The sequence below is a fragment of the Phacochoerus africanus genome, chromosome 15 (assembly GCF_016906955.1).
Source record: "Phacochoerus africanus isolate WHEZ1 chromosome 15, ROS_Pafr_v1, whole genome shotgun sequence".
NCBI lineage: Eukaryota > Metazoa > Chordata > Mammalia > Artiodactyla > Suidae > Phacochoerus > Phacochoerus africanus.
Genome location: NC_062558.1, coordinates 25,003,811 through 25,982,270, shown reverse-complemented (window position 1 = coordinate 25,982,270; position 978,460 = coordinate 25,003,811). Strand labels below are relative to the sequence as shown.

The 978,460-nt window shown below is 44.0% G+C and overlaps 1 protein-coding gene, 1 non-coding gene and 3 pseudogenes across 2 annotated transcripts; 3 read left to right on the top strand and 2 right to left on the bottom strand.

Moving 5' to 3' along the window:
• Positions 1–6,930: 6,930 nt before the first annotated feature.
• Positions 6,931–773,144, bottom strand: TMEM132D (transmembrane protein 132D). The gene is given in 12 exon segments (XM_047760874.1): positions 6,931–7,508; positions 7,510–8,196; positions 10,749–10,940; positions 13,899–14,132; positions 14,134–14,176; positions 16,772–16,857; positions 16,859–16,978; positions 109,484–109,627; positions 228,913–229,096; positions 411,550–411,696; positions 566,862–567,753; positions 772,926–773,144. Coding segments are annotated over 12 exon segments (3,300 nt in total). The 5' UTR covers positions 773,005–773,144; the 3' UTR covers positions 6,931–7,016.
• Positions 457,601–457,707, bottom strand: LOC125117170 (U6 spliceosomal RNA). Its single transcript, XR_007132528.1, has one exon. It is a non-coding gene; the product is annotated as a U6 spliceosomal RNA (small nuclear RNA).
• On the top strand, positions 676,021–716,315 carry LOC125116177 (ADP-ribosylation factor 1-like; annotated as a pseudogene).
• An 81,594-nt stretch (positions 773,145–854,738) lies between the features above and the next one.
• LOC125117187 (uncharacterized) lies at positions 854,739–854,854 on the top strand (annotated as a pseudogene).
• Positions 854,855–865,327: 10,473 nt separating this feature from the next.
• LOC125116920 (Y-box-binding protein 1-like) lies at positions 865,328–869,270 on the top strand (annotated as a pseudogene).
• Positions 869,271–978,460: the final 109,190 nt, after the last annotated feature.

Below are 978,460 nucleotides of genomic sequence, written 5' to 3'. Positions count from 1 at the left end.
CTATGCAATTAATTCTGTCCACCCCCACCTTCTTGTCTTTCCTGAAGTCCTATTAGATGACACTTTTAAAAGCCACTTACAATGAAGAGATGTTCTCCAATGCAAACATCAAGACAGCACTCCTTCCCATCCAGGGGGACTACTTCCTTCCTGGAGTGGGTAGAATTGGGTCCCTTGAAAGGTGTGTCAAAATCTTAACCTCTGAATCCTAATAAGGTGACTCTGACCTTGTCCGGAAAGAACATCTTTGCAGATATTATCAAGTCCTGATGAGGCCATACTGGAGTAGAGTGGGCCCTAATCCAGTGACTGGCGTCCTTACGAAAAAGGGAAGATTTAGACCCAGAGACACACAGGAAGAGGCAGCGATGGGAGGGATGCGTCTGAGAGCCAAAGCATTCCAAAGGTTGCCAGCAACCAGCAGAAGCCGGGGAAGAAGCATGGCCCAGATTTTCCTTTGCAGCCAAGGGAAGAACCAACTCTATTAACACCTTCCTGAATAAAATCAAAGGTTATTGATTTTGGACTTCTATCCTCCAGAATGGTGAAGAGGATAAATTCCAGTGCCTTTATGCCCCCAGTTTGTGTCACTTTACAACGGTCGCTCCAGGAAGCCAATGCACCTCCCAAATGACAGCCTCAGGACACCTTCAATTATCCTCTCTACAACCTTCCAACACAGAGGAGTGTTTAACCCCATTTACACATCTCCTGGGGCCAGATGTAGGGAAAGTATATGATAGAGAACTTGAGGGGAAGGGCCCGGTAGGGGTCACACTTGTATCTGGACCTCTGGCCACCACCCTCCACCCCTACCCCCACCCCAACCATCACCCCTCAGTCACAGCCTTGCTAATCCTCGCCATCAATGACCCAATGACCCCTGGACTGGAGGACCTGAGCCATCACAAGGGAGCACCCTTGGATCAACTGCATCCCTGCTAGGACCCCTAGGGCTGCTGCCACAGCAGAGTGGGGGGTTGGGGAGGGACTGGTGAGGCCCTAATGGTAGAATCTTGGGAAGCGACACATGGGGTAATTAATTCCCAGTTCTGAGATTCCCAGAAGGAAAGAGATAAATGACTCACTTGCACTCCCAGGGGATCCTAGCACAGCCTCATTTGTAAAGTGGGTGTGAAACTGAGGGCAAGGCAAAGCTTTTCCAGATCAGACACATATTCCTGGAACCCTCATACCCTGATCGGTCCATTGAGCATTCAGTGGCCCTTGAAACTGTGTACAAGCTGCTGGGTCCTTGTGCTTTAAGAAAAAGTCTCTTCCTTTAGCCTCCCCGCAGTCTCAAAAGGCTGACTCAAGTGTGAATGATGAGGAAATATGGATACAGCTAAAAACTAGTTAAAACTGTCTCCATGTTACGTTCTGCATTGGTCCCCTCACTGACTCTACCCGGCTTTTCACATATGATTTCTTCCTTGCTTCATTGCTCTCTTACTAATGCTGGCTTTCTGGTTAGAGTTAATGGCACCTGGTGTTTTCTTTCCCTTTGAAACACTCCCCACACCCCCTTCCTTTTGCGAGCCATCTTCAGGGCAGAGAGAAGGTCAAAGTTCTGTAATCCCGAGGCCACCAGAAACTGTCACCGACCCCCTGATTCTGGCCTTGATGACTTTGACATGATCTATGGAGGGAGAAGAATGCAGGACCCTAATCCTTATCAACAGCCCTGTTTTCTCAAGCTAAACCCATAAAACCTCTTGCCATCCTCTCTCAGGAGAGGACAGTTTTGAGGGTTAGCCTGCAATGGCCTCCTTTGCCTGGCAAAGCAATAAAGCTGTTCTTTCTGCTTCACCCTAACCGCTGTCTCTGAGATTTCATTGGTGCTGGCATGCAGAAGTCAGTTTTGGCTACACCCTCCGTCTGCTCACCAGTTCCGCTGTCCAAGACCTCGGTCAGAGGCAAGTGTTTTGGATCTAGCTGTGCCCCTCAACCTCACACGGTTGAAGCCCTAACGCCCAGTACTAGATATCATCTTGTTTGAAAAGAGGGTCTTTTTGGCTCTTTCTAGCTAAGATGATATCATGCTGGAATAGGGTGGGCACAAATCCAAATGGCAGGGCGTTTATACAAAAGGGGGAAATTTGGACACTGGGCACATACACATCACATGGAAAACGCCATCCCATGGACACATCACATGGACACTGGACACATACACATTACGTGGGGGCGGAGATGGGGTGGAGCGTCTGCAGGACAAGGAACAACAAGGGTGTTCCACCAGGAGCCGGCAGGGGCTGGAACAGTTTCCCTCAGAGCCTCAGAAGGAACCACCACCTTATCGGACTTCCACCCTCCAGCTTGAGACAGCATATGTCTGCTGTTCTGTAGTCCTCAGTCTGTGGGACTTCCTTACGAAAATGAATGTAGCTGAAGGATCACTCAAGTCCGGGGCACTGAAAGCCGCAGGAAGTCATGGCCTCCACTGGGGGGCGCTGGTGATCCTGGTTCCCATGGGCTGGCGGGGTCTGGTCTTAGTCAACAGGACTGGAGCTTGCTGCCTCCTGCCCTGCAGGGGCTGAAAATGAGGAAGCAGGCCAGGCTAAGAAAATCAAGCAGCATCACTTATTTTTTTTCCCATTCCCAAAGACACGCTGTTGAAATATCAGTTTACTAAGATCTTCATATGTCTTTCCTGGCTCCTGGGTGCAGAGATCATATTAGGGGTCGTGATGAACACATCTTCGGTTCTGATTTTTTTTTTTTTTTTTTTGCTTTTTAGGGCCACACCCGTGGCACATGGAGGCTCCCAGGCTAGGGGTCTAATTGGAGCTGTAGCCGCTGGCCTACACCAGATCCGAGCCGCATCTGCAACCTACACCACAGCTCATGGCAATGCCAGATCCTTAACCTACTGAGCGAGGTGAGGGATCGAACCCACATCCTCATGGATCCTAGTCAGGTTTGTTAACCGCTGAGCCATGAAGGGAACGCCATCAGTTGTGATCTTTAGACAACATTTTATATTTTCCTGGGAGATGCAGAGGCTCTCTCTTCCATACAATAATATACTTCTCCTAATTTTGTCTGGAGAACACACAGTTTCCTCCATCTCTGTTTTCTGCCCTTTGGGGTAGGGACATGGCTGGGGAGAAATATTTCGCTATTATAAGAAAAACGGTGAGGCAGTGGCAAAATGAAATTTGCACTCCTGGGTTGGGGAGATGATCTGGGTGTGGGGGGGCTCTCAGGGACCTTGGGCCATATGGGGGGGGGCACTCCCATCCTGCCTGGAGGCAACAGCAGCAACCCACAGGGTCCCATTAGGGCCAAGTTGGATTGTAAGCCTCTTTTTGCCAGAGCATCTGAAACTTTTTTTTTCCTCTTTTTAGGGCCACTCCTTCAGCATATGGAAGTTCCCAGGCTAGGGGTTGAAACAGAGCTACAGTTTCTGGCCTACACCATAGCCACAGCAGCACAGGACCCAAGCCACGTCTGCGACCTACAGCACAGGTCATGGAAATGCTGGATCCTTAACGCACTGATCGAGGACAGGGATCGAACCCATGTCTTCATGGATACTAGTTGGGTTTGTTACCACTGGGCCATGATGGGAATTCCCAAAGAGCATCCAGGGTTTCTAGGTGAAACAGCCAACGTGTTCAATGTTTACTCCATCTTTGTCTGTTCTGTAACCCATCTTCATACAATTTATGACTATCTGCAAATTATCTTGTCTGCTCTTTATCTCCTTCCCCCCTCCCCCTCCACTGGAGGTAAGCTCTTTGAGAGTAAGCACAGGTCTGCCCTATTTACTGATGTTCACCTCCAGTGTTTTCCATAGTTCCTAGCATACAGTAGATGTTTAATAAATACTGGTTGAAAAAGCGAATGATCCATCACTTGATACTCTGCACAAAGATGAGGATTTCATGCAACCTCCTTTTCTGTGGAATCATCTGGGGATTTGATTAATAGAGGAATCTAAAAATCAACTTTTTTTTTTTTCTTAAACTCAGCCCAGAATCACCCTGGGCACATACCTGCCTCAGGAAGTTGACATCTGAATGTGCCACGAGAGCCAAAGAAATGACAGAGCTCTTTTCCTCTCTGAAGCCCAAAGGGAGGCTGGAATGTTCACTCTCGCCTGCCATGCTTCTCACTTACCGCCATCCGTCAGCAGGCTTTTAGCAGAGAATTGCATGTGTGATTTATTTGCAAATCCTTTCAGGTCCTGCAGGAGAGATACTTAGTATACAACATACTCTGTCATCATGTGTCAACATCGCCTCAATGCAGAGAGCAGTGAGCTCCGAATTACATGATGTAATTGGATTGTGCTGGGATCCTTAAATCTGCATTTTCATTTACCCAAAGCCGTAGCTTTGGAGAGTTGGAGAGTCGTTTGCTGTGGACGCCAGCTCCCCTGGGGTCGGGGGGGGTCAGTGTGTTAGAAAGACAAAGGACAGCCATAAAGCCCCGGAAGGCAAACTTTATATTTACAGTCAGTAAGTTTATAAATATATTACATTCTTACAATCTACAATACATTCTGCACGCAGAGGGACTGGAGACGGGGCAGCGGCTGTGAGATTCAACGGAACATCAGGTGGGAAAGAGTGAATGAAATGGGGCGGGCGCTGAAAGCAAAGGATTATCATTGAAAAGGGGTGACAGCTTAATCACCCTGCCAGACAGAGTAACTCAACTTGGGGATGGAAGCAGGCGGCTTATGGTAGCTGGAATCCCAGTCTTTGAGCAAACTTACAGCACCGTAGTTTGGGTGACGAGAGAGTGCTGAGATTCAGGGTAAACTGGTGGCATTGACACCCTTGATCTAAGGAGAATTCAATTATATACAGAAAGAGAGGCACAGAGAGGAGAGACAGAGGAAGCAGAGAGGTTCAGAGAACACAGACACGCAGAGGAAGAGAAATTGGAAAAGAAATCAAAAGAGCAGAGAGATAGGAGAAGATACATAGGAGGGAAAATACACACACACACACACACACACACACACACACACACACACACTTCAACAGAATGGCTTCCTCTGGGTAACTTCTCCCTTGACTGAAATTCTCAAAACCAGACCTGCTTGGTAATGGTCCCACCATCATTTTCTGCTTTGGAATGAGTGTGGCAAGGGAGTAAGAACCTTCATTTCTCCCCACTTCTGATATATATATATATATATATATATATTTTTTTTTTTTTTAAACACAGCTGCACCTGCAGGATATGGAAGTTCCCAGGCTAGGGGCTGAATCAGAGCTGCAGCTGCAGACCTATGCCACAGCCACAGCCACAACAGATCACAGCCACATCTTCGATCTACACAGAGGCTTGTGGCAACGCCAGATCCTTAACCCACTGAGCGAGGCCAGGGATCAAGCCTGCATCCTCATGGACACTATGTTGGGATCTCAACCCGCTGAGCCACAACAGGCATTCCCCTACCTCCGTTTTCATAAGGCTTTGCAGCATATGAGTGATTTTGGAGATATTCAAGGGTCCTTCTGATTTTAAGCAACATTAACCCTTTGAGGGCTGACATGAGGACCAAACGCTGGCATAACCCAACCCTTCTCCCTGTTCGGCAGCCCCTGGGCCCCCTCCACCTCTCCAAGGTGGAAAAGAAGCCTCAAGTTCCGCCCACACGGAGCAGGGACAGGCTTCCCCGCCAGGCCCATCTCATCACACACCCCAAGTCCCACCCTCTACCCTCTGCTTGGAGACCCAGCCTGGTCTCCTTAGCCTTGAGCAGCCGACTGGATGGGACTGTGACAGGCCCATCCCCCAAACAGACCTCTCCTCTCTCCGGAAGAGCAAAGGAGCACGGGCGTTCCTTGGAGCCGAATTCACCGTGAGTGCTGCTGACCCTCAAAGACCAGCCTCTTCAAAGAAAGACATGTGTGGAGGTCACCCACTGGGCCCTCAGTGTAGCCTGTCACCTTGTGGTTGTCACAGAGGCCACAGTGGAAGAGACCCAATGAATGCTTGCTGACACTGCCCCCCCAGCCCCGCCCACAAGTGACCAACGACTTTTGGAAAGGCGGCGATGCAGGGGATGTGTACAAATGTGAACACTGTTATTTTGCTTAAAAAAAAAAAAGCAAGCCTGGTTCTTTGAACTCATTTGAAACACTGTACCCAGGACCCCTCGTTTACACACAAAAAGAGATGCTCTGAATGGCTCAGAGGGGTTGTGTGTGTGTCTGTGTGTGTGCGTGTGCGTGCGCGCGCGTGTTTGACCTTAGAATCTAGTTACAAATATGTTGGCTTATCTGCCCGCTGGTTCCCTTTCAGTCCTTGTCGGCAACTGCCTGGGTTTGTCAAGAACCTGGGCTTGCCTGGACCCAGTCTTGAGAGGTAACCCAGAAATCATGCCTCCCGAGAGCTGCGGGCTGCGCTGGACTCCGCCTCTGCTCATGCTCACAGCGGGATGTACGGCACAAGTTGCAAGGACCACTTCTCATCCCTCTGCTTCTGAACAACCTGAGTCTGGTTTTGCACCTGCAGTCTGCAGCGCTGACTCTGGCAGCCGCGTGGCTTTGACCATATCCAAACTGATTAGAGATGGGGGGAGAGAGAGACTGTTCTTTCTGGAAGCTCTCCAAAGCTTGGTGATTCAGAACTCATTTTGCTTTCAAGTTTTTAAAAAAATCTTGCCATGCATGATGATAAACCTCTCAACACAGACCAAGACACTGTACCCTGCAATGTGGACCTCGATCGAGTCCCACTTGAGGCCTCCCTCTCGGAGCTAAGGTCATTTTCTGGGGCTCTGTGGATAGTATCAGCCTTATCTTCTCCTTTTTTTTTTCCTTTTTTTTGGTCATGCCTATGGTATGCGGAAGTTCCCAGGCCAGGGATTGAACCCTCACCAACAACAGCGACCCTCAGCTGCAGCAGTGGCCACACCAGCTCCTTAACCCACTGAGCCACCAGGGAGCTCCTTGTCCTGTCTTTTTCTTTCCCCCACTGGGGAATGCCACATGTCCCCAAATTAAAGGCCGAAAGGTGAGTGAGAACCAAGGTGCGTGAACGCCCCCGGCTTACACAGCCTCGTGTAAACCTTCCACGTAGCTGCATGACTCTCGACACTCCCCAGGGTCCAGATCCTGGTGGACCCAGTTCATGGTATCCTCCCGACTCGTGGCTATAGAGTTCACGGTGGAGCACCCGTCCTCCGAGGAGATGGTGGTGAAAGTGGTGAACTTCACTCTTTTCCTTTTGGAGGTAGGGGACGTGGGGGGCTCGCTCTTCTGATCCTTCCCATCCGTGAGGGTGGAGCCTGACATTTTGAACAGTTGTCCATTGATGCTCTTTTGGGAACCCGTGCTGAGAAGGTACTTACTTTCTTCAAAATCCATGCCCCTGTCGATGGCGGTGATCTGCTCCTCTTGGGAGGAGGCGAAGTTGATGTGATTCTCCAAGAGTTCGGTCCGGTGGCTCAGTCCAACCCAGTCGTGCGAGTGACTCATACCTTCCTGTTCTTCGAAGGGCACCTGTTTGTGCCTGTACTTAAAGGCAAAGGTCGCGCAGTTTTATTAGGAAGACCAGAATGGCCAGGCAGAAGACACCCAACAGGGCGTACATCCCGATTTCCAAGTCGCTCAGCCCCTTGGATGCCTGCGTGGGGTCTTCCGTTTCCCCGTTGCTTCTGGTCAGGTCCACCTGGGCTGGGAAGCTGGTGAGGTCAAAGGGCATGGTTTGCAAATGGCTGTCATCATCCAAAAGGCTCTCCTGGCCCTGGTTCTTCTGGAAGGTGGACTTCTCTGTTGTGGAGGCCCTTCCTTCCATGAGGCCCATGGACGAACTGCCAAAGTACTGGCCCTCGGGACTCCCCCACTCTTGCAAGGGTTTGGGGGGTCTTCTGTCGCTGATGTTATTATCCGAGTGAACTCCTGCCCCCAAGCGTCTGCTGTCACTAGCGTTGGGGTTGGCGTTGTTTTGGCCAAATTTAACGTGGATGTTGGCGGTGCCCACAGCCAGCACGCTCTTCCGCTTGGATTTCTGGCATGATTCACAAATAACCATTTCGACCTTGACCAGAGCTCCCTGTCCTTCGGCTTCGGCAGTGATGATAGGCCACTTGAACTTGGGGTCTTGGTGGATGGAGACCACCTTCTCATCCAGGGATGTGGCCATCAGCGAGAAGTCTTTTGCATCGTAAATATCCAAGGGGGTGACAGAACCATCACTGAACTGGACCCAGCAACTGATGGCTGCCTCCTATTGAAGAGAAAGAAGTAAGTTCATCAAAATGGGTTAAAAGGTTACAAAGTCTCAGTAAAGTAAGCACTCTGCAGCAAAATTAATACTGCAAGAACAAAGGAAAATGGTTTAAGCAGTGTAGAAATAAGAGATAAGAAGTACTAAGGGAGGGAGCTCCCCCTGTGGTGCAGTGGGTTAAGAATCCAGCTGCAGTGACTTGGGTTGCTGCGGAGGCACGGGTTTGATCCCCAGCATGGTGCAGTGGGTTAAAGGATCTGGTGTTGCCATAGCTGTGGCACAATTGCAGCTGTGGCTCAGATTCAGCCCCTGGACTGGGAACTTCCATATGCTGCAGGTGCGGCCATAAAATTTTTTAAAAATTAAAAAAAAAAAAGTAACAAGGGGAAAAAAACCAAGGGAGTTCCCTGGTGGCTCAGTAGGTTAACATCCAGCATTGTCACTGCTGTGCCTTGGGTCATTGCAATGGTGCAAGTTCTATCCCTGGCCTGGGAAAATCCTCATGCCAGGAGCTTAGCTAAAAAAAAAAAAAAAAAAGTGCTAAGGGTACGAAAGAAAAATTAAGTCTTGTAAAGAAGCCAAAGAAAACTACAACTACAACAGTAAAATGACAATGACAAATCAGGACCAGGAATAAAAACCCCTTAATAACATTTGCTTTCTTTCCTGAGGTGTTGAAAAAAGATGGGTTCTTTCCGTGGTGCAAGATCTACTTCTGCACAGTAATAAATTGCACATCAAAGGAGATTTACTGGTTAGTGGGATCATTTACAAGTGTTACACGTCTAAATGAAAGCTATTTATTACATTATTTTTAAGTTGCTTTAATACCAAGCTCCCTGTATTATTCACAACACCGATTAAGGTCCCTTGTTTAGGCAAGGGTGCCCCAGAGGAGCTGTCAGCTGTGGTTGTGTTGGCCCTGCCACATCTGCATCTGGGAACAGGTTTGTGTTGGCTTGAGACACGGTCTTGGCTTGGAGGCCAGGAATAAAACCACCCAGCCAGAGGGAGGAAGCTCATCGCTGGGAAAATCTTTGTCTCTCCATCCCCTTTTTAACACATTGGGGAAACTGGGAGACCAAAGAGTGGCCAGGGCCAGGGTTGTGTACATTTCAATATCTTGTCTTTTTGTTGCTTTCTTTCTTTTCTTTCTCTTTTCTTTCCTTTTCCCTTCCTTTTTCTTTCCTTTCCTTTTTTCTTTTCTTTTCTCTCCCTTCCTCCCTCTTTCTTTCCTTCCTTCCTTTTCTCTTTTCTTTTTCCTTCATTCCTTCCTCTTTCTTCCTTTCTTTCCTTTTTTCTTTTCTTTTCCTTCCTTTCTTCTTTCTTTCTTTCTTTCTTTCTTTCTTTCTTTCTTTCTTTTTTTCTTTCTTTCTTTCTTTCTTCCTTCCTTCCTTCCTTCCTTTCCTTCTTTCCTTCCTTCCTTCCTTCTTTCCTTCCTTTCTTTCTTTTCTTTCCTTCCTTCCTTTTCTTTTCTCCTTTCTTTTTCCTCCCTTCCTTCCCCACTCTCTCTCTTGCTTTCTTCCTTCTTTTCTTTTCTTGGCTGCACCTGTGGTTTATGAAAGTTTCTGGGCCAGGGGCCAAATCAGAATTGCAGCTGCTAGCCTCCACCACAGTCACAAACAGCAATGTCAGATCCAAGCTGCATCTGTGACCTACTCCACAGCTTGTGGCAATACCAGATCCTTAACCCACTAAGCAAGGCCGGGATTAACCTGCATCCTCATGGAGACAATGTTGGGTTCTGAACCTGCTGAGCCACAATAGGAACGCCTCAAATGCTTTCTAATGCAAACCTTTGTATCAAAGACCATAGTAAAGGGGCAAAGGATTAGGTGACAGCTAGCAGGGGTGCATCTGGCGTTGGGTATGGGCTGGGAAAGTGGCAAGCCTCCATGTGTCTTCTGGCTTGAATGTAGTTGCAGCCTCAGCAGGTGCAAGAGGGGGCCCAGATGGGCCCGAGGAGAGAGCTTCCAGGAGGGGCTCCTGACCTATAAGGGAAGCTGCCTCAAAATTCCCTACATGGGCTGCAGACCCTCCTGCAGCCCCATGGAAGGATGGTCGCATCTCGGGGGGAGTAGGAATGAAGAGCCTGAGCCTCCTATCCTTGGCGGTTAAGCTCCACATTCCTTCTACGGAACAATGTTTATCCACTTCTGATGATGGAGGAGAGGAGAGAACATTTGGAGAGTGTCCTTCAGACAGTGCCCATTGTATCAACACACAAGCACTCACAATGACATGTACATATACACACCACACACGTACACACAACACACGTACATAACACAAACATACACACAATTCCACACGCACTCTTTCAGCACATGCTGGATTCAAATAAAGAGAAAAATGTCACACCTGGTGTGTGACGCCCCCCATGTGTGACCTTACTGATGTGTGACCTCACTTAATGTGCGACCTCACCTGATGTGACCCACCTGATGGTGACCTTCACCTAATTTGTCACCCACCTGATGTCACCCACCTGTTGTGTGACCCCTCCTAATACATGACCCCTTCCCTACAGTGCCCCGGGCCCCACCCCCCACCTGTTTGGGCCTTTGCAGAAGTTCCTGAGCCACTGCAGTGGCGAAGATGGCTCTGTTGCTCCCTGGGCTGAGCTGAAGGGAGAGGGACAGCCCTGTCACCAGTTGGACCCCGAGGTCTGTGATTGTCACCTTCTCGTCCAGCACAGTGATGGTCTTCTCAGCCAAGATGGCATCTGACAGAGGTGACAGGATCTGAAAGGCAGAAGTGACAGAGAGGAAAAGCCTCCTCTTTTATTCCAGAAATCCCTCCAGTGGCATAAAAGATGGCTCCATGAAAAAGAGGGAACAGAGACAGACAGACAAGCCAGAAAGAGCAAGGATGGGTCTTGCCCACTTATGCCTTCTTCTTCTTCTTTTATTTTTTAATTGTCTTTTGTCCCTTTAGGGATGCGCCCATGGCATATGGAGGTTCCCCAGGCCAGGGGTCCAATCAGAGCCACAGCTGCCAGCCCACCCAGAGCCACAGCAACGCCAGATCCAAGCCATGTCAGGGACCTACGCCACAGCTCACGGCAACGTCAGATCCTCAACCCACCAAGAAAGGCCAGGTATCAAACCCACAACCCCATAGCTCCCAGTCAGACCTGTTTCCACTGCGCCATGATGGAAACTCCTTTTTTTTTTTTTTTTTTGTCTTTTGGGGGCAGCACCCACAGCATATGGAGGTTCCCAGAGCTAGGGGTCAAATCACTACAGCCACAGCAACAAAGGATCCGAGCTGCATCTGCGACCTACACACCACAGCTCATGGCAACGCCAGATCCTTAACCTGCTGAGTGGTGCCAGGGATCGAACCTGCAACCTCGTGGTTCCCTGTCAGATTTGTTTCCGCTGTGCTACGATGGGAGCACCTTGCCTTCTTCTAAAAGATACAGCTGCTTGTGAAAATATAATACTTTTTTTTTTTTTTTGCATGCAGAAGTTCCAGGGCCAGGGATCAAACCTGAGCCACAGCAGTGACAATACTAGATCCATAACCCACTGGCCTACCAGGGAACTCTGAAAATCTAGTGCATTTTTAACTATTTAGGAAGATGAGGTTAGGAGTAGATAGATAGGGTAGCACTTGGTGCCACAGCCCCAGCCTGCAAACAAACTCCCTTACCCATCATGCACCACCTCAGTCCTTGAGGGGAAAAAAAAATCACATTTTCCTTCATTTGAGCACCATCTGGATGATTCTTCCACAGCATGGATCATTTGTCCTATTACTTAGTGCGCCTTCTGTGTCAAACTATCTTACTTAAATAATTTCTTTTTAAAAACCTCATAGCATCAAAGAAAAATGGTTTCAGAATGCTAGCTATCTATTTCTAGATTTCTCTCTTATAACATAATCCTCAATTACCAGCTGCTCTCAAAGAAGAGTCACTTGGAGTTCCTGTCATAGCTCAGCAGTAACAAACCCGACTAGGATCCATGAGGATTCGGGTTCGATTCCTAGCCTTGTTCAGTGGGTTAAGGATCCAGCATTGCTGTGAGCTGCAGGGTAGGTTGCAGATGCAGCTCGGATCTTGCATTGCTGTGGCTATGGTGCGGGCTGGCAGCCACAGCTCCGATTTGAGGCCTAGCCTGGAAAGCTTCCATATGCTGAGGGTGTGGCCCTAAAAAAGCACAAAACGAAACGAAACGAAACAAACAAACAAACAAAAACAAAAAAAAGAAGAGACGCTTGGCCCATGCACACCTAAAGCATCTTTTCACCAGGAATTAGTGCTCCACACTCTGGGGAATGTGGAGCAGTGAGGTGAGGTCACATATCAGGTGACACTCAGCTGCACTTTGGAACGTCAGCTTGCGTCCCCTGATAAACTCATCAGTGAGTCCCACCACTGACGCCAGTGTCCCAAAGTCTCCTTTGTCTCCGGATGCCTGTGATGCTCTGGGGAATGAAATTCAAGTGTAATTTAGACCCTGAGGAGGAAATCCTGCTTTGGAAGAACATCTATGAAATCATCTCTCCCTCTAGCTTGCCCCTCACCCAAGTTACAGAGGGCTGATTTAGGCTCCTTCCACCCCACCCTCTGCCCATGAATCCTTAACCTTCTGGGTAAAATGGCTTTCTTGTCCTAGTTGTGGGCAATATTTGTGAAGACGTATGTCACGCTAATTTTCCCTGGACTCATTCAATTCCTTTAGCAAAGCTCCATATTTCTATCCAAAGACCCTCTTCAATTTCTAAGTCTAGTTAGGACAATTTGAATTGCATTAAGTATGAAATCGGAGTCCCTAGGAGAAAGTAGACAAGGGAATTTATAACTCAGGAAGGCTCAGTGAGAATAAAAGGGAAAAACTAAGGGTCTCAGATACCCTAATAGGACCATTTCCATGTTTCATGCAATAGGGAGCTATGCCACCCCCCTGGGCATCTATCTAGAGAAACCCATAACTCAAAAGATCCATGCACTCCAATGTTCATGGCAGCACTATTCACAGTAACCAAGACATGGAAGCAATCAAGTGGCCATCAACAGAGGAGTGGATAAAGAAGATGTGGCACATATACAATGGAATATTACTCAGCCATAAAAAGAATGAAATAATGCCATTTGCAGCAACATGGGTGGAACTAGAGATTATCCCACCAAGTGAAGTAAGTCAGTCAGAGAAAGACAAATATATGATATCATTTATATAGAGAATCTAACAAATGATAAAATGAACTTCTTTACAAACAGAAATATATTCACAGACATAGAGAGCAAACTTACAGTTACCAAAGGGGAAAGGGGGGAAGATAAATTAGGAGTTTGGGATTAACATATACATACAACTATGTATAAAATAGATAACCACAAGGTCCTACTATATAGCACAAGGAACTTGGAATTTTTTAGTAACCTCTAAGGGAAAGAATCTGAAAAAAGTACTTATATTTATATAAATAATTATATAATTATATGTATAATTATATATTGCATAGATAATATTCAGTTAATATTATATATATTATATTCAGTTAATTATATAACTGAATTACTTTGCTGTACACCTGAAATTAACACAACATTGTCTATCAACTAGATTTCATAAAAATTTTTTATAAATGGCTATTGTTCTAAGTGGTGACAAACAGCTGGTTCTCATCTGGGTGGAGATGAGGCAAGGATACAGAAAGTCTTTGCCACCGTGGTGGGGGTGGTTCCTTACCTGAAGGGTGGTCATCCCAAGCTCCTGGCCAATCAGGACTTGCCCCCCCTGCAGCTTGGCGATCCGGGGCTCCTCCACCTGCATGAAGTCATTTACCAGCTCCGTGATGTCCACCTGCCAGTCCGAGCCCAGCAGGTGGGCCAGGTGTGCCCCAGGCTCAGCCGCCTCGGCCACAAACTGAGTCAAGACTCGCACCATGGCATGCTGGTACTGAAGAGTGCAGCCCCGGCCCTTCTCTCTCTTCGTCTTCGTCCTCTTCCTCACTGTCCCGAGCTGGCCTGTCAAAGGGTCGGTTCAGTTTACCAGATGCTGATTTGAGGGGTCAGTAGTCAAGGGTGAAGCATGGGAGGGCTTGCAATGCAAGGGTGAGTGGGCATGACCCCCGCCTTCAGAGAGTCCACAGCCCAGGCGGGCTCAGACAGACATGCAGGGTCATGCTGAGAATCTCTGACCACTGGTATGGCTGAGTAATGACCAGTCCGAAGGGACTGGCTTGGTCAGCAAAGCTCTCAAATGTCCCCAACGATCCCACCTCCAGATTCAATTTGCAAAATTCCTTCTTTTTGCATGTGAGCTGGACCTAGAAGTTTCTTCCAATGAACGATCACGGCAAAAGTGACAGGATGCCGCTTTCAAGATTTGGTTTTCAAGACTGTGACTTCTGTCTTGGTCAGCACTCTTTTCTTGGTTCTTCTCTCTTGCTTGCCAGTGATGAAGCCAGCGGCCACATGGTGGGTGGCCCCATGGGGACATCCTATGGCTGGAAACTAGGGCCGCCTCTGGCCAACAGCCAACGTGGAACTGGAGCCCTCAGCTCAACAGCCAATGAGGAAATGCAGCTCTCAGCTCACTAGCCACTGAGAACTGGGGCCCTCACCTCAACAGCCAATTAGGAAGTGGGGCGCTAATCTCCACAGCCCGTGAGGAGCTGAGGCCCGATAACATCCACTTGAACTTGGATGCAAATCCTTCCCCACCTGAGCTTGGAGGTAAGACCCCTGCTCCAGCTGACAACTGGATTGCAGCCTGTGAGAAGCCCAGCTAATCCTTGCCTGGATTCCAGATCTAGAGAAACTGTGAGATAACACTGCTATTCTTTTAAGCCCTTGATTGGTGATAAGCCATTAAATTATGTAGCAATAGATAATTAATATAATTGGGCTATGGATGACTAGTAGAGCCTATAAACCAGGGCACAAAGGAGGCGAGTGTTTAACTCAAGGTAAGCCTCTAAGTAATAGTAAGTGTAGAAAGGGCAAGGATGATTTGACCAGGAGGCAGATGTTAGTTTCTCCCCACATCTGAAGAGTTAGGTGCTGTTGGCCCTTCCCAGCAGCACCACTGTTTCCATCAGAACAGTTGCTCCCCTGTCAAACTCACTCTGTTTCCATGATCTTTCCCTGGAAGAAACTTCCTAGGTCCAGCTCATATGCAGAAGAGAAGGGATTTTGCAAAGTGAATCTGGAGGTGGGGATCGTTGGGGACATCTGAGAGCTTTGCTGACCAAGCCAGTCCCTTCGGACTGGTCGGTACTCAGGCCATACCAGTGATCAGAGATTCTCAGCATGACATCCCTGCCGTAGCCCAGCTGAGCAGCACCTAGATGTCCAAGATCAGATGCAGCCAATTCTTGGCTGAGTCTTTTCCTGCAACTGCCTACCCTCTTAAATCCATTCTCCCACCCAACACCCGAAACCCCAGTGGTTCAGAAAAGGGTCATCACTGAAACCATCTTCCAGCTGGACAGGGGATCTTAACCTTCATTCCTGAAGCCACACCCTCTCCCAGGGGGTCACAAGAACTAAAAGAGGTGGGTTGCAAGGGAAGGAATGTAAAAGTTATCCTTCAGATGGGTACCAATTCTCTAGTACCTGCCGAGCACCCAGACCCCAGGACTAGTTCCTTGTCTAATGCTGCCCATGCTCATTTTTGACTTTTTATGGGTGACTTGGATACGATTCCTTAAGCAGGGGTTTCTCTGAGATGACGAAGTCTCTGGACAAAGAGTCCGAGCTCTTACAACTCTGTACCTGATGCCCATTTATTTGCCTGATGTGGATGGTGGGGACTTGTCACTCCATCAAACACTGTCAGAGTGATGTGCCAGGCACACAGGTGCAGAGCTTCAGGTTTCATCTCCCCAAGGGAAGGCGATCTCTGAGCGTCCTGGGCAGGGGGCACAGAAATACTGCCCAGATCATCAGCATCTGTTCAGATGTCTCTCTGGTGGACTTCTGTGCCCTTCCAGAATCAATCTCCCTCTCCTGGTATTGATCCACTGGTTCAGACAGGGTTGACCTCTTTCTCTAGCTCTTCTGGCTCCAGCCAGGAACTGTGGCTGAAGCCTAGCCAGCCAATCAGTGTATTCTATCTCCTCCCCCGCCACCACTTGCCCTGCTTTCCCCTCCCCTCCCCCCTCCTTCCCTCCCTCCTTCTCACCCTCCTCCTCCCCCTCATCTTCTTCCTCCCTCCCTCTGTCCGCCTCCCTTCTTCCTCACCCTCCTCCTCCTCCTCTCCCCTACCCCCTTCTCTTCCTCCTCTTTCCCTCCTCTCTCCTCTCCCCACTCCCTCCACCTCCCCTCCAGTGATTAGATCAGGGATAGGCACACAACCCAAATGAGGATAAGCCAGGACTCTTGCAGGAATTACTGGGGAAGAGAGGATGAACTTCTGCAGTCACAGAGAAGACAGAGAGAAAGTCCGGAACCTCATGAGAAGACGCCTGATGCAAACTGGAGCTGAGAGGGGGAAAGAGAGATGCTGAATCCCTGGAACCAGCCATGCCTGAAGTTAGCTACCCTGTGCATTTCCACCTTTAGCCCAAGCGCGCTTGACTTGGGTTTCTGCTATGAGCCTTGACCAACACAACCCACCTCTTGTTGGAGATGATGGGGACCCTCCAGCCCTTGATCTGGTTGAGCTCCGTGTCCGAGACCTCGATCTGCAGGGGCAGCCGAGGCAACCCACACCGTCATCTCCAGAGGACTGCTTAGGTGCTGGTAGGTGAAGTGAACCATCGCGTTCACCTTGCCTTTCATTTCTTTCCCATTGACGAAGACATAGTCACATCTGTCAGAAACCTGAGAGGAAGAGAGACAGGGGTGGGGGGATGCCTGAGTTTTTATCATATCCCAAAAGAAAAGCAGAGGAGGAAAGGGAAGTGTCGTGGCTTTTTGGGGGTCCTAATGTAGACATTTTTTTTCTTTTTAGGGCCTCACATGCAGCATATGAAGTTCCCAGGCTAGGAGTTGAATTGGAGCTGCAGCCACCAGCCTACATTACAGCTACAGCAACACCAGATCCTAAACTCACTGAGCAAGGCCAGGATCAAATCCGAATCCTCATGGATACTAGTTTGGTTTTTAACACACTGAGTCACAAGGGGAACTCCTGGTTTTTGCTTTCTGATGACATTTTGGGAGACATGTTTCTACAATATTTCTTAGCTTCTCTGTTTCTATTTTCTATGCTAAAAACTCCATCTTGTTCTGCTTTGCTTTACCCCATATTCCTGCTTGAAAAACAGTGGCAGTGCTGGTAAATGACTGAAGCTTAAGAACAAAGACCAAAGGCATAAGTTATTCATGTGGTCAGCTGAATGAGGACATAATGCATTGGTCTAGGCATGCCGGACCTGGTCTAGGCATGCCAGACCTGAGTAGATTGGCAAGCCCTTTGCATAGCATGATCTGTCCTGTTAAAATAAGAGAAGGAGGAACCTCGAGGCCCCAAGTGGTTTATGAGGGGTCGTTAGCAGAACATGCATCAGCAAGGAGAACGAGGCGCAAACCTAGGCACGCAGAGTTGCCACAGATAGGCATGCTGATTGCAGAAGCACAATGATGATTCTCTAGATGCTATGCGTAGATGCACAGATAGCTGACGCCAAGCTTCCTCAATACTAATGACTGTTAAATGCCTAAAGGTCAGAATAAAAGCTTAACCAGATACTGGCTATATGACTTTTAAAATAATAATAGTAATAATAAAAAACTATACCCTGCACCTATAGCTTCCTCCTCACTTGACCTAATCCCAAAGAGCACAATAAAAGCAATGTGGTTTCTTGAGGTGGGGCTCTTGGTCCCTGAGACCTTAAGTTCCCCGGTTCCCACCTTTAATTAAGATAAATGTCTCTGTGTCTTGTTTTATGTTAACTTTTTTCTTAAGTTTCACAGCATCCATTCTTCAGCCCTCACCTGCTGAGCTGGTCTCGGCAACAACAAATGCCGAGGAGCCCCCACTGCCACTGCTCTTGGGATCTCTGCCTGGCTGGGTGCACTCATCCCCACTTACTGCAGGTGCTTTGCTGACAATTTATACTGTAACCTCTTCTGGAGGACCACCCCTAGGTGATGGAGCTGTACCTGCAGTTACTGGGTGCTAGGTACCACCCACCCTCCCCCTCTGCGCTGTGATGAGTTCTGGTTTGCCTCGAGAAGGGGTGAACTGTGTGTAGAGTTCACCACCCAGCGCTCCTCCGGGGATCAGCCAAGCTTCAACTTCATCTGAAAGGGTCCTGCCTCATCTTCTCCCCGCTTCCTGCATCCTGCTTCCCTCACTCCCAACAGATGTCTCCTGAGAAAGTCCTCAGTGAACCATGTGCTGACACCCTCCCATCTCCACTGTGTGGGCAGATACTGAGCTTCGTTCCTCATGGTTCCTCGGAACTTCTCCATGGGATTCTCCCCGCCTGCCCGCTGCCATGGCAACCAGCTCAATAGCACCTCCCAGTGGTTTCTCTTCCATTCAGCTATCCTGTCCTGCCTCCCACGCCCTCCCTCTGCTTCCTGGCATCACTTCCCAGTTACACCAGCTGCCCTCAAGTCCATGTATCAGGCTTTGCTTTCCAGAGAATCCAGACACATTAACCCAGGCACCTGTTAGCTCATTCCATCCTCAGAGCAACCCAAGGATTGAGCATTCCCGTTAACCTCATATTCCAAATGAGGAAACTGAGCATCCAGGAGCTTGTCTATGGTGCCCCCGCCCAGGCCGGACCAGCCATGGTTCGGCCCTGGGGTCTGGCTCCGGAATCTACATTCTCAATTAGTGCCTGTGTATGAGACTGCTCCTCTCTACTGACGTTTGAGAAGAGCCAAGATCAAAGCAAGGACCTTGTTGCCTTGCCTCTGGTTCCTGGCTCTCCAGCAGAGCTCGTGCTCATCCTCAACAAGAATGGGGGCAAAGGGAGTTTCTGTTGTGGCTCAGCGGGTTAAGAACCTGACTAGGAGCCATAAGGATGTGGGTTGGATCCCTGCCTTGCTCCATAGGTTAAAGGATCTGGTGTTGCCATGAGCTGTGGTATAGGTCAAAGATGTGGCTCAGATCTGGCATTGTTGTGGCTGTGGTGTAGGACAGCAGCCGCAGCTCTGATTCAACCCCTACCTGGGAACTTCCATATGCTGCAGGTGCAGCCCTAAAAAGAAGGAAAAAAAAAAAGAATGGGGCAAATCCTTGGGGTTGTGTAGTCAAAAGAATGATGGTCCCTAAAGGGATCAGGTCCTAATCCCTGGAACTGGTACTGTTATCTTATTTGGGCCCCCAAAGGACTTTGAAGGTAAGATTAAGACTCTTGGGGTGGACAGATTATTTTAGATTATTCGGGTGGGCCCTGAATGCGAGCCGAATGTCCTTATGGGAGAGAAGCACAGGGAGATTCAAGTGCCATGGCAGAGGATGGCTATGTGTCACCAAGGCAGGATGACACGTTCCAGGGTTTGAGGATGGAGGGAGGGGACAAGGACCCCAGGGCACGCATCTCTAAGAGCCAGAAGAGGCAGGAGCATTCTCTCCTAGAGCCTCAGGAGGAAGTGAGGCGCACTGCCACCCTGTGAAACTGATGTTGGACTTCTAGCCTCTGGAACCGTGGGAAAATGAAGTGTGGTTTCAAGCTACCACATCTGTGGTCCTTACTCCCAGCAGCCACCAGGGGGGCGCAGAGAGGTGGAGGAGGATGGACACAGAGGCTGTGAGGGTGCCCTCCTTGTTCTGGGGCCTGGCTGGTTGAACTCAGAGTGGGGGGTAGGCAGGCGCGAGCTGCTGGGTTTATTGAGCATCTACCTTGTGCCCGGCCGAGCAGCTGAGCATGTCACATATGTGACCCCTGTTGGTGGTCACAACAACCCAGGAGGCAGGGGCCATTGCTGTCACTTCACAGAGGATCAACCTGGGGTCTGATACATTAAGAACATTTCCCCAAGGCCAAACAGCTGCAAAGCAGCCAAGACCAGACTCAACCCATCAGCCCCCAGCTGCCTCCCTCTCTGGCACGGGCCTCACTCCTGCCCTAATGCTCTCCCGAAGTCTGTCTTTTAAAGGACACAAAACCTCCCTCCAGCACTTAGAGGGGCATGAAAAAAAGCAAGGCAGAAATTACTAGGTTGTTCGAACGTTTAAAAAAGAATTGCTGAGGCGTTCTCGCTATGGTGCAGTGGGTTAAGCATCTCACTGCATCGGCTCAGGTCGCTGTGGAGGTGCCGGGATTGCCGGCCAGGTGTAGTGGGTTAAGGTTCTGGTGTTGTCTCAGCTGTGGTGTAGGTCACATAGTCTGCACTACGGTTTGGATTCAATCCCTGGCCTGGGAACTTCAACATGCCACGGGTGTGGCCATTAAAAAAAAAGGGAGTTCCTGTTGTGGTGCAATGGAGTCAAAAGTGTCTCTGCAGTGGCAGGGATGCAGGGTGGATGCCTGGCCCGGTGCAGTGGGTTTACGGATCCAGTGTTGCTGAACTGTGGTGTAGTTTGCAGCTAAGGTTCAGATTTGATCCCTGGCCCGAGAACTTCTATACACTGTGGGGCAGCCAAAAAAAAAAAAGATTATAGGGAGTTGCTATCATGGTCCATCGGAAATGAATCTGACTAGCATCCGTGAGGACACGGGTTTGATCCCTGACCTTGTGCAGTGGGTTAAGGATCTGGCATTGCTGTGAGCTGGGATATAGGTGGGTCACAGACGTGGCTTGGATTTAACATTGCTGTGGCTGTGGCTGTGGCCAGCAGCTACAGCTCTGATTTGACTCCTAGCCTGGGAACCTCCATGTGCCATGGGGAGGCCCTAGAAAGAAAAAAAAAAAAAAGATAATCGATGACAGCCTCTTATATCTTCCTGGTGAGGCAGCAGGGGCGCAGCACACCCAGAGGGGTGCCAGGAGGGTTGGCGTCCAGTGCATTGTCAGCATCTTGGAGGGATATGCGGACATGGGTCCATGTATGAGCTGCAGGTGTCTAAGCGTCTGTCAGCAGCAGAAATACTTAAATTTGACTGCAAAGCAGGATGGAACCTGCCTGGGTGGCTTTATTATAATTTGTGTCCAGTCCTTTCTTCAGGGCTGGTGAGTCTTGAATCTTAGGCTTTTTCTTTTTTTTTTTTAAGGGCTGCACCTGTGGCACATGGACGTTTCCGGGCTAGGGGTCGAATCAGAGCTATAGCTGCCGGCCTAGCCACAGCCACAGCAATGCCAGATCTGAGCTGCAACTTCGACCTACGCCAGAGCTTGTGGCAATGCCAGGTCCTTAACCCACTGAGTGAGGCCAGGGATCAAACCCACATCCTCACAGAGACAAGGCCGGATCCTTAACCTGCTGAGCCATGATTGGAACTCTGGCTTTTTCTTTTCAAGTCTTTCAGTTCTGAATTAGGCTGAATTGTCACAGATAATCGAGAGAGAGGGAATGAAAAGGGAAATACTGATATGACTTGCTTTCAGAAAAAGAAGCTGTTTCATGATTTTTAGCTTTCTGGACCCTCTTGCCAAACAAGGCTTCCTAAAAAAGGCACCTGGTGATTGTCGTGGGCAGGCTTGCCCCCCTTACTCCTGCTGAAAGAGGCAGATGCCAGGTGTGCTAGGCATAGTGCTGAGTTTAAAACTAAGTCTTCGTGCATTTCGTTTTCTGTTTTGGAACTCTGTTTTTCTCCTCAAGGTACTAAGAAAAAGTGGGAGCTAGACACTGGTGAAAAGTGGGAGGAAGGAAAGCAGAGGGAGAGCAGGGCTTGACACCTAAGCAGTGTCATCTTAGCGGAAATACATGGAGGCAGCTGACGCCAGGGACTCGGAACAGCTCTGCTGTGTCCATTGGGCAGAGAACTGAGATGGAGATGCTGCTGTTGATGCTGCTGATGGTGGTGATAATGGTGCTGCTGCCGCTGACGCTGGTGGTGGTAGTGGCAGGGGTGATACTGGTAATGATGGTGGGGGTGGGAGTGGTGTGTGTGTGTGTGTGTGTGTGTGTGTGTGTGTGTGTGTGTATTTATATCAGGTGATAAGAACAGCAAGGGCATTTGCTAATGTCTAGCCCCAGTCCTGCCGTTCATGCTTTGTGAGTGGAGGCATCAACCCTGTTCGCCAACCACATCTGGTTCTTCTCTGGTGACATAGTAGGACTGTCCTTCTAGCTCACCTGTCATTGGACAAGAATTGCTGGTCTTTTTCTTTTTTTTTTCTTTTTGGCTGTGCCCATGACATGCAGAAGTTCCTAGACCAGGGATCGAACCTGCACCACAGCCATGACAACGCTGGATCTTTAGCTGCTAGTCCACCAGGGAACTCCCAGGGATTGCCTGTCTTGACAGGGAGCTGTGAGCAAGAGCGAGAGATGGCACCTCCTTGCGGGAACATTGAATTTCCTATGCGGGACCTTCCAGAGGTCCCTCTTCCCCTACCATGGGGACTGGCAATGGGGCAGGCAGTGGCTACCTGGCCAGCCTGGCCTCCTGAGTGCCTGTGACAAGCACAACCCCCCCAAAAAAGCCTCAAGGACAGGCGACATGGGTGACAGATACACCTTTCTTGTTCAAAGTCACTAACGTGTAGGATGATCCATTACCTCATGTTGATGGAGCTTATTCTGACGGCACCAACATGCACGGACATAGTCTGATTACTGCATTGATAAAAATAGAACCACAAGTCTGTTCTCTATGCCTGTGAGTCTGTTTCTGTTCTGTAGATAGGTTCATATGTGCCGTATTTTAGATTTCACATGTAAACGACACCACATGGTATTTTTCTCTGTCTGACTTACTTCACTCAGTCATCTCTAGGTCCATCCATGTTGCTGCAAATGACATTATTTCATACTTCAATAAAATAAATTTAAAAAATTAGAATGTACCGAATTCATGGATTTAGCAGGCTAGGGCCGGGTGAATAAGATATATGAGGACAGGTAAGATAATGAGGAAGATGGGAAGATCCTAATTCTTGCAAACACAAAACGAGTCCAGAATGTAAGTGGGGTCTGCAAAGGAATGGGCGGGGTGGGGGCAGAGGTCTCTGCCCTAAGCCGTCCACACACATATCATCTGTGAATGCCAGCTCTTGGAACCTCCCTGCCTCATGCTCATGACCTTAGAAATGACTAAAACTGCATACAAGCAGAATAAATAAAAGTCAAGGAAGAAAGATGCACTGCCTTGCAGGCTGTACTTTGGAAGAGGGTTGGGGTGAAGCTGGAGAAGGATTTGAGTAGAACATAAAGACTGAGGGCTCCTGAGGCAAAGACTTTGGTGATAAGTAATGGGTTTCACTGAGCCTAGGTGCAGGGGAGGTCAGGGGCATGACACCTGCCTGGGGGCACTGATGCTCCTGAATCGGGTGCTTTTGAGACTCTGGTCCCCCAGGGACCTGCGTGTTACCATTCTTAAATGGAGGGGACTCCAGCCTGGGAGACGTCAGGAGCTTGCATTGTGGGTTGTGGCTTAGCCTGGCTGCTGCAAGTTGCAGCTGCTACTGCCTTGTGAGTGCTCCTGGTCTCCTGCTGCTTCCAAATACTTTGGAGTCTGTTCAGAGGAAGCAGCAGGAGGGGAGAGGAAGCAGCAGGAGGGGAGAGGAGAGGGGAGGGAGAAGGAGAAGAGAGAGAGGAGGAAGAGAGGGAGGGGAAGGGAGAGGGGAAAGGAGGAAGAGGGAGGAGGGAGAAGAGAAGGGGAAGGAGTGGGGGAAGGAGGGGAAGAGAAGGAGGAGGTGGAGGGAAAAGAGAAGGAGAAAGGAGGGGGGAGAGGAGGGGGGAGGGGGAGGGAACTTTGGAAACTTCCCTTGGCTGGTGGGAACTGCTTCACTGGAGATTCCTGATCCCTGGAACCCATCGATGGCATCTTCTACAGAAAAAGCTTTTTTGTGGAGTTCCCGTTGTGACTCAGTGGTTAACGAATCTGACTAGGAACCAGGAGGTTGCGGGTTTGATCCCTGCCCTTGCTCAGTGGGGTTAAGGATCCGGCGTTGCCATGAGCTGTGGTGTAACGTGTAGATGAGGCTTGGATCCCGAGTTGGTGTGGCTCTGGCGTAGGCCGGTGGCTACAGCTCCGATTAGAACCCTAGCCTGGGAACCTCCATATGCCACGGGGGTGGCCCTAGAAAAGGCAAAAAGACAAAAAAAAAAAATTACACACTCCCTCAAAGAGAGGAAGCAGAGAAATGGGACTGTCTGGGTGAGCTGACAAGACCTGTTCATTCCCTCTTGTTAAAATACAACTGACTGTACACATCTGGTAATTTATTAACTACCACTTTACAGTGCTGAAGGTTTGAAGGAGGGATCTATGAAAACCCTTGAACCCCTTTTGTAATCCATTTCCAGCTGGCTGCACTGTTCCATGATGGGGATGTAGTTAATGTGTCTGCCTCCAGTGTGCATAACGCAGCACTTAGGTGAATTTAATGCCATTTCCTTCTTTTCTGTTTAAATGCTGTACGAGTTTAAATCTTATTTAAATATCACCAACATTCATGGTAAAATTTATGTTCTTCTGATACTTTTCTCTTTCCTATTTTTTTCCCCCAAGAGTGAGAGCTAAGGATATTAAAATTCCATCCCCCTTCCCTTTAAATTTGGCAAAAGGAGACAGCTTGCAGGAATATTTGCATCTGATTCTCAAGCTAGGTATCACCTCCTTGAGATGAGTCTTTATCTCATCAAAAATGATACCGTTAATAATAGCGGTAATGAGAAAAGCAGCAGCTAATATTTATTGAGTGTTTGCTATATGCCATGCACTTTGCTAGCTATCATTTCATTTAATCCTCACAATAAGTCTATTAGGAATGTGCCATTACCCCAAGTTTCAGAAGAGAAAATGAGGCACGGTGTCCTATCGCCATGGCAGACATATTACACTGGGTTCATTCATTGGAAGAGAATTTACAAAGCTCATTGCACCAGGCTAATTTATTGGGAGACGACATTACCTACCTCAGTGGTATCTGTTAATATAAAATAGACACTTTTATGCCAAGAGAAAAGCAAGTTTTATAACACAGTGGAGGAGGAAGAGCCGAGGCAGGGAGCCACAGATGTGCCACAGGGGTCCTAAGGCTGATACTGAGGTTGATGGAGATGCCAGGTGTGCAGAGAGCTTAAGAGCTAACTTGAGGAATTCCTTTGTGGCTCAGCTGATTAAGGATCTGGCATTGTCACTGCTGTGACATGGGTTCAACCCCTGGCCTGGGACCTTCTATATGGCATGGGCACAGCCAAAAAAAAAAAGCAATGAGGTCCTGCTGTATAGCAGAGAGAACTATATCCAATCTCTTGGGATAGAACATGAAAGAAGAGAATAATGATAAAAGGAATGTATATATGTATGTATGACTGGGTCACTTTGCAATACAGAAGAAATTGACACAACATAGTAAATCAACTCTACTTTAATAAAAAAAAAAAGCTGACTTGAGTATCAGTTGACTCTTTTGCGGGCTGCACTGTGTCCCCCTAGATTTATATAACGAAGCCTAAACCCCAGGACCTCAGAAAGTGACTTCATCAGGACACGGGGTCTTTACAAAGCCTGTTCCATTAAAAGGAGGCCGTTCAGGTGGAAAGAGATTAGGACACAGGGAGAGTCTTCTGGGTGCTCGTGGGCTGCGGAAGACCATGTGAGGACACAGCGAGAAGCTGGTCACTTACAAGCCCAGGAAAGAAGCCTCAGGAGAAACCTGCCCTGCTGACCCCTCAATCTTGGACTTCCAGCCTCTAGGATGTGAGACCACCTCCTGTCGTCTAAACCCCCTGGTCTGTATTATCTTGTTATGGCATCCTTAACAGACTGATAGAGCCTTCAAGCCAATCTCTAGAGATTGTTTTCCTACTTGAGGAAGAAATGGCCAGCTTGAATGAAGGGGAGGTTAGCAGGTAGCACAGGGGACAGCTGGCTTCCAGGGTGGAGGGAGGAACTTCATCTATTGGTGACCATTAAAGCCAGAATTGGGGACTTCTATTACCTGGAACCTTTCCAAAGGTCCAAATGCAAAGACTAGTTTCATTCCGACAGCATCCCCAAGGCAAGGAATTATTGTGATACCCACTGTACAGATAAGAAAACTTAATCCCAATGAGATGAGATGAGTTTAAGTTTGCACAGCTAGAAAGTATTAGATCTATGATTTGAATCCAAGCCATGCTGGCTCTGGAGGTGGCCCTCCTGCTCCTTACATGAGATGATGTAATCATGAGAAGCAGATGCCAGGACAGAAGTTTAATTAGGCAGTGACATCTTTGGAGGCATAAGGATGGGCAGTAAGGCTCTCATATCAGATGCAGACCCGACGACATTTCTCCCAGCTCAATTGAGTGGCTCAGAGCCAAGAGCAGATGCCCAGTGGAGAAGCCCTGCTTTGGTGAAAATGGCCAGACCCTCATACCCTTGTCTTAGCATCTGGGACTCCCCCAAGAAGTGACTCAACTTGAAACTGAGGGGACCCAAGGAGCTAAAAAATAGCTGAGGATGTCGGCTACCAATGCTCCTTGAGGCAGAGCAGAGAGTGTTATTGAACTGAACTTGGGTCTGATCACCCAACGCAAAGAAAAGCCAATCTACTGACCCCAGGTTGCGGTGAAGGAGAGCACAGAGTTTATTGCAGACACCAAATAAGGAGAACAGGCAGCTTGTGTCAAAAGACTCGAACTCTCCGATGGCTTTTAGGAAAGGGATTTTATTTTTATTTTTCCCTTTTCAGGGCTGCAGCTGGAGCATATGGAAGTCCCCAGGCTAGGGGTCGAATAGGAGCTGCAGCTGCCAGCCTACACCACAGTCACGGTTATGCAGGATCTGAGGCACATCTGTGACCTGCGTTAGAATTTGCAACAACAGCAGATCCTTAACCCACTGAGTGAGGCCAGTGATTGAACCCAAATCCTCAGGGACACTGAGTCAGGTTCTTAACCTGCTGAGCCACAAAAGGAACTCCTAGGGAAGGAGTTAAAAAGCAATATTGGGGGTGAAATTTGCAGGGTACCTGATCAGCTCATGGATTGTTTGGTGATGAAGTAACAGGGTGATTTTTGAGGAATTTCAATAATTGGTGGTCAGCATGCAGTCAACTTCCTCCACCTGGTGAGGGTTTTAGTAAGGACATGGCTCAGGATATTATCTATAGCCCCCTGAGAAGGAATTAAAGGTCCTTGGCTTTGTTTAATGCCTAAACCATTATTATTTTGTCTTGCTTGACTGTTTTCCTTCGCTTCTACATTTTTTTTCCGTCTCTGATTAAATTTGCTCTTTAGAACTCAGGGAAGGGCTAGGAGGCTAAAGCTTTTCTACAAACAAGAGACAGGGGATACTGCGGGGTCTGCCCCCAGGAAGGCCCTGCAGAGTCTTGCTAGGTTTCAAGAACCTTTTTTATAAGGAGCAGCTGGGACCCCTTCCATGTCACCACAATGGGCCTCTTTTTTATGACACTGAACAGGGCTATTCTGGTGTCTTTAGAATCATCTATACTAGATAGCTTATTTTTTTTTTCTCCTCCAGAAACCTAAATTTAAGTTCCCAAGAAGCTCCGTTATTTTAAAATCAAAACAACATTTTTACACCACCCTCTATTCCCACTTTCATTCTCTCCTTGGTCAGAAGGAATAACACATTCAATGAACATTCTCTCTTAGTTCTTCAAATTATCCACCACAAGGCCTGGGTCACAAGATCACCGTTGTCTTATCAGAGTTGCCATTCAGCATTCTGTCAGAAAAGACTTTTAATAACGACCAATCTAAGCAGCTCCTGCCCCAGGCCAGCCTCAGCACTATTGTTATCTGGGGCCGGATACTTCTTTGCTGCAAAGAGCTGTTCTGGGCACAGTAAGGGGTTTAGCAGCATCCCTGGTCTCCACCCACTAGATGCCAACCTTCCCTCCAGCTGTGACAACAAAACTTGTCTCCAGAGAAAAGGGTACCCTTCTACATTGTTGGTGGGAATGTAAACTGGTACAACCACTATGGAAAACAGTATGGAGGTCCCTCAGAAAGCTAAATATAAAACTACCATATGATCCAGCAATCCCACTTCTGGGCATATGTCTGGACAAAACTTTCATTCAAAAAGATACATGCCCCCCTATGTTCACTGCAGCACTATTCACAATAGCCAATACATGGAAACAACCTAAATATGTCCATCAACAGATGAATGGATTAAGACGATGTGGTACATGTACACAATGGAATACTACTTGGCCATAAAAAGAACAAAATAATTCCATTTGCAGCAACATGGATGGAACTAGAGATTCTCATACTAAGTGAAATATGTCAGAAAGAGAAAGAAAAATACTATATGATATCACTTACGTCTGGAATCTAATGTGTGGCACAAATGAACCTGTCTACAGGAAGGAAACAAACCCATGGACATGGAGAACAGACTTGTGGCTGTCAAGGGAGAGGGTGAGGGAGTAGGGTGGACTGGAAGTTTGGGGTTAGTAGATGCAAACTAATGCATTTGGAGTGGATAAGCAATAAGATCCCGCTGTATAGAATAGGGAACTATACATCCAATCCAATACACACACACTCCCACACACACCCACACATATGTATGTATAACTGGGTCACTTTGCTGTACATCAGAAATTGACAGAACATTGTAAATCAGCTATAATAATAATAATAAAACAAAAACTTGTTTCCACACATTGTCAAACATCCCCTGGGCTGCAAAGTCACCCTCACTTAAGACTGTTGGGAATCATTTCTTAAATGGTTTTTTTGAAGAGCACAAAACCCTCTGCCCCACCTGGTAGAACTATCTCCATTTTACAGAGGAGGGAACTATGTCAATGAAGAGACATTTACATGTTTCCATCTTTGACTTTTGAAAACCATGCAGTGATGAGTGTCCTTGTGCATAATCCCCGTGCTCTAATGCAGGTTTTACATATGGAGAAGCCTGCCCTGAGGATTCTACCATCTCCTTTTGCTCTTCCCAGCAGTCCTGTGAGGCTAGTGTGACGACATTGCCTTTTTCAGGGGTTGAGAACTTTAAGACTCAAAAAAATGAAAGAACGTGGCAAACTGTATTTTCAAAGGTGGCCACCACTATCTCTCCCAGCTCACGTGTTCTTTCTCCATGGGGGCATTGCCGTGTCCCATTGAAGAGGTGGAGCTTTACTTCCTCTCCTTGAATCTGGATTGGCCTCAAGGACCAAGAGAATGCAATGCAAGTGGTCACCTGTGATGTCTGACACCAGATTGTGAGAAGCCTTCCACCTGGGATTCTTGGAACTCTTGCCCTTAAGTGCAATGTCCTAGGAAGCCCAGGCCAGAGGGAAGGTCGCCTGTGGACCCTCCAGTCGACAGCTCACACTGGGCTCCGAGCTAACCACCTACATCTGTTGCCATGTGCATGGGTGCACCATCTTGGATGTCAGCACAGTTCAATGTTCGGATAACTCCTTCCAGGCGCCTCCCTGATGGCAACAACATGAGGTCATCAAATGGAAACTGCCTCACTGGGCCCAGTCAACCCACAGCACTGTGGTTTGTTGTGCAGATAACCAGAACAAGAAAATACACTTGGAAAATGTAAAGCTGACCTTGAACCAATTCTCTGTTCTCAGGCCCTAGGATGGGCATCAGCCTAGCTCCAGGCTTGGCTGTGTCGCCTGCCCTAAGGGAGCCCTCTTTCTGGGCCCTCATGGGGGTGTCTCAGGAGTGCAGCATCCTTGTCCCAGTTTCCCATACCCTACCTGTTCAGCACTTTGCTTCACCACATCCCCCTTTGTGCCAGAAATTCTAGATGATCTGGGGCCTTCATTACTAAACAGTACAAATCAAGGACACAACATTTCTACCGTCTGTTCTAGGTCTTGGAAAGGAGTCTGGGGAAGGGAAGGGACCTCAAGCTTAAGATGCATTGGTTTCATGACAGCTCTGCCTCCAGGTAAGAATGATTACTATCCCCAATTTATAGATGGGGAAATTGAGACATGGTTTGTTTGTCTTGAACATATTTATGTCAGCCAGAAAACTGACAGAGCCAGACCTCTGTCCCTGGAAGACTAATAATCTGTCAACACTGAGTCACATCCCCTCAAGGCAATGGTCATCTGAGAAGTGGCTTTCCCTGGGCAATGGTTTGCTGGTAAATGTAGCCACCAGCTCTCTGTAAAATAAAGACTAGCCTCATTTACAGCATGTTTTAATAGAAATGCTCCTAATTTCATGCTACCAACTTAAAGTCACTGAATGCAGATTTGGGAAGAGACAAGCAAAAATGGGTCCTGCTGGCTGCTACAAGCCACTTCCACTCTCCTACCATCCCTAGGATTCTCCTGTTCACAGGGTCCCCACCATCCCCTATTGTCTCGTCACCAGCCCTTGGATTTGCAACCTCTGAAAAGGCAGAATTGCCAGAGGGAGAGAATCAGTGATGCAATCAGCCTCCAAACCCAGATGAGAGAATTGTTTGAGGGAGGAAGTCCTCACGGCCATGAAGAATCACACACGTTTTCCAACGTCAGCCACTACGTTGCAGATATGGGATCTGACCCAAAGGTTTTCCCGGCCCTGGCGTCCTTGCTCATTTCATTACTTCATGCTGTTTTTCTCCCTAAGCCAGAGCAGCGCAATCCCTCCATCCATTTATCAGGAAAGTGATACTCCGGGGAGAACAGCATTTGTATTGATAGTGAGAAATTGGAGGAAAGATGCTGACTGCAGTCCAAGTCCTTTGGCAACTTTCTGGTTATAAATGAGAATGAGTAAATACAAAAGATGCCTACAAAAATACAGGGAAAGAACTGGTTTTCTGGTTGTGATTCATAAACCGCATGCACCCTCCCACGCGGGTGATGAAGTCTGTGGATCAAGGTAGCTGCCCTCCCCCTCCCAAGGCATATGGAAATTTCTGGACCATGGATCGAATCGAAGCTGCAGCTGCAGCAATGCCTGATCCTTTAACCTATTGCACCAGCCAGGATCGAACCCTCGCCTCAGCAGGGACCTGAGCTGCTGCAGTTGGATTCTTAACCCACTGCACCACAGCGGGAACTCCCAGCCTGCCCGTTAATAACTAGACGTTAAGAATCAATTCCTTTTCACTTAAAAAAAACGTTGTGCTACTATCAGAGATGGAAAACTATCATCACTATGTGTAAATGGAATTAACTCCTTTTAAATAAGGGCAATAAAACCACATCTGGGTTAGAAGAAACCAGTAGAACTTGTTCAGAATTTCTACAGGGCGGTGAGACTCTTCTGGCCTGAAGGGGCCTGTGCATGTTTTTCCTTCTGGATAAATCCCAAGGTTGTCTAGGGTCATTAGGCTCTGGATCCAGATGTTCTGGTTTTACATTATTCCAGCTCCTTCACTCACTGGCTGTGTGACCTTGGGCAAATCACTTAACCTCTCTGTGCCTTGATTCCCTTATCTGCGAAATGGGGGTAGGATAATAGTACTGGCTTCATGGCTTGAGTAAATGAGTGAATATATGGGCAGTCTGAGGCTTCTGCATGCATACAGCAGACACTCAATAAAGCTTACAGTCTAGAAAGGTAGAGATGAGGGCAGCAGAATAGATGCACGGCAGCCGTGAGGAGCACTGTTCAGATCCCCCTTCATTGGGAACCCACCATAAGGAATGTCTTTGCTGACAGCTTCTGCCTACAAGGCCCCCAGCATCTGCCAGCCAGTGTCTGAGCATGGTGACAGCAAAAGGTGGTCATTTCCACCTAGTGTAAGCTTTCCGTCTGCTCAACTGCTAGAGGATTCTGAGCTCTGCTGCAGGCAGGGTCCTCCTGTCTTCTCTTTGTCCCCACCCTTCTCCTTTCACAGGGATCAGACCCATATCACATTCTGAAGCTCGCCCTGCTAACTCCCACTCCCTCTCTACTTTATTCTTTCCTCTGATTAGTCTCTTGCACATCTAGCTCTGCCTGATCCTGAAGATGCACACTGACGCTGAGGGTGACCCACATGTTGGGATCAGTGAGCCAGGGCCAAGGGAGGAAACTGAAAATGCTATTACTTCTTCCACCCTTATTTAGAAAATCCACCATTAGTGATTCATTCCTTTGGCTATGGAGGTGTTGGTTCCTGTTAACCACAAAGAGCCACACACACATTAATCTTTAAAAATATTTTTTACCTCATTTTTCTTTTTGGTTGTAAATGTAGCATACATACAAATGGATATTAAACACATAAATAAGGTTCTAGGAATAATGATTACACATACTAATATATCACTGAGGCATGAAGTAACTACTCCAGAAGCACTGTGAATACAATACTGCAATAACAATGCCCTCCTTTTCAGTCTTATCAGAAGTTCCTCATTAAGAAGAGAAGAGGCAGAGAGATCCTGACAGGGGAACAGGATGCTCTGCCTGCTCCCTGACTCTGCCCTGTATCTCCCTGTTGGCACAGACCACCTGGGGGCCATGTTGCCCTAGCGGGCCTGTGACCCTCCTTCTGAATGACATCGTTCCTAGCTGGACATGCACCCTGGGCTGCAGACATGACACAGGTAGAGAAAGCGGTGAACAGGTCCTCTGCCTACTGATGTGGAGGGATCCAGGATGGATCCCAAAATGAGGAAAGCAAGAGAGCCAGGGCTGCTACATGCTCAATGCCCTGACTGGCTGATAGATCACTGAAAATCTCCTCAACTGGTTTCTAGATCGTCACTGCTCTCAGTCTCCATGTGGCCCCTGCCACCTTCAGGACCCCTGGGAACCCCTCCCACAGAGCAAGGAAGGGGTTTCTATCTTGGAATCACTCCTGAGGACCCGGCATATAGAAGTCTGTGAAACAGAGCATTCCCGCTGTATCGCAACAGGATCAATGGCATCTCTGGAGCACTGGGATGTAGGTTCAATCCCTGGCCCCAATACAGCGGGTTAAAGGGTCTGGTGTTGCCACAGCTGCGGCACAGTATGGCTCGTACCTGATCCCTGGCCTGCGAACTCTATATGCCTTGGGGTGGCCAATACATACATACACACATACGTACATACATACCTACATACATGTTAAAAAGTACTTGGTCAAAAGAAATAAGCTATCAGCCAGGCAAAGACATGGAGAAACCTTAAATGCATGTTCCTAAGTGAAAGAAGCTGATCTGAAAAGGCTACACAATGTTTGATTCCAACTCTATGACATTCTGGGAAAGGCAAAACTCTGGAGGCAGCAAAAAAAATCAGGGGTTAGGAGGGAGGGATAACTAAACAGAGCACAGAGGATTTTTCGGGCAGTGAAACTATTCTGTATGATGCTATGATGGTGGATACATGTCATCATGCTTTGACCAAAATCCACGGAAGCACAACACAGAAGTTTCACCAAGGGTGAACTCAAGAAAATAAAATAATGCTATTTGCAGCCACATGGGTGAACCTAGAGATGATCATACAAAGTGACATAAGTCAGACAAATGTCACATGATGTCACTTATATGTGGAATCTAAAATATGACACAAATGGACTTATCTACAAAACAGGAACAGACTCACAGACATCGAGAACAGACGTGTGGTTGCCAAGGGAGGGGGTGGGGAGGAATGGTTTGGGAGTTTGGATTAGCAGATGCGGAACTAGTACATGTCTACATATAGGACAGATAAACAATGAGGTCCTACTCCGCAGCACAGGGAACTCTATCCAATCCCCTGTGATAAACCATAGTGGAAAAGAATATAAAAAACAATACACATGTATAACTAAATTGCTTTGCTGTACACTTGAAACTAATACAATGTTGTATATGAATTCTACTCCAATAAAAAAAAAAGAAAGGAAACTATGGGCTTTAGTTATTAATGAAGTATCAAAACTGGTTCAAAACCCCCTAATGTTTATTATAGTATTTTCTTTTTTTAAAATTATAGTTGATTTACTATGTTGGGTCAATTTCCACTGTACAGCAAAGTGACCCAGTTTATAGTATTTTCTATATTCCAAGCACTAAGTACTTTCCATGTTTTATGTAATCTCCATGACAATACAATGAGGGAAGTATTGTTATCATGACTGTGTCTTTGAGAGAGGAAGCTAAGACGTTAAATGGCCCAGGTTATAGCTGGTAGGAACCCAAGGATGCTGGTTTGTGACGCTGCACCTTCAGACATTCTTGCCTGTCATACTTCAATACAGAAAACACCAGTTTGGCAGCTTCCTGGTGGCCTGGAGGTTAAGTATCTGGTGCTGTCACTTCTGTGACTCAGGTTCGATCCCTGGCCTGGGAACTTTCGCATGCCATGGGCACGGTCAAAAAGCTTAAAAAATTTTTTTAAAAAGAAAACACCAGTTAGCTGCAAATTAACAGCCTAACTTCAGCCTCCATTACCATGAAAAGAAATATTTCTATAATAAGTACAGGTTTCCTTTCAACGGTTTTTTAAAATTCATAAAGCTTTGTCATATGTTAGAAATATTTCAGATTGCCTTTTAAGTCTGAATACCTCATTGGAGATTTTCTTTTCAACTGTTAATTATCTGGGGGCATAAAAGTGGGACATTGATAGGGGTTTCTAATAGAAGATTTTATGAGAAAAAGAATGTATATACATGTATAACTGGGTCATTTGTTGTACAGCAGAAATTGACACAACATTGTAAATCAACTATAATTAAAAAAAAAAAAGAAGTCAGGAGTTCCCATTGTAGCTCAGTGGTAATAAATCTGACTAGTACCCATGAAGAGGCAAGTTTGATCCCTGGCCTCAATCAGTGGATTAAAGATCCGGTGTTGCTGTGGCTGTGGTGTAGACCAGCAGCTGCGGCTCTGATTTGACCCCCAGCCTGGAAATTTCCATATGCCTTGAATGCAGCCCTAAGAAGACAGAAAAAAAAGTCAGAGGCATTTGAGGTGTAACATAAGCCCCGCCCCCTCCTAGCCTGAGCTCCCCCTGCTCTGCAAGCCTGAAAGTAACCATCATGGCCAGTCTCTTGTGCATCCTTCTAGAAGAGTCTGTGTATGGACAAGCATTTTAAGTACATATTTTCTTGTTAAAAAAAAACATGATGGGGAGTTCCCGTTGTGGATCCGCAGGTTAAGAACCCGACTAGTATCTATGATAATTTAGGTGCGATCCCTGGCCTTGCTCATTGGGTTAAGGATCTGGTGTTGCTGTGAGCTGCGGTGTAGGTCACAGATGCGGCTCGGATCCCACATTGCTGTGGCTGTGGTGTAGGCCTGCAACTGCAGCTCTGATTTGACCCCTGGCCTGAGAACTTCCATCTGCCATGGGTGTGGCCCTAAAAAGCAAAAAATAAATAAATAAATAAATAAATAAAATAAATAAATAAATAAATAAAATTTTAAAAATAAAAAAATAAAATAAAAGCAAAAGGAAAAAAAAATGATGGCCAACATTCTATGGTCTACGCTTTTTCCTAAAAAATATAGCTTGTGGGTAGTTCTAAATCCTTGTCAGTAAATTTCAGGTTTCTAGTGATGGAAAGTCTAAGAATCAGGAAGTTCCCTTGTGGCACAGCGGGTTAAGGATCTGGATTTGCCACAGCTGCAGGCTACAACTGTGGCGTGGGTTAGATCCCTGGACCAGGAACATCCACATGCTATGATGGGTGCGGCCAAAAAAAAAAGTCCAAGAATTAAAGTGAAACTTTGGAAGATGATGCTACACCACAGCTCCTGGCAACACCAGATCCTTAACCCACTGATTGAGGCCAGGGATCGAACACACACCCTCATGATTACTAGTCGGGGTTAGTTACTGCTGAGCCACAGGGGAACCAAAAACAGAAAAGAAAAAAACATACAGTTCAATGGTTTATAGTATATTCCCAGTTGCACAATCATTGATTGTTTTATGCTATGGTTGTCTATTTTGGCTGTCAGGGTTTTGTTTTTTTTTAAATATTTTAAATTTTATTGAAGTCTAGTTGCTGTACAGTATTACATGTCAGACGACTACAATAGTGATTCACAACTTTAAAAAGTTATACTTCATTTATAGTTATAAAATATTTGCTACATTCCATGTATTGTATAATATATCCTTGTAGCTTATTTTCTACTTAATTGTTTGTAACTCTTAATCCCCTACCCTTACATGGCCCCTCCCATTTCCCTTTCTCCACTGGTAACCACTAGTTCATTCTCTGTATCTGTGAGCCTGCTTCTTTTTTGTTTTATTCACTAGTTTGTTGCATTTTTTAGATTGCACATATAAGTGATATCATACAGTATTTTTCTTTCTCTGTCTGGTTTGTTTCACTTAGCGTAATGCCCTCCAGGTCCATCCATGCTGCTGCAAGTACGTTGCCCCTGTTTTTAAGCATATTCTATGAGCTGTTCCATGACAAGAGACTGACTCCAATGATTACAGGAGATGCTGAGGGGGCCCCTAGGAGAGGACAAATTAAAACAGCTGGTAGAATTCCAGCTTGGAGGCCAAGACCTGGAAATGGTGGATCTTGACCAGATTTTATATGAAGGAATGAAGTTGCCAAGTCTGGAGATGCTAGAATTAGGGGCCCCTCAGAGCCTGAAAAAGGTCAATCGAATCAATGAAATTAACCTCTCCTTGACCTGACACTGGCTAGAGTGATGAACAGGGTACACAGGGTCAAAGGAGTTCGTTTATCCAACATTTTTTTTTATGGCTGCATCTGTGCATATGGAATTTCCCAGGCCTGGGACTGAATCCAAGTCACAGCTGCAACCTATACCACAGCTGCAACAGTGCTGGATCCTTAACCCTCTGTACTACCCAGGATGGAATCCATACTTCAGCTTTGACCTGAGACACTGCAGCTTGATTCTTAACACACTGTGCCACAGTAGGAACTCCTATCCAACAAATGTTTCATGAGCACCTTTGGGGGGCTAGGTACTTCCCTCGATATCAGAGATAAAGCAGTAGATGGTAGAGATCAAATTTCTGATTTCAAGCAGCAGATGGTCCCATTGGGGCAAAGTCGTGCATTCAGATAACGGTAGGATCTGACAATGAAGTAGAATCCCAGGCTATGGAGGGATGAGGGCGAGGGTGCTGGTGGGAGGGGAGGGAGGCAGCAGAGGGAGGCAATGTTTTAGCAGACACCTGAATCTAAAGTCCTGGGTTGGACCCTCAGAAGACTTTAGCTGAGGGTATTTTGAAAAAAAGCAAGTATAAAAGTCAGACAATAGAAACAAGCATGAATCTTGGAGAGATAAAACAAATGCAGGACATGATGGCTGAAGTCGAAGGGAGAGGAGCAACGTGGGTGAGAGGAGATTGGTGGGGCCAGATCATACAAGGACTGGAAGGTTAAGGTGAGGAGGTTAGCTTTCATTAAAAGCATTGCATAAAGCCATTAGGATGCTAGCTGCATGGGAACGATAAGGCCTGATTTACATTTTTGGCCACAGCCATGGCACACATTAGTTCTCAGGGCCAGAGATGGAACCCAAGCCCACAGCAGCAACGTGAGACACAGCAGTGACAACGTCAGATCCTTAACCCACTGAGCTACCAGGGAACTCCTGATTTACATTTTTAAGGAGCCACTCTGGCTACTTGGTGAGAGTTGGATTGTGGGGAACAAGGTCTGAAGGCAATGTCCACAGGTGGATGCTTATGTCAGTGCATGAATATCTGAAGAGAAGCGGATTTTCAAGGAACCAGAATACTACCCCGAGATTAACTGCAAAGGGAAAAAAGCAAATTCACCGTGGAGAAACCCGGCTGGCATCACCTTAGCCACGGAATCAAAGGTAACATCACCAGGAAGAAATCATGTTGGCTATCACATCACATCACATCACTTCTGGGCTGTGCTCACCAGAGAACATAACCTCCATCTAATTGGGAGAAAATATCAGACAGACCTAAATTGAGAAACACTCTGTAACATATTTAATCGGGACTCTTCCAAAATGCCAAGGTTGTGAAAAATGAGGAAGGACGAAGGGATTGTCCACAGTGCTCACCTGGCCCCAGGAGGACCAGTTCCACCCTCACCCCTGACCTCCAGTTCTCACCTATATGCAAAGAACTTCCGTTTCAAAGAAAAGTTGAGTCGTAATTTACCGCCTGAACGTGCACACATCTTAACTGTCCAACTCAGTGAGTGTCTGCACATGTGCACACCTGTACAGCCCTCCAAACTCCAGACCACCTGTAACCCTCCCAAACCTCCCTCATCCCTCTATCACTCCCCCACTATGAACCATTATCTTGGCCTTCCTTCCCATGGATGAGTTTCACACCTTCTAGAACTCCATAGAGAAGAAATGGTACTGCATGTCCTCTCTTCTTTCCAGCTTCATCAGCTCACCTTTAGGCTTGTGAGCTGTGCCCATGCTCACTGTTCTTGCTGTACAGCGTTTCACTGTATGAACACACAATTGTGTGTTTATCTGTCCTCCTGTTGATGGGCGTTAGCTCCTTTCCAGCTTTGGGCATCACACATGATGTGGCTGTGAACATTCTTGAACACAGCTTTTTTTAATCATCTTTTTTTAATTAGAAAATTTTTGCTTGGGGTGTAGTTGCTTTACGATGTCGTGTTAGTTTTAGGTGTACAGAAAAGTGATTCAGTTATACATACTTTTACATACATACATATATATTATAGATAATATGTATGTTCTTTTTCTGATTCTTTTCCCTTATAGGTCATTACAAGATATTAAATATAGTTCCCTAGGCCATAGGGTACATCTTTGTTGTTTATCTCTTTTATATACAGTAATGTGTGTTATGTTAATACCAAACTCCTAATTTATCCCTCTGCTCCTTTCCCCTTTGGTAAGCAGGAGTTTGTTTTCTATGTCTGTGAGTCTGTTTATGTATTGTGAAGAAGGTCATTTGCATCTTTTTTTTTTTTTTAGATTCCACATATAAGAGATAGCATATCTGTTTTTTTCTGACCGACTTAGCCATAAAAAAGAACGAAATAATACCATTTGTAGCAACATGGATGGACTGAAAGTTGATCCTACTAAGTGAAGTAAATAGTATATAACTTGTGATGATGCCTGCCCTCATTTTTCTTGGGTGGATTTGCTTGGTTTCGGATAGACCTATGTTTCATCACCAGCACTTCCTCTACTTTCTTGGCCAATACACTCAGTTTCTGCTCTAAGGGGCCTCTGGTGCTGGCTATTAATGTCATTACATTTTCCCATCTCCTTACGATTACGTGGCCGCGGCTGTAACACATCCTAAGAAGAGGACAAGAGAATGGACTGTTTACCTTTGGGATGAAGCACATCCTGAGAAGCCCGGGAGGGAGAGGATGCCTGGCATGTATGAGGGATGCTTCGTGCTTTTCTGTCGGTTCCCAGAGAGAGAGAGGGTGACGTGTTCCTGGAAGTATGCTCATTTCCAGAGGGACTATGCATGTGATATTTGAAAAATCTAGATCCTCTGGGACAGTGTGTCCTATAGAAACTGTATCAGAGAAGTTGAGGGCTACATTGTGGAAACTCACCCCTTTCACCCTTCCAGAATTTAGCAAGAAACTAGCTCAGCGGGTCTGAGTTATGCCAACACAAGAATACGATTCTTCCAGTGCAGGGCTCCTTAATCTCTCTGTGATACAGAAAGTTATTTTTTTTTCTTTTAATTCCCAGTCTAGCACAGACTAACACCTTTTGTAAGGTACAATAAAACTCTGTCTGGAGGATGTGATGATGTTGAGCTGCTATAAGCCTTTCTAGACCCCCATCCTTAACTTCTGCATCTGTCTCACTGAGTATTTTTAGCAGAGAGTGTGTGGATCTGTGCTGGTCCCTGGACCACCCTGAGCTCACAGTGTTGCGACATGATGCTCTGCTTGGCTAGAACTTTCCTCTTGAAACATTATCGACATGGTGTTCCTTGCCCCTCCCAATCTTCTGCAAATTGACACAGTGTACAGAGGTAGGTCACCTCCTAGAGGACACACGCAACAAGCAAGTCCTTTTTGTGAGATATGGAGAGCTTGGGGCATTGCATGCATCTAAAAATTTCCCTTTACTTTTGCTCAACTCATCCCAAGAAGTACATGGGCTTTAAAAGTAGCCTGGACCAGACATACATATAGAATCTTGAAATGCACTGATATTAATATCTACAAGCTCTCTTTATATTTATATCTATATAACCATATTCATATAAATATTTTTGGTATCTATATGGTGGCATTCCAGAGCCAGTGAAAAGATCTTTGTACTCAGCTATAAAAGAGAATGAAATAATGTCATCTGCAGCAACATAGATGGACCTAAGTGAAGTAAGTCAGAGATGGACAAGTACCATATGATATCACTTATACGTAGAATCTAAAAAATGATACAAATGAACTTCTTTGCAATACAGAAACAGACTCACAGACATAGAAAACAAACTCATGCTTACCAAAGGGGAAAGGAGGGGACAGGGATAAATTAGGAGTTTGGGATTCTCAGATACCCACTACTGTATATAAAAGAGATAAACAACAAGGACCTAATATATGTCATAGAGAACTATATTTAATATCTTGTAATAACCTATAGTGGAAAAGAATCTGAAAAAGAATATATATGTGTGTATATATATATGTATATATAGTTTTAAACTTTACTCAAATTGAATTTATAATCCCTATGACTTTCCTACATATAAATAACAAAAGGGTGCAGTAAAATTAGCAAATACTAAAATATACTGATAATTTGTTCATTCTCAGTCTGTGGTTATATGTATGTGAGTCACTTCGTTGTACACCTGATTTCTAACACATTGATAGAACTCTACTTCAATAAAGATTCTTTGGGTGGTTCTGAGACCTCAAGGACATGGCTTTCTCTCTGGTGACTCCACTTTTTTCTTCTCCAGCAAGATCCTGTCTGCAGTTTTTGGTTCCCAGACCTCTCCCCCAGCACTTGAATGCACAGAAAGGAAGGACGGGTGTAAGAAGCAATGAGAAAAGCAGTGAGAGAAGCGGCGAGAAAGTGGTTTTCTTTTCTCTTAGTTTAATGAGTGTGGATCACATCTCCTATTCAGGAGCCCACTCAAGGCTGCAAGCATCCTAGCAGTATGTAAAGGATTTGGCTATTTGAAGAACAAAAATATACCAGTGCTATTGGGGGGCAGGGGGTGAAAGGTATGGGAATAACTGTCACGATATGTACGCATTTGGCAGGGATTTCTATTAGGGATCGAATCAGTGTTCCTTGAATGGACACAGGGTTCTACTTGAATGTGTTTTTCAAGAGTCTGTTAAAATGAGCTAGAGCACAGAGTTTATCTTAGTAGCTCTGGAATTTTAAATGAACAAAGAGCTTTCCTCTTCCTTATTAGCATCAGGCAATTACGAGAGGGGGCCAAGTCCTACAAGAAAGGAGATGGCCTTAGCGCTAACAGAGCTGTCACTGGGATGCTGAAATGCTGAGAGTCAGGAAGGAGGTGTTACATTTGTGGCGATCTGGGGCATGGGATGCCCTACAGTTGGGGGTGACATCGGAGGGATACAGAGTCTGCAGTCCGCACAAACTGCAGAGAAACATTTAGAGGAAAAACATTTGGTGCCAAGAACTGGCACACCGGCCCATCCAGCAGAGGCCAAGAGAGAGAAGGATGCATAAAATGAATGAACACACTGGCATTAAGGCTGTCCTATACTACTCACGAAAAGTACCAAAGCATGCATTTCTTTGATGAAGTTTTTTTGCTAATTTTTAAAATTACAGTTGATTTACGATATTCTGTCAAATTCTGTTGTATTAAAATGTGTAATGGACTTTTTTTTTTTTTCTTTTTACAGCTTCACCTGGAGTATATGCAAATTCCCAGGTTAGGGGCAGCCAGATCTTTAATCCAGTGAGCAACTTGATTAAGTTTTTGATGTTTCCCATCGCTCACATCCAAAGAACACTTTTTCCCCTCACCCTACGATCTTTCAGAGAAAGATGGGAGCAGGGTGTGGAGCCTCACACAAACCAACGTCTCCTGTCTCCTCCTTCCAAATGCCTCACCGGCCCCAAATCCAAATAACCTCAGAGCAGCTGAGGCTAATTTCACGGCCATGGCTGAGACTGGACAGAAGTCAGAGATGGGGACGCTTGACCAGGCCCTGTGGCTTTGGCGGGTCTGGAAGTTTCCCCAAGAGCCACATTGTGGTCCTTGCTTGTGTACAGATGAAAGCAAATAAGCCAAATGCCCAAGAAAATCAGCCACTGAGGGATGTATAAATAGCTGGTGCTCCAAGCATTTGCTAAGCACTGGGGCTTTTGAAAACGCTCCTCTCTCTCTTTTACCCTAGATTTTTGGCCAGGAAAGCAGAAGGCCACAAATCCTCTCCCTCAAGCCAAGAAAGAAGCAACAGATTTAACCACAGCCAGATTGTTGCCTAGTCGGTGCGTCCATGTTTCTGAATGAAGATGTCTGGCTGAGCAGGAGGGAGAGTAAGGACGGCTGGCACTTTTTTTTGGGGGGGGGGGGGCACACCCACAGCATTTGGAAGTTCTCAGGGCCAGGGATCGAGCCTACGCCACAGCAGTGAACTGAGCCACAGCAGTGACGATGCTGGATCGTTAAGTCGCAGTGCCACAAGGGAACTCCTGCAAGGCTGGCACTTTGTAGTGGACACTTCTTATATCCTGTCCCACATGTGTGCTAACCTTGGAGGTTGCAGCAGGAGTCAGCATCCTGCAGGGGTAGCCCAGAGGCTACAGTGTCTGAAGAATGATATGTCAAGCACGGGGGCGGGGTGTGGAAAGTGAGGCAAGGTGGTCGGGCGGAAGTTCTGGGGAAGGGTCGCTTGCTAAAGAATTGGCAAAGTAGGGAGTTCCTGTAGTGGCTCAGTGGAACGAATCTGACTAGTATCCATGAGGATTCGGGTTCGATCCCTGGCCTTTCTCAGTGGGTTAAGGATCTGGCGTTGCCATGCGCTATGGTGTAGGTCACAGACTTGCCTCCATTCTGGTGCTGCTGTGGCTGTGGCCGGCAGCTGTAGCTCCGATTTGAGCCCTATCCTGGGAACTTCCATATGCCACAGGCATGGCCCTTAAAAAAAAATAAATAAATAATTGGCAAGTGCTGACTGTCAGTGAACAAATGCATGCTATAGAAATCAGCAAGAACATCACACCCGATGTTATCCTGGATGTGTGCTTAGATGCTCACTTAAACTCAGATTGCTGGGCTGAAGCCACAAAACGGTTCTCTACCCATTAGAATCTTGGGGGAGTGGTTTAAAAATGTCAGTTCTTGGTACAACCACTATGGAAAACAGTATGGAAATTCCTCAGAAAACTAAATATGGAACTACCATATGATCCAGCAGTCCCACTCCTGAGCATATATTCAGACAAAACTTTAATTCAGAAAGATTCATGCACCCCTATGTTCATAGCAGCACTATTCGCAATAGCCAACACATGGAAACAACGTAAATGTTCATTGACAGATGAATGGATTAAGAAAATGAGGCACATATACATGATGGAATACTACTCAGCCATAAAAAAGACAAAATAATTCCATTTGCAGCAACATGGATAGAACTAGAGATTCTCATGCTAAGTGAAGTATGTCAGAAAGAGATAAATACCATATGATATCTCTTGTTTGTGGAATCTAAAATGTGGCACAGATGATCCTATCTACAGAACAGAAACAGATCATGGACATGGAGAATAGACTTGTGGTTGCCAAGGGGGAGGAGGGAGTGGGAGGGACTGGGAGTTTGAGGTTGGTAGATGCAAACTATTAAGTTTAGAATGGATAAGCAATAGGGTCCTACTATACAGGGCCGGGAACGATGTATAGTCTCTTGGGGTTGAGCATGATGGCAGATGGTATGAGGAAGGGAATGTGTATGTATATATGTATAACTGGGTCACTATGCTATACAGCAGAAGTTGACACAACACTGTAAATCATCTACACTCTAAAAAAAGAAATAAACCAATAGAAATTTAACATGGAAAAAAATGCCAGTTCCCAGGACCCATGCTCAGAGTTTCTGATCCAACTGGACAATATTGCCCAGGCATCAGCATTTTAACAGCCCCTGAGGTGTTTTTATGTGCAGCTGGGCTGACACCAGCCACCCAAACACCCATTTGGTTGATTTATGTGGAAGATCATGACGCACAGATTACAAAAATACTCATGAAAAATCTAAAAGGAAATCATGTCTTTTACATGCAGTTTCATAGGTACATAGTCATGTAAATCACATATGTGATTGCATTTGAATGTATGTGCTCACACACAAGCACATGTGAGGTGTTCTATATTTCAGAGCATTTTTCAGATCGGGGGTGGGGGGGGTCTAAAGGTGGCTGCTTTTGGAGAAGACCTATGTACAAGACACTCCTAAAAATAGCAGGTCATGAACAGGTGTAAGAATCTAGCGTATTCAGAGTTCCCATTGTGGATCAGTACAATGGGAACCTGACTAGTATCCATGAGGATGCGTGTTGGATTCCTGGTCTTGCTCGGTGGGTTAAGGTGGTTCAAGGTTGCCTTGAACTGCAGCATTGGTCACAGATGTGGCTTGGATCAGAGATTGCTGTGGCTGTGCTGTAGGCTGGCAGCTCTGATTCGACCCCTAGCCCAGAAACTTCCATATGCAGCAGGTGTGGCCCTAAAAAGAAAGGAAAAAAAAAAAAATCCAGCATACTCAAAATAGGTTTAGTGAAAAAAATCATGAAAAAGGGGTTGTCAAGCAATGCTGATGACTTTATGCTTAAATACCATCCAGCTCTATTTTCCTGAATTTCTGCAGAGACCATTAGACCCCAACAACTCATTCTAATAATTAAATTCCTTTTAAGAGCACACAGTCTTTGCTCTTGGACACTTTCAATGAAATAACCAAAATTAAAAGCAAATATTTTCTTAATATTTTCAAACTTTTGTAGGAAGACAAATACTAAACTTTTAGTTCAAGGCTTCACTTGAATGATTTCAAATTTAGCCAGCCCAAATGGTTGAAATCAAGACAGCAACGATTCATGGGTACAAAGCAATTGTCCTCTGTTTACAAGAGTTAAATTCTAAGTTTTATCCTGCCCTTCACTCTCGTTTTTATTTGCAATGAGTAATTTAAAAAGCATGTTTAAGGGAAAGAAAGCTGGTGCAATCATTTGCTCTTAAAGAAATGTTTTCTTTAAATATGTGTCAGGAATCCATAAAATAGAAAAGATACATGTATATGTATATGTGAATATATACATGTCCATATAAAATATATAACATCATATACATATAATAAAATACATATTATGTATTATAAATTATATGTACTGTGTATATCATCATATAATGTAGTTCTAATAATGTAATAATGTATCCTCTCTATATATGATATATGTGAACTTTATATATCTTAAGTTCCTAAATTTATAAGATTCTGTCTTAAGGAAATACGAACGTAGTTCTCATACTTAGTAGAATTCTTAAGCAGTTAAATTAGGAATAAGTGTTTCTCTGGTTAAACTAAAAGCAGTGATTTCTGTTTTCAAAGACCTTTAACAAAGAGACAAAGAGGAGGTTTTTCTCAAGTCCCCCTGGAGGTTGCAGCCAAATCGACACATCATTGGGAACCCAGGTTGTGTTCTTCACTGTTACACATGAGATTCAGGGTTGTGCTATTGGCCTTTATGAGGCATATTTCCAGGGGCCAAAGGAGACTCTGAGCTCAACAGGGCAGACAGGTGTTGTTTGTGGTTAATAGCTTGACCTTTGGTGATGGACAGACTGGCCCGCTATTGCCATTTGCTATGGGCTGCTGTTGGGCACTTAAGCGAAGACCTAAATGCTTCCTCTCACGGACATTTCTTTCATTATCCCACTTCTTCTGGGGGTAGAGCCCATCCTACAGGTGGTACAAGTCTTGGCTGGGGACCGTCACAACACCAGGCCATGGTGACTCGTCCAAGGAGGTACCCTAAACCCAACTGGACCAATCAGAGTCCTGTCATATTTTGCTTCAAAGTAAAGTCTAAGAAGAGATATTCTTTCATCCTCCCTGGTCATGGGTCCCCCTGGTGATGAAATACATGGAATTGCTTGTGGCCACGCTCCCGTGGTGTGGGAGCAGCTTGTTGGGTGTGGGAAGAAATCATTCGAACACAGATAGGAAAGACCTGCCAAGATGGAGAGGCTGGAGACTGAGGACAGTTCCTCTGTCTTTTCCAATTGCTCATGACCTTGAAAGTTCTGGGAGTATTGTTCAATGATTTGGGAGAATGTCCCTTGATTTGCATATGTCTGGTGTTTTCTCATGATTTAATTGAGGTTATGTATTTGGGATGTGCCTTTCTCCTGGGGACATTAGCACTACTTTGAAGCTCTGTTTGAAAACCCTGTACCTATAATTCCTAAATGAAACCTATCATCACCACCACCATCAACACCACTGCCATCACAATCCCCACCTTTCATGATTGCCAACCCTGCGCCAGGTACTGTATGAATTACTTAACAGTCACAGACTCATTAGCTCTCATGAAAAACTGATATGATAGGTACTATTACTACCCTCATGTGCCAAGCGAGAAACTGAGAGCCAGGGAACCTAAGTAGCTTGCTCAAGTAATTAGGTTAGACCTTGAATCCAAGTTTCAGTGACTGTATGTCCCATGCTATATTCACTCCTCCTTGAATCTGATGTTCACCCCTTTCTGCCCTTACAGTGTTCAGGGCTGCAATGTGTCTACCTTTCTAAACCCCCTTGAAGGTGCTCATGGTTATGTGGTACCTTTTGGACAACAGGTAATAAGCTGATAGGTTCTGGGAATGTTTTGCTTTCTCGATATAGTCTGTGCCCCCTCCTGCTTCATTCTTTTTCCTGCTTGGAATGTAGATCTGTGGCTGGAAGTACGGCAGCCATCTTGTGACCATGAGGTAACAGACCTGAGCAAGAAAACCAACATGCTAAAGATGGTGCTGCAAGAGGAAAGAAAGAGGCTGGTCTCCTGTTATCATTGCTGAACAGCTACAACAGCTCTGGATTCCTACCTCGGGACTCCTTGTCACAAATCCAATCACAAAAGCAGAATTTTGTTTTTGTTTTTGTGTTTGTTGCTATTGTCAGATCCCCATGACTTTTAGCCATGTGTGATCTTAATTGATCCCCATGCACAAATACAACTTCCTTCTGTTTAAGGCATGCTAGTTTCTAAACATTTCTCTAAAACTTTCAGTTTAGTTTGGAGGTCACCGATGTCAATGGCTACAGAGGGTATATAACAGAATATAAATAATAACATAAATAAATGATTTAGGTATGAACTAGAAAGCTTCCTCCCATGCAGAAAAAGGGAAGCTGTTGGATTATCTGACCGTTGCCTTGTAAAAAAGGTGGTGGTGGAGGGGGTCAGTGCTGCCAGATACTTCATTTTCTTTTCTTTCCTTTTTTTTTTCTTTTTCTTTTTTTTTTTTGTCTTTTTGCCATTTCTTGGGCCGCTCCCGCGGCATATGGAGGTTCCCAGGCTAGGGGTCGAATTGGAGCTGTAGCCACCAGCCTACGCCAGAGCCACAGCAACATGGGATCTGAGCCGCATCTGCGAACTACACCACAGCTCACGGCAACGCCGGACCCCTAACCCACTGAGCAAGGGCAGGGATCGAACCCGCAATCTCATGGTTCCTAGTCAGATTCGTTAACCACTGAGCCATGACGGGAACTCCAGATACTTCATTTTCTAAGAGAAGCTATAAATCCTATTTTTAATTTTATTTTTAATTGACGTATAGTTGATTTATAATATTGTGTTAGTTCCAGGTGTATAGCAAAGTGATTCAGTATACACACACATATACATGTGTGTATGTATGTGTGCGTATATATACATGTATATATATGTATATATATTCTTTTTCAGATTATTTTCCCTTATAGGTTATTACAAAATATTGAGCATATTCCCTGTGCTCCACAACAGGCCTTTGTTGGTTATTATTATTTTTTTTAATGGCTGCACTTGGGGCATCTGGAAGTTTCTGGGCTGGGAGTTGAATTGGAGCTGCAACTGCAGCTTATGCCATAGCCATAGCAACAGCAACACCGGATCTGAGCTGCATCTGCGACCTATGCTTCACTTTGCAGCAATGCTGGATCCTTAACCCACTGAGCAAGGCCAGGGATTGAACCCACATCCTTACAGACACTGTGTTGGGTTCTTATCCCACTGAGCCACATTGGGAACTCCTTATCTATTTTATATATAGTAGTATGTATGTATTAACCCCAAACTCCTAATTTAGTAGTAGCCATAATTTTGTTTTCTATGTCTGTGGGTCTATATAAACCTAGCTTTCACATAAATTTTAATGTAACCATTCCAGATTTTAAAATCTTGGCCACTATTCAAAAACTTTAAGGCCAAAGCCAACGTATATATTGGCAACACAGGATCCAAGGACCTCCAACGGGCAAACTCTGACTTAGAATAAAAAGCTGACATCATGGTATCTATTTATTTTAGGGATATAGGAGAAGAAAAATGCTGCAAGAAATCAGGCTGGAACTTTTTGATCTTTGAACCAGTAATAAAAACAAACAGCAAAAACAAGTTGACAAATACAATCTTCTCACATGGCTATCGTTCATCAACCCAGAAGCTGGAAACCATGAAATATTGTGGCATGAAGCCCATTTCTCCAGCCTTTGCTGTGTCTCTAGTTGTAGCACCCACACCAATGACCCCGCCTTCATGCTGATGACAAATAGCTGCCCCCAGACTTAACCTTGGATGCTGCCTTCTAGTGCTGGAAATAGCAGCCCTGACTATTTCAGTAAGAGCCCATTAAAATCCTCCCCTTGCCCAAACACTGTAATTTTTTTTTTTTTTGCAATATTACTTGAAGCCTGCAAGAAGCAGGAAAGATGAGTCCCAGCGAACAGTTAGGAAAACAGAGAGGGAAAAAATATCAATTCTCCAAGATCTTGCCAGAGCATGTTTGATGTTGCCTGGAGCAAAAGATGGGCAGCATGACCATCAAGTTCCTTCTCTTTCCACTAGAATTTCTGGCTTCAAAGAAAGTGTGTGTGTGTGTGTGTGTGCACGCACATGCGTGTGCCCATGCGTGTGTTGGGAGATATGAATGGGTTTTGAGTTGCTGTTACATGCAGTGTTGGGTTTCAGACCCTTCAACCACCATGGTTAGAATGGCCAGCTAACCAATCAGATACAGGCTGTAAACCCTCAGTTCAGGGCCATCCTGCCCAGTATTTACCTTGGACATGACGGACACAAAGGGGCAAAGACAGCAGGAGAGAAAGCAAGCTCATTTACCCAGCCCATTCCATGTGCCACTGGTAGGTAACCACACAAAACCACATTTCCAATCTCTCTGCAGCAATTGTTGCCTGGTCCAATAAACAACTGGTTATTCTGAACTTTATAAGCACCTATTTTAGTTTTTTTTTTTTTTTACATGTGGCTTCTGGAAGTTCCCGGGCCAGGGGTCAAATTGGCCTACACCACAGCCACAGCAACACTAGATCCGAGCCGCACCTGCAACCTTGGGCAATGCTGGAACCTTAACCAACTGAGTGAGGCCAGGAATTGAGCCCACATCCTCATGGATACTATGTCACATCCTTTACCTGCTGAGCCACGATGGGAACTCCTATTTTTCCATATATTTTAAAGTCTGTAGGGATGTATGTGTTTTTCAAAACTGCCATGAACTTTTCCTTCTTTTTTGTTTATCTGGGTATTATCTTCATACAATAAAATTCAACAATACTAAGCATATGGTTGGATAGATTTTGCTATTTGCATACAATCGTGTGACCACCACACACTCAGGCTACAGAATAATTCTTCATCCTATGAGTTTCCTCAGGTCCCTTCCCCTGGCCAGAAGCAACTACTCATTAACTTCCTGTCATTACAGGTACAGGTACACCCCCCCCTGCCCCCGGCACCTCGCCCAGAAATTCATACAAACACAATTTTACAGCATGGAATCCTTTATGTTTACTTCTTTCATGTACCATCATGTTTTTGAGATTTATCCCTATGTTTGCCTGGGACAATAAGTTCACTCCTGAAGTTCCTGCCATGGCTCAGTGGTAATGGACCTGACTGGTATACATGAGGACGCAGGTTCGATCCCTGGCCTTGCTCAGTGGGTTAAGGATCCAGCACTGCTATGAGCTGTGGTGTAGGTCACAGATGTGGTTCAGATGCCGCAATGTTGTGGCTGTGGCTGTGGCCAGCAGCTGCAGCTCTGATTTGACCTCTAGCCTGGGAACTTCCATATGCGGCAGGTGTGGCCCTAAATATATATATAGTTCACTCTTTCTGACTGCTGAAAGGCATTCCTTTGTATGTGTATAAAATTTTTTTTTTGTCTTTTTAGGGCTGCACCGCGGCATATGGAAGTTCCCAGGATAGGGGTCTAATTGGAGCTACAGCTGCTGGCCCACACCAGTCACAGCAATGCAGGATCTGAGCCTCATCTGTGACTTACACCACAGCTCACGGCAAAGCTGGATCTTTAACCCACTGAGCGAGTCCAGGGATGGAGCCTGCATCCTCATGGATACTAGTTGGGTTCATTAACCACTGAGCCATGATAGGAACTCCAGGTGTGTACAATTTTTTTTTTTTAATCCAGTCACCTTTCATTGGGCTTATGGGCTGCTTCCAGGTATTGGCTTTTATAGATAATACTGCAAACCTAGCGTTTCAGCTTGATTTCTTAGCATGACACATCACACTGATAAACTTGCACTTCTCACTTAGAAATATATAAATAGAGGGGTGGAAATAACTTTGCTTTAAACAAGCTTGACATCAGTATCACTGAAACTATGACAGCCCCAAGAACGTTGTGCCCTCAATTTGGATTCGTGATCCTTCTCATGTTCGATGGCCAGCGTGCTTAGATGGGAAATCATTCATTTGGCCAACAGATGTTGAAGCACTTTGCACGTCAAGTTCTGTTCCAGAATTCAGGGACACAACTGTGAATTAGACAGACAAGGTTCTCTTCTTTTGGAGATTACAATTTAAAATAGGGGGTGGGGAGTTCCTGTCGTGGCTCAGCAGAGACGAATCTGACTAGCATCCATGAGGACGCAGGTTCGATCCCTGGTCTCGCTCAATGGCTTAAGGATCCAGCATTGCCATGAACTGTGGTGTAGGTTGCAGACATTGCTAGTATCCCACATTGCTATGGTTGTGGCATTGGCCAGCGAATACAGCTCCAATTCAACCCCTAGACTGAGAAGCTCCATATGCTAGAGGTGTGGCTCTAAAAAGACAAAAATAAAATAAAATAAAATAAAATAAAATAAAATAAAATAAAATAGGGGGTGGGAGTATCATACTAAGTGAAGTTAAGCCAAAAAGAGAACAAATACCATATGATATGACTTCTATGTGGAATCTAAAATATGGAACAATGAACCTAGCTACAGAATGGAAACAGACACACAGACCTGGAGAACAGACTTGTGGTTGCCAAGGGGGAGAGGGAGGGAGTGGGATGGCCTGGGAGTTTGGGGTTAGTAGATGCAAACTATTCCACTCAGAATGGGTAAGCAATGAGGTCCTGCTATGCAGCACAGGGAACTCTATCCAGTCTCTTGAGATAGACCATGATGGAAGATACTATGAGAAAAAGAATGTATGTATATGTATGACTGGGTCACTTTTTTTTTTTGTCTTTCTGCCTTTTCTAGGGCTGCTCCTGTGGTGGCATATGGAGGTTCTCAGGCTGGAGTCGAATTGGAGCTGTAGCCGCCCGCCTATGCCACAGCCACAGCACCACCAGATCTGAGCTGTGTCTGCGACCTCCACTACAGCTCACGGCAACGCTGGATCCTTAACCCACTGAGCAAGGCCAGGGATGGAACCCGCAACCTCATAGTTCCTAGTTGGGTCCGTTAACCACTGTGCCATGACAGGAACTCCTGACTGGGTCACTTTGATGTGCACCAGAAGTTGACACAACACTGTACATCAACTATACGCTAATAAAATTTTTTTTAAAGGATACAATTCTCTATTCTGCAAGTCTTGAACCAGAGACAGGTGGGGTGGCCCATTCAACCCACAAGAACAAATGGGTTATTCTCCCTGCTCCCCATCCCCACCCCCCAAAAAAGAAAGCTCACAGGGAACAGCCAGGCAGAACCAACAACCCTATATTGATAAAAACTGCGGAAATCAGAAGAAATAACAAGTTTGAATTCTGAGTCCGTGGTAGCACATGCCGATAAAAATCTTTTTTTTAAACAGAACTCCTCTACTTTGACACTGCTCTTATTTTTCCCTTGAAAACTTGAATGAAGCCCTTCAGAAGAGAAGTGAGCAGGAGACGGGTTGAATGGCCCCATGACCCTGCCCACTTTGGCGCTCCCAGAGGAAATTCCCCAGACCGTAAATCTGGAGCTGCCTTGTGACAGCTGAGCAGTGCCCTGATCTATTATTTAGCATTTTTCTTGCTGGACCCTTATCTACTCAAAGAGCTGATCAGTGGCCTGAGGACTAAGAGGATACCTTCTTGCCATTCTCGGTGCCTTTCCCTACTTCTAGCACAGAGGCTTCCCTGAAGAATCTCAATTAATGAAGAAGAAAGGTGGGAAGACAGGAAAAGAGTGAGGGAGGCAGGGATGAACCAGGGGAAGGATGAGCCTTAAACCTCAAGAGCAGGGAGTTCCCTTCCTGGCGCGGTGGTGAATGAATAAGCCTAGGATCCACGAGGATGCAAGTTCAATCCCTGACCTCGTTGAGTGAAGGATCGGGCGTCGCTGTGGCTGTGGTGTAGGCCGGCAGCTGTAGTCCAATTGGACTCCTAGCCTGGGAATTTCCAGATGCCACAAGTGCAGCCCTAAAAAGCAAAACAAACAAACAAACACAAAAACTCAAGAGCAAGCAGAACATGGAAAATACACACCAGGAGTCACATGCTTGTTGCTCTGTGGTTGAGGTTACGCTAAGGGCCCCTCATCACTCACATCCCCCAATATCCAGATCCTTGGGCAGTGCCAAAATGATGATTTTCCAACTCGCTCTGGCAAATGTAACATCAACAAGCATGACACAAAATTCTGTTAGGTGCCTGCACCTTGGAGCCTACCCTTTAGGAAATCAGGTGCCATGTGAGGAACCCCCCCTGGCTGGTCAAGTGGAGAAGGCTGGTGCAGGGGAACTGAGGAGCCCAGTGGACAGCCTAGCTGACTGGCAGACCTGTGAGGGAAGCTTCTGGGACCATCCAGCCCTGTGGAGGACTGTAGCTACTTGTGTGATCAGGGCAGAGATAAGCCCAAATGGCAGTCATACAAGTATTTACATACAAATGATCATTAAGTGAAGGCACTCTGGCTTTTACAATAGATAATGGATACACACTCCATTAGCAACCATCTAAGGCAGTATATGTTTATTTACATGTATATCTACACATGTGTGAACTATTTATATGCATGTATTAGCCTATACATGCATAGGTTGAAACACAGTATTCATATGTAAGCACGTAGAACCAAAATGAAAGGTATAAGAAACAAGACTTGGGGTTCCCATGGTGACTCAGCAGTAACAAACCCAACGAGGATCCATGAGGATGAGGGTTCTATCCCTGGTCTTGCTCAGTGGGTTAAAGATCTGGTGCTGCCATGAGCTGTGATGTAGGTAGCAGATGTGTTTCAGATCTGGTGTTGCTGTGGCTGTGGTGTAGGCTGGCAGCTGCAGCTCTGATTTGACCTCTAGTCTGGTAACTTCCATAAGCTGTAGGTGTGGCCCTAAAAAAATAAAATAAACAAGTCTTGCTTTTGCTACATGTCATGCATGATAATATTTCCTCTTCCTGTTCCTTTCCTTTCATTCCATTCTTTCTCTTGTTCCCTCTCATCTTCTCCTTCTAACTAATACTGCTTAATAACCCACTAAATTGATTTCACAACCAGCTAATGGCTTGTTACTCACGGTTCAAATCCCTGACCCAGAGAAGAGGTTTTTAACTTGGATGAGGAGGGAGGGGTCGCGGGGACGAGCTTCCAGAGGTAGTTCCTTAAATGTATGAGAAGCCTTCTCAGTGCAAGCAGACTTGCGCGTTTTCCAGGAGAGGGCCCCAGATTTCATCATATTTAAAGAACACACCACTGATCCTGGGAGTCTCCCGGGTACCCTGCCTAGGTGATGTCATCCACAGTCACATTGCCACCAAGCTGACAGCGATAACCCTGAATGCCCATCTCCAACCCTGAGCTCTGGACTCAAAGCCAACAGGCTTCTTGATGTTTCCATCCAGAGGTCCCAAAGGCACCCAAACTGATGAGCTTCCAAATGTTTTCCTTTTTTTTTTTTTACTATGTGAAATAGTTTTTTTTTAGAATTTACATTTTAATTTTTTTAACAAGGGAAATGATGGTATTTATTCCCATTGATAGTTTCTGTTAATTAAAACTATATATACGAAAAGACAACCCACAGAATGGGAGAAAATCTTTGCAAATGAATTGACTGACAAGGGATTAATCTCCAAAATTTATAAACACCTTCTGCAGCTCCATACCAAAAAAACAAACAACCCCATCCAAAAATGGGCAGAAGATCTTAACAGACAGTTCTCCAAAGAAGACATACGGATGACCAAAAAACACATGAAAAGATATTCAACATCACTCATTATTAGAGAAATGCAAATCAAAACCATGATGAGGTACCACCTTACACCAGCCAGAATGGCCATCATCCAAAATCTACAAACAATAAGTGCTGCAGAGGGTGTGGAGAAAAAGGAACCCTAGTACACTGTTGGTGGGATTGTAAATTGGTGCAACCACTGTGGAAAGCAGTATGGAGATTCCTCAGAAAACTAAACATAGAACTACCATTTGATCCAGCAATCCCACTCCTGGGCATCTATCCAGAGAAAACCATGACTCGCAAAGACACATATACTCCAATGTTCACTGCAGCACTATTTGCAATAGCCAAGACATGGAAAAACCTCAAATGTCCATCCACAGAGGAGTGGATCAAGGCGATGTGGTACATATACACAATGGAATATTACTCAGCCATTAAAAGGAATGAAATACCAGCATTTTTTGCAACATGGATGGACCTAGAAATTATCATGCTAAGTGAAGCCAGCTATACAATGAGACACCAACATCAAATGCTTCCACTGACATGTGGAATCTGAAAAAAGGACTAACGGAACTTCTTTGCAGAATAGATGCTGACTCACAGATGTTGAAAAACCTATGGTCTCTGGAGGAGACAGTTTGGGGGGTGGGGGATATGCTTGGGTTATGGGATGGAAATCCTGTGAAACTGGATTGTTATGATCATTATACAACTGCAGATGTGATAAATTCACTTGAGTAATAAAAAACTATACATATGTTACTTTTTAAAAATTATTTTTATTTTTTTCCATTATAGCTGGTTTACAGTGTTCTGTCAATTTTCTACTGTACAACAGGGCGACCCAGTCACACATACATAATACATTCTTTTTTCTCACATTATCGTGCTCCATCACAAGTGACTAGATATAGTTCCCAGGGCTACATAGCAGGATCTCATTGCTTATCCATTCCAAAGGCAATAGTTTGTATCTATGAATCCCAAATTCCAAGTCCATCCCACTCCCTCTCCTTCCCCCTTGGCAACCACAAGTCTGTTCTCCATGTCCATGATTTTCTTTTCTGTGGAAGGGTTCATTGGTGCCATATATTAGATCCCAGATATAAGTGACATCATTTTTTTTTTAGAATTTAATAGAATTAATACTTTCCCTTTCACTTACACTATCATAAATTACAAAGCTTTGCTCACATCACAAAATAAAACCACTTCTCAATAATTTTTTGGACAGTAACAAGAATTACATAAGCCACAACCAACAGATCTGTAGTTGGGAAGAACAGTAACAGACTAGGCAGACCCACTGGAACCCCTGCGTACCAACGGCCCTTGAGATTTTCCAGGATGACAGTTGTATGTCCTCTGCCTCAAACCAGCTCTTTCCTACAAAAGCCAGAAGCCTGGGAAGGCACTGTTTGTTTGTCTGTTTGTTTTGGCCACGTTCATGTCATGCAGAGGTTCCCAGGCCAGGGCTCAAACCTGAACCACAGCAGTGACAACCCAAGATCATTAGCCCTCTAGGCCACCAGGGAACTCCAGTGGAAAGGCACCTGCAGCATATGGAGGTTCCCAGGCTAGGGGTCAAAACGGAGCTGCAGCTGCTGGCCTACACCACAGCCATGGCAGTGACAGATCTGAGGTACGTGTTCGACCAACACTGCAGCTCACGGCAATGCCAGATCCTTAACCCATTGAGCAAGGCCAGGGGTTGAACCCGCATCCTCATGGATACTAGCTGGATTCTTAACCTGCTGAGCCACAACAGGAACTCCAGTGGGAAGGTTTCTCGATGCTTCCTCATCAACCACTAAATCAGTCACTCACACTGTGTTGATTTTATTGATGGTATTTCCTAGACATCTTCAAATCCCTTCTTCCTAGTAGCCTTTCTACAACTTCCCGAGTTCCAATTCTCATTATCTGCCCACTGGATTGTCACCATCCCCATCAACTAATTAGAATGTCATTTCTATTTGTCAGATCCATTTTCTCTCAGGGGCACCAAAGTGGTCTTCCATGTTTTGACATCATTCACTGAACCTACGTTAATTACCCAAACACCATCCACATTACAGAATAACAGATGATAGAAACTCCTGTGTGTGGGCAAATGGCAGGTTGCCATGTGGCCCCAGCTCACCTGGACAACTTAATCCACATATACCCCCCCATACTTTATAGCAACATTTCCCTCAATAGGCCATGTTCACAAATCTGCAATGCTCTTCCCTGCATTGCCAGCTCGCAAACTTTTACACATCCTGCTGTGAATAAGGGAAGGATGGCTGTCTTTTCTTTTTTTTCTTTTTACAGCTGCACCTGCAACATATGAAAGTTCCTGGGCTAGGGTTCGAATGGGAGCTGCAGCAGAGGCCTACACCACAGCCACAGTGACACAGGATCTGAGTCACATCTGTGACCTATGCTGCAGCTTATGGCAACACAGGATCCTTAACCCACTGAGCAAGGCCAGGGATCGAACCCACATCCTCATGAATACTAGCTGGATTCTTTTTTTTTTTTTGTCTTTTTGTCTTTTTGCCATTTCTTGGGCCGCTCCCATGGCATATGGAGGTTCCCAGGCTAGGGGTCTAATTGGAGCCTTAGCTGCCAGCCTACCCCAGAGCCACAGCAACGCAGGATCCGAGCCGCATCTGCGACCTACATCACAGCTCATGGCAATGCCAGATTGTTAACCCACTGAGAAAGGGCAGGGATCGAACCCGCAACCTCGTGGTTCCTAGTCAGATTCGTTAACCACTGCACCACGACAGGAACTCACTAGCTGGATTCTTAACCTGCTGAGCCACAACAGAAACTCCTCTACTAGTTGTTTCTACCTTTGACTTTTCTGTGCTTTTTGTTAATGACTCTCACTGGCTGATGTAGTGAGGCATTTTCATACTTCTAAACAAATACAGTAAATACACCATCTGAAAAATGAATAGGTGCTTTTCAGAACCACTAAATCAGAAGGAAGGTGGCTTTTCTAAGAATCCCAAGCTCAGCTGGTGGTAGCAGCCACAGTAAAACCATGAGTTCTTGGGGACCCCCTCATGTCATCTGAGAGTCAGTGATAGAGGCAGAGGAAACAGGTGGAGTTTATTGGAAAGACTCAGGGGATGGGGGTTGGTGGTCCTGCATCTTTACCTGTGTGCCCTGGAACATGCTGGCTCTTATTTCATGGTAATCATTTCATGGACTGGAATGCGACATGGGAAATGCATTTTGCAGGCGTGGGTGAAAGTGGGAGATTCAGAACGTTTACTAAGACCATTCAGAGCCTTTACTGAGTTTCTGGTTATTCTTTCATTGTTAAAGTTTTCTTGAATTTATAATTAATCATATTTAAAATGCATGATCTTGTCACGTTTCATCGCCTCTTTTTTGACAACCGAGAACAGCCTGAGAGATTGCTGAGTGGACCACAGACTGCATTTTGAGATATTCTGGGGATGCAGTGAAGGGGAGTGAGAGAGAGAGAGAGGGTGCCGGCAGGATTATAGTTCAGTAGAATAATAGACAGGCAGCTACCAGCATCTAGAGGGCCATGTGTATCATTCAAATTCAAGTTCTGCCTTCCTTCACATTTTTAGAAACCGTGGAAAATATCCTCAAGTTTTCAAATTTTGCAATTTATATTAGGGAGCTGGGATGAGATGACACAGATTTATTCATTAATTCAACAAATATTGACTATTTAGCATCCAAGAGGGTTGAAGATTTACTGAGTTGCGTCAAAGATGGATCCTGATTTTGGGTACTGTTTCTTCAACACTTGGCATCCTCGGATCATGTAATGGATGTCTGTGTGTAAAGCACAAATTCATAAATAAAGCATATTTTAAAACAATAATAATGATACTTATGTTCCTAAGAGGATTGTATTTCTGATATTTCCCAGCAATGTCTTTGAGTCAATGACAGATGGCTTGCACCTTAAGCCATTTGTCCCACTCATCCACTTGGTTACTTTTCTCTGTCTCTGCCTCTCTCTCCCTCTCTCCCTCCCCCCTCTTCCTTCCTCCCTCCCCTACTTCCTTCTTTCCTCCATCCCTCTGTCTTCCTTGTGTTCCTCTCTCCTTCCTTCCTCCCTCCTCCCTGTCCTTCCTTCCTTCTTCTCTCCTTCCTTCTTTCTTCTTCTTGGCTCATCAGGGGCAGCAGCTAGAATTTGCTTGATCCTAACAGTTCTGAATGTTGGAAATGACCACAGACCCAGAGCATTTTGTGTGGCTTTTAATCGCCAAGTATTTCTTAAGAGTTACATAAATTCCTGCCCGTTTTCCAGACATCTCCTGAAAGGACACGTTCCCAGTGTGTCCGTGATCACATTTACACTTTCCTGGTATTCCAGAGTCAAGGTCAGGAAGCATATTGTTGACCACAAGACAATGAACAGAATATGAAGTCATCTAACCTTTCTTTCTCACGCATGCGGAGATCGGCATACACACTGAGAGCTGTTTTGTATGAAATGCACACATCAATGATTTCTTACATTTGTAAAATAAAATATTTGCAAGAATACACAGATACAAGTAATTGCTTTTCCACACAGAAAGCAATCTGATAAAGGAACTTACCAATAGTGCATCGCACTCTCTCTCTCCAAGCAGATCTGGCATTCAATTTGCACCTGAATTTGCAGGCTTCTTAGAGCTAGTGTGATACGTATTCATTTTATGCTACAAGGAATACATATGTCTTTGAGGGTAATTATGTAGTTGTTTCCTTTACCTATAACCATGATGCTAGTTTGGTATAAAAAGCATTATGTTGCTCTGGTTGTAATAGGTTGATTAGAGGTACTTCTTTTGAAATGTTGCAACCATTTCCATGGCTTCCTGTCAGTTTAATAAAATCCAATTTTTGGGGAATCATTATCATTCTTACTAGTTACTCTTATCTTTTTCATGAAAGCGCATCAGATTTTCCGATTAACTGGCCTCAGTACGTTCAGATCTGCACTTGGGATTTGCTCACTCTTTACATTAATATTGTCATTCTAGATAAAATTCTAGCATTACTATTTTAATCACTAAGTTTAACCTATGCAGCCACTGACCTATTTTTATGAACTCGGAATATGGTGCCAATAGACTAGAGACAATGCACCTTGAAAATCTAACAAATGCAAATGAAACACACATATTATATAAAAATACATTAGCTGATATTAATTCCATCCTGATGACTGAATAGTCACTGGAAATAAAACCCCAGACCATCTGGTCTTTGCAATGTCATCATAACTTGAAATTTTTAATGATTATTAAGAACACAATGTGGTTTCTTTGATAATCACAATTCATCTTCTATTTAAAATTTATGACATATGTCATTCCATTGCTTTTTCCTCTGCAGGTGTCAAAGCACTTACTAGATGGCCAGATGTAACTTAAGAGGAGTGGAATTCATAGTATCATGAGTCAGTGGCAATGTAGTTCAGTTTGACTGGGGAAATACACCTTGACAGGTGAATGGTGACAAGACAGAGAAAAAGTCAGTGGGCAGGTTGTGAAGTGCCTTGGTACCAGAGGGTGATAAGTCGGGTTTATAACTTAGTGGCTTAGAGAGAGTAAAACTGGGCACCCAGGAAGGAGTTCCCATTGTGGCTCAGCAGATTAAGAACCAGACATATTCTCTGTGAGGATGCGGGTTGGATCCCTGGCCTCGCTCAGTGGGTTAAGAATCCAGTGTGGGATGAAGATGCGACTTGGATCCAGTGTTGCTGTGGCTGTGTTGTAGGTGCAGCTACGGGTCCAATTCAACACCCCTAGCCTGGGGACTTCCATATGCCACAGGTATGGCCTTAAAAAGAACAAAAAAACTGGGCATCCAGTGATGATGTAGGGGGTTGCTATAGAAATTCAGTGGAGAGGTGATGGTGGCCTGGCCAAGGAGAGAAGAGGACAGGTTGAAAATATATTAAGGAAGATGTGTTTCAGATGCTGAGTAGACTTAGTGGCTGACTCCCAGTGAACAAGCCCATGGATCTGTTTTGCAGGCCTGAGAAAGCAACAGGAAGAAAAGGGAGGAATTGGGAAAGACTCTTGCTTTTGGAACAGAAAACTCAGGTGGATAAAGAGGATTTTGAGGGAAAGTGACGCTTTTGATTCTGGACATCTTGAGCTCAAGTGGTCCACGGCATGAGTGCTCTGGCAGGTGGAACAGACATGAGCCCAGGACACACGATGGGATTGGAATTCCTATTTGAGGATTGTCAGTTGGTGTGGCATTGTATCCATGTGCATTTCATGTGGTTACGTGAAACCACAGAAATGGGCGGGATCCCTCAGAGTGAGTGGCATCACAAGAAATGAATAGGCAGAGGATGCAGCATCTACCTTTAAGTCACCAATTAAAGAACGTCACTTGTCAGCTGTCTCTACAGGATTGGGTCATTGCCACTGTGGCCACTGAACTTCAACACACCCTGAAAGGAGTCTAGGGCACAGAGATCAGGAAGGGGGCCCTCTGAGTTCTGGGAAAAACTGGTAGGATAGGCCTTCAGATGGTTAGGTATTTTCAGGAGCCATTTTTAAATGAACCTGGATTCTTGCATCTTCCCATAGTTAGAAGAGCACTAAAACCATCAACTAGGACATCCTTCTGACCGCAAGCAACTTTCTACCAAGACATGGGCTTGGTTGCAGGAAACCAACCAAAATCACATCTGTACTGACCTTCCCCCTTACCTATTTGGAGCAGTTCCTCAGAGCTCTCTGAGAGGCTGTCTCCTGGGCTATAGTCCTCAGTAGGGCACTGAATAAACCTGACTCACAGCCTTCACATTGTGTATTTAAAAATCTTTTTAATTAAAATTTTTCATTAAATTTTTATAGTTGATTTACAATATTGTATCAATTTCTGCTGTACAGCAAAGTGACCCAGTCGTGTGTGTGTGTGTGTGTGTGTGTGTGTATTCCCTTTCTTACATTGTCTTCCATCATGGTCTATCCCAAGAGACTAGATATAGTTCCCTGTGCTGTACAGCAGGACCTCATTGCTTATCCATTCTAAATGGAATAGTTTGATGTACTAACTCTAAACTCCCAGTCCATCCCACTCCTTCCCCCCGCCCCTTTGGCAACCACAGATCTGTTCTCCATACCTTATGTATTTTTTTTTTAAGTTGACAAAGTCTTGGCCAGAAGGACAGGAGTCATATGAAGAAACAGGAGAAAAACTGAAAGAATGCATAGTGGAATTTCAAGAAAGAGGGTTTTTCAAGGAAGAAGGAGAGGTCAATTTGGTCAAAAGTTGCTGAGACGTCAAGTAGGTTGAGGATGGAAAACTTACCTTTCTTTTTAAGAGCAAGTATGTGGTTCTGGGACCCTGGCAAGCGCATTTTTAGCCCAACAACATGATAAACGATGATGGGCTGGGGGCTGAGAGTGAACAGAGGGTCAGAGAGGACCTGGTGAGCGCAGATGATGTCTTCAAGACGTTAAGCCCTGAAAAAGCCTGAAACTGGCCACTAGCTGGAGGGAGCACTCTGTATAGAATCCCCCACCCCCTTTAATGTAGAAGGAATGTAAACATGTTGATGTCTGGGGAAGAAACCCGTTGAGAGAGAGATGTGACATGCAGAATGGAAAAGGGAAAGTTGAAAAGACAAGGATAGTTGGGATTTATAGAAAATGGGTTCAGCTATGATTCCCTGCAGAGGAAGGCCACCTCATCCACAGAGACAGGAAGGAGAGAAGGTGGAATGACCAGAGATGCAAGTAAGTGGGGTTTCTTGGGAGTTTTTTCATTTTTGTCTTTTGTTTTTTTAGGGCACCTGCAGAATATGGAAGTTCCCAGGGCAGGGGTCAAATCAGAGCTGTAGCTGTTGGCCTACACCACAGCCACAGCAACTGCCTCAGTGACCTATGCCGCAGCTCATGGCAACACCGGATCCTTAACCCACTGAGTGAGGCCAAGGATCGAACCTGCATCCTCATGGGTACTAGTTGGATTATTAACTCACTGAGCCAAAACAGGTACTCTGCAGGTATATGTTTTGATCTGACTCTTTTTGACTTCTCTGTGAAGTAAGGACTGAGATGCTGGCTGGCCCGAGGTGAGGGGGAGGAGGAGGTGGCAGAAGCAGACCAGGAGGACATGGGGCAAGTGTAAACTACCCACTGTTGAATGTGGAATGATGTGCTTGTTTGGCAGAGATGAGCTCTGATTTGAGGAATCTGGGACCTTCATCCATCATACCATGGTCAATTGTGTTTTTGAAGGAATCTGCTTTGCCCCTGCGGCAGTTCCTGGTAAATATGTCTTTGTATCTGTTTTTTCAGTCTACACCACAGCCACTGTATCCTATCTGAGTTACAGAATTCCCATTCCTCCTGGGGAACCACCTCTCTCCCACTCTCAGGCCATGTGGTTCAAATCAATCAGCTTAGGAACAGCATGCATCCAGGTCTAACCAGCCAATCAATCCCATTCTGTCTGGTCACACTGATTGGTTCAGAGACGGGCAAGTAACCCAAAATGCACCAATAAGACTCAGTTCTGGGATTTATTTTGAATGACTAGAGAAAAGAATGTCTCTGTTGTGTTGCTGACAGTTGGATCATGTCACTGAACCATTCTGCTTGAGGATAAAGCAGCCAGAGCTGATAGATGGCTAGAGACTGATCCTGATGACAGTGTTTGAACCCCTATATCAAGCTATACCTGATGTCAGAAGCATCCCTGGACTTTTCAGTTACACAAGCTAACAATTCCCTTTGGGGTTAAGTTTCCTGACCTTCTCTACAAAAGAGTTCTGGCTACGACAGAAGACCATGGATGATGGATTTGGACAGGGAAAGGAAAGTTCTTAGTGGTTACTCAAAAAAGAAAGCAAATAGGATTTGACGACTGACTGAATAGGAGAAATGGAGAGAGAGGCGTTTTCCAGTGTGAGTGACTGGAAGGATGGTGAGGCCACTTAGAGAAAATGCAGGTCACAAGTTGAGGGAGATGACAGGTTTGGTTTTAGCTGAACTTATCCGAGGTGAGGTCGGGTCCCTGTGGGCAGAAAAATCCATGCCAACATGGCTTTGAGAATTCAGGACATGTAGGCTTTAATGTAAAAAATTGGTTCATTTCTCTTAGAAATGAGAAGTGAAGCTGCAGGAATAGATCAGTCATCTGAGAGAGGGAGAGAGGGAAAGGAATAAAGTGGAAGATAGGACCATGTGAGATGCCTGATTTGGGAGATGAATGGATGGATGCAGAGTAGCCACAGAGGCAGGTGGGAAACCAGGAGCCCTGGGAAGTTGAAGGATAGGAATGGAGCAGATGTTATGAGAGGAAGAGATATTTTACCAACAACACTCAGAAAGATGGGAGAAGACAGGGGGTTGGGGTGATCTGCAGTGGGAACAGGGCAAGGAAAATATGTGGAATCTAACAAAAATGATACAAAGGAAATTATACTAAAAAAACTATAAACAAACTCAAAGATTTCTAAGTCAAACTTAGGGTCACCAAAGGGGTAACCATGGAGAGAGGATACATTAGGAGGATGGGATCAACTCATACCTTCTACTATATATACAAAAGATAACTAATAATACTGCAGAGCACAGGGAAGTCTATTCCATACTCTGTAATAACCTATTATGTGCACATGTACATATGCATATGTATGTGTATATGTATAACTGATTCACTTTGCTGTACACCTGGAACTCATATGACATTGTAACTCAACTATACCTCCACACAATAAAAAAAAAAAAAAAAGACTGTAAAGGGCTGAGGACAGGGACCCAGGCTGAAGTGAAGAGCAGAGGGCACTTGTGTTATGGGATCAGAGGGGCAGGTGCACGTAGTCCTGATGTTAAACAGCTGCAGGCAACTAAAAAGTGGCACAGATTGAACACAAAATCCAACATGTGTAGAGGCCATCTGTTGTTTCTTTTATTCCCCCGGCTTTATTGAGATGTGATTGACTTACAACATTGGGCAAGTTCAAGGTGTAGAGTGTGATGATTCAATATACATTTATGCTGCAAAATGATGACCACAAAGAGGTTACCATCTCCATCAACTCAGCTCACGTAGTTATCTTTTCTTTTTGAAGTAAGGAGCTTTAAGAACTATGCGCTTGGCAACATATAAGTATACCATACATTAGTGGTTACCACAGCCACCAGGCAACATACGTGTACATACTGTGTATATATTGTGTACTTGTATGTTGCCAAGAGCGTGGTTCTTGATCCAGAACTTATCAGTCTTATGACTAGAAGTTTGTACCTTTGGTTCAACATCTCTCCACCCACCCCCTACCCCACGGCTCCTGGCAACCACCAGTCCACTGTGTGTTTCTATGCATTCATTTCTTTTTTTTTAGATTACACATACAAGTGACATCTTATAGTATTTACCTTTAACTGATTTATTTCACTTAGAATAATGCCCTCAAGATTCATTAATGTTTCACAAATGGCAGGATTTCCTTCTTTTTATGACTAAATAATATTCCACTGTGTGTATATATATATTATATATATACAATATATACTATGTGTATACATATTATATATATATAATACACACTATATATACTATAGTATATATAGTATATATACTATATATTTGCCTAATACCTCACATTTATTTTATATTATATATACAGTATATACTATATATACACACACAATCGCTCTCTTTTGTTTTATATTATATATATGCAAGATATACTATATAGTGTATATACTATATCTATATCTAACTATTTATCTGTCTTTATATAAACACACACACAATTTCTCTCATTTATTTATCTCTTCATGATCCAGGGACACTTAGGTTGTTTCCAGGTTTAGGCTATTGTGAATAGTGCTGCTATAAACATGGGGGTGCAAATATGTCTTTGAGACAATCCTTTCCTTTCCTGAACTCATTGTAAAATGCACCTTTATTCCTTATGCTTTAAAGAATACGGAAAACAAAAGTAAACAGAAGCATTTAACTAAACACCTTAGGCTTTTAGAATAGACTTAGAAATATCGAAATCCAGAACTTTCTTAATCTTCTATTTTTTTTTTTTTTATTTTTTCTTTTTAGGCCCTCACCCACAGCATATGGAAGTTCCCATGATAGGGGTCTAATTGGAGCTGCAGCTGTCGGCCTACACCACAGCCATAGCCATGCCGGATCCAAGCTGCATCTGTGACCTATGCCAGATCCTTTAATCCACTGAGCGAGGCCAGGGATTGAATCTACCTCCTCATGGATACTAGTTGGGTTCTTAACCTCCTGGGAGCCACAATGGGAACTCCAAAATCTAGAATTTTCTGGTGAGCCACACTTTCTGCAGATATTTAGCATGAGTACTGATTAATCCCAAGGCGCTATTTCAGAAGCTGGAAAAAGTTTATAATAGATCCTTTTTATGTTAAAACAAAGGCAAGTATATAACAGCTCACTGCTAAACCAATCCTTTATGTGTTTGCAGTAATTTAGGAATCTCTTACATAACTGTTAATATATAAGAAGTTACATCATAACCCCATTCTTTTCTTTCAACTTCCAGTAAAGTATTATTACTTCCTAGAACTTGCTGGGCTTCTGTAGAGCTAAGAGGTTCTCCCTCCGTTTACCTTATCATTTTGGACCATTCCACTTTTCTTTCTGACTTTTTATTTTTCATAGCCCCAGCAACGCCAAAATTTTTGTTAGGACTTTGTTTAGGAACCTAAAGCTTTGAGAAGATTCTGAGAAGAAAATTTCTTCTCCCATCAAGCACTCAAACCCACTTCCTTTTCGTAGCTAAATCCTGAATCCCTGATTCATAAATGTCTTTTTGTATCTATCTACGACCTGGATCCATTCCCACCTGGCAGCCAGACTAACATGTTGGCTGGCCTTTGTTTCAAGTAATTGGTACTTTGGCCATTCTGGATCATGAACTGTTTTGAATACTAGCTCTCCCGTGTAGGAAAAAAACAACCCCCTTTTCTCTCTCCTCAGGCCCTGGAACTAGGAACTGATGCTTCCTTCTTGAAAAACAGTTGGAATAGACAGGAAACACCTAAATGCCTCTCATTAAGAAACAGATTAAATCAATTGTGATGCATCCACACCACGGAATACTATGAGGTGATTACAACAGAATGAGGCTATGTATTTGTGATACACACCTATGTGTGATTTATCAAAAGAAATATATATTTGGATCACGGCCCCCCAAAACTTTGGAATTTCCTCAGCTATAAGAACAACAGGAGCATCTTTTGTTATAATATTTGGTCTCCTTTCCTCAGTTCCTCAAAACAGCTTTAGAGCCATAAAGATAAAAATGGGTATCTGATTATTCATAACAAGCCCCTTTCAACCTCAACAGGGTTTGTGCTAACAAGGTGACTTTTGGAAATCCCCTAAAGATGGGGAGCTGGTTGCCAGGGGAACAAACCCTGAATGGAACTTTCAGTCCAACATCTCTGGTGTCCTGGAGCAAGAGGTAAGGGGGCTGAAGGTTGAATCAATCACCATGGCCAATGGTTTAATCAAATTATGTTTATGTAATGATACCTCTATAAAAGTCCCAAAAGGATGGGGTTCAGAGACCTTCCAGGATGAGGGATCAGAACCCATCTGCATGTCACCTAAACTTCACAAGGACAGAATCCTTTTTTGAGGACCCCACCTTACATATCTCTTCCTGTGGCTGTTGATTTGTATTATTTATTTATTCATTCATTTGTTTGTTTTCTCTTTAGGGCCGCAACTACAGCATATGGAAGTTCCCAGGCTAGGGGTCAAATTGGAGCTGCAGCTGCTAGCCTACACCACAGACACAGCACAGTGGGATCCGAGATGGGTCTGCAACCTACTCCACAGCTTATGGAAACTCTGGATCTTTAGCCCACCAGGGATGGAACCCATATCCTCACAGACACTGTGTTGTGTATTCTTAACCCACTGAGCCTCAACAGGAACTACTGATTCATATCCTTTAAAATCCTTTGTAATAAACCAGTAATCTAGTGATAAAACTGATTTCCTGAGCTCTGTGAGCCATGCTAACAAATTAGTTGAACCCAAGCAATAGGTGTAGGAACCTCTGTTTGAGAGACAGTTGATCAAAAGGACAGGTGGCAACCTGGACTTGCAATTGGTGTCTGAAGTGGGATGCGGGTGCCTTGCGGGACTGAGCCCTTCACCTGTGGGATCTGATACTGTCTCCAGGTAGAAAGAGCCGGGGTTGAGTTGAACAGTAGGACACCCAGCTGGAATTGCTTGTTGGTGGGCAGCCCATCCCATCCCCTCCCCACAACACAAACACATTGGATTTAGTTCCCAAACTTTTAGTACGCTAATCTGGTATGATCTCTGAGTTTTAGGGTTAAGTGGAAAAAGCAAGGTGCAGGACCATGTATCAAAGATACATTCTGTGTATCAAAAATGAGTATGTTGGGGGCAGTTCCTGTTGTGGCTCAGCAGGTTACCTGACCTGACTAGTATCCATGAGGATGAGGGATGGATCCCTGGTCTGGATCAGTGGGTTAAGGACCCAATGTTGTCGTCAGCTGCTGTGTAAGTCGCAGAGGTGGTTTGGATCCCATGTTGCTGTGCTGTGGCTGTGGCCGGCAGCTATAGTTCTGATTCAACCCTTACCCTGGGAACTCCCATGTGCAGGTGTAGCTCCCCCTGCCCCCCAAAAAAGGAGTATGGATAGATATGCAGAAGTCTAGAATTGTATCCAAGCAGGACCTTATGAGACCTTCCCAGAATAGACCTCCACCCATGTCCTCCACCTGCCTTTTGTCTGTAGAAAAACTTCAGTCAAAAAAAATTGATATAATAAACTTAATCAGAGAAGTGAGAAAATGCAGAGATAAAGGAAAATAATCAACCAAGACAAAATAATCATAATTTAGCCATTTAACAAAGTCAAGAACCTTGAGGACTATAGACACTATTCTGAGCTTTTGAGCTATTCTGCAGATACTGAAACCCTCACCAGGTGGAAGAGGTCAACTGGATGCTGCCCACAAGCATGAAGACCCCCAGACAGGTTGGAACCAGAAGGCTGATGACGCTGGCTCCCAATTATATCACCACCAACCAATCAGAAGAAAGTCCATGAGCTGCTGTAGAGCACAGAGAATTCTACCCAATATTCCGTGATCATCTATGTGGGAAGAGAATCTGAAAGAGTATGGATGTGTGTATATGTATAACTTGGTGGTATAGCAGAAATTATCGCAACCTTGTAAATCACCTATACTTCAAAAAAAAAAAAACTTTTAAAAATGAAAAAAAGAAGACGTAAACCCCTAAGTGGAAAAAAGCATAATTTACATTCCAAATATTTGAAAATGTTACTAATTATTAGAGAAATGCAAATGCAAACCACAATGAGGTATCACCTCACACCAGTAGAATGGCCATCATCAAAGAATTCTACAAATAATAAATGCTAGAGAGGGTGCAGAGAAAAGGGAACCTGACTACACTGTTAGTAGGAGTGTAAGTTGGTACAAGGGCTATGGAAAACTGCATGGCGGTTCCTCAAAAAGCTAAACATAGGACTACCATATGATCCAACGATCCCACTCCTGGGCATCTATCCAGAGAAAACTCTAGTTTTGAAAAGATCCATGCACTCCAATGTTCACAGCAGCACTATTCACAATAGCCAAGACATGGAAGCATCCTAAATATCCATCAACAGAGAAACGGGTAAAGAAGATGTGGTACATATACGCAATGGAGTATATTACTCAGCCATAAAAAAAGAATGAAATGATGCCATTTATAGCAACATGGATGATCCTAGAGATGATCAAAATAAGTGAAATAAGTCAGACAGAGAAAGACATCATATCACTTATATGTGAAACCTAAAAAAAAAAAAAAATGTTACAAAGACCTTATTTATAAAACAGAAGCAGACTCACAGACTCCGAAAACAAACTTATGGCTACCAAAGGGGAACCTGTGGGGGAGGGATGGACCAGAGGGTTGGGACTGGCATGTGCACACTATTGTATACGGAATGGATGGTCAAAGGGGACCTGTCGTATAGCAGAGGGAATTCTACTTAATATTCTGTAATAACCTGTATGGGAAAAGGATCTGAAAAAGGATGGATATGTGGGTATGTGTAACCGAATCACTTTGTTGTACAGCAGGAATTAACATAATATTGTAAATCAACTCTACTTCAAGAAAATAAAAGACCCCCCCAAATGTCAGTCTCCAATCTCCAAACTGTTTCGCCTTTTCTCACGCAGTGTGTTACCAGCACTCGATTCGTTCTCGTCCCCTCCTTCCAGACCATGCCTTGTCGTTGGAGTGAAAAATGGTGGCAGGGCAGACTATGCAAGGTGGAGGGGGTACAGGCTGACTTTCTGTCCCCCAACAGCTATTCAAGTGGTTTCCTAAATCCATAAACAATATCCTGAACCCATCTTCTCTCTCCATCCCTCTGCTTGGCAAAGGTGAGCATGAAAGACCATGGAAATGGTCATCACATTAAGCCAGCCTCTCTTAGGTCCTCAAGTAGGAGCCACAGCCCCCCTTGAGGATGACCTGCCTTGCTGTACCAGAATCTCATCATTCTGAAAATGGACAAGTAGGAAGCATCTGTAAGCGGCTAAGAAACACGTTTGTGCTGTTCCAAAGCAGGGCCCTATGATACCTCTTTGGTACTAGGGAAGAGGGAGATTCTAAAAATCATATGCGGGTAATGAATGACCCAAAGAGGGGGATTTCTCAGGAGTACACATCTGGTCTGCCCTGGTGATTCAGGATTAGGACAAAAGTCTAAGTTTTGCTGGCGAGCGTGCGGTCTCACCTGAAATGCTATGCTTTGGAGAATAATGGTTTTAGTTTTAGACTGAATTGTGTGTCATCCTCCAACCCCAATTCTTATGCTAATGTCCTAACCTCCAGTGTATTTGGAGATTGGTCCTTTAAAGAAGTAATTAAGGTCATAAATGTGGGACCTACTCCAATAGGACTGGTGTCCTTAGAAGAGAAGGAAGAGACACCAGGGTACCCTCTTTCTCTCTCCCTCCTTCCCTCCTTCTGTCCCTCTCTCGCTCCCTCCCTCCTTTTCTCCCTCCCTTCTTGCATGCACAGAGAGAAGGCCATGTGTGAGGACACAGCCCCCTGCAACACAAGAAGAGAGATACTGGAAAACACCCTTGATGGCACCTTGATCTCAGACATTCAGCCTTCAGGATGGTGAGAAAATAAATTTCTGTTGCGTAAGGTGTCCAATCTGTGTTTTTTTGCAATGCTAGCCAGGGTAGGCTAATGCAGTGAACAGGTGAAGTGAGAGAATGTTGATCTTGGCATCCATGCGGCATTGTGCACACCTGGGACCTGGGCTGGCAAGGTCTCCACCCCATCATCAACCACGTGGCGGTTAGACTCTATACATCCAGTCCGCAATAGTGACACCCCATGGCTGCAGGCTGCAATGGCAGCTGTGAATCTATTATCTGGTGCTCTGCATGGGGGGGCTTAAAAACCTCCCCCTGCCTTCCCTCTACCCCCCACCTTCCTTGTTCTCTGCAAGCCCCTGTAGTTCTTAGACAATGCGCAAGTGGGTGGCCATTGAAAGGAAGATTTTAGACATCCTGATAATAAGGCAGGTGTGTGCTTAAGAAATTAGTTTGCAACAATACAAGAGGTAATTAATTGTATTTGTGTCCAAGTTGGTGAAGCATTTCATGAGATAACAATGCTAAAGCAGCTGCAGCAGTTATTGTTTTAAATAGCATTTTAATTTCTTCTTCCTACATCTGAGCAACAGCTACTACGAATTCAATGAGCTTTGGGAATGTACCGTGGGTAGTTTTTCTCTTTCTGCCTCTCTGGGTACATTTGCTGCTCTTCCCTGCCCCTGGGCTACCCCAGGAAGCTGATTTCCATGGATTAGATCAACAGATCTCCTTCCCCCCCCTGAGAGTCTGGACTGGGTTGGCCCAAAGGAAGACAGGGACAGGAAATCAGACCAGGAGCAGGGAAAGTTCAGGGCTTTTATTTCTCCACCTCTTGCTATTGGACAGTCTGCTGATTGACACCTGCTGCCTCTAAGTTCCTGTATCCTTGTGCATAGCTTCTCCTGGGGTTATGACCTTGGGGTTCAGCCCCTGCTCCCTCTCCCTGCCTCCCACCTTAGGGCCAAGGAAGCTAGGGGCTTCCTCTGGTTACTCTTTCCTGGTTCTTCGTCATGTCCGCCCATGCCTCTGAAAATGCCCTTCGTTCAATTCTTTTCAGTCCCCTCCACCAGTTTCCTGCCAACCCCAAGTCATAAAGGACAATCGACTCCTTATTTTTCACTCTAGTTCAACCATCTTTACTCCTTTGTCTGCTTCACCCGAAATTGCAATCTACTCTGCAGGAAAGAGAAGCGTGTAGGTGGATTGCTGGATGGAAATGCATACCGAGTGTCTGTCTGCCCTTTCTCCAAGGGTGTGATTAATGTCATGATGCATGGCCTCCTGTGCCTTCCCTGGCTGGGACCAAGGACCTTAACACTCTGACCTTCTCCAGCAACTCAGCTTGTTTCCCAGGGGGCTGCTTGATTAATACGCAAAATCCTCAGGAAGAACCCACGACGCATGCCTGGAGTCTGGAGGCTGACAAGAGATTATTCTAGCCCCTGGCTTTGTGCTCACAAGGACCACATTCCCTGGTCAGCCAGTGGCAAGAACTAGACATGAGGCATCTGCTCTGAACCAGGTCAAGCATCAATGTCCCTGTTGCCCACAGCTCTGTAGCTCGCCAGGTGGCTCCTTTGCTGTGAGGAGCTTCAACTATGCACCCACTAGAGTGGCTGCAGTTAAAGGGGCTAAAGGCATTTTTTTTTTTTTTTTTTAGGTTCACACTCACAGCATATGAAAGTTCCCAAGTTAGGGGTCAAATTGGAGCTGCAGCAGCCAGCCTCTGCCACAGCCACAGCAATATGAGATCCGAGCTGCATCTGCAACCTAACTACAGCTCCAGGGCGATGCTGGATCCTTAACCCACTGAGCGAGGCCAGGGATCAAACCCATGTCCTCGTGGATACCACTGTACCACCACAGGAACTCCCCTAAATGCATCTTTTAAATATTGCTGGAATGTTGTCAAGAATGTGAAGCCACTGGATTTGGTGGATGGGAAGTCTGGCTGTTTCTAATTATATAAATCAAATCACATACCTAGCTTATGACCCAGAAATTATTTTTTTCTTTTTAGGGCTGCACCTGTGGCATGTGGAAGTTCCCAAGCTAGGGATCAAAGCAGAGCTGCATCTGCCAGTCTACACCACTCACAGCAATGCCAGATCTGAGCTGCATCTGTGACCTATGCTGCAGCTTGCAGCAAAGCTGGATCCTTAACCCACTGAGCAAGGCCAGGGATCAAACCAGCATCCTCACGGATACTAGTTGTGTTCTTAACCTGCTGAGCCACAATGGGAACGCCTGACCCAGAAATTTTACTCATGTTTACAGGAAAGCAATGAAAATATACAAAGGCTTAGGTATGAATGTTCCTATCGGCACTGACATGAGCTATAATCTAGAAGCATCTTAGGTATCCATCAGCAGGAAAACACACGGACTAATAGTGGCATATCCCTACGATGGAAAACTACACAGCAATTAGAAGGAAAAATGATCAATTCACACAATACCATGAATGAGTCTCAAAAATATTGCATTAAATGCAAAAAGTCTTCCAGACTTTGTGTAAATGGATGATTCCATTTATAAGAAATTTTGAGGCAGGCAAACAAATCTACTGAAAAAAATTTCAGAATGGTGGTTGCTTCTGAAGAGGGCTGGAGTTGTCTGGAAAAGGGGATGGAGAGACTTTCTTGAAGAGTGGAAATGTTCTGGAGTTCCCATTATGGCTCAGTGGGTTAAGAGACTGATTAGTTTCCATGAGGCTGTGGGTTCAATCCCTTGCTTGCTCAGTGGGCTAAGGATCCATTGCTGCCGCAAGTCGCAGCATAGGTTGTGGTTGTGGCTCGGACCTGGTATTGCCATGACTGTGGCATAGGCCAGCAGCTGCATTGCCAATTCAATCCCTAGCCTGGGAACTTCCATATGCCCCAGGTGCAGCCCTTTAAAAAAAAAAAAAGAGCAAGAGAGAGAGAGGAGCGGGGGGAATGTTCTGTCTTGACAGGTGTTTAGGGCACACAGGTATTTCTCAAAATCTATCACCTTGGACTGTTAAGATTTGTGAATTTCATGCAGTAGAACTTTCACTGAAACGTATGAACTGAAAACAAATATTGAACTCTAGTTAATGTACCGAAGTGTCTAAAGGTGAGGTGTACTGATGTCTACAACTAACCTTGAAATATACAAAGAAATATATCAGCAGCTACAGGTATAGACAGACAGAAGAAGTGTGATAAAATAAGTACAGCACAATATTTTTTTTTTCTTTTTATGGCCACATCTGTGGTATATGGAAATTCCCAGGCTAGGGGTTGAATAGGACCTGCAACTGCCAGCCACAGTCACATCCACAGCCATAGCTAAGGCAGATCTGAGCCACATCTGAAACCTACACCACAGCTAGTGGCAACGCTGGATCCTTAACCCACTGAATGAGGCCAATGATTGAACCTGCATCTTCATGGAGACTATATCAGGTCCTTAACACGCAAAGCCACAATGGGAAATCCCATAGCAAAATATTAATTGCAAAAACTAGACTTTTCCTGACCTGGTTCCTCCAACACAGTTCTCTATATGTACTCCTCCTACCCTCAAAATGGAAAGTGACTGGTGTCACAAATGCAGATTTGGCCATGGGCAGAGCAAGGTCATATCCTCCCCCCCCCCCCCGCCCGGGCAGAAGATATGCATCTTAAAACCAAAGCATTATAGGGAGTTCCCTGGTGGCTTAGTAGGTCAAGGATTCAGTGTTGTCACTCCTGTGGCTTGGGTTACTGCTGTGGTGCAGGTTTGATCCCTGAACTAGAAACTGCATGTAACTGGTGCAGCCAAACAAACAAACCAAAAACCCAAAGCATTATAGAACGTTAAATAGTGACAACAAGAAAGCCATTCCAGAGAGTCCTGAATTATTCTGACTAGACTTTCCCTAGGTTGTTTCTCTTGATGGAAATAAAAGGAAAAAAAAAATCCCCAAACAGATGCCTGCTTGACCTCTGGCAGCATCAAGTACTGCCCTGGGATGCATAATTTATGATCTGATTTCCTTAGAAGAATCATCCTACAGAGTCCTGGTAACTTGACAACAGCTAGAACTAATATCTAAAACCAAAAGATGATGCTCTGTATTATGGACGGAATATTTGTATTCTTCCAAAATGCATGTGTGGAAGCCCTGCCCTAAATGGGATGGTATTAATGAGGCTTTAGAAGGTGATTAGGTTTCGATGAGGTCATGAGAATAGGGACCCTGTGATGGTCCCCATGGTCTTATAAGTAAAGGAAGATTGGCAGAGTCACATTGAGGTATATGGAATGATTGGCCAGTGCGGACCTGCTGTAGAGCACAGGGACCTCTACCCACTATTCCGTGATCATCTATGTGGGAAAAGAACCTGAAGGAGAATGAATGTGTGTCCAGGTAAAACTGAGTCTTTGTTGTATAACAGAAATTATCACAACCCTGTGAATCAACTATACTTCAATAAAGCTTTAAATATATACATATATGTGAAAAAAATAAGAGGCCAGCGCTCTTGCCTTTTCTCCCGCAAGTGAGGTCCACTAGCCAAGAAGAGAGCTCTCACCAGGAACTGAATCTTTCAAGGCTTTGATTTTGGACTTGCCAGCCTCCAGAATGGTGAGAAATAAATGTCTGTTGTTTAAGCCTCCAGGTGTTTACAGCATTTTTTTTTTTCTTTTTAGGGCCATACCTGCAGCACATGGATATTCTCAGGCTAGGGGTTGAATCGGGGCTGCAGCTGCTGGCTTATGCCACAGCCACAGCAACCAATGCCTGATGCTTAACCCACTGAGCGAGACCAGGGATCGAACCCACATCCTCATGGATACTAGCCAGGTTCTTGACCTGCTGAGCCACAGCGGGAACTCCTATAGTATTCTGTTATAGCAGCCAGAGATGATTAAGACACTCATGATATTATTCATAGTGATCATTAATTTTATAGCTTACCATGTACTGGACACTGATCATACTTACATGCATTATTTTAAAAATATGTATTACATGTTTATTAAGGGCACAACTTTTATGTGAAATTTACATTTTTATGAAAAAATAAAAATATTTACAAAATTATGTAAGATTTGCCTTGTTCTAATTACAACTCAAAGTTATAAATAACAATTCTTAAAAACTGTTTATAAATTCTTGTTAAAGAGGCAGCTACAAAGTTTATCACCTAAGCAAGAACCAGCTTGCTAAATACATTTCCCATTGAACACCTATTGGTCTTTTTTATACCATTAATGGATTTTTAAATGAAAAAAAATCAATACAAACTCACATGATGTCAAAATTATAACTTGCACCCAATACAAATTTATGTGTCAACATTTGGTATGAAGCCTGTGGTAATTAAAATAGGAGCAGAAGTTTAATCATTTCACTATTTTGGACATTTTTAGGTAATAATTGATTAAAAACAAACATGGTGAATATCATGGTATCTGATTTTATACATATGATTTTAATTCTCACAGCCACCATTTGAAAGCATGGCTATTCTTATCACTATTTTAAGAGTGATAAAAAGTAGGTTCCATGAGGTTATGTGAGTAGCCTAGTTACAACGTGAATAATTAGGGGGCCAGGACTTGATAACCAGTTTTTAGGATTTTAAACCAGGCATCAGAAACTCAAATGGCTGCAGAGCTCAGGCAGGAAAAAATACCCCGTGGGCTTTGTGTAAAAGGGAACACCTGAAGGGACCCTTCACTCTCACCTGATTCAGTGGTGGGGTTAAATAGGGGCTGGTGGGGACTGTGGCAAAATGGAAGCTCCACCCCCCCACCCCTCTTGTGCTTAAAGGGCCAAGTCTATTTCAGTTCCAGCTTACTTTGATAGGCATGAATGTAAGCTGGGGTTGCAGGCTTTTTGATATCTTAAGTGAAGACCAAACCTAGATTCTAACTGAATACCTAAATAAATACTTAAATATCAGCAATCAATTCACCATTAAAATGCTATAAATTAGCTGTTGTGTGACCACTAAAATATAATATTAAAATATAGAAACAAACAATAACAAAAAATGAAACCTTATTCCTGAGCGGAATATGGAAAGTCTGGTGTGAACCCCTGGATGTAACAATTTCATCAATGGCCAGATCTTTCTGGTCCTATGCAAAGGACCACTTTTGGGAGGCAGCAGTCAACGGCAGAGACACAGTGCTGCTTCTTGGGATTGTTCCACGCAATTCTTACGAATATTCTTAAAGCAATCTCAGGAACCCTGTGTGTTCCCTGGTCAGCAGACTTGCTGGGTCAGTGGCTCCCCCCATCACACAGTGGGAGGGACCCAGTAAACTCAGCATCTTATGAGATCAGTGGCTGGCTCTCCCCAGCAGGAGAGGCAGCAAAGTCACCAGCTACCAGGCAGTTAGCTTCCCTGACAACTTCTATAAATAGCTGGCATCTAAAACCAGACTGATAGTATCCAGGTTGTTTCTGGTCTACCAGCTGACAAGGTTGCTTCCCACCTACCAGGTAAAAAGCAGTAGTGGCAGCAGGGGTCAGGGCCCCTCTGCAGGTATCCACCTGCCCTTGGTCTCAGCACATCTCTCTGTGGAAAGATGAAAGATGGGGGGAACTTGCCTTCTCTTGCTTCCTGAACACATACGGCGTGACATGGCGGAATTTGCTTTAACCCACTTTGTATGATAGTGGACATGACTTAGGTCTATAGGGAGTGTGTCTTTGTAATATTAGAATGATCTAATTTTATTTTTTTTAAATTTGTTTTATTGAGCAGTTGATTTAAAATGTTGGGTTAATTTCTGCTGTACAGGAAAGTGACTCAGTTATACACATATAAATACATGCTCTTTCATAGTCTATTATTATTATTATTATTACTATTATTTGTCTTTTTAGGGTCGCACCTGAGGCATATGGAGGTTCCCAGGCTAGGGGTCTAATCTGAGTTGTAGTCTCTGGCCTATGCCACAGCCACAGCAACCCAGGATCCGAGCTGCATCTGTGACTTACACCACAGCTCACGGCAATGCTGGATCCTTAATCCACTGAGCAAGACCAGGGATCGAACCCTCATCCTCATGGATACTAGTCAGAGATCATTAACCACTGAGCCATGGTAAGAACTCCTCTTTTCTATTATAGTTGCTACGTAGGATATTGAATAGAGTTCCGTGTGTTCTACAGTAGGACCTTGTTGTTTGTCTCTTCTATATTCAATAATTTGTATCTGCTAATCTCAAACTCCCACTCCCTCCCCCTCTCCCCTTGGCAGCCACAAGTCTGTTCTCTATGTCTGTGAGTTTCTGTTTTGTAGGTAAGTTCATTTGTGCCATATTTGAAATCCAAGATATAAGTGATATCATATGGTATTTGTCTTTCTCTTTCCGACTTACTTCACTGTGTATGATCATCTCTAGGTCCATCCAAGTTGCTGCAAATAGCATAAAATAATGTAAGTTTAAATTGAACAGGCAGTTTGACAAATTGGGAGCCAACCCAGGCTCTACATTTGGAGTTTCTAAGATATGAGAGCTCAAGGAAGTGAGCTCCAATATCATAGAATTACCTTGACCCAGAAGACCACAGAGGCTGCTGCGAGCACCTGGGCTAGTGCACTGTGTGAGGATGGATGGAGCAAACCTTCCAGAAGAAGCAGCCTATCAAAAAAAAAAAAAAAAAAAGTCTTTGTCCCCTGGTTTCCAAAACAATCAAGCTTCTTGCAAAAGGTGAAAATGAGAGCCAAATTCACAGAGAAGAAATGACAGAGCTAATAGAAGAAAAAGTAGCAAGTCGGGATGATTCCTGGAAAAATATATTCTCTTTTGAAAAAAAGTTAAGGTATTAGCAGTGGAAAATGACAGCTCTTTCTACAAAATATAACTGTGGTTTCTCAACAGAAAGAAAAGTTCCCATAACAGGTTTTTACTTAGGGGGCTTTGTTCAGGCTTCTCATTTCATCTCCTCCCCTCATCCTTTTTCTCCTCAATAATAGTTTATTGACATAAAATTCACATACCATAAAAACAACCCTTTTAAAATGTTCAATGAAGCAGTTTTGCGTATCTTTAGGGTTGTGCAACCATCACGTCCAATTTTCATCACCCCAAATAGAAACCCCAGACCCATTAGGAGTCACTCCTCTTTTCCCCTACCCCTCAGCCCTGGGCAATCAATAATCTATTTTCAATCTCTATGGATTTGCCTCTTCTAGATAATTCACATAAACAGAATCCTACAACATGTGGCTCATCATGTCTGTTGTCCTGCACTTAAGAAAATGTTTTCAAGGTTCACTTATGTGGTAATATCCCTAGAGCCATCTCAGGCTTCTCCAGCCTTGGCACCGCTGACATTTGGGGCTGGGGGATTCTTTGTTCCCTGGTGCTGTCCCTTGTGTAGTAGGTTGTGTAGCACCATTCCTGTTGTCTGCTCACTAGATGCTAGCACCATTCCCTCCCATTTTTGGTGGCAACCAAAAATGTCCCAGATATTGGTACATGTCCCTTGGGGGGAGGAATCACCTCTGGTTGAGAACCACTGATCTAACCCAACCTCTTCTCAAAGCTGCCACCCCTGCCTCCCATTACCATTTTTTTTTACTTTTTAGGGCTGCACCTGAAGCATATGGAAGTTCCCAGGCTAAGGGTCGAATTGGAGCTGCAGCTGTAGGTCTATACCACAGCCACAGCAATGCAGGATCCAAGCCACATCTGTGAAGTATGCTGCAGCTTATGGCAATGTTGGATCCTTAACCCAAAGACTGAGGCCAGGGATTGAACCTACATCCTCATGGACACTATGTCGGGTTCTTTTTTTTTTTTTTTTTGTCTTTTGCTATTTCTTGGGCCGCTCCCGCGGCATATGGAGGTTCCCACGCTAGGGGTCGAATCGTAGCTGTAGCTGCTGGCCTACGCCAGAGCCACAGCAATGTGGGATCCGAGCCTCGTCTGCAACCTACACCACAGCTCACGGCAACGCCGGATCGTTAATCCACTGAGCAAGGGCAGGGACCGAACCCGCAACCTCATGGTTCCTAGTCGGATTCGTTAACCACTACGCCACAACGGGAACTCCTATATCGGGTTCTTAACCCACTGAGCCACAATAGAACTCCTCCCATTGCCATTTAAATAAATAAAATTCAGGAGGTTCATTTACTTCCTGACATCCCAGTTAGCTAGTGGCCAAAAGAGGGACCAGAATCCTAGCACTTGATACCTACTTTTTTTTAGCAATCTACCTTTCACAATTAACTGACTGAAATCAGGCTGCTTTTTACCCAAAGAGCATGTTTCCTAAAGCAGTGGTTTTTAAACTTCACCATGCACCAAGTTATCTGAAGGGCTTGTTAAAATACAGATTACTGGTCACTACCCTCAGTGTATTTGATTTGGTAGGTCTGGGAGAGGGGGGCAAGAATTTACGTCTCTATTTAGTTCCCAGGTATTGCTGATGCTGCTAGTCTGGGGATCCCACTTTGAGAACCATCATCTGAAAGTAAGCCCATACTACCCTTTATTATGACTAAGACTCTCAAACACAAATATCTGCTGTGGTAGCCAGGCAGGAGATATAACTTTGAGTCATTGTGGTATAAGGATGGCTGGAGCTGTGGCAGCCATTCTGTGACAGTGAGTATAAAGCCGAGAGACACATTGGAAGCCATGTCGGAGCCCTGATATCAAGGGCTGCTGACACAACTACCTCTGGAATTGGCAACCTCTGGGCTTCTTGTCTTATAGAGTAGATCATAACTCCTATTATTAACTATTTTCAGTCAATCGTTCTGTTATTTTTATCTGATAGCATCCTGCAAGGCACATTGCCATCTTAGAATGCAACTCAAGAGAATTACTTCCTCAATTTTTTTGTTTATCTCTGTATTTCCATCCTCTAGAAGTGGGTTTAACATGGAGAGGGGACTCAAGATGTATTTATTGAATGAATAAATGAATCAATGAATGAATTTACTGCTAAAACCCTTCTCAAGCTTCAGTCATTTATCTATACCATCTTCATGATTTTTGCCACATATCTTAACACCCCTTCTACGGTTAGTATTTTTCACAAAAATACCCTTAACCTTCTTCTAAGCAAAATATATGCAAGCCCAGTTTTGACATGTTATTTATATTTTTCCAACAGATTAAAGGAAACACACAAATATTGCATTTCAAAAGTGTCTGTCCATGTACCACCTAGAATCCATAAGTTAGCTATGGGTGGTTATGGTCATGTCCACAAGTCAGGATGCCCTGCTGGACCACAGCTATTCTGCAATTGAATCCGGGGTGGCCTGACTTTTTCGTGAATAATCATGACATCTCCAAATCCCTTTCTCATTTAGAACTGCTCCTAGATGCTAGTAGACCTGCTAGGTCGGGGTGAGGCCATGAAGGAAGGTGAGATCAGGGGTGAGACCATGAAGAGAGACTGCTCCCAAATGCTCTTATCCTATGCAAATGGTGAATAAATAAAAGATAATGACTTCTGAGGCCAGCAGAGTGGATGCTCCAGGCAATAGATAATTTAACAGATTTAGGGTAAGGATTGCGGTATAGAGAGCAAGCACATAAGCCCAGTAAATATTTGTTGCTATAAAATTAATAAATCTTGCCTCCTCCAAAAGTCTCCAAAATGGACTGTGTTTTAAGGAAAACCTACGCTGAGATGAAGGACCTGATCCTCGGTGCCTCTGGACATTTTTTTTTTTTTTTTAATGTGGTACCTAAAAATTGCAAAAAGGATGTTCCCTAATGAGACATTATTTCTTGGACCAGCTCAAGCTGCCTTTTTCTAGGGCTGATTCTTTTTGTCCAAAACCTGCTTATGTCTCACCAGAGATTTCAGCCTGGGGGACTCTTCACCCTCATGAGCAGAAGATCTTTTCAACCCCTGCAGTTTCTGACTCTCATATCGCATTAAACCAATCTTCTTTAGTGATTTCTATTTCTGCCAACGTTCAATTCTACCACCTTCTCCTTCCCATAGCCTCAATTTCCTCTCCAATTCTCTTTGTCCTGATAATACCATTTTTGCAGCTAAGTCATAGGCTGTCTCTTTGCATTTATGAACCGAGACCTAAATGTGCTGATTATTTGTATGAATGTCCATAATGATGAATGCCTTGATTGAATCTCTAGAAAGGGGGCCTTAACTTCTACTTAATGGACTGTCCCCACCCTACTCCACCAAATGCTCAGCTTTTTAACAGTCCACATGTGTGGAACAGGTGCTGATAATCTGTCATTCTTTTTCAGGGTGTTCAGATATTGTGAATAAAGGCAAGCCTTCCTCCCAATTGCTTGACTTTCAGAATAATTTTAAGTTGTGGTTCAAGAGAAGAGAGAAATGCACATCTATGTTAATAAAAATTGGACCCAAATGAACTCAGCCTGGCTCTCTATAAATACACATCCAAAGTCATAATTAGGCCATCTGACAAAATGATGCTCTGTTTTTCCAAGGGGGATGCAGCATGATGTCCTGATCCCAGCATGTGATACCCGGAGACAGGTTTTGATGTCATCTCCTCCTTGTCCATTTGATATCAGGATCTCATTTAATGTTAGGTATTTCATACACACTACTGTCTGTAAAATAGACCAGTAATGGGAACCTAATGCATAGCACAGGGAAAATGACATGGGAAAAGAATTTGAAAAGGAATGGTTATGTGTATATGCATAATGGATTCACTTTGCTGCATACCTGAAACTAACACAACATTGTAAGTCAACTATACTCCAATAAAATTAAAAAAAAAAAAAACACTACATATTTCAGTTTCCTTACCTGCCTTACCAGTTTTTGTAACTGTGGAGACTCTCAGAACCTTGTTCAGAAACATGTCAAGGGCTCTATAAATGAAATCATCATAATAAGGCAAGACCATCTTGCTGCTGTACTTACCACGTGTCCTTAGTTTGCAAAATTTATTGCTGTTGCAAATGCAATGGTGCTTTGTCTACCTAACTTCCTGGAATTAGTATCCTTTGTTTTCCAGGATGGTTTTGATCATGCCCAAGAACCTTCTGGTTTTCACAGGACTGAATCTCAAAGAGCAGTTACGATGGAAGACGCAATGTTTTGCAGAGCCTAACTCTCCTTTGCAAACACCTTAGAGCAGCATCCTGCAGGAGCTGGAGACTGTCTCAGAGTAAATCTAACAAGACCACGCCTGCTCCCAGCTCTTGAATGGGTCACCATTTCTTCGGTTAAGCACCGTGAAGGGCTTGTGGCAGGGACCATACTAGGTACTGTCAAAAGCTAGTGCAGAAAGCTGCTTGCATCCTGAGAAGTATCTGGGGTGGAAGATGGTGGGAGAAGAGGAGATCCTGGCTCCTTTCTCACATGGCCACAAGGGAGATCCCCCACGCATGGAAGGTGGGTGAAATCTCTTTCTCTCTCTCTCTGTCTATCTATAGGCTGCACCTGTGGCATTTGGAAGTTCCCAGGCCAGGGACTGAATCTGCAGCTTCTATCTATGTCACAGATGCAGCAACACCAGATCCTTAACCCACTGCGCCAGGGAATGAACCCATGCCACAGCAGTGACCTGACCGCTGCAGAGACAATGCTGGCTCTTTAATCTGCTGTGCCATGGCAGGAACTCCACTCATTATTTGATTATGATTTCTCTCCCTAAGCTCAGGTATGTACTTGACTTTCCAGGACAAATTCACACACAATGTAGCTTCACATGTGGGTTCAGATGCAGCCACCACAGGGCTTGCCCCAGGTGCTCTTTGGGACTTAGAACTGTAACTTCGGAATTTCAGAAACTCATCCCACCTCCTGGCAAGGCCATGGGAGAACGTGGGCCTCCAAGAGACACGTAAATATTAGCGGCACCGTCTTTTGTTCTTTGTGCCAGAGTGGTGCCTTCTGAAGCTTGCCTTCTCCTAGCCACTTGGCTTGGATGCTTCTCTCCACAACCTGGCAGAGAACACATTTCTTAACATTAAGGGGCCTTACCATCTGTTTTGAGACTTTTGCGGTGGCCTCAGAGAGAGCCTGAAACATCCCACGGTCAGTAATTAGCTTCGCCCAAGGGTAGCCATGTTGGCAGGCCTGGCACCGCTTATCACAGGTGTGAGGACAGACTTTAGGGACCAGCTTCCCAGAAATAAGACGGATTCCCCTTGACACGCGTCTTATGCATTGCCAGGTCCCAGCCGTGACGAAGCAAAGCACCAGGCACGGAGGTGTATTTAACCTGAGATCAAAAGCTGCCATTTGGGAAATAGTCAAACATGCTGGAAGGGAAAAATGCCAATATGGCCAAGGAGAGCCCTCAGTGGTATTGCCCAAACTTCTCATCTAGACCCTTCTCGTTAATGTGGGGCGTGGTTTGGACATTCCTTACTGACAAAGGTGCCCCTAGGCCTGAAATGTATCGTGTTGGCAAAATCACAATTGGCAAGACTTCATTCTCAGGAAATGGGGAATTCATGGAACAAAAGGAACAAAATGACGTTAAATACTTATAATGGAATCACAAATAAGGGTTACTCTCACTTGTGAGTTGGGTTCTAAATCAATGAATTCATTCATTAAAAGAAATATTTGGAATTCCTGTTGTGGCTCAGTGGTAACAAACCCCACTGGGATCCATGAGGATGCAGGTTCGATCCCTGGCCTTGCTCAGTGGATTAAGGATCTGGCTTTGCCGTGAGCTGTGGTATAGGTCGCAGACACGGCTGGGATCCCGCATTGCTATGGCTATGGTGTAGGCCAGTAGATGTAGCTCCAATTTGACTCCATATGCCACAGGGCCGGCCCTAAAAAGCAAAAAAACATACAAAACAAAAAAACACAAATATTTTTTGAAAGCCTGACGAGAAATGTCCCCATATGGGCTCCATCAGTCAATATAACAAAGAAAAATCCCTGTTCTTATGGGGCATATATTTTACTGAGGGCAGATAGAGAATACATAATCAATATGATAAATTAGTATATTACATAGTAAATGGAAAAGTGATACCCAATGTGGAAAAATGGACCAGAGTAAGGAAGATTGAGAGCCTAAGTGATTTAAAATAAGATGAGTAACATAGGCTTCCTTGAGGTGATATTTGAGCAGAGACTAAGAGAGGGTGAAATAATGAGAGTTGCCAAAATGACTGTTGAAAGCCTTTAAATTGCTTTGAAAAAAAATTACAAGTTATGGTCAAATGAAAAACTGCATGTTCTTTCCAAGCAGGTGCATTTGCCACTGGGCTTTGCTGATGCCCCCACCATCATAACATCTTTTTCCTCCCCTCCTTGAACCTGGGTTTGCTCCCATGGCTGCTTTGGCCCGTGGGACATTAGCAAAGGTGAAATAAGCAAAGGTTTTGAAAGCATGTGGGCGGTGGGGCGTTCTGCTTGGCTATCCCTACGACCATAGGACCACGGTGGGCATAGCTGGGACTAGCCAGCCTGAAGATAAAAGGCATATCCCCAATAAGTCACACCCACACCTGAGCGGAACGCCAGACCATGGACCCTCCTGCCTCAGATGAGCAGCCAGGTGTCTGCACCCCTGCAGACATCAGCTGAACCGGACCTGGTGGTTCAAAGAAAAAGTGCCTTTGGCCACACAGGTGGGGATGAGCAAAATGTGGATCCTGGAGGTAGATGGAAAAACCATCAGCAGGAGGAGCAGGATAGATAAGGAGCCAGCAAAAAGGGCATGGTTCCAACAATGACTCAGAAAATCGAAGCCCGAGATTTTAATTTCCCCGTGGGGGGGAAGGGTGGTACCTCTGGTGGGGACCCCTTTTCGAGACGATAAAGCAGCTGGCTTCTCAGGGTGCAGTGGGACAGCTGTAAGGAGTGCCCAGATTCTCTGCTCTGGGAGCCGAGACACGGGGGGCACGGTAGTGGGGAGAGTCCCTGTTGTCATTCTTTGCGGGAGACAAGGAAGCTGGCATGATTCTCCCTAGCCGTTTCGGATCTGAAGATGTGGAGGGACATGGGTGTCCCTTCTTTTATTGCCATCCTACCCAGGCCACTGAGCAACTCAGGCTTGCAGAAACCATAGCTTCTCTCTGTATGCCTAGGAGGCAAACCAACCCACCAGGTTCTGTGCAGTTTCTCAGGGGCTTTAGAGTGCTCAAGAAGGAAGCTGCTGAAGCATGAACTTGAGTCTGATGAAGACAGGGCAGCTTTTCTGTTGCCACCATCCCCCAGGATAGGGCACCAGGGAGGTCAGGGCACTGTCATAAAATGAAAGAATCTGGACCACTGGAAACCAGCCACTGTCTCTAGACCACTGTCCAGTAAGCACGATTCAACAGATGTCCAGTTTACTCTTAAGCAGCACAAATGGGAGGAGGAAGAGGCAGTCTATACTTAATTTTCTCCACACTCTCTAGATGTTCCCTCGGTAATGAATCTATTCCCATGGCTTCAATGGCTAACTTATGTGAACACCACTCCAGCTGGACACGGCCAGCCCACACTTCTTTGATGAGCATCCTGACTCACACTGGGTGCCTGTATATGCATCTATTTACTTGTTCTCATGCTCATTCAGCTTTTCATTGATGGATTTATTCAATCTTCACATCCTGAGTACCAACTGGGTGCCCGGCACTGTTCTAGGCATTGAGAAGATGAGGAATCCAAGAGTGCCCGTTGTGGCTCAGTGGTAATGAACCCGACTAGAATCCATGAGGACATGGGTTTGATCCCTGACCTCGATCAGTGGGTTAAGGATCTGGCGTTGCCCCAAGGCCTGTGGAGTTCCCAGGCCAGGGATCTGATCCCAGCCACAATTTGCCACCTATGCTGCCACCGTGGCAACTGCTGGATCCTTAGCCCACTGTGCCAGGACGGGGATGGAACTTGCATCCTGGTGCTGCAGAGATGCCCCCCATCCTGTTGCACCACAGCTGGAACTCCTAGACTTTTTTTTTTCTAGTTGGATGAGAAGACACCAGAGGACTTCAACAGAGAGTAGACATGATTTGATGGAGCTGAGGGGATCACAGAAGAAAATATGACGATCCAGACGATGAATATTGCAGTTATCCTGGTAAAAGATGCCAGTGGCTGGTTTCAGGTCTTGTTGCAGTGCAGGATGGGGTATGTGAACAGATACAGGAAATGCAGTGGGCACCCCATCCTCATTATAAACAGGCTAAGTTTATTTTCTCTCCAAATTTGTTCCTTCTCTTGCCTCAAGCTCAGGTACCACTATTCTCCTTTGAAAATTCTGGAAGCCCTTTCAAATTCCTTCTCCTCCTTCATTTCCAACACCCAATCCAAGCTTGTGGACCCCATCTCAAATAAAGCCTCTAAAATGTCTTTTTCTCTGTATCCCAACTTTATCACATCTTTCCCTGACAATCACAATGACTTCCAAACTGGTCTCCCTGCCTCTGGTTTCTCACTTTGGTTGATTCTCCAACATCAGAGAGATTTTTTTCTGAAATGGAAGTCTCGAGACGCCCTTCCATTTCTGAAATCCATTCAAAGACTCCCATCACTGTAGGACAAAGCCTGAACCTTGGCATGGCCCACACAGGGCTCCCTAGATGGTCCTGTCCCATCTTGTGACCAACCTGCCAGGCATAGAGTCCAGGCTGTTTTTGCCTCTCTGTTTTAGTAAAACCTATTCTTTTTGCCTAGGATGAATTTCCTCTAAACCACATCCTGGGTGAGACCCCATTTAATCTCAGATGCTTCAACTTCAAAGTCATCCTCTGACCTTCCTCTTCCTCTGTGGGGCTATGACTAATCCCATCCTGCATGTACCCGCTACTCTCCATTCAATTTTCTATCCTCTCCCATATCATATGGTATTGCATTGATGGGCAAAACTGTTTTTCTTTTGGTGCGCAGATTTCTCTGTTTCCTACTGCCACCATGTGTTTTATTCATCTCAGTGTCCCCAGCATCTAGTAAAGGGCCTGACACACATCAAACACAGAAGATAGGCAGCGGAAGGGACACACAAAGGTACGAAGAATTAACCTGCCACCAAGATGAATGAAATGTGGAGCAATAGTCATTGATCTTCCTGTTGGACGGTGCATCTTGCAACTAGAACACATGTAAGACCCAAAGCATCCAACCCGCCGTAGTCAGAGTTCTCTAGAGAAACAGAACCAGTGGGATGTGTGAGTGTGTGTCTGTGTTTGTACACATGTATTTATACACATAAAACTATAGATACCTGTGTCAGATGTCTATACCTGATATAGGGTCTGTATCAGATACTTTGCTATATCTATGTATCTATGGACCTATATCTTCATTTTCACTCTCTCTACATATATCTATACCTTTATATCTACATATTTGTACGTATATTTGGCAAAGATGTAGACATAGATATAGAGATATTAGATATACTGATAGAAATATAGCAAAGTATCTGATATAGTCCCTATATCAGATGTGCAGATCTCATACAGGTAGATATATCTATTGATGTCAATATCTATCTATCTATCTAGAGAGATTTTGAGGAATTGGCTCATGAAGTTGTGGAGGCTGGTAGAACCAAAGTCTGCAGGGTAGGCCATCAGTCTGGTGACCCAGGAGAGTTAATGCTGCAGTCTGAGTCCCAAGGAAGTCTGCTGGCAGGATTCTGTCTTCCTTGGGAAAGGTCAGCCTTTTAGCTATAGAGACCTTCACCTAATTAGACGAGGTCCATCAATGTTATAGAAGGCAATCTCTTCATTCAAAATCTGCTGATTTCGACACAACTTAGAATAGATTTACAAGGAGATCCTGCTGAATAGCATTGAGAACTTTGTCTAGATACTCATGTTGCAACAGAAGAAAGGCTGGGGGAAAAATGTAATTGTAATGTATACATGTAAGGATAACCTGACCCCCTTGCTGTACAGTGGGAAAATAAAATTAAAAAAAAAAATCTGCTGATTTCAATGTTGCTCTCACCTTAAAAGTAACTTCACAGAAACAGATACAATGACTGTGCCATCGACTGCTTGGGTACTGGGGCCTAGCCAAACTGACACACAAACTTCACCATCACATAAGGGGATGAGATCACCCCCTTGTTTGATTATATCCTGCTGAGCAACACACCATCCCAAAGCTTAGTGCCTAAAGCAACAACCATTTACTGTTTCTCAATGTCATGTGGGTTGGCTGGAGTCTATTCAGGTGGCCTTCTGCTGGCCTCCATTGGGGTTCTCATGGGGTTTAGTTAGATGGCAGCATGGCCAGGAGGTTGAGACTCCCCTCTCTCCATGAGGCTACATTAAGCTTTGTCATGGCAGCTGGATTTAAGAGCCAGTGTTCTAGGAGCCAGCCCGTGTATGCACTTATCAAGCCTCAGGTTGCATCACTCTTGTTGAAATCTCATTGGTCAAACCCACCACATGGCCAAGGCCAGCATCCATATGGGAGGGGCTACATGAGGGTATAAACACCAGGATGGTTAGCTGGGAACGTCCAGAGTAACAGTCAACCATGCTGTCAAGGCTAGGATAAGCCAGAGGGGCACGTCACAGGTGGAAGTGGTACCATCTTTGGATGCCCCCTGGATGGAGAACTTCCTGTCACTGGCTTCTAGCCAATGAAAGCGCTCTGTGGCCAAAGGCCTTTCCAGTCTTACAGTCCATCTGTAAGAGCTTACTCACTTTTTCCTGTACCCCCAGGTATATTTCCATTTCCACAGCACTGGATTTCATGGATTACAGAACTTCTAGAATGGACCTTGGGATATTTTAGGGCTGAGGTTGCCTATGGATGGCTTTTCAGCCACATTTGGCTCATGAACTTTTTTTTTTTTTAAATATGTATCTGCTGCCACTATTTAAAAAAATGAGAGACTTTACTTTCAAATGATGAATGTATAAACAAAACATGGCATGCCTAGATGATGGAATATTATCTGGCCCTAAAAAGGAATGAAGTTCTAACCATACATGCTTATATCATGCTACAATATGGATGAATCTTGAAAACACGATGCTAAGGGAAAGAAGTTAGTCGCAAAAATCCCACATACTTTATGATTCCATTTATATGCAATATTCAGAGGAGGAAAATCTACAGAGAAAGAAAGTTGCCTGAGGCTGGAGGCAGGGATGGGAAAATGGGAAGGATGCTAGTTAAAGGGCACAGAGTTCTTCTGAGAGCAAAGAAAGTGTTCAAAAATTCATTGTGGTGGTGGTTTCCTAGCTCTGTGAATATCCCTAAGACACGGAATTGGACACTTTAAATGGGTGAATTGTATGGTGCATGAATTATATCTCAATAAAGCTGTTACCACACCAAAAAAGGGGGGGAAGAGATTTTAACTAAAAGTCTAGGTGTCTGGTTTCTCTTGAAGAGATAGCTCTGGCAGTCCTGGCTCAGGCAAAATCCATTCTAAGAAGACACTTGTGGAGTTCCCATTGTGGCTCGGCAATAATGAATCCAACTAGTGTCCATGAGGATGCAGGTTCAATCCTTGGCTTCTCTTAGCAGGTTAAAGATCCCACTTAACAAGCTGCAGCATAGGTCACAGATGCAGCTCAGATCCTGCATTGCTGTGGCTGTGGTATAGGTTTGCAGCTGCAGCTCCGATTTGACCCCTGGCCTGGGAACTTCCATATGCTGCAGGTGCAGCCCAAAAAAGCAAAAGAAAAAAAGAAAGAGAGAGAGGAGCCCATCAAGGTGGCTAAGACGTTGGCAAGGTCACCTGTGGCAGGCAAGACAATGTGTCCCCAAGAATGTCAACATCCTGGTCCCTGGAAACTGTGTGAGCTGGGTTACACAGCAAAGGGAAATGAGGCTGTAGGGGTTCAATGCTGTCATCAGCTGACTGTGAGACAGGGAGATCATCCTGGATTATTCAGGTGGGCCCAGCTGAGTCAGAGGGCCCTTAGAAGTGAGAGATGGAGGCAGAAAAAGAGAATCAGAGGGAGGTATGACCTTGGAAAGAGACCAGTCAGAAATGCAATCCTGCTGGCTTTGCAGGTGGAGGAAGGGGCCACAGACCAGAAGCTGAGGGCAGCCTTTATTTATTTACTTTTTAAAGGCAGATTTAATTTTTTTTTCTTATTTTCTTTTTAGGGCCACAACTCTGGCATATGGAAGTTCCCAAGCTAGGGGTTGAATCAGAGCTGCAGCTGCTGGCCTACCCCACAGCCACAGCAACCCAAGATCTGAGCCGCATCTGCAGCCTACGCTGCAGCTTGCGGCAACACTGGATCCTTAACCCAACAAGGGACGCCAGGGATTGAACTGGCATCCTCATGGATGACAGTCAGGTTCTTAACCTGCTGAGCCACAATGAGAACTCAAGATTCTTAATTTTTAGTGGGAACGTCTTTGAGGTTTTAGTCAACACCTCCTGCCTTGTGCATTTACACACATATTCCCCGAGGATGGTGGAAAGTTTAAAACAAAACAAAATAAGCTTTTTAAAAGCATTCACCTAAAGCAAACGTTATAAGCCTCAGATTCTGTCCCTGAAGGAAGACAGGATTTCAGTAGTTCTGAGACTGCTCTTTTCTCTGCCCCATTTGTACCACCTCTGAAACCAGGACACATGTTACAATCAACAGTGCCAGCCTTGGGTCACGTTTTAGCTGTAGCATCTTTCTTTCTTGGTGGTATTTGAAATCGATGTAAAAATCAATGATGGATGAAATCAGATGAAGTATGAACACTGATTTATTCTTTCACACTTATAAGCATTATGAAGACATTATTTTATTTAATTTTCTTCTAGCTTATCATTTTGTTATTACAGCTATTGCAATCTTTTCTGGTTTTACGAGTTTTGCTTTTCATTCAGAGACAAAACTGGATTAACCTCTGGTTTCAATACTAAACCTGTTTTTTGCTAGTTCCACACCCCCCCCCCCCCCCGGCTTTGTTGCCATAAACTTGACATACAACATTGTATAGGTTTAAGGCGTGCTCCATGATGATCTGATACATGTGTATATTGTGACATGATTACCGTGATTAGGTTAGTTAACACCTCCACCATGTCACTGATGATGATGATGAGTTTATTTGTACTGAGAACCTTTAAGACCTAGTCTCGAAAAGAAAAAAAAAAAAAAAAAAAGGAGTTCCCATTGTGGTTCAGTGGGTTAAGAATTCGACATAGTGTCCAACATAGAGTCCGTGAGGATATGGGTTTGATCCCTGGTTTCGCTCAGTGGGTTAAGGATCTAGCATTGCTGCAAACTGTGGCACAGGCTGCAGATGTGACTTGAATCTCCTCTTGTTGTGGATGCAGAGTAGCTGGCAGCTGCAGCAAGGATTCGACCCCCTGGCCTGGGGAACTTTCATATGGTGCAGGTGTGGCCCTAAAAAGAAAACAATAAAAACAAACCCGCCTGCAAAACAAAGATCTATTTTCCTAGCACCTTTCAAGTGTATAATACAATATTACTATTTTTTCTATGTGATGTACAGCTTTATTGGGGGTCTTTTTTTAAATAAAAAATTAAATTGGAGTTAATTTACACTGACTCAGGAATAGAGCAAAGTGATTCGGTTTATATATATATATTTTTTCTTTTTCAGATGCTTTTCCACTATAGATTATTATAAGGTATTGAGTATAGTTCTGTGCTACACAGTAGGTCCATGTTGTATGTGTGTATAATACAGTATTATTTTTAAAGATTTTTATTTTTTCTACTATAGTTGATTTTCAATGTTCTGTCAATTTCTGCTGTACAGCAAAGTGACCCAGTCTCATACACACACACACACACACACACACACACACACACACACACACATTTTCCTCACATTATCCTGTATCACGTTCCATCACAAGTGACTAGATATAGTTCCCTGTGCTATACAGTGGTATCTCATTGCTTATCCACTCCAAATGCAATAGTTTGCATCTGCCAACCCCAAACTCCCAGTCCATCCCACTCTCTCTCTGACTCCTTGGCAACCACAAGTCTGTTCTCCAAGTTCTTTTCTGTAGGTAGTTTCATTTGTGTCATATATTGGATTCCAGATATAAGTGATATCATATGGTATTTGTCTTTCTCTTTCTGCCTTACTTTACTTAGTATGAGAATCTAATCTCTAGTTCCATCTATAATACAGTATTATTAACTGTAATCCTCAAGCTGACATTAGCTCCCTAGGACTTACTCATCTTATAACTGAAAGTGTGGATAATTTCTTTAGAATATGGGAAAATCAAGGAATAGATTTTCCCTTAGAAACAGCCCCAAAGAATGCAGCCCCATTGACCCTTGATTTCTGCCCAGTGAGACCCACCCTGGCCCTCTAATCTATAAAGCTGTAACATAATTAATATGGGTTGTTTTAAGCTGATAAATTTGTGTATTTTTTCACAATAGCAATGGAAAACACATATAGATTTCAAGGGAGTTCAAGCAGCCTGTCATTGGCTGTCTATTCTCCGCAGCAGCCAGGGAGCTCCTGCCACCTTCAGACAGGTGGCCTCCCTCCTCTGGTCCCACCTCCCCACCCCATCATATAAAGGTATGGTCCTTGCCTCCCCACAGGCCTTCCCCACCCTCCCAGCTCTTCCCCTGATGCTGCCTCGTGCTCAGGGCTCTCCAGCAGTGCCCCGTCCCTCCCACACACCTGGGCTTCCACCTCCAGGCCTGCCCTCCCTCTGCTCCCATGGACGTGCTGGCTCAGCCTCTAGATCTGGACCCACAGTCACCCTTTCAGGAAGTGTACACACTCATATATGCACACACATACACCTTGCTGAAAAGGCACAAAAGGGGGAAATATGATATGTATATGAAACTATTATACAGGAGAGAGGACATACACACTACACATATATAGGATAAATATAGACTATCTATAAATGAAAATAGGATGTTTATATAGGTGAAACTATTACACAGGATAGAGGACATATACACTACCTATATATATGTATTATAGGTTGAATATAGACTATAGATATGAAAATAGGATATTTATATATGTGAAACTATTATATAGGATAGAGGACATATACTCTACACAAATGTAGGATAAATATAGACTATATGTATTAAAATCAGATTTTTATATATGAAACTATTATTTAGGATAGAGACATATACACTACACATATAAGGGATAAATACAATATATAAGAAAATAGGATATTTATATATGTGAAATATTATATAAGATATAGGAGATATATATATATACACAATATATATGATATAATATATATGAAGAGACTGTATAGGAAAACACATGAATATAGGATATACAGAACAGTGAAAATATTTATTTTCCTCCTCTATAAAGGACACTGCATATGAAACTTTCTATACAATACAGACAGATTATATATAATATACATATCTATATGTAATAATATATGTACTATATAAATAAGTAATATGTAAATAGGATATTTACATATATATTCTATTTTTTGCCTTGATGGAGGAAACTATATGTGAAAATATGTGTGTGTGTATATATACATATATTATATACCCATATATATTAAAAATATACAGCATATATAGCTGTCTGTACATGAATATTATAGGTTATGTAAGATAAACAAATAAATATGTCCCCTACTTTCCTCCTCTGTAAACTGTATATATGACACCATATTTGAGAAGAAATAAATATAAGATATGAGATGCATATATGTGAAAATAGGATTTTCTGTCTTCCTTCTTGAACCACGAGGGCAGGGACTTTGCTTTCCTTACAACTAAATCTACATCATCTGAACCGTGCCTTCTATGCATTGAAAACTCAGTAAGTATTTGCTGAATGATTTATGTTTATAATTAAGCTTTTCATTAGGCTAGTTAAAAGCATTTCACCATGGTTTTAATTTTGAATTCTATATGGGAGGTTCTATAATATCTTATTTTTTTCACTTTTTTGTTTTTGGGGTTTTTTTTTTCTTCTTTTTAAGGCCACAACGACAGCATATGGAAGTTCCCAGGCTAGGGGTCTAATCAGAGCTGCAGCTGCCAGCCTACACCACAGCCACAGCAATGCCAGATCTGAGCTGCATCTGCGACCTATACCACAGCTCAAGGCAACACTAGATCTGTAAACCACTGAGCAAGGCCAGGAATCAAACCCTCATCCTCATGGATGCTAGTTGGGTTCTTAACCTGCTGAGCCACAAAGGGAACTCCTATAATATCTTCTGAACTTTAGATCTCTAGGGTCTTAATCTGACTCTGTTAAAAAAAAAAAAAAAGTATTTCCATGTATGGGGTGGCTGAATGCTCATCTCTGGGCTTTCCCAATACCTGAGTTTTACCTGGGCTAGGTTGCTACTGTTTCCCATGGCCTAACTTGTGTCTAGGCCCAGTGGGGAGGCCTTATCTGGGATGGATCTCTGGACCCTCCATTCAGTTAATTTGTTGTGAGAAATGTTGCTCAGAGATTGGAGGGTCCAAAGAGGGTCTGCATTTGGGATTTGAACCACACTGATTCTCTTCCTTGACTGTGACCACTGCCTCCAAAGTGAGAAACTCAACTCACTAGGTTTAGTGGAAGGGCCCTAAGCTGGGTTTTTGCCTTGGTCACAAATACTGATTATAATCCTGGTACTTTGTCTCTCTCTCTCTTCTTGGCTCAAAGACTATTTCCCTCGGGGGAAAGCCAGCAGAAGCTTCTGAAACTAACATTAAAATAAAGATTCTGTGTCAAGACAGAAATGCTCAGTGCCAGGCCCTGAAAGGCAAATAATGAAAAAGAAAAAAAAAAAACAACTTCAATTAAGTATAATCTTAAGTTTTGAATTCTACGTGTATATTTTTGCTGTCCTTCTGCCTCCCCTGTTAAATTTTAATTCTATAGATGCAGAAGATAGGGATGTGCTCCTGGGTTGGTACTAATTGTATACTGATGGCTTCGTTCATGAGAGTTTCTGATGTATGTTGGGGTTTGAATTGCAGCAGGTATGTTATACCTTCAGATATGTTTTAAATGTGATGTGTGAGCTGGTAGCTGCATGCCTCATTTAACCACCAGTGGAGGTTTGACTCCTAAATCATCATGCAAAACACTACTGTCCTTATGCTGAGTTTCAAAAGAACAATGCAGTGACATGCACCCTGTACATGACACACAGCATTTAAATGCCTGAGCATTGAGTCAGAGAATATAAAAGGACTTATAATCTATACCGCATGCCTTAATGCACCTGTTGTAAACATGTTTTTCTTCTTCCTATAGCAATGTACTTGTAGTCACAGAATTATAAGTCAAAGAAATAATTTCCATCACAGAAATGGAGGAGAATTAGCCAGACTCACCCTTATAAGCATGTCAGAATACTGGAAGGTACCGTGCCTGCAATTTGGGCTTCTGCCACCAGGTGGTGCCCATCAAGAAACGTTGGTTCATAAGCATCTGACTGCAGATGTGCACAGGTGCTTCTTGGTATCCAGCAAGCAATACATCCCCAATCCAAATTTACACAAAGTATGAGTATTAACAAAAAGGCAAGTTAATGGAAAATATCATGGGATGGGAATGGAGGATCTAATACTTTATGCTTCACTGCATGTTTATCACTATTCAACACAAATCTGGGTTTATTTTACCATTAATTCATGCCACAAACTGTTTTTTTGCCCGTGCCCATGGCATTCTGAAGTTCCCAGGCCAGGGACTGAACCCGCGCCACAACAGGGACCTGAGCGGTAGCAGTGAAAACACTGGATCCTTGCCCCACTGTGCCACCAGGGAACTCCCACAAACATTTACTTATTAAGTAGCCACTCTGTGCCAGAACTTCCATTAAGTCCAAGAACACAGAAAGGAGTCAGACAAGTCCCCAGTCTTGAATTTCTCCAAGTCTATAAATAACTGAGGATGACCATATTCTAAGCACAGTACAGCCACATCTAATCTAAGAGTTAAGGTCTAAAGTAAGGTGCATTCGGAGTTCCCTGGTGGCTCAGTGGGCTAAGGATCTGGCATTGTCACTGCAGTGGGCTTGGATCACTGCTATGGTGTGGGTTTGATCCCTGGCACATGCTGCAAGCATGGTCAAAAAAAATGTGCATTCATCTAGAATGAAACTTACTTTTGAAAATCTTTTAAATTGGGGCTTTTTGGACCACAAATGTATTGTTTGACTTCTGAAGTCTTGACATTTGTCATTTTGATCTTTAGCGTCTTGGAAGTAACAGTATATAATCCTCCAGCACAGTCTAATTGCCTGCTCAGGGTCTGAGAAAGAAACACCCAGCCCATGGCTTCTTGTTACCATTTCAGCTGCCAAAGGATCCTAATTAGCTGTCACAGTTCTTCCTTCATGTAGGAAACAGAAAATATGGAGGAGTAGCAATGAGGCTGGATCCCTCTTCTCCTGACCTTGCCTTTACATCCAAGATATTATCTCTACAGCCATTATCATCACACCTTTACTCTTTTCCGAACTGCACTAACAGAGCTATTTTAATGCAATTCTGTTATCATCCATCCACTCAATATCCATCAACAATTGGAACTCCTGCACGTTTTCCCCTAGCCCTAGAGAAAGTTCCCACCCACTGTCCTTGAAATTATCTTGCTTGTTTATATGAAGGTGCAGGAAAATCCTACTGCACAATGAATATATAGGGGTCTCCTCACCCCAAAGAGGATAATGCTGTTCTGGGTTGTTTACTGATTTTTTTCCTACTGAAGAGAAGTTTCCCTTGGATAGTATAATCTTCCATGTCACAACTGAGGATGGAGCTCTTCCTCCCCATCACTTTGTGACTTTATAGACAAGACCCTTCCTCTCAACAGCTATTGATAGAGTAGCAGGCATTGTTCTAGGCACTCGGAAATCAGTATTTGTTGAAGCAATATGCCCTTGGCTTCCTGGGGGTGGACAATGAACAGATAAGCGAGGTCATGGTGATAAGTTTCAAGAATAAAAATAAATCAGAGAAAGGGGATGGGAAGCGATGGAGGTGTTGCAGGTCTGTGGAGGTCTTGAGGCAGGAGCATGCCTGCAAGGTTCCAGGAATCTCCAGAAGGCAGTATAGTTGGAGGGACTGTCAGGAAATGAGGTCAGCTGGTGAGGATGCAGGAAGTAGGATGGGGAGATTGGATGGTGTTGGTGGCAACTGCAAGGAATTTTATTTTGAGGGAGATTGGAAGGCCACAGGAAGATCTTGAGTGGGGAAGTGATGTGACTCACATTTTTAAAGGAATACTTTCACTGCTGAGTTGAGAACAGATTTGGGGGTGGAAGACAAAGCTGAAAGCAGTAAGGTAGGGAAGCTTGTGGAAAGTTCATTTTACCTTCCAACTTTGACCCCACTTGCTAAGTCCTAAATTAAACCTGGAAAGATTTTTTGTGCGGATATTCCTGAAATGAAGAATGTGGCTACAAGGCACGTTTATACTGTAAATATCTATACCTACTTACAAAACAAATGTGTAAGTGATCAAATTGGCTCTAATAGATTGATCTCCCAATGCAACAGGAGTCAAAGGCATCATCAGAATGTTATATTCATTTTACAACTAAAGAGACTCAGGAACAGAGAGTTTAATTATATAGCTCTCATTTACAAATATCAGAGCCAGGGTTTAAATCCAGGCAGTTTGACACAAATCCCAAACTCTCAAACACCATGTGTACTCTTTTCTTATAGCACTAGTCAGGTAGGATGCAGCATTGGCTGCACCTTAGATCAGACGTGCTCCTTAGTTTGTTGCAGTCCCAACCACTCCCTATTGTCTTTGGGCATTTAAGTCATTGTGTGGATCTTGTATTCTGGGTTTGTGATCCCTGGTCTAAATGTTCTCCAAGATCCTTTATATAAATTCTATGTAAGTGAGGTGACACGGAGAGGATACGTGGTTTCTTTCAAGGTCAGAGATGACAAAAAGGTTTCATCTCTTACACCCATGATGGATGGTGTTGAGAGGGATTGCCAGGAGTGTCTGAGCATAATCAAAAGATGTGCTGTATTTGACTGGTGATGTCTGCCATAGGTCTGGTGCTTGTAGGGAGTATCTTGTGTGAGATATATTTGCTGATGCTCCTCTCAGTTAACCCAGGCTAAAAGGCAAGGTTGGCTTGCCCTCTCTGTCCCACTTTGTCCCATTTTCCCCGGCTTCCTCATTTTCCCAGGAGACAGGATCTCTGTCTGTCCTGATTTCGACTATCAAAGAGGAAAGTGATCCAAGCAAGTTCATTCTGACAAAATTTCCAGGAATGGGAATAGATTGTGTCTCCCAGAAGTGTTTTTACTTTGACAAAGGAGTGCAGGGAGAATTACTAATTAACTCAGTGGCATGAAGTTTTCTTAGAGGGTTTGCGTGCATCCATACATGGAGGAGTTATTTCTGGCTGGGAGTGTGGGCTTCCTGTGTGCCATGGTAAATAATCACCCATGAAGAGAAAGGCTTCTCAGAGTTCTTGAACAGAGGTGGGCAATTTTTTTCTGTAGAGAAATGGACGGTAAGTATTCTTGGCTGTGTGGACCATGTAATCCCTCTTACAGTTACTCAACTCTACTGTGGCAGTGCAGAAGTAACCATGCATGTGGAGTTCCCTGGCTGCTCAGTGGCTTAAGGATCCTGCCTTGTCACTGCTGTGGCTTGGGTCACTGCTGTGGAGTGGCTTCCATCCCTATCCTGGGAATATCTGCATGCTTCACAGATGGCCAAAAAAAAAAAAAGCCATGGAGGAGTTCCTCTTGTGGCTCAGCAGTAACAAACCCAACTAGTATCCATGAGGACGCAGATTCGATCCTTGGCCTTGCTTAGCAGGTTAAGGATCTGGCATTGCCACGAGCTGTGGTGCAGGTTGCAGATGTGGCTTGGATCTCATATTGCTGTGGCTGTGGCCAGCAGCTGCAGCTCTGATTCAACCCCTAGTCTGGGAATTTCCATATGCCATGAGTGTGTCCCTAAAAGAAAAAAAAAGTAGCCATGGACAAAGGACAATCATAAATGGATGAATATCCTCAACTTATTATCATGGCAGCCATAGTTTGCCAACCCCTGTCCTAAATGATGAGTGATGGAAGCAAAAACAAAACAGGCCCTGGAAATGAGTACCATCCTCTTTTCAGAGGATGTGTTAAAACTCTGTGTGTTCATAATGGCATTATTCACAATAGCCAAAAGGTGGAAGCAATCCAAGTGTCCATCAATGGATGGTGGAAAAACAAGGTGGTCTGTCCATAAAATGGAATATGATTCAGCCTTGAAAAGGAAGGAAAATCTGACCCAAGCTACAGTATGGATGAACCTCGAGGACGTTATGATCAGCGAAATAAGCCAGACGCTAAGGACAAATATCATATGGCTCCATTTATATGCAGTACCTGGAGCAGTAAAATTCATAGAGACGAGAGTTGAATAGAAGCTACCAGGGGCAGGGGGAAGTGGTGATTAGTGCTTAATGGGTACAGAATTTCAGCTCTGTAAGATGAAGAGAGTTCTGGAGATGGATGGGGGTGACAATTGCCCTAAAATGTGAATGGCTTAACACTACTGTCCGGTACATTTAGAAATAGTTAAGATGATAATCGTATGTCATATGTATTTTGCCACAGTTTAAAAAGAACCTCTTGGTGCCTCGATTTCCTCATCTGAAATATAAAGATAAAAATAATACTATTTCAGGAAGTTGTGAGGATTAAAGAAATGCTCACCTGCCGCGTAATGAACACCCAACACTTATAGAATCATTGCTATTTCTAGTATTATTATTAGTATAATACTTCTCTTTACATCATCTCTGCACCAGGAGTCTAGACCTACTAATAATTCTGAAAGGATGCTTGGATGCTTTATATATTAGAAACTGGATAGGTGGATAGAGAGGAAGAGAATTAGGATCTAAAAGCCAGGTCTCTGTATGAGGAAGAGAAATATTGTTTTCTATAAACTAAAACATTTATACCCAATCAAGCAATAAAAAATTTCTGACATTAGGAAGTCGAGTTCAGAGAAGGAACACCATTACTTGGTGTCCAGACAGGATGCTATGATAAGAAGAAATAGCACCAGGAGTTCTTGTGGCACAGTGGGGTAAGCAATCTGATTGCAGTGGCTCAGGTTGCTGTGGAGGCACAGGTTTGATCCTCTACCCAGTATACTGGGTTAAAGGATCTGGTGTTGATGCAGCTGTGGTATAGGTTGCAGCTGTGGCTTGGATTCAGTCCCTGGTCCAGGAACCTCCATGTGCTGTGGGTGTGGCCATGAAGAAAAGAACAGCACCAGATATATGGGCAGAGTTGATGCCGTACACCCTACAGGCTTTTTTTCCGGCCTCCGATGCTTCATTTGCATCCAGTAAGGCCTGGGTCTCCAATAATGGCCAGGGGACAGATATGGGTCCCGTCCGTGCTTCCAGCATCTGGCTTCATCCCCCTCTGTAGCTACAGATTCTATTCCAGTATGAGAGGTTTATTTGAAAAATAACCACCCATTTGCATATAGATGGACTGAAGAAGGGGTCTATTGAGAGACTGAGTCCAACACTCCTGCTGAACAAAAGCACTCAAGAGATAGGTCATTAGCGAATACACAGCGATACACAGTGCATCTTGTGTATCAGCACCTGAAAGGCGTCCACTCATACTTGGAGGACCTGCTTCCGGGAGCTGTTCCCTGGCAAGTGACACAGGAAAAGTCCCCCAAAGAGGCAGCGGGGATGATTGAGAAGGCATTATTCCGGCAACTTCCTGATTCCTTGGCTGGGTATTTAAGAAGCCACTGGGCCAACCTCTCAGGGCGGGGATGAAAATGCTGATCTGCAGTAAAAGATCAGCAGACTGAGAAAGAAAAAGGGACACAGATGGCTCAGGGAGGTGACATTGGTGAAAACCTTACCATTCAGGGAACTCCGAGACACTTCAGGACATTGAAAGCGCGAGGGTAACATGATAAAAGCTGATCTTAACTTAGAAAGGAATATGAATTCATCAAGACATAGAAAAGATACCATGCAAAGAAGTCAAGCACTGTTCAAACGATTGTTGTCATGATTTAAAAAAAGATGATTTAATTTCCCCAAAAAAGGGACTCAGGAAGGTGCTCCCTCCCTGTGGCTTTCTCTTTGGTGAGCCATCTCCCCACCCCCACCATCCCCTTTCCCTGTGAACAAGGGCACCCAAGGACAAGCCCGAGCCTGAACCCCAGAGGGAGGCCACTCCTGCTTCTCCTCTTTTCCCCTGGTGGTTGAATCTCACTCCAGCCCTGAAATCACCCTCCTTCCCCTGGAGCTATCTGCTGCTGCTGCAAGAACACCTCCACCTTGATCAGTCTCTGGAGAGCATGCCAGGCTTGAGTAAGCCCAGTTTCCCATGGGTGGGTCTCTGCTGGAGAAGCAGGGTGGTCCCGATGCTGTGGGATCTTATAAGATGAGGAAGCAGGCTCGTTGAGTTCTGCTGTGCTGAGCAGGGGTTAACCTCACTTCACCGGCCTCAGAGGATGTTTCTCTGATTTGGGGGAGACCCTTCTTTGTTGAGGAGCTGTTCATGAATACTTTAAAAACCACACAGCAGGCGTTCCCATCGTACGTAGCTCAGTGGTTAACGAACCCAACTAGTATCCAAGAGGACACCGGTTTGATCCCTGGCCTTGCTCAGTGGGTTAAGGATCTGGCACTGCTGTGAGCTGTGGTGTAGGTTGCAGATGCGGCTTGGATCCTGCATTGCTGTGGCGTAGGCCAGCTGCTACAGCTCTGATTGGACTCCTAACCTGGGAACTTCCATATGCCAGGGGTGCGGCCCTAAAAAGACAACAAACAAACAAACAAAAACCACACAGCAAAAAGGGAGCCTTCCTACACTGTTGGTGGGAATGTAAATTGGTGCATCCACTATAGAGGACAGTATGGACGTTCCTTAAAAAAACCCTGAATACAGAACTACCATATTATCCAGCAATCCCACTCCTGAGCATATATCCAGAGAAAACTCTAGTTTGAAAAGGTACCTATACCCCAATGTTTACAGCAGCACTACTCACAATAGCCAAGACATGGAAGCAACCTAAGAGTCCAATGACAGATGAATAGGTAAAGAAGATGTAGCATATAAATACAATGGCGTATACTACTCAGCCATTAAAAAGAATGAAATAATGCCATTTGCAGCAACATGGATGGACCTAGAGATGATCGTACTAAGTGAAGTAAGTCAGACACAGAAAGACAAATATCATAGGATATTACGTATACGTAGATTCTTAAGAAAAAGAATGCTACAAATGAACTTCTTTACAGAACAAAAACAGACTCATAGACATAGAAAACAAACTTGTGGTCACCAAAGGGGAAAGGGGGTGGGGATAATTTAGGAGTGTGGGATTAACAGCTACACACTACTATATATAAAACAGATTAAAAAGTAAGGACCTACTGTATAGCAGAGGGAACTCTATTCAATACCTTCTAATAAACTATAAGGGAAACGAACCTGAAAAAGAATATGTATATATGTATATATAACTGAATCACTTTGCTACACACGAGAAACTAATACAGCACGGTAAATCAACTGTACTACAATTAAAAAAGAAACATTCAGCAAGCATTTCAGGAGTGATACTTGAACCCATGCCCATCTTTGCGGTGTATGAAGTACACTTGGCTTTGCTTCCATAGGGCATATTTTTGGGGGGTCTTAAGGGGTCCCTAATCCCCATAGCTCTGTCAGTCCTAAGTGGCTGCAGGGGTGTATGCTGCTGCTTCTGCTGCTAGGAGCCCACAGCCGGACTCTGTGTTAAAAGCACACTGAACTCCCCTGGGGGCCCCCTCCTCCCCCCTGTTTAGTTTAAGTGCTTTAGGGTGATGTAGGCTTTGGGCAATCCTGAGCTTCAAGGATAAGGCAGTTCTGAGGCTCTATTATGCTCCCACAAGGGCAGCCTCTGTGAGAATGAAATTCATCCAGAAGAAAGTGCCTATAGATGAGGGGGCGGGGGGAGAGAGGGAAAGAGAGAAAGAAAGAGTTCTGGTCTCTTTTGATGTTCTGAATTAAAAGCCCCCATAAATTAGCCTGGACTAAAGCTTTCACTTATATTAGCCACACTTTAAAAAAAAAAAAAAAACGTATGTCAGTGCGGGTGGGATTTCCTGTTATTTCCAACCCCTAAGAATCACAATTGATATTCGCACCAACATCTGAAATGCATCTGGGAGGGATCTGCTGCCTTCTTAACAGCGCAGCATCCTGGGGGCCCAAGGTAACCATGCCTTCATGTAATTTACAGTTCAGTGAGCCTGAGTCCTCCAGTGGATTTCCTGAGAGGGAGTTTTGATATGAATGGAGGAGAATGGGAGAGTGTCCTGGGCCTCTGGTTGGGGAAGGAAGAGAAAGCAAATAAAAATAAAAAGATCAGCGGCGGGGGGCAGGGGGGGGGCAGGCTTTAAAGGCAGACCTGCTGCTCAGAGATGTCCCAGGAGCCTTGGAACAGGTGGTTGAGAAGCTTCTCCAAGGATCCATGGGCTTTCTTCCTCAAGGGCCTCCAAATGACACCAAAACATTATCTACACCAAGTGATTCTCTTTCGACATCTGTGATTCACTGAGCAGCACGGCAACAGCTGTGTAGGCTCTGAGTTTTGATTTTTAAGTTGTACACCGGATGGTGAGGCCTGGGGATAGCTGTGAAACCGAATGCAGGGAGCTTTTCCAACTTTTCTTGCATCTCTGCATTTCTGACGGTGATTTCCTGATTCCCAAGATGACTCAAGTCATTATGAACTCTTTAGGGCACGGATATAAGTGTGGACTTGTTGGGTAATTGGCATTATAAATCTCACACAAATTGCTCTGCAGTTTGTGCAGATTGGCCCGTGTTTCAGGGATGGTGGGATTCAAGCGCTCCAACACTCTCACAAAGGCTTGGTTTTTCTGCGTAGTGGCTCTGGCTTCCTCTATTGTTTTTAACTCCCTGGAAGGCTCCTTTCTCAAGATGGAACCTGGTAACTCCACCACATCCTCTCAAAGATAGGGAATAAGAACAAAAGGAGAGAAAACGACTTCTCTTGCAGGAGTTACGGCCAGGTCTCAAGATTGCCTCTCCTTGGCTGGGATTGGATACTATGTTTCTCCCTGAGCCAATGGCAGTGCCTGGAGGGATGCAGTGCTTTGATTGGCCACACTAGGTCATGTGACCACTGGAAGCTGGGGTGGACACAATGCCATTTAAATTACATGGATTTAAAATAAATGTGTCATGGGTGTGGAACAGCAGTGTGGGACTAAGGTGTAATATCTTTGTATGGTGACAGATCCTAACTAGACTTAGGGTGAATGTGCTTTGGAATATACAGAAATATCAATTCACAACATTGTGTAACAGGACTTCACATAGTGTTGTAGGTCAATTATACTCCCCAGCCAAACTCATAGGAAAAGAGATTAGATTTGTGGTTACCAGAAGCAAGGAGTGGTGGTAGGTGAAATTGGATGAAGGGAGTCAAAAGGTACCAACTCCTAGTTAGAAGATAAATAAGTAAAAGGGATATAACACACAACATGATAAATATAAATAACACTGCTGTATGTAAGAGAGTAAATCCTAAGAGTCTTCATCATATGGAAAAAATTCTATTTCTTTAATTCTACGTCTATATGAAGACATGGATGATCACTACAAAACGTATTGTAATAATCGTTTCATGTAAATCTAATCATTATGCTGTACACCTTAAACACAGACAGGGCTGTACTGTCAATTATATTCCAATAAATCTGCAAGAAAAAAGCAAAATAAATTTAGAAAATTTAAAGTTTTTGAAAAGAAGGAAAACATTTGCATGAATTCACTGCAAAGACATAGTTATAGCTATCTGAGAAAAGGCAAATGGAAGCCAGAGAGACAAGGCATAAATGCCCACTCTGGGAATCAGCAGTGCTTCCCTAAAAGCTGTATAACCAGGAAGAAACTTAGAATGGATGATACACCTAGTTTGTAACAAATAACCAACAAAGAGATTTTCTGGAGTATAAAATGACATGCATGACATTGCAAAGCTGAAGCTAATACAAGTTCCAGTAGTAGACCTCCTGAGGGGGAATTTGTAGTTTTGAGATCTTTCTGCAGGTTCCCCTTCACAGTTTCCCTGGGGCCAGGATGTAGAGGGTGCTCAATAAATGATACACTGGGTCAGACTGCATATGATTTCAGAGATAAGAAACAGCAACGTGGGGCAGACTCATCACAGATGACTTCATGGAGGAAGCACATTTTCAGCTGCATCTTAAAAGGTAGGAACATCTTGGATGGACCAGAGCCCAGGATCCCTCACGCCTCTGTCCCGCTATCTTACTTTGGAGTCTCTTGAAAGCAGAGCCTGAGACAAGGATTAAGTGCAGGCAGGAAAGTGATTCTTGGCAGCAGAGGAGAGGAAAGTAAGGATGACAAGGAAAGGAAGGGGGAACAAAGGTAAAAGATATGTTGTCCATTTGGTTGCCCCTGGAGTACCTGGGACTCAGCCCTGCCTCTAAGAAACTGGTGGAAGGCACAGACTTTCAGAAGGGATGGAGACGGTGGTGACCATGTTGGTTGAGGGTTACCCCTGCATATGCTAACTCCCCAGAAGGGTTGAGAAAGCTCTCCCAGCTTTCAGAATATCCCCAGGACAGATAAACCAAGAAACTCACCAGACCCTAGAGGTGGGACACTGCCAAAGCACGATGCAGGAACTGTCTATCTCAGTCACAGCTGAAATCACAGGGGACCAAGGGAATGTGGCCACATGGCACAAGGAACATCCCTGACCACCTCCCTTCCCACAGCCATTTCTTCTGCCTACCTTGCCCTTGCATGCCTTTTGTTTGGGGCCACGCTTGCAGTATACAGAAATCCCTGGGTCAAGGATCACACCCAAGGCACAGCAGTAACTAGAGACACAGCAGTGACAACACCAGATTCACCAGATTCCCACTGATCTACCAGGGAACTCTCCTTTCATGTGTGTATGCGTGTTTGTTTGTTTGTTTTTTCTTTGTCAGTCACCTCCATGGCAGGTGGAAGTTCCCATGCCAGGGATCAAATCCAAACTGGAAATGCAATGAGACCTATGCCACAATTGCAGCAACGCCAGATCCTTAAGCTACTGTGCCACAGCAGAACTCCCTCCCCTTTTATGTGTTTTTCTGGCTGCCTGGATGTATGTTCATCCTTCAGGTCTTAATTTAAACATTTCCCCCGAGAACCCTTCCATGATTCAATTCTGCATTTTCTCTTCACTGTTCCTTGTTAATTACTGTGCATTTATTCACTCAACAAACATCTGTTGAGTACCTACTGCATGCCTAGCAGATGGGGATACAGCAGCAAATGAAGGGGACCAAGGTAGCCCTGCCATCATGGAACTTATATCTTGGTAAGACAGTCTGACAATCAATAACATGAACATTTCAAATATAGAACATATTTGAAAATATATAAATGCACAATGTAGAAATATACTATAATATAGATAACACAGAGGCATAAATAAGATGGATAAGGAGTAAGCGGGGATTGGGAAAGGCAAGGCTGTGGGTAGGTGTGAAAATTTGACAAATGTGGCTCAGGGAAGGCTCTGGAGAGAAGAGAAAGGGAAAGCGAGCAGGGCAGATACGGGGTGGGGGGGAGTTAGAAGATGGGAGGCGGGGAGGGGTCTGAGCCTTCAGAGGAAAAGCAAAGACTCCAGTGTGTCTGGGACAGAGGTAGCAAGCGGAGTGGGAACATAGTAAGAGTGAGGTGTGGAGGCAGGCGTGGCCGGCTGGGCTGTGTTTCCCGTGTCCTTGGGAACACTCTGGCTTTTCCTTTGAGACGGGAGGGAAGCCAAGTAGCTGCTTTTGAGCTGAGGAATGACATCAGCAGGCTTATCCTTGGATCATCCCGGCTGCTGCACTGAAAATCAGAAGCAGGTGGGCAAAGGTGGGCGGCCCCTGGGGGAAACTAGCAAGGAGGTCATCGCCTTGACCGAGGAGCGTTATAGTGGCTTGGGCTGGGGTGGTGGCAGGACATCATGGGAAAGGGTGGGGTCCTGGGTGTCTTCCAAAGGCACTGCCAACAGGATGTGCTAAAGGACTGGATTGGGGGGGGGGAGAGAATGAGAAATTAGGGATGAGACAAGATACGGGTCTGAGCCACTGAAGGGATGGATGTGCCACACAATGACGTGAAGGAGCTTCCGGAATAAGTGGACTTCGGGGTGTTATGTAACGTGTCACACAGCTCTGTCATTTTCCCACACCCCTGCCTTCTCTCAGAGCAACTAAGGACTAGAGAGAGGAGTCTCTAACTTGAGGTCCTGACATCTGAAATGGGACCTAGCCCTCAGTGGAGATTCAAGCTGCATTTGTCCACTGCCTTCCTGTGGGTGGAAATGCTCCCTGGGGTTCATGTGGGGCAGAGAGATCTGGGGGTCCCTGTGCAGAATGGGCAGGGAGGCTGGGCTCTGACTTGTCCTGGGACCATGAGGATGGGAGTCCCCTTTCTCAGCCCCACCAGCCGCCCTGCACCCCTCACTATCCTGGGGCATTTGCTGGGAGGCTGGCCCAGGGGAGGCACGCCATGCCTTTGCTTCCAGTGTGGATGGTGGCAGCAGAGTGACAAGCTTCTTTCCTCTCTAAGTTGCCTGGCAGAGCAAACTCAGAGTCCCAGAGGGCCTTTGTTTTGGATGGTTTTTGCATTCAATTTAAAACCAGAAAGAAGAAGCCAGAGAGAAAGAAGGGGTCCTTGGCATTAAAATGAGGAACGGCAAGAGCTAGTCACCCCATCCCTAAGTCACAGAGAACTCCACAGGCCGGCCACAGGGGTAGAGAATGGTTTCTTCTCTGTCCGCTGACCCATGCTGGGAGTCAAAGCTGGATGTAACTGTATACTTTTTCTTTTCCTTCTTTTTAGGGCTATACCTGCGGCACATGGAAGTTCCCAGGCTAGGGGTCAAGTCAAAGCTGCAGCTGCTGGTCTACACCACAGCCACAGCAATGAGAGATCCGAGCTGCATCTGTGACCTACACCACAGTTTACAGCAATGCTGGATCCTTAACCCACTGAGTGAGGCCAGGGATTGAACCTGTGTCCTCATGGATACTAGTCAGGATTGAAACCTATTGAGCCACAATGGGAACTCGAGTAATTGTATAATTTGTACCCCTGCTTTTATACAAACGCTTTGTACTACAGCATCACCTAAGAGCGTCACAGCATACTCATCCACCCGACTTTTTTTTTTTTTTGCTTTTTTTAGGGCCACACCCATGGCATATGGAGGTTCCCAGGCTAGGGTGCAATCAGAGCTACAGCTGCTGGCCTACACCACAACCACAGCAATGCCAGATCTGAGCCTCGTCTGCGACCTACACCACAGCTCATGGCAATGCTGGATCCTTAACCCATTGAGCAAGGTCAGGGATCAAACCTGCAACCTCATGGTTCCTAGTTGGATTAGTTTCCACTGCACCACGACAAGAACTCCTCATCCACCCAACTTCTGATGCCCCTTCCCCCCTTCCCAGCCTGGCAGTGGGGGGACAGTCACCTCCATTAGGGTGGAGGTCCCTCATCTCACCTCCAGCTCCCCAGCGGCGGGAAAGAGGCCACAAGCATTTGAAAACTCGGGCAGTCAGGGGCCTTCATAGACCAGGACTGCTCCCCACAGCAGTTTCTCATCCTGTCTCATTCCTGGGCAGGGAATGAAGTGACAGGATAACCAGAGCGGGATGGGGGGGGGGGTGGCCCCTGGGGACTCCTGTGTCCCAGCCACTCGATAAATATGGATGCTGACACGATAGCGGATTTCTGCGGGGACCCGGAGGTATCAACTTGCCTTAATGACATCATCATCAGACGATCGGCACTGCACAGACTGGAGCAGGTCTGCCACGGTGCCGTCCTCCTCCACGGCGACCACCTTCACCGGCACGGCTACCGTCTTCCCCGTGAGGATGGCCGTGTTCAGGATTTCTGCCTCCTGGAAGACCAAACACACCCTTCCGTCACATCCCTTCCCACCTGCAGAATGCCTTCCCCAGCCTCCCGGCAAAGAACTCCACCCCTACCCAGGCTCCAAACCTGGTGTTCAGAGAATGTTCTGCCTTCCCCCGGACTTCCGCAGGGAGAAAGTGATGGGGAAGGGGCATTGTATTGGAGGGCAAAGGATTAGATGTATCTTTGTGGGTTTTTTTTTAATGGCCACACCCACAGCACATGGAATCTTCCCAGCCAGGGGTTGAATCTGAGCCGCAGCTGTGACCTATGCTGCAGCTGCGGCAACACCAGCTCCTTTAACCCACTGCACCGGGCCAGGCTTGGAACCCTTACCTCCACATCGACCTGAGCCACTGCAATCAGATTCTTGAGCCACTGTGCACAGCGGGAACTCTGAGCAGATTTATCACGAATACTGTGTTTGACAGACCTCAGCCAGTGCCAGGAACTGTCTTGAGCACTTTGCAAATATGGACCTGTTAGCTTTCACAGCATCCCAACATGCATCAGTATTAGATCCATTTTGAGGATGGCACAGAGAGGTTTTGTCACCTCCCCAAGGTCACACAGCTAGGAAATCGTGAATCTGGGATTTGAACCCAGGAAGTTCAACTCCTGAGTCTATGAGTTTGCCATTCCAACTGGCTGAAATTCATACACAATGATTCCAAAGTAAGTAGCCAACTGCTGGCCAGAGGAGCAAGGTGTTTATTTAGTACTAATACCAGAGTGGGGGGGTGGGGGGACGGGTGGAGCCTGGGACAGACCTTCACCCTGTACTCTGTCACGCCAGCTTTTTTTCATTTCCTCTCAGTTTTCCAGGCTGGGTCCTCACCTTGTCTGGAATGCTAGAATGGCCTCGATGACACGCCCACAGCCACACCAATGTGACACACATGTGCACAGCATACACACACACATCCACATACCCAAACATGCATTAATTACGTCCTTCAGAGCTCAGCTCAAAATATGTGTCCTTCGAGATGTACCCATCTGCTTGAGTGATTTGCTTTCAGAGCCCAGAAAATGACAGCCCCTCAGAGCCCAGGAAAGAAAATCATGGCCTCTCCTTTGGGGCACCTGACACAGTTGCTATTTTATTGTTACTTGTAGGTATTCAGCCCTTTTGTTCCCCTTTCTAGACTGTGGGCCCCATGGGCCGCACCTGCTTTCTGCTCCCCAGGACCTTGCCCAGGGCCTGTGGAAGGAATGGAGAAGGACCCAGCAAGGGAGGAACTGGAATCTGCATCACGACATCGTCATCACAATCACCACCATCACCAGAGTTCCCGTCGTGGCTCAGTGGTTAATGAATCCAACTAGGAACCATGAGGTTGCCGGTTCGATCCCTGGCCTTGCTCAGTGGGTTAAGGATCCGGCGTGGCCGTGAGCTGTGGTGTAGGTTGCAGACGAGGCTCGGATCTGGCATTGCTGTGGCTGCGGCGTAGGCCAGCAGCTGTAGCTCTGATTAGACCCCCTGGCCTGGGAACCTCCCTATGCCTCAGGTGCAGCTCTAAAAAGACCGAAAACAAAACAAAACAAAACAATCACCACCAAGATCATCACCACCTCCACCATCATCACATCACATCATCTCCTTGCTCTGTATCTCAGTCCTCTGTGCATGAATCCCTTCTCCCCTTTTATCTTATTTTTTAAACTTGAATTCTAGGGAGTTCCTATTGTGGCTCAGTGGGTTAAGAACCTGACTAGTATCCATGAGCAGGCAGGTTTGATCTCTGGCCCTGCGCAGTGGGTTAAGGATCCGGCGGCACTGCTATGAGCTGCCCGTAGGTCTGCAGCTACAGCTCCCATTTGACTCCTTGCCCAGGAACTTCCATAGGCCACAAGTACAGCCCTAAAAAGACACAAATAAATAAATAAGTAAATAAATAAATAAAATTGAAGTCTAGTTGATTTATTATGTGTTAGTTTCAGGCATACAGCAAAGTGATTCGGTGACACATACACATATACCCATTCTTTTTCAGATTCCTTTCCATTATAGGTTACTGCAGAATGCTGAGCAGAGTTCCCTGTGCTCTACAGTAGGTCCTTGTTAGTCATCTATTTTATATATAGTCGTGTGTATATGTTAATCCCAAACTTCTAATTTATACCTCCCTCCCCCCTTCTCCTTTGGAAATCATAGTTTATTCTCTTTTTAAAAATAATAACTACTTTATTTTATTTATGTTTTTGGTCATGCCCGCAGCCTGTGAAAGGTCCAGGGCCTGGGATCGAATCCGAGCCACAGCAGTGACAACATTGGATCCTTAACCTGAGGAGCTGCCAGGAAACTCCCATAATTTGTTTTCAATGTCTGTGAGTCTGTTTCCGTTTTATAAACAAATTCATTTGTATCATTTGATTGATTCTACATAGAAGCATTATCATATGTCATCCGTCCGCGTTCCTGGATTCCTCAAGGCAATCTTCCTTGACGCTGAGCCGTAACCCTTACCCTGCACCCCTCCCCCCAGGGCGCCCAGGCCTTCTTCTCTTTTCCTTATCCTCTTGTGGTTTGTGAACTGGCACAGTCCTGGGGGATCAGCGAAGCCCATTTCTCAGATGGAAAACACTGGACCCCAAGAAGCAAGAATCTCACTCCTCTCTGCAGGGATTGACTCCTTGAAACAGAGATCAAAGTCCCCATATAACTGGCCGTCTCCGTATAACAGCACTTCCAAGGTCTAGCCCAGGACATTCTTGGTTCAGTCCTCACCCTATCACACGCCAGCCATGTTCCCAAGAGGTGTGTGTCAGCACACATTTGGAGCATCCTCTGCACGTCTGAACTTGTACGTCTAGCCTTGGTATGGCCACAACCAAACGTCTGCGCGGGCACGAGGAGCTGGCTGGGGAGGCTTTAACATCCCTTAGAGACAGGCTTGCAAAGATGCCTGTTAATTCGAATTTCATGTGAAATTTAGCCGCACGCGCGCCAGAAGAAGGCATCGAAGTTTATCATCTTAAAATTACATAACCACTTTCCTTATGTTAACTTTCTATTTCTTACATAAGATCTTACTTTTCCTTTATAGGACTAGGTTCATTTTATAATTAGCTCATTTGGTGTAGCCTTTGAATATGATTATATATAAATAGATATATATATACACATATACACACACATATATATGTGGTTTCATTATTTTATTTCTAAAAGGCAAGACTACAGTTTGTAGCGTTCTTGAATTTCAAAGACTACGCCTCATACTTTCTGAAAATATGCCTAGGCCTGTCTGGAAATATACCTAGGCCTCCAAATGACCCATTGCTTAGGCACTATTTTTTTCTCTCCTGTGGGTTCTGAGCCTGATTTCATTTTACTTTGAGTATGAACATAGTAAAAGAAAGAAGGAGCCAAGTCAGAATGTGGTGCTACTTCCCGATGCCTCTGGGGAGAAAAAAGGCCATGCATATTTTTCTACTCGAAAGGGCAGAGATCAAGAGGAATGATTCACACTTTGGGAAGAAGTGGGAAAAGGCATTTTTTAACTCTCAGGCCCAAACTGGCCCATCTCAAGGGGAAAAACAAAAAACAGACTAGAGAAGGAGCATGCTGATACAAATTTCGGGGAAAACAATTTTGCACACCCGTGATAGAAAAGAAAAGAGGCTGTTTGCGCCAACAGTGAAACTCAAAAGGCCTTTAAGCATCTGCACATTCAGGTCAGCATCCTGGGAGATGATGCTGAGATAACCAATGGGCAGCTGTAAGCCCGTAGGTCTGGGGTGTTTTCTTAGCCTGTGAACAGAACGCAGCATTCTGCCTGCAGAACCTTGGTGGGGATTAGTGACTAAGCTTTCAGGTGTGATACTTCCCTGCCTTCTTAGTGTTTCCAATTCTTTTTTTTGTTTTGTTTTTGTTTTGTTTTTTTTTGTTTTGTTTTTTAGGGCCACACCTGCAGCATATGGAAGTTCCCAGGCTAGGGGTCAAATCGGAGCTGCTGGCCTATACCACAGCCACAGCAACGCCAGATCTGAGCCGCGTCTGTGACCTACACAACAGCTCATGGCAGCATCAGATCCTTAACCCACTGAGCAAGCCAGGGATCTAATCCGAGTCTTCATAGATACTAGTCGGGTTCATTAACTGCTGAGCCACAACGAGAATTCCCCATGTCGAGTTCTTAACCGTCTGAGCCACAATGGGAACTCCAAAAACTTTTTTTTTTTTTTTCCCAAAACCTTTCTCAATATAATAAACTATGGATATGTTTTCATGGAGTTACACACATAATTACCTTATTTGGGGACAGTTTCACGGAATTTCATTGTATGGGTATAACACAATTCATTGAACCAATCCCCGTGGATAGATGTTTAGGTAATTTTCACTCTTAGGAGAAGCATTGCTGCCAATGAGAGGGGCAGGCATCTCCTGAGAAAGCGCTGTTGTGGTTCTGATTGGTAGCCCCAGGCTCGCCTTCTGCCTCCTGGACACTGTTCCTGCCAGCAAGGCCTTCCTGCGAATGTGCCAACACAGCTGTGGAACTGCAGGCTGGCACCAGAGGCCAGGAGGAGGCAGAAAGGGGGACAAGAAACTGACTGTGGCCCTGGGAAAAGAGACAACCTCATAAGTGAGGCCATCCATCCTTTTCTTGGAATCTAACTCATTATCGTCTATTGTAAGGAAAGAATAACTGTCCTCATTTTGCTGGAGAAATGCTGACCCATGTCTTAGTTTCAAAAGCCCCCAGAAATAGAGACTGGGACTAGGATGCAAGGGCCATTTATCTGGGAGGTGCAGGAACATCCGTAGGGAGTTGGGAAGTGATCTGGGGAAAAAGAGGCAGGCAGTGAATGGGTATGTCCTGCCATGGACCACAGAGGGGCTGGAGCTTAATCCTGGAGGTTGATTTCTATCATGAAATACACCACATATACTATTTTGTATTTTATTTTATTTATTTTTTCTGTTTTTAGAGCTGCACCCACAGCATATGAAAGTTCCCAGCCAAGGGGTCAAAACTAGTTGGGTTTGTTACTGCTGAGCCACAACGGGAACTCCCACTGTGTAGTTTATATATTTAAGTATGCTGAAATGTATGAGTGTATATTTCCCCGTGGGGAAATTATCTAAAATACACTCCTAAAAATAATTCCACGGAGGGGCGAGGGAGCTGGGGAATTTATACAGCAGCTCCTAGGGGCTGACCATTCTGTGGCAGGTGCTGCCTGCTGCGTGTGCAGGTAAACAGCCTCCTACTGTCCCAGGGAAAGTCCTGGCAGACAGGAGCACTTGGCATTGGTCTGGAGCACCCATCCATGGCAGGGTGCAAGGGAAATGCATACAGTGCTGACAGTCTGCTCTGACTTAGGTGTGAAATAATTTGTCATACGGAGGTCTGGCGGCTTGGAACCCACATGAGAGTGTTTGTTTGTTTTTAAAAATGTTTCCTCATGCTTCGAGTATCTTGGTTTTCTTTCTGAGCACAGTCATTTATTCACAGGCAGTCTTGAAAATTAATTTTCCAACAGAGGCACAGAGGAGAGGAAATGATGGATACAGGAAAATATTTTATGAGAGGGGGGCTTTCTAAAAACACATCAAAAACAGAAACAGACTCACAGACATAGAAAACAATGGTTACCAAAGGGAGAAAGGGGGGAGGGATAAAATAGGAGTTTGGGATTAACATGCACACATTATATAAAAGAGGTAAACAACAAGGACCTACTGTAAAGCACAGGGAACTATATTTAATATCTTGTAATAACCTATAATGAAAAAGAATCTGAAAAAATATACACACACATATACATGTAGATTTATGTATATATGTATATGTACACACACACAAACACATATATCCTGTATATGAAATAGTTAATCAATAGCACAGGGAACTCTACTCAATATTCTATAATATAATAACCAAAATCAGGAAAGCATCTGAAAGAGAATGGATATATGTATATGTACATGAATCACTTTGCTGTACACCTGAAATGAACACAACAATGAAAATCAACTACACTTCAGTAAAGAAAACTTACAAAACAGGAGTTCCCGTCGTGGCACAGTGGTTAACAAATCCGACTAGGAACTGTGAGGTTGCGGGTTCGGTCCCTGCCCTTGCTCAGTGGGTTAACGATCCGGCGTTGCCGTGAGCTGTGGTGTAGGTTGCAGACGCGGCTCGGATCCCGCATTGCTGTGGCTCTGGCGTAGGCTGGTGGCCACAGCTCCGATTAGACCCCTAGCCTGGGAACCTCCATGTGCCACAGGAGCGGCCCAAGAAATAGCAAAAAAAAAAAGACAAAAAAAAAGAAAACTTAAAAAACACATCAAGAGGCGGATCTGTGTGTTGGAGACAGTTTGTAGCTCACCAGCGTCCATCCTGCCTTCCTGCCTACCTAACAAAATGTCAACTGTGAGGCTGTAAAATGCCCGGTTGAAATGCTTGCATTTTTTTTCTTTTGGCTGCCCTTAATCTGTGACACACTTCTAGTGCATGAGATATAAATGGCAGTCACTAGGTGAAGCTTCCAGAAAAGTCTGTTTAAAAAAAAAAAAGCAGATTCTCAGGGGTGTTTTGCATCTTCCCTTACTTCCTGCCCACTATGCATCGATGATGCTGGAGCTGGGGCTGTATCTCACATCCCTGAACTTGGAGGATGCTGTTGAGGGCCACATGGTCCAGGGTCGTACCACGGGAAGCTGTGTGGGACCTGTGGGTTCCAATCCCATCTCGGACACCACCCACTGGGTGACCTTGGGCAAAACTTACTGAGCTCTGGATGCCTCCATTTTTTCAACTATAAAATGAGGATCACAGAGCCCACCTCTTGCCTTGGCCCTAGGTTTAGGTGGGTTAATAACTGCAGAATGTTTGGAGTTCCCATCGTGGCTCAGTGGTTAACGAATCTGACTAGGAACCGTGAGGTTGCGGGTTCTATCCTTGGCCTTGCTCAGTGGGTTAAGGATCCGGTGTTGCTGTGAGCTGTGGTGTAGGTTGTAGTCTTGGCTCGGAACCTGCGTTGCTATGGCTCTGTTGTAGGCCGGCGGCTACAGCTCCGATTAGACCCCTAGCCTGGGAACCTCCATATGCTGCAGGAGCGGCCATAGAAAAGGCAAAAAGATTTAAAAAAAGAAAAGAAAGAAAGAAAAGAGAGTCTTTGCAGATATAATTCGTTAACATGGGTTAGATTAAGTCCTAATGCAATGACTGGCATCTTCATAGGAAGAGAAAACACAGTCAAAGGCACAGAGGAGGTGGCCCTGTGAAGTCGGAGGCAGAGATGGGGAGGAAGCATGTACCAGCCCAGGAGCCTCAAGGGTGCCAGCACCACCAGAGGCTGGAAGAGGCAGGAAGGATCCTCGCTGAGAGCCTTCAGAGGGAGCGTGGTCCTGTCGACACGTTGACTTTGGACTTGGGGATTGCTGAACTGTGGGAATTCCATTGTTTCAAGCCACCACATATGGTCCAGCAGCCCCAGGAAACCAGTACAAAGACTGAGCCCCAAATAGAAGCAGCTTGGGTGCTAGCTGCCCCAGAACACAAAGATTGGACAGCTCCCTCCAAACGTATCTGGAGAGAAGACTAATATCCTGCCCACTTCCTGTGTGTGTGTGTGTGTGTGTGTGTGTTTGTGTCCTGTTACTCTCAGAAAAATCACAATCCTAACTGACACCACCTAGAAGGAAGAAATCCTGATCAATATCCACAGGTCTTAGGCTGAAGCGAGTAACTTAAACTGTTTACTATCCCTAATAAGAAGAAAACAATTTTTACTTTCTTCTTTCACAGCTGCACCTGCAGCATACAGAAGTTCCCAAGCTAGGGATCAAATCAGAGCTGCTGCCACTGGCCTACACCACAGCCACAGCAACACTGGATCCGAGCCACATCTGCAACCTACACCATAGCTTGTGGCAATGGTGGATCCTTAAGCCACTGAGCGAGGCCAGAGGTCGAACCTGCATCCTTGTGAATATTAGCTGAGTTCTTAACCGGCTGAGCCACAATGGAAACTCCAGAAGAAAACAATTTTTGGCCTTCAACATTATTGTGAGTTTTGGAGATTATTTTATTTATTTATTTTTGACTGGACCCAGGGCATGTGGAAGTTCTCAGGCCAGGGATGGAACCCCAGCCATAGCAGTGACCTGAGCCATAGCAGTGACAATGCCGGATCCTTAACCCGCTGAGCCACCAGGGAACTCCTTTTGGAAATTATTTTAATATGTGGTTCTGAAATGTTAAACTCCAGGAACAAGGTTGTAACAGAATACATGCAGTGTCAAGTGCATCCACTGTTCCCTCTCTAAACAAAAGCATTGCAGATGAAGCTTCAAGCATCCCACAGAAAGAGGGCAGGGAAGGCAACGTCCTATAAAACAAAGGAAATGGAGCCCAGATGGAAGCTCCTCTTTGGGTGGTAATGTGGGAAGCGTGGCGTGGGGTGGGGATTTGGGAAAGCTGGTGGCTCCCCAGGTCTCAGCAGTACCAGCCCCAGCCCCTTCTCTCTGAGCAGGGCGTTTCCCATCTTTTAACTCCACGAGAGAGAAATTTGAAAGATGGGCGTTTTGTGGAGGTGGCAATAAAAGTGAACTGCACACTCAGCCCGATTTGACTTAGATTTTATAAAGATAGTGTTTCCTACTTTTGGGGGGGGGTAATGAGGACAGAAGAAGAGAGTCTAAACTCTCCAGCAGATAGGATTTGAGTGATATATTAAAGACGAGTTCCTTCTAATAGTTTTAAAGGAAAATAATGAGTTACTGGGATGACAGCCTTTGTTTTGTCCTGCTCCCAACTCCTTCCTCATAACTGGATACCTGTTTTTCCTTTGGAGAAAGCATCTCTTCTCCTTAGAACTAAAAATCACAATAACCTTCCAACCAACTCTGGGCTGGAGAAATTATAATAGTCAGGATCTCTCTCTCTCTCTCTTTTTTTTTTTTTTTAGGGCCACACCCATGGCGTGTGAAAGTTCCCAGGCTAGGGCTTGAATTGGAGCTGTAGCTGCCAGCCTACACCACAGCCACAGCCACAGCAACACAGGATTAAAGCTGCATCTGCGACCTACACCACAGCTCTCAGCAACACCGGATCCTTAACCCACTGAGAGAGGCCAGGGATTGAACCCGCATCCTCATGCATGCTAGTTGGGTTCAATACCACTGAGCCACGACAGGAACTCCACAGTCACGCCCTCTTACCCTGGGATTTGAATTTCATTTAAGAAGAGAGGCAAGAATCAAGAATGCTTGGGTTTTGTTGGTTTCACTGGTGGCACCTGGAAAAATCCAGGTTGTCCTGTTCTCTGTATTTCCACTAAGTTTTCTGTCTTTTAAGCTATTTTATCCATTCTTTGTATTCATTTAATAAATTGGGTTTTTTTGTTTGTTTTGTTTTTTGTCTTTTTAGGGCCGAACCTATGACATATGGAAGTTCCCCAGGCTAAGGGTGGAATCAGAACTGCAGCTGCCAGCCTACACCACAGCCACAGCAATGCCGGATCCTTAACCCACTGAGCGGGGCCAGGGATCAAATCTGCATCCTCATGGATACTAATCAGGTCCATTAATGATGAGCCATGATGGGAATTCCCTAAATTCTTCTGCAGAGGCCTGGCCTCCAAGGATTAGCTGACTGAAGGCTGGAAACATGGGTATAAACTCTACACCTGGGCACAGGCTCCCAGGATGTAAGAAGAGCCCTGGGCCAATCCCTGGGAAGTTGTTCGAATGACTCAAAGTGGGACCTGGTCAGGGATGTGCCCAGGGGAAGGGCACCAGACACAGGATGTGACAGCAGCTACAGAAACGGCCCCAGGTGTTCCAAAGTTGCCCTCATGTTGAGAGAGAAATTCCCCATGACAAACTCTGGGACGGGGAACTCCCAATGTGGCTCGGCGGAAATGAACCTGACTAGTATCCATAAGGATGTGGATTTGATCTCTGGCTTTGCCCAGTGGTTTAAGGATCTGGTGTTGCCGCGAACTGTGTTGTAGCTTGTAAACACAGCTTGGATCTGGCTTGTCTATGGCTGTGGCGCAGGCCTGCAGTTGTGACTTATTCCCAGCCTGGGAATGTCCATATGCCGAGATGCAGCCCTAAAACAAACAAAGAAACAAACAAAAACTCTGGGATGAGTATTTCACTTAATTTTTTAAAAAAGAAACACACCTGGACTTTCTCATTGACATGGAGCTATGTGGCCAGAAATCACACTAATTTAAAGAGCAAGTTTCAGAAGGAATGCTTCTTCACTTGTCTGCATATCATCCTTGGAGAAACTAAAATACCCACTTAATGAGACCATATCAAATGCTCCACTGAAGCAAAGACACAAACATGATGGTGAACCTACAGGTCATCAGGATATGAGGGATTCATACACCCTGAATCAAGGACCCACAGTGAGAGAACTGACACCATATCAGGAGCTGACATTGCACTTTTGGGACCACAGTTTATTTCTGTTTATTTAAAAGAATTTTTTTTTTTTTTGGTTGCAAACGCAGCATGCGGAAATTCCAGGCCAGAGACTGAACCCAAGCCACAGCACAGACCTGAGCCATGGCAGTGACAATGCAAGATCCTGAACCCAGTAAACTGCCAGGGACCTGGGAGCACAGTTTAGATCACCCTACAAGTTGCAACATTCTTACTCCTTGCTGATACTTCTGCAATTTTCCATAGTGTTAATAGGTACTCAATTTCTTACCATATTTACCCATTCTTCAAGATATCTTAGGAATTCCCATCTTGGCTCAGCAGTAATGAACCTGACTAATATCCATGAGGATGTGGCTTTGATCCCTGGCCTCCTTCAATGAGTTAAGGATCCGATGTTGCCATGAACTTCAGCATATGTCACAGAGGCAGCTCAGATCCAGCGTTGCTGTGGCTGTGGTGTAGGCCAGCAGCTGCAGCTCCGATTCGACCCCTAGCCTGAGAACTTCCATATGCTGCAGGTACAGCCCTAAAAAGATAAATAAATAAATAAGGTATCTTGGAAACAACGTTCAGTTTTGAGAAATAGCGTGTGGGCCAAAGATCTTAGTTGCAGATGACAGAATCCACTATAGCTCATTTCACCTGGAAGGGATTTGCCCAGTGTGGACAGAGCCCTGCATTGTTGACAGGGTTGAAGGCATAGACTCCAGCCCACCTCCCAAGATCAACACCCGGAGCCACACTTTGGGCCCACCATGGACTTCTGTCATGAGTAAGAAGCGACATATCAGGCAGATGATTCTAGAATCTCAGGGCCTCTCTCCGAATCTCAGGCAGCCAAATGCAGGCCCACATACTTCCTCTTCCTCACACTGGAAACAGTATTGCAGGTGCATTCAAATGGCAGAGATTAAAACACAAGCCTAAACCCTCACACATTTTGCTCTCTCTCAGGGGAGGCTGCATAAGGTAGATTTTTGGAATTTACCTAGAGAAGATGAGATTTACACCACAGGGAGCTCTAAGAATACAAAAAGCATACCTTTGGGGCAGATACAAATGATGGTTTTCCTACTATATATGGCAACACTACATGCGATGGTATTTTTCTGATGTTAAAATACAAGAAGGCATATTCTGTTAAGTCTGCTAATTCTCTTAAGTTTGATCTTATTGGCATTATTCACCCTCTGCTCTTGATGCCCCTCCAGCGACGCAAACAAATAGTATCTTATGATTCTTTGTCCATAGCAGGCTGAATTCTAGGACACCAAATGTCAAAGGGATATAGGAAGAGAGAATTTAGTTTTCATACTAAAATAAATACACCGCTGAGTTAAAAACAGATGCCCAGATCAGGTACCAAAAAATGATTTTTCCCCTTCCTGCTAAAATATATCATATCCAAAATAACATTTAAAATATGGCGGAGGGACCCTGAAACACTGGTATGGCATGGGTACCAGTCCATCAGAAGAGATGCCTGGTTCATCAGCCTGGACATCGGTGAGTATACCATGCAGGTGAATTTCAGCTTATGCCAAAAAAGGGAAGTCTCAGAAAATATGCCATTTGCTTCTTGTATTTTCCCTATTTTCTACCCCTGGGTTCACATGACTTATGGTTACGTGTGAACTTATAGCTACTAAAATGTGAAGGTCAGTGTGGTTTGCTATCTCTGGGTTGAGGCTGTAAAGCTTTCACGCACAATGACCCATTCTTTCTTATCACCTGCCCAGGTCACTGAGGAGGCTGCATGTTCCAGATGGGGCAGCTCTATGATGGCAGCTCCACCCAAGTCAGTGTATGGTGAAGAGCTTTCTGCTGACCCATATAGGACATGAAGCAGGAGTCATTAAAATGCTTTCCTGTCTTAAAGCAATGAGATTTTAGAGGTACTCATTACTGCAGTATAACCTAACACATCCTAATGATGTGACTAATACACAACATATCCCAACTTCAGTTTCAAAAAATGTCTATTTGTTGAGTTCTGGACTGTGCCCCAAGCCAAACTCGATTGCTCAGCTATGAAAACTTAACACTGATGGGTGACTGGCCCTCTACCTCCTGGTTAGCTGCCCTGATTTCTGTTGAAATGAGCTTGGGCAGACCCTGCCCAAGTCAGTGCAGGGTCTTAACATCCTTGCTGCTGTGTTCTTCCTCAATGCAATTCCTTCTTAAATCTTTTCAATTCATTCGCCAACAAAGAAAGAATAGTGACTCATCACTGAGTCTTTGTTTCCTGCTTGTTTGGTGGAGCTCTGTTATTCCAGCCCCCGACCCCCACTCCACGCCCCGCTGACTACTAAACACGCCAATTCATACCACATTAAACGGAGGGCCATGAAATGACCAGAGCCCTCTCCATGGATGCCAATACTCCATCTCATTGGCAATAATGCTGCATCACTATAAATACCCTCTGTGCTTCTTTTAATAAGCAGAAGCATCCATCAATGTGGTAGCTGTGCTGCAAACAAATATGTAAACCTCTTTGTCTCTTTAAGGTACATCTTCCCTTGGGTTTAATGGCTGTGGTATGATAGGAAGAATTATTTTAGCAGCCATAGGGGGGTAAAATAATATTATTCCCCCTCCCATAGGAAGCAGCAAAAGCCATCCATATTACAGCCTGCTCACACCTTTTACCAGTTAGGTTGTCTTCTGGATGCCATTGAGACACAAATCCAATACATGGTGCATTTACTTTTTTATGTGAGTATAAAAATCTTATAGAGGTGTTCCTGTTGTGGCGTAGCAATAATGAACTGACTAGTATTCATGAGGTTGCAGGTTTGATCCCTGGCCTAGCTCAGTGGGTTAAGGGTCCAGCATTGCCATGAGCAGTGGTATAGGTCAGAAATGTGGCTTGGGTCCTGCATTGCTGTGGCTGTAGCTATGGTGTAGGCTGGCAGCTGCAGCTCCAACTGGACCCTCAGCCTGAGAACTTCCATATGCTATGGGCGTGGCCCTAAAAAAAAAAAAAGAAGAGAAATACATAAAAATCTTATTGAGGTCACACAATCTTGTTGTTAAAATATTACGTTTGTGGAAGGGTTTATCATAAAATACCACTAAAAGCCATCCCACCCATTTTTGTTCTCCTCAAGCCATCACTTCTATCTCTTCTACTATGTTATGAAGGCTTTTCCCCATATATCTAAATATTTCAATAATACACTCTCTTAGACATTCTTGATAGAGGAGGTTCAAATACTATCTACTGATTTGGGGGCATGATAGATAAAAATTTCTCTCTCCCTTCATGGTCTCTTCTGTCCCATTCAATACAATTAGATTCCCATTTTGGTTCTCCTATTGGCTATCTTTTAAATTTTACGCAAACATAAATGAAGAGATAACATGTTGATTCCCAAGTGGATTAAAAGTATGCCTGTGCAGGAGTTCCCACTGTGGGTGCAATGGGTTAAGGATCTGGCACTGCCACAGCTGAAGCTCAGATTCAATCCCTGGCCTGGGAACTTCCATATGCTGTGGGTGTGGCTGAAAAAGGAAAAAAAGAAAAAAGTATGTCTGTGCAGTTTTTGACCCTCTTCTTATGCAGAGGTGGAGTCTTGGGGCCCTCCCCTTCTAGACAGGTTGGCCTTAGTGACTCACGCCCAAGGCCTAGAGTGTAGTGGAAGAAATGCCCTGTGGTTTCAGAGGCTCCATCATCAAGACAACATAGCTCCCACCTAGTTTTCTTCCTGGGGATGTTTGTTCTTGGAAAGCAGCTGCCATATTGTGAGGAATCCCAAGCCACATGGGGATGCTATGTCATGTAAGTGGTCCGGCCAACAGCTGAAATCTAGCACTGAGCCATCAGATACATCATTGAAGAAGCCTTTTAGGGGACCCTCCCAGCTGAGAAGGAGGCAGCTAGTTGAGTCCCATCGACTCCCAGAACCATGACAGAGAGCAACATAAACGACCATCACCGAGTGATGCCACAACATGCACTTTCTTATGCAGCCAGAGGTAACTGAGACCCCCTCACACACACACACACTTTATGAGACTATTAGCACAGCTTAACCACCCCTTCCGCTCTTTCCACCACTACGCTGACCTCCCAATTTCTCTCATTTCTCACTTTTCCTTTAATCCTCTCAAGGTTGATGATAGCTACATTGTGTCTGGAAATATAATGAAACCTTCTGTGCTTTGTACAAAGTTTGAAAGTTGCAAACTGGTAATGGGTCTATTATACTCATGCAAATACTGTTCACGGTGGAGCAGAGGTTCTTCCGCTAGACACTATTGATTTTGGGGGCTGGAAAAGTCTTTGTTCTCTGACTAGTCTGTGCACTTTATCTGTTTAGCAGCATCCCTGGACTCAGCACAGGAGATGCCAGTATCTTCCTTCTGTTGTGATGATTGAAAGTGTCTCGACTTCACCCAATGTCATCCCATTTGAGAACCACCATGGGAGAGCTGACAAATGTAGGACCCACTTCCTTTCCTCCTAATGTTTATGGACGCTGGTGTTCCTGACTGCCGATCGCTTCTTCGGCTTTTCACAATTTATCTTTATTGTAACTTAACTGTTGTCAAGCGCTTTACGGACCTCTCCACTCTCCTGGAAAGTCTTCCCAGTGGAACTTTCCATGCTTCTGTTCCCACATTTATGTTCTCCAAGCCTACCTCACAGATGCAATTTGGAGACTTTATTAGCTCCAGAGTCTAAGAAATATATGCACCAAAGGATGGGAACATTTTTTTGAATGCTAAAGTCAGAGGGAGGGAAATCCTTGATTTTCTTTATGTCAGCAGCAATTACAAACTCTACTGTGTGCAGGGTTTTGTGTAACCAGAACCGGCTGTCTGCTGTAAATGTAAGCAGAATACAAATACATTTTAAAAATCATATTTTTTTGTGCTAGTGGAACTCGCTATTAAAAATGATTCTAGGAGTTCCCACTGTGATGCAAAAGGATAGGCAGCATCTTGGGAGTGCTGGGATGCAGGTTTGATCCCCAGCCCTGCACCATGGGTTAAGGATCCAGCCTTGCTGCAGCTGTGGCTCAAGTTGAAACTGTGGCTTATATCTGATCCCTGGCCTGGGAACTCCATATGCGGCAGGGTGGCCAAAAAATAAAAAATAAAATAATAAAATAAAAATTAAAATGATTCTAAAATGGAAGATCCAAGCCCAGTTCAAATGCTACAACTTTCTTAATCTCTCCAGGTAGAACTAATCACTGTGTTATTATGTATAGTTTTATTATGGCTATTATAGAAAATAAATTATACATGGAGACAGGAGGGCATAGAGCATAGGGTGAAGAAGCTAGACATCCTGGATTTGAACTCCACTTTCTGTATGTACTAGCACTGTGTCTCTAGGCAAACTAGTGCCTGTACTGTGTCTCAGTTTCCTCATCTGTACAATGGAGCTTACAAATGTTCCCATGATATTGGGTTGGTGTGAGGATTTTATGTGGGAAATCAGAATTACTGTACTTGGAACCGTGACTGGCTTGTGCCAAGCAAAAATACATGCTAGCCATCTCTGGGAAAAACTCTAATTTGAAAAGATACATGTACCACAATGTTCATCGCAGCACTATTCACAAGAGCCAAAACATGGGAAAAATCTAAATATCCATTGATAGAAGACTGGATAAAGGATATGTAATATATACACACACTGGAATATTAGTCATAAAAAAGAATGGAATAATGCCATTTGCAGCAACAAGGGTGGACTTAGAAATGATCATACTAAGTGAAGTAAGTCAGAGAGAGAAAAATATTATATCACTTATATGTGGAATTTTAAAATAACACAAAATAACTTACCTACAAAACTGAAACAGACTCACAGAGAACAAACATGTGGTTGCCAAAGGGACAAGGGAGTTGGGGGAAGGATGGAATGGAAGGCTGGGGTTAGCAGATGCAAACTAGTATGCATAGGATGGATAAACAACAAGGTCCTACTGTAGAGCACAGGGAACTCTAGTCAATACCCTGTAATAAACCACAATGGAAAATAGTAAGAAAAATGCTAGCTAGCATTGCTATGATCATCCACTCTGCCCGACCCCTTCCAGCCATGACTTGCATCCTGGGAACAGGAGAAAGGGAGCCTGGTTTGAAGGATTTGAGCCCCAGCTTTACACAGCTAGGTGACTTTGGGCACTTCATGTAAGCTTTCGTGGGGGGGGGGGGGCAAGTTTTCTCATCTTAAAAGAAGATTTAAATGAGCTAAGGTAGAAATCTGGCCCAGGCTCTGGACTCAGGCCTCCTGGGTTTAAATCCCAGCTTTGCTTTGTCCTAGTGGTGTGAATTTGCAAGTTAGTTAAATTCTCTGCACCTTGTTTCTCTCATCTGGGAACAAGATGCTAAACAGTATCTCTCTCAGAAAGTTCTTATGCAGAGCAAAGGAGTTAACACCTTCAAAGTGTGAAAACAGTGCACGACATTATTAATTTTTCAATAGGTAGTTATTATTAGTAGAATCATGTGATACACACCATGACTTATACATATTCAATACATTCTTGGCAACTGACAAAGCAAGAAAGGGAGGGAGGGAGAGAGGGTGGGGTAAGAGTGGAAAAAGACAAAAAACGCCATGACCTTCAGGGAACTCATGCTCATTGGCTAAGACCACAGAGGCAGGAATTCGAAGTTCCCTCAGTTGCTCTCAGGACCCACAGCACCTCCAGGTGGGAGCATCTTTTTTTTTTTTTTTTTTTTTCCTTCTGTTTTTAGGGCCGCACTTGCGGCACCTGGACGTTCCAAGCTGGGGTCAAATCGGAGCTACAGCTGCTGGCCTACACCACAGTCACAACAATGCCAGATCCAAGCTGAGTCTGTGACCTACACCACAGCTCACAGCAACGCCGGATCCCTAACCCACTGAGCGAAGCCAGGGACCAAACGCGCAACCTCATGGTTCCTAGTCGGATTCGATTCCACTGCGCCAGAATGGGAACTCCAGCGGGAGCATCTTTATGGCACTGATAGTAACTCTAGGATTAAAGATCTAATTTTCACATGCAGGCTCATGGAGCCTAAGTCAACAACATTGCTTGGTGCTCACCAAGGACAATGATCTATTCAACGCTGAAGGAAATTTTTAGAAAAGTAGGTTTGGGAGTTCCCGTCGTGGCTCAGTGGTTAACAAATCCGACTAGGAACCATGAGGTTGCAGGTTCGATCCTGGCCTTGCTCAGTGGGTTAAGGATCCAGCGTTGTGGTGAGCTGTGTTGCAGGTTGCAGACGTGGCTCGGATCCCGCGTTGCTATGGCTGTGGCGTGGGCTGGTGGCTGCAGCTCCAATTCAACCCCTAGCTTGGGAACCTTCATATGCCACAGGAGCAGCCCAAGAAATGGCAAAAGGACAAAAAAAAAAAAAAAAGAGTAGATTTGGAAGCTTCTAGACTGTATTTTACCAGTGGTTGGAGGAGTTGTCAAGGACCATGCTGACTGCTCACAGGCATCTCAAGGGGTGTGGCCATTCTCATGAAGGTGGCTCTTGCCCTGAGTGGCGAAGGTATCTCCATCCAGACAAACATCCGCTAAATGTGGTGCCTCGAGGCATGGTATCAAAGCCCTAGTTTCAACATGGGGCCCCAGAGGTGACAGATGGTAAAACCTGGAGAACCAGGGTCTCACACTGGATTGAAAGTGGGCAGTTCTAGCTCCAGCTAAGGGTTGCCTTGTAGGAACGTGGACCCAGGTCTGCACACTTCCTGATTTTTTTCGAGGGAAACCAAGAATCAATATTTTTATGTGGTTTTTCCGTTTGACTCTCCTTTGGTGAAAACCCCTGGGAAAGCCCAAACAAAGCATGTTTACAGGTTTTGATGACTCTGGGTTCCAATTTCTGATTTCTATCCTAGGAGATAATAATCTCCCCTAACAGGGAAGTCCCTTAAGGGTAAAAAGGGAGATTTTGAACTCTACTTGTTTGTAATCACCAGCAAGGCCAGGATTTTCCCAGGACCCCGATTCCTCTCTCAGGGTCACCCGCGATCCCTGCTGTCTGGGAATAAGGTCTCCTTTATTCTGGGCCACCTAAAGAAATCCCCTAGTGTCACAAAAGCACTGCTTGATTTTGCATTCCTAATTTCAAATCTTATTTAGCATCAAGTTTCAGAATTAAGAAGCTAAGTGACAGGTGTTTAATTAACTCCTTAAGCTGATTAGACAGCATTACCAAAATCCCCTCTAGGAGGAACGTATAACTGGAGGGAGAGCCCAGGGCCGTGTTTTGGCCCCTGTGAAGATTCTATAAGATGCTAAGCTGATTGGCCAAGCATTCTTGATGTCTTTATGGATGTGGTCAAATATAGGGTTTTTTTTTTTTTTCTTTCTTTCTTTTTTGGCTGCCCCAGGGCATATGGAGTTTGGGCCACGGATCAGATCTGGGCTGCAGTTGCAACCTATGCCACAGCTGTGGCGACGGTGGATCCTTTAACCCACTGTACGGGGCCAGGTGTTTGAACCCGTGGGCGCGGTGCTACAGAGATGCCACGGATCCCATTGCCTGTGCCACAGTGAGAAATCCTAGATTTTTATGTAATATTATATTAACTGTTACAGAAGACTCCAAATGCTAACAGTCACACAAACTTCTTTAGATCTGCTAAACAAACAGGCCCTGCACTGAAAAAAAAAAAGAAAACAGACTTGATGGGGCGCGGGGGGGCAGGGGGGTTGTCCTCAAAACGCACTTTATGACGTGGAGCAAACCCAAGGGTTTAGTTGTGTTATGTTAGGAGAAGGATGTGGATTAACCCTTGGTCCTTACATAACGGACTGTGTATCCTCCTCCGGATGCAGAAGACAAAGGCATATGAACAAGTTTAAGACTTTAAGCCAATTTTATCCTTAGGATTTCTGTTTTTTCAAGAGGAACATCCATGAAAGAGAGGAAATCACAATTTTTTCCTGACTGTAAATGTCAGATGTCAGTCTGAGGCTGGCTAGGCATCTCAGCACTGGAGAAAGGATTCAAGATGATGGATTCCCTTCCCCTCCTTCTTCCTGCCACCCCCCCCTTGCACCCATGCTTTTTAATCCTTGTCTGGGCAACACTGAGCAGATGGCAAGAAAACACAGAGAGAAGGGAATGTCAAAGATCTTGCAGGCAGAAAGAGAGGCCAAGAGAATAAACTCCCATTTGCTTACATTTTTAGCTATTTATTTAATTTTTAAGTTACTATTCTTTTTTTGGCCACTCCCACATCATACGGAAGTTCCTGGGCACCACCACAGTGACCTGTGCCAGATCCTTAACCTACGAAGCCATCAGGGAACTCCTTGCCAAACCTTTTTAGAAATAGAAGTTTAACTTTTTTTTTTGTCTCTCTAGGGCTGCACTTGTGGCATATGAAAGTTCCCAGGTTAGGAATCGAATAGGAGCTACAGCTGTGGGCCTATACCACAGCAATGCAGAATCTGAGCCTTATCTGTGACCTACATTGCAGCTTGAAGCAACAATGGATCCTTAACCCAGGGAGCAAACATGCGTCCTCATGGATACTAGTCAGGTTCATAACCCACTGAATAACAACAGGAACTCCCACCTTTTTTTTTTTTTTTTTTAAAGCAAGCTTCTCTTTGGATCAGATTATAAATCCAGTGACTCATTGCCCTCCTGGATGAGAAAATTCTGACACATGACAAAAATGCCATTGAGTACACTCAACACAGATTGACAACTCTGGATGTTGGTGAGGGTTCTTGTAAGAAATGTAAACTTCATTTAGAACCTCCAAAAGGCAATTACATGAAACTCGGCATGAATATTTAACGTATGTCTGATGATAGAATCCTCTTGATACTCTTAAGTACTGGCTCTTAGAAACTGGGGGAGGTGTTTGTTTTTGGGTTTTTTTTTTTTGTCTTTGTAGGGCCGCACCCATGGCATTTGGAAGTCCCCAGGCTATGGGTCAAATCAGAGCTGCAGCTGCCAGCCACAGTCACAGCCACAGCCATGGCAACTCAGGATCTGAGTCAAGTGTCTGCGACCTACACCATAGCTCATGGCAACACAGGATCCCCGACCTCCTGAGTGAGCCCAGGGCTCGAACACGAATCCTCATGGATACTAGTCGGATTCGTTTCTGCTGCACCACAACGGGAGCTCCCTGGGGAAGTGTTGCCTGTAGCCTGGAACTCAACCAGCTGCCGGACCCTCTTTCCTATCACTACAGCAAAAGGCATGTCAAACTGTCAAAGGCGACAGAATTTTCCATAGGCTGGGAGAAGCCTCTTGGTTTTCTGAAACTAAGGAATTAATTTGTAGGAGGAAAAGACATCCAAAATTAAGAAACATGAAAGAGCTGCTCCCAGACTTTGTGGAACGGAATGGGTGCACCCCAAAGTGGGGATTCCTTAGAATCTCCACCCTCGGGGGTTCTTGTTGCAGTTCACTGGTAACGAAACTGCCTAGCATCCATGAGGACGAGGGTTCTATCCCTGGCCCAGCTCAGGGGGTTAGGGATCCAGAGGGACTATAAGTGGTTCTGAGTGCTTCTGTGACCTTCGAGCCACAGAGATCTCAGCCAGACTTATTGGTGGGGCTTGGCGCCCAGCCTTGATTATCTATGCTAATGAGGATTCAATGATACTGCTAATTTGAAATGGTGTAACGTCCAAAAGTCATTTGCAGTTTGGCCCCCGGAACGCAGTATGTGCTTTTGCTTTTTTGCACCAGACAACTTAATTATGTTTTTCTTAGGCTAATATAACAATGAATTTGCTTGTCTTGAGCCTAAACTAATTAGGAAGGGGGGGGGAGGTGGGGGACACAATTAACATCCTTCTGAGAGGCAGGGGAAAGTCTGTCTGGGATTTTAAATTGGCCACAGTCACCCAAGCATGGGCTTCAGCCCCATAAGGTCCTGGCCATGGAAATGCTTTCCAGGCATCTCCTTTTCTTTCTTGGTGGTGGTAGTGGCCGGTGTTACCTTTGAAAGGGACAAAATTAGCATTCTCTGCTGCTCCCCCTGCCTGAGCCTTTAGATCCCTCAGTCTCCTCTAGGTCTGTAAGCTTCTGATTCTCTGATTCCTGGGGGCTGCTGTCCTAAGATCAGAAAGACAGATGAAAGTCACAGGGGCATGACACAAATGAAGATAATTCCAGACCCTCTGTGGTCAAGCTCCGTCCTCAAGCCTCATGGACACTGGTTTTACTCTCAGTCTGTCAGAAAATACAGAGAAACGCGTGTTTGAGCAAAGCAGTTCCATTTACCAGGGTATCTGTGGGGCCACGTTGCCGTGGAAGACCAGACTCTAGAAGGTGAGGTCATCCAGTCCTGGGGTTTCCACATTCTGTTCATTTCCAGATTTCCATCTCCAGTTCTGACTGTTCCCATGAGCTCCTGACAAAGGTGCTCCCTGTAGATGGGACCTCTCCAACATGGAACTTCTGATAACCCCCCTCGAACCTGCTCCTCTTTCAGTGTTCTTCTTTGATTCTTTTGTTTTTTTTGGCCACACCCACTTCATGCAGAAGTTCCTGGGCCAGAGGTGATATGAAGCAGAGCCCTGTGGGGCTCCTAGGCAAAAAAATCCTTTCTTTTTTCTTTTTCTTTTTCTTTTGATCCTGGGCCAGGATCAGATCTGAGCTGCAGCTGTGACCTAAGCCGCAGCTATGGCAATTCTGGATCTTTAACCCCCTGTGCCAGGGCAGAAATTGAACCTGCATCCCAGCACTCCCAAGATGCTGCAGATTCTGTAGTACCCCAGTGGGAACTCCAAAAGAGCCTTTCTGTGTTCCTCATCCTGTAGGAAACAGGCTTCATTCAGCCTCCATGAGCTCCCCCAAGTTCCAAAGGACAGGTTCAAACAGTTGCTAATCAGGGAAGGGAGGGGATGCAGAGACCAGGGCGGGGCAGTCAAGGGACAATAGTGCAGGGGAGTTCCCGTCGTGGCGCAGTGGTTAAGGAATCCGACTAGGAACCATGAGGTTGCGGGTTCGGTCCCTGCCCTTGCTCAGTGGGTTAATGATCCGGCGTTGCCGTGAGCTGTGGTGTAGGTTGCAGATGTGGCTCGGATCCCGAGTTGCTGTGGCTCTGGTGTAGGCCGGTGGCTACAGCTCCAATTCGACCCCTAGCCTGGGAACCTCCGTATGTCGCGGTAGCGGCCCAAGAAATAGCAAAAAAGACAAAAAAAAAAAAAAAGAGAGAGAGACAATAGTGCAGCCTTGGGGCAGGGTCCTGGTTCTTCTTCAAGGTATTTGCATTGCAATATTTTTTAGCTCTTCTGCAGAACTAATACCTCCAATGAATGGGAGAGGTAACTACTCAATGAAGACTTCATTCCAGAAAGAAGGAGGACCACTAGAACCAGTCCTGGGGCCACTAAACAGCAGCTTTGAAGAAGAACGAAAGCTTGTATCTATCCTGATCCTTATCTGTGGCCCTATTTTCCACTCCCCAAACTAGAAACCACTTCCTATTCTCTTCCAAAGAAGAGCAGCACAGTCTTTAGCACATTAGCCTGCTGTGGCCTTCCGTGTTTGGCAAAGAAATAAAGCTATTTTTTTTCTCCTTTGCCCAAAACTCTGTCTCTGCATTTCCATTTGGCACTGATGGACAGAGGCCGAGTTTTGGCAACAAGGTTTGAACCCAAGCCACAGTGGTGACAAAGCTGGATCTTTAATTGGCTGAGCCACCTGGGAACTCTCTCTTTTGGTGCTCTGAATAGTAAATTGTGCCACTGGCACCTGGCCACTCCAGCCAGAACCTCAAGAGTCATCATTCATTTCTTCTTTAGCTCAGCCTCCATGGCACCTCCATCCATGATGCACTGGCCATGGGAATGCTTGTTAGTCCTGTCCCAACACATTCTGCCAATCCAGCCACCTCCTTCCACCTCCACTGACATCACCTTAAATGTGAAAAAGCCTCCGAAACCCCCCATATAGTTTATTTTACTCTATCAGTGCGAACTTTGTCATGCTCAAAAATCATGTTTTCCCCTATGATTTTATTGCCTGTTCAACCACTTCAGAATACAAGTTCCAGAAAGGCAGGGCTTTTGTGTGGCTCCATACTCAGTCCAGACCTAACTGTGGGACTTCAAGTCCCCTTCGAGGAGAGAGAACTCAAAACCTCTGGCCAATACAAGAATGGCCAGACCCTTATCATTGCCCCACACAAATGATTGTAATGCCCCCTCCCCCACCCTGAGCAACCTGGCCAGCTCCTTCCTGTCCCTACTAGGAAAGGTATGTGACCCACTCCTCACCCTGCCCCTATAGGGCCCTTATATGTCCCCAGCAAGTGTATTGTAAGACCCCTCTTTCCCCAGCCAATGAGCAGGTCAGCAGGTGTATCCTGAGACCTCTCCTCTCCCTGGGCTACAAAAATAGACATGACCAGATGCTCGGGGTCCACTCTCTGTGATCATCAGGAAGTTCTCCCACTATGCTAGCAGCATCTCTTATCTCGATAAACTTACCTTGCATCTCTTATCTCAGTAAACTTATCTTTTTTTTCCAGCCTGCTCTGAGTCTGGAAAACTCTTTTTCCAACCTGCACCCACAGACCAGGACACTAACTTTAGGACGCAAGTGGCACTTATGCTTCAGACTACTGAAGGTCATCTGTTTAATGCCAGACTCATCAGCATTCCTCCAACTGGTGTCCAAGTCCATCCCATCCACGTCCATCTTCAGCAGACTCTCTGCATTTTACCCATGTTCTCTTTGATACTTTGTTCTCTAGTAAGAACTAAATATACCCTTGGTGTATCCCTGTAGTAATCTTTAGCTCGCCACACTGACCAGCTGGAATTGGAGAATCTTGTCCCATCCATAGGGCTTGAAGTGAAAGAGGAATCACATGTGTAAGGCAAGCAGACTGTCTCATTCGAGCAAGAACAGAAGACAATGATGCTTCCTTGGCTGGGATCTCCACACTGTCACCACCTTGGGTGCCATTATTATCATGATTTTTTTTATTTAATTAAGCTGGCCTTAGGCAGAAATGTTCTAATGGATGGGAAGCCAAAGAAGCATCTGCCATTGATTAGTACAGCTGGTTGGAGCATGCTGTTAATGAGTCCAAGGCCATGGGTCAATGCCCACCTGGCTGCAGGTTTGCTCAAAATTAGCAGATTGAAATGGTAACCCTAAGTCTGGCCAACAGCTTAATATGTACAAGAGAAAGAATGGACACATCAGAGCCAACCATCCTTTTTTTTTTTTTTTTGGTTGTACCTACAACATGTGGAAGCTCCCAGGCCAAGGATGGAACATGCACCACAGCAGCAACCAGAGCTGCTGCGGTGACAACTTGGGATCCTGAACCTGCTGAGCCACCAAGGAATTCTGGGAGACAAATCACCTTGTCTTCCTAAGGCACTGGGATATCCAAGGTTTGGTCCAGAGCACTGATTCTCAAAGGCTACAAAGGATGGTCCTGCAGAGAAAAATACCAATGCCAGGAACCCACCTCAAACCAATTATATCACCATCTCCAGGAAGTGGGACCCAGTTATTATTACATTTTTTTTTTAAACATCTTCATCAGTGATCTCTAACCTGACAGTCCTCAAACTTTGTTGCCCATTGGAATCACCTGGGGAGATTAAACAGTACCGATGCTAGATGCTCAGGGATTCTGATTTAATTGGGATGGGTTGCAGTTTGGACCTTAGGAGTTTTCAAATCTCCCCAGTGATTCACCTATGCAAAGCCAATGTTGTGACCATCACTTTGTCCACAAAGGATGGTCACTTTCCTTAGTGATTCAAAAGCACCCTCCACTCTGTCAGATCTAGAAAACACGTGTGCACACCAACTTGGCCTAAGACAAATGACTGAGCACAGAGGGCAATCAGCAAACCCAGGTGGGGCAGAAGGTTTACTGCTCAATGTGTAAGGAATATTAAAAGAGAGTGATGGTGCCATAAAGTAAACACAGAAGCAAGGGAGGTCAGCTGGGTGAGGAGCTAAATCCAAGAACAACCACGTGGCCTCTGACTTGCCTGGAGGACAGCCATCTGGTCCAGAGATTCCAAGCTGCAGTCCAGGGGATGCAGGATATCCCAGGCAGGGCACAAGCTTCTGGCTCCAGCTCTTCATTCACATTTCCACTCCAATATCCTCTTCCATTCCAATTTCATTGCCTCCAAGGCTCTTCTTCTCAGAATGATCTCCTATTGGTTGCCTGGGGCTCCCAGCTCACAACTACCTCCCCAATCCTTCCCCATTATGATTGCCTCTTTGTTCATTTTCAGTCGGAAATGGGATCTGATTTTTATACATATTTAGTGGGTTTTGGTATTAATATATGTGGTTTATAGCACCCGCTTGATATACGTCTTTAGTTTTAAGTTTTAATTTATTAGATTAAATGTTATTGGCATTCTTGTTGTGGCTCAGCTGGTTAAAAACCCGACTTGGTGTCCGTGAGGATGTGGGTTCGATTCTTGACCTCGATCAGTGGGTTAAGGATCTGGTGTTGCCACAAGCTGTGGGTCTCAGATGCAGCTCAGATCCCACATTGCTGTGGCTGTGGCATAGGCCTGAAGCTGCAGCTCCAATTCATCCCCTAGCTGGGGAACTTCTATATGCCACAGGTGTGGCCCTAGAAAGAAAAAATAAAGGAAAAAGAAAAATGATCGAATAATTAAGATGAATAATTCAAACTTTTAAAATTATCTATCTCCAACTTCAGATTTTTTTCTTTTTCTTTCTTTTTTCTTTTTTGGCTGCACCTGCAGTATGTGAAAGTTCCCTGGCCAGGGACGGAACCCATGATACAGCAGTAACCAGAGCCACAGCAGTGACAACATCAGATCCTTAACCCACTGAGTCAGGAGGGAATTCCCTACTCTGGACTTTAAGATGTATGAGCATAAGGACCATGTGTGTTTTGTTCACTGCTCTAATCCCACTGAAACTGAGCAGGGCATGTATGATTCCCGGGCACAAAAGCCTTTGTGTTCCCCGTTTCTTGTCTGTAGGGAATTAACTTCAGCCTCCATGAGCTTCCCTGAGTTCCAAAGGGCGGGTTCAAACAGTTGCTCATCAGGGAAGGGAGTGGGTGCTGAGACAAGGAAGGAGCAGTCAGGAAACAACAGTGCAGTCTTGGGGCAGGGTCCTGGTTCCCCCTCAAGGGGTACACAGAACAAGATCTTTGAGTTCTCCTGCAGAACTAAAACTCTCACCAAGTGGAAGGTATACTACTTGATGAAGCCTTCTTCATTCCAGAAAGGAGGACCACCAGATTTGGTCCTGAGGCCACTAAACACCAACTTTGAAGAATGCAAGCTCACATCTACTGTGATCCTTATCCGTGGCCCTATTTTCTACTCCGAAAACTATAAGGCCACCTCCTATTCTCTCCCAAGGGAGGGCACAGTCTTTAAGGCATTAGCCTGCTGTGACCCTCCTTCCAGGCAGAGCAATAAATGCTATCTTTTTCTCCTTCACCTGCAAACTCTGTGTTTCTATTTGGCACTGGTGGACAGAGGTTGCGTTTCAGCAATACCACCACATGATGTAGTGACACACAGCACTGATTTTCAATCATCCTTGAATGACTGGATGGATGGATGTTACTGAAGTTTCTAGAAAAAAAGGTTCTTTTCTTTCCTAGAGTTATTCTTCTTTTTCATACTCAAACCCCCCAAATGGCAATTTATCTTTTAAAAGTTATGTCCTGCTAGAGTGGCTCCGAAAGCTCTTATATCCTAGCTCATTATAGGATATATTTTTGGTGAAAGCAGGATTGATTCTACGAAGTATGCTTCCTAGGATATTGAAGAAACTCTGAAGCAAACAGGGTGATAAATACCATCGCAACTTGGGAGAATAAACTGAAATTGTAAACTGATATCCTTAAATTATTTTTTAACATGATTGGGTCTCAATATTTCCAAGGGTCAAAGGATTAAAATAAAAACAGCCAAGCATGTATTTAAAAAAATCACAACCATGCTAATTTGGGGTCTAAATGCTCTAAGCAAAACAGAAAGAAAGCAAATTCCATCAAATGTCAATCTTTAAGGAGGGCTGTAAAGACTACTTTGTTTCCTAACCCTGAAATCCCTTTGTGCATAAATACAGGTTTTGAAATGTAAATTCTACTCGTGGTAAAATAGAACTTTAGGAATTTGGTCATTGAGAAGAATTTGTAGGAGTTCCTGTCGTGGCTCAGTGGTTAACGAACCCTACTAGTAGACTACTATCACTAGTATCCCTGAGGACGAAGGTTTGATCCCTGGCCTCCCTCTGTGGGTTAAGGATCCAGCGTTGCCATGAGCTGTGCTGTAGGCCAGCAGCTGCTGCTATAATTCTACCCCTAGCCCAGGAATTTCTATATGCCACTAAATATACAAAAAAAAAAAAAAAAAAGGAAAAAGGAAAAGAAGAATTTGTGAAATGACTGTAGAAAAAAAAACATAGCTTTTTTTAATTGCAATGCAGGAGGGTGATGAGGAAATTTAAAAAAAAATGGAAATTAAAATAAGGAAAAACCATGAAGACTATGCTGCTGGTCATTTGCAAATCTAGGAAGGTTTGGAAATGGGGTCTCCAAGAAGCCGTTCTGAAGAGGCATGATAATGCCTTGTGATAATATTCTTTGAAAAAAAGGCAGGTCAAGGCTTCCAAGCCTTTCTCATTGTAGGCTCTGTGGCAACTGTTAAACAGCTAATCTTTCCCAACTGGTTCCAAGAGAATTTATGTTAATGTCTATTCTGTGCTCAAGAAAATAAATCTGGGCTTGACTTGGGCTTTCAAAGCCAGTGCCGTGAAAAATCTACATTTCTCCGAAATGTGATTTATAATGACCTGCAGTCCTGTTCTCACCTGCCCCAAACACAAAACCAGTATTTCTTCTCTGCCTCTTGACCAGAATGCAGTACATTTCATGAGATTTCCTATTTTATCTACATCTCTTTAAAACACCACAGGCCCACAGTATCACAGATCCATAAAGAGTGCCGATAGTAATGACTTCTGCTGTTAATTGGATAGGTTTTTAATAACTGATAGAAATATAAGTCCTATTTTTGTGGGTGAGTATAATGGTTTTTATTCACAAAGGCAATCTATGGGAGTGAAATCCATTATCTTAAAAGTATTTTGATAAGGATAAATCTATGTAGAAAGGGCTATGCATCTTGCCTGCAATTGTTAAACTCCATTAAACATGCTTAATAATTAGTTGGCCGAAGAAGCTCATTAGATGTACATTAAATGTGTATTTAAGGCATATTTGAGACACTTCATTAAGAGTGACACAGTAAGCTTTACTGAATAACTTTGAAAAAAATTCTAGTCAAATTAAAACTTGAAATTATGCTCACTCTTAGTCTTTCTTTGAGAATAGAATATTGCCTTGAATTCCTTTTTTTTTTCTTTTCTTGATGGAGCAGTGTCGGCCACCATGCATATTTTAATTTTTTAATTTTTATTTTTTATGGGCCAACCATGTAACATATGGAAGTTCCCGGGGCCAAGGATTGAATCTGAGCTATAGCTGTGGCAATGCAGGATCATTTAACCACTTCGATCGGGCCAGGATTTGAACCCATGCCTCCACAGCAACACTCAGCAGTGACAATGCTGGATCCTTAACCCAATGTGCTGCAAGAGAACTCCGAGGCGTTATTTTTTTGAGTCCCTTTGATGTCTTTGTGTGGCTATAGTATTGGAGTAATCCTGGTCTCATAACATAAATGGTAATACTGTTTCTAATTTTCCAAAGAGATTGTGTAGGATTGGGATGGTTTAATTTTTTAAAATTAAACACCTTCCTTGAGGTATATTTGTTATGTAGTCAGCCAGACATATTTAAAGGTAAGTATTTAAGGAGTTCCCACTGTAGTTCCGTGGTTTAAGGATCTGACATTGATGCAGCTGTGGTCATAGATGCAGATGTAGCTCGGATTGGATCCCTGGCTTGGGAACTTCCACATGCCACTGGTACAGCCGATAATTAAATGTTTATATGTAGACACCAGTGCCACCTCCACTACAATCCATGTAATAAACATATTCATCAGCCTCAAAATTTCCTTGTGACCCTTGGTCAGCCTTGCTTCCTTACCCCCCTGCTATATCCTCTCTTCCCCATCCTGTCTCCTGGCAAGAATGATCTACTCTCTGCCACTGCAGATTCGTTGGCATTTTCTAGACTTTTATATCAATGGAAGCATTGACTAAGTATTGTTGTAACTACAACCAAGTTTGAGAAAACCAGTACTGAGGGTTGAACTGAGACCCACCCCTGCCACAGAAGCTATGTTCCAATCCTAATCCTCAGTATCTGTGAATCTGATTGGGAAAGAGGGGGTCTCTGTATACATAAGTGAGCCGCAATGACCTCCTAGTGAATGAGGGTGGACCCTGATCCAATGGCTGGTATCCTTATAATAAAAGGGAAATTTGGACACTGATGCAGAAAGGGGGGGTGCCATGTGATCTCCAAGGCAGAGATCGGAGTAACACATCTAGAAGCCAAAGGATGCCAAGGATTTCAGCCACTAGGTGCTAGGGAGAGGCCAGGAAGGCAGCTTGCCTAGAGCCTCGGGGAGGGGGGAGCATGGTCCCGTGGACACCTTGATTCAGACTTCTGCTTCTGGAACAGTGAGAGAGTAATTTTCTGTTGTTTTAAGCCATCCAAGCATGTGCTCATTGGCCAAGGCAGCCTGAAGTCACTAATACACTTCATTTGGAACACCTGCCATTTCGGCCCCCTGGGTGTGGACCCAGATTTCCTGAACATATTCCTTCTCAACTCTCAACAGTTTAACAACATTGGTCTTCTCTTGAGGCAGGAGATAGCTGGGCTCCAGGATATTTATTTATTTATTGTCTTTTTGCCTTTTCTAGGGCCGCTCCTGCGGCATATGGAGGTTCCCAGGCTAGGGATCTAATCGGAGCAGTAGCCACCAGCCTACACCACGGCCACAATGTGAGATCCGAGCCGTGTCTGTGACCTACACCACAGCTCACAGCAATGCCGAATCCTTAACCCACTGAGCAAGGGCAGGGACCGAACCCACAACCTCATGGTTCCTAGTCGGATTCATTAACCACTGCGCCACAATGGGAACTCCCAGAACAGACATTTAAAACGAGCCACTGTCTATACTTCAGGATAGAAGTAACAACAGACACAGGGCAAGTAACTGGGACCTGTTTTCTGCAAACTTGTTAAACAAGAGTAATGACAGGGAAAGAGACGGGCTGAGCCCTGCTTGGGCAAAAGATCAAGAGGTCACATATTTCCTATCCTCGGGGTCAGGGAGACTCCCAACTGCACATGCACAGAAAGACCTCTCTGGGTCAGAAAGGGCGAGAGTGCCATTGCATAGTAACTTCTGTTAACCATTCCAGAACCTTTTGCTCTGGAATCCATCTTGGCCAAAAGATGCAAACGCCTGTGGGGGAGGGTCCTGGGTCTGGTCAGGATAATTGGCCAAAGGATGACAAAGACCGAAAAGAACTATCCTATGTAAGGAATTTAAATCACCTCTCTTGTGAGTTCCTTATTCGGGGGGCGGGGGGACGCCCACACCCTCCCTCCTCCTTTGGGTGTGTATTACCGCCTTGCTTCTGCCTTAGATAAATAGACGACTTCTCTGGGTGCGCTCCCACACGTTGTATTTCTTTGTACCTGTTTTCACAGTCTTTGCCTCCTTGAAACAGTCTTGCTTTCAATGGGGAGCCAGAATCAGGGCAATTCTGCTTTTAGCTTCTAGCTAGTCTAGAGGTTAGGCGTCCTGCTTTTCACCCAGGCTGCCCAGGTTCAACTCCTGAGCAGAGAATGAAGATCTCGATTCAAGCCACCACTCACTGCTCTCTCTCCAAAATAGACTCTTGGCAAGGAAAAGGGAGAAATGGCTGTTAGGCCAGCAATCAGGGGTGTCTGCCTCCCCATCCAAAAAGGTGGACATCCATTCTTTGGCATTAGAGATAAAAGTTAACAGCATTATTGCACCACATTTGGAAAATACATATGCGCATAAAGAAGAAAATAGAAAGAAAAGAAAAAAATACCTACATATGTGTATGTGTGTGTGTGTGTGTGTGTGTGTGTGTGTAATAGGAAAAAAACAGACATAAGCAGGAAGCCCACCACCCAGACAGAATCACTATTAAAGTGTCATTGCATAACCTCCAGGGCTTTTCCCAGTATCTCCGTATATTTGTTTGTTTTATGTATAAAATGACTCCCTAGCTTGCTTGTATCACTGTGGATATCTCTCACTTCCTATTGTGATGCTAATGTTAACATTTGCTTGATCCTGGTCCAGTAAATTGTTTTGAATTTCCCCCGGGGTAGTGATGCTTATGATGCTCAAGCAGACATTACATCACGGAGGGGTTGAGGTAGCTGAGACGGGTCACTTCTCAGAACATTTGTGGTGAATGAATAAGACATTCAGAATTGTCCCAAATGAGAATGCATCCATCTAGACATTATAATGCTTCTAAACTACAACGTCAAGAAGCAGAAGAATGAGGGAAGTGCCAGCACGCAGAAGAGCTTCTTGATTTAAAAAAGCTTTGTGATTTTGAGCATCGAATGCACCTGTGTCATCATTATATTTTTATGGATATTTTCTCCCCCAGACTGAACCCTTCAAGGCGAGGCACTTGGCCTTGCTGATGTTTGTACTAATGCTCAATTGCTAGGGTACTGTCCTCAAGTTTACCATGTGCATACCTAAGCTGATGAACTTCTCCCATACCATGAACTTGGTCCACTTCAGTTTTTCTCATCTTAAAGAAGGGCATGACCTTCTCTCCATGTTCCGACTCTCAGCCTGGGAAGCTTGCAGACTGCTCTTCAACCTCCCTGTCCATCCATCACTGTCCTCCAGCCAGAAAACTCCTTCCTATCTGCGGGTTCCCCATCGCCCTGCCCTTCACCATCCCTGGCCCCCAAACCAACTTCACTCCTTGCCTTTGCTCTTGGAACAGCCCAGCAAAAACTTCCTTGACCTGGCCCACAAGGCTCTGGGTGATACAGCCATGTGCACCCTCTTCCTATACAATTTATGACACTCTGTTCTCCAGCCAGAGTTCTGCTCCCTGCATCTCTGCACAATGCTCCTTCTTGCCCCAGATTCTGTGCAGGTGCTACTCCCTCCACCTGATACACTGTCCTATCCCCTGTGAACCCAGTTCCCTCCTATCCACCCTTTTGACCTCTAAGTACCACTTCCTTGGAGAAAGTTCCTCCACCTTCTCTTAATAAGCCAACCACGGTACTGTAGCTCTTCTGGCATGTTCTAGCTCTACTGCATAGCACTTGTCAGAGATAAATGGTTATATGTATTTGTGTAATTATTCGATTAAGATCTCTCTTGCTCACCCGATTCTGTGCTCCCCGGGGGCAGAGAACATGTGTGTTTCGTTTTTATTTTCTGCTCCTCACGGAGTGCATGGCAAACTGCAGATGACCAAAGGTATTTCCTGAATGGATGAGAAATAGAAGGTGCCAATAATTATAAAGATGAATGCACGGAGGAGTTTCCCATTGTGGCGTAACAGGAACGAATCCGACTAGGAACCATGAGGTTGCAAGTTTGATCCCTGGCCTTGCTCAGTGGGTTAAGGATCCGGCGTTGCCGTGAGCTGTGGTGTAGGCTGCAGATGCGGCTCGGATCCTGTGTTGCTGTGGCTGTGGCTGTGGCCGGCAGCTGTAGCTCCTAGCCTGGAACTTCCATATGCCTCGAGTGCGGCCCTTTTTAGCAAAGCAAACAAAACAAAACAAAACAAAAAAAAACAGATGAATGCATGGAGGGAGAATGACCAAACTTGTTTAAGGAGAGAGAAAAAAAAAAAACCAATCTGTTCTGAAGGGGACAGAGAGAAAGAGAGAGGGAGGGAAGAATAGAGAGAGGGAGAGATACTTTGAAGACTGATTCACTGATCCCAGGCATTTGGCCAAGGGGTGCTTTGCGACATCCATTCCTAGTGTTCAAATGGGTCTCAGGTGGGACACTAGAGTCCATCAATCAAAATGTCATTCCAGAAAACGTCTGTCCTCCCTGTTCTCTTCTATCTCTGGAGAATGGGTCTTTACAGTGTCTCCTATTGACCAGGTCTAGAGTTTAATCCTCCCTCATTCAAAAAGGTTTCCTTACGTCTAATCACTTTGCTGGTTATCCTATGTGAGGAGTAGGGTTTTGGAAGCTTATTATTTTTAGGGAAATATCTATGCATGCAGAAAGGATATAGAAGGAAGTCCCTGGCAGCCTAGCCATTAAAGATCCAATATTGTCACTGCTATGGCGCAGGTTTGATCCCTGGCCAGGGAACTTCCTCATGCTGTGGGTACGGCCAAAACAATAAAAGGGGGTATAGAATGTGTGTATATGGATACATGGATAGAAAGAGAATGTTTTTAGGTCCACTTATATTTTTTGCTTCAAAATCTGTCTCACTTGAGAGTTATATAGACACAGGGTCATTCCTTTGGCTACGATTGGCTTGGTATATAATTTTCCAGCCTTCCACTTTCTTTCTGTGCCCTTACTTTTTAGATGTGTATGTGTGTTTAATAAAAGCATACAGCTGAAGTACTGTATTTTTTAAGTTTAGTCTGACAATCTTGGTCTTTGAATTGCAGAGTTTAATTCATTTTCATTGGTTACCATTACCTTTATATCTGAATTATTTATTTTGTGCTGTATATATTTTGTGCTTTCTATTTGTCCAGGCTTTTAAAATTTGACCTCTTTTAAAATTTTATTTCTTCTCATCTTGTCTCTTTTTTTTTTTCAGTTTTTGGCTTCATGTTTTGGCTGTTATTTTCTCCCTTCTTTTGATTTTTCCTCCTCATCTATTTTCTCGACCCTCATCCTCCACCCGCCACTTTCAGTAATTACTCCAGAGATTTTATTTTATTTTTAATGGTCCATCGATTTGTTCTTTAATCATTTAATTGTTATTGAGCTGTGACAAAATGCCAGAGAGCAGGAGTGTGAAAGTGAAGAGAGCATCCTTGAGGAAGTATGGTCCAGTGAGAGAGGCAATAATTTTAAATCAGGGTCCACAAGAGCAGCCTGAGGGCTGGCTTTCCTCTCTCTCGTGAATGGAAAGCACTCTTCATGGAAGGCAAAATCTAGACTCTGCTTTATGATTGTGTTCAAAACCAATGGCTGGATTTAGCCCTCCAGCACTGTAAGTCAAAGCAAAGCAAAGCAAGCACATGCATGCACACGCACATATTCTCGCACATACAGGCTTTGGCTACCTCTGATCAGAAGAGATAAACCATTATACAAGTCACTAAATGCTTTTTTGAATGTGATGTAAGCATATGGAAGTTTCTAGTTGTAGTTAAAAATCACTTTTACTTGCTCACAGCTTTTCCTCTTGGTAATTTCTTTCTTTGTTTAATTCTTTCTTTCTTTCTTTCTTTCTTTCTTTCTTTCTTTCTTTCTTTCTTTCTTTCTTTCTTTCTTTCTTTCTTCCTTCCTTCTTCCTTCCTTCCTTCCTTCCTTCCTTCCTTCCTTCCTTCTTTCTTTCTTTCTTTTGCTTCTTAGCGCTGCAGGTGAGGCATATGGAAGTTCCCAGGCTAGGGGTCAAATTGGAGCTGCAGCTGCCAGCCTACACCACAACCACAGCAACACGAGACCTGAGTCATGTCTACGACCTACACCATAGCTCATGGCAACTCTGGATCCTTAACCCATTGAGCAAGGCCAGGGATTGAACCTGCATCCTCATGAATACCATTTGGATTCGTTTCTGCTTCGGCACGATGGGAACTCCAGTGGTAGGTATTTCTGATTCAGTTTTACAGATGAGGACTTGAAAGTGTGGTAGTCAGGGGATTTGGACCCAAGATTTACAAACAAATCTGGCACTCTTTCTACATCAACTGAAAAAAAAAAATAGCACAACCTAAAAGTTGAGAGTTATGTTTTATTTGGTGGACAAATCTAAGGATGGAAGCCTGGGACAGCGCATCTCAGATAACTCTGAGGGACTGCTCTGAAGAGGCAAGGGGGGAACTGAGAGGTAGGAGTTTTTGAAACAAGGACCAGGTAGTCAGAACATCAAAAGATTTCTGGTAATTACTGAAAACCAGTCATCTCAAGTTAGGCATTTAGCACTTTTCTATGTATGAGAACATACAAGAGTTTGGGCTCACCGAAACCATTCCTTTTGTGAACTGGAGCCTTGCACCTGCCATCTGCCTCTATACAGATTGAATCATGAGCCACTGCAGCTGCCGACCCTCAAAGCTCCCTGAAAGGAGCTCAGGGTGGAGACCAGGAGTCAGGCCCTCTGTGCTCTGGGAAAACTGGCTTCAGATAGTTGGAGATTTTTAGGAGAAGATATTATGAGCCCAAGTCTTACATCTCCTTGTATGTAGAAAAACACGAACATCCTTCATGGTGACGTCTGCTCCTCATGACTGGCAGTGACCTTCATAAGACCAGCAGTAACCTTCTGTAAAATGTGTGCTTGGGGAGTTCCCACTGTGGCTCAGCGGTAACAAATCTGACTAGTATCCATGAGGATGCAGGTTTGACCCCTGGCCTTGCTCAGTGGGGTAAGGATCTGGTGTTGCTGTGGCTGTGGTGTAGGCAGGAAGCTGCAGCTCTGATTTGACCCCTAGCCTGGGAACTTCCATGCGCCTTGGGTGCGGCCCCTAAAAAGAAAAAAAAAAATGTGTGCTTGGTTGTATGTACCTCTCCTTTCACCGAAATCACATATGTACTGACCTTCCCCCTGACTCTTGGGAGCGCTATCTCAGAGCTCTCTGAAATGCCACCTCCTGGGCTATAGTCCTCTCTGCCCCCAAATAAAACTTAACTCTCAACTTTCAGGTTATGCATATTTTTAAGTAGACATTTTGTTATGTACCTTAGCTATCTGGGGCCAGAATCCTGCTTTTCTCCATCCTGCACCAAGGTTGGGGGTGGGGCTGCAGCAGGTGACTGCTAGAGGGTGGGCGTTCTGTTTCTATCCTGAGTTCCCTCGGGGCTTGCTCTTGGGGTGGCTGTAATGTGATGGCTTGATGGCTGCACTCATTCACACTGCCCTGCAGTGACTGGATAAATACAATTTGCACTCATGACATATTTCAGTGATATTTGTCTTGTCCTTTTTTTTTTTTTTTTTAACTGCTGCGCCTGTGGCATATATTAGTTCCCAGGGGTTGAAGTGGAGCTGCAGCTGCCAGCCCATGCCACAGCCATGGTAACACCAGATCTGTGACCTACGCCACAGCTTTTGGCAATGCTGGATTCTTAACCCACTGAGAGAGGCCAGGGATCAAACCTGCATCCTCAGGGACACAATATTGGGTTCTTAACCTGCTGATCCACAGTGGAAGCTCCAATATTTGCCTTGTTGTTTGTAGGTTGTAAATGTTTCTGTGGATTAGAAGCCCTGAGTGGGGGGAAGGAAGGTTGCAAAAGCTGGTTAACCTGGTTCTACTTTTCGCACATGCATGCAGCTGCTGAACCAACACAATTTTGCGGCCCAGATGGGAACAGCTGGAAAGAGTGCCACCTTCGGCTGATTTCTTTGTCAACACAGAGCTGCACCTCCAGGTATTTTCTGAGTCCCATCATTATCATCGGGTGAGATTTGATTTCAATTCTTGTAAAGGTGAGGTTAATGCAAGGCAAATTTGATTCTTTAATGGGATTTTCTTTAGCATGAATGAGAAATATAAAATGTCAATATCAAATAGCAAATTATTCTTGATTAATTTTAAATGGGTTTTACCAACAACCGATTGACTACATCTTAGATAATTGCTTCTATGACTCCCGCATCTTGGAATTTTGATTAACTGTTGAAATGTTCTGTTTTGACTGATTTCGTTTTCTTGAGTAAACGAAGCAGGTACCTGGCTTAGGTTTACATCTGGAATCTTAACACCTCTCAGGGGATGCAGTGGGGGGGGACTCCTATGTCATAGGCACTTTTCTCATAAGGATAGGGACAGCTGTGAGCAGGGAGGGGAGTCACAGAAAGTGACTGCCACTGACCATGAAACAAAGGATAAACACTTCACGTGTCTGCGTGCATTTTGACTTGATCGTATAGAAACTAGAAAGGGGCAAGGAATGCATTGGAAACTAGAAAAAAATGAAGAGGGCACCCTTAGGAAGGTTGATTTATAACACCAGAAAGTCAAAATCTAAAGAGCAGCTTTAGGAGTTCCCGCTGTGGCTAAGTAGGTTGAGGACCTGATGTTGTCTATGGGAGGATGTGAGTTCGATCCTTGGCCTCTTTCAGTGGATTAAAGAGCAGGCGTAGGTCACACGCAGATGCAGCTTGGATCCAGCATTGCTGTGGCTCTGGGCGAGGCCGGCAGCTGCAGCTCGGATCAGACCTCTAGCCTGGGAACCTCCATATGTATGACCATAAACAAACAAACAAAAAATAATAAAATTAAAAAATGCAGAGTTGTTGAAAAATACTCCATTGTCTGCATGTGTCTTAGTTCATTTATTCACCTTCCAAAGAACACCTTGGTTGCTTCCACCTGGGGGTCAATTACATGAATAAAATGACAATAAACGTGCAGTTCATTTGTATTATATTAGAGAACATTTTTCTGATTAAAGAGAGTTCTTGCCCTTGGTTGATTTCTGATGTCAGTTGATAAATGAGTAACTTTTACTCCCTGTATTTTTAGGGGGTTATGTGGTGTGTTTGTAAAGGACAGTGACAGCAGATGACGTGGGAGATAGGGCATGGCTGTGGGCTACAAAGCAAGCAGCAGGCAAAGTGGTAGAGAGAGAAGGAAATTGATACAATAAAGAACAATATGTGAAAACCGGCCTTCCAGAAGCCAGACCCGGCCCACAGATGGCTTCTGTTTAGCCGGCCTGGTGTTTAAAGAAAAAAAAAAAAAAGCAGAGTTACTTGCCAGCCTTTAAAAATCAGGAAGTTCCAGAGTGCTACAGCAGGATCAGCCAAGTCTCTGCAGCACCAGGACGCAGGTTCGATACTCGGCCTTGCACCGTGGATTAAGGATCTGGCATAGGTCACAACTGTGACCTACTGATCCCTGGCCTGGGAGTTCCATATTCCTCTGGGTGGTCCAAAAAGAAAAAGGAAGAAAGAAAGAAAAAAAAAAATCAGGAGGTTTCACAGAAAACTACAGAACTATGGCTTTTTTGGGGGGAAAAACTAGAAAAACTGCCAATTGTGCCAGGACATTTGATTGAGTTGAGAGGCAGCTGCCCTCCCCCATAGCTAGAATGTGTATTGGCTGGTCCAACATATTTCCTGCCTGGCCCTCTTCAAACTTTCACTGGCTCCTATAGGCATTTTTTTTTTTTTTTGGTCTTTTTAGGGGCACACTCGCAGCATATGGAGGTTCCCAGGCTAGGGGTCAAATTGGAGCTGCAGCTGCTGGCCTACACCACAGCCACAGCAACACCAGATCTGAGTTGATCTACACTGCAGCTCATGGCAAGCCCAGATCCTTAACCCACCGGGCGAGGCCAGGGATGGAACCCAAATCCTCGTGGTTACCAGTCAGGTTAGTTACCGCTGAGCCACAATGGGAGCTCCTCCTATAGGCATTTAAGTTTTTTATCTCACCGAACAGATTACCTTGTTCACAAAGAAGTCTCTCAATGCAAAGATTGTAAAGCAATTTAAGTTCTTTTCGAGGAAAGACACAAAAGCAGAAAGGATGGTGCACTGTGGCAGAAGCATCAAGCCTGCTTTTTCTTTTCAACATACAAACCAAAGCTGATAGAAAAAGCAACAGAAGCCAATGGAAAGAGCGGAGATCATAGCTTGACCAGGTCACAGATGAGACTGTATGCCATGGGGTTAAAAGTTCTCATGCCCTACACAGGAGATGTCTACATTGCTATATTCATTTGAGAAGGTTAATATTCTATTTTCTTTTTTCTTCTTCTTTTTTTTGGCCACACCCATGGCATGCAGAAATTCCCAGGCCCGGGATCGAACCCAAGGTGCAGTAGCAACCCAAGCCACTCTGCAATGACAATGCTGGGCCCTTACCCCACCAAGCCACCAGGGAACTCCCTCCATTTTCTAATAACATGGGAATAAACTTATTTTCTAAAAATGTTATTAGAGTTGGTTTAATTAAAATAGTCACTAGCTCTCAGGAAAATTCCCTCCTCACCATCTCAAATCAAAGTGAAGGGGTGGGGACTGTGGTAACATTAGGTGAGTCTGCGTGGCTAGAAGAATGTCACTGAGGAGTTCCCATTGTGACTCAGTGGGTTAAGAACCTGATATACTGTCTCTGAGAATGCAAGTTCCATCCCTGGCCTCGATCAGTGGGTTAAGGATCTGGCATTGCTGAAAGCTGTGGTGTAGGTTCATGTTGCTGTGGTGTAGGCCAGAGGGTGCAGCTCTGATTAGACCCCTAGCCTGAGAACTTCCTTATGCTACATGAATGGCCCTAAAAAAAGAAAAACTGTCACTGAAATTGGAGGTTTCCAGCCTCCAAGAGAAGTTTTTCAGGATACAAACTTGAAAGAATAAGAAACAAGTGCTTTGAAACCACAAAGTTCCAAGCCAGCAGTGACATCTTAATAGATAAATAAGATCCCATTGATTGAATATTTATGTAGCGGTAACATAAAATCCAAGTCAAATCTATAATTATTCTTGAGCCTGAGATCATGGAGCTAAACTTCTGCCAGTCTATTTGCAAAGAAGGGCAAAGTGTTTGCAGATAAAATTACAATAGCTAATCATTCTAATCAGATTTGACTTGTGATTTCGAGCCAGAGGATGAACTGCTTCTTTTTTTCTTTTTAGGGCCACAGCCGAGGCACGTGGAAGTTCCCAGACGAGGGGTCGAATCGTATCTACAGCCACTGGCCTACAGCACAGCCCCAGCAATGCGGGATCCGAGCCACATCTGTGACCTATACCACAGCTCACAGCAATACCGGATCCTTAACTCACTGAGTGAGGCCAGGGATTGAACCCACATCCTCAAGGATACTAGTTGTGTTTGTTTCCACTGAGCCACAACGGGAACTCCCGAAGGATGAACTGTTGAGGGAACCCCATGGGTTGAAATGTTTGCTGGAGCAGAGAGCATTCATTCACTTCACGCTGACATTGTGTCATTGATGCTGGATCTCCCCATCAAAGCTGTGGCAGAACTCAATACAGTCCTCTGATCTCACACCAATTAATTCAGCTATCACGAAAGGGTGCAGTAGACACTCTCAACATTATAAAATAGCAAAGTGATTCCTCCTTGAAAAATTAGAAGATAATTCTAATAGATTAATTTCAAAATTGAATTCAAAATCTCATTGTGGTACGGCATAGAAATTGCTGTAAGTGCTAACTGAGGACCACATAAATTGATATTTACCGCCACACCAAGGACTTAAAACTAATGAGAGCAGATTTTTTTAAAAATTAAAATATCTGTTTTAAATTTTCTTTTCAGACAAGATGGGTTATTACAATAGCTATCTCATCTCTAATCCACGATGCTAGAAGACAGCTCATTAAGGGTAATAAAATCATGTAGGATCATGCTTTGTCATGTTTCAGGATACTGAATGGGTACTGAATTAAATTTAAAGACCATGTTTATTAGAGAATGGACTTGGGGCAGCCAAAGGGGAGGGAGAAGGGCAGGGAGTAGGATGGACTGGGAGTTTGGGGTTGGTAGATGCGAACTATTCTGTTTAAAATGGATAAGCAATGAGGTCCTATTGTACAGCACAGGGAACCATATCCAGTCTCTTGAGATAGACCAGGATGGAAGATAAATTGAGAAAAAGAATGTGTATATATGTATGACTGGATCATTTTGCTGTATAGCAGAAATTGGCCCAACATTGTAAATCAACCATACTTTATTTTTAAAAAAAAAGTAAAAGAAAAATCATGTTTATACTCAGTGCTTCCTGAGGATGTCCTCTAATGCTTTCCAAATCTTTGACTCCCTAAAGTACCCTGTCACATTCAGGTATCTAGCAGTTGCTTCAAGAAGGTCTTCTTAGGAGTTCCCATCGTGGCGCAGCAGAAATGAAAGCAACTAGTATTCCTGAGGACACAGGTTGGATCCCTGGCCTTGCTTAGTGGGTTAAGTAAGGATCTGGTGTTGCTGTTGCTGTGGCTGTGGCGCAGGCCGGCAGTTGCAGCTCTAATTTGACTCCTAGCTTGAGAACTTCCATATGCCGCAGGTGCAGCCCTAAAAAGCCAAAAAAAAAAAAAAAAGTCTTCTTAGTACTTAGAACTACCTGCATTTATGATGTCCTTGTATTAGTTTTCTCATTATCTGACTTGCCCACTCCCACCAGGTGGTGCCAACAAGAAGAGGCTGGAGAGTACACTTGTGAAGGGATGGAAGGCAGCTGCTATACCCAGAGGCTGCCCTATGACAGGGGTGTGGCTGTGGTCCTGGCTGCCCAGTCTCCTTCTAGCTGCCTCCACTGACTTTCGTCCACATCCCTTTCTAGATGGAATCCCCCTCTCCTCGGGGGTGGCCTGGATGGTGACTGGGATGGAGACCCTTGGCCCTACTGGCTTCTGGTTTGGTTCCTTGATGGGTTCAGCCAATGGGAAGAGCCAGAGAAGATCCAACAGAAGGAAGTTAGCACCTGGTCCTCCACCTTGAAGGGTGTCCCCTGATGGCTCCATGCCTTTTACTGAAGGTCTCAGTAGCTCTATATGAGCCTTCTCCACACCACCCTCTCTTGTCTCCTAGTCTTGGTAATTAATTTTTCTCTTCACCCAGTCAGGTCTCACAGCTCTGCTATCACTGCCCTTATCACACCTTTCAAATATCTTTCCTAAGGGCTTTGTTAAATTTGCCTCAAATTCTCCTAATGTAAGTAAGCCATCTTTTTTCTTCTGGGACCCCAAAGAATTCACTGTCTATATGCTAAATGTGGTTCTAGCGTTCTTCCCATGATTCTTTGAGCCATCAGCATCCTTTAACCTAAATTCTCTTCTGTCTTTATCAGCCAAGGTAAGTATCTGTTGCAACTGAGAGCCCTGAGGGACATAGCGATTAGTCACCACACATGGCACATGACCCTGGCCCATCGTACCTGCACCCGTTATGGGGATTGGCACACAGTAGGAACTGAGCATATGTTTGTTGAATAACTGAAGAATGTGGCCAATGAAAGAGACTGATAGATGGTTCAAGAAATATCACAATGATATGCAATGCATTCAGGGACCTTCAGAGTAATGCCCCTGGAAAGTCCTCGATTTATTTCGTTGCTCAAAATATTCTTGGAAAATGATGTAACTGATAAGGGTTTAATTTCCAAAATACACAAACATTTCATACAGCTCAAAAACAAACAAAAAAACTCAATCAAGAATGGGCAGAAGACCTAAATAGACATTTCTCCAAAGAAGACATACAGACAGGCACATGAAAAGATGCTCAACATTGCTAACTAGGAGACAAATGCAAATCAAAAGTAAATGAGGTATCACTTCACATTGGTCAGAATGACCATCACCAAAAACTATACAAATAATAAGTGGAGAAAAAAGATAACCCTCCTATATTGTTGGTAGGAATGTAAGTGTATGAACAGTTTGGAAGTTCCTTGAAAACTAAAAATAGATCCAGCAATCCCACTCCCAGGCATATAACTGAAGAAAAATCTAATTTGAAAAGATACAGGCACCCCTATGCTCATGGCACCACTATTTACAATAGCCAAGACATGGAAGTAACCTAAATGTCCATTGATAGATGAATAGATAAAGAAGATGTGGTACATACATACAATGGGCTATTACTCAGTCATAAAAAGAATGAAATATTGCCATTTTCAGCAACATGGATGGAACTAGAGACGATCATACTAAGTGAGGTAAGTTAGAAAGAGAAAGACATATTATGTCATATCACTTATCTATGATAATCTAAAAAATGATACAAATGAACAGACTCACAGACATAGAAAACAAACTTAGGGTTACCAAAGGGAAAAAAGGTGGGGGAGGGATAAATTAGGAGTTTCAGATGAGCAGATACAAACTACTATATATAAAAAAGATAAACGACAAGGACCTACTGTACAGCACAGGAAACTATATTCAATATCTTGTAATAAAGTATAATGGAAAAAATCTGAAATGGAATCACTTTGCTGTACACCAGAAACTAACACAACACTGTAAATCAACTAAACTTCAGTAAAAAAGAATTCTTGGAAACTCTTCCTTTGGAATTACCTTTAGAGTAAAACGGTTCACGACTTGTGTAAATTGCATGGAGAGAAGTGCTTATTTCAATTTGCTCAACAGCATGAATCCTTCTCGAGTCCCATCCTCCTGCACCTCAGACAAGTGTCTGAGGCAGACAGAGCACTTCTGTGCCGAGTGAATAAGAAAAGCCAGGAGGTCCCGGAGCTACTCTTAGATTAATGGTCCCTCTTAGACCAAATGTCTATTCATGCTTAATGCAGTGAGTGATTCACTCATTTTCTCTATGGAGTGATTTAAAATGATTTAATGACAGAGATGCCCCCATTTCTCAAGAGCACCTGGGACATGTGTGGGCTGGTGCTAGTGGCTGACCAGTCCTCCAAAGACAAGAATACAAGCCCGACCAGGGTCGGGCTCTGATCTTTTGGGGGCTGTTCCAAAAGAGGAAACAGTGTGAGAGGGTGGGAGAGTGTGAGATACGAACTCATAGTATTTCCACCCCAGATTTCCTAGTACAAAGAATTGTATTTTACACAAGAGGTAGTTTACGTCAGCAGGTGCATAAGGCAAAACTGTGTGTAACCAAAGTTGCCCATGAATTTCAACTACCATGGTTTAATGTGTGCAGCCCTGCACAGCCATTCTTATGCACACTGATGTTGCATGCACTGAGCAAGACCAAAGGAAGAAGTGGAAAGGCAGCTCCCATGTGGATCCTCAATAATCGAAACTCCTCTGTCTTGAGGTTAAACATCAAATCCCTTTCATGGATGAGAGATGGAGAAATAATTCTTTTTTTTTTTTTTTTTTGTCTTTTTAGGGCCAAGCTCCACAACATATGGAGGTTCCCAGGCTAGGGGTCGAATTGGAGCTGTAGCCACTGGCTTACACCATAGCCACAGCAATGCCAGATCCAAGCCACATCTGAGACCTACACCACAGCTCACGGCAACGCCAGGTCTGTAATCCAATGAGTGAGGCCAGGGATCGAACTTGCATCCTCATGGATCCTAGCTTCCGCTGAGTCACGACAGGAACTCCTGGATAAATAATTCTTAAGCATGCCTGCTTGTCCTCAGTCCTGCAGGAAGTCCTTCATTTTACCTTATATCAAGCCTCTAAAAATTTACATTTTTTCTTGAAGACTAAACGAGATATAGAGGCTACATGTGGTATTAAAGTGTTAAGTTCAGAATTTTTGGCACAGACTCTGGCCTTCGCGCTCCCCTTTTTCTGGGACACAAGGCTGGACTACATTTCCCAGCTTCCCTTGCTGCTAGGTGTGGTCATGTGACTCAGAATTGCCAATGGATTGAGATGGAATAATGGAGAGCAAGTGTGCCTGTTCTGGGTTCTTTATTGACTTGTGTGCCTGGACCTCAGAAGCCATGACTCCATGGAGATGGCAGAGCCACAAGGTAGAAGGAACCTGGGCCCCTAAATCATTTTTTAGAATAAGAGCATCTTGGTAACTGTAAGTGTAACCCTGTACTTTTATGTGAGATAATTATGGTTGAGCCACTGCATTGGGGGCCTTACTCATTATAGCAGTTTAGTCTGCTTAAGTAATAAAAAGTGGTCAAATCATTCACATGTTCATACTACATCCATATGATGAGTAGAGCCGAGACTCAGATGCCTATATTTCAAAGTTACAAAAATCTTAGAAGACAAGGGGATTGTTTAGAAAGGAACATAGGAAAATCATAATGTGGACAGAATTATTTGTCCAAAAGCAAGGGACTGGGTGTGGGATTTGCTCCTCCCCCTGAGATGGAAGGGCTATATCCCTGGATGCCGGTGGGGGGAGGCTGGGGGGACGCAGAGGGGTGGGGGTGGGGATGGGGCACCAAGACAGAAGATGATTTTTTTTTTTTTTTGGCTCTGCCTGCAGCATGTGGAAGTTCTTGGGCCAGGGAGTGAACCCGGGCCACAGCAGTGATCCAAGCCACTGCAGTGACAATGCTGGATCCTTAGCCCACTGTGCCACAAGGGAACTCTAGCCAAGATGATTTTTGCCTCCACCTCTGGGGAAGCAGTGGGAATCCACAGAAGCGACTGGTGGTGAAGCTGGGCAGATAAGACCATGGGTCACCTTCCGGAAAGATTCCAGGTTCCCAAGCATTGCCAGGAAACCTCAAAGAGACCTCAGTTCATACAGCCGGGGTGACTGAGGCAATGGCTGCCCAGCAGGGACCCGACTGGGTGGGGATCTGAGAACCTGAGAGACCCACCCTGCCCAAAGTCCCAGTACTATGAGCTCATTCACCACAACCTTTAAACGACCTCAGAAACAAACAAAATGACACTGGGGTTAATTTTCCTGCCGAATCGTAAATAATGGGGTCTTGGAAAAGTAATTAAGTTGAGTTACAGCAAAACAAAGAAATAAATATTTCTTGACTAACTGAGCCTGTCCACTGAGATTTATACCCACTAAAGTCAGGTTTTGGATGTTGAACAAAACAGAGAACTCAGGTCTCCTGGCCACAAGTGAAACCAAGCAGGCCCTGTGGGCCCCTGGGCACACAAGGCTTTCTGTGTCCCCCATTTTTTGTTTTTATGAAATAAGCTTCAGCCTCCATGACCTTCCCTGAGTTCCAAAGGACAGGATCAAATACTTCCTCATCAGGCAAAGGAGGGGATGCAGAGACAAGGGGAAGCAGTCAAGCAACAACAGTCTAGGAGTTCCCGTTGTGGCTCAGTGGGTTAAGAATCCAACTAGTATCCATGAGGATGCGGCTTCAACCCCTGGCTTTGCACAATGGGTTAAGGATCTGCATTGCCACAAGCTGCAGCATAGGTCACAGATGTGGCTCGGATCCTGGGTTGCTGTGGTGTAGACTGGCAGCTGCAGCTCCGATGTGACCCCTAGCCTGGGAACTTCCATATGCCACAGATGTGGCCCTAAAAAGTAAAAAAGAAAAAAAAAAGAAAAGAAAAAGAAACAATAGGACAGCCTTGGGGCAGGGTTTTGTTTCCTCCTCAAGGAATGTTCACAATGAGATCTTTGAGCTCTTCTGCAGAACTAAAACTCCCACCAAATGGAAGATGTTAACTACTTGATGAAGCCGTCATTCCAGAAAGTAAGTCACTGTACAATACTCTCAAGGACCACCAAAACCAGTCCTGGGACTGCCAGACATCCGCCTTTTTGGTTTTTTTTGCAGGTGGGGCAGAATGCCCGTGGCATGTGGAAGTTCCTGGGCTGATCAAAACTACACCACAGCAGCGACCTGACTCCCTTCAGTGACAACACCAGATCCTTAAACTGATGGGCCACCAGGGAACTCCAAATGATGCTGATAGGTATGGAGCAGGATAGTTACACAAGTAGGCGTGGAAGTCTCAGTACGGGGCCATAGATTGAGAGGGAAACCTAGGCAGACCACGGTAAGTTAATGACTCCTCAAGAAAGCCATCCGAACGTTGTGGAACAAAGAAGCTTTGCTTAACCTTAAAACCATAAGTAAAAGCACAAGATACACCTCTGGTCTTTAAGTGAAAGATAATATGAGACCTGCATTCAAGTCGAGCATGGTAATGACCCTTAGGACCAAGGGGAGGAATTTAAGGGAAAGATGACATTCCAAAATAGGAGACCCTCATTGTGCGGAAATCTGAGATGATGCAACACCATCTGGCATCTGTCACCATCCCTCTGCTAATGTGAATAAGCACCATGACAGCCCAAGTTTGACCTCATAGGGTCAGATACTCTAATTTGAAGGAGGAGCTATTGATATGAGCCTCACGTCCACAGAAAGAATGAGGAAGGCGGTGGGCTTTTCCCCTCCCCACTTTCCTTGGATGATAAAAGTGTAGCCCACCTGATCCTGGGGGCAGAGCCTCCTCACCTGCCCACCTGCATTTCTCACAAGCCTCCTAGCTTAATAAATCGATTTCTTGCCTATCACCGTGTCTCTCTCTGAGTTCTTTCTGTGCTGAGACACAAAGAGCCTGAGCCTCAGGAAGTCCAGACACCAGGTGAGTGATTCTAATTAAAAAACCAAAACGTGGGTTCAAGTCCCACTCTGGGTTGAGACTGGGTTCGAGGCAGAGGTGTTGCAGTTTCAACACCAGCCCAAAGCTCTGTCTCCAGGTTTCTATTCAGCACCAGTGGACAGAGGCTGAGTTTTGGCAACAGGACTGAGTTTTCTGTTCCGTGTCTCAGCTGAACTCAGCCGCCTGTGAGGGGTGGGCGTCTTGCAAAGCAAGGAGAAGGCACTGGAAGAAAGCGCAGGTTCAGTGGGCTCCATCCTGGTGCAATCTGAGGGCTGCCTCTTTTGTTTTCACTTCTCTTTGTGGGAGGAGGGGGGACCTACTTTCCTACCAACTCAAAGACGCCCAGCTGAGTGGATATGCTTCCAGGTGCGATGGGATCTGGTTATTCTTCCCACAGCAATAATTAGGAAGAGAAATAAAGGCACAGTTGTGAAAAATTAATTTCCTTCTGAAGAAGTTTGAATCGAAAAATCTCTTTGAAAGGAACTGGGAGTCAGTGGGCAAAAAATGAAAGCTCAAAACAAACCCCAACCTCCTCCCAGTCTCTCAGAAGGGGTGGGATTTTGGGAGGCTGACTTTCTTGGCAGAAGCAGAGGAACTGCTGTAGCCATAAGGCCAGTTATTATTTCATTGTGGGAGGCCTGGTGCCAGAAAGAACTGAAGGCTCGAATTCTTTGGCCAGAGCATCTTCATTGGGTCGGGAATTTGCGGGAAACTCCCCAAGTGTGGGAGTTGCCTGGAATCAAAATTGAGGAGGGTTATTAAAATGATGCCTGTGGAGTTCCTGTTGTGGCTCAGGAGGTTAAGAACCTGACATAGTGTCTGTGAGGACGTGGGTTCCATTCCTGGCCTCACTCAGTGGGTTAAGGATTCCAGCGTTGCTGTTGCTGTGGTGTCGGCTGCAGCTGCAGTTCCAATTCAACTCCTAGCCCAGGAAGGTCCACAGGCTGCAGGTGTGGATATAAAAAGAAAAAGAAGATAGTGCCTGTGCTTCAGAGCATCCCTTAGAAGGATAGAGAGTTTAAATAGGAGCATGGGTTAGGTGGCCTAGGTTCAATCCCCAGCTCTGCTGCTTACTGAATTGGGGACTTTGGCAAATTAATCACTCTCTGATTAATTTCTCAGATCCCTCAATCAAATGGGAGTAAATAAGAGTATCTAAACTGTAGAGCTGCAGGGAGGATTCAATTACATCATGTCAGTAAACAGCTTATTGCAGGGCCTGGAGCATTCAAAGGACTCAATAAATGTTATGGGGTTTTGTTATTCCTAAGAGGGGCACACCAGTCACAGGCAAGGCTCTTCTGACCATTTCTAGAATAGGCGCTACCCAGGGACACTTCTGTGAGTCTCCTTTCTCATTCTTCCCCACCACCTGCATCTTCTTCAGGTTTACTCATATCTTTATTTATGTTAACCAGGTTGCGGTCCAGTCTTTCTAGCCTTAAAGTCTCACCTCTCCTTCTACCCTGTCCATAGGCAGTGGTCAGAACTCTTTGGTTGCAAGCCACAGAAAACTCAACTCAAGCCTAATCTGAAAGGGAATTTATTGTTTTTGTAACTGATACATTCAGGAAGGCTTGATCCAGGGGCTCAAACTGTGTCTCCCTGTAGGGACCTGATTCACCCCATCTCAAAGTGAGGGCTTGATAGAGTTGTAAGAATTAGCAAATAAAAATACTGAATTTCATGAGTTCCCGTCATGGCTCAGTGGTTAACAAATCCAATTAGGAACCATGAGGTTTCGGGTTCAATCCCTGGCCTTGCTCAGTGGGTTAAGGATCCGGCGTTGCCGTGAGCTGTGGTGTAGGTCGAAAATGTGGCTTGGATCCTGCATTGCTGTGGCTCTGGCATAGGCTGGTGGCTACAGCTCCCATAAGACCCCTAGCCTGGGAACCTCCATATGCCACAGGAGTGGCCCTAGAAAAAGCAAAAAGACAAAAAAATAAAAAACTTAAAAAATAAATAAAAATACTGAATTTCAGATAAATATTTTTTTAGTAAAATTATGTTCAACTATTATATAGGATATACCTATACTAAAAATTACTTGTTTATCTGTATTTTTATCTGGCAATCTTTTAGCTTTATTGGTCCTAAGTTTCTAAGAGATGCCACTGGATTTAAATCTAGGAGGACTGAACTTGAACTTGAAGTACTGGGGCCATTCTGACACTACATGGTATTGTCTGAGAATGGAGCCAGCCCAAGAGATGGAGAGAAAAGCAGACCCTAGAGACCTTGTTTGAGTTCCTGGATCTAGCCACACCTGAAGTAAGTGCTCAAGGACTGTCCTATTACATGTTATTTACATGAGATGTAGAGTTTACATGAGCCTTTTCTGCCTGAGCCATTTAGGACTAGGTTATCTACCTCTTGCAACAATTTAGAGAGGATGCACTGCCCGCACTGTTTCAATAGGACACTTTTCCCTGTAGAGCTGGACGCATGCATTTGCATTATATTTCAATCCCTTCTGGATGACTGATCTCGGGCAAGTCATTTAAACTCTCTGAGCTTCAGTATCCCCATTTATAAAGCTGGGCTAGATCCCACCTAATTTAGAGAGTTGTTTTAAGGATTCAATGAAGCCATCTGTATAATCAGACAGTACATATATGAGCCATAGTCAGAACACCCTATCAAAGATAATTATTATTATTAGCAACATCATTGTTAATAGTAATTGGAGTATCAAACATGCGCGTATATAGGCTGATTCTATTCTTGATCTTTCCTGCCAAAGTGGAAAAGAAAGGCACGTTCCATGCCTATAAGTTGTTCATCCTCAAACCATGGAATAAATCATTCCTGATATATTTTGGCTTATAGACAGCCATTGGGAGTAATCATTTCTGAATGGCGAAGTTATGGGACAGTCCTAAATGAGTTCCGATTGACATCTGCAAGGGAAGGATAATGGTCCCGGCCATGTGTTCACTCTTTGCCTTTGTGCCAAAAGACAATCAATTTGCTACTCAGTCACGGAAGATAAGTTGCCTACTTCATATGCATTCATTTGTCCAATTTTTCATTTTCTTACGGAATGTTTCTGGGCACCCATTATCCACCCAGCATGGTCCTGGGCTTGAATGGCATTGGACATGGATCACCGACTTTCAAAGAATTTAGAGTGAGAGGAAAGGACAGCAAGTCAGCAAACAAATGGGTCAATGGGATCATTCAGAGAACGATGAGTGCTATAAAGTAAATAAATAAGGCAATAAGATAATGTGTGTCTTTGGTGCAGTTTTCTAGAAGCAGAGCCTGAGATGGGGATTTGGAATGTGTGCCTTATCGTGGGAGCAAACACCTATTATGAGAGAAACATGAGCAAGAAGGTGTCTCTGGTGGAGCCCAGGCTTGGGAGAGCCTCCTGCGCTCCTGGAGCATCAGTCACTCAGCATGAATCACATATCTGCCAATCATTGGCTCCGGGCTGCCCTTCGGACCACTGCCTCCCAGGAGAAGTGGCTTTTCAACATGAAGGGTCATTCTCCAGAGCAAGCAGGAAGCCAACACTGACCGCTGGGGGGCTTCGGCTGAGCGCCACCAGCATCCCCACCATGAGTGCTTTAAGTTAGTCTCATCAGCATCCTTGCATTGGCTGTGTGTGAGATGCCCTCCAAAGGAAAAGAACCATGACAAGATCTCAGGAATATGGAGAACAGTATGGAGGTTCCTCAAAAAACTAAAAACAGAAGTACCATATGATCTTGCAATCCCACTCCTAGGCTTAAGTCTGGTGAGAACTCTAATTTGAAAAGATACACACACCAGATGTTCGTAGCAGCACTGTTTTTTTTTTTTTCCCTTTTCTTTCTTTAGGGTCTCTCCTGTGGCATATGGAAGTTTCCACGTCTGTGACCTACAGCTCACGGTGATGCAGGATCCTTAACCCAATGAGTGAGGCTAGGAATCAAACCCGTGTCCTCATGTATACCAGTCTGGTTCATTTCCACTGAGCCACCATGGGAACTCAATCGCAGCCCTATTCACAATAGGCCGAACATGGAAGCAACCTAAGTGTCCATCCACAGAGGGAGTGATTTCAACATACGAATTTGAAGATGCCATTCAGTCCACTCCAGGATAGTAGAGCATATTTTCTTAATGATACAAATGAGAGAAACTGATGACTTGAGAGAGAGAAGGAACTCTCAGGTGAATATGTCCTTAGGCAGGTAAGCAGGGATGGGTCCAGGGGGGCCAACACAGGGGCTGATCTTTTCTTGGAACTTTCTGTAGCTGAAACATCCACTCCAGAGCTTACCCTTGCATATTTCTGCCTGTCATGGCTGCTCATGTACTATTTGTGCAAAGGATGCACCGAATAAAGCAGAGTTTCAGCTAATTTCTTATGGTAATATCCTCGATCAAGGCAAAAGACCTTAATTGAATACGCAATTAGCTTTGAAAATATTAGAGCACAGAAAGGCATAACAATGAATGTTCTAATTATTCTTCCCTGCCAGAAGCATCAGCTGTTTTGGTCTTTGACAGGAACCTTATCACCCTCATAGCTCCTCGATTTCTACTGAATTCTAGGCATGCTACAGGTACAAGGCAGATGTTCCAAACACAAGTGTCTCCTGAGTTGGGAAGGTAGGGATGGGGTCAATAACCACAGAGAGAGTAAAAGCTGTGGAATTCGGGAAAATGTGTACTGCGACTAAAGAAATTGCAGGCGTGGTGGAAGAACATGGGTTCAGGGCTACCTGACTGGCCTTTCAGAAAAAGGCAACAGGACCTGGGAAAAAAACACGAGTGTCTCCTCACTGATATGACCTTAGAGGCTCCAGTTTGCAACCTCTGGCCTGGTGTACCACTGCCCCTTCCAGAGGCTCATGGTCCGTGTGGAGAATGGTAGGATGGTTGGCAAAGTCCATGCCCGAGGGCCAGGACCAAAGGACAATGGTGACCCATCCTTGTGTTCTGGGTACCTCATCCTCCAGGCTCGTCCCACCCCTCCCCACTCTCCTCAGGAAACTGGAGGCTGCCTAGCATGGCTCTCCAGGGCTCCTTGGCCTTGGGTTTCCATTTGGGTCAGGCCAATGGGGAGCTCTAGCAACAGCCCAGAGAGAAGGCACAAAGGAAATCTGAGATCTCCTTCCCCATGCCCCTCAGCACCTACTCTCGCAGGGTCTCTGTGGGCTGGCCATGTCCTCTGTCCAAGGCCACTGCTGCTGCCCAGTGGCCCTCTCCACATGGTATCTCTCTGGGTTAGATTTACTACACCCTCTACTTATTTCCTGAGATGTACAGGGGAATGGCTTTTTGCCATTACTAATCCTGACATGCTACACTGTGCTTTGTTGTTGTTTTTTTAGAATTTTAAAAAATGGAAGTATAGTTGATTTACAATGTTTTATAAGTTACTGATGCATAGCAAAGTGACTCAGTTATCTATCTATTATCTATCTATCTATCTATCTATCATATATATATATCTTATCTGTCTATCTATCTATGCACCTATCTATATTCCTTTTTTTTGGGGCTGCACCAGTGGCATATGGAAGTTCCCAGGCCAGGGGTAGAATCAGGGCTACAGCTGCCAGCCTACACTTTAGCCACAGCAATGTCTGATCTGAGCTGCATCTGCAACCTACAACATAGCTCATGGCAACGCCAGATCCTTAACCCACTGAGTGAGGCCAGGGATTGAATCCACATCCTCATAGATACTAGTCAGGTTCTTAACTCAGTGGGAACTCCTGTTCCCTCTTCTAACTGTACTTTTTCCTGATCCTTCATAACTGGCTCTTCCATCTGACTCCAATCTCAGTGTATGTCAGGGTGAAACGTCCAGAGCCTCTGGCCCAAGGAGGTCTGTCCCACTGCATTACCCTGTGTCCTTTCCTGTACAGTGTTTATTCTGATATTCACCCCCCTCCCTTTGTCCTTCCTCCCCTCCTTCCTTTGGATGTTTGCTCTCGACCATCAAGTTATACGAAAGCAGGGGTTTTGCCAACTTTGGGCTCTGTGCCATCTATCAGCCTACAATAGTGTTTCCTATGTGGCAGATACTCAATTAATATTTGTTGAGTGAATGTATGCATGAATGGACTTGTTAAGTGGTCATGTGGCAGGCAGAACCGGGAGATGGGTTATTAGGACAGGATGACTGCAGCAGAGGGGGAAGAGAGAAGCCTGGCAACTACATACTTAACAGAATCCCCAGGGCCCCTTGCTCTCGGCTCTGCTCTGCTTCAGCTCCTTTCCCCTCAGTCCCACTGGCAGGCTGGTCCTTTGTGTTTCATTATTGGGTCAGAGTTAGGTGGGGTTTCCTCTGAGAAGAGACTAGATCTAATTTGCATGCTATATGCAGAAGCCAGCATCATGTTAGTGACAGTGCCAGAACAACAAGGGCTTCAGCTACTGCCACTCAGTGATGGATAGGATGTGACCAGGATCCTCCGAAAGGGAGGGCAGAGGCGTGAACTCGGGGTGCCATCTGATGAGTGAGTGACACTGACAGCTGGACCAGAATGAGAAAACCCAGCAATCCAGTAGGGAAAAGCCAAGGAAGACAGGAAAGGGTCTCAGAGGAATCTGATACACTCTGCCTTTTCAGAGTCGCAATTTGTTAAGTCTGGATTCTTGGTGCCCGTGTCCTGCATGCAGACAAAATTATGCTGGTTCTTCCTTTGTTCTTTTCTCATTTTCTTTCCCAGCAACGATTTATCATCTACGCCTCTGCCAGAAAGGTAACTGTTGTCAAGAGCAGGTTCCTGTCACCACAGCTAAATAACCAGGACCAGAATCTGGGCCTGTCTGGCCTGGTTACCATAGAAACCACCTAGAACACAGGGTACCACCTGAGTTTAAATTCTCAGACTGAAGAGTCAAGAAGGACTTCTGGAAAAGGAAGGTATTTAGACAATCTAGCCAAGAACTGTCCACAGCATTAAGCAAGCCGGCGCTAGTCTGCACGTGTCATCCCATCACATGTTCCCCGTGAAAACAAAGCTTTGAGACGTACCCTACTTAAATGCCATGAGAATCACGTCTAGACAAATCTCCATCAAGTGACAGGATATGAAATGCAACTGCATATGTAGAAGGTTTCCCTTGATCTTTGGAAGTGCCTTAAGGTCCTCCACAGTCAAAATCCCACATTGCTGGCAGGTGAGCGTGTGTATCAAGAGAATGGGCGTGTGAGGCAGCTTGTGGCTCAAGGCAAGTCGGAAAAATATGTATGTTTTGTTTCACTGTGCAAGCGAGGTTCTAAAGAGTTCCGTTAACAAAAGGCTGAACCGCTTTCAAATTAGCTCTCAACTTGCGAGTTGGTCACACGTCAAAACATGAGCATCCCTTCGGAATTCATCACAGATAATTTCGGTCATGTCAAGGTTTAACTTGTACTTGAAAACTGGTTGTTGTTGAGTATCTCAGTAGCATCTGTGGGCCTGGCTTTCTGATAGGCAGGAAGGTTTTTGCCATCCATGACAGCAGTTCCCCACGACAGCTGCCTCAAAGGCTTCATTCTAAAGACCATGTAAAGGACTAATGCTTGTTGTGTTTTACAACGCCCCAGACATTTGTTCACACGTTTTTTTGTTGTTGTTTGGTCGATTTGTTTGTTTGTTTGTTTTTGGAATTTTGGAGTGTATTTTCCCTAAAGCTGTAGCTTTTAAGTCCTGTTTGTTTGTTTACGGCTGCTCTCGTGGCATACGGAAGTTCCTGGGCCAGGGATTGAATCCCAGTGGCAGCTGCAAACCTACACCACAGCCCTGGCAAGACCAGATTCTTTTTTTTTATCTTTTCTCTTCTTTTTCTTTTCAGGGCTGCGCAGACTAGGGGTTCAGTTGGAGGCACAGCCTACAGCCACAGCAACACTGGATCCGAGCTGCATCTGGGACCTACACCAAAGCTGTGGCAACACCGGATCCTTAACCCGCTGATCGAGCCCAGAGATTGAACCCGAATCCTCAGGGATACCAGTGGGGTTCTTAACCTACTGAGCCATAATGGGGACTCCAACTCTAGATCTTTTAACCCACTGCATCTACTGCACTCACCCAGAGATTGAATCCACACCTCTGCAGTCGGATTCTTAGTTGTATTCTTAACCCATTGCACCACAGTGGGAACTCCCTTGAGTCCTTTTTGTGAAGGTGATTTGGAAAAAAAAAAAAAAAAAAGACCAAGTCATGTTTAGCTGGGATTGACTGATGCTGGCAGGGAAAAGAAGACCAAAACAACAAACAAAAATAAAGCAGAGAACTGGCTCTTGATAGATTGGGGAGCTCCCCTTAGTGGGTTTTCAAGAAGACTGTTATTCTTAGCTTTTAACCTTTTTTTTTTTTTTTTTTCATTTTAGGGCTACACATGCAGAATATGGAAGTTCCCAGGCTAGGGGTTAAATTGAAGCTGCAGTTGAAGACCTCCACCACAGCCACAGCAACATCAGATCTGAGCCATGGCTGCGACCTACACCACGGCTCACAGTAATGCCAGATCCTTAACCCACTGAGCAAGGCCAGTGATGAAACCTTAGTTCTCATGGATACTAGTTGGATTGTTTCCACTGAGCCATGACGGGAACTCCTATTCTCAGCTGTGTAACACCAAAGCTAAATAAAAGCAGGCAAAGAGTCTTCCTGCAGTGGTCTCACTGGAAAAATTATACCTCTTCAGTGATAGAAATCTCATAAAGATTTTTTCATCCTCAAAGTTGGGGTGGTTGAATGCCAGGTACTTAAACATTTCAAGGGTGATAGTAAAATAGAGCAGGACCCTGTGGTCCTTCCCAGCTCCACTACCCTGCCATGTCCTCCACCTGCCTTTTGTCTGTAGAAAAACTATGTGAAGAATAAGTTTAATCAGAGAAGTGAGAAAATGCAGAGGCAAAGGAAAACAATCAAACAGGGCAAAACAATAACAGTTTAGCAAAGTCAAGGACCTTTAGTTCCTCCTCGAGGGCTATAGATCATATTCTGAGCACGTCCTGTGAGCTGTCTCATAGATACTGAAATCCCACCAGGTGAAAGAAGTTAACTACATGATGACCAGACTGCAGCCAGGACATAAGCTGCCAAAATTCTGAGAACTGGCCTCAAGGAAATGGGAAAAAAACCAACCCTGGAGCTGAAGATGCCTCACACAGGAGGTTAAGGTTCTAAAACTGCCTCCGCTGCAGTGGAGGTTGCAACTGTGGCTCAGATCTGATCCCTGGCCCAGGAACTCCATATGCTGTGGGGCAGCCAAAAATAAATAAATAAATAAATAAATAAATAAATAAATAAATAAATAAATAGAAGGGAGGGGGACTTCCTGTGGTGTCTCAGAGTGTTAAGAACTTGACTAGTATCCAGGAGGATGTGGGTTTGATCCCTGGCCTTGCTCTGTGGATTAAGGATGTAGCATTGCTGCAAGTGGTGGCATAGGTCGAAGATGTAGCTTGGATCTGGTGTGGCTGTGGCTGTGGCTGTGGCGTAGGCTGGCAGCTGCAGCTCCGATTCAACCCCTAGCCTGGGAACTTCCACAAGCTGCAGGTGTGGCCCTAAAAAATAAAAAAGTCTTGCCCACTGGTAATCAGTGGGAGGAGTTGGCCTTGGGACAGGAGTCTACCTTCCCCATATCAGTTGCCTCCAAAATAAGGCAAACTTTCCTTTCCACCAGCATTACCTCTTTGTTGGCTTTAGAGTAGGGAGCAGCCAGATCCCCTCTTTCAGTAACAATAGGACGAGAAAGCAAAGGACACCCAAGCCACAGAGCCCTTGGCTCTTCCAAGGAGGGTCCTTGGGGCACCAGAAGTAACACCTTCTGCAGCTTGTTAGGAATGCAGAGTCCCAGGCTCACTCTAGACCAGTGCAGTCATAGTCTTCATTGTAACCAGATCGCCAGGTCATCTGTGTGCACGTCAGATCTAAGAAGTTCTTCTCCAACGAGGCAGGGGACCAGGTCACCAAACAGGTCACCAATAACCCTTGACCATAACATCACAGGCTTGCCTCCCAGCCTCATTAGGTGAATGCATGAGAAACATGATTAATTATTAAATCTGTAATTGGAACTTGACACATTTTAACTCTGGGGTCCCATGGTGTTCAGCACAAATGGGATATTTCTTTCCTATGGAGACACAGCCCTGCCCTGAAGCCTGTGTGCATCTGACTCAAATCCCAGATTCCCGATGTCTTTATTTTGCAGGTTATGGATACGGGGAGAGCAGACCTAGACCTATTTATTTATTTATTTATTTAGGGCCACTGCTGCAGCATGTAGAAGTTCCCAGCAGCTTGAGGCATCGTCCAATCTTTAACCTACTAAGCCAGGCCAGGGATAGAACTTGCATCCTCACAGACCCTATGTTGGCTTCTTAACCTCCTGAGCCACAAGGGGAACTCCAGCAGAGCTAATTTAACCACATCCTGCACTTACCACAATAAAGAACAGACAGTTCCTTTCATGTGGATCCTGTCCTGGTGAAATAGAGAGAATGAACATTACATGAGCAGATTTCCTCTAAAAATAGGGGGTTGGGCATGAATGTTGAAAGGAATGGGGGCTGCTTTGTTCCCACTGCCTCTGCAATCCAGAGGAATACTTTTACTTAAAACTGTGGGCTCTTAGAGTTCCCACTGTGGCTCAGAGGAAACGCATCTGACTAGCAACCATGAGAAGGCAGGTTCCATCCCTGGCTTCACTCAGTGGGTTAAGGGTCCGGGGTTGCCAAGAGCTGTGGTGTAGGTCACAGATGTGGCTCGGATCCTACATTGCTGTAGTGTAGGCCAGTAGCTGTAGCTCGGATTCAACTCCTAGCCTGGGAACCTCCATATGCCGAAAGTATGGGCCTAAAAAGACAAAACAAACAAACTGTGTTTTAAACTTATAGAACACAGGACAGAGTCGATCTAATAGAAGATGCCATTGCACTGGAATTCTTGGGTCCAGAGTTAATCAGAGGGTGGCCCTGGGGGAGGTTAGTGCATGCATATAGCAGGAAAGTGACAAGTCGTAGGCGGCAAGGCTCCACCTCAATGCTCTCTCAGTGGTTCTGAGGATGCTACAGAGTTGATGTCAGTTTGATGCTGGTGTGACTTGACCATCTTTCCAATGTGGCCAAGCCCCTCTCCATCTTTTTCTTTCTTTCTTTTTTTTTTTCCTTTTAACATAGACCAAGACGCCTCTTCCTGGCAAAGAGATGCACTGGGATTGTTTGCTTTCTAATAGAGCTCTTTTTACAGTTACTTTATTGCAAGCAACAGAGCAATAAAAGTGATATAAGGTATCTGGAAAAATACATTTATTAAATGAAAAGTTGAGTCTGTTTGAAGAAGAGCAGGAAGCTGTTAGCAGAAGCAGGAACACAGAAAAATCCCCAAATCGGGCAGGTTGTACTTGAATGACTGAAATTGGGGCAATGCTGCTGTAATTTAAGCAATAACGTGTTTATCCATTATTTAGTATCAGTTTATTTCGGTGTCACTTGCCAGCTTTGAGAAGAAGCTAAAAAAGTGCAAACCCATGTGCTCAGAAAACTCAGACCCCATGTCGAGTTGAGTTCCCAAAATAAACAAATCAAAGGACTATTCCCCAAATAAATCATTCCAGAGGGACACAGGGCAGCTCAAGCACCCCAGGGGATGGGAGGACCCAGAGATCAAGGTCGGGGGAGGTGTGTTCCATCTTTGTTCATGCTGCCACCATTTTCAGAGTCCTCCCGGGTCGCAGGTCCCTTGTGAGTCACTGAAGCCATGCTTGAGATCAGAGAACTTTCCTGCCCAGGAAGAGACGGTCTTCAAGGGTGTGAGGTTAACTGCTGAAGGGGTTTTTCAGACTCTGTCCATTTAGGAAAAGTAAGTCCCCATCACTCACTGATCATTCCTCCATGCAAAATTTCTCTTGGTATTATTAGCCAAAGATAAAATGTTTGCTACCCAAGGCACCGTTTTGTTGAATAGCAGCTTTTAGGGGGAACTCAGTCACTGGCGACTCTGAGAACCAAACCGTCCATCTATGGGGAGTGTGCACATTTTTTTTTTTTAAGAGATAGCTTTCAAGGACACTGACGATAAATCTATGAAAAGAGAGCTACTTACAAGCCAGGGATTTATGGAATTTGCCAGTTATTTGTGTCTTTGCTTTTGTCAATAGCACTACGATTTGCTGTTGGTGCTGAATTAGCCACTGACCTAAATCCTAGCAAGAGATCAAAATCTGTTTCTCAGATCAAGTCGTGCAGGAGTGTGATACATTTATCAGAGCCAGGCACGCGGCCACTCCATAGAGGAGGACTGTTTGCATCTTCTTTCAGCTTCAGACAAAGCGGGGGAATCAGGGATAAATCATAACCCACTTACGCTGAGAGTTTTCAACAATTACTAAGCGCTCATGGTTTAACAAGCACAATAACAGAATCACTGTCTCTTGGTTTCCTGCAAACTTTTGAAGGATAATGATGCCCCATTTGTTTACCTAATGCATAACCCCGAGAATTACTGACAAGGCCAATGTGATTTATTGTTCTCACATTATGCAAAGGGTTCTGGGTAAGATCATGCCTCATTATGCAAAATCAAAAACCATTGCTGTTCACTTGGATGAATTGCAATGTGTCACTGCCAGGTGCTCTTGGTGACTGGCAGTGCTGTTTGTCAGCGTCCCTCTGCCGAAGAGTTCAAGGCAAGACCGTGAGGCAAGCATTGTCTTTTGCCAGGAGATGCCAATGTGGGCCAAAGGCTGGGGTTCCAAAGTCAGCTTGAATAGAGCAGCACCTTCTCTGCTTAATTATAAAAAGGTGAACTTAAGGTCTTAGAACACGAAAGGGAGAGAAAAAGGAGGGTGTATATAAAACAAAAACTTTAGAAACAAGCCTGGCTTTCTCCCCCTTTTTTAAAATTTTTACTTTTCTTAAGGGCACACCTGCAGCATATGGAAGTTCCCGGGCTAGGGGTCAAATCGGAGCTGCTGCTGCCAGCCTGCACCACAGCTGTGGCTATGCATCTGAGCCGCAGCTGCAACCTATGCCACAGCTTGCCACAATGCTGGACCTTTAACCCACTGAGTGAGGCCAGGGATTGAACGTGCATCCTCACAGACACTATGTTGGGTTCTTAACCCACTGAGCCACAATGAGAATTCCTCTCCCTTTATTCTATTTTTCTGGCTAGAGGGGTTTGGTCTTGTGCATCTGTGAGTCTCTTTTAAAAAAGAGATTTATTCTTCACCACCAACCCAAATCTTAGCAGGATCTGTGTCAGATTGGAGCTTCTTTGTTACTTTGAAATATTTGATATTAAAAAATGTTCTATTTGATTAGCGGTCTACTCAGATTATCACAAGAAACTTCAACATTCAATTTGTCAAGGGGAAAAAAGGAGGTAGTTTCAACTATTGTAAATGTTTGAATGCTTGTAAAAAATGATTTAAACATGCCTTTTTATCACCTACTCACCAATGCTATCAAGAATTTGAAAAGCTCATTAAAAAAGATTTGATGTGGCCATTTCAAGAATAAAACCAGATATGTAAATGTTATGCTCAGGTGTGCAAGCTAAAGTTTCTCATTAAGAGATGCAAAAGGTTGTATTTAGGAGCTACAAGCAAATTCAGTACCTAATGTTTTTCTTTTTCTTTGTTTTTTCTTTTTATGGCACACCTGGAGGATATGGAAGTTCTTGTGCTAGAAGGTGAAGCAGAGTTGCAGCTGCAGCCTACACCACAGCCACAGCAACGCCAGATCCGAGTGGCATCTGCCACCTACACCACAGCTCACGGCAACACAGGATCCTTAACCCATTGAGTGGGGCCAGGGATCAAACCCGCATCCTCAAGAACACTATGTCCAGTTCTTAACATGCTGAGCCACAACGAGAACTCTTAATGTTTTTCTTGATTGCTTCTGTTTTGTTTTTCTTATCATAACCACATAATTATAATAAATACATCACTTATTCAGGGACCTTTGTGGATGCTCTAGAGACTTTCTCAATCCCCGCAGGGCTGCTCCAGTTTGTAAGGATATAAAGCTTGGGACAAGCTGACCCCAAGGATGATTCCCTAAGGGTGAGAACTCCCCTCTCCTAATATCATTTGGCAGGGAGCGAGTCTTCAGTATGTGAAAGTTCCTGGGCCAAGGATCGAAGCTGAATCACAGCAGCAACCTGAGCAGTGACAACAGTGTATCCTTGACCCACTGAGCCAACAGGGAAATCCACATCATCTTTTAAAATAATAAATATTTTCCAAAATGGAGCAAGTTGTCCATGCCCATGACACTTATCCTGTCTTCTGCAAATGTCTCTGTATTTCTTGTTACCCTCTAGACCATTCAGGGCTGGCTAGTAGGACTCCATGGTAGATTTCTTTGAAGGCAAGAAAGCATATAACCCTCTCCTGAGCCGCTGCAGTGACAACCCACTGAGCTGCCAGGGAACTTCGACCCTCTTCTTTTTGTACAAAGAATCCCAGCCACAGTGAAAGATCAGAGAACTCAGGAACAGATGAGGGCAGTAGGGAGGATTGGGGTCCAACAACAGGGCCCCCTCAAGGCAGACCTGGTCTTGGGCCAACTTGAGTCTTAACGGCTTACCCCTTTGCACCCCCCCCCCCCAAGCTCTCAGCTGACATACAGGCCATCACGGCACATTTACTTGAGTTTCCTACAGCTTCTGTGAGTTCAACACAGCAGCAAACTTCATAGCACAGTGATGGACATCATGTGAGTGATGACTCAGCGCTGGGGAAGGGGGATTCAGGGACCATCATTCCTGGGAATGACCCAATGGACACATGTGGCCTTGATCGCTCCTGGAACCTGCTGCTATGTTACTGCTGGGTGAGTGGAAAAGGTCATGAAAAACTGGGGGAAGAAGGAGTTCCTGCTGTGGCACAGTGGGTTAAGAATCTGACTGCGGCAGGTGAAGAACCTGACTATAGCGACTTGGGTCGCTGTGGGGGCATGGGTTTGATCCCTGGCTTGCTGCAGTGGGTTAAACGTCGCAGCTGCAGCTCAGATTCAGTCCCTTGTTTGGGAAATTCCATATACTGCAGGTGGGGCTTAAAAAAAAAAATGATTCCCTTGGAGTTCCCACTGTGGCTCAGCAGCTTAAGAATCTGACTAGTATCCATGAGGATATAGGTTCGAACCCTGGCTTCACTCAGTAAGCTAAGGATCTGGCATTGCTGCAAGCTGCAGTGTAGGTCACAGATGGGGCTCAGATCCTGAGTTGCTGTGGCTGTGGTATAGATTGGCAGCTGCAGCACTGATTCTATCCCTAGCCTGGGAATTTCCATATGCTGCAGGTGTGGCCCTAAGAAAAAAAAATGGGGGAGGAAGTCTTCAAAGAAGGGAACGGATTAGTTCAGAAGGGAGCAATCATGCTTTCACTCCAGGCCAAGCACTCAAAGACTCCTACTCAAACACAGTCTTTCATCTGGGTCCCAGCCATGCTTGGAGAGGAGAGGGCAACACTTGACATTCAGGGTCAAGTAGTCCTTCAACTGCGTTTAGATTCCTCTTTAAGAAGGAGGAGAACTAATGCTATTTGAAAAAGGCATCTGTAGCACCAAGGGCTTATGTGGCCTTTGGCTCTGGGAGGAATAAAGAGAACTTGACTTTTAAAAGGATTATGCTTTCCCCCCTTCAAAGAAATCTACTCTGGAGTCCTACTACCCAGCCCTGAATGGTCCAGAGGGTAAAAAGTAATGCAGAGACATTAGCAGAAGACAGGATAAGTGTCATAGGCATAAACAACTTGCTCCATTTTGGACAATATTCATTTAGACCTCATTTTGTTGTTGCTGTTTAGACCAGAGGACTCCCACAAATGCCTGATAGAGCCAAAAATAGAGTGGAATGGGTCAGTCCTGAGGCCAGCTGGAAAATGCAGTGTATGAATGGAAAACTGGCTATTACCAAGCAGGGTTCCCACCTGTACATCAGCTTCTCATTTAACAAGAGGACTCAGACATCCAGAATTGACATAAAATTTGCTGATGTGTGTGAAGTTTAATTTCTTATTTTAGAAAAAAAAAAATCCCTGTGAGTAAGTAATCAAGATGCCCATCAGTAGGAGAATGGATAAAGAAGTGTGGTAAATAATGAAATGTTATTCAGTGCTAAAAAGAAATGAGCTATCAAGCTACAACAAGACCTGGAGGCACCTCAAATGCATATTACTAGGTGAAAGGAGGAATCTGAAAAGGCTACATACTGCTATATGTATGATTTCAGCTATATGACATGGAAAAGGCAAAAGTGTGGAGACGAGAAAGATGGAAAGGTTGCCAGAGGTGGGATGGAGTGGGAGGGATGAATAGGCACAGCCCAGAGGATGCTTAGGGAAGTGAAAATCCTCCATAAGAGGAGTTCCTGTTGTGGTGTAGTGGTTAACAAATCCGACTAGGAACCATGAGGTTGTGGGTTCGATCCCTGGCTTTGCTCAGTGGGTTAAGGATCTGGCATTGCCGTGAGCTGTGTTGTACGTTGTAGATGCGGCTTGGATCCCACGTTACTGGGGCTCCGGTGTAGGCCAGTGGCTACAGTTCCAATTCAACCCCTAACCTGGGAACCTCCATATGCTGTGGGAAGTGGCCCTAGAAAAGGCAAAAAGACAAAAAAAAAATCCTCCATAAGAGACCATAATCATGGATACATTTCATTATACATTTGTCCAAACCCACAGCATACACATGAACCCTAATATAAACTATGGGCTTATGGATTTCTGGTGACGATGGATGTCCATGTAGGTCATCAATTCTAAGAAATGTACTATTTGGGGGGATGTTGAGCATGGGGGTTATGTATACGTAGGAGCAGGGGCTGAGGGGGAATCTCTGTTCCTTCTATTTGGCTCTGAACATAAAATTGCTCTTAAAAAATAGTCAGAAAAAAAAAAAAGGTCCTATGTAGCCCAAGCACAACATACCGGACTCATGGGGACACCTATCTGCAGATGTTGATTCAAAGGGAGAAGTCATTATCATCTAACTAGTGCTGAAGAAAGACAGTTAAGAAAACTAGGATTTTCTCTTGTGGGGGTCATGGCCAGTACTTAAAACTTGGTGAACTCAACAGCACATTATGTAAGTGTAAATCTAATGGACCTTGGCAAAATAATAACTGTTGTGGCACGAGATTTTTTTCCACTTTTTTTGCTTCCTAAAGAAACTTTGAGGAATGAAGACTTCTGTTCTCATTTAGTAGATAATTGCCCAAGAAGTTCCAGCCATTTGTGAAACATCCTTGCTAAAATGGCAAACCTGGAACAGAAATTGTAATCACATTTCACGTTGCTTGAAAAAAAGGTCTGAGAATTCCCCAATGGCTACAGTCTTGAATATTTGATTCCTTCATCTTTTTTTTTTTTTTTCCCTGTAGGAAAACCACAAACCCAGAAAATCTTTTAGCAAGAGATTAAATAATGAATTAAAGCTAATTCTTCAAGGGCGTTAAGTTGCTGGGAATCCCACCGTCTTAAAAGATGGCGCGTTTGGCCTCATGCGTCAAAACGGAGAAATCCTGAAAACCATTTCTGTCCATCCTTCCCCAAGGCCCTGCCACACAACTTGGAAAAATCGCTAAGTGTACAGGCCTCAAAGGATGAGCTCATTTTTTTACTCAGCTGCATCTATTCACTTCTAAGCGACATGACTTCATAAAGGACAGAGTCAGATAATTCTATTGTTTCTGAAGTCAAGTACGTTAATGTAGCCTGAATTAATTTTCTCAGTGTTAAAGTGCAAACTGGGCTCATAAAAGTGACACATTGACTTTTCTAGAGACTAATGTGCGGCTTATGAGGAATGGGGGCGTAAATGAAAATTAGCCTCAAGACAATGTTAATTATCCTCTATCCATTAGGAGGAGGGGAATTGAATTACTCATTTTACAGCAAAGAAAACCCTGCTGGCTTCATAAAGTGAAACTATAGTATTTAATGTTCTAATTAAGGCTAACAGTGTAGTTGTACACAGAGAAGAGAAAGTGAAATACGCATAGTTTAGTCAAGATGCCAACTGTGAGTGCCATCTTGTTGAGTTCTTTTGACACCCTCATCATCCCTCTGATTTTTTTTTTTATTATAGTTGATTTAGAAGTTCCCACTGTGGCTCAATGGGTTAAGAACCTGACTAGCATCCGTAAGGATGCGGGTTTGATCTCTCGCCTCCCTCAGTGGGTTTAAGGATCCAGCATTGTCACAAGCTGCAGCATAGGTCAAATCTGGCATTGCTGTGGTGTAGGCTGGCAGCTGCAGCTCCAATTCGATCCCTAGCCTGGGAACTTCCAGGTTAGGTTGCAGGTATGGCCCTAAAAAGAAAAAAAAAAGTGTATTTGATTTATAATGTTATGCCAATTTCTGCTGTACAGAAAACTGACCCAGTCATACATAGATATACAATCCTTTCTTAAATTATCTTCCATCATGTTCTATCCCAGGAGATTGGATATAGCTGCCTGTGCTGTACCGCAGGACCTCATTGCTTATCCATTCTAAATGGAATAGTTTGTATCTACTAATACCAGATTCCCAGTCCATCCCATCCCTCACCCCCATTCTGATTTGTAAGTAATTATGTGAGCTATTTCATAAAAGGCATTCAAGACAGGTCCTGTGATGGGAGTCACAGCCATCACACACACAGTGACTCCAGGAACAGACCAAGCTGGCACATTGTTGTTCATACAGTTTAAACCAAGAGCATTGTGTTTACAGTAGAATCCTAATATGGCATTTGTCTTTTCAAAAACAACAAACCCTGAAAATCAAATTTTGAATTTTGAATTATGAATTCATGAATTTGAATTATGAATTTTTTACGCCAACCAGATATTTCCAAGTCCAAGTCCCTACTCTGCTGAAGAACTTGAGAAATCAGTTGGGAGGAGTTCATGCCAAGGCTTCTTGGGCCTATGTACTGACCCCCCCCCCCCAATGGCGTGACCCTGAATTTTGTTGCTGGAGAGGCATTTGGCAGAATTTGGAATACGTGGCTCATCTAGACTATAGACTCATTGAGAACGGAAAGAAGTTTCTTGATGCCCCACTGGTTCACCATAGCACTCACATGTACCCAATTATCTTCCACTTCTAGATACTTGGGACCATTAAGCCCCTATTCCAACCTTGAACCTGCTCTGGAGGTTGGATGCTAATAGCTCACAGCGCAGGAATCCCCTGAGAACTGCCTTTGGCGATGGGATCTGTCTCTCCTGGTATTATCTGGAAGGTTCTGCTCTCACTGAAAACCACCCCAAACCATTATCCATGCCTGACTGATAGGTATGGGATTCCAAGGCCTCTCCAATGAAATAAACTCAAAGAGTCTCAGGGTGTCAATGTTGCCTGGATGAAAATTACCAGATCTTCATTGCCCCTTTGGTCCCATTGCAATTGTTAGAAAGTTTTTGAGCCCCTTCTGAGCAACCTGGCCTACTTCACTCTTGCCCCATATAAAGAGAGGTATTAGGCCCACTCCTCTCTCTGACCCTATAGGAAAGAATACATCCCCAAGCAATCAGCAAATGTACTCTAAGACCTCGCCCCCTCCTTTGTTCCTGGTCTATAAAAACAGATGAAGAACTCCTGAGCATCAGGAAGTCATCCCACTGTGCTAGCAGCACTTCTTATCCAATAAAATCGTCTTTCTCTTCATCCTGCTCTGAGTCTGGAAATTCTTTTCCAATCTGCGGCAGACCACAACAATAGGGAAGACAAAAGACCGTCTTCCTTGCTCAAGGGGGCTCTACACAGAGTTCCTGTTGTGGCTCAGCAGCTTAAGAACCTGACTAGTGTCCATGAGGATGCACGTTCGATCCCTCGCCTCACTCCGTGGGTTAAGGATCCAGCGTTACCACAAGCTGCAGTGTAGGTCACAGACACAGCTCGGATCTAATGCTGCTGTGGTTGTGGTGTAGGCCTGCAGCTGTAGCTCTGATTCAGCCCCTAGCCCAGGAAGTTCCATATGCTGTCAGTGCAACCCTAAAAAGCAAAAAAGTAAAAAAATTAAAAAAAAATTGTCTTGAGATTCAGTTCTACGTTGGTGCACAGAGGCTGAGTTTTGGCAACACCTGGAGGTTTGGTGACTTCCTTTGAGCACAATGTATGACTTGGCAATAAGAGCTCATGGAAATTTTTTCTCCTTTTTATGGCCACACCTGCAGTGTGTGAAAGTTCCTGGGCCAGGGGCTCAATCGGAATTGCAACTGCTGACCTTCGCCACAGCCACAGCCATGCAGGATCCAAGCCACATCTGGGACCTACACTACGTCTGCTTTTAGCAATGCCAGATCCTTAACCCATTGAGCGAGGCCAGGGATCAAACCCGCATCCTCATGGGCACTATGTCAGGTTTTTAACCCACTGAGCCACAATGGGAACTCCAGTCCATGGAGTTTATACTGGAGCCTGGAGAGGTGTGAGTTCAGACTTGCAATCACCTGTGATGTAGGTAGAATGCAGAAAAAATGAAAATCAAGAATTAGAAAATGAGATAAATTTAACTTTCTTTTTTTCTTTGTCTTTTTAGGGCCACAGCCATGGCATATGGAGGTCCCAGACTAGGGGTCCAATCGGAGCTGTAGCCACCAGCCTACACCACAGCCACAGGAATGGTCTGCGACCTACACCACAGCTCATGGCGATGCTGGATCCTTAACCCACGGAGCGAGGCCAGGGATCAAACCGTGTCCTTGTGGATGCTAGTCGGGTTTGTTGTGGATGCTAGTCAGGTTCGTTAACCACTGAGCCATGAAGGGAACTCCCTAAATTTACATTTCTTGTCTAGCTATGTTACTGGGATGATAGTTATACCCGGTAGGCTTCGAAAGCATTTCAGATCATGATAACCCACCGGCTGCTAGGGCCCCAGAGCACAAGCAGTGAAAGAAAAATATCTAAACTATGAAGACCTGGGCTGGTGTTGCCTTTCTCATCAGTGAGGCCCAATGAAAACGCCTTGGTCAGTCTTGTGGGTATAATGTTAACATTCCGGGGAACCTGTGTCTGAGTGTGTGAGTTTCCTGAGCGCAAGAAAAAAAAATATCCTTGATTCTCAGGTCTTTTCAGAAGCTCTATTGACAGAGTAGCAGAGAGGAATTGTCAGGCAGGAGCTGACAGCTGTAGATCTATCATTCTCTTAATCATTCACCCAGGCATTCATGAATCAAACAGCTATTTACTGGGTGCCTGCTATAAATTAGATATTCTTATCAGCTTTAGGCATTTACCAGTGATAACAGCAGAAAGGGAATCCCTCTCATAGAGATTACATTCTAGGGGAGAGGAAAGACAATACATCAATATATTATCAATATATTTAATTTTAGTGATAGTGCTCTGAAAACGATCATCTCTATTTCCTATGTGCCACTCTCTCATGAGTGTTTTATAGGATTCACTCAGTCATGATGGAAACCTCATGAGATACATGAAACTTGTCCTAATTTTTAATATTTTTCATTTTTTTAAAAATTTTTTAGGGCCGCACTTATGGAAGTTTCCAGGCTAGGGGTCGAATCACAGCTGCCAGCCTTTGCCACAGCCACGGCAATGCAGGATCCAATTGCAATGCCAGATCCTTAACCCACTGAGCAGGGCCAGGGATTGAACCTGCATCCTCATGGATACTAGTTGAGTTCTAAACCCACTGAGCGACAACAGGAGCTCGCGGTTGTTGCTCTAATTTAATCAAAGCAGAAATGGAGGGGCAGTGAGGTAAGAGATCTGCCCAAGGTCATCATTAGGAAATGGTGGAATGTAGTTTGCAATCTAGATGGTGTAGTTTCAGGGTCCACTTGACTGGTAGGCTGGAACCAGCCTGGCATTATATGGTGATCATATTATAGATCTGCCTCGCTGCACTGTTACACTGCTACACACTCAGCAGGACAGGACAGTGTCGCAGAGGGAATCAAATGATGGAGTCAGACAGGGAGGACCTCTTCAGATAAGAAGAGCCTGTCCAAGGAGAGGACCTGCAATCTGGAATCTAAACCATGCCAGAGAAAAAACCTTTGAGCTATCACCCCGCTGTCTTCCAGGTGACATCTAAAGGAAAATACTCCAGGCAAAGGAAATACCAAATCAAAACTCCCTAACATGGGCATGAGCTTGGCATCTTAGCAGAATGGGAAAAGAGGGCTTCACACCAATGCTTCTCTACAATGAGAAAGTTCTCAGTAATGGACCCATTCCTCCCCCAAACTATAGGAATCTCGCACCTTTACCTTCTTGGACACAATAAGGATTTATGTGGCTCATGTGTTTGATCTGAATCATGCACCTCATGCACTTTCTTTATTTTGGCTGAGCCCATGGCATGTGGAAGTTCTTGGGCCAGGAATCAAGCCAAAGCCACAGCAATGGTAATGCTGAATCTTTAACTGCTAGGCAACCATAGAACTCCCCTCTTGGTGTGCTAGAAATCTTTCCAAATTGTCCAAGTTAATCACTTTTCCTCCTGCAGCATATGGAAGTTCCCAGGCTAGGGGCCGAATCAGAGCTGCAGCTGCCAGCCTATGCCACAGCCACAGCAAGGCAGGATCCCAGCAGCATCTGTGACCTACACCACAGCTCATGGCAACGCTGGATCCTTAGCCCACTAGAAGCCAGGGATCAAACATGCATCCTCATGGATATTAGTGGGATTTGTTTCTGCTGAGCCACAATGGGAACTCCCTCCTTTTCTTTCTTTCTTTTTTTTTTTTTTGTCTTTTTGCTATTTCTTTGGGCCGCTTCTGTGGCATATGGAGGTTCCCAAGCTAGGGGTCTAATCGGAGCTGTAGCCGCTGGCCTATGCCAGAGCCACAGCAACGCGGGATCCGAGCCGAGTCTGCAACCTACACCACAGCTCACGGCAACACCGGACCCCTAACCCACTGAGCAAGGCCAGGGATCGAACCCGCAACCTCATGGTTCCTAGTCGGATTCGTTAACCATGAGCCACAACGGGAACTCCCCTCCTCTTATTTCTTAAATGGGATTATCGTGGTTGCATACACATAAAAAAAATACCTTCAACTAGAGACGCTTTTTTCTAAAGTTACCGAATGATTTTCAAAATATCTCTTTGATGGAAAGACTGACCAACGGGGAATTCCTACAGAGCACAGGGAACTCCACCCAATATTTTGTGATCATCTAGATAGGAAAAGAAACCGAAAGAGAATGAATGTGTGTGTATATATGTAACTGAATCACTTTGTTGTACAGCAGAAATTAACACAACCTTGCAAATCAATTTTACTTCAATAAAACTTAAAAAAAAAAGAAGAAAAAATATCTCTTTGAAAAGGGAATTGTTCCTCATTTCCCAAGAAGGAGAGATAATGGCTAGTGGCCACAGGAGGTTAACTGGCTGGGCTTCTGTACTCCAAAACTCTCAGGCCACTTAACCAGATGAGGATAACAGTTACTCCAATGATGGAGATCTCCTTTCCAAACAATTCATGCTCCTTCAATGATATCATACCTTGGGGGTTACTGAGTCTTCAAAGGCAGCACCCCCTGCCTCCCGGATATTCCTCATCTCTCTGTACATACACGTGGTGGAGGAGGAACTAATTTATCCCCATGCCCCCCACCTTGAGTATGAACTTGCCCTGTGATTTTTTTATTTTTTATTTTTTTGCTTTATAGGGCCACACTTGCAGCATATGGAAGTTCCCAGGCTAGGGGTCCAATTGGAGCTGTAGCTGCCAGCCTGCACCACAGCCACAGCAACGCTGGATCTTAGCTGAGTCTGCTACCTATACCAGAGCTCATGGCAACACCAGATCCTTAACCCACTGAATGAGGGTAGGGATTAAACCCGCATCCTCATGGATCCTAGTCAGGCTTGCTACCGCTGGGCCACAATGGATGTGTTGATAGTACAATGTGTTGACCAACAGAACGTGTTGACATGACATGTGAGGCCATAAGAAGATGAGCAGCTCTTGCTTCCTTTTTCTTGAAACTCACCTCTAAATGCCCCTACCCAGCACCCAGCCACCACGCAGTGAGAAGTCCTGGCCAGGGAAAGGACGTGAAGGAGAACTGAAGGCTGTGCAAGTGACATTTCAGTCTAATCCAGCACTTGGATGACCGAGCCCTCACCTACATCACTTAAAGCAGAAAACCCACTCAGTTTGTTCCGATCATCTTACAGAGCCAGGAGAGATCAGAAAACAGCTGTTGTTTGAAGGCATTCAGCCACAGAGAGCTAAAACAACCTCTTAATGTCAAATGCTGTGTCTGAACAGACTGAAGGCTGAGGGTTCTCTGAGCTTGAAAACCATGGCTTCCACCATGCAGGCATCCAGGTCAGAAAGCAATGGAACATAGGCTTGACCTCATAATTCCACTGCTACGTGGACACCCCAAGGAACGGACAACGGACAATCAAACAAATCTATGCCCATGCATGTTCACTGGCAGCACAATTCACAACAGTCACAAATGCCCATCAGATGATGAATGGATTAGCAAGATGAGATCCATCCATACAATGGAATATGATTCCCATCAAAAGGGTATGAAGTACTGACAGGTGCTCCAATGCAGATGGACCTCAAAGACATCACACTAAGTGAAAGGAGTTGCCTACCCTCTGATTCTATTTCTATGAAATGGTCATAATAGACAATTCCTTTGAGACAGCATGCAGATTGGTGGGGTCAGGGGCTGAGAGAAGGGAGTGGAGAGAAACTACTTCCTGGGCATGGGGTTGCCCTTTGGGATGGTGGAAGTGTTTTGGAAGTCCATAGACATGGTTGTACACCATTGTGACCGCAACTGAAACTGTTCACTTAAATGGTTAATTTTATGCCATTTCAATTTCACCTCCATAAATTATTTTTAGAAGCAGTTCTATTACCTTCATGCCACTAAGGCAGTATCCTTTTTCTATACTGTCTTATCGGGGTATAGTTGATTAATAGCATTGTGCTAATTTTAGGGGTATATCATATGCATATGATTCAGTTATACATATACATATATCCCTTCTTTTTTAGATTCTTTTCCCATAGAGTTTATTACAGAATTATTTTTGGGTGTCTTTTTTTAGGGCTGCACCCGTGCCATACGGAGGTTTCCAGGCTAGGGGTCACATCGGCGATGTAGCTGCCACCCACAGCCACAGTAACTGGGATCCGAGCCGAGTCTGCAACCTACACCACAGCTCATGAACGAGGCCAGGGATCGAACCCGCATCCTCATGGATACTAGTCCGGTTGGTTAAACACTGGGCCATGATGGGAATTCCTATTACAGAATATTGAGCAGAGTTTCCTGGGTGATACAGTAGGTCCTTGTTGGTTGTCTATTTTATATATGGTTGTGTGTATGTGTTACTCCCAAACTCCTAATTTATCCCTCTCCCCTACATTTCCCCTTTGGTAAGCACACATTTGATTTCGAGATATGTATGTTTCTGTTTTGTAAATAAATTTGTTTGTATCATTTTTACAAATGACCCACACATAAGTGATATCATATGGTATTTGTCTTTCTCTGTCTGACTTAACTTCACTTAGTAGAATCATCTCTAGGTCCATCCATGTTGCTATAAGACAGTATCCTTAAGTGGCGACATGGCCCTTTGTAGAGGAGGGATCTGTTATATCTCAGATAGGGACGTAATGAAGGAACATCAGTGAAAAAGTACCTTTCTGATTCCAGAAACTGGAAAACCAACCCCAGGTCACGACTCTTTGGTATATGACATAGCTAGAGAAGAATATGTTATCATAAAAGAGAAATGATTGAAATTTACTTTCATCTTAATGTCCCCAAATAAGTTTCTATTTTGATATGGTGTAGCCACTTATATTTAAATCAAGTTGCCTAAAATATAGGTGTGAAAAGTACCTTCTTTCTCCTTCCATCATTATAAAAAAATGTCACCTCAGTCTAACTCACTTTTCCTACACCAGTGATAGTCTCCCTTCTGCTTGTCAGAGAGACTTCTAATCTAGATTTTTCTTTAGCCATAGTTTGTTGTAGAAATGATGTAACTTTACTAACGACATCTCACAGTTTCATATTTCTATTTATTCAGACAAGATCTTTTTTTTTTAAAGATGCTTTTTTTTAGAAAAAAAAAAAAACCTATGTTATGAAAGCCTCTGATTTTCTTCTTGCTAACCAGAGGTTTATTTTAAATGAACAATTTATGGAAGGCTGCGGCCACCAAGCCCTGAGTCCAATTACGGAGAGAAGGGTTCTCTAGTTTGGGGTTCATTAGGAGGAGAAGTCAAACTAAAAATAAGATAACTAGAGTCAGAGTTTCAGACACACCAGCTTGCCACAAGCCACTTTAGATCATTATACAGGGAAAACAGCTGAGGACAAACCCAGAGAGAGTGCAGAACCCAAAATATCTATGTGGGCCATGGTGTGTCACTTGCAGTGGTGAATACAATTTGGAAAACTTGTCACCATGGCCATATTTGAAGCCGTCCTGATCTTCTTATAGATCAGCTGAGATAGTTTTTAGTGACAAGGAGTGTGGATAATCTACTGGGAATGTGACCAGGAGACAGGCTTGAAGGAGTACCTTGTGGGGTTATTTTTAAGAGTGAAAAGTTGGAAGCACAAGAAGCTGTTAAATAAATAGTAGGGCTCAGCACACAGAGCAGTGCTACGGTGATGGCAACAAGGTTGCATGATTAGCACATGGCACCCTCCACCTGGGCACAGAGAACAGAAACTTTTTCCTTCCTCCTATTCTTTTGCTGGGAGCTGGCGATGGGGAATGAAAGCAAGGGGTAAGACATTGTTTCTGTTCAGTAGTGGCAAAGAGCAAGTGTATGCCCCTAGGACCCTGGTCATGGAGCCTAAACAACATCTCCAATAAAAGGAAGCTTGGAGAAACGGCAGATTGCAGTCTTGGTGACATGAATAGCACAAGATGAGCCTGGGACCTCTTCTGGTGGTGGAAAATTTAGAAAGTGTTTAAAAAAGGTGGTGGTGGGGGAGCTGGTGGTATTCTGAAAGGATAGAGGACTAACTGGAAGCATTTAATTAATTAATTTATGCATTTATTAGGGCTGCACCTGCAGCGCATGGAAATTCCTGGGCTAGGGGTCAAATTGGAGCTGCAGCTGCCAGCCTACACCACAGCTTGTGGCAAGGCCAGATCCTTAACCCACTGAGTGAGGCCAGGGATTGAACCTGCATCCTTATGGATACTAGTTGGGTTCTTAACTGGCTGAGCCACGATGGGAACTCCTATTTTTTAAGATTTTATTTTTAAAATTTTATTTATTTATTTATTTCGGCCATGGTGTGTGGCAGCTTGATGTGGGATCTTAGTTCCCAGACCAGGGATTGAGCCTGGGATGCAGTGGTAAAAGCCACAGGAATCCGAATCACGAGACCTCTAGGGTACTCCCTGGAAGCATTTTAAATGGATAAATATGGGATCATTTGAGCAAGAAAATAAACAATGACAGAGAGGGATTATATTTCACAGAAGAAAAGAACTATCCAGGAGTCCACACCTGATGTAAACACATAATTGAATAAACTTGCATTTAATAAATTAATAAACAATTAATACATTGAATTAATTGCAATTGCAATTAATAAACAAAGGAGGAATGATGGGAATAGAAAATCTGCAGGAGCAAACACTACCATGATGATTGTTTCAGAGCAGAATTATTAAAGGATGCTGCCATTTGTGGGCAAAGTCTGACAATTAGTAGGATATTGACATAGTCTCAAAGTATCTCCATAGTTATCTAACGCAGAGGGGAAAACAGAAATGTCACAGTTGATAAATCTGGCAGATGCCATCTTAACCAAAGGCCTCAAGCTACAACCTCACCTGGAACGGCATATAATGACATTATCTACCTACCAATACAGCACATTGAGAAAGGCACGGCATACTTTCCATGGTCATTCATGCCAAAAAAAGCATGTCCTGAATTCAGTTACAAGGAAACATTAGCCAAACCCAAAGTGAGGGACACTCCACAAAATAATTGGCCTGGACTCATTAAAAATGGCAAGGTCATGAAAAACTAAGACAGAATAAGGAACTACCCCAAGCAGGCCAGAAAATGGCATTAATGGAACAACCGGTGGAATTCAAATAGGTCTGTATTTATTCATCATTCTGGATCCATGTTTATTTCCTGGTGTTGCTCATTACCATGTGGTTATGTAACATGTTCACATTTAGGGAAGTTTATTTTTGCAATATATATATATATACATATATATAAAATACATATATGTGACGATATAACCATATTTATTTCAGTAATGCAAGGATTATTTACTCTCAGAAAGTGTATAGTATTGAATCAATATACCCCAAAAAATCCGACTGTATTTTTGATAGATTTGATATACCTTTCAAAGGCATTTGATATAAACCCACATCACTTTTTTTTTTTTTGTCTTTTTGCCTTTTCTAGGGCCTCTCCCGTGGCATATGGAGGTTCCCAGGCTAGGGGTCGAATTGGAGCTGTAGCTGCCGGCCTACGCCACAGCCACAGCAATGCAGGATCCAACCTGCGTCTGTTTAACCCACTGAGCGAGGCCAGGGATGGAACCTGAAACCTCATGGTTCCTAGTCAGATTCGTTAACCACTGAGCCACGACGGGAACTTCCCACATCACTTTCTGATGACAATTCTAAACTAAGACTAACACATTTTCTTGATATGCTTAAGAGGTTTTTTTTTTTTTCCCCAAAAAAGCAATCAGACCATAGTTAAGTAAAACCCAGCTGTATTTCCACCGAAGTTTGCTCTTATATTCTTTTTTTAAATTGAAGTATAGCTGATTTACATGTCATGTTAATTTCAGGTGTACAGCACACCAATGAATACATAGGGGAAACAGAATAATCTACATATTATACCTACATATAATGTATATATGTGTGTGTATGTATATGCATATATTTATTCTTCTCCAGATTCTCTTCCTTTATAGGATATTATAAAATATTGAATATAGTTCTCCATTCGCAACATATTTTTAGGCCTAAACTTCTTTCAAAATAAAAAGTGACCAAATAACCATGTGTTTCCTCCAACCGACTCTTTCCTTTCCACGTTATTCCTGGAAACCATGCATTGAGGTGGAAGCATCACGATGTGGAAAAAGCTTGGTTCCCTGAGTCACTGGATGAAAAAGCTCCTTGCAACCTGATGTTAACTCTGCATGACTGAGACATAAGTTTTTGCTGTGCTAGGACCTTGTTACTGTAATATAACCTACCTCATTCTGATTAACATAACTGTATGACAGCTGACAGGAATAGCTGGTCCTACGTGTAGAGGCCTGGGAAGATCTCTAGAAACACAGCTGATTAAGAAGAAAGGAAGTTGTAAAACAATCGCTTCCAGATGACAGTTACTATGCTGAGATAAAATCTCAGACATTCATTATACAGGTGTCACCTGTGCATGAATCTGTAGGTGAAGGAAATGTGGATGAATGTGTAGAAAATGAGTATGTTTTACAAGTGCATGGATGTGTATATAACCTTCCAAGACAGAAGAAGGTTGAGAAGGACACACAATTGAATCCATGGTAATTCTGGATGAGGAAGAAGGCATCAGAAGGTAGGATGTGGTTCCCCACTGTAGTGCATTGGGTTAAGGATGTGGTGTTGTTGCAGCTGTGGCAGGTGCCGCTCGGATTTGATCCCTGGCTGGGGAACTTCTATGTGCTTTAGGTGTGGCAGAAAAAAAAAAAAAAAGAATGCAGGATGGGAATCTTATCTATAATATTTAAAATATGATAATATATTCAGAAATCATTTTTGTAATTAAAATTCACCATAAAAGTGGGCAGTCTGTTAAGTTGTTGACCTCCACGAAATGATTTGTAAACCCATGGCAAAGATGCATTTTCATTACAGACATCATTAATCTGGTAGAGCCAGACTCTCTATTTCCTGTATAATAAAGTTGCATTTTCCCAGAGGATTAAGTCTCAGAGTCAGAGCTAAAGGCAGAAATTGCATGAAATGTATTACTCTTAAAATTTTCCTTAAATTGTCCATAAAGTACAGTGTAGATGGTCCCACCCCCACCCCAGCCAATGTTAAGTATACGATCCCTATTAGTCAATGGGGAAAGATTATAGAAAAGACAGTCTCTGTTAAGACAAGCCCAGTGAAGTGAAGCTGGGCTTCATTGCAAAGGAAAGTGGGGCTGTAATTACTTTAACTTACTATCTTTAGAAATGAACCCCAGAAAGATGAAACTTCATTATTTTACTGAATTCTCCAACAATGGACACATCTATTAGCATGTCTTAAACCAGAGACACGAAACATTAAAAACGAAGTAGAAGAAATGATACAGGGATGTTTTTCCAGCCACACCACCAATTATCCTTGGTAGAGATGGACCTAGAGACATGCAAGTAGAACCATTTAAGGAGTCCAGTTGGAATTACCGTGGGTTATAAAGACATTAATATTATTATTATTATTATTTGGGGGGGGTGTGACGCACCTGTGACATATGGAAGCTCCCAGGCTAGGGGATGAAGTGGAGCCCCATCTGCTACCTACACTATAGTTTGTAGCAATGCTGGATCCTTAACCCACCAAGGGAGGCCAGGGATCAAACATACATCCCCACAGAGACTGTGTTGGTTCTTAACCCGCTGAGCCACAACAGGAACTCCCATAAAAGACATTATTTTTAATAATATACAATATAATTAAGACCACTGCAGATATACCCATGACTAATTATGTCACAGTGTGGGATGAGCTGTGTGAATTAAAAAGTATAGAAGAAAGCAAAAGAAGGAGAGAAAAATCTGTTCCTGGCTTTTTTGATTTCCAAAAGTCTACACTGGAATAGAAAAAAAATACAGCCAATGTTGAGATTAGAAGGAATACTCTGTAAGTAATAGCAAGGGTCCTTTACTTTCCTGACTTTGCTTTTTCACCTAAAAGGAGGGGATGATGGGAAGAGGCAGGTTGGGTGGTTTTGCATCGAGTCTTGGGCTTCAAGGTAAGCAGAGATAGGGTCCAAGAGCAGAAAAGCTACCCTGTTACTTGCTCCTTGAGACGAGGTCCCAGGGGCAGGGAGAGTCTCCAGAGAGATATTTTGTCTGAGATGTCACAAATTGGATGCAGTCAGATGTCCCCATCTGTATATGCTTTGGAAATCTACCTTGGATCATCCCACAATGTCAACAGCCCAACAAGAAAAGGGGTGGTGGGACAGATGGAATTCCAGGGCCAGGGATTGGATCCGAGACCTAGTTGCCACCTACCCTGCAGCTGCGCCAATGCCAGAGCCTTAACCTACTGTGCCGGGCTGGGAATTGAACCTGTGTCCCAGTGCTCCTTAGATGCAGCCACCAATCCTGTTTCCCCACAGCAGGAACTGACATTAGAGTTCCAGCAACTAGCCTAGCAGAAAGCTGAAAGAAATTGAGTCATAGAAAAGTAATAAAAATACTTATTTTGCCTCCTGAAGTTTATAGCTTGGGACACTATTTGCATGAAAGGATCATGAACATTTATGTCACTGGAATAGGATGAATTACATGGACTCACGTTCAGTGTTTCTACCATGATTCATAAGACACTTCGAGATGCTGAAACACCTGGAATACCCGTTACGGGTATGGGGAGTCAATGGCTGGCAGATCTTTATGTCTATTCCCTAATCTGGAAAACAAGGTCATTAGATGAGCTATTTTAGAAAATGAAACAGTGCAATGAAGATGATCATAAAATCATCCATCATCTGCCCTGGGTTAGTAATGTGGGGTTTCAAACAAGGAACGATCATGGGGAGGCATTTCACCTGGGTGTGTGAAGACATTTAGAAAAGCCCCTCCCCAGAGTTCCCTGGTGGTGCAGTGCATTAAGGATCTGCGGTCGTCACCGCTGTGGCTCGGGTGGCAGCTGTGGCTCCAGTTTGATTCCTGGCCCTAGAACGTCCTCATGCTACAGGTGCAGCCACAAATAAATAAGTAAATGAATAAATACACAAACAAGGAGGTTGCTGATGTGTCAGGGGGTTTGGGATCCAGCACCATCACTGCTGTAGCTTGGGAAACTGCTATGGCTCAGGTTCGATCCCTAGCCTGGGAACTTCTGTATGCTGTGGATGCAGTCAAAAACAAACAAATGGGAGAGGGGAAAGAGGTGGGATGGACTGGGAGTTTGGGGTTAGAAGATGCAAACTATTGCATTTGGCATGGATAAGCAAGAGATCTGCTGTAAAGCTCAAGGAACTATATCCAATCACTTGTGAAAGAACATGATGGAAGATAATGTGAGAAAAAGAATGTACATTCATAAGGAATGTATATATATATACATTCATATATGACAGGGTCACTTTGCTTTAGAGCAGAAATTGACAGAACATTGTAAATCAACTATAATAGAAAAAATAAAAATCTTACCAAAACCAAATAAATAAATAAATAAACATAGCATTTAGAAGTGTCCCCTGCTCTGTAGGGCTCCACCCTGCCCCTCGGCAGGGCCAGAGCCCTTCTCACTAACCTTATCCAGACAGCCAATCTTCAGTCTCACAGTGGGATAGTGAGGGCTTGGTGGACAGGTGACATTAGCAAGGGCTATGGGGGAAGGGGGGAGGATAGCTCTGGAAGGGCTGAGTGGTTCTTATATATGATTTCAACCTGTCTTCCTGTTTTCAGGTCCCCCTCACACTGATTTCCAAGATAGCTGGAACCTCCAAGTGCTAAGCATTTTTATTCCACCCCCCCCTTAATCAATATATTCCTCCCACCCCTCTGCAAATGGTAGCTACTTCTGGTCTGCTCCTTCAGTTACCACCTGACGGTCTTCTTTCCACCTTCCAATATTTCATTGAAATATCTTTTGACTGTTTACCTTTCTATTCAGTGTGATGAAAAAAATAATTTCTCACTGTTGCAATAGTTCATCTTCTGTATCAGCTTGGTTGGGCTAACAGTCAAACCTGGGCTGTTGTCTGGTGAGACTGTGAGAATTAACCAGGTGAGGATCACCCAGCACAGTTACATGAGTAACTGATACAAATTCAATTTTTTTTTTGGCCTCAACCTCAGCATGCGGCAGTTCCAGGGTCAGGGATCAAACCCAGGCCATAGCAGTGACCTGAGCCACAGCAGTGACAACGCTGGATCCTTAACCTGCTATGCCATGAGGGCACTCTTAAATTCCTTAATCCAGCTCTCTTACCCGCCCTCCAAAGGCCATGCTGGGTGGTCCTGGCTTGGTGAAATCTCACAGTGGGGACAAGGCAAGGTATTCACTATAGAAAGTAGAAAGCAACTTTGCATCATGCAACCATGGCAGGGGTTTATAGGAAAGATGCCAGGGATGGACACCAGGATTGAAAGGACAACTGAGAATGCAGGTGTCCAGAAGGACGAGATCTCTTACATGCAGGGGATGCACAGTAGCGGGATTCCTGGATCTGTTGTTGCTGAGATTTTCTTTTCAAGTTGAAAAATTCTGGGAGAGAATCTTATGGGTTCAGCTTGCCTGGGGTGTGTCCATGCCTCAATTGCTCAGCTGAGGACAGGGCACGATAACTGGATGAAACATATTCCCATTGGAATCCTGCATCAGTCTGGATAAGCTAGGATCTGCAGAAAAAACAAGCAGCCCCATTGTCTGGTGCTTTAATGAAGATTTTCTTCTCCCCAACACCATTCACCTGTCACCGGATGGGCTCTCCCTATTCTGGGAACCAGACTATAAAGTGGGGGGGGGGCATGTCAGACGTCATATAAGACATCATCAGACATAAAGCCAGAAAGACTGGGCTGGAGGTTTCTGAATGGGTAATTCAAGGTTCTTTGGCAAGAATGAGTCCAATAGCCCTACCAATTGCAAGGGGCAAAGGAAAGGTAGGTCCACAGTGGAAGTGGAGAGTAATGGAAACATTTGGCGAACAATGTTAATTAATACCACAACACCTGGGAGCCTTGGATAGGGTCATTTCCCATGGAAGATGAAAGAAGTACCAAGATGCAAACTATTCCACACAGAATGGATAAACAACAAGGTCCTACTGTAGAGCACAGGGAACTCTGTCCAATAGCTTGAGATAAACTGTAACGGAAAAGAACATAAAAAAGAATAGGTATGTATATTTATATGTAAATATATTTATATGTAAGTATGCAAACATATTCTTTTTATATTATATATTTACATCCAAAACATATATGTATATATAACTGAATCACTTTGCTGTACAGCAGAAATTAATACAACATCGCAAATCAACTATACTTCAGCAAAATAAATTATTCTGTATTAAAATAAGTGCCAAGTGGACCAAATGATCCATGGCTATTGCAGCAACAAGAGGCTTGAGGAAGATCAATGTAGCTCAGACTTCTAGAGCTCAGGGAAACCTATAGCTTATCAGGTTACATTTCTACTTTTAATCAACGGCAGAGCTGGGGCCAGACCCTAGGTAACTGTCAGGCTAAAGTTCCCCTGCATATGGGCTCATTATCACATGTCCAGTGTGCCTAGTTTCAGCATGGGGCTTAAAAAAGACATGAGCATTGCAAGGTAACTGGTGGAGTTGTTGCCTTTCAAACCAATTCTTCCAAGTTGAGGAGGCATCAGACCCTCAACTGTCCTTCATGGAGCCAACTTCATTCTACTTTCAGGCCCTGTGCTTCGGAAAGAAGTCCAGATGTAGATATGAGACTCTAGTGTGGCCCACCAGTGACAAGTGGTGAAGGAACAATTTCTGAATGAGTTGATAAGAGCCAATAAAGGGTCATGAGATATTGCCTGAGGCTCTTGGGAGATGGGTCTGTGGGGACTGTGAGTGGTAAAAATAATGTGAACTTGGATGCAGGGGTCAGTCTGTGAAGGCTGACATGACAAACACAGGGGAATCCAGCTAAATGAGAGAGAGCAAAACTGGCCCTGATCCTACTGTTTAAGGTCCTGGATCAAGCCATACCTGAAATCTATTTACAGACTTTTTCTTACAGAAGTTAACAAATACCTCTTTTCTGTTTCACACACTTGAACTGGGTTTTCTGCCACTTGCAACAAAGAGTTTTAAGTTTCACACTGGACAGATGTTTTTCCAAGGCACATTTTGGTACAAAACCGCAGAAAGAATCATTTTCAGAGAGCTGAGGCAGCTCAGAAAATGTTTTACATGTGACAACTCATGAGTCTCCCCCACCCCACCTCTCATTAAAACTGGACTTAGTGAAGAATCAACATTTTAAAAAGAAACTCTCAGAACATGCAGACATTATTAATAATAAAGTATCATTTTCACTTCTTCATTGGCAGTAGATTTAATTCACTGCTGAGACAAAAGGGAAGCAGGCACTACATCTTTCTCAGATGTCCTTCAGGATGTTCTCATAGTGGTGGTAAAGAGGAAGCTATCATTTCTATCAACCTTTTGTGCTGTAAAGTTAAACAGATTCTTCAATGAGCCATCCAGGCTTGCCTGTTCTCTATCCGCTAAATCATTTTCATAGGCAAGCTTCAAACCTCAAGCACCTTCTGGTGCTTTCAAAATCCGAAATTAGTCAAACACACAAAGATAACTCGAGTGCTTTGAAGGTTGACAAAAAAAAAAGAGGTGCAAAAATGAAGAAAAAAAATAAAACCTCACACCTTTCAATTTTTTTTGAGTCTCTGCACATTTGGAGCTTGGGAACCAAGAAGATGCATAGAAGAATGACTGTTTTAATGGGCCTATCAAAACGTACCGGGGTGCCAACTAATTTTAGAGGTGACGCTGAATACTTGAGCAGCTACTTAATAAAGATGCAAGAGTGTGCGGTGTGCATCCCATACCCCCAAGGCCAATCAATGCTCAGAGAAGCTATTAACCCGCGGAACAAGGCATGCCGCCAGGCAGTTATCCTATAAAAGGAGACAAGTCTGAGAGAGTCATAAAAATGGGGATGTCATTGACCCATTCAAGTAAAAAGACATTTCAGTAGTTGGGTAGCCAGGGCTAGAGATGGCAAAACAGGGTTACCGATCATCACTGGGGACCTGCCAAACTTCAGAGCTCATACCCATGCAGTCACCCGTCTAAGGACCTTGTGTCCATCTCCTGTTGCTGCTGGAACCCAACAGCACAAGCCTGGTGGCTCAGCACAGAGCCAATGGATTCTCTTTCGCTTCTGCAAGTCCCCCAGGAGAAAAGCAAGGTGTCAGGAAGGTATGTCCTTCTGGAGGCTGCAGGGGAGAATCTGTCCCCTGGCCTTGCCAAAAGCCTAGAAGCTGCCAGCACTCCATGGCTTGTGGCCCCTTCCAGCTTCACTCCAAGCTGTCACCTCTCTCCAACCTCCTTGGAAAAATCCTCCCATGCGTGTCCTCCCGTGGCCAATTCTCCCTCTGCTTTTCTCTTACGTCAGGGCATCCGTGGTCACATCCGTAGGGAGGATGAGGGCAGCCTCCTCATTTCACAGCCTTGACTACAAAGCCTGTGGTTTTGCAAAGCCTCCTTGGCCTATATGACATCCCCAGGTTCCAGAATTAAAGATGTGACATCTTGGGGGCTATTATTTATCCCATGCAGTCTTTTAATTTTCTATTTAGGGCCACACTTGAGGCATGTGGAAATTCCCAGGCTAGGAGTCGAATCAGGACTACAGCGGCCGGTCTACGCACAGCCACAGCAACGCCAGATCCTGGCCAAATCTGCAACTTGTGCCCCAAGCCGCATCTGCAACCTATGCTGCAGCTTGTAGCAACAGTGGATCCTTAACCCACTGGCCAGGGATTGAACCAGCATCCTTGGGGACACTATGTGGGGTTCTTATTGTTGCTGAGCAACAATAGGAACTCCCACGCAGTTTTGAAAGCAGATGATGAAAGCAAAGCACAAACTCCCATTCCAGGTAGGACTATCCCATCAGAGCAAACACTGGGTTTTGCTGTCAATAATTCAAGCTTCTTGCTACTGTTCAACTTTTCTCAGAGTTTGGTTTCTTAGGTCTTTGTATTATAAAAGTCTGAATCCTCTTCCCGATGTTTGTATCCAGTACATCCTTGTATAGAGCTGAGTGTGTGTGTGTGTGTGTGTGTGTGTGTGTGTGTGTTGGGGGGGGAGGGGGTCCTGGCACTGTCCCACCCTCCATCTCCCCTTCTTTACCTCTTAACATTTACGCAGTCAATTTTTTTTTTCTTTTTACAGCTGCACTTGCAGCATATGGAAGTTCCCAGGCCAGGGGTCGATTTAAAGCTACAGCTGCAACCTACGCCACAGCCATGGCAACACCAGATTGGAGCCATATCTGTGACCTACACTGCAGCTTGCAGCAAAGCCAGATCTCAGACCTACTGAGCAAGGCCAGGGATTGAACCCACATCCTCAGAGAGACAACATCGGTCCTTAACCCACTGAGTCACAATGGGAACTCCTATGCAGTAAATGTTGAGCAAAGATCCTTTGGGGAATGTTTAAAGAAAATAAACTCATACAGGACATTGAAGGGTCCACAGTAATTTACCTCCTCATCAAACTTGCTGCCAAAGCATTGACATTCTTCTTATTTTCCAGATTGGGAACCAATGACCAGTTGGGTTAGAATCTAGCCCTTCACTTTCATCCAGAGCAGAAACAGCAGTGGTCACAGCCACCCCACAGCAGAGTGGCTAACACTTAGTGAACATACCTGTTGTATTAAGCATGGTTCTAAGGGGCTTTTATGTATCATTTAATTAAATCTACCCTCCTCCCCAAGCTCAGTGGGTGGGTATCATTTAGCAAAGGAGGAAACTGAGGTCTGGGGAGATTAAATTGAATTAAATACCCAACACCAAGAGGGAGTAAATGGTAGATACAGAATTACTGTCACTACAATTTGATTTCCAGGCTCCACCTCTACACGCCATATTCTATTATCTCAGACAATGATGTCGGTGGGAAGAAACATAATATTTTAGGCAGATACATAGTTAATGACTTCCAAAGCACCAAAAGGCCCAGAGGGTTCTCAATTCTTTTTTTTTTCCCCCTTTTCCTTTTTGGCTGTCCCGGTGCATATGGACTTCCCAGGCCAGGGATCAGAGCCTATTTACACTACACTTGCAGGTGGATCCTTAACCCACTGTGCCTGGTGGGGATGGAGCCTGCATCCCAGCTCCAGAGGCTCTGCAATCCTGTTGGACCACAGCAGGAACTCCTCAACTCTTTTCTACCTCCTATCTGCAGCATTTATCTAAAGGGCATTAACTGTAGCCACTGTGAATCCTAGCAGATTTCCAGGCTCCAAAGACTTTGCTTAAGAAAAGTCAGGAGTTATCCATATTCATAAGCGGCGTCTGCCACACTTCCTACAGGGCGGGGGCTGGGTGTGCCTCTGAAGGGCTCTGCCTTGGTTAGCCAGCAGCGTAGGATGCAAAGCATTTATTCTCAGCATCTCTGATGTGAGGGTCCGCTCATATGTTCCCCTTCAGGCTGTGGGTCATCTGGCTCAGAAGGACCCCAGGACTTAGCTCCAGATGGGGCTCAGATTGGCTCCACAGGGCTTTCCTTCTTCCGGGACCGCCAGCCCCCATGGCACATTTTTCTCATAATTAAGGCAGAAGCACAAGAGGGCAAACCTGGCCACGTAAACCCGCTTCTAAAACCTGCTCCGCCTACCTCCACTCACATCACCTTGGCCAAAGCAGGTCACATGGCTGAGCTCAAAGTCAGTGGGGGAGAAGGTGAACTCCACTCACCAGGAAGGCAAGGGTACAGCTATAAATACAGGATGGAGAGCTGGGATCCCAGTGCGATCTCTCACAGGCTGTCCCTTCTAGTTTGGTTTTCCTGACAGTGATTCCCTCACTTGCACACTGCTTTGATGGAGGAGGAACCAAAAAATAATACCCAATGTCCCCTACCCGACTTACAAGTTCTTGTGCCTAATTCCTTCCTTCCACTCCTCCAAGACATTGAATCCATCACCAAGCACCAAGCATCAATGTTACCACTTGCACGCCACCTGCTTCTTTGTTTTCACTGACAGCAGCCCACTGGATCATCACCCATCTCTCAGAGCTCTGAAGCAGTGTCACTGCTGCTATATGCTCCCTTTGTCTTCACACACTGGCTAGGGTAATCTTTGAAAGTGTAAACTCCGAATCTTACTGCTCTGCATGTAGGATAAAATTCCCATTCCAGGTCATGCCCTAAAAGACCCCATCTCCTCCAAGGCCCAGCCAACCTCTCTTGCTTCATCTTGGGACAGTCCCCCACCTGGACTTCATGTCCTAGAGCACACCTGGGTCTTCCAATTTGTGGTTAAAACTTGCTGTTCTCATTGTCTGGTGCCTGGTGACCCTCTTGGTGGACAATCTGTGTTGGTCCTTCTTTTTTTTTTTTGCTTTTTATGAATGCCTTAGCGGCTAATAGAAGATCCCAGGCCAGGGGCTGAATCAGAGCTGCAGTTGCAGCTCTATGCCACAGCCACAGCAATCAATGAGGGATCCTTAACTCATGGAGTGAGGCCAGGGATCAAACCCAGAGCCTCATGGATAATAGTTGGATCCTTGACCTGCTGAGCCACAACAGGAACTTCCTCGTCCTTCTTGATATCCAGGTCTAACTAGGTCACCTACCGAAGGGCACACCCTCCCCACGTCCACCAGGAAATAAACTGCTCTTATTTATTTCACTTGGGCAATGCCAGCATCCTCTTCATAAAGGAATTTAAGAGCAAGGACTGTAATAGTCCAGTTCAGCACTGTACCCCTTGACTGCCCATTTCCATGATGTCCTGGTTTCTTCTTGTTCAAACTTTGTGCCACTATATTTTGCATTTATAATCCTTTGGTATTATATTCTTTTATAGATTTGCTCTTTTATAAATGATGTGTAGTTTCCTACCATCCTCCCTTCTGGAATGCCTATGGCATCTGGATGCCTCTGGTGCAATATAAGCAGAGCACCAGCTTATATTAATGGCTCCTTCCATATTGTGTTGAATTTAAAAATGAGCAAACAAGACATCTGAACAAGAAACTCGCATGTGCTCCAGAAAGCTGGAGAAAGTGATGTTTTGTAGAGAAATACTGCTAAGGATCCGAGTTGCTGATCAACCTCAGCACATCTCTGGCATTTGGGAAGCTTGAAAGTTTCACAGAGTCCAAGGGCTACTGTCTGTCCTGAGGCTGAGCCAACAGTCTCGTGTAGCCTCCAAAGACCAGGAGGTCAAGTTATGTGTTAGTTACAAAGTCAAGGTAAAAGAACCAGGCATGAATGTCTGTAAGTGATATATTGCAACATCACTTGGGATCTGAGCTCTGGAGCTAGCAACATCACTTGGGATTCTGAGTTAGAATCTGGACAAGTTTCTTAACCTTTTGTAACCTCAGTCTCGCCATCATTAAAATGGGGATGCTATTAGTACCTACCTCCCAGGTTATCGTGAAGATGAAATGGGTCAGTGCATGCAAAGCCCTTGTGAGCGGGGCTTGGTACATAGAAAGCAATCCATCTGGGGTGGCTATTATTAGTATAAATAAATATTAATTTGGACCAAATTGGAGATACAAAGCGGGGAAAGAGAGAGAGGAAGAAAGTCATAATTAGAGCTGTTAAATAACACTTGTTATAATTTCCCCATGGTGCCTGCTCAAAATAAGGTCTTCTGTAAATGCCACTTCAAATCTCAGAGCTCAGCAGCTCACCCACTAGCCAGCTGTCGGAGAGTGGGTTTAACTCATGGAAATGGTTTGGTTCAGCCATTTTTTTTTCTCTGATAATGTTATCTCAGGGTTACCCAGTAGAAAAGTTACACTGCTTATTATAACCACAGTACCCACAAGTCCTGGAAATTTACATAACACCTTGGTTACCAAAAGCTTAAAAAGCACATCTAAGTGATGCAGTTCTGTCTATTTTCACAACATCCATGCAAAATTAAGAGAGTTTGACAATGGGAGTCCCCGTTGTGGCTCAGAGAGCTAAGAACTCAGCTAATCTCTATGAGGATGTGGGTTCGATCCCTGCCCACTCAGCGTGCCATGAGCTGTGGTGTAGGTCACAGATGTGGCTCGGATCTGGTGTTGCTATGGCTGTCTTGTAGGCTGGCAGCTGCAGCTATGATTCAACCCCTAGCCTGGGACGTTCCATATACTGTGGGTATGGCCCTAAAAAGCGGAACAACAACAACAAAAAGGTCTGAAAACCAATATCAGCATAGCAACCCTTCCAGAATTTACCCAACTTTACATTTTGTTTAAACTTACATTTCACCTCTTTCCAAACAAAAAAAGAAAAATAATAAAAAGAAGGAACTGGAAATATATTTAATACAAGTTAAATATCCCAAACTGCATTCCATGGAACAATTATAGACAGCAGTGATCGTGACTTGGGAAAAATCCATTGGCAAATAGGATTCCAAGGTGAAGAAAATCTGTGGGAAACAGTATCTTAATCCTCCCTCATGCAGAAAATGATCCTTATTTACGGTTCTGAGTGGCCCTACCTCGGAGAAGCCTGCTAACTTTGGTTAGCCCAGCACTTTGCCTTCCTGGCAAAGCATTTCCTAAAATACAAAATCAATAACATCCAGAGTGTCCGTGTGCCAGGGAGCATCTGTTCATGAAATGCTGATTTGAGGAAATCATGGTGCAGAGAAAAACGAGGATGAGAATGAGAAATCCAGGGTCAGGCAGTGCACCTGAGTCCAGACCGTCGCCATCTCTGCATCCAGCTGCAAACGTGGCTGTCAGCATCTTCCTGGCCAAAGGAAAGGTAGGAATACAAGTGGACCTAAGGATCAGCTAATGAACACTAGGTAAATCTGGAAACAGGTAGTTTGGAGGGGTTTAGTGAGCTTTTAACCTGGACTTCTTCAAATATTCTAAGATTTGAAATAAAGAAGGAACACAGGACAGTGAGCAAAGACTACCCTGGGTTTTTTTTTTTCCCCTAAGTAAATTTAGCTATTCCAAATGCAACTTGTGACATTCATAGAGGTACTATTTAAAATTGTTTTAAAATTAGTGCCACTAGTTTGAAAATGGAGTTTATATGTTAATGTAGAAAGATTTCAGAGAGTTTATAAGAGAAGTAGAGAGAAACTCAAAAACACCATGGAAAAGATATAGTTTATATAAATGACAGCAACTATAAGGTACCTATCGTGCACCTAATAGAGAGCGGGCATTCAGCAAATTATTATTAGTTATTATTACTGATACTGAAAAAAGACATCAGTGGAAACACCACAGCTTAAGCTTCAAGGTTGTACTTTGTTGGTACTTCAAGCCTAGAGACTCTTTTTGGCAATGAACCTATGATTTATGTGAAGGTCATAACCTTAGCTCTTCTTCCTGTTTCCCAGACATCCCCACACTTACATATTCAAAACTAAATTATTTCCAACAACAACAAAAAACACAAACAACCCAATCAAAAAATGTGTGGAAGACCTAAATAGATATTCCTCCAAAGAAGACCTATAGATGGCCAGTAGGTATATACAAAAAAAAAAAAAAAAGGTTAACATCACAAATTATTAGAGAAATGCAAACCCAAACTACAATGAGGTACCACCTCACACTGGTCAGAATGGCCATCATTAACAAAGTTTAGAAATAACAAATGCTGGAGAGGGTGTGGAGAAAGGGGAACCCTCCTTCACCGTTGGTGGGAATGTAAATTGGTACAACCACTACCAAGGGCAGTATGGAGGGCCTTAAAAAACTAAATATAGAACTACCATATGATCCAGCAATCCCGTTCCTGAGTATATTTCCAGACAAAACTTTCGTTGAAAGAGATCCATGCACCCCTATGTTCACTGCAGCACTATTCACAATAGCCAAGACATGGAAACAACCTGCCTAAATGTCCATTGACTGGAGAATGGATTAAAGATGTGGTACATATAAACAATAAATGCATATATTTATTGAAAAAATAAATTAAAAATCCATAAAAAAGAATGAAATAATGCCATTTGCAGCAACCTGGATGCAACTGGAGATTCTCATACTAAGTGAAATAAGTCAGAAAGAGAAAGACAAATACCATATGATATCACTTCTATGGGGAATCTAAAATAGAGCACATATGAATGTAACTACAAAACAGAAACAGACTCACAGACTTAGAGAACAAACTTGTGGTGGCCAAGGGGGAGGGGGAGGGAGAGGGATGGACCGGGAGTTTTGGGTTGGTAAATGAAAACTATTACATTTTGAATGGATACACTATGAGATCCTGCTGTATGGCACAGGGAGCTATATCCAATCACTTAGGATAGAACATGATAGAAGATAGTATGAGAAAAAGAATATGTGTGTGTGTGTGTGTGTGTGTGTGTGTGTGTGTGTGTGTATGCACACATACTCATATATATAAGACTGGGTCACTATCCTGTACAGCAGAAATTGACACAACACTGTAAACCAACTAAATTCTAACAAAATAAATAAGTAAAATACATTTACATGTGGGAAAAAACCCCTAAACATTTCATTTCTCCTTGAAACCATTCCATTCCCTTCTTCACCTCTTCAGTTCATAGCAAGTGCCTCCCTCTTTCCATTTGTTTGAAGTCAGACACAGACATATCAGGATCCTCTTCTTTCTCTCCATGCCCACATGACCACCCACCAGTGCATCTCCACAGCTCTTCCTCACCAGTATAGCCTCACAAGTCTTGACTCCACCCCCTTCTCACTGCCCCTCCCCCTTCCATCCTTTCTTAGCCGGATGCTGCAAAGTCCTCTGAAAGTAGTCTTGCCACCTCCATCTCTCCTCTCCTCCCATACAATCTCCACTCCCAAAGTATTTAAAAACAATAAAATATATTTAAAATTTTATCTCACTGACACTCCCCAAATTCTAACCATTGCACTTGGACTTAAATCTAGACACCCTCTTCAAACTCATCTTGAGACATTTTTCTCTGACTCCTTATCTTCTGGCCACCCTGGCCACTTTGAGTCCTTTTTTGTCTTAGAGCCCACTTGCAGAAGGCTCCTTCCATCGGCAGAGCCAGCATCCCCTGCATTTTGCATAACCGACATCTCCACTCTGTAAGTCTCAGTTTAACACCACCTCCTTAGAGCTGACCTTCCGTGATCTTCCAAACCATGTGTCCCTCCCTTCCCCAATCCTTAATTCTCTATAATGATTATTCTGTTTGATATTTTATAGCACATTGTTTCATAGTGCAGTTTTTATTTATTTATTTACCTGTTATCTGTCTCCTACATCTTTACTGCTAGAGTGGGATCTGTCTGTTTTTGTTTGTTTTATTTACCAAACTTTTCACTTATCTGATACATTCAAGGCACACACACACACACATTAATATGTACACATATATAGTATATACATATACATACAAAATATATACATATATGCATACATACATATACATACAATATGTATACATATATACATGTATGTATATATATGTGTGTCTGTATATTTATATAGAGAGTAGAATCTATGCCTGATTGAATGAATGAGGAAAACTCCACAAAAGATTCTTTATGAAAAAGGGATGTAATTCGAATGTATGATACATTTTGTAAACAATTTGCAAAACATCCATGAAAGGACGATTCATTAACTAATTCCCTTCCATTTTTTCTGCCACAGAACCGCTTTGGCCAACATATCAAAATACAGGCAGGGTTTGCTGTCCATCATTTCCCTTAAAAATAATCAATGACCCCTTGCCTTGTTTAGAAATCCTAAACAAAATGAAATGATACTTCAGAAAGAGCAAAATACCTCTTAGTTAATTCTCAAATGAATAATAATACACAATAAATGGCCTATGGCATTTAGATGGAAGATGGATTTATTACCTAGGCTTTGGGAAAAAAAAGAGCAGTCGTAATACAGCCATTCTTTCTGGACCAATCCCAGGTACACATGTGCAGAGAATATTCAATGGAATAAAAATGTCCTAGGTAAGGGGTCTCTTTTCTGCCAGGAAGAGGTCAATAGCAGAGCCTGGGTGGATATTGATCGAGTCACCATTTTAGATGTTAATCTAAATGACATTCTTAGAGGTTCTATAAGAGAAGTAGGTAACCGTAGCTTCTAGTAAAAAATCCTAAGGGAAGCCATACAAAAGCATGAAGCAATGTTATCTGGAGCCACGTGGATAGACCTGGAAATGATCACATTAAGTAAGTCAGAGAGAGAACGACAAATACCGTATGATATCACTTATGTGAAGGAATCTAAAATATGACTCAGTGGAGAGTTCCAGCTGTGGCTAAGCGAGTTATGAACCTGACTGGTATCCATGAAGATATGGCTTTGAACCCTGGCCTCGCTCAGTGGGTTAGGATCTGACATTGCTGTGACTGTGGTGTAGGCTGGTGGCTATAGCTCTGATTCGATCCCTAGCCTGGGAACCTCCATATGCTGCAGGATTAAGAGATGCACACTACTATCTACAAAATAGATAAACAAGGACCTACTGTACAGCACGGGGAACTCTACTCAATACTTTGTTATAACCTATAATGGAAAAGAATCTGAAAAAGTATGTATATGTATATATGTGTGTGTGTGTGTGTGTGTATACACACAGATATATAGAAAATACTTATACAAAATACATAATATATATACAAAACTTATAAAAGAATTTTTAAACCTTACCTACATCTTTTTTAAAAAATTAAGTAATGATAGTATTCAGAAAACATACCAAAAAACCAAAATCGCAAGAAAAGTACTGAAGGGGTAAGCTGCTTATGTTAGCAGAGAGCCAGAGAGACTCTGTCTTGAAGACACACAAGATGCTCTTCACAGCCTCGGCCGACCCATCCATTGAAGAGATGTTTAACTCTCCCTCTCTCTGTGTCACGTGTGTAACTTCCTGAACGAACACATTCACAAGCCCACCAAGTAGCATGGCTGTCAACAGCGGGAGCTCTTTCGAGGTCCCCCATTATATTTTTCCCTTGGTTCTTTTTGAAGCTGAGTTGATTTTTAATGTTCCTTTTATGGTTGCTGGTGACATTTTTGTTGCTGCTGTTAAATGCAGAGGAAACAAATTGTCCAATTACCTATCTAATTAGTAGTTCAGTAATTACCTTATCACTACTTAGGCACCAAATTATCTAAACAGCTTTTGTTCCAAGATTTGTCTGTACAGTCCTCTGTCTCTTCAACATACTTTTGGCCTTATCTTTTTCCTCTCCTTAATGGTACCCTGGGGTGGGTGGAGTTCTTACGGATGAAAGTTGGATTGAGACTGGTGAGTTAAGTGGTTAAAGATGCTAACGCAGATGATGGTCCAATTTCTTTTTCTTTTTTTTTTTTCTTTTCATGGAAGCACCTGCAGCATATGGAAGTTTCAGGGCTAAGGACTGAATTGAAGCTGCAGCTATGGCCTACGCCACAGCCATGGCAACATATCTGAGATACTTCTGCAGCCTGTGCCACAGCTTCTGGCAATGCTGGATCCTTAACCCACTGAGCAAGTCCAGGGATCAAACCCACATCCTCATGGACACTATGTTGGGTTCCTAACCTGCTGAGCCACAGTGGGAATGCTGGATAGTCTATTTTCAAAAGCAACCCCAGTCTGACCATCTAGAGGAGAGCTGGGCTTAACGCAGGCCCATGAACTGTGTTCTTCTCCTTGGCTTATATTTGCTAATTTGCCCACACACATTAAGAGGACAAAGAGTCTTATAGACTGAACAATGAAGATGTGCTCAGTGAAGCTCTCATTGCAAAAAGAAACACAGGGCATTTCAAACTCACTGGAGGTTAAGAGGTGGTAAAACCAGATAATCAAGAAATCCTGCAGGAAAAAAAAAAAAAAAGTGAAGCTAGATCTCAGAAAACGCTAAGAAAACTGCCCCTAAAATCTAGATCCGAATCATTCTTTACAGCTGGAAAGTTCCCACGGGCCATCTGGCCGAGCTGGAAGTGGCCAGTGGGAAAAAGTCACTTGTCACCAAGCAGGGTTTCAGAAGGAGGTCAGATTTCTAAAAATTTTGAGAAAAGAGAAAAAAAAAAAAGTTCTATGGACAGAAAATCTTGATGAGGTCCGGCCAAGGGGGAAAAGCGAAATTCTGACTTCACTAAAGCAAATGATTGCCAGAGGAAGAAAAGCCTAAACCCTCAGGGAAGGGACAGCCAAGAGGTGTGTGGTGAGAAGTGGGGTTTTTTTGAGGGAGGATTCCTAGGGACTCAGGCAGAAAACAGGAGGCAGAATTGCTATCATGCCGCAGTAGGTTATTCACACCACAGCTCTGCTCCCTCATTTTCCATTTTGCAGATATATTTATCTAGGACCACGGCCTGAGGTTCAGCTTTACCATCCATCCATGTGCGGGATCAAAGTTTTACATTTTCTTGCCTTCGGGAACACAGACGTGTCTCAGATCCTGCATCCCCCTTCAGAGGGCAAGTAACGTTTCTGCATATTCTTACTGAACTCTGATGGTTAACAATTACAAGAACCTTCTAGCCATATGACATTCAGTAACTTGTTTTCTTTCCACTAGTCTCAGTTTTCCCATCTGAAAAATGGCCATGATGCCTTTCATGTTATTGAAAAGCATAAATAAGGAGTTCTGGAGTTCCCATTCTGGCTCAGTGGGTTATGAACCCAACATATTCTCTGTGAGGATGCAGGTTCAATCCCTGGCCTCGCTCGATGGATTAAGTATCCAGAGTTTCTGCAAGCTGCAGCGTAGGTCAAAGATGTGGCTCCTATTTGGTGTTCCCTGCACTACCTGTTGCTCATATCTGGTTGTGGCACAGGCCTGCAGTTGCAGCTCCAATTCTACCCTTACCCCAGGCACTTCCATATGCTGCATGTGAGGCTTTAAAAAAAAATAGGTTCTGTAAAGAGTCTACATGACAAGCCAGATAACAAAATAATTACCTAGGTACTCAATAAAGAAGACAATCTGTTTCTTTTGTGGTATCGAGCTCTCTGCTCAGTAATTGTATGTTTATTAATATCCCCCAATGCCAGTACAACAAAGAGAATTCTTTAAATCAAGGACGGATTTTTCCAGAAAGACACGGGACCTGAGTTCCATCATATACCTTCATTCATACGCTGGAAGGTTAAATTTGCCACCTGCCTCATATCTCAGAAATGAGCTCAACATCCCCCCCCCTTTTTTTTAAAGATGAATCTGTTGGACACAGTAAGAGGTAGGTAATACCCAACCCTCTTATATTCCTTAAAAGAATTAACTGGCTGATCTCACACTTTTAATATGGAAATGCAAGATTTATGGATAGAACTCTCAGATCTCTGGTAACATGCTTAGAAAAACCCTTTTTCTTAATCATTCCATGGCTTTTCCATATGTTATCTTATTATACTTGCATATCACTACAAAGTCATAAGAACCAATAGCCTCCATTTCCATTTAAAAATTGTCAGGAAAACAGATCTACATGGAACACGTAGAGCCGTTTAAATACTTCCTTCCCCCACAGTTCATTACTGACAAGTTTAGGAAAAATCAGTTCTGTAAAAAAAGTCACTTTGGCTGTAACTACCACATCCCTCAGGCAGTAATTTTGAAGAATTCTGCCGCAGGGCAGTCACTCTGCTGTTTTATGGTACAGCTATCTTTTTACATAAGACATAAAAAAGCCCCTTCTTCCTATTACTGTCAATATCTTTCATGTTTTTACAATTAAAAAAGCTGAAGTAGTTAACTTTTCCCATCATACTGATCTAGTCATAATATTTTTTTTTTTTCCTTTTTACGGCTGTACCTACAGTATATGCAAGTTCCCATGCTGGGGTCGGAGCTGAAGGCCTATGCCACAGTCACAGCAACACTGGATCGGAGCCATATTGGTAACTAACCTATACCATAAATTACGGAAACTCTGGATCCTTAACTTGATAAGCAAGGCCAGGGATCAAACCTTCATCCTCATGGATACTAATTGGGTTCTTTTTTTTCTTTTTAGGGCTGCACTAGTGGCATATGGAGGTTCCAGGCTAGGGGTCTAATCGGAGCTACGGCTGCCGACCTACACCACAGCCACAGCAATGCAGCGTCCAAGCCACATCTGTGACCTACACCACAGCTCATGGCAACACTGGATCCTTAACCCACTGATCGAGGCCAGGAATCAAACCTGCAACCTCATGGTCCCTAGTCAGATTTGTTTCCACTGCGCCATGATGGGAACTCCACTAGTCGGGTTCTTAACCCACTGAGCCACAGTGGGAAATCACTAATCATGATATTCTTTGACACACACAGTCATTCTATTAGTAGAAAAGCAGATACACATCCACTTGCTATGGCCTTGGGGATTAATACTAGGCCTTCTGAACATATTCCAAACAGAGAAATAAACAACATGCAGCATTAGATGAATTAATAAACCAAAGATTTGCTACCAGTGAGCCATAGAGAATTAAATTGAGTCTAAAGAAGAGTGCTGATTTTTTACAAAAATGTGATTAGAGGTAGTTTAGACTCGAGTTTAAGACTGTCAAATTACTCTGGCACATGTTGGTTAAAATCCTTTTGGGATTAACCTATACACACTACTGTATATAAAATAGATAGGAAGTTCCCTTGTGGTGCATCGGGTTAAGGATTCAGCATTGGCACAGCTGTGGTGCAGGTCACAACTCTGTCCTGCGTCAGTTCCTGGCCTGGGAACTTCCAAGTGCCGGGGGTGTGGCCAAAAAAATAAAAATAAAGTAGATAATCAACAAGGACCTACTGTATAGCACAGGGAACTCTACTTAATATTCTGCAACAACCAATATGGAGAAAGAACTTGCAAGAGAATGGATATGTGTATATGAAGCACTTGGGTGTACACCTGAAACCAACACAACATGGTACCTCAATTATACTCCAATATAAAATGAAAACTTAAACAACTATTTATTTATTTATTCCTTTTTAGGGCCACGTCCGAGGCATATATGGAAGTTCCCAGGCTAAGGGTTGAATCAGAGCTACAGCTGCCGGCCTACATCACAGCCACAGCAACGCCAGATCCAAGACTTGTCTGCAGCCTACACCACAGCTCACATCAATGCTGGATCCTTACCCCACTGAGGGAGGTCAGGGATTGAACCCAAATCTCTATGGAAACAAGTCAGGTACTTAACCTGGTGAGCCACAATGGGAACTCCTATTTTGATTTTTCAAGCACCTTTTCTATAGGAAGTTTGTCGTTGTTGTTGAAGGTTTTAAGATTGGCTTTGCAAATGATGTGACAGGCAGTTATCACCTTTTACGCAAAACCCTATGCAATCACATTTGTCCTGTATTTTTCTGCTGCGGATTTTTCTAAGTAACCTCCATAGAGGTTCGTGTTCCCGTTCCTTCTTCTCTCCTTCCCATTAGAAACCTGGTTTTATCCAAGTATCCCTCCATACCTATGTTGCTGAAATTCGGCCTCTGTCTGCCGATGCCAAATTGAACTCAGAGTTTTGGGTAAAGGAGGAAAAAAATAGCATTATTGCTCTGCCAGGCAAAGAGGGGGTCACAGCAGGCGAATGCCCTAAAGACTGTGTCCCCCAGTGGAAGGAACTGCTAGGAGTTTTATAGTAAAAAAGAAAAACAGGTTTTCAGATAGGAATCAGCTTTGGGACAGACATGCATTCTTTCTTTGGGGGAATCTTAGTCCTCAAAGCTGGAGTCGGACGATCTCAGCATGATCTTGGTGGTAGTCTTCTGGGTTATTGCCTAGAATAACAGTACTTGCGAAAAGGGAACATTGATCAGAGATGAGAACAAACTAAGAAAGTTCCTGAAAACCATCATGTGCTAATCATCTTTAACCCACAGGCAACTGTGCTCAGGGTGCCTCGTCTTTAGCTTACGGGTGATTGTGTTTAGGATGCAATTAAGCCAGGGAGAAGGACAAGGAAGGACTCTAAGCTGTTCAGTTTTGAAGTATTCATTTCTAAAAGAAGCATAAGGAATATCACTTTTCTCTTAGGCGTATTAGGGGTCCCTTGAGAGGGAACCAGGATCCTGCCCCAAGGCTGCACTACTGTCTCTGGACTGCCTCTCCCTAGTCTATGCATCCTCTCCCTTCCCTGATCAGCAACTGTCTGAACCTGCCCCTTGGAACTCAGGGAAGGTCATGGTGGCTGAATGAGGCCCGTTTCCTAAGAACAAGAAACAGGGGACACAGAAAGGTTTCTGTGCCCAGGAGCCCCACAGGGCCCTGCTTGGTTACACTTAGAGCCCGTGGATTCAGGAAAGGCTGATGCCATCCGCCATTCCAGCCAAGCATAGATACTTTGCCTCTTGGTTGTGATGAGGTTAGGAAGGCTGCCTTAGGCTTTTCAGAGTTTCTGGTAATGGATTTGTGGCCAGGGATGACCTGGTCTGGCAAGGACTGATTAAGAGGATGGATTTCCATTGAAGAGCTGGAAGAGAGCCATTCTTCTTTCTCTGGTTGAATGTAGACAAGAGTCCCTTTGCCCCAGTGGTAGATGATAACCATAAAGGGAGCATGGAGGCAAGACCAAGCGGCAGCAGAGGTGGGCCGCTGGCTCCTGATAAATGCCATAATAAAATCCTTAGGGATCCCACCATCCGCTCTTCACAAGCTGCAGGCCCAGGAAAGCTGGTGGCGTTAAGTCCTGTCTGAGTCTGAAAGCTGGTGCTTTAAATCCCAGTCTGAGAGCAGGATGAGCTGAGATGTCCCAGCTTATGCAGGGAGGCGGGGGAAGAGGGGCACATTTCCTCCTTTTCTTAGCATACGATATTTTTGGCTCCACCTGCAGAAGTTCCCATGCCAGGGGATTGAACCTGTGCCATAGCAGCAACCTGAGCTGCAGCAGTGACAATGATGGATCCTTAACCTGCTGAGCCACCAGGGAACTCCAGCATATACTATTAATATAATATAATGTAAGTTGAAAAAAGGAGAGTAATAACATATATAATGAGATATTTCTATCTCTCCAAATATATATATATATGTATTATAATATACATTTCTATTAAATTGTTCTATTTCTCTGGAGAACCCTGACTAATACAGGAGGATAGGAAGGCATAGGGGAGAGAGGGGAGAGAGAAGAGAAAGAGAGGAAAATATAGTCTCTTTGGGGAGTTCCCATTGTGGAGGAGCAGAAATAAATCCAACTAGTATCCGTGAGGATGCGGGTTTGATCCCTGGCCTCGCTCAGTGGGTTAAGGATCTGGCGTTGCTGTGAGCTGTGGTGTAGGTCTCAGATGTGGCTCTGATCCCATGTTGCTGTGGCTGTGGGTGTAGGCCGGCAGCTGCAGCTCTGAGTCGACATCTAGCTTAGGAATTTCCACATGCCACAGGTGTGGCCCTAAAAAAGAAGAAGAAAAAAAAAAGATAGTCTTTTTTACTAAAGGAAGAGCAGGGAAGCAATGTCTTCCTCATTTGCATTCATAATCTCCTCTTTGAAGCAAAAGAGAAACTGAGTTGAAGGATAAATCAATCATGTTTGCTTAGGCTCAATGTAATGGATAACTTAGCCCCACAACTGAAAAAGACTGGTTTATATCAACTGAAGTTTTTTTTTTTTTATACCAAACCATAGGTTTTTTTCTTTTCCAACTTGCCCATATTGTAAATGTCTCACTCTGCATTTACCACCCGTCACACAAAGATGAATAAAGAGCCTGTGGAACTGTTATTTAAAATGGAGTTTTCTTCAACTTTACACCAACTCAAATTTCAGCAGCTATTGAAATTTCCAGTGTTCTTAGCAGCTGTCAAGAAAATAATGTTTTTGTTGATACTTTCTGAGTTAAAGAACACTGGGAAAATAGTTAAGTCTCATTTTGTGACAATAAATTTTAATGTCCTCTTTGAAAAAAATTTTTTTGGGGGGCCATGCCTGAGGCATGCAGAAGTTCCTGGGCCAGGGAATCAACCACACCACAGTAGTGACAACACCATGTCCTTAACTGCTAGACCACCAGGGAACTCCTCACAAATTTTAATAAAAATTTTGTCTCATTATGACCAGTACGTAGTTACCAACATGTTTATATTCAAGTTCTTCACGATTTATTTGAAATGGGAGTTCTCTACTTCTCCATATACTTAATTTTTTTTAATTTATATTTTTAATCGATAGCTTGATTTTGCTTTTTAGGGTTGCACCCGCAGCATATGGAGGTTCCCAGGCTAGGGGTCTAATCGGAGCTACAGCTGCTGGCCTACGTCACAGCAACGCAGGATCTGAGCCGGGTCTGCGACCCACACCACAGCTCACGGCAATGCCATAACCTTAACCCACTGAGCAAGGCCAGGGATTGAACCCACAATCCTCATGGTCAGATTCGTTGCCACTGCGCCACGATGGAAACTCCTCCATATGCTTTACAACCAACACTGGTGAATGCTGATCAGCTTCTTATCTAAGATAAACATCGTCTCAGAGAAAGAAACTAAGGTTCCCTGGAGATTGACTTATTTGGGGCTGTTCTTCATCTGCTACTCTATTACACAACATCTGCATTTTAAAGTCTTGAGTTCTAGAGTTCTTGTCGTGGTGCAGTGGTTAATGAATCTGACTAGGAACCATGAGGTTGCAGGTTTGATCCCTGGCCTTGCTCATTGGGTTAAGGATCCGGTGTTGCCGTGAGCTGTGGTGTAGGTCGCAGACGTGGCTAGGGTTCCGCGTTGCTGTGGCTCTGGCGTAGGCTGGTGGCTGCAGCTCCAATCAGGCCCCTAGTCTGGGAACCTCCATATGCCGTGGGAGCAGCCCTAGAAAAGACAAAAAAATAAAATTAAATAAAAATTTTAAAAAATAAATAAAGTCTTGAGTTCTTATTAAAAAGACAATACATGCTTCATTCATGTCTTGACAATACTTGTGGATGGTGCAAGTCACCAGGTTGTGCAGGAGTTCAGTAGTCAGACATCTGCATTCTCAATCTTGTCTATGAGTTTGCACGCTTCTTTGCAGAGTATACCGGAGAAATCCATGAGCGTTCCCCTTTACTGGGCAAAATAAAAGCACAGTGGAATTCACTGGCACCCTTTGCAGCATTCATTTCTTTCTTCTCCCCTTAACAGCTACAGATATTTCTTTGCGGAATTATTTCTTTTCCCTTGGATTGGGAAAAATGAGGATGTGGGGCCTGCATAGTCGTCAACATTTTGCTACTGAGAGGGGAATCTGCCTGAGGGTGAAGCAGGTTCTTGGTTGAGAATATGAAGGAGTTTCAGGGAAGCAGATCTTGAGTAATATCTGGAGTAAAACTGGTTCGAAACCAGCCTTTGGATCTTGAGGCTATCTGTGTCTGTAGGACATGGCTGATTACTCAGAACATCTGGTCTACCCATTTCCTTAGTACTAGAGGCTCAATTTTATTTATTTTTTTTATTATTTTTATTTGAAGTATAGTTGATTTACAATATTGTGTTAGTTTCTGCTGTACAGCAAAGTGATATATATATACATATATATGTCATACACACACACATATATATACACACATTCTTTTTAAAAAATATTCTTTCCCATTATGGTTTATCATAGCACATTGACTATCGTTCTCTTGCTATACAGTAGGACCTTGTTGTTTATCCCCTCTGTGTATAAAAGCTTATATCTACTAACTCCAATCTCCCACTCCACCCCTCCCCCAACCCCCTTCCCTTGGCAACCAAAAGTCTGTTCTCCTTGCCCATGAGTCTGTTTCTGTTTCATAGGCAAGTTCATTTGTGTCATATTTTAGATTCCACATATAAGTGATATCATATGATATTTGTCTTTCTCTTTCTGACTTACTTCACTTAGTATGAGAATCTCCAATTGTATCCGTGTTGCTGCACATGGCATTATTTCATTGTTTCTTATATCTGAATAGTATTCCATTGGGTATATGTACCATGCTTTCTTTATCCATTCCTCTGTTGATGGGCATTTAGGTTGTCTCTGTGTCTTGGCTATTGTGAACAGTGCTATGAACACAGGGGCACATGTGTCTTTTGGAAATGTAGTTTTGTCCGGATATATGCCCAGGAGTGAGATTGCTGGATCATATGGTAGCTCTAACCTTAGTTTTCTGAGGAACCTCCATACTGTTTCCCATAGTGGTAGAGCCTCAATTTTACTCACATGCAGACTGGCTGTACTGCACACTCCTAGAGTTGTACTATGACGCAGCCCTCTTTAGCAGCCTCTGCACTCAGCCCAAAGACTTTGTTTCCCAGCACTTTGAGGTACGATCACGTGATTATGTCCTGACCAATGAGATGTAGGCAGAAGTGTAGGGGGAGGCTCCCAGGAAGCCAGGCTCCTATCAGGTGAATTTTTGGTTCCTTTCCTACTTCCTCTTTAAGTCTATCACTCATACTTGATGGATGGACCTTCATTAACCATTCTGGATCAGGAGGTGATTTGAGAATGGAGTCTCAAGGAAGAAAGACACAACTGGTGGATACTGGGTCCCTGATAGATGGCGAAGCCACCATGTTTGTCTCGGAGTGCCTACCTCTAGACTTCTCTCCTATGCAAAAGCGATAAACTTCCATTGCTGTTAAAGCGGTTGTGCTTTGAGGTCTCTTTAACATAGTCGAATGAATCCCATTTTACACAGTGGGCCAATACATTCTGATTTCTGCATATATCAGTTTGGATTGAATTTGAAAATGTCCTAAAAGATTCACCGCTTTCATTCTGCACCTGCCTAACAGGTCAGCTAAGGCTTCCTGTATAGAACTTAGCCATTATTCATTACTTCTATGTTTTCTTATTTTTTTCATTGACATATAGTTGATTTACAAGGTTGTGTTTGTTTCGGGTCTGCAGCAAAGTGATTCAGTGATACATATATACACATAACTATATAACCTACTATTTAAAATGTTATAATGCTTATAGAACATTCAAAGTTATTTGAACCTCACTGGCAATGCCCCTATTTTGGTGTTTGTAGGCTGAACAATGTCCCTCTGTGAAGTGTTAGGTATCCAAAGTACCACGGAGAATGAAAAATGAAGATAAGGAGATGAAAATGAAGGAGCCATCTCTTCTGATAGGGTGATTGGTTGGGAAAAGCCTTTCCGAGGAAGTTGGGATTTATGGACCATGATCTTGACCACAGGCTATAGACCACCAAGCTGTGACCCTAACGTAAGCCAGGTGGAGCTGTATGGTATCTTAAACCACTTGGGTCCTGAGAGTTTTCCAAAATTTTGAGTTGGGTTTGGGTGGTCTCTCTTGTGAGAAAGAGAACACATTGCACAAATATGAGAAACCACGGTGGGCTTGGCAGTTGGTGTAAATGCCTGAAATGCCTATGGATCACTCAGGCGAGCCTGCTTTTCTTCGAGGTGTTTTCACCTTCTGGCAAATGCTGCCAAGGTTCAGAGGTCTTGGAGTGAGCCAGCCTTTAGAAAATGATTCAAGAGGCAAGGGAAGGTGGCCTAAGCTCATCGGATCTGGGATTTAGAGGCAAGCATACTCTTTTTTTTTTGTCTTTTTGCCATTTCTAGGGCCACTCCCATGGCATATGGAGGTTCCCAGGCTAGAGGTCGAATCAGAGCTGTAGCCATAGCTACACCACACCACACTACACCACACCACAGCCATAGCAATGCAAGATCTGAGCTGCGTCTGCAACCTACACCACAGCAGGTTACGAACCAGACCCAGTATCCATGAGGACGCAGGTTCGATCCCTGGTCTCGCTCAACAGGTTAAGGATCTGGCGTTGCTGCGGCTGTGGCAAGGCCAGGAGCTGTAGCTCGGATTCTACCCCTAGCCTGGGAAACCTCCATACACCATGGGTGCGGCCCTAAAAAGAATAAATATCTTAAGTGTGGGGGACCTCCCAGGACTCTGAAAAGAGGGAAGGCATTTATTTGACTGTAAATGTCAAACCATCTGAAGAGTTTGTTCAAGAGGGAAATTTAACAAGTACAGGGCTGAGCTGTCCACACTGAGATGCTGAGAGCATGATCAAGCCTCAGACTACCTGTGCTGGCTAACGCGGACCTCCCTGGAGTGGAGTACAGTGGGAAAGGCTTCCCTGTTTGCTGTGGAAAATACACTCTTCTAGTGATCATTTTACTTTTTTTTTTAAGGGCCACACATGCAGCATATGGAGGTTTCCAGGCCAGGTGTCAGATTCGAGCTGCAGCTGCTGGCCTACCCCACAGCCTCAGCAATGCCCGATCCGAGCCGTGTCTGTGACCTACACCACAGCTCACGACAATGCTGGATCCTTAACCCACTGAGGGAGCCCAGGGATTGAACCAGAGTCCTCATGGATACAGTCAGTATTGTTACCACTGAGCTACAACAGGAATTTCATCATGGTCGTTTTTAAGTTTGTTTTTGTTAGAGAAGCCTTCGTTCAAGGTGATCCAGCTTTATATCACGATTGGACCACACAGGAAGGATGTGCTCAGCCCCCTGAAAGGAGAAACTGAGACAAAGACGAGAAAAGGTTAGGTCCACTTTAGGCCAGGGATGGGCAAATTACGGGCTGTCATTTTTGTATAGCCTGCTGCTAAGAATAGTTTTTATGTTTGGGAGAAAAAAATAGCTTTTACATTTGGACAAAAATCAAAAGAAGCACGCTTTTTTGGGTGACACATGTATATTATATAAAATTCAAATTTCAATGCCCAGAAATAGTTCCACTGGAACCCAGCCACGCCCTTTTGCTTACTTGTTCTGGCTGCTCTTGAGCCACAAATGTGGGCCTAGATGGTTGTGATGGGGACTGCAAGACCTGCAAACCTGCAAATATTTACTATCCATGCCCCCACAGAAAAGAGTTGCTGCTGCCACTGTTTGCAGCCCCATTTGAGATATTGCTCCTTTTATATAACAAATTAAGTAGGGCTGACTTTATTACCCTGAAATAAAAACCATAATGAATATAATCTACCAACACACATGCTTAAAGAAAATCAGTATTATGTCTTAGGCGGCTTTTGAATTATAAAAGGAGAAATAGAAGCAAATCATTTATAATGAAATAATAGGTATTTCAATGCATGCATTTGGGCGCAGGAACTATACAACAAGACATAATAGTGCATTCAGATACTTTCGCCTAATTGTAGGAGCATGTGAATGAGATAACCATCAGCGTAGATGGACATAAATGCTTGTTATTTGTAACACAAACTCCACAACTGGTATTACGGCTGTTCTTTGACCAGAATGACAGGAACTGATGTTACTGATAGAGTAACATGGCCATTGAGAAACTGTGGCATGGAGTCCCCATTGTGGCTCGGTGGGTCAAGAATCCAACTAGTATCCACGAGAGTGTGGGTTCAATCCCTGGCCTCACTCAGTAGGTTAAGGATCTGGCATTGCCCAAGCTGAAGCATAGGTCACAGAAGCGGCTTGAATCTGGTGTTGCTGTGGTTGTGGTGTAGGCTGGCAGCTGAAGTCCCAATTTGGCCCCTAGCCTGGGAGCTTCCATTTGCTGCCAAGTTCAGCCCTGAAAACAAAGAAAGAAAGAAAGAGGGAAAGAAAGTAAGGAAGGATGGAAGGAAGGAAGGAGGGACGGAGGGAGGAAGGAAGGAAAGAAGGAAAGAGAGAACGAGAGAAAGGAAGAAAGGAAGAAAGGAAGAAAGGAAGAAAGAAGAAAGGAAGAAAGAAAGAAAGAAAGAAAGAAAGAAAGAAAGAAAGAAAGAAAGACAGACAGACAGACAGACAGACAGACTGTGGCCCATGAGGGAGGGAAGGAGGGGGATCAAAACCCAACCTTTATCCATTCGCCTATCGATGCAACATGTCTTGGCTAGTAAATAGGGCTGCTATGAACATTAGGGTGCAGGTATCTTCAGATTCTAGTTTTCTCTGGATATATGCCTCGGAGTGGGACTGAGGATCATATGGTAGTTCTATTTTTTAATTTTTAAAGGAACTTCTATCCTATTCTCCATAGTGGTTGGATATGGAATATTATTCAGCCATAAAGAAGAATAAAATAATGCCATTTGCAGCAACATGGGTGGACCTAGAGATTATCTTACTAAGTGAAGTAAGCCAGACAAAGACAAATATAATATATTGCTTATATGTGGACTCTTAAAAAAAGATACAAGTGGACTTATTTACAAAACAGAAATAGATCCATAGACATAGAAAGCAAACTTATGGTTACCAAAGGGGAAAGAAGGAGGGAAGGATAAATTAAGAGTTTTAAATTAACACATGTACACTACTATATATAAAATAGATAACAAACAAGGACCTACATTCATAATAACCTACAAGGGAAAAAAGAATCTGAAAATGAATATAACTGAATCACTGTGCTATACATGTGAAACTAATACAACATTGTAAATACATTATATTTCAATAAAAACAAACAAACAAACAAACAAAAGAACAAATCGACCCCACCAACCTTTCTCTTCAACCCATGGCCAATCTCCCAATGCCTTCCAATGTCTGGGCCCAACCAGGATCCAGGGAACAAGGCAGTCTGTTTGAGGCAATCCATTCAGGAAAAACTCAAGGGGCACAGCTCAGGGTGCAGAAGACTGGAGGGTGGGTCTAGGAAGCACGTGGAGAATGTGCAGACCACCAACTCAGAAAGTAGCATGACGGCCACCCTCAGATTCCCAAGCCCAAACTTCAACACCTTACTGTCTCATTTGAGAGCCAGTAGCTCATATGGCTAGTTAAAGTTAAATTAATTAGATTACATAAAAAATTCAGTTCCTTGGGGATACTAGTCACCTTTCCAGAACTCAATAACAACATGTGGCCATGGCCGCCATATTGGATATTTCTGATTACAGAATATTTATGTCATCTCAGAAAATTCTATTGGATGGTATTTATTGTCCAATCAGATAATGGGTCTGATAAAAGGTTTCATGAAACAGACCAGAGGACTAGATACAAAGTCAAAAGTTCCAAATGAGCAAGGCAAAGGGCACAGACAAAGCACTCTTCCCCAAGGTCCATGGCAGCCTAGGACCATCCTACCAGCGGTGAGGCAAGCTCTTGGGTGCCTGGGTGGCTTTTGAGTTCTGCTGAGGAATCATGCTGATCTTCAGGAGTTGGCTGCTTGCCTACTTTTTCTTGATGGCCATGAATTTGGTTAGGCTTTCATTTACTTTCACTACATTTTTAGCCATGTGCTGAATGACCTCCAGTTCTTCATTCTCTATGTATCCAGAGTAGGAGCTGTGTTAAGCTATCTCTCCCAGGAGTTCCCGTTGTGGCTCAGCAGGTTAAGAGCCCAACACAGTGTTCATGAAGATGTGGGTTCAATCCCTGGCCTCACTCAGTGGGTTAAGGATCTGGTGTTGCCTTAAGCTACAGCATAAGTCGCAGAGGTAGCTCAGAACTGGTGTTGCCATGGCTGTGGCGTAGGCTTCAGCTGAAGCTCCAATTCAACCCCTAGCCTGGGATTCCATATGCTGCAGGTGAGGCCATAAAAACAGAAGGAAAACACATTCCTTGTCCTATCTATAAGCAGGTTCTGGTGGCTCTATTTAGAAAGGACATCCTTTTTTCTTCTACATTGCCATCATCCTAGTCCAAGTTCTCATCCCTTTCCCCCTGGACCATTAAAGTAGCCCCCAATGTGATCTTTCCATTTCCATTGTGAGCCACTCCCCAAAATCTGTTCCCCTCCAAAATGGATTCCTTCCTTGGGGTTCAGAGCGGTATTTCAAAGTAAATCATGAATCAAAGGAGATTTAGAAATCTTACTGCACACAATATGGCAGGCAAGGGTCTACCTCATCCAGTGCCTGCCTGCTCTTACCTCATCCCCCCATCTTACTATTTCCCCAGCATCACTGGACCTTCTCCCTTCTAAAGCACACCGAGCTGGCCCTGCTTTAGGCCTCTGGCATCCACCTTCCCTTTGTCCAGAAAGCCAGCGCATCTCAGATCTCTCCACATGGGATCCTTCTTGACATTTGGCTCAGTGCAAATGTCACCTCAGCAGAGACAACCCAGTCTCAAAGAGTTCACCCAGCTGGTCCTTCTTCTCAACATCCTATTTCCTTCCAAACATAGACCAACTTCAAATTCATCATGCTCAATTATTTATTTATTTATTACTTATTTACCAGCCACCTCCTCTGAGTGGGATGAGAGCTCTGTTACACAAAAGCATGTAAGGGGAACTCAGAAAAATGTCTCGTAAAAGGGCTGCCTCATTGTAGTGTCTACAGAATGAGTTACATCACTAGAACTTGTTTCACCGAGAGCGACCTGTTGTACCATCACTGGTAATAACCACACAATGAACCACAATAGCAATAAGTCTCCTGACCTGTTTAAGTGTCGTGTACCTTTAAAAGCACTGAGGAGCAGCGCTGCTGTCTCATTATAAATCACCTCTGGAGAGAACAGCTCATTAGGGAACATCAAAGACAGCCGAGTGGGCTGAAAAAGAAAAGGCAGTGGCTTTGTACGTAATAAATAATTCATTTTCGGATGACTTTTCCTATTTCAGGAAGACTTCTCAATTTCAGATTTTCACGAGCGTGCTTTCTGGCATTTGCATTTCCCAAAGATCTTTTTGCCTCTCTAGGTGATCAACAGCCTTAATTCTGTTTTCACTTAGGAGGGTTGGTACAGTGGACTGATTGCAAGCATGGACTCTGGAGCCCATCTATCTTGAAGCTGATTCCAGCTCAGCTTCTCAGCTGAATCACTTGGGGCCGTTCTTTAAAGACAGTGTGCTTTCAACCCACCTGTGAAATGGGGATAAGAGTCATACCAATGTCCGCGGGCCTCTGTTAAAATGGAACGGGATAGTATCTATAAGGAGGGACCTAGAGCCATACCTGGTACGTAATAAAGTCAGTATGGTGTCTTTGCTACAGATGCTCTTTAGGGGGGCCGCGGCCACTCGGCAGATGCATAAGGCAAGACTGCGTCTCGGAGCAGAGATTTTTCTCAAGGGCTGTTGGAGCATCTTAATTTGCACTTGGTTGAGACAGTATAAAAATGAAAGCAGTAGTGTGCTATCCAATGTGACTGCATTTTCAAAAAGTCTGAGTGCAAAACAACAGAGGGTAGCTGGCATATTAATTAACAGCCTGACACGGGGAAAGGATATCGAAGAAAGTCAAATAAAAAAGAGTCCAGAGTCTTCCAGCAGAAATGATCCCAACCTGATAAATCAACCATACTTCAATAAAACTTGAAAAAATGAAGAAAAAAAAAAGAGTCAAGAGTTTGCTTTTATGTCAAAAACCAAAAGAAATTTCATTCTGGGAGCCAGGAAAGATGACTTCCTTCCACAATTTGGGGGTCTTTTCTCAAGTTCTGATCTTGGAAGGGGACCGTCATGGAACATGACCTGTGCTAATGACACAATGGATGGGGCATGAAGCAGCCTGGGTGACTTAGCTTCACAGACACAGCTGTATGCATTCCAGTGGGTGATAATACTGTTCTCCGGGCTTCTCCTGTGGGTGTCACCATGCCTTCTGCTGTCTGTACAAAGATGAAGGGGACATGGTTTGATGACAATCGCAGTGTTGGGAGCTGATAAGCAAGGCAAGATGAGTGTGCCAGGAGATTAAGACCCAAAGGTTCTAAATATTTGGGGAAGGTGCGGTGGATGAACAGGAACCTTCACTTCATTTAAGAAGAGAAAATGTATTCCATCAAGGAAAGTGTATTTAAGAGGCATTTATTTCATCAGAAGTTTCACAATAGCAAATTATATGGTTATGAAAATGTGGATGAGTTTTGTCTCTGACGTTTACAGAAATGGAACATCTACTGAATACTAGACTTAGGGGAACATGTCCGGATCTGTAAGATTTAAGAAGATGCAAATGAGACAAGGAGGGAAGAGATTATTTGATGATTGCTTTCTTGACATCCCAAGAATTAGAGATGAAAGAACTTAGGATTTGGTCAAGTAAGGGAAGGATCTGGCGAATTCTAAACTGTTGGGCTCAGACCTGCCATTGTCTGTGTTAGAGGAGCCACTAACTCAAGATCATGACAAGAAGGCTTTTGAGTTGGACATAAATGGTAAGTCAGCAGTGGTGCCACAGAGTCGAGGAGTAGATCTTGGAGATCAGAAGGATCCGAATCAAACAACAAGAATAGGGTTCAAATAATAAGATGACAGAAGGAAGGACCTGGAAAGTCCATAAAGAGACATCCTGAGCTGAGATCTTCCTATGCCATCTTGGGTACAGCTCTGGCCCATTTTGGCTTCCAGTGGTGTTGATCTCAACCAGCAAAAAATAACTCAAAATGGTCTGAATCTCTCAACTTGACTGCGGGCAAGGAAATCACTGGGAAGACAGAACAGAAGGGTCAAGGAGAATTGCATTTGGCTGTGAAGATCCAGGAGGACTCCCTGGAGGAGGTGGCACAAGATAGGGGCTCTACAGAGAATTCTCAGCAGGATCTGTGCTCCCGTCAGTGTCGGGTGAAGAGAGGCTTGAAATATATCAAATGGCACTTGACAAAGAGCACATGGCACATCAAACTCTTTGATTTTGATTAAATACAGTGTGAGTGCTTTCTCAAGCATCTGCTGGACTGGGTCTGGCAGACACTTCTATACTGTTCTTTTTTATTTTTATTTTTTGCCCTTTTTTAGGGCCACACCCATGGCATATGGAAGTTCCCAGGCTAGGGGTCAAATCGGAGCCTCAGTCACCGGCCTATGCCACAGCCACATGGGATCAGAGCCACATCTGCAACCTACAGCACAGCTTGCAAGGCCAGGGACAGAACCCACATCCTCATGGACACTAGTTGGGTTCTTAACCCGCTGAGCCACAATTGGAACTCCCACTTCTGTACTCTTATGTGACCTTATGTCAATACCATGACATGTCACCATCACCAAGTCACTTTAGGATGAGAGACACAGCAAAATGAGGAACTGCTCAGAAACCTAATACCAGAGGAGAGCGTATCCTTATAGTCCATGGCAGAGCTGGGTCAGTCCAGTCCATCTCACCCTTAGAACAGTAGCCACTGTTCTGGTACCCAATGGCCATGGGTACCAGAAACGAATGAAACGAATGAAAACGACGTTTGTTTTATTTTAAGATAAAGAGCACACTTTCATATGTTTTAAAGCTGCTACGGCACTCAAACTGATGAACATCAGTATCATCATCTTTGAATCCTGGAGGAAACTTAAAGCACTGTTTACGCCAAAATTCAGGAGGCAGGAAGGAGAGAAGAATGATGAAGAGCCTTGAGACACTGGGGGCTCCCCCCACCCCAGAAGGAGGTGTTCCGACTCTTCTAGGAAATGCAAACACAGCTCCCAGAATCTGACACTGGCATGCAGTTACAGATATGCACTGATTAGATTAATGGTAATGCTTATTTAATAACCTTTGCCTCAGAATTTTCTCCCGAAGGACGAAAAAAAATTGATTTACCTATGAGATACTAAGGTATCATTTTCCGAACAGAAAAAAAAAGAATAATGTAATAAAAATCATAGAGATACACGAACAGATTAAAAAAGAGAGAGAGAGATGTCAGGAAAAAATATGCAAAATATTGAGGAAGAAATCAATGTCTTTTGGAAAACTAGCTTTGAATGGAAGTGTTTAAACGCATCTCATTTCAAATCTTTCCTGGGGGTGGAATTCTACATCCCACAAAGAATGGAGGGAACAGGTGTGTCCCTCCAAGTTGATCTCAAATCCTTAATAAGAGTATAAGGAATCACAGCTGCATTTACTTTTAGCATTATTTTCTGAAGATTATAGGCCTACCTATTCAAATGTGCCGTGTATGCGTATTTCATATTTCATTTTAGAAGAACACATAGAACAAACATGTTTTTTTCCTCTTGGTTATAATTAGGGGGAGAGGGAATTCCTGTTGTGATGCAGTGGAATCAAATCCTATTAGTATCCATGAGGATGTGGGTTTGATCCCTGGCCTTGCTCAGTGAGTTAAGGATCCAGTGATGTTGTGAGCTGTGGTGTCAACTGCAGCTCCAGTTCCACCTCTAGCCTGGGAACGTCCATATGGCATGAGTGCAGCCCTAAAAAGCAAAAAATAAGTAAATTAATCAATCAATCAATCAATCAATCAATCAATAGGAATTCCTGTAGTTGTGCAGCGGAAATGAATCTGAGTAGGAACCATGAGGTTGCGGGCTTGATCCCTGGCCTTGCTCAGTGGGTTAAGGATCTGGTGTTGCCGTGAGCTGTGGTGGAGGTCGCAGACTCGGCTCGGATCTGGCGTTGCTGTGGCTGTGGTGTAGACCAGCAGCAACAGCTGTGATTAGACCCCTAGCCTGGGAACCTCCATATGCTGTGGGTGCAGCCCTAAAAAAGAGACAAAAGACAAAATAATAATGCTAATAATTAGGGGGAGAGGAAGGGCTTCCATTTTGGAAAGGACCAATAGATCCGACTACATTAAAATTAAACAAATATCCCCAAACTTCTGCATGCTAAAATATACGATCAGTGACATCCAAGGGCAGATGTTAAGTTGGGGAGAATGTACTAGCTGTATGTCAGTCAAAATGCTAGTGTCAACACATGAAAATAGAAAGCAGAAGGTGGTTTCCAAGGGCTGGGAGGAGGGGAGAGGGCAACAGTGTTCAGTGGATATAGTTTCAGGGTTGCCAGATAAAAACAGCTGAAGCCCTGTTGCACAACAATGTTAACATATTTAACTCTAATACACTGTACAGGTAAAAGTGATCAAGACAGCACATTTGATGTTACAGGGTTTTTTTACCCACAATAAAAAGCATTTTAAGACAAAGTAAGACGTTGCCCTTCCAATAGGAAAAAAACAAAACAAAAAAAAAAAACCACCAACAACAAAAAAACAGGCTAAGAACAAATGTTTAAGAAGGCCATTTAGAACAAGGTAAACAAAAAAGGGCAAGTCAAATCAACCCAGATAACATTTTGGCTTAAACTGTCTCTTCTTTTCATGTTAATATTCTGGGTTGGTGAAGTTGCAGGGAAATGGGTATCATTATACACAGCGGGTAGAAGAGTAAATTGGTTCAACTTTCTGGAAGGCAGTTTGGTGACTTATCAAAAAAATGTGACAGTGTTACAAGTGCTTTGATTCACAGCCTTTGATTCACATTTATCTCTAAAGATTTCTCTTGGGGAGTTCATCAGAGATGTGTGCAAAGGTTGGAGGGGAGGGGCAACCATGTCAACCCTGGGCTCTTTTATTGCAGGGAGTCTTAAACATGTAAAGTTTGTGTGGGGGTGTCAGGAAGACATATGGGCATTTGGGGGTTGGGTCCAAAACTAGGACTCATCTTTTTTCTCCCATCTTTGCTTCACACCTATATCTAATGTGTTGAAAAGTCCTATCACCTACCCACTATGATGACACCTGTATCTAATGCACTGAGAAACCCTATCACCTATATGCTATGACGTATCTTAAGATGACCTATCTCTCCATTTCTCCACTGGGATTATGGTGGTCCCCTGCGCTGGTCCAGGTTAGCCTTGGTGTTCCCCCATACGTGTTCACTCCTTCCTTCTTCCACCACAACATGTCTATAGCAGAATACATGGCCTCCTGGGATAAAGCTTGCTATCCCAGCTTCCCTTGCAGCTAGACTAGACGTGGTCATTCTGCTGAGTTCCTGGGCTGATGGGATGGGAGCCGAGGAGTGGATTCAGAGAAAGGCCATGCCCTGCATGGAGATGAGCACACCTTCCCACTGCACCCTTGTCCTACTGCTGTTGGCTGCCACAATATTTATGGTTATTATTAATTCGGGGCCATGAAGATGAGCTTAGGATCTTTAGGGTCTCTTGGCAACAAGACAAAAGGATGTCTTACCCCCAGAGCCACCCAATAAGGCTACTCACATTTAGAGAGGAGATAAGCAGATGCCAAGCTTCTTAGGTCAGGGTTATTTACAGCAGCGCGAGTACAATCCCTCACCTTCCCCAATGCCCCCTCACCCTCCCAAATCCACTCTCAGCAGTCAACCTGAGTGCTCTTCTAAAAGGAGACATCAGTGCAGTGGGGACCATGCTGAAAGCCTTCCAGAGCCTCCCCATCACACATAAAGATCCAACTCCTCCACACCAGGTTACAAGCCCCCAAGCGACCCTGATTACAGCTTGAGTATTCTCTCCTCATGGCCTCATCATGGTCCATGTGACCTGGCCTTCCTACTGCCTCATTAACATTGCAAGAATGTGTAACATAAGGAATTCCCGTTGTGACTCAGAAGGTTAAGAACCTGATGTAGGAGATCCCACTGTGGTGCAACATGACTGGCAGCATCTTGGGAGTGGTGGTACATGGATCCAATCCCTGGCCTGGCACAGTGGGTTAAGGATCCAGTGTTGCTGCAGCTGTAGCTTAGTTCTCAGCTTGGCTCGGTTCTGATCCCTGGCCTGGGAACTCCATAGGCCAAAAAAAGAACCCGACATAGTGTCTGTGAGGATGTGGGTTTGATCCCTGGCCTCAGTCGGTGGGTGAAGGATCTGGGGTGGATGTAGCTGCGGTGTAGGCCTGTAGCTGCAGCTCTAATTCGACCCCTAGCTTGGGAATTTTCATATGCCACAGGTTCAGCCTTAAAAAGAAAAAAAAAAAAGAATGTGTAACATAAATGAGTAGATACACAGATGCCTTGATATCAGAGCTCTTAGAACATCTCTCAATGGCTGTATAGGGAACAAAACCAAAACAGAAATGAAATGGCAAAAGGTCTATTTCAAGAAGGCAACTCCCTTAAAAATGACAAAAATTCTTTTACCCATCAAGTCAAAGGTGAAATAAAATGACTTTCTCTGGAAAAGGGACCCAGAGCATTCCAGATACAAAAGACCAGAGGTTGGGACTCTAAAGACTTTACTCTTAGTTCCAGAGAGGATTAGTAAAAACTCATTGGACCAAATGTGTTTTAACGCAATTCATTCATTTAGGTTCAAGGGTCAGCGAGCATCCCCTTATGTTCAGAGCAGCACTATTCACAATAGCCAAGACATGGAAGTAACCTAAGTGTCCATCAACAGAGGAATGGATAAAGAGTATGTGGTGCAAATATACAATGGAATATTACTCAGCCATAAAAGAGAATGAACACCATTTGCAGCAACATGGGTTCTATAAAATACAGTTAACAAATGAATATAATAAAAAAAGAAGCAGACTCACAGGACCCCCCCACACACACACAACTTACCTGTGGGGAGAGGTAGGGGATGGGCAATATAGGGGTGGGAGCGGGAGGAACAAAGTATTGGGTGTAAGATAAGCTCAAGGATGTAGTATACAACACGGGGACTATTTTGTAATGACTGTAAATGGAAAGCAAACTTTAAAATTGTATTTTAAAACAAGAGACAACCTACAGAATGGGAGAAAATAGTTTCAAATGATGCAATGGACAAGGGCTTAATCTCTAGGATATACAAGCAACTTATACAATGCGACAGCAAAAAAGCCAACCACCCAATGGAAAAATGTGCAAAAGATCTGAATACACCATTCTCCAAGGAAGATATACAGATGGCCAACAAGCACATGAAAAAATGCTCAACATCTCTGATTATTAGAGAAATGCAAATCAAAACTACCATGAGATAACCACCTCATACCAGTCAGAATGGCCATCATTAATAAATCCACAAATAACAAGTGCTGGAGGGGCTGTGGAGAAAAGGGAACCCTCCTGCACTGTTTGTTGGTGGGAATGTAAGCTGGTACAGCCACTATGGAGAACAGTATGGAGGTACCTTAGAAATCTAAACATAGAACTACCATATGACCCAGCAGTCCCACTCTTGGGCATATATCCAGACAAAACCTTCCTTAAAAAAGACACATGCACCCGCATGTTCATTGCAGCACTATTCACAATAGCCAAGACATGGAAACGACCTACATGTCCATCGACAGTCCATTGGATTAGGAAGATGTGGTATATATACACAATGGAATACTACTTATCCTTAAAAAAGAACAAAATAATGCCATTTGCAGCAACATGGATGGAACTAGAGACTCTCATACTGAGTAAAATAAGTCAGAAAGAGAAAGATAAATACCATATGATATCACTTATAACTGGAATCTAATATACAGCGCAAATGAACCTTTCCACAGAAAAGAAAATCATGGACTTGGAGAATAGACTAGTGGCTGCCCAGGGGGAGAGGGAGGGATCGGGAGCTTGGGGTTAACAGATACAAACTATTGCTCTTGGAATGGATTTTCAATGAGATCCTGCTGTGTAGCATTGAGAACTATGTTTAGATACTCACATTACAACACAACAATGGGAGGAAAAAGTACGTATACATGTGTGTGTAACTTGGTCCCCATGCTGTACAGTGGAAAAAAAATAAATTTAAAAAACGAACAACAACGACAACAACAAAAAATCAGTGAGTACCGATGCAGTGCCTAGCACTCTTCTTATCTCGGAAAAATGGGGGCCTGGATGATTCTCTTTCATGAAAGAATTTACAGCATAATTGCCAGGTATTGTTTATCCTTTGCATTCAGTAATTACGTAATCGTAATAGAAGCTCTTATATTTGACTGTACTGGGCACTCTTACAAGCCCTCTTGAATTCTCATTGTATCCTTACATCAACCTTATAAGTATTACACCCTTTATAGATGAGGAAACCGAGGCATGGTGAAATTAATAGGGGAAACTAAGATATAGGTATGTGATTTTTGCCTCCTAGGAGGTTCATAAAGACTAATATAGAATGGAAAACACTCAAGGGCCGCGATCAGGGACCTCTCTGAGCTGGGATGTGTTTCCTCAAGTGAAAATGGAGAAGGATTGTTGCAAATACTGCTCTCTGCCTTGCAATATCTAATCTCCTGCTTCCGTGTAACAGAACAATGCGCCATGCTAAAGAAAAAGCCAGATCTATCAGTTTTTCTTCCAACTAAGTATAGCCACATGTCCGAGTCCTTGCCAATTGGACAGAACCAGAAATATTATGTTGGATTCTTGTAAAGACCTCTTGAAAGGGAAAAGGAATGAACCCAGTTTGATCTTCTGCATCTGCTACTTTTTCTGGGCTTCAGAATGTGGATATGCTGGGTGGCATTCCAGCAGCCACCTTGGACCAGGAGGTAACCAGGAGGATGGAATCCATGCCCTGGACTGCTGAAGCGGTGATAACGATGGTGCTGAGTCTCAGATAGCAAGGGGCACCATACCAGCCCTAGACCACCAACTTTGGGGTTCTTTTACATGAAAGAAGAAGAAACACACTTGTGTTAAAGTCACTATTGGCTGCGGGAGGGTGGAGTGAGTGGAGAAGGCACTTTTGCTTTTAGCCAAATGCAACTCCTAACTGATAAGAGCATCTACTAGGTCTCAGCAGAGATTCTTTGTAGCTCCCCTATTATGCACTCTCTACATTACATGTATCATAGAAAGATGATGTGTCATAGTCCGAAAGGTGATGTAAGGAGATAATGACGGGGTTTGGAACAGGTAACAGGCGCTCAGGGACAGACAAGGCAGGAGAGATCCTGAGTGCCAGAAACCAAACAGACCAACACTGAGCTAAGCCAACAGAAGCCGCCCAGTGTTTTGCTAAAAGCTCATCAGACTAAAGGTGCTGAAAAGGACACATTCAAATAATTACTTATTCCAGACAAGTGGTCCTGCCATCCCCAGTAATAGAAACACTAACAGCCTAAACGAAGGTGTGCTCCTGTCACCCATGAAATAATGTACCAGGGGAGGCTCCATGCTTTTAAATAAAAGAAAGAGTTAATAAGAGCCCTGATCAACTGCAGGACCCCAGCACCTTTACATTTCCTAATGAACAGCATAATAACTAACTTCTGTTCACTAGGCAACAGTCTGTGTTGCCTTGTATTGAAAGATTGATTCCTTATGTCCTTTTACCACCTCGTAATCACATTTGTCAATAGTTCCTAATAGATGGTGAAGGGGAGACACCAGGCTGTCAACGGATAGGTCAACCCATCCTTCACTCTGGGCAGAAAAAGTACTTTTGCAACAGGAGAAATCTCAAATTCCTGTCAGCCAACTCAAAGGCTCAAGCATTTGCATTGTGAAAATTCACATGAAGAAAATACATTACTCTTTTGTAGAGAGACCACGGGGGTTGGGAGGGGGGGGGGAGGCGGAGCTAGACAGGGCCTTGGCGTGTTTTCAGTGAACCTAGGTGATTAGTCTTCCCAGGCAAAGTATTCTGCTGCTTAGCAACCAGGAGGCGGCTCCTTTTGAGGATGAAAACCCATCTCTGTTTCACAAATCCCGGGAAACACATGCACAGACTTAAAGTCCTAAATCTTTTAGATGACAAGTTATATAAATAGATGGCCTATGAATAGATTATAGTTAACTCTTTCCTAAATAGGTTTGATTTTTTTTTTTTTTAATTAGCTCCAAAAGGAACAAGCTGATGTTTCACGTTAAAAACACATTGATGGCTTTTCTTGAATCAGTACCTCTTTAAGAATTCAGAATCTGGCTAGGCTTTCCTGCATGGCAAACATTGGCTGGTGCCTTTTCACTGGGGAAGTGTTTGTCAAGTCACATTTCACCCATATACTTGATTTGTTTTGGTCTCTGCCAGTGTATGTATTTGACATCCTTGAATAGTCTCCCGTGTGTCATACAAACACTGTGATTAAACTGTCAGCACTTTTCACATAGTAGAAGACCCAAATCTAATGCCTGGATTTGGATTATTTTCTAAACAATATCTTAAGAATAAAGGCTATTTAGAAAATAATGTCTTTATTTAATTATATTTTTATGCTAAAGATATTATTTTAAAAACTTTTTTTTTAAATTTAAGAATTGGCAATTTGCAGGAACTTCATGGTTCTGGGCTCACTGGCATTTCCCCACCATGTTTGGGTCATGGGTCATGGTGTGGTGCCTTGCCTTTGCCTAAGGTCTGTATTAACAGCCCAGGGCAGGGACATTCTTACCATGGCCAGTGGGACGATACCAATCAGGTCCTTTTGGCTCACGTAGATCTTGGATACGCCCAAGTCAGATGTGATTCCTCCTGGATATTCAACCTGCCAGGTGACAAGCTGTGTGGCTGGTGGGTCACTGGGCTCTTCAATTTCTACATCGATCTGCATGACTTCATAGGAGGAGCCATCCACCCTGCAGAGAAAGAGGGAACAGCTTTGAGGACTCAGGGGGGTGTGCACAGCAGGTAACTGACTATTTCACATGTGTGTTCTCGTCATCCCTATGAAGAGCTTGTCAGAGACGCGATCCCCAATGTCCATCTACAGAGGACTGGATAAAGAAGACGTGGTACATACATACAGTGAAATATTACTCAGCCACAAAAAGAACAGAATAATGCAATTGGCAGCGACATGGATGGACCTAGAGATTCTCAAACTAAGTGGAGTCAGAGAAAGACAAACATCATATGATATCACTTATATGTGGAATCTAAAAACAATGATACAAATAAACTTATTTACAAAATAAAAATAGTCTCACAGACATAGAAAACGAACATGTGGTTACCAAAGGGGAAAGGGGGTGGGGAGAGATAAATTAGGAGTTTGAGGTTAACAGATACACACTACTATATGTAAAATAGATAAACAACAAGGATTTACTAGGATTTACTGTATAGCACAGGGAACTATACTCATTATCTTGTAAAAACTATAATGGAAAATACTATCTATATCTATACCTATCTATCCATCTATCTATCAACTGAATCACTTTGCTGTATGCCTGAAACTATCATGACCTTGTAAATCAACTATGCTTTGATTTTTAAAAACAAAGAAAAGACATAGAACATGATGGAAGATAGTATGAGAAAAAGAATACACATACACACACACACACACACACATACACACACACACACACATATGTGTACACCTGGGTCACTATGCTATATGGCAGAAACTGGCACAACATTGTAGATCAATTATACTTTTATTTTGGAGTTCCCATGGTGGCTCAGCAGGTTAAGAACCACCTAATATCCATGAGGATGTGGGTTCAATCCCTGGCCTCACTCAGTGGGTTAAGGATCTGGAGTGCCCCAAGCTGTGCCATTGCTATGGCTGCAGTGCAGGACGGCAGCTGCAGCTCTGATTCAACCCCTAGCCACAGGTGCAGCTGCTAAAAAAAAAAAAAAAAAACCAAACCCCAAAAACTATAATTTAAAAAATTACATTAAATTTAAAAAAAGAAAAGAAAAGAAACGCCATCTCCAGAGAATAAACTACCTTTAACAAGATTCTCAGCCTTGGCTTGGCCATGAACACCGTCACTCACGCTTCTCAACTCCTGTTTTTTGTGAGCTGCTGAGAGTCCCCAGGACAGATGTTTGTGGATAATTACGGGAAATGGTGATTGAATTTCCTAAATGCTTTCTTCCCTGTGCTCCATCTAGGAGGATAGGCTTCTTTCCTTCCCTCCCAGAAATCTCTATGCTGCCTGTATTGGACTTTCCAAAGCCACAGTCTATTCAAGTCAGGTGCACAGGATTTTAAAGGTGTCTGAGGGTGAGGTGGCTTTTTTATGGGGGGGGGGCAGGGGTGACACAGAATTGCAGAGAATCCTAGGTGAGGCACGAACAGGAGAGTGGGTCATGGGATCCACACTGATGAGCAAGGGGAAGTAGTCAGATGTTATTTGGAAACTGGAGTGATTATGAAAATTATTAATTTTTAGATATTCTGGGTTTTCTATAAACATGTATCTGGAAATAAAGCCAAGTTAGAGTACCAGGATGATTAAAAAAAAATTTTTTCCCCAGGCTAAGAGTCAAATTGGAGCTGCAGCTGCCAGCCTACGCCACAGCCACAGCAATGTGGGATCCAAGCTGCATCTGTGTGACCTATGCTGCAGCTTGCAGCTACTCCAGATCTTTAACCCACTGAGCGAGGCCAGGGATTGAACCCACATCCTCACAGACACTATGTCAGGTTCTTAACATGCTGAGCCACATCAGGAACTCTCTCAGGATGATTTTTGCAGCTAATTTTGTTTGCTTAATTTCCTGGCTATCTCTTTTTCTTTTTCTTCGTCAGCTATTATAAAATGTCTGTTCTTCTCAGTGAAAGGTGAGGAGTTCCCATTGTTGCTCAGCAGGTTACGAACCTGATACAGTATCCATGAGGATATGAGTTCTATCCCTGGCCTCACGTAGTGGGTTAAGGATCCGGTGTTGCTGTGGCTGTGGTGTAGGCCAGCAGCTCCAATTCGACCCCTAATCCGGGAACTTCTATAAGCTGCCGGTGCAACAGTAAAAAGAAAAGGAGAAAAAGGGACAGGTGAAAAAAAGACAGGTGTCATGTCAGCCAGTCCCTGAGGGAAGAAGTAAGGAACTGAAGGTGAGGCAGGGAGGAGAGAGATTTTCTAACCCTTGGTGACCAAAGCAACTTCTGCCTATCACATCCATCTCTAGAGATCTGAATTTCACATTGTTGAAATCATCTCTGACTCTGGCATTTAGGAGGATAAGGCTTGGCCTTTTTCTGTATGACAAAGCTATTGAAATATCTTTATCATACCATCAAACCCAAGGAAATTTATTGATCAGACGCTCAGAGATAAACGGTGGGGATCTCGAGGAGCTTCTTTCTTTTTTCGTAAAAAAAAAAAAATACTGACATACAGCTGACAACAATATTGAGTTAGCTTCAGTTGTACAGCAAAGTGATTCAGATATTAGATTTTTCAGAATCTTTCAGATACTTTTCCCTTGTAGGTTATTACAAGGTATCTAAAATAGTTCCCTGGGCTCTACAGTAGATCTTTGTTGGTTGTCTACTACTCGGAGATCCATTTATTTATTTATTTATTTTCCTTTTTAGTGCTGCACCAGTGGCATATGAGATTTCTCAGGCCAGGGGCTGAATCAGAGCTGTATCTGCTGGTCTACACTGCAGCCACAGCAGCACCAGATCCAAGCCGCGTCTGTGACCTACATCACAGCTCATGGCAATGCTGGATCCTTAACCCACTGAATGGGGCCAGGGATCGAACCCACAACCTTGTGGTTCCTAGTTGGGTTCATTAACTGCTGAGCCACGAAGGGAAACTCTGGGAGATTCCTTCTTAAAGTAAGGGACGAAGCGGAATACTAGCATGTCAGGGGTGACCAGAGTCAAAGGAGGAAGGGAGGGAAGAAGGGAAGGGGAAGGGAAGGAGGAAGAAAGGGAGGGAGAAAGGAAACAGGAAGAGGAGAAAGAGAAGGAGCAAGAGGAGGAAGGCAAGAAACAGAGGAGGAAAGTGAGAACAGCCCAAAGAGGGAAGCCCAGGTGACAGAGGTTATGCCTCTGCACAAGCTGCAACCTCTTGCACAGAACAGGAGTAGCTACACTGGGCTGTGACCCATGACTAGAACAAAATGGAGAAACAGCAGTTGTGATAAGAACTGGAAACAGAATCATGTCAGTGCCTGTGGACTGATCCACTCTCTGAGCTTCCTTTTCCTAAGACACATGCTGTTGTCTTTTTGGAATTTGGAACTGGGGTTTCCACAATTTAGAAAACTTGAGCTTGAGATGCTAGAATGCATCTTTGCCTTTGTATATTTTAAACATTATTTTATTGAAGCATAGTTGATTTAAAGTGTTGTGTTCATTTCTGCTGTATAGCAAAGTGATTCAGTTATACATATATTTCATTTTCTTTTCCATTGTGGTTTATCACAGGATACTGAATAGAGTTCCCTGTAGGACCTTGTTGTTAATCCACCCTATATATAATAGTTTGTATCCGCTAATCACAAACTCCCAATCCATTCCTCTCCCCCTTCCCCTTGGCAACAAGAAGTCTGTTCTCTGTGTTTGTGAGTCTGTTTCTGTTTCACAGATAAATTCATTTGTGTCATATTTTAGATTCCACATAGAAGTGACATCTATCATATGATATTTGTCTTTGGCTTATTTAACTTAGTATGATCATCTCTAGGTCCATGCATGTGGCTACAAATGGCATTATTTCATTCCTTTTTATGGCTGAGTAGTATTCCACTGTATATATGTACCACATCCTCTTTATCCATTCTTCTGTGGGTGAACACTTAGGTTGTTTCCATGTGTTGGCTGTTGTGAATAGTTCTGGTATGAACAGTAGGGTGCATGTATCTTTCTGAATTAGAGTTTTATCTGGATAGATACCCAGGAGTGGGATTGCTGGATCATATGGCAATTCCATTTTAGCTTTTTGAGGACCTCCATACTGTTTTCCATTTTGTTTTTATATTTGGGATTTGCAAGAATTTTGTTATTACTTTCTCATTCATAAAATGGGATCATCCTTCTTTTGGCTGTCCTGAGACTTGCCTTCTATGTTAAGTCACAAGGAAAGGGAGATTGACAGAATAGCACTGGTAAATGCTGAATTCAGAAATTCAGCACTACAATGGAGGTGTCTGGGAATCCCTTCAGAGCTGTAATTCCTCACCTGCAGTTACATGACCCTACTCCATACCTTACACCATTCTCTATGCCCATTTCCTTGCAGATGCCAGAACCGCAAGCAAACTGAACAACCATGGTTTCACCAGGATATAGGACTTTTTGAATGCCCACATTCCCACATTGTACTTATGGAGCTCACGTTATCAGAAACACTTTTATAAACATCTCTCCATCTATTCACATTCTTCCCATTCTGCAAGATCTCCCTATAACAACATCAGCAATGACTTTTTAAGTGCTCTATTTACTTCATCTAATTTACTCCTTCAATAACCTTACATAGTTGTCCATTTACATGTGATCTCTTTTCCCTTAGATCCCTTGCCTGGCCAAGATGTAAAGGAAACACAGTCTCCTTTGAGCTGATTTTCCTCTTTGATGTGCTGATGAAAACCCTCTAAATTGGGAATTCTTCACCTCTTGGTCACAGCCAACTTTAGGAAGGTTGTGTATCCTAAAATTGTGTTTTTCTTGGGCTTCTCAAGATTTCTGATGCAGGAATTCCCCTTGTGGCTCACTGGAAATGAACCCAACTAGTCTCCATGAGGATGCAGGTTCGATCCCTGGCCTCGCTCAGTGGTTTAAGCATCGGACTTGCCATGAGCTGTGGTGTGGGCTGCACATACAGCTTGGATCTGGCATTGCTGTGGCTGTGTGGTGTAGGCTGACAGCTGCAGCTTCGCTATGACACCTATCCTAGAACATGCTGTACCTGCAGCCCTAAAAAGAAAAAAAAAATCTGATACAGTAGAGTGCGACCATGTTCCTAGCAGTTTCCTCTGTAAATTCTGCATATGGTGATCTAACTTTGGAATAGCTCATCCTGTGTGTCTTGGCGAGTTAGTGGAAATTTGGATTTTAATACCTTTTTGTAAATATTTAGCACTTGAGAGCTTCCAGAACTCTTGCATGTTTGGCAATATTTATCACTTCTTCATGTTTAACTGGAAAGCCATGGACTGTACCTTTGAAAGTTTGAGAGTCAGCATATTAGACTAAAAAGAGTAGCCATGCTTATCTGGTTCCAAGTGTGCCCAGCGCAGAGGGTAACATCTGGTATTCATCAGAAGGGAATCTACTAGGTTATAGGAGATAAATACAGTAGCCTAAATAGAAATTTATAAAATACATCTACATATTTGTACTCCACCTTGCCCAGGCATTAGAATTGCCTGGAGGAATTTTACAAATAACACCAATTAACAGGCACCATTCACACAGATTTCTGATTGTTCCTGACTGGGGCCAGGCACTTGTTTTTTCTATGTCTATCTGTCTTTCTTCTTCCTTCCTTTCTTCTTTCTTTCCTTCTTTCTTTTCTTTCTTTCTTCCTCTCTCCCTTTCTTTCTTTTTTCTTTCTTTCTCTCTTCTTTCTCCCTCCTTTCCTTTCCTCCCTCCTTCTTCTTTCTCCCTTCCTTCCTTCCTCCCTCCCTCTCTTTGTCTCTTCCTTCCTTCTTTCCTTCATAATCTTTCTTTCTCTCGCGCTCTTTTATTTTGTATTTCTTTCTTTTTCATCCAGGTGATTTTATTATGCAGCCAGGGTTGTGAACGATTGCATTAGAGGTCTATAAAAAATTAATCATGTGGATATCAGTGCTCTTAGAAGTATTCCGTATATAAAAGTATTAGAAATAGTATGTACTAAGCGGATTTAGGAAATATGATCAGCAAAATCTGTAAAGATACAGGCAAATGAAGAAAAATAAAAATTCAGGGATTTTGATGTCCATGAGTATGAGAGTGAGGAGGGACAAGATCAGAGTTCCAGCCAAGGGGTCTGGGGTCTGGATAAGCATAAAGCATTCAGATGCCATTTCTGGTGGCCCTATACACAGCCCTACCCACCCAGGCTCCCTCCACTGCTCCCCCCATAGGCAAGTCAAATAATTAGCAATACAGATCTGGGCAACACTTGATGTGTGAGCTTGATCTGGAAGGCAGCACTGCTGTTGAGTGCTGTTGAGTTTGGGCAGGGTTTGCAGCTGCCCACGAAGAGGCTCAATGGGGATCTTACTTACAGACCTGAGACCCCTCAGGGCATGGAGGTACCTGCAGCTTTGGCTTCTCCCACTTCTGTGGCTGCTACTGGCACAGGGAAACCAAGAAGCCCTCTTCCTGCCCTGTCTTGCTTGCAGCTGTCCTTTGTATGGACAACAGACATGGAAGCAGAGGAGGGAGTGCAGCCTCCCGTGGGCCCCTACTGACTGGTTCCACACTTGTAGGTTTGGAGGCTTATTTTATTTTATTTTAGTCTTTTTAGGGCAGCACGTATAGCATATGGAAGTTTCCAGGCCAGAGTTGAATCGGAGCTGCAACTGTCAGCCTACACCACAGCCACAGCAACTCGGCATCCGAGCTGCATCAGTAATCTATGCTGCCTCTTGCGTCAACGCCAGATCCTTATCCCACTGAGCAAGGCCAGGGATCAAACCCGCATCCTCATGGATACTAGTCAGATTCTTAACCCGCTGGGCCACTACAACTCTTTTAGTAGCCTGTCCTCTTTCACAGAGAGGATAAATAACATGGCCTTGATTTGAAGAGCTCTTCTCATTTTCCAATAACTTTCCCCTTTGTGCACTGGCTTCAAAGATCTAAGCCTCTGAGCTAAGCCACAAAGATATACTATGGAGTGCAGGGAATTAGATGCAGTATCTTGTAACAGCCTATAATGGAATATAACCTGCAAAAATACTGAATCACTATGCTCTACACTTGACACTAACACAATATTGTAAATCAACTATAGTTTAATAATAAAAAAAAAATCTAGGCTTTTTTCACGCAGAAGGTCTTCCTTTAAACAAAGACACATGGTTGGAGACATAGCCAGAGGCTTCCTCCAATTTCAGGAAAATAAAATGCCCTTTCAGGAAACAAAGACTGTGGGTCATCGCAAGCACAGGCAGTAATCACATCCTCTGGGGCCACAGCTCAGGAACCCAAGAAAGAAAACTAAACATGAGGCTTTGCAGAACCACCTCAGTGCATCCCAGGACCAAAAAAAAAAAAAAAAAGAAAGAAAGTATTGTATTATTTGGGGATTGGCATGCTTCTTCTTTTTTCCAGAGTGATGGAACAAGTAACCTTCATTGTATATTTTTAATGTGCTAGGTGCTATTTTAAGAGCTTTTTATGTCTTGTGCCTATAATCTTCACAGTATTTCAATAAATCACTGCTATTTACTCCTAGCTTGTAGACAAGAAACTTGGGCTCAAGGAGGTGAACTGTTTGTCTAGTAACCAGCTACAGAGTGAAGGAGCCAGGAGGTCTGACTACAGAATGCCCATTCATTAAAAACAAACGAACAAACAAACAAACTTATTTTGGAGTTCCCATTGTGGCTCGGTGGGTTATGAACTTGACTAGTATCCATGAGGATGCAGGTTTGACCCCTGGCCTTGAGCAGTGGGTTAAGGATCTGGCTGTGGTGAGCTGTGGTGTAGATTGCAGACACCACTCAGATCCCGAGTTGCTGTGGCTGTGGTGTAGGCCTGCAGCTGCAGTTCCGATTTGACCCCTAGCCTGGGAACTTCCGTATGCTATGGGTGCAGCCATAAAAAGCAAAAATAAACAAAAAACAACTACAACAAAAAAAAATCCAACTTATTTTATTGAAGTATAGTTGATTCAAAATGTTGTGTTAATTTCTACTGTATAGCAAAGTGATTCAATTATATATATATGAAATAAATATATATATGTTCTTTTTTATATATTTCCATTATGGTTTATTACAAGATATTAAATATAGTTTCCTGCGCTATATAATAGGACTTCGTTTTTTTATCTATCTTATGCATACTAATTTGCATCTTCTAACCCCAAACCTCCAATTCACCCTTCCCTCACCATCCCCTTCCCATTGGCAACCACAAGTCTGTTCTCTATGTCTCTGAGTCTGTTTCTGTCTTGTAAATAAGTTCACTTGTGTCATATCTGGATTCCACATATAAGTGATATCACATGATATGTGTCTTTCTCTTTCTGGCTTACTTCACTTAGTATGACCATCTCTAGTTCCACTCATGTTGCTGCAAATGCAGAATGTCCACTTTTTTTTTTTTGCTTTTTAGGGCCACACCTACAGCATACGGACATTCCCAGTCTAAGGGTTGAATTGGAGCTGCAGCTGCCCGCCCACACCACAGCCACAGTAACACCAGATCTGAGCCATACACCATAGCTCATGGCAACACCGGATCCTTAACCCACTGAGCAAGGCCAGGGATTGAACCCAAGTCCTCATGGATACTTAGGTTCATTTTTGCTGAGCCACAATGGGAACTCCTGCAGAATGCTCACTCTTGATCACAGGGTTATAAACCCCCACCTCTTTTTTCAGTGCAAGGACCAGCATGGTTATTAGCAATGAAGATCATTAAGGACCTTTCTCATCCCCCAGTGGAAACACTGGTCAGGACACTACACAGGGCTTATTCGAGACCCAGAAATGATGTTTCAAGTGAATTCTGCACAAGCAGAGCTAAGACATTTTCGTGACAAGATGCTTTGAGATTAGCTTGCCTTTAGATTCTACTGCCAACACTTAAAGTTCCACAATGTGTCTATAAATCAAATTAGGGATGTGTAAACAAGAGCATTAGATACAGAAGCCTACCATTCCTTTGGAGAGATGAGAAAGTGAGTAGACATGGACCTGCTAGCAGTAGTATAGCTCAAAGCTAAGTATTTGAGATATAAGTCAATGCATCTTAAAACTACCTGTATTTCTTTTCCCAATTATAAAGCCAACATATAATGGTAGGTCCTTAAAAAAGCATGCCAATGATCAGGCTGCATTTTGCAACCACCCATGTGGGCAACTGGCTTCCACCTCCAGCGTGAGTGTCGGAGGCTAAGCGGGCCGGGTAGGTGGGGGGACGGGACGCAGGGAGTGCAATTCCATTTCCAGCTAAGCCATACCATTTTTCTAGATGATACTCAAAAAGACAAAAGGGCAAAATTTCTGGAAACAAAGCTAGAAAGAGGGTGAAAGTACTAAGTGAAGGGTCATGCCCTTGGGAAACAGTTTGAGATGTATTCCAAAAACCTCATATGCTTTCTAGAGATCCTGGGAAAGAGAGCCAGTTCTTAAAGGCGGCACAAAAGGCAACTGACAAATGCTATGTGGAAGATTCTAGCAATGAAAGAGAAACAAGGGATGAGTGAAGGGGCGGGGGGGGGGGGGGGGGGCCACAGGTCTGGTACTGAGCCTTCCTCGCTCCACTCAGAGGAATCCTCGTGACCAAGCCAACATTGGTCTGCAATGGCGTTTTGGAAATTTGCATCAGACACAGACAAATCTGATGTCTACCAAATGCAGGAGTCCTCCTTTCCTCCCCCTCCCTTCACATCTTATTTTCAAGATTGAAATAAGGATAGATTTCAAATAAATGGTTTCTTTTAAGACCAGATCACAGGAATAAAGTTTTTCATTAGTGACATCTTTTTTTCCCCCTAACATCCTCATTAGCATTTTCAGGATAAAAACCTTTCACTATGAACTAAAACATATGATCACTTTAATGTATGTATTCTAATGGGATTTTTTTTTTTTTTTGGTTGCTATAAATTTGTCTTCTCATGTCATTTGTTTCCACCTTATCATATACTCTGAGGTCTGGTCATGGGGGTTGTTCTGGAGAAGAAAATGTAAAAGTTGAAGCTTGAACCAAATCATGCTGCATTTTTTTCCTTTTATTTCGGTGCTCCATTGCTCTCCATCCCAATATTTCATTCATTCATTCAACTGATATTTCTGGAATTCTTGTTATTTGCTGGATGCTCTTCTGGGAGATGCAGATACAAAGGTTAGCTTAGAAAGCTGGAGACCTAGTGGTGGCCCAAACTACGCTGATTCTGAACATCCTTTTCCACCATTACATGGCAGGACATCCTTTTGGTAGCTTGACATGGACTGGGCGGGGGGGGGTAGGCATTTACACCATGGAAATTGGCAACTGCCGTAGTGCAGGGTTTTCTCCAAATCCCCCTCAAAGCAGATGGTTGAACATACTTGCTCTTCTCAAGCATAGAGTCTAGTGGGGAAGATGGACACTGAATAAATTATCACATCTACAATTGTAAATGGACAACTGTAAGAAGAGGTGAGAAGCAGATGTAGCTGGGGAGATGAGGGCTATGTTAGAGGACCCTCGTGTTGTCAAGGAGACAAAGATGCATTTCTTGGGGCAGCAAGCCTTGGGCTGTGTTCCCTTTACTGGATAGTTATCAGGAAGAAGGAACTGCACATACAGATGTCCTTTTCTTGGAGGGAGCAGGATGGGTTGAAGGAAACAAAAGAAATCAGTTTGGCTGGGAACCACAGAGAGGCTGGAATTGAGATGCAGATTGGGGGTGGGTAGAGGGACACCATGCAAGTCCTTGTAGCCACATTCACAGTTGGTTTTTGTCAGAGTCAGCAAATGATAGCTGGTAGGTCAAATCCAGTCATAGCTTGTCTAGGCATAGATCCTAAGCTGAAAGCAGCTTTTACATTTTTAACCATTGCTAAGAAAGAAAGAAAAAAAGAATATGCATGCTAGAAAGCAAATGGCCTGTAAAGCTGATATTTACTATCTCCTTACAGGAAAAGCTTACAAATCTCTGCTCTTTATCATGAGAGAAATGGGAAATTATTAAACCTTAAAAAAAACAACAAACTGACCTTGATTGCAATATGTAAATGCTTGGAAATAGTGTCACTATAAGACAGCGTGAGGTGGTCAAATATTTATTCCTACCGATGAAAAAAATAAATTGGATATGAGTTGATCTAAGACTGAATTAAGAAGAGCAGGAAATAAAAGAATACAAGATGTAGGTGCAACTCTAGAATAAAAACTGCAACTAGAATAAGAATTCATAGGCTTAACTTATTTGTATAAGACTAAGAGAAGGACAGAATGACTTTAACTGAGCTAGGAATGATAGGGATAGGTCAAGCCAAATTATAGACGGCTGTAGTGGCGGGGGGTAAAGGTGGCATTCTTTCAGATGAGTTATGAATCCTGCAAAAATATCTGCAGAACATTTGAATTTCAAACTCAGTAAAGGACATTCTTCACCATGTGGTACCCTGTGTCATCCTGGGCCCTGCCCTACAAGTGCCAAAAGCCAACCCCAATTACGATGACAGTCAAACCACACCCAACAATCTCTAAAGAGAAGCCCAGACTGCTGCGTGTGTTTAATCCTTTGTCTCATTTATCTGTTCTTAGAGGGTCCTTCTCTGAACCAGGTGGGGCTCAGAACTGGTCATTGCCTTTCTTTCTTCCAGCCTCACACCCTGTTTTTAGCCCCAAGATCCTCCGTGTAAAAGGAAGAGTGCAAGGTCAATGGGGATGAAAGTGGGGGGTGGATGGAACAAAAGGAGGAATTCGTGCTGAGGCCTCTGGATGCAGAAAGGGGTGGGGGCAGGCAGTGGATACTTTCTTTTTTCACAGTGGGGGGATGGGACAAGCTCCCCTGAAACTGGTGACCACACCCACCCTCCATCTGACCGCTCAGTTCAGTTTCTTGACCTGGGCATGCTGGCTGGGTGGGCAGTGGAGATGCTTTAGGGGAGTTTTCCAGGTCAGTCCACCAATGGGCGGAGGTCAGGAAAGGCTGCCCTAAGGAAGTCAACCCACAAAGGGCTGAGGTCGACCCTGGAAACACGGCCACCGCCTTCTTGGCTGAGCACTTCCTCATCCCTCACCTGGATGTCTCCCACTGCGCACTTGGGCTTTTGCCTTCCTTGTTCTGATGACAAAGGCGGCACGTGGAGTCTGCATTTCAGCACATAGCTCCTTCCTAGATAGGTCCACTGCTGGATCCCTGATGGAGGGGATCCTAGGGGTCAAGCAGTCAATCCATGAATGAGTTTGTCCTTGACTAGAAACACAGATGCAGTTTCGGTCATCTTCAAGGCGTCCTGGGGCACACCAGGACATTGCCACATGCAGAAGCAGCCTGAGAGTCCTACCCATCTAAGTGGGAGTCCACCTGAGCATTCTCAGCAAAAGGTGAAGGGTCTGAAAACATCATGATGGCTACGGTATTGGGAACAGATCAGAGCTGGACCAGAGAATAGCAGGCAGAAGTTCAAATCAAATGAGGCTGTAGGAGATACTCGCTGGAGCTTGGGTGGGCAGTGGAAGAATTTGTAGTAGCAATGCACTACTGTATATACATGTATATATGAACTTGTGTTTTGATTTTTTTTTCTTTTTACGGCCACACCTGTGGCATATGGAAGGTCCCAGGCTAGGGGTATAATTGGAGCTGCAGCTGCAGACCTACTCCACAGCCATGCAACACGGATCCAAGCCGCATCTGTGACCTATGCTGCAGCTTGTGGCAACGACGAATCTTTAACCCACTGAGTGAAGCCAGGGATTGAACCCACATCCTCAAAGAGACAGCTTTGGGTTCTTAACCCACTGAGCCACAACAGGAACTCCTGTTTTGATTTTTTAAAGCTCCTGTTGGTAGAGTTACCATCTTCCTGTCCAGCGACTGTCTTCACTGGTTACTATCTATGACTGCAGATTTGCAAGAAAACGAACACAACACAAATGTATTCACTGCTCCTACAACCACAAAGACACCAAAGTGTTTATAAAGATCATCTTTCCCTGCAGCAAGGAAAGGTAAATAAAGAAACAGAAAAACAGAAATCAGGGGAGACATTTGAAGAAATATAGAGGCTCCTTGTATCTGAATAAGGAGTATGTGATGTACCCTGGGTAGAACCCTAGACCTCATTCAATGATGTCTCCTTACTCAGCATTTGCATCCTAAATGTCCATCATAAATGCCATTGTTATGCAAACTGTTAGATATGTAACATGGATAAACAGCAAGGACCTACTGTATAGCACAGGGAACTATATTCAATATCCTGCGATAAATGATAATAGAAAAGAATACAAAAAGGAATGTATATATGTATGACTACTTTGCTGCACAGCAGAAATTAACGCTGTAAATCAACTATACTTCAATAAGAAAGTAGAAAAAAAGACCGAAGTTTAAAAAAGTTAACGTGGATTGCTATTTGTGTACAGAATGTAAGCACATGTAAATGCCATGCAAATTAATCGTCAAGGGATATTTCTAATCTTTGAAAAGAGGTCATATTTTATGAAATCCACCAATGGAATCTTGGAGAGAACTGCTGGAAGTACTTGATTCACGTATGAAATGACTGACAAATGGGGGACATAGCCGAGTTAAACACGCTAGTGTCTAGAAAGGAGAGAAATCAACAGAGATGATGACAATTTAGGAACTTCAAACACATGTGAGGTGACTCACAAAAGCACGAGATAAGCACTTTGAGAAAAGTTGATGAAGACCTAGATGACTTTTTCAAAACTGATCAAAATCTAAAGTTTTTTTTTCCTCCCCTCTGAAAGATTACCTCTCTCACCCAATCAATACTGGTTGCAGACTTTATCGGAGAGTAAGAACATCATTCTAATGATAGCTTTGGCTTATTTAAGGTGAAATAACCTGATCGTCTCTGTCTTAAGCTTCATTTATAAATGGTAAGTTCCAAATCAAACTCATTTGTAACCACTTGTATTACAACATTTTAACCTCTCTTCTACATAGATTGACTTCAAATGATTTTGTAAAGAGTATTATCCTCAGCTAGTGAGAACTTCCAACATTCATAGTAAAAGAGAGATGGGGCTGAAGTGGGAGAGCTGAAGCATCAGAAACCACCAAGGGCTTCAGGATCACAGGACAGAAAGGGGAATGATATTCTATTTAAAAGTGAGACGCTCTCGGAACGATGCTGGAATTGCCACCCCCCACTCGCCCCCATTAGAAAGTGTTTTCCACATGTGTACTGGCCCTTCTGCTGCAGACAAACAGAGAAAGAAAAATAAAGCCAACTCTTTCATCTCCACATCATGACATTCTCTTAAAACTCATTCACTTGGAGAAATATTTTAATTCATAGATTTCTTTCGTTAGGAGTTTTTTAAACTGAAAAAAAAAAAAATACAACTTGTGTGCTGCCAAAGACACATTAGCAACTTTGCCAGGGCTGCCGCTGTTCAAGATCACATCTTGTCTGCATAAACAGGTAACGGGGACACCATCAACTCCTCTGCTCAGTATCTGATGAAAAGAAACCCTAGATGCGTCTTGGGCAGAACGCACAAAATCATAATGCAGTGGGGAATTGGTGAGCAAGCCAATTATGTACAATTAGCTCCTGATTATCTCAATATCTCCTCTCCGGGGACTGGAAAGAGGGTCTGTCTTTGAAGCACCAGCTCAGCATATTACTCTCCAAATTTGACAAGTGTGCATGACACAGAGTTTTGCCCTAGACTTTGCTCTTGACAATTTTTTTATTTAAAAATTTCCTCTGCGATTTCCTTTCTATCACAGGAGACTCTACACAATATGTTTAATAAGCTATAATGGAAAAGAATCTATAAAGACTATATATATATATAACTGAATCACTTTGCTGTACACCTGAAACTAACATACATTGTAAATCAACTACAATTCAGTAAAAAAAAATCAGTATTTTGAAACATCAAAAAATTTCCTTAACTCTTCCACTTTTATGTATGTATGTATTTTTATTGATGCATAGTTGATTTACAATGGTGCGTTAGTTTCAGATGTACAGCAAAGTGATTCAGCTATACATTTAAATATATAACCTATATAATATATATATATATATTCTTTTTTAGATTCTTTCCTCACATAGGTTATTATAAAATATTGAGTATAGGTCTCTGTGCTATATAGTAAGTCCTTGTTTATCTATTTTATCTATAATAGCGTATGTCTGTTACTCCCAAATTACTAATTTATCCTTCCCTCCCCTTCCTATTTGGTAATCTTAAGTTTGTTTTCTATGACTGTGAGTCTGTTTCTATTTTGTGAATAAGTTCATTGGCATCATATTTTAGATTCCACATGTAAGTGACATGTGGTATTTGTCTTTCTCTGTCTTACTTAGTATGATCACCTCTAGGTCCATCCATGTTGCTGCAAATGGCATGATTTCAATCTTATTATGGCTGAGTAGTATTCCATTATATATATGTACCACACTTCTTCATCCATTCCTCTGTCAGTGGAAACTTAGACTGTTTCCAAACCTTGGTTATTGTAAATAGTGCTGCTATGAACATTGAGGCATGGATCTTTTCGAGTTATGGTTTTCACCAGGAGTGGGATTGCTGGATCACATGGTAGTTCTATTTTTAGTTGTTTTTTTTTTTAAGGAAACGCCATATTGTTCTCCATAGTGGTTATACCCATTTACATTCCCACCAACAATGCAGGAGGGTTCCCTTTTCTCCTATGTATTTATTTATTTACTTTTTTAAGAGAGAATAGAATGAGAAGACATCCTCTAATAAGACTCCATTGGAGTTCCCGTCGTGGCGCAGTGGTTAACGAATCCGACTAGGAACTGTGAGGTTGTGGGTTCGATCCCTGACCTTGCTCTGTGGGTTAAGGATCCGGCGTTGTCGTGAGCTGTGGTGTAGGTTGCAGATGCAGCTCGGATCCCGAGTTGCTGTGGCTCTGGCATAGGCTGGCGGCTACAGCTCTGATTAGACCCCTATCCCGGGAACCTCCATATGCCACGGGAGTGGCCCAAGAAATGGCAAAAGGACAAAAAAAAAAGACTCCATCTTAGCAGACTACGTCAGCAGACAGGTCAAAGGAAGACAGTTTGGGATGACATTCTGTGTGTCTTGACAAGGGTTTTTTGGTACCTCAGCAAAGGGAGGCACTATGGTTTACAGGTGATCACCAAAGAACTATCTCCAACAGGAAGGTGAGGTTGCTGCCCTAAACATCCAACCCTGAAAGCTAAATTGCATGTGATATTTTGAAGACAAAAATCTAACATCGTCAGCTTGATCCTGGAATAAACGGCAAACAAAGATGAATTTTCTCTATCTAGTGGTGACAGAGACTTAGATTTTAGATTTTCAACTTCAGCCGAATTGCTCTCGGTTCATGTGAAAATACAAACAGGATTAGTAGTAGATAGAGATGATCTGTGCTAGCTCTCCCAGTGGTTTTTCACAACTCCCGCCTGACATGACAAAGGAAATGCTGAGAGGCTCAGATGTTTTATTCTTCTGCAATAAAAAAATCAAATATATATCTAGTTCATTCCTCCTGGGAAAGGGATGATTCTGTTTCTTTAGGCTTAGCTGTTAGGCTCCCACCTACACGAGCCATACCACATCCCGTGATCAATACATAAATGTGCTGCAGCCCTCAAGTGCTCCAGGTCTGAGGCTAAAGATTTAATTTGCTGGTTAAGGTTAATGGAATGTCAATGAATTTCTTGGTATAAATGTCAATACATTCAGTTAAGCTTCATGATTTAAATATAATTAAAGATAAACTTTAAGTCAATGTTGCCTTTCTGGTTTGGGGCATGATGGGTAATTTTGCGAAAACTGCACAAAGCTGCTGGGAAGGAAAATTTCATCAAGATGTTTGTTTTTCTCATACAAGTGGCTAGATGTGTTTGTTACCGGTTTCATGTGAGGAAATAGAAATTACTGCCCCTTATTTTATCGAAGGCTTCAAACATCCACCTATTTACCTTACAGTTCAGGTCACTGCCAAAGAGATTTTACAGCATGAAAGTTTACCTGGGTTTCGTGAACATTCTTGAGATGAGAGAGTAGCTATTAGCAATGAAACATGGTGGTTGAGAGAATGGATTTTGGAGTATGTGACACCCAGTATTGGATCCTGATTATGTCACTAGTTATCTACCACTTAATCTACTACTATTTTAAGCTACTACTTATCTACTATTTAGTCTCCTCAAGCCTCAAGTTTCTCAATTATAAAATAGTAGATAATCACAACCATTTCTGTACAAATGATCCCATTTAATCATCTCCAGCGCTAGAACTGCCTCATACATCTGTGCAGGCTGTGCACTGCTCAACTCGGACACATCACACAGACTATGTGAAAGATGCCCCTAGAATTGTTCAGTGGGTCATCTACACAATGTACTCAGAGGGCTGAAGACCGTACAAAGAGATGGATGTTATTACTGTTAATTACCTATTTTCGTATCTCTTTCTCCTAGCAGAAAGTGAATGTTTGCGAAAACTGCACAAGGAGGACAGAAAGTTTTCCTTTCCCACTCTCTTATTCCCCTTCCTTCCCTCCCTCTTTCCCTTCCTCCTTTCTTTTCTTTCTTCCTTAATTCTTTCTTTCCTTTCTTCTTTCCTTTGTTCCTTCCCTCCTTCTTTGCTTTTGTCTATCTTTCCTTCCTTCCTTCCTCCCTCTGTCCCTTCTGTCTTTCATTTCTTTCCTTTTAACTATTTATTTTACTCAAACTTTATAGGCCCCCATAGATTCTAGGTTCTTAGTAGATGAGTATTCAATTAGGTAGTGATTCAATAACCATGTGACCAATGCTGGATTTATTCAAAATCCATTAGCCCCTTTCTCCTCACCAGTTGAGCTCAATCTGTTTGAGGTAGAAATACCTGCTCCCCGTGAACAAAAATTAACTCACTGGGAAGATAGGTCATGTGTATATTTCTGGCCAAGGAGATACAAGCAGAAATCTATTTTGTGGAGCTTCCAGGAAACAAGATTTTCCTCTGATAGAGAGGTGGAGTTTCAGACAGCAGATGATTTTAACCTTCCCTCCCTTCTCTTTCCTGCCTGGGATACTGATGTGATATCTGAAGGTGCAGCTGCCATCTTATGAAATTGAGGTAGCAGAGCAGGAAGATAGAAGGAGACCCCACGGCACCATTTAACCATATACCAGCCACAGAGTACCTACCTACATTTTTCCCTTGTTTGGGATACACAAACCTCAATGTTTTAAAGGTACTTACATTTGGGCTTTGGTTACCTGCAGCTGAATGCCATCCTAACAGTACAGAGAAGGTGTATACTTCTCGTTGTGTGTATTGAGGTGTCTGTGTGAAGGTCTGCTGGGATACAGGAAAAGAAATGTTTGCTTTGCGGACAGAATGTGACAATCAGAATGCCCACTGCCCATCTCCTTAATCAATGACCTACTTTAAAAAAATTTAACTTGATAAAAATTATTTGTTTTTCATGATTTTTTTTTATTTAAAAATCAGTCCTGCTGTTGTAGCAATTGTATGTGTGTGTGTGTGTTTTAAGGACGCACTTGTGGCATATGGAAGTTCCCAGGCTAGGGGTTGAATCGGAGCTACAGCTGCCGGCTTACACCACAGCCACAAAAACACGGGATCCAAGTCGAAATCTGCAACCTCCACCACAGCTCACCAAAATACCAGATCCTTAACTTACTGAGCAGGGCCAAGACTCAAACACGCATCCTCATGGAGCCTAGTGGGGTTCATTACCGCTGAGCCACAACAGGAACTCCCTGTTCTAGCAATTCTATATCTGAGTCTGTTCAGGTGAATGAGGCCAGAAACTGATGGAATTCAGCTGATGGCACACTATTCTAATCCCCTCTAGAATGCTGGAGAACACAATCGCAAGATTACATGACCAGATTTAAATGCTCACAGGCTCTGATCCACAGGAGCCAGTAATCTCCTGTCATTTATTCTTTAAACGGCCCGCCTAGCTGTTGAGAGGTAACTTGGGGCAGATCTAAACAGTTAGGGCTCTCTCTGCCAGAAGAGTAATTTGCAAAGATCGCCGCATGATAAAAGTGACTTGAGGCAGGACAACTGAATTTTCCAGCAGCAAAGAGCATAGCCGAAGGCATGAACAGTCATCTTAAGCTACAAGCAGGGAAAGAGAGGGGAGGAGTTTCTCTTAAAAAGAGATTAAAGCCAGGTGAGATCAAGCAATTTTAGCATCCTTGTAAACTCTCTTTATCTTTGATATGTATAAGGACATAGTATTGGAAAAGAGATCTCCAGTTTCAAACACTGCCAAGGCCAAGCAGGTCCCAGAATAAGGAATGCAGCCTGGTGGAGGAAAGCAGCAGCTTCAAGGACTGTCACAAACCACAGAAGATTCTTGAAAAAAATGCAGTACTGGCAGATCTTCAGATACTTTTATTTATTTATTTGTTTGTTTTTTTTTTTTTTTTTGTCTTTAAGGCCGCACCTGTGGAGGTTCCCAGGCTAGGGGTCTAATCGGAGCTACGGCTGCCAGCCTACGCCACAGACACAGCCATGCGGGAACTGAGTTGAGTCTGTGACCTACACCACAGCTCATGGCAACGCCGGATCCTTAACCCACCGAGTGAGGCCAGGGATCAAACCCGCAACCTCATGGTTCCTAGTTGGATTCGTTTCTGCGACACCATGAGGGGAACTCCTCCTCAGATACTTTTAAAAAGAAAAAAAATTTTTAAAAGACATTCATCCATTTTTAAAATCTGAAAGCTCCTGATTATTACACATTGACAATTAATTCCAAATTTCTGAGAACCACCATGCAGGCCAAACAAATATGTTTTCAGACCAGGTTTGGCAGAAATGTTTTTCATGGCTTCAAGGAAACTTAAGAGACTGGATGTTTCATCCTTTACTGCCATGAAGCTGTGACAATGATAAAGGTTTCTGGAGAATCCTTTTGATTTTTGACATCCATGGTTTCTGAGCAGAGCTGGCCTGTGTGGTGCTGTATGAATTAGTTCATTGCCCCTTCTGTCCAGACTGATAGCTCATGCCAGACACGTCATTTGGCAAGAGGCATAAAGTTGGGGTTCAGAACCCTTTGCATGAAGATGAGCTTGAATATCAGCCTTGTCCATTATGTCTTAATCTTAGTGTATAAGGTATATTCTCTTTTCTCCAGAATGTATGAGTCCACTTTTCTTCATAATGACTTCACAAAATAAAGTAACACTGACCATCAGACCTTTAAAGTGATGATTTTGATGACGATGATGATGACAAAGGTGATGATAAAGATGAAGATGATGGTGATTATGGTGGTGATAATGACAGCAGTGATGGTGGTGATGAAGGTAGTGATTATAAAGATGATGGTGATAGCGGTGAGAGTATTGATGATGGTGGTGGTGGTGACGGTGATGATGACGATGACGACGGTGATGATGATGACGATGATGATGGTGGTGATGGTGACGATGGTGATGATGATGATGATGGTGGTGATGGTGATGATGGTGATGATGACGGTGGTGATGATGATGACGATGATGATGGTGGTGATGGTGACGATGGTGATGATGATGATGGTGATGATGGTGATGACGATGATGATGGTGGTGATGGTGATGGTGGTGATGGTGATGATGGTGATGACGATGATGATGATGATGATGGTGATGATGACGATGATGATGGTGGTGATGGTGATGGTGGTGATGATGATGACGATGATGATGATGATGATGGTGATGATGACGATGATGATGGTGGTGATGGTGATGGTGTTGATGGTGATGATGGTGATGACGATGATGATGATGATGGTGGTGATGGTGATGGTGTTGATGGTGATGATGGTGATGACGATGACGATGATGATGGTGGTGATGGTGATGGTGATGACGATGATGATGATGGTGATGGTGATGACGATGATGGTGGTGATGGTGATGGTGACGATGGTGATGATGATGGTGATGGTGATGATGATGATGATGGTGACGATGATGATGGTGATGGTGATGACGATGATGATGACAGTGATGATGGTAATGAGTGGGGCATTGATCAGAAAAGGAAAACTTGGAGTTCCCGTCATGGCTCAGTGGTTAACAAACCCGACTAGCATCCATGAGGATGTAGGTTTGATCCTTGGCCTTGCTCCAGAGGTTAAGGATCCGGTGTTGCCGTGAGCTGTGGTGTAGGTTGCAGACAGAGGCTTGGATCCCGCATTGCTGTGGCTCTGGCGTGGGCCAGCAGCTACAGCTCTGATCTGACTCCTAGCCTGGGAACCTCCATATGCCACGGGTGCAACCCTAAAAAGACATAAAAAAAAAGAAAAAGAAAAAAGAAAGAAAAGAAATGGAAAACTCCTGAAGTCTATACATATCTGTACTTGTCTGCTAAACATAGTACAGTGTTGTGGGGGTATCAAAAGACCACAACTCAACCGCCCCACCCATATCCTTGTCACATCATGATCACGACTAACAGGGCGCTTGCTGTTGGGCCAACATACACTCGGCAGCCCCAGATCCTGACTATACCAACATGCTTGTTTCCGTGGTAGTTACTGTGTGGGCCAGTATTCATTGGTCAGTCCCAGCTTATGACACAGTGTATCCCTCAGTTGTTAATAAAAAAGAAGGGGCTGTTGCAGTCAGCCTCTGGCCAGCCCTAGGCAGCAGGGAAGGTTTGCTGCTGCCTTTGGACGGGGTCTCAAGTGAAGACCACAGGGCCTGTAGCAAAGAATGCATTCCTGCCATTTATCTTTTTCTCTATCACATCCCCAGTATTCCTTTCAGCTAAGAACCAGTGTGGTCAGCTAAATAATGACCCCCTAAAGATATCCACATCCTAATCCACAGAACCTGTAAATGCTACCTTATATGGCAAAAAAGACTTTGGAGCTGTGATTAAGTTAAGGCTCTTGAGATGAAGAGATTATCCCGGATTATCCAGCTGGACCCTAAATATCATTACATGTGCCCCCGTAAGAGGGAGATTTTGCCACAGGCCATGTGACAATGACAGAAACAGAAATTGGAGGGGTGAGCTTTGAGGATGGAAGGAAGGGTGAGACCCCAAGGAACAGAGCTGGGTTCTAGAAGCCCAAAAAGACAAGGAAACATTCTCCACCAGCCTCTCCAGAGGAGCCTAGGCCTGGTGACATCCAGAGAAAATTATTTCAGACTCCTGACTTGCAGTGAGAGAATGAATTTATCTTGCTTTTTTTTTTTCCCCCTCCCCTTTTTGGCTGCCCTGTAGCATATGGATTTCCCGGTTCAGGGATTAGATCCAAGCTGAAATTGCAACCTATGCCACTACTGTGGCAATACCAGATGCCGAATATCTGGGTCCCTACAAAATTCATATGTTAAAACCAAGCCCCTGATGGGATGGTATTAGGAGGTGGGAAACAGGGGGAAGTGATTAGGTTCTGGGGATAGAGCCCCTGGGAATGGGTTCATGCCCTTCTAAAAGACCCACTCTGTGAGGATACAAACAAGATAGCCACCTATGAACCAGGAGGAGAATCCTGACCAGACACTGAATATACCAGCGCCTGGATCTTAGACTTCCCGTGTCTCCATCAGTGAGAGAGAAACATGTGTGGTTTGAGCTACCCAGACTACGGTATTTTGTTATAGCAGCCTGAGTGGACTAGGACACTAAGTTTCTTTTAATAGGGATACGTGCATCTGAATGCTAAGTGTTTGTAATAGGCATTGAGGAAAGGGACTTTATGACTTTCATGAACAAATCCTTCTAGCCTAATTTATTACCCCAGCACCCACCCCATGTTTAGAAGAGGCCTACTCAGGACTTCCTGTCATGGCGCAATGGTTAACAAATACGACTAGGAACCACGGGGTTGCGGGTTCAATCCCTAGCCTCTTTGAGTGGGTTAAGGATCCAGCATTGCCATGAGCTGTGGTGTAGGTCAAAGACACGGCTTGGATCTGGCATTGCTGTGGCTGTGGCTTAGGCCCGTGGCTACAGCTCAGATTAGACCCCTAGCCTGGGAACCTCCATAAGGCACGGGTGCAGCTCTAGAAGAGACAAAAACAAAACAAAACAAAAAAATCCCTATTCCAATCATAACTTATTTATTTATTTATTTATTTATTTATTTATTTTTATGGCGGCACCTGCAGTATATGGAAATTCCTGGGCCAGGGGTCAAATTGGGGCTGCAGCTGCTGCCTTCACCACAGCAACGCCAGATCCGGGCCTCATCTGTGACCTATACTGCAGCTTGTGGGTATGCTGAATTCTTAACCCAATCAGCAAGTCCAGTGATCAGACCTGCATCCTCACAGAGACATGTCGAGTCCTTAACCAGCTGAGCTACAAAAGGAACTCCGTAATACTTGTATTTAAATGATGAAAGTTTGGGCTTCATTAAAAAAGAGAAACAGATTAGGACCTTGCTCTGAGCATCATGAATACACACACACACACACACACACACACATTTTAAAAGCAGGTAGGAAATTTCTTTTTTAAATTAAAAAAAATTGGGAGTTCCCGTGGTGGCGCAGTGGTTAACGAATCCGACTAGGAACCATGAGGTGGCGGGTTCGGTCCCTGCCCTTGCTCAGTGGGTTAACGATCCGGCGTTGCCGTGAGCTGTGGTGTAGGTTGCAGACACGGCTCGGATCCCGCGTTGCTGTGGCTCTGGCGTAGGCCAATGGCTACAGCTCCGATTAGACCCCTAGCCTGGGAACCTCCATATGCCGCGGGAGCGGCCTAAAGAAATAGCAAAAAGACAAAAAAATAAAAAAATAAAAAAATTATTATAGTTGATTTACAATGTTCTGCCAATTTCTGCTGTACAGTAAAGTGACCCTGTTATACATATATATGCATTCTTTTTCTCACGTTATCCTCCATCGTGTTTCATTATGAGTGATTAGATATAGTTCCAGAAGTTTCTTGGCATGTAAATAAACACTTATTTTCTGGGAGTTCCCTGGTGCTGCAGTGATTAAGGATCCGATGTTGTCATTGCTGTGGCTCTGGTTGCTGCTATGGTGTGGGTTCTGTCCCTGGGAACTTCCATATGGCAAAAAAGGAAAAGAAAAGAAAAAAAAGAAAAAAAGCCTACTTCCTATTTTCTGTTGATGTCACATGGGTCACAGTTATGTTAACTCTGTAAGGCAAAGAGCTGGCTCATCTTTAAGGACTTCCAGGTATAAAATAAGCCAAGCCACCTGAGGATTAGGGTGGGGTAACATTTTTTTAAAAAATTAACTTATTTTCCTTCTTCCTTTCCTCTCTGAGTTTAGGCAGAGAGGCTAGGTGGTGCTGAGTGCTTCTGGGAAGCCAGAAAACGTGGAGTTTTTCAAATGTCCAGGACCTAAGGGAAATACAAAATTCATAAATAAATAAAGAGAGGAAAAATCTCAAAGACTGTGTAAGAGAACAGTCCAACATGCTTTCCTTCCAGGCAGTGGGGGCTGCTGAAGCAGAACATCACAGATGGGGCGGCTTCAGCAATAGAAACTTATTTCTCATGGTTCTGGAGACGGGCAGTCCCAACTCAGGTCTGGTTCAGGTGAGAGCCCACGTCCTGGCTTCCAGACGGCTGCCTTTCCTCCGTGTCCACTTGGGGTGGAGAGAGATCTTGCTCTCCTTTTTCTTATAAGGAAAGTAATCCTATCAGATTAGGGCTCCACTCTAATGACCTCATTTAACCTTCATTACCACCTAAGAGCCGGGTCTCCAAATAGTCACACGGCGGGTAAGGGCTTCAACCTGAATTCTGGCGAGGGAGACACAATTCCGTCCATAGCAAATGCCTTGGGCTGGGAGTGGAAGGGGATTCAGAGATGGTAGGAAGAAGAGGTCTCGAGGTGGGAAGCAAGAGCCAGTGCTGAGGAGAACAGGCAGAGGGGGAACAGAGGCACAGAACAGACTTGCAGCCTGGTTTTGAGAAAACCGAGGCAAACATGGATGCAAGACCTTTGCTGGGCATTTTCATGTTGCCTGTGAGTATTTCCTTTTGGGGACTGCAGCACAGAGGCTGGTGAGGGACAGCAGGAAGGACACTAATTTTTGCCCCAAGACGGCAGAATACAGTCTGGCTTATGCTGCTGAAACTCAGCTTCCGTCCACAGGTGCCAAATAGAAATGCAGAGAGTTTGGGATAAAGGAGAAAAAATAGCTTTATTGCTTTGCCAGGCAAAGGAGGGTCACAGCAGGCTAATGCCTTAAAGACTGTGCCCTCCCTTGGGAGAGCTTAGGAAGTGGTTTTCTGGTTTGGGAGCAGAAAATAGGACTGGAGATCAGGATCAGGATAGATGCAAGCTTTCATTCTTCTTCAAAGTTGGTGTTTAGTGGCCCCAGGACTGGTTCTGGTGGTCCTCCTCTCTGGTCCTCCTTTGTTGGGGGCTTTAGTTCTGCAGAAGATATTGCTATGTATATTCCTTGAGCGGGAACCTGGACCTTGTCCCAAGGCTGCACTATGGTCTCTTGACTGCCTAGGACCCCACAGGGCTCTGCTCTGTTTCATTTACTCAAGGTAAACAACCCATTGACCCAACAATAGTTCAGAAAGTTGGTAGGGCGGCAGGGAGCATAATGCCTCAAAAACGACTTGGCTGGGGCTTCAGGTCACCCCTTTGGGAACCAGGAAAATGTACCCCAGCTCCAGGAAACATCACGATGACCCCCACCTTGTGCTTCCCCTACCTGGGGAGACCTACCCTACTCCAGTCACTTAGAAAAACCATGCCCTTGTGCATGGCTGACCAGAGGGATTCTCAAAGTGCCGTGACCCAATGCACAGCTTCTTTTTTACCTCTTGTCATTTCTGCCAGAACAAATCCAACAGTCACAGACCACTTTATGTAAAGAAGATGATAAACCAACATCAAATGTTATGCTCATCCTTATACTAATTCAATAAATTATTCAGTACAGCAGTCAGTAAACACAGAGCAATTTACAAATAGCCCAATCACGAGAGATTGTGATTCGGCAACACATCTGTAGTTGTGTCTACATGGCAGACTCAAAGTTGGTGTCATTTTAGGACAGAGTTTTATGATGCTGGCTACATGTTGGGGATTACCTGCATTACCAGGTAATATGGATGCTGAGATGCCATCTCCCATTGAGTTTGATTCAATTCGTCTGGGGTGTGTACGGGGCATGCCTTTGGGTTTTAAAAAATTACCTTGCATGATTCAAATATAAAGTCATGATTGAGAACCACCATTTTTGAGTGCAAGGAAATTGCTTGGGGCAGTTAATCAGATTTGGGGAGGAACTGAGGAGAGACCGTTTAAATCAATATCCTCACCTGCACAGCATATTAAAATCATTTGGATCAGTTGAATCCTCTGGTGAATAGAAGGTCAGTGTCTCCCTTTCCCCAGGAAAATTTATGCATCCAACTCTCTTGCTTAGAGTCCATTTCAGGGGAACCCTATCTAAGAGAAAAGCTCTGAAGAATACATGACGAAGGGAAGGGAAGAGACAGAGCTTCCACTTTTGATACGGTAGGCACAGAAGGTGTTATGGGCTGAATTCTATCCCCTCAATATTCATATATGGAAGTCCTACCCCCTCCAGTACTTCAGAATGTTACTCTTTGGGGAGATACGGTCTTTAAAGAAGTCATTAAGCTTAAACAAGGATTTTGGGCTGGGCTCTAATCCAAAATGACTGGTGTCCTTCTAAAATGAGAAGACTGGGAAACAGACATACACAGACACCCTGTGAGGACAGAGCGAGAAATGTGCCAGCTACAAGCCAAGAAGGGAGGCTTCAGAAGAAATCAACCCTTGAGCTCAAATTTCTAGTCTCTAGAACTATGAGAAGATTACTTCTTGTTGTTGAAGCCTCCCAGTCTGTGATCATCTGCAATGGTGGCCCAAGCAAACTAATACAGAAGACTTCTCTGGGAACTGGCCATTTCAAACAAGTCGTAATTCAAGAGAGGGGTGAGCCATGGGGACATCTTGGAGAAGAGCATTCCAGGAAAGAGAAGAGAAAATGCATTAAGCTCTCAACCGGCATTGAAAAATGTTAAAAGAAATGGTAAAATACACATTATTCTTCCTAATTGTTGAGATATTGCCAAGGGCAAGGTCTGCCATATTGCACAATATCCCTTGTCTGGGATCAACAAAAAGGCATCTACTCAGGCCTTGTTGCCAAGAGAAATCATGCATCTCCAGAGTAACTGCTTTGGCTCTATTTTGTGGTTACTTCGAATCTTTTACTTGATTGCATTCTTTGGTCTGCTGACCACTAAGACTTTTGGAAAGAAACCTCTGTTCTACCCTCTTGCAAGTGTGCAGAACCTCATGGTGTGAATTTCCACTATGAATCCTCACTTGACTGTTCTGCTTCTATCCATGTTTCCCTTTTATGTGGACCCCCTAATTATTTTATTTTTCTCCTCTACGGTTCACTAGGGTAAACAAAGCCACTTCAAGTCATTTGTGGAATGAAGTAGGTATGAACTATGAAGTATTCCTAGTGTTGCTATGTTCAAAATATGGTCATTGTCTTCAAAGTCAATACATCACATTATTTTGTAATCTTGTCAGTTTCTGCTCCTATGGGACAATGCCCTGAAATATTTGCGCACACCTCTTTTCATGACATTTAATAATCACCGTACCTCTTTTCTTTCTGAAGTCACATCAAAATGGTCACTTCCCCAAAGTGAAACTTCAAAATATAGTGAAGAACAATTAGGTGTCCTGTGGCTCAAAGGGTATTTTAATTAAAAGCTGTGAAGGTATTTTAAAGGAGAGAACAAGGCACATCATACGTCCAGTTCTGTAGAGGCAGGTAAGTCCAGGCTTTGAGGCCACCCTCAATGTCTAACAGGGATATTCCAAAGTTGATCAAAGCAACGTTACTTTCAGTGATCCAGCACTTTGGGAACGGTTCTGCTACTCAGCACCTTGGAAGCTAATTGAAAGCTGTGGTCAGGCTGTATTCTGAAACACAGACACTTTCAAAGCTCTCAATAGCTAAGAGTAGATTTCTCAGGAGCTAATCAAAGGTTTGGAGTTGGCGGGGGTGGGGGAACCTGAGACAAATAATTTCAAGGCAGCTGAAAGCTAAAGAGCTTTGGCTGAAAGAGAAAATTAAATAATGGGATCTCTCCATGCTTTGCTAGCTCCTTCTCAGGGCTGTCTTCCCTGAAGCAGAGCAGGCCAGCTCTAAATGGAAGAATGCCGCCCCCATTCCCCATTCAGCTACTTACAGCATCCCATTTTCTAGCTATTGAGGCTTGGTGTACGGTGGCAGTGCCAAGCTATTTTAAAATGTAGCCATCAGCACCATTATTGCCTTCTGTACTTTTCCAGTGAGAACTCGGATGCCATTGGAAAGCTCAGCCTCCACAAGTGGCAGAGGTTGAGGGAGTAAATTTTGAAATAAATGTCTTAACGAGCTTCAGAGACAGAAACAAATATAAGCTCTGAGTGTTATTTTCAATCACCAACATGATTTTGGATGTTGTCAGGAGTTAATCGCCTGGGAAAACTGGAGCACTTCATCAAATAGGTCTCTTGAGACTATGCTTTTAATTCTATCAATGGATTACATTTAATGAACCTGATTATGGGTAATAAACATGGAAATGTGTGATCCTGGGGAGGGCTTTCATTCTAACATGGGATTTAATGTTGTGGAAATACTCTTTCAGTCCTGTTTCAGCCTCTTATCTTACATGGTCACAGCTCCACTGTCAATTAGACACACACACATACAGACAAGCATAGGTGATTACATTACAGGTTTGATCATTTGTACTCAATGAGAATAGAAAGAAAGGAAGACCCTTTGTAGAGGTTTTAGAGTTGCACCTGTTGTGCAGGTGGCAGGAATCATTAAAGGTGAATCAGTGAATGAATGAATGAATGAAAGAATGAATGAAACTGTGATAAAGATGTCTCTTTTCACCATCAGGCATTTAGATTGATAACTGGGAAATACATATAATTTGAAAAGCTACATACATCCCAATGTTCACTGCAGCACTATTTACAATAGCCAAGACATGGAAGCCACTTAAATGTCCATTGACAGATGAATGGATAAGGAAGATGTGTAAAGAAGATACACACACACACAAACAATGGAACATTACTCAGCCATAAAGAGAATGAAATAATGCCATTTGCAGCAACATGGTTGGGCCTAGAGATGATCCTACTACGTAGAGTAAATCTGACCAAGAAAGACAAACATCATGCGATATTGCTTATACGTGGAATCTAAAAAAAAAAAAAATGATAAAAATAAACTTATTTATGAAGCAGAAATAGACCCATAGACATAGAAAACAAACTTATGATTATCAAAGGGAAAGGGGGGGAGGGATAAATTAGGAGTTTGGGATTAACACACTCTCACTATTATATCTGAGAGAGATAAACAACAAGGACTAAGTACGACAACAAGTACAACAGAAGGAACTACATTTAGTATCTTGTAATGATCTATAATGGAAAAGAATCTGAAAAATACATATATAAATAAATCACGTTGCTGTACACCTGAAACGAATACAACATTGCAAATCAACTATACTTTAATTTTTAAAAATAGGTGGGAAATACAACTGCTAAAACTGGATTTAATCACAAACCTACATTATCAGAACAACTGTGGTGGTAATTAAAAATGCCCAGTTGCCAGCATTCCTCTCTGGTATAGTTGTGTTTTGATTAAAAAAAAAATGCCGCAAAAATGTGTTTTATGAAAGGTAACTGACAAAAAGTTTTCCCACTTAAACTGAGATGTTACAGAAGGAGAAATATTTGCATATAGACACAGCCCATGAGCCCTGCAGAACTTTATAGTTTATTTCCTTGCAGTGCACGTACTAAACCAAAGTTACCCTAACGTTGCTTTATGAGATCTTTATGTTTTTCTTCTCTCTCTCTTTTTTTTTTAAAAGCCCCAACTGGGGCATATGGAAGTTCCCAGGTCAGGTTTTGAATCCGAGCCGCAGTTGCAACTTAGACCACAGCTGCAGCAATGCCAGATCCTTTAACCCACTGCATCCAGCCAGGGATCAGACCCACACTTCAGCAGTGACCTGAGCTGCGGCTGTCAGATTCTTAACCTACTGCACCACAGCGGGTACTCCAAGATCTCTATCTTTATAGTATTCCCAAGACCCCCAAAGTAGCAGGTTCCTTGAAGAGACACCCTAGTACTTCTTCATTTCATGAGTTCTAAGTGCCCTTTTCTCCTCTTTAACATTCTAACCTCTTTGAAATAGGCAAGATGATCTTGTCTTTGTGAATGTGTGAACTTGCTTGTTTCATGGGTGGTATACCTGGACAAACGCCACTCTCCCCAGTTTTTAGTCAACAACCCACTTTGAGGGACAGTTGAGGAAAGAACATGAGTCCTGGTTGTGGTTCAAAAACCTTTCATTGACATCAGGTGCAAATATCAAGAAAGTATTAAAATCAAGTATTGACATGGAGTTCCCATTGTGGCTCATAGGATTAAGAACATCACACAGTGTCCATGAGAATATGGGTTCAATCCCTGGCCTTGCTCAATGGGTTAAGGATCCAGTGTTGCTGTGAGCTGTGGTGTAGGTCACAGATGCGGCTTGGATCTCCTCATGGCTGCGGCTGTGGCATAGGCCAGCAGCTGCAGCTCCAATTAGACCCCTAGCTTGGGAACTAGCCACAGGTGGGCTGTTAAAAAAAAAAAAAAAATGCTTGCCTCTTGAAGGTGAGAGAGTGATACTCTTGAAAAATGGGGCTATTGGTAACTCAGAGTTGATGTGATTCAAAGAAGTCAGGCTAAATAGGAATAGGTTAGAAATGCCATAGTCAATTTATTTTGCCTTATCTTGCTTTATGTGATTAAAACCTGAATCCAGGAGTTCCTGTCATGGCTCAGTGGTTAACATATCTTACTAGGAACCATGAGGTTGCAGGCTCAATCCCTGGCCTCTCTCTGTGGGTTAAGGATCCGGCAGTGCCGTGAGCTGTGGTGTAGGTCACAGACGCGGCTGGGTTCCCGAGTTGCTGTGGCTGTGGTGTAGGCCGGCAGCTACAGCTCCGATTAGACCCCTAGCCTGGGAACCTCCATATGCTGCAGGAGTGGCCCTAGAAAAGGCAAAAAGACAAAAAAATAAAATAAAATAAAATAAAAAACCTGAATCCAAATGAGTCTAAAAGAGATCTCTCATTTAACATAAAAAATTATGAAGAAGAAGATGTCATCCCTTAAATGAGATAGCTTTTTTTCATGGCAATCAACATATTAATACATTTTACAATCTGAGGCCCTTTGGCTCTAATAGAATATGGTAACAACAACATCCACTTATATGAGGATGCAATTAATAAAGTACATTTTATTTTATTTTATTTTTGGCCACGCCCAAAGGACAAAGAAGATTCCAGACAAGGTATCAAACCCATGCCACAGCAGTAATCTGAGCTGCTGCAGTGACAACACCAGATCCTTAACCCACTGTGCCTCAAGGGAACACCCTGAGATGCATTTAAAAAAAAATACTAGACAAATATGTAATAAACTGGTAATTACCTTGAGGATTTACTTAGCAGGCAAACATATAAAGCAGAGAAGAAAAGCTTCCATTTCTTACAGGAAATATTTTTAAATGTTCAATACACATTTATGGTACTAACAATTATTAGTTTTTTTTTTTCTTTTTGGCCATGCCCCCGGCATGTGGAAGTTTCCAGGCCAGGGACTGAACCTGTATCACAGCAGTGATCCAAGCCACAACCGTGACAATGCCAGATCCTTCACCACTTGGACACCAGAGAACACCAGACAATTAAGTATTTTTCATTTATATTTATATTGAGATAATTGTAGTTTCATGTATTAAAAGAAATAATAAAGACCCACTTTACCCAGTTTCTCCCAATGATAATATCTGTGCAATCTCACAATCAGGATCTTTTTTTTTTTTTTTTTTTACTTTTTAGGGCCGCACCTGCAGCATATGGAGGTTCCCAGGCTAGGGGTCAAATTGGAGCAATAGCTGCCGGCCACAGCCACAGCCACAGCAACTTCAGATCCGAGCGGTGTCTGCGACCTGCACCACAGCTCATGGCAATGCCTGATCCTTAGCCCACTGAGCGAGGTCAGGGATCGAACCAGTATCCTCATGGATACTAGTCAGATTTCTTTCCTCTGAGCCACAGCAGGAACTCCTCACCATCAGGATCTTGGCATCGATATGGTCCACTGGCCTTATCCGGTTTCCCAGGTTTGTACTCATTTGTGTGTTTGTATATTCGGTTCTCTATAATCACAAGTATTGGTTGTGTATCCATCACCACAGCTCCAGTACTGAGCAATGCATCTTTCATGTCGCCCTTTCATGACTACGCCCACTTCCTTCCTGCCTCCCAAACCCCCATCCTTAATCCCTGGCAACCACTCTTTTGTTCCCCATATCTAAAATGTTATCACTTCAAAAATGTTATATAAATGGAATCATAAAGCATGTAACCTTTTAGGATAGGATTTTTCTCCCACCGAGCGTAAGTTTCTGAAGATCCTTCCAAGTTATTGCATGTACTAATAGTTCATTCCTTTTTATTGCTAAATTGTTTTTTTGACAAAGAAAATGGATATTGAATCCTTTGAGGATTGTTTGGAGTGGGTATTTAGATAAGTATATAAAGACCGTCATTTGTACAATCTTCCTAAAAGGTAGAGGTGAGCTTCAAGCTCAGCAGTGGCAACTTTGATATAAATCACTGCAGCCATTTGATCACTCCTGTGAAGTGATAAAAGGGGTGGGAGATACAGCTGAAGCTCACAGGTAGTTCCAGAAGCTTATAGTATTCAAAATCACCCTTTCAACACGTGCATTTTCCTTTTACAACAAAGTTATTTCTAAATACGACTATGCCTTTCAGTATTTGATTTCTGGTTTCTTTCCTCCTACAGACTCATGGATATATAGACAGAGAGTGATAAAGTTGCCCTGAAAACCTCGCAAAGGAGGGAGATTGGGCTCCAGAATGGCTCACAAAAGGATAATCTGCCTTTGAGAAGACTGGGACTCACTTCGTTCCTTTCAAATAATCAACCGACTCGGAATTACCGCCTTTCATTGCAATTAGGTTTGGAACATCCTCTCTGTTGTTTTTTGTTTTTTTTTTTTTTTTTTAGAATTTATTTAACAAACTCTTCTAGAGTGTCTGCTGCCATTTCTGAGGCAGTTTTCATTTTTTTCTTTTTTTGATGATTCCCATTGTGCATATGAGGAAATAGAAACCCAGCACGGTTATAAGAGTTCCCCACATTTTGTGGCTTTTAACTGAAAACCCAGTATCTGATTCCAGGTGGTCTGACTCTGGAGTTGCACCAACTCTTTTTTAATTGTTTAAACTTTTCTTTCTTTCTTTCTTCATTTCTTTCTTTCTTCCTTCCTTTCTTTCTGTCTTGTCTTGTCTTGTCTTGTCTTTTGTCCTCTTAGGGGCCGCACCCGCGGCATATGGAGGTTCCCAGGCTAGGGGTCTAATTGGAGCTATTGCTGCTGGTCTACGCCACAGCCACAGCAACTCGGGATCCGAGCTACGTCTTCGACCTGCACCACAGCTCATGGCAATGCCAGATCCTTAACCCACTGAGCAAAGCCAGGGATCGAACCCGCAACCTCATGGTTCTTAGTCGGATTCGTTTCCGCTGCACCATGATGGGAACTCCAAAACTTTTCTTATTTTTTTAAAAAACTTTTTGACTGCACCTACGGCATGCAAAGTTCCCAGGCCGGGAGTCAAACCCATGCCACAGCAGTGACCCAAGTCACGGCAGTGACAATGCTGGATCTGCTGAGCCACTAGGGGACTCCAAATTGCTTAAACCTTTCATTGAAGTATATGCTCCCAACAGGAAAGTCCACATGGTATATGTGCAGAGCTTGACAAATCTTCACAAAATGAATTTGTCTTGTAATTAGTCACTGGATCAAATAATGGTAAATCAACAACATCCTAGGAGTTCCTTTCCAGATACTGCCTTTTCACCTAACAGTAGCTATTTATCTGGCTTCTCAAAGCATTGATTAGTTTTACCTGTTGTGGTACTTGATGTAAATGGAATTACACAAAGGGTACTCTCCTATGTCTGGTTCTTTTCATTTAATATGAGCTCATCCATATTGTTGAGAACAACTGTGCGTCATTCATTGTCAGAGCAGTATTGTATTCCACTGTGTGAATGAATTCGAATTTATCCATTCTACTCCTGAAGAGTATCTGAATTGTTCATCACTTGTGCCCATGTTCTATGAACATTCTAGCACATATCTTTTAGAAACCTATATGTGCTCCTTTCTTTGGCAGTATAATTCACCCAGGGCTGTAATGTTGGATCAGAATCCATAATTTTAAACATCATCATGTTCTCAGAAAAACTTATTAGAGGCTCAAGTACGATGAAAGACTATGAAATTTTAGTAACAATTGGAATTTCCGTCCGGCTACTGAAAAAGTGCTTAGGCATTAAAATATTTGGGAGTCAATTTAAACATCAAACCCTCCCACTTCTATCTGGTCATCGAACATCAACTCAGAAGCTGGTTTATAAGACTCTTTCTTTGAAATTTACCACCTTTCAAGCCATAGTCATCTTAATGGAGATTAGAACATCTGATCACAATTTTTTGAGCACTTAAATTCCTTCCAGTCCATTAAGCTGACAAGGGGTACTCAATTACCAAGTATTACTACAATCATTACTGAAAAAACGTCTTGAGGCAATACTTACAGTAGAGAGACTTGCTCCAGCAAAAATAATAATCATTTGCTGTCTATCAGATTGAAAGGCAGTGCTGGACCCCAGATCTCTCTAACAGAGCAGTTACAGATAAGGGGGCCTATGAAGTGGAAAAGTGCAGCCTACCCACCGCTGCAATTCTGATAGCAGAAAACATAAAGTCCTAAATCTCAAGTGTAAATGAAAACATTGACTCAATTGAGCCAGAAAGAAGAGAAGAGAGACCCTAATTATTAACGCTGAGAAGGGCTAATAACTAGAAATCATTACTTTTTCATGATTGCACGCATCATTTTCATCATAGGCGAAAATGCTAACCAAGGTCGATTTTTACACCATGGCATCTTGAGTTTGTCAACCTTGTATGGAACTTAGAACCTGGCCTCTTTCCATGATATGCAGTATTTTTTGAAGGAGCAAAATGTGAGAATTGGGAGGAAAACATTTTTACAACTCGGTCTGTTCTGAGAGCCAGGGGTCCAAGGACAGAAGAAATCTTAGTTTTCTTTTATGGCTGTTAGTGCTGTTGGAGTCAGATTCCCATTTTGGTAGAATTATCATTACATCTATAATTTCCTTTTTTAAAAAAAGTTTGGTGTATAGTTGACTTACAGTGTTGTGTTAGTTTTGGGTGTACTGCAAAGTGAATCAGTTGTACATACACATATATCCTTTCTTTATCAGATTCTTTTCCCATATAAGCCACCACAGAATACTGAGTAGATTTCCTTGTGCTACACAGTAGATCCTTGATACTTATCTATTTTACATACAGTAGTGTTTATATGCCAATTCCAACCTCTCAATTTGTCCTTTCCCCCCAAATTTCCTCTTTGCTAACCATAAGTTTAGTTTTGTAATCTTTGAGTCTGTTTCTATTTCATGAACAACTTCTTCTGTATAATTTTTTATTAGACTCCACATATTAGTGATCTTATATGGTTTTGTCTTTGTCTCACTTACCTCACTTAGTATGATAATGTCTAGGTCCATCCATGTTGCTGCAAATGGCATTATTTTGTTCTTTTTTTTTTCCATCTTTTTAGGGCCACACCCACGGCATATGGAGGTTCGCAGGCTAGGGGTCTAATCGGAGCTGTAGCTGCCGACCTACACCACAGCCACAGCAACACCAGATCCTAGCTGAGTCTGCGACCTATACCACAGCTCATGGCAATGCCAGATCCTTAACCCACTGAGCAAGGCCAGGGATTGAGCCCACAACCTTATGGTTCCTAGTCGGATTCGTTTCCCCTGCACCAAGATGGGAACTCCTATTTTGTTCTTTTTTTTACAGCTGAGTAATATTCCACTGTATATATGTACCACATCTTCATACAGATTGAATATGAAGGGATGGAAGATGATATCCCATGCAAATAGAAATCAAAAGAAAGCTGGAGTGGCAATTCTCAGACAAAATATACATTAAAATATAGAATGTTCTGGGGTTAATAGATGCAAGCTATTGCATTAGGAATGATATGCAATGAGATCCTGCTGTACAGCACTAGGAACTATATCTAGTCACTTGTGATGGAGCATGATGGAGGATAATCTAGGAAAAAGAATGTATATATGTGTGTGTGTGTGACTGGGTCAATTTGCTGTACAGTAGGAAATTGACAGAACACTGTAAACCAACTATAATGGAAAAAATGAAAATCACTAAAAAATATAGAATGTTAGGAAGTTCCTAACATAGGGTTAAGGATGTGGCATTGCCACAGCTGTGGTGCAGGTCACAAATGCAGCAGAGTTTGATCCCTGGCCCAGAAACTTCCATATGCCACAGGTGTGGCCAAAAAATAAAAATAAAGAGTGTTACAAGAGACAAACAAGGACACTAAATGATAATCAAGGAATCAATTCAAGAAGAAGATCTAGCAACTATAAATGTATATGCAACCAATATAGGAGCACCTCAATATATAAGGTAACTACCAATAGCCATAAAAGGAGAAACTGACAATAACACAATAATAGTGGGGGTTTTAACACCCCCCCCTTACATTAATGGACAGATCATCCAGACAGAAAATCAATAAAGAAACACAGGCCTTAAATGACATTAGACCAGACAGATTTAATTATTTATCATTTCTTGTTTGTGATTTCTGTTGCGTTGGGTTTAGTTTCCTTGGACAGAACACCCCCCCCCCTTTTTTTTTTTTAATTTGGGCTGTTAACGACATTGGGATACCTAAAAGGCAGTCTAGACTGAGTTCCTAGCTTCTGAGAATAATTACCAAAGCCACATCACAGAACTCGACCATCAAGGAGCAACTACCTCACCCCAATCAGAGAGCTGTCAAGTCAGCAGGTACCAGCCAAACCACTTGCCTCCCTTGACCTGCCAGCTCCAGGCTGCACCAGCAACAGAAGGAGCCCCATGCCTTGCCACTCTCACGATATGATCCAGTTCCAGATCCAAATTTGCAAGAGTGCATCTGATTGGCAACCTGCATCACACCCAGAAATCCTCACTGCAAGACCATCTGGAAATGCAGTTCTTAGTAGCTCCCCAAAAGGGCAGAATGCAAACCAAGCCCACCAGCCCGCATCGTGTAGCATTTAGGAATATTATCAATAGAAACTTGGATGAGACCATTTTATCACCTCATGTCAACTCTATACTTTTAAATCTTCAGTCAACTTTATAGACAAACTTGGCTGAGGTTAAGATTTCCATTATTCAGAACAGTGGTTCTCTGCCTTCACTGTGCATCAGATTCATACAGACACCCCGAAAAAAATGCAGAGAGCTGGGTCCCAACTCCCCAGATCCCAGAGATTTTGAGTCACTCAGTCTAGGTGGCTGAGAACACCCTTAGATAATTCTCATATGCAGCCAGAGGTGAGCAACACTGGATTTGAAGATACTGTGATTACCCTGGTATCTTATGAAAACCTCTGGTATCTTATGAAAACCATCAAATTTCACGGATGTAGAAGATTACCATCAGGCTCAGGACCACATGGCAAGTAGAGATGACACACACAAACACAAAATAAAAGAGAGACTGGAGAACATGCTCAAACCACTCCTACAGCACAGGCTTACCATGAGAAACAAGAAGGTGCGGCCAAAGAGTTGCATTAAAATTGTTTCGGGGGAGTTTGATGAGTAAAACCTTATGTATAAAAGAAACATGAAAATGAACATTCACAGCTAGCAAGTCAATGACAGAAAATTTAAAAGAGCTTATTGAAACTGTGAGTGAGTTAAACAATACAAAACAAACAATGAAAAACAGACAAAAGACAGCTGGCCACAAATTGCATCACAATAGGATGGGATCCACAAAGCTGTCTAGGGGTAAATCTCCAAGAAATTAACATTCAGGAGGACTCCTGGGGATTTAGACCATGGTTTTGTCTTTCCTGTAGATAAAACTGTCTCAAAATTCAAGGTTATACCTGGGTTCCCAGAAAACAAATTAAACAATGACAATTGGCTTTCCTGGCTCTATTTTTACATAAAGGGTCTGCCCCAGGTTACCATTCCACTTCTTCCTCAAGGACAAAACCTGGCTGCTTACTCAATGTGTGGTCCAGAGACCAGCATCTTTTAGAACTGGCTGGAAAGAACACTCTCACTCCCACCTCAGACCTCCTATATCAGAATCTGTTTTTTAACCCCGTCTCCAGGTGATTGATATGAACATGACAGTCTTAGAAACCCCGGGGAAAAAATTTCCTATATCCCCTACTACATTAGGCTATAAGTGTTTTTGTTTCTATTTTATTTAAATTTTTTTTTTTAAGGGCCGCACCTGTGGCGTATAGAGGTTCCCAGGCTAGGGGTCTAATCAGAGCTGTAGATGCCAGCCTACACCACAGTCACAGCAATGCCAGATCCAAGCTGTGTCCACGACCTACATCACAGCTCATGGCGACGCTGGATCCTTAACCCACTGAGCGAAGCCAGGGATCGAACCCGCAACCTCATGGTTCCTAGTCGGATTTGTTTCTGCTGTGCCACGTCAGGAACTCTCCAGTGAACATTTTAAATGGTTGAAGTGCTTCTTAAACTTATTGGATTATAGATTTATTGGGACATTCAGGGAAAAATAGTTTTGTATCTTGGTTATTCCCAGTGACCTGAAAATAAACAGGTTATTCATTCACCTCCTGTTCACCAATATGGCTCAGTAGTTGATCTCTTACTGTCTGGTTGGTTTTTTTTAAGAGAACAAGACTGCAATTTCCCTTTTCTTTAAATATGCAGCAAGAATTAGTTGGAAACACAAATCAAGTCTCCCATGCACTGACAGAAGAGTTAGGAGTCAAGATTAACTGCTAAAAATGTCTCTCCATCTTATCTTCAGGTTTAATAATTTAGAGCTTGAATTGTTTGCTCAGAAGGCAAACAATATCTTCTGTTGCATATTTTATGACTGTGTATTAGAGAGAGCAGCGGGCCAGCAGACAAACCACTGGTGCACACTTAACAGACTCCCTGGAGAAAGAAACTGTATTAGGAAAGAAGAGGAAGAGGCTGGGATCAACCCTGACATGTGCCGGCGCAGAGGCTGGGAGAGGAGCAGCACATCAGAGTGAGCCTTAGAACCTCTTAATTAATTTCCACCGGAGACAGGCCACTTTGTGGTGTACACGGTTCCCTGGCTGTTCCCGCAAGCGCCCATCTCCGATATTCTCGTTACCAACTGGCCAATTAGGATGACACTTCCCTGAAAATTCACTGTGGCTCATTCCTGTGTGATCAAAGCTTCATGGGATGTATGCAGCCAGAAGCCCTCCTTAGGTCAGGCTATCTGACAGTGGGAATGGAACATGCTCCTGCCCAACTATGGAAACTGTAACCAAAACATCAAGCAACTGTCTGTTCCCCAGGGCTGCAGACACTAACCCTGACCCTAACCCCAACATTAATGGTAATACTAATCTTGACCCTAAAAGGGACACTAACATTACTACTAACCCTGACCTTAAACTGCAAAACTAAGTCTGACCCTGACTCTAACAGTAATACTAATACTCACCCTGTCCTTGAACCTAACCCTAACCCTGACACTAAACCTAACGCTAATATTAATATGGACCCTGACCCTACACCTAACACTAATAGTAATACTCATCCTGACCCTAACTGTAACACTAATACAGATACTCACCCTGACACTAACACAAAGACTAATACTCACCCTGACCTTAACCCCAACATGAATACTGATACTCACCCTGAAAATAACCCTAACAAACACTAATACTAATACTCACCCTGACACTAGCCCTAATACTGACTCTGACAATAATACTACCAATACCGACCCTGACCCTAACCCTAACAGTAATACTCATTCTAACCCTGATCCTAAATCTAACACTAATTCTAACCCTGACCCCAAATCTAGAGCTAATGCTAATGCCGACCCTGGTCTAATCCTAACACTAATACTAATACTAACCCCGACTCTAACACTAATATTAACTCCAACCCTGATGCAAAACCTAACACTAACACTACTGCTGACCCTGACCTAACCCTAACTCTAACCCTGACCCTAACTCTAACAGTAATACTAATTTTCACCCTGACCCTAATTCCAACACTGATACGAATACTGACCTCAAACCAAACACTAACACTAATGCTAGCCCTAATACTGACCTCATCTTAACCCTCAACACTAATACCAATGCTAAGAGTAACCACAGCACTAACACAATGCAGTTACTACCACTAACTCTGATACTTCCACAAATATTAACCCTAATACGAAGAGCAATATTAATGCTAGCACTCCCACCAACCCCAACCCTTACACTAATACTAACACTACCCTTAACGCTAACATGAATACAAATACCAACCCTGACTAGCCCTGACCCTAACTCTAGCAGTAATACTAACCCTAATATGAACCTTAACCTAAGCCTACCACTAATACAACTAACACTGACTCTAACCCTGACCCTAACCCCAATACTAATGCCAATGTTAGTACTGTTCTAGGTTCATACTAATATGAATAATAATACCACAGTAACACTGATACTAATACTAGTCTATAAATAAAATAACAAGAGCTAAGATACATCGAACATTTACTATTTGTTCTAAGCTCTAGGGTACTTACTCATTCAATTCCTAAAAACCTCTTTGAAGTAGGGACATTACCATGTCCAGGGATGGGTGAAGAAACTGAAGCAGAGAGTGGCCAGGCTCCTTGTCCAAGGTCAAAATCTGATGAAGAGCTAATATTTGAGAACAGGCAATCTCAGACTTGAGGGGGAATTTCAGGTGTGAACGCCACCCATAGGTTTCTGGGAAATGCCATATGGAGACCATTGCTATAGCAAGCACTGGGACCTCCTTCTACAGCATAAGGACCCTGCCTTCCACATCTGAACCTCACCACTGGTTGCGATGCTGAAGGACCAGCTGGGGAGGAAAATGATTGTGTGCCACTGGTTATCAGCACTGGTGTGGATGCACGGATGGCTCTGTACTTTCCTACACCAAGAAACTGTCTTTTAAATTAAAGTATAGCTGATTTTAAATGTTGTGCCAATTTCTGCTGTATAGCATAGTGACCCAGTCATACATATATACACATTCCCTTTCTTATATTATCATACATCATGGTCTATCCCAAGGGATGGGACATATAGTTCCCTGTGCCATACAGTAGGACCTCACTGCTTATCCATTCTAAATGGAATAGTTTGCTTCTACAAACTCCCTGTCCATCCCACTCCTTCCCCCCTCCCCCTTGGCAATCATAAGTCTATTCTCTATGTCTGTGAGTCTGTTTCTTTTCTGTAGATAGGTTCACTTGTGCCATATTTTAGACTCCATGTATAAGTGATATCATGTGGTATTTCTCTTTCTGACTTACTTCACTTTTACTAAGAGAATCTCTAGTTACATCCACGTTGCTGCCAATGGCATTATTCCATTCTTTTTTACGGCTGAGTAGTATTCCAACTTTTCTAGAGTGTAGTCTACACCAGAGGCAAACAAACTGTAGCCTACGGCCAAGTCAGGCCTATCTCTGTTTTTGTACATAAAGTTCTACTGGAATGCAGCCTCCCCACCTATTCACAGGTTATCTACAGCTCTTTAGAGTCACCATGACTGAGATGAGTAGTGGTCATTAAACAAAACAGTTTTACTCTCCGACTATTTTCCAGTCTACAGTTCCCTCCTGGACATCCATACCCCTTCACTCCCTCTTTCCCCATGACAATCTGGAGTCCACATCACTGATCAGAAACAGGTTTCCAGTATTTCTGAAGCTTCTAGGGAGCTGTGGATAAAAGGCACGGACAAGTCAACTCAAAGTGGTGTCAACCACAAAGACGGCATTATTGCTTTTTGTAACAAAATGTTCCATTTGATCCTGGCCTCAGATAGAGACAGGGCCAGAGGTTCGGGATGACCTCTGGTCTCTACATGGCTGAGCCATGAGTCAGGGCAATTCTCTAGAGGAGAACCCAGGTGGGTTCGGATGCTGGTAGGCAACTGATACAGTTGTCTAGTATCACCTTCTATTTGCTGATTTCCAAGTACTGTTCTTGGTCTCCATGCTGCTTCTTCCTGGTGACTGTGCAAACCCCAGTTCTCTCCATCTTGTCACCTGATCTTAGCTGCGTCAACCCTTTCTATCTCAGGTTATCAAATCAAGAGTAGAACACACTGAGGATGTAGATGCAGGAGCCAGACTGAGGCCTTATCCCAACTCCATACTATGAGTGAGGTGTTGAGAAAATCACTTAAATTCTCCACATCTTCATTTATTTGTAAAATGTGGTTCCTAATATTACCTATCTCATAGGATTTGTGTGATTTTTGTTTAATACCTGCTAATACTCATACACATATATGCACTACATATATAGTACATTGTAAGTTCTATATCTCTCAATTATTGTGTCTGTTGATTAATAAGATCATTATTCTTTCCATGGCTACCTTTTTCCCCTTACCCAGAGAAAGTTAATCCCAAGTTTCTGCCATTAGCATGCTTCTTGTAACTTCACTATTTTCCTTAAGTCAACTCACTTCTACTTGAAGAATGAAACAATAATGACATGATAATGAAATGACTGGCACATGACATGTGCTGGCAATACACCTGTTCTAATATTTTGATGCATTATCTAAGCTGTTGACAAAGCCCTCCCCACAAAGGGATTTTCTCAAAACAAGATCCCCAAGTCAGCTGCATAAGTGTCACCAGGAATTTGTCAGAAACAAGTCCTTGGGCCCGTAACCACATATACCAAATCAGAAACTCTGGGTGGGGCTCACGATCTTTGCTGTAACAAGGCACACCCCCAATTTTCACCCCTTAGGTGTATTTGATGCACATAAAATTGGAAGACCATTGTGATGTGTTAACCCTATTTGAGAACATACACACTGTTGTACCAAGTGTGACAAAATGAAATGCTTATAAGGACCGGACAGGTAGTTCAAGGGAAGAGACTGGGCCAAAAATAGTAAGACAAGGTGGATGACTCATAGCACTCCCCTCCATGTTGAGATAAGCATCAGAGGGAGGGATGTGGTTACCTGGAGGTGAACCCCACCTGAAGACAGCAATCTCTACTCATCTCCAATCTGTTACAGATGTCTTTGACTTTTCAAAATGCTAGAAGCCCAGATGGTCAGGTAAAAGCACTTGAGTTTTCAAATAAGACGTGTAAATAATTTTCATTTAAACAGGGTTCAAACACCATCCTATGGGAGAATCACAGAGTTATCTGTAGGACAGGCTCAGCCCAATGGCTGAGTTTCTGATTTCTGGTCTAGAAGGTGAAATTTCCTGGAAAAACGGCTTTGTTGTTTGCAGCATCTTTACCCAGTGTGTGTGACTGCAGAGGCACAGAATGGTGTCCATTGACTAAATGAATGAATTTTAGTATATGTGCTGCCGAAGTGAGCACTGAATGAATGAATGAATGAGTAAACCAACATGGGCACTGTCCAGCTCTTTGTTAAAAATGTCAACCATCCTTGGAGTTCCCATCGTGGCTCAGTGGTTAACAAATCCGACTAGGAACCATGAGGTTGTGGGTTCGATCCCTGGCCTTGCTCAGTGGGTTAAGGATCCGGCGTTGCTGTGAGCTGTGGTGTAGGTTGCAGACGTGGCTTGGATCCCAAATTGCTGTGGCTCTGGTGTAGGCCGGCAGCTACAGCTCCGATTGGACCCCTAGCCTGGGAGCCTCCATGTGCCATGGGAGTGGCCTTAGAAAAGGCAAAAAAAGACAAAAAAAGTCAATCAACCTTGGTGTGCCAATTTGTTTTGATTGGTTAAAATTTAGATGCAATGACGACTAGGGAATTTTTCCCGTATCTCTTTCCAGGATGGCAGAGAATGTGTCTGAAGAGTGGCTAAGAGTATGTTAAGTAGTTTTTGAAGACATGCTTAACCTTCTTCCAGTTTGGATGGCATGAGGCCACACTGCAGCCTTGATGTTCTGGTTGCTTCGTGGGGAGCAAAGTTCACGTAGCTGCCTTAGGCTGCTTCTCAGAAACTTGGCTCAGTTGAAAATGACTATTTTACCGGTCCTGAGAAACTTTTCAAAAGCCGTTCTGGACAAGTCTTGAGTGACTTGGCTCTGCTGAAGATAAATAGATTTCGCTAGCTGAACACCTCAGCCAGCAATTCATGGCAAACTGAAGGGGCTTCCCTCTTACAGGTAACATCCATTACTCAGAAATGCCCATCACAACCCACAGTGACACATGGACATGGAAAGGATAAAGCAGTGCTCCCCAAATACTGACCATGGTTGGGCTCTTCCCCAGAACTCAATCATACCCGCCAGGCTTCTCCAAAGAGATATCCACCTCCTGACCAAGCAGAAATATTTTTCTTGACAGTATCATCATTGAAATTCATATTTAAATCAGCAACAAAGCTTTTCATCACCACCACTTCCTCCTTAACAAGGCAGAATTACAAATTGAATTCAACAGCTTCCATCGCAGAGCAGCTTCATGGTGTTGCACATTTTTCAGTAACAAGCCAAGAAGCCTAAGCCATTGATCAAACTCTGTAATCTCAGAATGAGGGGCGGGGGGAGGAAAAAGAAAACTGACCCCTGAGCTGGGAGTTGCAGCTATTACTGTCCGTTACAGTTTCTGCCAAGAAACACGAAGAGATTTTATCCTTGTTGGCTGCTGCTTCTTTCAATACATTTTTGTAAGAACTGGGAATACAACCCTGAGCATGAAAGGAGGTCATTAGGATGGCCTGCTAGGCTGCGATACCACCCAGAAAGAAACTCAAGGATTGGAACCGATTGGTCCACAGAACTACTGAGATCGGTTGGCTTAGGAATGACAATAAGTGTTTTTCTCACTCTTCCCTAACTAAAGAAACAGCTAGATCTTGGAGGGACTGCATTGTTTCTTGGAAACTTTCATGGGCAGTTCTTGGGATAAAAGACCCAGATGTAGGGGCCCTCCTAGAGCTGGGGGGAGTCAGAAGGGGTATCTTGAGAAAAGGAGTTTAGAAGCAGGGATAGGAGTTCCCATTGTGGCTCAGTGGGTTAAGGACTCAACATATCTCTGTGAGGATGCAGGTTCAATGCCTGGCCTCTCTCAGTGGGTTAAGGATCTGGTGTTGCCACAAGCTGTGGTGTAAGTCACAGACGAGGCTCAGATCTGGTGTTGCTGTGGTTGTGGCATAGGCTGGCAGCTGCAGCTCCAATTTGACCCCTGGCCTGGGAAACTACATATGCCATAGGTTTGGCTGTAGAAAGAAAAACAAAAAACAAAAAACAAAAAAAACCCAAGAAGAAGGGGTGGGGTAAGTGGCACAGCAGTGCAGCATCTGAAGACATTCTGCGCTTGGTGCCTCTGATAGGCTAAACTCTGTACATAAGATGCCCCCAATACACTCAAGGACATGTCACATCATACCAGCTGGAAATACAATACTGAAAGGACTGCATATTATGATTGCACGTATATGAAATGTCCAGAAAAGGCAAATCTCTAGACAGAAAGTATGTATATAGCTGCTTGGGGCTGGTGGTGGGAAGAGAGAGTGACTGCAAAGATAGTGATGTTTTGAGGGTGATGGAAATGTTTTAACATTTACAACTCTGTAAATATGCCTAAAGTCAATGAATGGTACACTCAAAATAAGGGAACTTTGGAGTTCCCTGGTGGGCTAGCAGTTAAGGTTCTGGAATTGTCACTGCAGCAGTTTGGGTCACTGCTATAGCATGGATTCAATCTCTGGCCCAAGAACTTCCACATGCCCTGGGCACAGCCAAAAAAAAAAAAAAAAAAAAAAAACCCAACCAACCAAACAAACAAAAAAACCTACAGGGGAACTTCATGAAATGTAAGTTATACATCTATTAAGCTCTGTAAAAACCATGACACTAAGGACTCTGTCATCCATCCACTGAGTTCTATGGAAGCACCCCTCCAAATGTATGGGTACCCCCAAATCATTTAAATGTTTCTAACCATTAAGAAAACTGTAAGACTCAAAATGGAAATTACCTTTTATTATGAAACATTACAGGTACCATTTTCTACCCATTAGGTGGGTACAGACTGTGATGTCTGACAATAAGAACGGGAGCAAGAATTAGGGAACACTATTCTAGTGTAAGGCTGGTGGGGTGTTGAGCTGCTAAAGCCACTTGGGAGAGGAATTTGGCTGTATGTGGTATAACAGAAAACATTCACGACCTAGTCTAAAAACACTCTAGAGTATATGAAACTCTTTTTCTTTTCTTCCTTTTTTCTTTTCTTCCTTCCTTCCTTCCTTTTTTTCCTTTTCTTATTTTTTTTTTTTTTTTTACTGTCACACCTGCCACTTATGGAAATTCTCAGGCTAGGGGTCAAATCAGAGCTGCAGTTACAGGCTACACCACAACCACAGCAACACCGGATCCAAGCTCTATCTGCAGCCTACACAGCTTGTGGCAATGCCTGATCCTTAACCCACTGAGCAAGGCCAGGGATCAAACCTGCATCTTCACGGACACTGTGTCAGTCATAACCCTGATCCACAATGGGAACTCCTGAAACTCTTTTTCACGCACTCATGGCGATATGCACAAAGATGTCCATTGCAATAATGCTTATCCTGGTGAAAAAAACTACAAAAATATCCCAATAAGCAACCATGCAAAGAAGGACATCTTTTTAGAGTGAAATATTATTTAATAGTTAAAAATAACCAGATGCATGTAGATACAGTATATTTATATGTGCATTGAATATATAGTCACATGTATGTGAATGTGGACATGCATTAATCTCAAGAAAAACATTCGGGTGAAGAAAAAATTGCCAAATGATATATATGTTCAGCATCATTATTTGCGTAAAATGAAAATAAACACACATTGATGTAAAATTTCAAGATGTGCAGCAAACCAAGGGCGGAAGTGCATCATGGGACAGTGGGGAATGGGATGAGACTGGAGGAGGCAGTTTGGGCAGAAACTGCTAATTATTTCCCACATTTTGTTTCCTTTCTTACTTTTAATAACAGGAACCTCTGATTCATGACTTGAGCTTATCACCTGTTATAGCCATTTGCATCATACCACGCGGCTGGGGTGGACATGTGGCAAATGTGTGTCCACTGGGAAGATGAGAAAAACTCATTTGTGCAGTACCCAGGTCACATCCCTAAGTGGAATTTGCTTGTTGGCTGCCTGTTCTTTCCCTTTCCGACTAACTGAAATGAAAGAAGGACTTGATGGGGCTGGACCATTTATGTCCATGTGGACAATGGCACCATTCTAGAAAATAAGACAATAAAAGGGGCCTGGGTCTTGGACAACCTTTAGAATGGACCTGCCTTCCTTATCCTGGTGACTTGGCAGCTTGGATTTCTGTAGGAGAGATGAATCAATCTCTTACCTTCTTTACATTGTTAATGATTCTCTCTTTTACTTTTTTGGCCATGCACTCGGCATGTGGAAGTTCCTGAGTCAGAGATCGAACCTGGACCACAGCAGCAACCTGCGCCACTGCAGTAACAATGCTGGATCCTTCCCCCGCTGAACCACAAACGAACTCCACTGATGATTCTTTCTTTTTATTGAAAAAAAATTTTTAATTTTTTAAAATTTTAGTCTTTTTAGGTCTGCACCTATGGCATAAGGAGGTTCCCAGGCTAGGGGTCTAATCGGAGCTGTAGCAGCTGACCTATGCCACAGCCACAGCCATGCTAGGTCCAAGCCATGTCTGTGACCTACACCACAGTTCATGGCAACACGGGATCCTTAACCCACTGGCAAGGCCAGGGATCAAACCTGCCACATGGAACTAGTCAGATTCATTTCCACTGAGCCACAACGGGACCCCCTAAAAATTTTTTTTCAAGTGTACTTGGTTTACAATGTTGTATCAATTTCTGCTGTACAGAAAAGTGACCTGGTCATATATGCATATACATTCTTTTTCACCTATTATCTTCCATCATTGTCTATCCTAAAAGATTGGATATAGTTCCCTATTGTATAGCAGTACCTCATTCCAAATGTAATAGTTTACATCTACTATATAATCCCAAACTCCCCTTCCATCCCGTTCCCTTCTTAAAGAACCTGTACTCAACACTCTACACAAGGTTGCATGTAAGGATGAATTATATCTGAACATTTCAATTTCTTAACAAATCCAAGAGCAAATATGATAAAACCATATTGTTCATTATTACAGAGGTAAGACATGGCTACACAGTAATTTCTATGTCTGTGTTAGTTTTTGTGCTTTCCTGAAACTTTTAAATTTATCCAAGAAAATATAAAGACTGTCACATCGCTTGGGTACCCCAAGCTGTGACTTAAGGTCTTTTCCACAAGGGATCTATTATATCACAGAAACACACTTATTTGGTTTGCAGGTGGATTTATTTATTTAATATCTCATATGTTCTCCCAAGGCCTGGGCAAAGAATAACCCCATTCTTAACCTTCTAGGAATACTGACACTTTGCTCCAAGTTCTTCAGTGCCCAGGTCTCTGCAGAGCCCACCGTCCACTTTCAGCATCTCACATCACACAGTGCATCTCAGTGCAGAAAACGCAATGGATGTTTACGAACCTCTTCAAATGGCCTTTTCTAATGTTCCACTTTGCCCTGTGAGGTTTCGGAGGAGTCTTGCTGGTCTGCGAGATGGAGCTGGCCATGCCTATTGCTCACCGAGTGTGTGGCTGCCACTGAGGGTCAGAAGAACAAGGGTCTTTATGATCATTATGGGTTGGCTGAGTGGTTTTCCCATCGACAAATAAATCTACTATTCTAACTCTGACAACATTTTTCATTCCCCCAATGGCTTAGATTGGAAAGCAAAGCTTGATAGTGACATCCAGTCTTGAGGACCTCTGCTCTGGCTACATGGAGATCTATTTTGGTCCATCTCTGGCTGTGGAACCAGAAATCTTCCAAGAAAGCAAAAGTTAACCCATAGACAAAGAGTTTTCAGACTCTTGCCACCAGGGCTTATATTTAGGGCCAATGCTTTGGTTCCTCCATGTGAACACCCTGGAGAAAGAGTGTATATAGTACCTGAAAGTCACAGGGGATGAGAGGAGAGAAGCTTGGAGAATCTTGTACCCTAGGAGTTATAATGGGGACCCAGAATGCAGACTAGAGCAAAGGCCAAGTTCAGGATTATTGGGGACAAATGCATAAGGCCAAATCTCCAGAAGTATTATCCAGATGCAGATGCATTAGTCAACAGAGTATCTTTTCAGTTTGAACTTATAATTAACTGATGCTGGGAAGTCTAGTCCTGCCAATGGGATAACGTGGTCCACACCCCTCTTTAGATGCAGAGGCACCTGGGCTCTGTCGGCCATGAAATCAATTCATTCTGTATCTCCAAGATCCAATAAATGAACCTCAGGGTCCAATCCACTCAACACTGATGTTTTCAAATCAGGATGATGAAGAGGGAGCTGTATAATTTGCAGTTTCTGGAAGAAAAATTCTTGGGGAAAATATATAATCCCAATGCCAAGTTAAATAAGTAATATTTTTTGCATTAACTCTCAGTTGTTCCCTTTGAGTGGGAAAACTACCAAGATATTTGTGGGAAAAAAGTGTGAGTCACAGCATGTTGGTCATTTAGAAATTATTCAATGAAGGAAAAATATTGCATGATTTATCATGATGTGATTTCCCAAATGTGAACAAAGTTCAGTGCATGTGTGAAGTCTACTTAGGGCTTTTCCCCATCTATAGACCTTGGGTGTTATTTCTCCTATCTCCATTGCACCCCTGAGGTTTTTACTGAACACCACTGTCAGTTTAGTTTTTCAGCACCGAATCTGGCCATGATGAAGCCGTGTGATTTAAGGCTGTAGAATGAATGATCTCATTCTGACACTGTTGCTGCTCCACCATCACAATTCATTTATGGGGAAACAGTGAAAAGGCTCAGGATTCAGTAGAGCCCTAGAGGAAACATAAAAGCAATGGTTGCTGGGCCACCCAGGCTACCAGTGTTCTAAGATATGCTTTACACACTCTAACCCATTTAATCCTCATCTGGACCATATAAAGTAGGAAGGCTATTCTTATTCTGCACTTCACAGAAGAGCAGGTGGGGGCACAGAGAGGCTAAGCAACCCCTCCTAGGTCACACAGGTAATGAGCTGGGATTGGAGCCTGGCCTTCCGGCTCAAATCTGTGTGCCTTCCCTCCACTCCTCAACCTCTTCTTTTCCAGCCTCCTCACCCGCACAGTCCTGCACCCTCTGGACACACGTTCATGTTTAAGGATGGGAGCTGACCCATCAAGGTCAGCCTGTGCAATGACACCCTTCCTCGCCTCTCTTTCTCTTTTCTTTTGAAATTTTTTTTTTCTTTTTAGTGCTGCACCTGTGGCATATGGAAGTTCCCAGGCTAGGGATAAAATCAGAGCTGCAGCTGCAGGCCTACACCACAGCCACAGCAATGCTAGATCCAAGCCATGTCTCTGTCTTTCACTGCAGCTCACAGCAATGCTGATCCTTACTTAACCCACTGATGGAGGCCATGGAACCCGAGTCCTCATGGATACAAGTCAGGTTCTTAATTCACTGAGCCACAATGGGAACTTCAGCACTTCTCTTGATGCATCCACTGGCCCTGTGATGCTGGGTGCCGGAACTGGAGGACCACCATGGGAAGTAGACAGAGGGCAAGGAGTTAATAGAGAAGCGCAGCCACAGAGGCTCCATTTCCATCCATTTCTACAACCCAATGTGTCCGTGTCCAAGGACAGAAAGCAAGTGCCCCAGGCTGCCTGGGGGGAAATGTGCATCTACCAGTCTGCTTTCCCCTTTCTGCATTTCCCATCTACTTTTGGAACTTGTGAGGACTTTTTTTTTTTGGCTGTGCCCACAGCATGCAGAAGGGCCAGGGATTGAACCTGCACTACAGCTGGGACCCCAAGCCACAGCAGTGACAATGTCATATCCTTAACCCATTGAGCCACAAGGAAACTCCTAGCATTTGTTTTTTTGTTGATGATCTGGAGAAGGACAAAGAGAGAAAGATAGAAAACTCTTTGGAGAGCTTCGTTGTCCTACAACTTTCCTAGAAACCTGCCTCTAAGACTTTATAAGAGAAATCACGTTCAAGTGGTCTCTAGAATCCTACATTCATCTGAACCTGTACAGCTCTGGGTCAATGACATTTCCATTAGGGACCAAAAGGAAGATGGTAGAATTGCCATTGTAGCTCAGTGGGTTAAGAATCCAGCTATTATCCATGAGGACGTGGGGTTCGATCCCTGGCCTCGCTCAGTGGCTTAAGGATCCCGAATTGCTGTGGCCATGGTGTAGGCTGGTAGCTGGAGTTCCCATTCAAACCCTAGCCTAAGAATTTCCAAATGCCTCAGGTATGGCCCTAAAAAAAAAAAAAAAAAAAAAAAAAAAAAATTAAGAAAGAAAGAAAAAGAAAAAGAAAACAAAAGGAAGATGGGCTGTAACTGCCCTTCCAAGTGCCTCTGATGAGATGCCCAGGAGGTATGGTCACTGCCCACCACAGGAGTCTATGAGACCTCCTCACCCAGGTATTCACAGGAAATGTTAAAGCTCAACTCATCAACATGACTCAGCCTTTTAGTTCGAGGATGGGATGTGGTGCATCTATTTCTTTTCTTTCTTTCTTTCTTTTTTTATTTTTTATTTTTAGGGCCACACTTGTGCCATATGGAAGTTCCCAGGCTAGGGATCTAATTGGAGCTACAGCTGCTGGTCTACACCACAGCAACAGCGATGTGGGAATTGAGCCATGTCTGGGACCTACACCACGGCTCAAGGCAATGCCGGATCCTCAACCCATGAAGCAAGGCCAGGGATCAAACCTGCATCCTCATGGATAGCAGTCAGGTTTGTTACTGCTGAGACACAGTAGGAATTCCCATCTATTTCATTTTTGACTGATGGAGTAGAAAAAGTCTTTCTTTCCCATTAGTCATGGTGCTAAGAAGATGGGTGGGGAGTCTGGTCGGACAGGTGGTGAAGAGGAGAGAGACTGAGGCTCTGGTCCTGCGGGGATTTCTCTCAGCATCAGCCTTCTTACTGAATGTCCACTTACATACATTGATGAATTCTCCTTTGTCTTACGGGATTGTATTGTGTTTTCAGCCATGGCTTATCAAAGAAGACCCATCCAATAGAATTATTTACTAGGATAATGGTAGGCCCTTCAACTGTCCCAACTCAGTGCTAAAGACAAATTATTAAAGGACTTCATTATAAATAAATAATAGTCTTCACTGAGAAGGCCTTTCGAAGCCACCTCAGGACCCAAAGGTAAAGTTCCCGTGGCTTATGCAAGTCTATTGCTTGTTACCAAAGACATGTCAGGCAAGGGGACTACTACTGAGTCTCAGTGAAATGAGAAGTTTCATCTAGAATGCTGAAAAGTAGCAAGTGGCTTTAGAAAATTCTCCTAGGGGTGCTCCTGTTGTGGCACAGCGGAAACAAACCCAACTAGTATTCGTGAGGATGCAGGTTCAATCCCCGGCTACGCTCAGTGGGTTAAGGATTCAGTGTTGCTGAGAGCAGTGGTGTAGGTCACAGATGCAGCTCAGATCCCACGTTGTTGTGGCTGCGGTGTAGGCCGGCAGCTGCAGCTCTAATTCAACCCCTGGCCTGGGAACTTCCATATGCAGAAGGTGTAGCTCTAGAAAAAAAGAAAATATTCCCAGGGATGTCCCTCTTAGGAAGATCTAGAGACATCCTTTAGAACACACACATCTCCCTGAAAAAAGACAATGTAGTAAGGACTAAACTCACAAAACAGATGTTCAGAGTGACTGCAAAGCATTCACCAGAGGGGAGCAGTCTCAAATAGGGAAACCACATTAATGAATTTTAAACAGATCTTGATCTGCGAAAATTCAGCTCACACATAACTTTTGAGGAACACATCTTTGTAGAAAGTGCAATGCACTTGCAGTAGGGAAAAAAAGAAATCAGGCAAAAGCAAGGACCCAGCTGAACAATTTCTCCGTGTTCATTTACGTGGCCAATTACCATCTCCGGGGCTCTACTGTGTATCAGGCACAGGGTAGTAGCAACTGCAGATACAGGGAAAAGTAAGAGAGATAAGTCCTCTGCTATAGGCCTTGTGTTGACTGACAAAAGCTTAATTTTTTTGTTTGTTTGTTTTTACACGGCCGCACCTGCAGCATATGGAAGTTCCCAGGTTAAGGGACAAATCGGACATGTAGCTATGGTTTACTCCACAATCATAGCAACTCGGGATCTGAGGCTCATCTGTGACTTATGCCACAGCTTGCTGCAATGCTGGAACTTTAACCCACTGCCTGAGGCCAGGGATTGAACCCATGTCCTCACAGACCCTATGTCAGGTTCTTAACCCACTGAGCTACAATAGGAACTCATAAAAAACCATTTTAAACCTCACAAAAGAGAAACAGACTCAAAGATTTGAAAACAGGGAGTTTTCGTTGTGGCTCAGTGGTTAACGAATCTTACTAGGAAACATGAGGTTGTGGGTTCGATCCCTGGCCTTGCTTAGTGGGTTAAGGATCCGGCGTTGCTGTGAGCTGTGGTGTAGGTTGCAGATTCAGCTCAGATCCTGCATTGCTGTGGCTCTGGCATTGGCCGATGGCTACAGCTCTGATTGGACCTTCAGCCTGGGAACCTCCATGTGCTGTGGGAAGCGGCCCTAGAAAAGGCAAAAAGACAAAAAAAAAAAAGAAAGAAAGAAAAGATTTTGAAATCAAATTTCTAGCCAAAAAAAAAAAAAAAAGATACAAAACTTACAAAACAAAAAACCCCCTAAATTCAGGAGATCCCACTGTGGTGCAGTGGCTTATGAATCTGGCTGCAGTGGCTCAGGTTGCTGTGCAGGCACGGGTTCAATCCCGAGCCCAGTGCAATGGGTTAAAAGACCCAGCATTTCCGCAACTGTGGCGCAGATCGCAACTGCCCTTCGAATTGGATCCCTGGCCCTGGAACTTCCATATGCTGCAGGTGTGGCCAAAAAAAAAAAAAAAGAAAAGAAAACTAGATTCATGATGATGGTACCTGTTATAAAGTGGATGAAGAGTAACGAGGATATTAATTAGGAAGTTTGGTCAGGAAAGGCTCTTTGAAAGGTCAAGTTCAAGCAAAAGATCTGAATGAAGTGAGAAAGGTCGCTAAGGGATGCCAAAGAGAAGCATGTTCCAGGTCGGCAGGGGGGAGGGCAGAAGCAAAGGCCCTAAGGTTGGCATCTGCTGAGTGTGTTTGGGAGATGAAGCCAGCGAGAAAATGACCCAAAAGGTGTATGGCTTTTCTCCTGGATCAAGATTTTGGATTTTATTCTGAGTCACATAGGAAGTTGCTGGAAGTTCTTTAGCGGAGAGGCTATTGGACTCACATGTTGAAAAGAGCATTTTTACAGAGAAAGACAGATATCATATGATATCACTTCTATGTGATAAATAAAAATGATACAAATGAACTGATTTAGAAATAGAAACAGACTCATAGATTTCTAAAACAAATTTATGGTTACCGAAGGAGAAACGGGGGTGGAGATAAATTAGAAGTTTGGGATTAACACATACATAAGACTATACATAAAAGAGATAATCAATAAGGACCTGGAATATAGCATAGACCATTCTACTCAATGTTCTGTAATAACCTATATGCGAAAAGAATCTGAAAAAGAATGGATATACGTATATGTATAATTGATTCACTCTGCTGTATACCTGAAACTAACACAACATTGTTAGTCAACTGTAACAAACCCAAAATATACATACAACCTATAATTTAATGCAGTAAAATCCAGATTTTTTTTTTGACTGTACCTATGGCATGTGAAAGTTCCCAGGCCAGGAATTGGACCTGTACCTCAGTAGAAATCAGAGCCATAGCAATGACAATGCCAGATCATTAACTGCTAGGCCACCAGGAAACTCTGAGACTGTTTAAATGTTAAAAAAGAGTACCTTTTAAAAATGTAAAGATGGATGTAATATAGGAATAACGACATACAACCTAATCGTGGGACCATGGTATAGATGTGAATTAAATGGGGACATGTCTTCATGTATACCTTCACATAATTTTTTTTGCTTTAATTTATTTCAAAAAATTTTGTTAGACTATAGCATAGTTGAATTACAGCATTGTATCCATTTCTGCTATACAGTCTACTGACAGATGAATGGATTAAGAAGATGTGGTACATATATACAATGGAATACTACTCAGCCATAAAAAATAAACTAGTGCTATTTGAAGCACCATGGATGCAATTACAGATTCTCGTACTAAGTGAAGTAAGTCAGAAAGGGAAAGATAGATACCAAGTGATATCATTTATATGTTGTATCTAAAATATGGGACAAATGAACCTATCCATATCATTTTGATTTTTGGAAAATTTAATGTTATGGCAAACTCCCAGACATATAGGAACCTCCCTGGCTTCCAGGGCTGAAGACCAGGCTGTAGGGCTGAGGGCAGAAGCAAGGAGTGATGTTGGGAGGAGCTGGCAAAGTGGCCAGATTCAGAATTTCTTTTGGAGAGTAGACCCAACTGCATTTGTGGACAGGTCCAGGTAGGTCTTGGGTTGGAAGGAAAGAAATCAAGGATGGCTCCTTCAAAGCCAGTCCTATTTCTGTAAGAAGACGAATCCCTTGCCCCACCCACCACCCTCCCATGGATGATCACTTGTAGGGGTAGAGACTTCCCTTGAATCATTAAAAAGGAGAAAGAAAGAGAGAAGAGAGAGGAAACAAGAGTCTATCAAAGATATCAGATCTTTTTCTTTAGTATTTTGTTGTTGTTGTTCTGAAAGAGAAATTTTAAGTTCCTACTCATTTTTTAGATAATGGTGCATTAGACAAGTTAAACCCAATTCACTGATTCACTTAGAAACCCCATGAAAAACAGAAATATCCTTCTTTATCAATATATAAATTGATATATATATATCAATTTCACGCTGTCATTACTACAGCAGAGTATTTGTGTTTTTTAGAGTAATTCAACTTTAGCTTCACAACCTATACTTTTTTTTTTCTTTTGATGACTGCACCTTGGAACCCCTAGTCTAGTTCCCAAGCCAGGGGTTGAATCGGAGCTTCATGCCTACACCACAGCCACAGCAACACTGGATCCAAGCTGCATCTGTGACCTACATCATAGCTTGCAGCAGCCCTAGATCCTTAATCCACTGAGTGAAGCCAGGGATGGAATCTGCATCCTCACAGACACTCTGTCAGGTTCTTCTTAACCCACTGGACCATGATGGGAACTCCACAACCTATACTTTTTGAAAACAGTGCCTATTCATATACTTTAACCAAAGGTAAATTAGAAACAATATTTCTTAAGCAGACTACATGCACATATACACAAGTATTTATATATACACATACAAACAGGTATGTACATGCATGTGCACATATGCGTGCAAATGTTTTGCATGTGCTAATGCATACAGGCATGTTTATGCACGCACCATACACATACACCACACACTGGGCACACATATGAACTTTCAGTGATGACATGGCAGAGACTGGGTTTTCTCATATGACCCATGGGTTGTGTGTTGTATAATCAGACTCTTGTCTGAATGGCAGCCTACACCCCAGTCACCCCAAACTATACCATAAGCAACCTACCCTCCCTGGAGTAGCTCTTTCAGATAGAGACACAGAATATTTGACTTCTGTGTCCAGCCTATTAGTTTTTCTCCTTGCCTTGTTTTTCTCTGCCTCCAACACACCCTGCATATTAATGACAACATTTTCTTTTAACAAAAGAAATGATCCCTATTAGATAAAGCAAAGGTTCCTTAAGCAAAGAAAAAGGGGTACAGGAAAAGGCGAGTTTTCCAAGTTTTCCTTGCCTTGAAGTGACTTGATTTGTTTATTTATTTAGGCTGCACCCAAATGACATGGGGAAATTCCCGGGCCAGGGATCAAATCCACATCCCGGCAGTGACCCAAGCCACAGCCGTAATAACGCTACATCCTTAACCCTCTGAGCCACCAGGGAACTCTAACTCTTCTTAAAAGAGGGTCCAACGTTTCAAAATCAACAATGAAAATATTTTTTTGCTATCTATGGTAAACACACTCCGTTTTTCATTTTTTTTTTTTTTGGTCTTTTTGCCTTTTCCAGGGCCGCTCCTGCAGCATGTGGATGTTCACAGGCTAGGGGTCTAATCAGAGCTGTAGCCGCTGGCCTACTCCAGAGCCACAGCAATGCAGGATCCAAGTCACATCTGCAACCTACACCACAGCTCACAGCAATGCTGGATCCTTAACCCACTGAGTGAGGCCAGGGATTGAACCCGCAACCTCACAGTTCCTAGTTGGATTCGTTAACCACTGAGCCATGACGGGAACTCCCCGTTTTTCATTTTTAAAAGTTTTATTGAAGTATAGTTGGTTGACAATGTTGTACCCATACTCTGCTATTCAGCAAAGTGACCCAGCTATACATTCTTTTTCTTACATTATCTTCTATCAAGGAGGTTGGATTAAGCCCTGATTTATGAAGCTAAAGTTATTCAAATAAGTGTGCATCACATCATTTCAGCAAAATTTAGGTTCCAATTGCAACTATGGACCAATTCTTAGGAGAAACAAAGAATGCAAGTTAACACATTTTCTAATTAACGCAGTTTTTACAGAGGTTAAAATGTTAATTTGTTAACTATAAACCTTTAAGATGCAACATGACACTTGTAACTTACTTTGCCATTTCTTCATTGGAAAGAATCATGGAATCCATGAAAATGAGAAGTGGCTCCAGTCTCTATCAATCTCCAAAAAGCTCAGAGAAAACGGCATACGGTGGAACTTCATATATTTATTTTATTAGAAACGGATAATAAAAGTCCTAAACAACCATGGTGGAGTGATTTCAAATGTCACCATTAATAGATGGTAAATTATTAAAATATGCAAGTCCGTGATTGGATTTTAAAGATCTGTGCCCTTGATCTATCTTGCTCAGAGAAACCTTTGCTGGCAACCCAACCATTTAATGTGGCATCCTCCTCTCCTCAGCCATATCCCTCACCACACGCTGTTTTATTCTTACCATCCTTCTTATCTATAAGATAAGCATCTCCATCCTTTGTCCACATATTACATCTTGGCTTGCTTTCTTTCTCTTCCTTTCTTTTTTTTTTTCTTCTTAGCTTGGCACCTGCAGCATATGGAAGTTTCCAGGCTAGGGGTCAAATCAGAGCTGCAGCTGCCGGCCTAAACTACAGCCACAGCAACTCGGGATCCAAGTAGCATCTTCAGCCAACACCGCAGCTTGTGGCAACAATGGACACTTAACCCACTGAGTGAGGCCAGGGATCAAACCTGCATCCTTGTGGACATGGGGTCGGGTTCTTAACCCGCTGAGCCACAATAGGAACTCCTTGGCTTTCTTGCTTACTGCTAGCATTAGGATAGTGCCTGACATGATATACACTCACTGAATATGATTTTTTTCCACTCCTTTATCAGCATCATGTAGGTATAAGCATGTAGCATGTAATTTATTCAGAATCTGTGTCTTCCTTCATCACTTCTCTTTTATGAAATATTTTGGCTCTTTAGAGTATTTGTTCTTCTTGATGAAATTGAGAATGATTTTGTTATTTTTCTGCACACCTGGTTAGGATTTTAATGAGCGTAATATTGCATTTATCAATTAATTTGTGGCCAATCAACCACTTTTTGAGATCAGCCTTTTTTTACCATCTAGGAATATGGAATGCTATTCCAATTACTTAAGGCTTGTTTCTTATCCCTATGCTGAGTTTGGGAATTTTCTCCATATTGTTGCCAAACAAAGGCTTGAGTTTATTCTTGGGTGGTTTACATTTTTACTCAAGGCTGCTTAATACTACTGAGAGATGTTCAGAAGAAAAATATTAAAGTACGCCCTGGGTCACTGGCTCCAAATGTTTTTGGGTCATGGATTTCTTTGAGAATATGATAAAGTTTATGACATTCATAAGCTCTCTGTACATATAAATATGAGTATATGCATGTGGGCCTATGTTTACACATATGCCTGCATATCATACTGGGTCTGAGATTCTTGGGTTCCATGACCATAAGTGAAGTAAACCTGCAAAAACTTTTCTTTTTCTTTTTAGGGCTGCACCTGCAGCATATGGAAGTTTCTGGCTAGGGGTTGAATAGGAGCTGCAGCTACTGGCCTATGCTACAGCCACAACAATGCCAGATCTGAACCACATCTTCGACCTAGACCAAAGCTTGTGGCAATGCCAGATCCTTAAGCCACTGATCAAGACCAGGGATCAAACTCACATCTTCACCTAGACGTCAGGTCCTTAACCTACTGAGGCACAATGGAAACTCCCTGTAACGACTTTTTTTTTTTCCCACTGTACAGCAAGGGGGTCAGGTTATCCTTACATGTATACATTACAATTACATTTTTCCCCCAGCCTTTCTTCTGTTGCAACATGAGTACCTAGACAAAGTTCTCAATGCTATTCAGCAGGATCTCCTTGTAAATCTATTCTAAGTTGTGTCTGATAAGCCCAAGCTCCCGATCCCTCCCACTCCCTCCCTTTCCCATCAGGCAGCCACAAGTCTCTTCTCCAAGTCCATGATTTTCTTTTCTGTGGAAAGGTTCATTTGCGCTGTATATTAGATTCCAGTTATAAGTGATATCATATGGTATTTATCTTTCTCTTTCTGACTTATTTCACTCAGGATGAGATTCTCTAGCTCCATCCATGTTGCTGCAAAATGGCATTATGTCATTCTTTTTTATGGCTGAGTAGTATTCCATTGTGTATATATACCACATCTTCCGATTCCAATCCTCTGTCGATGGACATTTGGGTTGTTTCCATGTCCTGGCTATTGTGGATAGTGCTGCAATGAACATGCGGGTGCACGTGTCTCTTTTAAGTAGAGTTTTGTCCGGATAGATGCCCAAGAGTGGGATTGTGGGGTCATATGGAAGTTCTATGTATATATTTCTAAGGTATCTCCAAACTGTTCTCCATAGTGGCTGTACCAGTTTACATTCCCACCAACAGTGTAGGAGGGTTCCCTTTTCTCTACACCCCCTCCAGCACTTGTTATTTGTGGATTTATTAATGATGGCCATTCTGACTGGTGTGAGGTGGTATCTCATGGTAGTTTTGATTTGCATTTCTCTTATAACCAGCGATGTTGAGCATTTTTTCATGTGTTTGTTGGCCATCTGTCTATCTTCTTTGGAGAAATGTCTATTCAGGTCTTTTGCCCATTTTTCCATTGATTGATTGGCTTTTTTGCTGTTGGGTTGTATAAGTTGTTTATATATTCTAGAGATTAAGCCCTTGTCAGTTGCATCACTTGAAACTATTTTCTCCCATTCTGTAAGTTGTCTTTTTGTTTTCTTTTGGGTTTCCTTTGCTGTGCAAAAGCTTTTCAGTTTGATGAGGTCCCATGGATTTATTTTTGCTCTGATTTCTATTGCTTTGGGAGACTGACCTGAGAAAATATTCATGATGTTGATGTCAGAGAGTGTTTTGCCTATGTTTTCTTCTAGGAGTTTGATGGTGTCCTGTCGTATATTGAAGTCTTTCAGCCATTTGGAGTGTATTTTTGTGCATGGTGTGAGGGTGTGTGCTAGTTTCATTGCTTTGCATGCAGCTGTCCAGGTTTCCCAGCAATGCTTGCTGAATAGACTTTCTTTTTCCCATTTTATGTTCTTGCCTCCCTTGTCAAAGATTAATTGACCATAGGTGTCAGGGTTTATTTCCGGGTTCTCTATCCTGTTCCATTGGTCTGTCTGTCTGTTTTGATACCAGTACCACACTGTTTTGATGACTGTGGCTTTGTAGTATTTCTTGAAGTCTGGAAGAGTTATGCCTCCTGCTTGGTTTTTGTTTCTCAGGATTGCTTTGGCGATTCTGGGTCTTTTGTTGTTCCACATAAATGTTTGGATTGTTTGTTCTACTTCTGTGAAAAATGTCATGGGTAATTTGATAGGGATTGCATTGAATCTGTAGATTGCTTTGGGTAGTATGGCCATTTTTACAATATTGCTTTTTCCAATCCAGGAACATGGAATATCTTTCCATTTCTTTACATCTTCTTTGATTTCTTTGATTAAAGTTTTATAGTTCTCGGCATATAGGTCCTTTACCTCCTTGGTCAGGTGTATTCCGAGGTATTTGATTTTGTGAGGTGCAATTTTAAAAGGTATTGTATTTTTGTATTCCTTTTCTAATATTTCATTGCTGGTATACAGAAATGCAACTGACTTCTGAATGTTAATCTTATATCCTGCTACTTTGCTGAATTTATGAATCAGTTCAAGTAGTTTTGGGGTTGAGTCCTTAGGGTTTTCTATGTATAGTATCATGTCATCTGCATACAGTGACAGTTTTCTCTTCTCTTCCTATATGGATGCCTTTTATTTCTTTTGTTTGTCTAATTGCTGTGGCTAGGACTTCCAAAACTATGTTGAAGAGCAGTGGTGAGAGTGGGCATCCCTGTCTTGTTCCAGATTTGAGCGAGAAGGCTTTCAGTTTTTCCCCATTGAGGATTATATTTGCTGTGGGTTTATCATAAATGGCTTTGATTATATTCAGGAATGTTCCCTCTATACCCACTTTGGCGAGGGTCTTGATCATGAATGGATGTTGGACTTTGTCAAATGCTTTTTCTGCGTCTATTGAGATGATCATATGATTTTTGAGTTTTTGTTTGTTAATGTGGTGTATGATGCTGATTGATTTGCGTATGTTGAACCATCCTTGTGAACCTGGGATGAACCCCACCTGGTCATGGTGTATAATTTTTTTGATATGTTGTTGGATTCGGTTAGCTAAGATTTTGTTGAGAATTTTTGCATCTATATTCATCAATGATATTGGGCGATAGTTTTCTTTTTTGGTGGTATCTCTGGTTTTGGAATGAGGGTGATGGTGGCATCATAGAATGTCTTTGGGAGTATTCCTTCTTCTTCAACCTTTTGAAAGAGTTTCAGGAGGATGGGCACCAATTCCTCTTTATATGTTTGATAAAATTCACCTGTGAAGCCATCTGGTCCTGGACTTTTATTTGTAGGGAGTGATTTTATGACCTCTTCAATTTCATTTCTAGTGATCGGTCTGTTCAGTTGATCTATTTCTACTTGATTCAGTTTTGGCAGGCTGTAAGATTCTGTAAAATTGTCCATTTCTTCCAGATTGTCAAACTTGTTGCCATATAGTTGTTCATAGTATTCTCTTATGGTTTTTTGTATTTCTGCTGTATCCGTTGTGATTTCTCCTTTTTCATTTATAATTTTGGTTATTTGGGTTCTTTCTCTCCTCTTTTTAGTGAGTCTGGCCAGGGGTTTGTCAATTTTGTTCACCTTTTCAAAGAACCAGCTCTTGGTTTCATTAATTTTCTCTATTGTTTTTTGAGTCTCTATTTTATTGATTTCTTCTTTGATCTTTATAATTTCCTTCCTTCTGCTGACTTTAGGTCTTTTTTGTTCTTCTTTTTCTAATTCATTTAGGTGGAGGGTTAAGTTGTCAATTTGGGATCTTTCTTCTTTTTTGAGAAAGGCCTGTATTGCTATAAATTTCCCTCTGAGCACTGCTTTCGCAGCATCCCATAGATTTTGAGCGGTTGTGTCTTCATTATCATTTGTTTCAAGGTAGTTTTTAATTTCCTTCTTGATTTCCTCATTGACCCATTGGCTTTTTAGTAGCATGTTGTTTAGTCTCCATGCAGTAGGTTTTTTCTCTTTTCTTTTCCTATGGTTGATTTCTAATTTCATGGCATTGTGGTCAGAGAAGATACTTGAGATAATTTCTATGCTCCTAAATTTATTGAGATTAGCTTTGTGTCCCAATATGTGGTCGATTCTTGAGAATGTTCCATGAGCATTTGAGAAGAATGTGTATTCTGCTTTTTTAGGATGTAGTGTCCTGAAGATATCAATTAAGTCTAACTTTTCTATTGTTTCCTTTAGGATCTCTGTTGCTTTATTGGTTTTCTGTCTAGAGGATCTGTCCATTGATGTGAGGGGGGTATTAAGGTCTCCTACTATGATTGTATTCTCATCAATATCTCCCTTTATGTCTGTTAATATTTGTTGTATGTATCTGGGTGCTCCTGTATTTGGGGCATATATGTTGACGATAGTAACATCCTCTCCTTGGATGGATCCCTTAATCATTAAGTAGTGTCCTTCTTTGTCTTTCTTTATGTCTTTTGTTTTAAAGTCTATTTTGTCTGATATGAGCGTTGCGACTCCTGCTTTTCTGTCATGTCTATTGGCGTGAAATATTTTTCCCCACCCTTTCACTTTCAATCTATATGTACCTTTTGTCCTAAGGTGAGTTTCTTGTAGGCAGCATATTGAAGGTTTTTGCCTTTTTATCCACTCAGCCACTCTGTGTTATTTGATTGGGGCGTTCAGTCCATTGACATTTAAGGTGATAATTGATAGATGATTATTTATTGCCATTTGAACCTCGTGTTCCAGTTGATTCTATGGTTCTCCATTCTTCCTTCCTTTTTTTTTTTTTGGTTGGATGGTCTCCTGTTATTATCTGCTTGAGTGGTTTTTTTTTTTTCATTTTTTGCAAATGCAATACTTGGTTTTGGCTTGTGGTTGCCCTGTTTTTTAAGTATGCTAACCCCTTCCCATAATTGTGTGTTTTAGCCTAATGGTCCTGTAAGTTCAAACACTTCATTACTATATTAAAATTAAGAAGAGAAGCATACAAACAAACCAAAAGGGTTATTTACTTCCTAACATCCCTTGCCCACATTTTATGGTTTTGATGACTCTTTTTTATTTTTTTCTTTTTAATTTTATTTTGTTTAAAGCCTGTTTGTAACGACTTTTTAAGTAGAGAAATTCTTTTTTTTTTTTGTCTTTTGTCTTTTTAGGGCCGCACCCGTGGCATATGGAGGTTCCCAGGCTAGGGGCCTAATTGGAGCTGTGGCTGCTGGCCTACACCACAGCCACAGCAACGCAGGATCCAAGCCACATCTGCGACCTACACCACAGCTCACAGCAACACTGGATCCTTAACCCATTGAGTGAGGCTAAGGACTGAACACACAACCTCATGGTTCCATGTCAGATTCATTTCCGCTGCGCCACAACAGGAGCTCCTAAGTAGAGAAATTGATACACATTCAGAAAGAAATTCTTTTTTATTTAATGTGATCATTATGTACGTATGTCTGTATTCAAACTTACTTATGTCTCTTTTGGGAAGTAGAAAGTGTGACATTCTCTCATACACACATTACAATACCTCCCATGCACTCACACACATGTGTGCACACACATGCACTCACACACAGGCACACATGTGAGTGCACCCAGGTCCAGATGAGGACAAGCAAGGCAGTATGAACATTTTACCAAGTCTTCTCAGAGAGCACATAAAAAAAATTTTTTTTGACGGCCACACCCATGGCATATGGAAGTTCCCAGGCTAAGGGTCAAATCAGAGCTGTAGCTGCTAGCCTATACTACAGCCACAGCCACGCAGGATCCAAGCTGCATTTGCGACCTACATCACAGCTCATGGCAACACCGAATTCTTAACCCACTGAGCAAGGCCAGGGATTGAACCTGAGGCCTCGTGGATGCTAGTCGGGTTTACTAACCATTGAGCCACGATGGGAACTCCCACATAAAAGCTCTCTTGGTCTTTAATCATTTCTGTTCCGGCCACAAAGCCACCATGGGAGAAGATATTTCATCCCGTGGATACCAAGAACCTGTCGGGTGAACCCCTTGTGTGAATTGTGAATGGCCACCTTCAGCAAAATTTTGGGAAGCTAATTTGTCATCCACGTTATGAAACTTCCCTATGTGGTTTTAACTTCCGTAAAATAAACAGAAGCATTTCTTTACATATGGAGTGTGAAAGCACTGGGTGCCTAGAAATAGTAAATACACATATTTGAAAACTATGTGATTTCATATTTAGATGTTACAGGGCTCAGACTGTGGAGCTTAATAGTGCATATAGAATAGTAAACCGCATTCATTCAATTTGATAAATGCACAAAAACACAACCCAGATGTCTGAATGGTCTGGAAAAGTGGAGCATGTTTTTAAATGCAGAGACAAACATTAGAGGGTTGAAAACTGTTAACCTTGGGAAGGCTCGGGAATGCTGGTAATCTGGGAACCTGGGATTCTTTTAGAAGAACTCTTTGTATTTTCATACATTTTTATTTTTGAATACCTTTTTTTTATTTTCATTTTTTTTTTCAGCCAGCCTGCTGCATGCAGAAATTCTAGAGCCAGGGATCAAACCCACAATGCAAGAGTGACCCAAGCCACAGAAATAACAATGCAGGATCCTTAACTCACTGAGCCACCAGGGAACTCTTATTTTTAAATACTCTTCCTAATGAACATGCAAATAATAAAATCATCATCAGAAACAGACTCACAGACCTTGAAAAACTTATGGTTACCAAAGGGGACAGGTGGAAGGGGAGGAATTTATTGGGGGTTTGGGATTGGCATATGCACACTGAGGTATATGCAATGACTGGCCAATGGGAACCTGCTGTAGAGTACAGGGAACTCTACGCCATACTCTATGTTAACCTATGTGGGAAAAGACTCTGAAAGAGAATGAACGTGTGAACGTGCATAACTAAAGCACTTTGTTGTACAGCGGAAATTATCACAACATGGTGAATCAACTATACTTCAACACAATTTTTAAAAAATCCATAATCATCAATAAGCAATAAAGTAATTTCCACTTGGAGAGAAAAAAGCAAACTATCATAAGATACGAAAATTCATGTGAATGGACTATATTAATCTTAGGGGAAAAAATCTCTATATAATTAGATCATTGGCCAATATTGCCTGGATGGAGCCAGATATAATTGCATCACTCTTGTTTTCTCAGGATACAGCCCTTAATTTTAGGAGGTTACCCACCACCCACACACAAGCTGACCTACCAGTTGACTATACTGTGCTTTCGGATGCTGTGAGTTCTTGACAAAATTCCAGGGCTGTCATCCTGGGAATGGCTTGACAATAGTAAAGGGTACACAGCAGTCCAAACCCAAGCCCAGTGTGAGTGGAAGTGCATTTGGAAAGAACTGATGTTGGCATGGCTGCTTTTAAAATCACCCTTTCAGAGTTCCCATTGTGGCTTAGTGTCCCCAGCGTAGTGTCCGAGAGGATGTGGGTTTGATCCCTGGCCTCCCTCAGTGGGTTAAGGATCAGGCAATGCTGCAAGCTGTGGTGTAGGTCACAAATACAGCTCAAATCTGATATTGCTGTGGCTGTGGCATAGGCCAGCAGCTGCAGCTCCGATTCAACCCCCAGCCTGGGAACTTCCATATGCTGCAGGTACGGCCCTAAAAAGTAAAAGGGGAAAAAAAATCACCCTTTCTGCACTCAGATATCTCACTTGAAACACTGGGTCTTCGGTTAATAAAGATGCCAGTGAACATGTTGTGATTAATTAAAGGCAGGATGCCTTTATCCTTTCCTTTCCTATGGACTGACTGTCCTTTTACGGGATTTTGTGTTCTCTGTACTCTGATGACCTAGTGGGATCACCTATCATGCTTGTTTTCAGACAACGATACTGAGGTGTGCATTGTCTTTGTAACTCACCTCAAATACAAGTTGATTCTCTCATTTTCCCAGTGAAACTATTTCTCCAAAGTATTTTCCACCTAATTGGATATATCTACTTTTTTTTTTCTTTTTTGGCTGCCCCATGGCATATGGAGTTCCTGGGCCAGGGATCAGATCTGAGCCACAGTTGTGACCTAGGCCACAGCTGCAGCAACACCAGATCCTTTAACCCACTGTGCCGGAGATCAAAATTGTGACCTGGCATTGCAGAGATGCTCTCGATCCTATTGTGCCACAGCAGGGACTCCAGGCTATGTCTATATTTATATCTATATCTACAGGATATTTATAAGCCTTTAAGGATATAAGTAAACTCCTCAAATACTCAATTATACAAACATCTTTAAAATCACACAATTTTATATGCAGATTTTAATTTTAACCTTTAAAATTACTCAGTTTTAATATTTAATTTATAATTGAAAATTTGAATTACAATTTAATTAATTTTTAATTTAATATTCAAAATGTAACATATTAAAACTGTATCACTGTGATATCTTGATTTAGAAATGTGTATTTTTTCCTGTGCTGAAATTTTATAATTTTGTACCAACTCTCCACATGTCTTTGCAACATAGCTGTCTTTGTCACAGACATTTTTAAGTGATTCAGTATTTTTATAGACTATACTCCATTTAAAGTTGTTAGAAAATATTGGCTATATTCTTTGTGCTATAGAATATATCCTTGTAGCTTATTTATTTCATACATAGTAGGCTGAACCTCTCAATCCCCTACCCCTATCATGACCCTCCCTCTTTCCTCTGCCCACTGGTAACCACTAGTTTCTTTCTTTATAAAGCTGTTTTTGTTTTGTTGTATTCATTTCTTTGTTTCATTTTTTTTTAGATTACACCTATAAGTGATAATTCGTCTGTGTGATTTACTTCACTAAGCCTAAAACCCTACAGGTGTATCATCCTTGCTGCTGCAAGTGACAAAATTTCCTTTTTATGACTGAGTAGTATTCCATTATGTCAATGTATATATGTGTTTGTGTGTATGTGCATACTCTCTCATCTGCCAGACATCGTTTTTTTCTTTCCTTTTTTAAAAAAAGATTTTTAGAGTATAGTTGATTTATAGCACTGTGCCAATTTCTGCTGAACAGCAAAGTGACCCAGTCATACATATACATATATGTATGTACTTATGTATACAGTCACGCATATACATATGTGTATGTATGTATCCCTTTCTCAAATAATCTCCCGTCATGTTCTATCCCAAGAGGCTGGATACATAGTTCCCTGTGCTGTACAGTAGGACCTCATTGTTTATCCATTCTAAATGGAATAGTTTGCATCTACTAACCCCAAACTCCCAGTCCAACCCCCCGCTTCCTCCTTGGAAACCACAAGTCTATTCTCTAAGTCTGTGTCTGTCTGTCTTCCTTCCTTCCTTCCTTCCTTCCTTCCTTCCTTCCTTCCTTCCTTCCTTCCTTCCTTCCTTCCTTTCTCCTTTTCTCCCTTTCTCCCTTTCTCTCTCTCTCTCTCTCTTTCTTCCTTTCGTCTTTTTGCCTTTTCTAGGGCTGCTCCCGCGGCATATGGAGGTTCCCAGGCTAGGGGTCTAGTTGGAGCTGTAGCCACTGGCCTACACCAGAGCCACAGCAGTGCGGGATCTGAACCACGTCTGCAGCCTACACCTCAGCTCACGGCAATGCCGGATCCCTAACCCACTGAGCAAGGCCAGGGATTGAACCCGCAACCTCATGGTTCCTAGTCGGATTCGTTAACCACCGAGCCACGACGGGAACTCCTGTGTCTTTCTTTTTTAAAATTAAAGTATAGTTGATTTGCAATGTTGTGTTGGATTTTATTTATTTGTTTGTTTGTTTGTTTGTTTATTTATTTATTGGCTGAACCCATGGCTTGTGGAAGTTCCCGGGCCAGGGACTGAATCTGGGCCGGAGCTGCCACCTACGCCAGTTGCAGCGATGCTGGATCCTTAACCCACTGTGGCACAGTGGGAACCCCCAGATATCATTTTTTAACCACAGCTTTTTAACCACCATTTTTCAGAGCTGTCACCCCCACGGAGGTTGTTTGAGGACACATGTAACCACTTATGATGTAAATTTTGCTCCCATTGTGAGAACTCATCCATGTAACATTTGAACAGTTGACATCCTCATTTATCCTGTAGGTGCAGGTACATGAACCTTAAAAAGGAACCACTTACTGTATTGCTTTTTAGATTAAATCCTCTAAGTCCTATTTGCAACCATGAAGTCATTTCCTTCGAAATACTAATTTGTTACATTCATCTCTCCCCTTGTCTCTCCAATTATTGTAAAATCAGTTCTGTTTTAAGCTCTATAAACTTCTAAAACCAGCACTGGCTGAGTGAGGTTGAGCAGATATGTCTTCCCCAGATGGTTACTAGCAAGTAAACAAGAGGGTTTCAGATGCTCCCCCCTTTCCAGAACTCTGGCCATAATGCCACTAAGCAGTATTTCTTTTGAAAATCTTTGTGTTCACAGGCACACAGAGCTACAGTGTTTTTCCCATAACAATCATGTTTAGCACAATATGATCCTTGATTTTCACCTTGACTGCCGTCTCAGAGCAATACACTTAAAACCAATCATTTTGGTATGTGTCCAAAAATTAAATGTCATGTAAGAAACGTCTTAAGGACTTCAGTGAAAGAACCCTCCCTCTTTTCTGAAGTATGATGCTGAGGGAGAAAACGCATATATTATTCATGTAAGTGGCAGACACCTGAATTAACCCAAGATTTTTGACTCCAAAAGTTTTGCTTTCCTAATCATACAGCCATGAGCTATCCAAGCACTCGAAAATGTGGCCAGTTCAACTGAGGGACAGAATTTTTAGTTTTATTTCTTTTTAGCTTAAAGAGCCACAGGTGATCGGGGTGTCCTTACTGGACAGTATCAGAGTTCACGTCTATGTAACCATTCGCGAGAAGCAAGAAAACAAAGACCACATGCAATTTAAAATACCTGGTTGATTCTGTCCCTGAATTTAGTGAATTCCTCTATTTTGGTGAAATGGCTCTCACACTAGCTTTCTGCCAGCGCTTAGGGAGCCATAAGCTCTCTGAGGTTCCGAGGGACACACAGCCCCTCAGCCGTCACTACACCTGCCATCATACCCTCCCCCTTCCACAAAGACCTCGACCTTCCCTCCTCCCAGAGCCCCATCCTCAGAATTTCTCTGTTGTGTGTTCATAGTCTTTTCACTTCCTATGTTTTAAATGATACCTTGACAGGGAAGGATGTAAATATGTTTGCATAATTGTCTCCTTAAACTAGATTTTTTTTTTCTTTTTTGGCCACCCCATATGTGGCATATGGAAGTTCCGAGGCCAGGGACTGAATCAAAGCTGCAGCTTCAACCTACACCACAGCTGCGGCAAGGCCGGATCCTAACGCACTGTGCTGCACTGGAGATTGAACCAGCAATGCCACAGAGACAAGCCAGATCATTAGCCCACTGCACCACATGGGGAACTCCTCCTTTAACTAGATTTAACAAACGAGAAGTTAACTGAACAGTAATACTCGCATCCAAGCATCTACTTTTGTTTATTTGTTTTGAAAACCAGTTTTTAATCAATAATTTGAATTGGAACAATTAGCCAAAATATCAGAAAACCTCATTTCAAAGAGAGTCTAAATATAGACATATATATGTGTGTGTATCTATCTATATATAGCTTCAGTTTTATACTTAAAAATAAATAAATTTACTATACATATAAAGTGTACAAGTATGACAGAATAGCATATACATAAAACTTCAAATTTATATTTAAAATATAAATATATTTAATGTACATATAAAGTGTACATATATATGACAGAATATCATATGTGTGTGTGTATATATACAGACAATCAGATACTATGGTAAAGACTGTAATGGTGGTTTTAGATGGTGAGCTAAAATTTACAAAAACACCCATTGCTTTTGCAGAGTATGAATTCTTGTTTTTAGGAAAATAAAGTATGACTTGGTTCTCGCCTCAAAGCATGAACAGCTTGAATAAATTGACTTGTTCATTCAGGAACCCTCTGTAGATGGCATTGCGAGTCGCCTCTCCAAAATTCATATCCCCTTTTCTCCTTTATTGTAAGAACCTCCCTTTGGCTTAGCTTGGCAGTGATCCAAGCCTTCACAAACCCAAACAACGACTCCCCTTGCTTTTAGGGAGGCCAGGGCACAGTTCTGCCTAGTATTGAGAATGCAGAAGTCAGCTGGGGATCCTGAAAACACTTTGCTTTCCTGCTCTAAGTGTCACCCCTGCCTTGTTCCTCCTTCAAAGAAGGGAAAAAGAGCTGTCTCAAATCCAACAGGGAGAAAGCCACGCTTTGGGGATGGAACAGTGGAAATATGGACATGGAAAATAGTGAGGAGATGATGCCTTAGACCCGGACAGTCTTCATCTGCACTAAATTATTTTTTTCTTTTCTTTTTATGCCACACCTATGGCATATGTAAGTTTCCAGGCTAGGGGTTGAATTGGAGCTACAGCTGCCAGCCTGCACCACAGACACAGCAACTTGGGATCCGAGCTGCATCTGTGACTTACACCACAGCTCACAGCAATGCTGGATCCTTCACCCACTGATCAAAGCCAGGGAACAAATCTGCATCCTCAAGGACTCTATGTCAGGTTCTTAACCCGCTGAGCCACAACGGGAACGCCTAGGTGAAAATTTTTTTATTGAGAAAAATATAATCCTCTATCGGGTTAAATGGGTTTAATGACAGTAGTCCAGTTACTGCCACACAGATTCAAACAATACCTAATCAATGCACATTTCTGGATATTTAATATTATTCTCTTGAGACTGAAAATGTCTACAGAAATTTTCTCTGCCATTTCCTACAGTTTGGGCATAAAAAACTCATTTGAGAGGACGGGGTAGATTTTCACTCCCTAGAGAAATATAATAGACTATATTGGAAAAAAAATGATGCTTTTTCAGCAAGCATCATTCTAGAATCTTCTGACTTTGGAAGATGAAAATACATCCCCAAGGTTTCAAGTTCCACACATGTTTGTTGCACGCCAAATGTTTTGCTAAGTGCAAAACCAAGAGGAAACTCTTAAATTGATCTTGGAGAGATCACATGCTGTCTATTCTGAGAGAGAGACAATTAAACAAGATTGTAAATACTGTGATAGAGGTTTGGGCTAGTGATCTATCGAAATACAAAAGAAGGAGTAATTATTCCTTCTGTGAAGTATACAAATGAAGTATTAGGAACATCTTAGCTGAGCATGAATTCAGCACATCTTCTACTCCACATGCACTCCCAAAATATTTTCTAAATGGAATTAAAACATTTCACTATACCTCTCACGAGAACACAACCCACACACTTCGAGGGCCCTGGCACTGCGATGTTTTATTGTAAAGAATCACTATCAAGTCACTACATCTGAACTTGTGTGCCTGGCTGACTCCTACTCAGCCCGCATCTGAAAGCCTTCCTGAATCTTGTACCATAAATTACTTACTCTTTGTCCTGACACCAAACACCTTTTCCTCTCAGCATTTATTACCATGTGAAGTGTAGTGTTTGCTCTGTGTTTATTTCTCATGTCTGCTATTCAAACAATACTGGAACCTTCCCCAGGGAAGGGAATGGATCTTTGGCCCCTTATTTTTCCCTAGCATACAGAACACACTCAACAACCATGTAAGAGAATGAATTTCAGAGTTACTGTGAACATGTGATAGCAATTTTTTAAATTTTACATTAAGAAGTCATGTCTTCCTTTTCAAAGAGAAGGTCTGGTGTGACATAGAGACTGATCATGATAGAGAAATGTCAAGACAGAAAGGGAGTTCTATCTTTATAATTTGAATAATATCTTATACACAGGTGAGTAGACATGGAGAACTCATTTTCTGCAGGAGACTAGATGTACTTCCCAATACTGCCTCTGACCCAGAAGAGCTGTGACTCAGGAGACACCTGCTGAACCAACTTTAAAGTGTAAATGCCACTCTGGAAAGCAGGGTCCCCCTGGGCACCTGGCCTGCAGTCCTCACATTAATATCTAGGTGGCGCCATAGGAGCCAGCTCTTTTGCAATGACATTCTGTTCACCAGTCAAGTCACAAAGAGCACAAGCCAAGACATGGAAACAACCTAAATGTCCATCGACACATGAATGGATTAAGAAGATGTGGTACATATATACAATGGAATACTACTCAGCTATATAAAAGAATGAAATAATACCACTTGCAGCAACATAGTTACAACTAGAGATTCTCACACTAAGTGAAGTAAGTCAGAAAGAAAAAGACAAATATCATATAATATCACTTATATGTGGAATCTTTAAAACAGGGCACAAGTGAACCTATCTACAAAAGAGACTCACAGACACAGAGAACAGACGTGTGGTTGCCAAGGAGGAGAGGGGAGGGAGTGGGAGGGACTGGGATTTTGGGGTTAGTAGATGCAAACTGTTCCATTTAGAATGGATAAGCAATGAGGTCCTTCTGTACAGCACAGGGAACTCTAGCCAGTCTCCTGTGATAGACCATGATGGAAGATGATATGAGAAAACAAAGGTGTGTGTGTGTGTGTGCGTGATATGTGATATGTAAGGTTTTCTGTGTGTGTGTATGTGTGTGTATGATATGTATGATCCCTGGCCTCACTCAGTGAGTGTAGTATCTGGCATTGCCATGAGCTGTGGGGTAGGTCGCAGAGGAGGCTTGGATCCTGCCTCGCTGTGGCTGTGGTGTAGACTGGCAGCTGTAGCTCAGATTCAACCCCTAGCCTGGGAACTTCTATATGCCTTGGGAGAAGAAGAAGAAAGAAGAAAGAAGAAAGAAGAAGGAAGAAAGAAGAAGAAGAGGAAGAAGAGGAAGAAGAGGAAGAAGAGGAAGAAGAGGAAGAGGAAGAGGAAGAAGAGAAGAAGAAGAAGAAGAAGAAGAAGAAGAAGAAGAAAGAAGAAGAAGAAGAGAAGAAGAAGAAGAAGAAGAAGAAGAGAAGAAGAAGGTTCTGAGTTCATGAAAACTCAGGGGAAAGTGTGTGGTTAGTTATGATGCCTGATATATGACTAGAGAGGAGAAAACTAGCTTGAATATCATCCCTGGCTAAAAGCGTAGGGCCAAGATGCTGTATATTATACTCTGACTCTCACAAACAACATTCTGCAGCTCGTTTTAAATGGTTACAGATTGGGAGGGGGGGAATGTCTGGGTCACCGGCATTTGCGGGAAGACCTGTCAACCACCGCCACACATGCTCTTGTCACTGACAGGCTCTCCTAGCTTCTACATGAATGCTGACAGGTTCCAAACCATCTCTAAAATAGCCCAGCATTAAGTTCCCTCTGCCCAGCATCACGGCAGACCTGTGAAATAAATGAAGAAAACAGCAGGGGAAAAAAATCGAGCCAACAGGACAGCCGGCACAATAGAAAGAAAACTATTTCTTTTGCTGGATTGTTGGTGAGTTCTCTCAAGTCCTGCTGGAAGTCACAAAAACGGATGATTAATCCCTGCTGCCAAAGATCTGTCATCACCAGTGGCAAAAAGGTGAAGGATAAAGCCCCCCAGCGGTCACACCTGTTTCTGCCTCCCTCCAAAGTCTGTCTCCAACTAAGCCAAAACACAGTAACTGTAACTTCCAATATTTTTTTATTTTTTTCTGAGGACGGACACAGGATACCCAGTATTAACCTACTAACTGGTGAAAGATTCCAGGCATGTTTTTACATTTCCATGGTTCATTACCTAAGGTGTCTGATGTGGGTTTCGGGTATACTTTTTTTTTTTTTTTTGGCTTTTTAGGGCCACACCTGCAGCATATGGAAGTTCCCAGGCTAGGTGCTGAATCGGAGCTGAAGCTGCAAGCCCATGCTGTCACAGGCACAACCAACACAAGATCCGAGCCACGTCTGTGACCTATGCCGAAGCTTGCAGCAATGCCGGATCCTTAACCCACTGAGTGAGGCCACGGATGGAACTCGCATTCTCACGGACACGTCAGGTTCTTAACCTGCTGAGCCACAATGGGAACACAAGTTTGGGGTATACACTCTTCGTCTAGTTAAGAACATTCTCATCCATTCCTATAATTTCAGCTATTTGTGTATCTATTTTAAAAATCAAGAAATGGCATTCAATTTTGAGACATCTTTTTTTTTCTTTTTAGGCCTGGACCTGTGGCCTATGGAAGTTCCCAGGCCAGGGGTCGAATCAGAGCTGCAGCTGCCAGCCTACGCCACGGCTCATGGCAATGCCGGATTCCTGACCCATTGATGGAGGCCAGGGATTGAACCCTCAGCTTCATGAATACTAGTCGGGTTCATTACTGCTGAGCCACGATGGGGAACTCCTCAATTTTGAGATATCCAATTTAGATGTCTATGAGACATCCCTTGAGATGATCCTGTGTTTCTTCATTTATTCTGCTAACCAGTTACATGGCAAGAGAATCCCCTGGTTCTCATTGGGTGAGATTTTGCCTCCCAGAGGGCATTTGGCAATTTCTGGAGATATTTTCGATTGTCCTATCTGATGGAGGAGGGTGCAGTGACACCTCGTGGGTAGAGAGCAGAAATGCCACTAAAAATCCTACAGTGTACCGGACAACATGATCCCCACCTCTCGACAAGGAATTATTGACTCCAAAGGGCCAACAGTGCTGAGACTCACATAGCTGCCTCAATAGATTCCTAACGCTGACCCCGAGGTCCTAATGAGTTACATTCCAAGATCATCTCTACTTGGTCATATCTTTAATACACTGTTGGGTTTGATTTACTAATATTTTATGTGGGACTTGTGCACCTACATTGATAAGTGATGTGACATGTAATTTTCTTTGTTTTTCAGCTGTGGTGCAATGTTGGCATCAAGGGTAGAGCTAGACTCATAGAAGAGTTGGGAATCTTTTCTCCTAAAATTTATTTATTTATTTTTTTTACTTAACGGGTAGCACAGCTCCCTCCTATGGTGTGCGTTTCTATGAATTTGGACAAGAGCATGGGCTGATGTGACCATCACAACAGTAATGACACAGAACAGTTCCATCAGCATCCCCTACCCCCAAATTCCCTTGGGGATGCTCCTGTCCTGCCCCTTCACAGTCAAATCCTCCCTCAACTAACCTAGTCCCCTCATTTCCTCCTTCCCTCCTTCCTCATCCTCTCTTTCTCGCTCCTTCCTTCCTTCTTTCCTTTCTTACTCTTTCTTTCTTCATTTGTCCTTCTGCCTTTCTCTTTCTTTCTTTCCTTCTGTCCTTCCTCCCTCCCTCTCTTTCTTTCTCTCCTCCCTTCCCTTCTCCGTCTTTCTTCAATTCTTTCTTTCTCTCCCCTTCCTTCCTTTCTTCTTCCCTCTTTCTTTCTCTCTCCTTCCTTCCTCCCTCCCTTCCTTCCTCTCTTTCCTATATTTTTCATTTTAAAATTAACTTCTGCTCATTGCAATTAATCTTTAACCTTATTGCCATGTTAAAAATTCTTTCTTTCCTACCTCCCTACTGGCATAATGGTAATATTGAAGAGCATATTTACATCTCTAGAGTATTAACATATTTACAGCCTATGCAAGAGGCAGAAATTAAGATTCATATCATTTTAAAAAGTTGGTCAAAGTCATCAGAAACAGAACCAAAAGAGGGAGGCAGGGTTGCCCTATCACTGTGGGCAAATGTTGCCCATTCACTTCACGGGAGGAGAGTGTGGACAATGGATAAGACAAAGGCAAACAACAAGACACAAAAGCATTCGCAGAGGGTACCAGCAGACAAGTCACAAAAGAGAAGCTGCCAAAGGCCAGGGAACATCTGGAAAATGCTTTTCCTCATTAGTAGTCAAGTACATGCAAAATAAAATCACAAAGATAACATTTTCTCTCATCAGATTGGCAAGAAATAAGCGAACATCTATGTCTGTAGAGGTGGTTGGTAAATAAGTGCTTTGACAAAACGTTGTCAGACAAAGGAATTGCTTCCACATTCTGAAAATTAATCTGGCCGTGTCTGTTATCATAAAAAAACTCACATAGTCTGTGGCCCATAAATCACACTTGGGAATCTACCTACAGGAATAAAGTCACTAGGAGGTAAGGATGTGTGCAGAATTATTCCTACTGACAAAAATACCGGCAAGAGGCTAACCAGTCAAGAGGGGAATGAATTGTTGAGTCTGTTATGGTAAAATTATTCTTTTTATGATAATGCCCTTTTTACAATTCAATGAATCTTATTATATTTATAGTTGTACAGCCATCACCACAACCTAATTTTAGAACATTTCCATCCCATATACATGTGTGTGTGTGTATACACACATTAATACATACATCATATATATATAAATAATGCCTTTTTATAAAAAAAGACTTCAGGGAGTTCCCATTCTGACTCAGCAGGTTACAAACCTAACTAGCATCCATGGGGATGTGGGTTCCATTGCTGGACTCACTCAGTGAGTTAAGGATCCAGTGTTGCCATGGCTGTGGTGTAGGCCAGCAGCTGCAGCTTTGATTTGACCTCAAGCCTGGGAACTTCCACATGCTGCATGTGTATAGCCCTAAAAAGCAAAAGAAATAAGAAGGGGGGGCGGATTCATTACATATGTATTGATCCGGGAAAATATGCAGAACACACCTTTAGGTAAAAAATTTATCAATCCCTGAATGAAAAAATAGGCACACAAATACAAACACTCATTTAGACAGGTGTGGCTGACATTTTAAGTCAGAAATGATAATTTGAGGATTTCCATTCTTTGATTTTCCTCTCCAGCCTGTAAATTCCCAAAGGGCTCCACAAATCAGCACCCAACTAAGGGTGAAAATAAGACACAGTGGACTAACATGATTGAGTGCATTGCAAATCTTTGCACTGGTGACCATCACTGTACTGGCCCTGTCTTGTCAGGGGAAACACAGTCTCTTCTGCAGCATTTTGGTGACATTCTCATCAGGGGACCTGATTCTTCGAGAGCTGGCTTGGCAAATGGATTTGACTTTGAGAAACAAATGTGGGTGATGGGTAGCGGCAGCCAGGGGCCATGTTAATGTTCGATGAACGAGCACCATGATTAATTACTGAAGCCTTCCACGGTGAGGGAGGGGACCGATGAATGAAAGCCTGCCGCCTGCCAACCTCGTTCCGGATGCTGCTCAAGACAGGTGTTTTGCGATAGGAAATGGAAGCCCTTGTGCCCATCACTGGAAGGAACTAGCACCCTAAAGTGGCAGATGCATAATGTTTTCATAAATGAATATTAACTTCTAATAGTATTGACAGTAATATGGGTTGACTTGAAAGAGAAAGATGTCACAACTTTGGACAAGGAAAACCCACGGCATCCTAATTTTTTAACAATACATTTGCCGAGGAGAGCAATTTAGGGCATGAAATTCAATTTATTAAAGCCAAACAAATCAAAAGTCTAATATTTCTTACAACTCCTCTCAGCCTCATCGGTAGATCATCAGGGCAGCTTTGGCTGAGAAAATATTTGCCCTTTTTAGAAAATTACATTTAAAATGGTCGAACCTGGAGTTCCTGTCATGGCGCAGTGGTTAACGGGTCCGACTAGGAACCATGAGGTTGCAGGTTCTGTCCCTGCCCTTGCTCGGTGGGTTAAGGATTCGGCGTTGCCGTGAGCTGTGGTGTAGGTTGCAGACGAGGCTCGGATCCTGCGTTGCTGTGGCTCTGGCGTAGGCCAGTGGCTACAGCTCCGATTCGACCCCTAGCCTGGGAACCTCCATATGCCGCAGGAGCGGCCCAAAGAAATAGCAAAAAGACAAAAAAAAAAAAAAAGTCGAACCTTTAAAAAAATCATCTCCAACAAGATACACTATTTTCTACAAGGATTTTATATGTCTGGAACTCATGACAATTGGATGATGATGAGGAGGAGGAGGATGGAATTTAGGAGCATCTCTGTGCGTGGATGATTTATGTTCCAAAAACCTACTTATAAGGGCTTTTTTTGGTTTGTACCTAAGGTGAGTCTATGACAAAACTTCCACAAGCAGGGTTTCCACTGTGATCACCATGAAGTTTCCCCGAGAAAGTCACAGCTTTCTCCCGAATTCACTCCAAGAAGATAGGTGTTAAATATTGGGGCTGACTGTCCAGTAGAACACAATGTCTTCCACCCCATCATCTGCTCCTTGCCTTGCCCTGATTTTGGTTTAGCAAAGGCCACCTCTTATATGGTATACTCTTTGACCTTCAGAATTCATCCTGTTTTCTAATGACTCATCGCAAAAGTACATGAAGAATTCTTCACTTTAAAACTGCTTTCCAGGAGTTCCCATCGTGGCTCACTGGTCAATGAATCCGACTAGGAACCACGAGGTTGTGGGTTTGATCCCTGGCCTCCCTCAGTGGGTTAAGGATCTGGCGTTGCTGTGATCTGTGGTGTGGGTCACAGACGCAGCTCAGATCCCACATTGCTGTGGTGGTGGTGAAGGTTGGCAGCTGCAGCTCCGATTAGACCCCTAGCCTGAGAACCTCCATATGCCACGGGTGCGACCCTAGAAAAGACAAAAAAAGGCTAAAATAAAATAAAATAAAACTGCTTTCAGCTTTAAAATATTTTACTGAAGTACATTTTAAATAGTATTGAGTTCAACCATTGCTGGCATACATGTCAATTGTTTTAATTACATTTACCAAGGTGTGCAACCATGCAACCATCATCATAGATCAATTTGAGGTTAGTTCCATCATCTTGCAAGATCCCTCATGCCCAGAGACAGTTAATCTCCCTTTCTACCATAAGCCCCTGGCAACCACTAATCTACCTTCTGTCTCTGTAGATTCGCCTTCTCTGGCTATTTCATATAAATGGGATCATGCCATATGTAGCCTTGTGTCTGCTTCTTTCACTTAGGATAAAGGTTTTGAGGTTCAGCTATGGTGCAGTACATAGCAACACGCCATTCCTGTTTATTGCATCATTTCTTTGTATGAATGAATATACCACATTGTACTTATCCACTCACCGGCTGATAGACATTTGTGCTATTTCCAATTGTTAATAAATGGTGCTAAAATCATTCAGGTGCAGACTTGTGGTTGCCAAGAAGGAGGGGTAGGGACAGGAGTTTGGGGTTAGTAGAAGCAAACTATAGCATTTGGGGTGGATATGCAATGAGATCCAGCTGTACAGCACAGGGAACTATATCCAATCACTTGCGATGGAACATGATGGAGAATAATGTGAAAAAAAGAATGCGTGTGTGTATATACATATATATAGTAAAAAAAATTTTTTAAATCATTCAGGATGTGTGATTTGATTTCTCTTTGTCTAGTGCTAAAATTGCTGGGTTGCATGGTTAATTTAGGTTTAGCATTTTAAGACAAAGTTTTCCAAAGTTGCTTCATTCCTACCAGCAGGATAGGAGAGCTTCTGTTTTCCACAAGCTTGTATGGTAGGTTTTTTTCAGTCCCTCTATTTGTTTCATCATAATGGGAGCTTTTACATTCCAGTTGTTTTTACTCTGACATTATAAGATTAAGATAATACACCCCAATGTCTGTGGTAGCACTATTTACAATTGCCAAGGTGTGGAAGAAATTCAAGTGCCCATCAACAGACAACTGGATTAAGACGTTTTATACACACACACACACACACAATGGAATGTTACTTAGCTATAAAAAGAACAAAATAATGCCACTTGCAGCATGGATGGATTTAGAGAATATTATGCTTAGTGTAATAAACCAAAGACAAATATGATATCACTTATATGTGGAATCTAAAAAATAATACAAATGAATCCACATGCAAAACAGAAATAGACTCACAGACATAGAAAACAAACTTGTGGTTACCAAAGGGGAGAGGGAAGGGGAGAGAGGCAAAATAAGGGAGTGGGGTTAACAGAATCAAATTACTATACATAAAATAGATCAGCAATAAGACTTCCCATATAGCAGAGAACTCTACACATTACCTTGTAATAACCCATAATGGAATCTAATCTGCAAAAATACTGAATCACTATGCTGTACACCTAAAGCCAACACAATACTGTAAGGCAACTATACCTCAATAAAACACTAATCTCTCTCTCTTTTTTTCTTATTTAGGCCGCTCTCTTGGCATATGGAAGTTCCCGGGCCAGGCATCAAACCTAAGCTGCAGCTGCAACCCATGCCACAGCTGTGGCAATGCCAGATCCTTAACCCACTGCATCACAGCGGGAACTCAAAAAAAATTAACCTCTTTTGGCCAACACTTTGGAAGCACAACCTGAAGATGTCTAATGAACATGATGGTCAAGAATAAAATGACCACTCACCCTCCCTGATACATCTTAACCACACCCTTTATGTTCCTCTTTATGCAGTCAACAATTAGGAGTGATTCTGTGATACTGACACAAGGGACAGTATACGGTATTCATAGCTGACACTCATTGAACTTTTTCCAAAACCAGGCACCTACTGGGGTCATTTCCACCTTATTGTGTATAATTGATAAAGACCCAGGGAAGCAGCTTCAACTGTCTCCATCTTTAGGCTTGAAGACTAATGTTTGGAAAAGTTGAGTAGATTCCTCGGGGCCATGCAGGCAGCAAAGGACCGAATGAGCTGACATGTGAACCCCTGCTTGTTCCATCAGGGCTTTTTTCATCAGATCTTTGGGAGGATGGAGTGATAGTTGGCACACATTTGAGGAAGAATAGGATACTGCTGTGCATAATGCACAGATTTTCAAGGGCCCATGAAACTGGCAGCAGAGAGATACCCATCTCTCCATCTAGATCCACTGAAGGGCACTGTTAGACCAGACATTGTGTTCAGGTGCCTGTAACTATACCCAGAGGTGCGATTCATTTTGCTCAAACAGTAGCAAGTCTAGAAGCAGGTACTCCAGCTTTGCTCCATGATGTACCCTTCCTGGTGCCTGGATGGCTTTCAGGCTATGACTGCCTTATGGTCACACGACGGCTGCACCACCTCTCCATCTAACAATATAATTCAGGAAGGGAGACTACGAAGAAGAAAACAACAAGGAGAAAGGAGTCTCCCTGAGTCTGGAAGTAAAACCTTTCCAGAAACCTCTTGGGAGCTGTTTCATATGATCCCACGTACTTTTCTGACTCCTTCTACAAGCAGAAGAGGCTCAGAAATGTAGTCTTAGAGCTGGGATGGTTATTCCTCAGGCACAGTCAGGATTCTGTAATAAGAAGGAGGCAAGATGGAGGGTGGGGAAGGCAGTGAGCAATAGTGGCCCCATTACTGTCTAAATGTCTCACTGTACTGAGATGCTAAAAAACCTTTTCAATTCTGTCTTAAATAGTTAAAATATTGGAAGAATTTGCTGAGCATGAAATTCTAAATTATAATAATAATGACAGCAGCAGTAGTTAACACATGGCACGTACCCTTGACTAGGTACTCTTCTAAGTGTTTTACATATATTGATGGTGAAATCCCACAGCAGTCACGTGATCAAAGTGCTATCATCACCACCATTATTCAAATGGGGAAACCGAGGCACAGAGAGGTTGGGTAATTTGCCCCAAGCCGCACAGTCAGGAAGTGGCAGAAGTGGGAGGTGCCATGGAGACAGCCTGTCTCGAACATGCGTGTTTCATTCATCCAGACCCACGGCCTCTCACAGGCAGAACATGTGGTCTCCACCAGGGACCCACAACCTTTTAAAAGATGCATGACCTTGGGTAAGTCACCTTCCTCATGCTGAGGCTTGTGAAATGTGGGTGATGACACAAACCTCAGAGGATGTTTGTGAGTAATAGATGAAATCTTCTCCCGGAAGCATGCATACTGAAAATCCTCGCCTTATCAGTGCTTTTTGCTGAAATGTTTACCATCTGGGCAGATGTGAATCTCATGCAGGGTCAGAACAAAGATGTGTGGATGGTAAGAGATAAGGAGACAGACAATCTAGGAGGTAAATTTGCAAGGTATGGCAGAGGATAAGAAGGCTCCATCATTTCTTCTCTTGTTCAGAATATGAAGTCTATCAGCAGGTTTAGAACCTAACCAGTATCCAGGAGGATGCAGGTTCAATCCTTAGCCTCCCTCAGTGGGTTAAGGATCTGGTGTTGCCATAAGCTGCAGCGTAGGTTGCAAATGGGGCTCGGAACCTGTGTTGCTGTGGTTGTGGTGTGGGCTGGCAGCTGCAGCTCCAATTCGACCCCTAGCCTGGGTACTTCCATATGTCACGGGAGTGAAGGATGGAAGGAAGGAAGGAGAGATAAGAAAGAATATGAGGCCTAATATTCAGGAAGCATTCTGTGCTTTTAGTTTGATCCTGGTCATTTTGACTCACTATGCATCCCCATTTTTGTCAGAAAAAATGAAAAATTAAGATGTACTTTAAAAAATAATTGCATTTGTGGAAGAAAGTCAATCCTGTAAATTTCCTACAGGAGAAAAACAAAATTATGGGTCTTAGGATACTGCAATGCAATAGATATTTAAGTCTTTGATTTTACTTCAAGAGGTATTTTCACTTTAATTGCTGTATTAACAGATTTTTCAGGGATTAAGTCCCGCTGAGCTGATCCCAACCTCTCTTTCCCATCTTATTTCTGCTCTTATGGCTGTGTTTTCAATCCTCTCTAGGATTAATGCACATTTTTGGATGGGGCATTTAAGCTTCTGTAAAAATGTATACACACTAGTAAATGTTTTCACCCACCTGATAAACAGAAACACAAAATCCATGGCAGGAAGAGTGAACGCAGGAACCAAAAAAGCAAAAGCAGAAACACAAAAAAGAGAAAACTGAGAACATGGAAGGTTAAATATGACATAATCAGGTTTAAGAAATCAGTTTTGGAGTTCCCGTTGTGGATCAGTGGTTAACGAATCAGACTAGGAACCATGAGGTTGCAGGTTCGGTCCCTGGCCTCGCTCAGTGAGTTAAGGATCTGACGTGAGCTGTGGTGTAGGTCGCAGATGTGGCTTGGATCTGGCGTTTCTGTGGCTGTGGCGTAGGCTGGCAGCTACAGCTTGGATTTGACCCCTAGCCTGGGAAGCTCCATATGCCGTGGGTGTGGCCCTAGAAAAGACAAAAAAAAAAAGAAAGAAAGAAAGAAAGAAAGAAATCAGTTTCTTTTATGTGAATTTATAAATCAATTTTTAAATTGGGTAATTCAGTGTCCAGATGTGCTTTACAGATATGTCACAGACAACAGCATCTTATTTTCAGAACATCAAAACACCTTACCTTTGAAACAAAAGCAAAAGCAAAAGCGGAAAAAAAAAAAAAAAAAGGTCCTTCAGGACCCGAGTGTGAAATTTAAATGATGAAAAGCAAAGAGGGGAAGGCTTCAAATTTGCATTTATCTATTTTGTGAAATGTTGTGGTTCATGCGATCCATGTTCAAGAATTCTTAACATGTGTTATTATTTGGATGAGGGATCTCATTGCTTATATATGACAGAGAGGGTTCAAACAGAAAATCTGATTTTTATTTATTTATTTTTTTTAGCCCTAGGACAAAAGCTAGTTTTCTTTGGCAGAGAAACAGATTAGCCATGGTCCGTTCTCAATTTTACATATTCATAGAGGCTGAAATACAACAATATTTTGCCAAAAAAAAAAAAGCCCAACTCAAAACCAAACGAGAAAAGGAAAAAAAAAAATTTGAGCTTCAGGTGGCATTGTGCTTGTTATGTAAATGCATGACTTGGACCTTTTCTCCAGGGAACAGCTCTTACTTTTTATCAACTCACCCTCACTCCTTAAGAATGCACTTGATCTCTAGTTGCATCCATGTTGCCATCAATGGCCTTATTTCATTCTTTTTTTATGGATGAGTAATACTCCTTTGTGTATATGGACCACATCTTTTTAACCTATTCCTTTGTTAATGGAAGTGTGTGTTGTTTCCGTGTCTTGGCTATTGTGAAGAAGAGCAATGAACATAGGGGTGCACCTATCTCTTTGAATTACAGTTTTGTCTGGATATATGCCCAGGAGTGTGATTGCTGGATCATATGGTATAGATTCTCATACTAAGTGAAGTCAGAAATAGAAAGACAAATAACTTATATCATTTATATGTGGCATCTAAAATATGGCACAAACAAACCTATCTACAAAACAGAAAAAGACTCACAGACACAGACAACTTATGTCTGCCAAGGGGGAGGGAGGAGGGAGTGGGATGGACGGGGAGTTTGGGGTTGGTAAATGCAAACTATTACATTTAGAATGAAAAACTACAAGGTCCTACTGTACAGCACAGGGAACTCTACCCAGTCTCTTGGGATAGAACATGATGGAAGATTATATAAGAAAAAGAATGCATTATTTATATATGAATGACTGGGTCACTTTGCTGTGCAGCAGAAGGTGGCCCAACATTGTAAATCAACTATAATAAAAAAAAGAAACAGAAACAAGAAAAGAAAAAGAACACATGTGATGAGAACACTGAATTCCTTTTACCACTTAGGGGAGGGGACAGAAAAGTGGCATCAGCAATGGCTGGAGGTTTTCCTTTGGAAACACGCGTCTCCTTGGGAGTAGCTGAAGCAGAGTGAATGTTGCCTCTTAATTGTAATGCAGTTCAAAATCACTTATGGGGAATCTCTTAGGCTGGTCTGACCGAGTCTTTGGGAACTGTGCCCTAATTTCTACGGGAAGATGAGTTAGATGGGCCAGTTCTGTCAGTCGGGGTACAGCTGTCATTCACCAAACCCCCCTCCCAGAGGTGGGGAGAAAGGCAGTTAATAGATGGGATTACTTTACAAAACTGGCCCCAGGCTGGCATTCAGGAACAGCTCCAAGGACAAGCTCTGGGAAGAGGACCACCTAGCGAGAGGCTGCTGCCTTTGCTAATTAAAAATCTGGAAATTTAGGAGACACTGTCCCACCAGTGCTCCTGGAACACGCTTTACTCTCACTGGGGAGTTCTGTTGGATCCAGAACTAAGTCTATACCAGGAGAACGATGCCTTTTGTGCCTTTTGACGGTGTTTCCCAGGATCTGGTTGACAGATCCTTCATCAGCAAGATCCTGGCTGCCAGGGAGGAGGGGCAGTATGGCTTTTATTTTTTCCTTCTTTAAAGTCTCAGAGGATGTTGAGTGAGCCAGCTGACCATTTCTACCCCATCTGGTTTTAAATCCACTTCTGCACTTTGTCTGTTGGACAGCCCTAGGCAGCACTCAGCTTTAGTTTGCTCATCTGTAAATAGGGAGAAAAGTCATCCTTCTCATAGCGTTGATGGTGAGAATTAAAAAAAAATCTCTATACGAGTTCCCTGGTGGCAGAGTGGATTAAGGATCCGGCTTGTCACATGGTTGACACTGCTGTGGCTTGGCTCCCTGCTGTGACTCAGGTTCGATCCCTGGCCCGGAACTTCTGCTGTGGGTGTGGCCAAAAAATGGTTAGGAGAGTAGATTTAAGAGGGGAAAAAAAGAATCCCTGTAAAATCCCTGACAACTTTCTTTTCTTTCTTTTCTTTAGGGCAGTACCTGCAGCATATGTAAGTTCCTGAGCTAGGGGTCGAATCAAAGGTGAAGCTGCTGGCATACAACACAGCCACAGTGACATCAGATCCGAGCAGCGTCTGCGACCCCCACCACACTTTGTGGCCATTTGGGATCCTTAATCCACTGAGGGAGGCCAGGGATCAAACCCAAATCCTCATGGAAACTATGTCAGGGTCTTAACCCTCTGAGCCACAACAGGAACTCCTCCCAGGTAACTTTCAAACACACAATAAATGTTGGTTTTCCGTGACTCCCCTGACCTTTCCTGTGGGTACAATTCCCCAGTTGCCAACAAGAGCAGTCTATGAGATGGTGACTCACGGAAAGGAAAATGCACTGGTGTCGGCTCCTTGAACTTGGGGAGGTATGTGGGGAATTGCCAAGGGGAACGCAGGAGATAGGCTTGCTTCTCATTAGGCTGAATACCTAGGCAGGCTCTGGCTGGGCTTTGGATGCATGCTTGGTGGAGGGAACCTGGCCTGTGATTAAGTGTCAGTGCTGGCCAGCGGGTCAGTCCAGGAGCTCAAGCTCACCTGCTTCTGCCTTATTTTGGGGAGCTTCCAAGGAGGGGAGCTGGCGCTGCACATTGTTATGACTGTGAGAGGGATGGATGCTCCCCACCTCTATCTCACTGAGTCCTCACAACTTCCCCTTGTGGGGGCTACTGTCCTCAGCCCCTATTTGTGGAAAAGGACACTGAGTTTCCGAAAGATTTAGCTACCTATCCAACAATCCCAGTAGCTGGGTGAAGAGTTGGCACTTTCACACTTCAGCCTGCTGTGTTCCTGGATTTCCCAAAGAATTCTTCCTCTTGGCTTCAGATTTTCCAGAAAGCCAACTTTCTGCCTGTTTACCCCTCCCAAGAGATACAGGGCAATGACACATCTGTCACATCTGGGCTATGAGCCTGAGAACCCAGCTGCCTGGAGCATCTCTCGTCATCTCCAGAACCGTGGGTCTGGAAGTCCTTTTGGGTATTGGGTTCCAACCTCTGGACCCTGCTTTACAAACCAGAGCCAGGTCCCAAATGCATTTTACCACCTTTATCCCTCCAGCTCTGGTCCAAGACTCAGTCACCTCCCTATTGGACAATTATGAGAGCCTAACTGGCCATCCTGGTCCACCCTGACTCTACAATTTTCTTTCTTTCTTTCTTTTTTTTTTTGCATTTTAGGGCCACGCCATTGGCATATGGAGGTTCCCAGGCTAAGGGTCCAATAGGAGCTGCAGCTGCTACACCACAGCCACAGCAACATCAGATCTGAGCCACCTCTGCGAACTAGACCACAGCTCATGGCAACGCCAGATCCTTAACCCACTGAGTGAGGCCAGGAATCGAACCCAAAACCTCATGGACACTAGTCGGGTTCGTTACTGCTGAACCACAACAGGAACTGAGAAAACACTTCTCCTTACAAGAGCATAGATACCTCTCGCTGACACTAAGAGTATATACTCTATGACTCCATTTATGTGATATTCAATAACTAGCTTATGGGGAGAGAGATCAGCGTGACTCTTCCCCTCCAGTGAAGGTGGGTCCTGGCACGGACGGGCAAGAGCATGTGTTGGGATGATGGAATGGGTCTGCTTTTAGATAAGGAGGGTTGAGGACCTGTCTGCATATGTAACATTTCATCACAGTGGACACTTAAGACTTACAGGTTTCCTGAATATGTTAGAACTTGATAATTTTTAAAAATCTGTATCATATCACCAGTCAATTAGGTGTTGAACAGAAATAAATTGTCATCAAAGATTAACTCAGGAGTTCCCGTTGTGACTCAGCAGGTTAAGTACCTGACTAGTATCGATAAAGATACAGGTTTGATCCCTGGCCTCGATCAGTGGGTTAAAGGATCTGGCTTATGCTGCAAGCTGCTGTGTAGGTTGCAGACGCAGCTCAGATCTGGCATTGCTGTGGCTGTGGCGTAGGCTGGCAGCTCCAGCTCCAATTGTACCCTTAGCCTGGGAACTTCCATATGCCGCAGGTGCAACCAGGGGGAAAAAAAAGTTAACTCAAACATAATATCGCAGAGCAGTATGTGTTTTCAGAATCAGTTTACTTGACAGTTCATGTACAGAAAGCTTGCCATATGGAATCCCCTTTGAAATTTGTTTGTCTGTTTTAATTGCAATTCTCAACAAATCGCTTTTGCCATAGCTTCTGGTCACTAGTTCCTCATCCCAAATCCCCAGGTCTTATGCCTGGCGGAGGATTAAAAAGAGACCAAATGGTTACAGGATTCATGACTTGCTTTCAGGGCTTTCCTCCTAGAAACAACGCTGCAGGAAGTTATGTGGAAAGGACACTGAAGCAGCACTTGGGACCTTCTGAATACGAATACTTACTGAATATGAGGGAGTTAATATTAAATATCCTAAACTGGAAATGCACAAAGTTAATCAGGTTTACCTTCGGGAGCAGGTTCCTTTTTCTGGGGGCTCTGTAAAGCAGTAAGGGAGCTTCTGTTTGGCCCATTTATCCCCATCTGGTAACAGAAAAATCCCTCTAAGAACAAGGTCAATCCAAATGCCTGATGGACAGTGCTCTGTTTGCATGAATCACCATGTTTTTTTGGATTGGTTTTGTTTTTCAACATCATCTCCACTCCCTGCCTTTTCTTCTTTATCAGCTTTCTCGCCACCATTCATGCATAAGCAAGTCTATCCTGTTCTTAATGTTCAGCCTCAGGGCAGACACAGACTGTTTTCCAGGCACTGGCATTTTAAAAAGTGTGATAGATTATTCTACAGTTTTCAAAGGCCTGATGGCCCTCGCTGCAGTAGGATTCTGCTTTCCCACCGATGGATGTCGGGCTTGGACATGTGATTTGCTTGAACCCAGGACATGCGAGCAGAACTGACAGGGACACTTGTGGGCAGCAGCTTGAAGAGTTACAATGCAGTTCAAAGATCTCTCCTTTCGCTAGAACACACCTGTCCTGGATAACAGTGGCTCCTTTGTTTTTCTCCCAGAATGCAAAAGAGATGGCCCAAAGCTAAATGTCACCACACATGGGCTGGCAGGGAGGGCAACAAACAAGCTTTGGTGGGTACGAGCCTGAGACCTCATGGTCACCTGTTACCTAAGCTGACTTTTACAAAATATAGATGTCCTGGGAAACGGGAAGCATCAGGTGCCTATAGACGTGATGGATTTTGGAGCATCCATGATAACATGAGTGGAGTTTCCTGTCCCCAAGACAAAAATGCTTATACATAGGCATTTTCAAATAAATGTATGAGGTAGATGTTGGAAAGGAAAAGCAAGGACTGAGTCGAGATTGCGGATGTCTGAACAGAATGGCCACATCTGTCTCCCTAAGTCTCGGGGAGAGAAGGTCCTAGACAATGAAGGGATTTAGGGCAGAAGAGCCAAGGAGAATGTGATTCATCTCTCAAATAGAAGTAGGAATACAGGAGTTCCCGCTGTGGCTCAGTGGTAAAGAATCCGACTAGTATCAGCGAGGATGTGGGTTCGATCCCTGGCCTCGCTCAGCAAGGTAAGGATCCGGTGGTGTAGTGAGCTGTGGTGTAGCTCACAGACTCAGCTGGGATCTTGAGGTGCCATGGCTATGACTGTGGCCGTCAGCTGTAGCTCTGATTTGACCCCTAGCCTGGGAACTTCCTTATGCTGCGGGTGTGCTCCTCCCCCCTGGAAAAAAACCCAGAAGAGAAAGTAAGAGCCCAGAGAGGAAATGATTGTGTGGTGTAAAGAGGCAAAGGGCTCCAAATACGGAGGTGGGGAGGGGAGTTGGTCCAGATGCAGTGATGTAAAGGCATAATGATAAATCTTTCACATGTCCCATAGAAGAACAGGGGTCCCTAAGAGGCACCTCCATGCACATAAGACTTGAAGGTGACTATAGAGGGAAAGATTCATGATGGAGAAAAAAAAAACAAACAGGGCATACCCACACCTGAAGCCCAGGCAGAACTCAGGCATCTCAAGGAGATGTCAGGTGGATAAATGGTGGCCAAATCCAGATTTCTCTCGAACCCTTGGCAACTGGACATCACTCAAAACGTCCATGCAATTGTGCAAAAAACTGGAAGCCGGGATCGGCAGAGTGAGGATGTGAGTGAACTTGAGGTGAATGAGATGGATGTGCCTTCATCCCACAGAAGGAAAGTTTCAAATAAATATTAAGCTCAACTATAGGAGTTGCCACTATGGCACAGTGGGTTAAGAATCAGACTGAAGCAGCTCAGGATGCTGCAGAAGTGCAGGTTTAGTCCCCAACCGTGTGCAGTTGGTCAAAAGACCCGGCATTGCTGCAGCTGTGGTATAGGTTGCAGCTGCAGTTCAGATTTGATCCCTATCCTGGGAACTTCCATATGCCATAGGCAGAGCCATTAAAAAAAAAAAAAAAAGATCAACTATAGAAAAGTAACATTAGGTCTTGCTCATATAAGTTTTTATATTTGAATTTGTAGCCATCACTATTCTAGTCACCAATCATCTTTTAGGTCTTCATTTATCTAGCTTTGATTAGTGATTTTATGGATATAGAGTCCAGTCAGGAAAACACAGATTTTGTCTGGCGTTTCATGGTGAATTTAATCCAGGGGACTAGTTTAAAAGAAGTTAGATGGTCGTGAAGCTGTCCAAAATTATATGAACTTATCTATATACATAATAGATTTCAGTAAAAACTTAAAAAGGTATCAGCTATAATGGAAAAAAATAAAAATCATTACATAAAAAATAAATTAATTAAAATTAAAAATAAAAAGTAGGAAACAAACAAACAAACAAACAAAAAAGGTATCAGAAGAACCAAAAATCATAAGGCAACCTAGGGGTCAGTGATCACAGGAAATAACCCACATCTCTAGGGATGGAGGCAACTAAGAGGGCGTGGTCTTACCAGTGCCAGAAACTGAAGCCACCTGATAGGAGCAGGGCGGAAGCCCTTTTGTATAAGATGGAGCTACAGGTGAGGCATGACCACTGAGTGAGATGCTGCCCAAAGCAGGGGGGAGCAGGGAGAGAGGAGGATAGATAGATGATAGATAGATAGATGATAGATAGATACTCTGGGTTCTCCTTCTTCCCTACTTTCAAATCTCCTAATTTTACCTGCAATCAGTGTGCAAAAGGGAGCCTGAAAAACAGAATTTGGAGCAATCTACCCTTTGTGATTGGGAGTAGAACAGGGAAAGTGTAAAGGAGGGGTCTGTGAGAAACTTGCCAGAAATGGCTGGTTCTACATCAGCTCAAATAACTAGCTCAGTCATTCTTGGGAGAGAGCTCCATGCTTCCATGTTAAGCAGAAATGATCCTGGAATTGGGGGTGGGGTGGGAGTCCCCAGACTCTTCCCTTTCCCTGCTATGTAGCCCTACAAAAGTCACTGAGCATTTCTCCCATACTGAGGGATACAAGCCAGGACACCCAAAGCTGAGAGAGAGTGGTGGGGTCTCTTGGTTATCCACCGAATTCCCCTGCCTTTCTGTTGGCACCTGTTGAGTGGCATGGGTGGATTTGGAACAAGAAGCTGGAAATGGCTGGGGTTTCAAAGCACAGTGGAACACCAAACACACAGTCATGGTTGATGATGCCAGCATGCATACCCAATGTGGTTCGTGTCACATTTGGATAAGCCTGGGGGCTTTCCTTCCTTGAACACTGTCCAAACAAGGACAAGGAATGAGTTACATGCATTTGTGACCCAAAGTCCTTCCAACCCTGACCTTTACTCATCTTGGTGTATGACAAGAGGCAGCCTTGTGGATGCTGTGGGATGCTGCCACTTCCAGATGAAGGCAATGGGGGTGGAAAACATCTGAGACTGCCCCCAGAAGACGGGAGGTCACCTCTCCTGGGGTCATGCTCCCTCCAGGGTCAGGGTGGATACAAGTTCTGGTACTGTGGTTTCACCCCAGCCCCAGAGCTCCCACTGAGATGGGCTGAGACCTTTGTGGAAACCACGTTGGATATGGCCAGTCCTGCTTCCTCTGTAAGCTTTTCCCAAGGACACGCCCCAAACACTTCCTGCACACATGGATGTCCATCTCAGAGCCTGTTTCTCCAGAAACCCTGCCTGAGAGAAGTGTGCATTTCAGCCATGAGACCCTCAAGGTCATCCACCTCCTCCAGCGTCTCCCACACCTCAAGGTCTCCCTAAATCTGAGGGCACTGCAGAACTGTCGGATTTGAATTGATACATCCCATTCTGATACCATCCAGAGCCATTTCACATGCTCTCAGATCTGATGATAAATATGGAAAGATAAAAGGGAAGCTTGGTGAGCAATGATGCATCGCCAGGATTAGACACCCAGGTGTCCTTGGACACTGTCTCTCATGGTCTCCCTCCCTTCTGCTTCCTTGTCTTGTCCTCGCTCTGCCTACGCCTCTTCCCCCTCTCCCTCTCTAGACATTCATTCTAGTTTCCTTCTCCCTCATCTCTTTTCCTCTTCCCTCCGTCCCCACTGCAGTTAACACTTGATTTCCCTTTTCTAGCTCACAGCTTCTCTCTTCTCCTTGAGAGGTACCCTCCGCTACCATTAGTCCACGTAGTCCAGAAGCCATGTAATGCTTTCCTCCTCACATCCAGAAATGAGCCTATCAACCAGGCATCGTCAGGAAATACATTTCATGTTCTTTGTCCACCATGATGCTTTCAGCTTGACCATTTGACCCAAATGACTACAATGATCTGAGTCCAGAGTTTATTTTTTTTTTCTGAATTGACACAGGAAAGATGCTCGTTTTTTAAGACTCCAGAGTACTAGGATCTAAGCCTCTAGTTTCCAAAGGCCATCTTCTCACTGTCTGAGGTGTTTGCCTGAGACTGAAGCCAACCCAGAGGAAAGAGGAGACAAAGGTGGAAAGAGGTTAAACTATGTCCTCACATGAACTACTGGATCCAGCTATATCTGAAGGTTCCCCACCCCAGATTTTTCAGTTTATGAGTCAATCAATTGCCTTCTAGGCCTAAATTGACATGGATCCCAGGTGCTGAGTTTGCCTTTCACAGACACAAACTGACAATTTCTTTATTTCTCTTCTCATCTCCCTGACACTGGGAAAGTGACTCTATGGCACATAAGGCCCTGAACGCAGGCTCCATTTGCTTTTTCAAAGACTATTCAAAACCCAGCCCTTTCTCCACTTAAGGTCCTGGAGTTCATACAGATCAATCACAGCAAAACTCACAGCATAGCCTACATGGGGCATTTTTACTCCCTTGTTCCAGTAATGTTACTGGAATAAATATCTGTAGGGGAATCAAGGAAGCAGGATGGGGCAGAGTGAAAAATCAAATTGTGATGCAGCCTTATGGAGGCTGTCCCCATATGGAACTTGGGTGGGCTTTTTAGGGTTCCTCCAAACTGAAACCAGGGCCTCAGCCTTCATATAGCTGTGCCCTCCAGTCACTGGACAGGAAAGGAGCTGGACCTTGGATGCCACTCAGGACAAATCCAGAAAAGGGGCTAAGTTGGTAGGTACTGGCTGCCCTCGCCCTCTCCTAGCAGCTGGTAGGGGAAGAATCTCAGGGGTGGAGCAGAAGATCTGGGGGTGCACCAAGACACCCCCCACTGGTGCACTGAGTCCTGAGGACATAGAGAATGGGAGATCTTGGAGAGAACATGGTTTGATTTGGCCAGTCCTTCTACCCCTAATTCCCAGGACTGCAGGATGGCTGCTTTAATTTGGCCCAGTGTGACTTCCAGGGGCTCCCTCTAGAGCTCTGCACCATAGCTGCCCTGCTGATTCCCATGCAGAAACGACTTAGCTGTTCATTACAAGCTATCTATTGAGAATCCAATATCTCAGATGTGGGAGGTATGGCAGTGAGGGAGGGAGACAAGATCCTTGCCCTCATACGGAATAAGACATTCAATCAGCCCACAAATGAACCGATGTATTTATATTAATTGATGCTCAATGTCTGCCTTTTACATGAACATTTCTCAGCTCTCTGCCCTTACAGAGCCCAGTCCTTCCCTGCCTTTGAGCAGCAATAAAATACCCAGGGCATCCTTGTTACACAGGCTGTGGCTGAGGCAGGTGCTGCATGAAACTGATGAAAAGGACTTGCAAGTTGCTGTCCATGGTATACTTAGGCTTTGTTTTTTTTTCACAATTTCTCCTTCTCTTACCTTAAGAAGGAAAACGCTGGATGGGGGGTGGGAGGGGCAGGTGAGTTCTTTATTAGAAATAGCAATTGCCCCTTTAAAGTTTTAATAGGGCATTAACTGTCTCTAGGAAAGAAATGCCTCAGAGTTTGAGCATACGATTAGCACACAGCAAAGTCCCCAAGTGGACTGCACTTGGCATTATTTAACTATCATTTTGAATCTAAAATAGGCTAATCTGCAGAGATAAAAACCTGCTGCTCCAGGATCCCAGGTACTGAGTTTGCCCTTCACAGACACAAACGACAATTTCCTTATTTCTCTTCTCATCTCCCTGACACTGGGAAAGTGACTCTATGGCACATAAGGCCCTGAACGAAGGCTCCATTTACTTTTTTCAAAGACTATTCAAAACCCAGCCCTTTCTCCAATTTTATCTTTTCTTTCAAGAGTTATTTTTAGCTCAGTAAATAGTCTGGCTCAGGGATTTTTCTGCTTCAGTCATTCTGGAATGCGATGTTTGCTCGACTGCAGGCAACCAGCACTCTTATGCAAACTTAGTATTGTATTATATGGACTTGCTTTCTTGACTTAAATACATTCATTTGGAAAGGAAGCTTTATCGCACGACTATTAAGGGGAAACTGTGTCATTTACCATAAAGAGGAGGCAGTCATAAACACAACCAAGGAGAAAATAAACAACACGATTAATTCTAACTGTATACTGTTGCCTGCCAAAGACTCTGCCTCTGACTTGCACTTCACTGTGAAGAATGAAGGATGCAAATATTGGGATTTAAAGACATCCTAGTATGAATGGATTAAAAAGTTGTGAGATATCTATACATCTATCTATCTATCTATCTATCTATACACATAGATATAATGGAATATTACTCTACCATAAAAAAGAATGAAATATGTCATCTGCAGCAACATGGATGGATCTAGAGATGATCATACTAAGTGAAGTAAGCCAGACAAAGACAAATACCACATAATATCACTGATATGTGGAATCTAGTAAAGATTATACAAATGAACTTATTTACAAAACAGAAACAAACAGAGAAGACAAACTTATGGTTACCAAAGGGGACAGAGGGGTGGGGGAGAGATGGAAGATGGGATTAACATATATATACTACTAAATATAAAATAGACAAACAACAAGGGCCTACTATATAGGATAGAGATATATAATCAGTACTTTGTAATAACCCACAAGGGAAAAAAATCTGAAAAAGAACATAAAAAAGAATATATATTTGGACACATAGCCATATTGCAATTAAATAAATTAAGACATTCTGGTAGTTCCTGCTGTGAAAAAGTGGGCTGAGAATCAGCACTCTGGTCACTGCAGAGGTGTGGGTTTGAGTCCCAGCCCAGTGCAGTGGGTGAAAGGATCTGGGTTACTACAGCTGCAGCATAGGTTGCAGCTGTGACTTGGATTGAATCTCTGACCAGGGAACTTCCAAATGCCTTGGGCGTGGCCAGGAAAGAAAGAAAGGAAGGAAGGAAGGAAGGAAGGAAGGAAGGAAGGAAGGAAGGAAGGAAGGAAGGAAGGAAGAAAGAAAGAAAGAAAGAAAGAAAGAAAGAAAGAAAGAAAGAAAGAAAGAAAGAAAGAAAGAAAGAAGAAAGGAAGGAAAGAAGAAGAGAGAGAAAGGAAGAAAGGAAAGAAGGAAGGAAGGGAGAAAGAAAGAAAGACCTCCCACTATCAAATAGAGCCTTTCTCCATGAGGAAATCCACATGGTTGGAAAAGAAGTGAAAAGAGGTTCACTCTGTTGCCATGTGAACCACTGTTATCCACAGCTGTGTCTGTGTACCAGCGACACGAGCTCACTGTCTTCCAGGGAGCACTTTGGCAGCTTCAGCTCTCTAGATTTACAATAAAGTAAACACACGGTTGCTCACTTGGTGATGTGGAAACAGCACCAGGGCTAGAACATCTTGGTTCCTTGTCTCTGCCACTCTCTAGCTGTGTGAAGCTACCCAACCACCTTGCCTCTCTAGGGACCACTCATCTGAGCTGGAATACTCTGGAAGGCTGGCTGCCAGCAAACCGTGAGCTCCTGGAAGATGAGAACGAGTCCACTGATATATCCAGGATAGGCATTGAAAGAGATGAGGTCAGACATGGAAGACAAACTTATGGCTGCCAAAGGGGAAAAGGGGAGGGAGGGATAAATTAGGAGTTTGGAATTAACAGATACACATTCCTATGTATAAAATAGATAATCAGAGAAAGACAGATATCATGGGAGATCATTAATATGTGGAATCTAATAAAAATGACACAAGAGAATTTATTCACGAAATAGAAACAAACTCAAAGATTTCGAAACAAAATTTATGGTTGCCAAAGGGGAAACAGCGGTGGGAGGGATAAATTAGGAGGGTGGGATTAACATATACACACTACTGTATATAACATAGATAACTAACAAGAACCTACCGTAGAGCACAGGGAAATCTACTCAATACTGTGTAATAATCTACATGGGAAAAGAATAGATATATGGATAAAGATATGATTCACTTTGGTATACCCGAAACTAAGACAAAATTATGTCAACTGTACTCCAAAATGTTTAACAAAATTTTAAAAATCTTACAAACTATCACATTTAGAATGGATAAACAACGAGATCCTGCTGTAGAGCACAAGGATCTATATCCAGTCTCTTGAGATAGAACATGATGGAGGATAATATAAGACGGAATGTGTATACACACACACACACACACACACACACACACGACTGGGTCACTATGTTGTACAGCAGAAATTGACAAAACACTATAAATCAACTATACTTTAATAAAAATAGATAAATAAAAATACCTAATTTTTTAAAAATAGAAACTTTAAAAATTAAAAGTAATTAAAAAATTTTAAAAAATGGATATCCAACAAGGACCTACCATATGGTCCAGGAAATTATATTCAACATCTTATAATAAGCTATAACAGAAAAAAACCTGAAAAAGAGTAGATTTAGATATCTATGCACATCTGAATCATCTTGCTGTACACCTGAAACTAACATAACATTGTAAATCCATTGTACTTCCATTAAAAGTAAATAAAGGGGGAAACTGCAATGGCTTATAACAACAAAAACAGACATAAGATCTGCAGAACTTTCAGTAAAATAGTTGGCACATTGTAGGTACTCAATGAACTTATGTGGAAAAAAGGAATAAAAACATTCTTTGCCCCAGGCACTGACATAGTAATCTTTTGATTCTCCACAATTACACAAAAGAGTGTTCATTCCATGCCTTTTACAGATGAGGAAATGGAGGCTCACTTTGGTTAAGTAACTTCTTTAAAGGACATAATGGTATATGATGAGGTATCTATGCTTTTAAACTTTTTTGTTTTAAAACACTTCCAGGCTACAGGAAAATCAGAGGGAATGACCTACCGAAATCTGTACACCTTCCACATGCATATAAATGGTGGTTGGTGCTTTGCCATATTTGCTTCACCGCATGCAGAAAGGCGAGAGAGTACTTAGAAGTAACAGAGCAGTTTGTTATTAATTCCTACCCTATGCTCACTGCCCGAGACAGAATGTTTGTGTCCTCTCCCCAACAAAAATTCACACGCTGAAACCAGATGCCCAAGGTGATGGTGTCAGAAGGTGGGGTCTTTTGGAGGTGATGAGGTCAGGAGGGTGGAGCCCCCAGGAATGGGATTAGCGCCCTTAGAAAAGAGGCCTGAGAACTCCCTCTCCCCTCCCACCATGTGTAGACATGGCAAGATGTTGGCTGTGCCACCCTGAAAAAGGTTGTCACCAGATTCACCCTCCCTGAACCTCGATCTTGAACTTCCAGCCTCTAGACTTGTGAGAACTATATTTCCATCCTTTTAAGCCACTGAGTCAGTGGTACTTTGCTAGAGCAGCCCAAACAGACAAAGTTACAATTTGATATGGTGCCAGGAACACATCACAAATCAAGTATTTTCAATGGACCAAAGGTAAGAAAGAAAATTAAAAAACAAAAACAAACAAACAAACAAAAAAAAAACAGAAAGATAAGGTGCCTTGGTAGTCCATCTAATCATTAGTATCCCATAAAATAGTGGTGAAGATTTTGGAGCTTTCTCTACTGGCAGGCTGACTGCCTCCTTTTTATTGTCTGATAAATGAGATTTCATTGTCCACAATGGGAATGGAGTTTGGTTGGGGTTGGCAGCAGGGGGGTGGGGGGAGAGTGTAAGAAAGAGCATGACCATTGGCGTTGGGAGATCCAAGGCTCAAATTCCAGGTCAGTCACTTGATTACTCTTGGGTCTTCCTCTATTAAACAGTCGCAATTTTAAGAAGTCAACTTCGGAGTTCTGTCGTGGCTTAGCAGTAAGGAAGCAGACTAGTATCCATGAGGTTGCAGGTTCGATCCCTGGCCTCACTCAGTGGGTTAAGGATCTAGTGTTGCCATGAGCTGTGGTGTAAGTCACAGATGTGATTCAGATCCTACCTTGCTATGGCTGTGGTGGAGGCTGGCGGCTACAGCTCCTATTTGACCCCTAGCCTGAGAACTTGCAATATGCCATGGGTGAGGCCCTAAAAAGACCAAAAAAAAAAAAGTCAACTTCATCAAAATGCTTGGAGAATAAGTTAGTTGATGACAATGCCTGACAATGCCTAACAATGTCCAGTGTTAAATTAAGGAGGAATTGACCAGTCCAACTTCTAATGACCATGCAGAGGTAGGTAAGATGGCAGGGTGACTTTCCATCACAACCACTGGGGTGTCTGGGGTTTAGAAGAAGGCTCTGAGGTGTAACACATCTTTTACACACTCAGATTTTGTTGGGAAAGCAAGTGTTATGGGATCCTGTGGTCCCAATCAGCATGCTAAGCATGGAACATTCCTTAGATGAAGGCCAGGTGCCGCGTGTGTTGCTTGATGCAGCCTCTTCTTCCATTTCAGGAGGAACCTTCCCACTGTTCCAGGCACACAGTGAACCTCACCGTATCTGCCCAGCAAGTGGTCCTATAGCACTTGGCCAGCCCCACCAGTATCCCTGCCGTGCTTGGGCAGGAAGGAGTTCTCCATCTGCAGCATGAGAAGCATGCCTACAGAATCTTGCCGGATATGGATCACTGGGGAGGACCTGTCACTTTTCCTTTATGTGAGGCAAGTGTTGTGCTAAACTGGTGCCTCATGTGATGAACCCTCCTTGGCATCTCCAAGCCTGGAGAAGAAGCAGTGGTCCCAGGTCTGTGCATCATGACCCTGATCTTGGTCCTCTATGTGGTGGGAGGCCACACTTGAGGTTGGCAGGTGGATCTTCCTGCCTCCCCCTGGCCATGCCAGACCCCAACACACGTCTTGTGGAATCTCAGCATACATATTGTTGCTTATACAAATGCAGCTTTTTAAAAATTTAAATGATTTTTATTTTTTCCATTATAGCTGGTTTACGGTATTCTGTCAATTTTCTTCTGTACAGCAAGGTGGCCCAGTCAGACATACATGTATACATTCTTTTTTTCTTGCATTCTCATGCTCCATCATAAGTGACTAGATATAGTTCCCAGTGCTATACAGCAGGATCTCATTGCTTATCCATTCCAAAGGCAATAGGTCACATACATTAACCCCAAATTCCCAATCCATCCCACTCCCTCTCCCTCCCACTTGGCAAACACAAGTCTGTTCTCCATGTCCATGATTTTCTTTTCTGTGGAAAGGTCCATTTGTGCCATATATTAGGTTCCAGATATAAGTGATATCATATGGTACAAATGCAGCTTTGAAGGGTGTTGACAACCAGGCTGCCCATCCCTCCAGCTGGTCAGCACCTTGGAGAGGTATGAGTTTGGACTATGCTGTCTTCTAGAAACTCACAATGTGAAAAGTCTTGGCACGAAAAGTAGGAGTCCAGGCTTTGGAAATTTATATTTTCCTCCAGCACAGCCTTCAGTGTCTGCCAGCGAGCCACTTCCTTGGGTATTCCAATGAAGCAAAGAAATACTCCCGAGACAGAAACTGCACTCTTCTCAGGGCTGGCGGATACACGGATATGTCTGATTTGTTCAAAGTGGGTAATATTGGTCTTATGGTGAGGGATTTTCAAAAATGACTTTGACGTTAAGTGATTTTCAATAATGCTTTGATCTCAGTCTGATCCTTATGTAAGTTAAGATTCCAGGTATGATTTTTAAGTAGAAGCGAAGTGCACTCCTATCGGAAAAGGAAAAAGAAAAAACAAGCAGCGCTATGTTTTGAAAAATTATTGACAATAATGCGCTGATAGTAGCATCAACAGGAAAACCAGCACTTATAAGCTCGTCTGTTTCTCTGCAACACGCAGGTACTAGGGCTCATTAAAGAAATCACCTGGCATCCAGATAGGTGTTTCTGCACTGGGAAGTTTCCACAACTTTTTTTTTTTATCAGAGTGGAGTTGATTTACAGTGTTGTGTCAATTTCTGCTGTACAGCATAGAGACCCATATGAATGACTGGATCACTTTTTCTCATACTGTCTTCCATCGTGTTCTACCCCCGGGAGACTGGATATAGCTCCCTGGTGCTGTCACTAGGACCTCATTGCTTATCCATTCTGAATGTAATAGTTTGCATCTACCAACCCCAAACTCCGAGGCCATCCCACTCCCTCCTCCTACCCCTTGACCACCACAAATCTGTTCTCTATGTTTGTGAGTCTGTTTCTGTTTTATAGATAGGTTAATCTGTGCCGTATTTTAGATTCCACATATGAGTGATAGCATATGGTATTTGTCTTTCTCTTTCTGACTTACTTCACTTAGTATGATAAGCTGTAGTTACATCCATGTTGCTGCAAATGGCATTATTTTGTTCTTTTTAATGGCCGAGTAGTATTCCACTATGTATATGGACCACATCTTCTTAACTTCTTATCAAGGCTCCCTGGCTCTCTGGCAAATGTGTCTGGCTTCTGCTTCCTGATGCGCTGAAATTCAAATCATGGTCCACAGATGCTCTGTGCTTCAGGAATCCTCACTGCCTGCGTTTCCTACAGAGTGGCTGAAGCTCCTCAGCGTTGTCAAGGAAAACAAAATACACAGAGACTGGTGAGGAGGTCTTCATAAATATACATCAGAAAAATCTGCCAGAATTTACCCAGCTGGCAACACAAAACTCTGATAAACAGGCATTAATCATGGCAGAAGCATTGTTAAAACTCAGATCCGCATGACTGCATAGCTGCACCCCAATTTAGGCATCTTGTTTCCCGGCGTAAAGTTTTTGCTGCATATCGGGGGCCAGCAGAGGGAACATTCATTATAGCCCCTACGGAACTCACATAGAGGTTTGACTGACAATCACAGGGTCATAAAGCGAGTAAATAATGAAATGTTCAGAAAGAAGGGGACATTATACTGATTACCCAGCAAAACTATGATGCAAATATACATCAGGCCAAAGAATGAACTTTAAGAATGAAGCCAAAGTAAAGTGAATTAATTAAAGATGTCAAAAGTCAGGCATGTGGCTACAGAGCTTTGTAACTGTCTCCATGGGACCTGTCCAGTGGGGTTTTTTCTTGTGCAACAGGAAATCCAGATAATGGACAGTCAGGACTAGACAGGAACTCTCTCTCTCTTTTTTTTTTTTTTGGCCCGCACCTGCGGCAAATGGAAGTTCCCAGGCTCGGGGGATTCAATTGGAGTGACAGCTGACAGCCTATGCCACAGCCACAGCAACTCAGGATCTGAGCCCTGTCCTCGACCTACACCACAGCTCACGGCCACACCTGATCCTCTAACCCACGGAGCAAGGCCAGGGATCAAAACCCGCATCCTCATGGATACTAGTCAGGTTGGTAACCTGCTGAGCCATAATGGGAACTCCCCGTCCGCACTGACTCTTCAGAATGATGTCCCCTGCCTCCTCAGCGGCAGAGAAGCCTGGGAGGGTGGTTTCACCTAGAACATGGCTCCCTCACACCAACAGCGGGGAGGAAGGGCAGAATCAATATTAGGCAGACAAATTGCCATCTGCCATAGTGATACAGGAGCTGGAACAAACAGTTCATCTTGAATCTGGGATCCTGGAGGTCAGTTTAAAGAGATGAAATCCTATCTCCCGCAGCTCTGGCGAAGGTTTCCCTTTCCTCATTTCCTCCAAGACACGGCCCGGGAACCATGATGGATGATCCCTCTGCACCATCGTATTTGGATCGTTTTTCAGAGCAGCGAGGAGAATTATTGGATGCTGCCTGAAGTGGCGGGCGGGGGGTGTGGGGACTGTGGGGAACAGCTCCTGCGTGGGGAGGGGGAGAGGCGTGCAGGCCGTGGGGAGAAATTCTCTGGGTTCATTGTGAGGAAACGCGTCAATGGACGTGGCTTGACAGATGGACAGCCAAAGTCTTCAAACTCGCTTTCTTATCGATAAACCCCGAAGCCAGCCCTAAAGGGAAGGAGGCTGCGACACTGTCTCCTTTCACCACGGCATGCTGGTCACGTTCCTTCCTCTTGCTTTTAGTGGATACTGACTTCACTCTTGTCGGGTTATGATCTTCATCGCAACCCAGGGGCCCGAGCCTGCAATTGCGTTGCCAGCCACCATCCGGGAAAACAAAACGGTGTTCAAGTGGACAGAAGCATTATTGCATCAGCAGCCTCTTGGGAATCCATAAGTTGACCATCTTTCTTTTTAAACCTTGATTGATCCATGGCTTCTGAATATTTTTAAAAAGAAAGAAAGGGAGGAGGGAGGGACGGGGAGGGGAGGGAGAGAAATCTATTCCCTGCCTATTTGCCAACTTAGGCTTTGTCCCCTATGACACCCACCTGGCACAACCTTTTAACCAGGAAACAGTGTAGACAGGCTTTTGCAACATTGTAGGATTATCTTGGTATTCTAGCTCTTAGAACACACATATACACACAGATACACAGGCATACTGCAGAGGATCTAAAAAAAAAAAAAAATCTTTGCAGACTAAGTTAGAGTCCATATCTGTTTTTCCCCCACCTCTTGGCTCTGCGTGTGTTGTCCTTTGCCTGGAATTCCCTCCCACAATATCCCATCCTTTCTAAACACATGTTGTGTTCAAAGAAAGGGTTAAAACTGCTTCTTCTAATTGGACAGGACCCTTTCTAATAATGACTCATTTTCATCCCAGTTGAAGGCAAATAATAGACACCTCGAACTAACTAAAGCCAACAATAATTTATAGAAGGATGTATTCACAGGCAATAAGATAGTCTCGTGGCGGCTGGACTTGGGGGTTCTAACCAGGATGAGGCTCAGGTGTTTTTTGGGGGTTATTGTCTAGCTTTCTTGGGGCGTCACTGATGAAGAAAGTCATCATGAAGTGTACAACGTGGTGATTCCTCCAGCTGTGGCCTGGGCTGTCTTCTCTGTGACTTCACTCTGGCCCCTGGACCAGCCCCAGGAGGCTCCAGGCTTCCATGTTCAGTGCCTGGAAGCCCAGGGCATTGGGATCAGCTCTTCCTGGATCACCTCCCAAGAGTGCAGAACTGAGTCCCATCTTGTCTCGTGGACTTGGCTTGGGTCCTACATCCACTCTGAAACTCGTCACTGTCACTACTGTGTATCTCTGTGTGTCTGTGTGTATACGTCTGTGTGTATCTGTGTGTGTCTATATGTAACTGTGTGAATCTGTGTGCATGTGTATCTGTGTGTGTGCATGTGTGTACCTGGATGTCTGTGTATATGTGTCTGCATATATGTGTGTGTCTGTGTCCCTGTGCATCTGTGTCTAGGTGTGAATCTATGTCTATGTTTGTATCTCTCTGTGTCTCTGTGTATCTGTGTGTGCACACGTGTGACTGTATGTACCTTATATATGTATATGTCTGTATATATGTGTGTGTCTGTATCTGTGTTATGTGTGTCCGTGCAGGTATCTCTGTGTGCGTCTGTGTTTATGTGTGTGTACCTGACTGAGTTTGTGTATCTGTGTGTGTCTGTGTCTACATGTGTGTATCTGTGGCTGTGGGTATCTGTGTCTGTCTGTGCGTTTGATGCTGTTTGCGTTCCACTCGTTCTCCTTTCTCCCCTTGGAAGCAGCATCCTGTCAGTTACTCCTCAACTGTACAAGATGACAGTAAAGGAGGTGTGGCTGGAGTTCTAGTTCTAAAACAGATACTAAAGAGCAACTCTAACAGTCCCTCTCCAACACTGCCCGTGCTGCACTTTGTATTATAAATCTCTGTATAGTTCGATTATCCTTCAGGCCAGAACATAATTTCTTGAGGTCACACTCTGTGTCTTTGAGCTTCGTTTCCTGCCAGCGCTAAACAGGGCTCATGACTGTTATGCATTTCACCGAATGACGGTTTTGAGCATTACTATGACTAGTGAGCAAGAAGAGTCAACTCTTCCTGAGCTGTGGAATAAGAGACATTAAATTATGATGAGTGTTGAAAACACACTCTGGAGTTTTGGAAAAGATTAGACTCCAGGAGTAGGGCTCTGGGTATAAGGCATCTCTTCAACACTTAGTGTTCTGTTCCCCATGTGGGTGGAGCAGTGGGCGTGGTGAGGGCTGTGGATGTGGGAAGCAAAGCCAACAGGAACAATATGTGGGAAGCACTCAAAGTAGGCTGCTGCAAAAACCTTTCCTGGTGAGAACATCGTATATGGGTGTGCACTTGACTTTAAGGTGTCTTCCAGCTGGTGGATGAAGCGGTTCTGAGATGGTTGATCAAAGGCAGTCTAGACACAAGGATACTCCAATAGCAAGTGAAAAATGTTTTTACCAAGATGCAAGACCAAAGGATCCTTCAGTTGATGTGTTAGACAAGCTTAGGACACATTGCATTGGCTCTTAAAAATGGTAAGAGCTTTCTCCCCAGAAATCACTTCTTCCGTCACGACCTTAGCCAAGGATGATATGGTCTAAGAAGGAGCTGATTCTCCCACAAGATGGTGTACTTCCCGTCTCTCTCTTCTCCCTTCTCTTCAGTTTGTCAACACTTTGTTCTGAGCCACTGTCTACAATTATCATTGCAATCCAAGATAGGTGCCAGCCTGTCCGCTTGTTTGTTTTCCTCCAAGAACTCCATGGTTGCAAGCACTGGGATGACTTCCCATCTCTAATGCATGACAATCAAAGTTGAGTGCAAGAAATCCAGCTCGTTAACAGTAGACCTTTAGAGATTTTGAAAAGACTCCCAAAGACAAAGAGCACTCATAACCCAGCTCCATTGCCCGGAATCACAAGGCAACATGTCAAAAGTAAACAGATGTGCGTATAGGTGACCAAAAGCTCAGAGGGTCCATCAATTAATATCATCAAGGGTCTGGGCTCTGGCTGCAGATTCCAAGAGGGAAACTGCATTTATCCAATAAACATGTATTTGGGTTCTGGTAGGTTCTAGAATTATGTGCAGGGTAATCAAGGATAAGCATATAAAGCCATGGGGATATAACCCACAGAGGGCTGAGGCTCGTGACTCCATAGAGCAGTAAGAATGAGCAAAGCTTGGGTGGTTAACTTCTTGGCTTCAAACCCAACTCCAGCACTACAAAGCTGTGCATCCTTGGACAGAGTAATTAACCTTTTGGAGCCTTCATTTTCCCAACTTTAACTGAGGATAATCACAGCCATTTGTCTCACAGGTTTTTTTTGTTGTTGTTGTTTTGTTTTGTCTTGTCTTGTTTCGTTAGTACTATAGGAGATAATATCAATGACTGAGTTGCTGCTTTAAAGATTTCAGATTTGAGGTGGAAGCTGACTTCAGCAACGTGATTACAATACATTGTGATAAGAAACATACTGAGTAGAAAGGTCAGGAAAGAGAGGACAAATGGTTTCAGGGGAGGGGGCTAGGGAAGGTCTTAATTATTTCTAGGAATTTTCCATGGGGAGAAAAGATGAAGGGAGCTGCAGGCAGAAATCAGAGCACATGCAAAGCCACTGTATGTCCCGGAAGAGGTTGGACGCACAGCTGCAGCTTAAAGATCAGGAAGCTGTGGCTCAGGAGAAGATGCTGGTGAGGTGGGTTTCAAGCTCCTTGTAAGGACCCTGCCTGATGCAGAAAGGAGACTGAACTTGTCTTCTGGGGAGCAGGCAGGTTTTAGTTCTGAGTGACACAGTGGCTATGTTTTCCAGGGAGGACAGCTCCACTCTTTGTGTGTTGAAGGGACTCACAAGGAGGAGCAGAAGCAGACAAGGAGATGATTTAAGAGCCCATTGCAATCATCCAGGCAGGACAATGTGGGAGGTGAAGAGTTCAAGAGATGCTTGGTAGATGGAACACACAGAACCACATGATTTGATCAGATGTGCCAAAAGGACATTGCAGAAGTTAAGAGAAAAACCTCCAGACTGAAAAACCACCTGCTTCAGATCTTGATTTTGTCCCCTAATCACTCGGTGTGTTTTTATGGTTATGCCTGCTGACACTGTTTCCTCTTTTCTAAACTGGAGATCATTTGAGTGACCCTTGTTTAGGACCACCATAAGGATAAAATAAAAGAACACACAAAAGCTGTTAGCATACAGTTGGATACATGGAAAGCATTCCGTAAAGGATAGTGGCTGTTATCACTGACTTTGTTACTGTCATCATTATAATGATCGAAATGATGCTGGAAGAGAAGGAGACACACTGAGGTCTGAGTTCTCCCCATGCCTGGTTAGCTGTCCCAGTGGTCCTCTGGCTGAGATCCCAATCCCAACATCTTCCCTCCTTTCCAATCATTGACCCCCAGGGCCTGCCAGAAATTTCCTGGGGCAAATGGAGCTGGCCTTCCAGATGGCCCTCCTGCTGCAGATAAAATATAGTCCTCAGAGTTCTCTGGTGATGCATCAGGTTAAGGACCTGGCATTGTCACTACAGTGGCTTGGGTCAGTGTTGTGGTGAGGGCTAGATCCCTGGCACAGGAACTTCTGCATGCTGTGGGTGTGGCCAAAAAAACCTCATGAATAGTCTTGTGCACAAAATCAAAACTTGTGTTTGCCACTGAAAAATAAAGTTGCTTATAGTTTTGTCTGGATATATGATTCAAAAAGATACATGCATCCCTATGTTCATAGCAGCACTATTCACAATAGCCAAGACATGGAAAGAAACTAAATGTCCATCGACAGATGAATGGATTAAGAAGATGTGGTACATACATACAATGCAATACTACTCAGTCATAAAAAGAAAGACATAATGCCATTGGCAGCAACATGGATGTAACTAGAGATTCTCTTAGTAAAAGTGAAGTAAGTCAGACAGAGAAAGACAAATACCGTATGATATCACTTATATGTGGAATCTAAAATATGGCACAAATGAACCTATCTACAAAACAGAAACAGACTCACAGACATAAAGAACAGACTTGTGGTTGCCAAGGAGGAGGAGAAAGGGAGTGGGATGGATGGGGAGTTTGGGGTTAATAGACGCAAACTATTCTATTTAGAATGGATAAGCAATGAGGTCCTGCTGTACAGCACAGGGAACTATATCCAATCTCCTAGGACAGAGCACGACAGAAGATAATATAAGAAAAGGAATATATATATGGCTGGGTCACTATGCTATACAGCAGAAATAGGTACAACATTTACTTTTTTTTTAATGTTAAAAAAGAAGAAAAGGAAAAATGAAGTGGCAGGGCGACCAAACATTTTCTTTTTAGCTGTAAACAAAGGCTTTGTCATCTTTCATCACCTTTGTCACCTTTATCAATAAATGATCCATACAGCTGGGTTTTCTCTATTTATACCTCCCCTTACCTACCCATCTGCCACCCCAGATTCACCCCCTTCCTTCTGTTCATCTCTGGGACCCCGCGGGGCTCCACTCCCAGGATCCCTTATTTTCTGGCTTTTGTTTGGTTTTGGACAAAGGATAGAAGAAGAGAGGAGAAGGGGTGTTTATTCTCCAATTCTTCCCTGATCCATTGCCTGATTTCTAACAGGAGCTGCGCCTCACCCTCTGCGGCGAGAGCTCTTATCCATGGACCCTTCTTCCAGGGGTCCAGCCTGACCTGCACTCTGATGGGATCTTTTCCTCCCTCTGTCCTTCAGACCCTGGGGGGTGAGAGCTTCCTGCTGCTGGTCATCACTTACTGGGTCTTTCTTACTGCCTACACCTCAGTCCATGATCTCCCCTTATCTCCCTCCACACCCTCCCTGCATGTCTCCTCTGCTTCCTGCTGAGACCTCAGCTGTAACAATACAGGGGGCAAAAACTCAGCAGGGCTGGTTAGTCTTTGGGTATAAGCCCTCCTTCTCCACTGCAAAGGATACTAAGTGAAGTAAGCCAGAAAGAGAAAGACAAATACCGTATGATATCGTTTATATGTGGCATCTAAAACATGGCACAAAGGAACCTATCTACAAAACAGAAAGAGACTTACAGACATAGAGAACAGACTTGCAGTTGCCAAGGTGGGGGTGGGGGTGAGAGAGGGATGGACGGGGAGTTTGGGGTTAGTAGATGCAAACTATTCCATTTAGAACTGATATGCAATGAGGTCCTGCTGTACAGCACAGGGAACTATGTCCAATCTCTTGGGACAGAACATGATGGAAGATAATATGAGGAGAAGAGTGTCTATGTATGTATGACTGGGTCACTATGCTGTACAGCAGAAATTGACACACCACGGTAAATCGACTATACTCTATTTTTTTTAAAAAAAATACAACAAAAAAATAATGGTGTTGCTATTTCACAAGCTAGTATTTGCCTCACTTCTGAGCAAGAAGAAGTCTGTGTTTTCCTTTGTTCTTTTTATTTTCAAGACAGGGTTTGAGTCCAGGGAAAATGATACCAGGAGATGCCAGCTATATTCATTACAATTTTCTGCCTTTTCTATTCAAAGACTTTCTGAAGTGGTTTAATCAGATGCCTCTGATAAGGATAATTACACAGCGAGCCTTGGGCATCACACAGAGAAAGAAATGGAACTGAGAGAAGTGCTAATGAAACGCATTCCCAAGGGGATTTGAACTCACAGCCTTCCAACCAGTAGTGAGACATTCCGGGGCAAAGGCAACAGGCTAAACAATGGGGTTCAGAAGGAACACTGTTCAGGTGCTAAATGATTGCCCAGAGACGCCCACGGCAGTCTTGACATTCAGCAGACACCACCTGCAGTAAGACTGGAATTGACCACACACACACATTGACTCTCTCCTTTCTTTTTTTTTTTGAGCTGCCCTCACGGCATATGGAAGTTTCCAGGCTAGGGGTCGAAGGTCGAATTGGAGCTACAGCTGCCGGCCAACCATAGCCACAGCAAAATAGGTTCCAAGCTGCATCTGTCACCTACATCACAGCTCGTGGCAATGCCAGATCCTTAACCCACTGAGCAAGGTCAGGGATCGAACCCACGTCCTCAAGGACACTGGTCTAGTTCATTATGCTAAGCCATGACACGAATTCCTGACTCTCTACTTCTGACACAATTTCACCCAGTGAAGTGGAAAGAGATGACCCCCAGCTCAGGGCTGGTAGGTAGGACCCACTGAGTCATGGACCTGGAAGCTGGAAGGCGGATCAGAAGCAGAGATCTCCCCTCCCTCCCTTTCCACAGAAAAGGGCAAGACATTTTTCTCAATTATCAAGAAAGAGCCTAAGGCTAGTGTTTGCTGTCTGAGGTTTGGGACATCAGAAGTTTCCTCACGATTAGGACATGAGGGCCCTGTGCTCAGCGGATTTTCATGACACCAGAAACACCTCCTTGCTGAAGGTGTTCCCTGAAGATCTTCAGTGACTTCCCCTTCACCTCATCTCTGGGTGACATCCTGCTGGGTGGATGTCCTGGGGCAGCCCAGGGAAGCACGCAGAAATAAGGACAGGCTGTGGACCAACCGTCCTGTTGGTGTCTATAAAAGGGGCCCTTCTGTGCTCAAGACAGCATCTGTTTTGCTCAATGACTGGGATCAGAACACTCTTTCCTAGTTTGCAATGCTTTGTTTTTGCCCACTTTAAAAGATGGGTCATCTTAATTTACTCATGGAGCCATCAGATGTTTATTGAGCGCCTATAACTTGCTGGGAGCCGTTCTTGCTGCTGATGTGAGGTGGTGGACAAGGCAGACAAATCCTTGTCTCACGAAGGTTCCGTGCAGGTGGACGACACAGACCATAAGCAAGATGATTTCTGTTTGTGATAGGAATATATATGCTACAAAATGTTAACTGTATGGCTAGAGATTTTCTAGAGTACAAGTTAAAAGCAGGACTGCATCCAGGCTGGTATTCTGCATTCTGGAGCAATGCGAATATTTGGCACTTGAAAAAGAGAAATGGAAATTCTTGGAATGCTCAGAGGATTTTTGAAATCATAGGTTATTCTTAAAATAGTCTAGCACTCTTCACATTCTTTACTCATTGTCATGGGTAAATAAAGTGTGTCTCATAAGGATTTGATTTAGTTGCATTTACAAATAACAGCCCAGAGTGAATATTCCAACACTAGAAAATACCAGCAAACATTTTGGGGTAGTAACCCTAAGATTTCATAACAAGGTTAATGGCAACCACAGAACTGGGTACTTGAAACCGCCACCTGAAGGACTGACTTTATTTCGAAGATGTATTATTTCTTGATATATCATCTCAAGGATTGATATAAAGTACGCTGTGAGTATAAGCACATTGTCATTCCTTTTATTAGCAATCATGACTCATTGTTCACAGAAAACAGGGCCACCAGAGACATTGTAAGGGACACAGCTACAAGCAAGACTCATTGGATCACAGAGGTTTCACTCCTACACACTGTGGCCTCAGTGTCCCCAAATATCCACCTTGTCCCCCAGTGACTCTTGGTGTTTCTGCCTTTTTTTTTTTCCTTGACTTTGGTGGATTTGTCTGAAATTGTTGTTGTTATTGTTGTTTTAATGGTTGTACAACACATGGAAGTTCCTGGGCCAGGGACTGAATTGGAGCTGCAGCTGCGACCTGTGTCACAGCTGGCAACACTGAATCCTTTAACCCACTGCTCCAGACTGTGGATAGAACCCATGCCTCTGCAGTGATCTGAGACACTGGAGTAGAAATCTTAACCCACTGCGCAATAGTGGGAACTCCCTCCCCAAGGCCTTTCTTCTAAGGGTAGTCCTCAAGCTGAAGAGGTAGGAGAAAAGAGAAATTCACCAAGTGGGAACTAAATCTCTGGAGTGAGACCACTGCAGGGGCAGCTCGTTTTGAAAGTTTAAAGAGAGGGACGAGGGAGAGGTACTGATTAAAGAAGTGCATCCCGCTGGAGGAGAGAGAAAGAGAGATATGCACAGACAGAGAGACTGATGGAAGGAGGCAGAGATAGAAAAACAGAGAGGGGTACAGGGAGGAAATCCACAAGAAAGGAAGGAGGCTTGATTTTCATCTTAAAATGAACAATGGTTTTTAAAAATTGAAATGGTATCACAGACCAGAAAAAAAAAAGTGTTACAATCTGAGTTGTAATTTTCACATTTGTATGATTGAAGTAAAATGGTGCTTAGGACGGGGTTTTATGGCTGCACTTGCAAAGGAAATTGTTATGAAATCTATGTGGTTAATAAACACTCTCCCAGCCCTCTGACTATTGTGGGGGTCGAAGCATAACACACCCAATTAATTTTACAACGGCACTAAATATCTCTCTTTGTTAGACAGAAATTGCCTGCACAAACAAGCCTCCAGCAATTAAATTTTGGCTTCCCTTGGGATACGGTAATAAAGAATTCTTTTGTCCAATTAGCAATTTCAATCTGATTATAAACGGGACTTTGAGAACCAGAGGTCAAGGCAATAGAGAATTAACCCATTGGATTCCAAGCCCTCGATGGAATGAGACATATAGTTCCTACCTTATACATCTTGTGTCCACTGTATGAGAACGGAGGTCTTGGCAAAGACGGAGGCAGGCTCCATCGCCTTTAATTCGCAGAACCCAACCCAGGAATTCTCGAAGCCCGTGGCAGGCCCCAAAGATCTCACACTAATAGACATTTGAAATTCTTATATTAAGAAATCTGGGAGTTCCCATTGTGATGCAATGGAAACAAACCCAACTAGTATCCATGAGGATATGGGTTCAATCCCTGGCCTCGTTCAGTGGGTTGGGGATCCAGCGTTGCTGTGAGCTGCACTGTAGGTCACAGACGAAGCTTGGATCTGGCATTGCCGTGGCTGTGGTGTAGGCCAGCAGCTGTAGCTCTGATTTGACCCCTAGCCTGGGAACTTCCATATGCTGTGGGTACAGCCTTAAAAAAAAGAAAGAAGGAAAGAAAGAGAGAGAGGGGGGGGGGAGAGAGAGAGAGAGAGAGAGAAAGAAGAAAGAAAAAAAGAAAGAAAGAAAGAAAGAAAAAGAAAGAAAGGAAGAAAGGAAGAAAGGAAGAAAGAAAGAAAGAAAGAAAGAAAGAAAGAAAGAAAGAAAGAAAGAAAGAAAGAAAGAAAGAAAGAAAGAAAGAAAGAAAGAAAGAGAAATCTGATTCTAGGGACACACAAAAGGACATTGGGTCCAGCCAACATCACTTGTTCCTGAGATGCTGTCAGTCAGATTGTTTTGGACAAGAGCTCTGAATGGGGAGACTGTTCTTCTTGGGATGAAATTCTGGTTTTTCCTCCTACCAGCCTTGGAGTCAGCATCTCCACTTAACATCTGAATGAACTTGGTCAAGTTGTCTAACCCCTGTTAGCCCCATTTCACTCTTTTAAAAGGTGGGGCTATGCATAGTTTCTATATCGCTGGATGGATGTCAACAGTGATTGACACAATGCAAGTACACTGCTTAGCACAACTCCTAGCACAGAGAAAGCGCTGCACAAATAACAAATCTCTGTTACCAAGAATACTTTCGCTATCATTTTCTACATGCCCAATTCAATCAAATGACAAAGGCTGTCATGTCTGGTGTCTCATTCAAAGTCACTGGAAAGTTGGGCAGGTGTAGCAGTGCTTGGTTGAGTAGCTGTTTTCTTTTCATATAATAATTTATTTCTCTGCACCTCAATGAATCATTCCTTCTTATGGTAGCTGTTATGAATCTTCTACTATCTACGACAGCACTTGACAATCACTTTCATTCATTAACTCACTCCCTCAATGAACATTTATTCAATACATTCTCTGAGGAAAGCACTGCTCTGTAGGTATTTCAGAGGTCAACTGGGAATCCTGGACAGTTTTCCTGCCAGGATGAATTATGTGTATTTCCCCGCAACTCACTACGCATGCTCTCATTTGTGCTCATTTCCTTAGCCTGGAATGCTTAGTCCCTTGTGGCCTGTGTAGGAAGCTCCTATTCATTCTTCAACAGTCTGCTCCAATGTCACCACCTCCAAGAAGTCAGTTCAGATAGATCTAGGGTGGCATGAAAAAGGTAGATTCTCTGAAGTGTCTACAGAGTTACTTTGCACTGCTGTAATCTTGTATATCTCCCCCTTTAGTTGGATCATCGGCCCTTAAAAAGGTAGGAACCATTCTTAGTGCCAAATAGGGAATCTGAAAGATACTCCATTAAAATGTATATTAAATGAATATTTGAGAATAAAATTTTAAATACGCATCCACAATTCCAATCCAGCCAAGAAAATAAGTACTACTACTTTTATAAGTACTTGAATGGAAAAGTCAGTAAGCAACCCTGGCTTAGACCAAAAAAAAAAAAAAAAAGAATTGTATTTCTGGGAAATTAAAATAGTGGGTCTTGAGCCAGACCTGGCTGAATCCAGAGTTTAAACTCTGTCATCAGGACAAGCTTTTCACCCCACTTTTCTCCATCTCAAAGATGGTAATGGGCAGTTCCAGGCTTAAGTGATATCAGTGCCATACCCTTCCTAGAAACAGAGCTATTTTCCTAACAACTCTAGCCAAAGTCCTGGGATAGAATCTCATTGGCCATGCTTGAGTCATATGACCACCCCCAACCAAGTACTGTGGCCCAGGGGATGGGCTGTTCTGATTGGCTTGGGCTGGGTTACTTGTCTGTACCTGTGAAAGGGAGCAGGTTCCCATCACACAGTCAAGGTGTATTAGGGGAAGAAGAGAAAGAGATGATGGGCATCCAGAAGAGCAGACCTCCTCTTTATGAATCTTATTGAGAAAATGAGATGCATCATAGGAATTTGGAAATGATAACAGGGCAGGCATAGAGGGATCAAGGTGTTTGTACTTGGCCTTCGAACCAGGAAGAATTTAATTTTTGAGGAAACTCCATACTGGTTTCCATAATGGTTTTACCCATTTATACTCCCACTAACAGTGTAGGAGGGCTCTCTTTTCTCCCCACCTTCTCCAGCATTTATTGTTTGTAGACTTTTTGATGATAGTCGTTCTGTCTGGTGTGTAAGGTGGTACCTCATAGTGGTTTTGATTTGCACTTCTCTATTAATTGGCAATTAATTGAGCATTTTTTCATGTGTTTTCTGGCCATCTGTTTGTCTTCTCTGGAGAAATGTCTATTTAGATCTGCACATTTTTGGATTGGGTTGTTTGGTTTTTTTTTTTTTTATTGAACTGTTTGAGTTGTTTGTATATTTTGGAGATTAATCCCTTGTCAATTGCCTCATTCACAAATATTTCCCCCCTATTCTGTAGTTTGCTTTTTGTTTTGCTTATGGGTTCCTTTGCTGTGCAAAGACTTTTAAGTTTAATTAGGTCCCATTTGTTTATTTTTGTTTTTATTTTCATTACTCTAGGAGGAGATATTGTTGTAGTTTATGTCAGAGAGTGTTTGGCTTATGTTTTCCTCTAAGAGTTTTGTAGTATTTGATTTTACATTTAGGTCTTTCATCCATTTTGACTTTATTTTTATGTATGGTGTTAGAGAATTTCATTCTTTTAAATGTAGCTGTCCAGTTTTCTGAGCAGCACTTATTGAAGAGACTCTTTTCTCTGTAGTATATTCTTGCCTCTTTTGACATGTATTAGTTGACCATAGTTGTGAAACCAGGAGGAATTTAGGCACATAGACAGGAATTTTATGGGAAGGCACAGCAGGATGACACATCTAGTTTGGAAATCCACTTTAGAACAAGCTCCCAAAAGGCCTCAGGTGCTGGACTGCAGGAGATGTAATGCTGTCAGAAGCCAGTGGAGCTTTTCCATTGGAAGGATGCTGGACCCGATTCTTGCTTTAGGAAGATCCATTGGGCAGCTGAGTGTGAAGTGCCCTGGGTGAGCGTGAAGAGAGGGTTTCAGTCATCCAGGTAACAGATAAGGAGGGTCAGGTGTTCTAAGAAGAACACGCAGGGGGACAAAAGAATTCAGGAGTGGCTAGGAAGGGAGTGGTGGCTTCTGAGGTAGTTTTTCCACCCAAGCCAGCTCCTCTCTTCAGCCACTAGGCATCTGGGGATACCACTGGAGAGACAAAGCAAAGACCTTTTCAAGGACTATTCTTACTAGGCATGACCCACAACTGCATCTTTTTTGGGCTTCTGCCTCCAGCGGATTACTCTCTCTTTCTTTCATCCTTTTTTTCCTGTATTTTGTTTAGTTTTGTTTTTTTTAGGGCTGTACCCACAGCATATGGAAGTTCCTGGGCTAGGGGTCAAATCAGAGCTGCAGCTGCCAACATACACCACATCTCATGGCAATGCTGGATCCTTAACCCACTGAGCAAGGCCAGGGATCGAACCTGCATCCTCATGGATACTAGCTGGGTTCATGACAGATGAGCCACAATGGCAGCTCGCAACCTTTTCTTTCTTTTGTTGGAGGGAAAGAGGGTGGTGAGCCAGGAAGGGGAGTTCCATCCCACTCTGACCCTGAGTGAGGCTGCTGTTGGCTGATTCCTCTGCACCATGATGAATGGAGACATAGAAAGCAGAAAACCATGTCCCTGGGGCCCTTCCTGGATGCACACACATTAGCGCTCATTACTGCAAAGGAGATGTAGAAGCCACTGATGCAAATATGACCGCTGTATCACGCCTGCATTCACAGGACAATGAAACAGATAGAACTTGTCCCCACCTCCCAGCATCTCCCCAGCCTCCAGAGACCTCCAGTCAACAGATTTTGGTTTTTGTTTTGGCTTTCCAAAAAATGCAAGTCCTTAAGCCTTAATCCAAAATGCAAGTCTATTCATAAATATTTTCCCAATTGTATGTCGGTGATTACACTTCTTTGAAACCCCCCTTGGCAGCTTCTCTTTCTCTCTTCACACTTCATAAAACAATATTTTACGTATTGTATTTTGCATTCTGTTCTTCCCCCCGACAGCCGTATATTTCTAATTACTCCAAGGCGAGGGTACGTGCTGCATTTTATTTTGCTTTATCTTTATGATGAGATAAATCAATTTTAATGTTACGCCTTTAAAATCTGGCTTCTTCCAGATGGAAACAGATGTTTTGCTTTCTTGACGGTGTGTGTTTTAATGGGGCGTTCTCTGAAAGAGGCCCACGTGGGAAGGCAGGCCACTTAAGCTCTCGTCTCTAAGACTGAGCTTCAAGCCTGCATGTCACCTAACACATTAAGACAATCAGAGAACAAAACTTTTCTTCCCTGAATTAATAAAGAAAAGTGGCCTGAAAATAAGAGAACTTAGGATCAAAACAAAACAAAAAAAGAGCTCGGTTGAATGCTGTAAAGATACAAGAGACTGTATCCTTTTTATTATTATCATTATTATTTTTTTTCTTTCCCTTTTAGGGCTGCACCTGTGGCACATGGAAGTTCTCAGGTTAGGGGTCGAATCAGAGTTGCAGCTACCAGCCTACACTACAGCCACGGCAATACTGGATCCTTTTTTTTTTTTGCCTTTTCTTGGGCGGCTCCCGCGGCACATGGAGGTTCCCAGGCTAGGGATCTAATCAGAGCTGTAGCCGCCGGCCTACACCACAGCCACAGCAATGCAGGATCCGAGCCACATCTGCAACCTACACCACAGCTCACGGCAACGCTGGATCCTTAACCCACTGAGCAAGGCCAGGGACTGAACACACAACCTCATGGTTCCTGGTCGGATTCGTTAACCACTGCGCCACGACGGGAACTCCAACATTGAATCCTTAGCCCTGTGAGTGGGGCCAGGGATTAAACCCACATCCTCATGGACACTACATGGGTTTCTTAACCCACTGAGCCACAACAGGAACTCCCTTTTTAAAATTTTTTAATTTTTGTTTTTATTTCAGAGTAATGTATGGTAATTGTAGAAAATTAGGCAAGTGCAAATAAGTAAAAAGAAGAAACAAGAATCGGCCACAAATATATGGTGTGTGTACTTTTTTTTTTAACTGTAAAATAATTTGGGTGTGTCCTTTTATACTTGAAACTATGTACATGTGTAATCTATCTGCATACCTGTCTATCACCTACTTCTCCGGAAATATTGTCAGACTATATATACTGTTGGATATACATATATATCTTTTTTCATCGAACAATATATCATAAATATCTTCAGAAGATTTACTTTCAAGTAGTTCTTTTCCACCTTCCCCTTTTGAGAATGATTTCACAGCTCTTTAATACTGTACCTTCATTTATTTTTTTTTCTTTTTTCTTTTTAGGGCCGTGCATGCAGCATATGAAAGTTCCCAGGCTAGGGGTCAAATCAGAGCTGCAGCTGCCAGCCTAGACCACAGCCACAGCAACTTGGGATCTGAGCCATGTCTACAACCTACACCAAAACGCACAGCAATGCCAGATCCCAGACACATTGAGCGAGGCCAGGGATTGAACCCATGTCCTCATGTATACTCGTTGGGTTCATTCCCGCTGAGTCACAATGGGAACTCCCCTTAATTTATTTTGAATTATTTATTTATTTATTTATTTGGTCGCACCTATGTCATGTGGAAGTTCCTGGGCCACACCACAGCATCGATCCAAGCCACCGCAATGACAATGTCGGATTCTTAACCTGCAGCATGACAAGGGAATTCTGATGTGATCTGATATGATCTTTTTAAAATGCTTTTTCAGCAGCCTCATACTAAGTTCAATTGGTTTACGGAGAATTTTTTTTTTTTTTTTTTTTTTTTTTGCTATTTCTTGGGCTGCTCCCGCGGCATATGGAGGTTCCCAGGCTAGGGGTTGAATCGGAGCTGTAGCCACCGGCCTACGCCAGAGCCACAGCAACGCGGGATCCGAGCCGCGTCTGCAACCTACACCACAGCTCACGGCAACGCCGGATCGTTACCCACTGAGCAAGGGCAGGGACCGAACCCGCAACCTCATGGTTCCTAGTCGGATTCGTTAATCACTGCGCCACGACGGGAACTCCGGTTTACGGAGAATTTTAAGAGAAAGTGGCAAGGCAGGCAACGAAAGCAGAAGCAAAATTACAAAGGCAGAAGTGTTAACTGGAACCAAAGTAATATATTTTTTTTATTTTTTCTCCTGATTTTTAAATAAAAACAAAGCACTCCAATTCCTAACTTGTCTCAGAGCTCTTATGACTTATATTTCAATTCAACTTCAATTATTCATAAATTGGTATTGTAATTGCATGCCTATGGGTGAACACGGGCCTGCATTTTCACAGAATGATTGCTTTTTAGATATTTATTGCATGTTTCATCCATAAAAGACTATGTAGATCCTAAGAGAAAGCCAGATTGCTACTTTTTTTGTCTTCCATTAGTGTAGCAGGCATTTATTCGTTGCCTCAAATCAAGAGATTAAAAATGTCTGTCTTGATGAATGGATAAGGAAGATATGCATATATATACACAATGGAATATTACTTAGTCATAATAAAGAACGAACTAATGCCTTTTGCAGCAACATGGGTGGATCTAGAGATATCACACTAAGTGAAGTAAGTCAGAGAAAGACAAATATCATATGATATACCTTATATGTATAATTTTTAAAGTGATACAAATAAACTTATATACAAATCAGAAATGGTCCCACAGATATAGAAAACAAAGTTAGGGCTACCAAAGGGGAAAAGAGGGGGAGGGCTAAGTTAGGAGTTTGGGATAAACATGTACACACTACTACAGTTAGTTAGATAACTAACAAGGACCTAGGGTACAGCACAGGGAACTCTATTCAATATTTTTAATAACCCCAAAGGGAAAAGAATCCAAAAAAAGAACACACTCACACATATAACTGAATCACATTGCTGTACACTTGAATCTAATAGAACATTGTAAATCAACTATATTTCAATTTTAAAAAGTCTTGTCTTTTCTCATTGCTATGCATGCAAGACTTTTTTGCTTTTGAGTCTACAAGTTCTTAAAACATTTAGGGGGATAACACGTGATAAGATTTCTTAAAATGTGTCCCCACCACCCCCTGGGAGCTCGTTAGAAATTCAAATTGTCCAGACCTGTCGAATCACAAATTCAGAGAGGGGGCCCAGCAATCTGTAGTTTAGCAAGCCCTCTAGGTGACTCTGGTAAGTGTTAAAATTGGAGAGCTACTCCTACAGAGTAACTGAGAAATTAAAAAAAAAAAAAATTCAAACGGTCTAATAAGACAAGAGAATGTTCATTCCATTCATCACCCAAGGAATCACTGATCACCTATTCAGTTCAAGACACACGACCTTGCCTACCCCAGGGGGGCACAGAGAGTGAGAATAATGCTCATCATGATTGCTGGTGGAGTACATCTCTGCCTTTCTGACAAAGTCAAATGGAATGACCCTTGGATGCTTCTAGAATTCACTGCAATGCCTTCAGATTACAAAGTGCCAAACATTGCGGGCTTCCCCACTGGGGCAAGCCTGTGTTAAAGGGAAATAAGATGTTCCCCTCAAGAAGCTGAGTGGACAAACTTCAACCTGAGTCTTTGATTTTGTCATTTGCCACCTCTGTCAAAGATCAAACCCATAGAAACACCTCTAAAGTGGAATCACAGAAAATGTTTTGCCAGGTGATGCTAAGAAATGGGAAACTGAATTTCCCGGCCCCCATTGGAAGCAAAGATAACCTGTGTGAATTGCTTGCTCCCCTTCTCACTGGGGTCATATTCCCCTTCAAGCCTTTATAAGAACTGCTCAGAGGAAAAGGTATTGACTGCGTAATTTTGATGAGGGATGGAGGGTGGCTGCCTGGCCTGTGTATAGTATGTGAATCAACCTGGAATCTATAGATGGAAAGATATTGGGTTGATCAATCTTTATTCCTAGGCCATCAAGCAAGGTAGCATCTTCAGCTCTCTCCAGAGACAGCTCATAAAATGGGGGTATTGATCAAGGGGTCTAAATTTGTAGGTTAGACTATAAAAGCAATTTGTTTTTGTGGAATGGTCATATAAGATGAAGGCATTGGGGGTTATTAACTTCAAAAACAATTCCTCTGAGTAACTTGGCAAGGCTTTGAAGAGGGTTTCTTTGTGAAGTTACCAAGCAGTTTTCAAGTATTTTTATGTGTGTGTGTGTGTTTAAATTATTTCAGGTGATTGAAGCACCTACCAACAGGTCTGGAAGTGTAATTCATACAGAAGATATTTTGTGATCTTCTGAATGAAGTGAACTGGCATTTATTTAGGGTTCCCTACTTTGTGTCAGGCATATAAAGGGGGCTTTGCTTATGATTCGCAATGTAATATATCCTCCTGATAATAGTCTGTGGGAGGGGGAGGTATGTGGTGTTTTGTTCTTATTCTTCAGATGAGGGAATTATTGATCACAGCAGTGAAGGCACATGCTCAAGGACATACAGCTAGTAAGTCAAGGATGGACTCAGAGCTGTTCATCTCTCAGCCCTATATTCCTTAAGGGGGTTGCAAGTGGAAATTGTACAGGGAGAGTTCCAGGGCACAGCACAGCATGCAATGAATGATGGCCGCAATTCTAGACATAAGCTTCTTCCCCCAGATATGGACATTTACTAAACCAGTTGCTCTTTCAAGAGCCTAAAACTGGTCCATAAGTTCTCTCCGTGCCTTTTGTTCCTACAAAAGCAGGGGAAGGCTGTCATTTGTTAGGTGCGTTTTTAGGTAACCAAGGGTGTATGTAAGTCAATAAATGACCAGAGAGCTAGCGTGCAGGTTGGAAGAAAGAGGAAGGATGTAATAGAGGTAACAGAACATGAGGATCCAGAGAGACTCAGAGATTTGAGAAAGGAGGTATCTGAGAATGTTCTCGACCTCTTAGAGCTCATCATACCTCTTCCATTAATTTTTTTTCTTTGTCTTTTTGTGTTTTTAGGGCAGCACCCGCAGCATATGGAGGATCCCAGGCTAGGGGCTGAATGGAAGCTGTAGCCATCGGCCTACGCCACAGCCACAGCAATGCCAGATGCAAGCCGAGTCTGTGACCTACACCACAGCTCATAGCAATGCTGGATCCTTAAGCCACTGAGAGAGGCCAGGGATCAAAACTGCATCCTCATGGATACTAGTCAGGTTTGTAACCCACTGAGCCATGATGGGAACTCCCCACTACTTTTTAAGTATCTGGATGTTTTTCATAAATCCTTCATAATGTAAGCAAGCATTGATAAGCTTCTCCTTATGATTAAATATCCACTTAACTAGGATGTAAGCTACTGTCCAAATCAAATACTCACTTAATTAGGATATAAGCTACAGTCCAGATCAACTATCCACTTAACTAGAATGTAAGCTACAGTCTAGATTAAATATCCACTTAACCAGGATGTAAGCTATAGTCCCGATCAAATGCCCAGTTAACTAGGATGTAAGCTACAGTCTAGACCAACATGTATAATTATAAACTGAGTAACTGCTATTAACAGATTGAGTCTTGAGACAGAGAATACCAGGGGGACCCATTAGTTAGGTGATCAAGAAAGATGACATTAACTTAGATGAAAAGAGTAAGCAGTGAGGGGCTGGTAAGCAGTGAGGCGCTGGCACTGATGAAGGTCCTGGAGCAGAAATAGCTTGGAATTTCAGGAACCTCAAGGAAAGCCACTGTGACTGGACTTTTGCAGAAGATGAGAAGGTGGTATGCTGGAGTGAGGTAAGAGTCTCTCATCTCGCATCCCTGTGTTTAGTCATCCTGTGTTTACTACTCTTTACACAGAAGGAAGGACCTACAGGAACAGGCTTCTTTCCACAAACTGCTTCCTCAATTCAGGGAAGACAGGAAAACACACAAACACACAAAAGACACAGAGTCGGAAACTAATGGGGTCAGACCTTCTTGAGAAAAACAGACTTTGTGTTTAATTGGGCCACGGCAGTATTTTCAAGGCCCCCTCTTCATGACAAATATTTTGTTGTGTCCTTTTTCATTTCTAAAATGAAATTCACAGATAATATGATTATCTGCATACATAATTCAAAAGAAATGTAATGACTTAACCATGATGTGATTAGTGGAAAGTGGTTTCTAATGAGACAGTCCACTGTGAAGACGCACCCCGTGACTACTGTGAAAGGCACAATGAAGACGTCAAAGGCGTTTGCCTTTTGAAGGGATATCATGCATGCGACACTGTGTAGAGTCACAGAATTCTCTGGAAAGTTGAATGGCTTTTGAAAAAGTTCTGAACTCAACGAAATGCAATTGTGTTTTGATTTGCCCAGTGATTGCATCCTCAAAGGTTGGTGTATATTAAAGCTATGCAAAATACAGTGTATTTATATACTGAATGGCATCAAGTACCAAGGTCAAACACTTATAAGGAGGCTTTCCTATTTACCATCACCATTGTCCTCTAGGGCATTTGAAAATTGTATGTACACACAGAACTCAATTCTTTTTAGGATGGACAGGCTCCAAGGCTGTAGGACATTAAACATCCCTAGGTTTTGTCCACTAAACACTAGTGACAGATCCCAGCAAGGGCATCAGCCAAAAATAACACTTCCCATACATTAATAAATGTCCCCTAGGCGTGTGTGTGTGTCTGTGTGTGTGTCTGTGTGTGTATCTCTGCATATATTCAGTGGGAAGGATTTTTATGGAAATTTGGGGGTTGGGGATCACCATTCTGAGAAATAGCTGCCTATGACTAGATGAAGAGCAAGTGAGGATGACTTCCCAAATTGCACATGACCCAAATTGCACACCCACATTTAAATATACTTGTGTACCCATCAAGGAAAAAGAAAACAAACATGATGAATGGAATGTTATATTCCTGAAAGGGAAAATTCATCATTTCAAAGATGTCTGTCCCCCAGCCCCCTCCATTAATTAATCTATAAATTCATTACAATCCCAATCCACATAGGAAGAGTATTTATTAGGAGATTCTCGAAGACGATTTTTTTTTTTTTAAATTTGCTTTTTAGGGCTGAACAGCAGGGTTCCCAGGCTAGGGGTCGAATTGGAGCTGCAGCTGCCGGCCTATACCACAGCCACAGCCAACACTAGATCCGAGCCATGTCTTCGACCTATACCACAGCTCACGGCAATGCTGGATCCTTAACCCACTGGACGAGGCCAGGGATTGAACCCACATCCTCATGGATGCTAGTCGGGTTCGTTAACCACTGAGCCACAACTGGGAACTCCTCCAAGATGATTTTTAAATCCACCTGAAGGAAGAATCTACAACATTAACCTCCAAGATTTGGCAAACGGTGAACCATTATGAAGGACGTGTGATACCTACTATAAAACACAAGTACCAAGTTCACACTATTAAAAGAATGCGATGTTTGTTCAGTGGGTGGGGAGGAGGTGGTGGAGGATAAAACAGAAAATGGAGCCCAGAAAAAGATGGATTGGATTCAGATATAGAGCTTTAGTACACAACAAAGTTGGACATTTCAGATCAGCAGAAGAATTAAGACCATTTTTTTCAGTAAATGGTCCTAGAACGTTTGGATATCCACAGCACAACTGGTTGAGGGGACTCTTTAAAGTGTCTCCGAGTTCAAATAGAAAAAGTAAGAAAATGCAAACCAAAGGATTATATAAACATGGTTACTGTAAACAAAATGAGTACGATAATGGTAGACTACAATAGTAGATTCCAGGCCAAGAATGACCCCTCTTCTCCAAATAAGCCGATGTTGGAATTCAGGATGAAAAGCAACATGATGACTAAAGGTTGCAGTGTTCTGACTTTCTTTCTTTCTCCCTTTATTTCCTTCTCTCTTTCTTCCTTTTCTATTTTTTTTTTCTTTTTGCTTTTTAGGTTCACACTTGCTGCAAACGAAAGTTCCCAGGCTACTGGTCAAACCAGAGCTGCAGAGGCCAGTCTATGCCACAGCAACTCGGGATCCGAGCCACATCTGTGACCTACACAGAAGCTCACGGCAATGCCGGATCCTTAACCCACTGATGGAGGCCAGGGATTGAACCCAAATCCTCATGGATACTAGTTGGGTTCACTGTCACTGAGCCACAATGGGAACTCATCATTTTTTCAGTAAATACTCAAATTTCCTCTTAAAAAGAAATTAATTAACTAATTTATTCATTTGTGGATCCAGTGCACAAACACCAAATTAACTCCCAAAGTGCCGTCTCTTTGACTGTGGGAGCCCCCCCCCCTTTGCTTAGGTAACAGAACTGCTCTGATGCCCAGAACCTGGTCCAGGTTACCATGACCTTCATCTTCCCATCACTAACTGGGACCAGTGGATGGCACTTGCCACTCAGTTTGATGCTAAAGCTCAACATTCTCTAAATTAATGAAGAGCACATCTCTGCGCTTACCATGATGAAAGACGGCCAGGACCAGTTTCTCAGCCTGGACATTTGGATCCCGATAATTCTTTGTTTTGCGAAGCCATCCTTCACATTGCGAGGTGTTTAGCAGCAGCCCTGGCCTCTACCCATTCGCCATCAGAAGTAAACCTGTCTCCTATCAAAAATGTCTCCAGGAGTTCCCCGTCGTGGCGCAGTGGTTGACGAATCCGACTAGGAACCATGAGGTTGCGGGTTCGGTCCCTGCCCTTGCTCAGTGGGTTAACGATCCGGCGTTGCTGTGGCTCTGGTGTAGGCCAGTGGCTACAGCTCCGGTTCAACCCCTAGCCTGGGAACCTCCATATGCCGCGGGAGCGGCCCAAGAAATAGCAACAACAACAACAAAAAAGACAAAAGACAAAAAAAAAATGTCTCCAGAATCAGTCATATCTACCCAGGCTGAAAACCACTGATGGAAGACATGATGTTGGACTTCTCTTGGTCGTCATATGAAAAGAAGGTAGCAGACTCTTCAGCTGCCCTAGGGTACCTCCTGCACTTTATAAGCTTGGCGTACAGAAATCATCTATGTTAACTCTCATGCATGCCCCAGGCCCAAATGGAGAGGCCCAGAAAGAGACCGAAAAACCAGCAAGATTTTTTAAGTCTTGCCTTTTCCTCACTAGATCTTTGACTTCCATTCCAAAAATATCACCTCTTTTAAAAAATTTTTTATTGTAGTTGATTTATAATGTTCTGTCCACTTATGCTGTACAGCAAAGTGACCCAGTAAGACACACACACAAATATATATATATATATTCTTTTCTCATATAATCTTCCATCATGTTCTATCCCAAGTGATTGGATATATATCTCCTCCTCTTAAACCTTGCCTCTTAAACCTTCAAGGTCTAAGGATGGAGAGAATCAGGTGAAAATATATTCGACCAAACTGACAAGGCTGGGGCTAGGAGTACTTTTTTGTCTGCGGTGTGGTTCAGAACATGCAGGCAAGTATTTCATTTGGAACTAGATCGAGGCACCTAGCGGTGTCTCTCCAGTCCACATGGCAAACCTCCTTCAGTTTGCTGAAAGAATCTCCCTCTCTGTTTCAAAATTAGCCAGGTAGGTAGCTGCTTCCAAAATATCTTGTTAAATGGGCAAATATCAGAGGCTGGTAAATGCTCTTAGACACCCCCCCACACCCCGAACCCTGAAATCCAAGAGAGAGGGTATAGGATGCTGACTTCAAACTTTAGAATCTGATGGCGTTCCCTTGTCAAGTGCTGTGTTAAACATCTGGCATTTCAGAGACAGATCACAGACATGGAGAACAGACTTGTGGTTGCCAAGAGAGGGGGGGAGTCGGGTAGACAGGGTTGAGTAGACGCAGACTATTCCATTTAGAATGGATAAGCAATGAGGTCCTGCTGTACAGCACAAGGAACTCTATCCAGTCTCTTGGATATAAAATGATGGAAGATCGTATGAGAAAAAGAATGTATGTATGAATGGGTCACTCTGCTGTACAGCAGGAATTGACACACCACTGTAAATCAACTATACCCTAACAAAAATAAAATAAAATAAATGAAATGAAATGAAATGAAAGATCTGGCATTGTCATCGTTGTGGCCCACGTTACTACCCTGGCACAGGTTCGACCCCTGGCCTGGAAACTTCCACATGTCATGGGTGCAGCAAAAAAAAAAAAAATTCAGAATCTGAACTTCATGAAGTTTTCTTTGAATGAAGCTACAATAAAATATGACTCCCTGCCTCTTTTTTTTTTTTTCTTAAGGATTTGGCATTATGTCCTCTCAACCTCACAATGACATAAAATGTGTTAGAAATGCACAAAGAAAGCTACGCATATGGATGAGGACATCCTCACTGAGCACACTTAATTGTCCCCTCCTCTCTGCTCTGCAGGATTTCCAGGGCACGAACTTTTGCTTTACATCTGGTTTGATGGGATCATCTCAACAACTCAGCGTTGAGATGAAACTCTTTCAGATAAGGGAGTTCTAAGGGAGTTCTTTTAATCGCCTTTGAATCCCCAGCAACCAATAAAGTAGGTGAAGTGAATTTTTAGATGTTTTAGAAAATTTTATTAAAGCATAGCTGATTTACAGTGTTGTGTTAATTTCTTCTGTACGGAAAAGTAACACAGTTACACACACACACACATACACACACACACACACACACGGTCTTATTCATATTTTTTTCTATTATGGCTTGTCACATGATATTGAATATAGTTCTCTGTGCTATAAAGAACTTTGTTGATTATTTATCCTATATATAATAGTTTGCATCTGCTGATCCCAAACTCTCAATCCTTCCTTCTCCCACTCCCCTCCACCTTGGCAACCACAAGTATGTAAGTTTTTGTTTTGTAGACATGTTAATTTGTATCTTATTTTAGATTCCACATATAAGTGTTGTCATATGGCGTTTGTCTTTCTCTGTCTGACTTACTTCACTTAGTATGATAATCTCTAGGTCTATTCATGTTGCAAATGGCATTATTTCATTCCTTTTTATGGCTGCATAATATTCCATTGTGTGTGTGTGTGTGTGTGTGTGTGTACTACATCTTCTTTATCCATTCGTCTCTTGATGAACATTTAGGATGCTTCCATGTCTTGGCTATTGTAAATAGTGCTGCTATGAACATTACAGTACAGGTATCTTCTCAAATTATGGTTTTCGCTGGATAGATGCCCAGGAGTGGGATTACTGGATCATATGGCAACTCTATTGTTAGTTTTTTAAGGAACCTCCACATTGTCCTCCTTGTGCACATTCTTGTAGACCACAGTGGAGACTTTGCCTCTGACCCTGAGTGATGTGAGGCAGCATCAGGGATCTGGAGTAGAGGAGGGACATGATCTGATTTCAACAGCATCCTTCTGGCTACTGTTTGAAAATGCAGGGGGCCACGAAGGAAGGAGACTAGCCAGAAGGCTCCTATATTCATCTAGTGGGAGATGCTCTGTGCACCAGCCAAATCCTCTAAGGGCCCCTAGCACAGGTCTGAGAGTTGCTGCCCAATAGAACTTTCTGCGACAGAAATGTTCTCTGATATATGATCATCACATCCTGAGCGCATCTTTGCAATCTCACATTCCAACACTTCTTTCAGGTCAGGGGGTGGAGATTGTGGATTTCCAGCGTCTAGATAAATCTGTGGCAAAATTTAGAAAATGGAATAATGCTATGTGTTGGTGAGAACATGGGGAAAGTGGACCTGCCCTGCAGAGCAAGCTGGATGGACTTGCTGGAATGAAGCAGACACACTTCCTCCACCTTGGCAAGCCACTTCTGAGACACACCTGGAAGGATGCTCATGCAGGTGTATGTGTGAGGCTTCAGGTGCAGCAGGGCTCTGGAGCCTGCCTGGTGCCCTCCATGGGGAACAGGCAAGCAGAATGTGGTCCATGAGCTCTATGGACTATTATCCAACAGGCAGAGTTAACTCACCAGAAATACACACAGCAGTGCGGGTGGACTGTAAAATTACAGGTTGTCATGATTAAGGTAAGAATCAGAAGAGGGTCTAGGCTACATTTGAAGTCAAGAGATCTAAAACAGGTGATTCCTACTGAACCAGGACCCAAAGAAGAGCTTCATACCCAAAAAGATCCCATGAAACTTATATGACCACAACCTTTATATAAAAGGAGAAAATGATGAAAAAAGCTCACAGAAGGCGAAATTCAACGGACTGACAAAGGAGTGAGAAGATTCTCAATCTTAGTCATGGTAAAGGAAATGGAAACTCTAGGTGGGAAAAGAATCTGAAAGAGAATGGACGTGTGTGTATACATAACACTTTGTTGTACAGCAGAAATGATCTCAATGCTGTCAATCAATTCTACGTCAATAAAACCTTAAAAAATGAAAAAAAAACTTTAAAAAATGAAAAAAGAAATCTTGTCACAGCTCTTAAAAAGATAGCAGTTTTCACCTAAAACACTGTCAAATTTTAAAAATCAACGTTTAGTCTGTGCATCAGTTTAGGAAATGAGCTCTCATATGTTGCTGGTGATAATGTAAATGGCCACACCTTTGGGGAAGGTGATTTGACTGATGTCGACTAAGATGAAAACGACATACATCCTTTGACCTAGTAAGACTGCTTTTCGGTGGCCCCTGATGAACCATTTCTCCCAGTAGTCACAAAATTCTGTACTCACCCCCTGCAACATACACACACGGATGCTGGACTTGACCACGAACTTGCTTTGGCCAATGGGACTGGAGGAAGTGACATATGCAGAGGCTCAGATCACTCCCTCTTGGAAACCTGAGACCACCATGTCGTCAGAAACTCCAGCTAGAAGTTCCCATGATGGCTCAGTGGTAATAAACCTGACTAGTATCCATGAAAATGTGGTTCAATCCCTGGCCTCACTCAGTGGGTTAAGGATCTGGCATTGTCATGAGCCGTAGCGTAGGTGGTAGATTTGGCTCAGATCTTGCATTGCAATGGCTGTGGTGTAGGCTGGCAGCTACAGCTCCAATTCGACTGCTAGCCTGGGAGCTTCCATATGACTCAGGGGCAGCCCTAAAAAGACAAAAAAAAAAAAAAGAAAGAAAGAAAGAAAAAGAAGCTCCAGCTGCATTAGGAGATCTAAAGAGCCCAGGTGACCAACCAGAATGAGGTCCCAGACCCACAATCTTAGCAGAGCTGTGTCAGCCAAACCCTAGCCATTCAAACAATCCCAGCTAAGACCTTGGATGCCAAGGAGCAGAACTGAACCATCTCCTCCATGGCTGTATCATTACTGCAGCGAGTGGAGTGATGAACACTGGAGGCCACCAGGGTGTCCACCCACAGGGGAATGATGGACGGATTGCACTGCATCCATCCTGCAGACGAGTGTGTGAGGACCACACTGAGAAAAACCTACACCTGCCCACCTAAACACATACCCTCCTAGCATAAGGGAAAATGTAAACAGCAGCCTCGTGAATGATCTCAGTTTTAGAAAAAGACGTTTAAACCCTTAAATAAATGCGAAAGAAATGTGTGTGGGAGTAGGAAAAAAAGTGGAAGACAGCGCTGGGTGGTTGACACTCATTATTTCAGGAGGATGGTAGGGAGAATGTGGCGAGGTGATTATTGACTTTTTAAATGTGTTTTTAAAGTAATGCACTCATTACACACACTACTCCAGTAATTAAAGAAAATCTAATGAGAAAAATGAGAGTGCAAGACAGTTTTTTTTTTTTTTTAAAGATCCAGCATCTGAAAAAATCAACATCAAAAAGTGCAGAGTAAAGCTGAGAGTGCCTGCAAGAGGTTCTCTCACTAATTTTAAAGGCAACATCATTTCTTGTTTGTTTTGCCAGCCTTAGGTTCATATTAATTCTTCTTCTTTTTTTTTTTTCTTTTTGCTATTTCTTGGGCCGCTCCTGCGGCATATGGAGGTTCCCAGGCTAGGAGTCGAATCAGAGCTGTAGCCACCAGTCTATGCCACAGCCACAGCAATACGGGATCCGAGCCGCATCTGCGATCTACACCACAGCTCACGGCAACGCCGGATCCTTAACCCACTGAGCAAGGCCAGGGATTGAACCCGAAACCTCATGGTTCCTAGTCGGATTCGTTATATACTGTGCCATGACGGGAACTCCATGGTTCACATTAATTCTGCGAAAATTTTCAGTAGCCTTTTTCTACCTGGGTTTTCAAGACTCATTTAATATGATTATCTGGCATTCTTCCTACCAAGTTCCATTGGAAAGTGCAAATATCTGGTTTTACTTCTGGGAACATGCTTACCCTGTGTGTGTGTCTGAGTGTGCCTGTGTCTGTATCTGTGTGTTGCAAGAGGTAAGCTAAACGATCACACCTTCAAAAATTCCTTTTGCTCTGGAATTCGAATGACCTGAAACCTGAAAATAGATCTTGTTTTCTACACATCATACTCATTAAACAAATGGTCAAAAAATGCTGCTGTCAAATACCTGTCGTTGTGTTTCTTCTTTGAGAGAAACTTTTGCATGCATAATAGAATCTGGACAAATTCATGACAGTATGCTTGACTTTTCCCTTCTTTTGTCTAACCCTGTGGTTCTCAACTTTGCCGTCCCATCAGAATCTTCCAGAAGGCTCCAGAATACACATGCCCAGGTCCCACCCAGAGATTTTAAATTTGGACGAAGCTTGACCATGAGGATGTAAGATGCAAAACTCAGGTGATTTTAATCTGCACCCAATGCTGAGAAACATTGGTTTCACAATGAGTATGAGCAATAACCATTCTCAATGAACACAACACATTCTTTTTTTTTTCTCCTGTTTTTTTAGGGCTGCACTGCGGCATATGGAGGTTCCCAGGCTAGGGGTCGAATTGGAGCTGCAGCTGCAGGTCTATACCACAGCCACAGCCAACACTAGATCCGAGCCATGTCTTCAACCTACACCACAGCTCACGGCAATGCTGGATCCTTAACCCACTGGGCGAGGCCAGGGATTGAACCCACATCCTCATGGATGCTAATCGGGTTCGTTAACCACTGAGCCACAACAGGAACTCCTGAACACAACACGTTCTTAATTCTTTTGAAGCAGTGACACATGGGATTATATTTCATTTGGTTTTAATATGAACTGCACTTCATGGAAGTTATGTTGTTTGAAAGTGAATAAAAGAAACATCATTTCATTAAAAAATTCTGGAGTTCCCATTGTGGCTCAGTGGGTTAGGAACCTGACCAGTATCCATGAGGAGGTGAGTTGGATCCCTGGTCTCACTCAGTGGGTTGAGGATCTGGCATTGCCATGAGCTGTGGTGTAGGTTGCAGATGCAGCTTGGATCCTGCGTTGCTGTGGCTGTGGTGTAGGCCAGCAGCTGCAGCTTCCATTTGACGCCTAGCCTGGGAACTTCCAAATGCTGTGGGTGTGGCCCTAAAATGCAAAAAAAAATAAAAAATAAAAATAAAAATTCTGCTAACCAGGAACATCCTTTAGAGAAAGCACAAGCCCTGTGTAAATGCAAGAGGCTTTCAGAGGCTGGCCTGTGTGTCTCCATGTCAAAATACTAAGCTCTGCTTGATACCAACATAAGATATAATGTTCAGAACACAGCGCTATAATTAGGTGGTGTTTCATAGCTCTGTTGTAAGATCTTTTCCAAGGCTGTAGCATTTCATTCACAAAATTCCTTTGGAAGGCATGAAAATAGCTGCATTTCTCTATGATTTTTTTTTCTAATTTAGTTTGTACCTGCCAAAATATATGTGGACAAACTCAATTTTTTAAAAATGTATTTTATGGACCTACATTAATTTATGATGTTGTGCTAATTTCTGCTGTACAGCTAAGTGATGCAGTTACATGCATATAGACATAATTTTTCATATTTTTCCAATTATCGTTTATCTCAAGATATTGAATACAGTTCCCTGTGCTTTACAGTAGGACCTTGTTTATTCATCCTATAGATAATAGTTTGCATGTGCTAATATCAAACTCCCAATCCAATCCTCCCCTACTTGGCAATTACAAGTCTGTTCTCAGGACAAGCTCCCTTTAAAATTATGAACTTTTCTGAATTATATTTAGTCAGTTCTTTATTATTATTATTATTTGATGTTTACAGCTGCACCTGCAGCATATGGAAGTTTCTAAGTTAGGCGTTGAATCAGAGCTGCAGCTGGCAGCCTACACCACAGCCATAGCAACACAAGATCCGAGCTGCATCTGTGACCTACACCACAGCTCATGGCAATGCTGGATCCTTAACTCACTAACGGAGGCCAGGAATTGAACCTGCAACCCTCAGGGACACTATGTCAGGTTCTTAACCCACTGTGCCACAACGGGAACCCTCAGTTCTTTATTTTTAAAACTATTTTTGAGCACTAGATTTACTCTCTCAAATGCTACTAAATTCTTCACCTGGACCATCGACTTCTCCAGAGAACAGGAAGTTTATGCTCACAGTGCTGGGCACATGACCAGGTAATTAAATGCCTGCTTCCCTGGCTCATATTTTTGCTTGGCAATTTTGTTTGCTATAAAATAGCATCCCATGCGCTAGAAAGGTCGCAAAGATTCTGGCATATTGGAGGAAAAGTCATAAGCTCTCTGGGGGTTTGATAAGTAGTAATATTGACCCTACAAGTGGTGAGACAGACTTTGCCTTGTTGCTCTTCTCCAAAGTCCCATGTTCTCTTGCAACCCTTGTGTCTTCATCAGCCCAGAAGACTGTAACCAGGTACCGCAGACTGAGTAGCTTCTAAACTATAGACATTGTTTTCTTACAATCCTGGAAGCTGGAAGTCTCAGATCTGGGTACCAGTGTGGTTGGGATCTGGTGAGAGCCCCCTTCTAGATTGAAGCCTTCTAGATGTGTCCTCTCATGGCTGAAAGAGAGGTCTCTGGCCTCCTCTTATAAGGGCACGAATCCCATTCGTGGAGGCTCCAACCTCATGAACTAATCATCGTCCAAATGCCCCACCTTCCAACACCATCATACTGGGGATTTTGACAATGGCTTCTGGGGCAGAGGGATCCAAACATTCAACCCCTAACATTCTGACATGGGGGAGAAATGGAATCCACTCTCTCCTCTGCTTTCTGCCCCCAGATTCTGAGAAAGTTAGAGGCTAGTTAGTATTCTCAGCTCCTTTACCCAGTGCTTTCAATGAAATCTTTGAGGAAGTTTAAGCACTAAAATTACCCCTATACACAGCTTTCTTCTATGTATTAGAAATAGCCGGGAAGTTTCCATTGTGGCTCAGTGGGATAAGAACCCAACATAGTATCCATGAGGATACAGATTTGATCTCTGGGCTCGCTCAGTGGGTTAAGCATCCGGTGTTGGCATGGCTATGGTGTAGGATTGCAGCTGCAGCTCTGATTTGACCCCTAGCCTGGGAACTTCCATATGCCGCAGGTGCAGCCCTAAAAAGAAGAAAGAAAACAAACATAGCTGGCGTGTATGGGAAAGAATCTCATAAGAATTCAAAAGATTTGGGTTTTGAAAATGTGACAATAATGACAGAACAAGTACCACTGGCTGGGCTCTTGCTAAGTTATAGGTAAGGGTGCTTCTGGCCCCAGACCCTATGTTTTCATTATTCAATCACTGGGGCTTTTATTAGTCTATTAAGGTCACTTTAATAAAATACTGCAGACCAGGTATTGTAAACAAGACAAAACTATTTCCTCACAGTTCTGGAGGCTGGAAATCCAAGATCAAGGTGTCCTGAGGTTTGATTCCTCCTGAGGCTTCTCTCCTGAGCTTGCGGGTGGATACCCTCTCGTCGTGTCCTCACATGGCCTTTACTCTGTCTGTAATGTGCCCCTGGTGTTTCTTCTTTTTCTTCTTTTTATATTAAAGTATATTTGATTTACAATGTCATGCCAACTTCTGCTGTGCAGCAAAGTGACTAAGTCCTACATATATATGTATACATATATATATTCTTCTCTTTATATACTATCTTCCATCATGTTCCACCCCAGGAGAATGGATATAGTTCCCTATGCTGTACAGAAGGACCTCATTGCTTATCCATTCTAAATGTAGTAATTTGCATCTACTAACCCCAAACTCCCCAGTCCCTCCCACTCCCCTTTGGCAACTATGAATCTGTTCTCTATGTCTGTGAGTCTCTTTCTGTTTTGTAGATAGGTTCATTTGTGCCTTATTTTAGAATCCATATATAAATGATATCACATGGTCTTTGTTTTTCTCTGTCTGACTTACTTCACTCAGTATGATAATTTCTAGTTGCATCCATGTTGCTGCAAATGACATTATTTCATCCTTTTTTATGGCTGAGTAGTATCCCATTGTATATATGTACCACATCTTTATACATTCATCTCTTCATGGACATTTAGGTTGTTTCCATGTTTTGGCTATTGTGAAGAGTGCTGCAATGGATACAGGGGTACATGTATATTTTTGAGTCATAGTTTTGTCCAGATATATGCCCAGGAGAGGGATTAAATCTATGGTAGTTCCAGACTTAATTTTCCAAGGAAACGCCATAACGTTTTCCATAATGATTGTATCAATTTACATTCCCACTAATGGTGTAGGAGGGTTCCCTTTTCTCCATACCCTCTCCAGCATTTGTTACTTGTGGACTTATTATTGATGGCCATCCTGACTGGTATGAGGTGGTACCTCATCGTAGCTTTCCCAGATGTATTTTTAAAAGACCCTGCTTTGTCTCTCCCCAAAGAAGATCACCTGGAACTTGTGACTCCTTTATAGACCATATTCATGGAACCCAGGTACATTAAGACCACGAGATAAGTATGTGAGTGTTCAATTTGGAAGGTCACCCCAAGAACGAATGCAGAGGACTATGGGAGTTAGAGGGGAAGGAGGCCAATACATGGTGTGTCACAGGGCATGGGAATCACTGTGGGCAATTCCACTGGGGAACCCCTTAGAACTCGCCCCAGAAAACCCAACATACATGAGTCAGGGAGCAGAGTGGAAGCAGCTCTTGGTGGCATTAACCAACCCCCACCAACACGTCCAGCCTGCCCCACAGATGAGCTGAATGGACCCAAACCATCAAAAAAAAAAAAAAGTCACATGCAATTGCATCTGGCAGCTGTGAGGTCAGCTTCCAGGGAGGGCAGTGGGGCTACATGTCAGGCATTGTCAGCATCTTCCAGTGGGCGACCCTCAAATGTGTTGTCCCAATGGACCGAGGCCACTTCCATGTCTGCACACCCCTCCTCCCTGAGTCCAGCCTCCTGAGGATGGACCCACACTGCCTGCATGTTGATAGCTGGACCCGAGGGGTGGCCAGGGGGCAGGAAGCTCTTTGCAAAGGGTCCCAGAGGACTATCCAAATGCCTGTGTGTGCCCCTCGTGGTTGGCGAGGCAATAACAGGGGGAAGCTGGCCCAGGCTGATTGTCCCATGGGAGGCAGATCTGAAGGCTCAAGTCCAATTCCAGATTCTAACTTGGCATCTCAGGTATAGTTGTCATAGTGGGAGGACCGAACATCTTTTATTTATCAGTTTGTTAGCTCGATTTACAGCACTTGAGCACTGAGACATATGTTGTCTGCAGCAGATGCTATGGGCCCCCCTCCCCCATTCCCTGGGCTTCCCCACTCAGGTGTGCTCAGCCCGACTTCCAACTGCCAAATCTGCTTCTCTGTGCCTCAGGGCTTCTGGTTGCTGTTGGCGTCTGCTTTGCTGGCAGCACAGCAGGCAGAACATGCAGATGAACAAGGCTTCAGGGAGCAACTTTCAAGAGAAGACCAATGGGTGTTAGAAGAGACATACCCCTGGGTTCCTCTTCTTGGGGTGGGTGTGTTCAGAGTTTCGCCATCAGGGGGGAGGCTGCAGTCATCCATGGGAGTGATGATGTCTTTTATTGGCTCTATTCCCTTCCCTGTCTTACTTCCTGGTGTTTTCCTTCATGTTCACAACAATATCTGCACCCCAGTGCTAGTCTCAGCACCTGCTCTGGGGAGAATCCAAACCAAGATGGCGCATGGGCCTCCATTGATGCATTTGTCCCAGGTCTACAAATGGGAGGGGTGGGCCTCATGTGTCCACTTTGTCCCACTCATCCTACTCCTCCCCTTCAGCCAAATGGAGAAGGTTATGATGATCTGCATTTGAAAATGCTACGCGCGTGAAAGTCATTTGCTCAAAGTCCCAAATACGATAATAATAAAAAATGCTTGTGACCTCAGCTCTGTCCCTTTCTTGCTGCTGCACATCCCTGTGCAGGTGGCATCTAGTGCTCATGATGGGGAATGATGGGAATCATGGGAAAGTCATATTCTCCAGACATATTTACTGGGTTGTTGCTAAGGTCCAGGGAGATATTCACAGCAAGAGATCAAATATAAACCAAGCACTCTAAACCATGCAATGGATGTCAGGATTATTTTGTGCACACTGCCATAATCTCAGGACCACAGAATTGGGCTCCCACTGGATCTCTACTTGCTTCTCAATTTCTTATTTCCCGTCGTGGCTCAGCGGTTAACAAACCCGACTAGTATCCATGAGGTCACAGGTTCGATCTCTGGCCTTGCTCAGTGGGTTAAGGATCTGGCATTGCTGTGAGCTGTGGTGTAGGTCACAGATGCCGTTCAGATCCCATGTGGCTGTGGCTGTGGCATACGCTGGCAGCTACAGCTCCAACTGGACTCCTAGCCTGGGAACCTCCATATGCCGTGCGTGCGGCCCTAAAAAAACAAAAAAAAAATTTTTCTTATTTCATCCTTCCTTTCCTCCCTTCCTTCCTTTCTGTGGACTGAATGATAAGAATGAGGACTTCTTATTCTATGAAAATAAAAATTATTTTGAAGGAGGAATTTTTCTTCTAGAAGCAAGGGAAAAATAATAAGACAAAATTTTCTCCTTGAATGTCCTTCCTTCTCAGGGTCACTTCAGCTCAACAAATACTAAGGTCTTTACTCTGGACTCAGTGCTGTGTCAGAACCATGGAATCATCTGACATTGGACTTCCTACTCAAAGCTTCTACAGAGTCTTGGGAATGCATGTCATCTTTAATCAATGTCTACTGGGTCTCAAGCAGTGTTTGGGGCACTGAGAGAAAACAAAGGTACACTGTGGTGCTATCTTATTTAAAATAAAATAAGTATATGCATCATATATGCATATGCATCACTCTCTAGCCCTATGGTATTGTTAATTGCAGCTGTAAATGTTATTTGGCCTTGGCTTTTAAAAGAGGCCATTTTTTACAAGTTTTATTCCTAGGAGATCATTTGAGGGAAACAGAAATTATTCTAGTAGAACATAATTATCTTTTTTAAAACTTTCATTATTTTCAAAAAAACATACAGTGTTTCTAAATAGTAGATGAGTTCATAATTATAGATATGCAAGAGGATTTTTTTTCTTTTTAGGAATTTCCCAGGTTAGGGGCTCAATGAGAGCTACAGCTGCCGGACCATGTCACAGCCACACCAATGCAGGATCCAGGCATCGTCTGAAACCTACACCACGGCTCACAGCAACGCCCCATCCCCGACCCACTGAGCAAGGCAGGGATCAAACCCACATCCTTGTGGCTACTAGTCAGATTTGTTTCCCCTGCGCCGCAACAGAAACCCCCCCATTTCAATTTTTTAAATGCGTTATTTTATTTAATAGCTAACGCCTGGGCACAATACATATTTAATAGGCCATAAACAGGTGGTTTTATTTAGCCTAAAGTTCAAGTTAAATCATGTGGAAGCCAGACTGACTTATCCATACCCCAATATGTGAAAATGTCTTCCATCGATAGTTTGTCATGTCTGACAGATTATCAAGTTAAAAAACTTCCTGGATTTAGTTAGGAGTTTCTTTTCTTTTTCTGTCTTTCTTTCTTTCTTTTTGAGTTAAAATTAGTAAGAAAAATTAGCAAGCGTCAGTTTCAAGCCAATTAAGAATAGTTCTGGTTCCCAATGCAGTACTTGGAAACTGACTGATTATGAAATACTTCCTGGGAGACACATCTTCTTGCCCACAGAGTTCGCTGAGAAGCAATTAATTTTTATTTTAAGAAAACATGAGAGAGCTTTTCCATACAAAGAGATCATGAAAGAAATTTGTCCATAAAGTGATAAAACATAAGTACACTTAGTTGAATAGCAGAAAACATCTAATTATATACTATATCGTTAAATGCACTATAATAGAATCACAACTGGTTCAGAGAATATAACTCTACGCAGCCCCCGGTTTTCTACATCATGTTGCACAATCATTACTTAATACGACTTGTAATTATTTTTCTTCTTTTTTACGTTCACACCTGCGCCATATGGAAGTTCCAGAGCTAGGGGTCAAATCGGAGCTGCAGCTGCAACCTATGCCACAGTCACAGCAACACTGGATCAGAGCAGTAGCTTTGACCTATGCCAAAGCTTGCAGCAACGCCAGATCCTTAACCCACGGAGCGAGGCCAGGGATCAAACCCACATCCTCATGGAAACTATGTCAGATTAACTGGTTGAGCCACAATGGGAACTCCCATCTTGTAATTTTCTTTCTGCCACTTTACTCATCGGGAGGCCTTTTTTCTCAGATGGCCAGAGGAAATGCAATGTATACACAAGACAAAGGTGACTTTGCCCTTTCATGTAATGACAGCCCCATTTTCGGCCATGACACCCTACACGTTGGGGGCAGGGTGGTTATCCATTTCCCATTCACATAACTGAGGGTAGAGGCTGCCCCTCCCTCAGTTGTATACATGTGCCAAGAACCAAGCCTGGGCAGTTGGGCCTATCCATACCCTAAGGCTCAAAGGGACACATGGCCCAATCCAGACCAGAGAGGTGCACATCTAGAACTTTTGCCGGGACCGTTTGTGAGTTAGCAACCCCCTTTTTCCCTGAGATTACTATCTATGCAATAATCAGCTGGAGTCTCCTGGAAATAATGAAGCTGATGTGAAGACTGCTGAGTCCAGTGGTGGGAAAGCCACGCCCTCATGACACCATTTGTGTCCACGCACCCAGCTGTACCTGAAGCTACATGTTATGTACTTCCAGGTCCTTGAGCCAATAAATGTGCTTTCTCTCTCTCTCTCCTCTCTCTCATTTTGTTTTTGTTTGTTCAATTTTGAGCTGGGGTTCTACAACTTGCAAAGAGTTCAAGTTAATGCAGCAGTGAATGGAAAAATATTTTCTTATAGCTACCGTTACTAAGAGTCTATTATATGGTAAGCATCTCAAACTTGGTAATGAATAAGCCCACGTGAATATCCAAAACAGTATCAAGGATGATCGAAGTTAACATTTAGTAGGTGTTTGCTGTATGCTGGGCAGTACTCTAAGTAATTTTCATGGTTGGAATAGTAATAGATCCATATTGTTGAAACATTCAAGCAGCAAAAACTGGCACACAGTTAAAAGTAAGTCTCCTCACTCTCCAGGCTTCATTCCTCACTTCTCTTCCTTAGAGTCAATAAGATAGCCAGTTACTCTGTAACCTCTCAGGAACAGTCTATATAAATCAATGCGCATTATCATAAAATGCACAGATCCGTGATGTGAGGGTGTGCTCATTTTTAACACAACAACAACATCTAAAGTGAACTGACTGGTTATCATGTACTAGGTACAAATTTAAACACATGACACTTATTATCTTATTTCATTCTCATGATACTTGCGACGTGAGTCATCCTATGAGGAAGATGAGGCATAGATAAATCAGGCAAACCAAGAAGACGGCCGCCTTCAGAGCACGAAGTCTAAGCAGCCACCCTGATCTGTGGAAGTGTTAGGGGATCGATCAATAAAATCGCAGTTCTCCCAGTTCTCCGCCCGAGTTTGCAAGAAATTAAGGACTGAAACTTGGCTCCTGCCAACTTGTGATCAGGGTAAGGTTGCAGGACACGGCTCAGGAACACCATCCAGGGGCACTGTAAAATCGTCCCTTCCCACTCAGAGAAAAGGGAATGCACATGCACCGATGGTGGGAATGTAAACTGGGGCAGCCACGAGAGAAAACACCATGGAGGTTCCTTGAAAAACTAAAAATAGAACTACCACCTGTCTCAGCAATGCCACTCTTGGGTATATACCTCTGAAGAAAATGGAAACACAAAATCAAAAAGGTACATGCACCCCCATGTTCCTAGTAGCATATTTACAATAGCCAAGGCATGGAAACAATGCCAGTGGCCATCAATGGACAACTGGATTAAGAGGATGTATGTGTGTATACATGCAATTTAAAAAAAGCACGATAAATTGCAGCAAATAGACAGATCTAGAGAATGTTATGTGTAGGGAAATAAGTCAGAGAAAGACATATACTATATGTTATCACTTATATGTAGAATCTAAAAACTGATACAAATGGAGGTATACACAAAACAGAAACAGATTCACAGACAGAGAAAACAAGCTTGTGGTTACCAAAGGGGAGAGGGCTGAGCAAATTAGGGACACAGGGTTAATAGATACAAACTCCTCAGTATAAAATCAACAAGCAATAAGGATTTACTGCACAGCACAAGGAATTATATACTCAGTATCTTACAATAACCTATAATGGAACATCATCTGCAAAAATACTGAATCACTATGCTCTACTACATACAATACTGTAAATCAACTATGCTTCCATAAAACCTGCACCTCTATGGAGTTCCCATCGTGGCTCAGCAGTAATGACACCAACTCGTATCCATGAGGATGTGGGTTTGAGCCCTGGTCCTGCTCAGTGGGTTAAGGATCCAACGTTGCCATGAGCTGTGGTGCAGTTTGCAGACATGGCTGGGATCTCGAGTTGCTGTAGCTGTGGTGTAGGTCAGCAGCTGTGGCTCTGATTCAACGCCTAACCTGGGAACTCCCATACGCCACAGGTTTGGCCCTAAAAAGCTGAAAGAAAAATCTTCCCCTCTTTGTCCCACTCCCACCATCCAGTCTAGAGTTTGAGGCAGACCACCTGCTAGAAAGTTAGCATCAACAGATGCAAACCCATCCAAACTCCCTGCCTCACACAGTTGGGAGTGGAGAGGAAAATGAAGAGACAAAATCCCCATGGTTTAGGAATTTAAAAGAAACTTGAATTTAGGTGGCAAATTGGGTGGATGTCACCTGCCTAGTCAATAAGAGGCCAGGAATGCTCCTTTACTGCCTGTATATGGGCCCAGGATGGGCAAGGGACTCATGTTTTCTTTAGCATCTTTCTTCAGTTTATGGGGAATTAAAGATCAGAGAAGTTAAGGAAAAACAGATAAGGTCACATAGTTAAGTGTCAGGGCTGGAAAATCTCTGGCTCCAGAGTGTCTGTGCCTTCATTGCCCTAAGACACACTGCATGGAAACGCAGGGGCTGCCTACCTGTTGGCACACCTTTTCTTTTGAACACAACTCATGCATCCACTTTTCTTAACATTGCAAGCACAGGCCTGCCCTGTCAACAGGATATGTTAATGACTTGTTTACATTTGCATATTAAGAAATGTACAAAGCAGTATACATCAACTTATATGCCATAGATTTTTTTGGCTTTCATCACTGGCATTGCCTCAATTTTTATCCCTGTGCCTCTGCTGGTTTGGATAATATTTTACTGTAGAACACTTACCCTCTCCCTTTAAAAGAAAAAAAAAAAGGCCAAAGATCGGCATGTCTCTCCTCAGCCTGCCCAATATTTTCCCATCAGGAAATCACATCAGATGTCTGAGGCCTGGCCTCCTTCCTTCCTCATTCTCTCCCTTGCTTTCTCCCAGCTCCAAGCATCCCAGCCTCCTGCTGATTCTTGGAAACTTCAGTGATATCTCCTGCACTCAAGAGTGGCTGTCCGGTGCCTAGAACAAGTGCTTGGCCCAGGGTACATGCTCAAAAATTATCAGCTGGACGAATGGGCAGGAATTTCCAGGCGAGGTAATGAGCATCCATAAAGGCCTAGCATTTGAGGTGAGCATGGCGAATGGGAAGAAAGAGATCTGAATGGCCTCCTCTAGAGAAAGGGAGTGGGCAGAGGTAGGCTTAGGTATATTTTGAAAAGCCTCATTTTCTTAACCAAGGGGTAAGGAATTTCGCCATAAAATAACATACATTGTTAGCTCGTCAAATCAGATTCACACAAAAAAAGAGCTCAGAGCCCTTAGCACGTTTGACCAGTAATTTCAAGGATGCAAATAGTTGCTGGACATGGGCCAGGTGGGAACATTTGTCCCAGAAAGACAACGGGGGCAGACATCCAGATCTTTCTCCTCACTTGGAGCACAGCTGGCCCAGCTTAACCTCTGAGGTCTCCAAGTGGTGTGTACAAAATGCATGTCCCTTAGAAGAAAGCTGGCTGTCACCAAGCATCTCTGTTTTATATGCAGACGGTCACATAGCTGATGTGCTCTTCCTGTGAGCCATAACTCAGAACTCCACTGATTCCAGGTTTATGTGGACAAAGAATGGCTCCTGCCATTTCAGTAAACAAAGGACATGGCGGCTGTCAAGTCACTGTTGCCACCCCTGACGGGAATTCAGGATGGAGAAAAGCAGGCCCTAGGTAGTTAAGGTGCATATCAAAGAAATCATTTCAATAAGCCCAGACTCTTGCATCTTCCCATATAAAGAAAAGTACTAAAAGCATTACCTTGAGAGGTTTGTTTTTTTGTGATTAGCAGTAATCTTTTGATGTTTGACTACATTTTTCCCCCCAACGAAACTCCTATATATCCTGGCTCCTCCCTGACCTCTTTGGAGCAATTCCTCCAAGCAGTTTGGGAGACTGTTTCCCAAATTTAAGTCCTCAGTAAGATCCCCCCAAAAAACATAATTCTCAACCTTTCAGTTGTGCTTTTCTCTTTCAGTCAATATTTACAATGAGCAATCTTAGGCTAAAACATTACTAAGATAAGGACACCCCTGCCAGCTGATTGCCAGGACGTCTGTCATTATCTGAATAGGTCGACTGAACCTGGGTGGGGGTCTGGCCTGGACCAGACGGCCTGTCTCAGTCATGGAGATTCTTTTCTCACTTGCATTTGCACTGCCAATAAGGAAACAACGCCAAGACTGGAACAGCACAAGCTTTACTCAGGGTCAAAGAATGGACAAGTGGGACTGAAAATCACCTTCTCAACCCAACTAGGGCAGAAACATCTATAGATCTTTTTAATCGGATGGGTGCTGGGGTTGTTTCCATGTCTTGACTATTGTAAATATGCTGCAAGGAACATTTGGTACATGTTATCTTTTTGATTTAGTGTTTTCAGTTACTTCGGATGTATACTCAAGAGTGGCACTGCTGAGTCATATGGTAATTCTATTTTTAATTATTTGAGGAACCTCCATGCTGTTTTCCATGTATCTCCATGTATGTGTATGCATACACACACACACACACGCACACGCACACGCACACGCACACGCGCGCACAGGTCAAGGGTAAAAGGGAGGGATTGAGAAAGTCTAGGAAGTACATTCATGACTTATCCAAGACCAAAGATGTGGTCTGGACCCAGAACTGATGCAACTTTCCCTTTCAGTCCTCAAATGAGCTTTTCTGGTTGCTGTCATGGCAACTGTCCTGGCGCTGGTGGGTGGGTGTGTCACTGCTAAAGCATTACAATGGGCGTATAATAAGGCTCAAGGTTCAAGGGAAGTCAAATCTGCAGTCCTCTTGGACCTCACTGGTTCTAACCAGTTCTTGTTTATCTCTTTGCTGCTCCCTCCTAAAACTTAGATCAGAGGAATTGGTTTCTATCTGAGGAAGGGGCAGGGGTGTGATCCTGGGGCAACAGCCTTGGTAAAAGCGGACAGGAGGTGAGACAGAATCAGCAGCCTTCCTTCTTTCTGGAGGTGTTTCCACCCTCTCTGCTACCCTGAGGGAAAGACTGTGGACTGGCTGGTTAAGTCTTTCTCAAACCAGAAAGTGATGGAGAGCTTTAAAGGGCTTTAAATTGGGAGTGACACGTGACAACGATGAGCCTGTCTTTGTATTAAGGAGTTGCTTCTGATCACCACCCGAAGAGAGGAGCCTGGTTTAACACCCTTGAGGTGAGGACCACGGCTCAGGTTTCTTTGAACCTCATTCCACCTGGGATAGAGTGGCCACCACTCAACAAATGTTTTTTGATGTGATACCAAAATAAAGAGGCGTTTCATTTTGACATTTACCAATAAGATTTGATAAATAGAAAAACACAGTAAGGAGGGCATCAAGAAATTCACCATGCCAAAAAAAAAAAAAAAATTTCACCATGAACACAAAAAGAACAATACACAGCCTTTTTTTTTTTTTGCAAGAGATTTGTCTGGAAGCTCTGACTAAATTGTTTCATTCACCACCACACCCATCACACATGGTATAATAAATCCATACAATTAATATTTTCTTGAATGAATTTATTAAGTGAGTAACTACAAAATAGAAAAAAAATCTAAGCTATTGAGGAGAGCTGCTATATTTAGAAATGCACATGGGGGGGCAGGAATAAGATATATATAAGATATATATATGTATATATATATACACACACATATTCAGAGAACATGACTCAATCGTTTAGGAGAGACTCTTAAAAATCAGGAGAGACATTCCAAACTGGTTTTATCAAGTGATAGAAAAAATATCACTAATGATGACAAGACTGTTTTGTTGAAGAAAGTGTTTGGCTGACTCAGTCTGGACCCCCTGATGTGTAAAGAGTAAGGGTTTAAGCAGATCACAAAGGAGGAAATTACACTAGTCAACGTGGGAAATGATGTTGGCATGAATAATAATCAAGGTAAGGATATATTTTGGAAACGTTCCAAAGATGACAATAGGCAACTCCCCAGCCAGAGATATCCACGTGGGAAGAAAAGAAAATATGGGTCTCAGAAGTAATAATATTATATTATTTCCCAATTGCAAACGAATAGTGTGGGGGACGGTCAGAACCACCAGTAGGAGAGGAAGAAGAAAATCCCAAAGGTTTCAATGGCTTTCTCAAGATGAACACATGCATTGACCAAAACTGGAATGTAGAAGACTATTTAAAACCATGGTGTAATGATTATTTTCTATTTGCCTCCCCTCCTGCCCAAGGTTCATTCTCCACCTCCTGTGAACCCAGGGGCTGACTCTGATGGATGGCATCCCTGGGTCCCATCAGGGTCTCCCTTGGCCTTTAGCTTCCAATGGGTTCGCCAATGGGACTTCCAGGCCTGAGACTAAAAAACAGGATAGGCTTGGGTTTTCTTTCCAACTCCTCTGCTGGATTCCAGATTGTAGATGGTGGCTGTATTTCTTCAAAAGTCTAGTTTGTGACACGTGAGCCCTTATATGGCTCCTGACATCTTTTTTTTTTTTTTTTTTTTTTTTTTTTTAGGGCTGGACCTGCAGCATATGGAAGTTCTCAGGCTAGAGGTCAAAGTGGAGCTGTAGCTGCAGGACAATGTCACAGTCATAGCAACTCTGGTTCTGAGCTGAATCTGTAATGTATGCCAAAGCTGGCATCAACACAGGATCCTTAACCCACTGAGTGAAGCCAGGGATCAAATCCTTATCTTCATGGATCGTAGTCAGGTTCTTAACCCACTGAGCCACAATGGGTACTCTGGAGACCCCACCTCTTACTGAGCCCAGGAACTCTATTCTCCCTTCCCTTGTCAACTCAGGCCAAGAGATAATTGTGGTTTTCTACTCTTGGGGTCTCCAGGGCACCAACAATGCCATTACTTATATTAATCCTGCTCACATTTCACTCTTCACCAAAGTCTCTCCATTCTAACCATCTGGAGTTTCCTGCTGGAACCCTGGCTCATACAAAACACTTCAGATGATCTCCTAAGGTATTTGAATAAATGGAGAATTCCAGAATGACCCAGGAGCGTCAAATGGCAGGGAATACAGGGAAGAAACCAACTGTCCACTGGCTTTCAGAAAGTATTAGAAAACCCCCTTCTTTAAGGCTCTTTCTTCTTATTGAGCCACACACAATACAAATTTCCTAGGCTATCTTGTTGTTTTTTCCCCTCTGAACAGTGAAAATTAAGGAGATAAAAAAGAGAAATCACATTAATACCATTCCCCCATGGTTCTTCTTCCCATGTGAACCCAGAGAGAAAAGAGGACATCAGAAGCCCAGTAATAAAATGCTGCTGTGGCGTCTCAGGGGGATAAATATTTCCAGGCCCCAACAGAATGCATAACTGCAGGGGCGTCCTATCAGCTTCAAGAGGAGACACAGCCTTCCAACATCATGAGGTCTAAAAACAATGCTAATTGCAATCTCCCACCTCTTTCTCCCTCTCTGAACCTTATTGGTTGGCCTGGCTCAGAATGCAGAGTTTGGGGTACTTAGCAACCCCAATACACCTTTAGGCAGATGAAATATTCAACTCAATCAGAGCAAAGTCTCTATTGCACATCTCTTGTTTGCCTTTACTGGTTAAGGTTCTTTGGTGGCAAGGAAGAGAATTTGATTCAAAGTTATGTAAGATGATGGAAGATAATATAAGAAAGGGAATGTTTGTGTATATATATATATATATATATATACACACACACATAAATATATATAATATATATATGACTGTGTCACTGTGCTATACAGCAGAAATTGGCACAACATTGTAAATCAACTGTATTTTAATAAGAAATTTTTAAAAAATTTTAAAAACCAAAGTTACGTAAGAAGAAAGAAATCACATAGGAGGATACAGAACCATCCTATGGACTCTAAGGCTAGGATATACCAGGACTCAAAAAAGAATTGAAATTAACAGCCCATACGGCCAGGGCTCTCTCTCGCCTCACCTCTGCTGCCCCTCAGGCATCACTTCCATTCTCTCTCTATTCTCTATCATCATCTTGTTTCTTTGCCTTTGAAAAATATGCCTGACAAATATAGTACATTGCCAGCTTGCCTCTATCCATTCATTCATTTAAAATATTTATAGATCCTGGAGTTTCCGTTGTGGCGCAGAAGGGATGAATCCCACTAGTACCCATGAGGATGTGAGTTCAATCCCTGGCCTCGCTCATGGCAACGCCAGATCCTTAACCACTGAGTGAGGCAAGGGGTTGAACCCACGTCCTCGTGGATACTAGTCGGATTTGTTATCGCTGAGCCGTGACTGGAACTCTGGGAAGAGTTATTTTGGTCACTGTGCTGTCTTTGATGTTTCCCCCACTGTGAGTCAAAAGCCACATGAGACCCAAGTGGGGAAGCAACTCATGTGACCTCATCTGTCCCCTTGTTTCCGACTCCCCGCTTGGAGGAAAGAGATCACGCCAGCCACTTGATGCTTGTACTGGGTTGCATGGACCACCAACAGCTGTGAAGTCTGCCTCTCTCTCCTTGTTGCTGTCAGAAGAGGTAAAACACAACCAGAAGACATGGGGTGGGGTCTGCCCCAGACACAGTGAGACATTTAAATGCATAGTCCAACCTTTTTTTTTTTCTTTTTTGGTCTTTTTAGGGCCATACGCACAGCACATGGAAGCTCCCAGGCTAGGGGTCAAATCAGAGCTGTGGCTTCTGGCCACACCACAGCCACAGAAATGCAGGATCTAAGCCACACCTGTGACCTGCATCACAGCTCATGGCAACACTGGATCCTTAAACTCCTGAGTGAGGCCAGGGATCGAACCCACATCCTTATGGATACTAGCCAGGTTTGTTACTGCTAAGCCACAACCTTTAATGAACAAAATATGCTGTTACATATACATATGCTCAACCTCACCCACAGTGCCCCCACTTTGCCTCTCTCCCGGCTCCAGATGGACAAAGAGAACTTCTCTCATGGTTCCCCAGGCACATGTCTCCTGAAAGCAGCTTTTTCCCCTTTCCTGTTTGCCCATTTCTGTTCCCCTCTAACCTTAAAGGAGACTAATTACAGGAATGAGATCTCTGGGCAGTATAACCTAACTCCTGAATTTTGCTCTTTTGAATGCACACCATGCCTTGTCTAACCTGTTGATTCTGTCCCTAGATAAAAAAAGTAAGAATTAAGAATTAAGCAGTTAGTGAGTTCCCTAAGAACCCCACTGGTTAGTACCCATGAGGATGCAGGCTTGATCCCTGGCCTCGCTCAGTGGGTTAAGGATCCAGTGTTGCCACTATCTGTGATGTAGGCTTGGAACTGGTGTTGCTGTGGCTGTTGTGTAGGTCACAACTGCAGCTCCAATTCCACCCCTAGCATGGTGACTTTCATATGCTACAGGAGCAGCCCTAAAAAGACAAAACCAAAAACCGAAAAATTAAGCAGTTAGAAAATGACTAGCTCTGGACCCCCAACAGCCCCCCTTAGCGATTCTACAGGCAGATCACATGGGCAAGGTACCATCTGAAGAGAGAGCCAGCCATTCTGCCCACAATGGAAGAGGATACAGAAGTCAACCTCCTGCCTCAATGATTCACTGAGATTTCTCCCCCCACCCTTTCCCTTTAAAAACTGTCACCACTGAGCAGTATCTTCAGAGTTGGTCTCAGGACACAGGTCCACGTTCTCCTCGGATTGCTGGCTTTCCCAATTAAAGCATCTTTCCTTTATTGACACTTGCCTCTCAAATGACTGCCTTTTGAGCAGCAAGCAACCAAACCTGAGTTCAGGAACACCACCTGCTCCTGAGCTGGCTTCTTCTTGACAGAAAACTGGACATTCAGCTCCTGAATGGCCGCTGTGATCTGAATGCTTAATTGTGTTTGTGTTGTGATGCATCTCATTTCCTGCACTGATGACCCTGGTCCTTTGGGGGCACCTGATCAAACATTCCAGAGAGCCATAGTGAGAGTTTTACGACAATACCAATGCTTTACAAGCAAACTGGGCAAGTAAAAGAGTTTCACTTCAAAACTTGGTTAATTTCCATCATGATTGCATTTGTTTCTTTCCTGTTTTCTCCCTATAGTTTCCCCTGTAAATGAGGGTACAATTTAAGCATCTTTGGTCTACCCCAAAGCACAACTCTGTTAATAAAGAACAGAACCTCGAAATTACAACTTCAAACTAAAATTCAATTTCTGGCTACAGGAAGAGGTGCAAAACGAAATAAAGCTTCCAGGATTAAGGGGAAATTCATACTTAAAATGACAACCAAAGCCAAAATCATTTCACCGAGATGGAAAGACTTAAGATCTATCTCCTCCGATTGGAAAAACAAGGCTGGGAGGAGAAATGGAGGTTTACTTAGACAGTCCGAAAATACAATCTCACGTCTCATGATTTCCGAGGCTGCTAAGAAAAGTAGCTTGGGGAACCACCCTGCAATTTCTCTTCTGAAAAAAAAAATCTGATTATATCAGAGAGACGTGTGCATTTCTCATTTAAAAATTTTCTAAAACGATCAGCCTTCCAGAATATCCTCAAAGCAATACATGGAAAGAACTATCAAAAGCTTGCAGCAGATTCTAAATTCAACTAAGACGACTTCCCAAATGGGCGCTGGTGAGAATAACTGCGTTGAACATCCTGAGACCTGAGTTCTGACGATGCAGGCTCAGAACCATTTCTCCATCTGTGAAATGTATGTCTCGGACCAAACAATCTCTACTCCCAATTTCTGTGATTTTCTTAATTCAAGTGATGTTGGGGACCACTGGGGAGCTTGAGTGTCAAGTTATTGGGTCATGAGTTCTCAATCTGGCAAAAGATGTGAAATCAGGGAATAATAGATGTTCACATATTCCCCATTTGAAGCCACAGGTCAAATAAGGACAGAGTCCCCATCGTGGCTCAGCGGAAATGAATTTTGACTAGCATCCACGAGGACGCAGGTTCAATCCCTGGCCTTGCTCAGTGGGTCAAGGATCCTGTGTTGCCTTGAGCTGTGCTGTAGGTCACAGATCTGGTGTTGCTGTGGTTGTGGTGCAGGCTGGCAGCTGCAGCTCCAATTTGACCCCTAGCCTGGGAACCTCCATATACAACGGGGGTGGCCTAAAAAGACAAAAAACAAAACAAATAAGAAGATACTCAGAGAGCACCCTCCCAAAGACATAAAACTTTTGATATACGCAGTATCCATATTTAGAAGCCGAGTAATCTCAAGCTCTCTATATTTAGTCCTTTTAGATAAACGCTTTTACATAGTGGCTGGAACTAGAAGCTCTTCTTCTTGTGTCATTTTTTGCAAATCTGAGACATATATTATAAAATTTGAAAAATTTTTTTGGCCACACCCAGGGCATGTGAACATTCACAGGCAAGGGATCAAATCCATGCCACAACAGTGACAATGCCAGATCCTTAACCTGCCAAGCCACCAGGGAACTCCCAAAATTTGAAAATTTTACACTAACAGTAATAGTCAGAACTGCAACCTAGTGTATAAGGCAGGTCTGCCAATGGGAGAAATCCAGATTTGACTGGTTTTAGCAAATAGACATTCTTGGCTCATGTATGTGACAAGCCTAGGGAGAACACCGCCTTTGGGCAGAGCTGGATCTAGGTGTAAAACACGGCCATAAGACATATGGGCTTCGCCTTCAATTGGATGCTTTTCTTCTGTGCATATTCGTCTCAGGCAGAGTTATACCACATTATGGCAAGTTAACCACCAAGTTTGCATCCTACAGTTCCAGGTAGTAAGAGCAGAAAGAAAAAAAAAAAAAAAGCTTATTTCCCATGAAGATCCTGGGATTGATATTCATTGGGCCCACATATCTGTCTCTCACTTATCTATGGACCTACCTATACATGCGTCCAGTGGAATTAGCTAGATTTGGACCACATCACTGACTCCTCTAGGGTTGGAGGATGGAGTTGGCTGTACCCCAAGCAAATGAACTGAGGACTGGGGAGGACTGGTCCCAATCTTACTTAATTATATTCTTGTTTGTTTTTTGGCCACAGGGAAGTTCCTGGGCTGGGGATCAAACCCACACCACAGCAGTGACAATGCTGGATTCTTAATCACTAAAGCCATGAAGGAACTCCCTTAGTTGTATGTTAGTCTGTCTATTTCTGCTACAATATAAACTCCATGAGGGCAGGAAACCTTGTTGGTCTTATTTACCAGTGAACCTATAATACCAACATCACATAGTAGGTGCAAAACAAAGAATTCATGAATGAATGAAAAGGAGACTGGATAATAGTAAGCAGAAAGCAATAGAAGTCCAAGACCCTAGGAAAATTCTTGTGTAACTTCATGATAATTAGGGAGTATCTGTTCACAGTCAATATATCTGCAACTCGAGAGTGATTTTATATTTAGAATTTTCCAACTGCCTTCATGTTTGTGTGTCACATGCAGACCCTACAAAGGAAGTCTATAAAGATTCCTCACATCTGGAGAAGGAGATAAAAATCCAAAATAGCTGGAGTTCCTGTTGTGCCGCAGTAGGTTAAAAATCTGACTGCAGTGGCTTGGGTCTCTAAGGAGGCTCAGGTTCTATCCCTGGCCCAGCCCAGTTGGTTAAAGGATCTGGCATTGCTGGGGCTTTGGTGCAGGTCACACTGGGGATCAGATTCAATCCCTGGCCCAGGAACTTCCATATGCCATGGGTGTGGCCATGAAAAAAAAAAAAAAAGTCAGGAGTTCTCATCATGGCTCAGTGGTTAACGAACATGATTAGTATCCATGAGGTCATAAGTTTGATCCCTGGCCTTGCTCAGTGGGTTAAGGATCGGGTATTGCTGTGAGCTGTGGTGTAGGTTGCAGACTCGGCTCAGATCCTGAATTATAGCTGTGGTGTAGGCCGGCAGCTGCAGCTCCAATTCAACCCCTAGCCTGGGAATTTCCATATGCTATAGGTGCAGCCCTAAAAAGACAAAAGACAAAAAAAAAATCCAAAAAAGGAATATATCCTCACTACTAAGTATAAAATAAACAACACAGACCTACAGTATAGCATCGTGAACTGTGTTCAGTGTCTTGTAATAACCTATAATGGAAAAGAATATGAAATATATATACAGATCCAAGTCAAATCTGCGACCTACACCATAGCTTGTGGCAACGCCGGATCCTTAACTCACTGAGTGAGTCCAGGGATCAAACCTGCATCCTCAGGGACACTATGTCAGGTTCTTAACCTGCTGAGCCACGACGGAAACTCCTTGCAAATCAAAATATTTCTGTGATTGTTGCATGACAGATCATGGATCACAGATCACGTAACAGACACAACCATAATGAAAAGGCTTGAAATATTGGGCAAATTACCAAAAATGTGACTGAGAGACACAAAGTGAGCCAAGGTTGTTGGAAAAATGGCACCAGGAGACTTGCTCAATGCAGAGTCGCCACCAACTTTCATTTGTGAAAAACACATCTGTGAGGTGCAACAAAGCAAAGCTCAATAGGAGTTCCCATTGTGGTGCAGTGGTTAACGAATCCAACTAGGAACCATGAGGTTGTGGGTTCGATCCCTGGCCTTGCTCAGTGGGTTAAGGATCCGGCGTTGCTGTGAGCTGTGGTGTGGGTTGCAGATCGCGATTTGGATCCCGAGTTGCTGTAGCTCTGGCGTAGGCTGGCAGCTACAGCTCAGATTCTACCCCTAGCCTGGGAACCTCCATATGCCGCAGGAGCGGCCCAAGAAGTAGCAAAAAGACAAAAAAAAAAAAAAAGCAAAGCTCAATAAAACGAGGTCTGCCAGTGATTAAAAATGAGGGATGGGTCCTGGGCCTCGGGGTGGTATATGGAGGCAAACTGGATTGTGATTCCTCGTATAAAGAGCACCCACGTCACTCTCACTGATTGTAGCTGCAGCCCAGCAGACCCAGTGCTGGAGATTACAGCGAATTGCATGAGAAACAAAGGTCTGCATTTCGGATGTAAAATTTTTCAATTCTAAAGCCCAGTGTGGGCGAAATAAAACATACACGGGAAGCCCTGATCTGGCCTTCGGTTCACCAGATTGTCACCCTTGATTACACAGATATTGTTTATTGAAGCTACCACTTTGGGCAATCAGACCAATTGAATGAGTCAGGATCTCCCCACCTGCCATATAGAAATGTATAAAGCTGCAGGAGCTCAAACTCTCGGAGTCAGTTTTACTTTATTTTTAAAAATTTTTTTATTAAAGTATAGTTGATTTATAACGTTCCTTCAATTCCTGAGGCCATTTTCGAGGACTTGTTTTCTCCTACCCCTCGCCAGAAGGCCATTTGAAACCCTTGGAAGGTCAAATGAGGCCACAGTTCAATGTTAATTTACTTTTCAATGAAATGTATTGAAGTACAATTTGCCTATAATGCCAGGCACCCACTTGCAGCCTAGAGCTGGCTGAATTTTGACAAATGTATAGAGTCATGTATCCACAATCAAGTTAGAGAAAATATCCATCAATGCAAAGAGTCCCTTGGGAATCTGTGGAGTCAATTCCCAACCTCTCCTCTGCCCTAGGGAACCCCTAACAGACTTAGATTTGCCATTTATTGAATTTCGTATAAATGGAACAGTACACTCTATACTCATTTGTTGCTGGCTTCTTTTACTCAGCAAAGTGGTTTGGGGATGTATCCATATTGTGTGTGTCAGGATTTTGTTCCTTTCAATTTTTTTTAATTAGAGTAGTTGATTCACAATGTTGTGCCAATTTCTGTTGTACAGCAAAGTGACCCAGTCATATATATATATAAATTCCCTGTGTGTGTGTGTGTTTTTAGGGCAGCACCCGCAGCATATGGAGGTTCCCAGGCTAGGGGTTTAATCGGAGCTACAACCGCCAGCCTCCACCACAGCCACAGCAATGCCAGATCTGAGTCTCATCTGCAAACTACACCACAGCTCATAGCAACACCAGATCCTTTACCCACTGAGTGAGGCCAGGGATCGAACCCGCGACCTCATGGTTGCTGGTCGGATTCATTTCCGCTGCGCCATGATGGAACTCCAAATTCCCTTTCTTATATTATCTTCCATCATGTTCTATCCCAAGAGACTGGATAGAGTTCCCTGTGCTGTACAGTAGGACCTCAGTGCTTATCCTTTTAATTTTTGAGTCTTATTCCATTTACAGATACATGGAAGTGTGTTCATCACCACACCTGATGGTGGACCCTGGAGTTATTGGGAATAAAGCTGTGGTGAATAGGTTAAGTTTAAGTCTATCCATCTTTTTAAATCCATCCATTCCAGGCGATGTGTAGAGATACCTCATTGTAGTTTAAACCTGTGTTTCTTTGATAACTAATAGTGTTGAATATCTTGTCATGTGTTTATTTACCCTCTGCCTATCTTATTTTGTGAAACCTCTGTTGAAATGTTTTGCCCACTTTTAAAAAATTGGGTCATTTATCTTCTCTTCTGTATACCAGTCCTTTGTCAGCAATATGTTTTGCCAGTATTTTCTCCCAGTCTGTGAACTCAGTTTTAATATTGAAAAGCATATTCTATATTTTATCTAGGGTTTCTGCACCCATCACTTCATTTCATCCTTAGGAAGAAAGTGGCCAAGGCAAGAAGAGACAGGTTGTCTCTTAATTTTTCAGACAAAGAAAATAAGAAAATGACTTATTCTATGTCACACAGCTGAACAGCTGTGACAGTTGACAACTATCAGACCATTAGTTAGGTGTGCAGTGGTTTTAACCACCTCAGAATTCATTCACTGAAATGTGAGCAATGTGAAAAAGGAAAATGTTGTGCTTTTTTGTTTTCCTGATATATCTCCAGGGCTTAGAAAATGTGCCTGGCACACAGCAGCCGCTGCTGCAATAGTTACTGACTAAATTCCTCTCTTATCATAAGAAGACTATGGTCGGACAGATAGAAAATAGCCTCTCACACAACCTTTCTGTGTTTCACCCAAGGAATGGCTATTCCGCTCTCTCCATCATGCGACCTAAATCCCAGCCACAGGGATTGGTCCAGAGAGAGGCACAAGACCAAGGCTGGAACAATCAGAGGAAACCCCAGGAGTTCTGGAGGAATTAACCCGAGAAACACTTTACCACACCTTTCCTGCTGGATTGGGAAATGGGAATGCTGTGCTGTGGGAACTGCTGGAACCAGTTTGCCTTGAAGAGAGGTGACCTCTCTGAAACCACACACAGCACAAAAGTGCCAAGTGACAGAAAGACATTCAGTACTGATGCCATCTTTGAAACTGCACCTCCAGATTGGGTAACCAAACAGCAGTGAGTATTTATCCTCCTCATGTTCTCTGAGGTCAGAGATTTCGGAGCAGCGTAGTTGTGTTGTTTTGGCTCAGGGCCTCTCCTGAGGCTGCCATCAGGCTGTAGCCGGGGCTGTGGGCATCCGAAGGCTTGACGGGGGCTGGAGGAGTTGCTTCTGAGATGGCTCAGGCACAAGGCTGGTGGGTCGGTGTTGGCCGTGGCAGGAGCCCTGGTGTTCAACCCCATAGGACCTCTCCATGGGTTACTTGAGTTCCACTTGCCATGGCAGCCGGCTGGCTTGTCCCAGAGTGAACATTTCCACAAAGAGCAAAGCAGACGTGGTGACGTCATTGACAATCTAGTTTCAATCACTCTGCAATGCTGTGGTCATTAGAGGCGAGTAACTAAGTCTGACCCACACATAAAGGGAGGGATCTTAGACTCCCATCTTTTTTTTTTTTTTTTTTTCTCTTTTTTTGACCACGCCTGTGGTGTGTGGAAGTTCCTTTGCCAGGGATCAAACTCATGCCATAGCAGTGACCTGAGCTTTTTAAAGCACAATGGCAGATCCCTTGCACCACAAGGGAACTCTTAGGCTGCATCTTTAGAAGGGAGGAAGATCAAAGAATTTCTAGACCCTCTTTTTTTTTTTTTTCCGGTCTTTTTAGGGCTGTACCTGCAGCATATAGAGGCTCCCAGGCTAGCTAGGGGTCAAATCGGAGCTGTAGCCACTGGCCTATGCCACAGCCACACCAGATCCAAGCCACATCTGCGACCTACACTACAGCTCACAGCAACAGCAGATCCTTAGCCCACTGAGAGAGGCCAGGGACCGAACCTGTGTCCTCATGGATACTAGTCCGATTTGTTTCCACTGAGCCACAATGGGAACTCCTCTAGACCTATTTTTAAAATGTATTTTATTGAAGTGTAGTTGATTTACAAGGCTGTGTTAATTTCTGCTGTACGGCAAAGCTATTCAATGATACATATGTGTTATTTTTCAGATTCTCTTCCATTATGGTTGATCACAGGCTATGGGACACAGTTCTCTGTGTTGTATAGCAGGACCTTCTTGTTCATCCATTCTATATATACTCGTTTACATCTGTGAACACCAAACTCCCAGTCTCTCCTGCCTCCACCCCCTCCTCCAGGCAACTGCAAGTCTGTTTCTAGATATATTTTAAAACCACCACAGCAGTTATACTTGAAGGTCTACAGTCAAGACTTTTTTGTTTCATGAGCTCCTAATGCTACCACCGTCACCACGACCACCACGCTCTCCATCAAATCTCCTAGTTTATTCTTTTCTGTGTGCTTTGAGTAAACTAGCTGGATCGGGGCTTTCTGGCCTTTTTCAGAAGAAAAAGAGAATTCAGCTGATAGAGAAATCAGAAATGCCTTCTTCTCACTCTAAATGTAGTGTTCCGTCTGACACACCACAGCTGTCAAATTACAGTCTGATTTTTGACACTGAAGGGCTAGATTTTTATGTTTGTATCGAACAGCACGGCTTCTTGGGAAAAAAAAAAAAAACCCATAGTAAGTGCATACACCTCTCATCTTCCTTACCTCAACGAAATGACGTGATTAATCTGTGTCTGCCAGCTGCATGAATGTGCAGGGACTGTGTTTTATTCTCTTTGCCTCCCCCCGCCCCCGTGCCTAGCCCAGTGCCAGCTGCAAATGAGAAGCGTAATATGCATTTGCAGAACAGGACAGACCTCACTGAATTTAAGTGCTTGAAATGAATGTTAGTATTTAAGGTGGTTAGAATTCTGTTTTATGACACATTCTTTATTTCTTTTATAAAAAATTTTTATTAAAGTATAGTTGATTTACAATGTTCTGTCAATTTCTGCTGGAAAGCAAAGTGACCCAGTCTCATATATATATATATATATGTATGCATGTATGTATGTATATATGTATATGTATATATATTCCTGTTCTCATATTGTCTTCCATCATGTTCTAGCACAAGTGATTGAATACAGTTCCCTGTGCTATACAATAGGACCTCATTGCTTAGCCACTTTGAATGTAATAGTTTGTATCTACTAATCCCAAACTCCCAGTCTATTCCATTCCCTCCCCATCCCTTTTGGCAACCACAAGTCTGTTCTCTATGTCTGTGAGTCTGTGTCTGTTTTGTAGACAGGTTCATCTGTGCCACGTTTTAGATTCCACATGTAAGTGATATCCTACGGTATTCGTCTTTCTCTTTCTGAACGTACTTAGTATGAGACTCTCTAGTTGCATTATGATGCCATCTTTTAATAGCTATGATTTGTTGGAAGCTGGAGCTCTCCACCAGGAATGTGACCCTCCATTTGCAGCCCTGATCTCACAGGAAAATACGGTCTGGTGTAAAACAATACCCTCCATGATTAGGGATGCTCCAGAAGGTCCACTGATGGCAAACGAGGGCTGCCCATTAGTCATTCAGAAAGACTCATTTAATCACAGTCTTCCAGTATCAACTGCTGCTTTACACCAAGAAAGCCTCTTTCCAAAGAACATCAACTCTTGCATCTCCCCAGAACCCCAATTCAGCATGTTCGGAAATCAGAATTGACCCCACTGGCCCTGTAGACCCAATCCTACCCACTTTAATTTTAACTTACTTATCTCTTTGCCAAGATGCCCATCAGCGCTTCCAGGAGGAAGCCAGGTGACCACACACATAACTCTCCCCAGAAGTCAGAACTCTGTGTCTCATTGCCGTGTGCCTCTGTGTCTCATTTCTCATTTCAGTCAATTGGTTTTCAGCCTTTTATGGTCCTTTAAACTCATGTCAGGATAGAAGTTTTGTACACACAGCTCCCTTCACATACTAGTTACAAATAATGACTATGTATGAATGAATGAGTGAAGAGTCCGAGAAACACAACTGATATTTTTTCTTTGCCTTGCTTTTTTTTTTCTTTTCTTTTTGGCTGCCCTGCTGCATATGGAGTTCCCAGGCCAAGGATCAGCTCTGAGCCACGGCTGTGACCTATGTCGCAGCTGCAACAACACCAGATCCCTAACCCAGAGATTGAACCTGTGTCCCAGTGCTCCAGAGACACTGCTGATCCTGTTGTGCCACAGCAGGAACGCCACATGATTGAAATTTGACATCTGAAACTGTAACTGGCCTTACAAAGTCGTGGAGTGCCTTCTGCTACTAAATATGACAATGAGACACGAATCAGGCCAAGGGCCTTTTCATGCATCAAGTTCTTCCACCCTCAGGACCCCTAAAGGCTTGTCACTATTACATCCATGTCACAGAGGACACTGAAGATGTTGGCCACAGTGCAGATTGGGGGCCACAGATCTTGGCCAATGCCACACAGCTGACAGGTGCCAGGGCATGGACCCTTGAATCCTCATTACCACTCACTTCGCCACTAAGCTTTCCTATCTCCAGGGGCCTGACTTGAGTCAAAGGATCTTTAAGGGCAGCATGGCAGCAAAGAGCTCAAGCTTGGGACCCGTCACCCTTGGGTTTGAAACCCATTCTACCATGACTGCAGGACTGAACACAAGGGAAGTGCACTAGATTCCTGTTGCTACTGTAAATGACCTCAACCTTAGGGGCCTAAGCCATACACATCTACTCTTTTAAAGTTCTGGAGATCAGACGTCTGAGGTCAAGGGTCAGCTGGGCTGCTTCTTTCTGGAGACCTCAGAGGAAAGTCCATTGCCTTGCCTGGTTCAGCTTTTAGAGGTTGCCTTCATTGCTCGACTCCCTGCCCCTTTTTGGAAGCCATCAAATCTGATTCCATTGTCACCTCACTACTTCTCTCTACCCCCCTTCTCTGTGGAAGGACCACTGTAGCCACACTGGGTCTATCAGGATAACTCAGGAAAGTCTCCCTCTCGAAAGATCCCTAATGTAACCACATCCACAAAGTCCTTTTGCCCTGTAAGGTCACCTCTCCACAGAATCCAGGAATTAGGACATAGATAGAGTCTGTGGAGAGGGACTGAGGGAGACATAATTCAGCCTACTCCAGGAAGTCATTTGGGTTACCTAGATTTTGCTGGGTCTCTGTTTCATGATCCATAAAATGGGGATGCAGTTTGTGCCTTTAATGTTAGGAGAAGGAATCAAACGAGCCAAATGTAGAGTCGTTATAAGAAAACACTTAGAAGATGCTGGAACATGTTCATCTCTTAATAAGTGGAAGATCTTAGCTATCAAATTACTGCTTGCAGGTGTCCAAAAGTAGCCATTATACTGGAAGGGAAAGGGGCTAATGTGAGGTCCTGAGAAGGTCTAAAAATGGAGAAGGAGTTCCCGTCGTGGCACAGCGGAAATGAATCCAACTAGGAACCATGAGGTTGTGGGTTCGATCCCTGGCCTCACTCAGTGGCTTAAGGATCCAGTGTTGCCGCGAGCTGTGGTGGAGGCTGCAGACTCAGCTCGGATCCCGTGTCACTGTGGCTGTGGTATAGGCTGGTGGCTACGGCTCCGATTAGACCCCTAGTACCCTGGGAACCTCCACATGCCATGGATGCAGCCCCCCCCAAAAAATAAAAATAAAAATGGAGGAGAGGAGGGGGGGATAAAGATGGCAAAGTTAGGGTCAGAGGGACCACAAATGCCCACTCAGGGTAGGGTAGAGCTGAGGGTCATCCTCAAGGGTTTCAAGCCGTTTCATTGCCTTAGGTTCAAACAGCACCTGACAATAAACACTAAATGAAATGTTCCTTGCCCATGCAAAATTCAATTCACATCTTCTCATAAATCCTGCCTGAGGCTTCTGCGATAATTTCTTAGGCTCGTAACCCCATCACAAGGTCACTCTGAAATTAGTTTGGAGGCAGTTTTCTCTGAGGCAGGCATGGGTGAATAAGGAATGGGGGAAATTACGCTTGGATTTGTGCAAATATATATATATATGTGTTTTAAGAAGAAAATTCAACTTCTGATACCATCGTGTGAATCAGAACTTGTTGATTTTCCTTATTTTTATATAACTTTGAGATATATATATATATATATATATATATGCACATATCCTAAGAGTATTATGTTAGAGATCAAGTCTAATTTATCTTACTGAAAGACTGGCAACACCCATGATATTTCATAAGCACTGCAGATATTTTCATTATTCCAATCCAAAGTGAATTTAGCTGCATGCACTTAACTGTAAACACGCCTAAAAAATGTACAATGTATATAATTGCTCAGACAGTCAGAAGGCAATCATTTTTCAAAGACAGTTCTTTATCCTAGGAGAGTAAACAATTTCATGAATACCTTGACAGCTCCCGTCAGGCTGACCCTGATTTTCATCTTGAAGGAAATATGTGTATTGCTCTATGGCAAGTTTAAAATAACAATAGAAGAATGAAAACTTCTGGATATTTTTTTGTAATGAATAAAAGTAATATATGCTTATTATAGAGATTAGTAAATGTCAACAAACGAAAGGCAGACTGTAAGATCCACAGGAACAGATAGCCTGTTTTAACTTTGAACCCATGTATGACAGAATACCCAGCACATGCTAGGTTCTCGAATAAAGTGTATGGTTTGGGTTCAGAAGAAAATAACTATCACTCATCATCTCACTGTGATGAGATGATTCACGCTTAGCCTTTTGACTGTGTTGTATGTGTGTGAACATACCAGTCAACTGAGAGCATTTTTTCCTCCCAATAAATCTTTAAAATAGCATTTTCTTGGCCCTGACACACTCTGCTATGTGAATACGCTCAAGTTTTTTAATCACCTCCCTATCCTTACCTACTTAGGGTATTCCAAAATTTTTATTATTAATTAAAGTGTCAGAGTTCCCATCGTGGTTCCCATCATGCTAGCAAACCTGACTAGCATCCATGATGACTTGAGTTCAATCCCTGGCCTTGCTCCGTGGGTTAAGGATCTGGTGTTGCCATGAGCTGTGGAGTAGGTCACAGATATGGCTTGGATCCTGCATTGCTGTGGCTCTGACAAAGGCCGGCAGCTACAGTTCCCACTGGACCCCCTAGTCTGGGACTTTCATATGCCATAGGTGCGGCCCGAAAAAGACAAAAACAAAATAAAACAAACAAAAAAAAGTGTGAAGATCATGCTTGGGATATTTCTAATTAATTATTTAAGATAAGTTCCTAGAATATAGGACCAAAAGGTTATTAAACATTTTAACAAGTCTTGACACATAGAGATATATCGCTTTTCTGTATGGGAGGTTCTATGAAGACTTTCTGGGTTTTCGGTTTTTTTTTACAATTATATTCATGCGAAGTTGTACTAAAATATACTGATTTTAAATGCAGCATAGAGAGGCACAGGCTTGGACATGTTACAAATATTTGGACCCTTAATTATGTTTCACTGTTTCAAGAGACCTGAACTTTTTTTAAGGAAGGAGTTATTGATCTGGTATCCATGGAGATGGAATTCAGAGGTCTTTGATGGAAAAATGCCTGTTTACATTTTAATTTATTATTTTAGGCTTGAAGTGAAATTTAGCCTATCCTTCGAAAATGAATATAGGAACAGCCAGATTAGTGGTGACAAGGATTTCCACCAGTAGAAGTCACAGTGATCTTCATGTCATATTGCATTTGTGACAGAGACTTGGAAATATAGCCTCTGCCCTTAACACTTTTTTTTGAAATCACAGTATTTATCAGACATGCTGAGAGGCTTCGTTCTCAGGGTTCTATGAAGGAAGCATGTATGTCCTGTCACAATGAAAAATATTTTGGAAAGTACATTTCAATACAATCCCATTCCTCCCTATTCTTAAGAATTTTATTTTATGAAACTGAAAACATTATTCTGAGAAAAGATTCCTGTGCATCAGAGAGCTGCCAATATGGTCGATGGCACCAAAAAATGAGACGGACCCCTGATTTAAAGACAGCAATGGAACAATCAGGATAAAACAAGCTTCCTGGGTAACACACACGGTGCACATTGTAAAGGGCTCTCGGAATGTGGGCACCACACGCCACTGTAACTACACAAGAGTGTCAGCCTATACCTAACACGATTTTGAGTGCTTACGCAGGCTAAATACTAGACAACACATACGAAACAAGTAACACTATTCCATCTTTCCTTCAGTCCTTTTGATTCCCTTAAGGACAAAGCCCTCAGTTTGGTGCAGAGCTGTCTTTAATATAGGCAGGCCTTGGCGATGTTTCAGGTTCAGTTCCAGAACACTGTAAGAAAGTGGGTAATAAAGCAAGCCACATGAATTTTTAGGTTTCACAGTGCATATAAAACAACGAGGAGGGACACTGTTAAGTATAAACATAACTAGTCTATGATGTGTGCCATAGCATTATGTTGAAAAAAAATTACATACTTGAATTAAAAATTACTTTCTTGCTAAAAAAGCCACGCACCCCAATGTTCACTACAGCACTATTCACAATAGCAAAGTTATGGAAGCAACCTAAATGTCCATTGACAGATGAATGGATTAAGAAGATGTGGTACATATATACAATGGAATAGTACTCAGCCATAAAAAATAAAATAATGCCATTTGCAACAATGTGCGTGGACCTAGAGATGATCATACGAAGTGAAATAAGTCAAGACAGAGGAAGACAAATCCCATATGACATCACTTATATGTGGAATCTCAGATATGGCACTAATGAACCTGTCTACAAAACAGAAACAGACTTTGAGACATACAGAACAAATTTATGGTCACCAAACAGTGAAGGGGGAGAGATAAATTAGGGGTTTGGAATTAGCATATATACAATACTATATATAAAATAAACAAGGCCCTACTGTAGGAACACAGTAGGGAGCTATGCTCCATATCTTGTAATAATCTATAATGGAAAAGAATCTGAAAATATATATATACGTGTATGTGTGTGGATACACACATACAGCAATGTCCACCTGCAATTCAATAATATTAACTTCTCTCATTGTTTGAATTTCAGTTAACTTCTGGATCCAAGTTATCCTGGTTATCTGTTTTGGACAAAATAAGCTCCCTTTTAATATATTTACTTACATTTAAGAATGTAAGAATTTAAAGAAATAGGCAGGTAATCCTACAGGCTAAGGAGAGATTCGGTAAAAATTGTGAAAACAATATGTTAACATCAGAATTTTGGGAAACCTGGACCAATCTCAACCATTTTTATTTCATCAAGTCTCCTTTTTCAAAAAAAAATTATTTGGAGGTGTTCCATTGTGGCTCAGTGGGTTAAGAACCCGATATAGTGTCCATGAGGATGTAGGTTCAATCCCCGGCTTCGGTCAGAGGATTAAGGATCTGGCATTGCTGCAAGCTGTGGCATAGATTACAGATGTAGCTCAGAACTGGTGCTTCTGTGGTTGTGCTGAGGCTGGCAGCTGCAGGGCCGATTCAACTCCTAGCCAGGGAACCACATGCTGCAGGCGCAGCTATAAAAAAAAGTAATTTGGATACAAAAGCTGAACACAATACAGAACAATGAGATATTTACTGAGTAACTCCTATGCATTATATACTCGCTAGGTGCTGTGGGTGATTTAAAAAATGTGAATAAAATCCACGAATTAACTGGAGGAATGGTGTATACATTCAAGAACACAACCTAAATAAGTGAGCAGAATCTGATGAGAGACCTTAAGAGAGTTAGATTTATGGTAAGGGTGGAATAAATGTATAGAGATGGTTAAAGAAAATTGGGGCTGATCAGAGACCGTGGAGAAGCTGTAGCTGGTGCTTTAACAATGACAGTCTGGTGGAGCAGGAAAGGAGGAGAGACAGTGCTCTGAGTAAGGAAGGGACAGAAGCAAAGTGAAGAATTAGGTCGTGAAAAGGGGTCCATGGTCCATTGGTCCCATGGTCCTCCCCCGCCCCCGTGTCCTCCACCTACCTCTGGTCTATAGAAAAACTTTAGCCAAAGAATAAGTTTAATCAGAGAAGTGAGAAAACACACACACACAAAAAGGCAAAGGAAAGCAGTCAGACAAGACCAAATAATAATAGTTTAACCATTAAACAAAGTCAAGGACCTTCAGTTCCTCCTCCAGGGCTATAGATCATGTTGAACCGCAACCTGTGAGCTGTCTTATAGAGACGGAAGCCCCCACCAGGTGGAAGAAGTTAACTCCGTGATGACCAGATTATAGCCGGGACATAAGCTGCCGCAATTCTGAGAAGTGGCCTCAAAGAAATGGGAACAAGCTGACCCTGGAACTGAAGAGGAACTGTTCTTTTAACAATCAAGATGATGCTGATCAGACCACACCATGACCGACTTCAAGAAGACTGGCGGAGCTGACTGTGCTGTTCTGCGCACAGCCCCCTCCTTCCACCTGTGCACCCCTGAAATTCCCCTTTAAAAGCTCTTGCCCACTGATTGTCAGGGGAGGAGTCAGCCCTCGTACACAAGTCTGCCCTCTCCCCCAGAAACTGGCCTCCAAAATAAAGCAGACTTGCCTTTCCACCCATCTTGTCTCTCGACTATTGGCTTTAGAGCAGCGAGCAGTCAAACCCCATTTTTGGTAGCAATAGTTACTAATACAATAAATGGGGTTGGGATTTGAACCTGGAAAGTCTGGTCCTGACTCTCACTAGGGTAAGAGGTAAGACGGAACATATCAAATTTGTGGCAGCCTTGAATTTGGGCACAGTGATTTGACTTAAACTTTGTAGGTACCTGGGGATTTACTGAATGTGATTTTCTTGCCTTTCTACTGTGAATATTAGCAGCTGCTTTAATATTGGAAAAGAGAATTCTGAGTGGAGAAAACCTGGTTTACTGAAACAATGGTCTTGTAAATTACCAAGTAATGGGAAGTAACTTTTTTACCTTTTGAAATTATAATCTATCTTCCTTTCCTCCCTCCCTCCCTTCCTTCTTTCCTTGCCACAGGTATGGCATATGGCGGTTCCCAGGCTAGGGGTCCAATCAGAGCTACAGCTGCTGGCCTACACCACAGCCACAGCAAAGTGGGATCCAAGCTGCATCGTGCCCCACACCACTGCTTGTGGCAACACTGTATCCTTAATCCACTGAGAAAGGCCAGGGATTGAACCTGCATCCTCATGGATACTAGTTGGGTTCGTTTCTGCCTTGCCATGATGGGAGGTCCTGAATTTGTAATGTTTTAAAAAATTTATTTTATTGAACTATAGTTGGTTTACAATGTGTTAATTTCTGCTGTAAGGCAAAGTGATTCAGTTATACATATTATATATCATATTATATATACATACATTTCTTTTTCATACTCGTTTCCATTATGGTTTACTATGGGATAATGAATATAGTTCCCTGTGCTATATACAGTAGGACCTTGCTATTTATCCATTCCATACATTATAGTGTGCATCGGAGTTTCTCCCGTGGCTCAGTAGAAACGAATCTGACTAGTACCCATGAGGACACTGGTTCAATCCCTGGCCTTGCTCAGTGGGTTAAGGATATGGTGTTGCCACGAGCTGTGGTGTGGGTCATAAATGCGGCATGGATCCCACTTTGCTGTGGCTTTGGTGTAGGCCAGCAGTTGTAGCTATTCTCCATATCTATGAGTCTGTTTCTGCCTCACATATAAGTTTACAAGGAAAATGCTGAGTGGTTATAGACAAACACAAAACCCATGACCAAAGCCAATGTCAAATGAACTCATATGTTGAGAAAGTCCCATGTGATTTCTGCACATGTTTTCTCTTATTATTTTTTAAGTAAAGTATAGCTGATTTACAATATTGTGCCAATTTCTGCTGTACCCAGTGACGCAGTCATACATACATATATATTCACTTGCTTATATCATCTCCCATCATGGTCTATCACAAGAGACTGGCTAGCGTTCCCTGTGCTGTACAGTAAGACCTCATTGCTTATTCATTCTAAATGGAATAGTTTGCATCTACCAATCCCAAACTCCCTGTCCATCCCACTCCCTCCCCATCAGCAACCACAGTATATTCTCTATGTCTGTGAGTCTTTTTTTTTTTTTTGCTTTTTTTAGGGCTGCACCCAAGGCATATGGAAGTTCCCAGACTACGAGTCGAATCAGAGCTACAGCTGCCGGCCTAGGCCATAGCCACAGCAACAGTGCGGGGTCCAAGATGCATCTGCAAATTACACCGCAGCTCACAGCAACACTGGATCCCTTACCCACTGAGCGAGGCCAAGGATCGAACCTACGTCCTCATGGATATTAGTTGGATCCGTTTCCGCTGAGCCACAATGGGAACTCTAAGTCTGTGAGTCTGTATCTGTTTTGTAGATAGGTTCGTTTGTGCCACATTTTAGATTCCACATATGAGTGATATTGTATGGTATTTGTCTTTCTGACTTATTTCACCTAGTAGGATATAATATTGTTAAAATGGCCATAATACCCAAAGCAACCTACAGATTTAAAGTGATCCCTATCAAACCGCCCATGACAGTTTTCACAGAACCAGAGCAAATAACGCAAAAAATTTATATGGAACCATAAAAGGCCCAGAACTGCCAAAGCAAACCTAGAGGAAAGAGAAAAACAAAAAACAAAAAACAAAAAAACAGGAGGCGTAACTGTCCTGGACTGCTGACAATATTACCAAGCGACAGTAATCAAGACAGCATGGGACTGGTACAAAAACAGACATACGGATCAATGGAACAGAATAGAGAGTCAAGAAATAAACCCATATATCTATAGTCTATTGATCTTTGACAAAAGAGGCCAGAATATAAAACGGGAAAAAGACAGTCTCTTTAGCAAGTGGTTCAGGGAAAACTGGACAGCTGCATGTAAATCGATACCTGCACATTTTGAAGTTGATCCTAACACAGTTACATTCTCTATAGCTAATCTGGTCCACAACTGAAAAAGAAAAAAATATTTTTCCCTCTGGTGTATTTCAGACTTCAGATTATAGGAAAGCGATCACTGACCTTGTAATGTGAGTTGAGGTCATCCTTAACATCTTATTACTATGGTATAAAAACTGGATCTGCCCTTATGACAAAGATGAATGATGTAGAGTCCCCTGCATTTATTGATTGGCATCTTCTGTTTAAAGAAATAAACCTCTTCAGAATAGTAAGCTGAGGAAAGCTTTTAATGCTGCCTGTAATTAGAATGGCTGATCTGTGGGTCGTTTCTTCTCCTGATGATAACAGAGCATTTAAATGGAAGGGTTCCTTTGGGAGAAAGTTCTTAAAACTTATAAAAGAGCAAGTTTATATAAAAATAAAAGGAAAATAAATTCAGAAAGAATTCAAGTCATCTGGCGCCTGATAACTTAATGGATCCCAGTGAGGAACAGAAAATCAATTAATTTAAAATGAGATCTAGGGAACTGTGTCCAATCTCTCGGGATAGAATATGATGGAAGACAATGTAAGAAAAAGAATGTATATATGTGTATGACTGGGTCACCATGCTGTACAGCAGAAACTGACACAACACTGTAAATCAACTATACTTTAATGAAAATAATATAATAAAATGAGATCTAAAACTGTATTGCTAGTCACCCCTCAGTATCTGTGGGGATTCATTCCCACCCCACCCCGATACTACAATCCAAGATGCTCAAGTCTCTTTATATAAAACAGTGCACTATTTGCATATAATCTATGCACATCATCTTATATATTTTAAATCATCTCTGGATTACTTATAATACCTAAAACAATGTAAATGTTATGTAAATAGTTGTAAATGCTAGGTAAATAGTTGTATGAGAGCAACTTCAAGTTTTGTTTTTTGGAACTTTCTGGAACTTTTTTAAATTTTAATTTATTTTTTATCAACTGTATAGTTGATTTACAGTTGATTTACTTTTAGGTGTACATCAAAGTGAATCAGTCATATATATAAATATATCTATTCTTTTTTCTCATATAGGTTATTACAAACCATTGAGTAGATTTTCCTGTGCTCTACAGTAGGTTCTAATTAATCATCTATTTTATACAGTAGTGTGTAATGTTATTCCCACCCTTTCAGTTCTTCCCTTCCCCCAATGGTTTCGCCTATGGTAACCATATATCCAGAGAAAACCACAATTTGAAAAGACACATGCACCCAATGTTTATTGCAGCACCACCTACAGCAGCCAAGACATGGAAATAACATAAATGTCCACCAACAGAGGAGTGAAAATGGCGTTCCCGTCGTGGCTCAGTGGTTAACTAATCCAACTAGAAACCATGAGGTTGCAGGTTTGATCCCTGGCATCGCTCAGTGGGTTAAGGATCTGGTGTTGCCATGAGCTGTGGTGTAGGTCACAGACGTGGCTCGGATCTGGCCTTGCTGTGGCTCTGGTGTAGGCTGGCAGTTATAGCTCCGATTAGACCCCCTAGCCTGGGAACCTCCATATGCCATGGATGCAGCCCTAGAAAAGATAAAAACAAAAACAAAAAAACAAAAAACAGAGGAGTGAATAAAAAAGATGTGGTGCATATACACAATGGAATATTACTTAGTCATAAAAAAGAATGAAATAATGTCATTTGCAGCTATATGGCTGGACCCAGAGATTATCATACTGCATGAAGTAAGTTGGACAGAGAAAGACAAACATCACATAATATCACTTATATGTGGAATCTAAAAAAATGATGAAAAGGAACTTATTTTGAAAACAGAAACAAACTTGCAGATTTAAAAACCACTCTTATGGAATTTTTTTGAAAAAAATATTTTCAATCTGCTATTGGTTGGATTTGTAAACATGGAAGTTGCAAATATGGAGAACCTACTATCAGTGGGCCCAGAGAATATGTCATCTCATGTGACTGGCTCCTTACACTAAGTATAATATTTCTGAGCTTTGTCCACATTTTTTCACAGATCAGTAGGGTGGTTCCTTTTCATCGCTGCATATTATTCCATTGCTAAAATGTAGCACTTTTTAAAATCCATTCACCAATTGATTGATATTTGGGTTATTTCCAGCTTAGGCTATTATGGCGAAGGAACCATTACGGATTCAGAAAAGGGACAAGTAGTTGCCTGGAACTAGGGAAGAAGTGGGAATTCACAGCAAACGGATTAAAAGGGACTTTTCCCACAGATGGAAGTGTTCTCAAAAGAGATAGAGGTGAGGAGTTCCCATCATGGCGCAGTGGTTAACGAATCTGACTAGGAACCATGAGGTTGCAGGTTCAGTCCCTGGCCTTGCTCAGTGGGTTAAGGATCCGGCATTGCTGTGAGCTGTGGCGTAGGTCGAAGACACAGCTTGGATCCTGAGTTGCTCTGGCTCTGGCCTAGGCCAGCGGCTACAGCTCTGATTAGACCCCTAGCCTGGGAACCTCCATATGTCACGGGGGCAGCCCTAGGAAAGGTAAAAAGACAAAAAAAAAAAAAAGAGAGAGAGAGAGAGAGAGAAGTGATAGCTGAACAACAAAACAAATTTTCTATATTTATTTATTTATTTATTTATTGCTTTTTAGGGCCACACCCATGGCATATGGAAATTCCCAGTCTAGAGGTTGAATTGGAGCTACACCTGCCAGCCTACGCCACAGCCACAGCAATGCAGGATCTGAGCCATGTCTGCACCCTACACCACAGCTCATGGCAACTCAGGATCCTTAACCCACTGAGTGAGGCCAGGGATTGAACCTACATCTTCATGGATACTAGTTGGATTCATTTCCACTGCACCACAATGGGAATTCTCAAAATAAATTTTCTAAAACTCATTTAACTGCATACTTAAAATTGGCGAATTTTATGTTATATAATTTATAACTCAAAACCTGTAACAAATAAAAGAACTCTAAGTAGGAGTATAAAGTTCCTTGCCCTCATTGCTAATTTCTCCAACTACATCTAAGTTCAAGTACCATTCCTAAGAGAGAAAGTCCACGAGGCTAACTGCGGACAAAATCAATCACCAGGGTTAAAAGACTAAGAAATCACCAAAGAAACTTCTTGAACTACCTGGCACACAGCATGGAAGATGACAACTGTCAGCGAAAGGCACTTTTAGAAACGACAGAAAATCCAAAATAGGTACACTTAAAAATAAAATAAGACATCCCAACCAAGAGAACAATAATCAGAGTGAAATTTTTAGAACATAAGAAACAAGATGATAGTTTTCACAGTTGGACTGTAAATAATGCTTCTTTGGATGGATTCCATAATTTTCTTTTCTTTTTCTTTTTTATTTTTTTTACTATCCATGAAATACTGTTATCTTTCTAAACCGCTCCCCAAGCACTCTTCAAGAAACAGATAATCCAAATACGGCATTTGCTCCATCAAGCTAAGCACACCAGGGAAATCAGGTAATTTCAGCATGTTTGGTAGGATGCTTACAGCAAAGATGGTCATGGGGAATGAAGACACAGATCAGAGATTCTGGAAGCCTGTATAGCTCAACTCTAAAAATAACTTTTTCAAAGAATGTCACCTGTCACTGTCAAATACATCTAAGGTATGCAGAAATCTGTGCACCTGCTTTTACAATGGACACTCATCAAAACAAATATCTTTAAAAGCAAAAACAAAAGCTCCTGACCTTTGTATTTTTTTCTTTTTTGAAAAATTTGTTTTGTAATTGAAGTATAGTTGATTTGAATATTGTGTTAATTCCTGCTATACAGCAAAGTGATTCAGTTATACATACATGTGTGTCTTCTTTTTTATATTCTTTTCCATTATGGTTTATCATAGGGCATTGAAAATAGTTCTCTGTACTATACAGTAGGTCCTTGTTGTTTAGCCCTTGCATGTATAATAGTTTACATCTGTTAAACCCAACCTCCCATTCCATCCCTCTCCCAAACCCCTCCTCCTTGGCAACCACAAGTCTGTTCTCCATGTCTGTGAATCTATTTCTGTCATATCGATGGGTTCATCTGTGTCATATTTTAAATTCCACATATAAGTGATATCATACAGTATTTGTCTTTCTCTGACTTATTTCACTTAGTATGAGAATCTCTAGTTCCATCCATGTTGCTGCAAATGCAGTATTTCATTTTTTTAATGGATGAGTAATATTCCATTGTCTATATGTGCCACATCTTCTTTATCCATTCCTCTGTAGATGGACATTTAGGTTGCTTCTGTGCCTTGGCTATAGTGAACAGCACTGCTATGAATATAGGGGTGCATGTATCTTTTTGAATTATAGTTTTTAATGACCCTTTTAAAATAAAAAATAATTTATATTTTTTATAATTATAATTTATATCTATAATTTATACATTTTTAATTTATATATTTATAATTTATATTTTGCATTATGCATATATATTATGCATATATATTTATAATAGGCACGATACAGATAAGTTAAAGATATGAGTATGGATATAAATCTAGAGGAAAAAGATATACAAATATATACGTAGCGAGTTAGATACAGGTGGAATTTTTTTCTGTAGGGCGTTTACTGTTGTTGTTTTCCACGTTTGGAATGGAGGACACCAAGGGCTCTGCACGCATGGCTGTAAACACACACACATACACTCAGGTGCACACACACATATATTCATTGAAGTTTCAAGCTCAGAAATTTGGATAAAGACAAAGAGCAGCTCATGTTTTTCACAATGGATGTTATGTGTCACATCAGATACCTCTGCTACTGCAGACATTTTTGGTAATTCCAGTGAATGAAGAGGCAATATGACAGTGGGTTGGTAGGGCTCTACGAAATCACAAACCCACAACAACCACACATTAGCTATGATCTACAACACCACAGTGTGTTTATGAAGTAATTTTGATGAACAGCAGCAAGTGGCATAAGATAATTATTGTTTCTATTAGGTTATTATTTATGCCACGTTTGTTACTTCTGTAGCTCTGGCAGAAAAGCCAGTCAATGTTTTAGTATTATTGCAGTGCTCTGGAGATCCTATGGAAAGCAAAGGAAATTTCCCCAGTAAAGACGTGCAACAGTAACTCACTGCTGTTACCCACTGAAAGTGGGTGTTAAATAATTTAATTCTAAATTTGGTACTCTGCTTGGAAATGGGAGATGTTAAATACCAAATATACGGATGCCATAAAAGTAAAGCAACTCAAGGGTAAATTAAGGCAAACCTCACACTGCCCCGGGCTACCATATAATGGGATTGGATTAGCGTCAGAAAGTGGTAAAGGAGTCAGCCCGAGGTATCATTTCCTAGGGAGTCAGGCTCATAACTCCCTGAACCTGTAATATCATGTGCTTGAATTATCGCTGCCTCCTCTCTTAGCCTATATGTTGCTAATGGAAGCGAGACAAATAAGCTTACATCTCCCCCTCGGAACACAACTTGGTGCTGTTTCAGGAAGATTTTTTTGGCCACGCCCACTGCATGCAGAAGTCCCCGGGCCAGGGGTGGAACCCATGCCACAGCAGTGACAACGCCAGATTCTTAACTGCTAGGCCACCAGGGAACTCCTTTAGGAAGTTGGTTTTGTTTTTTGGTTTTTTTTTTTTTGCTTTTTAGGGCTGCACCAGCAGCATATGGAGGTTCCTAGGGGAGGGGTCGAATCAGAGTTGCAGCTGCCGGCCTACACCACAGCTCATGGCAACACCGGATCCTTAACCCACTGAGCGAAGCCAGGGATCGAACCTGAAACCTCATGGTTACTAGTTGGATTCATTTCCACTGAGCCCCAAAGGGAACTGCATTCTTTAGGAAGATTTTTAAAGCCCTTTCCTCCACCATGACTGCCCTACATCCTTGCACACTGTCCTTTGGGTTGTGGCTCAAATGTCGGTCTTTTAAGTAGCAGCCATCTCTCATCCCATTAAATCTGTATTAATTTAAAAATGTGTAAAAATCCACATTTTTCTATGGGTCTCTTCTTAGAATTACCTGGATGGTATCACACTGCATATGTTGTTAGTCAAGTTTCCCACTCCCCTGAAGATTACATTTTCAAACTACTGTTGATAAACATTAGTAATTATAGGTAGGCAGTTCTTCATAATTGCTGCATAAGTTTCAATTATACGAATTACCATTTTTAAATCAATTCACCTTTTGATGGGTATACAGATTGCTTTCAACAGTTAGCTATTATTTTAAATGCAGAATGAACACTCTTGTACACATCTCTTCATATCCATGGCTACGCTTTTATCTGGAGTGGATGTATCCACAACTGTGATTTCAGGATCATATGGGTGCAAGTTTTTGTTGTTGTTGTTTGTTTGTTTGTTTGTTTTAAACGGCCGTACCTATAGCATATGGAAGTTCCGAATCTAGGGATCTAATGGGCACTGCAGCCACAGGCCTATGCCACTGCAGTGGCAACACCAGATCTGAGCTACATCTTCGACCTACGCCACAACTTGTGGCAACGCTGGACCCTTAACCCAGTGGGCGAGTCCAGGGATGGAACTCGAATCCTCATGGACCCTATGTTGGGTCCTTAACCCAGTGAGGAGCATTGGAAACTCATGGATGCACATTTGGAAAGTCATTAGCTAGGTATTGACAATTCTCTTCCCAAAGTGGACGAACCACTTTATAATTCCCCCAACGCTGTGTGAGGATTTTGCGTTTTCCCTCATTCCCAGAAGAACCTGTTATTACTTGCATCTTTTTTTTTTTTTTTGCCAATATGATTAGGAGAAATGATATCTCCTAGTAAGGGAAATAATACCTTGGTCTACTGTATCTCTAATGCAGAAGTTATTAAAACAAACTTGAATGGAAATGATCCTGACAGAGTCAAAACTTAAAACACAATGGGAAAACTTTGTTCATACCCGATACAGGCTCTACATACAACTGATGTAATTCACCTGGTTCTCTGGGAAATTTTCCACTAGGCTATGGAAATAAAGTCTAATCTTTCATGATTTAGGAGGCCTTGGGTGTAGGGGGCATATTACTACACAGTCATTTTAACAATCTAAGAATGATTAATAGGTGGGATTTCTTTAACTGGCACTCTGGATTATTTCCAAGTGTGTCTGTTCACATGTAGGATTAGATGAGAGTCTCATCATAGTCCAGCCAAAGTGGACACTATTAGGCTGATATTACAGAATAGGATGTTTTAACCTCTTATTCCCTCTCTGGTGAAATTCGAGGTGGCCAGCATTAAAATGAGAAATGAATATTAGATTTCCTGAATCTTATGCCCATGTCCTTTCTTGTAAAAGAATCATCATTCAGATGGTAATATATATGTCTATTATAATCCATAAGAGCCAATGATAAAGATACTGGAAGCATTTAAGGCATCAAAAAAACAATCCCATTGGTCACAGGAAAGATATAACATTTTGATAACTTTATACCATTGTCTCAGGGTTTTTTTTTTTGTTTTGTTTGTTTGTTTGTTTTGGTTTTGCTTTTTAGGGCCATACCAGAGACAATTGGAAGTTCCCAAGCTAAGGGTTAAATCGGAGCCTTACATAATGGTCTACACCACAGTCACAGCAACATGGGATCCGAGCTGCATCGGCGAACTACACCACAGCTCATGGCAATGCCGGATTCCCGACCCACCAAGTAAGGCCAGGGATCAACCCCGCATCCTTATGGATACTAGTCAGATTCATTTCCGCTGGACCACAATGGGAACTCCCTGTCTCAGGTTTTGCTGTTCCTAAACTCAGGTTCTGGATGTCAGTAGAGCTGAACTGTCTCGTCGAAGACAGATTGCTAGAAAGTGCCTCTAATCAAATTATTACATTAATTAAAAAAACTTCAAGATCTTTTTTTTTCCCATCACTTGCTCTGTCATCTTGACACAGTCAAGCAGCAATAAACTGCAATCACTAAAGCTGCTTTCTAAAGCAAATCAGAACATGGTTAAACAATCTATAATATCTCCATTACGAGTAACTTTTGCCTGAAATAAACAAAATGAAAAGGGCCAGATCTTTCTGGCTTCAAATTTAGTCAAGTCAGCAGATGAAGAAAGCATCCCCAAATTGTCAGTATTCCACCCAGCAATTACAAGGACAGATGTCCAGGACTCAATTAAACGTTTTCCCAGCCGAAGTGCATTACAACTTTCTTTGGTTTGCTTTCCCTATCTTATCTCTTCCTAGTTTTAAAAAAAAAAAAAGCCATGTTCACCACGGGAATTTTCAGATATACATATTGAGCAAATGAAGGCGATATTACGCATCACAAGTAATATCACCATCTGCGGATGAGCATGGCCAACATCCTGGTGGAACATCTCCTCAATTTTCCCTGCCCTCTATTTATAAGCCGAATTGGTGTTATCATGTAAGCTCTTTTGTGTTCAAGTGATGTATAACAGATTTATTAAGATATGAGTCAAAGGCTATAAAAGCCACCATCCATCTCAACATTTACCCATCTGTGGTTTTTAGCTTCTTTGCAGAGTTGAACAGCCATCACCACTAACTTATTTTGAAACAGTTGTATTACTTCCCAAAGAAATTCCATATCCATTACCAGAATATCTCCATTCTCCCCTCCCCAGGCAACCACTAATCTACTTTTTTGTGTCTAAGAATTTGCCTCTTCTGGGAGTTACTGTTGTGGCTTAGCAGGTTAAGGACCCAACATGTTGTCCATGAGGATGCGGGTTCAACCCCTCATGGGTTGAGGATCCAGCATTGCCACGACCTGTGGTGTAGGTCACAGATGCAGCTCAGATCCAGTGTTGCTGTGGCTGTGGTGTAGACCCTAGCTGTAGCTCTGCTTTGACTCCTAGCCCAGGAACTTCAACATGCCATGGGTGCAGGTGTAAAAAAAAAAAAAGAAAGAAAAACCTCTTTTGGACGTTGCATATAAATAGAATCATACAATGCGTGGTCATTTACATCTGGCTTATTTTTCATAGTACAATGATTTTAAGGTTCATCTGTGTGGTGTTACCTATTAGCACTTCTTCCCTGTTTATGGCTGAATAATATTCCAGTGCATGGAGTATCACAAGTTTATCCACTCATCTTTTGGTTGTCATGACAACTGCTACTGTGAACATGTGTGTACAAAGTCTTTGAGTGGACATTTGCTTTCAGTTCTCTTGAGGGTAGAACTAGTGGGACCTTATTGACGACCAGGTAATCTCCACCTGTTCATATAGTCCTTCTTTCCATATACTCTTGCTTGACTGGTTTTCAAGGATTTCCCTTTCTTATTTTCACTTCTTTCTCAGTCTCTCCTCCGAAGTTTCTCCTCCTAAAGTTTTTTCTCAACTTCACTGATTTCATTTTCTACAGCAGCAAATCCAATAGCCATTATATTTCTCACCTTTTCCCCATCTTTCTTATCTCAGATGGCTTCTCAGCCTTGCTGGTCTCATTTGTCTTTGATGATACTGTGCTTATGTTGAATCTGAGAACACTGATGAATGTTTAAAATCATCTCTACTGAATGAGTGTTTAAAAGCATCTCTACTGAACCCTAGCCCTAATCCTAACACTAACCCTAATGACTTCTGTGTTTGTCTCTGATTTTTAAGAATTTTTCTCCAATTCTTAAGACGATATTTTCCTAAGTCTATGGGTTTTCTGCCTGTTTGAGCACCTGCTTCAAAGGTGCACTCCTTGCCCACTAAGTGCCTTTTATTGTTACCAGTCCAGAGAAGGAATCTTGCTGCCTTTGACATGTTCATAGCCATCTGTATCACCCCCTCCTGTAGATTTTTAGGAGACAGTCTTGATTTTTTTTTTAAATGCCTGGGTCTCCCTCGCTCACATTCTTGGTCCTTTACTTTTTAAGGCACAATTGAGACTGGTGATCTTTGCATCCTCCTTCAACCCAGTCCTGCACCTTACACAAACACTTCTCTCTGTGTCTAACACATGCATGATAACGTTGCTAGTGCACTGCTAACGTGAGTCTTCACACCCTTATCATATTTCACTGGAGATTTCCACAGAAACCGGGTAGAATGAGATAGGTACCATTCTCTTTCCTTCATCCCATTAGAAATCCAACAATGTTTATTTTATTTTATTTTTTTGGCTTTTTGTCTTTTCTAGGGCTGTTCCCTCCCTCGGCATGTGGAGGTTCCCAGGCTAGGAGTCTAATCGGAGCCACAGCTACTGGCCTCCACCAGAGCAACAGCAACGCCAGATCCGAGCCATGTCTGCGACCTACACCACAGCTCATGATCCTGAACCCACTGAGCGAGGCCAGGGACCGAACCCGCAACCTCATGGTTCCTAGTCGGATCCGTTAACCACTGTGCCATGACGGGAACTCCTGTTTATTCTTTATAAATTGCTAACATAGAGGTTTCTGAATGCCCAGGCTGTCCAGTCTGCTCTTCTATTTTTGGAACAGAAAATGGATTCTGAGCTAAGCACATGGTTGCCTGTAATCAATGATGTTTCCTACTTTTCTTTGAAGTCTGGTGTGGCCATGTGATTAAGTCCTGACCAGTGAGAGGCAAAGGAGTATGGGGGGCTGGCATGAGCTTCTAAGAAAGTTGCTTAAAGGGAGATCTGGTAGAGAAGGCCCTTTTTTGTCAGTTTTCTTTAGCCTGCAATACAGATGTGATGGCTAGCACTCCAGCAGCCATCTTAATCCATGAGGATGAAAGCCATGCAGTAATACGGTATTGAAGAAAAATAGGTGCCCGGAACCCTGATGATGCTGAGGAGCTGCCATACCAGCCATGGGCCTGCCTACAGTGGGGCTTCTACTATGTGACAGAGAAATAGACTTTCAAATTGTTTAAGTCATTCTAATTGGTTAAGCCACTCCTATTAAATAATCAAACCCAACCCTAACAAATATAGTATAAGGTGGATTTCTCAATGCCGGCATATTCTAACTTTGAACGTACATTCACATTTGTGATCACATCCATATATATTTGAAATATTATTTTTTATTTATGGTACCTCATGTGATTCAATTATATTTGTTTTAAAATGAAACATACTATAAGGGGGAAGAACAAATCTGTCTCTATGTTGGATCTGTTTCTTTTACTTTAACATCTGTATTTCATTGCTTTTCCTACAAATTAAGAATGTCGCCTACAGCCTGAAATATACAGGATAGCCCACGCTAACTGCTCTGACCTTAAAGGTATAACACTTTTGCATTCATATAGAGATAAAAAGTTGCAGAAAGAGTAGCATTTGTCTTTTTTGGAGGTTTTCAGGAATGTGGTGACCTGACCTAGGTGGACAGCTGCAAGAACAATGGATTCCAGCACCAAGAAGTTTGCAACAACCAACCACATCCCCTCCCCTTTTACTAGAAAAACTGCCTGAATTCTCTAAGTCATGTGAGATGGTTCTTTAGGACATTCATCTACCACCTTCTTGGTCTGCTGGCTTTCTGAATGAAGTCATCGTTCCTTGTGCTGACAACTCGTTTCTTGATCTATTGGCCTATTGTGTGGTGCGTAGTAGGAGCTTGAACTCTGTAACAAAATTACCTACAATAAATGGAAATTCAATCTCGCATGAAGTAAACAGATGATAATCATGAAAAAAGATTAACTACGTCCTCCTGCTTGTCTACAATCTATTAGCAAAGGATGGAGACTTTAAAGATATATTAGTCTCTAAAAGAGATGAATTTCTCTTCAATCAGAAGTCTTGCTGGAGAACTGGAAAGCACATAAGTTTCTGTTCATTCAAGTTTATTTGACCCCATTTCTTTGTATGGCCTAAAGTCATTTAAATAGCAACTGTGGCAAACTGGAAAGCACTCATTTAGGCAGAGAAGAGCAAAGATATAAAAAGCACATGGCTTTTGTTACACATTGACTAAGTTTACATAGTGCTAGAGTGAGCAAGATTCGGAAAATGCCAAGTGGAATTTGACGGATGGAGCATAATTAGTTATTCTGCTTCTGTTCCGTAATATTTCCCTGCCATGCTTAGTCAAAACAGATCTGATAGCTGTGGATAACATTCATATGTTAATACTGGGATGATGAGGTTTTCGGCAACCGAACTTCTTCAAAAGAAGGAAGGATGTATTTCAACTTAGATAAGAGGTCTTCACTCGCTCCTGTGGAGTTCATCACTAGCATGCATGTCTCCTTAATCCATAAAATTACACCTGTCACAGTGCCTTAACTTCATTAACGCAACTTTGTGATCCATGGTGAATTATTAGCAAGACAAAATCCATAACTCTCAAGCTAATTAAGACTCCCTCCTTTGCATTCCGATGATCTGATTCTTGACATGTAAGAATAACTGAAAAGCATTCAAAGAGTAGGAAGAATGTATAAAGCAAAATAGCTGCTGAAGCAAAACCTACTAATATTAAAACATCTACTCCATAATATGTTCTCCAATTAGCCTTTAAAGAAAGAGAAAAAGAGCTCCTCTTGGTCCACTCATTAACCCAAAGAGCAGAGCATGATTTTTCTTTATTTAATTCCATAAAGACAGAAAGGAAATAAAAAATTCTGAAGTGAGGATAAAAGTTGAACCTATAAATGAATATATCATATTCCAGAAAGTCTATTTTAACCGTGTATATAATATTAAATGGTAATACATGCACATAGTAAAAAAATTCATAGTCCAAATGGCTCACAGTAAAAAGTAATTTACATGCAGCCTTCTCCCCCGACTTCCCAGCTCCTTCCAGTAGAAATCACAGTTGCCAGTCCTTCTGCTCAAAAAGTCTCCTTCTCTGCACTTTCCCCAAATGGGGCTTCAATATAGATGCTGTTATGCACCTTATGTTTTTGAACAGGTGTGTCAGAGACTACTTAATATGTGTATGTATGGGTTTGCATCATAATGTATATAGTATATATAATGGAACAGAGATATAGCCTAATTCTAGAACATCATTAAACAAATATTTATGGAGATCCCCCTGTGTACCAGATGCGACTCTAGGGGCTGGAAACAGCTGCAAACCAGACAGACATGGTTTCCCAACTAAAAGAGCTTACATTCTATAGCTTCCAAATTAAGCAAATGCTTCCTGGCAGTGTAGAACTGGATTAAAAAAAAAAAAAAGAATAAAGCTCTGCATCAACACATATATGTGTATATAAATCACATAAAATAATACATGTACATATATGTACATTTTAAATGCCCATAGCATATATTCTATATATACATACACAGGCAAACACTGTATATGCAAATCCATATATAATATTCCACATACACATATAACATTACATATGTAGGCATATTTACATGCATTTATGTAGTCTGTATGTGCATGTACCATTTTTTCCATCATCTGGACCCATAAGTAGGAAGTAGAAAACTGACATCAGAATTCACAAAGGGATGAGGAATATTCTCCTTAGTGAATCACGTTATGATATCAGATCTTTGAAGGAGTAGCTTGATATTCCATTCAGAGTACCTGTTTCTTAAAGAAGATGATGCAGATGAAAGGGAGAAAATTATAAGCACCATACATTTTTATGTTTTGAGATATGTTCTGGAGCTGTTGAGTTTCTGATTCATTTAAGGACGTGTTAAAACCCCTGGGAGAGCCTGCCTTATTGGATCCATAAAAAGGCAGCTTACACCTAACCCCTTAACGGTACCCTTGAAAAGTTTCCTGACTTCTCCATGCTCAAGATGAACTGAATGCATTCTTAGCCAGACATCCAATAAAATGTCTCAAATTCTTCAAATCTCTTTGAATTTCGCACATAACACCACAATCACTATTTCTAATTTACAGAGTAGAAAGAAGAGAACAAGAGGGGGGAAAAAAAGCACGTTGGTTGAGATTCTTACTCCAAATCTCCACCCACCCCCACCTCCACCCTGCCTTTCTGGTAAAGAATAAAATACCTGCCTACCCATGTATCTATCTACCTACCTACCCGCCTACCTAGCTATCCTTCCTAATTTTTACTAACCTCATAACACAAAGGAAACCTTTAATTGAGGTAGCATCTTATTTCCCAAGCCATGTCACTGGCACAGACACCTTTGGATGTGTGTTTATTTTTAAGCAAATGAAGGCACTCCACATGATGCACCATTGCTATATAAACATTTAGGGCAGAACTCAGATATAGATTGCTTCTTTTCCCCTCTTATTGGCTCTACTAGCAAATCTTTAAGGAAAAAAGTCTTAGAAACACTGGTCACCAAAGGAAAGGCACAATGCCAGAGCTTGACAATTGATAACCCAAACCCTGGTGCACCCACATGAGACAAAGGAGCACATAGAGAAGTCCAGGTCACGCCACCCCCAAATTGGTGTCAAACACACTTTGGAAATAATCATCAGCTGAGATTCACAACCTCTGTATTAGAATAAGTAATGCCAAATAAAGATATTTTCCAAACATTGAGCTCTGACATTTAAAAAGACAGACTCCTGAAATAAGGTTCAATCCTGGAATTGATCCATGCATTAGTGTTTCAATTGCCGATAACATAAGGAGCAAAAAGCAACCAACTTGGAGTTCCTGTTGTGGCTCAGCAGTAACAAACTTGACTAGGATCCATGAGGATGTGGGTTCGATCCCTGGCCTTGTTCAGTGCGTTGAGCTCAGTGCCTTGAGCTGTGGTATAGGTCGAAGACACAGCTCAGAACTTATGTTGCTGAGGCTCAGCATAGGCCAACAGCTGCAGCTCCGCTTGGACCTCTTGCCTGGGAACTTCATTGCCATGGGTGCAGACTTAAAAAGACAAAAAAAAAAAAAAAGGCAACCAACCTAAAAGCGACAAAGACGTGACTAGACTAGAAATCCTTGGAGCCACACAAATGAGGGTTCAAAAAACAGAAATACATCAAGAACCACTGAGTTTCCAAGTCTCTCTGCCCAGCTGTGAAATGGACTATTTCTCACTTGGTGGGCACCAGACACAGAGTCACAATTTCCTACAGCTGCAAAGCAGATCGTTCACTGGACTGTCAGACAATGGCCACCTGCAAATACAATCCATGTATTTCATTTAAATCTATTCAGCAACTGTGGAAGGTTCCTTCGTGCGCCGAGAGACCACCCAACTCTTGTTTGTAACATTTGCAAAACAGGCCATGTTAATCAGAGCTGCCCAGTCTTTTCATTTGACCCAATCATAGGGACCAGAAAGAGGGTGTGCTGCCACACGACATCATTTGTAGACAAATTCCCTCTGCGTGGAGTTGTCCCTGCAGGTGACCAGGAGCTGTGCTGGGATTTTAAGTAGGTCCACTGTGAGTAATAGCCCACCTCTTCCAAATAAGGGAGTCTGTCCATCTTACCTCGAAAGCACTAATGCGACAGACCACACACCCCCAAGTGCAAACCACAGCAAACAGGGTTGTTAGCAAATCTGGAGGAAAAGCAGGCCACCGTCGCAGCTAATCTGAATATACTGCAGGCCATTGGGACTCACCGGTTTTCTGAGCCAGCAGATTTCTTCTGACACATGATGACAGCTGGCGTGTACTTCCCTGTGTAATCCGTGCTCTCCTTGACCTCCCACACGGAAGGGCTGCTGGCTCTCACCCCAATGATGTTCATGCCTTTCATCACCTTTGCCCTGTTGGAGACAGCAAGCGTACAGCTGAGACGGCTCTGGGACACCCCCAGGTTACCACTGCTGCTGCTGGGAACACAGGGGACTTAATGGCGGCACACTGTCGCCTAGCAGGTGGACGCTCACGTTTAATAGAATTTGATCACATATTTGCAATCACCTTCCAGTCCATCCGTCCTAATTTTTTCCCCAGTTATTCCTTCCTTTAAAAGAGGAGCTCGAAATAGTTCACTGACATAGGCAAGCATGAGTGACATAAAGAAATAAGGTTACGCTAGCGGATGGCTTTAATTAAAAAAAGAATTACCTGAATACCATTAGACTGTTGAAGCTAGAAAGAGGACATTCATCAAAACTGTAAAAGTACTTTGAAAACAAAGTTATAGTCACCAAAGGCGGGGGGGTGGAGAGATAGACTGGGGGTTTGGGACTGACATATGCACACTGTGTATATGGAATGACTGGCCAACGGGGGACCTGCTGTATAGCCCAGGGAACTCTACCCAAAATCCTGTGACCATCTACATGGGAAGAAATTCTGAAAAAGAACGGATGTGTGTACAGGTGTAACTGAATCTTTCTGTGGTCCAGCAGAAAAGATCACAGCACGGTAAGTCAACTCTACTTCAATAAGCCTTTCACCATGGAAAAAACTGCAAAAGTAAAATTAAAAATAACAATGCACATCCCTGGAATGTCTTTTCCATGCCAGGCACTGATGGACCCTAAGTCAGTATTCTCTCATCGGATTTCCTAGGCAATGTTCCAAGTTCAAAAGGGAGAGGCTGCAGCTCACACAGGATGAGGAATCACGACGGTTCATAGGCAAAGAGAGATGCTGATAGGCACGCAAATCCGTCTGGTTTCTACCTCTGTGCTCTTCCTGCTACCCCATCACTGTCATTGTCATCACCACCACCAGGACCATCACCCCATCACCACCACTATCATTATTGATTACTTACCACGGATCAGGCACTCTTCTAAGTACGTTACAGTTCTCTCCCATTTCCCTCTCACCCACGCCCTCCGAGCTCAGTAACATCTTCATTTTCACTGAGAGGCTGAGCAACCCAGGGAGCAGACACCTCATGAGCAGATGACCCAGGATTTGAAATGGCTCCTGATCACCATGCCGGGTGAACCAAGCTCGGCGCTCTCCTTGGCATCACATAAAAGTTTCTGTGCCAAAGCCATGCATTTGAACCCGCTCACATCCTTTGTTACCCAATGCTGGTCAGGACCTGTCGCGAGATCTAACATCTGCTCAGATGTTAGGCAAAGAGAACCTTGCCCAAGCAAAGTGTGCCCTCCGTCGCAGACTTTGCTTATTATTTCTATCCTCCATCCATGCCTGCCAACCTGCCTTCCTCCCTCCCTCCCTCCCTTCTTGGAAAAAGACGGATGATATGCTCATAGGCTTTTTTCCCAAGATATCAGAGAAGCCAGATGCTAGAGGCAGCAGGATGCACAGCAGAACTGGTTTCCTCATATGTCTTATTTTTCTCTCAGGGATTTCAAGAGAAAAAAAAAATACATGGGATGGAAAGGATATAGTACAAGGACAAGTGTCAGGACATGGCCAACAGTCAGAGGTACAAACTGCTGGGACAAGTTCTGCTTCCCATTGTGTTTTCTTTTCTTAGTCCCTTGAGGAAAATATAAAGGATTTTGAAGCAAGAATGCTAGGGGACAGATGGGGCAGGTGGATGGGTGGCCAGGTGGGAGAGTGGCAGCCTCTGTCCCCAGATTTACCACGGTAGTACCTGTATGAACACAGAGGCAAGGAGGTGGGTCCTGAGTCTCCATCTTTAAAATCTTGCTCCTATCATCAGAGGAGATGAGCCAGACCACCCCCTGCTATTAGGAGTAGGGAGAGAGGAAAAGATGATGCTTTTAGGACTTGGGCTTGGAGAGGAAAGGAGATGTCTGCAAGCATTAGGGATGCTATTTCCCATGGAAACAACTTTTAAAAACTATTGGAGAGTTCCTGTCGTGGCACAGTGGAAATGAATCCAACTAGGAACCATGAGGCTTTGGGTTTGATCCTTGGCCTCGCCCAGTAGGTTAAGGACCTGGAGTTGCCATGAGCTGTGGTGTAGGTTGCAGACACGGCTCAGATCTGGTGTTACTGTGGCTGTGGTGTAGGCCAGCAGCTGTAGCTCTGATTAGGCCCCTAGCCTGGGAACCTCCATATGCCATGACTGCGTCCCTAAAAAGCATAAGCAAAAAAATAGTGGGCAATAGCCAAGACATGGAAGCAACCTAAGTGTCCATCAACAGAGGATGGAATAAAGAAGATGTGGTGAATACACGTACAATGGAATATTAATCAGTCATCAAAATGAATGAAATAATGCCATTCATTGGTAGCAACATGGATGGACCTAGAGATGGTCATACTGAGTAAAGTTAGATGAAGACTAATATCATAGGATATCATTTCTATGTGGAATCTAATAAAAATGATACAAAATAACTTATTTGTGAAACAGAAACAAACAGAATTTCAAAATCAAAGTTATGGTCACCAAAGGGGGAACCATGGAGGAGGAGGGATAAATTAGGTTGTGATTAACATGCTACTATATATAAAATAGATGATTAGCAAGGACTGGCTGTATAGCACAGGGAACTCTATTCAATATTCCAAAATAATCTACATGGGAAAAAAAGAATGGCTATATGTACACATATAACTGAATCACTTTGCTGGGCATCTGAAACTAATACAACACTGTAAGTCAACTGTATTCCAATAAGTTTTTTTTTTTCCATAAAAATAAAAACATATTGTGCAGAAAAGAGTGAATGGCAAGTCTGAGATTGCCATTGATAAAGGCAGGCTTGCAAAGCTGGTCCTGGACTGGCACGTGGGAACTTGGATTTCAGGAAGGTTCCCCCAAGTCCCTAATAAGAGAAGTTCTCTGAGCCTATTTTTTTTTTTTTTTTTTGGCTTTTTAGGGCTGCATCTGTGGCATATGGACGTTCCCAGACTAGGGATGGAATCAGAGCTACAGCTACCGGCCTACACCACAGCCACAGCGATGCGGGATCCGAGCTTTGTCTGTGACCTACACCACAGCTCAAAGCAATGCAGGATCCCCATTGAGCAAGGCCAGGGTTCAAACCCGCAACCTCATGTATACTAGTCAGATTCATTTCCGCTGAGCCATGATGGGAACTCCTGAGCCTAAACTTTTGTACAAACAATATAGTTTATGCCGGACACCTGCTCTCTTTCTGGTGGCCTGGAGTTTCAGTGCCTGCCAGGCAGACGGTGCCTAGGGCTCCCCAGTAAAAACTCTTAGCCCCCAGGCTCAGTGAGTTTTCCGGGAAGACAACAGTTCACACGTGTTGTCACAACACTTGCTGGAAGAATCAAGTGGGGGAGTTCCCGTCATGGCGCAGTGGTTAACGAATCCGACTAGGAACCATGAGGTTGCGGGTTCGGTCCCTGCCCTTGCTCAGTGGGTTAACAATCCGGCGTTGCCATGAGCTGTGGTGTAGGTTGCAGCCGCGGCTCGGATCCCGTGTTGCTGTGGCTCTGGCGTAGGCCGGTGGCTACAGCTCCGAGCCTGGGAATCTCCATGTGCCATGGGAGCGGCCCAAGAAATAGCAAAAAAAAGACACACACACACACACACAAAAAAAAAAAAAAAAAAAAGAATCAAGTGGCTTTTCCCTTGTGCTTGGTTTCCCCAGACTCTGCCCCATGTGCCTTTTCCCTTGGCTGAATTTGCTTTCTGTCCTTTAGGTGCAATCAATCTTACCCATGATTCTGACTCTTCACCAAGCCCTGGGAGTTTTCCTAACAAGTCATCAAACCCAGGGATGGTCTTGGGGACCCCAAAATATGCTGGTTTGACGGGTCTACCAAGAGAAGAGGTATCACTTTTCACATATGACCCTCATCCCACCCAGTGCTAAAGTTGGCATTTTTAGAAGGCGAACGCCCTGTATAGCATTGTTTCTAGAGGAAAAAAATTAAAATATTTCCTGTTATAAATAATCCTCACCCAAGCTAACATCTTGAATGCCGTCATTTATAAAGTGGGAATTGCAGGCACAGGCCAGAAACCACCTGAACTTCTGGACACTTGTGCTATGCCCTCCGCCTTGCAGGGACTCATTCTAATTGTAAGAAAGCAAGATGGGTGATTAAAAAAAAAAAAAAAAAGAGTTCAATTCCCTATGGACAGCTGCTATCATATTAAAATAAATTCTAAGGGCTGTCCCAATTACTGTGCAGTGGAACTTTATTGAATCAAATTGGCTTTAAATAAATAGGTCATCAACCTGGATTTGGCAATCTTTTTATTAATAGATATTGGTACCTAGGCCTTTTCTGATATAGAATGGGCTCCTATTTTTCCTAAATTTTCTTCATAGCGAGGTCATTTGGAGTTCAGATAATGTTTGTCCACTGAATCATTTTAAAGGTCTTAGGAAAGAACATGGTTGCTTATTTAACCCACAAAGTACCCACTGTCTGTTGCTAAAAATTCTACTGCAGCTACATGAAGCTATAATTGACAGCATTATTTCTAAGGAGAGATTCTTTCCGAAATTTAGTGCAGGGCACCCGGAAATTACCTTTTGTAGGCCTAGGATATGTTCCATTAGAGAAGACACATTTCTATAGCGTATTTCAGATGTTCTGAACTGGGTAAGGGGATCTTTGTGCAAGAGTCATCACTGAATAGAGTGTGTACATCGAGAATGAATGTGTGCAAGAAACTGGCTGGTTATTTCTCAGAGGCACATCTATGGAGTATACTGAGTGAGGTTTGTATTTGGGTTAATAATTTTGAAACACTTATCTCAGGACTCTAAGTGGCAGCGTTTTGGAGCCATTAAGATAATCCTTGAAACACGTGAAACTTGGCTTCGCTGGGTCTGAACCAAATGCAAATTCTTTCTTTTGTTTATGATAACTGAGTTATTACATTCATTAGTGGAAGTTTTATAACCTACTTGAGGTTCAATAAATACAGGTTACACTGGCAGCTTCATTACACAGAGATAAACATAGCACTTGATTTCCAAAGACATTTGCTATATATTTATACTTAATAATATATCTACCACAGTGATTGAGAAAAAAGGCATAATTTTCCCCCCATAGAATGCATGTACACTGTGGATTGGAATAAATAAACACAGCTAGGCTTAAGGGTAAGTAAGTTTTTAAATCAGAGCAGAACTATAGTACACACACACACACATATATATATAACACATATACATATGTAGACATATACACACATGTACACATATAAACATATACACAAATATACATAGACATATACATACATACATATACACCTCTATGGGCATGTATATGCAACAGCCACACATATATGCACATGTACACACATATATACACATAGGCATATATGCACACACATAAACACACACCTATATATGCACATTTACACATACCTATACAAACATATGTACACGGACATGTATATGCACACACACAAACACATAATGCACTCAAATACATGCATACACACATATACATATATCTACATATAGATATTCGTATACATATATGTGTACGTACATGCATGTGTGTGTGCATGTATGTAGTCCAAGTGCATTATCCAGTAACAAGTGAAACAGCCAGCAACCTGGGACCAGAACCGTGGTATACATCTGTTATATCTGTTCCCCACATCCAATCTCTCCTATTCTGGGTAACAGAAGGATGCAACGCACTTACAAGCACTGTGGAGTTGGTTAGCGGCATCCTTCCCAACTAGCTAATGGAAACCTATTTCCCCCCTGGTTCACCATCCAACGAAACTCCTTTGGGTCAAAACAAAGCTGTTTCAAATTCCTTCCCGTCTCCTTACTTGTCTTCTCTCATTAACGGTGGGAAAGAATAGGTACGTTCTGTTTTCTCTTATGCAGTAACTACATTGTGATATTTCGCAATCACGTTGCTTCTAATTTCTATTTGACCAGGACCAATTTATGACTGTACCACTTTATGGCAGTATGCTTCTCACCTGTGCTGCATAGCATACAACATTTCATTTAAGGACCATGTTCAGCCCTCTCTTTATATGTTGGCCCTGCCCCAGCCAACAATTATTTTAATGTGCTTGTACATGATGTTATTAGCAGTTCGTTGCTAATGGTGTCCCACTTTCCCCTTCCTGTGACAATGAGTCCCCTTCCTATCACCGGAATGACTTTGCTAAGTCTCTCGGTCATCGTTTAGGACTAACCACTGAAACTAACAGTGCTACAGAACAGCTGATCTTAGCTAAAGTAAGAGTCTAAATTGAAAGGTTCTAAATACTTTTAAAAAAAAAATCAGGCACTCATAGCAGTAAGTTATTTTTTAGATTTTAACCTTAATACAGGTATATTTATTTATCAGATTTACACTTGGACTATAAATCACACACAAAATATTAAAAGATGAGGTTCCAAATAAACATGTCAAGAAGTCCTATTTTTTCCATTGCTTCAATGAAACATTTTGCATAACCCTCGCAGCACGCCCCCCCCCCACTTAAAGAGAACTGCTCAAAATTGCTGGAACCGTTAGTTCTCAAGCATTTGGATGGATAAACTCAATGAGCAAAAGTCATGTGACAAGGAAGCAGGTAAATGGATATTAACAAGAAGCTTAAACTCTACTGTCAGCTCTGTGAGTTTCTACCTTTATGAGTATGAAGGAATCTCTTTTCAAGGACCATTTAGAGGGTAAAGTTAAATTTAGAAAGAAGGCCAGTCACTTGAAGATGAGCCATTTTTCATAGCTTCTATTGGGAGGCACTGCAAGTGCTAGAGGGACACAGGACGTGGGCAGCTCATACCGGCTGTCAAAGGCACCATCCTTGGGAGATTAAAGAGCAGAAGATCAAATACAGAGAGAAGTTAGTTCACACCTGAAGGGTGGGCACCAAGGCTCCTAGAAGAGCCAAGAGTGGAGGAAGAGGAGGCGTGGCCTCCGGGATGCAGGACCCACAGCCAGTCAGGTGGGAGGGAGGTGGGCACTTTTCAGTCATTGGCTGATTAATTGAACATTCAAAGGCCCTGGGGGTGGAAATGATGTCATTCCTCTTAAAGTGCCAACTAAACTAGGGTTTGAAGTCGCAAACTGTGAGCACAGACCGGGTGTTGCCAAATCTTTACAACATCGAAGGGAGGACAGAAATTCTCAGTTTTATGTGAAATCCTACACGTTTAAAAAACTGCCCTGGGGAAGCAAAGCGATTGAGGATTGGAAACAGCCCAGCGTCATCAGTTTGTGACTTCTGTTAGCTGCAATGTAGAAAGATCCATCTATGCTGAATGAGTCAATGAATCAATGATTCCATCAGGGATGTGAAGGCGTCATGTGCAAGTGCCATGTTACCAGGGGTGTGGTGGGGGTATAACTGGGATATCCAAGGGCATTAAAACACGCCTGCCCCCTGCATGCACACAGGTGTGCTCATGCACGCGCACACACATACCCACACCCACCCACACACAAACACACATGATGTGATGATAGCTTGATCACTTTTTTTTTCCCCAATTAAGGGATTGGAATATGCTCATTGCGGAAAAAGACTAATGCACAAAGATATAAGGAAAAAAGTAAAAATCATCTGAACTTCCTTCACACTGAACCTAAATCATCAAAGTTTTTGTCATTATCCTTCTATGTACTGGTTTATTCACAACCGTGGACAACGTCACCTGCCATTTCAGTAAACAAAGGATGCTGAGGCCATCAAGCCATCAGCCACTGCAGCAGCCCAGGATGGTGTACACTGAGGAAATTCAAGAAGAAAAATAGGAGATTCCCTCATGGTTCAGCAGAAACAAACCTGACAGCATCCACTAGGACGCAGGTTTGATCCCTGGCCTTGTTCAGTGGGTTAAGGATCCGGCGTTGCCGTGAGCTGAGGTGTAGGTTGCAGACAAGGCTTGGATGCCACGTTGCTGTTGCTGTGGTGTAGGCCAGCGGCTACAGCTCTGACTTGACCCCTAGCCTGGGAGCCTCCATATGCCAAGAATGTAGCCCTAAAAAAGACACACAAAAAAAGAAGAAGAAAAACAGACTACCCTTCCCACACTGTTAAGGTGCATATCAAAGGAATGATTTCAATGAGCCCAGACTCCTGCATCTTCCCATACATAAAAAGGCACTAAAATCATTAACTTGGGATGTCTGTTTGTGTGTTTAGCTATGATCTTCTGATGTTCACGTTTTTTTCCCCCAGCAAAAACTCCTATCTATCCCATCTTCTCCCTGATCTCTTTGGAAGAGTCCCTCAGGCTGAATCAATGTGTTCGTGGGAGGTAGAGGATAGAGATTCAAACTCCACATAGGTCTAAGACATCTCAGATTTCACCAAGTTACTCATCTCAGCAGAGCCAGCAAGATGAAGATTTGCAGGACAGCAAGTCTGGATGGCCTTCCGACTAGTGTCTGGGGACACGAGGCTCCCTTCCCTGTTCCCAGGGCACCGAGATGCATTGGGTGCTGGAATGTGTCTGTTTCCCAGGGTTTGGGGTAAGACCTAATTTTACTGTCTGTTATGAGCCCCAACCCTCTAATTTCACTACAGCACATAATAGAACTGGATTGCTGTTTTCTCCAGGCTTCAAGGTTACTGCTGTCTTAGAGGGATGGTTTAAATACACGCCTTTAATTAAGGAAAACATTCTAAATCAAAAGCAGAACTGTGCTTAAGAAACATTTTCAGGGACCATGTTTTGAGGGGTTGTTACTTTTTTATTGAAGGGTAGCTGACTTACAGTGTTGTGTTCGTTTCTGGTGTACAGGAAAGTGATTCAGTCATACAGATATGTATACTTTTTAATATTCTTTTCCATTATGGTTTGTCTCAGGATATCGAATGTAGTTCCCTGTGCTCTACAGTAGGACCTTCTTGTTTGTCCATTCCATATGTATCGCCTAACTGAGGGGGTATTACTTTTTAATTAACACTTTTTTTTTCATTGAAATTGATCATATAAACATGTTGGTAAATATTCATGTATTACAAATAGGGATACCTGAAAAGTTTCACTGCAAAACTCTTATTCTCCTACGTCCCCCCAGTTTAGTGCCCGTTTTCTGGGAGATAACACAGAAATGTAAATTTTTACAAAATACCAGTGGGAGTTCCTGCTGTTGCCCAGTGGGTTAAGAATCTGACTGCAGTGGCTCTGGTCACTGCTCAGGTGCAGGTTCAATCCCCGCCTGGTGCAGTGGGTTAAGGGACCTGGTGTTTCCACATCTGCAGCATAGGTTGCAGCTGCAGCTTGGATTTGATGCCTAGCCTAGGAACTTCTATATGCCGCAGGTGTGGCCCTAAAATTAAATATATTCATATACCAATGGCAACCCACTGTACACACTTTTATGCACCTTATATATGCATAAAAACCATATCTCATAGTATGTCTCTTTCAGCATTTATAGATCTGTTTCATTCTTATTTTACAACTGCATTACTATTCCGGTGTATAAATGTATTTGAACAAAATCTAACTGCCTGTGGCCCATGCGAATGGACGCACAGGTGGTTTCCAATCTTGGCTCCTACAATCAGTGCTTCTGAGAATTTCCATACATGCATAGTTTTGTATGCACACAAGCATGTCTACAGTATAAACTCCTAAAAGAGAAATTACCAAACCAAAAGAGATTGCTCGTGTTCAATTTTGATAGAACTTGCGAAATTACCACTCAGAGACTCTACCAATGTGTGCCTTCACTAAGAGTGTCTTAAGATGCCTTCTTAATCACAGCAGATCTGATAAATATAAATAGTATTTCATTAAGTCAAAGGGGTGTGGACTACTTTTCCATCTACCTATAACCATTTAAACTAAATAGCTCTTCACATCCTTTGTCCATTTCTCTATTGCTTTGATGGCCTTGCTTTTAAGGTTTACCAGAAAATTGATTAGTAAGGAAATCAATCCCTTGATCCATTTGGAATTTATTTTAGTGTGAGAAGTGAGTGAAAGAGAGAGCCAGCTTAATTTTTTCCCCACATGGAAAATCCATGCACTATTTATTCAATGATTCACCCAGTACCTGTTAATTTAAAACGCCATCTTTACTATGCACTCATGAATTTAGGCTGATTTTTTGGCCTCTTCATGTGCTTTTATTAATCTCTCTGCCTTCTCTTGCATCAGTACCCAAAAGTTTTATTATTTACTTATTTATTTAGCTTTTTAAAATTTTTTTTAGGGCTGCAACCAGGGCATATGGAGGTTCCCAGGCTAGGGGTCCTCTCTGAGCTACAGCTGCCGGCCTAGGCCACAGCCACAGCAACACCAGATCCGAGCCCCACCTTCAACTTACACCACAGCTCACCACATCGCCAGATTCCCAGCCCACTGGGCGACCCCAGGGATCAAACCCACAACCTCATGGTTCCTAGTCGGATTCTTCTCCGCTGCGCCATGACGGGAACTCCAGTACCCAAATGTTTTAAACACCATAGCTTGGGACATTTTATTATCTAGTAGGGCTATCTCCTTCTTATTTCCCCCCTTTCTTCAGGAATATCTTGATGCGTATTTCAAAGAGAATCATTTCCGTCAGCACATTTTCAAAGGTAGGCTTTCAGTTTTCAGGAAAAGAAAAGAAAAAAGGTGCCCCTGACAGTAAAACTCACACATTATCAATCAGTTATGGCGGACGAAGGCCAAAAGTAGAAGTTATCGCTTTTGGAAAAATAATTTCGAGTGTGTAGTCACGAGGTCCAGTGTGACTGCTGGATCCAGACAAGACCCTGGCTGCTTCGCACACAAGGTTCTTTATGACCATGAGAGCCTTCTGCAGATTCGTGGTTTGCCTTGGAAGTGTGTCCATGTGTCAGATGGGGTCACCCTCAGCCAATCAGCACTCTTCTTCCTTTCCGTCACAGTGGTCTGGTCCAATCAGACTGAAGGGCTCAGCAATTTTCCCAGAGCTCCAAGAAAAGCTACCCTTTACTTCTCTAGTTCCTCACCAGAGTCTTGGGAGGATGTGAGATGTGAACTATTGAGATGTGAAGGGACAAAGCTGGACGTGAGCCTGGGAACCTGGCAGAGAGAGATGGAGTCTGGCTGATCTTGGAGTCCTGACTCCAACAGTTAAAATATAATATAGTATGATAGAGTGGAGATCAGACTTGAAGATCCCCCAAGTAGACAAAAACATGTAGTTCCATCAGCAAATGAAATGCAGCGACTTTCATGAATGTGAGCAAAAGTGAACTTACACTTACTTCTTGTAAGTGCCTCACACAAAAGAAAATTAAGTCATCTTCCTAAAAGTGGTATAAGATAAACACTTTGAACTGACCCCCTGCCCTGGGAACCCCCATGGTAAAAACCGATCATTGCAAAGGTTAAACTATCCTCACGTTCACAACAAGCCATCTTGTACCGTCATGCCTCTGAGCCTCACATTCACCTGGAATTTGAAAGCTCTCAGTTGGAAAACTGCTCCTATATGCACGATAAACTCTTACTAAATACTATTCGATTGAGCTGGTGGTTTTAATTTGCTATTTCTGGGTTTTTGACCCAACCAGGTCAAAACAAGATCTACGTTTGTCTGCCTGTTACCACTTGCCCATTAGTTACCACAGGTCCAGTCTCCCAATGATCCACATTTTAAATTTTGTCTTAATCATTTTAGGTTTGGGGCTTTTTTACATTTTCATTTTTACTTTTTTTCAAAAAATATAAGAACACGTTTGAGATCTACTCGTCAACACATTTTTAAGGGCACAGCGGGGTATTGTATTCATTATGTCTGCAAAGACTCAATTTTCCAAGTAAGTTGCATCCACAGTAACTGGGGGTTAGGAATTTGGGGGGAACAGAACTCAATGCACAGCAAGGTCATTTCAGTGGGTTCCCTGCAAACTCAAGCCTTTTATTACTGCAATTCCACCCAAACATGATGGACAATTAAAATGTGTTCTAAACAATACTCGTCTACTAAAAATGGACTAGAAAGCATCCTGTGAATAAGTTTTGGCGAAAGTATCTTTGCCTAAAACCTAAATGTTGAAACATCACTTCTTCAAAATTAATAAACTTTATATTTTAGAGCAATTGTAGGTTCACAGCAAAACTGAGTGGAAAGTACGGAGCTTTCCCATGTACCCCCTTGAACCCCCATCACACACACCACACCCAACCTCCCCCACTACCAACATCCCACAGTGCAGTGGAAGGACCTAAACCCACACATCAGCATTATCACGTCTCTTACTGGGTTTCTGGAGGGAAAGCATCTTGTCTGAACAATGGTATCCTTCAGCAAAAGCTGTTCTAGAGACAAGTTATAGCTCCATTTTACAGATGCAGACCCTGAAGCACAGAGAAGTTGGGCAAGTTGCTTAAGGTCACACAGCTAACAAATGGTAAGAGCGCTTCTCTTACCCACTCTGTTCTATTGTGACTCTTCTATCCCTGTAGGGTGCCTTTTGGGTAACTTGACAATCCCTGCCCTCAGCTACCTCCCCTGACCCTCTAAGGGCACATGGGGACTTGATATGTGGAAACCTGTGTGTGCCTCACAATTACAATCAGGCTGACATCAATTTAGACCTTACTTCATCAAACGCTGATGATGAAGTCATTATGTAATCAACCCATGAAGCGGTCTCCTTCCAGAACCCAAGTTACGTGCTAGCGGAGGCCCTTCTGAACTTGGAGTTGCCCATGACTTTTCTGGCAGCTCACCCTCTTGCTACTTCTTAGGGACCCTTTCTTCTTTCCAAGATCCCTCAAACCCTTGTTTATGTCCTCAGAGGTGGGATCTGGCTTTTCTACATCCTCTTCTCTGCCTCCCGGCCCCTGCAGTTCAACACGATCTATGGATTTAATCTGTCAGACCTCCCTGGTGCTATGTTAAAAAGGGGGTGGGGTAAGGAAGATTTTCAAGAGAATCTGTTCTCCCTCCCTAAAACCTGGCTTTCCAAGGGACTATCTCTCTGAGCACAAGAGAATTCCATTTTGGAAATCAGACCCTGAATATAGACCCTTTTTATTCTTTTGACTTCTAGCTGTACAACCCTACCCCATAGACACCAGCAGATGGCGCCACATTGACTCTTCAAGCTCCTCCCTGAATTCCACAGCCGTCACTTCCCCTCACATTTTATTGGACAAAGCAAGTCAGGTGACCATATCTGTGTCAAGGTGGGCATGGGAAGAGTTGGTTTTATTCTCTGCTCTCCCTAGGCAAGCAGATCCCTTGAATCTACATCACAGCTGTAGCAATGCCTCATCCTTTAACCCACTGTGCTGGGCAGGGATCAAAACTGCATCTATCTCTGCAGTGACCTGAGACCTGCAGTTCGATTCTTAGCCCACTGCACCACAGTGGGGAACTCCTTTCCTATATTTTTATTTTAAAAAAGTCCTGATAGAGAAACCTGTTGACTTTGTAGCCTCAGGAGTGGAGGGTGAGGGCTCAATCCCTCTGCTTTTGCAACTGGGAAGTGAGGTTTCTTGAACAAGGGAAGGCTCAGGGTTCCTCCTCTCTGATACCCCTTGAAGATGATTCCTTCCTGCTGTAACTCCTGAGACTCTTGAGTGACACCAAAGCAGAATCCTCGGAGGCACCCTCTGAACTAGCTCCTCTGTTGACACAGCGTCGTGGCCCTTCACAGCCTACATGCTGTCACACGGGTATTTGTCAGCAGCCAGCTGTTCCACTTTCTACAACACTTAAGTAACAATTTCACAGCCATTACCAGCCCACAATAATGACACCAGCTGAAAGCTAAGTGCTAAGCTGGTTGTAAACTACAAAGAAAACCCAGGGAGGTGAAGACAGACACTTTGGTAAATAAGAAGGGACAGCTTGTACCTTTGTAACGGGTGGATTTAAATCTCCATTTGGCTTCTCTTTCATCACCTCAGTCCACCTGGTGTTTAGCAGATATGGGAGATCGTGTTTTCCCAAGACCACCCATTGGCATCTCTCTCCTGTCCCTCCCGCCCTCCTACACTGGGACCTTGTCTCTCAAGGAGGAAGCCTTGCGCCTAGGGTGAAAGAGATGCTATGAGATGTGTGGACTGGGTTATAAAAGGGTAATCAGCTTCCCATGGTCTTCCCGTGATGCTGACCCACCCCTGCGCAGTGCGAGGCCACCATGCTGTGAGGCAGCCCCACTGATAAGGCCACATGCTGAGACTCTGGCTGACAAGCCCCCCTGAGGTCCAGGCAAGAGCTGGCATCCACCACCAGACATGTTTGCAGTGAGCCTGCAGAGGATTCCTGCCATCGGTGTTCTTGTCACCTCTTTCAAGCCTTCCCAGCTGAAGCCCCAAGCAGAAACATTTACTCCAGATATGCTGCTTCCCAATTTCTGAATCACAGAATCCAAGAACATAAGAAAATCCTTGTTTTTTAGAGCATGAAGTTTGTTACGTAGCAAGCGAAAATGCAACAACAATGTTCTGATGTAAAACTGTCCTTGGTTTCCACTGGGGGCTAGGCTCTGCCTGGGAAGGTGGGACTCTTCCATCAAAGGATACATGGACGCTCACTGGCTGAATTTAGCCTCTACATCTCCAGCCTGACATGCCTTTACGTCATTTGGATCACTGAGCCAATTATGTTAAAATGAAGACATTTCCTTTAAAAAATCCACACCATTGGCTTGTCTTGAAACACAGGACAGTAACACTTGATCTGCTGCCTTACACACCAAGCAGCGGAGGCTGCCAGCTGTACACAGTACAGGTGTTCTTCAGTTTTCCCTGGTCTTCTCCATTCCCTAGTGCATCTCCAAACACAAACATCTCCCTTACGCCCGACCTGAACTAATTCACTCCGCACCTGCCTGTCCCATGAAGGCGGTTGAGTCTGGGACCCCTGCTTTTGCTCTTGGAATTAACAAAGGGTCCAAAGTTGCTTGTGGGTCAGTAACCACAGAGCCTAATAGTTTAATACAGTCCTGTGACATTCAACAACAAAGAGAACGCAACAGCTGGTATTTTGGTTGAGGTGATGAATATATTACCGGAGAGACAGCAGTAACATATATGGGCAGAAACAAAGTCCTTGGAAAGTCTTTGTTCAGGGATTAGTGAGGTTTCTCTCCAGCTCTAAATTCCTTTCCATAATGTTAGAAAAGAGTATGTCTGTGGAGGCCTGAGAGTAAATGAATGAACAGTGTTCTGAAAGAAACAGCAAAGTCACGAAGAAGGTGCACCGAGGTGTTCCACGGGTAACTTCCAACCAAACCACTTCACGGCATATAGATGGGCAAGTGAGAGATTGAATTTGCAACAGCAAAGTCATACTGCAATTGTATTTTCTCCTATGTTAAATTTTACCTACCTGACCATTTAACCATCTGTCTGTCTTACTATCATGTTCTATGTATCTACCTATGTATCTATGTGCCTGTCTATCTCCAACCTATCAATCATCTATCAATCATCTATCTTTAGCTATCTGTCTGTGTGTCTATCATATATCATCTTTCCCTTCTAGCTTCACACATACTCTTTAATTAACACTCTCTTTTCTGAGTCAAAAATCCTGATGACTTGCCCATCTATTACAACCTTCTCTTTGCCATCCCTTAGACAGAGACCTAGAAAATGGGACTTGTGTTGACTTTGACATTGCCCAGCAAGTAACTCTCCTTTGTAGAGAAGAGAAGCCTGGAGACCTGCTTCCAGGAGGAATCTAACCAGCACTCCCATAGGAGGTTAATGGTGCATGAGATGGGCGACATTTGAGTCCAATGTCCCAAAATTTCTCAAGAATGTGAGCTCCAGCTCAGTCAGACCCTCAAGTCACCACTCCCATGTTCCTGAGATATTGAGGGCCTGGTCTCCTCTGATGCTTTCTCCCTATTCCTGATTGAGCTCTAGTCACTTGAATAATTATCTCCTCTAGCCCTACTGTGAATTAAAACTTCCAGCCTTCCAAGCTGTATAGTCTCCCCAGCTATGTTACTGTCCCTCTCAGTGCTTCCAAAACATCAAATAACCTGCCAATTTTTAGGCTGGTTAAATAAGAATGGCATCACATCCCTAAAACCATCACAATGTCTTCTTGTCCACATTGGAAACAGAAGTGGATTATACAGAACTTAGGTCTTAGGTGACCTCATTGTTTACTGTGGCATTGACAGAGCTGTAGCAGCTAGATTGAATGCATAAGAATACATTAAACCTACAATAGAATGTATCTGAAGTTAAGGATGTCCTAATGAAAAGAGAGGTCTGTTCCAGCAGTACCTTTCAAAGAACAAGCCTCCGGGTGGCATGAACCTGGGGTGTGCAGCCACAGAATCACCCAGGATTAATCTCTTAGCAGGACGGTAACTTGAGAAGAGTTCATTGTCTACTGGGCAGAATAAGTGTCAGGCCTTGTGAAATATACACACAAAAAAGCTGGGGAAACAGCAGACATTATTTCAAAGACATTAATCTGTAAAAGGACATAGAGAGTTATCAGAAGAAAAAAAAAAGTTTTTGGACCTTTGAAAATGTATTTTGTAGTTCATATTTTATTTATATTTCAAATTAATTAGCAGAAGAATGTGGCCATTTTGATCTGTCAGTGCCCAGGACTTTTTTTTTTCTTTTTATGGCTGCACCTGCAGCATATGGAAGTTCCTAGGCCAGGTGTTGAACTGGAGCTGGAGCTGCAGCTGCAGCGTATGTCATAGCTATGGCAACAATGGATCCTTAACCCACTGAGTAAGGACAGGGATCGAATCCACATCTTCATGGAGACTATACCAGGTTCTTTTTTTTTTTTTAATGCCTCTCTTTTTTTAAAATTAATTAATTAATTAATTAAAATTATGCAAATGAATTTATCACATCTGTAGTTGTATAATGATCATAACAATCTGATTTCACAGGATTTCCATCCCACAGCCCAAGTACATCCCCCCGCCCCCCAAACTGTCTCCTCCGGAGACCCTAAGTTTTTCAATGTCTGTGAGTCAGCATCTGCTGTGTATATCAGGTTCTTAACCCACTGCAACAACTGGAACGAGAGTGCCTAGGACTTTTAAAGTCCTCCTGACTCCAAATCTACTTCATATCTCCCCCAGACTCTGAGTAAAGTGAAAGCAAAAAGTAAAAATAAAGAAAATAAACTTGTTTATAATATATAAGTGAACAGATTTTCTTTTTTTTTTTTAATTGAAGTATAGTTGGTTTACAATGTTCTGTTAGTTTCAGGTGTACAGCAAAATGATTCATTTATATATATATAAATATAAATATAAATATATATATATATATATATATATATATATATCAGATTCTTACAGGTTATTACCAAATGTGGAGTATAGCTTCCTGTGCTACAGAATAGGCCTTTGTCATTTATCTATTTTATTTATAATAGTTTGTATACGAACAGATTTTCTGACATTGCAGTTTTACTTATTTATGCTCCTCCCTGTAGATACTACGGACCAAACTATAGATATGTATAAGAAAGCTGGAAAACTGTGTCCAATTTTGAGAGTTAAATCTTAGGCGACTGGGTTACAAGTGATTTACATCTTCTGCTTTGTATTTTCTCCACTGAGACACCAGTTTTCTATCATGAATATGCATGAATTCCTTACTAAGACAAAGTTGAGACAATGTCACATGGAGTTTTACATTTCCTTTTCGCCTTCATTCCTTGCATATCCAATTGGCCCGCATGCAGCCTTGAGGAATGTGCAAAGCGTCGGGGAAAACATGCATTTGTTTTCGGAGGTATTAATCCTCTAACGTAAATCTCTAGAGCCATCCATCCCACCCATCACTTGTCCCTCTATCACCAAAGTGGGAAGAAAAGCGGTCTTGGCCACTAGGGCTACCAACACCTGACCGCGTGGCACTTAATTTGCATTGGGCTGAAAAGAGGTCCATGAGATTCTCCGCCCCCTGGCCCCCGATCAGTCCAAGCCCCTCCAAATCGTGACATATCACTCATCACAATGGAGGTACCTCTCGTGTCCTCCTCTGGCAATGGAGTGGGGCTTCATCTTCTGAAGGTGCCAAGGTGAGAAACACAAGGTTGTCTTTGTGGTGGTTAAGAACTGCTGGAAAGAGCTCGCATGCTACTGTAACAGGTGGCCCTTCTTTTAAAGCAGCTAATGGAAATAATCTCACAATTTTACCTGGACCTATTTTACATCTGATGGCCCAGGAACCTAGTTGCCTTGCTTGCACAGTCTTGGAAAATGTACTGTCCAGAAAGGTACCCCCTGGTCCTGTGAATCTATTTAAATTAAAATAGTAAAGATAAGGGAGTTCCCTGGTGGCTCAGGAGGTTAAGGAGCTGGTGTCGTCACTGCTATGGCTCGGGGTTGATCCCTGGCCTGGGAACTTGTGCCTGCCATGGGCGTGGCCAAGAGTAAAGATAAAATAAAATACGTTCAGTTCCTTAGTGCTGTAGCCACAACTTGAGAATGTAATAGCCATATGCAGATAAGGGCTTTGCTGTCAGGCAGGGCAGGTATAGAAAATCGTCCTAGAAAATTTCCTGCAATGCTCTAGGATAATTTTTACAAAACTATGCATCCCCAGGTACATTTTAAAGTTGACATTTGAAACTTTCCTTCCTCAGCAGCAAAGGTTGAAATTTTCAGTATATTGTAACTATTGACATTTTAAAATTAAACTGTTATGTCATTCTTTTAAAAGTAGTCACTGGAATCCAAATACCATGGTGATTTGACACCCACCATTATTTGTTTTCAAAAAGTACACAGACAACCCCTTCTTTACCAGACCTGAATTTTATATTTCTCTTTTTTCTCTTTTAGCTTGCGTATCTATTTTTTTCATTTCACAGCATTTTACTGTGTTCAATTTTTATGTCTGAAAGTCTTATTGATCACTCTGTCATGCTTCTCTGCAACAAATATATGTATGCTACATTCAAATTTATTTTTCCCTGTGTCCATAAGTCTCTAAATGTGGTTTTTAAAATTCCAGATAGAGATGCATTACAAGTCTGTTCAGTATACCCTTAAGAAAAAAAATATATGTATAACTTTGAGAGAATAATTATTCAACACAAGGTAGTGAAAGATGATCAGAAATGCATTAATTAATAACGGGAGGAGGGTCACGTAGTCAGGAGAGTCTACGTTATGCTAATGTAGCAAATAACCTTGACTTTTCCTGGCTCAAAGTCACAGATTTATTTTTTGCTCAGATTTGACATTCTATGTGGATAGGCAGGCATTCAGACTGACGGAACCCATATTATGTGGGTGCCATCACTGCCTGGCGCTTTAGAGTTTTCCAACCCAAGGAAAAGCACGAATTATCACCGCATGTTTCACACATGCTTCTACGTGGAAGTAACATACGTCATTTTGGCCAAAGCAAGTCACATGAGCACAGCCTATTTCCTGGGACCAGGGAAATGCAACCCTCCTCTAGGGCCCCACCTGGGTAGAAAAACTGAAGCAACTCAAGACTATTGCGAGTGGAAGATATTTAATATGAGGATGCAGAAACTACTGGCAAGCCAGAAGTAAGGGCTGGGAGGCCCCTTCTAACCATTTCCACCATGTGCCGCCCCAAAGTGGATGATGTCCAGCATTAGCTCCCCAGATGCTGCAAATCTCAACCATCCCAGAGAAATCGCAGGAGAACAATGCCTCATCTTTGCTACTTTCCACATCCTCAGGCCTCCCTTGGCAGACTCTAACCCAGAACCACAGGGGCAAAGGGAGTTTGGGGAGGGGTGGGTGCAGATTTCTGCCCTGAGATGCAAGAAGTATCAAGTGAGGCAAACTGATAACACATACTCTAGTTTGGGAAACTTCTTCCCCAGTTAGGACATGTCAGTGGATCATGAGACATCTTTCACGTATTGCAGGAATGAGACGGGATCAGCCTCCATGCCAGTCCTTCATCGCAATATTCTAGATGTGGTCCAGGGTTCAGTTACAGCAGCATCCCTCATTTCTCTCAACTCTTCATAGGAGAAAGATGACATCACCATCCATCATGAGAAAGAATGTGTAAAGATCTGACTATTTGATCAGGTCCTCCTTCTTCTGCTTTGTTGAGAGCAAAGAATTAGAGACTCCGTGGTTGACAAAGGGATTTGTTATCTCACCATTAGAGTAATCTGCTTTCTCAAAGGCACCGACATCACTAAATTGTCTGCAGGTTGTCAGCCCACAGCTTTTTCCTACCAGAGCCATCTATCACAGTGAGATCTTAGATGGGTGAGCAGAACAAATAAGAAGCTGACTACTTTGACGGGTGCTTTCTTGGCAGATTAACTTTAGGAAAGACAATAGAGGGAAGTAGAGAACTCAGAAAAACAGATTCTCTTAAAATGACTTAAATCTATATACTCCTTGAATAGCTTGGCATGACACTAGACATACAGTGCCCCAGTTTGAAGGCCCCTACAATTTTTTTAAGTATAGTTGACTTACAATGGTGTGCCGATTTCTGCTGTACAACAAAGTGACCCAGTGACGCATTATACACACACACACACACACATTCTTTCTAGATACATTCTATATACATTTATACATACATATACAATATATATACACTATATATATATATGTATATATACACACACACACACATTCTTTTTCTTATATTATCTTCCACCATGTTCTAACCCAAGAGATTGGCTATAGTGCCCCATGCTATACAGCAGGACCTCACTGCTTATTCATTCTTTATGGAATAGTTTTCATCTACCAACCCCAATTCCCAGTCCATCCCACTCCCTCCCCTCTCCCCCTTGGCAACCATGAGTCTGTTCTCTATGGAAGACCTTTACAATTAAAAAAATTTTTTTTCAGCCCAAAAGGGACATAGAGTTCAGGGAGATGAATAATCGATCACAACACGACCCACCAACACACCACTGAACACACCAGATTTTTTTTTTTCCAGCAGCTACAAAGACTATGGGTTTTCTGCATGTGCAATATTTCCTACGACTTGAGAGGTTACATGAGAGACTAGATAGGAAATCTATTTTAATTTCATCTGTCTTCACCTAACATGCAGAGGCTACGATTTAACCTAGATTTCCTCTTCCTCCCTAAATCAGAAGTGTTTACTAATAGTCTTTCTACCTTGGGCTTTATGTTGGAAGACACACTGAAAAAGTCAACAGAACAGATTCTTTGATGTCAAGCCCACCTTAAAAGACTTCCATTTCTCTATATTTTTTTGATATAGAAAGAACAGGCATAACCACATTTTCTGTCATCATGTGAAACCAATCTAAATCCAAAAAAACACAAGGAAAATTTTCATACCAGAAATCTACTGGTAAAATAAGAAAAGACATAGGCACTGGCTTTAAGGAAAATGAGAAGTGTGAAGTGGAGGGAAATGAACATGTGTGGAGGCCAGAGAAAAGTATAAACACTAAAAGAAGGTGGATCTGGGTTCAACAGGAAGAGGGACAGAGCACTCAAAGCTAACTGAAGCTTAGGGGGGCAAACTTAGGAGGTGCGGTGGCAAGAAAGATTTTCCATTATCCCTGATGATCCATTGATGAACACTGCACGAAAGAGTGAGGGTCTTACGTGATACATTTAAAACATTTAAGATGCATCATCCATGTGCCTGGCACTTGTTAACTGTTAGGGATATAGCAGAGCAAAAACAGTTCTCGTTCATACTCTTACGGCGCTTATCACCTAAGCGGGAATGAATCAGTCAGGTTAATGCATGATACGCTGCAGTAACAAATAACATCTATGAAAGAAACAGCATGTGTTTATTTCTCATTTGTTCACTTGCTCACCTGGGGGCAGTGACTTCCTTGCTCAGGGAAGGCCAAGAAAGGCTGTATGACCTAGAATGCTGCTGGCCCTCCACAGGAGAAGAAAAGACGGAAGTTTTTTCATGACAGGTTTTACTTGAATTCACCTCAGAGTGGCGTGTCCCTTTCGCTTCTTTATCCTTAGAGAAAATCATATAGCATACCTAGCTTCTCAATGATGGAAAACAGAACCCACATCTCTTCCTAGGGTGGATATCCGTGGATGGTAGCCATGGCCAATAAAGAGGGGCAGATGATAAGCACATGGTAGTATGATGACAGGTCATGGTGAATGTGATGAAGTCTAAGGCGCCAGAAGAAAGTAAATAAGGGGTTTAATGGAGGTTGAAAGATTCAAAGAATGCCTCTCCAAGGGGCAGACACTTAATTTGGGATGGAAAGGACCAAATAGGTTAAGAATCTAAAAATCCTGTCCCACTTTGAGTAAATGACCTATCATTCTAACTAGACCAGGAGTGTCTAGTTAGAATTAGGCAGGATGAACACTCTGAACCACCCATCCAACCAATGTCTGTGCACCTACTATGTGAAGATCATTCCCAATACCTGTGCATGAAAGCCCAGTCATCCTCCCTGCCCATTCTGTGATTCACTGGAGACAGACAGCAAGGCTACTTTCTCCAGAACTAATCTCATTTATGGAACACTAGGCATGGAATCAGTGCTGTTCTTCATAGAAGAAGGCTCAGTTTCTTCATGTCACACTAACAGTTTCACTGATGGAAAATCTGCAGCAGACAAGAACCAGGAGTCCCTGAGATACTGCTGGAGTTGGAATAATTTACGGAGGGCAGTCTAGCACAGCATAAGCTATTTGAAGCTGCATAATATACCCGCAGACTCTTATTAAGGGCTGGGGTTTTCAACCCTATGAGACATAAACTAGTTATCGTTATGCATCACCATGAAAGCAGATTAAAATTAAATCAATTTGTTTATCTCTGGATTCTCTGCCCAATTAACCCTTGGGAAAGAAAAGCATTCCAATCGGATACCAGGACAACCCTCATTCAAATCAAGATATTGAAGATAAAAATCTCAGGAGGTTTCAGAGCTGAATTTAATCATCAAAAGGGGTTGGGTCTCAGTTGGGTCTCAGCATTTCAATGGTTAGTGCTTTGGGTTAGAGCTGGAATTCTAGGACACCGTCTACTTGAATGGAAAAGGTAGATGAACAGTTTCTACATAAAATAATTCAGACCATAAATGCCTTTCTCTCCAGAAATAGAAATGCCACTTAATTCTGATGGCTTTTGTGTGTGTGTATATATTTTTTTCAAGTATACATAAATATATGCTTGAAAATGTATACATACATTTCTTGAAAAATGTTTTACAGTGAAACAGTGAAACATTTGGTAGAATATTCTATGTGCTTATTGCCAAATTCAGAAGATTTATGGAGGACTTCGGCTTCAACTAACCAAGGATCTCCTCGAAGCTCCAAGTATCTGAATCAAAGGCCCCTGCCTCTGAAAGTGGATAATCTGATACAGCTTGATTTTCTTTTCTTTTCTTTTTTATTAAAGTGTAGTTGATTTACAGTGCTGTGTCAATTTCTGCTTATGGTTTGATTTTCAACTGCACGATCCAAGTCCAGGTAATTCTTGGAGTGCCAAATCATGTGTTTGGAAGGTGACATTCAATATAGCAATGTTTCCATAGCAGAATGTAGTAGATTGGGAGCATTACCTATTCTCGGCCAAAAAGAAAATGCTGCTACAGACCAATTAACCCAATTTAAAGAGCCCTCCCTACTAGCCAGCAACCCTACTTTTCATCAAGTCAGTGAAGAAATCACTCAGACAGATAACCAGACACAAGAGAACAGATTAGAGAACAGGTTGGCACAGAGAAACTGTGAGCAAGCCCCGAGTCCCCCATACCTCTGGAATCTGGTGGCGTAGTAGGAATCCTCATCCTAGCCAAAGGAAGACCTGGATTCCAGCTTAAGACAGTCTCCCACTAGCTCTTTTTTCTTGGGCAATGAGCCTGATAATCTCCCTGAACCTCAGTGTTCTCTTTTGAGATAACCCACCTTCAGGGTTATCTCAAGTTATTCTAAAGAATCAGCAAGACCCATGCATGTACAAACCTTAACCATGGCATTCTCTGCCGTCCCCCCAATTACCCCACGCCCCAGATGTGTGTCAAAAGGCCTATGGTCTTTCTTGGTCTAGAGTATTCTTCAGCCTTTTCCTCACCTGGATAAATATCATGCTTCCTTTGTGACTGTTTTTAGAAAGTCCTCTAATGAAGTCATTCCTGATTTACTTTTGTTTTGTTTTATTTTGTTTTCTTTTTAAGTAGCATCTGAAGCATATGGAACTTCCCAGGCAAGGGGTTGAATTGGAGCTGTAGCTGCTGGCCTACACCACAGCCACAGCCAACACCAGATGCAAGCTGCATCGGTCACCTACGCAACACCCTGCCGCAAGGCCAAATCCTTAACCTACTGAGCAAGACCAGGGATTGAACTAATATCCTCATGGACACTATATCAGGTTCTTAACCCACTGAGCCACAATGGCAACGCCCTGCTTTTTTTTTTGAGCAAGTCAGATAAACCAGGCCTGTACTCCAGCAGCACTCTATAAATATTTGTATTATGGTACCTACAATTTTGCCTGTAATTGACATGAAATCAACATGTAATTTATCATACTAAATAGCAAGCTTCTTTACCCATGGACTTTTCATCAAGATGGCTTTCTGTATTGTAGGTGCTCAATTAATAGGGCGACTTATCACACATATTATTTTGGAGGGTGCTTCCATTTACCGTAGTTACAAATGGATGCTAAAATTATCTTTGCTGAAATCAGAAATTTTTCAAGAGTCAGAAACATGTTGGAGGAGTTCTCCTCATGGCACAGTCGAAACTAATCCAACTAGGAGCCATGAGGTTGCAGGTTCAGTCCTTGGCCTCAATCAGTGGGTTAAGGATCTGGTGTTGCCATGAACTGTGGTGTAGGTCACAGTCATGACTCGAATCCTGTGTTGCTGTGGCTGTGGTGTAGGTTGGCAGCTGCAGCTCCTATTGGACCCCTAGCCTGGGCACTTCCATATGCCGAGGGTGCAGCCCTAAAAAAAAAAAATAAAAAGGCCAAAAAAAAAAAAGAGAGAGAGAGAGAATAACTGCAAGATACAACTTCCCCAAATACCATCTAAACATACAATCTTTCTCTGTTCTCTCCACTACTCTGTCCATCTCTATAAAACTTCCCAAACCTTGTTTACGGACCATGGTGATATAAATTTCTACCTTCCTAACAGGTTGACATAAATGTCCACTTTTCCAGAATGCACACAGTTTTGTTTGTTCTCTGACATTTATTTTTGATCCTCAGTGCTTTGGTTCTGCGTATGGGTTTACCTGGGCATAGCTAAAGGTATATCGAGATGCTTTTTTCTCGTCCTTCATTCTTTTATCCCCATCTTAAACTCTCTTGAGGGGTAGAAGGAAGAGTGTGCTACAGAGACACAGAATCGGTCAGCATGATAGACCAGTTACCCTACGAGGAAGCTGATAAGAGAGATGTTCATTTTTCTGATAGATATCTCAGTTTTGTAAAATCTGAAGGACTTAAGCCTCCTCTTGCACTGAACTGTCATAGATCCAATCAAGTTGTCCTTTCACGGTGAATTCAGGACCCTGGGGGCAGAAGAGCCTAAATGGAAAGAGAGGTAGGATTGTCAGGGAGCGAAGAGAGAAGGTTAACAAAGAGCGGAGACATGAAACCTTTATCTGAATGCCCACCTGAGAGGGAGCCTTGGATCCAGGGGCAAGAATAATTAAATCGTTTTTGAGGAATAATAATAAATTTCATTTTTAAATAATAATCCAAGGATTTTTAACAATGGGTACATTACCAAAACCAGTCAGAATAGCCATGAATTCTTCTTGATCTGTTCCTGACCTGGGACAGGGGCGGGGGGGAGGGGGGGGGGTGGAGTGGGGGGTGGAGCAGGGTTGGGAGGGACGAAGTAAAAGGAAATGAAACCAAAGACAGAATCAAATCCTTGGCCAGTCTGATAGGAAGTAGACATCTATTTTTGAAGATTATGAGAGCTACTTCTACACATGGCAGTATTTCAGCTTTACTGCCAGAAAACAGACCACAAGGAACTTAATATAACAGCCTAAGGTACTTCACAGGATTTTCACTTACCTTGCCCAGAGAATCTGGTATAGACAACAATTTAGCAATTATCTAGTCAACCAGCCTCATTTTTATTTTATTTTTTTTCTTTCTATGGCGCATCTATGGCATATGGAAGTTCCCGGGATAGGGGTTGAATTGGACCTGCAGTTGTGACCTAAGCCATAGCAACAGCAATGCCAGATCCAAGTCACATCTGCAACCCACACTGGCTTGCTGCAGTGCCAGATCCTTAACTGCCTAGCAAGGCCAGGGATCGACCCCACATCCTCACGGATACCAGCTGGGTTCTTAACCTGCTGAGCCACAATGGGAACTCTCTTATTTTATTTTTATTTTATTCTTTTTTCTCTCTTTTTTTTTTTTTTTTTTTGGCTGCCCTGAGGCATATGGAAATTCCTGGACCAGGGATCAAATCCTCTGGAGCTGCAACCTAGACCACAGCTGCAGCAGTGCCAGGTCCTTAACCCCCTGTGGTAGGCTGGGAATCAAACCCATGTCTCTGCCACTGCAGAGACACCATCCAGCCTGTTGCACCAAATCAGAAACTCCTTTTTTCCACTTTTTAAAGTTTTATGGAACCTGCCTTATTTTTCAGATGAGAAGGAGACAGAGGTAAAGTAAAACTGCCCGGTCAGGGGCAGCTCGGGTCTTAGGATCTGACTCTCCTTGACTTGCTGAACTGATGAAAATAAAACCAGGTTTTTGGGGGATGTGTCATGTGACACAGTTCCTCCTTAGCACGTGGGAGAAAGCTGCCTAGGACCTGCATAGGAAGGCTGTGGTCAGAGGATCTGACAGAGTTTACAGACTAAAATGAACCTATCACAACAGCCCGGTGCCTCGGGGAAGGACAGGGCTTGAAGTATCTGGGCCTAGGTCATCCTCTGAGCTCCTCAAGAACTCTGTGCACAAAATGCCCATAGCCTCCTTGGACATCTGCTATTTTGCAACTCAACCGGCTTTGACTCTTCTTCAGTTAAAGCAGCGCAGCACAGTTTTGTTCCTCACAGAACATCGTCATCTCCACTCTCCAGCCCTGTGGCTTGGGTGGAAATGACCCTACTCTTAGTTACCAGAGGGTTTCTTTCTTATTTTTTCTTTTTTTTTTTTTTGTGACAACATGAATGGATTTTGTTTGGGGGGAAGGTGCGCACTAACTGCATATGGAAGTTCCCAGGCTAGGGGTTGAGTCAGAGCTGCAGCTGCCAGGCTGCACCACAGCCATGGCAACACCAGATCTGAGCCACATATGTGACCTACACTTCAGCTTTTGGCAACGCTGGAACCTTAATCCACTGATCGAGGCCAGGGATCAAACCTGCATTCTCACAGATGCTATGTAAGGTTCTTAACCTGCTGAACCACAGTGGGAACTCCTCTTTTTTTTTTTTTTTTAATGCACAATGTTCAGTTTTTTAAAAGTATAGTTGATTTACAACAAGAGGGACTTTTTTTTTTTTTTCCTGTCTTTTTAGGGCCGCACCTGTGGTACGTGGAAGTTCCCAGGCCAGGGACTGAATCAGAGGTGCAGGTGCCAGCCTAAAGAACAGCCACAGCCATGCAAGATTCAAGCCGAGTCTGAAAAATACACCACAGCTCCCAGCAATGCCAGATCCTCAACACACTGAGTGAGGCCAGGGATCAACCTGAGTCCTCATGGACAATAGTCAGGTTCATTACTGCTGAGCCATAATGGGAACGCCACAAGAGGGTTTCTTGATGGCTCACACCAGTGATTCTCAAAGTATAGCCTGGGAAGCCCTGGGGAACCCCCAAAATGCTTCCAGGGAAACTGCAAAATCCAAACTGTTTTCATGATCAAACCAAGAGGCTATTCAAATTTTTTTACGATGTTGTCATTCCCACTAACAGTGCAAAGGCAACAGTGAGTAAAGTTGTTGTCACCTTAGCACAAATCAGGGCAATGAAATCAACCTGATCTCTAGTAATGATATTTTTCACTGTCACACACTCACAAAGTAAAAAAAGTGCCAGTTTTACCAAAGGTTACCTTTTAAAAAAAATTTTTTTATTTCTTTATATATATATTTTTTCTACTGCATAGCATGGTGACCCAGTTATTTCTTAATTGAAATTCAGTTGATTTATAATGTTGAGTTAGTTTCAGGTGCCCAGCAAAATGATCCAGTTATACATATATTTATATATATGTATATAAGTATACATATAAATATACATAAATACATATATAAATATACTCTTTTTTAGATTATTTTCCATCATAGATTATTATAAAATACTGAGTGTAGTTTCCCATGCTAGGCAGTGGGTCTTTGTTGGTTACCTATTTTATATACAGTAGTGTGTATCTATTAATCCCAGACTCCTAATTTATCCTCCCCCTCCTTTCACCTTTGGTAAAGGATATCCTTGCTGGAACAGTAAAAAATGATTTTTATTAAATATGCGTCCTTGAATACATGTCTCTTTAATAGTCTAATGTGACAAAATCATATAAACTTGTACTACATCCTGAGTCCTCATGGCTTTGTTGGGGAAACCTATGCATGTTATTCTTTGAGCTTCGAGCTGAGCTGACTACTTTTTCGCCTGAAGCATCATTTTCACTTAAAAAGAAAAAACTAGCAAACTATGGGTATTCAATTTAGTTCACTGACAAACAAGAATGAACAAAAAGCGAGGCTGCCACTTCAAGAAAAACATCTGACCAGATTGGTTACCCGTGATAATTAGAGCTTGCAAGCAAAAAGTAGAATATTTGGAAAACTGGTATCTGCCACTGTGATTCTGAACGCTTCTCAATGGTTGCAGGCTTTTTCTGATGAGATTGGTACTGCTGTTTAAAAGAAGATGCGGGTTTCGATACTGTGTGATGAAATAGGTCATCATTTGAAAGCTGTCCATATCCAGGGAATCCGTATTTTCCACATAACCAATGGAGAATGTTGTCAGTCACACTTAGGTAAGGGAGTCAGTCAAAAGTTTCAGTATCCACACTGCAACCAAAAGAAGCTACATCACAAGTTTTGGCGTAGCATTATTAAAACATTCCTTTCTTAAGTTTGGGGTTGGTAGATGCAAACTATTCCATTCAGAATGGATGAGCAATGAGGTCCTACTGCACAGCACAGGGAACTCTATCCAGTCTATTGGGATAGACCATGATGGGAGGTAATATGAGATAAAGAATGTATATACATATGTATGACTGACTGGGTCACTATGCTGTACAACAGAATTTGCCACAACACTGTAAATCAATGATACTTTAATAAAAAATAAAATATTCTTCTCTTTTTGTTTTTTTTGTTTGTTTGTTCGGCATATGGAGGTTCCCAGGCTAGGGGTCGAATCGGAGCTGTAGCTGCCCGCCTACATCAGAGCCACAGCAGCACAGGATCTGAACTGCGTCTGCCACTACACCACAGCTCACAGCAACAATGGATCCTTGTACCACTGAGCGAAGCCAGGGATCGAACCTGCATCCTCATGGATGCTAGTCATATTCTTTAACCACTGAGCCACAATGGGAACTCCGTTTTCTCTTTTCTAATTACATATATACCTGTGAAATCAAACTATGTCTATACTTCAGTAAAAATAATACTATCACCACAGACTGAATTCAGGAGTCAATATGAGTATCCAGCCCTCATCTGTGAAGCCAGACATTTAAAAACTTTGCAAAAAAAATGGAAAACAGTTGCCTTTCTCATGAATTTTATTTCGGCTTGGGAAGCTATAATTGTATTTCATAAAAATGATAACATTATTTTATTGTGTGGCGGCTTTACAGTGGTTTGTTAAATTTTTTTTTCCTTAGGGCTATAAGCTCAGCATATAGAAATTCCCAGGTTAGGGTTCTAATCGAAGCTACAGCTGCTGGCCTAAGCCACAGCAACAGTAACTCTGGATCTGAGCCATGTCTGTGACCTACACCACAGCTCACGGCAATGCCAGATCCTTAACCCACTGAGCAAGGCCAGGGATCAAACCCATATCCTCATGGATACTAGTTGGGTTTGTTACTGCTGAACCACAATGAGAACTCCTACAGTGGTTTGCTTAAAACAAATCCACAAAGCCACATTTTTTTTGTGTTCCTCAGTTTTAATTTCTAAAAAAATAAGTATTAATGGGTATAACCTAAATAAACAAACTTCTTGGGAGTCCTTGATAATTTTAAAGAGGGTGCAGGGAACCAGAGCAAAAAGCTTTAAGCAAATTAGGAGATCTCAACGTCTGCCTATTGCAGGTAGCCTTTCAGGGATGTACCTGTGACCTGAAGAGAGAAAGAGTTAAGATGGTGTTCTTTTTGGATGCAAACTGTAGTATTTGGAATGGATGGGCACAGGGAACTCTGTGTGACTGGGTCATTTTGCTGTACGAAAGAAACTGAAGAAACACTGTACAGCAACTATACCTTTAAAAGAAAAAAAAAGATGCTATTCTGGGAGTTTGTGTTGTGACTCATGGGGTTAAGAATCCAACATGGCGTCCCTGAGGATATGGGTTCAGTCCCTGGCCTCGCTCAGTGGGTTAAGGATCTGGCATTGCTGTAAGCTGTGGTGTAGGTCTCAGACGCAGCTAAGATCTGGCACTCCTGTGGCTGTGGCCTAGGCAGGCAGCTGCAGCTCTAATTCAACCCCTAGCCTGGGCGTCCATATGCTGCAGGGTGTGGCAGTAAAAAGAAAAAAAAAAAAGATGATGTTCTGGTATGTTCTAAAGAGCAAAGAATTCATTTTATCCCCCACTAGGGCTTCCAGTAGGGGTTTGTTATGGGAACTTCAAGGGGAAAGCCTACAGTTGCTTGGGTGCTTCACCAAGAATCTGGAACAGCCAAGTCCAAAAGCAGAGTTCTTGGGGATATTGTTTGAAAGGCTGAATTGAACCTCTCTAAAAGTTTCTTGCATTTGGAATTTTCAAGTTCACAGGGCATATATTGTATTTACTGTGCAATCAGTTTAAGCATTTTCTGTCGCTTGCGACCAGACCCTAACTTACACAACTACCCTGGGTGATAGCTTACACTCAACAGCCAATGATTCAGGGCACTGACACATTAACGTCCCTTCTGCTAGAACGTGGGGAGAGTCTTATTTCTTGGCAAGCAGACACATCCTCAAAGTACACATAAAGCATTATTTTATGACATAATTTTCTGATTGATTGTTGGACATTAACTTTGATCACATTGATACCATTATATCTGAAGGTATCTGTTGTACTGAAAAACCTCGGGAGTTCGCGTTCTGGCTCAGTGGTAACAAACCTAACTAGTATCCATGAGGATGCAGGTTCGATCCCTGGCCTTACTCCGTGGGGTTAAGCATCTGGCATTGCCTTGAACTGTGGTGTAGATCACAGACACGGCTAGAATCCTACGCTGCTGTGGCTGTAGTGTAGGCCGGCAGATGCAGTTTCGATTCAGCCTCTAGCCTGGGAACTTCCATTTGCCGAGGGTGCAGCCCTAGAAAAAATTGAAAAAAATTAAAATAAGAAAAATCTCAAATCAAACTGTTTCATTCCCTAAGAAGTCCCACTGCACATCTACAGAAAGGCAGATCATTTTCTAAAATATTTGTTTCCAAAAAAAAAAAAAATTCTCAGGAATTCCCATGTGGCTCAGGGCTTAAGGATCCAGCATTGCCACTGCAGCAGCTTCGGTCACTGCTATGGTGCGGCCAAAAAAAAAAAAAAAAAAATCCTTCGAACACATTAAGCAATGCATTAAGCAGTAGAAACTTATGTTTCTTTCATTATTTTATTGTATTTCATATTAGTTATGTAAATATATTATTATTACTGTTATAGTAGCAGAATCTTGTTATTATATTTGTATCTCTAATCTGTTATTTTATGTTTAAAGAGAATCTGAATGCTTTTTGTTTTCTTTTCCAGGTTATTCAATAGAAATGAAAACAAAGCAGGTACACGTTGACCTGTAGACTTCGAGAGTAACTGCTTCCACAGGTCAGGAAGATACAACTTTCTTATAAATAAGGATGCACTATCCACTCCTAAAGCAGTGGTTCTCAAACCCTGGCACACACTAAAGGTATCACATCACAGAAGGCTGGGTCCCACTGTCAGAGATTCTGATTCAGGAAGGCTGAAGCATTCACCTGCCTCCATTGCCAGGTGATCCTGAAGCTGCTGGCCCAGCGGCCACACTTTAAGAACCACCATCCCAGAGTAACTGAGAGAGTGACATGGCCCAGGTAGTTTTTAGCCATTAAAGCTTCTAACAGCTAGATGTGAAAACACGAGAGCAGTAAGAACATTTGATGTAGGAGACAAGCATCTTCATTCAATAACCAGATCAATAAAATTTCACATAGATGGTCTTCTGATTATAAAATAATGGCAATCATCTGACTGTGATCAATTTACCTATCCTGCCAGCAGCACTGCAAGTGCAAAAAGGACTGACTGTACAGCATAGGGAAAAATACTCGATATCTTGTAATAACCTAAAGTGGAAAAGAATCTGAAAAGGAATATGTATAACTAAATTTCTTTGCTGTACACCTGAAACTAACACTAAATCAACTGTACTATAATTTTTTTTGGTCTTTTTTTAGGGCCACATGCTCAGCATATGGAAATTCCCAGACTAGGGGTCAAATCAGAGCTATAGCTGCCAGCCTACTCCACAGCCACAGCAACATGGGATCTGAGCCACATCTGTGACCTACACCACAGCTCACAGCAATGTGGGATCCTTAACCCACTAGTGAGGCTAGGAATGGAACCTGTGTCCTCATGAATATTAGCTGGGTTCATTACCACTATGCCACAATGAGAACTCCTTTTTTATTTTTATTAGGGCTGCAGCTGAGGTACATATATTTCATTGTTTTAAAAAAAACCCACAAATTAAACAAATAAAAAGAGAAAAGTGATTCATGGAGTTGCCACTATGGTGCAGTGGGCTAAGGGCCCAGCATTGCTGCAGCTGCAGCTGTGGCAGAGGTGGCAGCTGCAGCTGTGGCAGAGGTGGCAGCTTCGGCTCAGATTCAATCCCAGCAGGGAATTTCCATATGCCCTGAGTTTGGCCAAAAAAGAAAAAAAAAGTAATTTAAAACATTATGTGATTATCCCATTGTTAAAAGAGCATAGAAAAATCACAGCAATTGATAATTGTAATTGTATGATTGCGTCTTTTTCTCTCTCAAAATATTTTCTTTACTCTTTTGTTAATGCCCATCCCAACTTTTCAGAAGTTTACTAAACTTCATATTGAACAAAGAAAAAAAAAAAGTCCATAGAAAGCAGAGGTTGAAAGAGAAGTGAAGGTAAACTTGGATATCTGTGGACCATTTCATTACACAGGTACAAACAATAGATAATAGTTTGCAGATCAGTATTACAGTATAACACTTGCCACCGGCCATAGCAATTATGCAAATGTCACCATCTTTTTAGGTTTTTTTTAGGGCCGCACCTGAAGCATATGGAAGTTCCCAGGCTAGGGGTCAAATAGGAACTGCAGCTGAAGCCTACACCACAGCCACAGCAACACCGGATCCAAGCCACATCTGCAACCTATGCCACGGCTTGCAGCAATGCCAGATCTGTAACCCACTGAGCAAGGCCAGGGTTGGAACCTTTATCGTCGTGGAGAAAATGTCAGGTTCTTAACCCACTGAGCCTCAACGGAAACTCCCATCTCCCAGATTTGATCAGTGATTTCCATGCTGGCAGATACTCTCCTGTGGGCTCAATGCTCTAGGAAGTGTGGGGTGACAGAGACATGAATGTGCATAAAAGCCTTTTTCCTCTGTATTATACTATAGAATGAAAATAGTTTAGTATTCAAAAATTTAAATACAGGTTTATTTGACTTTCCAGAACCACATTTGTATTGCTCAAGGCTGTACAATATGCCAATTTCTGGGACACCCATCAAAGCTGAACCTGCAGGCTTTCTAAGAAACGGCTTCCTATCACCAAGTTCCCCTGTGAGATGGCTGGCTGCTGGAAACTGAGATCTGGGAACAAAACTCAAGGTCAATTATCAACCAGTTGCCGCTACCATATTGGGAGGAGAGACCTTTTGATGCTCACATTTGGGTTTTCGTAGTCAGCGGATGGAAGTTTACACTGAGCACTTTTAATTAAAGTGGACCTAGCTTACGTCAGCTCTAAATCCCTGTAAAGCAGTTGGTGTGTGATTTTTTTTCCTGGATGGCAAATAAAGCCAGCTGTTTCTTCAACTCTAAAGGAAGGAGCAGGGTGACAGAATACATTTTTAATATGTTTCTGTTGGCTAAATAAAGCCACCCAGAAATGACTTAGTAGTGACAAGGGTAGGACCAGAAAACCAAAGAAACAGGAGTACATCCGTTAGGATGCTTTGGCTTGAAGTAACAAAAGACCAGCTATCCATTGCTTAGATAAATAAGGGATTTATCATCTTGCAAATCAAGGGGAAGAGCAGTATCCGGGTTGATTCATTTTGCAGCCCAGGTAAGACTCATCTTTTCCACCATCTACGCCTGTGGGTTTCTTCTCCTCAGTTTCAAGATGACTATGGTACCTCCAAGTATCTCAAGGGGGCGCAATGACATCTGTCTTATTTTAGTTTTGTCTAAAAATATACTTCGAGGCAACACTCATTGAACCCACATCCTAGGGAGTTCCTGTTGTGGTTAACGAATCCAACTAGGAACCATGAGGTTGTGGGTTTGATCCCTGGCCTTGCTCAGTGGGTTAAGGATCCAGCGTTGCCATGAACTGTGGTGTAGGTTGAAGACGTGGCATGGATCCCACATTGTTGTGGCTGAGGTGTAGGCCAGGGGCTGCAGCTCCGATTAGACCCCTAGCCTGGGAACCTCCATGTGCTGTGGGTGTGGCCCTAGAAAAGGCAAAAAAAAAGACAAAAAAAGAACTCGTGTCCTCATGGATGCTAGTCGGGTTCATTAACCACTGAGCCACAACAGGAACTCCCTCCAGGTACATTATTAAGTCAGCTATTACATGAAACTTTAGGTAATCCTGCTGGGAACCCAGAGTGAAACACACAGCCCTGGCACAGATATTGAATATGGTGGCTACCCCTGGAAGTACTAATTCTACAGCAGTTCTGGTCCCCAGAGGGATGGGCAAAGTAAGCACTAATGGCCAAAATGGTCCCCAGATGAGGAAGTGAAGATGCTGGCTGCTGATGTTGGATGAGAGTGTACCAAAACAATAAGAGCAAAGAAATGTGGTCCAGGCACCAACAGGACCTGTTAAAATATCCATCAGATTAAGAAGATGTGTCACCTATACACAACAGAATACTACTTAGCCATAAAAAATGAAATAATACCATGGGCAACTACATGGATGCAGCTAGGGATTCTCATACTAAATGAAGTAAATCAGAAAGAGAAGGACAAATACCACATGATATCACTTACATGTGGAATCTAAAATATGGCGCAAATGAACCTATCTACAGAACAGAAACAGACTCATGGACATGGAGAACAGGCTTGTGGTTGCCAAGGGGTAGGGGGAGGAAGTCAGATGGATTGGGAATTTGGGATTAGTAGATGCAAAGTAGTACATTCAGAATGGGTCAGCAATGAGGTCTTGCTATATAAACACAGGGATCTATATCCAGTCTCTTGGGATAGACCATGATGGAAGATAACACCAAAAAGAGAATGTATGTATAATATGTGTGACTGGGTCACTTTGCTGTGCAGCAGAAATTGTTACAACATTATAAATCAACTATTCTTTAACACAAAATTAAAAAAAAATCCATCAGAGATGAAAAATGTTCCCTCCCACAGGCTTTACAGTTGAGGTGGCTGGTGATTATACTCTTGATATTGTGAAAGGGAAAACCCCTTCTCACAAGTGTCTCAGGTCACATGCTCACACTGCACCCATCATGGCAAGGACAGCCAGATCCCTGAGGCTGGCTTACCAAACCATGAGGGAACCTTGGGGCTGGAAGGGGGCCTACTCCCCTGGGGCAAGGCAACAGAGACAATGCCCACAGAGATGACCAGGGTTCTGCAGTCACCAAGGAGAAAGGACAGAAGGGCTAATGTCAGATTTCCATCATGTTTGCATTATACAATGTTAGGGAGGATTTCATTCCTTTTTTTTTTTTTTTCTTTTGGCCATACCAGCAGCATATGGAAGTTCCTGGGCCTGGGATTGAATCCGATCTAAGCCCCAGCTGCAACCTATGCCACAGCTGCAGCAATGCCAAGATTTCATTCCACTGAAACGTAATCAGAGGAGAAGACATCTTCTCTGTCTCCAGATGGACACTGTTAAATAGAAACTTAATTCCTACTACAGGGTGGCCAAAACTCCCTATGGAAGCTTGAAGTTATTTGCAGATTACACTTCATTTTCCACTCAAATATTAATTTAAAATTTAAAAACTATGTGGAGAACAGAAGGGGGAGATGTTTATACATTGGGAAGCAGATACACCCCAGAGCACTCATAAACCATTAATTCCTGACATCATTTTCCCTACGGTTGTTTCTTCGACATTAACTTTGATCATATCGACACCATTATATGTGAAAGCATCTGTTGTATTGAAAAACCTCACATCAAATTGTTCTCTTCCCTATGAAGTCCCACTGCACATCTGCAGAAAGGCAGCTCATTTCCTTAAAAAATCTGTCTAAAAAAAAAAATCCTTCAAACATATTAAGCAATGCATTAAGCAATGCATTAAGCAACAGAAAAATCTTATATTTGTTTCATTATTTCATTGTATTTTACATTTATTATATTACTATGTTATTGTTAATATTTTTTTTTGTCTTTTTTCTGGGGCCGCACCTGCGGCACATGGAGATTCCCAGGCTAGGGGTCGAATCGGAGTTGTAGCCACCGGCCTACACCACAGCCACAGCAGCGCAAGACCCGAGCCTCGTCTGCGATCTACACCACAGCTCATGGCAATGCCGGATCCTTAACCCACTGAGCAAGGCCAAGGATGGAACCCACAACCTCATGGTTCCTAGTCGGATTCATTAACCACAGAGCCATGATGGGAACTCCTATTGTTAATATTAATATTAACATAACCTTGTGTTATTTTATTTGCATCACCAATCTGGGAGTAGCTTGCATAAGAATTTAGTGGTCACTTTGGGAGTTCCCGCTGTGGTGCGGTGGGTTAAGAACCTGACTGTAGCAGTTCAGGTCACTGTAGAGTCATGGATTTGACCCCTGACTGGGTGCGGTGGGGTTAAGGATACGGTGTTGCTGCAGTTGCAGCATAGATCGTAGCTGCGGCTCCCCTGAAACTTTCATAAGGCAAGGATGCGACCAAATACAAATGGAATTTAGTGGTCATTTTGAACAATGGCCAATGACAAAGCTCATCTCTGTAAATCTAGGGAGTGACTGTTTAGAAGTAAACTGATCCCATTCTTAATCTGATATTTCGAATGGAAAGGGACGGTACTACCCACCACCCCAGAGAAGGGAGAAAGGCACTGCCAATAAGGAGAAACTTGAGAAAACAGGTGACCCCTCACTACAGATTTTAGACAGTACAAATCAAGAGAATTCACTCCTATTTTAGGGAGATGAAGATGTCAGTCAAGAAACACAATAGCTGGGAGTTCCTGTTGTGGCTCAGTGGTAATGAATCAGACTAGAATCCATGAGGACGTGGGTTTGATCCCTGGCCTCACTCAGTGGGTGAAGGATCTGGTGTTGCCATGAGCTGTGGTGTAGGAAGGCAATTGCAGCTCTGATTAGACTGCTAGCCTGGGAACTTCCATATGCTGCAGTGCAGCCTTAAAAAGCAAAAAAAAAAAAAAGCAAAATGAAACACAATAGTTAAAAGCAATAAGCTGTCCCTATGGATTATGCAGATGGGTTTGGTCAAAATGACTTTCTGGCCCAAGACAGAGCCACCCAGCCCAGGATGCCTGTCAGCAAATCAAAACTTAAGCAACTTTCACATCTCTGTAAAAGCTCCCTTTAAACTAGATACGAAGTATATCCAGACAGCCAATCAAGAAATGCCAAGTCAACTTGGGTTTTCTCGCCCCAAACAAGGGTGAGTCTGTGGCCCCAGGCAACTGATATCCTCTGTTATTCTCTCTCTCTTTTTTTTTCTCTTTATTCTTGATCCTATAAAAGCTTCCTGGAGTTCCTGCTGTGGCGTGGTGGGTTAAGAATCCGATGGCAGTGGCTCAGGTCACTGCAGATGTGCAGGTTTGATCTCCGGCCCAGTACAGTGGGTTAAAAGATCCTACATAGGTCACATCTGCAGCTCAGATTCAATCTCTGGCCAGGGAACGTCCATGTGCCATGGGCTTGGCCATAAGAAGAAGAACCAGAACCAGAAGAAGAGTAAGAACAAGAAAAAAGTTCTTGCCTTCCACCTTGTTTTCAGCTCTCTGAAAGGAGACTGTCCCCTTCATGAACTGTTAAAATTTGCTTGCGTCACTTAAATTGCCTTCTTCTTCTTTTTTTTTTTTTTTTTTTTGCTATTTCTTGGGCCGCTCCCGTGGCATATGGAGGTTCCCAGGCCAGGGGTCGAATCGGAGCTGTAGCCACTGGCCTACGCCAGAGCCACAGCAACGTGGGATCCGAGCCGCATCTGCAACCTACACCATAGCTCACGGCAACGCCGGATCCTTAACCCACTGAGCAAGGGCAGGGACCAAACCCACAACCTCATGGTTCCTAGTCAGATTCGTTAACCACTGCGCCACAACGGGAACTCCTAAATTGCCTTCTTTAATCATTTTTTTTAACAAAGTATAAGAGGAAGAGGTAGACGAGGAGACATGTCCTGGAGCTGCTCCCTCTAGCTGCACAGAATCTAGAATACTAAACTCAGCTCGATTGGAGACAATACCAGCCATGGACCACAGTGAGCCTAGGTGCTCCTCTCGTAGTCACCCCAGAGTGTCACCCACACTGACTCAGACAGGGGGGACACAGTTATATTTTCCATGAACTTGAATTCTGTCAATTCAAGCCTTGCTGTACTCACAGTATTTGAAAGAGCATTGAACTGATTTGATACAATGATGTGGGGCTGGAGGGTATAAGGACGGACCTCAACAGACAAGCGGGGTGTCCCAGACGGTGTCTGCAGATTGGAATGGGGAGGTGCGTGGATTCTGGGGAGACACGTATGGATTGAGGGCAGAGGGCTCTGTTGATGAACTGGTGGTACTCACAGGGAGACTTCCATTGGGAAATACTCTTCCTGGGATTCTGGGGAAAGCCAGTTTGGAAAGCCGGTCAAAGTCTTTTCTAAATTAGTCTGATGGCCTCAAGAGAGCAAAGCAGCTTCATGGGAGGTGGGGAGTCCTGGAATAACTTAATATCCAGGGTGACAGCCTTGGAGACACCACACCTCTATGGGGTGGCTGGTTCTTATTAGGGGCTGATGCTTCAGCCAGCAAGCCAGAGTCCATACCATGAGGAATAGTCCACAGCATGGCTGGGGATGATGAAGGGCCAGAGAGCAGTGAGGTGTGCAATTCTAGAGAGAACCAAGCCTGAAGCTTGTTTTCCTATGTGAAACCAGAAAAGCCTGGCCGGAGGAAAGGGAGAGGCTTGATGTTGTCACTGCCCCAGTCACCTTTATCAAGAACCTAGTAGTTTCAACTTAATGGAGTACCCACCATGTGCAATTCATGTGTCAGGATCAGCAACATTATATTTCACTTTCACAATGACAGCCTAGTCCTTGTCAACTCTGTTTGTAACTCAGGAAGCTGTGATGGCTGAGGCTGAGTGGCCAGCCCAGAGGAGACTAGCCCCCTTTAGTAAGTGGAAGAGGGGGTATTTCCCTGTGGGTGTCTCTGACACCACTATCTGAAGTCCACATTCTTCACCTATGCGTTTAAAAATAAAACTATGGATCATGATGGTTTGGAGGGTGTGTTATGAATTTCCCTTCTTCAAATATTCATCGTAGCTTTCCTTTTAATTGTCCCAAATGGAAACAGGCCAGCTGTTCCAAGAGGAGAATGGATAAACAGTTGATGGTACTTTCAAACAATGAAAAATTACCGAGTGATAAAAGTACAGATATACAGAACTGTGGATGAATCTCAAAATATTATTCTGAGTCAGGGAAGCATTCCTCATGCAAGAGTGTGTGTGGTGTGTTTCCAATTATAAGACACTCCAGATGACACAAATGTGATCTGGGACGGAAAAACATAAAACAAGGGTAGAGTCTAGTAGGGTAGGGATGGGACTGACCAGGAGGGAACTTTGTAGGGCGATGGTAGTTATCTCTCTCTTTTTTTTTTTTGTTTTGCTTTTTTGGGCCACACCTGCAGCATATGGAAGTTCCCAAGCTAGGGATCCAATCAGAGCTGCAGCTGCCAGCCTAGACCACAGCCACACCAATGCGGGATCCAAGCCAAATCTGTGACCTAGGACACAGCAAACGGCAATGCAGGATCCCCGACCCACTGAGTGAGGGCAGGGATCGAATCTGCATCCTCATGGATACTAGTCAGAGTCATTGCTGCTGAAGCACAATGGCAACTCCAGATCTCAGAGACTTAAAAAAAAAAAAAAAATCTAACAAGAGGCAGAGACAGAATTTGGATTTCTGTTTTTCTGGGGAGGGAACATGAACAGGGGTGGCAGCTGTGTGCAGAGGAAAACACATTACAGAATATGATGACGACCATTCCTTGTCTCACAGGACAGGGGTGAGACGTTATTGATGCCCTTTTGAGTGAGGAGGAAGCGGAAGCTCATAGGAGGAAAGTGATATGTCCAAACACACAGCAACTCGGCCTTTGAGTTAGCATGGAAATCTAAGAATCTGGTCTGGGGTTCTCTCCCATATTTTGGAAATCTGAGGTTCACATCTCTCAGAGTTTTCAGATTTCAAATGACAGATGACAGGATCCAAAATGAGGCAAATGAAAAAGAACTCCAACTAAGGAAATGACCAGATCAAGAAGGAGAGAAGAGAGGAAGATGCTTGATGCCAGAGAAGGCAAGATACAAACGCCAACATTCCACCAAGTGTAGCCACCTCCATGGGGATGGAGCCAGAAACACAAGGGAGCCAAAACTCTATAGCAAGCAGCTCATTTCCTCATTACATCTGCAGGAGGTACAGTTTAAGTCTAAAGCATTCTCTTTGCCACCCAGAGTGTGCAAGGAGACTTTTTCAGAAGAACTGGGGGAAAAAAAAAAAAAACTATAACATTTAGAATGGATGAGGAATAAGGTCCTACTGTACAGCCCAGGGAACTATATCCAGTCTCTTGGGATAGAACATGATGGAAGATAACATAAGAAAAGGAATGTGTGTGTATATTTATGTGTGTGTGTGTATGTGTGTGTGTGTGTGTGTGAGAGAGAGAGGAGACTGGCTCATTTTGCTGTACAGCAGAAATTGGCTCAACATTGTAAATCAACTATACTTTAATAAAAAAAATTTTTTAAGAAGAACTAGTTTTTGAGATGGAGATCCCCAGCTTCCCAGACCATTTTCATCACATGAGCATGGTCAATGGTCCCCGGCATTATTAAGGCTCCCCAACGGCTATTCATTGAAACTAGTCAATGCTCTTAGCTTTCCTGCCAGTGCTGGCAACCTTGCCCTAAATTAGTGACTGAATAATTCTCTATGATCAAAAGTGAGATGATTACAGGAGCTGGTTGGTGATACAAAGAGGCTGAAGAGCTGGACAAACTGAAAAAATGCACAGATTGCTAAAGCCAACTGGTTGGTGCCAGCAAAATATGGATGTAGCATTGTCTGATCTGCTTTTCCAATGAACGAAAAAATCCAGTCTTACATGAAATCTGTACATATGTCAGAGATTAGTTCAAAGACACACACCTGTAGGTATACTTGAACATTTTCTGGCCAACTGTCCCATGTGTGGGTCAATGTCAACCCAAGGACCTGTGTGTGCAAACTGTCATCTCTTCTTGAGAAACATGTCATATACACTCTGTGAGACTTAGTTGTCTTCACAATGACACTACCTCACAAACCAAACCACAAAGCAGCAGCTCAAAACAACAGTCATTTTTCTCGAATGTTGCCTGAGGGTCTTTCGCAATGATTTTTTTAATCAATTTTTCTTAATTTATTATTGAAACAGCCTTGCAGAATGAGCTCCCTGAAAAGAGCAACCCTGTCCTCTTACCACCGTAGGCTCATTATCTAGAACAGCACTTAGCAGTAGGTGCTGAATATTTGTTCAAAAACGAAATACGTACATGCCTCTGTGATTTTAAGTACAATTTTTTTTTCCCCAGGGAAAAATACATTTTCAGCATAAATGCTGATCCCACCCCATTTTCTCCCCCTTTTAAAGGGAGAAACACTGAATTTACTAACAGCGCTATCACAAGAGGAAACAGGAATGATGCCAACATTCACCTTCTTTCACACGTTCTGAACGTTTACAGAGAATTTTTCCCAGCAGAGGTATCTTAGCCGAAACTGCTCCAAAAAGAAAGTCTAGGATGAAGTCTGAGATGAGTGGTTGGCTTTGACAGCATGATCTCCAGGTTTGGACTGAGGAACAGAGACATGAGGGGGAGAGTGAGCATGAGGTGTGTTATCAGATTGACCATCAAAGAGACAGTGGTTGCCAGCCCAGGGGACCTTCTGGAAGACCTCATGGGGTCAGGGCAAAGCCATCGCTGGAGAGAAGAACGGGGAAGGATTGATGTGTTGGCTCCAGCCCTGTGGTCATTCAAGCGTTTCCCATGAGACACTTCCTCTCCCACATTTCCGAGAACCGTGCACCTGAATGCCAAGTGGTCCCTTCAAGGAGAGAAACTTTGAGGTAGAAAGTAATACACATACACACTACATGCCTGAACTGAGAAATGGTCAGATTGCGCCTGGATGGATCCAGGCGAAGCCTGTGCCGAACTGATCCTCACGTCCGTGCCTGGAATGAGTTGAACTTGGCAGGACTGGAAGTAGTGCCCCAAAGGTATCCAATCCACAAATGCCTTGTGCTATAAAATGAATGTCCCCTAAATAAAATATTGGGGGGAGGTTTGGAGGAAACTAGGATAATCTTTTTTTTAATATAATGATTGTTATTTTTTTCATTATAGCTAGTTTACAACGTTCTGTCAATTGTGTACTCTACAGCAAGGTGACCCAGTTACACATACAAGTATACATTCTTTTTTCTCACATTATCATGCTCCATCATAAGTGAATAGACATAGTTCCCAGAGCTACACAGCAGGATCTCATTGCTTATCTATAATCTTTGATTATGGTGTTTTGTTTTTTTTTTTCTTTTTAGGGCTACACCTGCAGCATATGGAAGTTTCCAGGCTAGGGGTCAAATCGGAGCTGTAGCTGCCAGCCTATACCACAGCCACAGCAACGCCAGATCCTTACCCCACTGAGTGAGGCCAGGGATCAAACCCACATCCTCATGGGTACTAGGCGGATTCGTTTCCAATGCACCATAACAGGAACTCCCAGGATAATCTTAATTTAGAAGTAGAAGTCTACATATTTCCGAGCACCATCTTACAAATCTCAAAAATATGAATACCGGAGTTTCCGTTGTGGCTCCCATTGTGGTTCAGGTTAAAGAACCCGACTAGTATCTGTGAGGATGCAGGTCTGATCCCTTGCCTCGCTCAGTGGGTTAAGGATCTGGCATTGCTGAAAACTGCAGCATAGGTCACAGATGAGGATCGGATCTAGTGTTGCTGCGGCTGTGGAGTAGCCCTGTAGCTGCAGCTCTAATTCCACCCCTAGCCTGGGAACGTCCATATGCCACAAGTGCGGCTGTAAAAAGAAGAAAGAAAATCACTAAGATTCTGGAAAGACTCCCAGTTTGTCTCAACCTTTTTGCTGTTAGTGTAAATTAGACGGACACAGACCATCACTGATGTTCAGACATTTCAAATTATGGGCAGGATCCCGGTGTGAAAAATCACGTGTAAACTGGCAGTAGATAGACAATGGACTGATGTTCTAAGGATTGATATTGCTAACAAGTGATGGTTCCAGATTTCTCGAGCTAGGTCGTTCCTCAGTGCACTCTGACAACATTTGTAGCTAATCACAAACTTTGCTTTAACATCAGTTCTCGGCCATCCCCGGTACCCAGGACGGCATGGGAAAGGATGACCTGGACAAAAGCATCTCTGCTGATGGAAGAACATCAGCCAGGTAGAGCTGCCCAAAGCAAGTGCTAGTATTGGTTGAGTTATGCCAAAAGGCTCATACTTGCTTTAGATGGAGTAGTGAGACAGCCCTCTCTGAAAAGAAATCAAGCTCAGACCAAAAGACTAGAAAGAACCAGCCAGGTTGCAGAATGGGGCAAAGAACATGACAGCTTTGCCACACTTTTACCAATACTTTGAGTTTTCTCATTTAACATTGTGTTTCCCGAGTCAATAACCCACAGGGGGGAAAAATGGTCTTTGTTTTGTTACTCTTTTTTCATTATTGGTTCAACAGACCATCCTTGCACATTTTCTCTGTTGTAAATAAACATTTCATTTTCTGAAACTCAATAGCTTTTGTTCAATGTGGAGAATTAAATTTTCGTATAGCTTTGGATAAACATGGCATAAAGGTTAGAATGTTTAAAGCACACACAAAAGCGAGAACTAATAAATAATTAGTTGATAAAAATTTATCCTACATTTTTTCTTTCTCTCTTTTTTCTTTATATAGCTACACCTGTGGCATATGGAGGTTTCAGGCCAGGGGTCAAAAGGAGTTGCAGCTGCCAACCTACACCACAGCCATGGCCACACCGGATCCGAGCTGCATCTGTAATCTATGCTGCAGCTTGCCAAAATGTCAGATCCTTAACCCACCTCTTGAGGCCAGGGATCGAACCCACACCCTCATAAACACTATCTCAGGTTCTTAATCTGCTGAGCCACAATGGGAACTCCCTTTTTGCATTTTTTAAATTTGTATTGAAGTAGAGTTGATTTACAATGTTGCGATGATTTCTGCTGTACAACAGAGTGAGTCGGTTGTTTGAGTAGACACATTCATTCCTTTTTTGAGTTTTGACTGAAGGAGCATGTAGCAAGAAATTCAGATTGTCAAAAAGGTGCAAAGGCGAAAAATAAAACTCTTTTCTCTTCTGCCAATCTTCAGACGCAACTTCTATTTCTAGTTTATTATTAACTAAGCGAGAGCTTTCTCGCATCTTTTTTTTTTCACTTAATAACATACCTTAGAGATTGATTCAGATCAGTCGAGTTATACACTGATGCTTCTCCCTTTCTGCACACTAACCCATTTTTAAGGCAGACCACCATTTACCGAAGGAGTTCTTTTTAAATAAGCATTCAGTTGCCTTTGAAAGTGTAAATGATGCTACAGTGAGTGTCCCTGTAGAGAAGCTTTGCTTGAGTAGGCTACAGGCTGTGTCCCTAACAATGGAATTTCTGAGTGAACAAGGGTGTTTCTTTGAAAAATACTAATGGATATCAAATTGTCCTTCAACATGATGGTACCAATTTCAAGTCCCAAAAACCAGGTGGAGAGAGCCTTCTTTATTACACAATGGTCAACACTTTTCTTTATCCAGAACTTGGATCCTTACATAACTGTTGGATGAAAACTAACATAGTTTTTCTGAGTTAAGTACCTGTTCGATGCTTTAAGCTGTTTTGTAGATTATTATTAAATTTTTTTCTTCTGTCAGATGACTATTTTTTTAATATTTGACAGAAGTGGCATTTTATTTTATTTTTTATAATGATTTTTATTTTTTCTGTTATAGCTGACTTACAGTGTTCTGTCAATTTTCTACTGTATAGCAAGATGACCCAGTTACACACACATGTATAATACATTCTTTTTTCGTAAGTGACTAGATATGGTTCCTAGTCCTACGCAGCAGGATCTCCTTGGTTATCCATTCCAAAGGCAATAGTCTGCATCTATTAACCCCAAGTTTCCAATCCATACCGCTCCCTCCCCCTCTCTCTTGGCAACTACAAGTCTGTTCTCCAAAAAAATATGGAACACTTCACGAATTTGCCTGTCATCCTTGCACTGGGGCCATGCCAATCTTCTCTGTATCGTTCCAATTTTAGTATATGTGATGCTGAAGCGAGCACTATTTTTTTTATATTGAATTGTTAGTGGTTTTCTTACTGATATTTTAGCTAATATTTAGTTCTTAATAATGAAATCAGCCCTTTCATCTCATATTTGCATGTGACAGTCACTTGAATGCACTCAGTTAAAGGATATGATCACCTCACTCAAGCCCATTCTGCAGCCCTTCTGATTTACAAATTTTATGTCAAGAGTCAGCCAGTTATGAATCAATGGGTCAAATCCATCTGACCTCCCACCTTTTTAAATTTTTAAACATTTATTTACTTACTTGTCTTTTTATGACCTCATTCAGGGCATATGGAGGTTCCCAGGCTAGGGGTCGAATCAGAGCTACAGTGGCCAGCCTACGCCAGAGCCAGAGCAACACCAGATCTAAGCCTTGTCTGCAACCTACACCTCAGCTCACGGCAATGCCAGATCCTTAACCCACTGAGCGAGGCCAGGGATCGAACCTGCGTCCTCATGGATGCTAGTCGGGTTCACTAGCCACTGAGCCACGACGGGAACTCCCCATTTATTTCTTAATTTATTTGGAGTTTTTTTAGGACCCCACCCACAGCATATGGAAGTTCCCAGGCTAGGGGTTGAATCAGAGCTGCAGTTGCCCGTCTCTGCCACAGCAAAGTGGGATCCAAGCCACCTCTGCAACCTACACCACATCTCTCTGCAACACTGGATCCTTAACCCATTGATCGAGGCCTGAGATCAAACCCACATCCTCATGGATATTAGTTGGATTCAATTTCCCTGAGCCACTAATCAAACTCCCCTTACCTCCCTGCCCCCCCCCCCCCCCAGTTTTTTTAAAATGGCAGCACCTGCAACAGATCAAGTTCCCAGTCAGGGACTGGATCCGAGCCACCACTGCAACCTAATCCAGGGATCAAACCTGCACCTCCACAGCGACCCAAGCCACTGCAGTTGGATTCTTAACCCACTACACAACATTAGAAACTGCTGAACACCTGTCTTTTGACAGCCTGGAAACTAAATATTTTTAGTATTACCTTTTTTAATGCTTGAAGAAAATCAAAAGAAGAGAAATACTTCAGGACATATATCATTCAGATTGAAACATCCATCAATAAAGTTTTATTGGAATGACAGCCACGTCTGTTCCCGTGTTGTCTCCAGCTGCTTTCCTGCTACAAGCACAGAGTTAAATAGCTGCCATGTAGACCGTATGGCTCCCAAAGCCTAAAAAGTATGGCTTTCTGGCCTTTTACAGTGTATGTTACTGGAGAGAGGAATATAAAAGCGAGCTTGGTACTTTTTCTAGTTGAGTAGGAATTGTAGATAGACTCAGTTTCAAAACGTTTCTAGGGAGACATTACCTATTGGTCAAGCTGAAGACAAATGATAAAACTCATCGCCACCCAGGTCTAGGGTTAACTCTTTCTGTCCTTTCTTTTCATTGTTCTAGAAATTTTCATACATGGAAAGTTTTAAAATAATCTGTTTTGAGACAAACCTGAACGTGCATTAAAACACAGTATAGTCATCTTGCGGGAAATCTCCTATTGACTTAAATACAAAGGCTTCCAATTAACTTTCTCACTTTTATTTTATTTTAATTTTTTGTCTTTTCTGTCTTTATAGGGCCACTCCTGCGGCATATGGAGGTTCCCAGGCTAGGGGCCTAATCTGAGCTGTAGCTGCCCTATGCCAGAGCCACAGCAATGCCAGATCCGAGCCGCGTCTGCGACCTACACCACAGCTTTCTCACTTTTAGATGTCTTTCTTCCTCAGGATTTTCCCCTAACTTACCAAGATGAATATTTTCTTCGATTAAGGATATTTTTTTTTCTTTTTTTCCTTTTCAGGGCCCCACCCATGGCATATGGAAGTTCCCCGGCTAGGGGTCTAATCAGAGCTGCAGCCGCCAGCCTACACCACAGCCATGGCAACACAAGATCTGAGCCACATCTGCGGCCTATACTGAAGCTCGAGGCAATGCTAGATACTTAACCCACAGCAACATGGGATCTGAGGTGCATCTGCAGCGGTTTGTGGCAGTGCCAGATCCTTAACTTCCTAAGCAAGGCCAGAGATCAAACCCACCTCCTCACAGAGACAATGTCAGGTTCTTAACCCACTGAGCCACATTAGGAACTCTGATTAAGGAAATATTTGTGAGGAAGAAATCCGTCTTATTCACCAAAATCTGAAGATATTTTCAGAAATCTAGGTTTTTTTTAAAAAAATAGTTTTGTCTTCTGATGTGCAACTAAGGGTCTTTTTCAATGGATTTTTTCCAAAATAATATTTTTACTTTGATATTAGAAAAGGAACTGTCCACAGTGACAAAACATAAGATCTACCACCTCTGAACCTCTGCCATTGAAACAAACACAACGGGGAATTCCCATTGTGGCTCAATGGGTTAGGGACTCAACTAGTATCCATGAGGACGTGAGTTCGATCTCTGGCCTCATCAGTGGGTTAAAGATCCAGTGTTGCCACGAGCTATGGTGTGGGTCACAGACGCAGCTAGGATGCCGAGTTGATGTGGCTGTGGCGCAGGCCAGCAGCTGTAGCTCTGATTTGACCCCTAGCCTGGGACCCTCCATATGCTGCAGGTGCGGCCCTAAAAAGGCGAAGGAAGGAAGAGAGGGAGGGAAGGAGGAAGGGAGGATGGAAGGAGGAGAGAAAGAAAGAAAAGAAATAGACACAATGGATTCAATGTTTTAAACAAATGTCTGGAAAAGAGGTAATAAAATGCCGCAGACCTATGAATTTAATGCACTTTCCGTGTAGGCTGCCATTAGTATATTGAGATGTGAATCCTCACCTGGTTACTCTGATTATTACCATCTAGACACTGTTTCACAGCAATTTACTCTATGTGAAGAGGAAAAGCAAAACACATCATTCAGGTACTTTCTCACCTCTATCACCTTCCCAACCCACAGGAAAGGTTTCCTCAAGAAACAGTTTTTACATTGCTTTTTAAAATTCTATTAGCGTTTTCTCTTCCTCTCTGAGAGAGACATTTTCTGCTCCTTCGGACAAAGCTTGCTCCCTGTCACTGAGTTATGTAGAAATAATATCTTTACAATAGCAAAATGGAAGACTGTCACAGGTTTTTAACCTTACTGTTTAAGAGAATAATGAACAGTTTAATATTTTTAACTTTGAGATTTTGTGATTGTTTTAAGGAAGTGTCTGGAATAATGGATCTTTTTGTTTTTTGGGTTTTTGTTTTTGTTTTTGTTTTTTTTTGTCTTTTCTAGGGCTACACCCATAGCATATGGAGGTTCCCAGGCTAGGGGTCAAATCAGAGCTACAGCTGCAGGCCTACGCCAGAGCCACAGCAACGCCAGATCCGAGCCGTATCTGCTACCTACACCACAGCTCATGGCAACACCGAATCCTTAACCCGCTGATCAAGGCCAGGGATTGAACCTGCAACCTCATGGTTCCGAGTTGGAATCGTTAACCACTGAGCCATGATGGGAACTCCCGGAATAATGCATCTTAAAGGAGAATGAAGAAACTTTGAAAAGCATCCTTCCATGGGCTCCCATCAAGTAAAATTTCAGAAAAAAAAAAAAATTTCCAAAAAGAACTGGCAGAGAAGCACCTTATTAGAAACAACAAAAATACTTTTATTCCCTGTTATCAAGTCATATCTTTCCTCTCTGCATGAACTCACTATACTGAACCATGAATACTGGCATCTTGTCGGATTTGGTTATTGGTGATTCAGGAACTAGTTTAGGCATTGTATTCACATTCATATTTGTTGTTTTACTGATACTCCAATATGTTTAGCTTAGGGAAATTTGTCTGTATTTTTAAAATTCCAAGGATAGTTTTGGTATTGTTCCTGAAATGAGTCTATGGTACATGAAATTACTGTTTATCAATAACCTTCCACTCGCTCCACAGAAGAGGCATACTTCGCACCTTATTGATCATTGACCTTGGCTACATGAAGTCCTCCAGCCTCATGTGGATGGAGGCCGCTTCCCCATCCCCTGCCTTTGGGCTCTGCCATGTGATGGGCTTTAACCAATGGGCTGTGAGCAGGTGTGATGTAAGCAGGCCTGAAACAGGTTGTGGTGACTGGGAGCCATGAGGCTTGGCTCCAAGCTATAAGTTGGGTTCACTGCCTTGATTCAAATGATGTTCAAAGACTGGAATGTTCCAGGAGACCATAGGAAAGGTCAAGGCTTTCTCCAGTCATCCAATATTTATCATGAGATAGTTAATGGTGAAAAGAAAGAGTAGCTCTGAATCTCTGGGTAAGCTCCACAAAGAGAAGAGCAAGGGCCTCCCATTCCATGAGTGGAAGGAGAGTGAGAACAGAGCTGGAGTGTTCAGAACCAAATCCTGGCTCTGAGCTGGAGGTTTGAGAGAACTTGTGAAATTATTGCAGGTGCGTCCATTTCCACACCTGGAAAATGGTGAAAGTAATAATACCTGCTTAATAAATGGATCTGAGGATGAAATATATTGATGCAAATAAAATGATTAGAATGGGGTTGGCACTGAATGCACGCTTAATAAAGAGCAGCTTTGTTGTTATCATTATGAATTAGAGGCTTAATTAGCCATCCAAGAGGACTTCACCTATATTAAAGGAACGTGTGTGAACATTTGAGTAGCAGAGAAGTTTAAACACGATTTCAATAAGATGCATGAAAAGGCTTATATGCTCCTAATACGAGTGGAATATTTGAACACCAACTGCAGTCTGCTTGAAAAAAAGAATCAAAGGTGATAAAGACACACTGCCATGCCCGTGTCTTGCACGTGGTGGGGGTGACGTTCCGAGAGAGAAAGAAAACACATCCTTATGCTCTCGAACCAATTGGTTTGTTCTGGACCACTATTCAGGCATCTGCAAACAAGATGAGCAGTTTTTCAAAACACTGAAAGTGGAGCAAACACATGGCAGGCAGCCAGCTCTGCTATGTGTTGGACAGACATTAGGCCATGTGTCCCTGTGCATGATTTATCTTGAGGAAGGCATCTGCAGGAATGACTGACACATCATAATCTGCCTCCAGTGACTCTTTAGATGCGCAAAAATGACGATCGATGCACGGGGTGATTGGCTGGCATGGATTTCCACCTTTGATTTCTTTCTATTCCATTACATCATTATGAGCACAGGCTAAATGTCCCCAGAATTCTTTTCCAAGGGACTGCAGATGAAGATTTTGGAAGTTTTCATTTTCAAACTAGCAGCATCTGGAGGAAAAGGTAAATGACATACAGATGTTGATGTCCCCTGCCCCATGAAAATAGAAATGTAATGCATTTCCAATCCAAATGCCGATGAGATTGTATGTGTGTGGGGGGGTGTAGAGACTATTTTGATAATTTTATTTAATAAATGTATTTGCATAAGAAAAGCCAAGACTATTTGGGGGGGGGGAAGACATTAAAGAAAAATATTCCCTGCGGTATGTCAAAATGTACCGGAAAATTATGATAATAGTAATTAAGAGAGAATTGTGTTGAAATACGGATAAATAGTTCTTTGGAACAAAACGGGGCATCTAGGACCAGAGCCGTGTATGCACTGATCTAGGGTAGAGCTACTGGTGTATGTGCACCATACCTTCTTCTCTCCTCGTACCTACAAGATGAATAAAATTCTCAAGCTCCCTTGCAATTCTGTTGGGTTTTGCTTATGGAACATGGTGGAAGCCACCTAAGGTGTGCCTAGGCTTAGCACATTTGCCTTCAACCCTCCAGCCCATTTCTGTTCCATAGCATCCTCCTTGAAGGCCATCTCTTCGTATCCTGCAAATGGCATGACTTCAACATAGGCAGGTGTCCCGTGACCAACCTCAGACTGTGCTGCACGTTGCAAACACAAGTTTATTGTGTCATGCGGACGATTTGATTTTCAAAGCTTCTGGGCTACAAGACCACGCCATTGCCTATCTTGACTGATACAGATATAAAACATGTACTAAAAATCACGATAGCATTTACCATGAATAAGGAAAGAATAGATGACTCAAGAGATGGTGTTCAAATAATTAGCCATCCCTTTGAAAATGAGACAATGTGAGATAGAAACGGACGACCAATCACAAAAATTAATTCCGTTGGTTTCACACAATAGAAATGTATTCATTCCTCCCAGTGCCATCAGAGAGAGGTCTAACGACCACGAAACACGTTGGAAAATGCTAGTTAAATATCAAATTAAAAATACAGATTTTACTTATTTATTTGGCTGTGCCTGCAGCATGCGAAAGTTCCTGGACCAGGGATCAAACCCGAGCCACAGCAGTGTCAACCCCAAATTTTAACCATTAGGTCACCACGGGGCATTGCTACAGGCTTCAGTGTAGGTCACAGATGCGGTTCTGATCCCGCATTGCTGTGGCTGCGGCACAGGCAGATTCAAAACCTAGCCAGGAATTTCTATAAGCTACAGGAGTGGACCTAAAAAGAAAAGAAAAAAAAAAAAAAAGAAAGAAAGACAAAGCAACTAGAAAGAAAAAAACATATATGCAAGGGGTCAGGAACTCTCATCTGTGGTGTATTAGTCTCCTGTTGCTGCTGTAAAAAAATAACCACAAACTCTGTGGCTTACACAACACAAATTGGCCATCGCACAGCTCTGTAGGTCAGAAGTCCAAAATCAGACTCAGTAAGTTAAGAGAAAGGTTGCATTCTTTTTGGAAGGGCTAGGAGAAAACCCATTTCCTTGCCTTTCCTAGAAGCTAGAGGCACCTCATCCCTTGGCTTGTGGCCTCATATCACTTTGACCTCTACTCCTCTCATGACCTCTCCTTCTCTGACCTCTCTGCCTCCCTTTCATAAGGGACCTTGTCTTTTTAAGCATCCACTCCATAATTCAGGATAATTTTCCATCTCAACATCCTTGATCATTATTCAAAATAGCTAAGAACTGGAAACAACCTAAATGTCCACTGACAGGATTAAGAAGATATAGTACATGTACACAATGGAATACTATTCAGCCATAAAAATGACAAAAATAATGCCATTGGCAGCAACATGGCTGCAATTAGAAGATCTCATATGAAGTAAAGTAAGTCAGGAAAAGAAAGACAAATATTATATGATATCACTTATGGGTGGAAACTAAATGTAGCACAGATGGACCAATCTGCAGAACAGAAAAAGACTCACAGACATGGAGCACAGAATGATGGTTGCCAAAAAGGAAGGGGAGGGAGTGGGATGGACAGGGAGTTTTGGTATTAGTAGATGCCAACTATTCCACTTAGAATGGATAAGCAATGAGGTCCTGCTGTAGAGCGCAGGGAATTGTGTCTAGTCTCTTGGGACAGACCAGGATAGGGGATGATGCGAGAAAGGGAATACACACACACACACACACACACACACACACACATATATTTACATGTATATATGAATGACTGGGTCACTTGGCCGTACAGCATAAATTGACGCAATATTGTAAATCAATTACACTTTAAATAAAAATACCAAAAAAATACACACACAAGAAAAATCCTTGATCACATCCGCAAAGTCTCTTTTACCACCTAAGGTAACATATTCCCAGGTTCCAGAGATGAGGACATGGCAACCTTAGGACTGCTGTTTCTCAACTTACACAGTGGGCTAGATTCACTCACTAAGTGGCCAACACGACACATATGTGCTCTAGAAAAATCCAAAAATCTTAGGCTCTCGAAACCAGAACCACTTAACAAATACTCACAATTACAAATGCTAAGTTTGCAGTAACAGGGTATCTACCCTGGTACAAACATAAGCACTTTAAGGTAAATAAAAGAAATGGAAGAGGAAGTTCCCATCATGGCTCAGGGGTTAACAAATTCGACTAGGAACCTATATATATATATACTTTTTTTGTCTTTTTGCCTTTTCTACAGCTGCTCCCGCGGCATATGGAGGTTCCCAGGCCAGGGGTCTAATTGGAGCTGGGATCTGAGCTGCATCTGCAACCTACACCATAGCTCACGGCAACACCGGATCCTTAACCCACTGAACAAGGCCAGGGATCGAACCCACAACCTCATGGTTCCTAGTCAGATTCATTAACCACTGCGCCACGATGGGAACTACGATTTCATATATTTTTATTTATTTTATTTATTTTTGGACCAATTTGTTTTTAAGAATATACACTTGTATACATATATTTTATATACCTATAATGTATGAGTTTTATTTTATTTTTTAATTGAAGTATTGTTGATTTACAACGTTGTGTTAGTTTCTGGTGTATAGCAAAGTGATTCAGTTTATATATGTATATATATAAAATCTAAATCAGTTTATATATGTATATATATAAAACCTAAAAATTTTTTAGGTTCTTTTCCATTATTATTTGTTATATTTGTTATATTCCATTATATTGAATATAGTTCACAGTACTATATAGTAAATCCTTTTTGTTTACCTATTTTATAAATAGCATGTATCTGTTAATCCTAAAGTCTTAATTATCCACCCCCACCTTTCCCCTTTGGTAACCATAAGTTTGTTTTCTATGTCTATGAAGCTATTTCTGGTTTTGTAGATAAGTTCATTTTCATCACTTTTTTATATTCCACATATAAGTGATATCATATGATATTTGTCTTTATCTGTCATACTTACTTCACTTAGTATGAATATCTCTCATCACTTAGTTGCTGCAAATGGCATTATTTCATTCTCTTTTCTGGCTACTAGTCCATGGTATATAGGTACCACACCTTCTTTATCCATTCCTCTGTCAATGGACATTTAGCTTGTTTGCTTATTTTGGCTCTTGTGAATAGTGCTGCTATGAACATTGTGGTGCATGGATCTTTCTGCATTCGAGTTTTCTCCAGAAGTTCTTTATCTTGGGGAAGGGTCAGGGAGGAACTGGCACCTGGCTACAGATGCAAGAACAAATGCTCCAGACATAAAGATAAACATGGATGTCTGGCTGTGCTTTTTCTCTATGTCCTCTCTAAGTCTAGATCCTTATACTGATTTCTGCAATTAACTACCACCACAGGGGAAGAAAAGTGAAACAGATAATATACATTCTTCAGGACAGACTCTGATTTCCAGGTGGTTCTTCTGGGCAGGTGGAACGGGCTAATATTTATGGCTGGTTAAGTAAATTTACTGCCATAGGCCTGCAGTGAGCAGAGAATGACCACATCTCAACATAAAAAAAAACATTTATTCCACTCTACCAATAGGACTAAGCCCACTAAGCAGTGAATCTTCTGCTGCAAGACAAGTGTGGTGCCACGAATTTCACCTCCTGAATTGTCCCCCTGGAACTTTACAGCACATTTCTCTTTTTTATTTTATTTTATTTTTGTCTTTTTAGGGCCGCACCCACAGCATATGGAGGTTCCCAGGTTAGGGGTCCAATCAGAGCTGCAGCTGCAGGTCTACACTGCAGCCACAGCAACGCGGGATCCGAGCTGCCTCTGTGAATTACACCACAGCTCATGGCAACACTGGATCCTTAATCCTCTGAGCGAGGCCAGGGATCGAACTCATATCCTCATGGAAACTAGTTGGGTTCATTACTAATGAGCCACAACAGGAACTTCGCATTTCTCTTTTTTAAATTTCACTGTTTTTAGTCCTTGAGACGACATTTAATGTTGCCCTTTTGTCTTTCTGCTTCTACCCTTTCAAATACATTATCTTCATGCTCCCTTTTAGATACCACTTAGCCACGAGACACATATTTAGTTGGTTTAATCTTCTTTCGTAAATCAACTTCTTCAGAATCTTGAGTAATATGCTATTCTTTTTTATTTTGGCTGCACCATGGCACACAGGTGTTCCTGGGCCAGGACTCAAACCCAGGCAACGGCAGCGACTGACCCATTGCAGTGAGACAACACCAGTGAACCTGCTGAGCCACCAGGGAATTTCTCTTCTTTTCATTTTTAATTATTTTTTTCCTTCTTCTACAAACCCCTTCCAATTTGTGTGTGGTTCTCTGATAATAAGGGGTCAGGAATGAAATTCATTTTTCCAGCTTCTCCTTCTTTGGTGAGGCTGAGATGAGCACACCCTTACCCATAGCTCTTTGCCACAGATCCCAAGACACCAAGAAATGCCAGATCAGGGAGTTCCCACTGTGCCTCAGCACTAACAAACCCGACTAGCATCCATGAGGTTGTGGGTTCCATCCTTGGCCTAGCTCAGTGGGTTAAGCATCCAGTGTTGCTGTGAGCTGTGGTGCAGGTCGAAGACATGGCCCCAATCCTGCATTGCTGTGGCTTTGGTGTAGGCCAGCAGCTGTAGCTCCAATTCAACCCCTAGCCTGAGAACTTCCATATGCCATGGGTACAGCCCTAAAACGGCAAAAGAAAGAAAGAAGGAAGGAAGGAAGGAAGGAAGGAAGGAAGGAAGGAAAGAAGGAAGGAAGGAAGGAAGGAAAGAAGGAAGGAAAGAAAGAAAGAGAAAGAAATGCCAGGTCAGGATGGTCCCTTTTCTGATACAGCCACCGTGGAAATTGATCTCTTCAGTACCCAGACACCCTGAAGTCCCTTTGAAAGCACATGAGGCCCTTGTCCCTTCCAATCACCCATTTTGCACATCACCATTCTCACAGGTACCCTTCAAGGTGCAAATTCTTCTAAATGCTGTTTCCCTTTTTTGGCTCCTCTTTCTCTTAATTCTTGCCAGAGTCTGGCAGGAGGTCCAAAGGAGAGGACAAGACATTTTACTACCGTTCCTCTTAGCTGGCTGGGTGAAGGACAGATGAGGATTGGATTTACTTAGGGAAAAGTTTCAGGGGCTGCAGTGGAGACAGTTATGGTGACTTCCTTAAAAGAGCAGTCCATTTCTCACCCTGTGTGAGCAACCTAGCACTCAGGGGATTGTTCAGTGGTGATGGGGTTTGGGGTCCTTATAGCTGCATGCCCCTTACTGTTGTGTCCAGGCCAGCTCCCTTCCACATCCTCATTCTAACCAGCACAAAGGAGGCAGCAAGTCTTGTGGGCTTATCTCCTTTTTATGGCACTTTTAAAAAAATATTATTGGAGTAGAGTTGACTTACAATATTGTGGTAGTTTCAGGTGTACAAAAAAGTGATTCAGTTATACATAGACATACATCCATTTCTTTTTTTCAGATTCTTTTCCCTTAAAGGTTATTACTGTGCCCTACAGTAGGTCTTTGTTACTTATCTATTTTATATACAGTAGTGTGTACATGTTAATCCCAAACTCCTAATTTATCCCTCCCCCCAACATTTCCAGTTAAGTTTGGTTTCAAAATATGTGAGTCTGTTTCTATTTTGTGAACAAGTTCTTGTGAGTTCTTTTTTTTCCTCTCTCTCTCTCTTTTTAGGGCTGTACCTGCCATATATGGAAGCTTCCAGGCTAGGAGTCGAATCAGAGCTGCAGCTGGAGGCCTACACCACAGCCATAGCAACACTGGATCCAAGCCACATCTGTCCACTATACAGCCATCTGTGGCAACACCAGATCCTTAACTCACTGAACGAAGCCAGGCACCTAACCCACATCCTCAAGGACACTATGTTCAGGTTCTTAAACCACTGAGCCACAAATGGGGACTCCTGAATAGGTTCTTTTTTTTTTTTTTTTATCATTTTCTATGGCATCATTTGAAAACTGTATACGTGGTCTCCACCACACGGCACATGGCATCACCCAGCAAAAAGGGAAGTTAAAACAACCAGTCTTTATCATGGGGTCAGGTGACCAGGAGACGTTGTGGTTGTGTGATGAGGAGGAGGAAGAAGAAAAACAAAGACTATTAAGGATAACTAGGAATCCCAAGAATCCACAAGGGGGATCCGGGTGAGATACCTTCAGATCAACAGGAAGGGAGGGAGAGGTAAACAAACTCTGAAGAGCAGGGAAAAGCTCTGGAAGGAAGTTGAGGGGAAGAGACATTGGTGAAGGTCCTGGCACATGAGCTTCTCCCCTTGGCCTTCTACATGTTCCTGATTCACCTGGAAATGACAACATTACGTATCTGCTCCAGGTCTTCTTTCTGAGGATGGCTGTAGTAGGGCAAGTCCTACAGCATGCATCCTGTATAGCACAAAACATCACCATGTGGCAGTATCAGCTAGAAAATCATGCTTGGGGAGTGGCTTAACAAGAAATGAACACGTGGGGCATTTTGCTAGATTACGATACATCAAGAATGCTCTTATCAAGAACAGCATTCATGTGAAATAGAATTAATGCCATCATTCAATCAGCGTTTGGAATGAGATTGGTCTTGGATGTTGGTTTTGCGTTTGCTGAACTAGGATGAGGCCATAAAGGTATTTATCAAGTGTCTAGTATGAGACAGTCACTGAAGGTAAAATGAAGGCATCCTCAAGGACACTGTCGGGTTCTTAACCAACTGAGCCACAACAGGAACTCCTGATCAGCTTTCTAGATGGAGCAGGATATAGTGAGAAAAAGTAAAAGGCATCCTCAAATTACAGGCCATTAAAATATTACTCTTGCCTATCCCAAGTCCAATGAAATTAGTCTTCCTTTGGAATTTCCCATTTCACGGGTTAACCCAATCATCCTACGGAATTTGGAAATATCTTTCCTTTGACCCAACTTCTAAGATGTTATTAGGCAGATATGTTTCCAGAGGTCTGAAATGATGTATATACAAGAACATTCTACAGTATTATGTGAAATGAAGACTGGAAACAAGCTAAATATCCAACAGCAGGGGACCGATTACATTCATCATGGTACATCTGCCCAACAAAACACCATGCACCCATTAAAAAAAAGGAGCCAGCTCCATATGTTCTAATATGGAACTTTCTCTCTCTTTTTATCTTGTTGTTGTTGTTGTTCTGCTGCATATGGAGATGCTCAGACAAGGGGTCGAACTGGAGCTACAGCTGCAGGCCTATGTCATAGCCACAGCCACGGTGGATTCAAGCCATATCTTCGAACTACACCACAGCTGTTGGCAATGCTGGATCCTTAACCCACTGAGCAAGGCCCAGGACTGAACCCTCAACCTCATGGATATGAGTCAGGTTCATTACCACTGAGCCATGACAGGAACTCCATTCTTAATGGACACATAGCAAGATGCAGAACTGTGTTTCATGTATATCCATGAAGACAGAACAAGGATTATACAATAGAGTTGACCCTGGAACAATGCAAAAGTTGGGGAGCCCATCCTCCATGCAGTCAAAAATCTGCAGATAACTCAGTGAATCCTCCATATCCACAGTCCCTCTACAACCTTGGATTCAGCCAACCACTGCATAGCACTGTAGTATTTCCTATTGAAAAATTCCACATATAAGTGGATCCATGCAATTCAAATCCATGTTGTTCAAGGGTCAACTGTATGCACCATGATATCATTTTCTGTCATCCATATATATAATAAGCATCATATGTAGGTAAAAGCAGAGGTCTCAAAGGAGATCAGGGGAAAAGATACAGCTCAGAAACTGAGTTGTTGGGAGACATTAGAAAGAAGAGTATTTTAATAGCACATATCTTTGTACTTTGTAATTTTTTTATGTACATATATTGCCTATGCAATAATGATGATGGTAAGGAGGAGGATGGGGAAGAAACGGAGGGGGGATGAAAGCCAGAATACACTCCTAAACAATCATACTAAGTGAAGTTGCTCAGGAAGTGAAAGACAACATCACATGTCACTTACATGTGGCATCTTAAAAAAGGATATGAGCGAACTTATTTGCAGAACAGAAACAGACTCATCAACTTTGAAAACAAACTTATGGTAACCCAAAGGCGTAGAGGGGAGGGATGGACTGGTGGTTTTGTACTGGCATGTGCACACTGTGGTATTTGGAATGATTGGTCAATGGGGACCTGCTGTAGAGCACAGGGAACTCTACCCAATATTCTGTGATTATCTATATGGGAAAAGAAACTGAAAGAGAACAGATGTGTGTTTATCTATAACTGAATCACTTTGCTGTACAGCAGAAATTATCAAAACCTTGTAAGTCAACCACACTCCAATAAAACTAACAAATGAAAAAAGAAAAGAAAGCCAGAACACATCCCTAAACTGATGTGACATCAGTTGTCAAGAAGTATATGGAGCCCTTTGAGGTTTTGGTCTCTTGAACGCTTCTTCCCACAGGCAGGATACACATTTCATACGACTAATCACTATGAGAAAAACTCAACTGGTTAGAGACAAGGGTACATATTGGGTCAAGGATATTAAATGCTTGAACTGTCTCCTGTTCTGTCTTGCAACGCAGAGGCTGGCGGGACCCCAGGCTGCTCAATGATGGTGAAGGAAGATTTCCTTAACAACACGCTGGTCAAACTACGCCAACTTAGGGAAAGACGATGAAAATGCCACATGACCCCAGATATCTTATTACACCATAAAAATTCCATTACCAGCAAGGGAGAAAGGAAAGTAACACTGGTCACATACGTTGGCTGAATTCAAGCGTGTTTTAATACATCAATGAAATAAATCGGGTCTCAGACACTTGAAAGTCGGGAAAGGCTTTGGCTGATTTTTAATGGATGGGAAAGTGGATGAGTGGCAGGAGGGGGGATGGGGCAAAGGCTGAGTGAACAGGAAAAATACTGATGCCAAACACTAACCAACTGTGGATTTGGCTTTGGGGAAAGACCAGCAATTGTCATCAAGGAATTAAGGGCAACTTCTGAGGGAAGATTTTTTTTTTTTCCTTTACTTGTTCAACAGTCAATATTGTAGGCTAAAATAAACTACCATAGTGCTGAATCTAAAGGCTATACTTTCTAACTTAACTTATCAGGAGTATAAGTTAAGTACAGCTGTGATCAAATATCATAGGGAACGCCTCTGCTTAACATGGAAATTTCCAAAATATAAGTGCCGTAAAGCTTCCAGGGGTTTTTAAGCTTGTATGATTTACTGATCATCAGAGCTTTTCTTTCCCCCCGACCTTGCACCCATCACCCTGCTCTCAAGGCACCTCCTATTATGTCTCTATCATTTTATGTCAGATGAAGAAAAAATCTGTAGTGGTCCCATTTTGACAGATTTCCAAGGCATCCTGCCAAAAACAAGGAGCTTGTTTCTGGGCTCTCGTGGTTCATGGTTAAGCCACGAGGATGTAAGGTCATGTCCTTTTGACCTGTGGATACCCTAAGGAATCAGCAATGGCTTAATACCACACACACAGAGCACTTCGTAGGGCTTCCCCCATGGTACTCAGAAGTGGTTTTAAAAGCTTTTCTAAGCGGATTCAGCTTAGTCACCCATAAGCCACCTGGCCTCATTTGAGACAATGATCTGCTTCTAGGTGATTTGTACGTTTAAGGTTCATCAAGAGATTTTCTTGACAGTTGTCGGCTAGACCACCAGCTAAACCAACGTTAATGTCCACAACCAAGGGAAATTAATATGCTGTTTCCTAACTGACCTGGAGAAGCAATGGTCAAGAGAGGTTCTCGACCATGCGACACAGCAAGCTGCCTTCAGTTGTCACTGGAATAAGTGTAAGAAGGGACCTATCACTTACGACAGTAAGCTGACATATAAAGAAATTTGCAAGTATGACATCCAATCAAAAACTGGCTAGGAGTTCCCCTTGTGGTTCAGTGAGTTAAGAACCCAGCTAGTATCCATGAGGATGTCGGTTCAATCCCTGGCCTCGCTCAGTGGGTTAAGGAACCGGTGTTGCCGTGAGCTGTGCTGTAGGTCGGCAGCTGCAGCTCCTATTCAACCCTAGCCTGGGAACTTGCATACGCCACGGGTGCAGCCCTAAAAAGAAAAAAAAAATTGGCTACAATAGTTTTCCACTAAGATTAGAGAAGGTGCATAGCCAGACACAATCTCGGCAAACATCTTCAAACTTGCACCAATGTCTTCAGAATTTTCCTAAACCCTGTGGAAGTTCTTTCTGGACTGTACACCCAACCTTTTCATACTGAGGTCTCACATTTGCTTCTATTCTTATAAGGTCCTTGGAGCAGATTCCTTGCCTTCCTAGTATATCATGTCTTCCACCTCAAACACGTACATGTGTACACAGTACAAACATAACTGACACTTGCTGAAAAGCTTTCGATACCTGGACTGCTGCTCAGATTGTGGACATACCGCTTCCTAAGGCTCTCAGAACAGAAGCAATGTAAATTTACCTTATTCAATAGACTTGGGATCTGTAATCAGAGACGGGGAGAGCTGAAAGCAAATTCTGAAGCCGTACACGATAATGGCTTCTTTTTATAGATAAAGAAAGGAAGGCTGGAGAGAATGAACATTGCTCCTAGATACAGATCATGTGAACAGCGGACCCTGGATGAGAAACCTGAACTCCTAATTAATTCACAGTGAAATCACACAATATGCAAACATGGATGTGAATAGAAGCTGACATTTAAGCTTGTCATTAATTCAACAACGCAACATCAAGTGCCTGCTTTGTACCTATGCTGTTTCAGATCTTGAGGGTAGATTTACAGATCTTATACTCTAGGGATGCAGGTAGTGCACAGGTAGACAAGCTCAGCTTTAGGAAATAAAATGCAGTGACGTAACGAGGATGCCTACGGTCGACACTACTTCAGAGAGGGACCACCTCTGGGGGGCATTTCAGATGAGCTGAGAGGAAGGAGTCGGCAAAGACGGCAGTTTGACTTCGACGTACTGGACTCAATTAATTCTTCACTTGTCCCAGGATTCACGACCTTTGCCATATGACTTCACAGCTCCTCCCGTGAAAGGAGCAGGGCCACTTCTCCACCCCTCCACCCTGAATTCAGCCCATGGGACACAGTTGGGTCAGCAGAATGAGGCGTGCATGACTTTGAACCTGTCCCCAGGAAGTCTGGGGCCATAAGTAACGGGGTCCTTCCTACTGTACAGTACAGGGAACTGTGCACAGTCTCTTGGGTTAGAACATGATGGAAGACAGTATGACAAAAAAGGTATAGATGTGTATGTATGGCTGGATCACTTTGCTGTACAGAAGAAATTGAAGGAACATTGTAAATCAACTAGTCTTTAACAAATTCTTTTTAAAGGAACGATGGTTTGTTTGGGCTTATCTGCATTAAAATGTTTTATTTTTTAATTTTTTATTCTGGTTGATTTACAACGTTCTGTCAATTTCGGCTGCGCAGAAAAGTTACAGTTATACACATATATGCAACTCTTTTTCTCACATTATCCTCCATCATGTTCCATCACAAGATATAGTTAGTTCCCTATGCTGTACAGCAGGATCATAGGCCACACCTGTGGCATGTGGGAGTTCCGAGGCTAGGGGCTGAACCAGAGCTACAGCTGCTAGCCTACATCACAACCACAGCAACACAGGATCCAAACCTCATATACACCACAGCAGGGCCAGGGATCGAACCTGCATCCTCATGGATACTAGTCAGAGTCGTTTTTGCTGCACCACAGCAGGAACTCCTACATTAAAGCATTTTAATTGAAATCTTTTTCAACCGGTAATTTTTGACTGGCCCAGGTAAAAATAATCAATATTTTTCATTTGCATTATCCTTTATATTTTTCAAATTTCTTCAATGTATGTCCATCTCATTTGGACCTTAAAACATTCCCATAAAATATGCAAATAAAGTATTATTACTGTCAAAAAAAAAAAAAAGTCTGGGGCATGTCCATCTTTGGCTGCGGCCATGGGAACATCCCTGGACAGGTGGCTGACACCAGAAGCAAGCTGAGAGGCAGGCAGAGGAAGGCCAGCTCCCAATGAGCTGACTGACTGCAGATGTGTGAGTGAGCCCAGCCTAGAGAGACCAGCAGAGTCACCAAGTCCAGGCTAGCCTGCATCACCCCATCTCCAGCTAACCCCCAACTATCAAGTGACATCAGATCGATAGAAAGGCTGACTCCCTTGTGCTGCCCATCTTTGGGGGGGCGGAGTGCCATATGGAACCCTGTGCAGCCACAGCTCACTGATATCCTAGGGAGGAATTTGCAAACTGACTTCAAATCCTCTAAGGAAGATACAGGTCAGATGTGAAGGATCAGAAAGGCATCCAGTGTGACTGAGCAGCTCATTCTCCATGTGCGACAGCTGGCAGAACATGGTTCCAAACAAGCAAGAAGGGCTAGATTGAGGGTGGCCCTGTGGGACGCGGTGGAGATGTTATCATGACTACGATGGAAGAACACTGGAAAGTCATAAAACAAGGAACTGACACCATCTGTTCATCTTGTTGATAGGTAATTAACGCTGTAGGGCAAAGGACACATGGAGGTGAGAAGAGAGGCAGGTAGATAAAATGAGGCTATTCCAATAGTTGTCATGAAACCATATAGTTCTTTGTGTTCCTGAAGAAGTATATTATACATGGGATATATGTGTGCATATGTGCATGTGTGATAGCATACATATATATGTAAATACATGTGTACATGTATATATGTGTGTATACAGCATATATGCATACTATATATACATATAACCAGACTTAATTATATGACATATCATACATATCACATATATATGTACATGTCTCTATATATCTCTGTATCTATCCTTCTATCTCTCTCTCTCGCTCTCTTTTTTAGTAGATAGAAGAGTACTGAGTACACTGCTAATGGAAGGAGTTTTCCTACCAACTGTGGTCGGAGTTCTGCTCTGGAGTAGTGGTTTGGGCTCTTTTTACAAGGAAATGAAACATGGTTCTTCTGTCTCTCTATCCACCTAATAGTGGGTAATATTTTCAAGATAGTGGACCACAGTTGCCCTGATATCAACCAAAGGAATATTAAAAAGAAGAGCGAGATGATACAGCCCAAGTTATTTGCATAAATTGGTCATCAGAACGTTATGAAGTATTTTCTCAGGTACTGAAATGTTAAAAAGGTACCTTCTGAAATAAAATATAGCCCGATCTCCTGCAATGAACACCCAGTATTTACATAACACAGAGCTGCAGCACTTCCCAGGGTGATAAGTCAAATGATTTTACAAAGAGCAATGTTCCATCAGAATTCCCCAGAAGCAAATAACACATCCACACAGCACAGGTAGGAATGTCCCCTGAGAAAGCAGAATTACCTCTCAACCCATTCTATAAACACAGGTCCCCTCAGGCAGCCCAAGGATGAAGAAAATGTCATTCCCCTAAGAAGAACATGGAAAATTTCTTTTAAAAATAGAAATGACTACTGGAGTTGCCTGGTGGCTCATTAAGTTAAGAATCTGGTGTGTTGTCACTTGTGGGGTACAAGTTTGATCTCTGGCCTGGGAACTTCTAAATGCTGGGAGTGCAGCCAAAAAATAAAATAAAATAAAAATGTATAGCTGAGAAATCCAAATATCATGTTCAGATTCTCATCTGCATTTCAACTATGATGTAGCTTTTAGAACTTGTAGCTACATTGGCTGAACCATTCACTGCAGATCACAGAATACCCCAAAGATGAGCCTGCCATTATCGATGGACTAATCATTTCCCACTGAGCTTTGCTCAGTGGAGAAGCTCAAACAGTCCTATAATCCTCCCCCGACCCCACCCCTGAATTCAAACTGGATGTGCTTTATTGGGGCAGGGGTGGTGCTGGATCCATTCAAACATGAGTTTGTTTGTTTGTTTTAAATGCCATCTGAATAGGCTGGAAGCCTGTTGGAATTCCTTTGAAAGCAGTGAGGAATCTGAGGAATCGAGAAGATGGTCAAAGGTAGGAACCCAGCCATGATGTTCTTTGCAAAAAAAAAAAAAAAACAAAAACAAAAAACAAAAAAAAAACAACAACAAAAAAATACAACGAAATTCTATCACAAATAGACATCATGTACATTTGAGAGGGGTAGAATCCTGGCACATTGCAAGCCAGATTCCTAGGGCAGATTCTTAAGAAACACTGGAGTGTTTTCACACATTTCATTTTCCATAAGGAACATGCATCCTACATGATGGGGATGCTCTTTATTCCTTCCTGGGCTGCGAAGGAGCATAATGGACCTTAGAATGACACTCAGGAGGGGCTGCAAGAGAGCTGGAAAGACAGACAGGCTACTGGTCAACCTCCCAGCCACATAAACACCTCTGACACTGACATCTGAGCAAAGCACTGGGATCCTGGTTTTTCTTCACCCCACATAGAATCATCACTCTCTTCCTCTCAGCGATATGTTTCTACCTCTATAGCAAAACTGAAAATAGATGTTCTATGTGTTTGTATTTTCTATCGATGCTATAGTTCTAGCTTTGCATTGGCAATCATGGCAGAAAATAAGCAAGAAATGGTATAATCATGACACATACAAGCCGAAGGAATACCACCAAGAGAAGAAAAATAAAAACAACAACGAAAAAAAAATTTTGCATGGAAAAGTCCCAGCTTACAAAACAACTGCAGTGATTTCTAAATCATGTTGGTAATGAATATTGGATATTAGCTGTCCTGTCTTCCAAGAATCTGTTCCATCTTAATCTGATGTCAGAAGCTATATGTCCACCTCTTCTTCATCCAAATTCCATGTGGGTTGGTGAGTTAATTCTATCCCAAGCTAAGCTGGGATTAGACTGAGGCCTGGCCAGTCATACCATTTGATAGCCTTGCATCATATCTGACTCACAGATGGATACTTGATGTGATCAAACCAGCCACAGAAAGTCCCTGGGCTTCTGGGGAGTATTCTCTCTCCCCTAAGATTGCTCAGGGACAGAATGCGGGCTTGGAGTTTCTGGAAGCCACATTTTCAACAAGGACAGGAACCAGTGGAGAACAGAAAACAGGGCTAAGAAATAGAGAAAGATTTACTGCCACTGGCTCTGTTTTAATCCTAGAACCAGCCATGCATGAAGGGGGGCCACCCTTGGAATTCCCAGTTTTATGAACCAATAAATTTCTCATTCTGCCTAATCTGGTTTCAGTAGGGTTTCTGTCCCTTGCAATTAATGCATTCACAACTGATATGTTTTGGTGCGTGTATTTGCAATTCTTTGTTTATAATCTAGGGCAGAAGTAATAATACCTATGTGACTTGGAATTATAGAAGCTTTAAATATCAGTGAGTGTAACATCTTCATACAAAAAAATCCCTCCCAGTGAAACAAGAAAGAATTTAAAGCCAAAACATGAGTACCCATATCACATAATTTGTTTCATCAGTTAGAATGTATCATTGCTCCAAAGTTGCCACATTTTAAACATAACCTCAGAACCACGAAAAAAAAATTTCACTGTCATGAATTAGCAGAATTCATGTATTTTATAATTCATGCACTTTAAATGTTCCATCCATATCTTGTGAATGTTTTCATGATCCCTTGTATTGAATGGAATCACAATTATTTGTTTCTGGTCTCTCCACTGGAATCTATTTACGCTTCAGTACCAAGGACAGTGCCGGACAAAGGCTATGCTAGGTCAGCAGAATGGCGGTAAGGGTCAATTGATAACACGAAAAGCCATTACGGAGAATGATGAAAGGTGAAGATGGGCAGCCCGTCTCCAACTATTGCAATTACACTGTAGCTTAAGACTATGCAAACATTTACCCATATCTTAACATCCCATCTTCCCATAAACAGGGGAAACAAAAACCAAATTCTGATACCAAGATATATTAGTGTAGTCATCAATGATCTCTTTATATTTTTCTTCTAAAGGAAAAGGCAGGAATGCTTGGCATACCACTGGCTTATATAAACACAGGGAGGAGACAATGATAAACTGAAAAGTATGAGAAAAAAAGAAGAAAAAAATAATTGAAGACTAGGGAAAAAAAAAAACATAGGAGGGGGAAAGGGAAGTCAAGATAAAATCATAGGTTGATACCAGTCACCTCCCATGACATCAACGTTGTGACCTAGTTTCTGCATTTCTGTGGACCTACTATTGATCTCAGTCACATGGGCATATGCCATTTTTGATTCAGAACATCACAGATGTCATCATTTCCAGACCTGACCCAACTGTCTAGCCTCTGGTAATTGTTTTCAGTTGAATTAGGAAGGAAAAGATGCATTCAAATCACTATAAAGCAGCTAACCAATTGGAAAATGACAGATAGGGGGGAAAAAAAAGAAACACCTCCCTCCCTCATGCCTGAGGCATTATCATACTTAGATGCTGAAGCATGAGATTTAATTATCATTACCATTATCTAAGCTTGACTAGCTGCAAATGAATTCCAAGTTCCAGGTACCCAGTCAAGGCACAAAATTAAGATGCTGTTAGCAGACTTAATATTAAACAATACAAGTGCATACCTTCCTAAGAAAACAGTTCTAATTAAAACAGCCTTGCCCTTGGGGGAGAAAGGCTGGTGAATACATGGAGATGTGAGATATCAATTTTAGAACAAAGATATATTTCCCCCACTGGAGTGACCTATCCAGATATTAATTTTAATTTTTTTCTTTTCAGAGTGTAGATATTTATAAAGATGAATCATTTACCCTTAAAATAGACTAGAGATATAAATCCAAGATGACCTTGATGGGGCTCACTCTTAAGGTTCTCATCATCGGTCCCCTTTCAGATTTCCTTCCCACATACTTTGTAGTCTGTGCTCCGCTCTATTGCACACAAAAACACATCAGTGTGTCACAGAAGACTTAAACATGATGGATGTGATTATAAAAATGATGTGCACTTGTGGAGACATTCTTTTTCTCACAGCATTGTGGATTTCCTCTCTTACCAGTTCATCCCTAAAAGCGTGTGTACAAAATACACAGTAAGAGGCAAGTGGAGAAGGACCCAGATGCCTTGTTTGAATCCTCAACATTCTATGAAGGTTCTATAGTCTCTCTTATATCCAAGGGAACAAAAAGGACCTTGTCTCATCTTCTCCTTGATTGACCCTTGGATCTCAGGGCTAGAAAACTCACTAGTTTCTCTTGCAATAACTTCACGCCTCCTACACAGTCTTTCAATGATGATGGGCAATTAGGGCTTCATAGATAATATCTGCAGTTAGGGAGAAAATGTGCTGATTAGCAAACTCTCCTTTGGAATCCTGGATAGTCACATTTCCTATGGTAACTTAATAGACAGGCAATGGGAGTTTTTATCCATTCTTGTTTTAATGGATCAAAATTCTTGGATGCAGCAACAGCATCCATATTGGAACTGCAAGGGCCAGATAAACAGGCTAAGTTGCTCAGAAGCCAGAAACAAGGCAGCCAGGAAAAAAGGCTCAACTCTACCAGAAAACTGTTGTAGCAACAATACCACAGCAGATGCTATGAGTTCTGTGCAGCTGTCTGTGCTAAGGACTGAATGACACACAAGCCAACAAAGCTGAGTAGGAAGGACTAGACCCTCAGCCAGAGTGTTTGATGATTTCTCCACACAAGGCCACCTGCCCTTGTATTTCCCTTCTCCCTCTCAGTCTTGTGAGTGGTATCTTCTTGGCACAACAAGTTACAGATGGAACCCCAGCTAATAAGGTCTTTGGGAAATGTTATTTTACTTGACAATAGTATAAAAGGAAAGATGGAAGGGAGATGGAGTGGTTAGGGATGGAGTCGATCCATAGATGCCTCCACAGACTTTCTTGAGTAAAACCTGGAGAAATGGAGGAAAATGGCCAAGAAGATGTAGAAGGATGAGACAGGTCAGTCACATCTAGGTAAAGAGACCCTAAGATAGCTTCTGAATTTGTCACAGGCCCATAGCCATGTGGGAAAGCTGCTAAAATATGCCTCTATCCATGAGATGGTATGGATAACTCAATTACCAACTCAGACAGAAGCTTGAGAGAAACAGAGTAAGAACATAGCTTTGATTGGAGAGGATGCACAGCCAAGGACCAGGCTTAAGAAGATGGACCCATGACCATACTACACCCTACATCACTCCAACCCAAGACAGGCACTACACAACTGCCTGAAACTTAAGAAACGACTTTCTGGAAAAGGAAAAGAGAACACAGAACTGACCATAGTGAATGACCTGTGACTGATTGAGATGAATTTTATGCCACTTGGGTAAAAAGCAGGGGCAAGAAAGAGAAATTACATTAAATTTGGAGGAATACAACTGCATTTCTTACACACTTTAGCTTATCATCTGACAGAAGCAACCTCTACAAAAATCCTTGGTGTGTAGTTTCACACTCAGGATGCAGCCTTATTCCAAAGAATGCATCTGTCCATCAAAAGCAAGTAAGTACCACCGTACCCTTGTATTTCCCACGAGCATTTATTACGCTTTTTTGTGATCACTGGTTTCCTTGTCTCTTTTGAAAATGAAGACAGAGACTTTTGTCCTCACCTCTGTGTCTCCAGTGCTAACATAGCTCCTGGCTTTTTGATCAGGTACTGAAATAGAGGAGGTCCCCAATTTTTTCCTGAACAAGAATTCACTAGAACAACCCAGAAAACTCAGTAAAATTGTTATGCTTAAGGTTATGGTGTATGACAGTAAAAGGGCACAGATTAAAATCAGCAAAGAGGAAAGATGCATAAGGTCAGGATCCAGCAGAGACCAGATGTAGGACTTGCTGTGGTCCTCTCCCAGCAGAGTCAAGCAGACAGTGCCTACCTGTCCAATCAGTGATATGGGATATTATGTAAGGAGCACTGCCAACCAGGGTCACTCACCCAAAACTTGGTGACCAGAGATTTTATTGGAGTTTGGTCCTCTAGACATGGCTGGCCACCTGCCTGGCTGATTTTAGTTCCCAGCTGGTCCAAAGATGGAGTTGTTGTTTTTCGGATCATGGGCCCCTCTATAAATCATACTGTTGACACTGACTATCTGGCATGGCCCAAGGTCCCCAGGTAAACAAAGCCTCTTCTCAGGTAGCAAATTCCAAGGGCATAAAGATTAACTCCCTTCCCCCCCATCCCCAGAACCTGGGGACCAAGGACCAAAACTGTCCTCTGGTAAGGTTAATCTTTTAGGGCACAATTCAATGTTTGTTGAATAAATAGGATGGCTGATGAAGGCAGAAAGGAAGGGAGGGAGGGAGGGAGGGTGGAAGGGAGGAGGAAGAGGGGAGGAATGAAGACCAATTCCAAAATAAATTAAATAAGCAACTTAAGTGTTTGCTCATCTTTATTTGTGAACATGGATATTTCATACAGGCTCTCCCCTACAACTCTCAAAAGATGTAGAGGCTGCTTACGGAGTTGTTCATGGCAGGAATTCAACTTTTAATTCCACCCATCAGCTTATAACATACTTTTCATGGCTGGAATCCCCACCGCCCAAGTGTACTGTACCAGATAACGATACCCAGCCCCCAGCAGATGTGCTGACTAGGGTGGAGGAGGCTGACAGATGAGGAGTTGTTTCTGCTAGATTCTGTGAAATATTGATTGCTATGGGGGAAACAGATAACATACCACAAGAACAGAATGATCACTCCGGCTTTTAAATGAAAATCACTGTGAAGGAACAGTGAAGGGTGTTTTAAGGGGTTTTAATTCAGCCCTCCTGACCCTGCAGCAGCAGAAATAAGAACGCTGATGTTTATTCACTTGAAACACCCTGGCTTTCCACTTAACAGACCAGAGAAGTTGGCAAAGGCTAACCAAAGGCTGGCTCTTCTGCAGGGGGTGGGCTGTGACGCCCAGCTGAGGAGACTAAAAGCGTTCTTTCCAAACCCATCTTCACTCCATTCAGGTCTAGAGTTGGTTTTCCTCTGCAAAGAAGGGGGAACCTAAATATGTCCATGATGGATAAAGGTTCAGATGTCACTAGAAACGGTAAGAAAGCCATGAGGCAGGACAGCTCTAAAGCTCACATCTGACCAATGACAGATACGGTTAAGGAGAGACCAGTTTGTTCACTGGATGGAAATGCCATCGATGTTCTTTTAAAAAACCTGTTCTGAGTGTCCTTTTTAGTGACTCTGATTCTGGGGGTGGGGTGGAGGGGGAAATGCTGAGTTTATAGGTAAAGAACAAAACTACATGCCCTGGAGAAAAACCAAGTGACTCCTGTTAATGGATTAAACCCAAAATATCAAAGTCAATGTACTGACCCATCAGTTCCCGTCTTTCTCCCTCTCTGGGCATCATCCTTACTCTTTCTCATTCCACAGTTTCCAAACAACTCTTGCCCTATTTTGGCTGCAAAGAAACCTACTGGAGAAGTGTTTCTCAAAGTTCAAGGGTACCCAACCATGTGGTGGGCTTGTTAAAGCTCAGATTGCTGGATCCTACCCACAAATTTTCCAACTGAGTAGTGTGTGTTGGGACCCCCAAATTTTCTTTCTTTCTTTCTTTCTTTTTTTTTTTTTTTTGAATTTTAGGGCCACACTTGTGGCATATGGAAGTTCCTAGGCTCAGGGGAAAATCAGAGCTGCAGCTGCCAGCCTACGCCACAGCCACAGCAACACAGGATCCAAGCCACATCTATGACCTATACTGCAGCTCACGGCAACACCCGATCCTTAACCCACTGAGCAAGGCCAGGGATTGAACCCACATCCTCCTGGATACTAGTTGGGTTTGTTACCACTGAGCCATGATGGGAACTCCTTTTTTTTTTTTTTTGCTTTGTTTTAAAATGAGTCTGTGTTGACCAGCCTTGAAACTTCATCATCATGAAAAGAGTTTGTCACAAGGAGTTTTATAGAAACATACAAACCAAACCCCTTTGGGCAGAGTTTAGAAATCAGTAGGTTTCTGACTTTGAATAAGTTACTTCACCTCTGAGTCTGAATAACAAGGAAAATAACACAGGATTTAAGTCTCATTGAACAAGTGCTCTTGGATGGATGAATGGATAAACAAGATGTGCGATTTACCAATGATGGACTACTATTCAGTCGTAAAAAGAAAGGAAATTCTGCAGTGGGTAAAGAATCTGACTGCAGTGTCTTGGGTTGCTACAGAGGCTGGGGTTTGATCCCCAGCCTGGCCCAGTGGGGTAAAGGATCCAGCATTGCTGCAGCTGTGGTGTAGGTTGTAGCTGTGGCTTGGATTCCACTGCTGGCCTGGGAACTTCCATATGGCTCGGGTGGCCATTAAAAAAAAAACAAAAACAAAAAAAAAAACAAAAAAAACAACAGAGTGAAGGAAGGAAGAGAGGAAGGGAGGGAGGGATGAAAGAAGTAAGGAAGGCAGAAAGGAAGGAAATTCGGACATAGGCTACAACATGAATGAAACTTCAAATCAGTATACGAGAGAAATAAGCCAGACCCTAAAGGACAAATTGTATGGTTCCACTTACATGAGGTCCCTAGAGCAGTCACATTCATAGGAACAGAAAATAGAATGGTGGTTGCCAGGGGAAAGAGCAAATGAAGAATTATTGTTTAATGGGTACAGAGTCACCCTTTGGGGTGATGAAAATGTCCTGGAAATGGACAGTAGTGATGATTGCTAACGGTGTGAAAGTGCCTTATGACACTAGACTGTACATTTAAAAACAGTTAAAATGGTCAGTTTTATGCAAAGTCTATTTTATCACAATAAAAAACTTGGTGAATTCAATGAGAAGAGGCATGTGATGAGCCAGCATTCAAGAGGTAACAGGTGGAGCTCCTGTTGTCATTGTGCAATGGAAATGAATATGACTAGTAACCATGAGGTTGCGGGTTCGATCCCTGACCTCACTCAGTAGGTTAAGGATCCAGCGTTGCCATGAGCTGTGGTGTAAGTTGCAGAAGTGGCTCAGATCTGATGTGGCTGTGGCTGTGGCTGTGGTCAGCAGTTACAGCTCTGATTCGATCTCTAGCCTGAGAACCTCCACATGCCACAGGTGTAGCCCTAAAAAGCCAAAAAAAAAAAAAAAAGAGAGAAAAGAAAAGAAAAAAAGAAAAAAGAAAAAGAAAGAAACATGTAACGCCAATTCCTCTAAACAGCTTCACCAGCAATATCCCCTGATATATTAATGGATCCTGTTACAATAAAAATCTTCCACTTCTATTCCTTCTTTGTCATCTAACTCAATAAAACATTAAAACAACTCAAAACACCCGAGTGGTTTTTTTGGGGGTTTTTTTGTTTGTTTGTTTGTTTGTTTTAATGGCTGCACAGGCTGCATATGGAAATTCCTGGGTTAGAGAGAGAGAATCCAAGCTACAGCTTTGACCTACGTATGCCACGACTGCAGCAATGCTGGATCTTGAACCCACTGCATTGGGCCAGGGTCAAACCCAGGCCTCTATATTGACACGAGCTGCTACAGTCAGATTCTTAACTCACTGTGCCATAGCCAGAACTCCCTGAGTATCTTTTTCAATTTTTTTTTTTAATTTTTATTTTTGGCGATACCCACAGCATGTGGAAATTCCCAGGCCAGGGATGGAATGCAAGCCACAGCAGCAAACGTGAGCCACAACAATGACAATGCAGGATCCTTAGCCCCCTGTGCCACAAGAGAACTCTTGAAGGTCTTTTTTTCAGACATTGAGCTATATCCTGGAGGCTTGGGGAGTCTGTGGAAGGTGCTCTGAGAAGCTAACATCTAGCCAATCAGAAGGGAACAAACAGTTCTGCTCCCTTCTGTCCACAGGTACATACCCAGCATCACTTAAAATCTCAAATGTGTGAATTGGCGGTGGCGGGGGGTGGGGGGTGGGGGTGGGGAGAACGGTGGTGCTGTATTCCTGGGGTTGCAAGCAGGTAGGCAATTGATGGTGCTAACAGAAAAAAAAAAAAAAAAAAAACAACAACAACAAAAAAAAAACCTATTAGAAGGCAGCTCTGTTCGTCCATGAGGGAATTACAAACGTGTTCTTAGGACACATTAGGAAATAAACAGCACATAATCAGAGGGATTTACAGGGTGATTAGGCTAAGTACCCACAAAAGAGCGTTAGTGTGACACTGCACTAATGTTCTGATAACAGACTTAAGAAGAGGCATTGGTCCAGAGGCCCCCCAGGGAAAAGCTGCATTCACCTAGATCCAGGCAGAATGGCAATGCTCATTAATCCCCAATCTCCCCATCTCAGCTGCACCCCTGATGACATTCCAGGAGTCAAAATCTGTGGCAGAATTCCAAGCAAGATTGCTTGTAAAGTATTAGAGGATTCCCCTCTCTCTCTCCCCCTCCCTCTCCCTCCTTTTTCTCCCTTCCCTTCTCTCTCCCCCTCCCTCTCCCTCCTTCTTTTTCTCCCTCCCTTCTCCCTTCTCTCTCCCCCTCCCTCTCCCTCCTTCTTTTTCTCCCTTCCCTTTTTTTCCCCCATGCTCTCCCTCCCCTCCCCCCTCCTCTTCCCCTCACCTCTCTCTGCATTTACCATGAATCAGATATTGTCTAAAGCTCCCTAAGTACTTTATATCATCCTTACAACACCCCTGAGCTAGACACTATTACTCTCTAGATTTCACTTCAAAGGAGACTCAGGCCTGCAGAGGAAGAATCCCTTGCTGGATCAAGACCACAGAGCTGGTGTATTTTTAGGGTAATGAACATCAACTGCCCTCACACTTGACGCCCTGACAGGGCTATCCTACCTGGGAGGGAGTCTCTGGCTGTAGTCGATATTTGCTCCTGGATTTGCATCCTGGCAGGGTTTCCTCTCCATTATCCTCCATGTACATCTGAAATGAACTTGACCAACTTGGAGAGCTGCACAACTTTCAAAGCCTGTTCCTTATTCCAGGAAGCTTGGGGGCCCGAGGTTTATTTTAAGCCCAACACAACAGAACTTTCGTTCTCGCTTCACACTAGGTCCGACGTGTGTTGACTGGAGCTCTCCTCCATCTGGTGATTCAACGACTCAGGCTCCCTCCATCCTGTGATGCCAGCCTAGCAACACATGGCTTTCAAGTTCATTCCATCGTGGGAAGAGAAGGATGGAGGAGGCACATGGATGCTGAATTCCCTGGACCACTGTGCCTGGGATCTGAGGTGATGTGCTATTTACTTCACATCCCTACCTGCCAGAACTCAGTCCCACGGCCCCACATCAGATCACGAGGGAGGCTGGGGATGTAGGGAGGCACGTGGACCTCGGATGGGTACAGTCGTCTCAGCAATATCTAAGATGCGGAAAAGCCAGCAACAATACCCAGGTCATATGCCTGCAGAACCAATGCTCTTAGACATTAAGCAGTTAGTGGTGTTCTTGGGTACAAACAGCAGAAATAGGTCTTGAGTGGCTTAACCAAAGATGCACATATTTTTGTTTGTTTTTTTTCTCATATAACAGAAGATCCAGAAACAAGCTATTTCTGTGATAATTTCAATAGCTCAGTGATGTCAGGGCCAGACCGCACCAGCCCAGCTGTGAAAAGGCTGGAAAGACAGGTAAAAGCTTTGTCACAAGTTGCCGGGCTTAACCAGAGTTCGGAAGCAGAGGACCCAGGCTGCAAAGAGCCCACAACGTCACGTCGGGTACGGTCTGAGAACAGATTGAGACCTGACATCCACGCTTGTGGGGCCTGGCCCACAGGGGAGTACCAATGGGATGAAGCAGGGACAGGGTACCAGCTGCTCTGGCATTCTGGAAACTTCCACTTTCAAGGCTAACCCGGCAAATGAATGGTGGAAAGATGAAAAGAATCTGTGAAAAGCTTCTAGATCCCAGACTTGGGGGAGCAAGGTTCATTTACAGAAAGTCACTCACCATTCCACCCATCACTGCCGCCAGGCCTCAGATATTCCCTTCACCCTCCTATAAGCCCTTCTCCATCTATGGCTTTGGGAAAAGATGGGCTTCATTTCAAATCTCAGGTCTGACACATCCTGACACCTCCCAGCTATGTGGCCTTGGCAAGTCCCTTTATTTCCCTGGGTGTTAACTTCCCAGCCTGTAATAAAAACTATACCTACTTTGTAGTGTTGTTATGAGGACGGCAGGCAATGAGGGGAACCAGCCCCAAACAGTGCCTGCAGGTGGCTTTTTTTTTTTCTTTCTTCCTTTTTAAGGCTGCACTTGATACATATGAAAGTTCCCAGGCTAGGGGTCTAGTTAAAGATGCAGCTGCCAGCCTACGCCACAGCCACAGCAACTCCAGATCCGAGCCACATCTGCGACCTACACCACAGCTCATGGTAACACCGGATCCTTAACCTGCTAAAGGGGGCCAGGAATTGAACCCGCATCCTCATGGATACTAGTTGAGTTCTTAACCTGCTGAGCAACAACAGGAACTCCCCAGGGGGTGATTTTTAAATGAGATAAAAAAATTCAAAAGGCTGCAAGTAGGAAAGATACGAGTGCCAAGGTCTTTTTCCACTCAGTTTTTCCAAGATCAGGCTCACCTGTTAGACTCTGGACCCGTAAATATCTAAAACTATTTTAAAATAAATAAAACAAAAATAGCAGTGCCCTGGTGGCCTAGCAGTTAAGGATCCAGCTTGTAAATGCTGCTGTGGCACAGGTTCGATACCTGGCCCAGGAAATTCCACATGCCACAGGTGTGGCAAAAAATAAATAAATAGGAGTTCCCGTCGTGGCGCAGTGGTTAACGAATCCGACTAGGAACCATGAGGTTGCGGGTTCGGTCCCTGCCCTTGCTCAGTGGGTTAACGATCCGGCGTTGCCGTGAGCTGTGGTGTAGGTTGCAGACTCGGCTCGGATCCCGCGTTGCTGTGGCTCTGGCGTAGGCCGGCGGCTAGAGCTCCAATTCAACCCCTAGCCTGGGAACCTCCATATGCCACAGGAGCGGCCCAAGAAATAGCAAAAAGACAGAAGAAGAAAAAGAAAAGCTTAAAAAAATAAATAAATAAAAGGAAAAATAATAATAATCAAGCTTTAGACATCTTAAAAACACTGATGGCAAACTAAACGCTACCCTCCTATGAAATGTACCTGATGTGTTTGCTCATTTAATGGATGTCTGTTTAGTTCTAAGTCAGTGTTTTCTACCTCATGGTTTGGCAAACGTTTCCTACTCTGGAAAAGTCAGTTATCTTTGGTCTTGTCAGCTCTGTGGTCTCTGTTGCAAATACTTACTTCAAATCCAGCTAAACTCAATAACTAGGAGAGAAGACTGTCTAAACACAGAGATTCAACACCTTAAAATTTGTGTGGCTTCAATGATCATTAAAAGCAACTTTTTTTTTTTTTTTAGTATTCAGTAAGTTTGCTGTTATTTTTATTTTTTAAATTCTTATTAAAAGATTTGATTGAAAATGTGTTAGTTTCAGGTGTACAGCAAAATGATTCAGATATATATATATGCGCGTGTGTGTGTATATGTATATATGTGTGTGTGTGTGTGTGTATATATATATATATACATATATACATAGTCTTTTCCAGATTATTTTGCATTATAGGCTATCACAAGGTATTGAATACAGTTCCCTGAGCTGTACAGTGGTCTTTGTTGTTTATCTCTCTTATAGATAGTAGCGTGTATCTAATCCCAAACTCCAAATTTATCCCTCCCCCCTTTCCCCTTTGGTAACCGTATGTTTGTTTTCTATGTCAGGGAGTCTTTTTCTGTTTTCTAAATAAGTTTATTTGCATCTTTTTTTTTTTTCTTTTTATGGCCACACCTATGGCATACAGAAGTTCCTAGGCTAGGGGTCAAATCAGAGCTGCAGTTGCAGGCCTACACCACAGCCACACTAAATCCAAGTCACATCTGCAACCTCCACTGAAGCTGGCAACAGTGCCAGATCCTTAACCCACTGAGCCAGGCCAGGGATCAAACCTGCATCCTCATAGACATTACGTCAGGTTCTTAACCCACTGAGACACAATGGAAACCCTTGGATCTTTTTTTTTTTTTTTTTTTTTCTCTTTTTAGGGCCTCACCTGAGGCATATGAAAGTTCCCAGCCTAGGGGTTGAATTGGAGCTACAGCTGCCGCCTACACCCAGCCACAGCAACGTCAGGTCAGAGCCAAATCTGTGACCTATACCACAGCTCAAGGCAACTCTGGATTCTTAACCCACTGAGTGGGGCCAGAGATCAAACCCACGTCCTTATGGATACCAGGTTGATTACTGCTGAGCCATGACAGGAACTCCTCCTGGATCATTTATTTTAAGGCAACATGGATTTAAGATATTAAAATACACACACACACACACACACATACGAACAGAATATACATATGTCCCCACTGAAATTCACTTATAAACATGGCTGCCTACAAGGGACAAGGTTTTCTGTTTTGTTGACACCCACGTCACATCTAGCAAGAGGACACTCCTGAGAAAAAAATATACCTGCAGGAATGTGCCTGCCAACGAAGGGCTTATTACCTAATTAAATATGGAAACACTCAGCCAACTGTCCCTATGTTTGGCTAATATCCCAAAGTGTTCCTATTCCTCAGACATGCATCTGTCCTGGGTTAGCCCGTCCCCTTGGCTGCCATTTGATTTTTTACCTTCAGCCAAACTGCCTTCATGTAAAGTCAATTAACTTTTGAAAGGAAGGTATCCCCCATAATCCCATTTGCTGAACTACATTCTCTTAATGTTCCCATTACCAATTCCTGCTCTCAGTGTTTTAAATGTGAGGACCATCTGACATTTGGTATAAAGGTCTCCATCGGCAGGGCTAATGAAAATCGTTAAACAACTTTCTGGGACTCAGACTGAGCTTCAGTAATCACTTTCTTAAACACCATCAAGATTTTTTTTAAGGGACATTTCATTTTACAATTGAGTGCATTTGCCCTAACAGGAGAGAGACATTTAGGATATTAAAAAAAAAAAAAAAACAAACTCCCCTCTAGAAAGACATTCAGAATTAGTCGTATTTGATTACATAGTTACTCAAGCCAAGTCAGCAGTATCTCTAGTCTATTCATATCCATGTCTGCTTTGCCCCTAACCCTGCTCCTCCTACAAGAGCTATCTGCCAAATCTTTGGGGACATCTTTTTTTTTTTTTTGGCGGCACCCATAGCATGCAGAAGTTCTAGGGCCAGGGATGGAACCTAAGCCACAGCAGTGACAATGCTGACTCGTTAAGCTGCCCTGCCACAAGGGAATTCATGGGGGTCCTCTTTTTTAAAAATTTCATTTGGTTAAAGGATAGTTGATTGACAGTAAGTGCCAATTTCTACTGTATAGCAAAGTGATTCAGTTTTACACATAAATATTCTTTTGCATATTCTTTTCCATTATGGTTTATCCCAGGATATTAAATAGAGTTCCCTGTGCTCTACAGTAGGACCTTGTTGTTTACGCATCCTATATATATAGTACTATATATAATAGTTTGCATCTTGGGCTCTACTCTTCCTTTCAAGCTCACAACCAACTCACTGGCAAGTTCTGGCAACTCAACCTATGAGGCTTATCCAACATCCACAGCCACCTGTGACCGCCGCCCCTGTCTCCACCAAGGAGAGCCACTTTTCCCTCTGATCTAGACTCTCACTGCAACAGACTCTTCTACTCTGCACACAGAAGCCAGCGGCATCCTTCTAAAATATGCTAGGCCAGGTCATCATCCAGAGCCAAGACAACAATGGCCTCCCATAATGCTCAGAGTGAAGGTTGAGGTCAAGGTCAAAGTCTCTCCTGAGGCTTCACTGGCCCCTGGGTTCTTGACCATCCCTGCCTCTCTCATCATTTCTCTCCCCTGTTTTTCTTACTCCAGCCACACCAGCCTCCTTGAATTCTCCAAGGTCCCAAGCACATACCAGTCTCTGAGCTGTTGCTGCAGCTGATCCTACTGCCTGGAGGACTATGATGCCACCTATCCCAGCTCTGCCCATCAAGGAGGCCTTCCTTGTCCAGACTGTCCAAACATAGAGCATCCCCGTCCCTTCCACCACCCAGACCTTCCTACACTGGTATAGTTCTCTCCAGTGCATGTAGAAACACCTTGCTAAAGAATGTGTCAGGGAGAAAGATGGTATTCTTTCCCCTTCTGGGTTCTTATTGCTGATCTACTCACGAAATGGACACGAGACAGATGAACAGAAGGAAAATCACACAAAAGTTTAATCACCCAGGAAAACTAAGTTGCCAGCATGGCTAAAGCCCTCCCCTTCCATACCATCTTTAGCTAAAGGCAAAAGAGGATAATGGGATAGTGCTTTAGGACCTCAAAAGGGAGGAAGGCAATTGACATGGAGCTGGAAAGCAAATGTTTGGTAAACAACAGTTCTCTGGGCCAGGCAGAGACAAGGGGACACAGAGTGGACCCCCAATCTCTGCCCATCATATCCAGCCCATTTTTTTCACATATATCTGTGGTCATTGCTCTATTTCAGAGAGAGACCCTCCATCTAAATTCTTTTTTTTTTTCTTTTGTCTTTTTAGGGCTGCACCCGTGGCATATGGAGGTTCCCAACAGGGGTCTAATCGGAGCTGTAGCCGCCGGCCTACACCACAGCCACAGCAACTCGGGATTCGAGCTGCATCTGCAACCTACACCACAGCTCATGGCAACGCCGGATCCTTAACCCACTGAGCAAGGCCAGGGATTGAACCCGCAACCTCATGGTTCCTAGTCGAATTCATTTCCGCTGCGCCACGATGGGAATTCTTTTAGGCAGTTAAGAGAGAGGTCAAAGTTTCTTCCTGAGTCTTTTGGGTCTTGAGTGTTTTCAGCTCAAAATAATCCACATGCCAAAAAGATATTTTGGGAGTGACAAGTTTTTTTTCCATACAAACCATTCACATGTTTATTTTCTCTCTCAGCTAGAATGCACATTTCATGAGGCAGGACTTGGCCTGTCTTTTGACTACTGCATCACCACTGGCCACAACTGCATGCTTGACACCATGTCCATAACTCAACACATGATGCACATGAATGAGGCCCCTGGTCCCCAGCTTAAGCATACTTGAAAAGTAAGCCCATCCTGAGGGCATGCTAGCAATTGCCGGGCATGGTTCCGAGTCCCTAAAAGATTAACACTTTACATCTTCCAGCTGCGTAAGGTAGGTCTGTTGTCCTATTTATGCGCAGAGTCTGAGGCTCAGAGAGGCAACATAACTTGCCTGAGGACACACAGCTGCTTGACAGAGGCAGACTTTGAACCAGGTGGCCTGGGTTCAGGCTCCCATGCGTGACTGCTCACGGTCACTCCTGCGGAGTGCTGTTGTTTTATTTCTTTATCTATTTATTAGATTAGTCTAGGCTATGGTCCATCCTCTATCTAGCACCCACTTGACTTATTGGGAAAGTGAAGAAGCTGGTGCCCTCTCTGATTTTAAATCCTGTGGAGTTCCCACTGTGGCTTAGTGGAAACAAACCTGACTGGGATCCATGTCTGATCCCTGGCCTCACTCAGTAAATTAAGGATCCGGCATTTGCCACAAGCCCTGGTGTAGGTTGCAGGCACAGCTCAGGTCCTGCATTGCTATGGCTGCGGTATAGGCTGGCAGCTACAACTCTGATTTGACCCCTAACATGGGAACTTCCATATGCCACAGGGACAGCCATAAAAAGCACACACACACACACACACACACACACACACAAAAAAAACATCCTGAAAGGTCATCCATCCTCAGGAGGATGACTTCTTTTCTCAGAAAGATGCACTGGTCCATGGAGAATGACACGCATGTGAAGTCCAGTGAACGTGGGAATGTTAGGAACCACCTTCTGCAGGAGTCTGCTAGACCCTGGGGGTACAGTACCATCAGGGGAGGCAGGCTCTGTCCCCAATGAATTTCAGTCCCTGGTGGGAGACGAGGACCAGAAACCTGCAAATACGTTAAAAATGGTGGCATCTCTGGGAGTCTACAGAGCCGAGAGATGCTCTATACACAACTGTAGTAGAATCCTTGAAAATCTTAATGTGCCACATAGGCAACTGAATGTGAATAAATCTGGAGGAAAGTATACCTAGGAAAAGGTTCAAAGGTCAGACAATGAAATGATGCTCTGATGTCCCACATCCTACACCCTACAGCTGATCCAGCTTTTCAAAATATAGAAAAGACCTAGCTAAGGCCCCACAGCCCTCACGTGGGGGAGGTCCCATAACTGTATCAGCAAATAGGGCTTTCCCTCTCCTCGGCACTCGTGTACTAAATGCTATTATAAATGCACTGTATTATAATTTATAAATTATATTATAATAGAGCTATTATCTATTTCTACATAGATGGAGTAGTGCTTTATCGCCCAGCATCCCTGTCTTATCTGTGTGGTCCCAAGGGAGACGTCAATCATGGCACCCTACTGGTTAGTTTCAGAAGTGACCATGTGACACAGGATGGCCATTCAGAATAACCTGTTCTCATTGCCCTGGTGCATGGCTAGGAGATGGATAAACGACCTAATCCAGGACTGCAAGAAGGCTCCTTTCGACTGTGTTACAGCTGGTGGGGGAAACCTGGCTTTGGTCAGTGGGGGCATAAAAGTTAAGGCTGGAATAGGCATCTTCCCAGGATATATGATGCAATGTAAGTTCATCTCCAATACAGCAAAATGAAAATCACACACAGAGGAAATCAGAGCTGAGAGGAAGGTGAGGAGACAGAGGAAGAGGGGGGGGCTGGGGGAGGAATCTAATGATAACACTTGATTAACTGGATCCAGCTGTCCCTGAAGCCAGAAGCATGCTTTTGGCTTAAACCAGTTGGATTTGAGTTTTCTCTCTTATTTAATAATAACAAAATCCTAACTATGAATTTTAGGTAACACTTTAATGTTAGTGTGTTGTCTCTCTTGGTGGATTCTCAGCTTCTTAAAAAACAACAGACTCAAAGTATACTTTTGTATATCTCTCCAACCCAACCTCAACACACAGCACAATTTCCTGCTTGCCTATGGGCTTTTTTTTTTGGCTTTTAGGGCCACACCCACAGCATATGGAAGCTCCCAGGCTAGGGGTCAAACAGGAGCTGCTGTTTGACCTACACCACAGCCACTGTAACTCGGGATCCAAGCTGTGCCAGCAACCCATACCACAGCTTGTGGGAATGCCTGATCCTTAACCCACTGAGCAAGGCCAGGGATGGAACCTGCATCCTCATGGATATTTTAGTCATGTTTCTTACCACTGAGCCACAATATGAACTCCTATAGGCTTTTGTTGAGTAAAATACTTAACAAAATATGATAAATATGTGGTTGAATAATCCAATACATGAATGAGTTCATTCCAGTCTCTTATCTTTATCTTATCATGCTCTCCTAGAAAACAATATTGCAGAAAAGATGTAATTTTTAATTATACAAACATATCGAAATTTAATTATCCTCTCTTGATGGACACGTAGCTTGTTTAGAATATTTCAGCTTTATAACGCTATTAGGATTATCCTCTCCATGTGTTTTTGGGGCCAATGCCAATGGTTCTCTATAAACATGAATTCTAGGGTCACGGGGACTACAGGCCTTCAGCTGTTCCTCAAGGTTCTGGAAGGAAAAAGCTAGAATATCCAAGTGGAAATTGAAAAGGGTTTCATGAAGAGCCTATTCACAGAGATTAGGGACAAAGGGAGGGGGTAGTTACTAGGATTCATAAAGACCAGCAGAAATGATTCTGTAATCTTGGGCATGTTTCCAGAGATAACTACAATTTGATAAGATACCTGCACCCCAGTATTCATAGCAGCACTACTTACAATTGCCAAGGTATGGAAGTAACCTAAGTGTCCACCAACAGATGAATGGATGAAGAAGATGTGGTACATATATACAATGGAATACTACTCAGTCATAAAAAAGAATGAAATAATACTATTTGCAGCAACATGGATGCATCCAGAGATGATCATACTAAGTAAAGTCAGACAGAGAAAGACAAATACCATATGATATCACCTACATGTGAAGTCTGCAAACATTACACAAATGAACTTATTTACAAAATTGAAACAGACTCGCAGACATAGAAAAGAAACTTTACCAAAGGACAAAGGGGGAGAGGGATAAAAGAAGAGTGTGGGATTAACAGATACACACTGCTGTATGAAAAATACATAATCTTCAGGAAAAATAATTAAAAAATTAAAAAAGAAAAATACATAATCAACAAGGACCTACTGTATAACATAGGGAATTCTCCTTAATATTCTGTAATAATCTATATTGGAAAAGAATCTAAAAGAGAATATGTGTGTGTATGCATATAAATATATGTGTGTGGGGGGTATATACATATATGTACACATATACACACACAAATATATATAACTGAATCCATTTGCCATACACCTGAAACTAACACAACACTGTAAATCAACTACATTCACATGATGGAAGATAACATGAGAAAAACAACACATAAGTATGTATGACTGGGTCATTTTGCTGTACAGCCGAGACTGGTGCAACATTATACATTAATAAAATTGTTTTAAGTGCTGAAAAAAAAAATCAACTGTTATTTCAATTAATTTTTTTTGTTAAAAAGACCAGTAGGAAACACGGCAAATGCAGAGGCTTCCAAGAAGGAAAGCAACCTTTGTCAACTCATAGCCCATCAAGGAGGACAACAGGGGAACAATGCCAGGGGTGCACCTTCTCTCTAACCTCAGATCTCCTGCTAATGGGCCCACTGGCTGGATGCCCCAGAAACCCTAGGGCAAGCGAGCCCATTGCTTTACCCCACCCTGCCATCCTCTCCAGGCACAGAGCAGAGAGGAGAACGGAGGAGGAGGGATGCGGTGGGGCCAAGCAGGATGCCCATGCAATGTTGCTGGAACTCTATTTTCCACAGCAACACAGGAGAGCCCCCAGCCTTCCACACCTCATGGTACTCAGTCCCATTGCTGGCACAGGAAGAAGTCTTAGTGTCTGCCAACTGGATACGTAACGATACTGCCTCACAGGGTATCTTATTTCTAAGTTAACCTGACTATCTCTCAGGTTGACCACCTTTTCCTAGTCTCACAAGCTATTCCAATATCCTGTTCATGACTGCCCATTCATACCCTTTGCTCACTTTTCTTTTGGGCATTTCCATTGATTGCAAGTTCTTCCTATGTTCTAGATTCTACTTAGCCATCCTGTTCAAGGTCACATACTTCTGACACTGGTACCCAATGTTTTCTTAAAGTTTAAGAAAAAGATACAAAAATCTAAGCTTCCCCAATCAAGCGACATTATTCTTTGAAGCTTTCACTTTTAAAAAAGTGTTCTCACACTCCCAAGGTTTGTTTCTGTCAGGTCAATACTGAGAGGAACAGGCGAAGGGTCAAAACAAAAGTGGAGAAGCCAGCTCTGTCTCAAGGATCAATATGTGCCCAGGCTCTGTTCACCCCAATAATGAACACCCTCTCTGTTCCAGACCGATGCGATACTCACAGCTTTGCAGACTGCTTCAGCCCGCAGACCTGCAAAGCAATGACCATATCTCCAACAGTGAGAGTAAGGATGAAATCTGCTATGCTTTAGAAATACCAGTCAAACACGAGGTAGTTCAAAGAAAGCCCTGCATAGTTGTTGCAGCATCTAACGACAGGATTTATTACCTACAACACAAATTACTGCCTGTACACCCACAGGAATTTCTTGCACACACCCCCAGCCCCGCTTGCGAGGCTGCATTTAAATAACACCCACGCAGAGGGGGTAGGTGAAGTCTCAATTTGGGATGCTTAAAGATGATTGCTGTTGTGGCAAATTACACAGATAACTCTACCTAACTTTAAACAATTTAACTTGGAGAACTGCTCTTCACTGCGGAAAAAGTATATAATTCACTGTAAGCTGTAAGTGGTCCATGGCTATTACAAACTTATCAACTTACAGTTGTTTACCAATTGTGTCTTCTGGAACACTAGCTTCTAATGGAATTTTAATCAGTATTAGGCTGAAAACAAAGAAGCTCCATGGTCTATTAATTTTGAGAAACACTAGGTTAAATAAAATTAAACAGGCTTCTCCTCTGCACGCCTTCTCAGCAGTTCTACTGGTCCAGGGCTTTGAGATGCTCCGGGAGGGAGAAAAACGAGGCGGTGTTGATGACCTGTGTTATGGGCTGCATGTGTCCCTCCAGATATGATTTTTCTTCTTCTTAAGGTCACATCTATGACATATGGAAGTTCGTGGGCTAGGAGTCAAATCAGAGCTGTGGCTGCTGGCCTGTGCCACAGCCACAGCCATGCCAGATCCGAGCCTCCTCTGCAACCTACACCACAGCTCACGGCGACGCTGGATCCCTAACCCACTGAGCAAGGCCAGGGACCAAACCCACATCCTTATGGATACTAATCAGGTTCATTACCAGTGAGCCATAACAGGAACTCTGAATCTTGGTTCTATCACATTTCTGTTCTCATCACTTCCTCCCTCTCTCTCTCTCTCTCTCCTCTCTCTCTCTCTCTCTCACACACACACACACACACACACACACACTCATTCTGTTTCTCCCTCCATCACTCCTTCAGCTCCAGCCAAGCCCAAGCTCCCCTGCTTCCACCACAGTGCCTTTGTACATGGCGTGCCCTCCATCTAGCATGTGCTTCCCTCCTTTCTCCCCCTAAATAGGCTCCTTATCGTTCACATCTTGCCTAGATCCCTTCAGCCCCAGAAAGTTCCTCTTCATACTTCCTTGCACCTTCTCAGAGTATCGGTAAGGCTCCTTGGTAGCAATTACCCGAGTTATGATAGTGATTTCTATTCACATGTGCATTTTGTCTATTCATCACGTCCAGAGAGTAGGTAGGCTGCAATCTAGCCTAGAGCAGCACATGACAGAAAGTTATGCTTGAGAAGTTTTTGGTGAATAAATCCATCAGAGCTCAGCTCAGGAGTCTCCTCCAACCCCCCTCCTCCCACCAGGAAGACATCAAATTAATCCCCTTATTTATCTCTGCCTCTTCCACCACATCCATCTGCCACATGCTTCCCTAGAGTTGCTGAAGCTCATGTCTTACTTCTATGACTTTATGTGTGCTATTGAATTTACTTAAGAGTTAGGTCCTCCAGTGAATGGATAAGGAAGAAAAAGCTGTACAATCAGATTCATCCTTGAAAATCCCCTAAGTGACCCACAATGTCAGTGTTTATGACTTTGTACTGTGACAGTGTACTGTCTCTAAGTGTGACCACAGAGAGGAGGCAGGCTGCTATTTTTTGCTAGAGCACCAGACAGTGTAGGGTGGCTTGTGTTTGGGATACGCTTTGCATATAAATATGAGCACATAGAGTTGAATTTTTGAAGTTAACTAACTGTTTGGTAAAAGCACAATGTATTTAAGGGGGAGGGGCAAATTAGGGGTCTAGGATTACGAGATACAAACTACTACATATAAAACAGAAAAGCAGATAAGCAACAAGGATATATTGTCAGCCCAGGGAATTAGAGCTATTACCTTATAATAACTTTTAGTGGCCTATAATCTGTAAAAATATTGAATCACTATGCTCTCTACCTGAAACTAACATAATACTGTAAATCAACTATACCTCAATTAAAAGTGCAGTGTATTCTTGAAGGACAAGATTTGTTTGTGATTTATCTTTGGATTTAGACAGCAAATGAAAATGAGCTTTGCCCATAGCAGGCAGTTAATGCCTATCTGCTGGGTGGTTGGTTAAAACGTTTTTAAAAAGTGGCGTGTTTGGCTAGACACCCAGTACAAAAATGGGTTTGCATGTGAGCTCGCCGTGTTAATTTTCCAGATGTCCCAGCTGGCCTGGGAGCCCTGGTTGACTCTGTTGACTGGATATAATAATGAATGCTGTCCATTTTCAATTTCAAAGTGTTCGTTTGGAACAGGAATTAGATGTGGCATGTGCATGTTGGAGGAAAACAGGCAGATGGAAACAGCGTGACTCAGTGGTTTACATTTAGAGTTCAGGGCAGCAGACACGGAGGAAAAAAAAAAAGAAAAAGGAAACCTCATCGCAAAGATGCAGAAGACACCTTGGAATAAATAAAAGGGGTCGGAACATGTCCTGTGTCCTATAGAAATCAGGTCTCCTGGAACATTTCGAGGACAGAAGACTTGGAAATACGGAAGGAAAGTCAACAGAGAGGGGCAGTTAGCCTGACGCAGCAACTGTCATCAAATGTGTCATTCTTGCCATCATGCTAGTGATCAGTAAGAGCTGATATTTACTGAAAGAGCATGACGTGCCACGGCACACAGTGCATCCACCCCAGGGTTGTTCTTTTATAGTGACTATACAGAGTAGAGTGCTTTAATTATGATCATCATACCTACTTTATAGATGAAAATACTGGGGCTCAGAGCTGTTCATCTACTTGCCCAGAGTAGGAGGCGAAAAGCTGGGATTCAGCTCAGGGCCGTGATGTCAGAACCTGCTTCCTTCTGTGCTTCTGTATCCATCCTCATTCATAAAGGCACAGGTGCTCCTGGATGGAGGTTACAGACCTCTGCGCCCGAAGCCCTGCACCTTCCTGATCTAAGCAGCTCTTTACAGGAAACCTCCCTCAGCAGGAAGCCCCTTATCTTGTCACTTTAGCAAAGTTACGTTGTAATTAACTTACGAATTTTTTTATTAAAGTCTAGTTGATTTGCTGTACTCTCATGCTGTGGCGCAGTGCATTAAGGATCCAACTGCGGTGGCAAGGGTCACCACTGCAGAGGAGCAGGTGTGATCCCAAGCCCCAGGCAGTGCGTTAAAGGATCAAGTGTTGCCCCAGCTGTGGCGTAGGTCACAGCTGTGGCTCAGATTCGACCTCTGGCCCAGGAACTTCCCTGTGCCATGGGTACAGCCATCATAACAGTAACATTAAAAGTATAGTTGATTTAGGAGTTCCCGTCATGGCGCAGTGGTTAACGAGTCCGACTAGGAACCATGAGGTTGTGGGTTCGGTCCCTGCCCTTGCTCAGTGGGTTAACGATCCGGCGTTGCCGTGAGCTGTGGTGTAGGTTGCAGACGCGGCTCGGATCCCGCGTTGCTGTGGCTCTGGTGTAGGCTGGCAGCTACAGCTCCTATTAGACCCCTAGCCTGGGAACCTCCGTATGCCGCAGGAGCGGCCCAAAGAAATAGCAAAAAGACAAATAAATAAATAAATAAATAAATAAATAAATAAATAAAAGTATAGTTGATTTATAATGTTGTGCTGATTTCTGCAGGACAGCAACATGACTCAGTTATACACATGTACGTTCTTTTTTATATTCTTTTCCATCCCAGGAGATTGGATGGAGTTCCCTGAGCGGTACAGCAAGACCTCATTGCTTATGCATTCTAAATGGAACTCTCAGACCCTCCCTCCCCAGGGTCCCTCCCCCTTGGCAGCCACAAGTTTGTTCTCTATTGTAACTTCCAAACCAGGCGCCCCCATGCAGGACTAATCTCTGGCCCTACCACACTTTTCAGATCTTTAAATCACATGGTACCTTCCCCAGATTGTTGGCTCTTTACATCAATCAAAGAAGCAGGAATGAAGAATAAGTCAAGAACATGATACCGGAAAGATGATACTGGAATCCAGGTTCTTGTTCACGGCAGTGGAAGAATAAACTCCGCAAACACACAGGCAGCAAGCAAGCAAAGTCTTTATTACAGGAAAGCAAATAGCTCCCAGGGCTGCTGGGAGAAGGGAGAAGAGCCTCCTTTTTTATTGTCCTATAGAGATTTTTATCTCTTACAGGTGGGGAGGGGCATCAGCGTGGGGTCCAGAAAGATGTGGTTTGCTCCCATTGGTCTTGCCCAGTTACCCATATCAGTCCTGGTCCAATAGGGCTTCCAGGGTTGGAAATGTCTCCTAAGTTTTATGGTTTCTTTGTCCTTTTCTTTCCTTAGGTTAAGTCACCATTCCTCTCATTCCTTTTGTATCAGTTGAGGAGTGGGCTAGAGATTTGCATTTCCTATGGTAGACACAGCCTGTGGGGAATGTGCATTTTCTATAATAAAACAAGGCCTGTGGAGGTGTTACTCCCTGGAGCCCTTAAACCACAAATGTTAATCCATATCCATATCAAAGAATGTACCGGGAGCCCATGCTCCTACACTGACTAACTACCTGAGTTAATATTCTGTCCTCAAACAGAGGACCAGTTAGTTCTCTTCTCTACCTTCCCCCTCAGTCATCTCCTGAATAAACCATGTGACCAGACCGTGTGATCAACAGCATCTAGAGAAAGACCACCGACCACCGAGTCCACGTGCCTGCACCTAGCAGGGGAGGTGATGACTCTGACCCCCTTTCTCAAGGATTAACTGAGATGACTTCCTGTCTTCCCTTTAAAACATTCATGGCCAAGAAGCATCTTCAGAGGCGATTTGGGGGACCCTGAGTCCACCATCTCCCCGGTGAGCCGGCCTTCTGATTAAAGAAACATTTCCTTTCTACCATCTGTGAGTGTGTACATGATTCTGGGAGGGGTTAGCAGTGAAATCCGATTCTTTAGTAACATCCTGACTGTCTCAGCCAGGACCACCTCTTGAAAAGGACCAGAAAGCAGCCAAGTCCAACCTCAAGACGAAAGGCTTCATTTGACCATCAAAAAATAAAGATTAAAAAAAAAAAAAAAAAAAGGAGCAGAAAGGATGCCAAACCTCCAAACCCATAGAAGAAAAGGATTCAGACATGGCTTTAGAAATACGTTACATGTTAACCTACTAAGAAATTCATGTCGCAGTAGAAAGATGGGGAGGGGGGGATTCTAAGCATCCAAACCAAAGGTTTAAGCTCCTCCTATAACCAAGCAGGGCCCTGTGGGGCTGCTCTGCACAAAGGCCTTTCTGTGTCCCCATTTCTTGTTCTTAGGAAATGGGCCTCCTTCAGCCTCCAGGACCTTCCCTGAGCTCCAAGGGGCAGGTTCAGACAGTTGCTGATCAGGGAAGGGAGGGGAGGCAGAGACCAGGGAGGAGCAGTCAAGCAACAATAGAGCAGCCCTGGGGCAGGGTCCTGGTTCCCTCTCAAGGAAGACGCAGAATGACAGAGGCACCTTATACACCTAAGAGAAGAGTGCTATTCCTTATGCTTCTTTTTTTCTTTTAGAAATGAATACTTTAAGACTGGACAGCTTGGAGACCCTCCTTGTGCTTCTCCCTCATTTGATTGTTCCCTAAACACAATCACCCATAATCTACAGATTAGGCACTCTGAACACTATTGCCTGTGGGTGGAAGATTATTAGCACGTGATTTTTTCAGGAACTTTCCCAGTCAGTTCTAATCTCTGATCAATACACCCTTTTTGCAAGCAGTGTTCTTCTAGGCAATAACCCAAAAGACCACCACCAGGACCATGTCAAGATCTCCTGACTCCAGCTTTGATGACTGAGATCCCCCCCAAAGAAAGAAGACCGTGTATCTGCCCCAATCCTTACTCTTATCTGAAACCCCGTTTTTCCCCTTTTAGACAATAAAACTCCCTGTAATTTTTCCCCAAGGGAGGGCACAATCTTTAAGGCATGAGTTTGCTGTGGCTTCCTTTGCCTGGCAAAGCAAGGGAAGCTATTTTTTTCTCCTTCACTCAAAACTCTGTCTCTGCATTTCTGTTCGGCACTGGTGGACAGAGGAGGAATTTCGGCAACCCTCACACATGTAGGAAAGCAAAGAAGTTCTCCAGGAAAGAGGTAAAGGCAGGTGGGGAGGAAATCCCAGGCTTGAGGATCCCTGGTAATAGATGTGACAAACTCCTGGGAAAAGATCACTGAGAGAAAAAAAGGAGATGTGAGAATTCTGCAACGTCTTGCCTCCCAGACAAATGAATCTTCGGTGAAGAGCAGCCAAGTTGCTCCTATCTTTCTGATGGACAAGCAGAGGTTAGCCTTGTCCTTGTTAATGGCTATGAATGTGACTTGTGGACAAAGAATACCCCAGTCTTTTGAGGAAACAAAGTATGCAATGGCCATAAAACCATCAGCTTCAGCAGCTGCCCACCCCCTTGGTGCAGCCAGAGGGGAGTTCGAGATGGCAAAAAACAGGATACAGGGCCTAGCTAGTTACGATGCCTATCAAAGGAATAATTTCCAGGAGTCTAGACTCTGGGATCTTCCCATTGTTGACAAAAAATTAGTAAATCTAAGAAAGAAACGGAAATTTTTATGTGAGTTAAATGCAAATATTATAACCAGAGAAGAGCATCTCAGAAATGTCTAAGAACTATTCCGCCCATTAGAAGTCCAGGCACAGTTATAGAAGGTTTTTTCGTTTTTGTTTTTTTAAAGACAGAGGAACTTCAAATATACCAAATGACATCAAATGACATATTACTGACAGTTTACACAATCCAGACCTAGACGTCACTGTGGTAGGTGAGGTGGCCCCTTGCAAGATCAAGAAAGGATTATCTTTTAAGGAGTTGTGGATGCTTCTAGGAGAGTATTGCCCTTCATGGTTGAGCAGTTATTTCTGCCAATGGGGGAGGCTGGTAAATGCATAATGCAGATCACAATGCACAGCATGGGGAGAGAGGAGGCCAAAGAGCTGAGAAAAAATTATTTTATGTTTAAATTTTTCTTGTCTTATCATAAATATATAAATTTTATTTCACAATTTCCCCCTGCTCATCATGAATTTTTCTCTCTTTCTTTCTTTTTTTTCAGGCCCCTCCTGTGGCACATGGCAGTTTCCAGGCCAGGGGTCGAACTGGAGCTACAGATGCCATAGCCACAGCCACAGCAATGTGGGATCTGAGCGGTGTCTGCAACCTTACACAGCAACTTGCGGCAATGCTGGATCTTTAACCCACTGAGCGAGGGCAGGGATCGAACCTGCATCCTCATGGATACAAGTTTGGTTCTTAACCCACTGAGCCACGAGCCACAAGGGGAACTCCTGATCATGAATCTTTTAACAGAAAGCATTAAGCGATCAAATATTTAGCCCCTCGGAGCCAAGGGTGGTTGCTATCTAAATACATCACACCTTAGAATTTAAGACTATTAATTCAACACATAAGAAAATCAGCAACTATTTCAAGGAATAAATAAAAGCCAAAGTAAACTATCCAAAAATATCCCCTACGGCATTATTTACAACAGGAGAACCAAGCAAGCATCATAAATGCACTGTGATTACGAGGAAGAATCTGCAAGTATTTGGGGGCTTTCTCAGGAAAGATTATTAAGAGTACTGAAAATTATAATTAGGAAGTTAGTTTAGCACAATTGGGAAATAGAGATGTTATGTTGGGTCACACATAAATGAAAAAAGCCAGACCTCGACTGTGTCTGCATATCATGATGACGAAGTAAAAAATCCTGCCCCTAGTGGCCAAGGACTGCCAGAGCAAGAGAACGTGGGACAAATGCAAAGTTTGCCCAGTCTGAGTGGTAGGATCGGAGGTTTTATCTATTTTTCCCTAATGCTTTTAAGCAAAAGGAAGAAAGAGAGAGAGATGGGGAAAACAAGGGGAGGAAGAAAGAGGGAGGGAGGGCAGGAGGGAGGGAGGAAGGATGGAAAAAGAAGAAATACTATGCTCAGCTCTGATGAGATTAATCCTCAATTCAAAATTCATTTATGGGAGTTCCCGCTGTGGCACAGTGGGTTAAGAATCCGACTGCAGCAGGTCAGGTCACTGTGGAAGAATGGGTTTGATCCCCAGCCCAACACAGGGAGTTAAAGGACCCCGTGATGCTGCAGCTGTGGCTCAGATTCTATCCCTGGCCTGGGAACTTCCATATGTTTTAGGTGCAGGCATGAAAAATAAAAAGATAGATAAATAAATAAGTAAAGAATTCATATGATCCTCCGTTTCCCCCACTTCCCACAGAGGGAGAGCCAGCCTTTGAAGCTCAGCCTTCAAGCGATTAAAATAAAGAGCCAGTCTGTCTTTCATTGTATCTCCTGTTTTCATCCTGACTGTGTTTCACTTCCCTTGGATCTGCCTCGAGGCCACGGGACAAGGGTTTCTTACCCTGGGCACTTTGCTGGTCCCTGGTAGGAGGTCACCCCATCTGCTTTTATTCTCTATTGTCAGCTATGGAAATCCTACGAAACCATCAAAGTCATCTTAAGACTCTTCTATGAACCCCTTCTCCTGTTAATCCCAGCCCACAACCTTCATCTCTTGCCTTATCCATAGCTAAGGTCACTCTCGATGATTTTAGTCTAGACACTGGATTCACTCATTCATAGCCCCGGAGTTTCCCCTGCATTCTGTTCCCCTGTCAACACTCCTGAGTAGACTGCAAACCCCATGGTCACATCTGAGTGCTTCAAATCCCGCAGAGGGACAAGTAGGAAACTTGGTTCTGTATCAAATACTATTGAGCTTTTAACAGAACCATCATCCATCCTCCAAACTGCAGCCACAAACCCCACATCGCCACTGTCGGAGAGCAAGGAATTTTCCTCTCCCCTTCTCGGTTCTTCTGGCTGGTCTAAGAATTATATTGACATGAGACAGGTGAACAGGAGAAAACCACACAAAAGTTTAATGACATGCAGACACGGGAGAGACATAGCAAAACTGAGTAAAGGAGTTTCCATTGCGGCTCAGCGGAAATGAACCCGACTAGTATCCGTAAGGACGCAGGTTCGATCCTTGGCCGCACTCAGTGGGTTAAGGATCCAGCGTTGCTGAGAGCTGTGGTGTAGGTTGAAAATGTGGCTCAGATATGGCATCTGACCCCTAATCTGGGAACTTCCATATGCTATGGATGCAGCCCTAGAAAAAAAGAAAAAAAATACCTGAGTGAATCACCAACATGGCTGAAGCCCTCTCCATAAATAACACCTTCAGAGAAAATCAAAAGAGGATGCTGAGGGGTTAAAAAAAAAAAAAAAAAAAAAAAGGAGTTCCCCATGGTGGCTCAGCAGAAATGACTCTGACTAGGAACCACGGGGTTGTGGATTCAATCCCCAGTCTCGCTTAGCGGGTTAAGGATCCGGTGTTGCCGTGAGCTGTGATGTAGGTCACAGCTGTGGCTCGGATCTGGTGTTGCTATGGTTGTAGTGCAGGTCAGCACCTGTGGCTGCAATTCAATCCGTAGCCTGGAACCTCCATATGCCAAGAGTGTGGCCCTAAAAAGCAAAAAAAAAAAAAAAAAAATGCTGGGGATGGTGGTTTAGGACCTCAAACGGGGAAGAAGGCAACAAGAAAAGCCAATGTTTCAAAAAGAAGTGTTTGCTGGGCCAGGCAGAGACAATGGGACAGAGCATGGCCTCTGATCTCTGGGCCCTGTTCCCCACCACACCCAACCCACACTCTTTTCAAGTATCTCTCTGAATATAGTATGTCTGAAAACACACCCTCTACTGAAGATATTTTAGTCAGTCAGAGAGAAGGTCAAAACTTCTTTTGAGTCTTTTGGGGCCTTGACTGTTGTCAGCTTGAAATAATCTGCAGGCCAAAGAGACTTTGGGGAGGCAAACTTGCCTTCCCTCCACCACGACATCATAAACAAAGCAAAATTCTGTACTAAGAGATAAGCATCTTTCACACAGGCTTTGGCCTACTTCTCCCCTGTATTTTTTTTCCCCAATATCGCACAATACTTAATGCATTACAGATCAACCATCCATGGGTATTTTGAAACCAGGCAAATCAGGCAAATCCAAAGTTCTCAAAAATCCCATTGCTTTCCATCCTTCTTCTCCTCCTCCTCCTTCTCCTCTTCTTTTTTTGTTGGACCCGAGGCATATGGAGTTCCTGGGCCAGGGATCAGATCTGAGCCAACGTCGCCACCTACGCTGCTGCAGTTGCAGCAGTGCCAGACCCTTTAACCCACTGTACCAGGCCAGGGATCGAACCTATGTCCTGGCACTGCAGAGACGCCACCGATTCCACTGCCCCACAGTGGGAACTCCCCATCCTTTCCCATTCTTCTAAAGACTTTCTATCTGTTTACATTCAAGAAAAAATATAAACCCAGTAAGCTGACTTTTGTACCAATTAGGGAAATACTGGAGGCTGGTGGGAGAAAGCTAATCTATGACATTCCTGGCCAATACCTCGGCCAAGAAAACCCATTACATCTTTTATATTTGTCTCCAGAAGCGTAAAGGATCTGAATTCCACAGGAAACGGCGCCTACTAAGGGTTCTGTGAATGGAAACTCGGTGGCTTGTGTCCTTCTTCCTGGGCATTAATCCCCTTCAAAGTCCAGGGGACTGGGATACACAGCCTGAGCCATCCCCAACTAGATTCATCGTATCAGCTCTTTGAGAATTTAAGTACCACCAAGTGACATCTCCCATTCTTGGTGGAAGTGTGATGGATGAGAGCAGGGGCTCAGCAAAGCAACCTGTTCACAGGCTGTCAGGGCCCATCACACTCCCCATCCATCTCCCGTTTACTCCCGGGCCTGACAGCCTTCCTTCAAATTGCTTCATCTTCTTATTGCCCGAGGACCACTAATAATACACGCTTCGAGGGAAACTCAGGAGCAACAGAAACACCATGGCTTTGGAGGCGTTTTGCCCCTGAAACTTAAACATACAACACCCAAAGCAGTTAAGCTAATCTCTTCTGAATCTTGAGTCCTCATCTGAGTTACTAGAACAATATTAAAAAAAAAAACAGAAAAAAACCTCAAAAACCTTCTCCCTTAAGATCTGTCTCTGTTGCAGAGGAAGCAATGAACTTATGCTGAAATGGTGGCGAGTCTCAGGACACATGTCCGTTCTACCTGTTCCCATTCCAACCACCCACCTCTCTCACCGTCCCTGAGGCTGTCGCCCTCCCTGAGGTCTGGGTGGGGGTCTTTGTGGCTGTGCACCACTTGTGTTCAAGTCAGTACTTCAAACTTAGTAGGTGCTAATGAAATTGTCCAGCATGGTCAATTTTTTCTTTTCTTTTTTTTTTTAGGGCCACACCTGTGGCATATGCAAGTTCCCAGGCTAGGGGTCTAATGGGAGCTACAGCCACCAGCCTACACCACAGCCACAACCACAGCAACATGAGATCCAAGCTGCATCTGAGACCTACATCACAGCTCATGGCAATGCCAGATCCTTAACCCACTGAGTGAGGCCAGGGACCGAAGCTGCATCCTCACAGACACTATATCAGGTTCTGAACCTGCTGAGCCACAATGGGAACTCCCAGAATGGGCAATTTTTTAAAAGTTCAAAGTTTATGCAATCACCTGTCGAACCTTAATTCTATTGGAACCTGGAGTGCAAACCTGATGCTTTTTACATTTCTTTCTTGGGTTTTACTGAATGGTTCATGGGATTGATCGTCTTGTATTAAATGAAAATGTCAGACAAGGAAAGCAAAATCTCCATGTGTCAAAATTAGACCATTTTATTTTTACTTGGCTGCATCTGAGGCATGTGGAAGTTCCCCAGGCCAGGGATCAAATCTGAGTCAGGCTGCAACCCACGCCACAGCTGTGGCAAACACTGGATCCATAACCCACTGTGCCAGCCAGGGATCACAGCCACACCTCAGCAGCGACCCCCAGCTGCTTCAGAGACAACCTCAGATCCTTAACCCATTATGCCACAGGGGTAACTCCCAGAAATATTTTATTTTTAAAAATTTGTTTAAGTGGGAGTTCCCTGGTGGTGCAGTGGGTTGAGGATCCAGCATTGTCACTGCTGTGGCTCAGGTTACTGCTGTGATGCGGGTTCATTCCCTGGGAACTTGTACATGCCATGGGCATACCCAAAAACAAAAAAAGAAAATATTCGTTTAAGGTATTTTGTTTTATAGAAAAAGCTGCATCTTTCTGGTCTTCTTAGTATTTTCTGCACTGACACATTAAAGAGAAAACAAAGAGGTTTTGCTTTTTTAAATGTGCATTAGAGTTTCCTTAAGGGCTAAGAGATTACGCAAATAGATAATTTTAAGCCACTAATCTCTGCTTTGCAATTTACTTGTTTAAAAATGTTATGCTGCTTTGGGCACCAGAAACCAAGGCTGTGTAAGAATTTGTACCTCCTGGCCTTCTTCTATGGCTCCGTTCTTGAAATCTTAGAATTTCCAAACCAACTCTACAACTGTAATAAAATGCTTTCCCATAACATAGCTATCTGGTTGCATTTGAATATGCATAACGTAGATTTAATTATGAAAGAGAACATTTCTAAACCTTAGATTTGATTGCTATACTCATCTTCCCTCAAGGTCCCAGCAACAGTGAAGTCGGATGTGGCAGCTACATGATCTGCCTAAAAATGTTGAACCCTGGAGCACCCCTTGTGGCTCAGCAGGTTAAGAACCCAACGCGGTGTCCTTGAGGATGCAGGTTCCATCCCTGGCCTCACTCAGTGCGTGAAGGATCTGGCATTTCCACAAGCTACTTCATAGGTCGCAGAAGTGGCTCGGATCTGGCATTGCTGTGGCTGTAGTATAGGCCTTAGCTGTAGCTGCGATTCCACCCCTAGCCAGGAACCTCCATATGCCCCAGGTGCACCAAAATAAGAAAAAGAAAGTTGGAGGCTGAGCTCTTGAGTCATTTTATCCTTGCTGATATCCCTATAACAGGAAATCCTCAAAAGCACTCAAGCAAGTGGAAAAGAGAGGGTCCCTGCCACAGAGATGGAGGCAAAGAGTGGGAAAGCAGCCTAAGAGAAAAGGAAGAGGGACCGGGAGTCGCCTGTTGGCCCCCAAGTCCTCAGTTCTGGGCAGGCAGGCATGCCCCATGGCAGCACACACCTTCACGCCAGGCAGCAGCTAACATGGAAACTGGCGGTCAGAAGACAGGCACTTAGTCCTCGCCTTAGGTGGCACTGAAGCCCTCAAGACTCAAAGCCAGTTTTAGTCGATTACATTTGGCAGAGATGACAATTAATGATGTGGAGAAGTAGTCTGTCAAGGCAGAGTGTTGTCCATTCCTGACTTGGTTATTCTGTGGCATCTTTCCAGAGGGGAAGCAAGTGACTTGGTACAGATGCAAGGTGAGAGAGTGTGTGTGTGTGTGTGTGTGTCTGGTTGTGTGTATGTGTGTCTGGTTTTGTGTGTGTGTCTGATTGCATGAGTGGGTATGTGGTTGGGTGGGTAGGTGTGCGTTTATGTCTGGCTGGGCCTGTGTGTGTGTGTGTGTGTGTGTGTGTGTGTGTATCTGGTTGTGTGTATGTGTGTCTGGTTATGTGTGTGTATGTCTGGTTGTGTGTATGTGTGTCTGGTTGGGTGTATGTGTCTGGTTGGGTGTGTGTGTGTCGGGTTGGGTATGTGTGTGTGTGTCTGGTTGGGTGGGTGTGTCTGGTTTTGTGTGTGTGTGTGTGTGTTTGTCTGGGTGGGTGGGTGGGTGGATGTGTGTGAGACAGAGTGGAGGTGAAAGGGCAGGGAGGCGGTGGCTTGGATGCAAAAGTCAAAGGTGGGAAAAAGGAAACCACAAGCCCAAGATGGAGCCATGGATGTGAGGCCAACAAGCTGGGGTTTCCTATCTAACCCCACTGAACCTCTAACTCCCCCAGAATTGTAGTCTCTTGTGTTTGTTCTATTTTTCTGCAGTCATGGCATATGGAAGGTCCTGGACCAGGGATGGAACCCACACCAGAGCAGCGACCCGAGTCACAGTAGTGACAACATCAGATGTTTAAGCTGCTGCATCATCCGGGAACCCCCCAGAAATGAAGTCTTAACCTGTCAGTCTGGAATTTCCTGCTCAGCACCAAGGAGGTCCCCTGTCACATGCTCCCCCCTCCATTCCCTGAAGGAAGATGAAGTGTCTGCCACCAAGATCCCCTTCCTTGCCCGGGAGGTAGGTTACCAAAGCCCGAAATGCTCTTTTTGGTTGATGACTTCCTCAGCTTGCCTTTAAAAACCTCTCCCTTTCTGCAGCCCTTTGGAGTCTGCCCCATTCATGAATTGTTCAACAAAGCCAATGAGATCTTGAAAATCTGCTTGGGTTAATTTTTAAATTTTTTTGTCTTTTTAAGGCCACACCCAAGGCACATGGAAGTTTCTGGGCTCGAAGTCGAATTGGAGCTACACCTGCCAGCCTACACCACAGTCACAGCAATGTGGGATCTGAGCCACATCTTCAGCCTACACCACAGCTCATGGCAATGCTGGATCCTTAACCCACTGAGTGGGGCCAGGGATCGAACTTGAGTCCTCATGGTAACGCTGGGTTCGTTACCACTGAGCCATAGTGGTAATTCCTGCTTGGATTAATTTTGTTTTTTAACAAAAGTCAGAACTGGACCGCCTTTTCCTTCAGAGTGAATTTCTCCTGCTTTTTTTTTGACAATTGAAGACCACGTCAAGACTTAGGACAACAGTGGATCAGACAACTATGACAGAGGTTTGCATTTATAAAGTGCCTGTAATGACGAATGACTTCAAAGATGCCAGAGGCATAAAACCACTGTGTACCACATCCTCGACCCTGACACATGCAGAATGCTGCCACATGTATTTCTTGACAGGAAATAGAAGAACACACACAAATCAAATTTCCAAAGCAAAGGTGACTCGGGCACACATAACCCTAATTGCTTTGGATAAAATCCTCACATCACCTACAATAGCTTTTTATTTCTCAAAAACACCTTTTATTTAACTAAAATATCCTTTTTTTTTTTTTTGGTCAAGTTTCTTCTCTCACTATGCAAGTGACTCAGCCATTTTTTAAGTCAGTCACTCTGTATTCAAGTCTACACTTTTCCTCTAAGATTTACACTGAAAAATAAGTTTATGAACCTGCTTTGCTCTTACATTTTTTATAAAGAGAATTGTTTGAATACATTGGGAACATCATTACAGCAGAGGAGACTGAATAGGTGTTATTCTTTTTCTTTTTTCCTTTTTACTCTAAAGAAACTATGGGTTAAACTGATAATCACTCTCTAATTCACTTTTCGCAAAGATCCAAAACCTTCTAGGATCAGATCTGCACATTTTGTGGCAGCCATAGTTCTGCTGCTCGGTGACCCAGAAAGTTTCATGCCTGCCTCAACTTGGCTACACCTTAGCCAGGCTCCCCCAGTCCTTACTGAATCCAGACAGCCTATCCACAGAGCCCCCTCTCTCCCTTTTTTAAAGCATTTACTTTAGGAAGAAACTCGTCACCAGTAAGTTCTTTCTCTGCCCCTTCAAGACCTAAATCTTTAAAAACTTCTTACCAAAAGGTACACGTATGTATGTATGTATGTATGTATGACTGGGTCATATTGCTGTACAGCAGAAATTGGAACAACATTGTAAATCAATTATAAAAAAAAAATGTTTAAAATTTTAAAAAAAGAAGTTCCCATCATGGCCCAGCAGTAACTAATCCAACTAATATCCATGAGGATGCAGGTTCGATCCCTGGCCTCACTCAGCGGGTTAAGGATCCAGCGTTGCCCTCGTTGTGGTGTAGGTCGCAGATGTGGCTAGGATCTGGGGTGGCTATGGCTGTGGCCAGCAGCAGCAGCTCCAATTCGACTCCCAGCCTAGGAACTTCCATGTGCTGTGGGTGTGGCTCTAAAAAGATAAAAGGAAGGAAGGAAAAAAAAAAAAACCCTCCCAGAGATGTCTTTTTCAAGGACCTGGGCTCTGTGAAAAGAAACTTCAAGGAAGACAGCGCCCCGCCTCCCAGTCATCTAGGATGGGAGGAGCCTCAGGTGGGTGAGAACCCTGCTCTGAGTTGTCAATCTCCCTCCTATTGGGAAGATGGGAGAAACTTCACTTTTCTTTGGGTAAAGTTGATTAGCACACACAGCTGGCCCCAAATCCCCCATCCTAGTTCTTACAAACCCCTCCACCTCTCTCTCTCTCTTTTTTTTTTTTTTTTTTTTGGTTTTTAAGGCTGCACCGGCAGCATATGGGAGTTCTCTGGCTAGGGGATCGAATCAGAGCTGCAAATGCTGGCCTACACCACAGCCATAGCAACTCGAGATCTGAGCCAAGTCTGTGACCTACACCACAGATCATGGCAACACCAGATCTTTAGCCCACTGAGCAAGGCCAGGGATCCAACCCGATCCTCATGGATCCTAGTCAGGTTAGTTAATCGCTGAGCCGTGAAAGGAACTCCCTCTCCACCTTTCTTTAGGGGAGCTGAACTCAGATGCATCCTGACCTCTCTCTTCTCTGTTGCAATAGCTTTGAATAAAGTATTCTAGCTTACTGGAGTTCCTGCTGTGACTCAAGGGGATAGGTGGCATCTTGGGAGCCCTGGGACACAGGTTCGATCAATCGCTGGTCTGGCACACTGAGTTAAGAATCCCGGCTTGCCACAGCCGTGGCTTAGGTCGAAAACTATGGCCTGAATCTGATCCCTGGCCTATATGCCAGGAACTCCATATGCCATGGGGCTCCAAAAAAAGAAAAAAGAAGGGAAAAAAGGAAGAAAAACGGCTTCCATCTGTTTAATTCCATCCGATGGAACATTTTTGTATTGATAGCTGTCTTAGTTCATCACTACAAAATTGTGATCTAAGTTTCTCCATTTTAGAGGTCAGGGGTCATGACAGACCCCAGGTCCTACCCGGTGTAACTACTGGGATTCTCCAGGCTGAGATTCAAATTCCAAAGCAGACTTCTTAGCCCAAATACAGTAGGAAGACATGTTCCCCTGGAAATACTTTACAGGTTCCATTTCCTTCTGTTTTTTTTTTGGGGGGGGGTCTTTTTTAGGGCTGCACCCACAGCATATGGAGGTTCCCAGGCTAGCCGTCGAATTGAGCTGTAGCTGCCAGCCTACACCACAGCCACAGCAATGCAGGATCTGAGCCGCGTCTGCAACCTACACGGGCTCACGGCAACGCCGGATCCTTAACCCACTCAGCGAGGCCAGGGATTGAACCTACGTCTTCATAGATGCTAGTCAGATTCATTTCCATTGAGCCACGAGAGGAACTGCCAGGCTCAATTTCTTAATTCTAACACTTAAGCAAACTCCTTCACTGTAAATGCCAACAGCCATTTCTCTTCATTTGCAAAATCTGTGGTGAAAAAAATCAACAAGAGCTATGACTCTGCCATGCTTTTACTGAAAAGAGCCTGAAACAGCTCTGTTGCCTTTTATAGACTTTGAGAAAAGGACTGAATATGATGCCACTTCTCAAAGAACTTCTCTGTACCTGAAATGACACAAGGGTCAGCCTGCTAGCCAGGTACTAAGAGACAGTCTCTATGCACCCATAGAAATTTCAAAGCAATACAATATAGCAAAAAGAAGGTGGAGATAAGCAATGAGATCCTGTTGTATAGCACTGGGAATTACATCTAGTCATTTATGATGGAGCATGACAATGTGAGAAAAAAGAATGTATACATGTATGTCTGACTGGGTCACCTTGCTGCACAGTAGAAAATCGACAGAACACTGTAAACCAGCTATAATGGAAAAAATAAAAATCATTATAAAAGGATCTCAAAAAAAAGAAAAAGGTGGCAAAATAGCTAGAACCTTATATCCTTAGTTGCTTTTCTTGGTTTTTGTTTGTTTGTTTACTCTGTGTGTGTGTTTTATGGCCACACCTGTGGCATATGGACGTTCCTGGGTCGAATCGGAGGTGCAGTGAGGACTATGCCATAGCCATGGCAACACCAGATCTGAGTCATACCTGTGAGCTATGCCAACAGTCTGGGGCAAGGCCAGATCCTCAACTGACTGAGCAAGCCAAGGACTGAACCTGCATTCTCATGGATACTATACCAGGTTCTTAACCCACTGAGCCACAACAGGAATTCCTTTACTTGCCTTATTAAGTTGCTCTTACACCACCATCGTCTTCATTTCAAAACAGTAGGGATCCCTACATGAAACAGCTTCAATAAGTGAGAGCCGATCAGATGGCAAAGTTATCTGAGATCCCCAGACCTTCATCCTTCCTGGCTATAAATTCCATGACGCTGCACATTGTAATAAAGGAAAATAAAACACCTGCGTTTGAGGATGATTTCTCCGACCACAGCAGGGGCATAGAATAAACCCCACATTGTATGGGAAGCCCAAGATCTGCTGTCGAATGGCTGAGCCCCAACCTTCACGCACAAATACTAGGACACATCCAACATAGGAAGGGCATTGTTCTAGATGCAGCCCGACCAGCTAGATGATTGTGTGTGAATAAAGGGGATGCAAAGACCACACCTGGAATTTTAAAATTACATTTCCTTTTTCACCGCCATAAATTTAACAAAAAATATTATTCCTGAATGACGGACAGCATATGGAAAATGGAACTATCAAGTCTTTCAGCAGTTGTGGATCCTGTCGGTACCTCTTTATGTAATGTTTTCTCGGCTTCAGCAGGGGAAGTTATCACTATGCAGGTGTGATGTTTGTGAACATCATTCCCACATAAGCCTAATGTGATAAGTGGTCCCTGCAATTATGTGTCTGAAAGGTAATTAACGCTAAAGGTGTCCACATTGCCTCCTCATTTAATGGCAAGTGTGTAGGCATATTAGACTAAATGGAGACGCACGGAGCACTGGCAAAGCCAGGAGTTCCAAATGGCACAGAACAAAACAAATGAACAAGACAAAACAAAACAAACCCACAAAACACAAAGAAGTTGATGTGTCAAAGAGAGAATGTATTTTTTAAAAATTATTTTTTTGAAGTATAGTTGATTCACAATGTTGTTTTAATTTCTGCTGTACAGCAGAGGGATTCAAATATAGATAGATAGATAGATAGATAGATAGATAGATAGATAGATAGATAGACAGACAGACAGACAGACAGACAGACAGACAGACAGACAGGGATATTCCTATTATTTTCCATTATGTTTATCACAGGATGTTGATTATAGTTTCCTTGCTGTATAGTAGGACCTTGTGTTTATCCATTCTGTATATAATAGTATATATCCGTTAATCTCAAACTCCCAATCCATCCCTCCTCCAACCCCCTTCCCCTGTGGCAACCACAAGTCTGTTTTCTACGTCTGTAAGTCCGTTTCATGTCTGTTGAGTCTGTTTCTGTTTCATAGACAGGTTCATTCCGTCATATTTTAGATTCCACTTACCAGTGGTGTCACATGGTATTTGTCTTCCTATCTGGCTTACTTCAGTTCGTATGAGAATCTCTAGGTCCACTCAGGTTACTACAAATGGCATTATTTCATTTTTTTTATGGCTGAGTGGTGTTCCATAGTATATATGTAGAGAAGATGGATTTTTAATCATCAAAGTCAGGTATCAAAAAGACCGCCACAATAAATTTCCATCTGATCCATCAGTTTCTACTGCTGTATGAAGAATACTAATTTGGAGAGATGCTATCTGTTAGAAACACTGATTTCTATTGTTTCAATAGGTACGTGCGCAGAATGTCCTGTTTGGAGCTCCTGGTCATTTTTCCCTCTTGATAGCCACTCTGCCCAGCTCACTGTCCCCATGGCTTGGACTGATGACAGAACATCCCACCTGGGGTCTACATTTGCACACTGGTGGCCCTAAAGACCATTTTCTACAGGGTGAGCAGAGCAAGCAACATCTTAAAACACATATATCAAATCACATGTCTACCTTGCTCGAAAAAGTGGCTTCTCTTTTCCTTTTTTTTTTTTTTGCTTTTTAGAGCTGCACTGGAAGTTCCCAGGCTAGGGGTTGAATCACAACTATAGCTGCCGGCCTACACCACAGCCACAGCAATAAGGGATCTGAGCCACATGTGCAAACTACACCACAGCTCATGGCGTTGCCAGATCCCTGATCCACCGAGCGAGGCCAGGGATCAAACCAGCATCCTCATGGACACTAGCTGGATTCGTCTCCGCTGTGCCACGATGGGAACTCCCCTACTTTCCATAATATCCAAACTCCTTGATACGGTGACATGACTCTGTGACAGGCACTGTGAGATTTGGGTAACTCTGAATCAGACAGTCATCACAGCAACGGACAGAAGAAAGTCCCCAAAATAACAAAACCCACTCTGTATCAGAGACATAAAACTGCTATGTATCAAATGCTCCCATGCTGACATAATGCAAGATGCTGCCACACATATTTCTTAGCATGAAATACAAATATCACACACACACACACACACACACACACACACACACACCCGAAATGTTCCCTTGGGTGACTTCTTATCATTATGCAACTGTCAGCTCACATGTTCCCGCTCTGGACCACATTATCCAAAGTCCTCCCAACACTCCCATCCCAGAACTTCACAGACAGCTGCTGGGGAAAGAACCATGACCATATAGATTACCTCCAGCCCTTGGAATCTAGGAAAGATGGGGAGGGGTTAGATACCCACTATTCAGGACCCACTGTATTCCTTTATCCCTCTGTGATGCACAGATACTATTCCCCACATCAGGCAAGATAAGAAGATATAGACCATATGATATCGCTTGTGTGTGGAATCGAAAACATCACACAAATGGACCTAGCTACAAAACAGAAACTCACAGACATAGAGAACAGACTTGAGATTGCCAAGGGGGAGCGATTTAGAAGAGGGTGGGAGTGGGAGGTGGGGGTTAGCAGCTCTAGGCCATGATACACGGAGGGGATAAACAGCAAGGTCCTACTGTACAGCCCAGAGAGCTACATTCAGTGTCCTATGATAAACCATCATGGAAAAGAATATTTTAAAAAAGCGGGTATCTATATATGTCTAACTGAATCACTTTGCTATACAGCAGAAATTAACACTGTAAATCAACTATACCTCAATTTAAAATAAAAAAAGAAGGTGATTAGGAAATCCTGCTCGGTTACATCACTCTTTTAAAAAGTTTAGCACTCATGACTTCTGCCTTTATCGTACTTTCATCCATGACTTCATTCATTCTCAACTCAGCTAGAAAGTTACATTCCATGAAGGCAATCACTTCATCTGTTTTATCACCAGAGCCCGGAACAATGCTCAGTCCATAAAACATTCTCAAAAAATACTAAATGAATGAATCCAGCAAGCAGCAGAAGGCTATTATCTGAAAGAGTCCACGAGATGCTACTAAGGTGCATTGATACAACTTTCAAAACGAATCCATTCATCTTCTGCATTCATGTGATGTCCAATGAAGCTGTGGAGGTCAAGACCCAGCAGGAAACTCTGTCCCATTGGGCGTGCTGGTTCAAGTCAGTTTGATGCAGAGGAACCTGATGTGGCCACAGGCTCTCAGGCCCCTCCCTCCCCTGCACCTGCTCTGCCTGGGCCCCTGTGACACGGAGCCCTAAGACACCCATCCAAACAGCCAGTGTCAGGACTTCTGGAGCAGAGTGGGGTGGGGGTGGGGCAAGACAGGCCGAGAGTCACTCCACTGCACTTGCACTTCTCTTTCAGAGGAGTTCGAGTAGCTCGGAAGAGGCTTTCCCTTGTACAGTAACAAGTCCTGCAGTGATGCTTTTAAAGAGCCCATTATTCCATTTTCAGATTTTAACTGTGTAAATGTCTCCTCGCAGCTCATTTTGGAGCTTACTGGCCTGTGTTATATCATGAAAGTTCTCCGAGTAAAAACCGAACCTGTTTCGGAGAACGCTATGACAGCCCCATTCCATCTTAAACCAAGCAGAAAATCCAGTAGTTCAGAGATGGGGGGACTGCGGAACTGCTAGTGGACAGGGAATGGTTAAGGCTACATGGTCAGAGGCTAATTGAGCAGCTCTGAATTGCAGGGGTCTCTGCTGTCGGCAGAGCAAGAGAGAGACGGAGAGACAGGTAAGATTTCATTACAGTCTTAGAACAGTTACAACAGCCAATGTGTGATTAGTTCACCTTCTTGAACCAAAGAAAATACTCTCGAGTTCCACTTTCTGTGGTTCCTGAAAACAAACTCATCAGATCCCAGGCAAGAGAGGGCAAAAGGCCCTCATATATGGCAAATACTGTGATAGATGTCAGCCCAAGAAACAACACGGGGGCTGGTTCGTGGCCACTGAGAAAAAGCCCCTGGGAGAAAGTACAGTAAACCACTGATTGTCACCAGCGTTGCTGCTGTACGGATGCTCGGACAGACTGGACCACCTTCCTCATTCCATCTTCTCACGGAGCTGTGTCCACTTCGAACCCCTGGGTCCAGCTCATCCTGTGTTCTCTAAACATCCAATCTCAGGCCCAGCGTCTAGACCCAGCTCAGCAACCAATGCTCTCTTGAAGACTGATTTGTTCCTAATTAGCCCCATGGTTTGCAATTGGCACCTTGCTCGGAGCTTTAACGCCCAGAAAAGGTGATATTTGGACAAGAACTGTGTCTTTCATATCTCAGATATTCAGGTAGACTCTTCATGAATTTTTTAGCATGTATATATCACCAATATTGTGCTATACTAAATACTGACCTTGAACTCACTTTAGGAAAAAAAAAATCCATGTATGTTGAAAAGAAACCTCACAAGATTACTGTAAACTGAACCTCATTAGCACGCTAGAAAAAGTCTTAGGTTGGTAGTGATTATGTCATGGACATCTATCTTTGCCGAAATCAGAAATTTTTCAAGAATCAGAAACATGTCAGAGTTCCCTGGCACCTGGTGGTTAAGGATTCAGCATCATCACTACGGTAGATCGGGTTCGATCCCTGGTCTGGGAACTTCTGCATGCTGTGGGCATGGTGAAAAACAAAAATTTTTCCAAAAAAAGTTAAGATGGTATGAAAAAAATGTATATATGTGTGTGACCAGGTCACTCTGCTGTACAGCAGAAATTGAAGGAACAATGTAAATCAACTATCCTTTAATAAAAAAAAAATTTTAAAGAGTTAGAAACATGTTAAACACATCCTGACTACAATTGAGTGAGTATTTCTCCTTGCCATCACCGAAAGGACTCACAAATAATTTGGAAAGGAATTACTTTCTCAGCTCTGGGCTCAAATATTATGTGTGCTGGAGTTCCCTTTGTGGCACAGTGGAAACAAATCTAACTAGTATCCATGAGGACCCAGGTTTGATCCCTGGCCTCACTCAGTGGGTCAGGGATCCAGTGTTGCTGGGACTGTGGTGTTAAGCCGGCAGCAGCAGCTCTAATTCAACCCTTGGCCTGGAAACTTCCATATGCCATGGGTGTGGGCCTAAAAAATATATATATGTATATAAAATGTGTGCTGAGTCACTGTACCACATAAAATCATTTCACACACCCTGATTCAATCCTGCTCACCGCCTGCATTTGTAAAGGCACTTTTATGTATTTTCTGTGGCTGCTTCTTCTACACTATGGCAAACAAGCAGTCACAGTAGAAACCGCATGACCCACAAGGCCAAAAATGCTGACCATCTGGCTTTTTATAGAATGCGGGTCCATCCCTGCCCTGGTGGATGGACACCATTCTCAGATCATCACTGTATCTATGAGGTTCCTTTCCAAGGCATATAAAGCTCCTCCTCTTTGTTCCTCGAACACACTTCTGATGCAGCTGCATCACTGCCTTAATTGTCCATACACCTTGTGGCTTTAATAGACTCTCAGTTCCACGAAGACAACAGGACTCAGAAAGAGTGTTACCATGGCAATTAGAGAGCCTGAAATAGTGTGAACATGGACAAGTTAGACACTTTCAGGAGATGAGGTCTGGTTCCTTATCACAAAAGGAGGAATTATAACACTGATTAAAACAATCAGAGAACGAGACAGATGTGGAGAAAACTCTAATTGGAAAAGATCTATGCACCCTAATGTTCATAGAAGCACTATTTACAATAGCCAAGACATGGACACAACCTAAATGTCCCTCTACAGAGGAATGGATAAAGAAGGTGTGGTACATATATACAATGGAATACTACTCAGCCATAAAAAAGAATGAGGAGTTCTCACTGTGATGCAGGGATTAAGAATCCAACTGCAGCAGCATGGGTAGCTGCAGAGCCATGGGTTCAATCCCCAGCCTGATGCAGTGGGTTAAGGGATCCCATATGGCTGTGGTGAATCCAGCTATGGCTTCGATTCAGTCCCTGGCTCAAGAACTTCCATATGCCACAGGTTCAGCCAAAAAAAAAAAAAAAGAATGCAATAATGCCATTTGCAGCAACAAGGAAAGACCTAGAGATTATCGTACTAAGTAAGTACGTCAGAGAAAGAAACACCATATGATACCACTTATATGTGGAATCTAAAAAATATGATACAGATGAACTTATTTACAAAACAAATAGACTCACAGACATAGAAAACATATGGTCACACAGGGGAAAGGAGGAAGAAGGATAAATTAGGAGTTTGGGATTAACATAAACACACAGTTGTATATAAAATAGGTAACCAACAAGGACCTACTGTCTAGCACAGGGAACTATATTCAATATCTTGTAATAATGTATAATGGAAAAGAATCTGAAAAAGTATGTATATAACTTAATCACTTTGCTGTACACCTGAAACAAACACAACATTGTAAATTAACTGTAATTCGATTTAAAAAATGGTTTTTTAAAAAAGAATAATATAGGTAAACTACCAAGCACATCCTGTCATACTCAGTGAGTATTTCTGAGAATGAACAAATCCATCACCAATGTATTTTTAACACACTGATTTTTCTCTTGTTCCATGTTTAAAGACCTTAAATCTATTAGTAATTATAACCCACCAGCATTAGCCTAGTTCTCCAGGGCTACAATGTCCAGTAAATTAGGTGCTGGTCAATGAGATGCAGGCCTCTTCTTCACTGAGCTGTGCTCTGAGTGTAAAACCCACTGGATTTCAAAGACATAGTAAAAAAAGAAGGATGTATCATTAATATTTGTACACTGATTGTATGCTGCAATGACCATAATTTAGATTTCCTGGATTAGACAAACTGTATTATTAAAATTATTTTATTGTTTGTTTTTATTTGCTTTTTAGCATGGCTATATGGATGGACCTAGAAATGATCAAACTAAGTGAAGTTAGTCAGACAGTGAAAGACAAACATCATATGATATCCCTTACATGTGGAATCTAAAAAAAGGATACACACGAACTTATCTGCAGAATAGAAACAGACTCACAGACTTTGAAAACAAAGTTATGGTTACCAAAGGGTCAGGGAGTAGGAAGGGACAGACTGGGGGCTTGGAATTGGCACAAGCACACTGTGGTTTATGGAATGATTGGTCAACAGGAATTCGCTGTAGAGCACAGGGACCTCTACCCAATAGTCCATGATAATCTTTGTGGGGAAAGAATCTGAAAGAGAATGGCTATGTGTACAAGTATCACTGGATCACTTTGTGGCATGGCAGAAATGATCACAACCTTGTAAATCAACTCTCTTTCAACATAACTTCAAAAAATGGGGGTGGGGAAGAAATTCTACATTATATATGTGGCACACTTTTGTGGCTCACATTATTTTTCTCTTGGGCAGCCCTGCTTCAGAGCTGACAACGTGCATTTCTCCTTTATTCCCCACAACTTCCCTTGAGCAGGAATGATCTTCCCCACCTGGCAGAGGACAATGCTGGGTGTCCAAGAGGGTAAATATCCCGAGGGGGCCTTGCTAGGAACTGCCAGTGCCTGGACTCCCACCCCTGACCTTTCTACCACATCACAAAGCTTCTCCTGGTCCTAATGTGAGGCACTTCCTAGCACTTTTTACAGCATCTCCTCATATCAAAGTAAGGGAGGGGTAAAGGCTTTAGTATCAGGGACTATTTCTTTAATACAAAAGATGTATTATAACGTATAATAACATAATGAACATCCAGGTCCCCATCACCCAGTTTAAGAGATAAACACTCTTCCCAGAACCCACTGGACCCTCTCCATCCCTCATGGTAATGAATCTCATAAAATTGCAATTATCACCATGAACTTGTGTGTATCACTCCTAGATGTGTTCATAAAAAGTATATGCATGCATGTAAATAAATGTATATTTATATAATATGTGCACATACACATACATATATGTACAGTTTTTAGTATACATACACATACACCAAACAGTGGTTTTTTGGGGGTTTTTTGCTTTTTTTACTTTTTAGGGCTGCACCTGTGGCATGTGGAGGTTCCCAGGCTAGGGGTCTATCAGAGCTACAGCTGCTGGCCTACACCACAGCTGCAGCAATGCAGGATCCCAGCCACATCTGCAACCTACACCACAGCTCACGGCAATACCAGATTCTTAACCCACTGAGCGAGGCCAGGGATCGAACCCAAAACCTCATGGTTCCTAGTCAGATTTGTTTCGGCTGTGCCACAACAGGAACTCCCCATAGTATTGCTTTGCATATTTTTCAAATTGTTATAGGGTCAAATCACGGTTTTTCTGCGACTTGTTTATTTGCTGACTCCGTGGTCTAGCTGGGGAGGATTTTTCCATTTTGACGCATGAGCTCTACTTTAACTCTCTGCATTGCACTACTGCATGCATAAGCTGTAAGGTGTATATCCACTTCTTTCCTTGATGAAAGTTTAGATTGTTTCTAATCTTTCTCTGTTACCATCCGTGAACTTCTTTGTAGCTGCCTCTGGTTTCAGATGCAGAGAATTTCAAAGGTGTCTGTCTAGCAGAAGGACTGCCAAGTCATGGAGGAAGAGGACCCTCTGCTTTGCTTGATGTTGATGTTGATAAATTGCTTTCCTGAGTGGATGGAGCAATTTACATGCCCACCCCTGGAGAACGTGCATTCCCATTATCCCCTTTCTCATCAGAATTTACCTTCCTGCCAATATGATAAATGTGGAACAGTGGCCTATGTTTTGTATTTCTCTGATTCCTGGAGACACAGAACATCTTTTTTTTTTTTTTGTCTTTTGTTGTTGTTATTGTTGTTGTTGTTGTTGTTGCTATTTCTTGGGCCGCTCCCGCGGCATATGGAGATTCCCAGGCTAGGGGTCAAATCGGAGCTGTAGCCACCGGCCTACGCCACAGCCACAGCAACGCGGGATCCGAGCCGCGTCTGCAACCTACACCAGAGCTCACGGCAACACCGGATCGTTAACCCACTGAGCAAGGGCAGGGACCGAACCCGCAACCTCATGGTTCCTAGTCGGATTCGTTAACCACTGCGCCACGACGGGAACTCCAGAACATCTTTTTTACATTTATTGGCTGGTTACATTCTTTCTTCAGAGAATTGCTTATTCATGCCCTTTGCTAAATGCTCTATCGTTCTTCAGCTTCTTCTTACTGATTTGCATGAGACCTTTAACAATTCTGATCTTAAGTTATTCTTTATTGTTTTAGGCTCAGCCTGCTTTATGATTCTCTTGTCATATACTTTGCACACAGGACTGTGTCAAGTACACAGCCTGTGCTTTAAAAAGTATTAATGATTAATGGGTTTCACCCTTAAGGATCTATTTATGTTCAACTGTGATACAAGTTGATTTTATTTGCAGCAAATCATCAATGTCCTGTCTAAACAACTGTATTTTATTAACACAATTTGATTTCAATGAATAATGCATCAAATAAATGGGAAATCCCTCGCTAAAATTTTCATACGACACACATTTTCACTCACATAAAATTTATTTTAATAGGGTTTTACCTTTATAAATTTGTGTATAATTGGTAAATTAAAACCTCAGAATGAATTAACTACAGAATGCAAAGCAAAACAAATGAGTCCCCACAACCTCATGGTAAACACATTTCATATGGTCTCACTGAGGATGCCAGGAAGGGAGAGAAAAACATCCATGAAGGTGGACACAACTCTGCACGTCTTAGGTTCATTCTTTCATTTAATCCTTGCTATAATCCTGTAGGGAAGTGTTGGGGCAATCTGGGGTAGCCCCTCCTGCAAATGTGCCTCAATGGCATAGTGATTATTTTGAATCAAAGTTACTTAAGAAACAGCCAATGCAAGAAACTTACGGTGAAGAAATTTCCCATGTGAAAGGGGCCCTTCCTGTGTCTGGAGGTAGAAGATGGCCTTAGGATATTTTTTTTTTTCTTTTCCTTTTCAGGGCAACACCTGCAGCATGGGTAAGTTCCCAGACTAGGGGTCAAATTGGAGCTGCAGCTGCCAACCTACGCCACAGCCAAAGCAATGTGGGATCAGAGCCATGTCTGCAATCTACACCGCAGCTTGCAGCAACACTGGGTCCTCAACACACTGAGCAAGGCCAGGGATCAAACTCACATCCCCACAGACAATATGTCAGAATCTTAACCTGCTGGGCCATAATGGGACCTACAGGATCCCCTTATCACCCGATATGAGGAACTCAAGCCAAGAAACCTCCATAAACAAACCTTGTTACTGCTTTAATTGACTATGCCAAGCCCAAACTGTTTAGATTCCTCCCTTACTGAGCACCTAAGTCTCTTGGTCCTGTCAAGTCTTCACCAATGTATTGTTTCCTTGTCTAAAAATTATAAAAGCTGCCTGCTTTGACCACTTCCTTTTCAAAAAACTTTTTATCAAAGTATAGCTGATTTACTATGTTGTGCCAATTTCTGCTGTCCAGCAAAGTGACCCAGACGTATGTATATACATTCCTTTTCTCATAGTATCTTCCATCGTGGTCTATCCCAAGAGACTGGATATAGTTCTCCGTGCTGTACAGTAGGACCTCATTGCTTAACCATTCTAAATGGAATAGTTTGCCTCTACTAACCCCAAACTCCCTATCCAACCCTCCCCCCTCCCCCCTCCCCCTCTGGCAACCACAAGTCTGTTCTCCATGTCTGTGAGTCTGTTTCTGTTTTGTAGATAGGTTCATTTGTGCTGTACTTTAGATTCCACATATAAGTGATATCATACAGTTATTTGCCTTTCTCTTTCCTAAAGTCACACCATGGGTAATGGACTCAAGACTCACACTCAGATCACTTGTCTCTTATTCAACAAGAATTTGCTTCCAGTGCACCAGAAACTGAGTTCTGACAAGACAGATCAATGAGGTATCATCACTGAACTAGCTTCCAAATAAATGCTTTCTCTTAGGACCCATTCCCAGATGTTGAGGATGGCAGAGGGTACCTTGGAGTTGCATTGTCAGATGTAAACTGCCTTCTGCCCCCTCTCCCCCCAAAGTCATCAATTAGCTAAATACCAACATAAGCATAGGAAAGCCCTCCAAAAAGTAAGCGAGGGCACCAAAATGAGATGGAAACCATCTCTATCACTGGATGGTGAATCTGTCATCAAGCATCACTCTACCTTCTCTGCAAAAGAATTCAATAATTATGACTATAAGTATTTTTCTCTCGTCTCTAGAGAAACCTGAACTCTAAAAAATTTGGTTTCCATTATAGTCTTTATTAAATTGGTAAACTGTTTCAGATACACAGTAAGACATAAGTACCTAAGGCTTAGCTGAAGAAATAAAATATTACAAACCCAACCAAAGTCCCCATGTAATTCCTCCCCTGCTGTTTGCTTCACCTCGTGTACTCCGCCTCCAGGGATCTCTCTCCTTTCCTGCACTTGGAGTTGTCATTTATCTTATATAATTACACCCTCAAAATACATATAAATCTACACCTGTGCTTATAAATAACTGTTTTGCAAGTTTATGGAAAGTACATCATACTGTACATACCAACCTAGAATGTGATCTTTTTTCTATGTGTGTGATATAGACCCCTTTGTAGTGTATTCATTTTCTCTGCTGCAGTAAACACATTGAATGGGAGTTCCCAGTGTTCTCAGAGGAAACGAATCTGGCTACTATCCATGAGGATGCAGGTTCAATCCCTGGCCTCTCTCAATGGGTGAAGGATCCAGCGTTGCTGTGAGTTGTGGTATAGGACGTAGATATGGCTCAGATCCAGCCTTGCTGTGGCTGTGGTGTAGACTGATGGCTACAGCTCCGATTCGACCCCTAGCCTGGGAACCTCCATGTGCTATGGATACGACCCTAAAAAGACCAAAAAAAACCCCACATTGAATGATCATTTCATAACTTAGAGATGCATTCTTTTTCATAAACATGTATGTTGTTTTATAGTAAAAGTAATGCTGAGTTTTTTGTTTTGTTTTGTTTCATTTTGTTTCACTGTGCCTGTAGCATCCAGAAGTTCCCAGGCCAGGGATCAAACCTGCTCCACTGCAGTGAATTGAGCCACAGCAGTGAAAACACCAGATCCTTAACCCACGTAACGCTGTTTCTCTCTCTCTCTCTCTCTCTTTTTTTTTTTTGTCTTTTTACCTTTTCTAGGGCCTCTCTCACAGCATATGGAGATTCCCAGTCTAGGAGTCTAATCGGAGCCATAGCCACCAGCCTACACCACAGCTCACGGCAACGCCGGATCCTTAACCCACTGAGCAAGGCCAGGGATCGAACCCGCAACCTCATGGTTCTTAGTCGGATTCATTAACCACTGCGCCATGACGGGAACTCCCAAGTAATGCTGTTTTAAACCGTCTTATATTAACTCTAGTTTAGAAGAGTGAGAGCTTCCTCCAGGATAGATAATTTAAAAAAAAAAAAAAAAAAAAAGAAAGGAACGACTGGGTCATTTGGCAGATCAGACATCTTCATATCGAATCCACATGACCAAATCACTTTTCAAATAGTTGTAACATTCGATCTTCTCACTGGTGGAATATGAGCGTCCCTACCATTCCATCCACCCCACACAGCACTGTCACACTTACTCGTCATCAATCTAACTGATGTAAAACAATAGCACCTTGATCAGGTTTCAATTATCCATTTCCACGACTTTATTTCCCCTCATTTCTTTGTGAAATTGAGCATCTTTTCTATGGCCATTGATGAGCAGTTTCCTCTCAAGAGTAACCTGTTCAGGTGTTTTGTTTTGTTTCCATTGTATTTCGAATTACTCTTCACAACAGAGCAGCTGCTAATGACCTGTACACCTCGAACATTTTCTAAGTAACTTTCGACTACTCTCTTTGTGCTAGAATGTTGGCTGAGTCCTGGGTAGACAGGGAAATCAGAAAATAGCATATACAAACCCCCACAGCTCTCAAAAAACACATTTTCTTCTACTGATACCGCCCAGGATCCTTGGCCTCCTTAATCAATACAAACTAATAAGAAGCCAGACAAGAAAATTCAGACAAGGCCTGGGAGTTCCCGTCATGGCGCAGTGGTTAACGAATCCGACCAGGAACCATGAGGTTTCGGGTTCGGTCCCTGGCCTTGCTCAGTGAATTAAGGATCCAGCATGGCCATGAGCTGTGGTGTAGGTCGCAGACTTGGCTCAGATCCCGTGTTGCTGTGGCTGTGGCGTAGACCGGTGGCTACAGCTCCAATTAGACCCCTAGGCTGGGAACCTCCATATGCCATGGGAGCGGACCTAGAAAAGGCAAAAAAAAAAAAAAGAAGAAGAAGAAAAGAAAAGAAAATTCAGTCAAGGCTTTACTGGGGTCCCTGCTGCAGCAGAGCAGGAGTGAAAACAAGTAACAGATTCCCTTGCTCACTCTCTCTAATCACTCTGAAGGGGGTGTTGATTCCTTATATGGGCTGAGGGGAGGGGCAGGTCTAGGGGTCAAGCCAGAAGGGAGGCTTCGGTGGTCTGCCCACCCCTCTGGCAGTGGTGTGGGCAGGGGGCAGGCATAGTTTCCTGCTTTTGCTGTAGGCTCTTCAGAAGCAGCAGTTGCCTTTTTTTAAAAATCTTTTTGCATCTTCCTGTCCATAATTTGCCACAACGGTTCATGCACAGAGTTATTTTTAGACCCTTAGAGTTTCTGTGTATTTTGTTGCTGGAGGAGATGTTTGTCCAGGTGCAAACACTGCAGCCACTGCAGCCAAGGTCCCAGGTCCCAGATCCCAGCCTGTCTCACTAATGTCCTAGCACAGAGCCCAACCCAGCATCCCCGCATATGTATTAGCACCTGCTCGTGGTGTCCTTATCTATTCTCCAATCTCAGGCAATCAATGAGATTTTTCCCTACTCACCATATTCCTTTCTGAATGTGCCACTATGCTTGTATGCTTGTGATCATTTTGAGTATTTAACCCTCTCCCCCAGTAGGAGAGTGTCACTGAGATGCCAAAAACAAGGACTTAATCACTTTGATTCAAAGATATAATATCCCCGTGTTAGCTGCAGCCATTATCTTCCTTTGTGACTGAGCCTCATTAATGCTCTAAGGCAGGGGAGTTACATGAGGACAGCGTGCACCCATGGTTCCCAATTTATTTTTAATCTTGGTTCATTCAGACAAAACAAAAGATCCATTTCTTAGCCTGTCTCCCCACCATTTCCTACTGCCCAATGGGGGAAGGAGGTGAGGATTGAACTAGCCAAAGTAAGCACAATTTTGGAAAATATATATTATACATATATTTAATATATATTTGATGTGATATATATTACATATGTAATATAACATATTATAATACATATTTCCACAAATTGTGCTTACTTACCCATATATATTGTGCTTATATTTATATACATATCCCCAAGCAAAGGAGATACGAAAACTGTTTTTTGTTGTTGTTGCTGTTGTTGTTTTTGGCTATAACCGCACCACACACAAGCTCCCATGCAAGGGACCAAACCCACACCACGGCAGCGACCTGAGACACAGCAGTGACAATGCCAGATCCTTTAACCCGAGGCTACCAAGGAACTTCAAAAACCATTATATTTAAACCACAGCATGTCTCTGACTGTAACTAATGGCAAGTTCCAGGCTATTAAAGAAATACTTTCTCCAGCATCTCAGTCACTCTAAAGTTCAAGAAACCCCAAACAAATTAAGTTGATAACATTGAGGATAAAATAAGCAGAGTCATTCATAACTGAGAAGCAAGAAAAGCAACAACTGAAAACTGCGAACAACTCGGGACATCTTCTCCTGGCTGTTGCCTGGACGCACCTGCACACAGTAGGGGCTTTGCAATATTGCAGGGGTTGTGGTGTATCCTTAATAGTAGACTAACAAGGTTTTCAGCCCACTGCAGCCAAATACTGATTTCAGTCTTTGAATTCAAAATGTCTGTAACTTTGAGAAATCACTTAGCAGCATCCTAGGAGTCGCCTTTAGACGCAAGTAAACATGGGGTCAATGGCTTTGCAAACCATGTACCTGTAAAAACCAAAGCAAGGGTGTGCTGATCCTTTGGTTCATTCAGCCTCAAGTGGGCTCTGATCATCTCGACTAGTGCTTTGATGTCCAGTTTATGCATCATCAGTGTAACCCATTCTTTGAATCAAGTTAATCCACTGGAATCCCTTCTCGGCTCTCTCCACAGAGAAGAGGGTCATTTACTTTCTGATAAAGTTCAGCAGGAAACTGTGGGGCCCACCTCTACCTAACAACTTTGGATGGAGAAAAGTCATTCATGAGTTCCTTGGTGGCACAGCAGGTTAAGAGTCCAGAGTTGTCACTGCTGTGGCTCTGGTCCCTGCTTGGCTCAGGTTTGATCCCTGGACCGGGAACTTGCACGGGCCACAGGTGGGGCCAAAAGAAAAAAAGAAAACTCATTCATTCACTTACTTATTCATTCATTCAACAATTCTATTTTGAACACTACTGGTAAGCAGAAAAATGACCCCCAAGTGACATCCATGTCCTTCTCCCAGGAACCTGAGACCATGGTATGCTACTAGACAAGGGGGATTATTCAGGTTGCAAACAGAATTTGTTGCTACCCAGCTGGCCTTCATGTAAGATGATCCTGGGTTACCCGGGCAGCCTGATAAAGCCCAAGGGCCCTTTATACGTACAAGAGGGAGGCAAAAAGTCAGAGTCAGAGAGAAAGTCAAAGATGTTACTCTGCTGGGTTTTGAGATGAAGGAAGGGGCTACAAGCCAAGGAATATGGACAGCCTTGTACTTTTTTCATTTTTGAAAAATCAAGGATTTGGGGGAAAAAATGTATACATGTAAGAGTAACTTGATCCCCATGCTGTACAGCGGGAAAAAAAAAAAACTAAATAAATAATAAAAAAATCAAGTATAGTTGATTTACAGTGTTACAGCAATTTCTGCTCTACAGGGAAGTGACTCAGTCATTCATATATACACATTCTTTTTCTCATATTATCTTCCAACCATGTTCCATCACAAGTGTTTGGACCTAGTTCCCTGTGCTGTACAGCAAGACCTCATTGCTTATCCATCCTAAATGGAATAGTTTGTATATACTAACCCCACCCTCCGAGTCCATCCCACTTCCTCCCCACCTCCCTTGGCAACCACAAGTCTGTTCTCCATTAGATGGCCTTTTAGAAGCGAAGAAACAAATTCTTCCCCAGACCTTCTAGGAAATAAAATACACCCCTGCTCACACCTTGATGTTAGCCCAGTGAGAACCATTCACTTCTCATCTACAGAACTGTAAGGTGTTAAATTAGTTGTTTCAAGCCACCACGCTTTGTGGTCATTTGTGACAGCAGCAAAAACTAAACTAATACAAGCCTCACTGCTTGGCAGGCATGTGCAAGGGGCTGGGTGCAGAGTAATGAAGCCAATGGGTCTATTTACATGTCTCTGCCCTAGACCCCACTGTCAGCCCACAGTCCAAGATAGTAATTGAGAAAACAAGCCATCATAGATATTTTAAATTGCCTTAAGTCTTTATAAGACGTGAACCTGATGCCTAATATTCTCTGAAGGAAAAAACTGTGTTGACACATTTTTTTAAGTAAAATTATTTTTTATAGTTGATTTACAATGTTGTGCCAATTTCTGCTGTACAGCAGTGACCCAGTCATACATATATACATTCCTTTTCTTATATTATCTTTCATCATATTCTATCCCAAGTCATCAAACACAGTTTCTACGCAATACACCACAACCTCATTGCTTATCGATTCTAAATGGAATAGTTTGCATCTACTAATCCCAAGCTCCCAGTCCACCCCACTCCCTCCCCCATCCCCCTTGGCAACCACAAGTCTCTTCTCCATGTCTGTGAGTCAATTTCTGTTCTGTAGGTAGGTTCACTGATGCCATACTGAGTCAACACATTTTAAGTGAGATAGTCATGGTGGCATTTAAGGCAACCAGGTGAAGAGAAGAGATAGGTGAGTCCAGTGGGAGGTCACGATGGTTAGGCATTCAAGGGGGAAAACTGCCCGAATGGAGCTGGAGAGGTAGGCAGGGCCCAGATCATACCAGTTTACGTGCAATGATGCCCTGGGACAATGTCATCTGATCACCAGCCACAGGTGCAGGACAGGCGACCAAGTGCATCACGAAAGACAGTTCTTTCGGAAAAGAGCCTCACATTTTCTTAAAGTTCCTTCTATTTTGCTACTTTTTTACTTTACCACCAAAGGACCACAGGAGAACACCAAAAGGAGGTACACTTGGATAAGATTAATTCATATCATAAAAAGCTAGCTAAGTAACTTCAGGTCTGCAGCTGAATCGCTCACCAGTATACATGGTGCCTCCAATTGAAACCAGCTGTGTTTCTCCCTGTCCCTGTACACGAGTTTCTCAACCCTTAATTTTTCATTATCATTCCCTGGGGAGACCTTTTTTAAAAATAAACTTTATAAAATTTTAGAACCATTTCAGAAAAATGGCTAAGAGAGTACAGGATGTTCTCATCTATCCACTTTCTCCTATGTTAGCATCTTCTATTCCTACAGTACATGCGTCACAATTCATGAACCAATATTGGTACATGATTAACTGAGTCCATCAGGTATTTAGCTTTCCTTCGTTTTTAGCTAACATTTTTTTTTTCCCTATTCCAGGATCCCATCCAGGGTACCATGTGGCATTTACTCATCAAATCTCTTTAGGCTTCTTTTGGCTAGTCCTCAGACTTCTTTCTTTTTGATGACTTTGAGTTTTGACAAGTACTAATCAGGTATTTTGTACCGTGCCCCTTAATTGGAGTTTGATGTTTTTCTCCTGATTAGACTGCAGTGAAGTATCTTTGGAAGGAAGTCAATACATGTAAAGTGGCATTTCCTTTATATCACATCAAAGGTACATGCCCAGCGTTGGCCATTGGGAGCTGGGACTCCTATGCCTGTGGCATATTTCCATCTGTGGTGTGTGTGTATGTGTGTGTGTGTGTGTCTGTGAATGAGCTCGTCTTCCTTTCTGCCATTACAGCATGCTTCAGGTCTAAGAAGCTTTGTCACACATGTATTTCCTAATCACTTTCCCCCACAAGATGGTAAGGAGCCTAGATATACTGTATATCTGTTAAGTACTCTAAATATATCTGTATTTTCTTACATAATAAGAGCAAGGTTCTTTTTACTCCCCCAAGAACCAATTATTGAACCCTTGGGGGACAATTTCAACTGCATTAAAAATGCATGACCTATACCTACATTTACCCCCCATGTCCACAGCATGCTGAAGTCCCGGGCCAGAGGTCAAGCCCAAGCCACAGCAGCAACCTGAGCTCCAGCAGTGACAATGGCAGATCCTTTTACATTAGGCCACCAGGGAACACCTGCATTTACACTTTTAAAAAATTTAAAAAAAAAATCACAATGGTGGTGCAATGGTGGTGGGTCGCCATATATAATTTCCAGGCTGCTCCTTGCTAGGAAGACAACTGGAAAAATGCTTGACTCCTGTCCCATTTACAACTGTTTTTTTAAAGGGCTGCTCAAAGACTCAGGATGTTTGACATCTGATATGCGGGGAAATATATGTATTTGAGAAACATGAGAAGAGTACCACTGAAATGGAGGCAGAGATTCTAAAAACTAAACCAACGCACCCACCAACCACTGTCCTTTTGTCCTAAAACACGTTCCTTCCATTTTTGTCTCCTTTCATTTCCTTGAATTCCCTGCCTACTTGTCTTTCAGTGTTGGACAACTCTGAGTTTTCAAACTTCACATAAGAACACTGAGAGCTGACTTCACAAATGGCGAGCAGCCGTGCTCATCCCCCCAGCATGGCAGCAAAGCCCTTCATTTCCTCTGTAATGAGCTGCTGGCAGCTGAACCAGAAAACAGCATCATCTTGAAAGAGCCCTTTCTGGGATGGGGCTGCTTTTTGTCTTTCTGGATAATGCCATATTCTGAAGAGGAGCAAAGGTGGTGACCTCCTACAGGATTGAACCCTCTGGTTACAGGTGCAAAAGCAGCCACAGAGGTACAATTTTAAGTGACCGAACTTCTGGTCAGGGTCTTAGTTTCTTTCAAGACTAATGGCAGGCTGGCCAGATGCCACAAACAGTCAGCAGATGGGCTCCTGTGAACCCAGGCCCCCAGGGTGCCCCAGTCCCAAGCTAGCCTCCAAAGAATTGGCTCTGATGCCTTAAGTAACAATGGAATAGCTATCTTCTCACCATCAATAGGGAAATAAACAAGGTTTCTATGCAGCCCCTTAACCATCCATCAAACATATTTTTGCATTTAAAATAAATTCTGAAGGTCATCATTTCAGAAGGCAGACTCCCCTTTGAAGCAACAACGCCTTGAGGTCTATAAAACTGCATGGACAGAGTTCCCGTTGTGGCTCAGTAGGGTTAAGAAACCAACGAGTATCCATAAGGATGCGGATTCAATCCCTGGCCCCACTCAATGGGTTAAGGATCCCACGTTGCCGTGAGCTGAGGGTGTAGGTCACAGACACAGCTCAGATCCCGCGTTGCTGTGGCTGTGGTGTAGGCCGACAGCTACACCTCCGATTTGACCCCCAGCCTGGGAATGTCCCTTTGCCACAGGTGTGGCCCTAAAAAGCAAAAAAAGAGAAAAACCTGCATGGATAAGTTAAGAGCAATGTAAAGGGCCATTTGGTTTTCTCTCATGTTAAAAGCACTTGGCATCTGGTCATGGGTGGGGATGGACTTTAGGGAAAACAGCTGTGGTTAAAGGCAGGGAAACCAGAAACTGAGATGCTAAGCGATCCACACGGGTCACTGATAAACAGACAATTATTCTGAGCTTCCGGACACATCACACAGGCTTCTGAAAAGGAGGCTTAGTAGCTGGCATTGTCCTTTGTGTGATCAACTATTAATTCAGGACATCACTAATCTGGACACAGTTCTCAGTTGTGAACCAATCAACCAGTTCTAGAGCAGCATGGGAGAGAAGATCACTGCAATCAAACACTCTACGTAAATAATGCAACTTCAGACAGTGACACGTGCTGGAGAGAACAACCAGCAAAGTGTCTCGAAGCAAGTGACACTCTGGAATGAGACCAGCTCCAGGACAAAGCACAAACTATGCAAAGAGGACAAGCTTCCTAAAGAAAGGAATCCACCAGAATGGATTAATACCTGGTGGTGACAAATAACCACTTGTTTGAGCAATTTTTTTTTTTTTCCATTTTTAGGTGTCCCACGTCATATGGACTTCCCAGGCCAGGGATCAGATCTGAGCCACAGTCATGACCTAAGCCACAGGTGCAGCAGCGCCAGATCTTTAACCCACTGTGCCAGGCTGGGAATCAAACCTGCAACCCACTGCTCCTAAGATGGTGACAATCCCCTTGTGCCACAGAGGGAACTCCTAGTTTGAGCAATTTAGATAAACAGTTCTAAAGAACTCAGAGGGGCTTAGAATGTCTTTTTTCATTTCCCCCACAAAATTTCAACAAGTCCCCATAGTCTAATAGAGGATTTATTCCTTGTCGTTACTCCACAATTCATAGTTTATGCTCTTCCCCTAAATGTATTTCTTAGTTTCAAGCCTTGGCATCTTATAAATACCAGCTTCACAGATCAGCACTTCAGACCATTGGGGAAACGACAGTAGCAAACATCAAGCAGTCGATTAAAGAGGGCTACAGATTCTTTGCTACTCCTTCCATTGAAAGGTCATGTCTTATTCCTTTGCTCTGAAACCTGGGGTGGCTTCTGTGAATTGCTCAACAGATGAATTGCTTGATGGATGACTTCAGAAGAGAGATCCTAAGAAGGCCTGAAGTTTCGGGTTGGTTCCTTGAAATCCATGCATGATGGGAAGCCAGCCACTAGGTAAGGAGTTTAGGAGTCAACTTGGCCATGGGGCCCCTCCATCAGATGTCCCAGTTAATGCCACCTGCAGCTGAGATAAACCTCCCAGCTGAGTCCTGAGTTTCCAACACAAAGAACTGTCAACAAATTGAAAGCCGTTTTAAGCCACTAAGTTTGGGACGATTCTTTATATAGTAATAGATATTCAGTATACAACTTTTCATCAAGAATCCCAACATTTGGAAGTTCCTGTTGTGGAGCAGCAGAAACGAATCTGACTAGTATCCCTGAGGATGTTGGTTCCATCCCTGCCCTTGGTCAGTGGGTTAAGGATCCAGAGTTGCCGTAAGCTATGGTGTAGGCCTGCAGCTGCAGCTCACATTTGACCCCTAGCCTGGGAACTTCCATATGCTGTAAGTGCAGCCCTAAACACACACACACACACACACACACACACACACACACACAAGAATCCCAGCATGATCAGATTGATGGCTATATTGTGCTACTACTCAAAAGGAAACTTTCTAAGATGTTTGGCATGGGGGAAAAAAGATTTTTTTCTTAGATTCCATCTACTTAGAAATTCTCAAAAACCAGTGTTTACTCACTTCCCCTGTTCCTATAAACTGTAAAGGAGTAGCCAGCTTGAAAGGCTGTTATTTTGTGAATTGAGAGCAACTTTTTTTTTTAGGGCTACACCCCCAGCAAACAGAGGTTCCCAGGCTAGGAGCCCAACTGGAGCTACAGTTGCTGGTCTACCCCACAGCCGCAGCAGCTAGGGATCCAAGCCACATCTTCAAACCACACCACAGCTCACGGCAATGCCGGATCCTTAACCCACTGAGTGAGGCCAGGGATCAAAGCCAAGTCCTCATGGATGCTAGCGGGGTTCGTTAACTGCTGAGCCACGACAGGAACTCCTGAGAACAACTTAATTTTTCTCCTAATAATGGGTAAAAAAAAAATAGGTGAATAAACAAAACAAACATAAATAAAAACAAAAAGGCTGCTGTTCTTCTCTAAGTTTTGTGCAATTAGTCTTAAGAATACAGAATACCTTTTTTGTAGATTATTGTAATGGCTTTTGCCATATCATACTACATGACAGGGTAGAGGAGATTTTGATTATGACCATTTTCTTATGAAAGGCAATTCGGCTCTTTACAAATAATCACTATTTCAGAGAATGATTCAGCTGGACTTATTGAATGGTGTTCTCTAAATCTTCAAAGTAGGTATCATTGTCAAGGTGAAAACCAAGACATTTTATGTGGGCATGCCTGTGAGGTAAGAAATAAGAGTGGAAGAGATTACCAGGAGGCATCAAAGAGGTGGGCTTGGAAAGAGGGTCACCAGAATTGTCAGAGGAATTACTGCTGAGTCATGATTCAGAATCGCCATCCTTCTTCCCAGCAGGTTGTGGTGTAGGTTGCAGATGTGGCTCAGATCTGGCATTGCTGTGGTTGTGGTGTAGACAGGCAGCTGCAGCTTCCATTCAACCCCTAGCCTGGGAACTTTCACGTGCTACAGGTGCAGCCATAAAAAGAAAAAAAATTAAACAAATAAAACTCATTGAGGCCTTGCTTGGTAGCCAGCCAGTCTGCATTTTGTTGGCTTCTGTATTGATTCCAAACTCTGGTCCAGTCAAATGTGCCAGAATCAAAGGCTCATGTAGCATGATGCCTGAGGGCTACTGCCTTCCCTGAGGAGCAGCTCAAGTTTGGGGGTGCAAGAGTTACTGTGGTCAAAATGGACCACATTTTTTAAAATAACTTTTTATTATTAATGTATAGTTGATTTACAAGGTTTTTCCAATTTCTGCTGTACAGCAAAGTGACCCAGTCATATGCGCGTGTGCGCACACACACACACACACACACACACACCCATTCTTTTTCTTATATTATCTTCCATCATGTTCTACCCCAGGAGATTGGATATATAGCTCCCTGTGCTATACAGCAGGACCTCACTGTGTATCCATGTTAAATGGAATAGTTTGCATCTACTAAGCCCAAACTTCTCATCCATCCCACTCCCTCCACCCTCCTCTCTCTTGGAAACCACAAGTCTCTTCTCTACGCAAAATGGACCATTTTGTTACCCCTTGCTGGCGGTGCTGAGGCTCCCCCAGGTATTGGGAGAAGATACACCCATGGGTTCTGGCAAATGAGTCTCCATAATAGATGACTTCTGTCTCATTTTCTCAAGTTGACATCCTCTTGACACCATTTGGTGAGAGCATCACTAGTGCCATCATCCAGACGAAGGAGGTACCTTAGAGGACTAAAACACACTGCCACCAACATCTCTGGACTAAGAATGTCACCCACCCTATCGACAAATAAGCCCTTAGCCACTGCTGCTGCCTCGCCCCCAACTGTGCACTCTGAGGGGACTCGGGGTGGAAAAGAACAAGATAACTGACCCCAGAGAGCTAAGGTGCATGTCAAAGGAATGATGGCAAGAAACCCAGACCCTTGCATTTCCCCATGCATAGAAAAGTGTCAAATCCAATAACTGGAGCTGCCTGGTTTTTTTTAATGAACACTAACCTCTGATGTTCCAGCTACCTGGTTGTTGTTGCAAAACGCCCAATCTATCCTGGCTCCTCCCTTCCCTCTTTGGAGTGGTCCCTCAGAGTCCTCTGAGAAGCTGCCTCCAGGGGCAGAGACCTCAGAAAGCCCTAGGAATAAACCAGAGTTCTCGACTTTTTTTTTTTTCCCAGTTAACATCTCCTAACACATTTATTTTCCCACAGACCAATTTATTTCCCAAGTCTTTGTGGAACATGCAAACACCACTGCTAAAATCTAAGTCATGGTGGAGCAAGTGGAGGAAGCAGTATCTAAAAAAAGAAAAGAAAAGGAGTTCCCATTGTAGTGCAGTGGAAATGAATCCAACCAGTATCCATGAGGATGCGGTTTGATCCCTGCCCTCCCTCAGTGGGCAAAGGATCCGGCATTGCCATGAGCTGTGGTGTAGGTCACAGACACAGCTTGGATCTGGCATGGCTGTGGCTGTGGCGTAGGCCAGCACTGCAGCTCAGATTTAACCCCTAGCCTGGGAACATCTATATTCTGTGGGTGCGACCCTAAAAAGGGCAATAAACAAATACATAAATAAATAAATAAGAAAAGAAGTTCCTGGTAGGAGAAGTGGTTTGCATGGTCTGGGTTAAAGTGGATCTCCCACCTGTGGCCATTTGTAAACAATGTCTTTGGAGCTGGTGTTTGAAAGCCATAGACATTTGAGTGGCTTTCCCAGAGCCAGGACATTTTAATGGAAATGAATTTGCCAAAGGTTCGCTTCTGTTGTTCAGCAGCTCCTGGAGTTATCCAATACAAAGAAACTCCCTGAAAATCTAATTTTCACAGATCGTGAAACACATTTCAACAATGGAGAAGGGGAAGGCGGAAAGGTTATTTGGTGCTTGGAAAATACAGCTCTTGGGGATGCACTAAGCTTAGTCCCTGAAGCTTCATTAGTCAGGAAAGTAGACCTGGACTTCCTCCCTCCATAAAGGCCAAACTGTAGACAACGTCCCCACCACTCAAGGGCGATTTGATGAATCAGACAGTCATCTCCAATTGTAGGTGAAAGCACAGCTCCACTTGCCTTTAAAACATTCTCTCCAGCTGGATCTCTCTGTCCCAGTTTTACCTCTGAACGTGGCCGTACTGCTCAATGCATAAAGAATCAAAGCAAATGCTTGCTTGCATATCTATGTGTATATACGCATACGGTGAGACTTGATAGGGATAGAGTAGGATAGTCACACAGGCAGCTGCAGAAGTCCCAGGAGGGGGCCACAGATAGAGAGGGAAACCTAGGGGACTCTGGGAGATCACTGTAAGTTCATAGTCACTCAAGAAAGCCATCTGCACGTCGTGGAACAAAGCAGGCTTGCTTAACTATAAAACCATAAATAAAAGTAGGAAACATGCCTCAGGTCATTAAGTGAAAGAGAAAATGTGGCCTGCATTCAAGTTCAGCAAGATAATGACCCTTAGGACTAAGGGCAGGAATTTAAGGGAAAGATGGCATTCCAAAGTAGGAGACCCTCCTTATAAGGAAACGTGAGATGACTCAACCTAGTTTAGCATCTGTTACCACCCTTCTGCTGATCTGAATAAGCACCAGGACAGTCCTGGTCTGACCTCATAGGGTCAAATACTCTCCTACCTGATGTGAAGGAGGAGCTAGTGACGTAAGCCTGACATGTACTTGAAGAGAAGAAGGCACTCTTTCCCATCCCCTTGGATGATAAATCTGTAGCCCACCTGATCCTCGGGGCAGAGCCTCCTCACCTGCCCTCTTGCATCTCTCACAAGCCTCCTATTTTAAAAAATCGATTTCTTGCCTATCACTGTGTCTCTCACTGAATTCCTTCTGTGCTGAGACACAAAGAACCTGAACTTCAGGAAGTCCAGACACCAGGTGAGTGATTCTAATTAAAAAATTGTGGGGAGTTCCTGTCGTGGCGCAGTGGTTAACGAATCAGACTAGGAACCATGAGGTTGCGGGTTCGATCCCTGCCCTTGCTCAGTGGGTTAACAATCCGGCGTTGCCGTGAGCTGTGGTGTAGGTCGCAGATGCGGCTTGGATCTGGCATCGCTGTGGCTTCGTGTAGGCCAGCAGCTATAGCTCTGATTGGACCCCTAGCCTGGGAACCTCCACATGCCATGGGAGCGGCCCCAGAAAAGGCAAAAAGACAAAAGACAAAAACAACAACAACAACAACAACAACAACAAATGTGAGTTCAAGTCTCAATCTGCATTTTGGCTGGGTTAGGGTCAGAAGAGTTTTCAGTTTCAAGCTGATAAGTGACCAAAGCTTTTTACTACACTCTGGCCAAAAATAGGCTCCCCTATGTTTACACGCTCCAGGTCACCAAGAGTAAGGAAAAAGAGAAATACAATAGCAATGCAGCAAAGATGGAGTTTTCTCTCTTTTACTTCATGAATATGTCCCTCATTGGAATGATCAGAGAAGATAATTTGACTGAGTCCAAACATCAGTTCCAGGCTAGGCGTGACCTATGGGATATCCAAGTTGTAGAAAAAGTCTACGCATGGACACCAAACTGGAAGGATAAATAACATTATTATTTGAGAAACTCAGAAACAAGCTCGAGCACGTGGTACAGATCAGAAGTGTCATAAGAGTTCAGGTGAGGGAGTGTTCTTGGGTGACAGAAGGTGGGTTAGCCATTCTGGCAGGACGCTCGCTGAGATCAAACACGATCTAGGAGCTGGACTAAGTCTGAGCCTCCCCCTCTGTGGTACCCAGGCCGTGCATCTCACAAAGAAAATGAGGCTATGACTAACTCTCACCTTAAATTCAGAAGTCCCTTTGGATGGAAGACAGCACCAACCCAGCCTTAAGTTGGGGTGAAAGTGTTTCCACCAAGTAGAATTTGCTGGGTCATCTATTTGTGGATGGTCTCTTCTGCCTCTGTTCCCTGAATTACTTACAAAGAGCAGCCGGGCTCAAGCATGTCACTCTTGTGATTCCAGAAATCTAATGACCTAGGTGAAGAGAATACACAACCTTGGCTTTTTGTGCCCAAGGCTCAAATCTATTGACCTAATAAGGCAGGTAAAACACAAGTCATGAACAATTAGGACTGCATCAGGCTTGAACCACAGTGGTTGAAAAAAAGCGAGACAGAGAGATTTTTTTTCCCCCCATGTAAAAGAACTCCAGATGAAGACTGGAGGCAGGCTAGAGCCATGGACTAAAGAAGTTATCAAGGACCCACGCTCCTTCTGGTTTCCTGCTACCACTTCTAGATCATGACTGTCAGCTCGCCAGTTTTATTTCTCTGCATCCATTCTTAGGCCTCTGTGCCAAGAAAGAAGGAGAAAGGCAGAAAGCATGTCCTGGCTATTCCTGCCCTTTTCAACCAAGACAAGAATAGTTCCCCAAGGAATCTCTTGCAGCGATTTCCACATAGATCTCACCAGAACATACTGGACCATACAGTCAACTTTAACCATTTCACTGGGAAGTGAAGTATTTTTTTTTAATGTAGCAAGTAAAAAAATATATGTATTTTGGAATTCCCTGATGGCCTAGCAGTGAAGGAGGAAGGATCTGGGGTTGTCACCGCTGTGGTGAGGGTCTGATCCTCGGCCAGAGAATTTCTGCATGCCACCAGTGTGGCAAAACGAACAAACGAACAAAAAACTAATAAAAGTGTTTTACATTTCAGTTATATTTGAAGTATAACTGACCTCCAACATTTTGTTGGTTAGAGGTGCACAACTTAGTGATTTGATAGTTCCAAAATATCACAGTGATTTGACATATCCAAAAAAGGGGGGGGGGGAGTTCCCTTTGTGGCTCAGTGGTTAATGAATCCAACTAGAAACCATGAGGTTGCGGGTTTGATCCCTGGCCTTGCTCAGTGGGTTAACGATCCAGCGTTGCCATGAGCTGTGGTGTAGGTCACAGACGCGGCTTGGATCTGGCATTGCTGTGGCTCTGGTGCAGGCTGGCAGCTATGGCTCCGATTCGACCCCTAGCCTGGGAACCTCCATATGCCACGCATGCGGCCCTGGAAAAGACAAAAAAAAAAAAAAAAAAAGACGTTGTTAAGACCAAAGTCTAAGGGCTTACTCCCTATGATTTCTTCTAGGTGTTTTATGGTTTTCAGGTCTTATATTTAGGTCTTTAATCCATTTTGAATTTATTTTTTTATAAGGTGTAAGAAAGTAGTTTTGGGTAATTCTGCGTGTAGCTGGTGAGTAGGGTTGGGTCTCAGCATTGCTGGCTGCATGGTCCTGGGAGTGTGGAGGGACTGGGGTCAACCAGCTGATGGGAAGGTAAACCCCCTGCACTAAGAGGCTAGAAGGAGGGCCATACAATGGTGCTTGTCAGCACCAATGTCCTCAGGATCAAAGGAGTTCCCCAAACAGCTGCCACCAGCATCCATGTCCCCAGGGAGAGTCTCACAGTCTCCTGCCTTTCAGGGAATCTCTCCAAGATCAGCAGGTGTGTCTGACCCAGGCTCCTTTCAAATCACTGGCTCTGAGCTGGGACTTAGAGCATATGAGATTTTGCGTGAGTCCTTGAAAAGAAGACCCTGGAGTTCCCCATGTGACTCAGCGGGTTAAGGACCTGATGTTTCTATGAGAATGTGGGTTTGATCCCTGGCCTTGCTCAGTGGGTTGAGGATCTGGTATTGCTGCAAGCTGCGGTGTAGGTCAAAGATGCAGCTCAGATCTGGCATTGCCATGGCTGTGGCGTAGGCCAACAGCTCTAGCTCTGATTCAACCCCTGGCCTGGGAACTTCCATATGCTGTGGGTGCAGCCCTAAAAAGAAAAAAAAAAAAGTGCAGATTCCCTGTTTCCTACAGCCCTCCAGCTCTCCCATATGCAAGTCCCCCTGACCTTCAAAGACAGATGTTCTGGAATCAGATGATCCTGTCTTCCTGGTTAGGGACCCTGGGCTGGGGAGCCCAATGTAGAGCTTGAACCCCTGGCTCCTTGGGGAGAACCCCTGCAATGGTAATTATCCTTTTGTCTGCTGATCACTGGTACCAGAGGTGTAAGTCTTGACTCGACAGTGTCTCTGCCCCTCCTATGTGCCTTGTTGTGGTTCCTCTTTGATATCTTTTTTTTAGGTTTTACTGAAGTATAGTCAATTTACAAGGATGTGATAACTTCTTCTCTACAACAGTGATGCAGTTATACCTGTATCCATATCTAGTCTCTTTCAGATTCTTTTTCCACATAGATGATCACAGCATACTGGGCAGAGTGCTCTATACTCTATAGCAGGCCCCCTTGGCCAATCCCTCCATATACTTCAGTGTGCGGATGCCAATCCAAAGCCCCCAGTCCACCCCTTCCTTTAGTGATGGAAGACCTGTTCTATTGACCTTCGGGTCATTCTCATCAATAGAAGCTCACTAACAAACATGGAGAACAGACCTGTGGTTGCCAAGAGGGAGTGGCAGGGAATTGGGATGGCCTGGGAGTTTGAGGTAAGCAGACACAAACTATTCCATTTAGAATGGATGAGCAATGAGGTCCTGCTGTACAGCACAGGGAACTCTATCCAGTCTCTTGGGATAGAACATGACGGAAGATAATATGAGAAAAAGAATGTGATTAGGTCACTTTGCTGTACAGCAGAAATTGACAGAACACTGCAAATTCACTCTAATAAAAATTTTTTAAAAATAAAGAGGAGTTCCTGTGGTGGCACAGCGGAAACAAATCCAGCTAGGAACCATGAGGGTGCAGGTTCAATCCCTGGCCTCGCTCAGTGGGTTAAGGACCTGGCCTTGCCATGAGCTGTGGTGTGGGTCGCAGATGCAGCTCGGAACTGGCATTGCTGTGGTTGTGGTGCAGGCCACCAGCTGAAGCTCTGATTGGACCCCTAGCCTGGGACCCTTCATATGCAAAAATAAAATAAAATAAAATAAAATAAAATAAAATAAAATAAAATAAAATAAAATAAAATAAAATACAAACAGATGGATAGAGCGGGGGGCGGGAGAAGGAGGATAGAGGCATAAAGCCGCTCTGTAAATAGTAGCAATTGGTGCCCATGGGAGGAGGTGAGCTTGGGGTCTTCCTTCTCCACCACCCTGGCCACACTGGAAAGTAAAGATTTTAACAGGACCCTTGCCCTTCTGAATAGAGTCAGAAATCTACCAGCAAGGAATAGAGGGGGAAGCAGACATTGGCTAGGCAGCTAGTGGCTTCTGGCAGAATGACCAAGAATTAATTCTGAATAATTGATGGCAAGTCAACATGCCGTCCATCTGTGACTATCCAAGTTCAGGAATGAAAGGAGAAAAGAGACTTTTAATCCATGGCAATGAATACGCTCCCTCCCCCAAGTATTTATGAGGTTCCTTGGGGAAAACTGTCCTCCATGAAATCATTCAGTGCTTTTTATTTTCTCTTCTCATAGGTGCAAATCATATGGAATGAAGTGACTTGGACAGTTCATCTCCAATTAGTAAAAATCAGTATTTGGAGGCCTTTTTCAAAAGTGAGCCTAGAATATTTGTCTTTGTCTGACTTATGCCCCTTGGCAGACCCTGGCCCTCCAAGTTGCTGCCAATGACAAACCTTTGTTCTTTTTTAATGGCTGAGGTGCAGCCGTAAAAAAATGCAAATACCAGGGAGGGATGGACTGAGGGTGTGGGATTGGCATGGTCCCACTGTGGTATAAGGAACAACTGGCCAGCAGGGCCCTGCTGTAGAGCACAGGGAACTCTACCCAATATTCTGTGATCATCTATGTGGGAAAAGAATCTGGAAGAGAATGGGTGTGGCTATATGTATAACTGAATCACTTTGCTGTACGGTAGAAATTATCACAACCTTGTAAATCAACTACACGTCAGTGAAACTTTAAAAATTGCAAATACTGGAGTTCCTGTCGTGGCGCAGTGGTTAACAAATCCGATTAGGAACCATGAAGTTGCGGCTTCGATCCCTGCCCTTGCTCAGTGGGTTAAGGATCCGGCGTTGCCGTGAGCTGTGGTATAGGTCGCAGATGCAGCTCGGATCCACGTTGCTGCGGCTCTGGAGTAGGCTGGCAGCTGCAGCAACGATTAGACCCTTAGCCTGGGAACCTCCATATGCCATGGTTGTGGCCCAAGAAATGGCAGAGAAGACCAAAAAAAAAAAAATTGCAAATACTATGTGACATTCCTTGTATGTGGACTCTAACAGCAGACAACAAACTAGGGAATTTAACAAAAAAGAAGCAGACTCACAGAGAACAAATTAGTGGTTATCAGTGGGGTGAGGGAAGGGGGAGGGGCAAGACAGAGGGAGAGGACTAAGAGCTACAAACTACTATGTACGAATGAATAAGCTACAAGGATATATTGTATAGCACAAGGGATAGAGACAGCTATTTTACAACATTTTTATTTTTTAAAAACATTAGTGCATACATTGAGGAGAAGAGGGGAGAAATGTAATGTTTACACATCTCTTGCAAGGAGATATTTGTGACTGGAAATCATCCTCGCTTGATTTTTCTGACTTCTATTACAGGAAAAATATAACAGCGAGAAGGTAGCCATCAGACTTTCAGTGGAGGTAAGAAAACTGTGACTGGAAGTCATCAAGGACGCACGAGTGCAATCCTGAGAAAATCAGTACACGATCTGGGAGCACAGCCCTCCTAGAAGAGTGGCTGACCTCTCTCCACACCCCTGGCTCAGGTCAACAGTCCCCAAACCTTCCGGACAATGAAAGAATTCCACCTTCAAGGGCTGCTTGAGTGGGAACCAGCTCTAACATAGAAACACATCTGTCAGGCAATAAGGGAATTTGCAATTAAAGCAACTAAATCCCCTTGAACTGCTTCTTGTTTCTCAATGTTAATGCAGTTTTCACCAGAAGAATGTAAAAAACAAAAACAAAAACAAAAAACCTCAAGGAGTTCCCGTTGTAGACCCATGGGTTAAGAACCCAGAGTGGTAGACGTGAGGATGAGGATTCACTCCCTGTCCTTACTCACTGGATAAAGGATCTGGTGTTGCTATAAGTTGCAGCATTTAGGTCGAAGCTGTGGCTCAGATACGGTGTTGCTGTGGCTGTGGTACAGGCCAGCAGCTGAAGCTCTGATTCACCCCTAGCCTGGGAACTTCCATGTGACATGGGTGTGGCCATAAAAATTAAAAAAAAAAAAAAAAACTCAAAAAAGGAGGCTTTTTCAGAGAAGTAGGACGCCTCAATATTGGTCAGCCCTGAGACACTTTGGAATACAACTAAAGATGCAAAAATCACTAGATCCATGAACACAACAGCAACAGCAATAACAGGACAACTAACACTTACCAAGCACTGCAGCACTTGCTATGTGCAGGGCACTGTTAACAGTTATTTGTATGCATTCATCACCACAGGGGTAGATGCTGTAATTGTTCCTACTTGGAGGTTGAGGAATCAGATGTGTTCAGAGGACCCAGGGAGTCTGAACTCTTTTTTTTGGCCGTGCCTGTGGCAGGTGGAAGTGCCTGGGCCAGGGACTGAACTCTTGCCACAGCAGTGACAACGTTGGATCCTTAACCTACTGTGCTACCAGGGAACTACTCAAAAAACATTTCCTAAATAGATTTCCTGAAAAAAAAAAAAATACACAGACTGATAAGTTGCAGCCCCACAGGGATCACTAACTGTTTTTTTAGACTTCTAATTTTTCTTTTAATCTTTTTAGGGATGCACCTGAGGCTACGGGTCAAATCAGATCTGCAGCTGCTGGCCTATACCACAACCACAGCAACTTGGGATCATAGCCACATCTTCAACCTACACCACAGCTCATGGCAACACTTAACCCACTGAGCGAGGCCAGGGATCGAACCTGCATGCTCATGGATACTAGCTGGGTTCCTAATCACTGAGCCACACAGGAACTCTGACATCACCTTCTTTCCACACAGAAATACAGCTATAGCCCTTGCCACCTGTAAGGACGCCAGCAGCCTCTGTATATAAGAACAGGCATGATGTAGGTCCCAAACTTTATCCTCTTCCACACCCCAGGGGTACCTCCAGCTTGGCTGATGGGCCACCTTAGGTGTAGGGATCTGATACAATCTAAACAGCAGCAGTGATGCTCCAGGCAGGCTGAGCCAAATCTAAGCAAGCAGAAAACGAAGAACCAGACGGATGCTGAGAGGTATTCACCTTGGGAGCTGCTGGTATCACCAAGGGAATGGGCAATCCTGAGTGATGCAAGCAGGCCTTAGTATCTACCAGATAAACAGGAGCGAAACGCAAGGAACCAGGGCACTTGCAAGATGAGCTAGGACAAAAGGCAGCAAGACATGGTACCCATGGAAAATCAGAAGTAGAAGGCAGAGGGATGCAAAGAGGGAACTGCGTTGTTTTAACGCTCTACTTAAAATCTTGATCTCTTTCAGACACAGGATTATTGAACACTTTATCATTTGCTGAGTCATTTGAAAATAGTTTCATGAGTTTTTAAACTTCCTAAGATATGACCATCTCTATGCGTAGAGATTAGTTATATTACCCTTTTCCTTATATCATATATATAATCTTATATATATCCTAATATATATATTACACAACCATTTATATGCACAGAGCTGTAACATACGTGATTTTCGCACAGTGATAGGCATATAGTAGATATTCAAATACATTTTGATGCATTGCCTCACAGTTAAGAACTTCAAGGCACTAATCTGTTTTGGCACATTTTGAAAAAAAATCTGCAAAATCCATATTCAATGCCTTTCTTCCGTATTTGAGAACCACCTAGGATGGATCTGGGAAGTCTTTAGGGACCTTCAATCACTCTCTCTTCTTAGATGAAGTACATTCTATTTAATTCCCTTGAACAAACTTTACAAAGAAATAAAACTCATTTCTCTCTTAGGCACACTTCTGAAAAAAATGGCTCAGAAGTCCTCCTCGTGGTAGACCAGAAGTCTGAACCAAAGTTTGCGCCAGAGGGAGACACAAGTTGGGGGAATATTGGGAAGACACACATGTTTACATTTGGCAGGAGTTTGTGCCATATTTCTTGCCCATTTGCAAAAGCAAAAAATTGAATTTGGAAGCTTTTGTTTAAGGAACCTTGGAACTATTTCCAATGTTTCCTTCCCCATGGAATGTGGAGGGACTGAAAATTTATTTTGGCAAGAGAGAGAGGAAACAAAGAAAAGGTAAACGCTGAGACAATACATAAAACTATCGTTTCATAATATTCCTAGAAAAGAAAATAGAAGAGTAAAAAATATTTGTGACCAGAGGAAAGGAGCCACATGTGGGACATTTTTCATACTTAGGAATTTATATTACTCTACAAGGAAGAGAAGCAACTCAAAAGATCACTTTGTGGAAGAGATGAGCTCCAAGCTCTGGTGAAATGGTTGTTTCCAAAAGAGTTCCAATGTTAAATCAAAAACGGGTTTCCTCTATATTCAGTATCCCTTAATAAACCATCATGGAAAAGGATATGGAAATACACAAACATACATACATATGTATGTGCATGTATATGTCATACACACACATACATACATATACAATATGTGTAGGAGTTCCCGTCATGGATCAGTGGTTAACAAATTCGACTAGGAACCATGAGGTTGCAGGTTCGATCCCTGGCCTTGCTTAAGGGGTTAAGAATCCGGCGTTGCTGTGAGCTGTGGTGTAGGTAGCAGATACAGCTCGGATCTGGCATTGCTGTGGCTCTGGTGTAGGCCGGCTGCTGCAGCTCTGATTAGACTCCTAACCTAGGAACCTCCATATACCATGGGTGTGGCCCCAGAAAAAAAAAAAAAAAAGAGACAATATATATACATATATATTTATATACATACATATACACACATATATACACATACACACATATATACTGAATCACTGTGCTACATACCAGAAACGAACACAACATTGTAAATCTATTCTTCAAATTAAAAAGAAATTTCCTGGCGCTCCTGCTGTGATGCAAAGGGATCAGCAGTGTCACAGGAGCACTGGGGGACACGGGTTCGATCCCCTGCCTGGCACAGTGGGTTAAGGATCTAAACCTCAGCCACAGCTGAGGTTTAGGTCATGACTGCAGCTCAGACCTGATCCCTGGCCCAGGAAATCCATAGGCCGTGGGGAGGCCAAAAATGAAGAAAAAAAAAAAAGGAAAAAAGAAATTTCCTTGATTAAAAAATGCATCCCAGGAGTTCCCTGGTGGCTCAGTGGGTTAAGGATCCTATGTTGTCACTGCTATGGCTCTCGTTAGAGCTGTGACACAGTTTCGATCCATGGCCCGGGAACTTCTGCATGCCACAGGTATAGCCAAAATAAAATGAAACAAAATACATATCTATCTTTCATTAAAAAATGCACCCCAATAAATTAAAAGTGAGTGCATTTTCAGATAGAAAGAAGTAAATATAACCAGCACCTTGGCCAGAAAAGCCTTCATCATTGCTCTCAGAAACTGCAAGACCAGCTGATTAAGTTAGTTTTAAGAATGTGGAATATTAGTTAAGTACCAGTGGGAATATAAGAAAGTGAGAAAGACTACATGGAAAAGATAAGATTGTGGGGCTGAAGGGGTTAAACAATTTGGAGCAAGGCTGGGGAACAAAGCATGATCAGGAAGTGGCTGGGTCAGGGCACAGGGGAGAGAAACCCCCAAAGAAACAATTCTGAATGGAGGGCAGCCCGCGGCATCAGGGAAGGGGAGAGGCACCAATACTAGCTATGGGGACAAATACAAAGAGTTAATTTCTAAATTGGAGAGAAACTGTAGCTCATCCTACCTGGAAGAAGAGAGATGAAAAAGCAAACGGGCATAACAAGAGCGGTCCTGGGCTCATGGCTTGTATTCCTCTACATCCCAAGCCTAAGGCTGGACTGCAGAAGAGTGAGGATCAGACCACAGAAGACCATGGTTAAAGTAAAAAGAAATGCTGAAGTGCAGGACAGACATTTCCCACTCCTGGACTCCAGGCTGCTCTAGTAGCAGTATTCCCATGGCCACCACATCGGGGGCGGGGAATGCAAAAGAGGCAGACTATGATGAAGGGTAAAGTGCCAGGTTATCTACCTTTGAAGTCCAAGAATAAAACCAGGAGGGATGTAAGAGAGGCTGCCAGGGACCAAACCAGCCCCATCTGAGCACACAGCCAGGCCTCTTGTTTCCGTGGCCACAGAGTGATATCGAACCACATGACCGATGGCATCTGGCCAATAGGATGTGGACAAAAGTGATGTCCATTTCCAGGATGGTCAACACTCCCTACAGGACCCTCTACGCTCTCACTTCCTACGTAGTGGCTGGAAGCGAGGGACCTCAAGTCCTACAGGATGCAGGGTCTCTGGGGAGCCTGGGCTCCCACATTCTCCGTGGATGCTTCCTAGGGAACATTGGACTTTGAGCAGGAAGGATGTGAGATGTAGGGGTTGGTTTGTTACAGCATCTGGAGACACCGACTCTAATACAAAGCAGAAGATGGATTTAGGTAACCAAAGGAACCAACCAGAGCCTGAATTCTTGGGAAGAGTCAAAAGGAGATCATCTGGGTGAGGGTGACAGTAGCAACGTCAGTGCAGTCAGATTGAAAAAAAAAAAAAAGTGGGGTTTAAAATGGATAGTGCTTCATACAGTTAAATTCATCCATTTGACAGGGTTGTTGAGTTCTGACAATTTTATAGACCCGTGTAATCGTGCGATCTACATGCATGTGCATCTGTATGTCTGTATATGGATATAAATATGTTGCCGTATGTTTCTATGAGTTTTCTGACCTGTATCAATTTCCGTAACCACCCCTACAATCAAGTCCCAGAAGTTTCATCACCTCAAAGCCTCCCTTGTGTTTTCCCTTTTCAGTCAAAACATCTCTCTTCTCAATCGCTAGCAACCGCTGACCAATTTCCCATCCTCATATTTTGCCAGGATATCACATAAATGGAATCACACAAGATGCAGCCTTTTGGGGCTGGCGTCTTTCACTCAGCGGATTGCCTTGAAAGCCGATTTTTAGAAAATGCTATGAGACGGGGAAAATGACACAAGGGTGGGAAAGGCTGGTAGCTGATGGATCTGGGCCACTGGTTCACAGAGGTTCATTATTTCATTCCCTCTTTTTGCAAAATTGGGGAAATTTCAATAATAAAAAGGTTTTGAATGTTGAAATCGTAATGTCTCTTATTTCCTCTGGTTGTATTCTAAGCATTGCCACTTAAAAGGAATCCAAAGAAATCAAAGACTCCAGACAGAAAAAAAAAAAAATATGGACTGGTTCAGCCTAGAAGACCTGGTCTTGGAACAATGTTGGTCTCCTTACAAGAGCCAGGGAGTAAACAATGGATAGTTTCTTTGCTTTTCTTTTTTTATTAGAGTAGAGCTGATACAGCGTTGTGTCACTTTCTTTTGTACAGCCTAGTGAACCAGTCATACATATACACACATTCTTTTTCTCCTGTTATATGTGGAATCTAAAATACGGCAAGATGAACCCATCCACAAAACAGAAACAGACTCACAGGCATGGAGCACAGACTCACAGACGTGGAGCACAGACTCACAGATGTGGAGCACAGACTCACAGACATGGAGCCCAGACTCACAGACATGGAGCACAGACTTGTGGTTGCCAAGGGGGAGGGGAGAGGAAGTGCAATCGATAGTTTCTGAGTCTGCATTTTCAGGATCTGAGTTTCCAGCATCTAAAGAAACCAAGAAGCCGTGTCCTATTTCTCCAGCAAAAGCCAATATCAAACCTTTGCTCTGGACCAATCTGAGCATCCCTTAAGTTTCTGATTCAGAGGCTCAATAGCACAGAAATAGGCCAGTTCATTCTCTAAGATGAAACTTGCCTAAAATGAGGGAACCTACTGTAAAAAAACTGGATTTGGCCCCTTTTCCAAGGTGACACAGGTCTGGAAGGAGACAAGACCTAATTTGAGGCATGGGTACAGTCACCCCATCCGCCCAGCAGAAGACTCCCTCCAGCAGACTGCGGATGACACAGGAAGGCTTAAATCTTCCCCTCTCCATTTGTACTTGTCGGAAATATAAGCTCCCCTGAGTATTCCTGGCTGTTAATATAGTCAAGAGTTTGAAAAGTAGAATTAAAATAAATCTACCTCAAATCAACGGAAAAGGGCATCAGGTGCTAATTTTGGAGGCATCAAGGAATTGAACGAAGCTTTGGAAAGGGCACATTTTTCTGAGCAGCATGTTGGAAATCCAGGCAGCCCTGCCCTAGATGTCCCTTCTGGCAAAGAAAATGGGTAAATTCACCTTAAGAAAAGGCGGCTTTTCTTATACTGCGATTTTACTTAGAGAATGACAAAAACTTTCTTTTCTTCTGAGAACCTATATTTCCATTCACCAAAGTAACCCCATTTTCAGACATCTTTTCCCAGCAAATCAGATCCGTAGTAACAAGATGATTCTCTTGTTTGATTAATTCTTGGTTTAAAAGATACTCAAGACCAAACTCTGAACTCAACATTTAGATGATGGGTTAATCCTACACCACACCCATTCCAGGGAATTTTCTTTCTTTCTTTCTTTCTTTCTTTCTTTCTTTCTTTCTTTCTTTCATTCTTTCTTTCTTTCTTTCTTTCTTTTCTTTTTTCTTCTCTCTCCTCTCTCTCCCTTTACTTCCTTTCCTTTCCTGCCTTCCTTTCCTTCCTTTCCTTCCTCTTCCTTCCCTTCCTTCCTTCCTTTCCCTCCTCTCTCTCTCTTTCTTTCTTTCTTTCTTTTAACCTGCAGCATATGGAAGTTCCCAGGCTAGGGGTCGAATGGGAGCTGCAGCTGCCAGGCTATGCCACAGCCACAGCAATGTCGGATCCAAGCCGCATCTTCAACCTACCCTGCAACTTGCAGCAACACCAGATACTGAACCCACAGAGAGAGGCCAGGGATCGAACCTGTATCCTCAAGAACAATGGTAGGTCTTTAACCCACTGAGCCACAACAGGAAATTCCTGGGGAATTTTCCACATAGACTGTGTTGCTGTGCTTTATGATAGAGAATTAACATTATTCTCTTATATTCTGGTTGCTTTCAGCATGTGTGTTTTGGTCCCTCAACAAACAGATTCTTCTGTTTCTTTTGTTTTCTCTGCACAGCATCTAGGAAGTGGTAACACACTTGTCTTCAGAGCCTAAAAACACCGTCTACCAGTAAGGAATGAAGAGTTCCCATTGTGGCTCAGATTAAGAACCCAACCAGTATCCATGAGGATGCAGGTTCGATCCCTGGTTTCACTCAGTAGGTTAAGGATCCGGCATTGCCATGAGCTGCAGCATAGGTTGCAGATGTAGCTCAGATCTGGTATTGCTGTGGCTGTGGGGTAGGCCTCAGCTGCAGCTCCCACTGGACCCCTAGCCTGGGGACTTCCATATGCCCCAGATGCAGCATTAAAAAAAGAGAGAGAAATGCCTAGAAAACACTGGGAGATTATGGAGGAAGAATTTAAACCTGGAGCCAAAGAATCAGTAAGAAGGTAGGTATAAACTTCATTAAAAATTACTGTGTACATTGGAAAGAGAGTCTGGAATTCAACTATATTTCATTCCATGATAAGAAGGAAAAGTTTCCTTAGGATAATGGCCTCAGTGGGGGGTAATCTGCCCCCCAGGGAAACACTGGGCAATGTCTGGAGACACTGGTTGATGTCACAGCTGAAGCAGGAGAAAGGTTACCAGTGGGCAAAGGACAGGCGCGTTGCTCAAAATCCTACAGCCACTGGAAATCCTATAAATCTTAGAACACCCTCTCCCCCCATCAGACACAGAGAGAGAGAGAGACAGAGAACAAAGTATTCAGTCCAGACAGTTGTGCTGGGAAACCTGCCTTAGGAGAAGAGCTGGGAACGAAAGGTAACCGGATCTGAGACACAGGGCCCCAGGTAAAAGGTCATTCTGCTTTCACATAGGCAAACCTGGGCTCCATCAACACACAGAGAGCCTGCTGGGGCTTTGGAATCGGTCATGATCTTTGACTTTAAATTAATCACCAAGTATGTACCAGGGTCGACTGTATGCCAGTCACTCACTGCGGCTTTGAGGATGCACAAGAAAGGAAAGAGGTCTGCTCACGTGGCCCTCACAGACGGCGAGACTGAGAGGGTCAAAGCACAATGATCTGAAGAGCCGAATGCCAGGTGGTGGTGCAGTTTTATTAGAGAACAAATTAAAGCAAAATGATGAGGAGGAAGGGAGGGACCCTACCTGAGATGAAATAGTTAAAGGAGACTCACCAATACCTATGTATCTAAGTATCTAGACAGCCAGCCATCATTCAGCCACCCATCTATGTAACCATTTACCCATGTATCTTTGTAGCTACCTGTCTACCTACCTATCTACCTATACGTCCATCCGCCCACCCACCCATCCATCCCCTATCATTTATCCATCCATTCATCATCTATGTATCTACTCATCTCTCATTCACCTGCCTTTCCACCCATCCATCTGTCCATCCACTCATCTATCTATCCATCCAGCGATCATCCATTATGTATCAATTATCTAGCTAGCCAGGTAGCTTTCCATCCATTTGTACTATCCCATCTTTGCCTTTCCACTTTTCTCACCTAATGTTTTTGAAAACTTTCATAGCAGAAAAGCTATATAGTATTCTTTTTAATTTTTCTTCTTCAGTCACATCTGCAGCATATGGAAGTTCCCAGGCCAGGGATCGATCGAATCTGAGCCACCACAGAGATAACCTCAGATCCTTAATCCACTGTGCCACAGCGGGAACTCCAGTATGCTGTGACTAGTATTACGTGAATGTAAATAATCAGTATCCCTTTAATGAGCACTTGAGTGATTTGTCGCTATGGTTCTGTTATCTTCTGCATTGAAGGGCATGGGATGTTACCGTGGAAAATCTAAAAACAGTCTGAAAGTTTCCTCCTGCTAAGTGACAAGTGACTCGCTTTTTCCTTACAAAAGGTTTTAAAATCTGGCATGTATCACTCACACACACACACACACACACACACACACACACACACACACACATATACAAATCATTAACTGAAATGAGATTTATGCAGTTTAAAGAAAAGAGTATATATCATACATAAACATTTTAAAAGACAAAAATGAACACTTAGGTATTAGCCCCCTGGCTAAGAACTAAAATTAACCCAGTATCTTTGAAGCCCCGTGCACGTTTCCTCCCGTGAATAGCCTCACCCTCCCCACCGAGACCTACTAGTCTAAGTTTGGTGTTCATCTCTTTGTTACTTCTTACAGTTTTACCTCAATGAATGTGTGTATCCATCATCCAAGAACACGTTGTTAATTTGATGCCTCATTTTTAGTTTCAATTTTATGTACACATATTTTTCTGAAGCTTTCATCTACATTTAATAGTATACATCAGAGATCACCTACGTGGATGTCACTGAATCATTTTCATGAATATATGGGATTCCACTGTGGAAATACGCCAACATTCAGTTATCCATTAGCCTCTCCATGGTCATTTGGGACACTTCCATTTTTTTGCTATTAAAACAGTGCTGCTATGAATATTTCTAGATGCCTTCTAGAGAACAAACACAAGGGTTTCTCTAGATTCTTTATCTTGGAAGGGGAAACTCTGGGTCATGGTGTATGCATATCTTTGATACTACTGGAAGATTTCTAACTATTTTCTAAAAAGGTTGTACCAATTTTGCCCTCCAGCAATAAATAGGCGCTTCCTCTGTTTCATATTCTCCACAACTCACGATATTATCAGACTGCCTGACTTTTGGCAATGTGGTAAAAATGAAATTAAAGTACATAATTTGTTTGTTTGTTTATATGGAAGCCCCAGGCTAGCGATCAAATCAGAGCTGCAGCTGCCAGCCTATGGCACAGCCACGGCAAAGTCAGATCTGAGGCACATCTGCAACCTGCACTGCAGCTCAAAGCAACACCAGATCCTTAACCCACTGAGCGAGGGCAGGGATCAAACCTGCACCCTCATGGATACTAGTAGAGTAGAGTTCTTAACTTGAGCCACAATGAGAACTCCCATAAAAATCATAAAAATGTATAATAGTTTTAATTTTTCTCTGATTTCTAGTAAGATGGGCTATCTTTTCTATTTATTGGCTACTTTGTTTTTCTTCTGTGAAATGTCTGCTCACATTTTTTGCCCATTTTTATTTTCGAATTATAGGTATTCTTTATATATCCTGCATCCTAATTCTTTGTTGGTCTTTCTGTACTACAAATACCTCTTTCCATTATGGTTTGTTTTTTAATATAAAAAGTACTTATTTTACTTTATTATTTATTGATTAATTGTCTTTTTAGGGCCACACCCTCAGCATATGAAGGTTCCCAGGCTAGGGGTCAAAAAGGAGCTATAGCCAATGGCCTACGCCACAGCCACAGCAAGGCAGGGTCCAAGCCACATGTGCGACCTACACCACAGCTCATGGCAATACTGGATCCTTAACCCACTGAGAGAGGCCAGGGATGGAACCCATGACCTCATGGATACTAGTCAGGTTCATTCCCATTGAGCCACGATGGGAACTCCTCCATCTTTTTCTATATAGGCCAATAATACCCGCTTTCACTATGTTTATTCTGCTCCTTGTTTTTAATTTCTATTTTACAGTGCTTGGGTCTTCATTTCATGTGTTACTTTTTTGTTTCCTTTCTATATTTGAAATCTTGATTTATTAGGTTCAGTCCTCTTAAAAAATTCCTACTCATTTAGACACAGAGAAAAATTTTTTTTGGTTTGTTTCTTTCCAAATAAATTCTTCCTCCCTCATATCCTTGTATTTTCTTCCTTCCTTCTGTCTTCCTTCTTCCCTTCCCTTCCGCAATATATTTACATAGATATACTGCCATTTCTTTTTATTTTTCTTCTTGTTTTTCTTTTTCAGCTGCACCAATGGCATATGGAAGTTCCTGGGCCAAGGATACAGTCTGAGCCACAGCTTCGCCCTGCACAGCATCTGCAGCAATGCTAGATTCTTTACCTACCGTGCGGGGCTGGGGATCGAACTGGCGCCACCACAGAGACAAGCCAGCTCATTATCCCACAGTGCCACTGTGGGAACTCCTGCTATTTCTCTTTTCATCTGCTTCATGCCCAATGTGAACAACTCTGACCCACACCCAGGCTTTTCTATGTGTGTGAAGGCAATGGGGATGAATTCGACTTGACATGCTTTGTCTCACAAAATATACATCAACACTTGAGTTTTCAACAACCTGGGATCACGGAGAGAGGAAGAAGGCTCAGTCAGGACTTTGAGGGATGAAATTAGGATGTGTCCCTCCTTTTTGTAGTTTTTCAGACTCTCTGCACCAGCATTCACTCAAGTGTGTGTGTGTGTGTGTGTGTTAAGACAGAGAAATGGAAGATGAGAGCGTTCATATTATACTTCTTCCATCTTCTAAGACAACTCTGGGCTTCAGATTATCCCTCCGGTTCATCTCTGGATCAGGGACACTTGCTTTGATAACGACAGGCATCCCTGGATGATCTCTTTGACCATCACCAATCCTTCAACTGCCCAGATGAGAAAGGGAAAAAGAAACACAGACATTGATTTTTCACCTTTGCATGAAGCAGTCACAGCCTGGAGAGAAAAATATTATCTCACTCCTGTGTGTTCTCTTTCTTCTGCCTCTGAGTCATCTCAAACTTGTTATCTTATTTATGATGATTTCTGTTTGGGTAAATTCATCTCTGCCTTGCCTCTGACCCTTCCGTCTTTGCTCCCAGCTGGGACTGACACAAGGGACAAACCCTGGTGACTGGCCCTGGTTCTCGCACAGTGTGGAGTGGATCAGTAGAGACATTCTGCTGGCATAAAAATTATCTTTGCAAACGGCTGTATCCACAGGGTCAAGTCAGCAAAGAGAATCCACAGCAGATAACTGACCAGAAGCACTTTAATACGGAGGATGAAGAACAGAGGGGCTGAAATTGCTGACAGAACAACTAGATGATGGTGATGCAGCCCAGATATTAATAACGGCAGGAAGTCTTGTCTCCTCAGCCCAGAAGGGCAAAGTAAGGCGGTGGTAGCATAAGAGGCCAAAACCAGTCTCCCTGTAGGCACTGGAGCTGTGCACGGGTCTGCCTGGTGGGAGGTAGAACCAGAGATGGAGGAGCTTTCTGTCCAGAGTAGGGGACCAGGGAGCAAGAGAGAAAATCATCTGACTTCTGGTCACCATGATTCCTACTGTTGGGTCTCATTGGCCAAACCCCATCAGAAGCCAAATCTGGGTAGGATAGGGCATCTGGGAAATGCAGGTGACAGAGGTGGACCTCCTGAGAATCACAGCACAGCAGGAGAAGGGTGAGGAATAAACCACAGAGCAAGTACCCCCAGGGCACCCAACCACCTCTGTTCTTTTGTAAGCAGGCCTTATTGGTGAATTTTTATTTATTTTATTTTATTTTTGCTTTCTAGGGCTGCATCTGTGGCATACCTAAGTTCCCAGGCTAGGGGTCAAATCAGAGCTAGAGCTGCAGCTGCAGGCCTACAGCACAGCCACAGCAAAGCCAGATCCAAACCGAGTCTGCAACCTACACCACAGTTTGCAGCAAAGCCACATCCATAACCCACTAATCGAAGGGCCTCATCGCACAACGGTTATGGGACCTCTGACTCCATAACCCACTGAGCAAGGCCAGGGATCGAACCTGTATCCTTATGGATACTAGTTGGGTCTGTAATCTGCTGAGCCACAACAGAAACTCCCTGAAATTTTGCTTGATTACTAATGACAACTTATGATCCCACCTATCTCTTGCTGCCTAACAAACCACCCCAATCTTAGGGGCCGAGAACACCACCGTTGTGTCATCCATCGTGATTTTACATACTGGGAATATGAGCAGGGCTCAGCTATGAGATGCTAGTTATTAGAGAAATGCAAATCCAAACTACAATGAGGTACCACCTCACACTGGTCAGAACAGCCATCATTAATAAGTCTGCAAATAACAAATGCTGGAGAGGATGTGGAGAAAAGGGAACCCTCCGCTACTATTGGTGGGAAGGTAAATTGGTACAACCACTATGGAGAACAGTATGGAGGTTTCCCAGAAAAAATAAATATAGAACTATCATAGGACCCAGCAATCCCACTCCTGGGCATCTAACCAGACAAAACTATAATTCAAAAAGATACAAGCACCCCTATGTTCATAGCAGCACTATTCACAATAGCCAAGATATGGAAACAACATAAATTTCCATTGACAGGTGACTGGATTAAGAAGACGTGGTACACATCTTCTGAGTAGTATACACAATGGAATGCTACTCAGCCATAAAAAAGAAGAAAATAATGTCATTCTTAGCAACATGGATGCAACTAGAGATTCTCATACTAAGTGAAGTAAGTCAGAAAGAGAAAGACAAATACCGTATCACTTATATATGGAATCTAAAATACGGCACAAATTAACCTATCTACAAAACAAAAATAAACTCATAGACATGGAGAATAGACTTGTGGTTGCCAAGGGGGAGGGGAAGGGAGTGGGATGGACTGGGTTTTAGGGTTAGTAGCTACAGACTATTTCATTTAGAATGGATAAGCAATGGGGTCCTGCTGTATAGCACAGGGAACTCTACTCAGTCTCTTGAGCCAGACCATGACGGAAGATAATCTAAGAAAAGGAACACATATATACTATGACTGGGTCACTTTGCTGTACAGCAGAGCTAGGCACAGCACTGTAAATCAACTATACTTTAATAAAAAAAAAAAAAAAAGCCAGTGATAGATCAGGTTGGGAGTATATGCCCTTGATATGACGCAGTGAAAAGGGCAATTTATCTCTGTGGTTTTTGACCCTCAGACCCATGGCTTCAGTCTCCTCATGAGAAAAATGTCAGACAAATCCCAAATGAGGGACAGTTCCCCATAAAGTCTGAACAGGAAGTCTTGAAGTTGTCAAGGTCAACAAAAACAAAGAAAGTCTGAGAAATGGTAACACTCAAGAGGAGTTAAAAAGACAAGATTACTTGTCTGGAACAGAAATGGGTGTTCTGGGAGTTCCCCCTGTGGCACAACAGGAACAAATCCAACTAGTATCCACAAGGATGCAGGTTCAATCCCTGGCCTCACTCTGTGGGTTAAGGATCCAGTGTTGCTGAGAGCTGTGGCATAAGTCGCAGATGCAGCTCAGATCCCACATTGCTGTGGCCGTGGTGTAGACCCACAGTTACAGCTGTGATTCAACCCCTAGCCTGGGAACTTCCATATGTGTAGGTGCCGTCCCAAAAAGACCAAAAAAAAAAAAAAAAAAAAAGATCAAGGGAATTTCACTAAGTGTAGGCTTTAGCAATTGATTCATTGTTACAAATGAATCATGCCAATGTAAGATATTAATAACAGGGGGAACCTAGCCTTGAGGCACGTGGCATTGTCCAGTACTGATTTCATAACTTTTTGGCCAATCTAGGTCTATTCTTTAATAGAAGTTTTATTGAAAACAGATGGAACACACTCTCTTCTCTGTCTGCCTCTCACTCCACTCAGCTTCAGAAACAACTCCATTTATCCCCACTGGATGACCACAGGAGATTATAGTAAGAACAGAGGGAATTATTGAAGGAATTCACTGTGCTAGGCAGGGAAGAGGTGCTGGGGAAGTAGGCCGTCACATCTAAACCAAGGGCACCCCACCCACCCCAACCCTAATACTGTGCACTGCCAAGGCCAGCACTCCCATCGCTTATGAATTCTTGAGACCCACAATATACGTCTAACCAACCTTTTATTTATTTATTTTTCTTTATTTTCTCTGCTGAGCCCAAGGCATGTGGAAGTTTCTGGGCCAGGGACTGAACCTACACCATAGCAGTGCCAACGCCAGATCCTTAACCACCAGGCCACTAGGGAACTGCTATTTATTTTCTTAAATTAGCCAGACTGGGATGTATTTCCAGTAACCAAGAATATTATTGGCTACCCCAGGGCATACTATACCTGAAACAGAATAAGGAGAGATCCTATTCTGGTTCAAGGCAAGTCCAAAGACTGCATCATTCAAGTGAATGAAGCTCATGGCCCATTTCAAAAATCCATATATTATTTCTTTTTCTTTTCCTTTAGGGCTATACCTGTGGCCTATGGAAGTTCCCAGGCTAGGGGTTGAATTGGAGCTGCAGCTGCTGGCCTATATCACAGCCACAGCAACACCAGATCCAAGCCACATCCGTGACCTATGCCACAGCTTGCAACAATGCTGGATCCTTAACCCACTGAGCAAGGCCAGGGACTGCACCTGCATCCTCATGGAGACTATGTCGGGTTCTTAACCCGCTGAGCCACAATGGGAACTCCACACCTGTTATTTCTTTTTCTTTTTTGTCTTTTTGCCACTTCTTTGGCTAGGGGTCCTACGCCAGAGCCACAGCAACACAAGATCCAAGCTGTGTCTGCAACCTACACCACAGCTCTCGGCAACGCCGGATTGTTAACCCACTGAGCAAGGGCAGGGACCGAACCCGCAACCTCATGGTTCCTAGTGGGATTCGTTAACCACTGCGCCACGACGGGAACTCCCACACCTGTTATTTCTAACAAGCTCAAAACCTTCGGCAAAGTGAATTTCCCAAACCACCAAAGTCTATGTTGTGGACCTTATGAACCTCAGGCCCACACTGTACTTTTGTCAAATATTCTTATTTTATTCCCTTTCTCTCTCTTGTATAACTCTCCCCTTGGCAAGAACATCTACTTGATAATAATGCCTTATATGGAGATGGCTTTAGATCGGACCACAGTGCTGGGCACCAATTCTTTATTAATCCTTGAGTATTTAGCATTTCAAACTGTAAAGACTGCAGCCAAGTAAATATATTGGTTACTGATTAACACTATGTCCATTCATTCATTCAACCAATCTAAGAATATCTCTGCCATGGACAAAAGCACCCAGGCTTCTGAGTGCCGTGCCCCTGTTCTGCACCTTTCCACCTGCGTCTCCTGGAGTGTCCAAAAACCAAGCTAATGCTGTGCAAATATGTGGCTCCAGATCTAACAACCAGAACTCCTTTGAAACTGACTTCCTGTGGGAAAAAGCAATGGAAGAAGAGATGCGGAGGATGAGCAAGAAAGAGCTCTGGAGTTCTTTTATTCTCCAGACACATCATCAGGTAATGAAAGACTGAGGATGCTGCTGAAATTGGCTCTCTGTAGGGGAAGGAAAAGGGACCGAGTGGTGAGAACGTGGAAGAAAGGGCCCAAGTGCTGTGGGATGCTTCAGTTGTCCACTGGAAGGAACACATTTTTCTGAAATTAAAAGGGACCCTTAGATGTCTAAGGAATGAAAGCGTTTTCCTTTGTTTCCTTTGTGGAGGTCTGCTTTGGAAGGCACAAGCTCCAGGAACGAACAGAATTTCTAAGATGACAAACAGCCCCATCGGGGTTTCCCTCTTTGCAACGGTAAACACACAGGCGCACACACAACCAGCTATTTTTTCCAAACTGCCCTTATGGATAACTTGCATGACAAACCTTGAAATGAAACCGAGAATGAAAACCAAGCCCCTGTGTGCAGCCACGGGGTCACTGGGAGATCACAGGCGCAGCGGTGACAGGCAGGTGGCAGTGGGTGGTCAATCACTGCATGCATAGAACTTGAATTGCAGCTGCAGCAGGAGCCGATGTGAACAGGCTCCTTCCTGTTGGTGGCAGTTAATGTGGTCGCCTCCCCACCCCGGCCATCCTTAAGTAGTGATCGATGGCCGGCTGACAGCTGACCTACTAAACATGAGCCCACCTCTGGACTTCATTAGCACTGTCACCCCTGAGTCTAGCAACAAAGTCAACATTTCAGAGGAAAGCACCCAAGGATACTTGACTGCATCTCTCAGGGTTATTTATAGCAGATGGCCAGATAGAGCAGGCCCCAGCTAATTCTAAATATTTGGAAGCTATGCTAAATTAGTGTCAAATTGACTTCATTAAAAAAGATATACAGTTTCATTATTTTCTGATTATGAGAATTCAAACTAAAGGCTGATGACATTGCCAGATCCAAGTTCCCTGCCAGCTGTCTTCATAAACAGATAAGACTTACTTGTAATTAGTGCATGTTAAGCATCCAGCAAGCACATTATTAATGAATGCCAGCTTTTAAAGAGATTGAAAACTGTGCCACCTTACCACGCTAAACACATGTTCATGAAATACTTATTGATTTCCCTTCCTATTGTCTTAGCCAGAAAAAATAGATTAAAAAAACACACACACACATTTCTAATTGATGGACTCTGAAAAATACACTCCGGCGATCCCCCCCAAAATTTTCCAGTCTTCTGACTTTACAAGTGGAGCCACCAAATCTAGATGCTTCACAGGCCTCTGTTTCTGAATGTGCCAAGATTTGGATCCTTCAGACTCTGCAGCCCAGCAGAGCCAACTTCTATAGGTTGTGCCACAGCTTGCAGAGGACGGGGCCACCCTCAGAACTCAGATGAACATGTTTAGCAGGCAATCACTTGTGGCCAGATGCACAGCTTTTGGTGAAATTTAATTCTACACCTACAACTGCTTCCCCCCAAAAAATGGGATGTGGAGATCATCTCCTGGAGAGTTAAAGCTTCAAGGAGAGTCTGGTTTTCAACCCAGGATCCAGGAAATCAACCAGCTGTAGTTGGCCAATGGAAAAAAATGGCAGAGCATGAAATCCTGTGAATTCCCCTTATTCAAAACCTTTCGTTCCCATCAGCAAAATGTTCCTGGAGATGAGCAACCATCTTCACTGAGAATATTATATAAGAGTGTTAAACCTGGAAAATCCAAGCACAGAGCCAGGACACCATGCAGAGGGCCCATGAGCAGCTGAACCTAGGTCTGATTTCCAAAGGACAGAAGGACGAGATCATGAGGACTCAGTCCCACAGGTCTGCCTATGACCCAAAATCCCCATGCTTAATCCACAGATGCACTCTCAATATCAACCAAAGGTTTCACTTGCCAACAATCAGCCAAGTTCAATCATTAGGTTAATTCTATCCACTGGTTCTGTTTCTTTGGTTGAGATTAAGAGGCAGTTCCCAACACTAGGTCACAATCAACAAAACTGAAATGTGCAAGAGAATGATTTCTTTCTTTCTTTTCTTTTCGTTCTGTTTAAGGCAGCACCTGTGACATATGGAAGTTCCCAGGCTAGGGGTCAAATCAAGAGCTGCAGCTGCCAGCCTACACACAGCCATGGCAACACCGGATACAAGCCGCATCTGTGACCTACACTACGCCGTATCCTTAACCCACTAATCGAGGCCAGGGATCAAACCCACATCCTCATGGACACTATGATGGATTCTTAACCTAGCCACAACAGGAACTCAAAGAATGATTCCTTTCTTAAACTCGCCTACCCCTTAATGAACACAGAAAAAAAGAAGTTTTTATTAAAGAAAGAAAGAAAGAAAAAAAGAAAGAAAGAAAGAAAGAAAATGTAGCTATTGAGCCCAGATGGAGAGGGAAAAGAGGGACTAATCATTATGGGATGAACTTTAAACCCCACATATATGAGTTTCCTGGTGGCTCACTGGGTTAAAGACCTGGTGTTGTCACTGCAGTGGCTCTGGTTGTTTCTGTGGTGTGGGTTCAGTCCCTGCCCAGAGAAATTCCACATGCCATGGGCATGGCAAAAAAAAAACAAAAACAAAACAAAAAACAAAACCCAAACTGCATGTAAACATATCCCATGTCCAGTAACACTATGTTCAGGAATCATAACAAATTTGATTAGATCAAATTTGCTGTTAGATCAAATATCAGATAATGTAGCATTGTTAGGTCATATTTAGAGACCCAATAACCCTTAAACCAAATAGCTGTTACAATCAGACTTGTCTGTGTTTAAAACAAACCAAACAAAAAACAATCAACCCAATCAAACCAAGGGAAGCAGCTTTTCTCACATACCATTTTCCAAAGAGAAACGCACCATTTTTTTTTTCTCCTAAAGCCCACAGTTACTCATCTTAAATGCCTCATCTTCAGTATAAGCTTATATAAGACACTCAAAGAATTCTACCGTACATCCTTCACACTGTCTGCTCTTTTATAGGTTGAACACTAGGTTCTATTTCCAGAGAGAAACAAAATGATAAGTCTGAGGTTGGTACCACAGCATACTTAGAACTCTCGTGTTTGGAAGCGATTTTGAGTTGGCAAAACTGTATTCTCTATCCTTGCCGACAACTGTCGCCATCCCATTTGCAGACTCATTTCAACCATGAGCCATTTCAGTCTCCCGGAACCTGCAGAGAACCCCTAAGCTTGGGCAAAGGCAGAACATCAGCATCTCCTTGGTGGTTCTGGGATGGCCGGAAAAAAACCCAATAATAAAAATATCTTCCCCGCCCAACTGCCAACCCAGAGAGAGCCAACTGGCCTCTCTGTTTGACAGTGAAAATGGAGTTTGTAAAAGCTGGTGGGAGGCTTCCACCCGGGACAGCGCCAAAGCAGCTCTCTGGATGAAATAGAGGGCGTCCCAGAATCACCCCTGACCTTGGCGCTCCTACAGGGAGACTCCCAAGGAACTCACCTCAGGGTGAAGCGGTCCTCGGTGGAGTTTCTGGAGATGGAAATGGGAAAAGTCAGCACATCTCCTTGCCTGACCGTCTTTGGCACATACTGGACGGCCACGTTGTTATCCAAACGTAGTTCTCTCAGGGCTGGCCGGCTGTGGGTCTGGTAAAGAAACACACTCCCGATCCTCTGCAAGGGAGGCCCCGATTCATCGACATCCGGACGCATCCCTCCAGCTTTCCTGGCTTCGTCCTTGACACAGTCTCCACGCTCGTCCCAGTCCCCCGGCTGTACAGTGTAGTAGAGTTCCACGGGGCTGCCCTCGGAGGGCTCCAGCGACTTCTTCCTCCCGGCCACCACCGTCGGGGGGCTGAACCAGCTGGCCAGGAGCTCCAGCTGCGCCACGCACAGCCCCAGGGCCCCCTGCAGCCGGCAGCTGCCCCGCACCTCCCGGGTCTCCCGGAAAGCAAACACCCGCAGGCAGGGCAGCCTCTGCGCCTGCGCGGGGCCGGGGTCATCCCAGTCCCTGCCCACCACGTGGAACAGCACCTGCACCCGCGGCCGGCTCAGGTACACCTTGTCCCTCAGGATGTGCGCTTTCAGCTTCCAGTTCAGAGAAAATTTGCTGGTGAATCCAAAAGGGCTGGAAGGCAGCATCAAGTCCTGGGGTACCACTTGCTCAATGGCGAAAGGCCCATAGCTGGCATTCAGGACCGGGAGCCTTTTGGATTTGTAAATCAGGAAGGACTCCACGCGCGATTGCAGGCTGGAGTTTCTCATGATGTCCTGGTTGGCTTCCTTCAGGAAGAAGGACACGTCGGCGTGGTGGATGTGGTAGGTCACCGGGAGGTAGGTGGGCAGCAAGGAAAACCTCTGGATGCTTTCCAGGATGCCTCGGCTTTCCACCACTGTCAGAAGGAATGGGGTTCAGGTGTTAGAAATTCTAGGGCAGGGTGAGCAGTACTGTAAGTGTCCCTGCACCCCCTTTGTAACTGACTGCTGTCTTTAGACTAATTATGCAATTCTTTTTCCACAATGTCTTACTTAACTAATCTTGTTTTATTTGGGGGCCATACCTCCAGCATGTGGAAGTTCCTGCAAGGGATCAGGGATCAAACCCACTGCCACAGCAGCGACCCAGGTGCTGCAGTGACAACGCCCGGTCTTTAACCAGAGGAGCCACCAGGGAACACCATAATCAACTCATTTTATATTAGATATATTTCTTTAAAAATTTTTGATGCCACTGGAGTAAGCAGACAACAGGTATCATTGGCCATAGATAGAAGTTGAGCATGCAAACAAAATTTAAAGTAATGCCTTTAGCAATGAAGTCCTACTGTACAGCACAGGGAACTATATCCAATCTCTTGGGATAGAGACCATGATGAAAGATAATATAAGAAAGGGAATGTACATACATGTATGACTGGGGCACTTTGCTGTGCAGAAGAAATTGGCACAACATTGTAAATCAACTATACTTTAACTCAAAAAAATCATTAAGGAGTTCCTGTCGTGGCTCAGCAGAAACGAATCTGACTAGTATCCATGAAGACACATGTTTGATCCTTGGCCTCGCTCAGTGAGTAAAGGATCCACATTGCTGTGAGCTGTGGTGTATGTTGCAGATGCGGCTCGGATCCCGCGTTGCTGTGGCTGTGGCTGGCAGCTGCAGCTCCCATTCGATCCCTAGCCTGGGAACTTCCATATGCCAAGGATGTGGCGGTAAAAAGACAAAAATAAATAAATAAATAATCATTGAAATTTAAAAAAAGAGAGATCCTCATGAGAAAGGTCTCAAGAATCCGCTGGCATCCAAAAGACAAGGGTTTTCCCCTGAACTCAACCAGACAGAGATTGGAAACAGGTATGACTTTCTCAGCATGTGGTTGGATGCTGCTGCATCGCTATTCTAACTGACACCATTTCATGGTCTGGCAGATACACATGCTACACTTAAAGACACACTGATCATTGGGAAATGACAAAAGATGTTAAGACGGTCCATCCTAAATCACTTGGATATCATGGACTTTCCCCAGGGTAAAGCTGACCCATAGCAAGAAAAGACCTTGGTAGGGCAATGCTAGGAGGAACCCTCCAGAAAGAATGATGACGAGCTGACCACATCATGTGGCCTCCACGTGTCCCTACAACCCAAGAATCAGGGGAGCCCATCACTTTCATGACATCCACATCCTTTGAAAAAGCTGTGTTGGAGTTCCCGTCGTGGCGCAGTGGTTAACGAATCCAACTAGGAACCATGAGTTTGCGGGTTCGGTCCCTGCCCTTGCTCAGTGGGTTAACGATCCGGCGTTTTGCCGTGAGCTGTGGTGTAGGTTGCAGACGCGGCTCGGATCCCGCGTTGCTGTGGCTCTGGCGTAGGCCGGTGGCTACAGCTCCGATTCAACCCCTAGCCTGGGAACCTCCATATGCCGCGGGAGCGGCCCAAGAAATAGCGACAACAACAACAACAACAACAAAGACAAAAGACCAAAAAAAAAAAAAAAGCTGTGTTGACACAAGGCACAGAAAGCATTCTTTTTTTTTTTTCCTCCCCTCCCCGAATGTACCCTTCCCTCAGAGGGAAAAAAAATCCAACATGTTTTTTACAGTGTGCCTTATAGTCAGTAAGAAAAACACAAACATAGAAATTGCATAATTCAAGGACCAACTTAACAGGTCTTAGAAATGGAAACCATTGGCTCTGGGAACACTGGCTTTCTAGGCAAAGCTCCACAAGGTGTGAAGCCCTTCTCATGAATAGCCATGTAATTATCTCCAGTTATTTTGCAAGAAAAGCAACTCAAGCCCTGGCATTCCCACGGCCAACCTGTTTCAGAGCCACACCTGAGCACGTTTTCTGATGCATGAGGCTTACTTGAGTCTGGACCCCTCTTGGCAGTTGTGTGTAAGCAGAGAAATTCAAGAACTCAGAGAGAGTCTTGACTGTGGCTTTGCTGCACAGATCTCAAGAGAGAGCACTCAGGTCACTGAACCTTTCTGCCTCTCCTGGGCTGGTCTGTAGACACAGGTCATGGACTAGAGGTTGGAAACCCCAGCCAGTTCTAACAGTACAGAGCGCTATGCTGTGATCCATCCCACTTCCAGACAAGAAGCCAGCGTGATGTACACTCACCATGAGTTAACTGACAGCCCCAAGAGATGGGCTCTTTCAATCCCACGGCATCACTAAACTCAGGCCAGGCTGAGCCCCAGTTCAGCAATGAAGGCTTCTATGGTGCAGAACCATTGGAAACCTCCAATATCTGAGCAGTTTTCATTCACTCTCTCAGCGATTTCATACAATTCAAGCTAATAAACAGGAATTTCTTCTTTACCTGTCTTTTTAGGGCCACACCTGCGGCATATGTAAGTTTCTAAACTAGGGGTCAAATTGGAACTACAGCTGCCAGCCTACACCACAGCTGCAGCAATGCCAGATCTGAGCCACGTCTGCGACCTACAACACAGCTCATGGCAACACCAATCCTTAAACCAGTGAGTGGGGCCAGAGAGCAAATCCAAATCCTCATGGATACTAGTCAGGTTCTGAACCCGCTGAGCCACAACAGAACTCTGGAATTTCTTTTTCAAAAATCAAAATATCAGGAGTTCCCGTCGTGGCGCAGTGGTTAACGAATCCGACTAGGAACCATAAGGTGGCGGGTTCGGTCCCTGCCCTCACTCAGTGGGTTAACGATCCGGCGTTGCCGTGAGCTGTGGTGTAGGCTGCAGACGCGGCTCGGATCCCACGTTGCTGTGGCTCTGGCGTAGGCCGGTGGCTACAACTCCAATTAGACCCCTAGCCTGGGAACCTCCACATGCCGCGGGAGCGGCCCAAGAAATAGCAACAACAACAACAACAAAAAAGACAAAAGACAAAAAAAAATATCATAGACCTAACAAAAGACCTTCTCCGGATCACATTTTCCTTTATGTTCTAGAAATTGCTCAGCATTTATATTTATATATTTTATATATATATATAATATATATATTTTTAATAAGCTCATATTTTTACATGTGAGTTTTTGTGAAAGCAAAGAACAGGCAGTGAATTTCACACTGATGATCTGGGTTCAAGTTGTCTCCTTCATCCCTTCTCTGGGTACCACCTCCCCTCGCCCACTTTGCTAAGTACATTCCTTAGGATTTGATGGAAAAGGCACTTCTCTGGAATGCTGCCTTTGACTGTGTGATTCTGAGTCCTATGCCCCACTGATGACCTTCTGTATGTCCTGCTCTTCCCCATCATAGGGCTTTATGCTCTGCTGTAATTCCCTTTATGTCCCCGTGAATTATATGAAGTGAGCAGAGATGACATATGGGCCTTTTCTCCATTGTATTCATAATCCTTAGGAGAGCACCTGGCAAAGATTAGGTACTCAGTCAATATTTGATAAACGAATGATTCTTTCAGTATTACAAAAGGCAGATGATATTTTCACATCAGGATTTTATAGGTAGTCTCCTCTTCTTCCATCAGTCTATAATTAGACTCCTCCATCCTTTCATCCTATGTACGAGCTCCATATAATCTTAGGAATATGGGACTCAAGAAGGTAGGCACTTCTCTAGGTCCCTAAAAGACTTAAATCCATTACACAGTGGCCGTGATTCTTAAAAATACATCTTGGTGTCATGCGAGTGAAAAAGGTAGGCACAATGAGGTCCTTAAAGATCTACAACCTGGGAGTTCCCGTTGTGGTGCAGTGGTTAACGAATCCTACTAAGAACCACGAGGTTGTGGGTTTGATCCCTGGCCTTGCTCAGTGGGTTAACGATCCGGCGTTGCCGTGAGCTGTGGTGTAGGTCACAGACGCGGCTCGGATCTGGCGTTGCTGTGGCTGTGGTGTAGGCCAGCAGCTACAGCTCTGGTTGGACCCCCTAGCCTGGGAACCTCCGCATGCCGCGGGAAGCGGTCCTAGAAAAGGCAAAAATACACACACACACAAAAAGACCTACAACCTGGAGTTTTCCTGCACAGGAGGTTAAGGATCTGGATCTGTCACTGCTGTGGCTCAGGTTGCTGCTTGTGGTGCAGGTGAAATCCCTGGCCCAGGAACTTCCACATGCTGCAGGCAAAGCCAAAAAAAAAAAAAAAAGACCTACACCCATCATACCCATTACACACCATCCCCTGAGTCTTAAAAATACATCTTGGCAACGCTCAGAACAATTACTTTGGGTTGTCATCACACCAGCCTGTCATTCACTGTAGATCCTGCAGAAGCCTAATAACTAGCTTGTAGATAGTTAAACATTAATCCCAGACGCAGAAGTTCTGTGAACTTTCCTGTTGAACATCTGACGCCTACTACTTGAGGGCTCCTACCTTAACTGTGCAACTAATTACACATTCTAAAGGCAGTGGCTTTGGGTTCTCTGACTTTATTTGGGAAAACAGTAAGGGGGTCACCATAGGCATCATGCAAAAGGAAGTGATTCTTAAGGTTTATTCTACAAACGACCTGTTTGTCTTTTCACCTGATATCTGACCTAATTGTTTATTGCCTAAAATTGCTCCGAGGATAAGCAATGAAGTCCTACTGTATGGCACAACAGGGAACTATATCCAGTCTCTTGGAGTAGACTGTGATGAAAGATAATATGAGAAAGGGAATGTAGGAATTCCCCTTGTGGCTCGGCAGGTAAAGAACCCAAAAAAGTCCATGAGGATGCAGGTTCGATCCCTGGCCTTGCTCAGTGGGTTAAGGATCCCAGATTGCTGCAAACTGTGGTGTAGGTCACAGATGCAACTTGGACCTGGTATTACTGTGGTGTAGGCTGCAGCTGCCGTTCCCATTCAATCCCCAGCCTGGGAATTTTCAAATGCCACAGGTGCAGGCATAAAAAGAAAGAAAAGAAAATGAATGCATATATATATGTATGACTGGGTCGCTTTGCTGTACAGCAGAAATCGGCACAATGTTGTAAATCAACTGTACTTTAATAAAAACATTTTTTTTAATTTTAAAAAATGCTCCAAGGAGTTCCCTGGTGGCCCAGTGCATTAAGAATCCGGCATTGTCAATGCTGTGGCCAGGATTCAATCCCTTCCTAGGGGACTTCTGAATGCCGAGGGCACAGCCAAAAACAAAACAAAACAAAACAAATGCGCCAAGTTGATCTAAAGCAAGTGTGATTTCCTTTATCTTTTTTTTTTTTTTTAAGGCCCCACCTGAGGCATATGGAAGTTCCCAGGATAGGGGTCAAATCAGAGCCACAGCTGCCAGCCTACACCACAGCCACAGCAATGCCAGATCTAAGCCACGTCTGCAACCTACACCACAGCTCACGGCAACATCGGGTCCTTAACCCACTGAGGGATCAAACCCACATCCTCATGGATACTAGTCAGGTTCGTTACCACTGAGCCACAACGGAAACTCCCTAATTTCCTTTTTCTATCATTCCTTTTTTTTTTTTTTAAACAAAACTCAAAAAATACAGTTCCACAATGCAGAGGATGGACAAGAGTAAAACTCATTATCCTTGAATCCCTACATGGATGGGGAGGACATTATTATAACCTAAGAACACCAATCCCACATAAAAAAAAAGAGCAAGGGGTCAACAAAGAAGCTGCACGTGGTAAATCTCAGTTAATAACCCATGAAGAAAGAAAATTACACTGGATTTTGGTGCCTTGGCTTTAGAAGCTTATGTGAAAGAAACTGACATATTCACATCTTTAAGAAACTCAGTGGCCTCCCAGAGATTTTGGATTAACATTTCGAAAAGATAATTTCCTCTAAATAATACTTTTAAGAAACATGAAGAAGATGGCAATCTGAGCACAGACCTTTAAAGTTTCCCCTGAGTGGACTCAAAAGCAATAACTAAGGGAATGTGATAATAAGCAAAAATCTGCTCCTGTGCTAAAAAGTCAGTGCAAAGTGCACGCCTTGGATTGCGAGATTTCCTGAGAAATCATAGGAGATGCAAACCCTCCCGTAGAAAATAGAGCACGGTTAGGGTTGCCACGGAAAATACAGAAACCCAGTTATGCTTCCATTTCTAATTAATGGAAATGTTGCATAGGGCATGCTTATCATTTAAAAAATAAACAAACGAGGAGCTCCCACTGTGGTGCAACGCGATTGGTGGTGTCTTAGGAATGCCGAGACTTGGGTTCGATCCTGGGCGGGCACAGTGGGTTAAGGATTCAGCGTTGCTGTAGCTTAGGTCAAGACAGTGGCTCAGATCTGATTCCTGGCCCAGGAGCTCCATTTGCTGGGGGCGGGGGGGGGCAGCCAAAAATGAAAAAAAAAAAAAAGAAAAAGTTTGTTATTAATCTGAAATCTGAATGCAGCAGAGCCTCCTGTATCACTGTTGGCTAAATCTAGGACCCTTAAGCATGATGTCATAGAAAGAAGATACTAGCCTGGTAGAACTACCCTCATATTTCTAAGAGCAAAGGCTATGCATTCCAGGAATGACCCGCCTTTGGTAATAGTCCTGATGCTGGTTGCCAACGATGTTTGTAATTAGTTGAATTGAAGGACTCAAGAGTGAGTCGGAAATACCATATGATATCACTTATATGTGGAATCGAAAATATGACACAGATGAACCTATCTACAGAACAGATTCTCAGGCATAGAGAACAGACTTGTGGTTGCCGAGGGGGAGGAGGAGGAAGTGGGAGGCAATGGAGTTTAAAGTAACTTACAGTTAGAATGGATAAGCAATGAGATCCTACTGTATAGAACAGGGAACTCTATCCAGTCTCTTGGGATAGACCATGAAGGAAGATACTGGAAGAAAGGAATTGGGAGTTCCCATTGTGGCTCCAGGGGTTAAGAACCCAACTAGCATCCATGAGGATGTGGGTCCAATCCCTGGCCTCTCTCAGTGGGTTAAGGATCTGGCACTGCCCCAAGCTGTGGTGCAAGTTGCAGATTCAGCTTGGATCTCGTGTTGCTGTGGTTGTGGTGTAGGCTTGTAGCTGCAGCTCCAATCCATCTGTAGCCTGGGAACCTCCATATGCCACAGGGGCAGCAGTAAAAAGAAAACAAAAGAAAGAAAGGAAGGAAGAAAGGAGGGAGGGGGGAAGCAAGAAAGGAAGAAAGGGAATGTATGTATATATATATGACTGGGTCACTTTGCTGAACAGCAGAAATTGGCACAACATTGCAAATCAACTATACTTTGATTTTTTAAAAATTCAACTAAAAAATACATGAAAAGAAAAAAAAGCGTGAGTCTGACCACACCCCATAGAGAACCCCAGAGTCAGGGTGTCTTGCAGACTTGGAGACACCAGAGTGACACCATCTCACCATGGACTGACCCCAGGCCAAACCAAAATGATGTACAGGAAACTGGTCCCCAGTGTTGCAGCTGCACCAAACTGAGTGAAAAGGTTTTACAGTTATGATATGGGAATATCAGCAAATCCAATGCATCCCACACTCCTCAGGCTAGCGTCACAGGCATGGCAATGTTGGGCCAGTGGCCCTTCCCAGTGGATGTTTCCTGTGCAATCATTATTTTACTTATTTTTTTGGCCATGCCTACGGCAAGCAAAAGGTTCCAAGCCAGAGACTGAACCTGCACCACAGCTGTAACCAGAACCACAGCAGTGACAACACCAGATCTTTAACCGACTGAGCCACCAGGACACTCTTCCTGTGCAACTTTTAACTATAAAGAAAATGCAAACTAAATGGAAAGAAGAGGAATCCACTCCACAGTGTGTGCGGGAAATTCCAGTGCACTAGCGGCCACCCTCATTCAAAGACAGCTTAAGAGAAGGCAAATGCAGAAAAAAAAAACAGAAGACGAAGGAAATGTTTCAGAAATAAAAACTTACAAAAGCAAAGAAAGACATTTTAAAGAGCATTTGGGAGGTAGAGGAACAACAGGCCTTTGAAGAGTGATGACCACACTACTGCAACGTAGTTTACACAGGATAACTTTTAAGCTCTCCATAATCAAGAAAGTGCAGGCTCTTTGTTGTTTTAGAATAAAATAAGACTAAGACAGAAGCACCTTTGGCAGTATTAAAAGTAAGGGATTTCAAATAGTTTCAGAAGCAATGAAAGAGATATGAAAAAGCAGAAAATTGAATTTCACCTATGAGAAGGAGAATTTGAGAAGCTTTCCCAAAGCTAAATGGAAAAAACAAGAAATGAAAATGGTCAGTGGCAGGCTGCAAACATGAGACCTTATTAGACAGAGATAATGGGGATTCTGAGAAAAATACCAGAAATGCAAAAGAAGCATCAGTAAAAGACAACAGAGAAAAGAAAACAGTCCTGGGGTGAAAATAAATAAATAGGTATTTCCCTGAATTCCAAGGAAAACAGGAAATACCACTCTTTAGACATTTCCTGAAGACATTTCCTATGGTTAAGGATAAATAAATAATTCTGTAAGTGCTTATTTAAACTAAAAGTTTAAAAAAAAAAAAATCAAACTGGCCTCAGTTATGTCTACTGTGCAAAATTAAGTATTAAAAAATAAATCTGGAGTTCCTGTTGTGGCTCAGAGTGTTAAGAACCTGACTAGTGTCCATGAGGATTCTGGTTCAATCCCTGGCCTCACTCAGCGGGTTAAGGATCTGGCATTGCCATGAGCTGTGGTATAAGTCTCAGATGGGCTCGGATCTGGCATTGCTGTGGCTGCAGTGTAGGCTGGTATCTTCAGCTCTGATTCAACTCCTAGTCTGGGAACCTCCATCTGCCACAGGTGTGCCCTAAGAAAAGAAAAAAAAAAAGAAAAAAATCTGATGAGGAGTGTTCTAATTGAACAATTCTCGAACCTAGAGATTTCCCTGCTAATATGTGAGGCCAACAGAAAGATACAAGTTTGCAGCCTATCTATCCTTCCTTAAAAAAATAAGACAAGATCACAGAAGCATGTTATTCAGGCAGCCAGGAGGTAAATCAAAGTGTAATATTTAAGAACAGGAAAGTCACGGCATAAACATGAAAACATTTAAGCCTAGAATAAATTAAAGTTCTAAATGTAGGCAAAACCAAAAAGGTCAAAATAGTTATTAATTAAAAAAAGAGTCATAATCCAAAGATTGTATCATTTTAGAATCATAAACTTGGTAAAAATGCCAAAAGAAACATGAAAAGAAAAAAAAAGTGTGCTACTGATTTTGTATAGTTATAGAAGTGGTTTATTTCTGTCAGTGGTACCCAAATAAATATATATTCAACTAAACTTTTCTGTAAGATTAAAATCTGATTGGCTTACAAAATTGGGAAGGGAGAGGGAAAGAAAGAAAAACGGAATAGCTCATTGAGTGATATATTGAAAATACAGAACTTTGATAGTCAAAAAGAAAAATTACAGCATAAAATTCAATGGAAGGAGTAAGAACATATCTTCCATGAAAAGACAAAAACTGTCAGGATGACTCAAAGAATATAAGAATATAAGTTAAAAATGTCTGCAGGAGAACTCCTAAAATAAAATGACTGGGAGATTTTTTTAAAAACATTTATTTACTGGAGTTCCCCTCGTGGTTCAGCAGTAACAAACCTGACTAGTATCCATGAGGATGTGGGTTCCATCCCTGGCCTTGCTCAGTGGGGTAAGGATCCCACGTTGCCATGAGCTGTGGTGTAGGTTGCAGATTCGGCTTGGATCTCATGTTGCTGTGGCTGTGGTATAGGCCCGAAGCTGCAGCTCCAATTGAACCCCTAGCCTGGGAACTTTCATGTGCTGCAGGTGCGGCCCTAAATATATATATATATATATATATATATATATATATATATACACACACTCACACATACATATATATATATAATTTATGTATTTATTTATTTATTCATTTAGCCATGCCCATGGCATGCAGAAATTCCCAGACCAAGGATAAGACCCATGCCACAGCAGTGACAATGCCAGATCCTTAGCCAGTTGAGCCACCAGAGAAATTCTGAGAGATTTTAAAAGTTAAAAACAAAATCTGAGCATAAATATTCCACAGGAACAAAACAAAAGGCTGGAGTCACAACTTTAATATCAGAGCATAAAGTAAAATTTAAGAACAAAAATTACTCCCTGGGTTCAAGGTCTTAACTATGGAATGACACAACTCATAGTGTATCTATAGTAATCAATAATTCTTACAAAAATATATCTCCAAAATTAATGTAATAAACCTCTTAAGGTTACAATTAGAAATTGATAGTAAATAGATTTTGTTTGAAAATGTTATATACTTTCTTTCACAGTTGCTGACTTATGAAGGATGGAAAAGTAAGGATATGAGGATATAAATAATACGAATTATGAGGTTGTGGTCTCTACAGACACTATAAATAAATAAATAAAAACTTTTAATTACACTATATCTACAAATCACTAATAATGACAATAGTACATATCAAACAAAACATAGGTGAAGCAGCCAACGATGTAGTCAAAAACTAATTCACACAGTCTCCAATACTATCGGTATTAAACAAAACAGAATGAAATTGATAAACTAAGCATTCCACTCAAGGAAATAGAAATCTAAAACAACTGAGAATTAAGCCAAAGAAATGCTCAATTAAATTTTCAAAAAACCATGGAGTTCCCATTGTGGCTCAGTGGTTAACGAACCTGACTAATATCCATAAGGACACGGGTTTGATTCCTGGCCTCACTCAGTGGGTTAAGAATCCGGTGTTGCCGTGAGCTGTGGTGAAGGTCACAGACTCAGCTCAGATCCTGCGTTGCTGTGGCTGTGGTGTAGGCTGGAAGCTGTAGCTCTGATTGGACTCCTACCCTGGGAACCTCCATATGCCGCAGGTTTGGCCCTAAAAAAAAAAAAAAGACAAAAAAAACCCTTATAAAATCAGTTGTTACAGAAGGCAAACTAAGGCCATTCATTTACATATTCTTCCACAGAAAAGTCCTCGAAAAGAAAAAGCTGGTGTAAATCTGGGAAGCAAAAATAAGGACAGGATCAATGGGTCAGAGATATTGATGAGGTTCTAAAAGACATCACAGACAGCATGAATTGGTTCCATATCGGATCATTTGGTAATTGTAGATTTAGTTTTCTTATTTCCTGTCTTATTTTTGTCTGCCGTATTTTGTCAGTGTCTGAGAAAGATGTGTTAGTTTTTCCCAGGGATTTTGAATGTTTAGGTTCTTGTATTTCAAACAGTTAACCAAACCGGTGTTCAATCTGTTGGTCACGACATAAGGAATCATGACCATCATATTTTCCTGTGTATTATGTCTCCTTTTGCCAATATTAAAAACTTTCCTTTGATCCTTCTTAATGCTTTTGGCTTTTAATTGTATTTTTTTCCCTGAGATTAAGACAGCCATCCTTCTCCACCTTTGCTGTGCATTTTGTTAAGCATTTTCTTAGTGCAACTTTTTGCCTGCTTTTATTTTCAGTGATTTTGTGTCACTTTTCTTTGGTGTCAGTGTCTAAATAGATTTTGATTGTAAGCCTGTGCCTGATAGATGTGTTTGGATTTATTCCTGCTATCTTATTTTATGCTTAAATGTCCCACCATTGTGTGTGTGTTTCATTTCTTCTCTTTCCCTGGATTGATTTTTATATGCTCCTTTTTACTTTCTAGCAATTGGCAAATACTGCAGACGTTCCTTATTGTCAAGGGGAAAATATGCATTCAATCTGACTAATGATCAAGCAGAAAATACACAGATTTGAATAGATTCATAACCTTATTACCATGGGAAACTATTCTGGAGTTTCTGTTGAATAAATCCAAATGAAGTCACGTTCCCTCCACGTCATTCCTCTCCCTTACAAGTCATTGATAACAACAAGAACATCTTACATAAAAGAGAGAAATTCTCCCATCTCCAATAAAGCAAGAAGAAACAGTCCAAAAACTCAAAATCATGAAGAATGTCCAACCCAGCATGAATTAAATCGCTTTTCCCAAGAGTGCCTGAAGGTTATTTCATGGACTGGAAGGGTCTAATTGGACTACACAAGACCTAAAGATGTGGAAAAGCCCACAACCAGAAACCCTATTGACACTTCCTGTTTCCTGTGATGTCACGTGGTCAAAGGTGTGAGTGTCAGAGATGAGATGAAGGAAAGCAGATAGATGAGAGATGTGCCCTCTAGGAATTTAGATTACAGGGTATTCCAGACACAAGCCCAAATCAAATTTCCTAACTTTCCCAGCTCACTCTCCTGCTCCTTCCAGCTCCCAGATACCAGAGGGGCTGCCCTATGCAGAGATGAATAATCAAGAGTCAAACCCCCTACCTGTCACTCAACCCCTCAAGCATGCTCCACTGATGACTTGCACTTCATTCAGGAAATGGACTCCATCTTCCCTCCAGCAAATCTGTCAGCTACTTAGCCCTTGCTACCCATCTTGGCCTCTGATGATAAGTGTCTCCTGTTCCTTCAAAAACCAGTCCTTAAGTCCAGCAACTTTTCCTTCTCAAACTTCCACATCATCTATTTCTCCCTCTCAACTGGATAACTTCCCTCAGCTTAAAAACCCAGGATGGACAGGGAGTTTGGGGTTAGTAGATGCAAACTATTACATTTAGGATGGATAATCAATGAGGTCCTACTGTACAGCACAGGGAACTATATTCAGTCTCCTGGGATAGATCATGATGGAAGATAATCAAAGAAAAAGAATGCCTCTTTATATACCTTTAAAGAGACATTCTTTTTCTCACATTATCCTCCATCATGTTCCATCACAAGAGATCACACATAGCACATTGTAAAGCAACTACAATAAAAAATTTCTTTAAAAAACAAATACAGATACTACTATTAATATGCTTGTAGACATGTTTATGTCAATGATTACAGAAAACTTCCAGGACACATGCACACACACACAGTTGTCTAGTTGTCTGTGGCCATGGTAGTGGGCTAAATAATGCCTCCTTCCAAGGATATCTACGACTTAATCTCAGAAACCTGTGAATATATGACTTTTATGGCTGAAGAGGCTTTGTAGGTGCGATTAAGTTAAACATTTTGAGATGGCAGATGATCCTGATCTATTCAGTAAGACCAATGTCATCACAAGGGTCTTTTTTAAGAGAATGGCTGAAGGTCACAAAGGAAGAAGATGCTTCTTACTGGCTTTGAAGAGGAAGGAAGGGACAGTGAACTAAGCCATGCGGGCAGCTTCTACAAGCTGGAAAGGCAGGGAAACAATTGTCCTCTGGAGCCTCTGGAAGGAACACTGGCCTACAGAACAATTTTAGTCTTCTGACCTCAATGCCTTTCTCTTTTAATAACTGGAAGTGTCATTTCTGCTGCTTTATATTATTTTCCTCTTTTTATAGAGAAGGAAACCAAGAGTCAAAGGGATCCACAACTTGACTGAGGTTGGCAAAGCTAGTCAGCACCCCAGGGGGTTGGAAGGGGATCTAGGTCAATGGTGTACTATACCTGGCAGGTGCAGCTCACAGGAACTGATGCTATGCATCTTTCTCCCAGCTCCATGTTCAGTGACTTCCGGTGGGTAGATGCCAATCACCCATGGTGGGAGTGTTTACACTATAGGCATTGGCAAACCCTGGAAACCAGGTGTCTGTCCCTCCCTACCACAGCAAGTTATTAAACATATACTCTGTTAGTCTGCTGCCTGGGTTTGAATTCAACACACTCCCCAATGAGCCTATCACCTTTTCTGTTATTGTTAAAGATTTCCTTGGCTCTCCAGTGACCCCCTTATAAAATTCACATTCTACAGTTCAGCATCCAAAACCTCCTGGTGGAGTTCCCATTGTGGCTCATCGGGTTAAGAACACAACATAGTGTTCATGAAGGGGTGGATTTAAACCCTGGCCTCACTCAATGGATTAAGGATCAGGCATTGTTACAAGTTGCAGCACAGGTCGTAGATGTAGCTGGGATCCAGTGCTGCTGTGGCCGTGGCTCTGATTCGACCCCTAGCTGGGGAACTTCCATATGCTGCAGGTGAGGCCATAAGAAAAAAACAAAAAGAAACAAACTAACAAAAACTTCCTGGTATTCATAGCCATCCTTCCTCCCCAGCCTCAGGATCTTGCTAACAGCTGCATCTAACCTGCACTCCAATCCATAACCTGTACTCCAACCCAACTGAACACTGGCCATTCACGAAATGCTACCCCTAGGTTCCCTCTTCTGCTGCTTTCAGTCTCCAGGCTGTCATACCCTCTCCCCCAAAGCAAATCTCTAACAGGAAAGTTACCATCTGTTCTATGTCACTGCACATTACAGCCTCCAGTGTTAAGAACCCTCTCTACACACACCAGCCAAATGGGCTCTCCATGCCTATGCAATATTTTGATTCTGTGTTTCTCCTTGGGTGGTAGCAAATTCTGCTTTGTATGGCAGTTAAGTGAGTGTGTCTCCTCTGCCAAATTATTTATTTAATAATTACACTTCAGAGTTCCTGTTGTGGCTCGGTGGTAATGAACCTGACTAGTGTCTATGAAGATGTGGGTTTGATCCCTAGCCTCGCTCAGTGGGTTAAGCATCCAGCAGTGCTATGGGCTGTGGTGTAGGTACTAGATACAGCTCAGATCTGGCGTTGCTGTGGCTGTGGTATAGGCCGGCAACTGTAGCTCTGATTTGACCCCTAGCCTGAGAACCTCCGTATGCCACGGGTGCAGCCCTAAAAAAAAAAAAAAAAAAAAAAAACAGTTGCTCTCAATTCACAAAATAACAGCCTATGCTGCGAGTGTGGCCCTTTAAAAAAAAAATTTAAGCTTACTTTGCTCTGGACACTGGCCTATAGGCTCTAGAATGATGAATGAACACAATACTTCCAGCAACGCCATGCAAGGACCCAACCCCGTGGCATTCATCTTTCCATGTTAAATCATGCTTTACCTAGAATGTGTCATGAGTGTCAATGGCACCACTCTTGATTAACTCCCAGTGGCACACAGAAAAACCTATTTTTAAACATCCTAATTGGCCATGCATCTGTCTTAATGAATATTGGAAAAATATAATTCTGACATCAAGCCCAAGATGTGTGACTGTTACTGCTGAGGATGCTACAAAAGCAGGTACTTGGTGGTGATCCATGGACAGTGGCTGCTTGAATTTCTGGTCCAAGACTTAGAGGACATGCTGTTGCAGCAAAAATTGGGAAATGGCAACAGTGATGCCCGCAGGACCCAGCACATGATGGGGAGCTTGTCATGTACTCTTTAAGTGACAGCATGTTAGCTCTGGGGAAAGATCCATGTGGTTCCTTGGGACCTGTGTCAATAAAAGGACAATTTTTGAGGATTTTGAAAAGAAGTGCATCCCCTGTTTACCCCCTAGAACCCCTGAATTACAAGAGAAAGGTCTGGAGATGAAGATGAACACCTTTCAATACTTGGTTCTTTTTTGTTCACTTGTTTGTTTAGGGCTGCACCCATGTCATACGGAGGTTCCCAGGCTAATGGCAGAATCGGAGCTATAGCTGCTGGCCTACACTCCAGCCACAGCAATGCCAGATCGAAGCCCTGTCTGTGACCTACACCACAGGTCATGGCAACACTGGATCCTTAACCCACTGAGCAAGGGCAGGGATCAAACCTGCATCCTCACGGATGCTAGTCAGATTCGTTTCCGCTGAGCCACGACAGGAACTCCTAAACACACGGCTCTTAATTTGCTTCTAAAACATTGAATTTTGTTGCTTCCAATAGCTCAGATACTGTCTTCATTTCTCAAGCCCATTTCCATACCTCGAATGATTCAGGAAAAGGGCATTTGACTGCAGCTTCCCAAAGCAGCTCGACAACTAAGGAACGTAGCCAGTGACAAAAGCAGCAGATTTAAGTGTTCATTTAAGTGTGAGAAGCACTCTAGCTTAAAGAATAACTTGTTATGAGAATGTGTTTGGAGGCTTGTGAAGGTCTCTTAAAAGCAAGATAGTTTTGGTATCCATTCATCTCCTCATCCAGGCATGACTATTTGTGCCCAGGCGCTGTCCAAGGTGCTGAAGAGACAGGCTTAAACAGAACAAACAAGATGCCTAGCCTCAGGTGTCTGGCATCCTAAGGAGAAGGGCAGATTAAAACACCAGTAAAGAAAGAAACGCATGTCATGTAATTTCACACAGCAGTAAGTGCCATTAAGAAAAATAAACCAGGGTGCACAGATTGAAGAATAGCCAGTTAGGTAGGTCTGCAGCCTGAGACATGGAGGCTGGGAGCAGAGTTATAGGTTCCCATATACATTAATCATATTTAGTCCCTGTCAGACTATCCACTTCACCAGCTAAACGCAAATGCCTGGAAACAAGATAGAAATTTAGACAGTCTCAACCACAGACTCTCAACCCTAGGACCACTGAGGATCTTTGTGGCAGGAGGTTGTTTCGTGCATTGTTGAATATTTCTTGACCTCAACACACTAGATGCCAATAGAAATCCCCTGCCCAGTTATGAAAATCATACATGTCTCCAGACATAGCCAAATGCCCCTCAGGATAAAGTTGCCAGATAAATACAGGGCATCCATTGAAATCTGAGTTTCAGAATCATAGTGAATACTTTTTTTTTTTTAGAGTCGCACCTTTGGCATAGGGAAGTTCTCAGGCCAGGGGTGGAACTGGAGCTGCAGCTGCCAGCCTACATCACAGCCAGGGCAACACTGGATCCTTAACTCACTGAGCAAGACCAGGGATCAAACCTGCAACCTCACAGACACTATGTCAGGTTCTTAACCCACTGAGCCACGATGGGAGCTTTGCAAATATTTTTCTGAGAGTGAGTGTTCCCCAAATATTGCATGGAATATTCATTGTTTATCTGAAAAATCAACTGAACTGGACATTCTGTATGTTTACTGGCTGTACCTGGCTACTCTAATTGGAAATCAAAAACCATTCCTACTAGAGAACCACCACTCCACTCCAGTTTTGCAATTTAGGAAACTGTACATACTAATGCCATGTACATATACATGCATGCGTGCATGCCTCTCATGGATATATATGTTGAAAGTCTTCATCAAATCCTCTGACCATGAAGACTAATGAAGGCACAACTGCAATGTCCCTATAGAATCCAGCCCCTATTACCTCTGTGACCTTACCCAGGGCATGCCTCTCCTTTTTTTCCTAATTAAAAAAAAATTGATTATGTACAGCAGAAATTGACAGAACATTGTAAATCCACTATAATAATTTTTTTTTAAATTGCAAGACTACTGCAAATAATGTAAGTGGAAGAGATTTGTGCTTCTAGAAGAAGCACAAATAGATCCAAGGCAATTTTAAAAACTATAACCAGCCAGGCATACCAGACAATCTGATCAGATTTGGCCCCATCTTCACCTGCCATGTTTCACTTGAGCTTCAGCATCTAAATTCCATAGCTACTCTAAGGGTCTTCTCTGGTAACTTTGGCTGAGAGGGAGGTGGGTGAGTTCTGGCCATGATTTTTGAGATGGCAAAGATCGAACCCAGAGAAACAAAACCTTCCTGCTGTCATTGGCTGTGGTGCTTCTCACCCTCTGGCTGGCATCAAAATCACTTAGAAGACTTGCAGTGGTGGGGCCTCACCCCAGAGCTTCTGACATAGTAGGTCTGGGGTGGTACCCAAGAATCTGCATTCTAACAAGATGCAGCTGATCCAGGGGCGACCCTCTGGGAACCATGTGCTTATTGCCCTGAAGACCTGAAAAGTCATCCCAGAACTGTTAAGAAAGAGGAGATGGGTGGACAAAGCAGATACCTCGAGATGCCATAGAAGGCCATGTACAAAGTCTTGCATGACGAAGCTGACCTCTCTCTGTGATGACCCCCTGGCCCTTGGCTCTCCATGCACACTGTCCTTCATGACATTTCTCGAGTGCACCATGCCAGCTCCTGCCTCAGGACCTTTTGCACTGGCCCCTCCTTCTCGCTGAAATGCTATTTTGCAAGCCTGCTGCATAGCTCTTTCTCCAGGTCCACGTCTCAGCATAAGAGGCACCTTGAAGTAGCCTGAAATCGCCCTGCCTCGTGCCCTGTTTAGTTTCTTCCCATCTTAAATGGACTCTTCTATTTGTTTTGTTGAGTAAACCTGAAGATCCCTCCTTCTTTGCTGGGTCCTTGGAGGCAAGGATCTGAATGGACCTGGTCATGATTCTAGGTTCAGGGCCAAGAGCAACAAGCAGGACACAGAAGGACATTAGGTAAATGCACGACTGAAAGAAGCAACAAATGGATAAAATGAAAAGATACTGGGCAAACAGCTCAAAACCAATCTCTCTGTCTCATTACCCCCAGACTAGCCCTTACTGAAACCCCACTAAGATAAAATCTAGTGAGGAAGAGGCAGCCTGAACACAGAGCATTCATTTTATTTTTAACCTCTGACCTCACCATCCCTGAGCGACCCCAGCAGCCCGGCTACACATGCTCCACATCCAGAGGGGGGGACTTCATTAAGTTTCTTATATTAAAACTGGAGGAGTTCCCGTTATGGCTCAGCAGGTTAAGAACGTGACTAGTATCCATGAGGAGGAGGGTTCAATCCCTGGCCTCACTCAGTGGGTTAAGGAACCAGTTGCCGCAAGGGTGGTGTAGGTCGCAGATGCGGCTCAGATCCAGTGTTGCTGTGGCTTTGGTGTAGACTGGCAGCTGTAGCTCTGATTCGATCCCTAGCCTGGGAACTTCCATATGCCACAGGTGCAGCTCTCAAAAGAAAGAAAAAAAAAAATGGTAGAGTGGCATGCCTCAAAACTTTAAAAAATTGTTTCTATTAATGTTTAATTCGTTCAGGGATTAAAGGCCCCACAAACTTGTTTCTACCTCTCCATTTTCTGAGGGTGAAGTTGTTTGAGTGATTTAATCAATATACCGAATTCTCTGCAAGAAGGTAAGAGACAGAGGAAAAGAAAAGGCAAGAAGGAGAAGGAAGGGGGAGGAGGCCAGGGAGTTGGGGGGGGTGGGAGGGGTGGGGGGGAGTAGGGAAAGAGAGAAGGAGGAAGGGAGGAGGGGAGGAAGGGTGAGAAAGGAGGAGGGAGGAGGGGGAGGAGGGAGTGTGGGGAGGGGGAGGAGAGAGAGGGGAGACAGAGCAAGCAAAAGATTGCCAATGGGAGTCCAAGGGCAGAGGTAAGTCAACACTGCTGTTCAGAGGAGAGTTTATCTAGCAGGAAGGGGGCCAAAGCAAAAAATCTGTGTTTCAGCAGAAAAGACACACACACCATTTGAGGTTTTCAGATTCAGATTCTAAGGGAGCTGTTTTACAAGGCTGCAGATAACTGGGAGGAATTCAAAATAATTCTTGCCTATAGGTATGCAAATCAGTTCTCTCCAGAGGTAGGAGGAGCCTCCCCCCACTGGCCAGAAATGTTAGTTTCACATCAGCAAGGAGGCCATTCAACAGGCTTTCTGTGCTTCTTGGCCTCCTCTTTGGAGCAGCCATCATATCTGCCTGATGTCCTGTTTCCTTAATGAATTAAATAAAAATTTTAACATGTGTTTCATTTGATATCTGTGGGAGAGTCATGATTTTGCCTCCTTCTGAAAATTATCTTTTAATGGAGAAGAAGAGGTGTGGGGGGGGGGGGGTTGGAGGGAGGCATCTTCTAGGTCCCATGCCTGTGAGGGTGGGAGGTTCGGTTCAGCTCTGCTCACATCTGCACTCTCCCTAAACTGCTCACTTCGGTACCACCAGAATGTTCCAAGAAGACCCAGCACAGGATCAAATAGAGAAAGAGATTCGGGAAGTATAGCACCTGTGTTGAAACTGTAACCAAGCAGGTCCCCGTGGGGCTCCTGGACACGAAAGCCTTTCCATGTCCCCCATTTCTTGTTCTTAGGAGACGGGCCTCATTCAGCCTCCAGGACCTTCCCAGAGTTCAAGGGTCAGGTTCAGACAGTTGCTGATCAGGGAAGGAAGGGGATCTGGAGACCAGCGAGGAGCCGTCAAGCAACAATAGTGTGGCCTTGGGGCAGCAGGGCCCAGGTTCCCTCTCAAGGGAGACACATAATGATGTAAGCATCTTATACACCTAAGAGAAAAGTGATATTCCCTATGCTTCTTTCAGAAATGAACACTTTAAAACTGAACAGCTTAGGGTCCTTCCTTGTCCTTTTCCCTGGCTTAACTGCACCCTAAACGCAATCACCCATAAGCTAAAGATTAGGCACCCAGAACACAATTGCCTGTGGGTTGAAGATTATGAGCAAATGATATTTTTCAGGAACTTTCCTAGTTTGTTCTCATCTCTGATCAATATGCCCTTTTCAGAAGTACTCTTATTCTAGGCAATAACCCAGAAGACCACCACCAGGATCTAGCCAAGATCTCCTGACTCCAGCTTTGAGGACTAAGACTCCCCCAAAGGAAGAAGAACGCATGTCTGCCCCAATCCCGATTCCTATCTGAAAACCTCTTTTTCCCCTTGTTTACTATAAAACCCGGAGCAATTCTTCCCAATGGATGGCACAGTCTTAAAGGCATTAGCCTGCTATAGCCTCCTTTGCCTGGCAAAGTAATAAAAGCTATTTTTTTTTCCTTCAACGAGAACTGTCTGCATGTTTCTGTTCCGCTCCTGTGGACAGAAGCCAAGTTTCAGCACCAAAACCATCCATGATGATCCCAAGGGAAAGTAAAAACCTCATCTGAAGAGCGGGACTAATCCATTTGCAGGCAGAAAATGATCATTATTTCTCACCTTTTGATGTCCAAGTTCCCAGAGGTAAAATCTCCTAATTTTCACAGGGGAAATACCGCAAGATGACCCAGACAGATGCCATCTCAGAAAGATTAGGGAACCACTTCTGTATTCCTAGCAGCTCCAGATTTGCAGTCTCAGGTGTTATGAATGCAACTGCAAAACCAGGACACTTGTACAGACTGCAAACAAGGCGGCCAGGGAAAGGGCTGCCCCCTGGATCAAGGGACATGAGATGATACATGAGAGCCTCCAAAACAGTGTTCTGACTCAGTTACCTGGAAAGTCAGATGAGTTCTGATTGCCCAGGTACAGAGACAAAAGCTCCAGAAGTCCAGGGAGGGAGTGGGGCTGCCTGTATTTGGGTAACAGCCATTCTCCTTGAAAAGTTAAACTTGAGAGTGCATCTGCTCGGAAACAAGGTCCTCTGAATTTTAAAATATTAAAATAAGTCCTGGAGTTCCTGTTGAGTGTCAGCAGGTTGAGAAGCCAACATAGTATCTGTGAGGATGTGGCTCTGATCCCTGGCCTGCATCAATGGGTTAAGGATCCAGCATTGCTGCAAGCTGTGGCATAGGTCACAGATGGGGCCCAGATCCTGTGTTGCTGTGGCTGTGGCAGAGGCCACAGCTACAGCTCTGATTTGACCCCTAGCCAGGGAACTTCCATATGCCACAGGTGTGGCTGTAAAAAACAAAAAACACAAGAAAACAATTTTTTAATTAAAAAAAATAAATAAAACATGGGTGTTTCTGTCGTGGTGCAGTGGAAATGAATCCGACTAGGAATCACAAGGTTTCGGGTTCAAACCCTGGCCTCACTCAGTGGGTCAAGGATCCGGCGTTGCCATGAGCTGTGGTGTACGTCACAGACTTGGCTTGGATCCTGTGTTGCTGTGGCTGTGGCACAGGCTGACGGCTACAGCTTCAATTAGCCTGGGAACCTCCATATGCTGCAGGTGCAGCCCTAAAAAGACAAAAGACCAAAAAAAAAAAAAAAGCCTAGAATAATTGACCAAATTTTCTAAAAAGTGTGTGGTAGGCAGAATTATGTCCCCCGAGATGCTCACCTCCTGACCCCAAAACCTGCGAATATGCACATGACACAGTAAAAAGAACTCTGAAGATATGATTATGATAAGGACAAGAGATGGAAGCTCACTTTGGACCTCCTGAGTAGGGTCACTGCAATCACAGGGGTCCCTAAAAGTGGAAGAGGGATGATCTTCCACTGTTGGAAGTACATGGGGTGTTAAACTCTCCTACTACTATTGTGTTACTATCGATTTTTCCCTTTACGTCCTGTCATCTTTGCCTTATTTATTTAGGTGACTGCCAATATACAGAAGCAACCTAAGTGTCCATCAACAAATAAATGGATAAGGCTAAAGAAGATGTGGTGTATACACACTGGAATATTACTCAGCCATCAGAAAAGAATGAAATTTTGCAATTTTCAACAACATGGATGGACTTGGAAGATATTATGCTAAGTGAAGTATGTCAGACAGAGAAAGACAAACACTGTGTGATATCACGTATATGTGGAATCTAAAAAATACATCAGACCCTAGTGAATATAACAAAAAACATGTAGACTCACAGATGTATAGAGAACTAATGGTTATGTGGGGTTGGGGATGGGGGGAGTATTGAGTATTGTAAGGGTTGGGGAGAAAAAGGTACAACTATTAGGTATAAATAAGCTACAAGGATATCCTGTACAACAGAGGGAATATAGCCGATATTTTAAAACTATAAACAGAATTTAACCTTTAAAAATTGTGAATCGGAGTTCCCGTCATGGCGCAGTGGTTAACGAATCCAACCAGGAACCATGAGGTTGTGGTTCAGTCCCTGGCCTTGCTTGGTGGGTTAAGGATCTGGCGTTGCCGTGAGCTGTGGTGTAGGTTGCAGACGCAGCTCGGATCCTGCATTGCTGTGGCTCTGGCGTAGGCCGGAGGCTACGGCTCCGAATTGACCCCTAGCCTGGGAACCTCCATATGCTGCGGGAGCAGCCCAAAGAAGTAGCAAAAAGACAAAAAAAAAATTGTGAATCGCTATTTTTTCCTTTTGAAATGATTTTTTTCAATTTTCTACCGTACAGCAAAGTGACCCAGTCACACATATATGTATACATTCTTTTTCTCACATCATCCTCCATCACGCTGCGTCCAAGTGATTAGATACAGTTCCCAGTGCTATGCAGAGAATCACTATATTGTACACCCATAACCTATGTAATATCGTACAGCAACCATATAGACTGAGTCCATTTACCGTACAGCAGAAATTGGCATAACACTGTAAATCAACTATACTTTAAAAAAATATTTTAGATTAAAAAAATAGTCAGGATCCAGGTACACCAGCAGCACTGTTTCTTGCATCTGTTTCCTCCAAAATTAATGGATCAATCTTCATTTTGTCTCATTCATGTTCACAGCCTCTAGAAGCTCCTGACTCTTCTCCCAGGGTCCAATCCTGTGAAAACAGTAGCTTCGCTTCTTAAACCAATAAAAACCCCAGGCCTGATGATCATTGGCCCAACATGGGTCAGGCACTCATGACTAAGCCAATCACAGTGGCCAAGGAAATGAAATATGCTAATTGGCCAGGCCTGGGCCACACCTCCACCCTGATACTGGTGTGGATTCAGTCCCACTCACATCCCTGGATTAGGAAATTCCCCACAGGATGTCACGGACATAATAAAAACAGCAGGGTCTAATACGTCATGTTGTGAAAGTGTCATTCCCAGTTAAATAAGAGCTGAGCAGGCTTGCTGTCCTTATTTTAACCTGATAGTCACCCTTTTTCATTTTGGTTTCTTTGGAAGCCAGTTTACTTATAAAGATGTTTCTCAGAGTTCCCACTGTGGCACATCAGAAATGAGTATGACTAGTATCCATGAGGACTTGGGTTTGATCCTTGGTCTCGCTCGGTGGGTTGAATTGGGTGTTGCCGTGAGCTGTGGTGTAGGTTGCAGACGAGGCTCGGATTCCTCGTTGCTGTGGCTCTGGTGAAGGCCAGCAGCTGTAGCTCTGATTGGACCCCTAGCCTGGGAACTTCCACATGCCATGGGTGCGACCCTAAAAAGCCAAAAAAAAAAAAAAAGATGTTTCACAGGAAAAGTGAGGAAGAGACGGAAGGGGGTAAGTAATATCTATTGTGTTTCTGCCAAATGCTGGTCACTTTTTATTTATTGTTTTGTTCAGTGCTCATGAAGGACCAGGGTAAGCTGTTTATTATCCCCACTTAGCAGCCAGGAAAATTAAGGCTGAGAGAACTGCAGATGTTTGGCCCACTGAGCTACCAAGTGCCAGAGCCTGGATCTGAAGGAGCCTGATTCCAGAATGTGTGTTCTTTCCCCTGAAATGCCCGGCTGCACAGCAAAATGGAAACTGATTTACTATAAAAGCATTAATTAGGGTATTAGAGAGAAGAAGAAATTTCCTTTTACACGTCTCTGAGGATAAATAGGAGTTAGAGAAACCGCCACGCCCCAACACACAAATTCTTAATTTATTTTCCTCTTAATTTATGTTCTTTTAATAAAACAAGAAATAAACAGCCAATAATTAACTCATTTTCTCCCACCACTTTGAGAAAAAGAGAACATGAAAATCAGGCAGTAAAGCAGAAAGTTAAGGAATAAGCTTTAGGTCAGGGTTTATGGCCAGTATGACCGCTCGATGTGTAACTTTAGGAAATCATTTACTCATTCTTAGCCTCAGTTTCCTCATCTAAAAAATGGGGATAATAACCGCATGTGCCTCCTGCAGTTGTTGAGAGAATTCCGCAAGTTATTTTATGTAATGTATGAGCTAGTACATTATTAATTTAACTGTTTTCAGAAATGGCATTCTAGCCATTCCGATGAAGAAAGCCACACAAAGCTGCCAACATACTCAAGAGGTAGCCTAAAAAAATATAGAGATGGGAGTTCCCGTCGTGGCGCAGTGGTTGACGAATCCGACTAGGAACCATGAGGTTGCGGGTTCGGTCCCTGCCCTTGCTCAGTGGGTTAAGGATCCGGCGTTGCCGTGAGCTGTGGTGTAGGTTGCAGACGCAGCTCGGATCCCAAGTTGCTGTGGCTCCGGCATAGGCCGGTGGCTACAGATCCGATTAGACCCCTAGCCTGGGAATCTCCATGTGCCGCGGGAGTGGCCCAATAAATACCAAAAAGACAAAAAAAAAAAAAGAAAAAGGTGAAAATTGTCACATCCAGCTCAGTTCCATCCAGTTTTCTAGTGAAAAATGCATTTCCTAGAAAGGAAAAAAAAAAAAAAATGCTCGAGTCTAAAAACACAACTAGAGGCATAGTGTGATTTATCACACATTTACAAAATATTTTTCAATAGTTCTCTCTAGGAAGGTCTGAATCCACATGAATGACAGCTGCAAGGGAAAACCTTAATTGCTTATTTTTACCATCAGATATTTCTTCATATAGGACACGTTTCTGTGAGCCTCAGGAAACTCAGGAGTGTTCCCCACAGGCAAAGCACTTTTTAAAGCAGTGAATTCTGTAAACATCAGGTAGCTCAGCTGCTTTGAAAATGATTCCATTATTTATTCTACCAGAAAGTGTTTATTTGAGAGCCCTGGGTTCTTCCCTAGTATTTGCCTAAAACAGTACCCACCATCATTTTAAACTTTTGATTAAATGTTATGCCTCTCGATGACAAGTTTATTTCACCCTGACAAAGAAAATATCTGGTTCTAAATGTATAGGAGTCTTTTAAACAAGGCTTGGGGGAGTTACTTATTTGGTTTACTGCCTCCTTCAAAGCTATTTAATGGCTGGAATTTGCCAATCACATTTTATAACCAGTGGTCTGGGACCCTTATCCCACCAAAAAAAAAAAAAAAAGTTTCGAGTGGGCCTTTAAGGATTTATAATCAAGACTACATACAGTAAGTGTTCTAATAGGACTACATTTGGGAGTCATCCTCGGTGTGGAAGAGATCCATGTCAGATGTGTGATATGCTATTAAAGACGAGGTTTTCATAAAAACGCTGCACACGTGAACGATGTCAGGCAAACCACAACAATGTTCTAAATGAACGTAAAGGGTTTAAATGACCGATGGTCCTGGTAACTCAGGTGTGTGAAGAACAGGACTGTCCTGTTCCTTGAAGAATCCAACCACAAGAGGGTTGTGTCCAAATAGTGCTTCGCAGGGAATTTGATAGGAAATAATAGGAATTAAGAGAACAAGATGTTCTGATGTTGCCAAGTGACAGGGAAGAACAAATCTGACTATCTGACTCCATATTAGACCAGCTTTTTTTTTTCTTTCTTTCCTCTTTTTTTTTTTTTTTTTTTTTTTTAAGGGCTGTACCCACGGCATATCGAACTTCCCAGGCTAGGGGTTAAATCAGAGCTGCAGCTGAGGCCTAAGCACAACCACAGCGACGTGGAATCCGAGCCATGTCTTCGAGCTATGCTGCAGCTTGCAACACCACCAGATTCTTAATCCAGAGTAAAATCTGGGATCGAACCTGCATCCTCGTGGATACCAGTCAGATCCTTAACCAGTGGAGCCATAATGGGAACTTCTAGATCAGCTTCTTTTACTTTACCTTTGCATCCTATTGTTTTTGCAGTAAATTTCCTAGAGCCCCAAATATACAAGAGAGCCTATTCTCAAGACTCTGACCTTTAAGGGTGTGACCCCTTTCCATTCATATGGAGATAAAAAGTTGCACAACAGAGAATAACACTCGCTTTGTGGTAGATGCACAGGAACAACGTGACCTGACCTATGTGGACAGCCGCACAAAGAAAGGATTCCGACACCAAGAGGTCTGCAACAACCAACCAACCATGCCCTTCCCTCATCTTGCCTTTAAAAAAGGGCTCTGCTGATGGGGTCCTACTGTACAGTACAGGGAACTCTCCTGGGATAGACCATGATGAAAGATAATATAAGAAAGGGAATGTATATATATATATATATATATATATATATATATATATATATGTATGACTGGGTCGCTTTGCTACACAGCAGAAATTGGCCTAACAAAGTAAATCAACTACATCTAATTTAAAAATATGTGCATCAAAAAAAATTAAAAAATAAAAACAAAAATGTTACAGAGGGGACGGCATTATTCCACCATGTTATATAAATCATTATAATAAATTATTATAAATTATTTTAAGTTTAAAAATTAAAATTAAACAAAATGTAAAAAAGGATCCTAAAAGTGCTTTCCTGAATCCCTTCAGGGCTTTTGGGGCTTGGGGCACGAGCTCCCAGAGTCCTTGAATGGCCCTGCAATAAGACTTTCTCTGCTCCAAACTACAACGTTTCAGTTTGTTTGCCCTCACTGTGCGTCAGACACATCAACTTGCATTCAGTAATGGTCACTTCTTCTTGGTGCTCAGAACTAATCCATGTCGCCATGTTTCTAAAACCAAGAACCTATTTAGGGTTCTGCCCAGAGACGGGAGGGTCATTCTAGTGAGTCCCTGAATCTTACTATTGGAATCTAACTGGGTGGGGGGCTCCATGGCCAAGGGGTGCTCTGCGGAAGCTCATAGATGAATCTCCTCCCCATCAGTACCCGGATGATCGTCAAGAACTGGGTTCTGAGTTTGCCACCTGGGAGGCTTTCATGACAGGTGACTATGCAGGGTAGAGGAGTGAGACAGGCAGAACTTCTGACCTATCGTGCATCCTTCACGTATAGACCCTCAGGACAAAGCCCTGGTGGTGACACAGATGTGAACAACCATAAGTAAATGCATTCCATTAGAGGGTCCACTTGAGAGAACTTCCCGCTGGAAGGGTCCTTCCACTGGGATCTCCTGTCCAACCCACCAGGCGACCATGCTTCTTCTGCAGAAGGAATAAAATTTAACGTCACAAACTTGGGTCCCTGGGAATCTGATTTTTTTGTTTGTTTGTTTTTACATATATTTTTACTTTTTATTAAAGTATAGTTGATTTACAATGTTCTGTCAATTTCTGCTGTACAGAAAAGTGACCCAGTCATACATATATATACATTCTCCTTCTCATATTATCTTCTATCATGTTCTATCACAAGTGAGTCAATATAGTTTCCTGTGCTATACTACAGAGAAATCTGATTTTCTTTTTCTTTTTTTTTTTTTTTTAGGGCTGCACATGCAGCATATAGAAGTTCCCATGCTAGGGGTAGAATCAGAGCTGCAGCTGCCAGCCTACACCATAGCCACAGCAACTGAGGATCCGAGCTTCATCTGCGACCTACACCACAGCTCATGGCAACACTGGATCCTTAACCCACTGAGCAAGGCCAGGGATTGAACCAGAGTCCTCATGGATACTAGTGGGGTTTGCTACTACTGAGCAACAACAGAAACTCCCTGATTTTTTTAATTTGTCTAAAACACAACTGAATTGCCTCTGTAAGTCCTCATTGCTACATGGTCTAAATGGAATTCTAACAGCTCCCACCACGGCACAGTGAAAATGAATCTGACTAGGAACCGTGAGGTTGCAGGTTCAATCCTTGGCCTGGCTCAGTGGGTTAAGGATCTGTTATTACTGTGAGCTGTGATGTAGGTCACAGACGCAGCTAGGATCCTACATTGCTGTGATATAGGCCAGCAGCTGTAGTTCTGATTCGACCCCTAGCCTGGGAACCTCCATATGCTGCCAGTGTAGCACTAAAAAAGACAAAAAAAAAATGGAATTCCAGAGATCTGTAGTTTCCCCACGTTGAGTCCAGGCTCAGGTGACTAAAGCCTCAAGAACCCAAAAGACTAATCATCTATTTTGATTCCAGGTTGCTTTTTGTATGTTGACGAATCTGATTGATTTCTCCCTCTCCCATAACAGTAAACCATTCGTTTCCTAATTCTTCCTTGCCAGGGAGACACTAGGGGACCTCTAGGGCAGGCTAGAGTTGAAAACACATGATTTTTGGCTGTGAGAATCCAGCCAGACCAGGCACAGAGCACCACTCGCTCCTGGCTGTAGCATCACTGGCTCCTGGCTGTAGATGAGGTCAGACACAGCCATGGACCAGAGCAGGAGAGGTTGTCCGGGCCATCATGAAGATGTTGGACTTTATTCTGAGTGTCTGGAAGACCTCGAAGCATTTGGAGCCTGAATGAAGTGACTGAATTTATGAAAAAAAGGGTTTCTTGCTGGGCAGGCAGCCCAGTTAGCAAGCAACAGCAGCAATGAACCCCAGGGGCTTAGTGTAGATGGCGTAGTGGTAAAAAGTCCTTGAATATGGCAAATTTGGCAAACTGTGGGAGGAGGTCTGGGGACCCTTCCTTAGCTGAACATATCTGGCCAAAGAACAAGAGTTCCATCCTCAGCTTCTACCCTGAGTATCAGCATCCTTGATCCCTTTCTTTTTTCTTTTTTTTTTCTTTGTTGGATGCACCTGCAGCATATGGCAGTTCCCAGGCCAGGGATGGAATCCAAGCCAGAGCGGTGACCCACAAAACAGCTGCGGGAACAGCAGATCCTTAACCCATTGCACTGGGTTGAGGATAGAACCAGGGCCTCCACAGAGACAAGCTGCATCACTAATACTGTGCCACAGCAGGAACTCGAGCAGCTAGAGTTCTGAGCCATAAAAGGATTCTCTTTAAGCAGCTTTAAAGAAATATTAGTACCCACCCACCCCGTGCCTGTGTTGACGTCTTTGTATGAATGTGGCCCAAACACAGGATTTTTTTTTTTTTAATTTTCCAGGTGATCCTGAATTGTGGTTAGGTGCAGTAATGCTCTTGAGATTCCTTTTTCCATCTCTTAATTCGACAAGGTGATTGTCTTTATTTTAGTGACTCAGAGACCAAGACTGAAAACAGAAAAAACTGGACAAATTAATGGGGGTAGGGAGTTCCCATTGTGGCTCAGCAGCAGAGAATTCAACTAGTACCCATGAGGATGCGGGTTCGATCACCGCCTCTGCTCAGTGGGTTAAGGATCTGGGGTTGCTGTGGCTGTGGTGTAGGCTGGTAGCTACAACTCCGATTTGACCCCTGGCCTGGGAACTTCTATATGCCACAGGTGTAGCCCTAAAATGAAAAGAAAAATGGGGATAGGTATGTCCAGGTCAGAGAGAATAAGAGGGCTGGCTGGAACCATGTAAGTCTCTTCACCCCTGGACCACGTTAAGTTCCCCAATAGCATCTATCACTAGGATCTTGTTACTCAGCATGAACCTTTTTTCTTAATTTTTTCTGAAGTGACTTTATAATTAAATTAAGTGAACAACTCAAACGTGGAACATAAAGTGTGGGTGGATTAAGAGGTATCGCTGGAAGAAAACTGGAAACTTGCAACCTTAAGAACTCTTACATGTTTTTTGAACTGATGGAAAAGAAAAAGAGCTAAGAGGCAGGGCAGACAGCTAACTTTTGGCCAGGTTTATGGAATGTCTTTACCCACCCTCTCCCATCCTTTTCAATCAGGAAACTATATTCTTTTCTGATCCAACTTGTCAGCATTTCTCTACCAGGATCATTATGCTGCCTCTCTTTCTGCATCTCTTCTGCATAGCATGTTAAAAAAATTGTTTTTGGCGAAGTTCCAGCGAGAGGGAGAGAACCCACACCACAGCAGCAAACTGAGCCACTGTAGTAACAATGCTGTATCCTTAACCCACTGTACCACAAGGGAACTCCAAAAAAATTGTTTAAGATAAGGGTTAGAAACCAGAAGGATGGCAGCTCATTGAAGATACTATTGGGGTGGGGGAGTGAAGCGGGGTCTCTCAAGAGTCCCTCACTGCATTCCACCATAAAAGAAGAATATAGACAAAGAATGTAAAAAACGCAAATAGGAGTTCCCCTTGGGGTGCAGTGGGTTAAGAACCAGACTAGTATCCATGAGGATGCAGGTTCAATCCCTGGCCTCGCTTAGCTGGTTAAAGCATCCAGCGTTGCCTAGAGCTGAGGCATAGGTCAAAGACACGGCTCAGATCTGGTGGTGTTGTTACTGTGGTGTAGGCTGGCAGCAACAGCAGCTCTGATTCACCCCTTGCCTGGGAACGTCTATACAGGCTGTCATTTAAAAAAAAAAAAAAAAAAAAGAATGCAGCATGACAAGATGCCAGAGGAAATCATCAGTACAAGAGCTTTGCTAAAATCAGAAGAGACATAAAATAAGCCCTCTTTTCTTTAAAGCATTAGCAAAGATATTCACAATGAATAACATTTTTTCTTGTTTCTCAATTCATTTGCCAACAAGTTTTGTTTCTGAGTGAGCAAGCTCGGAGTTCTCCTCTCTAATAGGAATAATTATAATTAATGTGCAGTCCACTCAGTTTTGCCTGCAAAATCTTTCTCCATGAGCAATCAGCCGCTTTCTCTCATGAGAGTCCAGAAGGAAATCTTAGGAGAACCAGCACAACCTGTGAGACTTGGTCCTCAGAGGCAGGTCAGAGGCCTGGCCAGCAGTGGCACTTTAACTTTTCGGAGTAAATTCTGTTTCTCCACGTTCAACTTCTGGCCGTTTGGAAGAAAAAAGAACCAGTTTCAATTTCCATTTAAAAAAGTCTACTTATTAGAAGTAGAAGAAGACCTAACTAGACATTTCTCTGAAGAAGACATACAGATGGCCAACAGGCACATGAAAAGATGCTCAACATCACTAGTTATCAGAGAAATGCAAATCAAGACCCCAGTGGGGTACCACCTCACATCTGTCAGAATGGTCATTATCTACAAATAATAAACGCTGGAGAGGGGGTGGAGAAAAGGGAACCCTCTTACACTGTTGGTGGCAACGTAAGATCATGCAGCCACTATGGCAAACAGTATGGAGGTTCCTTAAAAAACTAAAAATAGATACCATATGATCCTGTAGTTGTACTTGTGGGCAGATATCCAGAAAAGGTGAAAACACTAATTCAAAAAGATATATGCGCCCCAGTGTTCATAGCTGCATTATTTATAACAGGCAAGACATGGAAGCAACCTAAATGCCCAGTGACAGAGGAATGGATAAAGAAGATGTGGTATCTATCTATCTATCTATCTATCTATCTACATCTACACACACACACACACACACACACACACACACACACACACACACACACACTGGAATACTATGCAGCTATAAAAAATTACATAATGCCCTTTGCAGCAACATGGATGCACCTAGAGATTATCATGCCAAGTGAAGTAAGCCAGATAGAGAAAAAGAAATATCATATGATATTTATATGTGGGATCTCAAAAAATGATACAAGTGAACTTATTAACAAAACAAAAATAGACTCACAGACATAGAAAACAAACTTCATTACCAAAGGGGAAAGGAGGAAGGGATAAATTAGGAGTTTGGGATTAACAGATACCCACTACTGTGTATAAAACAGATAAACAACAAGGATCTACTGTCTAGTACAGGGAACTATATTCAATGTCCTGTAATAATCTGCAATGGAAAAGAGTCTGAAAAACAATGGATATATGTACATCTGTCTATATATAACGGAATCACTTTGAGATATACCTGAAACTAACATGACACTACAAAACGACTATACATCAATAAAAAGTTGTTTTGAAAATAAACATTCTGCTTTATAAAATCCCAGGGCTTCTTTCATCTGGCAAAGGGACATGTGCAGTTATAAAGAGAGAAAAAGGGGCACTGGTTCTACAGCATCTAAGAGAAACCTGTCATTCCCCAAACACGTGTTTAGGAGGAAGTCCAGGTAGAATGGCACCCCACAGGTCCTTCTCTTACTTCTTTTTTTTTGTCTTTTTGCCTTTTCTAGGGCCGCACCCACGGCATATGGAGGTTCCCAGGCTAGGGATCGAATCAGAGCTGTAGCTGCCGTCCTACACCACAGCCACAGCAACACCGGATCTGAGCCTCGTCTGCAACCTACACCACAGCTTACGGCAACACCGGATCCTTAACCCTCTGAGCAAGGCCACAGATCGATCCTGCAACCTCATGGTTCCTAGTCGGATTCATTAACCACTGCGCCACCATAGGAACTCCAACTTCTTTCTTTTTTAAATTCTCCCGACTGCCCACAGCAGATGTTATAAACTGGGCTGAATCTGGCTCCAATGACTGTTTTCCTTGATTCTGCATGATATTATAGAAATACATAATTAGCTTGTAAGGCCAATATTGATAAAACAGAACATTTTACATAAAAATCCTGACGCTCAGTTTTTCTTTAAAACATTGCAAGAGGGAGTTACCATTGTGGCTCAGGGGGTTAAGAAACCGACTAGTACTCATGAGGATGCAAATTTCATCCCTGGCCTCGATCAGTGGGTTAAAGGATCTGACATTACCTCAAGCTGCAGTGTAGGTCGCAGAAGCCACTGAGATCCACTGTTGCTATGGCTGTGGCGTAGGCCCGTAGCTGCAGCTCTGATTCGACCCCTTACGTGGGAACTTCCATATGCTGCAGGAGCAGCCCTTAAAAAAAGCAAAAACAAAACAAAACAAAACAAAACAAAAAACAACATTGCAAGAGATGACAAATTTGTGAATCCGTCACCCCACTACAACCAACCACAAAGCTGTAAACTTGAAATGGGGTAAGAGTTCAGTAGTTGGCCTCTGTCCCCACCCAGCCCTTATGCATCATTTACATCCCATCCCCCAGTAGGCATTTGATTTTTTAATCTCTAGGTTGTAGAATCATTCACAAACCCCAGATGTTAAAAGTGACCATCCTGACTACTATAGAGAGGGGTAGGGAAGGAAGGATGAAGAAGAAGGATGAATGAGAGGGCAAGGCACTGATGGAGGTGAGAGATGATGGTGGCTCGGGCCAGGACCAGCTTGGCAGCAGTGCCAGTCATGAGAAGAGGCTACAAGATGGATATGGTTCAAGGTGGAAGTTCTGCTGAAGGATGCACGTGGGAGTTAGCCAAGCCAATCTTGCCTATTTTACCTCTCATTCCATTCTTCTCTTTTATCTTCCTCCATCACGAAGCATGATGGAAGAGTCAGAAGCTAAAAGTGGAGCAGCTGACAAAGTCAATGTCAGAGATGATGACTCAGTTGGGCACTAAGAACATCAGCCATTTATGAATGAACAAGGATGCCATTGACCAGTAAGCAGAAATCCAATGCCAACTCCCCTTGAAGAATAAAAAATCGGGACACCCAATTACCCTTAGTTAAGTATCATGCTTCTTCTCTTTATGCTGCCCTGGATTTGGCCCAGATGAAAATGGAAGCTATCATGGATAAAGAAAATATATTGACAAAAGCCACAAATAATGTCCAAAAAACCCCCAAATCCCAAACCCTTCTCTACTGCTTTAGGGTTTCCAAACACTTAAAATGAGCTTCTTCCCCTTTAACCAAAATTGTTGTCAAAATACTAAGCATCAGGTCAAATTCCATCTCCTCAGTGGAGCTTTCTTTCTGATCACCCCCCATTTGATCCCATTTTTCTCTAAACTTCTACAGCAGTTCATTGTGCAATTAGCTGTCGCATTCCATGTGACATCCCCTCTATTATTCTGGAACTGCTATTTAGATTATGAATTGTGATGAACAACAGAATACTCTATCACATCCATAACCCTATAAACTCAATCAAAATGAATTTTACCCCAAAAGAGATCTTATATTCTTTGGGCACAGTGATTACAAAAGAAAAACACTTCCCTCTTTTAGCAAAAAATAGAGATGATTTTGTTTACCTTAGAATTTAATTCCCAGCAAATTCTCCATTCTCGTCTACACCCCCACCCCTGGTGTTCTTAGGACTAAAAACAAAAGAGGATAAGGAGTTCCTGCTGTAGCACAATGGGATCCACAGAGTCTCTGAAGAACTGGGACAAAGATTCAATTCCCAGCCTGGCACAGTGGGTTAAGGATCCAGCAATGCTGCAGCTATGGCACAGGTCACAGATGCGGCTCAGATCTGACCCCTGCCCTGGGAATTTCGTACGATGTGGGGACCAGAAAAGAAAAAAAAAAGAGGAAAAAAAAGGAGGATGAAACTCTAAAATTTGGAGACTTAAAGGAGTTCCCATCGTGGTGCAGCGGAAACGAATCTGACTAGGAACTATGAGGTTGCAGGTTCCATCCCTGGCCTCACTCAGTGGGTTAAGGATCCACTGTGGTGCTGGTCACAGATACGGCTCGGATCCCGAATTGCTGTGGCTGTGGTGTAGGCTGGCAACTGTAGCTCCAATTCCCTAGCCTGGGAACTTCCATATGCCACAGCTGTTGCCCTAAAAAGACAAAAAAAAATTTTTTTTTAACTTTTTTTAAATGAAGTTTGGAGACTTTAGAGTCTTTAATCACGGAAAGTTAGCTTCCTACGTAAGGCAATGTAACACTAAATTTCTGAATCCAAACCAATATCCAATTTCTCAGTGGTAATATAGTACAGAGACCAAGAGACAGTCAAATAACAAAGTGATTCTAATCCTCATAAATTAAAAATATCAAAAATCAATGTTATTTCCACAGCTGCTAAACTATTAAAATGCTAGAATAAGTCTGACCCACCCATATGACAGCATGACAACAAAAACAACAACAAAAAATTAAAAGTTGGAGTTCCCATCTTGGCTCAGTGGAAAAGAATCTGACTAGTAACCGTGAGGACACGAATTCGATTCCTGGCCTTGCTCAGTGGGTTAAGGATCTGGCTTTGCCGTGAGCTGTGATATAGGTCGAAGATACAGCTCAGATCTGGCATTGCTGTGGCTGTGGTGTAGGGCAGCAGCTGTAGCTCTGATTTGACCCCTAGCCTGGGAACCTCCATATGCTGAAGGTGTGGCCCCAAAAAGTCAAAAAAACAAACAAACAAACAAAAAAAAAACTACAAGTTAAAGGCTAGAAGGATTGGAAAGTTCCCCATCCCAAATATTACAATTCGGGGGAAAAAAAAAAAAAAAAAAAAAGACAATCTTGCCACGGCCTAATTACAAGGCAGCAGGAACTCATTAATGAAACGGTGTTAACATTCCCCATGGTTTTTTGTTTCATTTTGTTTTTTTGTCTTTTTTTAGGGCCTCACCCATGGCACATGGATATTCCCAGGCTAGGGGTGGAATCAGAACTGTAGCTGCCAGCCTACACCACAGCCACAGCAATGCGGTCTTCTAGCCACATCTGAGACCTACACTGCAGCTCGCAGCAATGCCAGATCCTTAACTCACTGAGCAAGGCCAGGGATTGAACCAGAGTCCTCATGCATATTAGTGGAGTTCGTTACCGAGGAGCCACAAGGCAACTCCCACGTTTTGCATTCTTGCTTATTTAATTATCTGTGAAGGGCAAGACCTTTATCCTGCTCACTGTTTATCCCCAGATTTTAGCACAGTGTCTGATGTTTAGAGGGCCTGATCCAGGACATAATTGTGGGGTAAAGCACAATGGTTATATAACTTAGGCAGCTGCTCAAAAGACACATCAGAATAAAAACATGTAAACATGTGGTGGTCTCGGAATACTTTTCATCATACATATATGTACTAATAGCCCTGTGCACTTAGGCCTACCAACAAGGCTAAAAGGAAAAAATAGCAACAAGACTAAAAAAAAAAATAATAAGTTAGGCAAACGATGGGACCAGATGTTAGCACCCTACAGAAAACTCTTGAACCTCATGTAATGAGTGTAGGAAGCTACACACAAACAGCTACAGAGTGTGGGATGCCATTTGCAAAAAATTCAAGAACAGGTGAAACCCAGACATGGAGAACAGACTCCTGGTTGCCAAGGGAGAGGGGGCGAGGGAGTGGGATGGATGGGAGTTTGGGGTGAGTAGATGCAAACTATTCCATTTAGAATAGACATGCAATGAGGTCCTGCTGTACAGCACAGGGAACCATATCCAGTCTCTTGCGATGGAACATGATGGGAGGTAACATGAGAAAAAGAATGTATATGTATGTATGACCAGGTCACGTTGCTCTGCAGTAGAAATTGACATGACATTGTACGTCAACTATAATAAAAATTTCTACAAAAAAAGAGAACAGGGGAAACCAGTGTATGTTCAGGTGGAGGGTGATCTTTGAGTAAAGGAGAGAGTGACCAGGAGTGAGTGACAGGAGGTTCTAAGATGCCAAAGATGTTCTATTTTTTCTTGTCTTTTTCAGCTTTATGGAGGTATAATCCAGAAATAAAATTGTAAGGTATTAGAAACCTACCTCGTTATGAGTTGATACATGTGTACATTATGAAAGGACTTCTCCCACCCAGTTAACTGATACACTCATCACCTCAGGTACTTATTTATATACAAGTAATAAGTGTATTGACTTATATGTAATTAAACACATATGTGAACATTTAAGTTCTACTCTGTCAGCAAATTTCAATAATGTCATACAATGTTATCCATAGTCACTATTGCATTAGCGCCTCGATTACTGTTTTATTTTAGTATTATTATTAAATTATTTCTTTTTTTTAGGACTGCACCCATGGCTTATGGAGGTTCCCTGGCTAGGGGTGGAATTGAAGCTGCAGCCACTGGCCTACACCACAGCCACAGCAACGCCAGATCCAAGCTGCGTCTGTGACCTACACTACGGATCACAGCAATGCCAGATCCTTAACCCACTGACTGAGGCCAGGGATCGAACCTGCATTCTCATGGATCCTAGTCAGATTTGTTTCTCCCTCAATTACTATTTTATGTTAGATCCTCAAACCTTATTTATCTTGTAGCTAAAAGTCTGTACCCTTTGCCCACCCTCTCCCTACTTCTCCAGCCCTCAGCCCCCAGCAACTACTTTTATCTCTTGATCATGGGTATATTAATTATGTATAACAATTCATTTGTTCTATTTTCTTTATAGACATCATACTTCAATAAATAACATGTATTTACAACTACTGCTATGGGTTCTCATTGGGAATCAAATTTATGTTTAATTGCTTAATTGGTTGATTTTCTTACTTGGCTCATCTTTTTTGTTTTCTATTTTCTCTTTGTTTCTTTCTTTTTTTCTTTTTAAGGCTGCACCTGCAGCATATGGAAGCTCCCAGGCTACAGATCAAATCAGAACTGCAGCTGAGGCCGACACAACAACCACAGAAAGACTAGATCCGAGCCACATCTGCGACCTGCACCACAACTGTGGCCATGCCAGGTCCTTAACCCACTGAGCCAGGCCAGGGATGGAACCTGCATCCTCACAGAGACAAGGTCTCGTCCTTAACCCACCAAACCACAATGGGAACTCCTCTATTTTCTTTTCTTTTCTATTTTTTTTTAATAACATTGTTGTAACCAATGTCCCCTTATACGTATCTTTGTATACTGTGTTAATTGTTCTCCAAGTATTGCTTTTAGTATTATGTCTCCATGTTATTAGGAGTATTTTTATTTTAATTAGAGCATTTTAGACTGCTGAAAGTCCCATGGATCACTGTATCAAGGAAGCAACAACCCACCAGAACAGCTTCACTGTGACTTCTTTGCTTTTGTTTTGCTTTTTAGGGCAGCACCTGCAGCATATGGAAGTTCCCTGGCTAGGGGGTCGAAACAGAGCTGCAGCTGCAGGCCTATACCAGAGCCACAGCAATGGACCGATATGCACTGCGTCTGCGACCTATACCACAGCTCACGGCCAAGCTGGATCCTGAACCCACTGAGCGAAGTCAGGGACCGAACCCACATCCTCATGGATACCAGTCGGGCTCATTACCACTGAGCCACAAGGGGAACTTCCTAGGGTAAAGTTTTTAATGCAGCAAAACCCACCCCAAGGGGGATGCAGTACTCAAGGTCAGCACTAGAGGGAGCTACCATTGCACGGGAAGAGAGCCCCATGAGATGCCCAGAAGCATTAAGCTGACCTCTTTCTCTTCCCTCCTGCACCCCATAAGGATCATCCTCCTGGGACACCAGACAGAGGAAGGCAGGAAAGTGACTATGAAGCAGCAAACAGAACGCAACCATTCCCACTGCGTGGAATTGCTGCGCAGCTCCAAGTGCTCCTCTTCTCTGTGTCCTCCTTATGAACAACTGGGAGCCCCATCTCTCTCTCTCTATCTCTCTCCCTCTCTTTCTCTCTCTCCTCATAACATCATCTCGCTCTCCTCAGCATTTCTACTCTTACAAGCACTTTTCTCTTCGGTGTCTAATTTTTTGTTCTCTTTGCGTAATAGACCACCTTGAAAACAAACTGTCTTTATTGCTGTTTCTCTAAAGAGGTATGTGCCCAACAGAAGTCACCCTCTTTATCGACTGCTCATTTATAATTGCGTCATCCTTCTTTTTTATGGCACTTCTAGTTTCCCTTGATGTTGGCTTCACAGAAGCAAGAATAAATACTCCTTTACTGGCTGGAGCAATACAACTCACATGGAGAGAGATGTATTTCGTATGTGAAATATTGTTCTCCCCAAGTATTTTCATAAGCACTTTACACATAATATAAAAGAGCAGTTCATTCTGAAACAAATATACCATGTTCCAGGGGTAGCCAAGAGAAGAGCAGGAAAAGCGATCAGGTCACTGCTCAGGAGGAAGAAAGTTGGCAGAGGGATGGAGCTACAGGCTTCCTGAGGAATTACTGTTCCAACAGAAAACAAGAGTAAGCATTTTTTAAATTTTATTGAAGTATAGTTGATTTACAATGTCATGTTAATTTCTGCTATACAGCAAAGTAACTCAGTTATACACATATACACATTCTTTTTCATATTCTTTTCTATTATGGTTTATCACGGGATACTGAATAGAGTTTCCTGTGCTCTACAGAAGGTCCTTGTATATAATGAAAGATTTTATATTTTAAAAAAACTGAAATTTGCCACATTAAATTCTAAGACTAAAAAAATGCTATGAGACAGACAAAAATGGCCTCCCTTTATGGAAAAATTGAATTTGAAATTCCCTTTTTTTTGTCTTTTTTTTGGAGGTTCCCAGGCTAGGGGTCGAATCGGAGCTGTACCTCTGGCCTACACCACAGCCACAGCAATGCAGGATCTAAGCCGCATCTGCGACCTACACCGCAGCTCACAGTGACCCCAATCCTTAACCCACTGAGCAAGGCCAGGGATCAAACCTGCATCCTCATGGAAGCTAGTCAGATTTGTTTCCACTAAGCCACTATAGGAATTCCTGAATTTGAAATTCTTAAAAGAGAAAGAAAATCTTGGGCATAAATATTTAGAGAAACATTAACGTGTTGGGTGGCCCTTGCACTAAGGCAACCTAAGGTATGGTTTCTCAACCCAACAAGACTGACATTTGGGCTGGATAATTCCTCACTGTGGGGGCTGTTCTGTGTAATGTACAATGTTTAACAGCATCTCTGGCCTCTACCCCAAGGCCATCAACATCTTCTCCAGGTGTGACAACAAAAAAGTCTTTGCCAAATATCCTTTTAATATTTTCTGGGGAGTTCCCTTCGTGGCTCAGCAGTTAAGGAACCCAACTAGGATCCATGAGGATGTGGCTTCGATCCCTAACCTTGCTCAGTGGGTTAAGGATCCAGCATTGCTGTGAGCTGTGGTGTAGGTCACAGATGCAGCTCGGATCCCAAGTTGCTCTTGCTATGATGTAGGCCAGCAGCTGTACCTCTGATTCGACCTCTAGCCTGGGAACTTCCATGTGCTGCAGGTGCGGCCCTAAAAAGCCAAAAAAAAAAAAAAAATCTAATAAGTTGCCAACGCTGAACATTTGGGATATTTCAGGTGAAATCAAATTTTTTTTCTATCTCTTGAGTTATCAGAAGATAAAGAATCTCTAAGGAGTTCCCGTCAAGGCTGAGTGGTTAAAGAATCCGACTAGGAACCACGAGGTTGCGGGTTCGATCCCTGGCCTTGCTCAGTGAGTGAAGGATCCGGTGTTGCTGTGAGCTATGGTGTAAGTTGCAGACATGGCTCGGATCCCGAGTTGCAGAGGCTCTGGTGTAGGCTGGCGGCTGCAGCTCTGATTAGATCCCTAGCCTGGATCCATATGCTGCGGGAGCAGCCCAAGAAATGGCAAAAAGACAAAATAAAATAAAAATTTAAAAAGTTTAAAAAAAAAAAAAAGAATCTCTGAACTTAGGCTGCACTGTTGGATTAACTGGTTTGACACAACCAGCAGCCCTCTTTAGAGGATACCCAATCTCATTTTCCCACAGTCCACACCACTCCCTATAGCTCCTCAGCAACTGTGTCCATTGCCACATAGCCACATAGCCACATACCATGGGGTTGACACTATGCCTTCCATCTTACACTTGTTAGTTTCACTCAAATAGAATTCACCTCCAGCCCCTGTAGAACCCGAATTGACCGCATCTACCCCAACTGCAAAGGACTTAGACATTTCCGCTATGAACAAAAGAACTAATTTTTGGCAAGTAAAACACAAACAGAAGTAAAGGGAGTTACCCAAAGATCAACATTAAAAACAGTCAAGTCTCACCAAGGCCCAGGCCTCATGTGATCTGCTGATCTGATCTGTTGAGCGAAAACTACTCTATTCCTCTCTTTGGTTTATAGGCACTGCAGCAACATCACCAAGACTCACCTGCCACCAAAAGTGAATTTTTTTTTTTTAAATTGGCTGCCCTCTGATCATCTACAGGGTCATCCATCAGGAGACAAAATCCACAGCATTTCTATAGCCAATAATGCACTGTATTGATCGGCCATTACTGAACAAGCAGATTAAATGACTCCTCTGATCATTTATCAAAATCTTATTTAAGTCATCTCAGCTATCATATCCTACCAAATACCAAGAAAAATCAATGAGATTAGAGATCTTGCTGCAAAACCTAAGTGGCCACGTTAGTCCTTGCTGCCTAATGGATGAAATTTAAATATCAGTCCCACCAGACACAAAAGCAGTGATGCTTTTGCAGGAGAAAGAAGGAGGAGCGGGAAGGAAGGAGGGAAGCTGTGTGATTCCTGATTTGCAGCCTTATACTAAAGACTCCAGAGATGCAAAAGAAAGGATGAACATCCCAAGACATGAGAGCAAAACAAGGGAACACCCACGTGGAAGGATAAGACTTAAATCTTCAGCGGCTATTGGCAGAAGGAATTAGAAACCTTAAGAGCTCTCCCTGGACCTGTCCTAAAAGACTCAGTCAGACCCACTCTCCCTGATTTTCCATCTTGTATGTCCAAGGCAGACCCAGGTCAAAGGCAGATTCTGAGCACAGTCAGAGCAGGATTTTGATTCCCAAAAGAATATGGTCAATGCCATTTGAACAGCAGAGCTTGCTTTCCTTCTGCAAGATAACTCTATTAGGAGACAGTGACCCCCTAGCCTCATCAGCCTGGTTCACCCCCACGTGACCTGGGGGGGGGGCGGGGAAGGGCAGCCAGAGCTGGTAAGGTTTGTCCTAGTCCTCCTCCCCCAGGTCTAGCGGCGGAGGGAGGGCTCCCTCTTTCTGAGGGAGGGGGCACAGGGTTCCAACCCCAGGGCAGAGCTTCCAGATAGACGAACAGAAGGACCGCCTCCACCTCGGCCCCGCCCAGTCCCAGGACCAGGGAGTGGATGCGTGGGTGGGTCCTCCGCAGTTGCGCAAGCCCAGGCTTCACTCCCGCCCGCTTCCGCTTTGGCTTCTTACCTAGACTACCAAAGACCTGCTTCAACCACGCCTGATTCACACTAAGGGAGACACAGGAGGGGGAGACCCAGGAAGGGAGAATTCCTGCCTCCCAAAGACCTGATGAGCCCCCAGCCAACACAAGGGGAGGGGGCTGCACATGTAAATAGCAAGATGGTGGCGGCACCAGTCCCGCCCTGGTCCCTGTGGGGAGAGCGGGGAGGAGGCAATGGGAGGAGAGAAATGTGGACAAGCCCATTCCCTTAGAATTCTCGTACAACAGAGGAAAAATAACCCTTTGTTGGGAACAGAGGTGGGACTTCCTGGGCTGTCTGGGTCCCTTGAAATTCACATGCAGCGAGTTCTACTTCCCAGGCAGCATTAGGAAGCCCCACGTGGTTAACCATCCCAGCCCCTGGAGATGAATGTCTTGCTGGACCATTCACACGTGGGCCCCACAGGCCCGCTCTGTATGGTCGCCTTCAGCCTCTGCTTCAGCTGAGTTCAGGCAGTGGAAGGCACCAGGAGATCCAGAGCGGGGTAGCAAAGGAAATGGGGGATTTCTTCTGTGTTCACGCCTGTCTGTGCCCCAGCTCTTCTCATGTTCCCCCACCTACCCCCTCTTCCCCCAAGGAGTAGTGACTCACTCCTCCCTATTCCTGCTATCCCAGAATTTGGTCCTTTAACTCAGATCACGTCTCAGTCATGAATCCCATCAACAAACTCCCTGTACTATAGGAGAAAATGTGCCAATCAAAAGGTAGAAAGGAGACACCCCGGCCATGATGACTAAGCAAAGTCCAGCCGGCTGCCCCAACCACCCCCGCCACACATCCGCTTCTGTAAACTTGCTTCTGAATCTACTACCTTGCCTGTCCTCACTCCAGTCCGTCCCGCCAAGCACAGACCCACAAGAACTAGCCCACAAAAGCCTTGTGAAACCCTTCCTCGGGGCTCAGACTCCAGAGAGCGATGTCCTCTGAGCCCGCCGGCCATAAACCTGAGTTCTCCAACTCTCTGAGTGCTCGCTTGGTTTCTGGCCGGGTGAAAGAGCTGATAGACTGCAGCCACAGGGCCACAGGGCTGCAGCACAGCGGCCATAACAGTACAACTGGACTATACTGCCCATTTCCTACTAGAATTTTGACTCATGCCCTCATGCAGAAGAATTTTGTGACTTTCATCATTTAAGCTTCTAAGATATTCACATATCTCATCAACACTTCTATTATATATATTATATATGTGTGTGTGTGTGTGTGTATAGTCTTTTAGGGCTGCACCTGCAGCATATGGAGGTTCCCAGGCTAGGGTCGAATCGGAGCTTCAGCTGCTGGCCTGTGTCACAGCCACAGCAACAGGGGATCTGAGCCGCATCTGCAACCTGCACCACAGTTCACAGCAATGCCAGATCCTTAACCCACTGATCGAGGCCAGGGATCGAACCCATCTCCTCATGGATGCTAGTCGAGTTCGTTAACCACTGAGCCATGACGGGAACTCCAACACTTCTGTAATTCACTCAGCAAATACTCACGCTGTTATTCCACGCCAGGCATCATGGTTGGACCCTGGAAATTCAAATGTATAAGGCAGGGTACCTGCCTGAAGGTAGTCACTTTCTATGCTAGAAATAGCTCTCGTTTCTACTCTAGCAGCTGCAGAAGTTTTAATCACTGCAAGTGTCAGCATCCTTTCTACTCTTACACACACTGACTCTGAGGACTGACACCTAATTATTGACGACTGCAAAAATATTCGAGGGCTTTTGAAGAGCTCATGTACCCAACACAACAGAACATAAATGAAAGCATGATAGAAAAAAAATAGATTATTTTCTGGCTTGTGCTACAAAGTCTTTTTGTGTACACTGAAAAATCATTTCAAAACCACTCAACTCCTTGAAAAAATAGGAAGGTGAGACTATTATATAAGATGAACACAGGGTTCACGCTGGTAAAGTAAATTGATGGGATGGGAATGTTCTTGTACTTTTCTGCTACTTTCTGTTATTTCAAGAATTTTTTTTTTTTTTCTTTTGGCTGCAGCCACCTCATTAGCAAGTTCCAGAGCCAGGGATTGAAGCCATGCCACACAGTGACAAGACCAGATCCATAACCCACTGAGCCACCAGGGAAACCCCCCTCAAGGATTCATTCAATATACCATTCAGTTAGCCTCAGATTTTTCCAATTTAATTATGACATTAAAGACAGAATTTTTATATGTGGGGGCCCTGAATTACATCCAACATACAGCCCTGTTGAAGAGCTTTAGAAAAATTATGATTTGTATCCAATCAGCCTAAGTGTCTAAAAGAATTCTTTATCTCCCAAAGAATTTCTACCCCAGCTTTTGATGTAAAATGTTCCCCAGGTGGCAGAGGACAAATTATTATTATTATTTTTTGTGGGGACGGGGCAGGCGCACCTGTGGCATGAGGAAATTCCTGAGCAAGGGACTAATCCTGCACTACAGCAGTGGCCTGTGCTGCAGTAGTGACAATGCCAGATCCTTAACCCACTGAGCCACCAAGGAGCTCCTTTACTTAATTTTTACAATTGTTGAAATACTGATGGACATTACTTTCTATCCCACAAACAAAAACACACAGGGCAGGTGGGGCAGGATAATATTGGAAATATGAAGTGATCCCTCCTCCCAGTGCCTGGAAACCCTGGGGACCCTGGGCTGCCATGTTCCAGCAAATCATTTCCTGCTCAAGTCTCAGATGAAGGCAGAGCCTGACAGTTTCCTTCTTGTTTTTGATCGTTAAAGGGAACAGTCCTTGAAAAGACAGGACTGTTCACGGTGTCCGCCACAGACGATGCGTGTCAATGAGGGTTTTGGGGGACAGAGACGGAAGCAACAGTGCACAGACATCGAAGGGGTCCCCCAGAAGGGATTTGGCCAAGGCCCCATGGAGTAAGCCAGGCCACAGCATGGACACCTGTGTTTTGAATCAGGGTAGACCCCAGGGTGGGAGGCAGCCAAAGATTCAGAGAGGCCATGGCAGCCAGTGGTTGAAGAGTCTCCTAGACCATCTTCTGCCTTAAGCAAGAATCCAGCTGAGAAAGGCACTCGATCTGAAAGGGCCTTGTGCAAACAAGGGGCAGGTCAACAGGAACCCACATGGATGCAGGTGCAAGGATGAGGGGGGAGAATGCACCTTTCAGGAGATACGAGTGTAGGCGAATGACACGGGGAACCCAGGCAGCCACCCCAGATACTCTGGGCACCATGCACATTGCTCCACCACCACCTCAGAACTGGGACAAAGCCTCAGCACCAGGCCAGCCGGGGGGCCATTTCTTCCACCCCCGAAACAAGGAGTTTGGATCAGAAGTTGATTCACAGTGAGGGAATGCCTGGGGCAGTCAGATCCTGAGCTCCCGCCTTCACATCTCCCCTCCAGCTCTTGTCCAAGCTGTTGAGTTTAATGACCTGCCTTGACCTCTCGGACCTGGTTTTCTCCTCGGTCAACTCTGGGTCTTATCCAAAACCACAGCCTCAGGTTGATGGATTTGGTGTGCTGATTGCTGAAAACCAGTGCCTGGCATTTTGTTGGCCCTCGGTAAATAGAAGCTGTTGTTACAGAATAAAGACAGACACGTTCCTTTACCAGCTGCTCCCCATGTGAGAAAGAGATGGACAGGGTCTTCAGAGATTCTTAAATCAGAAATAAGACCCTGATGGAGATCAAAGTCAAGGCACGGTGGCAGCAAGTGTGGAGAAGAGCATCATCTCTCTCAATGGCAGGAACACCGGAGGGAGGAGGAAGCCTCAACTTGTAATTCTGCAAAATGGCCACCCGGTCAGAGGTTGACCTCAGCCATCAGGGTCAAGTGCTCTTGCAAAGTTCACCGAATGAGAACTCAGGAACTGTGGAGTTCCCACTGTGGCACCGTGGGTTAAGGACCTGACTGCGATGGCTCAGGTCATTGAAGAGGTCTGCCTCAGCCCAGCACAGTGGATTAAGGATTCAGCTTGTATTCAGTCCCTGGCCCAAATACTTCCATATGCCACTGGTGCCGCCAAATAAAAATAATAATAACATGAAATTCTAAAAGAGAAATTAAGAAATATGATTTTAAGTCCTGTCTCGGTCTCTTTGGATGCGTCATGAAAAGTCCTGGGGACCTGTGTAGCTTAGCTACAAAATGAGGATGATCTTCAAGGGGCCATTTTAGCTTTCAATATCAGACATATCGACACAAGGGGCAGACCCTCGTCCTAAGGATTTTATCCTCGAGAGACAAGGGCAACTGACCACAGCTGACCTCAGAGACTTTTAAAGAAAGCCAATCTCGGACCATGACTGGGATCATTATTGGTTCCTAAAGTAACAGCATCCTTATCATTCGCATACAAGGTGTACAAAATGATGACTTGAGTGCATTTGTCAGGGTGCTCCAGAGAAAGAGAACCAGCAGGAGGAAGACAGATTATAGATAACAGATGATGGATGGCTGGATGGATGGATGGAGAGATGATGGACAGATGAATGGATGGATGGATAGATACATATATACATACATACACATATACATAGATAGATACATAGATAGATTATAGATAATAGATGATGGATGGATGGATAGAGAGATGATGGACTCATGAATGGATGGATAGGTAAATGATAGATAAATATATAGATATATAGATAACATACATACATACACATGTACATACTACAAAGATTATAGAGTATAGAAGATGGATAGATGATGGATTGATGAATAGATATATCTCTATAGATAGATAATTGATATATAATAGATGATGGATGGATAGATATAGATAGATAGGTAGATAGACAGATAGATAAAGAAACAGATCTAGAAGACAGAGACTGATTAACGGAGCTGGCTCCTATGATTCGAAGTCCCAATGATCTGCCTTTGCAAGTTGGAGACCCAGGAAAGCGGGTGGGGTAATTCATGCTAGGTCAGGACGTCTGAGAACGGGGTGCGCTGATGTCTGAGGGCAGGAGAACATGGATGTTTCAGCTCCAGCCCAGCAAGAAGGGTTCTGTCTTTTTGTTTGGTTCAGGCGCTTGAAGGAAGAAGATGCCTGCCCAGTACGCAGGTAAGGAAGAGCTTCTTTACTCAATTCACCAATGCAAATGCCCATCTCTTCCAGAGACACCCTCCCAGACCCACCCAGAAGTCCTGGCTTCCCAGCCTCCCAGGCCCAGGACAGCTGACACAGAATATCAACCATCACACTGAGTAAGGGAATGCTCAGTGCTTTGCTGGGGGCTCTTCTTTCAAAGGTCGGTGTGGCAGGTACCCCAGAATGACTTCCAACAAATTTTTAAGGTTCAAATACTGCAGAGTTTCCACGACAGCTTTCTGAGAAAAAGAGGATCTATAGAAAAGCTGCTCCTCCTTTTTTCTTTTTTCTTTTTAGGGCCACACCCACGGCATATGGAAGTTCCCAGACTAGGGGTCAAATCAGAGCTGCAACAGCCAGCCTACACCACAGCCACAGAAATGCCAAATCCTTAACCCACTGAGCAAGGCCAGGGATCAAACACGCATCTTCATGGATCCTAGCTGGATTTTTTTCCCCACTGCGCCACAGTGGGAACTCCTGAAATGCCATTCCTTCTGAGATCTTAAACAATTAAGGTTTGCTCCTGGTATGGCAGCAGAAAATGTATCCCACTCTTAACAAATCCAGCAATGTGTTCCATGAGGTGTCAACTTCCCAGGGGGTACCTGTGATCTTTAGTCCCTCAGAACGCTTTAAAACAAACTGTCACGTGCAGGCCACGGGTCGGAAGCAGCCTTGCGTTCTCCAACTCTGTGACTGCCTGTGGCCTCCATCCCTGAGACTGAAATTGATGGAACCCTGTTCTTTGAAACACTGAAGTGCAAGAATTTCATCAATTTCAATTGCCTTCTGGCTTCCAGAACAGGAACCCACTGTGTAAGCAAGCAGGGCCCTATGGGGCTCCTGGGAATACAAACCTTTCTGTTCCCCTATTTCTTGTTTTTAGGGATAAACTTCAGCCTCCATGACATTCCCTGAGTTCCAAAGGGCAATTACTAAATCAGGGAAGGGAGGGGATGCAGAGACCAGGGAGGGGCAGTCCAGAGACCATAGTGCAGCCTTGGGACAGGGTCCAGATGCCTCCTCAAGGAACCTACAAAACAGTATCTTTGAGCCCTTCTGCAGAAAACCCCACAAATGGGAGAACTACTTGATGAAGCAGTCTTCATTCCAAGAAGAAGGAGGACCACCAGAACCAGTCCTGGGGCCACTAAACACCAGCTTTGAAAGACAGTGCAAGCTTGCCTCTACCCTCATCCTTATCTGAAGCCTTATTTCTCACTCCCAAACTATAAAACCACCTCCTAATCTCTCCCAAGGGGGGCACAGTCTTCAAGGCATTAGCCTGCTCTGGCCTCTTTGCCTGGCAGAGCAATAAAACTATCTTTTTCTCCTTCACCCCAAACTCTGTCTCCACATTTCTATTCGGCACCTGTGGACAAAGGCTGAGTTTCAGCAACAACTGGGAAGTTAGAGCAAGGACTCTGACCCTGCAAAACAGAAAATGAACACACCACCTTTGTTGAAAGTGATTGCAGAGCCACTGGGGGAATCATGCTGTGAAAGCATGCCCGAGAAAGCTTCCAGGAAGTTGCCTCCAATCCCAGAGTTATAACCCAACCTCTTGGCCACAGCCTTCGATTACAACCACCTCTGCTGGCCCTGGTTCCATGGTCTGCTTTCCACGTCTCTGTTTATGATAAGAAAACCTTCCCACATCCAGGCAACCTCTCTCCTGTTTTGGAAAGTTCTGATTGTGTAATTGATAGATTCCCAGAAGGATGAGAACACACCCCACCCCCACCCCCCACCCCCTGAGTGTGGCCCTTCACCTTGGAGACCTCCTTTGGACATGGGTACCACCCATCGCAAGATTTACACCCCCTCCTGGCACGTGGATGCTCAAGTTGGGCAGCAGGAAACAATTGCCTGAGGAAAACAACTGCCTGCTTAGATGAACTGCCTTCAAGGATTAACTGCCCTCTGTCATGGGACTCGGCCCCCCACCTCTTCCTAGACCTTCCCCTCCTCCTCCTTCGTTGTTCCCGCCACAGGTTCCCACCATGAACTCCTGCCTTGAATCCTTCATAAGCCTAGCATCTCCTAGAGTCAGTGCTGGTGCCATCTCGAGCTCAGCCCATCTGCTTCGGATGCCTTAACACATTTCTCTTGCTTTACCAACTTGGCCTTGAGTGTTCCCCCCTCAGCAAACTTAACAGCTCTTAGGGATTAGAGGAGACAGGATGATGTCTCCCCTCTCTTCCATCCAAGATCTCCATATTCAAATCCTCAGAGCTTGTGCATATGTTATATTACAGGGCAAAGGGGGTTCTGCAGAGATGACTGAGTCAAGGATCTTGGGATGGGAGATGACTCTGGATCATCAGGGCTGATTCCACATGATCTTAAGGGTCCTTAGCAGAGGGAGGCAAAAAGAAGGACCAATGGACCAGGAAGACAGAGAAGGACCAGGAACCAGAGGGCAGCCCCGAGAAGCTGGAAAAGGCAAGGAAACACTGCCCTGGACCACCCCCACCCCCCCGGAAGCAACACAGCCCTACTGACACCTTGATTTTAGCTCAGACTTCCGGCCTCCAGGAGTACAAGAGGGAAAAAAAAGTATATGTTTTAAGGCATTACATTTGTGGAAATTTGTTACCAACCAAAATAGGTAATGAATCCAGGTATCTACCATATTGTAAGTTGTCTGTGTGCTGATGGAGCCAGACTCTAATAATTTCATCATCAGTATGTGTGTGTGCACGTGTGAGTGTGTGTGTTTGTGTGTGTGTGTGTGTGTGAATATTATGCAGCCATGAAAAAGAATGACATAATGCCATTTGCAGCAACATGGATAGACTTAGAGATGATCATACTAAGTGAAGTAAGTCAAAGAGAAAGACAAATGTTTGATATCATTTATATGTGGAATGTAAAAATATGATACAAAAGAATTTATTTGCAAATCAGAAAGAGATCCATGGACATATAAAACAAACTTATGGTCACCAAAGATGAAAGGGGGGGGGAGAAGAAGGGATAAATTAGGAGTTTGGGATTAACAGCAACACACCACTATATGCAAGAGTTTAAAACAACAAGGATCTACTATATAGCACAGGAAATTGTACTTACTTAATACCTTGTAATAATCTATAATAGAAAAGAATATTATAAAGAGTTTATACATGTGTGTGTATATATATATATTTTTTTTCCTTTTCAGGGTTTATTTCATCTGCTAACATTTATCTTGACCTAGACAAAAACAATTAGATAATTATGACTCACTTTTTCATCATCATCATATATAGGTTATATACATATTATATATTATACAGCATATATCACATTATATATATGTGTGTGTATGAATTCACACACACATACATATGTATATGAGAATGACTTTGCTGTATACCTGAAACTAACACATAGTAAATCAACTATACCTCAATTTAAAAAAAAAAAAATTCATCTTCCTCATCTATGCTATGGGGGTAAGAGCAGTTGCTAGTTCATGGGTTATTTTAAAAAGATTATTACTCTTAAAACAATACCCAGCACATAGCAAGCATGAAATAAATGTCAGCCTTTCCTATCATACTGAATGTCAATTTTTAACTGCTTAATATTGCAAATGCTACAAAGGTAACATAGCTCCCAAGATGTGCTTTCTTAACTCACAGCAGAAAATGTTATTGTTATATTGAAAAGATTCTACTCCAGAATCTCATGTTTCTGGAAGTCTCCTACTTAATTATTAAAAGCGGTGGGGAGGGAGATCTTATATTGCCCACAGCAAGAGGAGACAGGCTGAAATGGAGCCTGTGACAAATATACATGCCCATGGGTAATTGGAAAGAGTAGTTCTAAGTGTAGAGATTATATATTTGCAGCCCTGTCTATATTCCAGTGTCTTAAAGCTCTTCAGCTTCTAGCACAGGCAGGGCTGGACTAGGGTGAGCAAAGTCACAGGCGCAGGGCTCAAAATATAAGGAGGTACTTGCTCTCCAGCACCATCCCTGATCTGCAGGAGCTGGACTGAGCACCCCATTTGCTTCCCCCTGGTTCCACCCTGAGCAGACCCCAGTGAAGAGGAAACCCTCAAAGTAGAGGCTGGTGAAGACCTAGGGGAGAACACACAAAGGCATCGAGGCAGGGAAGTTCAATTAATCTATGCAACATCACCTTCAAAACCAATCATGAGGACTGGCTGGAAGTGCTGGGAAAGCAAAGTTCTACCCCATAGCATGTGCTCATCTTTAGACATTTCCTTGCAATACTGACACTTTCAGATGGATGACAGATGACAGGCAGGTAGGTAGGTAGGTAGATAAAGATAGATAAATAGATAGATAGATGAGATAGATAGATAGATAGATGATAGATGAGACAGATGATAGATAGATAGATGAGACAGATAGATAGATAGATAGATAGATAGATAGATAGATAGATAGATAGATAGATAGATAGATAGATAGATAGATAGGTAGGTAGGTAGGTAGATAGATGAGACAGATGATAGGTAGATAGATAGATAGATAGATGAGACAGAGATAGATAGATAGATAGATAGATAGATAGATAGATAGATAGATAGATAGATAGATGAGACAGATGATAGATAGATAGGTAGGTAGATAGATAGATGAGACAGATAGATAGATAGATAGATGAGACAGATAGATAGATGAGATAGATGATAGATAGATAGATAGATAGATAGATAGATAGATAGATAGATAGAGATAATAGATAGGTAAGTAGATAGCTATCTAGCTAACATATGGATAAAGGATGGACAGATAAATAATAGGTGATGGATGGATAGATATATCTATTGATAGTACAAAGAGACAATATGTAGTAGATGGTGGATGGGTGGATAGATAACGATAGAACACCCACAAATGCAGCTTTGGTCATTGTTCCAAGACCTCAGGTGGTCATAAATCTGGGAGTGTCTTATAGATTGTGTGGGACTTGCCACCTTCTCACAACCTGCCCCCCTGGATGGTCCTCTCATCTGCCCATCCCCGAGCATCTCCTGGTCCTTCTGCTCTAACCTGAGAGGTGGAGCCCCAGCTTGCCTGGGTGCAAACCCTCCATCTCTCTTACTCATCTCCCCATGGCTCATCTTCTTCTCTTCAAAATGGAAATCCTAACAGTAGTAAGATGACACCACCTGCCTTGGGTCTGGTCTGCGAAGGACAGCTGGGAAGTATCAGTGATGTGTTTGCCACACACAAGAGCAGCAGTGTTGCTCCCGCCCACAGGTCCCTCAGGACACAGAACAAGGTAGACACACAGTAGGACTTTGGTAAATGAACAAAACAAGACACAAAGGGATGAGCTTGAGGAACAACTTTCAAAGGGAAGGATGATGTAAATCATTCACCTGTGTAGAGTTAAGGTCTGTGAATCCACCTCTGGTCCGTAAACCATCCTTCCCCACTTCCAAGCAGACCCACCCAGCCCTACTGATTGAGAATGCTGGGGGACCTTTTAGGTGGGCCAGGAGGGTATGGGTGTGGGCAGAGCTCACAGAGGGAGTGCCCATCAGTCAGGGACCTGCCTCAGCAGACAGAGCCAAGCCAAGGAAGGAGCTTTCCAGGACCCAGAACAACATTTCCAGATGAATGAAAGAAAGTCAACTACAAGAGTTCCCGTTGCAGCGTAGCAGAAATGAATCCAACTAGGAACCATGAGGTGGTGGGTTCAATCCCTGGCCTTGCCCAGTGGGCGAAGGACCCGGCATTGACATGAGCTGTGGTGTAGGTCGCAGACACAGCTCGGATCCTGCCTTGCTGTGGTTGTGGTGGAGGTCGGCAGCTACATCTCTGATGTGACCTCTAGCCTGGGAACTTCCATAGGCTGTGGGTGCGGCCCTAAAAAGGAAAAAAAAAAAAAAGTCAGCTAGTCAACTTGCCAGGTAGAGGAGCAACACTCACAGGGGCCTTGGTGAAACAAGAGGTTTGAAGGATCCAATCAGGGAAAGCTGGGTAACTGGAACAAAACAAGGCAGGCTGGTTACACATCATGCACAACCATTCAGGTCAAGAACCTGCCTCTTCTCTAAGCTGCCCTGAAATGATCAAAGGATTTCAAGCTGGAGAATGATTTGAATGCATCTGCACTGAAGATCACTCTTGCCACTGTGGCGATGGGGAAAGACTTGCAAGGAGGCAGGAGCAGAGTGGGTGGGGGGGAAATGTGGAGGACACTGACAAGGAAAAAGACGTGACATCATGACAGCGTCCTGGACCTGTGTAGTGAAGGTAGAGATGCAAAGATGCTATCAGGCTCAAAATACAGGAAGGTGAGTTCAGGCCTAGAAAAGAAGGGGAAAGCATGGGTGTGGGCAGTGGGTTGGAGTGCTTTGTAATATTGAACAAAGAATGATCTATTTTTTTCACTCTCAATAAAAAAAAAAACACTCTCTTTTATATATACACACAAACCCTTCTTACAGAGAAGAAAAAGATGTCATCATGTATTTAATCCTTCATAGAGGACCTCCCAAGGCATTTGGTGATGAGGATAAGATGCTTTATTAGGTTAAAGAGGAGATCCTGTTGTGGCTCAGCAGTAAGGAACCGAACTAGTATCCATGAGGATGAGGGTTCGATCCCTGGCCTCGCTCAGTGGGTTAAAGGAAACAGCGTTGCCGTGAGCTGTGGTGTAGGTTGCAGACTCAGCATGGATCCCGTGTTGCTGTGGCTGAAACACAGCCTGGCAGCTGCAGCTCTGATTGGACCCCTAGCCTGGGAACTTCCACCTGCTATGGGTGCAGCTCTAAAAAGACAAAAACAAAACAAACAAAAAACAAAGATGCTTTAAGAAGCCCCGGGTGGAGGGGGTGACCCATAGTTAAAGGAATTTTATAATCCTGGTCTCCCCACTCCTGAACCTGCTTCGTCTGCAGCCTCCCCAACTCCATAGACAGAACCCTACACTCCCCTTGGTCAGGGCCCTAAAAGACCTTTGTCTTGGGCTCCTTGTCCGATTTATCATCCAAATCCCCATAGTTCATCAGCCTGCTTCCTCCACAGCTATACCCGACAGGTACTTTCTCACTTCCACACTTTTCATTTTTTATTTTTATTTCATTTTTTACATTTTATGGAAGTATAGTTGATTTACAATGTTGTGATCATTTCTATAGTGATTAAGTCAGACACATACACATGCATTCTTTTTTAGACTCTAAAAAAGAGTTAAGTTAGACATATACACATGCATTCTTTTTTAGACTCTAAAAAAGAGTTAAGTTAGACATATACACATGCATTCTTTTTTAGACTCATTTCCCATACAGGTTATCACAGCCTATTGGGTAGAGTTCCCTGTGCTCTAGAGCAGGTCATGGTTGCCCAATCATTCTGTATACCTCAATGTCACTTCCACATATTTTAAATGCACACATATACACTTTTTTTTTTTTGTCTTTTTGCTATTTCTTGGGCCGCTCCCATGGCATATGTAGGTTCCCAGGCTAGGGGTCCAATCAGAGCTGTAGCCACCAGCCTACACCAGAGCCACAGCAACGCAGGATCCGAGCTGCGTCTGCAACCTACACCACAGCTCACAGCAACGCCGGATCGTTAACCCACTGAGCAAGGGCAGGGATCGAACCCACAACCTCATGGTTCCTAGCTGGATTCGTTAACCACTGCGCCACGATGGGAACTCTGCACACATACACACTTTAACACACCTCCCTGCTTTATTTTTCTACCTAAGATTTTCACCCTATAGATACAGATACACAGATACAGATAGAATAAGTATGAGTTTAAACATGGGTTTAAACTGCAAGGGTCCACTTATACACAGATCTTTTTCAACAACTGATATTACAGGACTACAAGATCCTTGATTGGTTGAATCTGCTGGTGCAGAAAAGCAGATATGCAGGGCGGGCGACTATGAGCTACTTAAAGTTATATGCAAATTTTCAACTTTGAGGAGGGTTGGCACCCAGAACCCCTGCCGCCTTGTTGTTCAAGGGTCAACAAAAGTATGTGTATGTATATTAGAGAGAGAGATTTATTTTATCTATACATTGTCTGGTCCTCATCAAGATGTCATCTCCACAACCAACTGCAAGAACCTGTATCCTGTGCATCTTAGAACTGGGCTTGGCACATGGCACATGCTCAATAAATATTTGTAGAATAAATGAGTCACTATTTGGAACAAAGTAAGAAACAAAAAAGGAGCATGGAAATCAATATGGCATAGAGTACCAGCGAATTGCTCTGCCTGTTGAAAGAATGTTGCAAAAGACAATTGGGTCTGAGTTACCTTAACAGTGGTGCTGATCTGCCTCTCCCTAATGATCAGGAATGTTGAGCATCTTTTCCTGTATCTGTTGGCCATCTGGATGTCTCCTGGTTAACTTTTTTTTAAAAGGCCAAACCTGTGGCATCTGGAAGTTCCCAGGGTAGGGGTCAAACCTAAACTGCAGCTGTAGGCCTACACCACAGCCAAAGCAACACTGGATCTGAGCTGTATCTGTGACCTACACTATAACTCATGGAAACGCCAGACCCTAACCCACTGAGCAAGGCCAGGGATCAAACCTGCATCCTCGTGGAGAATGTCAGGTTCTTAAGCAGCTGAGCCACAATGGGAACTTCATGGTTAACTTTTAAAAACCAAGAGATTTGCATTGAGAAAACTCATCAGGGCCACACTCATGCTCAGCGAGGACTGAACACCAGCTACTTTCTTGAGATGAAGGGCAAATTCCTCCATCTCTCACTTGTCCCTTCACTTCCCAGTCTTTCCCCATCTCCCTGCAGGTCTCAGCCTCCTTGGAGGCATGGATTCAGGAACCTGAATTAAAATGCTGATTGACACAAGGAGGTAACTTTGGAAGTCATTAGCTTTCAGACCACTTTAGCCAAGCCTACAGACTATACCTTGATCACAATGATGCAATTTTTTGTGCATTAAATATAGACTGTCTGACAAGACCACATCTGCATCTACTGACCAGGATTTGCAACTTCCCTAGTAATGTGAAGTGACGGTTTTGTATTCTGTTGAAGGGTTTCCATGAGAAAACTTAAAAGGCAGTTCCAAATAGCTTTGCTGGACAGATAGCTGGTTTTAGTATAATTTCACTCTTGGACTTTGCTGTCCTCTCATTACTTACTCTTCCTTGGGATCTTAATTAAAACTAATCTCATCAGAGACTAATTCATGCAAAATTAATCTTGCCTGTCACCAAGCTTCATCATTCTTTGCTTAACAAAAATCCTAATTCTATAAAATTATGAAAAGGAAAACATAAATTTGAAACTGCTCTGTGCCCCGCCCTCCCACTACTGTGAAGACTTTTTTTTTTTTTCTTTTTAGGGCCCCATCCGCAGCATCTGGGAAGTTCCCAGGCTAGAGGTCTGTGACCTACACCACAGCTCACGGCAATGCCGGATCCTTAACCCACAGAGCGAGGCCAGGGATCAAACCATCGTCCTCATGGATACTAGTCAGGTTTGTTACTGCTAAGCCACACAGCAACTCCTACTTTGAAGACTTTAAGTGGATTATATTCTGACCCTCTCAGATGTGGAAGAAAAACTAGATGGGGTTCAGTATTTTTTTAATGTTAAAAAGGGGTAGGAGTTCCCTTCATGGTTCAGTGGTTAACAAACCCGACAAGGATCCAAGAGGATGTGGGTTCGATCCCTGGCTTTGCTCCATGGGTTAAGGATCCAGTGTTGCCGTGAGCTCTGGTGTAGTTGGAGGATGTGGCTTGGATCCCAAGTTGCTGTGGCTGTGGTGTAGGCCGGCAGCTGCAGCTCCAATTCAATCCCTAGCCTAGGAACTTCCATATGCCGCAGATGTGGCCCTAAAAAAAAGAAAAAAATTTTGCTATATTTTAAATGTTTATGTTTACAGTTTTACACCGCTACACACACACACACACACACACACACACACAATGCATGTATTCCATCACAGGAAGATAATTCAAAATACCAAATGTAAGAAACTCCAGTGGAGTTCCTTGGTGGCCTTGCGGCTAGGACTCAGTGCTTTCACAGCTGTGGCCCGGAATCAAGCCCGAGTCTGGGAACTGAGATCCCACACCAAGCTACCCCATGCTGGCATGCTGTGGCAAAAAAAAAAAAAAAAAAAAAAGCGCAAAAACCACAAGCAAGCAGAGTAAAAAAACTCCAAGAATGTGACAATATCCAAGGATGCTTGGCATGTACTACTGATAGGCATAGATTAGGAGAGTTACACGGGTAGCTGGAGAAGTCCCAGGAGGGGACCACAGATAGAGAGGGAAACCTAGGGGACTTTGGGAGAGCACTGTAAGTTCATAATCACCCAAGAAAGTCATCAGCACACCTTGGAACGAAGCAGGCTTGCTTAACTATAAAACCATAAAAAGGGAGTTCCTGCCATGGCTCAGCGATTAACAAACCCAACTAGCATCCATGAGGATGCAGGTTCAATCCTTGGCCTTGCTCAATAGGTTAAGGATCCGGCATTGCTGTGAGCTGTGGTGTAGGTCGAAGATGTGGCTTGGATCTCGAGTGGCTGTGGTGTAGGCCGGCGGCTATAGCTTTAATTAGTCCCCTAGCCTGGGAACCTCCATATGCTGCAGGTGCGGCCCTAAAAAGACAAAAAAAGACACATATACACCCACAAAAAAAAAAAACCATAAAAGCACAAGATATGCTTCAGGTCATTAATTGAAAGATAAAATGAGGCCTGCCTTCAAGTTAAGCAAGGTCCTTAGGACCAAGGACAGGACTTTAAGGGAAAGATGACGTTCCAAAGTAGGAGACCCTCCTTATAAGAAAACCTAAGATGATTCAACCTAGTTTAGCATCTGTTACCACCCTTCTGCTGATCTGAATAAGCACCAGGACAGTCCTGGTTTCACTGGATAGGGTCAAATACGCTCTTACCCAATATGAAGGAGGAGCTAGTGATGTAAGCCTGATGTCTACTCATAATAAGGAAGAAGTGGCTTTTCCCACCCCTACTTCCCTTGGATGACAAACGTGTAGCCCACCTAATCCTCCCTCCAGGCAGAGCCTCCTTGTCTGCCCATCTGCATCTCTTACAAGTATCCTATCTTAATAAATCTATTTCTTGCCTATCACTTTGTCCCTCACTGAATTCCCCCTGTGCGGAGTCTCAATAAGTCCAGAAACCAGATGAGTGATTCTAATTAAAAAACCATGGGTCCAAGGATTTAGCCTGGGTTGGAGTCAGAGGTGTTTTGGTTTCACTATTCTCCCTTACACCTTAAGAAAGGACTCTGATTCTGTCCAAGTCTTGATAGCAGAATTTTCACCTGGAAGAGCCAGCAAACCAAATTTTCATACATCAGAACACTGTGGAAAATCAGCCTTAAAAACTCTTTGTGGCCAGATAAGCTCTATCAAAATATTCTATGCAATTTGGAAATTTCTAGATTCTAATTCTGCATCCAGAGGGTTTTGTCTGCTCATACACAACTCAGGGCTCTTCAGCTGCAAGCAGGAGCAATGGTGCTGCTAAACAGCAATTCAGGGAGATTTTAGAAGGCTATTGGGGGTTGGTCACGGGGATGTTGTTATTTATAGGAAGGAATATGTATTTGGTCTTTGTCCCCATTTCTGGCATAGAGCTCCTAAAACGCTGGGAATTTCCAGTTAGGAGAGCTACCAAGGTGTCTGTCGGTATATTAATAAAGTGACCTTTGGACCACAGCTAATGGTGGGGGCCCGTTAACAGTGGGGCAGCCCCTCTGATTAAAGGGTAGGGACTTGCAGTTACTACTCCCATCCCCCCACCCTCACCCTGACCTCAGAGAAGGGGAGAGGGGTTGAATCAGTCTTCAAAGGTCTGTGATTTAATCCATCACGCCTCTGTAAAGAAGCCTCCATAGAAACCTAAGAGGATGAGCCTGGGAGAACTTCTGGGCTGGTGAACAGGTGGAGACGTGGGCAGAAGGGTGGTTCTGAAGCGCTGAGTGCTCCCCCCATTTTTGCCCCCAGCATCAGTCTTCCATCAGGCTGTTCCTGAGTTATGCCCTTTTATAATAAACTGGTAATCTAGTGAGTTAAATATTTCTCTGAGTTCTGAGAGCCACTCTTGCAAATGAATCAGACCCAATGAAGGGGGTTATTGGAACCTACAGTCTATAGCTGGTAGGTCGGGGCAGTCTTTTGGGACTGAGCCCTGGACCTGTGGGATCTGAGGCTCTCTCCTGGTAGACGGGGTCAGAACTGAGTTGAGGAGTTCCCTGGTGGCCTAACTGGTTAAGGATTTGGCATGGATTCAATCTCTGTTCTAGGAGCTTCCACATGCCACAGGGCAGCCCCCTCCCCCGCAAAAAAAGAACTGAGTTGAACTGCAGGACCTCCAGCTGGAGTGGAACATTGCTTGGCCATATGGGAATATGCCCCTCACCCCTTCAAACACTCCTTGAAACTGGTCCCAGAACAGTAGACACTGAAACAAAACTCAACATGGAAAGGAAAGAGCCTTGGAGTTCCCGTCGTGGCGCAGTGGTTAATGAATCCGACTAGGAACCATGAGGTTGAGGGTTCGATCCCTGGCCTTGCTGAGTGGGTTAAGGATCTGGCTTGCCGTGAGCTGTGGTGTAGGTTGCAGACACGGCTCAGATCCCACATTGCTGTGGCTCTGGCGTAGGCCGGTGACGACAGCTCCGATTAGACCCCTAGCCTGGGAACCTCCATATGCCATGGGAGCAGCCCAAGAAATGGCAAAAAGACCAGAATGAAAGAAACAAACAAACAGACAAATAAACAAACAAACAGAGCCCTGAGCAGCTTTAGGGACTCAGGCTTGAGAAGAGAGAGAAAGAAATCATCTCCAAGATGCCTCAGTTGCGATAAATACATTCCCACCATTTCTGGGTTTGGGGCCCCTGCACTGTGAAAAACCATCTGATGGCCCCAGTAAGGGCAGGACCACCTGCTGGCCAGGAAAGGTAAGGAGATATCAACCGAATTTTCCCACAAGCCCTCATCCAAAGGAGGAAGGATGGTACCCTAAGCAACCTGGGCAGGAGGCTGTTAGAGGAACGGAGCATGGATGCTGGGCAGGCAAAAGCCTACAAATGATATGTTATGTGTAACTTTCAGGACCACGGCCATGGTCACCTGTTCTTGATGGGGATGCACTTAGGGCAAGTAGAGTGAAATTTACCTCTCAAAAAGCTGGAGATGGTTGTGCAAATGTAGGCTTCTCTGTAAACCTAGATTTACTTAAAATTTTCCATTAGGACCTAAGGATGAAATTCTTCCAAATTCCCTTTGATCTGGCCCCACATTAGTATCAAGACCCCACAGAAGGAACATCCCACAGGCATCCTTTCTCATCACTCTTGTCTGAGAAGCGCCAACGGGGCTGTGGTATGGAAACATACACATAACACGATGTAATACATAAAGTCCTTTAAGGCCAATAGCGCATGCATGATTCAGATCTGAAAGAAATCAGAAAGAATCTTTTCCCCTAAACTTCATCCAATTGATTAAAGGAAAGAATTGTTTTTTATCAGCTTTCCCAATGTTCTCCGAATTACAAAGCGATTCCGGTAAAAACCCTGCAGAGCAAATCCTGGATTTTCACAAATCAGTAGGCACATTCATTTAAACAATTTAGAACAATTTGAAATGCTTTCTTTTCCTGAAAAATAAGGGTAGACTGACAAGTTAATTGAAAAAAGACATACACACTCATACACAATCACATGATATTTAGCAAATACTGGAAATGACACACTTAAAACTTCATCAATTTCAACAAAAAGGAAATTAAAGGAGCACATTTCCTGGGTGTTTTTTATTATATAAGGTACATTAGTCCACTCCGTGACTATACATTACTCCCTGTTGGTACAAGCCACTGTGCTAACTGCAGTACGAAAAAAAATTTAACTATTACGTGATCTTGCCCTTCCCTCTACTTCTTGTCTAACCCTTGTCATAATCTTTTACTTTATTCCTTCTCCTCCTGTCTCTCCCCCATCATTCCTCCATCAGACCCTGATTCTCCCAGGTCTCAAACTCCCCTTTACGTTGAAGCATAAATGCAAAGAATAAAAGCAACTCTTGGCTTGGAGTGTGAAAAACCAAGGGCCACCCTATGCAAAAGATTTTGAAGACTATGTGCTTTATTCAAACTCTCAGAGCCTAATTCTCTCTGAGAAAGAAAGAGGAAGGGGAAGAGTTACAAAGAGAAAAAGACGAAAATAGATGCTGGAAAGAGATGGGATGAAACGGTATTTTATGCTGCCTGCTCCTCAGAACGGTCTCCATGGGAAGTTGGGGTGATGGATGCTAGAACCCCTCTCCCCTCCAGATATACTGGGAGGTCCCAGAGCAGAAGCAATCTGTGCCTTAAATTTCCATGTAGAATCTTGGGCGTCCAAACCTACCAGAGCCTCCCACAGCTCCATACCAAGAAAACCACAGAACTGAAAGGAATGGCTTGAAGTCAGGATGCTTGAGAAATGGAGGCAGTGGAGTTCCCGCTGTGGCACAACAGGATAGGCAGGTCTCTGCAGTGCCAGACATAGGTTGGATCCCCAGCCAGCACAGTGAAATAAGGATCCCGAGTTGTTGCAGCTGTGGCATGGGCCACAACTGTGGCTTGGATCTGATCCCGGCCTGGGAACTCCATATACCACAGGGTGGCCAAAAAAAAAAAGAAATGGAAGCCACACCATCAAGAGTCTGGTGACCCCAAAGAACAGAAGTGCTATTTTCCGAGGGGGGATGGTGGGACTGGATGAAGGGACCCAGTGGTAGAACAGATTCTGGACCAGCCAGGCAGAAAGCAGATGAGAAGATGGCAACTTCAGAAGATGCTGATATGGATGGAGAGGTGGGATAATGTGTGTCAAGCTGAAGCCCCATGACCAGGCAGTCAGATCCCTTGGGGGGGGGGGGAATGCGCTAGAAAATTCTCTAAGATTAAGTTTAAATGGCAGCACTTTTATACTTGATCAAGTAGCCTGAAAAACACCATGCATGGGGGTGGGTTTAACCTAAAGACTAAAGAGACAGCAATTCTTCTTCCAGCAGTGTATCTATCATCCAGACAGACTTAGCTCTTAAAAGAGAGAAACATTCCCCCAAAAAGGAACTTTAAATGCAGTCCCAGTTTACCAGCAGGCAGACCCTGCCATTATTTCAAAACTTAATGGCACCTGTGGGATGATAGATCCTAATGCTAAAGAATCATCCAGTGTATGATGTCTTCTTTTCTTCTTTTATCTCAGGCTTTTGCAGAGGGGTCACTGCCTAAAGGCTGCCAATTTTGGTTGTTCTGACTATATATTTGCGGTTTCAAATACCATCTATATGCCAATGACTCAAAAATCCATATTCTCAGCCAAAATCCTGCCACTGAGCTCCAGACCCTTGTCTCTCGCTGCCTACTTAACAGCTGCATTTGGATGTCTTACCAGCATCCCAAACTCAACTTGTCCAAAGTCAGCCTCGGGATCGTTCCCGCCCCCACCTGCTTCTAAGTTTGATGTCTTAGCAGGGGTGGGAATCTCCGCTACAGCCTAGTCATGTCCTTCTCTTTCAACCTCAAAGTCATTCATTTGCCAAGTTACTTAAATCTGTCCACTCTTCTCCACTGCTACCAGCCTAAACTTTGTCACCTCCTAAATCAACCCCACCGTCCTTCTTGAAATGACTCCATGCATCAAGAGTACACTGTTGTTTGTTTCTTTTAGATGCAAACATAATCACATCTCAGTTTTGTGAAAAAGCCTCCAACAGGATTCCATAGCTCAGGAAAAATCCAAGAGCTGTCCATCCAGGGGCTCCCTCTCTTCATCCTTCTCAACACCCTCTCCCCTGCCCTCTCTCTGTGTTATCCATATGATCTTCTATATTTTGTGTTTTGTTAATGACACCAGGCTTCTTCCTGCCCCAAAGTCTTTCCAGATGTTACTCACTCTGCCTCGTGTGAATTGCCTTCCTCCTCTACAACTGTGTGATTCTTCCTCCTTCTTTATGATCCCGTCATCACGGCATGAACTCAAGAAATATTTCCTTATCCTCAGGAACAGAGCAGATTCTACTGCTGGAAGCTCTTTTAGCACTACTGACCCTAAATGTGCTACAGCTGAAATTCATTGTGCATGTGACTAGTTGTACTTGGTGTCGGCTTCCTACACTTGAAAAACACTCAGTAAGGGCCCCCCCCCTTTTTTTTCCCTAAGGGCCACACCTGCAGCATATGGACGTTCCTAGGCTAGGGATCAAATCAGAACTGCAGCTGCCAGCCTACACCACAGCCACAGCAATGAGGGATCCAAGCCATGTCTGCTATCTATACCGCAGCTCCCGGCAACACCGGATCCTTAACACACTGAGCAAGGCCAGGTATCAAATCCACATCCTCATGGATACTAGTCGGGTTCATTACCACTGAGTCACAACAGAAACTCCAAGGGATCATGCTTGTTTAACTCACATCTGTTTCCCAGAACATCCCAAAGCCCGTCAATAGACAGCCCTAATATATATATAGCTGTTATATAACAACAAATATTTGTTATATGATTATGTTATATTAATGCATGATTATAACATAGAGGGGAGTGCCAATTCTTCTAATGACAGATATGAAATTTCATTCATTGGGCAGCTTTTGTACTTGTTTAAAAATCTTTTCAACCTCGGTATTTTCTGGAAGGGTACAGAATTAGAAATATTGGAATTTGAATGCCTTGGAAGTTTCTATTCTTATTCTTATTACTATTATTATTTTATCTTTTTAGGGCCACACCCTCAGCATATGGAAGTTCCCAGACTAGGGGTCGAATTGGAGCTGCAGCTGCCAGCCTACACCACAGCTGCAGCAACACCAGATCCAAGCTGACTCTAAGACCTACACCTACACCAGAGGTCACAGTAACGCTGAATCCTTAACCCACTGAGCGAAGCTGGGGATCGAACCCGCATCCTCATGATACTAGTCTGGTTCATTACCACTGAGCCACAATGGGAACTCCAGAAGTTTCTATTCTTAATTACCATTTTTAGAAGATATTTGGGGAACTTCTGAGCATTTCTAACCTCAAATCTTTTGAGGTGACCTACCAATTTTATCAATGTACAAACAAGCAATAGAAGAGCAATGAGTCTTAAGTAAATCTGTCTTGTACTTGTTTAATTTCTCAGTCACTGAGCTATGTTCTCACATTGGAACTACTCATCTGTACAAAACTGAAGGAAAAAAATGTGTTGGAATTGGGTCTTCAATCATTTTTAGGTGCTGTTGAAAGAGTGTGTGTTAATACAATCTTTCTGAAAAAGAAACTGGCTCAGAAGGCCAGTTTCTTTGAATCAGCACTGAGAGTGGAAGATTTGCCCTCAGGAGCTGAGAGTTCAAAGGCTGGTTAGGCTCATTTGTAAAATGGAGATTATTATAATGTCTTGCTCATTAAATGAGAGAGTATCTAAAAATTCCAGATAAACCTAAGAATGAAAGTTTGGTGATTATTTTTATCGCTCCTCCATCTAGGGATTTATCCAAAAGGAAAAATCAAAGATAAGCAAAAGTTGACATGTATCACCATGGTTACTGACACCCCCACTGACAACAGCAAAACATCAGACACAACAGCACTTTTAGGTTAATAAACCAGTGAGACAGAAGACAAGGTAAACCACTGAAATCAGGCTCCCCCAAAACCAGTAAATGGGGCTGTGGACCACAACATTGCCTCTCTCTGGACAGACAAGAAGTCCACTCTGAGATTCAGATGGGCCATATGTCCCAAATTTAGCCCATGGAGTGGACAGAAGTGATCAAGACAGTTCCAAATTTGGTCCTTCTAAGCATGCTCTTTTGCTCCTTAAAACACTAAAAACAGAGTTGCCACATGATGTATAATCCCACTCCTGGGCATATATCCAGACAAAACCGTAATTCAAAAAGATCCGTGCACCCCTATGTTCATAGCTGCACTATTCACAATAGCCAAGACATGGAAACAACTTAAATGTCCATCAACAGATGAATGGATTAAGAAGATGTGGTCATATATATAAAATGGAATACTACTCAGCCATTAAAATGAGTGAAATAATGCCATTTGCATAAACAAGGATGGACCTAGAGATGATTACACTAAGTACATCAGAAAAAGAAAGACAAATACCATATGATATCACTTATATGTGGAATCTAAACTATGATAGAAATGAACTCAACTTCAAAAAAGAAACAGTCACAGACATAGAGAACAGACTTGTGGTTGCCAAGAGGGTGAGGGGTAGAGAAGGGATGCATTGGGAGTTGGGGTTAGCAGATGCAGTCTACTATAATGAATACAGGATAGATAAACAACAAGGTCCTGCTGTATAGCACAGAGAACTCTATTCAATACTCTGATAAACCATAATGAAAAAAATACAAAAAAGATATAAACTGAATCACTCTGCTGTACAGTAGAAACTAATACAATATTATAAATCAACTATACTTCAATAAAATATCAACTAGAAAAAAAAAGACACACCCCCTTTTTTTTTCCTTTTTCTTTTCTTTTCCTTTTTTTTTTTTTTTTTTTGCTATTTCTTGGGCCACTCCAGCAGCATATGGAGGTTCCCAGGCTAGGGGTTGAATCGGAGCTGTAGCCACCGGCCCACGCCAGAGCCACAGCAACGCGGGATCCGAGCCGCGTGTGCAACCCACACCACAGCTCACGGCAACGCCGGATCCTTAACCCACTGAGCAAGGGCAGGGACTGAACCCGCAACCTCATGGTTCCTAGTCGGATTCGCCAACCACTGCGCCACGACGGGAACCCCTCCTTTTTCTTTTTTGGTCTTTTTAGGGCCACACCTGGGGCGTATGGATCGTCCCAGGCCAGACGTCAAATCAGAGCTGTCCACCGGCCTATACCACAGCCACAGCAATGCCAGATCCGAGCCAAGTCTGCGACCTATACCACAGCTCACGGCAACACTGGATCCCTAACCCACTGAGCAAGGCCAGGGATCAAACCTGTGTCCTCATGGATGCTAGTCGGATTCGTTTCTGCTGAGCCACAACAGGAACTCCCAACCACGCCCTTTTAGATTTCCAACTCTTTTTTTTTTTCACATTGCTCTCAGAGCCCTATATTCCAGATGGATCATTATATGATTCAAGCAGTCCACATCCCGGATTCAGAGGGTGGAGGAATTCCTCAGAAGATATCCCTCAAGCAGGAATTTTATACAAAAGAGATTTCTCATGTTGAAGAAATATATATTTGCTATATAAGTCTACAAATAGGTGCAATTTACATATTACCACAACCAAGCCTATCCTATCTTGACTAATGGTTATGCCAAAATGCATACATAAAATGGAAAGTAAATAAGTGCCTCTGATCCAGATAAATAAAAATCCATAAATATGCATAGAAAAAGGGGAAAGTTATTCACCAAAGTGTCAACAGTCGCTGTATCTGAATATAATACTAAATAACTTTTACTGTCTTCTTCAATTTTTTTTTCCGTATTATAATCCTTGTCTATGATCCTATGGATAAACCCTATTTAATTTCAAAATAAATTTTAAAATAATAAAAGCATGTATCATCAAACAGCCAAATTCACTCCAGGGGTTAGATTTTTTGGCATTGAATTTATCCCGATCCTTAGGATGTTAGGGCACATTGAAAGAAATTATGCACGTGGCTATTTATGAGTATGTGGTGGGGAGGAAGATACACTTTAAATATAGGAATTGGGAGTTCCCGTCATGGCGCAGCAGAAATGAATCTGACTAGGAACCATTAAGGTTTGGCTTTGATCCCTGGCATCGTTCAGTGGGTTAAGGATCCAGCAGCGTTGCTGTGAGCTGCAGTATAGGTCACAGACAGGGCTCTGATCCGACGTGGCGCTGCTGTGGCTGTGGCAAAGGCCAGCAGCTATAGCTCTGATTCGATCCCTAGCCTGGGAACCTCCATGTGCCTTGGGTGCGGCCCTACAAAGCAAAAAAATTAAAAAAATAAAAATAAATAAATATAGGAATTGAAGTACCAAAATAAACATACACACCCTGAGCCCATTTGTGTAAGTGTATTTAACAGCATCTGGTATAGCATCCAAAGGCATTAGGGAACACTAGTCATCCTATGGTTTGTCTAGCTTTACTCTTTTATCCATTAGGGGATAAATGCCTTATAAAGGGTAAGAGAATAACTCAGTAAACATGGGTTGAAGGACCCAGTTGTAGCCTCTAAACATTGTGTTACATACATCTGCTGTGATGTTAGCAGAAAGAGCCAGCTGCATTCCAGAGCAGACACTCCCACTGTTCAGCACGGCTTGGCAGCCTCCCACACAAGGCCAAGTTCACGGACCCTCCTTCTGGAACATCTTCAGATCGGGTCCACAAGCCTGACCTCTTTGCCCAGTGCCACGGCCGCCCCCTCCCATCTCAGAGCCCGGGATGACCCCCTGGGCTGTACTAACCCAGATGAACCTGGAGGATACGGCTTCTTCCCCCACCACCTCTCAATTCAGATGCAACAGCATCATGGATCTTGCTTCCAAAGCATCTGCCTGGAAGCGCTGATAACAGCCTGGAATTGCAGAGGCACTTTGTTCAGTGGTATTTGGGAGTCATTAAGGAACCGAAAAAAAGATTCATTTCCATCCTCCCTGATGGACTGCCCCTCCCCCCACCCCAATACACATACATAAAAATGACAGCATGCAAGCTGTGTCTCAGGGTCTACCTTCTAGGGAAGCTGTGCTGACAACCCCTGAGCATCCACTTCTCCCCAGGTTCCTTTTTAACTTCTGTCTGCAACTTCAGCAGCTTCCTGGAAGCTGAGTCCACATCCCTTCCTCAGAAATGAACTTGCAGACCTGAGCTCAGTCATCCAACTATTGCAATTTCCTGCCAACAGTGATGGGTGCCCAAGCAAGCCCGTGGCCAACATGGATCCCAAAAGAGTGAACATCAAGACACACTTTTCAAACACTGGACTCAAGGGCTTGCTTCTCCTTAGGACTGGAGTCAACACAGAAGTTTTTCTGCAGTGAGAAACTCCAGCCTGAGTATGAAACTGACACCTAGATGAGAACACAACTGGGACAAGCAGAGAGGAGTGAAGCCAGAGCTCCCATTATATGGTTAAACCCCTGGATCAGTCTGTACCTGATGCCTTCCATCTCTAAATGTTTCAATTACATGTTCCAATTTTCTTCTCATCGTGTCACCCAGTTCAATCTGTCTTGTCTGTTATTGGCAAACAAGCCATCCTCACTAGGTAGGGATGGATATGTGATTGCCTCAAATAGTTCAATTCTAATGTCCTTTTCCCATCAATCACAGGAGCTGATGTTCTTTGCCTGCTTAAGATGGGCAGATTGAGTTGCTTTTTGTTTTTTGTTTAATCAGTTATTGTTTTTCCAAAAGGGTTTTTTTTTTTTTAATTCTAGAATCAGGCTATATTATAGTGACAATTCAAAATGAGTGCAGAGAATTATTTCAATGAGGCTCAGAGGCCCTGTTCTATGTAGGTATTTTGACTCTGTCTTCTTTCCACTCTCCTTGAAGTCAAAGGCAGTTATACTCATTTTAAGTGCAGCATTAGCATTCTGCCTTCATAAGCAAGTGGGTGAGACAGACAGTGCTAATGGCTGAAGATGCCTCATCCAAACTGCAAACTCCTGGGACCTCCTGTCATGCATACCTTCTCCTGACACAGAACCTTGCCCCATTCACCAGAGCCAGGTCTTCTGTTTCTGGAGTCTTTAACCATTTATTGTGCAAAGCAACTGCTTTATCTCTGTTTGAAGAGAGGGGTGGAAAAGATATTGCTGTCACTCTTATATTACCAGGCATCAAGTCCCTGAAAAAGCCAGCCAAGATGTTCTGTGCCACCCATGCACATACACTAGGGTGGGTGGAAATACATCAACTGAACTCTGTAGTTGTTTTCCCTACACCTTGCTGGAAAAGTACAAAAGGATCCATTTCATGCATGTGGAATTAACAGCCCACTAACTCACAACTCCAAAGCACTTTTTTTTTTTTTTTAGGGCCACACCCACAGCATTTGGAAGTTCCTAGGCTAGGGTTCAAATCTGAGCTACCTATGCTACAACAATGCCAGATCCTTAAGCCACTGAGACCAGGAATCAAACCTGCATCCTCATGGATACTAGTCACGTTCTTAACCCACTGAGCCACAATGGGAACTCCTCCAAGGTACATTTTCTTTTTTTCAACCAATCACATTTATAAGGAGAAAAAAAACTCACAGTCACCAAACCAAAGGTTGTAAATTGCACTCCCAGGGCTTAAGTGCATCTCTATTAATGCATTTTTTTTTTTTTAGTGTGAGAACTCAACTTTTTAAATGAGAAATTCCAAGTGAGAATCTAGATGTCTGGCTTCCCCCCACCAATTATGATAACATCAGCAGCTCTGGGCGTGGTATCTAGAATGCCAATCACTAGCAGGCACTGAGCGCTATGTCCTCTTAATTCCCAAGTCTTAAAACAGACTGCTTTACACATGTGGGTCATCTAACTGGTTATTTGACTTTGTAAAACTCTTTGTTGTGGTGGTGGTGATGGGGTTTTTTTCTTTTGCCACATCCATGGTATATGAAGTTCCCAAGCCAGGGACTGAATCTGAGCCGCAGCTACAACCTATGCCCCAGCTGCAGCAATGCCAGATCCTTAACCCACTGTGCCACAGCAGGAACTCCTTTTAAAGCAGGTCCCATTTTTGCTATTGTGTTTAGATTTTGAGACATCTGACTGCCCTTGCAAAGTTTTCCCAGTAAGACATTACAGTGTCAAGAAATGCTTTGAATAATATAAACCCTCTATGTTTACAGTGTAAACTATGATCATCTCATCACCTTAGTTTTTTTTTCTTTCTTTTGCCTCCAAAGAATTAGAAGTGTATAATCTATATTAATATAACACATGAGAAAGCAGGAAAGGAAACTAGGAAACCATAAAGTCTCTTCTCCCCTCCTGGATTTCCACCCCAAATCCAAACTATAAGAAAATAGGAGGGTCAATGAAGGTGAAAAAGCAAAAGGACTTCAGCCGTGCAGGGAAATAACTTGCAAAAGAGCTTCACAAATTACAGGTCATTTCTCATCAGTGGTCCTTCTATGGATATAAACAGGTTACACATATTCCAGTAACAATCAGAGTGTGAGAAGTCAATGGCACGGTCCTTGCTGAGAAAGCGCTAACAGCGTCCATGCTTACACACACACATAAATTCACATGTGCGTGTAGGTATGTGATGAGGTAACACGGCACTCATATTTACTGCCTCCTAATAATCAAGCTCCACCACTTCCTTGAAAATTGATGCCCTGTGTATTCAGGTGGTGAGGAAGAATCCAACACATCTCAGGTAGCTGTTAGCCCTACATCAGGCCCACTGGTCTAATCTGATTACTGATCTAACCCAATCATGAAGGCCCATTCTTCTTGGCCTGTGACTGGTCTAAAGGTCTAAACCAACATGACTTTGGTTCCTGGCTACAGGAACCAGGAAAGCACGTGTGCCTCACTGGTGAAGAGGGTACTGTCTAGATTCAAGTGGGCACCCCTGGGGTCAGCTGTTTCTAAGGAAGCTATTTCGCAACCCTGGAGGTAGGTTGTAAATGACTTACACGCACTAGCATCCACTCCCATTCACCAAAAAAATGGCAAAGTCTTTCTTTAGGAGAATGGCCTGTATGTGTGTTTCTATGTTATTTTATTTTCCTTTATTATCCTATTCTATTCTATTATTTTATTTATCATGGCCGTACTCACAGCATACAGAAATTCCTTTGCCAGGGATTGAATCCAAGCTGCAACTGTGGGCAAGGCCACAGATCCTTGAATCCACTGCGCCATGATGGAGATAGAACCTGGACCTCTGCCACGACCTGGGCTGCTTCAGTTGGATTCTTAACCCATTATGTCAAAGGGAACTCGCGTTTTTGTTTTTGTTTTTATTTTTAATTGTGGTGGAATACACAAGGCACATAGTATAAAACCTGCCATTTTAACCATTTTGAAGTGTGTAATTCAATGGCATGAAGTACATTCACATTGTTGTACAACCATCACCACATCCATCTCCAACTCTTTTCATCTTGCAAAACTGAAACTCTGTCCCCATTAAATGTTAACTACCCACTGTCCCTGCCCCTGGTCCCCACCATTCTTTTCTGTTTCTATGAATCGGACTACCTCTGGGATCTTCACATAAGCATTGGTCCTTTGTTTCTGGTTTATTTCACTTAGCATAATGTCTTCCGGATTCATTCATTTTAGAGCACGTGTCAGAATTTCCTTCCTTTTTTTAAACTTTTTACGGCTGTACCTGTGGCATATGGACGTTCCCAGGATAAGGGTCAAATTGGAGCTTGAGCTGCAGCTGCAGGCCTAAACCACAGCTACAGAAGGATCCCAGCCATATCTGTGACCTACGCCATGGCTTGTGGCAATGCCAGATCCTTAACACACTGAGCGAGGCCAGGGATCAAACCCGTATCATCGTGGAGACTATATCGGGTTCTTAACCCACTAAGCCGCAATGTGAACTCCAAAATTTCCTTCCTTTTTAAGTCTGAATAATATTCCATTGTACAGAAAGACGACATTCTGTAATCCATTCCTCTGTTGATGGGTACTTGGGTTACTTCTACATTTCAGTGACTGGGAATAGTGTCGCTACTGTGAACATGGGCAGGTAAGTATCTCTGTGTCCCCAATTTCGATGATTTGGGGTATATACCCAGAAGTGGGACTGCTGGTTCTTATACTTAGGTTTTCTTTCCCTTTTTTTTTCTTTTTGTGGCTGCACCTGCAGCGTATGGAAATTCCTAGGCTGGGGTCAAATTGGAGCTGCAGCTGCCAGCCAATGCCACAGCAACACGGAATCCGAGGTGTGTCTGTGACCTACACTTTAGCTTGTGGGAACACTGGATCCTTAACCCACTGAGCGAGGACAGGGATCATACCCACATCCTCATGAATGCTAGTCAGGTTTTTAACCTGCTATGGGAACTCCGTCTATATTTAGGGTTTGGGGGTTTTTTGTTGTTTTTTTGTTTTTCTTTTTGTTTTTGTCTTTTTAGGGCTGCACCTGTGGCATATGGAAGTTCCCAGGCTAGGGGTCCAATTGCAGCTGCAGCTGCCGGCCACAGCCACAGCCACAGCCACAGCAACACAGAATCCGAGCTGTGTCTTTGACCTACACCACAGCTCACGGCAACCCAGATCCTTAACCCACTGATCGAGGTCCAGGATCGAACCGGAGTCCTCATGGATGGTAGTCGGGTTTGCTAACCACTGAACCACAACTGGAACTCCTATATTTAGGTTTTTGAGGAGCCACCATAAAACTATCCACGGAGGCTTCCGCAATTTACATTCCCCTGAATACTGCACAAGGCTTCCACGTCCTTCCCATCTTTCCAACACTCGTTTCATTTCTTTTCAATAGTGCCCATCCTGACAAGTGAGAGGTGGTCTCTCCTTGTCGCCAGGTTTTTCTGCCTGAGAGTGCATCCATCATTTTGAAATGGCGACGTGACAAGGATGAGGAAGACACCAACACAGGGGTGGAGCCTGGAAGGTGACAAACCATCAACAGCAACCATGATGCTAGCCACCACCTCCCTCCAGACTTCTGTGAGGATAGGAAAATGCACTTCAGTGTGCTGAAGTCACCCATGAATGGGGCTTTCTGGGATTTTTTCAGCCAAAAGCATTCATCAGGTGATACAGATCTATTGTGGATTTTCAGCCAATGTTTAAGACATGTTAGGATTATCTCCTATGTTGACAATTTGTTTCTTGAAACAACAGGCAGGGAGAAAAATCACACTTGTTTCCAATTATCTTTGAAAATCTCCTCCAACCATACATACTAAAATACACTAAACATGGTGGACATAAGCAAGACTATAGATTTGGCTGTTGTGGAGGAAAAGATTACAGACTTGGTATTTGAGAAAAAAAAAAGACTTTTTCATCTTAAAACAACTGTGCTAATAGGAGAGAGAAGGAGGTGCTCCTCAGAAGCTGGTGTCCCCTCTCCTGAGTCCCTAAAACACCAATTTCAGACTTTCTTATTCCCTAAGGAGTCAAGACTCCTCTTCAAGAGCTGCCTTGATCAGGGAGGGAAGCAAGTTCTCCCAACATTTTGACAAAGAAGATGAGGATTGGAGCTCTTGTCCTGGCTCAGCGGAAACGAATCTGATGAGTATCCATGAGGACACAGGTTCGATCCCTGGCCTCGTTCAGTGGGTTAAGGATCTGGTGTTGACGCATGGGTGGTGTAGGTTGTAGATGTGGCTCAGATCTGGTGTTGCTGTGGCTGTGGCATAGGCCAGGAGCTGTAGCTCTGATTTGACCCCTAGCTTGGGAACCACCATATACCATAGGTTATGCCCTTAAAAAAAAAGAAGAAGAAGAAGAAGGTGAGGACTTGGGATGGACTCTTTTGGAAAGGAACAAATCATAGGAAGACCATTAGGAAGGGACGCTAACCGTATGCATCTGAGGAGGGTTCAGTATTTGTCCAGGAAGTTTTGGTCAGAATGGCCATCATTAATAAGTCTACAAATAACAAATGCTGGAGAGGATGTGGAGAAAAGGGAACCCTCCTCTACTATTGGTGGGAATGTAAATTAGTACAACCACTACGGAAAACAGTATGGAGGTTCCTCAGAAAACTAAACATAGAACTACCATATGATCCAGTAGTCCCAGTCCTGCGCATCTATCCAAAAGCAACTACAATTCAAAAGATACCTGCACCCCTATGTTCATAGCAGCACTATTCACAATAGCCAAGACATGGAAGCCACCTAAATGTCCATCAACAGATGAATGGATTAAGCAGATGTAGTACATATACACAATAGAATATACTGCTCAGCCATAAAAAGGGTGAAATAATGCCATTTGCAGCAACATGGATGCCCTAGAGAGTCTCACACTAAGTAGTCAGAAAGAGAAAGACAAACACCATATGATATCACATATGTGGAATCTAAATATGAACCTATCTACAAAACAGAAACAGACTCATGTCTGATTCTTAAGTGCTCATATCAAAACCACCAAGTTTCTTAACACTGAAGGTCCCAGGAACAAGAAGGACATCAAATTCATCCCATGATCTCTTGAATCTAGCTCCAGATACCAAGCCACTTTTATATACTTATTTATTTATTTTCCTTTTCAGCCACCCCCATGGCATAAGGAAGTTCCTGGGCCAGGGATCGAATCCAAGCCAGAGCTATGACCAACACCACAGCTGCAGCAAGGCTGGATCCACCCTTAGCCCACTGCACTGTACCAGGAATTGAACCAATTGCCTCTACAGAAACAAGCCAGATCATTAACCTACTCCACCACAGCAGGAACTCCCCCGAGAATCCTCTTAACCAATAAGTTTCTACTAGCTTCATGTTATACAGAGTGTGAAATTCTCCGATAATGAGGATTAGGATAAACCTACCAATCATATCCATACACACACACAAAAGTTTTATAAAAAACGCTTAGTCCTTAACAAACATCAGCTCATCAATTTGTACAACTCACTCCTATTATCCCATTTCCTCCAGTGACAACCTAAGTCACACACACAATGGACAGCCCTGATGCCTGACCAAGACAGGAGGGACCGCACTTCCACTCTCAGTAACAGGATGGGAGAACACGGCTCTTTGTGATTCACAAATGGGGTCCCGCCGGGACCGGAAACGCATCCTCATTTCACTGAATGTGTCCAAAAACTATTTCTATGGGAGAAATAAAATGAATAAATTGAATAGAAATAGAAATTATAAATGGCCTGATTCTTTTGAAATGGTGCATCATATTCTAAAGTATGATCGTAATAGGGTTTTTGTTTTTTTTTTTGAGTCATTTCCTAGATATTTCCATTGAAATTTATTAGGACCTGTATCCAAAATTAATTTTTTGATAAATTTGGAGATTCATATGGTAAAACTGTACAGCTTTTGTAAGAAGACAAACTGTAAAGTTTTTTTCTGTTGGCCATGCCCACAGCATGCAGAAGTTCCCCAGGGCCAGGGATCGGACCCGTGCCACAGCAGTGGCCCAAGCCACTGCAGTGACAATTCTGGCTCCTTAACCCACTGCACCACAAGCAAACTCCCTAAAGTTTTTTGTTTGGTTTTGTTTTTTTAACGATCTGGATTCCATATACTTGGAGTCACTTGGACCATTAATTTGAAAAAGGAGTCACAGGATCAAAGAAGGAGACGAGTGAAGGATTTCCAAGAAAGTGAATGTATACATTCAGTCTACATCTTAAATACCTAAATCCTGCCCATGACTTGCACACAGGGCTTCACACCAACACAAGAGTTACATGCAGTTTCCTACAGGAAATAAATCCAGAAGCACTGTCTGAAGAGGATCCCTGAAGATTCAGCTCTCAGGCAGCACACATGTGGATAAACCACGTTACTGTCTCTTCCCACTTCTTTTTCCATTTCCCATAATAACAGAATCTAGATTTTTTTTTTTTTTTTTTTTTAGGCCCACACCTGCAGCATATGGAAATTCCCAGGCCAGGGGTCAAATTGGAGTGGCAGATGCCGACCTATGCCACAGCCACAGCAACACCAGACCTGAGCCGCATCTGCAACCTACACCACAGCTCACGGCAACGCCGGAACCTTAACCCACTGATCGAGGCTGGGGATCAAACCCTCGTCCCCATGGACACTATTCAACTTCGTTACCGCTGAGCCACGACGAGAACTCCCCAGAATCTAGATATTTCTAAAAGGAACAGAAAGTCCTCTCAGATCCGGCAGCAGAGGCCCAGGGCTGTGTAATAACCGTGTTGCCTGACAATTCCAAGAGGGGATGTGCCCAGGCCCCAGACCTGTAAGGACGGAAGAGCCGTGCCCTTAAGCGCATTGGAGCTGGGACTTCTTCCCTATCATTTATCTTCCTTAGCGTCTTTGAGGAATGGAGAAGACACAGATGCTGACAAAGTGCACAAGATTCATTGCTGTGCCACTAAGAAAAGGAAGTAAGAGGAAACAGAACTCTTTTCATCTCTGCGGGGCAGGATGGCACCAGGGAAGAGGCAAGGGATTGTTCCCGCGAGCCTGCAGGGAACACAGGCTGCTTTTCTGTCCATCGGCCACGCTGGGTGCCCGGGGATCCTGTGCAAAAATATCCCTCTGGGCAGAATAATCCCATCCCTAGGGGACTGATTCTAATGAAGTAATTGAATACAATTTTTTTTAAAGGTGTAGCCAATCCCTTAATCACGCATTTAATGTGGAATGCCTACTGTGTGCTGTGCATTGTACCAGTGAGCAGACAGAGATGCTGCAGTGGAGGAAGGAAGGTGGAAAAGGAGGAGGAAGTAGCAACAGAGGATGCTAAGTGCTCTTAAGATAACATAAGATGGTAAAACCACAGTAGCAAGTAAGAACATCAGACTTCAATTGACTCAAGAAAGCCTTGATAGAGAGGTGAAATCTGAGTTGAGGGCTGTCTATCAAGAAAGAGTTGGGTGAGGAGTTCCCATTGTGTCTCAGTGTTAACAAATCCGACTAGGAACCATCAGGTTGCAGGTTCGATCCCTGGCCTTGCTCAGTGGGTTAAGGATCCAGTGTTGCTGTGAGCTGTGGTGTAGGTCACAGACGGATCCTGTGTCACTGTGGCTATGGAGTAGGCCGGCAGCTACAGCTCTGATTTGACCCCTAGCCTGGGAACTTCCATGTGCCATGGGTGCAGCCCTAAAAAGCAAAAAAAAAAAAAAAAAAAAAAAAAAGAGAAAGAAAGAGTTAGGTGAGAGTTCCCTGGTGACTCAGCTGGTGAAGGATCCAGGGGTGTCACAGCTGTGGCTTGGATTATTGCTGTGGTGCAGGTTCAAACTTCCTCATGCTACAGATGTGGCCAAAGAAAAAGAAAGAAAAAAAAATGATTTGGGTGAGTGAAGATATGGCAGTGTCAGAATATTACAGCCAAGGGAACAGCTAGTGCAAAGGCCCTGTGGTGGACATAAGATTGTCTTCTCTCAAGAACATAAAGAAGGCTTGAGTGGCTGGAATGTGTACATTGTGTACATCTTTGTACATCTCCAAAGATGTTCAGAGCAGGATGGTTCAGCCTAAGGAAGAATGGAAACAGCCTAAATATTCATGAATGCAACAATGGTTAAAAAAAAAAAAGGAAAAAAAAATCTCAAATGTATGTATCTCATTGTTCTCTGCTTCTCATATATTCTATTCATTAACCTAATCCTCTCAGTCCTGTGAGGTAGATGCTGTCATTACCCCCACTTTTGCAGATGAGGAAACTGAGGCCCAGAGATCACTCAGCTTGGCCAAGGCCATGCTGCAGGAAACAGCAGGGACCCACTAGAATCCAAACAGGCTGATTGCAGAGGGTGAGCCAGTAACAAATCCCGTGCAATAGTGTGTCTCCCCTTTCTGCCCATTCCTTCCTAGTCTTTGTCCACATCTGGTCATATTTTATTGCAGCCTCGACCCTTGTACGTGTTCGTTTGCTTTCTTCTTTCGTTTTCTTCCCATTTTATCATTTCTGTTTTTATTATAAATCCTATGTCACTACAGCAGTCATATGCTTAGAGGGTATGTCCAGGTTATACGTGTAACTCCCTAATTTTTTTCTCTTTTCACAGCCTCACTTGCCATAAAAAGAAAAAAACTTGGAAAATTTCAAGCTAGGGGTTGAATCAGAGCAGCAGCTGCCAGCCTGGGATCCACGCCACATCTGCAACCTTCACCGCAGCTTGTGGCAATGCCAGAGCCTTAACCCAGTGAGCAAGGCCAAGGATCAAACCTGCATCCTCATGGATAGCAGTCAGGTTCTTAGTCTACTTAGCCACAATGGGAACTCCCAGTATTCACCTGGAAAGCCCTGGGTCAATATTATCCATTACTCTTAGAGCCACAGGATTGGACTGCAGCTTCCTTTCTTTCCTTAAGTTTTTCTTTTTTGGTTTTCAAGACAGAAAGAACACTCTCCACAAATGCTTAACCTTAACTCCTGCAAAAAGTTAAATAATCCCCAAGAGGAAAAGACAGGTATTCTGCAGCTGTGGACGAGAGAGGTATTGCTATAGTTCTGATTGTGTGTGGGGGTGTGTGTGTGTCTTTTTAGGGCCACACCTACAGCACATGGAGGTTCCAAGGCTAGGGGTCGAATTGGAGCTGTAGCTGCTGGCCTACACCACAGCCACAGGGGATCTTGCCGGATCCTTAACCCACTGAGTATGGCCAGGGATCAAACCCAAGTCCTTCTGGATGCTAGTTGGGTTCATTATCGCTGAGCCACGCTGGGAATTCTGCTACAATTCTGATTTATATCCTGTCACTATGCAAGACATCCCTCCTTTTCTCAGGCATTCTTTCCCATCCCACATCCCCAATTTTCTACAACCAGAGCTTTGTACAACCACCGCCCCCGCCAAAATAAACATCTGGGTTCAACCTATCTGACTGCATCATGGCGGCAGAATACAGGCATTGACCTTGAAAGTATCCTGCTGAAGGGAACCTCCTAATTCACCAAAGAATCAGGCTGCTGAAACCCACCCAGGCTGGACAGAGGCGGGATCGCTCTTGGGCTGCTGGAAAGAGGTACAAATGCCCTCTGTTCCCTGCTTCGTGTTGCTAAGGGATTCTAGGGGGCTGTCACATTTCTGCCACCGTTAGCATTTCTGTGACAGAAACTGAGGCCAATTAACAACGCGACGGAAAGCAACCCCATTCTTTCTGGGTAGATAAATACAAAAGGGTTTTAGCGCTCCTGCCCTGTTTGAAGAGGAAGTCAGGATGCTGCTGATCATTACACAGAAGCTAGACAACTTTTTCCCTATGTGACATTGACAGATCAAACCATAGTGCTCATGGGTACTAGTCAGGTCTGTTATTGCTGAGCCACACTGGGAACTCCTGATACATTTTTTTTTATGGTAATTGATCCAAACTTTAAAAAACAAACAAGCAAACAAAACCTCTGGTGGGGTGAATAAAATACATTCGTGAACTAGATGCAGCCTGCAAATTCTCACTTCCAATCTCTGAACAGTCTCTCCACTGGACCAGAAGAGCCACCTAGTCTGCCTCATTCTACCTTTGCCTTTCCATCATCACTGCCACCAAAGAATAGCATAGGAGTTCCTACTGTGGCACAGTGGGTCAAAGGATCCAGTGTTGCCATGGCTGTGGTGTAGGTCACAGCTGCAGCTTAGATTTGCTCCCTGGCCCTGGGAACTTCCATATGCTATGGGTGTGTCAATAATTTTTTTTTAAAAAAAAGAATAACTATAGAACATCTTGTGAATATGGTACCATTTGGGAACTTTATAAAGCAACTTTAAAGGACCTTCCTCTTTTAATTTACTGATTTCTTATCACCCTTTCATAAAATACACAAGTATCATCAACTAACACTAAGGGATTCTGGTAGATAAATACAAAAAGTTAAAAACACAGAAGATCAAGGAAGTGAGGATAAAAATCACATAAAGGAGTTCCTGTTGTGGCTTAGAGGAAATGAATTTGACCAGTATCCATGAGGATGCAGGTTCGATTCTTGGCCTCGCTCACCAGGTTAAAGATCCAGCATTGCCATGAGCTGTGGTGTATGTCACAAACACAGCTCAGATCCAGCGTTGCTGTGGCTGTGTTATAGGCCAGTGGCTATAGCACCAATTCCACCCCTAGCTTGGGAACCTCCACATTGCCTCAGGTGTGGCCCTAAAAAGATCAAAAAAAAAAAAATCACATAAATAATGTCAAGTGGCCCTCTGTTAAAAGTGACTTCATTCTGGCCCTGAGGGACATCCCCCCCTCTGCACTCTTGCAGCATAGGGGCTAATAGAGGCATTAACTCTGTTGCATAAAGGTGTTTCCACTGTGGCACAATGGTTAATGATCTGGCTTGTCTCTTCAGCGTTGCTGGTTCAGTGCCCTGTGTGGTGGGTAAAGGATCTGGTGTTGCCATGGGTATGGCGAAAAATGGAAAACACAAATTAAAAAAAAAGAAGCAAATGACTTTGTTGCATGAAAACACATACCATTTGAAATACACACATACACACACACACACACACACACACGAATATATATATACCCATACAAAAATACACACATATACATGCATCCATATCTGTGTATATATGTGTGTGTGTGTGTGTCTATGGTGTGTATACACACACATACATACATACATATGTATGTTTCTTTGATGCTGAGTACTCTATGCTACATGGTTTCAACAATAAGGAAGAAAATTAACTTCTCTCTGGATGAGAAGCCAAGATACAACAAGTAATGAGCCTTAAAACTGAGCTGTAATGAATTCTGTATTTGTGCCGTGACTTGAAAAAAAATCATTCCAGGAAGATTGAGAAAGTGGTATACCTTTAAACCCTTGGCTCCATAAAAGTGAAATCTTGGGAAAGAAGGAAAGGTTGATATTCCTGTGCTGGGACGGCTTGAGTCCTGTTTTTGACACCAATTACTCCATAACCCCAATGACTTCAATCCCACGGAAACAAGAAACACTGAGAGGGCACAAACTCTGCCCCCAGGGCACCTGTTTTTAACACATCCGATGCTTGAGTTCAAAGGGCTGCTTCTTAGAATGGACAAGCAATGAGGTCCTGCTATACAGCACAGGAAACTATATCCAATTTCTTGGGATAGATGGAACATGTGGGATAAAAAGAATGTGTATGTATATATATATATGAATGAATGATACGTATGACTGGGTCACTTTGCTGGTACAGTAGAAATTGACAGAATACTATCAAATATAATAAAATTTAAAGAAAGAAAGGACTACTACTAAAGATAATTCTAGGACTGCTGTTTGGGAAGCTGCCCCCCCCCCCTTTTTAGGTCAGTCTGTAAGGTCAGAATTAATCTTTCTTTTTTTTTTTTTTTTTTTTATCTTTTTAGGGCTGCCCCCTCGGCATATGGAAGTTCCCAGGCTAGGGATCGAATCGGAGCTTATAGCTGCCAGTCTCCACCACAGCCACAGCAATGCAGGATCCCAGCCAAGTCTTCGACCTACACCACAGCTCATGGCAACACCGGATCCTTAACCCACTAAGCAAGGCCAGGGATGGAACCCATGTCATCATGGATGCTAGTTGGGTTCATTACCACTGGGCCACAATGGGAACTCCAGTAAGTCCTTTCAGAAGCTGAGATGGATGGAAAAACTCAGCCCCTTTCCACAATTTTGTTCCTTCATTATTTTCAAATGCTAGTGGCCCCCGACACCTTCACCTGACCCCAGTTCCCCAAAATCTCCCTCTTCTGGTTCCTTCTCAGGAACCAGTGATTGACTGTGGAGTGAGTTCAGGTCTGATCTGAAGACTTCCTGGCTATCAGCTACCAGTTAAGAAGGTCATTCCTTATCCATCACAGAAAAATGGCAGCCTTACCTTGCTGCTTATATTTTGTCAGCTGTTTTGTAAAAAACTGCTCAATTCATTTTTTTTAAGCAGCCGCATACTTGGTGATAAACATATTTAAATTGGATACTTAAGAAGGAAAAGGCTGTGTTCCTTCATCATTTATGCAAGTTCTTGCTTCTTAACTAGGAAAAAAGTAACAAGAACAACTTGTCAGGTCTGTAAGCTACATTTCTAGATAATAGGCTTCAAACAAAAATTCCCTTCTTTCCAGGGAGGGGAAAAAAAAAAAGACAACCTCTTTAATCAAGTCCATTGCTTCTTTTGCTGTTTTTAATCGACCTCTACACACTTGAGTAGGAAAATAAATCTATACCTTTGAGTAGCAGCATTTCCAACAACAAAGTCAGACGCTGGGATGTCTCTTTTTATTAAGGTGTTTTTAAAGACCTACCATATATATGTTTGACTCAGTCTTTTTTTTTTTAAACAACATGACTCAGTTATTAAAACTCAGTCCTGTTCATTTTATTTTTATTTTATTTTATGGGCTGAAAACACGACATATGGACATTCCCAGGCCAGGGATGGAATCTGAGGCACAGCAGCAACCAGAGCTGCGGCAGTGACAATGCCAGAGCCTTAACCCACTACAGCACAAAAGAGCACCCTGATTCAGTCATTTTAGAAAATCCTACAGAATAGCTGACCTGGCTCTATACATTGTAAGCCTTCCCCAGGGTGCAGTGTCATTTCTTACTGGTATTTCAGGCGGCATTTAGCTAAGCAGGAATGGGAAGCCCAGACTCCTAGGGTTTCAGGGTCAGTCCAATCGCATGAATGGGAAAACTTCAGTGGGGTGGGAACTGCAGGCTTTTGGAATTCCTGCCCTGTTTTAAGAGGAAGTCAGGATGCTGCTGATCATGATACAGAAGCTAGACAATTTTCTTCCTATGTGACACTGATAGATTTGTTTAAAAATGGTAATTAATCCAAACTTTAAAAAACAAACATACCAAAAAACTGGTGAGGTGAACAACATGAACTAGATGCAGCCTGCAAATTCTCACTTCCAACCTCTGAACAGTCTCTCCACTGGACCAGAAGAGCCACCTAGTCTGCCTCATCCCACCTTTGCCTTTCCATCATCACTGCCACCAAAGAGTAACCATAGAGTTCCCACTGTGGTGCAGTGAGTTAAAGGATCCGGAGTCGCCATGGCTGTGACGTAGGTCACAGCTGCAGCTTAGATTTGCTCCCTGGCCCCAGGAACTTCCATAAGCTGTGGGTGTGGCAATGATTTTTTTTTTTAAAAAAAAGAATAACTATAGAACATCTTGTGAATATGGTACCATTTGGGAACTGTATAACTTTATAAAGCAACTTTAAAGGACCTTCCTCTTTTCTTTTAATTTACCCATGTCTTATCACCCAAAATTTCATAAATTACAAGGGCATCATCAACTCTCTCCAGGAACACCCCAAATATCAAAACAATATCTCAAAGCAAAGAAATTTAAATTTCCTTTAATGTGAAAAACAAAATGAAGAACAAGTTAAAATCACTCTACAGGCATGTATAATTATAAACCTAATTTACTGTGCAAATTCCACCACTCAGATTACATTGTTCTCAAGCCTGATGCTCCACAACCCAGGGCAGAACTGGGCTCAACTGTATAAACCTAATGTAATCTAATAGACGGCATAAATGAAAATCATGGATTTGGAGAACAGACCTGTGGTTGCCGAGGGGGAGGGAGAGGGAGTGGGATGGACTGGGAATTTGGGGTTAACGGATGCAAACTACCGTCTTTGGAATGGATGAGCAATGAGATCCTACTATACAGCACTAGGAGCTATATCTAGTCATTTATGGTGGAGCATGATGGAGGATAATGTGAGATAAAGAATGTCTATATATGTATGTGTGACTGGGTCACCTTTCCGTGCAGTAGAAAATTGACAGAACACCATAAACCAGCTATAATGGAAAAAATAAAAATCATTTTTTAAAAACTGTAAAAACGAAACAAAGATGCTTTTTTTAAAAATGATTTTTATTTTATTTATTATAGTTGGTGAAGATGCTTTTGAGGGCATTTCCATTGAGGCTCAGCAGAAACAAATCTGACTAGAATCCATGAGGATGCGGGTTCAATCCCTGGCCTCGCTCAGCAGGTTAAGTATCCGGTTTTGCCATAAGCCGTGGTGTAGGTCGCAGACTTGCCTTGGATCCTGAGTTGTGGCTGTGGTGTAGGTCAGCAGGTGCAGCTCCAACTCAACCCCCTAGCCTGGGAACTTCCATATGCTGCAGGTGTGGCCCTAAAAAGCAAAGGGGGGGGATGCTTTTGAAAACTGCAAGTTGCTGTTGAACTGGGATGATTTTAGACAATCGGGGACTTTTACACTCAATAAATGTGTGGAACGGGTGACTGTGAAAAATAGTAGCTTAAACTCTGACCCATATACTGTTTTATCATTACTCATTTGGAGATACAATGCTGTATGGAGCAAGTTGCTATAATCCTAAAAGTGAGGAGCTTAAGTTTCTACATATTTTTTAGTTGGGGGGACTCCAAATATCTCTTTCAACCACACCTGGATTGGCCCATCATCATTAGATCCATATGCTGCACATGATAATCGATTCAGTTTGTGGATAAAAGGATATAGTAATGGCCACACAGACAAAAAAAATCAAAAATTAAAAAAAAGCATGTTTAACAAGTTTAACAAGTTTGTCATGTAAATGCCATCTAGTGCTAAGCTTTCTAGGACTGGAATTGTGCCTTCATGACAAAAAGGGGACCTGGCTCCTTCCATCTTTTCCCACCTATGTCTTTAAAAATTGTCTTGAAACATAGTGGTTGCATCAGCTCCAGCCATCACAGCCAAAATCCAGATAAAAAGGAGGGTAGAAGATTAAAGAAAGGCACTTGCATCTTAAGGACACATCCATTGGCCACTTCTTCTTGCAATCAAATGGCTACACCTAGCGACAACAAAGTACAGTTTTTACTTTAGGTGGCCATGTGCTTATTTTAAATCGAGTCCTATTTTTAAGGAAGGAGAACAGATACAGGGAGAGACCATGAGAAGACTCTGACTTAGTAAGGGTCCCAGCCATTTTCAATCACAGCCCCTGTTCTGGCAGGTCTCATTAAACTTAGGGTTCAATATCATTATTATTAATGATTGAACATTGTGGGCCTGTGTGCATTTACATATAATTCTTACAACCCTCCTCCAAGGTGGCACTCTCAGGAGAGAGGGATCAGAAGCCCAGAATCTGGAGTTGCCCAAGGAGACACAGCAGATTGAGCAGGTTGTGTGAAGGGCTCAGTGTTCCCCTCTGCTGCCTCTGAGATACGGCTTTCTGATGATTATTGTCCTCACATACCAGGGCTGCAAACGGGTGGAGATGCAGCCCACCCAGCCTGTCCAAACCTGAGAACTCACTGCGTTTCTTTTCTCTATTTTTCTTTTTACAGCTGCACCTGCGGCATATGGAAGTTCCCAGGCTAGGGGTCGAATCAGAGCTGCAGCTGCCGGCCTATACCACAGCCACAGCAACACCAGATCTGAGCTGCATCTGCAACCTCTGCCACTTCTTGCAGCAAGGCTGGATCCTTAACCCACTGAGCAAGGCTAGGAATAAAACCCACATCCTCACAGATAATGTCGGGTCTTAACCCAGAACCACAAGGGACCTCCCTCGCTGCTTTTTTGACATTTAGGTATCACGTACCTAGCCTCAGTTGAAAGATGTGATTCAAGCCATCAATTACTCCATCCTACTGTATGCAGGGCACTGTGATGAGCTTCAACCCCTTCTGCCCACTAGACATTTGTGGGCCAGCAGGTCTTAAAGAGGCAGCCAGGGTTTTTGGTTTTTGGCCACACCCGCAGCATGTGGAAGTTTCGGGGCTGGCGATCAAACCTGCAACTGAGCTGCTGCAGTGACAATGCTAGATCCTTAACCCTATAAGCTACAAGAGAACTCCAGCCAGGGTTTTCATTTCGCTTACACTTTTTTGGGGGGGAGGGGGAAGCCAAGGGGCCAAAATGTTTTAAAATCTTTGTGAAAATTACTTATTAACCTTTAAAAATCAGAAGTGTCTCATTAAAATCTGAATGTCTGTCTTTTCTTAGGAAAGGAGAAGGTCCACTGACCTGGGCCCACATTTCCACTCAGGATGGAGAACCAGCTGGTTCCTGTAGCCAGGACGCATTGCCATGGAGACCACGCTTCTACCTGGACTGCTTCACTTAAATTTACTCTACCTGCCTGGCTCTGGGGGCATTTGAGTTTATGACCCGTGGGAAGTGGGGTGGGGGGGAATGGTACAGAGAGTTAAGCTCCAGGCGAAGGCTGTAATAACTGAATCTCAAGCTTCCACAAGTCCCTGTACCTGCTACATAGATAAATAACTAAAAAGAACCTTGGGGCTATTAATCCAGGACCTTTTATCATCATTAAATTGAACAGAAAATTGAAACAGTGGCTGGAATCTCTCTTTGATCTTTAGCAAAGGGATGTTAATAACCATGTTTCTGGGGAAGAGCACTGATTAACACAGAACTTAGTGGTGTTCCTGTAACAGCCATTATCAGGAAAGTTCCTAATAAAAAAAAACTTCTGACAAGCGCGTGAATATATGAATGAGAGGTTCCTTTGGGTTGCTATGGCCATTCACTCTTGGCAAGTGAAGGCATCTTGAGCTTTGTGAGCTCAAAAGCATATTTGTGGGGGTGGTGCAACATGAACCACGAAGCTGCATTTAGTCAAAGGCTCTGCTGCAAAATGCATTTTTTAAATTTATAACATCCTAAGGTCAAGGTTTGGTTTTAAAGTTTCTTAAGAATCCCAATAGAGGAGTTCCCATCGTGGCACAGTGGAAAAGAATTTGACTAGGAAGCCTGAGGTTGCAGGTTCGATCCCTGGCCTCACTCAATGGGTTAAGGATCCGGTGTTGTCATGAGCTGTGGTGTAGGTCACAGATGAGGCTCGGACCCTGCGTTGCTCTGGCTGTGGCGTAGGCTGGCAGCTGTAGCTCCGACTGAACCCCTGGCCTGGGAACATCCATATGCCGCAGTTTGCAGCCCTTAAAAAAAAAAAAAAAAAAGAATCCCAGTAGATAAAAACAATACAGAAATTATGACATTTGTCTTTCTTGGCCCTTCATCTATGAATATTAAAGTGGCTCATCTGTCTTAAACCATAGACACCTCACAATATTTCTGACCTGTGTGTCCTAGAAATAGTTCCAAGCATGAAATGAGACATACTTTGCAAAGAAGCCTTGAAAATTCTATGGATGGCCAAATATGAGACATATTTCTGAGTGTGTTAGTTGAGGTACCATAAAAACTGATGCCAAAATACAGTAGCTTATACAAGGCACAAGTTTACATTTTTTTCTCATGTAGGGGGAAAAAATGGGCTAGTAGGGCAATTCTAAACTCTCACCATGTGGGTTCTACCTCTGAGTCCAAAGTGGCTGCTTCAGTTCCCACCATCACATCTACATCCCAGCCAGTGGGAAGCTAAGATCCATGAAGCAGTTTTTAAAAGAAAGGCCCAAGTGTTACAGAAAGGTTATGGGTATTTTGAAATTTTGTGTTTTAAATCCAGGAAGATCCCCCTTCTCTAGTGTGGATGTGACTGCTAATACCTTATCATATCCTTTCTCCCCTTCATCTTTTAATACTATAACTCCCAAGTTTGGGCTTTGCAATTGGATGTAGCACAAAGCTACATTTCCTGACCTTCTTGCAGTTGGGGGAGCCCATGGGACTTATAAGCTCTTGCCAGTGAGAAGTGAAAAGTGATTTATGTAACACTTGGGCCTTTCTTGGCAAACAGATGGAGGGGGCACCCACCAAGAGATTAATGCATCATGTGATCCCCAGGGTAAAAATATGTGTCGACGTGTAGCACAGTTCAGACCATGGACTCTGTGGTTGGACACTCTGTAAGGTGGTTAGTAGATGTTTGGTCCTGTCCAAATATCCATGAGGAATGTGGTCCACAGCAAAAGATCCTTGATATTTGGTCTTGTCCAAAACATTCTGCAAAAACCAAATATGCACATGGACATTGCAGACATGACCAAATTTCAATGACCTTTTCATGTGAATTGGAGACTGAATTTCAAAGACCTTTTCTTATGGACATGTTGGGCAGAACCAAAAGTCCTGCAAGGTGTATCTGAATTCTGCTTCGACTCTTCTAGCTGTTTGGCTTTGGGCAAATGATTCAATCTCCCTGTCCTTTTGTTCTTTACTGGCAAAAATGGGATAGATACAGTATCCATCTCAGGGGGACAGAGTGAGAATTCAATGACATACGCTTGTCAAACTATAAAATCATGCTTGGCTTCAGCCCCCAGCATCCTGCCTGCATCCTAGACAGTGGGAAAGAAGGGGAGATTCAGGAGAACCCATGCTTAATCCTTGAGCTCACATCTTTTCTTTTTTTTTTTTGCTTTCTAGGGCCGCCCCCGAAGCATATGGGAGTTTCCAGGCTAGGGGTCTAATTGGAGCTGAAGCTGCCAGCCTATGCCATAGCCACAGCAATGCCAGATACAAGCCACACCTGCGACCTAGACCATAGCTCACAGCAACGCCGGATCCTTAACACACTGAGCAAGGTCAAGGATTGAACCCGCATCTTCATGGATACTATTGGGTTTGTTACCAGTGAGCCACAAGGGGAACTCCAACACTCACATTTTAGTGGCCAGAAATTAGCCACACAGTTTCACATAGCTGCAAGGAAGGCTGGGAAATGAAGTCTTGGCGCATTTTGAGCCCTGAAAATTCCAACTGAGAGGCAGCTCAATTCCCATTCCCTGGGACCCCCGATCCTATTTCCAGAGCTGGGTGCCTTTTTTGTTTGTTTCTGTTGTCACAGTCATTGTGGTCAGCAGATGAAGTCTTTGCTAGTAAGTGTCCCCCGAAATTTGAAAACCAAATAAATATCTTTCTGATGCTCTGAAGTGGTCACTCCAGTTTCTTAAAGCTTTGAGATCTGAAGAAAACTAGATATTCTCCTTGGATGTAGCTCAAAGCTACATTTCCTGACCCTTCTGCAGCTGGGTGAGCCCATGGGACTTATAAGCTTGAAGTTATACTAAGTGAAGTTAAGTCAGAAAGAGAAAGACAAGTACCATATGACATCACTTCTATGTGGAATCTAAAATATGGCACAAATGAACCTATCTACAAAACAGAAACAGGAGTTCCTGTCGTGGCACAGCAGAAACGAATCCAACTAGGAACCGTGAGGTTGCGGGTTCGATCCCTGGTCTCGCTCAGTGGGTTAGGGATCCGGCGTTGCCGTGAGCTGTGGTGTAGGTTGCAGACGCGGCTTGGATCCCATGTTGCTGTGGCTCTGGCATAGGCTGGCAGCTACAGCTCCAATTGGACCCCTAACCTTGGAACCTCCAAGTGCCACGGGTGCAGCCCTAAAAAGACAAAAGAAAAAAAAAAACAGAGACAGACAGAGCAGACGTGTGGTCACCTAGGGATAAGAGAGAAAGAAAGAGAGGGATGGACTAGGAGATTGAGGTTAGCAGATGTAAACTATTACACACAGAAGGGATACACAACAAGGTCTTTCTGTACAGCACAGAGATCTGTATTCAATGTCCTGTGATAAACCATAACGGAAAAGAATATAAAGAGAGAAAGTGTGTCTGCACCACTTTGCTGTATAGCAGGAATTAACACAACAATGTAACCAATGATATCAGTTGTTAAAAAGTATATAGTAACTGAAGCAAAAAGGAGATAAAAGAGAAAAGAAAAAGACCAATGCCAAGAGCTTTCTGGGAAGAACCATCCTATTAGATTCACAGGGCTTTTTTCATTTTTTTTTTTTTTATTTCCAAAGCCTTCCTCACATACAACTCTGAGAGCCCCAAGATAGGTCTGATTTAAGGTTTGAAGCTAACTGAAAACTGGTGAGCTTTGGTCTTGCCTCAGAGGGTCAGCGGGGTTAATAAAGTACTAAAAAAAGTCCTATGTTCAGAGATGCAAATGGTCCAAAACAGGGTCATAAATATGATCTCGTTCTGCAAAGAATGTCGCTGATAATAAACTGCTTTCCTCCACATCGGTGGTTTATTCTCAGAACCCTCCACAGACGTGCTACAGTACCTGGAAGTGACTTTTTCTTCTCTTTCTGTCTTTTTTTTTTTGCATTACTAAGTGTCTTTTTAAAAATTTTATTTTATTGAAGTATAGTTGATTTACAGTGTTATATTAATTTCTGCTGTACAGTCAAGCGATTCGGTTGTACATATATACTGTTTTCCTATTCTTTTCCCTTATGGTTGATCACAGGGTGTTGAATACAGTTCCCTGTGCTCTACAGCAGGACCTTCTTTACAAATTCTATACATGCTAATTTGCATCTGTTAATCCCAAACTCCCAATCCATCCCTCCTCTACCGCCCCTCCTTGGAACTGCCTTTTTCTCATACAAGGTCACAAAGTGTATGTGTGGCCGAACCAGAAGTATATTCCAGGTTTACATATATTCACTGTAGGATGCAGATATGCAGGGAAAGTGTGGCAGACAAACGCTACTGGGAAAACAGGTCTTTTGGATTCAAGTTCTGATTCAGGTGGTTTACACTTCCAATCCCGTGTTTGGAATAACCTCAATTTTGATATTTTGGTGGAAGTCAAAAGCTGAGTATTTGAGGAGTTTCTGTTGTGCACAGAGGAAACAAGTCTGACTACTATTCATGGGGATTCAGGTTTGATCTCTGGACTAGCTCAACGGGTCATGGATCTGGTGTTGCTGTGAGCTGTGGTGTAGGGCGCAAACATGGCAGGATCTGGTGTTGCTGTGGCTGGGTTCGATTTGACCCCTAACCTGGGAACTTTCATATGTTAAGAGTGCAGCCCTAAAAAGACCAAAAAAAAAAAAAAACCCTCAGTATTTGGTTTTATGAAAGATGAAGTCGGTGGATAAACAGGAGGAATGTTCAAAATATTTAACAATGGGTTAAATGGCACGTGCTGGTATCCCCTGCTAGGCCTATCAGCAAGGATCACTTCTGTCTTTGAAGCAAGAAATGGTCACAAATTATCTTTGCAATCTCCCAGCAATACACAACCTTGTCAATGATCAGAATGTCTTTCAGTGATTCCAGTAGAGTCGGAGTCTTCAGGTTTACTTTTATTCACTTCTTCCCTCTTGCAAGATCAGAGGAGATCTGTGTTTCTTGAGAAGAGTCCTAGGTAAAGTCACTGGCTGGCACTTAGTGTTCACTTTGTAGGGAAAAACTCATCTTAAAATCCTAAAATTACTCTCTGAGTCACAGGAAGCTCATTCTAGGAATGTTAAGTGGAAACTTAATATCAAAACAGAGGAAGATATGGAGTTCCCACTGTGGCTCAGCAGTAATGAACCTGACCAGTATCCAGAGGATGTGGGTTCAATCCTGGCCTCACTCAGTGGGTTAAGGATCTGGCATTGCTGTGAACTGTGGTCAAAGATGTGGCTTGGATCTGGCATTGCTGTGGCTGTGGCATAGGCTGGCAGCTGCAGCTCCGATTTGACCCTTGGCTTGGGAACTTCCATATGCCTTGGGTGTGGGCCTAAAAAAAGAAAAAAAAAACAGTAAAATAAAGCATCTTCTATCCATGTGCAAAGGCTATAATGTGTGCTCAGGTGTAATTGCCCTCATTGGTGGTTTTAATTTTTTTTCTTCTGCTTTCCTTTTTCAATTCTTAAATTTACTCTTAAAAATCCAGTTAATTCATCATTAATGTTTTTTAAAAGTATTTACTCTCACAGTATGGCAGAAAAGGCTAGCAGGCAAGATTCTTTTTCCTCCTTGGAGCTAAGGTAATGAGCCCACTTCCAGCCCATGTGCCAGCCAACAACTGCTACAGAGCCAGGCAATATCCCTCCTCTTCTTTCTCTCATCTTTGTCTTGTCTTTGTTTTGATCTGGCAAGCCAGACCCTCTGAAAGTACATATTAAACTTAAAGTCCAGTAAGCTGTAAAGTGTGATTTAATTCCCTCCTATTAGTGAACAACCTCTGGGTGAGTTGAAGGTCGATCCTTCTACCCAACTTCTTTTTTTCTTTTTCTTTCTCTCTCTTTCTTTCCTTCCTTCCTTATTATGGTAACACCTGCAGCATATGGAAGTTCCTGGGCTAGGGGTCAAATTGGAGCTGCAGCTGACAGCCCACATCACAGCCACAACAACGCAGGATCTGAACCAAATCTGCAACCTATGCTGCAGCTTGCAGCAACTCAGAATCCTTAACCCACTGAGTGAGGCCAGGGATCAGACTTGCATCCTCAGGGACACTTCGTCACCTTCTTAACCCGCTGTGCCACCGTGGGAACTCCCTACCCAAATTCTAATGGAGGCTTATCCTGCAGGGAATATCCATAGGGGCCCAGAGCAGGGGGCTTGCATTTCAACCCCATAAACCCCTGAAGGTCAGTAAGCCATCGTATACAAAATGTCACATGGCATGTGCACAAGCAACTCTCTGAAGGATGGTCTACCACTTTCTAGCTAAACCTCAAAGGCATCTCTGGCACCAGCCATTTATCACAAAGGATAAACACTGGCAGTGTGAATTTCATGAGACTCCCATTGTTTCTGCCAGAATAAGGTATTATCAGCCCATGTGGTGGCAAGTTTATCTTAGTTGCCACCAATACCTTGTCAGCTTTTAAAATCACACTGTCTCACAAGACAATCCAAATTCCTTTTTGCAGCCTCAGAGCTCTCCTTTAGTGAAGATTCATCAGGCACCTGCTGTGTGCCAGGCCCTGTCCTAGGTGCTGAAATTGCAGCCCTGAGCTGAGCAGAGCGCAGGCTCAGGAAGCCCCTAGCCTGGCTGCTACATCCAGCCTGATTCACTCCTTTAGACTTCCTTGCTCTGTTCCTGTCTGACCCTGAAAACAGCCACTGTAGGTTCTGAGGTCAGCCCTGCTACACAGTGGGTGTAATTTTGGGTGCACATGACCATTAGGAGAACAAATCTTCTTATAAGTAAAATGGAAATAATAATATCTACCTCCAGGGACTTTGTTGGAATTAAGATAACACACAGGGCTACCTGGTATACAGAAGGTGCTACTTAAGAGGTGGGTTTTTGCTTTGGTTTGAGTTTGGGTCTTTTTAGGGCCATACCCACAACATATGAAAGTTCCCAGGCCAGGGGTCGAATCAGAGCTACAGCTGCCACCCACAGCCACAGCCACGCGAGATCCAAGCTGCATCTGTGACCTACACCACAGCTCATGGCAAGCCAGATCCTTTAACCCACTGTGCCGGCCTGGGGAAATCTGAACCGGAGACGCAGAGCTCCCAAGATGCCACCAATCCCGTTTTGCCACAGCAGGAGGTCCCCCAGGGAAGATTTTAAGTGGAAAAGTTAAACCTATAGCTTACATTTTAAAAGGATGAATGAACCACTGCTCTTAGAAATTGAGTTGAGTGAAGTTGGAAAGAGAAAACAATGTTACAAAAACCCAAGCCTGGGAGTTCCCGTCGTGGTTCAGTGGTTAACGAATCCGACTAGGAACCACGAGGTTGCGGCCTTGCTCAATGGGTTGGGGATCTGGCGTTGCCGTGAGCTGTGGTGTAGGTTGCAGATGCGGCTCAGATCCTGCATTGCTGTGGCTCTGGCGTAGGCTGGCAGCTATAGCTCCAATTCGATCCCTAGCCTGGGAACCACCATATGCCGTGGAGCGGCCCTAGAGAAAGCAAAAAAAAAAAAAAAAAACAAAACTAAGCCTGAACCCACAACACTGGAGGGTGAGAAAAGCATAAATTACAAAGCTCCTCTGTGAACAATAATAAAATAGAAGGTGATGGGGCTGGTGTACCCGGAAAGCTATGCTTTTGCACCAGTTCTAAGAGACAACAGGAGGCTTTAGACATAGAGGATTTTGTCCTGAAGGTGATTTGCATAACGACAAAAGCTCCAGCCCATCTTTCTGTCTTAGTGGGACCAGCTCACTGCAGGAATGCAGGCATCCAAAGGTCCCCGAGATTAGAAGATTCCGTTTTCTTCTGTCTCGGCAGCACATAAAATCCCTAGGGTACAGGAAAACACGACCTGCTCCACAAACCTTTCAATATGAACCTGACACCTCCAGGAAATCAGAAATGAAGTTAATTTTTACTGAATCTCCTGACAGCCGGCTACATCGAGTTGCTTTTTTTTTTTTAATTTTACTGACTCTATTTATTACATACTTCCACTGGTGTATCAGCATATATTTTATCTATCAGAAATTTGGGGGTTTGAAGTTTCATGGCTGAGGCTTGTCAATCAGAGCTGCCAAGGCAGGGAACGGAGCCCACAGCCCAGAAAGAAACCTCCAGAAAAGGCACTTTCCCTTCATCAGTTCCCTGACAGGAGCAAAGACAAACTTCCACAGGCACTATGTCCTCCTGCCGCATTCCTTCCTCCACTCCAAGGCCATGAAATGTGCGACACCCAGCTGGATGGTATCCTATTGTCACATAAAAGAGAGGGAAGAAAAACAGAGTAGTCGGAGCTCAAAGCACATCAGTGTGGGAGGGGCAAATTACACAAGGATAAGACCCTGGCCAGGCCACTGGGGTCCCTGCCGACACAAGGAAAGACGGGAAGGGGTAGCAGACACAGTGGGTGGGTGAATCCTGAACTGCAGGTGGCTTCGGAAAGCTTTGCCCACCCCAGAGTAGGCGAAGTTCAATCGAGGAAATGCTTCCCTTCCTCCTTCCAAACTCTACCCCCCACCCCCATTTGACCATGTTACTCCAACAGGCCTTCATTTGAGTAAGGCTTGATCCTCAACTTACAGATATTAACATTTTGGCTACTTGTGACCTGATGGAAGGAAGGAAGGAAGGAGGGAGGGGGGGACGATGGAGGGAAGGAAAAAACCCTAAATTAAAGTATTTTTCTTCTGTATTTTATTTATTTAATTTATTTATTTATGTATTTTGTCTTTTGGGGCCACACCCGCGGCATATGGAGGTTCCCAGGCTGGGGTCCAATCAGAGCTGTAGCTGCCAGCCTACACCACAGCCACAGCAACACCAGATCCAAGTGGCATCTGCCACCTACACCACAGCTCACGGCAACACCAGATCCTTAACCCACTAAGCGAGGCCAGGGATCGAACCTGCAACCTCATGGTTCCTAGTCAGATTTGTTTCCACTGTGCCATGACGGGAGCTCCTCTTCTGTATTCTAAAGTATTGGAGTTCAAGGCAATGACAATTTTCTTTCTTTTTTCTTTTTTTTTTTTTTGTCTTTTTGCTATCTCTTGGGCTGCTCCTGCGGCATATGGAGGTTCCCAGGCTAGGGGTCGAATCGGAGCTATAGTCTCTGGCCTATGCCAGAGCCACAGCAACGCGGGATCCGAGCCGTGTCTGCAACCTACAGCACAGCTCACGGCAACGCCGGTTCGTTAACCCACTGAGCAAGCGCAGGGACCGAACCTGAAACCTCATGGTTCCTGGTCGGATTCGTTAACCGCTGCGCCACGACAGGAACTCCTCTTTTTTTTTTTTTAAACAAGTAGCCACATCTGCAGCATATGGAAGTTCCCAAGCCACAGCCACCCTAGAAGCAACGCTGAGTAGTTATGCTGCGAGCCACACGGGAAGTCCACAATGACAATTTTTTAAGCCATGTAAAACCTTTTTCTCCACCTCTCCTGCATGGCAGGGAAGGGAGGGAGGGAAGAAGGAAGGAAGGAAGGAAGAGGAGGATGGAACAAGGGAAGTAAAAACATTTTCCGTAGAAAGAGCCTTCCTCCTTTTATAGATGCTATTAGGATTCCCCAAACTCCAGCACCAGCTCAGCTTAAGACTAGCTTTGCCACCCTGGGGATCTGTTCTCTTCTCTGGGCCTGTTTCCTCCCGGTATATGGAAGCACTGCACTGAATGGTCTGCAAAAATTCTGTAGTTCAAATCTCATCACACAAAAAAGTCAAAGTTTTACTTGTCCAAACTGACCTGAAAATAGCAATGACATTTATTTGATTTCCCCTAAAACCCCAGTCCTAGGCATTTCAAGAAGGGCTACTTTCCTCCAAAGAGGAAAAACCATCCCAGATGCTTTTCATAAAGCCTGAAGTAAACCAAGGGTTTGTCTAGGTTCCTGCTCCCTACCCCTACCCCTATTAACAGGACAAAATGGAATTCCAGTAGGAAAAGGACGAAGGCCACCAGGACAAAGAGAAGGCAGGAGAGACAGCATCAGATATACGGTCCCTCCCTCCTTGGTGGGCGGGGGGGGGGGGGGAGAGGGGGGAGGGGGAGGATAAAACACTGATGAAGTGGGGCGACTGTGTTTCTGGAGCATTGGAAGCAGCCACTTAAATGCCTGCAGAGAGGGCCAGCGCTGGAGGAGAGAGCAGACGGTCCCTGCTCATCCCAGAAATGCCCAGACACAGACACATCCTGTCCCCAGGGAGGTGGGGGTGGGGGCAAGGCAGGACCTGAGGACAGCGTTGTACCCCAACCCAGACCTCAAGGTCGACCTCCCTCCCCAGGCACCCAGGTAACTGCCCTCCCCAGACCTAACCACTCAGAAAGCAAGGAATTTACCCAAATTTGAGTACAAAGGAAACCAAGGCATTCAAATGCCTTCTCTGAACTCTTCACAAGCTGGTGAAGCAAAGCCATGACAGATGCTCAGCACACTGTCGGAACTGGGTATTTCTTTTCTCTGTTTTATGCCCACAGATATTTATGAATTGGATTTTCTTGAAGAGCAGCTAGAGTAGAACCCCTCTAGGATTCTTCATGTAAACTCCTATGTCCTGTGTTCTAATGAAAGCCCCTGGGATCAATCGCAAATATGAGAGGAGAAGTTTTGTGAGAGTGGAAATTTTGTCTTTGAGGTACTTGCATCTTCCCAAAGCATGCAGCTTGAGAGCCTGTATAAAATTGTAGAAAATAGGAAGGATGAATCACAGATTGGAGGTTCAAGGATCAAGAATGGGCGATTCCGGCCCCGCCTATTTTTCAAAAGAAAAAAATCAGTATTTTTCAGCAAGATCAATAAAATACATACAGACACACATACATACAGATCTCGCCATACTCAAAGTAGAGGGGCATCCATTCAGCCATTTCAAGTCTTCAAGAAGGTTTTAGGAGTTCCTTTCGTGGCTCAGTGGTTGATGAATCCAACTAGGAACCATGAGGTTGCAGGTTCAATCCCTGGCCTCGCTCACTGAGTTAAGGATCTGGCATTGCCATGAGCTTTGGTGTAGGTTGCAGACACAGCTCGAATCTGGCATTGCTGTGGCTGTGGCGTAGGCTGGCAGCTGTAGTTCCAATTGGACCCCTAGCCTGGGAACCTCCATATGCTGCTGGTATGGCCCTAGAAAAGACAAAAAGACAAAAAAAAAAGGGTTTAGCACACCAAATAGCCAACCAAAATATGAGTAAACTCAGGAGGGAGGAGTTCCCACTGTGGTGCAGCGGGTTAAGGATCCAGCATTGCCATAGCTATAGTTAGGTCGCAGCTGTGGCTCAGATTCAATCCCTGGCTGGGAACTTCCATGTGCCACAGTGGCCAAACAAACAAACCCCCCCCCCCCACAACACACACACAAAACTCAGGAGGGAGAAATACGACTACAGCATGGATTGGTTCATCCACTGAACATTCATGGAGCGTGTACTCTGAATCAGACACTGCGCTAGGTTTGGGTGAAGATTCAGCAGCAGGCACCTCAAGGAAGTAACATTCTCTGGGTTGTTGATACATGACGTAAAGGACAAGGAGTCAAACTATGGAAGAACCCGGAGAAAGAACTTCCTAGTTGGATGGAAGAGCAAACAGACAGGAGCTTGGCATCCGAGGGGAATAGAGAGCAGACCAGTGGGGCTGATGGTCGTGAATGATGAGCAAATGATAGGAGAAGTTCGTGGGATAAAAAGAGATCAGCTCCGGTAGTGAGTCACAGCAAGGAGTCTGAATTTTGTGCTAAATATGATTGCAAACCATGGGAGGGTTTTAATCAAGAATCTGCAATCTTTGGATGTTTGTGCAATGACAGATCTTTTCAATGACTGATTAGACATGAGTGGAGGACAAGGTTTGCGGCAAGGAGGCTCGGGCACTAACCAGGCAAGAACATGGTGGCTTGGAGATAGATGGGGTCATGGAGACAGGGACAGGCCAATGGATTGAGGATGCATCCAGAAGGACTGTGGGAGTTCCCATTATGACTCAGGAGGTTAAGAACCCAAGTCCAGGCAGTCCCATATGCCACAGGTGTAGCAGTAAAAAGCAAAAAACAAAAACAAAAAAGGACCATGGATGTTTTCTACGTTTTTGCCCTATCCCCACAAAAAAAAAAACAAGCAGCCTCGAAATCTCTTTTTTAAATTGAAGTATAGTTGATTTACAATGTTGTGTTAGTTTCAGGTGTACCACAAAATGATTCAGTTGTGTGTGTGTGTGTGTGTGTGTGTGTATACACACAAACAGCACTTACAAGGGAAAAGAACCTGAAAACATACACATTTCTTTTAAGATTCTTTTCCCTTATAAATTATTACAAGTGCTGAGTAGAGTTCCCTGTGCTATAAGTAGGTCCTTGTTGGTTATCTCTTTTATATACAGTGGTGCTTATATTGTTAATCCCAAACTCCTAATTTATCCCTCTCTCAAAATCCAGTAACCACGGAAATTTCTCAATAACCATTCAAAATCCACTAAGAAAGAGAATTAGCCCTTCATCATGGGTCATATATTATAGGACAGCACATGTCTAGGCTCCACCTAAGAGCACACAGACTAGGTTTCGCACTGGCTATGCTATCGTCTTAATTTTGTTTTCTCTACAAATAAACATCTTGTGTCCCCCACAGCAAGCACAGTGCCTGAAACAAAAAAGAATGGTTAGCAGTTGAAGTGCATCATAATCACTTTCCCAACATTCATACTATCTTGATTTAGGATTTTCTGAATTTGTTTTCAACAGGAAAAAAAATATTTTTAAATTGGCAATCATCAAAGGGCCAAAGGTATCAAGACCTTTAATCTAATATTTCATTTCTTTTTTTTTTAATTCTTTTTACAGCTGCACCTGCAGCATATGGAAGTTCCCAGGCTAGGGGTCGGATCGGAGCTGCAGCTGGAGACCAACATCACAGCTGATCCTAGCCACATCTGCAACCTACGATGCAGCTTGCAGCAATGCTGGATCCTTAACCCACTGAGCGAGGCTGGGGATCAAACCTGTATCCTCCCAGAGACAACATCAGGTCCTTAATCCACTGAGCCGCAGTGGGAATGCTTAATATTTCATTTTTGATATCTATATTCTGATGACATTCCCATTACACTCTCCACCAGAGGTGTCTTAGGTTTAATATAAACTGAATATGCTTCTTTAATTTCAATAGCTTGCATAAACTGCCCAGCAAGATACAATCAAATTAGCAGTGTCTAGTCAAAGGCAATGGAACAGACAAGGGGGTGAAATCAAGGGTCCTGTCTCATTAGAATCACAATTATGAGTTGCTTCAGGAAACAAGGTCTGAAATATAGTAATCTTAAAAGCAAAATGGGAACAAAACACATGGAAATATACCTGCAGACTGACAACAAAAGAGAAATTGACCTTTAACAATTAATTATGTGGCACATTGGAAGAGTATAGAAAATGATATAATCTGTTTCATCTTTGTAAAAATAAATGCCGCTTCTAGAGCAAAGCAGTGGAGAGAAATGAAGCTATTCATTCTGTCTCGCTGCCAGGGAAGAGAGGTGGTGAAAAAGGTTCTACATGGCTTAAAAACGATCATTGCCTTGAACTCTGACCACTTTAGAATTCAAAAGAAAAATATTTTAATTTAGTTTCTTTTTTCCCATCCAATCACAAGCATCCTACTCCTTGGAAGGAACAGACCGAATTAACCCCCACAGTAAGCAGTCTGTGCTTCCCCACACATTTCTAAGAACCAAGGTTGTGATTTTGCAGAATCTAATTACCCAATGAATCTTTCCATTTCAGCCCAGCCTTGAGTTTTTTCAGCCACTGATGTCTGGAATCTTGGCTGAAAAAAAAAAAATCAATTTGAAAAGCAAATCGTCTAACAGCCATCAGCAGAATTAGATAATCCACAGATCTGCTTTTTAGAATGTATGCCTGATACACCCGCTATATTGCTACACGTTGGGGCAAAGACCAAAAGAGGCTACAGAACCTCCTTTTCTGACAGTCTGCCTTGGGAAGGAGAGATACCCCATTTTAATTTTTCCAGGCTGCTGGAAAAGGATCTGTTATCTGTTAACAGTGCTACACTACAGGTGTAAGTCCCCTTGACCTCTCAGGGGGCCATTCAGACTCCAAAGCAAATGTTTGCACTACTCTGGGTAGGAAGTCCCATGTTACTGATTTCTGGATGACTAACATTTCAGGATAAGCAATGATCTCCCCAGGGGAGGGGGGAGGGACTATGAGGGACTGGGAGTTTGTGGTTGGTAGATGCAAATTATTACATTCATTTGTTTGTTTGTTTGTTTGTTTATTGCTTTTTAGGACCACATCCATGGCACATGGAAGTTTCCAGGCTAAGGGTCGAATCAGCTGCGGCAAAAGCAACACAGGATCCGAGCTGCGTCTGTGACCTACACCACCGCTCAGGGCAACACCAGATCCTTAACCTACTGAGCAAGGCCAGGGATTGAACCATGGTTCCTAGTCGGGTTTGTTACTGCTGAGCCATGACAGGAACTCCCAAACTATTACATTAACAGTAATAAACTTTATTTCGTGTGAACAGGCAGGCTGAAGGCAAGTGGCTCTGGCACCAGTATATACACATTTATTTGAGTAATCTAACCTTGTACATGTATTACCTTTATCATTGTTTTTTTTTTCCTTTTTTGACCACGCCAAGGCATATAGAGTTCCTAGCCAGGGGTCAAATCTGAGCCTCAGTTGCGATCTATGCCGCAGCTGTGGCAACTCTAGATCCTTGAACCCACTGTGCCAGGCTGGGGATCGAACCTGCGTCCTGGTGCTGCAGGGACACCACTGATCCCATTGCACCGTGGCGGGAACTCAACCTTTACTATTTTTTAACATGAAGGTGGTTTACCTAAGGGAGGTGAATTATTGCCTTATATCATGGTCTTTATACTTCTTTGCATTAACAGCAACCTATAATCCACCCTCATCCCTTCCGGTGGCAAGTCTGATCCTTTCTTGACTTGCTGCATTGACTGTAATACAGATTCTTGACTGTTTCTAGCCCCAGCCCTGACAGGGGATGTTCACAAGCCAGAGCATCCCCAGGCACACACTGCACAGCTGCTGAAACACAGCGTCTCCCAGGTGCAAGCTGCATCTCACACCTGAAAAAGTGTACAAGATCACAGCCATATCCCACCGTATCCTCTACAGTAACTCACTCAGAGACAGTGATAAATATGAACAGTAATTCAAAAATCGTTTTGACCGACCTCACAAGCGATTCTAACAAAAGCATCTCATGGCACCAAAGCTGCTGGCCTCACCTAATGAAAGCATTGCTAAATCCCTGCGTTCACAATGGGCATCCTTTATCGGGCTGTTGCTTATACTTTGCCATTCCATGTAACAAAGCTACTGGACTCAGAGGGATACTGTGTATAACATTCCTGGGAGAGCATCATCCTATTCTGATCATCCTCCTTCTCTTTCTTTAAATCAAAATTGTTGTTGACATATATCAAGAAGTCACCTTTACCTTTCAAAAAACTAAAAATAGAGCTACCATATGATCTAGCAATCCCACTACTCTGCATACCTCTGGAAAAAACTCTAATTTGAAAAGATACCTGCACTCCAATGTTCACTACAACACTATTTACAATAGCCAAGACATGGAAACAACCTAAATGTCCATCCACAGATGAATGAATAAAGATGTAGTGTGTGTACATATACACGATGGAATACTACTCAGCCATAAAAAAGAATGAAATGATGTCATTTGCAGCAACAGGGAAGGACCTAGAGATTATCATCCTAAATGAACTAAGTCAAAGAATGACAAATATCATGTGGTATCACTTATGCGTGGAATCTAAAAAAAGATACAAATAAACTTTTTTATAAAACAGAAACAGACTCACAGACATAGGAAACAAATTTACCGTTACCAAAGGGGAAGGTGGGGGCAGGGGGAGAGGGATAAGTTAGGAGTTTGGGATTAACAGATCCACACTACAACATATAAAATAGATAAACAACAAGGACCTACTGTATAGTACAAGCAACTATATTCAATTTCTTGTAATAACTTATGTGGGAAAAGAGTCTGAAAAGTGATTATATATATTAATATGTAGCTAAATCACTTTGCCACACACCTGGAAGTAACAGAACACTGTAAATTGACTGGATTTCAATAAATAAATTTTAAAAAGGCACCCTGAATAACACATTTCTTAATACTATATCATTCTTGAAGGTTTTTAAAACTTTGGGTTTTATTAATGCATTGTGTTACTCCACTTGACATGTTACTATTTTACTAGAGACTTTTACAACTATCTTTATGGATGAGATTTTTCTTTCTAGTAAAATAATAATATGATAGTAGTAAGTAAAAATTTTCTTTCACTATCTTTTCAGCTTTTCATTTGAGGATTACATTGGCCTCATAAGATTCACTAAAAGACCTTTACTTTTGCCTATGTCTTATTTATTTCTGTTTATATCCACTGGAAATGAACATTCCTTTAAAAACTACAAGAAAACATCCTATCAAACCATTTAGACCCAATCTTTTTCTTCTTCAGGGGAGGAGGGTTTTAATAATACGTCAACTTTTTTTCCCCTACATACTTGTTACAATTTGTGTTTTTGCTCTTAAAACAAAACAAAAACAAAAACAAAAACAAAAAACCTTTACTTACAACAGCATTTACTGCTTCTGTAGGTTTCACTTCTTCCCCCCCACTTTTTAGGGCCGCACCCGAGGCATATGGAAGTTCCCAGGCTAGGGGTCCAATTGGAGCTGCAGCTGCCAGCCTACACCACAGCCACAGCAACGCCAGATCTGCTCCCTGCAGGTGTCTGCAACTTTGCCACAACTTGTGGCAATGCAGGATCCTTGACCCACGGAGCAATGTCAGGGATCAAACCTGAATCCTCATGGATACTAGTCAGGTTCTTAGCCCACTGAGCCACAATGGAAACCCCCTATAGTTTTCATGCCTATACACTTTTCCTATCAAGCCAGCTCTTTTCATTCTTGCTTTCCCCAGTTCATCTAATTCTGCTACCTTATCTCAACCTCCACTTCTTACTTTTTTTTTTTTTTGTCTTTTTGCCATTTCTTGGGCCACTGCAGAGGCATATGGAGGTTCCCAGGCCAGGGGTCTAATCGGAGCTGTAGCCACCAGCCTAAGCCAGAGCCACAGCAATGCAGGATCCGAGCCGCATGTGCGACCTACACCCCAGCTCACAGCAACACTGGATCCTTAACCCACTGAGCAAGGCCAGGGATCAAACCCGCAACCTCATAGTTCCTAGTTGGATTCGTTAACCACTGCGCCACGACGGGAACTCCTCCACTTCTTACTTTCTAAAGCCTGTCTTTCTCAAAGGTTAACCAAACATTTACTTATTCTATCAACACTTCCTCTCAAAAGCACACACACCCTCTTCACCTTTAGCACCATACTCTCCCCCTGTGATATAACCATACGGTCTCATTCTGTTCCTGTTTCTCTCTTCAACCTTGATGAAAATTTCTATCCATCCCAGGTGCCATTTGAGAGATGGACGCTCTTTGAAGGAAGATATTTTACTCTACTCCACTTTGCTTTTAGTTCCCCCACTGACACCTTGAGCCAAAGGGCTGACCCACTTTAAATGTTTTCGGAGCATCTGTGGCCCTTGGGAATAACTCCCTAATCCCACTGCCTGGTACTCCTTTGAGAAATGTTCATTTCCCAGCAACATGACCAGTGACTGTCAGGCACTCCCTGCTCCAGAGCACTGACAGCATACTGTTCACATGGACCTTCTTGCTTCACCCCTTCCTGTGGCTGCCTGTGCCTCTGTCTGCCTGCATGGATGCTTCATTACACTGCTGACTATAATCTCGAATTCATACTAATGAGGGGTTTCTGGGTTGGGGAGGCAAGGTAGGAGACATGCCTCCTAAGGTTCTCAAAGTAGTCGCTGTGCACTTATCATTAAAGACCCTGTATGTCTCTAGGGCGCTTGTGAGAAATTATCGCAACATTGTAAATCAACTATCCTTGAATATGACATTTAAAAATGAAAAAAAGATGGTAGATTTCAGGCTTCTTTGGGATGCAGGAAGTTCAGGTAATACTGGGGTTGGATGCCATGAGGTACCTCTCAGCTCTCACCTGGGGACAGTGGATTCTGCCCCCGGTGGGCCCCCCACACAGTGAAGCCGAACAAACCAACACGTAGGAATGTGGAGCTGAGAAAAGTTTACTGCAGGGCCATGCAAGGAAAAGGGTAACTTATGCCCTTAAAATATCCCCAACTCTCCGAACCAAAATTGTAAAGTATTTTTAAAAGCTATACTACTCAGCCATAAAAAGAACAAAATAATGCCATTTGCAGCAACATGGATACAACTAGAGATTCTCATACTAAGTGAAGTACGTCAGACAGAGAAAGACAAACACCACGTGATATCACTAATATTTGGGATTTAAAATATGGCACAAATGAACCTATCACAGAATGGAAACAGACACACAGACATACAGAACAGACTTGTGGTTGTCAAGGGGAAGGGGGAGGGAGTGGGATGGCCTGGGAGTTTGGGGCTGGTAGATGCAACTATTCCATTCAGAAGGGACATGCAATGAGGTCCTGCTGTGCAGCACAGGGAACCCTATACAGTCTCTTGGGATAGAACACGATGGAAAATAATGTGAGAAAAAGAATGTGTGTGTGTGCATATATATATATATATATATATATATGCATATATGTATATATGCGTGTACATATATGTATAACTGGGTCATTTTACAGCAGAAATTGGCACAATATTGTAAATCAACTATAATTTTAAAAAGCACTAACAAATAAAAGCTAGGTAAGGGAGAGGGTTACAGGGTAAGTGATCAGTTGGTGCACAGTTCTCAGATTGGCTGATGGAGAGGTCACAGGGCAGTGTCACAGGGGTTAACATGATCAATCCTTACGCTCCAGGAGGCCTGGGGCTATAAACCCATGCTCATCATCTATTGGGGGGGGGGGTTTCACATTTGAAAAATAACTCAGGAAACATGCATCCGATACTGTTATCCAGGTTCTTTAGAGAGGAGCTAAAGCAGAGGATAAGGGGGAAGGGTCCCCCCCACCTCACCCCCCAAGGCCCTCTAGGGTTCTGCTCCAGGACAGACCCAGCGCCCTCCAATGCCTGATTCCTCCACATCGGCCCAGTTTTGAGTCACTGGGTCTTAACCCTGCCCCCTTTGCTCAGCCTGGTCCTTATGGGGAAGAGGGTTTTCCATTCCTGATGCAGAAGAATCTGGAGGCCTTGATGCTGAGGGTTACCAGGGCAATGAGGGTTTAGTGCTGTCCAGAAAGCAGTGAACCCTCTTCCCCGATGCCCGCCCCCGATGCTGGGAGACTGACACCAGGAGGGGTGGTGTGTGTCCTCTGAAGGTCCTTTGCGCTCAGCTCTGCAGCCCCAGGACTCAGACTGTGCCCTTCTTAGGAGGCTTTTCATATTGCTGTCAAAACTCATTTCACCCTGAAATGCTGGCACAAAAAAACGTCCTGGTCGCGGGACACCTTGCCTTGGGCTTCTGGGTTCATTCATTCTACCAGCTTTAGAATGAAAACCAGCCTTGGCAATCAGCAAACTCTAAAATAAAGTTTCTACAGGACAGGACACCCAACCCCCAAAACATCTCCCTATTGTGCCTGAACTTTCCCACAAAGAAAGTCCATTAGCAGAATTCCCGTTGTGGCTCATCGGAAATGCATCCGACTAGTATCCACAAGATTGTGGGTTCGATCCCTGGCCTCACTCAGTGGGTGAAGGATCTGGCGTTACCGTGAGCTGTGGTGTGGGTCACAGATGCGGTTTGGATCTGGCATCGCTGAGGCTGTGGCATAAGCCAGCAGCTGCAGCCCCAGTTTGACCCCTAGTCTGGGAACCTCCATATGCCACGCAAGAGAGAAAGAAAGAGAGAAAGAGAGAGAGAGAAAGAGAGAAAGAGAGAAAGAGAGAAAGAGAGAAAGAAAGAGAGAAAAGAAAGAGAAGAAAGAGAGAAAGAGAGAAAGAAAGAAAGGAAGGAAGGAAGGAAGGAAGGAAGGAAGGAAGGAAGGAAGGAAGGAAGGAAGGAAGGAAGGAAGGAAGAAGGAAAAGAAAAAGAAAGAACGAGCAAGCCAGCCCATTATCATGTCATTGAATATGCAGCTGGAGATAAATGTCCCCTAGAAATGCTATGATACAAACTTCCCGAGGGGAAGCATCTTGCTATTGTTAGGAGACCTTTTCCCATGTTGAGAAGACATACATATTCCTGCTTATGCCTGAGTTAACTTGAATTTCATGCTAACCCAAACAGCCTGTTTGTGGCCAACCAAACACACATTGTCCCTCTGCTTTAATTATTAAAGAAAAGGGCGTGCTGAGCAGAAGGAAAGGATGTCCATGTTAAAAATAAAGATTAAATGCCTCCCTTCCTGGGACACCAATGCTGGGTCTCCTTCGACGATAAGACTCCCTTCCCAAGGGCCAAGGCCATCCCGCCTCGCTGTGCACATGACCCTTATTTGTTGATTTATTTTAGAGATCTTAAAGGAAGGTATCCCTGTCTTGTTTGATGTTCTTTGTTCTAACAATAAGGCAGAAAGTCGATGGGTCCCAGGCAGGGCAACTGGGATCTGTCCCCCGCGGCAGATATTTCAAGATGAAGATTACGGCAGCAACCGCGAGGAGCTGTGTCCTGCTTGGGTAAAAGGCAGAGACCACATGTTTCTCATTCTTGAGGTCACGTGGGCAGAGAGGCTCCTGGGGAGGGGGGGTCAGAGAAGGGAGGGTCGTCAGATCATAATACATCCGGTCAACTTCCCAGAGACCCTTGCGCTAGAATCATCTTGGCTAAAAGATGGGCACACACTGGGGAGGGCTCTGGGTCAGGCCAAATGTGGGCTCGAGGCCAGATGAAGCAAGATGATTGTCCAGAGGAAGCCCGGAAGGACGGCCCCCACGCAAGGGATTTAAACCACCTCCAAAGCACAGGTTGCTCTTCTCCTCTCTAGCTTCTCTCCATTTTTATCTCTCTCTCTGCGCTCCCCTCCATCCAACACCCCCACCCCGCCCCTGCCATGCTTCTTCGACACCTCTCTCTTTTTTTTTTTTTTGCTTTTTTGTTAGGGCCACACCCATGGCACATGGAAGTTTCCAGGCCAGAAGTGGAATCAGAGCTGCAGCTGCTGGCCTACACCAGTCACAGCAATGCAGGATCCTAGCTGCATCTGTGCCTACACCCCAGCTCACAGCAACGCCGGATCCTTTACCCACTGACAGAGGCCAGGGATCCAACCCGAATCCTCATGGATACTAGCCACAGGCGGAACTCCTCTCTCTCCTCTCTGGGGAAACAGCCTCTTTATTTGCCTCACCACCCTAAGTCTCTTGGCTGAACTTGTTCTCCAAAGGGTCAAGGACTGGGGCCCTACATCAAGCTCTATGGCCCTTGTGGTCTAGGGGTTAGGGTTCAGCGCTTTCACCCCACGGCCACTCAAGAACAAGACATAGAACTGTGCTGAAAACCACACTTCTCTGGAGCAGATCTTCAGAATAACCTGAGAGGCTTGCTTTCCAGGCTAGAAGCCTCAGCCTGGCTCAAAAAAAGACCAACCAACCAACCAAACAAACAAAAAAACACGCTTTTTTCTTCTTTTTATAGATTGTTTTCTGATTATTTTCCTCAACATTCCTCATCTTTCTAAGACGTTACCAGGGGTGGGAGAGGGAGTGCGGAGAAGTGCGTAAAGGAAGAAGGTGTGTTTAGAACCAAAACGTAGAGTCTAGACTTAGGGGGCAGGGAGGGTTTATAAAGGATGCCAAGGATAGAGACAACAGAAGATTAAAACAGCAAAGGGGAAAAAAAATGTTTCTTTTTCAATGATTCTATATTGAGACTATGACCTGAGCTAGATGCTGAGTGCACCACCCCCCCATCCCGGGCCCCCCCAGACTCCTGGGTCTCTGTCTTCATAGAGTTGTCTGGTTATGACTCCAGTACAGAGCAAGCAATACCGCCTCATCTATGGTACAAATAGGGGAGAAGGGGTATATTAAAGCCTGTGATGGGGCAACCATGTTTAGGGGTTCAAGGAAGGAGTAACACGCACACACCACCCCCCTGAACAACCTGACAACAGCCAGGACACACCTTGGCCTTTTATCAACAGAGCTACATGGACCTACAGAGGTATCTGAGCATGCACACTACTGGTTAACAGTGGGTCTCCCCCGCTTTTTGTTTAATATAATTGCCAGATGAAAAATCAAGAGGTTTTTACAAGAAAATGCAGATTTTCTGAGTTCTCCTGGCAACCAAAAAGGAAAGACCCAAACATGACTGGACATCGACTCAAGGTGAACAACCGTCACCCGCCTTCTGTAGCCCTGGCCAGCCTGCTCCAAGGAATGCAGGCCCCTCCCGTTCCCAGCCCCTCCCTCTGGACCCTGTTCAGCACCCCGTTACCTGCTTGCGCAGGAGGTTTTGTGAGTCTGGGAGACCTGCCTTCAATGGTCCCCTAAGGTGGCTTTCACCAAAGCGGCCTCCTTATGCTGATCTCTCCACTGAAACTGACAGATGGACACGTTTTTCCATCCCCGACGCCCACCACACCCAGTTTCCACACAACCTTATGGGAAAAACTAAAAACGACATTCTTTCTCAAGTGGCCACATTTTGCACGGCTTCTCTCTCACAACTCGTGTGTGGCACTGCGGCTGTCGGCTTTGATAGCTTATTTCTGCAACGTTAAGAGAAGATGTAATATTGGCTGTTCAAAGCTCTCTTTGGTCTTTCCTGGTCTCCTACCTGAAAGCGGTGCCTACCCGCAAAAGACAGGCAGCTTGAACCGATTCTGATTAGGATGGACCCACCGAGGTGAAGATAGTGTGTGATGATTGGGGTCCACCAGTAGCTGATAAACAACCAAATACCCATTCACCTCCAGCAGCCCGACCTTATTCCATGACCCCGCCTTTTAAAGCAATCTACGCCACCTTAGATAACACTCTGGCTTAATATGCAGCATCATTCCTGGAGGTTTACTTAAGGATGCCCATTTACACAGAACAATGAGCTCCAAAGCAGCAGGGAGTCTTGAGAGTTAGCAGGAGAAAAAACCCTAAAAACGTAATTATTTTGGCTAACAAAACGCGCACAGTCTTGGCTTCTGATGTAATACCATGTCATTGCAAAATACAGGACTCTATTTAGGAAACAATGATTTCGATTCTCAGCTGGAAGGAACGAGGTGCCTGTTGAATATGATCACGAGTGGTGAAAGAAATTTAAATCACACAAATATTGCACAGCACGGCTTAATCACAGACATCGACACCTTAAGCCTCCTACCTTTTCTGCCTAATGAATTCTGTTTTTTAGTTAAATCACGGGAATAGCAGAATTCCATACTATTAGATCTAGACTATAGATGCAGAATAAAAACAGTGAACCCAGGTTACCATAACTCACCTACTGAAAGAAAAATGCTCTCAAATTGGGTCAGAAAACAAAAATCTACCTCTCCACAGAAACTGGAAAGGGCAAAAAGAAAGATTGGGCCCGAATCAATCAAGAAAGCAGGGGTTGCAACAATAGCATGAGAAAAAAAGTTAAATTCAAGGTAATAAGAACAAAAAGAGGAAGAAGCAGTTTCTGAATCCAAAGAGTAAAATTGGACAATGTAGACACAATGATTATGAACTCTTAAGGGCTTAGTTGCATAGCACTGAAATGTAAAAAATAGAATTATATATTGAATATAAATCGAAAGTTGATAGGAGTTCCCACTGGGGCTCAAAGGAAACGAATCTGACTAGCATCTGTGAGTATCCATGAGGATGCAGGATCCCAAGCCTCACTCAGTGGGTTGGGGATCCAGCATTACTGTGAGCTGTGGTGTAGGTCACAGACGCGGCTCAGATCCCTAGTGGCTATGGCTGTGGTGTAGGCTGGCAGCTGCAGCTCCAATTCAAGCCCTAGCCTGGGAACCTCCATATGCCAAGGGTTCAGCCCTAGAAGAAAAACAAAAAAAAAAGCAAAAGTTGATCAACAGAAATAAGGAGACACTGGACAGAACACAATAGAAATGAGAAAGGATCAACATACTACTTCTACTTCTGCATTTTCCGTGCATGAAGACTGGAAGGAAGAAAAGAGCTACAGAGAATGTGAAAAATGTAAGGAACAAAGTTCATTTAATCATTTTGTCTACACATAAAATTAAACATAAAATTCTCAGGACCAAACTTTTTCCTTTTTTTTTTTTCCTTTGGCTGTACCCACAGCATGTATAAGCTCCTGGGCCAGGTCACACTCAAGCCACAGCAGTAACCAGAGCCACAGCAGTGACCATGCCAAGACCTTAAAACCATACTTTTTCAAATGCGCAAAACCACTTAGAAAAAAAATGTCCACAAGAAACGTCAGTAGCTCCCTGAAGAGGAAACAAGTCAGGAAATTTCTGGACCACAATCCAGGAATATTGAAAGCAGCTCTTTTGCCCATTTCCTGTTTGCCCATTTCTGTTCCCCTCTAACCTTAAAAGCACCTGATGATAGGAATGAGATCACTAACCCAACTCCTGACTTTTGCTCTCCTGCACACACCATGCCTGGCCTAACCTGCTGATTCTTTTCCTAGATGAAAAGAAGTAAGGACGAAGAATTAAGCAATTAAAGAATGACTAGTGCTCTCTCTCTCCAGTGGCCCCCTTAGCAATCCTGCAGGCAAGGAAGAAGGATGCAGAACCTAACCTCCTGCCTCGGTGATTCATAGAGATTCTTTCCCACATTTTCTTTTATGTATTTAATTTTGTTTCCTCTAAAAACTATCATGGTTGGAGTTCCGTTATGGCTCAGCGGGTTATAAACCTCACTAACATACATGAGGATGCAAGTTCAGTCCCTGGCCTCAATCGGTGGGTTAGGAATATGGCACTGCCATGAGCTGTGGTGTAGGTTGCACACATGGCTCAGATGCCACCTTGCTGTGGCTGTGATGCGGGCTGGCAGATGTAGCTCCAATTCGACCGCTAGCCCAGGAACTTCCATGTGCCTGGGATAAGGCCCTAAAAAGCAAACAACAAATAAATAAACAAACAAACAAACATATATCATGGTTGAGCAGATCTTCAGAGTGGGTTTTGAGGACATGAGTCAGTCTTCTCCCCAAATTGCTACCCTTCTGATTAAAGCAACTTCCCTTTCTACCAACACTTGCCTCCAGTATTGGCTTTTGAGAAGGGAGCACCTGAACCTGAGTTTGGCAACAAGATTACACTCTTTTAAAACAGGAAGAAAATAATAGCGACAAGCCAACCTCCCAGACATTTGTGAACTCTTCAAGCAAATCTTGGGTCAAGTTGAAATCGAAGGCATAGTGCAGACTGGCTGATAAAACCTGCAAATGAGAACAGAATGGATGGGGTCTTGCAGCAACACCCTGGGCAGCCAGCTTTGTGAGTCACTGAAGGGGAGGGGGTGGGGTGCCCATATTGGCCAGAGGACCACCTCCTGCTGAGAAGTAAAGTAGCCTTTTTCTCCCTAACACTTAAGTGTCTAATGAACTCATCATCGAACTCATCATCAATATTATCAAGTCCTCTGTTTTTGAAAACCTACTGAGCTCAGTTTCTAAAGTAGATTTGAGACTCTGGGGAAAACGGCAGCAGATGTGCTTTTTTTTTTTTTTTTTTTTTTAAGAATCATGTGGCAAGACACTAATAAAAAATGAGAAGCTTCCAGTTAACCTAATCTAGGAATGTGAGCAGAAAAAATAAATGATGAAAATTAAAAATGAAAGAGGGTAAATAAACACAGATGCTCAGGAAATTTAAAGGCTTATAATACTGTACAAATTAACCCAATGTTAATAAATTTGAAAATCTGGAGCAAAGGGATGTTTCTAGGAAATTCGAAAGTATAAAAAATGGACTCTGGAAAAGAGATGAGATTAAAGTGGAAAAATGGATGTCTAATAAATTAGAAAAGTTCTCAAGGAGTTATCCCTAAGAAAAAAGCATTTGGAATTAGAAGGAAAGGGGCCTAATGAACCAATTACAGAAGACAATTTTCCCACCTGGGATCTACCAAAATTTAAGCCAAAATGTAACTTAATGGTGAAATAGTACCGGCATTTTTTATTTATATCTGGACCTGAGGCATGTGGAGGTTCCCAGGCTAGGGGTTGGATGGGAGCTACAGCTGCTGGCCTACACCAGAGCCACAGCAATGCCAGATCCAAGACATGTCTGTGACCTATGTCACAGCTCACGGGAATGTCAGATCCTTAACCCACTGACAAGGTTATGGATCAAACCCACATCCTCACAGACACTATGTCGGGTTCTTAACCTCCTGAGCCATCACAGGAACTCCAGTACTGGCATTTTTATCAGGAAGAAGGGCAGAATAGCTCCATCGCCAACACTTATTACTAGAGATCGAGTAAAGGAAGGAAACAAAAGCAAATACATAAAAGATACACAGATTCAGAAAAAAGACAAATACTGTCCTTTGCAGACAAAACGTCCACATTTTCTTTTTTAGCTGCAGCAGAACTGTGCAAAAGTTCCCTGACTGGGGATGGAACCTGTGCCACAGCAGCAACCTGAGCCACAGCAATAACAGCACCAGATCCTTAACCCATTGCACCACTAGGGGACTACCTTTAAAAGTCTAAGACACTTCAGGAGTTCCCGTCATGGCTCAGTGGTTAACGAACCCAACTAGTATCCATGAGGACACAGGTTCAATCCCTGGCTTTGCTCAGTGGGTTAAGGATCGATCCGGCATGGCCGTGAGCTGTGATGCAGGCTGCAGACGAGGCTCGGAGCTACAGCTCCAATTCGACCCCTAGCTTGGGAAATTCCCTATGCCACAGGTGCGGCCCTAAAAGACAAAAGACAAAAAAAAAAGTCTAAGACACTCCAGAAACCTGAAATAGTCTATTTTTCTTCTTTAACAAACAAAAAGAAAAATCTAAATAAAAAAAAAAACACAAAATGTTAGTATTTCTATATCCGGAATGGTCAATAAATGATTGCTGATTTCTGATTTTGTGTGTGTGTTGTGTGTGTGTGTCCCAAAAAGGGGCAGAGGGATAATGAAATCAGACCTTTTTGGTGGTTTCGAATGTAAACTGTTTCACATATTCAAGGAAATAAACACACACAGGCCCTGTGTGAACAGCTGAACCTGTTCCTTAGCACACAGAAAGAGGAGGGTTCTAGAATAATACCAATACAGAAGTGTATCAAAAATAGGACTTAACCGGCACATTATAAATCAACTGTACTTGAATTTAAAAAATAGGACTTAAATAAAATGTTTAAATATTTATATCTAATTTTAGCAGGAGTAGGTCTAAGTGGAATCATTCTAGGAATAAAAAGAGAAACATTAAAACATTTACTAATTTATTATTCAGAACATTAATAGAATGAAGAAGAAAAATATAGAACCATCTTGAGTGCTGCCTAAAAGATCCATTTAAGGAAAGTCAAAATTATCCCAACTGAAAATTCTCAAGCAAAATAAAATAGATATTCTTAAACAAACAAAAAAGATTGCAGAGTTCCCATTGTGGCTCAGCAGGTTAAGAACCCAACCAAGTGTCCACAAGGATGCAGGTTTGATCCGTGGCCTCGCTCAGTGGGTTAAAGTTCTGGCGTTGTCACAAGGTGCAGCATAGACTGCAGAGGCGGCTCAGATGCGGTGTTGCTGCGGCTGTGGTGTAAGGTCTCAGTTGCTCCTCTGATTCAACCCCTAGCCTTGAAAGTATGCCATATGCCACAACTTTGGCCTTAAAAAAATGAAAAAAAAAGGGGGGGAAAAAATAACCCTATTGATATTTAGCACTAATGACACTGCATGCCTAGAAAATCCAACCAAAACTATAGGAAAATGTCATTGCATATCTTTCAATATTGTTATAAGCTATAATGGAAAATGACTTGAAAAATACATATATATATATAAAACCGAATCACTTTACTATACTCCTGAAACTAATAACTATAAACTAAATCAACTATATGTCCAAAAAAAAAAAAAAACCCAAACAGGAAAACAATCTTAAATGGTAGGAGCACTCAAGAAGGAGATTGTTGACATAATTAAAACACAAAACACAAAATTAGGGACTTCTTATAAGACTCTATAACCAGTTATAAATGCAAAGATGGAAAGATACCATCTATAATTTTCAAAGAAATATACAGTATCCCTGAGTAGATTAACAAGAAATGTGTCAGACCTCTTTAAGAAAATGTTTACACCGAGGAAAATACAATGTGGGAAGAAAAAAAAAAAAAAAGACAGCAACTCCTTTTTAATCTGTTGGTTCCTACACTTAGTCTTCCTTGGGCAGGGACTGGGGACAGCTTTGTCCTACACCCCATGCCCTTCCTCCGAGGCTCACACCAGCGGGTGTCCCCCTACCTCCCGTTCTGGGTACCCTCTCCATCCCTGCTTCACCACGCTCAAGCCACGTGGCTCCTCAATGCCTGTGGACATTCTCAGTAAACTCAGCATCACAAAGGTGATCCTCCGCCCTGTGGAAGGACGCCCATTTCCTTCACTCCCCCTTCACCTTCTGGGGGTGGGCAGAATGTGGGTCCCAGAAGATTCCTGCTCTAATCCCGGAGAATATAATTATGATGAGATATCACCTTTGAATATGGTACCTTCCATGGCAAGAAGGATTTTGCAGGTGTGATGAAGGTTACTAGTCAACTGTCCTTAAGGTAGGATGTCATTCTGGATCCCCTGGGTGGACTCAATGTCATCATGGGAACCCTTTTTTCTTTTTCTTTTTTGGCTGCACCTGAGGCAGAAGTTCCTGGGCCAGGGATGGAACCTACAACACAGCAGCGACCCCAAGCACTGCAATGACAAGGCTAGATCCTTAACCCACTGAGCCGCCAGGGAACTCCTCACAGGAACCCTTAAAAGCAACTGCAGGAGTTCCCATCGTGGCGCAGTGGTTGACGAATCCGACTAGGAACCATGAGGTTGCGGGTTCGGTCCCTGCCCTTGCTCAGTGGGTTAACGATCCGGCGTTGCCGTGAGCTGTGGTGTAGGTTGCAGACGTGGCTCGGATCCCGCCTTGCTGTGGCTCTGGTGTAGGCCGGTGGCTGCAGCTCCGATTCAACCCCTAGCCTGGGAACCTCCATATGCCGCGGGAGTGGCCCAAGAAATAGCAACAACAACAACAACAAAAAAGACAAAAGATAAAAAAAAAAAAAAAAACAAGTGCAGGAGCTGAAGCCAGGCTGAAAAGAATGTAGAAAGGCACAAGTGCCACGGCTGGCTTTGAAGACGGAGGCAGGAACGTGGGTGACCCCAGCAAGTAAACAGGGACCTTGGTCCCGTGTTTCCAAGAAACTGGATTTTTCCAACAGCCTACATCTGGAAGCAGACTCTCCCCCGAAGCCTCTAGCTGAGAGCCCAGCCTGGCAGACACCTGGGTCTCTGCCTTTTGAGACAGAAAACCCAGCTGGACCCAACAGGACCACTGATGCATAAAACTGGGAGTAGTAACACCCTTGGGAAATCTTATCCACTCTGCCGTTCCTTCCCACTCTGTCTTCATCAGAAACTGCACCAGATCCAAATGCCCACACTCTCACCACCAAGGCTCAGCCTAATCTCCCTCCCTCCTCCAGCACCCACCCCTCTTCTGCCTTGACAGAGCGAATTGCTCCATCACAGTGCTGTTGCCATGGAAGGGGGCTGTGTGGTGTCACTGAGCCTAATTCCTGGCTGTGTAGCTTCATCAACCACCCTGCAGCCCTCGAAGTTTCTGGGAACCACATGTGGTTCTTTTTTAAAAAGCTTCTCTGAGTCCCCAGTGCGGCTCAGCTTAAGGACCTGACGTTGTCTCTGTGAGGATGCAGGTTGAATCCCTGGCCTCATTCAGTGGGTTAATAAGGATCCAGTGTTGCCGTGGCTATGGGGCAGGCCTACAGCTGCAGCTCCAATTAGACCCCTAGCCTGGGAACGTCCATATGCCGCAGGTGCAGCCGTAAAAAGAAAAAAAAAAAAGTTTTTCTGGAGTTCTCGCTGTGACACAGTGTGTTAAGGATCCAGTGTTGATGCAGCTGTGGTGCAGGCCACAGGCTTGGCTCAGATCTGATCCCTGACCCAGAAATTTCCCTATGCCATGGGTACAGCCAAAAATGAACAAAAATGGTCTTCTGCTTAAAGTTACCACTGCAACTTTTCTCAGTAGTATCAAAGCACCTGACTAATACAATCATGTTTTACTATTATGCACCTTCAAAAGACTCCTTTTTCCTTTTTCAATTCCCTTCTTCATCAAACCGCTCTAAGAATTGTCTCCGGGAGTAGTCTCCATTTCCTTCAGCTCAGTCCTCAAGACTTTCCAATTTGGTTCCTGTCTTCACCACAGTCCTGAAACGCTGCTTCCCAGATGACCAGTTATCTCTGTCTCTGAATCCAAGGGCCAGGATCTCTCCATGGGGACCTGTCAACACCATTCAATGGGGCCGCACAGAAGCATCCCTGTCTCAAGGTACCACCTCTTCTCCCTGCACTGAAGTGTCCTTCTCTCCAGGCACCACCAACTCCTGCTGCTCCTTTGAACTCTCGGGCCACCTCTCAATCTCTTTTCCCAGATAATCCTCTGCCAGGCAACTATGAAACGTTGGAATTGCTCACGATTTGATCCCTTCTATTTTCTCCCCACACTGTCTCCCTAGGAGAGCTCATCCACCTCCAGATCCTAACACCATCCAGACGTGGTCCCCTCCTGATTAAACAGCTATGCCCAGGCCTAGCTTCACAAGACCCAGGTTTGCAGAGCCAATGCCTACTCTGCAGAGCCATTCAGACGTCACACAAGTTTCTCCAATGCCCCAAACTGAGCTGATGCTCTTGCCTCCTAACCTTGTTCTTTCCGCTTTTCCCATCTCAGTGCAGGGCGCCACCTTAAAGACAGGTGCTCCAACCAGGAACATCTGAGTCACTCTCGATTGCTTCATTCCCTTCACCCCTCCCACTCAATCTTTCAGGAAATCTGGTTCGCATCACTTGCTAAGCACCTCCCCACTCTGTCCGTGTCTCTGGAGACCCAATCATCCTCACAGTCTGGGTCCCACTCATCACTTTTGTGGACCAAAGAGATACCACTGGTTTCTTTGCTTCCTCCCTTTCCCCCAATCCAGACTTCCTCAGTGTGAGCTAAGATCATCTCGCTTCCTGTTTAAAACACTTCCCCGGCTTTCTGTTTTATTGTGAAGACAATCTAAAGTCCCTGGTCCAATGAACCTACGTGTTCTGAACGCTAGCTTGGTCCCCCAGGGGCTTTTCCAAGGTCAATGTCTTTTCCAGCCATCACCCCCTGTACTGGCTAAGAGCTGGCCACGCTGGCCAGCATTCAGTCCCTCTCACCACCCTCTTCCTTCACCCTGGACCCACCTCAAAGATCTGCTCAGCGTGACAGTTTTAAAAGGGGAGAAAAGGGGGTGGGGGGAAGAACCTCAGCGAATCACGGAGGCAGGAGGTTGGGTTCTGCATCCTTCTTCCTTGCCTGCAGGACCGCTAAAAGGGCCACTGGAGGTAGAGAGCTAGTCATTCTTTAATTGCTTAATTCTTCATCCTTACTTCTTTTCATCTAGGAAAAGAATCAGCAGGTTAGGCCAGGGGTGGTGTACATTCAGGAGAGCACACTTCAGGAGTTGGGTTAAAATGCCCAGAGATCTCATTCCTATAATTAGGTTCTTTTAAGGTTAATGAGGAACAGAGGATTCCTGTTGTGGCTCAGCAGGTAACGAACCTGACTAGTATCCTTGAGGATTCGAGTTTGATCCCTGGCCTCATTCAGTGGGTTAGGGATGTGGTGTGGCCATGGGCTGTTGTGTAGGTCACAGATGTGGCTTAGATTCCGAGTCGCAGTGGCTGTGGTGTAGGCTCACAGCCCCTAACCTGGGAACTTCCATATACCACAGGTTTGGCTGTAAAAAGAAAAAAAAAAAAAAAAAGACAGGAGCCAGGACCAGCAAAGCCACCAAGGTTAGGGGTGAACAGAACTGGACAAACAGAAAAGAGGCAAAAGAGCTGCTTTTAATACTACTAGACTGTGGTCCAAAAATGTATTTATTTACTTTTGCATTTTAGGGCCGCACTCTCCGCATATGGAGGTTCCCAGGCCAGGAGTTGAATTGGAGCAACAGCTGCCGGCCACAGCCACAGCAACGCAAGACTCAAGCCACGTCTGCAACCTACACCACAGCCCACGGCAATGCCAGATCCTTAACCCACTGAGCAAGGGCAGGGACCGAACCCGCAACCTCATGGTTCCTAGTTGGATTCATTTCTGCTGAGCCACAATGGGAACTCCTGTGTTCCAAAAAATTTACTGTCTTGTTTCCTCTTCAGGGAACTATTGACATTTCTTGTGGACACTTTCTTCTAAATGGCTCTGCACACTTGAAAAGATATGGTCTTGGGAATTCCCTGGTGGCTGTGCTCTTATTGTAAGACACATTTCTCCTGCTGTTCATTCAAGTGACACCTTTGCATCTTCCACAATTCAGTTTAAACCACTATCACACAGGCTATTTCAGACAAGCCTATCTCAAGCCCCTCCATCACCTCTCATTCTGCACCCAATGACCTTATCATTTCCTTCCACTTGTAATTACAGGCTTCCCTGTTTGTCCTCAGACCTCCCCACCAGTCTAAGAGTCCCACGAGATTGGAGACTTTTCCTAGAACACCCTAGATGCTTACTATCTTAAGATGTAAACCAGGGCCTTAATTGTGGTGGAGTAATGAACCTAAGGGCATGTGTTAAGTAAAGCTTAGTACATACCCACACTGCATGAATATGTAGCCATTTAAGAGAATGATTTAGTTCCTGGTCCTACAAGAACATGTCAGAATCCAGAATATATTGTTGAAGGAAAAGAGCAAGTTGCCAAAGAGTGAATATGATAGGATTGGGACTTCCAGGCACTGCTTGGGAGAGTTGTTAAGCAACGTAATACATAAATAAGGCCCTGCCATCTCTCTGGATGGACCACACATGTACACAGTAATCACGACCAGTCCCAGCCTGCAGCTATGCTGATGGGTGAATGTGCCAGGTGCTGGCCCAGATACCTGTCTAAAGACCATTTGGCCCATAAGCTGACAGACCATTCTCAGTATTTCTTTTCAATTATCTGCAGAGGCAATACTTACCTAAGACTTAATTTTTATTTATAAGCGTTTGTGTGTGTCTGTCTGTCCATGTGACTCCAGAAACCTCCCCCCCAAGCATAAGTGGTATTTTCTCCAGGTAATGGAATTTCAGGTAATATTCATCTTCAGCTTCAGGCTTGTCTACACTGTCTAAAAATCCGAGTCCTTTTCTTTAGGAAACAGAGACACATCCAGTGATGGTGAAGTGGTTTGAATTCAGTGTAGGTTTTTTGGTTTGTTTGTTTTTTGGTTTTGGTTTTTTAGGGCCGTACCCTCGGCATGTGAGGTTCCCAGGCTAGGGGTCCAATCGAAGCTACAGCTGCAGGCCTGCACCACAGCCACAGCAACGTGGGATCTGAGCTGCATCTTCAACCTGCACCACAGCTCACAGCAACACTGGATCCTCAACCCACTGAGTGAGGCCAGGAATCAAACCCTCAACCTCATGGTCCCTAGTCAGATTTGTTTCTGCTGCGCCAAAACAGGAACTCCTGAATTCAGTGTAGGGAAGCTACTGATCACTAAGAAACATCAGTTGGTCCGTGTAAACCAGACGATTCATGGCCTGGGGCTCCCTCTGGTTTTCTCTCTCCTCCCTTCCCATATGTTGGGGTACACTGGAGCTGAAAAGTGGGTGCAGGATTCCTGCTCTGCCCAAGATTCGTTCTTGCCTAACATGTACCTTTATGGGAACCATAAAACCTGCCAAGCAGGCAGCCAAGGGCCTTAAAAAAAAAACAAAAACAAACTGCCTCCGTTCCACTGCAATACTCCAAAATATGTTTCCAAGCACCCTGGCCCTCTTTTGTAAGAATGTAAAAAATATCAGCAAAACGTAAACATCTGTGCACACATGACTATAAATGAAAACTTCACCCTTTCTTTTTCTTTTTTGGCCACCCCGAAGCATATGGAGTTCCCAGACGAGGGATCAGATCCAAGCGGAAGTTTGGATCTAAGCTGCAGCAACACCAGATCCTTAACCCACTGTGCCGGGCCAGGGATTGAACCTGTGTCCCACTGCTCCCAAGACACCTCAGATCCAAGTGAACCACAGAGGGAACTCCCCATATCGTCACCATTTTAAAAGGATAATTTGCATTTCTTGCCATGTGTTAGAATATCCGTAATTTTGGACGCCCCACACTGAGGCAAGTAGGACTCAGGGTGGTATCAGCTCCATTTTCCAGAGAGGAAAACTGAGCTTCTTACTTTGTAAGTGAGCAAACCAGGCTCCCTTCTTAGACACCGTTATTGCAAAAGGCCTCCTCCACCTTCCACCCTGCTTGCATCCAAGAGAAACCAAATATTAATTACAGGAAAACAGGCATAAAATAAAACACACACAAATGGAAAAAGTCAAAATCCGAAAGAAGCAAATTCTATCTTTGAGCCCATAAAAGGAAGATAAAAATGATGAATACCGCAATTAGGATGAAGAAGGAGAAAGATCTATTTCATAATCACCAGCCTTCCTGGGTCTAGGGGAAAAGGTTTCTTTTCAAGACACATGTCAGAACAGCCCTGTGAGTTCATGTTCAGACCCCTTACAGCTTAGGTCTCCTCTCCAATGTGAGGTCTTCGATTACAGCATCTGCCAAAACACATGCAGATGAGGTTCTCATGCGTGAAGGAGTATTTCTAAAATACTGAGATAGTTTCATCAGAGACCAAAACAATCTGGAAAATAATCACAAACAGGAACATAAAGAGATACCAGATTTTCCTATTCAAATAATAAGTCAGCTTTTATGACAGTCATTCAATTTGATCCAAGAATAGCGCTTGGCTAATTAGACAGGAGTCAGTTTAATAACCAGCTGACATTAATACGAATAGACATGGATTACATGCTAAATTGGTTACGACTGCAAAAGATCGGTAAAAGCGGGTTCATTATTGGATGAAATTGGAGGGATCCTAAGTTCACTTCTTGGCTACCTTTAAAATTCCTGGCAGTGAAAGCGTCACTGAACCTTCATATACTCATGCCTTCCTACTGAAGACCTACTAAGTGTCAGCCACTTAGAGTTTTTTGGTAGCGACACAGATGTTTTATTTCCACAGGGGACAAGGATCTGGGAGCTTGACGAGCACACAGAGCAGCCGGCGACCACTAACTTCTCAGTCATCATCCTTCACTGAAATGATCAGAAGCAGAAGAGATAACAAGAGGCAGAGGTTCACAAATCCAGTCTCTGCATTGAAGAGCTTGGGCAAATCAAGCCTGGCTCTTGACCACCAAGCCATTTCTATCTATAATTCTGAAGGCTCTATCTGCAGAGCCTCGGAAAGTTCGCTCTGTTATCAGTTTGAGAAATGAAGGAGAGGACCTTTCAGCCAACAGGAAGAATGAAAGGAATCAGGCCAAAAACTCAAGATAAGAAGACATGTGTCTGGAGTTCCCATCGTGGCGCAGTGGTTAACGAATCCGACTAGGAACCATGAGGTTGCGGGTTCGGTCCCTGCCCTTGCTCAGTGGGTTAAGGATCCAGCGTTGCCGTGAGCTGTGGTGTAGGTTGCAGATGCGGCTCGGATCCCGTGTTGCTGTGGCTCTGGCGTAGGCCGGTGGCTGCAGCTCCGATTCAACCCCTAGCCTGGGAACCTCCATATGCCTCAGGAGCGGCCCAAGAAATAGCAACAACAACAACAACAATAACAACAACAACAACAAAAGAAGACGTGTGTTTATGCATTTTTCCAAGACAGGGGCTTCAGGCCAACCTACCACCTTGGAATTGGGGTCTTCAGTGCATGAGGACTGTCCTGGTGAATGTTTGCCCTTGTGTACACACACTGCAGCGGTGTTCACCGGGCACGAGGAAGAGCATGTTGTTTCATTCCTTAGGAGCTACTGGAAGTCACATAACAGCCCCTCCTCTGCCGACTACACAGCCCCTGACTTGCTGGAGAAACCCTTCACGTGGAACAAAAACATAGGTTCATTCCCAAAGTGCTTTCTTGGACTATAAATTCCTTAAAGATGGGAGTTCCCATTGTGGCTCAGCAGGTTACGAACCCAACTAGTGTCCATGAAGATGTGGGTTCAATCCCTGGCCTCACTCAGTGGGTTAAGGATCTGGCGTTGCCACAAGTAGGTCACAGACGTGCTCAGATCTGGTGCTGCTGGGGCTGTGGTGTAGGCCAGCAACTGCAGCTCCGATTTGACCCCTAGCCTGGGAACGTCCATAGGCCACAGGTGTGGCCCTAAAGAGCAAAAAGCAAAAAAAAAAAAAAAGAAAGAACAGGAACCAGAGAGGAGAGTTGCCTCTAGTTTCATCTTTCATTACAAAATAACTGGGTAAATAAAATAGGTTTAAAAATTCCTAATACCATGTAGACCTTAACTTAGATGCTAGGTAGGGTCCCCAGCTCTTGAGATCTAGAGAGAATCAGTTCAGGCCAATTCCACCAGATATTAAGGTACAACTCCATCCTAAAGAAAGGGTGTGTGTGTGTGTGTGTGTGTGTGTGTGTGTGTGTGTGTGTGTGTGTGTGTGTGTGAGATTTAGCACACTGTTTAACTGTGTGGACTCTGGAACCTGACCTCCAGCAGATTTTTTTTTTTTTTTGTCTTTTTAGGGCCACACCCACTGCATATGGAGGTTCCCAGGCTAGGGGTCTAGTTAGAGCTACAGCTGCCAGCCTACACCACAGCCACAGCAACAAGGAACCCAAGCCACTTCTGCGACATACACCACAGCTCACAGCAACACCAGATCCTTAACCCACTGAGCGAGGCCAGGGATCAAACCCGCATCCCCACAGACACAATGTTGGATTCTTAACCCAATGAGCCACAATGGGAACTCCAGGGGATCCTTTTTTAAAATCAAAATTGTATCTATGTAAGGTATACAATGTGACGATTTGACATACAGAGTAAAATGATCACTGCTGTCCAGGTAATTAACCTGCCTTCTCTTGACACAGGTTCCATTTAGAGGTCACTGAGACCACCTGAAGTTCACCCTCCTGGTAAATTTCCAGTATTCGCTACAGTATTATGACCACAGCCCATATCCTCTCTAGACTCATCCATCCTATCCAACAGCAACTTTGCAGCCTGTGACCAACTAGCATCTCTCCATCACCCACCCCCAGGATGGCTCATGGGGTCGGGGGACCAGCCATGAGAAGGAGAGACGAGGTCAAACAGGACAAACAGAAACCTATCTATGAACTACATGTGAAAGGAAGAGGCAAAGGCAGTTTGAAGATTTTTCTCAGAAGTTGAATAAATGAATCATGGTATCACTTATATGTGGAATCTGTATTTTTAAAAAAAAAGGATACAAAGAACTTATCTGAAGAACAGAAACATATTCACAGACTTTGAAAAACTTTTAGTTACCAAAGGGGACAGGCTGGGAGGAGGGATGGACTGGGGGTTTGTGATTGGCATGTGCACACTGTGATATATGGAATGACTGGCCAACAGGGTCCTGCTGTAGAGCACAGGGAACTCTACCCAATATGCTGTGATCATCTATATGGAAAAAGAATCTGAAAGAGAATGGATGTGTGTACATGCATAACTGAGTCATTCTGTTGTACAGTAGAAATTATCACAACCTTGTAAGTCAACTCTACTTCAATAAATTTAAAAGACACACACACACACACATAAATACATACCAAAAAAAAATAAAAAAATAAAAAAAAGGAGGCAGGGGCTCTGCTAACAGCTTTATTCTAAACATGAGCATGTGAGAAGTTCCCGTTGTGGCTCAGCAGGTTACAAACCTGACTAGTATCCATGAGGACGCAGGTTCAATCCCTGGCCTCGCTCAGAGGGTTAAGGATCCAGCATTGCCATGAGCTGTGGTGTAGGTCAAAGACGTGGCTTGGATCTAGCATTGCTATGGCTGGGGCGTAGGCTGGCAGCTGTAGCTCCAATTTGATCCCTAGCCTGGGAACCTCCATATGCCACAGGTGTGGCCATAAAAAGCAAAATAAATAAATAAATAGATAAGCGAGCATGTGACGAAATATGAAAAATTTGAAGACCACAATATGGTCATTATTTGGCAGCCCATCAGGCAATTGACTATCTCACAGCAATGAATGTTAATGCCTGGAGGTAACGATGGAAAACTTCTCTCCCTTTGCGCTTATGCTAAGCTCTTTGCAGGCCTGACCTCCTTAAATCCCTACTGGGATTCTGAAAGGAGCAGGACCCTAGGGTTCTTCCCTTCCTTGGCCTATACCTGCCTTTTGTCAGTGGAAAAACTTTAGTCAAAGAATACGTTTAATCAGAAAGGAGAGAAAATGCAGAAGTAACGGAAAACAGTCAACAGAGACCAAATAATAATAGTTTCATCCATCAGCCAAGTCAGGGACCTTTAGTTCCTCCTCCAGGGCTATAGGTCATCTTGAGCCACGTCCTGTGAGCTGTCTTGTAGATACTGAAACCCCCACCGCTAAGTGGAAGAAGTTAATTATGTGATGGCCAGACTGTAGCAGGACCGAAGCTGTCACAATTCTAAGAACTGGCCTCAGAGAAATGGGAACACACCAGCCCTGGAACTGAAGATGAACTGAACTTAAAACAGTCAAGGTGATGCTGATCAGACTGATAGGGATGGAGTGGGACAGTTACACAGGTAGTTGTAAAAGTCCCCATAGGGGACCACAGATAGACAGAGAAACCTAGGGAACTTTGGGGGACCACAGTAAATTAATAATGGCTCAATAAAGCCATCAGAATGAAGCAGGCTTGTCTCAAATAAAAGCACGAGATACACCTCAGGTCACTACCCTTAGGACCAAGGGCAGGAGTTTAAGGATAGCTCTTCTGCTGATTTAAATAAGCACCTTGACAGGCCTAGTTTCACCTTATAGGGTCAAATACTCTTTTAGTGGATACCGAGGAGGAGCTACTACTGAAGAAAGAGAAAGAGAGGAGTTCCCATCGTGGCTCAGTGGTTAAAGAATCCAACTAGGAACCATGAGGTTGCCGGTTCGATCCCTGGCCTTGCTCAGTGGGTTAAGGATCTGGTGTGGCCATGAGCTGTGGTGTAGGTCACAGACTCAGCTCGGATCCAGCATTGCTGTGGCTCTGGCATAGGCTGGTGACTACAGCTCCAATTTGACCCCTAGCCTGGGAACCTCCATATGCTGCAGGAGGGGCCCTAGAAAGGGCAAAAGGACAAAAAAAAAAAAAAGAAAGAAAAGAAAAGAAAGAGGTGGTCTTCTCCCACTCCTCCTCCCAGCTTGCATCTCTCACAAGCATCCTCTCTTTTTAATACATTTATTTCTTGCCTATCACTTTGTCTCTCACTGAATTCCTTCTGCGGAGGCAAAAAGACCTGAACCTCAGTAAGTCCAGATACCAGGTGAATCTAATTTAAAAACCGTGGGTTCAAGTCCCAGTCTGGGTTTAGGCTGGGTTCAAGTCCCAAATCTGTGTTCTGGCTGAGTGTGAGTCATAAGGGCTGTCAGTTTCATGACCACCATGGGACCAACTTCAAGATGACTGTCAGAGCTGACTGTGCTGTTTGTCCCGCACGTAGCCCCCTCCCTCTGCCTATAAAAGCTCTTACCCACTGGTTATCAGGTGGGGGGAGCTGGCCTTTGGACAAACGTCCACCCTCTGCCTCGATGCTGGCCTCTCATATAAGTCAAACTTTCCTTCCCACCAAACTTGCCTCTTTATTGGCTTTTAGAGCAGCCAGCAGACAGACCCTACTTTTGATACCAATCCTACAAAATAAATACTATTACGTGTATCCCCATTCTCACCTGAAGAGACTGAAGTTTGAAGAAACAATGTAACTTGCCCAATGGTATAAAGTTAACAATAGTAGAGTCTAGTCTTTCTTGGCCCCCAATTCATGCTTTTAAATAGTCAAGGATGACTGAGAACTCCGGAACACTGGAGAAAAAACATCAACGGCTGTACCAATACTGCCTTATTTCTCCTCTACCTGGTTATAAGCAAAGAGCAGAATTTGCAAGATACAACTTGATGTGATCTTAGCTTTATGGTTTATCGAATCGTGTCCTCGGTCATTTCTGTCCTTCCTAATTTTGGGTTGTTGGAACATACATTCTGAGCAGGTACCACCAAGGAAGCACTTCTTGTTTCCTATGTTGGCATTTTGCTAAATTGCATTTTAAAACAGTCCTTGCTGTAGACGGAGACATTCTTAACCAATGCATTAGAACAAGTCTCGAGTGTAAAAAGGTGTCTGAGGAAGTTTGTCCCTGGAAGAAAAAAGCTCATTTTTAACATCCCCCCCACCTCAATTAAGAGCCTTCTGAGCTAACAGATGCAAAGTGCCTGGAATTATGTTTTTAATGTGAATATGGAAACTGAGAAAGCACATCCATTGAAAAATAAAATATGTATAAGCGGCCTGCTACATTCACTAAGTGATTAAAAACGTAATCTTCCTGAAGAAATGTGCCACATATTTGTTTATATTAATGTTAATAACTTGCTAACTAATGATAAATGTATGATAATTTATTCTAAGTGAAATGAAGTGTGCCCTCAAGACAGACTCTGTAAATGAAAGCTTATGCTCACCCGGGTTTAGAGCAAGCACATTAATAACTATATTCTTTTACTGCAGTGAAAATGACTGTATGCAAATTATATGCAAAGGTACCCACAGACGCCAAATAATGGCAAAGTTGGGGGTCCTGGGAAGCAGAAATGACTGCAAAGGCTCTGTGAAATGATCTTGGCCTCTTTGCAAGGCAGAGGAATTTTCTTGAGCCACTTCTTTGGGCATAAGAGTCAGGATTCTCTGTCTTGGCTTCTCCCTCCATAAATAGCATTAATAAAAGCCACCTAATGTTATATTGCATGCATTTAGAAATCATTAAGCCAAACGATTTCTGTGCATTTAGAAATTATACAATTATCTGTATAAATAATGGTAACAATTCTCATGTATCCATGCAGATAAATCTCAAACTATCTATCACCATTCACAACAGCCTTGCCTCCCCTCCCAACATCATAGCTATCATCTAGGATATTGGTACCATACGATGCTCAAATTAAACCCATGGGGTTGTTTGCGGCGGGCAGACGTGGTGGCTGAGCAGCCCAAAGACCTTTATCTTTTCTTTTTGGTTGGAGGAAGGATGGAAGGGAGAGAAAGGGGGGAGGGGAGGAGGAAGGGAAGGAAAGAGGGAGAGGAAGGAGGGAGGAAGGAAGGACAGAGGGAAGGAGGAGGGAGGGGAGGGAGGGGGAGAAGGTGGGAAGAATGTAAGCACTCACACTATTGCATCAAACCCCATTCAAGACCCCAGCTAAAACCCCAGGCTCTAAGAGTGTCTCCTTGACGGGTTGTATCTCATTTCTTACTTGTGAAAAAGAACCTGGAGTGTGATCTAAATAAGTTCCATGCTTCTCAGGGGCAGAGTGGTCCAGAGGTCGGGCTCCATTACCTGGGGGGCACCTCCATTTCCAACTGCAAATCCGGGGTGACAAGAGTGTCTGTGCCATGCAGTTATTGGATGGAGTGAAAGAAGAGACAGAGAAGGAGACACACGTCTTCTAGAACCGCACATGGAATATAGACAGTATCTTATCAGGGTTAGTTATTATAATTACAAAGGTCTTCACAAAAACTGAAACCTGAGTGCTTTTAATCAACATTTTCAGTAGGTGGTGACAGAAGAGTCAACTTCATTGGACATCAGCTAGAAGTGACTTTTACTGCTACTTTAATCTCTAAGTACCTAAGAAAGAATTCACATGTCCAAATGGTCTTACTCTCTCTCTCTCCCTCCCTCCCTCATTTTTTCCCCACTACTTCTGCCCAGCCTCACACTATGAGTCAACTCCATTCACAAGGAGCCCCTTGCTACCTTGACCTTGGAGAGCTCAAGGTCAAGGAAAACATAACAGGGACTTGTATGTGATTTGCAAAAAAAAAAAGTGATGATCGAGCCCTTTACGGGAAAACTTTGTGGACCCCTGCACTAAACCCTGGGGAGCCTGTTTCCTCATGAAAACAGGAATTAAATCTGCCCAATTTTGGTCACAGAATCAAGCCAGATGACATCAATGAAAGCGTTGTGTGGCTTACCCAACACCTCCTCCTTTGGGATCTGCATATTCGCGCCCTGCGATACAAACAGCTGATGAGACAGGTTCAGAAGCAACCAAGTCTGCAGCCAGGGTGTGTTCAGGTCTGCCTGTCACCATTGCCTCCAAACCCTGCCACGATCCTGCAGATGGCTTCCTTTATTGACTTGCCACATCTCCTGGTCCCAGAAGTCCATCCTTGGTGATGCCACCAAAGAGCCCACTCCACCTGTCGGCGAGCTTCTCTCTATGTGCTTCGGCTCTTCCATTGCACTTCTATCTCACCAAGGACTAGAAAGCTCCCCTGATGCTTTCTTCCCTTTCATGTCTACCCCGACTCCAGCTGGGAACTGGCAGAAAATTGCCCTCAATACACAAGATGCCACACACTAATGTCCCTTGCAAATTTCAAGGCTCTTGCAGATTTCCAGACTTTATTCTTCAAAATTCTCGTGCCGTAATTTAGGCTGTCCTCTGTGTTAGGTGTACGTTGACCCCTGAGACACCTCCCTAATTAAAGCCAACCTAGGAGTTCCTGCTGTGGTGCAATAGGTTAAGAATCCAACTGCAATGGCTAGGGGCACTTCAGAGGCACAGGTTCAATCCCTGGCCTGGCACAGTGGGTTAAAGGGTCCGATGTTGCTGCAGCTGCAACTTGGATTCAGTCCCTGGCCTGGGAACTTCCATATGCCACAGATACAGCCACAAAAAAAAATTAACAATAAAAAAGCCTACCTAGAGTTTCTTTATGAAATTTGCAATTGAATTCTTTTAATTTTTTTTTTTTTTTGGCTTTTTAAGGCCACACCCACGGCATATGGAGGTTCCCAGGCTAGGGGTCAAATCAGAGCTACAGCTGCCGACCTACACCACAGCCACAGCAACGCCAGATCCAAGCCTCATCTTTGACCTACATCACAACTCATGGCAAGGCCGGATCCTTAACCCACTGAGTGAGGCCAGGGATGGAACCCTCAACCTCATGGTTCCTAGATGGATTCGTTTCCACTATGCCACAATGGGAATTCCCTGAATTCTTTTTAATACAAACCATTAGTGAAACACGCCCCTTCACACACAAACCTATTCTCTCACCTCACCATTAAAGAATGTTCTGTTTGATTCATTTATGTATCTTAATGTTAATGGTAATTAGTGTTTTTAAAATAATTTTTTATTAAAGTATAGTTGATTTTCAATGTGGCACCACTTTCTGCTGTACAGCAAAGTGACCCAGTCATACATGTATATACATTCTTTTTCTCATATTAGCTTCCATCATATTCTCTCCCGAGACTGGACATAGCTCCCTGTGCTGTACAGCAGGACCTCCTTGCTTATCCATTCTAAATGGAATAGTCTGCATCTACTAACCCCCAACTCCAAACCCATCCCACCCCCCCCTCCCCGCTTCCCCTTGGCAACCACAAGTCTCTTCTCCACTTCTTTGAGTCTGCTTCTGCATTTTAGTGCTTCTTATGGAGAATAAAATGACGCCAATAACAAGTCCACAGCCCAGCCCCACAGATACCTTCCTTACACACAGCTTCTAATTCCCACCCTCTCCCCTCAGGCAACACATCAAATCATTGTGGGTGTGTCCTAGAGAAATATACACTTCACAGCCAAATACAAAAACTACGTCTGTGGATCCCCACTGGTGTCTCCAAATGCCCGCATCCCTAAAAATAATGCGAGGTTTACAAAAGATTCCTGCTTGCTGCATAAAGGGGTGGGGATGGGGTGTTCCCAAGATTCTTCCCTGTTATACAAGCTCTCCAGATGATTCTGCTGCCTGGCCTCATTTTGGAATCACTGATGTAGGGGTCAGCCTGATTGTCCCCTCCCCAGTGGGCCTTTGGGGGCCAAGTCAGAGTCCAAAGCTTGTCTGGAGCTTTGTCTGCACTAAAGGCAATAAGTAGATGGAGGGGGTCACATAAGAGAGCCACAGATGAAACCAGTCCAGAGGGGCTATGGGCCAGCACAACATTCTTGTTTTTGTTTTTGTTTTGTTTTTGGTCACCCACAGCATGTGGAAGTTCCCGGGCCAGGGATTGAACCCACGCCACAGCAGTGACCATGCCAGATCCTTAACCCACTGAGCCACCAGGGAGCTCCCCAGCACAGTGAATCCACCCATCGTACATGGAAATCACATGCTCCAGCGCTCGATGAGCTATGAATTGGACCATTTCATTCCTCAGAACCTAAAGCTTTTCCAGGATGTGATAAACACAGCAAATGATTGCTATGGAAAACTGAACACAAGTTAGATGAGTAACAGCATATGCCTCAGTATTAAAATATATCTACTGCTGAGTAAAACGGTAAGACGCTGAAGCAAGGATGCAGCATGACAGCCATCAAATTCGTTAACACATCGCTACAAACAATGACTGTTGATTTTACAAAGATACCTCATATTTGAAGCTCAGTACCAAAGGATTAGATGGGCACCCAGAGGGAAGAGAGAGGGACTATGGTTAGGAGGTAAGGGAAAAGCAGAAAATAAGCAAGAAGGGGTCTTGTTCAGGGTGCACGACAGTCTAACCTCACACTATTTTTTTTTGTCTTTTTGCGTTTCTCTAGGGCCCCTTCTGTGGCATATGGAGGTTCCCAGGCTAGGGGTCGAATCGGAGCCGCAGCCGCCAGCCTACACCAGAGCCACAGCAACTCGGGATCCGAACCGCATCTGCAACCTACACCACAGCTCATGGAAATGCCGGGTCCTTAACCCACTGAGCAAGGCCAGGGATCGAACCCGCAACCTCATGGTTCCTAGTCGGATTCGTTAACCACTGCACCACAACGGGAACTCCCTAACCTCACAGGACGGGAACTCCCTAACCTCACACCATTAACCCGATTTTCCATATGCGGATTTTTCGGTCTGTTTTGATTAAGACTCTTCTTTGGAGCAGCTTTTAGGGTCCCAGCAAAATAGAGAGAAGGGTACGGAAATTTCACTGTCCACTGCCTCGCCATGGGCACAGCACCCCCGCCCCATCAACAGCCCCCACCAGACGGAGCATTTGTTACAACTGCTGAACCTACATTGACATCAGCAACACCCAGGATCCGGAGTTTATATTAGAATTCATTCTTGGTGTGGCAGATTCTGTGAGTGTGGACAAGTGCATATACTGCCCCATGTGATGAATAATGACACCATTAAGGCCTCATGCAGACTCTTTTCACTAGTTTTGCCCTAAACACCCTCTGGTTTCCCCACCCCAGGAATCACCTGTCTTTTTCCTGGGGCCATCATTTTGACTTTTCCAGAATGTCCTAGGGTTGGAATCATACAGCGTGTACCCTTTTCAGGGGAGCTTCTTTCACTCCGTAACATGTGTTCTATAGAAGGTTTAAAAAAAAAAAATCAAGAGTTCCCGTCGTGGCTCAGTGGTTGACGAATCTGATTAGGAACCATGAGGCTGCCAGTTCCATCCCTGGCCTTAATCAGTGGGTTATGGATCCAGTGTTGCTGTGAGCTGTGGTGTAAGTCGCAGACGCAGCTCGGATCCCCCGTTGCTGTGGCTGTGGTGTAGGCCAGCGGCTACAGCTCCGATTAGACCCCCAGCCTGGGAACCTCCATATGCCACGGGTGGAGCCCCAGAAAAGACAATAAATAAACAAATAAATGTAAAAAAAAATCCTGGGAACCTCCATATGCCACAGGTACAGCCTGCCCACCCCCCCAAAAAAGAAAAAATCTGCACAGAAAGATTATAATGGGAAAAAATATTGCACTGCTTGGGAAAGTAAAAAGCCTTTTTTAAAGTTCTCCTTTGTGACATAATTCTCACATCCAGTAGATTTCACATTAAACTATCTGTAGTGAAAGACATTAACTTTATGTTATTTATTTAGAGCCGCAGGTTCCCAGGCTAGAGGTCGAATCAGAGCTGTAGCTGCTGATCACAGCCACAGCCACAGCCACACCAGATCCAAGCTGAGTCTGCAACATACACCACAGCTCACAGCAACACGGGATCCTTAACCCACTGAGCAAAGCCAGGGATCAAACCCACATCCACATGGATACTAGCCGGGTTCGTTTCGGCTGAGCCACAACGGGAACTCCTCTCTCTGCGTTTCTGTTCTTTTGTTCGGCACCAGTGAACAGAGACCAAGTTCCAGCAACAAGTCGAGACCTGAATTGCAATCCCATTCTTATATTTTTTACCTCCTAATTGGACTTAATGGGGAGCCAGTGGGTTTCATATGTTTGATAAGACAGGTAAGCATGGGGGCTGCAAAGTCCATAAAAGTCTCCACCTACCATTATCTCATACCTGGCAGAATTCACTGCCTCCGTCACCTCCCTGCTCTCTGTGACCAACCACTGGGGCTGGGATCTCATTAGCCTGGGGTCCTCTGGGGCCATAAGAGAGAGTTATGGCTCTCAATAGCTATACATTGTTTCACGGTATCAGGGAATTGTTATTTAAGAACGAAAGAGTTCCTGTAATGGTGTGCATTGCTTGTGGCTGCAGGAATGGAATACGGACTGTGTGGGTGTGCGTGTTGTGTGTGTGCACGTGTACATGCACATTCTGCATTTCCTAAATGTAAAGACGTACACTTTAGCCCTTTTTCAAGCAAAGGTAGCGCTTACCTAACAACATAATGACACTGCCTTCTAGGCGCATAAAATAAACACTTCCCATGAATCATTAAAATCAGAAAGAGGGTCCCCTCCCCAACACCATAAAAAGAGATGAATTACTGCAGTAAAAAGATTCCCTGGCTGTCTGTTAATGTTTACACACAGTGAGTAAAATACAGCAGTCTGAGACAAGGATTATTGCACTGCTAACTCCGCAAACCTAAAGATTTGGGCAGCTTTTAAAAAATTACTTCGCGGCTCTAGCTATTAACAGACAAATTAAGGCAACTTTTAACAAATCTATTCCCCTCACTGATTCCAAATTTTGCAAAGCAAAGAAGAAAAAGCAAATGGGGGGGGTCTATTCTTCGCCCAGAGGGAAAAGGAATTTGGTTCGAAGACATTTGCTAGGAAAGAAAAGAATGACTTCAGTGTTTGATGTGTGTGACCAATGCCACTTAAAGTAATGTCTCCGAGGGGAAGTTATGTAATTTATACAGCAACAGATGTGCCGCCTAAGTCTAATAATTATTTTTATTTTTTATGGGCACTGCATGCTTCATTTGGAATATGCATATTTGTGCAAATGCTTTCTGATAATTTTCTCATTTGACATCTCCCCAAAGAGTTGATTCTCAAGAATACTACTTTTTTTATGGGAAATAAACCCAGAAATACCCCAACTAAATTCAAGCCCTGAGTGTCATTTCCAAGGTGGGGAGTTTGGGAGTTTAAGAATTTAGGTAGAAAATTCACGCACGCAAAGGAATATAATTAAATTACTAGATTTACAAACAAGATGCCTTCCAAAGCTTTCTGTAGTGGAATCACGTTCAAAAATAGCACCTTGATTTTCTCTTCCTCAACGAGGCAAGTTTTCTAAATAGAAGCAACTACGCTTTTACGGACCAGGAAAGAAAGAAGAAACACCACATATTCCTACTCCAAACTTGCTCAGATCTTGCTAATAGTGAATTTTCCCACCAAACAAAAAGCTTTTGGGGTTTTTGATTGGTCAATATTTTTAACCCAAAACATAAATGCCAACAATTTCTTCCCCCACCACGTGCCATGTCTGCTCCAGGACAAATGGGCTGTGACCTCACATTACTTCTTAGGCTTTTCTGGCTCTTTGGAGCCCATGAAATATACATGAAACTGTTTCGTGCCACCTGCAAATAAATGAAAAAGTCAAGTAAAATTTACAAGTTGGAGGCAAAACTCCAAAAACCCTGGTAAGGTTAATTTAATACATCTGTCATATACAATTACACACAAAATGGAATCCAAAACATCTATCTTTTTTTTTTTCTCTCTTCAGACAAAAATAAAGCCATTGCCCCTATTTGGAATTAAACATCTTCCCTACCAAACAAAGATACTCACCTCTGACATTCTTATGAATAACATTTGATCATTCAGTGTGCCTTTTGGGGGCGGTGGCTTTCTCCATTACAGAAATTGCTACACTGGATTTCTGGTCTAAAACCATGGCCATAAATCAGGATGAAAAGCCAGGGGTGAGCTGCTGTTAACTCAGAGATGTCAATATTGTCTTCCCTAAATCACTCATCAGCCCAGAGAAAAACAGTAAATAAGGCTGCTCTGTGGTATCCTGTACAATAGGAAAGCCCTTTTTTTTTTTTTTCAGGGCCACAGCTGTGACATATTGAACTTCCCAGACCCCAACTTGGGGTGGAATCGGAGCTACAGCTGCTAGCCTACGCCATGAACACAGCAACTTAGGATCTGAGCCACATCTGTGACCTAACACCACAGCTCACGGCAATGCTAGATCCCTGACCCTCTGATCCAGGCCAGGGATGGAACTCACTTCCTCATGGATACTAGTGAGTTCATTACCCCTAGCCACAACAGGAACTCCAGGAAAGCCCTTTTGTTTTGTTTTGGTTTTTGTTTTTTGCCATTTTCTAGGGCCACTCTCGCGGCATATGGAGGTTCCCAGGCTAGGGGTTGAATCGGAGTTGTAGCCGCCGGCCTACACCAGAGCCACAGCAACGCAGGATTCAAGCCGCATCTGCAACCTACACCACAGCTCACGGCAACGCCAGATCCTTAACCCACTGAGCAAGGCCAGGGATCAAACCCGCGATCTCATGGTTCCTAGTTGGATTCGTTAACCACTGAGCCACGACAGGAACTCCAGGAAAGCCCTTTTTAATCCTCTTCCTAAACTTTCAAGCAAAAGAGTGTATTTTGTCCAGCTCGAATGTGAGTGAATTCAACCATCTCTGCCTATGCAGAACCAGAGGCCATACCCCAGAACCCCACCTGCAGGAACTACAAATCCAAGCTCTGCCATCTCTCCTGCGTCTGATCCCTCATCTGTCACTCAGATGTTCAACCAGTCTCCTCCACACTGAATTCCAAGGGAGGGGAATACAAAAAGACTGGTTTAACATAGGAATGGCTCCACAGTTCTTGCCAAGCTGTGTAATGAAAAAAAAAAAAAAATCTGTGATATATTTGATAAAAGTTGTCCCCAGGGTAAAACAGCTAGCTCTACTCAGTATTCTATATCAACCTATATGGGAAAAGAATCTGAAAAAGAATGGATATATGGAAAAGAATCAAAACATTATATATGTAACATTCAGTTATATATAACTGATTCACTTTACTGTACACCTGAAACCAACATAACACTGCACATCAACTCTACTCCAATATAAAGTAAAAATTACATTAAAAATTTTTTTAAAAACATGAACACCCCAACACTAAAAAGTCTACATAGGAAATGAACATGTAAAGTTGATTCTCAAAAGGAAAGAAGCAAAGGGGGAAAAACCAATAAGAAAGTAATTTCACCTAAGAGCGATCAAAGAGATGAAAATGAAAAGAAGAAAGAGAAGTTCTTTTTCCTCTGCAGTTGCCAGACCCACTGCAGCCAAGGTCACAGGAAGTCACTGCAACTTTCTGGAGGCCAATGGAGAACAGGATCTTCCAAGTTTAAAAAGCAAAGGTTTTTGCTAAGTGAAGTAAGTCAGAAAGGGAAAGATAAATACCATATGATTCCACTTATATGTGGAATCTAAACTCTGGCACAAAGGAACCTATCTGCAGAACAGGAACAGACTCACAGAAATGGCAAACAGACTTGTTGCCAAGGGGGAGGGGGAGGGGGAGGGAGTGGGATGGATGGGGTCTGAGGGTGGGTAGATGCAAACTATTCCATTTAGAATGGATAAGCAATGAGGTCCTGCTGTACAGCACAGGGAACTCTATCCAATCTGCTGAGATAAACCATAATTGAAAATAATATAAAAAAGAATGTAAAAAATAAATAAAGTTGCAACTCAATATTCAAAAAAGTAAAACAAAATTAAAGCCTTTTACAAATACTCTTGGCCCAAAAATCCCACTTTAGGAAAACGCTTTTTTTTGGACCGCAGGTGCGGCGCATGGAGGTTCCCAGGCTAGGGATCAAATAAGAGCTGTAGCTGTCAGCCTACACCACAGCCACAGCAACACAGGATCCAAGCCGTGTCTGTGACCTACACCACAGTTCACGGCAACGCCAGATCCTTAACCCACTGAGCAAGGCCAGGGATGGAACACACATCCTCATGGATACTCGTAAGGTTTGTTACTGCTGAGCCACTATACAAACTCCAAGAAAATGCCTTTTAAAAAGATTGGACAAATGTTAAAAAAAATATGGATATAAGGAGAGTTATCACAGCACAACTGCAGAAACAGGAGAAACATTCTGCCCAGCTGCAGGAGGTCACTTGGAAGGTGTGAAGGGAGAGAAAATGAGCCATGCCTCCAGGATCTCCTACATATATACAGAGCAGGTACTCAAACCAGTGTTTCCTGCCCAGGGTGCATCTGAATTCAGGGATGAAAAATGGGAGGATAAACCAAGACCAACTGCCACACAAAGTTAAAGTTTCCTGAGTTCTGGACTCACACACCAGGCCAGCAAGGGTTCAACCCACCAGCTTCTGCATTTTTTACTGTACAATCAAATGCACCCTGGGCAGAGTTCCCGTCATGGCATTGCCGTGGCGCTGCCGTGAGCTGTGGTGCAGGTCAGGGGCTACAGCTCTGATTCGACCCCTAGCCTGGGAACCTCCGTAGGCCACAAGAACGCCCCTGAAAAGACGAAACATTAAAAAAAAAAAATAAGCCATATTTTCAGTACCCACTGTGTATACATATCTATCTATCCATATAGATATGTATTATGAACTTATCCTCACACCTCAGTAAATATATAAGTGGATATATATACATATATATATATATATTACGTATAACACATATATCAATGCAGGAGTATATTAGTACAGCGGTAGGTGTGTGTACATAATTCACATGTAAGTAATATTTATATATCTATACACTATATATTTGTATACTGTATATTCTGTACTATATATGCATATAATGTATACTTATATATATTTTTCCTTGTGTGAATGAGGTACACAAAGTACCATAATAAGATATTATGTTCATTATAAAATGTAATCTCAGAGTTCCCTGGTGGCCTAGCAGCTAAGGAATCTGGCATTGTGGCCCGGGTTTAATCCCTGGTCCAGGAACTTCGGCAGGCCATGGGCACAGTCAAAAATAAATAAATAAAAATAATATGTACTCTCAAAACTTTTTCTATCCTGTGATAAACCATCATGAAATAAGAATATGAATATGAAGAAGAAAAAAGTGTGTACAACTGAAGCACTTTGTAGAAATTAACACAATACTGTAACTCAACAATACTTCAATAAAGTCAATTTAAAAAACTTTTTCTAAACTTTGTTTAAGGTAGTGTATAAATTACACATAAGGAGAAGCTCCACTCTTTTCCTTCCACATACATGTCCACCCACCACCCCGGGCATTACCTTCTTTTGAGTCCTTGGCTCAGAAAGGCCCACCTTCTCCTTTTGAATGTAACTCATGTCCTGAAAAGGGGTAGGGTTGGGAGAAGAAGTGACCTGACCATCGAAACAGCCTTGGGCAGTGACCCCCAGCCCCTGGCTTCAGTCCCCTGACCCATCAGGGTCCAAGACAGCACCCGCGTCACAGGCCTGGATAAGTGACACAGGTAGGTCAGGTTCTTGGAGCCTAAAGATGGGTTCCTTCATTTGAATGTGTGCCCAGTGGTGTGTCACTGTACGTTCTCAGTACATAATGAGTGCAAATAAAAACCCCAAACCTTCCAAGTTCAACACAGGAAGCAAATTATCCTTGGACAAAAGTAAAAACAGAGGGATAATCCAGACTTTCCAAAGTGCACACCTGAAAGTAAAAAGTCCGGTTCAGTGTGTTGTACAAATGGCCCCAGCAGGAGGCTCATGATGCAAACCCTCTCCCAGCAACTGCAGGCCTGGGTCCAGTTTGCCCCTCATGGCCCAGGGACTGGACAAGTTCCCTCTGTCCCCTGTCTGTCAGCATGGACAACAAAGACAAGCTCCCCTAGAGGACTGTGGTGACAGTGAAGTAAGACAACACTGGAAGGACCTCTATCCAGCACAGGGAACTATATTCAACAACTTGTAATAACCAATAATGGAACAGAATCTGAAAAAGAACATATATATGTATGTATAACTAAATCACTTTGCTCTACACCTGAAACTAACACAACATTGTAAATCGACTCCAATTTTTTATTTATTTATTTTTTGTTTGTTGTTTTCTTTGCCTTTTTCTAGGGCCGCACCCATGGCATATGGAGGTTCCCGGGCTAGGGGTTGAATCGGAGCTGTAGCCACCGGCCTACGCCAGAGCCACAGCAACGTGGGATCCGAGCCTCATCTGCAACCTACACCACAGCTCACGGCAACGCCGGATCGTTAACCCACTGAGCACGGCCAGGGACCGAACCCGCAACCTCATGGTTCCTAGTCGGATTCGTTAACCACTGCGCCACGACGGGAACTCTTCTACTTCAATTTTTAAAAAGGGTTATTGGGCTTAAAAAAAAAAGAACTGGAGTTCCCATTGTAACTCAACTGTAACAAACTCAACTAGTATCCATGAGGACACAGGTTTGATCCCTGGCCTTGCTCAGTGGGTTAAGGACCCAGCTTTGCTGTCAGCTGTGGTGTAGGTCGAAGACACAGCTCAGATCCCGAGTTGCTACAGCTGTGACATAGGGCCACGGCAGCAGCTCTGATTCAACCCCTAGCCAAAAAAAAAAAAAAAAAAAGGACAAGGGCTGACATGCGCTAAATGCCTAAACACTTGAAAGCGTTCCTGTTAAGATAATCACTAAATGTAAGAACATTAGTTGTCTGTGGAGTTCCCGCTGCAGCACAGTGGGTAAAGACCCTGGCCTTGTTGCAGCTGTGGCTCAAACTGGATCCCTGGCCTGGGAATGTCCATATGCCATGTGTGCGGCCAAAAAAGAAAAAAAAAAAAAAAGATTACGTAAGTGTGCTGTATGATCTTAAAACTGAGTCTTTAGAAATAATATAGCTTAAGTTTATTCAACTTTATCATAATGCAGAGGTACAAATATGGGAATATATATATACACATATATAACATACATGATTGCATAGTACATATGATGTATGTACTTATATGCACACACATTTTTGTGTATGTGTATATATGCATATATATATATATGTTTATATGAATACATAAAAGTTTTAAAACTCTCAATAATGCAGTTCCCAAGTTTTCAAGGAGCTAGGAATCATGTGCTTCCTCCTTGGAGAGTACCAAATCTCAACTGGAAGAAAAAAATATTTTGAAAATCCACTTCTGAGATTAAAAGAAGAAAAAAAACCTCACCATGGGTGGGTATTTCGAAGCCCCCATAAGATTGTCTAATTCGACTGAATGATTTTCTATCTCCCTCATCAGAGCTGAGAGATGCTGAAGTCCCAGTTTAATCAACCCTAAGCCCCCCTGCTCCTCTGAGGAAACTTTTTCTTCAAAGCCATGAACTTCAGCCAAGAGCGTGTTAATTTTACCTTTTGTGTTTCCTGCCCTCCTCTGTGGTAATCATGAGGTGCACTGAAATGTGAATGCTATTTGGAATTTGCATTTAAACTCTTTCTTAAACTTTTGCCCTATTTTCCCTCCTTTTAATAGATAAAGTTCTTTCATAGGGAGAGGCAAAGAGAGAAAGAAGAAAGTGGAAACAATGAGAGCAATGAGAGTCGAATAGATGAATCCATCAATACTACAACATTCACTGTATTTAAATGAGAAGTCCCCCCAAATACCAGAGTAATAATCTCAGGAATATTCCTTTGAATCAATAGATCTCCAGTTTCTTTCCTTTTTTTTTTCTTTTTTCTTTTTTTTTTTTTTGTCATTTTAGGGCCACACTCACGGCACATGGAGGTTGCCAGGCTAGGGGTCTAATCGGAATTGTTGCCGCAACGTGGGATCCGAGCCGCGTCTGCAACCTACACCACAGCTCAAGGCAACGCCAGATCCTTAACCCATGAGCAAGGCCAGGGACCGAACCCGCAACCTCATGGCTCCTAGTCGGATTCGTTAACCACTGCGCCATGACGGGTACTCCAACACTGGATCCTTAGCCCCGTGGGTGGGGCCAGGGATTAAACCCACATCCTCATGGACACTATATTGGTTTCTTAACCCACTGAGCCACGACAGGAACTCCTCCCTGGTGCGTTTTAACTTCTTTAGCTTGAGTATGTTTGACTCAAAAATCACAGCATCCAGTTTTCCCACGGAGTCTGATGGACACCCCTGAGGGTCCACTCAGAGGTTTCACAGGTAGGTCACAAACTGGCATCAAATAGGATAGGTGCCACCAGGAAGAAGTTATTCTCTTTTCCTTGTCTTTTCCACCCTGCAGATTTACATCCAGAGAGCATCCCATTTCCAGAGCTACTGTATCTCTGGCAGCTGGTTGCTCACCTGCCCTTTGAATAAAGACCAAACAGGTAACAGTATCTAGTCAGAGAATCTTCACACTGTTTTCTTTCACTGTGTTTCATTTTTATTTCTATTGTTCAGAAGTAATTCAGGTTTCCTGATTATAATATAAATGTGTACCATAAAATAAAATTTACAATATAAATGTGTACTTTAAAATAATCTCTTTACAGAGCAGACTTGTGGTTGCCATGGGGTGAAGGATAGAGAAGGGATGAACTGGGAGTTGAGATAAGCAGAGGCAAACTATTCTATACAGAGTGGAGAAACAGTAAGGTCCTACTGTGCAGCACAGGGAACCATATTCAATATCCTGTGATCAACCATAACGGGAAAGAATATGAACAAGAATGTACATGTATAACTGAGTCATATTCCTGTATAGCAGAAATTAACACAACATTTTAAATCAACCATACTTCGATAAAAAACAAAACTCAAGTATCTCTTTACCAAAAAAGAACATTAAGCAAACAAGTGTACTCTTGGTTCTAGATACGGTGAATATTATAAAAGTGAGACACACCTAACTCAAGTTTGGAAATCCTTGGCAATGCCCATGAACGTGGGTAATCTCTGAAAAGTACTGTCTTCAAAAGACTCCTTAACTCTAATCGCTTTTCTTCCATGTCTTTGAGGGCAAGGACCCATTTTCCCTTAGATGCGTTAAAGAATCTCCAAAGACGGACCTAAACAATGTCTCAAATCAGTTCCCATAAGACTTTCATTAGAATTTAAAAACAAAAATGAGAACATGTTTTAAATTAAAAGAGGGAACAACTCAATAATAAAGATTTTCAAGAAGACGTCTATTGGAAATATTGAATTCTACAAACACCGAGATTTTCAAACATCTATCACATTCCTACCATAATGGAATAGTTAAAAACCATGACACAAGTCTAGCCTGTAAGTCATTATGATTTCATTGGAAACACAGGATACAAATCAAATACAGGGAATGAAGAACAACAGGGGAAAAAAAGCACCAAAAATCATCAAATGCTAAAATGAATGATATTGACAAAGTACTTATATAATCAAAAAGGAAAAGGATCCAAATTACCTGAAGAAACAAACAAAAATCAGAGAAGAATGTCTGGGGTCTGTGGGCGAGATGCTTGGAAGAGAAAAGACGAAGCTCAGATTTGAGGAGTTTTTGCCGCAGCTTTTGTACTTTTAAACCTCTCCGGGAGTTCCCACTGTAGTTCAGAGGGTTAAGAATCCAACTGCGGCAGCTCCAGTCACTGCTGAGGCACAGGTTCCATCCCCAGACCACCACGGTGGGTTAAAGGATCTGTCATGACTGCAGCTACAGATTGGGCTCAATCCCTAGCCCAGAACTTCCATGTGCCATGGGTTCAGCCATTCAAAAAATAAAAACCTCTCCATTTTCCACTTGCGCAAAATATTTAGTCAAATCTAGGCTGTGTTTCTGCAGGTATGGACACTTCCTGAACAACATAAAGAAGTGCTGTCCCTTGGGGAATTCCCGTCGTGGCTCAGTGGTTAACGAATCCGACTAGGAACCATGAGGTTTCAGGTTCAATCCCTGGCCTTGCTCAGTGGGTTAAGGATCCGGCGTTGCCATGAGCCGTGGTGTGGGTTGCAGACGTGGCTTGGATCTGGCGTTGCTGTGGCTCTGGCGTAGGCCGGTGGCTATAGCTCTGATTCGATCCCTAGCCTGGGAACCTCCATATGCCACGGGAGCGGCCCTAGGAAAAAAAAAAAGAAAAAGAAAAGGAAGAAGTGCTGCCCCTTGTCTGAGCAGGAACAGAGACCACGTACAGGATGGGCCCATGTGACAGTTTCTGTGTATTTTACAATTTTTATACTGCAAATAGATCGCTGTTGTTATAAGAAGACACCACCCCAATTACACACAAAAAATTACTACTGATAAAGAAAAGAGATTGAAAGATACTTTCATGACCATCTAATACATCCCTGGAATTGATTAGAATGTATCTTTTCCATGCAATGGGCATCCTTTTCGATCTTGTCATTATTAAGATGCACGTGGCAACCTATCTGAGAATGGGATACATCCTGGAAGATGATAGCTTATTTTCAATGAAATAGAGCAACTTAAACCAATTCCATTTTTATGTGCTTGTAAAAATTGAGAAGGAAAGTAAGGAGCAGAGGAGGGGGAAAAGGCAGAATAATTTAAAATAAATTTTTTATTACAGTTGATTTACGACAGAAGGCAGAATAATTTAAAGGATGCAGATAGGCCTGCAAGTTAGTCTCCTACATGACTGTGAGATGGGGACACTCTTTTCTGCCCTTCTTTTCAGACTCCTGGTTCCCCCGACACCTCTCGTAAGGCAGGTATCTTGCTGAGACAGGCGTGATCCCAATGTTTAGGGATATAATTTTATCACCATGAAAAGATCCAACCTTTTAACCTGATGCTCATCCAAAGATAGAGGGATCTTCTCCAGTTTTGAAAGAAAGCCTTCCTGTCAGGGACCCTCTGAGGAGGGCATGTGAGCCTCAAACAGACTTCTTCAAAAGTCGGGGAGTTCCCTCTGTGGCTTGGCAGGTTAAGGACCCAACAATGTCTCTGTGAGGATACAGGTTCCATCCCTGACCTTGCTCACTGGGTTAAGGATCTGGCGTTTGTGGCAATGGATCTGGTGTTGCCATGGCTGTAGTTAAGGCCACAGCTGCAGCTCTGGTTCAATCTCTAGCCCAGGAACTTCCACAAGCTGTGGGGCTGAAAAAAGAAAAAAAAAAAAAATGGAGTTCCCATTGTGGCTCAATGGGTTGAGAACCCACCAGTGTCCATGAGAATGTGGGTTCAACCCCTGGCCTCACTCACCTGGTCAAGATCTGGTGTTGCCACAAGCTGCGGAGCAGATCTCAGATGTGGCTCAGATCCGGTATTGCCATGACTGTGGTGTAGGCCAGCAGCTTCAACTCTGGTTCTGCCCCTAGCCTGGTAACTTCCATATGCCGCAGTGCGGCCATTGAAAACAAACAAACAAACAAACAAAAAAATCCTCCCATGTAAGAAACTGAAAAAAGCATGAAAGCACTACCTTTCCCTCTTTTCTCAAAAATAAGATTACCTGTTGGTAGCTAGAGAGTGGCTGAGATCAGCCACTTTCCTTATTCATTATTTTTCAATATCTAGAAGGGCAATATATTCAAACGACCCGAGGGAAATAAATGTGAAACTGAATATATATACCTTAAACATGCATCCATCGCAAATCTGTTTTGTGGCTAATATTCCAGGGATGGCTAATAATCAAAACAGTGCTTTCCTATAAGAATGTTTAGATACAAAATAAATGGCTGAAAAATAGGCAAATCTGAAAGCAGCTTCTAAAAACAAGAGAAAACATGAAAGTTTTTCCCTGTGTCACTGTTCTAGCAGCATAGAGATCAGCACGTCCCATCTTAATCAGAAGTCATTTTATATTGGTTTGGGGAAAGCAAAACTTTAAAGACTAGAAGGACTGCACTAATCACCACCACCACTGGCCTTCTATCTTAATAGATTTAAATCCTGCATATATTGTATTCAAATGTCATTCCACAGGGGCCCATCTGCTGCCCATGGGAAAGACACGCCTCCAAAGTTACAAGTTCATATTACATTGATCCCAAATTAAAATGATTCTTGGAGTTCCCACTGCAGCACAGTAGGTTAAGAATCTGACCTCAGCAGCTCAGATGGCTGTGGAGGTGGTGGGGCAGGGATTCGATCCCAGCCCAGCGCAGTGGGGTAAAGGCTCCAGCACTGCCATAGCTATGGTGTAGGTCACAGCTGCAGCTTGGATTCAATCCCTGGCCTGGGAATGTCCCTATGCCCCAGGTGTGGCCATTTAAAAATGTCAAGAGCACAAATCACCAGGTCATAAACAGGCTTTAGCAAAATTCAAACAAAACGACCCTAAAAGGTTTTTCATTATTCCTTTGTGTGGTCAGTTGAGGATTCACATATTTAACCATCACCCTTTACTGCTTCCTGCTTTTGTCTGCTTCACTCTGGGGTCATGGTCCTTCTATGTGTGTGAAAAATACCTTTCCGTCTCCCTTTCGCTGAAGGTCTGCAGTGACAAATTCCATTTCTGTTTCTCAGAAAACATCAGTATTTCATCTTCATTTTTTACAGTCGTATTTTTTATATGTAGAATTCTAGGTCCTAACAGTTATTTTTCCTCCTGCCTTTAAAATATGTGGTTCCACTGTCTTCCGAGTTTTACTTCTGTTAATAGTCAACTATAAGTCTTACTGTTGCTGCTTTCAAGTTAAATGTCATTTTTCTCTTTTTAGCAGTTTTATGATGATATATTTGGATGTGAGTTTCTTTCCATTTATGCTGGGGGGGGGGGGGTTATAGCGCTTCCTGAACCTGTATCTGCAGACTCATGTTTTTCACCAATTTATAATACTAACTCTCTCTTCTTCGCTCTCTCTCCTCTTTGCTCTTCAGAATATTTTCTGCTGACCTATATTTGTTCCAGTTCACCTCTCCACATTTTCTCTTAAACCAATTTATTATTTTCTTTTTTAATTGAAGTATAGTTAATTTACAATGCTGTGTTCGTTTCACGTGTCCGGCAAAGGGATTCAGTTTTATACACACACACACACACACACACACACACACACACACACACATATTTTTCCTACTTTTCCATTATCGTTTATCACAGGATATTGAATATAGTTCTCTGTGCTCTACAGTAGGACCTTATTGTTTATTTATTTATATATAGTATTCTGTAGCTGTTAACCCCAAACTCCTAATTTATCCCCCCTCCCTCCCTTTCCTCTTAGGTAACTGTAAGTTTGTTTTCTATGTCTGTGAGTCTGTTTCTGCTTATTTGTATATTTCAGATTCCACATATACGTGATATCATATGGCATTTGTCTTTCTCTGTCTGACTTCACTTGGGATGATCACCTCTAGGTCCATCAATTTATTATGTTCTTCTCATTTTAGTTACTCTATTACTTGTCTCTTGAACTGTCACTCGATTATTTTATACATATTTTAATTCCCTGCTAAGTCTCGCCATCCACATGACATCTATTACCTTTTTTTTTGTCTTTTTGTCTTTTTGCCATTTCTTGGGCTGCTCTCACGGCATATGGAGGTTCCCAGGCTAGGGTCGAATAGGAGCTGTAGCTGCCAGTCTACGCCAGAGCCACAGCAATGCCATATCCGAGCCGTGTCTGCAACCTACACCACAGCTCACGGCAACGCCAGATCTTTAACCCACTGAGCAAGGCCAGGGATCAAACCTGCAACCTCATAACTCCTAGTCGGATTCGTTAACCACTGAGCCACAATGGGAACTCCATGACATCTATTTTCTTGCATATACTTGACAGACTTTTTTTTTTTTGGCCATGCCCATGGCATGCACAAGTTCCTGGGCCAGGGATCAAACGTGAGCCACGGCAGGGACAACACCAGATCCTTATCCATTAGGCCACCAGGGAACTCCCTCAGTATTTCTAAATCCATTATGAAAATCCCAGTCTCTGGATCACCCCTGGGTCTGTTTCTGTCCCCTCTGCCAGTGGTCCTGGCTTCTGGTGTGCTTAGCAATTTTTGATTGCTAAGACAATGCATATGAAAAGCTATAAAGGCTCTGGATTATGTGAATTTCCCCTAAGGAGGATTTATTTTTCTTCATGTAGACAAGCAGAGTAAGCGGACATGATCTCAATCTAGCTTGCATTGAACAATCTCAAAGCCGGTTTTGAGTTTTTGTGAGGATTTATCTATTACTGGTTTACCCTTATTCTTGGCCTCTGATCCCTTAGGGATTCCAACTAAAAGCCTGCATGCTTATGGGCCCAGGTTCCTTGCTAGGTCCTGAACTGCATTTCTGTCTCTCCTGAGTAGATGCATAATGCAACTGCCAAGAGCCCTAGCCTATCAGCTCATCAGCCACTTAGCTGCCACCTTCTCTCCAATTCCTTAGCCTTTCGGCTGCTGCTATTCATTGGCAAATACTTCAAGAGAAACAGCAAAAACCATGATGCAGAATGTTGGGCTGACTTCTGTGCTTTTTCCTTCTCTCTGGGTTCTTAATCTCAGTCCCCGATGCCTTCCTAATCTTGAGCTCCAATTTTTTATCTTTCCAGATCTGTCTGATGAGCTTCCAACAGCTCTGATCTACTTTGTTCTCTCTTAGCTATGGCTCAAAATCTGCACCTGCCCTGAGTCAAAAAGTGGTTTAGAGCATCAGAAATGCTTGGTGCATGATGGCACTTCTCTTCCATGGCAGGTTACAGATATCTTCACACTCCTCCCATGAAGAGGTGAGGTCTGCCCTTGAAGCTGGGGAGGTCTGTGACCTGCTTTGACCTACAGACTATGGATGATGTGATGGTCTGCCAAGATCCAAGCTCAAGCTTTAAGAGCCTGGTAGCTTCTCCTTCCTGTCTCTTGGAATACTTGATCTGGAAGAGGAGATGCCTCATTTAAAAAAAAAAAAAAAAAAAGTCGGATTGCCCCCTCAAACCACCATGCTGCAAGGAAGCCCAAGCTAGCCATGTGGACAGGCTATGTGGTGTCACCCAGCCTGGGAGCCAGACAGCGTGGAGAAGACTTTGCTAACTCCAGCCTTGGCACCAGCATCTGCCTACAATGATCATGGAGACCCCAAGGAAGAATGACCCAGATGAACCCATCGACTGCAAGATCCACACAGGATAATGAAAATGATTGTGACTTCCTTCTCTGCATCAGATGACCATCTTCTTTCTTTTTTTTTCGTCTTTTTGTTGTTGTTGTTGTTGTTATTGTTGTTGTTGTTGTTGTTGCTATTTCTTGGGCCGCTCCCGCGGCATATGGAGGTTCCCAGGCTAGGGGTTGAATCGGAGCTGTAGCCACCGGCCTGCGCCAGAGCCACAGCAATGCGGAGTCCGAGCCGCGTCTGCAACCTACACCACAGCTCACGGCAACGCCGGATCGTTAACCCACTGAGCAAGGGCAGGGACCGAACCCGCAACCTCATGGTTCCTAGTCGGATTCGTTAACCACTGCGCCACGACGGGAACTCCGCATCTTCTTTCTTTCAGTTTTGCCTGCTTGGTAGTCCCATTTGTTTTGCATCTAGACATTCTTATAGGAAAGCACTGTTTTGATCATTAATAATCCCTGGAATATTAGCCATAAAACAGACTTGCCATGGATGTGTGTTTAAAATACATATATTCACCTGTGGGAGCGAAACCAATGGCTGCCTCTGAGCAGCAGCAGCACCACAGCTGTCAAGGGTTTCTCTGGCCAGTGATGCCCCCAGCGGTCTACAGCATGGGGGATCATCTTTGCAAACCTCTTCAAGGGCCTTTTTGGCAAGACGGAAATGCGTATTCTCATGGTGGGTCTAGATGCTGCAGGAAAGACCACCAGCCTGTACAAACTGAAGCTGGGGGAAATCATGACCACCATTCCTGCTCCAGGCTTCAACGTGGAGACTGTGGAGCATGAGAGCATCAGCTTCACCGTGTGGGTCGAGGGCGGCCAGGACAAGATCCGGCCACTGTGACGCCACTCCTTCCAGCACATGCAATGTCTCATCTTTGCGGTTAATGGTAATGACAGAGAGCATGTGAAGGAGGCCCGAGAGGAGCTCATGAGGAAGCTGGCAGAAGACAAGCTCAGAGATGCTGTTCTGCTCATGTTTGCTAACAAACAGAAGCTCCCCGATGCCATGAATGCAGCTGAGATCACTGACAAGCTGGGCCTACACTCTCTGCGCCACAGGAACTGGTACCTTCAGTCCACCTGTGCCACCAGTGGTGATGGGCTCTATGAGGGACTGGACTGGCTGTGCAATCAGCTCCGGAACCAGAAGTGAGCTGTACTCCTCTCTCCTCCCCTCTCACTCCCTCCTTCTACCTTTGCTTTACGTTCAGGTGGCAAATGTGCCCCTGTGGTGTGAGTGCCAGACACTGTCTCCATGGTCAGTCACAATGTGCTTCAACATGCTGTAAATGTGCAAACGCAGCCTGCAATTGGGTTATTTAATGCAAATAGTTTTTGCTTCCAATGAGGCCGTTTCTGGTACTCCTATGCAATATTACTCAGCTTTTTTATTGTAAAAAGAAAACCAAGCCACTGTTTAGCACTGAGAAGGAATTTTAGGCACACGGGTCATCTAGGAGCCACTGTGTCAGACAGGCCCAATCCTCCTCCTCTGGGCTTTAGATCTGTGTTAATACCCATTTTTGTTTTTAACCCAAACTCAGTGCACTTTTAAAAAATAGTTGTGAATACAAGATAAGGAGAACACGAACACACAGCAGGGAGAAATGCGCCTAGTGTAGGTTCTGCAGTAATGGCCTCAGTCCAGTCCACTGGTGGTCTGATGCCTCTTGGGAACATGAAATGGAGCAGAACTAGCCATGATCCATGCTGCAAGGTCACCACAGGAACCCTATGATTCGCTCCGTCTCGGCTCCCCCCACACCCCACTACATTTTTGCTTGTATTTGTGCTCACATGGCCGCCCAGGAACCATGGAGGAACCCCTTGGAGGAATCCCAGCCTTTTCTTGAGTCAACATGGGCACTTTGGTTGGAACGCTCTGGCTGGAGCGGAAGCCTTGCAGTCCCCTTGCTGGCCTGCTCCAGGCTCTCTGGGGTCTCACCAGCAGGAGCATGGGTGGTCATCCTAGAACCCCAGCCCCTTAGAGCCCCTGTCTACATGGGCTTTCACTTCCTCAGCCCACAGGGGTCAGATTTGCCATCGAAAATGATAACCTCTACTTTTTTCTTTTGTATTTTGATAAACACTGAAGAAGCTGGAGCTGTTCAATTTTATCTTGGGGAAAACCTCAGAACTGGTTTATTTGGTGTTGTGGAACCTCTTACTGCTTTCAATACATGATTAGTAATCAAATCAAATAAAATATATATATTCAGTTTTGAGTTTATTTCCCTCAGGTAGTCTGAATATATTGTACTTCTAGATATTGAAAAATAATGAATAAGGAAAGTGGGTGTGTATGTATGGGTGTGTAAAATATTATTCCATGTCACTGCTTGTCCTCAGTAACAGATCCAGTCCAATTTGAGACAGCCTAACACATAGATAGAAATAGAAGTTGTTCCCATTACAATAAGAAACCCTATGTTTGTACATGCACCTTAATGTTCAGGGCATTAGATGTGGAAGCAACCTAATTGTCCATCAACAGAGGAAGTGATTAAGAAGAGATATATATATATCGATATATATATATATATAGATATATATAGATATATATAATGGAATATTACTCAGCCATGAAAAAGACCATCATAATGCCATGTGCAGCAACATGTATGTAAGTAGAGATGATCATACTGAGTAAAGTAAGCCAGACAAAGACAAGTGACATCTGATGTCACTTACATGTGAAAAATCTAAAATATGACACCAATGAGAAATAGACTCAAGGACAAGGAGAATAGATTTGTGGTTGTTAAGGTGGAGGGGGTGGGGAAAGGATGGATTGGGAGTTTGGGATTAACAGATGCAAACTAGTATATGTAGGCTGGATAAACAACAAAGACCTACTGTACAGCACAGAAAACTATATTCTATGTCTTATGGTAAACCATAATGGAAAAGAATATATTAAAAACAGGAGTTCCCATTGTGGCTCAGCAGAAACAAACCCAAATAGTATCCATAAGGTTCAATCCCTGGCCTCACTTAGTGGGTTAAGGATCCAGCATTGCTGTGAGCTATGGTATAGGTCGCAGACACAGCTCAGATCCCGCATTGCTGTGTCTGTAGTGTAGCCAGCAGCTATAGCTCTGATTTAACCCCCTAGCCTGGGAACTTCCATATGCTGTGGGTGTGGCCCTAAAACACACACACACACACACACACACAAGACATTGTGCCCATTACAACCATCCGACCATTCATTAAGCCTTAAATGCAACAGCCAACTTTTGTTGTATCAGGGTAACACAAACAGATCCTCATGGGCTGGTCCCCTCACTTAATCCGGGCCTCTCATCTGATTATCCTCAGAGATGCACTTCTCAACCCTCCGCTGCTGAACAAGATCCTCTGTCATTTTCCATCCTCTCACCATCTTTAGCTTTCTTCTTCATGGCATTCATCACAACATCATCCCACCTTTGGAATTCTCCCCTCTGCAAGGTCACTTCCATAAGTGCTGCGTGACAGTCTTTAAGGCTCTTCACAGTGTCTGGTTCCCCTTGTCCTTCTGGGCACACGCTAGGAACCTACTACCCTACCCAGACACTACATGCACGTATGTCCACACGGTTGGTTGTGGCCAATGAAAGGTGAGAAAGTAAACATGTCCCTGCAGCCTGAGGAGACAAGGACACTTTGCTACCCTCTCTTTCTTTCCACCCCATGAGCAGTGATGTTCCAGGTGGTGAATGAACACTCCTTCCCTCAGCCTGGATCCAGAGTGAGAAAGGTGCCAGGTGGACCTCACAGAGGAAGCTCAAAATAAAATTTGAGCATTTTATTTTTTTCCTTGGGTTTGTCTCTTTGATTAGTTACTTCAATCTCTCCCTTGAGAAACTGAAATTCTGAATCACGAAGATTAAGAGACGTAATCATTGTTTTAAACCCCAGACATGCAGGGGGCTATTCATTACTGTAGCATAGCACAGCCCATCCTGACTGCATTAAGCGGAACTTTCTGTATTAGATCATCAGTGCTGGATCATCAGTGCCTTAGTACCTAGAAGTATCTGAAGATGGTGAACAAACTTAAGGAATTCTCACCCCCAATGGATTTAACATGTAACTCAGTTTTAATGAAGACAAATAATTATCTGCAGGACATACTTCAAGCCTAAGAAGAATTTCACAGAAAATCACCCATCCCTGTGTTTACTATCATTAGTAAAATGATCAGGATTTTATTCACCAGCAAATAATGATCCGAACATGACATTTCCTCCAAAGCAAGTCAGTCACCTTCACTCATCCAAATGATCATGCTTTTAAAGAAGGAAAAAAGACTATTATCTGACCCGGGGGTGTGCTGGCTCCAAAGCGGAAGCATTACATGTCATGTGTGGCTTGACAATGACTTTGCATCACTAGCAGATTGTTAATCTACTCAATTAACTTGTAAATAAGTGAAAGTTGGTGCCCTCTGGATGGACTCTGAGCATCACAGTTCATTCCAGTAGGATTTCCCCACTGAACTGAGGCCATTTTTTTTTGTATTTGATACCTGAAATACTCCAAGATCATTTCCTAAAGCTTCCTCTGAAAATTATCACAGCATTTTTGTAAAGACTTCAGGTTCAAATGGCCCCTTAAGGATATGCCCTTAAAGGAAACAGTGGAATCTGGACACGGAAGTGACAATTTTTGTTCCTTGATACATAAAAAGAACTGTCACCTGGTACATAAATACTTGAGCTTAGTCTTGAGATAAAAATGGCTTGTTTTGATAAGTTGGTCCTAGCAGCAAGATTTGAAAATCAAAAAATACCCTTGGTTCCAATGAGAAAAATATCTTAAGAAAGTAAAATAGTCTACATGACTCTTAGCAAGGACTATGGCATTGGGTAACAACATGGAACAGGCATCTGGAAATGAAAAATTTTATTTTTAGGAAAATTTGAGCATTTTATTTTTTTCCTTGGGTTTGTCTCTTTGATTAGTTACTTCAATCTCTCCCTTGAGAAACTGAAATTCTGAATCACGAAGATTAAAAATAATTTTGAGGGATCATTTGAATCATCACTCTCAAAGACTCAACAGACTCCTTGAGTATTCTGAGATGAAATCAACCAGTTTTAAGGTCCCTTCACCCGTGTAGGTCAGCACATCCCTGAAGCAAGGAGTCTACAGTGGAAAAGAATTTAATTCTCATATTCTCACACATCTTTTTTTTTCTTTTGGCTTTGCTCAATTCTATCCCTCTGACCCTGTTAACACTCTCTTTCTCGTTACACCCCATCCAACTTTCTTCTCATCCATGCCTCTCTTGTCTAATTGCAAAGTATCATTCTCTTCTTCTGGTCTTGTTTCCAAACTTTTTTTTTAATTAAAGTATAGTTGATTGACAATGTTGTGCCAACTTCTGCTATACAAATCGTCATTCTTGGATTGCAAATCATTCACTCCCTACACTGGAGTGTAGACCCAGTAATTTAAAGGCAAATGCTCCAGAGAAAAACACATTCTACCGACACAGTCATGAACAGGAGTTTCTAATGCAACAAATCAGACTGTAAGCATCTCTGGTTTTCCAGCTTCCATCTTTCCCAAAGGACATCTCAAAGCCTCCAGGATGGTGGAGGATGCCATGTTCGATCCATTCTCATTTTCTAAATCCAAAGTTATTTCATGTTATTACTTATATGTTTAAACATATAGGTTACAAAAAAACATTATTTTTAAACATCCAAACAAGCTCTTCTAAAGTGTAGAACTAAACAGCAGGCAAATACAACCATAAAACCATACTTCCAGGGGGGATGGGGGAGGAGGCAGATTAAGGGGGAAGAAATCCTCCCTTAGTTCGAGTCATCAATCTAAAACCAAAACCTAGACCAAAAACCTGGGGATGGAGTTTGTTCTGACTTTACAAAAAGCAGACCACTTTGTCACTATAATAACAAATTAGAATTTACTTTTTTTTCTTTTTAGGGCCGCACCTGTGGCATATGGAAGTTCCCAGGCTAGGGGTCTAATCAGAGCTGCAGCTCCTGGCCTACACCACAGCCATAGCAATGCAGGATCCAAGCCACATCTGGAACCTACACTGCAGTTCTCGGCAACGCCAGATCCTTAACCCACTGACCAAGGCCAGGGATCGAACCCAAGTCCTCATGGATACTGGGCAGGTTCATTATTGCTGAGCCACCGTGGGAATTCCCAATCAGATTAGAATTTACTACAGTTATGTGGATACAGTCACCCATGACGAATACATATACAATAAAATTATTAAATTACAGCACCACTGACCGCACCCCCCAAAGAATGATATCACTTCAACATTTAGAAAAACTATTTGGTCTAGTTGTCATTTTGAGAATGTTACTGATAGGGAAGCTGGGAACAAAAGAGGGGGAGGGAAATGACCTTTACTGAGGTCACCTTCTTGCCAGGCACCATGCTTGGTATTTCCCACATGCTATCTCATTTGAATCGTGCAACGTGACTATGACTGTAATATCAGAACACGCACTATGCAGATAAAAGAACTGAGTCAGAAAACATTCAGGTTGGATAGTTAATCAATAAGCAGAGCTGAACTATTCCCAATCATCAAATCATGGAAACAACCTAAATGCCCATCAACAGAGGAATGGATAAAGAAGTGGCACATACATACAATGGAACACTACTCAGTCATAAAAAAGAATGTGCAACATAGACCTAACTGGAGATGATCATACTAAGCAAAGTAAGTCATAAAGAGAAAGATAAGTATCATATATCACTTCCACATGGAATCTAAATATGACACAAATGAACTTATCTATGAAACAGAAACAGACTCCCAGACATAGAGAACAAACAGATTGGCAGTTGCCAAGGGAGAGAGGGGTAGGGAAGAGAAGGATTGGGAGTTTAGGATTAGCAGAGGCAACTTGTTATATATAGGGTGGAGAAACAACAAGGTCCTACTATAGAGCACAGGAGATTTTATTCAATATCCTGTAAAATATGAAAAAGTATATATATATATGTATATATATATATATATAATTGAATCACTTTGCTGCACACTTGAAAATAATACAACATTGGAAATCAACAATGCTTTGATAAAATAAATTTTTAAAAAAATAAGCAGAGCTGAAATCTTACCTTTATTGCGTTTTTGGTTTGTTGTTTTGTTTTTTGCTTTTTAGGGCCGCACCCAAAGCATATGGAAGTTCCCAGGTTAGGGGTTGATTCGGAGCTACAGCTGCTGGCCCACACAACAGCCATAGCAACTCGGGATCTGAGCCACATCTGTGACCTACACCACAGCTCAAGCAATGCCAGATCCTTAACCCACTGAGGGAGACCAGGGATTGAACCCACATTCCCATGGATGCTAGTTGGGTTCGTTACCACTGAGCCACAACGGGAACTCCTGAAATTCTACCTTGTCTCTGAATGACGACCTGTAGACACATGCCAGGTGCTTCACCAGGCCAGCACACCCCACTACCTAGCCTGGCAAATAGTAATATCTGGAAATATTCATAAAAGCCAAGAGGAAAATGCTCACAGCCATAACAATGACCTTCTGTTTGGTAAGCTTCCAAGCAGAACAACGTGGAGTTCCCAAACATTAGTGGACCTGAGCTTTGAAAGCTCTGACCACGACTTAATTTGGGGAGTTCTTTAAAGTGAGAACAAGGGAAGGTATAGGCCCAGGTTTGAAAACAGAGGAAGCTCTCTTCCAGCACTTACCGTGACTTTGGTGGGGCCATCATGGGAACATGAGAGAGCAAGAGAGAGGAAGAAGCAGACCGGAGGGGTTCCCACCAGAGCTCTTTCTGGACAGAGAAGGCTCCAGAACAATTCACCTTGGAACCTATCCATAAATCTACCATTTAAATGGGCTAGGCCAGCCCTTCCAAAGACATATAGAAGTTGCTTTTTTGAAAGCTTGTGGATTATATCTAGAATGGAGAAACAACAAAGACCTACTATAGAGCACAGGAAACTAGTCACTATCTTGTAATGAACTATAATGGAAAAGAACATGAAAAAGCTTTTTCATACTCTTTTATATATATAACCATTATTTTATATAACTACATATAACACATTCTTCTATATATGTGATATATATATATAATGCATATAACAATATCTCTCTCCATATATATATATATATATATATATATATATATATATATCACATATATATATAACTGAATCACTTTGCTGGATGCCAGAAACTAACACAGCACTGTACATTAACTATATGGCAATAGAACAAAATTTTTTAAAAAGTTTATGGGGAAACTCACCATACAAATATGAAACACCGTAAGGGGATATGAATAGGGCAGAAAAATCACCCAAAAGTGACATCAAGTTTATGAAAATATGAAATGTACACTGCTTGGTGTTTGGGGTAATGTTTGGGATAGTGGTGGTTGAACTATAAATATTGTTTTGGAAAGCTGCCATCGGCGCTCAGCGGTAATGAGCCCAACTAGTATCCATGAGGATAAGGGTTCAATCCCTGGCCTCACTCAGTGGGTTAAGGATCCGGTGTTGCCATGAGCTGTGGTGTAGGTCAAAGACAAGGCTTAGATCTGGCATTGCTGTGGCTGTGGCATAGGCTCCAGCTGCAGCTCTGATTTGACCCCTAGCCTGGACAATTCCACATGCTGCAAGTACAGCCCTAAAAAAAAAAAAAAATTGTTTTTACTTTTCTTTTCTTTTTTTTTTTTTGGCCTCCCTGTGGTATGCAGAAATTCTCAGGCCAGGAATCAAACCCACGCCACAGCAGTGACCATGTAGGATCCCTAACCACTAGGCAACCAGGCAACTCTATTCATTTCTTTTCAACAGAAAAGGCCATTAGCAAACAGCAGCCACCTGGATAGGTTTCTAGCAGATTCCATCAGGATGAAAACCAATTTTGCAAGAAATTCTGGTGTGTGTCTGCCTCAGCACTGAATTAAGCAAGAGACTAAGGTCAATATTTACTTCAGAGGGAACAGCCTCTCCATAGTCATGCAAATATTAGCTGCATTCGGGAAGATGCATGCTGTATTCAGGATTCTGTGGTCCAGACCTCTCACAGTGATGCAGACAAAGGCAGCTGTTGCTACCCATAGGGAAAACCAACTTCTACAGAGTGAGTCAGGATCCAATTTCCATAGGAAGCTAAGCCAAGCACGTGCAATGCTCTATTTTCTGTGCTGAATAGTTTCCCGATCATTTGGAAATGAGGAAATGAGGTGACTTGCGTTCCCCATTTAGGATTTGAAAATCTCCCAAACCATTACAGACTTTTGTTGTTGTTGTTCTTAACCAGTCAGAGGCGATCTTCCTCGCTCAGGCTGCCGCCATAAATATTAAATTGAAAAATTGTTCATTTATCACCAGTTGCCACATGGTGGATGAAACAGTACACACGCTTGCATTGACACGGCTCTCAGTTGGAGATCGCTGTAACTTGGGGAACAGGCAAAAGCCTGTCTGATAGGACAAGGCTGTTTCCTACAGCGTTATTTGCAATAGTGAAAAATTAGAGGCAACCAAAGTGCCAGCCATGATAAAATAAACTCCAGGATGCTGGCATTGTTTTATTTTGTAAAGTATGTGTGTGGCTGTGTGCTGCTCCTGTACAGCTGGGCATGCTGTGTACTGCACAACTCCAGGGAGCATCCACATCACAATCCATACCAGGGGCAGCAACTCTCTCTGTAAAGGGTCAGAGAGTCAAGATTTTAGGCTTTCCCAGCCATCAGGTCAATGCCACAGCTGCTCCACTCTGACGCTGTAGTAAACAGCAGCCAAAAACATAACTGAACGACAGTGGGTGCCTTCCAATAAAACTTTCTATTTGAGAGTTCCTGTCGTGGTGCAGCAGAAACGAATCTGACTAGGAACCATTAGGTTGTGGGTTCCATTCCTGGCCTTGCTCACTAGGTTAAGGATCCAGCGTTGCCGTGAGCCGTGGTGTAGGTCTAAGACGTGGCTTGGATCCCTCATTCCTGTGGCTCTGGTGTAGGCTGGTGACTACAGCTCCAATTAGACCCCTAGCCTGGGAACCTCCACATGCCATGGCCCTAAAAAGACAAAAAACAAAACAAAACAAACAAACAAAAAAAAACCACTTTCTATCTGGACATCAACATTAGAATTTCATATAATTTCCTCATGGCAGGAAGTATCATTCTTCTTTGTTTTTTGTTTTTCTTTTTAAGGCCACACCTACTGCATATGGAAGTTGCCAAGCTAGAGGTTGAATCGGGGCTGCAGCTTAGGTCTACACCACAGCCACAGAAACGCCAGATCCAAGCTGCATAGGCGACCTACATTGCAGCTTGTGGAACATAGGATCCTTAACTCACAGAGTGAAGCTGAGGATTGAACCCGATGGAAAATCAAAGCAAAGCCTTCTTCAAACTTCACTGGGCTGGGGTCCGGAGTAAAAGAACACCCTCCCCCGCACTCCGTTCATTCCTGAAGGGCCTGCTTTGGGGTTGGTTGACTGGGTATCTGCAAATACGAGAGCCTTTGGGAGTTTCCTTGAATTGATCCCTTCCAAAGGACCATCAGCATCTGTGAAGGAGGGTGGATGACCAACTGCCAGCCCACAAGCCTGCCTACCCCTCTGGTCCTCTGCCCCACCCTCAGTGCCTTCCAGATCCAATTGCATATTTCAACTTCTGGGCTCGTTTTTAAAATCACTGCAGACTCATTGGTACCTCTGTCTTTTATTCACATGATTTACCTTCTGTCTTTAGTTTTTTTTTGGGGGGGGGTTGTTTGTTTGTTTGTTTTTGTCTTTTTTCTAGGGCCGCTCCCGTGGCATCTGGAGGTTCCCAGGCTAGGGGTGGAATCAGAGCTGTAGCTGCCGGCCTACACCACAGCCACAGCAACACCAGACCTGAGCCACATCTGCAAACTACACCACAGCTCACCGCAATGCTGGATCCTTAACCTAGTGAGCAAGGCCAGGAATGGAACCCGCAACCTCATGGTTCCTAGTCGGATTTGTTAACCACTGAACCACGACGGGAACTTCAACCTTCTCTCTTTCTGAAAGTAACTCAGGGTCCTATTGTTGGTGACCACTTGGTGATTATGTGCTAGGCAGCTGAGGGTTAAGTGTGACTCCAAATCGATTTTTCTCTCTGTGTATCTGACATCTCCCTACATTTGATTACTCTCGCTCTGCTGTCCCTCTTTCTAATTCTAACCTTTCTCAGTGTGTATCTGTATGAACATCTCATTGCCTGTGTTTATTTTATTTTTTACTTTTTGGTCTTTTTGTCTTTTTAGGGCCACACTCGCAGCATATGGAGGTTCCCAGTCTAGGGGTCCAATCGGAGCTGTAGCCACCAGCCTACACCACAGCCACAGCCACGCGGGATCTGAGCCGCATCTGCGACCTACACCACAGCTCACAGCAACACCGGATCCTTAGCCCACTGAGCAAGGGCAGGGATCGAACCAGAGTTCTCATAGAGGCTAGTTGGGTTCGCTAACTGCTGAGCCACAACGGGAACTCCAAGCCTGTGTTTAGAGATCTTTATTTTTTTGGCTGCCTCCATGGCATATAGAAGCTTCTGGGCCAGGGATGGAATCTGAGCTGCAGCTGTGACCTACACCACAGCTGCAGCCTTGCTGCATTTCACCACTTCACCAGGACAGGAACTCCTTAAGGGCTTTTCCTGAGGGAACCAATCTCTCTCTCTCCCTCCCTCCTCCTCATCCCTCCTTCTCCCTTTCCTCTCCCTCTTCTTCCTCTCTCTGCTTCTCCAATCTCCCACTCAAGATTGCAGATGTAGTAAACTGCCTGAATTTCCCAGGGGAGTAGTTTTGTTCCAGGTCTTCAGAATGAGCATTCTGTTTTAACTTCAACAAATAAACAACCCATAGAATGTAAGTAAGGCGTTTTAGAAGAGTGGGAGGAAACTCTGCACAGCCTTAAAGCAGAACACAGATAAAGGTTCCAGAATAGAGCTGGACAACCTTTGGTTCTGCAGCTTTCATCTTTTAGGATGTTTTCTGATTTTCCAATATGGAGAGATCCCAGACTTGAATACTCCTAAAATCCGGAGTTCCCATCATGGCACAGTGGAAAGGAACCTGACTGGTATCCATGAGGACTCAGGTTCAATCCCTGGCCTCGCTCAGCGGGTTAAGGATCCGGCCTTGCCATGAGCTGTGGTGTAGGCCAGCAGGTGCAGTTCCAATTCTGCCCTTAGCCTGAGAACTTCCATATGGAGAACCTCCATATGCCACAGGTACAGCCATTAAGAAAAAAACAAAAACAAAAACAAAAACCTAAAATTTTTTCCCTACAGGAAAAAAGAATAAATTCCCTTTATTTCCTAGGACAGCTGTGTGAATAGGGCCCCCAAAGTTTAACGTGTAAAGTGGAGGAGAGAGGAGAGATTCCAAAGTGAGGGCTTAAGGTAAAAATTATATATACTCAAGATTATCTTGGAAAATCCCTTAAGCTTCCAATAACGCACAGTACATGCTCTTAGTATAGAATTCTTCTGCCTCCTGATGTGTCAGAACCACAGCTAGACAAAAGAAGGCTTATATACAGATACCCTGCAGCTAACCTCTACCCTAACCTGGCTGTCACTGCCTGGGGTGATCTCGGGTGACAGACACTTGAGCTGGCCGGCTTGACCTGAAGTTTCACATGTTCTGCTTTATCCCGAAGCTTCAATATAACCTGAAGTCCTGTTTCCAGATCCGGTTTTGTTTTTCTGGCCGTACCAACAGCATATACAAGTTCCCAGGCCAGGAACTGAATCCAAGCTGCAACTGCAGCAACCTACACCGCAACTGCAGCAATGCTGAATCCCTTAACCCACTGTGCCGAGCCAGGGATCAAACCCCAGGTCTGTAGTCAGATTCTTAACCTACTGAGCCATAGTAGGAACTCCCTGGCATTTTTTAATTGGGATATTTCCCATAAACACTAAGATTGACAGTTTCCCGTGGACAGGTTGGAATTTCCAGCCACAAAGCATTCACAATGCACTTGGGAACAAGCCCTTGGCCTTGGGAAGTGGCTGCCCCACCCGATCTGCCCCCCACCCACCCATCACCCTGTCTGCCTTTGAAGAAGGCAATCTGTTAAGACAAATCCTGCATGCACGATTCAGAAACAAGGCAACAAGCTCAGCGCATGCCCTTTCAAAGTTACATGAGAACATGCAACAACCCCGCCGAAATGTCACGGGATCCTCTAGGGAAAGGGGACTCTGTTGGACTTACTATTTAGTATTGATTAGGCCCAGACTCTGTAACTGGAGACTTAACTGGTAGAGGATTCATAAGCTGCAAACAACTTCTGTCCAGGAGAGATGCAAATTATCTCTGCCTCGTGGAAAAGAAAACCTCAGGGGTTACTGTTTTACTGCCCACAGGTCGGCCAACTTTGTAATTCTATTCCAGCATGCTTTTACTTTTTCCACTGAATGTGTGTGTGGTTATCAGTTTCTCACAATCCGTCTTCACTCCAGCTGCACCAAGTTACTGACTCCAACAAATTAAACAGTATTTGGCTTACTTTGTTACATTATGTTTTAAACTTGCGAAAATGTTTACAACCTCAAATGTTGAAATCATTACACTCTGACAAGCCTTTGACTCTTCCAGTGGGAGAAGCTTAGCAATGCTCTGCCTAGCAGAGCTGCTCTTTTTGCCTTCTTCTTTTTTGGCCACCCTGTGGCATAGGGAGTTCCCAGATCTGAGCAGTAGTTTCAACCTATGCCGCAGCTGAGGCAACACCCAAGCTTTAACCCACTGTGCTGGCCGGGGATCGAACCTGCAACCCAGGAGTCCAGAAACACCTTAGGTCCCGTTGTACCACAACGGGAACTCCTTTCAAAAAACTGACTTGGAAAGCCACAAACTGCAGACATAGTCCTCCCTACCTTTCAAGCACCCAAATCAGGTGGGGATGTCAAGTTCAATGCCAACCAGGGAAACTGCATCCTTGCTGGAGACCTGCCAGCGATCTCCCTGCCCCATGAAATGACAGGAAACAGACTCGCCTTTTGGAACCAGGGGCCCCCAGCATCTCTGAAGAGCTGTACATTATGACACTGTCAACGCATGGGCCTCTCTCTGCCCGTAAAGCGCCAGGCACACCTGCCCTTTCTATTCATTCTGAGCCACTAGTTCAATCTCTTCCATCTGTGCTGTCTGAACTTTTCATTTCCAATAGATTCAGACTAATTCACCGCCACCACGGAGGTTGACGGCCTGTGCCTTCCTGTGACATCCTGGGGGCTACCTGCTGACACACTTAAAAGAATTTAGAAATAAATCTAATAGAGGGCCTTTCATGCCAGAGAGCTGTTTATTTGAATTTCATCAAGATGGGACACAAGTATAATCAGAGACTGGGTATGGGATTCAAAAGCACTTAGCTAAGCCATTTACCCACAGCTGCCTGCAATCATTACATTATAATAAAATAAAAACACCACTGACCATGGACACGGCCTAGGCAACATGCTTGATGCCTAAAGAAGGCAGATGAGCTTAGTTTAAAAAAAAAAAAGCCACAGCAATCAAAGGACCAGAGGCCCCTCCCAACACACCCTGCATTTTTTTTTTTTTTTGTCTTTTTAGGTCCACACCCATGGCATGTGGAAGTTCCCGGGCTAGGGGTCAAATCAGAGCTGTAGCCACTGGCCTATGCCGCAGCCACAGCCACACCAGATCTGAGCCACGTCTATGACCTGCTTGCAGCAACGCCGGATCCTTAACCCACTAAGCAAGGCCAGGGATCAAATCCGCCTCCTCATGGATACTAGTCAGGTTCATTACTGCTGAGCCACAACATGAACTCCCATACCTTGCATCTTGATGGAAGAAGAGGATGCTGGCGGTGTAGACCCGCCCTCTGCAGCAAGGGAGGAATTCCACGGCAGATTTAAACAGGGATTCGCCACTCATCAAAGAACGGAGCCACGGAACATGTGGAGGAGCCTGGACTTGAAAACAGGCTGATCATCAGACAAACACAGGCTCTGTCACAGGAAGGACACTAATTTTCGGCTTGCGCAAGAGTTACAAATCCTGGTGTCTGTCTTAGAAGCTGGGTTTAAAAGGAAGTTTTTCATCTATGGGAATGCTAGCAGGGAACACTGAAATTCTCTAGGGGTTGATTCTGGACCATGGCTAAGAATCCAGCCCACAGGAGTAGAAACCAGCAGGTGCCCAGATGCAAAACTGCATCCTTCCCTAGGGACTCAAGGTGCAAACCTTCCTCCCTGAGAAGTTACCCCTGCAGAGACTGGGTGCAGAGAGTGTGACATTTCACGTTAAAATGGGAGTTCCGGCTGTGGCACAGTGGGTTGAGAATCTGGCATTGCCGCAGCTGTGGCTTGGATTCAACCCCTAGCCTGGGTGCAGCTGAAAAAGAAAAGAAAAGGGAGGGGCGGAGTCTACTATTTTAAGTAATTTGTTGGTCAGGTTTTTGTTTTCGTTTTTTGTTTGTAAAATGAAGCATCCTTATTTTGCACAGCTTAATTTCTCCACTTTACGAGGATGCATTTTTGGTTTTTTTATGTCTATCCAGTTCACTAAAGCAGCCCTAACACATTCATGTTGAAGCAAAATGTTCACGAGCCTGGCTAGTATGGCCTTCGGGATAACACTTGCGTCCTAAGAGCTACTAGGAAACAAGAGTACAGGGAGCAATATGTAAGAGCTTGTAATAATCTAGAAGGGAAAAGAATGTGAGAAAGAATATACGTGTGTGTGTATATATACCTGAATCACTTTGCTGGACACCAGAAACTAACAGAGCATTGTAAATCAACTATAGTGCAACTAAAATAAATTTGGAGTTCCTGTTGTGGCTCAGCAAGTTAAGAACCTGACATAGTGTCCATGAAGATGCAGGTTTGATTCCTGACCTTGCTCTGTGGATTAAGGATCTGGTGTTGCCGCAAGCTGTGGTGTAGGTGGCAGACACGGCTCGGATCTGGCATTGCTGCAGCTACAGTGTAGGACAGCAGCTGCAGCTCCGATTCAAACCCCCCAGCCTGAGAATTTCCATATGCCAGAAGTGTGGCCATAAAAAAATAAAATAAATTTTAAAAGTAAAAAAAAAAAAATTGGGATTAGTATAAAATCAGTGGCTTTTCCCCAGAGAAGAATAAAGTCGCCTGTAGTCCCAGCATATTTTTAACACATAAAATACCAGTGTGATGATATCTGGGTTTTATTGGGGGGGTGGACAGAGGAGAGCACAACAGAATATCTTCTGTCCTCTCCTGGTGACAGGGCCCCCAGGAACCAGTACAGCCACCCCTCAACAATAAGCCTGGTCCAGCAACTGTGATGAGCCTCCAGTGGTGGTGGCTTTGAAGTATGTCTACAAATTCTTCTGCCACTCATTCCTTTAAAGCGTCAGCCTAACTGTAGCACTGCCAGCCCCAGTACAAGGCTGGAACCACTGTTCACTCCTAAAGACTAGCACAGAGTGGAGGTGATGGTGCTGGTGACCCCAGCAGAGGTCACAAGGGACACTGCTATTCCCCACCTGCCCCTCTCCGGATTGCTCTCTCTGGGGAAGCCAGTGTCATCTTTTTTTTTTTTTTTTTCCCAATTTAAATGCTGTACCCGGCTCATATGGAAGTTCCAGGCTACGGACTGAATCTGAGCCACAGCTGCGACCTGCACCTACACCACAGATGCAGCAACACCGGATCCTTTAACCCACTACACTGGACTGGAGAGCAAACCTATACCTCAGCAGCACCCCGAGCCGCTACAGTGAGATTCTTAACCCAATCCACCAAGGCAGGATCTCTAAACCAGTGCCATCTTGCAAGGAGGCTAAAAGCCTTAAGAAGTGGCCCATTTGGGAAGAAACCAAAGGCAGTCTTGGGAGAGCACCTCCTTGGAATGATTCTTCAGCCCGGTCCAGCCTTCAAATGAGTTTAGACTTTGACCTTCAAGTCTCCCAGCTGAGGCCCCCGACATCACAAAGCAAAGCCAAGCCACCTTCACAGGGCTCTGCCTGAATTTCTGTCCTTTTGAAACTAAAATGATAGGTATCTTCCTTTACATCATTATCACCATCCAGTGCTTGCTGGTTCTAGAGCAACTGATAACTAATACAAGGCACACGGCCACAGGCAAGCTGGTAAGACTCAGAGAGTGTCCACTGGAAAAGAGAAAGTGGTTTTCCTGCTGAACAGGACACTTGGAGAGATAAACAACAGGAGCTGCTGGAGGCCACCATGTGAGCAGATTGCCTGAGGGAAAAAAACCAATCTGTAAGATAGAAACAGGAGATGAGGAGAGACTGAGTGCAGATGATGTGATTTGAGTCCCTGGATCAAGCTATGCCTGAAGTCTACACAGGAATTGTCATTTTCTTTTATTTTTTATTAAAGTATAGTTGATTTACAATGTTGTGCCAATTTCTGTTGTACAGCAAAGTGACCGAGTCATACATATATATACATTATTTTTCCCATCTTCCATCATGGTCTATCTCAAGAGACTGAATAGAGTTCCTTGTGCTATATAGCAGAACCTCATTGCTTATTCATTCTACACATAATAGTTTGCATCTACTAACCCCAAACTCCCCTTCCATCCCACTCCCTCCCTCTCCTCCTTGGTGACCACAATTCTATCCACCATGTGCATGAGTCTCTTTCTGTTCTATAGATAGGTTCATTGTGCCATATTTGAAATCCCAGATATGTGATGTCATATGGTATTTGTCTTTCTCTTTCAGACTTACTTCACTTAGTATGATCGTCTCACCCTGGAACTTTTAGTTGTTTGAGACAATTAACCTTCCCACCACCTCTGTTTTTTACCTGGAGTCAGTCTGGGTTGGATTTCTCTCATTAGGTGTTCAAAAACCCGACTTTATTCATTCAGTAATCCCTGCGCTGCTTCTAGCATGTTACACTAGAGAGTCCATTTGCTGCACTAGGAGAGAGATGGGTAGATCCCAAGGTATGGAGCAAAAACAATCTTGCTACTTTTGGCCACAGCCTGTAGACTAAAGATTAGGGAAAGGCAATCCAACAAGGGAAGGCATACCCAACCCAGTGAGTTCATCAGGGAGCCTGCTAGCATGAGCTGCTGATCTTTGCAGGGTCTCCTACTGTAACTGAGCAGGACCCTGGAGGCCTTCCTAGGGTGGACCCCCTCCCACTCACATCCTCCCCCTGCCTTTTTATCTGGAGAAAAACTTTAGTCAAAGAACCAATGTAATTGGAGAAGTGGGGGAAAAAAATACAGAGAAAAAAGAAAATAGTAATTTAGCCATTCAGCAAAGTCAAGGACCCTCAGTGCTTCAAAGACTACTTATTCTGAGCCATGTCTTTGGAGCTGTTTGGCAGGTGCTGAAGCCCTACTGGGTGGAAGAAGTCAACTGAATGCTGCCCACAGGCACGCAGATCGCAAACCAGTTGGGACCAGAAGATTGATGACGCTGACTCCCAATGACCTCATCACCCACCAATCAGGAGAAAGTCCACAGCTGACCACGCCCCACTCCTCAAAGACTATAAGATTCCTCACTACCCCCTCCAAGGGGGACAAGGTCCTTGAGGCACAAGCCGGCTGTGTCTCCTCTTTGCCTAGCCATTCAAGCTATTTTTTCTGTTTCCTCCAACTCTGTCTTCGCATTTCTATCTGGCATTGGGGAGAGAGGCAGCCAATATTTCGGCAACACTATGACAGAACTTATTTCCTGGTGGGAGGCATTGGAAACCCAGAGTATAAACAGACACATAGGAATTCCCGCTGTGGTACAATGGAATCGGCGGCATCTCTGGAGAGCTGGGACACAGGTTCAAGCTCCGGCCTGGCACAGTGGGTTAAGAATCTATCGTTGCTGCAATTGCAGCTTGGATCTGATCCGTCGCCTGGGAACTCCATATGCCACTGGGCAGCCAAAAAAGAAAAAAATTAAAAATTAAAAAAAATAGGGAGTTCCTGTCGTGGCACAGTGGTTAATGAATCCGACTAGGAACCACGGGGTTGTGGGTTTGATCCCCGCCCTTGCTCAGTGGTTTAACGATGCGGCGTTGCCGTGAGCTGTGGTGTAGGTTGCAGACGTGGCTCGGATCCCACGTTGCTGTGGCTCTGGCGTAGGCTGGTGGCTACAGTCCCGATTAGACCCCTAGCCTGGGAACCTCTATATGCCACGGGAGCGGCCCAAGAAATGGCAAAAAGACAAAAAAAAAAATAAAAAATAAAAAAAATAAAGACTAATCTGGGTGTTCCCATTGTGGCTCAGCAGGTTAAGAACCCAACTAGTATCCATGAGGATGTGAACCCGCTCAGTGGGTTAAGGAGCTGGTGTTGCCATGAGCTGTGGCGTAGGTGGCAGATGTAGCTTGGATCTGGCGTTGCTGTGGCTGTGGTGTGTAGGCCAGCGGCTACAACAGCTCCAAGTCGACCCTTAACCTAGAACCTCCATATGCTACGGGTGTGGCCCTAAAAACACTAAATAAATAAATAAAACAAACACAAATCTTCTTAAAAATTAAAAAAAAATAAAGACACATAGACACACAAGATAATTCATAATGAGTGTCATGAAACAGGAGGGAATGAGGCCCCCCCCAGAGAGCTACATGCACAGACTGGGCCAGGAAGATCCCTCTCACTGCATGACAATCGAGATGACACCAAATGCAAAGGGTGAAGTCTGGGTAAAGATTTCAAGGCAGAGGGGACAGCAGATGCAAACACCATGAAAAGGAAATGAACTTGAAGGTAGGGTTCCAGGAGCATAAAAACAAGTCTGGTGTGGCCTGAGCATAAAGCCATGGTGGGGGTTGGGGGGTATAAGGAGCTGAGTCGAAGAAACAGGACTGAGCACGTTTTGCAGTAAAGAGGTCCAGAAAGCTGAGTGAGGTGAGTGCTGGTCTGCCCTGCATTTTCTCTGCACATCCTGGCTGCTGTGTGAAAAATGCACTGCCAGAGCCCTGGGTTGAAGACACAGGAGGCACTGTCTCATCACACGCCATGGGATGACTGGGGCTTCTTCTGTGCAGCACTGCTCCAAGATCGTTACAGCTACCATCTCATTTCATTCTCACAACCCCAAGAAGCACAGATTTTATCATTTGCACTTGGAACTCTAAGGAATGGAGGAAAGCCTTGGCCGTGCATTCAGATGGCTAGCGGATTGAGGGGCCTGGATTTGAACCTGGGAAGTCTGGCTCCAGACCTCCATCCCCAGGTGATACTGGCTGTGTTATGAGACCAGGATTATCTTGCTGTTTCAGTCTGTGTCTTTCAACAACAATTGTTACAGGTTGGGCTGGGTTTTCCTATCCCACCACTGTGGCTCCATTCAACATGCCTGGGGTTAAAAACGTATATTCACTGGTGATAGAACATGATGGAAGATGATATGAGAGAAAGAATGTATATATACATATATACATATATAACTGAGTCACTTTGCTGGACAGCAGAAATTGATACACATTGTAAATCAAGTATGATAAAAAAATTTTTTTTAAAGTATGTTCAAGGCAAAATCAGACCTATAGTGATAAACAGGAGCAGCCTCAGGCCAGGAATGGGGAGGGGCTGACTTCAAGTGCATTAAAGGTACTTCTTGGGATGATAAAAATCATCTGTAGCTTAACTGTGACAATGCTGACACGGTGTATACATTAGTCAAAAAAATTACTAACTATACACTTAAAATGGGTGTGTTAGATTGTATGCAAATCACACCTCAATAAAATTGATTTACAAGGTGTTAAGTCTGTATTCACTTCAGTAGATAACATCTTATTCAGATTTCAGTGAGTATATCCCATCTACACAATGAAAAGCCATCTTACAGCCTCCAGGGGGACCTCCTGGAAGACACATGCATGAGAAAAGCCTGCTTCTGGAGCTCTCATTGTGGCTCATTGGATTAAGAACTGAACTTAGTGTCCGTGAGGATACGGGTTCGATACCTGGCCTCGTCCAGTGGGTTAAGGTTCCAGCATTGTTGTGGCTGCAGCTCCCATTCAACCACTAGCCTAGGGACTTCCATATGCCGTAGGTGCAGCCAGAAAAGAAAAAGAAAAAGAAAAAGGCTGCTTTAGTTCAGTTCCTGTAGTCCGGGGAAACCTCATTAATACAGGAATTCCTGGAGCAAAAGCATCTGGGCTGTTATAGCCCCTCCCACCTCCTCCGTCCTGCAGGCCTGTAGGCAGGTGCCAGCTGATCACACAGCTGACACAAGTAAAACCTGAGCAGATGTTTCAGAACCACCAAGACTGCACGACTGGCCTTCTCAGGTTGAAACAAGTCGATCCTCCAGAAGTTCGTTTCCCCAGCAGCTCAGGACACAACAGAGTCCCTCTCACCTCTACCCACCCTCCCATCCCGCCCACTTGGGCTGCTCTCAGCTAGAAGTGAGCTCATAAAAAGGTGGGGAGCAAGGACAGAGTGACACCAGCTTCACATCAAAGATCCAGACTTCCAAAGACCTAGGACCCGCTTCATCTCTGGGTTGTGAAATGACCACCTCCTCACCATCTAAGGCTGGCCCTTAGAATTATTTTTTCAGGCATCAGAACATTTCTGTTTTGTGTTTTCTTGCTTATTTTTGAATGTGTCTTTTTTATATTTTAATTTTTGGGGGGCATGTATAAGTTCCTGGGCCAAGGATTGAACACACACCACAGCAGTGACCCAAGCCACAGCAGTAACAATGCCAGGCCCTTAATCACTAGGCCACCAGGGAACTCCCTGAAGGGTTTTTTTTGTTGTTGTTTTTTTCTTCTTTTTACAGCCTCACCTGCAGCTTATGGGAGTTCCCAGGCTAAGGGCCGAATTGGAGCTGCAGCTGCCGGCCTATACTACAGCCACGGCAACACCAGATCCAACCCCATCTGTGACATACGGCATCGCTGGATCCTAACTCACTGAGCAAGACCAGGGATCAAACCCATATCCTCACCAACACTATGTCGGGTTCTTAACTTGCTGTACTACAATAGGAACTCCTCCAAATATCTTCTTTTTTTTTTTTTTTGGCTTTTTGCTATTTCTTTGGGCCGCTCCCGCGGCATATGGAAGTTCCCAGGCTAGGGGTCGAATCGGAGCTGTAGCCGCCAGCCTATGCCAGAGCCACAGCAACGCGGGATCCGAGCCGCGTCTGCAACCTACACCACAGCTCACGGCAACGCCAGATCGTTAACCCACTGAGCAAGGGCAGGGACCGAACCCGAAACCTCATGGTTCCTAGTCGGGTTCGTTAACCACTGCGCCACGATGGGAACTCCCTCCTCCAAATATCTTTAGGCAAGACAAAAACCTCCAATCCCCACTGCAAGCCCACTATATTTTGTCCTGTGCCATAATTCCCATGACAAAACACCTCCAGGGGCCTGAAGATTTGTCCCGTCAACTTTGTTTTAGACAAAGTTGAGTATCTGCTTAAGATTGGTACCAAGGCATGGAATGGGAGTTCCCGTCGTGGCGCAGTGGTTAACGAATCCGACTAGGAACCATGAGGTTGCGGGTTCGGTCCCTGCCCTTGCTCAGTGGGTTAACGATCCGGCGTTGCCATGAGCTGTGGTGTAGGTTGCAGACGCGGCTCGGATCCCGCGTTGCTGTGGCTCTGGCGTAGGCCGGTGGCTCCAGCTCCGATTCGACCCCTAGCCTGGGAACCTCCATATGCCGCGGGAGCGGCCCAAGAAATAGCAAAAAGACAAAAAAAAAAAAAAAAAAAACAAGGCATGGAATGGCCTGTCTTTTCTGGCTTAATTTTATGCACCTAATTAAATATAGTAAACTAGAAAAAGTAATTATTTTCCAAAACAGGCAAGAAAATCCTTTTTCATCTGAATTAGGAGCAATTACTTTGCTATGCTTCTTGAGCTCTGCATTACCAAGGGGAGATTTATGTAAGAAAGGGTTTTGTGAATAAGTGTTCCACCAATGGGTTTGCAGCATGAGATGAGTATACATACATATCTATATCTGTATCTGTATCTGTCCTACCCATACCTATATCCATATGTGGTATAAGAAAGACACTGTCTGACACTGTCTGGTCTGTCAGAAACCCATGGGATTTTTCTCAGCGATAAAAGCCTTAGTTACTCAAAGGAGTTTATGCTAATGAGGTAACTCCCCATAGATAAAGTCCAGGGAGGGGAAGACCACCCCAGAAAGGCAAAGCAGGTGAGGAGAGGGATTTTCGGCTCACACTCCAATCTCTGGGAGATAAGTAGGCTGATGCTGTGGCCAACTCCATACAAAAACCCCAAACTTCTACACTCTGTGGAGCCTCCTGGTGAGTGAACACATCCAAAGCTGAGAAAGTCAACGGCCCAGATTCCACAAGGAGAGTTGATAAAACGTCTGGGCCCACCCTCCAGACCTTGTCCTGTGCCTCTCTTCCATTTGTCTGCTCCTGAGTTGTGTATTTTTGTTGTTGTTGTTTTATTTTTAAGGGTTGCACCTGAGGCATAGAGAATTTCCCAGGCTAGGGGTCAAAGTGGAGCTGCAGCCGCCAGCCTACATCACAGCCACAGCAACGCCAGATCCAAGCAGCATCTGCAACTTCCACCACAGCTCATAGCAACACTGGTTCCTTAACCTGCTAAGCGAGGCCAGGGACTGAACCTGTGTCCTCATGGTTACTAGTCAGATTCGTTTCCACTGAGCCATGACCAGGAACTCCTGAGTTGTGTTCTTTATAATAAAACCTATCCTTGTAAGTACAGTGTTCCAGTGAGTTCTGTGAGTTGTTCTAGCAAGTTTTAAAACCTAAAGGGGGTGTCATGGGAACCCCTGAATGTGCAGCCAAGGCTGTCAGAAGTGCCTGGGGACCTCACTTATAGCCAACAGCAGAAATAAGGACCTTTCTGGTTGGAACTGAGCTCTTAACTGTTGGCCTTGGAAGAGATTGAACTCAAAGCCTCTGGCCAAGACAAGAATCACCAGGCCCTCCCTTATCATTGCCGCCCCCCCCCCCCCCCCGCCACCGGTCTCATTGTAATGCCCCCTCCCCCATCTTGAGGAACCTAGCCTACTCCTTTTTCTGCCCATACTAGCAAAGGTATGTAGCCCACTCCTCACCCTACCCCTATAGGGCTTTATACACCCCCAACCAATCAGCAAGTGTATCATAAAACCCTATCTTTTCCCAACCAATCAGCAGGTTCAGCAGGTGTATCCTGAGACCTCTCCTCTCCCTGAGTTATAAAAATGGACATGACCACCTGCTCAGTGTAGGCTCTCCCTAATCATCAGGTAGTCATCCTGTAGCGCTTGCAGCATCTCTCATCTTAAACTCTGCCTTCTCTTTGGGGTCAGCTCTCCATCTCTTATCTCAATAAACTCTCTCCACCTCAACATGCTCAATAAACTCCTCTTTCTTTTCACCACGATATGAATTGGGAAATTCTTTTCTGACCCGTGTGCACAGACCATGACATTAACCTGTGGGGTCTGTGCTGACTCTGGGGAGTTAGGATCAGATTGAACTGAAGGACATCCAGTTGGCATCAAGGAGTTGGTGTCTAAAACATTATTCATACCTACATCTATATGAAGACAGGGAAGTTGTTTTGAGGCCACTAAGGCTGCCATCCCCAGAATTTGGGCCCTGTGACACACACTCGCAGCTATTCTGAATTATTCTGGATGAACCTGGGACCCAGGAGCTGAGGAACTCTACTGTCCATCCCTGCGCAGTTTCCACTTGGGCCTTGGGCCAGAGACAATTCATCATGGAACCAACAATGATTCACAGCAAAACCAATGAGAGGCAAGTCTGAAACTCTTGGGAGAGCTTCAGGGCAAAGGAGTGTTGGCTTTCTTTCCTGCTGAAGTTGCTGAATAGATAGAATGCAGCCCTGGAAGTGGTTAAGAGTCACTTAGCCACCATGATGGCAGGTCTGCCCAAGAATGAAGCCAACATAAAATAAAACAGAGCCAAGATGACAGAGATGGAGTAGGATAGCTACACGGGGGGTTGCAGAAGTCCCAATAAGGGATCATAGATAGAGAGGGAAACCTAAGGAACTTTGGGAGATCACTATAAGTTAATAATCACTCAAGAAATCCATCTGACGGAGTTCCCTTTGGGGCGTAGTGGAAACAAATCCAACTATGAACCATGAGGTTGCAGGTTTGATCCATGGCCTCGCTCAGTGGGTTAAGCATCTGGCATTGCCATGAACTGTGGCGTAGGTCACAGACATGGCACAGATCCTGCATGGCTGTGGCTGTGGTGTAGGCCAGCAGCTACAGCTCCGTTTGACCCCTAGCCTGAGGACCTCCATATGCCACAGGTGTGGCCCCAAAAAAGCCAAAAAAAAAAAAAAAAAAGAAAGCCAGCTGAATGAAGCAGGCTTGCTTTAATTATAAAACCATAAATAAAAGTATGAGATGCTGCAAGTCATTAAGTCAAAGATAAAATGAGGCCTGCATTCAAGTTCAGCAAGACAATGACCCTTAGGACCCAGGACAGGAATTTCAGGGAAAGATGACATTCCAAAGTAGGAGGCCATGGGAGTTCCCGTCGTGGCGCAGTGGTTAACGAATCCGACTAGGAACCATGAGGTTGCGGGTTCGATCCCTGCCCTTGCTCAGGGCGTTAAGGATCCAGTGTTGCTGTGAGCTGGGGTATAGGTTGCAGATGCGGCTCGGCTCCCCTGTTGCTGTGGCTCTGGCATAGGCCAGCAGCTAGCTAACAGCTCCAATTTGACCCCTAGCCTGGGAACCTCCATATGCCGCGGCCCAAGAAATGGCAAAAAGACCCCCCCAAAAAAAATTTAAAAAAAAGAGTTGAGAAAAAAAAACAAAACAAAAAAACAAAGTAGGAGGCCTTTATTATAGCAAAACCTGAGCTTATTCAACCTATTTTAGCATCTGTTACCACCCTTCTGCTGATCTGAGTAAGCACCACGACAGTCCTAGTTTGACCTCATAGGATCAAATACTCTCTTACTAGATATGAAGGAGGAGCTAACGATGTAAGTAAGCCTGAGGTCTAATCAAAGAACAAGGAAAAAGCTGGTTCCCCCCCGCCCCCAACTCCCCTTGGATTACAAAAAGGTTGCCTACTTAATCCCCAGGGCAGAGGATCTATTTCTTGCCTATCACTCTCTCTCTCATTGAATTCCTTCTGTGCTGAGACACAAAGAACCTCAGCCTCAGTAAGTCCAGACACCAGATGAGTGATTCTATTAAAAAAAATCTTGAGTTCAAGTCCCAGTCTGGGTTCTGGCTGGGTTTAAGTCACAATTGTCATCAGTTTCAAAGAGAAGGAAAGAGTGAATCCTGAAGCACCTTCTGTGGTCCCTACATCAGGTGCCGGGCCAAGATGCAAAGGACCCCTGGTCTCTTAGTTAAGAAAATCAGTAAGTATTCCTTTCTATGTTTGGCAGTTTGAAGTTTCTGTCACTTGTACGCAATGAGCCCTGAAAAGTACACCAGGTTGAAATCCACTTAAACTTTCCCAACAAACAGGGGCAACTCAAAAAGCCTCTCAATATTGTTCTATTCAGCTGGAACAGCTCACACCAGCTTTCAGGAACCAACTGTTAAATCTTCAGGAATTTTTGCAAGTCAGTTGTTTGCAATTAGCCACACAGGGGTGAGAACCAATTGCTAAACATTTACCAGCAAACCGCTGGTTCCAGTTCTTGAACCAAAAAAACTATCTTCAGAGGTGATGGGATGGTTCAAGGCCAGTCTTTGAACCTCCACAAAACCCCCTGCCCAACTGAGCCTCCCCAGCTTTGATGTTCCCTTCAGGAACTGGAGGAGAAAGTGATGGGTAGAAAATCAGTCTTCTCTCCACATCTGTTGGATCTACATTCACTGTTGAGCTGCCACACCCATGGCATATACAAGTTGCCAAGCTAGGGACTGAACTGAAGCTGCAGCTGCTGGCATACACCACAGCCAGGGCAACGCCAGATCAGAGCCACATCTGCTACCTACACCGCATCAGCTCACTATGAAACCGAGCAAGGTCCTGAGCACATAAGCTTTTCTGTGTCCCCCATTTCTTGTTTTTAGGGAATGGGCTTCAGCCTCCATAACCTTCCCTGAGTTCCAAAAGGGAGGTTCAAACAGAGGCTGAACAGGGAAGGGAGGGGATGCAGAGACCAGGGAGGGGCAGTCAAGAGACAATAGTGCAGCCTTGGGACAGGGTCCTGGCTCCCCCTCAAGGAATATACACAGCAATATCTTCTGCAGAACTAAAGCCCCCAACAAAGGACTATCAGAGAGGAGACCACCAGAACTGGGCCTGGGGCCACTAAACACCAACTCAGAAGAAGAACAAAAGCTTGCCTCTATCCTGATCCTTATCTGCAGTCCTATTTTCTGCTCCCAAACTATAAAACCACTTCCTAATCTCTCCCAAGGAGGGGCCCAATCTTTAAGGCATTAGCCTGCTGTGGCCTCCTTTGCCTGGCAAAGCAATAAAGCTATTTTTTTTTTTTTTGTTAATCTCCTCGGCCCAAAACTCTGTCTCTGCATTTCTATTCGGCACCGACGGACAAAGGCTGAGTTTCAGCAACACAGGCTTGACTCCAACAAGGATACTTGCTCCTGGAGGTTATCAGATCCTTCAAAGCTCCCTAGGCACATGCCGCCCAGCTCCTTCCAGCAACTTCCATCAGAGACCCACACAAGACTGCTTTCTAATTGAGGGACTTCTCAGCGTGGATAGTGGGAACACAGACAGGATTACATCCCACTCCTGAGTTGTGGAGGAAACAGACAGCAGAGCCCATTTCAATACCTGGTCTCTACCTTCCCCCCATAGGAAGAACTCTCCCCACGAAAAAAGGCACAAAATCCCTAATCCAGTTTTTTACAGGAAGTGGAAAAATGGAAAGCATTTACACCATGGAGAACTTGAACCTTCTGATCACACGGCCTTGATCTCCAAGAGGAACAACACAATCCACTGTCCTCCGCTCCGGCCCCCCAACTGTGATATTATCGCTTCGGCATTAGCTGTGCAAAAAGACTTTTTATCTGACTGCAGAATATCTAAGGATGAATCCTCCTCTCAGGCTAAAAGCTTTAAAGGTCAAGTCTGCTCCCCCAGGAAAAAAACAAATATGAGGAAGTTATTTAGAAGCCTGTTGTTGGTACTATGTGTCCATTGAAGCCAAAACGGTTCCATTTTCACAGCCAAAGCCAATGAAAGGGTCCAAACCCGTGTCCACCGGGCGTAACCTCAAGGACAAATTTTTGGATTAAACGCTGAGCAAGGATGTTGACAGTTCACGCTTGGCTGGCTAAGGAAATGTCTATCAGGTCAATAAAAGATGTACTTTGTGCGAGATTCAAATACATCGGCACTGAATGTGAACTTGGAAATGATGTAGTTCATCATTCACGCCATACGGATACAGAAAGAGAGACCCAGGTGCCTTGCTAGAAACCTCAGGAAGCACATTCCACTGAGGCAAAGGTTTCCTCTTTCTTTTTTTTCTTTTTAATTTTTTTTTGAGGAGGCCACACCGGCAGTATATGGAGGTTCTCAGGCTAGGGGTTGAATCAGAGCTTCAGCCACCGGCCGACACCGCAGCCACAGCAACAGCGATCCTGCACCACAGCTAATGGCAGCACCAGATCCCCAACCCACTGAGCAAGGCCAGGGATCAAACCTACATCCTCATGGGTACTGGTCAGGTTCTTAACCCAGTGAGCCACAGCGGGAACTCCCAAGGTTTCCTCTCTCAAAACAGAGTAGGCAGTGCTCCTGGGAACACTTAAATCTTAATTCTTGCCTTGTTGGTAGGCCCTAAGCCAGTCACATTTCTGGCTTCTGACTGCTCTATCACAGAAAGGAAGAGGGGGCAACACCTAACATTTTTCTATTGCAACTGTCATAGAGGAGACCCTATTCTGATTGAATGGTTCAGATGGTTATTTTTCCTTTACTTCCTTGCCTCAGACAGGCAACAAAGACTATTTATCTTCCAATCTCTGTGTCTCCCCTTCTAAGATCTGATGGAAGTGGGCCCTCCAAGCAGATGCATTATTCTGACTGTGATTAACAAAATGGAAAGGAACACGGCACGCCAAGGGGGGAAAAAAGCTGTTGTGATTGTCATTATCACACCATTTCCCTGATTTACTGCAACTCCAATAAAGGCAGAAATGAAGACAATTAAAAGAGAAACCAGACTGCCGTTGCCTACGTTATTATAAAAAACAAACAATAGGAATTTAAGCTGATGTGTCAAAAGCAGCAGGAAGCATCAGCAACAGAATTTTTTAAATCCTGGCTCTTTGCTAAACCACCCCAATGGTTAGACATGAAACCAGCGGGAACCCCTCGCACAAAGGAGGCATATCCTCCAGACGCTACTGCCTTGTTTCAAATTAGCTCTTTGAGCAGATAAACGACAGAGAAGCAAATCCACCCAAAATCAAACTCACAAAGACTCAACTTCACAAGGGCAAAATACGTACTCTGTTTTCCTTTTTGTGTGTAGAAAAAAAAAAAAAAAAACCCACAGGTTCTTTTTGAGAATACATTCCATATCATTTGTAAGAGAAAAGTATTCCAGAGAGACTGAGAGTTGATGAGATTGTAAATTTTGTGAATATAAATTGGATCACATCCCTGTTCTTTAAAAACATCATCCCACTGCCCATCAATTGACCTTCCGTGAACTGTTCTTTACCTGCATCTCGGATACCATTCCCTACTGCTTTCCCTGCTGGTCACATCCCACCCCCAGCAACCTGCTTACAACAGGGGTTAGGGAACCAGGGCTCCTAGATGCAATCCAGACCATCTGTATCCATACAGCTGCAAAGTGAAAATGGGTTTTCCCTTTTTTTTTGGGGGGGGGGAGGTTTGTCCGAGGCATGTAGACATCCCCGAGCCAGGGATCAAACCCATGCCACAGCAGTCATCAGAGCTGTAGCAGGGACAATGCTGGATCCTTAAGACACTGAGCCACCAGGGGCAAAAAAAAAGATTTCATGGCCTATGAAAAACATATGAAATTTTTGTTGTTGTTGTTGTTGTTGTTGCTATTTCTTGGGCCGCTTCCGCGGCATATGGAGGTTCCCAGGCCAGGGGTTGAATCGGAGCTGTAGCCACCGGCCTACGCCAGAGCCACAGCAACGCGGGATCCGAGCTGTGTCTGCAACCTACACCACAGCTCACGGCAACGCCGGATTGTTAACCCACTGAGCAAGGGCAGGGACTGAACCCGCAACCTCATGGTTCCTAGTCGGATTCGTTAACCACTGCGCCACGATGGGAACTCCAATATATGAAATTTTGATATTAGTGATTATAAATAAAGCTTTCTTGGAACAGAGGCAGGGACATTTTGTTTACATAATGTCTGGTTGCTCTCCCATTGCACTGACACAGCTGATTGGTTGTGACAGAGATGGCAGGGCCTGCAAAGCATCCCATACATGCAAGTTTGCTGAACCTGGCTTAGAACATCCTTCCACTGGGATGCTAGAAAATTCTGGCCCCAGAGAGCCTCCCCAGCGCCTCAGGTTCAGGCTGCTGTGACAAAGCACCATAGATAACGTGGCTTATAAAGATCAGAAATTTGTTCCTTACAGTTCTGGAAGCTCAAGTCCAAGATGAGGGCACCAGCATGGTAGGGTTCTGGTGAAGACACTCTTCCTGGTTGCAGATGGCTGGCTTCTCACCGAATTCAGGCAGAGGGAAGGAAGCAAGTCCCCTGCAATGGGTGAGGGCACTAACTCCAGCCATGAGGGCCCCATCCTCACGACCTCACTGAACCCTAATCACCTCCCAAAGGCTCCACCTCCTAAGACCATGACGTTGGAGGAGGGGTTTCAACATAGGAACCTGGGGGAAAAAACTAACATAACAGGTCTCTGCTTAAATGTCACCTTCCCTGACCACCTCCATCCACAGCCCATCCCAACTCACTCTTTATTCACTCCATGTTATGTGCTTCCTAGCACACAGCATTGCCAAAATTATTCTTTTCTCTTTTTTTTTTCTTTTTAGGGCCACACCTGTGGCATATGGAAGTTCCCAGGCTAGGGGTTGAATCAGAGCTGCAGCGGCTGGCCTATACCACAGCCACAGCAACACCAGATCTGAGCCACATCTGTGACCTACGCTGTAGCTCACAGCAACACCAGATCCTTAACCCACTGAGTAAGGCCAGGGATCGAACCTGCATTCTCATGGATACTAGTCGGGTTCTTAACCCACAGAGCCACAATGGGAACTCCCCGAAATTATTCTATATATCCCATTTCTGTTGTCTAGCCCCCTGCCCCAGAGTAGAAGCTCTATCTTTTCAGGCAGACACTTCTCTCCTGTTCACCACAGTGCCCTGCACAAGTAGCCATTCACCAAATACTGAATGGATGATGAATGAATGAACTTAGAGCTGAGAAAACACCAGGAAGACTATCTGCCCTGAACTTCCTATTTCCAAAGGAACTCCTGGGAAGATAACCATTTAATATTGTTTACAAATGAGATCTTAAAGGCTTATATTATGTTTATATATGTATATGTGAGCATAGTGAACTTCCTATTCCCAAAGGACCTCCTGGGAAGATAACCATTTAATATTGTTTACAAATGAGATCTTAAAGGCTTATATTATGTTTATATATGTATAGTGTAAGCACTATAGCAACGTGAATTATTATATGTAAATGTCAAATGCAAACATCTGGGGTCTTTCTTCTTCTGCTTCTAGTTCTATCTTCTTAAATGTAATAATAGTCTCAAAAAACAATGACACCATGCTGTCCCAACTCACACTTAGCCTTGTAGGTTCAAATTAAGACCACGTTAAAGGGAAGACATGGGACACCCAATGGGTGCAGCTTGGAAGAGAGGCACTGCCTGCCAGGCCACTAGACTGGGTTCAAGGGTGGGGCAGCTCACAAAATAAGGCAAGGGGGTGGGACACTGGCCCTGCCCAGACTTCCAAACTTCAAGAGTCACCAGAAATCCAGAGTTTCTGTTGAGGCTCAGAGGGTTAAGGACCCGAAGAGTACCCATGAGAATATGGGTTCGATCCCTGGTCTCACTCAGTGGGTTAAGGATATCATCATATTGCTGTGGCTGTGATGTAGGCTGGCAGCTACAGCTCCCACTCAACCCCTAGCCCAAGAACTTCCATATGCTGTGGGTGGGGCCCTAAAAAGACAAAATAAAAAATTTTTTTAAAAAGTCACCAGAAATTCAAATGCACTTCAATTCTCCTGAGTCGAAAATGCTGACAATTTAAGTAAGAAAACATGGAGTTCCCTGGTGGCTCAGCAGGTTAAGGCCTGGGTGTTGTCACTGTTGTGCCTGCCTCCTCCACCCAAAAAAAGGAAAAAAAGAAAACAACAAAAATCTATTGATCAAACACAAGCCCACAGGGAATGTCTGCCCTGCCAGCTATCATTCTCTGGCCTGGAGATTTCCAAAGTAATCAATGCTACAGTGCTCACTCATTCATTCATTATTTACAAAAGCTTTGGAGATATTCTTATGCTACATTCTCAGCACTGTTAAGCGGGGTTCCTTGTGTTATGCATGAATTTTCACCACTGAAAGGGCAAGAAGTGAGCCCAGAAGTGTCCATTCCATGCTGAATAAAAGTATTTGGTGATCTGAACTCAGCCCTTAGCAACCTCAACACTAAATCCACTTATTTATTTATTTATTTTCCTCTTTAGGGCCACACCCAAGGCATGTGGAAGTTCCCAGACTATTGGTCAAATAGGAGCTGCAACTGCCAGCCTATACCACAGCCAGAGCAACAAGGGATCCAAGCCACATCTGCAACCTACACCATAGCTCATGGCAATGCCAGATCCTTAACCCACTGAGTGAAGCCAGGGATCAAACCCATGTCCTCATGGATACTAGTCAGGCTCATTACCGCTGAGCCACAATGGGAACTCTGAAAGTTGCAGTTTTAAATACAGTGGTCTGAGCTCCTAAATCCATTCATTTAGAGCAAGGACTTCCAATGTGATCCTAGCAAAGTCCAAAGGAAGGGCGATCAAATCAAAATTATTTCCAACTCAGCAAGAGCTCTCCACTTAGAAGCTTGTTTTGAGCTGCAGTGAAAAATCACAGCTGGGGATTCCGTGGCTGACTGGCCCTTCTCATGGCTGTCTCCATGGCCATGGCTATACTCCTCCCATGAGTATATTCCTCAGGACTCTTCCAGCAACAAATGACACAAACTGAAATCAAATCAGCTGAAAGAAAAAAACAAAAACAAAAACAAAAAACAGAGTTCCCGTTGTGGCTCAACAGGTTAAGAACCCGACATAGTGTCCGTGAGGATGTGGGTTCGATCCCTGGCCTTGATCAGTGGGTTAAGGATCAGCATAGGCCAAAGATGCAGCTTGGATCTCGTGCTGCCATGGCTGTGGCGTAGGCCTGGAGCTTCAGCTCTGATTCGACCCCTAACCTGGGAACTTGCACATGCTGCAGGAGTGGCTGTTAAAAAAAAAAAGAGAGAGAGAGAGAGAAAGAGGGAGAGAGATTTTACTGAATCATATAACTGAACAGCTTTGGGGTCCAGCTGGTGGGTTCAGGCACCGCTGCTGGATCAAGCCATCATGTTTGCCTTCTCTCTGTGTCTTTGTGTTGACTTCATTCTTGAGCTCTCAATGAGGCAGCTCCCAGCAGCCCCAACTTGCATCACCTTCACTGTCATTCATCCCCACAAGAGGTAACCTCATCTTTGCCAAGGTTTCCACCAAAAGTCAGGAATTAGATCAGGTACCAAGCCTCGACTCAATCACGGAGGTCAGGTGGATGGTATGTGGTGATCGCCTCCCTCCTGTTTCCTCGGGCATCAGCCTCATTCTATGGATACAGTGGGAGGGGTGGTTCCCCCAAAAGGACACAAGATGATGCTGTGAGAAGTGGGATGGAGGCTGGGTGTGCAAACACACTTTCTGTCCACTCCAGTGAGAGTGAATCTTCTCCCACCCCCCACCCCCCTGCCCAGTATGCATTATACCTCAATGAAGAAGCCCCTTCTGACCTTGTAAACAAAGAACAAAAGGAAACTAAAATGCCTGTTCTACAGCTGAGACAGTGAAGGAAAATATTCGCTACGACTATAAGGTGTAGACCCATTCAGAGAACCACACACAGGTGAAATGAACTACAGAGAGATGTTCGTGACCTTTCCTCAAGCCCCACACACTTGCCAGACCCAGGAACCCAGGTGATCAAGAGTCCACTCTCAGGGACCCTTGCTGATGGATGGAGGCTGGTACCTCTCACTTTGATCTTCTGAAAAACATCCTTAAATATCTTAGGACAAACAAGGTCAAAGAGTGTCATCCGTCTGCCTCCCGGGGCCAGCCCACTAATAGACACGGGTAAAACAGCAGGCACAACTACTGGAGAACGGCAGCCTAACTCTACCTATTAACCAAATACACACACACACACACACACACACACACACACACACACACACACACACACACACACACACCCCTAAAGCCTCATCCCGAAGCTTCCCTGCAGAGCTATTAGGAACTGATGACAGCCCATTTCAGAAAGCTGACTCCTGTGTCTGCAAACTGGCACAGAGGTGGCTGTCTCTCATCCAAGCCCACCAGGATAAGTTAGTTAATCTAACACCTTCCTATTAACCACTCCCTGTAAGGCACATGTGAGACACTGCATGGATTTCTCTCCAACCCTGGAAAGAAGGCTGAAGCCTAGACTCAATCTCACACAGATGGGGGGGGTCAGATTCTGTCCATTTTGGCCCTAAGAACAGAGACCACCTGTATCCCCAAAGCATAACCAACAAGACTGAAAACAAAGAGCATCTCTATCAAAACAACTCCATGATCTAATCCAGGATATTCCTGCCCAGGAAGGTATGACCGTGAGATGATCAACCCTGTCAGCTTCAGGAAATTTCTGAAAACTGATTTATGGAAACGATCTATTGCTCACCTGGCAAAGAGGTCCCTTTTCAGACTGATCAGGGGCTCACCTGGACCCAAAGCTCACTTATAAAATAACTGCAGATCCTTGCTGAGGCTCGGGTCGCTGCTGTGGCGTGGCTTAGATTCCTGGCCTGGGAACTCCCACATGCCATGAGCAAGGCCAAAAATTACATATATAAATATGGGAGATCCCGCTGTGGAAAAGTAGGTTAAGAATCTGGTGAAGGTTTGATCCCCAGCCTGGCGCTGTGGGTTAAGAATCCAGCATTGCTATAGATGCAGCTCGGAGCTGATCCCTGGCCCAGGAACTTCCACATGCTGTGGGCACAGGCAAAAAAAATTAAAATTAAAAAAAAAATCACCTGAAAAGTTTTCAGAACTAGACTTAGGTCTGGGTCCCCTTGCAAGGCAAATAGACCAGAATCTCTGGGTCTGCGTTTTTCTACATTTTGCCTCAAATGTAGAAAACTGGGAAAAGCACTGCTCCCACTGTAACAGTAATAACAACAACAAAACACTGGATAAACTACAGACTAATGGGGTTTCTTCAACATATCAAAAAGCTAAGGTTGCAGAGACACGAATTAGCCTGAAATCCAAGAAAAGAGAAGTTCCTTCAGGAAGACAAGAGACTGTAGAGCAGAAATTAACACAACATTATAAATCAATCACATTTCAATAAAATTTAAAAGAAATAAAAAAGACAAGGGAGTTCCCATTGAGGTGAAGTGGAAACAAATCTGACTAGGAACCATGAGGTTTTGGGTTCAATCCCTGGCCTTGCTCAGTGGGTTAAGGATCTGGCGTTGCCCTGAGCTGTGGTGTAGGCCACAGAAACGGCTTAGATCCTGCATTGCTGTGGCTGTGGTGTAGGCTGGCAGCTGTAGCTTCAATTCAACCCTTAGCCTAGCAACCTCCATACACCATGGGAGCGGCCCTAAAAAGCAAAAAAAAATAAAATAAAAATAACAAATAATTAAAAAGACAAGAGCCACTGGCTCCCCGGGGCCAGAGCTCGGGTGGAAGAGACTCTAAGTGCACGCAGATTCTTTATTTTTCTTTTGACACCTGCATCTGCAGCCTATGGAAGTTCCTGGGCTAGTGGTCAATTGGGAGCTTCCAGCTGAGACCTATGCTACAGCCATGGCAACACGGGATCCGAGCCACATCTTAGACCTATGCCATCACTTGCAGCAATGCCGGATCTTTAACCCACTGAGCGAGGCTAAGGATGGAATTGGCATCCTCATGGATACCATATTGGGTTCCTACTCTGCTAAGCCATAACAGGAACTCCACAAGTAGATTCTGATGAAAAAGGTAAACAACTTCATGACCAGAGGGGTGATTTTGGCAGAGATGGAAACTTTGAAAATATCAGAAGGAAAAGTTAGAAATAACATAATCATAAAAAGCCCACAGAGAGATGAAGCCTATCTTTTTTTTCTTTGCTTTGTTTCTGTTTTGTTTTTGTTTTTTTTTTTTTACTAAATTTTATGAGATGAAGCATATCTTCAATGGGCTTATTCCGAGACTGAAAATGGCTAAGGGAAGAGTCAGCAATAGGAAAACAGGACAACAGAAGTTATAGAAACTCAAACACTAAGAGAAAACAGGAGTGAGAAAACAGAGGAACCATGCAACACCATGAAAACACCCAGGGAGTTTCCACTGTGGCTCAGCAGAAATGAATCCAACTAATATCCATGAGGCTGTGGGTTTGATCCCTGGCCTCGCTCAGTAGGTTAAGGATGTGGCACTGATGTGAGCTGGGGTGTAGGTCACAGACGTGGCTCAGATCTGGTGTGGCTGTGGCTGTGGTGTTGGCCGGAGTCTGCAGCTCTGATTCGACCCCTAGCCTGGGAACTTCCACATACCACAAGTAGGCCCCCTAAAAAAGAAAAAAAAAGGAAGAAAGAAAGAAAAGAAAAAAATCCAGCATATGTGTAATTGGAATCCCAGGAGGAAGAGAGAGCAATATCTGAAAAAGCAATGAGTGCTATTTTCCCCCAACAGTGTAAGTTATCAAACTACAGACCGAGAAGCTCAGAGAATCCCAAGCAGGATAAGTAAATTCAAAAAAGCACATCTGGACACCTCATATCCGAACTGCTGAAAAAGAAACAGAAAGAGAAAATCTTGAGGGCAGCCCAAGAGAAAAGACAGATTACACAGAGAAGATCAAAGATAAAGATTTCAGCAGACCTCTTGTCAGAAGCTACATAAGCAAGGAGACAGCAAAGTAACATCTTTAAATAAATATTTTCAGAGATAAACATAAAGGTATTTTCAGAAAAGTAAGCCAGAAGTGCATGACTATCGGATCTCAGATACACTAAATATATTAAAGGAGGTTCTTCACGAAGAAAGAATATATGACCAGGCAGAAACTTGGATCTACACAAAGAAATGAAGACTTCTGGAAATGGCTAAAATATACATAGATAAAAAAATCCATTTTTTTTCTTATTTACAATTGCTCTAAAAGATGATTGACTGTATAAAGCAAAAATAATAACACTACCTTGTGGGTTCAAAGTATGTGTAAAAATTTAAAAATGACATTAATAGAAATAAAAGTGGGAGAGAAGGAGTGGAAATATACAATTTAGAGGTTCTTATACACCATACATGAAGTGGTGTAATACTGTTTGGAAAACAGATTGACATAAATTAATAGCCTATATTGAAAACTCTAGGGCAATCAACTGCGATCATTTTTTTTTCTTTTCCTTTTTGACAACCCGGTGGTATACAGGGTTCCTGATTCAGGGATCAGATTTGAGCCACAGTTGTGACCTATGGCACAGCTGTGGCAATGCCAGATCATTTTAACCCACCGCACCAGGCTGGGATCAAACCTGCATCCCAGTGCTCCAGAGACACTGCTGACCCTGATGCACTACAGCAGGAATTCCAACTGCAGTGATTTTATTTTACTTTTTGTCTTATTAGGGCCACACCTTCTGCATATGGAGGTTCCCAGGCTAGGGACTGAATCGGAGCTGCAGCTGCTAGCCTATACCACAGCCACAGCAACACCAGATTTGAGCCACGTCTGTGACCCACACCACAGCTCATGCCAGTGCTGAATGTCAACCCACTGAGCAAGGCCAGGGATGGAAGCTGCATCTTCATGGATACTAGTCAGATTCATTTCCACTGAGCCACAACATGAACTCCCCAAATGCAGTGAATTTAAAAAGGGAGAAGTAATAGCCCAATAGTAGAGATAAAATAATGCTCGGATCCCGCATTACTGTGGCTGTGGTGTAGGCCAGCAGCTGCAGCTCCAATTAGACCCCTAGCCTGGGAACCTCCATATGCCGTGGGAGCAGTCCCAAAAAGCCAAAATAATTTAAAAAATAAAAACAAATAAAAAGAATACTATTCACCAATGTAACCCAAAAATCTGAAACACTTTGGTATAAATCTAAAACTTACGTGCAACACCCATATGCTAAAAACTATACAATAGTGATGATAAAAATCAAAGAAAGGTATAAAAAAGAAGGAAATTTTGCCATCTACATCCACATGGTGGACTTGAAGGGCATTATGCTAAGTGAAATAAGTCAAACAGAGAAAGTCAAGTACTGTGTGATATCACTTGTATGTGCAACCTAAATACAATAAATTAGTGAATAATGTATTAAAAAAAAAAGAAGACTCACAGATACAGAGAACAAACAGGTACTTATGAGGTGGGGAAGGAAAGGCAATATAGGGGTGGGGGACTGGGAGGTACAAACTATTGGGTGTAAGACTACATGGATTTATGTACCACATAAGGAATATGACAATATTTTATATTAACCGTAAATGTAGTATAACTTTTAAAAATTGTATAAAAATTTTAAAATTTAAACTTCATAAAAATCATGAAGGGGTCTAATTGGAGCTACAGCTGCTGGCTACAGCTGCTGGCCTAAATAAATTGTCAGATGTACCATGTTCATGGATTACAGAATTCATTGTGACTGAGATGACAGTTCTCATTATCACGAAGGTGTATTTTCAAGCAAAGCCAATGCAATTCCAATCAAATCGCAATAGGATCTTTTTTTAGAAATTGAGAAGCCAGTTCCAAAATCTATATTGCAATCAAAGGAACTAGAACAGCCAAAATGTTTTTGAAAATGAACAAATTTGGATGATTCATATTACCTGACTGAAAGATTTATTATAAAGAACAGTAACCAAGACAGAGTGGTATTGGCGGAAAAAAAAAAAACAGACATATAAATCAGGGGAACAGGATAAAGACTCTGGAATATGCTACCATGCATAGTCAAATGATCTCAACAAAAATATAAAGCCAATTTAAGAGAGAAACAATAGTCTTTTTTAACAGTAAATGATCCCAGAACAATTGGGCATTCATACGTAAAAAATTAAAACTTGACCCATACATGGCACCACATAAAAAAATTAACTCAAAGTGAACCACACACCTCAACATAAAACCTAAAACTATTACACTTATTAGAAAAACAAAGAAGGGAAAAGCTTTGTGACCCTTACTTTTGACAAAGATTACTAAGATAAGAAAACAAAAGCAAATTCACTTAAAAATAAAAAAAGTAAATAGGACTTCATCAAGATAAAGAAGTCTGTTCTACCAAACATCTGCTAGAAGAAGAAATGGCATACTATAGATTAGGAAAAAATTATTTTCAAACACATACATAAAAAGATATACATACAATTCTCAAAACTAAGACAGTCTTTTTAGGGCTGAACCCACGGCACATGGAGGTTCCCAGGCTAGGGGTCTAATTGGAGCTGTTGCTACTGGCCTAGGTCAGAGCCACGGCAATGCTGGATCTGAGCTGCTCACAGCAAAGCTGGATCCTTAACCCACTGAGCGAGGCCAGGGATCAAACCCGAAACCTCATGGTTCCTAGTCGGATTTGTTAACCACTGAGCCACGACGGGAACTCCTAGTTGCCCATTTTAAAACAGCAAAGGATCTGAACAGATACTTTACCAAAAAAAGATATACAGATGGCAAATAAGCCACTAAACACTGCTCAACATCATTAGTAATTAGGGAAATGCAAATTAAAGTCACCATGAGATACCATTACACGTGTATTAGAAAAGGCTAAAATCAAACTACAACGTGAAAACATCAAGTGTTGGCAAGGATGTGGAACAGCTGGAACATTACAGAGGGCTGGTACAAACGCCAAATGGTTCGACAATTTTGCAAAACACTTTGGCAGGGTCTTATAAACATGTTACACGTGCAGGTTCCACATTACCCAGCAGTCCTATTCCCAGGTATTTATCCACAATGAAATGAAAATATAGATTCACACCAAAACTTGTCCACCACCATGTATAGAGACTTTATTCCTAACAGCCAAAACTCTTAGACACTCTGGCATCTATTATCTGGCAAATAGATCAACAAACTCTGATATATCCCTGCTATGACATACTACCCAGCAGAAAGGAACTCCTGACATAACTGTTAACAGAGATGGATCTATCCTAAACTTTGTACTCTGTTGTTTGAGCTGGCTCTGCACCTTTGTCTTGTCAATCAGTAAAAGAACAGTGCCTAGAGCCTGAAATATACTTAATAGCCCTTTCTCAAGGCTCTGCATCCCAGGCGTGACCTTTAAAGGTATAAATAACATTTTATAGTCATATATAGATAAAAAGTTGCAGAACAGAAAATAACAACAGTCAGGGCTGAACATTGTGACCAGACCTACAAGGACAGCTGTGGGAACAAAGGATTATCACATCCCCGCCAGGTCTGGATGGACCAGGAAGTCTGCACCGACCATCCACATCGCTTTCCCTCTTAGAATACAGATGTTGACCAGGCAGCGGAGAAAAGGGAACCCTTGTACATTTGTGGAAAGCAGTATGGAGGTTTCTCAAAAACACACACACGAAAACTAAATATAGAACTACCATGTGATCCAGCAGCTGTACTCCTGTGTATACATCCGGAAAAAAAACAAAAGTACTAATTGGAAGATACATGCACTTCAATGTTCAGAGCAGCATTATTTCAATTGCCAAGATATGGAGACAATCTAAGGGTCCAGTGTGTACATGCAATGGGACACTACTCAGCCACCAAAAAAAAAAAAAAAAAATGCAGTTTTGCCATTTACAACTAAATGGATGGACTTGGAGGGCACTATGCTAAGTGAAATGTCAGACAGAGAAAGACAAAAACTGTGGGGCTATCATTTATATGTGCAATCTAAAAAATATGACAAACTAGTGAATATCACAAAAAAGGGGACACACAGATAAAGAGAACAAACTAGTGGTTAACAGTGGGGAGAGATGGAGTTTCCATCGTAGCTCAGCAGAAACGAAATCTGACTAGCATCCATGAGGACGCAGGTTCAATTCCTGGCCTAGCTCAGTGGGTTAAGGATCCAGTGTTGCTGTGAGCTGTGATGTAGGTCGCAGACAAGGCTTCGATCTGACGTTGCTGTGGCTGTGGTGTAGGCCAGTAGCTACAGCTCCGATTCGCCCCTAGGCTGGGAACTTCCATATGCACTGGTGCAGCCCTAAAAAGTCCAAAAAAAACCAAAAAAAAAGGTGGGGAGAGGTAAGGGGGGGCAATATAGATTCGGAAGAGTGGGAGGTACAAATTATTAGATATAAAAAAAACTACAAGGATATATTACACAATACAGGGAACATAGCCAATACTTTATAATAACTATAAATGGAGTATATTCTTCAGAAACTGTGAATCACTATATTGTATACCTGGAACTTAAATAATAGTATACAGCAGATATACTTCAATAAACAATTAAAGTTTATTAAGATTTGTTTCATTAAAAATTTTTAATTAAAATTTTTTAAGTTTTAATTATGAAAAAAAATTTTTGTCTTTTCACAACTGCGTGCATCTGCGACATATGGAGGTTCCAGGGCTAAGGGTCGAATCAGGGCTTCAGCTGCCGGCCTTCACCACAGCCACAACAATGCCAGATCCTTTAATCCACTGAGCAAGGCCAGGGGATCGAACCTGCAGCCTCATGGATACTAGTCAAATTCTTAACCCATTTTTTCAAAAAGAAGACAGCTGAATTCTAGCTCTGTTCAGATGCTTTAGGACACCATCTCAGTCTGGTGACTTTTCGCATAAAGTCGCTATTCCTTGCACCAACACCTTGTCTCTCAATTTACTGGCCTGTCGTGTGGTAAGCAGTACTAGTCTGGACTTTATAGCATATATCCTAACACCTGAAGAGGGTTCACTGCATGGGGCTAAGTAAAATAAGTCTATCTCAAAAAGTTACATATGACATAACGCCATTCAGCTAACACTCTGGAAAATGCGAAACTTTAGGGATAGGAAACAGAGCCAGCTGGTTCCCCACCTCCACCTGCCAGGGGAGGCAGGTGGAGATGGGGGACCAGTGCTGGAGGAGTAGAAGAAAGCTTTGGGGGGGTGAAGGAAATGTTCTCTAACCTGAATGCATCAGCGGTCAATATACAAGACTATGTGCGTTTGTTAAATTTCATTTCTGACTATGTACAGAAATAGGAATGCTACCTCATGCAAATGTACTATAATTCATCCCCAGTACCTTTTCAGGAGATTCCAGTATGTGGCCAGCAGTCAGAATCTCCCTTCTCCAAGGCACACATGCCTTCCTTCCATGGCTTCACTTTCTGGTTCTAAGCCTCGATTTCATATCAGATTCAGCTGTGTGAGCTTTCAAAACTAACAACTCCTGGGTGTGCCCCCAGGATATTGTAATAGAATGTTGAAAACCTTGACAGAGAATTCTACGGTGTAACATGGGCTCCAAATGACTATTTAAAAGACAGAGGAGTTCCCTTTGTGGCTCAGTGGGTTAAGGACCCAACGTCGTCTCTATGAGGATGCGGGTTTGGGTTCCTGGCCTCACTCAGGGGGTTAAGGATCCAGTGTAGCCACGAGCTGCTGCGTAGGTCGCAGATGCAGCTCAGATCCCAAGCTGCTGTGGCTGTGGTGCAGGGCCCCAGGTGCAGCTCTGTTTCAACCCCTAGCCTGGGAACTTCCATATGCTGCAGGTGCAGGCCTTTTTTTTCTTTTTTTACGGTCGCTAATACCAGCTCCTTAGCCCACTGAGCGAGGCCAGGGATCGAACCTGCATCCTCATGGTTACCAGTCAGGTTCTCAGTTGCTGAGCCACAACAGCAACTCCCAAAAAGCTAAGCTCTTCCAAGAGGACTGTTTCTCTCCCTCCTGAGAGAAAACTTCTAAAACTATGTACCCACTCGCACATTTAAAATCTGCTACCTAATATTTTTCATCAGAGTTTGAATAGTTACTAAGGATAAAGTTTCTAAGTGTACTGTAAATCTTGACATTTAAAATGAAACTCTTACATCACTTTTTTAAATGCATCCATTGAAATAGAAATAACAGAATGACTTGACACCCACCATTATCCATTTATAAAATCTAACAATCAGAAATGTTACATTGTTCCTTTTTCCCCTAAACTCACATTTCCATTCTGATTCCCTTACAGAATTTTATCCTAACTTAATATACTTCTAAACTTGAAAGTAATGTACCCATGATCCCATTATATCTTCCTACAACAGCAACATAGGTGTGTATACACTGAAATTAAACTTTTTCATTTCCTGGAGTTCCCGTCGTGGCGCAGTGGTTAACGAATCCGACTAGGAACCATGAGGTTGCGGGTTCGATCCCTGGCCTTGCTCAGTGGGTTAATGATCCGGTGTTGCCGAGAGCTGTGGTGTAGGTTGCAGACACAGCTCGGATCCCGTGTTGCTGTGGCTCTGGCGTAGACTGGCAGCTACAGCTCCGATTTAACCCCTAGCCTGGGAACCTCCATATGCTGCGGGAGCGGCCCAAGAAATAGCAAAAGACCAAAAAAAAAAAACTTTTTCATTTCCTTTCTTTCTCTCTCTCTTTTTGGCCACACCCACAGCAAGCAGCAGTTTCCAGGCCAGGGATCGAACCCTAGCCACCATAGTGAAAACACAGGATCCTTAACCCACTGAGCCACCAGGGAACTCCTAGTTTCTCCTTACTGTAAGATTCTCAGGATTCAAACACTTCATCAAGTTGGTGTTGTTACAGATCTGATTACCACACCAAGCAACATAAACATATTACATATTTTAATAATTTTTTAAAAAATAAAAAGTAATTCTCTTCTTGTAAATGCACCTTTTAATGAGCTATAGGGTGGGTGTGTTATGTTCCTTGATTAAACTGTAATTACTAATTGTACTTGGGAGACTGTGGAGGTTTTAACACCTGGAAGAAATGAATCATAATAAGACACTAGATGGATGAGAGGTACTTTTCTATTGTAAAATCAAAGAAATGTGTGTATGTGACAGAAACAGAGGATGAACAGGATAATTGTACGTTAATTTAGAGAGACCAAGTTTAAGAGCAAATACATTCGTAACTGGAGGATTTATAAATGCATCCCCCCTTTTTTTTTTCCTTTTTGTTTTTGTTTTTTAAAGGGCTGCATCTGCAGCATATGGAAGCTCCCAGGCTAGGGGCTGAATTAGAGCTGCAGCTGCCGGCCTACACCACAGCCACAGTAATGCCAGATTCAAGCCGCATCTGCGACGTACACCATAGCTCATAGCAACGCTGGACCCTTAACCCACTGAGAGAGGCCAGGGATCAAACCCACATCCTCATGGATACTACTCGGGTTCGTTACTATTGAGCCATGATGGGAATGCCAGTGCATCCCTCTTTTAGTTTTTTTTTTTTTCTTTTTGAGAGCCATAACTGTGGCATATGGAAGTTCCCAGGCTAGGGGTCGCATCAGAGCTGCAGCTGCCGGTCTACACCACAGCCATAGCAACAGCAGATCTGAGCGGCATCTGTGACCTACACCACAGCTTGTAGCAATGCCAGATCCTTAACCCACTGAGTAAGGCCAGGGATCAAACCTGCATCCTCATGGACACTATGTCAAGTTCTTAACCCACTGAGCCTCAACAGGAAGTCCTCCCTTTTCTTTTTTCTTTTGGCTGCACCTGAAGCATGCAAAAGTTCCCAGATCCAACCTGCACCACAGCAGTGACACCAGATCTCTAACCACAAGGACACCAGGGAACTCTTAATGCATCCCTTTTAAAATATCCCCACTCACATATCCCTCGGAAGGTCTTTACAGGACACCCACCACCCCACGCATTCATATATCCTGCTGTCAAGGGCACTACTCCAAATAAATCAATCATGGGAGTTCCTGTTGTGGCTCCCTAGCTACTGTCCATGAGGATGTGGGTTCAATCCCTGGCCTCGCTCAGTGGGTTAAGGATCCAGCATTGCTGCAAGCTGTGGTGTAGGTCACAGATGCCGGATCCACTGTTGCTTTGGCTGTGGCGGAGACCGACTGCTGCAGCTCTGATTAGGCCCCTAGCCTGGGAACTTCCACATGCCGTGGGGACAGCCCTAAAAAGTAAATAAATAAATAAAGTAAAACCAAAGCAATAAACAAAAATCCAGCAATTTCTGGAAATTAAAGCTCAATATTATCCAGCAAGGGTTGTCAACTCACACATCACCAGGACCCAGAGAAATAATATAAATTAGTGAACCTGTGCAGATTCAAGCAAAACAGGGATTCCTGCCCATAGTTCATTTCCCCACTCTTTTTTTGGCTGCACCCAAGGCATGTGGAAGTTCCCAGGCCAGGGACTGAACTCATACCACCGCAGTAACCAGCATCACTGCAGTGACAATATCAGATCATTAACCCACTGAGCCACCACGTAACTCTCATTTGCCCACTTTTGACAGATACCCAAGCCCAGAGCAGTAGTTCTCTAGTAGTTCAAGCTCAAGGATAATCTAACTATCAGGGGGAAAGACAGATGTAATAACATGGACCCCGTGCAGACCGCTGGCTCTGCCTTGTCTGGTGGAGGCAGCAGCTGCCCGGCTCAGGCCTATTGTTAACACGCAGAAATCTCAGGGCCGCTCGCCACAGAAACAGGGAAATCCACACTTTTATGAAAATCTCCTGATCTCAAAATATTGACAACACATCCACCTGGGACCCTACATAAAACATATTTGCAGGCCATGGTTGTCCACCTGACACTACCTGTCAATCAAAAGCTACACTGCTGACATCCAACCACAGGAGGAAACCCGAAGGCTTTTAAAAAGCATTTAAAAAAAAAAAAAAAAAGAGTTCCCGTCGTGGCTCAGTGGCTAACGAATCCGACTAGGAACGATGAGGTTGCAAGTTCGATCCCTGGCCTCGCTCAGTGGGTTAAGGATCCAGCGTTGCCGTGAGCTGTGCTGTAGGTAGCAGACGCGGCTCAGATCCTGCGTTGCTGTGGCTGTGACTGGACCTGTGGCCTGGGAACCTCTATGTCCTATAAGTGTAGCCCTGAAAAGACCAAAAATAAATAAATAAATAAATAAATAAAAATCATTTCTTCTCCCTTATAAACTGAAGGCATATTACACCCTATTGTTTTTTTTTTTCCCCCCTTTTCCAATTCACAATTCACAGTTCCCAGGTAGGGGTTGCATCAGAGTTGCAGCTGCTGTCCTGTACCACAGCCACAGCAATGTGGGATCCAAGCCAGGTCTGTGACCTATACCACAGCTTGGGGCAACAATGGATCTTTAACTCACTGAGTGAAGCCAGGGATTGAACCCACATCCTCACAGACACTATGCTGGGTCCTTAACCTGCTAAGCAACAAAACGGGAACTTCCCCCATTACTTTGTTTTGCATCCTTCAGATTCACAAGGCCAATTTTTAAACTTCAGGCTTAAAAGAACAGTAATGATGTCCTTTACTTTATCAAAAATCTTTTTAGCACATCCAAAAGAATCCCAGGAAAACTACTTTCAGAAAGTAAAATAGTGACTTCTGGCCCAAATGTGCACTGCAAGCTTTTTGGCCTTTACAAAATGTAAATATTAGGTTATCTGTAAAACCGGAATATCCTGGAAACTGTTCTTCCCCATTGTTTTGTTTTGGGGTTTTTCTGTTGGTTTTTGTTTTCTGTTTTTGGTGGGTTTTTTTTTTTTTTTTTTTTTTTTTGCTTTTTAGGGCCGCACTAGTGGCATATGGAGGTTCCCAGGCTAGGGGTCCAATGGGAGCTACAGCTGCCGGCCTAGGCCACAGCCACAGCAATGCCAGATCTGAGCCGCGTATGCAAGCTACACCAGAGCTTGCAGCAACGAGGGATCCTTAACCCACTGAGCGAGGCCAGGGATTGAACTTGCATCCTCACGGTTCCTGGTCAGATTCATTTCTGCTTCGCCACAACGGGAATTCCCATCATTGTTGTAAGGTTACCCTTATCTGAAAGTGCAAGCAAAACTCAACTCCCTAGTTAATGAAATTAAGCCAATCACTCGCATTATGGGAACCAGATATGCAGAACTTAAAGGGCTAAGACAGGACTCCACAGCAAGCTGCCTTTACATTTCTGTACATCAAAATCACTGTTCTCCCTCCTTTCGTTGACACGGTTCCCCTGCAAATGCAAATAGTATTATTTAAGCTGTTCTCTCTCCCTTTCAATAGAATTATCCGTCGTTTCACTGATCTCACATTTCAAAATATTGAATGCTTGTAAAACAAGCAATTGTGTATTTTGATGCTTGCTTTTAACAGCACATAATGCAAATATTTATTCACAACAGTAATTTCCATTGTGCATAGTTTTTACATCTAATTAGGGCCTCTGAAAAATTATAATCATGGAACACAAAAGCGTACATTACATCTAAACAGACGTTCAAAGGATAAAGTAACTTCTCTGAGAGGGGACAATTCTGTCCTGGGACTTGTTGTCTGGGCAAGAATACAAAATTCTATTTAAGGTTAACGATGAGAGAACATGTGAATATTTTTCATATTAGGTTTAAGATGAAAATGATCCTAGGGTTCCCGTTGTGGCTCAGCGGGTTAAGAACCCAACTAGTATTCATGAGGATGTGGGTTTGATCCCTGGCTCTGCTCAGTGGGTTAAGGATCCGGTGTTGCCATGAGCTACACACAGTGTAGGTTGCAGATGTGGCTCAGATCTGGCTTTGCTGTGACTGTGGTGTCGGCAGCTGCAGCTCCGATTCAACCCCTAGCCTGGGAATCTCCATATGCTGCAGGTGCCACCCTAAAAAAATTAAAAAAAAGAAAAGAAAATGATCATAAGAATCAAATATTGGAATATGGTCATGTCGTCAACCATCGAGCATCCATTGCTCCCTTTTCCAGTACTTCAAATTATTCTGCATCACTTGCTTCCCCCACCCCATTTTCATAGCAGGTGGTTGGGAGGGGCTTCCTACTCCAGGCTCCAAAGAAGAAGCTTACTAGCTCAACTTGAGCCAATCAGCCTGCACCTAACCTATCCTTCTATGCTGATTCAGGACAGGCTTATGGAGCTACATGGGCCTTTAAGAGACAGAACTTTGATGGAACTCTTACGAAAAATGCTCTACTTACTGAATTTAGAGTAAAAAGGTGTAACTCTGAGCTAAGGAAACACCTCATGTAAATGAATGTCAATGTGTCTTCGAATAGAACCAATACAGTTAAAGAGGTACAAGTAGACTCTACGTCCCTTTGGCATCATGTGAGCACCTGGATCAAGCCTTGCCTGATACCAGAATGCCCCCAGAATTTCAGCTATGTGAACAAGTATGTTTCCATTTTCCGTTAGGCAGAGACTGTTAATGTTTACTTCCACATTATCTGTTGACTGAGGTTCTCTTCACAAAGCATCCCTGGGAGCACCCACTGTAACCAACTCTGCATCTTCTTCACCAGCCACAGGCTTTGTGACCTCATCCACTCCAGCTTCCTCAGCCTTCAAGAGGCAAATCATCCCGGGGCATAGGACCACACTTGCAGGAAAACAGCTTCGGGGCCTTAGAAGCCACATCCTCCACGTGTTTTGAATACTTTCCAGAGACAGCAAGGTGCTCAGCAAGGTTGTTGGGCGGAGCAGGCAGCACTGACACTGCCATCGCTACGAGCATCAGGGTTTAAAGAAATAGATGCTTTCATGCATCGCTAATACCTGTAGCAAATGGTGCAGCCCCTTTGGAAAAGAACTTGGCAGCAAAACTCTAGCCAGACTCTTTGGCCCAGTAGTTAAATGACAGTGACTCAAAGAAAGTCACACAAAGCAAAAATTGTGCACAGAGACAATAATTTCCTCACAATGGCAGAAAACTATAAATTATGTAATTGTCCGGCAAGAGATGAAAATTTAAAGCTATGGCACAGACATTAAAAATATATTTGTGATGCATTTTTAAAACATGAGGAAATGCTTATATAAACACATGAACTCAAAAAAAGTCCGAAACCAATTATGTGTCCAAGAGACAGTGTGAACACAACTGTTTTAAAAATTCATAGAAAAACAACGAGGACAAAAAACATCAAAATGTGAGGCAGTCATCTTTGGGTAGTGAAGTTATTTATTTATTTATTTTTTACCTCTCCCTCATGTCAGGATTACTTTGAAGTAGCTTACAAAAAAGAAACATATTGGGCTAGAATAAGAAGGCAAGGAGGCAGACAAGAGAGACAGAATAAGGAAAATAAAATAAAGCCAAGGATGAAGCTGAGTCACAAGATGTGTCTCTTAAGTTCCTAGACTTATAAATAGCAAATCTGGCTCTGAGACTCCGAGGAGTTGAAGCAAAGACAAACACTTCGAAATTCACTTAGAAAATTCATGGTGTTCATAGGATAAAGTGTAAACGATTTCCCGGTATAAACACAGCTTTTTTTTTTTTTTTTTTCCTGGTACTAAGGTCTAGGAAGCATTTCTTAGAAAAGGAGCTTGGAGAAGCGACTGTTTTAATAGATAAAGTCTTCAAGGTGTCTCTCCACTTTGTCTTTGCACCTGCCACTCTCCAGCTCCTGTCTGCTGTGCTTCCCCTGCTGGCATCTACGGCCCCACGTTCAGTGGGATGCATGTACCCATTTATCTCCTGTGTTAGACTGTTCTAACCTCTGATCTTTCCCAATGCAAGGCTGCCACATAGCATCCTCACCATCTGTGTGTGTATCTGCCATTCTCAGGCTACTCTCAGGAATAGGCATCCCATTGCTATCACATCCAGCCTCTGATAGAAAGGTCCATTTGGGAAGGGCTGGGATGGAGTCCTGGGACAAGGGAACCCTCCGATTATGCTCCAGGTTGACATTAGCTACCTGCCACCATCTGACACCTACGATCCACCAAAGCTCAGTGCCACCAGGACATGTTCGTCCAACGTCTTGACAAGCATTCTGGAGCGAACGCAAACTCGGTCCCCACCTCTGGAGAGCAAGAAAAGCAGGTATCTTTCTTTTTATGGGATGGGATTTCATTTCTCTTTGGATTCCCCATTTCACCCAGTAGCCTAACAATGGCTCTAGTATCATGGCCTTCCACCTCGAATTATCACTTCCACCTCCAATTAGGGATCGCATGTAAGTTCTGAAAGGTTCAAAGTGCCCAGAACAGCCAGAAGGGTTCACTCCAACTCCAGACTTTGGTCCAAATAGCATCCAGTCTCCTGAGCTCAGTCCATGCAGACCACAAAGATGCCTCCATGGACTTAACCTCAAGGCCTCCTCAGGTTGATTGGGCTTCCTCTGCCATGTCTGCACCAGCTCCCTCAGCTGACCAGGAAAACACTCTGCCATTCCCAGCACCTGGCTAGAGCTCACTGCCCACTCAGCACATGCACGCATTTCTTCTGCTTCTCCCTCCAGCAATTTACAGCAGTTTCCCTTCATCTATGAATCTCCAAATATACTGGGGAAATCTATCTTATATCCCTCTAATCCATCTTAGGGATGGAGAGACACAGAGCATCTCCAAACACTGTCATCTGAGCTCATCTCTATATTTGCTTCCTCTCTCCCTCAATGGCTCCTCTTTCAACAGTTACTGATTTGAAAAAGAAGAGAAAGAGGCCACGAAAGCATATGCCTGGGAGCATAGGTTTTTCCAAATCTTTTGCTCTCGAAATCAAGTCAGGAATCTAGGAGTTCCCTTTGTGGATCAGTGGATTAAGAAACCGACATAGCCTCTGTGAGGAATCGGGTTCGATCCCTGGCTTTACTCAGTGGGTTAAGGATCCAGTGTTGCCATAAGCAGTGGTATAGATCGAAGATGCATCTCAGATTCAACTTCTGGCATAGGAACATCAATATGCAGCAGATGGGGCCCTAAAAAGACCAAAAAAAAAAAAAAAGACCCCAGCTTCAGGCTGTTCAGTGCTCCTCTAAAGTCTTTCTGGATTGTTCTTTTGGCCGCACCCATGGCATACATAAGTTTTGGGGCCAGAGATAGGACCTGCACCACAGTGGTAACCCAAGACACAACAGAGACAATGCCAGATCCTAAACCCACTGTGCCACCAGGGAACTCTTTTTCTAGATACTTTTTAAAGCAGATTTTTAAGAATAAGTGACAAAAGTAATAAAGAACTTTCCTGAGTCTTTGGTGTCATCTCACAGCAAATCCATGCTGGTTTCCTGTGATCACTGCTCCTGTTTGCTGGGGGCCCCACAATATTCTCTCCACAAGTGATTCATTCTTTTTCTTTTTCTGTTTTTTTAGGACCGCACCTGGGACACAGGGAAGTTCCTAGGCTAGGGTTCAAATCGGAGCTGTAGTTGCCGGCCCGCATGACAGACACAGCAACGCCAAATGGGGGCCTCCTCTACGACCTACACCACAGCTCACTGCAATGCCGGACCCTTAACCACTGAGTGAGGCCAGGAATAGAACCTGAGTCCTCATGGATAATAGTCAGGTTGGTTACAATGAGCCACAAGGGGAACTCTAAGTCATTCATTCTTGTCTGGCATCAAAAGTCAAACTCATCTATCCCTAGATTGACAGAACCTAACATTCTCCTTTCAGAAACAGGGAAAATACCGTCTGCCTTCAATCTATCTGCTTCTTCCTAGTTCTTTACAATTTCAGTAAAGATCCACCCCAACTCTCAATCCTGGGGGAACCAAGGCCACCGCAGGCTGCCCCTCACCCAGGATGCCTGCGTGTTAGTGAAGCAGAAGGATCCAGGGATCTGGAGTCGCGGCCCAGGGAGCACAATTACAGAATCTTAAGCATCCTGGCTTTGGCAGCAACCATACCCACTTTCCATCCTCAGACCACCTCCTCCACCTCTGCACTGTCTTGGGATTAAAATCTACATTTTAGTCCCTTTTCCATATCATTGTCCATTGATGGACATTGATGGAAAATGAGGGTGGAAAACATTAGAGAACAGGACGTCCCTGTATCCATTCATCTAACAAAATACTGAGCATCAACCACATCCAAGGCTCACAGCTCTCCACCCTGACCTCTCAGCCAAATGTCACCATGTATAATTTTTGCCTGACACATGGGTTTGTTTGTAGTTACTATATATAATCAAGAGCAGACTGTAAAATGGCTAACAGTCTCAGAATTCCAGTTCCGCCACTTCTTAGTTGTAAGATCTTGGACAAGTTTCTTCACTTCTCTGAGTCTCAATTTCTGCATCTGTAACATGGAGTAAATAGCAAAACCGACCCCGGTGGGCTTATCTGCAAATGCACAAAAATCATTTCCATCAGTCATTCACGCAATGCCTAGTGTGTAGCGACTTTAAAATCTGATGTTATTATTGTCAACCAAAGTATTTCTGGCAGCACTTTGAATGGGAGCGGGAGGGTGGGGGTGGGGGGGACAGCATTAAACCATTTTAGTGTTGCACAAAATTTCTTTTAGCAATAGTCTACACTCTTAAGGATACTTAAACATGTATGCGGCCCTTGCAATGTCCACATACTATACTAAATATTGGAGAGAAACCAAAGATGGATAGAAAAACATACAGATGTTGTCTCTAGAGGTACTTAAATTTTAACAGAGAAGGAGTTCCCTTTGCAGTGCAGTGGAAACAAATCCAACTAGTAACCACGAGGGCACAGGTTTGATCCCTGGCCTCACTCAGGGGGTTAACGATCTGGTGTTACCATGAGCTGTGGTGTAGGTTGCAGATGCAGCTCGGATCCCGCATTGCTGTGGCCGTGGTATAGGTGTAGGTCAGCGGCTACAGCTCCGACTGGACCTTAGCCTGGGAACCTCCATATGCCGCAGGTGAGGCCCTGAAAAGACAAAAAAAAAAAAGAGAGAGAGAGAGAAAAGAAAAAGAAAAACAAGAGGATGATTGCAGCGATATTGTTCTAAGGTAAGGCCCGCAGCCCATCACCAGAAGCTCCAGAACGTGCCACAACTCTCCTGCCAACACCTTGATTGAGGCCCCGAGACAGTGACTTTGGACTTCTAGCCTCCAGAGCTGGAACTGTGTGAGAATGAAGTTCTGTTGTTTTAAGTTTCCATGGCATGTGATAAGGCAGCCAGAGGAAATTTATAGACCCTCTGATTAAAATCCATCCCTGTCCTTCCTCTTCTCCTCAACAGGGCAGAGGAAAGGGCGGCTGCAGAATTCATCATTTGCTGGGACAATTTTGAGGGGGAAAGAGACGCTCTTACTATCCTCACCAGGACAACGTAGGTGACGGGCTGATGCAGGCAAACCAGGACATGCCATGGGTAGCTCCACAGCCCACCTGACCACTGCCTGTCCCCGATTCAGTGTGGTCACTCACTATTCTGTCCCTTTGTGCAGAACCACAAGTTCCAGTGCTCTCTGGGCACGTGTGCACACGCGCGTGTGTGCATGCACCCTCCCTCTCAGGGACATCCCCTACCTGTTAATACCACCCCATCACTCAGATGCTCTAAGTCAAATGCTGACATACCTGCACTTCGAGATGCTCACTCCATCCCTCTAGGGCATACAGTTGAACTTCACAATTCCTTTATATAATATACAATTACATTTTATGTAATTAATATCTTTCTCTATCTCCTCTATAAACTGCTAGTTCTGGGAGTGTGGTAACCATATCTCTGTGGGATTTTCTCACTACTGCAATCCCTATGACCAGCATGGAGGAGGGTATATGGTTGGTGGTCAAAAGGCAGTTACTGTGACACAATAAGGAAGGGGAGGGGATGGAGAAAACCAGAGGAGGAAAAGGAAGCGGGAACTGAACCCAGAACTGGGGGTTTTGAGCTCAGGGCTTAAAACCACGGATGATTTTTGCACTTTACGCACCAGAAGAATGACTAGCAGTAGATAAACCATCCTGGATCTAAGAACACTTTAGTACCTTCCTTAACCCTGTGTTCTGAGAACACCGGCAAATAGTAATTCCTGCAGAGTTTCAGGCTCACTGAAGCCTGTGGCCTTCGATATTTGTTGAATGAACACATTTTATGGATTTATGCATGAACAGATGGATGGATGGATGGATGGATGGATGGGTGAGTGGATGGATGGGTGGGTGGGTGGATGGATACATGGATACATGGATAAAGGATGGATGGATGGAAGAGTACATGGATGGATGATGATTGGTTGAAGAAATGGGTGAATAGATAAATGATACATGAATTTAAAATATAGGGCAGTATAAGCTTCTGCAGTAGGGTATTCTTGGAGTTTTTGTTTTGTTTTCCATTTTCTCTTGGCTTTCAGAATTGAACTAAATTAAACGGATCTTGATACTTGGAATTCTAACTTTCTATGCATAGAGGTATTTTTTTTTTATAAAAGCATATTTAGTACTTAACTCTTGAATTCAGAAAAAAAGTAAATTTCATGGTCTCCCCAGTCCGTAGCCTTTTCTTTTGATAGTGTTTAAATCTAAGCAATAAAGTCTCATCTCTCTGTCTCTCAAACACACACACACACACACACACACCCCACACCCCATACCAATGTGCTCTCTCCTGAATATTCCTTCCTCCCCTGAAAACCTGGATAAGCTGTCACTATAAACTGAAGCACCTGCGGTCCAGAGCTACAGACGGATATTTCCTAAATTAGAGGTGGTGCTACACCCTTCAGATGCTTCACCTCTGATCTAAGAGGAAGGCTAATCAAGGTGGAAACACTTTGCAGGAAGGTGCCCTCGCAAAGCTGTGCCCCAGGAAGCTGGCTGGACTCTGCTGGACGCAGGCAGAACACGTGGCTGGCATAGCCCGGAGAGCCCCATCACTGCAGCCAGCGGCTCCTCTTGCAGGATCCCAAGCCTCTGTGAGTGTCTGCTTCTCAAAAAGCATTTGCAAGAGAACACAACCGGGGGATGCAGGGAAGGGTCAGGACAAGCAGCCTGAATGAGGCAGCCTTCCTGATTTAGGACTGAAACCTGCCTGACTCTGTGTGTGCATCTCCAGTCTCATCCTTAATTGGTCTTCGCTCCCCACCCCCCAACACACACTTTCCTGGCTCCTGCCTCCTCCCATGAAGTGAACAGCAATGTATAAAATACATCTGCAAGCCGGCACAGCTGTAAGCTGCATCCCTAAGGAAGCCTAGACCCAAAAACAGAAGACACAAGCTCACAGACAACTTGATATGAGGCCATTCACCAGGAAGGGTTTTGGGGACCACCTGACAACAGTGCCAGTAAAATTTTCTGTTTCATCGTAAAGTTTCCAGGCTCCAAGGGATTGAAGTGCAAGCAGTAATATTTTATTTTGATTTGATTTTTCCAAGATCTGCATCAAGTTGCTCTATGACCAATCACTTCCTGCTCATAAAATGTAAACAGAGGTGAGGTTCAAAGACATGAACTTGGTTTCCAAATGTGTACAGCAAAGGGTATTTTACTCAGTCCTGTGTGGTGGCCTGTATGGGAAAATAATCTGAAAAGGAATGGATTATATGTATATAAACAGCACGTTGCGCTACAACTGAAACTGACACAACTTCGGAAACCAACTTTAATAAAATTTATTTTTAAAAAATGGGCACATCTGTTCACTCGAAGCTTCATAGGTAGAAAGAACTAAGGCAGTACAGTAAAAACAATAATATGCTGAAGCATATAGTTAATATTTGGTAATAATCTCCATGTTTCCATCAGACCCAGATAAATTAGGCACTTTAGAGCATGTGTATCTATGCATGTTTGCTTCCAGTTAAAATCTTCTGAAATACAATCCAACTTGGATTTCAAGCTGGTTTAGAACTTTGGCTGGAGGCTCCGAGAGGGGAAAGTGATTTGAACACACTGGAAAAAGCACTAAAAGGTCCCTGCATTTAGAAATTACATCTGCACCATGACACTGTACACAACCTGATGGTTTTAGGGGTGTTAAGCTCAAAATATGTCAGAGGTTGGACTTATAGCATCCTTCTACAAGCTGAGACCTCCACATCTGCGTTCCTCATTTTAAGGACATTTTCAGTGCTTCTACTTGAAAAAGTTCACAAGTATCAGGGGAAATGCAGTTCTCTGCAGCACCTCTCAGTCTAACAGAGAAATCAGTTAAGGGAACTATGTACCTTAACGGAGAAAACACACCAGTTAGGTCACATTTACAATGCTATTCTGTACCTTTCTTAATAAAACTTGTTATGGCAGCATAAAAACAGAGTAGCCTATTCCGACGAACAAACCAAGTGACAACCAATAAAAAAGCACGCCTCGTAGCAATAGGCAAGTCTGCGGGGCTGTTGTTGCTGCTGTGGATTTCGGGGGGGGGGGGTTTGTAACCTCACGTCTGCTGGGTTGGATTCACTGAATTCGTCAACCTTTTCTTCCGTCTCTCTCAAGCACAACATAAACCCCCCCGAGGCTCCGGTCCTCAGAACTGTTCTAACTCATAATGAGGAGCTGTGAGCCCATGACGTCCGCACTTGAAAAGACAGCCAAGAAGGGTGGGCACAGGTTCCCCCCCCCCCTTTCTAAATCACTCTCCAGCACAAAAACCCGGCGAGTGAACTATTGTCAGATCTAAAGCAGTGTAACCTCCATGATGAGCTCAGAGAACAGAAAATTCCTGTAATTAAAAGGCTCTGTGCATGATAATTGGCTTTGAAGTTTCTAAGAGAGATTTCATCTCGAAAAGCTTCTCAGAAAAAAATGTTTACAGGGATCAGGGCCCCATGCTAGAGCTGATTAAGATGCTCCACTTCTCTCCTCATCTATTTCTCTGAAGGTAAGAGGCTGGGGTGGCGGGTGGGAGGAACCATACACAAATATAGAGTCCTGCTCAGTAAGAAGAAAGAACTGCTGGTCCTTCCAACCATCTCCTGTGTGAATCCAATCATCTCCCTTCAAGGAATTCGTGTCCTGAGCTTGCAAACTTGCTGTTCCAATGACAGACAGGAATGGTGACAGAAGGCAAGGCAAGCAGATGGGGAATCTCTGCTTTCCTCACAGCTGCAAGTCAGGGGCTCTGCTGGGACAACTCAGGTACAAGTGTGGTTTAAACTCAGTGTCTAACCTGCACGGATGCTACCACGGGCAAATAGCCACAGATGCCCCCTCTCCCTCCAAAACCTCTCTTAGAGAAACTCAAAACCACCTCTCCTGGCTCCGTGACATAGGAATGCACTCTACAGCATTTCCATACAGAACAGTGCTATGGAATCATTTCCTAACGGGTCCGTGGCAGCAGGAAAAGTCAAGTCTCAATTCCAGAACCTTTCAAGGAAGTCCTTTCAATCCCCTCCTCTGACTTCTTGCTCAGCCCTCCCAGCGCCCACCTCTCCTTTCAAGATTTTCCACCGCCTTCCCCGAATTGAAAACGCTGTGGGGTGGACGGGCTATTTTTCTTCCCTTTGCGGTCTCATCCAGGGCCTCCCACCCAAGTCTTCCGGGGAGGCATGTGGTGCCAAGGGGCTTCGGAGGACCTTGGCCGCCGCACGCGCGCGCGTGCACAAGCACGAACACACACACACACACCCCACGCCCTCTCTCCCCGCCACCCCCATACACATGCGCACCCTCCCACACGCTCACTCCCAGCAAAGTTCGTCTCGGGGCCCGAGGTGGCGGCGGCATCCCCTTACCTTTGGAGAAGAGGGCGGCCAGGCTGATGAGAACGGGGGACCAATGGTGCCACAGCGTCCCCATCTCAGACGTGCACATCGCGGAGACCCGGAGCGAAGATCCCCCGCTCCCCAACGCCGTCTGGGCGAAGAAGACGCAGTCACCAAGCCCCCAGAGGACCGGAGCGGGCGGAAGGATGAGGGAATGCCGGGCTAGGGGCGAGAGCAGCGGCGGCGCCCTGCGCCCTCCTCCCGCCAGTCCATGGTCGGCCGGGAGGCGACACCGTGCGCCGCTCTGGAGTTGCTCTCCGAGTCCAACGCGCGCGCAGGCAAACCCCACCTCCCCTTCACCCCCACCAGGATATTTTTATTTTCATCCACGAGGATCTGCTCCTTTCCGTTTACCCAGCGAGGACTGGCCCCCAAGTGGCCCCTAAAGGGCGCCTCCGGGAGCGCGGGGACGCTGGCGGGTGGCTCCGGGTGGGCTAGCGCTCGCGGGCTGCGGGGCAGCGGGGCTGCGGCGCCCGGGGCGCGGGCGGAGGCGGCACGGGGGTCCCCGGCCGGGTGGCGCGGCGCGGGGCGCCCGGGCGCACGGCCCCCATCCCGCCCGGCCGCGCCCCGGGGCGCGCGCCAGAGCCCAAAGTTTGGCGGGGCGCAGCTGCTTCCTGCGCTGCCCGCCCCAGCCCTGCTCCGGCCCCGGCTCGGGCTCGCGGGGCCCTAGGCGAGCGGCGCGCACGGCCGGCTCCGGGGACGCAGAGCTGCCCCCGGCGCTGGGGGAAGGCGGGCCAGCGGCGCGCGGAGGAGGACCCGCGAGCCCGAGGATCTCGCCGCCCGCGCGCCGGCCCCGCTCTGCCGAAACTGCATCCGGCAACGGACGCGAGCGCCACGATGCCCCGTGCTGGCTTGGGGTCTGCCTTAAAAAATTGTCGTTTTTTTAAAAAGCCCCACCCTTTCGGAGTGACAGCTGTGAGCCCCAATCCGCACAGTCAATCCCACCTCCCCCCGGTCTGCCCCGCACCCACCCTCCCGGCCACCCCTCCCTGCGCGCGCCAGTCGGAGGGGGCTTCTGGGAGGCGGGCGAGTACCCGGCCGGCACTGCCAGCTCAGAGGATGCCAGAGAGAGCGTCCTGTTCTCCCAACAGGTGTCAAAAAGGCCATTTGCCTTCTCTTTCTCTTTAAACCTCAAGCTAAGGGCAAGTCCTCCAGCCTGGGGATTCTGAGGCTCTTCGCCTGGCAGTCAACACAAAGATGGCTGTAGAGGGGCCCTCACCACGCACTGATTTTTCCCCAACAATCCCTGGGTAGGAGGGCCTCTGACATGTTATCCAAGGATCATGCTGGTCCCCTCAACCCCATCCCGGGGTGACCACCAAGTCAGCGATTCTAAAAGAATCCCATCTTGACTCCCCGCTGGCCTAGGAATGAATCTGTTAAAGGCGAACGTGGCCTTGAGAAGATGAGAAAAAAACAAACTATTTACAGTTCCTGAAACCCAAATGAAGATATCCAGCAAACTAAAGCCACAAAGCATCATCCTACGATTTTAGCCCAAGGACTGCTCTCCTCCATCGGAGCCTCTGAATTGACTAGATCAGAAAACAAAACGAGGGAAAGAGTTCTGATTATTTAAAGAATATCATAAACCAACAGCAGCCCAATCAAATGAGGTGGATTTACCTCGAGTAGGGTAAAAACAGGTCATCCTCAACATCTGAACTAGGGAGCCACAGATGTTTTATTCTCCATGACCGGGGTTGCAAAACCATACCAAAGCTTTAAGAGTTTTATGCTTTCGGAGTTCCTGCTGTGGCTGCAACGGGATGGGTGGCATCTCTGCAGCACCAGGACACAGGTTTCATCCCTGGCTGGACACAATGGGTTAAAGGATACAGTGGTTGCCATAGCTGCCTCTTAGGTCGCAACTGTGGCTGGGATCTGATCGCTGGCAGGAGAACTTTTTCAGCAGGAGAGCCAAAAAAGGGCAGGAGGAGAGTTTTTATCTTTCGGAGTCTCAAAGGATTAGCTATCTGGGTTTCACTCTATGGAACTTTATTCTGTGTTTAATTTTATGAATGTCTTTCTGTTTTTCTTTCTTAAACTTCCTGCCTTTTCTCTTTGTATCACTCTCCTTTAAAATTCTAAAGAGTCGGGAGTTCCCATCATGGCACAGCGGAGATGAATCCAACCAGGAACCAAGAGCTTGCGATTTGATCCCTAACCTCGCTCAGTAGGTTAAGGATCTGGCGTTGCTGTGAGCTGTGGTGTAGATCACAGATGCAACTCGGATGCCAGGTTGCTATTGTCTGTGGTGTAGGCCGGCAGCTGTAGCTCTGTAGAGCCCATTCTACTCTAGCCTAGGAACCTCCTTATGCCACGGGTGCAGGCCCTTAAAACAAAAAAAAAATTATGAAGAGTCAATGCAGCAAAGAACCTAAGGGAGAATGCATTTTGCATTTCAGTGCTTCCAAAACTTGAGTAAATATCAGCATCACCTGGGACACTGAGCCTACCCACCCACCCCAGCCTCGGATCCAGCAGGTGTAGGTGGTACCAAGAATCTGCATTCCTGGAGTTCTCCTTGTGGCTCAGTGGGTTAAAAATCGGACATAGTATCCATGAGGATGCAGGTTTGATTCCTGGCCTTCGTTCAGTGGGTTACAGATCCAGTGTGCCGCAAGCTGCAGTGTAAGTCACAGATCTGCCCCAGATCCCAGGTTGCTATGGCTATGGCATAGGCCAGCAGCTCTAGCTCTGATTCAGCCCTTAGCCCGGGAACTTCCATATGCCAGGGGTGTAGCCATAAAAAAAAAAATTAAAAAAATAAAAATCTGCATCCCCAACAATATCCGGGTGATGGCTGATGCCTCCCATCCAAGGACCACTGATCTGAGACACTATCCCCTCCACCCCAATGATGGGAAAACTGAGGGTTAGTACCTGGCATCCCTTCACCTGGCCTCTTAATGGCAGAGCCAGTAAACTGCACAAAATGCCAATTCCCACTCACCAAAGTCAGTTTTACTGTGAAATCTAGTCTATATTTAAAACAATTTTCAAATTGACTAGGAACTAATGATCCTTATTCTTGATTAAACGTGAACGTTTTGGAGTTCCTACTGTGGCTCAGCAGGTTAAGGACCTGATGTTTTCTCTGTGAGGATGTGGGTTCCATCCCTGGCCTCGCTCAGTGGGTCAAGGATCAAACATTGCTGTAATCTGTAGCATAGGTGGCAGATGTGGTCCAGATCCAGTGTTGCTATGACTGTGGTGTAGGCTGGCACCTGTAGCTCTGATTCAACCCCTACCCCGGGAACTTCCATATGCCACAGGTGTGGCCATAAAAAGAAAAGAAAACAAAACAAAACAAATATTTTCCCCTCAGAATTGCAATCATCAGATACCTTCTTTGCGGGGAGCATATATCATTGCAAAAGATTTTCTCTATCTGTGTCCTCAAGCCAAAAGGCGGCCAACAGATTCTATGTTAAACTATTTCTCCAGGAGTTCTCCTGTGGCGTATTGGGTTAAGGATCAGGCATTGTCACTTCAGATGCACAGGTTGCTGCTGTGGCTTGGGTTTGATCCCTGGCCTGGGGACTTCCCTATGCCGCAGGGGCTGCCAAAAAAATAAATTAAAATTAAAAACTATTTATTTAAAAAAAAAAAAAAAACCTGTTTCAAGGCAGGTTCATGATACCTGGCCTTTCTCAGTGGGTTAAGGATCCATGGTTGCTGTGAGCTGTGGTGTAGGTCGCGGATGTGGCTCAGATCCAGCATTGCTGTGACCGTGGCATAGACTAGCAGCTGCAGCTCCAATTTGACCCCGAGCCTGGGAATTTCCATATGCCACAGGCCCAGTCCTAAAAAGCAAAAGCAAAAGAAAACAAACACAAAAAACTATTTCCCCATTTTGCGTGGTTGGCTGGGACAGTTTTTTCTACTCTTTGGTGTGGAAGCTTTGGGGGAATCTGCAACTCTAGATATCTGAGGAGTGGAGAAAATAAGATGTCAGCATGGCTACTCACCCTCCATTATGCTGTTCTAGCAAGTACATCTAATCTTCTTTGGGTAATTAGCACAGCTAATCCTGGGAAAAGCAGTGCCTTAGGAAGCCGTGGAGAAGTGGGCTGAGGACTGCCAGGTCCTTAGCCACAATCCATGCCTTTGGGACAACTTCCCACCAGAAGCGCCTGCCTTGTCTCTTTCAAATTAATTGTGAGAAATCTGCTTTCCTCTAAGAATATGTGTTTCATCTGCAAGGCCGTAAATCAATTTGTAAGCCGCGTTTTGTCAGTAATTAAATAGTACTAATTGTCCGTGCTGTGTGGATTAAGCTTTTACAACCAGGCAGTTTGGGTAGTTATCTTTCAATAAAACAAAACATTTTCTGCAGCAGTTTCCAGAGAGATGGTAAAGCTGGAGTTCCAGGATTGAAGGCAGCTGTCCCATTGGTGGGTAGAAGAAGCTTTAGGGTACCACAAAGATGGGACATTATTTAAAACTGGATCAACCCAGGAGTCCCCATTGTGATTCAGTGGGTTAAGAACCCAACTAGTCTCCATTAGGATGCAGGTTTGATCCAGCATTGCTACAAGCTGCAGTGTAGGTCACAGATGTGGCTCGGATTGGTGTGTCTCTGGCTGTGACCTCAGCTGGCAGCCCCAGCTCCAATTCAGCCCCACGTCTAGGAACTTCCATATGCTGCCAGTGTGGCCCTAAAAAGAAAAGAAAAAAAAACAAAAACAAAAAACTGAAACAACCCTGGAGTTCCCTGGTGGCCTAGCGGTTAAGGATCCAGCACTGGCACTGCTGCAGCTTGGGTTTGATCTCTGGCCTGAGAACTTCTGCTTCTGCATACCTTGCAGTGTGGCAAAAAAAAAAAAAAAAAAATACTGAGTCAATCTTCTTCCAACTCTTCTGATCACATCAAGGAGGAAAGGGCAGGTCTGAGCAACTCTGGAACAACTTTTCACGATTGCAAAAGCCCTTGCGTTTAAAACAGAGGCTATGTCTTTCTGCTCAGAGTGGCAGTGTCTCTCTAGAATTTATTAACTTCGGTTTATGTTCTTACCATGATAATTAATATTTTTGATTTCTCAGTTTCCCTTGAGTGGTAGAAGTTGACTTTTCAGTTCGGTTACCTGAGTGTTTGAAGAATGGGTTGGTTTCAAGGAAAACAGTAAACCACCACTGATGCCAGGGCACTTATCTTCCTCCCTTGACAAAATTTGTGAAGATGCTGAGAGATACCAGAAGTCTGAGAGAGACCAGGATGAAATGTGAGCTCCCAGATCAATTTCTTCTGTGGGTGCAGGGGAACCTTTTTTTTTATTCACTCTTTTTTTTTCTCTAAGTTTGATTGAAGTATAGGTGATTTACAAGGTTGTAATCATTTCTACTGTACAACAAAGTGATTCAGTTATACATATACATCCATTCTTTTTTACTTTTAATTTTTATTTTTTGTCTTTTGTCTTTTTAGGGTTGCACCCATGGCGTATGGAGGTTCCCAGGCTAGGGGTCTAATCAGACCTACACCAGAGCCACAGCAATGCCAGATCCGAGCCAATCTGCGACCCACAACATAGCTCGCGGCAACGCCGGATCCTTAACCCACTGAACATTCGAGGCCAGGGATCGAACCCGAAACCTCATGGTTCCTAGTCGGATTCATTTCTGCTGTGCCATGATGGGAACTCCCCATTCCTTTTTTTTTTTTTAATGGCTGCAGCCTTGGCATATGGAAGTTCCTGGGCCAGGGATTGAATCCAAACTGCACCTGTGAACTATGCCACAGCTGCGGCAATGCCAGATACTTTAACCCACTTTGCCAGGCTGAGAATCGAACCTATACCTCATCAGTGACCTAAGCCACTGCAGTTGGATTCTTAACCCACTGTGCCACAGTGGGAACTCCCAATCTATTTTTCAGATTTTTTTTCCCACATAGATTGTCACAATATTAGGGGGGACTCTTTGAAACTTTTCTTCTCAATTTCCCCCAGGACAGAGAAAGGCCAAATCCAAGTGCCCATCTCTTTCAAGGACAGTTAACCTGCCATCATGGGGGGTGCCTCCCCTATGAGGCCGAGCGAGGGCCTTCCTCCAGACAGAATACCCCCAGGACCCCAGGAAGTGCCTTTGAGAATGCTGTAGGATCCCGCACGTGGGTGGGTGGATGCCAATGCTGCTCAGCTCTCTTGCAGGGGACCAATCAAATGTGAGCAGATGTGATGAGGGCACTTCCCAGATGGGGCAGTGACAAGCCCACCTGTGATTCTCCTCTCTGTTCCTCCCCCCACCCCAGTTCGGGGAGTGGAGGAAGAGAGCTGTGCTTGAGGGGGCGCAGCTGCTCCAAGACAGTGGGACTCCCATCAGTCAGCCCAGCAGACAGCTAGGGAGACAGACCGGCCCACCCCAGCCCACAGGAGACACCCATCAGGGGGAAGGAATCCTCACTGTGTTAAGTGGCTGCGGTTCTGGGTCCTTCCAGGTCACTGTAGTGAAATCTAGACCCTTCTTCTCTCTCTCTCCTCTGATTCACCTCCTCCCATGGGTCCACAAGCAGATGTTAAAAACCCGGGGGAAGTGTATGTGAACCACTAACCTCTGACCCCTATGACCTCTGGCCTTTTCATGTTACTCCTAGCTGAACCAAAAGGAAGAGACTCTTGCAAATATCAGTAGTAAATTGTACCTTTTACCTTATTTTATTGATCCGTGGATCAATACAGAAAATTCAACGGACCTTAAATAGTCTTCTTTGAAGTTTCTTGCCTCGAAGAAAGCCTGCATTTCTACCTGTAGCCTTACCAGCCTCCCGGGGGCGGGGGGCCTCAGTCAGGAGGGAGGCTTCTACCAGGGGGACAAGGAGAAGCTGCAAACCTGTCTCTGCCATTCACTTGTTCATTCATAGGAGACTATGAGACATGCTCCACGTTTGCTAAAACCCCCTCCCTCGACCTGCAGCCCAGCCACGCGTCCTGGCCTTCCTAAGGCTAAGTGTGGCTATAGGTTGAGTTGTGGCCAAAAGAATACACGTGGAAATGAGGCCTGTCCCTTCCAGGAAGAGCCTGCGAAACCTCCCTCAGCCATGATCCTCCAAACTTTCTCTCCACATCCTCCAGCTGGAGGCAGAAGTCCAGTAGGGGCCCCCACACTTCCCAGCAAAGGCAGAGTGAGGACATGGAGGGAAGCCGGCTCTCCAAGTGTGAAAGGTCACCATCCAGCACTGGATTTGGGGCCAGCAAGAAAGAAGATTGTATTGTGTTAAGTCCCTGGAGTTTGAGGGTTGGTTTGTTACGACAGCTGATGTGAGTATTTCTAAACAATACACCCCCATTGACTCGGATGGCTCTGCAGAAGCAGGGGTGGGATACAGGCAGAGCATCAGACAAAATCCACCCCCCTTCAACTCTATTCGCCAAGAAATGGCTTGTGGTCCAGTGGAGGGAGAAACGGGGGTGCCTATAACCATAACTAAGCTAAGCTTTGGATCATTTATCTTTTTTTTTTTTTCTTTTTAGGGCCGCACCTGGAGCATACGGAAGTTCCCTGGCTAGGGGTCAGATGAGAGCTGCAGCTGCCAGCCTACGCCACAGCCATAGCAATGCTGGATCCAAGCTGCACCTGCAGCCTACAGCTTGCAGCAACACGAGATCCTTAACCCACTAAGTGAGGCTAGGGATCGATCCTGCATCCTCATGGATACTTGTTGGCTTCTAAACTCACTGAGCCATGACAGGAACTCCTGGAACATTTATGATCCATATCAGGAGAGCTTCAAGGATGGGGATGGTTTTGCACCAAGTGATGGCTGTGCCAACCACACTCATTAATGAGCATGCACCCAGGCAGTGTGCAAACGGTGTGGAGCTCCATGCTGCCTTTAAAGAGCTTAGAGTGTATTGCAGAGAAGAAGTGCTGGGACTTCCAAGGGAGGGTCCTCACAGGCTGGGGTACTCAGAGGGACAGGATTTACAGGGATCCTGAACACCATTCAATCCATTTACTCCTTGCCTATTATCGACCAGGCACTGGAGGTTTAGCAAGGGACAAACCACCCCTGAGCTTATATTTTCTTGAGGACACACAGACAGGAAACAAGCAAATAGAGAACAAGATGCTTTCAGAAAGAGCCCAAGAAAAAACTCCAGCAGAACAGCATTTGTGTTTCCTGAGGTTGTCTGAGAAGGTGGCATTAGGAAGGGGACCTCACAGGTGAGAAGGACCCTGTGCATGCAGATTCGGGTCCCAGCCATATCTGGTAGAGGGAATGGCATGTGCAAAGGCCCTGAGGTTGTGAAAAAGCTAGGAGGATCAGAAAGAAGACATTATATGAGGCCAAGTGAGCCAGGGAGCACAAGGAAGGAGGCGAGTCAGGGGACTGCAGGAGACAGATGCATACCCTCGTGGGGACTGGGATTGGAGTCAGGAAACTGAGAGGCTGGCGTAGGAGGTCAAGTCATTTCTAGGAGATCTCCCAGTGTTCCAAGAGCACCTAAGAGACAGGGGCCAAGCATGAGCATGCCAGCCTCTCCTCCCCTCCTGGAGCACCTGCCTTCCTGCCTCCAGGACACAGGGGCTTCTGTGTGGCCACATGGGTGCCAGGGAGGCTGGTGAGCTAAGACTCACACTACCACAGAGTCCCCACCATGGTGTAGAGGGTTGAGAATCCGACTTCAGGAGTTCAGTTATGGCTCCGTGGAAACAAACCCAACTAGTATTCATGAGAACGCAGGTTGTATCCCTGGCCTTACTCAGTGGGTTAAGGATCCAGCATTGCCATGAGCTGCAGTGTAGGTTGCAGATGCAGCCGGAATCTGGTGTTGCTATAGCTGTGGCGTGGCATAAGCCAGCTGCTACAGCTCCCATTATACCCCTAGCCTAGGAACTTCCACATGCCGTGGATGTGGCCTAAAAAAAAATCCAACTGCAGCAGCTCCAGTTGCTGCAAAGGCTCAGGTTCAATTCCTCAGAACTTCCATACGCCCACTGGTGGGGTGGTAAAAGGGGAAAAAAAAAAAAAAATCGCACACCCAGAGCTAGGATTGGCCCTGGGGAGCTGATGTGGACGGGCCCTCAGCATGCTGAGCCCTTTCCTACTTCCCTAATTTCTGGTCCCAGTTTTCTAGCTTGAAAACACCTTTCCTCTTCTGACAAGTATGGATCATGGGCTTTCATATAGGCCCTGCACCAGCTGTATTACTCTCTGGGGCAGGACAAAGAGGCCAGCGGGTCTGATTGGCATTGGAACCCAGGCCAAACCGGAAATCTGTCTGACATCGCTGGACTGGCAGCTGCCACCCCGTTTGGAGCTTCCACCTCTGTGATCCTTGAGAAGCGCCACTGGTGAGAAGAGGCTCCTCCACCGACAGTGGGCTGCTGACACACAATCGACAAAAAAAGGGGTGTTGGTCTGAAGGTCTTAATCCAGAGGGCATCCTTCCCAGAGAAAGATCTAGCTGCTGCCTAATGCTTCAAGAGCACTTGACCACAGACAAAAAGAGAACACTGGTGAGCTCCCTGGTGGCTCAGCAGGTTGAGGATCTGGCATTGTCACTGCAGTGGCTCAGGTTGCTGCTGTAGCTCTGGTTCAGTCCCTGGCTCTGGGAACTTCTGCATGCTGCAGGCACAGACAAGAGAGAGAGAGAAAGAGAGAACACTGGCATCTGTGTGGCCTGAGTCAGGCTCCCATGATGAGACTAATGCATTGAAAGGACCCATTTACTTTTCTGAGCTCCTGCACCAGCAAGATCTGATTTCTTTAGCCCCTTTGAAATAGGTGTTTCCAATGGGCTTGAAAGGGTAGGTCTCGGGGTGTAGATACCTTTGTCAGGAGTGAGTTAACCCCTTTTGTGGACCTTTAATTCAGAGGTACACATCCCAGGGTTGTGATGGGAAAAAAAATGGCTCCCACCCCGGCCAAAAAAAAAAAAAAATGTTTATGAAAGTTACACAGAGGGAGTTGATCCTGCCCCCGAGGAACCCAGAGCAGCCATGGAGGGAAACGCTTAATCTGGCAATTTGTAGAGTTTGCCAACATCAAAGAGAAGGTTAGCGCCGCCAGTTTGTTACAAGCGAACATTCCAGAGCTTCAAAGCTGAAATCAGAGGATGTTTTCAACGGCCTAATTTGGAAGTTATTTAAGGGCGCTTTAGGGAATAAACAAATGGAAATAATAGGGCTGGGAAGACTTCCTGGCTTAGATGAACTCTCCTTTCTCCTCTTAATCAAAATCCTCTAAGTTCACTGAGTAAATCAGGTGTACATTCCAATTTCTTTATAGCAGCTAGCTTTTCTCAACAGTACAGTGTTCTCTGCTTGGGATTTCAATAACTTACATTGGTTCTCTTATGGCTCATAAAAATGGGAGGTAGGGTCTCCACCATAAATAGTCACAAAAATCTTTAAAAAGATTATTTCCAACAGTTCTCAAATACCTGTTTCTCTTTCTTTTTTTTTTTCCTTAGGGCACCCGTGTCATATGGAGATTCCCAGGCTAGGAGTCAAATTGGAGCTATAGCTGCCGGCCTAAACCACAGCCACAGCAATGCCAGATCCGAGCCGCATCTGTGACCTACATCACAGTTCCTGGAAAGGCTGGATGCTTAACCCACTGATCAAGGCCAGGGATTGAACCTGTGCCCTCATGGATGCTAGTCAGATTCATTGCCACTGAGCCATGAAGGGAACACATCAAATACCTGTTTTTCATCTTGTCAGAAGGTAAGCTGATCAACATAGGAGTCATTCAATGTGATTAAATATGATCAGTCATTTGTAAGTTGATCTTTCATCAGATGAGATAGGTCCATCTGGAGAAACTGACCGGTGACATCAATGAGCTCTTTGAGTCTAAAAGTAAACTCAGTGGTAGATGATGTTGTATCTTTGGAGGGATGGTTTAAAAAATCTTTTTTTTGTCTTTTCTAGGGCCGAACCCATGACATATGGAGGTTCCCAGGCTAGGGTTCTAATCGGAGCTACAGCTGCCAGCCTACACCACAGCCACAGCCATGCAGGATCCAAGCTGCGTCTGCGACTTGCACCGCAGCTCACGACAACGCCGGATCCTCAACCTGCTGAGCAAGGCCAGGGATGGAACCCAAAACCTCATGGTTCCTAGTCGGATTCATTAACCACTGAGCCACGACCGGAACTCCTAAAAAAATCATTTTAAATTGTTACCCCCAAATCGTAAAATATATGTGACACTGGATAAATGTTATTTTTATTATTATAATGCATCAGAAAGGCTGCAAAGCAGCACCTGGAGATGGGACCCTCTCAAACCTTTCTTTTTGCACAGCCAGCAAGCACAGCAGTGCAGAACTGTGGTCCTGGGGGCACCCAGGCAGCTGGTTGAAGGGCCGCTCGGACTTACAGCTTTAGTGGACCTGCAGCGACCCCTAGTGCTGAAGAGGGGACAGCTCAAGACACCTGTTTTCCCATCTCAGATGAAATGCTTTCTCTCCTGCTCCAACCAAGTTGAATAAGTCAGTTATATGTTTAAAACCGGGAAATATTTCTTATCACATATTTTAACAAACGAAGTAGGGGAACAAGCCTGCGCACTGTCACAGCGGAAATTCTGAGGCTGGAAATTCTTTCAGGAAATTCTGAAAGCCACCACCTTGCACTTTATATGTTCCTAAACATGTAAATAAAAACATCGTGGAATCGACTTAAAAATGAAAATATAAGCATTTTTACTGTGTGCACCCTCCCTAATACTTGAGTTGACACTGTGTTGTTCTTTAAAATCTGCCAAGCAACTGCTCATTTTTAAACGGATGTGGACACCCACATTAATTATACAGATGGATGTTTCCAAAAGAGCTTGCTGAGGGCGTCCTCCACTTTCTCAGGCTCAAATAATACTCTTAAGTATTAATACTCTCAAGAACTAATACTTAAAGCAATAATATTAAGTATATAAGTAATACTTATATATAATATGTAATAATATATAAATAACAAAAGCATTACTCTCAAGTAATAATACTCTTAAGCAAAGGTAGGAAACCCTGGCTCCTTTGAAGGAGTTTAAAGAGTTGCATAAGAAGAGATTTCAGATTGGGAGCATCCTGGGTCCTACTCCTGAAGAGGAGAATTTTACTTGTGATTTAAAGACAAGTCCATTTGGGAGACGTCCAGAGTCATACCAGCGTCATTGACAATGGCAGGGACTAGTTAAAATAGAGAATCCTAGCACTGAGGCATCCTGGCCATGCCCTATTTCCATCCTCCCATTTTGGATTTCTGAAAATGAAAATTAGAATGAGGGAATTCTGGATTTCCCACTTGTGATTCAGTGGATTAAGAACCACACTAGTCTCCAGGAGGATGCAGGTTCAATTCCTGGCGTTGCTACTGTGGGTTAAGGATCCAGTTTGCCGCAAGCTTTGGTGTAGGTCACAGATGTGGCTCAGATCTGGCATTTCTGTGGCTGTGGCACAGGCTGGCAGCTGCAGCTCCAATTTGACCCCATGCCTGGGAACCTCCATATGCTGCAACATTAACTTAGTTGTTGTTGCCTTCTAAGACCATTACCACAAGGATGAAATAATGTAGGAGGTAGAAATCTGAGAATAAATCACTTCTGACAGTCAAAATTGGCCCCTCCTAGTCATCGTTTTCAGCTACATCTAAAAATTGTCTACTCGGGAGCATCTAGCTGTGGCTGTTACTCAGTGATATGTTTCAAATAAACTAAAATACAGATTGTTGGGTTTCTTTTTCTTTTCTTTTTCTTTTGTTCTGGCATTTCTGTACTGGGACCGCTATGGAAATGGCTTCTAGAAAATCAGTTATGAGAAATCTGTGCTTAAAACAAATCTAGCTATCAAATAGTTCCCATTCCTTTCCCAAATTGTCCTTTGGAAAAGCACTGTCTGGATAAAATTCCCATGCTAGCAAAACCAGAGTTATTTGTGTAGGCACCCATCATGACTGGATGCTTTTGAATAACTGGCCGGGTTTCAAACCACTTACACTGTGGCCAAATCTGGCACCATTGTGTGTCAACTACAAAACTGTGGTCCTGGTCATGATGACTGTCTGGAGGGGGCGCCTAAGCCAGACCCACCATAGCCCTGCCCCAGGACATTGGCACCTCCCTTTGGAGACTAAGATATAAGATGCAACATAGAGACTTTGCTTGATCATGTGGCCACTACCTAATGTTCTGGAGACGTGGAAGAAGCAGTCCAAGGGGAACAGATTTAAGAGACAAAGTTTGGCTACCCTGCTAGTCCCTAATTCTTGTCATTTCTCACTTTCCATGGAACAGTTTCATTTCCACATAAATTCCACTTTATTCTCTTGTTTTTTTTTTTAGAAAAGTGAAATGCTTATATTACTAGCAGGAAGGACATACTGCATGTAAAACAACTGAAATCAACATAGAAGAGCATGATAATAAAAATATTGCTAGAGTAGGGAGCAAGACAACTGAGCTTTGGCGTCATTCCATTTTGAAGCGTCATACCCACTCTTTCTGGACAAAAAACAATTTTTTTTTTTTTAAAGAAAGACAAGAGTTCCTGTTGTGGCTCAGCAGGCGAAGAACCCAAATAGTGTCGATGAAGATGCAGGTTTGATCCCTGGCCGTACTTAGTTGGTTAAGGATACAGCATTGCTGCAAGCAGCAGTGTAGGTCACAGACGCTGCTAGGATCCCAAGTTGCTATGACTGTGGAATAGGCCTGCAGCTGCAGCTCTGGTTTGACTACTAGCCTGGGAAGTGCAACGTATAAACCCTGCCCCTGATGCAGAGCCTCCGTGCAGACTGTTCCCTCTGCCTGGAACATGCTTCCCTCACATGCCCACAGGGTTAATTCCCTCACTTCCTTCTGGTCCAGCTAAATACAGTATTCTAACAGCAGCCCGCATGGCCTTCTCTCCTCTTACCCTGCTTTGTGTTTCCTTTCGTTTGTCAACACCTGAATACCATGAATACCTGTCTTTCTCACTGCCTGGAATATCAGGTCCCTGGGAATGAGAGCTGTGTTTTGCTCACTGGTCTAAATTTGTGGTCCAGAATAGGGCAGAATAACGCAGTCCCCTCTGTAACATTTCTTTCTTGCTTGCTTGCTTGCTTTGTAGGGCTGCACCCGCGGCATATGGAAGTTCCCAGGCTAGGTGTCGAATCGGAGCCACAGATGCCAGCCACAGCCACGGCAATACCAGATCCAAGCCTCGTCTGCGATGTACACCACAGCTCAGGGCAACAATGGATCCTTAATCCACTGAGTGAGACCAGGGATCAAACCCAAAACCTCATGGTTCCTAGTCAGATTCATTTCTGCTGTGCCACAACGGAAACTCTGAGTTTTCTTTATTTTTTGATGCACATATTTTTTAATTACAATTGATTTACAATGTTTGCTAATTTCTGCTGTACAGCAAAGTGACTCATTCATAACTTTAGATATATTCTTTTTCTTCATATTATCTTCCCTCATGGTCTGTCCCAAGAGATTGGATAGAGCTGCCTGTGCTGTACAGCAGGACCTCATTTCTTATCCATTCTGAATGGAATAGTTTGCATCTACAAACCCCAAACTCCCAGTGCATCTCGCTCCCTCCCCTTCCCCCTTGGTAACCATGAATCTGTTTTCTATGTCTATGAGTCTGTTTCTGTTTTGTAAATAGGTTCTTTTTGCCATATTTTATTTTATTTTTTGTCTTTTAGGGCCACATCCATGGCATATGGAGGTTCCTAGGCGAGGGTTGAATCAGAGCTGAAGACACTAGCCTACACAACAGCTGCAGCAATGTGGAATCTGAGTTGTTTCTGTGACCTACACCACAGCTCACAGCAATGTGGGATCCTTAAGCCACTGAGCGAGGCCAGGGATAGAACCTGCATCTTCTTGGATGCTAGTCAGATTTGTTTCTGCTCAACCACAATGGGAACTTGACATTTTGCCATATTTTAGATTCCACGTATAAGTGATATCTTATGATATTTGTCTTTGTCTAACTTACTTCACTTAGTATGAGAATCTCTAGTTGCATCCATGTGGCTGCAAATGGCATTATCTCATTCTTTTTTATGGCTGAGTAGTATTCCATTGTGTATATGTACCACATCTTCTTAATCCACTCATCTGTCAATGAACACTTAGGTTACTTCCATGTCTTGGTTATTGTGAGTAGTGCTGCTATGAACATAGGGACGCGTGTATCTTTTTGAATTATAGTTTTGTCTGGTTAGATGCCCAGGAGAGGGATTGCTGGATGATATGATAGTTTTATATTTAGTTTTCTGAGGAACCACCATACCATTTTCCGTAGTGGTTGTACCCTCTGTAACATTTTTAAAATTAAGGAATGAATTGGTGACTTCTGCCCCCACCTCCCTGCCTCTGCTAGTCTGAGGGAAAATGTGTTCTCCAGCCTATTTAAAGAGGACACGGCTTGGGTACTATTTACCTGCTATCTTTGGGCAGAACAACTGGTCAGCTTAACGAATTTAACATTGAACTCCAGCTTGAAGCGCAGTTAAACAGCCACTCGTTTAGCTGGTGGGAAATGGATACTGAGAGGAGTGATGTGATCTGCTTGACTGTATTTTCTTTTTTGACTTTAATATGAAACTTACTACAACTGGTTATCTCCCAGTTCTCCTGTCCACCTGGATGCCCTTCTGAGGCAGTGTGATGGAGTGGTTAGGGAGACACCTCTGCTTAGGTTTGAATTAATAGCTGTGTGACCTTGGCCAAGTTACCAAACCCCTCTGAGCCGCAGTTTCCTTATTTATTTATTTATCTTTTTACCTTTTCTAGGGCCGCTCCCGTGGCATATGGAGGTTCCCGGGCTAGGGGTCTAATTGGGGCTGTAGCCACTGGCCTATGCCAGAGCCACAGCAACTTGGGATCTGAGCCTCGTCTGCAGCTTACACCACAGCTCATGGCAACGCCAGATCCTTAACCCACTGAGCAAGGTCAGGGATGGAACCTGCAACCTCATGGTTCCTAGTCGGATTCATTAACCACTGAGCCATGATGGGAACTCCTCAGTTTCCTTATCTTAAAAAATGTAGGATATACTATCACCTAACATGTTGGGCTGTTTCAGAATTAACTGAGGACACCCATATAAAGCACCCACATGGTACCTGGCATCCGAGCATACAGTTAGCATTAAAAAACAGAGCTATTGTTAGTTACTGTTCTCTGCAAGAACAGAAAGTATATTGTTCAAAATGTTGTATTTTTCCTTGTCTGGTTCCCTAGTTGAGTACTTGCATAATTAATTGGGTTTCATGCAGAGCCAAGGCCGGGACCAGATTTTCTTAGCAGGATGTTAAATGGTCTCCGTGAGGATCAAACTTACAAATGGAAGACTTGCTGGAATTCCCATTGTAGCTCAGCAGGTTAAGAATGTGACTAGTATCCATGAGGATGTGGGTTCAATCCCTGGCCTTGCTCAGTGGGTTAAGGATCTGACGTTGCCGTGAGCTATGGTGTAGGTCACAGATGCAGCTTGGATCTGGTGTTGCTGTGGCTGTGGTGTAGCCTGCAGCTGCAGCTCTGATTCGACCCCTAGCCTGGGAACTTCCATATGCCACAGGTGCAGCCCTAAAAAGACAAAAAGAAAATAAAAGAAAATCTTGCTATTATGCTCATAGCAGATCTTTAAAACATCAGTAATTAAGAAATCAGAGAAATAATGCTTACGAATCAACTTTACTCATCCTGGAGTTTAAAATAAGACTTGCTCTTTTTGCGTTAAAGTTTTTCCTTTCGGGGCACAAAAAATTCCAAGGCTTGGAAAAAGAAAAAAAAAAAAAAGAGCCACAAAAAAGACACCTTATATAATTGCAAATTTTTCTGTGATGAAGAGCCTAAAGGTGTAAGTTCTGTTTGTTGGTTTTTCATTTTGGTGTACAGGGTTAGGAAAAAGTGCTGACTGAGATAGAAACCATTCTGTCACCCATGCATAACATTTTCAGGCTTTGTTCTTGAGTTGTTGCAGCTCCAAGTTCAAGTTGAGTGTCAGACTTACCATTTTAAAAGGGTGTTGCTGGGGTGTTTATATAACTTTAGCAGCCCACCTAGAAGACAGAGCTGCTCTCCTGGGCTGGGGGATGGTGCCCTTTCCAGAGCTCAAGGCCAGGCCCTGCGCCCAAGGTCAAATGACTCAGTGGAGGAAGGAACAGGGGCCCTTCATCTCCTTCCAAGATCAGTGCTAGTGCCTGCTCCCCTCGTCCTCCTCTAAGGCACCCTTGCCCATGGAGCTCTGTCTTCAGGCTATGTTGGGGACAGCAACACCACTTGAGCTAAGGCTAATCAATAATAAATAATCAGGAATTCCCACTGTGGCTGAGTGGTTCAATCCCTGGCCTGGCTCAGTGGGTTAAGGATCCAGCATTGCCGTGAGCTATGGTGTAGCTTGCAGACCCAGCTCGGATCTGGTGTTGCTATGGCTGTGGTATAGGTCAGCAGCTGCAGCTTTGATTCAGCCCCTAGCCTGTGAACTTCCATATGCCAAGGATGCGGCCCTAAAAAGACACACACACACACACAAATCAATAATCATTGCTAATTCCAATCATTTACCTCATATAATATTGTCAGTCTCTTCCCACCACCCTCCAAATAAATATCCTTTCCCAAATTACAGTGCTGTGTTTTTTTCCTTTTTTTTTTTTTTTTTTTTTTTTTTTTTAGGGCTTCACCTGCAACAGGTGGAAGTTCCTGAGCTTAGGGTTGAATCAGAGCTGCAGCTGCCTGCCTACACCACAGCCACAGCAATGCCAGATCCAAGCCATGTCTGCAGCCTACGCTGTATCTCGAGGTGATGCCAGATCCTTTAACCCACTGAGCATGGCCAGAGATGGAATCCACATCCTCATGGATACTAGTCAGGTTCTTAATCCACTGAGCCACCACAGAATCTCCCATGATGATGCTGCATTTTCCAAAGATGGTCCCAAAGTTTTCTCCCAACCATCTTCTCTTCCCAATGTCATCTTAACACACCCCATCAGGACATGGGGGCTCTGTCCCCTTTCCTGGAATCTACCTGGACTTGTGCCTCACCAGTAACCAAGAGAAAAGTGATGCCATGTGACTTCTGAGGCAGGTCAGAGAAGGAAGGTTGTCCTGCTTGCTGGAGCCCTTGTTCGTGGAGGCTTGAGTTGCCCTGGAAGAAGTCTGACTGCCTGCGGGAGGGGCCAGCCAAGTCACATGGAGGGACCACACGCATCAGCGTTTCAGGCAGCCGCCCTAATCTTCAGGGTCTCCAGCTGAGGCCCCAAGTAGGCAAGTCCAAGAGCCTTCAGATAATGCCAGTCCTTGGCTAACTGGTCACCTCCTGTTCAAGGCTTCTACTTTTCTTTTTTTTTTTTTTTGGTTACCCCGCAGCTTATGGAAGTTGCTGGGCCAGGGATCAGATCCAAGCTGCAAGCTGCAGTTGTGACCTATGCCATAGCTGCAACAACACTGGATCCTTCAATCCCCTGTGCCGTTCGGGGATAGAACATGCATCCAGAGACACTACTGATTCCCATTTTGACAGAGCGGGAACTCCACGGCTTTTTTTTTTTAATGCCACTGGAGCAGAGTTGACTTACAATGTTGTATTAGTTTCAGGTATGCAGCAAAATGAATCAGTTATACATATACACATAGTGACTCTTTTTTCCCATGTAGGTTATTACAAACCACTGAGTGGATTGCCCTGTACTATAGGTTCTTGTTAATTATCTATTTTATACAGTAGGGTGTGTATATGTTATTCCCATCCTCCTAATTCATCCCTCCCTTGCCACAGTTTCCCCTATTATAACCATAAATTTGATTTTGACATCTATGAGTTCATTTCTTTCCTTCATTTTGTGTGTGTGTGTGTGTGTGTGTGTGTGTGTGTGTCTTTTTAGGGCTGCACCTGTGGCCTATGGAAGTTCCTGGGCTAGGGGTTGAAGCTACACCACAGCCATGGCCACACTGGATCCTAGCCACATCTACAACCTATACTGTAAGTTTTGGCAACAACAGAGCCTTAACCCACTGAGCAAGGCCAGGGATCACACCTGCATCTTCATGGATACTAGTCAGGTTCTTAACCACTGAGCCACAATGGGAATTTCCAGTTCGTTTCTGTTTTATAAATAAGTTCTTTTGTGTTATTCTTATTAGATTCCACATGTAATGATATCATATGATATTCGTCTTTCTCTGGCTTACTTCACTCAGTATCATCATCTCTAGGTCCATCCACAGCCTCAGCAACACTGGATCTGAGCCCCATCTGTGATGTGCCACAGCTCACAGCATTGCCGGATCCTTAACCCACTTATTGAGGCCAGGGATCAAACCCACATCCTCACAGAGACAATGGCAGGTCCTTAACCAGCTAAATCACAATCTGAACTCCCTTCCCGAAGAATTTTCAAACTGGATCTTGAAAATAGAAGCCCTTATTTCTCCTTGCTGAAAAGCTGAGACTCCATGAGACCCTGAGCCACTAGTAACAGGGTCCCCCACCTTGGAGAAAGCAAATCCGAGAAAATTAAGCCTACAGTGAGTGAAAGGAAATCCAGAGGGCATCTGACAGCCTGGTTCCGGTTTTTTTCTTGACACCAGATCTATGCTTGCACTTTAAACAATTTTATAATGTGAACCAATGAATTACCATTTTGCTTGAGCTGTTTAGAGATGGATTTCCACTGATTTACGGCTCACACAGAAGAATCTTCTCCAATTCTATCCAAGAAACAACTCCTAGGGAGTGCCTGCTGTGGCAGGGTGGGACAAGAATCCAACTGCAGGGGCTCAGGTTGCTTTGGAGGCCCAGGTTTGAGCCCGTGCCCGGCACAGTGGATTAAAGTATCCTGCATTGCCACAGGTGTGGCATAAATTGCGGCTGTGGCTCAGATTCAGTCCCTGGCCAGGGAACTTCCATAGGCAGTGGGTGTGGCCATAAGGAAAGAAAGAAAGAAAGAGAAAGAAAAAAAGAAAGAAAGAGAAAGGAAAAAAGAAAGAAAGAGTAAGAAAAAAAGAAAGAAAGAGAAAGAAACAAGTGACAAGTAAGGGAAGAGCTAAAAAAGTGAAATTTGAGCAATAGCATCCATGGACCCATTTGTTGTCAGGGACACAGGGACCCCGGAGTTATAAGCATAAATGAAATGAAACAAAATATGTAACATTTCTGGCTCCTAAGAGTTAATAAATATTACTTTTTTTATTATACTTATCACACATATAAGTACCTGCAATTTGCCTCCACAATAGACTTTTCTCAAAGGACATTGCCATTCCACTGGCTTTGAAAACTACACTTCCAACTACAACAAGTGTTCAATTCTGATTGTTAATTTTGTCATTATTCTGTGTGTCGAATGTTAAATCTTCTGAAGAGCAGAGGACTCATTTGTTAATTGGTCACGGAGTGCAAATAACCATTTATCCTTCATTGCTAGAATCTAGGGTTCCTGTCGAAAATATCTCTGTCTGCCAATACGAAATAGATTTTTTATTCTTCAGCCCTCTGCCATGTATCTTTCCACCATCAGTGTGCGGAAACCGTTTCCAGTAGTGTCGCAGGTGACCTGCTAATTGAAAATCTCAAGGATGTGTTTAATTCCCCATCTGTCTTATTTCTCTGTAACACTTAACACTATCCACTGCTTTTCTCCTGAGGCTGTTATCTCATGGTTTTGTAAAGTTTTTTCTTTTTTTTTTTTCCTCTCTCTTTGAGATTCCTCCTTAGTTTTACTCTGTTTTCTGCTTTATCTACCTCTAGAGTATCCTCTGGGAATAGATCCTTTCTTCAATGCTAGGGGTACCTGTCTTGGCATCTTATGGGCACTCCAGCAACCATGAAGAGACTGGCCCCAGAGCTACCCAAGAAACTGCTCTGAGATCCAGACTGAATTCCTCAGGGCCTCTTGGACAACTTCTACAGGCAATTAAAATTTAGCATTTTATAATGTCACAAAATATATAGCTTCTATCCTCTTTTTCTGTCCCTCATATCTCACAGACACTTTTTTTTAAAGACTTCACCTGCGGCATATGGAGGTTCCCAGGCTAGGGGTCAAATCGGAACTGTAGCCGCCGGCCTATATCACAGCCGCAGCAACACTGGATCCTTAACCCATTGGGCGAGGCCAGGGATCAAACCTGCATCCTCATGGATACTAGTTGGGTTTGTAACCCACTGAGTCACAATGGGAACTCCCTGCATTCAGATTCTTAACCCACTGTACCATAGTGGGAACTCCCAGGGTGTTAATATTTTAAAAGTGGCTTTCTCTTGATAGTTAAAAAGTTATTTCTCATTATTTTAGATTGTTTTTACTTTTATTTATTTATTTTTTTGTTTTCACTATCAATAAGCATAAAATTTTTCACCTGTTTTCAGTCCTGTTTGGTCACTTACCTACTGACAATTTCTCCACATTTCTTCGATAATGTGCTATATGTTTAAGGTGTTTAGTATAAATCCTTAATAAGATATGAATGCTTTATTGTACATCATCAGTATTTACCCCTAGCGGTTCATTAGCTCGTTATTTAAGTATTTTTTGGCCACATCCTTGGCACATAGAAATTCCTGGGCCAGGGATTCAACCTGCGACATAGCAGTGACCTGAACGGCTGCAGGGACAACACCAGATCCTTAACGTGCTGCGGCGTAACAAGGGAGATTCTAATTAGCTCTTTAATTTTATTTATGGTCTTTGGGGGATATAGTAATTTGTTTTTGTTTTCTCGAAGTTGAAACCATCAACTTTGAAGTTTCCTCCTTTGCTCTCAGGCTTGGGAGAGCTAACTTCACACCGAAACTGGCTAATTAACCATCTCTGTTTTCTCCGTTTAATTTCCTTAGATTTAATTCTTTAATTTATCTGAAATCCATTGCACTCTATGGTGTGAGGTGAAGATGTAATTAATTCCCTTCTACGCCAATAGCTAATTGTCCCAATGCCAGTGGTGAAGCCGTCTTTGTCTCCCCTCTGAACTGAAATACAAACAGAATATTTAAACTTCCTAAGAGACTTGAAAACAGCTTTTGCGAGATCATAGGAATTACGAGGCAATAAGTCACAATTTTCCTTAGGCATTAACTCGTCTTAATTGTGAGAAAATGTAATTATAGACATAGGCTGAGTGTATTTTATCTGCAATTGTACTTCATATGCATGATTGGGAGTTCAATATTTGGCAGCCAATCCAAAACCCACCCATTTTGTTTTTCTAGTCTACAACTCTTAGATAAATAAGGTTACTCATGAAAAGGAATTGCTTGCTTTCAAGGAATACAGCGTTTGCTACGATGCAGCGTGAACACATAATAGCAGAATCTTTTTGTATTTCATGGCATTTTAATCAAAGCCATTTCACATGCAATGGCGGAACTCAAGCTTTTCTTCTAGCCCCCCCATTGCAGAATTTTAATGGCCACACTGAATCTTAGCTTAATAAGAAACAATCCCCCCACCCCCCAAAATTTACTAGTGCCATCAGAAAGCGCTGTGGGATCTTGTTACATTATTAAGGTTTTATATTGATCGGACACAAGGCTGGTAAATGGTGCAATAAAAAACTTTTCATTAAAATAAGGAGGTACCTCGCAAGGTAAACGGTGTCTTATTGCCATTTTTATTTTATTTATTACACATTTATGTTTCCAAGTGTATTTATTTATTTCCTCATTCCATGGCAAATGGGGAGGAGGGGATGCTAGGCTTTGGAGAAAAGTGGGCTTTGCCCTGGGAGCTCTTAATCCAAATGGAGAATGACCTGGTAGAAGAGGTTTATGAGAGCCCTGGGCATTTACAGCCTGGCCCACGAGCCTCATGAATAATGCGGGCCACTTTCTCACACTCACCCACTGTCTCAGGCTCCCCTGGGGCCTCTGCAGCTACACTCCAGTGCAGTCCCTTGGACCCAAGTGTGCCTGGCGTCTTCTCAGGACATCTCTCCCCCTCTTTTCCTCTCCCACTTCTTCCTTCATCTTGGTCTCCTCCAAGATACATCCTTTGAGGTATCAACACAGGGAGGTCCAAAGGTTCCTTTGGCCATGTCCTGCCACGCAGAAGTTCCCACGCCAGCGATGAAGCCCCCGCCACAGCAGTGACAATGCCAGGTCCTTAACCCACCGGGCCACTAGGGAGCTCGAAAGACTCCTTTATCCTGTCTCCACATGGTGGGGTCTTGGTGACCGATGTCCACTTTCTCCATTGACCACTGGTCTTTTCTTTTTTCTTTTTCCTTTTTAGGGCCGCACCTGAGGCATATGGAGGTTCCCAGACTAGGGGTTGAATCGGAGCTGGAGCTGCACCTGCCGGCCTACACCACAGCCACAGTGATGGTAGATCTGAGCCACGTCTGCAACCTGCATTGCAGCTTGCGGCGACACCAGATCCTTAGCCCACTGAGCGAGGCCAGAGATCAAACCTGCATCCTCACGGACACTAGCCACGGGGTCTTAACCTGCTGAGCCACAGCGGGAACGCCCCCATTGTCCGCTGTTGACTGGACCATTGGCAGGTCACTGTGACAAGCTAGACCCACCAGAGAGCTTCTCCTGAAAGCATCTTAGGCCCTGCTGACAGGTGCCTTCCGTCTGCCCCAGGAGACCAGCCACAAAGGAAGGCACATTACAGGCAAAGAAAAACAGAACTCAGGGGCACAGAGCAGTAGACACAAAGGTTTCCAGTTCCCAGTTCTTATCAGCCAGCAGAGCGCTTACAGTGGCATTCCACAGAAAACTCCGGGGCATAGAGTTTATATTTGCTTATATTCTCATGAGGTTTCCGTTGCCTCCATCCAAATGCACAAAATCCCCCCGCCAAATCTTCCCTACCCTAAAATGATCACCTCGGCTTACTTATTTATAGGGAGGATATTAGAATTATTAGAAAGAATGATGGAGATAATTAAATCTACATTTTGTAGATTTTATTACTGTGTGAAGAGACTATTCCATTGTAGTCTAGATGAGGGTTTATGTACATATTGACTCAAATAAGATAAACTGTCCTCCGGAGACTTAGAGATAGTAGACAAAAAATAAAATGTATCATCTAATAGGTAAAAATAAAATTTAAAAATAGCAATGGATTAAGAGCTTGGGTTTAGTAGATGCAAACTATTGCCTTTGGAGTGGATAAGCAATGAGCTCCTGCTGTGTAGCTGAGGGAACTCTATCCAATCACTTGTGATGGGACATGACAGAGGATGTGAGAATAAGAATGTATATACGTGTATGTATGACTGGGTCACTTTGCTGTACAACAGAAATTGACAGAACATTGTAAATCAACTATAATAATTTTTTTTAAAAATAGTGATGGCCTGAGGGTTTGGGGTTAGTAGCTGCCAATGAATCCATTTAGAATGGATAAGCAATGGGATCCTGCTCTATAGCACAGGGAACTCTATCCAGTCTCTTGGGATAGACCATGATGGGAGATAATATAAGAAAAGGAATGTGTGTGTATATATATATATATATATAATTATTATTATTGAGCTTCATGTCTCTAAGTCTCCAGAGGACAGTTTATCTGATTTGAATATATATGTATACACACACACACATTCCCTTTCTTATAACTGGGTCACTTTGCTGTACAGCAAAATTTGGCACAACATTGTAAATAAAAATAAATAAATAAATAACTAGCAAGAAATAATCTCTTAGAAAGGGAAAAAGACAAAGAACCAGACAAGGATGTGGCATGGCTGGAAATCTCATACATTCATGGTAGGATTTTTAAATGGTACATATGTGGAATTCCCTGGTGGCTTAGCTGGTTAAGGATCTGGTATTGTCAGTGCTGTGGCATGGGTTCAATTTCTGGCCTGGGGACTTCTGCATGCCTAGGGCATGGCCAAAAATAAAATAAAATAAAATAAAATAAAATAAAATAAAATAAATAAAATAAAATAAGATAAAATAAAATGAGTTCCAGTTGTGGTACAGTGGAAATGAATCCGACTGGTATCCATGAGAATGAGGGTTCAATCTCTGGCCTCACTTAGTGGGTCAGGGATCCATCGCTGCTGTGGCTGTGGTGTGGGCTGGCAGCTGAAGCTCTGATTAGACCCCCTAGCCTGGGAACCTCCATATGCTGTGAGTACGGCCCTAAAAAATAGCAAAACACAAAACAAAACCAAAACCAAAACCGTGTTTTGGGAGTTCCTGTTGTGGCTCAGTGGAAGCCAATCCATGAGGACGAAGGTTCAAAACCTGGCCTTGCTCAATGAGTTAAGGATCCAGCAATGCTGGGAGTTGTGGTGTAGGTTGCAGACACAGCTCAGATCCCTCGTTGCTGTGGATATGACTTCCGTATGCTGCAGATGTGGCCCTAAAAAGACAAAAAATAAAATAAAATAAAATAGTGCAGAGAGTTCCTGCTGTGGCACAGCGGGTTAAGAATTCAACTGCAGGAGTTCCCACCATGGCTCAGTGGTTAACAAATCCGACTAGGAACCATGAAGTTTCGGGTTCAATCCCTGGCCTTGCTCAGTGGGTTGAAGATCTGGTGTTGCTGTGAGCTGTGGTATAGGTTGCAGACTCGGCTTGGATCCCACGTTGCTGTGGCTCTGGCATAGGTTGGTGGCTATAGCTCCGATTGGACCCCTAGCCTGGGAACACCCATATGCTGCACATGTGGCCCTAGAAAAAGGCAAAAAAAAAAAAAAAAAAGAATTCGACTGCATAGGCTTGGGTCTCTGTGGTGGCGAGGGTTCAATCCCTGGCCCATATGCTGCGAGTGCAGCCATAAAAAAAATCATGCAGATGCTTTAGCTATAAAAAGAAATGAAGCCCTGACACAGTCCACAACATAGACAAACTTGGAAAACACCATGCTGAATGGAAGAAGCCAGATGCAAAAGGCCCCCTACTGTAGGATTCCATTTATATGAAATGTCCAGAATAGCTAAATCCACAGAGAGAGAAGATAAATTAGTGGTTGCCAGGAACCAGAGGTGGTGTGGGGGAAGTGGCGAGTGAGTGCTAATGGGTATGGGGTTCCTTTGGGGGTGATGAAAATGTTCTGGAATTACATAGTGATGATTGTACCACCCTCTAAATATGCTAAAAGCACCAAATTGTACACTTTAACAAAATGGTGAATTTTATTTTATGTAAATTGCATCTCAATTCCAAAATAGAAAAAGAAAGCAGCCAGGAAGGAAGAATAAATGCTAGTTGCCCGTTGGACTGAGCCCGCTGACAACTCTCTCTGCTCAAGAGTTTTCTGTCCGCAGTTTATCATGGGATAGCCTTTTCCAACCTCCCTCCTAGGAGAGTCTGCCTTTCTTTTTTCTTTTTCTTTTTTTTTTTGTCTTTTTGCCATTTCTTGGGCCGCTCCTGTGGCATATGGAGGTTCCCAGGCTAGGGGTCGAATCGCAGCTATAGCCGCTGGCCTACGCCAGAGCCACAGCAGCGCAGGATCCGAGCCGTGTCTGCGACCTACACCACAGCTCATGGCAACACCGGATCGTTAACCCAGTGAGCAAGGGCAGGGATCGAACCTGCAACCTCATGGTTCCCAGTCAGATTCGTTAACCACTGCGCCACCAAGGGAACTCCATGCCGTTCATGATAGCTGGGGTGTGAGGTCCTTGAGGTCAGAGCTATATCAGTACCTACCAACACCATGTTAAAGCAAGACAATTAGTGTCCGTTTGTTGATTGACTGTTGATCGACTAGTTGTCTATTGACTCTTGTGTCTGTGTGTTAAGTGACTGATTCTGTGACAGTCATAAACACCTAGCCACTCTGAGGAGGAAAAAGTGGCAGCATCAGGCAGAAGGAGCATATTTCCTTGGTAGTCAGGAGAATCCAAAGAAAAAGATAGGTTCTTTGGGCTGGAAGTAAAAAACAGAAAACATTGAACAAGGAACAAACTTCTCCCAGACCCAGACAAATGCTGGGCTAGGAAAAAGATGGCGTATCCAAGACAAGTGAATCTTCATGAAAGAATTGTCAGTATCTTGGAATTGCCTTGTGGCTCAGTGGGTTAAGGGTTGGCCTTGTCACTGCTGTGGCTCAGGTTAGATCCCTACCCTGGAAACTTCTGCATGCAGTGGGTGTGGCCAAAAAAAAAAAAAAAAAGTCTGTATCTTAAAATGTGTACCTGTATGTATTTTCTTCCTTGTTTAACTGGACTTGTAGTAAAGATGTCTCTGTGTACTTTAATTAACTAGCTAGGAAATGGGCTGGGGTTAATGTTCTGCCTCTAAGGAGGAAGGTGAGAGGGGAAGAAAAGGGTCTCACTTCTGTATCTCCAACTCCTTTTCTCCCCAAGAGGCTCCTCAAGTCTTTAAGCCATAGTTGCAGAAATGACAAGTTAAAAAAATAGAGATCTCAAATCTGGGATTTCATCACAGCTTCCATTCAACCACCTTAAGAACAGCGGCCGTGGTGAATCATGCATGGAACACACTAAACCCCAAAAAGGTAAGATAATTAATTCTCCGCCTGCATCCCCAGACAATGGAGATTGCTAGGACCTTCTTGGGAGAGTGACTCAAACACTGAGAGCAGAGGATATAATCAGAAGTGACACACATTATCAACAAGTTTCTCAAGGAGCTCCCCTTTGTGACTTAGTAGGTTAAGAACCCAACTAGTATCCATGAATATGTGGGTTAGATCCTTGGGCTTGGTCAGCAGGTTAAGGACTCATCATTGCCAAATTCTGTGGCTCGGATCCTGTGTGGCTTTGGCTGTGGCTGTGGCTGTGGTGTAGGCCAGCAGCTGCAGCTCTAACTCAACCCCTGGCCTGGGAACTTCCATATGCTGTAGGTTCAGTCCTAAAAAGCAAAAAATAAACCAAACCAAAACAAACATCCCCCACCCCAAGTTTCTCTAAAGTCAACAAGTGAACCCTTAGGTGTCTTGTCTTGCATTCTTTTAGGACAACATACTTCACCCAGGCAAGCCAAGTGGTTTGAATTATTCTGACTTCGGCTCTGGCCCTGGGATGGTTGAATGGTCCAGGGATGGCTGATCAAAGCATCACACTACTCGGCTGCAGTGATTGGTTGAAGGATGGGCATGTGACCTCATCAAAGCCCATCACACCCCTCCTAGGTCTTTTCCTGGAGCCACTGGATGGAAAGGCACTAAGAGATTACCTTAGTAATCTTGGTTACTAAGATTTGAACTGCTTGGTTTGGCATTAAAATCTCATGAGGCGATATGCTGCTGGGAACACAACCCAGAAGACTGGAGAGTTTAGTGGTGAAAAGATATCTCCATTGATTGAGCACCTGAATCCCGCCATACCTGAAGCTAACACTTCCTACCAACTCTATGGTTTTGGGAACCAAATTCCTTTTTTTGCTTCTGTCGGTTTGAATTGTATTTCTTTTTTTTTTATTTATTTTTTGGCCAAGCCAGAGGCATGCAGAAATTCAGCTGGGGATCAGATTGAACCCACACCACAGCAGTGACAATGCCAGATCCTTAACCCGCTTGGCCACCAGAGAACTCATGAATTGCACTTCTGTCATTTGCAATCCAGAGTCCTAGGTAATAAACCACCAAATTGCCCATGGGCATTTAGAACAAAATGGGTTGCAGGATCACCAGGTGACATTGTACCCTTCTTCAGAAATAGCTCAAAAACACTTCTACAGCTATATTTCTTCTTTGGTTTACAAAATAAAATTTTACCTGGTCCTTATGATTTGTCAGTCTCCATGGTATATTCAGAGGAGATAAATTAAAATAACAGGATTTGGAAAGGCCAGAGCCAGCTGTGAGCTTGTACCTTTTTCTTACCCATATCAAAATGATATGGTGAGAATAATCAGATCATATTTATTATTATTATTTTTAATGGCTGTACCCACAGCATATGGAAGTTCCTAGGCCAGGGATTAAATCCAAACCACAGCTTAGACCTATGCTATAGCTGCAGCGATGCTAGACCCTTTAAACCCACTGTGCCAAGCCAGGGATTGAACCTGTGCCTCTGCAGTGACCTGAGCCGCTGGAATTCCACAGCAGGAACTCTAATCAGATCATATTTGTAATCCACTTACATAGAATTTACACCCCTTAAATGTTAGCCAGTATTTTTTTTTTTTTGTCTTTTTAGGGCCTCACCAGTGGCACATGGAGGTTCCCAGGCTAGGAGTCGAATAGAAACTGCAATTGCCAGCCTACACCACAGCCACAGCAATGCCAGATCCGAGCCACATTTGCAACCTACACCACAGCTCATGGCAATGCCAGATCTTTAACTCACTGAGCAAGGCCAGGGATTGAACCCACATCCTTATGCTGAGCTGCAATGTTACATTACGCTGAGCCACAACGGAAACTCCCATAGCCATATTCTTTAAACGTTCAAAATGTGGTCCCTGCTTTCAAGCAGCGTACAATCTAGGAAACACTTTCGTGTGAAATAATTACATTCAATTTCATTGACAAAAAAAAAAAAAAAGCCATGTATGGATTTCAAAGCATCCATACAATCATTTATCTTAACAAAAGCTATTACCATAAATGAAACAGAATCTAGAAAAAAATAAATATTAAATATTAAGCCAACTGTTAATGAGATATCTGTTGTATTTCATTTAGGGATGGCTAATTGACTTCTGGCAGCCTTAATAAAGGAGGAGAAAATGATACACAGCCTCAACATAATCAAACTCCCTCAAAATTAAACAATTCCATGAATAATTCCCTCTCACATCTGTTTCGTAGGACTAAAAAACAGCAAACAATGGTCTGTTTCCCAAATGACATCAGACATGCACAGAAAACACCCCAGATATCAAATTAAATAAGCACCATTAATAAATAATTTGAATTAATTTGCCTACTGTGTTGAATAAACAGAATTTTCATCCAGAAAGCTCAGGGGCCCTCAGTGAACTAAGAAAAGAAGGAAATTCAGATTCTGTGGGGCATGGTTTCTATTTTAATAATGTATGACCATAAACACTGCATTTCCCTTTTCTATTTAATTATTATCTAATAACAAAACATGTGAGCACTCTTGGGATTTTCAAAATTCATTTTTCTTGCATTGTATCCCTTCCACCCAGACCTCTTATTTTCAGGCAGAGAATTGAATTCACGTCTTTCCAGAACCAAGTGTGATTCTCCACACCCTGCCGTCCTCAATCCTGAACCACGGACCCTGCCTTTGGTTCCAGTCCTGGCCCCTTGCCTTCCCTCCTCTGCATCCGTGAGGCTTGAACCTGGAAGTTTACCTGTCCGAGGATCCCTGGCCACCTGGTTTCTTTTCTTTTCTTTTTTCTTTTTTCTTTAATTATTTATTATTATTTTTTTCCCTATTTTTTAAAAATTATTTATTATTATTTTTTTCCCTGGTTTCTGATGAGGCTGGGCAACAGGGGCTCAGGTGGCAGGAAAGATGTCCCCGTGTCACCAGTTCTTTCCAGGGGGCCTCAGGATGGTCGCCTCCCTCCATGTCCTTCCAGGACTTCTGGTTTCCTCACATCCTCAATTTGGCTTTTCCTCTCTGTCAATAATTTGGGCCCTGGTTTAAATCTCTCTTCCAGTAGTTGGTTTGGATGCTCCTCACGACCAGACTCTGACTAAGATACCCACTCATTTTCCTCTTCTGCCCACACTTATCTCCTTCCACCTCCTGATGCCTGGGGATCATAAGATGCTACTTCTTCCTCCCTTGAGACCTGCATCTTCCCTGGAAACACTGCCTCCTGAGAGCCCTCCGGACTGGACCTCTAGCCAATGATCCTGGAAGGGTGTCTTTCATCTCCTGGTTCACGGGGTTCAGACCAAAAACTTCTGCAGAAGCTCATGCTGCCATGTTCTCTACCCAGCCTGGTGTCTTGTAAATTTTGACCTTTGAGACAATCCACCAGATTTGTTTTCTTTTTTAATTGAAGTACAATTTGTTTACAATATTGTGTTAATTTCTACTATACTGCCAAGGGATTCAGTTATACATATGCTTGTTCATGTTCTTTTCCATTATGGTTGATTACTGGATATTGAATAGAGTTCTTTGTGCTGGATGGTAGGACCTTGTTGTTTATTCATCCTGTGTATACTAGTTTGCATCTGCTAATCCCAAACTCCCAATCCACCCCTCCCTGTCCCCTTTGGCAACCACAAGTCTGTTCTCTATGTCTGCAAGTCTCTTTCTGTTTTACAGATAACTTTGTGTCATATTTTAAATTTCACATAGAAATAATATCATATGGTATTTGTCCTTTTCTTTATTTTCCTTTCTGACTGACTTCACTTAATATGAGAATCTCTGTGTCCATCTATGTTGCTGAAATGTCATTATTTCATTCTCTTTAATGGCTGAGTAGTATTCCATTGCATCTATGTACCGCATCCTTTTTTTTTTCTTTTTTCTTTCAGGGCTGCACCTGTGGTATACAGAAGTTCCCAGGCTAGGGGACAAATTGGAGCTTCAGCCACCAGCCTAAACCACAGCCACAGCAACTCAGGATACAAGCTGTTTCTGAGAACTACACCACAGCTCATGGCAACGCTGGATCCTTAACCCACTGAGCAAGGCCGGGGATCGAACCTGTGTCCTCATGGATATTAGTCAGTTTTGTTACCACTGAGCTACCAGGGGAACTCCAGCATCACTTCTTCTTAATCCATTCATCTGCTGATGGACACTTAGGTTGCTTCCATGTCTTAGCTACTGTGAATGAACAGAGGGGTGCATGTATCTTTGTGAATTATAGTTTTGTCTGGATATATACCTAGGAGTGGAATTGCTGGATCGCATGGCAGTTCTAGTTTTAGGTTTTTTTGTTTTGTCTTTTTGCCTTTTCTAGGGCTGCTCCTATGGCATAAGGAGGTTCCCAGGCTAGGGGTCAAATTGGAGCTGGAGCTGCCAGCCTACACCACAGCCACAGCAACACAGGATCCGAGCCGCGTCTGCAACCCACACCACAGCTTACGGCCACGCCGGATCCTTAACCCACTGAGCAAGGCCAGGGACCGAACCCGCAACCCCATGGTTCCTAGTCAGACTTGTTAACCACTGCGCCACGACGGAAACTCCCCTCTAGTTTTAGGTTTTTGAGGAACTTCCATACCATTCTCCATAGTGGTTGCACCAATTTATATTCTCACCAACAGTGCAGGGGGCTACCTTTTTCTCCATACCCTCTACAGATTTATTTTTTTTGTAGATTTTTTTTATGATGGTCATTTTGACTGGTGCGAGGTGTTACCTCATTGTAATTTTGATTTGCATTTCTCTAACAATTATGTTGAGCATTTTTCATTTGCCTGTTGTATGTCTTCTTGTATGTCTTTCATTTGCTGTCTGTATGTCTTCTTTGACAATCCACCAGTTTTACGGAGAACTAATCCACCGCATTTCTTTTCTACTATAATTTCCAGCGCTGCTTTGGGGCAACTTCCATCTGGGAGTCTCATGAAATGCTCTGTCCTCTTTTTCCCTTTACATCCTCACAGCCTAGAGATTATAAAGAGGAAACCTTCATTCAGCTCTACTCTATGTGAGTGTGTGATTTTGAGCAAGTTAATATCTTGATCCTGATTTCCTCATTCTTACACCAAGTTATTCCTGAGGTCCTACAATGCACAAGGGAAATGGTACCAAACAAGATCACATAAGTCATACCTTAATGCAGTTAATAGTCTAGCAGAGGAGGAGTTCCCAGGTGATGCAGAGGCTTGTGTTGCTGTGGCATGGGTTCGATCCCTGGCCCAAGAACTTCCACACGCTGTGGGCATGGCCAAAAAAAAAAAAAATATTCTAGTGGAAGAAAGCAGCAGTAATAATTAACTTTCCCTATGATGCTACTAATGACTTAGTTATTGTTGTATAATTAACACAAGGGAGCAATGTAAGAGTATATCACAGGGAGAAAGACAACACACACACACACACACATATAAATATACATTTTAATATGATATATAAATATATTTACAGTATTTATTATTTATTATTTTATGCAATATATAAATGTATATTTAATATTAAATATTTATATAAATATCTTTATTTAAATGAAGCCACCATCTTCTCCCTTGGGCCTTCAAAACTTCTTGTCATTTATAAATTAGGGTGAAAGCAAACCAGGCTTGATGCATTGTTGCCTTATGGCTGAATAGTGTAGCTCTTGGTACAAACCAATGTCTGCCCTCAAGCACAGTGATATCCCTGCTTAGATCTCTCCTTGAGGTGAGCTCGAGGGATAAGATTGCAAACGTCAGGCGGCAAAAGCTCTCTCATAATAATTAACACAAAGGCCATTTAACACATAAATGGGCTGCCTTTTCTCCATTGTGTTAAATATTTCAAGCCAAGTATAATTTTTGCTTTTGATGCTTCACTTAGAAAAGAAACTTTTACAACTCAACCCAAAATCGCATGAGGAAAAAGATAATTTATTGGACCATGTAACTGAAAAGGCTCAGATCTGTTTACACATGGCTTAATCTGAGGTCAATTGATTTCACGGAAATCTGATTTTTCTCTCTCCCTCTCGGCTGTACTTTGGCAGACTCTGTTCTCAGCCAAGCGCTCTCCTCCTGGGGTCACCGAAGTTGCTGAAGCTTCGCCCACATCCTCCCAAATTCAGACTAAAGTGATCAGAAGTAGTCTTCTCTGATGGAGCACATGAAGGCCTGAGCCTCATTCTGATTGGACCTGGTTAGCTCACACACCCATGCCTGAGCCAATCAGCACGACTGGAGGAAGCTGTGCTTGATCCCCTGGACCATTTGAACTGAAACTGACAGAAAGGGAATTGGGGGGCTTTTGGTAACATATAGGGATCTAGAAAGCCCAGTCAAAATAACCTTCTCAGCCTCAAAAAAGCATGATGACGGAAAATTTCACCATTACTTGTGCAAAGTTCGCGACATCTAAAAAAAATAAGCAGCCACAAATTAATCAAGCAGTCTTTTATATGAATATGACATCATATATAATACATATATATCATCCAAAAGGACGCAGGTTCTATCACTGGCCCCCCTTAGTGGGTTAAGGATCCAGCTTTCTGATGAGCTGTGGTGTATTTGGGTCACAGATGCAGCTCGGATCCCGAGTTGCTGTGGCTGTGGTGCATGTCAGCAGCTACAGCTCCTATTGGACCCCTAGCCTGGGAACCTCCATATGCTGCTGGTGCGGCCCTAAAAAGACCAAAAAAAAAAAAGGGAAAATGTATTTTCTCACATTTCTAGAGGTGTGGGCACAGTTGATTTCTTCTGAGACTGCGCTCCTTGGCCCACCATTTTCTCCCTGTGTTCTCACATGGTCTTTGCTCTGTAAGTCTGTGTCAGAATTTCCTCTCCTTCCAGGACGCCTGTTATATTGGATTCAACCACCTCTACGACCTCCTACCTTAATTACCTTTATAAAGACCCTATCTCAAAATACTGTCACATCCAGAGGCATCAAGTGTTAAGACCTCAACATATGAATTTGGGGAGGTGACATACAGTGGCACACAGGAGGCCTACAGTCCAACCCATACCAGGGACCTAGAACTGTTGCTGTAAAGAACAGTACTCTTTCAGAATTCCCTGGTGGCCTAGCAATTAAGGATCTGGTTCTGTAACTGCTGCAGCACGGGTCACTGCTGTGGTATGGGTTGATCCCTGGCCTGGGAACTTCTGCATGTCCCAGGAATGGTGCGCGCGCGCGCACACACACACACACACACAAACACACACAAAACAGTACCCTGTATAAATGAAAATGTGACTTTGAAGTGTACAAAAATCCTAGAGGTGCATATTATTGATTTTGCCTTCAAAATGTGAACATATATATTTTTTTGGCCATGCCCACAGTATGCAGAAATTTCCAGGCCAGGGATGGAACCTGCATTATAGCAGTGACAATACAGGGTCTTAACCACTAGGCCACCAGGAAACTCCAAAACATGAGTGTATTTTAACCACTCTCTCCCCAAGAGATATTGCAAGGGACCTAAGGAAATTCAGATTCAGAAACATGGAACCTTCAGTGGGATGTGGGGCCAGGAAGGGAAGGGCCTGAGTGGACCACTGTTGTGTGTGCCCGTCCTGCATTTCTCCCATCTGCTCAGGGAGAAGCACCTGTTTTCTGTGGAAAAACTCCCCTTCCCCATTGCACACGGCCTCAGCAGGCCTATAACTCAGGCTAAACACAAGACATCATCTCTTCTGGGAATCCTGATCTTGAGCTCAGTGACAAAGATGAGAGATGGTGGGGTGGTTCCATGTCCAAGTGCCTATCATGATCATGGGCCTTTGTCCTCTTAAAGCCACCTTCTCTGACTTTTCAACAGCTCTTTTTTTTAATACTCTCTTTCAGATTCTTTTCCATGATGGTGGATCGCATGATATTGAATAGAGTTTCCTGTGCTCTACAGTAGGTCCTTGTTAGTTCTCCATCCTACGTAGGATGGTTTGTATTTGCTAATCCCCAACTCCCTGACCTTCCCTCCCCCACCCACCTCCCTCTGGCAACCACAAGCCTTCATAGCTCTTTCGAGCTGCCTGTAGGAAATCATTTGTACACATGTGCATTTCCATCCCTTCATGTTGGGCGTAGTGCACCCTCGCACCCTAACTATCTCTGTGTACTTTACACCAGGAGACTCCAGGGCTGGCAGAAACCACATTAGCGAAAGGTGGGGAAGGACCTGTCTCTTTGTAGGAAAGTGTCTCTGGTATTTGTCTTAAAGAGCAGCGCAGAGGGAATTCCTGTTGTGGCTTAATAGGTTAAAAACCCGACAAGTAGGAGTTCTTAGAGTGGCTCAGCAGTTAACGAACCTGACTAGCATCCATGAGGATGCAGGTTCAATCCCTGGCCTTGCTCAGTGGGTTGGGGATCCAGCATTGCCATGAGCTGTGGTATAGGTCACAGACATGGCTCAGATCCTGCATTGCTGTTGCTGTGGTGTAGGCCGGCGGCTTCAGGTCCGATTCAACCCCTGGCCTGGAAACCGCCATATGCTGAGGGTGTGGGGGACAAACAAACAAACAAACAAAACAACCCAACAAATATCCTTGAGGATGTGAATTCGATCCCTGGCCTCGTTCAGTGGGTTAAATATCCAGCGTTGCTGCAAGCTGCTGTGTAGATCGCAGATGTGGCTTGGATCTGGTGTTGCTATGGCTGTGGCATAGGCCTGAGCTGCAGCTCTGATTCTGGTCCAGTGCCGTGAGATGCCTACAAAGGAAAAGTCCCAGAACCTGAGAAGGAATGTTCTAGAATGGGGTTCTCGCCCACAGGCGTGTCCCTCTTAAGCCTGGAATGAATTGATGGGGGTACAGGGGGAGGCTAAAGTAGATGGGAAGAGGGGAAAGGGCATTTAGTATTGTGGTCCTCAAGAATTTTCAGACACGGAGAGGAGTGAGGAGAGAGATGAGTTTATTGAGATAAGAAACGTGGCTAGCGCAGTGGGATGGCTTCCTGCTGGTCGGGAAAAGCCGACCCTTATAAAAGTTGGCTGCTTCTTCTTATTTTTTATTTTATTTTATTTTATTTTTTAAGGTCATACTCGTGACACATGGAGGGTCCAAGGCTAGGGGTCAAATTGGAGCTGTAGCCATGGGCCTACACCACAGCCATAGCCACAGCAATGCCAGATCTGAGCCACAACTGCCACCTACACCACAGCTCATGGCAAACCCAGATCCTTAACCCACTGAGCGATCCAGGGATTGAACCTGCATCCTCTTGGATACTAGTCAGATTCATTTCTGCTGAGCCACAGCAGGAACTCTGGCTGCTTCTTTTTATAGCTAGAGAGTAAGATGTTGACTTAAAAAAAAAAAAAAAAAGCTCAACCTACAAGTTGATAGTAAAGTTTTATTTTGGGCAAAATGAGGACTTAAGCCCAGGAGGCAGCATCTCAAGTAACCCTGAGAAAACTGCTCCATTGAGGTGAGGGCGGGGCCAGGATATATAGGAGTTTTTGCTGCAAAGGGCAGGTAATAGGAACAAAAGATTACTGCTACTAACAGAAAACCAGATGGCTCAAGTTAAGGAATTTAGTACTTTTCTATGGGATGATGTAAAGTCCAGGCTCAATGAAATCATTCTTTTGATAAGCACCTCAGCTATTAGGGGCCAGTATCCTGTGTTTTCACAGCCCGAGTTCCTTCAGGAGTGGCTGCAGTGTGATGGCTGCTAGATGGCAGGTATTCTTTCTTTCCTTCCCGAGTTCCCTCAGGGCTCACTGGCTCACCCTTTGGGGTGGCTGCACTGGCTGAAAACTGTGGCATCCTTTGTTTTTTTTTTTTGTTTTTGTTTTTGTTTTTAAATAGCCTGGAGCGTGGCAGTGGTGTTTTAGATAGCCCTGAAATACTGCTCCAGAGAGGCAGGGGAAATAATATCAGTGTGTGTGTGATAAAGGCGAGGGGGGAGGTGCCTGCAGCCAAACACACATTTTACAAAAGTTTGCTGCTGGTCTCATGAAGGTGACTACTAGTCACGAGGAGTAGACATCACCATGCAGGAGTTTCGTGTTTTTCTAGATGCGAGGAGATGCAAGAATTGGGATCATAATGTCTTCTCCTGAAAATCTCTAACTCTCTGAAGATCTGTTCTGCTAGTTTTCTCAGAGCACAGAGGACCTCAGTCCCGATCTCCACCCTGAACCCCTTTCAGGGGGTGTTGAGGGTTGGCAGCTGCAGTGGCTCATGATTCAATCCATATAGAGGCAGATGGCAAGGGCCAGTCTCTGGTTCAGAAAGGGAAAGGGTGGTGTGGTTTTACTGATTAGCTGGGCGTCTGAAACCATCCTCATTCCTGATAAGGGCCTGCTTGGTGTCAGGTTTGCTGAAGGAGGAACACTCAAGGCCAAGTTGGTAAAGCAAGAGAAATGTGTTAAGGCATCCGAAGCAGATGGGCTGAGCTCGAGATGGCACCAGCACTGACTCTAGGAGATGCTAGGCTTATAAAGGATTCAAGGCAGGAGTTCATGGTGGGAACTTGTGGTGGAATCAATGAAGAAGGAGGAGGGGGAGGTCAGGGGAGAGGTAGGGGGGGTCAAGTCCCATGACAGAGGGCAGTTAATCCTTGTAGGAGGTTCATATAAGCAGGCAGTTGTTTTCCACAGGCCATTGTTTCTTGCTACCCAACTTGAGCATCTAGATTCTGGGAGGGGGAAATCTTGTGATGGGTGGTACCCATGTCCACAGGAGGTCTCCAAGGTGAAGGGCTATATGGGACGGGGGGGGGGGTGGTGGTCTGTCACCATCCCCCTGGGAACCTATTGAGGCAGAATAATAACTCAGGGAGTCAGTGTAGGAGCATGGGCTTCCATGCATTCTTTGATATGGGTATTGATTAGCATTGGTGGTTTAAGGACTCCAGAGAGTAATATCCCCACAGGCCTTATTTACTATAGGGAGTGTACCTATGCCCAGATGGACCTTAATCTCTCATTCACTCCTCAACTGAAAGAAAAGGAAAGAGAGGAATGGTGACTGAGTCTAAGGGAAGAGAAGGGCAAAGAAACCAGAAAACTTACGGGACATTTCCACCCCTAAGATCCCTGTTGGAAAAGGACTGATGTAGGTAAATGGGCAAGGCCAGTGGGAGGAAACATCTTTCTGGACTCCATGTTTGTGTCCCCTTTAGGGATACAAACCCCTATAGGACAACAGCGAGGGGGGGCTCTTCTCCCCCCTCCCAGGAGCCCTGGGAACTATTTGCTTTCCTGTAATAAAGACTTTGCTTGCTTGCTGCCTGTGTGTTTGCTGAGTTCATTCTTCCGCTACGTGAACCCGGATTCCGGTAACATCTTTCCGGCATCACTAGAGAGCTTTCTAAGGCAGATTACTTCTTTATTGCAGCATCAGATCCAGATTTTGCCCGTCAGCTTCAGGTTTTGTGTTTGAGCTGATATGCTGTGGCTCGAGTTCCACAATTAGGACTAAAATAAAGATCAGGCCATGGGAGTCTGGACACACCACTTCTATTATTTCACGTGTTCCCAGAAACCATACGATGAAGGGTCCTCTGTCTTCACGCTGCCTCCTTTCAGAGACACTAGTTCGCTGGCTGGTTCTCCTCCATCTCCATCTTCACCCATTCCGGCTGCCACTCATCTTGCTGGAGCTTCTCCTTCATCCTCAAGGGTAAGATGGATCCCCAGGCACTCCGCATGGATATTCAAGCATCTCCCTTTATCTGCTGCCTCCTGGACAGGCTCCCTGCTTTAATTAGGACCCATGGCTCCAGCTTTCGGAGTGCAAGTCACCCTTGGGTAGACTGAAAAAAAATGCACAACATAGGAATTGATAATTTTTTTTCTTTTTATGGTCACACCTGTGGCACATGGAAGTAGTTCCTGAGCTAGGGGTCAAATTGGAGCTGCAGCTGCCAGCCTATGCTCAGCCACAGCAACGCAGGATCTGATCCAAGCTGCATCTGTGACCTACACCAAGGTATGTGGCAACACCAGATATTTAACCCACTGAGGGAGGCCAGAGATCAAACCTGCATCCTCACAAATACTAGTTGTGTTCTTAACCTGCTGAGACACAATGGGAACTCTGAGAGTTATGCTTCATTTGGCAGGCAAAACTGAGGACTTAAACACAGGACATAGCATCTCAGAAAACTCACAGAGTCTGCTCGGAAGAGGCAAGGGTTTGGGGAGGGGTGGGGGGTGGGGGGAGCCAGGACATATAGGAATTTTTCCACCAGAGACCAGGTAGTGAGAACATCAAAAGTTTACTGTTAATTAAAGAAAACCAGAAATCTCAACCTAAGGAATTTAGCACCTTTCTATGTACCTAAAGATGCAAGAGTTTGGGCTCATTGAAAGTCATTCCTTTGATATGCACCTTAGCTATCTGAGGCCAGAATTCTGCTTTTCTCCATCCTGAGTACCATCAAGGTGCACCAGGCTGGGGTGGGGCTGCAGGAAGTGACTACTAGATGGCAGGTGTCCTGTTTCTATCCTGAGTTCCCTCAGGCCTTACCCTCAGGGCAGCTGTAATGTGATGGCTTGATGGCTGCAACATCCTTTGTTTACCGATATGGCAGGTAATATTTTTCACTAACACCCTTAAGCTTTGTGGGAGCAGGAATCTGGGTCTGAGTTCTAATTCTACCTCTTGCGGGCTGTGTGACCCTGAACAAGTCATCTGACATCTCTGAGCTTAGTTTCCTCAAGTTCAAAATGGGAATGAGGAAGTTCCTGCTATAGCTCGGTGGTAATGAACCCAACTAGTATCCATGAGGACATGAGTTCAATTCCTGGCCTCCCTCAGTGGGTTAAGGATCCAGCATTGCTGCAAGCTTCAGTGTAGGTTGAAGATGCAGCTCTGATCTGGCATTGCCATGGCTGTGAAGTAAGCTAGCAGCTGCAGCTCTGAATCAACCCCTAGCCTGGGAACTTCTATTTGCCACAGATGTGGCCCTTCAGAGACAAAAAAAAAAAAAAAAAAAAAAGGAAATGATAACATTACCTTCAGATTCAATGAGGAAGCATTAATTGCTAATGACTTATTGTTATGAATATTATCCAGTTTGCTTATATTACACAGCAGTGCAATAAAATAACCCACTATTTTTATCACTTTCTTCCCTGGAGGGATTCTAATAAGTCACCTGGTTCCTAGGAAGGGCTCGGAGGACTTTTAAGTTAAACAGGGAACTTTCCAGTTGAACCACAGGAGAGTTACAGCTTTTCAAGTCAGCTGTAGACTTGCTATTACATATAAACCATACATATGATAAAGAACCCCAGGAACACTTCAGCAGAGAAACTTGGATTCCAGACCTGGGGAAAAAAAAAGAGAAAATCCATGTTGCCCAAGCTGGCAATAGATTTACGTTGGAACCAGCAAAAATGTCTGAAAAACAAACAAGGGCCCCTACACCAATTTCCGAACTGCACCGCAGTGTACTGGAACCGTGAAAGATAATTCATCATCATAAAAACAAACATCCATTTTACACTCGCACTGCAATGAGGATTCTCTTATTTGCATAATGATGATGATTTGCATAGGATAAAATTTTGCCTGAGTGAGACTCGAGCTCGAAATACATTCCAAAACGATACCGTTGGTACAATTTTCTCAAGGATACCAATTTAATATTATTTATCTAATGAAAGGAAAAATAAATAAATACTGGCTGTAATATCCCATTATGCTCAAGACTTGGTTTTAAATTACACTTAAGTACGTGAGTGAGTGTGTGTGTGGCGTTTCCCTTTCCTTGTGGGTTGTATTAGAAAGCTAAGACTATTTTCTATAGGTGAGAATCTCTCTGCTGGAAATGGAGTCTTTCAGCCACAGGCATGCAAAATTATCTGCAATGAGCATTTGGTCCATGAACACGACGCTTCCACTCTACCTTAGGCATAAGTCAAGAGCAGGATGTGTGCCTAGAAGATGGAGGTCCTCAAGAAAAGGAAAGAAAAGCAGAAGACAAAGTGAAAGGAAAGGGAAAGGAAAGGAAAGGAAGGAAAAGAAGAGAAGCGAAAAGGAAAGAAAAGAAAGGGAAGGAAAAGAAAAAAATACCCTCAAGGTGTGTAAAAGTTGCATTACTTTCAAACCTGCTGCACAGGCAGAAACAGAGTTACAGCTGAAGTGTTTCTAGGTTCCATGTCTGAAGAGTGAACGGTATTAGAAACTACCTCCCCTCTGGCTCAGCAAAATAGAGAAATGCAGTGTGCCTCTTTGGAAGTTTTCCATGTGGCTGTCTCAAAGCTGCTGTGGGTCCCTCTTGACTTCCTCCCATCTCTGAGGATGGGTGGACAGAGCCTTTCATTTCCATATCCAAGATAGGGTCTCTGGTGCAATCAAAACCAGAATAGTATTTGAATGCCCACATACATATAGCACAAGGCTGGCGACTGCACACAATTGGCAACCCTCCTTCCCGCTCAGACCAAATGTTGCTGGCGGTGATGTTCTCTGCGTGTAGCTGGGGCAGGGGTGGGGGCAGGGGGAGTCCTTTCCATATAATATATGTCATTCACACCAATTGTCTTTTACATTTTTGGACTGCAACCCATCTAAGAAATTTGATATTACCTGAAACATACAGATGGGTGCATGTGGTGTGTGCGCTAGTGCCCACATGCACAACTGAAACAAAACTTCAGAAAATGATACTTATTCTACTACCTTTGTTATATGTAAACCATCTTGTTATTTTCTATCCCATCCTGTCCTGTACTAAGTGAGTTATGCCCTGGTATGTGATGGTCTCTCATTTGTTTTAAAATGATGATCACATCCCGCTACATTAATTTCAACACTCACTAATGGACTGAAACAATACTGAGTGAGATTCTAAAAGACAGGGAGAAAAAAAAAATCTCAGGACTTATGAGTTAAGGACCCTATTACAAATGTTTCAGGTTTGTCTCTGCTTTCCACTCAGTTTCCTTCTTCTCTGCCTTAAACAAAAAGTCAATTATTTGAACCTATTATCTGTGAATAATTGAAATTCGGTGCAGTTCTTATGAGAAAATGAAGGTTTACACGTAGAGAAATGAGATGATGGCTTAACAAAGGTATAGAAAAATAATTAAACAAAGAGCTCCTTAACCAGCACCGTGGTACAAGTGTAAGAAGTTGCCTGTGGATTTGAGGCATAATTTGGGCTTTTATCATTAAAGGAAAGTGCTGTTTGAGCCGATAAATGAGAAATGTTCCTGTCAACTCTAGTTTAAATATCTGTTACATAAAACAAACCTATTGACCTAAACATCTAAAACTGCTTAAGGCTATTCCAAAGGTGTCAAATTTGTGAGATGCATGATGCTATTTCTCACCCCTCCATCCATGGCAGACAGCAATAGGAGCTCACACTACTCATGGATGCCGAGTCCAGATTAGACTTCGGAATCCTTCTCAACATAGGCTCCCTGGAAGTCCCCACCTGCCAATCTTAGTTGGAAATGTGGATGAAATGTACCTGGCCCTCATGTCTACACAAAGACAAGTGTGAGGACTTCCAAGTAAACATCCAGATGGGTGACTAGCCCTTACGTAAGTGAATAATTCACTTTTCATCTGGGTGATTCTAGGGTTGATTAATCAAGGCCAATGTCTGAAATGTCTTTTTCATTTTTTTAAGAGGAACAGAGAAAAAGACTGGATTACTTTTAAAGTTCTGGGTGAAAAAGAAATATTAAATATCACTGGCAGTTTTTCTGTTTTACCCATCCTCACCATTGACACATCTAGAAATAATGCGTAACTTCATATCTGGGCATCCTGTTTCAGATTACACATGTGTATAAAATATGTATATATGTTTATATATAATATGCACATGTGTCACATATAGAGAATATATTATACATAGATTACATATCACATATACAGAAAATATACATAGAGTACATATTCATATATAGAAAATATATCATATATAGGGAGTACCCATTGTGGTGCAGCGGAAACGAATCTGATTAGGAACCATGAGGTTGCAGCAGATTCCATCCCTGGCCTCGCTTGGTGGGTTGAGGATCTGGTGTTGCCATGAGCTGTGGTGTAGGTCACAGATGCAGCTTGGATCTGGCATTGCTGTGGCTGTGGTGTAGGCCAGCAGCAACAGCTCCGTTGAGACCCCTAGCCTGGGAACTTCCGTATGCCGGGGGTGCAGCCCTAAGAAAAACAAAGACAAAAAAAAATTATATATAGAATGTATCACATATAGAATATATGTATCATATGTAGAAAATATATATAGAATATACCATTACAGAATATCATAGAATATATTTCATATAATATATCATGTAGAATACATATCATATACACATGTCATATATGTACCATGTAGAATAAATATATCACATATAGAATACAAATCATACAGAATATATGATAAGCATTCTGTATATGATATGCATTCTATATATTATATGTATTTTCTATTGGTCTGTTTCTTTGGAGAACCCTGAATATGTACCTCCTTTGCTAAAAAGAACCCTGTACCTTCTGTCTCATGTAGCATAAAATCCAAATTCCATGAGTTCCCGTTGTGGCTCAGTGGTTAACGAATCCGACTAGGAACCATGAGGTTGGAGGATCCATCCCTGGCTTCTCTCAGTGGGCTAAGGATCCGGCGTTGCCCTGAGCTGTGGTGTAGGTTGCAGACGCGGCTCGGATCCCGAGTTGCTGTGGCTGTGGTGTAGGCCAGCGGCTACAGCTCCGATTCGACCCCTAGCCTGGGAACCTCCATATGCTGCAGGAGCGGCCCTAGAAAAGGCCAAAAGACAAAAACACAAACACAAAAACAAACAAACAAAAACAAAACAAAACAAAACAAAAAAACCCACCAAATTCCGTACAATGATCCACATGGCCCGACATAACGTCCCTCCCATCACCTTGAGGACCTCACCTCCACCACACTCCTCCAGGTGCCCCCCCTTGCATTCCATCTCCCTCTCTTTCCCCTAAGCTCTTTCTCACCCTTTTCAACTTTTTATTAAATGCCACCCTGATATAAAATATCCCCAGGACCTAAGAACAGCATCTCACCATGACAGGGGCCTTTCTAATGGGTTTACCAGGCAATTGCTACACTTGCATCTTTTGAGGCCATCTGGGCAGCCTCTGAGTCACACACACTCCCAAGCCGAGGTTTACAATTCCACCACAACAAAGAGTATAAAGAGTTGCCTACTTCTTTCGCCTTTTATTAAAATGAAAACACTCTGAGCTAACAAATTATTTAGCATGCTATTTCCTTAACGCTTAGGAAGAAAGATTATGTTAGATAATATTTTCCTAAGGAAGCTTGAGAGGGAAGTATAAAAACCAACCTTGTCTCTTCCCCAAGAAAGATAGTATATTGTTTCTATTTTACAAGTTTGTGTAGAGTAGATTCTAACTTTTCAAGCTCAGTGATTTTATTTTTTTTTATTTAATTTTTTACAGCTGCACTTGCTGCATATGGAGGTTCCCAGGCTAGGGGTCGAATTGAAGCTGTAGCCACAGGCCTACACCACAGCCACAGCAACACGGGATCCGAGCCACATGTGTGACTTACACCACAGCTCACGGCAATGCCAGATCCTTAACCCACTGAGCAAGGCCAGGGATAGAACCTGCATCCTCATGGATATTAGTTGGATTTGTTACTGCTGAACCACAATGGGAACTCCTGTCTTACTTTTGTTTTATTTTCAGCATTGGAGATGTCACTGGAATTATTAAATAGGTACCCAAGAAGATTGTTCTGAAAGGGACAGCCACCTTTTGGCAATATTGTTTATTTCTGACACATTCATTTAGAAATATGTCCCCATTATCTTGTGGTCACAGCTTTTATAAATAAAAAAGCCAGGGAGTTCCTGTTGAGGCTCAGTGGAAATGAATCCTGCTAGTAGCCATGAGGATGCGGGTTTGATCCCTGGCATTGCTCGGTGGGTGGAGCTGTGGTATAGGTCGTAGATGTGGCTTGGATTCTGTGTTGCTATGGCTGTGGTGTAGCCCAGCAGTTGCAGCTCCGATTGGACCCCTAGCCTGGGAACTTCCACATGCCGTGGTGCTGCCCACCCCCCCCCCCCCCCGAAAAAAAGCTAAATAAAGAAAAGAAATAAAAAATAAAAAAGCCATTAAACTCTTAATGTGGTTTGAATATTTCCATTTATGTTTCAGGAATAGAAATGAATATAATACAAGGTTGCAACAGAATATACGTAAATTTAATATGTAGGTGTTTGATGTGACTGGCTTTTGGAACAAGATGCCAAAGAGAGAAATCACAAAAGAGAACATATGGGTAGGATAGCTTGAATAAAATCTACCTTTTTCTGGGAGTTCCTGTCTTGGCTCAGCAGAAATGAATATGACTAGCATCCATGAGAAATCAGGTTTGATACCTGGCCTCGATCTGTGGGTTAAGGATCTGGCATTGCCATGAGCTGTGGTGTAGGTTGCAGATGCAGCTCCGATCTGGTGTTGCTATGGCTGTGGTATAGGCCAGCAGCTACAGTTCCCATTGAATCCCTAGCCTGAACTTTCATTTGCCATGGGTGAGGTCCTAAAAAGACAAAAAAAAAAACCCAACCTACCTTTTTCTGAATGTCAAGACACACATATGCACACAGAAATACACACACACTAATAAGGCAAATGAACAGTGGGGGAAATATTTGCATAAGAAAAGATTAATATTTCGCAAATTAAGTAAAAGGGGATGCAGGTAGAGGTTTTGCAAATTTAGGGGTATTTTTATCAGTAAATCTGCAGTTCTATCTTAAGTTAGCTGTGGTTTTCAACTGCTAACATTTTGTTTAGTAATCTCAAATTAATGTTACTTTGGCTTCATTATTATCCATTGAGTTCTATACTGAGTTTTTTTAATTTATTTCATTTATTATACATTTATTTGGGGGAAGCAAATGGTCTAAATTTTCATATACTACTTAGATTGTCACCAGGGAAAGGTGAATCTTTTTTTTTTCTTTCATTTCTTAAAGTTTTACGAAAGTAGAATTGATTTACAATGTTGTGATAATTTCTGCTGTACAACAAAGTGATTCAGTTATACATGGACACATACCCATTCTTTGTCATTCTTTTAACTGAACAATCATTGATTTACAATACCGTGTTAATTTCTGCTGCACGGCAAAGTGATTCAGTTATACATACATATATGTACTGCATACACACACATATTCTTTTCTATATTCTTTCCCATTATGGTTTATTACAGGATATTGAATCTAGTTCCCTGTACTCTACAGTAGGACCTTGTTGTTTATCCATCCTATATATATATTAGTTTTCATCTGTTAACTCCAAACCCCCAATCTCCCCCTCCCCCTATTGAGTTTTGAATGACTTCACCATACCTGTTAAAGTATAATTGAGTATTTTGGCCTATATTTTTTAGTAACCAAAGTTGGAGGTATTCATACATCCATTTATAACTCATTTATGCATTTAAGCTGATGCATGAACATTCATATTCTCATGTTATCCCAAATATACTTGCACAGTGGTATTTTATTGGTAATTTAGGTCTGTATTGTTTAAGCTTGTGATATATTATTTTTAAATTATATTTAAACATAATTAAAAAATTTTAGGTCTGTATTGTTTAAGCTTGTGATATATTGTTTTTAAATTATATTTAAATATAATTTAAAAAAATTTTTTATGGCCACATTCAAGGCATGTGGAAGTTCCCAGACCAGGGACTGGATCTGAGCTGCAGCTACAGCAAGTGCAGCTGGGCCCAGCCAGGGATTGAAATCATACCTCTGCAGTGAACCAAGCCACTGCAGTTAGTTTCTTAACCTATTGCACCACAGTAGGAACTCCTAAATATAATTGAATAAAGGCACAGAGGTTTATTATTTATTTATTGTCTTTTTTTTGCCATTTCTTGGGCCACTCCAGCGGCATATGGAGGTTCCCAGGCTAGGGATCAAATTGGAGCTGTAGCCGCCGGCCCATACCAGAGCCACAGCAATGTGGGATCCGAGCCACATCTGCAACCTACACCACAGCTCAGGGCAACGCCGGATCCTTAACCCCCTGAGCAAGGTCAGGGATCGAACCTGCAACCTCATGGTTCCTAATCGGATTTGTTAACCACTGAGTCACGACGGGAACTCTAGAGGTTTCTTTTTTTTAAACTTGTAGTCATAATAATGTCTAACACACAACACTTACTAAAGTACATCATTTGTTTGTTTGATTCTTACAGCTCCATCAGGTAGATGATTCTTTTTTTTTTTTTTTTCCCATGTGAGGGTTAAGGAAACTGAAGCACAGAGTATTTCAATAACTTATCCAGGGTCACCAAACCAGAAAGTGTCAGCAGAGCAAAGCCAGGCTTTCTAGCTGCAGAGCCTGGACTCTCAACTGTATATGATTCTGCTCCTCTTACACTTTTCTAGTAGATGATCAGGTGCTCGAGATACACCATCATTTCAGAAACTCGAATAACACTTGGTTCAGTAATGTTCCTCTTCAGTTCTTTTTTCAGTCACCAGATTCCTTTTCTACTGGAAAGCAAACTTGAGGCAAGGATTTGCATGTGGATTTACACACTACAGTGGCCTTATGATAATGAGTGAAGTTTCACCTGTCAGGGTCCCTCATGCTCTGCTTCCAGGCAGCCTCGCTAACTTCTCAGGTTGGTGGCCAGATGCCCTCCTGCTCTTCCTTTCTTCTGGAAGGAGGAGGTCCACTGTTCCCAGGCATGGCAGGAGGAGTCTCAGGACTCCCAAGCTGAGCTGGCCACATCATCATATCCATCCAGTCTCAACCTCCCTGTCCCTGAGGCTCACTGCTTCTCTTCTGTGGACAAGAGGACTTTTTCCTGAATTGCCCTCGCAATACCCTGGGCACACAGCCTGGCCAGATCATTAACTCAGTGGCCTGAGCACCTGTCACCATGGAGATTCACTGAGCCCTCCTAAGCAGACCTTGCATGTTTACTAACGGGACACCGTGCGCTCCCCCAGGTGTTCACATCCTGTCATCAGGCAGATTGACTTCAGGTTTATTAGTGTAAAAGAGAGTAATCAGCTGAAACCCCGGCATCTTCGGGCATGAAATCGATGTTTCTATGTTTAGACCAGATGGGAGCCGATTCAGCCAAACCAAATGCACATGACCGTGGACATACATGCCAGCGATGTGCTGGACACTCCACCTTTCTCTTTCATTATTTACCAACTTGGAAAAAAAACTGCTGATGGAGTTCCCGTCGTGGCGCAGTGTTAAAGAATCCGACTAGGAACCATGAGGTTGCGGGTTCGGTCCCTGCCCTTGCTCAGTGGGTTAACAATCCGGCGTTGCCGTGAGCTGTGGTGTGGGTTGCAGACGCGGCTCAGATCCCGCGTTGCTGTGGCTCTGGCGTAGGCCGGTGGCTATAGCTCCGATTCGACCCCTAGCCTAGGAACCTCCATATGCCATGGGAGCGGCCCAAGAAATAGCAACAACAACAACAACAACAACAACAAAAAGACAAAAAAAAAAGGAAAAACCTCTGCTCAAGCTAGACTCTGAGCAGGGCCCCTGTGGGTAGCGAATGTGGAAAGCAACTCATAATAAGAAACGAGGGCATATAACACCTACCGGACATCATTGGGAAATGCATCTTTCATATCCTGCCCTGAGCTCTGTTAAACCTGTCCAGTGGCTGGCTCTTGCTTCCTATATAAAGGGACATTATGTGCCAGACGTGACGCCCTCCTGACGGTCCTTGCTCACACTTGGGTCGTTAGAGCTCTATGTCAGTTGCACGGATGCTCTGCCAAATCCCTGGTCCTCAGGAGGTGTTTGTGAATTTATCATTCATTCAGCACAATGGATGTTAATGGTCAACTTGAGCAAGGCAGCTGGATAAGTGTTTGCAGTGAACAATCGGATTTTTTCCAGTTTTATTGAGGTATGAGTGGCAAATAAAAATTGGGTGTGTTTCTAGTCATACAACATGCTGTTCTGGAACACATCATGGCATGATGACCGTAATCAAGCTACTTAACACATCCATATTTTCACATAATTACCCTTTTTGGTGCTGAGAACACTTGCAATCTCTTGGTGAGATTTATTAGGCTTGCAACCAACAGAAAGGAAGTCTGGCTGTCTGAAGCAGAAAAGAGGTTTATGGAGAGAATCTTGGGTAACTCATAGGAGCTCTGTACGTCAAAGCCACACAGGCAGCAGTGCCCCCCAAAGTGCTTTTGGGGACAAGGTGTGGGAAGGCACGAGTGTCCCAGGGACCGTGCAGTTGCAGTTCTGCCTGTGGCGGCCAGGGCGCCATCTCTGATCCACCACAGATTGGAGACCTATCTTTTTTTTGTTTGTTTGTCTTTTTTTCTGTTCAGGGCCGAACCTGCGGCATACGGAAGTTCCCAGGCTAAGAGTAAATCAGAGCTACAGCTGCTGGCCTATGCCACAGCCACAGCCACCCCGGATCCAAGCTGCTTCTGTGACCTATGCCGCAGCTCATGGCAACACCAGATCCTTAACCCAAATGATGGAGGCCAGGGATGGAACCCACATCCTCATGGACACTAGTTGTGTTCTTAACCCTCTGAGCCACAACGGGAACTCCTGTTTTAAACCTCTCTTCCTGGAGCCACGCAGCCTGCCTTTGGGCATGCTAACCTCATTCCAGCAAGACTTCTCATTAGGGCTCCAGCCAGCTGTTGGCTGACCTCTCTGTTTTGGAGTGATGGGCACAAGTACGCTTCCTAACCTTCCCTGAAACTAGCCCTGGCCACGTGCCTGAATAGCAGCCAAGGAAAGGTGGGGAACTGGCACACATGCCTCCAGGCATGTGCCTTAAATGCTGCTGAACTTGACCCCCAGGCACGTGGCATATGCGCTGCTGAACTTGACATTCTTTCCCCATCTCCACGCACTGGCCCAGGAAGAGGATCTGAAAGAAGATAGAGCCACAGGTGCGAAGGACGTGGGTCACCGAGTATCTTTCAGGAAAAAGGCTCTCTGCCAACACACGTTGGACTGTGACATAAAAGAAATAGACCTATTTTGTTACGACACTGGGATATGATAGTTCATCTGTTATACCAGCCACAATATTTATCTTCATTAATACAGAAATATCATTGGAAGGAACTTATTCTATATACCAAAAAGTTCACAGGTTTTTTTCTTTTTTTTCCTCTTTTTTGGCTGCCCTGTGGTACATGAGTTCCCAGGCCAGGGATCAGCTCCACACTGCAGTTGTGACCTACTCCACAGTTGTGGCAACGTGGGATCTTTAACCCACTGTGCTGGGCTGGGGGTCGAACCTGCATCTCAGCTCTCCAGAGATACTGCCGATCCTGTTGCACCACAACGGGAACTCCAAGTTCAAGATTCTTGTTCTTTTATTTTTTTCAGTTACAGATTACCAATCGCTGATATATATTTTCCTCTGAGTTTTCTGGATTCTTTCTAAGGGAAGTGTTTTCAAATACAGGGAAAGTCTTATAAGGTTGGTTATGCAGAGTTTGCAGCGACATTCATTAAGCAATTACTATATTCTTGATATCTTATTACTCTGTAATGGAAAAACAAATAATAACCTTCATCAAAAGTTTAAAAAGGCGTAAAAGAGACCCCCTTCCTCCCACCAAAAGTAATAATATTGGAACACAAGATACTTGAGACATTAAGAAATCCATGGAGGAGTTCCCATTGTGGCTTAGTGGTAAGGAGCCTCCACCAGTATCCATGAGGACTTGGTTCCATCCCTGGCTCCATTCAATGGGTTAAGGATCCTGGATTGTTGTGAGCTGTGGTGTAGTTTGCAGATGTGGCTCAGATTCTGAGTTTGCTGTGGCTGTGGTATAGGCCAACAGCTGCAGCTCCAATTCAACCCCTAATCTGGGACTTTCCATATGCCACAGGTACAGCCCTTAAAAAAGGGAAAGAAAGAAAGAAATCCATGGAGATTTCAGCAAGAAAGTATTAAACTAACATGATATTGAGACTTGGACCAGGTTAAAAAAACTCTATGATTCCATTATATATATATAATCTCCGTTAAAATATTATAAATATTTGAGTTCCCTGATGGCTCAGCAAGTTAAGGATCTGGCATTGTCACTGCTGTGGCTTGGGTCACTGTTGTGGCATGAGTTCAGTCCCTGGCTGAGGAACTTCCACATGCTGCAGGCACCGCCAAAAAATATATATTACTAATATCTATTAAAATAACTGGAGGCAGAGTTCCTGTCGTGGCTCAGTGGAAATTAATCTGACTAGCACCCATGAGGATGCAAGTTCATTCCCTGGCTTTTCTCAGTGAGTTAAGGATCTGGTGTTGCCATGAGCTGTGGTGTAGGTCGCAGATGTGGCTTGGATCCCATATTGCTGTGACTGGGGTGTAGGCTGGCAGCCGCAGCTCTGATTCAGCCCCTAGCCAGGGAATTTCCATATGCCACAGGTGCAGCCCTAAAAAGACAACAAAATAAATTAAAATAAAATAACTAGAGGCATTTCTGTAGTATTCAATGTTAACTGATGGCTTTGTGAGACCAATACAAAAAAAGATTACCAGTAATCACTTCACACCTGAGAACTTGTTTTTATTATCTATTTACTCTTCACAATGCCATTTGGTTAACCCCAAATCCATTTCCAAATTCCCTTTCTGCCGCTGCTTTCAACTAAAGATGGAAAACCAAATACCCCTTTTCCTATAGCCAGAAGAGGCCTTAGAACACAGTATTGACAAATAACATGTAAATAGAAATTTAGAGGGTAGGGAAGAGGCAAGTCTGGTTAAGCTTGTATTTTCTTATTAAAAAGTAAAAATTTGGGAGAAAGGGGAAGGAACGGAATGGCACAACTACCTCCATCCCCAATTTATTCCTGCCTTGAACACTGATATGATGGCATGAGCTGCAGCAGCTATGCTGTAACTGTGAGGCAAAGATTAGCAGAATCATAGACATAGTCTTGGACATGACTAAGCCACTGAATTGATACCTCAGGACTTGCTCATTGTGAGAAAAGAAATGTCCTACTTTCATAAACTACTAGCAATGATGTGTTTCTAATTGATATATCTTATCTCCATAGTACAGATGAGGAAATTGAGGCACAGGAAGATTAAGTGACTTTCCCAAGCTAGTGACCAAGGCTGTCTGAATCCAGAATATGTATAATTAATTACCACCCTATACTACAGAAAGAGCAGAATAGGCAGTCAGGAATATGAGCATTTGTTCAGTCCTGTTTAGGGGCGAATTATGTTAACTTAGGTAAAAATTTGATTATAGAAATACTTCTTTATATGAAGCAGGAGAAATTCATCAGATATTCTTTCACAGACTGGATGAAACATCCTTCAGGATAACCCACCCTCCCACCTGTCCCTGCTCCATGTGTACCAGACTTCTCTGAGGATGGATTACCCTGGGATATGGCAGGCAGGGAGGCATGGGCTTCTAGAAAGTTCTGGAACATCACGAATGCGATTTCTGATGTATTTGGAGCCCTTCTGTCAGGTTGTCACTGGATGAGTTGATTTTTTTTAATCAAAGCTGAGAAGCAGAACATGACAGAGGAAACCACCTCCCTGGGTTCCTCCCCACCCCCACCCCCCAGGAAACAAGGCTGTGCGTCCTCAGTGCATCTGAAACAAAGGAAAGTGACAGTTCTAAGGCAGTGCCCTTCTAGGACATTCTGGCACCAAGGTATTGGACTGTAGGCACAGAGCCACTCTTTTACACTTTCCTTGAGCATAATGCATAATCCAATATGTATTTCATAAAGATGAAGTGATGTTGGTGTGTTCGGCAGAGGCACCATAACCTTGAACGTGTTAAAGTACTTAGTTGGCTTCTCTTACATCTTTTCTTGCCAAAAACGCTGCAATTCTCAAAGGCACCAGGGGTTGCTCTGCCTTGGCTCAGGTTCCAGACACAAGGGTAGAAGGGGTTGTGGGCAGTGACTTCGTTATAGGAGGAGACCTTCTCCTAGTCTCTACATCCACGCTCCTATGATGGGGTTTGCTGGAGTCCTTAAATTAGTCAGGGCTCCCTTCTGCAAGATGGGGCCCATATTGTCTTATGGACGCTCACGAAGGGGTGGGCTACTAAACAGGAAGGGTGGAAATGTCAGGGAAGTCAGAAGAAGGAATGGGAAACCACTTGGACTCTTTCTTCTGTGTCTCATCCCTCTCTAAGCAAATCATTTTTTTTTTTTTTTTTGGCTGCACCCAAGACATGCAGAAGTTCCCAGGCCAGGGATCGCACCTGAGCCACAGTAGTGAAAACGCTGGATCCTTAACCCACTGCCCCACCAGGGATTTCTGCACATCAGTTTTATTCTCTCTTGCTGGTGACCTGAACTCTTTGTTCAGTGGGAAATGTGGCTATTGACAGCTCCCAGGTTTTATGGATCATGGTTCTGCCACGATCTGGGATTCTTCCCCAGCTCTAAATGTCCTTCTCTGATGGGCTTCAATTGGGTCGACTGGCCGCCATGGACAATGTGACAGCGTGGAGGAATGGCCATGCAAAAACGTGACCGCTTCTCTGAAACCATGTGGTGTGGCAGGTTCTGGGAGGAACTTGTTGCTTCCAGAACCAGGGGAGGTGCTGATGGCAAAACCAAGGGTCTCTTGATCCCCTGAGGTGGGGGACAAGCCAGGTGAGCCCCTTTCCCACTCTTCCCTCCTTCCCCATCCCCCACCTCACAGCTCTTCTGCTCCCATTTGTCTCTGGGCTAAGCTCACAGGGAATGCTGAGTGGATTCAACCTTGGCACACAAAGGTGACAAGCGTTAGCAGCTTGTGTTGACTCAACAATTTCCAGAAAGCCCTTGGCCAGTAAGAAGAAAACGTCTTGGGAGTTCCCATTGTGGCTCAGAGGGTTATAAACCTGACCAGGATCCATGAGGATGTGGGTTCGATTCCTGGCCTCGCTCAGTGAGTTAAGGATCTGGTGTTACTGTGACTGTGGCTTAGGCTGGCAGCTGCAGCTCCAATTCAACCCCTTGCTTGAGAACTTCCATATGCTGCAGGTGCAGCTGTAAAAAGAAAGAAGAAGAAGAAAAAGTCTTAATATCACAGAGAAAGGGAGAATAGGAGTATGACATCTTAAGATGGCATTGCCATTTTCTCCCCTCACCCACACGTATGCACTAACGTTTGGTTTTCTGATTTATTTTACTATTATTTTTGGCCAAGACTGCAGCATGTGGAAGTTCCTAGGCCAGGGATCAAACCTGAGCCACAGCAGTGACAATGCCAGATCCTTAACCTGCTGACCCACCAGGGAACTCTTTGTTCTCTTTCTCTCTTTCTGGTTTTTTTTTTTTTTTTGGCTGTACCCACAGCATGTTGAAGTTTCCAGGCCATGGTTCCAATATGAGCCACAGCTACAGAAACACCATATCCTTAACTCACCATGCCATAGCAGGAACTTCTGTTTTCCGATTTGTAGTAATAGCATTTTAAAATTAAGGTTTTTTGTTTGTTTGTTTTTTGGGGCTGCCCCCACAGAATATGGAAGTCCCCATGCTAGAGGTCGAATCAGAGCTACAGCTACCAGCCTACACCACAGCCACAGCAACACCAGATCCAAGCTGTGTCTGCGACCTACGCCATAGCTCACAGCAATGCCAGATCCTTAACCCACTGAGCGAGGCCAGGAATCAAACTGGCAACCTCATGGTTCCTAGTCAGATTTTTTTCCGCTGCGCCACCATAGGAACTCCCCAAATTAAGTTTTAATTGCACCAGAAATACAGGCATATATTCTCCTTTGTAAGATCCTGAAATTTAAGGGTAACACTGAAGTTCTCATCAGCTTCTACATCAAATCCAGATTCCTTTCCTCCTGCCCCCAAAAGAAGCATTCATTCCTATTTGTTTTGTATCTGCTTGGAATTTTTTTCTATGAAATTCTATACATGTATTGGAGCAGGAGACTTGAGATTTGTTGTATGTATCACTGTAGGTTTTTTCATGAAAAGTCAACAAACTTAGTGTCTTTACATAAATATTTTATTCAAAAATATATCATGGAAATATTTATACATTATTATGCATAGGTTTGCCTTATTCTTTTAAATTGCATTTTCTCAATGGAAATTTTATTGTTTCCAGTTTTCCCTAACCTATACTGAAATAAATATCCTTGTGTGTGGAGGGCAGAATTTCTCTAGTGGAAATTTCTATGATATGGAATTGGTATATGCTTTCAAAATTCCAATTTATGTACATACTAATGGTATAAAAAATTACCCATTTCCAGTACATTCACCAACATATGATAGTAACAATCCTTTTAACTTTTTATTATCGTTTCCTCAAGGGACACTTTTAATAACTGAAATATGATCCATGAACAGCAGGTTTATACATTATAGGCAGGAGATGGTCACTTATAAGACAGGACAATGGTTTGAACAAAGCACAGCATTTTCTTAACAAAAGCTGACTTTTACTATTTACAATAGCCAAGACAGGGAAGCAATCTAAATGTTCACTGACAAGTAAATGGATAAACAAGATGTGGTACATATATACAATGGAATATGACTCAGCCATAAAAAAGAACAAAATCATGCCATTTGCAACCACATGAATGGACCTAGAGATGATCATGCTAAGTGAAGTAAGTCAGACAGAGAAAGCCCACTACCATATGATATCACTATATGTGGAATCTAAAAATACTACACAAACGAACCCATCTACGGAACAGAAGCAGACTCACAGACAGAGCAAACAGACTTGTGGTTGCTAAGGGGATTGGGGAGGGAGGGATTGGGAGTTTGGGATTAGCAGATGCAAACTAGTATATACAGAATTGGATAATGTATGGTTATCCGCAATAACTTATGGTTACCAAAGGTTATAGTGGTGAGGGGTGGGGGGGAGGATAAATTAGGAGTTTGGGATTAACATATACACATTACTGTATATAAAATAGATAAAGAACAAAGATCTATTATATAGCACAGGGAAATAACCACAGTACCTTGTAATAATCTATAATGGAAAAGAATCTGAAAAAGAATATCTATTTATGCAACTGAATCACTTTTCTGTACACCTGAAACTAACACCACATTGTAAATTAATGACACTTCAATAAAAATAAATTAATTAAAAATTAAAAAAACCTCCAAAATCTGACTTTTAAAATCAAATGACCATGGGAGTTCCCCTGTGGTATAGTAGGTTAAGGATCTGGCATTGTCACTGAAGCAGCCTGAGTCGCTGCTATGGCAGGGTTTTGATCCCTGGCCCAGGAACTTCCACATGCTAAAGGCTCAGTCCAAAATAAATAACTAAATGATCTAATATTTGCAGGACTTTAGCCATTCACTCACCTTAACAATTTTTTATAAAATTGACAAATTTTGTAAGTGATACACACTTAGATTCCAAACGAGGTGTCATGAAGAGGCTTCGTTTTATGTGCATGATGGAACAGCTCACAAAAGAAAAGTTTTTTTTTAAGTGTTTAAAATTAATGTCAAGAAAACATTCACAGACATGATTCTGTTATAAATGGCACTTTGAATTCACGTGTTGGGTAGCTAATTGGACTGGAAGAAGTTTAAAATCTCTTCCAACTTTGAGAGCCTGTGTGTCTGTGATTCATTTGGTGACTCTTGATCACAAGGATGACTCATTCATTCAGTGAATTTTGATTTCTCTCCTGCCACCTGCCAGCCTTGCTCTGGATGCGGGGAGAGAAGCAGAGAACAAAATGGAGGCAAGCACCTGCTCTCGTGTGTCTTCCTGGCTGGAGAGGTGAACAGGCAGCTATCACCTGAGATAACGCACACACCAGATAATTTCAGAGCAGGGACTGCTAGGAGGACACATGCAGGTTGTTATGATGGATAGAGACAGGAGGGGGAGTTTAGGAAGCAAGGTCAGGAAAGGGCGCTCAAGCTCAGCTGGTGACAAGAGATCCATTTGGAAAGATTCGAAGGACCTAAATTCTGGGATGAAGTCCTGAGGGTGGATCTGGAGCCCATCTTCCAGGATGGGGAGGACCATCCATCCGTCTAAAGGCAGGGGATGGGATAGAGTGACTTTGCAGCTTCCCTTTCAGCTTTGGAGTTTTCAGCTCTCTAAAATATCAGCCAGTACTTTTTTTTTTTTTTTTTTGTCTTTATGGAGGTTCCCAGGCTAGGGGTTGAATGGGAGCTGTAGCCACTGGCCTAACCCACAGCCATAGCAGCATGGGATCCGAGCCTCGTCTTTGACCTACATCACAGCTCACAGCACACCCGATCCTTAACCCACTGAGCAAGGCCAGAGATCAAACCCACATCCTCATGGATACTGGTTGGGCTCATTAACCACTGAGCCACGAAGGGAACTCCAAGCCAGTCTTAAACCTTAGCTTTTCTCTCTGTGGACCTAGGAGTCCACACATCTGAATGACATGGGCAGAAGTTGGAGGAAAGGTCCCTGGGCATCACCAGCTTAGCCCTGATTGTGGACATCACTGAAAACTTATGTGCCAAAGCAACAGCTTTCTTTGTGTTTAATGGGCTTATTCAGTTTGGTAAGGCCTTCTCATTTGCATCTCTACTAGTGATAGAAGAGTATCATGAGAACTGAGAGCCACATGATTTTACTAGCCAAACGACCTTGGGGAAGACTTTTCAGGGCCTCCGTTTTCCCATGGAAGGCACTGGATGTCTGGCACTCAGCAGGCACTTAATACAAGCTAGCTTTTCTCATCGTGGGGGAACCTCCTCCTATGTCCAACATGGCATCAAGGTTCCTTGGGGGTGGAACATACAGGGCCCAGGTAGGTGGTCCTTTCTCTTGTGCCCACCAAGGTGGCTTCTGAGATGACTGCTGAGGGGGTGGGCATTTCCCTCCAGGCCCACCCTTGGCACAGGGCTGTCCGTCCAAGAGTCTGCCCATGGTCTGCCAGGGCACCATCTTCCTTCCTTCTCTGGGGTCTTGACACCTTCACATCAATGCCCAGAGGCACCTATAGCCCTTGGGTGGTGGAGAAAGCCCCCCATTGTCCTCTGCTTCTGAATTCCATAGTGTTGGCTCCCCAAGTCCTCTCTCCACCTGGGGCGGGGCGGTGGGGGGGCTGGTGATGGTGCAGATCCAAGCGGTTTCCCAGGCCATTTCTGCACTCTTCCCCGTCAAGTCCTGAGACATTGAATTTAGAGCTGACTTTCAGCTTGGGGGAAAGGGCCAGGAGGGCAGAGTTGGCACTCCAAAGGGGAGATTGGAAAAGGGTCAATGGCTGAAGGTGGAGGCAAGATCATAGGAACCAACCAACCAACCTAACAAATAAAAACACCGGGAGACCAGCAATGGGAGAGCCCCCAGGCTGCCTCAGGTTCTGCAAGGACAAGGTGTCTCCTCTGCCAGGGCTGAGGCTCCGTGAAGAGTCGCAGCCAACAGACAGTGACCCTGCAGGGGAAACGGAGTCCCTGGAGGCACAGGGCAGTGGAGAAGAATCTGGAAGGACAAATGGGAACTGTCCTGTTCAACAAGCTTCTAATCTGCTCTGAAATGATGAAGGCTGCGGCCTTCTCTGCAGGAAAGAGTTTTTGTCACACTTCATGGAATGTATACCTTCAGGGGGACAGACAGAGACATTCAACCTCTGCACACTCATGACTCCCACTTGCTGCTAGTTGATCAGTGGGGGCGTTCCTGTTGTGGCTCAGCGGTAATGAACCCGACGCGTATCCATGAGGACGCAGGTCTGAACCCTGGCCTGGCCTCGCTCAGTGGGTTAAGGATCCAGGGTTTCGGTGAGCTGCAGTGTAGGTCGCAGATATGGCTTGGATCTGGCGTTGCGGTCGCTGTGGTGTAGGCTGGCAGCTGCAGCTCCGATTCAACCCCTAGCCTGGGAACTTCCATATGCTGCGGGTGTGGCCCTAAAAAGCAAAAATAAATAAATAAATAATGCAATACAATACAATAAAAGATGATCAATGGATCAATATACATGTTCAGGGAAAATACCACCTTGGTGATATTGCTGCTCTGAATGGGGGAAAAGCGGCAGCTGCCAAATGCTGGAAGGTAGTGGTGAACGATATTGTCTGAGGAATGGGCTTTCTCTGCCAATTGAATCCTAAGCTTGAGAGAAGATTTTTGCTACCTCACATAGCATCCCTAAATTATCCCAGTGTACTTAAGAGTCAGGTTCATTGATTTATAACACAGTTCATTTATAAAAACCCAACTTATTTCACAGATGACAGCAGCTGCTTGAAACGCTCTTTAAAGAGAGGGTGGCCTACAAATTCTCCAGCGGTTTCAATGGACACGAATTATTCACGAGGAGTGCAGCGTCAGCAGCCAAGAGGCTACATATTAATCCCTGACAGGATGAGACCATCTCAGTATCTGATAATTATTTCAACACTTCAAGATGGGAACACACCAATCTGAGAGGGAAAGGGGAGTGCCCAGGGAGGTGACAGATCCTTGTAGCTGAGAAATGTCATGCATAATATATGGTCATAAAACAGCCTTGCATGGGCTACTGATTTTCTTCCTACAAGAGGCAAAGTTCGTATATCAATTGCTTTGTAACAAATTTGTATGGATGTAGCATCTAAACTTTGCTGTACAGCAGAAATTAACACAACATCGTAAATCAACTATACTTCAATAAAATGTTTTAAACATGGGAGCTCCTATTGTGGCTCAGTGGGGTAAGAACCTGACAAGTATCCAAGGATTCAGGTTAGATCCCTGGCCTCGCTCAGTGGGTTAAGGATCCAGCATTGTCATAAGCTGTGGCATAGTTCTCAGATGTGGCTTTGATCTGGCGTTCCTGTGGCTGTGGCGTAGGCTGGCAGTGGCAGCTCCGATTGGACCCCTAGCCTGGGAACTTTCATATGCCACGGGTGCAGCCCTAGAAAAACAAAGAAGTTTTTTTTTAAATGAAAAAAAACCCCTAAACCCACACTTCTATTATCTCACAGTTTCTGTGAGTGAGAAGTATGGATGTAGCTGGGCGGAGCCCTCTAGAATGTAATCAAGGTGTCGTGTGTGTGTGTGTGTGTGTGTGTGTGTGTGTGTGTGTGTGGTCTCACCCAAGTGCCTGGTGGGGAAGGGTCTGTTTCCAAGCTCACCCTGTGTGTCAGCAGAGGTTGTTGCTCGCTGCCCTCAGTTCCCTACCTTATGTGTCCCCAGCAAGGCCACTTGCTTCATCAAGCCCACAGCAGGATCTTAGCAAGATGGGTGTCGCAACGTTCTATAGTCGGAACATATACATCCCGTCACTTGGCCGTCTGCTATTGGTGAGAAGCAGGTTGCAGTCCCCACCTCCCACACTCAGAGAGGGGATCACACAAGGTTTGAGGAAAAGCCACCTGAAGGATCTGCTACAACAAGGAAACAAAAAAATGCCATTGGGGGAGGACAAGGAAGCAGAAAAGAGAAAAAGTGACAGAGATGAAAGTTGCAAGGAAATAGCTCAAAACTGGTCATTTCTGGATATTCGAAACTCTGGTGCAAAGTGAGGGAATGAAATGTCACTCTTAACAAACACCAGGAAGAAATGTTCAGCCCTTATTTTATTTTTAAAATATATATGTATTTTAATTTTTCTTTCTTTCAGAGCCATACCTGTGGCATATGGTAGTTTCCAGGCTATGGGTCCAATCGGAGATGCAGCTACCAGCCTGCACCCCAGGCACGGCAACATCAGATCCAAGTCACATCTGTGACCTATACCACAGCTCATGGCATCGCCAGATCCTTAACCTGCTGAGAAAGGCCAAGGATAGAACCCACATCCTCATGGATGCCAGTTGGGTTCTTAACTCATTGAGCTACAACAGGAACTCCTCCTTATTTTATCCGGTGTAAAACAGATGGACACCAAGTGGTAACCAAAGAAGATCCCATTGACTTCAAAGGAAAGAGCTTTTGTCTCTTTCTTCCCAAGAAAGCCCAGTCAAAGATGATTTCCCTCACTGGTTTGTATTTGCAGCTCAGCCTTCCCAGAGGGGCACACGGGCTCCAATCAAGCAGCCCTGCCCCTTCTGATCTCCTGTAATAGCTGAGTGCTTCTGCCTCAGAGTGACACAGGGGGCCTTTGGGCGAGGCTGCTGATGGAAACACCTAAGCTGTCTTCTGAGGTGTTCATGGAGTTGTTGACGGGGAGGTCCATTAGCCTGGCCCCTGGAGGCTTGCAGCGTCCAGCTGGTGACAGAGGAAGAGGAGGTGAGGACATAAAAGGATACTGTGAGTGTCCACGGAAAGCCCGGAGAGGGAGAAAGAGCTGGCAGGGCACAGAGAGCAGTAGGGAAGAGGCTGGGAGAGGATGGTAGAAACAAAGTGTCCTAGCTGAGAGCCAGCCAGACGTCCCATCCCCAGTCTGGGCTACTGACTTAGTGACCTAACTTGAAAGAGTTCCAGGCTGGGAGTTCCCTTTGTGGCCCAGTGGGTTAAGAACGCGACAGAGTGTCCATGAGGATGTGGGTTCCATCCCTGGCTTCCATCAGTGGGTTAAGGATCTGGTGTTGCTATGGCTGTGGTGTAGGTGGCAGCAGCAGCTCCTATGCAACTCCTAGCCTGGGAACTTCCATATGCTGCAGGTGAGGTCTTAACAAAAAAGAAAAAAAAAGAGAGAGAAAAAAGAAAGAGTTTCAGGCTGATCAACCCAGCTCTGTCAAAACAGCAAGAGAAATAACACCTCCGCCCCCGCCCCCCCCCCCCCCGCATGTCACTCCCCTAATAAGGGGACGCTTGAGAACTTTATCCCTTCATGACCACTGGTGGCCACTCCAAAGGGCTTCACTTCAGGAAGATGGCTTCCAGGGAGCTCCCTTTCTCACCAAACCCTGAAAGGAAAATCAGGATATCATCACCCCAAAGCAGGACCATGCACCTCTGAGTCTATGTGAGATGACTGCATCACACAGAGAAAAAAGTTTTCCTAGTAAACCCTCTAATGAATCCAATGACTGAAAGGGGAGCTTGGCTCCCTGGGGACACATTCAATAGCTAGAACTGCAGATCTGGTCTCTGTGTCACACCCCAGAAATCAGTCATGTCACAAGACCAGAGAATCCCCCACCTTGTTTTCTCCAACCTACTAACCCCCTTTAAAAGAGAAAATGTTAGAGTTCCTGCTGTGATACAGAAGATTAAGGATCTGGCATTGTCTCTGTGGAAGCTCAGGTTTGATCCCTGTCCTGTCCCAGTGGGCTGTGGATCTAGCATTGCTGCAGCTTTGTGTGGGTCGAAGCTGTGGCTTGGATCTGATCCCTGGCCCGGGAACTTTCATATGGCATGGGCGTAGCCATTAAAAAAAAAGAACAAGATAAAACATCTTTCAATGTTGATTCTATGGGCAACTCAAAATTAAGCATGGAATTCATTTATTGTGGCTAAGGCATGTCCTTGGCAGGGGTTTTGGAGCAGGTGAACAGATCCATGCATCTTCTCTGAGCAATACTGGGAATGGTTGAGTTGGGTGGCTATGACAGGAAATTGACAATTACAAGGTCATTCACATACAAACCCATTTCTTTTATTATTATTATTTATTTATTTGTCTTTTTGCCTTTTCTAGGGCCGCTCCAACAGCATATGGAGGTTCCCAGGCTAGGGGTCTAATTGGAGTTGTAGCCGCCAGCCTACACCAGAGCCACAGCAACGTGGGATCCCAGCCACATCTGCAACCTACACCATAGCTCACGGCAATGCCAGATTGTTAACCCACTGAGCAAGGCCAGGGATCGAACCCGCAACCTCATGGTTCCTAGTCAGATGCGTTAACCACTGCGCCACGACGGGAACTCCCAAACCCATTTCTTTTGTCAGATAGCTTTTTCAGAGGTTGAAAGGTGCATACACATGCATCATATGTCACAAGAGGGCCAGTACATGAATGGCCTGCTGTGATTCAGCCAACAAGGGTAAGATAACTCCCCATTGAAAGTCATTCTTCAATCCCCTTCATCAGGCATAGAGGGAAGCCCATTGGCCATTTCATCTCAGTGGTGGCGTAATGGAGAGGATAGTTTTCAGTGGTGTCCAGGAGGAGGACATGAACTGTCGTTAGGGGATAATGTCATGCCAATGGGGTGTGTCCTGTGGGCAGAATCAACCCAAAGAGCAGGATGGGAGGCACAGGGATCATTGTCCAATATCACTTCCTATTGCTTCTGTGCAGTTAAGCATTCAAATTCAAGCTCAAAGTGTCTAGAGCAATGGTGGCGACGTTAAAAAAAATTTTTTTATTATAGTTGATTTACATTGTTCTATCATTCTCTGCTGTGCAGCAAAGTGACCCAGTCATACATATACAGACACACTCTCTTTCTCATATTATCTTTCATCATGTTCCATCACAAATGATTGGGTATAGTTCCCTGCGCTATACAGCAGGACCTCTTTGCTTATCCATTCTTAATTTATTTTGCATTTATTAACCCCCAACTCCCAGTCCACCCCCTTCCTCCCCCTCCCCCTTGGCAACTGCAAGTCTGTTCTCTGTGTCTGTGAGTCTGTTTCTGTTTTGTAGATAGGTTCATCTGTGCCATCTTTTAGATTCCACATATAAGTGATATCGTATGGTATCTGTCTCTCTCTTTCTGACTTACTTTACTTAGTATGAGAATCTCTAGTTCCATCCATGTTGCTGCAATTGGCCTTATTTTGCTTTTTTATGGCTGAGTAGTATTCCATTGTGTGTATGTATCACATCTTCTTAATCCATTCTTCTGTTGGTAGACATTTAGGTTGTTTCCATGTCTTGGCTCTTGCCAATAGTACTGCTGTGAACATAGGGGTGCATGAATCTTTTTGAATGAAAGTTTTGCCCAGGAGTGGGGTTGCTGGATCACATGGTAGTACTATACTTAGTTTTCTGAGGAAAATCCATATTATTTCCATAGTGGTTGTACCAATGTATATTCTGGGGGCTACAGTTTTTAAACACTGTGAAAGAAACCCATTTTACCATCACCCCTAGTCTCCTGTAAGGCTAGATCTGCCTTCCAAGCACAGGAGAGGCCTTGCCCTTCCTGACCTCTCATGTTTGGGGGATCCAAAGATGCCCACTTCTGACCAAGCACCAGTGCCAGCGGGGACCTTCTGGTCATGGCCATATTGGGCAGGAGAGTTGGCAATGCCATTGATAACACACCCAGCACTGGAAATAAGCCCACACTATACTGACTCACAAGAAAATGGGCTGGAATCCATAGCCACACAGTAGGAAATTAAACATTAAAGTAATGTCACCGTAAGGGACGCTTGGAATAAAATCCATTCAATTATTGCAAGTTCAACTTTAATCTGAAAGAAGCTTCTTAATTGCCTTGGCTGGACAGCAGGTGCGGGAGAGGTTAAATTGGCTTCAGACTTTTATTTTATTCATTGTGAGCTAACTGATTTCAAATATTGAACTTCCTTCAGAGGAACAATAAATTACTTTTTGAAATATAGATTATGCCAATAATGGATGAGTTAGATATAAATGGAATTCCAACATCTTCAGAAGGTACCTTGTGTGCATTTTTCTGGAAATTAGAAGGAGAGTGCTACTGCCATGAAATAAAACCGTATCGCTGATATATCATTGTGCACTCTCTAGAAACAAGGGGCCAGTGGGTTGTGCTGATTAAACAGAAGCACAGAAGTTGAGTATCTCCCAACAGATGAAAACTTTAAAAGAATGAAGAAAAATATTAACTCTTCCTATTTATGAAAAAACGGAGTGCCACCCCCAAGACTATTAAAGGTAGTTCTGTTCTGGGCTTGCAGAGCTAGACAGGGTCCTGTGAAAACACAGAAGGTAAATTTAGTGGCTTCTATGGCCAGGCCCTCAGCTTCGCCATTTTATTCTGCTTTCCGAAGAAGTACGGTGATAACAGAAGAAGAAAATATTCTCTCAAAAGAGCACCCAATGGGTGTCTAATTTTCTCCATGGATGCAGGCAGAATCCATCCGTGGAATGTGTCGTTTCTTTACTTGATTCGAGAGTAACACTTAAGTAGTTCTTGTGGACAAGAGTGAAGCCCAGCTTTTATTTTAGAAATAAGAAGCAGAGATAGAGGCGCCAAAGTACTTTGCTTAAAATTTTATTTTAGCCAGCCAAGAAATATTTGCTGAGTGCCACTTGTGTTCTTGAGCACTTCTTCACACCCTAGGGGAAAGGCAGGACACAGAATGAACATAGCATCCTCTGAAGCTTATCTCCTACTGGGATGGAAATAACATCAATGCGAAAGTGTCTTAGTGTGTTATAAGGGGATAGATGCTATGTAAAAAGATGTATTGGAAAAGGGTACTGGGAGCGTTGGGATGAAGGTAGAGTTGCAACTTTAGATGAGATGGGAAGATCTCACTGATGAGAGGATATTCAAGTAAACATTTTCAGTTGGTGTATTAACTTAAATTTCATTAAGAAACCTGAGGGAGAAGTTCCCGTCGTGGCGCAGTGGTTAACGAACCCGACTAGGAACCATGAAGTTCCGGGTTCGGTCCTTGGCCTTGCTCAGTGGGTTAAGGATCCGGTGTTGCCGTGAGCTGTGGTATAGGTTGCAGACTCGGCTCAGATCCTGTGTTGCTGTGGCTCTGGCGTAGGCCGGCAGCTGCAGCTCCGATTCGACCTCTAGCCTGGGAACCTCCATATGCCGAGGGAGTGGCCCTAGAAAAGGCAAAAAGACAAAAAAAAAAAAGAAAAGAAAAGAAAAAAAGAAACCTGAGGGAATAGATTTTGCAGATGGACACAGGTTTTCTCAAACTTGGCACTCTTGTAGGGGGGATTGTCCTATGCGTTGTAGACATTTCCTAGCATCTCTGTTTGGCATCTGCTCCATTCCAATGGCATCTCTCCCCAGGTGTGACAAAAATATCTCCAGACATTGCAAAAGGGCCCTTGGGAGGTAACATCACCCTTGCTTGAGAGGCAAGGGAGCCTGACTCACGTTTTCCAGGAGCAACACGGAGGGTGGTTTACTAGAGTTGAGAGAGCAAGAGAGACTCATAGGAGATGAGGTCAGCAAGATGATGGAGGAACCCACCCTGAAGGACCCGAGAGCCACAATAAGACATTGCCTTCTCTCCTGCATGAGACGAAAAGCCACTGGGAGGCTTTTTGTGGAACGATGCCCTGATCTGCGTTACATTTTACCTGCACCACCCAGGCTGCTGTGCCAACAAATGGTACAGGTACAAGAGTGAAAACAGCCCAGGATGGAGGCTCTGAAAAAAACTCAAGCGAGGAGATGGAGGTGACTTGGAGTTTGGTGGTGACAGTGGAGGAGGTGAGAAATGGGCAGTTCTCAGACGGATTCAGAGCAAGAGCAGGTGGGAATTTCAGATGAATATTACTGTGAGGCTGACTTCCTGGTGGAGTCTTCATGTCTTTGATAGGAAAGATTGATCTTATGGACTTCTGGATCAAAAACTGTCAGAGAGGTGGGGCAGAGGAGGGGTGGACTAGGGGTTTGGGATGGAAATGTTCTAAAATTAGGTTGTGGAGTTCCCATTATGGCTCAGCAGGTTAAGAACCTCACATAGTGTCCCTGAGGATGTGGGTTCGATCCCTGGCCTTGCTCCATGGGTTAAGGATCTGGGGTCACCGTGGCTGTGGTGTAGAGCGGCAGCTGCAGCTCCAATTCGACCCTTAGCCTGGGAACTTCCATATGCCCCAGGTGCGGCTGTAAAAAAAAACAAACAAACTAAAAACTAAAATTAGGTTGTTGATGATGGTTGTATGACTATAAATATAACAAATTTTTTTAAAAAATGTAGATGAATGGATGAAAAAACAAAACAAACAAACAAAAAAGAAACCCAGAACAGTTAGAGGAACAAGAGAGTAAAAGTTCTCAGGTTGTGGTAGCTGATGGGACGCCAAGAGGGCCTGAGGGGCTGTGCTTTGAGGGGGTGTTTATGAGCAGTGAGATTTCATTTTAAAACCTGACCTTTTGCTGCCCCTCATGCAGAGCCAGACACAGGCTGCCATTGCTCCACAGGGTCCCAGCTCTGAAGGGCTCACCCTTGAACATGTAGAAACATCTCACCAATCCCAAGGGAGAAATGATCCCACAGTTCATCTCCCTTCTGTGACAAGTTGAATTCTGTCATCCCCCCAACAAATCTATGTTCAAATCCCAACCGCTGGTACCGTAAATGTGGCCATATCTTGACATAAGTCCTTTGCAGGTGTAATCAAGCTAAGATAAAGTCATATTAGGTTAGGGTACACTCTTATCCAATGACTGTTGTTCTTATAAGAGGCATTTTGAGAGTTCCTGTTGTGGCTTATTGGGTTAAGGACACAACTAGTATCCATGCGGCTGTGGTGCAGGCCAGCAAGGGCAGCTCCGATTCAACTCTTATCCAGTGACTGTTGTCCTTGGAGGAAGAGGCATTTTGGGAGTTTCTGTTGTGGCTCAGTGGGGTAAGGACCCAACTAGTACCCATGAGGACGTGGGTTTGATCCCTGGTCTTGCTCAGTAGGTTAAGGATCCAGTGTTGCCGTGAGCTGTGGTATATGCCGCAGAGGGGTTCGGATCTGGAGATTCTATGGCTATGGGGTAGGCCGGCGGCTCAGCTCTGATTCCACCTCTAGCCTGGGAAGCTCCATATGCCTCAGGTGCAGCCCTTGATGTTAATGCAGTTTTCACCAGAAGAATGTAAAAAAAAAAAAACTCAAGGAGTCCCCGATGAGGCTCAGTGAGTTAAGAACTCAGCATGGTGTCCATGAGGATTCGGGTTCAATCCCTGACCTCGATCAGTGAATTAAGGATCTGGCATTGCCGTGAGCTGTGGTATAAGTCACAGACATGGCTTGGATATGACATCACTGTGGCTGTGGCGCGGGCCTGCAGCTGTAGCTCTGATTCGACCCCTAGCCTGGGAAGCTCCATATGCCACAGGTGCGGCCCTAAAAAGATAAATAAATAAATAAATAAAGCCACCCTGTCCAGGTTCTGGTACCACTTCCTTCCCTTTCCCCTCCAGGTACAGGGATGGTAATAGCTCCCCCAAGTCAAAGGTCCCTTAGCACCACCCACCCCCTACCCTGTTGGTTTCTTTTGATCCTCTCCATTCCCTGTTTCACAATATCTATGTCATGTGTCTTCTGTTTCCTTCTAGGACCGTGGATTAATGCAACTCTTGTGCATTCATTTCATGCATTTTCTAAACCTAGAAAAGCGTGGGGAGGACCGCTTACTTTACCGTTTTTCCCAGGGTTTAGTCCAGCCAGAAGGCCGTGCTTTACGTCTCCTTCTTTGCCCAGATGCTGCTAGCTTCAGAATTTTCTTAAAGAAGCAGACAGAAGCACACAAGAAAGAAACACACTTGGCTTTTAAAATAAACCTTGTTAAATAAAAAGGTTTCCAACACCTTCTGTAGCTAGAGGCCTTCCTCCATATATTGACAGGCGACAGAAACGCCACAGCAGCTGTTTCTCAAGTTTGCAGCCTTTCTGACTTCTACGGGGGCTGGCAGCGTGACTGACAATGTGTCTGCAACCTGCGACAGGGCAGAGTGTTTCCCTTTTGTGTCTGCTGCATTCTAATTCCAAATGCCATCGTCAAAGACCTGAAAAAAAAAAATGAAAGCAGGAATTAGAGTGACCTCCCATAGACAGGTAATTTGTGCAGAGAGATTTAGATTGAAGGTTTGGGAAAGAATCTAATGGTTTAAAGTCCCCAGGGAAAGTATGGACCAGGCGTTTGATTTTTTCCTAAAGGAACCCAAAGGAGCCATAAGACAAGGGGGAAGCACTGGCAATGTAATAACGACACAAGCTTCTTTGAGCCCAGAGAGATGTGGACGTGTTAGAACAGGAGAGACTATTATTATTATTATTGTTTGTCTTTTCAGGACCATAGGTGGAGCATATGGAGGTTCCCAGGCTAGGGGCCGAATTGGAGCTGTAGCTGCTGGTCTACACCATAGCCAAGCAACGCCAGATCCGAGCCACATCTGTGACCTACAGCACAGCTCAGGGCAATGCCGGACCCTTAAGCCACTGAGCGAGGCCAGGGATTGAACCCTCATCCTCACGGATACTCGTTGGGTTCACTACAGCTGAACCATGACAGGAACTCCCAGGAGAGGCTATTGTTCATATCACCTAGTATTTTCTGATCATTAGACATGTTTATTTCCACTTCTGGAAAGATGGATTAGGTGTACTTTTCCCTATTCCTCCTTCTAAGTGCTGCTAAATTCCACAGACGTTACATACGTAACAAACACAAAGGGAGTCTGAATGGTCAAGAGAAGAAGGCAGATTTCCTAAGGCCCAAAGATCAAGAGAATGGTTATTTTCCTGGGTTTTCTTTATGCCTCATAGACACCAGATTGCTCAGTACTAAAGGAACTGACAACCAGACATGCCAGTGGGAGTTCCCGTGTAGCTCAGTAGGTTAAGAGCTGGACCTGGTGTCTGTGAAGATGTGGACCTCACTCAGTGGGTTAAGGATGCGGCATTGCCATGAGTTGTGGCGTAGGTTGGAGATGCAGTTGGATCTGGTATTACCATATGCTGCGGGTGTGGCTCTAAAAAGAAAGAAAAAAAAAAAGAATCCAGTTTGCTGTTCCAGATGAAATTCCTCATCTTTTCTATTGTCCAAAGTATCATGTGTGTCAAAGACAGAGACAGAGATGATAAGAGTGTTGGAGATGAGGCTGTGGTCAAAGTCATAGAAGGATGGAGAGATTAGGAGGCCGGAAAAGGAGTTCCCAACGTGGTGCAGCAGAGTTGGTGGCATCTCTGGAGCGCTGGAGCTTGGGTTCAATCCTCTGTCCAGCCCAGCAGATTAAGGATCCCGCCCTGTGGCATAGGTCACAATTGCTGCTTGGATCTGATCCCTGGCCTGGGAATGCCACATGCAACCAGGCAGCCAAAAAAGAAAAAAAAAAAAAAAAAAAAAAAGACAGAGAGAGAGAGAGAGGAAAAAAAGCTCACAGTAATCCATCTATTTTTATCTGTCTGTCCAGCTCCCATTTCCTCTCCTTCTGGAATCACTTCTGGTTGGGATAACTCATACGAGAAGGCACTTTGCCCACTGCTGGGCCCCTAACACCCAGAATAGTACCTGGAGCTCAAATTTTTTTAAATTTAATTTTATTTTTGGCCTCAGCCGTGGCATGCAGAAGTTCCCGAGAGGGATCGAACCTGCTCCACAGCAATGACAACTCTAGATCCTTAAACTGCTGCACCACGAGGGTGGTGAAACTCCATTTCTTAAAAGGATTTCCTGAATAAGTACCCAGACTGACAAGCCACAGCCCTACAGGGATCACTAATTTTATTTTTTAGATCCTTAATTTGTAAATCACTCCTCTGTGGCTGCTTGGGTGAATCTTGAACTCTGTTATAAAGCTCCCACCTTAGAGCCCAAGAACAAAGCTTCTCCCTGCTGCAGTCCTTTCCACAAGTGTACTGACAGCTCTCTCAGGCTTGGTTCAGAAAATAATTACACGCTGGTTTCCACCCGCCAAGATCCAAAGAAGCCAATTTAGCCAAGCGTCATTGTCCTTTTAGGTCTGATACTCACTCTGCCTTTTTCCCCTCTTGAGTGAATCCCTCAATTAGCAAAATGCACCTCTTTGTTGCTGGATTTACATGTTTTTCATGAGGCTTGGAGAAAGAAGACTTGCAGAGCTGAACTGGTTTAGTCCCTGCCCCATTATGAAAGGGGGGCTGGCTGGTTCCCTGGGCCCAACAGGGCAGCCTCGCTGTGATCCTTGGCCTCTGACTCTCCTGTGTTCTATTAGCGCCACCCATGTGAGGTCAGCCATCCGCTGAGGGTAAGGGAGCCCATCCATCTTCCCAGGTGAGCTGAAATTGAGGTCAGCTCTGGACCAGAGGTGGAGAAATAGAAAGGCTCCCAGCTGCCCGGGGAATACAGTGACTCTGGACATGGGCTGCTCCCAGGTCCCGCCGGCCACAAACAGCCCCGTTCCATCCCCAGCCAACAGCCCCCAAGCCTCCTAGTGATTTGTCTCAAAGGGAGACTTTTTTGTTTCCCTTAGGCGGTCATTTCGCTCGCTGCAGCGGTTCTGCTTTTGTGATGCAAAACGGTCCTCGACTGCCAAGTCCCGTCCCTGTAAACTTCCAGCGCAGCCAATTTAAGAAATGAAATGACGGGAATCAAAACTGGAGGAGGCAGAAACGCGAGGCTGGGAGAAGAGAACAAAACCCCAGCATCGCTTTTCTCCACCCCCCCTTCCGAGAAGATCCTGGAATTTGCAGAAACGTGTTTTTCTGTGTGTGTGTGTGAAGGGGGCGAGACGTTCCCTCTCGGTAATTTGAAGCCAAACAGCACCTTGCTTTCAAGCCCATAATAGTCAGAGTCTTGAGGAGCCACGGCTCTTGTGTCTGTGAAATGAAGGCTGTCGGATTTGGGAAAGAAAGCATCTTCACATCCCTCACCACACCCGAAGTAATAGAGATGGTTTCGAGAGGCGATTCAAAAGCAACACGCTCTTGCGGAAGCGGTTGGTGGCTGTATGTGTTGCCACCAAGTAACGAAGAGTAAGGAAAGGGGCTCGACCAGGAATTCTGCTCTGCGGGCCAGAGCCCCCTGACCCCGAAATCCCCTCCCACCAGGACCCCAAGCTCGGTGTGAGATGGTCCAAGTCTAAGATCTTCAAAGGAAGGTAAACAATTGGCTCCAAATTCAAACGCGGGGAGTTCCTGTTGTGGGTCAAAGGAAGCAAATCCGACCAGTATCCATGAAGATGCTGGTTCAATCCCTAGCCCCACTCAGTGGGTTGAGGATCCTGGCGTTGGGCCGTGAGCTGTGGTGTAGGTCGCAGACGCGGCTCGGATCTGGCATTGCTGTGACTGGCAGCTGTAGCTCTGATTCGACCCTCTAGCCCGGGAACTTCCATGTGCTGCATGTGAGGCCCTAAAAAGTAAATTAATTAATTAATTAATTAATTAATTAATTAATTCAAAAGCCACCATAAGCTGGGGTGGGGCGCTAATTTGCCTGGCATGTTCTGTAAGACCTTCTGTGACAATGTGGTTTAGACTAAGAAATAAACATTTGAGGAGTTCCCATCATGGCTCAGTGGTTAACGAATCCAACTAGGAACCATGGCGTTGAGGGTTCGATCCCTGGCCTTGCTCAGTGGGTTAAGGATCTGGTGTTGCTGTGAGCTGTGGTGTAGGTTGCAGACAAGGCTCGGATCCTGCGTTGCTGTGGCTCTGGCGAAGGCCGATGGCTATGGCTCCGATTGGACCCCTAGCCTGGGAACCTCCATATGCTACGGAAGCAACCCTAGAAATGGCAAAAAGACAAAAAAAAGAAAAAGAAAAGAAATAAACATTTGGTCTCTGTCCCCATTTGTGGCACAGAGCTACTATAACCCTTGGCCTGTCAGGTGATGGGAACCTTAATGGTGTCTTTTTTATGTTAATGAATCAACTTTTGGAAAGCTTCTGAGTCTGGGGGCTGGCTACTCGTAGAGCCCCTGGGAATCCACTTTTAGCTTCACCCCTTGACCCCTGGGAAGGAAAGAGGCTGGAGGCTGATTCAGCCACTAATGGCCAATGATTTAATCAATGGTGCCCTCCATAAAAATACAGAAAGAACCCCCCAAGGGAGCTTCCGCGTTGTCGAACCTGTAGGGATTTGGGGAGCCTGGCGCCCAGAGCATGGACGCTCCAGGCCTTTTCCCCATATCTTGTCCTCTGCACCTTTTCCATCTAGGTTTCCTGAGTTTTACCCTTTAATTTAGTAACATAACTGAGCAGGGCCCTCTCAGGCTGCTGGGCACAAAAGCCTGTGTCCCTCCCCCCGCCCCCCATTTCTTATTTTTAGAAAATGGGCCTCATTCAGCCTCCATGGCCTTCCCTGAGTTCCGAGGGGCAGGTTTAGACTTTAAAAAAAAAAAGCACAACCCAAAAGTTGACAGCGTAAGTTTTGTGTGGGGCAAAATTCAGCCTTAAGCCCAGGAGACCGCATCCCAGGTCGTCCTGAGAAACTGCTCTGAGGAGGCAAGCGGGGCGCTAGGATATATGGCATAAAGGTGAAGGGGGAGGTGCCTGCAGCTAAACACACATTTTACAAAAGTTTGCTGCTGGTCTCGTGAAGGTGGCTGCCAGTCACGAGGTGTAGACATCACCACGCAGGAGTTTAGTGCTTTTTTAGATATGAAGAGATGCAAGAATTGGGCTCATCAAATCTTCTCCTGAAAATCTCTAACTCTCTGAAGGTCTGTTCTGCTAGTTTTCTCAGAGCACAGAGGGCCTCAGTCCCGATCTCCACCCTGAACCCCTTTCAGGGGCTGTTGAGGGTCGGCAGCTGCAGTGGCTCATGATTCAATCTGTGTAGAGGCAGATGGCCAGGGCCAGTCTCCAGTTCAGAAGAGGGAACCAGGACCCTGCCCCAAGGCTGAACTATTGTTTCTTGACTGTTGCTCCCTGGTCTTTGCATCCCCTTGTGAACTGGAGGGCAGCACGCAACTCTCGACTTCCAGGGTGTGCGTTTTTTCAGTCAATACTTTCAAGGAATACACATAATGACATAGGCGCCTTATATACCTAAGAGAAAAGTTATGTTCCTTACGCTTCTTTTACTTTCAAATTAAACAGCTTAGAGTCCTTTCCTTGTGCTTCTCCCTGGCTTAATTGCACCCTAAACACAATCGTCGGTGAACTACAGATGAGACACCCTGAGCACAACTGCCTGTGGGTCAAATAAGCACGTGATTTTTTTTTAGGAACTTTCCCAAATTGCCCTAATCTCTGATCATTATGCCCTTCCTTGCCCAATATGCAAGTATTTTTATTTTAGGAAAAATTGACATCCAGTAACCCAGAAGACCAGCAGGATCATGCTGAGATCTCATGACACCGACCTGGATGACTAAGATTCCCCCAAAGAAAGAAGAAGGTGTATTTGCCCTCAACTTTGATACTTACCCAGAACCCTATTTTTCTCCTTTTTGCTATAAAACTCCCTGAAGTTCTTCCCAATGGGAGACACAGTCTTTAAGGCATTAGACTCCTGTGACCCTCCTGTGCCTGGGAAAGTAATGAAGCTATTTGTTTTCTTCTTCACCCATAACTCTGTCTCTGCATTTCTCTTTGGCACCGGTGGACAAAGGCCGAGTTTCGGCAACAGTAAGTAAAAGTTTCTCTGAATTCTGTGAGCCGCTTTAACAAATTAATCACATCCAAGTAGGAGGTCGTAAAACCTTCTAATCTCTAGTCAGTAGGTGAGAAGCTCAGGTGACAAACTGGGCTTGTGATGGGTGTCTGGTGTGTGTGGGGGAGGGGTGGTCTTGTAGGACCAAGCCCTCAACCTGGGAGGTCTGAGGCTGCTTCTGAATGGACAGTGTCAGAACTGAGTTGTATTGTTGGACACCCCGCTGGCATCAGAGAATTGCTTGGTGCTGGGGAAAAACCCACACATTGTAATTGGTGTCAGAATTGGATCTTCTATAATGAAGAAAAGGAAATCTGAGTCTTTCTTTTTCTTTTCAGGGCCGCACCTGCTGCATATGGACGTTCTCAGGCTAGGGGTCAAATCAGAGCTGCTGCTGATGGCCTACACACATGCCACGGCAACGTGGAATCCAAGACTCATGCCACCTACAGCTCATGGCAACACCAGATCCTTAACCCACTGAGCGAGGCCAGGGATCAAACCTGCATCCCCATGGATACTAGTCAGGTTTGTTAGTGCTGAGCCAGGACACGAACTCCTGGATCATTTTCAATGGGGTTCTGAAGGCAGAATGAAGAATTTTAGTCGTGAAAGATTGCCTAGAAATTACACTTAAGAAGGTGGGGATGGTGGGAAGAGATTCCAAAGGATCTTGGCTGAAGGATGGGGATGCGATGGGGGTAGGGGTGGGAAGACAAAAAAGAAAGAAAGAAAAAAGAAATCTCTTCTCATGTCTTATTCTTTCTTCTGTGTTTTTTTTTTTTTTTTTTTTTTTTTTTTGCAGTTTTAAAGAAACCAGACTCTGAAGAGAAAGGCAATTCAGACACAGAAACTCAAGTTACATGTATTTCCTTGGTGGGGGGGGAGGTGGCAATTCAAACCCAACAGAAAATCCTGTGGGAAACCTTACCTGTAATGTTCTAATAGAAATAATAGGCATGGTGAGATCCCCTTGTGGCTCAGCAGGTTAAGAATTGGGCGTTGTCTCTGTGAGGACGTGCGTTCTATCCCTGGCCTCGTTCAGTGGGTTAAGGATCCGGCATTGCCATGAGCTGTGGTGTAGGACACAGATGCAGCTTGGATCCGGTGTTGCTGTGGCTGGGGTGTAGGCCGGCAGCTGCAGCTCCAATTTTGCCCCTAGCCTGAGAACCTCCATATGCCATGGAGGCAGCCCTAAAAAAAATAACAGACATGGAACTAACTTTCCCAGGACAGAAACAAACACCAGAGTTTAACAACCAACCAGCTTCCGGAATATTTCAGCTCTGGCTGGAGATCCCCGTTCCCGTTCCTTCTAAAATACTGAATGAAGATTGAATAAGTAAATACATGCATATTTAAGTTCAAACAAATAAAATTTACTCTCATCTTTGATGAGTCTTATTTGAGTTCAGGTTAATCCCATTATTATTTCATTAGAATCTTCATCTCTGCAATGATTTCCTATTCTGTCACATTCAGGACACAGAAGACATGTTTTTCTCACCGCATTTTGCCAAATCTCCCATTATTTTCAGACAACTCCCTGGAATGACAATTTCACTTCGGCCAGCTAGGCTCCACCTTTGTGGGTGTTTCCTGATGAGCAATTGTAGAGCAATTTCAAAATCATCATAATGAAATGATCCCTCTATCATTTTCCTGCTTATTTTTACTAGAGTCACTTTGAAACTTCATTTGTTTAGACAAAGCAAAAACCACTTACTGCACAAACTTTTCCCTCCAAGCACATGATCGCAGTGGAAATTTGGCAAGGGGCCGGGGGGATGTCGACAGCACATGCAGTTAATGGAGGAACCAGGGGACTCCAGGAAATCAATGAGCTGAAATACTGTCAGACAAATGGTGCGCAGACATTAACTACATACTCCATTATGGATAACACAGAACAGCAGCCTCCTCTGGAGGTGATTAGTGACTGCGACGCTACTACCTTTAATTATGCCTCGGCTGTCTACTCCGGAACACTAGCTCTTTGGAAAAGGAATGCATGGAAATTCTTTGTTAATCCCCCGTGGGAGATGTGCCTGCCCAAGCAGTGGTTGTAGTTTGTTAATGCGTTTTACTTCCAAAGTCTTGCAACCTGCTAAGAAATCTACCTAGGAGAAAAGCGTCTGACGGTTAACCTCAAATTCACTCTAACTGTGGCAGACAGTTCTGTGGTTATCAGAGCCTTGTGGGGGGGGGGGGGGTAGGCAGGGAGGGCAGAGCACGTCCAGTCCATAAATCCACTGTGGGAAGACTGTCTACTGGATATTTTTACGTTTGCCCAAGTTCATGTGCGTGACACACAGTGAGGCCGAACAAATTGAAACATCAGCCTTTGGGGCAGAGAAGGATTTATTGCAGAGTCCAGCAAGGAGACGGGTGGCTCAGGCCCTCCGCCAAAACCCAAACTCCCTGAACCAAAATTGTAGAGCATTTTAAAAAGCCACATGGGAGTTCCTGCTGGGGCTCAGTTGTAATGAACCCAACCAATCCATGAAAACCCGTGTTCGATCCCCTGCCTTGCTCAGTGGGTTAAGGATCAGACTGTTACAGAGAGCTGTGGTGTAGGTTGTGGATGAGGCTGGGATCCCACGTTGCTGTGGCTGTGGTGTAGTCTGGCAGCTGTAGCTCTGATTCCACCCCTAGCCTGGGAACCTCCATATGCCCTGGGTGTGGCCCTAAAAAACAAAACAAAAAGCAAAAACAAAAACAAAAAAAAAGCCATGTTGAGGTTGGGAGATCACAGGGTGTGCAGTCAGCTCATGCACAATTATCTGATTGGCTGATGGTGAGGTAACAGGGTGGTGTTGCAGGGGTTAACATAATCAATCCTTAGGTGCCACTAAGTCTGAGGGCTGTGGGCTCAGGGTCACCATCTTCCATTTGGTGACAGTTTTATTTATTTATTTATTTATTTAGTCTTTTCTAGGGCTGCAGCCTTGGCATAGGGAGGTTCCCAGGCTAGGGGTCTATGGAGCTGTTGCCGCCGGCCTACACCAGAGCCACAGCAACGTGGGATCCGAGCCCGTCTGTGACCTACAGCCACAGCTCACGGCAACACCGGATCCTTAACCTACTAGCGAGGCTAGGGATGGAACCCTCAACTTCATGGTTCCTAGTCGGGTTTGTTAACCACTGAGCCACAATGGGAACTCCTGGTGACAGTTTTAGCATCTGTAAAACAACTCAGGAAATGCTCATCAAATGCTTTTTCTGGTTTGTCTGTTTGTATTTTTGTCTGTACCCACCACATATGGCAGTTTCCAGGTCAGGGATTAAATCTGAGCTTCAGCTTCAGTGTAGGTCCACACTGGGTCCTTTAAACCACTGCACTGGGCCAAGATCAAACTCGTACCTCTGCAGTCATCTAAGAAGCTGCTGTTGATTCTTAACCCCCTGAGCCACAACAGGAACTCACTGATACTGTTATCTAGGTACTTCAGAGACGAGCTAAAGCAGAAGATGTGGGGGAAGGTGTCGTGGGGTCCTGCTTGGTTCCATTCACAGGAAGGCCTGTTATTGCATCAGAGCTGGGGGATGAACAGTTGCTGGGGAGGGGAGCACAGTCACGTTGGGATGTCACCGACTGAATTCACACCCAAGACTGTTTCATCACCAGTTAAATGGAAGCAGGTGGAGGTGAATAACTCAATGACACCTTCCCTGTTCAGAACTGGTAGGATTATTATTATAATTATTATTATTATTGCTTTTGGGGGCTACACCTGTAGCATATGGAGGTTCCCAGGCTAGGGATCTAATCAGAGCTGTAGCTGCTGGCCTACAAAACAGCCACACTATGCTGGATCCAAGCCACATCTGCGACCCACACCACAGCTCTCTGCAATGCCAGATCCTTAACCCACTGAGCAAGGCCAGGGAACAAACCCACATCCTCGAGGATGCTAGTCGGGTTTGTTACTGCTGAGCCTCAACAGGAACTCCTTGAAGGAGCTGTATAAAGCAGTTGTGTGTATGAGAGAAAGAGGAGGTGAAATGGGAATTTGGGGCAGCTTGTGGGAAGGTGATTTCATTACTGCAGAGGAATAAGAAAAATGGTCTTTATTTTTATTTTATCTTTTTAGGGCTGCACCTGAGGCATATGGAAGTTTCCCGGCTAGGGGTCGGATCAGAGCTGCAGCTGCAGCCTGCACCACAGCCACAGCAGCACCAGATATGAGATGCCTCTGTGACCTACACCATGGCTCATGGCAACACCGGATCCTCAACCCAATGAGCGAGGCCAGGGATTGAACCTAAGTCCTCATGGTTACTAGTTGGGTTCATAACCTGCTGAGTTACAATGGAAACTCTGAGAAGTGGTCTGTAAAAGAGAATGGAGGATAACAAAACATGACAATTTGATGAATGAAGCCTCCAAGGCGTAATTAGAAGCAATGCACGAGATATGACACAGCGAATTGTTTTTTTCCAAAGTTGGCCTTAATGACTCTCCTTTCCATATAATTGTCTACACGAGGTCCTGGCCACTCATACATGAGATGTCATCAATTTCCTTCTCTGGTTGAAACACGTTTGGAGCCCTTAGCCACCAGCTAAGAAACTGACTGATGGGAGGCCGCCTTGTGTAGGCAGGTAGGCAGCAATCCCAGTCCTCATGCCAGACACCAGGCTTGAGAGGTAGCAGACTTCTAGTAAATCCAGCTCCTGCTCCTGGCCTTAAAGTCTTCCCAGGCAGGGACCCAGACATTTCAGAGCAGAGAAAAGCCATCTTTGTGGCACCCCCATCTGAATTCCTGGCCCACAGAACCCAGTGCTGTGGCCCATGCATTGAGGCAAAGAGAAAGACAAGTTTACTGAGATAAGATATGCTGCTAGCACAGCAGGACAACTTCCTGATGATCAGGGAGAGCCTTTTTGTCTATTTTTATAGACCAGGAACAAAGGAGGTGGGGGGTGAGGTCTTAGAGTATGTTTGCTGATTGGTTGGGAACGTATACTTTCCTAGAGGGTCAGGGAGAGAAGTGGGCCTAATACCTTTCCTTATATGGGGCAGGAGTGAAGTAGGCCAGGTTGCTCAGGAGGGGCTCAAGGACTCTGTAACACTTACAACGGCGCAGAAGGGGAGATGAGGATCTGGTCACTTTTATCCCAGCAATATTAACATCCTGAGACTCTTTGAGTTTACCGCTGGAGAGGCCTTGGAGTCCCACACCCAGGAGCACCACAAAAGAGGTTTTTGTTTGTCTTTTAGGGCTGCATATGGAGGCTAGGGGAAAATGAGCTGCAGCTGGAGGCCTACACCACAACCACAGCAATGCCAAATGTGAGCTGCATCTTTAACCTTGTGCTGCAGCTTGTGGCAACATCAGATCCTTAACCCACTGAGTGAGACCAGGGATTGAACCCTGTGTCCTCATGGATACTAGTCGGGTTCTTAACCCTAATGAGCCACAACAGGAACTCCTGAGTTTTGTTTTAAGCTGATCAGTTTTGCTGGTAATTTGCTGCTAAGATGTAGTACCTGTAACTTGGGGATCTCCAATCTTGCCAGGACAGAAGGAACTGAGGTTGTTTGGGAGAGCCTTGTAACGTACGTTCATGTCTCAGGCCAGTAGATTATAAATTCAAGACGACAACATTGTTGGAGGGAGGGGAGGCAGGAGGTTGAATGCTCCTTTCAAAGTTTTTGAATGCTCTAGAAGATTTTCAGGTGCCTTAGGGGAAGTTTAAATCTGGCTTGACTCTTTGATGCTATGATGAAATTAAAATTATTTTTGATAAGGGTGATAATGATTCCATCTTTATCCCTAGGAGATGCCTGCGTGAGGATTAAGAGGTGAAGCAGCCTGTGTCCTGATGTCCGCTGTTTCCTTCCAAGTGGTTCAACATCAGCAACGAATTTGAAGAGAGGGAGAGCATGAGGGGAAGAGGAAGAGAAGGGAATGGGAGAGGAAAAAGGCAATACGGTAAAATGTTGACAAGCCTTAGATCTAGATGAAAGGTATTTGGGATGAGAGTAAAATGCAGAAGAGAAAAAAGGGAAAGAGGAGAAAACAACTTTCCATGGACCTTTCAGAATCGTGAGAAACAAAACAATGAAGAAGACTCTGGAACGGGAGGGAAGATGAAAGACTCTCATAGAATTCCTATTCGTCTTGGTCCAACATGCTGATCAGTTTCTTTGGAACCAAGATGACAGGCCATTAGCTGTGTTGATAGCACCAGGAATTTAGCAAAGTAGCCAATTTATTCAATAGCAGTAATGATAATAAAAAAAAAGGGCGGGGTTTTCTCTCTCTGCTCAGGATTATGCAACCGCACATTGGAAAGCTTATAGACAGGGGCTAGGAAAATACCCAAAATGAGGGAGTTGAGAAAGTTTAGATAATAAGGAAGGAAAAGCTGATGTTCTGCCTGTGTAGAAGCAGCCTGCATGCAGTGCCAGCCCACTGTGGTCATTTAGGGACAGAGGCCAATTGTGGTTCTGTCTATTTTTTTTTTTTTGTCTTTTTGCCATTTCTTGGGCCGCTCCTGCGGCATATGGAGGTTCCCAGGCTAGGGGTCAAGTCGGAGCTGTAGCCGCCGGCCTACACCAGAGCCACAGCAATGCGGGATCCGAGCCGCATCTGCAACCTACACCACAGCTCACGGCAACGCCGGATCGTTAACCCACTGAGCAAGGGCAGGGACCGAACCCGCAACCTCATGGTTCCTAGTTGGATTCGCTAACCACTGAGCCACGACGGGAACGCCTCTATTTTTTCTTTAGGAGCTAGAAATCAGAATTGTTAGGTGAGCACTTATGATTTTTAAATGCCAAAAATGACCTTACATACTACTCAGCCATAAAAAAGAACAAAACCATGCCATTTGCAGCCACATGGATGAAACTAGATTCTCATACTAAGAGAAGTCAGAAAGAGAAAGGCAAATGCCATATGACATCACATCTATAATGGAATCTAAAATACAACACAAATGAACTTTTATGGAAAAAAAATAACAGATTCACAGACATAGAGAACAGACCTGTGGTTGCCAAGGGGGAGAGGGTCGGGGAAGGAAAGATTGGAAGTTAGGGACTGGCTGATGCAAACTAGTACATACACGAAGGATAAACAACAAGGTCCTACTGCAGAGCACAGAGAACTAGATTCAATATCCTGTGAAAAACCGGACTGGAAAAGTATATAAAAAAGAATGTATATATGTGTATAACTGAGTCGCTTTGCTGTACAGCAGAAATTAACACAGCCCTATAACTCAACTGTACCTCCACTAAAAAAAAATAAATAATATGCCTCTGAGGAAAAAAAATGAATTTACAAATGTGAAAATACAGGGCAGGTGCTCTCTTTGGCAGCACATATACTAAAATTGCAACAACACAGAGAAGATTAGCATGGCCCCTGCACAAGGATAACATGTAAGTTATATGGAATATGGAAGCGTTCCATATTTTCTGGGGGTTCGGTGTTAGTAGCTGCAAACCTATTGCATTTGGAGTGGATAAGGAATGAGATCTTCCTGTATGGCCCAGGGAGCTATATCTAGTCACTTGTGATGGAACATGATGGAGGATAATGTGAAAAAAAGAATTACATGTATATGTATGACTGAGTCACTGCTGTGCAGCAGAAATTGCCAGAACACTGTAAATCAACTATAATAAAAAAATTTTTAAAAATACACAAAAATGGAAAGAAAAAAGAAAGAAAAGAAAGAAAGAAAGAAAAAGAAAAAATACAGCACAGACCAAATAAAATATGTTTCCATGTCCTTCTTCTGCCCAGAAACTATTAATTTGGGAATTTGGCTGAATTAAGTTGTGGCTGATAGGTTGGTCAGGTTTATCCTCCCTTTCCCCCATGGCTAAAATTAAAAATGTCTAGGCTGAAGGGATGGCTGCATTAGTGTGCCATCCTGTTGTGCTCTCATAATGGTATCTATCTCCCTGAGGGACAGAAGGAGAGACACTTTCCAGATTCAGCTTCCCTCACTTATAGGTCCAGGATTCTTCTTCTCTCCATAACATCTTCCCACCAAATGTTCAGGACCCCACCCCCTTCTGAGGGCTTATCTCATCCTGGAGTGGACATTCCCACACAGGGTAATTTGAGCCAAGCCTTGGGGAACAACAGGCAGGCTTGTGGGATGGACGGAGGAAAGATGCTGAGATCAGACGTAGTTGTGGATGCCTGATGGGAATGGGATGCTCTTTCTAGCTCTGAGAGGAGGATTTTGGCTCATAACTCTGTCTCCCTTGTCACCTCTCTTTGCTCCCTTCTGCCCCAGGAAAACGTTGCCTATCCTGGAATGAAATCTAGATGTGATGTACTTTGTTCATTTTATACCCTGACTCCCCTCACAGCCCAGGCTCTAAGGTTCAGATTCTTTTCTGCTGCGACATCCTTTCTCTGAATCAACACCAGCTGCAATCAATACCAGTTGTTCAAATTCTTTCTTCTGCTGCAAACTTCCTCCTCTGAATCAACACCAGTTGCATTCAACACCAATTGCACCCCAACCAAAGACCAAGTTCAAGGAGGAAGGAAACAAAATGAAGAAAAAAATCAGTATATAAAACATATTGTCCTATATGTAATATAGCATAAACATACAGAATAGATGAAGGGAACAAGGGCTTCTGAAACAGAGAAGTCAAGAGGAGAGATTCTTAGAATTCACCAAGTGGGACTTTCCGTCCTGGCACAGTGGAAACGAATCCGACTAGGAACCACGAGGTTGCAGGTTCGATTCCTGGCCTCGATCAGTGGGTTAAGGATCTGGTGTTGCTGTGAGCTGTGGTGTAGGTCGCAGACATGGCTCGGATCTGGCGTTGCTGTGGCTCTGGCATAGTCCGGCAGCTATAGCTCCAATTGGACCCCTAGCCTGGGAATTTCCATATGCTGCAGGTGTGGCCCTAAAAAGACAAAAAACAAATAAACAAAAAGAATTTATCAAGGGATCCAGAGGAGAGATTAGTCCACAGAAATCCTCCCTGTGATTATCATCTTGGGACCAGCCATCAAGATACCCATAAGATTTCTGGAATCTGCATTAACCCATCATGAGGTCAAGCTTCATGTCAATGCTTCTCTCTCCTCTGGATAGAAGTCAGGCTCCAAGCAGCTTGCTGAGCAAAACTCGAGGGATGTAGAATTGGACAATGGTTATAACTTGCTGTTTGCTGCCTTTTTTGTGGTGTTGTTTTTCTTTGCTTGGAGAAGCAGTGGCTGGTTGCTACAATGGTCTTAAGTGGGAGTCCAGAGATGAGAGGCGGCTTGGTCCCTGCTGAAGGGGTTGGGGAGGGGCAAGCTCTTAGGCAAGGGCTATAGAGCCGTTAGGTATTAGGATACCTTGGTTCGACAACCCAACCAGTTCAAACCTAGATTTATCCATCAACTTTGTGATGGGTTTTAGGTGGCTTTGCCCTCTATGATGAATGCCCTTAGTCAACAACCATGCTTCATGGGATACTGATGGATCCCATCTTCAAGGAGGTGTGGCCCTACTTGTTCAGACATGAAAATGGTAAGGTTGCTGTGAATTTAGCCCTTTGTTCCTGGAGCCAGAAGAAACAAAACTTCAACTTACACTCACAAACCACACAGCTGGTTTCCATGTCCACTGTCAAGTTCTAGCACTGGCCCAATCACTACAAGATTTCATTCCATCTGGGAACTGAAGGTGTGGGGTAAGAACAGACCTGCCTCTGTGCCTTTCCGATGCTGAGCTTATGGTTACATTTCCCATCATGCATTTGTAATAGACCTCATGAATCACTGCTTTTACAGAGAGACACTAAATTCCATTAAGATAAATACATAGACATTGTTTTGCTTCCATGTTTCATTATGGGTGAAGTGGAGGGTATGGGCGGCCATGTTGGTGAGAGGGAAGGTTTGAATGACCATGTTGGTGAGGAGAGGATTTGGGTTAATATTTACAATGTCTTAATCACATCGGGCTCACATCCCCCTACCTAGCCTGCCCCCGTCCTCATTTCTTACTAAAGTTGAAGTTGCTGATGTTGCAGTCTTCTTGCAACCACAATATCTCTGCTTTGATCATCCTTTTGAGAGAAGAGTGTTAGGAGGGGCCAGTAGGTACCACCGTGAAGGTCACCCAAATGATGATAAAATGCTCTGTAGAAATCGCAGAGCTCCTGAGAGAACAGAGAGTACCAAGCAGCTCTTACAGAAGGGACTAATAAACCAGTAAATGGCTGACCCTGGCCTCATCTCTCCAGCCTATTTGTTGCACAGGTGATGGAGAAGTTTTGATATTTGCAATGGCAGGTAGCAAACCCCAGACTAATGGGGACCAGGACAGAGGCTGTGCTGATGTCTGGAATGTGACACTTGGTGGCTTTGCTCTGCCTCAAGTAGAGAACGCCAACAAAAAAGTTTCTTCTGAGGCACGAGTCAGCAAACTTTTTCTGGAAGGGGCCAGAAAGTACATGTTTAGGCTTTAAAGTCTCTGCCACAACTACTCTGATGGCTGTAGCACAAGGACAAGCCACAGGTATTAGGTAAACAAATGTGCATGGCTGGGTGCCAATAAAACTTTATTTATAAATATTTATTTATAAAGGCAGGGGTTCCTATCTAGTCTGGTCATATGTTACTTATTCCTGTTCTAAGACTCAACTAACTTCAAGATCTTTTAAGGAGGTGTGTATGTTTTCAGGTCTCACCCAGCTGAGCTGTATTGTATGAAGGGTAGACAGCATAGCTGGTAAACATATGTGTGACAGGATAATAGTTTGATTTTTTGTGTGTTTATACTGTGGCCTTCATCTGTTCAGAGAGTGAGACTAAGTCATCCATCACCTGGGGTGCGGTGAGGTTATTACAACAGAAATAAATAACAGAGATACATTCTTAGTTGTTTTTTCCTTCTTCTTTTGAAGTTTAATCTTCGAAACTATTATTTTTCTTTTCACAGCCACACCTTTGACATACAGAGATTCCCAGTTTAGGGGTCAAACAGCCATAGCAATGCCAGATCCAAACCACATCTGAGATCTACTCCATAGCTTGTGACAATGGTGGGTCTTTAATCCACTGATCGAGGTCAGGGATCAAATCCACATCTTCATGGAACCTATGTTGGGTCCTTAACCCCTTGGGCCAAAATGGGAACTCTCTGGAACTTTTTTTTTTTTTTTTGCAGCTGCATCTGCAGCATATGGAAGTTCCCAAGCTAGTGGTCAAAATGGAGCTGCAGCTGAGCCTAAACCACAGCCATGGCAACACCTTGTCTGAGCAGTATCTGTGACCTATACCACAATTTGCAGCAATGCTGAATCCTTAACCCACTGAGCAAGGCCAGGGATCAAACCTGCATCCTCATGGAGACAAGGTCAGGTCCTTAACCTGATGAACTACAACAGGAACTCTTGGAACTTTTGGAACTTTTTTTTTTTTTTTTTTTAATGACAAAAGTGATGTTCTCAGGGATAGCAACAGTGGTGTAGCTGCCATGAAAAATGAGGGCTCCTATTCCTCATCTGGCCAGGGTTGGTTTGGGTGGAGGGCTAAGATGTCAGAGAAAAAAAAAAAAAGTAGACTTGCATTTCCTGGAGAAAGAAGAGTTCAAGGCGTTTCTTCTGAACACTGGGCCAGTGAGGATGAGGATGAAAGTGCTGATGTTTGGGAGCAATGGCCTCATAAAGTATGTCCATTTCCATGGTTAGAACTGAATTAAGAAACACGGTACAAGACAGAGGCCTCAGAGCCTCCAGCAGAAGGGCTGAAATGACCTGAAGTTGAGCTATTTATTAATGCTTAGACAGAAGACTTGGGATGGGACATTTCAACAAATATGTTTACTTGGTTATCTGCTAGAATGTATTATGGTCTTATAAAATAAAAATAAGATTTTATCTAGAAAATAATAGTGAAATAATGTACACTATTTTTAAGAAAGGAATATATATTTACATTCTTAGTTTTTGAGTTCAACCTGAAGTCTAGTTGCAGGCACAGAGAATGGTAAGCATTACTGGAGAGTGTGTCTCATCTTCTTCCTGCTTCCCATGGTGCTTATATGTCCCATGAATTTTTTTTTGTCTTTTTGTCTTTTTAGGGCTGCACCCATGGCATATGGAGGTTCCCAGGCTAGGGGTCTACTCAGAGCTGTAGCCACTGGCCTATGCCACAGCCACAGCAATGCCAGATCCGAGCCTAGTGTCTGTGAACTACACCACAGCTCACGGCAATGCCTGGATCCTTAACCCACTGAGTGAGGTCAGAGATCGAAGCTGCGTCTTCATGGTTCCTAGTTGGATTTATTTCTGCTGTGCCTGTCCTATGAATTGAGGAGAAAAAGAAAACAGAGAGGAAGGATGAGCCAGTTCTTCAAATTTGAGTTATAGCTGATGACTAGGAAGAGAGGCTGCCACCTCTATAACATGCCTGGTTATTTCTATTGTTAGAAAGTACGACTGCAGAGTGACAGCTATGGGAGTCAGATCAGTCAGCCTAAGCTAGGTTGTGCTGCAATAACAAATAGCACCAGAACTTGATTAGCAAATACTAAGCCCTCGACCATATCACACACCTGCCTTAGTCAGCTGCAGAATCTCTCCAATGCTCTTCAGTTGGAACAAGCAGTCTCTGAGAGCAAAGACAGCATGGCAGAGCCACGGCATGGTTCTTAGAATTTTTCACTGGACATGGTGTGAATTGCTTTTACTCAGATTTCATTGGACAACTACATGATCATGCCTGCCCTCAGTGGTGTAAAAATAGCAGAGCTGTAGCTGCTGACCTACAGCTATTGCCACAGCAATGCCAGATCTGAGCCATGTCTATGACCCACACCAGAGCTCATGGCAATGCTGGATCCCTAACCCACTCAGCGAGGCCAGGAGGCAAACCTGCATCCTCAGGGACACTAGTCAGATACGTTTCTGCTGAGCCATGATGGGAACTCTACTATTGTCTTTTTATAATTGGTTACTAATTCCCATTTTGAATGGGCTCATGCTGTCAAAGGCCACAGGAAAATATAGTAAATTGTTGATTTTCATCACTAATACAAACCAGATGAAGTCATCAGAATCAGAGTGTAGAAAAGTCAATGACTTCGGTCTACATGCTGGTTAGGGGGTGGGAATCTCAGACTTTCTAAGTGTTGTCCAGGTACAAACGGTCCCCAATGCCTGCATCTGCCCGGACAGAATTGCACTCAGCCTGGCCTCTGAAATTAATCTCACTGTGACAAACAGGAAATCCTCAGAGTAAGGCAGTCTAGAAGATAGAAGTAGAGCTTTTGTGTGTGTTTTTTCTCCTTATTTTGCAAAATTAGTTGGCCATGTGCCTGTGTGTGTGATGCCATTGATGATAATTCATGGGAGAAAGAATGTCACTTTTCATAATTCAGAGGCTAGGATGATTACACTGTCCCTCCAAAAGATGAATATTCCCAACCATTATGCAAGTATAATGGCATTTGACAGATGCACGGGAAACACCACAGAACCAAAGAGTCATTTGTCATGGCTGGCATTTCAATTCTCAGAGTCTGGGAGTTCTGTTGGACCTTAACATTTTGATTCTGATTAGAAACAATAAAATGAAAAAGCGCTGTGTTAACAGAAGTACAGGAACCCACAGAAATGTACAAGTGTCCTACTTTTCCCAAAACCTACAAGGAAAACCCACATGTGCATGGGGATGGTTCCAGTTTGGAGTCTGAATTCTGAAGCCATTGTAAGCACTGTTCTTGGTGGGTGCCTGGCTCCTTTTGGGATCAGGTCCGGGACATTCTTGGCTGTGGCCACCAGTGAGCCCAGAAAAGACCTCTTTATAGGCAAGAGAAGACTCCAGGGATCTAGGGATGGAAAGAACCCTAGTATACCCAGATAGACACTTGGAATATGGAAGACGGGTACGAGGAGGAGGAGAAGGTAGCATGGTATCAACAACAGGGCCTGTTTACTATTTCTGCGATGCTGAGAAATTCCCTGTTTTCATTTTCTCACTTTGGAGGCAGAGGATGTGAAGGTGTTTGAACATTTGCAATGGGATGGATGGATCTACGGGATCAGAATTACCTTCATTTACTCTTGTCTTGTAGGACCTATGGTGAGTCTGTGGAGCCAGGTAGAGTGGTGTCTGGAGGACTTAGCGATGGTCAGGGAAGCACTAGCAAAAGGCTGGGAGCTGAGGTGCATCACATCACCCTTATCATCTCTGTCATCCCTATCCCATCACCACATTCTTCATTTCCATCAATATCTCCCTTGTCTCACTATCATCATCTCCATCATCACCTTCTCCATATTATTCAGCATCACATCATCTCCCTCATCAACATTATCATCATCTCCATCATTACCTTCTCCACATCACCATCACCACCATCACCTCCCTCATCACCATCATTTCCTTCACTGTCGTCGTCATCATCACCACCATCACCACCATCATCGCCTTCTCCATCTCCATCATTGTCACCACCAACATCACCTCCCTCATCATCCTTACGCTGACATCACCACCATCCTCATTACCATCATGATCAAGGCAGAGAAAGGAGAAAATATTGAAGCACAGTTTTCTCCCAAGATATCATTTTCTCCGTAAGCAGTTAATTTTTAGGTTCTCATCCAAAACAGGAACCGAAAGACCAGTCCCAGCTCACAAACATTTTATTTGTCCCACATAATGTGGCCACCGTATATTAAAAAAAAGAAATGCCACATTTTAAAGCTGGGAGGTGTCCCATAAAAGCCATAACTTCTCTACACCACAGCTCATGGCAACACCAGATCCTTAACCCGCTGAGTGAGGCGAGGGATCGAACCCGCTTCCTCATGGATACCAGCTGGGTTTGTTACTGCTGAGCCACAACGGGAAGTCCTATAACTTCTCTTGAAAATCAGAATGTTGAGTCACCTTGGGCTCTTCTACTTGGCAACAATTGAGCTACAACTGAGAAAGTATTTCCTCCTTTGGAAGATGCAGTCTTTCTAATGCACCACAATCCTCACCACTCCCTATTACCTAAGGACTGTCAGCATAAATAATTTATATTGCTTCATCTGTTCTTATAAGTGTATGATTTTGCTACTGCTGTATTTGTTTCAAAATTATTTGATTTAGATTTTTCCCTAATTTGCCAGTTTCTCCTTTGAATGGTTAAGTGCTATAAATACATCTAGTAATTAAGGCTTTATAAGTTTCCAACTCAATCAGCCCAAGCACTTGAAGAATATAGTTTCACTAGAAATAGAACTACCATATGTCCCAGCAATTCCACTTCTGGGTATATATCTGAAAAAAAAAAACCACACTAATTTGAGAAGATACATGCACCCCAACGTTCATAGTAGAAGTATTTACAATTGCCAAGATATGGAACCAACCTAGGTGTTCATCAACAGATAAATGGATAAGAAGATGTGGTATATATGTGACGGAATACTACTCAGCTGTAAAAAAGAACAAAAATTTTGCCATTTGCAGTAATATGGGTGGACTTAGATGGCATTATGCTATGTGAAATAAGTCAGACAAAGACAAATACTGTTTGATATCACATATGTGCAATCTAAAAATACAGCAAATTAATGAATAAAACAAAAAAGAAGTAGACACGGATATAGAGAAAAAACTAGTGGTTAACAGTGGGGAGAGGAAAGGGCAGAGGGACTATATAGGGGTAGGGGATTAAGAGGTACAAACTTAGTTATATAATAAGCTACAAGGATGTATTATACAGCACAGGCAATATAGTAACTAACAATAATTTATAATAGCTATTAATGGAGTATAACCTTTAAAATTGTGAATTCCACTGTACACCTGTAACATATATATATTTTTTTTAATTTAAAATTTTATTTATTTATTTATTTATTGTCTTTTTCTCTTTCCTAAGGCCGCATCTGAGGCATATGGAGGTTCTCAGGGTAGGGGTCTAATCAGAGCTGTAGCCAGCTGGCCTATGCCAGAGCCACAGCAACGCCAGATCCGAGCCACCTCTGTGACCTACACCACAGCTCGTGGCAACACCGGATCCTTAGCCCACTGAGTGAGGCCAGGGATCGAACCTGCAACCTCATGGTTCCTAGTCGGATTCATTAACCACCAAGCCACGACAGGAACTCCTGTAACATATGTTGTACATCAATTGTACTTCAATAAATTTTTTTTAAATTAAAAAGTGAGGTGTTCCTGTTGTGGCTTAGCAGTCCAACTAGAATTCATGAGGACATGGTTTGATCCCTGGCCTCACTCAATGGGTTAAGGATCCGGCATTGCCGTGAGCTGTGGTGTAGGTCGCAGACGCAGCTCAGATCTGGCGTTGCTGTGGCTCTGGCGTAGGCCAGCAGCTACGGTTCCGATTCAATCCCTAGCCTGGGAAACTCCATATGCCGTGGGTGCGGCCCTAAAAAAAGAGAGGAAAAAAAAATTAAAAAGTGATACAGAGTTAAAAAAAAAAAAAGAATAGAATTTTAATTCAATCCCTTCAAGATTCAAGGTTTCTGTTCCCTTCTCTGCTTCACAGAAACAAAAATATTTTCCCCATAATCAAATCAGCAATAATATTTAAAAGATATATTATCCAATGATAATTGGATAACTGGTCATCCATATGGCAAATAAATGAGAACCTTACGGAAGAGTTGTTCTATATTCTTAACGGAGAAATGGCCTTTCTAGGTTGGACAGATAAATTAAACTGTTTATGCAAACAACATCAAATGGCAAATGACAGAACGGGGTAAATCTATATTTCACAAATATAAAAGTAAGGTTGGATATACCATTGTGGCTCAGCAGGTTACGAACCCGACTAGTATCCATGAGGATGTGGGTTTGATCCCTGGCCTCCTTCGGTGGGTTAAATATCTGGTGTTGCTGTGAGCTGTGGTGTAGGTGGTAGACATGGCTTGGATCCCATATTGCTGTGGCTGTGGCATGGGCTGGCAGCAGCAGCTCTGATTCGACGACCCCTGGCCTGGGAAATTCTGTATGTCCCAAGTGTGGCCCAAAAAGGGGGGAAAAAAAAAGGCTAAGTCTCTCCTGTATAAATATCTTTTACTAATCAATAAAAAACAAAAAAGGCCAGAAGCCCAATAAGGCCATTACTCTGGGGTGACTTCAAATGGAGAACATACATGCTCTTCAGGACAACACATGTGCGTGAGGCAGGTGTTTGCATCCATCTCCACAAAATGGGGATTGTCGTGGCTTTCCTTTGAACTTATTGGTCTCTGTGTAGGGCAACATGGGCTAGAGAAAATCAGTTATTCCTCTGGGGAAGATGTTTGAACTTTTGGCTACTCCATGCCACCACTGGTTTCCCAGATGGAAAAAAAAAAAAAAATCTCATTCTGGGGCCAGTGAGAAATCCAGATGCCAGAGCTAAACTCTAGAATGGAGAGCTTTAGCCAAACTGTTTATTGTCCATAAGGCACACCAGCTGATTGCACTTGTCTCTTGGCTGCAAGTTACTTAGCTGGAAGTATTGGATGTTCAGATGCTGTGGAACACAGCCTGAATCTGAACCTTGGGGCAAAACCCAACCAGGCCGCTGGAGCCGTGATGGGTGACAGGGCTGGCACCAAAGCCAAAGCCAGTTCTTGATGAGACAGTGCTGGGAAGCCGAAATGGGCTTCAGGACATTGATGCCCGCTTGTGTTTTTTCTTCAGTAGTTCATGCACTCAGTGTTCAAATACTGGCAAGTTCCCCTGCGGCACCCATCCCCTCCCCTGCCCCTGCTCCCCAGTGCCTTTTTACCTTTGCATAAACATAGAGATCTCCATTTGGAATAAAGCCCCTCCCTCTTGTGACTGTCTAGCCCCATCCAAGCTATATTCCCCCTTCTGTTTGGCAACAGAACTCTTAAGGTTCCACTGAGAACAAAGCTACTCTGCTGGTAAAGAATGTTTATTCTCACCTTCTTGCAAATAGGCATGGCCATCCTATCCCACAGTCTGGTCCATGGTAAACAAGAGGAAGCCATAAGCAATCTTTGGGTCTTGTCATTACAAGCAAGAGGCTATGTGACAGATGCTCTGGGGCCTTTACCATCTCCTTTTCTGGACCGAAAGCTCCCAGGTGAGTCTCCCCACCTCTCCCCCGCTCCCCCACCAGGAATTATTCCCAGCCTCAGGGATCTGCCTCACCCACATCACACCCCCAGCCCACATCCAGTGACTGGTCAGCCTCAAGATACAGGAGTCCAGCCTGCTTCCCCAATTCCAGCCAACTCCAGATGTCTGGATCCACTTAGGACTCTCTCATCCTAAAGCAATTTCCTTTTCTGCCTGTTTCTGCTTCCTTTGATGCCTCCTAGGTTCTACTTCCAAGAACACCCCTGGGAAACTGCCTACACTCACATCTTTAGCTCAGTGTCTTGCCCTCAGGGAAGCTGATCTAAGATAGGCAGTATCTTCTATTTGTTCTTCATCTGTGTGTAGAGATAGCCAAGATAAAAGGAGTTGGGTGTCTCTAACCCCATAAGGCCACCTTACCAGTTCTGGAAGAGATGCTCAGAATGGCACATGGTGAGAGAAAGAAACTACTAGTTTCTCCCTGTATTTTGGGTTGCCTAAGCTGGACACTTACTGATAAAACTGGCCTCAAAGATAACCTCACCCCAACCCCACAGGCACCACTAACTAAGGATTTTTTCGTAAGAATTTACACAACAATGGGGCCCACTCTTCATTATTCTGTGTAATCAGGGATGGTCTCTTGTTTGTTGTCCTAAGCCAGTCAGCTCATTTGGCTAGACCCTCGTTTTGTTCAACGTCTGTAATCCTAGCTCCCCTAGCTCAAAAATAATGCTCCATAAATGTTTCATGACTGAATGATTGTCTTTCTCTAACCCAGGGTCTCCTCAGAACCCCCATCCAAATGTGCTGATGTAAGCAGAGACGCACATTGATAAGCCTCTCTTGGTTCCCTGTCGCACTGAAGAAAAATCAATAAACATCAAGAACCCAATATTTGCAGAGGGCACATTATGTGACTTGATCCTATTTCCATCTTATAACAATCCTAAGAAGTCAGTTCACATCCACATTATCAGACAAGGAAACAAGTTCGGAGGAAGGTAAATACGATGAGCCAGCCAGGCGAGAGGAAGATTTGAACTCAGATCTGATAAATTGCAGAGTCCAAGTGTGCAGTGCTGTCTTCTAAGCTCTGACAGGCTCCTTCACGTCATCTGTAAGTCTCCCCAGCACACATCATTGAAACCCACAGAGTGAAGTTCCAAGGACGATGTTTCCAACACAAGAGCGGGTGTTTTAGCAGCGAGAACACCTCTGTGATCGTACCAGCCCAGAACTACCCTTGTACATAGAGTTGAAAGCCAAATTTCACAAGCCACAGTCTTTCAAAAGATATCCAGCCTAGGAGTTCCTATCGTGGCTCAGCAGAAACGAAACTGACTAGCATCCTTGAGGAGGCAAATTCAATCCCTGGCCTCCCTTAGTGGGTTAAGGATCCAACATTGCCGGGAGCTGGGGCATAGGTGGCAGATGTGGCTCTGATCCTGTGTTGCTGTGGCTGTGGTGTAGGCCAGAGGCTATAGCTCCGATTCAACCCCTAGCCTGGGAACCCCTATATGCCTCGGACGTGGCCCTAAAAAAAAGACACACACACATAAAAAAGATACCCAGCATAGATACTGATCTCTTTAATACAGACCTCATCTTAATATCAATCTCAGTGTAATTAATGCTAGCCACCGCAATAGATAAGCCTGAAATTTCAGTGGCTTAACACAACCTTGCAAGTCACCTATACTCCAATAAAATGTATTTATTTATTTTTTCAATTTAGGGCCTCACCTGCGACATATGGAGGTTCTTAGACTAGGGATCAAATCAGAACTTCAGCTGCCCACCTGCACTCAGCCACAGCAATAGCAATGCGGGTCCGAGCCGAACCTGCAACCTACACCACTGCTCATGGCAATGCTGGACGCTTAACACAAGAAGCAGGGCCAGGGACTGAACACTCAACCTCACGGATACTGGTTGGGTTTGTTTCCGCTGAGCCACAAAGGGAACAGCAATAAAATTTATTCAAAAAAAAAAAAAAAATAAGGTGGTAGTTCCCGTTGTGGCTCAGTGGTTAGCGAATCCAACTAGGAACCATGAGGTTGCAGGTTCGATGCCTGGCCTCGCTCAGTGGGTTAAGGATCCGGAGTTGCCGTGAGCTGTGGTGTAGGTCGCAGATGTGGCTCGGATCCTGTGTTGCTGTGGCTATGGTGTAGGCCGGCGGCCACAGCTCCAATTCGACCCCTAGCCTGGGAACCTCCATATGCCCTGGATGTGGCCCTAGAAAAGACAAAATAAACAAAATAAAAATAAGGTAGAAAATATGGATTTATTTTTCTTTTAAAAATAATTCAGTGGCTCGACACAACAAATGCTCATTGTTGCTCATCCGAATCAAATGCAAGTCGCAGTTTCCATGTGGTAACTCAGTGATCTTAGTGTCTCTCTTATGGAACACGTAGGTTTCCAAGTTCATAATTGAAATGCTGGAGCAGCTTGCAACATGCTTTAAAGGGCCAGGCCTGGAATGGACCACATCACCTTTGGATGGTATGAGTCACATGACCTCGCCCAGGTGGGAGCCAGGGAACAGAAAGGGGTATGTGGCCATCTGGTGTCTTGGAGACAAAACTCACAGGGAAGATAGGGACCACGTTCCTGGGTCTCTGCTTCTTTGTCCCCATTCAAGAGTCATCCCTGAGAATGAATATCAAAATGACCCAGAGATCATCTCAAGGAAGGGGACAGTATAATGGTTCAATGTAAGAAATGGGATATAGGAGTTCCCGTCGTGGCGCAGTGTTAACGAATCCGACTAGGAACCATGAGGTTGCGGGTTCGGTCCCTGCCCTTGCTCAGTGGGTTAACGATCCGGCGTTGCCGTGAGCTGTGGTGTAGGTTGCAGACGCGGCTCGGATCCTGTGTTGCTGTGGCTCTGGTGTAGGCCTGTGGCTACAGCTCCGATTAGACCCCTAGCCTGGGAACCTCCATATGCCGCGGGAGCGGCCCAAGAAATAGCAACAACAACAACAACAACAACAATAACAACAACAACAACAACAAAAAGACAAAAAAAAAAAAAAGAAATGGGATATGGTTTCATCAACAGGAATGACACCAAGGAAGATGTATTTGTACCCCAGACTGCCATAAAGAAGAATGACCGCAGGAAGTCCCTTCGCAGTGTAGGAGATGGAGAGACTGCGGAGTTTGATGTTGAAGGAGAAAAGCCTGCGGAGGCAGCAAACGTTACATGCCCTGGTGAAGTTCCAGAGCAAGGCAGTAAATATGCAGCAAACCGTAACCATTATAGACGCTATCCACGTCGCAGGGGTCCTCCATGCAATTACCAGCAGAATTACCAGAATAGTGAGAGCGGGGAAAAGAATGAGGGATCAGAGAGTGTCCTGAAGGCCAGGCACAGCACTGGCCCTACCGCGGGTGAAGGTTCCCACCTTACTACATGGGGAGAGCCTATGGGCGTGGACCACAGTATTCCAACCCCCCTGTGCAGGGAGAAGGGATGGAGTGCTGACAAGCAGGGTGCAGGAGAACAAGGCAGGCCAGTGAGACAGAGTGTGCATCGGGCTATAGAGCACGCTGCCGCAGGGGCCCTCCTCGCCCAAGACAAGCCAGAGAGGACGGCCATGAGGAAGATAAGGAAAATCAAGGAGATGAGACCTAGGGTCAGCAGCCACCTCCACGTGGGTACCACCGCAACTTCAATTACCGGTGTAGACGCCCAGAAAACCCTAAACCACAAGATGGAAAAGAGACAAAATCACCCGATCCACAGCTGAGAATTCGTCTGCTCCCCAAGGCAGAGCAGAGCGGGGCTGAGTAAATGCCGGCTTACCAATTCTACCATCATCTGGTTTAGCCATCCAAGAAGAAGAAATGAATAGGAAATTCCAGCAATAAGAAATGAACAAAAGATTGGAGCTGAAGACCTTAAGTGCTTGCTTTTTGCCTGTTGACCAAATAACTAGAACTATCTGCATTATCTATGCAGCATGGGGTTTTTATTATTTTTACCTAAACATGTCTCGTTTTGATAATGACAAACGTGTTAAGAAAAAAAAAAAAAGGCCTGGTTTGTCTCAATACATCTTTAATGGTTTTTAAATTGTTTCATATCTGGTCAAGTTGAGATTTTTAAGAATCTAATTTTTAATTTGTAATAAAAGTTTACAGCTTGATTTTTTTTTCAAAAAAAAAAAAAAAAGGCAACAAACTGCAAGCACCTATTAATAAAGTTCTTAAATAATGGTCGGGAAAAAAAAAATGTCCCAGAGAGCTTCCCTCAAAATTTAATTCCAAGAAGTCACCAGGAATGGAGTCTTGGCGTTTCTGACTCTCAGGCACAATCGAGGTTGAGAAAAATTAAACTCGGTGATTTTTATGTATTTATTTAATTGTCCTTTTAGGGCCGCACCTATGGCATATGGAAATTCCCAGGCTGGGGATCAAATCAGAGTTGCAGCTGCTGGCCTACACCACAGCCAGTTCCAAGCCACATCGGAGCTGGTGGCAATGCTAGATCCTTGACCCACTGAGTGAGGCCAGGGGTTGAACTCAAATCCTCCCAGACACTATGTCAGGTTCTTAACCTGCTGAGCCACAATGGGAACTCCAAACTAAGTGATTTCTAAACCTTCTTTCATTGCTCAAGTTCTTTAATTCTGTGGTTTTCTTTTTCTTTCCTTAAATTAATCTGCTTTCCCCTTTCCCTTTCTTTCTTTTCTTCCTTCCTTTCTTTCTCTCTCTTTCTTTCTTTTCTTCTCTTTCTTTCTTCCTTCCTTCTTTCTATTTATTTACTCATGTATTTATTTACTCACTCACTGGCCACGTCTGCCATATGTGCAAGTTCCTGAGCCAGGGATGACACCAAACCACAGCAGGGACCTGAGCCACACCTGTGACGATGCTGGATCCTTAACCTGCTGTGCCACAAGAGAACTAATGTGGTTTTCTTTTTAACTCTACAGGTAGAAAAACAAGCAGATCAGAGTCCTGTCCTGTACCTCCTTTGCCACCAGATTCCCAGGAGACTGTTGTATAAGGATTCTGGGTCCCTGCCTCATAGAATCTCCCTAAGATTGCCATATCAGATCCTCTAAAGGTCATTCTTCTGACCTCACCCTTTTTTATCTTTCGCTTAGTTCCCCAAAGCCCCACCCAGTGCCTTTGTACCAGAATCCTACCTGGAAAACCAGTACCCCCAACACCTACACTCTTTTGTAGGACCTTAAATTAATCTGCTTTCCTCTTTCCCTTTGAAGGGTTTCATAGCTATTAATAGGCGTTTAACCCTCTGGATCTAAAATATTTGCATATCAACATCATCTTGTTCAAAAAGATAGATAGAGAACTTTCTTATTCTTTTAATAAAGTCAGTTTCATAAAACTTTCCTTGAATTGATAGAAAATTGGCACAAAATGATAACGGAGGCTGTGCTGAGTCAGAAGAAAATGGTGGTTTAAAATTTTTTTAATTAAATTTTTTTTTTTTTTTTGCTTTTTAGGGCCGTACCCGTGGCATACGGAGTTTCCCAGGCTTGGGGTCAACTTGGAGATGCAGCTGCCAGCTTACACCGCAGCCACAGCAATGGGGGATCCAAGCCACATCTTCGACCTACACCACAGCTCATGGCAACACTGGATTCTTAACCCACTGAGCAAGCCAAGGATCAAATCTGCGTCCTCATGGATCCTAGTCGGGTTTGTTAACTGCTGAGCCACAAGGAGAACTCTGGTCTTTTTTTTTTTTTTTTTTTTTTGACCTGAAACTCTCTGAAAGAGTTTGGCCTGTTCCCTACAACATTTTCTGTCATTGAATTAAGTCCCCAATAGGCACTAAGACCAAAATGAGAAACCTAAGACATGGAGAGAGTTAGGAGGGGAAGCCCAGGCTGATTTAGGACTATTTCATAAGAAGACCTGTTGGGTTCTAGGAAGCTCTCGCTGAAAAATTGAATCTGAGAATTAACGATGAGAAGATGTTGGCATGGAGGAAGGTGGGTGGGATGGAGCTTAGGCTGGTTGCCTGTTTACCTTCAGTCTTATTCCTATCTTTGTGCTTGTCTTCATCGCAGGGGGTCGACTGTCTGAAAACTACATTTCCGGACCTCCTTACAGCCACTTCCTGTTCGGTTCTGCCAGTGGAGGGCAGTGATGGGCAACTAAATGGTAGGAATAAGAGAAATGATTTTCCTCCTGTTCCTTTCCTGGCTGCGTCTAGAGACAGAACATTTATGGCAACCACAGCCCTGGTCCAAAGAAGGTCTCTTGACGTGGGACTCTGAGGGGGGCTGAAGAATGTTGGCCAACATGACCCCTTTGCATGCTGATTTCATAAGCATTTGAAACAACACAACCACCAGGGCACAAGTGGACATGTTCAAATTGATGACTGAAGGATATTCAGTTCCTATGACCTACCCTCCCACACATTTTATTCTTCCAGGTTTGGTTCATTCTGCAGAAATATTTTCTGAAAGATACCTCAACATGGAAGAAAAACAAGAATGATTTATGGGGACTAGATGCAGCAGATATGCATGGAAGAGCTATTTGGATGGAGGAAAATTGGCACTGAAGATACATAGGAACCTGACTTCTCTGACTCCCATTTCTTCACCGACTGAAAGGTAAAATACAACACCACACATGAATAATGTGTGGATGCAATGTGATAACACTTGCACATAGCAGAAGCTCAATAAATGGAAGCTGAATTATAAATCACTTTTTAAAACATTGAATCGTTGATAGCCTGATGCCAGTTTCTCTGACTGAAAACAGTTCAAACTTCTTTAGAGGCCACTTAATTGAAAAAATCAATGGCTATAATGATTCAGGCCCTCCCACATTGTCCCTAGAACTCAATCTTTTGACACGTCACAGCTCTCCTGTCCCCGTATGGGTTTCATCCCAACGTTCCACGTGGCAGCTAGGTGGAAGCCAGTAGCTCACAACCAAAGCCATCCAGGTCAAGTCTGGAGAGAGGTGTGTGGTGTGGTGAACAGTACAGAGTGTGTGTTTCTTTCTCAGTAGTACCCCAAATACCTCAAAACCTCAACAAAGTAAATTCACTTTATGCCATAGGTTCTAACTGATTGCATTGCTTATCCCTGAACCAGTCATATCCTTGAGGGGATGTGATGTTCTGATCCATCAGATCTGAGTCATGTGACACACCCTGGAACAGGGGTAGGGGTTGACTCCACCCAGTACCCATGAACCAACTGAGTGAGAGAGAAGAAAAGATGAGCTCCACAGAAGTCAGATCCCTCCCCTGTGGAGAAGAAGGAATGGATGATGGAAACTATTATCAGCCCTCATCAGCCCTCCGCAAAACACTCCACCCACAGAAAGAGTGGTACGGATATACATATTTGTCTGCATAACAGTTCCCTCTGTCTAAGAGCAGTTACCCCTTTTGGGAAGTAAGCCCCTCTCTGGAAATATTCTCTTTGCTGCCCGCCCTTGAATTTGACTTGCAAGGCAGTTGACGTGTTCTTACGGGACCTGTGGGCACCTGGGTGTAACTATGCCCATAAAGCTCGTCCCCCCAGATTGTATACTTAAAAGGAAGAAAATCCAGTGAATCTGTCTTGCAATGACTAAAGTTTTAAGATATTAGTCATCGGAACAGTTGACATCCAAGTGGAGAAATTGTACAGAAAGAATAACAAATAAGGCTGACACATAGCATACAAAGCACAGTCAAGGAAAGGCAACAACAATGAAAAATACATCATCCGTGTCCACAGAATGGTAGGTAAATGCAGATCATGGATTGTTCAGAGGTGGTTTTATTTGTGTCTTGACCCAGTTTTGAGACCCTGGCTCAAACTTCCACTTCTTGAACTTAGTCAGTGGGAAAATATATTTAGCATACTCTTCTCTAAGCTCCTCTTTGTGAGAAAAAAAAAAAAAAGTTCTCGATTCAGACCGTGGAAAGATTTTTAATATATCTTTACATTTTATTCCTTTCAAATTAGAGAGACAGAAGAAATCATGCTTATGGTGTACTCTTCTAAGACTCTGACAAGTGTCCACAGTTGAATAACAATTGCCAGAAACGAAATATAAGAATTCCACCAGCTTCACACTTTCCCTCTTGCAGCCCTTTCAAAATCAGTCCCTCAGAGTTTCCACTGTGGCACAACCGGATTGGCAGCGTCTCTGCAGCACCAGGACGAAGGTTTGATCCCTAGCCCAGTACCGTGGGTTAAAGGATCTGGTGTTGCCGCAGGTGTGGCATGGGTCACAACCGTGGCTTGGATCTGCTCCCTGGCCCAGAAATTCCATATGCTGTGGGGTGGCCAAAAAAGAAAAAATTAATAAATCCCTCTCCAGCTCTTGGCAAACTCTAATTTTTTTTTTTAAGGTGCTATACATTTGCCTTTCCCGTAGTGTCACATAAATGGGATTGTACAGCATGTAGCTTTTTTTCAGCCTGGCACCTTTCACCTGCACTATACATTTGAAATTCGGTGTTGTCGTGTATATGAGAAGTACATTCTTTTTATAGCTGAGTAGTATTCCACGGCATGTCTGCATCATGGTTAATTTATCTGTCAGACGAAAGACAGGAAAATGGGAACAGGATGCATCACTCCAGGGGGATGCGAATAGCACAGAGTGAGTCCGAGTTTGTCCAGAGCCCCCCACTACATCTGTGCCTGCAGTCGGCAGTGGGCGGGGGGATTTGTTAAATGGACACCAGTGGTGGGCAGTGCTCCTTGAGGGCAGAGGGTTCTGGTTTCCAACCCAGTATCCATCCCTCTCCCCATTCCTTTCTTCCCATCAGAGCCCGGCAGGCAGATACCTAGAGGATCAAGTTATTCCTGACTTCTCTCATTTACTCGTTTCCACTTGGTCCTGTGCCTTGGTTTGGCCACTGCTGCCCCGTCACTCACAGCGCAGCTGTTTATTAAGCTATCATGTGTATAAAGCGTCACCGGAGATGCTGAGGGCAAAACAGTGACCGAGAGAGGCTGGGGCTTTGCCTGCTGGATTACGCAGCCCAGAAGGGAAGGGACTTCTAGCCAGGCAAGTGATAATGATGGTGGGCTCCATAACGTACTATATGGTGGGGGATGGGGGGGCCGTACAGACATCACAGGACCACTGTAGGGGCATCTCAAAACATCCTCTGTTTCAGGGACCAAAATGCTTTTTTTTTTTTTTTTTTTTTCCTAACTGTACCCAAGGCACGCGGAAGTTCCCGGGCCGGGGACCCAACCACACCATGGCAGCGACCTGAGCCTCTGCAGTGACAACACGGGATCCTTAACCTTCTGGGCCACCAGAGAACTCCCCAAAATACTTTTAAGGTCACCATTTCAGGAAGTCGGCAGCCCCATTTGCTCTGTTCTTTTGAAGACCTGAGGAGGCAGATTTTATTTCCACGCAGATGATCTGACAACAACCAACCCAACGATTTCTTTTTCTTAAAAGCATCGTAAAGGAAGTAAGCTCAGGTCGTTATGGAAACCCCACCTGAAGTTCTAACACATCCCAGGCAGCAAGGCAGACACTAGAAACTCCTTGTATCTGGTCCCTGTCCCAGAATGGGCTGGGATGGGGTGATGGTGCCAGTGGCTAGAGCAGCAGGCGGGTGGCTTTCCTGGAGCCTCACCTGGAGAGAGGCCCCAAGTGGTCCAGGTCCTGAGCCATCAGTAGGGTCAACAAGCTCCAATGTGTGCCATCGCTGTGGGAGCTACTCATCTGCCTCACAGTCAAACACATGCAGAGAAGCAAAAATGCAGCAGAAAGAAACTTCTCTGGGAAAAGCCCAGGCTGACCACTACCTAGTCAGACAGGGGACCGTTTTCAGAGATAATTAGGGACCAAAAACCAAGTAGCTTCAACAGGGCCCCATTTCTCTAGACGCCATGGGAATGAAAATTCTCTAGTGTGAAGAATCCAAGACAAGGAGTTCCCATTGTAGCTCAATGGGTTAAGGATCTGGCATTGCCATGAGCTATGGTGCAAGTTGCACATGCAGCTTGGATCTGGTGTGACTGTGGCTGTGGTGTAGCTTTTAGCTGCAGCTCTGATTTGACCCCTCGCTTGGGAAATTCCATATGCTGCAAGTGCAGCCATAAAAAAACAAGAAAAAAAAAAAAATCCCAGGTGATGTGCCATCAGCCACCTGATCGGTACCAAGGGAACCTTCACAGGTGACCAAGCCTCTCTGATACCCACCCTCCCCAATCTTGCTAGGCTCAGAAACACAGAGTTCCTGATAACACTGTTTTTCATTTGCTTTTTTCCTTTTCTTTTTACAGCCACACCCAAAGCATATGGAAGTTCCCAGGCTAGGGGTCGAATCAAAGCTATAGCTGCCAGCCTACACCACAGCCACAGCAACACCAATCTGAGCCACATCTTCAACATATGCTGCAGCTTGCGGCAACGCCAGATTCTTAACCCACTGAGCAGGGGCATGGATCAAACACACAACCTCATGAATACCCATCAGGTTTATAACTCATTCAGGCACAAAGGGAACTCCCCGATAGCAAGTTGTAAAAGCCCTTTTCCAGCACTTTCTTCATTCCCGCAGTTTGCTCAGCCCTCTCTGTGGACCATGATCTCTATCTTGGCAGCAATCTGGTGACTTAGGTAACTATTTGCCCAGGGGGGTGTCCCCATTTACACCTGTGGCTTCGGTGTGATTATTGAGGGTGTTCCATGGGCCTCTTAGAAGGGTTCCAGTTGAGAGGATAAATTGTGCATCGTCCTCATTATTACCCCATGTTATTTTATTTATTTACTTATTTATTTATTTAGTTTTTTTTTAGACAGGTTCCCAGGCTAGGGGTCTAATTGGAGCTGCAGCTGCCCACCTACACCACAGCCACAGTAGCAGCAAGTAGAGGTCTGAGCTGCACCTGGGACCTACACCACAGCTCACCCCACTGAGAGAGGCCAGGGATGGAACTTGTGTCCTCATGGATACCAGTGGGGTTTGTTACCACTGAGCCATGACGGGAACTCTGATTATGAGAAGATAGCGCCCCGGGCTTGCCTCTGGGCAGCAATGCCCCAAGCTGACAGGGTGATGTAGGTGGAAAAGTCTTTGGCTCCAGAAATGAGCACTGCACACTCAGCCTTTCTTTCCATCGTCATGGCCACCAGGTCAGCATTTAAAGAGGCCCGGCCCTGGATTGAAGCCAACAGAGGAAACAGGAGCCGAGAGAATCAGAGGCTTCTGACATCTTTATATGGCATCGCCGCAAGTCCCTGACCTTTTTAAATGTGTGTCATTTAACCCGCCCCAACAGTTAGATGAAGTTTTTGCATTTTTAAAAATTAATTAATTAATTTTTTATAGCCACACCCGCGGCATATGGCAGTTCGTGGCCAGGGGTCGAATTGGAGCTGCGGTTGTGGTCTACACCATAGCCACAACAACATCGGATCTGAGCTGCATCCTCGATCTATGCCGCTGCTCAGGGCAACACCCGATCCTTAACCCACTGAGCGAGGCCAGGGATCAAACATGCATCCTCACGGACACTATGTTGGGTTCTTAACTCACTGATCCTCAACCAGAACTCCTGGTTTCTGCATTTGAAATTGGAAGAGTCACCAATCACACAATGATGGATGCAGGGAGGACCAGGGGCCCCAGGCTCACGTGAGCATCGTTCCTAAGCCACCACCATTCAGCCTCTGGGCTGAGGACACTCACCACCCCCAGGTGCCCCTTGGGTGGCCCGCCCAGCCCCCACCCTGCACCTGCCATTGCGGGCTGCTGACTGGGATTTATTCCTGAGGGGGGAGAAAGCAGGCAGCGCCCCACCCCCCCGCCCCCGGGCAAAAGCTGCGGTCTGAGCATCTCGCCCTCGGTCCCCCGCCCTCCCATACACGGAGAATTTGGCAGCCGCGTTTGACTTCCAAAGACAGCCCAATCAGATCCCTTTCTTGAGATAATAATGCTTCATTTTCTCCCTTTCTGTCGGAAGAAGATCATCTCCTCACCCTCCTTCACAGCTAAGCACATCATCAAAATTGAACTTCCTGCATCTGTGTGAGATAAATAGGGCTTTGCAGAAATGGGCTGCTAACCAACATGCCGCTCCCTCCCCCTCCCCCCAAAGAGGACACCAGCCAATAATTTTTTTTCAGAGGGAAAGAAGGAACGATGAGGCGGACAAGCCGCAGGAACCTCACGCTGTATCTGGACTCTTTGAGTCACAGAAATAGGTGGGGGAAAAGAGGGTGATGGGGAAGACAAGTTACCAAGGGGCGAGGTAAGAGAAGATGAAGGCTATTTTTCCTTGAACATCATTTAAAAGAAGCGGATCTTGGAGTTTCCTGGTGGCTCAGTGGGTTGAGGATCTGGCATCGCTACTGGGGCGTGGACCACTGCTGGGGCTCAGGTTTGATCCCTGGCCCCGGGAACTTCTGTATGCTTCAGGCATGGCTAAAAAAATAAAATATAAAATAAAATAAAATAACATAAAATAGGATCATCTCTATAACTTTATATGACTGCTCCATCAGCTCCTAGAAATCAGTACAGCATCATTTCCATAAATAGAGAACCCACTTGATTTGATTCTTTGCTTGTTTGGTAAGATAATTTATTTCACAGGATTTAAAATATATCAACAGGGAGTTCCTGTTGTGGCTCAGCAGTAACAAACCTGACTAGTATCCGTGAGGACCTGGGTTTGATCCCTGGCCTTGCTCAGGGGTTAAGGATTCAGCGTTGCCCTGAGCTGTGCTGTAGGTTGCAGATGTGGCTTGGATTCTGCGTTGCTGTGGCTGAGGCATAGGCCCCGAGGCTACGGCTCTGATTCAACCCCTATCCTGGGAACTCCTATATGCCGCTGGTGTGGCCCTAAAAAATCCAAACCAAAACAAAAACATGTCAACAAAGCATTGATCCAAGAGATGAAAGATGTTGCTCTCTGCCCCCATTATTCAAATTGGTGCCATTTAATCATTGGAGAAATGCTGGTAAATGTTTCAAACAATCCAGAAGCACAGAAAGAAAACAGGTGACACTCCCTCTTCACTACCACCCCCACTCCAGCACACTCAGGTAACTACCTGTTCTTTTTGTTTTTGTTTTTTTTCATTTTTAGGGCCACACCCGTGGCATATGGAGGTTCCCAGGCTAGGGGTCTAATCAGAGGTACAGCTGCTGGCCTACACCACAGCCACAGCAACTCGGGATCTGAGCCCTATCTTTGACTTACACTGCAGCCCACGATGTACACCGCAGCTCACGGCAACACTGGATCCTTAACCCACTGAGAGAGGCTGGGGATCAAACGCACATCCTCATGGACCCTGGTCGGGTTCTTTATCTGCTGAGCCACAACAGGAGCTCCACCACCTGATTTTTAAGGACTGTTCTGTTTGGGAAGCTGGCTCCCAGGGCAGTAAACACAGTAATGAAAGCTTCGTCCTGCTGCAGGATGTTTGTGGTGTCACAGGAAAGGTTTCCAGGAAGAGAAATATGAAAGCCCTGAGAACATGGTGTGGCAGAAAAGACTAGATGTTGAAATTGCCCCTTCCCCTTCCAAGATGAGCTGCTTCTCCCAGATAACTTTTGACATCATGTTCTTGGCAGGGAAATAGGCCAGGGTGTCTGGGGACCCTCCTTTCCTTCACCTTCTCTTCTGGGCCTGCTATCCAAGGACATCCTTGGTTCTGCTCCTCCTACTGGGAGAAGCCCCAGGGGCCCGCTTGTTACAGCAGCAAGTGTGGCCTTAACCCATCACGGGCTGCCTCTTCCACAACACACACCAGCAGTCCAGGCACAGGTGACTTTTCTATCAAATCTCTAGCAGTGCATGCACAACATACTAAAATATCTGAAACTTCTGCAAGAATCTGCTCTGTGCAGGTGTGCTTAAGTGAGACATCCTGTTTCAAAACTGCGAGGGCGGTTCTGCTGTAAGCAAGCAGAGTGGCAATGGCTCAAGGCTGAGTGTCCTCAAGCCTCAGGCTTCCCCTTGGGAATGTGACAATGTGCCTGTGTGGGTTAAGGATTTCCAGACACGTTTAAAAAGATATCTAGGAGTTCCCGTCATGGCACAGTGGTTAGCGAATCCGACTAGGAACCATGAGGTTGTGGGTTTGATCCCTGCCCTTGCTCAGTGGGTTAACGATCCGGCATTGCTGTGAGCTGTGGTGTAGGTTGCAGACGTGGCTCGGATCCCGTGTTGCTGTGGCTCTGGCGTAGGCCGGTGGCTACAGCTCCGATTCGACCCCTAGCCTGGGAACCTCCATATGCTGTGGGAGCGGCGCAAGAAATGGCAAAAACATAAAATAAATAAATAAAAAGATATCTAATATATACACATGAACATGTATTATATGTAGAGTACTTATATATACTATGTATATTATATATAAGATACATAGGATATAACACACATACATAGAATACATATATATACTATGTTTATTATACAGAGGATCATAAGATATAATACATGCATTATATATATAATACATATATATATTTATATATGCACACATACTATGTATATTATATATGAGACTTAGGGTATAATACATACATTATGTATAAGATACAAAAGAGAGAAAGACCAAAATCTGTAGAGCAGCCCAGCGGGATGGAAACTTAGGATTCCTATGTTACAGTTTTTTTTCTTCTTGGCTGTGCCCACAGCATACATAAATTCCCAGGTCAGGGACGGACCTCTCATACCACAGCAGCAACTTGAGCCACAAAAGTGACAATGCCGTATCCTTCACCGCTGACCCACCCCAGAACTCCACACGTTACAATTCTGAGGCAGAATTTCTTCTCTGGGAAATCTCAGTTTTCACTCGTAAGGTCTTCAACTGACTAGGTGAGGCCCACCCTGGTGAGGGAGGGTTATCTCCTTGAGTTAAAGCCAACTGGTTGTAACTGTTAACCATGTCTATAAGATACCTGCTCATCAAGACTAGCATTCGACCAAACAACTGAGTGCCATAGTCCAGCAAAGCTGACACATCAAAGCAACCATCACAACACACCTCAAGGCATCTTGGGCTCCTTGGAATGGGTGTGGAGTGAACCATGGGAAATTAACAAGCAGAGTAATTGGATGTCTGCAGTAGGATGGAAGTGAGGAATGCAAGCCTGGGACATGAGTCTCAGTGTTCAGTCCTTGACAGAAACATAAGTCTTCCTTTGCGCTGGACTGGGAACTGGATGGATACGGGGTCTGTATAAAAAGTCATCCGAGTCTTCTAGGCTTGGTCAAAGAGTATCTTTAATCCTTCAGATTCAGAAATAAGCTGCATTGGGATGGGGCTGAGAAGCAGCAGAACTGGGAGAGAGGAAGTGAAGGAGAGAGGGAAGAGGATGTTATCTTGAAGACCGGGTCACTCCAAGGTCAGGTCAAAGTGAAGGAGGTTGGGAAAGAAGACAGGGAGCATCAGGATAGGAAGGAGGCACCTGTGAAGGGGGTCTCAGAACACAGGGTGGCAGCAGCTATGGTGCAATGCTGCCACCCAGTGTCACTCAAGAGTATTGCTGCCATGCAGGAAATATATGCCTTGATAAATATTTGTGGTCTGAGTTAATTTAGAAGTCTGTGGCTTAGAGCCTAACCTCATTCGCCCAGAAGTCGGGATTTCAGATCACTTCTGCTCTATCTTTGACAACTTATTTCAAACAGTTTGACCTCTACCTGGAGTCCTGAAAATACAGCCCTCATTAAATAAACCATCTGAGAGAAAAATGAATAGGGGGTAATTCAGGAGATGAAATGGGGGCAGGGCGGTGGACACTTATCATTGTTTCTGCAATGCTTCATCTCTGGGAACCGGGAAGATGCCTAAGTTTAGAAACCCCAGGACCATTCATCAGCCTTCCACATTGACGTGAAGCGAAATAATGTTGTTTGCTTGTAAAATATAGGATTTTGTTTTCTCTCTCTCTGTCCATCTATTTTATGGTTGGCTCAGCCCTGCAATAAAAAGTGAAGGAATTAGAATAAGCGTTGGGGTCACTGCTCCTTGCATGCGCTTTTGGAAATAATAGAGCCACGTGATGATGATACAGACCTTAGGTCCCCGTCACGAACTTCTGATGCAGACGGTGCACGCCAATAACTTTCCAGTCCTTGAGCTTGGCCTCCAGTAGCAGGAGTGCAAGGAAAATTAACATGCAGCCCATGACATTATGCCTTCAAACGACCTCATAAATAAGGAGACAGTTAACGACAACGTTGTCTGCTTCGGGCTAGGTTTAAAACAGAGAGAGACATCCTGCATACCAACATGGATTAAGTTCAAACCTTTCTTCTGAGCAAAAGACATCCGAGTCCCCCCCGAAGAGTACCTATTTTATGATTCCACATGTGTAAAGTTCTAGATTAGGCACATCTAATCTATGTGAGAGAAAACCGATTGGGAGCGGGGTGATGGAAACTGGGGACACAAGAGAGCTCTTTGGGGGGAGGGAAATGTCTGTCCATGTCTTTGTTGTTAGACACTCTAGTGTATACATTGTTCCAAACTCAGGAAGAGAAGCCCAATGTGACTAAGCATCAGAAACTTGTGAGTCAACACTAGAGATGTCCCCTCATACCTGTTAGACTGGCCATCATCAAAAAGCACACAAATAAGGGAATCCCCGCCATGGCATGGTGGGTTAAGTATCCGACTGCGGTGGCTCTGGTCTCTGCAGAGGTGCAGGTTCCATCCCTGGCCCCGGCCCAGTAGGTTGAAGGATCTGGCATGGCTGCACCTGTGGCGTAGGTTGCAGATTCAATCCCTGGCCTGGGAACTTCCATATGCTGTGGGTGTCACCATTAAAAAACAAACACACACATAAAAAACAAATGTTGGTGAGGATGTGCAGAAAAGGGAAAACTTGAACAGTGCTGGCGGGACGGTGAATTGGTCCAGCTACCGTGGCAAACAGTATGTAGATTTCCACTCAGCAGGAAATGGCCATTTATATCTACGACCTAATGATACATAAAAATGAATATCCATGTCTCTGTGGCTGTAGCGGCTCTTGGAGATGAGGAGGGGCCTTCTGGCTGTCTGGTCACAAAGGAGAAACGGCTGGAGTTCCTGTTGTGTCTTAGTGGGTTAAGAACACGACATAGTGTCCATGAGGATGTGGGTTTGATCTCTGGCCTTGATCAGTGGGTTAAGGACCCAGCGTTGTCACAAGCTGTGGCATAGGTCACAGATGCAGCTTGGATCTGGTGTTGCTGTGGCTGTGGCGTAGGCTGGCAGCTGCAGCTCCAATTCGACTGGGAACTTCCATATGATGCAGGTTTGGTCGTAAAAAGAAAAAAGAAAAAAAAAAGAGGGCAATGTTAGCATTTCCACCTCAGGATGTAAAGCACTCCTGACTCCTTCCTGCGCATCAGCAATCTATAGCACACCCAGCCCGCTTCTTGTTTCTATAAATAAAGTTTTATTGGAACACAACTGCCTCACTTCGTGTGTTGTCTGGGGCTGCTTTTGCCACGTGATGGCAGGGTTAGGTAGTTGCAGTGAGGACTGGAGGTCCCCTAAAGCCAAAAATCTTTACTGCTTGGCTCCTTGTAGAGAATGTTTGCCAAGCCCCAATCTGTGCTATTTGCCTGTTACAGTCGGGGCTCAGAGACTGGAAGCAGAAAACGCTCTAGTTCTTTCAAGCAGAAAGGGATTGAATGCAGGAAATGGGCTGCCTGTGAGAGCATTGCAAGGGTGAGAGCAGCAGATGGGAACCAAGCAGCCCATGATGGGGCAGCGGCGGGGGGCGGGGGGTATTCTACCTTGACCACGTTCAAGTGGTGGGGCCAGGACATGCTACAATCAAAAGTCAGGAAGCTACTTATGTTGCCTCACAGCTGCCTCAGGACACCTGTGAAATGAGTGACTGTGAATGCATGCTGGCCACAGAGGGAAAAACAAAGACAATCAAAAGAACCATCCTTTTCTCAAACATGCTTGCCATCAAAAGCATCAGGAGGGAACTTTTCTCCCAAATGCAGGAGATATATATATATTTTTTAACGGCCACAACTGGAACATATGGAAGTTCCCAGGCTAGGGGTCAAATCAGAGCTGTAGCTGCAAGCCTACAAAACAGCCACGGCCTCACCAGATCCAGATTCGGCTTACACTGCAGCTCATGGCAACGTTGGGTCCTTAACCCACTGATCGAGGCCAGGGATTGAACCTGCATCTTCATAGATACTAGTCTGGTTCTTAACCTGCTGAGCCAAAACAGGAACTCCTCCTGAATACAGAATCTAATGCACAACCAGGCTCTTAGCAGCAGAGGGCCTGAAAAACAGTTCCTCAGCTGTAATGCAGGATGGTTGAATGAGACAGCTTGCAAATGCCCATCAAAAATATCTACCACAGGGGAGTTCCTGTCGTGGCTCAGTGGTGAACAAATATGAATGACTAGGAACCATGGTTGCAGGTTCGATCCCTGGCCTCGTTCAGTGGTTAAGGATCCGGCGTTGCCGTGAGCTGTGGTGTAGGTCGCAGACTCAGCTTGGATCCAGCATTGCTGTGGCTCTGGCGTAGGCCGGTGGCTACAGCTCCAATTAGACCCCTAGCCTGGGAACCTCCATATGCCTCATGTGCGGCCCTAAAAAGACCAAAACAAACAAACAAACAAACAAAAAAACCAACCCCCCCCCACAAAAAACTACCATGGAGTTCCACTGTGGTTCAGCAGGTTAAGAAGCTGACTAGTATCCATGAGGATGTGGGTTTGATCCCTGGCTTTGTTCAGTAGGTAAAGGATCTAGCGTAGGCATGAGCTGTGGTGTAGGTTGAAGTTGTGGTCAGATCCCACGTTGCTGTAGCTGTGGTGTAGGCCGGCAGCTGTGGCTCTGATTTGACCCCTAGCCTGGGAACCTTCATATGCCGCAAGTGTGGCCCTAAAAAAAAAAAAAAAAGTTTCCCCAACCTTGCTCTGTGCCCACTTTGCTTAGAGCCAAACCCCAAAGATGAAGGCCCACAGTGACTCCCACGCCACGTGTGGTGTCAGCAACACAAAATAGTCCAGCAAAGATGCTGGACCCCCACCCTTTCCACATCTTAACAGAACTGACAAGTTGTAGACCGCGCAACCAATCAGAAGAGATTAGGTTACACCCCAACATTTTGGTTTGAAATTTATAGCTGCCGTAATGCATGACTCACAAGCAACATCAGGGTAACGGTGATAATAGAGTCGAGCTTAATGGTATAGGCTTTGAAAGAACCAGGTGATAGCGCTATTTTTCAGTCCACCACCAATCTGAAAAATGAGGGACGCTTTCCTCAGCGTCCCTGAGTGCAAAGCATCTTGTAGATGAACGGTTAAACCCCAAGCTTGGAAAACAATTGCGGCTGCTTCCCCCTAGGGGGCGCCCTTGGAACAGGAGCTCTGAGACCAAAGCAGCTTCCTATCTCATTGGTGAGTTGAAAGTAGTGCAACTATAGATGTGATAAAGTCATGTGAGTAATAAATAAATAAAAAAGAAAGTAGATTACTGTATATGGAAAATACCTTTGGTTTAATCACTTGAGACAATAAAAAAAAACCTGCTGACACAGCACTTTTAAAATGCAAAGGTTTTTTGTTTTTTAATAAAGAAGGAAGGTTACTAAATATTTGCATATTCTATAATATAAAATTTAACCTGAGTCTTATCAAAAGTTGAGTTAAAAGAGACAAAGAATTTACCCTTTACCTGGTCCATGAAACATTTGACTAGAGTCCTTGAGAGCAAAGCTAGGATTTTTCATGAGGGGAAAAAAGTATGCCATATACTCACGGTTTTGTGAGTTTTTCTTGTGCTTTTTCTTGTGTTTTTTAATGATTATTTTTTTCTAGAACATTCAAGTAGTTTAAAAATTGTTGAAAACTGAAAAGAGGGTGTATTACAACTTACATTACTTAAATGTAAATATTTTCTTTATACCTAGACAGAAGTTATTATCCTTCTGCCTCAGTTTATGTTAATTAAAAACCATTTAAGAAGTTCCCCTTGTGGCTCAGTGGGTTAAGAACCAGATGTTATCTCCATGAGGAGGTGGGTTCGATCCTAGGCCTTGCTCAGTGGGTTAAGGATCTGGCGTTGCCATGAACTGTGGTGTAGATTGCAGATCCAACTCGAATTTGGTATTGCTGTGCCTGTGGCGTAGGCTGGCAGGTGCAGCTCCAATTAGACCCCTAACCTGGGAACTTCCATAGGCTGTGGGTGTGGCCCCTAAAAAGACAACAACAAAAAATTATTTAAGATCATCCGGTGATGAGGAGAAATTGTTGAGCAAGGCTATTCTCTGATTGAAACTGACAAAGGCAAAGAAGCTTCTGAAAATCTTGTCAATGAATTTGCTTCTGCCTCAGATTCAGATATGGCTCCACCTGCATTGGTCCTTTGTTATATTTTGACATTTTGTTCATTATGGATTTTTCTGCATTAATTTTAAATTTTGTTCCTGAAGCCAGTGCCTTCTCAGACCCTGAACTAGGAAAGTATATTATAGGTTATACTGCAGAGAATATTTGCAGGAAAGAGTACTTGATTATTAAACATTATAAGGTTATGACACATTTTTCATCAGAGATTGAATTTTTTCACCAACTTTGTGACCATTAACCTGAGTTATAACCGCAGTGATCTAACAATATTAAGATCAGCCAACATCAAAGCTGTGGTTATAATTAGGAACATAGTTAAGGCATTCATCCTTGAAAACAGTTATTTTCAAGAAAAATTAACAAAGGACTACAACAGAATCTTTTGAAACACGATAAACAATGTAGATTTTCCATGACCAGAGTTTTATTATTAATCCAACAACAATAAACAAAATGGGACAAAGAGCTGCTGGAAGATAGACTGGATGATTTTATTAACATCTCACCACAATCTGGTTCTCTAACAGAATTCACTGAAACCAACACGTTTCTTTTTAGTTAAGTGATTTTATCTTCTTTTCTTGGTTAGTGGATTACCTAGCATACAAGATTTCCAACTACATTATAGAATATTAGAGTTCCCTTATAGCACAGTGGGTTAAGGATCCAGTGTTGTCACTGTTGTGGCCCCGGTCTCTGTAGTGGCTCAGGTTCAATCAATCTCCAGCCTGGGAATTTCTGCATGCCACAGGTGTGGCCAAAAAATAAATAAAATTGTAGTATATCATATCTCCCTTGAGAAAAAGGTGTCCTTATTAATCCCCCTCAAAATGGCATTCAGTTATGTATAGTAGAGACGACAGGGACTTCCTGCTGTGGCTCACCGGGTTAAGACCCCAACATAGTGTCCATGAGGATGTAGGTTTGATCCCTGGGCTCACTCAGTGGGTTAAGGATTCGGCGTTGCTACAAGCTGTGGCATAGGTTGTAGATATGGCCTTGCCGTGGCTGTGGTGTAGTCCTGCAGGTGCAGCTCTGATTTGACCCCTAGCCTGGGAACTTCCATATGCTGCAGGTGTATCCATAAAAAGAAAAAGAAAAAGAAAAAAATAAACAACAACGACAAAGATGACTTTTTCCTAAAAATGTTTCTTGTAGACCTGGGGTCTATTAGAAGTATCTGGGCTTCTAAGGAAATAGAGCAGATGGCCTAATGTGCCTAAAGGCAATTTGGGTTGATTCCATGGCCGTATCACACTCACAAAGAGTGCACGGTGCCACAAACGTTGGCTTTTTTGCCCTGATTGCTCTCATAGCTGATTTTCTGAATCTGAGAGGTCAAGGCTTTCTATTATTTTGATTACATTTCAGTCTTGCTAGTTCTGACCTAATGCTTTTGGTCGCCAGGAACTTCTGAATTTTAAGTATATTATCCAAATACTTACCTTTTCTGGGTCATCCCTAGGTCTGATCAGCTTGCTCTAAGTCTTTGATACAATGGCTGAACAGAATAAGACTAGGGCCAGATCATGGTATTTCTACAGCAAAAACTGCCCTAGAGTGAATCTTTTTATTTTTGTCTTTTTAGAACTGGACCTGCAGCATATGGTGGTTCCCAGGCTAGGGGTCTAATTGGAGCTATAGCTGCCGGCCTACGCCACAGCCACAGCAACATCAAGTCCAAGCTGCGTCTGCAACCTACACCACAGCAAGAGGCAATGCCAGATCCTTAACCCAATGAGCAAGACCGGGGATTGAACGTGCAACCTCATGGTTCCTAGTTGGATTCGTTTCTGGTGTGTCACAAGAGGAACTCCCTAAGGTGAATCTTAATTTAGCAATAGAGTAGGTAAGAATCCATCTAATTCTACTGACTCAAAAGCTATTTCCCACGCTTGTCCTAAATGCATTCTCTCACTTGCTAAAGTTCAGATACATAGAGCTGAGGTATTCTCAGATCAGGAAATCCATCTCCCAAAGGAAATAAGATTGGCTTTATCTGGGGGGGCTTGCTCTTGGTAAACATTAAGAATTTCATCATTTTCCTTTTGAGGGCTCACCAACCGGGTAACTCCTCTTTCTTATTAGTGAATAATATTTCAGTTATAAATAACAGAAACCATATTAGAAGGACTTAAGAAAAAAGGAAGTATCACAAAACTGAAAACTCTAGGAGTAACTAGCTTCAGAAATGGCTGGATCAAGGGGCTCAGTAATAGTCAGCAGGACCTAGTCTCTCTTGGGCTTTCACTTCTGCTTTCATATATGTCGGCTTCATTAATAGGCAGTTTCACCTTATCCAGAAGCAAGATGGCACCCAGGATCTCCAGACCTCATTATATTAGCTACAATTCAGGGGGGAAATGTGTTCTAACAAAGACTTGGAGTGAAGGCCCCTTGGCTTGACCATCTAGCTTGTGTCAGTGATCTACTCCTGGGATAATCCCTGTTGTTACTTGTTGCAATGATCCAATTGGCCAAACCTGGACCAAGTGCCACCACTGCAGCTGAGAAGGGGGTCAGACCCGTGTAGCCCAAAGGGACTGAGAGTGGGGTTTCCCAAAGAATATTGTGTTGCTGGTTGGGGAAAAGACAGACTAGATTCCATAATACAGATGCTCCCTCCACAGTCCATGACTTGAGGGAAAATGCTCAGGTTTATGGGTTTCTGAGTTTCATGAAATCTGGGACAATATTTGCTTATATACTGTCTTGTAGAACTTCTATTTTTCTCAACCGTCACTCCAACCAATATCTTCCAGCTTTTCTGTGCCTGCAATTGCCAGTATTATTAGCACTCCCCTTGGTCTTCAGTTTCTGCTAAGTCCCATTCTATTTTCCACTTTAAAGATCCTCTTCAACTGTCTGTATATATTATTTGTATATATTTTTATTTTATTTTATTTTTGGCCGTACCCACAGCACGTAGAAATTCCCAGGCCACGGATGGAACACGCATCACAGCAGTGACCTGAGTCACAGCAGTGACAACACCAGTTCCTTAACTCACTGAGTCACAGCAGAAACTCCTGTACATACGTTTATATAGTCTAGTTCATCTCCCTACAAGCTCCTTTTGAAAGAGTTCCTTTTAAAAAAATAGAAATCAGGAGTTCCCGTCGTGGCGCAGTGGTTAACAAATTCGACTAGGAACCATGAGGTTGCGGGTTCGGTCCCTGGCCTTGCTCAGTGGGTTAACGATCCGGCGTTGCCGTGAGCTGTGGTGTAGGTTGCAGACGCGGCTCGGATCCCGCGTTGCTGTGGCTCTGGCGTAGGCCAGTGGCTACAGCTCCGATTCTACCCCTAGCCTGGGAACCTCCATATGCTGCGGGAGCGGCCCAAAGAAATAGCAAAAAGACAAAAAGACAAAAAAAAAAATAGAAATCACTTAGCCAAAGAATTCATTTAAAATAACATTTTTGGGGAACTTCTGCTATGGCCCCGTGGGTTAGAAATCTGACTGCAGCAACTCAGGTCGCTGAGGAAGTGCAGGTTCAATCCTCAGCCTGCTGCAGTGGGTTAAGGATCTGGCGTTGCTGTATTTGTGGCTCAGTTTGAATCCCTGGTCAGGGAACTTCCATATGCTGCAGGTGTGGCCAAAAGAAAAAGAAAAAAAGAAACTCACAGTAAAGGCCCTCAGGATTTTGTTTGTTTGTTTTAGTTTGTTTTTTAGGTTGGCAGGAAGTGACAAATTTCACCAGGCACAATTTCTTCCCCCCAACATAGTGAAATAAGTACGTGATTCAGTAAGCAAAACAGTAATGTCTTCTTTTTCTTCTTCTTTTTTTTTTTTTTTTTTTTTTTTTTGCTTTTTAGGGCCTGTAGTATATGGAGGTTGGTGGGCTAGGGGTCGAATTGGAGCTGTAGCCAACGGCCTATGCCAGAGCCACAGCAACTCAGGATCCGAGTCGTGTCTTCAACCTACACCACAGCTCACAGCAACATCAGATCCTTAACCCACTGAGCAAGGCCAGGGATTGAACCCACAACCTCATGGTTCCTAGCCAGATTTGCTTCTGCTGTACCACGACGGAAACTCCCAGTAATGTCTTCTTAAGGAATTGTCTACCTGGAAAGCAGAGCTTCCTTCTTTCCTCTCTGTTTCGTAATAAATCTGCAGGAAACTCACTTGGGAGAAGGAAATGTATTTGGTGTGGATTTGTGGGGGCAAAGATAGATGAAACATAAAAAAAAACAAAATTGTATCACACAGGTGGGATCATGCCTGCTTGTCAAGGTCTAATCATTTTTCTATGAAGTTATGCGGAATTTTTAATAAACAATTTCATGGAGCTTTATTGGAATTTGAGGTCCAATTTCCCATAAACAAGGAAAGAGGAAACATAGAATAACTACCTATAAAAGGATCGGGCTTCCAACTTTTAGGATGGCTATGACTGAAAAAACAGAAAGTTTTGGCAAGAAGGTGGAGAAATGCAAACTTTTGTGCACTGTTGGTGGGAATGTAAATTGGTATAGCCACTTGGAAAACTGGATAAATGTTCCTCAAAGAAAAAAACAGGCTTTCTGTATGATCCAGCAATTCCATTTCTGAGTATACACTCACAAAGATGGAAAGCAGAAACTCAAAGAGATATTTGTCCATCAACATCCATAGCAGTGTTATTCACGATAGACAAACACAAACCAGGTGTCCATTGACAGAGGAATGGAATAGCAAACTGTGTTCCATCCACACAGTGGAATATTACTCAGCCTTCAAAAGGATCAAGGTTGATCCATGCTGAATATGTCTATATTTGTGAAAAGACAATCATAAAATGACAAGTACCATATGACTCCACTCACATGAGGTCCTTAGAGGAGCCAGATTTAGAGAGACAGAAAGTAGGATGATGGGGGAGGGGGAAGGAGGCTACTGTTCAATAGGGACAGAGTTTCAGTCTGGGAAGGTGAAAAGTTCTGGAGATGGATGGTGGAGTGATGGCTGCAGGACTATGTGAACACTACTGAACAGCACCTGTAAAAATGGTCAAAATGGTAAAACTTATGTATGTTTTTTTATCACAATGAAAACATCCTATTTGAAAAAAAAATGTCATGAGTCAATGCTACTTTTGGAGAATTTACCATTTTGGAGAAATGATCTTATCATTCCACCTCAGGTGTGTAAGGAGGATTAAGAGGTACAAACTACTGTGTATAAAATAGATAAGAAGCAAGGATATATTGTATAACACAGGGAATCAGAGCCATTATCTTATAATCACTTTTAATGGAGTATAATCTGTAAAAATCCTGAATCACTCTGTTGCCCACTTCGAAATTAATTTAATATTGTAATAAACTATAGCTCAATTTTTAAAAGAGAAAAAGAAGAGAATCTTCACACATACAGCAGCCTCCTAATGCATTTTTTTCTCTATTTAAGTCCAAGAGAAGAAGATGCAGGTATATAGGCATAGAACACAGTATTGAGAAAGATGTGATGTCAGCTTAGCTACAAAGCCAGGCACCATTCCTCTTGGGAGGATTGGATTAAAGTATGGGGTTTAAGATATTTCTTATGACCTTAAATAATTGGTCTGTGGTTCCCACAAGCCTTCACTCCCTCTCCTTGGGGGTGGACTATTTTTTATACTTCTTGCCCCATTGTTTTGGCCATGTGACTTGCCTTAGTCAACGGAATATCAGCAGATATGATGCAAGCAGGAGTTTCAATGGGCTCTGGCATTCCTGCCACCTGCTGGGAGAAAACAAGTCCAGGACTCACCTCAGGAAGGTCTGAACTCACAGCCTGCAACCTGGGGCTCAGCCCAACCCAGCCCAGCTGAAATCAGCCACCCCTTCCCCTAAATCCTACAGACTCACAAACAAGAAAAATAATGTATGTGGTTGGAAACAAAGAGATTTGGTGCTTGGTTGTTACATGGCAAAAACTGACTGATACACTTTTTCCAACACTAACAGCAAACTCCTAATGTGTCACAATGCCCTGTATGATGTAGTCCCTTCCTGCATTTCCAACTCACCCGCTATTCTCTGACTGCATTGGCTTCTGTTACTTCAACTCACCAAATTCATTCCTGCTTCAAGACCTGTGCACTTTCTGTTCCCTCCTCCCAAAAAAGCTTTCTCCCACATCCTGTCTTATGATCATGTAGGTCCAGTTCAAGCATCTTCCCCCTCCAAGAACTCTTCCACGACTCATCTGTCCAATGGTGCCTCCCCTAGTGCCCCTTTGTCCACTTTCCCACTTCAGGTCCTCATGGCACTCATCATGACCATTCTGTAGAATCTATTCATGTATTTATACTTTATCATTCATCTCTTCCCTACAGATTGTAAGTGTTAGGTTATCACACACCTGTCTGATCACTGCTACCATCCCTTAAGCCTGGCTCAGAGTAGCTGTTCAATCCATTTCTGTTTCACCTTGACCTTGACTAATTTCCACCTCAAACTGTAATGGAGCAGGGCCCTATGGGGCTTCTGGGTACAGAAGACTTTTTGTGTCCCCCATTTCTTGTTCTTAGGAAATGGGCCTCATTCAACCTCTAGGACCTTCCTTGAGCTCCAAGGGGCAGGTTCAGACAGTTGCTGATCAGGGAAGGGAGGGGAGGCAGAGACCAGGGAGGAGCAGTCAAGCAACCATAGAGCAGCCCTGGGGCAGGGTCCTGGTTCCCTCTCAAGGGAGACGCATAATGACACAGGCATCTTATACACCTAAGAGAAAAGTGATATTCCTTATGCTTCTTTTAGAAATGAGTACTTTAAAACTGGACAGCTTCGAGCCCTTCCTTGTGCTTCTCCCTCATTTGACTGCACCCTAAACACAATCACCCATAAGCTAAAAATTAGGCACCCTGAACACTATTGCCTGTGGGTGAAAGATGATTAGTACATGATGTTTTTCAGGAACTCTCCTAGTTTGTTCTCATCTCTGATCAATGTACCCTTTTCACAAGTACTGTTACTCCAGGCAATAACCCAGAAGACCACCCCAGGATCATGCTGAGATCGTCCGACTCCAGCTTTGAGGACTAAGACTCCCCCAAAGAAAGAAGCATGCATATCTGCCCCCAACCTTGATTCTTACCTGAAACCCTGTTTTTCCTCCTTTTAGATGATAAAACTCCTTGCAACTCTTCCCCGAGGGAGGGCACAGTCTTTAAGGCATTAGCCTGCTGTGGCCTCCTTTGCCTAGCAAAGTGATAAAAGCTATTTTTTTTCCCCCTTCACCCAAAACCCTGTCTCTCATTTCTACGTAGCACCAGTGGACAGAGGCCGAGTTTTAGCAACAAAATGTGGAAGGAGAAGATGTAGTTATTACACCCATAAGTACACCCACTGGGTCAACAAACACCCTAGCACATGTGCTTTTTTAAAGTCAAAAAAGAGAGAGAAAAGAATCATCTATGTGTGACTGGCACCTTGCTGTGAAGTAGAAAATTGACAGAACACTATAAATCAGCTACAATGGAAAAAATAAAAATCATTATTAAAAAAAGGTAAAGTCAGAGTTCCCATTGTGGCTCAGTGGTTAATGAATCCGACTATGAACCATGAGGTTGTGGGTTTGATCCCTGGCCTAGTTTACGGGGTTAAGGATCCGGTGTGCCGTGAGCTGTGGTGTAGGTTGCAGACGTGGCTCGGATCCCACGTTGCTGTGGCTGTGGTGTAGGCCGGCGGCTACAGCTCCGATTAGACCCCTAGCCTGGGAACCTCCATATGCCGAAGGAGCAGCCCTAAAAATGGCAAAAAGACCAAAAAAAAAAAAAAAGTAAAGTCAAAAAAGAGAAGGTTAGGCATTCCCTGGTGGCTCAATGGGTTAAAGATCTGGCATTGTCACCACTGTGGCTCTGGTTCCAGCTGTGGCTCGGGTTCGATCCCTGGCCTGGGAACTTCCACATGCCACCAGCAAAGCCAACAAACAGAAGCAAAAACAAAAAAGCGGAAAGAGAAGGGTATAAGTAGAATCAAGACAGAGATCTCTGGGAGGTGCCATGAGCTCCCTAGGAAGACCCCACACCATGAAGTGGGTGGGCGTGGAGTTCTGTGGGCAGAACGGGAGATGGACTCCCAGCAGGTGAGGGTGCCCCCAGATCTGCTTTCAAGCAAACTGGTGAGTGGCCTGCAGCGAATTTCCCAGATCACATTCTTGTGAGAAAGCTTTGATTGTTTGGACCAGACAAGAACAAGCCTTTCTCAATGGGAACCCAAGAGACAAGACTGCCTTCAGATCGGGCATCTCTTCATACCTGCCCCGCCAGTGCACAGACACAAGAAAGCATCATCTCTCGGGAGGTGCCAATCTAGATAATAACATGCTTGCCCGATGCTGTTCCTTTCATCTGCGCATCTCGGAGCATTTAGAAATATTAATGATTTAATGAGCGCCACTGGGATGGGCAGGCATTCTAAAAGCAGCCTATATCTCAGATTCCCCATCTGGGAATGGGCTTAATAGGATCCATCATAATGACAGCCTTGCAGGAAAGATGTCATTGCACAGGTCTGCCGATCCCAGAGGGATTCATAGGTGATGTTAATAGCTGACCACCTACTCTCTGCCCTCACCACTGTCGGGGGTGTCCCTGAGTGGGGGGACTTGCCAGTTTGGGTTGTCAATTTAGAGAGATCCAGGGAGTTCCCTGGTGGCTCAAGTTTCCTGGTGGAACTTCTCCATAGCACAGGTGCAGGAAAGAAAGAAAGAAAGAAAGAAAGAAAGAAAGAAAGAAAGAAGAAAGAAAGAGAAGGAATGAAGGAAGGAAGGAAGGAAGGAAGGAAGGAAGGAAGGAAGGAAGGAAGAAAGAAAGAAAGAAAGAAAGAAAGAAAGAAGAAAGAAAGAAAGAAAGAAAGAAAGAAAGAGTCGGGAGAAGGATGTGGAAAGAAATCGGAGCCCTCCTACATGACTGGAGGGACTGGGGAATGCAGTTTGGTGACTCTTTAAAAAGTTAAGTACAGTTGGAGTTTCTGCTGTGGTGCAACGTGTTAAGAATCCTACTGCAGCAGCTTGGGTCTCTATGAAGTTTCCATCCCCAGCTGGTGCTATCGGTTAAAGGATCTGGTGTTGCCGCAGCTGTGATGTAGGTTGCAGCTGTGGCTTGGACTCACTCCCTGGCCTGGGAACGTCCATATGCCATGGGTGTGGCCATTAAAAAAAAAAGTTGAGCAAAGTTAAATGGAGAATTATCATCTGACTCTACAATTCCATTCTCCGGTATATAATCCCCACAGAATGAAAACAGGTACTCAAACCAAAGCATGTATGGCATGATCATAGCAGCACTATTTGCAGTAGTCAAAAGGTGGAAACAATTTGTGCTTATAAGCAAACTGTGATCTATGCCTGTAATTAGAACATTGTTCAGCCATAGGAATGAACTAATACTTGCTATAAGATGAATAAACCTTGAACACGTTAGGTTAACAGAAAAAAAGCCAGACACAAAAGGCCACCTATTGTATGGTCCTACTTATATGAAATGATCAGAATAGCTAAATCCATAGAGACAGAAAGCAGATTGGGAGTTGCGAGGGTGGGGTGGTGGTGGGGGATGGCTGGGGGCAGAGGGGAGTGGGGAGTGACTGCTGAGGGGTTGGAGGGTTCCTTTTAGGGCGATGAGAATGTTTTGGAAATAGGGAGGGTGGTTGCATATTGTCACTGTACTAAATACGCTAAATTGCTCACTTTAAAATGGTAAATTTCATGTTAAGCATTTTCAACTCTATTTTCTGGAAAAGACAGCAGTGAGCCTATTTACTACTACAACAACAACAACAAAAGAACTGTAACAGCTCGAGTTTATGGGCACCGACCATATGCCAGGCTCCAACCTGGGCTGGAATGGCTCACCTAATCCCCACACCAGCCCTGGGGGTAGGTGGGGTGGGGGTGGGGGTGGGGAGGCTTCAGTCCTGTTTGCAGCTGGGCGCCCGGGGACTCAGGACGCTAAGTCTCCGGAGATTGAACCGGGCGTCTAAAACCCAGAAGTCCTGCACTGAAGCCATGACCTCTCCCAGATGGTCTCCGGGCCCTGGAAATTTATCAGGACTAGGTTCTCTGATGGCTCTTCCCGTGGTTCTCCAACCAGCCACCAGAGGGCGTAAAGAGCTCTCTATATAGTCACCCCGAAACGTGGGAGGAGCCCAGGTGGCTTGGTCCCTGGAGGGTGGGGGGCTTCTGTGCGGACTCCACTTGGGCTGAAGTGCAGATGCTGGGAAGCAATTCCTCGGGGTCGGGGGTAGGGGACTGGCAGATGGCACGGCACACACACAGAGGCCTGGGGGTGCAGAGGAACTTGGCAGACTCGGGAAACCAACGGGAAGACAAACAGTGGTGGTGGTGGTGGGGGCGCCCAGCCTGCGAGGATGCTCGAAGGGAATTGGGACTCCGGGCCTTCGGACCAGGTAAACAGACAAGTGCAAGAGTCAGGTCTTGTTCGGAGCAGGGTCACTCTCTGCAGAAAATGGAAAACAGTGCTTTCTTACCCGCCTCCCTACAGGGGCCTGAGTCCCTTAGGGACTGACTGACCCTACCCTGCTGACGGACCCTGCAGCGCGCCAGGGTCTTCTTTGGGGGAGTTAATGGCAGCCATACCTCTAGACTTTGAGCCAGAGGGGGGGCACCCTCCCCCCCAATAGTGCCCGGTGTTGACTCATTAACAGTCTGGGAGGAATAGCCAATCTGGAAGGAATGGGGAGCAGAGTAGGTGGAAGAAGCCGGTGTGGTGGGGCAGATGGAGAAGGTCAGTCAGGAACCTGGCGGTAGAGAGGTGAGAGCCTGGCCAGCATGGCACCGGGGTCATCCAGCTGAAACCCTGGGGAGCCCTCCCTGCCCAAGCCAGGTGCCCCCCATCTCCTGAGTTCTGGGCCACCCCAGAATACAGCTCTCTTTTCACACTCACCATCTTCATGAACATCAAAGAAAACACCAGCCAAGCCTCCCTTTGGAAACACAAGCTTCAGCAGTGCAGCTCGAGGTAGGTTAAGGATTCGGGAACAGAATGAACAGAAGAATGCTACGAGAAATAACTGGCCCAGCGTTCCCACAGTGGCGCAGCAGAAACGAATCCGACTAGGAACCATGAGGTTGTGGGTTTGATCCCTGGCCTTGCTCAGTGAGTTAAGGATCTGGTGTTGCTGTGAGCTGTGGTGTAGGTCAGAGACATGGCTCAGATATGACGTTGCTGTGGCTGTGGCGTAGGCTGGTGGCTACAGCTCGGATTAGACCTAGTCTGGGAACTTCCATGTGCCATGGTGTGGCCCTAAAAAGACAAAAAAAAAAAAAAAGAAAAAAAAAAGAAATAACTGTCTCTAGTGGAAATTATAATTTAAGTATGAGCACATATTTTTATTTTATTTTATTTATTTATTTTTTGTCTTTTTGCCATTTCTTAGGCCACTCCTGCGGCATATGGAGGTTCCCAGGCTAGGGGTCTAATCGGACCTGGAGCCGCCGGCCTACGCCAGAGCCACAGCAACACCAGATCCGAGCCGTGTCTGCAACCTACACCACAGCTCACGGCAACGCTGGATCCTTAACCCACTGAGCAAGGGCAGGGATCGAACCCGCAACCTCATGGTTCCTAGTCGGATTCGTTAACCACTGAGCCATGATGGGAACTCCTGGGCACATATTTTTAATAATTCAATGAACTTTATCATATTTATAGTTGTGGCGTTCCCCCTCATGGCTCAGTGGTTAACGAATCCAACTAGGAACCATGAGGTTGCAGGTTCCATCCCTGGCCTCGCTCAGTGGGTTAAGGATCCAGTGTTGCTGTGAACTGTGGTGTAGGTCACAGATGCGGCTCAGATCCCAAGGTGCTGTGGCCCTAGCGTAGGCCAGCAGCTACAGCTCCGATTAGACCGCTAGCCTGGGAACCTCCATGTGCTGTGGGTGTGGGCCTAGAAAAGACAAAAAAAAAAAAAAAATTATAGTTGTACAACCATCATCACAACCTAAATTTAGAACATTTCCATCCCAAACCCCAGTCTGCCCCTTCCTGCTCCCCCCATCCCCTGTGGTAACCACAAATCTTTCAAAGTCTATGAGTCTGTTTCTGTTCTGTAAATAATTTCTTTCATATCTTCTTTTTAGATTCCACATATAAGTGATAACATATGATGTTTGTCTCTCACTGTCTGACTAACTTCACTTAGTATGATCATCTATAGATCCATCCACGTTCCTGCAAATGCCATTATTTCATTCTTTGTTATGGCTGAGTAATATTCCATTGTACCACATCTTCTTTATCCATTCCTCTGTTGATGGACATTTAGGTTGGTTCCATGTCTTGGCTATTGTGAGTAGTACTGCTATGTACATTGGGGTATGTTTTTATTCTTTGTAAACTGTGTGCCACACACTTGTTCTGCCAGTAAAATTATTTTATATGTAATGTGTGGTATATATACATATATATGTTTATCTATATATGTATATATACCACACACACATTTACCCCCAGAGAGCCTGTTATTAAACATTTTCCAGCAAAGACCCACCCTCGTGGAATTCTTGGAATTTTCATTCTGGTGTCAAAGAGCATAGGAATGATGGAAGGAATTCAGTCTAAAGAAAAATATCTAGATGTGAACCTGATGGAGGAAGAGAGAAAAAAATCATTCCACGTCAGACCCGGGGGCAGGGGGGGGGAGGTTATGCTGACTCTACAGTCGAGTATGAGCTTGGGCAATTTACTGGATATCTCTAAGACTCAGTTTCCTCATCTGTAAAATGGGAGAATAAACATAATCATTCAGAGTCATTGTGAAGATTAATAGTCTCTAAAGTGTGTAATTACTAAGAGCCTGACTCAGCATTGTAAGGCACTTATCTCATTCATCTTCCAATATCCTTAAAAGCCATCCATCCATTTTGAAGGGGGAAACTGAGGCAACGAGATGTAGGCTCTGAACCCAGAGTCAGCACCCACCCACCAGATCTCTGCCCTCGGCTGCCTGTGAACCTGCTCAGCTCACAACACACTCAGTAAATGACAGGGTTTCTCACTTTCTCTGGACTCCGTCACCCGCTTCCTAAGCCTGAAATCCACGAAAGTGCAGATAAACACAGCATCGGTTCCAAAAAGGTGCCTGCTGCCCCCTGGGAGAGCCCATAGCAGGAAGAAGAGGATTTTCCCATCAGGCACAGGGAGAGCATCGCTGGCCTCTACCTCTGGTAGTGGCCCCAATTTGCCACCAGGTGGCGGCATTTGCACGAAGTAATAAAGGTTGGTACTTGGTGCCTCAGCAGATCTGCTTCAAGTTGAAACTTGCTTTTTCCCACTCTGCTCTCTTTGTTCCCCGCACCAGCCTCTAGGAGCTCACCAGACACTGGTGCTCCGTGCCCCACTCCGTGACCCCTAGCAAGCTCCTCTAGTCCCTCGTGGAGGCATCTGTCCCCATCCTCAGAGGTCACCTCCATCCCTACATCTCTACTGAGCTCATGCCAGCCAGAGGATACCCTCCACCCAACAGTTGGCTCCAAGGAGGACTAGGGGCTCACCGTTGAGGGACACCAATGCCCACGAAAAACAACCACGGGAGGGCCAGACACGGCCCTGAAAGCAAGACTTGGAGAGGCCATTGTTAGGCAATCACAAGTGTATGCATGGACCCACCCATGGATACACACACGCATACATATGCACATGCATACATGCATATGCACACACTTTCACAGGTGCACACACATAGGTACACTTGCACACAAGGCACACACACATGCACATTACACATGTGCACACCTTACAGATATGCACACGCATGTGCATATGCATGTGGATACATGTGGACACAATGCACACAGGAATGCACATATGTACACATGCACACTTTACAGGTATACAGGACATGCCTATGCATGTGGACACAATGCACACATAAATGGACACATGCACACTTTACAGGTATGCACACACATGTGCAAATGCATATGGACACGAGTGGGCATTTGTCAAGTGATGAGCCTGGGATTACTGTGGTTGCTCCCTCTCTTCCCCAGGGCCTTTGAACCTTCTGTTTCCTGGCTTGTTTACTACTTTCTCACCTGGTGAATTCTCCTTAGACCAGCTGTGGCAATGAGGGCTCTACAAGCCCAGAGGTGGGTGTAGTGTGGTCCACTGAGGGCTAACCATGGAGTGAATTGTCAACGTAAAAAGCTGGGAGATTTCACACATGCTCACAAAAGTCCTGGAATCTTGGAATATCAGCTATCTGACAAGATGAGCTGATGTCCACAGCCTAGCAGTGGAGCCAGGCTGAGCCAAAGCGCTCTCTCTTTCTCTCTTCAGGGGACTCCCCCTTTCCCACAGGGCGAGCCCTTCTCCTCCTATGGGACTTCATCAGTCACTCAGCCATACCTGATGATGCCTGCAGGCTTTTCTTTCTGCAGCCCCTGATTTCCAGCTTGCTTCCTCTTCCAGGAAGCCCCCCATGAACCCCTATCCCAGTGAGCTTTGATTTTTTCCCCCATCAGAGAGACTTGACACAGGTAAATCTCAGATATCGCAGGTTGGTTTCCATGCCTATGCCATAAAATGAGTCACACATTTTTTGTTTTCCCAGTGCAAATAAACTTATGTTTATACTATGCTGTAGTCTAAGTTGCAGTAGCATCATGTCTAAAAAAAACAACGTCTGTACTTTAATTTTAAGATCCCTTATTGGATTTCCCTGATGGCTCAGCAGGTTAAGGATCCAGCTTTGTCACTGCTCTTTCTTGTGTCATTGGTGTGGTGTGGGTTTGATCCCTGGCCAGGAGAACTTCTGCATGCCGCAGGCACAGCCAAAAAAAAAAATCTCTTATTGCTAAAAATTGTTAACCATCTCTTGAGCCTTCAATAAGTCATAGCAATAACCTCACAGACCACTGCAACGAAAGTTGAAAATACTGTGAGACACAAAGTGAACAAATACTGTTGGAGAAACAGCGCCAACAGATTGCTCAATGCAAGCTTGCCACAAATCTTCAATTTGTAAAAAAAATAGTATCTGTGAAGTGCACGAAAGTGAGAACAGCCTATATTTTCTTTTCTTGTCTTTTTTAGGGCCACACCCATGGCATATGGAAGTTCCTGGGCCAGGGGTCAAATAGGAGCTGTAGCTGCCAACCTAAACCACAGCTACATCCGTGTCAGATCTGAGCCTTGTCTGCAACCTATACCACAGCTCATGGCAATGCTGGATCCTTAACCCACTGAGCAGGGCAAGGGATCAAACCAGAACCTTATGGGTGTTCAGATTCTTAAGCCACTGGGCCACAACGGGAACTCCAAACTGCCTATGTTGTCATTCATTTTTATTAAAAGTACGAATGTAGTGGGGTCCACAGTAGCACTCAGACCCTGCCTGCCTGTCTTCTGTTTCGCCTCTAGGACCCAGCTAAGTAGAGGGGTGGCCTGTTCACAGCAGAGAAGGCCCTGGATCCTAAGCTTTCTTCCAAGTCCTTTCCTAATTCCCCAGTTTACAGGTAAGGGATCAGAGCACAGAGAGCTTAGGTGACATGGCAGGGATGGGGTCAAAGCCCAGGCCACCAAGACTCTAAGCAAGGTCTCTCCTTGCTCTCAGCCAACCTCAGGTGGACGTGGAGGTACAGGTGGGGGAAGGTCAGTGTGACTTTCATGCATGGCTCAGATCTACTTAATCATCCTCCAATGTCTCCCTTCTTGAGCAATCCAGCACTTCCTGTCCTGAGTGCTTCCTGGGAGCAGGTAATGCCTGCATCCTAAGTGTCCTCTGAGACCTCTCCTGCATCCTCCCCAGGCCAAGACATGGCTTGAATGGGATGCACGCCATGTTTCTCTTCCCAAGGACCCAGCAGGGACATCACAGGAGGTGATGCCCGCTTGCCCCTTGCAAGGGACTCCTGTCAACTTCCTCCATAGCCTAGAAAGCCATGCCCAGATGTCTCTCCTCTTTGGACCACCTTCCTGCCATCTACTCACCTTGCCCTTGACACAGGAATGAAGATTCCATCAGGGCAGCAGCTCTCATCTAGGACTTTGCCTGTGAATATTTAACAACCGGTTCTTTTAGGGGGGAATGTTTATGTGTGTGTGTCCTATAGATTTACTGTTATAAGGTGGTCTATAGATACATTCTACAATTTACAAAGAAAAATACAATTTACAACAGTTAAATTATATTAATTATTTGTATTTATGTTAATGTATTTCATAACTGATTAAGGAATTAGATACCATTCACAAAGCATACAATTTACAGAGAGTAATAAAATATTTAGTCCTCTTGATTGTAGATTCTATAGGACAAGCTGGTTTTCACAGAACAATTTAGCCCATTTTCTCCTAAACTTTTTTTTTTTTTTTTAATTTTATGCCTACACCAGCAGCATATGGAAGTCCCTGGGCCAAGGATTGAATCCGAGCTGCAGTTGCAACAAGGCTGGCTCCTTTAATCCAATTTGCCAGGCCAGGGGTAGAACCCACACCTCCACAGTGACCCGAGCTGCTGCAGTTGGATTCTTAACCCACTCTGCCACAGCAGGAACTCCTTTGCAGAACTCTTGGATTTTACAAGTAGTAATGGTAATGGATGAATGAATCTAATTTTGCAAACACTGGCTGGTGTTTTTATTTTTTTCATTTCTGTTCTTGAGAAAGAAGAATATAAAGCAACCAAAATGGGAGTTCCTGTCATGGCACAGCAGAAGCGAATCCGACTAGGAACCATGAGGTTGTGGGTTCGGTCTCTGGCCTCGCTCATTGGGTTAAGGATCCAGTGTTGCCATGAGCTGTGGTGTAGGTCACAGATATGGCTTGGATCTGGCGTGGCTGTGGCTGTGGCTGTGGCCGGCAGCTGCAGCTCCAATTAGACCCCTAGCTTGGGAACCTCCATATGCCATGGGTGCAGCCCTAAAAAGACAAAAAAGACAAATAAATAAATAGATAAATAAATAAAACAACCAAAATTCATGTCAGAACTTCACTAGTTTGTCAACAAAGTGAATTCTTTGCTGAATGAGATCATGGTTTTCAAATGCTAGAATATTTTCTCTGCTTTTTTGTTTTATTCACCATGTAATGGCTATAGACATGACATATTTGTTAAATTTTTTTTTTCACCCATGGCATATAGAGGTTCCCATGCTAGGGGCTGAATTGGAGCAGTAGCTGCCAGCTATGCCTCAGACACAGTAGCATCAGATCCGATCCAAGTCTGCGACCTACACCACAGCTCATGGCAATGCCAGATCCTTAACCCACTGAGGGAGGACAGGGATCAAACCTGCATCCTCATTATATTAGTCAGATTCGTTTCTGCGGAGCCAGGGCAGGATCTCCCATATTTGTAAATTTGATCTGCATCATTAACACTTTTCTCTGTTACTTTTTTAAGTCTAGACAATCAACAGAGCAATAAACAAGTCCCTATTCAGAGTGTTTGCCAATGACTGTGGTGTAAAGACTCCCACCAGGGCCAATTTCTGCCTAACTGCTGAGACATCAATGAACAAGAATTAGGAAGAGCTCCTCATTAGCACAACATCATTTTAAACTTCACCACATGGATTGAATGGATGGAAATCACCTCAAGAGCACAGCTAATAGAAAAACATAATAGAATAATTAGAAATAATATGTTTGGATATGATTACCATTACTGAAAATATCATTTATTTAATTGTAAGTTTACATTATCTTTTTAAAAAATAGGGACTAGGAGTTCCCTGGTAGCTCAACAGGTTAAGAATCTGGTGTTGTCACACTGTGGCTTGGGTTGCTGCTCTGGCTGGGGCCAGGAACTTCCACATGCCTTGGGCCCTGTCAAAAAAAAAAAGAGTAAGCACTGTGTATAACAACCAGCCTGCAAATTTCCTGAAATTGTACCCGTTCTTGGAACTGCCCTGAGCGGGTTCCAGTGCCCCAGGGCTGGCTCATGCTGTATCCTCACTCCTGACCAGCATCTCTCACGTGGTGTACAGTCCATAAATGTGTGGCCCTTCTGGGTCTCCTGGAACTGAAGCATCTCCATGAGCCTCAAAACCCATCCTCTTGGAAACTCAGAGAATGTTATTGCTGGAAGAGACGCCCAAAATAATCTGATTCTGAAGTTCCCTGGTGGCTCAGCAGTTTAAGGATCTGGCATAGTCACTGCTGTGTGCTGTGGTGCAGGTTCAATCACTGGCCCAGGAACTTCCGCATGCCTCAAGGGCAGTCAAATAATTAAATTAAATTAAAAAAAAAAAAACCCACCTTGCTGTGGCTGTGGCATAGGCTGGCAGCTGTAGCTCCAATTCAACCCCTAGTCTGGGAACTTCCATATGCCGTGGGTGCAGCCCTGAAAAAGCTGTAGTTTTAAAAATGATCTACAAGTACGCTGGAGCTGCTGGAAAAGATGGGAGAGAGGCCAGGGGAACCCCATCCACACTGGGGCAATTCTGCCCTAATCCACTTTCTCTGCGGGAGCGCTGGGCTGAAAGACACATGCATGCGACACTGATTTGTCCAACACCCAAGGACACGTAGGCTCTGAAGCCAGCTGGAGCTCAAGTTGTCATTTTCCCCGTGAACCTGGTCTCCACCTCCTTGCCTGTCCCCCACAGCCGTCATCCCTGGGTTCTTTGTACCTCCGAACCCCCAAATCCCTGCCGGCAGACGCTGCCCCATCAGCTGCCGCCAGCGTCCATGATTCTTAGAAAATGCCGGGGAATGGGGGGTGGTGCCATTCCGGCTGACATGCGTGATGGGTGATCCTCCCATGAGGGCATCTCTTGTGGCCAGTTTTGGATGCAGAGGCAAAAGAGGGAGGAGGACCAGGGAAGATGAAGGAACTGGAATCACTGGGAGAAAAAGAGGCCCTCGCGGTACCCTATCAGCACTTCTGAGGAGCGATCGGTCACGGGCACTAAAGCCTTTCTGTCTTGCTTGCTCTGTAGCCTGAACCTGGCAACTTGAGAAAGTTGGAATTTCTAAGGCCTGGTAGTGTGGGAATGACCCAGACCCCAGAAAAAGGCAGATTAGGGATGGGAGAGAAGAGCCACACACCAGCCCCGTGTCTGTGCCCAGGCATCCGTGGCTGGGGTCTGCACTCCCAGGGACCAGCTGGAACAGGCAGCCAGGGCCTCCAGATGAGCCCAGCCACCCTGCTCCTCCCACTCACTGCAAGCCGGCGAGAAGCTTCCAAGGGCTTCGTGAAAAGGCAGGAAGTTCAAGATCCTTTTAATGAGTTTACTCAGCCTCTGGAATATCAAGTATTTGTTTTTCTTAAGACTGGCAAGAAAGGGTCAACAGCCGGCCCCCCTCCTGGGCAGCCCAGCTGGTTTGTCCTCAATTTGCTTGGGCCTCTAAAGAGCTCCGGGCCATCAAAGGCCTACTGCACCTGAGGCCCCATCACCCGCCGCCTGCAACACAGGGCTCGGTAATCCGCTCAAATCCCCAGGCCAAACACTGGCACCAAACAGCCCTGCCCCAATGTCACTTTGAACTCCCATCCCGGGAGGCGGCCTGGTTTAAGCAGGATGGTCTTTGAAGAGGAAGTCGCCTGTCTGTCCTCGGTGTTCCGAATGGCAGGATGGAGCTAGTTGGGACCGAGGGGCAGTTTTGCCCAGCCGGCCCTCCATCCTTCCCAGGCTGCCCATGGCCCCTCAAGGCTCTCTTTGATCCCTTTAAGGTCTTTTGGTAATGTTTAATTTCAATATACTTTCAGACTTACTGAGAATGTGTGCGAATACCGCTAAGAATTCCTGGATACCCTTTATCCAGATGCCTAGTGGTAAGATCTTCACATCTTGCTGTACTTTCTCTCTTTTTCCATACATAACCCACATTTACATATATGTACTTTTCCCTTAAGCTTTCAAAAAATTAATCTTGGAATTCCTGTTTTGCTCAGCAGGTTAAGAACCTAACTAGCATCCATGAGGATGCAGGTTCAATCCCTGGCCTCGCTCAGTGGGTTAAGTTTGTGGTGTTGCTGTGAGCGGTGGCGAAGGTTGCAGACATTGTTTAGATCCTGCATTGCCGGTGGCAGCTGTAGCTCCAATTCGACCCCTAGCCTGGGAACCTCCATATGCTTCAGGTGCGGCCCTAAAAAGGAAAAAAGAAAAAAGAAATCTCTAATGATGTAATTGAACTCATGTTCCTTGTAAAAAACAGAGACTTTCCAGACATAGGGGACATCCCGCTTGACAACACCGCCCCCCGCCCCCTGCTTGGTACCCCCTGGATCCCTCCCCAAGGGACCTTCCCCCCTGCGTGCAGGTGGAGTATGTCCCTGGAATGGTGTCTTTCTGCAACTTGTTTTCCACCAGCTGGCGTCGTGTTTTTCTATACCCCGAAACTTGTTTCGTTCGCTCCAAAGATTTATCTCGGCGATCTTGTCAAACGGGTATGTAAAACCTACATCATTCTTTTTTAACGGGTGCCATTTTTTTCTCATCAGATTGGCCAAAAAATTAAAAGTTTGATGTTATCAGGTATGAAGGGATGTGTTGGGGAGACCTTCTCCTTGGCGGGAGTGTAAATGAGCAGGGCTGCTTTAGGGCGACTTGGCAAAGCTCCTCATGTTCAAAGTGCGTCTGCTGCCTAACTGCGATTGCGCACTCGGGCACGTAGGGGCACGCAGCAGGGCTTGCCCACGCCTGGCTGCATGCCAGCTTGGAAGTCGAATCGCCCTTCAACAGGGGGTGACGGAGAAAATCACTGTCAAGGTAGTTCTCAGCCCTGGCTGCCCATGAGAACCCCTCGGGGTTCTTTCACAAACCCAGGCCACATCCCTGGAGATTGGCTTTTGGGATTCTGGCGTCGTTTACTTTCTATTTTCATAAAAAAAAATTTTTTTGGCCACACCCATGACATGTGGAAGTTTCTGGGCTAGGGATGGAACCCGTGCCACCACAGTGACCTAAGCCATTGCAGCCACTGCAATGACAACACCAGATCCTTAACCCATTGAGCTCCCAGGTATCTCCTCAATACTATTTAAAAGCTCCTAGGTGATTCTGCTCTTCAATCAGGATGGGGAACCACTGAGATCCTCAAAGCCGGAAAGAGCTCTTCAGGGACTTCAACGCGTAACTTCCACATTGGCCTGCAGAGGGCGCGAGTGAGCAAAGTGTGCGTGAAAGCTGAAAAGTCAGAGCCCCTGATTATTACATGACTGGCGCTGCTGCTCTACTGGGTGCTGTTCTTTAGGTCCTGAGAACAGTGCAGTGTCCTTGGTTTAGTCCAAATCGCCTCTGATCATAGACCAGTGCAGAGCCTCCTGATGGGTCTTCAACGACGTCTCCTTGAGTCGGTTGTACATGTCACAAAGATGATGATGGCGATGGTGGGGGTGGGGGTGGGGGTGGGGGCGATGGTTGTGATAACGGTGGTGGCGATGGTGGTAGTGGTGGTCGTGAGGTGGTGGTGATAGCAGTAGGGTTGCGGATGATGGTGATGGTGGTGGTGGTGGTGATGACCTCTCCTGACCTCTGGCTGGTAGCTGAAGTGGTACCTTCTTCCTGTGACCTGACCTAGGGGTGACTTGTGATACCTGCCTTCCTGACTGTGGGGGAGGTGGAAGTCTTCTGGTTGGGCCAGTGCTGGAGCCCTGGAGGAGCCCACCCTAGGCCTTCCAATGAGTTTGCAAGAGCCCAATGCCCTGTGTTCGATCCCTTCCTGCTTGAGATACCTTGGGATGGTTTCCAATTCCTGCAACTGAATCTGATATTTTTTCCTCTGCCACCTCCCACATCTCAGTCTCACTGACACGGGTCTCAATCCTTTCTCCAGTAACATGGCATCTGTTCAAAGCAGGCCCGAGTCACTCCTTCCTGCAAATCCCACCACAGCAGTCTTCAGAGTCACAATGCCCCTGGCTCTCCACATTTCCATTCCAGCCCCTACAAGTCCTCAAAAACCCCCTCTATATCCCTCCCCTGGTTGGGTTCACAGCTGCTGAGGAAGAGGACACTCTTCAAAGATTTCAACACTTAAACATTTGACTTCTTGCCAATACCCATGGCTATGTTTGTTATCCCTGTTGGGCCTCATCTTAAGAGCTTAACATACCTTAATTCATCGCATTGTCCTAAGAACCTTCTGAAGCAGGTACAAGTACGATCCCCACTTTTTTATTTCAGGGCTGCTCCTATGGTGTCTGAAGTTCCCAGGCTGGGGTCAAATTGGAGCTGCAGCTGCCAGCCTACACCACAGCCACAGCAATGCCAGATCCCAGCCAAATCTCCAGCCTACACTGCAGCTCACGACAACACTGGATCCTTAACCCACTGAGCAAGGCCAGGGCTCGAATCTCATCTTCATTGACCTACGTCGGGTTCTTCACCAGTTGAGCCACAACGGGAACCCCCTCACTTCTTATGAGAAGTCTGAGATACAGAAAAGATGAGAGACTTTACTTATATGTTGGGCCTAGGGGTCAAGCTCAGGCCCTGACCCAGCAGAGATGGGAATTCATTTCATATCATGGTCCACATGCAACACATGAACCAGAAGTCTCATCAATGGATATACTCAGCATGTCTGATGCCCTGTGATATCTTCCGATCTATTCCTTCCTTCCCAGTTGATCTGATTCTAGCCTATTTTATCCAATCCCCTTCTATTCAAAACAATCTCTTCTATTCATGTGTCATGTACCCGGATACTGTCTATTCTGTTCCAACCTGATTCCACCCTCTTCCCATCTCTTCCATTCTTTCCTTCATAGCGAGGATTCCAAGAGGACTAAGCCCTGGCCAGACCATCTCCTGTACATGAATAATTAACTTTTCCTAGGCATCTCGAAGGGTACCAGTTGAGCTCCCTTGTTGAGAGAATTGAGGAAATGTTTGCTCAGATCCCTTTGATGTTCATGGATCGGATAAGAACCCTGGTTTGGAGTCCAAAGGGATTTCACAGCCCTGCTGGGTCACCTGTGATGTCTGCCTTTCAGCCTCTCAGTTATGTAACAGAGTCATACCCAGGCAGGGGTAATGTGTCCACATACTGCAGGCTTTCACAACCCTGTTTTAGCATTTGTTTTCTTTTCTTTTTTTTAGCATGCCAAGAGTTCCCCAAGTTGAGTTGACCCCAGCCTCTCTCAACTTCCAAGATGGCCCAACACATACACGATGGCTCCCTGCTTCTTAGAGAGTAAAGTGCAGCCTCTGCCTTTTGCTGTGTAGGCTCCTCCATGGCTCAGCTTCTACCTCCCCCTCCAACCCTGGTTCCAGCTTGCCCTGCCCACTGTTCCTCTTGGCTGCTGACCACACTGCCACCTCCTCCAGGCTTCCCTTGGGGACTGTACCTGATCTTTCACGCCCAGCTCCGGCTGCACTTGTCTACACACCCCTCATATCCGACCCTGGTCACTCCCCAGGGGGAAGGGGTGGCCGTCCATCCTTCTGAAGCCCTTTAAGCATCCTCGCAAGGCCATGTGTGCCAGACCTGTTGCTGGGCACTGGAGATACAGCAGTGATTGAAAAAAAAAAAAAAAGACACTAGTCTTTGTGCTCAGTGGGGCTCAGAATCTCGTTAAAGAATATTCATGATCGATAATCTTTACATGGCACTTCCTAGGTGCCATAGTACTCACAGCACTTTACATGCTCTCTCTGAATCCTCAAAACAACCCCCTGAGGCAGGTCCCTCTGTAATTCTCACTTGCAAATGAGGACAGAGGCACAGAGAGTGTGAGTTTTTTGCTGAAGGCCACACAGCTTTTGAGTGAACAAGCTGGAATGGAAGTCTTGCCGTGGAGCTCCACAGCCAAACACTTCGTTAAAATCACAGAGTCTGGAGTTCTCATTGTGGTTCAGCAGGTTAAGAACCCAACATAATGTCCGTAAAGAAGTGGGTTTGAACTCTGGCCTCACTCAGTGAGTTAAGGATCTGGCGTTGCTGTGAACTGTGGTGTAGGTCACAGATGTGGCTCAGATCTGGTCTTGCTGTGGCTGTGGTGTTGGCCGGCAGCTGCAGCTCCAATTCGACCCTAAGCCTGGGAACTTCCACATGCCTCATGTGTGGCCCTAAAAAGCAATAAAATAAAATAATTTTAAAAATAAAGAAAATCCTGCTCCTCTACTCAAAATCCTTCCAGGCTCAAGCAAACACATGCAAACAAATGCATAGAGCAGCACTATTTACAGTAGCAAAGTGGAAACAGACAGAGTGTCCATCAAGAGTTGGAGGAACAAGCAAAACATGGTATGTTCCTAGAATGGAATATTACTCAGCCATAAAAAAGAACCAGTTCCTTCAACAACATGGATGAAACTCAAAGACGTAATGCAGGGAGCCCCCTAGCGGTCTAGTGGTTAGGATTCAGTGCTTCCACCACAGCAACCTGAGTTCAGTTCCTGGTCTTGGAACTGAGATCCCACATCAAGCTGTGGCCAACTGCCCCTCAAAACAAGCAGAAAAACCCCAAACCCAAATTGAACATGATACTAATGAAAGCAGCCAGTCACAAATGGTTGCATGTTATAGGATTCCATTCATATGACGTGTCCAGAGTGGATGAATCCATAGTGCCAGACAATGGTGGGCAGTGTATGGAGGAGGAGGAACAGGAAGAGACTGCTGAATGTGGAGTTCCCGTGGTGGCTCAGTGGTTAACGAATCTGACTGGGAACCATGAGGTTGTGGGTTCGATCCCTGCCCTTGCTCAGTGGGTTAAGGATCCGGCGTTGCTGTGAGCTGTGGTGTAGGTCACAGACGCGGCTCGGATCCTGCGCTGCTGTGGCTCTGGCGTAGGCCAGCGGCTATAGCTGTGATTCGACGCCTAGCCTGGGAACCTCCATGTGCCACAGGAGCGGCCCAAGAAATGGCAAAAAGACAAAAAAAAAAAAAAAAAAAGGAGACTGCTGAATGTGTGCAGGTTTTCCCTTTAAGATGATGGAAATGCTTTGGAAAGTGGTGGTTGCATGATATTGTGAATATATGAAATGCCAACAATTTGTTGTTTACTTTTGGCTGATTTTATGTTATGTGAATCTCATCTCCATAGATTACTTTAAAAACCCTCAGTGGCTCCCTGTTATGTCAGAGAAAAGTTGGCGTCCTGACTGTGCTCACGGCTGTGGACCTCAGCCCAGCTTCCCTTGCCTCTCCGTCCGGACCCTTGTCCACTCCCTGGCCCTCACCCCTTCTGCCACAATGGCCTCCACTTCTCCAGCAGGCTGGGTGTGCTCCCTGTTCGGGGCTCTGAATTGCTCTTCTCTTTGGCTGGACTCTTGCCTGTGGCCTGACATAAGGCTCCTGTCTCCCCTGGTGGGTCTCTACTGATGTCTTGCCATCTCAGACCATTGTATTTAAAATTGCAACTTTCGGAGTTCCCTTGGTGACTCAGTGGTAACGAACCCAACTGGTACCCACGAGGACACAGGTTCGATCCCTGGCCTCGCTCAGTGGGTTAAGGATCCAGTGTTGCCGTGAGCTGTGATGTAGGTTGCAGACGCAGCTTGGATCCCGCGTTGCTGTAGCTGTGGTGTAGGCTGGCGGCTACAGCTCCAATTTGACCCCTAGCCTGGGAAATTCTGTATGCCGCAGGTATGGCCCTAAAAAGACAAATAAAATAAAATGAAATAAAATAAAATAAAATGGCAATCTTCTATGTGGCTCTCCCCATCTGCTTCCTGCCTTATTTCCTGCAACCCCTTCTTATTGTCAGACACATGGTGTTCTTTCCTTATTTCTCTTGACGATGTTCTCCCGCACACAAAGCGTGCTTCTGTGCGGGCAGAGAATTTTTTTAAGTGGATGCACCTGTGGCATATGGAAGTCATATATGCATATAGGTTGAATCAGAGCTACAGCTGCTAGCCTACGCCACCCATAGCAACACCAGATCTGAACCACATCTTCGACCTACGCCACAGCTTGCAGCAATGCTAGATCCTTAAAACTGAGCGAGGCCAGGGATCAAAACTGCATCCTTACAGAGACAACCCTGGGTCCTTAACACGCTGAGCCACATCAAGAACTCCATATACACATATTTTTTAATTTTATTGGAGTAGAGTTGACTTACAATGTGTTAGTTTCAGATGTGATTCATCAAAGTGAATCGGTTATGCAAATACATATATCCATTCTTTTTCCCCCATAGAGTTTATTACAGAATATTGAGTAGATTTCCCTGTGCTAACCAGTAGGTCCATGTTACTTATCTATTTTATGTCTAGTAGCATGTATTGGTTAATCCCCAAATCCTAATTTATATCTCCTCCCCTGCCCATGTTCCCACTTTGGTAGCCATAAGTTAGGTTTCAGAGATTTTTGTTTGGGTTTTTTGGTTGTATTTTTCTGGTCCTCATTGCTGTATTCCCAGCATTTAGATCAGAGCTGGGCAAATATTGTCTATCAGGGGGTAAGACAATCACTATTTTTGGCAATGCAGACCGCACGGTCTCTGCTGAAGTTATTTTGCTCTACAGTAGCTCAAAAGCATCTGCAAATGGTTTCGAAATGAAAGAGTTTGGCCAACATGCTAATCAAATTTTATTTGTGGACCCTGAAAGTTGAATTTCATCTAATTTTCTCCCCCCACCCCCCACTTTTTTTTTTTTGTCTTTTTAGGGCTGTGGCTGAAGCATATGGAAGTTCCCAGGCTGGGAGTCAAATTGTAGCTGCAGCTGCTGGCCACAGACACAGCCACAGCAACGCCAGATCTGAGCTGTGTCTTTGACCTACACCACAGCTCATGGCAACGCCAGATCCTTAACCCACTGAGGGATTGAACCCAAATCCTCATGGGTGCTAGTCAGGTTCATTACTGCTTAGTCTGAACGGGAACTCCCTGTTTATCTTTTTTTCCTGTTTCTCTTCATACTTTTGCCTGCTCATCCTTCCGGATTAAATCTGGACTCACTTTGCTGTGGGCAGGCGCGAGGGGGTCTGACTGGGGTCAGTTTTCATCTGAGCTGAATTTCATCCCGTCTGAGCTGCTTGATTCATTGCTCTGGGTCCCAGCCTCTTCATCTATAAAATGGGTGTGAAAACAACCACTAACTCATGGGATGGCGTGAAGGGTTACACAAAACTGTGGTGTAGAGAGACGAGCAGATGGAGTGTCAGGGCTTAGCAGGTAATGGTGAGAAATTCTAACCATGAGGACAGCAGTGGTGACAGTTAGTCTTTACAGAGTGGCTCCTGCCCAGTCCCCCTCCACACAGCGCCAGGGTAAGATGACCCCATTCTGGGCCCTTCCTTCCTTCTTTTTTTCCTCCCTTCCCTTCCCTCTCCTTCCTTCCTGTTTTTCTTTCTTTCACAGTCTAACTTGCCGCACATGGAAGTTTCCCAGCCAAGGATCAATCGGAGCTGCAGCTGAGGTCTACACCACAATCACAGCAATGCTGGATCCAAGCTGCATCTGCAACCTATGCCACAGCTTGTGGCAACACCAGATCCTTAACTCATTGAGCAAGACCAGGGATCGAACCCACATTCTCACAGAGACTACATCATGTCCTTAACCCTCTGAGCCACAATGGGAACTCCCAGCTCCTTCCTCAGCTCCAGGTACATAAGAAGGAGAAACCCAGGCCCATTCCCATCCAGGAGGTCTGGGGCAGAGTAGGGAGGGCACTCCTGGCTCTCATCATCCTGAACAGGTTCCCTCAGACTTCCCAGTGATCTGTATCCAGGGGAGGCCATGCACTCAGCATCCTCCCGCTTGGCAGGCCCAGCTTCCCCCCCAAAGCTCCAGGGCCACTGCCCTTGGGTGTGTGGGTTCCAACTGGCCTCCAGTACCTGCCCAGATTTCCCCACAGAGCCGGAGGGAGCACTGGGCACAGATAAGCATCTGTGTTTGCAAACAATCACTCCAAGGATGTTGGCTCAGCGTCACCACCTCCCTAGTGTCACCGCTGCCTCTGGAGGTGCTCAGAAGTGCTGCCAAGGTCTCCAGGGAACAGAGAGGTCAGAGCTGGCTCTTTGCCCTGGGGCCACCCTGCGTCCAACTGAGGAGTAGGGCAGAGAGCAGAGGAGGCCACGTGGGGACGCAGGGACTCCAGCCTGGGTGGGAGGGTACAGCCAGAAGGCAGAGCTCTCACAGGGCGGCTGCCAAGAACCCCAGCCCTTCCCACCTAGCCCTTTCCAACCTTCTCACTGACACAGGCCATTGAGCTGGTTAGAAAAGTGTTCTAGAGCTGATTAGAATGTTCCTGGGAAGTGGAGGGTGGGCGTAAGCAGCCGGGGAGCTGGGGTGTGTATGAGTGGACACAGTGACAGTGTGACCCCACCTCCATCCCCTGGGAGGCTCTTCTGGGTTGGGGGGTGGGGGGGAAGAGCCGAGGGCCAGGGAAGATGGGAGGTTCTGCTCTCTTGGAGTCAGGCCCTGAAGTGGGGAAGGGGATGAGAATGGAAGAGAGAGCATCTGGAACCAAGGAAACGCCAGGGGCTGTGCAGGGGTGAAGGCACAGAGCATCCCTGGCCAATAGTGATGGGAAAGGTGGTACCCAGTGAGGGTACGTTTGGTCCAGGCCTTCGAGTGTGAGGATGGCCGGCTCATTTAATCCACTCAAAGTCCCTTTGTCACCTCCTAGGGCTGTCCTAACAAAGTACAGAAATCTTCTAAGACTTCAGGAGCTAAAATTTAGAAATCCAGGCATCAGAATTCCCTGGTGGCTCAGAGGGTTAAGGGTCTGGTGTTGTCACTGCTGTGGCACAGGTCCAATCCCTGGCCTGGGAACTTCCACAAGTTGGGGAGTGTGGCCAAAAAATAAAATAAAATAATGTAAAATAAATTAAAGTAAAATAAAATAAAGCAAAATAAATAAAAGTGAAATAAAATAGTAAAATAAAATAATAAAATAAAAATAAAAAGAAGAAAAGAAATACAGGAGTTGTCAGGTGGGTTATGTCTGGGGCTCCAAGGGACAGTCCCTCCCACCCACTGTCTGGCCATCCTGGCATCCCTGAACTTGTAGCTTCATCTCTTCAATCTCTGCCTGTCTTCACGTGGCCTCTCCCCCCATGTCTCTGTGTCTCATGCCTCCCTGCTCTTTCTCTTATAAGAACATTTCTTCATTGGATATAGGGCCATCCCTATAAATCCAGGACCCTTAACGGACGACATCCACAAAGACCCTATTTCCAAATAAGATCCTGGTCACCAGGGCTGGGAATTGTAATTTGGACCTATCTTTGCGGGGGGCCAGGGGAGGGGGTGCTAGTCAGTCCAATTCAATCCACCACATTCCTCAGGACATCCCTGCTAGTATCCTTCATGGACCCAGTTTCTACTGCTGATTAATAAACCACTTCCAGTGTAGTGGGTAAGAGAGCAGCTATTTTGTGGGTTCAGGGATTCTGTGACCAGGAATTCCAACAAGACACAACTAGATGGCTTTTCTCTGCCCCTTGATGTCTGGGGATCAACTAGGAAGGCCTCAAGATTGGGGAGACATGGGAGTTCCCGTTATGGCTCAGTGGGTTAAGAACCGGACTAGTATCCTTGAGGATCTGGGTTCGATCCCTGGCCTTGCTCAGTGGATTAAGGAGCTGGTATTGCTACAGGCTGCAATGTGGTTTGCAGATGTGGCTTGGATCCCATGTTGCTGTGGCTGTGGTGAATGCTAGCAGCTGCAGCTCTGATGCGACCCCTCACTGGGGAACTTCCATATGCCAAGAGTGTAGCCATAGAAAGGAAGGAAGGAAGGAAGGAAGGAAGGAAGGAAGGAAGGAAGGAAGAAAGAAAGAAAGAAAGAAAGAAAGAAAGAAAGAAAGAAAGAAAGAAAGAAAGAAAGAAAGAAAGAAAGAAAGAAAAAGAAAGAAAGAAAGAAAGAAAGAAAGAAAGAATGAATCTGAGGTCTGTGGCCCCAACACAGCCCACACGGCCCAGGCACACTCTGCCCTGCCTTCCGTCTGCTCCCTGCAGACACCTCGTCCCTGAGGGGTAGTTAAAGCAAAGTTTCCCAGCATTGGAAGCCAAGTCGGAAGGGTCAATGGCTTGGAAGGACCCAGAAAGGGGGTGGCCTTGGCGGATCCCCAGGCTACTGGATCCTGGGTTCCGCTCAACTTTCCAAACCTGTTTCTTTATTTCCAAAATGGGGAGATATGACTGATGTCAACACACCCGTCATCAAGAGCGAGTGGGTGCGTGTCTTGTGTGGGCCGCTCCCTGAAGGCTCTAGGACGTGTTCTGTTTTGGAGAACCTCCTCCATCAGATGCCTACATTTCCACCAAGAGGCCTTGCCTGCCGTGACCTCTCCTTTCGGTTTTAATTCTGAGAAGTTGGCAGGGCTTTGGGGGTGGTTTTTTTTTTCCTTTTTTTTTATTAAAATATAGTTTATTTGCAGTGTTGTGTCAATTTCTGCTGTATAGCAAAGGGATCCAGTTATACATATATATACATAATTTTTAAATTATTTATTTATTTATATTTATTATGTATTTATTTTTTTGATTTTTATGGCCACACCTGCTTCATATGTAAGTTCCCAGGCTAGGGGTCCAATGGAAGCTGCATCTGTAGGCCTACACCACAGGCTCACAGCAATGCCAGATCTTTAATCCCCTGAGTGAGGCGAGGGATCAAACCTGCATCCTCATGGATACTAGTCGGGTTCTTAACCTGCTGAGCCACAACAGGAACTCTCTATACATTCTTTTCCTCATATTATCTTCCATCATGTTCTATCACAAAATACTGGGTATAATTCCCTGTGCTGTACTGTAGGACCTCATTGCTTATCAATTCTCATTATAATAGTTTGCATCTACTAACCCCAAACTCCCCATCCGTCCCACTCCCTTCCCATCCCCCTTGGCAACCACAAGTCTGTTCCCTATGTCTCTGAGTCTGGGTTTGTTTTCTAGATAGGTTCACAATAGTCAAGATATGGAAACAACCCAAATGTCCATCCACAGATGACTGTACTAAGAAGATGTGGTACATACACACAATGGAATACTACTCAGCCATAAAGAAGAAGTTGGCAGTTTTGAGGGTAGAGAAGAGGCTGAGGACAAGTCACCTTTTATCTTTTGTGGTTGCTCACACAGCAGAGCTTAAGGGGACACTGGGGCACCAAAGGGAGTTGTGGAGTGGGAGGGAGGTGTCACCGACCACCTGCCTCAGGGATGGGGCCCACCCATGTTGGAGCCTCTGGGCCCTAGTGATTCTGATGGGCACCCCCGCCTCTTAGAACTATTGAGCTCAATGGCTTGGGGGTGACTACTCCTCCAGAGTCAGCAACCACAGGAACAAGCCGAGCCTCAAGTTCCCAGAAGCTCTCTTACGTCCCCCATGGTCACTACCCCCCCACCCTCACCTCCTGCTGAGATGACCACTATACTGACTCTGTCACCATCACTTGTTGTCCCCACCTGTGCACTTTGCATCAGGGGAAGCATGCAGGATATCCTCTTTTGCTTCTGACTTCACGTGCTAGACTTGATGTGAGTGGGTTGTGTGTGTGTATGTGTGTTTAGTTAGGAGTTCAGTCTCTCTGCCCCTTTGTGCATACACACCACAAATTCTCTCTTAATTTACTAAAGTACGGTCGATTTGCAATGTTGTGCCAATGTCTCACACCACAATTTATCCACCTGTTCCAATTCCTGAGGGGCATCTGTGTTGTACAAGTTGAGGCTTGAAAGTATCCGTTTCTTCAGGCTGTCATAACAAAGGACACAGGCTGGGTGGCTCACAGTTACAAAAATGTATTTATGGAGTTCCCGTCTTGGCGCAGAGGAAAGAAATCCCAACAGGAACCATGAAGTTGCAGGTTTGATCCCTGGTCTTGCACAAGTGGGTTAAGATCCAGCGTTGTCGTGAGCTGTGGTGTAGGTCACAGATGCGGCTGGGATCTGGTGTTGCTGTGGCTCTGGCATAGGCCGGTGGCTACAGTTCCGATTAGACCCCTAGCCTGGGAATCTCCATATACCATGGGTGCAGCCCTAAAAACACAAAAGACAAAAAAAAAGTATTTATGGAGTTCCCTGGTGGCTCAGTGGGTTAAGAACCTGACATTGTCACTTCTGTAGCTCAATTGTTGCTATAATAAGGGTTCGATCCCTGGTCCAGGAACTTCCACAGGTCATAGTCGAGGACAAAAATATATATATATTTGTGCGCAGTTCTGGAGAAGTTCCAGATCAAGTGATGAGCAGGGTTGACATCTGAGGCTGGTGGGGCGGGGTAGGGGTCTGTTCCAGGCCCCCTCCTTGGCTTGCAGGCAGCCGTCTTCTCCCCGTGTTTCACGTTGTCTTTCTTCTGTGAGTGTCTGTCTCTGCGTCCACGTTTCCCTTTATTGTAAGGAACACCCCAATGACCTGAGTTAACTTGATCACCTCTAGACAGACCCCCATCTCCAAATCAGACCACATTCTGAGGTTCCATGTGTTGTCATTTCAGCATATGACTTTGGGGAATGGGGGACAGGACGGGCCTCTAATGAATCAGATGGCCACGGGGCCTTGTCTATTTTCTTTGGTGAACATACCTATCCCTTTCATTGGGTGATGAGTCCATTTTGAATTGAAGAATCACTATAGTTTCCATTTTATTTTTAAATTTTGTTGTTGTTGTTGTTGTTTGGCCTTGGAAGTTCTCAAGTCAGGATCAGACTCATGCCACAGCAGCGACCTGAGCCACAGCAGTGATAATGCTGAGTTTTTCTTTTTCCTTTTTTCATTTTTAGGGCCGCATCTGCAGCATATGGAGGTTCCCAGGCTAGGGGGCCAGTCGGAGCTGTAGCTGCTGGCCTATGCCACAACCACAGCAATGCAGGATCTGAGCCATGTCTGTGACGTACACCACAGCTCATGGCAACACCAGATTCTTAACACACTGAGTGAGGACAGGGATCCAACCTGAGTCCTCATGAATACCAGTCAGGTTCATTACTGCTGAGCCACAATGGGAACTCCTGACAATGCTGAGTTTTCAACCTGCTAGGCCACCAGGGAATTCCAAAAAGAGCTTTAAAAGATGTCAACTCCAGGAGTTCCCACTGTGGCACAGTGGGTTAAGAATGCAACTGCAGTGACTCAGGTGGCTGCAGAAGATCAGGTTGGATCCCCGGCCTGGCATAATGCATTAAAAGATCCAGCATTGCCACAGCAGCAGCATAGGTTGCAGGGGTGGCTCAGATTCAATCCCTGGCCCAGGAACTTCCACATGCCACAGGTGCATATAATTAAAAAAAAAAAAAAAAGGAGTTCCCATCATGGCTCAGTGGTTAATGAATCTGACTAGGAACCATGAGGTTGTGGGTTCCATCCCTGGCCTTGTTCAGTGGGTTAAGGATCCAGCGTTGCCATGAGCTGTGGTGTGGGTCACAGATGCAGCTCGGATCCGACATTGCTGTGGTTGTGGCATAGGCCAGCAGCTACAGCTCCGATTAGATCCCTAGCCTGGGAACCTCCATATGCTGCAGGAGCAGCCCCAGAAAAGGCAAAAAAAGACAAAAAAAAAAAGGCTGTCAACTCCACCTAGGATGCAAGGCTATAAACCTGAGGGCTCAAGGAAAAGCCCCCAAAGCCTTAACCTAAAGACCCTGGGTCACAAACATGCTTGGAAAATTTTGGGCTGCAGAACTTTGCATCTTCTTGGGCATGAAATCCTTCTGACCAATGGCCAAATTTTAAAATAGTTAAAATGTATTGAGTACTTGCGACGGGTTAGGCTTATAGCACCCCACCTGTCTAGAGACGGATGAAGACACCGAAGGTCAGAGAGGCTAAGTATCATGTCTAAGGTCACACAGCAAGTGAGCAGTTGAGCAAAGACTTGGATTTGGGTCTGACTCTACGTCTGGGCTCTTAACCATGGTCATGATGTCCTTACCCATAACAGGAAACTGACGACAAGAAAAAGAACACTCAGCTCAAAAAGGCCTGAGTAGCTGGATGTTTATTATTTCATGTTATAAAAGACCACGCAAGGGCAGACACAGGGTTGGTCACCTCAATGGAGCAGTGACCGCCAGGTTCTTAGCACCATCCTCAGCCTGTTGGCTTCTCTCCAACAATAGCCAAGACATGGAAGCAACGTAAATGTCCATCACCAGAAGAATGGATAAAAAAGATGTGGTACATATACACAATCGAATACTACTCAGCCATAAAAAACCAAAATAGTGCCATTTGCAACACCATGGATGGACCTAGAGATGATCATACTAAGTGAAGTAAGTCAGACAGACAAAGACAAATACCATACGTTATCACTTATATGTAGAATATAAAATATGGCACAAATGAATCTATCTATGAAACAGAAAAAGACTCACAGACATAGAGAACAGATTTGTGGTTGCCAAGGGGGAGGGGGGATGGAGAGGGATGGACTAGGAGTTTGGGGTTAGGAGATGCTTTTAGATTACATAGACAGTGAGGTCCTACTGTGTAGCACAGGGAACTATATCCAATCTCCTGGGATAAACTATAATGGAAAGGAATATTTTAAAAATCATACTTATATATATGTGCTTAACTAAGCCACTTTGCTGTACAGTAGAAATTAGCACATTGTAAATCACAATACTTTAAAAAAAAAAAAAAAGAGTGAGGAAACTTTTCCCAGGAGGGCTCCCACCCAGCAGACTTACCCTCCTGGATCAGAATTATATCACATGCCCGTCCCCAAACCAGTCATGGGCAAAGGGGATTAAATGACCACGACTGACATAACTAGCTTAATTCATCCCAAAGAGCTAGAGAGGAGCTGGGGAGAGGGTCCCTAAAGCAGAGACATCCCCGTCAGAATGCGATTCGGGTCACACTAGCGGGGAGGAAGGCCCCACCATGGTGTCTTCCCACTCACACCCAACAGACTCTCCAACAAGAGCTAATCTGGAACACAGCCCAACCTCATGCTCAACGTGGTGGCCGTGAGTGAGAAGGAAGAAAGCAATGCAATGCAAAATTCAAAACCAGAGTTTCTGTTGTGGCTCAGTGGGTTATGAACCTGAAAGAGTGTCTGTGAGGATGTAGGTTCAGTCCCAGGCCTTGATCAGGATAGGATGGGTTAAGGATACAACGTTGTGGCAAGCTGCTGTCATTGTAGATCACACACACAGCTCAGATCTGGTGTTGCTGTGGCTGTGGCTGGCAGCTGCAGCTCTAATTCAACCCCTAGCCTGGGAACTTCCATATGCCATGGATGTGGCCCTAAAAAAAAAATAAGAACCAGGGTGAGGTAGCAGCAGGAATGGAGAGGAGCCTGTGGCACGGTTGTGGCCTTGGGAGGCGTGGGGGCGGGGGGGGGGGCGTGGGGAGGAGGTCTGCGGGGAGGGGGTAGAAGCCGTGGAGCAGGGGGAAGCAAGACTTGCAGTCGGTTTTAGAAGACTTGCTCTAGCCCTAGGTAGAGCACCGCCTGTGGGGAATCTGTGGTCTAGGGAGGAGGCAGTGGGAGCTGAGACAGGACAGAAAGAGATGGAGGGAGGGTACAGGATTGAAGGTGGATTTACAGGAAGAGATTCTGGGTAAGAAGGGAAACTTCTGGGCAGTTCCTGTTGTGGCTCAGTGGTAATGAACTTGACTAGTATCCATGATGTTGTGGATTCCATCCCTGGCCTCACTCAGTGGGTTAAGGATTCAGCATTGCCATGAGCTGTGGTGTAGGTCGCAGATGCGGCTCGGATCCCATGTTGCTGTGGCTGTGGCATAGGCTGGCAGCTGTACCTCTGATTTGACCCCTGGCCTGGGAACTTCCATATGCCATATGGCACAGGTGTGGCCCCAAAAAAGAAAAAAAAAAAAAAAAAGAAGGAAACTTCTGGAAGGTAAAGCAGAGCTGTTTTATTTTTGATTTTTTAATGTTAATTTTTAATTTTAATATTTATTTTTTGTATTGAATGATAGTTGATTTACAATGATTTGGGTACATAGCAAAGTGATTCAGTTATAATACACTGTGATATATATAATAGGTTATTACAAGATAATAGGTTATTACACAATAGCTTATTCTTTTCCATAATAGGTTATTACAAGATATTGAGTATAGCTCCCTGTGCTAAACAGATGTCCTTGTTGGCCATCTATTTTATATAAAGCAGTGTGCATCTGTTAATCCCAAACTCCTAATTTATCCCTTTCCCCTTTGGAAACCTTGAGATTGTTCTCTCTGTCTGTGAGTCTGTCTTAGTTTTTATAAATAAGTTTATTTGTATCACTTGTTTAGATTCCACACGTAAGTGATATCACATGGTATTTGTCTTTGACTTACTTCACTTGGTATGATGATCTCTAGGTCTATCCACATTGCTGCAACTGCCATGATTTCATTATTTTTCATGGCTGAGTAGTACTCCATGATGTATATCTATGCCAAGTCTTTTTTTTTTTTTTTTTACAGCATAAATAGATAAATGTATTGTCTCCAATAAAGTCTAGGGTAGACCTGTTTTGGGGCAAAACTGAATGTAGGAGTTCAAATCCTTTCTTCAGAGCGTTCTCTCTCATGCCACTTCAAGTGTGTTAAGTTACAGGACAGGAAATACGTCAAGAGTGGTACCACATGGCATCTCATTCACTCCTCCACGTGACTCTAGGATTCCAGACCCATCATCCCACCTATACCCCAAATGAGGACACTGAGGATTGGAAAGGCTAAGTGACTTACCCAAGGTGACAGAGCAGCAGGTGGCAGAGCCAGGATCCCTAATGGAACAATATACAAATTGTCAAAAAAAAATTAAAAGATATATTATCAATCTACTTATTTAAAAAATGTGACAAAATCTGCCTAAAACCAATACAGGTAAAGAAATATTCCTTCTCTAAATGCTGTGGAGTAAAGGCAGTAGAAACTCCATCTTTCTCAGTTTAAAACAGAGTCCTACGGTTTGCAAAGTAAAGGATGAGTTCCCCTTCAAGGCTTGACTTTTCTGAGATTGTTCTTTGTTTTCTGTCATAATACTTTTACATCCTTGGTAAAGCAGATCTTCTGCAAAGTCCTCAATTGTTCTTGTTTCTGACAGTAAAAGTCATGGACATTCACCTGAGAAATAATCACTCATAAGAGTTTGGTATAAATATAACTTCTCATCTCTCTTCTCCCCCAGAGCATATGTAAAATGTTTCCTTGTGCATATGTAACTGAAAACCTATTAATTTGTGTCCAGTGAGAAATATATCTTAAAAAGGAAAGAAGATGTCTTATAAACATGATGAGATGCAAGAGTCCCCGCTGGTGCCGGATAAAGGCAGTCCCCGGAGTCCCTTGGAATGGCGGTGCTGCCCCGCCAGCCACACCACACTTCCCGGAGACATGGTGATAATTTCCTCTCCTCTCTGATCAGACAGATGATATCACCATCCACTCAGACTTTTTGTTTTACTTTGTTATAGGCTGTTTTTGAAAGTCTCCAGATTTCCTGCAGACTTGTTTGTTTTCTAAACTCTTCTTGACCACTGTCTCTTCCCTGAATTACATGGATCCAGGCACTGCTCAGTCTCAATGGAACCCCCTACTTCGAGGCTTCACATAATGAGGAGCTAGATCTATGGGAGGCAAAATGCAGACACAGAGATGATGATTGTGTTAGTGATGACGAGAGCGATAACGTTTTCAAACACACTTATATGCCAGCTGTTTAGAGGTTCACATGCATTCCATCATATAAGGGACAATTTAAAGAGCTGAAGGAATCCAACAATTGCCATTTTTCAAATGAAGAAATGGAGACAGAAGCCATTTGCCTGAGGTGCCACAGTTGGTAAGAATCAAGCACTACTCTCTTTGGCTCTGAAACCCATGCTCCTAATCCCTTATAAATATTGCCCCCAGAGGGATAAAGGGAAAAGAGATATAGAAAAAAGATAGAGATAGAGAAGTAGAAGGAAAAACAAGAGAAGGTGACGGGGACACATAGGTGGAGAATGTCTCTTGGGCAAAATAAGCGTAAAACCACAAGGTTTCATCTTTGCTCCAAAGCTGATTGTATCCATGATCAAGGAGGTTGTTTATACCAGGTGGTTAGATGGTAAAATTGGGCAGAGGGTGAACAAAGGCCAAATGAATGGATTGCTCAAGTTACCAGGAGGAGAGATCAGTAAGCGATTGGGGTGGAGACGTAAGGCTTCTTGGAAGAGGTGGTTGTGAACCAAGCTTTGGAGGGTGTAGCAGTCTTAGAAGAATTGCAATTCTCTGATACTCTTCCCATTGAGAGGGGGAGTCTCTGTGATGTCCCCTGGACACTTGGCTGGCTTGTGGCTGCGTCACCCCTAGAGTGCAACAGACTCCCAAAGGCTCTGCAGCTCCTGCCTCATTCCCTGGAGCATCCACAGTGGAGCCCCAGCTGCCATGTCAGCAGCTCAGCTACCCTGAGATCAACCACCCTAGACTAGCACTGTCACATTAGACACTGTTGGACCATCCCAGCTAAGCCTAGATCTGCTGAAGCTTTTAGAGCAAGAATGATTTGTGATTCACGGCAAAGCAATAACCACCTTGGCAAACTACAAGGCAAAAAGCAAGACCCTATTTGAAAAGATATTTCTGGATTATTTATTCTCACATATTGGGTTCAGATAAATGGAAGAGAATTAAATAGTAGAACTAATTATGTCACTTAACTTACTAGGAGTTTATTTTTTCCAGTCTTAGGAGGATTCTGGAGGCAGCCTACTATTTCTGCTCTAGGGATTAAGCGTTTTCTCTCCCCTTCCTCCACTATATTTATATGAGACTTTTGCCTTTATGTTTGCAAAGTGGCTGAGCATTGGAACCATAATCCAGAAGGTGAAAGGTTAAGGTTCAATCCGCAAGGCCAGATCAGCCTACACCCCTTGGAAGCATTTTCCTGGAAGCGCCACCCTCTAATATCTGCTTCAGTCTCATTGGTCAGGACAGGTCACATGACCAGCCCAGCCCAGAGGGAATCTGGGATTTCTTTAAGCACATGATGCTCCTAAACAAGTTGGGTTTCTGCCAATGAGGGAGAAGAGGAAACTGAACATGGTTGACCATTCCTCTGATATCATCCTATTGGACTATTTCAATACAATTACAGATCATTAGAACAGGGGTCTTATGCTCTCTGCTTTTCCCAGTGAGTTTGAAGGGGGCTCAGCACATAGTAAGGACTTGAAAAATATTTGCTGCATTTTGCTAAGTGAATCCACACTAAGGTTCTGGGTGGTCAGACCCTGGGGTCAGGGGATGAGGAGAAGCCGTCTGAGGCTGGTAGGGGAGGGCGGGACACCTCAGACCCAGGAGCCCTGCTTTTTTTTAGCCTGTTGGTTAAAGCTCCCAGCTCTGATAAGCCAGGAAAGTACAAACATGGAAACAGCAAATACTCTTATCACTTGTGAGTCAGGAACGAACTCAGGTCAAACTTTGTTGTAACTCATCTAGAGAAGAAAAGATATTTTGCTTCAAAAATTCACTTACAGGAGTTCCCATTGTGGCTCAGCCATAACAAACCCAACTAGTATCCATAAAGGATGCAGGTTCCATCCTTGGCCTCACTCAATGGGTCAGGGATCCAGCATTGCTGTGAGCTATAGAAGAGGCTGGCAACTGTAGCTCCGATTAGACCCCTAGCCTGGGAACCTCCACATGCCATGAGTGTGGCCCTTAAAAAAAAAATTAATTCACTTACAGAAATTAAAGAAATGGTGTGCAAAGACCCATGGGAGACTTCACCTCCTCCTCTGCTGGGGGCTCACTCCTGCTTCCTTGCAGATGTTCTTCTGGGTCAGGATGGAGGCAAATTCCTCCCCAGAAGCAAGTCTTAAGAGGCTAATTGATTTCCCTCTTTTTTTCATTATTATTTAATTAGCACTTTAAAAAAATTTAATTTTTTAATTAAAGTATAGTTGATTTACAATGTTGTGCCCATTTCTGCTGTACTGCAAAGTGACCCGTCATAAATATCTATGCATTCTTTTTAAATATCATTTTCCATAATGGCCTATTGATTTCACTCTTGGGAAAATCATCCTGATAATCAATCTGAAGGTTCCTCTCCTTTCATCTCCTTGTTTATAATACCACCTCCTTGGAGCAGTCTGAACGGTGGGCATTTCTCCCTGAGGTTTATCCTGGGTGCTGCTCATCACATCAGTCAGTCTCTGCCATCAGCAGCCAGTTGGCTTTAATGCTTCCAGCGTACCTGCCCCAGAGGCTGTTCACCTTCACTAGTGGTGGGAATCGGGAGGGGGCTGGGTAGCTACAAAAAGTCATTAAAGGTAATTTGGTTCCAGGTAACAATTACACCCCAGCTGCATGGCTTTCTTCCTATCCACCCAGACAGCTCTGGGCACTTGCCCTGCTGCTCTAGGAGTCAGATCCAGGAGGCCCCCAGGGGAGGAAACTGGAAGGACAGAGAATGATGGCAGAAGCCAAGAGGGATGATGAAATTCTGGACATGAGGCTTAGGATTCTCTTACACATGCGTGGGGAGATCAAGGTGAAGTGAGGAGAGAGATAAGGATGAAGAGTTCAGTGGACATCTCCTTAAACCACGATGGGTCCTGCTATTCAGGGGCTCAGTCATCCTTCCCAAGTGCATACATGTAAATGCCTCTCCTGGCTGATCTGGTAACTTTATTGACTGAATAGACAGCTGGTGGGAGCGGCAAGGGGTGGGGTTGGGGGTTGAGGGAAAGGAAAGGAAAACCTTGCCTAAAGAGGGCGCTGTTACTCAGCCCTGCCTAGAGTCACCGAGAGATACTGAAGGTGCAAAAAAGTAGCAAAATCTTGGATGTCTTTCAAGAAAATGAGGAAGTCACAACTCTAAATTTCCTGGTTTACAAAGTTCCCATTGTGGCTCAGCGGATTAAGAACTCAACATAGTGTCCATAGGTTCGATCCCTGGCCTTGCTCACTGGGTACAGGATCTGGCGTTTTGGTGTAGGTCTCAGATGCAGTTGGGATCTTGTGTTGCTGTGCCTATGATATAGGCTAGCAGCTGCAGCTCTGATTCCACCCCTGGCCTGGGAACTTCTATACCCTGCTGGTGTGGCCATTAAAAAAAAAAAAGAAGAAGAAATTTCCAGTTTTTAAAATTATGGTGTTTAAATAATTCAAACACTGTACAAGTCAAACAAATATCTGAAGGTGAATTTTGTCTACCTGCCACCTTCAGATAACATCCACCCAACTTTTTTTTTTTTTTTTTTTGTCTTTTTAAGGTTGCACCCATGGCATATGGAAGTTCCCAGGCTAGGGTTGAATCAGAGCTGTAGCTGCCAGCTTATGCCACAGCCATAGCAACACCACATCCAAGCCATATCTGCGACTTACACGACAGCTCATGACAACACTGGATCCTTAAACCCACTGAGTGAGGCCAGGGATCAAACCCAAATCCTCATGGATGCTAGTCAGGTTTGTTACCACTGAGCCACATGGGAACTCCCCAACATCCTTCTTGATTTAGGAGATATATGCCCTGGGATAACTTTCTACCTCGGGGCTGATGTGTTTTGTTTTGTTCTGTTTTACAATTTCACTTTCCTTACCGGTCTTACTTCAAAGCAAAAAATATCTTTTATGTGTGGAACATTTGCGCTTTTAAAGGCTTTAATATCTTTCATTGCATTTAGTCTTCACAAAATTGGAGGTAGACTGGGTCATCCTATTTCCCAGGAAAATATAAGCAACTTTAGTGACTTACATAATTCTTAACACCTGCAAGATCCACATCTAATACTTAGGATTTTGCTGTGGCCCAGTGGGTTAAGGAGCCAACATCGTCACAACCATGGCGTAGGTCACAGCTGTGGCTTGGATCCTGGCCTGGGAACTTCCAGATGCCATGGGTGCAGCCGAAAAAGGAAAAATAAATAAATTAATAGAACCTAAGATTCTGTCTGTTCTTGACAGTAGAATTGAATGAACTACAGACATCTTTCCAGTTGACTCTAAGACTCATAATTCTAGGTCCATTTCTGCTCAACCACACCAAAGTTTCCATTGCTAGGGTTCATGCTTGTGAAATAGAGAAAAGACTCCCCAGGGAGTACACAGATATGGCTGGAATTCCCCAGTGCGTTTTGGCTGGCATGACACAGTATCAAGTTGGGTCAACCCAAATTCCTCAGAGTTCAGCACCCCCTCCCCCTGTCTGAGCATTCTTTGCTTGTTGCTTATAGCAACATCTTTGTCTAATTAAAGCAAAGGATCATTTACTGGAACTCTCCAAGGGAGCTCCCATAACTAATGGGAAGGCTGGCAGACTAAGACTTGGAAAAAGAAAGTAGCTCCAGGGAACTTCATAGTGGGAAGAGCTTGAAGGTCTGCCACTGGAATTAATCTGCTTAAATTCATTAAAAAGAAAAAAAAAACACAAAAAACCTTTTTCCTGTCTTAGCAAATTTAAAGCCATGGGAGAAACAGTCCAGTTGGCCAAATTTGGATCACATGCCGTGGTTAGGGAGGCAGGATACCGTGATGTATAGACCCACCAAGACTGTACAACTGTGGGGAGAATTCCTAAGAAATTGCTTTCTGAAATCCATGCTCCCCTCCTTCCAGGCGGAAAACTAATCTGCATTTCCCAGCCTCCTTTGCAACTAGATGTAACCGTGTTCCTCAGCCCTGGTGGGTAGAATGTGAGCCTAAGACATCTCTGTCACTCTCTCCACCCATCAACTCACAGGAACGGTGGATGCTGAAGGTAACCTTGGAAGCTGCACATTAGAAACGGTGGAGTCATGCTTAACCTGGGTCCCTGAATGACTGCATGCGGCAGAATCTCCCACCCTCTACTGCTTTGTGCATGAATAAAACATAAACTTTGGAGTTCCCATTGTGACTCAGTGGATTAAGAACCCAACTAGTGTCTGTGAGGATACAGGTTCGATACCTGGCCTTGCTCAGTGGGTTAAGGATCTAGAGAGCTGTGGTGTCGGTCACAGATGCAGCTCAGATCCTGAGTTGCTGTGGCTATGATGTAGGCCTGCAGCTGCTGCTCTGATTTGACCCCTAGCCTGGGAACCTCCATATGCTGCAGGTGTGGCCTTAAAAAAAACCAAAAACCCAAAAAACAACCTTTGTTGGGTTGAGCTATGGTCAGTGCTCTATTTGCTGCAGCAGCTTGTAACCAATAACAGCTTTTACCCAAATACATGTAAGTCGTCACTTGGTGGCCCCAAAAAAACCAGCATCCCCTGTATTCCCAGAGAGGAGAAAAAGGAACCTTTAAACTCCTCTGCTTGCCATAAAAGTACCACCCCCTTTTCTTATTCAACCTATTAGGAAGAAGTTGGCTGGTTTGGGGAATTAGAATACCCAGCTTCCCAAGCGCCATCTGGACCGGGTCCCATGCAACTCAGACTCTCCGAGACTCTCCAAGGAGCCAGATACAGTGATTGCTGACTTCTCCCCTGATCCCCAGCTGGTGTGTGAATTCTCATCAATCGCTATTAGCCGAGCCGGTCTCACTGCTAAGCATCCTGACTTTCCTCTCTTCCCTGGCAAGTTCTTCTGCCTCATCCAGTGATCACCGAAGCTGGAGGAATTGCGTACCTTCTTCCTTGCCCTGGAGGTTACTGAAAAAAAAGGAACTCAGAAACCTGGCCCCACTGGGGGCCTAACACTCTGACATAGAGACACCAGATCTTTTGAATGCTTGTGGGAAAATCAGAGAGAGAAACGGCTGGCCCGTGCAAGCATTCCAAACCCCAATACAATAATGAATTTTGCACACATCACTGGCTTCTGACTCTGTTGCCAATTAAATCCTCCGTGGGGGGCATGCAGTCCACTTAATCTTCGCTGCCAAAGACACAATCCCCCCCAAATACCACAGGGGTGGGGGTGGGCAGAGGGGTGGAAACTGTATTACAAAGACGACCCAAAAACCTACCCTGCTTCTCTGAAGTTGCCCTCATTCTTTTTCAGTCTACTCGTCCTGATTCTGCCGACTAGGAAGGAATGACCAGATAAATGGAGAGGAGTAAGGGCCCCCCACATCCCCACCCCCCCACCCCACTGACCTGCATTGTCAGAAGTAGGAGGCTGTGTATTTAAACTGCCAGGAAAAGTGTAGTCCAGCTACCCAAAGGGTGAATGTTTTTGTGTAATATGAATTCAAAGGGAGCTTCTGAAATGATAATAAAGGGGATTTGAGAGTTACATAAATTGTAGGAAATTTGACCAATACTGTCATTTAGAATCAGAAGGTGTTGGCATTTTCTTTCCTTTTTTTCTTGGTTTTGAGGGCCACCCCCACGGCATATAGATGTCCCAGGCTAGGGGTCCAATAGGAGCTGTAACCTCTGGCCTATACCACAGCCACAGCAACGCCGAATTCTTAACCCACTGATCAAGGCCAGGGATTGAACCTGAGTCCTCATAATGCTAGTCAGATTCATTTCCACCGAGCCACGACAGGAACTCCTCCTTTTTTTTTTTTTTTTTTTCAAATGCCCAAGGGCTTATAAAATCAAATCTATATTTAAAAAAATTATCTTCTTGGAAATCTGTTGTGGCTCAATTGGTTAAGAAGCTGGCATAATGTCTGTGAGGATGCAGGTTCGATCCCCGGCCTCATTCAGTGGGTTAAGGATCTGGTGTTGCCAAAAGCTGTGGTGTAGTTTGCAGATGTGGCGTGGATCTGGTTTTTCCGTGGCTGTGGCATAGGCTGGCAGCTGCAGCTTTGATTCAACCTGTAGCCTGGGAAATTCCATATGCTGCCAGCGCAGTCCTAAAAAAAATAAAAAAATAAAAAAATAAATAAAAAATAATCTTCTTTAAAAACTTGGCTTAAGAGTTCCCTGGTGGCCTAGCAGTTCAGGATCCAGTGTTGTCACTGCTATGGTGCAGGTTTTGATCCCTGGCCCAGGTACTTCCACATCCTTAGCCATGGCCAAAAAAAAACCAAAACCAAAACCAAAACCAAAACCACAAATCAGCTTAAAAGAAATACTGGCCTGAAGTTTAGTGACTGAGCTGAAGGTGCACGACAGCAAGCATGGGCAAAGCCCACCCTTTGGAAAGAGCGCTTCCTGTGTTCAAGTTCATCTTTGGAAGTACACTCACCTCTTTATCCTAGCAAAACACAGGCTGCCTTGGAGCCTCAGGTGTCGGTAAAACAAAGACAATGATTGAAAGGAGCTGTAAAATTTCTGGCACATAGTAGGAGCTTATTAAATGTTAGCAATCACTATTATGAGCAAGGACATTTAGACAGAGCTTAACTTGCATTTCCCATAGAGACTTAATTAACTTCTTCTCTTTTAAAGAATTTTTTAAGGTTAGCCTGGAAAAGTCTGGTAGAAAAGAAATAAATAATAACCAGCCTTTGTATAAGATTGCAATTTATACATGCTTAAACATTTTTGTGCATATTACTTTTTACATCACAACTCTATGAAGTGGGTGGAGCAGGTATCTTCTCTATCTTATCTTTATTTTTTGTATTACTATTATTATTATTTTTTGTCTTTTGTCTTTTTGAGGGCCGCACGTGTGGCATATGGAGCTTCTCAGGCTAGGGTTCGAATCAGAGCTACAGCTGTCGGCCTACACCACAGCCACAGCAACACCAGATCTGAGCGGTGTCTGTGACCTACACCACAGCTCACGGCAACGCCAGATCCTTAACCCACTGAGTGAGGCCAGGGATCGAACCTGCAACCTCATGGTTCCTAGTCAGATTAGTTCCCACTGCACCACGACAGGAACTCCTATCTTTATTTTACAGGGGAGAAAAATCATATATTAGATGTATTATGTATATATGGTTTTATATATGATACTTAATATATATTTGGTTCTTCCTCTGTAAAATACATTTTACATAGGATATATATGTATATGTGTATGCCTATGTTTTTATATGTGTATTATATATATAGTATACATATGTGTTTATGTGAATGTGTATACATGTTTGCATTTATGGGTGTATGTATATGTGTATATATGTGTGTTTATCTGTATATGTGTATACATATGTGTTTGTATATATGTATACATATTTGTGTCTATGTGCATTGAGTATGTGTTTATATGTACATGTGTATACATATGTCTTTATGCATGTATATATGTGTTTGCATGCATATATATATGCATATGTGTCTTGTGTATACATGCATGTTTATATATGTCTGCATACAGGTGTGATTATATGTATACGTGTGTCTTAAGCGTGTACAGGTACACAGGTGTGTATAGTCACACACACACCAAAGTCAAGTAGACAACAGTAATTAGTGATGACTGTTTACTCATTGAACAAAGAATAGCTGAGCAGAAATTAAAGGAATGGGCCGAATTGGAACAAGAGAACGTTTTTAAACAGGCACAAACATAGAAGACACACACATTTTTACCACAAATTTAAAACTCTGTCCAACTCTAGTGCCCACACACAAAGGAGAAGTTTGAACAGGAAGAAAGAACTCATCAAATATATCATAGGTGGAGAATCCTTAGCCTGTGGAGCCCGTGGCACAGGCAGGGGACATACACAGCAGGACACCCAAGGAGACAGGCCTTGGGGAGGGGATGAGCTGGGTGGTGGCTGCGGTTCCGGGGTGTGGCAGAGACTGCCCAGGAGGAGTGCGAGGAGAGAGGGGAACCAGGCCCGAGGACTCAGGCTGGGAAGGGACAGGTGAGGTGGGGAGAACAGGAGGGAGGGAGGTGGTGGGGAAAATGGATGGTCAAGTGCGGGTCAGGGCGGGAGACAGCGGGGGAGGCGCGCAGGAAGCAGAGGCAGGTGGGTAGGGGTGTGGGGACTGCCAGCCAGACTTGGGGGGACGGTACCTACCTACCTATTTATTTATTCATCTTTTTATGGCCACACTTGCAGCATATGGAGGTTCCCAGGCTAGGGGTCAAATTGGAGCTGCTGGTCTACACCACAGCCACAGCAATGCAGGATCTGGGGCGAGTCTGCCACCTATACGCGGTTATGGCAACACTGGATCCTTACCCCACTGAGTGAGGCTAGAGATCGAACCTGGATCCTCATGGATACTAGTCAGGTTTGCAACCCACTGAGCCACAAAGGAAACTCCTTGCTTTGTTTTCAATGATAGGAGAGGCTTAACTCCTTTCCATTCTGGAAGGATACTGTATGAGGCAACAGGCCTGGGGACCAGAGCCCAGGAACCTCGGCCATCAGCCCACACCTTGGTCTCTTTCCATAGAAAGACTCTGTCTTCATGAGAAACTCTTTTTGCAAGACAAAAGCAGCTCTGGGGACAGCGGGCACCAGGACAGTCTGTGAAGCCGCATCTCATCCTGGGGGAAGGGACTGGGAACTGGGGAGGATTTGGGGGTCTCAAGGGTCTCGCAAGCCACAGGCTCACCCCACAGCCTGCCTTGACAGAGCCATAGTTCCTGCTGGTCAGATTTGAGGCTAGAAGACCTGTGAGCCTAAGTGATGGGAAAGCTATGAGATTCCCACAAGGAGAATTTTGGAAGCTGTACATCCTGAAGATTGCCAGGACCCAAGGACATGAGAAAGAGGATGGGACTGGGTAGACCCCAGCAACTTGGAGTTTGGAGGTGCCTCTTCTGTTCAAACTAGTTATATCGACACTATGTGAACATACTTTAAAAAACCAAAGTCAGGAGTTCCCGTTGTGGCTCAGCAGGTTAAGAATCCAATATAGTGTCCTTGAGGATGCAGGTTTGATCCATGGCCTTGCTCAGTGTATTAAGGATCCAGTGTTGCCGCAGGCTGCAATGTAGGTGGCAGATGTGGCTTGGATCTGGCATTGCTGTGGCTGTGGTGTAGGCTCTGATTCCACCCCTAGCCGGGGACTTCCATGTGCTGCAGTTGTGGCTGTAAATAAATAAATATTAAAAAAATCAAAGCAATACTGGAAGTTCCCTTGTGGCACAAAGTGTTAAAAATCTGGAGTTGCTACAGGTGTGGTGCAGGTTGCAACTGCAGTGTGTATTTGATCTCTGGCCCGGGAACTTCCACATGCTGCAGGTGTGGCCATAGAGAAGAAATTAAAGCAACACTGTGGCTAAAGAAAGGCAGGACAGGGGTGTGGCTGAGTGCCAGCTCAGGGCCATATTGCCCGGCTCAAAACCTGGGCTGTGCCCCTGCAGTCCTATGGGTGCTTAGTGAGAACTTACCTCGTCTCTTCTTCCATCTCCTGTCATTAAAGGCATTTACCTCATATGCCATGTGTGCAGCCAAAAAAGAAAAAAATTGCATAAACCTCACAGAGTTCTTATGAAGATTAAGCAAATTCCTGCATATGAAGTAGTTAGAACAGAGCCTTGCCATAACATCAGCTACTCAATAAATAATGGAGTTCCCGTCATGGTTCAGCATTAATGAATCTGACATTGCCGTGAGCTGTGGTGTAGGTCACAGACACAGCTCCAACAATCCTGCATTGCTGTGGCTGTGGTGTAGGCTGGCAGCTGCAGCTCTGATTCAACCCCTAGCCTGGGAACTTCCATATGTGCATATGTGGAGGGTGCGGCCCTAAAAAAGAAAGAAAGGAACACCATAAGGGCCTCCAATATCTCCTTTGACCATCGCCCCCAATATGGCACCCCAGGCCTTTCCCACGGATTTCATCCAAACCCGTTTCGGCTCATTTCCATGACTATATGGGCAAGAATATTAGCTGGCAGATTTCCACTTTTACAGGAATGGCATCATATCCTATGAATCAATATGATTTTCTGGACTCAGTAGCAAGTCTTGGAGATCGGTCCACGCACTGACATGTGAATCTAAGTGACTTTCTTTAACCACAATAATCTAGCAGGTGGCTGGACCTGATCTGGGCCAGCTTTGGTCATCTGGCTCACTTCAGTTTGTCATAATTACAGATAATGTGTCTGTAATATCCTAGTTTCAAATTTTTAAAATTTTAGAAATTCCAACCTGGACAAAAGTGAGACTAGGAAAGCAGAGCTCATGGACCCAGGCCCCAGATTCACCCACAATCACCATTTTACCGCAGTAGCACCATCTGTTCTTTTTCCTCTGTTTCTACTCCCTCCTTTCCCCGCCCCCTTTCCCTTCTCCTTATTTGGGATATGATATGTTGAAACAAATCCCTGATGTCTTGTCAGTGCCCCCTGATTTCTATCCCTAAAAAGGAACACTGCCCACTTCTTTAAAGGGATGGGGATGGGGTGAGGGGTGGTTTGGAGAGAGCAGCCCATTTCTCAAAGCGGTGCCCCATCCTGCAAGACAGATTGCTTGGCCACAGGCGATCTGACACTCTGTCCAGAGGGCTGAAAGATGCCTTTTTCAGGTTAGAATGGTTGTTTTCACAGTCCCTGCTGGAGAACGCTCCCGAAAATGAATTCTCTCTTGACTTTTGGGGCCTCACATTCCATCACAGTTGTTCCAGATGTTTCAGGAAAGGGACTTCTTGGCCACTTGCATGCTATTTGTATATTTTGGGGCTCCTCTGGTGTCAGTTGAGTTTGGTAAATCCTTGCCAATCACACAGCACCTTCCACCACCGGAGAAAGCGGCTCGCACTGATTTGGTGGAGATGAGACAGGCACCAATGTGATTCAGGATGCAGACCTGCCCTTCCTTACTCAGGATGGGAGGAACACAGTTATCATAAAATGTTGTCATTCCCTGTATTTTATTGTTTTTATTTATTTTTCTGGCTATACCAAGGCAAGCAGAAGTTTCCAAGCCAGGGATAAACCTGCACCACAGCAGTAACCAGAGCCACAGCAGTTACAATGCCAGATCCTTAACCTGCTGAGCCAGCAGGGAACTCCTTTATTGAAAAAAACGGTAACATAACGTTGCAGTCAGAGGCTTGGAGGACTGCGGGCATCACCTGGCACCGCCCCTTGGCTGATGGCAGGCACTGCTGAGTGGGTGGATGGGGGGGAGTGCTTTTCATTTCCCTTCGTAGGAACTCTGAGGTTGGCATCTCTGATCCGCTAAGCATCCACATTCTAGAACACCTCCCTCTACAGAGGATGGGGACACTGGAGCGGTGCCCAGCCAGCAGCCCCCCTGCAGGGACCTGTCAATCAATCACCTTGCTGGGCAGGGGCGGAGGGGGGCACAACAACATTCTCTCCTCGTCTGTGGGCTCTGAGACCGGCCTGAGTGGCTTGGGCTCACTTCCCAGCTGCGTGGCTCAGAGTTTTCATCATGGACTTTGGTGTCTCCGCTGGACCACAGGATGACAGTGACACTGCCTCCTGCCGTGGCAGGGAGGTATACTGAGTGAGTGGATCCAGAGCAGAGCCTCCAGGTAGCACTCCAAATGCCAGGGGTGTCATCTCCTTGGGGGAGATTGGGGGAAGGACACGTGAGAAGGCAGCTCTCCTGGACAAGGACTCTCTGCTACCACCCAGAGGCCGCAGGGCAGTGCTGACCCTTGGATCCGCTAGAACGTTCCAGAGCACAGCCAGCCTCTACTGCCAAAGCCAAAGAGAGGCCAGGACACTCTGGAGCACCGTAGACCCAGGCCCAGATTTCCGAGGCTCTGGTAGCTGCCAAACCTACGGCGTTTTTGGCTGTGTCGACTCTTCCGAGGTGAGTGGGAAAAGCAGGGGAGGTTCCACACCCCCACCCCTGCCCTGAACTCTCAACCCTTGTGATGCTCCGGTGGTTGCAGGCACAGCCCAGGGCTGAGAAATAACTCCGCTGCCTTCCTTCCCCTGAAGCGGCCACCGTCACCACCCCCCATCAAAAGCTGCAGCTTTGCACATCTCCATCTGAAAAAAAAAAAAAAAAAAAAAGATTAAAAAAAGGACAAGCCTGGAGGAAGAAAACCGGCCCAGAAGGCCGCGTCCAGAGCCCGCCCTCGTTCAAAGACCCTTTGCTTGATTTTACGTGAGTTTCCTGTGCTTGTCACGTGCCCCTCCCTTGGTCTTTCATGTCCCAACTGCAGAGATTCGCGGGGACGGATTATAACTTTCTTCCGAGGTGAGATCAAAGGGTCTGTGAGAGGCCTGCTTGTCTTTTTCTGACAAAGCAAACTTCCCAACATCTGTTCTGGCCGCTCAGCTGGCAGCAAGGCTATCAGGATGTGGCAGACCCGCCGGGCTTTCCGGGGGTGGGGGCGGGGGAGGCGAGGGGGCAGGGTGGAGTTGACTCCTGTCCTCCCAGAGGTAGCAATAGAGCTCAAGAAACATAGGGACCCAGGGCTGGATGCTGAAGCGGGGCGGGCCTGCGTTTGCTCACACCCCACCTACCCGCACCCCTGGAGCATGACGTCATGCTGACGACAGAGGGGCGGAGCTCAGAGCCTGCCCTGGCACCCTGGTCGGGTTTGGTCTTATGGAAACAAACGCAGGTGTGGATCCCTCCTGCACCTCTTGAATAATTTCTCCGCATGGGCACAGCCAGTGGCACCAGCGTCCTGCTCAACGTTCAGAAGTTCAAAATCTCTCTCTTCCTTTGGAAGTTGCCTTTGGCCCCTTACGTGTTTCCAGGGGGTTAAGGAAAACAGTCACTGGTTTACCACTTCAGGGCTATGGAACAGGAGTAAAAGCCGCTGTGTTTTCTCATTCCAAAGTCTTGAGTTCCTCTCCAAGATTAGTTCCACAGGTCCTCTGATGATATGTGTCTGTAGGTATGTCTCTGTGTGGGGTGGGGGTGGGGGGCACGTATTTAACAAAAAGGAAGTCTGGGAGTTCCCGTTGTGGTGCAGTGGTTAACGAATCCGACCAGGAACCCTGAAGTTGCGGGTTCAATCCCTGCCCTTGCTCAGTGGGTTAATGATCCGGCGTTGCCGTGAGCTGTGGTGTAGGTTGCAGACGCGGCTCGGATCCCGCGTTGCTGAGGCTCTGGCGTAGGCTGGCGGCTACAGCTCCGATTAGACCCCTAGCCTGGGAACCTCCATATGCCGCGGGAGAAGTCCAAGAAATAGCAAAAAGACAAAAAAAAGAAAAAAAAAAGAAAGAAAAAGGGAGTCCGGAGCTCCCTGGTGGCACAACGGGTTAAGAATTCAGCGTTGTTACTGCTGTGGCTCAAGTTACTGCTGTGGTGTGGGCCCCCCCCCCCAACTCCCTGCCCCGGCCTGGGAATTTCCACATATCTCACCTGCAGTGAAGGAAAAAAAAAAGTCAAAGGAGGACTTTCTCCTCCTGTTTAGAGTCAGGGACAGTCAGATATTGTGGAAAGCACATACTTGTTCAGTCACAGTCCAGGCCCTTGGTGTCAGAACCTCAGTAAATGCTCTTTGATTTTCTCTGCCCCCAACAGGCTAAGCCCCACAGAAAAGAAAAGAAAGATAAAGTTTCCTGATGCTTTATTTAGCTCCTCCTCCTCTTTTTTTTTTTTTTTTTCCTTCTCCTTTTAGGGTTGCACCTGCATCATATAGAAGTTTCCAGGTTAGGGGTCGAATAGGTGCTGCAGCTGTCGACCTACACCACAGCCACAGCGACACAGGATCTGAGCTGCAGCCCCAAGCACTGATTCTGCCCTATCTATGCAGTCCTCATCCCGGCCCTCTGAATTGCAGGTAATCTTTTATTGGCAGTCCATGAGGCACACAGAAGTTCCCCCAGCCAGGGATCAAACCCCTGCCACAGCAGTGACCCTAAGCCACTGCAGTGACAACACCGGATATTTAACCATCAAAAGGCAACTTCTTATTTTGAATTAATTGTAGGACTCCCTGGGAACCTAGCTCCCCAACCAGAAAGCAAGCTGGTCATTCATCCCAAACTGATTTGCTTCTGGGCACTGCTGCATGCAATAGACAAGGAAGAAAGTCAATTTCTTTCTTCCTTCATCCCTTCTCACCTTCCCTCCTTCCCTCCCTCCCTTCCTTCCTTCTCCCCCTTCCTTTTCCTTTTATGGCCACACCCTCAGCATATGGAAGTTCCTGGGCCAGGAATTGAATCCAAGCCACAGCTGCTGCAACCTGTGCTGAAGTTTTGGCAATCCTTTTTTTAGGGCTGCACTTGTGGCATATGGAGGTTCCAGGCTAGGGGTTTAATCGGAGTACAGCAGCTGGCCTACGCCACAGCCACAGCCACAGCAACGCCGGAGCCTTAACCCACTGAGTGAGACCAGGGATTGAACCTGGGTCTTCATGGATACTACTCAGATTTGTTTCCAGTGAGCCATGATGGGAACTCCAACGCTGGATCCTTTAACGCACTGTACCAGGCTGGGATCAAACCTGCACCTGCACAGTGACCTGAGCTGCTGCAGTCAGATTCTTAACCTACTGCACCACAGCAGAAACTCCAAAAAAATCAATTATTTTATTTATTTATTTTTTGTCTTTTTAGGGTGACACCCGTGGCATGCGGAGCTTCCCAGGCTAGGGGTCGAATCAGAGCTACAGCTGCTGGTCTACGCCACAGCCACAGCAACACCAGATTTGAGCCATGTCTGTGACCTACACTGCAGCTCACAATAATGCTGGATCCTTAACCCACTGTGCAAGGCCAGGGATTGAACCTTTGTCCTCATGGATGCTAGTCGGGTTCCTTAACCACAATGGAACTCCCCCAAAGACAATTTTTTAAGGAAATGTTTAATAGATAAATAGATAATTCCATTTAGGAGCAATAGATGCCATCACTAACTCACTCGAATTCTACTCATCTAAGATGGACATCTTTGCAAATTTGCCTCTGGGCAAATAATTCAAGCCAAAGGAAACTTTTGGATGCATTCACCCCTTCCCTTTCTTCCCATTTCCTCCCTGCCCCTCTCAAATGCACACATCCTCAAAAACCACACCTCAAATCATTTTGCCCACCGTCATGTATCCCCATTGGCCCTTATACAAGGAAACATTGTTCCCATAGCAACCGTTGGAAGAAAGTAAACTTTTAATTATACCACATTCAAATGGAGAGCTTCTTTGAGTCATCATCTCTGGTGCTTTCTTTTCGTGCAAATACGATTCCGGGTTCCATGGGCGGTCTTGATTTTTAAGAACTCCAGATGTTTCAAAGGGAGACTATCATCATGCTTTATCTCTAAGTGCCTTCATGGAAAGTTTGCATCTAGCATGTTTCAAAGACCTGCAAAGAGAAGCTTTTATACTCAAGAGCAAAGCCACTGAATTCAAAACTTTTATTAATAATGTAAAAGGCTTGTGGTGACACACAGAAGCTGGCAAAATACTGGGAAATCAGAGGGGATTTTGTTTTATCAAAGAGCGGCCGGAATAAAGGTTGGTCTTGATTGGAGGGAGGGATCTTCAGGGTGGCAGTGGGTGATGTTGTGGGGAGGGAGGAGGTCAATGTCTTTCTCTTGATGGAATAGCTAGGTCTTATACAACTTTGAGACCAGGGTCTGCAGTGTCGGTTGGGGGATTGCCCGGGGACCTTACAAGAAGGGTAAAGGTTTTCAATCCAGTCTGCCGACATCCCCTCTGTGAGCCGAGTGGCTGCTAAATGTTTTCCTTCGATTGATTCCCAAGCAAGTACCCCAGCTCCTCTGCTTGTACTAGCAGGGAAGAGGCATGGCCTGGGGCATGCAGAAATTCCTAGGCCAGGGACTGAACTTGAGCCATGGCTGTGACCATGCAAGATCCTTTAACTGCTAGGCCACCGGGGAATTCCCATCATTTGCTTTTTATTTTTTTTATTTTATTTTGTTTTGTTTTTAAAATTTTTATGGCCGCACCCTTGGTATATGGAAGGTCCTGGGCTAGGGATTGAGTCCGAGAGACAGTTTCCACCTACGCTGCAGCTGCCACATTGGGCGATCATTTAACTCACTGCACCGGGGCGGGGATCTGTGCCTCTTCAACAACTGGAGCTACTGCAATCAGATTCTTAACCCACTGCACCAGTGGGAACTCCCTCCTTTTTATTGTTAAAGCGGCAAATGGCCTATCTTCACACTAGGCACTGACTGAAAGTGTTTTCCAGACATCATTTCTCTAGATCCTTAGTTTGGTTTTGGAAAATGTAGCAAGTTTGATTTCACTTTGAATATTCCTAATCAAAGGTCCCTTACCTGACCTTGATGAAGATTATTGAGTTATTGAGGTTAACTTAAGAACTATATTAACTTACATCACTCTCTGATTTTCCCAATGAAACCCCCAGGTGTGTACATTCTAAGGATTCTTTTAAGTCTTTGAGATTAGGCAACACAAAGAACCTCAGCATTGTGTTGTTTACTTGATTTGGTTAGGCTGCTTGCAGAAATTTAGGTTAAGGCATTGATTCAGTTGTTTTTTTTTAAATCAAATACCATATAGTATCATATTCATAAGAAATTCTTGGAGTTCTCTTCATGGTTCAGCAGTAACAAACCCAACTAGTATCCATGAGGATGCAGGTGTGATCCCTGGCCTCACTCAGTGGGTTAAGGGCCTGGCATTGCTGTGAGCTGTGGTGTAGGTCAAGACACAGCTCAGATCTGGTGTTGCTGTGGCTGTGGTGTAGGCTGACAGCTACAGCTCTTATTTGATCCCTAGCCTGGGAGCTTCCATATGCTGCAGGTTTGGCTCTTAAAAAAAAAAAAAAAAAATTCCTAAATTTTGCAGTAGATTTTTGGGAAGATTATGTATACAAACGTGAGTGCACACACTCGTAATATATAATTCATATGGGTACTACAAATAGAATCCAGCCAGGGAAAGGACAATAACTAAACCCTTCCAATCTTTTCATCCTAAGCATTTCTCGTGAAGGAGGAACAGGTAACCTGTTCACATCGTAACTTTTTATGAAAGCGTAACATATGAGGAAGTGTCAAAATCAGGAATATATTACTGGAAGAATTTTCTCCAAGTGAATACACCTTTGTAACTAACACCACACTCAAAAAGAGAATTTTGCCAGTTTCCCAGTTGCCACCAGGCTGATGCTATGTGATGTGGCCAAAATCACTTCCAAAGGGCTTTCACCAATTCACACTCTCCCAGTGGGAAGCAAAGAGTTTGTTTCCCTATACCTTTGGCTGTAGCACTGGCTACAGCCAAACTTTTCAATCTTTGCCAATCCAAGAGATCAAAACCAGTATGTCAACATTGTCTTAATTTGGACTTTGACATTTATTAGTAAAGCTAAGACCTTTTTCCCCTCCCTTGTGTTTACTCTCTTTTTCTGGAACACACCTGTTACAATAGAAAAAAAAAAAAAAAGAGAGAGAGAGAGAGACAAAACCAAACAAAAACAACTGGTCTCCCCATCGGAATCTGGCTAAGTAAATTATGGGGACATACTTGCTGGAGAAGAGGCGGCAGTTACTTGAAAATAATGAGGTACAGCTCTACTGCTTTATAAAATTATGGCCAAGATGGAAATTAAATAAAGGAGGCAGGAAACCAAAGCATGTATGATAGGATCTGATCTTGGTTAAATTTTTTCAAAAAGTGTGTGTATCACAGAATTCTGGACCAACCTCCCAGAAGTGGTTGACAGTGGCTCTTTCTCTCTGTCAACCAAGAGGAGAAAATGGCAGATTTTAACCTTTCATTTCTTCCTAAGTAAACTTTTTATTTGGCAAGTTTGGGATTTATAGGAAATTGGCAAAGAGTACAGAGAGACTATGAATCTAAAACTGCTTGAAAAAGTAAAGTGTCCTCATTTTATAAAAAGTAGCCCAGAATTCCCGTATGTCCTTCGCCTGGTTCCATTTCCCCCCAACACCGTCACCTCTCATTAACTGGCACATCTGTCACAGCTAAAAAGTCAACTCCAGATTGGGGGCTGTCATCTGAGCTCCATGCTCTGCTCAGATCTCACCAGTGTCCATTCACTAACTTTCCTCTTCAGCCCCAGCGGCCCATCGGGGGTCCCTGAAATGGATGCAGCCCCCCTCAGGCACCCTCATGCTTTTCTGGTCTGTGCACATTTCAATCTTTCCTCCTTTCCCAGAACCTCTGCGGATGGAGGAGCACGTGTCCCTGGGTTTGTATGATGGTTTTTTCATGATGAGACTGGGTGTATGAGCCTGGGTGTGGGGAGAATACGCCGAGATGCCAAGCCCTCCCCTTCGCATCACCTTGGGAATATGGGACATCCACCTGGTAGCCTGGAGGCATCACTCTAGACGCCTGCCTGCGGTGCCTTCAGGGCAAAGCATGGCTTGCCCCTTCCGTGCCACCCCCTTTGAAGCCAGTCTTTAAGCGCGGCCCATCCTGTGGGGGTGGGGTGGGGCGGGAAAGGCTCCGGTCCTGGAGGGGGAAGGGCTGCCTATCCTCCTTGCCATTCTTCTTTTTCTATCTTTCCTTTCTTTTACCTTTTTAAATTTTTAAAATTAATTTTTTTTTTTTTTGTCTTTTAAGGTGCCCTATGGAAGTTCCCAGACTAGGGGTCAAATCAGAGCTGCAGCCACTGGCCTACACCACAGCACGGCAATGCCAGATCCTCAACCCAAAGAGCGATGCCAGGGATCAAACCCGCGTCCTCTTGGATACTAGTCAGATTCCTTTGGTCTGAGCCATGACAGGAACTCTGCCATTTTTCTTTTACCTTGAAGCCCTTCTGTGGCATGTACCTTTTCAACCTGTGGGCATATTCCTCCTATAATTTAAAAGTACAGTTTCTGAAACACATGGGACCTGCTGAACAAAACTCAGGGGTAGGCCTCCTTGATATTTTGCCAAAAGCACATCTTTCTGTTCTTCAGAAAAGAAAACACTGCACAGCCCATTTCTGGATCCCCATCGGGGGAAGGCAGGGTGACTCCATCAGTCTGGGGCCATGAGCACATAGGTGTCCCAGATGAAGGACTGTTTGAGCCAAGATCCCAAACCCTAAGCTGGAGCTGGAGGGAACTGCCAGCCAGCATCCCGGGGAACAGACAGTGGGGCCACGTGTTGAATGGGGGCAGAGGAGGAGGGGAGCAGAGATGTCCTCAGAAAGGGGCACTGGAATAAGCCAGCAGCTCATTAGCTGCAACCCCAGCTGTGACCTTTGCCCCCCACGTGACCTTGAAAAAGCCTCTTAGTTTCCAACGCCACTTCCGTGGGGATCAAGTGAGCATACCGAGTCCTGCCTGCCTGCGTGGAAAATACCTTTTGATGATTGATCAGCTAATGCTTGGAAACAGCCCAGGCGCTGGAAGCCGGTTCCCCAGAAAGTGCTAAGCAGTGTTATTAAGGGATCAAACAGGAGGGCTTTTGTGTGTGATGCCAAGATGATTTTGTTAAATTATGAAACTTGCTTTGATAAACTGCCTGGAGGTGCCATCTGTGACATGCTTAATGTGTTTTTTTTTCCCCCACTTCCCTGAGCTTATTGAATTATTTGTACACAATTTATTTTACTTTCATAGGGCATTAAATTACTCTGAGACCTTGAAAATATTTTATAGCCAGTTCAGGGGATCTGGATGCTGTCAGGAGAGTTTTTGATGAATTTTTGTCTTTAGGAGATGAAAGAGGGGGAGGATTCTGCAAATTGGGGAGGGGGGAACTCATGGCATGAAAAAAGTAGCTTTCAACTCTGTGGAATGTGGGTCCTTTAAATGTGCAGCTGCTGCTGAAATGCTTTTATAAACGAGGTGAAGGAATTGGAGTGCATTTTTCATCATCTCTGTGTCTTAACCAGAAACATCGATTGAAACTTATATAATTATAGGAAATTTGAAATATATGTAAAAATAGAAGGGAGAATATAATGAATCCTTGTGTAGGTATCATTCAGCATCAGTGATCAACTCAGGGCCAGCCTCCTGCTGTCTTTATTCCTATGAATTCTGTCAACCCCATGGGTTATTTTGAAGCCAAGTCCTGATATAACAGCATTTTGTCTGAAATTAGGAAACATTTTTTTCCCCTCAAGTTTATCTGAGGAGTGCCCTGGTGGCCCAGTGCATTAAAGATCCAGTGTTTTCATTGCAGTAGCTCAGGTCACTGCTGTGGTACGGGTTTGACCCCTGGCCTGAGAATTTCCACATTCCTTGGGTGTGGCCAAAAAAAGTTTATTTGGTAAACAAATGAAAAGATTAGACTTATTACATGTGTAATTAATGGTAATGCTATTGAATGCTGTAAAAATATCACAAAATATGATTACAAGAACTGCTTTTGTCTCTTTTCTCTCTCTCTCTCTCTCTGTCTATTTTTCTTTTGTTTTTACAACCGCACCTTTCACACATGGAAGTTCCCAGGCTCGGGGTAGAATTGGAGCTGCATCTGCAGCCTATGCCACAACCACAGCAACACTGGATCCGAGCCACTTCTGCTACCTATGCCACAGCTTGAGGCAACACCAGATCCTTAACCCACTGATTGAGGCCAGGGATCAAACCTGCATCCCCACTGAGACAATGTCTGGTCCTTAACCTGCTGAGCCACAATGGGAACTCATGCTTTTGTGTCTCTTAAGCTAGAAATTTGACCATAAACTTTACTTTTCAAAAAAGTCAAGGACCATGCACTTATTATATTTCCTAAAATACTAATTTTTTAGCCTGTGCATCTAAATTCTCATTTATGCCTTTCTGTAGGTAAATAGCACAGAAAATGTCTGTATTAGAATGTTTAAAAAAATTCTGTTGCATTAACTCAAAGGCTATGCCTAATATGCATTAAATTCAATAAAATGTATTCTGAATGAAAATTTAAAGTGTTAGAAAATGTATTTCCAATTTAAAATTTTTAATATTCACTGAAACATGAATTTAAAGGCCCTAGATAGCAGGAAACATTGATCTTTTTCTTTGATTACACTCAGGAAATTAATGTTTTTTTTAAAAAAATTATTGAAATATGTTTGATTTACAATGTTTTAGTTTCAGGTATAAAGCAAAATTATATATATATTTTATATATAATTATATATATATGACTGTATATATGTATATATTTGTCCAAAAATAAGAAAAAAATTTTTAATAGGATAAAAGAGTAGTAGCCTCTTCCCCCTGGAATGTGCCAACTGCGACATTTTTTTTTATATTATTATTGTAGTTTATATTTTTTAATTACAATCACTGGAATATAGTTGTGTCAGTTTCAGGTGTATAGCAAAGTGCATTAGTTATACATATCCATTCCTTTTCAGATTCTTTTCCCACACAGATCATTACAGAGTCCTGAGTGGATTTCCCATGCTCTACAGTAGGTCCTTCCATAAAGAGTAGTGTGCATATGCCAACCGTGACACTTCAAAAGCCCTGCTCTTGGGAGTTCCTATCATGGTGCAGTGGTAAAGAAACCAACTAATATCCGTGAAGACTCAGGTTTGATCCCTGGCCTTGCTCAATGGGTTAAGGATACGGTGTTGCTGTGAGCTGTGGTGTAGGTCACAGATACAGCTTGGATCTGACATTGCTGTGGCTGTGGTGTAGGCTGGCAGCTGCAGCTCCTATTCGACTCCTAGCCTGGGAACTTCCATATGCCTAAAAAAAAATAAAAAATAAAATAAAAAATAAAAAGCCTTGCTCCGAACTCTTGTTTTTCTGGTAGTTCAGTGGCTGGAACAACCTAAAGATTAAAAGGGCACCACGGTGCTGGCCACTCAGCTTAAAGGGAGGGCTGTCCTGACAGGTGGGCAAGTACCTGGGCACTCACACCTAAGCCCCAGCCCTGGGAAAGCAAGCAGAAGTGTTCTTCTTGGATCATGTGTGACATCACAGAGCTGGCCCCCTTGTGAGGCTGTGCTCTCCCCTGACCCCTCTTTCTTCAACATCTACCTGCTAAGCAGCCTCCACCTTTTCTCAGCTGTGGCTTTCAGAAGCTGAGAGCAGCACCTTAGCCCAGGCATTGCAGGTTTCAAACTTTTCTGTGCCTCAGGATTTCCTGAGCAGCTGGTTAAAAGTCTTATAAACACTGCTAGATATAAAATAGATAACCGGGAGTTCCCACTGTGGTGCAGTGGGTCAAGGATCTGACTGCAGTGGCTCGGGTTGCTACGAAGGCATGGGTTTGACCACCAGCCTGGCACAGTCGGTTAAAGGTGCCAGCATTGCCATAGCTGTGGTAAATTGCAGCTGCAGCTCAGATCTGATCCCTGATCTGGGAACTTCCATATGCCATGGGTGCAGCCAAACAATAGTAATAATAATAATAATAACCAACAAGGACCTATGGTACAACACAGGGAACTCTACTCAGTATTTGGTAATAACCTATAAGGGAAAAGAATCTGAAAAGAAAAAGAAAAAAAAAAGGTATGTATGTATAACAGGAATCACTTTGTTTGCTGTACACCTGAAACCAATACAACATTGGAACTCAAAATTATACTTCAGTAATAATAAAAAAAAAACTCACCTGCTCTCGTCCATCACTGAAGAACAATGGGCATTAATGCTGCTGCCTGTAGGGAGTGCATTTCGGTCAAAACTATCACAATTTCAAGATGCACATACCATTTGACCCTGAAATAGGTCTCTGTCTTAGGAAGACTTTGTCCACGTTTGGATGACATCCATGTGGCTTACTGATCATAACCAAAGACTGCAAGCAACCTCCATGGCCCAGGACACAATAATGTAAGTGAGGACCCATCTGCACAGGGCAATATGGTGCAGGCATTCAAAAGAGTAAGGGCCATTCTCCAAAATATCTGGTGCTGTGACAGATCCAAGGTTCAGAAGTGCAGGAAAAGGATGTAACCATTTGAGGACGGAAAATTGAATATATGTGCATGTATTTACATTTAGGTACAGTTAGTACAAATATGGATACTTACAGATGTACTTTCATAAGGGAGACCAAACCTACGTGTATATATATAGACTATACACACACACATATATTTGTAGACACATGCTTGCATATGCTCATATCTATTTTTTTTTTTTTTGGCTTTTTAGGGCCGCACCTGAGGCATATGGAGTTTCCCAAACTAGAGGTCGAATCAGAGCTACAGCTGCCAGCCTACACCACAGCCACAGTAACACAGGACCCAAGCCACATCTGTGACCTACACCACAGCTCAAGGCAACGCTGGATCCTTAGCCCACTGAGCAAGGCCCGGGATCAAACCTGTATCCTCATGGATACTAGAGGGATTGTCTCCACTACCGAGCAATGGGAACTCCTACTTTTGTTTAAACATATGCATGTATAGGCTTAAAGTGTCTCTTCAAAAATACCCAAGAAATAGGAGTTCCAGTTGTGGCTCAGGAGGTCCTGACAAATTTTCCCCCTAAGCATACATTACCTTTTCAAAAAGATAGATAAATATTTTGTTCAGTGAAGCTTGCATGGATTCCTCTCCAGATCTACTGAAGCAGAAGCTTCAAGCATGGGGCCCAGGAACCCATATTTTTAACAAACCTGCTCTGGCTCTCTCAGTGCACTCCGGCTCTGAGAATCTCTGCCCTCTGGCTCTATACTTTTTGATCCCGATTAATCTGCACTTAAGGCGTGTGCAACAAAAAAATCTTTTTAAGTGGGCATGGTTTGTCTCCCCAGTTACCTAAGCTTCTGAGGGCAAGCACTGGTTTTTACGTCTATTCATGGAAGATAGGAAGGTTCTGAAATGCACTGATTTCAATAAGTGCCCCAAATGCAGAAAGACTATAGTCTGATACTCAAATCACTTCTTGGACCAGATGTTGATAGATAAAAGAAGACAAGATTCTTGGCTACTCCCTTCATTGAGTGGTGGAATTGAATTCCCTTTTTCTTGAATATAAGCTAGTTTTTTCAATTTGCTTGATCAATAGAATAAGGCAGAAATAATGATACTTCTGGGATGACCTGGTAAGAAGCCTTGCAGCTTGAAACTGTCACTCTGGAAGAAGCCAGCCACCATGGAATAGGTCAACCAACTATGAGGCCACCAGGCTCTGAGAAAGCCCAAGAAGCTCTGCACAGGGACCTACACAGCCAGAAACCCCTGTTGAGCTCCCATTCCATAACCAAGGCCAACCTGCCAGCCCTGCAGTTTGAGGGAGCCTCTCAGAAGTAGATCCACCAACCCTGATTGGGTGGCAGCAGCTAACACTGCCTGAAGCCAAGATGAACCAATCCTACCACATTCCACCCAAACTGCAGGGTCATGAGCAAAGTAAATGCTTGTTGTCTTAAGTCACTAGGCTTTGGGGCAGGGGGTAGTTAGTTATTCAACAGCAGACAATAGTCTCGGTAATATTGAATAAAATTGAAGAGTCTCAATATTGAATATAGTTATTCAATAATAGATAGTCTATGTACACGAGGCTATGATACCCAAGTGGTGTGTTATGCTATTTGGATCGGAAGTCTCTTTTTGCTCTAATTGATGACTAATTGCCCCTATTTTTGAATATTTACCATATGTCAGCCTCTTTGTCAAGTATTCTCTTAAAACCCATAGTTATCCTATTTTACAGATAAGATAGAGAAAATGAGTGTGAAGCACTCATGCCAACAGGGATGTCTAACCACCCCTCCTTTTTCCTTGCAACAAGTTCCTCAACCCTATGGATGCAGCAGTGGGACCAATAAGTAGTGTTGAGCTAACATGGGTTGTCGTCCAGACAAGAGCTGATGGAATCGGGAAGGGACGTTTTACCTGAGCTGGACCAGAGTCCCTTCCCTGGAATGAAGAGGTTGCTGACTCCATCTGACTGGAAGACTTGAAGAGAGAAGTAAGTGGCTTTGCCACCACGTGGATGAAGAAGTGACAGGGTCAGGTCTGAGTGGCAGCAGACTCACCCACAGTACCACTGAGACAAGACAGGACACAAACATTCCCATAGCAATCCCAGCCCTAGGTCCAGCTAGTCCAGAGGCACAGCCTCTGTCCTTTGAGTTTCCCAAATAAAGGTTTCCATTCTTTGCTACTGCTGGCTCTAGCTGGTTTCTGTTGGTTTTGATGAAAACAAATCTGCTGAAGCTCAAGGAGGGTTATTTTCCTAAGGTCCCAAGCATCACAGCTCTCAGGCTTTCCTGTGCAGCAGCATCTCCTGGGCAGCCAGTTAAAAATCTTACCTACTCTCATCCATCACTGATGGATGTGAACATTAATGCTGCAACATACAGGGAGTGCAATTCAGCCGCAATTATCACAATTTCAAAATGCACATACCATGTGACCCTGAATTAGGACTCTGTCTTAGGAAGACTTGTCCATGTGTGAATGACATCCGTGTGGTTTATTGATCATAACCAAAGACCAGAAGCAACATCCATGGCCCGGGGCATAATAGCACAAATAAGGGCTCATTTGCACAAGGCAATATGGTGCAGGCATGCAGAAGAATAAGGACCATTCTCCAAAATACCTGGTGAAGTAAAAAATCTTTCAAGGTGCAGAACTTCAGAAATGAATATTCTCATTTGAGGAAGGAAAACAGAGTATATGTGCCATATTTACATGTAGATACAGATATATAGATATGGATACGTACAGATCTACTTTCACAAAGGAGACCAAACCTCTGCATACACGTGTTATACACACACATATATTTTATACACACATGCTTAAATATGCTCATATCTACTTTTGTTTAAACATATGCATGTATAGGCTTAAAGTATCTCTTCAAGAATTTCCAAGAAATAGGAGTTCCCATTGTGGTGCAGCAGAAACGCATCTGACTAGTATCCATGAGGATGTGGGTTCAATCCCTGGCCTTGCTCAGTGAATTAAGCATCTCGCATTGCTGTGGCTGTGGTGTAGGCTGGCAGCTGCAGCTCAGATTTAACCCACAGGTGCTAAAAAGAAAAAAAAAAAGACGACGACGAGATGTGGTTACTGCACTAGATCTTTCTTTTACAACATTTTATCACAAAAATGTTAAATTTACAGAAAAGGCAAGAGACTATCACAAGGAATATCCACGTACCCACCATGTAGTTTCTACCATCAACATTTTCCTAATTTGATTTATCACACATCTCTCCATTTCCTCAGCTCTCTCCTCTGCCATCAGCCCATCTTTTCTTTTTTGGCTGCTACCCATGGCATGTGGAATTTCTCAGGCTAAGGATCAAACCCATGTCATAGCAGCAGCTCAAGCCACAGCAGTAACAATGTCAGATCCTTTACCGCTAGGCCACCAGGGAACTCCCAGCCTGTCTTTTTTTCAAATACATTTTCAAGTCAGCTGCAAACATCAGGACCCCATCCCACCCCCACACACACACATCAGCACCAGATCTCTCATTGATTGCATTCTGTAACCAAGGCATTTGATGTACATTCCTACCATCCCCACAGTTATCAGTAAATTAAGAAGAAGGGGAAGTTTCCGTTGTGGTTTAGTGGTAACAAACCTGACTAGTAACCCTGAGGACTGAACCCTGGGTTCAACCCCTGGCCTCGCTCAGTGGGTTAAGGATCCGGCGATGCCGTGAGCTGTGGTATAGGTTGCAGACGTGGCTTGGCTCTGGCGTTGCTGTGGCTGCGGTGTAGGCCCCCGAGCCTGGGAACTTCCATATGCCGCGGGTGTGGCCCTAAAAAGGAAAAAAAGAAGAAGAAAAAGAAGGAAAAACTAACTTTATGGCAGGAAATTCGAATAAAGGGTGATGTTTACCACCATGGTAGGAAAGCTCTCTGACAGCATTAGAGATTACTTCTCAATTAGATTTTCTCCATGTGAAATCCTCCCTGTGCACACGGACAATGAAATAAAAGGACACACCATACAGATTGGGGTCTGTACCAGTGGGTGGAATTAAGTGGCAGATTTGATTTTTTTTAAATGTGATTGTAGTTTAGCAGTTCCATATTAGACAGACAACCTACCAACTGTACTATGTTCTTATCCCTTTCCCTCTAGGGAGTTCTTTTATTAGTGACCAGATCTCTAATATGAAACATGTGCTTAAGAGAAAATAGTCCCGCGGTTCTTCTTCCCCCCTCCCTGTCTGATGTTTGCATCTATGGACTGACAAAGATTAATGGGCAGTTAACCACGTGTGTTTTTTCTCTGCTTCATGCCCTGCAAGTCTTCTTTTTCCAAGCTGTTGTAAACTCTTGGAGATCAGAAACACCCAGAGGATCCTAGCTATGTTCAGCTAAAAGAAGAGGAAGGGGAAAGTGAATTGGAGAGTCAGAAGTACTGATAACAGTACTGGGATTTATTCAGCAATTACTATGTGCCATGCCCTACCCCAGGCACTTTGCACAGGAGATCTTTTCCAGTCTATTCAATCCTATCAACAGTTCCGCCTTCCTTAGGACACAAGGCCAAGCAAGTGGGCTGAAACGTACTTTAAAAATTTTTTTTTGTTAAAGTATAATTGATTTATAATCTTCCTTCAATCTCTGCTATACAGCAGAGTGACCCAGCCACACAAATACACCCATTCTTCTTTTTCTTTTTTTTTTTGGCCTTGCCTGTGACTTGCAGAAATTTCTGGGCCAGGGATGGAACTCAAGTTCATAGCGTTAAAAAAAAAAAAAAAAGGAGTTCGCAGCGGAAACAAATCCGACCAGGAACCATGAGATTGTGGGTTCGATCCCTGGCCTCACTGAGTGGGTTAAGGATCTGGCATTGCTGTGAGCTGTGGTGCAGGTTGCAGACATGGCTTGGATCTGGTGTTGCTGTGGCTGTGGAGTAGCCAGCAGCTACAGCTCCGATTAAACTCCTAGCCTGGGAAGCTTCATATTCCACGGGTACAGCCCTGAAAAGACAAAAGACAGAAAGAAAAAAAAAGTTCATAGGGTTATAACCTGATGGAAAAATGAAATGTACTAGAACATGAAACATTTCTCTGTTGGGGGCCCAAAGTCCAGCTTAGGAGTTTTCATTAAAATGAAGGCTTAGGAGTTCCCTGGTGACTCAGTGGGTTAAGGATCCAGTGCTGTCAAGGCTGTGGCATAAGTCAATACTAGGGCATGGGTTCCGTCCCTGGCCCGAGAAGTTCCTTGTGTCACAGACAAGGCAAAAAAAAAAAAAAAAAAGGAAAAAGAATTCTTGGTGATGGACTTAGCTTTGGAAATAATAATATTCACTGTACACTTGCTACATCCCAGGCTGAACACATGGCATTGGGCTTGTATTGTCTGAATTGAGTTTTGTGAGGCTCCAAGGGAAGGCCTTAGTATTTCCCCCCATTTTCCTCATTGGGAAAGTGAATTACAAAGAGTCTAGAGGATGCAAATCTTTCTGGGTAATAAATGTTTCTGAAGTGCCGCCGTTAAATGAAAAACTAAAAAATAAGGAAGCAAGGCAGTATGCAAGTCTTCTCAGGGCTTGGCTCAGCTTGTGCCAGTGAATTCAAGATGCTAGGTTATCAAGCCTAAGTCCAATCCTGGGTGCAGCTGACCATGTCTTAAGTTCATCAGTCCCCACCAGGACAGCCTCGCCATCCACAGGCAGCCCCTCCTGGGCTCCCAGCTCCTTCTCCCAGCGGGCAGTGATATGGGCGGTGGCCTCCCGCAGAGGAGGCAGCAGCCGGCCCAGGGAGCTATGTATTGGTTCACACGTCCATCCTTGTGTGAGCTGCTCACTTCCACCCCTCGCTGACCCGCTGGCGCCTTTCTTGTGAGCAGCAGGGGTGAGGCAGTGATGAGAAGCTTGTGCGCTTCAAAGAGCAGGCAGGCCAGGACAGGGCTGCCCTCTCGGCGGCTCCCTCCCGGCTCCCAGCTCCCCGCTGGGCTGGTCCACAGGCCGGGTTGAGCCTCTGAGCCCCCAAGCAAAGGCCCCTGGGGTTCCCTGCCTGCCACTGCTCTTTTCTCTCCCTGGAAACAGGCTCTAAGATGCTGGGGTCATGGGAGGAGGACGAGGAGGCTGGGGCCGGGCTCACCCCTCAGAGGTCAGCAGAGAGAATTGCTTCTCATTGTCTGAACTCCCTCGAAGTCTATTAAGAAAAGAAGCCCGGGGCCAACAAGGCCTCAGGACCGTGCCAGCTTTTATTTCTCTGAACTCAAAGAGTGTAACAATTGAAATACATTTGGCCCATCCAGAACGTCAGGATTGCTTCAGAAGGACAAAGGCAATTTTCTCAAGAAAAATATGATATCAGTGTTTGGCCTAATGATAGCGATTTGCTCTTTATGAGACAGATCATGAATTCTGCTTTAAATGTCACCTACCCCCCGCACATGCAATGTCCTAGGAACCACTGTGCTACCTGTAAGATAACCACATGGTTTATTTTATTTTATGTTATGTTATGTTATGTTGTGTTGTGTTGTGTTGTGTTATGTTATGTTATGTTATTTTTTGGGCTGCACCTGTAGCATGTGGAAGCTCCCAGGCCAGGAACTGAACAGGCACCACAGCTGTAACTAGATCCACAGTAGTGATAACGCCTGATCCTTAACCTGATGAGCCACTGGAAACTCCCCCATGGTTTATTTTATTTTGGAGGCCATACCCTTGGTATGTGGAAGTTCCTGGGCCAGGGATTGAACCCGTCACAGCAGTGACAATGCTGGCTCTTTAGCCCACTGAGCCACCAGGGAACTCCCACATGGTTTATTTTAAATGCACTGGCCCTCTCTGGGCTGAAGGCAGCAAGGCCTGGTAGGATGCACCTTCCTTTCTGAGGGCATATTTGGGGCTCCAGCACAACCCCACTTGGAGGCTGTTGGGTATCGTTGAGGTCGGTTCTGGAAGTGAACGAGGGCCAGGCTAAAGAGGAGGGCAAGGGGGTGGGGGACGCCATGAACCTGCCCAGCCAGGACAGCCCCGATCTCCATGACTAGGAAGAATGTTCTAGAAAAGCAAGGGCAGCGTTCACCCTGGGGCAGGAGGCATGGTGAAAGAGCTGCCCATCAAACTTATGTTTTGGTTTCAATGTCAGCAAGAGTGGAAATTCTCAGGAACCCCTCAGGGGTTGAAGACCTGCAGCTGTGGGGTGAGGGGAGCAGGGGCTCTCGTATTAATGGAGGTGGCCCTGTCCCCACCCCCATCCCCTGGCCCCCCTGCCTCCTAGGGTTTGTACATTTGTATTTTTTTTTTTTTATCCTCAAGAAAACACTGTTTTCCAGGCAGTTTCCATAAAAGCTGTGGCCCCTTACCTCTAGTTACACTGCTGACGTTTCAAAGGCCTGATCCTCGGGTTCGGCTGATGTTTTTTTTTTCCTGTGGGATCCTTGATGAATAGCATTTGTTTGGGATTATTCCTTAAGAGCAAATGAGATCCTCCAAGACAGTTAGACTCTGTGAGACAGGCCTTGTGGCTCCAGTGGGATCCCTGGTTAAGGATCTAGTGTTGCCCCAAGCTATGGCGAAGCCTCAGCTGCACCTCCAATTCAACCCCTAGCCTGGGAACTTCCATATGCTGAGGGTGCGGCCCGTAAAAAGAAGTTCCAGCTGTGGCAAAATGGGGTCGGCGGCGTCTCAGGAGCACTGGGATGCAGGTCGATCTCCGGCCTGGCACAGTGGTTAAGGTTCCAGCATTGTGGCAGCAGCTGCAGCTTAGGTCACAACTGTAGCTGGGATCTGATACCTGGCCCCGGAACTCCATGTGCCTGGGGCAGCCAAAAAAGAAGCAGCAAGAGGTCATAGTGATTCCAGGAAGAGGTCAAGAGCCAAAGGATGCAGGTGGTGGCTTCCGGAACTGGACACGGCAAGGAAACATTCTCCCAGCACATTAGCCTCTAGAGGGAGGCAGCCCTGCGGACACCTTGACATTAGCCCCGGAAGACCCATAAGACTTCTGGCCCTTGGAGCTGTAACAGAATAGAGTTGTGTTGTATTAAGCCACGAGGTTTTTTGTTTTGTTTTGTTTTGTTTTGTTTTAAGTCGAGCTTTAAAAAATTAAAGTATAATTGATTTATAACGTTGTGCCAAGCTGTGCTGTACAGCAAAGTAATTCAGTCATACTATATATATATACACTCCCTTTCTTATATTACCTCCCATCATGGTCTATCCCAGGAGGCTGGATAGGTCCTACTGTGCTATATGGTAGGACCTCATTGCTTCTCCATTCTCAATGGAATAGTTTGCATCTACCAATCGTAGACTCCCCGTCTATCCCTCTCCCTCTCCCTCCGCCTTGGCAACCACAAGTTCTCTGTGTCTGTGTGTCTATTTCTGTTGTGTAGATGAGTTCATGTGAAGCCACCAGGTTTGTGGATGCTTGTCCAGCAGCAGACTGATGCCGGCAAAGCCCTGCCCTGCCCTGTCCTGCCCTTGATTCTGCTCAGTGACGGACCACATGACAGCCCGCAGGGCCCTTTCCATGAGGATCCAGCTGGAAAGCAAAGAGCAGATACAGCCTCAGGACTCCACAAACAGGAATTCCTGTCCATCCCCAAGAAATGGTGATCTGGGGGCAAGGTGGTCTCCAGCAGGGCATCCAAGCCCATCTCTGCCACTGCCATGCTCCACTCCCCAGCACACCCTCTTCTGGCTCACTGACCCCCCACCTCCTCCCACCCCACCCCCTCTGGTGGGCGGTCTTCTCCACGCCTTGCTGCCCTCCAGCAGAACTAATCAAGGAGATTACAGGGCGGGCAGTAGAGAGGAGTCCCCAGCTCACAGGAAGAAACCAGAGAAAAATCCCCTGGCCCCCACTTGCCCAAATTTCCCTTTGATTTTTCTTTCTTTCTTTCTTTTTTTAAAAGTTTTTTCATCATAGATTTCTGGATGTGTCATCCCTGGCAGCTCCCACAACTTTCGGCAAAAACCAAAGTCCTATTTCTCATTGAGCAGGAGGAAGTTGAAGCAATGCCCCTCTAGATGCACAAAAGGCATCAACTCCCTCGGCCCAATTAAGGACCAGGGGCTGGGATGAAAGGCATTCCAGACTGTTGACAAACTGTATTTCTCATTTTCACATAAAAGTCACAAGACAGAACCTGCCGTCCAGTTGGCTTGGGGGGGGCGGGGCAGGATGGGGTTGGGGTTTAGATATGTGGGGGGCAGGAGGCTAACAGTGGAGGCTGGGGCATCCCTGGCTGCCCCCCCCCCGCGCCAGCTGCCCATCTTGCCCTGGCTCTGCTGTGTGCACCGTGGGCTCCGGCTGGCACACTCCAGGTGGCTGTGGGGTGGCAGGTTCCTAGTGCCTTGCAAACTCACGGTCACGTATAAGGTGAGGATGAGCACACTGCCCACCCATGCGCTGTGAGCAGGTTCAAGGTGGCATCTGCGCGGAGCCCAGCATGGGCTTGGAGGATGCTATTAGAAATGGTAGCTCTGGAGTTCTCGTTGTGGCTCAGTGCTCACAAACCCGACTCGTATCCATGATGATTCAGGTTCCATACTTGGCGGAGAGCTGCGGCATAGGTCACAGACACGACTCAGATCTTATGTTGCTATAGCTGTGGTGTAGGCTGGCATCTGCAGCTCTGATTCCACCCCTAGCCTGGGAACTTCCATATGCCACAGGTGAAGCCCTAAAAAAAAAAAAAAAAGGTACCGATGTTGGCATCTGTATTGTGATGACTTCTTCCCACTGGGACCACTCCCACACACACTGCCCTCCTGGAAAAAGAAAACTAGCCCGCCTGCCTCCTTTTTGTAGTTCCCCAAGGCCCAGAAGAGAGCTGGGCACACAGTAGATGCTTAAGAATGGTTCCTATTTTTTGGCACTACCTGGCTTCTAGGGGTTTTTTGGCCTCATTCACGGCATGTGGAAATTCCCAAGCCAAGAACAGAACCCATGCCACAGAGTGACCTGAATACTTAATCACTAGGCCACCTAGGAACTCCAGCCAGAGGTTGCTTTTTTGAGGTGGGGTCCACACTGCATGTCCCCCAAGTGTGAGTGTGGGGGTGGGGGTCCATCCTGGTTAGATTCTGCTTGCCAAATCTGGCTGGGGCCTGAGACTGTGCCCCTTACACACGCACACACTTACACACGCACACGCCTGCTTACATGCTTGCACATGCTTTCAAACACTCATACATTTGTTCACAGACAGATATATACTCACGTGTTTGCATACGCACACACACACACACGCACACATCCTCACTCACACCCTCTAACGCCCACACGTAGTATGCACACTCACTCACACCCAGCTTTGTAGGACCAGCTGTTCAGCCTCTCCAGCTGCAGGCCCCAGCTGGGGGAGGTGGCAGGCCACCCCAGCTGACTGCCAAGCATTCCTCGAGGCAGGAGGCCAGGCCCACGGAAATTCCGTCCCCTCCCGGCCCGATGACTCTGACCTTCTCCCGATGGTGGCCTGACCTCATGCTGGGGATGCTGCCCCCAGGTTGGGCCAGGGACGCCATTCTTTCCTGAGCCTTCTTGGAGGGCCTGGGGACACATCTGCTGCCTGCTGTGCTGACCCTTGCAGATCTGATGCCCAGTCCGGAAAGCCAGGCACGGCTCTGTGTGTCTCTCACACCCGGCACGTCTGGGATTCCTCCAGTGCCCTTCCCAGCAGCTTGGGTCAGGTTCCAACTTAGAGCCCTGATCCACTTACAGCCGCTTCTCACAAACGCCCCTTCAAACTGCTCGAACGTCCTTGTGGGGGCGCCCTAGAAGCAGCTTCCCCTGGCTTTTCCACACCCTCCGCTGGCCTCTCCAGGGTCTTGATGGGCTTGTGCAAGCTGGGGTCTGCTCAGACCTCCTCTCCTGCACTAGTCAGAGAGCCCAGGACCACAGCTATGGGAGGCTGAACTGGAGTGCACCCTGGAGCCTGGTGGGGAGCTGGTCACCCAAGGGTGGGGCCTGTAATTCTGCAGCTGCTTCTGAGGCTGAAATCTATTCCAAAGGTGGGGAAGGCCCCCAGCCCCATGTGGCCGACACCCTTTTCCGAACCTGGATGGAATCCAGCATCAGGTCCAGGGTATGCAGGGAGGATGGGGAGCAATTCTCCCAACAAGCCCTGTGGCAGCCAGCTTCCCCAGCAGAGGGGAGGGGACAGGGGGAAGGGACTTTGGAGGGGGCAGTAACAGGGAAGGTCCATCAAGTGTTCCCTGGCCCAGAGCTATTTGGGAGTTGCCTTCTTAAAAGGGATCTCCATGGGGAGTTCCCACTGTGGCTCAGCAGGTTAAGGACCTGACTTTGTCTACATGAGGACGCAGGTTCAATCCCTGGCCTTGCTCAGTGGGTTAAGGATCTAGCATTGCTGCAAGCTGCCACATAGGTTGCACAGATAGGGCTCAGATCCGGTGTTGCTGTGGCTATGGCATAGGCTGCAGCTGCAGCTCTGATTTGATCCCTGGCCCAGAAACTTCCATATGCACCAGGTGCAGTTAAAAAAAAACAAAATGTGATCTCCCTGTAAACAGCCCAGATATCCATCAATGGATGAGTAGAGACACAACATTGAGTATTCATACAATGGAATATTACCCAGCCTTAAAAAGAAACAAAGTACTATGTGCTACAACCCTGAACCTCAAAAACACTAGGCTAAGTGAAGGCAGCCAGGCACCAAAAGCCACACACTGTAGAGTCTATTTATAGGAAATTTACCAGAAGAGGTAACTCCATAGAGATAGAAAGCAGAGTGTTGGTTGCCAGGACCCGGGAGTGGGGAGCGACGGGGGGGGGTGGTGGGGGTGGGGTGATAGCTAATGACTATGGGGTCTCCTTTGAGGGTGATGATAATGTTTGGAACTAGATAGAAATGGCGTTTGCACGAAATTCTGAATGTACAAAATGCCACTGAATTGTCCATTTTAAAGTGATTCATTTGTTTATGCACATTTTCCCTCAATTTAAAAAAGCTAGTTGATAGTCCAAAGAATTCATTTGACAACAGGAAAGTCCGCTTGATTTATGGCCCAAATGCTCAGAAGTCAGGAGCCCTGCCCGTGATGGAAACTTCAGAAATAGCTGGGCATTGGTTTTACTTGGAAAATTGGACCTGACTTCTTGGCTTAGTGACGTGCTGGGCACAAAAGGTCAGAAATCTTCACAATTTCAGCTGAACAGGGGAAATGAAGCCTCAAAATCCAAAACTACTATGTTAAGGCCGAATCCCCTAGCCTTGCTTTCCCAGTGGGACTTTGACATGGGGCATCTAGTCTGCTCTGTTTACAAGAAGATAATGTGACCACCCAGGAGGGTGGTTTGAGGGGCTGGAGGGAGGGGCAATGTTTGCAGACTGGAGGTAATCAAGAAGATAATTGAAGGGGTTGCCGCTGTGGCTCTGTGAGTTAAGAACCCAACTAGTATCTGTGAGGATGCGGGTTTGATCCCTGGCCTCACTCAGTGGGTTAAGGATCCTGCATTGCTGCAAGCTGCAGCGTAGGGCATGGCTGCAGCTCAGATCTGGTGTTGCTGTGGCTGTTCATAGGCCTGCAGCTGCAGCTTTGATTCAGCCCCTAGCCCGAGAACTTCCATATGCTGCAGGTGCAGCTGTAAAAAGAAAAAAAAAATTAGGAAGAAAATTGAAAAAGGAGTGATTTTCCTTTTCCAGTTGTAGCCAGACTTGTGTGGGATTTTCCTACTGTGTATTTACTGAATGTCTTCAGGCAGGGGTGCTGGGAGGAAAAGAAAGTAACATAGTCACTATGGCCCCAGCAATAATAATAACCTAATAATAATACCCTTTACCAGGCAATTACACATGTCATCTTATACAGTGGCTGGTAGGACGCTGGGCAAACCAGTGAATCCTTCTGAGTCTGCATGTCCACGTCTGCACAACAGGACAGATGACAGTGTTCACCATGTGATGCTGGCATAAATATTAAACTAGGGCTCAATGACACATGCTCCTTTTCTTAACAAAAGGTTCAACTCACATTGATTTTCAAGCACTAATGTTATCACTGCCAACACATATCTGCCGATAGGATGCATGATATTTCTAAAGTTTCACCTGCATTTGGCAAAGTGAAGATACAGTCACTGGTCTTAAGTTTGCAAAGCTGTCTAGGAGGTTGGGCTTTGTGCATGAATGATAAGGTAAAACAAAATAGTGCAAAACGATGTAGGCAATACAAACCAAAATATCACAAAGGGCTCTAATAAAAAAGATGTTGTCTATTTCCATTGCAGTCTTGGGAAGACCATTTCTAGATTACTGTTCCAAGCTGAATTGAAAATATTTACTGAAGGTGAAAAAGAAAGAGTGGGCAAGCACTTATGGACAGGGACCAGGGACAGGCCTCTAACACCCACCACAAAGGGGAGGGTTTGAAGGCTGTCAAATAAAACTGTGCCTCCTGCAGACCTGGCTGAAGTATGAAATGCCCTCTGGGCAGAAAGGACTCCAGGCGGAGAACTTGCCAGCCTCTAGCCAGAGAACCGGGGTGGAGTAGTAAAGGCAGTGTGGACAAGAAGGACACACTGAGAAAAGCAAGGAAAAAAGTCGTGGCCGTCACCATCCCCACCATCACTCTCATCACCATCACCACCGCCATGCCCACCACTGTCGTCACCACCACGCCTGCTGCCACCATCATTCTCTTCACCACCATCACCACCATCATTATCGCTATTATTTTCACTTCATCATTATCATTACCATCATCACGATCACCACCCATCATCCTCATCACCATCACCATCGCTAATATTTTCTGAGCACTTGCCTCATTCCAGACACAGCCCAGAGTGTTCCATATGCATTATTTCTTTGAATTCTCTCCACAGCCTTATGTTATATAGGGCCTACCATTACCCCATGTGATGGATGAGAAAACTGAGGGTCAGAGAGGTTAACCACTTGCCCAAGATCTGATAGCTGGGAGGGATGGATCAGGATTTAGTGGAAGCTGCGTGCTGTTAACCACTTGGCCACTGTACGTGTTGAATGGTTAAGCCATGCAAGGGAAGCTGGGGTTCTCTCCATGCCTCCTGGTGGGGGTATGTATTGCTGGGGATAATTACCATATGTGGTTCTTTGGACTTGAGTGTGCTAACTCAGTGCAGTTTACTAATTCGAGGACACATCTTTTTCACATTTTAACATCTTTGAAATTGGAATGGTGTGTCATAGTTTGGTCTCAGATGACATACAATAATGGAATCAATGGTGTCTTAAACCCAATGAGAAGTGAGGGCTCAAATTCCTAGAAGGAATATGTTTCCGATTTATGGCAAACCATGATGGTATTGTTGTTGCCGTTGGAGTTAAACATTAAAAAGAGAAAGCAACTCCTAGATTAGAAGGACATATAAACCAGGGTTCAAATGATCTATTGCTGTGTACCAGTTCAAATAATTCCAGAGGTTAGTAGCTTACAACAAACATTGTATTTTATCTTGCAATTTTGTGGGCCCAGAATTCAGCTAGGCTCCTCTGGGTGACTTTCTCTTCCACTTGGCACAGATGGAGTTTCCTTGGAGATACTCAGCTATGGGAAGGGTTGTTCCTGAGGGCTCTGATGACATCACTCACATCTCAGCAGGCTCTGATGATGTCACTCAGCCAGCAGCATCAACTAGGGCACTATGTGTGGCCTCTCCAACGTGTTGGCCTCAAAGTAGAAGGACATCTTCCTCAGTGGCCAAAGGCTCCAAAAGCATCTGTTTCAAGACACCGAGGCAGAGTTGCAAGGCCCCTGATGGACCAGCCTTGGAAGGTATGTGGCATCTCTCTGATTCTGTGTAGGAGAGAAGTCCACAAGGGCACAAATGCTGGGAGGTAAGGGTTGGGCACCATCTTGGAAGCTGGCTCCCGGGCCTCCTTCACCATCCACTCTGGATTCACTCGATGGCTACTGTTGGATACCTACTCTCTGCCAAGCATTGTCCTCAGCAACAAGTAAACAAGAGCCATGCGGTCCTGTCCTCATGGGGGTGACACTACAATGGGAGGTGGGAATGGGGAAGGGAAATAGCAAGTAAAACATCAATAGTTTAGTTTTGAGTAGTGATCCCCATTTTGAAGAAAGACCTAGAAAAAAAGGATGAACTTGCTAAAAAGAATGACCACGGAAGGCCTCTCAGGGACAACAGATCTCAGTGATGAATAGGAAGTGATGCTCTGGGGAAACAGCATTTGAGGTGAAGGGAACAGCATGTGCAAAGGCTGTAGGGCAGAAGAGAGCTTAGGTTCTCAAGGGACAGAGGACAAGTCTGTGACGGGGTGGCATGTGGAGAGAAGGGATGGGAAGGAGCTTAAGAGATGGGGAGGCCAGACTAGGGTGGGCGATGAGGGCCACGAGTCAGGGTGTGGACTTTATCCCAAGTGCACTGGGACTGAGCCAAAGACTTGCCCCAAGGCAGGAGTCCCTGGGTAGTTGAGTTATGGATGGCTTGACACCATCTGGGCACAACCAGGGGAATGGTGGTTTGGCAAGACCAGCCTGCCCTTAACACAACTGTGACTTAGGTGGGGCCCACTCACCTCCCAGGCACTCCCCAATGCCTTGGGTGACTCCCTCCTGGGGCTTGTCACTCCTGCTGCCTCTCAGGTCAGGTATCTCACACCCAGGCCAGGAAACCACATGCAGGGGCGTGGCCAGCCAGGCAGGGAGGGAAAGGAGCTGGATGAAGCTGGTTACAAGAAAACTTCACCCAAGAGAGGGCTCTAAAGCTCAGCCTGGACAGGATTCCCCAAGCCTCTCTGTGTTATTTTGGACATGTCTCTCTCTCAAAAAAAAAAAAAAAAAAAAAAAATCAGATGGGAGTTCCTGTTGTGGCTCAGTGGTAACAAACTTGACTAGTATCCATGAGGACGTGGGTTCTACCCTTGGCCTCACTAGTGGGTTAAGGATCTAGCATTGCCATGGCTATGGTGTAAGCCGGCAGCTGCAGCTCCGATTAGACCCTTAGCCTGGGAACCTCCATATGCCATGGGTGCAGCTCCAAAAAAGAGAGAAAAAAAATAAAAATAAAAAATCAAAGATGGTAAAAATGACTCTTTTTTTTACTGTCAGTGAGGAGCTCCAGGGCTTGCCCAGAAGTATGGGGGGAGCAGTCGTGTGGAAACCTGTTTCACCAAGGTTTCTTCCTTCCTTCCTTCCTTCCTTCCTTCCTTCCTTCCTTCCTTCCTTCCTTCCTTCCTTCCTTCCTTCCTTCCTTCCTCCCACCCTCCCTCTCTCCCCTCCTTCCTCTCTTTCTTTCTCTTTTGCTTTTTAGGGCCGCACATGAAGCATATAGAAGTTCCCAGGCTAGGGTTCAAATCAGAGCTACAGCTGCTGGCCTACACCACAGCCACAGCAATGAGGGATCCCAGCTGAGTCTGCAGTCTAAGCTGCAGCTCTCTCAGCAATGCCAGATCCTTAACCCACTGAGTGAGGCCAGGGATCAAACCCTTACCCTCATGGATACTAGTTGGGTTCATTTACTGCTTAGCCACAACAGACACTCCCTTACCAAGCTTTCTAGATTTTAATTTTTACTTTCTCATCACCCTTTTAGACCTCTTAAAAGAGTGCACTATACAACCGGTGCATCATAAATGCTTGCATAATAATGGTGTGACTGTGGTAGGCAGAACAATGCCCTCCTCATCCCCACCCCTGACTCCACATCCTAAACTCTGGATGGTACCAGGGTTTAGGTAAAAAGGGACTTTTCATATTTGACTAAAGTTAAGGAACTCGGAGAGGGGAAATTGTCCTGGATTATCCAGATGGGTCCAATCTCATCACAGAAATACTTGAAATTGGAGAACCTTTCCCAGATGTGTTCACAAAGAGACATGATGGCAGAAGGGTCAGAGAGATGAGACATTGGTGGCTTTGAAGATAGAGCAAGGGGCCAGGAGCCAAAGAACATGAGTGCTTCTAGGAGCTGGAAAAGGGAAGAGAATGGATTCTTTCCTAGAACTTCCATGCGGGACACAGCTCTACCAACATCTTGGTTTTAGTCCAATGAAACCCATTTTGGACTCTTGACCCTCAGAGCCATAAAAGAATAAAAATGTGTGTTGTTTTAAGCCACTGAGTTGGTGGTAATTTGTTAGGGCAGCCATGGAATCTCATCCAGGAATTCTGAGTCATGCCTCTTCCTTCTATTCTGGGGCAAGACACACATTCTCTTGGAAGAGATATTGTTATTTTTGCAAAGGAGTGTACCGACTTACTTAAATGGAGAGTTAAGAGTCTGGGCATGGTGAGGGTCAAAGGCTATCATCAAAACCATCTCTCCATCCTGCCCTCTTCTGGGTGCCCACAGTCTCAGGACCTAGTCTTCCCACTGCATCCCTAACTCAGAGTCCCCAGCTGACATCCTCTCCACTCCAAGCCCAGTGGAAGCAAAATATTCATCCCCTCACCTGTGTGTACAGCTGTTCTCCGCTTGATAGTTATTGGCCAGGACTGGGTCACATGACCATTTCTGAACCAATCATGTAGCAGAGAGAGATACAGTGCTCGGATTGGCCAGGTGTGGTTCCCATGATCACCCCCTCAGACAGAGAATGACAGAGCATGTAAATAAGCAGAGAGGGTTCTTCAAGAAAATTTTGGAGACTGTTACCCAGTGATGGAGAAAGGGATGCTGAGTGTCAAAACAAATATCTACTATAGGAATACTGGGCATTCATTTGTTTCCAAGAAGACCAATTGGTCTACTACTGTGAACCCTTCTGTGAAACATTGGAGGATCCTGGAGCACCATTTGCAGAAACCATCCTTCTAATGAACCCTCAGATGCACTCTTTCTGGCCACTCCAGCATGAGAAGAGGACCCTGTCATGGATGTTTTATTCCCATGTGAACATTTACCTCTGAGTCTGGGCATAGGCACTTAACCCTGTGGTCTTTTCTAGTTTCCCTACCAACAGTTTCCCATTCTGCAGCTTCCCTCTTGGAATCCCTTCTGACTGTTTTCTGTCATGCTGGGACTGGGAACAGTCACTCTTGTGTTTGTTTTCACAGAGTTTGCAAACTTGAGTCTTGGCCTTAAACCAGGGAAATAATCAGCTTTTTCCATCCGCCCACTGCCATCCCCAACTGGCCTCCGGAAAAGCCCTAGGAACACTGTGGGCAGGACTTCTGATGAGCTAGAGAGAGGGTTATCTCAGTCAAAGCTCCCGGCCAAGATAGTCTGGTTTGTCAGCTCTTAGCACCTGCCCACCAAGGTTGGGCACCATGTCTACTGCCTCAGCTGAATGCTTCTTTCCCCTGAGTGGGGGGGTTCATCCTCTCCCAGTTACCCTGGTACCTTGTCAGATGCTTAGCAATGTCTCCAAAGGTGGAGGCCAGACTGGGATAGAGAGCCCAGGGTCCAAGCTCCCATCTTTCCCATGGGTCTCTGGGATACTATCCCCACCTTCAAGGTCGGACACATCAGAACTGAAGGACAGTACATTCACCAGGGGATGTCAGTCCTTCAGTGCAACAACAGAGAGTGACTCACAGCTAATTCTGCTTAGGCCACACTAAATTGGCACAGCCAGACCAAAATACTTTGGGCTAATTCATTTGGCAATAGCATCAAAGCCCAAAGAGGATTGAGTCCAAGTTTTCTCCTCTTTTAAAAACAAAATAAAACAGAAACAAAAACAAATCCTGGCATGAAGAAAAGCAAACCTTTGATTATCTTTCATCTTCTGTGTTTGCTAGAATGGAGGTGCCACAAGGGCATAACCATTATACCCCCTTGCACCAAGCATCATTCCTGGCACACAGTAGGTGCTCAAGAATTGCTTGCTGGACTGTGTTCTGTTTATTATTGTTAGCTAAGAAATCACTTGAAAGTTAATAGTGGAAGGCAACTATTTTATGATACCCAGGAGTTCTGTGGGTTGAGAATTTCGATATGGTACAGCAGGGATGGCTTGTCTCTGCTCTATAGCATCTTTGAAGGTGACTTAATAGCTGGAGGCTGGACTCACTTGGAGGTCGCTTCCCTCACACATCTGGTGTTTGTTTCTATTGGTTGGGACCTCGGTTGGAATATCAGACACAACACCTACATGTGGCCTTTCCACATGGGTAGCTTGGAGCTTGAGCTTCCTCACAGCATGGCAGCATCTTCAAAAGAACCAGGAGGAATTGCATCACCATTTATGACTTAGAAGTCCGGTAGCATATCTTCTGTAGTTACCAGTCTGCTCAAATTCAAGGGGAAGGAACTTAAACTTCTCCTTCTTTTTTTAAATATATATTTTGGCTGTTCCATGGTATATGGAGTTCCCAGGCCAGGGATCAGATCCAAGCTGAAGTTATGACCTATGTCTCAGCTGTGGTCATGGTGGACCCACTGTGCCAGGCCAGGATAGAACCTGCATCCTGGCGCTGCAGAGATGCCACCAATCCCATTGAGCCACAGCGGGAACTCCTAGACTTCTCCTCTTGATGAGAGAGTTAGGGTCAAAGTCACACTGGGAAGAGCATGTGTGATGGGCAGCGATATTGCAGCTATTTTGTGACATAGTATACCTCAGAAGGTGAATGGATGAGATTCAGATAGGTTAATCCCAAGGCATCTTTGCAGTGACATGCTCAATCCCATTCCAGTTTTTTAAATGTAGACTTAAGCATAATAAAATAGCCTTAAACGTTGCTAAACGTGGACAGACTGACCTCAGATCCAGAGTTGGATTAAAAGCATATTCCTAGAGAAAAACAATACATAGACCTGAGCAGTAACAGTGTTTAGGTTAAAAGTGAAGCCAGATCAATCTAACATCTGGGTCATGGCATTGTTCTGCCAAATGTTATCATTATTAAGGAAACTGGGTAAAGGTACAAGGGATCTCTCAGTGTTACTATTATTTTTTTAAAAATCACTCCCCAATTATTTCAACAAAATTTTCAGTTAGAAGAATGTGAAGCCAGGCTCTTGGGATTTCATTTTTGATTCTGTTCCTCATCAGCTGGGTCAACACAGACCCACAACTTATTATATCTGTGCCTACAGTGTCAACAACAACATAGACTCCTCATAATGGGACAAAAAAGACCTTTCCACTGGACCCACAGGCATTCGAGACGATACATCTATTCTGAACAATCAGAAAGAGAAAGCTATGCCAGAAAGATCACCACGCCAGAATTTTTGCCCCAGAGATCCACTGGAAAGTTTGTTAGCCAACCAATGTTGGCTGCAGGACTTGTCTGTGACCTCAGGGCCAGGGTGAAAAAAGATAGCAAATGTTTAAAATATCTACTCTGGAGTTCTTGTTGTGGCTCAGTGGTAACGAACCCCACTAGTACTCAGGAGGGATGCGGGTTCAATGCCTGGCCTCGCTCAATGGGTTAAGGATCCAGTGTTGCCTTATTGTGGCATAGGCTGGCAGCTGCAGTTTGGATTAGACCCCTAGTCTGGGGACCTCCATATGCTGCAGGTACGGGCCCTAGAAAGCAAAACGCAACAAATAAATCAAATAAAATATCTAGTCTGTGGCCAGCGAGTCAGGACACGTGACCTCATAGAATGACCTGGACAGAGGCCCTGTATGCTGCCCTTTCCCAGGCTCTGAAAGGCCTGTGCAAGGAAACCAGAACATTCAAGGTGAGGATGTGAAGGGCAGCGCCATGTGCCAAGCTCTTTGGCTCTGTTCCCGTGTTTAATACTTAGAACAGTTTAGGAGACACCATTCAGAATTTCCCCACTGGATAGATCAGCTTGTGGAGGCTCAGAGAGGCTGCCATTTGCCTTAGGCCACACAGCTCAGATGCGGAGCAAAACGCAGTTGGAAGCCAGCAGCTCAGAAGTCTGTTTTCTTCGGCAGCTCCTTTTCCTGGGCCTGCCCTTCCCTGCTGCTGGTTATCAGAGACCACCCCTCAGGCGCTCTGCACACCATGCTCCCAAGGAGCCTTGCTGTTAAGTCCTGTGCTTGCGTTCTTTGCCCAGAGATGTGCTCAGATGGGCACTTCTCCCTCTGCCAGGGGCCAAGAGCAGGCGCAGCCAGCTTAAGGGTCCTGACGTGACGGATGCTGTGACTGACAGCAGCAGACCCCCTCCCCCGGCCCCGCCCCCAGAGCACCACTGTCCTGTCAGCGATGCCTGATGGCTATCATACACATACTGCCGAGGGCCACCCAGGACCATGGGCGGGGCGCCCATGGCCTCAGTCTCCTCATCTGCAAAATGGGCATCACAAGAATGCCAACATCCTGGGGACTTTTTTAAAAATTGAAGTATAGTTAATTTACAGTGTTGGGTCAATTTCTGCTGTACAGCAAAGAGACCTAGTCATACATGTATATACATTTTTTTATCATGTTATCTTCCATCATGTTCTATCACAAGAGATTGGATATAGTTCCCCATGCTATACAGTAGGACCTTATTGCTTATCCATTCTAAACCTGCGGCCCTTCTGAGGATGAAACACGATGATACCTGCAAAGAGCTTTGGCTTTTCCTAACAGAAATCCAGATAAAGTTAGCAAAAGGAAGGGACAGGATACCTTGTGACCAAAAAAAAAAAAAAAAACCGTCAAAGTCGCTGGCACATCCTTCCTGCAACCTTCCTGCACAGTCCATCTTATGGGGGGAGAGGGCATTCCCCTGCTCGGCATCAAAGCGAACCTCACTTCCGTACTCTGGGTGGGTTCAGACGGAGGGAGACCACGGCAGACCAAAATCAGGTGGGTGGGGCGGGGGAGGCAGGGGCTCCCCCTGCAGAGGCAACTTTACCTCCATGGCTCCCGTCCCCACCAGAGGGTTCCTCCTGCTTAGTGCTGCTGTCCTAGAAGCCCCTGCCTCTGGTCTAGCTCAGGCCAGGTGACATTGTCTCCTCCTGTTGTCCCTCCAGCCATGGCGGAGGGGTGGGGAGCTGGCTCCCTGCCCCTGCTACCTTCTGGGCCCTGCACGTGTCTCACCGAGTTCTTGCTGGATCCTAAGTGGCAGGGATGGACTTTGAAGCCAGACATTGGTGTGAAGCCAAGATTGTCAGGTCTTAGACCACAGCATCCTTGACCGCATGAGCCCCTCCCCCACAAAACCCAGATAATCTTTGTAGTGGGTTGAATGGTGTCTCCCCAGAATGCATCCCATCGCTTGGCCTCATTTGGAATAGGGTGGGCCCTCCATTCAATGATGGTGACCTTTTTTTTTTTCTTCCTTCCTTTTTTGGTCACCCCATGGCATATGGAGTACCTGGGCCAGGGATCAGATCTGAGCCACAGTTCTGACCTAAGCCATGATTGTGGCAACACCAGATCCTTAATCCACTGTACCAAGCTGGGGATTGAACCTGCGTCCCAGGGCTCCCAAAACACCTATAATCCCTTTCCGCCACAGCGGGAATTCCAGTGACAGTGCCCTTAAAGAAGAGGAGAGAACAGAGCCATGGGATGACACAGGTAGAGATTAGGAATGCTGAGTGTTGCCAGCCACCCCAGAAGCTGGGGGCGGGGGCAAGGAAGAGACCCCCTCAGAACCTCCACATGGAGCCAACCCGCCCACACTTCAGCACCCCTTTCCATGTGTGATCAATGTCACTGCAGTCCCAGGACACTCGCAGACCCCTCCCCTGGGATGTGACCCCACTGGCCCCCTCCACCAGTCCCCTAGGAAGTGGGCTCTCATTAAGGCCCAGGTGGAAAGTGCACAGTCACCCTTTAAAATACATAAGAAAGGATCCTGGGAAGAGTGAAAAAAATAAACCCGATGAACAAGATAAGAATTCAACTTGGACTTGAAAGATGGGAAAAACAAGACGAAGCCGGGCCCGGGCAGAATCCTCCCAGCTCTGCTCCCTGTGCCTCGGGCCATAAACCATCAGGCATCCTGCTTCCTTGAGAAAACAGCTCAGCAAGGTAGGGCCTCTTATGTGGATGGTCGAGGCCTGTGCCTGCCTGGGCCCACCGTCCCTGTGGCAACAGAAGACACTGGTCAAGGCAGGCCGAGCTGTGGTCCACCACCCCCCCCCCCAGGGGCTGAATCCACAGAGATTATGTCTGTTCTCATCAAAGTCTGATGGGGGCCGCTGGGGAGGCAGGGGTGTATGTGTCTGTGAGCGTATGTGTGTGCAGGTGTGCATGGCTATGTATGTGTGAGCATGCATGCAGATATACGCATGATATGTGCATGTGTATGAACACACAAGTGTACGCTATATATGTGTACACACGTGTGTGCATACATATGCATGTATGTGTATGTGCATGGTATATGCCTGTGTGTGATGTGTGTGCAAATGTGTGTATGTGCTTGTGAGGTATATGATATGTATGCATGTGTGTGTGAGGGTCTGTTCCTTCCATCCAGTGGCTCCCCCATCCCCTAGGGGCTCTGAGATCCCCACTGGGTCCTTTTATTTTCCAGAATAAGGAAAGAGAGGAGACATCCAGAAGAACTGGAGAGTTTGCAGGGGCCACCCTGGAAACATGATGTCACTTCCTCCCAATGCCATTGGCCAGCCACATTGAGTCACATGGCCATGTCTAACTACAAGGGGACTAAGAAAGGACCCTTTCTGTATGGCCAGAGGAAGGGGAACGAGGATCACACGGCACTCCCTCCACTGCCTGGCTCTGACGTCCCCATTCTCAGTGTGTGTTTCAGGTTGGGGCCAGCCTCCCACCCCTCCCAGCTATGGTGGAGAGGGTGGGGTCCTAGGATCCAGGAAGGCAGCCAGAGCCCCTGACCCTCTGGATACAGCAGGGTGGAGGGATGAGCATGTGATTTGAACTGAGCATGTTAGCGCAAGTCCGTGTGCCCGTTGCACAGTGAGGCCAGACAAACCAAAACGTTGGAGTTTGGAGCAGAGAAAGCTTACTGCAGGGCCATGTAAGGAGATGGGTGGCTCCTGCCCCCCAAATATCCAGAACTCCCCAAACCAAAATTGAAGCATTTTTAAAGGCAAAGTGAAGGAGGAGCGTGGTTGTTGCTGAAAACTTCCTAGTGCAGAAATTCTTTGTTCTTGTATCTGTCCACAGAGGTCAGGTCACAATGTTCTTATAAATCTCCAACAAGATACATGTGATACTTCAGACAGGAGCTGAAGCAGAGGATATAGGGGAAAGGCCTGCCCTGAGAAGGCCCCAAAGGGTCCCGCTCCAGGTCCTGCTCCATTACAAGCAGAGTCAAGAAGCCCTGGGTCCCAGGAGTTTTCCTGGAACCCTTGGAAAAAAAGTGCCCTCTTGTCTACAGAATTTCCAATGCAAAGTGTAGCTGTCAAGAGCAAGCTTGCTGCCAGCAGACAGGAGAACAGAGCTGGGAGATAAGAGAGATGGATGCTCCAGGTCAACTCTTGAGATCCTGGATCCATCCATACCTGACGCTCTACCCATGAACTAAATCTACCCTCCCTCCTGGCTTTTTGGGCCTAAGTTAGAATTTGTGGGATTGCATGTCATTTGCAGCCAAAGAGTCCTTAGGAATGTGATGTCAGATGTGGCTCTGCCCTGCTCAGATCTGAAGTGTGAATGTTTCCCCCTTGGGACACCTGGTAAAGTGTCTATTGCACCATCTTGCTGCCGCACCCATGAACAGGCAGAGGTGAGGACAGGTAGAGATATCCAACCAGGCTCAAAAATCTTTTCAGCCAATCTTCCTCGAGAACAAGAAGACAGTGTTGACTATCACATGGGGTTTTAAGGAGTATGACACCAGCGGCAACCCAAAAGCATGTAAATAGGAGTCCAGGGAGGAGGGCCTGGGAGAGCTGGCTGAAGCAGACCCCTCAAACTTGAAGGCAGGAAGTTCATCAGCCTCCCATTGTTGCTGTAACAAATGACCACAAACAACACAAAGCTATTTATTCTCTTCCCCTTCTGGAGACTAGAAGTCCTAAATGAGTCTAACACAGTTAAATCCAGGTGTCAACAGGATTCCTGCTGGAAGCTCAGGGGAGAATCCACTCCTTGACTTGTCCCTCTTCTGGGAGCACCAGCCTTCCTTCCTCATCTTCAAAGCTCATCCCTTTGACCTCTGCTTCCATCACAACGTCTTATCTGGCTGTGGCCCTCCTGCCTCTCTCTTACAAGGACCCTTGTGATGGCACTGGGCCCACCCTGATGATCCAGGATAATTTCCCATCTCAACTCCTTTATGTCATCACATTGGCTAAGTCTCTTTTCCCAGGAGGCAGCATATTTGCAGAGTCTGGGGATTAGAACTCAGACCTCTTTGGCTTTTTTTCTTTTCTTTTTCTGGCCATGCCTATGGTATATGGATGTTCCAGGCTAGGGGTCGAATCAGGGCTGCAGCTGCCAGCCTACACCACAGCCATAGCAATATCAGATCCGAGTCACGTCTGCAATCTACGCCACAGCTTGTGGCAGCGCTGGATCCTTAACCCACTGAGTGAGGCCAGGGATTGAACCCACATCCTCATGGATACTCGTCAGGTTGGTAACCCACTGCGCCACAGCAGGAACTCCAGAACCTCCTATTTTTAATGGAATTAAACATGGTTGAGTGTTTGGGGTTGAATTGTGCTCCCTGAAATGATTACACCAAAGTCCTTATCTCCAGAACCCTGGCGGGTGACTTAACTTGGAAATAAGGTCGTTGCAGATGGCAATTAGTTAAGATGAGGTCAGGCTGGAGTTGGCAGGGCCCTGATCCAATATGACTGGCGATCTGGGAAGAAAAGAGACCACAGGGGAAAAGGTCAAGGGAAGAGGGAGGCAGAACCCGGAGAGAGGCAGCTTTTAGCCATGGCCCGCCAGCATCCAGCAGAGGCTGGCAAGAGGCAAGAAGGATGGTCCCTAGAACCATCAGAGGGTGCACGGCCACCCGACACCTGGATTTCTGACCTCCGGCCTCCAGAATCGTGCAGGAGTAAATGTCTGTTGTTTTTAGTGACCCGGTTTATAGTACGCTGCTTTGGCAGCCCTGCGGAACAAATACATTCAGTAAATAAACGTCATCACAATGTGCTCTCCACTTGAAATGATCGCCAGCTCAGAAGAGACAGTTCACTGACATCCGAAAGTAAATTCTGCCCAAGCTGCAGGAAAGAGTTTTTTTTATTTATTTTTTTTATTTTTTTTATTTCAGTTAAAGCCTCCAGGCCAGTTTCTCTACGTTGGATGCACTAAATCTCTTGCTGGCATAAGTCTCCATGTAGCTCACCTGTCACCAAAGCACCAGGACCAGCCCATGCGGCATCCCCACAGCACGTGCAATACCACTGCTGTGGTTAAGCCACTGGGGAGAACAGGGAACAGCTGTGCCAGGAGAGAGCCTTCTGGGTCATCAGAACTGTCTTTGACCTTCCGGTGGCTCGAATGGCTGAGTGATGACAATGAAATTCAACAGAGTAGTCTCTGAATGGCAAAAATGTGTGTTTAAGCCTAAAAGCAACGTGGCGTGTTTACTTTCTCAGCCTGGCCTGCCTTGGGTACACAGTGAGCCATTTCTAATAGCTTATTGGCACGCTCACTACGCAAGAACAGCTTAAACTGGCCCAGTTGCCAGTTCCCGGGGCATTTCAGAAAACTTGAGTTAGAAAAGCATTTTCGTTGGATGATTCAGATGCTCCAGGTGCTCGGGCAATTAGCTGTATGAAATGCAGAATAAGTACATTCGGCTCAGGATTAGCCATGGGCCGTTCCCGGAATAAATGCACTCAAAGGCAGGAGCAGGTATGCACCTCAGAGCGGGATGGACCAGGTGGGAAAGATGTACCTGCCTTCAGGGTACAAGCAGGTGAGAATATGGTGCGGGCGTTGGGGGGCGGGGGAGTCTGAAACTGAGGCGGTAGGGAAGCAATTTGGCTTTGAACAAGCCTGATCTGGGAGCGAGGCAGGAAGGGGAGGCAGAAAAGGACAAGTAAACAGGAAGCATGATGGCTGATCTTCCCCCACTGGTGTCAGACCTGAGCAACAAGAGAAACGCACCCCAGCTCATTCATGCACGGGCAGCATCTTCTGAAATCTTGCTTCCGGGAGTGATTTCATAATCCAACCGGGGTCATTAAAGGGAAAAACTGGTGCTTTCCATTTTATCTAGTGTGTATCCCCAAGATAGTTTTCATCCAGACAGAGAAGAACCTACTTAGATCATTCCTTACCCAAGCTCCATATACTCTTTTTGTTTGTTTTTTGTTTTTTAGAGCTGCACCGGAAACATATGGAAGTTCCCAGGATAAGGGTTGAATTGGCGGTGCAGCTGCCAGCCTACACCACAGCCACAGCAATGCCAGATCCAAGACACGTCTGCAACCTACACCACAATTCATGGCAACACCAGATCCCTGACCCACTGAGCAGGTATACTGGTCGGGTTTGTTTCCACTGCGCCACACAGGAAGGCCCTGATGTCCATGTACTCTTGCCATGGATTCTGTTTGTGGTTATCTGGAGTGTGCGTCAGGTTCTCACTCCTGCTTTCCCCCAACCCCATCTTAAATTGCCAGAAATGAAGACTTTTGCCAAACTGGAAGAGTTGATGTAGGGGGCTCAGCAAGTTACAACGGACCCCACTGGTGCATGGAGCTATGGCAGGGCTGAGCGGGGGCCCCCACGCAGAGGAGGCAGGCAAGTCATGGTTCCATATCAGCTTCGAGGGGGTCTCACTGTAACAGGGAAGAACAAATCTGACTCCATCTTAGATCTGTTTCTTTTACTTTAACCCTTGTGCTCTGCTGCCTGTGCTCTGTCATGCTGACTCTGCCCCTTTTGTAAAAGAAGGTTGCTTGGAGCCTGAAATATACAAGAGGGTCCATCCTCAAGGCTCTGATCTTTAAAGGTATAACGCTTATCCATTCATGTAGAGATAAAAACTTGCAGAACAGAGAACAACATTTATTTTGTTGGTGGTTATTTATTTATTTATCTTTTTAGGGCTGCAACCAGGGCATGTGAAAGTTCCCAGGCTAGGGGTCGAATCGGAGCTGCAGCTGCTGGCCTACACTATGGCTACAGCAACTCAGGATCTGAGCTGCATCTGCAGTGTACACCACAGCTCACCGCAACGTTGGATCCCTAACCCACTGAGCCGGCCAGGGATTGAACCCTGCATGGATACTAGTTGGGTTCATTACTGCTGAGCCACGACAGAAACTCCATTTTGCTGGAGGTTTATATGCCTGACGGACACGGACAGCTGCAAGAACAAAGGATTCCTAAACCAAGTTTGCAACCACCAACCATGCCCCTCTCCCACTTTGTCTTTAAAACTGCTTTGCTGAAACCTTTCAGGGTTTTTTAGGCACCAGCCACCCACCTCCTCTAATGGCCCTGTAATAAACTTTGCTCTGCTCCAGACTCCGATGTTTCGGTTTGTTTGGCTTCACAGTGCATCAGGCACAGGGACTTGGCATTTGGTAACAGCATCAAGTCCCAGGCATGCCTGACTCACCTAAACTTGGGGAATGAACTTGGCTTAGCAGTCTTCCTTATCCCTGTCGCTTACCAAAGACCTACTGTGTGCCTGGATGCAATGCCAGATCTTGTAGGGTGACCCATTTCAATTGCTAGCTCTGGGTATCCGGCAGGGTTGTCCAAAGAAACAGAACCCATAGGAGAGAGATACAATGTAGATATGGATACAGACAGAAATCTAGATGTATTTATATAGATAGATGATAGGATAGGTTGATGGATAGATAATGGATGGATGATAGAGAGATGATGGGTGATTGATAAATAAAGAGATTTATTTCAAGAAATTGAAATCATGAGGGCTGGCTAGTGTAAACCATAGAGCAGGCCAACGGCTGGAGACTCCAACATGATTCCTACGTTACAGTCCTTTTTTTTTTTTTTTTTTTTTTAATGGCCTCACCCATGGCATATGGAGGTTCCAGGGCCAGGGATCCAATCTGAGCTGCAGCTGTGACCAGATCCTTTAACCCACTGCACTAGGCTGGGGATGGAACCCTTGCCTCTGCAGCAACCCAAGCTGCCGCAGTTGGATTCTTAACACACTGCCCCACAGCAAGAACAGTTATGTTACAGCCTGAAGCAGAATTCCTTCTTCAGGAAGCCTCAGAGTTTGTTCCTAAGGCTTTTAGCTAATTGGATAAGGGGCACCCACATGATGATGGGTAATTACCTTAACTTAAAGTCTACTGATTATAGGAGTTCCCTTTGTGGCTCAGCGGTTAACGAACCTGACTAGGATCCAGGAGGATGTAGGTTTGATCTCTGGCCTTGCTCAGTGGGTTAAGGATCCAGCATTTCCGTGAGCTATGATGTAGGTTGCATATGAGGCTTGGATCCCATGTTGCTGTAGCAGTGGTGGTGGCATAGGCTGGCAGCTACAGCTCCTATTCGACCCCTAGCCTGAGAATTTCCATATGCTGAGGGTGCAGCCCTAAAAAGCAAAAAAACAAACAAACAAAAAGTCCACTAATCGTAGATGCTAATAACAGCCATGACATACCTTCACCAAAGCCCCAAGATTGGAGCTTGATGAAATCACTGGATCACCTCACCAAGCTGGCCCACAAAACTGACCACCATGCTCTGGGTTTTTCAGATAAGCAATCAGTTGGCTCAGAGATGTCACAAGGTCACAGAGGTAGCAATGGGCAGAGCAGAGTCTGCAGCCATGTCTTTGGGTCTCATTTGCCTGTGTTTTAGAAGCAGCAGAGCATCAGCTATCACAGCTTCTGTTGACCTGAGTCCCAGGTGCAGGGCACAAGGGTGACCCTCTCCCTGACTGGGACCCAGGAAGGTAGAACCTCACCATTAAGCACATCCTGTTGCCAAGAACTGCCTTCCTTCCTGAGAAGTTTCTCTGCATAAGGGGATGGATGGGATGGTGAGTCCTAGGGTGGTATCTGAGCCCTATCCTAGCTTTGCAGACCACCCAGAATGTTCTCCCCCACCTCTTCTCCTGAGCCTTCCTGCCACACCCCACCCAGCCCAGGCTAATGGATATCTACAGAAAGAGAAGTTTCCAGCAAAATACCCTCTCTTAATCCTTTTAAGAGGGGCCCCTGGAAAAGTAAGCATGCAACAACATTCATCTCTTAAATGCAATGCAGAGGAAAGGCATCCATCCCCAGGGTTTCCACAGACCCTCCCGTGGGGTCCCAGGGGGCTGTCATATTGTTTCCAGTTGTGTTTATGGTAAACTCAGGACCATAACATGCCTTCATCGTCATAAAAGAGAGAAGGAGACTTAGGAGACAAATTTTCATTCCAGATCTTTCTGGCGCATTTTCCAGGTGATAGATTGAAACAAAAAGCAGAGTGGCTCAGTACTGACCGTTTTCCCCTCCGAGCCACAGATTAAAAAGTGAAAAGCGTTAGCTGAAGACGGAAAGGAAAGGAGATATTTTGCAAGTTGATTGCTAACAGCTCCCAAGGAAAGGGCTGGGGTTTAGCCCATGGAATGTTGTAGACTCTCCAAACATACCCAGAGGGAGGGAGGGGGGCTGGCTTCAGAAAGGCTGATGTGCAGGTCATGGGATGCAAAGAATATGGCAGAGATCCTGCTCAGAACTGTCAGGTGTAAGTGCTTGTCACCGGGAAGCTTTGAGGGGCTGAGTCCCAGGCTACGGGTAGCCACTTTGGGGCTCTGGGCATCACTTGGCTGTGTGCCCTGGGGTCAATGTCTCCACCACTCTGGTTTTACCTTATCTCACCCCTGGAGGCCTGTATATCCAGATGCAGAACTGGGGTGTCATGGGGATCACCCCCTCCCACTTTCTCAGCCCAACCTGAAAACTGGATGGACAGCCAGCGTGGACTGGGCACTGGGGACTGAAACCAGGACCAAGGTAGCCTGGCGTGCATTACACACCAGAATCCTAAAGCCACCCTCTTGCTGGCCCAGGACCCCAAGTCACCAGGCATTTCAGGGAGAACAAAACCAAAGCTAGAGTGATTTCTAAAATGTTATAAATATGATATTGGAGATGAAAAGTTACACTGTGGGAGTTCCCGTCATGGCGCAGCAGAAACAAATCCGACAAGGAACCATGAGGTTGTGGGTTCGATCCCTGGCCTTGCTCAGTGGGTTAAGGATCTGGTGTTGCCGTGAGCTGTGCTATAGGTCGCAGATGTGGCTCAGATCTGGCGTTGCTGTGGCTGTGGCATAGGCTGGCAGCTGTAGCTACAATTAGACCCCTAGCCTGGGAACCTCCATTTGTCATGGGTGCAGCCCTAAAAAGACAAAAAAAAAGTTACATTAAGAAGTGAAAAACTGGAAATTATCTAAATAACCAATGAACGAGGCCAGAGATGGAACCCACATCCTCATGGATCCTAGTCAGGTTCATTACCACTGAGCCATGATGAGAAATCCCACTTGCATCATATTAAAAAAAAATTTATTTTATTAAAGTATAATTGACTTATATTGTTCTGTCAATTTCTGCTGTTCAGCAAAGTGACCCAGTCATACATATACAGACATTCCTTTTCTCATATTATCTTTCATCATGGTCCATCCCAAGAGACTGGATGGAGTTCCCTGTGCTGTACAGCAGGACC